Source organism: Dendrobates tinctorius, unplaced genomic scaffold (genome assembly GCF_039654945.1).
Source record: "Dendrobates tinctorius isolate UK_male_01 unplaced genomic scaffold, ASM3965494v1 ptg000022l, whole genome shotgun sequence".
NCBI classification, from domain to species: Eukaryota; Metazoa; Chordata; class Amphibia; order Anura; family Dendrobatidae; genus Dendrobates; species Dendrobates tinctorius.
In genome coordinates this window covers 29867075-30832500 of record NW_027361690.1, presented here as the reverse complement: position 1 = coordinate 30832500, position 965426 = coordinate 29867075, and the positions used below count along the sequence as shown (strand labels likewise).

Genomic DNA, 965426 nt, shown 5'->3' with positions numbered 1-965426 from the left:
ATACAGTTTTGTGACGCAACAGCAATCTCACCAGCGAGATCGCTGTGTGTGACACTTATCAGCGACCGGCCCCCCTGCCGGGTATTGCTGATCGTCCTCGAATGGCCAGGACATTTTTTTGATCGCTGGTCTCCCGCTGGCCAGCACGCATCGCTGCGGCGGGAGACCAGCCATCAGTGAACTGGAGCTGGTAACCAAGGTAAACTGTCGGATTTCTAAGCACCGCGTGGCACTTAGAAACCCGATGTGTACGTTAGATGCCAGCACGCTGATGCAGGGAGCTGGTAACCAAGGTACACATCGGGTTTCCAAGTGCCGCGCGGCGCTTAGAAACCCAATGTGTACCTTGGTTACCAGCTCCCTGCACCAGTGCGCTGGTATCTAACGTACACTGCGGGTAACTAAGCGACGTGCGTTGCTTGTTACCCATGTGTCGCTGTCCTGATCGCTGGTGAAGCTGCCTGTTTGACAGCTCACCAGCGATCATGTAGAGTCACGCCAGCGATCCTCACAAGTTCATATCATTGTCGGGATCGCTGTTGAGTCGCTATGTGTGACGGGGCCCTTACTGTTAAAACAAGTGTCTCTAAATACTTTTCAGGGTCGTATTACGCCTCCTCCTCAGCCTGTGTTGGTGGAAGGACAAGAACAGTTTGTTGTGGAGAAGATTCTGGACTCTAGGATCCACAGGAATTAGCTGCAGTACCTCATCAAGTGGCAGGGATATCTGTCTGAGGAGAACTCTTGGAAGCCAGTGAGCAATTTTTGTGCTCCTCAAAAGATTACACTATTCCAACAGAAATATCCTGAAAAGCCTGGCCCTGGATCATCCTGAGGCCGATTCTGAGGTGGGAGTAATGTAAGGATTCCGGACTTTCCTTTGTGCCTGATTTGCCCTGATCCAAGATGGAGTCTTGTATCTTGCCCTGTCATGGAACTTCCTGTCTGTCCTGATTATTTAAGTCCGGGTCGTGTGCTCCTCTTTGCCTGAGTATTTTGCTGCTGTTGGCTCCTTAGCTCCTGCCTGTCTGCTGGTGGACTCCCTGCTGCTGCTTTTTACTAGGTTCCCTAGGTTCCGTTCTGCTGCCTACAGTCCTCTGTGTGTCTACCTGATGATGTCTGTGGTTAACTACTGTCTGGACTACTAGTTGGAGCTATTCGCCCCTGGAACTACTGTGGCCAGTAAGGAATCCTGCCATCATCATCTCCTCTAGGTCTGTGTTTGAGCTGCTGTGCTGGACTTGTGCGGGACTTTCAGTCCAAAAGGTACACATAGTGACCTTCTCTGGTTAATGCCACTTCTATATAATGATGGACTTCTATGTTTAAGTGCCATGCGCATTTCCACCCTTATGATTGCTGGACTTCTACACTTTAGTGCTGTGTGTGTGCTCATTCTTAAATATTGCTGGACTGCCTCAATAAATGCGGTGTGCTTGCTCTCATACTTTCTGCTGGACTTCTACGTTTAGTGCCTTGTACACACCTGCATTTTATTACTGTTGGACTGGTTATATTAGCAGTCATGCCCCACTCTTCACTTACTCTGGACATTTCTACAAGTATATTGAGCTGTGCATCCATTACTATTGCAGGAAGTGCTCTGTTAGTTATACTTTACTTGCATCCTTCCATTTTGTGCTGTGTTTTCGTTACAATTGCAGGAAGTGCTCTGTTAATTTTCCTTTACTTGCATCATTCTATATTGTGCTGTGTTTTCGTTACTATGGCAGGAAGTGCTCTGTTAGTTTTGTTACACTTAATAAATATACTTATTTGCATCAACTCTGGTCTCAGTTTAATATTATCCCATGCAATCAGATTCTGTAGTACCGATAGAATTGTTACAGTGGGGTTGATTTGTATTGTCAGGCTTAGTAATGGAAAAACCTCTATAAGACACTCATCCATTTCTAATCCTATCACTCATCCATTTCTAATCCTATAGTTGTATGGTAAATAAAGACACAGCCAGAATAAAGTACTTTAATTGAAATAATCAAACAGACTCCTTTAATAGATCTTAATTAAACCATACTTACTGCATCGCCTATTCCACCTACAGCCTTGTTCATCTTTAAGAGAATTAAAATAAAAAAGCAACAATATGCTTACCTGTCCGCCGAGAATATATACATACTGTCCCACGATTAGTCCAGCTCTGCTACATCTGGATGCCTTTGGCTGAACGGTGGCATTGACATCCAAAACACAATGTAGCTTGAAGATGATGACCACTAATGACGGGAGATAACTAGGTCCCCAGCGGTCACGTGCACTGCAGTTCTCACGATCAGCTGATCATGAGAACTTGGCTAGTGACCGGAGATAACCCCGCCCCTCAGTGGTCATGTGCACGGCAGTTCTCGCGATCAGCTCAGCTCTTCGTGAGAAATGCAGTGTACACGAACTTCCAGCTGAAACAAGGTACATCCTTATTTAAAGCGAACCTGTCAGCAGTTTTGGCCGATATAAGATGCAGCCACCGCCTATCAGGGCTTATCGACAGCATTCTATAATACTGTAGAGAACCCCCTGATCCGACTTCAAAGACAAGAAAAATAAGTTTTATTATACTCACGCGGGGCCGTTTCATCCGATGATGGTCACAGGTCCGGGTCAGGCGCCACCCATCTTCTTATGATTGCCACCCTTCTGTTTGCTTCATGGCTCCCCGGCATCACGCTACTGCGTAGGCGTACTTATCTGCCCTATTGAGGGCAGAGCAAAGTACTGCAGTGTGCAGGTGCCGGGAAAGGTCAGAGAGGCCCAGCGCTCAACAGTGCAGATAAGTACACCTGCGCAGGAGCACAAATCCGGGGAGCCTGTGAAGCAAGCAGGAGGGCGGCATCGCAAGAAGATAGAAGGCGCCGGACGAGGACCCGCGCAGGGGTGGGATTCAGCCGGTTCTCCCCGGTTCGGTGGAACCACTTGTTAAAAAAGCAGCTGGTTCCCCGAACAGGGGAGATTCAGAGCCGCGGTCCGGTATTGTGTGCAGCCATGCCCTCTGTACTGTGACGCGGCCGGCGGCAGGCATAGCCGCCCGCGTCACAGTGTATCGGGCCGGGAGCTGTGCACGGCCATCACCTTGACAGCTGCGCAACTCCCTCTCTACTTCTGGGTCAGGTGTCAGGCCTGCGCGATGATGTCATCTCGCAGAGGCCGACATGTACCTGGACGCTGGATGCAGAGAGGCGCTGCTGGGGAGCGGCTGTGAGGTAAGTATGGGAAACTTTTTTTTTTTTAATGAATTCAGTGGGTGAAGGGGCAGCATATGATGGAGGGGGGTGAATGGGGCAGTTGTACATGATGGAGAGGGGTGCGGGGGCTGAGCCTGTACATGATGGAGGGGGGGTGAATGGGGCTGTACATGATGGAGGGGGGGTGAATGGGGCTGCATATAATGGAGGGGGGTTTATGGGGCTGTACATGATGGAGAGGTGTGTGGGGGATGAGCCTGTACATGATGGAGGGGGGTGAGTGGGCTGCATATGATGGAGGGGGGTGCGGGGGCTTCACATGATGAAGGGGGGTGAATGGGGCAGCTGTACATGATGGAGAGGGGTGCGGGGGCTGAGCCTGTACATGATGAAGGGGGGTGAATGAGGCTGCATATGATGGAGGGGGTGTGGGGGCTGTACATGATGGAGGGGGGTGATTGGGGCAGCTGTACATGATGGAGAGGGTTGAGGGGGCTGAGCCTGAACATGATGGAGGGGGGTGCGGGGGTTGAGCCTGTACATGATGGAGGTGGGTGAATGGGGCTGCATATGATGGAGGGGGGTGCGGGGGCTGTACATGGTGGAGGGGGGTGAATGGGGCAGCTGTACATGATGGAGGGGGGTGCGGGGGGTTGAGCCTGTACATGATGGAGGAGGGGTGAATGGGGCTGCATATGATGGAGGGGGGTGCGGGGGCTGTACATGATGGAGGGGGGTGAATGGGGCTGTACATGATGGAGGAGGGTGAATGGAGCTGCACATGATGGAGGGGGGTGAATGGAGCTGTACATGATGGAGGGGGTGAATGGAGCTATACATGATGGAGGGGAGTGAATGGAGCTGCACATGATGGAGGGGGGTGAATGGGGCTGTACATGATGGAGAGGGGTGCGGGGGCTGAGCCTGTACATGATGATGGGGGGTGCGAGGGCTGTACATGACGGAGGGGGGTGGGGGGCTGCACATGTTGGAGGGGGTGAGTGGGACTGCACATGATGGAGTGGGGCTGTACATGATGGCGTGGGGCTGTACATGATGGAGTGGGGGAGTCGGGCTGCACATGATTAAGGGGGAGTGGGGCTGTACATGATAGAGTGGGGAGAGTTAGGCTGTACATGATGAAGTGGGGGGAGTGGAGCTGCACTTGATGGAGTGGGTCTGTACATGATGGAATGGGGGAGTGGGGCTGTACATGATGGAGTGGGGTTAGTGGGGCTGTACATGGTGGAGTGGGGCTGTACATGATGGAGTGGGGGGAGTGGGGCAGTACCTGATGGAGTTGGGTTAGTGGGGCTGCACATGATGAAGGGGGAGTGGGGCTGTAAATGATAGAGTGGGGCTACACATGATGAAGTGGGGTGAGTGGGGCTGTACATGATGGAGTGCGGCTGCACTTGATGATGGGGGTAAGGTGGATTGCACATGTTGAAGGGGGACTGCACATGATGAAGTGGGGGGTAATGGGGACTGCACAGGATGAAGTGGGGGGTAAGAGGGACTGCACAGGATGAATTAGGTAAGGGGACCTCACATGAATTGGGGGGGTAAAGGGGACTACACATGATGGGGGGTAAGAGTGACTGCACATGATGATGGGGGAGTGGGGCTGCACATGATGAAGTGGTAGTAAGGGAGCCTGCATATAATGAAGTGCGGGGTAAGGGGGACTGCACATGATGACATGGAAGGGGGATAGGGGACTGCAAATGATAAAGGGGCACTGCAGATGAAGTGAGGGGTGATAGGGGACTGCAACGGATGAAGGGGACTTCAAATTAAAGTGGGGGGACTGCAAATGATGATGTGGGGGAAGAGGACAAGTGACTGCAAATGATGAATTCAGTGTGAGTGACGGGGTACAGCAATTTAAATGAAGGTGTAGGGTGAGGAGAGCAAATGATGAATTGAAGATGAGGGTTGAGGAGAGCAAATGATCTATCTGGAGAACAAATAAAGAATTTTGAGTGTGGGGGAGTAAGTGATGTATTAAATGTGGGGTAGAGTAGTTGATATTTAATAGAGGGTCGGAGAGTAAGACATGACAATGAATTGAGGTGGGAGGGGCATGTAAATATAATGAATCAGGGTTAGGGTTAGAGTGGGAGGTACATAGTGTGGGCGTTGAGGTTGAAGTGCCTGGAATGAATTGGGGGAAGAGTACAGGTGCTAATTAATTTATATATTAAATGGGGAAAGTGGCATTTATAGTTAGTGAGTGCACAGTGGTGGATTATAATTTGTATTTGGAATGGTGGGTTGCATAATAACCAATTATGTATTAATGGTGGGTGCACGTCTATATTCAGATGTGTAGTGAGGAAAGTGTTCTGGAAGCCGTGCTCTAGGTAACTGTGTTATTTCATGCAGAGATGAGTCCTGGCTGGAAGAAGTGATGGCGGTCTGTGCTGGATGAAAAATAAAAGCAAAGATGAAGGACTTCAGCTAGAGACATCACTGGTGAGTCAGAGTGTGACCTGTACACTAACAGTAAATACAGAGTTCCTGTATACAATTGCACTTAGTATTGTGTTTTTAATTAATGATCAGTATTGTAGTATTCTGTCACTATCTGGTGGTAATATGTGGTCTGGTCATGGTGTGGCACTATATGTTCCTTGTATGTGGTATTATTCAGTCACTAAGTGGTGGTTATATATGGTTTGGCCATGGTGTGGCAGGATTTGTTCCTTGTATGTGGTATTATTCAGTCACTATGTGGTGGCAATGTGCGGTCTGGCCATGGTGCGGTGTTATTTGTTCCTTGTATGTTGTATTATTCGGTGACTATGTGGTGGTAATATGCTGTCTGGTCATGGTGCGGCGTTATTTGTTCCTTGTATGTGGTATTATTCGGTGACAATGTGGTGGTAATATGTGGTCTGTTCATGGTGTGACGATATTTGTCCCTTGTATGTGGTATTAATGGTTGTTTAAAAAAAATGTAAATGTATGTGACTCATTCCCTTAAAGAAAAATACATAAATATATATTTATTTTAATAGTTCAGAGTAGAGTAGGGCATGGCCAAAAGAGTCTACTGTGTCATGGTGTCAGCTTAAAAATTATTTTGGCCAGAACAAAAGCTGCTGGTTATATGTGTGATCTGATGTTTGATGGGAACTGTTAATATCAGAATGTAGTGCACAGACTGGCCAGCCGGTCAGTCAAGTGAGACATCTGCATAGAAATATATGCAGCTGTCACACTTGGGTCAAGAGAGCCACTGGCCAGAATGTGCACTGTTCTGATCTTATTCCAATTCATTTTTTTTCAAATGTTTGACTGTGCCCCTACTTGTATATGTTTGAGGAAAAGGTGTGTGTAAATGGGTGTGGCTTAAAAAGGGTGTGGCTTAAAAGATAGGTGTGGTTTTCTCAAACATAAATAGAGAACCTGTTGTTAAAAATTTGAATCCCACCCCTGGACCCGCAACACCCATTAGACCGGACCGCATCGGACCGCTCTTCCGGGTGAGTGTAATAAAACTTATTTTTGTTATCTTTCAGGTCGGATCGGGGGCTTATCTACATCATTATAGAATGCTGTAGATAAGCCCTGAAAGATGGTGACCGTATCTTATATCGGCAAAAACTGCTGACAGGTTCGCTTTAAATTAGTACACATGCGTAGTAAGTTGCGTTCCCGCACTTAATATGCATGTGACTAGGAAGATAATGCGGTTTTACCACATCTAATGATAGTGAATGGGTAATCTACTGTATATGTTTGGCCCTTAGCTGAGGTTTTATTTTTGAGGAATACCATCTACTTATCTTGTTCCCCATCCTTTTGCACTGTTGCTCTTTTCTCACCCTCATTTGGTAATTTTTCGATTATTTTTCATTAAAAGTAAATTTTTATAAGGGTTTTCCCATGGTGAACTTTGCCATACCCTTGTCCTATCTATACTGTTAGCATATATTGGCTTTAACTTTTAGAATGGGGTCTCGTATACATTGTGTTCAAGTACCCTAAAATGACATTTGGAGTTATTCAGAGAGGACTGCTCTTAACAGCTCAGTGCAGATCACTGATAACACCATTGATGGATGAAGTTATTGCTTCCAGGAAATGGAGAAACCTTCATTCATAGAGTTCAATGAGCACTTAGGGCATCATACCTGAGAACAGAGAGCTAAAGCATCGGATTGTACACCCCATGACTCATACTATTTATATCCTGAATACTGGAAAATAGCTTTCTGCAGAGAAATTTGAAATAAATATTTTATTAAAATGTATCTAAAATGCATGTGTATAATTAGATAACACTAAGGACAGTAATGTTTGCAAAACTATTTTAAGGGGTCTGTTATTTATGCAATTTCTAAAAATCTTTTGCACTGATATAGAATTTTATCATTAACCATGTTGTGAAAAGTGCAGCATTTATAAATGTGATTGTCTTTCTAATGCTTGTTGTACGCAACGCGGTTACCAGCATTGTATTGAAAACAATGTACACTGGGTTACTAGATGGCACTATCCACAGTGCAGTCACCGACAGCCAGGAGGAACGAAGAATGGGTTTTACCCTCCCATCGGCAGCAGCACGCTTATTGACACTGGCTGTATGATCACAGCTGTGAAGGGACGTTCATGCTGATTCGTGGCTCTCCACACCACTTATGGAGGAACCCTCTCCTAATGTATCACACTGTATCATTTTCACATGTAAACAAAATGTAAAATTTTATAAGAGCACAAATCTTACATATGTACTGCAAAATGGCTGAAGTCTAAGTTCGTATGCAGAATTACAAATCCATTTAGTAATGAGACTTACTAGGGCTCTCCTAATGGCTCGCTCCTACTTGCGATGAAATAGACAAGTGCAATCCGAAAAAAATCGGATGGCATTCTGAACAATATTAAACTACTAGATGGAGGCCCGATGCTATCGCATCGGAAGGGTGGTAATGTCACGATGGGGGCAGGCTTTGCAGCGTTAAGAATCTCTCCCCCCATGTGCTCACCCACCTATCCACTCTCTCTTTCCCCATGTGCTCACTTATTCCATCTGTGCTCTCTTCTTTGACCTGTCTACCCCATGTGCTATCCCCCTTGTCTGCTGTCTCTCTCCTTCCTGTGCGGTGTTCTCCCCTCATGTGCTGTCCCGTTTGAGCTGTCTCCCCCTGTGCTCTGTCTCTCTCACTCCTGTGTCTGACTGTGTACAGAACATACCACAGCAAAAGACAATACTGACATTACAGCAGGAGATTGCAGAGGATACATTTTGTGAGGTAAAATATTGTGATAAAACAGTCAGTGAAATATTTTACCTCACAAAATGATCCTCTGTGATCTCCTGCTGTAATGTCAGTATCGTCTTTTGCTTCCTCCCCTGCCCAGGAGATGTGGTATGCTCTGTACACAGTCAGACACAGGCAATTTTTAAAATGAACTTTAGTTTGTGGGAAAACTCCTTTAATGTGACCTGCTTCCTCTGCCTGTAGACACGTCACATCTGCCGCTGGGATCAGCCGAATTATTCATTGCGCCTGTGCAGAATTCGCACAGGCACAGTGCGACGGTGTTCCGCTGGTGGTACCATGCAAGAGGCGGCATGAGTGTGTGAGTGTGAGAGTGTGAGAATGTGTATGGCATATAGAGTGTGTGTGTGGTGTGACAGTGTTCCGCTGGTGGTACCGTGCAATAAGTTGGAACCAGCAACAGTTTCCACATTGAGACACCCATCACTTGGGTGTCCCAATATGGCAGTCGGTGAACTTCCTCCGCTTGGAATTCTGGGATACTGTGATATCTGGACAGAACAGAAAATGAAAACATTACAAGGAAATTATATAAATAGACGGGGCAGCTCACATCTGTGATTTTTTTTCTCTTGCTGATTTTGGGTCCATGGATAGGATCGCACTCACCCATATAAGTCTATGGGTGTGTGTGAAACATTGCACTGTGCTCGGATATCACCCGAGTGCAGGGCGAATCCCGCAGACACCAGCAATGGAGGAGATGGAGAAATTAATTTCTCTGTCTCCTCAGCACCTGTGTTTCGCTTTTCTGATGGGAGAGGATCAGAGCACAGAACACTGACACTCGGATCATGCAGCAGAGCAGGAGCCGAGTGTCATTAGCGTATCATATCTGATGCCATACACTAGTGTGTCTCCCACCTAAAAGTGCAGAGCGCTCCTACTGTACCCCTTTACACCTCCAATTTCATACAGAGACATACAAAGGATTGCATGTTTGACTACGCATGAATTATAAAACCCAAGAAAAAAATCTAAATGAGCATATACACTGTAGTAAGTAAATAAGTATATAGTAATAGTGCATTGTATGGGACCATCCCAATTTGGTACACCTTGTCGTGGTAACATGGCTTTTATGATTTCTTTTAATCAAAATAATTACTAATAAGTTACTAACAATAAGTTAATATGTTATTTACATATATTATTACCATTTACTTATTTACTTATTACAGGGCATATGCTCATTTGTTTGTTTTTTTTCATGGGTTTTGTCTGTGAAATGGCCACAGTGTGAACGTGCTCCAACCCATTTCACGCATAGCAACTTATTTTCCGGCTCATTTCTTTGGTTTTGCTGTAGTTTCTTGTGCTTTGTACAAACAGCGACGTAGCCCCGCTTTTTGAGCTAGGAATTCATCTTCCTATGGGCAGGTGTCTGAGCAGTTAGGTCAGTATCCTGCTCTTACCTTATGTACATTGCTGTCGGCTGACATGAGTAAGGCGTAAGGCTAGAGATAGGTTAGGATGATCCGATTGGGTGCACCTTGTTGCGGTGGAATGGCTTTTATGGTTTTTTTTCCCATCAAAATAGTGTTATCTAAGTACTCTATGTTATTTACATGTTCTATTACTATTTACTTACTACATGGTATATGCTCATTTAGTTTTTTTTCTTGCTTTTTGTCTCTGAAATGGCCACAGTGTGAACATGCTCCTATTCATTGCACATATACTGTAGCAAGTTACACTCCAGCTCATTTCTTTGCTTTTTATGTATGAATTATAATCTGCTCACACAGGACCCGGAGTGCCTTTTGTACATGGCCTATACATGCCGTGCGCACATTGCCTACGACTGCACTACTCAGTCTGATGGAATTGTGCCCTGTTGATTTCTATCTGGTAGAGTGTTTTCATGGACCACCCACAGCGAAACTCATCTTGTTCTCTGCTCGTGCAGTGGTAAGTATGTATGCACATGAGAATGTTAGATCATGTCAGTGACTTGAATCCATGTAAGCGTCTATAACACCATTACACCTGACAAATATGAGATAAGGAAACATTATCTTCTCTAGAGGAGCGTCAGGCAAATGTAAGATATTAATCCATTAGCATCCCATGATAGATATATCCATTATGGAGCTGGCTGGGGTATATGGAGCGAATTCAGAAGCTGAGCTTGCACCACACAAGGCTAATAGCACCAGTCAGAGCTAACTCCAATGTTGCTGTAACCTTTTAAATGCTGCACTATCAGTCACTGAAGCAACATTTAAGCCATGTCATCCTGCCCGAGCGTTCGTTCCAGACACCCATTAGCCCCCCTATGATAGGATTGCATGCTTCCAATAGATTGGCATGGCCTATGTGAGTGTGTGCTGAGGGATGGGCTTCATAGGAGATTGTGATTAAGATTCTGCAATGCAGAAGTAATGCAATGTATAGTAAAAGTGATCAAATGTGGGACTTAAAATAGTAAAAAAAAAAAAATAAAGTAAAACATTTTTCAGAACATTAAAAAAGAAAACATAAAAATTCAAATCATTCCCCTTTTTAATAGTAAAAAGTCTGAGCTATCATAATGCACCTATTTATGTCTCTGTGACATCAAACTGCTTTGGAGGTAGAAGGGTGACCCCTACCTCTTGGGCTCCTATGTGGCTGGCTGCACAGGTTGCACTCATGGTATTGTAAGGAAGAAGATTGGGCTGCGGGTCCAGAACTGCTGGGGCCACGCCCATTGGTGCAGATTTGAAGGAAATTGAGGAAAGAGAACACCCATGACCTGCAGAGATGGGGCGTGGTAAGTGTAGCAGGGACCAAGGGTTTTGCACAGGAAGACAGACAGTGTTCCCGCCAGAAAGAAGAGAGAGCAGGGACCTGCTGCACGCCGTGTGTAGAGTTAGTCCGCATGCTAGCGAGAGGGGACGAGTGCAGGAAGGACCGAGCAAGAGAGTGTTGTGCGGAACTCCTGATTACAGAGCACACTGAGCGGGAGAGTGATGTGCAGAACTCCTGATTGCAGAGCACGCTGAGTGGGAGAGTGTTATGTGCAACTCACGATTGCAGAGCATGCCGAGCGGGAGATTGTGGTGGAAGACTCCCGGCTGCACAGCAATGTGATGGATTAGGGGCTTAATGGGTTAGACCGGTGACCGCCCGTTGCCGCCAGAAGAGTGCACACAGATCTGTTGGGCGGGGAAGTCTGAAGATCGCAACACCAGCATCAGCTGGCTTTCAACTTTCATCTTTGTAGAAGTGATCAGCATCGGACTCTCGACAAGTGAAGCAGTTAAATGCGTAGATTGTGGTCTTCAGTTATCCTGTTCTTTACGTTCTTTAGCTCAAATATGTTTAACCCCCTTTGCTCCCTGTGAGAAGAATCCTCTTTGTATTAATTAAACCAACTGTGATGTCACGGGTGACACCCGTGACCCTGGATACACCGCCTCCAGCAGGGCGAATTTAAAAAATGAAACGTGCAGCCGGATACACCGCCTCCAGCAGGCGAATTTCAATAGTTACACGTGTATCTGGATACACCGCCTCCAGCTGGGTGAATTTACAGAGATAAGGGAAACACCAGGGAAGCCGATACAATGGAGGGCCCTGCAATAGGGAACAGGGACGTGGAGACCTCCTGCACTCCCCTGAGTCAGTGTCTCTACAGTCCTGATGGTCCCTAGGCAGGTTCCGCATGTGGCGACGAGCAGCATACCTAAAAACCCTAGCTCGCCCTGCACGTATCCCTTTCTAATGAATTGGACGGTGCAGAAACTAATCCCACCACTGCACTAAAACACACATAAGGAAAGTTACAAACAGGGAAAAACCACTTAGCTTTGCTCTGTTGCTATTGCTCCCAGCAACAGAGTCCAGCACCTGAGTGCAGCTTTCCACCTGAATAGCTGCTATTTCACCAAAGCTTTGTCAGAGCTGCAAGGAATTTCTCACTGTTGCTCCTTTCACACCAGGACTCTGACTGAGCTGCAAGGAACTCTTCTCTAGCTCCTTCCTCCACCAAGGATGGCTGGAAATGACCAATATCACCAACGGTGAGTGAGACCACCTGACTCTCCTTTATGGGCAAGAGCCAGAGCAATCACACCTGCTAGTGATTCCCGTGTAATAATACTAGCCACCACCGGGGGCAAAACTAGAACTAAAGACACCACTGTGTAATGACCCTAATGGCCACCGGGGGCATAACTAACTTTAAGCAACCAGCTTAAAGGAAAAAAAAAGTTACATGTGCCTTTATCTGTCACAATCCAGCATGGATCGTGACAGTACCCTCCCTCAATGAGGGGCCTCTGGACCCTCAAGACCGCTCCTCATCAGGGAACCACCTACAGAGGGGACACCCAGATCCAGAGTTCACCCCAGCCACTACCTGAACTTCAGGTTCATGACAAACGAGCACCGCTGGTATTGGCAATGTATGTTCTGGAGGCACCAAACATCTCCAAAGCGCTGACATGGGGAACGGGTTGTGTATGTGCATGTTTGGGGGTAAATCGAGCTGGCAAGACTCCGCAACACACTTCCACTGGATGTTTTTTGGTGGCCACCTGAACATTTATTGCCACCCATTAGTTTGTCACAATACGGTGAACTCTTACTGGAGCTGACAACAGAGGCGTCCCCCTGTGTCACCACACTCACACCCCCGCAATTCACCAAGGGGCTCACCACCCTCCAACCCCTTCCACCACGAGGTCTGCGCCTCCCAGGGTTGGCTAATGGCGAGGGTTGAGACTTGCCCCTACTCTCCTGCAGCACATCTGCTGCTCCCATGGGAGAGGAAGGGACCAGTTGCAGAGAGACGGCAGAGACAGTAGCCCCTAGGCAGCAGCCCTCACATGACTGCCCCCAGCTGACTACTTCCCTAGCCCGCCAGTCTATTGCCGGGTTGTGTTTTTTTAGCCAAGGGAGGCCTAAAACGATAGGCACCGACATTCCCTCCAAGACGTAGCATGCCAAGGACTCCTCATGATGTCCTATCCGCAGATGGATATTTTCTACGACTTGAGTCAAGCTCCCCTGGCTCAGTGGAACAGAGTTAATGGCCTGGACGCTTATAGGTTGGGCTAGCGTCCTAAACCTCAGGCCATGAGTCTGGACAAAGTGAGCATCCACGAGACTGTCTGCTGCTCCGCTGTCCACAAGCACCAGTACCCCGCCAGCCAAAACCTCCGCTGACATAGTACCTTGGGAGGGTAAAATGGAGGAAATATACACTCCCTGGTCACCTCCCTCCAAGCGACCAGGGGAATGTGGCTTCTGAGATGTCATAGATAATTTGGCGCGCGTAGGGCAAGCCTTAAGGACATGACCAGCCTGCCCGCAGTAGAAACATGCCGACACCACTCCCTGAACTGTAGGCAGCCCTGTACACAAACTAGCTCCTCCTACTTGCTTGGGTTCATCTGGAGACTTGGCACGCACTGGGCAGGCTCCCATGAAATGGCCCGGCTTCCCACAGGAAAAGCATACCCCCCACCAAGGCGAGCCGCAGACAACCCCTTTTTTGTACCAGCAACACCGGGCTGCTTGGGTTCCTCCGTCCGCACTGGTGGGTCCTCCTCCCTAGCGAGGACAACAGGGGGCACATTTTGTATATGTCTCTCCCTAAGGCATCTATCCACCCGGATGGCAAGGGACATGGCGGCCTCCAGCGACCTGGAGGTGGTGTACTGCACCAGAGTATCCTGCAACTTTGGAGACAGACCCTGCACAAATTGACTCCTAAGTTCAGGGTCATTCCACTGGGTGTCAGTGGCCCACCTCCTAAACTCTGAGCAGTACTCCTCAGCAACCCGGGCTCCCTGTTTACACCTACGGAGTCGGGATTCCGCCAGGGAGACGCCATCAGGATCCCCATACACTAGTGCCAAAGCTGCAAAAAACTCGTCCATGGACTCTAATGACGGTGAATCGTCCAGTAGGGAGAAGGCCCAGGATTGGGGATCCCCCTTAAGAAGGGACATAATGATTCCCACCTGTTGCTCTTTACTCCCTGATGAACGAGGGCGCAGCCTGAAGTATAATTTACAGGCTTGCTGAAAAACCAAGAATTGATCTCTCCCTCCAGAAAACCTGTCAGGAAGGGATATCTTGGGTTCTGGATGAGCCTGCTCCTGAACCAAGCCCCCGAAGCCCACCAACAGCTGCAGTTGCTGCACCAACTCACCGCACAGCCCCCTAATCTCATCAGTAAATATCTGCAGCATTTGGGCAAAGGTCTGCATTGGGTCCATGGCTCAGCAGAAAAAAATGTAAGGTTGGTGATAATGTGATGTCACGGGTGACACCCGTGACCCTGGATACACCGCCTCCAGCAGGGCGAATTTCTATGACACCCGTGACCCTGGATACACCTCCTCCAGCAGGGCGAATTTAAACAATGAAACGTGCAGCCGAATACACCGCCTCCAGCAGGGCGACTTTACAGAGATAAGGGAAACCGATACAATGGAGGGCCCTGCAATGGGAACGGGGATGTGGAGACCTCCTGCAGTCCCCTGAGTCAGTGTCTCTACACTCCTGACGGTCCATATGCAGGTTCTGCACCTGGCGACGAGCAGGATACCTAAAAACCCTAGCTCGCCCTGCACCTATCCCTTTCTAATGAATTGGACGGTGCAGAAACTAATCCCACCACTGCACTAAAACACAGATTAGGAAAGTTACAAACAGGGAAAAACCACTTAGCTTTGCTCTGTTGCTATTACTCCCAGCAACAGAGTCCAGCACCTGAGTGCAGCTTTCCACATGAATAGCTGCTATTTCACCAAAGCTTTGTCAGAGCTGCAAGGAACTCCTCACTGTTGCTCCTTCCACACCAGGACTCTGACTGAGCTGCATGGAACTCTTCTCTAGCTCCTTCATCCACCAAGGATGGCTGGAAATGACCAATATCACCATCGGTGAGTGAGACCACCTGACTCTCCTTTATAGGCAAGAGCCAGAGCAATCACACCTGCTAGTGATTCCCGTGTAATAATACTAGCCACACTGTGTAATGACTCTAATGGCCACCGGGGGTAAAACTATCTTTAAGCAACCAGCTTAAAGGAAAAAAAGGTTACATGTGCTTTTATCTGTCACAATCCAGCATGGATCGTGACACCAACCCCCTGTTAGCCCTTGCTCTGTCCCTCGGTGTTGCTGCATCCAATTTACCTGCATTAAAGTATATCCATCACATTTATGTGATGTTATAATGCGACACACAGGGCCACCATCAGGGCATTACTGCCCTGACTTTCGTATGTAGTCCTGTGAGCAGAGGGGGCCCACAACAAGATACAGGTTCAGTTAAAATTTATTGCCGTGCAGGCCCACATGGCAATAGTTAATAGTTGCCAGCCAATCAGAGGCTGGCATCATGTCGCCGGCTTAAGACGTCATTGCCATTCGCCGGCGAGTACGCTCTTGACATGTATGGAGGGGACGTTGCTGCTGGATCACGGCTAGGTAAGGAGAAAGTGTTTTTTTTTAATTGAAAGTGGCAAGCTACAATATGTTTGCACTGCAGAATGGAGACACATGGATCATGTGTCTCCATCCTGCCCCATGTGACATGGTGCAGGATCATGGGGTAGCATGGAGACAGATGGGGCAGGATGGCGACACATGGTGCAGGATGGAGACAGATGGGGCAGGATGCAGACAGATGGGGCAGGAACATGGTGTAGGATGGAGACAGATGGGGCAGGATGGAGATACATGGTGCAGGATCATGGGGCACGATGGAGACAGATGGAGCATGGTGGAGACAGGTGGGGCAGGAACATGAGGCAGGATGGATACGATGGAGACACATGGGGCATGATCATGGGACAGATGGGGCAGGATCATGAGACAGATGGGGCAGGATCATGAGACAGATGGGGCAGGATCATGAGACAAATGGGGTAGGATCATGGGACAGATGGGGCAGGATCATGGGACAGATGGGGTAGGATCATGGTACAGATGGGGCACGATGGAGACAGATGGGGCAGGATGGGGAGATCACTGTATTACCTATACACTGACACTATATACAGAGCTCTTGTGCATAATGTCACTGGTAATCATTGTATTACCTGTACACTGACACTACATACAGAGCTCCTGTGTATAATGTCACCGGTGATCACTGACATGGAGCACACAAAAACCGTCTTCCATACCGTGTCGGCATTGGACATTACCTGCCTGAATCCTGCTCATACAGGTACTATATACACATGATCAGGTTTTTAAATACATCAGTTAGGGACTGCTCTGAGATGGGTATACCTTGACATTTGGTTGAGCGGCTTAGGCCGGTTTCACATTAGCGCTTTTTCAGCGCGCGCACAGCCGGGGGTAGCTCCGCCCCCGAGCCGGCTCTCTGCCCGGCGTGCCCGCCCCTTGCTTGTAGCGCCGCCTACTAGCGGACAGCGGCGCCTGCGATCGGCGCACCCTATCTTTAGCATAGGGTGCGCAGATCGTGCGCAGGCCGTGCGCTAGTTGCGCTTTGACCTGCGCTGCGCACTTTTGACGGTGCGCCGTGCGCGCCAAAATCCGAAAAGTTTGATTTTGGCGCGCACGGCGCACCGTCAAAAGTGCGCAGCACAGGTCAAAGCGCAACTAGCGCACGGCCTGCGCACGATCTGCGCACCCTATGCTAAAGATAGGGTGCGCCGATCGCAGGCGCCGCTGTCCGCTAGTAGGCGGCGCTACAAGCAAGGGGCGGGCACGCCGGGCAGAGAGCCGGCTCGGGGGCGGAGCTACCCCTGGCCGTGCGCGCGCTGAAAAAGCGCTAATGTGAAACCGGCCTAAGTATACATTTTTTGCAAAAATCGCATCAACCAAATACCCTGTTTTATTATCATCTTTTTACTAGCACTTGCTGTTTACTGTTACTTTTTTACAACAGAGTATTTTTATATGTTTGTTTTACTGTGTTTTTCTGTGTTTCAGTCTTTTGGTGGTGTGAACACTGTCTTACAGACTTGTTCACTGTGTGCATGGCCCGTGTGTTTGTGTATAAAACAACAGAGGTAGCAAGGCTTTAAAAAAATGGTGCTTTTTCATAGAAGGATCACGTTTTCAAATTCTACAATCCTACCTTAGAAGGACTAAGAATTACTATTGTAATTTATTATGAATTAAATGTAGTTGATGCACTGTAGTAAAGTGATATAATACCATAATGACATCATGCAATAGAGGAGAACAAGAGTCCATGCTACTAATAAAATGTCAAAGTTTATTATTTTACATTAAAAACATAAAAGAGAAACACATGTATCAGTAGTGACAAAAGCACATGGGCATGCTTGCTGTATCAGTGAAAAAAATCCCGGGAAAATAAGGCCACAGTTGCTGCCTGGGTGCAATAATAAATGCATACGTAACGAAAATGATGAAATCATTATTAGCTCAATACATTGAAATGGTGCAATGTCCTTCTATAAAGCAAAGACATTTTGTGTATAGCAGAAAGTAATGTATTGGAGAGTGTCTCTTCAGTGGGATCGACATGCAGCCTGGATGAAGCAATAGGTACTTACCTTTCTTAAAGGGCATCTGTCACCCCCTTGGATGTTCATAACCTATTAATAATGGCATACAGATGATGCAATGGTAAAAACAGTCCAACCTGTATGCCTCATATCTGCGGTCTTGTTATGGAAAAATCCTCTTTTATTCATTTATGGAAATTATTTCTTCCAGGTTCCGGGGCATGCGGTGTCTGGAAGGAAACTCTGTCTCCAGTCTTCATTATCATACCAGCTCCCTTTCATCAGCGTCACAGTGCCCTGTGACATGTAGTAGTGGCCCCAGAATCCCACGCCTGCGCCCTGTAATAGCGCGATTAGGCTGGTTTCACATTTGCGCTTTTGTGCGCAGCGCATCGTGCGCACCAGTGCGCATGCGCACTGCGCACCTATATTTAACATGATGTGCGCATGGTCTTGCGCATACTTGCGCTTTCGTGCGCATGCGTTTTTTTGTCTTTCGCGCCAGGCGCGTCAGACGCAACATGTTGCATTTTTGGTTCCGCCCTGTCTCGTTAAAACAACGCATGCGCACGGAATGCGCACGGAATGCGCAAAAACACCACATTGGAGCCTATGGGAGCGCAATACTTGCGCATGGTCTTGCGCACGCTTGCGTTTTTATGCGCATGCGTTTTTAAAATAAACATGACTGAAATGTGGTCTAGACAGTAAAAAAAAAAATTAAACCAAGGTGATAAAATGGTGTGGGCACTGGGATTCCACAATACTTTAAGGTCACGAGTGGACACACAGCACAAGCTGCACCAATGTAAGTATGAAAAACCTAATGTCTGGCTGAAATTTCAATACATTTCTATGTACTTATGTCTCTTTTTTTTTTTATTGCAGCATGTCTTCATCTGGTGAGGAATATGTCCCCGGGACAGGGCAAGAGGCAGAAGAAGTGAGTACTATGCTTCCGTATGGATTGGAAAAAATAAACACATGTGATTAATTTTTTTGGTTTAATTTTCAGACCTCATCCTCCATCACGCCACCACCACCGGAGGAACGGCAGGAGCAGCAAGGCCAAGTGCGGGCGGGAAGACGTGATGTAAGTACAGACGGACTGTTTTTTTTTTTTTTACTTATTTTCTAGTCTGGTTTATTTTTTTTATTTTTTTTTGGTATTTTTTAATTTTTTTTTTTTAAATTTTCATGGTTGTTTTTTTCGATGTTTGTTGCTTTTTTTGCATTTATTTTCATTTAAAACAAATAATTTTTTCATGGCTTGTTTATCAATATCTAAAGCTCAAAGTGTGTATGTGTGTGTGTGTGTGTGTATGTTTGTTTGTTTGGGTATATGGGCACGGGACTATGGGATGGCGGATATGTATGATGGTATATGGGCACGGGACTATGGGATGGAGGATATGTATGACGGGTATATGGGCACAGGACTATGGGATGGCGAATATGTATGATGGGTATATGGGCACAGGACTATGGGATGGCGAATATGTATGATGGGTATATGGGCACAGGCATATGGGATGGCGAATATGTATGATGGGTATATGGGCACAGGACTATGGGATGGAGGATATGTATGATGGAATATGGGCACGGGACTATGGGATGGAGGATAATTATAATTTTCTATAACTAACCACAGTTAGTTACTATGCCCGGGCAGCGCCGGGCTCTTCAGCTAGTTTTCGAGATTTTTTATTTTAAAATCTTTCAAAGATTAATGTTTGTCTTTCTTTTCTAGGCTCCACAGCGGGAGGAGGACCTCGCCCTGGACAACGACGAGCTCATCCGTCTAGTCCAGGAGCGAGTCCCGTTGTGGGACACCCGTCACCAACTGCACTCGGACAACGTGGTGATCCGGCGGCTCTGGAACGAGGTGGCCGCATCGCTGATGGATGGCTGGGACAACGCCTCTCCCCGGGTCCGCAAGGATTTTCGTAAGTATTTAAATGCAGTGTGATGCAGCAGTGATCTTGGCCGGGATCACCCAACTGTGTGTGATGCTATTAACTCCATGGAGTTTCTATCATCACACACAGTTGGATGATCACAGCCTCCAGTGCATAGTCTTACTTTTTTTCTTTTTTTTTTTTTCCACCACAGTGAACAAAGTCAGAACCCGTTGGCGCTCGATGAAGGACCGCTTCAACAGGGATATCCGTCAGGAGAATAAGGTTCGCAGTGGTGCTGCGGCAAGGACCGGCACGAAGTACAGATACCATCGTGCCTTGGCATTTTTAAGACCGGTCCTTGCCTTCCGAACGTAAGTATTTTCTAGTTGTATTGTGTTTTATTCTGTGCTTTTCTATTCCACAGGAGTTGGCGATTGTTAATTTATGGTAGTAATTTCTTTCTTTTCTTTTCACAGCACCTGGAGCAGCACCCTGCAACCTGGGCCCGAAGCGGTCCTTCATCAAGCTGCCCCGGACCCCTCCCAGCCATCCATCAGCGAGGAAGCACCTTGCAGGTCTGCACCACAGTCATCTGGAGACCAGGAAGCTGGTCGCTCAGGTGTTCCCCTGTCCCAGGTCTCTGCCACTGGTTTTGCGGGCACTTCCCGCCAGCAGCGGCAGAGGACCTTGGACAGGCCTCTCATGCCCGAGTTCGTTGAATTGAGCTCGGTCTTTCAGAGTAGCCTCAAGGCACTCTCCGATAGACTTGAGAGTGGTTTCCTCCTTTTGGACCAACGCTACAAGTCTATCGAGGGTCGCCTTGAGCGCCTGGAAGTCGACCTCGCCAGACCAGCGCATCATTTTTATACCCAAATAGCTCGGGACACGGCGGAACACCTTACCCCTGACCTCCAGTTGACTGTCATGCAGGCCTGCAACAATGCTTTTATGCAGGCTATGCAGCAGAGTAGGATTATGCAGCAGTCAGCGGTGGCATTTCCACCGGTGCCACCCCTGACTCGTTTTACAGCATTACCTACTTCTGCTGCATATCACTGCACAGCCACCATACTTCCAAGCCTCGCCGGACACCAATATACCGCCCCAAGTCCGAGTGCAGCTGGACACTTACCCGCCAACACCATGCCAAGCGCTGCTCCTGCCTGGCCCACCACTGCTGCCGCCACCACCACTGGATGGCCCGTCGTCACCACCCCTGCCTGTAGCGCCGCCACCACCACCACCAGCGGGAGGACCACCCCGGTATGGACCGCCACAGCCACCACGCCTGCATGGACCGCCACCACCACCAGCACCACCACCTCGGAGCAGCATCAGCTGGGGGACCCGCATTCAATATTTACGGCCCCTGCCAGGACATCCACCACCACCAGCATGCCACAGCAGGTACAAGATCCTGGCAGGCGGTCCACAAGCGCCAGGCGGTCCCCCAGCTCCAGCCAGTCCACAGCCTCCAGGCGTTCCAGAGGCTCAAGGCGGTCCAGAGGCTCAAGGCGGTCCAGAGGCTCAAGGCGGTCCCCGGGGTCCAGCCAGTCCTCAGGCTCAAGCGAGGACAGCAGCAAGACGACGGGCCACCGTCATAAAAAAACAAAGAGGAGGACTCTTACCCTCCCTCCTCCCTCACCTCCCACTTCACAACTTTCCTTGCCTCGGCTCCCTTCCCCCACTTCTTTGGTTCCTCCTTCCCCTAGAACCCCTTACTCCACCCAAAGCCGTTCCTCATCCCTCCACACCCCCCAGTTTCCAGCAACTAAAAAATAAGTAAAATAAATGTTATATTTTTTTTTCAAAATAATGTTTGGTTATTGTGTCTTTCGCCGCCTGCACACACTGCGCCCTACACTATGGTTTGTTTTTCTTTACTTTATACCGGATGGTCAGCCATCGAACTCTGAAAGGGATACTATATTTCATTTTTTTTTTTTATATATATATATATATAAATATATATATATATATATACACTCATTGGCCACTTTATTAGGTACACCTGTCCAACTGTGTGTTAAGACTTAATTTCTAATCAGCCAATCACATGGCGGCAACTCAGTGCATTTAGGCATGTAGACATGGTCAAGACAATCTCCTGCAGTTCAAACCGAGCATCAGTATGGGGAAGAAAGGTGATTTGAGTGCCTTTGAACGTGGCAAGATTGTTGGTGCCAGAAGGGCTGGTCTGAGTATTTCAGAAACTGCTGATCTACTGGGATTTTCACGCACAACCATCTCTAGGGTTTACAGAGAATGGTCCGAAAAAGAAAAAAAATCCAGTGAGCGGCAGTTCTGTGGCCGGAAATGCCTTGTTGATGCCAGAGGTCAGAGGAGAATGGGCATACTGGTTCGAGCTGATAGAAAGGCAACAGTGACTCAAATTGCCACCCGTTACAACCAAGGTAGGCAGAAGAGCATCTCTGAACGCACAGTGCGTCGAACTTTGAGGCAGATGGGCTACAGCAGCAGAAGACCACACTGGGTACCACTCCTCTCAGCTAAGAACAGGCATCTGATGGCTACTTTCAGCAGGATAATGCGCCATGTCATAAAGCTCGAATCATCTCAGATTGGTTTCTTGAACATGACAATGAGTTCACTGTACTCAAATGGCCTCCTCAGTCACCAGATCTCAATCCAATAGAGCATCTTTGGGATGTGGTGGAACGGGAGATTCGCATCAGGGATGTGCAGCCGACAAATCTGCGCCAACTGTGTGATGCCATCATGTCAATATGGTCCAAAACCTCTGAGGAATGCTTCCAGCACCTTGTTGAATCTCTGCCACGAAGAATTGAGGCAGTTCTGAAGGCAAAAGGGGGTCCAACCCGTTACTAGCATGGTGTACCTAATAAAGTGGCCAGTGAGTGTATATATATATATATATATAAATAAAAAAAAAATGAAATATAGTATCCCTTTCAGAGTTGGATGGCTGACCATCCGGTATAAAGTAAAGAAAGGGAAACCACCAAAAAAAATAAATAAATTATGTATATATATATATAAATATATATATATATATATAAATATATATATATAAAAAAAAAAATATATATATATATATATAAATATATATATATATATATATATATAAATATATATATATATATATATAAATATATATATATATATTTTTTTTTTATGGTGGTTTCCCTTTCTTCAATTTAACCTGGGCAGGTGAGTAGTGGAGTTTATTAAGACACAGTACACTGGGTACAGGTATAAAAAACCATGTATTTTATTTTTAACAAACAACAAAACTATTAAACCATTTGATCCTGCCATGCTACACGACCAACATCGGATAAAAAGTAGTCCGCAAATTGGTCCCTCATTTGGGCAACTTCGACTGAGGACCGAAGAGGGTGCTGAGTAAAATCTGGCAAAGGGTTGGCAGCAGGCTCATCCATGTCAAAGTTCGGCCGCTCCTTTGCCATAACAAAATTGTGCAGAACCACGCATGCCTTCACCACCTCATCCACTGTTTCCATTTTGAGATTGATGGCGGTGCTGAGAATTCGCCATCTGGACACTAGAATGCCAAAGGCGCACTCTACAGTCCTGCGAGCCCTCGTAAGCCTGTAGTTGAAAATTTTCTTGCGGTGGTCCAAGTCACGGCTGGAGTACGGCTTCAGCAGGTTTGGGCACATCTGAAATGCCTCATCCCCAACCACTACAAATGGCAGTGGTGGAGTTTGGGTTTGGGGAAGAGGCCGTGCCAGTGGAAAATTGAAATGGTTGCCGTACAACCTCCAGCCCATATCAGAGTTCTTAAAAGTCTGTGAATCGTTGCCCCGTCCGAATGCCCCTATGTCCACCGCCACAAACCGGCAGTCTGCATCCGCAATGGCCATTAGGACTGTGGAAAAGTACTTCTTGTAGTTGTAGTACTCGGAGCCACTTCTTGCGGGTTTTGTGATGCGGATGTGCTTCCCGTCCACCGCTCCTAGGCAGTTCGAGAAATTGCAGACTGCCCAGAATTTCTCCGATATTTGAAGCCACTTTTCGTCAGTGGGCAATGGCAGAAACTCCGGACACAGAACATCCCACAGAGCCCTGCAGGTGTCGGCAACAATCCCGGATAAAGTAGAGATTCCCAGCCGGTACTGGAAATGCAGGGATGAAAGACTCTCTCCAGTTGCCAGGAACCTGCCAAACATAAAAAGAAAAAATAATTATATTTCTGTCTTGGGTATTACTAAAAACACTGAAAATAAAAAAGTACATGGCCTAACTATTTTGCATGTTTTTTTAATACAACATAGCAAAAAAACATTTTATAAAGGCTTGGGATTAGTACATGCCAGAAGAAAAACCATTATGCAAAAAAGCAATTTCCCAAAAATAATGTTAAAATTCAATAGCCAAAAAAAAACCTAATTTTTTGGACCAAAAAAAAAAAAAATGGAAAAAGCCAAAAAAATTATGCAAACATAACAACATACATACCGTAAGGTGACAAGGAGCCTTTCTTCTGGAGGAATGGCACGCCGGAGCTGAGTGTCCCTTCTCCGGATGTTTCCTTCAACCATACCCAGCAAGTCAAGGAAGCTTTCCTGGGACATCCGTGTATAGTCAGCAAATTTCTCCGGGTTTTCCTGTAGCTCGCTGTACAGCGTGTGATATGCTCCACGGCTTGCCCGGAGTTCGATGATTGGATGCCTCCAAAACCGACGCCGCTGCCGTCTCTGCTGTCTCTCCCTCTCCCTTTCTTGCTGGCAACAAAAGACATACGCCTGAGACAGCGCAATGTCAAGATCCAGCTTGAAGCGGAAATTATCCAGACGCAGGTCCATCTTGACACCGGAAACAGCAGCAAAATCTGATGAATTCAGCAGTACAGGGTCTATAAAACATTCCAATGACACACGCCCACTGTTGACCCATTGGTGGTCAAGGATTTTTCTATTGTGAAATGTCACACCTAAAAACGCATGCGCATAAAAAACGCAACCGCATGCAAAAACGCATGTAAAACGCAAGTAACACTGCGTTATTTTGACGCATCAGCGTGCGCATGAAGAAAAAAAAACGCACATTTGTTTTGCGTTTTTCTTTGCGTTTTTTATGCGCACGATGCGCTGCGCAAAAAAACGCTAATGTGAAACTAGCCTTACACATCACTTTTCCACCATTTTATAGGCATTTGTTTCTTCTCCGCAGGCGTTGGCGAGTCACTGGGAGTGGGGAGTGCACCTTATGACTAAGCACACCGGCGGTCACGGAGTGGAAGTAGCAGTGACTCGTGTGCAGAAGAACAAAGAAGCCAATGCCCATAGAAGGACGAAACAGTGGTGTGTAACCGCGCTATTGCAGGGTGCAGACGTGGGATTTCAGGGCCACCACTACACATCACAGGGGGCTGGTATGATAAAAAAGTGTTTTCTTCCAGGCACCACATGCCCCAGAGGCTGGAAGAATTCATTGCCATAAACAAATAAAAGAGGATTTGTCCACAACAAGACCGCAGGGTTAGAATGATTCTGAGAAAGGTCAGGAATCATCAGCAAAGAAATATAATGGAGGACCTGATCAATGACCTGAAGAGAGATGGGACCACAGTCTCAAACTGTGAAGCATGCTGGAGGAGACATCATACTTTAGGGATGCTTTTCTGCAAAGGGGACCAGACAACTGCACCACATTGAAGGGAAGATGGATGGGGTAATGTATTACGAGATTTTGGTTAACAAACTCCTTCCCTCAGTAACAGCATTGAAGATGGGTTGTGGCTGGGTCTTCCAGCATGACAATGACCTGAAACACACAGCCAAGGCAACTAAGGAGTGGCTCAGTATGAAGCATTTCAAGGTCCTGGAGAGACCTAGCCAGTCTCCAGACCTCAACTCAATAGAAAATCTTTGGAAGGAGCTGAAACTTGTAAAGCGTCATGGAATAAATGGCGCTATAATAATAATAATAATAATAATAATAATAATGATGAACTAGATGTTGCCCAGCGACATCCCTGAAACCTGAAAGATCTGGAGAAGATCTATATGGAGGATTGGGTCAAAATCCCTGCTGCAGTGTGTGCAAACTTGGTCAAGAACTACAGTAAATGTCTGGCCTCTGTAATTGCAAACAAAGGTTTCTGTACCAACTATTAAGTTCATTCTTTCTATTATATTAAATAATCATTTCATGCAAATTATTAACATGCAAATTAATTATGTAAAAATCATACAATGTGAGTTTCTGGATTTTTTTAAGATTATGTCTCTCACAGTTGAAGGGTACCTTCAATAAAAATTCCATTCGTTGAAGGTGGGAAAAATTGCAAAATCACCAATGTATGAAATACTTGTTTTCTCCCTGAATATAGAGAGAAGAAGAGAAAGAGAGTGTTCCGGGGGGAAAGAGAGAGTTTAGAGTTCTGGGGGAGGAGAGAGGAGAGCAAGAGAGAGAGTTCTGGGGGAAGAGAGAGAAGAAGAGAGAGAGAGCAGAGAGGGAGAGCTCCGGGAGAAGAGAGAGAAAGTTTGGAGTTCTGGGGGAAGAGAGAAGAGTGAGAGATATTTTTCCAGCTCAAAAGTTCGGGTCCCCACTGTTTTCAATGAAGTTCAGGTTTTGGTTCAAGTTTGGGTACAGTTCTGGTATCAGAACCGAACTTTGGAATAAAGTTTGGGACATGGACCAGAACCCAAACACAATACTAAACTACGAACCAAATAATGGGTCGAATACCGAAGAGACCCATAATAAAAATTTGACTTTATTTTTAACTAGCTTAAGAGCCTGGGGTTGCCCGGGCATAGTAACTAACTGTGGTTAGTTATAACATATTATAATGATTATCCTCCATCCCATAGTCCCATGCCCATATACCCATCATACATATCCTCCTTCTCATAGTCCCGTGTCCATACACCCATCATGCATATCCTCCATCCCATAGTCCAGTGGCCATATACCCATCACACATCCTCCATACCATAGTCCAGTGCCCATATACCCATCACACATTCTCCATCCTATAGCCCTGTGCACATATACTCATCATACATATCCTCCATCCCATAGTTCCATGCCCATACACCCATCATACATATCCTCCATCCCATAGTCCAGTGCCTATATACCCATCACTCATCCTCCATCCCATAGTCCAGTGCCTATATACCAATCATACATATCCTCCATCCCATAGTCCCGTGGCCATATACCCATCATATATATTCTCCATCCCATAGACCTGTGCCCATACACCCATCACACATCCTTCATCCCATAGTTCAGTGCCCATATACCCATCACACATCCTTCATCCCATAGTCCCGTGCCCATATACCCATCATACACATCCTCCATCCCATAGTCCCGTGCCCATATACCCATCACACATATCCTCCATCCCATAGTACCGTGCCCATATACCCATCTTACATATCCTGCATCCCATAGTCCCATGCCCATATACCCATCATACATATCCTCCATCCCATAGTCCCATGCCCATATACCCATCATACATATCCTCCATCCCATAGTACTGTGCCCATATACCCATCACACATATCCTCCATCCCATAGTACCGTGCCCATATACCCATCTTACATATCCTCAATCCCATAGTCCAGTGCCCATATACCCATCACACATCCTCAATCCCATAGTTCTGTGCCCATATACCCATCACACATCCTCAATCCCATAGTCCTGTGCCCATATACCCATCATACATATCCTCCATCCCACAGACCCGTGCCCATATACCCATCATACATATCCTCACCCCATAGTCCCGTGCCCATATACCCATCATACATATCCTCCATCCCATAGTCCAGTGCCCATATACCCATCACACATCCTCAATCCCATAGTCCTGTGCCCGTATACCCATCATACATATCCTCCATCCCATAGACCCGTGCCCATATACCCATCACACATCCTTCATCCCATAGTCCCATGGCCTTATACCCATCACACATCCTCCATCCCATAGTCCTGAGTTGGGTGGCGCTAAGCAGGGAGTTCCTGGAGATGTGCTGTTATGTAATCAGGCAGTGTGGCTCTGTGTGCAGCTCTGTGTGCGGTAGCTGATGATGCGATTTTCCATGACAGTAACAATAGAGCCTGGCAGTAATAGAGGAGGGGGTGATTCATTTCTGTCATGTGAGCTTTGCTCCTTTCTGGGGGGCAGACAATGGCTGGGAGCGTATGTTCCTGGGGATGCTAGATTTCTCCACCCGGTCAGTGTCTGCCGAGGTGTTGTGGAGTGGGAAAACTGTTGCTCATAGCAACCAATCACAGTTCAGTTTTCGTCTTTTGAACAGTTCTGGTGAAATGAAAGATGCTTAGTGATTGGTTGCTATGGGCAACACAGGCAGTGTAACCTGTTTTGGTCAAGAAGATGTGCCTATGAAATATATGTATTTAAATATTTAAAACTGGTCTGAATCACTGACTGGTAACCAACTTACGATTTTCCTTAAAAAAAATGCTTTGTCCCAAATAATTTGCACAGCACTGTATATATATTTTATTAGAGTATATATATTATATATACATATATATTAGATTAGATATTTATTATACAGGGCTTTGCATGTGGAGTGTGGCTATGCTGAGTGGGTGAGGCTATGTGGAGTGGGAGTGGCTTGATAAAGCTGAGTGTACAGTATGTGTGCATATATAAAGCCACACCCACTCCACATAGCCCCACCCACTTTGCATAGCCACACTCCACACGCAAAGCCCCATCCACACAGTCCACGTTGTTAGTGCGGAGAGACATTTACCTCGAAAGCCACCTTGCAAAACTCACTGGCTGTGATGCCCCAGCCACTGTAAGCTACAATCAGGGCCGCCGCCTTCAGAGTATCAGTGTGCGGCAGGCACAGGCCACATCTAGCTCCATCGTGTCTAGAATGGAGTTGCTCCTGTGAGGTATGACATCAAGGGAAAGGGAGGAGGCTCATGGATTACACTGCTGTGCTCATAACAGGATGTTGATGCGCACGTGTGAGGTGAAAATGAGAGGAGTGAGGTGAAAACAGTGGAGTAAGGGCAAAATGAGAGGTGTGAGATGAAAATGAAGAGGTGTGAGAGGAAAATGAGAGGTGTGAGTGGAAAATGAGAGGAGTGAGGGGAAAATGAGAGATGTGAAGGGGAAAATGAAAATCTGAGGTGTTGAATATATGGTGTGAAAAGTTTTTATGTGCAATATAATCCTTATAATTTGTTATAACTAACCACAGTTAGTTACTATGCCCGGGCAGCACCGGGCTCCTCAGTTAGTATAATATATATACTTGTAGTTAAATTTGTGATGGCTTCAAAATGCCATCAGGAGCAATGGAAAAATGGAATGAATCAATTAATGTGCACTTACATACAGGGCTGCCACTAGGAATTTCAGGGCCCCATACTGGCAAAATTTTCGGGGCCCCCTTTAGACTCCGCCCAGGATCCACCCCAGCCCCACCTTCACCCCTCAAACTGTCCACAGTCCCACCGCTCTCTCTTGGAAAAACTCCACTTCTCACCAATCACACATTAACAGTTCCCATCACCAGATCACACATATAGCCGGCAGCTTTTGTTTTGTCCAAAAGATTTTTTTAAGCCTCCATCACAACACTGTAGACACTTTTGGCTGAGCTCTACTCTACGCTAACCTATTAAAAATTTGTTAAAATGTGCAATACAATTTAGGTATATATTTATTTTTCAATTTTTAAAATGACCAATAATATCACATACAAGGGACAAATACCACCGCACCATGTCCAGATCACATATTACCACCACATAGTGACCTATAATACCACATACAAGAAACAAATACCACCACACCATGACCAGACCACATATTACTACCACAGTGACCGAATAATATCACATACAAGGAACAAATACCACCGCACCATGACCAGACCACATATTACCACCACAAAGTGGCCAAATAATAGCACATACAAGGGACAAATACCACCGCACCATGTCCAGACCACATATTACCACCACATAGTGACTGAATACTATAATACTGATCAGTAATGAAAAAAATATTATCACCATGAGTGCCATTATACACAGGAGATCTGTACTTAGTATGCAGTGTCTGTGTACAGGTAATAAAGTGATCAATGACATTATACACAGAACCTCTGTATAGTATACAGTGTATAGTGTCAGTGTATAGGTAACACACTAACAGTGATGTCTCTAGGTGAAGTCCTTCATCCTTGCTTTTCATCTTTCATCCAGCACAGATCACCATCACTTCTTCCAGCGAGGGCTCGTCTCTGCAGGAAATAACACAGTTATCGAGAGCTCCACTTACAGAACACATTACTTATTCTTTTCCCAATTTCTACATTACATCATATGAAGAATAAAAGGCAACATAGTTTCACTCTACACAATAAGAGGACCTTCCCCCATTTAAAACAGTATACTCAAAAATAAAATGAATACATCACCGTAGTAATAATATCCCTTAATTAGCCCCTATGGTAATAATATTCACCATCCTGGCCCCCGTGTGTCTCATTCCTGGCTTCAGCCATATGTCCTCCCATCCCGCCCTCATGAGTATCCATTGTGCCCCATATGATCTCCCCATCTGTCTCCATCGTATCCATCCTGCCCCATGATCCTGCACCATGTGTCTCCCATCCTGCCCCCTTGTGTATCTCACATTCTGCCCCCTCCTGTGTCTCACTGTCACATTCTGCCCTGTGTCCATTCTGTCCCCTCCTGTGTCTTACTGTCTGGCCCCATATCTGCATTCTGCCCCATGACTCGCATTCTGCCCCCATGTCTCACAATCTGCCCCATCACGTCTCACATTCTGCCCCATCACGTCTCGCATTCTGCCCCCATCATGTCTCACATTCTGCCCCATCATGTCTTGCATTCTACCCCCATCATGTGTTGCATTCTGCCCCATGTCTGCATTCTGCCCCCATGTCTTGCAATCTGCCCCATGTCTGCATTCTGCCCCATGTCTGCAATCTGCCCCCATGTCTTGCAATCTGCCCCCATGTCTTGCAATCTGCCCCATCATGTCTTGCAATCTGCCCCCATGTCTGCATTCTGCCCCATGTCTGCATTCTGCCCCCATCATGTCTTGCAATCTGCCCCCATATCTGCATTCTGCCCCCATGTCCAGCAATCTGCCCCCATGTCCAGCAATCTGCCCCCATGTCTGCATTCTGCCCCCATGTCCAGCAATCTGCCCCCATGTCCAGCAATCTGCCCCCATGTCTGCATTCTGCCCACATGTCATGCATTCTGTCCCCATATCTGCATTCTGCCCCCATGGCAAAGTCTGCCTCCATATCCAGCATTCTGCCCCATCATGTCTGCGTTCTGCCCCGTGTCTGCATTCTGGCCCCATATCTGCATTCTGCCCCATGTCTTGCATTCTGCCCCCATGTCTTGCATTCTCCCCCCATTTCCAGCATTCTGCCCGCATGTCCAGCATTCTGCCCGCATGTCCAGCATTCTGCCCGCATGTCCAGCAATCTGCCCCCATGTCTGCATTCTGCCCCCATGTCTGCATTCTGCCCCATGTCAAAGTCTGCCTACATGTCCAGCATTCTGCCCCGTCATGTCTGCATTCTGCCCCATGTCCAGCAATCTGCCCCATGTCAAAGTCTGCCTCCTTATCCAGCATTCTGCCCCATCATGTCTGCATTCTGCCCATGTCTGCATTCTGCCCCATATCTGCATTCTGCCCCATGTCTTGCATTCTGCCCCATGTCTTGCATTCTGCCCCCATGTCCAGCATTCTGCCTGCATGTCCAGCATTCTGCCCCCATGTCCAGCAATCTGCCCCCATGTCTGCATTCTGCCCCCATGTCAAAGTCTGCCTCCATGTCCAGCATTCTGCCCCATCATGTCTGCATTCTGCCCCATGTCTGCATTCTGCCCCATGTCTTGCATTCTGCCCCCATGTCCAGCATTCTACCCGCATGTCCAGCATTCTGCCCCCATGTCCAGCAATCTGCCCCATGTCTGCATTCTGCCCCCATATCTGCATTCTGCCCCCGTGTCAAAGTTTGCCTCCATGTCCAAGTCTGCCTCCATGTCCAGTATTCTGCCCCATCATGTCTGCATTCTGCCCCCATATCTGCATTCTGCCCCCATGTCTTGCATTCTGCCCCCGTGTCACAGTCTGCCCCATGCCCCCTGGGTCGCCGCTTTCAATAAGAATTAAAAAAAAAAGTTCTTCTTACCAGGGCGAAGTTCCCTCCACGTAGCTGAAGCACGCACTCGCCGGCGACTGACAGTGACGTCAGACGCCGGCGAGTGCGTGCTGTGGCTGACATCAGCTGCCAGCGTCCGATTGGCTGGCGGCTGTTAACTATTGACGTGTGGGCCGGTGGGCCCGCATGTCAATAGCGGTCAACTGCCGCACCGCAGCACCGCTAAAGGCCCGGTTTGGCCCGGTGTGCAGATGAGACGGAACCTGATGCCGACCCCTCTCCCCACCGGGCCCCATACGCCAGTCAGGGCAGTAATGCCCGGATGGCGGCCCTGCTTACATATATTAATACACTGACTATGCAGACAATAAATCACTATTAAGGTGTTATTCTTTACTATAAGCAGTAATTTAGACCATAAAACTCACATCTGTACTAGTGCTATATTAAAGGTATGTGAACTCAGTGCTGCCCTCTCAAATCAATATTTGCAACAGTGTGGATGAATCAATGGAGGCTGCAGACCTTAACGCTATGGAAGTTACCAATGGTATCTAGGAGAGACGCAGTGGAATAAATATTAGTAAGGTGATTAGTGCTTTATTCCATTTACCTGGTGGAAGTCAGTCTGTGTAGGCTCCGCTATCTGAGGTCACCTAGGTGTCCACTCACCCCGATGCGTGTTTCACTGCCAGCTTCCCAAACACAATGGGTCTGCTCATCTCTACTCACAAGTAGGGATGAGTGAACTTGTGGAAGTTTGAGTTTTGGTACCCGACTGAACTTTAGTCCAAACTTTGGGTCGGGTGCCAGAACTGTATCATAACTTCAACCAGAACCTGAATCTCACTGAAAGTAATGGGAACCCGAACTTTGGATCTCTCTCTCTCCTTCCTCCTCGACTTTTCCCCGGATCTCCAAACATTGCAAAGGACTTCCGGGAGAAGTCCGTGCTGAACTTTTAAATTCGGGTTTGCTCATCTCTGCTCACATTCTGAAACTCCTCTCCCATAGAAGGAAGAAGGTCAGTTTGAGGTGAGTAGTGTCTGTTGTGCTGCAACTGCCCAGCTGGCACATGTACACATTTAAAGGTACAGTGCCAGCTGCAGCCTTTAAAGCAGCAGAGGCCTTGGCAGCCCTTATCCACTGCTTGGGGACTGGCAATGTGCCCCTCTGCCTCCCGGCCAAGTCCGCCCTTGCCTCACATAATGCATATATATTGGCAAAGATCCCATACACATATTATAAAAACAAAAAACAACACATACTCACCTAGCTCTCGTTCCCCTGGTGCTTTGCTCTGCTTCCCAAGGCTCCACTTCTACTCGTGGCCAGTGCCTTTATGCTCCAAAATCCATATAAAAAATGCTCCAAATACTATTTGTGAAAGCTTCCTTTCTATTTAATCCATCAAGTTTTCTTCTGATGATGTTTTGAAAGCCAGAAAACCAGAAGAAAAGTGACATATCATTCCTTTTATGTGGATTGGTCAGGGAATTTTCAACAAACTTGATACTATAGTCAGAGGCTTAAATGGAATTTGTCAGTAGGATTAGCCCTCCTAAGCCGTCTATATGGACATGTAGGTCTTGGGAAGCTGAATAAAATCATACCTTGATATCTGTGATCCAATGACTAATTCCAGAGAAATCCACGTTTTTCTTGTATGTAAATGATCTTATACGATCTATGAGCCGGACACTGATCTGCATGAGACCACACCAATCAGATCCGCTGTCATGTGCCTGAAAAGACGTGGGCTCAGCGCCAAAGCCTACATCAAAGAGAGGGAGGTGACCTATGACGTACCTATACGTCATAGGTCGTAAATGGGTTGAACAATAACATTTCTGGATTCATAGATGAAATAAAACAGTTAATACCAGGATATTTCATGTCCAAGATGGCAGAGGACTTTATGCCAGCTTCCCTGGTGGTCTAGAATAGTGGAGTGGTTATTTCACAGTGCCCAGTGGTTCTAGTAATGTCTCTACCGATTCTTCATACCCTCATCACATTCAGTTTTCTGCTCTTTGTTATATCCCAGGCCATGGTGTCTTATTTAAAGATATAAGACCAGCTTCATGTACTAGATTACTGCAGAGGGTTTATTGATTCTGGGATATATTCTGATTGCCATATTTCAAGTAAGTAAAGAAATTTCCACATAATATGAGGCAATTGTCATCTGCCTTGTTGGAATGCCTTTGTTAGCTTTATCATCTATTTTAACAATACATGGCCAAAATGGCAATAACTGCTTCTAGGCCCGGCCCACAGAGGAGGGGTTACAAAAGCTACCGAATGCAACTGCGCCACATTGTTTGCTCAACTACCATAGAAATGCATAGGAGTTATAGAAATAGTATAGTTTGTTTTCCTATGTTGTTTCCATAACTGATTAATTTCTATGGGACTTACACAAACAACATAAGGCAGCTGCACTGTTTTTTTAACCCCACCTCTGGGGATTGGGACTTAGAAGCAGTTATTCCCATCTAAGCCTTGAAAGACCAAGGTGTAAATAGCCCTTTAATAGTGGAAAAACATGAATTAGTACATGATTTGGTTTAAAAACCAGCACATCTAAAACTTGTATTAGTATCCTTATCCAGTGTATAATTGGGAAGTTGCAAATCATATAAAATATGATAGCAGCAAACAAAAAAAAAATCCCCATATAAATACAATTTAAACAACCCCTAAAGCCAAACTTGGTTGTCACTTAAGTTTTGCAAGTAGCAGCCTTCAATGGTGAAGGGTATAATTAATAATAAAAAAAAAGAAGTAAAATATCCTCAGCAACAGGCTTCATTCTGATGCAGGAAGTATATCCTGACCTTAGAGACAGTTTAAAAAATTGTTCTGAAATTGCTGGTAGCAGTAATTACTAGCTGTGATTCCGCTGTTGAATCACTACAGGAAAATATATTTTTCTTAGAGTGAAATTATAGCTGGCAAATTGTTAGTATGCACGGCATATATGTGTTTGGGCTGATGTGTTAAGCTGTGTGGCTCCTAAACTATAGAGCATATAAAGGGTTAATAGAGATTTTCCGGGGATAGATTTTTGTCAGTCCAAAATCCATACAGTCGAGTCAAGAGACACGAGGAAACCTAGGGCTCTGTTGGATTTGGGATAAAATATGTAATAGTTTTGGACAGTTGTACATTGTCCACAACTATAAATGCTCAGTCAGAGGTCCGTGTTTCATGTACGTGTTCTATCTGTGTTCCTCATAGATAGAGCATGGACCCACTATTGTCTATGTGACTGTTCACATTTATGGTATATGTTTTATTTGCAAAGTCATGTGTCCACAAATGAAAAAAATGGGACATGTCCAATTTTGATCCATGCCACAGTTCAAAATTACACATTAAATTCCATGGCTACATTCCTACGATGAGCTTTTGGTGAGTTCTTGATGTTGCACCTGTAAATTATGTTACTTGCATTTTTTTATTGCGTCTTTTTAGCGTGCATTTTTATTGCATTTTTGTTGCTGCATTTTTTGTTTCTTTTTGGTATGTTATGTTTTAAACAAAGCTGCTTTTGTTTTTAATACTTGCTGGTATTTGGCTATAACAAAACTTTATTGATACAGTTGTAAGGAGATGGACATATTGTCCACGTTCCCTCTTGAAAAATATGTGTAATGTTGTATTGTGTAATGTGAGCCGTGTCATGCGTTAATGGTGTTAATGTTGTACATTGCCTAACTGTAAGGAGATTTAGGGTTAACAGTTGGAATAGCTCAGAGAGGGAGGTGCTAAGCTGAAGGGACAGAAATAGATTTCGGTCAAGATGTGAGCTAGGGTCCAGTGTGTATAGAAAGCAGACCTAAGGTCTGGCCAGTGAGAAATCCCGCATGTCGTGGGTGTCCTTAATGTGAGATGAGACTGTGACAGAGGATAGTGAGATCCTAGGGGAAAGAAGAGACCAAAAGATAGAGTGATCAATCGGAGATGGGTCCCCGTAGAGAATGCCTAGCGGTATGGCACAGAATATATAATTCGGAGAGGTAACAGACCAAGACAGGGCAGAGTACCTAAGACGAAGAAAGTGCTCTGGGCAGGAGATCCAGGGCATCAGTAGCAGCGAAGTTAAGTATGGGCCATGCTGGCAACATAGTTCTCTAGAGGGGAAAGAAGACGTGGAACTGAAGGTTGAGAATAGGACTCTTGTTAGCTGGACTGTAGTACTGAGCTGGATTGTGGTGAAGTAGAGTGAAACAACGAAGATAGTGAAACAAGCAAGTAAAGAAGAAGGAAAATAAATTGTGTGAAAAATACTCTACATCATGAAGGAAACGTTCCCACAAAGTTATCATTCATTAAAGAGTTTATTTTGGACTGGTGGTCTCCCTCATTGAATTCGTCAATATCTGATCCTGGCCAACCAAAGTCATTGGTAACATGTGGCCTGCAAGGTCATAGCACCCCAAGTAGCAGCACAAGTCCACAGTCCCAGCCAGGACCTCCACTTTAAAGTAACGTGCCGTGACCTTAGAAATTAGTTCCTCACACACAGCTACCACCCTACGCCATGTTACACAGTCATGTGCTGATTACATGTGTTTTTAATGCATTATCGCCACAGAAAAACAATAAAAACTCATGTGCCTTTTTTTAGCTGCAGATTTTCCACATCCAGAGCAAGTCTATGGGAAAAATCTGCACATAAAACGCAACGTAGCCACAAGTGAACTTGACTTGTTGTGGATTTGAAATACACACTGCAGGTCAGTTTATGCTGAGTAAAAAAAAGCACAGTGAGCAGATTTCTGTAAATCCCATCCACTCTGCAGGAACTGTAAGATGCAACGTTTTCGAAGCAGAGAAAATTTGCAGTCAAAAACTCATTGTGTGCTCACAGCCTAAGGGTCCACAAAAACCTTGGAGCCAGAACTATCATCAATTCAGGTGAGGTAGTCGGTTGCAGCTAGAAGCCTTCCCAACAGCATTGTCTGCAGTGCTACAGTGGATGTCAGGTGACACAAGCCAAGCTTGGGAAAGCGGAAGGTGAGTAGATGACAACTTAGGGCGCCACTGGATGTGTGGTGCAGTTTTTAGTAGTTTTGTACTGCACTGCCAATGTATATTTATATAGAAGATGAGTAATGTAGACAAAGAGACAAATAACTGGTGCACATATGTGGCAAAATAGACATGTGGCCCTGCATTGACAACTGGAAATGGACGTATGTAAGAATGCTAGCAATTAGTGGGAGTGATTAAAGGGGTGATTGTCTGGCAAGTATCAGATGAACTTCAGGGATGATGGTAGGTATTTTCTGAATTCCTTGCCTGGTCCCACTAACTGTACCAATTCATTTTGAAGATACCATCAACTTACCTGATTGAAATATTCTGCCCCTTAAAGGATTTATCAGGACTATTTTTTTGTACAATGGGCCTAAGAATGAACAGTCAGGTAGTTGATAACTAACTACCTGTTGTGCCCGACACTGATCTCTGCCAGCACTTCGTGTCAGCATATTAGTGGTTTCTCTTCCGTTCGGCACTCTTGATGTGAAGTGACTGCTGTTGTCATGCTGATTGACAACCGGTTCCCTGCTGCTTAACTGTGGGGAGCCAGTTGTCAGTCAGCATGACGTCAGCAGACATGCTCCATAGACAGAGAAGCCCGGAATAAGATGAGCTGCTTTGTATACATGCAGCAGCTGAATCACCGGCTGGCACGGTAGGTGACTGCTCTGAGCTGGTGCAAGGTAGATCAGACTGGTGGTTGCCTCTGTTAGCAAATACCTTCCTGTTAGTTTTTACACCCTTAGTAAAAAAACAAAAATGAAATGGCCCTGGACAACTCCTTTAAGATCATATACATGTGTATACTATAAAGAATAGATTTTTATTTCCGTAAGCATAATTGCAAACACCGATTTTTGATTCTATGTATGAAACAGCATCTTCATGAATAGCGTAGGTGTTACCCACAAGACAAAGCCATTCAATCACTTCCTTCTTTTAACTATAAAAAAATAAAAAATAAAAATAAAAAAGTGTAATATAATTGGTTGCTACCGGCAACACCTCCCCATTCTATTCCATAGATAATGGTATTGTATACACTCCTGTGATTGACAGATGAGACAGGGTATATTAGGTGTATATTGTCTACAGTAAAATCATGTCTAAATATTTCATCAAAATCCCCCCGCTAGCAGATTTCACCACTTTTCCATAGCAGGAGGCTGAATTGTATGTGCCTCGGAATAAAATATGATCAGGAAGCAATCATTAAATCTAATTTGCTGAAGTGCATCACTCCCTCATGTGACTGTATGACAATTATTGCTGAATTAATACTAGTAAATAAGTGTATTGCTAATTATCTTTCTAAGAGTGAATAACATAGCTGACACTTTACACATAAATTCAAAGCTGCGGATTTGAAAAAGCAAATCCTAAAAACAGCAAAGAAATCATAACAATGCATTGAGCTAATTACCAAGTGTCAGCACTGAACATGTTAAGCAAACAATTATTTTTTTTTCTTCTCCTATTATTTAAACACTTCATTCAGTGGATTATGTTAAATTTTGCTGCCGCCCACACACTTGTCAGCATGTCCTTATGTTTTGATTTTTGCTATAAGCATTACCAGTGTGGCTTGCAAATCGGAATTTCAGATCTCTCCATGTTTTTCCAAAGAAGTAATATTCTTTTCATCTGCAGTTGCAAGTTTTAGATTATGAGCTGTTCTATTTTTAGGAATGTCACAAAACAGATAAAAGTGCATGGTATTCTGCTTTTTGCAGGCTAGCTGTTACTATGGCAGCTGCTCAGGGTCAGCATACAAAACTGGAGGTGTTTGGAGGAATGTCATGATTGATGCATGCATTGGGAAATGACAGGGTTATTTTCTGCCTTGTTATATGCTTTTTAATGGCTTAACTAAATATGCCCTAAAATATAACTTCCTACATTATTTTGATTCCATGGAGCAGTGCCCCAGGGTTCTCTTCTGCTTAAGACATTATACATCATGTATCTATTATCTTTCTTTTTCTCTAGCTGGGCAGAATCACTAAAAATTTCATTATCATTTTATACTTATATATAAATAAAATAAAATCTGAAAGCTAAATATTACAAAATCCACAATTCAAATTGTAAAGATTTTTCTTTGACAATAACAACTTTCCAGTTGCAAAAATCCAGCCACAGAGAACAAAAGGTGGCACTGGGTAATCCAAGAGAAAATTCTTCTTTATTATACAAAATTAGTACATGGATGCAGGGGATCGGATACAGAAATGAACGACGGCCATTTCGCATCGGTCAGACGCTTCAACGGGTCCAAGAATGGACCCGTTGAAGCAGTGGCGGATTAAGTGGACTATGGGCCCGGGGCTGTTCATAAAACCTGGGCCCCTGTACCCCCCTTCCCACCTGAGCGCTGCGGTCCCCGTGCAGGAATTGACAGCCGTACGGACCGCAGCACTTGGTTTGCTGCGGGTCCATACGGAAAACCTGCCACCATTCCACCACGTGTGGACATGGCCTAAAAAGACGTTGCACATAAGCTGTAGGCCTACGGCCAATACGCACAAAATCGCCCAACGTGATCCTGGCCATAGGGGATCCACTTTAATGTCCCCACTTTAATTTGAAGTCCCCTTACTTCATCCATTGCAGTCCCCTATCACCCACTCACTTCATCTGCAGTGCCGCTTCATCATTTGCAGCCCCTTATCCCCCCTTCCATTTCATCATGTGCAGTCCCCTTCCCCCCCAACTTCATGTGCAGCCCCACTCCCCCATCATCATGTGCAGTTAATTTTACCCCCACATCATGTGCAGTCCCCTTACCCCCACTTCATGTGCTGTGCCCCTTACCCCCAATTCATCATGTGCAGTCCCCCTTACCCCCAATTCATCATCTTCAGTCCCTCTTACCCCCAATTCATCATGTTTAGTCCCACTTACCCCTTAATTCATCATGTGCAGTTCCCCTTACCCACAATTCATCATGTGCAGTCCCACTTACCCCTTAATTCATCATGTGCAGTCCCACTTACCCCTTAATTCATCATGTGCAGTCCCACTTACCCCTTAATTCATCATGTGCAGTCCCACTTACCCCTTAATTCATCATGTGCAGTCCCCCTTATCCCCCACTTCATCATGTGCAGCCCCACTTATCCCCCACTTCATCATGTGCAGCCCCACTTATCCCCCACTTCATCATGTGCAGCCCCACTCACCCCCCACTTCATCATGTGCAGCCCCACTCACCCCCCCTTCATCATATGCAGCCCCACTCACCCCCCTTCATCACGTGAAGCCCCCACTCATCCCCCTTCATCCTGTGAAGCCCCCACTCACCCCCTTCATCCTGTACAACCCCAGTCACCCCCCTTCATCATATACAGCCCCCAGTCACCGACCGTCATCATATACAGCCCCCAGTCACCCCCCCATCATCATATACAGCCCCCAGTCACCCCCCATCATCATATACAGGCCCCAGTCACCCCCCGTCATCATATACAGCCCCCAGTCACCCCCCGTCATCATATACAGCCCCCAGTCACCCCCCCGTCATCATATACAGCCCCCAGTCACCCCCCCGTCATCATATACAGGCCCCAGTCACCCCCCTTCATCATATACAGCCCCCAGTCACCCCCCTTCATCATATACAGCCCCCAGTCACCCCCCCTTCATCATATACAGCCCCCAGTCACCCCCCCTTCATCATATACAGCCCCCACTCACCCCCTTCATCATATACAGCCCCCAGTCACCCCCCTTCATCATATACAGCCCCCAGTCACCCCCCTTCATCATATACAGCCCCCAGTCACCCCCCTTCATCATATACAGCCCCCAGTCACCCCCCTTCATCATATACAGCCCCCAGTCACCCCCCTTCATCATATACAGCCCCCAGTCACCCCCCCTTCATCATATACAGCCCCCACTCACCCCCCTTCATCATATACATCCCCCAGTCACCCCCCCGTCATCATATACAGGCCCCAGTCACCCCCCCTTCATTGTGTACAGTCCCCACTCACCCCCTCCCCCATTTAATTCATTTTATAAATAAAAAAAAATAAAAAAAGTTCCCCATACTTACCTCACAGCCGGCTCGCTCCCCAGCAGCGCCTCTCCTTTCAGCATCCTCCGGGACATGTCGGCGCGTGTACGATGACGTCATCGCGCACGCCCGACATCTGACCCGGAAGTACAGCCGGAGGGAGCCGGAGCTGAGCAGCCGTCAAGGTGACAGCCGTGCACAGCTCCCGGCCCCTCATAGAATGTGACGCGGGCGGCTGTCTGCTGCCGGTGGCGTCACAGCACAGGGCACGGCTGGCCCTGTACTGGTGCTGGGGGAGCGGTCCGGGTGGCAGAGAGCCCACCCCTGCCCCTGCCCCTGGGCCCCCAAAAAACCTTGGGCCCGGGGCGACCGCCCCATCCGCCCCTATTAAGATCCGCCATTGCGTTGAAGTATCTGACTGAAGCGAAACGGCCGTCGTCCACTTCTGTACCTGATCCCCTGCATCTATGTACTAATTTTGTATAATAAAGAAGAATTTTCTATTGAATCTCTATTGAATCTCTGAGTGCCACCTTTTCTTCTCTTTGGCTGGATTTCTACGCCGCTGTTCATTAATAGGTGTAGCACCTGTGATCATGAAGTCCATAATCTTCTGGTCTCCTGAAAAAGTTTTTCTATGTATGAAGCACACTGTTTGGTGCTGGTTCCTTCTCACATCAACAACTTTGCAGTTGCACCTCATGCTAAACTCAATGCAGCAAAGGAATCCCAAATATGATTGTTATTGTTTCCAACATAAGGAGAATACAGTTATGATACCATTCATGATGGTTCAATTTAGGTTTTTCTAAGTCTTATCAAAGCAACTTTTTATCCCTGTAAGTCTGGTTTCTAAAACAAAGTGAGCTGTGGAGTTTTGCTAAGATCTAAGATTTCTATGCATGCCCATATGATTCTACTAGAACATCCCTATGATTTAATTATTAATGGTTTTTAAGGAAATGGCAAAAAAGAAAGATTAGCCAATCAGATCACTGCCATACAAAATCCTATTCTGGAAATTTGCCCCCCCCCCAATTAGGTAGAGTAGTTGCATGGAGAGGTCCTAGATAGTATAGACTGTTTAAACACCAAATATTACCTTTTTAAAAATTAGATAAATCCCTGTTTTTATTTGCCAACCAATGATCTGCAAGGATCATGCATGTGAAAAGACCAAAATAATATACCGTAATGGATAGGAGTTTTGTCCTTGGAAAACACGGATAGACCACATAAGACACCAATGGATGTCTAAAGGATGCCAAGGTGTACCAAGTATACTACATTCATATAAATTCAACTCTGGCATTAGTTCAGTTTCAGTTCTAAAAAGACGGTGATGACTATAAAATAGGTGCCCACCTCTAAAAACTCCCTTGGTAACACAATAGTATGCTGTAGTTCCAGAAGCACAGGAACCCTGTAGGCATGGGGCTACCACCAGCATCAAAGTTTTCATATTTTTTCATTTTAGGCAATATCCTTTATTTTTTATATTGCTCCATCACCTCAAACCAATATGTCTATATGTGACCTTAAAGGAGGGATCAATATCTGATGGGAGGGGGTATAGCACCCCAGCTGATCAGCTGTTAATGGAGCCAGCCAGAAGTTCTCGGATGCTGTGGGAACACAGGCCATCAATAAAAAAGTAGTGGTCAACCTCTTTAAGGTCAGTAGTACAGGTGTTTGTAGGAATTCTCACTGCTATCAGTTGGCCCATCTAAACAGACCAGTAAACACATATCAAATGAGCAAAACGCTAGGTTGTTGGGCAAAATGCTTTTTAAACAGGCTTAAATCATTATCAGCAGGTCATCGTCCTGTATAAACAGGATATGTGTTGCCGATAGCAGTATATTCTGTGGGCACAGAACGATTATATCAATGATCATAGCGTGCACATAGTTTTGGTCAGCCTGTCTAAACAGGTCATCAAACGGCTGCCAATCGACTTACATGTACCTGATGGGCGATCGCTTAACGGCTGCAAATGTGTCATGTAAACCCAGCCTTAGTTATCTCTTGTACAACAGCAGATGATCAAATTCTAGAATTATATCTCCAGTGAAATGTTTTTATGTTGTTAAAAAAGCTGCATTTTATGCTATTTTGGTGCTCACTCAATTCATAGGAAGGTGGCTAGACAGACATGGCAGATCTGTGCTCATCACTGTGAAGAAATGATCACCAGCAGGAGATTCTACATCTATTCTGGGACACAAGGAATTGCTCCATTATTCTGCCACAGATTTCTTTTTCTAGCACTACAGAGGGTAATTTACTCAAAATGAAGCATGTAGTGCTGTCTAATCTTCACACGTCTTCATTGACATGAAATAGATTTTCTTTGCAGAAGTCCAGCACTAGTTCAGCACTTTTGCTCATTGATAGCCAAGCGTCCTTAAGGGCCTGTCACACTAAGAGATATCGCTAGCAATATTGCTATAACTGGTTTTTATGACGTTATAGCGATATTGCTAGCAATATCGCTGTGTCTGATACTTACCTCCGACTGCTCCCCTGCTGGTTATCGCTGATCGCGCGAGAACGTCCAGGACCGTTTCTCGTCGTCAGCTTCCTGCTGGGCTTCCTGCTGTGGAGACGAGCGACACGTGGACGCGGGCGGGAGGACGTCAGGATCGCCTCGTCTGACAGGTAAGTAACGACCCCCGACCCCTGCGATGTCGCTGGTGAGATCTGCCTGTGTGGCAGCTCACTAGCGACCACTTAGCGATGCACCAGCGATCCTGACCGCGTCATATCGCTGGTCGGGATCGCTGGTGCATCGCTAAGGCTGGTTTCACATTCGCGCTTTTTAAGCGCACGCACGGCCGGGGGTAGCTCCGCCCCCGAGCCGGCTCTCTGCCCGGCGTGCCCGCCCCTTCCTTGTAGCGCCGCCTCCTAGCGCACAGCGGCGCCTGCGATCGGCGCACCCTATCTTTAGCATAGGGTGCGCAGATCGTGCGCAGGCCGTGCGCTAGTTGCGCTTTGACCTGCGCTGCGCACTTTTGACGGTGCGCCGTGCGCGCCAAAATCAAACTTTTCGGATTTTGGCGCGCACGGCGCACCGTCAAAAGTGCGCAGCGCAGGTCAAAGCGCAACTAGCGCACGGCCTGCGCACGATCTGCGCACCCTATGCTAAAGATAGGGTGCGCCGATCGCAGGCGCCGCTGTGCGCTAGGAGGCGGCGCTACAAGGAAGGGGCGGGCACGCCAGGCAGAGAGCCGGCTCGGGGGCGGAGCTACCCCCGGCCGTGCGTGCGCTTAAAAAGCGCGAATGTGAAACCAGCCTAAGTGTGACAGTACCTTAAGACTAGGTTCAGCAGAAATGTCAGACACCAGGTAATTCACAGAGTCTTGGTTTTTAAATTAAGAATACATACATGTATGTTTTATAAGTATAGATGAGCGAGTCGATTTGATGCTTAATGAATTTAGGTCAAATTTTAGGAAATTTGCTAAATCCAGTGAATTTGAACAATTTGCTATTCGATTTGTGACTTGCCAAAAATGCTTGCTGCCACTTTGCCCAATGTGGAAGAGTGCATCAGCCACACATCTAGGGCATGACCAGGAGGAAATCCCAATAATTTCTTGTAGCTATCACATCACATGGTATTGCACATCACACAGTATAAAAGTCGAGGCAGGGAATGCAGCAATCATTTGGTGGGGAACCTATTTAGTGAGAGGATATCACAGCTTAGTAATAGAAATAGGGAGAAAAACAAACAAAAAACTTTAAATATGCTGTACAGATGCAAGTGACAAAACAGTATTGAAGAACGGCTACCATCCGTTTACCCATAGCCAGGGCTTTATTTACCACAGGGCACCGGAGGGCTGGTGCTTAGCATGGAAGGTTAAGGTAGGCAGAGCTGGCTTTAAAAATAAATAAAAAAACAAATGGCGCTTGAAAACCAATTGAACTACCACACGGTTAGATACTGCTGTGACGTGTGTGCCAACACCAGGGCAACACTAAGTAGGTGGTGTGTGATGTAAAAACAGTGTACTAATGTTATAGTGTAAAATACAAAAACAATATCAACAAAGCGATGATGTCACCTTGATCTAATGGGTGTTATAGGAACCTATAGTTGCTAGTTTTCACCAGTAGATAAACATATGAATGTTGTTGGTAAAAGTATACACCACACAGATGCCGCAAAAAACTCATAAAGGACATGATGTTTTAACAATAAATTTTTACCTTAGTTGTTGGTAATGAATCACTGACTGTTTAGAGAAGATGGGTAGCAGTTTCGGTTAGAGAAGTTGCGTGCATATGCCTGTTAGAAGAAGCCGTGCTCGATCTTTGTCAGGAAAGCTGAGTCCTGTGGATCCGCCATCGGGAAAGCTGGGTGTAGCTTGCTTTAAAACAAAGAAAATATTTGTTTTATTCAAGAGGGTAACAATTGCAATCACAGAGGGTGTAAGGAAGTGACATTCGGTATGATGTCTTTCTTCCTTCCCTTCCTCAGATTTGTCCCTCCTATGTTATTATATATATATTGCTGAGTTATAATGTTTATGATTAACATCTGCGGTACTGCTACATAGAAATATGTATTATCGCTCGTCTTTAATGGTATTGCCACATGTATGTGGAGCGCCCCCAGGGTCTCGCCAGGTTGGCGGGGTACGCGGAGCCGGGCCCGGTGGATTTCAATAGGAGTTGTCACGGTAGCTATGACCAGGTCCGTGGCCCTGGGTGTCCATTGTAAAAGGGGGGAAATGTTGAGTGTGCGAATGCTGATTAAAGTTTCTGAGTGAATGATTCATGACGCCACCTGTGGTGTTCAGCAATGAAGATGTTAAGCCGACGCTGCAGACAGATCCTCTGGGACAGATGGTGTGGTGCAGCAATGATGGTGTGGCCCTCCACAGGTAGGGCTGTAGTCCCAGGGCAGTGTAGGTGAAGAGATAGGGAGGAGACGTAGATGGTGCGGTGTCAGGCACGAAGATGTAGCAGTGCTGAGTGTGTTGGCGCAGGAATAAGCGGAGGACACCAGGGCATATAGTTCCAAAGCTTTACTCATAGTCTGTTGAGCATACAGGTGCCCGCATCCGTGCCATGTCCTCCGGGTCAGGGGCTCAGCCAACCTCCAGGGAAGATGAAGTACTCCGTTCCAACACTCCGCCAACATATGTGCCTTTTCTGAACGTCTCCCTCTTAGCGCCTTTAGTGAAGTACTCCCAGTACTGAGTTACACTGGAGTTCCTCCTGTCAGATGTTCCTATGAACTTTACTTGTACAGCAGACAGCTGTAGCCTGCTTCGGGGACTCCTTGTTACCAAGTCCCGGCTCACTATCGTTGCTGTTGTGCCCCCAAGTCTTGTGTGGGAATAAAGTCGTGACAACTTCTATTCCTCCGGTGTCTGCTGCAGGACCATTAGTATCCATACAACCTCAGGGACCGGACCCTGGCCATGCGCTGTGAACTTGGGAAGGGTTCTGCTCTAACCCTGATCCTTAGTCCTCCTCTCCTCACGTTCCGTACAAATCAATCTTTTCAGTTCTTGTCATGATCCAGTGCAGAGTATGCTTTCTGCTGTCTTCTCTTTGGACTGGTCATGTGGGGGTTAATCCCCTTTTCCTCGTTCTGGAGTTGGCTGGGCTATTTCAGTCCTCTGCAGCCTGCAGGCCAGCATCAGCTATACTGCAAGCTTCCAAGCTACTGCCTCTGACCTGTATTCCTTTAGTGTTCCTTCTGCCCCTGATTACCTGGACTTTTGTATGACTCGGCTTGATCTCTGGACTCTGCTTCTGGTTTTTTCATTTCTGATACCACGCTTTCCAACTGGCTTTTTGACCCTCTGGCTTGTACCCTGACAACGGCTTACGTCTTACATTTCTGATACCACGTTCCTGATAGGTCCTGACTTCTCACTCATCCCTGACTATGCACTTGCTGTCTTCCTTGGTACTTCTGCTCCTGACAGTTGCTGACTTCGGCTAGTCTGACCACTCTTTCATTACCTGTGACACCTGTGCTGTTGCTCTGTGTTACTATGCTGTGTGTGTGTGCGTGCAATCTCTCTTCCCTCACCACCACCCCCTGGTGGAGGTTGCGCTGTACTGCACTGCAGCAGCACGTTACATTTCTCTTGCTGCTGAACAGCCCATGCTCCTCATGCCCTCAGACCTCCATCTACTGTGCTGTATCCATCTAATCTCATAGGCTATGTGCACACGCTGCGGGTACTGCTGCGGATCCACTGTGAATTTGGCCTCTGCGGATCCGCAACAGTTCTGCAGACAGTGTACAGTACAATGTAAGTCTATGTGATTTACAATCCGCAGTGCACATGCTGTGGGTTTTCAACTGCGGAAAAGTTGCGGTTTTGAATCCGCAGAAAGAATTGACATGTCAATTCTTTCAGTGGATTCCGCTGAAACATAAAACAAGCTGCCCACTCTCCTTCTCCCATTTGCTCTCCCTTTCTCTGCTTCTCCTCACTGCTGGCGACATATCTCCCAATCCTGGACGCCCACAGCTCTCACCCCCCACTACTTCCCCTTCCTACCGCTCCCTTTTTTAATAAGAACTACCACAATCTTTCCAACTTAAAACCTGGGCCATTGACACCCAACCCCCTGCTCCCTCTCTCGGGTTCACTTTGGAATGCCCCCTCCATATGCAATAAGCTCCATTTGATTCATGACCTCTTTCTCTCTCACAATCTTGCCTTCCTCGGCCTCACAGAAACATGGCTGACACCCTCTGACACCGCCTCCCCTGCTGCGCTGTGTTACGGCGGCCTCCACTTTACCCACACTCCTCGCCCTGGCAACAGACACAGTGGAGGAGTGGGTCTTCTCCTTTCTTCCAACTGCACCTTCAACCCAATCCCACCTCTTCCCTCCCTAATCCTCCCCTCTTTTGAAGTCCACTCTGTCCGCATCTACTCTCCCTCCAACCTCCAAGTGGTCGTCATATACCGACCTCCAGGCCCGACCACTGCCTTCATTGACCAATTCTCTACCTGGCTTCTTCATTTTCTTTCAACTGACACCCCCACTATCATCATGGGTGACTTCAACATCCCCACTGATACCCTTCAGTCAGCAGCCTCCAAACTCCTGTCCCTTACTTCATCCTTTGGACTTACTCACTGGTCCTCCTCAGCCACCCACACAGATGGACACACATTAGACCTGGTCTTCACCCGTCTCTGCTCTCTTTCTAACTTCACCAACTCCCCTCTCCCTCTGTCTGACCATCAACTACTCACTTTCTCATCCCTGTCCTCCTCACCTGGCATCCATGTCCAGCAACATGCACACCCCCGCAGAAACCTTGCACACCTAGACACCCACGCGCTCTCTGACTCTATTCTACCACTGGCATCCATATCCTCACTCCATGACACAGACAGTGCCACTGCTTTCTACATTGCCACTCTCGCATCAGCTATTGACACGGTTGCCCCTCTCGTTCATGGCGGAATGCGACGTATCAACAGACAACTCTGGCACAATAACACCACTAAAAAGCTCCGGCAAGTGTCCAGGATTGCAGAGTGGCGCTGGAAGAAAACAAATTTGCAAGACGACTTCACCACATTCAAACAGGCAACACTCGATTTCAAATCTGTCCTCACCTCTGCTAAACAGGCCTACTTCACAACCCTCGTATCTTCCCTATCTTACAACCCAAAACAGTTATTCAAAACTTTTAACTCCCTCCTCCGCCCACCACTGCCTCCTCCAACCTCCCTCATCTCTGCCGAGGACTTTGCCACACACTTCAAAAACAAGATTGACCAAACAAGGCAAGTGTTCATCACTCAACCACCACAACCCCTTTGTATACCAGACCAATGCCCAAACCCCATCACCTCACTCTCCAACATCACTGAAGGGGAGCTTAATCTCCTCTTCTCCAAATCGCACTTCACAACCTGTGCACTTGACCCCATCCCATCCCACCTCCTCCCCAACCTCACCACCACACTTCTCCCATCCCTAACCCACCTCTTCAACCTATCACTAACGTCCGGTACTTTCCTTTCTGCTTTCAAGCATGCCACAATCACGCCTATCCTTAAAAAGCCAACCCTCGACCCAACCGCTATGTCTAGCTATCGCCCAATATCATTGCTTCCATTCGCTTCCAAACTCCTGGAACAGCATGTCCACGCTGAGCTTTCCTCCCACCTATCATCTAACTTGCTCTTTGACAATCTACAATCTGGTTTCCGCCCCCATCACTCCACTGAGACAGCCCTGACCAAAATTACTAACGACCTACTTACAGCCAAATCAAATGGACAATACTCTATACTCCTGCTTCTAGACCTGTCCTCTGCATTTGACACAGTTGACCACTGCCTCCTACTACAGATCCTCTCCTCCTTCGGCATCAAAGGCCTTGCCCTATCCTGGATCTCCTCATACCTTTCCAACCGCACATTCAGCGTCTCCCACTCCCACACCACCTCCTCATCCCACCCTCTCTCTGTTGGAGTCGCCCAAGGCTCTGTTTTAGGACCCCTACTCTTCTCAATCTATACACTTGGTCTGGGGCAACTCATAAAGTCCCACAGATTCCACTACCACCTTTATGCTGATGACACTCAGATCTACCTCTCTGGCCCAGATGTCACCTCTCTGCTGTCCAGAATCCCAGAGGGTCTATCAGCCATATCCTCCTTCTTCTCCTCTCGCTTCCTCAAACTCAATGTAGACAAATCTGAACTCATCATCTTTCCTCCATCTCACAGATCTTCTTTACCCAACCTAGCTATAACAATTAATGACATCACACTTTCTCCAGTACCAGAAGTCCGCTGCCTCAGAGTAACCTTTGACTCTGCCCTGTCCTTCAATCCGCACATCCAAGCTCTTTCTACCTCCTGTCGCCTCCAGCTCAAAAATATTTCCAGAATCCGTCCTTTCCTCAACCCTCAATCTACTAAAATGCTTGTGCATGCCCTCATCATCTCCCGCCTCGACTACTGCAACATCCTTTTCTGTGGTCTCCCTGCTAACACCCTCGCACCTCTCCAGTCCATCCTTAACTCTGCCGCCCGACTAATTCATCTCTCTCCTCGCTACTCCTCCGCTTCTCCCCTCTGCAAATCTCTTCACTGGCTCCCATTCCCTCAGCGTATCCAGTTCAAATTACTAATTCTGACCTACAAGGCCATCTATAACCTGTCTCCCCCATATGTCTCTGAACTAATCTCCCGATACCTTCCCTCACGTAATCTCCGGTCCGCCCAAGACCTCCTTCTCTCCTCCACACTTATTCGCTCCTCACCCAACCGCCTCCAAGACTTCTCCCGAATAGCCCCTATTCTCTGGAATTCTTTGCCCCAACAAGTCCGACTATCAACCACATTTGGAAACTTCTTACGGAACATGAAAACCCACCTCTTCAAGAAAGCCTACAGCCTGCAATGACCCCACTAAATCCTTCTCTCTCACCACTACCGGTGATATCACCTCAACCAACACCGGAACTGCTGCAACCCACCGACCTACTGTCTCCTTCCCCACCATCCTGTAGCATGTAAGCCCGAAAGGGCAGGGTCCTCTCTCCCCTCTGTATCAGTCTGTCATTGTTAGTTTGTTTACTGTAAGTGATATCTGTAATTTGTACGTAACCCCTTCTCATGTACAGCACCATGGAACCAATGGTGCTATATAAGTAAATAATAATAATAATATTCCATTGTCCAGGTGTCAAACCGCAGGGGAAAACTGCTGGCCAATCCACAGGTAAAACCCCAGGTCATTTTAGCTGCGGTTTTACCTGCGGATCTGCAGCGTGTGCACATAGCCTTACTCTCCCTCCACTAAACAGGAAGTGTTCCTTTTGGTAACTGGCCCTGCCCCTCCCACACTGGGGCTGTTCCTGAGCACTAACTGTTTCTATCCTAAACCTGTCTACTTACTGAACTTATTGTGCCCACCACTGCACTATATCCAATCCTATCTTTTAGCTAAATCTTAACCTATGTCTAGTGTTGAGCATTCCGATACCGCAAATATCGGGTATCGGCCGATATTCGCGGTATCGGTATTCCGATACTGAGTTCCGATACTTTTTGCATATCGAATACCGGAATCGGAAGTTCCCATAATGCTATGAGCCAGTTTGATTTGATTCAGCCAATGACAATCCTCAGAAGTGTGGGCACATTCTGTTAGGCATGTAGGCTTGTTAACTAATGGCATGGCTGTGATTGGCTGCTGAAATGATGTCATGATGCACTATAAAAGCCGCCGCCCATTTCGGGTTCACTCTGCTGTGAATTCAGTTAGGGACAGGCTGCTGTTCAAGACTCTGAGGGACAGTTAGAGATAGCAATTTTCTAAATAATATTGTGCTTTACCCAGGCTATATTATCAATCAGTGTAGCTTTCTTTTGCCTTGCAGCGCTGTTCACAGCTGTCTGCAAGATCTGTGTGAGTGCAGCTTACGCTGTGTAGTGTGTCCTGCAGCCACGTCTGGTTGTACGCCGCTCAGCGTGCGTCACTGCCTCATACATATTTTTCTTTAATTGCTGCAAATTTTTAATTAATTCTCCTATTAGTGTGCATCCATCCGTATCCATATACATTGGTTGCAAACACTATAGGAGTAGACAGCGGAGCTTTCTGCAGCCTTTCAGTGCTAGTGCCCACTTATCTGCACTGTTTACGGCTGTCCGAGAGGTCTCTGTGTGTGAGTGCAGCTCACGCTGTAGTGTGTCCTGCAGCCACGTCTGGTTCTAGGCCGCTCAGCGTGCGTCACTGCCTCACACATATTTTTCTTTTATTGCAGCTCATTTTTCATTAATTCTCCTATTAGTGTGCTTCCATCTGCATCCATATACATTGGTTGCAAACACTATAAGAGTAGACAGTGGAGCCTTTCTGCAGCCTTTCAGTGCTAGTGCCCACTTATCTGCACTGTTCACGGCTGTCTGAGAGGTCTCTGTGTGAGTGCAGCTCACGCTGTAGTGTGTCCTGCAGCCACATCTGGTTGTAGGCCGCTCAGCGTGCGTCACTGCCTCACACATATTTTTCTTTTATTGCAGCTCATTTTTCATTAATTCTCCTATTAGTGTGCATCCATCCGTATCCATATACATTGGTTGGTTGCAAACACTATATAGGATTAGATAGAGGAGCTTTTTTTCTGGCTTGTGCCCTGCAGCAGCAGCCAGATTAGTATTACCCTATTTTTTGGAGCCTCATCTATTGCATTGTAGGTTACCTTCCTGCATTGTAATAGCTCCAAAAAGTTTGTGATACTATCGCTGAACACTTACATCGCTGTTTCCATCTAAATCTCTAATTATATGATTCAGAAGAAACCCCTGAGGTATTCATTCATAATGAGGCAGCAGAGTTAATATGTACTCCATCTGACCTCTGTTTAGTGGGTGTCCTTCTTTTCAGAGGTGCACAAAACTGTGGCCAACTGCACTTGTATGCATGCTTACAAAAGATGGACACCACTGGATCATAGGCCATATGGCATCCAAAGTGTCTCCTACTGTCTCATTATGAGGAATCTTCCGTCGTGAGTTCCATATGAATCACATATTTCAGAGATTTAGATGGAAACGCTGCTGTAAGCAATCAGCGTAGAGCCCAGGATAAATTTGAGTTGAGTCTTACTGTGATTTGTAGGAGACAAAATTAACAAATCAATAGTAGGTGAAGAATTGGTTCTAATTATTTTTTACACTGCTCCTCATATAAATGATTAGATGACTTTATTCTTCTGGTCAGTGTGATTACAGTAGTAGCAGATTTATACTGTATAGTTTTTTTATGTTTGGGTGCTATCACACATTGAAAGAGAATTTTTTTTGCAAAAACTAGCTTTTGCATCACCATATTTGAGAGCTATAATTTTTCTATATCTGTGTCAACAGAGCCATGTGAGGGCTTGTTTTTTTGGGAAGAGTTGACATTATTATTGGCATTTTCAGGCACATGACATTTTTTGATCGCTTTCTATTCCAATTTTTGGGAGGCAGAAAGAACAAAAAACAGCAATTCAGGAGTTCTTTTGCTGCCATTCTCCATGTGGTAAAATTGATAAGACAGCTTTATTCTTCATGTCAGTACAATTACAGCGATACCATTTTTATGTAATTTTTTATGTTTTACCACTTTTACAGAATAAACACTACTTCATTGAAAAGAAAAATGTTTTTGCATCTCTATATTCTTAGAGCTAAAGCTTTTTTATTTTTCCACTGATAGAGCTGCATGATCGCTTGCTTTTTGTGGGACAAAATGGCATTTTCAGAGATACCATTTTTATTTATATTTGTCTTTTTTTATGGCATTTTATTCCATTTTTTGTTTGGCAGTATGATGAAAGAGCACTATTTTTTGCCTTGTTTTTTTTTTTACGGTGTTCACTGAAGGGGTTAACTAGTGTGATAGTTTTATAGATCAGGTTGTTCCAGACGTGGTGATACCAAATATACTGTATAATGTACTTTTTTGCTTATTCTTCTTATTACATAAAAATACGTAGTTATGGGTATAATTTTAAAAAAATGCATTATTTTGTTTAGCTCTTTTTAAAAAAAATATTTTTACCATTTTTTCATTACTTTTGCTTCACTTTTTTACCTAGTCCCTCTATGGGAGTTTAGCTTTTATCACTTTGGTCACTGCAATGCATTATACCTGTCAGTACTGCAATGACAGAAGCTTTGTAGGGTGAGTGCACACAGTGCGGATTCACCTGCGGGTTTTTCCGCGAGGATTTGTAGGTAAAACCGCAGGTAAAGTGACCTGTGGTTTTTCTGTGGATTTGCCAGTGGTTTTCCCCTGCGGTTTGACACCTGGAAATGGAACAGGTGGCAAACCGCTGCGGAATCCACAGAAAGAATTGACATGCGGCGGATTTTAAACTGCACCAATCCACGCAGAAAAATCCGCACTGTGGGCACTGCGGTTTTGAAATCCCATTGGCTAACATGGTACTGTACATTGCTTGTGGATCTGCAGGGCCAAATCCGCTGCGGATCCGCAGCAGAATCCGCAGCATGTGCACATACACTTAGACTGTGCTCTGAGTATAGTCTGTCTAAAAGGCGTTCCATAACTTGGTGACCTTGATGTTGTTATCACGACCTCACAATTACGTCGCGGGGCACAGATTGGAATGGAAGCCTCCTAAATGTTGCAATCAATATCAATCACTGCATTTAGGAAGTTAGACAGCCATTGGTGACACGGGCACTGCTCCTGTTTATGAGGGCTAGGTATTGACTGTCATGTAAGCCAGCACCCAAAGACAATCATGCGTGCACAGCTCCTGTGCTGCGCACGATCACCATGACGTACCTATACATCATCAGTCGTATAAGTACGTCAAATGTCATGAAGGGGTAAATATCAGTGGCCTACCTGCAGGAAATACAGATGTTGAAGTCATACACTGAAACGGTGTACGTAAGGGGGCACAAAGGCCTCTCTGCCCATAAGAGAACTGTTTTCTAAATTGTTCACATTTCCAATGGGGCCTATGAAATTCCATCTCTTCTTGATGGCGGATGGTACACAGGAGAAGATGGGATAACATTTAGATCTTTAGATATCCTCTTTCCCTTTCCAAAATATTTGAATGTACCGTATTTGGAAAAAGAGATGTAGCAAAAAGGTCATGATAAAAACATCACTGAGCTTTGGGTTTTGAGAAACGAAAAATATATTTATTTTATAAGTCATACAATTAGGGGTCATGATCTGAATACTAAGGGAGGAGGAATCAGGGGAAATAAAAAGAACTATTACATTGGAAACAAAGATATGAAAGAAATGTAGTAGTCCCAGGGTTTTAGAATTTAATATAGGCAATTTATCTGAATCCTAGAAGACATAAAGTTTCCATAGTTGTAAAAAGGTCAATATTTAAATGGCCTCTAGTGGGAGCAAAACAAGTTAAATGAATTTCTTTAATAAAAAGCAACAATGTAAGCAGAAAAGTTTTCATTCCTTAGGTGGTCGGAAGATAATCCTATTTTTAATTATTCATTATGTTCTTTATGGTCTTTCAAATTTGAAAGTGCCAAAAATATTTTAGGATTAAGCTAAGCAGACAGAGGGAAAAGAAGCCTCCTAGCAAGAACAGCAATCTATATATAGTGTATACCCACTACTATTACTACTACTACTACAACGTCTGCTAATCTATGTCATTTGTAATCATTTAGTTCTTAATCTCTATATATAAAAATGAATGTGTGTGTGTGTGTGTGTGTGTGTATAACCAATCAATCACGAAGCATTTTTCATTTCACCAGAGCTGTTTAAAGGGAATCTGTCACCCCTTTTTTGAGATATCATATAATGATATAATTCAATTGTGTGTCACATAAGGATTCTCTTAGTACTTTTGCTTCCCCCTGACCCCGCACCTTTCATGCATAAATACCTTTTTTATATCGGTTCAGATGTATGTAAACTGCCGCTGGGCGGGGCTTATTCAACTGTTCCCCCCTCCCTGTCTTGCTCTACGCATTTCATCTTGTGTAGAGCAAGACAGGGAGGGGGGAGCAGTTGAATACGCCCTGCGCAGCAGACCGGACAGCGGCAGTTTACATACATCTGAACCGATATAAAAAAGGTATTTATGCATGAAAGGTGCAGGGTCAGGGGGAAGCAAAAGTACTAAAAGAATCCTTATGTGACACACAATTGAATGATATCATTATATGATATCTCAAAAAAGGGTGACAGATTCCCTTTAAAAGAAGCTGAGCTGTGATTGGTTGCTATGAGCAAGTTTTCCCACTTGACAACACCTCAGCAGACACTGACATGGTGAGAGAAATCTAGCATCCCTGGGAACATAAGCTCCCAGCCATTGTTTGCCCCCCCAGAAAGTGTCATGATCCATGCGGGATCATGTCAGATAAGAGCACTGGTAACCTTTTTTTTCTCTCTAAGCTTTGTGCTTAGAGATAGTTTTGCCCCTGGTGGCCAGTATGGTCATTGCACTGGTGTTTTTAGAGATAGTTTTGCACCCGGTGGTGGTTAGTGTAATTGCATGGGAATCACTAACAGGTGTGTTAACTCAATAAAGGTGTGTCAGTTGTGCTCACTCACGCTGGTGATATTGTTGGTTTTTTCCAACCATCCAGGGTGAAGGAAGGAGCTGAGGAGAGTCCAGGGCAGCTCAGTCAGAGTCCTGGAGTGGCAGCTATGGCATCAGCGAGGAGTTTGTGTAAAGCATGGTGGAGTGGCAGCTATGGTGTCAGTGAAGAATTCTTGCAAAGCTTGGTGGAGTGGCAGCTATGGTGTAGAGCTGCACTCAGTTGCTGGACTCTGTTGCTGGAAGCTGCACTCAGGTGCTGGACTCCGTGGCTGGACAGTTGCACTCAGGTGCTGGACACTGTTGCTGGACAGCTGCACTCAGGTGCTAGACTCTGTTGCTCCAAGGCGGCACTCGGGTGCTGGACGCTGTTGCTGTAAAGCTGCACCCAGGGGTTGGACACGGTGGGAGGAAGATACCCTCAGGTGTTGGACTCTGTTGCCAGGAGCAAGTGCATCAGAGCAAAGCTAAGTGTTTCCCTGTTCGTCACTTTTCCTCACGTTGGTGTTAGTACAGCGGTGGGGCCAGTGCCTGCACCACTCAGCTCCCTAGTAAGGAATAGGTGTAGGGTGTGCTAGGGTGACAGGTTTCCTGATCGGCGACAAGTGAGGAGCCTGTATAGGGAACGTTAGGAGTGTTAGGGACTCTGACTCAGGGGAGTGCAGGAGGTCTCCACGATCCCCGTTCCCTATCGCAGGGCCCACCTTTGTAAATGTTTCCCTATCCCTTGTGTCTTGTTGTATTAGTTACCGGCCTGCGAGCCGCGTCACACTGGACAATTACACGTGCCATGTCCTGTTGTATTAGTTACCGGCCTGCTGGCCGTGTCACACAGGACGGGGCACGTGACAGAAAGGAGCAGAGAGCACGACAGAAATGAATCCCCCCTCCCATGCCCATATACATATCACACATCCTCCATCCAATAGGCACATCTTCCCTCTTAAAGGGATCATTGGTATGGAAGTCAGGGCAAATCCATCCAGCGCTTTGATTCTAACCCCAGTCCTCTCTTAAAGGCATCCCCGGTATGGAAGTTAGGGCAATTCCACTCAGTGTTCTGGTTATGAACCCAGGTTCTCTTAAAGGGATCCCCGGTATGGAAGTCAGTGCAATTGCCTTCAAATGCTCTGGTACTGACCCCAGGCTCTCTTGAAGGGATCTCCTGTATGGAAGTTAGGGCAAATCCCTCAGTGCTCTGAATCTGACCCCAGGCTCTCCTAAAGGGATCCCTGGTATGGAAGTGAGGGCAAATCCTCTCTGCTCTCTGATTCTGACCCCAGGCCCCTCTGAAAGGGATCCCCGGTACGGAAGAGAGGGCAAATCCTCTCTGTGATTTTGGTACAGACCCCAGACCTCTCTTAAAGGGATCTCCGGTATGGAAGTTAGGATAAAACCCTCAGCTCTCTGATTCTCACCCCACGCTTCTATTAAAGGGATCCCTGGTATGGAAGTTAGGGCCATTCCACTCAGCACTCTGGTTCTGACACCAAGCTGATGGGATGATGTGGGATATTAGGGGTAGTAGTCCGGCAGTTGTGATGGGATGAAGTTGGATATGAGGAGTAGTTGGCCGGTGGCTATGGCTGACGGGATGATGTGGGATATTAGGGGTCGTAGTCCCGTGGCTTTGACAGGATGATGTGGGATATTAGTAGTCCGGTGGCTCTGGCTGATGGGACGGTGTGGGATATTAGGGGTAGTAGTCTGGTGGCTCTGGCTGACGGGATGATGTGGGATATTAGGGGTAGTAGTCCAGCGGCTGTGACGGGATGATGTGGGATATTAGGGGTAGTAGTCCGGTGGCTATGGCTGACGGGATGATGTGGGATATTAGTAGTCCGGTGGCTCTGGCTGACGGGATGATATGGGATATTAGGGGTAGTAGTCTGGTAGCTCTGGATGAGGGGGATGATGTGGGATATTAGGCCGGGATCACACACAGCGAGATACGGCCGAGTCTTGCAGGTTAAAACCAAGCTCTGGCGCCGGCACTCTGGAGCGGAGCGTGCAGCCGCACAGCAATACATGGAGCTGCACGCTCCGCTCCGGAGTGCCAGTGCCTGAGCTTGGTTTTAACCTGCGAGACTCGGCCGTATCTCGCTGTAGTGTGACTCTGGCCTTATAGTGAATGTGGCTATGTGGCTCTTCAGCTAGTAAGTCTATAAAATGTAAACTACTGGTATCGTATCACTATTTCTACTGCTACAACTATATATCCATTATATAATATATATATTAGCAGGTGTAGTAGTAAATTAATAGTATACATAGATTTATTAAGGACTAAATGATTAATAATAATAATAATTACAGAGAGTAATTAAATAAAGATCTTATGTTGCAGTATTGCAGTATTAGGTTGCTAATGGCAGTGTATAAAGGAAATCAACATCAAGGGCACTGTGCTTTACCTAACACTACTACCCTCTTTTCTAAGGGTGTGTGCACATGGAGGTGGATAAAAATGATGAGTTTTCTAGTGGAAACCACTCAAGGAAACGTTCCTTATTTGGGGACGTTTTAGTGTCATGAAGCATTTTTTAAGTGTTTTGCAAGCTTTCTCATGGAGAATTTTTTGCAGCCTGCTGTGATTGGACATTGCTTGGTTTGGAAGGAATTCCATTAGGTCCTGTTTCATAAAAGTGACATATCCACTTTCTTTTCTCCAACCAGACATTTTTTCAAAACCTTAAGGGAAAAAAAATGCTGAAAACACTTAACATATCAACAGCAAAATGATTTTATAATACAAATGAATTGGAAAAATTTTTTATATATTGTATAAACAATTTTTCAGATGTGTTTTTCAGTGAACCTGCAAAGAAAAATCTTAAGGAATATGCATGCACACATTTTTAAAGGCTCAGTGGCAGTTGTAGAGGTAGGAGTTTCACCAATCTAACAATCTTGGTACAGTATTTTCCAATCAATGGCTCACATTTATCAATGTACTCAAACCAGTATTTGTAAAATGTTTCTTTTTAAAACTCATCACAATATTTGCAACTTTTCACTCTAAAAATCTGAAAAGAGTGTGGTTACCCAGGAGACATAATTTGTTAACTTGAGTAGAGAAAATTGTCAAAAATTTTGGGGGCAGTTCATCAAGGCCTACGATTCTCTCACTGTTTTTGATGATGGGGCATTTTGGAGTGATTGATCCTGCCTCATTAAAAAGTTCACGCCCCTTAATGAATCAGGTGAGGGGTGTAGTGACATGTGCTACTTTGTGCGCCTTGCCACAAATCTCACTTCAGACCCTGCTAGTGTAAGATCTGTGGTGCGCGCTTTATGAATTTGACGAGTGGGGATCGCTATGCTCCATCACAGACCTATCCTGCCCCAGCTTCACCCACTTTGTCAGAGCTGGAGCAAGAGTTGTGCATTGCGCAAACAAATGCAGCTTTTCACAGCTTTTTTTGCTCAATCTAATAAAAAAGCTTTCACAAATCGCCCCCCAAGTCTGATCACAGCAGGTACAGAATGAATTTATTTGTAAATATATTTATACAGGAAAGGCTGACAATCACTATTTAGGACCGCAGGACCAACCACTGTACTCCTAAACTCAGAATGACAAAAAAATTAAAATTAAAAAATGCCGTACATGTTATTACAAATCTTTCCAACAAAACTATATATCAATTTACTCGGCTTCTTCTGTTGTATAACCTGCGGTCCACATATCGGACTGCATGTTCAAAATGACAAGTTCCCTTTAATATGCATACCCACTGCACTTTAGCAAGACACAGGCAATTGTTAGTAAATGTTTGGTAATATATCGGGTCGGAATGTATTTAACCCTCAGGCCAGGGTCACACTAGCGAGGAATACGGCCGAGTTAGAGGCGCTAAAAGCACGCATTAGACACGGACCAATGATTCTCTATGGGGTCCCTCGCACCAGCCGTATATTTCTCATCCGTATTCTACGGTCCGTGCCAATCGCAGCATGCTGCGATTGTCAGCGTACTACGGCCGTAGTACGCCAATGCAAGTCTATGCGCAAAAAATACGGATTACACACGGACCACACATGTGACCTGCGAGAAATACGCACCCGAAGTCTTTTAGAAAAGCCGGCAATTCAGTGCGCGATACAGTAAACTCACACTGACAGGTTTAATAAAGAAAGACTAGATATATACACATAGAATACATATATATATATGCATTCTATGTGTCTATATCTATTCTTTCATTAGTGTTATAAACCCTGTCATAGGGCTCCATTATATGTCCATTTTGCAAGCCTGTGAGAAAATCTCGCCATACGGATTACATACGGATGCTTACATGCGCAAAATACGCGACCACACCTTGATTACGGATGACATACGGAGCACTGTTTAGGGGTCATTCATCCGTATTATGCATGTAAAATACTGACCGTATTTTGCGTCGGTTAGTGTGACCCCGGCCTCATTGAAATCATATGAATAAGAATAGCTTAAGGTCAAGTGCTGGGAATGGAGCCACCTGCTTCTTTTGAGGCCACATTCACACGTTCAGTATTTGGTCAGTATTTTAAATCAGTATTTGTAAGCCAAAATCAGGAGAGGGTGATAAATACAGAAGTGGTGACTTGTTTCTATTATACTTTTCCTCTGATTGTTCCTCTCCTGTTTTTGGCTTACAAATACTGATGGAAAGTACTGACCCAATACTGAACATATGAATGTGGCCTTAGAGTACCAGTGATGCATATCAATATAAACCACTAGAATTTCAATAGTCTAGCAGGAAGCAGATGTGTCACAAGCACCCTGAGGCATCTGCTCTGCTGCTGCTTGAATGTTCTCAGAAGGACACCTTCATGATCAAATACAAATTACAAGTAATTTTACCTGGTTACTTGCTACAAAAAACTCTGCTTTTGCAAAACAGTCTGAAACCCCCTAAAATTAGACTCAGATTTACAGGACATTGTCTGATGTTCAAGTACACCATCAGTAAGTGGCAAGAAACTGAGCTTGCCCCATTCCCAGCAGATCATGGACATAACATTCAGCCATCATCTGCTTCTAACAGCCATCAGTGGAGCTTACTCGTCCCTGTTAAATTCCGCTGTCATTCTCTAACAGTGGTATTCAAAGCATGCGTCCCGGGGGTGCACTATTCTCATGATGCAATCTGGATGCCGGTGGGTTGCCATGACTGTTGGAGGTCTACTGAAGATCCCTGTGACTGTCAGTGGCTGGCGTTCATAGGAGTCTGTGTTTTTTTCTATATACAGAAATACTGTGGTTCAGGACATGCAACTCTGATTGCAGATGTGCATCAAGTTGGTGCAGCAGCAGATAAAACATCTGGTCCATCATGTCATATATACAATAAGCTGTGCTGCCTTGGTTATTTGATGTAGGTGTAGTGCTGATACATGTGAGGGAGAAATAACTCAGCAAGGAGCACAGAGAGGTCTCCTGGTCACACAGTCAGTTGGAAGGCTTCCACTCTGCAAAAGCTTCACCGAGCAAGAAACACAGATTATCCTGAACTGCATTTTGGAAGCCGGAATAAATTCCTCCATTTTTCTTTTATAGCAAGGGTCTAAAAGCATGGCTAACTATTAATCCCTTTGCTTCATGGTCACTTTACAAGCATTCCAGCATACAGCTTGCCAAGCTTGCCAGCATGACCGAGGACTCACTTTCTGCACCCCGCTGCATGAATTGTTTGTCTTACACAGCATTGTTATTGTCGCTGTAATTTCCACTCTCTCAGGCTCATCCCTCGTCTCTGCAAACTCAATGTCCCCCTTCACGTCCACCCACTGCTACTCCTCTTCTTGCAATTACACAAGTTCGTCCACATCCTGCAGCATGTAACATTGACCTTGAGTATCTGGGCAGGGGAATAATCCTGCCCAGTGCTCTCCTGGGAAACTTTTTCCAAAAGAAAAAATGAGAATTTTGTTAAAGAAAATTGTATTAATGGAATACCAAGAATTTGTAAGATACAACAATAAATATGCCAATACTAAAGACTCTTAGTGATCTCACACTCTATTATACCCCTTTCATGTTCCCTATAGAGTATGATGCCTTCAAAAAATGCCCCCTACTGCATGATACCCCCACAGTTGATTCCTTCTGCAATTTCACCCCATAGTCCCCTCCATATGCACAGTATGATGACACCACAGTACCCCCAATAAATTATCATACACAGTAGCTCCAACACAATATAAGACCTGCCAGAGCATGATGACCCTATATTACTCCCCACAGAATATGATGGCTCCACAGCTTCCCTATACATAGCATGATGGCACCACATCTCTCATATATAAAGCAGGATGATGGCCCACAACTTTCTATATATAGCATGATGGTCCCACAGCTTTCCCATATATAGTATGCTGGCCCTATATTCAGTTTGATGGCTTCAAAGCTCCCCTATATGTAGCATGATGGCACCCACAGCCACCTATATGAAGCATGATGGCATCACAGCTCCCCAATATTATAACAACATGTTCCCACAGTCCCTCTATATGAAAGCCCCTATGATGGTCCCCACAGACCCCACTGGCTGGAAGAGAGCCCCCACAGCACTACACACAGTATGATGTCTCCACCATGCAGCATGGGGGCCCCCACAGCCACCCATACAGTATTAGTGACCTCAAACACAATAAGATTCCTCCATAGAACCAGCAGGCAGTATGAGGACCCCAGCACACAATATGATGGAACCCACCACCCTCCACACAGTAGGAAGGCTACCACAGCCCCCCACTCAGTATGCGGGTCCACAAAACCCCAACTTAGTATATGGGCCCCACACATAATATGAAGGCCCCTGCAGACCTTCACACAGTAGGAGCGACTCCACAGTCCCCACTCAGTATGATGGCAAAGTGGAGTGATTAATTGAAGCTTAACAAGTTTTTTAAACCAAGTTTTGCTCTTTGTCGCAAAATCTGCACAGGGTACAGTTCCTCCCTCTGAAGTGCACCCTAGAGACAAAAAAAATGTAATTTCACAAAAAATGCTAAAGAAATTGTGACATAGAGAAAATTTCATGCACAGAACGCGATGAATTTGGTTTTTGAAAAATGATTGTTACATTTTTCCCGCAGTGCTTGGGTTTCAGTCACGGGGGCGGTGCTGGTTCAGTCGCCCCTGTGAGGTTACAGAGTGGTGGCTGTAACCGTGCCCCCGGCACTATCTGACACTGACGCTTTATTGGGGCAGCTGTTAGTCAGGGCCAGGGATGCCATTACAGCCGCCACTCTGTATTCTCAGAGCAGTGACTGACCCAGCACCGGTGCCACCCTCGTGACTGAAACCAGAAACGCTGCGGGGTGAATAAAGTTAATTTTCTCCGCACAGCATTTGGCTATGTGCGGGTGCCAAGCATATTAGTAACGCTATTAACCTGCTGATTAACCATATATCTGCAAGTTAATAGAGTTTTTTCTTGTGACAGTTTCCCTTTAAGGTGGAAAATGTTCTGAAATGATTCTTCTTGGTCTGATTTTCTTTTAAAAATCTGGGTTACATGACAAAAACAGGGGTGTGTAGACTGTTTATGTCCACTGTAGATACACACACAGAAAGCTGTTACAACAGCCAAAAGTACTGTTTTTGTTGCATTTTTGCAGCATTTTTTTCTGCAAAGAATACTTATGCCAGAGGAAAGTCAATGAGAATCCTGAAGTGCTGTGCACATGATCAGTAATTTTACTTTCAGGATTTGTGATGCTTTTAAATCTGCAGCATGTCAATTCTTTGTGCATTTTTGCCTAATTTTTCACTCATTAACTTCAATTGAGTCAGTCAAATACGCTGCAAAAACGCAGGTGTAAAAATGTTTGCAGATTTGCTGAGCTTTTGCTTGTGCTTTTACAGACTTCTATCTCATTTTTCCCATGCTGTCATCTGTGGGACAGTGCGAGAAACACCGAAAGCTCTGATTGGCGGTAAGCTTTGTTACTTCTCCCATCAGTCTATGCCTGTAGGGAGCAGACGCCACTGATGGCTGTAGTTATCAGCTGGTACCTGTGCTTAAAGTAAAGAAAAAAAAATTAAAATAAAGAAATAAATATTGAAATAAAAAAAAGTGTTTCCTGTAAAAAAAAAAAACTAAAAAAACCATATACCGTATATACACTCACCTTAACGCCTAATCCCCGATGCCCCTGTTACTTTGACATGAAAAAAAAAAATAATAAACCACCATATCCCTTACCTATCCGCCGTAATCCATGCTGTCCCATGACGATTCAAATCACCTGTAGAGCAGTTGTAGGGTCCTAGCTGGTTCGCAGGATGCAGTGACGAGACACGAGACTGAGTGTGGTTTGTGGAATAAACTTTTATAAAACTGTAGCCGCAGGGCTATATTGAGCTAACAACAAATGTAAACAACAATCAGTCCACGCAGGGACTCAACAACCCTAACAACACTTTTCTTATGGTGCATGCGACTAACGCGGTTTGCCCGGTTGCTATAGGCCACGTATGACCAAACTGGGGGGTCCTTATCTCATATAGTACACTTATCTTTCCAGGGGTCTGTTCGGATCACAGGCGTGGCCGCGTAGAGATGGCTGATGCAGCTGCCTTGACGCCTTGATATTCCGGGGTGAAACTGGGCTCGACAGACCCTTGAAAAAGCGATGCCGGTGGGGCGCAACAGGCCCTGAAGAAACAATGACGGTGGGGCGCAACAGGCCCTGAAGAAAACGATGACGGTGGGGTGCAACAGGCCCTGAAGAAAACGATGACGGTGGAGCGCAACAGGCCCTGAAGAAACGATGACGGTGGGGCGCAACAGGCCCTGAAGAAACTGTGCCGATGGGCGCAACAGGCGTCCCCTTGCGACTCTCGTCTCACAGCAGAGTCATGACGCAGTCTCTAAGTATAACCGTTCACCAAACTCTGCTCAGGGTCCCTTAGCAAACCGGACAGGGGCCCCTACTGCCACCTGTAGTGAGGTGGCGCCCCTTGGGGCCGGTGATGACAGGGCCGCAGCTGTGGGAGAAAGCAGGGTGGCAGTGTCCTGACCGCTGTAAAGGAATGGTCTCTAGTCGCAGCGGTCAGTGGAGGTCGTGGACTTGTCACAGCAGGGAGGGAAACAGCGGGGGCGGCTGTATGCGTCCGTATGAGGGGAGCAGCTGCCGGTGCAAGGCTCTCACGTGTCACTAGTCGGTAAGTCCACAGCTTTCCTTTCACAGGGCCCTGTCGGTCTCTCCACAACACACCGTTCGCTCCCTCGGTCCTCTCTGTCTGACCCGACTTCTTTTCTGTTGTCTGGCTCTCTCTCAACTGCCACTTCAGCGCGCCCCCTGCTCCTGTTAAGCTTGCCCCGCCCCCTGTTTCCCTGACAACTTCAGTCAAGTCTTTTCTTTTACTGTCCTCCCAGCATCGTTCCTTCAGGAACCCTGATGGAGGTCCCCTGGGCACCTGCCCCTTCACTGTCTGGGAGTCCTCCTCCCCACACAGTCACATCAGCTGATGCGACTGCTGTAACCGGCAGTCGGCGGCACACTGACCTGAGCATGTAAATGCTCCTGCAGTGTGTAGCGCTGAGCTGTGGTGGAAAAGTTCAGCTGATGACTGAGCCCCGGTGATCTCACTTACGGTACCACTGCTGCGTGAGAAAGTTCTCATGCAACAGCGATGCCATCAGTGAGTTCATAGGGGTTCATCAGCTGATGAACTCTGGTGAACTTTGTCACCAGAGCTCAACACTACACACTGATGTAGGAGTGATTATCTCCTATGTCAGTGTGTGCCTGCTGTCCTTCAGAGCAGTCCTTGATAGCAGCAAAAATCCCATGCCCACTGTGCTTCTATTTTATGCTGCGTAAGCTCACCCACTGTGAGAGGTTTACGAGCCACCTCTGTTGTGGAGATGCTAGTTTCCGCAACAGAAATGTGAACAATAGACTGTATTGGATATGATAAATCCATGTGGTGCAAAGAAGACAAGTGGATATAACTACATGATTGAACACAGCATTTTGGATGCAGCAAAAATATACTGTGTCCAAAGAACTGCTATTTCCTGATCATAGGCATGTACCCTTGCTGTTTGATACAGCCTATGTAGTTTCATTCTGTGAACGTTCCCTACATAGGCTGGTGACAATGTGGGACATAGCTTTAACCCATGGATTACCATTGGACATGGGATGAGTATATTGAGTTAATATAAATGATTAACGAATTTATCTGTTTTATTTCAAATTAAGTGTTTTACTCTCGGTGTGTTTATTTAACTCTTTACTTACAGGTTTAGAAATGAGGCTTGGTGTCAAGGATAGCTACTGACACCAACCCTTAATCCCATTACCCTGATACGACTGTGCCAAGGCATTGGGAAGAGTCTGGGCTAAGTGCCAGAATTGGCGCTTCAAATATGAAGTTCCAGCTCAGGAGCAGCTGAGGCTTGGTATTTTTAGCCTGGGATGGGAAATTACAACACAAAACTTTTTTTTTCTTTTTTCAAATATCTCTATTTGGCTCCAAAAAGCATACATTGCTGTACAAAAATACATAAAAAACACATGCAAAAATTAACCAAAAACTTGTGAATTTTCTGTTGTGTTTTTGCTGCAACATATTCTTACAGATCCAGAAACGTTGCAGAAAGATTATATTAAAAATCTATGTATTTATTTTTTTGAGGGATTTTAAATTATTCCCCTCTTGACCAAGATGCACTAAAACCTGAAAATACTACATTGCTAAGTAGATACAAACAACATGCAGTGTTCTCATGGGGGGAACCATTGCTAAATTTGACTATTAAATCATGTATTCAATAATTAGATGTATCATTTTAAAGATGAAAAATAAACAGGAAAGCTGGACAGGTTTATGTCACAAAAGTCAGCAGCTATACCTGGCCACTGTATTCAAATGCCATGCACAGCTGTAATAATAGACAATTTCAACAAAAAGGTGAGCAAAAAATAGTTTTTCACAACATGCACACTTTGTGAGGTAAACAGTTGCATTTCAATTTGAGGAATGTGAGAGTGTCTTTTTTCTTTCAAAAATGTACAAAAAAAAAGTCAAAAGAAATTTAATAAAATATAACTCATGGCACGTCTGTTTCAGAAGCCAGAAAGCACATTTTCTCTGAAACACAAGCCTTGAATTCAAGATTTTTTTTCCTTTATTAACATAATTAGGATATAGGGATACTAAACTGCTATCCTTGTTTGCAATACATCAAGAATAACAAAAATTTGCTTGTTTATGCTGCTGTACTGCAGAATATCACAGATAAAATCACAATCACACAGACTCTGCAGGTCTAGCACCTCACCAATACTTGAGTCTTTGTATTATTCATAGACTGAGACTACCACTCTGATTTTTAATGTTCTTCAGTGGTGCAGTAGAACACTACACTCTGATTTAGGTCTTTATATCCCTATTAGTGTTGAGCGAGTATACTTGTTGCTTGGGTTTTCCTGAGCATACTCCGGTGATCTCCGAGTATTTTGGTGTGCTCTGAGATTTAGTTTTCGTCGTCTCAGCTGCATGATTTGTGACTTGTAGACAGGCTGAACACATGTGGGTATTCCCTAACAAACAGGTATTCCACACATGTATTCAGCCTGTCCAGCAGTCGCAAATCATGCAGCTGAGATGACGAAAAGTAAATCTCCGTGCTTGCCAAAATACTCGGAGGACACCCGAGCATGCTCGGGAAAACCCAAGCAACGAGTATACTCGCTCATCACTAATCCCTATTTGTAATCATGAACTGTATGCTCTTGCCTCCTATCTTTAGGCTAAAATATACTGAAATAGCTGTTGCTTTCCTTGCCCTCATTTTCTTTAGTCTCTGTGATAGTCCCACCTGATTGGCTGGGTTTAGACCACGTTATGTGATAGCTCCAAAGCTGCAAGGTTTAGGGATAAGCCCATGCAGCAGAGGTGGACCTCAAGTGCACCTGCTCTCATTTAAACAATGTGTGAAGTAGCGTTGGGCTTTTTTAATTTCACAATCTACGCAATTCTAAATTGTTTGGATTTGCCATGACCTACAAATTTCAGGAGATTACACTCAAAGTCAATTTCCAGAGGATTGATCCACTTATCTCAACACTGCATAAATAACACAGGACTCCATCATTCACAAAAGACGATGGACACAGCTCAACTTCTTTCCCACCCTGTTTATAGACCTCTGTACAGATCACAGAACATGCCTAGAAAACTCTGAGAAACATTAGTAAACATCTTCAGACTTTTGTCTCCTATATAACCTGTGACTGTGGTAAAGTATATCACTGAATTCTGTTAGCAGCTGTTCAGTCTGTCTTCATAATCATGTATAGGTATTAAAATAAAAAATCTACAATAAAAAAATAAAAGCTGTAGCATTATTCTGCCACAGAAGTCAAAGAGCAAATTTATATTTTTCTCAGTCGTGGCATCTGTGCAATTTTTCTTAAAAAAAGTAATTAATGTCAGAGTAGGGAAAAACAGATGCTGGAAATCTAACCTGAAACATAACCTAACATTCAAAAGTGAAATAAATAATAATGTCAGCGAGGTAGGAACATATGTTGGAATGCAGTTAATGCTTACCTCATTCTTTACAAATCAGTGGCACATCCATAAACAGCAATATTAGTTTTTTATTTTTACTTTCTTTCAAAACCAGAAGTACAAGAGACAAATACTTACACAATGTTACCACCTTACAACACAGAAGAACATTGTGCCAAGCACGTAGCATTGCTCGCAAAATGATATTAAGATCTGTAATTATATAACATAAGCTTGATTGTTATATTTGCATATGTGATAGCTACTATAAATAACGTCAAATATAGCGTAATTGAATCAACCAATAGGTAAAATACCCTAAAAGACTAGTGATTGGAAGCACAAAGTTTGCCAGATTCCACTTCCCCAATGTTTGCAATGTGTTACTTCTGGTGTGGTAATGTAAGATTTTCGTTAATACAAGTTATAGAAAAGTTTAGCTGTGGGATTTGAATTTTGATCTTTCAGCTTCATTGTATGAAAATAAAAGTTAATAATAAATATTGGTGATGCTATTCACTGCTCTTAGATAAGCCATGAGGCTATGTAGTCAAGAGGTAAGGGGTTAGATACCAAGAAGAAAAAGATACCAAGGCAAAGGCGTAGTCAGGGCACTGTCTGAGGTCAGAATTCCAGGAATGTAGCAGATCAAGACAAAACGGCAAGGCTAACTGATGGTCAAAGGCAAGACTCAGGGTCAGGCAACAAAGATTAAATTCAGGAACACAGAGTACAGCAAGTGCACACCAATCAAAGGCAGTGTTTTCCGCGCTGTCATGCAGATGACAGCGTGGCAAACGAAGGATGTTCGGACCCCCCATTAATCTGAATTGGGTCCGGGTTCAGGTTCGGGTACTGCTCTAGTACCCAAACCAAACATTTTAAAAATGTTTGTCAGGAAGCGAATATCCAGGCGTTCGCCAATCACTAATCCTAAGCTTATCTTGTACTATACTTTACTCACATTATGCATTAATACTTCACATGCTGGATATTACTATACATTACATAAGACACACATCACATTAACATATAAAATCGCATGACAGTATCCACATAATGCAATTGTTGTCTTCATGGACAGGAACAGGATAAGACAGTCCACATCCCTACATTCCTCCCCTCTTTAAGCATCGCCATTAGGGTTGATCAAATAGCTTCGGATAAGAGCTAGAGTTGAGCGACTTTTGGTTTTTTAGGGTCGCGTTTCGTTTCGTGAAACCCGACTTTTCCAAAAGTCGGGTCGAGCAAGATCGTCCGATTATAGGGAAAATTCGGGGTCGTCCCGAAACACGAAACCCAATGTAAGTCAATGGGGAATAAAAGTCGGCAGTGAGAGGAGGACAGGAAACACACCTACAGTGCCCATTTGAATGCCAAAAGCATCAATTCTTCTTACTTAAGCTTGTCAACCTTAATTAACTTCATAATACAAGTTACGCACTGAAAAATGGGGGTTATTTGGCTAAATTTGTGGGGGGGAGGGCTGGCTGCAGGTTTTCATGTGCCCTGGGCGAAAGAGCGCCCCTTTAACACATACCACAACTCATCATGCTCCGATACGGCAGAGAAATAGTGGTATAGTACAATGAAAAATACCTCACTTTTTACATCTCATGACGAGGCCCATCTATTTCTCCATACAAAATCATTGGTCCCATATAATGTTTGAAACAGTATATGATGAGCTCCACATAATGCTACAGTATATGTTGGTCCCCATGGATGAAGCTCCACTGTCTTATGGGCCCAAATAATGCTCCAAACATAATGGGCCCCATTTCTAATGCTCTAGTGTATAATGGGCCCTGTAAATGCTGCTCCAGTGTCTGATGTCCACCTTTGGAATGTTCCAGTGTATGGTGGGCCCCATCTATCATTCTCCAGAGTATAGTGCTCCCCAAAAATTGCTGTCCCAACATAGAAAACAATCAAATAAGTCTCCTCGCTAGGGAATCCCTGTACTTGTCTGGACAGGTGCTGTAGCTTGCTTAACAGCTCGCCAGCCGTTCTCACGCCCAGTATGGATTGCACGTGATTGCACAAAGGTTAGAAAGGGTACCGTATCCCTGGATAACATGTATGGATAGCGTACACATTCAAAATATATGTCTATACAGCATGAGGCAGGCTCAGACGGTGTTAGGCCCAGTATGGATTGCACGTCATTGCACAAAGGTTAGAAGGGGTACCGTATCCCCGGATAACATGTATGGATAGCGTACACATTCAAAATATATGTCTATACAGCATGAGGCAGGCTCAGACGGTGTTAGGCCCAGTATGGATTGCACGTCATTGCACAAAGGTTAGAAAGGGTACCGTATCCCTGGATAACATGTATGGATAGCGTACACATTCAAAATATATGTCTATACAGCATGAGGCAGGCTCAGACGGTGTTAGGCCCAGTATGGATTGCACGTCATTGCACAAAGGTTAGAAGGGGTACCGTATCCCCGGATAACATGTATGGATAGCGTACACATTCAAAATATATGTCTATACAGCATGAGGCAGGCTCAGACGGTGTTAGGCCCAGTATGGATTGCACGTCATTGCACAAAGGTTAGAAGGGGTACCGTATCCCCGGATAACATGTATGGATAGCGTACACATTCAAAATATATGTCTATACAGCATGAGGCAGGCTCAGACGGTGTTAGGCCCAGTATGGATTGCACGTCATTGCACAAAGGTTAGAAGGGGTACCGTATCCCCGGATAACATGTATGGATAGCGTACACATTCAAAATATATGTCTATACAGCATGAGGCAGGCTCAGACGGTGTTAGGCCCAGTATGGATTGCACGTCATTGCACAAAGGTTAGAAGGGGTACCGTATCCCCGGATAACATGTATGGATAGCGTACACATTCAAAATATATGTCTATACAGCATGAGGCAGGCTCAGACGGTGTTAGGCCCAGTATGGATTGCACGTCATTGCACAAAGGTTAGAAAGGGTACCGTATCCCTGGATAACATGTATGGATAGCGTACACATTCAAAATATATGTCTATACAGCATGAGGCAGGCTCAGACGGTGTTAGGCCCAGTATGGATTGCACGTCATTGCACAAAGGTTAGAAGGGGTACCGTATCCCCGGATAACATGTATGGATAGCGTACACATTCAAAATATATGTCTATACAGCATGAGGCAGGCTCAGACGGTGTTAGGCCCAGTATGGATTGCACGTCATTGCACAAAGGTTAGAAGGGGTACCGTATCCCCGGATAACATGTATGGATAGCGTACACATTCAAAATATATGTCTATACAGCATGAGGCAGGCTCAGACGGTGTTAGGCCCAGTATGGATTGCACGTCATTGCACAAAGGTTAGAAGGGGTACCGTATCCCCGGATAACATGTATGGATAGCGTACACATTCAAAATATATGTCTATACAGCATGAGGCAGGCTCAGACGGTGTTAGGCCCAGTATGGATTGCACGTCATTGCACAAAGGTTAGAAAGGGTACCGTATCCCCGGATAACATGTATGGATAGCGTACACATTCAAAATATATGTCTATACAGCATGAGGCAGGCTCAGACGGTGTTAGGCCCAGTATGGATTGCACGTCATTGCACAAAGGTTAGAAAGGGTACCATATCCCCGGATAACATGTATGGATACCGTACACATTCAAAATATATGTCTATACAGCATGAGGCAGGCTCAGATGGTGTTAGGCCCAGTATGGATTGCACGTCATTGCACAAAGGTTAGAAAGGGTACCGTATCCCTGGATAACATGTATGGATAGCGTACACATTCAAAATATATGTCTCAGGAGGCAGGCTCAGACGGTGTCAGGCACAGTATGGATTTGACGGCCCAGATTACACAGCGGAGGAGCAGGGAGAGGTAAAGATTGCAAATGCTGGGGCCCTGGCCAAGCAAGGGGGGCCCACTCGTGGGCGTCGGTACTGGCACTGGGCCCCTCATAGTACAGCGGTGTGTCTGACGGCGGGTGTGCACCACCACCGTCAGAGACACTTGATTGCACTATGAGGGACCCTGTGCCAGTGCCCGCGCCCAAGAGTCGGCCTACCCACCTGTCCAGGGCAACGGCACTCGCACGGTGTCGTGCGCTAGGTGGTGACCCCGGCCATGGGGGGGGAGGCAGCACAGTTAGGGAGTTTTAGAAAGTGGCATATGTTGATGTTGGACATTCAACTGATGCAAAAGGCGAAATAGGTGAAGTACCAGGAAGAGGTGGACCAAAGCAAGCCATTTTTCTGTCACCCTATGTGTCATCAGGGGAAGGTGGGACAAAATCCTTGGAAACCCATGCGTGGTTCATTTTAATGAAGGTTAGATCATCCACATTTTGGGTTGACAGACGGGTCCTTTTTTCTGTCAGGATTGATCCAGCTGCACTGAAAACTCTTTCCGATAGCACACTTGCAGCTGAGCAAGCGAGCTCCTGTAAGGCATATTGTGCCAATTCAGGCCAGGTGTCCAGTTTAGCGGCCCAATAGTCAAAGGGGAATGACCTGTGTGGGAGAACATCGATATGGGAGGAAAAGTAGTTTGTAACCATAGTTGACAACTGCTGTCTCCTGTCACTTTCCATCGATGCAGTATTACCAGTTGTGTGAGCGGTATTTAAAAAATCAGTCCACAACATTGTCATGAAACCCCTGTCTCCAACGCCACTTCTGCTGTGTGCACCACGAACACCTCTGCCATGCTGCCCCCGGCCCGTACGGCTCGTGTGAGAACCATCACCGCTGCTGTGTGCTGGGAATGCCTCAAGCAACCGATTTACCAGAGTTGCTTGTTTATTAGCCAATATTAGGTCAAGGTTCTCCTGTGGCATGATGTTTTGTAATTTGCCTTTATAGCGTGGATCCAGGATGCTGGCCAACCAGTAGTCGTCATCGTTCATCATTTTGGCAATGCGGGGGTCCCTTTTTAGGATCCGCAAGGCATAATCTGACATGTGGGCCAATGTTCCCAGTGTCAATGATGCACTGCGAGTGCTGGGTGGAGGAGCACTTTCTGGCAAATCCACATCCCTCCAGTCACGCACAAACCCTGTACCAGACCTTGCCACGCCAACATTTTCACTTGCCCCACGAGATGCATCCTCCTCCCCTAAGTAATCATCCCCATCATCCTCCTCCTCCTCCTCTTCTTCCTCCACCTCGTCCAGGAGAGGTCCCTGAGCAGACAATGGCTGAATGTCATCAAGGATTCCCTCCTCCTCTTCCTCCTCATCAACATTGGCTGCAGACGCCTGCTCCTTAAGGTGCGTCAAAGTTTGCATGAGCAGACGCATAAGTGGGATGCTCATGCTTAGGATGGTGTCGTCTGCGCTTACCAGCCGTGTGCATTCCTCAAAACACTGAAGGACTTTACAAAGGTCTTTCAGCTTCGACCACTGCACGCCTGTCAACTCCATGTCTGCTCTCAAAGTGCCTGGCCGTGTATCCTCCCACAAATGCATTATGGCCTGCCTCTGCTCGCACAGCCGCTCCACCATGTGCAGGGTGGAGTTCCACCTTGTTGCAATGTCGATAATGAGGCGGTGGTTGGGAAGGTGGAGCAATCGCTGCAGCTTCTGCATACGAACGGAGTGTACAGGCGACCGGCGGATGTGCGCGCACAGTCTTCGCACCTTCTGGAGCAGGGCTGTTAACTCCGGATAATTTTTGAGGAAGCACTGCACCACCAGGTTCAAGGTGTGAGCCAAGCAAGGTATGTGGCTGAGTTTTGAAAGGGCTATGGCTGCCACAAAATTACGGCCGTTATCACTAACTACCTTGCCTGCCTCAAGATGTACACTGCCCAGCCATGACTCAGTTTGTCGCTTCAAGTACTCGGCCAGCACCTCGGCGGTGTGTCTGTCGCCCAAACACATCATCTGCAACACAGCCTGCTGACGCTTTCCACTAGCTGCTCGATAGGGGGAAACATCGTGTGCAACAGTGGCAGCTGCAGATGGAGTGCTCGTACGACTGCGCTCTGTGGACTAGCTGTCGCTTCTGGAGGAGGAGGAGGAGGAGGAGGGTCGAAAGCCTACAGCCAACTGTTTCCTATACCGTGGGCTAGGCAGCACTGTCCCACCACCGCTGTCCCCTGTGGACCCTGCATCCACCACATTAACCCAGTGCGCAGTGATGGACACGTAACGGCCCTGGCCATGCCGACTGGACCATGCATCAGTTGTGAGGTGCACCTTTCCGCTCACTGACTGCTTGAGTGCATGGACAATGCGGTCTTTCACATGATGGTGGAGGGCTGGGATGGCTTTGCGAGAGAAGAAGTGGCGACTGGGTAGGTCATAGCGTGGTACTGCATAGGCCATGAGTTCGCGGAAAGCTGTGCTTTCCACCAACCGAAAGGGCATCATCTCAAACGAGATTAGTTTGGCAATGTGGGCGTTCAAACCCAGTGTACGCGGATGAGAGACTGAGTACTTTCTTGACCTACTCATAGTGTCTGGGAGGGTGAGCTGGACTTGAGAGCTGCATATGGTGGAAGTAGCGGTGGACAGGGCGGACTGAGAGAGGGTTGATGATGGTGATGGAGTTGTTGTTCTTTCTGATGGCCTAGAATCAGTCTTTCGTTGATATAACAGTGGGATTCCCTGACTGCTGTGGCCTTGCAACGACACCTCAACATTTGCTGCTGTGCTAACCGGTGGGCTTACAGTGGGGGAAACAATGTAGCGTTGCTGACTACCTTCGTTGTGATCAGTTGCACATGTGGCACTTGAGGTTTGGTGTTGTGTCCACGCTTGCAAGTGCATGCTGGTTAAATGTCTAAGCATGCAACTGGTATTCAAATTTTTCAGATTTTTCCCTCGGCTAAAGGTCTTTGCTCACTTCTTACAGATAACCTTGGCCTGATCATGAGGATTTTGTTCAAAAAACTGCCACACTGCACTCTTCCTACTTTGGCAGACATTTTGCGGCCTAGCACGCTGTGATCTTTTGACCCTCTGGACAAGCTGTCCAGCAACTCTTTTGATGTTTGGAACCTGTCTTTGGAGTGCTCCGGGCCTGCCAGATAACAGCTGTTGCGATGTCGATGTCTGCTGTGGATGCTCCTCATCTGAGCTATTGGAAGCAGCACCCTCTTCCCCCAATGGATGCCAATGTGGGTCAACAACTGGGTCATCCATCACCTCCTCTTCTATGTCATGTGCACCTTTCTCTGTGTCACCGTGTATGGTGGTATAGTGTGCGGGAAGGGGCACCTGAGTCTCATCAGGGTCAAAATCTGGCTCTGTACACTGCGAGGACAATGTAGTGCTCTGAGTGAATGTACCAGCAGAATCATCCATCAGCGGTTGTGCATCAGTGCACTCCATGTCAGATTCATCTTGGCCTGGGTAATTCACCATTTGACTTGATAATCCAGGCATGGTATGTGAAAACAGCTCCATGGAGTAATCAGTAGTATGGCCTGCGTCATCCTTCAATCTTGGTTGGGGTGAAGGACACAAGGAAAGGTGTGGTTCATGAACATGAGCCTCCAATGACGACTCAGTGCTTTTACTTTTTACAACTGAAGAAGAGGAGGCGATAGAGCTGGAGGCTGAGTCAGCAATGTAAGACAAAATTTTTTCCTGATGCTCTGCCTTTAAAAGCGGTTTGCCAACTCCTAGAAAACTAAGCGTTCGAGTCCTTATGTAGCCAGACGATGACGCAGGGTCAGCACCTCCTGCATTCGGTCCTATTTTGCTCTTGCCACTACCATCAGATCCACCACCAACACCATCATTACCAGCTGCCAACCCCCGCCCAATTCCACGGCCTCTTCCACCAGTCTTCCTCATTTTTGGTAGAAATGTAGACAAAATCCAACAAACTATATAGTAATGTAAAACAAGGTACAAGGTGTCTATAGGACAGGGGAGTTTTAGAATTTCTGCACACACTTGTGGACAGTGGACACTTGTGGATTGTGTGCGGCCCACTGATATCTGAGCGCTATGTGACACGCTCGATGGCACAGCTGCCTGTGACCAAAGTGACGAGAGGATAATGGAGATTTTGAATCTCTGCGTACACTTGTGGACAGTGGACACTTGTGGATTGTGTGCGGCCCACTGATATCTGAACGCTATGTGACACGCTCGATGGCACAGCTGCCTGTGACCAAAGTGACGAGAGGATAATGGAGATTTTGAATCTCTGCGTACACTTTTGGACACTGGACACTTGTGGATTGTGTGCGGCCCACTGATATCTGAGCGCTATGTGACACGCTCGATGGCACAGCTGCCTGTGACCAAAGTGACGAGAGGATAATGGAGATTTTGAATGTCTGCGTACACTTTTGGACACTGGACACTTGTGGATTGTGTGCGGCCCACTGATATCTGAGCGCTATGTGACACGCTCGATGGCACAGCTGCCTGTGACCAAAGTGACGAGAGGATAATGGAGATTTTGAATCTCTGCGTACACTTGTGGACAGTGGACACTTGTGGATTGTGTGCGGCCCACTGATATCTGAGCGCTATGTGACACGCTCGATGGCACAGCTGCCTGTGACCAAAGTGACGAGAGGATAATGGAGATTTTGAATCTCTGCGTACACTTTTGGACAGAGGACACTTGTGGATTGTGTGCGGCCCACTGATATCTGAGCGCTATGTGACACGCTCGATGGCACAGCTGCCTGTGACCAAAGTGACGAGAGGATAATGGAGATTTTGAATCTCTGCGTACACTTGTGGACAGTGGACACTTGTGGATTGTGTGCGGCCCACTGATATCTGAGCGCTATGTGACACGCTCGATGGCACAGCTGCCTGTGACCAAAGTGACGAGAGGATAATGGAGATTTTGAATCTCTGCGTACACTTGTGGACAGTGGACACTTGTGGATTGTGTGCGGCCCACTGATATCTGAGCGCTATGTGACACGCTCGATGGCACAGCTGCCTGTGACCAAAGTGACGAGAGGATAATGGAGATTTTGAATCTCTGCGTACACTTTTGGACACTGGACACTTGTGGATTGTGTGCGGCCCACTGATATCTGAGCGCTATGTGACACGCTCGATGGCACAGCTGCCTGTGACCAAAGTGACGAGAGGATAATGGAGCTTTTGAATCTCTGCGTACACTTGTGGACAGTGGACACTTGTGGATTGTGTGCGGCCCACTGATATCTGAGCGCTATGTGACACGCTCGATGGCACAGCTGCCTGTGACCAAAGTGACGAGAGGATAATGGAGATTTTAAATCTCTGCGTACACTTTTGGACACTGGACATTTGTGGATTGTGTGCGGCCCACTGATATCTGAGCGCTATGTGACACGCTCGATGGCACAGCTGCCTGTGACCAAAGTGACGAGAGGATAATGGAGATTTTGAATCTCTGCATACACTTGTGGACAGTGGATACTTGTGGATTGTGTGCGGCCCACTGATATCTGAGCGCTATGTGACACGCTCGATGGCACAGCTGCCTGTGACCAAAGTGACGAGAGGATAATGGAGATTTTGACTCTCTGCGTACACTTGTGGACAGTGGACACTTGTGGATTGTGTGCGGCCCACTGATATCTGAGTGCTATGTGACACGCTCGATGGCACAGCTGCCTGTGACCAAAGTGACGAGAGGATAATGGAGATTTTGAATCTCTGCGTACACTTTTGGACACTGGACACTTGTGGATTGTGTGCGGCCCACTGATATCTGAGCGCTATGTGACACGCTCGATGGCACAGCTGCCTGTGACCAAAGTGACGAGAGGATAATGGAGATTTTGAATCTCTGCGTACACTTGTGGACAGTGGACACTTGTGGATTGTGTGCGGCCCACTGATATCTGAGCGCTATGTGACACGCTCGATGGCACAGCTGCCTGTGACCAAAGTGACGAGAGGATAATGGAGATTTTGAATCTCTGCGTACACTTTTGGACAGTGGACACTTGTGGATTGTGTGCGGCCCACTGATATCTGAGCGCTATGTGACACGCTCAATGGCACAGCTGCCTGTGACCAAAGTGGCGAGAGGATAATGGAGATTTTGAATCTCGGCGTACACTTTTTGACACTGGACACTTGTGGATTGTGTGCGGCCCACTGATATCTGAGCGCTATGTGACACGCTCGATGGCACAGCTGCCTGTGACCAAAGTGACGAGAGGATAATGGAGATTTTGAATCTCTGCGTACACTTTTGGACACTGGACACTTGTGGATTGTGTGCGGCCCACTGATATCTGAGCGCTATGTTACACGCTCGATGGCACAGCTGCCTGTGACCAAAGTGACGAGAGGATAATGGAGATTTTGAATCTCTGCGTACACTTTTTGACACTGGACACTTGTGGATTGTGTGCGGCCCACTGATATCTGAGCGCTATGTGACACGCTCGATGGCACAGCTGCCTGTGACCAAAGTGACGAGAGGATAATGGAGATTTTGAATCTCTGCGTACACTTGTGGACAGTGGACACTTGTGGATTGTGTGCGGCCCACTGATATCCGAGCGCTATGTGACACGCTCGATGGCACAGCTGCCTGTGACCAAAGTGACGAGAGGATAATGGAGATTTTGAATCTCTGCGTACACTTTTGGACACTGGACACTTGTGGATTGTGTGCGGCCCACTGATATCTGAGCGCTATGTGACACGCTCGATGGCACAGCTGCCTGTGACCAAAGTGACAAGAGGATAATGGAGATTTTGAATCTCTGCGTACACTTTTTGACACTGGACACTTGTGGATTGTGTGCGGCCCACTGATATCTGAGCGCTATGTGACACGCTCGATGGCACAGCTGCCTGTGACCAAAGTGACGAGAGGATAATGGAGATTTTGAATCTCTGCGTACACTTGTGGACAGTGGACACTTGTGGATTGTGTGCGGCCCACTGATATCTGAGCGCTATGTGACACGCTCGATGGCACAGCTGCCTTTGACCAAAGTGACGAGAGGATAATGGAGATTTTGAATCTCTGCGTACACTTTTGGACACTGGACACTTGTGGATTGTGTGCGGCCCACTGATATCTGAGCGCTATGTGACACGCTCGATGGCACAGCTGCCTGTGACCAAAGTGACGAGAGGATAATGGAGATTTTGAATCTCTGCGTACACTTGTGGACAGTGGACACTTGTGGATTGTGTGCGGCCCACTGATATCTGAGCGCTATGTGACACGCTCGATGGCACAGCTGCCTGTGACCAAAGTGACGAGAGGATAATGGAGATTTTGAATCTCTGCGTACACTTGTGGACAGAGGACACTTGTGGATTGTGTGCGGCCCACTGATATCTGAGCGCTATGTGACACGCTCGATGGCACAGCTGCCTGTGACCAAAGTGACGAGAGGATAATGGAGATTTTGAATCTCTGCGTACACTTTTGGACACTGGACACTTGTGGATTGTGTGCGGCCCACTGATATCTGAGCGCTATGTGACACGCTCGATGGCACAGCTGCCTGTGACCAAAGTGACGAGAGGATAATGGAGATTTTGAATCTCTGCGTACACTTTTTGACACTGGACACTTGTGGATTGTGTGCGGCCCACTGATATCTGAGCGCTATGTGACACGCTCGATGGCACAGCTGCCTGTGACCAAAGTGACGAGAGGATAATGGAGATTTTGAATCTCTGCGTACACTTGTGGACAGTGGACACTTGTGGATTGTGTGCGGCCCACTGATATCTGAGCGCTATGTGACACGCTCGATGGCACAGCTGCCTGTGACCAAAGTGACGAGAGGATAATGGAGATTTTGAATCTCTGCGTACACTTGTGGACAGAGGACACTTGTGGATTGTGTGCGGCCCACTGATATCTGAGCGCTATGTGACACGCTCGATGGCACAGCTGCCTGTGACCAAAGTGACGAGAGGATAATGGAGATTTTGAATCTCTGCGCACACTTGTGGACAGTGGACACTTGTGGATTGTGTGCGGCCCACTGATATCTGAGCGCTATGTGACACACTCGATGGTACAGCTGCCTGTGACCAAAGTGACTCGAGGATAATGGAGATTTTGAATCTCTGCGTACACTTGTGGACAGTGGACACTTGTGGATTGTGTGCGGCCCACTGATATCTGAGCGCTATGTGACACGCTCGATGGCACAGCTGCCTGTGACCAAAGTGACGAGAGGATAATGGAGATTTTGAATCTCTGCGTACACTTGTGGACAGTGGACACTTGTGGATTGTGTGCGGCCCACTGATATCTGAGCGCTATGTGACACGCTCGATGGCACAGCTGCCTGTGACCAAAGTGACGAGAGGATAATGGAGATTTTGAATCTCTGCGTACACTTGTGGACAGTGGACACTTGTGGATTGTGTGCGGCCCACTGATATCTGAGCGCTATGTGACACGCTCGATGGCACAGCTGCCTGTGACCAAAGTGACGAGAGGATAATGGAGATTTTGAATCTCTGCGTACACTTTTTGACACTGGACACTTGTGGATTGTGTGCGGCCCACTGATATCTGAGCGCTATGTGACACGCTCGATGGCACAGCTGCCTGTGACCAAAGTGACGAGAGGATAATGGAGATTTTGAATGTCTGCGTACACTTTTGGACACTGGACACTTGTGGATTGTGTGCGGCCCACTGATATCTGAGCGCTATGTGACACGCTCGATGGCACAGCTGCCTGTGACCAAAGTGACGAGAGGATAATGGAGATTTTGAATCTCTGCGTACACTTTTGGACACTGGACACTTGTGGATTGTGTGCGGCCCACTGATATCTGAGCGCTATGTGACACGCTCGATGGCACAGCTGCCTGTGACCAAAGTGACCAAAGTGACGAGAGGATAAGGGAGATTGGATTGCTTTTAAAAAAGCAGTTTGCGGAGCAGTGGGTAAACAGCAATGCCAGCGTGTCAGGAAGCCTTAAAAGGCAGCCCAACAACCAACACCACTGATACACCACAATATAGCCTCCCCTTGCACTGCACACACAGTGACTTGTGTGTTGTGCAGGCCAAATCGCTAGCAGCAGAAGCAGTTTTTTTGTCTTCTTCCCTGCCTAACACTCTCCCTACAGAATCAGCAGCAACCTCTCCCTATACTAAGATCGGCAGAAGTAAGATGGCGGTCGGCGTGCACGCCCTTTTATACCCCCTGTGACGCCCACCAAAGCAAGCCAATCACTTGCATGCCCTTCTGAAAGATGGTGGTGACCCGTGCCTATGTCATCACGTTGCCCACAGTGTCCGTGGATCCTGATTGGCTGAAAAAGAGCGCAAAACAAACTTTTGAAACGCGACTTTGGCGCGTAAGTCGCCGACCTCGTGGCCGACCTCATCCTAGGGTCGGGTTTCGTTTCATGAAACCCGACTTTGCCAAAAGTCGGCGACTTTTGAATTTTTTCGACCCGTTTCGCTCAACTCTAATAAGAGCTTATCCGAATAGCTATAGGGCTTATCAAATAGCTGTTTCAGTAACCTGGATACCTGTAATGCTCCCGATAATCAGCTGTTCGGCACCACAGCTGAATGTGTCACGGCAGTGTGACAGTCACAACACATGCATGTGTTTATTGGGCTTTCCATGCATGTGTTGTGATTGTCACACAGCCGTGACACATGCAGCTGCGGCGCCAAAGAACTGATTATCGGGAGCGCTCCAGGTATCCAGGTTACCGAAGCTGCTTTTCAGTAAGCACTATAACTATTCGGATAAGCTGTTATACAAAGCTATTAGATCAATTCTAATCATCATCCTTGACCATTTTGGGACCAGGAAGACAACACGCAGAATATAACATTTACATAAAATATCTAAAACTGTTAATTTTCTCTCTCCAGGGTATAGAGTGTTGATTGCTTGTGAGTGCCCTGACACTGGGATAGTAGAGCTCAAGTTCTTGGGCCCATAGGCCAACATAGCATCCATATACCATGTCCTTTTCCTGCACAAAACTTTAAGTAGGTGGTCATCTCGGTCAGAACCGCAGACCAATGTCCATATGAGTCTATGTTTCAGAAAAATATTAGACCTTAGGCCAAACAAAAACAGTTCTCCAACACTGCAAAGGCATAGTCTAGTCCCTCAATCCAGCATGGGGGTACAAAACCGGGCGTAAAAACAACTGGGAGGGGAGAAAAGTAAACATAAACCTTCAGATGCCCTGGCCAACATCCGGTTCTTGGTTAATTCTCAAGCTGAATGTTCTGGTCGCTTTACTGGTGGACTTTGTTTAAATTGTGGTGGATGGGATCAGTATATCACACATTTTTCCACACTGAAGGGCAAATGGGGTACTTCAGACTCTAGACCAAGAGGGAGGAATAACCCTAGATTTAATGCCTCTCCTCCACTTAAGATAAATTACTTGTGCCTCTGTCTGTATACTACAATTCCTGTGTTCACTGGACAAGCACTTTTTAATTCCAGAGCAGCAGAAAATTTTATTAACGTCTCTCTGGAAAAAAGGCTGAAAATTCCTTTAGTTTCTTTGCAGACACTCCTAAAGCTAACCTCCATGAATATCTCAACAGTTGGTGTTGTATCCAATTCCGGACAGTAAAGGTAACTCTTCAGATTGGTGCACTACACATTGAGTATGTTTCTTTTTACGTTTTGTCACTTTCTGATGCATTTGTGCTTTTGGGACTAGATATGGCTACACTCTCCAGTCATTGACTGGTTGTCTGACCAAATCACCCAGTGAGGATCATCTTGTTTTCATAACTGCTTCAAAATTCCATGTCAACCACCTTCTCAGAAGCTCTTAAGTGAACCCGGTGCCTATAATATTCCTGACTCCTATCAGGACTCCGCAGATGTCTTCTCCATGCATGGGGCCATAAATAACCACAGGGAAGACATAACTTAGCCTGAATGTTCTTGCTTCTATCGCTTCGTTTTCTAACTCCATTTGCAGCTTATCCTCTGGCCATTAACAGGTTCTCTTCTACAGTCAAAACAGTTCCTGCTTCTAATCCAATCACAGAGTTTGAAATCAACCAAACTCTGGACTGTGAAATGATTCATGGTCCTCATGGTCCCACATACAGTATATGGGGAAATAAACATAAGCAATAATGGCACCTGAATCATTGGACTAAGAAGCACACAGGATGTGGGCACAGTATGAAAAGGATTCAAATGAATGATAGTAGGTCATATTCCCTATTCAGTCCTTTAGGGGTTAGGGTCCGTAGTTCATGCATGTGATGTATTTTTATTTGCAGTTGTCATATCACTAACTCTGTTGTTCTCTTTATAGAGTCGATTGCATTGAAATCTACATGCAAATTCTCGCCTCTTGGCTCCTCTCCTCGGACCCTCCCCCCTATCTGACTGCAATCCCTGGCTTCTACCTTCTTTTTTCTTTCTAGCTGTGATCTCACTATACATACCTGTTCTGCCCATTCATGTGCAGCAAGACATTTCTTTAGTGCTGTTCCAACTATGGCCATTAGATGTCATAGTTGTCCTCTTTTTCCTGTTCTTGGAGATAGGGGCTCCTTTTCCTTTAATTGTTGTTCTGTTTAGAACCGCCCCTTCATCTTCCTGGGCTGTAGCATGTAGACATTTTCCCTCGGAACCCTGAGCTACTCACACGTGTCCAGCTCCCTGCAGAATCATTGCTTCTACCAAGCGGATTCCGGTGAGGGTTTAATGCAGTTATGTCATGTGCTTGCATCTATGTTAGCTAGCCATGATGCAGCCTATGATATTGCAATGTATTTTCAGCTCCTTGTAATGCTTTTATACTGCATGGTAGACAGGTGCACCCCTGTTCAGTTAGTATAATGCTAGCAGCCTAAGTTGGTTTGGATCTCTTTTCACTGCATTGTGTGTTGTATTGCTCAGCCTCTGTGGTGATGCCTGCCGCTGATGTGGCAGCACTATGTAATAATGCCTGCTACTGTTGTACGAGCACCCTGTATCATTGCCTTTACCTATGTAATAACATCCTGTATTATTGCTGTGTTATCTGCCAGTACTGATGTATTGTACTGTCTGTTTCTTTACCGTTTTTACCCGATCTCATCCACAATTGTGTTCGCCAATCTCCTCCATTATACCGTCCGTTATCATCTACCATTGTTGTTCACATCATCCTAATAAATATAGACTTAAGCACCCATACAGTCTTTTTACTGGGAGTAGATGAAGGGTTTAGCCATATGCTGGAATCCACACAGCGTCATACATGGAAGAAGGCAGAACAATACAAATACCCTCCCCATAGCAGATCCCCTGTCATAATAGGCCGCTATTAGATCAAGCCGCAGTGGAACGCATACCCACACATCCCTGGAACGCACGCCATTTTGTGTCCAGGGCAACAAAACGCACATTGAAGGCACTTCCTGCAGGTGGAACATACAATATGTCATATCCGGACACATCACTTCCGCTACGCACTAGCCGGCAATACCTGCCCACTTACTATTTATACTTTCGCAAACACGCAAGCGTGCTTATCTGCAGCGGGCACTCCGGGATATTGAAGGACAAAATCACACTGACACCACTGGTAAGCAATATCATTATAAATAACTTCCCCCTTAAGGCCCCTTTACATTTAGCGATGAACCAGCGATCCCGACAACGATACGACCCGGTCAGGATCGCTGGTGCATCGCTAAATGGTCGCTAGTGAGCTGCCACACAGGCAGATCTCACAGCAATGTAGCGATGCAGCAGCGGTCATTACTTACCTTTCAGACGCGGCGATCCTGACGTCCTCCCGTCCGCGTCCACGCGCCGCTCGTCGGCGCCAGCAGGAAGCTCCCAACGAGAAATGGAGCTGCACGATCAGCAACAGACAGCGGGGGAGCCGGTCGGAGGTAAGTATCACACATAGCGATATCGCTAGCGATATCACTGCTGCGTCACAAAATCGGTGACGCTTTAGCGATATTGCTAGCGATATCGCTATGTGTAAAGGCCCCATTACTTTCTCTATTTTTACTTAGGACAATATTGTTTATTTAATAGATTTTCACAAAGATACCAAATGGATGACGGAATTACCTATAAACTTGTTGCAACAGCCCTAAGCAATAGGTGGGTTACCTGCTACTACTTATTACTATTAAGACCATCATAATACCACCTTTTTGCTCATTATAAACTAACCATGGGGTCCATTATAGGTCACAGGATCACAATTTCCAGATACATACATCTCTATCATTGTACTCAATTGAGGTGGGTATGGCTATTTACATAACCCTTTCATCACTGGTCACTTCACTTCTCACTTTACCACTCTTTTTAGGCTAATTATACCATTATACTCCAAAATAGGGCTATCACAAGCCTGTTCTTACAATATACATCAACACCACTCATCTGCTAGCAGTCGGGTAGGTTCCCATCTTCTATTCCTACATCTTATATTTCCTACTGAAGTCCCAAATGGGAATATCGACACAGCTATCGATTTGGTATAACATAACCTCCATGGCTGTATTGATTCGTATTGAGATTTTCTTTGTTTTATATTTTTACATAATGATACTGCTGTTTTTTTATTTGAATTTCTATTGATACAATGCCATTTAATTGTATATATGATTAGTACACTGAGGAAAGTTGCTGTATGACCGAAACGTTTAACAGATGTACTACTCCTGGATTACATTAAATCTTCTCATCTAAATACCAAAGCTGAGTACCAAGTTTACTTATATTATATTACGAGTTCATAGACACCACACATGTATAGGTTCTTTTTTATGTAAGGGGTGAAAAACATCCAAAGTTTGTTAAAAAAAAAAAAAATTGCGCCTTTTTCTCGAGACCCATGGCGTGTCCATTTTTTATGATCTTGGGTTGGGTGAGAGCTTATTTTTTACGTGCTGAGCTGACATTTTTAATGATACCATTTTGGTGCAGATATGATCTTTTGATCACCCGTTATTGCATTTTAATGCAATGTCATGGCGATGAAAAAAATGTAATTCTGAAGTTGACTTTTTTTCTCGCTACGCCGTTTAGGGTTCTGGTTAATCCTTTTTTTTTATTGACAGATCGGGCTATTCTGAATGCGGCGATACCAAATATGTGTATGCTTACCTTTTTTATTGTTTTATTTTGAATGGGGTGAAAAGTGGGTGATTTTTATTTTTTATTTATTTATTTTACTCAGTTATATACAGTAGCACCATTAATTCCATCGTGCTTTACAGACATTATTGGCACTGTCCACGATGGGGCTCACAATCTAAATTCCCTATCAGAATGTTTTTGGAATATGGGAGGAAACGCACGTAAACACGGGGAGAACAAACAAACTCCTTGCAGATGTTGTCCTTGGTGGGATTTGAATCCAGGACCCCAGCAATGCAAGCCACGTGATTTAAACTGTTATTTTTTTTTATTTTTTTTTTAATTTTTAAAAACATTTTTTTTTTACTTTTGGCATGCTTCAATAGTCTCCATGGGAGACTCGAAGCTGCCATAACCCAATCAGGTCTGCTACATACAGTCGATGATCACATCACCTTTTCGTAACAGAATTGCTGACTTATAGCAATCCGGCACTGACAACCATAGAGGTCTCCAGGAGACCTCTGGTTGTTATGCCAACCCACCAGTGTCCTGCTTTCTTGCGACAGAGGTCACCGGAGGGCAGGTTTCCATCCTGATGGCCGGAAGCGCGCGTTATCTGCCGCTGTCAGAGTTTGACAGTGGCATTTAACGGGTTAATAGCACGGGTGGATCGCGATTCCACCCACAGCTATTCTGGGCACAACGACTGTTCAAGACACCTGATATGTCCTGGGAAAGATGTGGGCTTACCGCTGGAGCCCACATCAAAGGAAGGGAAGCGACCTGCGCAGTACTAGTACAGCGGAGGTTGCAAAGAGGTTAAGGTCCTCCTGTTGACCACACAGCTGTGTCTTGGTATTGAGACTCTAGTTTTCCTTGTTTAGTATGTTTCATTATCTGTACTGCTGTGTTTCAACTTTCATCTCTGCTGGATTCCACTACATAGTAACATACAGTTGTGGCCAAAAGTATTGACACCCATGCAATTTTGGCAGATAATACTCAGTTTCTTCCTGAAAATGACTGCAAACACAAATTCTTCGGTATTATTATCGTCATTTAATTTGTCTTAAATGAAAAAACACAAAAAGAATTGTCCTAAAGCCAAATTGGATATAATTCCACACCAAACATAAAAAAGAGTGTGGACAAAAGTATTGGCACTGTTCGAAAAATCATGTGATGCTTCTCTAATTTGTGTAATTAACAGCACCTGTAACTTACCTGTGGCACCTAACAGGTGTTGGCAATAACTAAATCACACTTGCAGCCAGTTGACATGGATTAAAGTTGACTCAACCTCTGTCCTGTGTCCTTGTGTGTACCACATTGAGCATGGAGAAAAGAAAGAAGACCAAAGAACTGTCTGAGGACTTGAGAAACCAAATTGTGAGGAAGCATGAGCAATCTCAAGGCTACAAGTCCATCTCCAACGACCTAAATGTTCCTGTGTCTACCGTGCGCAGTGTCATCAAGAAGTTTAAAGCCCATGGCACTGTGGTTAACCTCCCTAGATGTGGACGGAAAAGAAAAATTGACAAGAGATTTCAACGCAAGATTGTGCGGATGTTGGATAAAGAACCCCGACTAACATCCAAACAAGTTCAAGCTGCCCTGCAGTCCGAGGGTACAACAGTGTCAACCCATACTATCCATCGGCGTCTGAATGAAAAGGGACTGTATGGTAGGAGACCCAGGAAAACCCCACTTCTTATCCCGAGACATAAAAAAGCCAGGCTGGAGTTTGCCAAAACTTACCTGAAAAAGCCTAAAACGTTTTGGAAGAATGTTCTCTGGTCAGATGAGACAAAAGTAGAGCTTTTTGGGCAAAGGCATCAACATAGAGTTTACAGGAGAAAAAAAGAGGCATTTAAAGAAAAGAACACGGTCCCTACAGTCAAACATGGCGGAGGTTCCCTGATGTTTTGGGGTTACTTTGCTGCCCCTGGCACTGGACTGCTTGACCGTGTGCATGGCATTATGAAGTCTGAAGACTACCAACAAATTTTGCAGCATAATGTAGGGCCCAGTGTGAGAAAGCTGGGTCTCCCTCAGAGGTCATGGGTCTTCCAGCAGGACCATGACCCAAAACACACTTCAAAAAGCACTAGAAAATGGTTTGAGAGAAAGCACTGGAGACTTCTAAGGTGACCAGCCATGAGTCCAGACCTGAATCTCATAGAACACCTGTGGAGAGATCTAAAAATGGCAGTTTGGAGAAGGCACCCTTCTAATATCAGGGACCTGGAGCAGTTTGCCAAAGAAGAATGGTCTAAAATTCCAGCAGAGCATTGTAAGAAACTCATTGATGGTTACCGGAAGCGGTTGGTCGCAGTTATTTTGGCTAAAGGTTGTGCAACCAAGTATTAGGCTGAGGGTGCCAATACTTTTGTTTGGCCCATTTTTGGAGTTTTGTGTGAAATGATCAATGTTTTGCTTTTTGCTTCAATCTATTTTGTGTTTTTTAATTTAAGACAAATTAAATGAAGATAATAATACCAAAGAATTTGTGTTTGCAATCATTTTCAGGAAGAAACTGAGTATTATCTGACAAAATTGCAGGGGTGTCAATACTTTTGGATACAACTGTAGTTATTGAGGTTGAAGGAAGACTTTAAGTCCATCTAGTTCAACCCATATCCTATCCTAACTTGCCCTAACATGTTGATCCAGAGGAAGGCAAAAAAAACCCATGTGGCAAACAGTAAGCTTCACATTGGGGGAAAAAAAATTCCTTCTCGACTCCACATACAGCAATCAGACAAGCTCCCAGGATCAACGCAATATTAAGGAAACTAGTGTATATAACCTGTAATATTATACTTTTCAAGAAAGGCATCCAGTCCCTTCTTAAATTTTAGTAGGGAGTCACTCATTACAACATCATATGGCAGAGAGTTCCACAGTCTCACTGCTCTTACAGTAAAAATTCCGCATCTGTGAGCATGCTTAAACCTTCTTTCCTCCAGACGTAGAGGATGCCCCCTTGTCCCCGTCACAGGTCTTAGTGTAGAAAGATCATTAGAAAGGTCTTTGTACTGTCCCCGCATATATTTATAAATTGTAATAAGATCACCCCTAAGCCTACGATTTTCCAAACGAAATAACCCCAAGTGTAATAACCTGTCTTGGTATTGCAGACCCCCTAGTTCCCTAATAACCTTGGTCGCTCTTCTCTGCACCCGCTCCAGTTCAGCTATGTCTTTCTTATACACCGGAGACCAGAACTGTACACAGTATTCTAAGTGTGGTCGCACTAAGGACATATATAGAGGTAAACTTATGTTCTCCTCATGAGCATCTATGCCTCTTTTAATGCATCCCATTATTTTATTTGCCTTTGCAGCAGCTGCCTGACACTGGCCACTAAATGCGAGTTTGTCGTCCACCCATACACCCAGGTCTTTTTCAGTGACAGCTTTGCCCAGTGTTTTACAATTAAGCACATAATTATACATCTTGTTCGTTCTACCCAAGTGCATGACCTTACATTTATCCCCATTAAAGCTCATTTGCCATTTATCAGCCCAAGCTTCTAGTTTACATAAATCCTCCTGTAATATAAAATTGTCCTCCTCTGTATTGATTGCCCTGCAGAGTTTAGTGTCATCTGCAAATATTGAAATTTTACGCTCTATGCCCCTACAAGGTCATTAATAAATATGTTAAAAAGAAACAGGCCCAATACTGACCCCTGTGGTACCCCACTGCTAGCCGTGACCCAGTCCGAGTGTGCTCCATTAATAACCACCCTTTGTTTCCTATCCCTGAGCTAGCTCTTAACCCACTTACACATATTTTCCCCTATCCCCATTATTCTCACTTTATATATCAACCTTTTGTGTGGCACCGTATCAAAAGCTTTTGAAAAGTCCATGTACACCACGTCCACTGCATTCCCTTGGTCCAGTCCGGAACTTATCTCTTCATAAAAGTTTATCAGATTAATCTGACAGGAACGGTCCCTTGTAAATCCACGTTGATATTGAGGTTATTCTTCTTCAGATACTCCAGTATAGTATCTCTTAGAAAACCCTCCAGGATTTTACCCACAGTTGAGGTTAAACTTACTGGCCTATAATTTCCAAGTTCAGTTTTTGTCCCCTTTTTAAATATTGGCACCACATTTGCCATACGCCAGTCCTGTGGTACAGACCCTGTTATTATAAAATCTTTAAAGATTAAAAATAATGGTTTATCTATGACTGTGCTTAATTCCTGAAGTACTCGGGGGTGTATCCCATCCGGGCCCGGGGATTTGTCAATTTTAGTGATTTTTAGACACTGCCGTACTTCCTGCTGGGTTAAGCAGGTGACATTTAATGGAGATTTTTTATCCCTGATCATGTTATCTGTCATGGGATTTTCTTGTGTAAATACTGTTGAAAAAAAGTCACTTACCATATTGGCTTTTTCCTCATCCACCATTTCACGCAGACTATTTTTAAGGGGGCCAACACTATCATTTTTTAGCTTCTTACTATTTATGTAGTTAAAAAATATTTGGGGATTATTTTTACTTTCTCTGGCAATGAGTCTCTCTGTCTCAATCTTTGCTATTTTGATTTGCTTTTTACAGAATTTATTTAATTTTCTGTATTTATTGAATGCCTCATCACTACCTACTTCCTTTAATTCTCGAAATGCTTTATTTTTATCTCTTATTGCGAACCTTACAGCTCTATTTAGCCATAGTTGTCTCCTCCTATTTCTAGCATGTTTATTCCCATACGGTATATATTGTGCACAGGTCCTATTCAGGATGCTAATAAACGTCTCCCATTTTCTTTGTGTACTTTTATATCTCAGGATATCGTCCCAGTTAATTGCACCAAGATCATCTCTCATCCGTTGGAAATTTGCCTTCCTGAAGTTTAGTGTCCTTGTAACCCCTCTACTACAAATCTTATTAAAGGACACCTGAAAACTTATTATCTTGTGACTATTACCCAAGTGACCCTCAACCCTTATATTTGATATGCGGTCTGGCCTGTTGGTTAATATTAGGTCTAGCAGTGCCCCCCTCTTGTTGGGTCCTGAACCAGTTGTGAAAGGTAAATGTCTCTCATAGTTGTCAAAAACCTATTACCTTTGCTAGAACTGGAGGTTTCAGTTCTCCAATGTATTTCAGGGTAGTTGAAGTCCCCCATAATAATGACTTCTCCTTGAGTTGCAGCTTCATCCATTTGCTTTATGAAGATATTCTCCGTTGCTTCCATTATTTTTGGAGACTTATAACAAACCTCTATCAGTAATTTATTATTTTTTCCCTCTCCCCTTATCTCCACCCACAAGGACTCCACATTTTCATTAGATTCATATATATTATCACACAGGATGGGGTTTAAGGATGATTTTACATATAAACACACGCCTCCCCCTCGCTTATTTGTTCGGTCATTTCTGAACAGACTATAGCCCTGTAAATTAACCGCCCAGTTATGGCTCTCGTCCAGCCATGTCTCAGATATCCCCACCATGTCACATTTGTCCGTCTGTTCCTGAGCCTCCAGGTAGACCTAGTTCCCACAATTCTACGTGTCCTCTGGAAGTTGCATCAATGCCTGGGCTCCATATGCCCCCCGGGACCAGAGGCGTAGTGGATTCACCTAACCCATTGAGCCCTTACACCATTATCCTCCAGTGCTGTTATTTTTCAGAACTGCAACATCCCTGGAGAGCCAGAAGTAGGTGTTCGGAGAAATGGCTAAGGTAAGGAAAGCTAAAGCCCTACCAACACTCAAGTAGATAAAATAATTTGAAACATCAAGACTGGGCCAAAAAATATCTTAAGACAGATTTTTAAAAGGTTTAATGGACTGACCCTACTGCCTGTTTTTAGAAGACAGTTTCTTCAAGCAGTACAAGAAAAAAATCTGCATTTTTCAAGAAAACCATGATTTTTATGCAAACAGTGCGCTTTTGCATGCATTAAATTATTCCACTGCTTGGCTAGCCAGTAAAGACCCTAAAGATTAAAGACTAATGACATAGCCCCGTTCCCAGGGTTGCCAACTTGAGTTTTATTTTTTCTTTTAGACAGTATATAAAAAAAATCACAGACAGGTAATTTTTTTGCAGACACATTGGAAAGCCATAATAAATCTTTATGAATATAAGTGATTAAGTATGTCTATAGACTACAATTCTGGTATGAACATATTAGCTGCATTCACTGTAAACTCTAAAACGATGATAATTACAGTAAAAGAATGTGCATAAGTTTCTTCAGCTTCAAAAAAATCATGGATGCCTTCACATTTTTTTTTATTGACAGGGCAAAAAAGTGCCTATTTTTACGGACTGTTCTGGAATCTCTGGACTGTTGGCAGCCCAAGTCCCTTCTTCACCTGTCCTAAACCCTATTGAGAACTTGTGAATCCTTCTTAAATGAGAGATTTACGGTGAAGGAAAATGGTAAGCCTCTGTGTCTGTGAAGCCGTGGTAGGTGCTGCCCACAAATTTGATCGTCAATAGATTAAAAACCTGACAAACTCCATAGTTGGGAGGCTTATGACTGTTATTAAAAAGAAGGGTGGTTATTTTGATCACTGACGGGAGGTATTTAAAATGTAAAAAAATGCATATTTATACATTTTTAGTTGTTTGGTGATTAGTCTCTCTTTAAAGATTAAAATAAACAATTGAGATGGGAAAATTTCCATTTTTCATTCTGTTGCATAATAATTCACATTTACAATCCCATAATATTATTTGTACACCTACCAGTACAACCCTGTGTACTTTCTAAGAATTATTTATTACGGTACATGACATGAAGTACTGCAAAAAGGAGCAGTCGTAACATACTAAACCATTCAACTATTGTTCCAAGGTGTACGATTGTATTTTTCCTTCACATATTTCAGAGCAGAATTCGTTCACACATTAATCCTTTGGTTTATATTCTGCAGTTCGCTTTTATTTTCTTTTATACTGTGTACTTTTCCATTCCTATATTCCTATTTACAGAAGTGTTTGTCCTTCATACAGTATTGATTATTGAGTTAGAATGACTGAGTCAGGCATTTGATTGCTCAATTGTAATTGATTTAGTACACATGAGGGAATACACCTATCTTTTACCGCAGGTTTTCCAGCTGCAGATTTTTCACCTATTTGCAAGTCAAGAATTGACAAATTCATTTTTACTGGTAGATAGTTATATATGAGTTAATGCACATAAATAATTCTAAAAAAAAACGAACCGTTTGTAGGTTAAAAAGGTTTCCTCAAAATATGTCCTTGACATAAGAAGAAGCCACTGTTTGTAATGATAGAAGGAGTCTTCCTTCTGGAGTAGGCTTTATTGAGTGCTAGCATTGCTATGCTCAATGTTGTTTGTCTGTACAGTACATGTCCTTGTATTGAATAAAGATTTGTACTTTGTCATGTATATAGGGTATACATCTACTTTTCACATAGTAAATTCTTTCTTTTGGTGTGCAAAGCACCCACTTTTAGATAGCTGTCAATCGAATGAGGGTTTTGGCCGATGGTTCACCGGTCATTTCTTGACCAACTCTCCCCTACACAGAAGCTCATGTTGTTCATTATTAGAGAGCCGCTGCTTGATATATCTGGTGGCGGCTTATCTCTTAGGGATCATAAGGATCAGCAGTCTGAATTTGGATATAATGGATCCTTATCTTTCCCAACAATAACAATCATCTGTCTGGGCCCCCCCATACACATTAGACAGTCAATTGAACACATTGGTTTTGTTGGGTTCAGTTGATGTTGGTGTAGTGTGTATGGGGGTCTTAAATGTGAAGGACAATTTGCCCAATTCTGAGGATTTTCCTTCCGTAACTTGCTTTCTGCTTCTCTACTGCTCTATATCTGGACACTTGGTTATCTACAAATAACAGAGAATGTAATATTGTTTGTGGAAACCTTTATCCCGCATAACCGCTTGTAGTGATGTCAGTGAAACCCTTTCCGACAGGTTTGTAAATGGCCTCTGATGTTTAACCACAATAATAACTGAAATTGATAGACAGTTTAGATTTGTTTTTTGGCAATGTCTCTTGCCAGCAGCTAATGATCTAATTCACTGGAGACAACTATGCTGTGACTGTCATAGTTTTCTGTGTCCTGAGAACAATCTGTCACAAGGTAGGCAGCATGACAAGGCGCATTGTGTTGACTATCGACCTTCCCTATAGTGTTTACTAAAATAACGTAATGAATAATCATCTAGAATGTCAAGGTAAGTCTCAATGGCCAAAGAACATACAAATAAGCATTGTGAGACAGTAAGGGGAGTCATATTCGAGGGTCATTATGTGTCCCTCAGGATGCGCATAGAAGCATATTAAACCAGCTGGAGTGCATTCACAGCCGTACATGTAGTTGCAATGCAAAATAAATGCATGCAACATGTTGGTTGACTTCCGGCTTCCTGCAGTTAGGATGCAAGAAGCCAGTTGTCAATAAGTGAGACATCAGCACTCACAGCTCAGCGTGGATGAGAAGTCAGAGAATCGCCAGAAGGAGCGGTCAGTGACTGCTCTGTGTTAGTAGAGATCTGCGGTGGGCAGAACATGCAGATATTTAGCAACTAACTGCTGATTAGTTCTTAGACCCTCAGAAAAAATGGATATAGTCTTGTATAACTCTTTTAAGAGACTTCAAATTTGGCATAGCCAAAGGATGAAACCTTTGTGACAAGTCGGTTGGTAATATTTCTAGTTGTGGTAGATCTGCCCAAGTCAATTTTAAGTTGAAACATCTTGGAGTAACACAAAGCGGTAGACCATGCAAACTTACAAAGTGCGTATTTCAAAATTGCCTTTTCCTGATGCATGACTCATTACATATTTCAACACTGTCTATTGAAATGAATTTGCCAGTCAAATTTTATTTAAAGGGTATTTATGGTGAAGCAGTTACTCTCCAAACTAAAACATTTTTGGGCAATGCTAAGAATTAGGAGGAGGTGTAAAGCAAATTTGGTCTCTGATGAAGCACATCCCACTATCAGGCAATATGATGCACAGATTTGGTTCTTGAATGTTCAGATGATGCTACCTGCAAGAATGCATAGTGCCTGTCATAATGGTATGAAGCTGTTTTGAAGAGTTTGGGTTAGTCCCTATATTGTTAATGCTACAACATACAAATATATGTTAGACAATTGTAAACTTCCGCCTGTGTTGTATTAGTTTGGGGAAGGCCATTTCTTTTCCCACCTGACTGCTCCCATGTGCAGAGCATAGGGTCCTTGAATTCATGATTTGACAACATTGGTATGAAGAAACTAAAGTGGTCTGCACAAAGCCATGGCCTCAACCTCATCTATATATATATATATATATATATATATATATATATATATATATATAAATGGGTGTATGTATGTGTGTGTATGTGTGTGTGTATCCGCCATGCCCACTCCACATAGCAACCAATCACTAAGAATCTTTAATTTCACGAAAGCTGTTTAAAAGAAGCTGAGCTGTGATTGGTTGCTATGAGCAACAGTTTTCCTTGTAGAAAGTTGTAGTAACTGAGGCCTATTATTCTTATCATTTCTATGGTGGTATCATCCTTCTGTAAAGCTGGAAATAACACAATTTATTACCATGCCGACACAGACCACCCTCTGACACAGACTGCAGGGGAAGCCCAGTATCACACAGGATAGAATTAGATACACGGCTCAACAGACTGTATCACACAGGACAGGATTACATACACAGCTCAGCAGATAGTATCACACAGGATAGGATTAGATAAACAGCTCAGCAGTCAGTAACACAGGTTAGAATTAGATTAGCAGCTCAGCGACAGTATCACTCAGGATAGGATTAGATACACGGCTCAGCAGACAGTATCACACAGGACAGGATTAGATACACAGCTCAGCAGACAGTATCACACATGAGAGAATTAGATACATAGCTCAGCAGACAGTATCACACAGGATACAATTAGCTATATGGCTCAGCAACAGGTTGTGCCAAAGGAGAGGACATTTTCATTCCAAGAATTCCTCTCATTCCATCTGATTTGCCTTTTGATTTTAAACGCCTCCAGTTTCCACTTCGACTGGCAATTGCAATGTCCATAAACAAGGCTCAGGGACAGTCCTTGAAATTAGTAGAGATCGATTTGCAATCTCCATGCTTTTCTCATGGTCAACTTTACTTGGCCTGTTCAAGAGTTGGAACTGCCAAAAATCTGTTCATCTTTAAACCGAAAGGAAAAACCAAAAATGTTGTTTATCAAAAGGTTCTTGAATGAGTTGAAAATAAAATACTATCAATACTTAGGTAATTGTTTAGTTAATTTGTGCTTCAAATCTGTAACTAACCACAGTTAGTTGCTATGTCTGGGCAACGCCGGGCTCTTCAGCTAGTTAAAAATATTTGTGATTATTTGAAGCATTAACTGAGAGTCCAACACTTGTGTATAATCTCACAATTCTCTTCTAAATGAATGGGAAAATTTCCCAATACACACCATCTACAGATTGGGCAGCATGTACAACTTGACAGGTTCAGATTAAGTTAGTTAAAATTATTCCTTGTCTTGTCATTCTCTAAAGTCCAATGAACAATCCCCGACTTACAACTTATCTATAGCCTGTGATGTGCCATGAATAGATATGTAAACGTATTAATAAATAATATATAATGTGTGTAGATTATTATTTATGTAGTTTAAATATTTTATTCAATTATATATTTAAAAAATATATTTGTTGCAAATGATTCTAAGAATTTCTGACTGTAACATCTTCATTTCTGAATACCAACAAGTTTTCTCCCCACAGGCATGGTAGTATGTAATTATTAAATACTCTTGTGTATTCCAAGAGTTCAGCTTATGCAGCTACTGATTGGCCCTTGACAATTATTGTAGATGTGTGTCGTTCAGTGGGGAATGAAGTCAGCAGCTAAAATTAACGTCTGTGCATTGTGTTTTTAAGACCCGATCAGTAACGCTCTCCCTGCCGAACTTTATCCAGAGGTTAAGTAAATGTGTTGTTCCTTGTTACGCTGGAAACGCATCAATGATGTAATTTTACAAGGTATTGATAACTTCCAGTGATTTCTACTTGGAGAAAGCAGCAGGGAATTAGCTGTTTCATTCCCTATCATTGATTGGCTGCCTGGAAGACTGCCAAACAAGATGCTCTCAACCCCCACACTTGCTGCTGATAATCTACCTAGTGAGGCCTTGGTATCTCTCTAAATAAACTAGTACTTGCATTCATTAGGCTGAATCTGTCCATCCATAAGTATGTAATAGCAAATCTTTAGAATTCACACTGATCCTCGTGTAATGAAGAGTAAGCTTAAGAGGCAGGGGCAGCTTAATATCAGAGCAGTAGAGTAATAAGATTAATTTATTGGCAATCTTAAGCATTTTTAGATCTAACCTACAGCCAACTATCTTATGGTAACAGGCTTATATATTGATAGTTGTACATCTTTTTGCAAAATAAGGCATTTATTGCAACTTGAATTTATTATTATATATGTTCAGAAAAATGTTCGCCAATCTCAAATTTGACACAAATATTGCAAATTCGGATTCGTGTTTGGATTCCCAAGCATTTTTTCTCAAAATCGGCCAAATTTGGCCAAAGCTTGGTAAATCATTGAGTTTCCACTAATGCTTTTGTTAGGAGTACTTTGGCTACCATAATGTTGCTGTATGATGAGCAGGGGGACATGTTTGATGAGGGGATGGAGTGGGGAGAGGTCAGAGTAAGAGGCAGGCTGTATTTTCTATTTATTTTTTTTATTATTAACTTAATGTGTGGACATTCCGGCAGCCAATCAGTGCACAGAAACCATCCACAATGTTCAGACACAAGTGCTTCTGTCATTGGCTGCCGAAGTCACATGTCTCTCTCCATATAAAAAGAGGACATGTTGTTTTTGCACCATTTTCTCAGTGTAACAGCGCAGAGAGGCTGCTCCTGTTGCTGGAAATAGTCAGATGGTTCAGATAGAGAGGAACCTGTGTGAAATTGGCCTTCCAGCATCTAAATAATTTGTGCTAAAAGTGTGAGCCAGACACTGGGCCACATTTCAGAACTGAAATCCTTTCTGCTAACAGTGTAGGCCATACACCAGGCCACATTTCAGAATCTAAATCGATTATGCTAATAGTGTGGGCCAGAAACCAGGCCACATTTCAGAATCTAAATCGATTATGCTAATAGTGTGGGCCAGAAACCAGGCCACATTTCAGAATTGAAATTGTTTGTGTTCATAGTGTGGTACAACCAGGGGTCCACATTTCAGAAACTAAATCCTTTCTGTTAATAATGTGGTAAAGACACCAGGCCACGTTTCGGAATCTAAATCCATTCTGCTAATAGTGTGGACCAGACACACTATCTCAGCAAATAAATACTGATTGTTAATTTAGTGACAGGTGACTGAAAGGTCTGGGCATACAGTTGTGAAAAAGCTGGTTAAAAAAGGGGAAGGGTACATTCAACATGAGCGGAAAAAGTGAGGTCACAGTGGAAGGGCAAATAGGCTTGGTGTTCAAGGTGTACATGGGTTAGGTGGTAATGTTAATGGAAGCTCTACTGAACAAACACCGTCTCGTCCTATCCAAAGACAACTGACAACATCTGTTACAGAACAGGCTACTGGACTCCCTTTCTTTGGCAGCAGCTCAGCAGCATGCCTTGTACATGAGGGCCAGAAAGAGCATGTGCTCCAGTGGATAGCAAGCATTGCATCAAATGGCCTCTCCTCTGGCCATTGCAGTCCCCCAGTACCAGTTGCCCAGTCACCATTACTTCTCTAAGAAAGCTGTGTGTGCGCTACACAGGCATTTCACAGACAACATCACCCGTTCCTTGAAAAAATCTATGTCTGCCAGGGTGCATTTCACCACTGACACCTGGATGAGCAAACATGGCCAGGGCATTATATCCCACTGAATGGGCACTAGGTGACTGGTAGTTGTGGGTAGCAGATGGGCATGGAGCTGCTACACAAGTCTTGGAATCTCCACAGCTTGCAGGACAAACCTCTATATCTAACACTTTCTTCACTGCTTCTGCCTCCTCCACCTCCTCTAGAACCTCCACCTGCTCCCTCAAACTCTCCTTTAATGAGAAATGCATTCCAATAGTGCAGAGAGAATCCCCACACCTTCGTACTGCAGAGCCAGAGCTCACTGCAATCAGGCAGTGTTAAAATTAATATGCCTTGGAGATCGCAGTCACACAGCTCAAGAGGTGTGGACCGCTATCTAGGCCAATTTAGAGCAATGGCAGTCTCCACTGAACCTGGAACCGGGGAAAGCTGTGTGCGATAGCGGTGTGAACCTGGTGGTAGTCATACTGCGGGGCAACCTTACACACGTGCATGGCATGGCTCACGTCCTCAATCTGGTGGTACAGCAATTTCCCTGCACTATCCTGGCATGGATGCGCTGCTGAAAAAAGCATGGTCTCTGTGTGCTCACTTCTGCCGATCATACCCTGCAGGTCACTTTCATCGCGATAGAGGTCTTTCGGCCTACCGGTTAACTGTTTTATATGCGATGTACCAACACAGTGGAATTCCACTGTGCACACTTTGCAGTGACTGTGACAGCATCGACGAGCTCTGGTGCGGTATGTCCTTTTGCACAGCCAGGGCCAAAGCAGTACAGATGTGGTCTAAATCACGCTTGCAGAGTGGGCACAGGTGAAAGACCTCTGCACAGTTTCGAAATATCTACTAAGATGGTTAGATTCTGGTCATCTACATGCTGTTGCACACTTTTATCAGTCTGCGAAGGATGCGGAAGGTATAACCATATCTCTAAGTTCCGGACTGTCTTCGCACAGGTGGGCGCCATGTGAGGGTGGATTACAGCGAACAAGGGGGGCTCATGGTACCAGAGAAACTGTTAATGAAGGTGCAGGAGCTGAGGTACAAATGTCGGAGGATGAGGAGGAAGAGTGGCTGGGTGCGCAACAGTCAGGAGATGAAGAAGATAATGATCCCCTCTCTGTTGTCCGTGGTTGGTGGGAGGCGACTGAGGAAGCAAGCTTGAGTGTTACCTCGCCACCAACACTATGGACTTGAACCTCATGAAAGTGCCAGACACATGAGAGCTTTCTTGCTGCACTATCTGCAACGTGATTACCAGTATTCTTAGGATTGGAAATAGTGCTGACCACTGGGAGGCCGCTCTGTTGATCCACGGTACAAGAGTAAATTTTGTCAGATGCTTCCACCCTAGAAAGGGACACGCTCATGCTGGAGTATGAAAACACGCTTGTAGACAATCTTAACAGTGGTTTTCCCCAAGACAGCAGTGAGGCACACAGTGTGCATCGCAGTTCTAAACTTCTAACCCCGGGAATGTCAAGTCATCAATGCAAAAACATTAGCAGCAACAGTGTAAATGGCAGAAGCAATATCTGTGAGTCATTTCACACACTTTTTAGACCAGCCCATGCACCAGCAGAACAGAATACAAGTGTGACACATTGTGAACGACTGGAGAGGATGGTGCAGGAGTATCTCAAGCTGTATATCAATGCCATCAATACCATCATGGAGGTTAGGACCATTTTGTATTTTAGTTTTAAAAAATGGAAGAGTGGCCTGAGCTTGCCTGTCACACCTCGGAGGTTTTGACATGCCCGGCAGCTAGCATTCTCAGAAAGTGTCCTCAGCACTGTTGATGGTGTCCTGACAGATAAGTGCATTCAGCTGACCCCTGAAAGTGTAGACCACCTAACTTTTATCAAAATGAACAAGTCATGGATCTCCACTGACTTTTGCACCCCAGTCACAGACAGGGCAGACTAGGCAATTTTGTAGTTTTTAGTGTGCTGCATTGAGTCTGTAGTCTGTGACACATTTGTCGTGGCTACTGTGCTTCTCTTGCTACTGCTGCTGATGTTACAAACAATTTTTGGAAATATGGAGACTCCAAGTTGGGCCTCCATCTGGTAGGTTGCCTGTAGTGGAAAGGGTGTTAGAGCCCCATTATAATATTTCTACTCTGGAAAAATTGGTGCCACCTTAGTGGTGTGTGGAAATAATTTTTTGAAATGTGGAGACTCCGTTGGGTTTCCATATGGCAATTTGCCTGTAGTGGAAGGGGTGTCAGGGCCCCATTATACTATTTCTACTCTGGGGAAATTGATGGCACTTTACTGGTATGTGCTACGTGGCAATAATTTTTGGAAATGTGGAGACTCCAAGTTGGGTCTCCATCTGGTGGGTTGCATGTAAATGAAGGGGTGTCAGAGCCGCATTATACTATTTCTACTCTGAAGAAATTTATGCCACTTTAGTGGTGCATGGCAATATTTTTTAAATATTTGGACTCCAAGTTGGGTCCCCTTCATGTGTGTTGCCTGTAGCAGTAGCAAAAATGCTGTTTGTGCTCTTGCATGAGGTATCAGGGCTCCCAGCACAGCAGGCTTACACCGGTCCCTTACCCACTTCGTCTTAATTTAAACTTAAATTCAAAGCTCTAAATGCTGGCCCAGACCATGATACCTCATGCATGGCCCATGTCTGACTGCTGCTGTGCCATTATCAAATTTGTACTCTGGGTCAATTGATCAGTCAACTACCTGTGTTACTCTCCTTAAATTTTTCTGCCAATAGTTGTCTACGAAACTGATGTTTGTGGCACCTAAGTGTGGCTGAGCAGAAAAGCAATTTGAGCTGTTGCATGAGGTATCAGGATTCCCAGCACAGCAGGTCTACACCAGTCCCTCAACCACCTCGTCTTAATTTAAACTTAAATTCAAAGCTGTAAATGACGGTCAAGACCCTGATACCACATGCATGGCCCATAGCTGACTGCTGCTGTGCCACTATCAAATTTCTACTGTGGGTCAATTGATGCCACTTTTTTGGTGTCTGCCCCTAATTTTTGTAAATGTTTGGACTCCGAGTTGGGTCTTCTTCGTATGTGTTGCCTGAATTTGGCAGAGCTCTCAGAGCACCAGACCTACACCTGTCACTCACTGACCTGTTACTGATAAATGTTTAAGCTAGAAATACTGGTCCAAGCCCTGCCCCAGGCCCTGTCCCATGCATCCATGCAGTGCAATTATGCTATTTGTACTCTGGGTCAATTGATGCCACTTTTCCTGGTGTCTGACCCTAATTTGAGCTGTTTTCGTAGCTTTTTGGCCCCCCTAAAGATGTCAATGCATTTAGTTAAATTCAATGGGGTCCAAATATGTTCGACAAACTGTTCAGCAAACATTGGGATGTTCATCAATCTGATCCGAAACTTGAAAAGTACGCTTATCTCTAGTCAGCACAAACTATTCATCAACATATGAATGAAATGAAGTGCTATGGCAAGAGTCCCAGGAGATCCCCACTGCTGACACAGAGACATGAAAAATCTAAACTGCATTTTACCAAAAGGTACTGTGTTCATTTCTTTGAAGGTCTTTTTCAATTTTGATAAACAGTAGAATGATGAATAGAAAGCTCTATCTTCATCTCATCTGCCCACAAGACACTTTTCCAGAAGGCTCTTGGCTTACTCACATACATTTTGACAATGGCGTCATACGCCGGCGACATGCATGTCGATGTCAGCTGCTGGGCCAACAGCTCTTTTAACAACTGCAGAGCAGGAAGGGCTTCTTATACTGTAATATGTCAACTGATGTACATTTCTTTTAAACTGGTGGGGCAGCCCCTGGAGCCAGATCTGGGAACTGCTTTCTAAAGGTTCAGGGAACCAGCTGCAATTTTAACAATCGGTTCCCCTGAACGGTTGGGAATCGGTTGAATTTCACCACTGTAAATACCTTTACTTGACCAGTATGTTCTATATTTACTGAGAAACCAGCATTTGAATGTATATGCAATTTGTTATTGTAATTTTGAAGTCTCTCTCACTCTAGCTTTATACTCCGCCTAGCTCCATCCCCTCCTACTTGACAGGCAGCCACTGAGCTGTGTGACTGGCAAAGGAGTCAAATCAGTCATTCGTCACACAATAGGATGCAACACTGAGCGGGGAATAGAGCTGGAGTGACAATGGCTTTAGATCAATAAACAGTTCTTCTCCATTTGAACTGACATGTAAATTAAACAAATTTCTTAGTAAAAGAGGAATGGACTGGCCATGTTAAGGTATTACTGGACTTGTCTTTGAAAGAGCAACATGCACATATAAATAATTTTGGGTGCAAAATCTGGCTGACAGATTTATTTTATGAGCTTTAAGAAGTCAAGGTGGAGTGTTTATTGCAGAAAGCTCAGGATACTTACCATTAGGGACTGTCTTCAGGCACTTGGCATCTTTGGAGCCAAAAAGTTGTCTAAATTGGTTTACTTCTCATTTTGGGGGACAAAAATGGGGACAGGTTCCCTGTAACTATTTTGTCTATGGATGGCTGTTGTTCGCATTGTTAACAATTATATTATAAATCTTTGGTGGTTTTTAATCCATTAGATCCCAAATAAATCAAAATAATTATAACTAAAAGTAAGCTCAATTCATCCCTCTATTATCATCTATTATTGGATGGATATTGTAATAGCTGACAGAAAATATACCATATGTAATACTAATCAGACAAAGGTCTTTGCACATAGCTTCCAGTCACTGACCTGTGGTCCTGGCAGAGACTGTGGTCAATTTCAGCATGTTGACCTTCCACTAGGAAGAAGGGTAAAGGTTAGAAATAGGCACTAGCAAGGCTGAGAATCAGTAGCTGATGAGAAAAAAATAGTCTGTAGGGGCCTGAGGCAAAATTGTACTGCCTGTAACTACAAAGATGATTTGTAGTTGAGTCCAGAAAAGTAATAGGATCAACATGACATGTCCTTACAAATTAGCACAGAAGCGAAATAAGAGAATAGGAAAGCAAAGACACTTCATAAAGCTTCCTGCCCCAAACCATATGAAAATTATTACTTGTTAGCACCCCGGGTGCTGCTGGCCTCCAGCAGTGCAGCAGCATTTGTAGATACACAGTAAAGCAGCCCCTTAAAAAAATCAATCAGGAGAATATCAGCCCCAAACAATTTGTCTTTCAAAGACAAGTCAAGCAATACCTTTACATGGCCAGTCCATTCCTCTGTTACTGAGAAATGTTTGAATTTATATGCAAATGAGGCTGAATAACTATGGTAAAACTAAAGCATCTGTCACTCCAGCTCTATTCTCCACCCATGGCCGCCTCTTTCCATTTATTTTTTGATCCATCATAATCCTTTAATTATTGAAGTTCGTGCAAATTTATCAAATTTTGGAGTAAAATTCTGCAAAGTCATCAAGTTCTAATTAATAATATGCATTGTCCATTGGTGCTACTAAACCTAAATCGCTATATAATCGTATCACCTGCAGCTGAATAGTATTCTCATTTCACCAGAGAACAGCATATAAAATGTATAGTAAAAAAGATTATACCCATTCTATTTGCAGACCATTATAGCGGCCTCTATTGTCAGTTGGCGCAAATAGCTTTTGCTATATAATAACATAAATAGTTTTAGGGGGTGAAACCCTACTGATAGATTCACTTTAAAGAATCATATTGGATACATTATACATCCATATACTTATGGTCACGTGTCACTTTTTTAGTGGAAACATTACCCAAAATACAAATCGGAAAAATAATCCGGAAGCTCAGAGACATTAACTGAGGACTGATCAACCGTCATGTTACCTGGGAGTTCTCCTTTCAGAATTAATGCGAACCTTAAACATAGGTGGTTAGTTTGATTAGCAGATGAATCAATCAAAAACACCTTCCTAAATTGGTGGCGCAGCCCATTAACCATTTATCTGCCAAACAGCAAGATGCCAACGGCTCTTCACAATTCATTATGTATGTAAAATTAGCCATATGGCTTTGTAATATTATTAATGTTTTTGTTCGGTATTATGAAAATTATTTCAGTTATTTCTGAAATAGCTCATCTTTAAGAGATGAATTTGTATGATTTAAGGATGTCACGTTTGCATATGAGTATCTAAACTTTAAAGCTCCCTCTTTGTTGTCTTTTGACCAAAAATAGAATTCACCTGTTGTCCATCAGATTTGCAAATAATATTGTAGTCTACAGTATATCCACTTATCATAAGATTATTACCATGAATAAATCAGTTACTGTCACTTTCTATGACTTGTCTAAGCTGCTTAGCAATTCTGGCGCCTCTTAATGAATTTCAGAATTTGATGCACTTTATTCCAGCTGGCTTCTTTATATATATCCAAAAAATGAAAATCAGTTTGTCCTAATGCTCTGGGTGCTCTGACTAAACACTGTACCATTTGATTGTAAACTGGACACAATGACATCCAATTACTTTTATGAAGAGGTAAGTTCCGGACTGGACCAAGGGAATGCAGTGGACGTGGTGTACATGGACTTTTCAAAAGCTTTTGATACGGTGCCACACAAAAGGTTGATACATAAAATGAGAACAATGGGGATAGGGGAAAATATGTGTAGGTGGGTTAAGAGCTGGCTCAGGGATAGGAAACAAAGGGTGGTTATTAATGGAGCACACTCGGACTGGGTCACGGTTAGCAGTGGGGTACCACAGGGGTCAGTTTTGGGCCCGCTTCTTTTTAACATATTTATTAATGACCTTGTAGGGGGCATAGAGAGTAGAATTTCAATATTTGCAGATGACACTAAACTCTGCAGGGTAATTAATACAGAGGAGGACAATTTTATATTACAGGAGGATTTATGTAAACTAGAAGCTTGGGCTGATAAATGGCAAATGAGCTTTAATGGGGATAAATGTAAGGTCATGCACTTGGGTAGAACGAACAAGTTGTATAATTATGTGCTTAATTGTAAAACACTGGGCAAAACAGTCACTGAAAAAGACCTGGGTGTATGGGTTTACGACAAACTCACATTTAGTGGCCAGAGTCAAGTAGCTGCTGCAAAGGCAAATAAAATAATGGGATGCATTAAAAGAGGCATAGATGCTCATGAGGAGAACATAATTTTACCTCTATATAAGTCACTAGTGCGACCACACTTAGAATACTGTGTACAGTTCTGGTCTCCGGTGTATAAGAAAGACATAGCTGAACTGGAGCGGGTGCAGAGAAGAGCAACCAAGGTTATTAGGGAACTAGGGGGTCTGCAATACCAAGACAGGTTATTACACTTGGGGTTATTTAGTTTGGAGAATCGAAGGCTTAGGGGTGATCTTATTACAATGTATAAATATATGCGGGGACAGTACAAAGACCTTTCTAATGATCTTTTTACTCTTAGACCTGTGACGGGGACAAGGGGGCATCCTCTACGTCTGGAGGAAAGAAGGTTTAAGCATACTCACAGACGCGGATTCTTTACTGTAAGAGCAGTGAGACTATGGAACTCTCTGCCATATGATGTTGTAATGAGTGATTCACTACAAAAATTTAAGAAGGGACTGGATGCCTTTCTTGAAAAGTATAATATTACAGGGTATATACACTAGTCTCCTTAATATTGCGTTGATCCAGGGAGCTAGTCTGATTGCCGTATGTGGAGTCGGGAAGGAATTTTTTTCCCCAATGTGAAGCTTACTGTTGCCACATGGGGTATTTTGCCTTCCTCTGGATCAACATGTTAGGGCAAGTTAGGATAAGATATGGGTTGAACTAGATGGACTCAAAGTCTCTCTTCAACCTTAATAACTATGTTACTATGTTACTATGTTACTTTGAATATTAGTGTCAACGATAACACTGGAGAGATCACGCAGATCCCACCGCTGTCAACAATTTGTCAGGTCACAGCCGGGGAGAGGGGGTCAAGCTGAACCAACCCTCTGTTACCTTTTTGTCATGAACAGCCCTCTGCTGCCCCCTATCATCAGGACAATTACACTACTAGGCCGGTTATTGGGGAATTCCCACTGAGCGCATTGTGTATATACAGTCATATGTAAAAGTTTGGGCACCCCTATTAATGTTAACCTTTTTTCTTTCTAACAATTTTGGTTTTTGCAACAGGTATTTCAGTTTCATATATCTAATAACTGATGGACTCAGTTATATTTCTGGATTCAAATGAGGTTTATTGTACTAACAGAAAATGTGCAATCTGCATTTAAACAAAATTTGACCGGTGCAAAAGTATGGGCACCCTTATCCTTTTCTTGATTTGAACACTCCTAACTACTTTTTACTGACTTCCTGAAGCACTAAATTGGTTTTGTAACCTCATTGAGCTTTGAACTTCATAGCCAGGTGTATCAAATCATGAGAAAAGGTATTTAAAGTGGCCACTTGCAAGTAGTTCTCCTATTTGATTCTCCTATGAAGAGTGGCATCATGGGCTCCTCAAAACAACTCTCAAATGATCTGAAAACAAAGATTATTCAACATAGCTTTTCAGGGGAAGGATACAAAAAGTTGTCTCAGAGATTTAACCAGTCAGTTTCCACTGTGAGGAACATAGTAAGGAAATGGAAGAACACAGGTACAGTTCTTGTTAAGCCCAGAAGTGGCAGGCCAAGAAAAATATCAGAAAGGCAGAGAAGAAGAATGGTGAGAACAGTCAAGGACAATCCACAGACCACCTCCAAAGACCTGCAGCATCATCTTGCTGCAGATGGTGTCACTGTGCATCGGTCAACAATACAGCGCATGCATAACGCCTTTTTGTATGACCAAACAACTCAATCTTTGTTTCATCAGTTCACAGGACCTTCTTCCAAAATGTAACTGGCTTGTCCAAATGTACTTTTGCATACCTCAGGCGACTCTGTGGCGTGCTTGCAGAAACGGCTTCTTTCGCATCACTCTCCCATACAGCTTCTCCTTGTGCAAAGTGCGCTGTATTGTTGACCGATGCACAGTGACACCATCTGCAGCAAGATGATGCTGCAGGTCTTTGGAGGTGGTCTGTGGATTGTCCTTGACGGTTCTCACCATTCTTCTTCTCTGTCTTTCTGATATTTTTCTTGGCCTGCCACTTCTGGGCTTAACAAGAACTGTACCTGTGTTCTTCCATTTCCTTACTATGTTCCTCACAGTGGAAACTGACTGGTTAAATCTCTGAGACAACTTTTTGTATCCTTCCCCTGAAAAGCTATGTTGAATAATCTTTGTTTTCAGATCATTTGAGAGTTGTTTTGAGGATCCCATGATGCCACTCTTCATAGGAGAATCAAATAGGAGAACTACTTGCAAGTGGCCACTTTAAATACCTTTTCTCATGATTTGATACACCTGGCTATGAAGTTCAAAGCTCAATGAGGTTACAAAACCAATTTAGTGCTTCAGGAAGTCAGTAAAAAGTAGTTAGGAGTGTTCAAATCAAGAAAATGATAAGGGTGCCCATACTTTTGCACCGGTCAAATTTTGTTTAAATGCAGATTGCACATTTTCTGTTAGTACAATAAACCTTATTTGAATCCAGAAATATAACTGAGTCCATCAGTTATTAGATATATGAAACTGAAATACCTGTTGCAAAAACCAAAATTGTTATAAAGAAAAAAGGTTAACATTAATAGGGGTGCCCAAACTTTTACATATGACTGTATACCACCGATTGTAATGCATGGAATATATATATATCTCGGAATGGTCACTGCCAACTCCACCATAACCCGAGAAAGATTATTAGCTGCCACCACCAATCGTTTATGGAGGCAGATTGTACACCGGTTTCAGGTAGCGTATGGCATCAGGGTGCGATTTACAGAACAAACGGAATAGAACTATTATATTTTATATTTATTTCAGAAATATAGGCAGTGTTTACAAAAAATAAACAAAAGATTTTACAAGAAGAACAAAACAATACAGCACATACAATTACACGAAATAAAAAGGATTAGCAAAAGAATCTTACTAAACCTGATGTCACTGCAATGGCTTCAGACTTATGGAAGGAGGTACTCCAGAAAGAATCAGACAGAACCACAGTTAGCTGCACCTTCAAGGTCCAAAATTTGGCATTTGCCTTTTATTAGCTTCTAAGTTACACTCACACACCTACATTCACAATATCTTCGCTCCCGAGGGTCGCAAGCGCTTGACATTGCCATCATATTTGTTAACATGATTTTACCATTGCATAGACCCCAAATATGACAGGTATAGCCTCGTCTATCAGTCCATTATTCAATTGGAGGTATTCTCACGATTGCCCAGCGACGTGAAACTATTCTTAAGGGGGCTTTACACATAGCGATATCGCTAGCAATATCGCTAAAGCATCACCGATTTTGTGACGCAGCAGCGATATTGCTAGCGATATCGCTATGTGTGATACTTACCTCCGACTGGCTCCCCCGCTGGCTATTGCTGATCACGCAGCTCCATTTCTCGTTGGGCGCTTCCTGCTGGGCTTCCTGCTGGCGCCGACGAGCAACGCGTGGACGCGGGCGGGAGGACGTCAGGATTGCCGCATCTGAAAGGTAAGTAACGACCGCTGCTGCGTCGCTGTTAGATCTGCTTGTGTGGCAGCTCACTAGCGACCATTTAGCGATGCACCAGTGATCCTGACCGGGTCGTATCGTGGTCGGGATCGCTGGTGCATCGCTAAATGTAAAGGGCCTTTAGGGTTAGACACTTCTTCATGTTTCCAAAAATATGACTTTCCTATCTATTAGATCAACGCAGTTTATACAAACCTCCCTTCTAAATTTTTAATCAGTAGACAAAGAGAAAAGATAGATCTTTACAATTCTCTTGAGTTCTTATCTTGATTGTAAATCTGCTTCTCCACATTCCTGGTGCAATTACGTCAGATCTGTTAGCCATTAAGAGTTTCCTTAATTACCTGATTCCAAAAGAGGGTCTGCTACATAGAGTGTCAAGTGGAGACAACTTGTAGAGTGCAAGCTCTTTCTCTCATCTCTGCAATTGTTTTAATTTCTCTATGACGAATAGTAATTCAATTAAAATCATTATTTCATTGGGGAGGTTGTCTTTTTTGTTTGTTTGTTTGTTTTAATCTACAGTTTTTCTCCTGTGTTACAATTAATCTACCTCTCTGTTTTGAGTTTCATATAAATTCAAACTGTTATAGCTGGTAAATAGAAAGATGGTTTCAAGTATATATTTGGAAAACAAATCTTTTTTTATGAATCTTATCCTACAGTGTCCAACTATTAAGTTTTAATATAAAGTGGGTATAAAAAGTCTACACATCCCTGTTAAAATGCCCTTTTGTCTACCTTTTGTCTGTACAAAATCGATGAGCAAAAAAATCATTTTGAGAGGGGAGACTAAAAACAGAAAAATTAAAATAGTGTGGTTGAATAAGTGTGAACACCCTCTAAAAATTGGAGATGTGGTTGTGTTCTGAATTAGCTAGTCACATTTAAACTCATGTTATATAGTAGTCAGTACACAGCTGCCATCACTTACAGTTATTCTGATAAACCCCATCCATGTAAAGTTTAGCTGTTCTAGCAGGACTTTACTGACATTTTCTTAATTGAATTGAACAACAATAGGCATGATCTGTAAGCAGCTTAAAACACAGAAAAGGATCTCATTGTTGAACATTATAAATGAGGAGGAAAAGGGTACAAAATTATTTCCGAGGCAATAGATACAACCTGGAACACTGTGCAGAAGGTCATTAAGAAATGGCTTAAATTTGGTACAACAGTGACATTAACTAGAACAGGATACTCCTCAAAAATTGATGGAAGGACAAGAAGAAAATTGGTCCAGAAGGCTGTCAAGATGCCTAAAGCAACATTAAAGGAGTTGCAAACATTTCTGGCAAGTAATGGTTGTGTACTGCACATGACAACAATCACCAATATTTTTCATATGTTTATTCTGTTGGGTAGGGTGGCTGAACGGAAGCATTTTCTTACAATGAAAAACCTCCATGCCCAGCTATGTTTTGACAAATCCTACACCATGTCTGCCAAAAGTTTGTGGTAGAAAAAGTTATGGCCTGATAAGAACAAGATTGAACTTCTTGGCCATAATTCCAAAACATATGTTTAGCGCGATACTGCTAATGCTGTGCATCACCATACCCACAGTGAAGCACGGTAGAGGCAAACATTATGCTTTGTGGCTGTTATTCGGCAGCTAGTACTGGAGCTTTAGTCAAGATGAAGGAAATTATGAATAGATTCAAATATCAGTCAATTTTGCAACAAAGCCTACATGCCTCAGGTAAAAAGCTAAAGAGGAAGATGAAAAAGTTTCATATTTCAAGATGACAACAACCTTAAGCGTATGTCCAAATCAACAAAAGAATAGTTTTGCCAGACCTGAATCCAACTGAAACTTTGTGGGTTGACCTGAAGAAGACTGTACACACGAGATGTCCTTACAATCTGACAGATATGGAAGGCTAATACAAGGAAAAGTGGGCAAAGAATCCCAATTCTAAATGTGTCATGCTGATAGACTCTTACCCAAGCAGACTGAATGTGGTTATAAATTCTATGCGTATTCCAACTCCAACAAAGTATTAGTTTGAGGGTGTACATATTTATGCAACCATATAGCTTTAGTTCTTTATTTCTATTTTTCCACCCAAAAGGATTTCAGTTTATTTTTCATTTCAAATGTACAGATTATGGGTGACAATAAAAGTGGAAAAAGTTCCAACAAGATTCTTCTTGGTATGATTTTTGTACATGGAAAAATTTGACATTTTAACAGGACTTTTTAATATACATTTTCGATTTTATCTAGTCTTGCACATGCAGGTACCATGGCATAAATGGAAAGCCTAGGCTATGTTCACAAGTACATTTATCTTTTCCGTTTGTCTCCTCCATTTCGAACAGTAAAGGAAGCATAGGGACTCCATTGATTTATATGTGGTCCGTCTCCCTTCTGTTTGTTGTTTATTTTTAGAACAGGTGAGGTGGGTTGAGGTGAGGGATGCAGGGGTAGTCCAGCATGTAGAACGTTTTTTCCATTCTAAAGATACACAACAAACAGAAAGCAAACCCTATACAAATCGAATGAGCCCCTTAGGTTTCCCTTTGACACATGAATGCACAGGATCCTATTTCTGATGTCAGTGCCATTTATCTCTTGTAGACGAAACAGGCAAATGGAAAAGATAAGCTGACTTGTAAGCATAGCAATCACACTGGATATTATATGGAGGATACTTCAAAGGATCGACAAAGTGATTACACATAATTTGACAGAACAGGAGAAGACACAGGCAAAAGAAGGCCCCAGTGCAAAACAATATACAGTATGGGCCCTTTGCAGTCCAATAGTTCCTAATAATGCACAACTACACCAGCTTTAGAGGTCAAGGTGAGCCCCCTTATTTCTTGTGCCCCTGAGCTTCACAGGTTGCACCAACGATATGCAAACCCATGTGACAGGAAACAGAGTTTATGTTAAAGAAGCACTCACACTAACATTTTTATTGTTTAAATGTGCAATGCCGTGTAAGTGTACTAATACACTCACCTACCGCCGCTCTCTCCGGTGTCCAGCACCGTCCTTCTGCTTTTCTCAGTGACGTCACCACAAAAGAGACCTGCTGGTTTATTCTACACTTTATGTATGACGTGGAAGTCGCTGCTACAATGCAAGCCTGTGGACCTCGTTCTGATGCGGAGCGTAGTGTGATGCGGGAGGAGTCTGCAGAGAGGTGACGTCATTCAGAACAGCAGAAGACCAGTGCTGCACACCGGAGAGAGCGACGGTAGGTGGGTATATTCATACGCTCACACTACATTACATGCACACCCATTTAAACAATAAAAATTTTAGTGGGAATGCTTCTTTATCGTGGCTATATATATATTATAATTATCAGATGATAACTTGGTTGCCTGACATCTACATCTTCCAATTCCCTCAAGCACGTGCATACTGTTACTTAGCTTGGCCGAGTTTGCAATTGTCTTGAATGGAAAGATGGGAGTAAGTTGCTACCAGACACCTCAGCAAGCAGCTTGTCTCCTATTAGGCACTGAAATTCAGCATGCCCATTCCTTATTTTTAGCCAAATCATTACTCTGGAAGAGTGAAGTCTGATGCTCAGCCAATAATATAAGTATCTTGCATTCCATGATCTATCTTATGCATGTGTAAGTGATGCTATTAAAGGGCATCTCTGTAGGATCAGTCCTCCTAAGCCATGTATGTGGGCATGTAGGCCATAGAAACTTGAATAAAATAATACCTCGATATCTGCGATCTGATGTCTTATGACAAAAAAATCCACATTTTTCTTAATATGAAATGAACTATTCTCCCTGAGAATCTGCCTCCAGAGTTTATTTTTAATGAAAGGAGGCATTACCAGTGTGAGACATGTTATGAATGACACAAACAGAAAAACTCACCAGCATATCCAAACTAGTGTGTACAGGTGCCAGCTAAGACACTAATTCTAAGAGAAAATATAGCTGCACACTGAAATGCTAAGAATAATTGGAAAATAGGAATTGTTATGACTGACAGTCTGCTCCCCTGATCTACATGTCTCACATTGATAACACGTCAGAAGAAGCGAGGGGAAACACACGTCTGGATGAGGGGACACCACGCCTGACATTTCTTTGTGCCTTGACGATCGTTGCAAAATTAGGTAACTTATCCTACTGCTTTACATGAGTCTGCATTTAGATACATACCATGGGCATAAAGGAGGCATAGCAGTTTAGAGCAGTAACAGGCCTTTTTAAAGGGGAACCAAAATGTTTTTTCTATAGACACTAGGTTTGTCATTATTCAATTAACTCCCTTGTTTTGATCTGACATTACTGAAATTTTAGGTTATTTGTGCTACTTCTTTGCATGAATTTGTATTGTGGTATATACTATGGGCACAATGGAGGAGTGATTTTTTGTGAGTAGCAACAGTCTTTTTAAAGGGGAACCACAGTGTGTTGTCAATAGACACCAATTCTGCTATAAGCCAAGTACCCCTACCTTTGGACTTAACTCCATCTTATGTACTGTATTTCATCTAATATTTCGTTGTCAGGTGTGTTTTGTGTCCCTTTTTAGAGGCATTACCTAATACATATCTTTTTAAATATTTTAACATTTTTTAATTAACTATTTTGTATTTTATTTATTATGGATCTCTTCTGTCTCTTGGGTAAGAAATATAACCCCGAAAATACCTTGTTATAATGTTATGACTGACAGTCCGCTCTCTTGATCTACATGTTCCACATGGCTAATGCACCTTTTCATCTAAAATAAGCTCTTGAGGCAGATTCTCATGGAGATCTACAGAATGTTCGGCCCAAGATCTTAACAGCTCATTTACAGTACATGTTAGGAAAAATGATTATTTTCTTTTAGTACACTTTCCCAGCAATCACTGGTCTCTCTACCACGGACTTCATAGAGCGCTTGCGCGGCTGCTATTCCCCAGATCTGCTTAATTCCTGGGCAGCTCTGTTGGTTCGTGTTTGCGTCTCCTAGGAAACAGATTCCGGGAGACGCCGCTTGCCTAAATAGCAGTCCTGCTATGCAGTGGATCCTCTTTAGGTGGGGCACCAGCTGCACCTCATAGATTTCACTTGGTTCCACAGTGATGCGGCGTTCCACAGGGCGGTGATGTACATGAGGATTTCCAGGGCTAACAACATAGCTGTTCCTGTCATCCAGTAATGGTAGGTGGGAGTTTCAAAGCTGTTAATTTGCATTGACTGGCAGACCATAGAACCCTTTCCCCTTCTCCTTCTATATAAAACCCTTTTTGTTGGAGGGGTAGGGTCGGAGCTCTCTCTGAGTTAACCACTGGAAGTTGTGGGGATATGCCGCCGGACTCCCAGCACATGTTACCCGACCTGCTCTTCCTTCAACCGCTGCAACTTACGTAAACCTCTTTCGTAAACCTTAACAGCAAATAAACCAAACACACTGCTTAAACACCAGAAGTAAAAAGAAAAGCAAAATTTAGGGGTGGGAGGGTGGGCAGCTCGCTGCTCTAGGTTCAAAGAGACAGAAAACGCCTCAGGCAATTCTTTATATACTCACCGGGGGGGAAACCCCGAACCAGGAAGTGACACTGCCTGCATCACTATCATACAGCAGGGGAAAATTACCATTAACCCCTTCCTCACGGCCCAGAGGAAAAGGGGGAAGAAAGGGGTGAGAAGCCCTGTCATAACCGGGCTGGCCAGTCAGGGGGCCCCCGGCAAATAAAGCCGGGCCCCCGCCGACTGCCCAGACCATAGAACCCTTTCCCCTTCTCCTTCTGATGCAAAATAAACACACCTCTCTTTTTAAAATAACATAAATTTATTGGAGAGTAACAAGGTAAAAACAACTCTCATCTTCTATATAAAACCCTTTTGTTGAAGGGGTAGGGTTGCAGCTCTCTCTCAGTTAACCACCGGAAGTTGTGGGGATATGCCGCCGGACTCCCGGCACATGTTGCCCGACCTGCTCTTCCGCCAAGGAGTAACTATGACTCCTCAGAGCTATGACCCCCCACCCAATGCAAATAATGCCTCCTCCATCCCATATTGCAATCCCGACAAAAATATGTCTAATCCAATGTCTGTCAAAAGTACCCCGTCCGGGCGCAACATCCTGGCGTTATTACCTTCCAACTGTTTATGTCTCACAATAATCCCACACTTAAAATGCACAAACCAAGAAATATGATGGTTGACCACTCTTTGCGCTCGCTCAATACCCACTCAATCAAGCGCACCACGCCACACCACCCTGGGGATAATCTCCAACCAAACAATGACGAGTTGTGAGAAAAAAAACGGGAACTTATCAAGATCTACCCGCATTAACATGAGGAGCTCAGTCAGCTGTATCAAACCCAAATCATTTCCCCCCGCATAAAGAACCAAGATAGCAGCCTGGGTCGCCATCCTTGATATTTGAACCACCTCAATCAACACCTGAGACCATGTCAACCCACGTATGCCTCCCCAATTTACATCCATGTTGCGGAAACCGAGTGATCTTCCGCCAAGACGCAATTCAGCTCTCTACTCAGCCCAAAACACACACGAGTGACCAAGGATCCAAACACTTGGCCTGGGACAACCTAAAATGAGAAAAACTAAAATATACATGCAGAGAGAAACATGTCAAATGCCACCTACCAAGCCTCATAATCTCATCATCCATAAAACCCGCTTGAGCAGCCTCGGTGGCTGCACCAATCCTGAAGGAATGAGTAAAAAACATTAAAATTCGCTGTAATAGAGCCAAAAACTGAAATCTGGTCAATGATGATCCATCCATGTGGGCAAAATAAGAGTGACTATGCAGCCAAATACTGTGAGACCAATTTAATGGGGCAAACAAGCAATGGAAAACAAAGGAAACCATAAGACATTATCCGAGGGGTCCGTTTTTGAACCCCGAATCCGAACACGGATCCAACCATTGCAAAATAAAACGTCATTATGTTGCAAGCCCCCAAGTATGGATGCCAAAGGAGCTACCAGCTCACTAACCAGCAACGCTCCGAAATAGGCAATTCCGAAAGCCAAAAAAAACAATATCGATTCAAAATGAGAGCTGCACACTGAATTTGTGCTAGCAATAATACGAGCCAAAGGAGAAAAATAAATCGGCTGTCTAACAAAGCTCTCATCTCGATCACTTTTCCAACCCTTTTGAGCATGGCGAAAAATGAAACTTTTCGTGACATACTCCCATCCTCTCAATTTAAAATGAAAAGACAACCCTGATAACCTATTCCTGACAACCGCTGCCGAGGAACCTGAGGCATGCAGGTGTTGCAAATAAACCTCCATCGCCTCCAACCTTGCCCCACTAGATGTACAGGAAGGTTAACCGCAAAAATCCACCAGTCCTGCCACGTCTTACCATAGGAATTCCAAGTTGACGGAGCCACTGGCGCCTGAACCAGCGGCATTAGAAGGTTTCCGGTACTTCCAATAGGTATCCAGGGCACGGAGTTCCCCATTGACAGGCAGCTGGAGCGAGAGCCCAGAATTTCTGAAAATCAAAAAGCGAAAGAGAGTCAGCCAACGCATTTTGAAAACCCGGTACATGACGAGAATGGAACCAAATATTCAAATGCAAGCATTTCAACACTAAGAACCGAATCATCTTAATGACTGGGATCGAAGATGAGGATAAATGATTTACCGCATGAACCACACTTTCATTGTCCAACCAAAAACAAATGCGTGAATTGCGGAACTGTTCACCCCAAATGACAACTGCCACTACTAAAGGGAATAACTCAAGTAGTGTAAGATTTTTCGTCCATCCATTTGTAACCCAATTTCTGGCCATCACTCAGCGCACCACTGGTCACGAAAAATGACACGAAAACCCTCTGACCCAGCCGCATCCGAAAAGAGGGAAATATCCTGACCCGACTTCTCCTCACTTTAAAAACAAGTGCAACCATTATAATTCAACAAGAAACTCCTCCACACCCGAAGGTCTTCAAGTAATGGAAGACCAAGCCTAATTCTATGGTGCCATCGCCAATCGGCGGGAAAAAAATCTGCCCATAGGCATTACATGACACAAAAAAGCCAATAAACCCAAGAGGGATTGCATCTGCACCAAGGTAACTTTTTTAATGGAAAGGAAACCATCGATCTTTTCCAAGAGCTTAGCAATCTTACGAAGACAAACGGAACAACATATTTACAGAATCGATCTCAATTCCGAGAAAAGGTAGACAGGTCAAGGGACCAACTGCCTTTCCTTCTGAAAGCAGGGCCCCAAAAACCCTCATCATCTCACGAAACCTAATCAGCACCTGTGCACAAAGGTCTGAGTCTGCCAGACCAACAAACAAAAAATCATCCAAATAGTGGGTCACCCAATTGGAGCCGTCTCAAATTTGACTACCCATTTAAGGAAACTACTAAATAATTCAAAATACTTACATGAAATGGAACAACCCATGGGCAAACAGGTGTCATAATAATAGTCACCATCCACAAAACATCCGAGAAGATGATGGCAATCTGGGTGAACTGGAAGAAGATGAAAAGCTGACTCAATATCGGATTTGGCCATCAGTGCCCCAGGTCCTGCCTGACGCAGCAGCATCAACGCATTATCAAAGGACGCAAAAGCAACCGAGGACTCTTCCGGACTAATTCCATTATTCACCGAAGAACCCTTAGAGTGCGATAGATGATGAATCAATCTGAACTCGCCCGGATCTTTTTTAGGAACCATACCTAATGGGGATACCCACAAATTGGAAAAGGGGGGTGAAGAAAAAAGTCCAATCATGCGATTGAGTGCCATTTCTTGCCTGCTGGCCAGGGGCCCCATAGTGAAAGGACTGCATGCTCCTCTGGGACATCATAAGATGTAACCAAGAGTCCATAGCCTTAACTCCCCAACCAAGATGCAAGTTGATGGCCAAATGCCACCTAAAAACCTCATCATACCTCCACCACGCAGAACCCCCATGCGTCTTATACGAATTATATATGATGTCCATATAAAGGAATAATAATAATATAATAATAATAAATTTTATTTCTATAGCGCCGACATATTCCGCAGCATTTTACATTTCAGAGAGGACTTGTACAGACAATAGACATTACAGCATAACAATAATCACATAGATCATAACAGATACCAAGAGGAATGAGGGCTCTGCTCGCAAGCTTACAATCTATGAGGAAAAAAGGTAGACACGAAAGGTGGGTGGTAACAATTGCCCTGATTGTATGGACCAGCCATAATGTTAAGTGTGTTACAGTACAGACACAGAGGGCTAATGGATGCATAAAGCATGTGGGAACATGATGCGGGGAACCTGGTTATGGTAAAACTTTTGGCTGTGCCACACAGGGATAGTTTAGGTTAATGTGTTGAGGCGATAGGCCACTCTGAATATATGCGTTTTCAGGGCACGCTTAAAATTGTGGGGATTGGGGACTAATCGTATTGACCTGGGAAGTGCATTCCAAAGAATTGGCGCAGCACGTGTATAGTCTTGGAGATGGGAGTGTGAGGTTCTGATTATTGAGGATGCTAGCCTCAGGTCATCAGCAGAACAGAGGGCGCGGGTAGTGTGGTATACTGAAACAAGGGAGGAGATGTAGGGTGGTGCTGAGCCATGGAGAGCTTTGTGGGTGAAGGAAATAAGTTTGTACTGGATTCTGGAGTGGATGGGTAGCCAGTGTAATGACTTGCACAAGGTAGAGGCGTCAGTGTAACGATTGGTGAGGAATATGATCCTTGCTGCAGCATGCAATACAGATTGCAGGGGGGAGAGTTTTTTAAGAGGGAGACCGATTAGAAGAGAGTTACAATAGTCCAGACGAGAATGAATAAGAGAAACAGTAAGAGTTTTTGCGGCGTCAAAAGTAAGAAAAGGTCGAATTCTAGAAATGTTTTTAAGGTGCAGATAACAAGAGCGAGCCAGTGATCGTATGTGGGGGGCAAAGGAAAGCTCGGAATCAAGTATGACCCCAAGACATCGGGCATGTTGCTGGGGAGTAATAGTGGAACCACACACGGAAATGGCAATGTCGGGTATAGGTACATTAGTAGCGGGAGGAAACACAAGGAGTTCAGTTTTTGACAGGTCCAGTTTCAGATATAGTGAGGACATGATGATAGACACAGCGTTTAGACAATCGCTGGTTTTCTAGAAAGGCAGGCGTGATGTCAGGAGAAGCATATAATTGGGTGTCATCAGCAAAGAGATGATACTGGAAACCAAATCTACTGATTGTACACTGCCCCTATTGGTCAAACAAAGAGAAGGGGAGGGGGACTAGGACTGATCCTTGAGGACCCCCAACAGTAAGAGGAAGAAGAGAGGAGGAGGAACCAGCAAAAGATACAGTAAATGAGCGGTCAGAGAGATAGGAGGAGAACTAGGAGAGAACGGTGTCCTTGAGGCCAATGGAACGGAGCATAGTGAGGAGGAGCTGATGATCCACAGTGTCGAATGCTGCAGAGAGATCCAAGAGAATTAGCATGGAGTAATGACCATTTGATTTAGCTGTTAGTAGATCATTAGAGACTTTAGTGAGGGCAGTTTCAGGAGAGTGCAAAGAACGGAAACCGGATTGGAGAGGGTCGAGAAGAGAGTTATCAAGGAGGTAGCGGAGAAGACGGAAGTGGACCAGGCGTTCCAGGAGTTTAGAGATGAAGGGAAGATTAGAGACAGGTCTATAGTTAGCGGCCCAGTTTTGGTCGAGGGATGGGTTTTTAAGTAGTGGATGTATGATGGCATGCTTAAATGAGGAGGGAAAGATACCAGAAGAGAGAGAGAGGTTAAATATTTTAGTTAGATGAGGGGTGACAGCAGCGGAAAGGGACTGGAGTAGATATGACGGAAATGGGTTACTGGTGCAAGTGCTTGGGCGAGAAGATGCAAGGAGCCTGCTTACTTCTTCTGTGACTGGTTCAAAATCAGAGAGAGAGCTAGATGGAGGGAGGGAGGGAGGACAGTGCAGGGTATGAGGTGATTGGGAGATAATTTCCTGTCGGATCTGGTCAATTTTTTCTTTGAAGTAATTCGCCAGATCGTCAGCTCGAAGCTCCGTGGTTGGGGCCTGTACTCTTGGGTTGAGTAGAGAATGAAAAGTGTCAAAGAGACGTTTAGGGTTATTGGACAGTGAGGTGATGAGGGTGTTGAAATAGGTTTGTTTTGAGAGGTGAAGGGCAGTGTTGTATGTTCTAAGCATAAGCTTATAATGGATGAAATCTTCGTGTAGATTGGATTTTCTCCACAGACATTCGTCGCACCTGGAGCACCGCTGCAGGAACAACTCTGAGCAACGCTCCAGGTGTTTCCTACCCATAACACTGCCTAACAAAAAAAGGGCCTGAAGCCAATTATTTATAGTTTTTGCCACTTTCAGACGACGCTCATACGGCCTGTCAGCCGTTCTCCGCTCACGATCTACTGAACTGTGTTCAGGAGACAGAAGTGATCAAACATCTATGTAATCACTAGACCAAATTTTTTCTAACGTCTCCTGATCTAAATGAGAGCCCAAAGGATCAACACCACAATAAAATACGTCCCTATGAATATCGGAACGTGAAGTTGATAGGGGAGGGGTAGCAATCTTGACCTGGGACAAGAATTTCGGGTTCAAAACCAATTTATTTCCACTAGACTTGAGCGAAACGGGTCGGTCAAATTCAAAAGTCGACGACTTTCGCTATAGTCGAGTTTCACCAATCAAAACCCGACCACAGCGTGATGTCGTCCATGAGGTCGCCGGCTCGAGCGCCAAAGATGCGTTTCCCATAATGCTTCCAGCGCCTTTTCTCAGCCAATGATCAGGGACGCACACTGTGGGCAACGTGATGACATGGGGAGCGGCCACCAACATCTTAGAGAAGGGCATTGCAGTGATTGGCTGGTTTTGTGTGGCATCACAGTGACTATAAAAGCCCTGAACGCCAACCGCCATCTTACTTCTGCCGATCTTAGCATAGGGAGAGGTTGCTGCTGCTCGTTCTCAATAGGAAGAGTGTTTAGGCAGGAAAAAAAAAACTGTACTTCTGCTGATAGCGATTTTCACTGTACAGCACAACAGTTAGTGTGCAGTGACAGGGGAGGATATTTTTGTGTGCAGCAGCTCTGGTGGTTATTAGGCTGCCTTATAAGGCTACCTGATAGCTGCATTGCTGTTTGCACACTGCTGTGCAGACTGCTTTTTTCAAAGCAAAAATAATTTTATTCCGTTTGTCTGCACAGTTACCGAACGTTCATTTTTTCACACTTTTGTGTGCAGCAGCGCTGGTGGTTATTAGGCTGCCTTATAAGGCTACCTGATAGCTGCATTGCTGTTTGCACACTGCTGTGCAGACTGCTTTTTTCAAAGCAAAAATACTTGTATTCCTTTTGTCTGCACAGTTAGTGAGCATTCATTTTTTCACACACCGTATAGTGGTGTACGCTCCTCACACACTGCCATGTACCGGCTGGTATCACGGACAAATACATGCTATCTGTGTGTGACTCCATAAAAAAATAGATGGAGATTTTCATTTTTCCATACATTCACCATATAGAGCTGTCCGCTTATCAAACAGTATTGAATATCTACTGTTTGTATCGCGGTCAAATCTATACAGAGACAGCGTGTGTGTGAGACTCCGAAAATACATATACGGAAATTTCAATTTTTGCATACACAGTATAGAGATGTCCGCTTGTCAAACAGTATACTATATCTGCTGTTTGATTACGGTCAAGTCTATACAGATACAGCGTGTGTGTGAATCCATAAAAAAATAGACAGATATTTAAAATTTTCCATACATACATTGTATAGAGCTGTATGCTCCTCACACACTACCGTGTACCGGCTGGTATCACGGACAAATACATGCTATCTGTGTGTGACTCCGTAAAAAGATAGACGGAGAATTTCATTTTCCCATACATACACCGTATAGAGCTGTCCGCTTGTCAAACAATATCGTATATCTGCTGTTTGATGACGGTCAAATCTATACAGAGACAGCATGTGTGTGTGATTCCGTTAAAAAATAGACAGAGAATTAAAATTTTCCATACATACACCGTATCGAGCTGTCCGCTTATCAAATGGTATCCTATGTCTGCTGTTTGATTACAGTCAAATCTATACAGAGACAGCATCTGTGTGTGACTACGGAAAAAAATAGACATAGATTTTCATTTTTCTATACCTACACCGCATAGAGCTGTACGCTCCTCACACACTACCGTGTACCGGCTGGTATCACGGACAAATACATGCTATCTGTGTTTGACTCAGTAAAAAAAAGACGGAGATTTAAAATTGTCCATACATACACCATATACAGCTGTCTGCTTCTCAAACAGTATTGTACATCTGCTGTTTGGATTATGGTCCAATCTATACAGAGACAGTGCGTGTGTGTGCGTGAGTCCGTAAATACGGACATTTGCATTTTTGCATACATCGTATAGAGCTGTTCGCTTCTCTAACAGTATCGTATATCTGCTGTTCGCTTTACGGTCACATCTATGCAGAGTCATCATGTGTGTGTGAGACTCCATAAATACATATACAGATATGTCCATTTCTCCATACACCGTATTGAGCTGTCCGCTTCTCAAACAGTATCGTATATCTGCTGTTCGCATTACGGTCACATCTTTACAGACACAGCGTTTTGTGTGAGACTTCAGAAATACTTATACGGACATTTCCATTTTTCAATACACCGTATAGAGCTGTCTGCTTCTCATACAGTACCATATATCTGCTGGTTGTATTACGGTCAAATACATACTGCCAGAGCGTCTGTGTATGACTCCTGAAACAAATATACGGAGATTGACAGTTTCACCAAAAACGTATACAGCTGTACACTTCTGATACAGTACTGTATATCTGCTGGTTGGATTACGGTCAAATACATACTGGGAGAGCATCTGTGAGTAATGAAATATATACGCAGATTTAAATTTTTCCATACAGCTTACACAGCTGTACGCTCCTCATACAGTACCATATCTCTGTTGCTATTTTTGGTACATTTTTGCAAACATGAGGAGGTATGGTGGAAGAGGCCGCTTATGTGGACATGGGGGTGCAGCTGGTACTGATGGTGGTGGTGGTGCATCTGCTGGTTATGGCAAAAGCACAATAGCAGCTAAGGCAGGAGGTGTTGAGCCTGCGCCATTGTCTGGCACAAGAAGGCCTTTAAGGTTCCCTTTTCTGGGAGTAGGTAAACCGCTTTTAAAGCCGGAGCATCAGGAACAGGTTTTGGCTTACATTGACGAAACAGCCTCTAGCTCTATTGCCTCCTCTTCGGATGTTACAAATACTGCAAGCACAGAGTCGTCAGTGCAGGCTTCTGGTCAAGAACAACACCTTTCCTTGTGTCCTTCACCCACACCAAAAGTGAAGTGTTATGAATGAGTCACCGGAGGAGGAAATAACAAAAATGCAAGCTAGGTCCAGAAAACCGGAGAGGTTGGTAGCTAGCGGATTGCAGACCCCTGATCCTATTCACAACAACTAACAGTAGCCGTAGAGCATTCCTACGGTGGTCCTAGACGCCTCTTCACAGACGGAGAACTAAATAAGCCTAAAGAAAGAAAGGGGAAATCTAAACTGCCCCAGAGCAGACTCCAAAGCAATAGACAGCCCCCAACATGTATTGTCAGTGAAAACAGATGAAAACACAAACACAGACAGAAAGACAGGCAGAGAAAATGATGGGGCCCAACTAACTATATAGGAAAGGACAGAAAAGATGCTGGCTGCAATCCGCAAAAACCCTACCAAAAATGTCCCAACACGTCTGATAGGAAAAACGGCCCTGAAGTCACTAGACTTCAAAATCCCTATATCAGCACTCTGATATATTCTGAAGACAGAGCAAAAGAGATTTAACCAATCAGGGACAAAAATGGAAATTCAGCAGAGCCCCAGCCGGGGCTGGCTGAACACAAAACTAAGCAAATCAGACAAAATCTCATGGAACAATAACAGAGTAAAACTTAGCTTTAGAAGACAGGAACTGAACTGGAGGCCAGAGCTCAGAGCAGAGAAATTACCAGCAACCCTACAGGGCGTCAGCTGCCTTATATCCACTCAGAGATTCCGGATGTCCAATCGCAATCCACCTGTTCAGGTGACAGGTCTCTCCCATCCAAATCAGTTTCACCACCTCCTTTCACCAGCAGAGGGAGTTCATCGGACATCAAAGGTGAACGAGAAAATGAGCTCACAACAGTACCTCCCCCTTGAGGAGGGGTCACCGAACCCTCATCCACGCCACCAGGCCAATCAGGATGGGCCCGATGAAAAGCACGAACCAATCTTTCGACATGAATATCAGATGCAGAGACCCAAGAATTATCCTCCTGGCCATAACCCTTCCACTTAACCAAATACTGGAGTCTCCGTCTAGCCAGACGAGAATCCAGTATCTTCTCAACCTCATATTCCACATTACCTTCAACCAATACAGGGTCAGGAAGTGGCACCACAGGAACTACTGGCTCAACAAACCTCTTCAACAGGGACTTATGAAATACGTCATGGATCTTAAATGTAACAGGAAGAGCCAATCGAAAAGAGACCGGATTAAGAATCTCCAAAATCTTGTAAGGTCCAATAAATCTAGGTTTAAACTTTGGAGAAGCCACCTTCATAGAGATATTCCTTGATGACAACCAAACCATACCACCCACCTTAAACCGGGGACCAATGGTCCTATGCCGGTTGGAAACCGCTGGGCCTTTTCCTGGGAGAGAGACAACTTATCCACCACTTGGTTCCAAATCTGGTGCATTCTCTCCACCACAGTGTCAACACCTGGGCAGGCAGAAGACTCCACCTGCCCTGAAGAGAATCGAGGATGCAACCCAAAGTTACAAAAAAAAGGTGACATCAAAGTGGCAGAACTAGCTCTATTATTTAAAGCAAATTCGGCCAAGGGCAAAAATGAGACCCAATCATCCTGATCAGCAGAGATAAAACATCTCAAATAAGACTCCAAAGTCTGGTTTGTTCTTTCCGTCTACCCATTGGTCTGAGGGTGAAACACAGAGGAGAAGGACAACTGAATTCCCAACTTGGAACAAAAAGTCCTCCAAAATCTAGAGACAAACTGAACTCCTCTGTCAGATACAATGTTCTCAGGAATCCCATGCAAGCGAACAACCTGTTGCAAAAACAAGGGCACCAACTCTGAGGAAGATGGCAACTTAGGGAGTGGTACAAGATGGACCATCTTAGAGAATCTGTTAGGAATCTGGGTTCTATAATGCCTATGCGGGAATCCAGATTCACACATTTATCTCCAGAGGCTAAGTCCTTTGTCCCAGCTTCTGAGAATGCTCACGGGACTAGCTCTCATTGGAGTTCAGGAGTCAGGTGCTCAGGTCCTGCTCCTGATTTGATTGGTTATGCTCAGAGCTCTGGAGATTTCCGGCAGGTCCCGTACGCTGTAAAAAGTGCGCATGGCCGCTATGCCATGCACTAGTATTTTTCATACTGTTGCTGTATGTATGGTGATGGATGCTTGGACTGGTGACTGACTTATTATGAAACCCCTTCCCTCTGATGTTACGATTGTGTGAGTGATTGGGCAGCCGCCAGTAGCAGCGCTAGCGTCAGCGTGCTCCAGCTATACTTTTCCAGCATCTAGCGTCCTGCATCGCGCCAGCGAGTTTGCGGTGTCTCCTCTGTGGCTCTGTGCACACCGCGCTGCGGTTGCAGTCTGTCGGACGTTCGCAGTTGCAACGTTCCGCATCTTTTGTTACGGTAGGTCTAGACGGAGTAGTCCTGCGGTTTAAGGCTACTCCTGTGACCTTAAATACCGTATCTGTGTTGCTGTCAGTCTGTGACATAGAACAGACTCAGCGTTATTGTATACTCTGTGCTTACAGCTCTGTGTGTGAACAGAGCTTGCCTCAGTGCATATTGGGTGCAGGTATACCCAGTGCACACTACCGCCGTAGTGCTCTGCCTCTGTTAGCAGCGGTCTTTCCATCTGCCGCATGGTGGACCCCGGGCGGCGAACACGCTTATTTATATTTTTTTAAGCGTGTTCCGCCGCCATAACAGAATCTATCACAAATCACCCAGATAACAGTCATTCTCTGAGAGACAGGCAGATCAGAAATAAAATCCATTGAAATATGGGTCCATGGCCTCCAGGGCATCGGCAAAGGCATCAACAACCCACTAGAGCGAGAACAAGGTTTAGACCGGGAGCAAGTCCCACAGGACTGCACAAAATTCCTGACATCACGAGATAAGGCGGGCCACCAAAAAGACCGACTCACCAAATCTCTAGTACCAAAAATTCCTGGATGACCAGCCAATGCGGAGCAATGAACTTCATACATTACTCTCTTCCTCCACTGGTCAGGAACGTACAATTTTCCAATGGAACAATGCTCAGGTTTGTTCTCCTGAAACTTTTCCAGAGCATGTCTCAAATTGGGCGAGATGGAAGAATGATCTACCCCCTCACCTAAGATGATAGCAGGCTTGGTCACAATAGGAGAATCAGTAAAGAAACTCCTAGAGAGGGCGTCTGCCTTGACATTCTTAGTGCCCGGAAGAAAAGAGACCACAAAATCAAAACGTGTGAAAAACAAGGCCCACCTAGCCTGTCTAGGATTCAAGCGTTTGGCCGACTCAAGGTAAATCAAATTCTTGTGGTCAGTGAGGACCACGACTTGATGTCTAGCTCCCTCCAACCATTGTCTCCACTCCTCAAATGCCCATTTCATGGCTAACAGTTCCCGATTCCCTACATCATAGTTGCGTTCAGATGGGGAGAACTTTCGGGAAAAGAAAGCACAGGGATTCATTTTAGATGTTACCCGATCTTTTTGGGACAAAACAGCTCCTGCACCAATCTCAGAAGCGTCCACCTCTACCTGAAACGGGAGTGAGACATCAGGTTGCCGCAAAACCGGAGCAGAAGTGAACCTCTGCTTCAGCTCCTGAAAGGAAGAAACAGCCTCTGGAGACCAATTCAGCACATCAACACCCTTCTTAGTCAAATCAGTCAATGGTTTAGCAATACCAGAAAAATTAGCTACAAATTTACAATAAAAATTAGCAAAACCCAAAAACTTCAGGAGGGCCTTCAAAGAAGTGGGCTGAACCCAATCATAAATGGCCTGTACCTTGGCCGGGTCCATTTCAATAGTTGACGGAGACAAAATAAATCCCAAAAATGAAATCCTCTGTACACCAAAAAGGCATTTCGATTCCCTTAACATACAGGGAATTCTCCCTCAAAATCCGGAACACAGTCCGAACATGTTCCACATGAGAGTCCCAATCCCTGGAAAAGATCAAAATATCATCCAGATAGATGATCAAAACTTATCCACAAAGTCCCGGAAAATATCATTCATGAAGCACTGGAAGACAGAAGGGGCATTAGTGAGCCCAAAAGGCATCACCAGGTACTCAAAATGTCCCTCTGGAGTATTAAACGCCGTTTTCCATTCATTCCCATGCTTAATGCGAATAAGATTATACGCCCCCCTGAGGTCAAGCTTGGTAAACCAGCAAGCACCTTTAACTCTGGAGAATAGATCAGAAATCAGAGGTAACGGATACTGATATTTAACAGTAATTTTGTTGAGGGAACGATAGTCAATACAAGGCCTTAATGAACCATCTTTCTTGGCCACGAAAAAAAAAACAGCACCCAAGGGTGAAGAGGATGGTCTAATATGACCCTTCTCCAACGACTCCTTAATATAAGATCGCATAGCCTCATGCTCGGGTACAGATAAATTGAAAAGTCGACCCTTGGGAAATTTACACCCAGGGCTCAGCTCAATTGCACAGTCATAACTCTTATGAGGAGGCAAAGACGCAGACTTATTCTCACTAAATACATCATAAAAATCAGCCAAATAGTCAGGAACATCATGCGACTGGGGAGAGGTGGAGAAAACAGGAGTGTCACTAAGAGCACACCGACAACCCCAACTCACCAGACAGAGATTTCCAATCCAAAACTGGATTATGGATTTGCAACCAGGGAGACCCCAGAACAATGGTATCATGCAAATTATGCAACACCAAAAATCTGCAATTTTCTTGATGGTCTGGGGCGACCCACATTACCACCTGGGTCCAAAACTGAGGTTTATTCTTCGCCAAAGGAGTAGCATCAATACCCCTCAAAGGGATAGGCATCCACAGAGGTGTCATAGTTTAGCAAAATCCAAGTCCATCAGGTTCAGAGCCGCTCCTGAATCCACAAAAGCCTTAGCTGAAAATGTGGACAGGGAGCAGATCAGAGTAATTGCCAGAAGAAACTTAGGTTGTACACCACCCACAGCAAATGCGTGTGCAAAACGTTTCTCTCGTTTAGGGCAGACAGAAATAATATGTGAGGCATCTCCACAGAAAAAGCACAGCTTATTACGCCTTCTGAACTCCTAACGTTGCGCCCTAGACAAAACTCTATCACATTGCATAGGTTCAGACATTTGTTCAACAGGTGGCAACATTTCTCGCGTAATTTTACGTTCACGTAAACGCAGATCAACCTGAATGGCTAATGACATAGAATCGTCAAGACCAGAGGGAACAGGAAATCCCACCATAGTATCTTTTACGGCTTCTGACAAACCCTTCCGAAAGAGAGCTGCCAAGGCACCATCATTCCAGGTAGTAAGGACTGGCCACTTTCGGAATTTTTGACAGTACAACTCTGCAGAATCCTGACCCTGGCTCAATGCCAACAGGGCTTTTTCAGCTTGATCAATACCATTAGGTTCATCATACAACAGCCCCAAGGCTTGAAAAAATGCGTCCACATTAGTTAGAATAGGATCATTGGGTGTCAAAAACGCCCAATCCTGGTGATCGCCACGCAGCAAAGAGATGACAATTTTAACCTGCTGCGCAGAGCTCCCCGATGAGCTAGGCTTCAAGGCAAGAAATAATTTACAATTATTCTTAAAATTCAAAAATTTAGACCGATCCCAAAAAACACATCAGGAGTAGGGATCTTTGGTTCAGCAGCATGTGAATGAGCAAGATAGGCGGAAATTCCCTGCACTTCAGCAGTGAGCTGTTCCACACGATCAGACAATTGCTTAATCTCCATTAAGAAAAAATTCCTCCTACGGCCCCAGAGAAAAAGAGGAAAAAATATACATTAAAAAAAAAAAATTCTGACACTTTTTTTTTTTTTTTTTACAATTCTTTCCTGCTATTGAGTACCCTAGAATCTGTGGTATGGCTGGTGATTCTGTTATGAATGAGTCACCGGAGGAGGAAATAACAAAAATGCAAGCTAAGTCCAGAAAACCGGAGAGGTTGGTAGCTAGCGGATTGCAGACCCCTGATCCTATTCACAACAACTAACAGTAGCCGTAGAGCATTCCTACGGTGGTCCTAGACGCCTCTTCACAGACGGAGAACTAAATAAGCCTTAAGAAAGAAAGGGGAAATCTAAACTGCCCCAGAGCAGACTCCAAAGCAATAGACAGCCCCCAACATGTATTGTCAGTGAAAACAGATGAAAACACAAACACAGACAGAAAGACAGGCAGAGCAAATGATGGGGCCCAACTAACTATATAGGAAAGGACAGAAAAGATGCTGGCTGCTATCCGCAAAAACCCTACCAAAAATGTCCCAACACGTCTGATAGGAAAAACAGCCCTGAAGTCACTAGACTTCAAAATCCCTATATCAGCACTCCGATATATTCTGAAGACAGAGCAAAAGAGATTTAACCGATCAGGGACAAAAATGGAAATTCAGCAGAGCCCCAGCCAGGGCTGGCTGAACACAAAACTAAGCAAATCAGACAAAATCTCATGGAACAATAACAGAGCAAAACTTAGCTTTAGAAGACAGTAACTGAACTGGAGGCCAGAGCTCAGAGCAGAGAAATCACCAGCAACCCTACAGGGCGTCGGCTGCCTTATATCCACTCAGAGATTCCGGATGTCCAATCGCAATCCACCTGTTCAGGTGACAGGTCTCTCCCCTCCAAATCAGTTTCACCACCTCCTTTCACCAGCAGAGGAAGTTCATCGGACATCAAAGGTGAACGAAAAAATGAGCTCACAACATGAAGGATGCCACAGCACACACTTCAGATTACTCCATGGAGCTCTTTTCACATACCATGCTTGGGTTACTAAGTCAAATCCTGAATTCCCCAGTCTAACATGAATCAGAGATGGAGTGCACTGATGCACTGCCACTGCTAGATGATTCTACTGGTACATTCACCCACTGCACTACATTCCACTCGCACTCTACAGAGCCAGAATCGGACTCTGATGAAACTCAGGTGCCCCTTCCCGCATACTATACCACCTTACACAGTGACACAGAGGAAGGTGCAGATGAAAGTGCTGGTTCGATGGCACTGGCACAGGGCCCTTCATAGTACGCAAAACTGTCTCTGCCGCTGGGAGGGCCCACTCGCTGTCAGACACACCGGTGTTATGAATGAGTCACCGAGGAGGAAAAAACAAAAAGCAAGCTAAGCCCAGAAAACCGGAGAGGTTGGTAACTAGCAGATTGCAGACCCCTGATCCTATCCACAACAACTAACAGTAGCCGTGGAGCGTGCCTACGGTGGTCCTAGACGCCTCGTCACGGCCGGAGAACTAAATAAGCCTAAAGAAAGAAAGGGAAAATCCAAACTGCCGCAGAGCAGACCCCAATGCAATAGACAGCCCCCAACATGTATTGTTGGTGAAACAAGATGAAAACACAGACACAGATAGAAAGATAGGCTGAGCAAACGATGGGGCCCTCGCTAACTAGAAATCACAGGAAAGAAAAGCTGCTGCCTGCAATCACGCAAAAAACCCTGCCAAAAAAAATGTCCAACACGTCTGATAGTAAAAGGCCCTGAAGTCGCTAGACTTCAAATCACTATATCAGCACTCAGGTATATTCTGAAGACAGAGCAAAAGAGATCAACTGATCAGAGACAAAATGTGGATTCAGCCCAGTCCCAGCCAGGGCTGGCTGAACACAAAAACTAAGTAAACCAGACAAAAACTCATATGAACAATAGCAGAGAAAACTTAGCTTTAGGAAGGCAGGAACCAAACTGGAAACCAGGAGCCACATACAGGAAAAATCACCAGCAAGAAACTAGGGAGTCGGCTGCCTTAAATCCAATCAGAAACTCCTGATGTCCAATCGCAGTCCTCTTCCTCAGGTGGCCAGTCTCTGTCATTTAGATCAGCTTCATTACCTCCCTTCACCAACAGAGGGAGTCCAGATAGAGAACTCACTACTTCTCTGTCAGCACAGCCAGCTCCATAACCCTCACCAGAAGCCAGAGGCAAACCCGAAAATGAGCTCACAACACACCGGCGTACTATGAGGGGCCCTGTGCCAGTGCCGTCGCCCAGGAGTGGCCCCCCCTGCTTGCTCATGGCCACAGCACTTGCATTACTTACCTCTCCCTGCTCCACGGCCGTGACGTCTTCTGCGTTTTCTGACAGTGACATTCAGGTCAGAGAGCGCGATGACATCACGCCTGTATGCCCTCTGCCTAAACAGTCCAAGTGCAGAGAGCTGGAAGATGTTGACGCTGAGGAGTCCAGAGTAGAGCAGTGCCCAGCAAGGAGAGGTATTTAACTTTTTTAAAGGTTGGGAGCAATTTTTGGGGAGCACTATACACTGGAGAATGAGATATGGGGCCCATCATACACTGGAGCATCATCCATTTGGCCCATCATATACTGGAGCATTCCAAATGGGGGACATCAGACACTGGAGCAGCATTTATGGGGCATATTTTACACTGGAGCATTAGAAATGGGGCCCATAATATATGGAGCATTATTTGGGCCCATAAGACACTGGAGCATCATCCATGGGGCCCATCATATACTGGAGCATTCTAAATGGGGCAGATTATATATGGAGCATTATTTGGGCCCATCATACCCTGGAGCTTCATCCATGAGGCCCATCATATAGTGGAGCATTCCAAATGGGGGACATCATACACTGGAGCAGCATTTACGGGGCACATTATACACTGGAGCATTAGAAATGGGGCCCATTATATATGGAACATTATTTGGGCCCATAAGACAGTGGAGCATCATCCATGGGGACCAACATATACTGTAGCATTATGTGGAGCTCGTCATATACTGTATGGAACTTTATATGGGACCAATTATTCTGTATGGAGAAATATATGGGGCTCACTATTCTGTATGGCGCACTATGTGGTGGCCATAATACTGAATGGAGTAATATACTGTACATTTTTTGAGCTATTGGAGAATTTAAAATAGATATCAGTCATGTCATGTAAGAAGTGAAGTATTTTACATTGCACTATACCAATATTTCTCTGCCGTATCGGAGCATCATGAATTGTGGTATATGTTAAAGGGGCCCACTGACACTCTTTGGCCCGGGCCACACGAAAACCTAGAGCCAGCCCTACCCCCCCACAACTTTAGCCAAATAACCCCCTGTTTTCAATGCGTAACTATTATTATAAAGTAAATTAAGGTTGACAAGCTTAAGTAATAAGAATTGATGTTGTTGGCATTGAAATGGACACTGTAGGTGTGTTTACTGTCCTCCACTCCCTGACGACTTTGCTTCCCCATTGACTTGCATTGGGTTTCGTGTTTCAGTCGGACCCCGACTTTTCCCTATAATCGGCCGATTTCGTTCGACTCGACCTTTGGGAAAGTCAGGTTTCATGAAACCCGACTCAACCCTAAAAAAGGCAAAGTCGTTCATCTCTAATCTCCACCCAAAATGCTCCAGATTATCCAAAGTTACCAATTTGTCACCCGAATCCCTCATGCTCCTGCATAACTGAACTCACCAGTCTGCGTCTCAGGGGCAGGAACTGCCTCAACATTGTGTCCTCTCTGTTCCTCATGAGATGTTCTAGGAGATTGCTGATTCCTTACTCGACTATGACCACAAGACCCCGCTGAAGATGAAGAATGATAACGCGAAGACCGTGAATGCCGACTGCATCTAGAAACTGATCTCTTCCTTCTTCGATGGGTGTGACGACTATGGCATCTAGAAGATCTTCTACCAGAATCAGAAGAGGAAGTGGACCTGTAACTTCTCCGTCTTCTGTCACTCCTCTGCCTTGGATGGTCATCTGGCCTTCCAGTAGGCGCTAATACTGAAAGGGCTGCCCCAGGTGATGAAGCTGCCACCACTCCTGTATGCTGCAAAATACCCAATGACCATGCATTACCAGCCAGACCCGAACTAGCCACCAGGTCCCCCCCTGGAGCCCCGGCTGCAAGTGTGTATCAGACACCAGTGGTAAAACACCAGCAACTTTAACAGAGGCACCCAAACCTGCTGACAAAGAAGGTGCAGTAATTGGCTGTATAGGTCTAGGCAGGTGGGACACCAAAGACATGGGGGGGTAACGTCTGCTGGCTGCTGTCAACCTGCTGTAAAGGAGCCGACTGTGAGGCAACCATGCCCAAATTATGAGGAAGGGGGGCTACATAACGGTTAACTGGTACTGGTTCACTCCCTCCAAGCGCTGAATCAACTATCAAGCGCTCACCAGTTGACTGAGGTAAAGAACATGACTGCTGACTAGACCCCCTCCCGTGCCCAGCCTCCTCCATAGAGGAAGAACTGGCACTGTGAGTACCCCCCATTGTAATATATTGATCGGTTACACCGTGGGCTAACAAGGCATTTGGTTCCACAGCGGCTCCTAGTACACAAGCAGCCGTTGCCTTGCACTGTGACACAGTCTGAGGGGAAAAGGACCCAGGACCTCGCTGACCGGGTCCACGGTGCCTCACTGTGTTCCCGCACCTCCTGCCTCTAACATGGCTGCTGGTCGGGGGAACAAAAGAAGCACCGGCGTCATCCGCAGGTGATAACGTCAGGCCAGGAGACCGCGTTCCCGCTATACCCAGGCAAGATGGCCGATGAGGAGATGGGCTCAGACACTCTGGGGGGGTGCGGCTTGCGCCGCTACCGTCGGCCGCCAAGCGCCATATGAGGAGCCGCGACTCCTGCACCCAGCTCTGGTAAGATGACTGTGAGCCAAGCAGCTCCCTCCCTCTGAACCCTCTCCCTAACCGCAGCCTCCAGCGAGGACGACATGCCTCACCAGGATGCGCTCACACCAGGTACCAGCTCAGCTCGCTGCTCCAGGTTCAAAGAGGCAGAAAACGCCTCAGGCAATTCTCTATTTACTCACGAGGGGGGGAAACCCCGAACCAGGAAGTGACACTGCCTGCATCACTCTATCATACAGCAGGGGAAAATTACCATTAACCCCTTCCTCACGTCCCGGAGGAAAAGGGGGAAGAAAGGGGTGAAAAGCCCTGTCATAACCGGGCTGGCCAGTCAGGGGGCCCCTGGCAAATAAAGCTGGGCTTCCGCATAATCTTACAGGCTGCGCACCCACAGACTTTTATCACAGAGAGAAAGATAGTATAAGGGATGAAGTCAAAAGAAAAGGGAACGCATTCACACTATATGCTTCTGGCATTCTCACATGTTAATTAGATGGATCCACATTATATACAGGTTGGGATTTGCTGGAGTTAAATGACATCATGACTAGGACTTCCAGGATTGGTTTATTTGGTATACATCTCCAAAATAGAAAGTCACTATTGGTTAATTAAAAAAAACATTTTGTTTTTTCTGTAATAAGACATTGGATCGTAGAGATCTAGGTATCATTTTATTCAACTTTCTATGACCTGATTAGCCCAGGCTTGAAAAACCCCTTTAATGGTATTGCATAATGACACAGTAGAGAGCTGTGCAGTGCTGTTCCATAAGTATTAACCTTTTCCATAGTCTGTTACAGCTGATTGGTATAAGTATAGGGTGCTAATCCTTAATTAGTCTGATTTCAATGATGTATCTGAGGGTTACATCATCAATGTAATTTGCCCAGAGAAGGCAATCAAACTTTTTATCTACAATGATGCGCCTTTCATGGCTCTCTTTGAGTACTGTGCCCCCAATAATGCCCCCCCACACAGTGTGATACCCAAACAGTGAATTCCCTCACACTCTGACACCAGAGTCACTACAACAAAGTTTGATGCCCCATTTACACAGTATGAAGTCCCCACAGGCCCTATTACACAGTATTATGTCTCCTACATCTCCCCTATTTGCAGTATGATATCCATGACAGTTCTCTGAATGCAGTATGATGGCCGTACAGCTCTCTATGTACAGTTTGGGGCCCCTACTACTTCCTGTACATAGTATTATGGCCTCCACAACTCCCCGATATATTGTATGATCTACATACATCAAGTACATCTCCCTATGTAAAATATTGGGCCTTTAAAGTTCATTGTGTATAATATGGGCCATCCACAGGTCCCCTACAAACAAAACACGCCCCCCACAGCTTCCCTTTATACAACATGGAGCCCCCCACAATTTTTACAATATAGGGGCCTCAAAACTCCCCTATATATATATATATATAATATAGGGCCATCATAGCTCCCTTTATACAGTATGGGGTCAACACAAGTAGTGACTGATAAATTAATTGAAAAAATTACTCATCCAGCCACACTTCACTGGAGTGCTGCTCCAGGCTCTGGCTGGCTACAATCTCACCTCCAACGTCTAGTCTCGATGGTCGCAAACTAGACGCAGTGCTCCCACTCTCTATAGTGTTACACATCATTGATTACCAGTAGACAGACAAAGCTTCCTCACCAAAAACTCCTTGTGCCCCCTCCCTTATAGACAGAACACATATCCAGGCGTTTCCTCGTTGCCCCATTCAGAACTTGAAGCACTCACACTGAATTATTTCATCCAGCTTTAACATCCCTATATCTAACTAGATTACGGCCCGATGCTATCGCATCGGGAGGATGCGATAGCATCACACCTCTTGCCATGTTAACCCTCAACACACACACTCCTCAACACACACTCCTCTCACCTTTCACCATCTCCACTCACTCTTTCACTCCACATACGACCCCTTCTCTCACTCCGTCTCTCATACTCACGCCGTCATCGCCGCTGCTCCACGATCCCCGACATCTTCTTCCGCCGGCGCCATCCTGGATCCAGACGTTGTCCACGCTGGCGACATGTTCTTGCGGCGACGCCATCTTGAGTATCGTGAAATCCCGCGATAGTCAAGATAGCGTCGCCGGAAGAACATGTCGCCGGCGTGGACGACGTCGGGATCCAAAATGGCGTCGGTGAAATCTCGCGAGTTTTCGCCGACGCCATTTTGGATCCCGAGTCGTCCTCGCCGGCGACATGTTCTTGCGGCGACGCCATCTTGACTATCGTGGGATTTCGCCGATCCAAAATGGCGTCGCGCAAGAACATGTCGCCGGCGTGGACGACATCGGGATCCAAAATGGCGTCGGCGTAATCTCGCGAGATTTCGCCGACGCCATCTTTTTGGATCCCGAGTCGTCCACGCCAGCGACATGTTCTTGCGGCGACGCCATCTTGAATCTCGTGGGATTTCACGAAATCCAAGATGGCGTCGCCGCAAGAACATGTCGGCGGCATGGAGAACGTCTGGATCCAGGATCGCGGCGGCGGAGGAAGATGTCGGGGCAGCGACGATGACGGTGTGAGTATGAGAAACGGAGTGAGAGAAAGGAACGTATGTGGAGTGAAAGAGTGAGTGGACGTGAGTGGAGGTGAAAGGTGAGAGGAGTGTGTGTTGAGGCGGTGTGGTGTGTTGAGGGTTAACATGTGCGTGTGTGTGGTGACGTCACCGGTTACAACTGGACGGAAGTTGTTACAACCGGAAGCTGCTTAGGGCATTTATTATTATAGATGATGAGGAAGAAGCCGTCTGTTGTTGGCGGTGATGGCGTGTAGAGGCTTCTTCAGCCAATGTAATAGATTTAGAGTTAGGGGATTCGTGTGTGAGACGACGGCGTTTATAAGCCTTAATCTTGTCAAGTCGATGCTGTTTTTCCTCAGGAGTCTCATTAGCACGGCGTTGTTTTTGTCGTAGTGCTAAAGCTGCTTTCCTTTCACTGGCATTGGCATACTGTGCATCGGTATTGAATGGTGGTATTGATAGGGCAGAAACAGATTGCTGATTAGTTATGTCAGTGAACGGCATATGGGATAATAATAATAATAATAAATTTTATTTTTATAGCGCCGACATATTCCGCAGCACTTTACATTTCAGAGGGGATTTGTACAGACAATAGACATTACAGCATAACAATAATCACATACAGTAGATTATAACAAATACCAAGAGGAGTGAGGGCCCTGCTCGCAAGCTTACAGTCTATGAGGAAAGAGGTAGACACGAAAGGTGGGTGGTAACAGTTGCCCTGATTGTATGGACCAGCCATAATGTTAAGTGTGTAACAGTACAGACACAGAGGGCTAATGGATGCATAAAGCATGTGGGAACATGATGCTGGGAACCTGGTTATGGTAAAATTTTTGGCTCTGCCACACAGGGATAGGTTAGGTTAATGTGTTGAGGCGATAGGCCAGTCTGAATAAATGCGTTTTCAGGACACGCTTAAAATTGTGGGGACTGGGGACTAATCGTATTGACCTGGGAAGTGCATTCCAAAGAATTGGCGCGGCACGTGTAAAGTCTTGGAGACGGGAGTGGGAGGTTCTGACTATTGAGGATACTAACCTCAGGTCATCAGCAGAACGGAGGGCGCGGGTAGGGTGGTATACTGAGACAAGGGAGGAGATGTAGGGTGGTGCTGAGCCATGGAGGGCTTTGTGGGTGAGGGTAATAAGTTTATACTGAATTCTGGAGTGGATGGGTAGCCAGTGTAATGACTGGCACAAGGTAGAGGCATCGGTGTAACGATTGGTGAGGAATATGATCCTGGCTGCAGCATTCAAGACAGATTGGAGAGGGGAGAGTTTTGTAAGAGGGAGACCGATTAGAAGAGAGTTACAATAGTCGAGACGAGAATGAATAAGAGAAACAGTAAGAGTTTTTGCAGAGTCAAAAGTAAGAAAAGGTCGAATTCTAGAAATGTTTTTGAGGTGCAGATGACAAGAGCGAGCCAGTGATCGAATGTGGGGGGCAAAGGAAAGCTCGGAATCAAGTATGACCCCAAGACAGCGGGCATGTTGCTGGGGAGTAATAGTGGAACCACAGACGGAAATGGCAATGTCGGGTGTAGGTACATTAGTAGCGGGAGGAAACACAAGGAGTTCAGTGTTTGATAGGTTCAGTTTCAGATATAGTGAGGACATGATATTAGACACAGCGTTTAGACAATCGCCAGTGTTTTCTAGAAAGGCTGGCGTGATGTCAGGAGAAGAAGCGTATAATTGGGTGTGATCAGCATAGAGATGGTACTGGAAACCAAATCTACTGATTGTTTGACCAATAGGGGCAGTGTACAAGGAGAAGAGGAGGGGGCCTAGAACCGATCCTTGAGGAACCCCAACAGTAAGAGGAAGGTGAGAGGAGGAGGAACCGGCAAAAGAAACAGTAAAGGAGCGGTCGGAGAGATAGGAGGAGAACCAGGAGAGAACGGTGTCCTTGAGGCCAATGGAACGGAGCATAGTGAGGAGGAGCTGATGATCCACAGTGTCGAATGCTGCAGAGAGATCCAAGAGAATTAGCATGGAGTAATGACCATTTGATTTAGCTGTTAGCAGATCATTAGAGACTTTAGTGAGGGCAGTTTCAGTGGAGTGTAAAGAGCGGAAACCGGATTGGAGAGGGTCGAGAAGAGAGTTTTCTGAGAGATAGCGGATAAGACGGGAGTGGACCAGGCGTTCCAGGAGTTTAGAGATGAAGGGAAGATTAGAGACAGGTCTATAGTTAGCGGCACAATTTTGGTCGAGGGATGGTTTTTTAAGTAGTGGATGTATGATGGCATGCTTAAATGAGGAGGGAAAAATACCAGAAGAGAGAGGTTAAATATTTTAGTTAGGTGAGGGGTGACAGCAGGGGAAAGGGACTGGAGGAGATGTGACGGAAATGGGTCACTGGTGCAAGTAGTTGGGCGAGAAGATGCAAGGAGCCTGCTTACTTCTTCTTCTGTGACTGGTTCAAAATCAGAGAGTGAGTTAGATGCAGTGGGGGAGGGAGGACAGTGCATGGTATGAGGGGATTTGGAGATAATTTCCTGTCGGATCTGGTCAATTTTTTCTTTGAAGTAATTGGCCAGATCGTCAGCTCGGAGCTCCGTGGTTGGGGCCTGTACTCTTGGATTGAGTAGAGAATGAAAAGTGTCAAAGAGACGTTTCGGGTTATTGGACAGTGAGATGATGAGGGTGTTGAAATAGGTTTGTTTGGAGAGGTGAAGGGCAGTGTTGTATGTTCTAAGCATAAACTTAAAATGGATGAAATCTTCGTGTAGATTGGATTTTCTCCACAGACGTTCGGCGCACCTGGAGCACCGCTGCAGGAAACGTGTTTGCACCGTGTGCCAGGGTTGTCGCCGTCTGCGTTGTGGTGTTCTATTTATAGGGGGTGCAAATTCATCCAGGGCAGTTTGAAGTGTTTCATTGTAATGCTTCAAAGCAGAATCAGGACATGAGAGGGAGGAGATAGGAGATGGGATGAAGTGTAGCAGTAAATTGTTCCACATGCTGATGTGGAAGCATCCTGTTGTGAGTCTAATAATAATGATGAGGAAGAGGCCGTCTGTTGTCGGCGGTGACGGCGTGCAGAGGCTTCTTCAGCCAGTCTTATGGATTTAGAGTTAGGGGATTCGTGTGTGAGGCGACGGCGTTTATAAGCCTTAATCTTGTCAAGTCGATGCTGTTTTTCCTCAGCAGTCTCATTAGCACGGCGTTGTTTTTGTCGTAGTGCTAAAGCTGCTTTCCTTTCACTGGCATTGGCATACTGTGCATCGGTATTGAATGGTGGTATTGATAGGGCAGAAACAGATTGCTGATTAGTTATGTCAGTGAACAGCATATGGGATGAAGTGTAGCAGTAAATTGTTCCACATGCTGATGTGGAAGCATCCTGTTGTGAGTCTAATAATAATGATGAGGAAGAGGCCGTCTGTTGTCGGCGGTGACGGCGTGCAGAGGCTTCTTCAGCCAATCTTATGGATTTAGAGTTAGGGGATTCGTGTGTGAGGCGACGGCGTTTATAAGCCTTAATCTTCTCAAGGCGATGGTGTTTTTCCTCAGGAGTCTCATTAGCACGGCGTTGTTTTTGTCATAGTGCTAAAGCTGCTTTCCTTTCACTGGCATTGGCATACAGTGCATCGGTATTGAATGGTGGTATTGATAGGGCAGAAACAGATTGCTGATTAGTTATGTCAGTGAACGGCATATGGGATGAAGTGTAGCAGTAAATTGTTCCACATGCTGATGTGGAAGCATCCTGTTGTGAGTCTAATAATAATGATGAGGAAGAGGCCGTCTGTTGTCGGCGGTGACGGCGTGCAGAGGCTTCTTCAGCCAATCTTATGGATTTAGAGTTAGGGGATTCGTGTGTGAGGCGACGGCGTTTATAAGCCTTAATCTTCTCAAGGCGATGGTGTTTTTCCTCAGGAGTCTCATTAGCACGGCGTTGTTTTTGTCATAGTGCTAAAGCTGCTTTCCTTTCACTGGCATTGGCATACTTTTTGTTATGACTCATGTTGGCACAGGTAAAGGAGTCTATTTGGCAGTTATCTGGCAGTGAAGAAGGCGTCCTGGAGTATTGTAGAGTAAACAGATACTAATTGACCCTGTAATTGCCCAGCAGTAGTTATGAAGTGGTAGTGGCAAATTGGCCCTGTAGTTAGACACCGGCAGAGGAGCAAGGCAGCAGTAGTTATGGCGGTAGAGGCAAATTGGCCCTGTAATTAGACACCGGCAGAGGAGCAAGGTAGCAGTAGTTATGGCGGTAGAGGCAAATTAGCCCTGTAATTAGACACCGGCAGAGGAGCAAGGCAGCAGTAGTTATGGCGGTAGAGGCAAATTGATCCTGTAATTAGACACCGGCAGAGGAGCAATGCAGCAGTAGTTATGGCGGTAGAGGCAAATTAGCCCTGTAATTAGACACCGGCAGAGGAGCAAGGCAGCAGTAGTTATGGCGGTATAGGCAAATTAGCCCTGTAATTAGACACCGGCAGAGGAGCAATGCAGCAGTAGTTATGGCGGTATAGGCAAATTGGCCCTGTAATTAGACACCGGCAGAGGAGCAAGGCAGCAGTAGTTATGGCGGTATAGGCAAATTAGCCCTGTAATTAGACACCGGCAGAGGAGCAAGGCAGCAGTAGTTATGGCGGTAGAGGCAAATTAGCCCTGTAATTAGACAACGGCAGAGGACCAAGGCAGCAGTAGTTATGGCGGTAGAGGCAAATTGGCCTTGTAATTAGACACCGGCAGTAAACAGGCAGATGACCAAAGCAGCAGTAGTTATGGCGATAGAGGCAAATTAGCCCTGTAATTAGACACCGGCAGAGTAGCAAGGTAGCAATAGTTATGGCAGTATAGGCAAATTGGCCCTGTAATTAGACACCGGCAGTAAACAGGCATAGGACCAAGGCAGCAGTAGTTATGGTGGTACAGGCAATGCCAAGCGTCCGCACAGCAAGTCGGCGTGAGGTAAATGACGCAATTTCACGAATGCAAGATGGCGTCGGCGAAATCTCGCGAGATTTCGCCGACGTCGTTAAGGCTGTGTGCACACGCTGCGGATTAGGTGCGGATTCATCCGCGCGGATTTTGTAAAATCCGCAGGTGAAACCGCAGGTCAAAAGACCTGCGGTTTTACCTGCGGATTGCTCTGCGGTTTTGCCCTGCGGTTTTTCATCTCCTCAATAGAGGAGATGGCAAACCGCAGGAGAATCCGCAGAAAGAATTGACATGTCAATTCTTTCTGCGGATTGAAAACCGCAGATAATCCGCGCGGAAAATTCCGCACCGTCTGCACTGCGGTTTTTGATTCCCATAGGGAATCATGGTACTGTACACCGCAGCAAAAACTGCTGCGGGTCCGCAGCGGCCAGAACCGCTGCGGAACCGCAGCAAAATCCGCAGCGTGTGCACACAGCCTCACACCTCTTGCCATGTTAACCCTCAACACACCACACCGCCTCAACACACACTCCTCTCACCTTTCACCTCCACTCATGTCCACTCACTCTTTCACTCCACATACGTTCCTTTCTCTCACTCCGTTTCTCATACTCACACCGTCATCGTCGCTGCCCCGACATCTTCCTCCGCCGCCGCGATCCAGACGTTCTCCAGGCTGCCGACATGTTCTTGCAGGACGCCATCTTGGATTTCGTGAAGTCCCGCGATATTCAAGATGGCGTCGACGCAACAACATGTCGCTGGCATGGGCGACATCGGGATCCAAAATGGCGTCGGCGTAATCTCGTGAGATTTCGCCGACGCCATCTTTTTGGATCCCTATGTCGTCCACGCCAGCGACATGTTGTTGCGGCGACGCCATCTTAAATATCGCGGGATTTCACGAAATCCAAGATGGCGTCCCGCAAGAACATGTCGGCGGCCTGGAGAACGTCTGGATCCTGGATCGCGGCGGCGGAGGAAGATGTCGGGGCAGCGACGATGACGGTGTGAGTATGAGAAACGGAGTGAGAGAAAGGAACGTATGTGGAGTGAAAGAGTGAGTGGACATGAGTGGAGGTGAAAGGTGAGAGGAGTGTGTGTTGAGGCGGTGTGGTGTGTTGAGGGTTAACGTGCGTGTGTGTGTGGTGACGTCACCGGTTACAACTGGACGGAAGTTGTTACAACCGGAAGCTGGTTAGGGCATTTATTATTATAGATAATATCATCCTATCTCCAGCTTACCATATTTATCCCGGCCAACTCTCAATCTGCCAGCACCAAGAAGTGCTCTTCTGTTCAAAGCTACTCAACAAAAGTCACCATCTGAAGAACTCATCATAGCGGTTTGCTAGATTTTGTACTAATGCACTAAGTTGGTAGAGATCCGCGAGCCACACATCATGGGCCTGCAAGCCCCCTGCCCTACAGACTAGGCTTGTACCACTTGAGCTATTTGTACCACAAATGAATTACCTAGAGCCTAAATCACTGGCATTGAATCTGTGACCACTTCTTGGCTTAATAAAATGATGACATCTAAGATACAAGTCTTGCTAACAGCAATAAACTTCACATACTGACACCATCAACAATCCTAGTCTTTTAAATACAAGTCACCTTGCATCAAATGTGAAAGTTCTCATGAATATTAAACAGTCATCGTTACTTTATAGATGGGCACCGCAGTTTGTGGTGACACGCTTGTCCCCGCTGGGTCTTGACAGCTCGGATAAACATTCACTGGAGATGTGTGCGGACTGTTCAGAAGGTTTTTATTTCTGGCATCAAACTATTGTCAAAATCCGATAATTCGTTGCCATACTTTTCCATTTTTAGAAGAAAACGATGATCATCAAGTTGCTGCTGATTGCATCCTAGCTAATTAGGGGAAAAGCTATCAATGTGAATTTCTGCTCTACCACATCGCAGCTCTAATCACACTATCATGGCTAAATGGAGTACGATTAATGTGCTGTGTTGAAAAGACAGATCTAATATATGCAGAACATTCTTTCAGGAGTGATACCAGGCAGGTAGAATTATTATTTCATTTATAGCCCAGAGACATTTCTCCTAAAAACGGTTTAATTGTAATGGAAATTTCAGTTGAAGTGGAATTTTATAACTTGAAAAAGAGAGGAAGAGAATAGCTTATTCCTTAGAATCTAAGGCAGTTGTCTTTCCAAAGGCAGATACTGTGTATTATTTTAGTCCAGACAGTATTTACAAAAGTATGATATGGAAGGTGTTCAAATGAAGGTTAAAGGGGTTTACTTGGCTTAAAGGGGTTGTCGAATGAAGCTAAGTATTACCTATCCCTACAGGGCTGCTGAGCAGTGCACCTGGCTTTTTCCAAAAGCCCATAAAGAATGAATGGAGCGGCAAATTCTGAACCTGGGAACGTAACCCTTAAAGATGCACCCAAGACCATACAGGAAAGCAGTGAAGATGAGAGAAGTTTTAGTTGTTTTCTTTCTTCTACATCTTATGTTTGTGATGTCCTGGGGTCCCTCCAGTACCCAGGACATAATAAGGGACACATTCAATTTGTGGAGAATAAATTTGTTTCACATCAAATTTACACGTAAATTCCGCGTGGTTTGACAAATTCAAATCTTCTCAGATCTTCTCGTCACTAGACTATGCCTTCAATTCAGTGAGACTTACATTGTAAGGAAAGGTTCTGCTGCAGTAAGATGCCTCCAAGCCAGAAACACAGCAAGCTAAGATCTCTCTTTATCTAAGGGAAATCTGGCAGCACTTTTTCACATTTGGAAGTCGTAATATGGCAGTGAGTGCACTTTTACCGTTTTAAAATTATAACTTTACTAGAGATCCAATGTGGCTATCATAAGAAATATAACGAAGAAGACATACGCAAATCAGGCATAAAATGTCTTGGGGTCATTGCAATATATGTAAGATTGCTTCTACTAAGTAGATTAACATGCAAGCAGTGCACTTTCAGCCTGATTCGCATATGTCTTCTACACTAGATTTTTCATGGCTGGCACAACCGATTTACACAAAAAAACGCTTTTATTGGCGTAAAAGTGCATTCACAGCCATACCATTAACTCCATATGTAAAAACGTGCTCACTTATTGCTTTAAATGTACAAACACTGATGGAGCGAAAGACAAAATAACTGTCTATATGAAGGATCTGGATCTGAATTATGATATTGCACAGAGAAGAATAAAGATGATTTTTTTTAAACAGATGGTAACCCCTGCATCCTGCCTTTATATGCGTCTACCAGCTGCCATGGAACATCTTTTTGAGTAAACATTGTCTTGTGAAGGCTACAAATTGACATGTCACAGGACATTGAAATTGCCGCAACACATTTCACCATTGGATGTAATGCTTTATTATGGTGTCACGTTGCGACCTGTGACATTCTGTGACCGCGACATAGACTCGCAAATGTTTCCAAATATATTGGATTTTCTGCCGCAGGTCTCAAGTGATGCACTTGCTCTAGACTTCATTGCAAGTCTTATGCGACTTGTGGCGACTTGGCTGTTTAATTTAAAGCTCTAAAATAGTCACACGACCAAGTGAGGGACATTATTAATATATTGGTGTCACAAAGGAGAGCATTATGAACATATGAGGAAAAGCAAAGAGAGGTATTATTCATATATGGGGGTCACAAAGGGGACAATAATAATATTTGGCGATCACAAAGGGGGATATTACTAAATGGAACCTGACAAGAGATTCATGCATCCCGAACTAGAGGTAGCATGAATCACAGAGGGGGTATTACTATTAAGGGCTCCTGGTAGAAATTGTGGCACTATGTAGCTTGTGTAGAAGTGTCTCTGTGGGGGTGAGGAGTGGGAGAAATGATAATGTCCTACAGTTATCAACCATAAATGTCTCTGCGTTTTGCAATCTGGCTGGAATACATCATAGAGGTTTGCGCCAGATGAGGAAGTAATGAGAAAATTAGTGTCATCTACAAATGAGTGAATTAATTCAATCTACTCAAATTTTATAAACATCCAGAGTCATCAAAATGCAGATTTTTTTGTAATTGAAATCACTAGACTCCATTTTTTCAATAATAAATAGCTATCAAAAGGTTACAAAAAAGTTGAAAATACTTATACTCACCTCACTATTCACCTCTCCATCCCCTCAAATTGTCATCATCATCTGTATGGTCCTTGTTGAATCATCTGATCCCTGCTGAGGATGAAGACCGGACGGATGATGAAGAGTTGAACTGTGAGGTGAATATAAGAATTTTTATTCCTATATATTAAGTTAACTATGCTCTGGGGTCTGTAAAAAGCCTGGGCATAATAAGGGACATTAAATTTCAATTTTGAGGGAAAATCCGCCCCCACAAGTAAATATGAATTTTGTCTGGTCCGCTCTTCTTTATTGCCCTAAATTAGAGACACCACTGGTAATTCTAGATTTACTAGTACGGTGCATACTTATGGTCTGTGTATAGGAGTAATATTAATCTTCATAAAATGTATTTTGTTAATGATCTGTATGGTGGCATATTTGGTCATCATGTGATAATATTACAGTGTAGTGATAATGTAAGGTGACACAAGGCTGTAGCCGTGGGTGAGATACTCTTTTCTTGCGCCCCAGCACGTTACATGAAAGTGGGGATCTTGGCTTGGTGTATGGACTTGTGCTTTGGGGGCGCTATACCCTTGCAGGCCGCATGTTACAGATGACTTTGGTTGGCAGGACCAGATGTTTGACAGTTCAATGAGGGAGACCACCAGTCAAAAATAAACTTTTTACTCAATGATAACTTGGAGGTCTTATATATAGTAGATAGCGAGCACAAAACTTAATGTACATTTCATTTACAATACGGATCACTTTTTACACAGTCTCAATTCTTTCCTCTTTACTCACTTTTCTTCTGTCTTCAACTTTCCTTTCTACTTCACCACAATCCAGATCAGTACTACAGACCATTTAGCAAAATTCCTACTCTCATTCCACAGTTCTGCATCTTCTTTCCGCTCTTGAGAACTATATAGCCAGGACTTATCTTCTCTGTCTCTGATACTCCAGAACTCCCTCCAGGGGCACTTTTTGGCTTAATTAATCTGTCCTGTCTAGGCCTGATGCCTCTATAAGTTATAAACTCTGGGTTGTACTGCTTGTCATCCTGTCCGAGAAAACATCTCCGAATGATCACTCTACTCCTTCAGTCACTTCTCTTCCATTTTCCGCTAGGATCTCGCTATCTCTTTCTCTTGGTCTCCTGTCACGTTAAGGACGCCTACGTCATGCGGCACTGCTCACATGAGACCTTAGTTCTATTTTTTACACACACACTGGGCCCATTCTGACGTTTTGACCAGAAATTATCTCACTCTCTTCAGTTAGACTCCTCCCATTCTTGGCTAATCCCAACCATTAACTCTCACTTTTCCCACTGTTGAACAACACACATCACTAACATCATTAATGCATAGCACAATTCACCTTACGATAACACGCTTGTTCTTCAAGGGGGAAGTGCTGGCAATATGTCCATCTCTTTACAATAATGCTTGTTATTTGGTAATTGTACGTCTGTATTATTAAGAAGTATTACTTAGAAGATGATCTTATTGCTTAGTTTTCTGTCTGTTTTATATAATATACTTGCTTTTTTTTACAGGGGCCAAACATTGATCTTTATAAACTACTAGATTATGGCCCGATGCTATCGCATCGGGAGGATGCGATAGCATCACACCTCTTGCCATGTTAACCCTCAACACACACACTCCTCAACACACACTCCTCTCACCTTTCACCATCTCCACTCACTCTTTCACTCCACATACGACCCCTTCTCTCACTCCGTCTCTCATACTCACGCCGTCATCGCCGCTGCTCCACGATCCCCGACATCTTCTTCCGCCGGCGCCATCCTGGATCCAGACGTTGTCCACGCCGGCGACATGTTCTTGCGGCGACGCCATCTTGAGTATCGTGAAATCCCGCGATAGTCAAGATAGCGTAGCCGGAAGAACATGTCGCCGGCGTGGACGACATCGGGATCCAAAATGGCGTCGGCGTAATCTCGCGAGATTTCGCCGACGCCATCTTTTTGGATCCCGAGTCGTCCACGCCAGCGACATGTTCTTGCGGCGACGCCATCTTGAATCTCGCGGGATTTCACGAAATCCAAGATGGCGTCGCAGCAAGAACATGTCGGCGGCATGGAGAACGTCTGGATCCAGGATCGCGGCGGCGGAGGAAGATGTCGGGGCAGCGACGATGACGGTGTGAGTATGAGAAACGGAGTGAGAGAAAGGAACGTATGTGGAGTGAAAGAGTGAGTGGACGTGAGTGGAGGTGAAAGGTGAGAGGAGTGTGTGTTGAGGCGGTGTGGTGTGTTGAGGGTTAACATGTGCGTGTGTGTGGTGACGTCACCGGTTACAACTGGACGGAAGTTGTTACAACCGGAAGCTGCTTAGGGCATTTATTATTATAGATGATGAGGAAGAAGCCGTCTGTTGTTGGCGGTGATGGCGTGTAGAGGCTTCTTCAGCCAATGTAATAGATTTAGAGTTAGGGGATTCGTGTGTGAGACGACGGCGTTTATAAGCCTTAATCTTGTCAAGTCGATGCTGTTTTTCCTCAGGAGTTTCATTAGCACGGCGTTGTTTTTGTCGTAGTGCTAAAGCTGCTTTCCTTTCACTGGCATTGGCATACTGTGCATCGGTATTGAATGGTGGTATTGATAGGGCAGAAACAGATTGCTGATTAGTTATGTCAGTGAACGGCATATGGGATGAAGTGTAGCAGTAAATTGTTCCACATGCTGATGTGGAAGCATCCTGTTGTGAGTCTAATAATAATGATGAGGAAGAGGCCGTCTGTTGTCGGTGGTGACGGCATGCAGAGGCTTCTTCAGCCAATCTTATGGATTTAGAGTTAGGGGATTCGTGTGTGAGGCGACGGCATTTTTAAGCCTTAATCTTGTCAAGTCGATGCTGTTTTTCCTCAGGAGTCTCATTAGCACGGCGTTGTTTTTGTCGTAGTGCTAAAGCTGCTTTCCTTTCACTGGCATTGGCATACTGTGCATCGGTATTGAATGGTGGTATTGATAGGGCAGAAACAGATTGCTGATTAGTTATGTCAGTGAACGGCATATGGGATGAAGTGTAGCAGTAAATTGTTCCACATGCTGATGTGGAAGCATCCTGTTGTGAGTCTAATAATAATGATGAGGAAGAGGCCGTCTGTTGTCGGTGGTGACGGCATGCAGAGGCTTCTTCAGCCAATCTTATGGATTTAGAGTTAGGGGATTCGTGTGTGAGGCGACGGCATTTTTAAGCCTTAATCTTGTCAAGTCGATGCTGTTTTTCCTCAGGAGTCTCATTAGCACGGCGTTGTTTTTGTCGTAGTGCTAAAGCTGCTTTCCTTTCACTGGCATTGGCATACTGTGCATCGGTATTGAATGGTGGTATTGATAGGGCAGAAACAGATTGCTGATTAGTTATGTCAGTGAACGGCATATGGGATGAAGTGTAGCAGTAAATTGTTCCACATGCTGATGTGGAAGCATCCTGTTGTGAGTCTAATAATAATGATGAGGAAGAGGCCGTCTGTTGTCGGCGGTGACGGCGTGCAGAGGCTTCTTCAGCCAATCTTATGGATTTAGAGTTAGGGCATTCGTGTGTGAGGCGACGGCGTTTATAAGCCTTAATCTTCTCAAGGCGATGGTGTTTTTCCTCAGGAGTCTCATTAGCACGGCGTTGTTTTTGTCGTAGTACTAAAGGTGCTTTCCTTTCACTGGCATTGGCATACTTTTTGTTATGACTCATGTTTGCACAGGTAAAGGAGTCTATTTGGCAGTTATCTGGCAGTGAAGAAGGCGTCCTGGAGTATTGTAGAGTAAACAGATACTAATTGACCCTGTAATTGCCCAGCAGTAGTTATGAAGTGGTAGTGGCAAATTGGCCCTGTAGTTAGACACCGGCAGAGGAGCAAGGCAGCAGTAGTTATGGCGGTAGAGGCAAATTGGCCCTGTAATTAGACACCGGCAGAGGAGCAAGGCAGCAGTAGTTATGGCGGTAGAGGCAAATTGGCCCTGTAATTAGACACCGGCAGAGGAGCAAGGCAGCAGTAGTTATGGCGGTAGAGGCAAATTGGCCCTGTAATTAGACAACAGGCAGTGAACAGTCAGAGGAGCAAGGCAGCAGTACTTATGGCGGTAGAGGCAAATTTGCCCTGTAATTAGACACCGGCAGAGGAGCAAGGCAGCAGTAGTTATGGCGGTATTGGCAAATTGGCCCTGTAATTAGACACCAGCAGAGGAGCAATGCAGCAGTAGTTATGGCGGTAGAGGCAAATTGATCCTGTAATTAGACCCCGGCAGAGGAGCAAGGCAGCAGTAGTTATGGCGGTAGAGGCAAATTAGCCCTGTAATTAGACACCGGCAGAGGAGCAAGGCAGCAGTAGTTATGGCGGTAGAGGCAAATTGATCCTGTAATTAGACACCGGCAGAGGAGCAATGCAGCAGTAGTTATGGCGGTAGAGGCAAATTAGCCCTGTAATTAGACACCGGCAGAGGAGCAAGGCAGCAGTAGTTATGGCGGTAGAGGCAAATTGATCCTGTAATTAGACACCGGCAGAGGAGCAATGCAGCAGTAGTTATGGTGGTAGAGGCAAATTAGCCCTGTAATTAGACACCGGCAGAGGAGCAAGGCAGCAGTAGTTATGGCAGTATAGGCAAATTAGCCCTGTAATTAGACACCGGCAGAGGAGCAATGCAGCAGTAGTTATGGCGGTATAGGCAAATTGGCCCTGTAATTAGACACCGGCAGAGGAGCAAGGCAGCAGTAGTTATGGCGGTATAGGCAAATTAGCCCTGTAATTAGACACCGGCAGAGGAGCAAGGCAGCAGTAGTTATGGCGGTAGAGGCAAATTAGCCCTGTAATTAGACAACGGCAGAGGAGCAAGGCAGCAGTAGTTATGGCGGTATAGGCAAATTGGCCTTGTAATTAGACACCGGCAGTAAACAGGCAGATGACCAAAGCAGCAGTAGTTATGGCGATAGAGGCAAATTAGCGCTGTAATTAGACACCGGCAGAGTAGCAAGGTAGCAATAGTTATGGCAGTATAGGCAAATTGGCCCTGTAATTAGACACCGGCAGTAAACAGGCATAGGACCAAGGCAGCAGTAGTTATGGTGGTACAGGCAATGCCAAGCGTCCGCACAGCAAGTCGGCGTGAGGTAAATGACGCAATTTCACGAATGCAAGATGGCGTCGGCGAAATCTCGCGAGATTTCGCCGACGTCGTTAAGGCTGTGTGCACACGCTGCGGATTAGGTGCGGATTCATCCGCGCGGATTTTGTAAAATCCGCAGGTGAAACCGCAGGTCAAAAGACCTGCGGTTTTACCTGCGGATTGCTCTGCGGTTTTGCCCTGCGGTTTTTCATCTCCTCAATAGAGGAGATGGCAAACTGCAGGAGAATCCGCAGAAAGAATTGACATGTCAATTCTTTCTGCGGATTGAAAACCGCAGATAATCCGCGCGGAAAATTCCGCACCGTCTGCACTGCGGTTTTTGATTCCCATAGGGAATCATGGTACTGTACACCGCAGCAAAAACTACTGCGGGTCCGCAGCGGCCAGAACCGCTGCGGAACCGCAGCAAAATCCGCAGCGTGTGCACACAGCCTCACACCTCTTGCCATGTTAACCCTCAACACACCACACCGCCTCAACACACACTCCTCTCACCTTTCACCTCCACTCATGTCCACTCACTCTTTCACTCCACATACGTTCCTTTCTCTCACTCCGTTTCTCATACTCACACCGTCATCGTCGCTGCCCCGACATCTTCCTCCGCCGCCGCGATGGCGTCGCAGCAAGAACATGTCGGCGGCATGGAGAACGTCTGGATCCAGGATCGCGGCGGGGGAGGAAGATGTCGGGGCAGCGACGATGACGGTGTGAGTATGAGAAACGGAGTGAGAGAAAGGAACGTATGTGGAGTGAAAGAGTGAGTGGACATGAGTGGAGGTGAAAGGTGAGAGGAGTGTGTGTTGAGGCGGTGTGGTGTGTTGAGGGTTAACGTGCGTGTGTGTGTGGTGACGTCACCGGTTACAACTGGACGGAAGTTGTTACAACCGGAAGCTGGTTAGGGCATTTATTATTATAGATAACAACACAACTAGGGCCCACGCATTTGAGTGACCCTAGTGGTAGCGGCCCATTTTGCCCTTAGGCCACAGCATTCTAGATATGCCACTGGATGATGCATACACCCAATGATAGCACTTCTACAGATTTCAGCCACATATTCATATAATTATTATGTTCTAGTTACATACACATGAATGGAACTTCTCAACTGACAAGTATTTTACATATATAAATATACATTGCATTTGTGTATGAATATACAGATATGCACACATCGGCTAGCATTGTCTTTCCGCCTGTCACTCAGATACTTAGAGTTAGTGTCTGAATGGACATATAAAGAATGAATCACTGACAGTATACTTGAAGACCATTTTTTATTTTGTTTCCCTGGCTACTGAAAAGACACTGCAGTTATTTCACGTGTTCTACAAATAACTTATTAGGATCCAAATAGCTTTCCCACAGAGAATAGAAAATGAGTAAAACATCAGGCTAATTTATCTTCTTTTCATTCCAAAATGGTAGATCAATTCATCATAAAGTGCTACATCCACCGTGCAGAAATGTGATTATTGTTCTCTAGTTAATGTTTACTAGTGTTGTTCATTCATTGCTGTGAATTTCCCGTTTTAAAGCTGCCTTCAGTTGCCAAGTTCCCCAATTTGTTTGGCCCAGATAATATACAGATGTAGCAGAGGAGACTTAGTGATTAGTATTGCTCATGTTAAGCCAATACATTATATTTACTGGTCGCACAATATTGCATTATGTGGCCAATTTAACCTCTTCCAAACATATAGCATAACTGTACACCATGATGGGGAAGAGGTTCCCCCAAAATTGATGTACAGTTTCGTCCCGGCGATCATGCGGGCTCATAAGCTGTGACCACATGATCGCTGCAGGGCTGATGCCCAAACCGTCCCTAGAAAGTTAGGAGATGGAATTGGCTCCTTCTCCCACCTGATCGGCACCCCAGCAATGTAAGCGCAGGCTACAAATGGTAGTCATAGCAATCAGAGGTCAGATAATGGCCTCCGGGTCTGCCAGCTACGATGGGCTGTTTAGACCATGACGGTAGCATGGTCTAAAAGGTGCTCTGACATTGTAACACTGAGAGGGCTAATGCATTGCATTACACTTGTAATGCTGTAGAACTGTGATCGTAGAAGTAAAAGTTGAAGTTTGATAAAGGGACTAAGTAAAAAAAAGTAAAAAATAGTTAATTTCTTTAATAAAATTAAAAAAAATTAACATCAACAAAAAAAGTGAAAAAATATTTACACCAATAAATGCGCATTTTTATGTAAAAGCAAAATTAAAACCATTACCCCCGAGGGTGGTTTGCACGTTTATGACCGGGCCAATTTTTACAATTCTGACCACTGTCCCTTTATCAGATAATAACTCTGGAACGCTTCAACGGATCTTGGCGATTCTGAGAATGTTTTTTCGTGACATATTGTACTTCATGTTAGTGGTAAAATTTCTTCAATATGACTTCGGTTTATTTATGAAAAAAAACAAAATATGGCGAAAATTTTGCAATTTTCAAAGTTTGAATTTTTATGCCCTTAAAACGGAGAAATATGTCACCCAAATTAGTTAATAAATAACATTTCCCACATGTCTACTTTACACCAGCACCATTTTGGAAACGATTTTTTTGTTAAGAAGTTATAAGGGTTAAAAAATTGACCAGAGATTTCTCATTTTTACAGCAAAATTTACAAAACCATTTTTTTAGGGATCACCTCTCATTTGAAGTCACTTTGAGGGGTCTATATGGCAGAGAATACCCAAAAGTGACACCATTCTAAAAACTGCAGCCCTCAAGCTGATCAAAACCACATTCAAGAAGTTTATTAACCCTTCAGGTGTTTCACAGGAGCAGAAGCATCGTGGAAGGAAAAATGAACATTTAACTTTTTAGTCATAAAAATGATCTTTTAGCAACATTTTTTTTATTGTCACGAGGGTAAAAGGAGAAAATGGACAGATAAAGTTGTTGTGCAATTTCTCTTGAGTATGCTGATACCCCATATGTGAGAGAAAACCATTGTTTAGGTGCACAGCATGGCCCGGAAGGGAAAGAGCGCTGTTTGACTTTTTCAAACCAAAATTGGCTGGAACTGAAATCGGACACCATGTTGCGTTTGGAGAGCCCCTGATGAGCCTAAACAGTGGAAACCCCCAACAAGTGACCCCATTTTGGAAACTAGACTCCCCAAGAAAACTTATTTAGATGTGTGGTGAGCATTTTGAACCCCAAGTGCTTGACATAAGTTTATAACGTAGAGCCGTGAAAATAAAAAAAATCATATTTGTTCCACAAACATGATTTTTAGTACCCAATTTTTTATTTTCCCAAGGGTAACAGGAGAAATTGGATTCCAAAACGTGTTGTCCAATTTGTCCTGAGTACACTGATACCCCAAATGTGGGGGGAACCACTGTTTGGGTGCACAGCAGAACTCGGAAAGTAAGGAGCGTCGTTTGACTTTTTCAAACCAAAATTGGCTGGAATTGAGATCGGACGCCATGTCGCGTTTGGAGAGCCCCTGATGTGCCTAAACAGTGGACCGAATATTGGAAACTAGACCCCTTAAGGAACTTACCTAGACGTGTGGTGAGCACTTTGACCGCCAAAGTGTTTCACTAAAGTTTATAATGCCCGGGCGTGAAAAAAAAACAACTTTTTTTTCCACAAAAATAATGATTTAGTCCCCAATTTTTAATTTTCCCAAGGGTAACAGGAGAAATTGGACCCTAAAAGATGATCAATTCGTCCTGAGTATGCTGATACCCCATATGTGGGAGAAAACTAATGTTTGGGCATACTTCGGGGCTTGGAAAGGAAGTAGTGACATTTTGGAATGCAGACTTTGATTGAATGGTCTGCGGGCGTCATTTTCCATTTGCAGAGCCCCTAATTTGCCTAAACAGTAGAAACCCCCCACAAGTGATCCTATTTTAGAAACTAGACCGCCTAAGGAACTTATCTAGATGTGTGGTGAGAACTTTGAACTCCCAAGTGTTTCACTAAAGTTTATAATGACCGGGCGTGAAAAAAAATCCTATTTTTTTCCCACAAAAATGATTTGTTAGTCCCCAATTTTTTAATTTTTCAAGGGTATCAGGAGAAATTGAACCCCAAAAGTTGTTGTCCAATTTGTTCTGACTATGCTGATACCACATATGTGGGAGAAAACTACTGTTTGGGCACAGGTCGAGGCTCGGAAAGAAAATAGTGACATTTTGGAATGCAGACTTTGATGAAATGGTCTGCGGGCGTCATGCTCTTTTTGCAGAGCCCCTGATGTTCCTAAATAGAGTTGAGCGACTTTTGCTTTTTTAGGGTCGCGTTTCGTTTCGTGAAACCCGACTTTTCCAAAAGTCGGGTCGAGCAAGATCGTCCGATTATAGGGAAAAGTCGGGGTCGTCTCGAAACACGAAACCCAATGTAAGTCAATGGGGAATAAAAGTCGGCAGTGAGAGGAGGACAGGAAACACACCTACAGTGCCCATTTGAATGCCAAAAGCATCAATTCTTCTTACTTAAGCTTGTCAACCTTAATTAACTTCATAATACAAGTTACGCACTGAAAAATGGGGGTTATTTGGCTAAAGTTGTGGGGGGGGAGGGCTGGCTGCAGGTTTTCATGTGCCCTGGGCGAAAGAGCGCCCCTTTAACACATACCACAACTCATGATGCTCCGATACGGCAGAGAAATAGCGGTATAGTACAATGAAAAATACCTCACTTTTTACATCTCATGACAAGGCCCATCTATTTCTCCATACAAAATCATTGGTCCCATATAATGTTTGAAACAGTATATGATGAGCTCCACATAATGCTACAGTATATGTTGGTCCCCATGGATGAAGCTCCACTGTCTTATGGGCCCAAATAATGCTCCAAACATAATGGGCCCCATTTCTACTGCTCTAGAGTATAATGGGCCCTGTAAATGCTGCTCCAGTGTCTGATGTCCACCTTTGGAATGTTCCAGTGTATGGTGGGCCCCATCTATCATTCTCCAGAGTATAGTGCTCCCCAAAAATTGCTGTCCCAACATAGAAAACAATCAAATAAGTCTCCTCGCTAGGGAATCCCTGTACTTGTCTGGACAGGTGCTGTAGCTTGCTTAACAGCTCGCCAGCCGTTCTCACGCCCAGTATGGATTGCACGTCATTGCACAAAGGTTAGAAAGGGTACCGTATCCCCGGATAACATGTATGGATAGCGTACACATTCAAAATATATGTCTATACAGCATGAGGCAGGCTCAGACGGTGTTAGGCCCAGTATGGATTGCACGTCATTGCACAAAGGTTAGAAGGGGTACCGTATCCCCGGATAACATGTATGGATAGCGTACACATTCAAAATATATGTCTATACAGCATGAGGCAGGCTCAGACGGTGTTAGGCCCAGTATGGATTGCACGTCATTGCACAAAGGTTAGAAGGGGTACCGTATCCCCGGATAACATGTATGGATAGCGTACACATTCAAAATATATGTCTATACAGCATGAGGCAGGCTCAGACGGTGTTAGGCCCAGTATGGATTGCACGTCATTGCACAAAGGTTAGAAGGGGTACCGTATCCCCGGATAACATGTATGGATAGCGTACACATTCAAAATATATGTCTATACAGCATGAGGCAGGCTCAGACGGTGTTAGGCCCAGTATGGATTGCACGTCATTGCACAAAGGTTAGAAGGGGTACCGTATCCCCGGATAACATGTATGGATAGCGTACACATTCAAAATATATGTCTATACAGCATGAGGCAGGCTAAGACAGTGTTAGGCCCAGTATGGATTGCACGTCATTGCACAAAGGTTAGAAGGGGTACCGTATCCCCGGATAACATGTATGGATAGCGTACACATTCAAAATATATGTCTATACAGCATGAGGCAGGCTCAGACGGTGTTAGGCCCAGTATGGATTGCACGTCATTGCACAAAGGTTAGAAGGGGTACCGTATCCCCGGATAACATGTATGGATAGCGACACATTCAAAATATATGTCTATACAGCATGAGGCAGGCTCAGATGGTGTTAGGCCCAGTATGGATTGCACGTCATTGCACAAAGGTTAGAAGGGGTACCGTATCCCCGGATAACATGTATGGATAGCGTACACATTCAAAATATATGTCTATACAGCATGAGGCAGGCTCAGACGGTGTTAGGCCCAGTATGGATTGCACGTCATTGCACAAAGGTTAGAAGGGGTACCATATCCCCGGATAACATGTATGGATAGCGTACACATTCAAAATATATGTCTATACAGCATGAGGCAGGCTCAGACGGTGTTAGGCCCAGTATGGATTGCACGTCATTGCACAAAGGTTAGAAGGGGTACCGTATCCCCGGATAACATGTATGGATAGCGTACACATTCAAAATATATGTCTATACAGCATGAGGCAGGCTCAGACGGTGTTAGGCCCAGTATGGATTGCACGTCATTGCACAAAGGTTAGAAGGGGTACCGTATCCCCAGATAACATGTATGGATAGCGTACACATTCAAAATATATGTCTCAGGAGGCAGGCTCAGACGGTGTCAGGCACAGTATGGATTTGACGGCCCAGATTACACAGCGGAGGAGCAGGGAGAGGTAAAGATTGCAAATGCTGGGGCCCTGCCCAAGCAAGGGGGGCCCACTCGTGGGCGTCGGTACTGGCACTGGGCCCCTCATAGTACAGCGGTGTGTCTGACGGCGGGTGTGCACCACCACCGTCAGAGACACTTGATTGCACTATGAGGGACCCTGTGCCAGTGCCCGCGCCCAAGAGTCGGCCTACCCACCTGTCCAGGGCAACGGCACTCGCACGGTGTCGTGCGCTAGGTGGTGACCCCGGCCATGGGGGGGGAGGCAGCACAGTAAGGGAGTTTTAGAAAGTGGCATATGTTGATGTTGGACATTCAACTGAGGCAAAAGGCGAAATAGGTGAAGTACCAGGAAGAGGTGGACCAAAGCAAGCCATTTTTCTGTCACCCTATGTGTCATCAGGGGAAGGTGGGACAAAATCCTTGGAAACCCATGCGTGGTTCATTTTAATGAAGGTTAGATCATCCACATTTTGGGTTGACAGACGGGTCCTTTTTTCTGTCAGGATTGATCCAGCTGCACTGAAGACTCTTTCCGATAGCACACTTGCAGCTGGGCAAGCGAGCTCCTGTAAGGCATATTGGGCCAATTCAGGCCAGGTGTCCAGTTTAGCGGCCCAATAGTCAAAGGGGAATGACCTGTGTGGGAGAACATCGATATGGGAGGAAAAGTAGTTTGTAACCATAGTTGACAACTGCTGTCTCCTGTCACTTTCCATCGATGCAGTATTACCAGTTGTGTGAGCGGTATTTGAAAAATCAGTCCACAACATTGTCATGAAACCCCTGTCTCCAACGCCACTTCTGCTGTGTGCACCACGAACACCTCTGCCAAGCTGCCCCCGGCCCGTACGGCTAGTGTGAGAACCATCACCGCTGCTGTGTGCTGGGAATGCCTCAAGCAACCGATTTACCAGAGTTGCTTGTTTATTAGCCAATATTAGGTCAAGGTTCTTCTGTGGCATGATGTTTTGTAATTTGCCTTTATAGCGTGGATCCAGGATGCTGGCCAACCAGTAGTCATCATCGTTCATCATTTTGGCAATGCGGGGGTCCCTTTTTAGGATCCGCAAGGCATAATCTGACATGTGGGCCAATGTTCCCGGTGTCAGTGATGCACTGCGAGTGCTGGGTGGAGGAGCACTTTCTGGCAAATCCACATCCCTCCAGTCACGCACAAACCCTGTACCAGACCTTGCCACGCCAACATTTTCACTTGCCCCACGAGATGCATCCTCCTCCCCTAAGTAATCATCCCCATCAACCTCCTCCTCCTCCTCCTCTTCTTCCTCCACCTCGTCCAGGAGAGGTCCCTGAGCAGACAATGGCTGAATGTCATCAAGGATTCCCTCCTCCTCTTCCTCCTCATCAACATTGGCTGCAGACGCCTGCTCCTTAAGGTGCGTCAAAGTTTGCATAAGCAGACGCATAAGTGGGATGCTCATGCTTAGGATGGCGTCGTCTGCGCTTACCAGCCGTGTGCATTCCTCAAAACACTGAAGGACTTTACAAAGGTCTTTCAGCTTCGACCACTGCACGCCTGTCAACTCCATGTCTGCTCTCAAAGTGCCTGGCCGTGTATCCTCCCACAAATGCATTATGGCCTGCCTCTGCTCGCACAGCCGCTCCACCATGTGCAGGGTGGAGTTCCACCTTGTTGCAATGTCGATAATGAAGCGGTGGTTGGGAAGGTGGAGCAATCGCTGCAGCTTCTGCATACGAACGGAGTGTACAGGCGACCGGCGGATGTGCGCGCACAGTCTTCGCACCTTCTGGAGCAGGGCTGTTAACTCCGGATAATTTTTGAGGAAGCACTGCACCACCAGGTTCAAGGTGTGAGCCAAGCAAGGTATGTGGCTGAGTTTTGAAAGGGCTATGGCTGCCACAAAATTACGGCCGTTATCACTAACTACCTTGCCTGCCTCAAGATGTACACTGCCCAGCCATGACTCAGTTTGTCGCTTCAAGTACTCGGCCAGCACCTCGGCGGTGTGTCTGTCGCCCAAACACATCATCTGCAACACAGCCTGCTGACGCTTTCCACTAGCTGCTCGATAGGGGGACACATCGTGTGCAACAGTGGCAGCTGCAGATGGAGTGCTCGTACGACTGCGCTCTGTGGACGAGCTTTCGCTTCTGGAGGAGGAGGAGGAGGAGGAGGGTCGAACGCCTACAGCCAACTGTTTCCTATACCGTGGGCTAGGCAGCAATGTCCCACCACCGCTGTCCCCTGTGGACCCTGCATCCACCACATTAACCCAGTGCGCAGTGATGGACACGTAACGGCCCTGGCCATGCCGACTGGACCATGCATCAGTTGTGAGGTGCACCTTTCCGCTCACTGACTGCTTGAGTGCATGGACAATGCGGTCTTTCACATGATGGTGGAGGGCTGGGATGGCTTTGCGAGAGAAGAAGTGGTGACTGGGTAGGTCATAGCGTGGTACTGCATAGGCCATGAGTTCGCGGAAAACTGTGCTTTCCACCAACCGAAAGGGCATCATCTCAAACGAGATTAGTTTGGCAATGTGGGCGTTCAAACCCAGTGTACGCGGATGAGAGACTGAGTACTTTCTTGACCTACTCATAGTGTCTGGGAGGGTGAGCTGGACTTGAGAGCTGCATATGGTGGAAGTAGCGGTGGACAGGGCGGACTGAGAGATGGTTGATGATGGTGATGGAGTTGGTGTTCTTTCTGATGGCCTAGAATCAGTCTTTCGTTGATATAACATTGGGATTCCCTGACTGCTGTGGCCTTGCAACGACACCTCAACATTTGCTGCTGTGCTAACTGGTGGGCTTACAGTGGGGGAAACAATGTAGCGTTGCTGACTACCTTCGTTGTGATCAGTTGCACATGTGGCACTTGAGGTTTGGTGTTGTGTCCACGCTTGCAAGTGCATGCTGGATAAATGTCTAAGCATGCAACTGGTATTCAAATTTTTCAGATTTTTCCCTCGGCTAAAGGTCTTTGCGCACTTCTTACAGATAACCGTGGCCTGATCATGAGGATTTTGTTCAAAAAAGTGCCACACTGCACTCTTCCTACTTTGGCAGACATTTTGCGGCCTAGCACGCTGTGATCTTTTGACCCTCTGGACAAGCTGTCCAGCAACTCTTTTGATGTTTGGAACCTGTCTTTGGAGTGCTCCGGGCCTGCCAGATAACAGCTGTTGCGATGTCGATGTCTGCTGTGGATGCTCCTCATCTGAGCTATTGGAAGCAGCACCCTCTTCCCCCAATGGATGCCAATCTGGGTCAACAACTGGGTCATCCATCACCTCCTCTTCTATGTCATGTGCACCTTTCTCTGTGTCACCGTGTATGGTGGCATAGTGTGCGGGAAGGGGCACCTGAGTCTCATCAGGGTCAAAATCTGGCTCTGTACACTGCGAGGACAATGTAGTGCTCTGAGTGAATGTACCAGCAGAATCATCCATCAGCGGCTGTGCATCAGTGCACTCCATGTCAGATTCATCTTGGCCTGGGTAATTCACCATTTGACTTGATAATCCAGGCATGGTATGTGAAAACAGCTCCATGGAGTAATCAGTAGTATGGCCTGCGTCATCCTTCAATCTTGGTTGGGGTGAAGGACACAAGGAAAGGTGTGGTTCATGAACATGAGCCTCCAATGACGACTCAGTGCTTTTACTTTTTACAACTGAAGAAGAGGAGGTGATAGAGCTGGAGGCTGAGTCAGCAATGTAAGACAAAACTTTTTCCTGATGCTCTGCCTTTAAAAGCGGTTTGCCAACTCCTAGAAAACTAAGCGTTCGAGTCCTTATGTAGCCAGACGATGACGCAGGGTCAGCACCTCCTGCATTCGGTCCTATTTTGCTCTTGCCACTACCATCAGATCCACCACCAACACCATCATTACCAGCTGCCAACCCCCGCCTAATTCCACGGCCTCTTCCACCAGCCTTCCTCATTTTTGGTAGAAATGTAGACAAAATCCAACAAACTATATAGTAATGTAAAACAAGGTACAAGGTTTCTATAGGACAGGGGAGTTTTAGAAATTCTGCACACACTTGTGGACAGTGGACACTTGTGGATTGTGTGCGGCCCACTGATATCTGAGCGCTATGTGACACACTCGATGGCACAGCTGCCTGTGACCAAAGTGACGAGAGGATAATGGAGATTTTGAATCTCTGCGTACACTTGTGGACAGTGGACACTTGTGGATTGTGTGCGGCCCATTGATATCTGAGCGCTATGTGACACGCTCGATGGCACAGCTGCCTGTGACCAAAGTGATGAGAGGATAATGGAGATTTTGAATCTCTGCGTACACTTCTGGACAGTGGACACTTGTGGATTGTGTGCGGCCCACTGATATCTGAGCGCTATGTGACACGCTCGATGGCACAGCTGCCTGTTACCAAAGTGACGAGAGGATAATGGAGATTTTGAATCTCTGCGTACACTTGTGGACAGTGGACACTTGTGGATTGTGTGCGGCCCACTGATATCTGAGCGCTATGTGACACGCTCGATGGCACAGCTGCCTGTGACCAAAGTGACGAGAGGATAATGGAGATTTTGAATCTCTGCGTACACTTTTGGACACTGGACACTTGTGGATTGTGTGCGGCCCACTGATATCTGAGCGTTATGTGACACGCTCGATGGCACAGCTGCCTGTGACCAAAGTGACGAGAGGATAATGGAGATTTTGAATCTCTGCGTACACTTGTGGACACTGGACACTTGTGGATTGTGTGCGGCCCACTGATATCTGAGCGCTATGTGACACGCTCGATGGCACAGCTGCCTGTGACCAAAGTGACGAGAGGATAATGGAGATTTTGAATCTCTGCGTACACTTGTGGACACTGGACACTTGTGGATTGTGTGCGGCCCACTGATATCTGAGCGCTATGTGACACGCTCGATGGCACAGCTGCCTGTGACCAAAGTGACGAGAGGATAATGGAGATTTTGAATCTCTGCGTACACTTGTGGACAGTGGACACTTGTGGATTGTGTGCGGCCCACTGATATCTGAGCGCTATGTGACACGCTCGATGGCACAGCTGCCTGTGACCAAAGTGACGAGAGGATAATGGAGATTTTGAATCTCTGCGTACACTTTTGGACACTGGACACTTGTGGATTGTGTGCGGCCCACTGATATCTGAGCGCTATGTGACACGCTCGATGGCACAGCTGCCTGTGACCAAAGTGACGAGAGGATAATGGAGATTTTGAATCTCTGCGTACACTTGTGGACAGTGGACACTTGTGGATTGTGTGCGGCCCACTGATATCTGAGCGCTATGTGACACGCTCGATGGCACAGCTGCCTGTGACCAAAGTGACGAGAGGATAATGGAGATTTTGAATCTCTGCGTACACTTGTGGACAGTGGACACTTGTGGATTGTGTGCGGCCCACTGATATCTGAGCGCTATGTGACACGCTCGATGGCACAGCTGCCTGTGACCAAAGTGACGAGAGGATAATGGAGATTTTGAATCTCTGCGTACACTTGTGGACAGTGGACACTTGTGGATTGTGTGCGGCCCACTGATATCTGAGCGCTATGTGACACGCTCGATGGCACAGCTGCCTGTGACCAAAGTGACGAGAGGATAATGGAGATTTTGAATCTCTGCGTACACTTGTGGACAGTGGACACTTGTGGATTGTGTGCGGCCCACTGATATCTGAGCGCTATGTGACACGCTCGATGGCACAGCTGCCTGTGACCAAAGTGACGAGAGGATAATGGAGATTTTGAATCTCTGCGTACACTTTTGGACACTGGACACTTGTGGATTGTGTGCGGCCCACTGATATCTGAGCGCTATGTGACACGCTCGATGGCACAGCTGCCTGTGACCAAAGTGACGAGAGGATAATGGAGATTTTGAATCTCTGCGTACACTTTTGGACACTGGACACTTGTGGATTGTGTGCGGCCCACTGATATCTGAACGCTATGTGACACGCTCGATGGCACAGCTTCCTGTGACCAAAGTGACGAGAGGATAATGGAGATTTTGAATCTCTGCGTACACTTGTGGACAGTGGACACTTGTGGATTGTGTGCGGCCCACTGATATCTGAGCGCTATGTGACACGCTCGATGGCACAGCTGCCTGTGACCAAAGTGACGAGAGGATAATGGAGATTTTGAATCTCTGCGTACACTTTTGGACACTGGACACTTGTGGATTGTGTGCGGCCCACTGATATCTGAGCGCTATGTGACACGCTCGATGGCACAGCTGCCTGTGACCAAAGTGACGAGAGGATAATGGAGATTTTGAATCTCTGCGTACACTTGTGGACACTGGACACTTGTGGATTGTGTGCGGCCCACTGATATCTGAGCGCTATGTGACACGCTCGATGGCACAGCTGCCTGTGACCAAAGTGACGAGAGGATAATGGAGATTTTGAATCTCTGCGTACACTTTTGGACACTGGACACTTGTGGATTGTGTGCGGCCCACTGATATCTGAGCGCTATGTGACACGCTCGATGGCACAGCTGCCTGTGACCAAAGTGACAAGAGGATAATGGAGATTTTGAATCTCTGCGTACACTTGTGGACACTGGACACTTGTGGATTGTGTGCGGCCCACTGATATCTGAGCGCTATGTGACACGCTCGATGGCACAGCTGCCTGTGACCAAAGTGACGAGAGGATAATGGAGATTTTGAATCTCTGCGTACACTTTTGGACACTGGACACTTGTGGATTGTGTGCGGCCCACTGATATCTGAGCGCTATGTGACACGCTCGATGGCACAGCTGCCTGTGACCAAAGTGACGAGAGGATAATGGAGATTTTGAATCTCTGCGTACACTTGTGGACAGTGGACACTTGTGGATTGTGTGCGGCCCACTGATATCTGAGCGCTATGTGACACGCTCGATGGCACAGCTGCCTGTGACCAAAGTGACGAGAGGATAATGGAGATTTTGAATCTCTGCGTACACTTTTGGACAGTGGACACTTGTGGATTGTGTGCGGCCCACTGATATCTGAGCGCTATGTGACACGCTCGATGGCACAGCTGCCTGTGACCAAAGTGACGAGAGGATAATGGAGATTTTGAATCTCTGCGTACACTTGTGGACAGTGGACACTTGTGGATTGTGTGCGGCCCACTGATATCTGAGCGCTATGTGACACGCTCGATGGCACAGCTGCCTGTGACCAAAGTGACGAGAGGATAATGGAGATTTTGAATCTCTGCGTACACTTTTGGACACTGGACACTTGTGGATTGTGTGCGGCCCACTGATATCTGAGCGCTATGTGACACGCTCGATGGCACAGCTGCCTGTGACCAAAGTGACGAGAGGATAATGGAGATTTTGAATCTCTGCGTACACTTGTGGACAGTGGACACTTGTGGATTGTGTGCGGCCCACTGATATCTGAGCGCTATGTGACACGCTCGATGGCACAGCTGCCTGTGACCAAAGTGACGAGAGGATAATGGAGATTTTGAATCTCTGCGTACACTTTTGGACACTGGACACTTGTGGATTGTGTGCGGCCCACTGATATCTGAGCGCTATGTGACACGCTCGATGGCACAGCTGCCTGTGACCAAAGTGACGAGAGGATAATGGAGATTTTGAATCTCTGCGTACACTTTTGGACACTGGACACTTGTGGATTGTGTGCGGCCCACTGATATCTGAACGCTATGTGACACGCTCGATGGCACAGCTTCCTGTGACCAAAGTAACGAGAGGATAATGGAGATTTTGAATCTCTGCGTACACTTGTGGACAGTGGACACTTGTGGATTGTGTGCGGCCCACTGATATCTGAGCGCTATGTGACACGCTCGATGGCACAGCTGCCTGTGACCAAAGTGACGAGAGGATAATGGAGATTTTGAATCTCTGCGTACACTTTTGGACACTGGACACTTGTGGATTGTGTGCGGCCCACTGATATCTGAGCGCTATGTGACACGCTCGATGGCACAGCTGCCTGTGACCAAAGTGACGAGAGGATAATGGAGATTTTGAATCTCTGCGTACACTTGTGGACACTGGACACTTGTGGATTGTGTGCGGCCCACTGATATCTGAGCGCTATGTGACACGCTCGATGGCACAGCTGCCTGTGACCAAAGTGACGAGAGGATAATGGAGATTTTGAATCTCTGCGTACACTTTTGGACACTGGACACTTGTGGATTGTGTGCGGCCCACTGATATCTGAGCGCTATGTGACACGCTCGATGGCACAGCTGCCTGTGACCAAAGTGACAAGAGGATAATGGAGATTTTGAATCTCTGCGTACACTTGTGGACACTGGACACTTGTGGATTGTGTGCGGCCCACTGATATCTGAGCGCTATGTGACACGCTCGATGGCACAGCTGCCTGTGACCAAAGTGACGAGAGGATAATGGAGATTTTGAATCTCTGCGTACACTTTTGGACACTGGACACTTGTGGATTGTGTGCGGCCCACTGATATCTGAGCGCTATGTGACACGCTCGATGGCACAGCTGCCTGTGACCAAAGTGACGAGAGGATAATGGAGATTTTGAATCTCTGCGTACACTTGTGGACAGTGGACACTTGTGGATTGTGTGCGGCCCACTGATATCTGAGCGCTATGTGACACGCTCGATGGCACAGCTGCCTGTGACCAAAGTGACGAGAGGATAATGGAGATTTTGAATCTCTGCGTACACTTCTGGACACTTGTGGATTGTGTGCGGCCCACTGATATCTGAGCGCTATGTGACACGCTCGATGGCACAGCTGCCTGTGACCAAAGTGACGAGAGGATAATGGAGATTTTGAATCTCTGAGTACACTTGTGGACACTGGACACTTGTGGATTGTGTGCGGCCCACTGATATCTGAGCGCTATGTGACACGCTCGATGGCACAGCTGCCTGTGACCAAAGTGACGAGAGGATAATGGAGATTTTGAATCTCTGCGTACACTTTTGGACACTGGACACATGTGGATTGTGTGCGGCCCACTGATATCTGAGCGCTATGTGACACGCTCGATGGCACAGCTGCCTGTGACCAAAGTGACGAGAGGATAATGGAGATTTTGAATCTCTGCGTACACTTGTGGACAGTGGACACTTGTGGATTGTGTGCGGCCCACTGATATCTGAGCGCTATGTGACACGCTCGATGGCACAGCTGCCTGTGACCAAAGTGACGAGAGGATAATGGAGATTTTGAATCTCTGCGTACACTTTTGGACACTGGACACTTGTGGATTGTGTGCGGCCCACTGATATCTGAGCGCTATGTGACACGCTCGATGGCACAGCTGCCTGTGACCAAAGTGACGAGAGGATAATGGAGATTTTGAATCTCTGCGTACACTTGTGGACACTGGACACTTGTGGATTGTGTGCGGCCCACTGATATCTGAGCGCTATGTGACACGCTCGATGGCACAGCTGCCTGTGACCAAAGTGACGAGAGGATAATGGAGATTTTGAATCTCTGCGTACACTTTTGGACACTGGACACTTGTGGATTGTGTGCGGCCCACTGATATCTGAGCGCTATGTGACACGCTCGATGGCACAGCTGCCTGTGACCAAAGTGACGAGAGGATAATGGAGATTTTGAATCTCTGCGTACACTTGTGGACAGTGGACACTTGTGGATTGTTTGCGGCCCACTGATATCTGAGCGCTATGTGACACGCTCGATGGCACAGCTGCCTGTGACCAAAGTGACGAGAGGATAAGGGAGATTGGATTGCTTTTAAAAAAGCAGCTTGCGGAGCAGTGGGTAAACAGCAATGCCAGCGTGTCAAGAAGCCTTAAAAGGCAGCCCAACAACCAACACCACTGATACACCACAATATAGCCTCCCCTTGCACTGCACACACAGTGACTTGTGTGTTGTGCAGGCCAAATCGCTAGCAGCAGAAGCAGTTTTTTTGTCTTCTTCCCTGCCTAACGCTCTCCCTACAGAATCAGCAGCAACCTCTCCCTATACTAAGATCGGCAGAAGTAAGATGGCGGTCGGCGTGCACGCCCTTTTATACCCCCTGTGACGCCCACCAAAGCAAGCCAATCACTTGCATGCCCTTCTGAAAGATGGTGGTGACCCGTGCCTATGTCATCACGTTGCCCACAGTGTCCGTGGATCCTGATTGGCTGAAAAAGAGCGCAAAACAAACTTTTGAAACGCGACTTTGGCGCGTAAGTCGCCGACCTCGTGGCCGACCTCATCCTAGGGTCGGGTTTCGTTTCATGAAACCCGACATTGCCAAAAGTCGGCGACTTTTGAATTTTTTCGACCCGTTTCGCTCAACTCTATTCCTAAACAGTAGGCACCCTCCACAAGTGACCCCACTTTGGAAACTAGACCCCCTAAGGAACTTATCTAGATGTGTGGTGAGAACCTTAAACCCCCAAGTGTTTCATGAAAAAAATAAATCCTATTTTTTCCCACAAAAATTATCTTTTAGTCCGCCAATTTTAATTTTTCCAAGGGTAAAAGGAGAAATTGCACCCCAAAAGTTGTTGTCCATTTTGTCCTGAGTTTGCTGATGCCCCATATTTGGGAGAAAACTACTTTTGGGCACACGTCGGGGCTCGGAAAAGAAGTAGTGATGTTTTGGAATGCAGACTTTGATGGAATGGTCTGCGGGCGTCATGTTACATTTGCAGAGCCCCTGATGTGCTAAACAGTAAAAAAAAACACAAGTGACATCATTTTGGAAATTGGACCCCCAAGGAACTTATCTAAATGTGCTTAAACAGTGGCAATGCCCAACAAGTGCCCCCTTTTTGGAAACTAGACCCCAATGAATTTATCTAGATGTGCCCCCTTTTTGGAACTAACCTACTGTTTCTTGTTATGTAAGTTTAAGTAAATTAGTAGTGCATGGAGGTGTGGTACAGTTTGAAGCAATTTTCATACACAGGCCAGATGTTGCATTGATAAATGGTGTCCTTACGTATTCCCCTTATGTAACACACTCAGCACATTTTTTGCAACTTACCTCTTTTTCCAGTTTGCAGAACCACCCCCGGGAAATGCTGACCTGGTACGATACGAGCACCTTCAGTTCCGGAAGTACTGGGGCCCGCTCCTTCCTGAGTGCCAGATAGCAGGGCTTTAAACACTACCTCCTGGAACTGAAGATACGACGTATCAGTGTGGCCTGCACATCGTGACAGCAGGAAAGCGTTGAGCATTGCCATTTGTACGATGTGCAAGGCCAGCTTTTTGTACCACACCTTGGCCTTTCTCAATGCACTGTACGGTTGGAGGAGTTGATCAGAGAGATCAACGCCCCCCATGTTTTTGTTGTGCCCTGTGTAGAGGTACCTCGTACAGTGCTGAGGGCGTTGCCATCACCATGTAAGGTGGTCAAGAGAAGGATATCCCTCTTGTCCTTGACCACCAGCAGGTGGTCGATACATTGGGCTCTGCTATCACCCCATCTGAGCATGTGCCCAAGTAGCGTTTTCGGGAGGCCTCTCTGATTTTTGGAGACAGTATCGCAGGCTGCGGTACCTCGCGAAGAGAGGGATTTGAAGTTATCAGTGTATACGTGATAATCTTTATCCAGCAGTGGGTGCAACAAATCCCACACAATTTTCCCACTCACTCCAAGTACAGGAGGACATTCAGGGGGTTTAATCCTGGTGTCCTTTCCTTCGTAAAATCTAAACCTGTGGGTGTAGCATGAAGTACTCTCACACAGTTTATAGAGTTTAATTCTGTACCTGGCCCTCTTGCTGAGCCTTCCCTTAAAATGAACTAAGGACTCATCCACGCTGATGTCCCTTTGGGGCACGTACACTTCAGCAAATTTTTTGTTGAAGTGTTCGATGACTGGCCAAACTTTGAACAGATGGTCAAGTTTGGGGTCATCTCGTGGGGGACATTGTGCATTATCGGTATAATGCAGAAATTTGTGGATGGCCTCAAAACGCGTCCGGACCATGACCATTCGGAACACTGGAGTGTTGTATAAAATATCAACACTCCAATATTGCGAATTTCTGGCTTCTTCAGGATCCCCATGTGAAGGACCAGGCCCCAAAACTGCATCATTTCAACTGCGTCTACAGAAGATCAGTTAGAAAATGATGAACTGGGGTTTTGTTCCAAAAATTGATGAGCATATAAATTAGTTTGGCCCACCATGAGGTAGACAAAATCCTCAGAGAAAAAGACTTTGAAAAAGTCTATTTCTGTGAGGCTGGTGGTCTCAAACTTGATTCCTGATTCTGCCACAAAATCAGGAATCAGTGGCTTGTAATTTTCGGGGGCGAGGTCCATACGGGGTCCGCAATGGGGTGCGCTGGTTTATCTTCATTTTCTGGAATGATGGGCGCTCCCTCATCTCCTGTCCTGGGATGTCTGCGTGGGGGTTCCGCAGGACCCGATGAGGAAGAGGATGGAGAATCCGAGAAAAAAAGAAATGTGGGATCCTCTCCCTCGCTATCAGCGTCAGAGGCAAGGAAAGCATATGCCTCCTCAACTGAATAGCGCTGTGGGGACGAACGTGACGGGCAGGACATTGTTTATGTAATATCGTGCTTGTGTCAAGTACTTTATTTTTAACTGTTTGTGTATGTGTGGGTGGCTACTGGATGTGCGCACGAAGGTGGCGCAAAGGGGGTGAGAAAGAAAAGCGAGCACGAGTGTTGATCCATGAACTGCTTCACAAATCAAAGCTCGGCGGCTGCTAAATGTGTGCATGGAGGCGGCGCAAAGGGGGGGTGGAAGGGGGGTAAAAAGAGTGGGAAGGGAAGGGGAAAAGGGGATAGGGGTGGATGAAGAGAGATCAGGCAGGGATCAGGGATCAGAACACTTACGGTTGTAGTCTCTCTTCTTTCATCTGTCTTCTTTCTTTTGTCTTCAGCAGGGATTGTGGTGTCACAGGCTTCTGTGGCACCACAAGTCCCATCACAGCAGGAGATCTAGCAGTGTGACTGCTCAACAGGAATCCACAGACAGGTCACAGAGCGATCATACCATTGTTGTGACCTGTCATTGTTGGGATCAATGATCACATCGATCCCACCAATTAGAGCTGGCCCTGGTGACGCCGGTGTTGCTAGGCACCGGCCTAGGATCGGAGCTATGAGCTCCGATCCTAGGCAGGTCACTGGCAGGTCACCAGCAGGGCACAGCGCGGTCACACGATTACATCAATCACGCCAATCAGCAGCTGCAGACCATGCTAGGCCTTTCCTAGGCACCGATCTCAGGCCAGTCCCAGCAGGGCGCAACGCGGTAACACCACGGCTGTGCCATGCGATTGGCGCGATCGGGATACCCCCCGGGATGCCGACACCATATTCCCTGAGGTAAGATGCCGCCGGAATTTTAATGCGATCACCGCGACTTCAGTCGCACTATTCAGCCCATGGTCAGACAGGCCCAGGTCACATAGAAGGAATAGTACGTCAGATGGCACAGAGGGATTAATGAAAAAAGTGCACCTATTTGGTCCTGTGGCATCCTGAACAAACTGATCTATAAAACTGTCACATTATTTAACCCCTACCGTGAACATTGTAAAAAAGTTGAAGAAAAAACAGCAAAAGCTATGTTTTTTCATCATACAGCCAAACAAATGTAGAATAATACACAAGCAAAAGGACATATGTAAATAGGAATAGCTCTCAGAATAAAGCTATACAAAAACATTTTTTTTTATAAAACATTGTTTTCATTGTGTAAAACCATCAAAACATCAAAAAATTATAAAAATGTGGTATCGCTGTTATTCCACTGACCCAAAGAACAGACCGCTTAATTTATAGGTACGTGGTTCCAGAAGCACAAGCTGGAAAAAATATAATGGGCACTGTAATGTATTGGGTACTACAATATATTGGGCACTACATTGGCATATTTGCATTTTCGCACTGCTATTTCCACTGCTTGTTTATTTCTGGAAAACACCAATAGAGTCAAAATCCGTCACTACAGCAGTAGATGAATTCCCAGAGTGGTATAAATTCCAATAAGGGGTCCCATGAGGGTGTTTCTGGTGTTTTGGCGATGAAGGGCTCTGAAAATAGAGCCTGCAAACTATAAAAAAATTAGAAAAATTTGCACCACAAAAGTAAAATACAGTAGATCTCCTTCCCTTCCAAGTCCTGCCTTGTGATCAAACAGTACTGTATAGCCACATAATGGAGTATTGCCAAATTCAAGAAAAATTGTGTAACAAATAATGAGGACTTTTTACCTGTGTTCCCTTGTGAAAATTAAAAATCTGGTGGTAAAACAGTATTTTAGTGATAAATCTGTAATTAGTATTTCTTCACCACCCAAAGGTCTAAAATTCTCTGACACACCTGTGGTGTCAATATGCTCACAGCATCACTAGATGTGTTCACTAAGGGATTCAGCTTGTAAAATGGGGTCACTTATGGGGGGTTCTGCTATTCTATCACCTCAGGGGCTCTACCAATGTGACATGACACCCACAAACCATTCCAGTAAAATCTGCATTTCAATATGACACTCCTCTTCTGGCTAAATAAAAGTTTCCAATAACATATGGGATATTGGGATACTCAGGTGAAATTGTGTAATAAATTATGTGGTCCATTTTGTCTTATTTTCCTACTGAAAATTAAAAACGTGACGTTAAAATGACATTTTAGTGGAAAAAATATTTATTTTTTTACTTCCACAGCCCAATGTTAAACGATTCTGTGAATCATCTGTGGGTTCAAAATGCTCACTACACCACTAGACTAATTTCACAAGAGGTGTAGTTTTCAAAATGAAGTAACATGTGGGGGGGGTTCTACTGTTTTTGCATTATAGCAGCTCTCAAATGTGTTATGGCACAGTCTATTCCTGCCAAACCTGCACTTGAAAAGTCAAATGGCCTTTCATTCCTTGCAAGGCCAGCCATGTGTGCAAATAGTTGTTTTCCCCCAAATATGGGGTATTAGCATACTCAGGTGAAATTGCACAACAAATTGGTGTGTCCATTTTCTCCTCTTACCCTAGATAGCATGAAAAATTTGGGTTTAAAATGTTCACCACAAGATAAAATTCTTGAGGGGTATAATTTCCAAAATGGTGTTACTTATGAGGGGTTTGACACCTGCTTTGCCACCTTGGGGGTTCTTCAAATGTGACATGGCATCAAATCAGGCCAAATCTGTGCTCGAAATATCAAATACCACTTTTTCCTTTCTGAGCCCTGCCATGTACCCAAACTGTAGACTCCAACCACAAATTGGGCATTGGCATGCTCAGGAGAAATTGAACAACAAATTATGTGATCTATTTATATTCCTGTTACCCTCATGAAAATGACAACTTTTTTACCTAAAACAACATTTTAGTGAAAAACACGTAATTTTTCAGTACTTTCTTCCATTTCAGAATTTATTATTCTGAACATGGTGGCGCTATATAAGCAAAACATAATAAAATAAATAAAAATGATTCATGGGAAGCACCTGAAGGGTTAACAACCTTCCTGAATGCAGTTTTTACAATGAGATGTAGTTTGGTGGTTTTCTGACATAAAGGTCATTTCAAAAGCGAAGTGGCCGCTAAAAAAATAGGATTTGTTATCTTCGCTGGAAAAATTATAAAGTATACTGCTAATTTTTTAACCCTTGTAACTTCCTAACCAAATTAGACATGTGGTAAATGTTATTTATTAATTATTTTGTGAAGTATTATTTGTTTTGTTTTGAGACCATAAAAATTCAAAGTCCACAAATTGCACATTTTTCCTATTTTTCCTAATATTTTTTATATTTTCATAAAGAAACGTAAATCGTATTGACCAAAATGTACTACTGTCATGAAGTACAATGTGCACGAAAAAACATTATCAGAATCACTGGGATATAGAAAGCATTCAAGAGGTATTACCTTATAAAGTGACACAGGTCAGAATTGAAAAAGTTGTCTGGGTCATTTAGGTTAAAACAGGCTTAGAGCAGGCTTGAACTGGTTCACAGGAGAAAAGGAGAATCCTCCAGTGCAACAGTGGCCTCCACCCTCTTTAATGAGCCGCACTTGCCACAATATACCTGAATCACTATGTACAGGCAAAGGAAGCATCTTATTCATTTAACAATCTGCCCAGTTCAATGTTATATAAATTTGTGATTGAGGATAATGTCATATTTGTATGTAGCTGAAAAGTGAGGCCCTGGAGTTCGTTACAGCTGAGCCTTTGCCAACCCAGTCAGACTCTGCTTAGGGGTGAAGGGGCTTGACATGCTAAAACTGGTGAAAGATCCTCTTTAAATAGAAAAACATATCACACAAATTATTTTGCTCTAGCAAAAATTAAGAGACCACCACATCAAAACCCTGTCATGGGCAGCCCATTCTCCAGACCTGAACCCCATTAAAAACCTCTGGAATGTAATCAAGAGGACAATGTCACAAGTCATCAAACAAAGAAGAACTGCTTTAATTTTTGCGACAGGAGCAGTGTAAAAAACTGGTGGAAAGCATGCCAAGACGCATGAAAGCTGTGATTAAAATCATGGTTATTCCACAAAATATTGATTTCTGAACTCTTCCTGAGTTAAAACATTAGTATTTTTGTTTCTAAATGATTATACACTTGTTTTCTTTGCATTATTTGAGGTCTGAAAGCACTGGCTCTTTTATTTAATTCTGACCATTTCTCAATTTTAGAAAAAAAATACAAAATTTATTGCTTGTAAATTCCGGTACATGTTGTCAGTAGTTTATAGAATAAAAGAACAATTTACATTTTACTCAAAAATATACCTGTAAAGAGAAAAATCAGACAAACTGAAAATTTTGCAGTGGTCTCTTAATTTTTGCCAGAGCTGTAGATATGAGTGAACTTTTCAAGGTTTGGATCGGTCAACGTCCCATCAAAAAAATTGACATGAGTTCCCCTGTATTTTTGAAAAATAGTCAGTCAAAACCGACAGCTGCGGGCTGCAACCCACAAGCTGTCAGCTTCAGCAAGGATGGTTATCAAGAATAGAGGGGTCCCCACGCCATATTTTGTGATGATTTAAATAAATAATAAAAAAAAGGGTGGGGTACCCCCCATTTTTGACAACCAGCCTTGCTAAAGCTGACAGCAGGGGGCTCATATTCTCAAGCTGGTAAGGGGCCATAGATATTGTAGATTGTAAGCTTGCGAGCAGGGACCTCACTCCTAATGTCATTGTTTGAATTGTCTTAACTTGTATTGAATTTATTGTCTGTACATGTCCCCGCTTAATTGTAAAGTGCTGCGGAATATGTTGGCGCTATATAAATAAAAATTATTATTATAATTATTATTATTGGCCCTGCAGCCTAAATATAACAGCCCGCAGCTGCCCCAGAAAAGGCACATCTATTAGATATCCCAATTCTGCTGCTTTTCCCAGCTCTTCCCACTTAGCTTGTGGCAGTGGCAAGTGGGGTACATATTTGTGGAATTGATATCACCTTTGTATTGTCCGGTGACATCAAGTTCATGGCTTAGTAATGGAGAGGTGTTTATAAGGTTTGCCAATTCGAACCGTACTGAATCTTGAAAGGTTCATTCATCTCTAGTCATACTGTATATGCTGTAATTTAAATTCTTCATCATTCCAAAATTTCTGCTAATGGCTTCCTGTCCAAAATTACACTGTGAGGAGCAGAGCTAAGACAAAAACTGCTGGTTTGTGAAGTAAAATATATAGAATAAGATAATTTGTGAACATGTAAGTTGAATTTGCTTTGATAAGCCCTGGTCTGTAGCAATTTTTCATTAACATTTTCATTTCAGCAATATTTGAAGACAGCTTTAATTCACTTTGCTTCCTAACAACTTTGAGCCCAAGGCTGTATGTTATGTCTGACCGGAAGGCTTCCACTGATAAATATTGTTAGTGAGGCCGAGCAACTAGCAATTATACAGGACGATGATTAAATGATGCATGCTGTATAAAAATTGGGAGGCAATTCATGTTTCATAGATAATGCGAGACAATTGCTCAAAGCAATCCAATTTCTAATATGTCAGACACTGCAGAACGCTGTAGGCAATGGTTTATTTTACTTGCTGTACATTCATATATAAAAAATATGTTCCTAATTTCCATTCAGCCTTTACCTGAATTAATTCATAATAAAGGTTTAGTAAAAAACAAATACTACAGTGCATGGAGTTATAGTTCTTTGCAAGTCTATGCAATAGCATGTCATCCATGGTTTTATGGCGCTGTTTTCTGCTACGTTTGATAGAACTATTTATTTCTGAATTTACTGGTTTTGACCCATATAACAAATTAAGGAGCTTCGCGTTACATCTCTGCCAATGATACAGCAGATTTCTCCCGCTATTGCTTTGACGGCAAATAATAGCAATCAAAAATAATCTATTTCCCTCAAATTAAGCATTACCACTTCCATCACACCAATAAAGTAATTTTGGAAGCCTGGATTTCCCATTGCAAACCTTGCAGAAGTCCTTGCAAACTAACAAATAGCTGTTAGCTTTAGGATGTGTTTTTTTTCAATTACTTAAAAGAGTGTTGCGAAATACAAATTATTTTTCATGCTAAAATCCTATCTATTTAATGCCATAATCTAACATATTGTACTTGCAAGAGAGAGATAGAAACGGGCATGCTCAGTTTGAAAAAACGGAATCCAGCAACAGATTCAGTCTTTTGATGGACAGTGACGGATCCTGCGCCCATAGGCTTCCATAAAAGCCAACAACGGATGGCGATGGATCAGTCACTGTCTGACTTTTCGATGTACACAAAAAACGTTATTTTGACCGTTGTCTCCGGCCGACGGGCAAAGAATTCATGACGGATCCGTCAAATGACGGATGAAACAGACGGCCATCTGTCACAATCCGTCGCTAATACAGGTCTATGAGAAAAAAACAGATCCAGCAGGCAAATTTGCTGGATCCGTTTTTTTCACAAAATGATGGATTGTGACTGAAACAAAAAGACTGAAGTGTGAAAGAGGCCTTAAATGCTCAGCTTCCTTCCCTCTCAGCTCTTGACCTGCTATCAGTCCTGCAAAATCATCACAAGCCGCAACCCCAGAACACCACCTTTCAGTTCTTCTAATAACTGCTCTCACATTCCTGAGCCATGTGCTAGTTCAAAGTCCCGTTATCTCTATATGCAAATATAGTTTTTTTTATTTTTATTTATTTATTTTACTCAGTTATATAGTGCAATTTATTCCACAGTGCTTTACAGACATTACTAAAGCATTTAGACAAGCATGATAGCAATATAACAATAGCAGTTTAGACTTTAAAGTAGCATAAGCTCTGCAGTAGGAAAAAGTTTCTGAACCAGAACTGTCAGGTGGAGTGTCTGTCCGCTCCTCCCAGAAACAGGAAAGTGAAAGGCCTGCTGCATTGTGCTGCTAAACACACAATTTGAAAATAACCCGTAAGGTTGAATAGAATAAATGCATTATACATGTCTGCTATGCACATGCACATTTCCTTTGTGTGTACTGGAACAACACAAAAAAACAGAGGGAAAAAAGGCAAATTGGACATAATGTCACACAAAACCCCAAAAATGGTCAAGACAAAATTGCTACATTTTAAAAATGTGGATGAACAACTTTTATTCAACCATGTGATGCTCGTTCAAACTCATCTGTGGCGAGTAAAAGGTGTGGGCAATATGAAAATCACACCTGAAACCAGATAAAAATGGGAGAAGTTGGCGCAATGTTTGCATTGGGTCTGTGTGTGCAACAATAATCATTCTGGGAAAGCGTCTTGTGGACAGATGACACCAAGATAGTCCTTTTTGATAAAGCACAACATTCTACTGTTTACTAAAAATGCAATACAGTACCTACAGTCAAATATGGAGGATTTCAATGATATTTTTTGGTTGTTTTGCTGCCTCTGGCACTCGGTTCCTTGACTCGTGCAAGACATCATGAAATCTGAAGATTACCAAAGGATATTGGGTCACAATGTAGTGCCCAGTGTCAGAAAGCTGGGTTTTCATCCTAGTTCATGGGTCTTCCAGCAGGACAATGACCCCAAACATACTTCAAGAAACACCAAGAAATAGATGGAAACAAGACGCTGGAGAGTTCTGAAGTGGCCAGCAATGAGTCCGGATCTAAATCCCATTGAACACTTGTGGAGAGCTCTTAAAATTGCTGTTGGGAGAAGGCATCCTTCAAACATGAGGGTCCTGGAGCATTTGAGAGATGTAAGAAGGTTGTTGATGGTTATACGAACAATTGATTGCAATTATTTATTCCAAAGGGTGTGAAACCAAATATTAAGTTAAGGGTGCCAACAATTGTGTCTGTCATATTTGGGGTTTGCGTGATATCATGTCCAGTCTACCTTTTTTCTCTGTTTCTTTGTGTTGTTTTAATACACACAAAGGAAATAAACATGAGTATAATAAAACGGGTAATTGCAATAATTTTCTGGTTGGAATAGTTCATATTCTGGAACAACTTCAAGGGTGATAACTTGTGATGAGCGGGTATACTCGCTGCTCGAGATTTCCCGAGCATGCTCGGGTGGTCTCCGAGTATTTGGGTGTGCTCGGAGATTTAGTTTCTGTCGCCGTAGCTGCATGATTTGAGGTAGCTAGACAGCCTGAATACATGTGGGGAGGCAACCCCCATATGTATTCAGGCTGTCTAGCAGCCGCAAATCATGCAGCTACGGCGACAGAAACTAAATCTCCGAGCACACCCAAAAACTCGGAGATCACCCGAGCATGCGCGGGAAATCGCGAGCAACGAGTATACTCGCTCATCACTAGTGACAACACTTTCGGCCATGACTGTATGTGTGTTATCACTGACTCAACTCACTATGTCTGAGGGTGGTGAGGATGTCGTTCGACTCATCTGATAGCTCCTGTTGCTTAAATGTATTTTAAATGAATTGTATTGAACTGAATTTTATAGTTATCCTTCTGTGGCTGCAGTTCCTGTTAGTAGGGAAGCCAAGGTTAACTGTAGGGCCTGCCTGTAGTGGGGAGGAGGATTGGGAATCTCTGAGTAGTTGCAGGAATAGGAAGTTAATTAAGTGTTAGCAAGAAGAGAAGCAAGGACATCCTCTAGTCAAGGTAATGTTCACATGGGTGTGTGTGTGTAAGAAGTCAGCAGAGGCAGCAGTGAAGGAAAGAATAGGGTACATCTAAGGGTATGTGCACACGTTGCGGATTAGCCTGCGGATTTTTCTGCAGAGAATCCACATCTCTTGGCAGAAACCGCAGGGTAAAATGCATGCTATTTTCCAGCGGATTCCTAGCATTTTTCCAGCGGATTTGATGCGGATTCTAGTGCGTTTTGGCTGTGCGGATTTATTCAAAACTTTGTCTCTTGTGTTTCTGGAGGAGAGAGAGAATTCCAGAATAGAAACCGCAGCTGCGGATCCACAAAAACAATTGACATGCTGCGAAAACTAAACCACAGCAAATCTGTGTGGAACTTTCCGCAGCATGTGCGGATGTGGTTTTCCATAGGCTTACATGGTACTGTAAACCTCATGGAAAACTTCTGCGGATCCGCAGGGCCAAATCCGCTGCATGCATACACCCTAAGAAGCACTACATCTGTGGCAGTGGAAGACTCAGCAGGAAAGTTGGGAAAGGGAACAAAAGATCAGTAACTTTGTTAAGGTACTGTCACACTTAGCGATGCACCAGCGATCCCGACCAGCGATATGACGCGGTCAGGATCGCTGGTACATCGCTAAGTGGTCGCTAGTGAGCTGCCAAACAGGCAGATCTCACCAGCGACATCGCAGGGGTTTGGGGTCACTACTTACCTGTCAGACGAGGTGATCCTCACATCCTCCAGCCCGCGTCCACGCATCGCTCGTCGGCGCCACAGGTAGCGCAGCAGTAAGCGGACGACGAGAAACGGTCCAGGACGTTCTCGCGTGATCAGCGATAACCAGCGGGGAGCCGGTCTGAGGTAAGTATCAGAAATAGCGATATCCCTAGCAATATCGCTATAACGTCACAAAACCAGTGACGTTACAGCGATATTGCTAGCGATATCGCTTAGTGTGACAGGCCCTTTAGAGTCCCTAAATGGGCTAAAAGATAATGATTACTGAAAAGCTCAGCTAAAATGTCATTATAGCTAGAAAAATTAGAAGTCCCTAAGGCTACTTTCACACTTGCGTTTTTTTGTGCTGCGCTGCGTGTGCAGTGCAAACGCGCAAAAAAACATATCATGCATTTTTTTATGCGTTTTCTTGCTTTTTGCACATGGTTTTTACAAAAAACGCGTGCATTTTTTTGCGCTGACGTGCGCATGACTATGCACACATCAGCACACCCATAGACTATAATGTGTTTTTGGATGAATTTCGTGCGCATTGCGTGCGCATGCGTTTTTTTGAGACAGGTCGGGCGCACAAAAAATGCAAGAGGATGCATTTTGCGCATCCGGGCGCACACTACAAAAAAACACATGCGCATACAAACGCGTACAAACGCATGACTATGCGCACCCATGTTAAGTATAGGGGGGGGGAAACGCGTGTGCATAAACGCAGGACAAAAAAACGCAAGTGTGAAACCAGCCTAAGTCTGTTCTGGAGACAGGTCACTGTTTTGTAGCTTAAAGAACGATGTCTAAATCTTCTGCTGTTTTTCGTGTGCATTTACAACTATTAGTAAAGATGAGTTTGCTTTTATGGACTGGTGTGGTTTCCCGTTCGTGGGATCGAGGAAAATCAGAGCCGCACAATGCGTGGCAGAGTAGGGGAGCTAGGAACTGTCCACCATTGTAACCGGTACACATACACACTTAAAATGGAACCCGGTTTTCGGCAGCAGGCCTAGGTACAGAAAACCAATCTCTCGCTCGTGGCACTGCCCCAAGCTCCGTTACATATGCATACAGTGTAGTAAAGTAGAACCAGAAGTCTTTGAAAACTGATGTTGCACCAGCAGATTGTATGATAATCATGTGAGAGTATGAGACATAGATAGTCAGATTGTCTTCTCACTCTCACTTTATGACCTTTCATCTTGTTTACTACCCCGGGCTGCACCGCAGGAGCAGAGCCTGTAGTCAGAGAATGACAAATCAGTCACCCAATGGCTCTGTTGTTTTTTGTGACTTGATTTGAGACGAGTGGGGCAGGCAGTTAGCACTGGCTGATCGGGGAATGGAAAGAAAATGGAGTTCCTCCTCCCCGCATCATCCTTCTCATTCTGGCAGCTCCAGCCCTGTTTATATTGTACTTGTCTGACTTTGGTGCATGTTAAGTAGAAACTTTAATAAAAAGAAAAAAAAAACTTGGATAGTTTTTGTGCCCGACTTTTGCAGGCTGCCCATCAGTTATGGACAGTTGGCAAAACAGTTACGTTGTTTCATAAATTGTGCTCCTCTACTTTCAACAGGATTCTGTAGTCTATATTTCATACTTGGATTTATAGTTCAGAAAAATATTACCAAATATTTCCCCTTCCTACTATAAAGTTGCTTATGTCAATCTAAAGTGCTTTTGCACATTCTATCAAATCCAGCTATTTTGTCCTTACATTGCACCAAGCTGCATGATGTTTTAACTCGTATGACATTTCGCTAAACATTGTGAAAGCAACCATGCTGAATATCTTTCCAAATTAGCCAGTTTTGACTTATACAGAAACTTGCACAGAAGAAAGGGATGTTTCATCTGTCCTTGCTGGTAGCAACAGGGTTAAGGACCAATTTTTATTTTGATCCAGAGTGAAGTTTTTAAATGTTCCTTTCCTTCAATTCTCTTTACTCTTCAGGGGTTTGGAGAAACCATTGAAGGCGACTGTGGCATTGAAAGATTCAGAAGAGATTAAGATAAGAGAAAATAATGGCTAATAATAGGGATTAAAGAATACAGAACATGTGCAGACTGGAATCCAACAAGTAATGGTCCTGCTCCATATCCAAAGCTAAGTCTAAAATGATACACATATTACACTGAGCACGACAAGAAATCATTAGTGTCAGACAGAAAAATTGAAGAAATAAGGATCCCAGGCTGAGGAATTGGAGTTTAAAATGTAAGTGGTTGTATTTAACCTCTTAAGTGCCATAAAGAAAAAGACTACAAGCAAAATACCTATATGGCTATATGATTCGGTCATTAACTTTTAGCCCTATATAAATTACAGTCATTGTGGATTTACCATGTAAGCTAGCTATAGCTGAGTATTGTAAAGCATTATTTAGTATTCTATGCAGCTTTTCTTCATAATGCATAAGGAAATTTCAAAATCAAATATAGCCCTAATGTTATAAATAGGTTATTTGGTACCTATGCAATTTAGTGCCTGCTGTTATGAATGGGTCACTGAGGAGGATAGCAGGCCCAGGCTAAGCCACAGAAAACCAGAGAGGTTGGTAACTAAGCAGATGCAGACCCCTGATCCTGTCCACACAACTAGCAGTAGACGTGGAGCGTACCTACGATGATCCTAGACGCCTCGGCACAGCCGGAGAGCTAACTAAGCCTAAAACAAGAAAGGGGAAATCTAAACTGCCCCGGAGCAGACCCCAAAGGAATAGATATCTCCCAAACATATATTGTCAGTGACACAAGATGAAAACACATACGCAGGCAGAAAAATAGACTGAGCAAACAATGGGACCCACACTGACTAGACAGGACAGGAAAGGAAAGACACTGTCTGCAATCACACATAAAACCCTGCAAAAGTCCAACACATCTGATGCAAAAAACACTGAAGTCACACGACTCCCCCCCTCAAGCAGAAACCCCAGATCTCCAATCGTCTTCCTCATTATCAGGTGGCAAGCCTCTGTCAATCAGATCAGCTCCACTACCTCCAGTAACCACCAGAGGGAGCCCAGAAAGAGAACTCTCAATTTGACCAGCTCCACTATCTTCAGTAATCACCAGAGGGAAGCCAGAGAGAGAATTCACAACAGCCTGCTGCCATTGTGCATTTAAATAGGGCATATCACCTCCTGGGAATCTTCATGATGAGATGAAAGGAAATCGAAATGTAACCCTTTTTCAAATAAATGTATCCCTTTTTCAAATATATATATAATTAGAAAAAGTTAATATTTTCTCTCTAATCCAGCAATAAATGTGCTGTAACTTTAAAAGTTTCAGACAGTAGTCAAGATAATGACGAATCTGACCTTAGTCAACCTCATCCTCTTTCTTTTAAAGAAAGAGGATGAGGTTGACTAAAGTCAGATTCGTCATTATCTTGACTACTGTCTGAAACTTCCTGATTGTGCACAGGGAGATAGCACAATATGGGGGGGGACTAGGAGTGGGCAGATTGTGTACATAGCGGAGATCTGTGCTGGTATGTTATTTCTTCCTGTATATAGTGATAAATGAAGTGATGTAAGGTAAATTCCTTTATAATATGTAACATCAAGAGAAGGAATAGGAGGATAGAAGAAACTGCTGCATAAGTAAACCCTTTCACAGCTTCTGTTCTGTCCTAAGCTTTGTGTGTATCTATTGAGACTCAGATAAACCCTTTAGAAGCAGCAATGTCCTTACATAGCAGTTATTTTCTCTTCCAGTAGATTAACCATATAGAAGCACCCATGCCCTTATCCCCTTATCTTGTAGATTAAGCTTTTAAAAGTAATTATATCTTTTGCCTCTATCTGGGTGGCTGAATACACAGAGATATTGTATAACATGTCTGATATTGATATATAGTAGTATTATGTATGAAGTGCAGTGCAAGCTTTTGGTAGGAGATGAGGAACATTTTCAGATTTTTTGCATTTCACTGGTTTGACACATATTTTGATTGATTGCTTAATATATTCACCTGATTTGTTCTTCACTTTTAGCAAATTTATGAGAGAAAAAGGTAAGTTGATGCTCCCATTGCCTTCTATAGAGCAGCTAGTTGACAACAGTAAAACAGGCAAAGTAATTTGTTCATCCTGAATTCTAACCAAATCTTAGCACAAATCTCAATTTGCCTTTTAGATTCCATATATTATTCCCCTACTTATAGCTTTGTGTTTTCCAGGGAAGAAAATCTCACCAGATTTTACCCTCACTATGAAAGAAAGTAAAACCTGTGTGCCTGTAAGGGAAATCATCTCATTTGCTAAAATGTATTTAAGAAAAATCTTATAACTTTATATTTTGTGTGTTTTTCTTAAAAGCTATAGCTTCTCTTTAAGGCTAATATCATTAAATATTTTAAAAAAAATTTAATGATTGTTTTTATTAATTTAAAAGGGTATTCACAGAAAAGAAAGATCCATTACATCCTAACCAACAGAATTACAATGAGTAACGGCACCTCTATGAACTAGAAGGATAGATGTAATCTTTAATTAAACAAATTAAACCATAATGTGCTAGTGCCTCCTGATTCTTTTAAAAGTCACTTTGCCCCACCTACCTTCTGTGTTTTTTTTCTTGGGACAACCCCTGCTTTGCAATCAGTGTCTCAGTGAAGCGATGGCCTGGGAAACCACCACCATGCAGGGAGACTATGGTACACAAGATGAAGTACAAACAACAAAGGGTCAATTTATTGAAAGGCAAGGAGTATAGTGATAGGAAGGAGTAAACAGGGGTATGCAATAACAAGACAATTTACAAGAGTGATATTCTTTAGCTGGTCCGTCAAATAGCACGCTGTTCCAACTATCACAGAGCAATATATTTTCCAACAGGCAAAACAACACAGTAAACGCAGTATGATGCTACTCTAACTATAGCCTACCTGGCCACTGCTATGTGGGCCATACGGCTGCCGTGCTCTGTCTATTGCAGCCTATCCTAGGCCCTAGCATGTGCACATAAGGGGTTAAACTCACAGTAATGTTGGAGACTCAGTTCAGTCCCGTGGGCCCCCTGCAGTCTTATATGATGGTCTGCACGTCTATCTGGAAGCTCTGTGAAACATGGTCTTCTCCTTGCTTGACAGTCCTGGAAATGCTCCTGGAAACTGTAGATTCCTTTCTTTTTTTTCTGCGTGGCTCCTCATGGTAACACAGGACAGCCACCTTTATTATTCCCAGAAGAGTCTACACAATCTCACAAGTTCAGTGAGCCTCAAGCTATGCGTCTTCTTCTCACAGCTGCAGAGAAAAGAAGACACAAAAGCGCAATAGGGTCTTACCCGTGCTACAGAGAGAGATTACACTAAGAAATTTGCTCACCTGATTAGGATGAGAGAAAGCATATAGTCTGGTGGCTGCTGCAGATCTACAGGTCCTCAATGACCAGAAGAAATCACGTATTCAGGGGAATTTGTAGTTACATTCCGCGCTGCCACATCATGTGGTATTTCCTGAAGAAGGGGGCATGAGACCACGTAGAATAAACCACTGTGAATCTTTGACATCTATCTCCTCGAATACTTTCTTGCGGCAGCGCGGAATATAACTACAAATTCCCCTGAATACGTGATCTCACAGCTGCAGGCATGCAGCCCCCTGCAGCATCTGCAGCTCAGAATCTCCACAAAGGAGCCAAGCCCCTCCCCTCTCCAGTCTTTGCAGAACAACACACACAGTCTTTTGCAGGGGAGACAGAACGTACCATTACACCAGCCAAGGGGGTGCTGTCTCTTAAAGTGGCAGCGTGTCTCTTACTGTCCATAGCAACACAAACCAATTACATGCCTCCCTACTTAAAGATGGTCATCCTCGTCCATCACAGTATCAAGATTGCAGTGTGATGAGCAAACTTGCAATGCGAAACAGCACCTATAGGGGAGGCAACACAAGCGGTAAAACAGACAGAGAACACTGTTCTACATATCAGACTGGTGGAACCCCTGCAGTAGACCTCTGGGATCTCTGGAGGTCTTGACTATCTTCCAGAGAAACACTTGCTGCATGAGTCGTAGTAGGCTCTTTTCGAGATTCGTCATGTCGGTAGTGGTACATCCAAAAGATTACCTTTTCTGTCCAGCTGGGGACCCCCCACGGTGTCTGGATTGGTCCACCATTCATCATTGATTTCACTAGCAGGCAAGACAGGTTCAGGAAGTGGAGCAGCGCCTTCAGGCGGCAATGGTACAGAACGGACCTCAGACCGGCATGGCTGCAGCATATTTCTTTGGAGTACCCTAGGGGGGGAACGCCCGACTCTCAACCTGCACCTTGTAGACCAGGCCATCAGCATACACTCGCTGGAGTACCTGTAAGGCTGTACTTCCCATCTCTTCCTTAGTTTACCCTTGGGGCATTTTTCTCTAATACTCGGTCCCCAGACTGGAGCGGTATCTCTTGAATCGGTTTATGGCCAGTATGTTCTTTTTCCTGCAGTTGCTGACCCACCAAGCACTGTATCATTTCCAATCGTTGCTGATGTTATTTCACCCATGAAGTGGCAGTTCACTCCATCAGCTCCTCTGGCTGTTCCAACTTCAACTCAATGATCTCTCGTCCAGCTCTTCCAAACAGCAGCAGATATGGGGTGTAACCCGTGGTGGAGTGGACCCGATTATTGTAGGTCCAAACTAACTCTGGCAAGAAGTCTGGCCAGCATGCCTTCTTATCCTCCTCCAATGTCCTCAGCATTTGAAGCAATGTTCGGTTGAAGCGTTCACATGCTCCATTGCCTTGAGGATGGTAATGGGTGGTCCAGGACCGCTCGATGCCATACAAATCATACAGTTCTTCCATCACTTTGCCTTGGAAACATGCACCTTGGTCAGAGTGGATGCACTTTGGGCACCCATACACTAAGATGAAGTCTTGACAGAAGGCCTGCGTCGCCGAATCGGCAGTCTGATCTCTAGTCTTGGTGACTACTGCGAACTTGGAGAAATGGTCGGTCATCACCAAACAGTACTGTAGCCCCCAGGCTGAGTGTCCCACGAGGAGATAGTCGATCATCAAGACTTCTAGCGGTTCCTTAGTATGTATGGTCTGGATGGGTGCCCTTTGTTCCGTACTCTTAATGAGGTTGCATACCCAACATTGCCGGCAAACCTCCTCCACCACAGACTCTAACTGGGGGCAGTACAAGTATCGCTGTAACCACTAGTAGGTCTTTGTGGACCCGAAGTGGGCTCCGAATTCGTGGGCTTCTTTAGCCACTTCTTGGGCCATTCCTCCTGGGATGACCACCTGCCACCTTACTGACATATATTTTGGCTGTTGGTTCTTACGATACAACACCAATTCTCGCACCTCCAGCCTATCCCACTGGTGTAAGACACTCTTCATCTTTGCGTCCAGACTATCTCTTTCTTGATTGAATGGCTTCCGCTTCTGCGTTACCCCACATTTCATCTGTCTCAACCCTTCGTCTTCATCCTGAATATATCCCCATTCCTCATTGGTTCTCCCCAGGGATCAGGGTAATCTGCAGGCCTCCCTACGCGACTGGACCGCAACCACTGGGAGCCTAAACTTACGGAAATCTGGAGTTTCTTCCTCTATGAGTTGTTCATCGAGGTCCCCCACTGGAGTTTCCACCGTCACTCGTGACAGCCCATCAGCATTTGCATTTTCAGTAGCAGATCGATAACAGATGGTAAAGTCAATCTTGGCTAGGCGAGCCACCCACCGTTGTTCCAAGGCCCCTAATTTAGCATTCTCAAGGTGGGCCAGGGGATTATTGTCTGTTGGAACTTGAATCTTGGTCCCTGTCTGGAAGCCCGCAAACTTCTCTGTCATGGCCCACACAAGGGCCAGGAGCTCTAACTGAAAAGAGCTGTAATTGTGGGGGGGGTTTCGCTGTATCGCAGGGACCTACTTGCATACCCGATGACTCTCTCGTCTCCATCCTGTATTTGAGAAAGTACTGCACCGAGTCCATGAAGGCTACCCTCCGTGTATAACAGGAATGGTTGATCGAAATCTGCGTAGGCCAAAATTGGGGCTGAAGTAAGAGCATTCTTTATAGCCTGGAAGGCCTCATCTTGTCTCTGGTCGCAAGGGATGCACTGGTTCTTTGGCACTCCAGCGGTCCCCCTCAGGAGCTCATTCAGAGGACTTGCCATCTTTGCGAAGTCTTTGACAAACCGTTTGTACTACCCGGCGAGCCCAAGGAAGGCCTGGAGTTCCCTCAATGTTCAAGGGACTGGCCAGTTCTTGATAGCAGCCACTTTGTCAGGTGAGGGTACAACTCTATCTTGTGACACTATGTGGCCCAGGTACTTGATCTCCCTCTTGAAGAGGTAGCACTTCTTTGGCTTCACTTTCAGGTTATGAGCTCACAGTCTTTCGAGCACCTGTCCAAGCCGGGCAAGGTGTTCTTTGAACGAGGCAGAAAACACAATGATGTCATCCAGATAGATCAGGATATCTTCAAAATTTAAGTCTCCCAAACACATTTCCATCAGCCGCTGAAACATGCCCGGAGCATTGGAGAGCCCGAAGGGCATCTGATTGCTCAAACAATCCCATAGGGAGGATGAAGGCGGTTTTTGCTTTGTCTTTCTCTGCCACGGCCACTTGCCAGTATCCGCTTGCTAGGTCCAAGGTGGAGAAATACTTGGCTTTCCCCAATGCTGTCAAGGATTCCTCGATGCGGGGTAATGGGTGTGAGTCTCGGACAGTACAGGCATTGAGTTTCCTGTAATCTACACAGAACCGGATGGTCCCATCGTTCTTCTTGACGAGCACCACCGAGGCAGCTCAAGGGTTCTGACTACTCTGCCTCTTGGTACATCTTGGGTGGGATTTGTTGGTATCATTCTCGAATTGGACAAGCGTCCCCAGTCAGTATCTCGTGCGTGATGGCTTCGGTACAGCAAAAATCTTCGGCGTGACGGGCGAATGCAGCCTGATTTTCCCACAGCATAGCTTCTATCGCCTGCACATACTCAGGGCCTAGAGCCTTTACATACACTTCCATTTTATCAAGGATGACCCGCCCATTCCACTCTGGGGATGGTGTCGCTTCGGGCCCTGCAGCGACTGCTAGGGTCCACCCACCTTCTATTGGCGATTAAGACATCTCCTTCTGACTCACCACTTCGCCCTTATGTAGGTACACCAGGGCCAGTTCTGTCCCTTGTGGCAATGTGACCTCCCCAGGGCCCACATTCAAAGCTCTTATGGGGACGTGTCCTCACTGGACCACAGCTATTGTACGAGTTATCAAGACTTCTTGGTCCACCCCTCCGCCTACCACAGGCTGAACAATCACTTCCAGCCCATCAAGGTTGCGATGAGTCCCCACTGAAAGGTGTAATATACTTTCTCGCTTGGGAGGCAGGATTACAGGCTCTTTCCCAGGAGCCCTGATGACCCCTACCGTCTGATAAGACGGCACACTCTTCTACGTTCCACAGACATGGATCAGTCGCTGAAGGGCTTCTTGAATAGGCTTGTGTGTAGCAGCCTCCTTCCAATAACTGGGTCCCCATTTGGTAAACATTACCTGATCAAGTTCTCGTAGGATAGTCATTCCCAGTACTACAGGCACATCTTCTTTGATGGGCTCAGGGACTAGCAGGATCCCTTTTTTCCCCACTTCTTGCCTACAGATTTGAATATTCATCCACACGACCTCTGTGAACGGGATCGGTTGTTGATTGGCAGCAAACAACCGGATCAATGTCTCCTTCTCTGGCTTGGCCAGGGCCTGAAAATGCTGCTTGAAATACATTTCTGGCATCGCTGTCACTTGTGACCAGGTATCTATCAAGCAGTCCACTGAGACACCCTCAAATTCAGCACGCAGGATGGGACTCCCAGCAATCAAGTGTTCATTATGATAAGGAGCGGCCTCTCTCCTCACCTCCCCCACAGAGTGCCGCATTACTGCGGGGGTCGGTAGTATAACGTTGGCTGTTGCTGGCTTTGGGCATAATTTTGACAGTCCTTGGCAAGGTGCCCCGTCCTCCTCATTCCCAGCATTGGATTCCTCCTCTTCGCCGGAGGGCGCCTCAAGCCTTTCCTCATGCCTCCGATGCCTGACGGGAGAGAGCTTGCACCCACTGATCCCTTATAGGTCGGGCCGAAGAATGGTTGCATGAGTACGATGGATTAGACTGTTCTCCCATTCTCTGCTCCATCTGGGTTAATTTGTCTTGCATATTAACAAGAGACCTGTCATGATACCAGTGCTGGGTGACCGGCACTTCTGGGGTTAATGTTTTGATCTCAGTGCAGACTCTTACCTGCACACCTGGGACCTATTATGGTGGCCTCTCATTGGTTCTGGGAAAGCTTCTTTTAGCCTCAGGAAGCTCCCATCCCCCATCAGTTATACTTTCGCCCTTGGCATAGTGTGGTGACCCCTGAGTGTGTTTGTGCTGTGTTCTGGTTGCTTGATTCTCTGTGTACGACTCGGTCTGTTCCTGGATATTGCTTTGGATTCTGCTTTGTACCTTCTATGACTGTTTGGTTTTGACTTCTGCTTGGCCCTGACTATCCGTTCTGTCTCATCCCTGGTACTTTACTGATATCTCTGTGTATGACCTCCGTTTTGCCTGACTCTGAGTATTTCTGTATAGTGTCCTGCCCAGAACCGTTCTGACAGTGCTCTCCTCAAGGATGTGCTGTGCAGTCCCAGAATGAATTGTTCCCAGAGTATCCAGTCTTTAGAGCCCATGCCACCAAGCCCATCGGACTCCTTTTTCTGCACTTCTGCCAACAATTTTTGCAGTGCAGTCGCATACTGAGAGGTTCCATCTTCTTCTTACCTCCAGGGGGCTTCTTTTGCCCCGGCCTATGCAAATCTATTCTTGGGGCTGTGGGAGAGGGACCTCTCCCTGTCAGATCAGTTGTCCATAGACCGCATCCCCCTTTGGATGCGGTCCATCAACGACATTTTCCTGATCTGGCAGGGATTGACTGAACAACTAAGTGAATTCATGAATGCTCTGAATATGAATGACAGGAATATTTTTGTCACTTATCAAGGTGATATGGATCAAATCAATTTCCTTGATGTGACTGTTCGAAGGGACAGTGATGGTGTACTCCAAACTACCATCTTTAGAAAGGAGACTTCAACAAATACACTCACTGGCCACTTTATTAGGTACACCTGTCCAACTGTGTGTTAAGACTTAATTTCTAATCAGCCAATCACATGGCGGCAACTCAGTGCATTTAGGCATGTAGACATGGTCAAGACAATCTCCTGCAGTTCAAACCGAGCATCAGTATGGGGAAGAAAGGTGATTTGAGTGCCTTTGAACGTGGCATGATTGTTGGTGCCAGAAGGGCTGGTCTGAGAATTTCAGAAACTGCTGATCTACTGGGATTTTCACGCACAACCATCTCTAGGGTTTACAGAGAATGGTCCGAAAAAGAAAAAAAATCCAGTGAGCGGCAGTTCTGTGGCCGGAAATGCCATGTTGATGCCAGAGGTCAGAGGAGAATGGGCAGACTGGTTCGAGCTGATAGAAAGGCAACAGTGACTCAAATTGCCACCCGTTACAACCAAGGTAGGCAGAAGAGCATCTCTGAACGCACAGTGCGTCGAACTTTGAGGCAGATGGGCTACAGCAGCAGAAGACCACACTGGGTACCACTCCTCTCAGCTAAGAACAGGAAACTGAGGCTACAATTTGCACAAGCTCATCGAAATTGGACAGTAGAAGATTGGAAAAACGTTGCCTGGTCTGATGAGTCTCGATTTCTGCTGCGACATTCGGATGGTAGGGTCAGAATTTGGCGTAAACAACATGAAAGCATGGATCCATCCTGCCTTGTATCAACGGTTCAGGCTGGTGGTGGTGGTGTCATGGTGTGGGGAATTTTTTCTGGGCACTCTTTGGGCCCCTTGGTACCAATTGAGCATCGTTGCAACGCCACAGCCTACCTGAGTATTGTTGCTGACCATGTCCATCCCTTTATGACCACAATGTACCCAACATCTGATGGCTACTTTCAGCAGGATAATGCGCCATGTCATAAAGCTCGAATCATCTCAGATTGGTTTCTTGAACATGACAATGAGTTTACTGTACTCAAATGGCCTCCTCAGTCACCAGATTTCAATCCAATAGAGCATCTTTGGGATGTGGTGGAACGGGAGATTCGCATCAGGGATGTGCAGCCGACAAATCTGCGCCAACTGTGTGATGCCATCATGTCAATATGGTCCAAAATCTCTGAGGAATGCTTCCAGCACCTTGTTGAATCTCTGCCACGAAGAATTGAGGCAGTTCTGAATGCAAAAGGGGGTCCAACCCCTTACTAGCATGGTGTACCTAATAAAGTGGCCAGTGAGTGTATGTTGCTGCACGCTTCCTCTGCCCACCCGAGGTATATGATTGACTCAATTCCCACTGGACAATTCCTCCGCTTGCGGTGGATTTGTTCCAGTGACCATGAGTTTGAAATGCAGGCACGTGATCTCTCTGTACCGTTCCGTGAAAGGGGTAATGGCAGACGCACAATTAAGCGTGCTTATCACAGAGCAAAACATTCCTCTCGCCATTCCCTTCTATATACCTATACCCATAGGGACCTTAAATCGACCAAATACGCTTTGTCACCAATTATCATGCACATTTCTCGAAAATGAAGGATTGTCTTAAGAGAGCCTGGCCCATACTTCAAGCTGATCCAGTTCTAAAACAGTTTCTCCCTAAGGCACCTAGTGTCGCTATTCGGTGTTCTAGGAATCTTAGGGATTGCCTTGTTCGAAGCCACTACCAGGGTGATTTTAGATCCGCATTTATCGATGGTGTTGGGCCTGAGCATGGATGTAGACCATGTGGTAGATGTGTTGCATGTTCAAATGTTGATCGGGTCAATACATTTTTTAATTCAGCAGGATCAAAGGACGTATGAGATCAGAAGACATATCACATGTACCTCTAAGAATATCATTTATTTTGCTGTCTGCCACTGTAATTTAATCTATATAGGACTAACGACTAGACAGTTCAAGGTACATGTCCGCGAACACATACTGGGAATTGAGGTGGCAGCACTCAAGATGACATATCCATGCTCAGGACCCTACCCTGCCATTTCAAACAACATCATAATTGTGATGGCTTCCTACTTAGATTTAGGGGAATTGATGCGGTTGACCCTGGTATTCGTGGCGGGAGGATCCCTTCCAGACTAGCCCAACGTGAGACTAGGTTGATTTGGGTTTTGGATACTGTGCAACCCAAAGGGCTTAATAAAAATATCAGCTATGTCCCATTGTTATGATCTTCCATAATTTAGAATGTACATGTGTTGTTTTTAATTTTATATTTTTTTATCCTTTTTACTCAGCCTCACCTACTGATGTCTAGCGGTTGATTTATTCCTGTATGGACCGCAATGTTGGCTTTATGCTATTTATATAATCTGGTCGTTTGGATCTGTGCCATATGCCACCAAGACATGAAGACATGCCACAATTCGAGCCTAAATCTAATTAAATGTGATATAGTTATATATGTGTGCTGTATTACTACTATATACTATTTTTTTTCGGTGATATATCACCTAGATTGTATGTTATATTATATACATTTGTTCCTCTTTATTATTTTTTGATTATGTATGGGCTGTAATTGTGGGTGTCTTTTTTATGCAGCCCCTTTTTGTAGCCGCTGTACGCTTGCGTGTCATGGTCCCGGCCTGTCCGTGGGCTCTCGGCGTCTCTTGTTGCTGCGGTGATGGTCACGACTGTGGCGTCACGGGCACATGACGCCGACGCCTCCTGTGTGTCTGGTTACCGTGGCAGCGCAAGCGTCACTGAGCGGCTGACGTACTGTGGTGATGGTCACGTGATATGATGTCACAGGCACGTGATGCCGATGTGGTCGGAAGTTGGGTTACTACTACAGTGCACGTGTCATCAAGCAGCGTCAGCGCTTTCTAATGTAGTCACAGGCGTGTGACGCCGATGTGGCTGTGTGTAGGGTTACTATGGCAGCGCACATGTCATCAAGCGGCGTTCGCGCTTATTATGTGGTCATCTTATGCTCACTTATGTTGCAGCCTTCACTACAATCTGTTGGGCACCTGTGTTTAATTAGCGACCGCTATGTTCATTGGTTGGTGGGGCTTTTTATACTCCCCTCTTCCCATCTTCCTGTACCCCTTGAGAAAGGCACAGTCAGCCGAAACGCGCGTTGGGGGTGGACGCTCCTAGATACATTCCTGCTCACTAATCCGGCAATGATATACTAGGGTGACTAATTACTATTTATGCGGGTTTTATATGTTCTCTTATTTTGTACCCTAGGCCATGTGGGATAGGTGCAATATATATCTTTTATTAGATGAGTACTGTTTGAGATGTATTGCCACGTGTGCCTTCTTGAGAAGGGACATATGTATGTATACATTAATATGATGATTATGATGATGTTCCTGTGAGCTTCCTTTCTTTCACATGTGCTATTTGGTGGACCCCTTCCCCTCCTGTTACCTTTGTATCTAATAAAATATTTTGCATAATTTATGTATTATTGGAATTTTTTATCGCAAATTTTTTCTCGTTTATGAAGTCTAGAGAAAAATTTGGCACAGAGGTGTCCCATGCTAGCACTCTCGCCATAGATCTCTTCCAAGAATTTCACTAACTCCTTCAGGGTACTACGGGTAAGTTCCGGCTGTAGACAGACATTTCTACGGGCCTCTTCATCTAGCGCAGTCAAAGCTAGGTCCACTTCAAGGCCTGTGCTGATGTTATAAATCTTCAGGGTGCTTTGCAGCCGGGACACTCAGTCAGACAGGAGCATATTATTGCTATCAAACTTTGGTAGCACACTAAATATGGTGCCCATAGGGAGTGTCCTTGCAGGGGTTCCACCAATGTCCACAGTATCCCCATTACCACTAGCATTCCTGCCATTGCTGTCTGCTGCCTCCATCTTGGTGACAGTCATCCTGCTCGCAGCGCCACTTGAAGCGATGGCCGGGGAAACCACCACCGTGCAGGGAGACTACGGTACACAAGATGAGGTACAAATAGCAAAGGGTAAATTTATCGAAAGGCAAGGAGTATAGTGATAGGAAGGAGTAAACAGGGGTATGCAATGACAAAAGATAATTTACAAGAGTGATATTCTTTAGCTGGGCCATCAAAAATAGCACGCTGCTCCAACTATCACAGAACAATATATTTTCTAACAGGCAAAAAAACACAGTAAACACAGTATGATGCTACTCTAACTACAGCCTACCTGGCCACTGCTATGTGGGCCACACGGCTGCCGTGCTCTGTCTATTGCAGCCTATCATAGGCCTTAGCATATGCACATAATCGGTTAAACTCACAGTAATGTTGGAGACTCAGTCCAATCCCGAGGGCCCCCTGCAGTCCTATGGTGCGCATGTCTATCTGGAAGCTCTGTGAAATGTGGTCTTCTCCTTGCTTGACAGTCCTAGAAATGCTCCTGGAAACTGTAGATTCCTTTCTTGTTTTTCTGCGTGGCTCCTCAAGGTAACACAGGACAGCCACCTTTATTATCCCCAGAAGAGTCTACAAAATCTCACAAGTTCAGTCAGCCTCAAGCTATGCGTCTTCTTCTCACAGCTGCAGGCACACAGCCCCTGCAGCGTCTTCAGCTCAGAATCTCCACACAGGAGCCAAACCCCTCCCCTCTCCAGTCTTTGCAGAACAACACACACAGTCTTTTGCAGGGGAGAAAGAAAGTACCATCACACCAGCCAAGGGGGGTGCTGTCTCTTAAAGTGGCAGCATGTCTCTTACTGTCCATAGCAACACCACCCCCTTACATCAGAGCACCCTGCCAGAATCTCAAGAGATTCAACCTAACATTCTGAAGGTTGGCCAGCCCCTATAATAATCTAGGGGGCTCTCAGAGAAGGTAAGGAAATCCTTCTCACAGTCCAGGTCTGAATACATCTAGCAGGCTTGCAGCAGGATTAAATGACTTATTCAAATGCCTATTAATGCAACAGTACTTATTGAGAACAGATTATGTGTCCCTGTTATGCTCGCAACATATACAGTGTGTACGGAAAGTATTCAGACCCTTTTAAATTTTTCACTCTTTGTTTCATTGCAGCCATGTGGTAAATTCAAAAAAGTTCATTTTTTTCTCATTAATGTACACTCTGCACTCTGCACCCCATCTTGACTGAAAAACTAGAAATGTAGAAATTTTGCAAATTTATTAAAAAAGAAAAACTGAAATATCACATGGTCATAAGTATTCAGACCCTTTTCTAAATATTGACTAGTAGCACCCTTTTGAGCTAGTACAGCCATGAGTCTTCTTGAGAATGATATAACAAGTTTTTCACACCTGGATTTGGGGATCCTCTGCCATTCTTCCTTGCAGATCCTCTCCAGTTCCGTCAGGTTAGATGGTGAACGTTGGTGGACAGCCATTTTCAGGTCTCTCCAGAGATGCTTAATTGGGTTTAGGTCAGGGCTGTGGCTGGGCCAGTCAAGAATGGTCACAGAGTTGTTCTGAAGCCATTCCTTTGTTATTTTAACTGTGTGCTTAGGGTCATTGTCTTGTTGGAAGGTGAACTTTCGGCCAAGTCTGAGGTCCAGAGCACCCTGGAAGAGGTTTTCATCCAGGATATCTCTGCACTTGGCCGCATTCATGTTTCCTTCAATTGCAACCAGTTGTCCTGTCCCTGCAGCTGAATAACACCCCCATAGCATGATGCTGCCACCACCATGTTTCACTGTTGGGATTGTAGTGGGCAGGTGAAGAGCAGTGCCAGGTTTTCTCCACACATACCGCTTAGAATTATCAACAAAAAGTTCTCTCTTCATCTCATCAGACCAGAGGATGTTATATCTCATAGTCTGGGAGTCCATCATGTGTTTTTTAGCTTTCAAATGTTTGACACTAAGGAGAGACTTCCGTCAGGCCACTCTGCCATGAATGCCCGACTGTTGGAGTGATGCAGTGATAGTTGACTTTGTGGAACTTTCTCCCATCTCCCTACTGCATCTGTGGAGCTCAGCCACAGTGATCTTGGGGTTCTTCTTTACCTCTCTCACCAAGGCTCTTCTCCCACGATTTCTCAGTTTAACTCGACGAACAGGTGTAGGAAGACTTCTGGTGGTCCCAAACTTCTTACATTTAAAAATTATGGAGACCACGGTGCTCTTAGGAACCTTGAGTACTGCAGAAATTCTTTTGTAACCTTGGTCAGATGTGTGCCTTGCCACAATTCTGTCTCTGAGCTCCTTGGCCAGTTCCTTTGACCTCATGATTCTCATTTGGTTTGACATGCACTGAGAGCTGTGAGGTCTTATATAGACAGGCGTATGCCTTTATTAATCAAGTCCTGTCAGTTTAATTAAACACAGCTGGACTCCAATGAAGGAGTAGAACCATCTCAAGAAGGATCACAAGGAAATGGACAGCATGTGTCTTAAATATGAGTGTCTGGGCAAAGGGCCTGAATACTTATTCCCATGTGATGTTTCAGCTTTTATTTTTTAATAAATTTGCAAAATCAGGAACACCGCAGCAACAACGTCCAGCTCAAGGCGCGCTTCGTCTGATGAAGGCAACGCCGAAATGCGCGTTGAGGAGGACGTGGCTGCTGTGGTGTCCCTGATTTACTTACCTGGGTAAGACTGAGTGACTATATTTAACTGTATTTTTTCTATGCCACTTCTGGTTAAAGTATTATACAGCAATGTATGGCATATTTCTTTATTACCCTGGTCAATTTAATACTGTCATCCTTCATGGACAAATGGTCTGATTATGCAATATTCTATGGCTATTTATAAGTATGATTCTTTTGATATGTTAAGACCTTCGGCATGCAATTGACGTCCTTTGGATGTTTTTTTGTAAGCACTAATGCACTTTTTGTTCTCCCCCATTTACTTGTGTGTTTTTATATGAAAATATAATAAAGTATTCTCAATTTTATATCATAATTGACCTAGTTTATCGTCTTTCCTTTCCCCTTTTATTGACAAAATTTAGAAATTTAAATCTCACCATGGGAATGACCCAAAGTGATCACCCCATTTATGTAGATTTTGAATAAGCCCCTTAATTTTTGTGGTCCCGCATGGCGACTGTTTGCAAGTATACACTGCGGGGATTCACCGGTTTAGGACCCGGGAACGGAGGGTTTGTATGAGTTAGACATACTCCCAGCCAGTGGGCACGGCCTTGCTACATAAAAGTGTATGGACTAGAGTTGAGCGAAACAGGTCGAAAAATTTCAAAAGTCGCCGACTTTTGGCAAAGTCGGGTTTCATGAAACGAAACCCGACCCTAGGATGAGGTCGGCCACGAGGTCGGCGACTTACACGCCAAAGTCGCGTTTCAAAAGTTTGTTTTGCGCTCTTTTTCAGCCAATCAGGATCCACGGACACTGTGGGCAACGTGATGACATAGGCAGGGGTCACCACCATCTTTCAGAAGGGCATGCAAGTGATTGGCTTGCTTTGGTGGGCGTCACAGGGGGTATAAAAGGGCGTGCACGCCGACCGCCATCTTACTTCTGCCGATCTCAGTATAGGGAGAGGTTGCTGCTGATTCTGTAGGGAGAGCGTTAGGCAGGGAAAAAGACAAAAAAACTGCTTCTGCTGCTAGCGATTTGGCCTGCACAACACACCAGTCACTGTGTGTGCAGTGCAAGGGGAGGCTATATAGTGGTGTATCAGTGGTGTTGGTTGTTGGGCTGCCTTCTAAGGCTTCCTGACATTCCTGTATTGCTGTTTACCCACTGCTCCGCAAACTGCTTTTTTAAAAGCAATCCCAATTATTTTTTTTTTGTCCTGCTGAGAAGAAAAAAAAACTGCTTCTGCTGCTAGCGATTTGGCCTGTACAACACACCAGTCACTGTGTGTGCAGTGCAAGGGGAGGATATATAGTGGTGTATCAGTGGTGTTGGTTGTTGGGCTGCCTTCTAAGGCTTCCTGACATTCCTGCATTGGTGTTTACCCACTGCTCCGCAAACTGCTTTTTTAAAAGCAATCCCAATTTTTTTTTTTTGTCCTGCTGAGAAGAAAAAAAAACTGCTTCTGCTACTAGAGATTTGGCCTGCACAACACACCAGTCACTGTGTGTGCAGTGCAAGGGGAGGCTATATTGTGGTGTATCAGTGGTGTTGGTTGTTGGGCTGCCTTTTAAGGCTTCCTGACAGGCTGGCATTGCTGTTTACCCACTGCTCTGCAAACTGCTTTTTTAAAAGCAATCCAATCTCCCTTATCCTCTAGTCACTTTTGTCACAGCTGTGCCATCGAGCCTGTGACATAGCGCTCAGATATCAGTGGGCCTCACACAATCCAAAAGTGTCCAGTGTCCACAAGTGTCTGCAGAAATTCAAAATCTCCCTTATCCTCTCGTCACTTTTGTCACAGCTGTGCCATCGAGCCTGTGACATAGCGCTCAGATATCAGTGGCCCTCACACAATCCAAAAGTGTCCAGTGTCCACAAGTGTCTGCAGAAATTCAAAATCTCCCTTATCCTCTCGTCACTTTGGTCACAGCTGTGCCATCGAGCCTGTCACATAGCGCTCAGATATTCATTGGGCCTCACACAATCCAAAAGTGTCCAGTGTCCACAAGTGTGTGCAGAAATTCAAAATCTCCCTTATCCTCTAGTCACTTTGGTCACAGCTGTGCCATCGAGCCTGTCACATAGCGCTCAGATATTCATTGGGCCTCACACAATCCAAAAGTGTCCAGTGTCCACAAGTGTGTGCAGAAATTCAAAATCTCCCTTATCCTCTAGTCACTTTGGTCACAGCTGTGCCATCGAGCCTGTCACATAGCGCTCAGATATTCATTGGGCCTCACACAATCCAAAAGTGTCCAGTGTCCACAAGTGTGTGCAGAAATTCAAAATCTCCCTTATCCTCTAGTCACTTTGGTCACAGCTGTGCCATCGAGCCTGTCACATAGCCCTCAGATATTCATTGGGCCTCACACAATCCAAAAGTGTCCAGTGTCCACAAGTGTGTGCAGAAATTCAAAATCTCCCTTATCCTCTAGTCACTTTGGTCACAGCTGTGCCATCGAGCCTGTCACATAGCGCTCAGATATTCATTGGGTCTCACACAATCCAAAAGTGTCCAGTGTCCACAAGTGTGTGCAGAAATTCAAAATCTCCCTTATCCTCTCGTCACTTTTGTCACAGCTGTGCCATCGAGCCTGTGACATAGCGCTCAGATATCAGTGGCCATCACACAATCCAAAAGTGTCCAGTATCCACAAGTGTCTGCAGAAATTCAAAATGTCCCTTATCCTCTCGTCACTTTTGTCACAGCTGTGCCATCGAGCCTGTGACATAGCGCTCAGATATCAGTGGGCCTCACACAATCCAAAAGTGTCCAGTGTCCACAAGTGTCTGCAGAAATTCAAAATCTCCCTTATCCTCTCGTCACTTTTGTCACAGCTGTGCCATCGAGCCTGTGACATAGCGCTCAGATATCAGTGGCCCTTACACAATCCAAAAGTGTCCAGTGTCCACAAGTGTCTGCAGAAATTCAAAATCTCCCTTATCCTCTCGTCACTTTTGTCACAGCTGTGCCATCGAGCCTGTGACATAGCGCTCAGATATCAGTGGGCCTCACACAATCCAAAAGTGTCCAGTGTCCACAAGTGTCTGCAGAAATTCAAAATCTCCCCTGTCCTATACACACCTTGTACCTTGTTTTACATTACTATATAGTTTGTTGGATTTTGTCTACATTTCTACCAAAAATGAGGAAGGCTGGTGGAAGAGGCCGTGGAATTGGGTGGGGGTTGGCAGCTGGTAATGATGGTGTTGGTGGTGGATCTGATGGTAGTGGCAAGAGCAAAATAGGACCGAATGCAGGAGGTGTTGAGCCTGCGTCATCGTCTGGCTACATAAGGCCTCAAACGCTTAGTTTTCTAGGAGTTGGCAAACCGCTTTTAAAGCCAGAGCATCAGGAAAAAGTTTTGTCTTACATTGCTGACTCAGCCTCCAGCTCTATCGCCTCCTGTTCTTCAGTTGTAAAAAGTAAAAGCACTGAGTCGTCATTGGAGGCTCATGTTCATGAACCACACCTTTCCTTGTGTCCTTCACCCCAACCAAGATTGAAGGATGACGCAGGCCATTCTACTGATTACTCCATGGAGCTGTTTTCACATACCATGCCTGGATTATCAAGTCAAATGGTGAATTACCCAGGCCAAGATGAATCTGACATGGAGTGCACTGATGCACAGCCGCTGATGGATGATTCTGCTGGTACATTCACTCAGAGCACTACATTGTCCTCGCAGTGTACAGAGCCAGATTCTGACCCTGATGAGACTCAGGTGCCCCTTCCCGCACACTATACCACCATACACGGTGACACAGAGGAAGGTGCACATGACATAGAAGAGGAGGTGATGGATGACCCAGTTGTTGACCCAGATTGGCATCCATTGGGGGAAGGGGGTGCTGCTTCCAATAGCTCAGATGAGGAGCATCCACAGCAGACATCGACATCGCAACAGCTGTTATCTGGCAGGCCCGGAGCACTCCAAAGACAGGTTCCAAACATCAAAAGAGTTGCTGGACAGCTTGTCCAGAGGGTCAAAAGATCACAGCGTGCTAGGCCGCAAAATGTCTGCCAAAGTAGGAAGAGTGCAGTGTGGCACTTTTTTGAACAAAATCCTCATGATCAGGCCAAGGTTATCTGTAAGAAGTGCGCAAAGACCTTTAGCCGAGGGAAAAATCTGAAAAATTTGAATACCAGTTGCATGCTTAGACATTTAACCAGCATGCACTTGCAAGCGTGGACACAACACCAAACCTCAAGTGCCACATGTGCAACTGATCACAACGAAGGTAGTCAGCAACGCTACATTGTTTCCCCCACTGTAAGCCCACCGGTTAGCACAGCAGCAAATGTTGAGGTGTGCTCCATCACCATCATCAACCCTCTCTCAGTCCGCCCTGTCCACCGCTACTTCCACCATATGCAGCTCTCAAGTCCAGCTCACCCTCCCAGACACTATGAGTAGGTCAAGAAAGTACTCAGTCTCTCATCCGCGTACACTGGGTTTGAACGCCCACATTGCCAAACTAATCTCGTTTGAGATGATGCCCTTTCGGTTGGTGGAAAGCACAGCTTTCCGCGAACTCATGGCCTATGCAGTACCACGCTATGACCTACCCAGTCGCCACTTCTTCTCTCGCAAAGCCATCCCAGCCCTCCACCATCATGTGAAAGACCGCATTGTCCATGCACTCAAGCAGTCAGAGAGCGGAAAGGTGCACCTCACAACTGATGCATGGTCCAGTCGGCATGGCCAGGGCCGTTACGTGTCCATCACTGCGCACTGGGTTAATGTGGTGGATGCAGGGTCCACAGGGGACAGCGGTGGTGGGACAGAGCTGCCTAGCCCACGGTATAGGAAACAGTTGGCTGTAGGCGTTCGACCCTCCTCCTCCTCCTCCTCCAGAAGCGAAAGCTCGTCCACAGAGCGCAGTCGTACGAGCACTCCATCTGCAGCTGCCACTGTTGCACACGATGTGTCCCCCTATCGAGCAGCTAGTGGAAAGCGTCAGCAGGCTGTGTTGCAGATGATGTGTTTGAGCAACAGACACACCGCCGAGGTGCTGGCCGAGTACTTGAAGCGACAAACTGAGTCATGGCTGGGCAGTGTACATCTTGAGGCAGGCAAGGTAGTTAGTGATAACGGCCGTAATTTTGTGGCAGCCATAGCCCTTTCAAAACTCAGCCATATACCTTGCTTGGCTCACACCTTGAACCTGGTGGTGCAGTGCTTCCTCAAAAATTATCCGGAGTTAACAGCCCTGCTCCAGAAGGTGCGAAGACTGTGCGCGCACATCCGCCGGTCGCCTGTACACTCCGTTCGTATGCAGAAGCTGCAGCGATTGCTCCACCTTCCCAACCATCGCCTCATTATCGACATTGCAACAAGGTGGAACTCCACCCTGCACATGGTGGAGCGGCTGTGCGAGCAGAGGCAGGCCATAATGCATTTGTGGGAGGATACACGGCCAGGCACTTTGAGAGCAGACATGGAGTTGACAGTGCAGTGGTCGAAGCTGAAAGACCTCTGTAAAGTCCTTCAGTGTTTTGAGGAATGCACACGGCTGGTAAGCGCAGACGACGCCATCCTAAGCATGAGCATCCCACTTATGCGTCTGCTCATGCAAACTTTGACGCACCTTAAGGAGCAGGCGTCTGCAGCCAATGTTGATGAGGAGGAAGAGGAGGAGGGAATCCTTGATGACATTCAGCCATTGTCTGCTCAGGGACCTCTCCTGGACGAGGTGGAGGAAGAAGAGGAGGAGGAGGAGGATGATGGGGATGATTACTTAGGGGAGGAGGATGCATCTCGTGGGGCAAGTGAAAATGTTGGCGTGGCAAGGTCTGGTACAGGGTTTGTGCGTGACTGGAGGGATGTGGATTTGCCAGAAAGTGCTCCTCCAACCAGCACTCGCAGTGCATCATTGACACCGGGAACATTGGCCCACATGTCAGATTATGCCTTGCAGATCCTAAAAAGGGACCCACGCATTGCCAAAATGATGAACGATGACGACTACTGGTTGGCCAGCATCCTGGATCCACGCTATAAAGGCAAATTACAAAACATCATGCCACAGGAGAACCTTGACCTAATATTGGCTAATAAACAAGCAACTCTGGTAAATCGGTTGCTTGAGGCATTCCCAGCACACAGCAGCGGTGATGGTTCTCACACGAGCCGTACGGGCCGGGGGCAGCTTGGCAGAGGTGTTCGTGGTGCACACAGCAGAAGTGGCGTTGGAGACAGGGGTTTCATGACAATGTTGTGGACTGATTTTTCAAGTACCGCTCACACAACTGGTAATACTGCATCGATGGAAAGTGACAGGAGACAGCAGTTGTCAACTATGGTTACAAACTACTTTTCCTCCCATATCGATGTTCTCCCACACAGGTCATTCCCCTTTGACTATTGGGCCGCTAAACTGGACACCTTGCCTGAATTGGCACAATATGCCTTACAGGAGCTCGCTTGCCCAGCTGCAAGTGTGCTATCGGAAAGAGTCTTCAGTGCAGCTGGATCAATCCTGAAAGAAAAAAGGACCCGTCTATCAACCCAAAATGTGGATGATCTAACCTTCATTAAAATGAACCACGCATGGGTTTCCAAGGATTTTGTCCCACCTTCCCCTGATGACACATAGGGTGACAGAAAAATGGCTTGCTTTGGTCCACCTCTTCCTGGGACTTGACCTATTTCACCTTTTGCATCAGCTGAATGTCCAACATCAACATATGCCACTTTCTAAAACTCCCTAACTGTGCTGCCTCCCCCCCCCATGGCCGGGGTCACCACCTAGCGCACGACACCGTGCGAGTGCCGTTGCCCTGGACAGGTGGGTAGGCCGACTCTTGGGCGCGGGCACTGGCACAGGGTCCTTCATAGTGCAATCAAGTGTCTCTGACGGTGGTGGTGCACACCTGCCGTCAGACACACCGCCGTACTATGAGGGGCCCAGTGCCAGTACCGACGCCCACGAGTGGGCCCCCCTTGCTTGGGCAGGGCCCCAGCATTTGCAATCTTTACCTCTCCCTGCTCCTCCGCTGTGTAGTCTGGGCCGTCAAATCCATACTGTGCCTGACACCGTCTGAGCCTGCCTCCTGATGTATAGACATATATTTTGAATGTGTACGCTATCCATACATGTTATCTGGGGATACGGTACCCTTTCTAACCTTTGTGCAATCAAGTGCAATCCATACTGGGCCTAACACCGTCTTCCTGCCTCCTGATGTATAGACATATATTTTGAATGTGTACGCTATCCATACATGTTATCTGGGGATACGGTACCCTTTCTAACCTTTGTGCAATCACGTGCAATCCATACTGGGCCTAACACCGTCTTCCTGCCTCCTGATGTATAGACATATATTTTGAATGTGTACGCTATCCATACATGTTATCTGGGGATACGGTACCCTTTCTAACCTTTGTGCAATCACGTGCAATCCATACTGGGCCTAACACCGTCTGAGCCTGCCTCCTGATGTATAGACATATATTTTGAATGTGTACGCTATCCATACATGTTATCTGGGGATACGGTACCCTTTCTCACCTTTGTGCAATCACGTGTAATCCATACTGGGCGTGAGAACGGCTGGCGAGCTGTTAAGCAAGCTACAGCACCTGTGGTTTCCACACGTAAGTTTTTCATTTTTTCAGGAATGACGGTTAGGCCTAATTCCGGAACTGCGGTTGACCTGCACTTACTGGGAAATCATTGTTCGCGGGTAATAATTGTAATCAGTGATCCCCATCACTAACGTTGTTCAGCGGGTTATCTGCACCTGTAAGCGACAAACGCTGGCCTTTTCAGTGTAGCGCACATGCAGCCACGGACATGTAAGGGCATGACACACCAGTTATTGGCCAATCTCATGTGCCAGAGCCTCACGTGTCCCTCTAGTAAGCCGGACTCGGACCACGGGGCATGACGGAGTCTCGTTCGTTAACGGAATTAAGCTTGCAATGTGTGCATCTGTTCTGTAGCTGGCATGGTTGAGGTTTCCCAGGTGGAGTCGAATTTAACCGTAGGCTCCACTCCTGGTGGTGCCCTTCTGGACATTCCTTTAAGGTTCAGCTTTGCAACCATACTGCCCACGTAAAACAAACACTTTGCCTTCATGAACGCTGTTTGGAGGGTCATGACTCGTGGGAATAACGCCGCCCAATCAGTTAACCTGCTAGAGAGATCGTTCGTTGCTCCCAAGCATGACATCACACTCCCTAGGAAGAAGGTAATGCCACTGTGGCGACCGTACTCCTGGGGGCGACACAAGTGCACTGATGCCCAGCCACTGCTCGATGAATCTGCTGGTACATTGACCCAGACCACTACATTCCCCTCGCACGCTACACGACCTGAATCTGACCCTGATGAAACTCAGATTACCCTTCCCATATACAGTTCCATCTTACACGGTGAAAAAGAGGAAGCTGCAGATGAAAGTGCAGGTTCGGCCCACCCGCCATCAGACACACCACCGTATTATCAGGGGCCCTGTGCCAGTGCCGTCGCCAACGAGTGGGCCCCCCCTGCTTGCTCAGGATCACAGCACTTGCAAAGTTGAAATACTGTGCATTGAGATGGAAGATGGGGACGACGAGGAGTCCAGACAAGTACAGGGATTCCCTAGCGAGGAGACTTATTTGATTGTTTTCAATGTTGGGACAGCAATTTTTGGGGAGCACTATACTCTGGAGAATGATAGATGGGGCCCACCATACACTGGAACATTCCAAAGGTGGACATCAGACACTGGAGCAGCATTTACAGGGCCCATTATACACTAGAGCATTAGAAATGGGGCCCATTATGTTTGGAGCATTATTTGGGCCCATAAGACAGTGGAGCTTCATCCATGGGGACCAACATATACTGTAGCATTATGTGGAGCTCATCATATACTGTTTCAAACATTATATGGGACCAATGATTTTGTATGGAGAAATAGATGGGCCTCGTCATGAGATGTAAAAAGTGAGGTATTTTTCATTGTACTATACCGCTATTTCTCTGCCATATCGGAGCATGATGAGTTGTGGTATGTGTTAAAGGGGCGCTCTTTCGCCCAGGGCACATGAAAACCTGCAGCCAGCCCTCCCCCCCCACAACTTTAGCCAAATAACCCCCATTTTTCAGTGCGTAACTTGTGTTATGAAGTTAATTAAGGTTGACAAGCTTAAGTAAGAAGAATTGATGCTTTCGGCATTCAAATGGGCACTGTAGGTGTGTTTCCTGTCCTCCTCTCACTGCCGACTTTTATTCCCCATTGACTTACATTGGGTTTCGTGTTTCGGGACGACCCCGACTTTTCCCTATAATCGGACGATCTTGCTCGACCCGACTTTTGGAAAAGTCGGGTTTCAAGAAACGAAACGCGACCCTAAAAAAACAAAAGTCGCTCAACTCTAGTATGGACACATCCACTGGCCAGCCATGTCACTGTTCGGGTTGTGGCCTTGGCTTAATACAAGTGTATAGAGTGAGGTCACACCCACTGGCCAGGGGTATGTATAATGCATACATACCCTCTGTTCCCGGATCTGAAACCGGCAAATCCACAAAGTGCACAGTGCGTGCGTTGGCGGGGATTCATAAATCTGCAGTCACACAGAGTGACTGCAGACTTATCGGTTTTGACCAGACAACTCCTTTAAGGTGATGGACTCTTGTTTGACCCAATGTACATGCTGCTAAAAGACCTCAGGATACTGTAAGACATTGTAATGAATTTTCAGTGCACTGTATTTATTGATAAATTGCTTCACTGTATCATTAAAATATTATAAAATGATCTGGATAAAATGACTGAATGAGCAAACACTTGGCAAATGAGGTTTAATGTAGATAATTGTACAGTAATGCACCTGGGACAGAGTAATCCTATTGCTCCATATACATTAAAAGGCAGTATACTTGGGACTACAGAACAAGGACTTGGATATTCTGGTGACAAGTAAGCTGAGCAGCAGTACTCAATGTCAAGTAGCAGCTGCAAAAGCCAATAAGATTTTAGGGTGTATAAAAAGAGAAATAAAATCCCACAATCCCAACTTATTGTTACCCCTTTAGAAATCACTTCTAAGGTCACATCTAGAATATGGGATCCAGTTTTGTAAAAAAGAATATTCAGAAGTTAGAATCATTTCAAAGACCGGCAACTACAATAGATTATTACAAGGGATGGAAGGCCTCTCATGTATTACACAGGATGGAGGCCTCTCATATATTACAAGGGATGGAAGGCTTATCATATGATGAAAGGTTGAAAAAGTTGAGTTTGTTAGCTTAGAAAAAAGATGTCTCAGAGGAGATCTCATTGATTTGTATGAATATATATGTGTGGTACTGGCACATGACTTATTATTTCAAAAGACCATGCTAAGGACAAGAAAAACAATTCCGGCAGTTAAATAGGAAAGACTGTGGAATGCCGACCACAAGAGGTAGTAATGGCAGACACTATAACATCTTTTAAAAAAGGGCTGGATGATTAAGTCAATACACATAACATTGCGGGTTATAGTTAAATTAGTAACAATATCTACAATTGGTGGAGAAAGGTTGATATTGATGGACCTAGGTCTTTTTTCAACCTATGTAACTATGTATGAACGTAACATGGTTATTGAACATTTGAAACCCCTTTTAAGAGGTAATGGTGTGTGCTGGCATCATGATACACTAATGACATGTATGTCTGTGTCACATAACCTGAGAATTCCAGTAAAGTAATCATTCTCCATGAAGCTGGTGTGATTAAATGACACTTGTGAGTGACATGCAGGAGTGCGAGCACTTCTGAGCCCACATGGGCCGCTCATTAATGCACAAGTGTTGGAATTTGATTTGCGGTGAATTACATAGTCAGAGGTCTGTTCACTTTGTGTTTTGACTTGTACAGCTGATCTTATGTTAGCAGTGGGTGAGAGGAGATCATCAGCATGTGGCTACCTAATCTCTCATAATCTGCTGTAATTTGCATATCAGCTCTTTTTACAAGGTAGTGTCATTATTTGCTGTAAATGTGCAAGTATAATGAATGTGCAGGAAAAACAAATCACCTGTAATCTGTTAAAGTCTTTGTGCAGATAGCTAGAGATAGGAATTTAATGACCCTACTATTATACTGTATAAGGTTCTGGTTTTATGTTTGTTGTGCCAAACAAAATTCAGAATAAACATAAAAAATGTTAATCTGTTATTTAGCTTTATTGTACATCCCTTGTGCCACTCAGAATGAGCCCATATAATTATACCAGTTTTAATCAAGGTTCTCTGAAAGAATAAATGGTTTGGTTTTATGACATCCATGATTGGATATAATGAGCCCAAAACTCATGAATACTTAGGTCTCCAGCATGTGCACATCATTAGGCGGACTCCTGAGCTTAACCCTTTCATTCCAAGCCTGTTTTCACCTTCCTATCCAGGCCAATTTTTTCAATTCTGACCACTGTCACTTTATGAGGTCATAACTGTGGAGCGCTTCAATATATTCCACTGATTCTGAGCCTGCTTTCTCGTTCGATATTGTACTTCACGATTGTGGTAAAATTTATTTGATATGACTTATGTTTATTTGTGATAAAATCAGAAATTTGGAGAAAATGTTTAAAATTGTGCAATTTTCAAGCTTTCAATTTTTATGCCTTTAAATCAGAGAGTCATAATACACACAAGTTAATAAATAACATTTCTTACACCAGCTTAGTTTTTTAAATATAATTTTTTTGTTAGGAAGTTGTAAGGGTTAAAAGTTGACCAGCAATTTCTCATTTATACAACAAAATTTACAAAACCATTTATTTTAGAGACCATATCCAATTTCAAGCGACTTTGAGAGGCCTATATGACAGAAAATACATAAAAGTGACACCATTCTAAAAACTGCACCCTTCAAGGTGCTCAAAACCACATTCAAGAAGTTTAGGTGTTTCACAGCAATTAATGGAATGTGGATAAACATTTAACTTTTTTTCCCAAGAATTTACTTTTGGACCCAATTTTTTTACAAGAGTAACAGGAGAAAATAGACCCCAACATTTGTTGTGTAATTTCTCCTGAGCATACCAATACCCCATATGTAGAGGAAAATCACTTTTTGTGCACACAGCAGAGCTTGGAAGGGAATCAGCGCCATTTGAATTTTTGAATGTAAAATTTGCTGGAATAATTAGCTGACACCATGTCGCATTTGGTGTGCCCTTGATGTGCCTAAACAGTGATACCATTTTGGAATCTAGACATGTCAGGGAACTTATCTAGATGTGTGGTGACCACCGTCAACCCCTAGGTGCTTGACAGAAGTTTATAACATTGAGCCGTGAAAAATTAAAAAAATCAAATTTTTCCCAAAAAAAAGTTTTTAGCCCCAAATTTCCCATTTTCATAAGGGTAACAGAAAAAATTCCACAATACAATTTGTTGTGAAATTTCTCTTGAATACGCTGACACCCAATATGTGGAGGAAAACAGCTCTTTGGGAGCATGGCAGGGCTCGGAAGGGAAGGAGCGCCATTTGACTTTATGAATGCAGAATTTGCTGGAATAATTAGTGGATGCCATGTTGTGTTTGAAGAACCCCTGATGTGCCTAAACAGTTGCAACCCCCCACAAGTGACATCATTTTGTAAACTTGACCCCTCTGGGAACTTATCTAGATGTGTAGTGAGCAACTTTGAACCCCCAGGTGCTTCATAGAAGTTTATAATATTGAGCCGTGAAAATAAACTTTGAACCCCCAGGTGCTTCATAGAAGTTTATAATATTGAGCCGTGAAAATAAAAAAAATCATATTTTTCCCACAAAAATGTTTTTTAGCCCCAAATTTTGCATTTTCACAAGGGTAACAGGAGAAAATGCACTCCAAAATTTGTTGTGCAATTTCTCCTGAGTATACCGATACCCCATATATGGTCGAAAACTACTTTTGAAGCACAGTGCAAAGCTCAGGAGGGAAGCAGTTCCATATTGAAGATTTAGCAGGACTGGTTTGAGGGTGTCATTTCACATCGGTAGAGTCCCTAAGGTGCCAGAAAAGCAGAACACCCCCCCAATGCATCTAGGGGTGTAGTGATCATATTGATTCCACAGGTGTGTCACAGAATTTTATAGCATTGGGCAGTGAAGGAAAAAAAGATTCAATTTTTACCAAGATTTTGTTTTAGCCAAAGATTTTACATTTTCATACTGGGAAATTGGTAAAAATGGCACCAAAATTGGTAAAAAAAAAAAATAGAAAAAAATGTGGCTGTACAGTGTTGTTGAGTGAAAATTGCAAACTGCCATTGTAGTGACCGTTACATTGTAGTGCCCAGTACGTTGTAGTGACCAGCTCATGATTATGAAGACACAGACCCGTAAATTAGGCAAGCTCTCATCGCTACAGAAGTGGTAAACATGTGGATGCTAAATGTGGTTTAGACACACTGGCGCTTAGAAAGGAGGGGGGCATTTGGATTTGGGGGGCGAGGAGCCATTTTGCTTTGCCAGAGCCATTGTACTACCAGTAATGTGGAATCCCTCTATATTTCTGTTAACAGATGATGCCCCGAATGGGGACTTTTTTGTGTGTGGATTGTGTTGAAGTTTTATTGGGAACATTTAGCATAACAATTAGGATCACATTTATCTGGCGCTCTTCACTGAGCACTTACTTTACTTACGTTTCTATCTAAATCTCCAAGTGACGTGATTCAGAAGAAACCCCCAATGGATCCATTTACTATAATGAGGCAGCAGTTTTACCCTGGAATCCATATGGCCTCTGTTCAGCGGTGTCCTTTTCAGAAGTGCACAAAACTGTGGTCAACCGCGCCTTTATGCATGCCTAAAAAGATGGACACCGCCAGATCACAGGTCCTACGGCATCCACAGTGCCTTCATCTTCCTCATTATAGGGGATCTTCCGCTGGGGTTCCATTTGAATCACATATTTCAGAGATTTACAGGGAAACCCCGGTCTAAACACTTAGTGCAGAGCACAGGATAAATGTGACCGAGCCTTACTGCGATCTTTGAGAGGCAGAATGAACAAATCAACAGAAGGTGAAGAATTGGTTTTATTTATTTTTTATGTTGCTCCTCATTCAGTATAAGTAATTAGATGACTTTATTCTTTGGGTCGATGTGATTACAGCGGTGTCAGAGTTATATTGGGTTTTTATGTTTGCTGCTGTGACACACTAAAAGACACATTTGATTACAAAAACTAGATTTTGCATACTCATATTTAAACTGGTATAATTTCTACATATTTCAGCCGACAGAATCATGTGACTTTTTGCGGGACGAGTTGACGTTTCTATTGGTACTTTTTTTGGGCAAATTACATTTTTTAATCGCTTTCTATTCCGATTTTTGGGAGGCAAAATGAGCAAAAAACAGCAATTCAGGAATTGTTTTTTGGAGGGTTTTTTTATGCCATTCCTCGTGTGGTAAAATTGATAAGGCAGCTTTATTATTCGGGTCAGCACGATTACAGCGATACTTCATTAATATTGTTTTCTCATGTTTTGCCGCTTTTACAAAATAAAAACTATTTTATACAAAGATAATTATTTTTGCATCGCTTTATTCTGAGAGCTGAATTTTCTTATTTTTCCACTGATGAAGCTGTATGGCGGCTTTTTTTTTGCGGGACAAGATTACATTTTCAGCTGTACTGTTTTAATTTACATTAGTTCTTTTGATCGCAGTATGATGGTAAAGCATAGTTTTTTGCCTCATAACAGTGGTGTGATAACATGGAAAGAGGGATGACTAGTCTGTGGAACTAACGCTCTCCATCGACTAGTGAAAACCCTCATTAGCATAACAGAAGATGAGGTTTTAAATGTTTTTTTAAAGCATTTATTTACCTGAATTATGTTATACAAGGATGGCGTTTAATCACACATTTATAAATTCTGCTGGATTGGAGAGCATGGGGGACCTGACAGGTTCCCTCTAAGTGTTAGAAATAATAAAGTGTAAATTTCTCGAAATCTACTCAGCAGGGGAATATTCTGAAATCAGTGAATGTCATTACTTCATCCAGCTAAAGAGAAGATGGCATAAAATAGTGACAGATTCCCTTTAAGTAATAAATACAGGAAAACTTATTAGGATATATTAGAAAGGTATTGGTGTAACGGTATGAACTGTATTATAGAAGCCTATGGGTGTGTGCACATGCTGCGGATTCTGCTGCGGATCCGCAGTGGATTTGGCTGCTCCGGATCCGCAGCAGTTTTTGCCACAGAGTACAGTACAATTATTCCCTATGGGAAATGGAAACCGCAGTGCAGACGCTGCGGAATTTTCCGGCCGGATTATCTGCGGTTTCTAAACCGCAGAAAGAATTGACATGTCGATTCTTTCTGCGGATTCCGCAGCGGTTTCCTATCTCCTCCATTGTGGAGATGGTGAAACCGCAGGGCCAAACCGCAGAATAATCCGCAGATTAACCGCAGGTCTTTTGACCTTCGGATTTATCTGCAGATTTTGCAAAATCCGCGCGGATGAATCTGCAGACCAATCCGCAGCGTGTGCACGTACCCTTAGACACACCTATCTCAGTTGCTGCTCTCTGCATAAGAAGCAACTGAGATTATATAATACTAGATGGTGGCCCGATTCTAACGCATCGGGTATTCTAGAATCTCTCTCTCCACGCCGCAGATCTCCCGATGGAGGTGTGCGTCGTTCAAATGCACTGACTGGTCGTGGCCGGCCGGGCGCGACCAATCAGCGCTGCGGAATTTCCGTTACAGACCGAATTAGACGATTATATAGTAGATGGACAACTAATGAATAAAGAAAGCTTGAATCATTTGTAATGGCTCAATACTATCTTTATTCATTCCTGAGCTGCTGTTATATTTTTACACTTTATCCTTAACTAGGGTTATGGCTAAGGATTAGTTTAGGATTAAGCTTAGTGTTTGGGATAGAGCTGCTAGGGTTACTGATAGGTGCAGCACAAACTAGTGTAATAAAATTATGTATTAAAAAAAGAAAAATATATAATGTATCAGGTAGGGAGAATGAGTCACAAGTTAAAGTCCAGGCGCTGGCACCCCCACTACACCACTGGTCCAGAGAAAATGTCATTTCTTGGAAACTATATACTAGCTTTCAAAAATTTAAAAAGAAATGTGCAATTTTTCATCCCAATCTGAATTCTGTTTATTTTTCACTGAAATAAAAATTACATCATGCTTCTATAGTAGTTGAAAAGTTTTGAGATAGTCTCCAGGGATAACAACAACAGATAGCAAACGCGATGTTTGGTATGTGCTAAGTGGCGGAAATGCAACATCAACAGCGATAAAATGAATAAAGCTAAAAAAACAGTACTCATTCACTGACATTTTCTGTAACAAAAAATTCATTATAAATGTATATTTACAGTATGAAGCAAGCATGACTGTTGGAGATTTCTCAAATATGTCACAGGGTGTATGCCCAAATAGTTCAAAAGTGTCATAGGACTTGACAATATTGATCAAAAATGTTCCCCATTTTTTTAATTCAATAGACATCAGGGGTGTACATAGAAAATCATGGTGCCTCATAACAAAAGTCCAAATTGCCCTGCCCCCACCTTCCCCCCCCAAAAAAAAAAATACGGCAGCATTAGATAGGGTGACAACACATAGGCACAGTCACATAAGACATGCCTTTTTAAAGACAGGGAAAAAGAAATGTATTATGACATGTATGGTTCTACCCATTATAATATCTCTTTTGTGGGCCCCCATATAGTACGATGCCCACCCATAGAGCATGATGCCCCCAGAGCACTTTATCCCACACACAGTATGGTGCCCCAACATTGATGCTCCCATAGGTCCCCCATACACAGCATGAGACAACAATGTCCCTAATATAGTATGATGCCCTAACAGTGAACCTTACACATTAGGATCCTCACACAGTTCCCCACACACATTCTGAGACCCCCATAGTGCCCATACACACAGTACAGAATGACAAAATAAAAAGTATATATCTTATTTTTCAAACTATAAGACACATTTTTTTAACAAGAAAAACTATTGTTAAAAACTGTGTGTCTTATAGTCTGGAGGCAGCATCCTGTGATGGAGAACACTGACAATGGGTCCACCCCGATCACAGAGAGAGCTGCTGTCTCTGCTCCTGCTGTACACTAATCTATATGATCGGTCCAGAGCAGGAGAGGAAGCCTTCCATTGGGCACAGAGGCTGCAGGAGCTGAGCAGCTGAAGGACCTTCTGCACCAATAATTTCAGGACCTTTCAGGTCATGTGACTGATCACATGACCTGAAGGTGCTTGAGTTAATCAAGTGGAAGGTCCTGAAACTGGTCTGCTGCAGCCTCTGTTCAGGTCGCAATCAGGAACTGCAGGATGTGGTAGTGTGTGTGCGTGTGTGTGTGTGTAAGTAAATGTGCCTGTAGCAGGACTGTGTGTGTGTCTATATGTGCATGTAGCAGAACTGTGTATGTCTGTGCATGTAGTAGTGTGCATGTAGCAGAACTGTATATGTCTATGTGCATGTAGCAGAGCTGTGTATGTCTACAGTTGTGGCCAAAAGTATTGACACCCCTGCAATTCTGTCAGAAAATACTCAGTTTCTTCCTGAAAATGATTGCAAACACATTTTTTGGTATTATTATCTTCATTTAATTTGTCTTAAATGAAAAAAACACAAAAAGAATTGTCCTAAAGCCAAATTGGATATAATTCCACACCAAACATAAAAAAGAGGGTGGACAAAAGTATTGGCACTGTTGGAAAAATCATGTGATGCTTCTCTAATTTGTGTAATTAACAGCACCTGTAACTTACCTGTGGCACCTAACAGGTGTTGGCAATAACTAAATCACACTTGCAGCCAGTTGACATGGATTAAAGTTGACTCAACCTCTGTCCTGTGTCCTTGTGTGTACCACATTGAGCATGGAGAAAAGAAAGAAGACCAAAGAACTGTCTGAGGACTTGAGAAACTAAATTGTGAGGAAGCATGAGCAATCTCAAGGCTACAAGTCCATCTCCAAAGACCTGAATGTTCCTGTGTCTACCGTGCGCAGTGTCATCAAGAAGTTTAAAGCCCATGGCACTGTGGCTAACCTCCCTAGATGTGGACAGAAAAGAAAAATTGACAAGAGATTTCAATGCAAGATTATGCGGATGTTGGATAAAGAACCTCGACTAACATCCAAACAAGTTCAAGCTGCCCTGCAGTCCGAGGGTACAACAGTGTCAACCCGTACTATCCGTCGGCGTCTGAATGAAATGGGACTGTATGGTAGGAGACCCAGGAAGAGCCCACTTCTTACCCCGAGACATAAAAAAGCCAGGTTGGAGTTTGTCAAAACTTACCTGAAAAAGCCTAAAACGTTTTGGAAGAATGTTCTCTGGTCAGATGAGACAAAAGTAGAGCTTTTTGGGCAAAGGCATCAACATAGAGTTTACAGTAGAAAAAAAGAGGCATTCAAAGAAAAGAACACGGTCCCTACAGTCAAACATGGCGGAGGTTCCCTGATGTTTTGGGGTTGTTTTGGGGTTGCTTTGCTGCCTCTGGCACTGAACTGCTTGACCGTGTGCATGGCACACATGCTACCAACAAATTTTGCAGCATAATGTAGGGCCCAGTGTGAGAAAGCTGGGTCTCCCTCAGAGGTCATGGGTCTTCCAGCAGGACAATGACCCAAAACACACTTCAAAAAGCACTAGAAAATGGTTTGAGAGAAAGCACTGGAGACTTCTAAGGTGGCCAGCAATGAGTCCAGACCTGAATCCCATAGAACACCTGTGGAAAGATCTAAAAATGGCAGTTTGGAGAAGGCACCCTTCAAATATCAGGGACCTGGAGCAGTTTGCCAAAGAAGAATGGTCTAAAATTCCAGCAGAGCATTGTAAGAAACTCATTGATGGTTACCGGAAGCGGTTGGTCGCAGTTATTTTGGTTAAAGGTTGTGCAACCAAGTATTAGGCTGAGGGTGCCAATTCTTTTGTCTGGCCCATTTTTGGAGTTTTGTGTGAAATGATCAATGTTTCGCTTTTTACTTCATTCTCTTTTGTGTTTTTTCATTTAAGACAAATTAAATGAAGATAATAATACCAAAGAATCTGTGTTTGCAATCATTTTCAGGAAGAAACTGAGTATTATCTGACAGAATTGCAGGGGTGTCAATACTTTTGGCCACGACTGTATGTGCATGTAGCAGAGCTCTGCATGTCTATGTCCATGTAGAAGATCTGTATGTCTATGTCCATGTAGTGTGCATGTAGCAGAGCTGCGTATGTCTATATGTATGTAGTGTGCATGTAGCAGAGCTGTGTATATCTTTGTGCATGCAGTGTGCATGTAACAGAGCTGTGTAGGTCTGTGTTCATGTAGTGTGCATGTAGCAGGGCTGTGTATGTCTATGTGCATGTAGTGTGCATGTAGCAGAGCTGTGTATGTCTATGTGCATGTAGTGTGCATGTTTCGCAGAGCTGTGTATGTCTATGTGCATGCAGTGTGCATGTAGCAGTGCTGTGTATGTCTTTGTGCATGTAGTGTGCATGCAGCAGAGCTCTGTGTGTATAATACACATTGTACAGAGACAATAACAATAGATTTATTACCTCCCTATTCTACCCTAGCACATTAACATTAGTGATAACGACCCCTCCACTTTACACTGCTAGGGAAATTTTAATTAATGTTTTTCCTATTTTCTGCTGTCTAAAGCTGGGGTGCGTCTTATGGTGCATCTTATAGTCTGAAAAATACAGTATCCACCTAGCCTTGTTCTCCGGATGAGCTGCTCTGGTCTATGCTGTCTGTGGCTCTGCACAGCAGGTGAGATCTGGAGATGTCATCATGTCGCCTGTGCTGAGACTCAGATGCAGAGGCTGAATGGTGGGGCAGAGAGCTGATGGCCCCTGGTCCACCATTATATTTAACTGTATGTGCAAGCTGAGAATTCAAATATTGCTGAAATCAAGACACCAAGCAAGGATGATAAGATACCACTTGTTCCCCCACCATCTCACAGGTCTTATAGTGACAGCAGGGTTTGCCATTATTGCAGTATGCCGCTGCTAGACACGTTAGACCTTGGGCTATACTCTATTTGAAACTATCAAGATAAGGAGAAATGGCTATGGTATGCAATGCACATCATATATCCCATTTTCCATGGTCAATACTCCCCTCTATTTTCATTCAGCAAATTATTTTGCTAATTACATTGCTTTTCACGTGATCTTTATTTTAGTTTTTAGATAAACACAGTTATGGATCCACACTCACCCAGCCAAGGGATTGCTCTGACAAAGCCTTTTAAGGTAGGAATATACTGTAGAATGCAGATTAGTGCCCCTCCAGGAGTAAAGGGCCTGTCACACTAAGCGATATCGCTAGCAATATCGCTATAACGTCACTGGTTTTGTGACGTTATAGCGATATTGCTAGCGATATCGCTATGTCTGATACTTACCTCCGACCGGCTCCCCCGCTGATTATCGCTGATCGCGCGAGAACGCCCTGGGCCGTTTCCTGCTGGGCTTCCTGTGGCGCCGATGAGCGACGCGTGGACGCGGGCGGGAGGACATCAGGATCGCCTCGTCTGACAGGTAAGTAGCGACCCCTGACCCCTGCTATGTCGCTGGTGAGATCTGCCTGTGTGGCAGCTCACTAGCGACCACTTAGCGATGCACCAGCGATCCTTGACCGCGTCATATCGCTGGTCGGGATCGCTGGCGCATCGCTAAGTGTGACAGTACCTTAAGAAAGCTATAGTGTCACCTACTGGAGATAACTACACAGGTTATACTGGCTGTCTAAGTTAGACGCCTTAACTTCTTGCTTAAACCACGAGATGGTGTAGGGACACCTGTTTGTACCTGGGGAAAAGACTATACAGCAGCATCATTCTCCTCAGTTAGGATTATACCATCACCCCCAAGGACAAAATCTGCAAGGAGTTTGTATGTTCTCCCTGTGTTTGTGTGAACTTCCTTCAGCTACATTGCTTTCCTCCCACACTCCAATGATATACTGATAGGCAATCTAGATTGTGAGCCCCAATGGGAACAGTGATGATAATGTCTGTAGATTGCTGCGGCATTAATGGCGCTATATAACATAGAAAAACAAATAAACAGTAATATAATAGACTGATACCATGTATTTGGCTCCCTGTAATGGTATGAAATATGCTAAGGCATTTACATCTCTATAAGGCTAGTTTCACAGTAGCGTATGGAGGAGCTGCGGAGGGATGCAGACTTCCTCAGTGAAGCTCTGTCCACTGCAGCGCCTCCTCCGTTCAGCTCCGCCTCTGTCGGCATACAGCCTGCGTACCCCCTATCTTTAGCATTGGGTACGCCGGCCATGCCGATGTATGCGGATGCCTCCGCATGCGTCTTTTTGATGGTACGGTGACCACAACAAAATGCACCACGAGCAATCGGCGCAGGTCGCCTCACCGTCAAAAAGACGCATGCGGAGGCATCCACATGGCCTGCATGCCCAATTTTAAAGATAGGGTACGCAGGCCGCATGCCGACGGAGGTGGAGCTGAACGGAGGAGGCACGGCAGTGGGTGGAGCTTCATGGAGGAAGTCCGCATCCCTCCGCAGCTCCTCCATACGCTAGTGTGAAACTAGCCTAAACAGCTTGTGTTGGATGATTTTGTGACACTAATAAGAGCATTTTGTGACCATCACTTAATATTTAAGTCATTAAAATATCTGGTAATTCAGTGTTACAGAAATGCAAATTTAAGGAAATCTACACCACTTGCTTCTTACAGCCCTGTATATTATTTTATAACTTTGCGTGTCCATTTTTGATGCCGCAAATTTTATCTTGGTAGTCTCTCCAGATTAATAAATGTTCTTGATGACCTCTTACCCCTTTCCTCAAGGCAATGTTGCCTTTGTCTTAGAGCGGGTGGCATGTGTTTCAAAAAGGTTTCATAGATCTTAAGCAATAACCCAAACAAAAGTTGAAAGGAAAGATGAAAATAACAAGTGTGTGGTCCATCTGCCAGGCATTTGTTAAAAACATTTGTTATTGTAATGATATTGTGTTTGCACAAGTCATATCTGATGTCTACCCTTACTTGTTTCTATATTAAGCACAGCAGTTCATGAATTTTTGTAATATTGTTAATTATTCATTGACCAAACGACAATTACTGATTAACCTTAATATTTTCTACCATGAAACTCTATGGTTTTACAAGACATTACTTCATATTGCAGTATGTGGACATTAAGTAACCATACTCACTCACTGATACATCCACCTAAACTTTCAAAAACCTGAAATAATTTTAGATCCTGTGGTACACAGCAATCCATGGACCATTATTGCCTTTATTCTCATTCCTACAAGCAAAAAAAAAAAGAACTGTCCATTCTAAGCATTTCTGTTAGCTTAAGCCCCCTTCACACATAGCGAGATCGCTAGCGATATCGCTAGCGCGTCACCGATTTTGTGACACAACAGCGATATCGGTAGCGATCTCGCTACATGTGAAACTTACCTCCAACCCGGCTCCCCGCTGGATATCGCTGATCGCGCGAGATCGGCCTGGTCCATTTCTCGTTGCCGGCTTCCTGCTGGCGCCGACGAGCGACTCCATGGACGCAGGAGGAAGACGTCACCCTCGCTGCGTGTGACAGGTAAGTATCGACCGCCGACCTCTGCTGCATCGCTGGTGAGATCTGCCTGTTTGGCAGCTCACTAGCGACCATTTAGCGATGCACCAGCGATCCTGACCGGGTCATATCGTGGTCGGGATCGCTGGTGCATCGCTAAATATAACAGGGCCTTTATTTTCTGTAAGGGAACATATAAAGATGCCTCTGAAGAAAGCCAAATTGTCATCAAAAAGTTACATCCGCCATAGAGGTATGGCATAATATTGAGACGCAATGCCTTAATCCTTCTTTGAAGGAAAAATCCAGTCAAAATATTATTCTTAAATTTAATAGACACATCAGAGAAGATTGCATTGGTGAAGTCTGGGATCTCAGACCTATGCTGATTTCGGGTATGTATTGGCCTATAGAGCATTTCAATGCTTTTTAGCACTCTAGTACTGAAAATCTGACACAACATTTTGGGCACACGGTCATGGATTTAAATTCTTCTTTGCTTTACTGTTCAACAATAGAAATCTCTGAGCAGAGCCCAAAGGATTTAGGTACTTAATAGATCTGTTCATCCAGGAAATCAGTTGAGGCCGGAGATTACAGGTTCTACAAACTAATAGAATTACTAGGAAACCAGAACGAAGGCGGACAGTTTATAAAAAAAAATGTAGAGAAGTATTTCTTTAATTATAATCGAGATAACTTTATACTTGCCCAGTGATCAGAATACGTGTAGAATTAATGATCAGTAATTGACAAAAACAAGAAGATCTTCTGATGTAAGGGTTCAAGCTAGTAAATAAAACTAAACTAGTAACAAGTAATAGAAACCATTGGTGCTTTATCCCTTGCTCATTCCACCCTGTAGGCCGATGATCTAATGTACACTCACTGGCCACTTTATTAGGTACACCATGCTAGTAACGGGTTGGACCCCCTTTTGCCTTCAGAACTGCCTCAATTCTTCGTGGCAGAGATTCAACAAGGTGCTGGAAGCATTCCTCAGAGATGTTGGACCATATTGACATGATGGCATCACACAGTTGGCGCAGATTTGTCGGCTGCACATCCCTGATGCGAATCTCCCGTTCCACCACATCCCAAAGATGCTCTATTGGATTGAGATCTGGTGACTGAGGAGGCCATTTGAGTACAGTGAACTCATTGTCATGTTCAAGAAACCAATCTGAGATGATTCGAGCTTTATGACATGGCGCATTATCCTGCTGAAAGTAGCCATCAGATGCCTGTTCTTAGCTGAGAGGAGTGGTACCCAGTGTGGTCTTCTGCTGCTGTAGCCCATCTGCCTCAAAGTTCAACGCACTGTGCGTTCAGAGATGCTCTTCTGCCTACCTTGGTTGTAACGGGTGGCAATTTGAGTCACTGTTGCCTTTCTATCAGCTCGAACCAGTATGCCCATTCTTCTCTGACCTCTGGCATCAACAAGGCATTTCCGGCCACAGAACTGCCGCTCACTGGATTTTTTTTCTTTTTCGGACCATTCTCTGTAAACCCTAGAGATGGTTGTGCGTGAAAATCCCAGTAGATCAGCAGTTTCTGAAATACTCAGACCAGCCCTTCTGGCACCAACAATCTTGCCACGTTCAAAGGCACTCAAATCACCTTTCTTCCCCATACTGATGCTCGGTTTGAACTGCAGAAGATTGTCTTGACCATGTCTACATGCCTAAATGCACTGAGTTGCCGCCATGTGATTGGCTGATTAGAAATTAAGTCTTAACACACAGTTGGACAGGTGTACCTAATAAAGTGGCCAGTGAGTGTATATGCCAGAAGTTTAGTGACAGAGCTCCTATGTTATCCTGAAGATAGTATGCTGCCATAGGTATTCACCCGTAGTTTGCTTCCCTCCCTTAATGGAAAATAAACACTTGCCATGTTGGTATCTGGTAGCCATGTGAGTTTTCATTGGCTAGCATTCAACGGATAGCGCTCGACCCAAGGATTTCAATGAGGCCATGCACATGTTCAATCTTTTCCTGTGACCAAGTGGTCCGAGGAAAGAAGTGGCAGTATGTCTGATTTGCCTCCGACAATCGTAACAAACTCTGCCATTAAAGTCTATGGGTCAGTGAAAAAAATTGGACCGTACTCGGATAACATTGGAATGCGGTCTCAAATTCACAGACATGTAGTAGTAGAGCACGGCACTCCTGACAGCAGGTGCACAAGTAGGAGCCCAAACCATAGAATAACATCTATGAAGAACTGGTCACTCAAATGATGTACAACAAAGAAGATTTGTTTGCAGTCCACAGTGAAAACAAAGACGATATGTTTGCAGTCCACAGTGAACATATAGGACGTTTCGGTCTCAGTTTAGAAAGTGCAAATAACACTAAAGGTATGGCACCATGCTGACTTCTATGGGTGCTATACCTTTAGTGGTATTCCCATTTTCCAGACGCCCTGATCAAACGCTGATCAGAGTGTGATCATTTAATCAGACCAATTTTTTCAGATGATGGAAAACCGGTTGTGTGACCCTAGTCTAACAGTGAAAATAGGGTAATCTAATACAATATATGAAAACAAACTTGCCATGTACATTTTTGTCTGTACCAGTATTTGCATACTTTTGGAATATTACTCACGTTGTTTGACAATGAACATAAAATTAAATATTTGTCAATCACAAAATTCCATCGTTCTTTCTTTTATTCTACACTGACAGTATGGAGTATCCTTAGCTGTCAAACCTGAATGCCCCAAGATTAATCTCTGTTCATGACAAGACTGAAGCATTTTAGTGCCTGATTTACAGATATAAGCTGTGTGCGCTGGTCCCTTGGTGTACCCATGACTCTTGACACTAATGTCTGTCTGTTTTACAATTAAGGCCGGTCAGAGGAAACTAATTAAAATTCTCAAGTCCCAAGAAACCTGTGTGAATTAAAATTATATAAAGTTAGCATATCATTGTTTACTGTGGTCCTACCAAATCTCCAGAGTCTTTTGTTACTGTGGTTACTTACTGCTCCAGGCTCGGAGGAGACATTTATTTGATCTCCCAAACACATTAGGGGCACAATCATGTACTTTTTTATTGACTCGATCTTTTCTCCACCTTTGTTTATCCTTGGATTATTGGCACACATAATTAAGTTACAGTTCAAGGGGGTTATCATGATGTAGCCAAGAAACGGTTGCTAGTCTTCAAAACAAGTGACACATTATTTAGAGTAAAGCCCTCGTTACACACTGCGATATCGCTAGCAATATCGCTGTAAAGTCACCGATTTTGTGACGTTGCAGCGATATTGCTAGCGATATCGCTGCATGTGATACTTACCTCCGACCGGCTCCCCCGCTGGTTATCGCTGATCGCGCAAGAAGCTCCTGGACCATTTCTCGTTTTCAGCTTCCTGCGGCGCTTCCTGTGGAGCCGGCGAGTGACGCGTGGAGCCGGGCGGGAGGACATCAGGATCGCCTTGTCTGACAGGTAAGTAGCGACCCCCGACCCCAGCGATGTCGCTGGTGAGATCTGCCTGTGTGGCAGCTCACTAGCGACCACCTAGCGATGCACCAGCGATCCTGAACGCGTCATATCGCTAGTCGGGATCGCTGGTGCATCGCTAGGTGTAACGGTACCCTAATCCGTCTAGTAGAGATCTGAATATAGAATCAAAATTTCAGGTACAGAAAGGTCATAATTAATGTCAGTGACGTTTTACAGGAATAGATGACCTGTGTAGGGCAATGAGTAACAAAAAATACATGTGGGAGAGCATGTAAGAAGCGGGCCATGAATTGTAGCCCCCGTGTCACATTTGTGGTTTGTGGTGGATAATGCTTATCGGGCCTCATTCATCAAAACTGTCTGAAGGTCCATTTACACTACAGGATTGTGGTGAATGAGAGTTCCTAGGAAGGTTTGTTCATGGTAATCGTGCAGTCTAAACAGGCGACAGAATGCTCCTTCATTGGTTGAAATGATCTTTTGTGCTGCATAATAGACCATCGTTCTTGGCTTCATCCTGTGTATATAAGACTCGGGTTAGTGACAACAATGGCCTCCAATGCACTTTGATGATCTCTGAAGCCGCCTCAGCCTGTAAGCGTAAATGATTCATTACTGCAAAACTGTCTTTGTTGCCCATAGCAACCGATTGAAGCTCAGCTGTCAGTGTAAAAAATGAATGAGACTTGTATCTTTGCCTGCCAACCATGTCATCTCTTTTTGGAGTGGAGTAGTGCTGTGTAAAAGTGTCCAATGTGCCATATTCAATACATCCAAAAATTGTGATAGTACATACAGATTCATTCACAGAAACATGGGACTGTTTTATGACTAAATGACTAAGTATGGAATGGACAAGGCAACTGTTAGGTGGATTCATAACTGGCTTAGTGATCGGACCCAAAGAGTGGTTGTAAATGGCTGCACATCCAGTTGGAAGAATGTCTCAAGTGGGGTACCACAGGGCTCTGTCCTGGGCCCTGTATTGTTCAACATCTTTATCAACGATTTAGATGAAGGAATTGAGGGTAAACTGATTAAATTTGCTGATGACACAAAGCTAGGAGGGATAGCTAATACTAGAGAAGAGAGAGAGAGGATTCAAAAAGATTTAAATAAACTGGAGAAGTGGGCAGCAACTAACAGAATGGTATTTAACAGGGAGAAATGCAAAGTACTTCATCTGGGCAATAAAGATGAAAAAAGCATATATAGAATGGGAGGAATAGGGCTAAGTGACAGCACATGTGAAAAAGACTTGGGTATACTAATAGATCACAGACTGAATATGAGTCAACAGTGTGATGCAGCAGCAAAAAAGGCAAATGCAATTCTAGGATGTATTAACAGAAGCATACAGTCTAGATCACGTGAAGTAATTATTTCCCTCTACTCCTCTTTGGTCAGACCTCATCTGGAATATTGTGTCCAATTTTGGGCACCACATTTTAAAAAAGACATCAACAAACTGGAGCAAGTTCAGAAAAGAGCGACCAGAATGGTGACCGGTCTGCAAATCCTGTCTTATGAGGAAAGGTTGCAGGATTTGGGAATGTTTAGTTTGCAAAAGAGAAGACTGAGAGGAGACTTAATAGCTGTCTACAAATATCTAAAGGGCTGTCACATTGTAGAAGGATCAACTTTATTCTCATTTGTACAAGGAAAGACTAGAAGCAATGGGATGAAGCTGAATGGGAGGAGACACAGATTAGATATTAGAAAAAACTTTTTGACAGTTAGAGTGATCAATGAGTGGAACAGGCTGCCACGAGAAGTGGTGAGTTCTCCTTCAATGGAAGTCTTCAAACAGAGGCTGGACAGACATCTAACTGGGATGATTTAGCGAATCCTGCTTTGAGCAGGGGGTTGGACCAGATGGCCCAGGAGGTCCCTTCCAACTCTACGATTCTATGATTCTATGATTAATCAATCTCAGGACTTTCTCATTCTTGTAAAAGTCAGTGCCCAAAATGTTAGGTACTTTAGGGGCTGAAGCTCATTTTCTTAGCAGAAAATGCAGACGATGATCATATTACTATATTCCACTATAAAGGAATCAAACAGAAACATCTCGTCTTGCCTTTATAACTGCACAATACTGTAGATACAACCATAATGATAGAATAGATGCAAACATACCACGTGACTATCCAAATTCTGTCAATACATGTCAAAAAAATCGAAATGTTACCCGTAATATATGGGTCAGAGGAATGGATCTGGGCACCGGGGCCATTTATGCCCTTGTGTCAGTAACCCTACTTTAGGAATTTATCGGATCTTAGAGACAATATTCACACTGTGGAGCATCCACATAATGCAGTGATGGCGGCAGATGCAAAAGGATTACAACTCACATTGGAAAGTAAGAAAGGTTCATGGGAGGGCAATACATTGTGCAGTGGCGTCTCAAAAGCACGGGACCATGACATTCTTTGTACATGAAGGGGTGGATGTCACAGAGGAAGTAGGATTGATATCACCGGAAGGGAAAAGTTCTCTATGTAAGAGGTTTATAAGCAGAAAAAATGATTATCTATGTATAAAGTGGTAGGAAGTTTCTGGTATATCTGATGATACTTCAGAAGGAGAGTCCTAATAGCAAACCACAGGGTTGGCTGAAAATAAAAGTTGACCCTCTCAGTATATTTTAACCTCCATACATCATAATACTGGTCCTAGAATCAGTATATAAAATAGTAGTCATATGCATACTAGACCATCACATTAAAATAATTCACAGCTTATCAGTCACATAATATAACATAAAAAAATAGGTAACCATTATTGGAATTAGCAGATTATAGTGTGTCTTGCTCCCTCTATAATGCAGGGGGATAGAGGGCCTGTGACAGCAGGCGCTGCAAGCAAGTTCCCAGTCTGATCGCCAGTTCAGCTGTCACACTACATACTGGGAGACAAGAAACCTCTGCTAACCGAACAGCTGTCTTCTTTAATGGATTGCCCAGTTCATTGCATCCAGACACCATTTTTTTTTCTTCAGAGCTGAAATCTGCTTTGCACACTCCAGTGTGAGTTCTAATTCATGCTCGCCTGGAGGGGGCGAAGATGGAGGTCACACTGAATACCTCATTCGGCATAAAATGGGCACAGAAATCACATTGTCTACTCTTCACCATGCTCTTTTTACACAATTGATCAATGCGGGGAGATCTTAACAACAGATTACAGTCCAGCCGCTAGATGTGACATGAGTCTTCAGAAGCCATGCATAATATCACTGGGCCGATCTGCAGTATCAGAACAAGACCGATATCTATATCTTTGTACTGTGTTAGCCAGTAGATAGAAACAGAACCATGATTCATCAAAACATGCCACGCAACAAGCATTAAAACGAGATGCGAGAAAACGGGCTATGGTTGAGAATCCAAAATGTGAATGTATGTAACTCATATGCATATGAGAGGGCTTCTTATCTCCGTAATCTCTCAGCAGTGATGGGAGCTGGGGGGCGCTCCGCCAAGGTTAGCATTCTGCGTTACAGAACAATAGCGGCATGTGGTGCCTTTCATGGGACTAATGCCAGTTTCTTGCTGCAGGTGCACTCGTAGTGTGACCACGGGAGAGAAGCAATAACCGACATCCTTTCCCATTCAATTCATAGTCAAAAGAGTGTTTCTAATTCACTAAATTCACTAGTTAGACTGCTAAGCCCGGCCCATATGGTAGCCACTTGGCACAGAAAATCATGCTGTACAGTAGGGAAGTCAGCATGCTCTCTGACTACTCATCAATGTAGTCTAAACTGATGTATATTCTCTGCCGTAATGTGCATTTTATGTTATCTGAACAGTATAGAATTGGACTCAGAGGACACTCATTTTGTCTAATTGCTATACAACACTTAAACAGTAATATTAATCTTCTGTTAAAATAAGTATGCCCCAAGCAGGAGGACATTTTATTGTATAACACAGATATTTTAGATTTGCTCTGAAATTTTATCCTTCATTCTATATATAAGTCTTACAATACGTCATATTAAAATAGCAAAAGAAAAAAAGAAAAATAAATTGCATTATTTTATTTATTATAAATTCATATAACGGATAACCAGTTTGGATTCTGTTTTATTTAAATTTTCGTAAAAGGAGCACTCCAGCAATCTTTTTGTGGACATATAAAGCTAATTTGCCAGCAGTAATCTAGCTGTGTAATTTGTGTCGTCCCATCTTATTTTCATTGATACATGCTCACACATTCATCATGGACAGCTGTGTCATGTGATTTCCAGTCTGACTAATACATGCTTTCATGTGTGGAGAGCATTTCAGTCTCTAATTTATTGTGAGCGATCAAATCCCTTCTGGTAGCTCCGTCCCCTCTCCATCAATCTTTACCCTCAATGTCCACCAAGCAGCTAAAGATATCAGTGGAGATTTATGAAACTGTCAAAGAGAAAAACTTGTTTTGTCATAGAAGCTAATCAAAAAGTAACTTTAATTTTGTATTCTGTTCTTGAAAAAGAATATAATAGCTGAAATGTACAATAAAGACATTTTTTTCATTTAGACAGTTTCATACAGTATATATGCCCTACATCTTGTGCAGTAGTTTTAGTAAAAGTGATATAACAGGGGAGCTGTAAAAAAATAAGGACTCTGACTTTGTGAGATGTAGCTTCACACAGCTAAGAGCTGACAGGGAGAAACTTATCACCAGCAGGAGGCACGGAATACAAATTGAAGCTCCATTACATAGAATAGCCTTATACCGAGACTATGAAAAATCCAGTGGAGACCACATGGTTTATTAATGGTTGCAAAGGGGGAAGTCAGAAGTGGACACAGACAGAAGAGGGCCCCTGTGAAATAGCAATAAAATTTGCAGTCCAATAGCTCATCATAATGTTCAATTCCACCCGCTTTGGAGGTGAAAGTGGACATTGGTTGCACCAATGGGATGACCATCTCTCAAGGAAATTGACAAATGCATGCAAAAATTTGAGACTGTTTGAAAAGAACCTAAATATCGTTTTATTGAGTATGACTTTATTTTATGACTTTGTGTGTTTTCTTTCTCTCATTTACAGAGTAATATCAAACACGTAGGTGGAACATACAAATTGGATAAAAAAATACAGGTTTCACGGAGGATTACAGGAAGTCTGGTATGTAGAGCATTAACCAATATACAATGTTTGTAGCTTTACCATTGCAAGGACCTCTTAAACATAAGACCCAATTTATTTGTACATTTCCTCAATTCATATTTACTTCACAAGTTTTCATGATCCCAGCTCATAAATGTCTCTGAACCACAGATAAAATTGCTTTAAACTCATTGCAATCTAGTAACAATAAGCTAACAAAGAGAATATCCTAAAACAAATGTATCTGCCTCACTGAATTGCAGCATCAGTGTGCTATTAGATACAAGTCTGTGCTAATGCATCCTTATAGAAAACGAAGAAAATTATTAACTTACATATTGATCCAGAGTCTATGTGCTTGCGGAAGACATTTCTTTGTGAAGAGCCTGTAAATCCATCTAGTCTATGGTTGCCAAACAGTATAATATTATAGAGAATACAGTGACAATGCACATGTAGCACTCAGCTACCAAGTACAGGAGGACAAAGAGGATATGAGTCACCTAGATGCAACACACAATAAGAGCATAGTCATGAGTAATCTAAAAGACACACTACATCTGCTTTCATAGAAAGACATACACTATGGCTAAAATGGACAGACTTGTTTAGGCATCAGTTTAGATATATTTATTTGTTTGCTAAATGTGGCACCATATGAAAAAGTAACACACACATTATAGGGAACCTGACAGTTGATACATATTGCATGTATCAGATACTGGTTATATGATCTTAGCCAAGTATATTTGATGCTGAAACACCAATTTTGGTGAGGGCAGCACGAGTGCCAGACTGATGAGGTTACCAGCGCTCACAACCACCGAGTTTCCCTTAAGGTCACTGGAGTTCCCAGCTGCTAGAACACCTGGAAACTGTGAACTCTGGTCTCCCTTAAAGGCTCCTTTAAGGTTTCTGAGCCTCACAGCTGCTGCAAGACCCAGTAGCTGTGCACTCAGGTAACCTTAAATAGGGATTGTTATGAACTGATGGCTGTGGCTGTGAACTCACCTAAAGATGTGAACTGAGGTGATGTCAGTAAGGTTACCTCAGTTCACATCAACCATTTCTCATGAGGGCAACGTGACTGCTGGACTGATGACGAGCGGTGACGTCACTTCTCATCAGTCCAGCACTTGCACTGCCCTAGTGAGAACCAGCCACTGTGAAGTGAGGTAACCTTACTGACTTCACCTCAGTTCACAGCGGCCAGGTTCGTGGAGTATAACATCAGACCTGGCAGTGGTTGCTGCACCTATCTATGGAGCTGTGTTCTTTGAACGGGCACCATGAACTGGATGAAGAAGATGGGAATAGTCATAGAACCTCCATTTGGATTGTGGTGGACACCTGTGTATTATTTTTTTGGTAACAAATGGTAAAAAGAGGGAACTTGTAGGGGATTGATTTTTTCCAAATACAGGACTTTTCTGCGTGTGCATATTTGTTTTGACTACATGGTTACTAATGAGTGTGTCTGACAGATGCCTCTCCATTACTAACCCCTGTGCTTGATGTCAGCAAAAAATACACAGCTGGCATCAACAACAAAACCATTATTATCCAGATTGCCACCTTATCAGGGCAATCAGGAAGACCCCATCTAATGAATGTGTCATTTTCTGGGGTAGCTGAGGGCTAGTCTAATTAGGCTGGGAAGGGGCTAACATTCATGACCCCAGCCTATTAATATCAGCCTTGTCTACTTTGCCTTAGCTGGTTATTAAAATAAGGGGACCCCGCATATTTTTTTTAAGGTTTCCCCATTTTCAATAACCAGCAAAGGCAAAGCAGACACCTATTAGATAATATTAATAAGCTGGGAAGGTCCATACATATAGGCCCCTTCCCAGCATAATTAGACTGTAATGTGCTGCTGCAGTGCAGTGTAGCACAACCTGCACCAGGGGGTGCTGATGAAGAAAGAGAGGTCGCACACACAGAGCAGTAACACAGAGCAGCAGCACAGATGTCACAGGTAACAAAAGAGTGGTCAGAAAAGCTAAAGTCTGAACCTACCGGGAACATAGTGTCAAAAACGTAAGACGTAATCGGAGTACAAGCCGGAGTCAAAACCAGTCAGAGAGAGTAGTATCAGAGACGGAAAACAAGAGACAGAGTCCAGAGATCAGGCCAAGTCATACACAAGTCGGGAAGTGAGAGGCAGAAGGATCACCAGTATAGGGTCAGAGGTTCTAGCCAGGAAGCATGAACTATAGCTGACACTGGCCCGCAGGCTGCATAGGACTGCAACAGCCCCACCAGCTCCAAAACGGGGCAGAGGAGATTAACCCACACATGACCAGTCCATAGAGAAGACAGCAGAAATCAAACTCAGGACTGGATCATGACAAAGACTAGCTCACAGCTGTCTGCGTTCCCTTGACTGCTTGTAAAAATAGGAAATCCCATCTAATTTTTTTAACTTTTTTATTAACAAGCACAATAAAATACACAAGCAAGGCACTGTTCTTTTCCTCCACTTGGACCTCCACCTCCTTGTTCAATATTGTTATTACTTTTTAATCTATGTTATTTTAAGTCATTTTCCTATCCACATTTGTTTGCAGGGTAACTGTTCTGTTCTTACCCCCATTTTCCTTCCTTTTGCAGCTCTCTAGCCCTTACTAGGACCATTTTACAACAAATATACAGCACCTAAGTTCGGGCCCCATTTATTTACAGTATATGAGGATGGGGTCCGGGGTTAAGTTCAGGCTAAACCCTTCACGGCCTTCGCCGTACTAGTACTGCTCTGCGAGAGGTGCGTTTGTGCCCAGAGCAGTACTAGAACGGCGCCGTGATCGCTCGGCCTCAAGCTGAGTGCCGCGGTGATTGCGTGCAGGTGTCAGCTGTATATGATGCTGACACCCCGCAGCAATGCCCATAATTGGTGCTAGCACCGATCGTGGGCATTTAACCCCTCTGATGCCACTGTCAATAAAGCCCCCTCCCTGTGCGCTTCCATCAACCCATCGCGTTCGCATCACGATGTTCTGATGGTCTCTATGGAGACCCCCGGCACCAAGATGGCCGCTGGGTCCTTCTGGGTCCTGCAGGTAAGGTGGCTGAGAGCAGGCGCCGGCATGCCTCCTTCCCTGCCTGTCAGATCCTGATCTGATATTCTGCAGTGCAGAGTATCTGATCAGCGATCTAACATTATATAGTGATGTCCCATAATGGGATAATGTAAAAAAAAGTTTAAAAAAATATTATAAAGTGTAAAAATATTTTTTAAAAATCCCTAAATAAAGAAAATATTTGTTTTTCCAATAAATATATTTATTTATATAAATAAAAAAAACAATAAGGTTAAGTGCCCACTAGAGTTGAGCGAAACGGGTCGAAAAAATTAAAAAGTCCCCGACTTTTGGCAAAGTCGGGTTTCATGAAACGAAACCCGACCCTAGGATGAGGTCGGCCACGAGGTTGGCGACTTACGCGCCAAAGTGGCGTTTCAAAAGTTTGTTTTGCGCTCTTTTTCAGCCAATCAGGATCCACGGACACTGTGGGCAACGTGATGACCTAGGCACGGGTCACCACCATCTTTCAGAAGGGCATGCAAGTGATTGGCTTGCTTTCGTGGGCGTCACAGGGGGTATAAAAGGGCGTGCACGCCGACCGCCATCTTACTTCTGCCGATCTTAGTATAGGGAGAGGTTACTGCTGATTCTGTAGGGAGAGCGTTAGGCAGGGAAGAAGACAAAAAAACTGCTTCTGCTGCTAGCGATTTGGCCTGCACAACACACCAGTCACTGTGTGTGCAGTGCAAGGGGAGGCTATATAGTGGTGTATCAGTGGTGTTGGTTGTTGGGCTGCCTTCTAAGGCTTCCTGACATTCCTGCATTGCTGTTTACCCACTGCTCCGCAAACTGCTTTTTTAAAAGCAATCCCAATTTTTTTTTTTGTCCTGCTGAGAAGAAAAAAAAACTGCTTCTGCTGCTAGCAATTTGGCCTGCACAACACACCAGTCACTGTGTGTGCAGTGCAAGGGAAGGCTATATAGTGGTGTATCAGTGGTGTTGGTTGTTGGGCTGCCTTCTAAGGCTTCCTGACATTCCTGCATTGCTGTTTACCCACTGCTCCGCAAACTGCTTTTTTAAAAGCAATACAATCTCCCTTATCCTCTAGTCACTTTTGTCACAGCTGTGCCATCGAGCCTGTCACATAGCGCTCAGATATTCATTGGGCCTCACACAATCCAAAAGTGTCCAGTGTCCAAAAGTGTGTGCAGAGATTCAAAATCTCCCTTATCCTCTAGTCACTTTGGTCACAGCTGTGCCATCGAGCCTGTCACATAGCGCTCAGATATCAGTGGGCCTCACACAATCCAAAAGTGTCCATCCAGTGTCCAAAAGTGTGTGCAGAGATTCAAAATCTCCCTTATCCTCTAGTCACTTTGGTCACAGCTGTGACATCGAGCCTGTCACATAGCGCTCAGATATCAGTGGGCCTCACACAATCCAAAAGTGTCCAGTGACCAAAATTGTGTGCAGAGATTCAAAATCTCCCTTATCCTCTAGTCACTTTGGTCACAGCTGTGCCATCGAGCCTGTCACATAGCGCTCAGATATCAGTGGGCCTCACACAATCCAAAAGTGTCCATCCAGTGTCCAAAAGTGTGTGCAGAGATTCGAAATCTCCCTTATCCTCTAGTCACTTTGGTCACAGCTGTGCCATCGAGCCTGTCACATAGCGCTCAGATATCAGTGGGCCTCACACAATCCAAAAGTGTCCATCCAGTGTCCAAAAGTGTGTGCAGAGATTCAAAATCTCCCTTATCCTCTAGTCACTTTGGTCACAGCTGTGCCATCGAGCCTGTCACATAGCGCTCAGATATCAGTGGGCCTCACACAATCCAAAAGTGTCCATCCAGTGTCCAAAAGTGTGTGCAGAGATTCAAAATCTCCCTTATCCTCTAGTCACTTTGGTCACAGCTGTGCCATCGAGCCTGTCACATAGCGCTCAGATATCAGTGGGCCTCACACAATCCAAAAGTGTCCAGTGTCCAAAAGTGTGCGCAGAGATTCAAAATCTCCCTTATCCTCTAGTCACTTTGGTCACAGCTGTGCCATCGAGCCTGTCACATAGCGCTCAGATATCAGTGGGCCTCACACAATCCAAAAGTGTCCATCCAGTGTCCAAAAGTGTGTGCAGAGATTCAAAATCTCCCTTATCCTCTAGTCACTTTGGTCACAGCTGTGCCATCGAGCCTGTCACATAGCGCTCAGATATCAGTGGGCCTCACACAATCCAAAAGTGTCCAGTGTCCAAAAGTGTGTGCAGAGATTCAAAATCTCCCTTATCCTCTAGTCACTTTGGTCACAGCTGTGCCATCGAGCCTGTCACATAGCGCTCAGATATCAGTGGGCCTCACACAATCCAAAAGTGTCCATCCAGTGTCCAAAAGTGTGTGCAGAGATTCAAAATCTCCCTTATCCTCTAGTCACTTTGGTCACAGCTGTGCCATCGAGCCTGTCACATAGCGCTCAGATATCAGTGGGCCTCACACAATCCAAAAGTGTCCAGTGTCCAAAAGTGTGTGCAGAGATTCAAAATCTCCCTTATCCTCTAGTCACTTTGGTCACAGCTGTGCCATCGAGCCTGTCACATAGCGCTCAGATATCAGTGGGCCTCACACAATCCAAAAGTGTCCAGTGTCCAAAAGTGTGTGCAGAGATTCAAAATCTCCCTTATCCTCTAGTCACTTTGGTCACAGCTGTGCCATCGAGCCTGTCACATAGCGCTCAGATATCAGTGGGCCTCACACAATCCAAAAGTGTCCAGTGTCCAAAAGTGTGTGCAGAGATTCAAAATCTCCCTTATCCTCTAGTCACTTTGGTCACAGCTGTGCCATCGAGCCTGTCACATAGCGCTCAGATATCAGTGGGCCTCACACAATCCAAAAGTGTCCAGTGTCCACAAGTGTCTGCAGAAATTCAAAATCTCCCCTGTCCTCTAGACACCTTGTACCTTGTTTTACATTACTATATAGTTTGTTGGATTTTGTCTACATTTCTACCAAAAATGAGGAAGGCTGGTGGAAGAGGCCGTGGAATTGGGCGGGGGTTGGGAGCTGGTAATGATGGTGTTGGTGGTGGATCTGATGGTAGTGGCAAGAGCAAAATAGGACCGAATGCAGGAGGTGCTGACCCTGCGTCATCGTCTGGCTACATAAGGCCTCGAACGCTTAGTTTTCTAGGAGTTGGCAAACCGCTTTTAAAGCCAGAGCATCAGGAAAAAGTTTTGTCTTACATTGCTGACTCAGCCTCCAGCTCTATCGCCTCCTCTTCTTCAGTTGTAAAAAGTAAAAGCACTGAGTCGTCATTGGAGGCTCATGTTCATGAACCACACCTTTCCTTGTGTCCTTCACCCCAACCAAGATTGAAGGATGACGCAGGTCATACTACTGATTACTCCATGGAGCTGTTTTCACATACCATGCCTGGATTATCAAGTGAAATGGTGAATTACCCAGGCCAAGATGAATCTGACATGGAGTGCACTGATGCACAGCCGCTGATGGATGATTCTGCTGGTACATTCACTCAGAGCACTACATTGTCCTCGCAGTGTACAGAGCCAGATTCTGACCCTGATGAGACTCAGGTGCCCCTTCCCGCACACTATACCACCATACACGGTGACACAGAGGAAGGTGCACATGACATAGAAGAGGAGGTGATGGATGACCCAGTTGTTGACCCAGATTGGCATCCATTGGGGGAAGAGGGTGCTGCTTCCAATAGCTCAGATGAGGAGCATCCACAGCAGACATCGACATCGCAACAGCTGTTATCTGGCAGGCCCGGAGCACTCCAAAGACAGGTTCCAAACATCAAAAGAGTTGCTGGACAGCTTGTCCAGAGGGTCAAAAGATCACAGCGTGCTAGGCCGCAAAATGTCTGCCAAAGTAGGAAGAGTGCAGTGTGGCACTTTTTTGAACAAAATCCTCATGATCAGGCCAAGGTTATCTGTAAGAAGTGCGCAAAGACCTTTAGCCGAGGGAAAAATCTGAAAAATTTGAATACCAGTTGCATGCTTAGACATTTAACCAGCATGCACTTGCAAGCGTGGACACAACACCAAACCTCAAGTGCCACATGTGCAACTGATCACAACGAAGGTAGTCAGCAACGCTACATTGTTTCCCCCACTGTAAGCCCACCGGTTAGCACAGCAGCAAATGTTGAGGTGTCGTTGCAAGACCACAGCAGTCAGGGAATCCCACTGTTATATCAACGAAAGACTGATTCTAGGCCATCAGAAAGAACACCAACTCCATCACCATCATCAACCCTCTCTCAGTCCGCCCTGTCCACCGCTACTTCCACCATATGCAGCTCTCAAGTCCAGCTCACCCTCCCAGACACTATGAGTAGGTCAAGAAAGTACTCAGTCTCTCATCCGCGTACACTGTGTTTGAACTCCCACATTGCCAAACTAATCTCGTTTGAGATGATGCCCTTTCGGTTGGTGGAAAGCACAGCTTTCCGCGAACTCATGGCCTATGCAGTACCACGCTATGACCTACCCAGTCGCCACTTCTTCTCTCGCAAAGCCATCCCAGCTCTCCACCATCATGTGAAAGACCGCATTGTCCATGCACTCAAGCAGTCAGTGAGCGGAAAGGTGCACCTCACAACTGATGCATGGTCCAGTCGGCATGGCCAGGGCCGTTACGTGTCCATCACTGCGCACTGGGTTAATGTGGTGGATGCAGGGTCCACAGGGGACAGCGGTGGTGGGACAGTGCTGCCTAGCCCACGGTATAGGAAACAGTTGGCTGTAGGCGTTCGACCCTCCTCCTCCTCCTCCTCCTCCAGAAGCGAAAGCTCGTCCACAGAGCGCAGTCGTACGAGCACTCCATCTGCAGCTGCCACTGTTGCACACGATGTGTCCCCCTATCGAGCAGCTAGTGGAAAGCGTCAGCAGGCTGTGTTGCAGATGATGTGTTTGGGCGACAGACACACCGCCGAGGTGCTGGCCGAGTACTTGAAGCGACAAACTGAGTCATGGCTGGGCAGTGTACATCTTGAGGCAGGCAAGGTAGTTAGTGATAACGGCCGTAATTTTGTGGCAGCCATAGCCCTTTCAAAACTCAGCCACATACCTTGCTTGGCTCACACCTTGAACCTGGTGGTGCAGTGCTTCCTCAAAAATTATCCGGAGTTAACAGCCCTGCTCCAGAAGGTGCGAAGACTGTGCGCGCACATCTGCCGGTCGCCTGTACACTCCGTTCGTATGCAGAAGCTGCAGCGATTGCTCCACCTTCCCAACCACCGCCTCATTATCGACATTGCAACAAGGTGGAACTCCACCCTGCACATGGTGGAGCGGCTGTGCGAGCAGAGGCAGGCCATAATGCATTTGTGGGAGGATACACGGCCAGGCACTTTGAGAGCAGACATGGAGTTGACAGGTGTGCAGTGGTCGAAGCTGAAAGACCTTTGTAAAGTCCTTCAGTGTTTTGAGGAATGCACACGGCTGGTAAGCGCAGACGACGCCATCCTAAGCATGAGCATCCCACTTATGCGTCTGCTCATGCAAACTTTGACGCACCTTAAGGAGCAGGCGTCTGCAGCCAATGTTGATGAGGAGGAAGAGGAGGAGGGAATCCTTGATGACATTCAGCCATTGTCTGCTCAGGGACCTCTCCTGGACGAGGTGGAGGAAGAAGAGGAGGAGGAGGATGATGATGGGGATGATTACTTAGGGGAGGAGGATGCATCTCGTGGGGCAAGTGAAAATGTTGGCGTGGCAAGGTCTGGTACAGGGTTTGTGCGTGACTGGAGGGATGTGGATTTGCCAGAAAGTGCTCCTCCACCCAGCACTCGCAGTGCATCATTGACACCGGGAACATTGGCCCACATGTCAGATTATGCCTTGCGGATCCTAAAAACGGACACCGCATTGCCAAAATGATGAACGATGACGACTACTGGTTGGCCAGCATCCTGGATCCACGCTATAAAGGCAAATTACAAAACATCATGCCACAGGAGAACCTTGACCTAATATTGTCTAATAAACAAGCAACTCTGGTAAATCGGTTGCTTGAGGCATTCCCAGCACACAGCAGCGGTGATGGTTCTCACACGAGCCGTACGGGCCGGGGGCAGCTTGGCAGAGGTGTTTGTGGTGCACACAGCAGAAGTGGCGTTGGAGACAGGGGTTTCATGACAATGTTGTGGACTGATTTTTCAAATACCGCTCACACAACTGGTAATACTGCATCGATGGAAAGTGACAGGAGACAGCAGTTGTCAACTATGGTTACAAACTACTTTTCCTCCCATATCGATGTTCTCCCACACAGGTCATTCCCCTTTGACTATTGGGCCGCTAAACTGGACACCTGGCCTGAATTGGCCCAATATGCCTTACAGGAGCTCGCTTGCCCAGCTGCAAGTGTGCTATCGGAAAGAGTCTTCAGTGCAGCTGGATCAATCCTGACAGAAAAAAGGACTCGTCTGTCAACCCAAAATGTGGATGATCTAACCTTCATTAAAATGAACCACGCATGGGTTTCCAAGGATTTTGTCCCACCTTCCCCTGATGACACATAGGGTGACAGAAAAATGGCTTGCTTTGGTCCACCTCTTCCTGGTACTTCACCTATTTCGCCTTTTGCATCAGCTGAATGTCCAACATCAACATATGCCACTTTCTAAAACTCCCTAACTGTGCTGCCTCCCCCCCCATGGCCGGGGTCACCACCTAGCGCACGACACCGTGCGAGTGCCGTTGCCCTGGACAGGTGGGTAGGCCGACTCTTGGGCGCGGGCACTGGCACAGGGTCCCTCATAGTGCAATCAAGTGTCTCTGACGGTGGTGGTGCACACCTGCCGTCAGACACACCGCTGTACTATGAGGGGCCCAGTGCCAGTACCGACGCCCACGAGTGGGCCCCCCTTGCTTGGGCAGGGCCCCAGCATTTGCAATCTTTACCTCTCCCTGCTCCTCCGCTGTGTAAGCTGGGCCGTCAAATCCATACTGTGCCTGACACCGTCTGAGCCTGCCTCCTGATGTATAGACATATATTTTGAATGTGTACGCTATCCATACATGTTATCCGGGGATACGGTACCCTTTCTAACCTTTGTGCAATCACGTGCAATCCATACTGGGCCTAACACCGTCTGAGCCTGCCTCCTGAGACATATATTTTGAATGTGTACGCTATCCATACATGTTATCCGGGGATACGGTACCCTTTCTAACCTTTGTGCAATCACGTGCAATCCATACTGGGCCTAACACCGTCTGAGCCTGCCTCCTGAGACATATATTTTGAATGTGTACGCTATCCATACATGTTATCTGGGGATACGGTACCCTTTCTAACCTTTGTGCAATCACGTGCAATCCATACTGGGCCTAACACCGTCTGAGCCTGCCTCCTGAGACATATATTTTGAATGTGTACGCTATCCATACATGTTATCTGGGGATACGGTACCCTTTCTAACCTTTGTGCAATCACGTGCAATCCATACTGGGCCTAACACCGTCTGAGCCTGCCTCCTGAGACATATATTTTGAATGTGTACGCTATCCATACATGTTATCTGGGGATACGGTACCCTTTCTAACCTTTGTGCAATCACGTGCAATCCATACTGGGCCTAACACCGTCTGAGCCTGCCTCCTGAGACATATATTTTGAATGTGTACGCTATCCATACATGTTATCCAGGATTACGGTACCCTTTCTAACCTTTGTGCAATCACGTGCAATCCATACTGGGCCTAACACCATCTGAGCCTGCCTCCTGAGACATATATTTTGAATGTGTACGCTATCCATACATGTTATCTGGGGATACGGTACCCTTTCTAACCTTTTTGCAATCACGTGCAATCCATACTGGGCCTAACACCGTCTGAGCCTGCCTCCTGAGACATATATTTTGAATGTGTACGCTATCCATACATGTTATCTGGGGATACGGTACCCTTTCTAACCTTTGTGCAATCACGTGCAATCCATACTGGGCCTAACACCGTCTGAGCCTGCCTCCTGAGACATATATTTTGAATGTGTACGCTATCCATACATGTTATCAGGGGATACGGTACCCTTTCTAACCTTTGTGCAATCACGTGCAATCCATACTGGGCCTAACACCGTCTGAGCCTGCCTCCTGAGACATATATTTTGAATGTGTACGCTATCCATACATGTTATCTGGGGATACGGTACCCTTTCTAACCTTTGTGCAATCACGTGCAATCCATACTGGGCCTAACACCGTCTGAGCCTGCCTCCTGAGACATATATTTTGAATGTGTACGCTATCCATACATGTTATCTGGGGATACGGTACCCTTTCTAACCTTTGTGCAATCACGTGCAATCCATACTGGGCCTAACACCGTCTGAGCCTGCCTCCTGAGACATATATTTTGAATGTGTACGCTATCCATACATGTTATCTGGGGATACGGTACCCTTTCTAACCTTTGTGCAATCACGTGCAATCCATACTGGGCCTAACACCGTCTGAGCCTGCCTCCTGAGACATATATTTTGAATGTGTACTCTATCCATACATGTTTTCTGGGGATACGGTACCCTTTCTAACCTTTGTGCAATCACGTGCAATCCATACTGGGCCTAACACCGTCTGAGCCTGCCTCCTGAGACATATATTTTGAATGTGTACGCTATCCATACATGTTATCAGGGAATACGGTACCCTTTCTAACCTTTGTGCAATCACGTGCAATCCATACTGGGCCTAACACCGTCTGAGCCTGCCTCCTGAGACATATATTTTGAATGTGTACGCTATCCATACATGTTATCTGGGGATACGGTACCCTTTCTAACCTTTGTGCAATCCATACTGGGCCTAACACCGTCTGAGCCTGCCTCCTGAGACATATATTTTGAATGTGTACGCTATCCATACATGTTATCTGGGGATACGGTACCCTTTCTAACCTTTGTGCAATCACGTGCAATCCATACTGGGCCTAACACCGTCTGAGCCTGCCTCCTGAGACATATATTTTGAATGTGTACGCTATCCATACATGTTATCCGGGGATACGGTACCCTTTCTAACCTTTGTGCAATCACGTGCAATCCATACTGGGCCTAACACCGTCTGAGCCTGCCTCCTGAGACATATATTTTGAATGTGTACGCTATCCATACATGTTTTCTGGGGATACGGTACCCTTTCTAACCTTTGTGCAATCACGTGCAATCCATACTGGGCCTAACACCGTCTGAGCCTGCCTCCTGAGACATATATATTGAATGTGTACGCTATCCATACATGTTATCTGGGGATACTGTACCCTTTCTAACCTTTGTGCAATCACGTGCAATCCATACTGGGCCTAACACCGTCTGAGCCTGCCTCCTGATGTATAGACATATATTTTGAATGTGTACACTATCCATACATGTTATCTGGGGATACGGTACCCTTTCTCACCTTTGTGCAATCACGTGCAATCCATACTGGGCCTAACACCGTCTGAGAATGATAGATGGGGCCCACCATACACTGGAACATTCCAAAGGTGGACATCAGACACTGGAGCAGCATTTACAGGGCCCATTATACACTAGAGCATTAGAAATGGGGCCCATTATGTTTGGAGCATTATTTGGGCCCATAAGACAGTAGAGCTTCATCCATGGGGACCAACATATACTGTAGCATTATGTGGAGCTCATCATATACTGTTTCAAACATTATATGGGACCAATGATTCTGTATGGATAAATAGATGGGCCTCGTCATGAGATGTAAAAAGTGAGGTATTTTTCATTGTACTATACTGCTATTTCTCTGCCGTTTCGGAGCATGATGAGTTGTGGTATGTGTTAAAGGGGCGCTCTTTCGCCCAGGGCACATGAAAACCTGCAGCCAGCCCCCCCCCCACAACTTTAGCCAAATAACCCCCATTTTTCAGTGCGTAACTTGTATTATGAAGTTAATTAAGGTTGACAAGCTTAAGTAAGAAGAATTGATGCTTTTGGCATTCAAATGGGCACTGTTGGTGTGTTTCCTGTCCTCCTCTCACTGCCGACTTTTGTTCCCCATTGACTTACATTGGGTTTCGTGTTTCGGGACGACCCCGACTTTTCCCTATAATCGGACGATCTTGCTCGACCCGACTTTTGGAAAAGTCGGGTTTCACGAAACGAAACGCGACCCTAAAAAACCAAAAGTCGCTCAACTCTAGTGCCCACGTTGCAGAAATGCTGCGGAAATGTCCGCAGCATTTACGCAACTCCCTGCCGTGGGTAAAACTCATGCGGAATTCGCATGCGTTTTCCTGCAAAACACAAGCGTTTTGCAAGCGTTTTTAGCTTGCAGAATGCTTGCGTTTTCCAAGCGATTTGTAGCATCGCTTGAAAAGGTGATTGACAGGTTGGTCACACTTGTCAAGCATAGTGTTTAACAAGTGTGACCAACTTTTTACTGTTGATGCTGCCTATGCAGCATCAAGAGTAAAAGATAGAATGTTAAAAATACTAAAAAAAATAAAAAATATGGCTATTCTCACCCTTCGATGGCCCCCGATCTCCTCAGCGGCACTCCCGGTACGTTCCATTCCCAGGGATGCTTTGCGCGAAGGACCTTTGTGGCATCACGGTCATGTGACCGCTACGTCATCTCGGGTGATTTTCGCAATGCATCCCTGGGACCGGAAGATGCTGGCAGCGTGGTTGAGAAGCGGGAGGATTCCGGGGGCCATCAGAAGGTGAGTGTATCACTATTTTTTACTTTAATTCTATTTTTTACAGGATTATGGACCCAGGGCATGGAGGAGAGTATCCTTTCCTCCAGACCCTGGGTGCCATCCGCACATAAAGCGCTCGCTTTACGCATGGTGGGCATAGCCACATGCATAAAGTGAGCATTTCAATGCAATCCTATGGCGGTAGAATCACAGCGATTCCGCAGAAATAATGAACATGCTGCGGATTTTACCGCTATGCGATTCCGCAACGGTAAAATCCGCAGCATGGGCACAGCAAGTGTGGAATCCCACAGGATTCCATGGGGGTGCGTTTTAATCGCATTTTTAAGCGTTTCCGCTGCGGCAAAAATGTGGCAAAAATGTGGCGGAAACGCATAAAAAACGCAACGTGGGCACACAGCCTAAAAGTGCACATATTTGGTATCGCCGCGTCCATAATGACCCACTATATAAAACTATCCCACTAGTTAACACCTTCAGTGAACACCATAAAATAATAAAAACTTAGGCAAAAAACAATGCTTTATCATCATACCGCCAAACAAAAAGTGCAATAAAACGCGATTAAAAAGATGGATATAAATAAAAATGGTAACGCGACATCATCTTGTCCCACAAATCACAAGCCATCAAACAGCTCCATCAGCGGAAACATTTTAAAAAGTTATAGTTTTCAGAATAAAGCGATTGCAAAAATAATTATTTTTTCTATAAAATAGTTTTTATTGTGTAAAAGCGCCAAAATATTAAAAAAAACATATAAATGAGGTATCACTGTAATCATACTGACCTAAAGAAGAAAGAGGAGAACAAAGGAGGATAATGGTGTAAAAATATTATATTTATTTCAATAACATCACAATAAAATATTGTACACACAAGTAGACACTTATTATATAAAATATGCAAAAAGATGGAAATGAGGAAGAAAGACACCCTTGTGATTTGCTGGCTCTGTCAGTGATATAAAGGCAGAAAGCTGCTCCACATGTTACCAGCGTATATGCATAAATAAGACCATATGACCAAATATAGTATAATCTGAGGAGAAGTGCTTACCGATATGTACAGCAGGCAAAAGACACAGGGTGAGGATCCAGGATACCCCCGCCGCGCGTTTTGCTTCTTTGGGGGTTAGCTTTCTCAAGGGGAGGCAATGTGCAGGAAGTCATAGTCAAGTATCATTTGAAGGTGGTCACGTGACCCAGTCACATGCTGCATATTAACCAATGGACCAGCTCATATGGCGCATGCGCGTGACAGCCACCAGGTCCTGAGTCAGAAGTCGGTGTCAAACCCCACTTGACATGTTTGAGGGGCGGAACCAAGTTCACTAGGAGGTGTTTGTTAGATGCCGCATCGGCTCAGGAACGAGGGGGATATATATATATACACCGCATGCGCACCACCGGGGTGATAGTGACAAATGTCACATATGATATAGTGAATTAATGACATACCAATGAGACAAAACCACAATACATCCAATTAACCTGATCCAAATTATGCCACAAGACTAATACATAGATACATATGAGTAAATATAAATAATACATATCTGATAAATAAAGAATCACATATTTATAATGGCATGACATCATAGATTTAGGTAAATATCCCAATACAATGAATTAATTAATTACAATTCCAGATGACGCTGGTCAAAGATCCAATTGTAGGGACTATGGTGTGGAAAAGGTCAATGCTGACTGGAAGATAACTAGAAAAATAACAAACATTAAAGAAACATTAAAATACATAAAACAATATATAGGATCTAAAAACCTGTCCACAATGAAGGGACAGGATGGATGGGTTAGATCATACCCAAGGGAGCATTATATATGTTTCCCAAGAGTACCTTAGAGAAACGAGGAAAAACTAAGAGATTCATTAAGGCCTCTAGGGTACATGGTATTGAGGCGCACAATGACCTAAAGAATAAAGCTGCCTTACCAATTTTACCACACATGGAACAGTATAAAAAAATATTTTAAAAAAAGCAATTCCTGAATTGCTGGTTTTTGTTCATTCTGTCTCCCAAAAAATCAGAATAGAAAGCGATCAAAAAATGCAATGTGCCCGAAAATAGTACCAATAGAAACGTCAGCTCGTCCCGCCTAAAACAAGCCCTCAGTGACTCTTTCAGCCAAAATATAAAAAAATTATAGCTCTCAAAATATGGTGACGCAAAAACTAGTTTTCGCAATAAAAAGCGTCTTTTAGTGTGTGACAACAGCCAAACATAAAAACCCTATATAAATCTGGTGACGCTTTAATCAAACCGACTTGAAGAATAAAGTAGCCTAATCACTTATACCGCACGAGGAATGGCATAAAAAATAAATTAAACCAATTCTTCACATGCTGTTGATTTTTTCATTCTGCCTCCCAAAGATCGCAGTAAGGCTTGACGCACATTTATCCTGCGCTCTGCTCTGAGTGCTTACACCGGGGTTTCCGTGTAAATCTCTGAAATATGTGATTCAGACAGAACCTCTGGCTGAACATTCCCTATAATTAGGCCAATGGAGCCACTGTGGACTGCATCTGACCTGTGATCAAGCGGTGTCTGTCTTTTTAGGATTGCATAAAAGTGCCGTCGGCCACAGTTTTGTGCACTTCTGAAAGAAAGGACACTGCTGAACAGAGGCCAGACGGAGTCCAGAGTAACTCTGCTGCCTCACTGTAGTGAAAGGATACATTGGTGGTGATTTAGATGGAAACCCCAAAGTAAGTGGTCAGTATAGAGCACCTGAAAACTGTGATACAAAACGTTATGTAAAATGTTCCCAATAAAAGCTTCCACTAAATCCACAAACAAAAGAAAGTCCCCTCTCAGATCTGTTATCTGTTAATGGAAATATATACACGTGGTCAAAATTGTTGGAACCCCTCGTTTAATGACAGAAAAACCCACAATGGTCACAGAAATAACTTGAAACTGAGAAATGTAATAATAAATAAAAAAAATCTATGAAAATAAACAAATGAAAGTCAGACATTGCTTTTCAATGATGCTTCCACAGAATTTAAAAAAAAACAAAACTCATGAAATAGGGTTGGACAGAAATGATGGTACCCTTAACTTAATATTTTGTTGGACAACCTTTTGAGGCAATCACTGCAATCAAATGCTTCCTGTGACTGTCAATGAAACTTGTGCACCTCTCCACAGGTATTTTGGCCCACTTCTCAAGAGCAAACTGCTCCAGTTGTCTCGTGCTTGAAGGTTGCCTTTTCCAGACGGCATGTTTCAGCTCTTTCCAAAGATGCTCAATAGGATTTAGGTCAGAGCTCACAGAAGGCGACTTCAGAATAGTCCAATGTTTTCCTCTTAGCCATTTTTGGGTGTTTTTAGCTGTGTGTTTTGGGTCATTATCCTGTTGCAAGACCCATGACCTGTGACTGAGACCAAGCTTTCTGACACTGGGCAGTACATTTCTCTCTAGAATCTCTTGATAGTCTTGAGATTTCATTGTACCCTACACATATTCTAAACACTCTGTGCCAGATGCAGCAAAGCAGCCCCAGAACATAACAGAGCCTCCTCCATGTTTCCCAGTTGGGACAGTGTTCTTTTCTTGATATGCTTCATTTTTCTGTCTGTGAACATAGAGCCGATGTGCCTTGCCAAAAAGTTCCATTTTTGTTTCATCTGTCCATAGGACATTCTCCCAGAAGCTTTGTGGCTTGTCAACAGGTACTTCACAGAAGTTTATAACGTAGAGCCGTGGAAATAACAAAATAACATTTTTCCCAAATAAATCTTTTAGCTCTATATTTGCATTTTCATAAGGGTAAAAGGAGAAATTGCACCATAACATTTGTTTTGCAATTTCTTCTGAGTACACCGATACCCAATATGTGATGGCAAACAACTGTATGGGCGCACGGCAGGGCTCAGAAGGGAAGGAGCGCCATTTGACTTTTTGAATGCAAAATTTGATGGAATAATTATCGGGCGCCATGTCGCCTTCGAAGAGCCCCTGATGTGCCTAAACAGTGGAAACCCCCCACGAGTGACACCATTTTGGGAACTAGACCCATTTGGGACCTTATCTAGATGTGAATTGAGCACCTTGAACCCCCAGGTGCTTCCCAAAAATTTATAATTTTAAGCAGTGAAAATAAAAAAAATTACATTTTTCCCACAAAAATCTTTTTTAGCTACAAATTTTCACAAGGGTAAAAAGAGAAAATGGACCCCAAAGTTTGTTGTTCAATTTCTCCTGAGTGTACCGATACCCCATAAGTGGTTGAAAATTACTTTTGAGGCACGGTATAAAGCTCAGAAGGGAAGTAGCGCCATATTACAGTGCAGATTTTGCTGCACTTGTCTGAGGGTGCCATGTTACAATGACAGAGCCCCTGAGGTGCCCGAACAGCAGAACCCCCATAAGTGACCCCATTTTACCAATTAAACCTCTCAATGAATTCATCTAGGGGTGCAGTGATTATATTGACACCACAGGTGTGTCACAAACTTTTATACCATTGGGCAGTGTAGAAAAATTAATTTAAATTTTTTACCACCAAAATTGTGTTAGCCCCAAGTTTTACATTTTCACACTGGGAAATGGGTAAAACTGACATCAGAATTTGTCCCACAATTTCTGCTGAATGTATAATACCCCATATGTGGCTGTACAGTACTACTTAGCCATTTGGAGTGACTCGGGAGTGACAGAACACTATGCCTCCTGAAGCGCAGATTTTCCTAGACTAGTTTGTGGATTCCATAGAAAGAGCCCGTAAGTGCTAGAAAAGCAGAATCTCCCCACAAGTGACCTCATGTTGGAAATTATACCCCTTTGGGAATTTATCTACAGATGTATTGACGATTTTGACTCCATGGGTGTTTTCCAGAAACAGGCAGCAGTGGATATTGCTGAGTGAAAATTGCAAACTGCCATTTTAGTGACCAGTACGCTGTAGGGACCAGTACGTTGCAGTCACCAGTACGTTATGCCCAGCTCATACTTCTGGAGACATGCACCTGTATATTAGGCGAGCTTTCATCACTACAGAAATGCCAAACGTGTGGGCGCTATAGTGGTTCACGCACACTGGGGCTCAGAAGGGAGGGGGATCATTTGGATTTGGGAGTGGAGAATTTGCTGAATTTCTTTTGGCAGGTGAGGAGCCATTTCACTTTTCCAGAGCCTTTGTGCTACCAGTAACATGGAAGCCCCCTACACATGTGGTCAAAATTGTTGGTAGCCCTCTTAATTACAGAAAAACCCACAATCAGAGGAAGCGAAGTTAGAGTTGTCTCAGGAGATTAGAAAGAAAATTATAGACAAACATGTTAAAGGTAAAAGTTATAACACCATCTCCAAGCAGCTTGATGTTCCTGTGACTACAGTTGCACATATTATTCAGAAATTTAAGCTCCATGGGACTATAACCGACCACCCTGGAAGTGGCCGCAGGAGGAAAATTGAAGACAAATCAAAGAGACGGATAATACGAATGGTAACAAAAGAGCCCAGAAAAACTTCTAAACAGATTAAAGGTAAACTTCAAGCTCAAGGAACATTCGTGTCAGATCGCACCATCAGTCGTTGTATGAGCCAAAGTGGACTTCATGGGAGACGACCAAGGAGGACACCATTGTTAAAAAAAAATCATTAAAAAGCCAGACTGGAATTTGCCAAACTATATATTGACAAGCCACAAAGCTTCTGGGAGAATGTCCTATGGACAGATGAGACAAAAATGGAACTTTTTGGCAAGACACATCAGCTTTATGTTCACAGACTGAAAAATGAAGCATATCAAGTAAAGAACACAGTCCCTACTGTAAAACATGGAGGAGGCTCTGTTATGTTATGGGGCTGCTTTGCTGCATCTGGCACAGGGTGTCTAGAATCTGTGCAGGGTACAATTAAATCTCAAGACTATCAAGGGACTCTAGAGAGAAATGTGCTGCCAAGTGTCAGAAAGCTTGGTCTCAGTCGCAGGTCACGGGTCTTTCAACAAGATAATGACCCAAAACACACAACTCACAAAACTCCCCAAGAATGGCTAAGAGGAAAACATTGGACTATTCTGAAGTGGCCTTCTATGAACCCTGACCAAATTCTATTGAGCATCTTTGGAAAGAGATGAAACATGCCGTCTAGAAAAGGCAACCTTCAAACACGAGACAACTGGAGCAATATGCTCTTGAGGAGTGGGCCAAAATACCTGTCGAGAGGTGCAGAAGTCTCATTGACAGTTACAGAAAACATACAAACTCCATGCAGATGTTGTCCTTGGTGGGATTTGAACCCAGGATGCCAGTGCTTCAAGGTTGCAGTGCTAACCACTGAGCCACCATGCTGCCCAGTACCCTGTATCAGTTGTTAGGTTCAATTTGATTCTTAATCTGTCATTCTACTACCTGATTCTCCTCATGACAAAGGATTTCACATTCTGCAATTTAAAAATAGCATTTTTAGCATGAAATCAAATAATACACATACATACAAGGTGAGGTGCACCATAGAAAGGGTTCTCATCACCTTCCTAATTCCAGGACAGGATAGCCAGGTGCTTGTCCTCTAATTGTCCATTGTTGTAAAGAAGAGCTGTATGATGCCTTCCTTATTTGTTTCCTTTCACACTTTTATTTTTACAGTTTCATCCAGGCTCGGATTGCCCCTTAGGTGAATCCCTGGGTGAGCGCCTATGGAAGACTGATGCTTCCATTCTCCTATATGGTCAGCAGTTGGCACAATGCATTTGGTTCACTTTGTGCAGACAAAGGCAGCATCTCATCATTTGTGCAACAAACTATCCAGTTTGTTATTATATAAAAGCATATGTAAATTAGTGAATGAGGGTAATGTAATCTTTGCATGCAGCTGTACAATGGGTTCCCAGAGACCATGTAATTGGTGTGCCCTTGGCACCCAGTTGGACACTGGTTCCATTAATCAGACAGAAGCATTGATAGTGCACTTTTGGCCTCTATCCAGTATAAGATATTATACCACAAATAATGTGATAGAGTCCAGTGAAATATGTGGTATTTTTAGAACATGATAGCATATTGCTGAATTATGCCTCTGAAAGGCATCATTCATAGGCATATATCAGATTTTCATCTCACGTGCTCTCCATCTTAGAGATATAAAGCTGCCCATACACACTAGCTAGCTGACTGATTGCTTTTTCTCCCAACTCCTCCATACACAACTTAGTTTTAGTTTTTTCAGAATAATACCATACATCAAAGGTGCTATATACTATGGCCTTATATATCCATCAAAACAGATGATATATCCTAGAGAACCAAGTTTATCATCTTCATAACATGTCAGAAGAACTTTACCTTCATGCTCATTGTTATCCATAAGTTGTAAGCATTGAAGTTGTCATGGGATATTCACCGATCCTTGCTCCTCAAATGCTCTGAGCACTGGAGTATACATTAGGAAATGTGACCTTTTGGGATGCAGCAGTCTTTTCTCTTTTCTGATTGATGACAAGATATGTAACAGAAGCAGTGTAATGATGTCAGGAGGGGAATTGAGGCAACACTTCAAAGACCAAGATTTGAATAGTAAAAGGAAAAAGGTCTCCAGATGCATTCAAGACAGACTTATTACGATGGCTTGTATGTTAAACTGAAGTCGGGAAAGGTTCATGTTATAAGCAGCCTTTAATAGAGTAACCCCCTGAAAACTATCAGAAACCAACTTGATGTCAAATTGTAAAGAGAACAATTGACGGAGAAAGTAACAGGATGAATGCAAAAAAATAAATAAAAACCCCATTTCCACAGGCCAATAATTGTCAAATGAACTTTTCCAAGCATATGTTGTCTATTCCCCAGGGGATAATCATAATCACCATCATAATGTACCAATACAGCTTTGTCCTCTTAAGTGTTGGTACCCCTCATTTAATGACAGAAAAACCCACAATGGTCACAGAAATAACTTGAATCTGACAAAAGTAATAATAATTCAAAAACCTATGAAAATGAACAAATGAAAGTCAGACATTGCTTTTCAACAATGCTTCCATAGAATTTAACAAAAACTAAACCTCATGAAATAGGCCTGGACCGAAATGATGGTACCTGTAACTCAATATTTTGTTACACAACATTTTGAGGCAATCACTGCAATCAAACGATTCCTGTAACTGTCAATGAGAATTCTGCACCTCTCAACAAGTATTTTGGCCCACTCCTCAAGAGCAAATGTGGCACCCCCAGGAGTATGGTTGCCACAGTGGCTTTGCCTTCCTCCAGGGGAGGGTAGTGCCAGGCTTGGAGGCAATGATGGGTCTCTCTCGCAGTCAATCCATACATGCAACACAGTTCCACACCAGGCCAGCAGGAGAAACTCTGAACCAGGATTAAGGGGAGGAGTGCTCTCTGAGGGCCAGGAGGAAGAGGAGGTAGTTAGTCTGCGGAGGGTGAAGTGTGCAGACGTGTAGAGAGCTGCTGGAGGTTGAACTAGGAAAGGAGAGCTCCCTCGCAGTGAGAGCGCAAGAACTGGAGCCTGGTCTCCACGGCTGTACGGATACTAAGGGTCCTACAGCAGATACGAGAGGAGTAGGAGGCTGTAAATGCCCTACTCCCATCTAAGACTTGAGGCATAACAGCAGCTTGGATAGAGAGCCAGGACTCAGAGAAGGGAGTCCCCGAGAGAGGCTACAGCTGTCTGCCGTGCAAGTAAGGTTCTTGGGAACATCTGACAGGAGGAACTTCAGAGTAACTTAGTACTGGAGTACTTCATTCAAACAAGCGTTAGGAAGGAGACTGCACAGCCCGTCTGCTGAGGGAGAATCCCTGAGTTGCTTCCAGGCTAGCCTGCTCCGTTACCATCTGTAATCAGGACTGTTGTGAGTTCATTTTCCCCTTCGTCACTGAGGTCTGGTGAACTCCCTATTCTGGTAAAGGAAGGTAATGAGCCTGATTATCAGGCACATGAGCCTAATGATGATGACTGGCTGAGTGGAGTCACGGATTGGATATAAGGCTGCCGACGCCCTTCTGCCCTGCGGGTGATTTCTCTGTGGACTTCTAGGAGACCAGTCTGTTTCCTGCTCCTCTAAAGCTAAGTTTTCTGCTTTGCCTGTTAGCATTTGTGTTTTGATTTTGTTTGCCTTGCTTTTCTGGATTCTGCCATTCCCTGCTGGGGTGAGCTGAATCTCCTTTTGCCGGTTGCTCTGTCTTCAGAATATTCCTGAGTACTGACATAGCCTTTTGAAGCCTAGCGTCTTCAGGGCCTTTTTCACTGTCAGTCTGTTGGCTCTTATTTTCATAGGGTTTTTCACGGATTGCAGACAGCAGCCTTCCTGTCCTTTCCTATCTAGTTAGCTTGGGCCCCGTCTTTGCTCAGTCTATCTTTCTGTCTATGTTAGTGTTCTTTCTTCTTGCTTCACCGTCATTATATGTGGGGGGCTGCCTTTTGCTTTGAGGTCTGCTCTGGGGCAGTTTAGATTTCCCTTTCTGTCTTTAGGCTATATAGTCCTCCAGCTGTGATCGAGGGGTCTAGGGCATCGTAGGAACCCCCCACGGCTACTGCTAGTTGTGTTGATAGGTTCAGGGGTCTGCAATCCGATAGCTGCCAACTTCTCTGGTTTTCTGGACTTAGCTAGCATTTCTGTTTTTGCCTCTTACGGTGACTCATTCATAACAGAATCACCCGCCATACCGCAGATCCTAGGGTACTCAATAGCAGGAAAGAATTGTGTTTAAAAAAAAAAAAAAAAAAGAGTGTGTATATTCTTTATATCCTCTATATCTCTGAGGCCGTAGGGGGAATTTTTTTTTTTTCTCTCAATGGAGATAAAGCAATTGTCTGATCATGTGGAGCAGCTCGCTGTGGAAGTGCGGGGAATTTCCGCCTACCTTGCTCGTTCGCATGCTGTTGAACCAAAGATCCCTACACCTGATGTATTTTTTGGGGATCGATCTAAATTTTTGAGTTTCAAAAATAATTGTAAATTATTTTTAGCCTTGAAGCCTAACTCGTCAGGGAGCTCCGCGCAGCAGGTTAAAATTGTCATCTCTTTGCTGCGTGGCGATCCCCAGGATTGGGCGTTTTCTTTGAAACCAGATGATCCTATTCTGACTAATGTGAACGCATTCTTTTAAGCCTTGGGGTTGTTGTATGACGAACCTAATGCTATTGATCAGGCTGAAAAGACCCTGTTGGCATTGAACCAGGGTCGAGATTCTGCAGAGTTGTACTGTCAAAAGTTCCGAAAGTGGGCAGTCCTTACTACCTGGAATGATAATGCCTTGGCTGCTCTCTATCGGAAGGGTTTGTCAGAAGCCGTAAAAGATACTATGGTGGGATTTCCTGTTCCCTCTGGTCTGGACGATTCTATATCATTAGCCATTCAGATTGATTGGCGTTTACGTGAACGCAGGATTGCACGAGAGGTGTTGCCACCGGTTGAACAGACGTCTGAACCTATGCAATGTGATAGAGTTTTGTCTAGGGCGCAACGTCAGGAGTTCAGAAGGCGTAATAAGCTGTGTTTTTTCTGTGGAGATGCCTCGCATATTATTTCTGTTTGTCCTAAACGAGAGAAACGCTTTGCACACACGTTTTCTGTTGGTGGTGTTCAACCTAAGATTCTTCTGGCAATTACTCTGATCTGCTCCCTGTCCACATTTTCCGCCAAGGCTTTTGTGGATTCAGGAGCTAAACGTTGTGGATTTCCGATGACACCTCTGCAGACGCCTATCCCTTTGAGGGGGATTGATGCTACTCCTTTGGTGAAAAATAAACCTCAGTTTTGGACCCAGGTGGTCATGCGGGTCGCCCCAGACCATCAAGAAAATTGCAGATTTTTGGTGTTGCATGGTCTGTATGATGCCGTTGTTCTGGGGTTTCCCTGGTTGTAAATTCATAATCCAGTTTTGGATTGGAAATCTGTGTCTGTGGTGAATTGGGGTTGTCGGTGTGCCTTTAGTGAGGCTCCGGTTTTTTCCACCTCTCCTCAGTGGCATGATGTTCCTGACTATTTGGCGGACTTTTATGATGTATTTAGTGAGAATGAGTCTGCATCTTTGCCTCCTCATAGGAGTTATGACTGTGCAATTGAACTGAGCCCGGGGTGTAAATTTCCCAAGGGTCGGCTCTTCAATTTATCTGTACCTGAGCACGAGGCTATGCGATCCTATATTAAGGAGGCGTTGGAGAAGGGTCATATTAGACCATCCTCTTCACCCTTAGGTGCCGGTTTTTTTTTGTGGCCAAAAAGGATGGTTCTTTAAGGCCTTGTGTTGATTATCGTGCCCTCAACAAAATTACTATTAAACATCAGTATCCATTACCCCTGATTTCGGATCTATTCTATAGCGTTAGAGGTGCTTGCTGGTTTACCAAGCTTGACCTCAGGGGGGCGTATAATCTTATCCGCATTAAGCAGGGGGATGAATGGAAGAACGGCGTTTAATACTCCGGAGGGACATTTTGAGTACCTGGTGATGCCTTTTGGGCTCACTAATGCCCTTTCTGTCTTCCAGTGCTTCATGAACGATATTTTCCAAGACTTTGTCGATAAATTTATGATTATCTATCTGGATGATATTTTGATCTTCTCCAAGGATTGGGATTCTCATGTGGAACATATTCGGACTGTGTTCCGGATCTTGAGGGAGAATTCCCTGTATGTCAAAGGATCGAAATGCCTTTTTGGAGTACAGAGGATTTCATTTTTGGGATTTATTTTGTCTCCGTCAACTATTGAAATGGACCCGGCCAAGGTACAGGCCATTTATGATTGGGTTCAGCCCACTTCTTTGAAGGCCCTCCAGAAGTTTTTGGGTTTTGCTAATTTTTATCGGAAATTTATAGCAAAATTTTCTAGTATTGCCAAGCCATTGACTGATCCGACTAAGAAGGGTGCTGATGTGTTGAATTGGTCTCCGGAGGCTGTTGCTTCCTTTCAGGAGCTGAAGCGAAGATTTACCTCCACCCCGGTTTTGCGGCAACCTGATGTCTTACTCCCGTTCCAGGTAGAGGTGGATGCTTCTGAGATTGGTGCAGGAGCTGTTTTGGCCCAAAAGGATCCTGTAACATCTAAAATGAATCCCTGTGCTTTCTTTTCCTGAAAGTTCTCTCCATCTGAACGTAACTATGATGTGGGGAATCGGGAACTGTTGGCCACGAAATGGGCATTTGAGGAGTGGAGACATTGGTTGGAGGGAGCTAAACATCAAGTTGTGGTCCTCACTGACCACAAGAATTTGATTTACCTAGAGTCGGCTAAACGCTTGAACCCTAGACAGGCTAGGTGGGCCTTGTATTTTACACGTTTTGATTTTGTGGTCTCTTTTCTTGCTGGAACTAAGAATGTCAAGGCAGACGCCCTCTCTAGGAGCTTCTTTGCTGATTCTCCTGTGGTGACCAAGCCTGCTACCATCTTAGGTGAAGGGGTAGTTCTTTCTGCCATCTCGCCCGATTTGAGACTTGCTCTGCAAGAGTTCCAGGAGGACAAACCTGAGCGTTGTCCCAGTGGAAAGTTGTATGTTCCTGACCAGTGGAAGAAGAGAGTGATGTCTGAAGTTCATTGCTCTGCATTGGCTGGTCATCCAGGTATTTTTGGTACTAGAGATCTGGTGAGTCGCTCTTTTTGGTGGCCCACCTTGTCTCATGATGTCAGGAATTTTGTGCAGTCCTGTGGGACTTGCTCCCAGTCTAAATCTTGTTCTCGCTCTAGTGGGTTGTTGATGCCTTTGCCGGTCCCCAGGAGGCCATGGACCCATATTTCAATGGATTTCATCTCTGATATGCCGGTCTCTCAAAGAATGACTGTTATTTGGGTGATTTGTGATAGGTTCTCTAAGATGGTTCATCTTGTACCACTCCCTAAGTTGCCGTCTTCCTCTGAGTTGGTGCCCCTGTTTTTGCAACAGGTGGTTCGCTTGCACGGGATTCCTGAGAACATTGTATCTGACAGAGGAGTTCAGTTTGTGTCTAGATTTTGGAGGACTTTCTGTTCCAAGCTGGGAATTCAGTTGTCCTTCTCCTCTGCTTTTCACCCTCAGACCAATGGGCAGACAGAGAGAACAAACCAGACCTTGGAGTCATATTTGAGATGTGTTATTTCCGCTGATCAGGATGATTGGGTTTCATTTTTGCCCTTGGCCGAATTTGCTTTAAATAATAGAGCTAGTTCTGCCACTTTGATGTCACCTTTTTTTTGTAACTTTGGGTTTCATCCTCGATTTTCTTCAGGGCAGGTGGAGCCTTCTGCCTGCCCAGGTGTTGACACTGTGGTGGAGAGAATGCACCAGATCTGGGACCAAGTGGTGATAAGTTATCTCTCTCCCAGGAAAAGGCCCAGCGGTTTTCCAATCGACATAGGACCATTGGTCCCCAGTTTAAGATTGGTGATATGGTGTGGTTATCATCAAAAAATATTGCTATGAAGGTGGCTTCGCCTAAGTTTATGCCTAGATTTATTGGACCTTACAAGATTTTGGAGATTATTAATCCGGTCTCTTTTCGTTTTGTTCTTCCTGTCACATTTAAAATCCATAATGTGTTCCATAAGTCCTTGTTGAAGAGTTTTGTTGAACCAGTTGTTCCTGGGGCGGCACCTCCGGACCCTGTATTGGTTGAAGGTAACATGGAATATGAGGTAGAGAAAATACTGGATTCCCGTCTGGCTAGACGGAGACTCCAGTATTTGGTTAAGTGGAAGGGTTATAGTCAGGAGGATAATTCCTGGGTCTCTGCCTCTGATATTCATGCCAAAAGATTGGTGCGTGCCTTTCATCGGGCTCACCCTGATCGCCCTGGTAGCGTGGTTGAGGGTTCGGTGACCCCTCCTCAAGGGGGAGGTACTGTTGTGAGTTCATTTTCCCCTTCGTCACTGAGGTCTGGTGAACTCCCTATTCTGGTAAAGGAAGGTAATGAGCCTGATTATCAGGCACCTGAGCCTAATGATGATGACTGGCTGAGTGGAGTCACGGACTGGATATAAGGCTGCCGACGCCCTTCTGCCCTGCGGGTGATTTCTCTGTGGACTTCTAGGAGACCAGTCTGTTTCCTGCTCCTCTAAAGCTAAGTTTTCTGCTTTGCCTGTTAGCATTTGTGTTTTGTTTTTGTTTGCCTTGCTTTTCTGGATTCTGCCATTCCCTGCTGGGGTGAGCTGAATTTCCTTTTGCCGGTTGCTCTGTCTTCAGAATATTCCTGAGTACTGACATAGCCTTTTGAAGCCTAGCATCTTCAGGGCCTTTTTCACTGTCAGTCTGTTGGCTCTTATTTTCATAGGGTTTTTCATGGATTGCAGACAGCAGCCTCAGTCTATCTTTCTGTCTGTGTTAGTGTTCTTTCTTCTTGCTTCACCGTCTTTATATGTTGGGGGCTGCCTTTTGCTTTGGGGTCTGCTCTGGGGCAGTTTAGATTTCCCTTTCTGTCTTTAGGCTATATAGTCCTCCAGCTGTGATCGAGGGGTCTAGGGCATCGTAGGAACCCCCCACGGCTACTGCTAGTTGTGTTGATAGGTTCAGGGGTCTGCAATCCGATAGCTGCCAACTTCTCTGGTTTTCTGGACTTAGCTAGCATTTCTGTTTTTGCCTCCTACGATGACTCATTCATAACACAGGACCCTGGACTGCAGTTATCAAGTAAAGGTACAGAAATTGCACCCCGCTGTGTCTTGTCTGCTTCCTACCTTTCCGGCACTGCTACATCCCCGTGCCGACCACATCTACACAGCCCTAGGACTATAGCTTCACTTGTGGGGAGCTTTTACACCCTTGCTGCACCATACCATTAGTCCCAGCGGATCTGTCTGCAGCGTCGGCTTAACACCTCCCTTGCCGAACACCACAGGTGGCGTCACAAACTATTCCATTTCATTAACTACATTTCCCCATTACTTGGGCGCCCAGGGCCACGGACGGGGTCACCGCTGCTGTGACACATCCCCCTGACACCGGCCCGGTTCCGAGTACCCCACAGCCCTGGGAGGGCAACCCAATTTGGCTTCACGAACAGGATTATGGAGCCCAGTACCCCCCGGGTCCTGTGTGCCATAGACTGTGTTTGTGCCAAAACACTGTGAGAATTTGGCGCCAATTGCCACCATTGCCGCACTGCTTGGCGTGCGCGGGAAGAAAGAGGCGGGCCTTCGTGGGCGGAGCCTGCCACAGAGCGCGAAGAAGCGAAGTGCCGCGCGGGAAGAGAGGACAGCGCGTGAGAAGAGGAGGAGCAGAGGCCTGCAGTCCGGAGCGTCGGGCCTGTGAATCGGCCGCCGGTGAGCTCCCAGAACCCCCGGCCCTGGCTAACGTTAACTGGGGGGAGAAGATGTCCGCGCCAAACGGCGATGCAGCGGCAGGCGCCATTATGCCGCTGTCCATGCCCTACATACCAGGAGCGGCCTGGCTACCCCAGTACTCGGGTGAGTCACACACCCTGAGTGAATTTAAAGAGAGACTGTGCAGTTTGTTCAAAGTCTACCCTCTGTCTGAAAGCCAGAAAGTGAATATCCTGATTGGACAGCTAACGGGTGCAGCGCTGAGAGAAGGGAAAGCCTGGCAGGACGCTGATAAAGAGACTGTTGCAAAGGTCCTGGCCAAGCTGAAGAGCACCTTTGACACCCGCACCACAGCTGAAATCAAGATGAGGTTCTTTGGCTGTAAACAGAAGGCACAGGACAGTATCAGGGACTATGCTCTCAACCTGCAGGAGGCACTGCGAGCAGTTAAGCAAGTTGATCCTGACAGCGTAAAGGAAGAAGATTAACTGTTGAAGGAGCAGTTCATTGAAGGACTCCTGTCCAGTACCCACAGAGGACAGTTGCGTATCATAACCTTGCAAAACCCTGATCTGGACTTTGCTGAATTTAAGGACAGGGCTATTCGGGTACTGCAGGAATCCACTGACAGCCGTCCAGCGCCCCCTAGGCACCTAGCGATCACCTACCCTCAGGAAGCCCCATCTTTTCCTTCCATCCCTGTGGAGGCTGATACACAGACTCTGGATAAAGATCCAACTGAGGAGCTGCGTCTACAAGTCCAGGAGTTGACCAAAGGAATGGCTGCACTCACTAAAATGGTGCAGTCCCTACAAGTGTCATCCAAAGAAAAGATCCAGCTTGCTTCCGGTCCAGAGGTTGTCCCATGGCTCCAGAAGAGGAGAACCCCGCCACTTCGAGGAAGGAACAATGATCACTATGACCAGGACGGACGTCCCATCTGTCGTCGCTGCTACAAGGCAGGTCATCTTGCCAGGTACTGTCCTTTAAACGAGCAACCCCTGGGGCAAAGGGCCAACCCCCAGGAGTAGGATCCCCATGCCCAAAGAACTGGAGAGCCAAGTATGTGGGAGGGAGACCAATCCTTCCTGTGGTGATTGACGGCATCCCCATGAACGCTTTGCTGGATACTGGCTCCCAGGTGACCACGATGACATACATTCTGTACAAGAGATATTGGGCTGATTCAGAGCTTACCCGTGGCCCAACTGATGAACTGACAGTAGTTGCTAGTAATGGTCAGTCTTTACCGCAGATAGGATGTAAAGAAATTACTGTCAAAGTGGGACGGGTACAGCTAGAGTCTCAAGGTTTAATAGTTGTTGATATTGACCGACGTGAATGTAATCCTATGATGACTCTTGGTACAAATGTAATTGAAAACTGTCTTTCCGAGGTTATTGTCTTGGTGCAACAGGTGTCTGAGACTGCTGGTTCCGGAGAACAACGAGTCCTGCAGAAGGAGATCCGAGCTCTGATGCAAAGTCAACAGGTAGAACTCTCTGGCAGAAAGATTGGCAGCGTCAGAGTGAGTGATGCTTTTCCCATTGCAACACCCCCCAGATGTGAAATGTTGGATTGGTGTCGGGCAGCTATACGTCTTAGAGGGAGAGATTACCAGGCGTTGGTGGAGCCAGTATACTCCGAGAGCAGGCCCACTGTCCTGACAGCCAGAGGGGTGGTTGACGTACGAAAGGGGAGCGTACCTGTACGCCTTTTGAACTGTGGGGAAGAGGAAGCCACAATACCTCGGTACGCCACAGTTGCTAAGCTGCTCACCGTTAATAACAACTCTTTGCAGGCAGCAGAACCCTTGGTCTCATCCGATCAGGTGGAGGACAATGGCTCTGTGAAGCAGCCAGATGAGTGGTGTCAGCAACTGCAGGTGGGAACTGACTCTACACCTTCATACCAGAAAAATGGGGTTTACAGAGTGACACAAGAGTATGAGCGGGTATTCAGCAAACACCCACTAGATTTTGGACAGGTAAAAGGGGTTCAACATCATATCCCCACTGGAGACCATCCACCCATAAAGGAGAGGTACAGGCCTATACCCTGAACACAATACCAGTGTGCTATGAGCATGTTGAGGGAGATGAAGGAGGCAGGGGTCATCAGAGACAGTTGTAGCCCCTAGGCAGCTCCAATAGTGTTTGTAAAGAAAAAGGATGGTATCATGAGAATGTGTGTTTATTACAGGAAAATTAACAGCATTACACATAAAGATGCCTACCCATTACCTAGAATTGAGGAATCATTGGCTGCACTTAAAACTGCTAATTACTTTTCCACCTTGGATCTCACTAGTGGGTATTGGCAGGTTCCCGTGGCAGAGGCAGACAAGGAGAAAACAGCGTTCACCACTCCAATGGGTCTCTGTGAGCTCAATTATATGCCATTTGGGCTCTGCACTGCTCCAGGAACATTTCTACGGCTGATGGAGTGCTGCCTGGGACACATGAACTTTGAGACGGTCCTGTTGTACCTGGATGATGTCATTGTTTTCTCCAAAACCTATGAAGATCATCTGGAGCACCTGGCTGAAGTGTTTGAAGCTTTGTCCAATTTTGGCCTGAAGGTGAAGCCCTCCAAGTGTCACCTCCTGAAGCCCAAGGTGCAGTACCTCGGTCATGTGGTCAGTGCAGAAGGTGTGGCACCAGATCCGGATAAGGTCACAGTCATCCGAGACTGGCCGAAGCCCAGCAACCTTCATGAAGTACGCCAATTCCTTGGACTGGTAGGCTACTACAGAAGATTCATCAAAGGCTTTACCGAAATAGCCACCCCTATGCAAAACCTACTGGTGGGGCAGTCCAAAAAAAACAAACAGAAAAATTCCACCTTTGAATGGACTGAAGAGCTGGAAAGATCCTTCACCAGATTGAAGATGGCTCTCACCGGTGATGAAGTTCTGGCATACCCTGATTATGACAAACCCTTTGTGCTGTACATGGATGCCAGCAACGTGGGACTAGGAGCAGTACTGTCGCAGGTACAGAATGGGAAAGAAAGAGTGATCTCCTACGCCAGCAGGAAGCTGTGCCCCACTGAAAGGAACCCTGATAACTACAGTTCTTTCAAGCTGGAGTTCCTTGCCATAGTCTGGGCTGTCATCGAAAGGTTCAAACATTACCTAGCCTCCGCCAAGTTCACTATCTTCACGGACAACAATCCGTTGACGCATTTGGACACTGCAAAACTAGGTGCACTGGAACAGCGATGGATGGCTCGGCTATCGAATTATGAGTTTACCATCAAGTAATGGGCAGGGCACAAGAATGTCAATGCTGATGTGCTGTCCAGAATGCCTAACCTACTAGATGCAGGAGAAGACCCTGAGGCTCTTGAAAAGATAGAGCTACCTCCCATCCACCGGCCACTTGCGGCCCAACATGCTCAAGGAGTGAGGAACCGACGGTCTGGCTTGAAGGAGGTCACCCTGAATCCTTTGCCCCATCATGACTGGGCAGAAACACAAGATAGTGACCCTGCAGTCCGCCTGGTGAAGGAGCTGCTGACACGAGCTGACTCACGTCCAGAATCGGATGCTCCTGAAGAAATTCAGCAGTTGTGGAAGGAGAGAGGTCGGTTGTTCATTTATGAAGGGAAGCTGTGTCGGAGGAGTATCAACGCCCGCACAGATGAGCTGGTTTGGCAGGTGATAGCCCCAAAGAGAAAGGCATCAATGGTCCTGGAAGCATACCACAATGGAGCTGGACACTTCGGATGGAAGAAGTTGGAAGTATTGCTCCGAGAGAGGTTCTACTGGGCTGGTATGAGGAAAGCCATTGAGAGGTGGTGCCGGGAGTGTGGACAATGCAACCTGCGCAGAAAGGATCGGGACATCCAGAGAGCTCCTCTACAGCCAATCATCACCAAACAGCCCCTTGAGTTGGTAGCCTTGGACCATGTGAAGCTGGTTCCAAGCCGGTCCGGATACATCTATGCACTTACCATTGTGGACCACTACTCAAGATTCCTGGTAGTTGTACCTGTCAAAGATCAAACTGCCAGGATAGCAGCCAGAGCATTCCAACAGCACTTCTGTAGACCACATGGGTATCCTTAAAGAGTGCTGACAGATCAAGGTCCAGCTTTCGAGGCAGAAGTGTTCCACGAATTCTGTAACCTATATGGTTGTAAGAAGATCCGGACAACAACGTACCACCCACAGACCAATGGCTTGTGCGAGAAGATGAACCAGGTGGTGATGGACCTCCTGAAGACTTTGCCCTTGGAGGAGAGGAATCTGTGGCCAGAGAAGTTGCCCGATCTGGTGGACCTCTACAACTACAATATCCCAGTGAACTCCACCAACTGTACCCCAGCCTATTTAATGAGAGCCAGACCTGGTAAGCTGCCTATTGACTTAGACATAGGAGTCCTGACACCTGAAGTGGCATCCCCAGATGCTGATTGGGACATGGAGAGGCAGCAGCAGTGCAGGAGAGTTCAAGAATGTGTGGAGAAGAGTCTGGCTCAGGCAAGGCAAAAGCTGGAGAAGCTTTACAATCAAAATGCACCTGCTGTTCCTTTGTTGCCGGGGGAGCAAGTCTTGAAAAGAAAGAGAAGATTGCACAAATTGGATGATCAATGGGAAGCTGAACCTTATACCATTCTGCCCTCGAACTTTGATAATTCTAAGATATGCCTTGTTAGTAAAGATGGAGGAGAGACCTCAGCAGCTGTATCGAGAGATCATTTGAAGTTGTGTCCTGACCAGTTAAAAGGAAGAAAAGAAGAACCAGATAACATCCAACCCATAGTGGAAGAGGAGAAGGTCAGCACAGTGCTGGGAGAATTCCCTGCGAACTGGACTAAAGCGAACAATGCTATAGTGGTGCCAGTGTTGCTGTTTCCCCAATTGGTAGCACAGGAAGATGTGACTCAAGGAAAACCTGAGGATCAGGAAAATCAGGCAGCAGAAGCCACACCAGCAGTGGAGCCAGAGAACCCTCGCCCTGCCAGTGGTGAACCTGTTGTGCCCCTGGTGAGTCTAAGAGTCCATAGGAGACCTACCTAGTTTGCCCACACTAGAGTTACGCAGGTCTACCCGCACCACACAAGGTATACCACCCCTTAGATATCACATATAAATAAGTTAAAGTAATGTTCACCTGTACCTGTAAATATGCAATTGTTCTCAAATTTTGTGCCTACAAGTAACCTGTAAGAGTTTCCTTTGGAATTTGTTTTATGGACACTGAACCACAGGACTTGTGTGTGGTCAAAAACTTTCTTGTATATATTCACCATTTGCCAGGAATGGACCATGGACATTGATGCTGGACTTATCATCATAGGACCATTTTTGAGCTCTTGGTTTTTGTACATTTTTTCCCTTTTTCAAATCTTGTACAAATTATTATTGTCCAATTGTTTAAATGTCTTTCATGTTTTTGTTCAGCCCGGGAGTGCTGACTTGCACTAGGGGGGAATGTGGCGCCCCCAGGAGTATGGTCGCCACAGTGGCTTTGCCTTCCTACAGGGGAGGGTTATGCCAGGCTTGGAGGCAATGATGGGTCTCTCTCACAGTCAATCCATACATGCAACACAGTTCCACTCCAGGCCAGCAGGGGGAACTCTGAACCAGGATTAAGGGGAGGAGTGCTCTCTGAGGGCCAGGAGGAAGAGGAGGTAGTTAGTCTACGGAGGGTGAAGTGTGCAGACGTGTAGAGAGCTGCTGGAGGTTGAGCTAAGAAAGGGATCTCCCTCGCAGTGAGAGCGCAAGAACTGGAGCCTGGTCTCCACGGCTGTACGGATACTAAGGGTCCTACAGCAGATACGAGAGGAGTAGGAGGCTGTAAATGCCCTACTCCCATCTAAGACTTGAGGCATAACAGCAGCTTGGATAGAGAGCCAGGACTCAGAGAAGGGAGTCCCCGAGAGAGGCTACAGCTGTCTGCCGTGCAAGTAAGGTTCTTGGGAACATCTGACAGGAGGAACTTCAGAGTAACTTAGTACTGGAGTACTTCATTCAAACAAGCGTTAGGAAGGAGACGGCACAGCCCGTCTGCTGAGGGAGAATTCCTGAGTTGCTTCCAGGCTAGCCTGCTCCGTTACCATCTGTAATCAGGACCCTGGACTGCAGTTATCAAGTAAAGGTACAGAAATTGCACCCCGCTGTGTCTTGTCTGCTTCCTACCTTTCCGGCACTGCTACATCCCCGTGCCGACCACATCTACACAGCCCTGGGACTATAGCTTCACTTATGGGGAGCTTTTACACCCTTGCTGCACCATACCATCAGTCCCAGTGGATCTGTCTGCAGCGTCGGCTTAACACCTCCCTTGCCGAACACCACAGGTGGCATCACAAACTATTCCATTTCATTAACTACATTTCCCCATTACTTGGGCGCCCAGGGCCACGGACCGGGTCACCGCTGCTGTGACACATCCCCCTGACACTGGCCCGGTACCGAGTACTCCACAGCCCTGGGAGGACGACCCACAAACTGCTCCAGTTGTCTCGTGTTTGAAGGTTGCCTTTTCCAGATGGCATGTTTCAGCTCTTTCCAAAGATGCTCAATAGGATTTATGTCAGAGTTCATAGAAGGCCACTACAGAATAGTCCAATGTTTTCCTCTTAGCCATTCTAGGGTATTTTTGCTGTGTGTTTTGTGTCATTATTCTGTTGCAAGACCCATGACCTGCGATTGAGACCAAGCTTTCCGACACTGGACAGCACATTTCTCTCTAGAATCCCTTGATAGTTGGGAGATTTCATTGTATTCAGACTGGCCTACCACCTCAGCACATTAACCTAATCTATCCCTGTGTGACACAGCCAAAAGTTTTACCATAACCAGGTTCCCCGCATCATGTTCCCACATGCTTTATGGATCTATCAGCCCTCTATGTCTGTACTGTTACACACTTAACATTATGGCTGGTCCATACAATCAGGGCAATTGTTACCACCCACCTTTCGTGTCTACCTTTTTTTCCTCATAAATTGTAAGCTTGCTAGCAGGGCCCTCATTCCTCTTGGTATCTGTTATGATCTATGTGATTATTGTTATGCTGTAATGTCTGTTGTCTGTACAAGTCCCCTCTGAAATGTAAAGTGCTGCGGAATATGTCGGCGCTATAGAAATAAAATTTATTATTATTATTATTGTACCCTGCACAGATTTTAGACTCCCTGTGCCAGATGCAGCAAAGCAGCCCCAGAACATAACAGAGCGTCCTCCATGTTTCACAGTAGGGACAGTGTTCTTTTCTTGGTATGCTTGATTTTTCTCTCTGTGAACATAGAGCTGATGTGCCTTGCCAAAAAATTCCATTTTTGTCTCATTTGTCCATAGGACATTCTCCCAGAAGCTTTGTGGCTTGTCAACATTTAGTTTGGAAAATTCCAGTCTGGCTTTTTTATGATTTTGTTCAACAATGGTGTCCTCCTTTGTCATCTCCCATGAAGTACACTTTGGCTCATACAAGAACGGATGATGCAATCTAACACTGATGTTCCTTGAGCTTGAAGTTCACCTTTCATCTGTTTAGAAGTTTTTCTGGGCTCTTTTGTTACCATTCGCATTGTCCGTCTTTTTGATTTGTCTTCAATTTTCCACCTGCGGCCACATCCAGGGAGGTTGGCTACAATCCCATGGAGCTTAAATTTCTGAATAATATGTGCAACTGTAGTCACAGGAACATCAAGCTGCTTGGAGATGGTCTTATAACTTTTACCTTTAACTTGTTTGTCTATAATTTTCTTTCTAATCTCCTGAGACAACTTTTTCCTTAGCTTCCTCTGGTCCATGTTGAGTGTGATACACACCATGTCACTAAACAGCACAGTGAGTATCTGTAGCCCTCTATACACTCTCTGACAGAAGTTATGTCGCTTATCCATGTTATGTAAATAAAAGCTTATAACCTGATGTTAAATTCATCCATTGGTTGTATAAATTATTCTTTTGAAAGCTGAAACCTTCCGAAATGTGGTTTAGGTTAAGAAAATAAATTGGCATCAATGCAGAAATATTGATCATTTAATGGACACAGAATGGTCAGATTTTGGCATGACAAAAGTTTTGTCGCCCACAGAAAGTAATGTGATATTCAAACAAATAATTAACTTAAAATACAAATATATGTTGAGAAGAGAAGAGTCCTAGAACAGAGCCTTGGGGAACTCCAACAGAGAGAGGGTGGGATGAGGAGGTAGTGTGGGAGTCGGAGATGCTGAATGTGCAGTTTGAAAGGTATGAGGAGATCCAGGGTAGGGCGAGGTCTTTGATGCCAAAGGAGGAGAGGATCTGTAGTAGGAGGTAGTGTTCAACTGTGTCGAATGCAGAGGACAGGTCTAGAAGGAAGAGTATAGAGTATTGTCCATTTGCTTTGGCTGTAAGTAGGTCGTTAGTAATTTTAGTCAGGGCTGTGATGGGGGCGGAAACCATATTGTAGATTGTCAAAGAGCAAGTTAGATGAGAGGTGGGAAGAAAGTTCAGCATGGACGTGCAGCTCCAGGAGTTTGGAAGCGAATGGGAGCAATGATATTGGGCGATAGCTGGACATAGCCATTGGGTCGAGGGTTGGCTTTTTAAGGATAGGCGTGATTGTGGCATGTTTAACCCCTTCACCCCCAAGGGTGGTTTGCACGTTCATGACCGGGCCAATTTTTACAATTCTGACCACTGTACCTTTATGAGGTCATAACTCTGGAACGCTTCCATGGATCCTGGTGATTCTGACATTGTTTTCTCGTGACATATTGTACTTCATGTTAGTGGTAAAATTTCTTTCAAATAACTTGCGTTTATTTGTGGGAAAAACGGAAATTTGGCGAAAATTTTGAAAATTTCACAATTTTCCAACTTTGAATTTTTATGCCCTTAAATCACAGAGATACAGCACACAAAAAACTTGATAACTAACATTTCTCACATGTTTACTTTACATCAGCACAATTTTGGAACCAACATTTTTTTTTGTTAGGAAGTTATAAGGGTTAAAAGTTGACCAGCGATTTCTCATTTTTACAACACCATTTTATTTTTAGGACCACATCACATTTGAGGTCACTTGAGGGGTCTATATGAGAGAAAATACCTAAAAGTGACACCATTCTAAAAACTGCACCCCTTAAGGTGCTCAAAACCACATTCAAGAAGTTTATTAACCCTTTAGGTGCATCACTGGAATTTTTTTGAATATTTAAAAAAAAATGAACATCTAACTTTTTTTCACAAAAAAAATACTTCAGGTTCAATTTTTTTTATTTTACCAAGGGTAACAGGAGAAATTGGACTGCAAAAGTTATTGTGCAATTTGTCCTGAGTACGCTGATACCTGATATGTGGGGGGGAACGACTGTTTCGGTGCATGGCAGAGCTCAGAATGGAAGGAGCACCGTTTGACTTTTTCAATGCAAAATTGGCTGGAATTCAGATCGCACGCCATGTCACGTTTGGAGAGTCCCTGATGTACCTAAACAGTGGAAACCCCCTACAAGTGACCCCATTTTGGAAACTAGACCCCCCAAGGAACTTATCTAGATATGTGGTGAGAACTTTGAACCCACAAGGGCTTTACAGAAGTTTATAACGTACAGCGGTACAATTAAAAAATCATATTTTTTCCACAAAAATGATCTTTTCACCCCAATTTTTATTTTCCCAAGGGTAACAGGACCCTAAAAGTTATTGTGCAATTTGTCCTGAGAACGCTGATACCCCACATGTGGGGGTAAACCACTATTTGGGCGCATGGCTGAGCTCGGAAGGGAAGCAGCGCCATTTGACATTTTTGGCTGGAATTGAGATCGGACACCATGTCGCGACTGGAAAACCCCTGATGTACCTAAACAGTGGAAACCCCCCACAAATGACACCATTTTGTAAACTAGACCCCCCAAGGAACTTATCTATATGTGTGGTGAGCACTTTTAACCCCCCAGTGCTTCACAGAAGTTTATAACGCCCGGGCATGAAAATAAAAAATTCGTATTTTTTCCACAAACATGATCTTTTAGTCACCATTTTTTTATTTTCCCAAGGGTACCAGGAGAAATTGGGCCCCAAAAGTTGTTGTCCAATTTGTCCTGAATATGCTGATACCCCATATGTGGGAGAAAACTACTGTATGGACACACGTCGGGGATCAGAAGGGAAGTAGTGACGTTTTGGAATGCAGACTTTGATGGAATGGTCTGCGGGTGTCATGTTGCCTTTGGAGAGCCCCTAATGTGCCTAAACAGTGGAAACCCCCCACAAATGACCCCATTTTGAAAACTAGACCCCCTAAGGAACTTATCTAGATGTGAGGTGAGCACTTTGAACCCCCAAAGGCTTCACAGAAGTTTATAATGCCCGGGCATGAAAATAAAAAAATCGTATTTTTTCCACAAACATGATCAATTAGTCCCCAATTTTTTTATTTTCCCAAGGGTAACAGGAGAAATTGAACCCCAAAAGTTGTTGTCCAATTTGTCCTGAGTACACTGACACCCCATATGTAGGAGAAAACTACTGTATGGACACACGTCAGGGCTCGGAAGGGAAGTAGTGACGTTTTGGAATGCAGACTTTGATGGAATGGTCTGCGGGTGTCATGTTGCCTTTGGAGAGCCCCTAATGTACCTAAACAGTGGAAACCCCCACAAATGACCCCATTTTGGAAAAGAGACCCCCTAAGGAACTTATCTAGATGAGTTGTGAGCACTTTGAACCCCCAAGGGCTTCACAGAAGTTTATAATGCCCGGGCATGAAAATAAAAAAAATCGTATTTTTTCCACAAACATGATCAATTAGTCCCCAATTTTTTTAATTTTCCCATTGGTAACAGGAGAAATTGGACCCCAAAAGTTGTTGTCCAATTTGTCATGAGTACGCTGACACCCCATATGTGGGAGAAAACTACTGTATGAACACACGTCAGGGCTCGGAAGGGAAGTAGTGACGTTTTGTAATGCAGACTTTGATGGAATGGTCTGCGGGTGTCATGTGCGTTTGGAGAGCCCCTGATGTACCTAAACTATTGAAACTCCCCACAAGTGACCCCATTTTGGACACTAGGCCCCCCACGGAACTTATCTAGATGTGTGTTGAGCACTTTGAACCCCCAAGTGCTTCACAGAAGTTTATAACGCTCGGACGTGAAAATAAAAAAATCATTTTTTTCCACAAAAATGATATTTTTGCCCCCAATTTTTTATTTTCCTAAGGGTAACAGGAGAAATTGGACCCCAAAAATTGTTTTGCAATTTGACCTGAGTAGGCTGATACCCTACATGTGGGGGTAAAACACTGTTTGGGCACATGGCAGAGCTTGGAAGGGAAGGAGCACCATTTGACTTTTTCAACTCAGAATTGGCTGGAATTGAGATCAGACGCCATGTTGCATTTGGAGAGCCCCTGATGTGCCCAAACAGTGGAAACCCCCAATTCTAACTCCAACCCGAACCCAAACACACCCCTAACCCTAATCTCAGCCCTAACCCTAACCCTAACCCTAGCCCTAACCCTAACCCTAACCCTAATGGAAAAATGGAAATAAATACATTTTTTTTATTTTATTATTTTTCCCTAACTAAGGGGGTGATAACGGGGGGTTTGATTTACTATTTATGGCGGTTTTTATGTTTGGCAGCTGTCACACGCTAAAAGACGCTTTTTATTGTATAAATAGTTTTTGCATCACCACATATTGAGAGCTCTAATTTTTCCGTATTTTGACCCACCGAGTCATGTGAGGTCTTATTTTTTGCGGGACGAGTTGACGTTTTTATTGGTACCATTTTCGGGCACATGACATTTTTTTATCACTTTTTATTCCGATTTTTGGGGAGCAGAATGAACAAAAACCAGCGTTTCATGAATTTCTTTTGGGGGGTGCGTTTACACCGTTCCGCGTGCGATAAAATTGATAAAGCGGTTTTATTCTTCGGGTCAGTACGCTTACAGAGATACCTTATTTAGGTCTTTTTTTATGTTTTGTCGGTTTTATGCAATGAAAACTATTTTATATAAAAAATAATTATTTTTGCATCGCTTTTAGAGTTGAGCGAAACGGGTCGAAAAATTTCAAAAGTCGCCGACTTTTGGCAAAGTCGGGTTTCATGAAACGAAACCCGACCCTAGGATGAGGTCGGCCACGAGGTCGGCGACTTACGCGCCAAAGTCGCGTTTCAAAAGTTTGTTTTGCGCTCTTTTTCAGCCAATCAGGATCCACGGACACTGAGGGCAACGTGATGACATAGGCACGGGTCACCACCATCTTTCAGAAGGGCATGCAAGTGATTGGCTTGCTTTGGGGGGCATCACAGGGGGTATAAAAGGGCGTGCACGCCGACCGCCATGTTACTCATGCTGATCTCAGAATAGGGAGAGCTGCTGCTGCTGATGATTTTGTAGGGAGATCGTTAGGCAGGGAAGAAGACACCAAAAACTGCTTCTGCTGCTAGCGATTTTGCCTGTACAACACACCAGTCACTGTGTGTGCAGTGCAAGGGGAGGCTATATAGTGGTGTATCAGTGGTGTTGGTTGTTGGGCTGCCTTCTAAGGCTTCCTGACATTCCTGCATTGCTGTTTACCCACTGCTCCGCAAACTGCTTTTTTAAAAGCAATCCCAATTTTTTTTTTTTGTCCTGCTGAGAAGAAAAAAAAACTGCTTCTGCTGCTAGCGATTTTGCCTGTACAACACACCAGTCACTGTGTGTGCAGTTCAAGGGGAGGCTATATAGTGGTGTATCAGTGGTGTTGGTTGTTGGGCTGCCTTCTAAGGCTTCCTGACATTCCTGCATTGCTGTTTACCCACTGCTCCGCAAACTGCTTTTTTAAAAGCAATCCCAATTTTTTTTTTTGTCCTGCTGAGAAGAAAAAAAAACTGCTTCTGCTGCTAGCGATTTTGCCTGTACAACACATCAGTCACTGTATGTGCAGTGCAAGGGGAGGCTATATAGTGGTGTATCAGTGGTGTTGGTTGTTGGGCTGCCTTCTAAGGCTTCCTGACATTCCTGCATTGCTGTTTACCCACTGCTCCACAAACTGCTTTTTTAAAAGCAATCCCAATTTTTTTTTTTGTCCTGCTGAGAAGAAAAAAAAACAGCTTCTGCTGTTAGCGATTTTGCCTGTACAACACATTAGTCACTGTGTGTGCAGTGCAAGGGGAGGCTATATAGTGGTGTATCAGTGGTGTTGGTTGTTGGGCTGCCTTCTAAGGCTTCCTGACATTCCTGCATTGCTGTTTACCCACTGCTCCGCAAACTGCTTTTTTAAAAGCAATCCCAATTTTTTTTTTGTCCTGCTGAGAAGAAAAAAAAACTGCTTCTGCTGCTAGCGATTTTGCCTGTACAACACATCAGTCACTGTGTGTGCAGTGCAAGGGGAGGCTATATAGTGGTGTATCAGTGGTGTTGGTTGTTGGGCTGCCTTCTAAGGCTTCCTGACATTCCTGCATTGCTGTTTACCCACTGCTCCACAAACTGCTTTTTTAAAAGCAATCCCAATTTTTTTTTTGTCCTGCTGAGAAGAAAAAAAAACAGATTCTGCTGTTAGCGATTTTGCCTGTACAACACATTAGTCACTGTGTGTGCAGTGCAAGGGGAGGCTATATAGTGGTGTATCAGTGGTGTTGGTTGTTGGGCTGCCTTCTAAGGCTTCCTGACATTCCTGCATTGCTGTTTACCCACTGCTCCGCAAACTGCTTTTTTAAAAGCAATCCCAATTTTTTTTTTTTGTCCTGCTGAGGTACTGAGCGTGCATTTTTTCACACCATACAGCGGTGTACGCTCCTCACACAGTACCGTGTAACGGCTGTATCACAGCCACAGTGAAGCTATCAGTGTGTCACTCTGTGAGAATAAAACGAGGACATGTTCCGTTCTTACAGTCCTGCACTCTAGGGAGATTCCTATTCTGCCCAATTCTACATACACCTTGTAGTTTGTGATACACTAGCCAATTTCTGCCTGTGACATAGCACTGTGATATTTATTGGGCCTCACACAATCCATAAGTGTCCAGTGTCCACAAGTGTGTGCAGAAATTCAAAATCTCCCTTATCCTCTAGTCACTTTGGTCACAGCTGTGCCATCGAGCCTGTCACATAGCGCTCAGATATCAGTGGGCCTCACACAATCCAAAAGTGTCCAGTGTCCACAAGTGTCTGCAGAAATTCAAAATCTCCCTTATCCTTTCGTCACTTTTGTCACAGCTGTGCCATCGAGCCTGTCATATAGCGCTCAGATATTCATTGGGCCTCACACAATCCAAAAGTGTCCAGTGTCCACAAGTGTCTGCTGAAATTCAAAATCTCACTTATCCTCTAGTCACTTTGGTGACAGGCACAGCTGTGCCATCGAGCCTGTCACATAGCGCTCAGATATCAGTGGGCCTCACACAATCCAAAAGTGTCCAGTGTCCACAAGTGTGTGCAGAAATTCAAAATCTCCCTTATCCTCTAGTCACTTTGGTCACAGCTGTGCCATCGAGCCTGTCACATAGCGCTCAGATATTCATTGGGCCTCACACAATCCAAAAGTGTCCAGTGTCCACAAGTGTGTGCAGAAATTCAAAATCTCCCTTATCCTCTAGTCACTTTGGTCACAGCTGTGCCATCGAGCCTGTCACATAGCGCTCAGATATTCATTGGGCCTCACACAATCCAAAAGTGTCCAGTGTCCACAAGTGTCTGCTGAAATTCAAAATATCACTTATCCTCTAGTCACTTTGGTCACAGCTGTGCCATCGAGCCTGTCACATAGCGCTCAGATATTCATTGGGCCTCACACAATCCAAAAGTGTCCAGTGTCCACAAGTGTGTGCAGAAATTCAAAATCTCCCTTATCCTCTAGTCACTTTGGTCACAGCTGTGCCATCGAGCCTGTCACATAGCGCTCAGATATTCATTGGGCCTCACACAATCCAAAAGTGTCCAGTGTCCACAAGTGTCTGCTGAAATTCAAAATCTCACTTATCCTCTAGTCACTTTGGTCACAGCTGTGCCATCGAGCCTGTCACATAGCGCTCAGATATTCATTGGGCCTCACACAATCCAAAAGTGTCCAGTGTCCACAAGTGTGTGCAGAAATTCAAAATCTCCCTTACCCTCTAGTCACTTTGGTCACAGCTGTGCCATCGAGCCTGTCACATAGCGCTCAGATATTCATTGGGCCTCACTCAATCCAAAAGTGTCCAGTGTCCACAAGTGTCTGCAGAAATTCAAAATCTCCCTTATCCTCTAGTCACTTTGGTCACAGCTGTGCCATCGAGCCTGTCACATAGCGCTCAGATATTCATTGGGCCTCACACAATCCAAAAGTGTCCAGTGTCCACAAGTGTCTGCTGAAATTCAAAATCTCACTTATCCTCTAGTCACTTTGGTCACAGGCACAGCTGTGCCATCGAGCCTGTCACATAGCGCTCAGATATCAGTGGGCCTCTCACAATCCAAAAGTGTCCAGTGTCCACAAGTGTGTGCAGAAATTCAAAATCTCCCTTATCCTCTAGTCACTTTGGTCACAGCTGTGCCATCGAGCCTGTCACATAGCGCTCAGATATTCATTGGGCCTCACACAATCCAAAAGTGTCCAGTGTCCACAAGTGTGTGCAGAAATTCAAAATCTCACTTATCCTCTAGTCACTTTGGTCACAGCTGTGCCATCGAGCCTGTCACATAGCGCTCAGATATTCATTGGGCCTCACACAATCCAAAAGTGTCCAGTGTCCACAAGTGTGTGCAGAAATTCAAAATCTCCCTTATCCTCTAGTCACTTTGGTCACAGCTGTGCCATCGAGCCTGTCACATAGCGCTCAGATATTCATTGGGCCTCACACAATCCAAAAGTGTCCAGTGTCCACAAGTGTGTGCAGAAATTCAAAATCTCCCTTATCCTCTAGTCACTTTGGTCACAGCTGTGCCATCGAGCCTGTCACATAGCGCTCAGATATTCATTGGGCCTCACACAATCCAAAAGTGTCCAGTGTCCACAAGTGTCTGCAGAAATTCAAAATCTCCCTTATCCTCTCGTCACTTTTGTCACAGCTGTGCCATCGAGCCTGTCACATAGCGCTCAGATATTCATTGGGCCTCACACAATCCAAAAGTGTCCAGTGTCCACAAGTGTCTGCAGAAATTCAAAATCTCCCTTATCCTCTCGTCACTTTTGTCACACCTGTGCCATCGAGCCTGTCACATAGCGCTCAGATATTCATTGGGCCTCACACAATCCAAAAGTGTCCAGTGTCCACAAGTGTCTGCAGAAATTCAAAATCTCCCCTGTCCTATAGACACCTTGTACCTTGTTTTACATTACTATATAGTTTGTTGGATTTTGTCTACATTTCTACCAAAAATGAGGAAGGCTGGTGGAAGAGGCCGTGGAATTGGGCGGGGGTTGGCAGCTGGTAATGATGGTGTTGGTGGTGGATCTGATGGTAGTGGCAAGAGCAAAATAGGACCGAATGCAGGAGGTGTTGAGCCTGCGTCATCGTCTGGCTACATAAGGCCTCGAACGCTTAGTTTTCTAGGAGTTGGCAAACCGCTTTTAAAGCCAGAGCATCAGGAAAAAGTTTTGTCTTACATTGCTGACTCAGCCTCCAGCTCTATCGCCTCCTCTTCTTCAGTTGTAAAAAGTAAAAGCACTGAGTCGTCATTGGAGGCTCATGTTCATGAACCACACCTTTCCTTGTGTCCTTCACCCCAACCAAGATTGAAGGATGACGCAGGCCATACTACTGATTACTCCATGGAGCTGTTTTCACATACCATGCCTGGATTATCAAGTCAAATGGTGAATTACCCAGGCCAAGATGAATCTGACATGGAGTGCACTGATGCACAGCCGCTGATGGATAATTCTGCTGGTACATTCACTCAGAGCACTACATTGTCCTCGCAGTGTACAGAGCCAGATTCTGACCCTGATGAGACTCAGGTGCCCCTTCCCGCACACTATACCACCATACACGGTGACACAGAGGAAGGTGCACATGACATAGAAGAGGAGGTGATGGATGACCCAGTTGTTGACCCAGATTGGCATTCATTGGGGGAAGAGGGTGCTGCTTCCAATAGCTCAGATGAGGAGCATCCACAGCAGACATCGACATCGCAACAGCTGTTATCTGGCAGGCCCGGAGCACTCCAAAGACAGGTTCCAAACATCAAAAGAGTTGCTGGACAGCTTGTCCAGAGGGTCAAAAGATCACAGCGTGCTAGGCCGCAAAATGTCTGCCAAAGTAGGAAGAGTGCAGTGTGGCACTTTTTTGAACAAAATCCTCATGATCAGGCCAAGGTTATCTGTAAGAAGTGCGCAAAGACCTTTAGCCGAGGGAAAAATCTGAAAAATTTGAATACCAGTTGCATGCTTAGACATTTAACCAGCATGCACTTACAAGCGTGGACACAACACCAAACCTCAAGTGCCACATGTGCAACTGATCACAACGAAGGTAGTCAGCAATGCTACATTGTTTCCCCCACTGTAAGCCCACCGGTTAGCACAGCAGCAAATGTTGAGGTGTAGTTGCAAGGCCACAGCAGTCAGGGAATCCCACTGTTATATCAACGAAAGACTGATTCTAGGCCATCAGAAAGAACACCAACTCCATCACCATCATCAACCCTCTCTCAGTCCGCCCTGTCCACCGCTACTTCCACCATATGCAGCTCTCAAGTCCAGCTCACCCTCCCAGACACTATGAGTAGGTCAAGAAAGTACTCAGTCTCTCATCCGCGTACACTGGGTTTGAACGCCCACATTGCCAAACTAATCTCGTTTGAGATGATGCCCTTTCGGTTGGTGGAAAGCGCAGCTTTCCGCAAACTCATGGCCTATGCAGTACCACGCTATGACCTACCCAGTCGCCACGTCTTCTCTCGCAAAGCCATCCCAGCCCTCCACCATCATGTGAAAGACCGCATTGTCCATGCACTCAAGCAGTCAGTGAGCGGAAAGGTGCACCTCACAACTGATGCATGGTCCAGTCGGCATGGCCAGGGCCGTTACGTGTCCATCACTGCACACTGGGTTAATGTGGTGGATGCAGGGTCCACAGGGGACAGCGGTGGTGGGACAGTGCTACCTAGCCCACGGTATAGGAAACAGTTGGCTGTAGGCGTTCGACCCTCCTCCTCCTCCTCCTCCTCCAGAAGCGAAAGCTCGTCCACAGAGCGCAGTCGTACGAGCACTCCATCTGCAGCTGCCACTGTTGCACACGAGGTGTCCCCCTATTGAGCAGCTAGTGGAAAGCGTCAGCAGGCAGTGTTGCAGATGATGTGTTTGGGCGACAGACACACCGCCGAGGTGCTGGCCGAGTACTTTCAGCGACAAACTGAGTCATGGCTGGGCAGTGTACATCTTGAGGCAGGCAAGGTAGTTAGTGATAACGGCCGTAATTTTGTGGCAGCCATAGCCCTTTCAAAACTCAGCCACATACCTTGCTTGGCTCACACCTTGAACCTGGTGGTGCAGTGCTTCCTCAAAAATTATCCGGAGTTAACAGCCCTGCTCCAGAAGGTGCGAAGACTGTGCGTGCACATCCGCCGGTCGCCTGTACACTCCGTTCGTATGCAGAAGCTGCAGCGATTGCTCCACCTTCCCAACCACCGCCTCATTATCGACATTGCAACAAGGTGGAATTCCACCCTGCACATGGTGGAGCGGCTGTGCGAGCAGAGGCAGGCCATAATGCATTTGTGGGAGGATACACGGCCAGGCACTTTGAGAGCAGACATGGAGTTGACCGGTGTGCAGTGGTCGAAGCTGAAAGACCTCTGTAAAGTCCTTCAGTGTTTTGAGGAATGCACACGGCTGGTAAGTGCAGACGACGCCATCCTAAGCATGAGCATCCCACTTATGCGTCTGCTCATGCAAACTTTGACGCACCTTAAGGAGCAGGCTTCTGCAGCCAATGTTGATGAGGAGGAAAAGGAGGAGGGAATCCTTGATGACATTCAGCCATTGTCTGCTCAGGGACCTCTCCTGGACGAGGTGGAGGAAGAAGAGGAGGAGGATGATGGGGATGATTACTTAGGGGAGGAGGATGCATCTCGTGGGGCAAGTGAAAATGTTGGCGTGGCAAGGTCTGGTACAGGGTTTGTGCGTGACTGGAGGGATGTGGATTTGCCAGAAAGTGCTCCTCCAACCAGCACTCGCAGTGCATCATTGACACCGGGAACATTGGCCCACATGTCAGATTATGCCTTGCAGATCCTAAAAAGGGACCCCCGCATTGCCAAAATGATGAACGATGACGACTACTGGTTGGCCAGCATCCTGGATCCACGCTATAAAGGCAAATTACAAAACATCATGCCACAGGAGAACCTTGACCTAATATTGTCTAATAAACAAGCAACTCTGGTAAATCGGTTGCTTGAGGCATTCCCAGCACACAGCAGCGGTGATGGTTCTCACACGAGCCGTACGGGCCGGGGGCAGCTTGGCAGAGGTGTTCGTGGTGCACACAGCAGAAGTGGCGTTGGAGACAGGGGTTTCATGACAATGTTGTGGACTGATTTTTCAAGTACCGCTCACACAACTGGTAATACTGCATCGATGGAAAGTGACAGGAGACAGCAGTTGTCAACTATGGTTACAAACTACTTTTCCTCCCATATCGATATTCTCCCACACAGGTCATTCCCCTTTGACTATTGGGCCTCTAAACTGGACACCTGGCCTGAATTGGCACAATATGCCTTACAGGAGCTCGCTTGCCCAGCTGCAAGTGTGCTATCGGAAAGAGTCTTCAGTGCAGCTGGATCAATCCTGACAGAAAAAAGGACCCGTCTGTCAACCCAAAATGTGGATGATCTAACCTTCATTAAAATGAACCACGCATGGGTTTCCAAGGATTTTGTCCCACCTTCCCCTGATGACACATAGGGTGACAGAAAAATGGCTTGCTTTGGTCCACCTCTTCCTGGGACTTGACCTATTTCACCTTTTGCATCAGCTGAATGTCCAACATCAACATATGCCACTTTCTAAAACTCCCTAACTGTGCTGCCTCCCCCCCATGGCCGGGGTCACCACCTAGCGCACGACACTGTGCAAGTGCCGTTGCCCTGGACAGGTGGGTAGGCCGACTCTTGGGCGCGGGCACTGGCACAGAGTCCTTCATAGTGCAATCAAGTGTCTCTGACGGTGGTGGTGCACACCCGCCGTCAGACACACCGCCGTACTATGAGGGGCCCAGTGCCAGTACCGACGCCCACGAGTGGGCCCCCCTTGCTTGGGCAGGGCCCCAGCATTTGCAATCTTTACCTCTCCCTGCTCCTCCGCTGTGTAGTCTGGGCCGTCAAATCCATACTGTGCCTGACACCGTCTGAGCCTGCCTCCTGATGTATAGACATATATTTTGAATGTGTACGCTATCCATACATGTTATCTGGGGATACGGTACCCTTTCTAACCTTTGTGCAATCACGTGCAATCCATACTGGGCCTAACACCGTTTGAGCCTGCCTCCTGATGTATAGACATATATTTTGAATGTGTACGCTATCCATACATGTTATCCGGGGAAACGGTACCCTTTCTAACCTTTGTGCAATCACGTGCAATCCATACTGGGCCTAACACCGTCTGAGCCTGTCTCCTGATGTATAGACATATATTTTGAATGTGTACGCTATCCATACATGTTATCCGGGGATACGGTACCCTTTCTAACCTTTGTGCAATCACGTGCAATCCATACTGGGCCTAACACCGTCTGAGCCTGCCTCCTGATGTATAGACATATATTTTGAATGTGTACGCTATCCATACATGTTATCTGGGGATACGGTACCCTTTCTAACCTTTGTGCAATCACGTGCAATCCATACTGGGCGTGAGAACGGCTGGCGAGCTGTTAAGCAAGCTACAGCACCTGTGGTTTGCACACGTAAGTTTTTCATTTTTTCAGGAATGACGGTTAGGCCTAATTCCGGAACTGCAGTTGACCTGCACTTACTGGGAAATCATTGTTCGCGGGTAATAATTGTAATCAGTGATCCCCATCACTAACGTTGTTCAGCGGGTTATCTGCACCTGTAAGCGACAAACGCTGGCCTTTTCAGTGTAGCGCACATGCAGCCACGGACATGTAAGGGCATGACACACCAGTTATTGGCCAATCTCATGTGCCAGAGCCTCACGTGTCCCTCTAGTAAGCCGGACTCGGACCGCGGGGCATGACGGAGTCTCGTTCGCTAACAGAATTAAGCTTGCAATGTGTGCATCTGTTCTGTAGCTGGCATGGTTGAGGTTTCCCAGGTGGAGTCGAATTTAACCGTAGGCTCCACTCCTGGTGGTGCCCTTCTGGACATTCCTTTAAGGTTCAGCTTTGCAACCATACTGCCCACGTAAAACAAACACTTTGCCTTCATGAACGCTGTTTGGAGGGTCATGACTCGTGGGAATAACGCCGCCCAATCAGTTAACCTGTTAGAGAGATCGTTCGTTGCTCCCAAGCATGACATCACACTCCCTAGGAAGAAGGTAATGCCACTGTGGCGACCGTACTCCTGGGGGCGACACAAGTGCACTGATGCCCAGCCACTGCTCAATGAATCTGCTGGTACATTGACCCAGACCACTACATTCCCCTCGCACGCTACACGACCTGAATCTGACCCTGATGAAACTCAGGTTACCCTTCCCATATACAGTTCCATCTTACACGGTGGCAAAGAGGAAGCTGCAGATGAAAGTGCAGGTTCGGCCCACCCGCCATCAGACACACCACCGTACTATCAGGGGCCCTGTGCCAGTGCCGTCGCCAACAAGTGGGCCCCCCCTGCTTGCTCAGGATCACAGCACTTGCAAAGTTGAAATACTGTGCAGTGAGATGGAAGATGGGGACGACGAGGAGTCCAGACAAGTACAGGGATTCCCTAGCGAGGAGACTTATTTGATTGTTTTCAATGTTGGGACAGCAATTTTTGGGGAGCACTATACTCTGGAGAATGATAGATGGGGCCCACCATACACTGGAACATTCCAAAGGTGGACATCAGACACTGGAGCAGCATTTACAGGGCCCATTATACACTAGAGCATTAGAAATGGGGCCCATTATGTTTGGAGCATTATTTGGGCCCATAAGACAGTGGAGCTTCATCCATGGGGACCAACATATACTGTAGCATTATGTGGAGCTCATCATATACTGTTTCAAACATTATATGGGACCAATGATTCTGTATGGAGAAATAGATGGGCCTCGTCATGAGATGTAAAAAGTGAGGTATTTTTCATTGTACTATACCGCTATTTCTCTGCCGTATCGGAGCATGATGAGTTGTGGTATGTGTTAAAGGGGCGCTCTTTCGCCCAGGGCACATGAAAACCTGCAGCCAGCCCTCCCCCCCCACAACTTTAGCCAAATAACCCCCATTTTTCAGTGCATAACTTGTATTATGAAGTTAATTAAGGTTGACAAGCTTAAGTAAGAATTGATGCTTTTGGCATTCAAATGGGCGCTGTAGGTGTGTTTCCTGTCCTCCTCTCACTGCCGACTTTTATTCCCCATTGACTTACATTGGGTTTCGTGTTTCGGGACGACCCCGACTTTTCCCTATAATCGGACGATCTTGCTCGACCCGACTTTCGGAAAAGTCGGGTTTCACGAAACTTAACTCGACCCTAAAAAACCAAAAGTCGCTCAACTCTAATCGCTTTATTCTGCGAGCTATAACTTTTTTATTTTTTGCTGATGATGCTGTGTGGCAGCTCGTTTTTTGCGGGACAAGATGACGTTTTCAGCGGTACCATGGATTTTTATATGCGTCTTTTTGATCGCGCGTTATTTCACTTTTTGTTTGGCGGTATGATAATAAATCATTATTTTTTGCTTCGCTTTTTATTTTTATTTTTAAAGGGGTTCGCTAAAGGGGTTAACTAATGGGACAGTTTTATAGGGCGGGTCGTAACAGATGCAGCGATACCTAATATGTGTACTTTTATTGTTTGTTTTTTTTTTATTTCTAAAAAATGGATTTATTTGGGGGAATATTTTTTTTTTTCTATTTTATTTGGCGATTTTTTTTTATTTATTTTAACACTTTTTTTATTTTTTTTTTTACTTTATTAAATAGACCCAGGTGGGACATCACTGTCCTGTGACAGATCGCTGATCTGTCACATCACAGATCACTGTGACAGATCAGCAATCTGTCACAGGCACTGCAGAAGGCTTCCTCATGCCTGCGCTTTGCAGGCACTGAGGAAGCCAACTTCCTGCAGGCCCCCGAAGGCCCGCGTTGCCATCTTGGATTCGGGGGCCTGCAGGAAAGGAGCCCCCCGCAGCAGCGCTGCACATTGCGCTGCCGTGGGGGCTCAGGGAAGCAAGGAGGGTGCCCCCTCCCTGCCGATGCTTCCCTTTAACCCCCGGTACACCGCGATCATGTTTGATCATGGTGTGCAAGGGGTTAACGTGTCGGGGGCGGTCCGTGACCGCCCCTGACACATTGTGCCGGGTGTCAGCTGTGATAATCAGCTGACACCTGGGCCGCGATCAGCGGCGCTCACCACGTGGGCGCCGCTGATGGCGGTAGACGTACTATCCCGTCCATGGGCATAGGGGCCCGGGTCCCATGGACGGGATAGTACGTCTCATGTCAGGAAGGGGTTAAAAGCAGAAGGGAAGGTACCGGACGTTAGCGATAGGTTGAAGAGGTGGGTTAGGGATGGGATAAGTGTGGTGGTGAGGTTGGGGAGGAGGTGGGATGGGGTCAAGTTCACAGGTTGTGAGGTGTGATTTGGAGAAGAGGCAATTAAACTCCTCTTCAGTGATGTTGGAGAGGGAGGTTATGGGGTTTGGGCATTGGTCTGGTATACAAAGGGGTTGTGGTGGTTGAACAACAAAGACTTGCCTTGTTTGGTTGATCTTATTTTTGAAGTGTGTGGCAAAGTCCTCAGCAGAGATGAGGGAAGTTGGAGGGGGCAGTGGTGGGCGGAGGAGGGAGTTGAAAGTTTTGAATAACTGTTTGGGATTGTAGGATAGGGAAGATATGAGGATTGTGAAGTAGGCCTGTTTAGCAGAGGTGAGGGCAGATTTGAAAGCGAGTGTTGCCTGTTTGAATGCAGTGAAGTCATCTTGCAAATTTGTTTTCTTCCAACGCCGCTCTGCAGCCCTGGACACTTGCCGGAGCTTTTTAGGGGTGTTATTGTGCCAGGGTTGTCTGTTGGTACGTCGTATTCTGCCATGAATGAGAGGGGCGACCGTGTCAATAGCTGATGCGAGAGTAGCATTGTAGAAAGCAGTGGCACTGTCTGTGTATATAGTTGCTCACTTATCAAAACTCATGTATGAGCAGAAATCAGTCTGTCTAAATGATCCGTTAGTCAATCTGTAATATCCGTGTTCATATTTATGAAAGTATATTAAGATTTACTTAGAATGTTTTGAGAGGGGATGAATAAAGAGCTCCTTCACTTATAGACCAATTGGACCAATGAGCCTAATCTATGTCTTGGTGTTCGGCGTTCATATCAAGTAACCAGTGTGAAAATTGCAGTATTTCATTTTTTTATTACTATTGATAGCCGTGTAAAAATAAAAAAAAACTACAAAAATGTAAAGCAAATGAAAGCTAATTTTTTAAAAAAAGGTTTTAATTATAAACAGTTCCTCAAGATAAATTTCCTTTTATGAAAAAATAACAGCATGGTGGTTGTTGACTGACATAAAAAACAATCAATCACGTTGCATCCTATCTACCCCACAGATCCGCTCCCTTAAAACCAAGCCTATATTGATCCTTCTTAAATGTATTCATGGGCACCATATAAGCTAACAATCTATGCTAAGAAAATAATGGAAATAAATAAAGTAGTAATAATAATCAATTTCTATATATCAAGTTCCTCTTGACAATTTAATTTTTCCATTCTTATTTTGATAATTGACACACAATCTCTTGACACAGATGAATTTTTCAGAAAACACTTTTCTCCACCATAGGAACACTAACATTGAGATTTCAGCTCCAGCATTAAATACAACTTGGTACATCAATCACCATGTTAAATAATGACAATGCCAGCACTGTATCAAGTTAGGCAGGCAGCCTATGAACTTGATATGCTAACCACAGGGTATTTCAGGTAATGGATGTATGAATTTCTTTCAGATATGACATCCCTGCCAAAGTTTCTTAAGCTTTATTGGAAGGGGAGAAATAACATGTTACCAGCCTCTGGCAGTCAAGTAACAAGCAATTCAGAAAGCAATCTAGGAAAAATAGGAGTTCAGCTTTAATACTAATAAAACAATATGAGTTTTCCTTTTCTTAAATCTGGATCAGTTCTTCTCTATCATTTATATAGAAAACGCTCTAATAATATTTTTGCTGTTTTTCTGGATTTTTTTCTACTAGCCAATTTGGCATGTGGTAGTGATGGCCCTTAGCACAGAGATAGCATGACTATGTCCCTTTGATTTATTGATCACTGCTGATTTATGCATCAGGGCTATACAGATGGGTTCTTCTCTACCATTTTTTTCTTAGCTCAACATATTCCACAAAATGAACAGGTTAGAAAAACAAAAAACATGATTTTGTGATACTCAGTCACAAGATGTCTATACTATATATGTCCATGTGTGGTCACCTCGCTTAGATGTGGTTTGAAACAAGTTTTTCTAACATATTGTGAAAATTGTATTGAATTTGTTTCATAAGAAATTCGAACCCTTTACCTAATTCCAGCAGAGGTGAGGGTCAACAAATCTGTGTATAAAGAACAGGGGGTCACGTGTCAAAAATAATTTAACCTACTTTCTAGTTTTTGTTCTTCACATTCCTCACCCTAGATCTTGAAGTGCTGACACTTGCCCTTGTCTCATCATTCCAAGAGGGACTAGTAGCAGGAACTTTTTATACAATGTCCCCTTCCTTGTTTGTATGAGGAGGAGAGAACATGCACATGCTGAAAGAAAGGTTGGTCACACGACGACGGGGCACTATTGCCTTGTATAAATCTAATCAGAATTCAATATGTGAATAGAGTGTTTGGGTGAGTTTCCCTTAGGTAGTCCTGTTTCTTCCCAACTCTAAGACATAATGATAGGTTGAATCCCCTTATTGGAACAGTCATAGAATCATAGAATTATAGAATATTAGAGTTGGAAGGGACCACCAAGGTCATCGTGTCCAACTCCCTGCTCAATGCAGGATTCACTAAACCATCTCAGAGAGATGTCTGTCCAGCCTCTGTTTGAAGAATTCCATTGAAGGAGAACACGCCACCTTAGGCTAGTTTCACATTTGCGTTTCAGGGCGCAGCGACGGCCTGCGCACAGCTGCCGCTAAGCCCCGCCCCCTGCCGCGCCCCCTCTGATAGCTCCGCCTCCGGGCGCATGACGCTGCATGCGTGCCCTATCTTTATCACTGAGGACGTAGGCCGTGCGCAGTATGCCTGCGTCCTTTTGACGGTGCGCCGACCAGCGCCAAACGCAACCTGTTGCAATTTGGTTGTGCTCGGCGCACCGTCAAAAGGACGCAGGCGCCGCCAAACGCATACTGCGCACAGCCTGCATGCTCAGTGATAAAGATAGGGGACGCATGACGCATGCAGCGTCATGCGCCCGGAGGCGGAGCTATCGGAGGGGGCGCGGCAGGGGCAGGGCTTAGCGGCGGCCGTGCGCAGGCCGTCGCTGCGCCCTGAAACGCAAATGTGAAACTAGCCTTAAAGTTTTATGGTCCTAAAGCAAACTAGTCACCTAAACCTACTTTTATATTTTGCTGTATACCATAATATTAGCCTTTATAGAATATATAAACAATATATAACTGCTGAGTAAAGTTGTGGATACTGTAGAAACCTTAGCTCTAAGAGGTTTTACTGAGCGCCATGAACAGTAAGCTTCCATATTTCTGTTACTTTAGTGCATGTGTTTTATATATTAATGGCAGACAAGACTATAGAATGGAGCTAGAATGATTAGCGTCTCTCTGCTATTAGACTTGTATGATATTTATTAAGTTTGTCTGTTTTAAATGATCAACTACAATCACGTTTATTTCCACAATCAATAAGGTAATCACAACTGTACTAAAGCAGACAGAAAAATAGCCAAAAAATTGTCAGACAGTCTGCGTGGGCCAAGCAGCTGACATCTGCAATCAAACTTCTTCCTTTCCTGATTTATACACATTAAACAAAACCAGGCTTGTGGTACATTATAATCGTACGTTATCAGCCTGCTCAAAATGCAGAAGAGGTTAATAGTTTTTAATTCACATACTATGAAAATGCAACATAATATTCAGGATGCAAAAAACACCAGTGAGTAACAAGGAAACTATTTGCTGTTCCAACCAAGAAATGGATTGTGGTCAGGGAAGTCAATTTTGAGCCTTTAAAAATCATTAATCCACAACGGCAACATTACATTTTACAGATGTCTATAGACGGATCACAGGGTGCTTACAGCTTGCAATGGAAAGGTAATTTAAGGCAATGTTGTCCATGGAAATTAAATCAGAATTTGGCAAGTCTGTAGCACAAAACACCATGAAGAGTTTGTAAACTGAGATACAAAAACTTCAAAATAAGAGAAAAGCTAAGTTCTATACCAGAGAAACAGAATCTTCATAATACATTAAAATATAATTTACATTTTAATGGGAAATGAATGTAAGTCTTTATTATCTGCCTGCTCTACTATGTATAAGTAAATGTATTAGACTGGTGCAAGACTGTTCTTTAGTGTCCTCTAAGAATACCTACTAGAGGTGATCAAAACTATTTTAACTTCACTGGTCTAGCATCCAGTCCAGTCGTCCGTGGTGGCCAGGCCAGTCCTCCATTGCAGTTTTACCTGGGGCAGTCTTTACTTCTGCATCTGGCATTCTCGGCCTAACTACTAGACCACATGCAATGTAATGGCAAGAGACGTGCTGAGATGTCATGGCAGAACCTGGTAAACACCAGAAGTACATAGCATACCAGATCAAAGATGCGAGCTTCAGAAATGAAAACTGTCCTGGTCAGGCTGTCATGGAGGACTGGATGGAATGCCAGACCAGGGCAGCAAAAATCGTTTTGCTCATCTTTGCACGGATGCTTTTTTATTTTTTTTTACATTAGAGAGGGCATTTCGTGCCATGCATATTGGTCACAGTTTGGCTTCTGAGATCCCCACCAATCACATAAAACATTTGTCACAAGTGCAATGTTCATGAAGAAGGAGATTCCTTGCTTTTTAAAAGGGCCCAACACATAGAAGGATGTAGGAAAGTCTCCCAAGCCTGTACATCACTCTGTGTGCATGCCCAGGATGCAGCAGAAAACCCATGCTTCCTGATCAATGCACATGTGACAAGTATTATAGGCAAACTGCATCGGTCTGCAGGATCAGTCTGCATACCTGGTCCTTTGGTTCTTGAGGAAGATAAGCCACCACTGCAGGAAGAGGCTTATATCACCCCTCCGCATTTAAAATACATTCATACTTGGTCGTCCGTGCATATCTATGATGAAGTCCAGATAGGTAGCTGCTAGCTGAATGAGTATATGGTCAGCAGTAGTGATGAGCAAATGTGGTTTAATATCATGTTATCCGAGCATGCTCGGGTGTTATTTGAGTATCGCGGGCGTGTTAGTGTAATATGTTCAAGTCTCCATGGCTGCATGATTCGTGGCTGTAAGATCGCCGAAACACATGCTTGGATTGCCTGCTTGTTAGCTAATCCCCCCATGTGTTGCAGCTGTCTAACAGTGGCAAATCATGCAGCCACGAGAACTCGAACATATTACTCGGGCATGCCTGAGCTACTTGGATAACACTCGAGCATGCTCGGATGAAGCTATGTGCACACGTAGCGGAACTCTCATGGAAGTTACTGCAAGAATTCCGGAATTCCATTCCACGGGAAAATCGCATTTTAAATTCCCGCGATTTTCCCATGGAAAAACAAGCGATTTGCAAGCGTAATTGGCTTGCAGAATGCTAGTGTTTTCCAAGCGATCTGTAGCATCACTTGGAAAACTGATTGACAAGTTGGTCACACTCGTCAAGCATAGTGTTTGATTAGTGTGACCAACTTTTTACTATTGAGGCTGCCTATGCGGCATCAATAGTAAAAGATAGAATGTTAAAAATAATAAAAAAAACAAAAAATGGTGTTATATTCACCTTCCGACATCCCGCGCAGCCTTCCCGGACCTCAGCGATGCTTCCATTCCCAGTAATGCCTTGCGAGACCTTTGATGACGCGAGCAATAAGAACCGCTACATTATCACGAGACCGCGACGTCATCAAAGGTCTCGCAAGGCATTACTGGGAACGGAAGCATCGCTGAAGCCCGGGAAGGTTGCGTGGGACGCTGGAAGGTGAATATAACACCATTTTTTATTTTTTATTCTATTTTTTTACAGGGATATGGTACCCACAGCCGGAGGACAGTCTCCTCTCCTCCAGACCGTGGGTACCATCCACAAATGTTCTGCTTACTTTTCGCATGGTGGGCACAGCCACATGCGGAAAGTAAGCAGAACAATGCAATCCTATGGGTGCGGGATCGCCGCGATTCTGCAAAATAATGAGCATGCTGCGTATTTTTCCGCGATGCGATTCCGCCGCGGGAAAATCTGCAGCATTAGCACAGCATTGCGGAATCCTATAGAATTGCATGGGATGCTGTGTTTTTGCGTTTTCGCTGCAAAATCGCGCATTAAAAAACGCCACGAAAATGCAAAAAAAAGCGACGTATGAACGCAGCGTAACACGATATACAAGCATGTTTGCTTATCATCACTAGTCACCTGGTATATATTGTGTATCACCAACCTTAGACTTCACTATCCCTTGTCTATGGTGCAATTGTCTTTGCATACTCCAGTAACAGAACATTTGATGTCCAAATGAACATAAGGGGTGATTTAATACTTCCAGTATATAGGGATCATAAAATCCTCACGGTGTTAAAAAGTTTGTATACTTACCATATTGATTCCTCTCTATTCATCCTCTTCTTGTTTCCGTTCATGTGTGCTCACTTATAGCATATAATGATGACCAGTGAAGATGATTATGACAGCCAGTAACTATGGATGACAAGTCACTACCAATGAGGGCCCCAGGGAATAATGAGAGAGGAATAGATAAAATATTAATAGGAAAATATAGATATTAAGCTAATTATTTCTAGATTTTGCTAAGGCTGCTTTAATGGATTGTTATTTAGCCAGAGGTAAGAATGTGGTATTAAGTAATTGTATATACTATTTACACATTCCTGTAAAGAAATGCATGCACCAATTAACAAATTAATTGTTGACTAATCAGTGCTGAGCAAGATGACCCCCTTTCATCAAAAGATCAATGGGCATCAACAAAAATGTGGCCATTATGGTTCTTTTGATGTTTCAGAAGAAAACTGTGAATTATTGTAAATCCAAATAAACACTGACTAATCCAGCAACTTGGTCAATAAGTGCTGTAATTGCTTTAAAGATCCATTGCATTCTTCTTATAAATGGATTAATGGAAATGTCAGATTCGATTACAACAGTTAAAGTATCAATGGGCACTGAGTTTATTCAGGTCATCAATTAAAGGTCAACAATTTTAGGAAAATTTTAATTAGAATTCTATGTCATCGTCATGAAAAAAGATGCACTTTTAAGTAGCCTGAAAATTTATAAATGGTCCGTAGAGCGGTTTGTAAAGCAGTACTGCTCATTTACTGGTACATTGAGTCATACTCCCAAAGCAATCCAAGAAAACATATTCTTAACTGGCTTTGAACTGCTGACCAAATATCCATTGTAATATCCTACACAATAACATGCTATATCATATCTCATCAGACGCTGATGCTATAGCGGCTATATAAGGGTCTATTCTTGCCTATATCAATGATCCATGCAAGCTCAGTAGCCGGCCCACAGAGTAAAGTCCAAAATTCAGATCATAATCTTTTGATTACACTTTGTTGTGTCTACCAATTTAAGATTTTAGCGAGTGTCTTGATTTCTTCGGGTCGATGCATCTGTTTGCTCCACTTAGCTACATTCTGATAGTTCCATTTTGTAGAGATTCATTCATTTAGAATTACACACAAGCCTCAGCTGCTCATAGGAGTCTCTCATGGTTCACCCCCACGCTTTGATGATTGAGCATGAACCCATAGCAGGTAAGATGATCTTTTTTTGTGCACATTGCCTCAGGGGACATTTTAAAAGTCAATCATTCAGTGCAGAAAATATTTTTCCCTTGGTTCTTATGTTTCAGCTGCACAAGAAAATTTCAGAGAACTAAAGAGCATTTTTTTTTATGGGAAAGTTGACTTTCTGTTCCATGGTATTTATTCTGCTACTGTTAAATGTGCTTTGTGTATACAGTGTAATTACAATAAAGGAACCAAATTACTAACGTTTAATTTAATGGACAAAGGTACAATTTTCATAAACATATATCATTGTCTCCCAAATTTTGTCTGTTTAGTCACGTAACTATGCAGCTCTAGTAGCTGCGTATGGACATATACACGTAAGTGGAGGGGAAACTTTGAAATGAAATTGTAATCTTAAAATGTCATACAATTTATAATCTTTTTTCTTGGCTTCAAAGGTCTTGGAGGTTTGAAATATTATTGAAAAACGTGTCCTCGGTAAGTAAGGATACAGTCATTTCTAATGTAACAGACATAATTGAGTCGTATCAAAGTTCAGCTAGGGACAAGCACACAACTCGGAATCTTGTAATTCTCACTTGTCTTGGATACTGATTTCATTCTCTCAATGGTCGGTTGATAATGTTGCTTTGTCCTGTAGATCACCCCAAATGTTATTATTTGTACAGAACAGATAGAACTGAGAATGTTCACTGAGCGTCCTTTCCAGAAACATTTTCAGTTTGTATCCAGTTTCCATTATACATTCAGTAATGTGCAAGGCAATCAGAGCTGACATTTGAAAGAACCAATTACAATGTGCATAGAAGAAACTTCTACAATGGAAACTACTTGCTCTATTTCTACATCAGATACCTGAATTCTACTGAGACACCTCAGACCCTATACACATCAGACAGCTGTCAGCCGAATGATCGTTCAGTCGACAATTATCTCTCCTGAGTTTCCATACCCTTGAACACTCGGCTTAACTAAGTGATCCTGTGTTCTATCTGAGATAGCCGCCACTAGACTCCACTACTTATTTTCCAGAAAACCAAATGATTGGCAGTTGTAAATGAAACATGCAGCATTCTGCACTTCGCCAACATCATCTGTCAGGGAAGAGTTTGGAGGTCCTCATACACATCGACCGATCCCACCAATATTGTTGGGTTTCACAAACTTTAGTCTGATATGTATGGGGGCCTTGAAGGGGTTCTTCGGAATCTAAGAGTTAAATATTAATGTGTCACATTTTAATTTTAAAAACTAACAACTTTTCTAATGTACTTCATTGAAAAATTCCTTACAGTTCCTTCTCTATTCTAATTTACTACCAGGGTGAGGGGGGTTTCATACAGAACATACAATTCAGTTTTGTTTGAGTCTCCCAGTATTCATTGGGAATTCTCAAATGGGATATCATGAGAGGGCGGCTTTGCGGTCACTACTGCAGCTGCTGTCACCACCCTGAAAAGTGATGTCATCGGGGATGTCCTTTTAAGGGGGCTGGGTTAGTTTTTAATATACTGTGCATGCGTCGGTTGATGTATGCCCAGTATGCGCTCCTTGCGCACCATTCCTCAATTCATATTGAAAGTAATTAATGAAGCGGTGAGTAGGGAGCTCAGATTGAGCATGCATGAGAATTCTCAACCAGCAGATGTTCAGTATAACAGAGATGCGCCCAACCCCTGAAAAAGACATCCTTAACAGTATCCTGATTCAGGGTGGTGACAGTAGTGGTAGTAGTGACCGCAGTATAGCCCCCTATTGATGTCCCATTTGAGAATCTCCAGTGCATGCTGGTATATTAAAATAAAATGTCATCAACTGTAAGAAAAATAAAGCAAGGAGAGTAAATTGGAGTGAAAAAGAAAAGGTAGAACATTTTTAATTGAAGTACATTAGAAAAGTTGTTAGTTTTTAAAATTAAATTGTTAGACATGAAAATTAAATTAATTGTTGGATTTCAGACAATCCCCTAGAGACATCTCCAGCATAATAAAGAACATTCAATTAATGAAGAATAACTTTACTGAAAATCAAATTAATGGCAGTAACACATCTCAAAAATTGTTGTGGATCAGGTCATATCTAGTCTACTACTGTGCTTGAGAGACTCTGCCTCTCTAACTGCTATTTTTATATGCAGTCATATAACTTATTTGAATATTAGCTTTTCATTAGTATTATTTACTTTTTCAGCCATTTGTTAAACCTGCCCTAATTTTTTTAAGATGTGTTGCTGTTATCAATTACTAAATGAGTTAAGTTTCTCAAATAAACTGGAAAACTGTCTAATGCTTAACTTTTGATCTGTGCAATACGTTCCTTTGTGAATAAGACATTTGCAAATCATTGTAATCCTGGTTTCATTACATTTTGCACAGTGTCCCAGCTTTTTGGGAATTGGTGCTGTATATATACACTCACTGGCCACTTTATTAGGTACACCATGCTAGTAACGGGTTGGACCCCCTTTTGCCTTCAGAACTGCCTCAATTCTTCGTGGCAGAGATTCAACAAGGTGCTGGAAGCATTCCTCAGAGATTTTGGACCATATTGACATGATGGCATCACACAGTTGGCGCAGACTTGTCAGCTGCACATCCCTGATGCGAATCTCCCGTTCCACCACATCCCAAAGATGCTCTATTGGATTGAGATCTGGTGACTGAGGAGGCCATTTGAGTACAGTGAACTCATTGTCATGTTCAAGAAACCAATCTGAGATGATTCGAGCTTTATGACATGGCGCATTATCCTGCTGAAAGTAGCCATCAGATGTTGGGTACATTGTGGTCATAAAGGGATGGACATGGTCAGCAACAATACTCAGGTAGGCTGTGGCGTTGCAACGATGCTCAATTGGTACCAAGGGGCCCAAAGAGTGCCAAGAAAAAATTCCCCACACCATGACACCACCACCACCAGCCTGAACCGTTGATACAAGGCAGGATGGATCCATGCTTTCATGTTGTTTACGCCAAATTCTGACCCTACCATCCGAATGTCGCAGCAGAAATCGAGACTCATCAGACCAGGCAACGTTTTTCCAATCTTCTACTGTCCAATTTCGATGAGCTTGTGCAAATTGTAGCCTCAGTTTCCTGTTCTTAGCTGAGAGGAGTGGTACCCGGTGTGGTCTTCTGCTGCTGTAGCCCATCTGCCTCAAAGTTCGATGCACTGTGCGTTCAGAGATGCTCTTCTGCCTACCTTGGTTGTAACGGGTGGCAATTTGAGTCACTGTTGCCTTTCTATCAGCTCGAACCAGTCTGCCCATTCTCCTCTGACCTCTGGCATCAACAAGGCATTTCCGGCCACAGAACTGCCGCTCACTGGATTTTTTTTCTTTTTCGGACCATTCTCTGTAAACCCTAGAGATGGTTGTGCGTGGAAAATCCCAGTAGATCAGCAGTTTCTGAAATACTCAGACCAGCCCTTCTGGCACCAACAATCATGCCACGTTCAAAGGCACTCAAATCACCTTTCTTCCCCATACTGATGCTCGGTTTGAACTGCAGGAGATTGTCTTGACCATGTCTACATGCCTAAATGCACTGAGTTGCCGCCATGTGATTGGCAGATTAGAAATTAAGTCTTAACACACAGTTGGACAGGTGTACCTAATAAAGTGGCCAGTGAGTGTATATATATATATATATATATATATATATATATATATATATAGTGGTGTAGTGACCACTGTGTCTGCTAGGGGGCACTGTGTGAGTGTCCCAGGACGGAAGGATAGCTATTTTCAGAGTGGTAACAGGAGCAGGGTCCTAAATGACCGTTTTGTATCCCAAGGTGGGTGGCCTTGGGATGAAGGCTTGATTATGTGCTGATGTTTCGTTCCAATGTGTTAGGGAGAAGCCTTCAGGTGATTGGTGAGACGGGTGGGATCAATCACCTACAAACCCACCTAGGGGTGTGTGTTTAGTAAAGTATATGTGTGTGAATGATTGAAGGAACTGTGATGAGGTCATAGCCATGTGACCCGGTGGGCCTGACTACGGACCATATAAGGTGGCCAGGGTAGGTCACATGAGGAAATGCTGGCACCCGGTTGGTCCATTGTGGAAGGTCCCACTGGAAGATGGGTCTGCCTTCCTGTACACGTGAGACGTGTGTGTGAGAGTTCCCTGGAGGGAATGAATGTCTGCACTGAGAAGCAGCCATGAGGTAAACCCTGACGGGGTGAGATATCTGTGAGGCTGAAGAGCCTGTGTACTGGACATTGCACAACCTGTGTGACCACAGGATAAGCATAGTGAAGCTCTGTCATGGACGCTATGCTGTTTATATGAACTTTCTGTTGCTGTTCCTGGTTTATGATGCCTAATAAACCGCATGGACTGTTGGAGTTATGTTAAGAAACCTGTGCCGGATGTGATTTATTGGCTGCCAAGCGAGTATCCCCTACCCAAATGACAGCGCTACCTTACAATTGGTGGAGAATGCTATGGGCAGTGTTGTAGCCTTGTTGCTAGAAGCAACGGAAGAGGACTGCAAAATTCGGTTGCTAAGGGCAACGGTTTCCAAAAGCACATGTTGCAGTGCTGGCAACGCTGAGCCAGGAGGGCTGACGGTCTTGAAAGCCATGTGATATACTGACCAGAGTCAGTGGACAAGACTTATAAGACACCTCTGCGGTAGAGGGGTCCAAGAACCTGCGCGGCCGGCAAGTGACGGTCGTGAAAGCCGTGTGGTATGCTGACCAGGGTCAGAGAAAGAGACTGTGGATTGCTATACGGTGCCTCTGTGGCTATGAGGTACCTGAGGACCTGTGCGGCCGACACAGGTAACAGACAGGTGTTCATGTTGTACTGACCTGGGTCAGTGAGAGAGACTGTGTACCTGGAGGGTTCAGTGAGCAAGGTCCTGGAGAGTCAGTGTTGGAAGGTTCTGGAAGAAGAATCGGATCCCTGGAGCACGTGGTATGACCTTGGACATGGTGAGGCGTAAGTGTTGGACAGTCTCAGAGGGAGACGGATGTCGTGAATAGCACCCGCTGAGCCTCTGGACCTGGTGAGGCCGGTGTGTTGGGAAACCCTGGGAGGAGGGTCGGCTCCCTGAATAGCACCCGGTGCGCCCTGTGTGTTGGACGGTATCAGGAGGAGACGGACGACCTGAATAGCACACAGACAGGACACGTGAGTTTGTGTTGCATGTGTGTTTTTTTCTTTTCCCTTTCAAGTCAGCCTGCGGTGGCTCACTGGGGGTCAAGAAGGTGACAATCGGCTTGCTGTAACTCGGTGGAGTTACAAAGGTGACAAGCTGCTTGCTGTAACTCGGCGGGGTTACGAAGGGGACAAGCGGCTTCCTGTAACTCGGTGGGATTACGAAGGTGACACCAGCAGCTGTGTTTGAGCGGCAGCCAGTGGTGTCGGAGATCGGTGACAGCAGGAGCTGTGGTGGTGCCAGCAAGGACTTGTGTGGTATCGTAAAAGACAAACTGTTTTGGTGTGAACTGTGGTCTAAGGAGACCTGTAGAAAGGACATGGGGAGATCCCAAAAGGGAGCGGAGACCCAAATCGGGGTGGTAGCCCAAAAGGGGGTGGAGTCCCAGAGGGAGGTGGTGGCCCAAATTGGGATGGTGGTCCAGAAAGGGGCCGGATTTTGCAAAAGGGGCAGCACTGGGTACCTCAGTGGACATGTATGGGGAACCCCAGTGTGTGTGTATGTCTTTTGAGGAGTGAGGCATGTATTTTCCAGATAACGATGGGCCACAGGTGTGTACCGTGATGCTGCACTGGGAAGGAGTCTCTGGTAGGCTGGACTCAAAGAGTCAGGTGACTCTGACAGAAACTCCTCTCGTTTTATCTCTGACCGAGAAAAATGTCAGGGATCGCTGCGAACATGGGGTCATTGTGAACTATACGGTGGACAGAGTCATGATTGAGATGACAAAGGGGGTTGAGTGCCAAGGTGGTAGTATGGCACCAAACTTACTGCATCCCTTTGAGAGGGGCCGGGACTTTGTCTTGTTTGATGATATATGGCCGGGGGATGGAGACGTTTCATGACTGATGTTGACTTGATTGATAAGACGGCTGAATTATTTGTGACGGACTCAGCTCCTGCTGAGCCCATTTTTTGAGTGGACCCTCTGGGTCGTGGCACCCACCCACCGAGGGCAAGCTAACCTTGTGAGAATCCACCCCCTATACAGGGAGTGTCAGGGGCAAGACCAAGGGGGTGAGCCACCACGACTGCTGGGACCAGACGGCCGGCTCAGGGGACACTAGACGAGTGTCTGACGACAAGGACGAGCAGGAAGCAAGACGAGACAAGACGTAGGTGCAAGGTAACTTCATTAGGATAACTCAGGATCACATACAGTGTAAACAAGCAAAACGTGCAAGGTGCGCGCGTGGGCACGCCAAGGTCCATAGCATGGTACGTGCCAGGTGGCACGCCTAGGTACAGGTAACGGCACGATGGCATCGGACTCCGGACTGCTGGCAACGATCGACATCATCAAGGTATCAGGCTGCGGACATCAGCTCCGGACGTCAGGCCACAGTCATCCAGCTCATGATCTCTGGCAGCGATCGGCAGGTTCCGGGCATCCGGCAGGCAAACCAGGTTCCAGGCAAGGAGGCACGACAGATATCCAGGCAAGGTGCGTGTGTAGGGGACACGCCAGGTTCAAAGCGAGGTGCGTGTGTAGGGGACACGCCAGGGTATGAGACAGAGTGCGAGTGTAGACACACGCCAAGGCACAAGGTAAGAGACAGAGTGCGTGTGTAGAGACACGCCAAGGCACGAGACAGAGTCCAGAGCGTGCAAAGGGCACGCCAGGGTCAGGCGAGGCAGAGTCCTGCGCGTGCAGAGAGGCACGCCAGGAACAGGGTTCAAGGACCAGGCAAGACAGGAATCAGAGCAGAGCAAAGTTAACAAAGAGTTGTGCAAGAGTAGCACGAAAAGGCACAGTGCGAGAACTAGCGTGAGTGCAAGGGAGCATGGAGACCACGGCTGGGAGCGCCAGCAGGTGGTACTGACGATGGCAGTTGCAGGCGGGCACGACTAGAGGCTGCACCGCTGCAGGGCCACGCAGCCAGACCACTATAGCACTGGACGAGGCACGGCTGAGGCACACAGGCGAGCACGGCTAGAGGCGGCACGGCTGAGGCACACCAGGCAGGCACAGACGACCAGGCACGTGCCCGGAGGCACGGAGCCACAAGGCAGGGCTAGGCAAAGACACAGGACAGAGACACGAACAGACAGTATGGCAAAGCCTAGTGCGAAAAGTGCAAGGGCGCACGAAACATCAGGGACAATACAAAGAACAAGGCAGAGACCTGCGCATGCAGAGAGCATGCCAGGGACAGGGACAGTCTAGCAGCGGAGCGTAGGCCAAAGCCCAGAGCCGGGCCAAGGCAGGGCCTTGGGACTAGACAAGGTACACAGGCGAGGCATAGTCCTGCGCATGCCGAGAGGCACGCCAGGGACAGGCGAGGCAGAGTCCTGCGCGTGCAGAGGGGCACGCCAGGGACAGGCGAGGCAGAGTCCTGCGCGTGCAGAGGGGCACACCAGGGACAGGCGAGGCAGAGTCCTGCGCGTGCAGAGAGGCACGCCAGGGACAGGCGAGGCAGAGTCCTGCGCGTGCAGAGAGGCACGCCAGGGACAGGCGAGGCAGAGTCCTGCGCGTGCAGAGAGGCACGCCAAGGACAGGCGAGGCAGAGTCCTGCGCGTGCAGAGAGGCACGCCAGGGACAGGCGAGGCAGAGTCCTGTGCGTGCAGAGAGGCACGCCAGGGACAGGCGAGGCAGAGTCCTGCGCGTGCAGAGAGGCACGCCAGAGACAGAGACACGGAACAGAAGCAGACAAGGACTACAAGGCAAAGCAGAGCAGAGCAGGGACAGAACATGGCACGAAGGACAACACAAGACATAACACAAGACATGGCACAAGACAAGAGACAGAATACGAGCACGGAGCGTGTGCAGAGATGCACGACAGAGCAGAGTGCAAGGGCACAGAATAGAGGGAGCGCCCCACAGACCAAGCAGCCATGCAGGGACACCACACAATACTCAGGCCCTGAGCATAGGAAGGGGCGGCCTGATATAGGGCATAGCACCTCCTCTTCCAGGTCAGGACCAGGGGACCACTTCCGGGTTCAGATCCACAGGATAACAGAGCACAGTCACATGATCAGAGTTCCAGACATGACGAGACGACTGCAGATCCAGTGCTGAAACCTAGACAGGTCACATGATCAGAGTTCTAGACATGACGAGATGATTGCTGAACCAGACAGTGCAGGATCCTAGGAAAGGTCACATGATCAGCATTTCAGACATGATGAGATGATTGCAGAACCAGACAGTGCAGGATCCAGGCAGGGACACATGATCAGGGACACTAGACAAGACGAGAAGATCACAGAAGGCAGAGCAGAAACGCAGGCATCCTGCAGCTCAGACATGAGGTGAGTGTGCACACTGCTCTAGCGAACATGCAGGACAGCAGACAAGATATGCACATCGCTCCAGGAGTTCTTGAGACAAAACAGACATGACAGACATGACAAACATGGCGGACATGACAGTATTCTCACGGTTAGTGGGTAACTGGAAGGATTACTTCGCTGATCGGGGTGACAGACTCTGGGGGTGACTGGGGCTCTGAGAGAGAGAGACAGACTAGAAGAGCTAGAGAAAGAAGTCTTCGAGCTCAAAAGTCACCTGGCATCGTGGCACGGTCTGAATAAGTCCCTCAGAGAAGAAGTAGGAGTGCTAACAGAAACTGTAAGAGGTCTTCTGCGGGAGAAGAAGTGGGACAAAGACTTATAGCGGCCAGGCCTGAGTGATGAACAGAGTGAAGACAAGAAGAAACCGGAGAGTATGGAAGCAGAGATGATCCATATGCAGAAGGAGCTTGCTGCTGCAGAGCGTGCTAAGAGGCAAGCACAGCAGGAAAGAGATGAACTGGCTGATGTAATTGCCAACAACAGTGGTAAAGATGCCCTGGCTTTGGAAGAAAAGAGGCATCTAGAGTCTCGCACTGCACAGCTTGAAAAATAATTGGAGGAAGAACAAGGCAACGTTGAATTAGCCAGTGACAGGCTGAGAAAGGCCACATTTCAGCCTGACCAAATGAATGCTGATCTGAATGCAGAACGTAGTAATGCTCAGAAGAACAAGAGTGCCCGTTAGCAATTAGATCGCCAGAATAAGGAGTTAAAAGCAAAGATTGCCCAACTGGAGGAAAAACTTGATGCTGAAACTAATAAGCGACAATCTGCAAGCAAACAAGTACGGCATACAGAGAAAAAACAGAAGGATGTACTAATGCGAATGGATGATGAAAGGCATAAATCTGAGCAGTACAAAGACCTGGTGGAAGGAAATAATGTGCGTCTGAAACAGCTGAAGCGCCAGGTGGAAGAAGCAGAGAAAGGCTCAACGTGCCGATACATTGCACTGTAGATTACAGCGTGAACTGGAGGTTGCTACAGAGACAGCAGATGCAATGAACCATCAGGTTAATGTACTGAAAAGCAAACTTAGACGTGGTGATGTGCCATTTGTTACAAGACGCATAGATAGAAAAGGAGTTGACCGAGCACACTGTAGGAGTGTGGTGACTAAACAGTGTATGATTACGCAGACAGACTGTGACTGGAGGGCCAAAGATCAAGGCCGATATTCTGACCGCTGGGGGCGGGGGAGGCCTAACGTGGAGATGAGGCCATATGACAGACGAAACATACAGAGACGGTTCTCTCGACCTGTTGGGCAAGGTGACATGGGCGCCCAGTCTCGAGATCCCGGGGTAATGTTGTGTGTTCAACCCCACAAGTTTGAACAGAGGGAGGAGGTATGTGGTGTAGTGACCACTGTGTCTGCTAGGGGGCGCTGTGTGGGTGTCCCAGGACAGGCATCTAAGCATTTCCAGTGTCCTGATAGGAGTAGGATGCTGAATGATCGTAATTGTGATGAAGGAGTTAACTGCTCCTACCCCCCAGGGCCTGTAAGCATATTGAACAAAGCAGGATTTAGGGCTCCAATGTTGATTAGCAAGGTCTTTTAGTATGTTAATGAGATAAGGCCCAAAACAGAACTTCAAAGCCAAGTAGGAGCCATGCCAGCATGGGGCAGGAAGGCGCCTGGGGGCTTCAATTAGAATATACCTGTCAGCTAGACACAGAAATACACATCCATTGTCTCTCCCAGCCGCTCCGACTCCATCCTAGGATCATGGATTATGAGCACATCTTTCGAGTTATGGACTTATGAAATATATCCGAGTGACCCTGAAGAAATCGCGCATCTGGCAGTGCGACTACTGAGGTGGTGAGGGTTCTGGGACCTGAGATACATAGATTGGCCCTCCACAACGACCCAATGGGGCCATGTTTGCTCTCCTCATGACAGGCAAAACAAACCGCATTCACTGGTACCTCTCATGTCCTGATCTGATCATGCTGTTGAAAGTTACCCCCTTTCTTAGATATTGGGAATAAGTTCTGCAGGGAGCTAAAGGGTGGAGATAATTAGCCCACCCTCTGACACAGGGGGAGGGACCTAGCGTGCTTAGGAACTAGCAGCCCATGGCAGAGAGGGTCTCTCTTTCTCAGAAGAACCAGACGATGATGATCTAAGAAGGAACTGGGGACAGATCTGCCAAGGGGAGCAGCGGCCGCACTTTGGGGTCTGTCTGGCAACTAAGATTCTTGTACCTGTGGACTGCAGAGCTCCCGACACCCACATGCAACCTACAATCTGGTAAATTGACCTCCAGCTTAATATCTCTAAGTCTTGTACCCTTATTGTTATATTTTACTCTGGCTGCAAATCCACTGTAATTCCATTGTATAGCTTACTGTATATTTCTGTAGTTATCTAGTGCGCCCTTAAGGCAATTAAACCATAAAATTAATCTTGGGCTGGTGCTTTTACTCTGATTACGAATCTTAGAATACCCAGCGGGTAACAGGACATCCTCCCCGGCCGCCATTTGCTCTAGGTGCAGTTCCCTTACTGACCAGAGAGACAAAGGGGGCGCCGGAGAGCTGTGCCTGTGTAGTTACGTCACATTGGTGACGTGGGAGGAACGGGTCCTGTTTCCTCCACAGTACTGTATCTCAAGGTGGGTGGCCTTGAGATGAAGGCTTGCTTATGTGCTGATCAGCAGAGCTGATCTTTCATTCCAATGTGTCAGGGAGAAGCCTTCAGATGATTGATGAGACGGGCGGGATCAATCATCTACAAATCCACCCAGGGGTGTGTGTTTAAAAATGCCCATAGTAAAGTATATGTGTGTGAATGATTGAAGGACCTGTGATGAGGTCATAGCCATGTGACCCGGTAGGCGTGGCTACGGACCATATAAGGTGGCCAGGGTAGGTCACATGAGGGAATGCTGGGACCCGGTTGGTCCATTGTGGAAGGTACCACTAGAAGATGGGTCTGCCTTCCTGTACACGTGAGACATGTGTGTGAGAGTTTCCTGGAGGGAATGAATGTCTGCACTGAGAAGCAGCCATGAGGTAAACCCTGACGGGGTGAGATATCTGTGAGGCTGAAGAGCCTGTGTACTGGACATTGCACAACCTGTGTGACCACAGGATAAGCAGAGTGAAGCTCTGTCATGGACGCTATGCTGTTTATATGAACTTTCTGTTGCTGTTCCTGGTTTATGATGCCTAATAAACTGCATGGACTGTTGGATTTATGCTAACAAACCTGTGCCGGATGTGATTTATTGGCTGCCAAGCGAGTATCCCCTACCAGAATGACAGCGCTACCTTACAATAGATATAATCATTACAATTTGTTATAACTAACCGTAGTTAGTTACTATGCTCAGGCAACTCCGGGCTCTTCAGCTAGTATATATATAGTGGGGAAAAAAAGTATTTACTCAGCCACCATTTGTGCAAATTCTCTAACTTAAAAAGATGAGAGAGGCCTGTAATTTAATTTGCAAAATAAATTTTTCCAAATCAGACAAGGTGATTTTCTGGATTTGTTTTCTCATTTTGACTCTCATAGTTGTGGTCTACTTATGATGTAAATTACAGGCGTCTCTCATCTTTTTAAGTGGGAGAACTTGCACAATTGCTGGCTGACTAAATACTTTTTTTCCCCACTGTATCATTGACAACACGTATTTATTACATATAGCTGAGGTCACCTCTAAACAGGGCCGGTTTTAGGCAAAATGAGGCCCTAGGCAAAAGTTTAAAATGGGCCCCAAATGCTAACATATTGCTCGTCACACAAAAGCATTTCTGTTGTTCAGGCCGCTAAAAGAGTGTGATCGACAATATTGAAGTCGTTCGATGCTTGTTTCCCGGCCTCTTTACACCAACTGCGAAAGAATGAAGGGAACAGAACAATCACTATTAGATCAATCTGTCCCCATACAGTATAATGCTATCAGCAGCATATCTGCAGTTTACACTGGCGATGTGAGAATAATTTCTGTTCCAGCATAAACAATCCAATCACTCGATGAATATGCAGCATTTTGCTGGTTTAGTATAATACACCCCATAGTTCTCCATATATTATAATGTGCACCACAGTCCTCCATATTGTAAAATGCACACCCCATAGTCATCCATACAATATAATGTGCCGCATAGTCCTCCATATAGCATGATACACTCCCTATAGTCCTCCATATAGTATAATATACTCCCTATATTCATCTATATATTAAAATACACTCTTCAGTCCTCCATATAGTACTATACACTTCCCATAGTCCTCCATATAGTATAATACACTCCTCATAGTCCTCCATAAATTAAAATACACTGCTCAGTCATCCATATAGTATAATACACTCGTCAGTCCTCCATATAGTATAATACACTCCTCATAGCCCTCCATATATTAAAATTCACTCATTCCTCCATATAGTATAATACACTGCTCAGTCCTCCATATAGTATAATACACTCCTCGTAGTGCTCCATTTAGTAAAATGCACCGCCATAGTCATCCATGTTGTACAATTCACTTCCTGTAGTATAATACACCCCATAGTTCTTCATATAGTATAATGTATTCCCCATAGTCCTCGATAGAGTATAATGCAGCCCATATATAGGATAATGCAGCCAACCCATAAAGAATGATGCAGCCACCCCACAGAGTATAATGCAGCCACCCCACAGAGTAAAATGCAGCCACCCCACAGAGTATAATGCAGCCACCCCACAGAATATAATGTAACCCCCTCATATAGTATAATGAAGCCCCCCACAGAATATAATGCAACCCCTCCATAGAATATAATGCATCCCCCTTGTATAGTATTATGCAGCCCTCCATAGACTACAATATAGCCCTCCTCATATAGTATAATGCAGGCCCCCATAGAATACAATGTAGCCCCCTTATATAGTATAAAGCAGCCCCCTCAGAGTATGATGCAATCACCCCTCATAGAATATAATAAATATAATACAGCCCCAATAGAATAAAATGTAGCCCCCTATAGAATATAATACAGCCCAACTCCCCATAGAATATAATGCAGCCCCCCATAGAATATAATACAGCAGCCTCCCCATAAAATATAATGTAGTCCACCATAGAATATAATACAGCCCAGCTCCCATAGAATATAATGTACTCCCAATGTCGCCCCCCCCCCCGAGAATGGCCCCACAGTCCAGTACTCACTGATATATTTTTAAAAAAATAATCCTCATCTCTCCTCATGCCCCACACTGCTCCAGGCTCTGCTCCGATCTCAACGGCGGCACACAGTGGGTGCGCAATGATGTGACATCATCGTGTACCCGCAGTGTCCGAGGCAGAGGAGAATGATGGGAGAGGGAGCGCTCCATCATTGCTTTGAATGCAGCGGTGGCAGGGGAGTCGGCGCTGGCGGCAGGCAGGTGCCCCTGACTCAGGGGCCCCATAGCGGCTGTGTGATGTGCCGCTGGCTGGGGGCCCCTGGGGAAGCGGGGGCCATAGGCAGCTACCTGGTCTGCCTACCGCTAACGCCGGCCCTGCCTCTAAAGTATCTTTTTCCTAAGCTAAACAAGTTCAACTTTTCCAACCTTTTATTTTAGTAAAAGTCTTCAGTCGCATGAAATAAATCTAGTTGCCCTCCTTTGAACTGACTCTAACTTCCCAATATCCTTTCTAAAATGTGGAGCCCAAAGCTGGATCGAATATACTGTGGTTTATAAAGGGTAATAAATAATTCATTTGGATCACTGGATTTTATCTCTTTTTTACATGCCCTAAAATCTTGTTGCCATTTGCAGCTGCTGCCTGACATTGAGTGCTGCTACTTAGCTTACTTGTTACCAAAATACTCAAGTCGTTCCCCTTTTCTGTAATCCCGAGTATATTTCCATTCAGTGTATATGCAGCAACACGAATACTCCAGCCTTGATTGATATGACGATTTTATATCTGAAAATATCTGAAATTTGATGAAAATTTCGTAATGTTCAAACTTTTAACTCTTATGCCCCCAGACTAGAGAATTATGTCACATAAAATAGTTAATAAATAACATTTACCACATGTCTACTTTGCATCTTCATCATTTTTAAACATTTTTTTTCTTAGTAAATTAGAAGGGTTAAAAGTTGATCAGCAAATTCTCATTTTTCCAAGAAAGTTTACAAAATCATTTTTTAGAGACCACATCATATTTGAAGTGACTTTGAGATGCTTGTTACTCGAACCAAGCATTTCCTAATGGTCGGATGCTGGTTTCGAGTAACGAGTATAATGGTATTCAATGGGAAATTTGCTAATTTTTCCGGCAGACCCTACAAGGAGGTCTGGGGGCAGTGAAAATGTTGAAATGGATGGAAAAAGTGCTGAATGGAAGGAGAATAGCATGAGGAAGAGCCCTGGAAGCATCTCCGACTCCCAGATCGCTGCTTAGAATAATGGTGTCACACTTTTACTCCACTTTCAGGACTGACAATAAAAAGGTCAATGAGAAATTGGAGTTTACAGGAAAAAAGTGTTAAGAAACTTTCTGTCCTGTATAAAAAATAAAACTTAAAAAGGATTTAAAAATAAAAAATAATTTTAAGTATACAAATATCGATTTTTTTTTTATATAAAAACATTGGAAATTTCAGAATAATTTTTGAAGGAAGCAAGAACTATCAAATATATGATGGAAGAAGGACTCAGATACATCCTGTAATAGAGATAAAGGCGAGCCTCATACATATTCTGTTCAAAATGTCATGTAGTGGTACTTCTAGACTCATAAAGGCTATGGAAAGCCTATCAAAAATTACCAACAGGGTCATCCATACACCCTTGAAGGCACCAGCTGTAGTACCTCAGTCAAATATTGTGAAAAAAATGTAGTTGTGGTACGTCTAAATTCATAAAAGCTCTGCACACAGTGCAAAGCTTGCCAAGAATTGCAAGCAGAGTCATTAATACACATTTGAAGGCACCAACTGGAGTGCCTCATAAAAAAATTAAGTGTAGTTGTGACTCTTCTACCCTCATAAACGCTCTGCAAACAGTGCAAAGCCATGAAAAAATGATATTTCAGTCATCGATAGACCCTTGAAGGCAACAACTTGCAGGCCGCATTAAAATATCTCGAAATTGTAGTCGATATACTCCTACACTCATAAAGGCTTTGCACAAAATGCAAAGCCTTTAAAAAAATGTATAACTAGGGTTATCCATTCATTCATAGACCCTGAAGGCAACAACTGGCGGGCCTCATTCAAATAGCAAAGATTAAAAACACTTTATTAGCTGCTGTCATCTGGTGGTGGTGTACAAAAGTTGGGGCTAATCCAAGCTCTCTTCATTTTTATCAGAGTGAGCCTGTCAGCATTTTCTGTTGACAGGCAAAAGCACCTGTCTGTTTTGACACCCCCTCCCCCGGCTGCACTAAAAATCCACTCATACATGACGCTAGTGGCAGGGCATCACAACGCCTACAAGGCATAGCTAAATAGCTGAAGGCTGCATAGGAGTTAGGGAGTACCCCTTATTTTGTCGGCCATGTATTGCTTGACCATCTATAAAAACTTTTCCCTCCTTGTCAAAAATACCTGATCATCAGGGCCTGGACATTGGGAGGGTGTAATGAAACTGGCCCAGGCCGTTGACAGTGTACCCCTGACTCTGCTGTAACTGGTCTGTGTCTCCCTTGAGTCTCCTCCTTGGTGACAAGGTAGCTTCCCCCTACCACTATAATTATGTGATGGGAAATTTTTCAACATATTTTCCACAATGGCCTTTTGCTATAACACCATTTTAGTAGACCTCTCCACTTCAGGAAGGAGAGATGCAAGGTTCTCATTGTAGCGTGGGTCTAGTAGGGTGAACAATCAGTACTCTTTTTAAGTCAAGATGAATGTAACGTGAGGGTCACAGTAAAGGCAGAGGTACATAAAGTCTGCCATATATACCAAGGTCCCTACACCCAAACTTCCCTGTCTCCACTATGATGACTACTCTCCATCTTCTCTTCCATCTTTTCCTCCTTATTACTCTCCGCAGCCCATCCAAACGGGATGGAGCTTCTGTGGGTACTAGCCTCTGTTGCGTACCTAGTATGCTAGCTGCTGATAATCCTCCTCAGCCTCCACCTCCTCATTGTGACTCAATCTGCGCTGAGCAGATGAGATAAGGCTGGGCTGGGTAATATCTCCCTGTCTCTTGTCTTCCTCCATCTCCACCTGGTCCACATGCAATGCTAAATGTTTAATTGTCAGTAGTGACTCTTTAAGTTGGCATAGAAGCGGGATCACTGCGCAGATTATAGCATCATCGCCACTCACCATCTAAGTAGAGTTCTCAAAGTTTTGGAGAACTGCACAAATGTCAGACATCCATGCCCACTTTTCAGTTGTTATGTGTGGAGACTGACCAGAATAACGATGGGCGTGTTGCAACTGGTATACCACAACTGGCCTCTTCTGCTCACAAAGCCTTGCCAGCATGTGCAGTGTGGAGTTCCAGTGCATGGTGACGTCGCACACCAGTCAGTAAGCTTGCTTTTCCATGTACTGCTGCATGTCATGATCCAGGACGGGATTTCGCTTTGACCCGTCCTGGTTAAACTATGGGTTAATTGTGCTGCCTCTCTCTGGCAGCAGGAGGCTATTTAGTGCTCACTGGACCTGGGTCCGGTGTCAGTTATACTCCTGCCCTCGGCTGAGTTAAGTGACCTCTTGTATTCGTGTGCCTTGTGCCTGATATCTTGCTTGCTTGTTCGGTTGTGATCTGGTTCTGTCCCTGTTAAGAGTTCTGCCTGACCCTCTTGTACTGCGCTACCTCTCGTGTATGACACTCTGCTTGTGACCCGACTTCTCTCTGCTTGTCCCCTTGGTACCACGTCGTCCTCTTGTGTATGACCTTTGGCTTTGTCTGACTACCCGTCTGTTTGTCCCTCCTGTACCTCGTTTGCCCGTACTGCTGTGACCTCTGTTTTGCCTGACTCTGAGTTGTTGTATGGTGTCCTGTCCTATCTGAATACAGGACGCTAAGCCCCGCCCCCTTGCAGTCACTTGACCATAGGTCCTGTGCAGACTATTCAGTTTCAGTGTCCGCAGGTCCTATGCCTCTTTACTTTCCAGCGCTGACTGGACCCTGACACTATTTGCCTGAAGCACGCATGGTCACCTCTGCTGCCCTGCTCCACAGGTATCTTTTAGCACTGCTTCTGTACTCAGGACACGCGCACTGGCTCTCTGAGCAAGTGCAGTGCGGTGTCTCTGACATTATAACTGACCCATACCATTTTTTTTTCTCTGCTCCCATTCACCTGTGTGTGTGATGGATCCTGTGCACACTCTTTCTGAGCAGGTTAAGCATCTGACGCAGATGTCTCAGAAACTCTTTGGAGAACAAAGAGTCCTGGCTCAGTCTCAGCAGCTGATCGCCGACACTGTGCAGGGAGTTCTTTCATGGGGGGCTCGGGATGTTACATTAATTTCCCCTGAGTCTCCAGTGAAGTTACCAGATACCTTTTCTGGAGATAAAAATGACTTCAGAGTTTTCAAGGAAGGCTGTAAGCTTTTTTTTTCCTTAAGACCACACTCTTCTGGGGATGAAAGTCAGAGAGTGGGGGTCATTATGTCTCTGTTAAGGGGAGCCCCCCAAGCTTGGGCTTTCTCCCTTCCTACCACGGCCCCTGAGCGTATGACTGTGGATGCATTTTTTGAGGCCCTGGGGCATATTTATGATGAGCCTGATCGGGTGCATATGGCTGAGGACAGGCTGATGAATGTTTGCCAGGGGAAACACTCAGCCGAGTGGTTTTGCTCAGAGTTCAGACGCTGGGCTGCTGAGGTCTGCTGGAACGACGCCGCTCTCCAGGGGTTGTTCCGTAGAGGCCTGTTTGAGCATCTGAAAGACGCCTTGGCTCTCCACCCCCCACCTGATGCCCTGGAGGAAGCTATGACACAGGCCGTCCGAATGGATCGCAGGTTACGGGCAAGGGGAGTGATACAAACCGAGACATCATTATTCTCCCAAGGAAGGGGAGCCAGTTCTTCATTGAATATCACGGAGATGGGAACCATCAACCTTAAGGAGGAAGAAAGGAGACAACGGCACGTGAGAAAATGCTGTGTTCACAGTGGCGAGTCTGGACATTGGAAAAAGGATTGCCCCTCCCGGCCACTAACCAACAAGCGACTGAGCCCAGGTGATTATCGTGGAGGTCACCCAGGCTCTCAGGCACCCTTTTCTGCATTTTCTAAAATGTCATTTCAAGTGGAACTTTGTTGTGGGGGTGTCTCCACATCCACTTCTGCCTTCGTGGATTGCTGTTCATCATTGAACTTTATTGACTCTGACTTGGTGGCCAGGTGTAAGTTAGGGACAGTTAGGTTGGAAACTCCGATTCACCTTGTTGCTATTGACAAAACACCACTGGTTAAGAATGACATTGTGTTTTGTACTGAAGAGTTTCTCCTTAAAGTGAGTTCCTTACACCAGGAACGTATTTCATGTTTTGTAATGAACAATCTGCCTGCGGGACTGGTGTTGGGGTTCCCCTGGTTACAGCTGCATAATCCTGTGATTAATTGGGAATCTCGGGATATTGTTAAATGGGGTCCCTATTGCTCTGAGAAATGTCTTGTTTCTGTGTCTGTGTCGTCCGTGGGTCTAGAAGGCATTCCGGAGTGCCTGATAGATTATACTGACGTTTTCTCCGAAAAAGAGGCTGAGGTTTTACCACCACACCGCCCATTTGATTGTGCCATTGACCTGGTTCCAGGTGCTAAATTGCCCAAAGCCCGCCTGTATAACCTCTCGGGTCCGGAATGGGCTGCGATGAAGGAATATATTTCCGAGAGCCTCCGTAAGGGACATATTCGTCCTTCTGTTTCTCCTGTGGCGGCAGGGTTCTTTTTTGTAAAAAAAAAAAAAAAAGACGGTGGTTTGCGCCCATGCCTCGATTTTCGTGAGTTATATAAAATAACTGTGAGGAATACTTATCCCCTTCCACTTATTCCTGATTTATACAATCAGTTGTAAGTGGTTTTCGAAATTAGATCTACGGGGAGCGTATATCCTTATCCGAGTCCGGACGGAGATGAATGGAAGACCGCTTTTCTCACTACTGAAGGGTTGTTTGAAAATTTGGTCATGCCCTTCGGCCTGACCAACGCTCCTCCAAAATTTCATACATCATGTGTTCTCCGATTTGATTGGACGTTTTATGGTGGTGTATTTGGATGACATTTTAATCTACTCGCCTGATAAACAGACTCACATTGGTCATGTTCGGGCAGTTCTCCAAAGGCTCAGGGAGAACTGTCTGTTTGCTAAACTTGAAAAATGTTTATTTTTTGTTCAGGAACTGTCCTTTCTGGGGTTCATCGTGTCTGCTGAAGGGTATCGCATGGATCCTAATAAGGTGCAGGCCATTCTCGAGTGGGTTCAACCATGTGATTTGAAGGGTCTGCAACGTTTCCTAGGGTTCGCTAATTATTATCGGAAATTTATAAGGGGGTTCTCACAGGTGGTTAAACCCCTCACAGACATGACTCAAAAGGGGGCCGATATCAAGAATTGGTCAACCGCAGCGGTAGCGGCATTTCAGTTTTTGAAAAAATGTTTCATGTCGGCCCCGGTTCTTATCCAACCGGACCCCTCTGAACCATTTATTGTTGAGGTAGACGCCTCAGAGGTGGGGGTGGGGGCGGTATTGTCCCAGGGACCCACCACTTTGACCAATTTAAGACCTTGCGCCTTTTTCTCAAAGAAGTTCTCCCCTGCGGAGAGAAACTATGATGTGGGGAATCGGGAACTTCTGGCCGTAAAATTGGCTTTTGCAGAATGGAGGCATTTTTTGGAGGGGGCTGTTCATCCTATAACGGTAATTACGGACCACAAAAACCTAGCTTACATTGAGTCAGCTAAAAGGTTGACTCCCAGACAGGTGTTATGATTGAGTCACCGTAGGAGGCAAAAATAGAAATGCTAGCTAAGTCCAGAAAACCAGAGAAGTTGGCAGCTATCGGATTGCAGACCCCTGAACCTATCAACACAACTAGCAGTAGCCGTGGGGGGCTCCTACGATGCCCTAGGCCCCTCGATCACAGCCGGAGGACTACATAGCCTAAAGACAGAAAGGGAAATCTATACTGCCCCAGAGCAGACCCCAAAGCAAAAGGCAGCCCCCCACATATAATGACGGTAAAGCAAGAAGAAAGAACAAAACACAGACAGAAAGATAGACTGAGCAAAGATGGGGCCCACGCTAGCTTAGATAGGAAAGGAGAGGAAGGCTGCTGTCTGCAATCCGTGAAAAACCCTATGAAAATAAGAGCCAACAAACTGACAGTAAAAAAAACCCTGAAGACGCTAGGCTTCAAAAAGCTATGTCAGTACTCAGGAATATTCTGAAGACAGAGCAACAGGCAAAAGGAGATTCAGCTCACCCCAGCAGGGAATGGCAGAATCCAGAAAAGCAAGGAAAACAAAACACTAATGCAAAAAGGCAAAGCAGAAATCTTAGCTTTAGATGAGCAGGAATCAGACTGGTTTCCTAGAAGTCCACAGAGAAATCACCCGCAGGCCAGAAGGGCGTCGGCAGCCTTATATCCAGTCATTAACTCCACTCAGCCAATCATCATCATCAGCAACAGGTGTTTGACAATCAGACTCACTACCTTTCTTCACCAGAAGAGGGAGTTCCTCGGGCCTCAGTAGTGAAGGGGAAAATGAACTCACAACAGTACCTCCCCCTTGAGGAGGGGTCACCGAACCCTCAACCACGCCACCAGGGCGATCAGGGTGAGCCCGATGAAAGGCACGCACCAATCTTTTGGCATGAATATCAGAGGCAGAGACCCAGGAATTATCCTCCTGACCATAACCCTTCCACTTAACCAAATACTGGAGTCTCCGTCTAGCCAGACGGGAATCCAGCACTTTCTCTACCTCATATTCCATGTTACCTTCAACCAATACAGGGTCTGGAGGTGCAACCCCCGGAACAACAGGTTCAACAAACCTCTTCAACAAAGATTTATGGAACACATTATGGATTTTAAATGTGACAGGAAGAGCCAAACGAAAAGAGACCGGATTAATAATCTCCAAAATCTTGTAAGGTCCAATAAATCTAGGCTTAAACTTAGGAGAAGCCACCTTCATAGCAATATTTTTTGATGATAACCACACCATATCACCAACCATAAATTGGGGACCAATGGTCCTATGTCGGTTGGAAAACCGCTGGGCCTTTTCCTGGGAGAGAGATAACTTATCCACCACTTGGTCCCAGATCTGGTGCATTCTCTCCACCACAGTGTCAACCCCTGGGCAGGCAGAGGGCTCCACCTGCCCTGAAGAAAATCGAGGATGAAACCCAAAGTTACAAAAAAAAGGAGACATCAAAGTGGCAGAACTAGCTCTATTATTTAAAGCAAATTCGGCCAAGGGCAAAAATGAAACCCAATCATCCTGATCAGCAGAAATAAAACATCTCAAATATGACTCCAAGGTCTGGTTTGTTCTCTCTGTCTGCCCATTGGTCTGAGGGTGAAAAGCAGAGGAGAAGGACAACTGAATTCCCAACTTGGAACAGAAAGTTCTCCAAAATCTAGACACAAACTGGACTCCTCTGTCAGATACAATGTTCTCAGGAATCCCGTGCAAGCGAACCACCTGTTGTAAAAACAGGGGCACCAATTCAGAGGAAGACGGCAACTTATGGAGTGGTACAAGATGAACCATCTTAGAGAACCTATCACAAATCACCCAAATAACAGTCATCCTTTGAGAGACAGGCATATCAGAGATGAAATCCATTGAAATATGGGTCCATGGCCTCTTGGGGACAGGCAAAGGCATCAACAACCCACTAGAGCGAGAACACGATTTAGACCGGGAGCACGTCCCACAGGACTGCACAAAATTCCTGACATCACGAGACAAGGAGGGCCACCAAAAAGACCGACTCACCAGATCTCTAGTACCAAAAATACCTGGATGACCAGCCAAAGCAGAGCAATGAACTTCAGACATCACTCTCTTCTTCCACTGGTCAGGAACATACAACTTTCCACTGGGACAACGCTCAGGTTTGTCCTCCTGGAACTCTTCCAGAGCACGTCTCAAATCGGGCGAGATGGCAGAAAGAACTACCCCTTCGCCTAAGATGGTAGCAGGCTTGGTCACCACAGGAGAATCAGCAAAGAAGCTCCTAGAGAGGGCGTCAGCCTTGACATTCTTAGTTCCAGGAAGAAAAGAAACCACAAAATCAAAACGTGTAAAAAACAAGGCCCACCTAGCCTGTCTAGGGTTCAAGCGCTTAGCCGACTCTAGGTAAATCAAATTCTTGTGGTCAGAGAGGACCACGACTTGATGCTTAGCTCCCTCCAACCAATGTCTCCACTCCTCAAATGCCCATTTCATGGCTAACAGTTCCCGATTCCCCACATCATAGTTACATTCAGATGGAGAGAACTTTCGGGAAAAGAAAGCACAGGGATTCATTTTAGATGTTACAGGATCCTTTTGGGACAAAACAGCTCCTGCACCAATCTCAGAAGCATCCACCTCTACCTGGAACGGAAGTGAGACATCAGGTTGCCGCAAAACCGGGGCGGAGGTGAATCTTCGCTTCAGCTCCTGAAAGGAAGAAACAGCCTCCGGAGACCAATTTAACACATCAGCACCCTTCTTAGTCAAATCAGTCAATGGCTTGGCAATACTAGAAAATTTTGCTATACATTTCCGATAAAAATTAGCAAAACCCAAAAACTTCTGGAGGGCCTTCAAAGAAGTGGGCTGAACCCAATCGTAAATGGCCTGTACCTTGGCCGGGTCCATTTCAATAGTTGACGGGGACAAAATAAATCCCAAAAACGAAATCCTCTGTACTCCAAAAAGGCATTTAGATCCTTTGACATACAGGGAATTCTCCCTTAAGATCCGGAACACAGTCCGAATATGTTCCACATGAGAATCCCAATCCTTGGAGAAGATCAAAATATCATCCAGATAGATAATCAAAAATTTATCGACAAAATCTCGGAAAATATCATTCATGAAGCACTGGAAGACAGAAGGGGCATTAGTGAGCCCAAAAGGCATCACCAGGTACTCAAAATGTCCCTCCGGAGTATTAAACGCCGTCTTCCATTCATCCCCATGCTTAATGCGAATAAGATTATACGCCCCCCTGAGGTCAAGCTTGGTAAACCAGCAAGCACCTTTAACTCTGGAGAATAGATCAGAAATCAGGGGTAACGGATACTGATATTTAACAGTAATTTTATTGAGAGCACGATAATCAATACAAGGTCTTAATGATCCATCCTTTTTGGCTACAAAAAAAAAACCGGCACCTAAGGGTGACGAGGATGGTCTAATATGACCCTTCTCCAACGCCTCCTTAATATAGGATCGCATAGCCTTGTGCTCGGGTACAGATAAATTGAAGAGCCGACCCTTGGGAAATTTACACCCCGGGCTCAGTTCAATAGCACAGTCATAACTCCTATGAGGAGGCAGAGACGCAGACTCATTCTCACTAAATACATACATAAAAGTCCGCCAAATAATCAGGAACATCGTGCGACTGAGGAGAGGTGGAAAACACCGGAGCCTCACTAAAGGCACACCGACAACCCCAACTCACCACAGATACAGATTTCCAATCCAAAACTGGATTATGAATTTGTAACCAGGGAAACCCCAGAACAATAGTATCATGCAGATTATGTAACACCAAAAACCTGCAATTTTCTTGATGGTCTGGGGCGACCCGCATTACCACCTGGGTCCAAAACTGAGGTTTATTTTTAGCCAAAGGAGTAGCATCAATCCCCCTCAAAAGGATAGGCGTCTGCAGAGGTGTCATCGGAAATCCACAACGTTTAGCAAAATCCTAGTCCATTAGGTTTAGAGCTGCTCCCGAATCCACAAAAGCCTTGGCGGAAAATGTGGACAGGGAGCAGATCAGAGTAATAGCCAGAAGAAACTTAGGTTGAACACCACCAACAGAAAACGTGTGTGCAAAGCGTTTCTCGCCTTTAGGACAGACAGAAATAATATGCGAGGCATCTCCACAGAAAAAACACAACTTATTACGCCTTCTGAACTCCTGACGCTGCTCTCTGGAAAAAACTCTATCACATTGCATAGGTTCATACATCTGTTCAACAGGTTGCAACACCTCTCGTGCAGCTCTGCGTTCGCGTAAACGCCGATCAACCTGAATGGCTAAAGACATAGAATCGTCAAGACCAGAGGGAACAGGAAATCCCACCATAGTATCTTTTACGGCTTCTGACAACCCCTTCCGAAAGAGAGCAGCCAAGGCATTATCATTCCAGGTAGTAAGTACTGCCCACTTTCGGAATTTTTGACAGTACAATTCTGCAGAATCACGACCCTGGTTCAATGCCAGCAGGGTCTTTTTAGCCTGATCAATGGCATTAGGTTCGTCATACAACAACCCCAAGGCCTGAAAAAATGCATTCACATTAGTCAGAATAGGATCATCTGGTTTCAAAGAAAACGCCCAATCCTGGGGATCGCCACGCAGCAAAGAGAAGACAATTTTAACCTGCTGCGCGGAGCTCCCTGACGAGTTAGGCTTCAAGGCAAAAAATAATTTACAATTATTTTTGAAATTCAAAAATTTAGACCGATCCCCAAAAAATACATCAGGTGTAGGAATCTTTGGTTCAGCAGCATGTGAATGAGCAAGGTAGGCGGAAATTCCCCGCACTTCCGCAGCGAGCTGCTCCACACGATCAGACATTTGCTTTATCTCCATTGAGAGAAAAAAAAAATCCCCCTACGGCCTCAGAGATATAGAGGAAAAAAATATACACTTTTTTTTTTTTTTTTTTTTTTACAATTCTTTCCTGCTATTGAGTACCCTAGAATCTGCGGTATGGCGGATGATTCTGTTATGATTGAGTCACCGTAGGAAACAAAAATAGAAATGCTAGCTAAGTCCAGAAAACCAGAGAAGTTGGCAGCTATCGGATTGCAGACCCCTGAACCTATCAACACAACTAGCAGTAGCCGTGGGGGGCTCCTACGATGCCCTAGGCCCCTCGATCACAGCCGGAGGACTACATAGCCTAAAGACAGAAAGGGAAATCTAAACTGCTCCAGAGCAGACCCCAAAGCAAAAGGCAGCCCCCCACATATAATGACGGTGAAGCAAGAAGAAAGAACAAAACACAGACAGAAAGATAGACTGAGCAAAGATGGGGCCCACGCTAGCTTAGATAGGAAAGGAGAGGAAGGCTGCTGTCTGCAATCCGTGAAAAACCCTATGAAAATAAGAGCCAACAAACTGACAGTAAAAAAAACCCTGAAGACGCTAGGCTTCAAAAAAGCTATGTCAGTACTCAGGAATATTCTGAAGACAGAGCAACAGGCAAAAGGAGATTCAGCTCACCCCAGCAGGGAATGGCAGAATCCAGAAAAGCAAGGAAAACAAAACACTAATGCAAAAAGGCAAAGCAGAAATCTTAGCTTTAGATGAGCAGGAATCAGACTGGTTTCCTAGAAGGCCACAGAGAAATCATCCGCAGACCAGAAGGGCGTCGGCAGCCTTATATCCAGTCATTAACTCCACTCAGCCAATCATCATCATCAGCCCCAGGTGTTTGACAATCAGGCTCACTACCTTTCTTCACCAGAAGAGGGAGTTCCTCGGGCCTCAGTAGTGAAAGGGAAAATGAACTCACAACAGACAGGCTAGATGGTCACTTTTTTTTCCCGATTCAACTTCTCGATCACTTTTCGACCAGGATCCAAGAATATCAGAGCGGATGCGTTGTCACGCAGTCTTGATCCGGTGTCCCCCCCGGAACCTCCATCCTCCATTCTTCAGCCTGGGGTGGTGGTGGCAGAGGTTTCTAATGTGTTGGAACGGGAGATTCGAGAAGCCCAGGCTCTTGCACCTCCAGCTAAGCCGTTGGATAAACTTTTTGTGCCAGCTCAGTTTCGTCTCAAGGTCCTCCAGGAGTTCCATGACTCAGTTCTGGGTGGACATCCAGGGATCTCAGCGACCCGGAAGGCCATTGCTAGAATATTCTGGTGGTCTTCTTTAGCCTCTGATGTTGGGGAGTATGTGTCTGCGTGTGAGGTTTGTGCCCGTGCGAAAACTCCCCATAACCGTCCGGCCGGGGAATTGGTACCACTGCCAATTCCTGAGAGACCATGGACTCATCTGTCCATGGATTTCATCACCAACCTTCCCCCTTCCAAGGGTAATACCGTGGTCTGGGTTGTAGTGGACAGGTTTAGTAAGCAGGCACACTTTGTACCTTTGGCAGCTCTACCTAATGCGGAAACATTGTCCAGATTGTTTGTGGAGCATGTGGTGCGGTTGCATGGGGTACCCCTGAATGTGGTGTCTGATAGGGGAGTGCAATTTGTGTCCAGATTTTGGAGAGCTTTTTGTAGGAGGTTGGGTATTGGTCTGTCCTTTTCATCCGCCTACCATCCAGAGACTAATGGGCAGACTGAGCGGACCAATCAGTCTCTGGAGCAAATTCTGCGTTGTTTGACTTCAGCCCGACAGGATGATTGGTGTTCTGTGTTACCATTGGCTGAGTTTGCATTTAACAACCGCACTAACCAGTCTACGGGTACATCTCCTTTTTTTGCAATTATGGGTTTCATCCTCATTTTGGAGAATTTTCCCGCTTGAATTCTGGGTGTCCTGGGGCGGACGAAACGATCCAGCGGTTGGGGGAGGTATGGCGGGAGGTCCAGAGTAACATTACGAAGGCCCAGGACAAATTTAAATTTTTTGCGGACAAAAAACGATCCGTGGGTCCAGTGTTTCAGGTCGGAGATAAGGTATGGTTATCCACCAAAAATATAAGGCTCAAGGTCCCCTCTGCGAAGCTTGGACCCAAGTTTATAGGTCCCTATGTAATTACCGAAGCAGTTAACCCGGTGGCTTTTCGGTTGAGTCTTCCGCCATCTCTAAGGATCCCTAATGTTTTCCATAAGGCCCTTTTGAAACCTGTGAGGTCCAGTGGGGAGGGATCATCATCTTCCCCGACACCGGTTCTGGTAGATGGGCAGGCTGAGTACGAGGTGGAACGAATTGTCGACTCCAGGTTGGTCCGTCGCGCCCTTCAGTATCTGATACATTGGAAGGGCTATGGTCCTGAGGAACGCTCGTGAGTTCCTGCTCGATCAGTTCATGCGGATCAGTTGATCCGAGCCTTTCACGCCAAGTACCCTGAGAGACCTGGGGGTCCGGTGGCCCCCCATTGAGAGGAGGGTACTGTCATGATCCAGGACGGGATTTCGCTTTGACCCGTCCTGGTTAGACTATGGGTTAATTGTGCTGCCTCTCTCTGGCAGCAGGAGGCTATTTAGTGCTCACTGGACCTGGGTCCGGTGTCAGTTATATTCCTGCCCTCGGCTGAGTTAAGTGACCTCTTGTATTCGTGTGCCTTGTGCCTGATATCTTGTTTGCTTGTTCGGTTGTGATCTGGTTCTGTCCCTGTTACGAGTTCTGCCTGACCCTCTTGTACTGCGCTACCTCTCGTGTATGACTCTCTGCTTGTGACCCGACTTCTCTCTGCTTGTCCCCTTGGTACCACGTCGTCCTCTTGTGTATGACCTTTGGCTTTGTCTGACTACCCGTCTGTTTGTCCCTCCTGTACCTCGTTTGCCCGTACTGCTGTGACCTCTGTTTTGCCTGACTCTGAGTTGTTGTATGGTGTCCTGTCCTATCTGAATACAGGACGCTAAACCCCGCCCCCTTGCAGTCACTTGACCATAGGTCCCGTGCAGACTATTCAGTTTCAGTGTCCGCAGGTCCTATGCCTCTTTACTTTCCAGCGCTGACTGGACCCTGACACTATTTGCCTGAAGCACGCATGGTTACCTCTGCTGCCCTGCTCCACAGGTATCTTTTAGCACTGCTTCTGTACTCAGGACACGCACACTGGCTCTCTGAGCAAGTGCAGTGCGGTGTCTCTGACACTGCAGCATTGCCAAAGCAGGGGCAATTGTGGCTGACTTGCGAAAATGGGCGCTGATGTGGCGTACCTTAACCAGAAGCTCTGAGTAGGTTTTTAAGAATCTCTGATCTACCAAGCTGACCATGTTGACAATCCCAATAACTGCGTTGGTAAAGGCATGCATGGGAGATGTTTCTGGACATATGTGGGGATGTCACAGAGAGTTAGTGGCGGCTGTGGGAAGAGTAGTGAGGGACCAAATTTGTACACCTGTAGCAGGCCAATTTTGGTTTTATTTCAAACCAGTGAAATTTCACATAAAGCAGGTTCTACATTATATATGACAATAGTCAATTTTTGAGCAGCCAAATTTGTACATCTACAGATGGCTGTAGTAGGCCGATTTTGGTTTTTATTTCAATCCAATTAAATTTCACACAAACCCAAGTTCTACAGTGTATATGACAATAGTGAATTTTTTAACAACCAAATTTGTACACCTGTAGCAGGCCAATTTTTTTTTTTTCAATGCAATGAAATTTCACAAAAAGCAGGTTATACAGTATGTATGAGAATAGTACATTTTTGTACAACCAAATTTGTACACCTGTAGTAGGCCAATTTTGTTTGTTATTTCAAACCAACGAAATTGCACACAAAGCAGGTTCTACAGATGTACTGTATATGGCAATTTTTTGAACAAATAAATTTTTTGAATTCTACCAGGCCAAGCAGTTGTTAAAAATTTTATCCCACCGTAATTTTACACAAAGAAGAAAATAGGGGGGGAAGCCAGCACTGCTTAAGGTTAGAACGCATAAATTGAAGTGCATATGCACATAATATCCAGCTGTATTCAAAAATGAGATATTTGGCAAAAAAATTGATCAATTCAATTGAGCCACCCCGCCGCGCCAAGGCAATCTCATGTGGGGGGTCCTACTCTACATTTATAATAAATACTGTGCCATTACGGCCTCCTAAGAGCATGACCACATCAAGTGCAATCTGTACCTGAACATTGCTGGATCGCTCCCATGAAGCCAGATGAAGCAAGTGCAGATGAAGGCCAACCAGGTCTGAACACAGACATATCAGGATTGACCTCCACACATTGCCCAACCAGGAAACATAGATGAAGGGCGATATTGGCCCGGACACAGGTGCACAATTAAATAAAGCTTGGGGCAGGGCGGGGCTGCCGTGTGTGTGCACAGCAGCCTAGATCCATCATAATGAACACAGAAAAATTTATAGCAGACATAGCCAAGCGTGCACGGCAGCAGTGGTGGTGAGCCACAAACCAACAACAAGAAAATAGGGGGGGAAGCCAGCACTGCTTAAGGTTAGAACGCATAAATTGAAGTGCATATGCACATAATATCCAGCTGTATTCAAAAATGAGATATTTGGCAATAAAATTGATCAATTCAAATCGCTCCCATGAAGCCAGATGAAGCAAGTGCAGATGAAGGCCAACCAGGTCTGAACACAGACATATCAGGATTGACCTCATCTGGCTTCATGGGAGCGATCCAGCAATGTTCAGGTACAGATTGCACTTGATGTGGTCATGCTCTTAGGAGGCCGTAATGGCACAGTATTTATTATAAATGTAGAGTAGGACCCCCCACATGAGATTGCCTTGGCGCGGCGGGGTGGCTCAATTGAATTGATCAATTTTTTTGCCAAATATCTCATTTTTGAATACAGCTGGATATTATGTGCATATGCACTTCAATTTATGCGTTCTAACCTTAAGCAGTGCTGGCTTCCCCCTCTAATTTTACACAAAATTATAAGGAAGGTCATCCAGTCATCCATAGACCTCTGAGAGGCAACTACTGGCGGGCCTCATTCAAATATATTTAAAGTGTAACTGCTGTACTAAACTCAAAGGAATTTGCATAAAGTGCAAAGCTAGGAAAAATATATAAGGAAGGTAATACAGTAATCCTCTTCAGGTGTCTGCCTCTTCTCCTTCCTCGGGAGGCTGGGGGGACTGCATCCACCTGCTACCTGTAGCCCGATTTCCAACTGCCTGGGCTGTAAGTAACCCAGCTTCAGGTTGTGCCGGAGCCCCCGAAATACAGAAATGTGCGACAGCCTCCTGTGTCACATCCACCATCACTTGCTCCCACATAGGAGGTGGGAAACCCCAAGGCCAGTCCGATTTCTCAAGGATGGTTGCTCTGACTCCAGCCACCTCGAGCAGCCTCTCACAGGCCTGTTCATTTTTCGAGAAGAGTTCATGCCGCTCCTTTTCCATTTTGAGGGACGTGACCCTGGTTCCAGCTGTCAGCTCTTGCAGCCTTCAAGGCAAGTTTTCGGCCTCTACTGCCTTCTATTTGAATGAGATGTGATGAAGGGTCCCACACTCTTCTATAGACCCCCATCTCCGCTGTGAGTCGAATGTAGAAACCTTCTCCTGTGATGCCAACTGTCGGTACCTTGCGGCTAGCGATCCTGCCAGCATTTCTCCAGCCCTGGTCCTGGCTCCCCACCTTGTCTCTTCTGACCAGCCTAGACCCCGCAATCCGCTTACCAGTTTCTGGATTCTGGCACTCCAGTCCACAGTCCACAAGAACCCCAATGGTGATGGCTGCGGCCTGGGTTCGGGCTTGGGTGTGGACCTTGGTGGTTCTGGGAAAGTGACCGGTTCCGTATCACAAGCTCCTGCCACCTGTTGTGCAAGCACTTTTTTTTTCAGTGTTATATAACACCGAAATGTACCACAAAACATGTTATACTCCATGGATGAGTAAATGAATACAGAAAATTTTTCCAACGCTTTTTGGGAGTGTTATATAACACCGAAATGTATCACGAAGCACGTTATACTCTATAGATGACAATATAGTCAATTATTTCACCCCAAAAAAATAATGTGGTCAACTGCCGCAGCTATATATTTTGCAACGGATTGCAGAGCCCTAAGCACTGCCTAGAGACTACTGTATTCAACCACTCTCCCTGCTCCTGCAACTGTCAGTCCCTAGGCTAAATGCAGAATTTATCTCATACAAACAGCAAAGCACAAGGACTATTAGTATGATGGTTTAGCATCAGCAACAGTTTCAACACTAGAAGACTCTGATTTATTAAACTCTGCACACACACAGGCCTGGACACTCTCTCCCACTAATAAGAACTGTCCCTGAGCTGTCTAATGGTGTCAGTGAGCCGAGCACGGTGGCACTGGCCCTTTTATAACCTCTAATGAGATAATGTGGCCAGTGAATCATAGTAATGCCACTACCAAGATGGCTACGTCATTACAGTAACTCACACGCAATCTCTGCATGTTTATTGGCTGTGTTACAGGCACCAAACATACAGGGCAGGGATTTGAGTTTAAAATTCCATCCGAGCACCCAAATACTTGAGTGATATCCGAGTATCACCAAGCATGTTCACTCAGCCCTATTAATTAGCTGTTAATGGTTGTAACCATGCATAACTAAGCTACTGCATTGCCCTGCACATGGGGTAAGTGACATAGGTTATCAGTAGAATTATACAACATTTCAAATTGGAGGTATTTGCTAATAGTATGATCATTACACCTACTACATATTGGGATAGGATCTGGGAGATGGGAATACCACTGTTACGGTTGTGCTAGGATGGGTAGAAAAAGCTAGAACAACCCGGAGTGGACCCTCTGGGTCACGGCTCAAGAGCCCCCGCGGGCGAGCTGATCAGGTGGAGCCACCCCTTATACAGGGAGTGTTAGGGGCAGGCCCACAAGGGATGAAACCGTGACAGCCGGAGCCAAAGGGGCGACTGTGTAAGCACCAGGGAGACACAGGTGGAGGATCCGAGCTGCAACTGAAGAGAGGAATACAGGGACCACGGAGCGAGAGGACCAGGAGCACCTGGGGATGGCGGAGGCTGGAGGCTGCAAGAGAGCGAGATAATAATATAACAGCAGACAAGAGGTCTCAGAGCGGACAGACAAGGGAACCCGCAGGCACGAGGTACACCAGACAGCCTGCCAGAGATGGCAGTACGGATGGAGACACAGGAGCAGGGACAGAGACAGGGACACGGAGCAAATCAGGAGGTGGAGAACACAGAAGCTACCAGTGGTAACGCAGGCAGAAAGCAAAGGTAGCAGTACAGGGCCTGGGAGATGGGTGAACGCTGGCCGGACGGACAGCGACACCGCAAAGCTACACAGGCGTCTTACCTGGAAAGACGCCAGGAAGAAATAGACGGTGGGCGCCGCCATGTTGGGGGCGGAGCCACCGTGTCACAGGTTCCAGTCAGAGCGCCAGGCGCAGGAGCGACGACGAGGAGGCCGGATGTCAGGAGCGGGGACGCATCATGGAGCGGGGGCGCCCCGGGAGGTGCGCAGGTAAGTCACGGCGCTGGTGGGGGACGTGACAACCACTTTATTGTTAATGCAGGAAACCTTCCAGAAACACTTAAGCCCCCATCTCACATAGCGAGATCACTAGCGAGATTGCTGAAACATCACCGATTTTGTGACGCAACAGCGATCTCCCAGCGATCTCACTACATGTGACACATAGCGGCGACCGCCCCCCCCGCTGGATATCGCTGATCGTGCTCGAATGTCCTGGGCCATTTTTTCATCGTCGGTGTCCCACTGGAGAGCGCATCGCTGTGTTTGACCTGGGAAGCGACCTTGTTGGCGACGCAGAACTCAGGGATGCAGGATGGAATCGTTCAGAAAAGCTGCTGTGTGACAAGGTACCAACGACCGCCGAGGATCGCTGGTTGGTTGCTGCGTCGCTGAAGAGATCTGCCTGTTTGGCAGCTTACTAGCAGCCATTTAGCAACGCCCCAGCGATCCTTACCAGGTCATATCATTGTAGGGAACACTGGTGCGTCGCTTAGTGAAACAGGACCCTCATTTAAGCTAGATGTCTGGGTGTATTTGCCAACTAATAAAAAAGACCAGGAGGTGTATTATTTCTTCAGGAGCCCCTCTGATGTTCCAGGAGAGCTGTCAAGTACATATTAAGCTAATCATTAGAGTTGAGCGACTTTTGGTTTTTTAGGGTCGCGTTTCGTTTCGTGAAACCCGACTTTTCCAAAAGTCGGGTCGAGCAAGATCGTCCGATTATAGGGAAAAGTCGGGGTCGTCCCCAAACACGAAACCCAATGTAAGTCAATGGGGAATAAAAGTCGGCAGTGAGAGGAGGACAGGAAACACACCTACAGTGCCCATTTGAATGCCAAAAGCATCAATTCTTCTTACTTAAGCTTGTCAACCTTAATTAACTTCATAATACAAGTTACGCACTGAAAAATGGGGGTTATTTGGCTAAAGTTGTGGGGGGGGAGGGCTGGCTGCAGGTTTTCATGTGCCCTGGGCGAAAGAGCGCCCCTTTAACACATACCACAACTCATCATGCTCCGATACGGCAGAGAAATAGCGGTATAGTACAATGAAAAATACCTCACTTTTTACATCTCATGACGAGGCCCATCTATTTCTCCATACAAAATCATTGGTCCCATATAATGTTTGAAACAGTATATGATGAGCTCCACATAATGCTACAGAATATGTTGGTCCCCATGGATGAAGCTCCACTGTCTTATGGGCCCAAATAATGCTCCAAACATAATGGGCCCCATTTCTAATGCTCTAGTGTATAATGGGCCCTGTAAATGCTGCTCCAGTGTCTGATGTCCACCTTTGGAATGTTCCAGTGTATGGTGGGCCCCATCTATCATTCTCCAGAGTATAGTGCTCCCCAAAAATTGCTGTCCCAACATTGAAAACAATCAAATAAGTCTCCTCGCTAGGGAATCCCTGTACTTGTCTGGACTCCTCGTCGTCCCCATCTTCCATCTCACTGCACAGTATTTCAACTTTGCAAGTGCTGTGATCCTGAGCAAGCAGGGGGGGCCCACTCATTGGCGACGGCTCTGGCACAGGGCCCCTGATAGTACGGTGGTGTGTCTGATGGCGGGTGGGCCGAACCTGCACTTTCATCTGCAGCTTCCTCTTTGTCACCGTGTAAGATGGAACTGTATATGGGAAGGGTAACCTGAGTTTCATCAGGGTCAGATTCAGGTCGTGTAGCGTGCGAGGGGAATGTAGTGGTCTGGGTCAATGTACCAGCAGATTCATCGAGCAGTGGCTGGGCATCAGTGCACTTGTGTCGCCCCCAGGAGTACGGTCGCCACAGTGGCATTACCTTCTTCCTAGGGAGTGTGATGTCATGCTTGGGAGCAACAAACGATCTCTCTAACAGGTTAACTGATTGGGCGGCGTTATTCCCACGAGTCATGACCCTCCAAACAGCGTTCATGAAGGCAAAGTGTTTGTTTTACGTGGGCAGTATGGTTGCAAAGCTGAACCTTAAAGGAATGTCCAGAAGGGCACCACCAGGAGTGGAGCCTATGGTTAAATTCGACTCCACCTGGGAAACCTCAACCATGCCAGCTACAGAACAGATGCACACATTGCAAGCTTAATTCCATTAACGAACGAGACTCCGTCATGCCCCGCGGTCCGAGTCCGGCTTACTAGAGGGACACGTGAGGCTCTGGCACAAGAGATTGGCCAATAACTGGTGTGTCATGCCCTTACATGTCCGTGGCTGCATGTGCGCTACACTGAAAAGGCCAGCGTTTGTCGCTTACAGGTGCAGATAACCCGCTGAACAACGTTAGTGATGGGGATCACTGATTACAATTAATACCCACGAACAATGATTTCCCAGTAAGTGCAGGTTAACCGCAGTTCCGGAATTAGGCCTAACCGTCATTCCTGAAAAAATGAAAAACTTACGTGTGCAAACCACAGGTGCTGTAGCTTGCTTAACAGCTCGCCAGCCGTTCTCACGCCCAGTATGGATTACACGTGATTGCACAAAGGTGAGAAAGGGTACCATATCCCCAGATAACATGTATGGATAGCGTACACATTCAAAATATAAGTCTATACATCGGGAGTTGGAAGTTTCGCCCCCAGCAGTTTGCCCCCAGCAGTTCGCCCCCAGGTACACTTTGCCCCCGAACATTTCGCCCCCAGCATTTCGCCCCCAGGTTGTTTCGCCCCCAGCATTTCGCCCCCAGGTTGTTTCGCCCCCGCACATTTCGCCCCCAGCAGTTCGCCCCCGCACATTTCGCCCCCGCACATTTCGCCCCCAGCAGTTCGCCCCCGGATGTTTCGCCCCCAGCAGTTCGCCCACGGATGTTTCGCCCCCAGCAGTTCGCCCCCGGATGTTTCGCCCCAGCAGTTCGCCCCCGGATGTTTCGCCCCCAGCAGTTCGCCCCCGGATGTTTCGCCCCCAGCAGTTCGCCCCCGGATGTTTCGCCCCCAGCAGTTCGCCCCCGGATGTTTCGCGCCCAGCAGTTCGCCCCCGGATGTTTCACCCCCAGCAGTTCACCCCGGGATGTTTCGCCCCCAGCAGTTCGCCCCCGGATGTTTTGCCCCCAGCAGTTCGCCCCCGGATGTTTCGCCCCCAGCAGTTCGCCCCCGGATGTTTCGCCCCCAGCAGTTCGCCCCCAGATGTTTCATCCCCAGCAGTTCGCCCCCAGCAGTTCTCCCCCGGATGTTTCGCCCCCAGCAGTTCGCCCCCAGCAGTTCGCCCCCGGATGTTTCACCCCCAGCAGTTCGCCCCCGGATGTTTCGCCCCCAGCAGTTCGCCCCCGGATGTTTCGCCCCCAGCAGTTCGCCCCCGGATGTTTCGCCCCCAGCAGTTCGCCCCCGGATGTTTCGCCCCCAGCAGTTCGCCCCGGGATGTTTCGCCCCCAGCAGTTCGCCCCCGGATGTTTCGCCCCCAGCAGTTCGCCCCCGGATGTTTCGCCCCCAGCAGTTCGCCCCCGGATGTTTCGCCCCCAGCAGTTCGCCCCCGGATGTTTCATCCCCAGCAGTTCGCCCCCAGCAGTTCGCCCCCGGATGTTTCGCCCCCAGCAGTTCGCCCCCGGATGTTTCGCCCCCAGCAGTTCGCCCCCGGATGTTTCGCCCCCAGCAGTTCACCCCCGGATGTTTCGCCCCCAGCAGTTCGCCCCTGGATGTTTCGCCCCAGGATGATTCACCCCCAGCATTTCGCCCCCGGATGTTTCGCCCCCAGCAGTTCGCCCCCGGATGTTTCGCCCCCAGCAGTTCGCCCCCGGATGCTTCATCCCCAGCAGTTCGCCCCCAGATGTTTTGCCCCCAGCAGTTCGCCCCCGGATGTTTTGTCCCCAGCAGTTCGCCCACAGCAGTGCTCCCCCGGATGTTTCGCCCCCTGCTTTTTGCCCCCAGATGTTTCGGCCCCAAATTAGGCAGGGAATTTTGGCCTTGTGTTTTAGCCCTAAGACCGCTTTCACAGTAGCCACTTTCCCAAGTGCTAAGCACTGGAAAATCGCTAAGAAGATTGCCAATTTTGAATATACTACATGGTGGCCCGATTCTAATGTATCGGGTATTCTAGAAGGCACAGCCACGTGGTATGTTGCACAGGTTATGTAGTATATTGGACAGTCCACGTAGTACATTGTACAGGCCACGTAGTATATAGGACAGCCGACGTAGTATTTTGGACAGCGCACGTAGTAAATTGCACAGTCCACATAGTAAATTGCACAGCGCACATAGTAAATTACACAGCGCACATAGTATATTGGCCAGCCAACGTAGTATATTGCACTGGTCACATAGTATATTGCACTGTCCACGTAGTCTAGGAATGTGGGCACTATATTCGTGTTTAAAAAAAATAATAAAGATATACTCAAGTCAGCCACGGGCCCTGAAGTCCTCGCGCCTCTCTGCAGTGCTGGCGGTGGCTTCCGGTCTGAGCGTAGGACCTGCGATGATGTCGCGGTCACATGACCGTGACATCATCGCAGGTCCTGGACGGTGTGCATTGGAGAGAGGCGCGGAGGACAGCGCGACATTGGAGGGGGTGAGAATAACTTTTTTTTTATCATCATTATTTTTAGCATTACATCTTTTCACTATTGATGCTGCATAGGCACCATCAATAGCGAAAAGTTGGTCACACAGGGTTAATAGCAGCGTTAACGGAGTGCGGTACACCGCGATCCGTTAACGCTGGCATTAACCCTGTGTGAGCGGTCAGCGGTGAGTGCAGGGCAGTGAAGCAGCGGCCATTTTTATGGCAGACTGTGACCGTCGCTGATTGGTCGTGGGCGTTTTGCCAAGACCAATCAGCGACTTGGATTTACATGACAGACAAACGCCGAGACCAATGAATATACGAATAAAACGTTACAGACAGAAAGACGAAAGTGACCCTTAGACAATTATATAGTAGATAAGTCAATGGCTAGAAAAGCGAGGTGTTGTTTCGGCCAGCTCTTTTTATTTTATTACAGGAGCTATTTTTGAGCACTTAGCGTTCATCAATAGCCTGTATCTTATGGGTCATTACCGAGAGCGCTCACAAAAGCGCTCTGAAAAATGCCAGTAAAGCACGTGCTTTGGAGTTCTAAAACAGTGGCAGCATAAGGGTGCTTTCACACTTCCGCTACATATGCACTACAGGCCGCCCGTTCGCTTCTGTAATGCCGCATTCCGCTAACCTGCAGCGGAACGAAAAGAAGAAAATGCTCTTCTTTTTGTTCTGACACTGATAGCGGAATGCGGCATTACGAAAGCGAACGGGCGGCTGCAGATCGCGGAACCCAGCCGTTCACTTCTATGGGCAATGCAAGCGGAATGCCAGCATTCAGCCAGCATTGCCCTGGGGTCAGCTGGATGTCAGATCCAGAGCGGATCGACCTCTGGTGGCCACAAACACAAGTGTGAAACCACTCTAAAATTACAGTGTGCAAGAGGCCTAAAATCTAAACAATTTTGAACTTTTACCTGACCCAGCACTGAACTGCTTTGTTGCAAGTTTTGTTGCAGATGTAACAAGTAGCATGGTCACATGTCCTGCAAGTTACATTAGACTAGCTTTTATTCCATCTGTACATCAGAATATAGCAGTGTCTGAAATCTCCACAAAGAGAGAAGTGTACTGCCACAAAAAATCAGTCAGCTTCCACAGCAATTCACTTTCTACAACTAGGAATTCAGTTCTGTCCAAACGTGGAAGGAGCAAGTTGGTCCATGAGAATCACATTTACTTATTTTCCAAACGAACCGCTGACGATGTTCATTCTATCTGGGTATGTGAAAAACGATCGACTTGCAAGGGACGTGTTTGGACCAATGAAGAATCTGGCGAAGTTGTGAAAGTAGTCAATCTTCACAATCTCGCAGCACAAGCTGCAAGACCTGAAGCAATCCGACTTGTTAATCAGGCTGTGACCAGGGCAAGGACAACACAGGAGACACCACAACAGATTCTCACAGACGTCGTTTCAGGAGCCCATTCTAATGTTGCAGCACTTCTCCCAAGGAAAGCATCACTGAAGAGGACAATACGATTAGCAAGGCAACTTGGCAATATCCCAAGGTTACCTCAAACCCTTGATCAACTTGTTATCCCCCTCGAGTTCCAGGAGATCAGTATTGATGGTGTCCAGCAGCAGTTCCTTCTGCATGACTCTGGTAAGCTACTTAACCATTTAACATTGTATTAAAACAATTCCATTATGCATAATTATTGCAAAGGTTATTTTGCACAAATGTGAAAAATGCTACACTATAAGGTGCTGATATAAAATACTATGTGATTTTTGCCTTCAAGGGAAACTTTGAGGGTAATATAATGTAGTGAGGCCTACTGATTCCAACTAGTGTTGGCCAATCACTGGAAAGATAGGATCAGATCGGGCTGATCATACCGAAAGATTGGAATTAATTCAGATCCAATCTCCAGAGCTAGATGTAGATATATATATATATATATATATACATATATATATATATATATGCACACTGTACGCCCGAACAGTGTGTGTGTGTATATATATGCATATATGTGGGTGGGTGATGGTGGTCTGGCACTTTTGGAACTTTGAAATGCAATAAAGGATTTGTATAGGACTTCAGGAGCGCGGAGGTCTTTCTTCATGGATGCATGTTAAGTACGGGCGGAAGCCAACCCCTGCTCTAGCAGCACACTGAGTCCTCAGCAACAATCTCAGTTGAGCCACTCTTCTTCCAGCTTTCTTGCATATATATATAATGGCCCCAAGCTGCGCTGTTAAAAAATAAACAAACCCAGTTATTCAACTCTCTCTCCGGTGTCCAGCGCTGTCTCCGGCGGTGCAGGGAATTCCGAAATCCCAATGCTATGCATTCTGGGTTGTGCATCACCACCCCTGCACATGTGCCGGGCTGTTCTGTGACGTGATGTGGTGCTTTCCCAGGACCGTCTAGTGAGCGGTCCTGGGATCACTCTCCACTGTAGTTATAGTACGGCAGGCACAGAGGCGGCGATGCGCCGCCTGGATTTCGGGATTCCCTGCACTGCTGGGCTAGGAGCCGGAGCCAGTACTGGACACTGGAGAAAGAGGTGAGTAACTGGGTTTGTTTATTTTTTAACAGCGCAGCCTGGAGCCATTTACTAAAGCTAAATATGCACACACGCTGTACACCTGTATAGTGTGTGTGTGTGTGTGTATATATATATATATATATATATATATATATGCGCACACTGTTCGGGAGTGTATGCCCGGACAGTGTTTTCAGATTACGGAGGATTCCGATTTCTAATTCAGATCATCATCATGATCTGGCTACAAATCGGATCGTAATTTAAAATAACGATCAGCCTGAAAATCGTAATAAATTACGATCTTCAGTGATCGGACCGGCCAACACTAATTCCAAATATGCAGCATTGTAATGGCCATACCTGTCCTGGATGCTGCCCCGGAGTTCAGCCTCGCCTGTCTGCGGCATGCACGGACTGAACTGCCATCGCCGGCTGATTCCTCGGCTCTCGTAGTTCAGTCCTGCAGATCCGTGGACAGGTCGGGCTGAACTCCGGAGCTCAGGTGAGATACGCCATGATTTGCAGATGCGTTTTGCCTGCTGCTTCCAAGCACTTTTTAAGCACTTTGCAAGCGCTTTGGCAAAACGCTTCTGCAAATAGGGGACGTGGCCAAGCTCTGCTATGGGCGTGGCCATGCCCTGCTATGGCCTAAACCGAGCGTATTTGGCGTGGTTTGCAGGCATTTTTCGGGAGGTTTCCCTCTTGCCCATTCCCATTCCTTCCGGGATCCGCCGGAAAATAGCTTTGAAGCTATTTTCCGGTGGGGCGTTTTCCGGCCCCGGCCGGAATCCGCCCGTAACCCGCACCATAGACATGAAAGGGCGGGTTTCAGGCAGGAAACACAGCACGGAATACGCCTGTAAATCCAGCTTGTCTGGATAAAGCCTGAGGCCTCGTGCCCACTGACGGAAGGGGATTGCGGAGCGGCATCTCCGCAGCGGCTGTAATTGCGGTTGCAATTGGAGATCCCACAGGAATCTATTTGTGCATGCAATTGTGGCCACTATTGTGGTACCCTAATTCTGTATCAAAATCTTCACTTAACTCTATGGATTTAGGTGCAGGTTTTAGTGCAGGATTTCAGCTCCTTGTCTGAATGGCTGGAATTTTGGTTGTATAATGGCAGCATACATTGACATGCTGCACTGCATGTTTTTTTTTGTAAACAAAATTTTTTCATCAGCATGTGGATGGGATTTACACATTAATGCTGCATATGACCCCAGCCTAATGGACCATTCAGTTATGCCTTAGGCCAAAAGCACACTGGTGATTTTACTGGCGTTTTTTGCGTCCTGCACAATCCTCTCAATGAGACAGCATAGGCAGCGCGGACGTCACGAACGTCCGCGCTACCCACCCGACGACTAGCGCGCCCATCCGCCTGAATGGAATGCCCCATTCAGGCGGGCGAACCGCCCAGTCGTTCTTTCAGACGTCCAGCTGCACGCCGCGTCTGGATGCGGCTGTCAACTAGACGGCCCGTTCAGCATAGTGGCGATCGGCCGTGCTGAACGGCCGTCTAGTTGAAGGGTCTAAAGGTACCCTAAAAATGTGACCTATTTCAAGTTTGGAAGTAATTTTAATTTTAAACAAAAATATATAATTTTCCACTGGGACAATATATGTTGTAAAAAACTATTGGTTGGCCCCTTCACACTAGATTTTGCTTCAGTTTTTTATTATGAAATCAGAAAATCTGGAGCAAAATGTGAGTATTTAATGTGAGATATGAACAGAGTCTTCTGATTAGGATATTTTTTTTGTGAATTTATCCCAAAACTCTGTCTGCTGCTTGTTACACTTTTTCTGTTATTTCCTCTACTAATACTTTCATTTTAAATTAGGAAATGGACAGAGCCGTATGTTGATATTTGGAACAAGAGACAATCTCCATCTACTGGCACAAAGTAAAGAGTGGTTTGCTGATGGCATGTTTTTCACTACACCAGCCTTGTTTAAGCAACTTTACACAATCCATGTAGTCCACAGCGGCCTTGTTGTTCCTGTAGTGTACACCTTGCTGACAGACAAGAGCCGTTCTACATACCAGAGGTTGCTGCAAGAGCTGAAGAACTTGCAGCCTGGACTGCAGCCAGACAACCTGATGTTGGATTTTGAACTAGCTGCAATACAGGCATTTGAAAGTGAATTCCCCAACCTTGTGAAGACTGGTTGCTTTTTCCACCTTTCACAGTCGGTTTGGCGTAAAGTTCAAAATGAAGGACTCAAGATGCAATACCAAGGTGACCATGAATTTGTCCGTTGGATACGCATGATACCTGCCCTGGCCTTTCTACCACCACAGAATGTTGTGCAATCATTTGAAGAATTGGTGGAAGATCCTGACTTTCCACAAGAAGCAATACCTATTGCCAACTATTTTGAAGACAGCTATATCGGTCGAATGAATCGCAGAGGACGTCAAGCACCTTTGTTTCCAGTTCAATTCTGGAATGTGTATGAACGAACATAGGCATTGCCTACAGCTTTGATTTTTAGTTCATGGTCACATATTGTATGTTTTGAGAGCAGTGTTTTTAGCTGTAAAATAATTGAAGCATTATAACCTGCAATTTGTATTTTCTCTTTTTCTCTAATCCTTCCCCTCTATACCTTTTTATGTTTCTTGTTAAAACAGTTTTGATATATACAGTTAAAGCATAACTCTGCAAAAAACATGTTATGTTATAGTACCTGTGCCCATGATATTCATTTCCAAAGGAGACCTTCCAGCAGCTTCACTTCTGTGTGAAAAGTCTCATCCAAGTTAAAGCTCCATGTGCTGCAGGATTTCAGTGGTTGCTAAGGAGGTTGTTTCTCCTTAGTAGCAGTACTTGTGGATGGATTCTAGAGGGCGTGGCTGCACAGGAGCATGCAGCTAACAATATATTCCCTATGATGTATAAAGGGCTGCTGGTTTACAGCCCTCTGCAAAGCCCCCCCTATGTGTTCCGTCCTGTAACGGCTTTACACAGGCAGGGGGGAGCCCTCCTCTTGTCCAGGACAGAGCACATGAGCGGAGCGTGAAGGGGAGCTTTGCAGAGGGCTGTGAACAAGCAGCCCTGAATGTATCATAGGGAGCCAGGAACCGTTCTGCTCCCAAGGGGGCACGACCTCCTTAGTAACCAATGAAATCCTACTATTTTCCTGTCTGTTTGTAAAATTACTCATCTAGAAAACAAAGTTTGAGAATAAAAAAAACTAATTTGATCAGAATTGTATATCTTAGACTCATATGGTGTATTATTAGTGATAAGCAAACCTGCCAATGTTCAGTTCAGGCAGGTTTTTCCCGGATGCGAAAGATCCAGGAGCAAATTGCTAGAGGCAAAACATCCAGGGATGAACTGCTGGGGGCGAACTGACAGGGGGCGAAACATCCGGGGGTGAAACATCCGGGGGCGAACTGCTGGGGGCGAAACATCCGGGGGCGAACTGCTGGGGGCGAAACATCCGGGTACGAACTGCTGGGGGCGAAACATCCAGGGGTGAACTGCTGGAGGCGAACTGCTGGGGGCGAAACATCCGGGGGCGAACTGCTGGGGGCGAAACATCCAGGGGCGAAACATCCGGGGGCGAACTGCTGGGGGCGAAATATCCGGGGGCGAACTGCTGGGGGCGAAACATCCAGGGGCGAAACATCCGGGGGCGAACTGCTGGGGGTGAAACATCCGGGGGCGAACTGCTGGGAACGAAACATCCAGGTACGAACTGCTGGGGGTGAACTGCTGGGGGCGAAACATCCGGGGGTGAACTGCTGGAGGCAAACTGCTGGGGGCGAAACATCTGGGGGCGAAACATCCGGGGGTGAACTGCTGGGGGCAAACTCTTGGGGGCGAAACATCTGGGGGCGAACTGCTGGGGGCGAAACATCCGGGGGCGAACTGCTGGGGGCGAAACATCCGGGGGCGAACTGCTGGGGGCGAAACATCCGGGGGCGAACTGCTGGGGGCGAAACATCCGGGGGTGAAACATCCGGGGGTGAAAAATCCGGGGGCGAAACATCCGGGGGCGAACTGCTGGGGCGAAACATCCGGGGGCGAACTGCTGGGGGCGAAACATCCGGGGGCGAACTGCTGGGGGCGAAACATCCGGGGGCGAACTGCTGGGGGTGAAACATCCGGGGGCGAAACATCCGGGGGCGAAACATCCGGGGTCGAAACATCCGGGGGCGAAACATCCGGGGGCGAAACTTCCGGGGGCGAAACATCCGGGGGCGAAACATCCGGGGGCGAACTGCTGGGGGCGAAACATCCGGGAGCGAACTGCTGGGGGCGAAACATCGGGGGCGAACTGCTGGGGGCGAAACATCGGGGGGCGAACTGCTGGGGGCAAAACATCCGGGGGCGAACTGCTGGGGGCGAAACATCGGGGGGCGAACTGCTGGGGGCGAAACATCCGGGGGCAAACTGCTGGGGGCGAAACATCCGGGGTCGAACTGCTGGGGGCGAAACAACCGGGGGCGAAACATCCGGGGGCGAAACATCCGGGGGCGAACTGCTGGGGGCGAAACATCCGGGGGTGAACTGCTGGGGGCGAAACATCCGGGAGCGAACTGCTGGGGGCGAAACATCGGGGGGCGAACTGCTGGGGGCGAAACATCCGGGGGCGAACCGCTGGGGGCGAAACATCGGGGGGCGAACTGCTGGGGGCGAAACATCCGGGGGCAAACTGCTGGGGGCGAAACATCTGGGGGCGAACTGCTGGGGGCGAAACAACCGGGGGCGAAACATCCGGGGGCGAAACATCCGAGGGCGAACTGCTGGGGGCGAAATGTGCGGGGGCGAAACAACCTGGGGGCGAAATGCTGGGGGCGAAATATTCGGGGGCGAAGTGTACCTGGGGGCGAACTGCTGGGGGCGAACTGCTGGGGGCGAAATGCCTGGGGCGAACTGCTGGGGGCGAAACTTCCTAAAACCCTATACATCAGGAGGCAGGCTCAGACGGTGTTAGGCCCAGTATGGATTGCACGTGATTGCACAAAGGTTAGAAAGGGTACCGTATCCCCGGATAACATGTATGGATAGCGTACACATTCAAAATATATGTCTATACATCAGGAGGCAGGCTCAGACGGTGTTAGGCCCAGTATGGCTTGCAAGTGATTGCACAAAGGTTAGAAAGGGTACCGTTTCCCCGGATAACATGTATGGATAGCGTACACATTCAAAATATATGTCTATACATCAGGAGGCAGGCTCAGACGGTGTTAGGCCCAGTATGGATTGCACGTGATTGCACAAAGGTTAGAAAGGGTACCGTATCCCCAGATAACATGTATGGATAGCGTACACATTCAAAATATATGTCTATACATCAGGAGGCAGGAAGACGGTGTTAGGCCCAGTATGGATTGCACGTGATTGCACAAAGGTTAGAAAGGGTACCGTATCCCCAGATAACATGTATGGATAGCGTACACATTCAAAATATATGTCTATACATCAGGAGGCAGGAAGACGGTGTTAGGCCCAGTATGGATTGCACTTGATTGCACAAAGGTTAGAAAGGGTACCGTATCCCCAGATAACATGTATGGATAGCGTACACATTCAAAATATATGTCTATACATCAGGAGGCAGGCTCAGACGGTGTCAGGCACAGTATGGATTTGACGGCCCAGACTACACAGCGGAGGAGCAGGGAGAGGTAAAGATTGCAAATGCTGGGGCCCTGCCCAAGCAAGGGGGGCCCACTCGTGGGCGTCGGTACTGGCACTGGGCCCCTCATAGTACGGCGGTGTGTCTGACGGCGGGTGTGCACCACCACCGTCAGAGACACTTGATTGCACTATGAAGGACCCTGTGCCAGTGCCCGCGCCCAAGAGTCGGCCTACCCACCTGTCCAGGGCAACGGCACTCGCACGATGTCGTGCGCTAGGTGGTGACCCCGGCCATTGGGGGGGAGGCAGCACAGTTAGGGAGTTTTAGAAAGTGGCATATGTTGATGTTGGACATTCAGCTGATGCAAAAGGTGAAATAGGTCAAGTCCCAGGAAGAGGTGGACCAAAGCAAGCCATTTTTCTGTCACCCTATGTGTCATCAGGGGAAGGTGGGACAAAATCCTTGGAAACCCATGCGTGGTTCATTTTAATGAAGGTTAGATCATCCACATTTTGGGTTGACAGACGGGTCCTTTTTTCTGTCAGGATTGATCCAGCTGCACTGAAGACTCTTTCCGATAGCACACTTGCAGCTGGGCAAGCGAGCTCCTGTAAGGCATATTGTGCCAATTCAGGCCAGGTGTCCAGTTTAGCGGCCCAATAGTCAACGGGGAATGACCTGTGTGGGAGAACATCGATATGGGAGGAAAAGTAGTTTGTAACCATAGTTGACAACTGCTGTCTCCTGTCACTTTCCATCGATGCAGTATTACCAGTTGTGTGAGTGGTACTTGAAAAATCAGTCCACAACATTGTCATGAAACCCCTGTCTCCAACGCCACTTCTGCTGTGTGCACCACGAACACCTCTGCCAAGCTGCCCCCGGCCCGTACGGCTCGTGTGAGAACCATCACCGCTGCTGTGTGCTGGGAATGCCTCAAGCAACCGATTTACCAGAGTTGCTTGTTTATTAGCCAATATTAGGTCAAGGTTCTCCTGTGGCATGATGTTTTGTAATTTGCCTTTATAGCGTGGATCCAGGATGCTGGCCAACCAGTAGTCGTCATCATTCATCATTTTGGCAATGCGTGGGTCCCTTTTTAGGATCTGCAAGGCATAATCTGACATGTGGGCCAATGTTCCCGGTGTCAATGATGCACTGCGAGTGTTGGGTGGAGGAGCACTTTCTGGCAAATCCACATCCCTCCAGTCACTCACAAACCCTGTACCAGACCTTGCCACGCCAACATTTTCACTTGCCCCACGAGATGCATCCTCCTCCCCTAAGTAATCATCCCCATCATCCTCCTCCTCCTCCTCTTCTTCCTCCACCTCGTCCAGGAGAGGTCCCTGAGCAGACAATGGCTGAATGTCATCAAGGATTCCCTCCTCCTCTTCCTCCTCATCAACATTGGCTGCAGACGCCTGCTCCTTAAGGTGCGTCAAAGTTTGCATGAGCAGACGCATAAGTGGGATGCTCATGCTTAGGATGGCGTCGTCTGCGCTTACCAGCCGTGTGCATTCCTCAAAACACTGAAGGACTTTACAGAGGTCTTTCAGCTTCGACCACTGCACACCTGTCAACTCCATGTCCGCTCTCAAAGTGCCTGGCCGTGTATCCTCCCACAAATGCATTATGGCCTGCCTCTGCTCGCACAGCCGCTCCACCATGTGCAGGGTGGAGTTCCACCTTGTTGCAATGTCGATAATGAGGCGGTGGTTGGGAAGGTGGAGCAATCGCTGCAGCTTCTGCATACGAATGGAGTGTACAGGCGACCGGCAGATATGCGCGCACAGTCTTCGCACCTTCTGGAGCAGGGCTGTTAACTCCGGATAATTTTTGAGGAAGCACTGCACCACCAGGTTCAAGGTGTGAGCCAAGCAAGGTATGTGGCTGAGTTTTGAAAGGGCTATGGCTGCACAAAATTACGGCCGTTATCACTAACTACCTTGCCTGCCTCAAGATGTACACTGCCCAGCCATGACTCAGTTTGTCGCTTCAAATACTCGGCCAGCACCTCGGCGGTGTGTCTGTCGCCCAAACACATCATCTGCAACACAGCCTGCTGACGCTTTCCACTAGCTGCTCGATAGGGGGACACATCGTGTGCAACAGTGGCAGCTGCAGATGGAGTGCTCGTACGACTGCGCTCTGTGGACGAGCTTTCGCTTCTGGAGGAGGAGGGTCGAACACCTACAGCCAACTGTTTCCTATACCGTGGGCTAGGCAGCACTGTCCCACCACCGCTGTCCCCTGTGGACCCTGCATCCACCACATTAACCCAGTGCGCAGTGATGGACACGTAACGGCCCTGGCCATGCCGACTGGACCATGCATCAGTTGTGAGGTGCACCTTTCCGCTCACTGACTGCTTGAGTGCATGGACAATGCGGTCTTTCACATGATGGTGGAGGGCTGGGATGGCTTTGCGAGAGAAGAAGTGGCAACTGGGTAGGTCATAGCGTGGTACTGCATAGGCCATGATTTCGCGGAAAGCTGCGCTTTCCACCAACCGAAAGGGCATCATCTCAAACGAGATTAGTTTGGCAATGTGGGCGTTCAAACCCAGTGTACGCGGATGAGAGACTGAGTACTTTCTTGACCTACTCATAGTGTCTGGGAGGGTGAGCTGGACTTGAGAGCTGCATATGGTGGAAGTAGCGGTGGACAGGGCGGACTGAGAGAGGGTTGATGATGGTGATGGAGTTGGTGTTCTTTCTGATGGCCTAGAATCAGTCTTTCGTTGATATAACAGTGGGATTCCCTGACTGCTGTGGCCTTGCAACGACACCTCAACATTTGCTGCTGTGCTAACCGGTGGGCTTACAGTGGGGGAAACAATGTAGCGTTGCTGACTACCTTCGTTGTGATCAGTTGCACATGTGGCACTTGAGGTTTGGTGTTGTGTCCACGCTTGCAAGTGCATGCTGGTTAAATGTCTAAGCATGCAACTGGTATTCAAAGTTTTCAGATTTTTCCCTCGGCTAAAGGTCTTTGCACACTTCTTACAGATAACCTTGGCCTGATCATGAGGATTTTGTTCAAAAAAGTGCCACACTGCACTCTTCCTACTTTGGCAGACATTTTGCGGCCTAGCACGCTGTGATCTTTTGACCCTCTGGACAATCTGTCCAGCAACTCTTTTGATGTTTGGAACCTGTCTTTGGAGTGCTACGGGCCTGCCAGATAACAGCTGTTGCGATGTCGATGTCTGCTGTGGATGCTCCTCATCTGAGCTATTGGAAGCAGCACCCTCTTCCCCCAATGGATGCCAATCTGGGTCAACAACTGGGTCATCCATCACCTCCTCTTCTATGTCATGTGCACCTTCCTCTGTGTCACCGTGTATGGTGGTATAGTGTGCGGGAAGGGGCACCTGAGTCTCATCAGGGTCAGAATCTGGCTCTGTACACTGCGAGGACAATGTAGTGCTCTGAGTGAATGTACCAGCAGAATCATCCATCAGCGGCTGTGCATCAGTGCACTCCATGTCAGATTCATCTTGGCCTGGGTAATTCACCATTTCACTTGATAATCCAGGCATGGTATGTGAAAACAGCTCCATGGAGTAATCAGTAGTATGGCCTGCGTCATCCTTCAATCTTGGTTGGGGTGAAGGACACAAGGAAAGGTGTGGTTCATGAACATGAGCCTCCAATGATGACTCAGTGCTTTTACTTTTTACAACTGAAGAAGAGGAGGCGATAGAGCTGGAGGCGGAGTCAGCAATGTAAGACAAAACTTTTTCCTGATGCTCTGGCTTTAAAAGCGGTTTGCCAACTCCTAGAAAACTAAGCGTTCGAGGCCTTATGTAGCCAGACGATAACGCAGGCTCAACACCTCCTGCATTCGGTCCTATTTTGCTCTTGCCACTACCATCAGGTCCACCACCAACACCATAATTACCAGCTGCCAACCCCCGCCCAATTCCACGGCCTCTTCCACCAGCCTTCTTCATTTTTGGTAGAAATGTAGACAAAATCCAACAAACTATATAGTAATGTAAAACAAGGTACAAGGTGTCTATAGGACAGGGGAGATTTTGAATTTCTGCAGACACTTGTGGACACTGGACACTTTTGGATTGTGTGAGGCCCACTGATATCTGAGCGCTATGTCACAGGCTCGATGGCACAGCTGTGACAAAAGTGACGAGAGGATAAGGGACATTTTGAATTTCTGCAGACACTTGTGGACACTGGACACTTTTGGATTGTGTGAGGGCCACTGATATCTGAGCGCTATGTCACAGGCTCGATGGCACAGCTGTGACAAAAGTGACGAGAGGATAAGGGAGATTTTGAATTTCTGCAGACACTTGTGGACACTGGACACTTTTGGATTGTGTGAGGCCCACTGATATCTGAGCGCTATGTCACAGGCTCGATGGCACAGCTGTGACAAAAGTGACGAGAGGATAAGGGAGATTTTGAATTTCTGCAGACACTTGTGGACACTGGACACTTTTGGATTGTGTGAGGGCCACTGATATCTGAGCGCTATGTCACAGGCTCGATGGCACAGCTGTGACAAAAGTGACGAGAGGATAAGGGAGATTTTGAATTTCTGCACACACTTGTGGACACTGGACACTTTTGGATTGTGTGAGGGCCACTGATATCTGAGCGCTATGTCACAGGCTCGATGGCACAGCTGTGACAAAAGTGACGAGAGGATAAGGGAGATTTTGAATTTCTGCACACACTTGTGGACACTGGACACTTTTGGATTGTGTGAGGGCCACTGATATCTGAGCGCTATGTCACAGGCTCGATGGCACAGCTGTGACAAAAGTGACGAGAGGATAAGGGAGATTTTGAATTTCTGCAGACACTTGTGGACACTGGACACTTTTGCATTGTGTGAGGCCCACTGATATCTGAGCGCTATGTCACAGGCTCGATGGCACAGCTGTGACAAAAGTGACGAGAGGATAAGGGAAATTTTGAATTTCTGCAGACACTTGTGGACACTGGACACTTTTGGATTGTGTGAGGGCCACTGATATCTGAGCGCTATGTCACAGGCTCGATGGCACAGCTGTGACAAAAGTGACGAGAGGATAAGGGAGATTTTGAATTTCTGCACACACTTGTGGACACTGGACACTTTTGGATTGTGTGAGACCCAATGAATATCTGAGCGCTATGTGACAGGCTCGATGGCACAGCTGTGACCAAAGTGACTAGAGGATAAGGGAGATTTTGAATTTCTGCACACACTTGTGGACACTGGACACTTTTGGATTGTGTGAGGCCCAATGAATATCTGAGCACTATGTGACAGGCTCGATGGCACAGCTGTGACCAAAGTGACTAGAGGATAAGGGAGATTTTGAATTTCTGCACACACATGTGGACACTGGACACTTTTGGATTGTGTGAGGCCCAATGAATATCTGAGCGCTATGTGACAGGCTCGATGGCACAGCTGTGACCAAAGTGACTAGAGGATAAGGGAGATTTTGAATTTCTGCAGACACTTGTGGACACTGGACACTTTTGGATTGTGTGAGGGCCACTGATATCTGAGCGCTATGTCACAGGCTCGATGGCACAGCTGTGACAAAAGTGACGAGAGGATAAGGGAGATTTTGAATTTCTGCAGACACTTGTGGACACTGGACACTTTTGGATTGTGTGAGGCCCACTGATATCTGAGCGCTATGTCACAGGCTCGATGGCACAGCTGTGACAAAAGTGACTAGAGGATAAGGGAGATTGGATTGCTTTTAAAAAAGCAGTTTGCAGAGCAGTGGGTAAACAGCAATGCCAGCCTGTCAGGAAGCCTTAAAAGGCAGCCCAACAACCAACACCACTGATACACCACAATATAGCCTCCCCTTGCACTGCACACACAGTGACTGGTGTGTTGTGCAGGCCAAATCACTAGCAGCAGAAGCAGTTTTTTTTTCTTCTCAGCAGGACAAAAAAAAAAATTGGGATTGCTTTTAAAAAAGCAGTTTGCGGAGCAGTGGGTAAACAGCAATGCAGGAATGTCAAGAAGCCTTAGAAGGCAGCCCAACAACCAACACCACTGATACACCACTATATAGCCTCCCCTTGCACTGCACACACAGTGACTGGTGTGTTGTACAGGCCAAATCGCTAGCAGCAGAAGCAGTTTTTTTTTCTTCTCAGCAGGACAAAAAAAAAAAATTGGGATTGCTTTTAAAAAAGCAGTTTGCGGAGCAGTGGGTAAACAGCAATGCAGGAATGTCAGGAAGCCTTAGAAGGCAGCCCAACAACCAACACCACTGATACACCACTATATAGCCTCCCCTTGCACTGCACACACAGTGACTGGTGTGTTGTGCAGGCCAAATCGCTAGCAGCAGAAGCAGTTTTTTTGTCTTCTTCCCTGCCTAACGCTCTCCCTACAGAATCAGCAGCAACCTCTCCCTATACTGAGATCGGCAGAAGTAAGATGGCGGTCGGCGTGCACGCCCTTTTATACCCCCTGTGACGCCCACCAAAGCAAGCCAATCACTTGCATGCCCTTCTGAAAGATGGTGGTGACCCCTGCCTATGTCATCACGTTGCCCACAGTGTCCGTGGATCCTGATTGGCTGAAAAAGAGCGCAAAACAAACTTTTGAAACGCGACTTTGGCGCGTGAGTCGCCGACCTCGTGGCCGACCTCATCCTAGGTTCGGGTTTCGTTTCATGAAACCCGACTTTGCCAAAAGTCGGCGACTTTTGAAATTTTTTGACCCGTTTCGCTCAACTCTACTAATCATCATTAATAAGCTTCTGGAATCCCCAGCTGTTATCTATGAAGGAACTAAAATGCAAGGGTTTATTATTCTTGCAATGCCACCACAGGAGAAATAGAAGAACACATACTTACCATTGAAAATAATTTGCTATCTATGTATGTGCAGGGTCTTCCAGAGTTAGAAATTCTCCACTTGTCTCTCTGTCTAAGAAAATGAGAGTTTTTAACAGAGTGGACCTAGTAGGATATTTGAAAATGGGATTCATAAAACAAGCCAAACAGAATGATAAACTATCTATGCTACAGATCTCTACAAATGAGGGCAGATTGTACCACAAATGGGTACATTTGGAAAAAAGTATAATTGGCACTAGAATTACTTTGACAAAACTAATGATGTTCTTGGAAATGCCTTATATTCTCAACAATAGCATATAAGTGTAGTAGACTGTAGTAAAGCTATACATGTAATAAAAAAAGAGTCTTTCAGGTGTAGCTCAATAAAGGTCTGCAATACAATCTAACTTTCATACAAATTTTTCAGCACATATGACGACTATTTGTGAACATTTCCTATACATATATCTGGTACCCTGCCCAGTATTCGCATCTGGTGGTGCAAAATAAATGAAATGTCACATTCTATAATGACATTTCCCCATCGATCAGAACCTTCCTACAATATTCACCAGCTCTGACCTTGTGTTAGATGTCTGACATGTTTTTGGAGCTGAAAATGTCACATGTGTGACATCACTGATAAAAATTATGTGATAAGAAAGAAGTGATAGCCAGCATAACAAAAGTAAGGTAATGTGGCAATGAATATAAAAACAAACGATTATCTTATATTTTAGTGGATCAATGAAAAAATTCACAATTTGAGAATGAAAAAAAATATTATAAAATAGCACATTTATTTGAGTGGAATTGTATTTTTATTGAATTGTAAAAAATATTGTATTTTCCAAATATGAATTGTTTTGTAATTTTTCCCCTGTAATAATAATAATAAATTTTATTTCTATAGCGCCGACATATTCCGCAGCACTTTACATTTCAGAGGGGACTTGTACAGACAATAGACATTACAGCATAACAATAATCACATAGATTATAACAAATACCAAGAGGAATGAGGGCCCTGCTCGCAAGCTTACAATCTACGAGGAAATAGGGGAGACACGAAAGGTGGGTGGTAACAGTTGCCCTGATTGTCTGGACCAGCCATAATGTTAAGTGTGTAACAGTACAGACACAGAGGGCTAATGGATGCATAAAGCATGTGGGAACATGATGCGGGGAACCTGGTTATGGTTCTGTAAATTCTGTAAATTCAGCAAAATATCTGCCAATTTACTGAACCATGCAAGGCCAGAACAATTTAAAAAAATGAATACTCCTCCACTCACCTGTCAGGTTGTGGCCCGCTGTCCAGTCCTCTATGCCTTTTCTTTTTGCCTTACCCCATCACAGATATCTTCCTCGGCCTGCTTCACTCCAAACCACAGCTTCTGACCAACTAGGCTTCTGACATATTGTTGCGGTGTATGTAGTGACATCACAGCAGTACGACATGTGATGTGACAGCACAGTGTACAGGGACATCAGAGACCTAGCTGGCTGAAAAGCTTGACCCCATGTAACGCAGGCTGAAGAAGATATGAGCGACGGAGGAGGAGAAAAAAAGAGCTGCAAGGGACCAGATGGTGGACTGTGAAGGCAGGATGGGTGACTGATGAGGTATTAATTTTTATTTTTCCTCATTCTATGTTTATTATGCACTTTGAATTTCCATAGCAGCACGATTTGCAGACATCGAATCTTGGCAGATCAATTAATCTCTAATTAATATTGTTCCAAACTAAAAGGGAGAATAGATTTAAAGGGAACCTGTCAGCTGTTTTGGCCACTATAAGATGTGGCCATCACCTTTTAGGGGTTATCTACAGCATTCTAGATAAGAAAAATACATTTTATTATACTCACCCGGGGCGACGGTCCCGTGCGTTCCAGTCCGATAGGTGTCGCAGGTCCTGGTCCGGCGCCTCCCATCTTCTTGCAATGCCACCCTCCTGCTTGCTTCATGGCTCCAGGGCATCAGGCTCCAGCGCAGGTGTACTTCTCTGCCCTGTTGATTACTGCAGTGCGCAGGCGGGAAAGGTCAGAGAGGCCCAGCGCCTGCACACTGCAGTACTTTACTCTGCCCTCAACAGGACAGATGAGTACACCTGCGCAGGAGCATGATGCCCGGGAGCCATGAAGCAGGCAGGAGGGCGGCATCGCAAGAACATGGGAGGTGCTGGACACAGACCGGCGACACCCATCTGGCCGGACCGACCCCCCAGGTGAGTATAATAAAATTTATTTTTCTTATCTTGCAGGTCGGACCGGGGGCTTATCTACAGCATTATAGAATGCTGTAGATAAGCCCTAAAAGGCAGTGGCTGCATCTTATAGCGGCCAAAACAGCTGACAGACTCCCTTTAAAATAAGGCCCTTGCTTTATGGTGAAAATCTTTCAAATAGTTTTGTTTGCTTTTCACCATCTTCTTGTGACTTATTGGTGCTTTCCAATTCAAAGGAGACGTCCACATAGAAGTGCAAAGTCCTCCCCATTAAACTGAATAGAGAATGACCAAATGGGGGTTCTGCACTTATTAATGTTATTACTATTGTGTATACATGAAATTATTCACACATTAATTGTTTTACCATATAAATGCCCACTCTCTTTAGAATACATCAATGACATTTTTTTTCCAAAAACACAAATTTCAACAAAAAGTTGATTTACTTTATATATACATTGCATTACTTACATTTCTTGTATTATAGTCCAGGGCTGCAATCACAATTCTGTATTCAGAGCTTAAACATTCACTCTTTGTTGTCTGAATGCGAGAACTTGTATTCCGGAAAGTGTAGGCTTTGTCCCGCACATAGTACGGTATTCTGATGGAAGGAAGAATGTCAACAGATATGAAAAGAACTTATTGAACCAATAATCTGGCCAAACATCTGACACAAAAAATGATTTCTTACAGATTCACCCTAATTTATTAAGCAGTTGACACAAGTTTTTAGTGTAAAAGTGCAAATAATGATTTGGGGCAATTTGAAAAGGCTGAGAATAGGCGTAGTTACCAAAGAGATGCAGTTCTAAGCCAAATCTATTAAGAAGAAAACAAGAAAATGATTCAAAGTTTGACACAAATCTGGTTTGATTTTCTCATAGTTAAACATTTTACACATGCACATTTTAATACATTAAGCAAAAATCATTCCAACTCTCTTCTTAAAGGGAAGTTATTATCAGACAATTGCCTATTGTTTAAATCAGGTTTTTGTGTTAAATGTAGTTTTGAGGTTTTTTTGGCAATTTTTTTTTCTGAATCACATTCTGTATTAAAAATATAAAATACAAATTTTGCAACTTACAAATTGGCAATCAGGGCTTTTGTAGACTAACTTCCTGTTGTTTTGGGAAATTCACACATATATTAGGCACAATGAGTAGACTTCAACCCGATTTTTTGAATTGAAGGATGTGATGAAGGTCATTGTGAAGGAAGGGGGAGCTGAGGAAGCAACGACATCGCCTATTGTAAATGGTGGCTCCTGGGTTCTCAGCTGTGTCTAGTGGGGTTACCGGTCATTGTTATCCTGCCTTTGCTGATATGGAACCTGCTGAAAACTCTTCCTGAAAGGACAGAAGGTATGAGTTTAAAGTTAACCCAGTTGCGAAAACCCAGTAGTGAAAATTGCAAGATTACTGATTTTTGCTTTTAAATAAAAAAATTGTGATATTTAAAAAAAAAATCTGCAAATATGACAAAAAAAAACCCTGATTTAAATGATAGACTACTTTCTCCTTACCTTATACTATATGCACAATTATTACAGGGGTTAGTCTACTAATTTGACAACCCCGTCTCAATTGCTACATTCCCCTTTATAAAATAACATCAGCCTATACTCAACTCCAGTGCCAATGCTGTTCCAGCGATAATAGTACTGACTCTCCCGAGGCTTGTTAGGTTACACAAGCCCTGTGGGCAATCAGTGGCCATTTCGCTCTCAGGTCATTTGGACAAAAATGACATCCGGAACAAGTGAGAGCAGCTGCTGTTCTATGACTTCCTCCACATGACAGTTACATCCAAAGGAAGTGAGAATGAAGCGGTGGGTGGTTGGCTGCAGGGCTCACATGATTTAACAAGCCTCGAGAGTCAGTGCCATTATCGCTGGAACAGCATTGGCATCAGAGATGAGACTGATGTTATTTTTTAAGCAGGAATATAGTAATTGAGAGTTATCCAAGTAGCGGACAACTCCTTCAGTAAATAGAGGCCTACTTCAGTAGGAAACCAGTCTTTAGCTTGACGCAACATGGTCCGTTAATCGCTTGAAACTGTAGAAAACAGGGAAATTGAAGAAATAGTTAAACATCTACGCCAAATTTGGCCATCTCACTGCATAATAGGTTCTAGTTTCAAAGAGTGTATCTGCAACAAATCTGTCAACTGTTTTCAAATGGAGCAGTCAGAATTGTATTTGCAGTTCTTTACAATTAAACATATCTGGTGGCCATGTATGTGGCCAAAAACATGAGCACATGAGAAAGCTAATGGCCAAACAATTTTGCAGGTAAAACTCAGACATTACCTTCAAAATCATGCCACCCCAGTAACGTGTGTCCACACCCTGATCGTGCTTCTATATTTTTAAAGTATTTTTGATGTGGATTTTACACATTTTTTTCCTTGCAGATAATATGTGATTCCATCCTTTAAGGTTCCTCATAAAAGTCTATTGGAAAAATACACAAAAAACACACAGTTCCGCAGTGTCTATAAACAGTGGGCACGAGTTTTTACAAAAGTTTATCCACTTTGCTTGAACTGTTAGATGCAGAGGGTTTTCATTTAAAAGAAATGCAGTAAAAAAATGTGTTTTCTCTATAATGGAAACATGGTCTTATTGGGACTTATGCTGTATATGAAATTTTACCATGTAAATGCTCACATTCTGTGTCATCCTACTAAACTGTATAGTATAATTTATAGTTTGTTAAAATATGCCAATGAAATAATTCCTGAAATAGGAGTTTGTTAAAGGCTGATTTTACTTTGTAAATGCCGTATTTCTTGGACTATAAGATACACTTTTTTCCTTCAAAAATGGGGAGGAAAATGGGGGAGTCTTATAGTTTAGATGTACCTGCTCTGTCTGTGGATGGTGAGGTGGGGGAGCGGCAGTGGCGGAGCAGCGGGTCACAAGAGGCAGGAGCCAGTGGCTGCGGCTAACTCCTGTGCACACTGCTAACTCCTGTACTCACTGCATTCCATGCCCATGGGAGTGGAGAGCAGTTAATATTCATTTTTCTTTAATAGCGGACACTCTGTAAGCCACAGCAGCCGGCTTCCTTCAGCTTCCGGGCATTCACCCGCTACTTAAGGCAATGAATATTCACTGCTATCCACTCCCATATACTGTACATGGAATGCAGTGAATATTTATTCCCTTTAGTAGCAGGCACACATGAATGCCCGGCACCTGAAAGGAAGCCAGCAGCTGCAGGTAAACACTATGCCTGCTATTAAAGAGCAGTGCATATTCACTGCTCCACATGCTCATAGTCTCGGTGTAGGAGACAGTGAGTATTCTGGCAACTGTCCCTGGCTTGTAAGCAGTGCATAACATTACTGCCATGCACTACTTACAAGCATAAATCAGCTGCTGGCATTGGAACAGGACGCTGCGAGGGAGCGTAAGAAGGTAAGTATAATGGTTTATGGGTTTTTTAATGTTTTTCTGATAGGGGCCATGCATTCCAAGATGGAGATGGGGCCAATCATACTAGGATAAGGACGGGGACATGCATAACAGGACAGTTATGGGGACCCTGCACACCAAGATAGGGAACAGGAGTGACCATGCCTATCAGGATAGGGAGGAGGGAATCATGCCTTCCAGGCTAGGGATAAGGGGGCATGCCTTCCAGGGGGATGAGGGTGCCATGCATACCAAGAAAGGGATGAGGAGGCCACGCATACCAAGATAGGGTTGGGGGCTATGCATACCAGAATAGGGATGAGGGGGCCATGAATACCAGGATAGGGATGGGGCCAGGCATACCAGGATAGGAATGGGAGCCATGCATACCAGGATAGGGATGAGGAGGCTATGCATACCAGGATAGGGATGAGGAGGCTATGCATACGAGGATAGGGATGAGGAAGCCGTGCATATCAGGATAGGGATGGGTGCCATGCAAACCAAGGTAGGGATGGGTGCCATGTATACCAGGATAGGGATGAGGAGGCTATGCATACGAGGATAGGGATGAGGAGGTCATGCATACCAAGATGAGTGGTCCATGCATACCAGGATAGTGCTGAGAGGGCCTTGCATACCAGGGTAGGGATGAGGGGGCCTTAATACATACCAGGGTAGGGATTAGGGAGCCATGTATACCATGGTAGGGATGAGGGGGCCATGCATACCAGGGTAGGGATTAGGGAGCCATGTATACCTTGGTAGGGATGAGGGGGCCATGCATACCAGGGTAGGGATTAGGGGGCTATGCATACCAGGAGTTTATTAGTAAATAATTGACCACATTTTTTCTCACTCTGTTTTCTAATTTCCTCCTCTAAAAAATATGGTACATCACATTACTTACATTGCTTAATACAGCCTAGAGTTGTATTCACAATTCTGCATTCAGAACTCAAATCTTCCAATAATTTTTGCTAGGTCAATGCACAAATCTGCATTGTAGAAAATGTAGGTCATACACTATGTGCAGAATTATTAGCAAGTGAATATTTTGACCATGTCACAATTTTTATCCATATTTCACAGCTGCAAGCTGTATAAACCTGAATGCTTATTGGATGAAGCAGACCACGTGATATCTATTTGTATAGTGAGGAGGGTGTGGCCTAAGGATATTGGCACCCTTTATCAAGGTGAACAGAATTATTAGGCACTTTGTTTTCCTCAGGTAAAATGGGCCAAAAAGAGATTTAAATGAAAAGTCAAAATTTGTTTAGCCTTACAGAGGGATCCAGCCATCTGGAAATTGGTAAAATATTGGGGAGTGATCACAGAACTAATAAAAGTTTTGTTGGAAATTGTCAACAATTGCCACTGGATGTCAACTGACTCTGACAGCTAACACTCAGCACAATGAAAGGAGGAGCGGTGCACTGTGCATAAAAGCGTAGTCCGCCACAGTTTTTTGCACTTCTGAAAAAAGGACAATGCTGAACAGAGGCCAGACGGAGTCCAGACTAACTCTTCTGCCTCATTATAGTGAGTGAATCCCTTGGAAGTTTCATCTGAATCATGTTACTCAGAGATTTAGATGGACACCCCAAAGTAAGTGCTCAGCGTAGAGTGCCAGATAAATGTGATCCCAAATGTAGTGTAAAATGTTCCCAACAAAAGCTACCGCTCAATACACAAAAAAAAAAAAAAAATTCTGTCTCTGGAAAAGCAACATGGCTCCTCACCCCCCAAAACAAGTTCAGCAAATTATGTGCTCCCAAATCCAAATGCTCCCCCTCCCTTTTGAGCCCCACAGTGTCATACATCAGGACTCAATCCAAAACTCGCGTCGGGACGCATTCCTGCACTCATTCTACGACCTATCAGGTAACCACCCCCATACAGTCAGCTACTATATGTGTCTGCTCATCCATTTGCCTATAACCTTGCCACTCCTACGGATATTCCATACTCTAGCCCAGTCCTTGCACAAGAGTTTTACTGGTCTTTCCTGTTATCTGTGGGCACCCCTACACAGCTATCTCCTGTACGTATTATATACCTCTATACTTACTCACTACTAACAGATAGCTGTATACCCCTTGGGCCCACACACATATATACTTCTTGCATTTGATATATCTCTGACAGTTGCACATATAGATTAACTTTTAAATATATATTATTTTTTTTAAAACATCTGCATAGCACTTTATGAATACTATTGGCTGGTTACCTTAACTATATATATACCTTCATATATATATTTTTTTATATTTTGTTAGTTTCCATCTGGTCGTTGCTAACCTTTGTATCTCATTATGCTATACATGAGTGCAGGCACTCTTTTGCTTTTAGCGCCACCTATAACCATTTTGTCTCAATAAAATTTGTGTTTTATTTCCAAACTTTTTTTACCTCAATTTGGTTATTTCCTCCCTATCCGCCTTTCAACAGAAAGTGTGGGACAAATTTTGGTGCCATTTTTACCCATTTTTCAGTGTGAAAAGTAAAATCTGTGCCTAAAACAAAATTTTTATGGTAAAAATGTAATTATATTTTTCTTCACAGTCCAATGGTATAAAATTGTTTGACACACCTGTGGTCTCAATATGATCACTACTCCCAGAGATGAATTCATTGAGAGGTGAAGTTTGCAAAATGGGGGGTTCTGCTTTTCTGGCATCTCAGGGGCTCTGTCAATGTGATATGACACCCTCAAACCATTCCAGCAAAATCTTAACTCCAATATAGTGCTTCTTCCTTTCTGAGCTTTGCATTGTGCCCCAAAAGTAGTTTTAAACCACATATAGGGTATTGGCGTACTCAGGGGAAATTGCACAACAAATTTTGGGTTCCATTTTCAATATAATAGGAAACATACAACTGTGACATTGAAAATATAGTGCCTGTGACAACTTGATTTCATGGTGGGGGGAGTGAGCGGTGGGCCATGTTTAGACTGTTGTATGTGCACGCACCATTTTGCGCACTCAACTGTGTCCGCTTCTACATTACATGAGTGCATTTCTTTATTTGAAAGAAAAAATTGTCACTATTTTCAGCATTTAGGTGGTTAAAACACTTGTGTAATTGTAAATTAGGAAGACTAATCCATGAGATTTATGTCTCCCAGACCTAAACTTTGCACACAAGGTGAATCCAAGGTGAGCTCACAGTCCATGCTATGACCTAAGGTCATGCTGTGTTTAGATCAGTTTGCAAAGCTCCGCAGGAAAAAAATAAGTAAAGGAAACCATACATGATGTGTAGCAACAAGCTGGGGCAGCTTTTATGTTGTGTTTTCCTCCAGCCACTCATAGATAGTATAAGGCATGATCTCATCCTATTGTCAGTGCAATGTCTTTAGGGAGTCTGACCTTGTTCAAAAAGATGACATCATCTACTGCCAGAGACTGTAAATTACATTGTTGACATCTTAAGTTTCTAGGGAAAACTGCATAAAAGAGATGAAATTAGCTGTATATCCTTTAAAAGCCTCCAGCAAAATGCCTTCTGTTAACCCCTTAATGTTAAGGCTGTATTTATGAAGTAACACGTAGTAATACTGAATTATTTATTTTTATGTAAGAAAGGCTTACATTGCACTGCCCCAATACCCCAAGGCTAAAATTTCAAGGAATATTATATATATATGAAGAAAAATGGAGAAATTGAAAGATACTGTTTATTGGCACCCAGGCGTAATGTATTGTTTGCTCATTTACTGTTTTGCCTAGTGAAAAAAAAAAATATAGTATAAATATATAGTCCTCAAGATGAAAGCAGCACACCAAAAGAAATCCAGCCAAAGTGCTATTTATTAGCCCATCTGGCTAGTTGCCCATACAGCGACGTTTCGGTCCTGGGAGTTGTGGACCTTTCTCAAGCAGTGTAACATTGCAAAGTGAGTGCTATTTAATGCTCACCAATCATACAGGCATTTACAAACAATTAGATAATGTACATTGTGCAATACATAGTGTTACAAAACATGAATAACAATCAAAAAGTGCATTCATAGTGCAATGTGCAAAAGTGCCTCAATTGGTGAAAAGATATTAATCTCTGCTTAAAAACCATTAATATCTAGTAATGTCCTATAATATCAAATCAGCAGCAGCTGTATTAACATATGAATGAGCATGACTCACCCCATAGTGACCATTGTAATCGCGCCATGCAGCGTCGGACTGGAACACCTTGGGCCCACCAGAGGAAATCATTCTTGGGGCCCACTATGTAGCTACACAGAGATAAATACAAGACAACCAATTGTGCGGTAAAACACGCTAATATCCGGGTATAATATAAGGTTGTACATGTCTTAATTATGTAGCAGGAGTTGGGGTAGCCCCCTCATAGAATATAAAGTATAATGCAGCCATCTCATAGAATATAATACTGCCCCCCTCATAGGGAATAATGCACCCCCTCATAGGGTATAATGCTCCCCCTCATAGGGTATAATACTGCCCCCCTCATAGGGTATAATACTGCCCCCCTCATAGGGTATAATGCTGCCCCCTCATAGGGAATAATGCACCCCCTCATAGGGAATAATGCACCCCCTCATAGGGTATAATACTGCCCCCCTCATAGGGTATAATACTGCCCCCCTCATAGGGTATAATACTGCCCCCCTCATAGGGAATAATGCACCCCCTCATAGGGAATAATGCACCCCCTCATAGGGTATAATGCTGCCCCCTCATAGGGTATAATACTGCCCCCCTCATAGGGTATAATACTGCCCCCCTCATAGGGAATAATGCACCCCCTCATAGGGTATAATGCACCCCCTCATAGGGTATAATACTGCCCCCCTCATAGGGAATAATGCACCCCCTCATAGGGAATAATGCACCCCCTCATAGGGTATAATGCTGCCCCCTCATAGGGTATAATACTGCCCCCCTCATAGGGTATAATACTGCCCCCCTCATAGGGTATAATACTGCCCCCCTCATAGGGAATAATGCACCCCCTCATAGGGAATAATGCACCCCCTCTTAGGGTATAATGCTGCCCCCTCATAGCGTATAATACTGCCCCCCTCATAGGGTATAATGCTGCCCCCCTCATAGGGAATAATGCTGCCCTCCTCATAGGGTATAATGCTGCCTCCTCATAGGGTATAATGCTGCCTCCTCATAGGGTATAATGCACCCCCTCATAGGGAATAATGCACCCCCTCATAGGGTATAATGCACCCCTCATAGGGTATAATGCACCCCCTCATAGGGAATAATGCACCCCCTCATAGGGTATAATGCTGCCCCCTCATAGGGTATAATGCACCCCTCATAGGGTATAATGCACCCCCTCATAGGGAATAATGCACCCCCTCATAGGGTATAATGCCGCCCCCTCATAGGGTATAATGCACCCCCTCATAGGGAATAATGCACCCCTCATAGGGTATAATGCTGCCCCCTTATAAGGTATAATGCTATATAGATATATAGATATAGAGTTAGATAGATATAGATAGAAAGATAGATGTAGAAATAGATAGATATAGAGATAGATAGTAGATAATGGATAGAAAGTAGATAATGGATAGATATAGATAGAAAGATTCATAGAGATAGATAGAGATAGATAGAGATAGATATAAAGATAGATATAGAAAGAAAGATAGATAGATAGATAGATCGATAGGTAGATAGATATAGAGATAGATAGAAAATAGATAATGGATAGATAGATAGCTATAGATAGAAAGATATATAGATAGATATATAGATAGAGATAGATAATAGATAGAGATATACAGATATAATAATAATAATATAGACATATATAGATAGATATAGAGATAAATATATATAGATAGATGGCTATAAATAAAAATAGATATAGAGATATATATAGAGATAGATAGATATAGAGATAATAGATATAGAGATAGATAGATATAGAAAGATAGATATAGAGATAGATATAGAGATAATAGGTAGATATAGAGATATGTATAGAGATAGATAGATATAGAGTTAGAAAGATAGATAGATATAGAGAGAGATATAGAGATAGATAGAGATAGCTACATAGATAGATGGATAGATAGATATAGATAATAGAGATAATAGATAGATATAATAGATAGATATAGAGATAGATATAGAGATAGATGGATAGATCAATAGATAGATAGATAGAGAGATAGAGATAGATAGATAATGAGATATAGAGTTAGATATAGAGATATAGTGTTAGATAGAAAGATAGATATAGAGATAGATAGATATAGAGATAGATATGGATATAGAGATAGATAGATATAGAGATAGATAGATATATAGATAGATAGATATAGAGATAATAGATAGATAGATAGATATAGAGATAATATATAGATAGCTATAGAGAGAGAGATATAGAGATACTGTAGATATAGAGAAAAACAGATATAGATATAGAGATAGATATAGAGATAGATATAGAGATAGGTAGATAGATATAGAGATAATAGATGGATATAGATATAAAGATAGATAGAGCTAGAGAGCGGTAGATAGAGAGAGATATAGATACAGAGATCGATAAATAGATAGATAGATATAGATATAGATAATAGAGATAGATAGATAATAAATATAGAAATAACAGATAGATATAGAGATAGAGTAAGATAGAAAGATATAGAGATAGGTAGATATAGATAATAGAGATAGCTAGATAGATAGACATAATAGATAGATATAGAGATAGATAGAAAGATAGATATAGAGATAGATGTAGAGATAGAAAGATAGATATAGAGATAGAGCGATAGATAGATAGAGATAGATATAGATAATAGATAGAGATAGATAGATATAGAGATAGAAAGATAGATAGATATACAGAGAGATAGATATAGAGATATATAGATAGATATAGAGAGAGATATATAGAGAAATAGATATAGATATAGAGATAATAGATATAGAGATAGATAGATATAGAGAGAGATAGATACAGAGAAAAGATATAGAGATAAATAGATAGAGAAAGATAGATATAGAGATAGAGCGATAGATAGATATACAGAGAGATAGATATAGAGATATATAGATAGATAGCTATAGAGAGAGATATAGAGATAGATATAGAGAGAAATAGATATAGATATAGAGATAGATATAGAGAAAGATAGAGATAGATATATAGATATAGATATAAAGATAGATATAGAGATATAGAGATAGAGATAGAGCGATAGATAGCGAGTGATATAGATATAGAGATAGATAATGGATAGATAAATAGATAGATAGGTATAGAGATAGATAGATATAGATATTAGATAGAGATATATATAGATAAAGATAGATAGATATAGATGGTAGCTAGATAGATAATAAATATAGAGATAATAGATATAGAGATAGATAGAGTAAGATAGATAGATATAATGAGATAGATAGATAGACATAATAGATAGATATAGAGATATATATAGAAAGATATAGAGATAGATAGATATAGAGATAGATAGATGTAGAGATAGAAAGATAGATATAAAGATAGAGCGATAGAGATAGATATAGAAATAGATAGATATAGATAATAGATAGAGATAGATATAGAGATAGATAGATATAGATAATAGATAGAGATAGAAAGATAGATAGAGATAGATATAGAAATAGATAGATATAGATAATAGATAGAGATAGAAAGATAGATAGATATAAGAGAGATAGAGATATAGAGATAGATAGATAGATAGATAGATAGATAGATAGAGACAGAGAGAGCGAGAGAGATATAAAAAAAAACCAAAACACAATACTCACCTCTCCTCCTCGCTCCCACGCTGATCCCGGCTCAGTGTCAGGAGCTGCCCCCTCTGCCAGACACACAGCGGGTGCGCGATGTAGTGACGTCATCGCGCACTGGCTGTGAGCCAGGAGCAGAGAGGACTGAGGGCGGCGCCGGCCCTGATGCAGAGCGGCTTACTGGGCTGGGGGCGGGGCCTCTGGGGGTGGAGACCTGAAATGATATTCACTGCTTCGCAGTGAATATTCATTTCTCTTTAGCAGCGGGGACAGGGGCTCCTGCCTCCTGACACCCGCTGCTGCTCCGCTGGCAGGGGCCCCCATAGCAGCTGCATGGTGTGCGACACACCACTGGCTGGGGGCCCCTGGAGCAGCGGGGGCCCTAGGCAACTGCTGGACCTGTATGCCTGCAGTTGCCAGGGCCCACCGGATGCCAGGGCCCACCGGAGAATCCTCCGGTTCTCCGGTGGGCCAGTCCGACGCTGGAGCCATGTATCAGCGCCTCACACTGCGCAATGCGCAGGACCGGAAATCGAACATGTAAACATCACATTAATCCCACTCATGCGCACTGGCACACTATCAGTGTCGGCGCCATCTTTAATGGAGGGAAAAAATACAGCACAAGTCTGTGTGTGTCTTTTGTGTGATAGAGAGTAACGTCATCTGACATAGTTCAGACATGTAGGCCAATAATAGATAGTGCAACAAATCAAAATGAATTCAATAAAGAAAATAATAAAAAAATAAATACAATGCCATTTTTGTAGCTTATAGCAAAACTCACGGTAAGTGGATTCATCCATATAGGTAACAGGGACACCTGGGATAGGTAACCTACACCTAAGTTGGGGAAGAGAAGTGGTGAACCTCCCTAAAGGCCCCACACTCCCAAAGAAATGGACATTTTGTTCCAAAAAAAGTTAGTTCAAATCCCAATATAGGCACATTCACCACAAAAGAAAAAATAAATAAAAAATACATAAATAATGCCATAGAAGCAACAAAAGAAAATTTTAAACCAGATTTTGTGCATATAACATGTTTTTATTGAGAAATACATGAATTTTGTTTTCATTCAATGGGGGAGTCATGCATTCCAATATCAGTCTGCTGCTGCTTGATCTAAAAAAAAACAAACAAAACTACAAATAAAATAAATACCTTAAAAATACAACCCAGAATCATAAAGAGAAACAGTAGCTCATAGAGGAATCTATTACAATTGGCTTATAGAGTAAACTGTAGCTTGTAATCGACATTTAAATCAAAAGGTTTTAACGTGTTTAGTTTTTTAATCCACTGTAGCTCCCTAATCTTCAATAATTTAGATCTATCTCCCCCTCTTCTCAAAGGAATATAGTCTATCACTCTAAACGTCTGATCCTTTTCCACATGTTTAAAATCTGAAAAATGTTTGGATACCGGTAGATCTTGTCTCTTTTTTCTAATGTTGTGTCTATGTTGATTTAATCTCACTTTCAGCTCACAAGTGGTTTCACCCACATAGTACAAATTACATGGACATTTTAAAAGATAAATGACAAATTCTGAAGAACACATCAAAAAATGATTTATTTTAATTTCCTCATTAATATGCGGATGTTGGAAGGAACTGCCTTTTTCCATATATGTGCAATTCACACAATTAAGACAAGGGAATGAACCAACCCTAGCTCTACCAGTCAATGTGGTCTGGGAATTTTTCTTTTTTGAACCAATATCTGAATGTGCTACTATATCCTTTATATTTCTGGCCCGTTTATAAGAAATTAGTGGTGGAGACCCAAACTCCCTAACTTCTGGATGACATTTACCCCACATAGACCAATGTTTCCTTATAATAGAGACAATACGGTCACTCTCTTCACAATACGTGTAACAAATGGAATCCTATATTTTACATCCCTAGTTCGCTTATTCTGAGACAAAAGATCACTGCGTGCTATCTCTTTAACGCTCATTTTACCATCATCCATTAATTCCACAGGATACTTTCTCTGTCTAAATTTAATGATCATATTGTCTAAAGACTAGTGTTGAGCATTCCGATACCGCAAGTATCGGGTATCGGCCGATACTTGCTGTATCAGAATTCCGATACCGACTTCCGATATTTTTTCAATATCGGAATTCGGCATCGGAATCGGAAGTTCAAAGTTGATTGACGGCCTGACGTCATCATGATGCGCGGTGTGTGCGCATCATGATGCGCCGTCATTTCGGGCCTTCCGGGGGTCTCTGCCGGCCTGCCGGGGGGCTGTGTGGACTGCCCGGGGTCGGTACCGGCCTGCCGGGGGGCTGTGCCGGCCTGCCGGTGGTCTGTGCACCCTGTGGGGGTCTGTACCGGCCTGCCGGGGGGCTGTGCCGGCCTGCCGGTGGTCTGTGCACCCTGTGGGGGTCTGTACCGGCCTGCCGGGGGGGGCTGTGCTGATGTCCGGGGGTCTGTGCAAGCATCGTCCGATGGGACTACAAGTCCCATCTGGCGATGCCTGCTACCATGACAGTGATTGACACATTAGCCAATGATGGGACAGTAGTAGTCCCATCATCCGGCTAATGTGTTAAATATTAAAAAAAAAAAAAAAAAAATACTACATACATACTACATACATACTACATGCTACATACATACTACATATATACTACATGCATGCTACATACATACTACATGCTACATACATACTACATATATACTACATGCATGCTACATACATACTACATGCTACATACATACTACATATATACTACATGCATGCTACATACATACTACATGCTACATACATACTACATATATACTACATGCATGCTACATACATACTACATGCTACATACATACTACATATATACTACATACATACTACATACATGCTACATACATGCTACATACATACTGCATGCTACATACATACTACATACATACTACATACATACTACATGCATGCTACATACATACTACATACATACATACTACATGCATGCTACATACATACTACATGCATGCTACATACATACTACATGCTACATACATACCACATACATACTACATACATACTACATGCATACTACATGCTACATACATACTACATATATACTACATGCATGCTACATACATACTACATGCATGCTACATGCATGCTACATACATACTACATGCTACATACATACCACATACATACTACATACATACTACATACATACTACATGCTACATACATACTACATATATACTACATGCATGCTACATACACACTACATGCTACATACATACTACATATATACTACATGCATGCTACATACATACTACATGCTACATACATACTACATACATGCTACATACTACATACATATTACATACATACTACATACATACTACATGCATGCTACATACATACTACATACATACTACATACATACTACATGCATGCTACATACATACTACATGCATGCTACATACATACTACATGCATGCTACATGCATGCTACATACATACTACATGCTACATACATACCACATACATACTACATACATACTACATACATGCTACATGCTACATACATACTACATATATACTACATGCATGCTACATACATACTACATATATACTACATGCATGCTACATACATACTACATATATACTACATGCATGCTACATACATACTACATGCTACATACATACCACATACATACTACATACATGCTACATGCTACATACATACTACATATATACTACATGCATGCTACATACATACTGCATGCTACATGCATGCTACATACATACTACATACCTACTACATGCTACATACATACCACATATATACTACATACATACAATACATTCATACAATACATACATAGACATACAGTACATATAACATAGAGTAACATACTTACCAATACTTGTCACATTGTTCCCCGAAGCCATTGTCTTTTCCGGAATAAATATTAACATAACAAACCACAAAAATACTCACCCACGATCCGAAGCAGTCCACGAGTGTGTCCCACGACGATCTTGGGTAGAGAACTGCAGCATCAGATGATGCTGCCGTTCTCTACGGGCTGCAGGAATCCAATGACGGAAGGTAGGTATCCTTCCGCACTGTATTCCTCCGCCACTTAAAAAAAAAAAAGTCCCTAGTCTCACTTTATGCCATTGCTGTGTGGGAATTTCCCACGCAGCAATGGCATAAAGTGAGACTAGGGACTCTGATGCTGCCGTTCTCTACCCAAGATCGTCGTGGGACACACTCGTGGACTGCTTCGGATCGTGGGTGAGTATTTTTGTGGTTTGTTATGTTAATATTTATTCCGGAAAAGACAATGGCTTCGGGGAACAATGTGACAAGTATTGGTAAGTATGTTACTCTATGTTATATGTACTGTATGTCGATGTATGTATTGTATGAATGTATTGTATGTATGTGGTATGTATGTAGCATGTAGTATGTATGTAGTATGTATGTAGCATGCATGTAGCATGCAGTATGTATGTAGCATGCATGTAGTATATATGTAGTATGTATGTAGCATGTAGCATGTATGTAGTATGTATGTGGTATGTATGTAGCATGTAGTATGTATGTAGCATGCATGTAGTATATATGTAGTATGTATGTAGCATGTAGTATGTATGTAGTATGTATGTGGTATGTATGTAGCATGTAGTATGTATGTAGCATGCATGTAGCATGCATGTAGTATGTATGTAGCATGCATGTAGTATGTATGTAGTATGTATGTAGTATGTATGTGGTATGTATGTAGCATGTAGTATGTATGTAGCATGCATGTAGCATGTATATAGCATGCATGTAGCATGCATGTAGTATGTATGTAGTATGTATGTAGTATGTATGTAGCATGCAGTATGTATGTAGCATGCATGTAGCATGCATGTAGTATGTATGTAGTATGTATGTAGTATGTATGTAGCATGCAGTATGTATGTAGTATGTATGTAGCATGCAGTATGTATGTAGCATGTATGTAGTATGTATGTAGTATATATGTAGTATGTATGTAGCATGTAGTATGTATGTAGCATGTAGTATGTATGTAGTATGTATGTAGCATGTAGTATGTATGTAGCATGTAGTATGTATGTAGCATGCATGTAGTATGTATGTAGTATTTTTTTTTTTTTTTTTTCTTTTACATTCAACACATTAGCCGGATGATGGGACTACTACTGTCCCATCATTGGCTAATGTGTCAATCACTGTCATGGTAGCAGGCATCGCCCGATGGGACTTGTAGTCCCATCGGACGATGCCTGCACAGACCACCGGCAGGCCGGCACAGCCCCCCGGCAGGCCGGCACAGCCCCCCGGAGCCTGCACAGACCACCGGCAGGCCGGCACAGCCCCCCGGCAGGCCGGCACAGCCCACCGGAGCCTGCACAGACCACCGGCAGGCCGGCACAGCCCCCCGGCAGGCCGGCACAGACCACCGGAGCCTGCACAGACCCCCTGGCAGGCCGGCACAGCCCCCCGAAAGGCCCGTACAGACCCCAGAGAGGCTGTACAAGGCAAAAACAGGGTTTTTCTTATTCCGATACCGGAAGTCCCATAGACTTGAATGGGACTTCCGGTATCAGAATCGGCGATACCGATACTTTTTTTAAAGATCGGCCGATCCATTCCGATCTGATACTTTGAAGTATCGGACGGTATCGCTCAACTCTACTAAAGACTGATCCATAACATTGGAGCGCCTACATATCTGAATTATGTCAGATTATGTTATTTTTTATCAAACAAATGATGCACACAGACTTGCGCTGTATTTCTTTCCCCCATTAAAGATGGCGCCGACAATGATAGTGTGCCAGTGCGCATGAGTGGGATTAATGTGATGTTTACATGTTGGAATTCCGTTCCTGCGCAATGCGCAGTGTGAGGCGCTGATACATGGTGCGATTACAATGGTTACTATGGGGTGAGTCATGCTCATTCATATGTTAAAATAAGGAAATGATTGCACTCAATTGCATTAAGGCATATCAAATATGAAATATATGAAATGTGAAAAGCATAATGGCTTTTGGAATTTAGAAAAAACATATGAGATACTTAACACAAAATTTGGCCAAAAGATATGAGCCCATTCACCAACGTCAAGGTGATCTCATTGAACGGTTCCCTATTCTAACTGCCTAATGTGAACTACTGGCTAATAACAAGATAAAGCCTATATTTATAGGAGGTGTGATTTTAATTACATCCAATCACTTTTTGGTTCCTATCTTCCTATAAATATAGGATGTGCCATCAGTTTTTTCTGTCATTCATATGTTAATACAGCTGCCGCTGATTTGAAATTATAGGACATTACTAGATATTAAGGCTGAGTTCACACATCGCGTTTTTTTCGCATTTTCGCAGCGGTTTTAAGCGCGCGATTTTGCCGCGAAAAATAAGCATCCCATGCAATCCTATGGGATTCCACAATGCTGTGCTAATGCTGCATATTTTTTCCGCGGCGGAATCGCTTTGCGGTAAAAAACGCAGCATGCTCATTAATTTAGCAGAATCGCGGCGATCCCGCACCCATAGGATTGCATTGTTCCGCTTACTTCCATATGTGGCTGTGCCCACCATGCAAAAAGTAAGCAGAACATTTGCGGATGGTACCCACGGTCTGGAGGAGAGGAGACTGTCCTCCGGGCTTTGGGTACCATATCCCTGTAAAAAATAGAATTAAAATAAAAAATATTGTTATTCTCACCTTCCGGTGTCCCCGCGCAGCCTTCCCGTCTCTCTCCACGCTCCCGGTCCCAGTAATCCTTTGCGAGAATGACCGCAATGACGTCGAGATCTTGCGGGAGCGCAACATCTCGCGGTCATTCGCGCAAAGGATTACTGGGACCTGGAGCGTGGAGAGAGGCGGGAAGGCTGCGCGGGATGCCGGAAAGTGAGAATAACAATATTTTTTATTTTTTTTACTATTTTTTACATTTTATCTTTTACTACTGATGCCGCATAGGCGGCCTCAATAGTAAAAAGTTGGTCACACTCATCATACACTATGTTTGACGAGTGTGACCAATCTGTCAATCAGTTCTCCAAGCGATGCTACAGATCGCTTGGAAACCGCTAGCATTTTGCAAGCTAATTACGCTTGCAAATAGCTAGTTTTTCTGCGGGAAAATCACAGGAATTTAAAATGCGATTTTTCCCGCGGAATGGAATTCCGGAATTCTAGCGGTAACTTCCGCAAGAGTTCCGCTACGTGTGCACATAGCCTTATGGTTTTTAAGCAGAGATTAATATTTTTTCATCAATTGAGGCACTTTTGCACATTGCACTATAAATGCACTTTTTGATTGTTATTCATGTTTTGTAAAACTATGTATTGCACAATGTACATTATCTAATTGTTTGTAAATACCTGTATGATTGGTGAGCTTTAAATAGCACTCACTTGGCATTGTTACACTGCTTGATAAAGGTCCACAACTCCCAGGACCGAAACGTCGCTGTATGGGCAACTAGCCAGATGGGCTAATAAATAGCACTTTGACTGGATTTCTTTTGGTGTGCTGCTTTCATCTTGAGGACTATTTTTGAGGTTTGGTATATGCCTGGAAGGCTTGCACCTGCATTGTCTGTTCATTTTTTTGTGCTGCTTTTTCCTTTTTTCACATAGTATAAACATATATAAATATGCATACACACAAACACAAGGCGGATGAAATAAGTATTGAACACATTACCAATTTTCTAAGTAAATATATTTCTAAAGGTACTATTGACATTCTCACCAGATGTCAGTAACAACCCCTCCAATCGATACAGGCAAAAAAATCAAACCATAGATGATTCTAAATTAAATTATTTGTAATAATGAGAAATGACACATGAACCGCCTTTTTAAGGTCATGCCACAGCATCTCAATGGATTAAGGTCAGCACTTTGACTAGGCCACTCCAAAGTCTTAGTTTTGTTTTTCTTATGCCATTCAGATATGGACTTGCTGGTGTCTTTTGAATCATTGTCCTGCGGCTTAACCCAAGGGTGCTTCATCTTGAGGTCACAAACAGATGGCCAGACATTCTCCTTCAGGATTTTTTAGTACATAGCAAAATTCATGGCTCCATTTACTGTATCAAGTCTTTCAGGTCCTGAAGCAGCAAAACAGCCACAGACCATCACACTACCGCCGCCATATTTTATTATTGGTATGATGTTCCTTTTCTGAAATGCTGTGTTACTTCTACACCAGAAGTAATGGGACATACATCTTCCCAGAGTATTCTCACAAAAGTCTTGGGGCTCATCAAGATGTTTTAGGTAAAACTAAGACAAGCCTTAATTTTTTTTGCTCAGCAATGGTTTTCTTCTTGGAACTCTGCCATGCAGAAACTTTTTTGCCTAGTCTCTTTCTTATGGTAGAGTCATGAACACTGACCTTAACTTAAGCAAATAAGGTCAGTTGTGCTTGTTGTGGGGTCTTTTGTGACCTCTTGGATAAGTCATCTCTGCAATCTTGGGGTAATTTTGGTCTGTTGGCCACTCTTGGGAAGGTTCATGTTTTCGCTGTTTGTGGATATTGTTTCTCACTATGGTTCGTTGGAGTACAAAAGCTTTAGAAATGGCGTTATATCCTTTTCCAGACTGATAGCTCTCAATTTCTTTGCTTTTCATTTGTTCCAGAATTTCTTTGAATCTCAGCATGATGTCTAGCTTTTGAAAAACTTTTGGTCTACTTCACTTTGTCAAGCAGGTGCTATTTAATTGATTTCTTAATTGAGAACAGGTGTGGCAATAATCAGGCCTGTGTGTTGCTAGGAAATTAGAACTCTGATTCACAAAGATGTGAGAAGTAACAGTTAGTTTATGTTTTAACGCGTGGCAATCAGTTTTTCAAACAGGACCCTGCAGGTTTGGATTTCTAGTTCCCTCAATAATAAAGACTTTCATTTATAAACTGCATTTTGTGTTTATTTGTGTTATCTTTGTTTAATAATTAAATTTGTTTGGCTGAAACATTTAAGTGTGACAAACATGCAAAAGAATAGGAAATCAGGAAGGGGCAAACACTCTTTCACACAAATATATATATATATATATATATATATCTATATACACACACATATATATACACACACACACATATATTGTGGTAGAGCAGATTACTCGGCTGGACACAGAGGTATAAAAGGAACACTGTCTCTTTAAGAAAATGCTTGGTTTATTAAAGTTTAATCACAAAAATGGCTCCAAATAACACAACCCATTACCAGTAAGGGTTAACGTACCACTAAATTGCTAGATATCACTGTTATGGTAATCAATATGAAAAGAATGGTCCCAAGAAATGGTACTTTATGAATAAAAAATATCTCTTTACTGTGAAGACAATTAAAAAACTTATGTATACAAGAAAGGTGCTAGACCAATTAAAGATGGACTACAAAGCCCACAGATATAATATTGCCCAAAACAATAGTATCCAATAACCTATGGTGCAAAATTTGTAATAAATCCATCAGCATTTAAAAAAAATTGCACTGTGAATAAAACTAATGAGATTGTAAAAGGGAGAGATCCGTTGGATGCAGTGAAGAGCCAGAGGCAGAGAAGGGGTTAACAGGGTTTACTGAACAGGTTATTATACAAGAAATACTCCACACAGGGAGACAAGATCAGTAACGGCAACAACGGGAATTGCACACAAAACACAGTGCTTGAGAAAAAGGTATACAAAAATAGGTAACATCAATTGCAGTTCTTGTAGGGGAAAGGCTGGATATCTCCCAACGGCGTCACAAATTGTGGACAATGTCTCTGGCTCTGTTACGGAGCAACAAAAAACACCGTCTCCCAATGGTGCCGATGTATCCAGTCTCGCTTGGCGTAGAAACAGTCCTTTGTGTGGATTCCTCTGGAATGGCACCAAACACAAACCGTGGGCATGCTCGCAGACAGTGGGGATGGAGTCAATCTTCTCTTTTTTCTCCTGTTGCGTTCCCGCCAAGTCTCTCCCATTCCCGCACTCAGTCCTTTTTATCTCCCCCGTGCCCCCTTCTGTCCAGCATAAAGGTCCTCCCCTCCCAGAAGAACCTTCCCCCGGCAACAGTGGTAACATTCACAATAGTTCCGGCCCCAAAGGTCACCGGAAACCGCTGACTCTGTCTCGGCTCATCTTCTTACACCCCCCTCTCTTTTCACTCGCAATTCCATGGGCGAGGCAACCTGAGAGTGATTAAAGTGCTGCTTGTCTGTCTTAGTAGTTTGCTGCTAAATAAACTGATCCTGGTTGTAAGAATTGGGGGGTTGTCCAGCCTTTGTGCGTTCGGAGCGACGTAGAATGGAAGGATAGTGGAGTCTTCTAGTGGAGGCAAAGTTGAATCTGTACTTGCCGTGACATTTTCCTCTGGGGTCTCAGGGTCCTGACCAACAGACGTATTTTCAGATGGCTGCTCGGGATTTTCTTCCTCTTCATCTTCCACGGCCACGGTCAACCTTCTCCTTGTTTTCCTGTCGCGTTCCCGCCAAGTCACTCCCATTCCCATGCTCAGTCCTTTTTATCTCCCCCTCGCCCCCTGCTGTCCAGCGTAAAGATTCTTCCCTCCCAGAAGAACCTTCTCCCGGCAACAGTGGTGACAGTCCCGATAGTTTCGGCCCCAAAGGGCACCGGAGCCCGCTGACTCTGTCTTGGCTCATCTTCTTACAATTGCAGCAATGTAACAGTTATTGGTGATCAAAGGACACATAGAACCTGCTTTGGTAAGGAAACTACCATGAAATGCATGTTATACAAAGAATGCAGGGGATGAAGCGTCCTAATGTCTAACTCAGCCAGAAAAAGCTGCTAAGAAGGGTGCACTGCACCTTAAAAATCCATGAAATAGTTGCCCCAGGACATTCGAGCACGATCAGCGTTATCCAGCGGGGGGGGCAGTCGCTGCTGTGTGTCACATGTAGCGAGATTGCTGGCGAGGTTGCTGTTGTGTCACAAAATCGGTGATGCTTCAGCCATCTCGCTAGCAATCTCGCTATGTGAGACGGGGGTTTTAATGTCCAAGTGATCTCAACCTTTCTGGCTAGAGAAGAACAGATAACTAACTGTCTTTTTAACAGTATACTGCCGTATCAAACCTTTTAGGCTACCTCTTTATTTTACTCACTCATATTGCGCCATTAATTCCACAGTGCCTTACTTAAGTTGTAAAAACAGTCCAAAAACTATCCCTTTTCCCTTCTGATGCTTATACACAAGCTGTAAAAATAGTAGAAGCTGTGGCATTTTCACATGGAATTGTGCAAAAAATATTCTTGTTTGGAGAGTTTCAATAGTTTTTTTTTTTCTTAAATTAAAAATTTAAAGATTTTTCATAAGGCATTTATTTAGGGAGCATACAACAGTTGTGCTGAACACTTTTGAAAGTAAAGAAATTATGCTTTCTCAACTAGTTGTCACTTTTGGGGGGATCTGCAACAGTTTTGCTATTCTCAAACTGAATAAACAGTTACAAAGGATTTTTATAAAGCTGTCCAAAAATTATCCTTTTTAAGGTTGCAGGAGCACGCTAGCTATTTTCGAAAAAAGAAGCAATTGCCTATTGTCAGTAAATTGTGTGTAAAATGTAGCCCTATTTTGTGAGCTGTTTTAAGTTTGTGTACGCTCAAGAGAATACATTTTGCATTGGTAGTACAGCCAATCACTATAAAACACAGTGTGCAACCAGGATATATGTGGTTGGCATGGATGTCTTTTGGCAGTGGCAGAAGCTGCATGGTAGAGAAATAGGACAGAACAGGCAAGCAGACATCTGTCAGTGTATATAAAATTGAAAAAAAAACCCTTTAAAAAAATTTTTATGAATGCAATGAGTCATCCATACACTGTAACATGGTTCTTGTTACATTATAGTGGTATATAAAACTGAAAAAAAGACTTCTAAAACTTTTTATGTATTAAATAATTCATCCATACACTAACGGGGTTCTTGTTACATTACAATGCAATTTAAAACTTGAAAAAACCCTTCCAAAACATTTTATGGATTCAATGATTCATCCATACACGGTAACATGGTTTTTATTTATTTATTTTACTTATTTATATAGCACCATTAATGCCACAGCGCTTTAAAGACATTATTGTTTTGTTATATAACTGAAAAAACCCTTCCCAAACTTTTTATGGATTCAACGATTCATCCATATACTGTAATGCAGTTCTAGTTACATTACGGTGCTATATAAAGCTTAAAAATACCCTTCCAAAATTTTTTATAGATTCAGTGATTCATCCAAACACTGTAACATGGCTTTTGCTACAGGACAGTGATATATATAACTGAAAAAAAAACCTTCCCAAACTTTTTAGGGATTCAAAGCTTCATCTATACGCTGTAACGTGGGTCCTGTTACATTATGGTGGTATATAAAGCTGAAAAAAGACTTCCAAAACTTTTTATGTATTCAGTGATTCATCCATACACTGTAACATGGTTCTTGTTACATTACGATGCAATATAAATCTTGAAAAAACCCTCCAAAATTTTTTATGGATTCAATGATTCATCCATACACTGTAACATGGTTTTTTATTTATTTACTTATTTTACTCATTTATATAGCGCCATTAATTCTTAATTCCACAGCACTTTACAGACATTATTGGTTTTTGTTATATAGCTGAAAAAACCCTTCCCAAACTTTTTACGGATTCAATGATTCATCCATACACTGTAAAGCAGCTCTAGTTACATTATGGTGCTATATACAGCTTGAAAAAACACTTCCACATTTTTTATGGATTCAGTGATTCATCCATACACTGTAACATGTTTTTTGCCACAGTACTGTGGTATCTATAACTGAAAAAACTTCCCAAACTTTTTACGGATTTAATGATTCATCCATACACTGTAACGTGGGTCCTGTTACATTACAGTGGTATATAAAGCTGAAAAAAGACTACCAAAACTTTTTATGTATTCAGTGATTCATCCATACACTGTAACACGGTTCTTGTTACATTACGATGCAATACAAAACTTGAAAAAACCTTTCCAAAATGTTTTATGAATTCAATGATTCATCCATACACTAACGCGGGTCCTGTCACATTACGGTGGTATAGAAAACAAAAAAAACATCCAAATCTTTTTACAGATTCAGTGATTCATCTATACCCTGTAACACAGTTCTTTTTACATTACAGTGCTATATAAAGCTTGAAAAAACCCTTTCAAAATTTTTTATGAATGCAATGATTCATCGATACACTGTAACACAGTTATTGTTACATTATAGTGCTATATAAAACTTGAAAAAAAACCTTGCAAAACTTTTCTGGATTCAATGATTCATCCATACACTGTAACGCTGTGTGCATATTTGGTCCCAAGCCACCATTACTTCTCCAGTTGTGGTATCCAGCAGGCAAGCAGACAACTGCCAGTCTAGGCCTACCAATGGCAGCCCCAGTTACAGTAGTACAGAATAGCATAATAAAACACAGCTGGCAGGCAAGAGGTGTGTGGCTATGCATTGGCAATTATGACAGAGGTTTCAAAATATAAAATTAGGATGAGTCAAGCAAGGAGATGTGTGTTAGTGTTGGTTCACCAAAATCAGAACTACAGTACAGATGACATGATGGACAGGAAGTAGATGCTTTTCTGAGCGTGGGCCATACAAGACATGCAATGGACAGTCAAGAAGGCAGATGGTATGGCCAATTTAATAATCATCCATAAGTGAATGACAGTTGGCACTGATCTATGCCTCATTCGCTTTGACAAATGTTTGGTTTTCCACACTTGTGGCCGGTAACTTTGGCACTTGGAAATGACAAAGCCACTCTGTTGAATCTTCTCTCTGACAGTGCACTGGAAGCTGGACAGGATGGGACCCCTCCTCACAAACTGTGTCAATTCTTTTCACTATTACAATCTTCTGACCCAGAAGTCCATGGGATCAGAGGTCAGACACAGTACAGGTATGACTGAACCTGATTGTTCAGGGGTGTCACTGCTTGCTGGCGTGCACTGGCAGAAAAAAACATCCATCTGGTCTATCTTGTCATATATAATGTAATTAACACTGCTATTGCCTTGATTAACAAAAAAACAAAAGGTAATATAAACATTTGTAAAAAATAAATTAGAAATCTTTATTAGAAGTTAATAAAAGTCAAGATGATGTTCTAAATATAAACAAGGTAACTCTATAGAGTTTATTACTCACTTGCTAAGATATGTTATTTTTTGTCCAATGAAGCTATACTTGATTATGTTTGCATTAACACTTAGTGATTCTTTTATCATTTTCCCTATCCAGTTTTCTCACATGTGGCACCTTTGCACAGTCTATGCCCCATGTGGCTTTTTCTCCAGGTTTAATGCTTTATTCATTATGCTTTAGCACTGTGGGTTTACTTTCCACTCTGCCCTCAGGTATTTTTCCATATATATATTTGTTCTTTTCATCTGTGGACATCATTGCGCTGGCACTTTTTGATTCATTGTCACTTTATAGGAGGTTTGGTGATATACTTATTTCCTATATAAAATTACATTTTTGGCAAGTGATTGAATAATGTATCCTTCATAGAGTTTCCTTGTCTACAATTTTAATGTCATCCTGACTTTTACAAAATGTTAATAGATTTCTAATTTGAGGGTTTTTTTGCACCTGTTTATTTTCTCTTGTTTTTTTGTTTAAATTTATATTTGAGAGCTATCCTGTACATTATTTTTTAGGATCAGTATTGAGTCTTTTCCTTATATTGGTTTGGATATTTGTTATAACTGTAGTGTTGGCACAACGCAGACGGCGACAACCCTGGCACATGGTGCAAACACGTTTCCTGCAGCGGTGATCCAGGTGCGCCGAACGTCTGTGGAGAAAATCCAATCTACACGAAGATTTCATCCATTTTAAGTTTATGCTTAGAACATACAACACTGCCCTTCACCTCTCCAAACAAACCTATTTCAACACCCTCATCACCTCACTGTCAAATAACCCGAAACGTCTCTTTGACACTTTTCATTCTCTACTCAATCCAAGAGTACAGGCCCCAACCACAGAGCTCAGAGCTGACAATCTGGCCAATTACTTCAAAGAAAAAATTGACCAGATTCGACAGGAAATTATCTCCCAATCACCTCATACCATGCACTGTCCTCCCTCCCCCACTGCATCTAGCTCACTCTCTGATTTTGAACCAGTCACAGAAGAAGAAGTAAGCAGGCTCCTTGCATCTTCTCGCCCAACTACTTGCACCAGTGACCCATTTCCATCACATCTCCTCCAGTCCCTTTCCCCTGCTGTCACCCCTCACCTAACTAAAATATTTAACCTCTCTCTCTCTTCTGGTATTTTTCCCTCCTCATTTAAGCATGCCATCATACATCCACTACTTAAAAAACCTTCCCTCGACCAAAACTGTGCCGCTAACTATAGACCTGTCTCTAATCTTCCCTTCATCTCTAAACTCCTGGAACGCCTGGTCCACTCCCGTCTTATCCGTTATCTCTCAGAAATCTCTGTTCTCGACCCTCTCCAATCCGGTTTCTGCTCTTTACACTCCACTGAAACTGCCCTCACTAAAGTCTCTAATGATCTACTAACAGCTAAATCAAATGGTCATTACTCCATGCTAATTCTCTTGGATCTCTCTGCAGCATTCGACACTGTGGATCATCAGCTCCTCCTCACTATGCTCCGTTCCATTGGCCTCAAGGACACCGTTCTCTCCTGGTTCTCCTCCTATCTCTCTGACCGTTCCTTTACTGTATCTTTTGCCGGTTCCTCCTCCTCTCACCTTCCCCTTACTGTTGGGGTCCCCCAAGGATCGGTTTTAGGCCCCCTCCTCTTCTCCTTGTACACTGCCCCTATTGGTCAAACAATCAGTAGATTTGGGTTCCAGTACCATCTCTATGCTGATGACACCCAATTATACGCTTCTTCTCCTGACATCACGCCAGCCTTTCTAGAAAACACCGGCGATTGTCTAAACGCTGTGTCTAATATCATGTCCTCACTATATCTGAAACTGAACCTGTCAAAAACTGAACTCCTGGTGTTTCCTCCCTCTACTAATGTACCTATACCCGACATTGCTATTTCTGTGGGTGGCTCCACTATTACTCCCCAGCAACAGGCCCGCTGTCTTGGGGTCATACTTGATTCCGAGCTTTCCTTTGCCCCCCACATTCGATCACTGGCTCGCTCTTGTCATCTGCACCTCAAAAACATTTCTAGAATTCGAACTTTTCTTACTTTTGACTCTGCAAAAACTCTTACTGTTTCTCTTATTCATTCTCGTCTCGACTATTGTAACTCTCTTCTAATCGGTCTCCCTCTTACCAAACTCTCCCCTCTCCAATCTGTCTTGAATGCTGCAGCCAGGATCATATTCCTCACCAATCGTTACACCGATGCCTCTACCTTGTGCCAGTCATTACACTGGCTACCCATCCACTCCAGAATTCAGTATAAACTTATTACCCTCACCCACAAAGCCCTCCATGGCTCAGCACCACCCTACATCTCCTCCTTTGTTTCAGTATACCACCCTACCCGCGCCCTCTGTTCTGCTGATGACCTGAGGTTAGTATCCTCAATAGTCAGAACCTCCCACTCCCGTCTCCAAGACTTTACACGTGCCGCGCCAATTCTTTGGAATGCACTTCCCAGGTCAATACGATTAGTCCCCAATCCCCACAATTTTAAGCGTGCCCTGAAAACACATTTATTCAGACTGGCCTATCACCTCAACACATTAACCTAATCTATCCCTGTGTGGCACAGCCAAAAGTTTTACCATAACCAGATTTCCCACATCATGTTCCCACATGCTTTATGCATCCATTAGCCCTCTGCATCTGTACTGTTACACACTTAACATTATGGCTGGTCCATACAATCAGGGCAACTGTTACCACCCACCTTTCGTGTCTACCTCTTTCCTCATAGACTGTAAGCTTGCGAGCAGGGCCCTCATTCCTCTTGGTATTTGTTATAATCTACTGTATGTGATTATTGTTATGCTGTAATGTCTATTGTCTGTACAAATCCCCTCTGAAATGTAAAGTGCTGCGGAATATGTCGGCGCTATAGAAATAAAATTTATTATTATTATATTATTATTATTATAAGCGGGAGGTGTCTGCATGTTAGATATCATCCTGGTAATAAGCCTATTCACTTTTAAAAAAAAAAATTTGAACACTTCTGGAAAAAATTGATAATGTTGCGAAACAAAATGTAACCCCTTAATGACCTCCAAAATACCTTTTAACAGCGGCAGTTAAGGGTACTTATTCCTCAGCGCCGCTTTTTAACGGCGATGATAAATAGGGGTAAGGCACCCCCCAGCGTCGGAAAATCTCCACGGTCTCGGCTACCGGGGGTAGCTGAGACACCGGAAAACATGATTCGGGTCGGTTTTTACCATCCTCAGTATTGCAATCGCCGTTATTCACCGAATAACGGCAACCGCAAAAAGAGTCAGATATCCCATATATTTGTCTCTCTGATATGATCTAGCACATCAGAGGAGAGAGAAATGGGGTTCCGCGACCCCCCGGTACCTCTGGCACCTCTTGCATCACTCGGTCCTGTCCCCCAGCGTCTTCTTCTGGGAAGAAAATGTCATGCACCCACCGAGGTCTACCAGTCGGCACCTGGCAACAATAGGAGATAGGAATATAGACCCTATCACAGTGATGAAAATAGAAAAAAATAGTAAATCAAGCCCCCCTTTATCACCTCCTGATTTAGGTAAAAATAATAAAATTTAAAAAATGTTTTTTTTCCATTTTTCCATTAGAGTTAGGGTTGTGGTTAGAGCTAGGGTTAGGGTTGGGTTAGGGTTAGCATTGGGTTAAGTTTAGGGTTGGGGTTAGAGCTAGGGTTAGGCTAGAGCTAGGGTTGGGTTGGGGCTAGGTTTAGGGTTGGGGTTATAGTTGGGGTTAGAGCTAGGGTTAGGGTTGGGGCTAGGATTGTGGTGTTAGGGTTAAAGTTGTGGTTAGGCTTATGGTTGGGATTAGAGTTAGGGATGTGTTGGGGTTTGGGCTGGGATTAGGGCTGTGTTAGGATTGGAGTTAGAATTGGGGGGGTTTCCACTGTTTAGGTACATCAGGGGGGTCTCTAAATGCGACATGGTGCCTGCCATTGATTCCAGCCAATTTTGCACTCAAAAAGTCAAATAGTGCTCCCTCCCTTCTGAGCCCTGCCCTGCACCCAAACAGTCGCTTTTCCCCACATATGGGTTATAGGCATACTCAGGAGAAATAGGACAACAATTCTGTGGTCTATTTTCTCCTGCTACCCTTGTGAAAATAAAAAAGATTGGTTCCATAAAATGTTCAATTTTTTCCTTTCATATTGCTTTAGTTCTGGTGACGCACCTAAAAGGTTAATAAACTTCTTGAATATGGTTTTGCACACCTTGCGCACCTTGTTTGCCAGGCAGCAGCTGCCAAGGCAAACCGGATCATTGGGTGCATTAAAAGAGGTCTCAATACACATGAAGAGAGCATTATACTGCCTCTGTACAAATCCCTAGTTAGACCGCACATGGAGTACTATGTACAGTTTTGGGCAACGGTGCTCAGGAAGGATATAATAGAACTAGAGTGAGTACAAAGGAGGGCAAAAAAATTAATAAAGGGGATGCGGGAACTACAATACCCAGAGAGATTAGCAAAATTAGGATTATTTAGTCTAGAATAATGACGACTGAGGGGTGATCTAATAAACATGTATAAGTATATAAGAGGACGATGCAATTATCTCTCCAAGGATCTGTTTATACCAAGGAATGTCACGGTCACAAGAGGGCATTGTCTGCGTCTGGAGGAGAGAAGGTTTTTCCACCAACATAGAAGAGGATTCTTTACTGTTAGGGCAGTGAGAATCTGGAATTCCTGGTCTGAGGAGGTGGTGATGGTGAACTCAGTCGAGGGGTTCAAGAGAAGCCTGGATGTCTTCCTGGAGCATAACAAGACATCTTACAGTTATTAGGTTCTTTAGAAGGACTTAGATCTGGGGATTTATTCTGACGGAATATAGGCTGAACTGGATGGACAAATGTCTTTTTTCAGCCGTGCTAAGTATGTTACTATGTTACCTTGTGGTGTGCAGTTTTTAGAATGGTGTCACTTTTGGGTATTTTCTGTTATATTGATCCCCCAAACTCACTTCAAATGTGTGGTGGTCTCTAAAAAAAATTGGTTTTGTAAATTTTGTTGGAAAAATGAGAAATCGCTGGTCAACTTTTAACCCTTATAACGTCCTAACAAAAAAAAATTATGTTTCCAAAATTGTGCTGATGTAGACATGTGGGAAATATTATTTATTAACTATTTTGTGCTATATATCGCTCTGATTTAAGGGCACAAAAATTAAAAGTTTGAAAATTGCAAAATTTTCAACATTTTTGCCAAACTTCCTTTTTTTCATAAAAAAACAAAAGTCATAACAGAGAAATTTTACCACTAACATGAATGAAGTACAATATGTCACGAAAAAAAAACAATCTCAGCATCAGTGGGATTCATGGAAGCGTTCCAGAGGTATATCCTCATAACCTGACAGTGTTCAGAATTGTAAAAATTGGCTTAGTCTTAAGTACGAAATTGGCTCTGCCACTAAGGGGTTACATTTTGGAATTCCAAGAATTTTAATTTAATAATTTAAAGCAATTTTGCTCTTTCTGCCCTACCCTGTACAGGGGTCCAATTCTGCACGGGGTGCTACTTGGGAAAGTTAACCCCAGAGACACAATAACATTTAATTTCACCAATAATTATATTATTTAGAAATATATATTGTTGTAGAAGTCACCTCCTCAGCACCCCCTGGTTTACAAGGTTTTGGTTTATAGATCTTGCCCACCACAGAATCATCATCAATGTAATACTGGGACCAGCAGACAGTTATATATGTGGGAAATGGCATGAGTTCCGTGCCCAAAAGCCCTCTTTGCCTGTTGCCCAATTCAAGAGTTGAATTGGCCCAGAGTGTAACTACCACTTAGTGCCTCTATCACCATGGCTTGCAGAGCCAGAAAAACAGTTTGGAATTAGCATTGAGTCAAGAAAAGAGACAGTTATAATTGACAGAATGAAAATTCCTTTGTGTAAGTGCTATGGCAGCAGAGCAGATGGACATCGCAGAACACTGACTCAAGCTGATGGTTTTCCTGCCAGAGGCTACATCATCCTGCTGTGAGTGAGAGGAGCGTGCAATCACACCCTCCGATCCCTCGCCATTGACATGCTTGCCCCAAGCAAAGTAGATCAATTGTGACCTGGGTTTTGTACTTACTACTACTGTCAGGATAGTTGTTGCCAGAAGTGTCGGTTGTGCCGACGGGTCCCACATTTTTCGACTTGGTATTAGTATTTTTTTATGCTACCACATTCAATGCCAGTGCCATATTTTGGTTTGGCATACATTTTGGGCACAAGAGTAACTTTTATCTCCTTTACCAAAATTTGCTACCAGCCACACTGATCAACCCTAGAAAACTGTGGAATCAACTATAAAGGCCATTGTACTTAATTGGCATGTATAGGTCTAATATTGGACTATTACACAAAAAAATATGCAAGAAGAATTACATTTTTTAGCAACGTACACTTTCTGAAGTAAGCAGTTGTTTTTAAATTTCTGGATTGTGGAGATTTGTGATTTACATTAACAAACATATCTGTATATGGCTTCCTTGCCTGTGATACCCAAGTCAAGGTTTCAGGAGTCTTGTTTACTATATACATTTTGGCAAACTGCAGTCTAGCTTTTTTAACTCTCTGTGTAATCAGTGGGGTCCTCCTGGGTTTCCTGCCATAGCGTTTTATTTAATTCAAATGTCGACGGATTGCTTGCGCTGACACATATGCACCATAAGCATGCTGGACAGCTTGAATTTCTTTGGAACTTGATTAGGGCTGCTTATCCACCATGTGGACTATCCTGTGTTGCAATCTTTCAGCAATTTTTCTCTGTCATCCACACTCAGAGAGATTAGCTGCAGTGCCATCTTGATTATGTTGCACACCATGGACAAAGGAACTCTAAGATCTCGGGAAGTGGACTTGTAACCTTGAGATTGCTGGTATTTTTCAACAATTTTGGTTCTCAAGTCCTCAGTTTTCTTCTCTTTCTGTTCTCCATGCTTAGTGTGGCACATACAGACACACAATGCAAAGATTGAGTCAACATCTCCCCTTTTTATCTCGTTTCAGGTGTAATTTTCATATTGTCCAAACCTGTCACTCGCCACAGGTGAGTTTGAACGAGTAGCACATGCTTGAAACAAAGTTGTTTACCCACAGTTGTGGAAAGTGGCAATAATTTTGTCATGCTCATTTTGGAGTTTTGCATGAAATGATGTTCAATTTGTCTTTTTTTTCTGTTTTTGTGTTGTTCCAATACACACAAAAGAAATAAACATGTGCATAACAAAACATGTGTAACTGCAATAATATTCTGGGAGAAATACTTCATGTTTTGGAACAATTTAAAGGGTGTCAACACTTTCGAGCCATGACTGTATATGTAGACATATACTGTATCTGATAATCTCTATTTAGATATAAACAGTATGTATCGAATTGATCTTCTTCAAATGGAATTTGAGTTGAATTTCCTGCAATTTGACTAAGGCTGTTTGCCCACGATGCGATTTTTAAGCGTTTTTGCAGCGATTTTCGGTGTGAAAACGCTGCGAAAACGTTTAAAAATCGTGTACAGAACGCACCCCATGCATTCCTATGGCATTCCGCACATGCTGTGCTAATGCTGCGCTTTTTTCTGCGGCGGAATCGCATCGCGGAAAAAATCGCAGCATGGTCATTCTTTTGTGCGGAATCGCAAAGAATTGCCGCTATTCCGCACCCATAGGAATGCATGAGAATCGCTTACTTCCCGCATGCGGCTATGCCCACCATGCAGGAAGTTAAGCATCTCATGTGCAGTTGGTACCCACGGTGTGGAGGAGAGGAGACTGTCCTCCAGGCCCTGGGTACCATACCCCTGTAAAAAAAGAATAACAAGTAAAAAATCGTGATATATTTACCTTCCGACGTTCGCTATAGTAACGCGAGACCAACGTCATCACAGGTCTCACAAGGCATCGCTGGGAACGCTGTGGCCCGGGAATGCAGCGCGGGACGTCGGAAGGTAAATATACCCCGATTTTTTATTTTTTTATCATTTTTAACATTTTATCTTTTACTATTGATGCCGCATAGGCGGCCTCAATAGTAAAAAGCTGCTCACACTTGTCAAACACTATGTTTGACGAGTGTGACCAAATCGCTTGGAAAGTGCTTGAGAAAATCGAGGCAAAATCGCGAACAGAATCGCGGTAAAATCGCAGTGAAATCGCGTGGAAAAAAATGCGCGATTTCTGGGAAGGAGTCCGGTTTTTAGTGTGTGTTTTAACACGCAACGTGGGCACATAGCCTTACACAGATCACAAAAAAATATGCCTTGCACCATGCAGTGAGCTTTGGGAAAATGGCTGCTGGAGGAAGGTTGAGGTCTCAGGAGAAGAGATCTCGGGAGAGCTACCATACAATCGGATTATAAGATGCACCACAATTTTATTTAAAAAAACAAAATCCTATTTTATTCCATCTTATAGTCCGCAAAATACAGTAGCTTTTTTTGGTCCCTTCCTTTTTGGTGAAAGCCAAAGGGGTGTTTTTTGTTTGCTTTTTTAATTCCTTAAATTCGTAATCCATACCTGTTTTAGTAATTTAGCAACCATACACACCACAACAATACTGCTGGCTTTTGCCATATCTTCCATTCACCCCTTGTGAAAAAGCTATAGCTTCTTCCATTTGCACCGCTTGTGTATAAACACCAACAGAGCAGACATCTGCCTCCAAAAAGGCATCATTTTTTGATCAGTTTTATCATTTAAGTAGCTTTGCATTGCTTTGTTAAATGATCTGTTGGTTAGCATCTTCTTTACCTAGCCAGATATAATGAGGCCTCTTGGACATTAATAAGTCTGTGGTTGCATTAAAAAGCTCCAAAGAGGTTCAGTCCAGTTCTCAGAGACCTCAGAGTGAATACATGTGTTTCCAGGGCATCTGGAATACCTGAAAATGTATTGGAAAAAATCAGCGAAGCTGGCAAATTTACATTTCAAAAATTTGAATCATCTGTAATATTTATATTTATCTTTTCCATTAATTTGTCTCTACACGTGTATTTGGCTTAAAAAAAAAGTGAAATAAAAACAATATATGTTGAAGTGCAATGTGCTCACACTATTGACACTAAATAATAATAATTATTACTATTATTTGTCACCACCTTTCCATCAGCGATAACCTGAATTCTGTATTTCCTATTATAAGGAGGATTCCATTACTTACACCAGGACTTTGTTGTTATGAAGTAGTGACAGACCTCTGCTAAGGATCACTTCACAGAACAGGTGTGTGCTCTAGAATGACTGATTTATCCTTTATCAGTAATCCTAACACAATCTTATGTTATCAGTGCCTCAGGTCAGGAGTAAAAAAAAAAAATTGTATACGTCTGTCTTCCAGCATTCTAAAGGGCCCGTCACACTAAGCGAGGTCGCTAGCGATATCGCTAAAGCGTCACCGATTTCGTGACGCAGCAGCGATATTTCTAGTGATATCGCTATATGTAAGGGTACTGTTACACTTAGCGATGCACCAGCGATCCCGACAACGATATGGATCGCTGGTGCATCGCTAAGTGGTCGCTAGTGAGCTGCCACACAGGCAGATCTCACCAGCGACACAGCGGGGGGTCGGGGGTCGCTACTTACCTGTCAGACGCGGTGATCCTGACGTCCTCCCGCCCGCCTCCACGCCTCGCTCGTCGGCACCACAGGAAGCGCAGCAGGAAGTGGCCGACGAGGAATGGTCCAGGACGTTCTCGTGTGACCAACGATGAGCAGCGGGGGAGCCGGTCGGAGGTAAGTATCAGACATAGCGATATCGCTAGCAATATCGCTGCAACGTAACAAAATCGGTGACTTTACAGCGATATTGCTAGTGATATCGCAGTGTGTAACGGGGGCTTAACACTTACCTCCGACCAGCTCCCCCACTGGTTATCGCTGATCATGCGAGAACGTCCTGGGCTGTTTCCCGTCGGCCGCTTCCTGCTGGCGCCGACGAGTAACACGTAGATGCGGGAGGACGTCAGGATCGCCTCGTCTGACAGGTAAGTAACAACCGCTGCTATGTCGCTGGTGAGATGTGCCTGTTTGGCAGCTCACTAGCGACCATTTAGCGATGCACCAGCGATCCTGACTGGGTCGTATTGTTGTCGGGATCGCTGGTGCATCGCTAAATGTGACGGTACCTTAAGATTATACAATATGTGGTATACAGAAAAGAAAAAAAGATTTGCAATGCATCTGGCACATGTTGAGCTCCACCAGCAGACTGGGTGAAGGCTGTGAAGGAGCTACCAATAGCTATGACAACATTTGACCAGATGGAGATTAAAATAAATTGCATTTTGAACTACAGTACATAAAAAACTGTGGAGAGCACTCGTAGCTACATGCCATGCGCTGGTCTTGGTGACACAGAGCACTCTTAGCAGCAATCTCCTAACATCAAAGCAATGTGCAAACGATTCCTGCATCGGTCTAAAGCTGGAGTCACACATAGCGACTTACCAGCGATCCCGACAACGATATCAACGTGTCAGGATCGCTGGTAAGTCACTATGTGATCGCTGATGAGCTGTCAAACAGACAGCTTCACCAGCAATTAGCACAGTGACGCCGAGTGCGCGGCATCGCTGTGTTCGTTAGCGCTGATGCCATATTCATGTCAAAAATAGAATTAAAATAAAAAATATTGTTATTCTCACCTTTCGACGTCCCGCGCAGCCTTCCCGCCTCTCTCCACGCTCCGGTCCCAGTAATCCTTTGCGAGAATTACCGCGATGACATCCGTTCTCGCGGGATAGCGAAGTCTCGCGGTCATTCTTGCAAAGGATTACTGGCACCGGGAGCGTGGAGAGAGGCGGGAAGACTGCGCGGGACGCCGGAAGGTGAGAATAACAATATTTTTTATTTTTTTATTATTTTACAGCTGATCGCTGGTCTCCCGCCTGTCACACGCATCGATGCGTGCTGGCCAGCGGGAGATCAGCGACGAAAAAAATGTCCAGAGGTTTCTTGCAGCGATCAGCGATACCGGCAGGGGGGGGCGGTCGCTGATCGCTGTCACACACAGCGATCTCGCTGGTGAGATCGCTGTTGTGTCACAAGAGTTGTGACTCAGCAGCGATCTTGCTAGCGAGATTGCTATGTGTGACGGGGCCCTAATGTAAGAAACTCCTAAATAATCCATAATCTCAACGAGCAGACATTTTGTCTAAGGGTACTTTCACGTTGAATTTAGGTTACACGATCAGTGGCCCCATTGGGGCACATGTCCAAACACCCCAAAAAATGACTCCACAGTCGAAACGCATCTGTCACTAGTCCTCAGGGATTTCCATGTGTGTCCACAGCATGTCTTTTTAAAGTATCTAGAATAAACATGAAGTTTTATTTCACCACGCTGGAGAACTTCTTCTGATATTTTCTGCATAGGCTATAATGGTGCTGCAGAGTGCACTCGTGTTCTGGTGCTTCATTTTCGGTAGTATACACCTACTGGAGGTGGACACTCAGACGCAGCCCACTAGGTGTAGACACTGAAAATGATGCACCATTATAGCCTATGACCCCTTCGGCGCATACATCAAAACCGGTTTTGCAGGGGCTCAGACAGTACGTATGCCCAATGGGAGCAGCGAATGTGTCCCTAAACGCAATGTGAAAGCACCCTTACTTGACATTTATAGATGGAGGTTTATTTTCTAGCAAAGAAAGTGAATGACTATATTCTGACTTGGATCACATATACAAGCAGAAATAGACCGGCACTGCTGCAATGTTCCTGGACTATCAATGCTCTACGGATCAGGACATACGGGTGCCTAGCCACAGAAATTGCCAAAGCGAATGTCCATATTGCTCACAAGAAAAAAAGTGGCAAATGGCACTCACCATTTTTAAATGTCTTTTATCGGATTTTACATGATGAGGGTGAACATAGAGTGGAAAAGTGCCGGATGACGGCTGTTTTGCGCACACAGTGCGCTTCACGGGTTCATTTATTACCTATCATTTCATGTAGCCAATTACAGGTCGACTTGTCCTTGTGTTTTGGAATGTTGTCATGTTGGAACATCCAAGTACATCCCATGAGCAGTTTCCGGGCTGATGATTGCAATTTTGCCTCCAGTATTTGCTAGTAACATGCTGCATTCATCTTTCCTTCAACTTTCAACAAGTTTCCTGTGCCTTTGTGGCTCACACATCCCAAAACATCAGCGATCCACCTCCGTGCTTTACAGTAGGAATGGTGTTCCTTTCATCATAGGCCTTGTTGACTTCTCTCCAAATGTAACGTTTATGGTTGTGGCCAAAAAGTTCAAGTCTCATAAGTCCAAATTACCTTGTTCCAGAAGTTTTGAGGTTTGTCTCTGGGCTGTTTTGCATATTGCAAGTGAAATACTTTGTGGCATTTGCGCAGTAATGGCTTTCTTCTGACGACTCGACCATTCAGCCCATTTTTCTTCAAGTGCCATCTTATTGTGCATCTTGAAACAGCCACACTACTAGTTTTCAGAGAATCCAGTATTTCAGCTGATGTTATTTGTGGGTTTTTCTTTGTATCCCGAACAATTTTCCTGGCAGTTGTGGACAAAATTTTTGTGGGTCTACCTGACTTTGATTTTGTTTTTAAAGAGCCCTTGATTTTCCATTTGTTAATCACAGTTTGAACACTGCTGACTGGCATCATCCATTCCTTGGATATCTTTTAGTACCCCTTTCCTGTTTTATACAGTTCAACTACCTTTTCCCGTAAATCCATTAACAATTCTTTGCTTTCCCCATGACTCACAATCCAGAAACATCAGTGGCTGGATGAACGATGCAAGAGTCTGTCTGGATACCAGAAACTCACTCAGCTTTTATGCACACACACTGATTACAAGCAAACAGGTCACAGGTGAGGATGTTATCTTTAGTAGCCATTCAAACTTATTTGTGTCAACTTCTGTGCATGTTATCAGGCCAAAATAACCAGGGTATGTGAACTTTTGATCAGGGTCATTTGGATGTATTGGGTTGTCGCTATGATTTAAAAAGAGAAAACACAGTAGTTTGACAATAAATGGCTTCACCCAACCACTAACCATGAGTGGAGAAAAAGTTTTGGTGTTATCATTCATATTCTCTGAAAAAAGGCCAAGAAAGCAAAAATTCTGCTGAGGTATGTAAACTTTTGAGCACAACTGTATATGTATTAGGTATTCGGTAGATAAATAAATATATTATATTGGAATTGATTCCATTGTGTATCTGCTCACACAGTTCTGCAAAAAATGTCAACCCATGTATTATTTAGTACTACTACCACACTCAAGAAACAAAATAAATCAGTGTATTCCTTAAAGGGCTTGTTCAAACTTTCTTCAGGAGCGCACCACTTCCCTACATTCCCAGATTCCTGTCTGCCGGGGGAGCAATTCCCTACTAAATATGGTGGTTGAGACAAGCAGCATAGTCACACCGCGACTCTGAAATGTCTGCTCACCCAAGATTTAAAGGGACTCTGGACTATAGGATGTTTGACGGGTATATGGGCACTGGACTATGGGATGGAGGATATGTATAATGGAAATATGGGCACGGAGCTATGGAATGGAGGATATGTATGATGGAAATATGGGCACGGCACTATGGGATGGTGGATATGTATGATGGGTATATGGGCACGGGACTAGGGGATGGAAGATATGTATGATGGGTAATTTGTTATAACTAACCACAGTTAGTTACTATGCTCGGGCAATGCCGGGCTCTTCAGCTAGTTAATAATACATTTTTGGCAAATTAAAAGTGAAGCTAAGCCATGTTCATTTTTTATCCAAAAGAATAAAATTGCTAAGTGTAGCGCACGCAGTGACAGTGTTAGGTACAAAGTGTAAATAAATCAATGTGCCAGAAACAGACTACGCCACCTTGGTAAATGTGTCTCACTGTATTAAAAGGGCTGTAAATGGACTTCAAAGCTCTTCCAAGTTACCATATACCTGTATCCAAAATGTTCTAAATAAAACATATTCTCTTTGTTTTCATTTTGACTTCAGGGGGAAGAATTTTCTCCTTTTCAGAAACGTGAAGTTTGCACAGGAAGTTGAAAGATTGATAAAACAAAAGGCAAAATACCAGCTTGTCATAGTAGCAGGATGGAATTAGAGCCTGAACTGGTGGTCTTTGAAGATGTGTCTGAGACACATGTTGTCTAGTTTAGAAATGTTTGCACATACACTTTTCTTTCTTTTCACAGGGTTACCTGACTTCCTGGATGTGGGAGAGTTAAATGAAGTGTTGGATACTACATCAAAACACAAGTTTACACCAAAATATGTTTCTCTTCCCCTGGATCCTTGAGCCAATGCACAGCTGCAGGAAAAGGAGCTTGAACCTTCCAAAAATATCGTCCAGATGAAAAGCTGTTTATACAGAACTTGGCTTATTAATAAAGTAATGAGCGAGGATAACCCATCGTCACGGTGTGGCATGTACCGAACAAAGAGAAAACTGCGCAACAAGTTATAGAAAAGGTCTCAACATCAAAGGGAAGAAATAATTATATTTTAATTACCTCGTAGTGGAAATATTTAACAACAAACTATCTACACACTCAGTATTACACACCTACATGTAACATGATGGCTCCGTACATACATGATCTGTGGATTCTGTGCCAATAATTGGACTGGATCCCATATTGTTAGTTCAGAAAAGACTTTCCCAATCTTGTCCTTTACATTGAAAATAAAGGTGCTGGAAAATTAAGAATACTTTTTTTTTTACAAAGCTATCACCAATTGTCCATAGGTTTCATGCGGTAAGGTGTTTTCCCATGAATCAGGTTTATCACCTATCTATAAGACAGGAAATGTTTAATCATTGAGGGCGAGACCCCCCAGTCCTCCTCTCAGTGGTTGGACCACTAAATGGAACCGCATAGTTGCACATCTGGGCTGCAGCCCCATTCATTGTCTATAAACCTGAGGGAGATAGCTGAGTGCTGTGTTTTCCCACCTCTGTCATTTCTATAGACAAACGCACATAGGGTGATACTGAAAGGTACTGATAAGAAGAGAGTTATGGTGCTCTCCTGAAAGGGTTGTGATCGTCACAACTCCAATAAGGGTCCATGGATATTACAGTTGCTGCAGTCACGCCGGGAATTTAAGTTAAATCCTCTTTTGCATACCGATTAATTGAAAAAGTTCATTTGACGTTTCAGAGTAGACCGCGCTGCTGTTTGAAGGACGCCGTTCCACAGTGGAATAGGAATTTCATAGTTTTTATTTTTATGCATTTTGCGCTCGCATCAAACTCTTTTTCATAAACAAACTGCATATCACAATCAGTATGACAGGTAAATGGGGGGTTAAATACTGAGGAAAACCCATCAACACTTAAAAAAGGGGAACAGTCCATTTGGGTGTGAACAAATAGTTAAGGCTAGCATCAGACTAGTATTTTTGCCAGCAGCGCACGGCGCCAATAAGCCCCGCCCCCTGCCGCACCCCCTCCGGTCAACTCTGCCTAGTATCGCACATCGCTGCATGCGATGTGCACACCCTATCTTTAACATAGGGTGCGCTGGCCGTGCGCTAGTAGAATTTTGCGTGCGCTGCGCCCTTTTGATGGTGCGCCGAGCGCACCAAAATGCAAGACGGTGCGTTTGGCGCACGTCAAGGCACCATCAAAAGGACGCAGCGCACACAATATCCTACTAGCGCAAGGCCAGCACACGGTCTGCGTACCCTATGCTAAAGATAGGGTGTGCAGATCGAATGCAGCGATGTGCGATACAAGGCGGAGATGACCGGAGGGGGCGGGCAGGGGGCAGGGCTTAGCGGCGCTGTGCGCTGCTGGCAAAAACGCTAGTCTGAAACTAGCCTAACATTGTAAAAATTGGTATAAAAATCAAAAGCTATAGTTATTAAGACATAAAACATTTCAGGAAGGAAAACAATCATGTTAAGGCTATATGCACACGTTGCGGATTCAGATGCAGTATGCGCAGTGTTTTTGGACCCACGGATTCGCATCAAATCCGCAGTGTAGTGCAGAGTCAATGCTAATCTATGGGAAACAGAGTTTTGTTGTGCACATGCTGCAGAAAAAAGGCGTGGATTTGCGTTTTATTTTCTGCAGCATGTCAATTCTTTTTGCGGATCTGCAGTGTTTCTGCACCCATTGACTTGCATTGAGTCAGGCACATTTGCAGCAAAACTGCAGGTGTAAAAAAGATATGCAGATTTGCTGTGGATGTGGGTACTAGAAACGCTGCAGATCAGGAGGAGGGAAGTGTGTGGGCGGAGCTATGTGCGTGTCTGTGTGCGGGGGTCTGCGTGTAGTGTGTGTGCCGGTGTCTGCGTGAATCGGTATGTGAAGGGGGGCTGCGGGGCTGTGTGTGTGTGTCAGTGTGTGCGCAGGCATCGTCCGATGGGACTACTAGTCCCATCCAGCTATGCCTGCCACAGTGAGACCATTAGCCAATGATGGGACAGTAGTAGTCCCATCAACTGGCTAATGTGTTGAATGTAAAAAAAAAAAAAAACACATACACACATATAGTCCATACTTACCAAATACTGCTAATCCCCGAAGCCCCCGCTCATCAGAAAAAAAATAAACAATATACTCCCTGTGTCCGACGTAATCCCCATTAATAACGATTGTACCCCGACGATCTCCCGTGGAGAGCTGTCACATCAGCAGATGCGACCGCTCCCCAAGGGCTCCGGTGATACAATGACGGAGATAATCCTCCGCATTGTATCACTCCGCCGCCGCCAGGTCACCGGAGTTCATCCTGTCACTTTGCGGCACTACAGCGAGAGAGTTTTCTCACGCTGTAGTGCCGTAAAGCGAGAAGCTTAACTCCGATGATACAGTGCAGGAAGGTTATCTCCGGTAAGTGTGTCATCGGAGGCATATAGAGCTGATGTGACAGCTCTAAAGGAGAGATCATCGTGGGACACTCGTTATTAAAAAGGGACTATGTTGGATCAGGGAATATACTGTTGGTTTGTTTAACTTTTTTGCAGGTGATCGATGGCATCGAATGGATTAGGCATGAAATAAAAATTATGAAAAACTGTGTCGTGTTTTATTTAATTAAAATACTTTATTCTTATGTGTGTTTTTTAACCCTTTGATACTATAAGATTAAAAATGGATAGGCGTCTTTTTGACGCCTCTCCATTATTAACCGGGCTTAATGTCACCTTACAATACAAAGGTGACATTAACCCCTTTATTATCCCATATGCCACGGCTACATAGCAGTGGGAAGAGAGAGGCTAAGTGCCGGAATTGGCGCATCTTAGAGATGCGCCATTTCTGGGGCAGCTGCGGGATGGTGTTTGTAGCCAGGGGGGCCAATATCCATGGCCCCTTCCTAGGCTATGAATATCAGCCTGCAGCTGTCTGCGTAGCCTTTCTGGCTATTACTTATATGGGGACCCCACGTCATTTTTTGGGAGGGCCCCCCTATTTTAATAGCCAGTAAAGGCTACACAGACGGCTGCAAGCTAATATTCATAGCCTGGGAAGATCCATGGGTATTACCTACTTCCCAGGCTATAAACATCGGCCCCCAGTTGCCGACTTTCCCACTCTGGACTTGAAAATTGCACAGGAACCCATTCAATTTTTTTCCACTTTTTAAAAAATTAATCATTGCTTTTAAGGCCGGGGTCACACTTGCGAGAAACTCACGCGAGTCTCGCACCTCAATACCTGGCACTGCCACCAGCACTCGGGACTGAAGTGTGCAGCTGCATGTATTTCTATGCAGCTGAATGATCCGGTCCGAGTGCCGGGTATTGAGGTGCGAGACTCGTGCGAGTTTCTCGTAAAGTGTGACCCCGGCCCAACACAGATTTTTTCTATCTATAGATAGATAGATCCATCTATAGATCTATCTCATTCCTTCTATCTATCTAATTCCTTCTATCTTTCTATCCCATATCTATCTATATATCTATCTATAGATAGATATGGGAAAGATAGATAGATAGATAGATAGATAGATAGATAGATAGATAGATGGAATGAGATAGACAGATAGATGGAATGAGATAGATGGAATGAGACAGATAGACAGATCTATAGATAGATATAGGATATACTGTATAGATCTATCTGTCTGTCTATCTATCTTTGTGTGTAATGGAGTTTGGGTTGGACAAATGTAAAAGAGGAGGTTGGACAAGAAATGACATCACAAATCTTTTTTTTTGTTAAATAACATATCTTCATTTAGCCTACAAAAATGCATACAATCCGCATAAAAAAACGCATGAAAAATGCAGGGATTTTTACCTGTGTTTTCTGCCAAGAGGTGCAGATTCTGTGCAGAAAATTCTGCAGGCAAAACTGCAACGATGAGCACATACCATAGAGTCAATATTTACAATAAATAATTTAAGAAATAGAGCAGATAATAACTATTTACTTCATCATTAAAAAACAATAGATATAAGCTGGTATCGTACTGGGACTACTGTATGTGGGTTACTACTAGTATCAACCAACCCTGGACTACACTAACCACATAGCTCTGGACTTTATTATTGCCCATTAGTTAGCTATTGTCACTATGAAATAGTAGGCTGTAATAGATTACAGTCATATGTTAAAGTTTGGGCACCCCTATTAATGTTAACCTTTTTTCTTTATAACAATTTTGGTTTTTGCAACAGCTATTTCCGTTTCATATATCTAATAACTGATGGACTCAGTTATATTTCTGGATTCAAATGAGGTTTATTGTACTAACAGAAAACGTGCAATCTGCATTTAAACAAAATTTGACCGCTGCAAAAGTATGGGCACCCTTATCATTTTCTTGATTTGAACACTCCTAACTACTTTTTACTGACTTCCTGAAGCACTAAATTGTTTTTGTAACCTCATTGAGCTTTGAACTTCATAGCCAGGTGTATCAAATCATGAGAAAAGGTATTTAAGGTGGCCACTTGCAAGTAGTTCTCCTTTTAGATTCTCCTATGACGAGTGGCATCATGGGCTCCTCAAAACAACTCTCAAATGATCTGAAAACAAATATTATTCAACATAGCTTTTCAGGGGAAGGATACAAAAAGTTATCTCAGAGATTTAACCTGTCAGTTTCCACTGTAGAGAACATAGTAAGGAAATGGAAGAACACAGGTACAGTTCTTGTTAAGCCCAGAAGTGGCAGGCCAAGAAAAATATCAGAAAGGCAGAGAAGAAGAATGGTGAGAACAGTCAAGGACAATCCACAGACCACCTCCAAAGACCTGCAGCATCATCTTGCTGCAGATGGTGTCACTGTGCATCGGTCAACAATACAGCGCACTTTGCACAAGGAGAAGCTGTATGGGAGAGTGATGCGAATGAAGCCGTTTCTGCAAGCACGCCACAAACAGAGTCGCCTGAGGTATGCAAAAGCACATTTGGACAAGCCAGTTACATTTTGGAAGAAGGTCCTGTGGACTGATGAAACAAAGATTGAGTTGTTTGGTCATACAAAAAGGCGTTATGCATGGAGGCTAAAAAACACAGCATTCCAAGAAAAACACTTGCTGCCCACAGTAAAATTTGGTGGAGGTTCCATCATGCTTTGGGGCTGTGTGGCCAATGCCGGCACCGGGAATCTTGTTAAAGTTGAGGGTCGCATGGATTAAACTCTGTATCAGCAGATTCTTGACAATAATGTGCAAGAATCAGTGACGAAGTTGAAGTTACGCAGGGGATGGATATTTCAGCAAGACAATGATCCAAAACACCGCTCCAAATCTACTCAGGCATTCATGCAGAGGAACAACTACAATGTTCTGGAATGGCCATCCCAGTCCCCAGACCTGAATATCATTGAACATCTGTGGGATGATTTGAAGCGGGCTGTCCATGCTCGGCGACCATCAAACTTAACTGAACTGGAATTGTTTTGTAAACAGGAATGGTCACAAACACCTTCATCCAGGATCCAGGAACTCATTAATAGCTACAGGAAGCGACTAGAGGCTGTTATTTTTGCAAAAGGAGGATCTTTGAAATATTAATGTCACTTTTATGTTGAGGTGCCCATACTTTTGCACTGGTCAAATTTTGTTTAAATGCAGATTGCACATTTTCTGTTAGTACAATAAACCTCATTTGAATCCAGAAATATAACTGAGTCCATCAGTTATTAGATATATGAAACTGAAATAGCTGTTGCAAAAACCAAAATTGTTACAAAGAAAAAAGGTTAACATTAATAGGGGTGCCCAAACTTTAACATATGACTGTATATGCAATGGATAATATGTGACAATAATATCATTAAAAACAGTACATTTCGTTTACAGACTCAAAATTAAAGCAAGAAAACAAAAAAGCACCAAAAAGTTTGGAATAACAAAACCACTAAGCCCGAATATACCGTAAGTTAAATATCACTATTTATTGGTAAATTATTAAAAATTCATCACTAATACAGAAGTATAAACAAGTCTAATAAGAAGGAAAAAAGGGAGACATCACAATCCAGAGCAGAGCATCTAATCAACCAGAATTAATAGTAGCATAATCCCCAATACTGAGCCCTAATGGCAGAACAAGACACAATGACGTCATGTAAATATAGAAAGTGAATAAGGTTAAAGTGTCCTGTGCAAATCATTAACAAATTGTATGCTTACCCATAAGTATTGAAGGATTGGACGAAACCATCACAGCTGCCCTACGCGCACTTCGCGAAATGCTTTCTCAAGGTAAGGTGTAGAATTGAGTTTAGTCCTGTGATATATACAGTATATATGCCCTTTCAACCAGGTAAGTGCTGTTGTCCACGCCATTAGAGATCGGTGCTTGCCCGCCGTCGTCATGGCAACGCGCTCATGTAGGGCAAATACCCACAGTGACGTCATATACCGAGTATGCGCGCACCAGACGGCCATCTTTATGTAGACAAGTACAACAAGTTGTTAAATATTTATTTAAAAAAAATAAAACAAATTTTAAGACAATTACATTAAATGAGTGAAATGGTATTTGATCACAGGAGTTGTTGGCACTTGATAAAAAGACATTGCATTAGCCCACCCAGCCAGCAGGATAATCAATTGGGTAGGCTACTGGATTGCAAATCCTTACTGTTGTTCTTGTGTCATCACTGCCTGCTAAGAACAAGGCGTTGGCAAAGCGTTTAAATAGGCAAACTGATAAATAGGCACAACAGATAAACCTGCATGTAGATCGGATCAGCCGTAAATTTCCCTGCCAGTGGGATTGCTGCCTGTTTTCTTGAATTAAAATATAGGAACATATAGCCTTAATTTTATTTGCAATAAATAGGGGGAATATTGCTTACATGAATATTACTACACTGTAATTGGCGATGTGTACATAGGAATTGATAATTTTACCCTGATCAAAAATTATCTAGATATATTAACAGTAACCATTAATAATATATATATATATATATATATATATATATATATACAATGAATAGGACGGCAATGGGAATGTGCCATCATGCTGACCTTTTCAATCTCAACCACAATGAGGAGACATTGATTGCGACCCGCACTGCCATGGTTGTATGGAGGTCCAGTTGGTCAGGGTCCCCAGTGATCAGTTGGAACATTGCAGTAAGACTTGATGATTACAGCTTGAATCTTCTTTGATTTTCGCTGACATGCTACTTCTCTTTTATTTTAGTGTTATACAACTAAATACTGTAGATATTTTATCAAATGAATTAATCATTATAGCTCAAACCACAATCAGCCAAGAATTTCCCACTTGTACATTGACTTTCTCCATTTTCAAAGTGACTTTCTGTGGCAAAAAACCAGAGCAACTTGTACATTTCCTTGGAATGACCTTGAAGGCCGAAAGAAGTAGCGTAGCGGTATAATTCTAGACAGGAAACATCAAGGCAGTAATGATGTGGTTGGGATAGTAGGCAACATGCCCTAGACAGTGGAAACGTTTGACTTCCAGGCACAATGTGTCATAATTCTTGACCTCAGGCTACTTAAACTGTTTTATTTCATATTGACATTGGATCTCTGCAGCCTTTCATCTTGATGTGGTCATAGGCCTCCTCAATACCTTCCAATATCCTTAGATTTACCAGCAGGGGGTATGTTATTCTACATCGACTCCCTGAGTCATAGCTTGTCTCACTGTCATGATCAGAGCGAGTGAGCAAAAGAAAGTGAACTCTCATTGTTTTAAATTTAAAAAAAAACGAATTTTAATAATTGGTATTTGCCACTTTTTTATAGGTTTTCTATAATTTACAACAACTCACTCCTTCTATTGTCCAGCCAGAGTGATTGATGGTTGTATGTAAAATAAATGGACAGAAACGGTGCATTTACAGAAATCCTAGGCTGGATTTAGACTAATAGGTCCGCATGGACATTCATCAGATAAATGCTGTGTTGCTGAAGTGGAAAATGAGTAGTCAATACTCATAGGGGGCAACACTTTAAACGGTGGTGTAAGTGGCATGTCTGCACTGGGGTATGGTGGAGCGCTTCCACAAATCAAAGTTCAAGAATTGCTCTTATTTATTTTTTATGCCTGTCACCATGCAGTATAACAATAAGTTGACTTTATTTTTCAGGGCAATGCAATTACAGCGATACCAGATTTAGATTGTTTTTTGGGGGGTTGCTACCATCACACACTAAAAAAGGCCATTTTGCAAAAAAGAAAAAAAATATATGTTTTTCAGCATAATATTTTGAGAGCTATAATTTTTCTAATTTTCGGCCAACAGGGTCATGTCGGGGCTTGGCTTGTTGCTTGTGGGATTAGTTGACATTTTTATTGATAGCATTTTGGATGTATAACATTTTTGATCCCTTTCTTTTCCAACTTCTGAGGCAAAATAATAAAAAACAGCAATTCAGGAATTTTTGTATGTGCTGTTTTACAGTGTGGTATAACTGATATGGCAGCTTTATTCTTCGTGTCAACACAGTTACAGTTTTCTTATGTTTTGCTGCTTGTATGCACTAAACAGTTTACAGAAAAAATAATTTGTTTTTACATCTCCATAGTTTGAGAGCTATAGCTTTTTTTTTTTTTTTTTTTTTTCCCACAGACGGAGCTGAGTGGAAGCTTTTTTTTGTGGGACAAGATGACTATGCCGGCTCATTATATCTAATTCCAGAGGCAGCAAAGTGGCATGGAGCTTTCCTAATAATCATGGAAGACTGGTTAAGCTGTTCAACCATCAAGCTCCATGCCTCTACAATTGGATACCATTATGCACATTGCCTCATGTATAACTGTGTTCTATAAAACTCATTGCCTCAAGTAAAACTGTATAAAGTTATTTAGCTGACAACTGTGTACACCTACACCTGCATCCTTCTGCCATTTTTAAGCATGGAACTTCTGCGCTTTATCATATTATATTTAAGGGGAAAAAATGAACTTTTTTGAATTTACCAAATGGCTGCAATGAAACAAAGATTGAAAAATGTAAAGTGGTCTGAATACTTTCTGTACCCACTGTAAAAACCATACACTATGTATTTATATAATGTATGTGAGAATCATGTGGGAATAATGGATGAGGGCAGGTATATCTCGCCCAGATACCTTTCCTATGTGGCCTAGTCTGGTCAGTATCGCACCTGGTTACTAATGAATAATGGGAGGCATATATAAAAGGATGCCAGGTGGTTGTGTGAGTGTCTCAGCCTGGGAACACAGAGAGCCTGTCTGTGTGAAAGACACACGTGAGTGAAAGCAGTGCCCACTGCAACTGTGGTTTGGCTGGATGAGAGAAGCCCGCCAGTTGGTAGTTAGGTTGTACTTTGTTTAGTTAGTGCCGGACAGGCAAGGATTTGTTTTATGTTTTATTTCCTTTATACATTGCTTTCACCGTTAATAAACCTGACCCAGTGTCAGTTATACCCGAATCCCGCCTCTGTGCCTGAGTTTCATGCTGAACGCACATGACCTTTGACCCCAGCAAAGGCGATCCCGGAGTGTTTTATCACATTGTGGTGGAGAACGTGGGCATCACGTTGGAAGCATGAGCATGGAGGACATGGTGAAAGCGCTGGTACAGTCCACCGCTGTCCAGCAAGAAGCTAATCGGGTGATGATGGCCCAGCTGAAGGAGTTGGTGGACATGACAGTTACTGATTGTTCGCTTCGCCAGCAGGTGGCGCAGCGCTTGGCAAGCTTACCTGAGGTTAACCTGGAAGCCAAGTCGAGAGTGATTCACGTGAGTCGATACTGGCAGAAGATGACAGCCGAAGATGACGTCGAGGCATACCTGACCACGTTTGAACGGACGGCGGTGCGATAAAAATGGCCGAAGGCACGATGGGCCGGCCTGATTGCCCCGTTTCTTTCCGGTGAGGCCCAAAAGGCTTATTATGACTTAGAGCCTGAAGCTGCGCAGGACTTTGACAAACTGAAAGCCGAGATCTTGGCCCGGCTGGGAGTGATGACCGCTGTCCGTGCACAGAGAGTGCTTCAATGGACTTCTCAGCCGGATAAACCACCGCGGTCACAGATGTTTGACCTGATCCATGTGACCAAGAAGTGGCTACAACCCGAGGTGTTGACAACGCCAGAGATAATCCAGAGAGTCATCATGGACAAGTACCTGAGAGCTCTACCGCCAGCCCTGAGGAAGTGGGTAAAGGCCCCGTCACACTAAGCGACTTACCAGCGATCCCGACACCGATATCAAGGTGTCAGGATCGCTGGTAAGTCGCTATGTGATCGCTGGTGAGCTGTCACACAGACAGCTTCACCAGCGATCAGCACAGCGATGCCGAGCGTGCGGCATCGCTGGCCATCGCTGTAAAAAATAATAAAAAAAATAAAAAATATAGTTATTCTCACCTTCCGACGTCCTGTTCAGTCATCTTGCCTCTCTCCACGCTCCGGTCCCAGTGATCCTTTGCATGAATGACCGCGAGACTTTGTTATCCCTCGAGACCGTGACATCTCGCGGTCATTCATGCAAAGGATCACTGGGGCCGGAGCGTGGAGAGAGGCGGGATGGCTGAATGGGACGTCGGAAGGTGAGAATAACTATATTTTTTATTTTTTTATTATTTTTTACAGCTGATCGCTGGTCTCCCGCCTGTCACACACAGCGATGCGTGCTGGCCAGCGGGAGACCAGCGACCAAAGAAATGTCCAGAGGTTTCTTCCAGCGATCAGCGATACCGGCAGGGGGGCCGCTCGCTGATCGCTGTCACACATAGCGATCTCGCTGGTGAGATCGCTGTTACGTCACAAAAGTTGTGACTCAGCAGCGATCTCGCTACCGAGATCGCTTAGTGAGACAGGGCCTTAAGCCATGGAAATCCTACGACGGCAGATCAACTGGTGGATCTGGTTGAACGTTAATCCGTGGCGGAAGGACTCCAAGACGACGCTACCCACCTCGTTCTTCATCGTCTCCACGTGGAACTGGTAAGACTGTTCCAGGGAGTAGGGAAAAAGGAAAAATCCCTAAGACAGTGGGGGAGGAAAACGGGACTGCCCGCACTGCGAGGCCGAGAGTAACAAACTATGGTCAAAGCAAGGGGCCCGTTAGGTGTTTCCTCTGCCAAGAGATGTGACACATTGCTGCGAACTGTCCTGTCACTACTGAACCCATGCAGTGCGACGTCACAGACTCTAAAAACCGCACGTCTATGGTTGCATGGGTAGTGAGAGTGAATGCCGGTCAAAAGGATGTGGAAAAACACTTGTGTGATTTAACTGTTGATGGCAAAAATGTGGTGTCATTGTTAGACTCGGGAAGTGTGGTGACTCTGGTGAAGGCCAGTCTGGTGTTAGCCCCGACTGGACCATCAGACAAATTTTCTGTAACGTGCATGCATGGAGACACCTGTTCGCACCTCACCACGGTCATATGCATTACTACTACCTTTGGGTCTGTGCAACATAAAGTGGGACTCGTCCCTGCGTTATTGCATGATGTTATTCTGGGCCGGGATTTTCCCCACTTCTGGCAATTGTGGGAGAATCAGTTGATACCCCAGGGTAATAGTGTACATGATTCTTCTCCCAGGGCGCGTGTGGGTCCCGAACCCCTGGAAGAGGTCTCCCCGGAAGACTCGGGGGAAGAGTCTGCTGGAAATGACCTGCAGTTCCCGTTTTCAGTCATGGCGGGTGATACGGAGGAGACCAGGGAAGAGGAGGAGGCTGACAGCCGTCCACCTCCCCGTTTGCCGGATTTGGAAGTTCAGAAAGATGACTTCCAAAGCGAGCAAATAAAGGATCCTACCCTTTCTCAGGCTAGAACAAATGTAAAAGTGATAAATGGGGTACCCGTAGAACCTGGCTCTAGGCTGGCATATCCTTACATGGTCCTGGAGAATGATTTACTATGTCAGATATAGAAAAAGGGGGAAGACATGGTACAACTATTAGTCGTGCCAAAACCCTACCGGCGGCAGGTGCTGGACCTGGCCCACGGACATGTGATGGGAGGTCACCTGGGTGTCCAGAAAACCACCGAAAGGATATTACACTGTTTTGTTTGGCCAGGCATGCATCACGATATTCGTGTATATTGTGAGTCTTGTCCTGACTGCCAAGCCTCTGCACCTAAGCCCCGGTTTGTAAGAAAAAGTTCTATTGAGAGCTGGAAGAGTCAGGAAGAAGTTCCACAGACAATCTCTTATCAAGCTGAGGTTGAAGGTTTATTCGGAGATACACGGCAAAACAGATACAGAATAACAGAGGAGTTGGAATATGCGGGCAAAAACAGGAATACAGACAGGCAGAGATTCGCTAGGAAGTCTGGCGATGATAAGGCTCTGTGCCCTGGCCATGGTGAGGCACAGAGGCATGATGGCGATGGAATGGCAACAAGCAACAGTAACAAGAGCTTCTTATACATTATCAGAACAAAGAAAGCTGCATTTTGCCGCAGAGGGCGTTAACATTATAATTCTAAGGAGTTTTCATGGTAATCTACAGAAACGTGGTTTAGAACAGAGAATATAATGACATAATACGAAGATATTAATTAACATTTCTTCAAGCAACACTAAAACCCATAAGTCATTGGTATCTATGGCTACTGTCCTAAAATCTTATCATTGTCTCCAGTCTAGGTCCCTAAATTCTTACATCCTGACATTTTAACTACTCTACACTTCGCTACCACACTATCACGTATAAGCATACTGGCCATATATTTGGTGACCTGTGACCCTATTGATCGATCCAATCTTCCTCTACGCACATCGGCTGAGGTTGCTAGGAGACATGATCTCATTTTGCCATCCTCCATCTATTAGTTCTTTTGTAGAAGTAGATTCCTTTACAACTTGTGTAATTCTGACAAAATGGCTGCCTCGCTCTATCATGGCTGTACAGTACATCATGGCTAACCATTCTCTTACAAGTCCCCCTCTTGTACTCTATTCAGAGTACAACATACAGGACTGTAATATTCATGGGTGAATTACTGAAAATAAGAATATTGAGGTAATTCAGCACTTTATGCACGTGTGTGTGTAAGGCAAAAGTCCCTAAAAATAGAACAAACACATAATAAAAAAATAATTAAAATAGTCCTGAAGAAAATAAGTTGCACAATAGTCAAGTCTTTTGGTCTTTTTCTTCTCATTCCTTGTCTTCTGGATTTTCCTGATATTCTCCCCCTCTCACACTATCAGAGTCCCACTGTATAGTGTGAAACATCTTCTCCTGATCATCCAATAGGTTCATGGTCCCAGGAGTCGAATATGAAAATCTTCAGCGGACCTGGAGAAAAATAGAAAAAAGAGTGCAGTATCAGTCCTTACCAGAAATCTCAGTAAAATAATTAAGAAGTCTACACTGATTGATATGAACCATTTTAATCACCTTTTTAGCTTGAAAATTTGAGCCAAGACTTAATCATTGTAGTCGGGATATAAGGCACAAGTCTATCATTAACCCGTTTGTAGTACAAGCACTCCCCCTCAATGGGCAGGGACTCGAGGGAATTGAACAGGGATGAGTCTCCATCCTTCTCCTGTGCCTTCATGAGATCTTGCAGAGGAGAAAAGACAAGGGGTGGCTCACGGGGTTGTTTTGTGACTGCAGCGATGATTTCTTGAGGATATTTGTCATCGCCTGTGAGTGCAGCCTCCTTGGCTGCGTGGTCTACATATGCATTGCCAAGGATGTGGGGATCAGGAATCAACCTCTGGTGTCCTTTGATTTTACAGAAGGACCATAATTTTGGGAATTCTTTACCCCGTTGCTCAATTTGTTTTAGAATGTCTGCATGCTGCAAGGGCTTGTTCTGAGAATCAACCATCCCCCTAAGGGCCTATACATTAAGATATAGAGTGAGTGACGACATGACATATGCGCTATACTGAAGATATTCATTGGCTCTGGACACACGAGAATGACCTGTAAAGCTGCTTCCAACTCAGCTCTTTGAGCGGAGAAATGACCTGGGAGTTTATATTGCAGCAGCAATGGCTTAGCTGGAAACCACACAGCGAAGCCTGTGACGTAATGCCCCTCATGCCAATAGCGAGCTCCATCAATATAGGCACAGGGAATTCCCTCTTGAAAGTCTGCTCGGAAGGGAGAGGGAGTAACATTAGCCTGTTCAATTTGACAATCGTGACTTTTTCCTGCATACTGCATCATCTGGGCTAAGTGATATTTCTCACCCACTTCGACTTGTAAGTCTCTAGTCTCAAAATCAATGATCCATTGGGCCATTCTCTGTGAATTAATACCTGAAGCTTTTCCCTTCAGCAAAGTTTTTAAGGTGACATGCGGGGTTTGTAGAATTAAAGGAGCGAATCCCACTCTATATGTCTCACTTGATTCATAGTCCAGTGCACGCCCAGTAGGTGCTTCATGCACTGAGTGAATCCTTTTTCCACGGGGGTCAGCAACCTGGAGTAATAACCTAAGGCATACAATTGACTAGACACTTCTGGGCTTTCTTTGGGCCATTTTTGTAGGAGCACAGAAGAAATAGAGATATCACCGGTGTGAGTCTGAATGTAGAAAGGCTGGGAAGGGTCAGGGTTAATCAATGCAGCAGCTGCCATAAAGGCGCTCTTCAATCCCTCAAAAGCCTGTAAGGCTGCTCCTTCTACAGTTACAGGGGTAAGGTCATCATCAGCATTTTTCAATAAATCATACAGTGGTTTAGCCAAATTGGCAAAATCTTCAATAAATTCTCTGGAAAAATTAATAAGACCCAAAAATTTTCTGAGTTCAGTAATGTTAGTTGGTATGGGGACAGCCTGAATAGCTTTAACCCTATCATGCATGGGCTTCTTTCCTTCTGCTGAGACAGACACACCCAGAAATTTAACCTCTGATTTCATCAATTGTACTTTATCTAGACTCATTTTGAGTCCTGCATTTTGTAAAGCCTGACAAACATTTCCAAGGGTTTCTCTGTGTTCACCTTCATTGACAGTTTGAATCAACAAATCATCCACATACTGTAAGACTTTGTCTCCATACCCGAGGGGTTCTAACATCTGAGCCAATGCCTGATGGAAATAAACAGGAGAACTGTGAAATCCCATGGGCAGCCGCGTGAACAAGTATTGCACATTTTCAAAAGTGAATGCGAAGCGGAGTGCAGATTCAGGTGTTAGGGGTACTGAGAAAAAGCCATTTGCAATATCCAAACAAGAAAATACTTTACAATCACTCCTCCGCTGTGACATAACTTCAGGGACAGATGCAACAAGGTGAGCAGCTGAGGGAGTGTACTTATTTACAAGTCTCAGGTCTACCACCATTCGAAAACTGCCATCTTCCTTTTTTACAGGTAGAATAGGACTGTTACATGGAGAATTACCTTTCACAACAACACCTTGCTTTTCTAATTCACTGACTGCAACCCTTATGTAAGGGATTGCGTCCTCAGGAATACGGTACTGACGCTGGAAAGGTGGCAGTTTTTCACCATCAATTTTAACCTGAGTTTGCATTAACCCACAATCAGTTTTCTTTGAGATCCACAATTCAGGGAACTTTTGCTTCAATTCATTCTTTAAAGCATCATTGTCAGCATTTTCAACATTTTCACCAGTACATGCTCCGAAACTAGCAATGGATAATTTATGACTCTTCTCCTCCTCCACAGGGACAATTACAGAACAGATAGTGGCTTCTTTGTTCCGCCACAAGACTTTTTACATAAATCAACAACAATTCCCATTGCTCCCAAAACATCAGTTCCCAAAATAGTGTACCGTAACTGTGGGTTTACCCAAAAAGCGTATCGAAGACCCCTTTGCTTCAATCCCCCTGTGTCCTGAAATCTCAGGTTTACTGGACGACTTTTTACTGCTTGAATACAGGAGTCCTCAAATTCTACAAAAGTGTAGTCTCAGGCAGTCCAGGGGGTGACTGCAATTTGTGTCATGTTATTGAAACTGAGGCTCCTGTATCGATGAGGATGTCTTCCCAAGGCAGCCCCTTTTTTCTCCCTCTGACATAAGGTCTACCGTCCCTGCCCAGGGAAAGGGGGGCAAGGAGGGTAAGGGGAACAGGGGGAGCACTCCATCAATCAGTGTTACCTGCGGTGGGAAGCCCGAAAAATCCATCATCCCCATCTGGGCACTGCTTCCGTCCAACAGCTGCCACCTCCGCCCCAAAGAGATCCTTAGTCAGGGTCCGGTCCTCATGTTCCTGCAGCTCCTTAATCAGCGGAGCATAGGGACGAGGAGGAGTGACCCCTCCCTGAATAGCATGGACCTCCGGGTGCGGATGAGTGAAAGCTATTGGGGAGGGAGCAGGAGCAAAAGGCTCCTGTGAGACTGGGTTAACCATTTGAAGACCGCTGTACTGCTGATACTGCCTAGGGTCATTCACTGCTGGATACGGAGGTCTAACGCCGAAAGGTGGTCTAGAAAACTCCCAGGGCCGTTGGGGGTTAAAGGGCTCCCGGGGTTCTCGGGATATAGGCCCTGGCACAAAGTTGGGACAAAAACGTCTAACATGTCCCAGATGTCCACAAAAATAACACAAGGGAGGACCTCTCATGGGATCCCGTGGGGGCTTTGCCGAACGGGACCTGCCCATTCTCGGCAGCTGTGCATACCCCCCCGGAACTCCTGGCCTCCCGGAATCAGCAGATACACCCCGAGGTGAATGGCATGCAAAAACATTAGACTCATCACCCCTCACCTCGGATTGCACCGTCCTAACAAAACACTCACTTACTTTCCTCCCAATTAGGCAACATTTTTTTTAATAAATTTAAGATGGACCAGGAACATTTGGCCTGGGATTTTTTCTCTCGGGGTAGAAGCAGCATCACACCTAACCTAGGGTCTGCATGTGCTGGAGCTGTCGGGACAATATATCTTTCCTCAACTGTGTCTGCATAAGCTGGAGCTGTTGGGACACTATATCTTGTTATGTACTACTTCACTCATTCTCCTAACTCTCTTCTCCAGTCTACAGCTGTATTTACATCAGCACTGTGTCTCGAAGCTGCAGTGTCCATCTGTGACATAACTTCTCTCAGCTGCTGCTGCTGCTCGCACCCCTCCTCTCTGTGCTTCCGTGCTAGCTCCAGCATCTCACTCAGCTTTTCTAATCTCTCCCTATTTGCTGCCCCTCCCCGGGTGATCATGTTAACATATTGTTGTGTAAGCTACCTATCAAGAGCCTGATCAAAAGTTATGACTGTCTTACACAAAGCCACTACTTGGCTATTAGCTTAACCTAGCGAATTTTTTCTATCTAGTTCCCTGTTCTCTGTGGTAAACCATCGCATACAATTTAACCACGTGGTTTCCACATTAACCCCCTCCAGCTGGGGTGTGACAGCATATTTCTCTGCCTGCTTCCGTAACCACTCCATATTTACAGTGGTCTACAAGGACGAGTTTTACTCTGTTCTAGTATCAACAAATGCAATTTAAGCAAAGTTAGATACTCACACCTCTCAGATGGAAGACCTCGCTGCAGCTGTTTGGGGTCGACCAGATATCAAAAGAGGTGCAGCCGTGATTCCAGCCTCACTCGTTACACTTGCCAAGCGTCTCCCCTTCGCCCTTTTAAAGCTTCTTGCTACCCGGCACAACAAATTCTCACGTCCTTGTAGATAGCTTCTTCTTAGTTACTCATCTTTTTATAGTCTTTTTCTTTGTCCGTGGTTTTATTATAAAAAAATCGGGCAGGCGGTTTCAGAGCGATCACGAGAGGTTCTCCTTCAGGCTGGCTTCCTTTGACCGGTTTAACGTATGGCCACACGCGTTTCTTTTATTTTTTTTCTTTCTCTTCCCACCTCCAAGCCCTCATCTGCGGCTTCTTCCGGTGGTTCTTCTGGAGGCAGCTCTCCGGAGACGCTCCTCCTGGCTGGCTCGCCACTTGTAAGAAAAAGTTCTATTGAGAGCTGGAAGAGTCGGGAAGAAGTTCCACAGACGATCTCTTATCAAGCTGAGGTTGAAGGTTTATTCGGAGATACACGGCAAAACAGATACAGAATAACAGAGGAGTTGGAATATGCGGGCAAAAACAGGAATACAGACAGGCAGAGATTCGCTAGGAAGTCTGGCGATGATAAGGCTCTGTGCCCTGGCCATGGTGAGGCACAGTGGCATGATGGCGATGGAATGGCAACAAGCAACAGTAACAAGAGCTTCTTATACATTATCAGAACAAAGAAAGCTGCATTTTGCCGCAGAGGGCGTTAACATTATAATTCTAAGGAGTTTTCATGGTAATCTACAGAAACGTGGTTTAGAACAGAGAATATAATGACATAATACGAAGATATTAATTAACATTTCTTCAAGCAACACTAAAACCCATAAGTCATTGGTATCTATGGCTACTGTCCTAAAATCTTATCATTGTCTCCAGTCTAGGTCCCTAAATTCTTACATCCTGACATTTTAACTACTCTACACTTCGCTACCACACTATCACGTATAAGCATACTGGCCATATATTTGGTGACCTATGACCCTATTGATCGATCCAATCTTCCTCTACGCACATCGGCTGAGGTTGCTAGGAGACATGATCTCATTTTGCCATCCTCCATCTATTAGTTCTTTTGTAGAAGTAGATTTCTTTACAACTTGTGTAATTCTGACAAAATGGCTGCCTCGCTCTATCATGGCTGTACAGTACATCATGGCTAACCATTCTCTTACACGGTTCTGTAGCCCTTTCGTTCCCCTACCTATTATTGAAGTCCCGTTTGAGAGGATTGGGATGGATTTAGTTGGGCCCCTTCCACGGTCTGCACGTGGACACCAACATATCCTTGTCATCTTGGATTATGAAACTTGTTACCCGGAGGCCATCCCTTTGCGTAACACGGCCACCAAGACGATTTCCAAGGAACTGGTGCATGTGTTTAGTTGGGTCGGTATACCAAAACAGATACTCACCGACCAGGGGACCCCCTTTATGTCCAGGGTAATGAAGGAGCTCTGCCGATTGTTACAAATCGAACCGTTACGCACATCCATGTATCACCCTCAAACAGACGGGTTGGTCGAATGGTTCAATAAAACTCTGAAGCAGATGCTGTGAAAGGTGATAGACAAGGATGGGAAGAACTGGTACTATTTACTTCCGTATTTGCTTTTTGCCATCAGGGAAGTACCCCAGTCTTCCACGGGAGTCTCGCCTTTCGAGTTATTGTACGCCCGACGTCCTCGCGGACTGTTAGACGTTGCAAAAGAAACCTGGGAGGGTCAGGTCACTCCGTTTAAAACGGTGATAGATCACGTCACACAGATGCAGGGCTGTATTGCGGCTGTTATGCCTATCGTCAAAGAACACATGATGCAGGCTCAAGGAGCCCAAAAAAGAATCTATGATAGGGGCGCCAAGATCCGTACGTTTGCACCCGGAGACAGGGTGTTGATCCTGGTCCCCACGGTGGACAGTAAGTTCCTGGCAAAGTGGCAGGGCCCCTTTGAGATTAAGGAAAGAGTTGGTGAAGTAAACTACAAAGTATACCAGGCAGGTAAACGGAAACCTGAACAGATTTATCATGTAAATCTGATAAAACCCTGGAAAGATTGGTCTGCCTTGTCAGCGGAGCTGGCCCGTCCCGTTTGTTCGCATACCGTACCGGAGGTACGGGTTGCAGAGACTCTCTCGGAGCGGCAAAAGACTGAGGTCAGGCAGTTTCTACTTCACAACCAAAAGTTTTTCTCAGAAAAACCCGGGCAGACTACGCTAATAAAACATGACATCGTAACGGAACCTGGTGTCACAGTTCACGTAAAACCCTACCGAATCCCGGAAGCGCGCCGTGAAGCCGTTTCCCGAGAAGTGAAGGTAATGTTAGAGTTAGGAGTCATTGAGGAATCGCACAGTGCTTTGTCCAGCCCAATTGTGCTAATTCCTAAACCGGACGGCACCATCCGGTTCTGCAATGACTTCAGGAAACTGAATGCAGTATCAAAATTTGATGCCTACCCTATGCCCCGGGTCGACGAGTTAATAGATCGGTTAGGAAAAGCCCGGTATATTACGACCCTAGACCTAACAAAGGGGTATTGGCAGATCCCTCTGGCGGAGGCTGCCAGAGAAAAGACGGCATTTGCTACGCCGGAAGGTTTATTTCAGTATGTGTATATGCAGTTTGGACTGCACGGGGCACCGGCGACCTTCCAGAGACTGATGGATCGAGTCCTGAGGCCACATAGGCAGTACGCTTCGGCCTATTTGGATTACATTGTCATTTACAGCTTGGACTGGGAGACTCATCTCCAGAAAGTACAAGCTGTGATTGACGACCTGTGGGAGGCAGGTCTAACCGCGAACCCCAAGAAATGTCACATCAGGCTAGAAGAAGCCCGGTATTTGGGGCATGTAATTGAGAGGGGTATTGTTAAACCCCAGCTCGATAAGATTCAGGCGGTTCAGGACTGGCCGCAACCTGTCAACAAGAAGCAGGTGCAAGCCTTTCTGGGGATCGCCGGCTATTATCGCCGGTTCATACCCAATTTTGCAGCCATCGCTACCCCCCTGACAGATCTTACAAAAGGGAAAGACTCCGTCATGATTAAATGGAGTTTAGCGGCTGAAGAAGCCTTCCATAGCCTAAAACGGGCACTTTGCTCTCAACCAGTACTGGTGACTCCGGACTTCTGCAGCGAGTTTGTGGTACAAACGGATGCCTCTGATACCGGTATCGGGGCCGTACTGTCACAAGTGAGGGACGGAGTGGAACACCCAGTCCTCTATCTCAGCAGGAAGCTGAACAAACATGAGCAAAAGTATGCAGTCATAGAAAAAGAGTGCCTAGCCATTAAGTGGGCTCTAGAGGCCCTCAAATATTACCTGGTGGGCCGAAAGTTCAGGCTGATCACTGACCATGCCCCTCTCAAGTGGATGCACTTGAACAAGGAACGGAATAGCCGGGTGACCCGGTGGTTCCTTGCCCTGCAGGCCTACACTTTTACTGTGGAGCACCGCCCAGGGGTACAGATGGGGAATGCAGATGCCCTGTCCCGAGTGCACTGTTTGGCGGGAGTCATTGCTCGACAGGAGTGGTCTGAGCAGAGGGGGGGATATGTGAGAATCATGTGGGAATAGTGGATGAGGGCAGGTATATCTCGCCCAGATACCTTTCCTATGTGGCCTAGTCTGGTCAGTATCGCACCTGGTTACTAATGAATAATGGGAGGTGTATATAAAAGGATGCCAGGTGGTTGTGTGAGTGTCTCAGCCTGGGAACACAGAGAGCCTGTCTGTGTGAGAGACACACGTGAGTGAAAGCAGTGCCCACTGCAACTGTGGTTTGGCTGGACGGGAGAAGCCCGCCAGTTGGTAGTTAGGTTGTACCTTGTTTAGTTAGTGCCGGACAGGCAAGGATTTGTTTTATGTTTTATTTCCTTTATGCATTGCTTTCACCGTTAATAAACCTGACCCAGTGTCAGTTATACCCGAATCCCAGCTCTGCTCTGAGTTTCATGCTGAACGCACGTGACCTTTGACCCCAGCAAAGGCGATCCCGGAGTGTTTTATCACATGTACAAAATTAAAAAAAGGGAATATTGAATATCCAATACCAAAAACTTTTCAGTAAATTGTCTTGGTACCATTTGACCCACAGACGATAAAACAACTCATCTATCTCTAGATGTAAATGTGGCCACACATATTAGATAAATGTTATCCAAATCCACCAAACAACTATTGTGACTTGGGGGGGTCTAAACTCTCGCCCCACTGGCTGTGTCAGGCTGACCAGGGACAGGCAATTGGATTTCAACACACTTGTTCTTCCTCCAGATAAACCATTGTCAAATGTATCCGGATAAGGCTAAAGGCCCCGTCACACACAGCAACCTCGCTAGCGAGATCGCTGATTTTGTGACTCCACAGCGATCTCGCCAGCGACATCGCTGTGTGTGACAGAGATCAGCGACCGGCCCCTCTGCCGGGTATCGCTGATCGTACTCGATCGTCCTGGGCCATTTTTTGATCGCTGGTCTCCCGCTAGCCAGCATGCATCGCTGCGTGTGGCAGCAAGAGACCAGCGATCAGCAACGCTGGACGCTGGTTTCTAATGTAAACATTGGGTATATAAGAGCCGCGTAGCTCTTAGATACCCGCTGTTTACCTTGGAAACTGGTGTACACGCTGGTTTCCAAGGTAAACAGAGGGTATCCAGGAGCCGCGCGGCTCTTCGATACCCGCTGTTTACCTTGGAAACCAGTGCGTACGCCGGTTTCCAAGGTAAACAGCGGGTATCCAAGAGCCGTGCGGCTCTTAGATACCCGATGTTTACATTGGAAACCAGCTTGCTCGTTGGTCCTGATCGCTGGAGGGGCTTTCTATGTGACAGCTCACCAGCGATCAGCCTAACGATGTCCCAGTGATCCCATCCATGTCGGATCGTTGGTGGGATCGCTGGGACATTGTTATGTGTAACGGGGCCTTTATTCCCCTCTCTCTATTTAGAACACTAGTTTGCTTGGACATGATGACCACGTATGCATATTAAGGGTTGGGAGAAATAGCTAGCCATCAAGATTTCAACCAACAGCTATATGAAGTATATTGCCTCCTCAGTGGCAGTTGTAGTGGAGGTTGTCCAATGTTGGAACTCATGTGCCGTTGTGATTAATCCACAATATATTGTAAAAAGGGCCAACAGGATCTTCAGATCATCATTAAATCAGTTGTATCTTGACCTGTAGCAGTCTTCGTACCTGAGGAGTTAAAGGTAAACCTTTAAAATCTTTATGTCAATACAGTTTGCATACCACAGATAAGTTCCCAGACATTGCTGAGTGAATGATAAAAGTGATAAGCCTCTGCTCCAAATGAAAACAGTGTGTTCTTGTACTTTGTAATGATTCACAGGTAGGAGGTCTTCAGGAGTGCACTAACTTTATTTCTCTATTTCACATAAGAAGACACTGAATCGTCTTTATTCATAATCTAACATTATAAACAAGTGAGGATAAAAGTTCTGTTACACATTTAGATACATTTGTACATTTAACACTGTATAACAATAAAGGTTTTTGCCATTTTGGTCACTTTTTAGATATTTGTCTTTCCTCTCCTACTACTAATGCTAGGAGATGCCCGTTTTCATATGGAAAGATAATACATACAAATGATCAGTTCTAAGATATCGGAAAATATTTTCTCAAGGACAAATGAGCAATTTCTCACTGATAGTGTTTATCCTGCAGAATGATTGAAAACATTTGATATAACAATTTTTTTTCTGTTACCATCTTTTCAGTTAGCCATTAAAAGAGGACTCTTAATTCTAAATATTCTTATAACAATTTTTAGTATCATTTAAAATGTAAGCAATTCTGAGATTTCACTGGAAAGACAAGAAAAAAAAGCAAAGAATATCATTCTGAAAAATTTGAGTTGCTAAGCAGGAGTGAAAGTCTTGTGGATCTCTACCATCCAGTCCCATCAATAAGTCAACTTCGTATAGGCAATTCATTAAGACTGGCCTAGTGCAGTACACACCTTTTCAGAGTAATTACAGACTTTGGAGTACTTGTGATTCAAGACGAATTCAGGACTGTATCCAACCCCTTTCAAACTTTTTAATGCAAAAACAGACTCAGTAATCTCAACGTGATCCTTAGGGTCTGTGCACACGTTGCTGATTCTGCTGCAGATCCACAGCGGATTTGGCCCTGCAGATCCGCAGCAGATTCTCCTGAGGTGTACAGTACCATTATATCCTATGTAAAACAAAAAAACACTGTGCATATGCTGCAGATTTATCCGCACGGATTTTCTGCGCTTTTGAATCCGCAGCATGTCAATTCTTTGTGCGGATCAGCAGCGTTTTGACGCCTGCTCCATTATAGGAATCCGCAGGTGTAAAAACGCAGGAGAAATCCGCACAAAATCTGCAGAAAATCCGCAGTAAATCTGCACTAAATCCGCACTAAATCCGCAGGTAAAACGCAGATTATTTTACCTGCGGATTTAGCAAAATCCCCGCGAAAAAATCCGCAGCAGAATCCGTAACGTGTGCACATACCCTAAAGGGAAACTATCATCAGAAACTAACCTATTGTTTAAATCCATTTTTTTGTGTTCCATGGATTTTTTTAATTTGCCAATGTTTTCAGGTTTTTTTCATAACATGATGTTTATTAAAAAAAATAAACTTCATAATCTTCCTTTTTTCACACTTGCCACTAGGACATATTCAGACTCTTACTTTTTGTCCTTTATGTTTTCTCCTCACTATGCTACACTCTATTGGCCTCTCCCTGGTTCTCCGCCTACCTCTCTGACAGCTCCTTCACTCTGTCTTTTGCTGGTTCTTCCCCTAAAGCCCCCATTACACAAAACGATGTCCCAGCGATCCCACCAACGATCCGACATGATGGGATCGCTGGGACATCGTTAGGCTGATCGCTGGTGAGCTGTCACAGACAGCCCCAGCGATCAGGATCAGAGACGCTGGACACTGGTTTCTAATGTAAACTTCGGGTATCCAGGAGCTGCGGCTCCTGGATACCCGATGTTTACCTTGGAAACCGGCGTACACGTTTCCAAGGTAAACATCGGGTATCTAAGAGCCACGCGACTCCTGGATACCCGCTGTTTACCTTGGAAACCAAGGCTCCTGGATACCTGATGTTCACATTAGAAACCAGCGTCGCTGATCGCTGGTCTCTCGCTGCCACACGCAGCGATGCGCGCTGGCCAGCGGGAGACCAGCGATCGAAAAATGGCCCAGGCCGATGCTGCATGATCAGCAATAACTGGCAGGGGGGGCGGTCGCTAATCCCCGTCAAACACAACGATCTCGTGTGTGACGGGGCCTTTAATGTCGAGGTTCCTCAAGGATCAGTTGTCACGCCCCCAACCGGTGCCTTTACTTACCTGCGCGATCCCGTGCGCACCTCGCGGCGCGCTCCCGCTCCACGGCGCATCCCCACTTCTGACATCCGGCGTCGGTCCTGCGCGCCTGCACCTGATGTTCCACTCGGCGCTCTGACTTCTGGGAGCAGTGACGCGGTGGCTCCACCCCCAACATGGTGGCGCCCATCGCCTATTTCTTCTCTGCGTCAACCCTTCCTTCAGGCCCTATACCGCTACCTTGTCTGTTCTGCCTGCGCTACCACTGATAGCTTCTGTGTTCTCCTCCTCCTGCTTCGCACCGTGTCCCTGTCTCTGTCCCTGCTCCTGTGTCTCCCTCCATACTACCATCTCTGGCAGGCTGTCTGTGTACCTCTTGCCTACGGGTGCCCTTGTCTGTCCACCCTGAGGTGCTTGTCCGCTGTATTACTATCTCTCTCTCTCTCTCTTGCAGCCTCCAGCCTCCGCCATCCCCAGGTGCTCCTGGTCCCTTCGCCTCTCTCGCTCGTGGTCTCAGTAACCCCCACTTCTGTTACAGCTCGGACTCTCCACCTCTGTTTCTCTGGTGCCTACCCCAGTCTCCCCTTTGGCTCCGGCTGTCACTGTTCCATCCCCTGTGGGCCTGCCCCTAACACTCCCTGTATAGGGGGTGGCTCCACCTGGTCAGCTCACCCGTGGGGGCTCTGGAGCCGTGACCCAGAGGGTCCACTTTCAGGTTGTTCTAGTGTTCTCTCCCCATCATAGCACAACCGTAACAGATAAACAGGCCATGGACCCCGCTGGAGTTGCGGCTACTCAGAAAGAGTTAGTTTTCTTATGGGAGAATCAAACACGCATAATGTCCTTTATGAAATCTATGGACGTGCACCTCTCCGCTCTCCAATCCTCTGAACCCCGCTGGAGTCGCGGCTACTCAGAACGAGTTAGTTTTCTTATGGGAGAATCAAACACACATAATGTCCTTTATGAAATCTATGGACGCGCACCTCTCCGCTCTCCAATCCTCTGACCCTGGTAACGCTGCTCAGCTGACTGGCTTACAACAGGAGCTGGCGCAGCAGCGTGACGCTCAGACTCATATCCTCAGCTACATGGCTTCGGTTGACGCTCGATTGCTCTCTCTACAGGCAGCTGCTTCTGCTCCTCCACCAGCCGCTGGTCCTCACCCTCTACCGTGGTTGGCCAAACCACCCCGGTATAACGGTGACGCAAAACTATGCCGGGGTTTCATGAAACAATGCCGTCTCCATTTTGAACTTTTGCCCCAGCAATACCCCACTGACCGGTCCAAGGTGGCCTTCATAATCTCCCATCTTGAAGGGGATGCTTTGGCATGGGTGAATCTTCTCTGGGAGCGTGACGATCCTGTGGTTACCCACCTGTCTGTCTTTTTGGATTCTTTTCGTTGGGTATTCGACGAGCCAGGCCGTCTAGCCTCTACTACTGAGTCCCTGTTCAGTCTGTGCCAGGGTTCTCAAACCGTGGGCCAATAAGCCATTCAGTATCAGACTCTGTCATCCGATTTGGGTTGTAACGACGAGGCGTTGGTGGGAGCCTTTCGGGTCGTATAAAGGACGAGCTTGCTGGTCGCGACACCCCCACTGCCCTTGAGGATCTAATTTCTCTGGCCACTTGGATCGATCTCCGGTTCCAGGAACGGGCTCGTGAGAGAAGACATGCGCGCCCAGTGCCATCTGCTCGCAGACCACCCAGTCCTTGACCCAGGGCTCTCACTTTTGCTTCCATGCCCGACCCGATGCAAGTGGATCGCCTGAAGCTCTCCGAACAGCATCGCAAGGAGAAAAGTTCCCAGGGCCTCTGTTTCTATTGCAGCAGTGGGTCTCATTTGCTCCGAACCAGCCCGGAGCATCCAGAAAATTTCTCCGCCTAGGTCAGGTAAGAGAGGCCTCCCTAGGTGTGCATGATACCTCTCAACCCCTTACTTTGTATGTCCTCTTGCATGTTGGTGATAAGCAAGTTTCCTTGGCGGCCTACGTGGACTCGGGTGCCGCCGGAAATGTTATTAGGCTCGATGTGGTCACTGTTGTGAACTCATTTTATGGTTTACCTCTGGCTTCTGGTGAGGGTGGTTGAGCTGGCTGTGTTGATAGAGGAGTCGTGAGTTCTCCATCCGGGCTCCCTCCAGTGGTGACAGTAGGTAATGAAGCTGATCTAAATGGCAGAGACCTGCCACCTGAGGAGGAGGACTGTTAGTGGACATCAGGAATCTCTGACTGGATTTAAGACAGCTGACTCCCTAATTTTGTGCTGGTGATTTTTTTCCTGCCCTGAGGTTCTGGTTTCCAGCTCTGTTCCTGCCTTCTCAAGCTAAGTGTGCTCTGATATTTTTTTCACGTGAGATTTGGTCTGGTTTACGCAGTTTTTGTGGTCAGCCAGCCCCTGCTGGGGCTGTGCTGAATTTCCATTCTTATGTCTCTGTTTATGCCAGTTTGCTTTTTGTCCCTGATCAGATTGGACACTTTTTGCTCTGTCTTCAGAATATACCAGAGTGCTGATATAGGGAATTGAAGTCTATCTGTGTTTGTGTTTTCATCTTGTCTCACCGACAATACATGTTTGGGGGCTGTCTATTGCTTTGGGGTCTGCTCTGGGGCAGTTTAGATTTCCCCTTTTCTTGCTTTAGGCTTATTTAGTTCTCTGGCTGTGACGAGGCGTCTAGGATCATCGTAGGTACGCTCCACGGCTACTGCTAGTTGTGTGGATAGGATCAGGGGTCTGCAATCCGCTTAGTTACCAACCTCTCTGGTTTTCTGTGGCTTAGCTTGTTTTTCCTCCTCGGTGACTCAATCATAACAGAATCACCAGCCCTACCACAGATTCTAGTGTACTCAAAAGCAGGAAAAAAAAAGTGTCAGAATTTTTTTTTTTTATATGTATTTTTTCCTCTTTTTCTCTGGGGCCGTAGGAGGATTTTTTCCTTAATGGAGATAAAGCAATTGTCTGATCGCGTGGAGCAGCTCACTGCTGAAGTGCGGGGAATTTCCACCTATCTCGCTCAATCACATGCTGTTGAACCAAAAATCCCTACTCCTGATGTGTTTTCTGGGGATCAGTCTAAATTTTTGAATTTTAAGAATAATTGTATATTATTTCTTGCCTTGAAGCCTAACTCATTGGGGAGCTTTGCGCAGCAGGTTAAAATTGTCATCGCCTTGCTGCGCGGCGATCCCCAGGATTGGGCGTTTTCTTTGACACCTGAAAATCCTATTCTGACTAATGTGGATACATTTTTTCAAGCCTTGGGGTTGTTGTATGATGAACCTAATGCTATTGATCAAGCTGAGAAAGCCCTATTGGCATTGAACCAGGGTCAGGATCCTGCAGAGTTATACTGTCAAAAATTCTGAAAGTGGGCGGTCCTTACTACATGGAATGATGGTGCCTTGGCAGCTCTCTTTCGCAAGGGTTTATCAGAAACCGTAAAAGATATTATGGTGGGATTTCCTGTTCCCTCTGGTCTTGACGATTCTATGTCATTAGCCATTCAAGTTGATCGGCGTTTACGTAAACGTAAAACTACACGAGAGGTGTTGCCACCTTTTCAATGTGTAAACCTATGCAATGTGTTTTTTCTGTGGAGATGCCTCTCATATTATTTCTGTCTGCCCTAAACGAGAGAAACGTTTTGCACACACATTTGCTGTGGGTGGCGTACAACCTAAGTTTCTTTTGGCAATTACTCTGATCTGCTCCTTATCCACATTTTCCGCCAAGGCTTTTGTGGATTCAGGAGCGGCTTTGAATCTGATGGATTTGGATTTTGCTAAACATTGTGGTTTTCCCATGATACCTCTGCGGACGCCTATTCCTTTGATGGGTATTGATGCTACTCCTTTGGCGGAGAATAAACCTCAGTTTTGGACCCAGGTGATAATGCGGGTCGCCCTGACCACCAAGAAAATTGTAGATTTTTGGTACTGCATAATTTGCATGATACTATTGTTCTGGGTTTTCCCTGGTTGCAAATCCATAATCCAGTTTTGGATTGGAAATCTGTGTCTGTGGTGAGTTGGGGCTGTCGGTGTGCTCTTGGTGACACTCCTATTTTCTCCACCTCTCCCCAGTCTCATGATGTTCCTGACTATTTGACTGATTTTTATGATGTATTTAGTGAAAGTAAGTCTGCGTCCCTGCCTCCTCATAGGAGTTATGACTGTGCAATTGAGTTGAGGCCTGGGTGTAAATTTCCCAAGGGTCGGCTTTTCAACTTATCTGTACCTGAACACGAGGCTATGCGATCTTATATTAAGGAGTCGTTGGAGAAGGGTCATATTAGACCATCCTCTTCACCCTTAGGTTCTGGGTTTTTTTTTCGTGGCTAAGAAAGATGGTTCATTAAGGCCTTGTATTGACTATCGTTCCCTTAACAAGATTACGGTTAAACATCAGTATCCGTTATCCCTGATTTCTGATTTATTCTCCAGAGTTAAAGGTACCTGCTGGTTTACTAAGCTTGACCTCAGGGGGCGTATAATCTTATTCGCATCAAGCATAGAGATGAATGGAAGATGGCGTTTAATACTCCGGAGGGAGATTTTGAGCACCTGGTGATGCCTTTTGGGCTCACTAATGCCCCTTCTGTCTTCCAATCCTTCATGAATTATATTTTCCGGGACTTTGTGGATAAGTTTTTGATCATCTATTTGGATGATATTCTGATCTTTTCCAGTGATTGGGATTCTCATGTGGCACATGTTCGGACTGTGTTCCAGATTTTGAGGGAGAATTTCCTGTATGTTAAGGGATCAAAATGCCTTTTTGGTGTACAGAGGATTTCATTTTTGGGATTTATTTTGTCTCCATCAACTATTGAAATGGACCCGGCCAAGGTACAGGCCATTTATGATTGGGTTCAGCCCACTTCTTTGAAGGCTCTCCAGAAGTTTTTGGGTTTTGCTAATTTTTATCGTAAATTTATAGCTAATTTTTCTGGTATTGCCAAACCACTGACTGACCTGACCAAGAAGGGCGCTGATGTGCTGAATTGGTCTCCAGAGGCAGCGGAGGTTCACTTCTGCTCCGGTTTTACGGCAACCTGATGTCTCACTTCCATTTCAGGTAGAGGTAGAGGCTTCGGAGATTGGTGCAGGAGCTGTTTTGTCCCAAAAAGATCCGGTGACTTCTAAAATGAATCCCTGTGCCTTCTTCTCCCAAAAGTTCTCCCCATCTGAACGCAACTATCAGGAATTGTTGGCCATGAAGTGGGCATTCGAGGAGTGGAGACATTGGTTGGAGGGAGCTAGACATCAAGTTGTGGTAATCACTGACCACAAGAATTTGATTTACCTGGAGTCGGACAAACGCTTGAATCCTAGACAGGCTAGGTGGGCCTTGTTTTTCACGCGTTTTGATTTTGTGGTCTCCTTTCTTCCAGGCACTAAGAATGTTAAGGCAGACACCCTTTCTAGTAGTTTCTTTGCTGATTCTCCTATTGTGACCAAACCTACTACCATCCTAGGTGAGGGGGTAGTTCTTTCTGCCATCTCGCCCGATTTGAGACGTGCCCTGGAAGAATTTCAGGAGGACAGACCTGAGCGTTGTCCTATGGGAAAATTGTATGTTCCTGACCAGTGGAGGAAGAGAGTGATGTCTGAAGTTCCTTGCTCCGCGTTGGCTGGTTATCCAGGTATTTTTGGTACCAGAGATTTGGCGAGTCGGTCTTTTTGGTGGCCCGCTTTATCTCGTGATCTTAGGAATTTTGTGCAGTCTTGTGGGACTTGTTCCCGGTCTAAACCCTGTTCTCGTTCTTGTGGGTTGATGATGCACTTGCCGGTGCCCAAGAGGCCATGGACCCATATCTCAATGGATTTTATTTCTGATCTTCCTGTCTCTCAGAGAATGACTGTGATCTGGGTGATTTGTGATAGATTTTCGAAGATGGTCCATCTTGTACCACTCCCAAAGCTGCCATCTTCCTCAGAGTTGGTGCCCTTGTTTTTACAACAGGTGGTTCGGTTGCATGGGATTCCTGAGAACATTGTGTCGGACAGAGGAGTCCAGTTTGTCTCCAGATTTTGGAGAGCTTTTTGTTCCAAGCTGGGAATTCAGTTATCCTTCTCCTCTGCGTTTCACCCACAGACCAATGGGCAGACTGAGAGAACAAACCAGACTTTGGAATCCTATTTGAGATGTTTTATATCTGCTGATCAGGACGATTGGGTCTCAATTTTGCTCTTGGCCGAATTCGCCCTAAATAATAGAGCTAGTTCTGCCACATTGATGTCGCCCTTTTTCTGTAACTTTGGGTTTCATCCTCGATTTTCTTCAGGGCAAGTGGAATCTTCAGCCTGCCCAGGTTTTGACACTGTGGTAGAGAGAATGCAGCAGATTTGGGACTAAGTGGTGGATAAGTTGTCCCTCTCTCAAGAAAAGGCCCAACGGTTTTCCAACCGGCATAGGACCATTGGTCCCCGGTTTAAAGTGGGTGATATGGTTTGGTTGTCATTAAAAAATATCTCTATGAAGGTTGCATCTCCAAAGTTCAAGCCAAGATTTATTGGACCTTATAGGATTTAGGAGATTCTTAACCCGGTTTCTTTTCGATTGGCTCTTCCAGTTACGTTTAAGATCCATAACGTGTTTCATAAGTCTCTGTTGAAGGGGTTTGTTGATGCCAGTGGTTCCTGTGGCGGCACCTCCTGACCCTGTGTTGAAGGTAATGTGGAATATGAGGTAGAGAAAATACTGGATTCTCGTCTGGCTAGACGGAGACTCCAGTATTTGGTCAAGTGGAAGGGTTATGGCCAGGAGGACAATTCTTGGGTCTCTGCCTCTGACATTCATGCCGATAGATTGGTTCATGCTTTTCACCGGGCCCATCCTGATCGGCCTGGTGGCGTGGATGAGGGTTCGGTGACCCCTCCTCAAGGGAGGGTACTGTTGTGAACTCATTTTATGGTTTACATCTGGCTTCTGGTGAGGGTGGTGGAGCTGGCTGTGTTGAGAGGAGTCGTGAATTCTCCATCCGGGCTCCCTCTAGTGGTGACAGTAGGTAATGAAGCTGATCTAAATGGCAGAGACCTGCCACCTGAGGAGGAGGACTGTGAGTGGACATCAAGAATCTCTGACTGGATTTAAGACAGCCGACTCCCTAATTTTGTGCTGGTGATTTTTTCCTGCCCTGAGGTTCTGGTTTCCAGATCTGCTCCTGCCTTCTCAAGCTAAGTGCGCTCTGCTATTTTTTCACATGAGATTTTTGCTGGTTTACTCAGTTTTTGTGGTCAGCCAGCCCCTGCTGGGGCTATGCTGAATTTCCATTCTTATGTCTCTGTTTATGCCAGTTTGCTTTTTGTCCCTGATCAGATTGGACACTTTTTGCTCTGTCTTCAGAATATACCAGAGTGCTGATATAGGGAATTGAAGTCTAGCGACTTCAGGGTTTTTTGTAATCAGAAAGTGTTGGACTTTTTTGGCAGGGTTTTGTGCGTGATTGCAGACAGCATCTTTCCTTTCCTGTCCTTTCTAGATAGTGTGGGCCCCATCGTTTGCTCAGCCTATTTTTCTATCTGTGTTTATGTTTTCATTTTGTCTCACTGACAATACATGTTTGGGGGCTGTCTATTGCTTTGGGGTCTGCTCTGGGGCAGTTTAGATTTCCCCTTTTCTTGCTTTAGGCTTATTTAGTTCTCTGGCTGTGACAAGGCATCTAGGATCATCGTAGGTACCCTCCACGGCTACTGCTAGTTGTGTGGATAGGATCAGGGGTCTGCAATCCGCTTAGTTACCAACCTCTCTGGTTTTCTGTGGCTTAGCTTGTTTTTGTTTTTCCTCCTCGGTGACTCAATCATAACAGGTCACCAAATTTTCTGTCCCCGTGAGGACCCTAGAGAATCCACAGGTCCTTGCATCTGTGGACGGCAACCCTTTGCAAGAGACCGTTACGTTAGTTACGCATGAGATTGAGCTGCAGATAGGGGCCCTGCACAAAGAGAGAATTACATTCTATGTTTTAGCTGGTATCTCTCACCCTGTCCTTCTCGGTCTTCCCTGGCTGCGGCTCCACGAGCCCACCTTGGATTGGCGTAACAGCAATGTTCTGTGCTGGGGGGAGTCCTGTCAGGCTCGGTGTCTGCTGCCGGTGCGTCCTGTAGGTGTTCCCCGTCCTATCCCTGTTCCCTCCAGATTGCTGCCTGCATATAGTGCCTTCTCGGATGTCTTCGACAAGAGAGAAGCTGAGGTCCTTCCTCCACACCGACCCTATGACTGCCCCATCAAGCTCATTCCTGGTACCACTCCTCCCCGCGGAAAGATTTACCCTCTCTTTCTAGCTGAGACGCAAGCCATGTCGGAGTACATTCAGGGCATCTTGGCCAGAGGTTTCATTCAGAAATCGTCCTCTCCTGCGGGAGTGGGCTTCTTTTTTGTGAAGAAGGATGGGTCCCTTTGTCTGTGCATTGATTACTGTGGTTTAAACCACATCACGGTGAAGAACAAATACCCGCTTCCGCTCATCTCTGAGCTCTTTGATCGCCTGAGGGGAGCACGAGTGTTCACCAAGCTTGATCTGCGAGGAGCCTACAACCTTGCTCACATACGGTCCGGGGATGAGTGGAAGACCGCGGTCAACACATGGGACAGCCATGACGAGTATTTAGTCATGCCATTTGGCCTCTGCAATGCTCCTGCAGTATTCCAGGAACTCGTCAATGACATCTTTCGAGATCTCCTCTATGTCTGTGTTGTGGTCTACTTAGATGACATCTTGATCTTCTCCCCTGACTTGTCTACCCACCGTCGAGACATCCGCCAAGTCATCCATCGCCTCAGGGAGAATCACCATTTTGCCAAATTGGAGAAATGCCTCTTTGAGCAAGCTTCGTTGCCGTTCCTTGGTTACATCGTTTCGAGTTCAGGCTTGGAAATGGACCCCGAAAAGGTCTCTGCCATCCTCAATTGGCCGCATCCTCTTGGAGTAAAGGCAATCCAGCATTTTTTGGACTTCGCCAATTATTACAGGCAGTTTATCCGCCATTTTTCCTCGCTGACCAAGCCTATTTCGGCTCTCGTCCGCAAAGGGGCCAACCCCAACTCTTGGCCCTCTGACGCTGAAGCCGCCTTCAAGGCTCTGAAACAAGAATTTGCTAAGTCTCCAGTGCTCCCCCGCCCAGATGCCAATATGCCATTCATCCTTGCGGTTGATGCATCTTCTGTGGGAGGAGGAGCAGTCATTCTGCAGAAATCCTCCTCTGGTCGCGTGGTCACTTGCAGATTCTTTTCTAAAGCTTTTTCCGCTCCTGAACGAAATTACTCCATCGGAGACAGAGAACTATTGGTCATAAAGCTAGCCCTCGAGGAGTGGCGCCATCTTCTCGAGGGAGCCGTCCAACTGATCATCATATTCACGGATCATAAGAATTTGGCCTAAGTTCAGTCCGCCCAAAGTCTTAACCCACGGCAAGCCAGATGGTCTTTGTTTTTCGGGCGCTTTGATTTTGAACTCCACTTTCGGCCCGGGAATAAGAACATCAAAGCTGACGCCCTGTCCCGCTCATTTTTGTCTGTGGACAATGAGGATGGACCTACGCATATCATCAATCCGGCCAAAATCCTTACCGTGGCCCCGCTAAGTGTGCTTTCTCCACCACCGGGTAAAACCTTTGTCCAAAGTGGAGACAGGCCGAAGGTCCTGCATTGGGGTCATTCGTCTAAATTTTCTGCACATGCAGGAGTCAAGAAAACTCTCTGTCTCGTCTCCTGCCACTATTGGTGGGCTTCGCTTCGACGTGTTGGATTTCATCGCTTCTTGTCCCTCGTGTGCCAGGAACAAAGTCCCTAGACATCTTCCTCCAGGGCTCTTACATCCGTTGCCCGTGCCTACGACCCCATGGACCCACATTGCTTTGGACTTCATCACCGATTTACCACCTTCCTCAAGATGTACTGTTTTCTTAGTGATCGTTGATCAGTTTTCCAAAATGGCCCACTTCGTTCCATTGCCTAATCTGCCTTCTGCTCCTGAGTTGGCGAAGATTTTCTTGCTCCACGTCTTCCGACTCCATGGCTTCCCTCAGCATATTGTCTCAGATCGAGGAGTCCAGTTTACCTCCCGATTTTGGCGAGCTCTCTGCGGATTGATGAAGATAACCCTGGATTTTTCTTCAGCTTATCATCCCTAGTCGAACGGTCAAGTTGAGTGGGTCAACCAGGTCCTAACTTCCTACCTCCGGCATTTTTCCAATGCTCACCAGGATGACTGGGTTTCTCTTCTTCCGTGGGCTGAATTCGCATACAATAATCATCCCAGTGAAGCTTCTTCCAAGTCTCCCTTTTTTGTGGTTTTTGGACAACATCCCGGCTTCCCCCCTCCTGTTTCCCCCACCTCGGGTGTACCGGCGGCGGACTCCTTGTCTGTGGACTTCTCGCAGATTTGGAGGGACACTAAAGAGGCTCTAGAGAGAGCCAGTCGCAGAATGAAGTGGTATGCAGACAAAAAACGTTTGGATGCTCCCCCGTATCTCCCCGGGGATAAAGTCTGGCTATCCTCACAGTATATCAGGCTAAAGATTCCCTCCTATAAGTTGGGCCCACATTACATTGGCCCCTTTGAAATCTTAAGGCATATCAATGACGTGGCCTACAAGTTGAAATTGCCCTCCTCGCTGAGAATCCCCAATGTCTTTTATGTATCTCTCCTCAAACCTGCGGTATTTAACCGCTTCCACTCGGCTTCTTCTCAAAATCCCCAACCTAGCAGTTCTGACAATATCTTTGAGGTTAAGGATATACTCGCCATGAAAACAGTTAGGGGAAGAACATTGTTTTTGGTCGGTTGGAAAGGTTTCGGGCCTGAGAGATCCTGGGAACCTTGAGAAAACATTGATGCTCCTCTTATCATGAAACGATTTCTCAACAGCATTAGGAAGGGGGGGAGTAGAGGGGGGGTACTGTCACGTCCCCCACTGGTGCCATTACTTACCTGCGCGATCCCGTGCACACCTCCCGGCGCGCTCCCGCTCCACGGCACGTCCCCGCTTCTGACATCCGGCGTCGGTCCTGCGCGCCTGCGCCCAACATTCCACTCGGCGCTCTGACTTCTGGGAGCAGTGACGAGGTGGCTCTGCCCCCAACATGGCGGCGCCCACCGCCTATTTCTTCTCGGCGTCAACCCAGGTAAGACGCCTGTTTATCCGATGCGGTGACGCTGTCTGCTCGGCCAGCGCTCGCCCTTCCTTCAGGCCCTATACTGCTACCTTGTCTGTTATGCCTGGCTACCACTGGTAGCTTATGTGTTCTCCTCCTCCTGCTTCGCTCCGTGTCCCTGTTTCTGTCCCTGCTCCTGTGTCTCCTTCCTTACTACCATCTCTGGCAGGCTGTCTGTGTACCTCTTGCCTACGGGTGCCCTTGTCTGTCCACCCTAAGGTCCTTGTCCGCTGTATTACTATATCTCTCTCTCTTGCAGCCTCCAGCCTCCGCCATCCCCAGATGATCCTGGTCCCTTCGCCTCTCTCGCTCCGTGGTCTCAGTAACCCCCACTTCTGTTACAGCTCGGACTCTCCACCTGTCTCCCTGGTGCCTACCCCAGTCGCCCCTTTGGCTCCAGTTGTCACTGTTCCATCCCCTGTGGGCCTGCCCCTAACATTCCCTGTATAGGGGGTGGCTCCACCTGGTCAGCTCGCCTGCGGGGGCTCTGGAGCCGTGACCCAGAGGGTCCACTTCCAGGTTGTTCTAGTGTTCTCTCCCCATCATAGCACAACCGTAACATCAGTCTTAGGCCCCCTTCTCTTCACCTTATATACCACTCCTATTGGACAATCAGTAGATTCTGTTTTCAGTGCAATCTCTATGCTGATGACACCTAATTATACATATCGTCTCCTGACACTACCCCTGCATTGCTACAATATACGTGATTGTCTTACCACTGTCTTTAACATCATTTCCTGCCTCTATCTGAAACTGAACATTTCAAAAACTGAACTCCTTGTGTTTCCTACCTCCACTAACCTACCTACACCCGACACTGCCATTTCCATGTGAGGTTCTATCATTACGCCCCAGAAACATGCCCACTGTCTTGGAGTGATACTCAATTCAGATTTCTCATTCACTCCCTACATCCGATCACTCGCTCGCTCGCTCATGTCATCTACACCTCAAAAACATTTCTAGGATTCGACCATTTCTTACTTTTGACTGCAAAAATGCTGACTGTTGCTCTTCTTCATTCTCGTCTGGGCTACTGCAACTCTCTACTAATCAGTCTCCTTCTTACTAAACTTCCCACTCCAATCTGAATGCAGCAGCCAGGATCATATTCCTCACCAACCGTTACACTGATGCCTCAATCCTGTGCCAGTCGTTGCACTGGTTACCCATCTGCTACAGAGTTCAATAGTACAGTATAGCTATAGAACACAATGAACAAGCGGGAGATGTGTGGCTGCACATTATTAAACATAAGGGTGGGAAAAGTATTCAGCTCCTTTCTCCCACCACCTGATTTCTCTAGACTCTAAACTTAAACTAAATGCCACTACCAACTCGGGTAACATTTCCAGTGTGTATACCACCATGGCTGACAGAGCCACCAAAACAGGAAGGTGTTTGAATCATGTTCTCCAATTCCTCCCCAGTCATCTCATCCAAATGCAAATATTGACTGCTCATCTCTAATATATCAACCAGAGCCCAGAAAGTGGAAGAAATCAGAATTTAAAGTCAGTGATGTAAAAGATTAACTGTAATGGTAGTGGAGGAGGAGGATCATGCAGAAGACTGACTCAAACTGATGGTGTTAGGGCCCCGTCACACATAGCAACTCACCAGCGATCCTGACAACGATATGAACTTGTCAGGATCGCTGGTGTGTCGCTACATGATCGCTGGTGAACTGCCAAACAGGCAGCTTCACCAGCGATCAGCACCAGTGATGATGAGCGGGCGTGTCGCTGTGTACCTAAGTGTGGAGGAACAGGACCCGTTCCTCCCACGTCACCAATGTGACATAACTACACAGGCACAGCTCTCCGGCGCCCCCTTTGTCTCTCAGGTCAGTAAGGGAACTGCACGTAGAGCAAATGGCCACCGGGAGAATGTCCAGTTACCCGCTGGGTATTCTAAGATTCGTAATCAGAGTAAAAGCATCAGCCCAAGATTAATTTTATGGTTTAATTGCCTTAAGGGCTCACTAGATAATTACAGAAATATACAGTAAGCTATACAATGGAATTACAGTGGATTTGCAGTCAGAGTAAAATATAACAATAAGGGTACAAGACTTTGAAATATCTAGCTGGAGGTCAATTTACCAGATTGTAGGTTGCATGTGGGTGCTGGGAGCTCTGCAGTCCACAGGTACAAGAATCTTAGTTGTCGGACAGACCCCAAAGCGCGGCCGCTGCTCCCCTTGGCAGATCTGTTCCCAGTTCCTTCTTAGATCATCATCGTCTGGTTCTTCTGAGAGTGAATGTCTCTGCCATGTGCTGCTGTTCTTCAGTATGCTGGGTCCCTCCCCCTGTGTCAGAGGGTGGGCTAATAATCTCCACCCTGTAGCTCCCTGCAGAACTTATTCCCAATATCTAAGAAAGGGGGTAACTTTCAACAGCATGATCGGATCAGGACATGAGAGGTACCAGTGGATGCGGTTTGTTTTGCCTGTCATGTGGAGAGCAAACATGGCCCCATTGGGTCGCTGTGGAGGGCCAATCTCTATATCTCAGGTCCCAGAGCCCTCACTGACTCAGGAGTCGCACTGCCAGATGTGCGATTTCCTCAGGGTCACTCGGATATTTTCCATGAGTCCATAACTCGAAAGATGTGCTCATAATCCATGATCCTAGGATGGAGTCGGGGCAGCTGGGAGAGACAATGGATGTGTATTTCTGTGTCTAGCTGACAGGTATATTCTAATTGAAGGCCCCTTCCTGTCCCATGCTGGCGTGGCTCCTACTAAAGCTTTGAAGTTCTGTTTTGGGCCTTATCTCATTATCATACTAAAAGGCCTTGCTATTCAACATTGGAGCACTAAATCCTGCTTGGCACCAGTTACGACGAGCGGGCGCATCGCTGTGTACCTAAGTTACCAGTGCGCTGATGCAGGGAGCTGGTAACCAAGGTAAACAGCGGGTTTCTATGTGCCGCGTGGCAATTAGAAACCCGATGTTTACCTTGGTTACCAGCTCCCTGCACCAGCGCGCTGGTAACTAAGGTACAGAGGGTTTCTAAGCGCCGCGCGGCACTTAGAAACCCGCTGTTTACCTTGGCTACCAGCTCCTGCTCGCTGCTCTCCCGCCTGCCACACGCAGCGATGCGTGCTGGCCAGCGGGAGTCCAACGACCCAAAAAAAGTCCAGAACTTTCGACCAGAAATACCACGCAGGGGGGCCGGTCGCTGATAGATGTCACACACAGCGATCTTGCTGGTGAGATCGCTGTTGCGTCACAAAACTTGTGACTCAGCAGCGATTTCACTAGTGAGATCGCTGTGTGTGACAGGGGCTTTACTGTCAGAGGTATTATCTTCCCGCTGTGGTTGAGATGTGTGATTTTCTATACATTTCAAAACAACCGCTGCTTCTTATTCATTAATACCCTTGCAGGAGGCCAATTGTGACCTACATTTGGTAATAATACTTGTCAGACAGCAGGTGCCAGGAGTAGTGCTGCTAGAAGCTCCTTCTTTCTTACTACCAGATGTAATTTTATGGATTTGTTTTACATTACCTCGTCCATTGCCCACACTTTAGTTCACTGTTGCCACAACCACAATTTAAGAAAAAAAATGAAGAAATGCAACGTAGTTGTCCAAAAAAGGTAATCATCCAAAAAACAAGTGTGTAAAAAAAAGTAGCTTGTGATTTGCATACTGTGTGAGGTAGACTGTTGAGGAAATAAAGTGTACTAAACGGTAAAATACTGGGTACAATAGTAACTGAAAAATTCTTTGATGTATGGTTGAACAGCAAACCAGCAAACAATTTTAGTGACCAGATATCATGTGAGCCTTCTTTGAGGGTACAATGGTGGTGGATATTTTAGGCATATGGGAATCCCCTTGGATTTGCCTGCGCTTGAGGTCATGTGAGCCATCTCCATCTTACGCAACATTCAACAAAGTGTAAAAGCATGGCAGCCATTTCAGACAAATTTGTCCAGTTTTATTGATTTCTCTTTATCATTATTGCTAAACTGTGAGTTGTGATATCCTCTCACTATCAAGAGTCCCAAAATGGCTGCTGCATTTCCTTCCTCTGTTTTTATAAAGACTATGATAGTCCCTCCTGATTGGTTGTGCTGCACCATGTGATGTAATAGCTGGAAGGCATTATGGGGCAACCGGCTCGGCCATGCCCAAGGTTTTGTGAGCCATCTCTGGCTGATACAATCTTTTGCAATGTGTAAAATGAATCTCTGTATTATCATAATTCTTCATAGACTACACTAATTTCCTTCACCAATGCTATAATACAACACACAATATGTGTAGAATTTGTTCATGTTATGGCTTTTAGTTGCCAAGCAAATAGCTAACTGAACTCACTGAGTGCAGTGTATTTTCTAAAAACTACACACAAATTTGATTAGCATAGAAACAATTTATATGTAATCAATATGTTTTAGGCACATAGGACAAACTAGAGTATCTAGAAAAAAAACTTGAACCAAGAAATGTTTTTTTTTCTGTTTCAAAGCTTAGTTTCTAGCAAATATTAGCTTTTACTTCATTATTGCAGGAGACTAGAAGCCTGTTTCAGGTTTTTTTTTTACATTTTGGCAGAATGTTGCTAAATACATATGCCATAATGACCATATTTAAACTTGAGAAAAAGTCCCATGCAAGAAGAAACATAAGCTGCGACCACCGCCATTAGGGGCTTATCTACAGCATTCTATAATGCTGTAGATAAGCCCCCGATGCAACCTGAAAGATAAGAAAAACAAGTTAGATTATATTCACCCAGGGGCGGTCCTGGTCCGATGGGTGTCCAGGTCCGATGCCTCCCATCTTCATGTGATGACAGCCTTTTCCTTGCTTCTGTAGTGGGTCCTGGGCAGGCGTACTGATCTGCCCAGTTGAGGGCAGAGCAAAGTACTGCAGTGCGCAGACGCCAGGAAAGGTCAGAGAGGCCCAGCGCCTGTGCACTGCAGTACTTTACTCTGCCCTCAACAGGGCAAATTAGTACACCTGAGAAGGAGCCGCTACAGAAGCAAGGAAGACGACGTCATCGCATGAAGATGGGAGGCTCCGGACATGGACCTATGATGCCCATCCGACCGGACCGCCCCCCAGGTGAATATAATCTAACTTGCTTTTCTTATCTTTCAGGTTACATTGGGGGCTTATCTACAGCATTTTAGAATGCTGTAGATAAGCCCCTAATGGCGGTGGCCGCAGCTTATATGCGAAAAATGATGTGACAGGTTCCCTTTAAATGATTTCCTTTTTCCATTTTTTTAATATATAAAGTCATTGATGGGTGGTATGTACACATTTGAAAAAACTTTAGTCTTCCAAAACATCAAGTCGCCTTGATTTTAACCCCTTAACCACCGGAGGTATTTTTGTTTTTGTGTTTTCATTTTTTCAATACCCTCCTTCCCAGAGCCATAACTTTTTAATTTTTCCGTCAGTATGGCCGTGTCAGGGCTTGTTTTTTGCGGGACGAGTTGTACTTTTGAACGACATCATTGGTTTTACCGTGTCGTGTACTAGGAGATGGGAAAAAAATTCCAAGTGCGGTGAAATTGCAAAAAAAAGTGCAATCCCACACTTGTTGTTAGTTGGGCTTTTTTCACTAGGTTCCGTAAATGCTAAAACTGACCTGCCATTATGATTCTCCAGGTCATTACGAGTTCATAGACACCAAACATGTCTAGGTTCTTTTTTATTAAAGTGGTAAAAAAAAATTCTAACTTTGTTAAAAAAAAGAAAAAAATTGTGTCATTTTCCGATACCTGTAGCGTCTCCATTTTTTGTGATTTCGGGTTGGGTGAGGGCTTATTTTTTGAGCGCTGAACTGAAGTTTTTATTGATAACATTTTGGTGCAGGTAAGATCTTTTGATCGCCCGTTATTGCATTTTAATGCAATGTCGCGGCGACGAAAAAAAGTTATTCTGGTGTTTTGACTTTTCTCGCTACGCCATTTAGCTATCAGGTTAATCTTTCTTTATTGATAGATCGGGCGATTCCGAATGTGGTGATATCAAATATGTGTATGTTTGATTTTTTTTTATTTTGAATGGGGCGAAAGGGGGGTGATCTGAAGTTTTATATATTTTTAAAAACTTTTTTTTTTTTTTTTTTTTAACTTTTACCATGCTTCAATAGCCTCCATGGGAGACTAGAAGCTGCCATAACTCAATCGGCTCTGTTACATAGAGGCGATGATCAGTTCGCCTCTATGTAGTAGAATTGCTCACTTGCTATGAGCGCTGACCACTGGGTGGTGCTCACAGCAAGCCGGCACTGACAACCATAGAGGTCTCTAGGAGATCTCCAGTTGTCATGCCAACACACCGGTGACCCACAATCAAGTGACGTGGGTCTCCGGTGGGCAGATTTCCGGCATGATTGCTGGAAGCGCTTGTTAAATGCCTCTGTTAATGTTTGACAGCGGCATTTAACGGGTTAACAGCCGCCGGTGGATCGTGATTCCACCCGTGGCTATTGCGGACAAATGTCAGCTGTTCAAAACAGCTGACATGTCCCGGGAAAGATGTGGGCTCACCGACGGAGCCCACATCAAGAGGAGGGAGTCCGACATCAGCGTAAATATACGCCCGATGTCGGAAAGGGGTTAAAGCTCAATTTTGTGTATACAGCCTCTATGTAGGTGTAATTGTCTCCAAAGTTTCAGACCTAAAAAGTGTGTAGTCACATTAGTCTTTTTTATCTGACTCTTCTGATATTAAGAAGGTGGGTAGTAAGTGAAATATAACTGCAGCATCAGACTACACACAAGACTTTGTCTATAACCATGGAAATAGAGAGTTAAATTAGTGTGCACTGTACTGAGAGGTGCTGATGTAACGGACTGCTGAAGTCCTTTTAACCAAGAATTCAATATTCACCGCACACTCTATTGCAGGGGTCTCAAACTCGGCAGAGTAAATGGGTCGCACATAAAAAAAAATGTAAGCTGGCGGGCCGCATTCCTTTCAAACTTAATATAGTCACAATTGATAGCGGTATCTAAGGGGCTAAACTGCCGCCATCGGTGCTAATACCGATCATGGCCGTTCGAATAGGTTGTCAGCTGTGATGTACAGCTAACCTCAGAGGATGATAGTGTTGGCTCTGCATGTGAGACGGTGCTATCATCTCGTTGTACATGCACAGCCAGAGTCACCTGCAAAATCCAGCAATGGTGGGAAAGTCACGCCTCTGCTCTCTGAGCCAGAGGGATGTCATCACGCAGGGCCACAGCCACTACGGAGCGGCGCACTCCTCCTGGTGTTTGAGACCTCTGCTCAATTGGATCAATTTACAAAAAAGTGTTCAGTTTATTAAAGAGACATAAGTGGAAGCAGAATTAAACAATGGCAAAAGCGACTGAAAAACATACGACGTTTACACCCCTCCCAGGTCTACTGAAAGACAAGAAAGACATGTCGTAAATCAATATAATAAATCTACTGTACACAAAATCAATAACATAGATTACGAAAAATAAACCATGTAACCATGGAAACACAGATCTGCATTTTTTTTTTTTTAAAGAAACTATTTTATAAATTGCAATTTTTGCAATTCAAAAAGTTATACACACCCTTATCTTGATTTAGGGAATCATTGTTAAATAATAAAAAGATAATATTGGTTTATCATTTCACATTGGTATTTTAGTTGTAAGATCTTCATATTGATAGGGGCCCATGAGACAAGAAGATAGGTTGTCTTCTATCTTGAGATTGTAATAACTCAGAACATTCAACTTAACTGGTTACGTTTGGTGTAAATGCTACATTCAAAAATTACATTATATGTGAACTCATATGTTAACATAAAGCATACTAGTCATCAGCACACAAACTAATGATACAAAGATTCATATCTGAACGTTTCATGTTTAGGGTATACACCTTTGAATAAAGTGTAGTTTCACAGCTAGGCAGTTTATTCTCCTTAGCTACAACAGTAAAGCTTATTGATTTTCAGTATCCTTTGCTTAAATAGGACTTGCCAAGTCTTAATACATGCAATTTTTCAAGCTTGTAAATTAGAGGAAGATTAGAGGCTAGCTTTTGTCAGAAATAAAAGCAGCAGATGAGACAGAAAGCAGTTGTAGGCAGAGTAAAAAAAATGCCTGAAAACATAAGTAGACAAATAACCCAGCATTTTTAGGGTGTTAATGTCTGTGGATACAAGACAATACAGATGTTTATGCCAAAGTCATAGAAAATCAGAAGTAAAAGATAATATATATATATATATATATATATATATATATATATATATATATATATATATAAAATTCTAATAAAGATCAAAAAATTACAAATTTTCAACAATGCATATACAGCTCTGGCAAAAATTAAGAGACCACTGCACAGTTTTATAAAAAATCAGCTTCTCTACATGTTTGACAGCCATTCCGTTCCAGTGTCAGTTGAATTCCAACCAGAGTACACCTCATTCTACTTAATGTGCTTCTGATTAAGTGATCACCTGAACCAAATCTTATTTAACGAAGGAAAGTATAAAAAACCCTGCTGTGGTGTTCACAATCCTCTTGCAATAGGACAAGCTGGATGGCAAAACAAGTGCTAGTAATATCCCAAAAGTAATAGGAATGAAAAAATAACTTTTAACCAAGTCAAAGGAGTTGAAAAGAAAAGTCTTGAGTGAGGAAAGAAGGGCTTAATTCTGGCTTTACTAGCAGAGGGATACAGTGAACGTCATGTTGCATCCATCCTTAAAATTTCTAAGACGGCAGTCCATTACAAGGTGAAGCAGCAGATGTTGGGGACAACAAAGCTGCAGACCGGCAGAGGGCGAAAACGACTTTCCACTGACCGGGATGATCGTCATCTTATTCGAATGTCACTCAGCAACTGCAGGATGACATCAAGTGACCTACAAAAGGAATGGCAAATGGCAGCTGGGGTGAAGCACAAGGCAAGAACAGTTTGTAATAGGCTCTTAGAGGCAGGGCTCAAGTCATGTAAAGCTAGAAAAAAGCCTTTCATCAATGAAAAGCAAAGGAGAGACAGGCTGAAGTTTGCCAAAGACCATAAGGATTGGACTATAGAGGACTGGAGTAAGGTAATCTTCTCTGATGAGTCTAATTTTCAGCTTTGCCCAACACCTGGTTGTCTAATGGTTATACAGAGACCTGAAGAGGCATACAAGCCACAGTGTCTTGCACACATTGTAAAATTTAGTGGAGGATCGGTGATGATCTGGGGATGCTTCAGCAAGGCTGGAATTGGGCAGGTTAATCTTTACGAAGGACGTATGAATCAAGAAGCATACAAGGTTATCTTGGAAAAACAGCTGATCCCTTCTGCTCAGGCAATGTTCCCCAACTCTGAGGACTGGTTTTTCCAGCAGGACAATGCACCATGTCACACAGCTAGGTCAATCAATGTGTGGATGAAGGACCACCATATCAAATCCCTGTCATGGGCAGCCCAATCTCCTGTCCTGAACTCCATTGAAAACCTCTGGAATGTAATCAAGAGGTAGATGGATAGTCACAAGAAATCAAACAAAGAAGAACTGCTTAAATTTTTGTACCAGGAGTGGCATAAGGTCACCCAAAAGCAGTGTGAAAGACTGGTGGAAAGCATGCCAAGACGCATAAAAGCTGTGAATAAAAATCATGGTTATTACACAAAATATTGATTTCTGAACTCTCCCTGAGTTAAAACATTAGTATTATTGTTTCTAAATGATTATGAACTTGTTTTCTTAGCATTATTTGAGGTCTGCAAACACTGCATTATTTTGTTATTTTGACCATTTCTCATTTTCTAAAAAAATAAATACAAAATTTGGTGCTTGGATATTCGAAGACATGTTGTCAGTAGTTTATAGAATAAAAGAGCAATTTACATTTTACTAAAAAATATACCTATAAAGAGAAAAATCAGACAAACTGAAAATTTTGCAGTGGTCTCTTAATTTTTGCCTCAGCTGTATATGATCCAAGTAGCTATATGAAAATCTAAGATTATAATACACAATGCCAAGTATCAAGGGTGTTGTATAGCGAGCCACCAGTGGATTTTGTAGTAAAAACGTCCACTGAAATCTTAAATCACCTTTCACTATTTAGCCGACTGACGGACAAATCAAGTTTGGTGAATACTTGGTAATTACAACCTACAAGAGCGCATAGAACCTATTGGAAAATTTGGTGAAGAGGAGATTATGGTATACGGCCGTTTTTCAGGACTTGGTCTAGGTTTCTTAAAGACCTTCTTGTACCAGCTGCATAATCAGCTTTATCCCATTGAGACGTGTACTCCACAAGATCTCTGAATGTGTCCTGAGATAACCTGGACCAAAAAAATAAGTGGCAGGTCTTTTAGCCCTGTAGGCTATGAGGCAGACTCTACAATAATGGGACTTGTTTTTTCAGCATATCCTACAGATAATTGATCAGATGGAGATCTTGGTGGCCAAGTAAAAGGAATTGTTCATTATTAAACAGTCCCACATAAGATAAAAAAAAAAGTATACTCTCTTCTTGGACCGGCGCTGAGACTCCAGGTGTTTATGTGACATTATTATGTCACCTCAGCACTATAGCTCATCAGTGGCCGCTGATTGTTATATCACGTAAGCGCTGCAGCAGATCAGTGACCGCTGATAGGCTGTAGCGCTCATATGACATAATTTGAAATGACTAGAAGGCGCCACTACACAGACATTGCTGGAACAGCCCAGTCCAGGATGTGACTATCACTTTTATATTTCATGAGGGGCACACTAGCCCTCAAGTATGAGCTGTATAATAAATAGTGGACAACCCTTTAAACACAATGAATTGTTCCTCAATCACACCATTCTTTACAGTACAGCAGAATGCAGAATCTGGCTGAAAGAGGCGACTGCCAATTAAAAGATTGAAAAATGTCACTTCGACTAATCATGGATGTCAGTAGTGGTACTAGCTATTTTTGATATAAAGAAAAAAAACCTGACAATGTAGGTTTCCTCTAAGGGTTAGTTTACACTATCGGAAGTATCTGATTGGCAGAAATATGTATAAAAAAAAAAAAAAAAAAAAAGATAAAAGTATTGTTTAGTATTGCAAAAAAACAGGGTGTACAGGAATAAAAATGATCATTCACTTACGCAGATTATGACCAATATATCATTGTTGTATAACTTATCTCTAGTGTACTACGACTAGAGCACATGGTGTAAGGTTTGCCACTTCATGGCAATCACATGAGCTCCCAAAAAATTATTTTGCTTAATTAGTTTATGGATAACATCATCATTAAAGGGGTTGTCCAGCTTAAGGGTACAAGTGTACCGTATGTGACTGGCAGACTTCTGAATACTCGCATCGCGCGTACTGTGCGGACTCTCTGATATCGTTGCCGGGCATGTGACCGAAAATATACATACATGTGGTCACATGGCCACTAGATATGCGCGGCCTCACTCAATTCAAGTGTACTGAACGGCCAGAACAGTCTAGCTGGGATGAGGTCAGCAAATCACATATCTGCAGTCATGTGACCGACCTCTCCTGGCGCTGGAGAATCTTCAGAGCAGAGTGCCTTGTAGCCTAAGGCCAGACAACCCCTTAAATGGATGGAGTTACTGCTAGCAATGCATTAGCGCTGTCGTGCAAATTATTCCTCTTAGTACATCCCTAGAAAATTTAATGTATATAGACACAGGTTTTATTTACTTACTTATATGGCATCATCATATTCCACAGCACCTAACATACATCACCACTGTCCCCATTGGGGCTCACAATCTATATTCCCTATCGGATTGTCTTTGGAGTTTGGGAATAAACCAAAGTACCCAAAGGAAACCTACGGAAAATGGGGCAATCGCTTGTCCTTCTTTCATCCTTAGAAATAATGGTCAACTGAGCAGAGAGTATTTGTGAAAGAGGGAGTCAGTGAATTGTTTGAAGTGCCGCTAATGCGCATGTATAGGCTCCTTTACACTTTATACTTCTTGCACTGACAAAGACATCAGTGAGATATAACAAATACATGTGTTCTCGTGTGTTAAAAAAAAAAAAAAGAAAAAAACCCCAAAACTTTAAAAGTTTTGGAAAAATGGCATTTTATTGAAATAAGAGTGCATCTGTCAATGGTATTCATTCATAAGGATTGGCACCCACCCTCTCCCCACTAATATAGGGTTATGGATGTAAAGCACAATTGTATGAAAAAGTGTTTGTCCCTTCCTGACTTCCTGTCTTTACATGTTTGTCACACTAAAATGCTTCAGATCGCCAACATATTAACATTTGAGAGTCCTCAGTGGTTGATACCTTTTAATGGCTAACTGAAAGGTGGCAACAAATTGCAAGCTTTTAATATTTTTCCAACTACTGGCTAACATGGTACAAAAACATGGATTTTTGTGATAACTCACCGTAAAATTCTTTTCTCCGAGACCCTCATTGGGGGACACAGATACTGTGGGTGTTTGTTTCTGCCACTAGGAGGCTGACACTAAGTGAAAAAAAGAAGTTAGCTCCTCCTCCGTCGTATACACCCTCGCCCCTATTGCGGGCGGAACTCAGTTTGGTGCCAAAGCAATAGGAGGACAAAAAAATCAGCCTTAATACAGGTACATGTCCAGAAAAGGACCACCCTTATATAACTAAACAGAAACAGAGCCAACTGGCTAATAGGGTGGGTGCTGTGGCCCCCAATGAGCGTCTTGGAGAAAAGGATTTTACGGTGAGTTATCACAAAAATCCATGTTTCTCCTTCGCTTCATTGGGGGACACAGATACTGTGGGACATCCTAAAGCAGTCCCTGGGTGGGAGATTGACTCACCGATCCAAGCTACATGCACCTCTTGTTTAAAAGGTAAGCCACCGCTGCTTGGAGAATCCTTCTACCCAGGCTTGCATCCGCCGAGGCCTGAGCATGGATATTATAATGTTTGGCAAATGTGTGCAGGCTGGACCAGGTTGCTGCCTTGCAAACCTGTTCCGTCGAAGCCTGGTGCCGAAGCGCCCAAAAGGCACCCACTGCCTGGGTAGAGTGCGCTCCGATCCCTGCTGGAATCGGCGTGCCTCTAATGCGGTAGGACTCCTGAATCGTCCAATGAATCCATCTGGCTATGGTCAATTTTGAGGCGAGTCCCTTCCTGCACCCTTCAGGGAGCACGAACAGCGTATCCGTCTGACGAAAGGGTGCCGTCAGCTACACGTACCTCCGGAGGGCTCTTACCAGGTCTAACGTGTGAAGAGCCTTTTCCACATGGCGCACCGGTGCTGGACAAAATGAAGGCAAAACAACATCTTCATTAATGTGAAAAGAGGACACGACTTTCGGCAGAAAAGGATGGGCTGGTCTGAGGACCACCTTATCCTTATGGAAAGTGAGGAGCGGAGCTCGGCAGGATAGGGCCGCCAGCTCTGAATCCCACCTGATGGAAGTGATGGCCACTAGGAACACCACTTTCCAGGAAAGGTACCTCAAAGAGAAATCCAGAAGCGGTTCAAATGGAGCTTCCTGCAGAACACTTAGGACCATGTTAAGGTCCCAGGCATCCATAGGTGCCTTATAGGGAGGTACCAAGTGGGAGAATCCCTGAATGAAAAGTCTTCACCTGCAAATTGGTAGCAATTCTGCGCTGGAACAGGACTGATAAGGCAGATATTTGTCTCCTGAGGGAACCTGGGGCAAAGCCTGAGTCTAATGCTCTACCGACTGAGCTATCCGGGCTCTCTAAGCCCGACTGGAGAAAAGCCAAGATGTTGGGGATCGAGTATCCCAGCGGAGAATCACCGCGTCGTCGACACCAAGCAAAGAACACCTTCCAGGTGTGGTGGTAAATTCATGCTGAAGCAGGCTTCTGGACGCTAATCATTGTAACGAACACCTCGCTCCCGAACCCTGCCTGGCTTAGAATCCAAGATTCAACGGTCATGCCGTCAAACACAGGGTCCCTGAGTTCGGGTGGCAAATCGGCCCTTGAGACAGTAGATCTGGGTGCTCTGGCAGGCGCCAAGGAACGTCGGCGAGCAGCTGCATTAGATTTGCGTCCCACGCTCGACGGGGCCAGCATGGGGCCAGCAGGATCGCCGGCACCCCTTCCGTCTTGATCTTTTTGATGACTCTCGGAAGTAGTGGCAGTGGGGGAAAATAGATATGGGAGGCGAAACTGGTTCCATGGCAGAACCCACGCGTCCACCGCGAATGCCTGCGGGTCCCTGGCCTGAGCGACATATGTGGGCACCTTGGCATTCACTCTGGAAGCCATCAGGTCGACATCCGGAGCTTCCCACAGTTGACAAATCTGCTGAAAAACTTCGGGACGTAGAGACCAATCTCCGGATGCAAGACCCTGCCGGCTGAGAAAGTCTGCCGCCTAATTTTCCACGCCCTGGAATGTGGACAGCCGAAATCACGGAGTGGTTTGCTTCGGCCCACTGAAGAACGAGCTACACCTTGTGCATGGTTTCTCTCCTGCGGGTCCCTCCTTGATGATTTATGTAAGCCACCGTCGTGGTGTTGTCCGATTGAATCCAGACATGGCGGCCTGCTAGAAAGTGCCGAAACTTCTGCAGAGCCAGCCGAATTGTTCGTATCTCCAATAAGTTGATCGGGAGGCGTGCCTCCTGTGGCGACCACCGTTCCTGGGCTGTGTGGTGGCGAAACACCGCTCACCCACCGAGGAGACTGGCGTTGGTTGTCATTATCAGCCAATGATCTGGGGGGAAAAGGTTTCCCCTGCGCCAGAGAGGAATTGGTTATCCACCATCCGAGCGACTGCCTGACATGAGAGGACAGTCGGCACCGCCGATCGAGAGTGAAAGGATTCTTGTCCCAGGCTGACAAGAGGGCGTGCTGCAGGGGGCGAAGGTGGAACTGGGCGACAGGTATCGCTTCCATTGCTGCCACCATTTTCTCTAGAATCCTCATCCCGGATCGGACAGTATGAGGGACTGGTTGGCGAAGTGTCCGGACTCCCTGCCGGAGAGCTAGCGCCTTTTCCTGAGGGAGAATTACCAACCCTCGGCAAGTGTCGAAGATCATTCCTAGGAAGGAGATCCTCTGAGCTGGCACAAAGGATGACTTCTTTGCATTGCCAACCACCCTAAGCGGGCAAGAGTATCTAGCGTGATGTTGACCTTTTCCTTGCATGCCGGTATTGACGGGCCCTTGACCAAGAGGTCGTCCAGATAAGGCAAGACGACTATGCCTCGAGAATGCAGTGTGGCCATGACAACTGCCATAACCTTTGTGAACACTCTGGGAGCCGTGGCTAGCCCGAAGGGTAGCGCTACGAACTGAAAATGTTGATCGCCGATGGTGAAGCGTAGAAACCTCTGATGAGTTGGAAAAAGGGGAATATGCAGATATGCGTCCTGGATGTCTATTGAGGCCAAGTATTCTCACTACTCCATGGCCGATATGACTGAATGGAGAGACTCCATCGGGAAATGTCTGATCCTGATGAATTTGTTCAGAAGCTTCAGGTCCAAAACAGGCCTGACAGACCCGTCCTTTTCGGGAACAGCAAAAAGGTTGGAATAGAACACCTGAGCTCTTTCGTGTTCCGGCACTGGAAAAATGACTCTGTTGTGCTTGAGCGATTTGATGGCTCCCAATACAGCCCTTGCCTGGGTAGCCACCCTGGGAAGCCGGGAAGAAAAAACCGTCTTGGAGGTTATCTGACAAATTCTATTCTGTAACCCGAGGCCACCAATTCCTTTCCCCATGTGTCGTGAGCAACATTGATCCAGACATAGTGAAACCAGAGTAGGCGGCTGCCCACCTTGCCGGTGTTGTCTGGTAAAGGCCTCGAGTCATTTGGCCGACGATCTTTGGGATCTGGATCCCCTCGATCTGGGCTGCTGAGTATGCATTCTCCCCAATGGGTTGGCTCTATATGAGACCTGCCGCTCCCTATCCTGGTTGGGGCAGCCTGAGGAGGCAGAATTGGCCGCTGTAGTCCTCTCGGGGTTGCGAAAGGCCCGAAAGCGTGCCTGAAAACGGGTGACGACAAAGCGTTTTGACCTTTTGTTGAGGGAGAAACCCGCTCTTTCCTCCTGTGGAGTCGGAGATAAGTTGATCCAACTTCTCCCCAAATAGGTGGCCACACTGATAAGGCAGGGAAGTCAAGGACTTCTTAGAAGTAGAATCGGCTCGCCATGTCCTTAACCATAGGGCTCTTCTGACAGAAATTGCATTAGCGGCAAGTGCCGAGCAATTGTCTGCATCTAAAAACGCATTGATTACATAGTCTCCGGCCATCGCCATCTGACCTGCGACCTCCGAAATCTCTGCAGGTAGATCCTGCTCCTGCGCAACCTTGTTTAATGTTTCTGACCATGATATCATAGCCTTGGCTACCCAAGTTGCTGCGAATGAGGGAGCGAGTGCTGACCCTGACGCCTCATACACTGAGCGAGCTAAGCTCTCTATAAGGCGATCCGTGGGATCCTTAATTGAGGAAACACTAGGGACGGATAGCAGGGTCTTAGTGGCTAGGCGCGAAACCGGAGGATCCCCAACGGGGATTCCATCCATTTTTTACAGAGGTCCGGAGCAAACGGATACCTTGTTTCGAGTGCCTTTTGACCCGAGAAACACCTGTCTGGACGTTCCCTGTGCCGCTGCACTATGTCCTCAAACTCCGGGTGAGAGGAAAAAATTCTGTGCGGGCGCTTCACTTGCTTAAATGCCATTTCATGCTCCGTAGCCGCTGTGTGATGCTGAAGTATCCAGGTCAAGGGGCTCGTCTGAGTCGCATTCTGAGGTCTGCTTGCTTTCAACCACTGGTGACGGGGAGCGAGAAGCAGAACTTACGGATGCCAAGGCACCGGATGCACTGGGCGACACCGTGTGGATTCGTTTCCCTCAGGTCTGCCTGGAGTGAGAGCGGCCCCTGCAGGCGAGGGGCTCTTGTGAGGTGGAGGTCCCCTCTAAGGCCGGCGAGCCACTGTCCCTGCCCCATCTGAGGCCTGAAGGGACTCAATTGCATGAACTGTGACAGTGATAGGACTCACTCTGGGGGGCTTGGCACACTGGTCGCGGTTGCAGGGGAGGACGGACACTGGGTTCTGTTAGGCGTCGGGTTGCGGGCGCTGTACAGCGGGAATCCCGAGCCTTGTCCTCTGTGGTCTGCCTACACCAGTAATGTGGGTTCGGTCACAGGGGAGGGCTCCTGGGCGCGTTTGAAGTCGCCGGCTTTGCATAATCGCTTGCTCTGCGCCCGCGGAACAGCCCGACAAGAGATGCATGCTGCTTCTTTGGACATGCTGTATCTGTCCGCTGCTGGGGATAGGGGGAAGGAGGTAGCACCTCATTTTCCTTGTGGTCTCCCAGGCAGCACTTACCCTAGTCCTGTGCCCCCCCCGTTCCTGGACGCCTCCGCACAAAAATCACGCGCCACCAGCCGTGGGGCGGACCGCCAGCATATAGACCGGTCCAGGGACGGTATTTCCGGGTCTGCGGCCTAGCCGCGGTCTGAAGCCAGTTACTAAATTTATCCCCCCGCTGCCCAGGCCTGGGGGGTCGGGCTGCCGGAAGTGACGCGCGGCACGGAGGCGGAACTTCCGGTCGCGGCATAGCTTCGGCTAAAGCCGCGGCCTAAATATATCCCCTGCCCGCGACGGGGTGGGGGGAAACGGGGGAGCGACTCCATGGCACGACAAAAAAATGGCGCTTACTGGCGCGGGCTTCTCCGCACCGCTCTGCAGCCACTGGCCCGTGGCATCTGACAGGAAAGGGCTCCAGCCCTGGATCTTCGCCGCAGGAGCCCTCCCAGGCCCTCTCCTCACTGACGATCCTCTTCAGCTTCCCAGCTCAGGTATGTGAGGGGGCTTTGACAAAATAGAACGGTGCAGGCACCCTAGCTCCATCTAACCCTTTCAGGGGGTGAGGAGAGGGACCGTCCGCCGCCTTGCAGCACCGCAGTCTAAGCATTGGTGGAGCAGTGGGGGCTGCACGGAGTAGTCTTGTGGCTCTGTACAGCCCATGGTTTCAATACCTAGGGGTGGTCAGGGCTAAGTCCGGCATTGTGTCCCACGTCGCGGGAGAGGATACGTGGAGGGACACTCGCACATGCTCGCCCGTTGATGGTTTGGGGAGATCGGACCCTTTCAAAAGGGTCCGTCGCCCGTCTCATCTTCATGGAGAAAAAAAAAAAAGAAAAAGTCTGGAGCAAAACCAGACGTGTGTGCCTCCATGGACACTAGGCAAAAAACTGAGTTCCGCCCGCAATAGGGGTGAGGGTGTCGACGGAGGAGGAGCTAACCTCTTTTTTTCACTTAGTGTCAGCCTCCTAGCGGCAGAAGCATACACCCACAGTATGTGTCCCCCAATGAGGCGAAGGAGAAATATATATTTTTTGGATATCAGAAACTCTTTCCCCCCCTTTCATATAGTCACCTTCTATGCTCCAGCGCACCTGCGACCTGGAGAGTTATTACAACAGTGGTGAGATCAAACCATTTTTTATGGAGCACTAGTAACTTTTTGAATTTGTACTGTACCTTATCACTCCGTGTTGTTTGTATGATTTATCCAGTTTTAGACAATACATTAAAAGTTATGTTTTAGTTCATATTATCTCTCCTTGCTAATTGGTCATAGACTTTTTTGAGAGTATTGATTAGTGGGTCATACAGATGGCACTATTGCTGATTTTGATATTCACCATCTATCTTCCCCTCGACTCGGACCATTTTCCCTGTCCATGCTTCCGAAAAACATCCCTAAAGCATGATGCTGCCAAGTTTCACGTGGTGTTCTTGGGGTCATGACCTGTGTTAGTTTGGAGCCAGACATATCATTTACCTTGGTGGCAAAAAAAGTTAAATTTTGGTCTCATCTGACCACATTTGGGGAGTCTCCCACATGTTCCTTGACAAACTCAAAACGAGCCTTACAATTTTAGAGTGTAAGTAAAGAATTTTTTCTTGCCACTCTTCTATGAAAGTCACCTCTTTGGAGTGTATTGCTTATTGTGGTCGTAAGGACAGCTACTTCTCCTTGGGAACCATGCAGCTCCTTCCGGGTTACCTTTGGTCTCTGTGATGCCTCTCTGATTAATGCCCTCCTTTCCCGAGCTGAGAATTTTGGTGGGCGACCCTCTCTTGACAGGTTTGTTGTGGTACCATCTTCTTTTCATTTGATGACAATTGATTTGATGGTGCTCCGGGGGATCATCAGAGATTGGGATTTTTTTAATGACCCAATACTGACTTCTTAACTTTGTCCCTGACTTGTTTGGAGATCTCCTTGGTCTTCATGGAGTTTGTTTAGTGATGCCTCTTGCTTAACAGTGTTGTAGTCTCTATGGCCTTTCAGAAATTGCTTGCACCATTTTTAGGGGCTTCATTGCAAAAGTGGTGAATACATATGACCATGCCAATTTTTAGTTATTTGATCTCATAAATTTAATTTATGCTTACATTTTTCTCACTTCACCAATTTATACTATTTAGAGCTTATATATTACACACAAATCGGATTACAAAAATAATTAAACACAGGTTTTAATCTAACAAAATAGGTAAAAAGCCAAGGGGGTGAACATTTTTACAAGCCTCTGTAGAAATTTATGTTGATATATAAAATCTATTATCTGTGGAAGCCACCTGAGGACACATACACCCATAACGGAGGCAAACAGATATATAATTTTTGTTATTTCCAATTCCGTGTTATTCTTTAGCCGACTGTGGTGCATTAATGTATTTCTTAATCTAGTGGAGTTCATAAATTATTAATCATTATTTTGAGTCTTACACTGAGCTGACAAAAATAAAATAAAGACCTAGAAGCTGTTGTCAGAGTTTTATAGAACAATTAATAGTATTGCGGCAAATTATATGGTGAATGTTTTATCTTTCATAGCAAAGTTGTAATCCTCGGTAAGAATTAATGACAACTTAAAGAACCTAATCTTTTATTCTCCCATTTGCTGTGACCATCTGGTGTGGTGTGTCGCCCCTACAGATCCTGTGGTAACAGTACCATGTCAGCTGAGAAATGTGCACAGGTACAATTTTTATATACTTCACATGTGAAGGATGATCAGATCGAATAGGAGAACTTGTGTAAGTACGATATACGGTGTATACAGCAATTTCTGCTGACGTCCCCATCAATACACAAGCTAGGTTTGACCAAGCATATTAAAGAAGCCCTCCCATCAAAGTTTTTATCTTCTTAACATATAGCAATCATCATATTACATAGCACTGTGTACTTACAATTGCTCAGTTTGCCCTTCTACCCAGTTAATTCTCTCTTCCATTAAGTCTATGCATGACATCACGTGATTAAAAACTGGCTAGCTGAATCCTTCTAAGCTCAATGTAGAAACAGGAGAGACTTCGTGTTTCTATATAGAGCATAGAAAAGAGAAGAATTAGCTGGGCAGAAAGGCAAAATGAGCAATTGTAAGTACTCAGTGCTATAGAATATTGTTACTGCAATATATTCTTTAATGCATGTCAATATTAATGCAATGGAATTAATCTGCTGCCAGACTTCTTATCTCTTAGGGGAACCATAGGGAATTGGGAGACTAGACTTCCATACAACTATTATACACTGCTCAAAAAAATAAAGGGAACACTTAAACAACAGAATATAACTCCAAGTAAATGAAACTTCTGTGAAATCAAACTGTCCACTTATGAAGCAACACTGATTGACAAACAATGTCACATGCTGTTGTGCAAATGGAATAGACAACAGATGGAAATTATTGGCAATTATCAAGACACACTAAAAAAAAGTGGTTCTGCAGGTGGGGACCACAGACCACATCTCAGTACCAATGCTTTCCGGCTCATGTTTTGGTCACTTTTGAATGTTGGTTGTGCTTTCACACTGGTGGTAGCATGAGACGGACTATACAACCCACACAAGTGGCTCAGGTAGTGCAGCTCATCCAAGATGGCACATCAATGCGAGCTATGGCAAGGTTTGCTGTGTCTGTCAGCGTAGTGTCCAGAGGCTGGAGGCGCTACCAGGAGACAGGACAGTACACCAGGAGACGTGGAGGGGTCCGTAGGAGGGCAACAACCCAGTAGCAGCACCGCTTCCTCAGCCTTTGTGCAAGGAGGAACAGGAGCAGCACTGCCAGAGCCCTGCAAAATGACCTCCAGCAGGCCACAAATGTGCATGTGTCTGCACAAACGGTTAGAAACCGACTCCATGAGGATGGTCTGAGGGCCCAACGTCCACAGATGGGGGTTGTGCTCACAGCCCAACACCGTGCAGGACGCTTGGCATTTGCCACAGAACACCAGGATTGGCAACTTTGCCACTGGCGCCCTGTGCTCTTCACAGATGAATGCAGGTTCACACTGAGCACATGTGACAGAGTCTGGAGACACTGTGGAGAGCCATCTGCTGTCTGCAACATCCTTCAGCATGACCGGTTTGGCAGTGGGTCAGTAATGGTGTGGGGTGGCATTTCTTTGGAGGGCCGCACGGTGTTCGCGATATAATCTTTAATACATTAATGAGGTGAAATGCAATGAAAATATCAATTACCGTAAGTTGATGGATGTCAGTGTAAAATAGTAATACTAATCTAATTTGCATGATGTGGCCTGCTCCCCCTCACTCCAACACGTTTCACTACATTGCTTTGTCAGGGAGTGATGTGCCAGGGAGGATGCAATCAGTGTACAGCATACTGGTAACAATCGAGTAATTGTAAGGTGTGTTATCTTACCAGGTGTCTGAGATCGTGTGTTCACGAAGTGCGGGAGATACTGCCCAAGTTAATGAAGTACGCCAACAAGAAGACGTTCATTACATTCTGCCACACATCACATCCAGGGGAAACAGAATGTGAATATTAAGGGTGTGTACACACGCTGCGGATTTTTTCTGCAGAAAAATTTGCATCGCTTTGCAGAAACCGCAGGGTAAAATGCATGCAGTTTTCCCTGCGGATTCGTATACTTTGTCCAGCGGAATGTATTCTGGGAGAGAGAGATATTTTTGTATGTTCGTTCTTCCCAGAACGAAAACTGAAGCTGCGGTTCCGCAAAAAAGAAGTCACATGCTGCGGAAAATAAACCGCAGCAAATCTGCGCGGAAATTTCCACAGCATGTGCACAGCGGATTTGGTTTTTCATAGGTTTACATGGTACTGTAAGCCACATGGAAAACTGCTGCGGATCCGCAGAACCAAAACCGCTGCGAATCCGCAGCAAAAATCGCAACGTGTGCACACAATGAAGAAAATAGAAAGAAATCCAGCTGGATTTCTTTCCATTTTCTTCATTGGATTGGCCACAGCAGGATGGCGTTCCGTGCTCCCTCTGGAAGTCGGTGAACTGGCTTTATGTCTTTATGTGAACGTGTGCACACATCCTAATGCATGGACAGCAGCAAAATAAAATGAGAAAATCTAAAGGTAAAGGGCCAACAATCGGTGAACACTGGGGTCACAATGTGAGAACAGAAAAAAGAAAAACTGAGATGCGATAATATAAAGTCAGCATATGGAAAAATCTAGAATTGATTATAAAAAATATTGCGATATGAGTAGTGAGTACTGTATGTGAAATATACCATGTATATTGAGATAGTAAAAAATATTTTTGGTAGTGAAATATGCAGCGTGTGATAAAAAGTGAGAATGAAAAAAATGAATAAATGCTGAGAAGAGAATATGGTGAATGTGATCTGTAAATAAAAGTATGATGTAAAAAAAAAGGGAGAGTGATATGTGGTGAATTCATACAATGGCTTAGGAAAGTATTCACACCCTTGGGCTTTTTGATTTTATTCAGCCAATGAGGATCCTAAGAAGTGTGGGCACATCCTGTTATGCATATTAGGCATGTAACTACTGGCATGGCTGTGATTGGCTGCTGAAATGATGTCATGATGCACTATAAAAACCGCCGCCGCCATTTTGGGTTCACTCTGCTGTGAATTCAGTTAGGGATAGGACGCTGCTGTTCTGAGGAACAGTGTGACCTAGCGATTTGCTATATTGTGCTTTACCCAGGCTACTTTATCATCCACTGTAGCTTTCTTTTGCCTTGCAGCGCTGTTCACGGCTGTCTGCGAGGTCTCTGTGTGTGAGTGCAGCTCACGCTGTAGTGTGTTCTGCAGCCAGCCACCTCCGGTTGTAGTTCGCTCAGCGTGCGTCACTGCCTCATACATTGTCCTTTTTTGCATTAGTGCTACTCATTTTTCCTGATTTCTCCTATTAGTGTGGTTCCATCCGTATCCAGCTAGACTGCTTGCAAACACTATATAGGAGTAGAGGAGTCTTTCTGCAGCCGTGCAGCGCTAGTGCACAGTTCTCTGCACTGTTGACAGCTGTCTGCGAGGTCTCTGTGTGTGAGTGAAGCTCACGCTGTAGTGTGTTCTGCAGCCAGCCACCTCCGGTTGTAGTCCACTCAGCGTGCGTCACTGCCTCATACATTGTCCTTTTTTGCATTAGTGCAGCTCATTTTTCCTGATTTCTCCTATTAGTGTGGTTCCAAACGTATCCAGCTAGATTGCTTGAAAACACTATATAGGAGTAGATAGAGGAGCTTTTCTGCAGCCTTGCATCGCTGTTCACGGCTGTCTGCGAGGTCTCTGTGTGTGAGTGCAGCTCACGCTGTAGTGTGTTCTGCAGCCACCTCCGGTTGTAGTCCGCTCAGCGTGCGTCACTGCCTCATACATTGTCCTTTTTTGCATTAGTGCTGCTCATTTTTCCAGATTTCTCCTATCAGTGTGGTTCCATCCGTATCCAGCTAGAATATTTGCAAACACTATATAGGAGTAGATAGAGGAGCCTTTCTGCTGGCTTGTGCCCTGCAGCCCAAGCCAGATTAGTATTAGCCTATTTTTTGGAGTCTCATCTATTGCATTGTAGGTTACCTTCCTGCATTGTAATAGCTACAAAAAGTTTGTGATACTATCGCTTTTACATCTTTGGGCACATCCAGTGTCTTTTTGTGAAAAAAAGTTAATAAAGTTCACCAAACACTCCACTTTACAGTTGTGTAGGCCACATTAGCTCATATTAAAGTCTAGTCCACACTTTATAAAATTAATGTTTCTTATACCTGTTAGCAGCCATTCAGGAATAAGCACACTTAGCCCTTAGTACTTTTCTGCCTATCTTTATCAGTCTACCAAGATGAAGACGGCAGGAAGTAAGGCACGTGGTCGTGGTTTCTGCAGGGAGAGGACGTGGGGATTCTGTGCCTGATGCGGGCACCAGTGACTCAGCATCCCCCAGTTTTCCCAGGGAACAGTCCTTTATGCGCAGCTTTGTAGGAGCTCGCCGTACCCCACTGCTGCGGGACGAACAAATTGATGCCGTTGTCGGATGGATGGCAGCTAACGCATCGACTTCAATTAGTTCCAGATCCTCTCAGGTCCAGAGCACTGAAGAGCACCCATTTGTCTCTTAACCACCTGCCAAATTGCTCAGGCAGTTAGAGAGCCCTGGACAGGAGCCATCTCTACTTCTGTTCTAAGAATCTGTTGGATTGGAAAGAGGGGGCCAGCCAAGCAGCATCCGAGAATTTGAAGAAGAGGTAGTATGCAGTGATGCGCAACAGGTTTGTCTCTCTGAATCTGAAGAGGCGGGTGGGCCAGTGCCTATGGTCAGCACACCTCAGTACGCATCTGATGATGAGACTCAGGTGCCACTTTCTGGTGCGCACTGTACTGTCGAGACTACCCAGGAGAAGCAGTCGTTTGAAGAGGGTAGCGTAGATGATGAGGTCCTTGACCCATCATGGCGTGAGGTACAGGAAGGTGGTGGGAGCAGCTCTGAGGAAGAGATTCCCCGAACAGCCAAAAAAGGAGGGAGAGGGAGGGGGCAGACTCGGTTGCCTGTAGCCTCCACTTCAGCACCCATTAGGAGCATGCCTCTTCCAAAACCCAAAACGGGCGCTCCCAAGACTTGCAGTGCCTGGTCCTTTTTTGACACAGTTGCAGATGACATTTGCTTTGTCAAATGCAAGCTGTGTAATCAGAAAGTGAAAAGAGGGAAAAGTGTCAGCAACCTCAATACCACAAATATGTGGAAACATGTGCGGACCAAGCACATGGTGGAGTTACAAAGACACACTGAAGACCTAGGGCAACCTACAGCCCCAACCTACCACCTCTTCAGCTCGTGTTGTAGCCTCTTCCTCCAGCTCACACACAGCTGGTTCGGATTCCTCACAGGATCGCCATGGAAGAACCTCTGGCACTGTTGTACAGAGACACAGTGTCATTCCACCCACAGCACCACGTTCCCTGTCATCCTCACACTCCCAGGCCAGTCTACAGCCATCGGTAGCACAGGCATGGGAGAAAAGGCGCCCATACTCTGCAAACCACCCCCGAGCACAGGCTCTGAATGCTCGCATTGCAAAACTACTGTCCCTTGAAATGCTCATTCAGGTTGGTGGAGACTGACACCTTCCGTAACTTCATGGCATTGGCAGTCCCACAATACAACATGCCCAGCCACTTTTATTTCAGCAGGCAAGCCGTCCCTGCCCTGCAAAAGCATGTGGAGGGAAAAATTAAACATGCGCTACTAAACACCGTCAGTAGCAAGGTCCACCTGACCAACGATGCGTGGACCAGTAACCATGGACAGGGACGATATCTTTCATTCACTGGCCATTGGGCAAATGTTGTGGAGCCGGGTACAGATCTTGAGAGTGGCGTTGTACGTGTTCTGCCAACTCCAAAGATTGCAGGAATCCAGTCTGTACATATTGACTCCTCCTCATACTCCAGTTCCTCTGAATCGGCGCTGCAGGAGCCGTCACAGTCTACCTCCAAATGGACCCGTGAACGCTTACCTGTTACGACCGATATGAGCACAGCCGTGGCCAAATGTCAGCAGGTTATATTGAAATGAATTTCTTTGGGGAATTGAAGCCACACAGCGCAGGAGCTCTGGAATGCCATCAAGCAGGAGAGCGACGTGTGGTTTGTGCCAGCGAATCTCCAGCCAGGAATGGTAGTGTGTGACAATGGCCGAAATCTGGTGGCAGCTCTGGGCCTAGGCAACCTCACTCACATCCCATGTCTGGCACATGTGCTCAACTTGGTCGTGCAGAGTTTTTTGAGGGACTATCTGGATCTTGATGCACTGCTGCACAAGGTTCGCAGAGTGTGCTCACTTGCGGTGTTCCAGCATGGCAAGATCGCGCATTGCAGCTCTGCAGTGCCGATTCCGCCTTCCGAAACATCGCATCATATGTGACCTACCCACCAGGTGGAATTCAACGTTACATATGTTGGAGAGGTTGTGTGACCAGCAGGCAGCAGTAATGGAGTCCCAGCTGCATCAGGCGCAAACAAGTCGCACTGTGCGCCGTTCACACTTCACCACCACTGAGTGGGCCTCTATGAAGGACATCTGCCACGTTTTGCGTGCCTTCGATGATTCCACGCGGATGGCGAGTGCCGATGATGCACTAGTCACCATGATTATCTCCCATATCTGCCTGCTTGAAAAAACACTGCAAGCACTAAAGGCCCTTTTACATTTAGCGATGCACCAGCGATCCGACCAGTGATCCGACCCAGTCAGGATCGCTGGTGCATCGCTAAATGATCGCTAGTGAGCTTTCACACAGAAAGATCTTACAGCGATGCAGCTGCGACGCAGCGCACGATACTTACCTTTCACACACAGCGATCCTGACGTCCTCCCACCCGCGTCCAGCGTCGCTCGTCTCACACAGCAGGAAGCAGACGAGAAATGGAGCCGCCCGATCTCGCGCGATCAGCGATGGACAACGGGGCAGCCGGTCGGAGGTAAGTATCACACATAGCGATATCGCTAGCAATATCGCTTTAAAGTCACAAAACCAGTGACGGTTTAGCGATATTGCTAGCGATATCGCTATGTGTAAAACCCCCTTAAGGGAGGAGGTTGTGGAAGAGGTGGAGGATGAGAAGTCACAAATGCCATCTGCTTCTGGACAGTCTGCATAACGTAGTTCCTCACAAAGGCCTAGGCAGGGGACACTTTGTGAGGAGGATGAGGAGGAGTTAAAGGAGGAGGAAGACATCTGTACAGAGGAGGGAGGTACACAATGCTCTAGTAGTCAGTATGTAGAGCGAGGGTGGGGTGATGCAGAGCAGGCATAGATGACGCCTCAAGCAGGGGACAGCATTTCTTGGTCAGTTGGCAGTCTGCAGCACATGGTTTTCATGCTGCAGTGCCTGAGAAACGACCGCCGCATCGCCCACATTCTCAACACGGCTGATTATTGGGTGTACACCCTCCTAGATCCTCGCTACCGGGACAACTTACAAAGCCTCATAACACCGTTGAACCGGGAGCGTAAAATGCGGGAGTACCAAGACACACTGGTGCATTCCATCATGTTCTCCATTCCACCCAAGAGCAGTGCTGCTAGTGCTTTACAAAGCAGCTCAGTGCGTCGAGGCAGTGGAGGAAGCTCTGCACAAAGTGGGAGCAGAAGCAGTGCCTCAGCACAAGGCAAGACCAGTATGGCCCAAATGTGGCAAAGTTTTGTGTCCCCGCCACAAATGTCTACACCATCACAGATGGCTCCAGTCAGCAGGAGGCAACGTTTCCGTCAGATGGTGACAGACTACATGTCTTGCTCTCTCAGTGTTCTCCCACACGGCTCTTCCTCCTTCAAGTTTTGGGTCTCTAAGCTGGATACATGGCCAGAGCTTAGCCAGTATGCATTGGAGGTGCTGGCTTGCCCTGCTGCTAGTGTATTATCGGAACGCATCTTTAGTACCGCAGGTGGTGTACTAACAGATCGTCACATGCGACTATCCTCCGATAACGTTGACCGGCTTACTTTTCTGAAAATGAACAAGGCCTGGATCTCGCAGGAATTTGCCAGTCCTCTTCCAGATGAAATAATTGGTTGGCAACAGTATCCAGTTCTCCTGTTGTGTTCATGTTTCTACCACCCGAACTATAATCCCTGGGCTCCAACACCACCAGTTGCTGCTTAGAAGTGCCGTGTGCACAGTCAACACATGCTCCTGTGTTATTGGGGTTCAGTAACGTCAGCTGATCCCCTGCTGTGTGTCCGGCAATTTCTCCTGCTCCGACCACACTCACACTACTACAGATATTAAACTTGCTCCAATTACGCCTCTGCCTCCACTCTGTTTCTAGTATTTACCCTGGGCTCCAACACCACCAGTTGCTGCTCAGAAGTGCCGTCTGCACAGTCAACACTTGCTCCTGTGTTATTGGGGTTCAGTAACATCAGCTGATCCCCTGCTGTGTGTCCGGCAATTTCTCCTGCTCTGTCCACATTCACACTACTATAGATATTAAACTTGCTCCAATTAGCCCTCTGGCTGCACTCTGTTTCTCCTGTAATCCCTGGGCTCCAACACCGCCAGTTGCTGTTCAGAAGTGCCATCTGCAGTCAACACATGCTCCAGTGTTATTGGGGTTCAGTAACGTCAGCTGATCCCCTGCTGTGTGTCCGGCAATTTCTCCTGCTCTGTCCACATTCACACTACTATAGATATTAAACTTGCTCCAATTAGCCCTCTGGCTGCACTCTGTTTCTCCTGTAATCCCTGGGCTCCAACACCGCCAGTTGCTGTTCAGAAGTGCCATCTGCAGTCAACACATGCTCCAGTGTTATTGGGGTTCAGTAACGTCAGCTGATCCCCTGCTGTGTGTCCGGCAATTTCTCCTGCTCTGTCCACATTCACACTACTATAGATATTAAACTTGCTCCAATTAGCCCTCTGGCTGCACTCTGTTTCTCCTGTAATCCCTGGGCTCCAACACCGCCAGTTGCTGTTCAGAAGTGCCATCTGCAGTCAACACATGCTCCAGTGTTATTGGGGTTCAGTAACGTCAGCTGATCCCCTGCTGTGTGTCCGGCAATTTCTCCTGCTCTGTCCACATTCACACTACTACAGATATTAAACTTGCTCCAATTAGCCCTCTGGCTGCACTCTGTTTCTACTGTAATCCCTGGGCTCCAACACCGCCAGTTGCTGCTCAGAAGTGTCTTTGGCATGGGTACTCCCTCCTGCCCAGCCTGATTCCAGCACGCCAGCTGTTTCCGGGTAGTGTCAACGTCACTTTGCCTCCAATACGTTGTACTGTCGTGTTGCGGTCGAGTTAGCAGACTCTATGGTGCCTGCAGTTTAGGTGCTTCCTATGTGGGCTGCGGGATCTCGCAATGAAAGCTGGTTCCGTAGTGCCAATAGGACAAGCTCCCCCTGTAGGACTGTGGGTTTCGGTAACTCCGGCTGGCTCGCGGCCTTGCAACTTTTTTTTTCGTGTACCTTCTGCTGCCTATCTGAGTTCCAGTACCATTAGCTGGTTCTTTGGAAGTCAATCTTGAATATGTCCCCCTGGGTTACAGTAACATCAGCTGGTTCCAGGCAGAGCCTTTGGCTTAGGTGCCTCTTATCGGCATCTGAGTTCCACCAACGTCTGCTGGTCCTTGGTAGTGCTTTCTGGCACTGGTACCTCCTGCTTAGTAAACGGGTTCAAGTACCATCAGCTGGTCCTCGGTAGTTCCATTGGCTCTTGTACCTTCGGCTACCCATCCAAGTTCCAGTACCGTCAGCTGGTTCTCAGCAGTTCCTCAGCCTTCTTGTACCTTCTGCTACATTTCCAAGTTCAAGCTTTTTGAAATGGTTTTTGGTAATCACTCTGGATCTCCCTGACGACGACCCTAAAGATGACGACCCTGAAGACCACCCCGAAGACGACCCCGAAAACGACGACCCTGGAGACGACGACCCTGAAGAAGACGACGACCCCGAAAACGACGACCCTGAAGACCACCCCGAAGAAGACCAAGAAGATAACGATGAAGGAGAAAGTGTGGGAGAAGTAAAAAAGAAGGTGAAGAGCATGGAAGTAGTGAAACATAAATATCTGACAAAATATAAAAAAGCTTAACATAGTCAATATCTTTGTAACTCCGAACGTCTTAAAAAAAAAATGAATTCCTGCTATTCCATTTGATTGGGCTAAACCTCTATGCCTTTAATGTCTCCTCCACCTCCCGCAATACATTCTACATTATTCTTAGTTGTTTTCCTTTATGTAGAATTAACCTACAAGGAAAGTAAGGGTTTATTTTCATTCCGATATTTGCGTCCCATTGACTTGCATTGGTTTCCGGTATCGGAATCGGCGATATCCGATATTTTTGGGGTATCGGTTCGATCCATTCCGATCCGATATTTCCCGATATCGGAAGGTATCGCTCAACACTAATTACAACCAGTGTTTAAATATGTTTGTAACCCGATTTGTGCGCGATGCATCAGCAGTAAATAGTCTAAGTTGGTGAAGTGAAGTGAGAAAACTATAGGCATAAATTGCATTTCTGGGATCAAATAATTAAAAATTGGCATATGCATTCACACCTTTTGCAATGAAGCCACTAAAAATTTCTGATGCAAGAAATTACCTTCATAAGTCACATGCTTAGTGACAGAAGGGCACCTGTGTGCAATCTAAGTGTCACATGGTCCGTCGGTATATATACTTTTCTGAAAGGCCACAGAGGCTGCAACACCTTAACCATAGGCACCACTAACCAAACACCACCATGAAGACCAAGGACATCTCCAAGCAAGTCAGGGGAAAAGTTGTTGAGAACTACAAGTCAGGGTTGGGTGGGTTATAGAATAAATATCCCAATCTCTGATGATCCCCCGAAGCACCATCAAATTCATTATCAATTGGAAATAACATGGCCCCACAACAAACCTGCCAAGAGAGGGCTTCCCACCAAAGCCCGGGCAAGGAAGGCATTAATTAGAGAGGAAGAACAGAGACCAAAAATAACCCTGAAGGAGCTGCAGAATTCCCAAGCAGAGACTGGGATATCTGTCCATATGACCACAATAAGCTGTACACTATGTCTGACACCAAACCAACCCAGCTCATCACCCCAAGAACACAATCATCCACTGTGAAACATGGTGGTGGCAGCAGCATGATGGGAAGATGGAAGGCTTGAAATACATACAGGAATATCCTTAAGCAAAACCTGTTTCAGTCTGTCAGTGATCTGAGACTGGGATGGAGGTTCACCTTCCAACAATACAATGACCCAAAGCATACTGCTATAGCAACTCTCGAGTGGTTTAAGGGAAAACATGTATCATATTTTTCGGATTATAAGACGCACCCCAAATCTTGAGGTGCAAAATAGGAAAACATTTTTTTTTTAAATAAAATGGTGGTGCTTCTTATAATCCATGCGTCTTATTGCTTACCGGGGGTGATGGCTGCAGTGAAGCGGGGTCCCAGGGTCCCTGCTGGAGGAGGCAGTAGTGGGTTGATGCGGCAGGCCGCAGGCTGGGATGAGGGAGTGTTCCAATGTGCGGCATGCCACTGAGGGTGTCCGGCGCTGCTGCGGGTTTTTCCAGTGCTGCAGGGGCTCTGCCGACATTTTGTGAAAGGCCAGTGTTACCACAGTTCCATGGTTTCCTATGCGGTGAACTCCGGGAAAATGGGAGTGGGGGCCGACGCATGATCAGATGGAGATTTCGGCAACAAGATCTCGGGAGATGAGATCTCAGTGTTGAAATCTCATCTCCCGAGATCTTGGTGCAGAGATCTCCATCTACGCATGTGCCGCCCCCCCGACGGCCATTGCATAGGAAACCATGGAACTGCGGGAGCTCTGGCCTTTCACAAAATGTCGGCAGAGCCCTCCCGGCAGCACTGAAGACACCCGCAGCAGCACCGGAGACACCCGCAGCAGCTTTGGACACCCCCCGCAGCACCGCCAGACACCCCCTCATCCCAGCCTGCGGCCTGCAGCAACGGTACCGGTAAGGTATATCCGCATTATAAGATGCACCCCCATTTTCCCCCCAAAGTTGGTAGAAAAAAAGTGAGTCTTATAAACCGAAAAAAACGGTAAATGTTTTGGAGTAGATCTTAATCCAATTGAGAATCTGTGGTCAGACTTGAAGATTTCTGTTCACCAGAGGAAAGCATCTAACCTGAAGGAGCAGTTTTGCCTTAAAGGGAATCTGTCACCCTTTTCTTCTTTTTTTGGCCTTTCACCTGCCGGTATAGACATTGGGGGCTTATCTACAGCATTCTTTAATGCTATAGATTAGCCTCCGATGTAACCTGAAAGAGAAGAAAAACACGTTATATTATACTCATGGAGGTGGGCGGTCCGGTCCGATGGGTGTCGCCGTCCCGTCCGGCGCCTCCCTTCTTCATGCGATGACATCCTCTTCTCCCGTCCTGTAATGGCTCCGGCGCAGGCACACTGCTCTGCCCTGTTGAGGGCAGAGCAGAGTTCTGCAGTGCGCAGGCGTCGGGAGAGGTCTGGCGCCTGCGCATTGCAGAATTCTGCTCAGCCCTCAACAGGGCAGAGCAATGCACCTGCGCCATTTCAGGACGGGAGAAGAGGACGTCATCGCATGAAGAAGGGAGGTGCCGGACCGGACCGCAACACCCATTGGACCGGACTGCCAACCTCCGTGAGTATAATATAACGTGTTTTTCTTCTCTTTCAGGTTATATCGGAGGCTTATCTACAGCATTACAAAATGCTGTAGATAAGCCCCCGATGTCTATGCTGGCAGCTAATAGGGGAAAAAAGGGTGACAGATTCCCTTTAAGGAATAGGCAAATATCCCAGTGACAAGATGTGGAAAGCTCATAGAGACTTATCCAAAACAGCTTGCAGCTGTAGTTGCCAGAAAAGGAGTCTCTACAACGTACTGACTTTAAAGGGTGAATAGTTATGCACACTGAAATTTTAGTTTGCTTTAAGTTGTCCACAGTTGTAGGCATGTTCGTTACATGAACTGATGCAAGCCCTTAAAAAAAAAAAAGGAGTGACATTCCAGGTAGCAAAACACAATAAATGTCAAGGGGGGGGGGGAGTTAATACTTTCACAAGTCACTGTATATAATAATATATGCAAACACAAAATGAAGTCACCCTAAGAATATCTATGAAGACTTACTATGATTGTAAGCAACCACAAGGAAAGTTACCGTATATCCTTCTGTGGCACGTCACTTCCTGATGAAGCAATGTAGCCAAAGGTGCATGCATTTGGCTTAGTATTATTCTTCTACCATGACACCCATCACCTTCATTGATGTTTGCATAATATTTTGCCTCACTTAGGCATTACTCACTCTGGTGATCACTTTTTATCATATCATTTACTATGGGTGTTTTATTCATTTATATTGATTTCTTTTTTACCACATTTAATTATTGACCAAGTACTAATCAATTTATTAATCATTTATTCCTTCGTGCTGCTTTCACAGTCATTGATATTTAATTGGCCCGTTTACCTCTAATTGTTTTTATTTTTTTATTGTATAGCTATATTGTATATAGTACTTTTTTTAGATTCTATTAGGTATTGATTATTGTTTGTCTACACTCTACAAATATTTTTTGATTATGTAGGTATACCCCCCTAATTTGGGTCTTTGCTGTACGTAATGTGAGACACACCCTAATGTAAAGGCCATAAAAAATAACAATAAAATAAAAAGATCCATCTCTTTGGAAGTATGTGTCGGATTTTTAGAAAAACTGAATACTCAGGGGAGCAGCGGGAATAATATAAGAACAAAAACTGCAGCAGAGAGAGCGAGAACACTCCAAGAATGATCTTCAGGACCTTTCAATCGAAGCCAAGTGTAACAATTATAGTTAACATGCGCAAAAAACAGTTGGATAGTTAAAGGAAAATTAATGCGCAGCTGAACAAAAGAAATCTAGTTGCCTTCACAATTTGCTAGTCTGCAGCATTTTCTACAAGATACTGACACAGTCAGTCTGGTAGATCTTCTGCAGAGAGCAAAGGGGTTAAAGGGAAAATAACATGTGGTTTATATCAGGATTTGGTGTTAAAATGTTTAAAGTAGTTTTTTTTTTTTACCTGGCTCCATTTTGAGAAATATTTTTTTTTTCAGTATTAATGTACAGTATATGACTAAATGAAACAATTTAGTGCACGTTATATATGTGATAACAACCACAAGACGGATTTCATCAACCAAGGTATCATTGTAATCAGTATCATGGCGCCGACCTGACACTGTAGGTTACTGAGCACAATCCTGCTGACAGGTTCCCTTTAAAGCCACACAAAAGACAGTGGGGAGAAGGAAAGCACGGCTGAGCTCCAGAGCCACAGAAAACATATGAGTTTTAATTTTAACATGAGACAAAGTAGATTTTCAGATGATAATGATATTGATCTAACTTGACAGAACAGCGAGTTCTACTTCAGTTCTCAAAATGCAGCAACTAATGGTGGGTATAATAATGATCATATTACGGTACGTGACTCAAGTACGTGAGTAGACGCGATTGTATGTATTCATATATACAAGGTATGTTCTTTTCTATTTATTAATGGTGTCGGCAGGCCAGCTTAAGGAATGCCTTTGTATCTCTGAAGAGCGTTTAGCTTCTGGCTCTGCAGACTGATACTAGTACAAGCCTACACACTAGGCGCTATTAACAGACAGAAAACACTAGCAGAGTCAATCGTCTCATCAGTTACATTTATTAAAATCTGCTCCACAGTCTGTGACAAACTTTACAAGAAGAACAAAGGAAGAAGCTGAGAATAATTATTTGTTCTTGCTCAGAGTCCTCTGCTTCTCCGCGTGTTCCACGATCTTCTCCTCCACATAAAGTCCTTTACGTTTCCTCACAGAGTTCATGTATTTCCTTGCTTGATTTTCAGAGTCCGCTTTCTCTCCGAAGTGTAAGTATTCCTCCTCCGTAGTTGGGACCCAGAATGGATCGCTGGCAATGACCTGAATTTAAATGGTAGACAACAAAAGAAAGAGGTCAACTTCCTAACAGACATGGGCACAAAACTTCAAAATGAGGAATGGATGTATCAAGAGGTTCTCTGGACTTAGAGGGAATCCATCACTAGTAGTGATGAGAGAGTATACTCGTTACTCGAGAATTCCCGAGACTGCTCAGGTGGTCTCCAAGTATTTTGATGTGCTCGGAGAATTCGTTTTTGTCGACGCAGCTGAATGATTTCCGGCTGCTAGACAGACTGAATACATGTAGGGATTAACTAACAAGCAGGCATTCCTCACATGTATTCAGGCAGTCTAGCAGCCGCAAATCATTCAGCTGCATCGACAAAAACTAAATCTCCGAGCACATCCAAATACTCTGAGGACACCAGAGCAAAAAGTATAATCACTGGGTTCATTTTTCCATAACAGAAAGTAGCGTAAAATAGGGAGAGCGACACTTATACTAGTAATGTATCACTTTAGGCATATTTAGATGGGCCAATAATTGGTAACAAACTTCTTTGCCATTATCGTAAACCAGCCGGCAATCACCAGATGAACGAGCAAAACACTTGTTCCTGTGTAAGTTGGCTTAAATCATAGTTATCGACAGCACATCATCCTGTGTATCCAAGATTTGCTGTTGATTACAAGATGTCCCACGCAACAAAACTATTGTATTAATGATTATTCTGTTTGCATAGAACATTTGTCGCCCTGTGAAACTGGATGTGTAAATGGGCTTCTTCTAGTCTGTTTGATAAAATGTAGGTTTTATCTGCTGTAACTGCTAGTCCTCTCGAGGCTGAGCTCTGTATAACTCTGCCCACAACATTGATTGACAGCTTTGTGCTTACTGTGCATAGGCAGAAAGCTGTCAATTATTCCTAAAGAGCTGGATTAGTCAGAGCTCATGAATATCAAGGACTACATAACAGGAGATTGTTTATCAGACTAATAGAGCTGCATCAGGTAAAAGAGACTTTCTATATCAAACTACATCGAAGAATCGATTACGTGATCCAATATTAGATTCAGGGTCTCTGCCCCTTTATGCTGCTTTCAAATGGAGTGGCAAAAACCGGATGACAGATTCACTTTTAAACAATACTGTTAAGTCTTAACTCGGTTGCATTTACTGCATAGACAGTTTATTTTGGCTGTCTAGATTCAACTTCATTTTTGAAGAACCACTATTTCAGCATATCTGACTCATTTACACCGGACAAGTATATGAACAATAAAACTCATTTATACAAATAGCACCTGTATAAATCTAGCCCAGATCAGGGCCTGATGAAGGTGTATGGCAGAGATTTCTATTTCATTCATCACCTCCTCAGGACTTGCAGGAGATCTATCATCAGTCTGGAGAGTCCCCTGCCCAAGTGGAAGATGACAATTCGCGGACACCCCGCTGCCAGACTTCTTATCTCTTAGGGGAACCATAGAGAATTGGGAGACTAGACTTCCATACAACTAATATACACTGCTCAAAAAAATAAAGGGAACACTTAAACAACAGAATATAACTCCAAGTAAATGAAACTTCTGTGAAATCAAACTGTCCACTTAGGAAGCAACACTGATTGACAAACAATTTCACATGCTGTTGTACAAATGGAATAGACAACAGATTGAAATTATTGGCAATTATCAAGACACACTAAAAAAAGTGGTTCTGCAGGTGGGGACCACAGACCACATATCAGTACCAATGCTTTCCGGCTCATGTTTTGGTCACTTTTGAATGCTGGTTGTGCTTTCACACTCGTGGTTGCATGAGATGGACTCACAAGTGGTTCATGTAGTGCAGCTCATCCAGGATGGTACATCAGTGGAAGCTGTGGCAAGAAGGTTTGCTGTGTCTGTCAGCGTAGTGTCCAGAAGCTGGAGGCACTACCAGGAGACAGGCCAGTACACGAGGAGACGTGGAGGGGGCCGTAGGAGGGCAACAACCTAGCAGCAGGACCGCTACCTCTGCCTTTGTGCAAGGAGGAACAGGAGCAGCACTGCCAGAGCCCTGCAAAATGACTTCCAGCAGGCCACAAATGTGCATGTGTCTGCACAAACGGTTAGAAACCGACTCCATGAGGATGGTCTGAGTGCCCGACGTCTACAGATAGGGGTTGTGCTCACAGCCCAACACCATGCAGGACGCTTGGCATTTGCCACAGAACACCAGGATTGGCAAATTCGCCACTGGCGCCCTGTGCTCTTCACAGGTGAAAGGAGGTTCACACTGAGCACATGTGACAGACGTGACAGTCTGAAGACGCCGTGGAGAACGATCTGCTGCCTGCAACATCCTCCAGCATGACAGGTTTGGCAGTGGGTCAGTAATGGTGTGGGGTGGCATTTCTTTGGAGGGAAGCACAGCCCTCCATGTGCTCGCCAGAGGTAGCCTGACTGCCATTAGGTACCAAGATGAGATCCTCAGACCCCTTGTGAGACCATATGCTGGTGCGGTTGGCCCTGGGTTCCTCCTAATGCAGGACAATGCCAGACCTCATGTGGCTGGAGTGTGTCAGCAGTTCCTGCAAGATGAAGGCATTGAAGCTATGGACTGGCCTGCCCGTTCCCCAGATCTGAATCTGAATGAGCACATCTGGGACATCATGTCTCACTCCATTCACCAACGTAACATTGTACCACACACTGTCCAGTAGTTAGCGGATGCTTTAGTCCAGGTGTGGGAGGGGATCCCTCAGGAGACCATCCGCCGCCTCATCAGGAGCATGGCCAGGCGTTGTACAGTAGGGAGGTCATACAGGCACATGGAGGCCACACACAATACTGAGCCTCATTTTGACTTGTTTTAAGGGCATTACATTCCACTTTAATTTTGTGTGTGACTCCAAATCCAGGCCTCCATTGGTTAATAAATTTGATTTCCATTGATGATTTGTGTGTGATTTTGTTGTCAGCACATTCAACTTTGTACAGAAAAAAGTATTCAATGAGAATATTTCATTCATTCAGATCTAGGAAGTGTTATTTGAGTGTTCCCTTTATTTTTTTTTATTTTTTTTTTTTTTAGAATCGTAGAGTTGGAAGGGACCTCCTGGGCCATCTGGTCCAACCCCCTGCTCAAAGCAGGATTCGCTAAATCATCCCAGTCAGATGTCTGTCCAGCCTCTGTTTGAAGACTTCCATTGAAGGAGAACTCACCACTTCTCATGGCAGCCTGTTCCACTCATTGATCACTCTAACTGTCAAAAAGTTTTTTCTAATATCTAATCTGTGTCTCCTCCCATTCAGTTTCATCCCATTGCTTCTAGTCTTTCCTTGTGCAAATGAGAATAAAGTTGATCCTTCTACAATGTGACAGCCCTTGAGATATTTGTAGACAGCAATTAAGTCTCCTCTCAGTCTTCTCTTTTGCAAACTAAACATTCCCAAATCCTGCAACCTTTCCTCATAAGACAGGGTTTGCAGACCGGTCACCATTCTGGTCGCTCTTTTCTGAACTTGCTCCAGTTTGTTGATGTCTTTTTTAAAATGTGGTGCCCAAAACTGGACACAATATTCCAGATGAGGTCTGACCAAAGAGGAGTAGAGGGAAATAATGACTTCACGTGATCTAGACTGTATGCTTCTGTTAATACATCCTAGAACTGCATTTGCCTTTTTTGCTGCTGCATCACACTGTTGACTCATATTCAGTCTGTGATCTATTAGTATACCCAAGTCTTTTTCACATGTGCTGTCACTTAGCCCTATTCCTCCCATTCTATATATGCTTTTTTCATTTTTATTGCCCAGATGTAGTACTTTGCATTTCTCCCTGTTAAAAACCATTCTGTTAGTTACTGCCCACTTCTCCAGTTTATTTAAATCTTTTTGAATCCTCTCTCTCTCTTCTCTAGTATTAGCTATCCCTCCTAGCTTTGTGTCATCAGCAAATTTAATCAGTTTACCCTCAATTCCTTCATCTAAATCGTTGATAAAGATGTTGAACAATACAGGGCCCAGGACAGAGCCCTGTGGTACCCCACTTGAGACATTCTTCCAACTGGATGTGCAGCCATTTACGACCACTCTTTGGGTCCGATCACTAAGCCAGCTATGAATCCACCTAACAGTTGCCTTGTCCATTCCATACTTAGTCATTTTTTCAATAAGGATTGTATGAGAGACTTTGTCAAATGCTTTGCTGAAGTCAAGATATACTATATCTACAGCATTTCCTTGATCCACCCAATCAGTGATACCGTCATAGAAGGAAATTAAGTTAGTCTGACATGACTTATTAGTTACAAACCCATGCTGACTCTGTTTGATCACTTCATTCTTATCCAGGTATTGACTTACATGTTGTTTAATAATTTGTTCAAAGATCTTTCCTGGTATAGAAGTCAGACTCACCGGCCTATAGTTGCCTGGGTCCACCTTCTTCCCCTTTTTGAAGATAGGAACAACATTTGCTCTTCTCCAGTCTTCTGGCACTTCTCCTGTTCTCCAAGAATTTTCAAAGATTATGGAGAGTGGTTCAGAAATTTCTTCTGCTATCTCCTTCAGTACTCTGGGGTGTAATTCATCTGGACCTGGAGACTTGAATTCATTTAGGTTAGCTAAGTGTTTCCTCACTATCTTTCTGTTTATAGATATCCTGGATTCTTCTATTCCCTTAATAGGACAGTGAATAACAGTTGGTGTTACATTTCCTTTCTGAGAGAAAACAGATGCAAAATAGGAATTTAAAAGTTCAGCCTTCTCAACATCCTGTCTTACCATTTCATCATTTTCATCCTGTAAAAATCCTATAGCATCTTTGACTTTTCTTTTACTTTTGACATATCCCCAAAATCCTTTATTATTGCTTTTGACATCTCTTGCAAGCCTCAATTCATTTTCAGCTTTAGATAATCTGATTTGTGCCCTGCAGATTCTGCAGACAGCATTATATTCTTCTTTAGATATGCCTCCCTCTTTCCATTTTATAAACATTTTTTTCTTCCTTTTTACCATGTTCTTAAGTTCTGTGTTCACCCATCCTGGTTTCCTTAAATGCTTCCTATTCTTCCCTCTTTTCGGAATTGTTAACAACTGTGCTTTGAGAATTTCATTTTTCAAGATTTCCCATCCTTCCTGGACATTTTTGTCTTTAAGGATATCCAGCCATTGGATCCCTCCAATTATCTTTCTGAATCCCTTAAAATCTGCCTTTCTGAAATCTAACCTTGACGTCTGAGTCTTCACAGGTCTTCCGCCTCTAGTTATCCAAAATTCTAAAATAGCATGGTCGCTACCTCCTAGGGTTCCAGCCACTTTTACCTCCTCAACCATTTCCTCCCTGTTTATAAGGATTAGATCCAAGGTAGCAGTTCCCCTTGTTTTCTCCCCTACCTTTTGGAAGATAAAGTTGTCAGCAAGAGAGGATAAGAATTTCCTTGACCTGTTAGTTTTGCCTGAGAGAGATTCCCAACAAATGTCTGGATAGTTGAAATCTCCTATGACAACTATGTCATATTTTTTGGAGAACCTGGCCATTTGATGCATAAAGAGTTCATCCATATCTTCAGCTTGCACAGGCGGCCTGTAGTAAATGCCTACAATGGTGTCCTTTCCATTGTTCTGTCCTTGTATTCTTACCCAAAGTTTCCACAGAACTCCCAGTCTCTGAAGCTTCAATCTCTGTGCAGATATATGCGTTTCTAACATACAATGCAACACCCCCTCCTCGTTTATCAAGTCTGTTTCTTGCAAATAAGTTGTATCCTTCTAGTCTTGTATTCCAATCATGTGTATCGTCCCACCAAGTTTCAGTGATTCCAATGACATCATATTTCTTTTCCTGTGTTAGTAGTTCCAATTCTCCTTGTTTGTTGCCCATGCTTTGTGCATTAGTATAGAAACATTTTAGTTTGTGATTGGTTTATCTTTCTCCAATATTTTTATTAATTAGATTCTTTTGTCTTTGTTCTTCCTTTCCACTTCTATTAGCAGAGTTCTCAATAGCATTTGTCAGGTGTATGGCTTTTTCTGGTCTTTTGCTTCCCTTCCCAGGTTGTTCTAGTTTAAAGCTCTCCTTACAAGTGTAGCAAGGCGACTTCCAAATACATGCTTTCCAGTATTTTTTGAGCAGTGTATATATTTCACACTAATGCTAGCACCAGTCTTATTTATAGGAGACCAATTAAACTTGCTGGTGTTCTCCTTTAAAATGACATTCACAATGCAAAGGAAGTGAAACTAGCTGAGCAGAGCAACCAATCAGATCCAAATCTTGCTGCTAGCGGCAACGGCTCCATTCTACACACTTTTAATAAATCATTATTTTCAGATTTCCCTTGAATAGTTAGAGAATAAGACAGTAAACCCAGATTTTAATTTACTGCATTGGGTGTGAATCTCCTTGTAATCACATTGCATGGTTACAGATAAAGCCAATTAAAATCTGTGAAGATTAAGTCTGTTATAACCATGACAGCATGATTAACAATGTTACAAATCTTTCCTCTCATTAACTCTATTGTACATAAGAAGTGTTGGAAAGAAAATTGCTGTTATTATTCCAAATTGAAAATCAAGTATGGGGCAGTAATGCAAACCATGGAAGACCGCAAAGCTCTTAGACTGTCCTTACCACTGCCAGGATAGAAGGCGGCACAGAACTGAGAAAAATCAGGCCATATATCAACTTATAGGACCACTATGGTGATAGAGATCATGTGTGTATGCATAATGATAGCAATAATATACTCCCCATGTGCCACCTTCTGCCGTTTTCAGCAACACTCTAGTCCGCTGTCATGTCACTGCATTTGTGGCCATGCCAAATCACACAGCATTCTTGTGTGGAGAGGACACTTTTTCAATGTAAGTCTAGGAGACTCCGATTCAAGTATACAAAGCCTAGTACTGAGTCTTGAAGACTTACATAGAGAAAATTAAAAAAAAGTGACCTCCGCTCCAAACAGGAGACACTGTGTAATTCGGTAACAAATGCAGTCATGTGGTGCTGAAGTGGAATAAATCTACACTGAACCATGTTACTGTACTCATTACACATACACAATTGCTAGTAAAGGGAGAAGAAAAAAGCTTTGTAATAAATGTACTCTGCACTCCACAACTGTGCTACAAAATTGTCGTCAACAATAACAATACCTGTCAATTTTACAATTGTAGTCAGTGGCTCACTAGCTGACTGCAAGCGGCATAAACTGCTGCAAGTTTCATTTCTTAAAGGACATAAGTATTATATATACAGTATATATACACACATACTGTACACACATTTATACCGTACACACACACATACTGTAAACACACACACATACATACTGTATATACAGTTCACACACATATATACAGTACACACATACTGTACACACATACCATATACTGTACACACATACATACTGTACACACATATATACAGTACACATACTGTACACACAACGTATACTGTACACACACATATATACCACCTTAGTGACGAAGCCAAATTTTTGAAATGCGACCAGTGTCAATTTATCTGGTAATAACTCTGGAACGCTTCAACAAATCTCAGTGATTTTGAGATTGTTTTTTCGTGATACATTACACTCTATGATAATGGTAAATTTAGGTTTATATGTTTTGTTTTTATTTATAAAAAATATCAGAAATTTGAGAAAAATGTTAAAAAATTAACAATTTTCAATCTTTGAATGATTATCCCTTTAATCCAGATAGTCAATAGTCATACCACAGAAAACATTAATAAATAACATTTCCCACATGTCTGCTTTACATCAGCACCATTTCTAAAATGTTATTTTATTTTATTAGCCTTTTAGGAGGTTTAAAAATGTAGCAGTCATTTTTCATTTTTTCAAGGAAATTTACAAAATTTATTTTTTCAAGGGACCTATCCAAGTTTGAAGTGACTTTAGGGGTCCTATATATTGAAAACCCCCAAAAGTGTTACCATTTTAAAAACAGCACCCACTGACATATTGAAAACTGCAGTCAGGTATATATTAACTCTTCTGGTGATTTTTAGGAATTAATGCAAAGTGGCATGTCAGGAATGAAAATGTGTATTTTTTCCACCGAAATGGCGCTAACTTCTGAACAGGCTACAACAGTCATCAGACTCTAAGGTCGCTATTTGGTCGTGAATTGCCATGGCAAACATCAGGACCACACAATCATGATCTCAAGGTGCCGATGGAGATAAAGAGGGAGAAGCCACACTCTATTAACTATTTACATGATGTAGTCCCTATTGACAGCAGCATCTAAGGGGTTAAACAGATTAAGGGGATTCTGTACACACACATACCGTACACTGTAAACACATACTGTACACACATACAGTATATACAGTACACACATACTGTACACACATATAGATACAGTACAAACACATACCGTATACTGTACACACATACTATAAACACATATACTGTACACACTGTACAGTACACACATACACACATATATACAGTACACACATAACGTATACTGTACATACTATAAACACATACTGTACACATACTGTACATACATATACAGTACACACACTGTACAAACATGTACTGTACACACAAATATACAGTACAGTACACACACATGCAGTACACACATACTGTACACACACACACGAACAGGTGATAATCATTATTTTCATATGACTGTTGAAACAAACAGTTGTGTAGTAGATTTAAAACTGGGTGAGAGACTGTCAGACTCTGCTACAAAGGTGAGGTTGTTGAAGACATTTTCATGTTACACGTTGAACACCATGGCTGGTGAAAATGATGATATCACCTGTTTGGTATAATTGGTTCTCATACACCTGACTAAAATCCCACAAAATGTCTGACTTTCTGCAAGTGTACCTAGAAGAACTGATGCTCTTTTGAAGGCAAAAGATGGTTACACCAAATATTGATTTGATTTAGATTTCTGTTTTGATCCCTTTACATTTTTTTAATTTAGAAAAATAAATTCTTAACACTTTCATTCTTGAAAGCATTCTAACGTTGCAGCATTTTTGCGCACCTGTCTAAAACGTTTACACAGTGCAGTATGACTGTCATTTATTGTTAATGGGCAGGAGGAGCGAGACTCTCAGAATTTAAACACACACACATTTATATGTAGTCATGGCCGACAGTATTAGCACCCTTGAAATTTTTCCAGAAAATGAAGCGTTTCTTGCAGAAAATTATTGCAATTACACATGTTTTGTTATACATGTGTTTATTTCTTTTTTGTATAGTGGAGCAACACAAAGAAAACAAAGAAAAAAAAGGCAAATTGGACATAATTTCACACAAATCCCCATAAATGGGACGGATAAATTTTTTGACACCTTCAACTTAATATTTGGCTGTGCACCCTTTGGAATAAATAATGGCAATCAATGGCTTTCTATAACCATCAACAAGCTTCTTGCACCTCTCAACTGGAGTTTTGGACCACTCTTCTTTTGCAAACTTCTCCATATCTCTCATATTTGCAGGGTGCCATCTTTTAACAGCAATTTTACAATCTCTCTACAGGTGTTCAATGGGATTTAGGTCCGGACTCATTGCTGGCCACTTCAGAACTCTCCAGTGCTTTGTTTCCATCCATTTCCGGTGCTTCTTGAAGTATGTTTGGGGTCATTGTCATGCTGGAATAATGAAAATAACTTGGCACTCAACTTATAGCATTCATGAAAATAGAAAAGAATTTGATTTGTGCAGTCTGCATAACGTTTTGGCCTACATGGCCTTCATCAGTCCGACTGCTTAAAAATAATTTGGTAAAGAGATAATGAGGTAAGTAATGTGCCAACTCCTGTTGTAAGGACTGTAATGGTGGGCTATCCAGCTCACTGTCCAGGCAAAATTCTGTACAATAACCAATGTATGGTAAGCTATCCAGCTCCCTGTCCAGGCAAAATTCTTTTGTTTTTGATCAGGGTGCCTGTATATTTGGCCCTTGTGAGGCTCTTGCGTGAAATGATAAGGATTGTAGTCCGGCTTGCTGCTATGTCAGAGTTCTCTCTGCTCGCTTGTTTTACATGAGTGTGTCAGTACAGCAGGTCCTAATGAGGCACTGGTGGTTAGTAGAAGTGGGCATGGGTCTGGACGCAGTTTCCATTGCTTGTCACATCACACATTGTCCTGCTGGAAGACCCATGACCTAGGACGAAAACACAGCTTTCTGAAACTGGGCACTACATTGCAACCCAAAATTCTTTGGTAATCTTCAGATTTCATGATGCCTTGCACACAGACAAGGCACCCAGTCACAGAGGCAACAAAACACCCCCAAAATATCTTTTAACCTCCACGATATTTTACTGTAGGTACGATGTTCTTTTCTTTTTAATCCTCATTCCGTTTTCGGTAAACAGCAAAATGATATGCTTTACCAAAAAGCTCCATCTTGATCTCATCTGTCTTCAAGATGTGTTCCCAGAAGGAGTCTGGCTTACATAGTAACATAGTAATTAAGGTTGAATGAAGACTTTAAGTCCATCTAGATCAACCCATATCATATCCTAACCTGCCCTAACATGTTGATCCAGAGGAAGGCAAAAAAAAACCCATGTGGCAATAAGTAAGCTTCACATTGGGGAAAAAAATTCCTTCCCGTCTCTACATACGGCAACCAGACTAGCTCCCTGGATCAACACAACCTGTAATATTATACTTTTCAAGAAAGGCATCCAGTCCCTTCTTAAATTTTAGTAGGGAAACACTCATTACACCATCATACGGCAGAGTCTCACTGCTCTTACAGTAAAGAATCCGCGTCTGTGAGTATGCTTAAACCTTTCCTCCAGACGTAGAGGATGCCACCTTGTCCCCGTCACAAGTCTAAGAGTAAAAAGATCATTAGAAAGGTCTTTGTACTGTCCCCACATATATTTATACATTGTAATAAGATCACCTCTAAGCCTTCGATTTTCCAAACTAAATAACCCCAAGTGTAATAACCTGTCTTGGTATTGCAGACCCCCCCCAGTTCCCTAATAATTTTGGTCGCTCTTCTCTGCACCCACTCCAGTTCAGCTATGTCTTTCTTATACACCGGAGACCAGAACTGTACACAATATTCTAAGTGTGGTCGCACTAGTGACTTGTATAGAGGTAAAATTATGTTCTGCTCATCAGAATCTATGCCTCTTTTAATGCATCCCATTATTTTATTTGCCTGACACTGGCCACTAAATGTGGTTTGTAGTTCACCCATACACCCAGGTCCTTTTCAGTAACAGTTTTGCCCAGTGTCTTACAATTAAGCACATAATTATACATCTTATTTCTTCTCCCCAAGTGCATGACCTTACATTTTATCCCCATTAAAGCTCATTTGCCATTTATCAGCCCAAGCTTCTAGTTTACATAAATCCTCCTGGCTTACTCATGTACATTTTGGCAAACTGCACATTTTGGAAATTCTAGCTTTTTTATGTCTCCATGTCAGCAGTGGGGTTCTTCTGTGTCTCCTGCCACAGCATTTAATTTCATTCACATGTCGACAGATAGTTCGTGCTGACAATGATGCACCCTGAACCTACAGGTCAACTTGAATTTCTTTGAAACTTGATTGGTGCTGCTTATCCACTATGCAGACTATCCTGCTTTGCAATCGTTCATCAATTTTACTCTGCAATTCATATCCAGGGAGATTAGCTACAGTGCCAAGGGTTGTAAACATCATTTTGTTTGAGATTGTTCATCAATTTTGGTTCCCAAGTCCTAAGACAGTTCTTCTCTTCTCCTCTCTCTGTTCTCCATGCTTAGTGTGAAACACACAAAAACAAAATGCAAAAATTGAGTCAACTTTTCTCCCCTTCTTATCTGGTTTTAGGTGTGGTTTTCATATTGCCTACACCTGTTACTTGCTACAGCCGAGTTTGAACGAGCATCACATGCGTGAAACAAAGTTGCTTACCCACAATTTTGGAACGGTGCCAACAATTTTTGTCCAGCCAATTTTGGGGTTTTGTGCAAAATTTTGTCCAAATTGCCTTTTTTGAGCAGTTTTTTTTTTATTGATCCAATACACAAAGGAAATAAACATGTCTATAACAAACAAAACATGCGTAATTGCAATAATTTTTTTGGGGAAATACTTAATTTTCTAGAACAATTTTAAGGGTGCCATCGCTTTCGGCCATGACTGTACGTGTGGTATACATATATATATCACACACAACACACGTGTGCGCGAATAAATGTTATGAGAAACCCTGTGAGTCCCGCTCCTCCTTCCCATACACAATGATTGATAGTCTCTATAGAAAAAATGAATACAAGAAAAGCTGTCAACCACTCTTTGTGGGGTTGGGGGAAGCAGGTACTTAAGGTCTTTACAAATGAATACTTTCTATTTTCAGAGGTTTCAACATGTAAATACTGAATCAGATCATACAAAATTATATATCCTCAGAATCAGCATCTCTCCTCTGCACCATGCTGCATAGACAACTAGACAGATATACTTTATAAAATTGGACAAATAGCAGCTATATGTACACGTTACAATCGGGATGGTTTGGATAATAATTAATGATGAATTACACCTGTATTAAAAGATCACCCACTGCTGTATAGTATTACTGCATTAAATAACGTCATTTATACAGGCCCTCATCTAATACGGTAAGTTCACTTAAGGTAATGTCTACACATGTAATCAGCAGATAGGTCTAAATAATCTGTCCAAAATGTATCATAAAGTGGACTCTCAGGTAAAGGATGTCATCAATGATAAATAACGTCTGACATAAAGATACTGAACATGTGGATGTCTAATGAGATGCAAAAATAGTAAATGATCTCTGGTAGTTTGTGTGTGAAGGCTCACAAGCCTCATTTACTAAATCCTCCTGGAAAATAGTCTGTAAAAGGTCAGTATGTGTCTAAGATGTGCCGTACTCTTACTGCATGAACAAGCAAAATGTCTCATTCTCACTGCTAAAAAGTTATTTCAGAATAGGGTGATTATAATTTACAAGAAAAAAACCCATGTGAGGCCTAACTCTCATCCACTATACTATTACATTTTTCCAATGCGCTTTATGTACAGCATCTAAAATAAAAATATTAAAAAAAAACATTACATGCGAGTAAAAATTACTTAAAAATCCAAGTCCCATTGCTGGTCTTTTAGGACTACTGTTTGTCCTCGTTGACTGCAACGTGGAAGAAACTCAAGACATTTCTCATAAGTGTGTATTGCCACAGTTTTTAATCAAACATTGTAGTGCAGTTCTGAGTCACAACACACTACAAGGTGTAAACAGGTGCCTAAGGTACTGACTCTAAAAGTAATTTGCCAAACTGCTTTACTATCTGATGAGCAACACAAACATATACAGCTCTGGAAAAAATTAAGAGATCACCACATCAAAACCCTGTCATGGGCAGCCTATTCTCCAGACCTGAACCCTATTGAAAACCTCTGGAATGTAATCAAGAGGATGATGAATAGTCACAAGCCATCAAGCAGAAAAGAACTGCTTACATTTTTTGAGCCAGAAGCAGTGTGAAAGACTGGTGGAAAGCATGCCAAGACGCATGAAAGCTGTGATTAAAAATCATGGTTATTCCACAAAATATTGATTTCTGAACTCTTCCTGAGTTAAAACATTAGTACTGTTGTTTCCAGATGATTATGAATTTGTTTTCTTTGCATTATTTGAGGTCTGAAAGCAGGTTTTTTTTTCATTTTGACCATTTTTCTTTGTCAGAAAAAAATTACAAAATTTATTGCTTGGAAATTCTGAGACATGTCAGAAGTTTATAGACTAAAAGAACAATTTACATTTTGCTCAAAAATATACCTATAAAGAGAAAAATCAGACAAACTGAACATTTGAAAGTCGTCTATTAATTTTTGCCAGAGCTGTACAGTGCTTTAATAATGATGATGTTTCCAAACATTTGTTCAGTCAACTGGTATTCCACACAACCACAAGTACACATGCATGCTCAGACAAGCACAGTGTGCATGTGTTCTCACGATTGAAAGGGAGTAAACAGCTACCAGACGTCTTTGGAAGGGGCATTTCCCTAGAGAACAAAATGATCAGGCAATAAAATGCAACATCCTCATTTCCTCAGACATCACTTGTCAGGGCAGTGTAGGGAGGATCCCAAGCAAATTAGCTGCTGGTCATCCAGTCTCACTTAAAACAGGTTTGACCAATTTTCCTCTAATGTGAATTGGAACCTTACTGGCAGGTTTTCAGCCCCAAAACTTTTTTTATGCGCATTTAGCTCTTTTACACATAAGTCCAGCAGTGCCTTTACATGGTCAGCCCCATCTGTTACTGAGAAATCAATGTTTGAATTTGAATTAATATGCAAATGAGGCTGTAGATCTAAAGCCTCAGTCACTCTAGCTCTATTTCTCACCCAGCGCCACCTGATGGATTCACTGACTGGGTGGATCAGGGAAATGTGGCAGATATAGTATATCTCGGGATTGACAAGGCTATGGTTAGGTGGATTCATAACTGGCTCAGTGATTGTAGTCAGAGTGATAAATGGCTGCACATCTGATTGGAGAAGTGTTTCAAGTGGGGTACCACAAGGCTCTACCCTGGCCCCAGTGTTTTCAACATTTTTATAAATGATCTAGATAAGGGAACTGGAGTTAAACTGATCAAATTTGCAGACAATGTAAAGGTAGGAGGGATAGCTAACACTAGAGAAGATAGAGAAAGGATTCAGAAGGCTTGAAACAAGCTTGAACAATGACCAGCGACTAACAGAATGGTATTTAACCCCTTCATGACCCAGCCTATTTTGACCTTAATGACTTGGCCATTTTTTGCAATTCTGACCAGTGTCCCTTTATGAGGTAATAACTCTGGAACGCTTCAACGGATCCTAGTGATTCTGAGATTGTTTTTTCGCGACATGTTGGGCTTCATGTTAGTGGTAAATTTAGGTCGATAATTTTTGCGTTTATTTGAGAAAAAATTCGGAAATTTGGTGAAAATTTAGAAAATTTTGCAATTTTCAAATTTTGAATTTTTATTCTGTTAAACCAGAGAGTTATGTGACACAAAATAGTTACTAAATAACATTTCCCACATGTCTACTTTACATCAGCACAATTTTGGAAACAAAATTTTTTTTTGTTAGGACGTTATAAGGGTTAAAGTTTGACCAGCGATTTCTCATTTTTATAACAAAATTTACAAAACCATTTTTTAGAGACCACCTCACATTTGAAGTCACTTTGAGGGGTCTATATGGCAGAAAATACCCAAAAGTGACACGATTCTAAAAACTGCACCCCTCAAGCTACTCAAAACTATTGTACATTCAAGAAGATTATTAACCCTTCAGGTGCTTCACAGGAACTAAAGCAACGTGGAAAGAAAAAATGGACATTTTAATTTTTCCAACAAAAATTTTCCTTTAGCATCAATTTTTTCATTTTCACATGGGTAACAGGATAAAATGGATCCTAAGATTTGTTGGGCAATTTCTCCTGAGTACACCGATACCTCATATGTGGTCATAAACCACTGCTTGGGCGCACGACAGGGTTCAGAAGGGAAGGAGCGCCATTTGAATTTTTGAATGGAAAATATGCTAGAATATTTAGCGGTTGCCATGTCGCATTTGGAGAGTCCCTGTGTGCCTAAACATTGGAGCTCCCCCACAAGTGACCCCATATTGGAAACTAGACCCTCCATGGAACTTATCTGTATGCATAATGAGCAATTTGAACCCCCAGGTGCTTCACAAATTGATCCGTAAAAAAAAAAGTACTTTTTTTTCACAAAAATTTTCTTTTAGCCTCAGTTTTTTCATTTTCACATGGGCAACAGGATAAAATGGATAATAAAATTTCTCCTGAGTGCACCGATACCTCATATGTGGTCAGAAACCACTGTTTGGGCGCACGGCCGGGCCCGGAAGGGAAGGAGCGCCATTTGACTTTTTGAATGGAAAATTAGCTCCAATCGTTAGCGGACACCATGTCGTGTTTGGAGAGCCCCTGTGTGCCTAAACTTTGGAGCTCCCCACAAATGACCCCATTTTGGAAACTAGTCCCCCCCAAGGAACTTATTTAGATGTGTCGTGAGCACTCTGAACCCCCCAAGTGCTTCACAGAAGTTTATAACGCAGAACCGTGAAAATAAAAAAAAAAAATTTTTCCTCATAAAATGATTTTTAGCCCACTATTTTTTATTTTCACAAGGGTAACAGGATAAATTGGACCCCAAAAGTTGTTATCCAGTTTGTCCTGAGTACGCTGGTACCCCATATGTGGGGGAGGACCACTGTTTGGGCACACGTTGGGGCTCAGAAGGGAAGTAGTGACGTTTTGAAATATCGACTTGATGGAATGGTCTGCGGGCATCGTGTTATGTTTGCAGAGCCCCTGATGTACCTAAACAGTGGAAACCCCCCACAAGTGACCCCATTTTGGAAACTAGACCACCCAAGGAACTAATCTAGATGTGTGGTGAGCACATTGAACCCCAAAGTGCTTCATAGAAGTTTATAACGCAGAACCGTGAAAATAAGAATATTTTTTTTCCCCTCAAAAAATGATTTTTAGCCCACTATTTTTGATTTTCACAAGGGTAGCAGGATAAATTGGACCCTAAAAATTGTTGTCCAGTTTGTCCTGAGTACGCTGGTACCCCATATGTGGGGAGACCACTGTTTGGGCACACGTTGGGGCTCGGAAGGGAACTAGTGACGTTTTGAAATGTCGACTTGATGGAATGGTCAGCAGGCGTCATGTTACGTTTGCAGAGCCCCTGATGTACCTAAACAGTGGAAACCCCCACAAGTGACCCCATTTTGGAAACTAGACCACCCAAGGAACTAATCTAGTGGTGAGCACGTTGAACCCCCAAGTGCTTCACAGAAGTTTGTAACGCAGAGCCGTGAAAATAAAAAATATTTTTTTTCCCCAAAAAATAATTTTTTTAGCCCCCAGTTTTTAATTTTTCCAAGGGTAACAGGAGAAACTAGACCCCCAAAGTTGTTGTGCAATTTTTCCTGAGTACGCTGATACCCCATATGTGGGGGTAAACCACTGTTTGGGCACACATCGGGGCTCGGAATGGAGGGAGCACTGTTCCACTTTTTGAACGCAAAATTGGCTGGAATAAATGGTGGCGCCATATCGTGTTTGGAGACCCCGTGATGTGCCTAAACAGTGGAAACCCCTCAATTCTATCTCCAACCCTAACCCCAACACACCCCTAACCCTACCCTAATCATAACCCTAACCACAACCCTAACCCACCCCTAACCCTAACCACAAGCCTTACCCTAATCCCAACCCCAACCCTAGCCATAATCCTAACCTTAGCCATAACCCTAACCCTATACTTTTTTTTTTATTTTGATCACTGTGAGTTTATCACAGTGATCAAAATAAAAAAAAATGAATCTGCAGCCGGGAAATGCCGGTGGGCGCACTGCGCATGCGCCCGCCATTTTCCAAGATGGTGCTGCCCATGAACCGGGACGGCGGGACACCAGGACGGCCAGGGGGCTTTGTAAGTATCGTGGGGGGTGAGGGGGGAATCGGAAGATGGGGGGAGTGGAGGGAAGGGGGGCAGACCATGACAGTGGCGGCCGATCGCCGCCGTTCAGAACCGTCAGTCGTGGGGGGGTTAAATTAGTGTCTCCAGCCATGGCCGATGCTATTTCAGCATCGGCCATGGCTGGATTGTAATATTTCATCAATTTTCATTGATGAAATATTACTATCGCTCTGATTGGCTGTTTCACTTTCAACAGCCAATCAGAGCGATCGTAGGCACGGAGGGGCTAAGCCACCCCCCTGGGGTGAAGCACAAAGCCTCCTGTCACTGCGGGTCGGGTGATCTTTCAGTGACCCCGGTCACCCGACCTGCAGGGGGGCTTTGAAGTCATGACACAGCATATGTGTCATGGGTCAGATTGGCACCGACTTTCATGACGCATACGCTGTGTCACAGGTCGGGAAGGGGGTTAACGGAGAAATGCAAGATTCTAAATCTGGGCAAGAAAAACAAAAATTACCTCTACAGAATGGGAGGAATAGAACTAAGAAACCTCACGTGTGAAAGAGACTTGGGTATACTAATAGATCACAGACTGCAAACGAGTCAACAATGTGATGCAGCAGCAAAAAAAAAGCAAACAGTTCTAGGATGTATTAAGAGGAGCATAGTCTAGATCACGTGAAGTAATTTTCCGTCTAGTGACAGGGTCACTGGCACTGTATAAGAGGATGTGTGTCACAAAGATTGCTTTCTTTCGTGATCTAGAAACCCATAAGTTTCTCTCCAGCATGCTATGTGCTGAATGAGTTATTGAGCCATGAAATGGGATGGGTTTTCTAGGTGAGAAGGTCAGAGATGGATGGGACACCTACTCTCCATATTTCCACCTCAAGGCAGTGACTGGGGAGTTAAATGTTGAGCCACTCTTTTTTTTTTTTGGAGAGGAAAGTCTCCAGACGTGGCTCCAAGAGTTGCTGAGGACTTTGGGTGTTACCTGCCGTTGTATCCTGCAGGAAAAGAGGACTCTAATGAACTTTAACTTTGTTTTGCCATTAAGCCAGAAAGACTAGGTTTATTTCGTTCAACCCTGCTATGGTTTATGCTATGCTTTAATAAACCAGCAGGTGATTTTTACCATAAGAGGCATTCCTGTGTTTACCTCTGCAAGCAGCTGAGTGAGTCAACCCTTCACACCCTCTACTCCTCCTTGGTCAGGTCTCATTTGGAATACTGTGTCCAGTTCTGGGTACCACATTTTAAAAAAAGACATTGAAAAACTGGAGAAAGTTCAGAGAAGAGCTACCAGGATGGTAATCGGACTGCAAAGTATGTCCTACAAGGAACGATTAAAGGATCTGAGAAAGTTTAGCTTTCAAAAAAGAAGTCGGAGAGGAGACTTAATAGCAGTCTACAAATATCTGAAAGACTGTCACAGTGTAGAGACATCATCCTTATTCTCATTTGCACATGGAAACACGAGAAGCAATGGACTGAAACTGGAAGAGAGAAGATACAGATTAGATATTAGAAAAATATAAAATACTTTTTGACAGTGAGAGTGATAAATGAGTGGAACAGGCTGCCTCGAGAGGTGTCGAGTTCTCCTTTAATGGAAGTCTTCAAACAGAAGCTGCACAGACATCTCTCTGAGATGGCTTAGTGAATCCTGCATTGAGCAGGGGGTTGGACACGATGACCCTGGAGGTCCCTTCCAGCTCTAACATTCTATGATTACTCCTGCTTGGCTGATGACTCCTTGGCCTGAAGTCACACAGCAAAGAGGCTGTCAGTTAAGAAGAAGGAGGTGACATTACGTGGGGAATAGAGCTGGAGCGAGAGGCTTCAGATCTACAAATAGCTCTTCAGCCTAATATACATATCAATTCAAACACTAATTTCTCAGTAATGGAGGAACAGACTTAGGATACCGTCACACTTGGCGACGCACCAGTGATCCCGACAACGATATGACCTAGTAGGGATCGCTGGTGAGATGTCAGTCAGATCTCAACAGCGTCGCAGCAACGATGCAGAACGATACAATGGTCATTGGGACCCTGTCTCTCAGACCTGTAGTATTGAGGTCGTTCGTCGTTGTCCCTGTCAAACACAGCGATGCATGCTGGCCAGCGGGACACCAGCGATAAAAAAAATGGCCCAGGACATTTGAGCACGATCAGGGACATCGCAGCAGGGGCCCAATCGCTGCTATGTGTTACACATAGCGAGATCGCTGTTGTGTCACAAATTGGTGACGCAACAGCGATCTCGCTATGTGAGACGGGGGCTTAACTGTGTAAAGGTATTGCTAGACCTGTGAAAATAAATAGTAAGGGAGCACTAATCATGTTGACAGATTCCCGTTAATTGGGGAACAAACTGGATTAGGAGATCAATTTTTTATTTTAATAAGCTGGCGGCTCTACAAGCATTCTGGTGTAGGTCCATTCAATCTTTAGACTTGGTGAGTGTAGAGCCCTTATCTTTGTGACCCTGTGTTTGAGGACCCAAGAGTCTTGGAATGGAGTTTCAGGGCTACAGGACAAGTTGTATCAACAAGTTACTCATGATGGAATATTTCCACTGTGCAATATCCAGTATGTGCACTAATGATATTACTGCACTTAAGTGAATCAACCTATTTGAAATGATTTGGTTATGAATATAGCTTATAAATGGCATAAGAGTGAATCATAGATGATCAGAACCTTCTTCCAACAGGCTGTAAATGTTAGAATCTGCTCAGTTTTTGACTATTCCCCATTTTCTTGTAGTGTTCTGGCTGCTGGTCTTTTTCCCCTAGTGCTGGGTTTCCCTTTGGTCAGGTGATTGAATCACCTTTTATTAGGTGATAAGGTGGCTATGCCGTCTGCTCCTCCAATTAATGAGGGACTGCGAGTTTGAGATTTCATTCTTGATTCCAGGTGGCACAGAGAAGGCTTACAGTATCTTGTGTCCTGGAAGGGTTTCGGTCCCGAGGATAATTCCTGGGTGAAAGCTGTGGACATCTCAGCCTCAAGATTAATTAAGGCTTTTCACAGGAGATTTCCGAATAAGGCTCGGCCTAGAGGATCCGGGGGATCCTCGTTAAAGGGGAGGTACTGTTAGAATCTGCTCAGTTTGTGACTATCCGCCATTTTCTTGTAGTGTTCTGGCTGCTAGTCTCTTTCCCCTGGTGCTGGGTATGCCTTTGGTCAGGTGATGGAATCACCCTTTATTAGCCTGCACTGGTCTCCCATTCCTTGCTGGACAACAGTGTTAATCAAGTCGGGCTTGGAGATTTGTATTGCCTTCTGTGTGTTTAATTAGTGCAGTTCTGGGACCTCCGGTTCTGCTACACTTAGTTTCTGTTTTCAGTTTGTTTCTGCAGCCTTCTTTGGGACTTCTGTTAGGAGGTGACCTGTTTTTGTACCCAGTCCTTATATCTTTCAGGGACCCCCCTTCCCCCTATCTATAGGTCTTTGCTTGAGATTAGCCTAGGATCATCGGTGGGTCTATTCACAAGGAATGAGTCGCCCACTCCATTGTAGGGCATCAGCCTAGTCAAAGTGCAGGGTCAGTTTTCCCCCTCCTACCCTAGTCCTGTGCTGCAGAACCGTAACAGTAAACACACACTGGAGAATGTCCATTATTGAATGGTTTGTTTTATATTTGCATTGATTGTTGATTAAACTCAGGCTTGTACTGGCCCACAGGAGAACAGGAGAATCCTCCGGTGGTCCCCTGTGCAAGAGTGGCCACAACCCTCTTATATGAGCAGTACCTTCCACTATATACTTGAATCACTAAGTATAGGCAAAGGCAGCATCTTATTCATTTAACAAACTACCAAGTTCATAGTTACATAAATTTGTGATTGAGGATAATGCCACATTTGCAAGTAGCTGAAAAATAGGGACCTTGAGTTGGTTACTGGTGGTCTCTTGGAACACCACTCCGACACTGATTAAACTGAATTAATGTCCAAAACTTATACTAACGGAAGCTTAAAGGCCTCACTGATAATTATGGGCTCTGTCTGGATTCAGTCAGGCTCAGGTTGAGCTTTTAAGAATGGAAGATAAAGTTCTAAGCTTCTGCATGCTGTGCTTTTATTTCTGTTCTAAATCATGTATGCAACAGATCCATTTTGGACATTAATTTCATTTCTCAAAATCGTCCAGTCAAACAGACTGTCCGAACAGAAGTGTGAATGTAGCCTACATTTATGAACAAAAATATGTAGAGAGACATTCCCTCTATATGGGAAAGGAGGAAGCACAGAATTAAAATGTTTCTAAAACAATAGACATAATAGACATTTTAGACAACCAATAGCATCTCCTATTTATAACTACCATTTGGTATATTTGGGGGCCTTGAATAGCAATCTGCACCTAGCAGGACCTGAGCCTGTAGGATAGATGACTTTCTATTAGTCAATTGTTCCCTGCTCCAGCCACGCTGCTCGGGTAGAATACATGTATAATGGACAGCAGACTTCCACATCATTACTCTTACTCCTGCCTTCCAGGAAAACAAAGTTCTTTTTATCACGTTGTAAGGAAATTCATACTGATGTAATGCGGCCAGATTAAAATGTTCTTCAATTCCACAGTATGAGCTCTGCGGTTGCACTATGCACACATTGAACATACGTTATGTAATTATGCAGCAAGCCTCCTTGGCTATAGAAAATAACACGGAATAAGCTCCCGCCCTAGTGTGATCCTTTGTCTGCTGCATGCTGACGCGTCCTACCGAAATAACCGAACAGGTTAATTTTGCATACAGTGTGCACCTCCCATGAGAATTGGCACAAATGGAAAATTACCAATAAAAATAAGCTAAATGAGCAATCAATGCCGCTCCCGTCTTTAAGTGGGATTGATTGATGAGAAAAGCTTCCCACTCTTATCTGTATGATACACAGCAAAAAAAAAATGACAAATTACTCAGCGTTAAATTAGGAACTTGGCAAGGAGCCCCCAAGTCTCTGGTGGACAGACAGGTACCATTAAGGGTGGGACAGATGGAGGGAATCTTAGCATTAAGTAGACATCTATCCAAATCTTTTTTTTCCTGCTGAGTGAAAACACCAGGCTCCTCCAAAGGGAAATCTGTCACAATGCATCTGCTGCGGACACATGATACAGCACAAGCATAGGTAATGCACCAGCCTATGTCTGCCATGCAAACATTCCCCAGACACCAGCACGTTCCTTAACCATTTAGAACCAGAGGGCCTGTGTGATCCCTGACTGCGCACATGCCGGGGGCACAGCCACAATAAACCTTTGTCTTCTCCTGGCACACAGAGGAGGGAAAAATGGTTAGCATTACCCAAGATATACTGGGTGGTCTTTCTAATAAGCAGACTCATGGCGGCATTAACTGGTTACCGGCAACAAGAACACTGCTCGCTTATTTGGTGAACATAATAAAATGAAACATTCAATATAAAACACATAATAAACAGCTAAAAAAACAAACAAGAAATGTAAGAAGACAACAATGTGCTTAGTTATACGCTAGCACACAACGACTGCACTGCGATGTTCCGGAATACAGATAATTAGATATGAAATATCGATAGGCATGAGATACATCCAGAAAAAGATCAGCAATAGAAATGCGATAAATCGAGACGAGATTCGATACATAAATATGCTGTACACTAATAGAGCTGGAATAGAGGAATAAGGAGATATGACGTGCGATACAGACAGCTAGATACCTAGATGGAAAACTATACTGTACAGACATCTGTAACGCAGAAATAGGTAAATATGAAAATACTTAAGAGCGGGAGAGAAACAATATATGATACATAGACAAGTAGGTAAAATGGGAAGATGATAGATGTGATTGGATCAATTCACCAATGTATAGAATACAACTATCAATATTACTCTCATAAAAATGTCAAAAGACAGTCACAAACAATAGAAATCTAGAGAATGTAAAAGATAAAGGTAAAGATTTATGGAAAACTCTAATAGAAGGATGACACAGACAATATATGTATGTGGACAATGATGGATTGATAGAAAGGTGAGATCTATAGGTAAACTGATGTTACAGATAGATACATAGCCTGACAGACTAGATAGAATGACACACAGAGACAGACAGATTAACAAAAGTGTGGTAGCACTATCCCAAGTGCAGGGTGTAAACCCCATACATCCACTTAAATATATATATATTTTTTTATTTTTTAAAAAGACAAGTGGCACTCCAGGGCATGAGAAGCAGAAATCAGGCTGTTTATCTGCCCACGGGTAACGATGCTTCAGCTCACAAAAATAAACTGGAGAGAAAGGCTCAGTTTGTTTATGTAAGCCGAAACGTCGTAACGCACATGGGCAAATAAACAGACTGTTTTCTGCTTCACAAGTCCCGGAGTGCCTCCTTCCCTTTCTCTGAGCTGTAGACAGTTTCTGTATTTGGATAATAGACAGACATTCACACACATAGAAAGATAGATGGATAGTTACTGTATCTGGATGACAGATATATGGATGATTTTCATTCCCTCTATGTTTTCCGGACTAAAATAATTGAAATTTTGGTGCACATCATAATTGCGAAATGACATTTTACCTTCTTCCTTCACTCGCGGCCGGAAGGGGTATGACTATCAACAGCGACAGAAATTAGCACAAAATATAGAACAATACTACTGGATTTCCTGGTGCACGGAGTGACAGCAATGAACCCTATATATTTGGAGGCCCACCTTATTCCAGCTGGCGGTTTCTGAAGACCCATGTGTAAATTCCCCCTATAATATTTGTTCACCAGACAAGCCCATCAATCACACTCCTCTGCCTATGAATCCTGTAGCCACAGAAATGTTACTTCTTATGCCGGGAGTCTCCTTTGTGGTCTGATAAAAGTACCTTTCATTGTATAATTGGAGAATTTCTTGGGCTGTTTTTTTTACTTTTCCCCAAGTGTTATTTTTGGAGCAATTAAAGGTTTCTATACAAAGGCCTTCTGCAGTTGCAGATATTAAGAGGAGGACATGAAAATAGCTGTGTGATGCTGCGTCTCCTTTAGGGGTTTTCAGCTGTGTACCTTTGGAGACACACGTTGGGAATTAATACATTTCAATGCTTGTCTTTTATCAGCTGCCGCACAAAGAACTAGGCAGCTCTTTTGGAAATAATTATTTGAGAAATGCATGTCTTTTTGGTAACGCTAAGCTCCTTTTAAGTTGCCTATGGATTTTCTTTGTTTTTATATCTGAATTTGCTTTAATCCAGATTTTTCCATCCATCTGGTTTTGAAATATAAAAAGAATGTATTGCATTTTGGGATCGTCCTTGTGTGTTGGATACAGGGGGGTTAAGCACACCATGTGGCAAGGTATCTGGGCATACGGTTGTAGTCTGAGAAGCAAGAAAATACAAAATTCCACGGTACATTCTCTGACCTGAACATTTGCATAGATGGATGACAAAATAGTACTCTCCTGCTGATTCATTCAATGGAGTATGACAGCCCACCAAGGGGGTGACTGTTGGACATATTTACTTATGTACAAAGTACATTTCGAGAAATTCAGATCTATAGTCACAGTGCCTTGGAAAATTATCTTCTACATCACTTGTGTAAGAGCAGAAGTGGTGGAGTCATTATCCCTGGATGCCAATGGAGGTGTCATTTTGCCTTGCTCAAGATATTGATATACAGGGCCATGGCAGTAGACTGAATGCTTGCCTCACGTGAATGAAAGCCTACCTATGTACAAAAAAGTGTCAATTCAACTCACCACTCCTGTGTTAGAGAAAAGTATCCCAGGAGACATCCAGGGTAGACAGTCTGTGGTCTGGGTGTGACGCACGGAATATGCACTGGTCTGGCTTCCAGGTAAAATAGCTCTCAATTGTCTAAAAGGGAGATCTCTTGCTAAGATTAAGGGTTTTTCTATCTGAAATGCGTAAGATTAGAGTTGAGCAAATATGTTCGGAATCGGTCACCAAATCTGAATTTGCCGCCAAATCTGAATTTTCCATATTTGTGCCATATTGGTATGCTACTCGTGTCGAATTTATGTTTGATGATCGATTCTGAACATATTTGTTCATTTTTACTTCCGTTGACTCCAATGATGTTCGGCTGTGTTCGATTCCGATTATGATCGGAGGCAAATATTGTTTTTGCAATATTCGCCACCAATCATAAATCGGGCCCGAATCTTGAAAAATTTGCTCAACTCTAGTAAGGATATGTTTTTTTTAATATATACATATTCTGCCATTTTTTATCTTGTATGAATAAAGTTTTAACGTCTTTCCTTTGTTGCTGGAGAACATGCCCTTTTTGACCCTGGTATGACTCTGGACTGAAGTGATACCATAAAAAGAAAAGGCACACCACCCAAAGCATGAAGGGGTGAGGGCTCTTGAAGCAAAGGAGAACACAGTTTCCTGGCCTCAACTTGGACATGGCACATATTTCACAACCATTATAATACAGAGTAACTGCAGATATTAGGTTACACCACCTATGGCAACAGGGTTCGCCTTCACTCATCCTTGAATTGCTCACCGAATCCAGTGAGTAGGCCAAAAATGATACCTGTCAAAGTTTATCTGAACTTTATAAATACTGAACTCTCATAAAGTCACCAAAAATTATGCTGATCTGTAAAATTGGGAGTTGTTTTTGGCTCAATGTAAGATGGCCAAACTAAATCCTGTTCTGGAAGAGTCTATTGATTGTGTTTGGGAGCGCATTGTAGTGAAAAGAAATCCGACTGTGTCCTGATCAAGCCCAGGTCCATATGTTTCCCTGCACATGCATAACATCAGAAAGCATACTTAGGCATGGAGTATGCTGCTTCCCTTTAAAAGGGCTCGGGGTTTCAGTAATAGCAGCGAGCAGCAGTGCCAATGAGGTCTTCACACATCCATATACTTAATCATTTCCACATGGTCTTTGCAATTGAAATGCAAACTTCTGAAATGCATACGCCTAGTTATCTTCTGAGAACACAAGCCCTTTTCTTACTACTCCCTGAACTTTTCCAAGCCTTCAGGTTAGGTAACCAAGGATTGGTGGGGTGTGAGGTGAAGCCTGCTGTCACACCAAGCTCTAAGCACTCTTTGTGTAATAGAACAGGCTTGCAGCAGGCTAGGGACCGCAGCCAGGACAAACTCATTATGTGGCTGTCTGCACAGCCTGTGCATCAACTGAAAAAGACAATTACTAGGCAGATCCATCTAACTGGGAATGTCGTTTACAGCGTGCAGTAACTGAATACACAAAACTCAATTAGTATCAAAATGCATTTGCAGAATTTCTAGTCTTTATATTCCTACATTAGCAGGCCAAACCCACCGAATTTGACCGGACTGACCCATGATCTAATGTGTATGGGGATCTCCCAACCCTGCACCGACAGCAGATGTCAGGGAGGAGAATGATCAGGTAGTTGGATTTCAACAATCTCAATCCTACTATTCTCCCTGGAGATATACTACTGCCAGAAGTGTCTGTCATCGGCTTATGCCCCTCTCCCCATACTCAACAAATGCATGCCTGACCAAGCGAAGCCAGCTTGCATGAGGAGGGGGGTTGGGAGAAATAGCTGTTCAGACATCAGGTATATAATGTGTTCATGCCTAAGTGTGTTCTGAAGGCCACTTAAAGTTATGAAACATGCCTTGGCCACCACTGTTTCAGTAAGGCTAGCACAGCACACATACATTATACAATGCAGAAAGATATAATAATGATCAGGAATTATAAAAAAAAAAAAAAAATAGCACTAAATAAAACCACCTCGGGTTAATAACAAAGGAAAAGTGAAGAAACAAAAAGGAAGTTAATCCATGATCTGTATTGAGTTCTAGTGTACATAAGATTGTACTGACATAATGTGTTACAGGACAGCACTATTGCTTAAAAACGATATCAGTGACTATATATAAATAACTTCCTTCTCACCCCCACTGGGGGTGGCCTTTGTTGTCATTCCTCATTCTCGGGTCCTCTACTAGAGGCCTGGGAGTTTGAGGGTTCTAAGCAAAATCTTAATGCCCCGTCACACACAGCGATCTCGCTAGCGAGATCGCTGATTTTGTGACACGCCAGCGAGATCGCTGTGTGTGACGGGGATCAGTGTCCGGCCCCCCTGCCGGTTATCGCTGATCGTGCAGTATCGGCCACGGCCGTTTTTCATTTGCTGGTCTCCCACTGGCCAGCGTGCATCGCTGCGTGTGGCAGCGAGAGACCAGCGATCAGCGACGCTGGTTTCTAATGTAAACATCGGGTATTCAGGAGCCGCGGCTCCTGGATACCAGCTTTTTACCTTGGAAACCGGCATACACGCTGGTTTCTAAGGTAAACAGCGGGTATCCAGGAGTCGCACGGCTCTTAGATACCCGATGTTTACCTTGGAAACCAGCGTGTACGCCGGTTTCCAAAGTAAACAGCGGGTATCCAGGAGCCGCGGCTCCTGGATACCCGACATTTACATTAGAAACCAGCGTCCAGCGTCGCTGGTCCTGATCGCTGGGGCTGTCTATGTGACAGCTCACGAGCGATCAGCCTAACGATGTCCCAGCGATCCCATCATGTCGGATCATTGGTGGGATCGCTGGGACATCGTTATGTGTAACGGGGGCTTTACTTGTTCCCAGCAATGCACTTTTCTTGACAGAGAGTTCAGATGTTGCTCCTGGGATCTGTTGAAGCCATTTTTACAACTTAGGGGTCACTACTCCAAGTGCTCTTATCACCACCGGAATCACTGCTGCCTTCACCTTCCATATATTCTCCATTTCTCCTTTGAGGCCCTGGTATTTCTCCAGCTTCTCATATTCCTTCTTTCTGATGTTGCTGTCACTTGGCACTGCCACATCTATTATCTTTGCTGTCTTCTGATCCTTGTCTACTATGACAATGTCTGGTTGGTTAGCCAACACCTGCTTATCCGTCTGGATTTTGAAGTCCCACAGGATTTTAGCCTTTTCATTCTCCACCACTTTTTCTGGGGTCTCTCACCTGGACTTAGGGGGACGTAGCCCATATGCTGCGCAGATCTTCCTATATACAATTCCCGCTACTTTGTTGTGGCGCTCGGTATACGCTATACCTGCTTGCATTTTGCCACTATGTGTTGGACTGTTTCTGAGGTTTGCATTGTCTGCACCTTGGGTTTTGTCTTGTGTGGTAGATTCCTGCTGCTATGGATCTGGTTCTTAGTGCTTGCTCTTGTGCTGCTATGATTAGTGCTTTTGTGCTGTCACAGAGTCCAGCTTTCTCCAGCCATTGGTAGGATTTCTCCATGTCAGCCACCTCCATTATCTGTCGATGGTACATCCCATGCAGCGACTTGTCTTGCCATGGCACTTCATGTTCCTGTTCTTCCTTCCAGATCTGTTGTTGTAGGTTTTCTCTCAGCATCTCATCTTTTGATGCCATTTTTCTGATGTATTCCTGCATACTCCTTGTCTCATCCATGATGGTGGCTTGGATGCTCATCAAGCCTCGACAACCCTCCTTTCTGCTGATATACAATCTTTGGGTGCTAGACTTAGGGAGGAGACCTCCATGCATTGTTAGGAGCTTTCATGTCTTCACATCTGCAGCTTCCATCTCTTCTTTTGGCCTGCACACTATGTCAGCAGGGTAGGTGATAACTGGCAGGGCATATGTATTGATGGCACACATTTTATTCTTCCCATTCAGATAGCTCTTCAGGACCTGTCTTACCCTTTGATGGTACTTGGATGTTGCTGCTTTCCTTGCCTCCTCATCATGGTTTCCATATCCCTGTGGGATTCCGAGGTACTTGTAGCATGTCTGTACATCTATGTGCCCTGTTGGTAATTCCACTCCATCAGTCTTGACGACCTTGCCTCTCTTTATTACCAACCGGTCACACTTCTCCAGTCCAAAGGACATCCCAATGTCTTCGCTGAATATCCTTGTAAGGTGGATCAGTGAATTGATGTCTTGATCATTTTTCGCATACAGCTTGATGTCATCCATGTAGAGGAGGTGGCTGATGGTGCTTCCTCTGTTGAACTTGTATCCATAGCCAGACTTTGTATTTATCTGACTGAGGGGGTTCAAACCTATGCAGAACAGCAATGGGGACAATGCATCACCTTGGTATATGCCGCATTTGATGGTCACTTGTGGTAGTTGTCTTGAGTTGACTTCCAATATTGTTCTCCCTAGCCCTATTGAGTTTCTGAGGAAGGTTCTTAATATCCTGTTGACATTGTAGAGAGCCAAATATTCACAGATCCATGTGTATGGCATTGAGTCATAGGTTTTCCTGTAGTCAATCCAGGCTGTGTTGACATTGGTCTGTCTGGATCTTGAGTCTTGAGTGACAGCTCTATCTACTAGGAGCTAGTGCTGGTCGCAATGCATTTCTGAGCTGGATTCATGTACTGGTTCGTATGGTTATGTAGCTTGGTGGCTATGATGCCTGACAGGAGTTTCCATGTTGTTGTTAGGCAGGTTATTGGGTGGTAGTTGGATGTAACTGTTCCTTTGTGAGGATCCTTCATGATCATCACTGTTCTACCTCGTGTTAGCCAAGCTGGGTAGTGGCCTGCTTCTAGCAGTTGGTTCATCTGCTTTGCCATGCGCTCATGTACCGCTGCACCTAGCCAGTAGGTGTGGATCATATCTGGGCCAGGTGCTGTCAAGCTCTTCATGTTCTTGACCCACTGTTGGATGTCTGCTTCTGTAAGGGTGACTGATTCTTGCTCTAGGTGGTTGCCGTGTTTCATTCTCAGATCTTGCAGTCACATTTCACTGGTGTGGTGCGTTCTTTGGAGAACAGGGCATTTATCTTCTTGGCCTCAGCTTTGGTGGTGTTTCTTTGCTGAGTTGATCTCTGTTATTGATGGTATTTAAGATCTAAGATCTTCTGTTTCAGTCAGATCAGCTGCTCTCTAGTTGCTGGATTGGATCAGGAATTTCAGGGGGTTGCACATGTTGTTCTTCCAGTTATTCATGTGGGGTATGTAGATCTGCAGTGAAGCTGATCCATCTCAAGTTGTGATAATAGCTTGCTTTTTATAATATTGGTGACTAGCTGTTTCTCAGTTAGTGGATATGCAGGTCTTGTATACATCCAGAGTTTCCTCATACGCTTCATATATCCTCTCTCATTTGGTCTGCTGTTTCAGTAGCATTTCAGTAGATCCAGGTTCTCTTGCCCTGTCCATGTATGGTTTGTTCCAGCAGCCCATTTATCATCAGATTGTCCTGCCTCCTCAACATCTGACGCAGACCTTGTTAATCCGGAAGACATCCAAGCCAGCATGACTCTCTTTGTTTGTGACTCACATGTTTATTGAGGTAGGCACTATATTGTTAGTAGTCTTGCCCAAGGAATATTACCGGTATATTATTTTCAACAGGGATTTGAACCCCAGTCTCCCATGCTGGTGGTTGTGCACATTAACCACTATGCTATAACAGCCACCTAAGGAAGGTACAGTCATATGTTAACATTTGGGCACCCCTATTAATGTTAACCTTTTATCTTTATAACAATTTTGGTTTTTGCAACAACTATTTCAGTTTCATATATCTAATAACTGATGGACTCAGTTATATTTCTGGATTCAAATGAGGTTTATTGTACTAACAGAAAATGTGCAATCTGCATTTAAACAAAATTTGACCGGTGCAAAAGTATAGGCACCCTTATCATTTTCTTGATTTGAACACTCCTAACTACTTTTTACTGACTTCCAGAAGCACTAAATTGGTTTTGTAACCTCATTGAGCTTTGAACTTCATAGCCAGGTGTATTAAATCATGAGAAAAGGTATTTTCCCTACTAAAATTTAAGAAGGGACTGGATGCCTTTCTTGAAAAGTATAATATTACAGGGTATATACACTAGTTTCCTTAATATTGCGTTGATCCAGGGAGCTAGTCTGATTGCCGTATGTGGAGTCGGGAAGGAATTTTTTTGCCCAATGTGAAGCTTACTGTTTGCCACATGGGTTTTTTTTGCCTTCCTCTGGATCAACATGTTAGGGCAAGTTAGGATAGGATATGGGTTGAACTAGATGGACTTAAAGTCTCCCTTCAACCTTATTAACTATGTTACTATTTAAGGTGGCCACTTGCAAGTAGTTCTCCTATTTGATTCTCCTATGAAGAGTGGCATCATGGGCTCCTCAAAACAACTCTCAAATGATCTGAAAACAAAGATTATTCAACATAGCTTTTCAGGGGAAGGATACAAAAAGTTGTCTCAGAGATTTAACCTGTCAGTTTCCACTGTGAGGAACATAGTAAGGAAATGGAAGAACACAGGTACAGTTCTTTTTAAGCCCAGAAGTGGCAGGCCAAGAAAAATATCAGAAAGGCAGAGAAGAAGAATGGTGAGAACAGTCAAGGACAATCCACAGACCACCTCCAAAGACCTGCAGCAGCATCATCTTGCTGCAGATGGTGTCACTGTGCATCGGTCAACAATACAGCGCACTTTGCACAAGGAGAAGCTGTATGGGAGAGTGATGCGAAAGAGGCCATTTCTGCAAGCACGCCACAAACAGAGTCGCCTGAGGTATGCAAAAGCACATTTGGACAAGCCAGTTACATTTTAGAAGGAGGTCCTGTGGACTGATGAAACAAAGATTGAGTTGTTTGGTCATACAAAAAGGCGTTATGCATGGAGGCTAAAAAACACAGCATTCCAAGAAAAACACTTGCTATCCACAGTAAAATTTGGTGGAGGTTCCATCATGCTTTGGGGCTGTCTGGCCAATGCCGGCACCGGGAATCTTGTTAAAGTTGAGGGTCGCATGGATTCAACTCAGTATCAGCAGATTCTTGACAATAATGTGCAAGAATCAGTGACGAAGTTGAAGTTACGCAGGGGATGGATATTTCAGCAAGACGATGATCCAAAACACCGCTCCAAATCTACTCAGGCATTCATGCAGAGGAACAATTACAATGTTCTGGAATGGCCATCCCAGTCCCCAGACCTGAATATCATTGAACATCTGTGGGATGATTTGAAGCGGGCTGTCCATGCTCGGCGACCATCAAACTTAACCGAACTGGAATTGTTTTGCAAACAGGAATGGTCACAAATACCTTCATCCAGGATCCAGGAACTCATTAATAGCTACAGGAAGCGACTAGAGGCTGTTATTTTTGCAAAAGGAGGATCTACGAAATATTAATGTCACTTTTATGTTGAGGTGCCCATACTTTTGCACCGGTCAAATTTTGTTTAAATGCAGATTGCACATTTTCTGTTAGTACAATAAACCTCATTTGAATCCAGAAATATAACTGAGTCCATCAGTTATTAGATATATGAAACTGAAATAGCTGTTGCAAAAACCAAAATTGTTATAAAGAAAAAAGGTTAACATTAACAGGGGTGCCCAAACTTTAACATATGACTGTATAATAGTGTTAGAAGCCTTGGTATATAATTTATTTTAATTTATTTTCCACAGGGCATATACGAGCCAGGGCATATATACACACAGGTACTTCTCACCAAAATAGAATATCATGAAAAAGTTAATTTATTTCAGTTCTTCAACACAAAAAGTGAATCTCATACATTATATACAGTCATTATAAACAGAGTGATCTATTTCAAGTGTTTATTTCTATTAATGTTGATGATTATGGCTTGACAGCCGACTCCTGGCTGCCTAACTGCGAAGAGCGGGTTGTCAATCAACGCAACGTCGGCAGTCACACCCTCTTGACAGAGCAGCCCATAAGAGGGAGAGCTGCTCTATTGATGTGGAACAGCTGAATTGGGGGCAGGAGCGGTCAATGACTGCTCTGTGCTGGGTAGAACAGGTAGGTAGTTAGCAACTCCTGGCCAGTGAGATTTTAGGCATAAAGTAAATAAAATAGTCCTGGATAAACCTTTTGTGTGTTAATTTACTATATTCAGTTCTTGTGTTAGGTTTTTCATTAATATTCATTGTCATTTTACCAACACGTTTTATGGATGTGCCCACGCACTTTGCTTAAAAATACATTAAACATGGCATTAAACAAATGGTTTCCAGGATATCTATGTAAATACACAAGCGTAGCTTCTGGAGTGGAGCTGTACTGTAGCTCGAGAATACTTTCCTGATTGTCCATCTGACATTTCTGACTGCTGCCCTCCATCTCCGCAGAATTTACCATATTACTGTGATCACTACTGTGAAGTCCACTGGCCAGCGACTCGCTGCCATGAACCCAGCCTTGGAGAGAAAAGTCATAGAAGTGGAACAAATTGGGAGATTTGAATTGCTGAAGTACAGAAGTGGGCGACTTCTCAGGGATCGATTTCCAAATCAAAGTGCATTCAGTTAATTAGAGAAATGTCATAATATCTACACCAGGCAAAAGTGAAGCTCCAAAGAAAAGGTAGTCTGACATCAGGCATACACAGTGCAATCCTCATCCCTGATTACCATACACCGGCATGTGTCAACGCCTTTAATTCATGAGCTTCCAATTTCGGCTTTTCAGGGAAAATAGTGGAGGACTTTCAATTGTAACGGAGCTAATAAATGAAATAAATTTCAGCCGTTCTGCATTTGTCAACACCATTACACAGTCAAGAGTTTCTTAGTACACGACCGCTCGGGGACCAGGTCTAAATAAAACCCCTTAGCAATCCCGCTGTAGTTTGTATTTTACTTATTCTTCCTAAGTGAGACTGATAAAATGCCGGCAATACAATTTCCAAAGCTATGTACCAGTCTCCTCTGCCACAAAGAAAGCTTTTCTTTCTTTCGCAGGCACAGAGAGGATAATACGATACTACACCAAGAAGACAAATGCATTCTCGGATCCAGACTGGCAAACACAATCTAAAGCATTTTATTAAGGAAATACATTAGTCTCTGAAATGTCAGGTGTCACAGAGGACAAGTTTAATCACTTGCCTGAAATGACAGATGAGATCCATTTTAATATATATAAGAGAAATATATAAGAAAACAAATACCGCGCATAGTGGTAACCTCTAGGGCTATAAATATTTCTGACTTCTAAGACGGACTGATTATTACAGTATGATGTAGATTTATTACAAATATGTGCTGCATAATATACAATCTGGTAGCAAGAAAAATAAAGTACACTGCCCAGATATACATTATAAGGCTATACAATCACCCAGCTGTACACTATAAGACCATACACCTCTCAGCTGTACACTATAAGACCATACACCTCTCAGCTGTACACTATAAGACCATACACTTCTCAGCTGTACATCATAAGACCATACACTATTTTTTATTCATGTTCATTGTTAAATAGTCACTTTACTTTTAGACAACTGTAACAAATCAATTTATTTAAACATGGCGTTTTATCCCTGAAAGAGCGGCCATTAGATATGCCCATTCTGTCTAACATACCTTCCACTGACTGATCGGTCTGGAGCAGCAGAGTTGCCAAAATGGATTATGGGAAGCGGAGATGGGTCTTTGGGTCCCATCACACACATTTTGTGACACGCCAGCGAGATCGCTGTGTGTGACGGGGATCAGCGACTGGCCCCCCTGCCGGTTATCGTTGATCGTGCTCGAGCGGCCTTGGCTGTTTTTCCATCGCTGGTCTCCCGCTGCTCAGCACGCATCGCTGCGTGTCGCAGCGAGAGACCAGCGATCAGCAACGCTGGTTTCCAAGGTAAACAGCGGGTATCCAGGACTCGCGCGGCTCCTAGATACCCGATGTTTACCTTGGAAACCAGTGTGTACGTCGGTTTCCAAGGTAAACAGCGGGTTTCCAGGTGCCGTGGCTCCTGGATACCCGACGTTTACATTAAAAACCAGCGTCGCTGGTCCTGATCGCTGGAGCTGTCTATGTGACAGCTCACCAGCGATCAGCCTAACGATGTCCCAGCGATCCCATCCATGTCGGATCGTTGGTGGGATCGCTGGGACATCGCAATGTGTGACGGGGGCTTTTGTCTCGTCTGTCTGTCAGATTGCATAAAGGCATAACAGAGGTGGGCTTTCACTTCTAGCAGGCAAGCCATTGGACAATGCAAAGGTAGAACTTGACGGAAAGGAAGTTTCTTCACCTATAGTGCTGGCAGAATACTGATGAAAAGGAAAAGCCACTCAAAGAGAGCAGATAGTAAGTTACAGTGCATTGAGAATCGAGACAGTTCCTGACATTTTAAACTATATCAAAGACCATGCTTTTCTAAATGCTTTGAGTGACAGGTATGTATAGGTGTGATATTATCATAATTTTTAATTGGACACCAGTTGGGAAACCCATTTTTTGACTACTGCTTGCAAAATTTTATCTCAGGAGTACTTGGCTCTGATTCTGACTCTGATTTAGCGAATCCTGCTTTGAGCAGGGGGTTGGACCAGATGGCCCAGGAGGTCCCTTCCAACTCTACGATTCTATGATTCTATACAGAGGCTGGACAGACATCTGACTGGGATGATTTAGCGAATCCTGCTTTGAGCAGGGGGTTGGACCAGATGGCCCAGGAGGTCCCTTCCAACTCTACGATTCTATGATTCTATGATTCACATTTTAGGATATGGTCCTACTGCTGGCACATAAAACATCCACAGTGAAAGCATTGTGTGTGATCACTGGAAATACTATTTTTATCTTCAACCCTGAAGATCAACAAAAGGCAGAGGAATCATTTTTAAAAGGAAATTATTATTGAGAGGAGTTTACGTAATTGCACTCTGTATTTCATATGGGTTCTTTGTTTTCTCCTCTTTTCTTCTCTTTCCCAGTCCTTCATATTTCCCACTGGGCAGTAATGTGTCTTAAAATTTCAATGTTTCCTCACTCCTGAAATCCGACTTGGCTCCAGACAGGCACCCAACATCTGGCTTGGGCGCGGGGTGTGCCTGCGAGGCACGATCAGCTGTTACCGTAATGAGAAGAACACTGAACCGGGCACATTTCTGCAGCAGTACTTCAGTAACGTGGACTCATTGGTGGGACAAATTGAAAATATGTAAGACTGTACCCCACTCCATTATTGCTACAAATAAGGTGCATGCCAATTACTTGCTCAGAGACAAAACAGTGATTAAAAATATGCCTGGCAGTGGGAATCTTTTTTTTATTGCATTAGTAAATAATTACTGTATATAATCCAAAAGCTCTCTTAGTTTACAAAGCACAATGATCTCTGGCACGTCTAGTTCTTTGAATATCTGGGTTGGTGCAAAAGAAAAGAAAAATCTGCAGCAAATCTGCATCAAAATGCAAATGTTTAAAGGGGTTGGGCGGCTTTAAAGCTCCACTCCAGCACTAATTATTTAATTTCAGTGCTGGAGTGGTGCCACCAATGTAGGTTCCCTGATCTTATACTTATCCACCACGGTCTGCAGCTCTTCCCGGCGCCACTCCGGTTCTGGGCCATCATCTTACCAGAAGTAAGAAACGCTCAGTGGAAGTCTATGTGAGCCTCGTTCTAGGCTTCTTAAGGCTCATAGGGTTACATTTAGATGGGACTTCCAGATCGCCCAGCAAACACTCGAGCAATCTGGCAGGTCACAAACTGCCGAAGATCAACTAGAACGGAGCTGATAACAGATGAAGACGGCAGCAGGTAATTATGAGACTAGCTGCAGAAAAATTAAATTAGCGACACCACTCCTGCGTTTAAATAAAAAAAACTGGAGTGGTGCTTTAAAACAAACAAGAAAAAAAAATGTACAGAAGAAGAGGTAGTTAAAAAAAAAAACACCCCACCCTCAGTTACATGTTCTATACACATGTAGCAAGCATTGACTTGATATTTATGACATCACTTGCAATTGAAAATATCAAGCTTGCTGCATTATTGGAGGTAACGAGGTAACAGTCAAGTTGCTCCATCTGTATATAAGCAATATAGTTAGTTCTACCAAACAGCCTGTAAATATATGTGATCCTTTATGGACAGGCAAGTGTTTACCATCTGGTCACTATTAATTGCATAACAGTGAAATTCTAACACAATAGCGCCCTCTCATCTGATGTATGTGACAATTAAACTGATGCAGAAACAATATTTGCATTATTTCCTAAGTCTATGGGCGGAAAAATCACATGAAATATTAACGTGAATGAATTACAGAGGGGGCACCCATCTGCCACATTTTCTCCGATGGTCTCATTTGATGGGACGACTATTCAGAAGGAATAATGTGTTTACCTCCCAGTGACTGAACACCAGCTGGGGGCTGGCCAGGCCACTTGTCCTCTTTCTGATTTCATCAGCAAAGCCAAAGCTTTCGGCCACGGGTAACACTGCCTTAATAATGAACATGTCTGTTCCCTCTTTCATCTCCTCCAACAAGACGCGACCTTCTCTCTTAGACAGGACACCATACACACGACCTGCAAAGACGTTCAAAAGACAGACAAATGTGAGCCAAGAACGTTGCCCAAAAACACCACCATAATGATTGCCATGAGGAATGAAGAAATAATCTACCCAGCAAGCCAAGCTCCGCAATTATTTTTTAAAGCAATTAATACAAATTTTGCGATTACAAACAATTCTGCAAAACTGACTTGCATCCTTTTTTATTTATGCTCCAATTGGAAATTAATAATGTGACTTATTGGGGGTGATTAATCTCTGTTACAATGAATACACATAAAAACAGTGCCGTAATCTACACGAGAACACCACACAATTTACTATGTCTGCCAATAACATTAGTAACGGTTCAATCATCAGTCACTAAGTTATTAAAGGGGATGTGCCATTGAACAAATTGTACACATTATTAAATAGACTGATGTACTTACCTTGAAAATGCATGTCAGAATAATCCTTTATGAAAGCTTATTTCATTCTCTGTCCAAACTGATTAACAATAAATCAGTGTTCCTCCTCCCTGCTGAGATCTCACACTGCTCTGTACAAGCTGCAGCTATCAGTTAGGATTGAAGGAGGGTGTGCATGAAGACTGAATACACTAGGACGAGGAGCTCTCTCACCCCACAGCTCAAAAATTGAAATGTTAATTTTAATATCAGGATTATGCAATCTTTTTCACATGGATTTTCAAGGTAAATGCACCAGTCACAGAGAGCTATTCAATGCAAACAGTAATGTATGCAGCACATCTAGTAAATGCCAAAAATGATAACGGATTGCTGGTGATGTCACTAGGAATATAATGCCACACTTTACATTTATTCTACCGGCAAAAAGGACGGCATCTCCCCTGCAGTCAGTTTTGGGATTTAGAGATGGTGTATAAGTAAGCCGCACATTGCATTGCTCTCTCGGCCAGGGGTAATGAGACCCCATTTCCTGACCCCTGATGAACCCTCATAGGACCAAGAGGGGGAAACGCGTCGGGCTTTCATCTGCATTAATTGGCTGATAAGTACACATTTTCTTTTTGCACATGATATCTTGGCAGATTCTTCTTGTAGTGGGGAGATTAACCCTATTTGAGCTATTATACTTGGTTGGTCTACACTTTGGATGCATTACTATTGGAATGGAAATTACAATTGAGGTGAATTTGTTAGCCTCATTTTTTCATCTATGACCTGGATAAGACAGCACAATTATTATGCAATCTTTTTGATGTGCAGATAGTTTATCGGAGGTGGATTGTATCTCCTAGTGATATAGGGTGATGAAATACCCCTACTTCTAAAATAATGGTCGCTGCATGTGCAACACAAGATTCATTTTTCTGCCTTTAATGTGCATTTTTTTGACTGTCAATTGTGCTATTTATTGAATTTCCTTGTAGTCGTTTTTTTTTTTTATTGACTTTATTATCTGATATTTGGGTCTGTTTTTTGCAGCTTATTAGTATTCTTGTAACTACGAGATAAGCTTTACCTAAAGCTGCATTTTTTTGACACTCCCTATTTTTTCCATCTTTCTTTTTATTACGAGATAAGTTTACATTGTGGGGTATCTATACGATCAGAATTACTACGAGATACGTTCACAGCACATTAGTATTATCTATGAGACTATTTTTTTCGGTATTATATGTGTGTGTGTGTTTAATTTTTTGTGTCCTTTTTTGTATACTTAGGGAGGTTTAGGGATTATTAGGGATACCGACGTTGAGCGGGGGCGCCATATCGTCAACAACTAGGGTGCCAACCTCCGCGGTTAGGAAAGGCTGAAATAGGGTGGACTAGGGCGATTTAGCCTGTGGCCCTTTATTTAGTATAACTGATTAGAAACAAAATAGCATTTCAGCTATCCATTATAACTATTTGTCCCCTATCCCTCCCCTCCTTTTTTAGTCATTTCTACTAATGTTTTTAGTGATTGAATTAAAAGCTATATTTTAGGGAATTGTTTTTGTTTCTGGTTTTTCACATGGTGTATAACATGTAAGGAGAACTTTAGAAAATGTTAGTAAAAGCAGGCTGTCTACATACTTCACAAGGCTTTTGATCTACAGAAACAATCCTTTGTGGGTGAGATAACATATTGTAAATGAATATATCAGAAATATATACGATTATTTACAGACTTTTATAGCAAGCACAAAAATTCCATTCAACTTTAAAGAGCGCCCATTGCTTGGACAGGGTGAAATCAAACGATTTATGTGAAACTTATGATGTGTCGATATGGAATAATGTATTATCTACTGTACATTAAAGGAATTTTGTCACTGAGGGGCTCCTCAACCATACAGAACACCAGGGCCACAGGCTGCCAGCATTTATAAAAGTCAAATAACCCGATGTGACGCCTAATTAGGTGAAAAACGAAACCAGGATGCCAGGCAGAGAGGTGATAGCTGTCCTGTTCTGGCTGCCACGAAGGAAAGAACTGGACGGTGGACCAGGGTAGTTTGAATTTTTTTTGCTCATCTCCATCATTTATAGTATGTGAGAACATTACTTCTCATCATTCAAGTCTCTTTTTAAAGAACACAGATTCCTGAACACTGTTAACCTCTAAGTGACAGCGCCAAATTCGACCTTCCAGACCAGGCAAAAATTTTTAAAGCTTACCAGTGTCATTATATGTGGTAATAGCTCTGGAAATTTTCAATGTATCCCAGTGATTCTGAGATTGTGCTATTCGTGAAACATTGTACTTTATGTTAGTGGTAAGTTTAGGTCAATATGGTTTACGGTTTTTGTGAAAATATCGGAATTTTGGAGAAAATGTTTCAAAATTCGCAATTTTCAAAGTTTCAATTTTTATATACTTAAACCAGTTAGTCATGCTATACAAAATAATTAATAAAGAACATTTCCCATATGTCTACTTTACATCTGCATTATTTTATATTGTTGGAATGTTTGAAGAGTTAAAAGTTTAGCAGTAATTTCGCAAAAATACTTAAAAACTTGTTAGAAAGTGTTTTAACCCTTCAAGTGCTACACAGGAATCAATGCAAAGTGGAATGAAAAATTTTTTTTTAATTTTTCCTATAAAATGTTGCTTTAGTCCCATTGTTTTTACTTTTACCACGGATAACATGAGAAAATGGACCAAACAATTTGTTACTGTAAAGGGAAGTGTCCTATAAGATATACACTGCTAAAAAAAAATACTAAAATACATATCCTAGATATCCATGAATAAAATATCACAGTTGCAAATCTTTATTTATTACATAATTAAATGCATTGAAAAAAGACAGACAGACACAGCTACCCTTCTTGTCACAGCTCACATTGATGTGCCATCCTGGATGAGCTGCCCTACCTGAGCAACTTCTGTTGGTTGTGGACAATACCTCATGCTCCACTGGATTTGAATATCCAACGGCGGCAGCGCTTGGTCTCTTTTCTGCGCTCTACCCCCTGCCTTCATGAAACTCCACTGTGTCCCTTTCCAATCCCACGTGTCTGCAGCCTTTCGTTTCTTTCCTGATTCCGTCCCTCAGCCCCACCATCGAAAGCCCTGTGTCCCCTTCCTCTTCAGCCCCACAGCAGCCCTCAGCCCTGTCCTCTCCAGCAGCCACAATCTCCAGCCCCTTTCCTCAGCAGGCCACTGCAGCTCTGTCTCCCAGGCCCATGTGGCCTCAGCCTTGAGTGTCTCTGTCACAGGCCCCCACATCTCTCCTTTGTCCCTTTTCACCTCTTAACCTGATTTTGTAACACTCCTCTGCCTCTTCACTTCTCCCCACAGGACCCCAGAGTCCCCTCTGGCTGCAGGACCCCCTCTACAACGAACTACCCAAGAACCTCTCCCCACCATCAAACAGACGTGATCACCATCACACCAGAATCCAGCAAACTCCTAGTCATACTTGGCTAAGTATCACTGCTATTAACCCCTTAATCTCTGTAAGGATAGTGTAGTGATAGGCGGGTGTGCTATAATGATCGTGTGTGTGGTTTTTAGCTAATGTGGGTTGGAAGAATAATATGCCTATTGTGGGGTTAATTGTATATTAGTATTGTGTGCTATTGCTATTATTGTATACAGTGGTAGTGTGGTAATTTAATAGTATTAACACTGTAGACTTGTGTGTAATAAATATCCTTTATTGATATACACTTTTGTCTCAGTCGCTGTTCGTATATTATATATATAGCAAAGGAGTCAGAGTACAAAACAGGTGAGGTACTAGCTGGATATTGGTTATTGATAGTCATGCCTGACATTAATCATTAATATACAGAATACCGCCCTGTAACAGTTACCCACTTTCTCTGAGTGCGCTGACACTACACGTGGTCAGAAACATCTGTACAAATGGCAGGTCTTGGGAGGGAAGGAGCGCCATTTGAATTATGGAACACAAATTTGGCTGAAAAAGATTGCGGGCACTCTGTCACATTTGCAGGGCAAATGAGGTACCAAAACAGCAGAAACCCCCAGAAGTTATCAAATTTTGAAAACTAGACCCATCAAGGAATCCTTCTAGGGATGTATAGAGCATTTTAAACTCATATGTGCTTCAAAAAACTTTTAAAAATGTGGCTGTGAATATAAAAATAAGTTTTTTTTCAGTTGAATTGTTGTTTTAGTCCCAAATGTTTTAATTTTCACAATGGATAATAGAAGAAAACGGATCTCAAAATTTGCTAAAAAATATCTCCTGAACATAATACTTCCCCTTATGTGGTCAAAAACTGCTGTTTGGGCACACGGCAGGGCTCGGAATGGAATGAGCAATATTTATCTGGAACAGATTGTGAATGCTGTGTCTCGTTTGCAAAGTCCCTGAAATGTCAAAAAGGCAGAAACCTCCCACAAGTGGCCCAATTTTGGAAACAAGACCCATAAAAGGTATTTAACTAGGGGTAATAATGAGCATTTCTAGTCTACAAGTGAGTCACAAACTTAATAACATTAAGATGTGAAAAAAAAATATTTTTTCACACTAAAATACTGCTTTAGCACAAAATTTATATTTTCCACAAGCAGTAATAGAAGAAAATGGACCCCGCTTGTTATGCAATTTTTACTGAAAGTGGCCATACCCCATATGTGGTTGAACATTACAGTTTGAGCACAAGGCAGGAATGGGAAGGAGCGCTACTTGGCTTTTAGAAAGCAGATTCTGTTTGACTAGATTGTGGTCTCTATTAGCCGAGCAAGCAGAAACACCCTCAGGTGACCACATATTGGAAACTTCCCTGCCTAAGGAATTCATCTCGGGGTGTGATGAACATTTTCAACCCACAGGTGCCTCAATAAATTTTATTGGGATGTGGAAATATTACATTTTATTTGGATTTTTTTTTATTAGTTACAAATTTGTCACTTACACAAGCGTTAATGGATGAAACTAGACATTGCAATTTATTGCGCAATTTCTCCCGAACACGGTGCTGCCCCATATGTAGTCAGAAACTACTGTTTGGCCACATGTTACCGTGGGTACGGACCCCTTTAAGTTTTTCACTCTTTGTTTCATTGCAGCTATTTGGTAAATTTAAAGTTCATTTTTTTCTCATTAATGTACACTTTCCACCCCATCTTGACTGATTTTTTTTGCAAATTTATGAAAAAAGGAAAACTGAAATATCACATGGTCATAAGTGCTCAGTATTGAGAAGAAGCACCCTTTTGAGCTAGTGCAGCCATGAGTTTTCATGGGAATGATGCAACAAGTTTTTTCACACCTGGATTTGGGGATCCTCTGTCGTTTTTCCTTGCAGATCCTCTCGTTCTGTCAGGTTGGATGGTGAATGTTGGTGGACAGCCATTTTCAGGTCTCTCCAGAAATGCCCAATTGGATTTAGATTAGGGCTCTGGCTGGGCCAGTCAAAAATGGTCACAGAGTTGTTCTGAGCCACTCCTTTGTTATTTTAGCTGTGTGCTTAGAGTCATTGTCTTGCTGGAAGGTGAACCCTCAGCCTAGCCTGAGGTCCAGAGCACTATGGGAGAAGGTTTCATCCAGGATATCTCTGTACTTGGCCGCATTCATGTTTCCTTCAGTTGCAACCAGTTGTCTTGTCCCTGCAGCTGAAAAACACCCCCATAGCATGATGCTGCCACGGCCATGTTTCACTGTTGGAATTGTATTGGGCAGGTGATGAGCAGTGCCTGACTTTTTCCACACTTACCGCTTAGAATTATGACCAAAAATTTCTGTCTTCGTCTCATCAGACCAGAGAATCTAATTTCTCATAATATGGAAGTCATTCATGTGTTTTTAGCAAACTCTATGCGGACTTTCATATATCTTGCACTGAGGAGAGTGTCATGAACTCATTTTCTGCTCCACCAGTTGAGAGTTCCCCTTCCGTTCTCCCTCTGGTGGTGACAGGAGGTAGTGCTGTTGGTTTAAGTGGTAGTGATCTGCCACCTGATGAGGAAGATAACGATTGGATCTCTGGAGTATCAGACTGGATATAAGACAGCCGACGCCCTATCCGGGTGCTGGTGATTCAGTCTGCTTCTCAGGTCCTGGACTTCAGCTCTCTTCCAGTCTTCTCAAATTAAGTTTGTTTTTTGCTAATGTTCACACTTGCACTTGTTGGTCAATTCAGTTTTTTGTGTAATCAGCTTGCCCCTGCTGGGGCTATGCTGAATTTCCACTCCTATTAATCAGTATTTGCCAATCTGCTTTTTGTTCCTTATTAGATTGGCCTCTTTTTTGCTCTGTCTCAGAATATTTCAGAGTGCTAATATAGGTTTAAAAGTCTAGTGACTTCAGGGTTAATTTTGCTATCAGAAGTGTTGGACAATATTAGTTTTTTTTTGGCAGATTGCAGACAGTGTCTTTCCTTTCCTGTCCTTTTTAGTTAGCTGGGCCCCATCGTTTGCTCAGCCTATTTTCCTGCCTTTGTTTGTAATTTCATCTTGTTTCACAGTCAATACATGTGGGGGGCTGTCTTTCCTTTGGGGGTCTGCTCTGGGGCAGTTAGTTTTCCTCTTTTCCTGCTTTAGGCTTAAGTAGCTCTCCGGTTGTGACGAGGCGTCTAGGACCATCGTAGGAATGCTCCACGACTGCTGCTAGTTGTGCGGTTAATTTCAGGGATCTGCAATCTGCATAGTTACCAACTTCCCTGGTTTTCTGAGACTTAGCTTGTTGTTTATTTTTTCCTCCTCGGTGACCCATTCATAACAGAATCACCAGCCATCCTGCAGATTCTAGGGTACTCAAAAGCAGGAAAGAGTTGTTAGAGAAAGAAAGAAAAAAAAAAAAAAAAGTGTCAGAATTTTTTTTTTTATTATGTATTTTTTCCTCTTTTTCTCTGGGGCTGTAGGATTTGTTTCCTAATGGAGATTAAGCAACTGTCTGATCGTGTGGAGCAGCTTGCTGCTGAAGTACAGGGAATTTCCACCTACCTTATTCAGTCACATGCTGCTGAACCCAAGATTCCTACTCCTGATGTGTTTTCTGGGGATCGGTCTAAATTTCTGAATTTTAAGAATAATTGTAAATTATTTCTTGCTTTGAAGCCTAACTCATCGGGGAGCTCTGTGCAGCAGGTTAAAATTGTCATCTCCTTGCTGCGCAGCGATCCCCAAGATAGCGCTTTTTCTCTGACACCTGAAAATCCTATTCTGACTAATGTGGATGCATTTTTTCAGGCCTTGGGGTTGTTGTATGATGAATCTAATGCCGTTGATCAAGCTGAGAGAACCCTGTTGGCATTAAACCAGGGTCAGGATCCTGCAGAGTTGTACTGTCAAAAATTCCGAAGGTGGGCGGTCCTTACTACATGGAATGATAGTGCATTGGCAGCTCTCTTTCGGAAAGGTTTGTCAGAGACCGTAAAAGATGTTATGGTGGGATTTCCTGTTCCCTCTGGTCTGGATGGCTCTATGTCATTAGCCATTAAAGTTGATCAGCGTTTACGTGAACGTAAAACTACACGGGAGGCACTGCCACCTTTTGAACAAATGTCTGAACCTATGCAATGTGATGGGTTTTGTCTAGGGCGCAACGTCGGGAGTTTAGAAAGCGTAATAAGCTGTGTTTTTTCTGTGGAGACGCCTCTCATACTATTTCTGTCTGCCCTAAACGAGAGAAACGTTTTGCACACACATTTGCTGTGGGCAGTATACAACCTAAGTTCCTTTTGGCAAGTACTCTGATCTGCTCCTTGTCTACATTTTCCACTAAGGCTTTTGTGGATTCAGGAGCAGCTATAAATCTGATGGATTTGGACTTTGCTAAACGTTGTGGTCTGTCCATGACGCCTCTGCAGACGCCTATTCCTTTGAGGGGTATTGATGCCACTCATTTGGCGGAGAATAAACCTCAGTTTTGGACCCAGGTGATAATGCGAGTTGCCCCAGACCACCAAGAAAAGTGTAAATTTTTGGTGCTGCATAATTTGCATGATACTATTGTTCTGGGGTTCCCCTGGTTGCAAACTCACAACCCAGTTTTGGATTGGAAATCTGTGTCTGTGGTGAGTTGGGGTTGTCAGTGTGTTCTTAGGGACGCTCCTGTTTTCTCAAACTCTCCTCAGTCTCATGATATTCCTGATTATCTGGCTGATTTCTCTGATGTTTTTAGTGAGAGTAAGTCTGCATCTTTGCCTCCTCATAGGAGTTATGACTGTGCAATTGAGTTGATGCCTGGGTGTAAATTTCTCAAGGGTTGGCTTTTCAATTTATCGGTACCCGAACATGATGCTATGCGATCCTATATTAAGGAGTCGTTGGAGAAGGGTCATATTAGACCATCCTCGTCACGTTTAGGCGCTGTTTTTTTTGTGGCCAAGAAAGATGGTTCATTAAGACCGTGTATTGATTATCGTTCCCTTAACAAGATGACGGTTAAATATCAGTACCCGTTACCTCTGATGTCTGATTTATTCTCTAGAGTTAAGAGTGCCTGCTGGTTTACTAAGCTTGACCTCAGGGGGGCGTATAATCTTATTCGCATCAAGCACGGGGATGAATGGAAGATGGCGTTCAATACTCCGGAGGGACATTTTGAGTACCTGGTGATGCCTTTTGGGCTCTCTAATGCCCCTTCTGTCTTCCAGTCCTTTATGAATGATATTTTCCGAGACTTTGTGGATAAGTTTTTGATCATCTATCTGGATGATATTTTGGTCTTTTCGAGTGATTGGGATTCCCATGTGGAACATGTCCGGACTGTGTTCCGGATTTTGAGGGAGAATTCCCTGTTTGTTAAGGGATCGAAGTGCCTCTTTGGTGTACAGAGGTTTTCTTTTTTGGGATTTATCTTGTCTCCACCGACTATTGAAATGGACCCGGCAAAGGTACAGGCCATTTATGATTGGGTTCAGCCTACTTCTTTGAAGACTCTCCAGAATTTGTTTTTTTCTAATTTCTATCGTAAATTTATAGGTAATTTTTCTAGTATTGTCAAACCACTGACTGATATGACCAAGAAGGGAGCTGATGTGCTGAATTGGTCTCCTGAGGTCTCAGCATTTCAGGAGCTTAAGCGGAGATTTACTTCAGCTCCAGTTTTACGGCAACTGGATGTCTCACTTCCATTTTAAGTTGGGGTGGACGCTTCTGAGATTGGTGCAGGAGCTGTGTTGTCCCAAAAAGACCCTGTGACTTCTAAGATGAATCCCTGTGCCGCCTTTTCTCGAAAGGTTTCTCCATCTGAACGCAACTATGACGTGGGGAATCGGGAATTGTTGGCCATGAAATGGGCATTGGAGGAGTGGAGACATTGGCTGGAGGGAGCTAGACATCAATTTGTGGTCCTCACCGATCACAAGAATCTGATTTATCTGGAGTCGGCCAAACGCTTGAATCCTAGACAGGCTAGATGGGCCTTGTTTTTCACGCGTTTTAATTTTGTGGTCTCTTTTCTTCCGGGCACTAAGAATGTTAAGGCAGATGCCCTTTCTAGGAGTTTCCTTGCTGATTCTCTTAATGTGACCGAGCCTACTACTATCCTAGGTGAGGGGGTAGATCTTTCTGCCATTTTGCCCGATTTGAGACGCGCCCTGGAGGAATTTCAGGAGGATAAACCTGAGCGTTGCCCTATGGGAAGATTGTATGTTCCTGACCAGTGGAGAAAGAGAGTGATGTCTGAAGTCCATTGCTCCGCTTTGGCTGGTCATCCGGGTATTTTTGGTACCAGAGATTTGGTGAGTCAGTCATTTTGGTGGCCTGCCTTATCTCGTGATGTCAGGAATTTTGTACAGTCCTGTGGGACTTGTTCTCGGTCTAAACCGTGTTCTCGTTCTAGTGGGTTGCTGATGCCCCTGCCGGTGCCCAAGAGGCCATGGACCCATATCTCAATGGATTTTATTTCTGATCTTCCTGTCTCTCAGAGAATGACTTATTTGGGTGATTTGTGATAGATTTTCAAAGATGGTCCATCTTGTACCACTCCCAAAGTTGCCATCTTCCGCTGAATTGGTACACTTGTTTTTACAACAGGTGGTTCGGTTACACGGGATTCCTGAGAACATTGTGTCCGATAGAGGGGTCCTGTTTGTTTCCAGATTCTGGAAAGCCTTTTGTTCCAATCTGGGAATTCAGTTATCCTTCTCCTCCGCGTTTCATCCCTAGACCAATGGGAAAACTGAGAGAACAAACCAGACCCTGGAGTCTTATTTAAGATGTTTTATATCTGCTGATCAAGATGATTGGGTCTCATTTTTGCCCTTGGCCGAATTTGCGCTGAACAATAGAGCTAGTTCTGCCACTCTGATGTCACCCTTTTTCTGTAATTTTGGGATTCATCCTCGATTCTCTTCACGGCAAGTCGAATCTTCATCCTGCCCAGGTGTGGACACTGTGGTTGTGAGAATGCAGCAGATATGGGACCAAGTGGTGGATAAGTTGTCACTCTCTCAGGAAAATGCCCAGAGCTTTTCCAACCGGCGTAGGACCATTGTTCCCCGGTTTAAAGTGGGTGATATGGTTTGGTTGTCATCTAAGAATATTCCTATGAAGGTTGCATCTCCAAAATTTAAGCCAAGATTTATTGGACCTTATAAGATTTTGGAGATTCTTAATCCTGTTTCTTTTCGATTGGCTCTTCCAGTTATGTTCAAAATCCATAACGTATTTCACAAGTCACTGTTGAAGAGGTTTGTTGAGCCAGTAGTTCCTGTGGCGGCACCTCCTGATCCTGTATTGGTTAAAGGCAATGTGGAATATGAGGTAGAGAAAATATTGGATTCTCGTTTGGTTAGATGGAGACTCCAGTATTTGGTCAAATGGAAGGGTTATGGCCAGGAGGATAATTCTTGGGTCTCTGCCTCTGATACTCATGCCAATAAATTGGTTCGTGCTTTTCACCGGGCCCATCCTGATCGGCCTGGTGGCATAGATGAGGGTTCGGTGACCCCTCCTCAAGGGGGGGTACTGTCATGAACTCATTTTCTGCTCCACCAGTTGAGAGTTCCCTTTCCGTTCTCCCTCTGGTGGTGACAGGAGGTAGTGCTGTTGGTTTAAGTGGTAGTGATATGCCACCTGATGAGGAAGATAACGATTGGATCTCTGGAGTATCAGACTGGATATAAGACAGCCGACGCCCTATCCGGGTGCTGGTGATTCAGTCTGCTTCTCAGGTCCTGGACTTCAGCTCTCTTCCAGTCTTCTCAAGTTAAGTTTGCTTTTTGCTAATGTTCACACTTGCGCTTGTTGGTCAATTCAGTTTTTTGTGTAATCAGCTTGCCCCTGCTGAATTTCCACTCCTATTAATCAGTATTTGCCAATCTGCTTTTTGTTCCTTATTAGATTGGCCTCTTTTTTGCTCTGTCTCAGAATATTTCAGAGTGCTGATATAGGTTTAGAAGTCTAGTGACTTCAGGGTTAATTTTGCTATCAGAAGTGGTGGACAATATTTTTGTAGGTTCTTTTTGGCAGATTGCAGACAGTGTCTTTCATTTCCTGTCCTTTTTAGTTAGCCGGGTCCCATCGTTTGCTCAGCCTATTTTCCTGCCTTTGTTTGTAATTTCATCTTGTTTCACCGTCAATACATGTGGGGGGCTGTCTTTCCTTTGGGGTCTGCTCTGTGGCAGTTAGTTTTCCTCTGTTCCTGCTTTAGGCTTATGTAGCTCTCCGGTTGTGACGAGGCGTCTAGGACCATAGTAGGAACGCTCCACGACTGCTGCTAGTTGTGCGGTTAAGTTCAGGGATCTGCAATCTGCATAGTTACCAACTTCTCTAGTTTTCTGAGACTTAGCTTGTTATTTTTTCCTCCTCGGTGACCCATTCATAACAGGAGAGGCTTCCATCGGGCCACTCTGCCATAAAGGCCCAACTGGTGGAGGGCTGCAGTGATAGTTGACTTTGTGGAACTTTCTCACATCTCCGTATTGCATCTGTGGAGCTCAGTCACAGTGATCTTGGGGTTATTCTTTACCTCTCTTACCAAGGCTCTTCTCCCACGATTGTTCACTTTGGCTGGACGGCCAGGTCTAGGAAGACTTCTGGTGGTCCCAAACTTCTTCCATTTAAGGATTATGGAGGTCACTATGATCTTTGGAACCTTGAGTACTGCAAAAATTCTTTTGTATCCTTGGCCAGATGTGTGCCTTGCCACAATTGTATCTCTGAGCTCCTTGGCCAGTTCCTTTGACCTTATGATTCTCATTTGGTCTGATATGAACTGTGAGGTCTTATATAGATGGGTGTGTGCCTTTGAAAATCAAGTCCGATCAGTTTAATTAAACACAACTGGACTCCAATGAAGGATTAGAACCCTCAAAGAAGATCACAAGGAAATGCACAGCATGTGACTTAAATATGAGTGTCTGAGCAAAGGGTCTGAATACTTATGACCATGTGATACTTCAGTTTTTCTTTAATAAATTTGCAAAAATTTCTACATTTCTGTTTCAGTCAAGATGGGGTGCAGAGTGTACATTAATCAGGAAAAAAAATGAACTTTTTTGAATTTACCAAATGGCTGCAATGAAACAAAGAGTGAAAAATTTAAAGGGGTCTGAATACTTTCTGTACCCACTGTACATGTGAATTTCCTAAAGCAACAGGAAGTCACAGTTTAAAAAAAGCCCCAGTGGCCAGTGTGAAACTTGAAAAATTTTTTTACTCTTAACAAAAGTTGTCATTTGGAAAAAAAAATAATAAAAAATAATATGTTTAACAGAAAAAAATGATTTAAACAATAGGTCATTTTCTGATCATACATTTCTTTTTAAAGTCAAGGTTCTCTGGGAAAAATATATGTTTGAAGAAAGACGTGTCTACTATGGTCATTTCAAAGCTCAGTAATAGGCTGGACAATGACTCACAGATAAGCTACCTATAGGTGGGGCTAGTGAGGCAATTTTCTTCCTTCTGAACTGTGTGCTTGAGATCTCCCCAGAGTGGCTCAATAATTTCGGGTCAAGAGACTGAGATGACACCTTATTGTGGATGTTTTTCCTTTTTTTGTTCCTTTATTTATGCTGATGATATATGCATGAGACTCAATTCATTATTGTATTTATCAGGACTAACAGGCGGATTGTATTCCCTTTTTGTTTTTACATGTTTTTAAATTTATACTGTTGTCAATAAAGCTTTTTTTGTTATTATTATATATATCTGTGGTGTGCATTTTTATGTGGTCTTTCTTTCCTTTCTTGTTGCACTAACTCTTCATGTGACCATTTGCACCCCCGACATTAATTATTTCATTGAGTATTTGCAGTGCGCCCTTACATTCTTTTCCAAGAGACTGAGATGACCACTCCAGAACCTTCACTTTGTTCTGCTGTAGCCAATGACAGGTCGACTTGGACTTATGTTTTGGATCGTTGTCATGTTGGAACGTCCAAGTACGTCCCAAGCACAGCGTACGGGCTGATGATTGTAAATTTGCCTCCAGTATTTGCTGACAACATGCTGCATTCATTTTTACTTCAACTTTGACCATGTTTCCTTTGTCTTTGTAGCTCACACATCCCTAAAACATCAGCGATCCACCGCCGTGCTTTACAGTAGGAATGGTGATATTTTACTCATAAGCTTGTTGACCTCTTCCCAAATGTAACATTTATGGTTGTGGCCAAAATATATACACACATCTTACATAAATCATTATAGACTAATGAAGAGAATTACAAAGACTTTTATAAGACAAGAGCTTGAGATCAGCATTATTGTGCAAGGCACAATGGTAAAAGCCTTAAGCCAGTACATATGGAGTTGATTTGAAACTGCAGAGTCACATAAGAATTCCAGACATCAATAGGTCAGAGAATTTTTCTCTTGGTTCAGAAATGATTTATCAGATCATATGTTTACCAGCGAGCCGCTTTATGTGCTGTGCTGTATATATGACACTTGACATTCATGGTCAGGGATCATTATGCTGTGCTACAATCTGCAATATATGTTCAGAAGGTAATAAATATCACTGGAGCTCGTAATTTAATTAATCGTGCATTTTACTACTTTAAGGACCAGCTACGAGACAAGAAATAATAGGTCCCAAACACAACCATGTTTCAAATATTAAGTCGTAAGTCAAGACGGTAGCATTATAAATCCCTTGGAAACTATTACAAAAGCATCTGTTCACCTTGAAGACACGGCAGCGAATCTTCTCCTAATATTAGGATTTTTCTGTAGTAATTATCGGCTGGTCTGCACATCAAACCAAATAAAAGGCTGGGGATCTACTTAATTTACGCAACTTTAAAAAAAAGTTGCAAAGACCCCAGCGACCTTGGCATTTTTGTGAGATTATTTGAAACTTTCTCCTCTGTAGGAAATAAATGGTAGTTGCAATAATAGCAGGATTAGGAGAGTCCGTGTCTCTGTGGTTTGCATAGGGCATCATCTTTGCGGTTTTAACGAGGAAAACCACAGAAGCCAGTTGTTTGTTTGGCTGGGTTTCCACCCAATAAAAATATACCCTGGAATCTGCAGTTCACCATCAGATCAGTTCAGATATTTTTCTGCATTTTATGCCTCATTCAGGTGTATTTTTTTTTCTTGCTTGTGTAAAACATGAACCGTTTTTCATCAGTGTACTGGATGTAATTTGCATTGATTTTGGACCCATGTCGCCATTGTTATACTCAGTGTTGTATAAGATTCCAATCTTCTCTTTCCCATTACACAGCAAAAAAAGAAAAAAAAGACAGCACTAAGATAAACGGATGGCATCCAACTTTTGCCAATTTTTTTCCTCCTCGCAGATTTATTGATTGGAATGAGCGAAGATGATCCAGTGACTCTAAAAAAGGGACATGTGAAAAGGTCCATATACAATAACTAGAGATGGGCACATTGATTGGCAGGATTCTGGTCCATTGGCCAGGTCAGTAGTCTCTGACCGCTTAACTGGTGTCCTGCGAGTCTCCTATCTGCTGACATGCTTGGAGCGGTTTTTGACAAACCATAGCTGTCATCTGCTCGTCATGCCGTAATAATAATGCACCAGTCCGACTAATCAAAGGCCGTGCGAAGGATCCTAGAAGGTAAGAGATTTGCACAGCTTTTATCCAGTGGTCAGATACTACTGACCAGACTGATGGGCCCAAAGTCCCGCAAATTGATCCACTCAACTCTAATGTGTACATGTTCTACCCATAAAAGTCACTGATAAAATACACGTATTGTATAAAAAAAAGTCTGAATAAGGTCTTCTACACAATAGGTTCCTTACTTCAGTACCATCTAGTATTCATGTGCTTATGATCAAATACAGCCCTTAGCAGTGGTGGTCACCACTAATATGAAAACATCTCTACTGTAGACCATCATGTATAGCATTGCCAGCTACTGCTGAGAAGAATATTCAAAATTGAGAGTCCTCAGTGATTGATACCTTTTAACGGCTAACTGAAAAGATGGTAACACATTGCAAGCTTTCGAGACTACTCAGGTCTCTTCATCAGGCGTTGACTAATACAAAATCTGAAGAATCACATATTTATGCACAACACAGCACATCAGCTACTGCTGTTAACTTTGCCAGCTACAACAATAAGCATCAAGAAGACGTCATCAAATGCTTTCTGACATACGGCTCTGTCCATAACGGCATCATTAAAAATCCAGTGGGGTCCACTGGAAGGCGATAGTCTCAGTCCTGTATCGGATCTGGAAGAACATTGTGGCTTCTGATGGAAACTGAAGCCACAATGCAGACGTGAAGCAAGCCTTAAGGTACTGTCACACTTAGCGATGTACCAGCGATCCCGACCAGCGATATGACACGGTCAGGATCGCTGGTACATCACTTAGTGGTCGCTAGTGAGCTGCCACACAGGCAGATCTCATCAGCGACATCGCTGGGGACGGGGGTCGCTACTTGCCTGTCACAGTAGGCGATCCTGCGTCCTCCCGCCTGGCTCCACGCTCGTCTCTCCACAGGAAGCGCCGCAGGAAGCTGACGACGAGAAGAGGTCCAGGACGTTCTCACGCGATCAGCAATAACCAGCGGGGGAGCGGGTCGTAGGTAAGTATCAGACACAGCGATATCGCTAGCAATATCGCTATAACGTCACAAGTTATAGCGATATTGCTAGCGATATCGCTTAGTGTGACAGTACCTTTACACGAGTCCCTGTGATGCTGACATTTTATCATGCAATGTGTTTGCTTTTCATGTATAGCCAAATTACGCTTGAAAAACAAATACAAACATTGATGCATAAATATCAATCCTGTGATTACTTGGCTGTGCAAACTAAGACAAGCCGGTCTTAATACTTACCAGAAGATTACGCGGTTTGACACATCTTGAGCCTCTTTAGACCTGTCTAAGTTTACATCAACTATTATTTGACGCTTAGTTTGTGCCAGAAATCTGTGCCAAAATTTTGGCATACAGTGTTGCATGTTATACCACGCTCCTTTTATGATAAACCGTTTCTCTTATCGGATAAGGAGCAGAACGTGTCTAGTGATTTTGATGGGAAGTGATAGAGTTTTGTCGCCTTTTAATGCCAGGTGGGCTCACCCAAATCAGCTCATTTCACTATGTACCTGAATTTTGTATAGTATAGTCTCTATTTTGATTTTTTTTGCAGTGCATATAATAAATGTGATTGAAGTCACGAACGTCGGTTTACCACAAATTATACAAAAATTCTGGTACATTTAGATTAATAACTATGCCATATATTCTATCATTTAAAAACTTTAGAATTCTTTTCATTCTCCTGGACTGCAGTCAGAATCCCCATTTCTGTGTGTCCTGTTCCCTCGGTCTCCTCGTTGAAAAAGGGATTTCATGGCTGATATTTACTTTTAAAAGGCTGTGAGAATAAATACTGGTAAGTACTGATCCTCTGTCGCTCCCAATACAACGCCCTTCAGGTCTCCTGCTAGTATCAACGTAGTGGCTACACAGGGGGATATGCTAGGAAAAGATCAGTCAGCCGACCACTAGTGGCAGCGCTGATGGAGCAACATTCCCTGTGTGATGAGATCGTTCAGGAAGCGTAGTCCAGCGGTGAGTCTGGGGAGCAGCAGATGGGTACTCCATTTTTTCCTTAAACTCCACTAAAATCTTTTATTCCCACAATCCATAAATTATCATACTGTCATTGTTTGATGCAATTCACCGCTGTAGTAAGTTCTACAAGGACAAGGGATCCAATGAGCAGCCTCATACAAGATTTTTTTTCAAGAGATTAAATAGTAACTGTCATTTTCATTTCTTAAATCAGCAGAACACATGAAAATAAGAAACTATGTAATATATCTTATCAGAGAATCTGCTCCTTTCTCCTCCTGGATTGATCATCCATTCTCAATTCTTGGGTAAAATCTGTATTCAATTAGAATAGACTTTCCCACTACTAAGACAAAAGGTGATAGTTTGTGCCTATAAAATTCTATGGAGAGGAGTGAATGAGGAGGAAAGAGCTAGAGGCAAACACAGGCAGACAATCTGCTGCAAGTTCTCCTAAACCGACAAGTATGGTTTGCTGTACAGCTTCACGAGCCTCTCCTATCTCAGGGTTTGGGAAAATCTATAATCAGTGAAGACAGATTTTGTCTCTAAATTGAGAACTTTGAGAAAGAATAGTCAGTCCAGGAGGAGAAAAAAAGTCAGATTTCTCTGATAAGATATACAGTTGCTTCTCACACAATTAGAATATCATCAAAAAGTTAATTTATTTCAGTTCTTCAATACAAAAAGTGAAACTCATTATATAGAGTCATTACAGAGTGATCTATTTCAAGTGTTTATTTCTGTTAAAGCTGATGATTATGGCTTACAATCAATGAAAACCCAAAAGACATCTCAGTAAATTAGAATACTTTATAACATCAGCTTGAAAAATGATTTTAAAATCTGAAATGTTGGCCGACTGAAATGTACCATAAGTGCAGTAAATGCACTCAATACTTGGTCGGGGCTCCTTTGGCATCAATTATTGCATCAATGCGGAGTGGCATGGAGGCATTCAACCTGTGGCAGTGCTGAGGTTTTATGGAAGCCCAGGTTGCTTTAATAGCAGCCTTCAGCTCGTCTGAATTGTTGGGTCTAGTGTCTCTTATCTTCCTCTTGACAATACCCCATAGCTTCTCTATAGGGTTAAGTTCAGGAGAGTTTGCTGGCCAATCAAGCACAGTGATACTGTTGTTTTTAAACCAGGTACTAGTACTTTTGGCAGTGTGGACAGGTGCCAAGTCCTGCTGGAGAATGACATTTTCACCTCTAAAAAGCTTGTCGGCAGAGAGAGGCATGAAGTGCTCCAAAATTTTCTGGTAGACGGCTGTGCTGACTTAGGACTTGATAAAACACAGTGGACTTGCACCAGCAGATGACATGGCTGCCCAAAGCATCACTGATAGTGGAAACTTCACACTAGACCTCAAGCAGTTTGGATTGTGGCCTCTCCACACTTCCTCCAGACTCTGGGACCTTGATTTCCAAAAGAAATGCAAAATTTACTTTCATTTGAAAACACCACCTTGGACCACTGAGCAACAGTCCAGTTCTTTTTCTCATTGTCCTTTTCTTAACAATCTTTTCAAGGCTGTGGATATCCCGGTTGCTTCTGCACCTTTTTATACCACACTTTTTCCTTCCACTCAACGTTCCATTAATATGCTTGGATACAGCACTCTGAACAGCCAGCTTCTTTAGCAATGACCTTTTGTGGCTTACCCTCCTTGTGGAGTGTGTCACGGACTGCCTTCTGGAGATCTGTCAAGTCAAAAGTCTTCCCCATGATTGTGGTAACTACTGAAACAGACTAAGGAACCTTTTTAAACACTCAGGAAGCCTTTACAGGTGTTTTTTTATTCTAATTTACTGAGATAATGACTTTTTGGTTTCCATTGGCTGTAAGCCATAATTACCAACATTATTTCAACACTTGTAATAGATCACTCTGTTTGTGATGACTATGTAATATATGAGTTTCACTTTTTTGTATTGAAGAACTGAAATAAATTAACTTTTTGATTTTCTCTCTCTCTCTCTCTCTCTCTATATATATATATATATATATATATATATACACATACATACACACACACACACACACACACACACACACACAGATACATATAACTCTGGCAAAAATTAAGAGACCACTGCACAGTTTTATAAAAATCAGCTTCTCTACATGTCTGACAGCCATTCCATTCCAGTGTCAGTTGAATTCCAACAAGAGTAAACCTCATTCTACTTAATGTGCTCTGATTAAGTGATCACCTGAACCAAATCTTATTTAACGAAGGAAAGTATAAAAAACCCTGCTGTGGTGTTCACAATCCCCTTGCAATAGGACAAGCTGGATGGCAAAACAAGTGCTAGTAATATCGCAAAAATAATAGGAATGAAAAAAATAACTTTTAACCATGCCCAAAGAAGTTGAAAAGAAAAGTCTTGAGTGAGGAAAAGAACTGTTCAATTCTGGCTTTGCTAGCAGAGGAATACAATGAGCGTCATGTTGCCTCTACCCTTAAAATTTCTAAGATGGCAATCCATTACAACAAGGTCAAGCAGCAGACATTGGGGACAACAAAGCTACAGACCGGCAGAGGGTGAAAACAACTTTCCATCGACCGGGATGACCGTCATCTCATTCGAATGTCACTCTGCAACCGCAGTATGACATCAAGAGGTCCTACAATAGGAATGGCAAATGGCAGCTGGGATGAAGTGCACGGCAAGGACAGTTCGTAACAGGCTCCTAGAGGCAGGTCTACAGTCATGTAAAGGTAGAAAAAAGCCTTTCATCAATGAGAAGCAAAGGAGAGCCAGGCTGAAGTTTGCCAAAGATCATAAGGATTGGCCCATAGAGGACTGGAGTAAGGTAATCTTCTCTGATGAGTCTAATTTTCAGCTTTGCCCAACATCTGGTAGTCTAATGGTTAGACGGAGACCTGGAGAGGCATACAAACCTTGCACACACTGTAAAATTTGGTGGAGGATCGGTGATGATCTGGGGATACTTCAGCAAGGCTGGAATTGGGCAGGTTAATCTTTGCGAAGGACGTATGAATCAAGCTACATACAAGGTTATCCTGGTAAAACCATTGATTCCTTCTGCTCAGGCAATGTTCCCCAACTCTGAAGACTGTTTTTTCCTGCAAGACAATGCGCCATGCCACACAGCTAGGTCAATCAATGTGTGGATGAAGGACCACCACATCAAATCCCTGTCATGGACAGCCCAATCTCCAGACCTGAACCCCACTGAAAACCTCTGGAATGTAATCAAGAGAAAGATGGATAGTCACAAGCCATCAAACAAAGAAGAACTGCTTAAATTTTTGTACCAGGAGTGGCATAAGGTCACCCAAAAGCAGTGTGAAAGACTGGTGGAAATTATGCCAAGACGCATGAAAGCTGTGATTAAAAATCATGGTTACTTCACAAAATATTGATTTCTGAACTCTTCCTGAGTTAAAACATTAGTATTGTTGTTTCTAAATGATTATGAACTTGTTTTCTTAGCATTATTTGAGGTCTGCAAGCACTGCATTTATTTGTTATTTTGACCATTTCTCATTTTCTGAAAATACTAAATTTAGTGCTTGGAAATTCGAAGACATGTTGTCAGTAGTTTATAGAATAAAAGAGAAATTTACATTTTACTCAAAAATATACCTAGAAATAGAAAAATCAGACAAACTGAAATTTTTGCAGTGGTCTATTAATTTTTGCCAAAGCTGTATATACTGTATATATTATATATACAGTACATACATACACAAAAAAAAGAAGGTTACTGTAACTTTTTCTGGATTACCCATAGACTGTGGAGGTTTCTTTGCACAGCCTGCTTTGCCCCGATATCGTCAAAAAAAAAAAAAAAAGCATATAAAACGGACAGAGAAATTAATGGCAAAAATTATTTCTAAGGCCGGTTTCACATTCGCGCTTTTGAGCGCAGCGACGGCATGCGCACGGCCGTCGCTAAGCGCCGCCCCCTGCCCCGCCTCCACCGGTATCTCTGCCTCCGGGCGCATGACGTTGCATGCGTCCCCTATCTTCATCACAGAGGGCGCAGGCCGTGCGCAGTCTGCGCACAGTCTGCGTTTGGCGGCGCATGCGTCCTTTTGACGGTGCGCCGAGCAGCGCCAAACGCAACCTGTTGCATTTTGGTTGTGCTCGGCGCACCGTCAAAAGGACGCATGCGCCGCCAAACGCAGACTGTGCGCAGACTGCGCACGGCCTGCGCCCTCTGTGATGAAGATAGGGGACGCACGACGCATGCAACGTCATGCGCCCGGAGGCGGAGATACCGGTGGAGGCGGGGCAGGGGACGGGGCTTAGCGGCGGCCGTGCGCAGGCCGTCGCTGCGCTCAAAAGCGCGAATGTGAAACCGGCCTAAATCCGAATGAGAAGTTGTTTTTTTTTTTACTTTCAGACCATTAAAAGCGCTTGGACGATAAAAGTAAAAAATGTGAATAGTCATGAACTGGTTAATTTTTGCTTATGCTTTGGAGTACGACTTTAATGATGGGATATTCACATAAAAGGATCTTATGACGCACTAATGTTTGGGGTCTGGCACAACCTAGCCGGTAAATAGGACCGTAAATAGGACCCTCAGTACATTCCAGTTTGGGTATGATGAGAGCCCGGGCTCTAGGATACATACAGATCAGAAGATGTTATTGTGGGAATTCACCTTAATAAAAAAAAATCAAAAATAGTTTTTTTTCATTCTGTCCACTAATAAATCACTGTGAAAGTTTCAAAGGTATCATGTGAATCTTAACATTGTGATATGATTCATCACATTAAAAACCCTGCACACATCGGTCAATCACTCCTGTGTGTACTAAAGAGTATCCTGTTAGTTTTGTTATTGGAAAGTATTCTCTTGCTCCACATCTCCCTGGAAAGAAGCCTTTCTTACAAGTTATTGATGGCACTTTGAAAACTTCTAAAGATTTCAGAAAAGAAAAATCTTTTGAGCCTATTCTTTAACAAGTTGCTTTTGGCCATGGTATTTTATTGTGTTTAGTGAAAGCAAAGCCACTGTTGTATGATGTGCAAATATAACTAAGTAAGCGTGATGTACACCGTAATCGATCCACACAGCCTTTTAGATCTAAGGCTGCACGGCAAGTCCTGGTCACTGACAAAATAGATCACCGAAAATCAATAGAAACATTTTTTCTAAGATCAATAGCTTATTTTTTTTTCTTTTTAGGTCAAATTAGCCAGTGGCTGACTCTACTTTTTTTTTTTACTAAAACATATAAAAATGTAATGTACTCTATGTATTAATATTTTATATATCACAATCATGTAATATCATGACAAAAACTGTCTGATGGGCACAATTCCACCCAAAACTGTCCTGTGATTAATACCAGGATGTACTCGCTTTCCTATGTGAAGTTTGGAGACCATTAAAATTAGTCATTAGAAACGTCTTAGATTGATGGGGTCTCTGCTCATTCAATTCAATTCATTAAAACCAAAGTCCCTCATAACGTCAGTGCTAAAACGGTTGTCCTGTTTGGGAAATACAAGGTTGTATTCCTCTACAAACAGTGTCACTCTTGTCCATGGATCGTGTCTGGTATTGCAGCTCTGCTCCATTGAAGCGAATTGGGCTGAACCATCACATAACCTGGCTCCATTTATTGAAGAAAGAAGTCATGTTTTTCTAATCCTAGGCAATCCTTTTAAACTTTGCTTGTTAAGAAACCAGTATAAGGGCTTGTACACACGCTGCAGATTTGGTGCATTTTTGCCATGCAGATTTTTTAGAAAACCATGAAACAATCCTGATGCCAGCAAAATGAATGATGTATTATAGCGCCATTTATTCCATGGAACTTTACATGTGAAGAGACATACATAATAAAAAGCAAATACAGTAATCTTTAATACAAGTCGCAACTGGTACAGGATGAGAGAGGACACTGCCCAGGAGGGCTCACAATCTACAAGAGATGGGTGAGGATAGAATAGGCAAGGGCAGAGCTGGTTGTGCCGTGGTTTAGTGGATCGGTGGTTACTGCAGGTTGTAGGCTTGTCAGAAGAGGTAGGTCTTCAGGTTCCTTTTGAAGGTTTCCATGGTAGGCGAGCGTCTGATATGTTGGGGTAGAGAGTTCCAGAGTAAGGGGGATGCGCAGGATCATGTATGCAATTATGGGAAGAGGGGATAAGAGGGGAGTAGAGAAGGAGATCTTGTGAGGATCGGAGGTTGCGTGCAGATAAGTACCGGGAGACGAGGTCACAGATGTATTTAGGACACAGGTTGTGGATGGCTTTGTATGTCATGGTTAGGGTTTTGAACTGGAGTCTCTGGGCAATGGGGAGCTAGTGAAGGGATTGACAGAGAGGAGAGGTTGGACAATAGCGGGGGAAATAGGTGGATTAGTCGGGCAGCAGAGTTTAGGATAGATTGGAGGGGTGCGAGAGTGTTAGAGGTTGGAGACCACAAAGTAGAAGTTGCAGTAGTCAAGGAGGGAGATGATGAGGGCATGCTTTAGAGTTTTTATAGATTCTAGGTTGAGGAATGACAAACCTTAAGTGTCATGGACACTGTCAGGATCCTGCATGCAGCCTCCGCTGAGCAGGGACTCACCAGTGCTGTAGGGGTCCCGGGGACAGTAACAGCTGGAAAGTACAGACGCACAGGACCTGCACGCTGAAGTATTAGCAAGCAGGCACGGGACCTACGGTCATGTGACCACAAGGGTGTGGGGCTTAGCGTCCTGCTTGCTAAGATGTAAGAACACTCAGAGTTGGGCAAACCAGAGATCATACACAATACGGGCGAACGAGGTACAGGAGGGACAAGCAGATGGGAGGTCAGATGAAGCCAAAGGTCATACACAAGAGGGCGGTGCGGTACCAAAGGGACGAGCAGAGAGCAGTCGAGTCACAAGCAGAGGGTCATACACGAGAGGTAACGCAGTACAAGAGGGTCAGGCAGAACTCGTAACAGGGACAGAATCTGATCACAACCAAACAAGCAAGCAAGTTATCAGGCACAAGGCACAGGTATACAGGAGGTCACTTAACTCAGCCGAGGGCAGGAGTATAACTGACACCGGACCCAGGTCCAGTGAGCATTAAATAGCCGTCCTCTGCCAGAGAGAGGCAGAAACAATTAACCCCCTGTCTGACCAGGAAGGGCCAAAGCAAAACCCCGTCCTGGATCATGAAAGACACATTACTTATTTTTGACTTGCAAATTTGGTGCAGAAAATAATCTGCAGCATGTCAATTCACAGTCAGTCAAAAACACGGGACAAAAACGCATCGCGCCCTGTGTTTTTGACTGATTTAAGTGAAGTCAATGGTGAAAAACGCACAATTGACATGCTGCAGAATATTTTTTGAACCAAAAATTCAAGTCACAAATACTCAAATGACATGACACTTCAGGATTCTCATTGACTTTGCTGGCATCAGGATTGCTTCAGGTTATTCTAGAAAATCTGCATGGCAAAAACGCACCAAATCTGCAACGTGTGCTTAAGCCCTAACAGATTTTCTCAACTTTATTGATTATCATCCCAACATGGAACAATGCATGCAACTAGCAGAAGGGAGTCCTATCGTTACCAGGTACCATGAGCTACTCCCAAAATTATAATAGCAACCATGCCCACTTACCTGACAGGCACGTAATTTGCTGCTAAATTAAAAGGTTAGCCTCAACATCACTGATGGGTAAAATTGCAAATGTTTGGTCATGTAGGCAACTACATGACACTTCAAAATCTTATCCATTCTCAAGAACAGAGGGTTTTTTTTAAGTTATTGTTTACTATGCATTGTCTGTTACCTGCCACCTCTGCAGTCCAGCAGCATAGCTAAAAGTTTCAAACACAAACAGAGAGCACAGAATGACAATTGTGCAGAAATAGCCTGCAGTAAAACATATACCAGTAGTCAGCAAGTGCTGATAAAAAGATAACAAATACAGGGTATTTAGTCGATACGTTTTTTTGCAAAAAATGTATACCAAGCTGCTCCACCGCGTCAAGGTAACCCCTATTGAAGCAGTCCCTATCTAATGTATTTAAAACCTGAACATGTGAACAGTGTCTAAATGAACAGGATGAAGACAGGCGCTTCCTGGTATGGGCACGTGGTGTAAGCCAGCTCTTTATGTGCATGTCACACAAGAGACATCTTTTTATCAGCACTTGCTGACTACTGGTATATGTTTTACTGCAGGATATTTCTGCACAATTGTCATTCTGTGCTCTCTGTTTGTGTTTGAGTCAGTGGGTGGTATGAACAGTGTCCTACCGACTTGTTCATATGTGTGCATAGCTAAACGTTTGTAGCACTTAGGCCATGTTCACTTGTTCAGTATTTGGTGAGTTTTTGACAGCAGTATCTTTAAGCCAAAACCAGGAGTGGGTGATAAATCTAGAAGTGGTGACATGTTTCTATTATACTTTCCCTCTGACTGTTCCACTCCTGGTTTTGGCTTACAAATATTGACCAAATACCACATGTGTGACCATGGCCTTACAAGCCCTTTAATAGATCTGGAAGGCTCTTGCAGGACTGCTGGAGAGCACAATCTGGCCAGCCTTAGTTTCCCTGTAATTCCCCAATGTTGAAGCAACATCGTAGACTGTGCAGTTCGGGCCAACAGCACAAAGGTGTAAATCTTCAAGAGAGCAGTGCCTGTGGTCACACGGTGAGGCAGGGCATTGGTGTGATCCAGAAGAGGAAACAGTAGAACAACCCTTTAATGCAATGTCTTTATGATACAGAAGATATTCAATCTTTAAATCCCCAAATTCATGTTTTCACTCTGTCATGTAAAAATAAACCCAGCCAGTCACATGTGATAGCCTTACTGCACTGAATTATAAAAAGAAAAATTAAATGTGGGTGTTTTTGAACTTAAGACTTCTATTTTTGTCAATGACATGTGCCTTTGAGGTCTGCAATACAACAAATGAACTCTTAAAACATAGCCCAGAGTCTGCCGGATAGTGTTCCTTCAGAAGTGAAGATTTAAAAGGAAGTTTGATGATGAACATTTGTAAAATCTGCCTTGGGACTTGAAGTTTTTAGTGTTAAAGCAAAAATATCTTTGGAGGCTGAACAATTCCTTAAATTATCTTTTCTTTTTTACTTTCACGAAACATCAAAAACATCCTCTTACTCAATTACGATTAGAGGAAGAAACATATTTTCTTCTCACATTAATATCACATAACTCAATATGGTCTGACTATCCAATTCACTACAAAGAACCAAAAATTTAGGTTATGGTATTGATAGCAAAAAGCTTTTTTTTTTTCCTTTCAATCCGTGGGTACAAAAAAATAAAATGTGACAGTAAAATAAAAGTATTTTGACCACAGTCAGAGATATGGAATAATCACGTTATTTCTCTACTGGAACAAATGTTCTATAGATCAATGAACACATACAGGCATTTGGTAATGTTAGCATCCATACAACATAGCATTTTTATGGGAAATGATCAGTTATCTTTTCCAGGATCTCAATATAGCAAAAACTTACCTAAAGAGATAACATTTTTGATATATCAACTTACTATTACAAATGATCTTCTGCTATGCTTTGTGTACTACAATACATTCAATGTGTGATGAGAGAGCACAAATGCTTGGGTGCTCGTTACTTGAACTGGGCAAGTGGAATCAATATGTCAATATGGAATATGAGCATTTTTCTGTCAGACCCTACAAAGAGGTCTAGGGGACAGTGAAAATGTTCAAATGGATGGGAAAACTGATGAATGGAAGGAAAACTACGTGGGGAAGACACATGGAAACATCTCTGACTCCCAGATCGCTGCTGAGAACATTGGTGTCATACTTTTAGTCCACTTTAAGGACTGACAATAAGACATTCAAAATCAACGAACAATTGACGTTTCCAGGAAACAAAAATGTAAAGAAACGAAAATGTACCACAAAGCACGTAATACTCTATGGACAAGTAATCGAATACAGAAACAAATGTCAACACTTTTTTGGAGTGTTGTATACCACCAAAAAGTAACAGAAAGCACATAATACTCCATGGATGACTAATTGAATTAAGGGAAAAAAAATTCAACTCTTAACTGGAGGGTTATATACCACCAAATATACTCCAGAACACGTAATATTCTATGGATGAGCAATGTAATACCAAAAACGTTTTGAAAAACTATTTTTATGGTTATATACCAACGAAATGTACCCCAGAACATGTGATACTCTGTGGATGAGCAATATAACATCTAAAAAAAAAATTAAACTTTTTTTTGAGGGTTATATATCACCGAAATGTACCCCAGAGGGCGTAATACTCTATGGATGAGTAATTGAATCCAGAAATATTTTTCAACTTTTTTTTTTTTAGTTTTACATATCACTTTAATGTAACAATAACTGCTTTCAGCTGTATGGATGACTAATTAAATCCAGAAAAATATATTTAATGTAAATATCTTGAAAGTGTAGTTTATGTACTTCTACACTCAAAGGCTTTGCAGAAATTGCAAAGCTAGGAAAAAACTATAAGGAACTGGCGGGCCTCAAATAAATATTTTTAACGTGTAGTGCTGTACTCCTACACTCATAAAAGGCTTTGCACAGAGAGCAAAGCTAGGAAAAAATCTTAATGACGGTCATCTATAGATCCCTGAAAGGCAACATTATTAAACTGTAGTTGCTGTACTTTTACACTCAGAGGCTTTGCACAAAATACAAAGACAGAACAAAATTATAACAAGAGTAAGAGTAATACAGTAATCATCTTCAGGTTTCTGCTTCTTCTCCATCCTCAGGAGGCTGGGGGGACTGCATTCACCTGCTTCCTAGAGCCCAATAACCAGGTTCCTCCGGTGTCACGGGCACCGTCGTGTGCATACGAGGTGGGGATCCCCAAGGACGATACAATCTCTGGGGGTGGTAGTAGCCCCACCTCAAGCCGCATTGAGAAGTCTCTCCCTGGCTCTTTCATTTCTCAAGGAGTGTTCATCCTGCTCCTTTCCTTCTGGAATCAGACCCACTGCATACCAGCAATATAGGCTCTCTATTTTGAGGAACATGACCCTTGTTCCAGCCGTCAACTCTTGCAGCCTTCGAGGCAAGTGCTCCATCTCTGTTGCTTGATGGTTGAAACAAATTGCCAGTCGTACGTAACGTCCACCTCCCCGTGATGCCAACTGTCAGTACCATGTGGCTAGTGGGCCCAATAGCATTTTTTGATTTACTTTGTTATATTCTGTTGTTTAAGTGTTCCCTTTATTTTTTTGAGCAGTGTATTTAGCAATGGACTGTAAAACCCTAATCCCTGCCTACAGACTGTATTCTGACACTCTCCCTGCCTAGGCTAAATGCAGAATGTATCTAATGCAAATAGCAGAGCAAATGATTAGCCCTTAGAAGGGCTGTTAGTATGATGGCTCAGCTTCAGCACAAATATCAATAGAGGACTCTGATTAGTTGTACTGTGCACACAGAAGCCAGGACAAGCACTCTCTCTCGCCAACAACAAATGTAAAAGAGCTGTACAATGGCGTCAGTTTGCCGAGCCAGGCGGTGCCTGTTCTTTTATAATCACTGATGATATCACACAGCCAGTCAATTACAGTAATGCCACTACCAAGATGGCTACAGCCTTATAGTGTCGCACAGGCAATCCCCACATGTTAACTGGATATGTAAAAGGCCTCAAAGATGTGGTTCGAGAATTCGAGCATTACATCGAAGCGCCACATAATACTTGTCGAGTGACGAGCACATCCGAGAAACCAGATAGTCAGACTAGCATAATGTATGGACAGAGACCACGATTCCAGCGCTAAATCACGTACTAAGCTGCTTGCTGTAGTTTTGATAAAAATCAGTTTTATCTGCTGCAGATCTCTCAGGTCTCTGAATGCTGAGCTCTGTATGACTTCGACCACACCACTAATTGGTAGTTTTCTGTGGACACTGTGCATAGGCAGAAATCTGCTAACCAGTGGTGAGGGCAGTGTTATACAGATCTCATGATTATGGAGGTTTACATTACAGCAGGTTTACTAGTCCTCTAGTGATAATCTCCTGCTGATAAAAAGTAATTTTATCAAAACCAAACTAAATAGCTCAATAAGTGACACATCACTGGAATTAGAGTCTCTGTTTATATATTATAATGCTCTCAGATTAGGCTACAAAAACCTGAGGAAAGATTCCCTTTAATGTTTGCAACGGGACCCTTTACCAGATGGATGCGACAAGTGTGTCAAAAATAAATATATAAAATCAGTACGTAGCATATGTTTATTATTTGCTTACATGTTGTAAAATACCATGACATCCATCAAAATTGTGGCCATTGATGGACGTATACCTCATGAACACATGTACCCGACAGTGGCCACAAATGCAATGTGTACTTTGCCCAACCACACATATGTAAATATTATTTATTACATGCTATTTACATATGGGAAACATATACTACAGTGGTGTACAAAGAATGTTATCACACTCGTCATTCCTAGTTCCCGTGGGTTCCAAAATCTAATTTTCATACTAGGGTCAATGACATAATTACCGTAGTGAACTAACCTAACATTATCATTGAGAGTAGGACTATTTACCATATTAGATCAATTTGGGTTATGATTTAACACTTAGTTATCACCTGCTAAAAATTTCAGGACTGGAAGTCATAGTGAACATTATACAGTTTTAACAACTTCCTCAGTGGAAGACTGTCCTTAGTGTAAAGCCCCCGTTACACACTGCGATATCGCTAGCAATATCGCTGTAAAGTCACCGATTTTGTGACATTATAGCGATATTGCTAGCGATATCGCTACATGTGATACTTGCCTCCGACCGGCTCCCCCGCTGGTTAACGCTGATCGCGCGAGAAGCTGCTGGACCATTCCTCGTCGTCAGCTTCCTGTGGTGCTTCCTGCTGTGACAACGAGCAACGCGTGGAGCCGGGCGGGAGGACGCAGGATCGCCCCGTCTGACAGGTAAGTAGCGATCCCCGTCCCCAGCGATATCGCTGGTGAGATCTGCCTGTGTGGCAGCTCACTAGCGGCCACCTAGCGATGCACCAGCGATCCTGACCACGTCATATCGCTGGTCGGGATCGCTGGTGCATCGCTAGGTGTAACGGTACCCTAAGACAGACTTTTATTTCACTACATTTCATAGTGAAAACAAGATATCACAAAATTTTCCCCATATTGACAAGAGATCAATTTTTTTACAATGAAAACACTCTTTCAAAGGGAGTATGTCAATAAGATCGACCTCCAGTCCCTTCTCCAAACCACATAACTGGGCATGCAGATCTTTGGAATGTAAGTCCATTGACACCTTTACTTCATCTATTTGTTGTTGTATTACTGAGAAATTAGTGTTTTCCTTCATATGCAAATGATGTGTTAAGTGCTTTTTCATCCCCATAGCACTTACTGAACCACTACCTCCCCAGGTTGTTTCCTTGTCAGCACCAAAATTACCCATAAAATATAGCATCTATCGTTAATGATTAAAAACCCTCTCCATGAGAATTAAACATATACTAACATCACGTGTATAAAACTTATGAATATCCACTACAACAGAAATGGATTTACAGTCCACCAAAGTTGAATAAAAAATACGACTGTTAGTACCTATAGATCCCTGTGTAAATTCCTGTCTTGCCGCGAAGGGCTAAGATGTACACAATTGGCGCCCTGGCTTACCAAGGACTATCCCTTTATGTTCCTAAATGACCCTCACATAGATCAATGTTATTTAGGCATGAGGAATCATATATCAGATATATACCTTGTAATGTCTTCACATCCTGTTCCGTCCAGATGTGTCCGGATCCCAGAATTCTAAGAGGCGGAAGTTCACCAACTGACATATTGGGACACCCAAGTGATGGGTGTCTCAATATGGAAACTGCTGGTGGCACCAACCTATTGCGCGGTACCACCAGCGGAACACCGTCGCACCACACACACTCTGTATACGCCAGATCAAAGAAGAGATGACATGAGAGGAGAAGACAGCAGATAGGGGAGAGAGAAAGCGCACAGGGGTGAGACAGCTCAAACGGGACAGCACATGAGGGGAGAACACAGCACAGGAAGGAGAGAGACAGCAGACAAGGGGGATAGCACATGGGGTAGACAGGTCAAAGAAGAGAGCACAGACGGGAGAACTCAGCACATGGGGAAAGAGAGAGTGGATAGGTGGGTGAGCACATGGGGGGGGGAGATTCTCAACGCTGCAAAGCCTGCCCCCATAGTGACATTGCCGCCCTCCCGAAGCGATAGCATCGGGCCTCCATCTAGTATCAGATAAGTGGATACACAGGTATCTTCTACAAAAATACAATTAAGCATGTGACATCAGTGCAAAGATATACTCAACTGAACTGCATGTAGTGCCTCTACACGTTTCCCCTCCGTTATTTGCTTCATCAGAGGCTCTTAGACTGGTTAGCATCAATTCATGAAGTCCTCTGTAAAGAAGGCTGGGTCTCTGTAGTTATACTAAAGTATTTGCCCTCTAAATCCCACTCAATGTTTCACTGTGTTTTTAATCATTAATAATAAGAGGGTAATTTTGTTAGATGACTTGTACCACCAATTATTGAAATCAAATACTGTGAGCCTGTCAGCATCAGCCTCTTTAGCTTGATTGATAGCTCACGGTCTGTGTGATGTCAGGGACCAGACAAGGGAAATGGTGAGATATCAATCCAGCTAAAGAGGCTGCGCTGCTGAGTGGGTTCCAATGCTTCCTTAGGCCTGTTTCACACTTCAGTTTTTTTTCCATCAGTCACGATCCGCCGTTTTCCTAAAAAAACGGATCCGCCATTTTGTTTGGCGGATCCGTTTTTTTCCCATTGACTTGCATTACTGGCGGATGGCTATCCGTCGGAACAGTTTTTTTGCGGATGCGCCAATTCTTTTGCGTCCGCCGACATGCCCGGACGGAGCTTGTAACGTTTTTTTGGCTGAAGAATCCGCATTATTGTACTGCGCATGCCCGGAGGAATGATCTCAGCTGGAAATTTAATCTCAATCTCTCTCTCTCTTTCCCGGGCAGCGGTTCCTTTAAAATTCTTCATTCAATGGATACGGTGGCATACGTTCACATCAGTTAGGTACGGATCCGCTTTTCCGCCTTTTTGGCAGATTTTAACTGACACAGAAAACTGAAGTGTGAAACAGGCCTTAGGTGCTCTGCCACGCCCATAATACTTAATATTATGTCATTATTAGCATATGAATAAAATATTAATCACTTGGTAATTCAGAAACAGATAAACTAAGCAATGGTGTCGATTTACTGTACATTTCACAGGCCTGCAAGTTTATATATGACAAAAAAAATAAGATATGTAGAGCAAAGTTTGCCTGACTTCAAAGGCAAAATAGTTTGCGCTAAAGGGGTATTCCCATTGCACTGCAGTAGCTAAGGTATCCATGGTTACGACCACTAACAGCTAACTAACTGTCACTATGTGAGTGGTCGTAACTATGGATACCTAAAGTCTATGATGCATTTCTTCATCTGACTAGGACAACTAAAATAACATCTGAGTATAAGGCTAAGTGCACACGTAACGGAACTCTCGCGGAAATTACCGCGAGAATTCCGGAATTCCAGTCCGCAGGAAAATCGCATTTTAAATTCCCGCGATTTTCCCGCGGAAAAACTAGCATTTTGCAAGCGTAATTAGATTGCAGAATGCTAGCGTTTTCCAAGCGATCTGTAGCATCGCTTGGAGAACTGATTGACAGGTTGGTCACACTCGTCAAACATAGTGTTTGACAAGTGTGACCAACTTTTTACTACTGAGGCTGCCTATGCGGCATCAGTAGTAAAAGATAGGATGTAAAAAAAAATAAAAAATGGTGTTATTCTCACCCTCCGACGTCCCGCGCATCCGTTCCCAGTAATCCTTTGCGAAAATGCCCGCTATGACGTCAGTTCTCGCGGGATCGCGACGTCTCGCGGTAATTCGCGATGACGTCGCGCGAATGACCGCGAGACTTCGCGATCCCGCGAGAACGGACGTCATCGCGAGCATTTTCGCAAAGGACTACTGGGAACGAGAGCATGAAGAGAAGCGGGAAGGCTGCGCGGGACGCCGGAGGGTGAGAATAACAATATTTTTTATTTTTAAATTCTTTTTTTTACAGGGATATGGTACCCAAAGCCCGGAGGACAGTCTCCTCTCCTCCGGACCGTGGGTACCATCCGCAAATGTTCTGCTTACTTTCCGCATGGTGTGCACAGCCACATGCGGGAAATAAGCGGAACAATGCATTCCTATGGGTGCGGGATCGCCGCGATTCCGCAAATTAATGAGCATGCTGCGGTTTTTACCACGAAGCGATTCCGCCGCGGTAAAAACCGCAGCATTAGCACAGCATTGCGGAATCCCATAGGAATGCATGGGATGCTTATTTTTCGCGTTTTCGCGGCAAAATCGCGCGGTTAAAACCGCCGCGGAAACGCGAAAAAAAACGCTACGTGTGAACTCAGCCTAAAGGCTGAAATTGGAACTAAACAACAGGTTTAAGGAGGTTTTCCAGAATTTTAATTTCGAAAGGTTGTCAAAGAGTAGGAAAGGTTTTAAAATAAAGAAACAACTATTACTTACCCATTAAATCCCTTGCTGCTCCTTGGTCCTACCACAAAGTTATGTTCCGTCCATAAGTCATTTGAAAGTTGCAGTCAATTACTTGCGTCTGTGGTCGCCAGTCACATAATCAAACATCACCATATATTTATTTTACAACATACTACTCCCTACACTTGGGCACCTTTTCTAAAATCCTGACAAGCCTCTTTAAAAAAACTAAAAAAAAAACAAAACAGTTTTTGTGCTTTTCAGCCAAAATTAGGAGTGGCTCCTAAATGGACAGGTATAAAGAAAAGAAACTTGGGCAACTGCTATATGGTAGATTTCTCTGATGGAGCCACTAAAAAGAAATACAGATGTGGCACATTTGCACAAGCAGATAATCAGGAGTAACATAACAAAGCTGAGAGAAAATAACATAGAGAAAGCGAGAGAGGGAGAAAGAGAGCGAGGGAGAAAGAGAGCGAGGGAGAAAGAGAGCGAGGGAGAAAGAGAGCGAGGGAGAAAGAGAGCGAGGGAGAAAGAGAGCGAGGGAGAAAGAGAGCGAGGGAGAAAGAGAGCGAGGGAGAAAGAGAGCGAGGGAGAAAGAGAGCGAGGGAGAAAGAGAGCGAGGGAGAAAGAGAGCGAGGGAGAAAGAGAGCGAGGGAGAAAGAGCAGGGGAGAAAGAGAGCGATGGACAAAGAGAGCAATGGACAAAGAGCGAGGGAAAAGGAGAGAGGGAGAAAAAGAGCAAGGGAGAGAGAGCGAGGGAGAAAGAGAGCGAGGGAGAAAGCGAGCGAGATTGAAATAGAGAAAATGAGAACAGAGGGAGAGCACCATAACAAACTTGAGAGATAATAAGGTAGAGAAAGCGAGAGAGGGAGAAGGAGAGCGAGGGGGAGAAGGAGATCCAGGGGGAGAACGAGAGCGAGGGGGAGAACGAGAGCGAGGGGGAGAACGAGAGCGAGGGGGAGAACGAGAGCGAGGGGGAGAACGAGAGCGAGGGGGAGAACGAGAGCGAGGGGGAGAACGAGAGCGAGGGGGAGAACGAGAGCGAGGGGGAGAACGAGAGCGAGGGGGAGAGCGAAAGCGAGGGGGAGAGAGAAAGCGAGGGTGAGAGAAAACAAAGGGGAGAGAGAAAGCGAGGGGGAGGGAAAGTGAGGGAGGGAGAGAGAGAGTGAGGGGGGGAGAGAGAGTGGGGGGAGAGAGTGGGGGGGAGAGTGTGTGAGGAGGGAGAGAGTGTGAGGAGGGAGAGAGAGAGAGTAAGGGGGAGAGAGAGCCTGAGGGAGAGTGAGGGAGAGTTGGGAGGAGAGTAAGGGTATGTGCACACGTAAGCATTTTTTTGCGTTTTTACCAAATAAAATGCTTAAAAAACGCTTAAAAGAAGCATCCCATTCAATTTAATGAATTCCGCACTTTTTGTGAATATTGATGAGTTATTTTTCCTGCGAAAAAACGCATCGCGGTAAAAAAAACGCAGCATGCCCATTAAATTTGCGGAAAATTCCACAATTCTAGCTATTTTCTATGAGACTGGGGGGAAAAAATGCATAAAAACGCGCATTTTTTGAGCAGAAAACGCGTGGGAAAAAAACACGCATTTTCTGAAAAGGAGTCCAGTTTTCAGTCAGGAATTTTCTGCATACGTGTGCACACAGCAGAAGGGAGAGAGGGTTGGGAGGAGAGTAAGGGAACGTGAGTGAGGGAGAGTGAGGGCACATTTTCATAGGCAGATAATCAGGACGTAACAAAGTTAAGAGAGAGAGCGAGTGAGGTAGAGAAGTGAGAGAGAGAGAAAGTGAGAGGGAGAGAGAAAGTGAGGGGGGAGAAAGAAAGTGAGGGGGGGAGACAAAGTGAGGGGGAGAGACAAAGTGAGGGGGAGAGACAAAGTGAGGGGGAGAGACAAAGTGAGGGGGAGAGACAAAGTGAGGGGGAGAGAAAAAGTGAGGGGGAGAGACAAAGTGAGGGGGAGAGACAAAGTGAGGGGGGGAGACAAAGCGAGAGGAAGAGAGAAAGCAAGAGGGAGAGAGAAAGCAAGGAGGAGAGAGAAAGCGAGAGAGTGTGAGAGGGAGAGTGTGAGAGGGAGAGTGAGGATGAGAGAGAGAGTGAGGGTGAGAGAGAGAGAGTGAAGGTGAGAGAGAGACTGAGGGGGAGAGAGAGATTGAGGGGGAGAGAGTGGGTGGAGAGTGAGGGGGAGAGAGCGTGAGGGAGAGAGAGCGTGAGGGAGAGAGTGAGGGGGAGAGAGCGTGAGGGAGAGAATGTAAAAGTGAGAGATAGTTTGGACGAAAGTGAGTGAAAGAGGAAGTGAGGGAAAGAGTATTGAGGCAAAGTGAGAACGTGAGAGGAGTGACCGTGTGAAAGAGGGAGAGAGAGAATTAGAGAGTGAGGTAGAGATAATTTAAGAGAGTGAAACAGAGAGAATGAAAGAGAAACAGTGAAGGAGAGTGAGAATGAGTGAAAGAATGAGAGAGAATGAGACAGAGGGAGAAAGAAAAGGGAGACAGTGAAAATTAGAGAGACAGAGGGAAAGAAAGTGACAGACATGTATTTGTGTATTGTTAAAATAAAGAAAAAGAAACATTTACTCACCCAACACGTCTGCTGTAGCCATGATCTCACACGTATACATTGCAGCCATAAGTCTCTGGGGCTTTACTTGGAAAGCATAACGACAAGCTTCCTTCATTGTGGCAATTAACTGTCCGGAAAATGGTCCGTAACAGTCTGTAAATAGGAAATCCCCTTTGCGCTTGCTGGATTTCTCCTGAGCCTTTGTGCTACTCTGGCTGTGTTGTACAATGTCCTTAGCTTCAGCAGCTTCCCTCGCAGACTTCTCAATGGATTCAGCAGCTGTATGTAGATGTTCATCACTGTTTACAGCTTGTTCTTCTGAATCTTGTCTTTCCAATACAGCAGATTTATTTACATCAAGTCTTTCCACAATGAAACAGACCCCCATAAGAGGTTCTTCACACATGGGTCCAGCCAGAGTCACAAGCTGAAAACCACTGACAATACTGTTGTCAAAGCTATGAAATTTCCCCTCTTTGGCGATTTTATCAAGGCACTGCCATACAGATGGCCTTTCATAGCTTTCAATGTGATTCACCAAGATATTAGGCCCATATCGTCTAGGACCAAAAGACCAGATATGGTCTACTACATTTCTCCACCTCCTGCCTTGCAAGTGCTGTTCAAGATTACCTTTGAATTCATTAATTTGGCTAATTGCTGTCTCAATGACCTGAACGGCATTGCCACCTTCACTGAAAGCCAAGTTGATCTGCTCCATAGTTCTGATTAAGTCACTGTTCTTCTCTAGTAGTGGAATTATTTCTTCTGGAAGAGGCACGGCTCTGACACTGAGCGTGGCCATTTTATTTGACGTGGTTACCGTCACTAGACCATCTGGGTCAATGTGGACTCCTTCTGGGGACTTACTTTGATCCTCTTTAACCTGGTGTATAACGGCCACCTTTTGCTGTTTTCCAATATCTTCATTTACCATGTCAACTTTTGGAGGTCTTATTATGGTTTCTCGAAATGGGATTATTGGTGCAGAAGCACTCACCTCAATCTTTGCAAACCTGTGTATGTGAATACAATATAATCAGTAAATCGTGATTTGTAACAGAGTTTTCAGTTGAATTAACATCTTTTTTAAATTGGCACAAACTGGTATAAAAATCTAGAAGAAAAGATAAATCACCTTGACAAGCCCCTGCAGGTCCTGTACTGATGCTTTCCTGGCCCTCGCTGGTCTCTACTTCTTAGGCTAGTTTCACATTAGCGTTTACGGCCGCAGCGTCGGGCTGCGCACGGCAGCCGCTAAGCCCCGCCCCCTGCTGCGCCTCCGTCGGTAGCTCCGCCTACGGACGCATGACGCTGCATGCGTCCTGCGTCCCCTATCTTTTGCACTGGGGACGCAGGCCGTGCGTCTGTCTCAACCAATGGTAGGAGATGACTTGTCGCCCAATCACTGGCTGTAGACTTGCTTAGCCAGTGATTGGTTGAGGGGGTGACTTCTGCCACTTCCTATGTGCTGAGATGGGACTGGGAAATTGAAACCAAGGGGGATTGGGTGACTGTCAAAATAAGTGAAGTGTGTAGTGGATCTGTAAGGTTTAGCACTGCTTTAAAACCCCTTCGTGACTGGGACAATTTTTTAAATTCTCACCAATGTCACTTTATGTGGTAATAACTCTGGAACGCTTCAACAAATCCCAGTGATTTTGAGACTGTTTTTTCGTGGCACATTATAATTTATGATAATAGTAAATTTAGATTTATATGTTTTCTGTTCAATTATAAAAAATATCAGAAACTTGACAAAAATGTAAAAAAAAATTGCAATTTTCAAACTTTGAATTAATATCCCTTTAATCCAGATAGTCATACCACAGAAAAACATTAATAAATAACATTTCCCACATGTCTGCCTTACATCAGCACCATTTTTAAAACGCTAACTTATTTTGTTAGCCTTTTAGAAAGTTTAAAAATGTAGCAGTAATTTTTCATTTTTTCAAGGAAATTTACAAAATGTATTTTTTGGAGGGACCTATCCAACTTTGAAGTGACTTTGGGGGTCCTATATATTGGAAAACCCCAAACGTGGTACCATTTTAAAAACAACACCCCCTCACATATTGAAAACTGCTGTCAGGTAGTTTATTAACCCTTCAGGTGATTTTCAGGAATACATGCAAGTGGTATAGCCGGAATGAAAAAGTGTTTGTTTACCACCTAAATGTCACTAACTTCTGAACTGGCCGCTGTAGCCGGCAGACTCTAAAGCCCCCGTTACACATAGCGATATCGCTAGCAATATCACTGTAACGTCACCGATTTTGTGACATAGCAGCGGTATTGCTAGCGATATCGCTATGTCTGATACTTACCTCCGACTGGCTCCCCCGCTGGTTATCGCTGATCGCGCGAGAAGGTCCTGGGCCATTTCTCGTCGGGCGCTTCCTGTGGCGCCGACGAGCGACGCGTGGACGCGGGTGGAGGACGTCAGGATCGCCGCGTCTGACAGGTAAGTAGCGACCCCTGCGATGTCGTTGGTGAGATCTGCCTGTGTGGCAGCTCACTAGCGACCACTTAGCGATGCACCAGCGATCCATATCGTTGTCGGGATCGCTGGTGCATCGCTAAGTGTAACGGTACCCTAAGGTCGCTATTTGGCCATAAACTGCTATGGCAAACATCAGGACCACACAATCATGATCTCGGTGTGTCAATTAGATTAAAGTGCAAGCCCCCACAATCTATTAACCATTTATTTGATGTAGTCACTTTTGACAGCAGCAACTAAGGGGTTAAACAGATAATGGACGGTGCCAACACCGATCATTTGTGATACAGCAAGTTGTCAGATATAGTGTACAGCCGACAGCTACTGGATTGTCACCTGTATGGGGATGATATTCTCTTATATCTCAGGTCAGTAAAAATACGTATTGGCGGTCATTAAGGGGTTTAAAAAGGAATGCATCAGCCTGATCCATCCCTCAAACTGTTTATATGGCCATTTTGCTCTCTGAAAGATAATGTAACCTATATCTTTACTTATGCCATGTGTTATTCCAGGATGGAAAAAAAGGCTGTTTTAATTCATACTACAATGAGGTTTAACCTCTTCACAACCTTGGGAATTTCGGTTTATGCATTTTCGTTTTTGATTCCCTTCTTCCCAGAGCCAGAACTTTTTATTTCTCAGTCAATAAGACCACGTGAGGGCTTGTTTTTTGCGGGACGAGTTGTACCTTTGAATGACACCATTGATTTTACCATATTGTGTACTGGAAAAATGGGAAAAAAAAGTGATGTGAAATTGCAAAAAAAAAGTGCAATTCCACATTTTTTTTTTTTTTAACCATGTTCACTAAATGCTAAAACTGATCTGCCATTATGATTCGCCATGATATTACAAGTTCACAAATAACAAACATGTATAGGTACTTTCTTATTTAAATGGTGAAAATAACAAACTTTGAAAAAAATAAATAAATGCTGCCATTTTCCAAGACCAGTAAGTGTTTCTATTTTTCGGGATCTGGGGTTGGGTAATGGCTTATTTTTTGTGCGCCAAGCTGATATTTTTATTAACACCATTTTGGGGTAGATACAATGTTTTGATGCAATGTTATTGTATATTATTGCAATGTTGTGGCACCATAAAATTGTCATTCTGGCGGTTTGTTTGTTTTTTCTTGTTGCGCTGCTTTTCTGATTTGATAAATTCTTTTTATATTTTGATAGATCCGGCGATTCTGAACGCAGCGATACGAAACATGTGCATTTTTTTTTAATTCTTTTATTTTGAAGGGGGCACAAGGTGGGTGCTTTGAACTTTCACAGCTTAGTGGCTTCAATACACAACCAGTGATCGGTCAGGTCAGTAAAGCAGGGGAGGTGAGGATGAGTGGAAAATAGAGCCAGGGAACAGGAAGATTAATAAGGGCTTTGACACACCTGGAGCACTTAAGCATCATTTGAATATGAATTAAAACAATGATTTTCAGGCTGGAAGAAATAGATTGCATAAATAGAGCTATAGATGGCATAATCTTTCAGCTAGAAATATGACCATATAAACAGCCTGGACCATTTTGCTTTCTTGACAAACACATACTACAGCAAAAGATTATTTAACTCCTTAGTGACAGAGGCAATTTGGTACTTAATGACCAGGCCAATTTTTACAATTCTGACCAGTCACTTTATGACGTTATTACTCTGGAACGCTTCAACGGATCCCGCTGATTCTGAGACTGTTTTTTCGTTACATATTGTTCTTAATGTTAGTGGCGAAAATTTCTCCAATATGACTTGTGTTTATTTATGAAAAACGGAAATTTGGCACAAGTTTTTAAAATTTAGAAATTTTCAAACTTTGTGTTACACAAAAAAGGGTTAAAAGTTCACCAGCGATTTCTCATTTTTCCAACAAAATTTACAAAACCATTTTTTTATGGACCACCTCACAGTTGAAGTGAGTTTGGGGGGGTCAATATAACAGAATCCCCAAAAGTGACACCATTCTAAAAACTGCACCCCTCAAGGTATTCACAACCACATTCAAGAAGTTTATCCACCCTTCAGGTGCTTCATGAGAACTAAAGCAATGTGGAAGGAAAAAATGAACATTTTACTTTTTTCACAAAAAGTTTACTTTGGAACCAATTTTTTTATTTTCACAAGAGTATTAGGAAAAAATGGACCACAAAATTTGTTGTACAGTTTCAACTGAGTATGCCAATACCCCATATGTAGGGGAAAGCCACTGTTTGGGCGCATAGCAGGGCTCAGAAGGGTGGGAGCACTGATTGACTTTTTGAACGTAAAATTGGCTGGAATCAATGGTGGGGCCATATCACGTTTGGAGACCCCCTGATGTACCTAAACAGTGGAAACCCCTCAATTCTAACTCCAACCCTAACCCCAACATACCCCTAACCCTAATCCCAACCCTAACCGTAATCCCAACAATAACCACAACCCTAACCCTAGCCCAAGCCAACCCTAACCCTAACTTTAGCCCAACCCTAACGGAAAAATGGAAATACATTTATTTTATTATTTTTACCTAACTAAGGGGGTGATAAAGGGGGGGGTTGATTTACTTTTTTTTTTACTTTGATCACTGTGATAGGGTCTATCACTGTGATCAAAATGAACCAATAGGAAAAATTGCCTATTGTTGCCGGCGGATCTCAGCGGGCACACTGCATATGAGCCCATTTTCTTCCCGGAAGAAGATGTTGGCAGCCAGGGGACAGGACCAGGGGATGCAGGAGGGTCCAGGCAAACCAGAGGTACCTGGGAGAATAGGGGGACCCCATTTCTCTCTCCTCGGTCATGATCATGTGACAGAGGCGCCAATGGGTGGTGTTTGTGACACGTTTCTAGAGCGTGCATGTTAAATGCCCCGGTCAGAGATTGACACAACCCTCCTAAGCCTTCTATATGGGCATGTAGGTCATAGAAAGTTTAATTGAATTACACCTTGATATCTATGATCTGATGTTTTATTCTAGAGAAATCCATATTTTTCTTATATGTGAATGAGCTGTTTAGATCTATGGGCCGAACACGGATCCGCATGATAATCTGCCTCCAGGGATTATTTTAAATTAACGGGGATGATACCAGTGTGAGACACGTAATGGCTGAAAGGCTGTTCTCCTGACCCACATGTATCACACTGATAACACCCACTTTCATTTAAAATTGGCTCTGGAGGCAGATTCTCAGGGAGATCAATGTCCGGTCCACAGATCTTAACAGTTCATTTACATATACGAGAAACGTGTATTTCTCTATAATAAAATATCAGGTAGCAGATATCAAGGTATAATTTTACTCAACTTTCTATGACCTACATGCCTATAAATATATATTGTCCACTCTCCAATAAAACAACAGTATGGTCCACCTTTGGTATGTCCACAGTGTCATCTTTGTAATTTATAATAGGCTTTCTTCCATGTCACTTTCATCTACCACAGTTTCGGCATCTATTATCATATGACCTATAGTGGGTAAAATAAATACTGAACACGTCACCAGGATGATGAAGACGCAATGAGTGTGGACATTTCAGCAAGACAATGATCCCAAACACACAGCCAAAGAAACTTTCAGTTCATTTCAGATAAAACCAACGCTACTAGAATGGCCCATCCAATCACCGGACCTGAACGCAATAGAAAATGTATGGAAGGAATGAAATCTCAGAGTTTATAGAAGAAGCCCACAGAACCTTCAAGATGTAAAGAGAGCGTGTGTAAGCATGGGCCAAAATCACACATGAGCAATGCATGCGATTGGTTTCTCCATACAGGAAGCATCTTGAAGCTGTTCTCATCAACAAAGGATTTAGTACAAAGTATTACATTTCAGTAAGAGTGTGCAATACTTTTTCCCTGTGTCATTTCTCATTGTTACACATAATTTATGGACATCTGGTGAGAATTTCACATCAATAACACCTTTAGAAATAAATTTACATAGAAAATTGGTGACATGTTCAATACTTACGTCACCCGCTCTATAGGTTTGCTCTGGTCATTTGTGTTTCTGCTCTCAATTACACTTAATTATGAATGTAGTACGGTAAGTAACAATAAAGCAAAGTATGCTAAAACCCAAGTCGGTCATATACCCCATCAACTTCTCCCGAACAATATTCTATTGTGCTACTAAAATAAATCTGTATAATACTTTTCTATTAGTCACATTTTATTTTATCAAGACTAAGTATCATATTTAGATTTTAAAATTCTACCTAAAATGCCCTCACTGCTGCATTGATACAATATCAAATCATAATTTTGTATGGGTACCTTCACATTCTATGGATATTTTACATAATTGTACCCTATAAAATCTGCACGTAAAGTCACATGCAATAACATGGCAATTTCAGATTGAAACGACCCCTGCGTGATTTAAATACACTTTCATTGCAGCGTGAAAGGTTTTTCAATAATGCAGTGTAACAGTCAGGTGAAAATGTGGCTAAGTATTCATCCTTCACCAAAAGTCACCAACTTGAAACAATAAAAAGCAGCCACTGGTACAAAGTACTTTAACCGATTGAACGGAAATATTCAATAGGGAGACTGAGTACAGAGAGTTCACATCTTTTTGGGATAAATGTATACTGTGGTAAGTGAATAGAGGCTGAGCGTTCACATAAAAGACAGCTAATGAAACGCCTGCGATGGGACGCACAATGCAGCTGTTACTTAACAGGTGAACAGTTAGTCTGATTTCTATGGGGAAAGAAGAAAACATTAAAAGGATGCAAAATGATGTCTAAGAATAGAAGCCAGGCTGCAGAAGAGAATGGACACCTGTGGGGAAGGTGGTAAGGAACAAGTGTTCCTCATGGTAGTGCAGCCAAATGTCTCCAGTAGACGTGAGAGCGTTATTATTCCTAAGATGTCACTGCCAAGGAAGACTTAGGAAGCCATTACATCACCAATGCATGGGCATACACACTAGTCTTCTCTTCCTGAAGAGTGAAGCTATCTGGAAGCCAGGGCAAACATGCAGGCCCACATTTACATCTGTTCAAGAAAATACTTATGGAAAGATCTGTCTCATTTTCCCAGGTTCGAAAACATTCATTTCCATCACACAATGGATATCTATAAGCAGTGCATTCTTAGGAGACGTTTCGTGAAAGTACATATATTGCAGGAGAGAAGAATTCATTGGCTTCTACGACATAAATTGGTGGCACATTACCAGGATATACGGCCATTGAAAAAAAAAAGTATGAACAAACCCTGTGCAATTGGAATATAATCTAAAGCTTTCAGAAGAGATGCAGAAACTACACCAAGACTGTAAAAGTGTGAACATTGCCTTAGCTTTTCCAATGATGATGAAGGCACGACATAGTCTTAAGTGGGAACGTCTAATAGAAAGAAAAATGATAAAAAAAAAAAAAGTACCCCTCTTGTCCGCAAGTTGTGTTTGGTGTCACAGGTCAGCTCCACCGAAATGTATGGGGTTAAGCTACACCAAAAACAGCCTATGGACAGGATATACGAGTATATAATCTATTTCACATTAGTATCACAACAAAACGTAAAAATAAAAGTCCATATCAATAATGAAAACTGCAATGTATAGTCTTCAATTCTGAATAATCCAATACTGGACAATAAAGGCCAAACTGGAAAAAAAAATCAAAAGTCAGGGAAGCCTCCAGTACATTCTTCAACCAAGAATCTGCAAACATCCTAGTCCATGCATTCATCATCTCCCGCCTTGACTACTGCAACCTCCTTCTCTGTGGCCTCCCCTCTAGCACTCTTTTAACCCCTCCAATCTATTCTAAACTCTGCTGCCCAACTAATCCACCTGTCCCCCCGCTATTCCCTGACCTCTCCCCTCTGTCAATCCCTGCACTGCCTCCCCATTACCCAGAGACTCCTGTTCAAAACCCTAACCATGGCATACAAATCCATCCACAAGCTGTGTCCTCCATACATCTGTGACTTAGTCTCCCAGTACTCACCTGCACGCAACCTCCAATCCTCACAAGATCTCCTTCTCTACTCCCCTCTTATCTCCTCTCCCCACAATGGCATACAAGATTTCTCCTGTGCTTCCCCTTAGACCGGGGTCACACTTGCATCTGCAATGCGAGAAACTCACGTGAGTCTCTCACATCAATACCCGGCACTTCCGCCGGCACTCGGGAACGGAGCTTTCAGCTGCACAGAAATACATGCAGCCGCACACTCTGGTCCCGACTGCCGGCGCCAGTGCCGGGTATTGATGATCGCATTGCAATTGCAAGTGTGACCCCAGCCTTACTCTGGAACTCTGTACCACAACATATCAGACTGTCGCCTACTGTGGAAACTTTCAAAAGGAACCTGAAGACCAACCTCTTCCGTCAAGCCTACAGCCTGCAGTGAGCCTCGTTCCACCACACAGGTGCACGACCAGCTCTACCCTCACCTACTGTATCCTCACCCATCCCTTGTAGATTGTGAGCCCTTGGGGGCAGGCTCCTCGCTCCTCCTGTACCAGCCGTGACTTGTATTGTTTAAAATTATTGTACCTGTTTATTGTTATGTATACCCCTCCTCACATGTAAAGCGCCATGGAATAAATGTCGGTGTAATAATCTAATATATAAAGCTCAATGTGGGTGTGTATGTATGTATGTCCGGGATTGGCATCCGCACCGACGCAGCTACAGTCACAAAATTTGGCACAGTCACACGTCTGGACCCCGAGAGCGTCATAGGCTATGTTGTGAGGCAAAATTGTAACCCCGCGCATTCCAATTCATCAAACAATTTTACCCCTATCTACATAATGGGGAAAAAGTGTATGTATGTGTTGGCATCTGCACCGTCGTAGCTACAACCACAAAATTTGGCACAGTCACACGTCTGGACCCCGAGAGCATCATAGGCTATGTTGTGAAGCGAAATTTTAACCCAGCGCGTTCCAATTAACCAAACAATTTTGCCCCTATCTACATAATGGAGCAAAAGTGTATGTATGTAATGGCATCTGCACCGTCGTAGCTACAGCCATAAAATTTTGCACAGTCACACGTCTGGACCCCGAGAGCATCATAGGCTATGTTGTGAGGCCAAATTTTAACCCCGCGCGTTCCAATTCACCAAACAATTTTGCCCCTATCTACATAATGGGGAAAAAGTGAAAGGAAAAGTGTTGGAGGCAAATTGACAGCTGCCAGATGTGAACAAGGGGGACTTAAAGAATGAGAGCGATGGCGCTAAACAGTATATACCATACAGTTGCTAAGGTGGGGCCCTGACATGGGATACTCACCACACACAAGATGCGCCACACGCTACCACGTGCTTCAACACATATACCACCCTCAGCACACATTTCACCACATATACACCAACCTCGCCACATAAAAGTCAAAACACAAAAGTCGCCACTCAAAACTTGCCACGCTGTCCCTGAGCTGTTTAAAAGATGAAAAATGAGCTGTGATTGGTTGCTATCAGCAACAGTTTTCTTTGTAGACAGTTGTGGTATCTGAGGCCTATTATTCTTATCATTTCTATGGTGTTATCGTCCTTCTGTAAAGCTGGAAATAACACAATTTATTACTATGCCAACACAGACCACCCTCTGACACAGACTGCAGGGGGAGCCCAGTATCACACAGGATAGGATTAGATACACGGCTCAGCAGTCAGTATCACACAGGAGAGGATTAGACACACGACTCAGCAGGTAGTATCACACAGGATAGGATTAGATACACAGCTCAGCAGTCAGTATCACACAGGATAGGATTAGATACACAGCTCAGCAGTCAGTATCACAGAGGATAGGAATAGATACAGGGCTCAGAAGACAGTATCACACAGGATAGGATTAGATACGCAGCTCTGCACACAGTATCACACAGAATAGTATTAGATACATGGCTCAGCAGACAGTATCACACAGAATAGGATTAGATACACGGCTCAGCAGTCAGTATCACACAGAATAGGATTAGATGCACGTTTTTTTATGTGCAATATAATAATTATAATTTGTCATAACTAACCACAGTTGGTTACTATGCCCAGGCAATGCCGGGCTCTTCAGCTAGTAAATAATAAAAATAATAATAATTAATGCCTCAATAAAATCTCCAGATTACACAGATGAGCAAGGTTTTGTGCAGCCATCACGTCTTATTCCAAGTGAAAGGAAGACATATGGTGATCTGGTACTTGGATAAGGGAATTGAATGCCGGCTGTCCTGCCACAAGGGACTCAGTCTCATAATAGGTTTCCTACATGTGATCCAGTCACAATACACTAAGATATCTCTGCTCTGCTTTGGCAAGTTAGTATTGCTCTGCAATTTTATTGTGTTAATATCTATATCAATTCTACAGACAAATGTCAGAATCATGGCGCATCGATGAAATTTATGACTTTTCAGAGGTTGTATTTTACCGTTAGGAGTTGCAGGGACTAGAACAAAATTTTCAAGTATGCCAAAGTCACTCGGTTAGCACTTGAGCATGCTCAGATAACGCCTTATTCAAGCACGCTTGCTCATCACTAATTACTATAGAATATAAGTTATTGTGGTTCCACGGCAGATTGCACCAGATCTCCACGTTTTTAATGAACTTCAAACCCTTTAAATTCTATTTCTGCAGCACTTTATATCATCCTGGAAATACGTAAACATTTTTTTTTTTAAAAAGTGACATTATCCCACGCTTGCCCTTGTCTGCTTTCATTTGACAGATTAAAGGAATTGCCATCTGCAAGCCCATTTAGCCCATTAGCTATGCATATCAATAAGTGTACACTTTCATTACAGGTACATTGCTTTTTAATTGGAAAAGCCATTGCACACCGAACACATAGCCATAAATGAAGCGAACGCGTTCAGTGACAAGTAATGAGAGGTAGTCTGCCAAAAAGTGCTCAGGATGGATGCAAGGCCAGAGAGGTGGCAAGCCCTCGCCAGCAGCAGACCATCTTATTGCCATCAATAAATGTACTTGGGGTCCAGAGGAGGGCCACAGATTACTGGATGAGAACTGTCTAGCAAAGTCAAAATGCATAAATCAGTGTCTACGGCAAGGCCGCCTACTATGTGAGCACGGGGAAATATAGATTGTTTTCTCAACCTTTCTCTCAAGTCATCCAAGCAGCGCTGCAAGTGAACTTCTCCTGCTGTAATAAGGACGTGTTCTCCCGTCTCCTGAATCAACACTTCAACGCAGGGATCCGCCTGATTTAAGAGCTTCATTCCTTTCACCAGTTGTGGCATTTCACCTGCAAATAGAATTATATGTGCATGAAACTTGGGAGTCAAAAATGCAGCAGAAAAGCTGGAACGTTTTCAGGGCAGTTCCACCTCCGATAATATTGCCCCCGCCTTAATATACATAGAAAGGGAAGTCATTTTACAGATATTTCTCTTTACCCTTTTGGGATCAGTTTTGTATTTTATATTATTTTCTTCATTCATATATACAGCTACCACCTACATCCTGGCGACTGGTACCGCAACCATGTTTCCAGGCTAGAGATGAGCGAACGTGCTGGGATAAGGCGTTATCTGAGCATGCTCGAACGCTAACCAAGTGTCTTTGGCATGCTCGAATAATATCGAATCCCCGCGACTGCATGTCTCGCAGCTCTTCGACAGCCACAACACACGCAGTGACTGACTAACAAGCAGGGAATCCCTACATGTGTTATGGCTGTCTAACAGCTGCAAAGACCCTAACATATTTTTCAAGCACGCCAAAGACACTCGGAGAGCAAAAGAGCATGCTCAGATAACACATTATCCAAGGACGCTCGCTCATGTCTAGTCCAGACTTATGACCTCAGGTTGGTATCATGTGATGGTTTATGCTTTGTTGCAGGAGACACATAAGCTTCTAGCTCATACTTAAAATGTATCCATGGCCTCCCCGACCTGACGACAGTGTCCCTCAGGCTTCTGTGGTGCAGATACTCTATGTCAGATATCTTGGTTCTGCTGGATGGAAAAATGGGAGTAAAAAAGCAACATCCAGATAAAAAATGTATATTGCATGGCATATTTTTTGGGGGGTGAATATCTGGGTGACCGATGGCAGTGTATGCCTTACATTGGAGGTACACATTGGGTAAGCCTCGAGATATCTATTTTAAACAGACATTGAAAAAGCACGAAAGCGTCCTACCAGCTAAGGCTAGGATCACATTTTCATTAGCACTTTCCGTTTTTTTCTGCTCCATTTAGAGGCGTTTTATGAAAACTAGCTGAAAACAAAATACAACCAATCAAAAAGAAAGAAAAAAGTAACACCATGGCTGGTTGATATTGGCATGGGCTCCATCTTGCTCAAGTAATTAAAAGGCATGTACATTAGAAGGTGGATATGGCAGAGAGGGAAGAAGGGATCAGAAGGATGGGGCTAGGGGTGGATATGGAAGAACCTTACGGCGAAATGGCAGAAGGAAGATAAACACTAGCCATACTTGAAAATGTGGCCAATCAATCAGATGTCACATCCTTCATAAGACCAGACTAGTCTAAAACACTAAACTAGCAGATCAGAGACATATTTTAATAAAAAGTGTAAAATAACAGAGTAAGGCCATGTTCACACGTTCGGTATTTGGTCAGTATTTTACCTCAGTAAACCCATTCCATTCATGGCCAGAAATAGCAGGCAGCAGAGCTGCCCAGATCCCGACTGTTTTGGTCTGGTTTATAGCTGCTGATATTCAGTTCTGAAGCACAGATACTTCCGTTTTTAATTTACTCTAATGTGTGTACATAATGTCTCGCATAAAAACCGTTATAAATAAAGAGCACAGAGAAAGCCAACAAGCAATTGAAAGTGGATCAAGCTGGCGCGGACGTGACTGCGGTGAATAGTACTTAGCAGGTATTAAGTAGCCCCGGTTTATATATTCACCACAGAAGCCAACGGCTTTGTTTTGTGAAGGGGAACTGAAGTCAGAGTGGATTAAAAGAGCCACTTAAGGAAACTGCAGACCTTATGATAGAAACAACACAGCACAACACAGAGGAGAACGCACCGCTGGAGCCAGAAGGATGGTCAGCATTAAACCCACGTACAAAACGGAGGACTGCACGTGTGCTGCAAGCGCAGGGTTTAGAATGGCAGACAGACTGATTTTTGACCTGATGTGATCTGCTGTAAGCAACAGTCAAGAACGGATACTATTAAAGCAGAAATTTTATTTGCCTGTGCTTTCAATACAGTTGTACGCAAAAGTTTACATACCCTGGCAGAATTTTTGCTTTCTTGGCCTTTTTTCAGAGAATATGAATGATAGCACCAAAACTTTTTCTCTACTCATGGTCAGTGGTTGGGTGAAGCCATTTATTGTCAAACTACTGTATTTTCTCATTTTAAATCATAATGACAACCAAAAACATCCAAATGACCCTGATCAAAAGTGGTGATTTAGGCATGATAACATGCACAGAAATTGACACAAATGGGTTTGACTGGCTACTACTGTAAAGGTAACATCCTCACCTGTGATATGTGGCAAATGCCAAGAAAATTGTTCGTTATGCAAAGAAAAACCCACAAACGACATCAGCTGAAATACCGGACTCTCTGAAAACTAGCGGTGTTGCTGTTTCAAGATGCATAATAAGGAGGCACTTGAAGGAAAATGGGCTGCATGGTCGAGTCGCCAGAAGAAAGCAATTACTGCGCAAATGCCACAAAGTATCTCGCCTACCATATGCAAAATAGCACAGAAACAAGCATCAAAACCTTTGGAACATGGTAATTTGGAATGATGAGGCCAAAACTGAACTTTTCGGCCACAATCATAAATGTTGCATTTGGAGAGAGGCCAACAAGGTCTATGATGAAAGGAACACCACTCCTACTGTAAAGCACGGAGGTGGATCGCTGATGTTTTGGGGATGTGTGAGATACAAAGGCACAGGAAACTTGGTCAAAGTTGAAGGAAAGATGAATGCAGCACGTTATCAGCAAATACTGCAGGCAAATTTGCAATCATCAGCCAGGAAGGTGAACATTGGACGTACTTGGATGTTCCAACATGACCATGATCCAAAACACAAGGCCAAGTCGACCTGTCATTGGCTACAGCAGAACAAAGTGAAGGTTCTGGAGTGGCCATCTCAGTCTCCTGACCTCAATATCATTGAGCCACTCTGGGGAGATCTCAAGAGCACAGTTCATGGTAGACAGCCCAGGAATTTACAGGAACTGGAGGCTTTTTTCCAAGAAGAGTGGGCAGCTTTACCATCTGAGAAAATAAAGAACCTCATTGACAACTACAACAAGACTACAAGCTGTCATTGATGCTAGAGAGGTCAATGCTATGAATGGGTCACCGAGGATAGCAGGCCCAGGCTAAGCCACAGAAAACCAGAGAGGTTCGTAACTAAGCGGATGCAGACCCCTGATCCTGTCCACACAACTAGCAGTAGCCGTGGAGCTTACCTACGATGATCCTAGACGCCTCGGCACAGCCGGAGAGCTAACTAAGCCTAAAGCAAGAAAGGGGAAATCTAAACTGCCCCGCAGCAGACCCCAAAGGAATCGATAGCCCCCAAACATATTGTCGGTGAGACAAGATGAAAACACAAACGCAGGCAGAAAAATAGACTGAGCAAATGATGGGGCCCACACTGACTAGACAGGACAGGAAAGATACTGTCTGCAATCAAGCAAAAAACCCTGCAAAAGGTCCAACACGTCTGATGCACAAAAACACTGAAGTCGCACGACTTCGCCCCCCACTATATCAGCACTCTGGTATATTCTGAAAGCAAAGCAAAAAGAGACCAATATAAAAGGGGACAAAACAAACTGGCACATGCAGTAACATATGGGCGGTGATTCAGCACAGCCCCAGCCCCAGCCGGAGCTAGCTGACCCGCACAAAGCAGAGATAAACAAAACCAGATCAAATGCAAACAGAATAGCAAATGAACCACTTAGCTGAACATGCAGGGAAAGAGCAGGAGACATCAGACCTCAGGAGGCATTGGAAGAAAATCACCAGCAGGGATAGAGGGAGTCAGCTGTCTTAAATCCCAGTCAGAAAACCCAGATCTCCAATCGTCTTCCTCATCATCAGGTAGCAAGCCTCTGTCAATCAGATCAGCTCCACTTCCTCCAGTAACCACCAGAGGGAGCCCAGAAAGAGAACTCTCAATCTGACCAGCTCCACTATCTTCAGTAATCACCAGAGGGAAGTCAGAGAGAGAATTCACAACAGGCCAATACACGGTATTAAGAAATGGGATATGTGAACTTTTGATCAGGGTCATTTGGCGTTCTTCTGGTGACTTGACCATGCAGCCCATTTTTCTTCAAGTGCCTCCTTATTGTGCATCTTGAAACAGCCACACTGCTAATTTTCAGAGAGTCCAGTATTTCAGCTGATGTTATTTGTCATTTTTTCTTTGCATCCTGAACAATTTTCCTGGCATTTGTCACAGGTGAGGATGTTACCTTTAGTAGCCATTCAAACCCATTTGTGTCAACTTCTATGCATTTTATCAGGCCACAATCACCAGGGTATGTGAACTTTTGATCAGGGTCATTTTGATGTTTTGGGTTGTCATTATGATTTAAAAAGAGAAAACACAGTAGTTTGACAATAAATGGCTTCACCCAACCACTAACCATGAATGGAGAAAACATTTTGGTGTTATCATTCATATTCTCTGAAAAAAGGCAAAGAAAGCAAACATTCTGCTGGGGTATGTAAACTTTTGAGCACAACTGTCCCTCGAATATGCCCACTCCACTTTTGATGTAAAGACTATCTCAAGCAGTAAATAATTAATTTTAAAGACCATGGACACCTCTAACAAGGAAAATGACTTTCATATATTAGTGGTTGTCTTGAATTAAATAAAAGAAAACGTAACTATATTTTTCAGGCTGCTATCTTCATTTTTTTTTACACATTTTCACATCACCTGATATGCAGTTTTTCAACGTGCTCCTAGTTACAGACAATTCTTATGTTCCGTCCAGTAATACATGCTGGACGTGAGGTCTGTGTGTCATTAGCTCTAATGTATCAGCACAGCTTCATTCCTGCATGGATTTCCCCTTTCACCGAAAAAAATCTAACCCCTGGCTAATCTCCACACTGGCTCTCTGGTTCTCCGCACTGTGATACATTCTGCTCTGCTGTGTATAAACTCCTCACCTTCCTATAGGCATCTCCCACTTAATTTACACTGTGCTCATTCTGAGAGGAGAGAGAGTTAGAGAAAACAGGCCATTCAGGTAGATACCTCTGGGCCAAGGAGAATAGCAACCGTGACTATACCATAAGATTGACTAAAGCCAGCTGTGTAAAGGACTTAGGTTTGTTTCACATTAGCGGTTTTGTGCGCAGCGTTTTGGGGCGCATACGTCATGCGCCCCTATCTTTAACATGTGGGGTACATGGTCTTGCGTTTGCATGCTTTCGTATGCGTTTTCGAGCGCATGCGTCGTCTGGGCGAGTGCGTCGTGTGGCGCCAAACGCTACATGTTGCATTTTTCTGGTGCCGATTTTCAGACAAAAAACACAGGCGCACTCTTGCGCACGGAATGCGCCAAAAAAACGCATCAAAGTCTATGGGAGCGCTTCTGTGCGCAGTGACATGCGCACGACTGTGTTAGCATGCATTGTCTGAGTAAACAAGTGCAAGGACTGTCTAGACAAATTCCTGACCACCCCCCAAAACAAGATAAATAAATATAGGGGGTGGGCATAGTTTTACTTCACAATTCTATAGACTCTGGAGAGGACAGCACAGCTTTGGGACATGTAAGTATACCAGTCTAAAGATGTCTTTTTTTTTTTTTTTCTTGTTTTTAGCCCTGCAGTGTGTAATTTTTTTTTTGTTGTATTTCTTCTTGCAGAATTCATTATCAGGAGGATCATGCCAACAAGCAGTGAGAATTCCCACAGTGGACAACCCAGTGAAGTGGGTACATTATCAACTGTTCTTAAGTATTCACTGTCACTTCTACACATGTGTAAAATTTTTACTTTTTTTCTTCACAGAGCTCTTCAAGTGGTGATGAACCACAGGAGCAGCCAACTCGGGGCCGAGCAGCGGTGGCAACATGGCCTGTAAGGTTTTTTTTTGTATTTTTAAACTGTTTTATCTTTCAAACATTAATGTCTTTGTTTCAATTCTAGGTGCCACAGCGGGACGAGGAGGAGGAGGTCAATAATGACCTCCTCATCACATCTGTCCAGGAGCGCGTTCCGTTGTGGGACACCCGTGATCCCCAGCATTCCGACGCAGTGGTGATCCGGCGGCTGTGGAACGAGGTGGCCAAATCGCTGTGGGATAGATGGGACAATGCCTCAGCTAGGGGTCAAAAGGACTTTCGTAAATATTGCAACAACGCGGCAATAAAGCAGTTGCCCGTGATCACACAACCGTGTGTGATGTGATAAACTCCTGCGAGTTTATTGCATCACATACGGTTGTTTTTTTTTTAAGTAAAAACTAGATGGCGTTCCATGAAGGACCGCTTCAACAGGGACCTGAGGCACGAAGGCCAGGTTCGAAGCGGTGCTGCTACTGCAAGGACCAAGTACAAGTATTATCGTCTGCTCAGCTTCCTGAGACCGTTCCTTTCACGCCGAGCGTAAGTATGTTGTTGTTGTATTCCATTGTGTTGTGTTTACCTTATCTGAAATTTTATATTCCACAGGAGTTTGCGAATGTAAAATTTAAATTTTTGTATACTAATGTTTTCCTTTTCTTTTCACAGAACCCATAGCAGCACCGTAGAACCTGGACCGGCATCAGGAGCGGTCCTTCATGCAACGCCGTCGGACCCATCCCAGCCATCCCACAGTGGTAAGTAGGCCTGCAGCACAGTCTGGAGAACCGGCAGCAGGTCCACCGGTCTTCCCCTGTCCGAGTCATCTGCCCCTCCATTTTTTGGCTCTTCCCACCAGTGGCAGCGGGGCTCGGACAGGCCACTCATGCCCGCGTTTTTGCATTTGGGCATGGTCTTCCAGAATTGCTTCAAGTCGCTGGGTGACAGAGTGGAAACTGGTTTATCCAATGTCACCCGACGCTTTGACCAACTGGAAGTCGAGCTCCAGAGACCGGCAAGACATTTCTTTAGTGCCATAGAGAATGGCATGTCGGAAAACCTAACCCCAGAACTCCAGCTTGCTGTGATGCAGGCCTGCAATGCTCCATATGTCAATGCTATGCAGCTGACTCGGTTCATGCAGCCACCACCAGCGGCTGCCTTTCCACCAGTACCACAGCTGACAAGTCTAACCATACCGAGTTCTTCTGCATATTATTGTGCGGCCACCACCATGACCACAGCTGCCCAACACCACTACACCATGCCGGGTGCTGAGGACCGCCACTACACTGCTCCGCCGAGTCATGCTCATGCAAGGACGTCCACCACCACCAGGTCATCCCACCACACAGAGCAGATGCCAGGTCCCGCTCATGCAAGGGACGTCCACCACCACCAGGCCAGCCCACCACACAGAGCAGATGCCGGGTCCTTCTCATGCAAGGTCAACCACCACCAGGCCAGGTCACCACACAGAGCATACGCCGGGTCCTGCTCATGCAAGGACGTCCACCACCACCAGGCCAGCCCACCACACAGAGCAGACGCCGGGTCCATTGACCACACCCACCACCAGGCCGTGTACAAGCACCCAAAGACAACGGTCAAAAAAAAGAAAAAGGAGAACTGTCCATGTGTCTCCACCATCACCTCCTCCAGCATCACCTACCACTTTGTCTTTATCTTCCCATTTTTCACCTGCCAATGTGTCAACCTCCAGTATCCCTGATCTTTTCCATCAAGCTTACTTGGCACCTCCCCTTCGCCCAACCCAAACGAATCTCCAACGTACCAATCCCCCTTTGCCCATAATTATTCACCTTTTTATCAGCCACCTACTTCATTTTTGAAAATAACTGTTGTTTTTTTTTCCCCCCAACCAATGACTGGTCTTTGACTCTTCCGTCGCCGGCAACACACCGTGCGCCGTATACACAAAAGATTTTTGACACCTCATATCTCCAATGTCAGTTCCAATGTACAATGTACTCCTACTTTAGCTTTGGGTGCCTTTCATTGAGCTATGAGGTGTCCAAAACACCATAAAGAAGAGACAAATTCCTCTTTTAAACAAAGGTCAGGGGGGTCAGGTCACCTTGCCAGTTGTCAGCACTATTGGCCTCAGGATAGTTTACAGCATTTGTGAACTGATGATCACCTTTTATTTATTTTTTTTTAAATAGGTGATCGACATTTCACATGTGGAGGTCACTTTCACCAGGTGTAATGAAACATAAAATGGACATTTTGTAAAAAAAAAAAAAAAAAAGGTGTATTTATTGGTTGCAACATTAAAAAAATAAAGGTACTAGGTGTTTTATTAACAGCACATCACAGGAAAGTAACAAATAAGCACACAAACACAACCATTTGATCTTGCCATGAAAAACGGCCAACATCGGAAACAAAATAGGCTGCAAATCTATTCCTCATTTGTCCTATTTCCACTGTTGTCCTCAGATGGTGTTGCTGGTAATCTGGCAATGGGTTAGAAATAGGTTCATCAAGTTGAACATTGGATCGCTCTTTAGCCATTATGTAGTTGTGGAGAACCACACACGCCTTGACCACCTCATCCACTGTTAATTTTAAGATGAATTGCTGTTTGCAAAATGCGCCATTTTGAGACCAGGATACCAAAGGCGCACTCCACAGTTCTTCGTGCCCTGGTCAGTCTGCAGTTAAAAATCCTTTTAGTATGGTCCAAGTCCCGGTTTAAGGAGGACGGCACACATCTGAAAGGCCTCACCCCCAACCACAACAAATGGCATTGCAGGTCCTTCAGTGTTGGGAAGAGGCTGTGGCTGTGGGAAATTGAAATTATTCAGATATAATCGTTGGCCCATGTCCGAGTCTTTAAATGTTCTCGAATCATTAGCACGTCCAAATGATCCGATGTCCACGGCCACAAAGCTGCAGTCTACACCGGCAATGGCCATGAGCACTGTTGAAAAATATTTTTTAGAATTGAAGTACTCAGATCCAGTTCTTGCCGGTTTGGTAATCCGGATATGTTTGCCTTCAAGTGCTCCAATACAGTTAGGAAAATCACAAACTTCCTGGAATTTTCCAGCTTTGTCCTTCCATATTTCCGTGGTGGGTATTCCCCACGAAGAACGTCCCAGAAAGCCCAGCAAGTGTCTGCAACAATCCCAGAAAGTGTTGAAATGCCAATCCGGTACTGAAAATGGAGCGATGTTAAGGTCTCTCCAGTAGCCAGGAATCTAATAAATAAAGAAATAAAAATAAAGAATAAAAAAAAAAAAAAAAAAAAAATTAGTACATTGAGAGGCATGAGAGGCATTTAGTTTGAAATATTATGTACTGTAGTGTCACCAACAGACGTTCCTCAGCAGGAATCGCTCTCCGGAGCTGGGTATCCTGCCTGGTGACGGCTCCTTCAATGCGTTGAAGCAAATAAAGGAAACTGTCTTGACACATCCTCGTATAGTAGTAATATTTTTCCAGATTGTTATTTAGCTCAGTGAATAAAGAGTGGTAAGCTCCAAAGCTCTCCCGGACTTCCAAAATAGGGTGTCACCAAAATCGCTGACTTCTCCGTCTTTCTCTCTTCCGTTCTTCGTCACAAGCTACAACAAAAGCAAAAAACAAGCCGAGATCCAAATCCAGATTGCGGTACAAACTGTCCATTTGAAGATCCATCTTGAAGCAGGATACAGGAGCAAAATGGGAGGATTTCATCTCTGCAAGGGTATATATACATACAGAAATCCCATGAGACACGCCCACTTGTGTCCCATTGGTGGTGTTTATCATTGAATTTCATCTGTCCTTTTTTTTTTTCTTCAATCGCATGCGCATAAAAACGCAAACACATGCAAAAAATGCATACGAACGCATGTAAGCGCAGCGCTTTTAACGCATGTGTCGGAAAAAGGGTGCGTTGTCATGCGTTTTTAGGTGCGCATGAAACGCTGCGCACAAAACCGCTAATGTGAAACCAGCCTTACACAGACTCTTCAGCAACCATTTTTATTGGAGACCATTTAAAAATCAGATTTTAGCATTTAAAAATCAAAAAGGAAAAATTAATCAGACTAAGGTATCCATTAAAAGAAAATGTCTTATGAGAAATATTTAAATCAGGTTTTTGTGTTAAATGTATTTTGTAATTATTTTTGGCAATCTTTTTTTCACATCATAAGCTTTATTAAAAATAGAAATATTGCAATTTTCACACTGGTCAGAGGGACTTTTTAGACTAATTTTGTTGTTTCAAGAAATTCAGATACAGATTAGCAACAATAAACTACCTGACAGTATCTTTTGTATTGGAGTATCTAATGAGCGTGTAAGGACATTGTGAAGGGAGTGTGATCAGGGTCACCAGTGACATCACCTACTGTGATTGGTGGATCCTGTGCTATCAGCTATAGATAGAGGTGTCATCAGTGATTGTATCTCTGCCCCTGATGATATGGAAACTGCTGAAAACTCTTCCCAAATGGATAGGAAGTAGGAGTTTAAAATAGCCTAGTGGCCAGTGTAAAAAATGCAAGATTATTCTTTTTGCTTTTTAAATAAAGATCATGAGAACAAAAACCCATTAACAACATCTTAAAAAAATACACATAGAACATTTTCTGAAGACACACTACCTTTAATGAGATCATAAGGAAAACTTTAATATAATCACCAAAATATTCCAACATAGTCTTTTTACAGTATTACAGGTTTTTCTACTACCTCTCAAGGACATGCAAACAAAATCCCCAGATGCATTCTAGATGTCAGGGCGGTTTACACGAGGTGTACAACTCATCCCACTGGAACAAAACCATCTGCAATAGAACATGTAAATACAAGAGAATGAAGAGTGATCAGGTTGAAAAAGTATAAAATCTTTTTATTTAAGTATCAATATAAAGCTGTTACGAAGTAAAGTGACAATAGATGCATACAGACAAATATACAGGGTCAAACAGTCACTATATAAACCCAACAAGGGTAATTAGTAATACATAATGAGAACTTAACATATACCCCGGGAATAAGAAAGTCGCTGCGTAAACCATAGATTGTAATAGTGATAAATCAGACAAAGTGGTAACACATAGAAAGCACATGAAGATACAGGGGCAAAGCTTACCGAGGGACAGACAATAGATGACTCTGAGCCGGATGGCGAGACCCCAACGCGCGTTTGACACACCGCTTTCTCAAGGGTATGATGGGTTTATATATTGACTTTGTTTGACCCTGTATATTTGTCTGTATGCATCTTTTGTCACTATACTTTGTAAGTTTTATATTAATACCTAAATAAAAAAGATATTATACTTTTTCAACCTGATTATTCCTCATTCTCCTGTATTTACACTCTCAAGGATATGCAGTTAAAGAGACTGGGTCAGCTGATTCATGATGCACAATCCATAAGCAAAATGAATCAAATCCTGACTGCAAAATTGCAGACAGGTACAATTTTCTCTAAAATGCAGCGGCGTATCAGATAAAATATAGTTAGAAGATCTGACCTAGGACCAAAGATAATACGGGCGACGTCCCTGGCCGCCTTCTTCCAGCATGGATGCAGGTGATTGACAGGTTTCTCTCAGGGACGGTGCTGCAACAGTCTCATCTCTCTCGGAAATTCAAACTATATATGCCGAAGCATTTCAGAGAGAAATCATACTGCAAGGCTGATTCATGTTGTCCATGGTGGGACAGCATAATTCAGAAGACAGGTTCCTTGCAGAAGTACAGAATACAATATTACTAGAGAGGAACGTCTGTTTACTATCTAGCATGGGGCCACTATACTCTTTCACAGGCTTGTATTAAGATACCCCACCCCCCTAAAATAAGAGGAAAATAGAGAAAAAAAATGCTTCAAAGTAACAGGAGGAGGACTGAAAAGTAGCAGTAAAGCCCACAGATTATATGTGTTAACTGCATCCCAACAGAAAAAAATGGCTTAGCGTGTGATCTCATAATATCTGAAGTTCAGTGGCTATTGGGTTTGTAATTATGAAGGAGATGATAATTGGTTCCCACATTAACTCTGAGATTAGGATAAAGTAATAAACAATTTTATAACTTCGGTTATCAATTTGGCAACGGACTTCAGGCCACATCCAGCATCATAAACTATACAGCAATCACGGAAGATGATCCGTTCTTATCTAGATGGCTTCCAACACCACTTTGCCGTGGTTCCTTTGATCATATCTTCCCTGGCATTCCTGCGCTCAGGGTTAAAACAGTTCTGCATCTGGAGCTTTTCGGATAACTCGGTGCCTGTGATCCCAATCACCAGTTTATAACTTCCGTGCTCTGCCTTTAAAGGCCAAAATGAGTTTTCTGCCAGTTCATATAGCTGCTTAATAAAAGCATCCAAACACTTACCAACATTTTCATCCCTCTGAAGAAATCAGAGCTCATCACATATCACACTGCCTGCAGGTACAGAAAGTCCAGATGTCTGCACTATCGGCTGTATTTACGGTATATCATTTAACCCTCAGAACCAGACACAAAAGACAGAATGTGCAGTAACAGGCCCCAAAAAAATTATGGAAATCGCCTCAAATGTGAAAACCTGCACAATCAGAAGTTATTTGGATTTATGACGGGAAACTGGAAAATATAATGCTATTTTGTAATCAGGTACCATATAAAGGGAATCTGTCAGCAAGCAGGTTTTTGCTATGTAATCTGAAAACAGAAGAAGATAGAGGCTGGGGCACAGAATTAAGGGATGTGTCACCTGTGAAAAAGCTGCTGTTATGTACTAACTGTGAAGGATTTATCACTAAGCGATTACCCTTGCTGGATTACATTAGTCTGGTAATGCCCTCTCCTGTGATAAGCACCTCATTGTTTATAGACTTTGTACATGGAGAGCCTGGTGTGGGAGGGGTTAGATTCCTCAGCTCTGCTGCATTCTAAATTTAACCCCTTTCTGCTATATGACGTACTATCCCGTCCATGTGCCCTGGGACTTAATTCCCAGGGACAGGATAGTACGTCATATCGATCAGCGGCGCCCACGTGGTCAGCGCCGCTGATCGGGCCGGGTGTCAGCTGATTATCACAGCTGACACCTGGCACTATGTGTCAGGGGCGGTCAAGGACCGCCTCCGACACGTTAACCCCTGGCACACTGCGATCAAACACGATCGCAGTGTACCGGGGGTTTAGGGAAGCCTTCTGCACTGCCTGTGACAGATCGCTGATCTGTCACAGCGATCTGTGATGTGACAGATCAGCGATCTGTCACATGACAGTTATGTCCCCCCTGGGACATTGTAATAAAGAAAAAAAAAAAGTGCAAAAATAATTTATAAAAAAATCGCTAAATAAATAATAAAAAAAAAATTCCCTAATAAGTTCATTTTTTGGAAAAAAAAAAACTCTAAAACAATAAAAGTACACATATTTGGTATCGCCGCGTCCGTAACGACCCGCCCTATAACAATGTCCCACTAGTTAACCCCTTTATTGAACCCCTTAAAAAATAAAAAAACGAAGCAAAAAATAAAGCTTTATCATCATACCGCCGAACAAAAAGTGCAATAAAGCGTGATCAAAAAGACGGAAATAAATAACCATGGTACCGCTGAAAACGTCATCTTGTCCCGCAAAAAACGAGCCGCCATACAGCGTCATCAGCGAAAAAATAAAGTTATAGCTCGCAGAATAAAGCAATGCAAAAATAATTATTTTTTATATAAAATTGTTTTCATTGCATAAAAGCGCCAAAACATAAAAAAACTACATAAATGAGGTATCGCTGTAACCGTACTGACCCGAAGAATAAAACCGCCTTATCAATTTTACCACACGCGGAACGGTGTAAACGCACCCCCCAAAAGAAATTCTTGAAATGCTGATTTTTGTTCATTCTGCGTCCAAAAAATCTGAATAAAAAGCGATCAAAAAATGTCACGTGCCAGAAAATGGTACCAATAAAAACGTCAACTCGTCCCGCAAAAAATAAGACCTCACATGACAGGGTGGGTCAAAATATGGAAAAATTATAGCTCTCAAAATGTGGTGATGCAAAAACTATTTTTACAATAAAAAGCGTCTTTTAGCGTGTGACAGCTGCCAAACATAAAAACCCACCATAAATAGTAAATCAAACCCCCGTTATCACCCCCTTAGTTAGGGAAAAATAATAAAATTAAAAAAATGTATTTATTTCCATTTTCCCATTAGGGTTAGGGCTGAGATTAGGGTTAGGGGTGTGTTGGGGTTAGGGTTGGAGTTAGAATTGGGGGGTTTCCACTGTTTGGGCACATCAGGTGCTCTCCAAACGCAACATGGCGTCTGATCTCAATTAGAGGCCAATTCTGCGTTGAAAAAGTCAAATGGTGCTCCTTTCCTTCCAAGCTCTGCCATGTGCCCAAACAGTGTTTTACCCCCACATATGGGGTATCGGCCTACTCAGGACAAATTGCAAAACAACTTTTGGGGTCCAATATCTCCTGTTACGATTAGGAAAATAAAAAATTGGGGGCAAAAATATCATTTTTGTGGAAAAAAATATGATTTTTTTATTTTCATGCTTGGGCGTTATAAACTTCTGTGAATCACTGGGGTGTTCAAAGTGCTCACCACACATCTAGATAAGTTCCTTAGGGGGTCTAGTTTCCAAAATGGGGTCACTTGTGGGGGGTTTCCACAGTTTAGGTACATCAGGGCCTCTCCAAAGGCAACATGACACCCGCAGACCATTCCATCAAAGTCTGCATTCAAAAACATCACTCCTTCCCTTCCGAGCCCTGACGTGTGCCCACACAGTAGTTTTCTCCCACATATGGGGCATCAGCGTACTCAGGACAAATTGGACAACAACTTTTGGGTTCAAATTTCTCCTGTTACCATTGCGAAAATAAAAAATTAGGGACTAAAAGATCATGTTTGTGGAAAAAATATGACTTTTTTATTTTCACACCCGGGCATTATAAACTTCTGTGAAGCCCTTGTGGGTTCCAAGTTCTCACCACATATCTAGATAAGTTCCTTGGGGGGTCTAGTTTCCAAAATTGGGTCCCTTGTGGGGGGTTTCCACTGTTTAGGTACATCAGGGGCTCCCCAAACATAACATGGCGTCCGATCTGAATTCCAGCCAATTTTGCATTGAAAAAGTCAAACGGCGCTCCTTCCCTTCTGAGCTCTGCCATGCGCCGAAACAGTGGTTCCCCCCACATATCAGGTATCAGCGTACTCATGAGAAATTGCACAATAACTTTTGCAGACCAATTTCTCCTGTTACCCTTGGTAAAATAAAAAAAAATTGGACCTGAATTAATTTTTTTGTGAAAAAAAGTTAAATGTTCATTTTTTTAAACATTCAAAAAATTCCTGTGAAGCACCTGAAGGGTTAATAAACTTCCTGAATATGGTTTTGAGCACCGTGAGGGGTGCAGTTTTTAGAATGGTGTCACTTTTGGGTATTTTCTATCATATAGACCCCTCAAAGTGACTTCAAATGTGATGTGGTCCGTAAAAATAAAATGGTGTTGCAAAAATGAGAAATCGCTGGTCAACTTGTAACCCTTATAACTTCCTAACAAAAAAAAATTTTGGTTCCAAAATTGTGCTGATGTAAAGTAAACATATGTGAAATGTTATTTATTAAGTTTTTTGTGTGCCGTATCACTGTGACTTAAGGGCATAAAAATTCAAAGTGGGAAAATTGCAAAATTTCCATTTTTTTCAGAAATAAACGCAAGTTATTTGAATGAAATTTTACCACTAACATGAAGTACAATATGTCACGAGAAAACAATGTCAGAATCACCGGGATCCATGGAAGCGTTTCAGAATTATTACCTCATAAAGTGACAGTGGTCAGAATTGTAAAAACTGGCCCGATCATGAACGTGCAAACCACCCTAGGGGGTTAAGGAGTTAAAAGCTCTCATTATGTCAGATTGGATTCAGCTTCTCATTGCCTACATCAGGCTGCTCTCAAATGAGGTAGCAAAAATATGCTGACAGATTCCCTTCAAATGAGCAAGTTCCTATACATGCCCTAGCCACATGTAGTGTTCCACCAAGGTTGTATGAACAAGTATAACACATAGATGTAAAATCTGCTTCTAGTAAGGGTCACACCTCAACCTCATGTTAAGATACATATGCTATAGTACATTCAAAATAGCTTTTATTTAAATATACATAAAATGCCATAAAAAAGCAAGGAAGATGCATACATAGCAGTATAAGTGACTGAAAATACATAGAAACTGGGTGTGCTCATCAGGATATACCATATTTTTCGGACCATAAGACGCACTTTTTCCCCAAAAAATTTTTGGGGAAAGTGGGGGGTGCGTCTTATGGTTGCAATATACTAGTCTCCAATCATGGCTGGAGGCTGGTGCCGCGGGGCTCTGTAGTGCGGTGGTGGCAGCGGGCTGTGCTCCGATGCAGGGGTAGCGGTTCCGCCGGCATTTCCTCCAAGCCCGGAGGCACCCGCACATCCCTTGCTGGCCGCCGCCATGTTGCGGTGGCCTCCGGGAACATGGACGCCGGGAAGATGGCCGCCGGTCCGGGGATGGCGCATGCGCAGATCTCGTCCCGAGATCTCGGGGGACGAGATTCAAATCTCGGCAACGAGATCTGAACCTGCGCATGAGCCGTCCCTGGACCGGCGGCCATCTTCCCGGCGTCCATGTTACCGGAGGCCACCGCAACATGGCGGCGGCCAGCAAGGGATGTGCGGGGGCCTCCGGGCTTGGAGGAAATGCCGGCGGAGCCGCCGCCCCTGCACCGGAGCACAGAGAGCCGCCACCCTCACCCCACAAAGCCCACCTGCCCCAGCCCAAGCACAGCTGCCCCAGCCCAGCTGCCCCAGCACAGCCCAGCTGCCCCAGCACAACCAACCTGCCCCAGCAGGGAGCCGCCACCGCACGAGCCTGGACCACTGAATGACGCCTGTGACCACTCCTCCACCTGTGCGAGATCCCTTCCCAGGTAAGCTGAATTCGGACGGTAAGACGGGCCCCCATTTGACACATTATTATTTTTTTCCCTATTTTCCTTCTGAAAATTGGGGTGCGTCTTATGGTCCGATGCATCTTATAGTCCGAAAAATACAGAAGTGCAAGTGCAGATGTACACATTGCTAAGTGCTATACAGTGGGTACAGAAAGTATTCAGACCCCTTTAAATTTTTCACTCTGTTTCATTGCAGCCATTTGGTAAATTCAAAAAAGTTCATTTTTTTTCTCTTTAATGTACACTTTGCACCCCATCTTGACTGAAAAAAAATCAGAAATGTAGAAATTTGTGCAAAATTATTATAAAAGAAAAACAAATATCACATGGTCATAAGTATTCAGACCCTTTTCTCAGTATTGAATAGAAGCAGCCTTTGGAGCTAGTACAGCCTGAGTTTTCTTGGGAGTGATGCAACAAGTTTTTCACACCTGGATTTGGGTATCCTCTGCCATTCTTCTTCGCAGATCCTCTCCAGTTTCGTCAGGTTGGATGGTGAACGTTGGTGGACAGCCATTTTGAGATCTCTCCAGAGATGCTCAATTGGATTTAGGTCAGGGCTCTGGCTGGGCCAGTCAATAATTATCACAGAGTTGTTCTGAAGCCACTCCTTTGTTATTTTAGCTGTGTGCTTAGGGTAATTGTCTTGTTGGAAGGTGAACCTTCAGCCAAGTCTGAGGTCCAGAGCTCTATGGAAAAGGTTTTCATCCAGGATATCTCTGTACTTGGCCGCATTCATGTTTCCTTCAATTGCAACTAGTCATCCTGTCCCTGCAGCTGAAAAACAATTCCATAGCATGATGCTGCCACCACGTTTCACTGTTGGGATTGTATTGGGCAGGTGATGAGCAGTGCCTGGTTTTCTCTACACATACCACCTAGAATTATCACCAAAAAGTTCTATCTTCGTCTCATCAGACCAGAGATTCTCATTTCGCATAGTCTGGGAGTCCTTCATATGTTTTTGAGCAAACTCCTTTGTGGAACTTTCTCCCATCTCCCTACTGCATCTGTGGAGCAAATCCACAATGATCTTGGGGTTCTTCTTCACCTCTCTCACTAAGGCTTCTCCCACGATTGCTCAGTTTGGTTGGATGGCCAGGTCTAAACTGTGTTCCAAATTATTATGCAAAAAGAGTTTAGGAGTGATAAGGTTACAATTTTTTTGTTTGTCATTTAAACTCATTGATGGTGATGTGTGTCAGGGCTCTTTATATCACTGAAAGCAATTGCAGATACCTGTGCAAATTAGTTTGGCAGGTGTGTCCAAATAAAGGCAAGACTACTTAAGAAGGCTGTTCCACATTATTAAGCAGCCTACATTTTTTGCCAAAATGGGAAAGAAAAAGGATGTGTCGGCTGCTGAGAAGCAACAAATTGTGGAGTATTTAGGTCAAGGCATGACTACAATCAACATTGCCAAGACACTTCATCGTGACCATCGCACAATCAAGAGGTATGTAGCGGATTCCCAGCACACACGTGTGCGTGCTGATAAGGAAAAATTGAGGACTCTTTCCAACAGGCAATTGCGTCAGGTTAAAAGAGCAGCTGCAAAAATGCCTTGTCATAGCAGCAGACAAGTTTTTGAAGCTGCTGATGCCTCCAACGTCCCCCGAACAACAAGATGCAGGGTCCTTCAGAGGTTTGCAGCTGTGCGTAAGCCATCCTGTCGACCACCTCTATCCATTGCACACAAGCAGAAACGGCTCCAGTGGGCCAAATGATACATGAAGACTGACTTCCAAACTGTTTTGTTCACCGATGAGTGCCGTGCAATGCTCGATGGTCCAGATGGATGGAGTGGAGGATGGCTGGTTGATGGACACCCCATGAAAACATGGCTAAGGCGCCAACAAGGAGGAGGTGGGGTAATGTTTTGGGCTGGAATCATGGGAAGAGAGATTGTCGGCCCCTTTAGGACCCCTGAAGGGGTAAATCTATGTGGAGTTTCTAAAACAGCACTTCCTGCCATGGTTCAAGAGGAAGAACCGTGCTTTCCGCAGCAAGATCATTTTCATGCATGATAATGCACCGTCTCATGCTGCAAATAACACATCTGCATCTCTGGCTGCTATGGGCATAAAAGAGGACACACTTATGGTGTGGCCACCATCTTCCCCTAACCTCAATCCCATTGAGAACCTCTGGAGCATCATCAAAAGGAGTGTCTATGATGGCGGGAGGCAGTTCACATCTAAGCAACAGCTCTGGGAGGGTATTCTGTCCACATACAAAACAATTGAAGCACAAACCATCCAAAAACTGACAAATTCAATGGACGAGAGAGATCAGAAGCTTCTTTCGAACAAGGGGTCCTATGTGCAAATGTAACATCATCTAGAATAAAGTTTTGACTTGAAAACTGTTTGATTTCATTTTATAATAAGCTCATAATGCTAATAATTTCACAATTAACCATTTTTTTGTTCAAAATAAAAATATTAAAAGGTTGAAAACTCTGCTGTGCATAATAATTTGGAACAAGCATTTTGAGTGTTTCTTACTTTTAAAAATATACTGTTTTCATAGGCAGTTTGTGCAAAAACATTGCAATTATACTAGAATATTAGATGACTGGAAAATAACAATGACTGCAATTCATATAGTTAATTTAGAGAAAATATGAGGAAATATTTTTTGCATAATAATTTGGAACACATTGTAGGAAGACTTTTGGTGGTCCCAAACTTCTTCCATTTAAGGATTATGGAGGTCACTGTGCTCTGGGTACTGGGTACTACAGAAATTCTTTTGTAACCTTGGCCAGATGTGTGCCTTGCCACAATTCCGTCTCTAAGCTCCTTGGAAAGTTCCTTTGACCTCACGATTCTCATTTTGTATGACATGCACAGTGAGCTGTGAGGTCTTATATAGACAGGTGTGTGCCTTTACAAATCAAATCCTATCAGTTTAGGCTACTTTCACATTTCCAGCTGTTTGAATCTGGCACCCTGTGGCGAAAATTTGCAAAACCGGATCCGGCGATATGTGGTGCCGGATCCTGGTTTTTCCCCATTGACATACATTAGTGCCGCATGGATACGCGGCGTGTCCGGGTTTTGCCGGATACAGCAAAAAGTGACGGTGTGGCGTCATGAAAAAACGTTCCATGCAATGTTTTTTTTTTCCTTTGCCGAACCGTTTTTTTCCACTGCGCATGCCCAGCAATTTTCCTCTGGCATGATTCTTAACCCTGGAAGCGGCGGAAAAAATCTCTCTCTCTCATCTACGAGATCTCTGGATCACTGTTCCTTTAAATTTCTAGTGCGCCGTATCCGTCCAAAAAACGGATCTGGTTACATCAGGTTGTTGCAAGAATGAAACGGATCCGTTTTTTCACACTCTGCCGGTTTGCAACTGATGGCACAAACCTGAAGTGTGAAAGTAGCCTAAGTTAAACACAGCTGGACTCCAATGAAGGAGTAGAACCATCTCAAGGAGGATCACAAGGAAATAGACAGCATGTGACTTAAATATGAGTGTCTGAGCAAAGGGTCTGAATACTTATGACCATGTGATATTTCAGTTTTTCTTTTTTAATACATTTGCAAAAATCTCTACATTTCTATTTTTTGCAGGCAAGATGAGGTGTGGAGTGTACATTAATGAGAAAAAAAATGAACGTTTTTGAATTTACCAAATGGCTGCAATGAAACAAAGAGTGAAAAATGTAAAGGGGTCTGAATACTTTATGCACTCACTGTATGTAATCCTCAAAAGAAACACCATATTTACTTACAATCATTCATTCATTAAGCTCGAGTCCACATATGGGGTGCAGCTACACAACACAGGAGGACTTGAGCTTACTGAATAAATGATTGTAAATAAATATGGCATTTGTTTAAACGCTTTCATAAAAGTATATATTTAACCCCTTAATGACAGCCAATAGTTCTTTTAACTGACTTGAGATATGAGAATATCATCCCCATACAGGTGACAATCCAGCAGCTGTCAACTGTATACTATAGCTGACAACTTGCTGTATCATAAACGATCAGTGTTGTCACCATCCATATCTGTTTAACCCCTTAGTTGCTGCTGTCAAAAGTGACTACATCAAATAAATGGTTAATAGATTGTGGGGGCTTCCGCTTTAATCTAATTGACACGCAGAGATCATGATTGTGTGGTCCTGATGTTTGCCAAAGCAGTTCATGGCCAAATAGTGGCCTTAGGGTACTGTCACACTTAGCGATGTACCAGCGATCCCGACCAGCGATATGACGCGGTCAGGATCGCTGGTACATCGCTAAGTGGTCGCTAGTGAGCTGCCACACAGGCAGATCTCACTAGCAACATCGCTGGGGACGGGGGTTGCTACTTACCTGTCACACCAGGCGATCCTGCGTCCTCCCGCCCGGCTCCACGCGTCGCTCGTCGTCACAGCAGGAAGCGCCGCAGGAAGCTGACGACGAGAAACAGTCCAGCCTGTTCTCGCGCGATCAGCGATAACCAGTGGGGGAGCCGGTTGTAGGTAAGTATCAGTACTTCTGCTCTGTCTTCCTAAATATTTATGAACAAGTGACGAAACCATTCAATAACATCTAACGCAGCCCAATCCATGTTCATACTGTCAGCATACTGTAGCAATATAGCAACAAACCCTATTAACAAGGAGAATGGTAACATTTACCAATTTAGTCACACACTCTGGAGAAATGGCAAAACGTGAAATTTTAACCACTTAGTAACAGAGCCAATTTGCTACTTAATGACCAGGTCAATTTTTCAAATCTGAGCGATGTCACTTTATGGGGTTACAGCTCTGGAACGCTTCAACGTATCCCACTGATTCTGAGAATGTTTTTTCATGACATATTGTACTTCATGTTAGTGGTAAAATGTCTTCGATATGACTTGTGTTTATTTAGGAAGAAAATGGAAATTTAGCAAAAATTTTGGAAAATTTAGCAATTATCAAACTTTTAATTTTTGTGCCCTTAAATCAGAGAGTGATATCACACAAAATAGTTAATAAATAACATTTCCCACATGTCTACTTTATATCAGCACAATTTTGGAAACACATTTTTTTTGTTAGGACATTATAAGGGTTCAAATTTGACCAGTGATTTCTTATTTTTCCAACAAAATAAAAAAAAACATTTTTTTCAGGGACCACCTCACATTTGAAGTGAGTTTAGCGGGTCAATATAATAGAAAATACCCAAAAGTGACACCATTCTAAAAAACTGCACCCCTCAAGGTGCCCAAAACCACATTCAAGAAGTTTCTTTACCCTTCAGATGCTTCACGAGATCTAAAGCAATGTGGAAGGAAAAAAATGCACATTTTACTTTTTTCACAAAAAATTTACTTTGGAACCAAACTTTTTTATTTTCACAAGGGTATCAGGAGAAAATGGACCACACAATTTGTTGTGCAATTTCTCCTGAGTACTCTGATACCCCCATATGTGGGGAAAAGCCACAGTTTGTGTGCATGGCAGGGCTCAGAAGGGAGGGAGCACCATTTGACAAAATTGGCTGGAATCAATGGTGGCGCCATGTCACATTTGGAGACCCCCTGATGTACCAAAACAATGGAAACCACCCCAGTTCTAACTCCAACCCTAACCCCAACACACCCCTAACCCTAATCCCAACCATAACCCTAATTTTTTTTTATTTTGATCACTGTGATAGGGTCTATCACAGTATGTGGAAGATTAAAGAAATAGGGAGCACTACTTAAGGGTATATATAAAATAGAATCTAATACGTATAGGGGTGCAGCACAATGCACAGAGAGTAGCATGCAATGAAGAAGAGAAAAAGATTCATGCATATAAAGCTACTTTCACACTAGCGTCGTGTGACGTACGTCGCAATGCGCCGTTTTGGAGAAAAATGCATCCTGCAAAGTTGCCCGCAGGATGCGTTTTTTCTCCATAGACTTGCATTAGCGTCACATTGCGACGTATGGCCACAAGTCGCATCCATCGTGCGACAGATGCGTCGTGTTTTGGCGGCCGCGACGCACAAAAAAAGTTACATGTAACTTTTTTGTGCGTCGCGTCTGCCATTTTCGACCGCACATGCGCGGCCGAAACTCCGCCCCCTCCTCCCTGGACATTACAATGGGGCAGCGGATGCGTTGAAAAACTGCATCTGCTGCCCCCGTTGTGCAAATCTTTCACAACGTGCGTCGGTATGTCGGCCCGACTCCTTGCGACGGGCCGGTACCGACGCTAGTGTGAAAGTAGCCTAAAGGCACACACCCAAAAATAGACATATATACAGTACATACAAATATGTGTATAGATATATTGAAATTTTATTGGCAGACAAAAAGACCACGATAAAATCATTTAAAAAAGGACAAAACACATCACTATAAGTCCCATGGAACAACAATATGTCAAAATACAATACCACATAGAAAAGGCATATACATGTGGGAAAACAGTCCCTAGAAAATAGCAGTGTATATAAACAGTCTCCTAATGCATGAGTATAATGTCGACCTGGGCGTCCCCAGGGGGCTGTGAGGAGAAGAACCCTGTATAAAGCATCAGAAAGCCCATAGAGTGCTATGGGAAAGAAAATGTATGTTTGGAAAGATGTCCCTAAAGCAAAGGGAGGTCTCCCTAACGTGCAGAGACAAAAGTAAACTGCAATAGAGATAACGCCAATAGATAAATGATGGCTCAAATAGCCAGCAAGTCACCAAACAGAGCAATTCATGTCAGAGCATCAGGGACGTCAGGACAAAAGGAGCAATGGTCCCAGGACAAAAGTGATGTGGGGAGCCCTACGCGTATCGCTGCTAGCCGCAGCTTCACCTGACGAAAGCTGCCGGGTGCTGACCGGCAGATTTCGGCGGGCACAGTGAACACGTGCAAACCAATTTCTCCCAGAAGACGACGCCGGCGGCCCGGGGGACTTCATGGGGGGTTGCAGGGACAATGGAGGTACCGGGGGGGACCCTATTTCTCTCTCCTCTGATGTGCAATCACATCAGAGGAGAGTGAAATTAAATGGAAAAATCAAAATCCGACTTTCTTTTTGCAGTCGGTAAAAACGGACCCAGATCATATTGTCTGGGGTCTCGGCTACCCCCGGTAGTCGAGACCCCAGAGAAATTCCGACTCTGGGGGGCGCTAGACCCTTATTCCGACTCTGGGTGGGATAAATAGTGTACTCATTTTACAATTTGGGTTTTTATGGACACAGTTACACCAAATATCTATATAGTTTATTAATACTTTAGTACTTTCTCATAATAAAATCTAAAAAAAAAACTGCATCGCCATATTCTAAAAGCCATACTTTAAAGAAAACCTGTCATCAGGATTTTGCTAAGTAAACTAGAGACAGTGTCAGGTTGGCGCTGTTGCACTGATTAAAATGATACTTTGGTTGATGAAATCCGTCTTGTGGTTGTTGCGTAATCTTTATTTGCAGCTTTCAGCTAATGAAATTCTCATGCCCCTGGGCGGCCTGTGGGCGGGGCAGTGGGAGGAGATGTGGGTGGGTGTTTTTTTGGTGCTCTGTTCTCATATTCATCTCTATTGGCTTAAATGACAGGTAACTGATTCTTCAGTGACCTGTCAACTTTTTTAAATAATGCACTTGTGTAATTCATATTGTGGTCTATAACCCCTTTCCGAAGTTGGACGCTGTGTGACAAGCTACGCCCACGTCGGTATCCCCCCCTTTGATGTGGGCTCCGGCGCTGAGCCCACATCTTTCCCGACACGTCAGCTGTTTTCAACAGCTGACATGTGCCTCTAACAGCTGCGGGTGGAATCGTGATCCACCCGCGGCTGCTAACTAGTTAAATGCCGCTGTCAATCTTTGACTGAGGCATTTAACTTGCGCTTTCTGAAAACTCCACCCATTGGTGACCCCGTCACGTGATCGCGCGTCACCGATGGGTTGGCATGACACCCAGAGGTCTCCAGCAGACCTCTGGTTGTCATAGCTGGATTGCAATAAGCGCCGCCCGGTGGTCGGGGCTCATAACAAGTGAGCATTTCCGCTACACACACAGGCGATCTGACAACTTCAGAGGAGATCGGACAACTGCAGCTTTTGAAGCAGGCAAAAAGCAAAAAAAAACCAAATGTTTTAAAAATATTTTAAAAATGTTGAAAATATAAAAGTTCAGATCACCCCCTTTCGCCCATTCAAAATAAAAAAATAATAAAAAACACAAATATTTGGTATTGCCGTGTTCAGAATTGCCCGATCTATAAATATAAAAAAGGAATTAACCTGATCGCTAAATGGCATAACAATAAAGAAATTCAAAACATTAGAAATACATTTTTTCGGTCGCTGCTACATTGCAATAAAATGCAATAATGGGCAATCAAAACATCGCATCTACAACAAAATGTTATCAATGAAAACGTCAGCCCTCACCCCAGCCCCAAATCACAAAAAATGAAGACGCTACAGGTCTCAGAAAATGGTGCTTTTTTTCACCACTTAAAATAAAAAAAGAACCTAGACATGTTTGGTGTCCATGAACGCAAAAAAAAAAACAAAAAAAAACAACTATGGAATACACGATATATTAAAACTAATGGTGTCATTCAAAAGTACAACTTGTCCAGCAAAAAACAAGAACTCACATGGCCATTTTGACAGAAAAATAAAAAGTTATGGCTCTGGGAAGAAGGGAAACAAAAAACGAAAACGCAAAAACGAAGATACCTCTGGTCATGAAGGGGTTAACCCCCCACAACTATAGAAAAATGGCGGCGCATGCACAGTAGTATCTATCACTTGCCGATAGATGCTACTGCGCATGCGCCACCATTTTGTTGGAAGGAAAAAAATTGTCTGCAACAAAATGGCGGCAGCGCTTGAGCAGTAGCATCTAACGTCGCTAGATGCTAGTGCGCAAGCGCCTCCGTCATTTTAATCAGTGAAATAACGCCAAACTGACAATGCCTCTAGTTTACTTAGTGAAATCCTGATGACAGGTTCACTTTAAATACTATTTTTTTCTCAGCAACGAATGGAATTGTGTTCTGTGGGATGGACTGTAATATTAGTTGGTAGAATTTTTCAAGACGCCGTGATCATAAAATATCAAATCTCGCTTTTTTAAGGCGTTCTTTATTAGAGTTGTGTGACAAGCGAGTTTTATAGTTTTTTTAATTTTATTTTTCTAGTTTGCAGGTGATAGACATAAAAGCAAGTGTTACACAGGGAAAGGAGATTGCACATCATCTCTCTGGTGTCCGTGCAGCCTATCGCCTCCCCCACTGCCGCCTTCACACTGGATGATGTCGGGAGGGTGTCTCTTTAATAGGCTGTATGCAAGTATGGATTGTAGCTTATAGGAGCGATTCAGGGCTTAGTTTAAAGCTGAGAACCTACTGTACCTTTGGAGCCCTCAATCAATCCTGTAGCTGTCCTTATGTATATTGGCTACACAACATATTTGTGCAACAGTACAGTAATTTAATACTAAAGGAGTGCCAGCTGTTTTTTGCTGTATACTTTGGGGCCCCCTCCAGGCTCTGCACCCTTACCCACTCATCTTTCCCAGCAAGGTTTTAGCTACGAGCTACACCTAATTTCCTTTTACTTCCCAACTTCAGATGAGGCCTGGTGTGGAGCAAAGTGAGGCGAGACACGTGATGAGGACCATCCATATGACATGGTTGGGTGATTTTGTACTTTTTGATGAAAAAATGTTAACTAATAGTAGACTTCATGTAGTCATTAATCACAGTGTGCTGACGCATCGTGTATGTATGTCTTTGTATTTGGCCACATAGCGTATGTCACCTGTATTTAATAAGAAAGGTGTGCGGACACCATTCTAATTTTTTTTTATTCTGTAGCCGTCTTATCTGAGATATGGCCATTAGTAGCCAGGAACAATTTCATACGTCCTTGGCTATTAAGATGTCACCCTGCAAGGATATATAAGATAACCTCTTTCCTGCCAAGGATGTAAGTTTAGATAACTTAAAATATCCTTAAATTCCTTTGTAAGAACACAACTTACACAAAGAATGAACTTTATAGCTGGCAAAAGAAAGGCATGCATGAAATCAACATATTCATCTAAGTTTCCTTAAAAAAAACAAAAAAACATTTATGAAGTTAAATGTCCCAGAATCTGGTGCTATTGTTGTCAATACACTGTCTTTCATGACTTGAACCAGATTTATTTTGTATTAGAAATATTCTGCATATTATTTGTAAAGGGGTCATGGCTTATTGGAAAAGTTGTGGCTTAACTTTCAACAGGTATGTAAAAAATGTACCAAATGTTTCTTGCAAATTTCTGGCACAAAGTAAGCCAGCTCATTAGTAGGTGGTGTAAATTTATAGCGAACCTGTCAGCAGGATTTTGCCAAGTAAACTACAGACATTGTCATGTTGCTGCTGTCAAACTGATTAAAATGATACCTGGGGTGAAGAAATCCATCTTGTGTTCTTCGTGTAATCAGTGTTAGAAGTTTTCAGTTAATCATATGCCTGTGACCTGGGGTGGGACTGTAGGCAGAGTCTTATCTTCCTGCTCCAAAACCAGAGAAACCAAGGAAAGACCTGCCCACGGGCCACCCCGAAGCACAAACAGTCTGTCTTTATGATGATGAACAAGTTTGTGCTTTTGGGCGGCCTGTGAGCAGGTCTCTCCTTAGTCTCTCCTTGGTTTCTCTGGCTTAGAGCAGGAAGATAAGACACGGATTACACAAGAACTACAGGACGAATTTCTTCACTTCAGGTATCATTTAATCAGTTTAACATTGCCAACCTGACAGTGTCTTTAGGTTACTTAGCAAAATCCTGCTGACAGGTTCGCTTTAAGGTGCACTTACACTGCACGATTTCAGGAATAAGCATTCTTAGGAGCACCTGTTCCCAATAATCAAGAAATGAAAATAGGCAACCAATCACCTGACGAACGAGCAAAATAATCGATAATTATGTGAAATGGTCTCTGGATTGGACAAAAGATCATCGTTCTTGGATGGACACTGTCCTGTGTAAACAGGACCTGTGCTGCCAACAACAATGGCAGCCTAAGCACACTGAACAATCTTTTACTAGTTGTTCAGGTCGCATCTGAAGCACAGTCTACGTGTTTAAACGGACTATAAAACGAATGCCAAACTGCAAACATGTTGGTTGGCTATTGTAAACCAAGCTTAGACTAGACAATCTAAAGATGTACCATATTTATCAAACGGCATGAACAACATTGAGAAATCTGGGGCCTTTAAAGACTGTCTAGTCAAAGCTTGCATGGTCTACTAATTACACAGCAGAGCTGGCGAATCCATTCTCTGGACTCCAGTCCATTGGTCAGACCACTAATCTGTGAGCATCGGGTGCGAGGCTTGCAACTCTCCTTATCTTCTGCCATTCCCAGTTCTTCACACCACAATGATGACTTTGAGCTGGGAGTGCTGGGAGCTAAGGAGATTTTCAGGGCTCCTGTCCGGCAGTCATTTGTTACTGACCTGGACGATTGACTGGAGTACTGCAAATTGATTCATCCATCTCTATTTGACAGAATTGCTAAATGTGCCCCAATGTGTCCTCTTCTATTGGGTGCTATACTAATACTCACTTGGATGCATTGGTTCAACAGCTACTCGCACAATTGGGTTTGCTTCAAAGTTCAATGGGATAAATGGTGGACATGCTGGTGTTGTGGATAGTGTAGCAGACTTCAATACGAAGTCTTCCAAGCCGCTTATACCTAAGTAGAAGAAAACACCAGTGCATAAGCACATAAAACAGAAGTAAATAAATAACTGTATAGAATGAACAATCACATTTAAAACTAAAAACATACAGATGTAACAAGCATTAAAGGGGCATTTTCAAATTATTAAATTGCTCCAGTTAGACAGCATGAAAATAAGCATGTTTGCAGTTGACTTGCTATTTTTATATGCAGGCCTTCTCATGCAATTAAAGCTTTTATCTCTCATAGTGTACAGCTAGCTTCCACGGAACTGAGCCACTAGTGCCTACCCAAACACTGGCTGAGAGTGTGCAGTAGTTACAGTCTAAGAGAGGAGTTAACTACTAAAATACCAGTCAACTTTCCAAAGCCCATTGATATTTAAACAGCAGTTATGTCATCTTCCGCCCACTGACTCAACTCCTGACAAGCTGCTGTTATAAGTCTTGCAAAATCACCAGTTTGCAGCATCTGCTTCTCCCAGAGCAGATCTCCTAATAACAGCTCTCACTGTCGTAAGCCATGTGCTTGTTCAAATCCCATTATTAGTATGTGTAAATAGAATTAAAACAGTGTAGACGCAGAACAAACCACTAATAGCTGAATGTATTACAGCAAAACTTGTGCTGAGCTTTAGGGTGCTTACACACAGTGCTTTTTCCCACGTTTATTGGTTCCCATCAGGGCTTATGTCCAGACCCTTCTGCAGAACGAGATTCGGGTGTATGTGCCGATTAATCCATAGACTATAATGGTGCTGACAGAGTGAACCTGTGCTCTGACGTGCCTCAGTTCCGGGCGTATACGCCTACTTGAGATGGACACCCAGAAGCTGTCTATCAATGAGATGGTCCATCAACAAGCTCAATAACAGTTTCCAATAATAACCAGCAAAATGTTAAACACCTCTCTGGCCAAAACATACACAGAAGCATTACAAGGTAAACAATTTAAAACATATCCTCAATCTTTAATGTATATTATTTTTGCAAAATTGGGATGAAAGGTAAACATTTGCTTTAAAGCACACGTCTCCATATTTTGCAGCACACAGTACAAACATAGTTCAATAGATCTCTCTTTGACACGATGAGTCTTTTTGATAAAAGACTTTTGACAAAATTCTCACTTTAATTTCAAGCAAATATACACCCAGTCTGATATACACTGGGTGCAGAATTATTAGGCAAATGAGTATTTTGATCACATCATCCTTTTTATACATGTTGTCTTACTCCAAGCTGTATAGGCTTGAAAGCCAACTACCAATTATGTAAATCAGGTGATTTGCATCTCTGTAATGAGGAGGGGTGTGGTCTAATGACATCAACACCCTATATAAGGTGTGCTTAATTATTAGGCAACTTCCTTTCCTTTGGCAAAATGGGTCTGAAGAAAGATTTGACGGACTCTGAAAAGTCAAAAATTGTGAGATGTCTTGCAGAGGGATGCAGCAGTCTTGAAATTGCCAAACTTTTGAAGCGTGATCACAGAACAATCAAGCGTTTCATGGCAAATAGCCAACAGGGTTGCAAGAAGCGTGTTGATAAAAAAAGCGCAAAATAACTGCCCATGAATTGAGGAAAATCAAGCGTGAAGCTGCCAAAATGCCATTTGCCACCAGTTTTGCCATATTTCAGAGCTGCAACGTTACTGGAGTATCAAAAAGCTCAAGGTGTGCCATACTCAGGGACATGGCTAAGCTAAGGAAGGCTGAAAAACGACCACCTTTCAACAAGAAACATAAGATAAAACGTCAAGACTGGGCCAAGAAATATCTTAAGACTGATTTTTCTAAGGTTTTATGGACTGATGAAATGAGAGCAACTCTTGATTGGCCAGATGGATGGGCCCAAGGCTGGATCAGTAAAGGCCAGAGAGGACTCCGACTCAGATGCCAGCAAGGTGGAGGTGGGGTACTGGTATGGGCTGGTATCATCAAAGATGAACTTGTGGGACGTTTTCGGGTTGAGGATGGAATGAAGCCCAACTCCCAGACCTACTGGCAGTTTCTGGAAGACACCTTCTTCAAGCAGTGGTACAGGAAGAAGTCGGTATCGTTCAAGAAAAACATGATTTTCATGCAGGACAATGCTCCATCACATGCATCCAAATACTCCACAGCGTGGCTGCCCAGTAAAGGTCTAAAAGAAGAAAAAATAATGACATGGCCCCCTTGTTCACCTGATCTGAACCCCATAGAGAACCTGTGGTCCCTCATAAAATGTGAGATCTACAGGGAGTGAAAACATTACACCTCTCCGAACAGTCTCTGGGAAGCTGTGGTGGCTGCGGCACTCAATGTTGATCGTAAACAGATCAAGCAACTGACAGAATCTATGGATGGAAGGCTTTTGAGTGTCATCGTAAAGAAAGGTGGCTATATTGGTCACTGATTTTTTTTGTTTTGTTTTTGAATGTCAGAAATGTTTATTTCTAAATTTTGTGTTGCTCTATTGGTTTACCTGGTAAAAATAAACAAGTGAGATGAGTATATATTTGTTTTTTATTAAGTTGCCTAATAATTCTGCACAGTAATAGTTACCTGCACAAACAGATATCCTCCTAAAATAGCCAAATCTAAAAAAAAACCCACTCCAACTTCCAAAAATATTAAGCTTTGATATCTATGAGTCTTTTAGGTTGATTGAGAACATAGTTGTTATTCAATAATAAAAAGAATCCTCTCAAATACAACTTGCCTAATAATTCTGCACACGGTGTAGATTCTCAAAGTAAGTACACCAGCCTGATCAGGTCAGAAAGATCAATATCATAATATATGAATATAATTTCATAAGGATCAATGTCATAATATAGAATATATACAGTTTGTATGTGAAAGCTGATGCCAAATCCAATTTAATGTCTCATTTCTGGGAAAAACATTTTGACGGGTATTTATTATATATGCAAGATGAGAGAAGCTTATTAAAAACCTAGCAGCTGGTTAATTTGCTGTGCTTTGCAGACATTCATTTTGTTGGAGTGCGACTATTGAAGAGAATGTTAAGGTAAATTCCAGCTCTGTAATATAGGAGAAAGTCTCTAAGCTGTGACTAACACAATGACAAATAAGTTGTTTATTTACGTTCCCCGGCAGACGCTCCCTCAGGAGCCATAGATTACATTGCTCCAGAGTCCAATGAGTCACAGTTCTCAGATGATTACAGTGTCAGTGACTGGAAAGGATGCACATTCTTGAAAGCACTGGACACTGCTGGGTAATACTAATAGCACAAGCAGTTTATGGACTCTCATCCTAACACGCAGGATATTCGTAAACCCCATTTTTATAGCATCACATTAATGATATTAGCATGCATGATGTCGGTCAAGGTTTCTCTAGGTCCTTTTGCTATTTTGATGGATAAAAATTATAATATCAAAACCAGAAATAAGCAATTTGATTCGTAGGATCCCGGTCCAGTGGTCGCGTCAGTAATTGGTCGCCTGCGGACAGCCTTCTACCAGACAGAATCTCGGGCACTTATTCAAATTTTAGGCCCTGTGCGACATCATTGTCGCAGTAAGATGCGAGCATGACATTGCATTGGGCCTACTAATCAGAAAAGGCGTCGGGGATGCCGACAGGTAAGACGAGGTTTGGAGGGCTCATACCTGGTGGTCATGGACTACTAGAACTACTTACATGGCCACTGCCACTAGACCAAGGTACTGTGAATCAATATGGTCATGTCCTTCCAAACCCAGCCTGTAGAAATGCATGGTCTTGCTGCCATCAACAGTCCCCCCCTTACCTCTCCTAACAAGTTAAAACAGCTTGCTGCACATCTAATCTGTATAGGAAATTTTCCAGTTCTCACACCCTCTAACTTGCCATCCTCACTTTTTGAATGGCCAAATTTTCACCATCAGCATTCTTCCAGCTCTATAGATGCTGGAACTTTCTTTCCCAACTTCCGGTAATGCCATCGTCTAATGCTTTGACTGCCCTTAACCAAAACTCTGCAGTCCTGTTATGCCTGTGTGCAGTTTGACAGACAGGAGAGCAGGAGCAAAGAGAAAAAGACCCTCCTCCACTTTCTGCAACCTGCCTGGTTGGTGAATCTGCTGTTAGAAACTGATTACCACTGACATCAAGCAGTGGATAGCAAGATGGACAGTTGGGAGGAACTTACAGGATGACTTTTCAGGAGTAAGAAAAAAAACAAAAAACATTTTTAACAAAAATGATGTGCAGATTGTCGATTGATCACGTTATCCATAAAACAACATCAAGCAGTCTGACATAACAGTGGCATGTAAACCTGATAACAACCCATTATTTATAATACTCCCATTCATAATTAGATATTGCCACTATAAAGGAGTTATTTGATCTGCGCTGCCTTGGTACGGTGTCCAGTCCGGCACATCATGACAGCGGGTCATCTCTCCACGGGCCAGGGTCCTCTGCCACTTAGTAGGCCCCACTTTGCCAGGAGTGGCAACAAGATCATGGTGCATAGTAAGCAACTGGGGCACCCAGGATGCTGGGAAGAAGACCGACCGCCATGGAGTACTCGATTGGACCGTGGTACCACAAACTGAATTGTGCATTTCTAATAACTACAAATTAAAACATCAGAGCTAAATTGATAATTATGTACTGAAAACACAATTTCAAAACAAAAAAAAGTGACTGCGATGCCAGCAAACACAATTTTCTTCAAATACTTTCCCTTGCGGATAACAACAGTCAGTATTTTCTCCCACAATATACCAATAACTAGATAGATATAGTTAGGGGGGGGCATAGATTTATAACAAGGGTCATTTTGCTTGTAGAAATCTTGCCATTTTCTGTTTCTTTTATTGGTAGACATTTCTGAAAATCTGACTACCTGAAGTATAGCCAAATTGGTTTTCGCTATTGAAAAGGCAACTCTTATTTTGTCATTGTGTCAAATACAAAACAAATGGACAATTTACTGAGAAGTTATCGCAAACGTGAGTACAATCCAAGAGCTCTTCCTGTGGAAGGTTTGCATAAATGAGCATCAAACGTTGACAGTACCTGCTGATACACTATGACAAAGTTTTGAAGTAACTTTTTAGAATAAGGTTTCTTGTGCGAGTACATGAGGAATAACACTACATCTGGCCAAAATGTGACTTATTTCCTGCATTCTCACCCGTTGTCCTGAGCTGGGGAAGGAGGTGAGCTGCAGTGATTTCTTCCATAGACAGCACAGAGAGGGGAATGCCTGCTCTGTTCACTTTTAGCTCACAGAGACAATCTGCTGCAATATGGAGGACACTATACAGCAGAGCTGAGCTGTGTTGATCTAAATCAGCCTCTGATGTAAGTTAAAACACTTATTATAGAGCTCCGCATGATGTCTGTCTGCCTCTGCCTGTACCCTTCACTGGTGCTCACTCTTCCTCCTCTCCTGTCCATAGAGCAGGGGTGGGGAATCTTTGTTCTGCCACAGGTCATTTGAATATTTATACCATCCTTCGGGGGATGGACAAACCGTGCTCTAACTCCGCCTACAAAAAACGTTCTGACACCGGTATTGGTGTCAGGGTGCAATGTTTCATTGCACACGTCTCAGCATTCAGTAGTGAACACTGAGGGCGTGTGCTCACACTGCAAGAAGAAATTAAAGGGCTGACGGCAGTCAAACTACAGCTGCCGGCTCAAGCGCTGCAGTCCCCGAGAACCTGTGCAGGGGTCAGATAAAAGGTCATCAAGTGCGATAAACGGCCTAGGGCCTGAGGTTCTCCTCATCTCCATTGATCAAGACTTGAGCTGCTTTTTCTCAGTGGATGGAAAGTTCATGAAGCCAAGGGGTAGGGTAAGAAGTGTCTGGTAAGTGGGGAACGAAGCTGATGTCTCTGATAAGGTGCATTATAAAGTCTCAATAATTGCCTTTCCTATTGATTTGTTATTGAAAGTGCAGTTAAGTCATAGGGATTAACAGGAATAAAGAGCGACCTCTTCTGATGTTTCTAAAACATTTTATAACTATATTTCAGGCTATGGCTCTGCAAGCCATTTATTACAAGCAGACGTAGGTGACAGGAAACACAAATGTAGTGAGACTAAGTATGAGCAGAAAAGATCTACACTAACATGTGCTTCATATTATGGACTAACAGCATTCACATATATAATACACACATGGGCACATACAAAGTAAGAGATGCCCCTCCGCACGTAGGAGAACACATGCTCAGAATTCATTCATCAAAAACCTTTCTTGCAAAGCTGCTGAAATGTTTAAAGACAAAACAGAACCACATCTGTAAAAGTTTCCCGATGTAAAAAAAAATATAAAGATATTTTAAAAAATGTTTTCACAACATTGTATTCTGTTCAGTAAGGACATGACCTTGAAATTGCAAAAACATGAGTCAACATTCAGAAAGAAGTGGATCATCGTCAGGTTAGGTGGGCCGAGCTGCTGCTGATTTGTGAGAAATTCGCCAGGCGTCATATTGATATATCAGATCTGAAGCACAGCCGGATAACACCCAACCCCTCCTATACCCAAAAGAGCAGATCCAGTCATAACTCATCCAATTACCAACGGACTAGTAAAAATTCCACAGCTGAACTGTAAGGAAATTAACATAAAAAAAGGGTTTTACTAGATTATGTCTTGTAGGGTGAACTCGTATCAGGATACAGGAGGAAGCCGATTGCAGTGTCGCCAGTCCTCCCTGACGGGCTCAGTGCTGCCATCCGCTGGACACTGGCAAGCAGAGGAAGAGAACGCATCCTCAATGAATTATTGATCTAGTAGATTAAATCAGAAATACTACCCTGAATATAATTATTACCTGTTATAGCACAGTCCACAATAAATAATAAGAATATTAATTATATTATTACTAAGGATCTGAATGTCTAAAGCCACTTTACAATCTTGCTTTGCCAAAGAGGAGATACATACGGTAAATGCCTCATAAATGACTGTCGTAGTTTCTTTTCACATGGCTAATATTTTCATGTAAGAATACCCTCCCCCAAATCAGCATTTTTCACCAGTAATTATGTGAATACACCAAAAACCATGTGTTGCAAAAGTCTGTGTAGTAGAAGCTTGGTAAAGCATTGCTGACTTGGATTCATTGACCCTTCCTACTAATATCCCTATAAATTTATATACAGGATTGTGCACATGTTTTACGCAGGTGTGGAGAAAAGCTGAAAAGTGGGAATGCTTTAAAAAACAGAAATTTTTTGAGAAATTGAGTAGAGAGGTTACTGAGGTGCAGAAAAATGGCAGCAAGTTCTCTGGACTGATGAGACAAAATGTAAAATATTTGGCTGTAACAGAAGGCAGTTTGTTCAAAGGCCTGGAGAGCAGTACAGTAATGAGCGTTTGTAGGCTAACAGTGAAGCATGGTGGAGGTTCCTTGCAAGTTTGTCATCATGCAATAATAATTTTTATTTCTATAGCGCCAATATATTCCGCAGCACTTTACAATTTTAGAGGGCACTTGTACAGATAATAAAGACATTACTCCGATACTAAAAGGAGTGAGGACCTTGCTTGCAAGCTTACAATCTATGAGGAAAGAGGAGAGGCAGGAAATGTAAGCGATAAAATGTGCTTATATTGCATGGTCCAGCCATAATATAAATAGGGTATTCACATAACGCTGCAGACAGTATGTGTATGGACAAAGATGGCTATAAGTGCATGGAGGGTGTGAACAGATGCAACGAGGGACCAGGATTGGAAGAAAATGTAGTATGGGCAAATGGGGATAGTTAGATATGTGAGGTGGGGTGAAAGGCCAGTCTAAAGAAATGCGTTTCTAGGCCACCCTTAAAACTGTGGGTTGTTATGATTGAGTCACCGTAGGAGGCAAAAACAGAAATACTAGCTAAGTCCAGAAAACCAGAGAGGTTGGCAGCTATCGGATTGCAGACCCCTGATCCTATCACAACAACTAACAGTAGCCGTGGGGGGTTCCTACGATGCCCTAGACCCCTCGATCACAGCCGGTGAATTAAATAGGCCTAAAGAAAGAAAGGGGAAATCTAAACTGCCCCAGAGCAGACCCCAAAGCAATAGGCAGCCCCCAACATATAATGACGGTGAAGCAAGATGAAAACACTAACACAGACAGAAAGATAGACTGAGCAAAAACGGGGCCCAAACTACCTAGATAGGAAAGGACAGGAAAGCTGCTGTCTGCAATCCGTGAAAAACCCTATGAAAATAAGATCCAATAGACTGACAGTGAAAAAGGCCCTGAAGACGCTAGGCTTCAAAAAGCTATGTCAGTACTCAGGAATATTCTGAAGACAAAGCAACCGGCAAAAGGAGATTCAGCTCATCCCAGCAGGGAATGGCAGAATCCAAAAAAGCAAGGAAAACAAAAACAAAACAAAAATGCAAACAGGCAAAGCAGAAAACTTAGCTTTAGGGAAGCAGGAATCAGACTGGTGTCCTAAAAGTCCACAGAGAAATCACCGGCAGGGCAGAAGGGCGTCGGCAGCCTTATATCCAGTCAGTGACTCCACTCAGCCAGTCATCCTCTAAGTTCAGGTGCCTGATAATCAGGCTCATTACCTTCCTTTACCAGAATAGGGAGTTCACCAGACCTCAGTGACGAAGGGGAAAATGAACTCACAACAGTACCTCCCCCTTGAGGAGGGGTCACCGAACCCTCAACCACGCCACCAGGGTGATCAGGGTGAGCCCGATGAAAGGCACGCACCAATCTTTTGGCATGAATATCAGAGGCAGAGACCCAGGAATTATCCTCCTGACCATATCCCTTCCACTTAACCAAATACTGGAGTCTCCGTCTAGCCAGACGGGAATCCAGTATTTTCTCTACCTCATATTCCATGTTACCTTCAACCAATACAGGGTCTGGAGGTGCCACCCCAGGAACCACTGGTTCAACAAACCTCTTCAACAAGGACTTAAGGAACACATTATGGATTTTAAATGTGACAGGAAGAGCTAAACGAAAAGAGACCGGATTAATAATCTCCAAAATCTTGTAAGGTCCAATAAATCTAGGCTTAAACTTAGGAGAAGCCACCTTCATAGCAATATTTTTTGATGATAACCACACCATATCACCAATCTTAAACTGGGGACCAATGGTCCTATGTCGATTGGAAAACCGCTGGGCCTTTTCCTGGGAGAGAGATAACTTATCCACCACTTGGTCCCAGATCTGGTGCATTCTCTCCACCACAGTGTCAACACCTGGGCAGGCAGAAGGCTCCACCTGCCCTGAAAAAAAATCGAGGATGAAACCGAAAGTTACAAAAAAAAAGTGACATCAAAGTGGCAGAACTAGCTCTATTATTTAAAGCAAATTCGGCCAAGGGCAAAAATGAAACCCAATCATCCTGATCAGCGGAAATAAAACATCTCAAATACGACTCCAAGGTCTGGTTTGTTCTCTCTGTCTGCCCATTGGTCTGAGGGTGAAAAGCAGAGGAGAAGGACAACTGAATTCCCAGCTTGGAACAGAAAGTCCTCCAAAATCTAGACACAAACTGAACTCCTCTGTCAGATACAATGTTCTCAGGAATTCCGTGCAAGCGAACCACCTGTTGCAAAAACAGGGGCACCAACTCAGAGGAAGATGGCAACTTAGGGAGTGGTATAAGATGAACCATCTTAGAGAACCTATCACAAATCACCCAAATAACAGTCATTCTTTGAGAGACCGGCATATCAGAGATGAAATCCATTGAAATATGGGTCCATGGCCTCCTGGGGACCGGCAAAGGCATCAACAACCCACTAGAGCGAGAACAAGATTTAGACCGGGAACAAGTCACACAGGACTGGACCACAACTTGATGTTTAGCTCCCTCCAACCAATGTCTCCACTCCTCAAATGCCCATTTCATGGCCAACAGTTCCCGATTCCCCACATCATAGTTACGTTCAGATGGAGAGAACTTTCGGGAAAAGAAAGCACAGGGATTCATTTTAGATGTTACAGGATCCTTTTGGGACAAAACAGCTCCTGCACCAATCTCAGAAGCATCCACCTCTACCTGGAACGGGAGTGAGACATCAGGTTGCCGCAAAACCGGGGCAGAGGTAAATCTTCGCTTCAGCTCCTGAAAGGAAGCAACAGCCTCCGGAGACCAATTCAACACATCAGCACCCTTCTTAGTCAGATCAGTCAATGGCTTGGCAATACTAGAAAATTTTGCTATAAATTTCTGATAAAAATTAGCAAAACCCAAAAACTTCTGGAGGGCCTTCAAAGAAGTGGGCTGAACCCAATCATAAATGGCCTGTACCTTGGCCGGGTCCATTTCAATAGTTGACGGAGACAAAATAAATCTCAAAAATGAAATCCTCTGTACCCCAAAAAGGCATTTCGATCCTTTGACATGCAGGGAATTCTACCTCAAGATCCGGAACACAGTCCGAATATGTTCCACATGAGAATCCCAATCCTTGGAGAAGATCAAAATATCATCCAGATAGATAATCAAAAATTTATCGACAAAGTCTCGGAAAATATCGTTCATGAAGCACTGGAAGACAGAAGGGGCATTAGTGAGCCCAAAAGGCATCACCAGGTACTCAAAATGTCCCTCCGGAGTATTAAACGCCGTCTTCCATTCATCCCCCTGCTTAATGCGGATAAGATTATACGTCAACCTGAGGTCAAGCTTGGTAAACCAGCAAGCACCTCTAACTCTAGAGAATAGATCCGAAATCAGGGGTAACGGATAATGATATTTAATAGTAATTTTATTGAGGGCACGATAATCAATACAAGGCCTTAAAGAACCATCCTTTTTGGCCACAAAAAAAAACCCGGCACCTAAGGGTGAAGAGGATGGTCTAATATGACCCTACTCCAACGCCTCCTTAATATAGGACCGCATAGCCTCGTGCTCGGGTACAGATAAATTGAAGAGCTGACCCTTGGGAAATTTACACCCCGGGCTCAGTTCAATTGCACAGTCATAACTCCTATGAGGAGGCAAGGACGCAGACTCATTCTCACTAAATACATCATAAAAATCCGCCAAATAGTCAGGAACATCATGCGACTGAGGAGAGGTGGAAAAAAACGGAGCCTCACTAAAGGCACACCGACAACCCCAACTCACCACAGACACAGACTTCCAATCCAAAACTGGATTATGAATTTGCAACCAGGGAAACCCCAGAACAACGGCATCATGCAGACCATGCAACACCAAAAATCTGCAATTTTCTTGATTTTCTGGGGTGACCCGCATGACCACCTGGGTCCAAAACTGAGGTTTATTTTTAGCCAAAGGAGTAGCATCAATCCCCCTCAAAGGGATAGGCGTCTGCAGAGGTGTCATCGGAAATCCACAACGTTTAGCAAAATCCAAGTCCATTAGGTTTAGCGCTGCTCCCGAATCCACAAAAGCCTTGGCGGAAAATGTGGACAGTGAGCAGATCAGAGTAACTGCCAGAAGAAACTTAGGTTGAACACCACCAACAGAAAACGTGTGTGCAAAGCGTTTCTCTCGTTTAGGACAAACAGAAATAATATGCGAGGCATCTCCACAGAAAAAACACAGCTTATTACGCCTTCTGAACTCCTGACGTTGCGCCTTAGACAAAACTCTATCACATTGCATAGGTTCAGATGTCTGTTCAACCGGTGGCAACACCTCTCGTGCAATCCTGCGTTCACGTAAACGCCGATCAACCTGAATGGCTAATGACATAAAATCGTCCAGACCAGAGGAAACAGGAAATCCCACCATAGTATCTTTTACGGCTTCTGACAAACCCTTCCGAAAGAGAGCAGCCAAGGCATTATCATTCCAGGTAGTAAGGACCGCCCACTTTCGGAACTTTTGACAGTACAACTCTGCAGAATCTCGACCCTGGTTTAATGCCAACAGGGTCTTTTCAGCCTGATCAATAGCATTAGGTTCGTCATACAACAACCCCAAAGCTTGAAAGATTGCGTTCACATTAGTCAGAATAGGATCATCTGGTTTCAAAGAAAACACCCAATCCTGGGGATCGCCACGCAGCAAAGAGATGACAATTTTAACCTGCTGCGCGGAGCTCCCTGACGAGTTAGGCTTCAAGGCAAAAAATAATTTACAATTATTTTTGAAACTCAAAAATTTAGATCGATCCCCAAAAAATACATCAAATGTAGGGATCTTTGGTTCAACAGCATGCGAACGAGCAAAGTAGGCGGAAATTCCCAGCACTTCCGCAGCGAGCTGCTCCACACGATCAGACAATTGCTTTATCTCCATTGAGAGAAAAAAAAAATTCCCCCTACGGCCTCAGAGATATAGATGAAAGAATATACACACACCTTTTTTTTTTTAAACACAATTCTTTCCTGCTATTGAGTACCCTAGGATCTGTGGTATGGCCGGTGATTCTGTTATGATTGAGTCACCGTAGGAGGCAAAAACAGAAATGCTAGCTAAGTCAAGAAAACCAGAGAGGTTGGCAGCTATCGGATTGCAGACCCCTGATCCTATCACAACAACTAACAGTAGCCGTGGGGGGTTCCTACGATGCCCTAGACCCCTCGATCACAGCCGGAGAATTAAATAGGCCTAAAGAAAGAAAGGGGAAATCTAAACTGCCCCAGAGCAGACCCCAAAGCAATAGGCAGCCCCCAACATATAATGACAGTGAAGCAAGATGAAAACACTAACACAGACAGAAAGATAGACTGAGCAAAAACGGGGCCCAAACTACCTAAATAGGAAAGGACAGGAAAGCTGCTGTCTACAATCCGTGAAAAACCCTATGAAAATAAGAGCCAACAGACTGACAGTGAAAAAGGCCCTGAAGACGCTAGGCTTCAAAAAGCTATGTCAGTACTCAGGAATATTCTGAAGACAGAGCAACCAGCAAAAGGAGATTCAGCTCATCCCAGCAGGGAATGGCAGAATCCAAAAAAGCAAGGAAAACAAAAACAAAACAAAAATGGACGTTCTGTTCAGAATATCTAGAAAACCGTGCAAACTAGTGACAGAAAGTAAATTACTTATTGTCAGAATTCTGCAACCCAGATATGTACTGAAATTATGTGAAAAGCCCGGACAACCCCTTTAACTACATCGCTGGCTCTGCCAGCTGACGTGGTGGGGCAGTAGTAATGACTGCCTGAGCAAAGGAAAATCTTGAGGTGGGTGATGGCAAAGAGCTCAGGACTTACTCCACACAGATGCAGCAGAGAAAGGGATGCAGAGGAACCAGATAGTGGTGCTGAAGAGGTGATGTTAAAGGATTGTTATTCTCAGTGATACACAGAGATGACATGTGGCTAAAAGATCCTGTGGGGTTAACCTAAGCTCATGAACAGGACAACATTGACCGGTATTCTTGACTGACATGAGCTCCAAAGTATAAAACACAACAAACTTCTGGAGCAGCAACTATGGGCAGAAACATACAAGAGTCTCAAAGTCAACAGGGTGAATGTGTCCTTGTGGTAGCAATGCACCAACAAAACCAGGATGGGTAATGTACTATTTATGACTATGAGCTATGCCTGTTTCCAGCTCCAGAAAGCGGTTATTTGTCTCCACATACACCTTCCATGCATCCTACTGAACAGACATGATACCATCCCCAGCAGCAACAGTGCACAGCGCTGATTCTACACACCGCCCTATGTCTTTTAGTTCATGCAGGGATTTACAGCTTGAAGTCATGAGGGACAAAAGCCATACAACGGTGAATTGCTACTGTGCATCAAGCAGCAAATATCACTCTCGATGACTGCTCAACTCTAGCTGGGAATTGCAGGGAGCAACAATGTCTAGAATATTCTATCTGCCTTATGTTTGGGCAAAGTTAAGCACACTCCCGGCATGGTCCACATCCTGAATTTAATTTTGCAGTCGTCTTATTTGCAATATCTCAACCCACTGGAATTCAATGCTACATGTCTGAGAACAGCCAAATTAATGAGTAGCCAAACTGGGAGTACAAATTGGCATATCACTAGGATAAAATGCTCCCTGCATGGCTAAGCTTTTGCAGAGTGTACACCTGTTAACCACATGGCGGCTGACCATAGACCTCTCTCGGCTCCACTGCCTGTGCCAGAGTTAAGGCTACCAAAATACCAAATCCAGCAGCAGTGACGACTAACTTTGACCAGATGGACCAGATGTCTTTTCAGTCATTGCGCTGCTGCACCTCAGCAAATAGATGCACTGGCTGAACAGGCAGATTCAGTTGTATCTAAACTGTGACAGATTGAATGCACCAATTCCATGGACTTCTGGTTCAGATTGGACCTGCGGCAATAAGGGCGGCACGTTGGCTCAGTGGTTACCAATGCAGCCTTGCAGCGCTGGGTCCTGTGTTCAAATCCCATCAAGGAAACCATTTGCAAGGAGTTTGTATGTTCTCCCCGTGTTTGCGTGGGTTTCCTCCGAGTTCTCCGGTTTCCTCCCACATTCCAAAGACATACTAATAGGGAATTTAGATTGTGAGCCTCATCAGGGACAGTGCTGATAATGTCTGTAAAGCGCTGTGGAATTAATGGCGCTGTATAAATGAGTAAAATAAATAAAATAAATAAACTGACCCAGTTTGCTTTTGGCATACTGTCATGTCCAGTCTCCAGAGTTGTGTCGTAGAAGGTATGCAACAAGGCTGGTGGCTTTGTCAAAACCTAGTGGGCCAGCAAGCATGAAAAACGTTATATTTATTAAAATAATTCAGGCATGGATCAGTGCTGCCTTTCGATCACCTATGGCTCATGTCAATTATTAGATTGTCTTATACACTGTTCTGCTTCCACTAGTGCAGATGGTCCATTTCCAGCTGGTCATCTACTCCCCCGTCCATCAAATTATCTATCATGTACAGCTGCTGCCGTGGCTGCAGTTCCTGGCCCTAGATTCAGATATCTCCTTGCCTGCCTTATCATATTCCTATTTTGTGCAATATCTGCCACGTCATGGACACATCTCCTGCCTACCCACTGTGCTTTATAGGGCCATACTGTACTGTTGCTGCCATACACCTCCATGCCCGCTCTGTCATTTTTACACCGTGTAGCTTCTGTCCAGTGCATAGCCACACAAAACACACATCTCCTGGCTGCCAGCTGTGTTATAGCGTACTGCTGCTGAAGATGCCAATGCTGACCTTACACTACCAGACATCTCCTTGCCAGCCAAACTACCAGTTCTTTTATAATATAGCTGTGGGGCGAATTATTAATTTTGGATGGTATTCCCTAAAAGGTGTAAAAATGTACGTATTGTATGCAGCAATATTCCTGGTGCAGAAAAGAATGGTACAAAAACACCAATTTTGAACAAACCCTTAGGGCTTTTTAACACGCTGTGCCTTACCCGCATTTTTTTCTAGGGGAAAAACACAGAAGCTTACAGTTAGGTTCATATATATTTGGACAGAGACAACATTTTTCTAATTTTGGTTCTAGACATTACCATAATGAATTTTAAACAAAAAATTCAGATGCAGTTGAAGTTCAGACTTTCAGCTTTCATTTGACGGTATCCACATTAAAATTGGATGAAGGGTTTAGGAGTTTCAGCTCCTTAACATGTGCCACCCTGTTTTTAAAGGGACCAAAAGTAATTGGACAGATTAAATAATTGTAAATAAAATGTTAATTTCTAGTACTTGGTTGAAAACCCTTTGCTGGCAATGACTGCCTAAAGTCTTGAACTCATGCACATCACCAGACGCTGTGCTTCCTCCTTTTTGATGCTCTGCCAGGCCTTCACTGCAGTGGTTTTCAGTTGCTGTTTGTTTGTGGGCCTTTCTGTCTGAAGTTTAGTCTTTAACAAGTGAAATGCATGCTGCCACGAGAAGTGGTGAGTTCTCCTTCAATGGAAGTCTTCAAACAGAGGCTGGACAGACATCTGACTGGGATGATTTAGCGAATCCTGCTTTGAGCAGGGGGTTGGACCAGATGGCCCAGGAGGTCCCTTCCAACTCTACGATTCTATGATTCTATGATTCAATTGGGTTGAGATCAGGTGACTGACTTGGCCATTCAAGAATATTCCACTTATTTGCTTTAATAAACTCCTGGGTTGCTTTGGCTTTATGTTTAGGGTCATTGTCCATCTGTAGTATGAAACGACGACCAATCAGTTTGGATGCATTTGGCTGGATCTGAGCACACAGTATGGCTCTGAATACCTCAGAATTCATTCGGCTGCTTCTGTCCTGTGTCACATCATCAATAAACACTAGTGACCCAGTGCCACTGGCAGCCATGCATGCCCAAGCCATCACACTGCCTCCGCCGTGTTTCACAGATGATGTGGCATGCTTTGGATCATGAGCTGTACCACGCCTTCGCCATACTTTTCTCTTTCCATCATTCTGGTAGAGGTTGATCTTGGTTTCATCTGTCCAAAGAATGTTCTTCCAGAACTATGCTGGCTTTTTAGATGTTTTTTTAGCAAAGTCCAGTCTAGCCTTTTGATTCTTGATGCTTATGAGTGGCTTGCACCGTGCAGTGAACCCTCTGTATTTACGTTCATGCAGTCTTGTCTTTATGGTAGATTTGGATATTGATACGCCTACCTCCTGGAGAGTGTTGTTCACTTGGTTGGCTGTTGTGAAGGTGTTTCTCTTCACCATGGAGATTATTCTGCGATCATCCACCACTGTTGTCTTCCGTGGGCGCCCAGGTCTTTTTGCATTGATGAGTTCACCAGTGCTTTCTTGATGGGGCCACTCACTGTCATCATTATCTGGGGCCACACACTGTGCAGCATTATCTGGGGCCACACACTGTGCAGCATTATCTGGGGCCACACACTGTGCAGCATTATCTGGGGCCACACACTGCGCAGCATTATCTGGGGTCACTCACTGTGCAGCATTATCTGGGGTCACTCACTGTGCAGCATTATCTTGAGCCACACTCTGTGCAGCATAATCTGGGGCCACTCATTATGCAGCATTATCTGGGGTCACTCACTGTGCAGCACTATCTGGCGCCACTCACTGTGCAGAATTATCTGGGGCCACTCACTGTGCAGAATTATCTGGGGCCACTCACTGTGCAGCATTATCATTATTCGGTCATATATCTAACTTTGAAATCAATATCACGAAATTAGAAGCACGAAATTATCTGCCAAATTCACAATTACCACTCGTGTATAAGCCGACCCGTGTATAAGCTGACACCCCTAAATTTGCCACAAAAACTAGGAAAACTTACTGACTAGCGTATAAGCCTAGGATGGAAAATGCAGCAGCTACTGGTAAATTTTAAAAATAAAAATAGATACCAATAAAAGTAAAATTAATTGAGACATCAGTAGATTAAATGTTTTTGAATATCCATACTGAATCAGTAGCCCCATATAATACTCCATACAGTTCATGATGGCCCCATATGATGCTCCACACAAAATAAACCCCATATAATGCTGCACAAAGGTTAATAATGCCCCCATAAGATGCTCTATAGAATAATATGCCCCATATGTTTTCCCATAAAGGTTATGGCCCCATAAGATATTCCAAAGATTATGCCCAATAAGCTACTCCATAAAATGCTCCATAGATTATACCCCCATAAGATGCTCCATAGATTATTCCCCATATGCTGCTTCATAGATTATGCCCCCATATGCTGCTCCATAATTATGCCCCATAAGATGCTCCATAGGTTATGCCCCCATAAAATGCTCCCATATGCTGCTCCATAATTATGCCCCATAAGATGCTCTATAGATTATGCCCCCATATGCTGCTCCATAGATTATGCCCCCATATGCAGCTCCATAATTATGCCCCCATATGCTGCTCCATAATTATGTCCCCATATGCTGCTCCATAATTATGCCCCCATATGCTGCAAATAAAACAAAATGATATACTCACCTCTCGTCGCTGGGGGGCCAGGTGCCGGTGTCCTGAGCAAGCGGGGACAGGTGCCGGTGTCACATCTGGCTCAGGACCACGGCACTGGCGATATTTACCAATCCCCGCTCCATGGCTGCGCGTCGCTCTCTTTGCCGGGTCCCTCTGTTAGTGACGTTCAGGCAGAGGGCGTGGCGTGCACTAACTACGTCACCGCACCTTCTGACCTGAACATTAGAGAACACGGAGGAGAGGACAGAGCAGGGCGCAGCGATGGAGCGGGGACAGGTGAATACAGCATATACTCACCCCCTCGTGGCACGGTCTCTGCAGCCCCCTGCTTCTCCCGGTCTCCCTTCCTTCGGCGGTCACGAGGTAACGCTCATTAAAGTCATAAATATGCGCATATTCATGACTTAAACCAAGTGACCGCTGAAGGAAGGAGCCTGAGACCGGGAGAAGCAGGGGGGCTGCAGAGACCACGCCGGGGGGGGTAAGTTTGACCTGACACCCCCGTCGACCCCCTGTTATATGACTCGTATATAAGCTGAAAGGGGGACTTTCAGCCCAAAAAAATGGGCTGAAAATCTTGGCTTATACGTGAGTATATACGGTAATTACTGTTTGCAAGCTAGCTCCCTTTATATGGTCCACGAAAGCCTTAAAATATTTGGGGGTATACATCACCAAAAATTCCGTAGATTTATTCCAAACTAATTATTCTCCGCTTTTGAAGAAAGTAGAAACATTAATGAAATCTTATGACCTACATACACTTTCTTGGATGGGACGTGTCAATATATTCAAAGCATATATTATGCTGATAATTTTATATACTGTACTATGAATATGATTCCCATAAATATACCCCAAACTTTTTTCAAAACTTTAAAACTTCTAATGTCTAGATTCCTGTGGAAGCGGAAAAAAACGAGATTGCCTTTCAAATTCCTTTCATACCCGATTGCCTCAGGAGGTTTGGGAGTCCCTGATCCTTATATTTATTATAAAGCTATACATTTGGGTAGATGGCTAAGAATAGTTCCAAATTACCAAAGAGGAGATCGGGAGGATATGGATTTGATTTTATTCGGGGGCAAAAGGGAAACCATATCTATGGTCTCAAGCGAATCCCCCTGACACTTTTAGGTTAGATGGAATCCTCTCTGCTAATCTTCGGATTAAACGATTAGTGAGCTTCCGGCTGCCTCTTTCCCATGTACATTGACACCTATTGGCTCTATACCATATCTAATAGATCTTGATTTTAACGATCCATATAACCTCTGGTCTGCATTACCTAGAGAAATATTGACCAGTTTCTATGACATTAAGATTTTGGGGAATAATGAGTGGCCTGTTGATGCCTTGCCTCATCCAAAAATTTTTCTTCAACTGCAACATGTTAGGCGGAACCTATGCCAATTTAGACAACAATATCCTTCTAAGTCTAATTGGTCCTGGCTAGATATCATGACTAAATTACCATCTCCAAGATTAAAACTTATCTCCCGTCTATGCTCGCCTTAGTGTTCCTCCCCTTAAGTTAAACCTTCTTTCATATATTCCTGGGAATCAGAACTTAATGTTAGTTTCTCAGAAGAACAAATTACCAAAATCTTACTCAATGTCCACGGTTTTTCTAGATGTATTCTACTCCAGGAAAACTCCTATAAGATTTTAACTAGATTGCATATGACTCTGGTCAAACTTCATCACATGGGTTGATCTGGCACTAACGCGTGTTGGAAATGTCACAGACTGGTCACCATACTCATATTTTTTGGGATTACTCAATACTCAGGGAATTTTGGTCCGGCATCAATCTTAATCTCAAAACACTAAAACTTATTGATTCCGATCTACAAGCTACTGAAGCTCTGCTATCTTGCCCATCCAAAAGTTTTAAACCATTGAAACATAGGCTCCTCCCATTACTGGTTAATGCGGCGAAACATCTAATAACTATACATTGGAGAGATGAGTCTCCTCCCACTCTACGAGAATGGACCGCTAAGGTAAATCAAATTTCCCGACTGGAGGAACTTTCCAGTTGGGAAACACATTCCCATGAAATCTGTAACAAAATATGGTCTAAATGGAAAAAGCTTCAAGAGGCAACTCCAAAGTAGGATCTTACTCTCATGGTTGGGTTTGGTACATTAGTAATCTCCTTAGCTTGGGTATGGCCCTCACTCAGCGTGATTCCATAGGTGTCTTTGGCTCCCTCATATTGCCTTCTGATGAATTGTAGACGTGGTTCTTAGCTCTGCTATGTGTACCTAGACCTGTTTTCTGATTTACCCGCTTGATAACCTTTCCTACCCTCCTCTCTCACTCACCTTACCTTTCCTCCCTACCCTTCCCCGGCTCCACCTTCTTCCCTATACTATATCCTACATGTCGGATTATCATAAGATGTTAGGTACTTTGATTGTTCCCTAGACATGATTGTATCTCTTCTATGATATAACTAAATTAAAGAATGAAAAAAAAAAATACACACGTAAAAACGCAATGAAAAAAACGCAAGTAGCCTGTCACGACTCAGCTGTTGGGTAACCTGAGACAGGGGCTTCTTCCCTGTCATTAACACTAGGGGGAGTCCTAGCTTGCCCTATTCCTCGAGATACTTCTGACAGTGAAGATGTCAAGGCCGCCATCTTTGCCTTATGTCCTGAATCAGCCCTCTGTTTCCTTCCCCCACCCAGGGAACAGGGGAGCTGTCGTGCACCGCAGTACACTAACCCGTTGATCAAGGCAACACTAACAAGGGGTATCTGAAAATACCAGGCATTCAAATATTAACTCCCATATAAGAGAGGAATGCACCGGGGAGTGGAGGACAGAGAAAAACTAAAGTAAGAGGAGGGAAGGGAATTATCACACTTACAAACCCAAGCAACAGTCACAGATAACTCCTCTAAGCTCCTCATAATAAGCACCAAAACACCTCTCATCCAAACCTGCTCTGACAATGTGTTTGAATCGTCACCCAGATTATATAGGGGATAGGAGTGGCTAACTGAGCTCAGCCGAGAGCCCAGACTCCCAGAGCTCACAACATGGCCGAATAACCCCTATTCTGCCAAAAGAAATAAACATCGTTTAAAAAAAAGGTGAAGTGCTTCTTTTCAGCGCAGGAGTAGGAGCAATCAGACGCTGTGGTCTTCAGGCTCCTCTCTGTTGAGGTCACCCTATGACATAACCTATTTTAAATAATAAGTGCAGAGATTCTGCTGCGTCACAGACTTACCAAAAGCTCATAGTGAGAACACAGCCTTAAAGCGTTTTAACAAATCTGAATCATGTCATCTCTTTCGGCGTTTTTTACCCAGTCCAATAAATAGGAAAAAATGTAAGTAAAAGCACACAAAAAATGCATTTTAAAAAACCTATTTTACGTCCAGTGAAAGTGTGAGTGGAGAAGCCCATCAGTTTTCGCTGATTGTTATGCACATGGGTGCTTCAGCCAGTCTCATCACCTGTATAACACTGGTGTGGGAGGTATGAACGTTTTTTTATTTAAGTTACATGGGGGACTAAGCTTTTATAAAGAGTTTATCCAAGTAATGGACAACCACTTTAATTAAACTACGATGGGGGGGGGGGGGGGGGGGGGGAGTCCAATAGCTTGATTAAATCTGCCTAGATTTGATTTGCAAGTGGCATAAAACAAAAAGATAAGGTACTTGAATGCCCTGTTCTGGCCAAAGACCGGGAATGAAGAGGTGGCCTAATAGTTACTGGCCGCTATCTGACGGGATAGACTTTTGTTAGAGTGTGTCAGCACAAAGTGACTGTTGAGACCTTTCAGTGCACCCTTAAGGCCCCGTCTCACATAATGAGATTGTTAGCGAGATCGCTGAAACGTCACAGGTTTTGTGATGCAACCGCGACCTCGCCAGCGATCTCGCTATGTGTGACACATAGCGGCGACCGCCCCCCCCCCCCCCCCGCTGGATATTGCTGATCGTGCTCGAATGTCCTAGGCCATTTTTTGATCGTTGGCGTCCCGCTGGCCAGAATGCATCGCTGTGTTTGACGCCGAGTGACCTCGTTGGCGATGCAGAAATCAGGGATGCAGGCGTGAGTCATCAGAATAGCTGCTGTGTGACAAGGTCCCAAAGACCGCAGAGGTCGTCATACGGATCGCCGTATCGTTGCTGCATCGTTGAATAGATCTGCTTGTTTGACAGCTTACTAGCGATGCACCAGCGATCCTTACCAGGTCGTATCGTTGTCGGGATCGATGGATCGTCGCTATGTGAAACAGAACCCTAAATGTGGCTCAATGCAACCCTCTTGTTTTATATCCAATCCTTTCCTTTTCAATTGAATTATTCAGTCATGTCAAACGTGCATTGAGCACCTGTGCTTGGTTTGAACAGTCATTTTGTGCTGACAGACTCCTTTCACATTTGATCACCTAAATACCACCAAGCTTTCTCTTCCCAATCATAACCAAAGGGGTTAAGAGCAAATTTCCCTTTCATTCTTCCATGTTTTAGACAATATTGTCGGCGGTAGGAGAGATACAATTCCATTTAGCAGTGATTATTAGAGCACAAGGGTGAAAGGAGGTCATTATAAGAGCCATGATGTATCCCGCTGAGAGGTCACAGACATCCATAGCATATATGGCACACAGAGCAAGGAAAAGAAGTATCATATTTCAGACATATTTTTTTTTCCAATTTGCGGATACCGGTTTCAGTGAGTCCCAAAGTGCATAATGCCGCTTTTCACAGTCTCTAATTGCATTCTAAACACAGAAAGTAAGAGGAACGCTGACGGTGGAATACAGGACCACATGGTAAAATCCTTAATGACTTATGCTTCACAGGTGCAGGCAGGGATCCGCACTGTGTATGTTTACAGCAATGACCGCAACATTGTAAAAAGCCGGGCGCTCGCCTCTTTGGTCCTAGACATATAATCCGCACAGGTTGCATCACTTACAGATGGAAGCATTGTTCATGGAGAAATGTCTGCACAGCAGAAAGCGGCGCGCGCTCCCCAGCGTGGTGCGACGCTGCCCCGAGAACACACTTGTTGGCTGCTGTACAGGCTGTGAGCAGACAGATTCTCCTGGACGGACACATAGTAGGAATGTAACTGCAGAACAACGTGCCTGCTTTCCAGCTGGAGAGTTCTGCTCCAATCAATGTAAATGATGACACTGGGTACAGGAGCGTGTTACAGTCACCAGGCTGTGCCGATATCTGTCTCCGACCAGCTGCAGACAGACCGCAGCTACCAACACGCACTCAACCTGATGGACTGCGGAGAACAGGCACAAATCAGCCTTTCAAATAAAGTCTTCTAGAATACCCAGAAATGGAATTTTCACGTTCACGTACATATAAATAAGGCTTTTTTTTCTCGTAAAGCAATAGACTGATTTTCATCAGCATTTTGATCAGCTTTCCATCTGTCTTTGGTCGTATCTTTTTTTTACCCTCAGTGTTTCATCCGACATCTAGACGGATTCTGAGTGCTGTTCTTTTTAATAATCCCTTTAATTTGAATGGACGATTTTAATGCACAATTTGTATTAAAAAGAGACATTTTTCTTATTCTTTTTACATTGCGGTATCCGTTCACAGTTACTGCACAAAATTCTTTCAAATCGTGCACACGGTTCATGAATTTTGCGCAAAATCAAAGACGCTCTTTATTTTTGGTTTTAAGATTTATTTTGAGCAACCGCTAAGTGCAATGTCATGTGACGCAAAACTTGCACACAAAATTTCCAGCGCACATAAAAGTAAATTATGTGGTGACTGAAGTACATTTGTGCCAAAATTTTGCAACTTTTAAAAAAGTGTCAATTGATAAATTAGCCAAAAACATTTGGAAATAAAATAAAAAAAAATAGAGAACACAAGTTAAACAGACTTTAAGAAAGACAGAATTCAAATTCGAACAAGGCACAAATGAAGATAATTCTGAGCAGTTGAGAGGAAAGACTGGCACCGCTATAGCACCAGTAGCCAACGTGCAACTGAAAGCAGTTAACACCTTGCGCCTGGAATCTCGGGTGCTCACCATGAGAAAAAACAATTCATATAGTTTATTCTGCCGCCTCACCACCACCCGATCTGCTGCCTCATCACCACCAGAGCTGCTGCACCCTGACCTTGTCTCTTCCCCATTAACCCCATAGAATGTAAGTCCGCAAGGACAGGGTCCTCTCCCTCTGTATCAGTCTGTCATTGTATATTTGTTTACTGTTAATGACATCTATAACTTTTTATGTAACCCCCTTCTCATGTATAGCACCATGAAATTAATAGTGCTATATAAATAAACTAGCTGTTTCCAGCCAGCTAACGCTCGGCACGCTCATTGCTATCTAATTAATGCTGCTGGTGATTAAACTAAAGTAAATAATGACAACATTCAATAGCGCTTACGCAGGTGGTAAATTAAATTAAAATGAAGTTAATAACAATAATAATTATTAAAATCGGAATAATAATGATACATTTTATTCACAGTGTAAAATCAAAAACAAACTGGATTCAGTAAGATGTGCGTTTTTTATTCATTCCAGCATCTAAACAAATTTCATAACGAAGCATAAATTAAGTTAAAATTTCTCTGTAAACACAATTAAATGTATAGTCATTGTCAAAGATCTTTCCTTGACTTCTACAGGTACAATTTGAACTGAAAGACCTTTATAACTTGTTACTCTAGAGAATGCAGTGTATAATTGACCATGTGTGAATACAGGATCAGGTAGGAGAACGCCAATCTTATCGAATGTTTGTCCTTGTGATTTTGTAATTGTCATGTAATGAGCCAGACGAAGTGGGAATTGTTTTCTTGTTAACTTAAACGGGATATCGCAATTTTCGCTAGTGTCCAATGTTATTCTTGGAATGAGAACCTTTTGACCACGACGCTCCCCAGAAAAAATACTGCAGCCGATGAGACTTGCGCCAAGAGTTTCTACAATTAATCGAGTACCATTGCACAGTCCTTTCTTTGGATTTAGATTGCGGAGTAGCATGACACAGCAGTTCTTCTTAAGGTTCAGCATATGAAGAGGGAGGCCCATAGGAGTTAGGGAATGTACAAATTCGATGGGGTACTGAGCTCTTTCTTCTTCTGTCTCACAGGATGAAATATCGTCAACACTGAAGTATGATTTCTGACCTCTAAGCACGTTGAACACTTGTTCACTGACTGTCAGCGTGTCACAGTTTTTAGGGCATAGTACTGCTCTGGAAGCAAGATCAGCAGGAGTGAGAGTTTTCAGGTCATTCCCAAATATGCTCGTCACGACGTCATGAATCAGAATGACTTTGCTCAGCTTCATAAAATCCACCAGATTCCCATCTTCAACTCCTGATCCAACAGTTAGCAGCCACTCACAAAATTCAACCTCATCAGGATTGACTCGCATGTTCCTGATTAATTTCAGTTCCTTGAAGGATATCCAGACTGGACTGCTCTTGACACACGCCTCTAAAATACTAATGCGATTTCCATGAAGTACAACTGGAGCTTGCTGACAAAAATCTCCTCCAACAACAATCGGGATCCCACTAAAAGGTTCTTCATTGTGAAGGAGAATACGTAAGCTTCTATCAATGACATTGAAAAGATGAACGTGAGACATTGAAATTTCATCCCATATAATAAGTTTAGTATCCCGAAGCTATCGGCAGACTGAGGTTCCTTCTTTAATACTTGATACAGTTCTCTCATTCAAATGAATTGAAATTCCAAATCCGGAATGGACTGTTTTACCACCTGTGTAAAACTAAAAAAAAAATATTCAATACAGACATCTTAAATTTACGTTTTTCAGTATTCTGTAATCGTAATTAAAATTACCTTTTAGTAATGTAGCTGCCAAACCGGTAGGAGCAACTGTTTTTACAATGCCACCATTCCCAAATATAGTAGATGTCAAAGCCTTGTACACGGAAGTCTTTCCACAACCTCCTGCACCAGATAAAAAAAAGCATTTTTGTGATGTGGTTGGATTATTAACTGCATTCATGATGGTTTCGAAGGCGCCTCGTTGTTCTAGGTTCATCAGAAACTGCAGTCGTTCAGATTCTTGTTTTTCCCTTTCCACATCAACAATGTCACACATTTTATACGCATCTGATGGGGAAGGTAGTCCACAACTTTTGCAATCTTTAGCAAACTGTCGTAAGTGGTCTTGGATATCGTCAAGTGTTTGCTGCTCGGCCATGTATTCGTTATGAGTCAGGAGGAAGTCTTCCATCATGTTATTTTTATATTTGTTGTATAAATCAAGTCCACTTGTGATGTTGGCATGGTTCAGGATTGCAGCAAATAGCTGTCGAAGCTCACCGGGCATTCTAAATAAAGATGCTTCTTCCATTGTTTTGTCCCACTCTGAATCGTCATGCAATAATCCCATGGCCTTTGCTGCCAGAATATAAGTTTCATATGTGTGTCCTTCCACTGTTCTCAGATCTTCGAATGATGTAGCACCTGTAAACAACATAAAGAAAATAACTAAAAATTATAAAAAAGTCAGGATGATCTAATAACGTACAATTAGATGAATATGACTTACCCTTGATATGCATCAGGAGTAGGCGCAGGGAAAATCTTTCCATATCTTGTGGAGAGACAGAGTACATTCTTGGAAGGATCTTGTCAGCACCTCTTTTTCTTGTCTACCAAAACTTATTTGTCCAGACATAATGGTAGGGTATTTCACATTATAAATACTGATGTGCTGATGGATCAGTTTGGTTTAGAACGAACCATTTCGTAAGTTTTGTGCCATCACGCTGAGCTTTTTCCACAGAAAGCTGCTCCGTTCCATCCTCAAAGTAAACTGATTGTTGGAAAGGTAGGTGTACCGGAAGTCTTTCTACAGCATGGGAACGTGCAGACATCTCAAATTTTCACAGCCGCCACATTGCTTCAGGCGATGCCAAATATCGTGTGTCGATGTAAGTCTTAATCTCGTTCCAGTGGTAGGTGCCAGTGTTGCTGACTTCGTTCACTTGAACAATGGCTGCATCATGTCCTTTGTACACGTACTTGAAAATATATTTGACGGTCTGGATGGAAGAGCAGATTTCCACATTTATGTGTGCGCTGTATTTCTGAGAGGGGTAGGGGTTGTATGGTACAACCAGGGGTGGGATTCAGCGGGTTCTCCCCGGTTCGGTGGAACCGGTTGTTAAAAAAGCAGCCGGTTCCCCGAACCGGGGAGATCCATAGCCGCGATCCGGTCATCTGATGTTGCTGGCGGCGCTGCCTGCAGGCAAGGAGCAGAGGAGGACTCTTGCGCTGCTTCCTGTCGGATACCGCGCTCGCATTGATACTTGACGTGCTGCTCTCTGTCTGCTGACTACTGGACAGAGCAGCACAGCACACCCCGGCGGCCCACGCTGCCCATGCACTGATTCCTGCGGCGCAGTGCGGTTATAATTGGCAGGTAACTAGACTGGAGCTCGCTGGACTGGACTCAGGAGTTACCCGCCGCTGCGGCTGCCCAGTGAGCTGAGCGCCTGAGCCTGGACAGGAGGACACTAGTCTGTGTGTGGTGACCGTGGCCCGCCGCCCGCCTGCCTCACCGCGGGATTATTTACTTCAATCTTCAGTTCAACTTCAGCCTGTGGTACACACAGGCCAACACCAGGTCAGTTGTATATGTGCAGTGCTGCTGCTTATTGGGGACCTGTGCTGTGCAGTGCTGCCTATTAGGGACCTGTGTGCCTGCCTATTGGGGGCCTGTGCTGCCTACTAGGGACCTGTGCCTGCCTAATGGGGACCTGTACTGCCCTATTGGGGACCTGTGCAGCACTGTGCTCCCTATTGGGGACCTGTGCCTGCCTTTTGGGGACCGGTGCTGCCTATTGGGGACCTGTGCTGCCTATTAGGGAACAATGCTGCCTATTGGGGACCTGTGCCTGCCTATTGGGGATTTGGCACTTTGTAGTTCTGATGTGATTTTATAAGTACTATACATGAATAAATTATTATTACTCTGTCGATTATACTTGTGGTTGTGATATTTTCATGAACCATTCTTTTTGTGGTGTTCTAGTTGTGGAAATATGCCAATTTAACCCTGCAATTAAAATCATCATTGTTTGACATAGATGAGACTTGAGTAACACCAGTTTACAGGAAGGGTATGGTGATTTTCACTTTTAATTTCCATTAGGACGCAGACATGTAGTGCACAGCCTGGCCAGCCGGACAGTCAAGTGAGACAGCTGCATAGAAATATATGCAGCTGTCATACTTCGGGTCAGGAGAGCCACTGGCCAGAATGTGCACTGTTCTGATCTCATTCCAATTCATTTTTTTTTCATCTGTTTGACTGTGCCCCTACTTGTATATGTTTGAGGAAAAGGAGTGTGTAAATGGGTGTGGCTTAATAATGGGTGTGTCTTAAATGGGTGTGGCTTAAAATGGGGGTGGTTTTCCTACACACAAACACAGAACCTGTTGTTAAAAATTTGAATCCCACCACTGGGTACAACCCAGCGGCTGTCAACTTCCACATCCCTAATCTTGAGCTTAATGCCATCTTTTCGTCTGCGGTATACTGGATAACCATCCATATTAATATTTGTTTCTTCGCTGAAGTCTTTGGGAAACTTTTTGGAGCATGTCCGGATTCCTTTTACATCTTCCATACACGGTGAATTTCTATTGTGTTCTCCACAGGGCCCATGAATCATGCAGCTGGTGACAACATCATAAAGCTCCTTGTTAATATCAGGGTCAGGAATTTTTGCACAAACAGCATTGTCACAATCGATAGCTTCTCGAAACTTGTCTTCGTCGTCCAGAATTAAGAGCATATGGCAATGAGGAAGACCTGAAATAATAAAAGGATGCATTAAATGTGCATTATTAATCATTCCATTCTTAACATTACTGTTACGAACATTCAGATGAATGTACGCAATACCTCTTTTTTGAAATTCAATGACGTAGGTGTATGCCTTTACTTGTCCCATCACTCCACCTTTTTTTGCAGTCAAGTCGTTTAGTAACTCTTGTAGCTTTAAGTGGAATATGGTAGATACCAAATCTGGGCGGTCTATAGCTGTTTCATGTTGTAAAAGGCCGGACTGAATTTCTTCCCACTTTGGGTTGCAAGTGAACGTAATAAATAAATCCGGCTTTCTAAATTTTGCTACCAAAGTCATCGCATCTTGGTAATTCTGTGTCATGGCACGTTTTCCACCGGTAAAAGAATAAAAATTAGAGGGAAGTATGACGATGCGAACCGGTCTCAGACCTTGTTGTTCAGCCCCACTGTTGATATAATCCATAAGCCCGACATATAACTCTACTGAGTTTCTTTTGGTTTTGTCTGTTCCAGTCCAGTCGCTGTGCTTCAACCTTTAGGTAGGCATCAATTATGTATTGTTGTGCCAGCTTGCCAGAATGTAACAGCGGGTTGAAGGATTGTCGATCCTGAAGGCGGTACGCATAGAATTCCCTCTTCGACACATTTGTTTTTTTTTTTTTTTCCTTGTTCCCCTGCATCGTGACTGATATCTTTCTGTTCTTCATCGTCACCTTCCTCCATTTCATGACTTTTCCTTTTTGCACGTCTCCCTTGCTTCCGTATTCCAGGTTGCCATCTGTGTTCACCATACGGAAAGAGGAGTGGATACACCACTGGATCACAGTTTGGGCTATGGTACACAATATTCTGTAGTCCTCGCTGCCCAATGGGATGAACGGCAATGTCTCTTTTGATCGGGGCTCTCCATCATCGGAGACAAACACAGCTGCAACTTCATTGGCTGTCGGCAAGTTGTATCGGCGAGGGTCGTGTTGTCTATCCTTGGTTATCCACATTTCGATTTTATGCTGGTCGTAGCTACGCTGATCAATCAAATCCTTCATCATCTTGAAAGTCTGAGCAAATGGGTTGATATTTCTGAGTAAACAGTCAATAGTATTCATTATGTCCCTCTTGCATCCTTCATTTTGCTTGTTATTTAATCGTTGAATGTTTGCATACTCAGGATCCAATATGTAGAGTTGTGAATATGAAGGAGTATCAGATCTAAAGAAAGCACAAATATATTTTTAATTATTAAAAAAAGAGCAGGAATAAATTAAAAACATACATTTAATTGTATTCAGGTCTTTTACCTTAGAGAAGTTGATGTACAGTGGTACACTTGTCCATGAATGACTAAAACGGGTGGGCCACCGGAAAATTTCATTCACTGAAATCCAAAGGATGCAAAGGCAAAAGCACTGTTGCACTTTCTGATGTTCTTTCTAAAACTTTTTGCCTTGTTCGTATCTTCAGTTAACCATGCTTGAAACTGCTGAGGATATTCATTTACTTCACGTAAGTGTATAGTTCTACATCCGCAGCATGATGCAAACTTTGCACTGTGTAATTTTTCTTTCCAAAAGTGAGATGCACCGTAATCACTACACGTAACGTCTCGCTTTCCCACGTGGTGTTCACTGGGTATATTCTCTGGATTTCTTGCTGCATACCTCGAAGGTGGTAGCAGTTTACGTCGATCGGCATTGTTGTTTTCAACTTCCGCAGGTGTCAAATTCCTTCTTCGTCGACGCTGGTTATATATATCAGCTTCCTTTCTTTCTGTCACTCGGTTGATATAAACCTTGTGATATCTCTCTCTGTCCTTATCAATCTGCTGAGGTGTTCATTGTTGATAACCAATCCTACGATTTTGTCGATATTGTTGTTGTCGAGCAGCTGCTGCATCGTTGTCCGGATTTTCCTGCGGCCTGTGAGATGGACCTGGCGACTCTTCTTGGCTCATTTTGTTTGGGAGAATGCGGATGCAATTAAATGTCCGTTTACCTTGGCTGAAGTGGCTGAATTACATAGAAAGGAAGTGCTGCGTGTGGTAATGTGGGGGGGGGACGGAGCCTCGTGTGGTAATGTGGGGGGACGGAGCCTCGTTTGGTAATGTGTGAGGACGAAGCCTCGTGTGGTAATGTGTGGGGACGGAGCCTCGTGTGGTAATGTGTGGGAACGGAGCCTCGTGTGGTAATGTGTGGGGACGGAGCCTCGTGTGGTAATGTGTGGGGACGGAGCCTCGTGTGGTAATGTGTGGGAACGGAGCCTCGTGTGGTAATGTGTGGGGACGGAGCCTCGTGTGGTAATGTGTGGGGACGGAGCCTCGTGTGGTAATGTGTGGGGACGGAGCCTCGTGTGGCAATGTGTGGGGACGGAGCCTCGTGTGGCAATGTGTGGGGACGGAGCCTCGTGTGGCAATGTGTGGGGACCGAGCCTCGTGTGGTAATGTGTGGGGACCGAGCCTCGTGTGGTAATGTGGGGGGACGGAGCCTCGTGTGGTAATGTGTGGGGACCGAGCCTCGTGTGGTAATGTGCGGGAACGAAGCCTCGTGTGGTAATGTGCGGGGACGGAGCCTCGTGTGGTAATGTGCGGGGACGGAGCCTCGTGTTTTAATGTGCGGGGACGGAGCCTCGTGTGGTAGTGTGTGGGGACGGAGCCTCGTTTGGTAGTGTGTGGGAACGGAGCCTCGTGTGGTAATGTGTGGGGACGGAGCCTCGTGTGGTAATGTGGGGGGACGGAGCCTCGTGTGGTAATGTGGGGGGACGGAGCCTCGTGTGGTAATGTGGGGGGACGGAGCCTCGTGTGGTAATGTGGGGGGACGGAGCCTCGTGTGGTAATGTGGGGGGACGGAGCCTCGTGTGGTAATGTGGGGGGACGGAGCCTCGTGTGGTAATGTGGGGGGGACGGAGCCTCGTGCGGTAATGTGGGGGAACGGAGCCTCGTGCGGTAGTGTGTGGGAACGGAGCCTCGTGTGGTAATGTGTGGGGACGGAGCCTCGTGTGGTAATGTGGGGGGACGGAGCCTCGTGTGGTAATGTGGGGGGATGGAGCCTCGTGTGGTAATGTGGGGGGACGGAGCCTCGTGTGGTAATGTGGGGGGACGGAGCCTCGTGTGGTAATGTGGGGGGACGGAGCCTCGTGTGGTAATGTGGGGGGGACGGAGCCTCGTGCGGTAATGTGGGGGAACGGAGCCTCGTGCGGTAATGTGTGGGGACGGAGCCTCGTGCGTTAATGTGTGGGGACGGCGCCTCGTGCGGTAATGTGTGGGGATGGCACCTCGTGCGGTAATGTGTGGGGACGGCGCCTCGTGCGGTAATGTGTGTGGACGTTGCCTCGTGCGGTAATGTGTGGGGACGGAGCCTCGTGCGGGAATGTGTGGTGGCGGAGCCTCGTGCGGTACTGTGTGGTGACGGAGCCTCGTGCGGTAATGTGTGGGGACGGAGCCTCGTGCGGTAATGTGTGGGGACGGAGCCTCGTGTGGTAATGTGTGGGGACGGAGCCTCGTGTGGTAATGTGTGGGGACGGAGCCTCGAGTGGTAATGTGGGGGGAGGGATTATGTGTGGTAATGTGGGGGGGAGGGATTATGTGTGGTAATGTGGGGGGGCGGGATTATGTGTGGTAATGTGGGGGGGCGGGATTATGTGTGGCAATGTGGTGGGGGGCGGGATTATGTGTGGTAATGTGGTGGGGGGCGGGATTATGTGCGGTGATGTGGTGGGGGGGCGGGATTATGTGCGGTAATGTGGTGGGGGGGATTATGTGTAGTAATGTGGTGGGGGCGGGATTACGTACGGTAATGTGGTGGGGGACGGGATTATGTGCGGTGATGTGGTGGGGGGCGGGATTATGTGCGGTGATGTGGTGGGGGGCGGGATTATGTGCGGTGAGGTGGTGGGGGGCGGGATTATGTGCGGTGATGTGGTGGGGGCGGGATTATGTGCGGTGATGTGGTGGGGGGTGGTATTGTGTGGTGATGTGGTGGGGGGTGGGATTATGTGTGGTGATGTGGTGGGGGGGCGGGACTGTGTGTGGTAATGTGGTGGGATTGTGTGTGGTAATGGGGTGGGGGTGAGATTGTGTGTGGTAATGGGGTGGGGGGCGGGATTATGTGTGGTGATTTGGTGGGGGCGGAGCTACTGTGCAGGGGGCGGGATTAGCGAGTAATCACGATGCCTCATATATATATAGATAATAATAATAGTATTCATGAACAAGAAAAAAAAAAGGTGGCACTCACCGTTCCATTAACCCCTTAACCCCCAAGGGTGGTTTGCACGTTCATGACCGGGCCAATTTTTACAATTCTGACCACTGTACCTTTATGAGGTCATAATTCTGGAACGCTTCCATGGATCCTGGTGATTCTGACATTGTTTTCTCGTGACATATTGTACTTCATGTTAGTGGTAAAATTTCATTCATATAACTTGCGTTTATTTGTGAAAGAAACGGAAATTTGGCGAAAATTTCGCAATTTTCCAACTTTTTATGCCCTTAAATCACAGAGATACAGCACACAAAAAACTTAATAAGTAACATTTCCCACATGTTTACTTTACATCAGCACAATTTTGGAACCCAAATTTTTTTTTCTTAGGAAGATATAAGGGTTAAAAGTTGACAAGCGATTTCTCATTTTTGCAACACCATTTTATTTTTACGGGCCACATCACATTTGAAGCCACTTTGAGGGGTCTATATGATAGAAAATACCCAAAAGTGACACCATTCTAAAAACTGCACCCCTTAAGGTGCTCAAAACCACATTCAAGAAGTTTATTAACCCTTCAGGTGCTTCACAGGAATTTTTTCAATATTTAAAAAAAAAAAAAATGAACATTTAACTTTTTTTCACAAAAAAAATACTTCAGGTTCAATTTTTTCATTTTACCAAGGGTAACAGGAGAAGTTGGACTGCAAAACTTATTGTGCAGTTTGTCCTGAGTACGCTGATCCCTGACAATAGAGCTGGTGGAGGCGTTGGTCTGCTCCTATCACCAAAATGTACCTTTCAGGTTATCCCTCAAGTACCCTCACTTGTCTTCCCTTCTTTTGAGGTCCATGCCGTCAGACTCTACACCCCCTTCTCCATGCGAGTGGCGGTGGTGTATCGTCCTCCCGGCCCCTCCCATCAGTTCCTGGATCATTTTGCCACTTGGCTTCCACATTTTCTCTCCTGTGACATCCCTACCCTCATCATGGGAGATTTCACCATCCCCATTGCTCTTCCCCTCTCCCCATCTGCTACTCACCTTTTATCTCTAACCTCCTCATTTGGCCTTTCGCAGCTTACTAATTCTCCAACGCATGAAGACGGAAACTCCCTCGACTTGGTCTTCTCTCAGCTTTGTGCAGTGGATGATTTTGCAAACTCCCCTCTCCCGCTCTCTGACCACAATCTTCTTTCATTCTCTATAAAGAACTGCCAGGCTGCTCAGGTCACCCCCACTGTCCAGACTTATAGAAACATACAGGCCATTAACACCCAGAAACTTCTGAAGAACTTGCAGTCTTCATTGGCCCCTATCTCCTCCCTCTCATGTCCTGATTCTGCATTGAAGCATTACAATGAAACACTTCAAACTGCCCTGGATGAATTTGCACACCCTATAAATAGAACACCACAACGCAGACGGCGACAACCCTGGCACACGGTGCAAACACGTTTCCTGCAGCGGTGCTCCAGGTGCGCCGAACGTCTGTGGAGAAAATCCAATCTACACGAAGATTTCATCCATTTTAAGTTTATGCTTAGAACATACAACACTGCCCTTCACCTCTCCAAACAAACCTATTTCAACACCCTCATCATCTCACTGTCCAATAACCCGAAACGTCTCTTTGACACTTTTCATTCTCTACTCAATCCAAGAGTACAGGCCCCAACCACGGAGCTCCGAGCTGACGATCTGGCCAATTACTTCAAAGAAAAAATTGACCAGATCCGACAGGAAATTATCTCCAAATCCCCTCATACCATGCACTGTCCTCCCTCCCCCACTGCATCTAACTCACTCTCTGATTTTGAACCAGTCACAGAAGAAGAAGTAAGCAGGCTCCTTGCATCTTCTCGCCCAACTACTTGCACCAGTGACCCATTTCCGTCACATCTCCTCCAGTCCCTTTCCCCTGCTGTCACCCCTCACCTAACTAAAATATTTAACCTCTCTCTCTCTTCTGGTATTTTTCCCTCCTCATTTAAGCATGCCATCATACATCCACTACTTAAAAAACCATCCCTCGACCAAAACTGTGCCGCTAACTATAGACCTGTCTCTAATCTTCCCTTCATCTCTAAACTCCTGGAACGCCTGGTCCACTCCCGTCTTATCCGCTATCTCTCAGAAAACTCTGTTCTCGACCCTCTCCAATCCGGTTTCCGCTCTTTACACTCCACTGAAACTGCCCTCACTAAAGTCTCTAATGATCTGCTAACAGCTAAATCAAATGGTCATTACTCCATGCTAATTCTCTTGGATCTCTCTGCAGCATTCGACACTGTGGATCATCAGCTCCTCCTCACTATGCTCCATTCCATTGGCCTCAAGGACACCGTTCTCTCCTGGTTCTCCTCCTATCTCTCCGACCGCTCCTTTACTGTTTCTTTTGCCGGTTCCTCCTCCTCTCACCTTCCCCTTACTGTTGGGGTTCCTCAAGGATCGGTTCTAGGCCCCCTCCTCTTCTCCTTGTACACTGCCCCTATTGGTCAAACAATCAGTAGATTTGGTTTCCACTACCATCTCTATGCTGATGACACCCAATTATACGCTTCTTCTCCTGACATCACGCCAGCCTTTCTAGAAAACACTGGCGATTGTCTAAACGCTGTGTCTAATATCATGTCCTCACTATATCTGAAACTGAACCTGTCAAAGACTGAACTCCTTGTGTTTCCTCCCGCTACTAATGTACCTACACCCGACATTGCCATTTCCGTCTGTGGTTCCACTATTACTCCCCAGCAACATGCCCGCTGTCTTGGGGTCATACTTGATTCCGAGCTTTCCTTTGCCCCCCACATTCGATCACTGGCTCGCTCTTGTCATCTGCACCTCAAAAACATTTCTAGAATTCGACCTTTTCTTACTTTTGACGCTGCAAAAACTCTTACTGTTTCTCTTATTCATTCTCGTCTCGACTATTGTAACTCTCTTCTAATCGGTCTCCCTCTTACAAAACTCTCCCCTCTCCAATCTGTCTTGAATGCTGCAGCCAGGATCATATTCCTCACCAATCGTTACACCGATGCCTCTACCTTGTGCAAGTCATTACACTGGCTACCCATCCACTCCAGAATTCAGTATAAACTTATTACCCTCACCCACAAAGCCCTCCATGGCTCAGCACCACCCTACATCTCCTCCCTTGTTTCAGTATACCACCCTACCCGCGCCCTCCGTTCTGCTGATGACCTGAGGTTAGTATCCTCAATAGTCAGAACCTCCCACTCCCGTCTCCAAGACTTTACACGTGCCGCGCCAATTCTTTGGAATGCACTTCCCAGGTCAATACGATTAGTCCCCAATCCCCACAATTTTAAGCGTGTCCTGAAAACGCATTTATTCAGACTGGCCTATCGCCTCAACACATTAACCTAACCTATCCCTGTGTGGCAGAGCCAAAAGTTTTACCATAACCAGGTTCCCAGCATCATGTTCCCACATGCTTTATGCATCCATTAGCCCTCTGTGTCTGTACTGTTACACACTTAACATTATGGCTGGTCCATACAATCAGGGCAACTGTTACCACCCACCTTTCGTGTCTACCTCTTTCCTCATAGACTGTAAGCTTGCGAGCAGGGCCCTCACTCCTCTTGGTATTTGTTATAATCTACTGTATGTGATTATTGTTATGCTGTAATGTCTATTGTCTGTACAAATCCCCTCTGAAATGTAAAGTGCTGCGGAATATGTCGGCGCTATAAAAATAAAATTTATTATTATTATTATAAGTGGGGGGGAAACCACTGTTTCGGCGCATGGCAGAGCTCAGAAGGAAAGGAGCGCCGTTTGACTTTTTCAATGTAAAATTGGCTAGAATTCAGATCGGACGCCATGTCATGTTTGGAGAGCCCCTGATGTACCTAAACAGTGGAAACCCCCCACAAGTGACCCCACTTTGGAAGCTAGACCCCCTAAGGAACTTATCCAGATATGTGGTGAGAACTTTGAACCAACAAGGGCTACACAGAAGTTTAAAACGTACAGCGGTACAATTAAAAAATCATATTTTTTCCACAAAAATGATCTTTTCACCCCCAATTTTTATTTTCCCAAGGGTAACAGGACCCTAAAAGTTATTGTGCAATTTTTCCTGAGTACGCTGATACCCCACATGTGGGGGTAAACCACTATTTGGGCGCATGGCAGAGCTCGGAAGGGAACCAGCGCCATTTGACTTTTTGGCTGGAATTGAGATCGGACACCATGTCGCGTTTGGAAAGCCCCTGATGTACCAAAACAGTGAAAACCCCCGACAAATTACACCATTTTGGAAACTAGACCCCCCAAGGAACTTATCTAGATGTGTGGTGAGCACTTTGAACCCCCCAGTGCTTCACAGAAGTTTATAACGCCCGGGCGTGAAAATAAAAAAATTGCATTTTTTCCACAAACATGATCTTTTAGTCACCAATTTTTTTATTTTCCCAAGGGTACCAGGAGAAAATGGACCCCAAAAGTTGTTGTCCAATTTGTCCTGAGTACGCTGATACCCCATATGTGGGAGAAAACTACTGTATGGGCACACATCGGGGCTCGGAAGGGAAGTAGTGACGTTTTGGAATGCAGACTTTGATGGAATGGTCTGCGGGTGTCATGTTGCTTTTGGAGAGCCCCTGATGTACCTAAACAGTGGAAACCCCCACAAGTGGCCCCATTTTGGAAACTAGACCCCCTAAGGAACTTATCTAGATGTGTGGTGAGCACTTTGAACCCCCCCAGTGCTTTACAGAAGTTTATAACGACCGGGCGTGAAAGTAAAAAAATCCTATTTTTTCAACAAACATGATCTTTTAGTCCCCATTTTTTTATTTTCCCAAGGGTACCAGGAGAAATTGGACCCCAAAAGTTGTTGTCCAATTTGTCCTGAGTATGCTGATACCCCAAATGTGGGAGAAAACTACTGTATGGGCACACGTCGGTGCTCGGAAGGGAAGTAGTGACGTTTTGGAATGCAGACTTTAATGGAATGCTCTGCGGGTGTCATGTTGCCTTTGGAGAGCCCCGAATGTACCTAAACAGTGGAAACCCCCCATAAGTGACACGATTTTGGAAACTAGACACCCTAAGGAACTTATCTAGATATCTAGATGTGTGGTGAGCACTTTGACCCCCCAAGGGCTTCACAGAAGTTTATAATGCCCGGGCATGAAAATAAAAAAAATTGTATTTTTTCCACAAACATGATCATTTAGTCCCCAATTTTTTTATTTTCCCAAGGGTACCAAGAGAAATTGTACCCCAAAAGTTGTTGTCCAATTTGTCCTGAGTACGCGGACGCCCCATATGTGGGAGAAAACTACTGTATGGACACACGTCGGGGCTCGGAAGGGAAGTAGTCACGGTTTGGAATGCAGACTTTGAGGGAATGTTCTGCGAGTGTCATGTTGCCTTTGGAGAGCCCCTGATGTACCTAAGCTATTGAAACTCCTCACAAGTGACCCCATTTTGGAAACTAGAGCCCCCAATGAACTTATCTAGATGTGTGGTGAGCACTTTGAACCCCCAAGTGCTTCACAGAAGTTTATAATGCCCGGGTGTGAAAATAAAAAAAGAACATTTTTTCCCACAAAAATGATATTTTTGCCCCCAATTTTTTATTTTCCTAAGGGTATTTTTTTTCCCCTAACTAAGGTGTGATAACGGGGGGTTTGATTTACTATTTATGGCGGTTTTTATATTTGGCAGCTGTCACACGCTAAAAGACGCTTTTTATTGTAAAAATAGTTTTTGCATCACCACATATTGAGTGCTATAATTTTTCCATATTTTGACCCACTGAGTCATGTGAGGTCTTATTTTTTGCGGGACGAGTTGATGCTTTTATTGGTACCATGTTCGGGCACGTGACATCTTTTGATCGCTTTTTATTCCGATTTTTGGGACGCAGAATGAACAAAAACCAGCGTTTCATTAATTTCTTTTGTGGTGTGAGTTTACACCGTTCCGCGTGGTAAAATTGATAAAGCAGTTTTATTCTTCGGGTCAGTACGGTTACAGCGATACCTCATTTATGTCTTTTTTTATGTTTTGGTGCTTTTATGCAATGAAAATAATTTTATATAAAAAATAATTATTTTTGCATCGCTTTATTCTGCGAGCTATAACTTTTTTATTTTTTCACTGATGACGCTGTATGGCGGCTCATTTTTTGCGGGACAAGATGACATTTTCAGCGGTACCATGAATATTTATATGTGTCTTTTTGATCGCGCGTTATTGCACTTTTTGTTTGGCGGTATGATAAATCATTTTTTGCTTCGTTTTTTATTTTTTAAGGGGTTCGCTAAAGGGGTTAACTAATGGGACAGTTTTATAGGGCGGGTCGTTACGGATGCGGCGATACCAAAAATGTGTACTTTTATTTATTTATTTTTTATTTCCAAAAAATGAATTAGGGAATTTTTTTCTTTAAAATTTATTTAGCGATTTTTAAAAAAATTATTTTTACACTTTTTTTTTTTTTTTCTAACTTTATTACATTGTCCCAGGTGGGACATCGCTGTCCTGTGACAGATCGCTGATCTGTCACATCACAGATCACTGTGACAGATCAGCAATCTGTCACAGGCACTGCACACGGCTTCCTCCTTGCCTGCGCTTTGCTGGCATGAGGAAGCCAGCTCCCTGCAGGCCCCCGAAGGCCCCCGTCGCCATCTTGGATTCGGGGACCTGCAGGGATGGAGCCCCCTGCAGCAGCGCTGCACATTGCGCTGGTGTGGGGGGCTCAGGGAAGCACAGAGGGAGCCCCCTCCCTGCCGATGCTTACCTTTAACCCCTGGTACACTGCGATCGTGTTTGATCATGGTGTGCAAGGGGTTAACGTGTCGGGGCGGTCCGTGACCGCCCCTGACACATTGTGCCGGGTGTCAGACACCCGGCCGCGATCAGCGGCGCTCACCACGTGGGCGCCGCTTATCGCTGTGACGTACTATCCCGTCCCTGGAAATTAAGTCCCAGGGCACATGGACGGGATAGTACGTCACATGACAGAAAGGGGTTAAAAGGTTGGTTTATTGGTTCAAAGGTTCACCCAAAACATACCAGCAGAAAGGTATTCGTGTGGTACACACTGGATGACAGTGGGAGGAGAGAAACACTCACCTTCCTGCTGGTATGTTTTGGGTTGAACCAATAAAAGGAACCTTATAATTGAAAGGTGAGTGGAACCTTTTTTTTTTTTTTGTTCATGGACACAGATGAAGAAAAGCAAAAGCTAGACAAAAAAAAAAAAAGGGAACAAAATGCAATACTGAATGAAAACCATGTTCCTGAAACAACAAGGACATTTGATAGAGATGAGCGAATTTGTTCAGATTTTGACATATTCATGTCATATTCAAACAATATTCGTGCTGAATGTATGTTTTATGATCGGTTCCGAACAGATTCGGTAATTTCTACTCCCATTGACTCTAATGACGTTCGGCTGTGTTTGATGAATATTGCAAAAACAATATTCGAGTCCGATCGTATTCGGAACTGAATCCGAACAAATTCGCTCAACTCTACATGTGAACAGCCCATTCCTTTCTCTGAAAAACATGGATAGAACATGTAGGTAAAAAATGGCGTTCTAAATTATCAGCACAATTCGTCATTAAAAGGAATCAACTAGATAGACACGCCAGTGCCTCCGGCATGCCAGCCCATAAATTGTACAGACTGTATTATTCTACTGGCACTAATAACACATATACATTCACAAATACACATTTATATGGATGCCCAGGGTTTACAACGGTTTCCTTGTAGTACTTGGTCCACAGGGTCATAAGACTAGGGATTTGTCTGCATGTTCTCTCTATCAATATCGTAATTAGGCTAATTGGCAGTGAAGTGTGTGCTAATACTGGATATGGATAAATTAGGCAGCGAGCCCCACTGCACTGTACAATTAGCCTGATCTATCACCTCCGCACAGCCCACTGACACTGCTGCAGTCTGGGGCACGGCGCAGGGATCTAGGTGCAGGTTACAATATCTGTATCTCCTGCTTCTTCTAAGCTGCCTCATTTATCACTGGTGACGTAGCCATTCAAATTAATGAGGAGCATCGTTGCTCCAAAACATAAATTTGGCTGTGCTCACACGTCTTCTTGTTTGATAGCTGTGGCTGTACTTTCTGCCAAAGTCAGTTCTGCTACTGACCTCGCCTTGCTGGAGAGCTGGATCCAAGAAGCTGAAAAGTTATAGTAGGCATTTCTAGAAGATCAAATGCATCAGAGAAATGCACTGCCTCCACTTTTATTTTCCTTCTCTTATCTTTTGGCTCCACAAGGCTTTAAAATAAATTCATTGCAGTGCTTGATCGATAGTAGAAGAGGGAATGCTGATATGTAGTGCGTTAATACATTATCTTCATGGACCTGTCCACACTAGATCATCTGAGTAGGGCGTAGATGCTGAAATACAGAACTTTTCCAACAGTTGACCAAGAAAAGCAACACATTTCCCAGCCCTACTGCTGGGACCTCCATGATCACTACAATGAGGGTCAGTGGTTAGAGCACTGACGGTCGAGCATGGGCCCTTCTGCTACAATGTCTACACAGTGTTGACGAAAACAGCAGCCGATAATTGAGAAATGCGGGGCAGAAACCCGAGGTGGACTCCCGGATTCCTGCTGTGGATGTGACACAGGATCCACATGTAGATTGTGTCTTTTCAATGAAAATGAGACTGATCTACAAGTAAAATCCATGTGCTGCAGATTCCAATATCTGTGTTGCTGTTATTACGCCATGCAGATTATCCCTACAGTATCCAAGACCCCATTCACCTGCACTGGATGTGGAATGTCCGCAGATGTTAGAGGGATTTAGCTGCCGGTGTAAATTATACTAAATGTCTGCTCAATAATCTGTTGACCATTATGACCATTACATCAGAGACTACAGCTGCAATGTGCTGGAGACCTGGACACCGCCACAGCGTGAACAGATATCCTGATCGAATCACCGATGACAAGACTGTACAAGATTGATAGTCTAAGGAAATATTTGCTCGGTTGACAACAAGTAAACATATTTACACCACAACCATAAAACACTTGGAAGTAATTTATGTGCAAGTCATCATGAGATACTTCAGCCCCTGGCATAGTCAAAATTATACGGCATGGAAATAAGCGGAGGCTTAAGAGAGAATTATAGCCATAGCCACGTCTGTGTCAAACAGCACTTGGTAATACTCAGGGACATGAATAAGTAGCCATAAAACGCTTGCATCTGAAAAGGACTGGAAGGGATTTTCCATCACATCTCGTAGACAGACACTGCCGAACTAGCACGAGGCCACCGGAATACAATCTACACTATCTGCTTTTGCTATTCGGGACCTCTTTCAGGACATTGGCCTATGGATTCTGGAAAGTCCATACTTCTGAATGACTAATTATTTAGCCTCTTCCCCATAGTTCAGTGAAATGCCAAAAGTGAAAATAAACTAGCTAGCCACATACGTCATCTGTGCCCACTGTTAGATGTAAGTATATAAGAGGTATGCACCCAACAGTGGCCAAAGTCAACCCAGGAATTCATCCACCATAGGAACCCATTGTATACCTTAGGTTTTGTCTGGTAAATGGCCAGTGTGAACATGTTCCAATATTCTGCAGTCATACCAACTTATACTCCACCTCATTTCTTTGGATTTGCTTTAGTCGCTTCTACTCAGTACAAACAAGGGTGTGGCTCCACTTTTTCGGGGACGGGCATTTCATTTATATAGTTTGCCATAACTGAGTGTCCATACAGTCGGGCCCTGGTCCTGCTCTTCCCCCCATCTACATTGAGGTCAGCTGACACTAGATGAGGTTGTAATATTAGAAAATAAGACCGGACGGGTACACCTTATCGTGGCGGGATGACTTTTAACACCTTAGTGACAGAGTCAATTTGGTACTTAATGACCAAGCCAAAGTCTGACCACTGTCACTTTATGAGGTTAAAGCTCTGGAATGCGTCAACATAACCTACTGATTCTGACAGTGTTATTTTGTGACATATTGTACTTCAAGTTAGTGGTAAAATTTCTTTGATATAACTTGTGTTTATGAAAAAAATGGAAATTTGGCAAAAATTTTGAAAATTTTGCAATTTTCAAACTTTTAATTTTTGTGCTCTTAAATCAGAGTCATATCGCACACAATAGTTAATAACATTTCACACATGTCTACTTTACATTAGTACAATTTTGGAAACATAATTTTTTTGGTTAGGACGTTATAAGGGTTAAAAGTTTACCAGCAATTTTTTCCAACAAAATTTACAAAACCATTTTTTTAGGGACCACCTCACATTTGAAGTGAGTTTGGAGGGTCAATATAACAGAAAATACCCAAAAGTGGAACAATTCTAAAAACTGCACCCCTCAATGTGTGCAAAACCACATTGAAGAAGTCTATTAACCCTTCATGTGCTTCACAAGAACTAAAGCAATGTGGAAGAAAAAATGAACATTTTACTTTTTTCACAAAAAATTTACTTTGGAACCAAACTTTTTCATTTTCACAAGGGTATCAGTAGAAAATGGACCACAAAATTTGTTGTGCAATTTCTCCTGTGGGAACATGTGGAGGAAAGTCACTGTTTGGGGACATGGCAGGGCTCAGAAGGGAGGGAGCACCGTTTGATTTTTTTAAACGCAAACTTGGCTGGAATCAATGGTTGGCGCCATGTTGCGTTTGGAAACCCCTAATGTACCTAAACAGTGGAAACCCCCAATTCTAACTTCAACCCTAACACAGCCCTAACACCAACACACCCCTAACCCTAATTCCAACCCCAACACCAGAACTCTAACCCCAACCCTAGCCTTAACCCTAGCCGAAGCTATAACCCCAACCATAACGCTAGCCCTAACCCTAACGGAAAAATGGAAAAAAAAATTATTTTATTATTTTTACCTAAGAGGGTGATAAAGGGGGGTTTGATTGACCATTTTTTTTTATCACTGTGATAGTGTCTATGACAGTGATTAAAATGAACCAATAGGAGAAATTTATTTATTATCTCTCCTCTGATGTTCTAGATCATATCAGAGGGGAGAGAGAAATAAATAAGAAATCAGGTGTTTTTTTATTTTTTGCGGTCGCCGTTATTCTGTGAATAATAGCGATCGCAACACGGGGGTCAGTAAAAACCGACCCAAATCTTTTTCTCTGGGGTCTCCGCTATCCCCGGTAGTCAAGACCCCAGAGATTTTCCGATGCTAAAATAATTACCCTTATCTGCCGCCGTTGAAAGGCGTATCAACGATCATTAAGGGGTTAAAAAAAATTTAAATCAAAAACAGCATTAACTAAGTACTCTGTTATTTATATGCACTATTGTTTTTTTAAGGTATATGCTCATTCTGTTTCTATCTTAGATTTTTCGGGAGGGAAGTGTGTGTGTACGTGTGTGTGAGTACGTGTGTGTGTGTATGTGTGGGTGTGTATGTATATACGTGTATGTGAGTGTGTGTATATGAATATGTGTGTATGTGAATACGTGTGTGTGTGTGAATACGTGTGTGTGTGTGTGAATACGTGTGTGTGTATGTGAGTACGTGTGTATGTGAGTACGTGTGTATGTGAGTACGTGTGCGTATGTGAGTATGTGTGTATATGTGAGTACGTGTGTGCATGTGAATACGTGTGTGTATGTGAATACGTTTGTGTATGTGAGTACGTGTGTGTGTATGTGAGTACATGTATGTGTGTATGAGTACGCGTGTGTGTGTGTGTGTATGTGAGTATGTGTGTGTATGTGAGTGTGTGTATGTGTGTGTATGTGAGTGCGTGTATGCGAGTACGTGTATGTGAATACGTGTGTGTGTATGTGAGTACGTGTGTGTGTGAGTAGGTGTGTATGTGAGTACGTGTGTGTGTATGTGAGTACGTGTGTGTGTATGTGAGTACGTGTGTGTGTATGTGAGTATGTGTGTGCGTATGTGAATACGTGTGTGTGTGTGTGTGTGTGTGTGTGTGTGTGAATACGTGTGTGTGTATGTATGTGAGTACAGGCAGGGGGGGGTTCCAGCGGCAGGTCCAGTGGTTGGGGGGGGCCTGGCAGTGGCCAGCCGGCAGGAAAGACCGTGGATGACAGACAATTTAAGGCAATTATATATATATATAGATATATATAGACAGATAGATATAGATAAAATGTATCCCGCATGATGTATGTTTTTCTACAGTGACCCCTCTACAGGAAAGAGGAATGTCTCATTTCTATACACTAAAACAATATTCACACCGGCCAGACGGAGGCCAAAAGATCTCACTATGGGCCTCCATCTGTAAAATTGGGGCCTGTGGGAACATTACAGTATACGTCAGGAAAAGCTCCTGATGTATACTGAACACTAAGTGCACAGAAACAGCGTGCATTTAGCCTAAGGCCTAGTATTCCTAAAAGACATACTATCCTCGAATTTGACACATTTGATACAGAATCTTCCGGTCCGGCATACACATACATTTCAATCCCCGTAAGGCACGCAGGATGCACATATTTCACCCTGCATTGTTTCTTTGATTTACTGATGCAAAGCTGCAGCATATGTTGTGTTTGGTGCTAAGCAAATAAATATTTCTAACGTTCTCCAATGGACCCCAAACTACCGTCCCATATCTAATTAAAGAATCCAGAATAAACAAAATAGATCATACAAGAATAAAGTGAAGGAATTACCGTATGTGCAATCTGCTGAGAAGGTTTAACTCCACAAGTCAAGGTAAAGAACAGGCTTTATAATTGTCTCGTTTTCATATTATCACTAGCTGAAGAGCCCGGCGCTGCACGGGCATAGTAACTAACTACGGTTAGTTATATCAAATTATAATGACTAATATATATATATATATATATATATATATATAGTGGTGTAATGACCACTGTGTCCACGAGGGGGCGCTGTGTGGATGTCCCAAGAGTGTGAGTGGTTGAAGAGCCATTATGTATCTCAAGGTGGGTGACCTTGAGATAGAGACATATGTATGTTTATGAATGCTATTGTAAAGTATATATGTCTGTGTGAAGGACCTGTGGTGAGGTCATAGTCATGTGACCCGGTGGGCGTGGCTATGGACCATATAATGTGGCCAGGTTAGGTCACATGGAGTGAATGCTGGGACCTGATTGGTCCAGTTTGGAAGGTCCCGTGAGGAGAAGGCTCTCCTCACTAACAGCAGCCTGTGGAGCGGCTGTGTGTGTAATGGCGGCCAGTATCTGAGAGTCCCTGAGGAGTGAGTGGACTTCTGCGGCCTGGAGAAACAGCCATAGGGGAACCCTGACGTGGGTGAGATAACCCTGGGGCTAAATAGCCTGTATAATGGACGCTCTCCTGTAATGCTGTGTATATTGCTGCTGGAGGTTTATGAAGGATGAATAAACCTCATAGACTATGATTTGTTGGAAAATCCTGTGCCGGATGTGTTTTTCGATCGCTGCAAGCGAGAACCCCTTACTTACATGACAGCGCTACCTCACAATATATATATATATATATATATATATATACACTCACTGGCCACTTTATTAGGTACACCTGTCCAACTGTGTGTTAAGACTTAATTTCTAATCAGCCAATCACATGGCGGCAACTCAGTGCATTTAGGCATGTAGACATGGTCAAGACAATCTCCTGCAGTTCAAACCGAGCATCAGTATGGGGAAGAAAGGTGATTTGAGTGCCTTTGAACGTGGCATGATTGTTGGTGCCAGAAGGGCTGGTCTGAGTATTTCAGAAACTGCTGATCTACTGGGATTTTCACGCACAACCATCTCTAGGGTTTACAGAGAATGGTCCGAAAAAGAAAAAAAATCCAGTGAGCGGCAGTTCTGTGGCCGGAAATGCCTTGTTGATGCCAGAGGTCAGAGGAGAATGGGCAGACTGGTTCGAGCTGATAGAAAGGCAACAGTGACTCAAATTGCCACCCGTTACAACCAAGGTAGGCAGAAGAGCATCTCTGAACGCACAGTGCGTCGAACTTTGAGGCAGATGGGCTACAGCAGCAGAAGACCACACTGGGTACCACTCCTCTCAGCTAAGAACAGGAAACTGAGGCTACAATTTGCACAAGCTCATCGAAATTGGACAGTAGAAGATTGGAAAAACGTTGCCTGGTCTGATGAGTCTCGATTTCTGCTGCGACATTCGGATGGTAGGGTCAGAATTTGGCGTAAACAACATGAAAGCATGGATCCATCCTGCCTTGTATCAACGGTTCAGGCTGGTGGTGGTGGTGTCATGGTGTGGGGAATTTTTTCTTGGCACTCTTTGGGCCCCTTGGTACCAATTGAGCATCGTTGCAACGCCACAGCCTACCTGAGTATTGTTGCTGACCATGTCCATCCCTTTATGACCACAATGTACCCAACATCTGATGGCTACTTTCAGCAGGATAATGCGCCATGTCATAAAGCTCGAATCATCTCAGATTGGTTTCTTGAACATGACAATGAGTTCACTGTACTCAAATGGCCTCCTCAGTCACCAGATCTCAATCCAATAGAGCATCTTTGGGATGTGGTGGAACGGGAGATTCGCATCAGGGATGTGCAGCCGACAAATCTGCGCCAACTGTGTGATGCCATCATGTCAATATGGTCCAAAATCTCTGAGGAATGCTTCCAGCACCTTGTTGAATCTCTGCCACGAAGAATTGAGGCAGTTCTGAAGGCAAAAGGGGGTCCAACCCCTTACTAGCATGGTGTACCTAATAAAGTGGCCAGTGAGTGTATATATATATATAAAGCTGAGTGTAGAGCCCCGCCCACGCCGCATAGCCACATTCACTATAATATCCTACATCATCCCGTCAGCAAGAGCTACCGGACTACTACCCCTAATATCCCACATCATCCCGTCAAAGCTGCCGGACTACTACCCCTAATATCCCACATCATCCCGTCAGCCAGAGCCACCGGACTACTAATATCCCACATCATCCCGTCAGCCATAGCCACCGGACTACTACCCCTAATATCCCACATCATCCCGTCACAGCCGCTGGACTACTACCCCTAATATCCCACATCATCCCGTCAAAGCTGCCGGACTACTACCCCTAATATCCCACATCATCCCATCAGCCTGGGGTCGGAACCAGAGCGCTGAGTGGAATGGCCCTAACTTCCATACCAGGGATCCCTTTAATAGAAGCCTGGGGTGAGAATCAGAGCGCTGAGGGATTTACCCTAACTTTCATACCAGAGATCCCTTTAAGAGAGGCCTGGGGTCTGTACCAAAGCGCAGACTGGATTTGCCCTCACTTCCATACCGGGGATCCCTTAAAGAGAGCCTGGGATCAGAACCAGAGCGCTGAGTGGATTTACCCTGACTTCCATACCAATGATCCTTTTAATTGAATCCTGGGGTCAGATTCCAAGAGCTGAGGGATTTGCCCTAACTTCCATACAGGAGATCCCTTTAAGAGAGCCTGGGGTCAGTACCAGAGCATTTGAAGGCAATTGCCCTGACTTCCACACCGGGGATCCCTTTAAAAGAGCCTGGTGTCAGAATCAGTACGCTGAGTGGAATTGCCCTAACTTCTGTGCCGGAGATCCCTTTAAGAGAGGCCTGGGATTGGAACCAAAGCGCTGGATGGATTTGCCCTGACTTCCGTACCAAAGATCCCTTTAAGAAGGGAGATGTGCCTATGGATGGAGGATGTGTGATGTGTATATGGAAACGGGAGGGGGGGGATTCATTTCTGTCGTGCTCTGTGCTCCTTTCTGGGGGCAGACAATGGCTGGGAGCTTATGTTCCCAGGGATGCTAGATTTCTCTCACCATGTCAGTGTCTGCTGAGGTGTTTTCTGGAGTGGAAAAACTGTTGCTCATAGCAACCAATCACAGCTCAGCTTCTTTTAAACAGCTCTGGTGAAATGAAAGATGCTTCATGATTGGTTGGTAACACACACACACACACATGCATTTTTATATATAGAGATGTAAGATGCATTTTTGTAAAAAATAACAATATAGAAAACTGGGAAACTACTGTATATGAATTAAGGACTGCAAAAAAAATTTAGCTCGCCCTTCATAGAAACTTATATAAGTTTCTAGTGTAAAGAAACCCACAATCTCGTCTCTGCCAAACGCGGATATACTTGGGAGGAAAGTAAATTCAGCTTCTAGCTATATAATTTAAATCCTTTATTTTGTGATTAAAAATTAACATGGCAACACTAAAATATTTCCTGCAGGGCTACACTTCAATCGTCAAAATTAAGTTATACTATTAACCACTTATTTGTCCTATGTATGTGTTATGTGTATATATACAGCTCTGGCAAAAATTAAGAGACCACTTTCAAATGTTCAGTTTGTCTGATTTTTCTCTTTATAGGTAAATTTTTGAGTAAAATGTAAATTGTTCTTTTAGTCTACAAACTTCTGACAACATGTCTCCGAATTTCCAATTACTAAATTTTGGGTTTTTTTCTGAAAAGGAGAAATGGTCAAAAATAAAAAAAAACAGTGCTTTCAGACCTCAAATAACGCAAGGAAACCAAGTTATAATCATTAAGAAACAACAATACTAATGTTTTAACTCAGGAAGAGTTCAGAAATCAATATTTTGTGGAGTAACCATGATTTTTAATCACAGCTTTCATGTGTCTTGGCATGCTTTCCACCAGTCTTTCACACTGCTTCTGGCGCAAACATTTAAGCAGTTCTTCATTGTTTGATGGCTTGTGACTATCCATCATCCTCTTGATTACATTCCAAAGGTTTTCAATGGGGTTCAGGTCTGGAGAATGGGCTGCCCATGACGGGGTTTTCATGTGGTGGTCTCTTAATTTTTGCCAGAGCTGTAAAAGTATATATATATATAAGTGGTTTGCTTTTTAATCTCTTTTTTTGCCAGTAGAAAAAACAGTGGGTAAAAAAAAAAAAAAAAATTGCTGGGCTTCAAGATGACAAATGCTAACAAGGCCAGTTTCAAGTAAGCATTTTAGATTAAATTTAGTAATGAGCGAACATGCTGGGATGAAATGTTATTCGAGCATGCTCGTGTGCTAACAGAGTGACTTTGGCGTGCTTGAAAAATATGGCTCACAGCTATTCGATAGGTGTAACACATGCAGGGATTACCGGATTCTTAGACAATCCCTGAATGTGTTGTGGCTGTCTAAGAGCCACGAGACATGCAGCTGCGGGGATTCAAACATTTTTCGAGCACTCCGAAGACACTAGGTTAGCACCCGAGCATGCTCAGATAACACCTTATCAGAGCACGTTCACTCATCACTATCATTGTCCAAATCACACAGCGACTTTAAAGCTTCATTTCTCTGACTCTCACTCCATCAGATCCAGTCTAAGAATGCAGCAGTCATTTGAAAAGTGTCCGGTTTTACCTTCTTGTTACCCTTATCCCCCAATCATGTCTATGCCTAGGCATATTTTAATATTGCCATGTTCATTATTAATCATGAAATAATCCATTGACAATTAAATGGATTGAAGCTGGAATCACTTTTCTTACAAAAATAGTTGAATACTATTTGTCACAATAGAAGATCAATAAGAATCAAACATTTCTTTATTGGAACTAATAAAAAAAGTCACATAAATCTAGAGTGTAATAAAATTGTAATGCCAAAACACATTAAAAAGACAATTGTACAAGTGTATACACAACATGCAACATCCAATAACCCATTAAATTATGAGGCTTTGGCACTTAAAATAGAAAAAATTATTAACATATTCTAGATTATGAGACTATCCAATCAAAAAAGCCTGAGCAAAGACAAATGATTATTAACAGACTGAAAAACGTTGAACGTTCTCCACCCTTACAAATGAAATAATGTTTTAGCCATGCAATGCATAGGGAATTTCCAAAGTGATGTAATCCCACAAATGTACAACTGCTGTGTAGTGGGGATGCTAATAGGATGTGATCGCAGGCAAAGCTCTAATTGCAGAAAGTACAATAAATGCCACTTTTGGGTTCTATTAGGTTTTTGATCGAGACATTTTAAGGCCCCCATGTTAACCTAAAGACCCCTGACAGTGCAATGTTAACAAGGAACTCCAACTTTCATCAACAAATCACATTGAGGGAGATAAGTTTTCGGGTGCTGAATTTTAACAGCTGATCCATTTGTTCAGGGTGCAGGTAAGCCGATGTCAGAGGAGTCTGGTGGAGTCCAGAGTGCTCAGCTAATTTGAAAGTTCAGGTGTAGTTGTGAGACCAATGTCAGTCAAACAACTGTTCACTAGTTGACAATTTAAAGAAGCACTCCTTCCATCAAATTATTTATCCTTTTAGTATATTGCAGTCATCATATTATATAGCAATGTACTTACTATTGCTCATTTTTCCTTTCTACAGAATTGATTTTCCTTTCTCTGCTCTAAATATAAACATGAAGTAATGCTCCTTTTCAACTCCTGACCCAGCTGCTCATTCCTCCTACTGCTAGAGACTTTTGCAGTGACTCATGAAGTGAAAATTGACCTCCTGTTTCTGCATAGAGCTTAGAAGGATTCAACTAGTCAGTTTGTAAACACTTGCTGTTATAGACCTAATGGAAAACAGTAGAATTATTGGGGTAGAAAGGCAAAATGAGCAATTGTAAATAATAATAAATTAAGACGATACAAATTTTCTTGGGACTGCTTCTTTAAGGTATGTGGGGGACTTAATGGCCATAACCACTCAATCAAGGATAATATTGTGTGAGTAGACAAGGAAGAACTTTTCAAGACCGGAGTTTCATGTGTCAGCATGGAAACAGAAGCCCTTAGCCCAAAAGTACACCAAATTAATAAAGACGTGCACACTTCTTAACCCATTAACGACCGCCGACGCCTTTTACGGCAGCAAAGGATATTTATTCCTCAGTGACGCTTTTCAACAGCACTGAAAAATAAAGATATAACACCCCCCTCAACGTTGCAAAAATCTCCGGGGTCTTGGCTACTAGGGGTAGCTGAGATCCCTGAGAACATGATTCGGGTTGGTTTTTACCAACCCGAGTGTTGCAATCACTGTTATTCATGGAATAATGGTGACCACAAAAAAAAAGTCTGATTTACTATTTATTTCTCTCACCTCTGATATGATCTAGCACATCAGAGAGTGAACTGGGGTCCCCCGAGCCACTCTGGCTGTGTCCCCGGCGTCGTATTCTGCTAAAAAAAATGGTGGGCACATACGCAATGCGCCCGCCGAGATCTGCCGGCTGGCATCCGGCCACAATAGGAGATTTCTCCTATTGGTGCATTTTCATACTGTGATAGGGTGTATCACAGTCGTCAAAATAAAAAAAAATGGTAAATCAAACCCCCTTTATCACTCCTTTAGTTAAAAAAAAAAAATATATATATATATTTTATTATTTTTACCTATCTTTTTCAGTTTTTCCGTTAGGGTTATGTTTAGGCTTGAGTTATGGTTGGGGCAATAGTTGGGGTTATATCTAGGGTTTGGGATGGCACTAGGGTTAGTGTTATGGTTGGGGTTATAGCTAAGGTTAGGGTTAGGCTTGAGTTATGGTTGGGGCAATAGTTGTAGTTATACCTAGTGTTTGGGATGGGGCTAGGGTTATGGTTCGGGTTATAGCTAGGGTTAGGGTTGGGCTTGAGTTATGGTTAGGGCAATAGTTGGGGTTATAGGTAGGTTTAGGGTTGTGGTTTGGGTTAGGGTTGTGGTTTGGGTTAGGATTAGGGGTGTGTTGTGGTTAGGGCTGTATTAGGGTTGGAGTTAGAATTGGGGTGTTTCCACTGTTTAGGTACATCAGGGGGTCTCCAAATGCGACATGGTGCCCACCATTGATTCCAGCCAATTTTGCATTCAAAAAGTCAAACGGTGCTCCCTCCATTCTGAGCCCTGCCGAACAGTGGCTTTCCCCCACATACGAGGTATCAGCGTGCTCAGGAGAAATTGCACAACAAATTTTGTGGTCCATTTTCTCCTGATACCCTTGTGAAAATAAAAAAGTTTGGTTCCAAAGTAATTTTTTTGTGAAACAAAGTAAAATGTTCATTTTTTTCTTCCACATTGCTTTAGTTCTCGTGAAGCACCTGAAGGGTAACCTTCTTAAATGTGGTTTTGGGCACCTTGAGAGGTGCAGTTTTTAGAATGGTGTCATTTTTGGGTACTTTCTGTTATATTAACTTACTTCAAATGTGAGGTGGTCTCTAAAAAAATGGTTTTGTAAATTTTGCTGCAAAAATGAGAAATCGCTGGTCAACTTTTAACGCTAACAAAACACTAACAAAAAAAAAATTGTTTCAAAAACATTGCTGACATAAAGTAGACATGTGGAAAAGGTTATTTATTAACTATTTTGTGCGATATGACTCTGATTTAAGGGCACAAAAATAAAAAGTTTGAAAATTGCAACATTTTTGCCAAATTTGCATTTTTTTTCATAAATAAGCGCAAGTCATATCGAAGAAATTTTACCACTAACATGAAGTATAATATGTCGCAAAAAACAATCTCAGAATCAGTGGGATCCATTGAAGCGTTAAAGAGCAATAACCTCATAAAGTGACAGTGTTCAGAATTGTAAAAATTGGCCTGGTCATTAAGTACCAAATTGGCTCTGTCACTAAGGCCTCTTTCACACTTCAGATTTTGCCATCAGTCACAATCCGTCTTTTTTAAAAAAAAAAACGGATCCAGTGAATGATGCCACTGGATCCTGTTTTTCTCATAGACTTGTATTGGTGACGGGTTGTGACGGATGGCCGTCCGTTTCATCAGTCATTTGATGGATCCGTCATAAATTCTTTGTCCGGAGACAACGGATAAAGTAACGCTTTTTGTGTAAGTCGAAAAGTCGGAACTGCGACGGATTCAGCGCCGTCTGTCATTGGCTATAATGGAAGCCTATGGGCGCAGGATCTGTTGCTGTCCGTCAAAAGACGGATCCGTCGCTGAATTCAGATTTTCAAATTGAGCATGCCCGGAACAATCTTCCTTTAATTTAACCCCACAGCCACTCACTCTCTCTACAACTGTTGCTTCAATGGATCCATCAAAAAAACGGATCCGGTGCATCAGTTTTTTACAATTTGCACAGGATCTGTTTTTTCAACACTTTGACGGATTGTGACTGATTCTAAAAAACTGAAGTGTGAAAGATGTTATGATAAAGGGGTTAAAGGGGTTATGATGTCTGGTACATTTTGATGTTTGTCGGAGCAGCAGAAAGAGTTTTCTAGCATGCATTACAGTATAGTAAATTTACCATGCTATTTTTTTAAAAATGTTTCCTTTCTTATATTTTCTTTTATAGTGTGTGCAGAAGGCGCTGTCTGACTAGTTGATTTTGACAGTTAAAGAAGCTGTCTTCTACTGGACAACCCAAGCTTAAAGTGAGTAGCCACTATATCTTTATTTGTATCAGGATCCTGAATTGATTAAGCTGGAGTTGAAAAGTGGTGGCCATCCCCTTTATCCAAACCCCCTTCTAGGTCATGGCCGATGCATTAAAAGATAAAAGGAATTGGGATTTTTTTTTTTTTTTAAAGACTGATTAAAAAAAAAAGTCATTGCAATAGGTATTTGGCAGACGCTTTTTACTCTGTCCTCCTACAAAACACATACATGTTTAGCTTACGGGGTTTTGCAGAAAACAGTTATCACCTGAATGAGTTCTTCATATACCACAGATTTTCTGCTCAAATGATTGATTGCAGAAATTTCTGATACTATCCAATAAAGGAATAAGGCTTATAGAGATCAATGCAAATGCCACAGGAAAAAAAAAAATTACTCATGTTTGTATCTGGTTTATAGATGGAGAAATTGATGCATCAAATCGGTAGCGTGTAAACTTTCCCCAAGGCGATGCTTACACAGATTGGTAAAAAAATGAACAATATAAATATAAACTATTAGCCTAAGGGTGTGTGCACATGTTGCAAATTCTGCTGCGGATCCACAGCGGATTTGGCCCTGCGGATCCGCAGCGGTTTCTGCTGCATTGTACAGTACCTTTATATTAAAAGGCAAATGAAAAACGCAGTGCACATGGTGCGGATTTTTCCGCGCGGATTTGCTGCGGTTTTAAATCCGCAGAATGTCACTTCTTTGTGCGGAATCTGCAGCGGTTTCACACCTGCTCCATTACCAGGTGTCAAAACGCAGGGGAAAACCGCAGGCAAATCCGCTGATAAAATGCAGGTCATTTGACCTGCGGATTTAGCCAAATCTGTGCAGAAAAATCCGCAGCAGAATCCGCATCGTGTGCACACACCCTCACACTCGTTCGGCCCTGTATGGATTGCATATTCACAATGACGGCCACATACAAACAGAAGGAAATGAGTGTGGATGAGCTTGGTATATTATAGTCCAACACTCGTGACCAGAAAATCTCTCTCCAACCCAAAAGAAAGCTTTGGGGGAATTACTGGTTTTATTTTTTTGACTGCCTCACAGTTCCAAAAGGTTCAAATAAATTATTATTAAAAATCTGGTTATTACTAAGTACCAAACAGGTCTATTTTATGTAAGCCAGGGCAAAGGAAGAAGTAATTTTCACTAAGAAAAGACTGCTTAGGCCTGTTTCACACTTCAGTTTTTGTCGATCAGTCAAGATCCGCCATTTTGCAAAAAGAACGGATCCGCCATTTTTTTTGGGTGGATCCGTTTTTTCCCCCATTGAGTTGCATTACCGGCGGATCTTGACGGATGGCCATCTGTTGGATCCGTTTTTTTGCGGATCCGCCAAAATTTTGCTGTCCACCGACATGCCCGAACGGAGCATGTAACGTTTTTTCGGCCGGCAGGATCCGCACTTCACACTGCGCATGCCTGAAAGACTTCACTCAGCCGGAAATTTAACCCTAAAGTCTGTTGTGGCGGCTGGAAAAAAAGTCTCTCTCTCTCCTCCCCGGGCTGCGGTTCCTTTAAAATTCTTCATTCATCGGATACGTCAAAAAAACGGTCCGGTGGCATCCGTTCACATCAGTTAGCAATGGATCCGCTTTCTGCCATTTTGGCGGATTTTAACTGACACAAAAAAACTGAAGTGTGAAACAGGCCTTAGCTGGGAACGTTTTCAGGAACTACAGTGGCAATTATATATTGCATATATTAAGAACATAAGCTGAAAACTTATTTGGATACTTTATACCTGGTTGACAAAATTCCCAATAAACCAAAAATATGCAGAGAAATACTAAAAGGCTATTATAAGCCCAAAAATAAATAGATAAAAAGTATATGGCAGGATTGTAGCACATCTCTCTGCTCCCCGACCTCCAGACTGGGCTCACATTTCTCCAGACATAGCAGGCACAAAGAGGCTTTAAGAATAATTTAGCTCTGTAGTAAAAATAGAAGCAAACAAAATTAGGACTGTTTAGATTTCAACTGCTCCCACATTGTAAAGGAAGCGGAGCACATCTGTCCCCAGAATCGTTATCTCGCTAAACCGATGACATCAACACTTAAATATTCTAGGGAATAAGGAGCTGTCATCCCTCTCCTTAATTCTTGAAGTTTACCGGCTGAAACCAGGAGTTAATGAAATAAGCTGCCAAACAAAGCTGTCTGCTCTCGGATTTATCACCACTTATCAGGGTTGTTTGCTTAGAAAGAATCAGGCTCTCAGGTCTGAAAAAAAAGAGCAAAGTTGAAGTGCCGCAGACTCCACTGTTCAGTAAGTAAGAAATCAGCAAGAGCGCTAAATCTAATGCTCCACATAAACGCGCTGAGACGATTCCTCACTTTGTGTCCCCCTCCAGAGAGGACTACAAAAGCGTGCAAGACGACCACACATACAGCGCTCCATAAACCAGAATTCACAACTCTTCCAATATATCAAATACCTACATACATTGGCTGAAACAAACTTTCCCAAGGGAAACTTGAAAATATCAGGTATCTGCCAGACGTCAGCTGTCTTTCTCCAGCCCCTTTCCTCCTTGACTTGATACAGGTGTATGAAGCGGGGCACCTGGCACCACCGGTTGCGGCTTATTTCCTCTTAGAATAAAAGGAGTAGGCGTTATAAGTCAACATATTTCCAATCTTTTGCTCCCTGATCTAATTTGTTGCTTTTTTTTTTTTTTTTTTTTTTTTTTGGGGGGGGGGGGGCAGATGCCATCAAAATCAGAAGGTTTGAATGACATTAATGTCATTAAAGGGTCAGCCCCATCTTAGAACAAGGGTATTATTGGGAAGTGCTTCTAAAAATATGCAACTTTAAAATTTACTTCTTAATAAAATTCCACATCGTTCACCTGATAGTAAAATGTTTATTATTTATTGCCTAGGACACCGCCACTACTGTTGTCTGCCATCGGTGGCCAAACATGTGCAGCGCTTGCAAGCTCTTTTTTAATGCTCTTTGGAACCTGCAGAGGCAAGGTCGCCAGAAAACTGGGGAGCGGTCTGTTCCTAAACAAAAAAAGGGCAAGACAAATCCTCTTAAGGGAATGTATCAACAAGAAATGGCCTATTGTTTACATCAAGGTTTTGCATGCTTATCAAATATTTGCAATTTTTTTTATATATATCACAATCTAATCTGTGTTATTAGAAAAAAGGAAATAAATTTAGCAATTTTCACACTGGCCACTTTAGCAATTTTAAAGGCAAACTCTCTGTTCTTTACAATTAGTCTCATTATCAATACAAGTATTCCAACACCAGATACATAGGTAATAAAGGCTTGACCATTCCCGATGGGCGACATCACACTTCCCCCTTCATTTCCAATGACTTTTGTACACTCTCATTAAATGCTCAGTACAAAAGCTAGCAGCAATAGACTGGCTCAGATTCTAATGCAGGTGTTGATTTCCTGATGGAATAGGAAGAATGTGGTCAGTGGGGGGGGGGGGGGGGGATTTCAATTTTTTTTTTTTAAATTACAGATTAAATAAAAATGCACTCCAAAAAGTTTTGAAAAACACTATAAACTTTACCCCAGTGGTCACTACAGGGAAAAGTCATTAATGTGGCAATGCATATGCAAGCCTATCTCCATTGCAGTATCACATTCCCCCATAAACTACAATAGAAAAGGCCTAATTCATGCACAACCATCCATTACTCTCCAAAGTACTAAACAAAGAGGTGTCTAAAATATGAGGTACAACAGATAGGCCATAGGCCAGACTGGAAGGTGTCCTGGCCCAAAGATGATGCAGCCCCGCCATACATGCATGTAGCTCTCTCACTGTGGTTTATGTGAGTTGCTGATGACTGACGGTTTCACTAAGGGCTCGCTCACACGAGTGATGATCATCTCTTCCGAGAGAATCAAATCGATTATGGTATTGACTTTCGGGTCAAACTGTGATCAGAGTGTCACTTTACTGGGAGCCGATTCTCTCGAATGTGACATTAATCTCTCCATCTTTATTGTTTTAGCCTATAGATGTCACAAAGCACTCAGAAGTCATCCAAGTGTAGTCCGATGTTTTGGGTAAGCGTGATAATAATAATAATCTTTATTTTTATAAATATAGCGCTAACATATTCCGCAGTGCTTTACAGTTTGCACACATTATCATCGCTGTCCCCGATGGGGCTCACAATCTAAATTCCCTATCAGTATGTCTTTGGAATGTGGGAGGAAACCGGAGTATCCGGAGGAAACCCACGCAAACACTGGGAGAACATACAAACTCCTTGCAGATGTTGTCCTTGGGGGGATTCGAACCCAGGACCACTGAGCCACTGTGCTGCCCCTATTTTTGTAGCCAATGGCAGCATGCTGTGATTTTTTCCATAGACTGATTCAGTCTGCATAAAAAAAACCAGAACTGCCCCATAGTATAACATTGGTCGGACAGCTGTTGAGGAGATCCACAAGATCAAATACTTAATTAACCTCAAGACATAAGAGATTGAGAGAAATGAACCATAAAGTGTATTATTTCACCTTACATAAGCTTCCTCAGAACAAACCATGCCACCAAAAATGGCTGTAATTTCCTATTTCACCATACACCATGCTCTGGTATCCAAGATGACCTCAAGGATCCGCCCACGATGACACCCACCTGATGACCTCATGGACCAACCCACCCTGATGACCTCATGGATCCTCCCACAATGATGCCCACCCTGATGACCTCATGGACCAACCCAGCCTGATGACTTCATGGATCCGCCCATGGACTAGCTCATTTGCCCAACTCACTAACCAATGGAATACATCCAATCACTCTCATTTTAGAGATAACCGAGCCCCCTTACAGGGGTTATATAAATCTATGTTTGGATTAAATAAAGCCTCTTGGAGCTGAGCCATACATTGATCAAGGAGAGATTACATCCTACTGTGTGCGTCTGGTGTTATTTCTCTAGTGCATGTACTTGATTAATATCCATTAGGCCAGGAGCAGGCAACTAGTGAACATTTCTTATTGTTCAACCTAACACAGCTATCGATAAAACATCGCACAGCACTCGTACGTGTGTTAGTGAACCGCTTTGCTATAAAACTTCCATGGAGATAGCCAAATAGATGCATGGCTACCTGCACCTCATGTCCTCCTTACTCTAGTGACATACAGGTGTCAGTAGATTCCCAATTTGCCGATATATGGGGATCACAGAAATATCCATACACTGCACCATTAGTACCAGTAGTGAAAAGTCACAAGATATCCGGATGTTGGCCACACAGAGTAGCATCATGGGCCAAATATGGGCCCCGTGCTGTAGCTTTAGAGCTGCTGAGTGATATATTTAACCAGTTGAAAGTTAAATGTGGGCACTGCTAACAGGACCTACATAGGAAAATATGGTTGCCTGGTGCTAAAATGACACCTTCTGTTTTATGCCCCTAAAGCCTCAGTGAACAAAAAAAAAACAAAAAAAAATAATTCTCTCTCTGAAGTCAATTTTTGGAAACATGTTTTGGTGTTTGGCATGACTTAAAAAATTAGATTTTGCTTTCTTGAAAAAAATGTGATTAAAATCCCATACATAGCTTACATTGAAGAAATAACCATTAATGCTGATCACATATATAAGGCAACACTGGGCATTTAGCCTTGTATTAGAGTGTGAAATAGCAATAGATAACGTGAGCATGCACAAGAAATAAAATAGTGGCAAGATAGTATTCAACAACAACCAAGAAATACGACAGAAAAGAAGCTGTCATCACCCAAGGAAAAACACAAACAAAGAATGAAAAAGGTTGTTCAGCTAATGGTGTTAAATGTACCGTTAATTGCCCAGAGGAGAATTAAGGCAGGTAGGCAGAGATGTTGAAGTGGTTGTATTCCTCCATTACATATGAACTCAGTACCCATCATCGCTCTAAGGAAGGGTGATGGATCACATATACTCCATTAACGCTGATGCACTGTAGGCCAAAATAATAATCTGGGATATGTTTAGTCCCACCTGTCTGATACTTAAGGGCCTGTCACACTAAGCGATATCGCTAGCAATATCGCTATAACGTCACTGGTTTATGTGACGTTATACCGATATCGCTATGTCTGATACTTACCTCCGACCGATCCCCCGCTGGTTATCGCTGATCGCGCGAGAACGTCCTGGACCGTTTCTCGTCGTCAGTTTCCTGCTGGGCTTCCTATGGCGCCACGAGCTGCTCATGGTAGTACAAGAAACATGCTGTCGTGTTGAAAAATGACTCCTGATACACTATCAAAAAATGGCCGTACCACTGCTTCCACAGCCAAATCAATGTAACGCTGAGCTGAGAGTATATCTGGAATAAAGACTAGAGGGGTCCATCTACCATACATTATGTCACCCCACACCATATTTCTGAGAGTAGGACCAGTGTAATGTTTCCTCATGAAGGTCTCTTAATGGTGTTGCTCATGTGGTCTTGTCAGGTTTGAAGAAAGGAGCATAGTGATTCATTATGTACTGCAAGCAAACTTAAAGGCCTGTCACACTAAGCGATATCGCTAGCAATATCGCTATAACGTCACTGGTTTTGTGACGTTATAGTGATATTGCTAGCGATATCGCTATGTCTGATACTTACCTCCGACTGGCTCCACCGCTGGCTATCACTGATCGTGCGAGAACAGCCTGGGCCGTTTCTCGTCGTCAGCTTCCTGCTGGGCTTCCTGTGGCACCGGCAGCGACGCGTGGACGTGGGCGGGAGGACGTCAGGATCGCCGCGCCTGACAGGTAAGTAGCGACCCACGACCGCTGCTATGTCGCTGCTGAGATCTGCCTGTGTGGCAGCTCACTAGCGACCACATAGCGATGCACCAGCGATCCTGACCGCGTCATATCGCTGGTCGGGATCGCTGGTGCATCGCTAAGTGTGACAGTACCTTTACCTTTAGGCACTGGTTGTGTAAACTTCTTTGACATGTAACATCAAAACATAACATCTCCATTTATTTTATTTAAAGAGAATCTGCATAAAAATGTGTTTGCAAGAAGATAAAGTTAATTCCTCCAGTTCTGTGTTAGTTACTTGTCTCACACTGGTAACTCCCCTTCAAGTAAAATAAGCTCTGGAGGCAGAGTTATCTCCTGGGCAGTGTCCTCCCCAGAGCCTAGAAGTGGTCAGTTATATAAAGAGATACAAGATGATTTATCAACAACAAGGCATCTGATATGAGGCATACAGGGATTAATCTCCTCAGAAGTATGTAACTTATGCCCATAATAACAATTTAGGTAGGTCAAATGTGGTGACAGATTCCCTTTAATTGTCATTCTAGAGTGTGATTATATAATGCAAATACTCTAAAACCCTATACTTAACATTCATTTGCTATTTTTGCTTATGGTCAGATTTTACTTTTCATCATTATCTCCTTACTGTTTTTCCATCATTTAACCATCATGTATCTACATATATCTTATTTAAGGCTGATTTCACATTAGTGTTTTTTTGCGCAGCACTTCATGCGCACCTATGTTTAACATGGCATGCGCATGGTCTAGCGTTTGTACGCGTTCATATGCGTTTTCGTGCACATGCGCTTTTTTAAGGTGTGCGCCTAGGCGCGCCAGACGCAACCTGTTGCATTTTTGGGTCCGTCCAACGGCGTAAAAAAAACCTGCATGCGCACACTTGCACATGCAATGCGAGAAAACGCATTACAGTCTATGCATTACAAAACGCATGCGTTTTAGGAGTTAACATGGCTGGAAGCTGGTTAAACAACATGCGCCTAAACGTAAACGCATGATGCGTTTTTTGCATGCGTTTCTATTGCGCACGAAGCGCTGCGCTAAAAAACGCTAATGTGAAAGTAGCCTAAGACCATGTTAAGACTTTGAAAGTTTATCACTAACCTCAAATACTATAAGTAATTGAATGTGGACTAAAGTTGCATTTGTGTGTCCGTTTATGGGGTGGTTTTTTTTTCCTGGACAACATAGGAACCTATAGAATCTAATTGATCCATCCATTCATCAGTTTTAAAAACAGGTCTGGGTCTCCAGCCCACTAGACTCGGAGCATGACTTTTTGGGCAGTAAGGTAACTCAGTGGTAAGAACTGTAGCCTTCCAACAGTGGGGTCCTGGGTTCAAATTCCATCATGTACAAAAACTGCAAGGGTTTTTTATGTTCTTTACATGTTTGTGTGGGTTTCCTCTGGGCACTCCGGTTTCCTCCCACACTCCAAAGACAGTGATGATAATGTCTGTAAAACGCTGCAGAATATGAGGGGCGCTATATAAGCAAGGCATAATAAATGAATAATCCTAGGCTATTTTGTGGATCAGACTCTGCCACTAAAGTCTATGGGGAGTTGTGTAAAACGGTTTAATCCTTTGTTACAAGTTAATGGATAAATAAAAGTTCAGAAAGTTTACCTGCTTCTTATAAAAAAAAGGAGACTAAGAAAGTAATGCAATGAGGATCAAGTCTGAGAAAAAAAATGGTCCTTTTCTTTGAAATGGGAACACACACAGATGTGTGAACGTAGCGTAAGGCCAGGTTTGCATGGACGTACTTAATGATCAGTATACGGACCACAATGCATGAACTCACTGCTGGGTTGTACTTATAGCTTCATAGACATTTATGAGACTGTATGTTTCAGGTCAGGAGTAGAGATTGTAGAACCCGAGCAGTAAAAGTTCCATGTCCGTACCGAACACCTACTGTTCAGGCACGGATATCGAAGACGGACTTCACCAGGAAGTCCGTGTTACTATTCGGGTTCGCCCCACTCGAACACCCTCAGCTGTCAGCGTTATAAAGGCTGGTTATCAAAAATAGAGAGGTTCACACACTGTTTTTTAAAATTATTTACATCATTTTGACAACCAGCCTTGGTAAAGCAGCCAGCTGGGGGGCAGGTATTCTCAGGCTAGTAAGGGGCTATTGATACTGCCATGCCTCAGGCTAAAAACAGCAGCAACATCTATTAGATAAGCCAATTCTGGCACTTTGTCCAGCTCTTCACACTTGCCCTGTAGTGGTGGCAAGAGGGGTTCATATTTGTGGGGTTGATATCACCTTTGTATTTTCCATTGACATCAAGCCCACGGATTAGTAATAGAGAGAGATCAATAAGACACCTATCCATTACTAATCGCATAGTTCTATTGCAAATAAACACACAGCAAGAATAAAGTCCTGTAATTCAAAGAATGACAGACTCCTTTAATGACTCTAAATTAAACCATACTCAACGTCATTGTCCATTCCACTGAAGCCATTGTCTCCTTTATTAAACAAAAATAAAAAACAACCATATCCCTCACCTGTCCGTTGTTCTGTCCCACGCCGTAATCCTTGTCTGGGAGTTAAACAGTTTTCAACCTGGACGGTGCCAAGATGCGACGGTGAAATACAATCCCCCTGATGAAGCGTCTTGATACGGCGACACGCGTTGGGTTTCCTCCCTTCTGCCGTCCTGTCTGTACTGTGGCCTTGGTATGGACCTTTCATGCATTTCATTATACCTGTTTCACATGTGAGCTGTTGCTTCTAACCGTGAGAGGGCTGCCATTCACTGGGCATACTTGGCTGTTTTTCAACAGCATTTTTTTGCCTGATTATCTTATTGCCACTTATTTATGTGGCGTCTTTCATGCAGATCCACATTAGTGTGGTTTTTACTTGGTATTATCATGGCTTCTTGAATAATATCTGCCTGTTTGATACTTTATTACCACTCATTTAAGTGGTTTTGTGTGTGCAGCTCAGCATCCAGTGCGGTTATTTATTTATTCATCTTTATGGGATTGAACCATTTTGTGCACATGTTGTGCGCTGGTCTACATATATTTTTTCTGGACCTTCATCTCAAGTATTGTGGATGTTATATTTTCTATTAGACTATGTGGCACTTCAGCTGTGATTGACATGAGATCCATGGTATTTTTCCACGTGAAGGCTATTTTATTGTGAGAGTCTCCAGTATTAGGGCGATTTGATCAGGATTGTGCGCCATTAGGTGCTCTTTGCTGTAATTATATATTTACATCTATCATATGGATACACCTTATTGTGGATGTTTTTCCTTTTTTTGTTCCTTTATTTATGCTGATGATATATGCATGAGACTCAATTCATTATTGTATTGATCAGGACTAACAGGGGGATTGTATTCCCTTTTTGTTTTTACATGTTTTAAATTTATATTGCTGTCAGTAAAGCTTTTCCTGTTATTATATATATCGGTGGTGTGCATTTTTATGTGGTCTTCTTTCCTTTTTTTGTTGGGTGAAATACAAAAAGACGCTGACATTGGCCACACACTGATGGACTATCGAAGCAGCAGGATCTCTGTAGGACAGTGATGATATTAATGGATACTATTTATATGTAGTCCTCATTCTGGATCCTGTATCCTTACAATGGATTTTTAATTAAATGAAGGCAATTGAAATGGGATCAATAGTGTTGATATTCCTATGGTAAAGCCCCCGTTACACACTGCGATATCGCTAGCAATATCGCTGTAAAGTCACCAATTTTGTGACGTTACAGCGATATTACTAGCTATATCGCTGCATGTGATACTTACCTCCGACCGGCTCCCCCGCTGGTTATCGCTGATCGCGCGAGAACAGGCTGGACCATTCCTCGTCGTCCACTTCCTGCGGCGCTTCCTGCTGTGACGATGAGCGACGCGTGGAGCCGGGCGGGAGGACGCAGGATCGCCGCGTCTGACAGGTAAGTAGCGATCCCCGTCCCCTGCGATGTCGCTGGTGAGATCTGCCTGAGTGGCAGCTCACTAGCGACCACCCAGCGATTCACCAGCGATCCTGACCGTGTCATATCGCTGGTCGGGATCGCTGGTGAGTCGCTAGGTGTAACGGTACCCTTAGTGGCACTACAGGTCCCCTTGTGTTTCTGTGTAGTGGTTATGACAATACCAACATTGTCCCCCGATGGGTCTAGCGTATATATTATACATGAATATACACACTAAACACACATATTTATATATATTTATATATATATTTATATACATATATATATATATATATATATATATACACATACACACTTAGGCTGAGTTCACACGTGGCGTTTTTTTCGCGTTTCCGCGGCGGTTTTAACCGCGCGATTTTGCCGCAAAAACACGAAAAATAGGCATCCCATGCATTCCTATGGGATTCCGCAATGCTGTGCTAATGCTGTGGTTTTTACCGCGGCGGAATCGCTTCGCGGTAAAAAACACAGCATGCTCATTAATTTGCGGAATCGCGGCGATCCCGCACCCATAGGAATGCATTGTTCCGCTTACTTTCCACATGTGGCTGTGCACACCACGTGGAAAGTAAGCAGAACAATTGCGGATGGTACCCACGGTCCGGAGGAGAGGAGACTGTCCTCCGGGCTTTGGGTACCATATCCCTGTAAAAAATAGAATTTAAAATAAAAAATATTGTTATTCTTACCTTCCGGCGTCCCGCGCAGCATTCCCACCTCTCTCCACGCTCCCGTTCACAGTAAGCCTTTGCGAAAATGCCCGCGATGGCGTCCGTTCTCGCGGTATCGTGAAGTCTCGCGGTCATTCGCGCGACAACATCGCGATCCCGCGAGAACGGACGTCATCGCGGGCATTTTCGCAAAGGATTACTGGGAACGGATGCGCGGGACGTCGGAAGGTAAGAATAACACCATTTTTTATTTTTTTTTACATTCTATCTTTTACTACTGATGCTGCATAGGCGGCCTCAGTAGTAAAAAGTTGGTCACACTCGTGAAACACTATGTTTGACGAGTGTGACCAACCTGTCAATCAGTTCTCCAAGCGATGCTACTGATCGCTTGGAAAACGCTAGCATTTTGCAAGCTAAATACGCTTGCAAAATGCTAGTTTTTCCGCGGGAAAATCGCGGGAATTTAAAATGCGATTTTCCCGCGGAATGGAATTCTGGAATTCTCGCGGTAATTTCCGCGAGAGTTCCGGTACGTGTGCACTTAGCCTTAATGTCACATTTCTTCTATTCTTTTGAAGCACATGATTATCATCAGACAGGAAATTTCCTTTTCTTTTTATTTAAAACCTAAGTATTCTCCTTTCATCCTCTATATACTTATAGATCTTCACTTTCCAGCCTTTTATTCATTAATCTATAGTACTAAAGCATAATTTGTGGAAATTAAGAAAAGATAGAGTAGACATCATTTAATACTGTTAAATTGCGATTTTGTGACTCACCTCCATTAGGCTGTTGTGTAATGATTTTGATTAAACACAGTTAATGGTTTTAAATGATATTTTAAATCAGGTATAAAAAGGTAACTATAAGGATGACAGAAATGAAATCTACTTTACAACCTACTTCAACAGCACTCGTCCAGAGATAAGATTTGTGGATGGAAGTGCAACTAATAATATACATTAATTTGGAAATTAATGTGTAAGAGTGTAAGATAAAAATAAAGCAGAAACCAAAACTGAAAAGAGAAGTGCGCCCGGGATGGAATATTTTTTACTAATTATTTTTATTTTGCCAACCGCCATGGCAAACTATTTATTGTCACTGGCCTGGCTCCTGAGACAACAGCACACAATTGGTTTTGCAAGGAAAATTAAGTATTACATGAGGTTGCGCCAAAGAATTACCAATCATCTAATACATGGACTGACTGTCCACAAGCTCTGAAATTTCAACACCAAGAAGGGAAAGTTATGGATTGACAGACTCGGTAATGATTCACAAGTGACGAAAAATGGAAACACAATTTTCAAAATATCTCTATTCATTCAGACTTGAGTATGAGCGTGACATGCAGATATAACCATACTTACATACTACCGTATGTTATCAAGGAGATTAATGGTTGTCTAAGGAATGTTCTTGCTAAATACACTCGGGTAAATCATCAAGATCTGCTGCTGGCAGCTCCCTGCCGATCAGGACCTGATGTCCCAGATGTGCTCAATGGGAGACAAGTTTGGAGGTGCTGGGCTTCCTGTGGCACCGGCGGACGTCAGGATCGCCGTGTCTGACAGGTAAGTAGCAACCCCCGACCGCTGCTATGCCGCTGGTGAGATCTGCCTGTTTGGCAGCTCATTAGCGACCACTTAGTGATGCACCAGCGATCCATATCGTTGTCGGGATTGCTGGTGCATCTCTAAGTGTGACAGTACCCTTAGATGTTACATACAATACCTAAGGTGTCAAACAATGTCTACACAAATTAGAAACCCCCCCCCCCCGCCATTGCTCTCAAAGGCTATCATGGTACAGAGCAAGATGGTAATGGAGGCTAGAAAGGAGATCTATCCTCTTCAGCTTCGATTTTGGATGTACTGATGTCTTCATGAAGGAACGTGAAAGTGTCCCAGGAGTTGTTTTTAACACAATGTCAAGCCACACGTTGCGGGTGGTACTGTGAGCAGCCTGTTTGGCCTAAACATGCTATCATAGCCTGCAACGTCTCCAGACTTGTCTCCCATTGAGCACATCTAGGACATAGTTGCTTGGCAATTGCAAAGTGGATCTTCATGATTTGTGTGCCCAAGTGAATTCAGAGTGGCAGAACATTCCTCTGACAATCATTCATCACCTCATTTATAGCATGGCAAGGCGTGTATTTCTGCATATGGTACTCAACCTCAATAATGAATAATTCACAATATTATCGCCAGTTATTGCAAACACTTCATTGCAGTTGTTGCTGCTAAGGGTGGCCCAACCAGCTATTAGGTTTAGGGGGCAATCACTTTTTCACACCTGGGCCCTGTAGGTTTGGACTTATTTTTCCCTTAATAATAAAGACCTTCATTTAAAATCTTCATTTTCTGTTTACTTGAGTTATCATTGTCTAATATTTAAAATAGTTTGGTGATCTGTAACATTTAAGTGTGACAAACATGCAAAAGAATAAGAAATCAGGAAGGGGGCACACACTTATTCACACAACTGTGTGTGTGTGTGTGTGTGTGTGTGTGTGTGTGTGTGTATATATATATCCCAAGAGAAACTGCACTAATTGCAATAAAAAAAAATAGAATACTGACCAAATACTGAGGTAAAATACTGAGGTAAAATACTAACCAAACACTGAGGTAAAATACCGACCAAATACTGAGGTAAAATAAAGACCAAATACTGAGGTAAAATAAAGACCAAATACTGAGGTGAAATACTGAGGTAAAATACTGACCAAATACTGAGATAAAAAACTGACCAAACACTGAGATAAAATGCTAAAGGACTGAGGTAAAATAATGATTAAATACTGAGGTAAAATACCGACCAAACACTGAGGTAAAATACTGACCAAATACTGAGGCAAACCAATGACTAAATATTGAGGTAAATCCAAAGTGGAAAAAAGAGCCGGGCTGAATAAACCGCGCTGACCAGAAAAAAGCGCACCTTTGGCAGTCCATATAATAAAAAACTTCTTTAATAAGCCTACGCGTTTCGTGGCAAAACCAGCCCCCCCCCTCCAGGCATTGTCCTCCCCTCAATCAAAGTCATCTGATGCTTGATTGCAGATCACGGGCTGCAGGGATCCATCCACACACAGCATCAATCCCAGAAAGGCTGCAAGGAGCATTCTGCGCTAACAACGTGGGCCGTGTGGACGGGGCTTTGTGTGTGGAGTGGGGCTATAAGGAGTAGGTGGGGCTATGTGGAGTGGGCGTGGCTCGATTCATACATATACATACACACACAGATACACTCAGCTTTATAGATATATACAGCTCTGGCAAAAAAAATAACCCCTTCATGGCCAAGCCTAATTTTGACCTTAATGACCAGGCCATTTTTTGCAATTCTGACCAGTGTCCCTTTATGAGGTAATAACTCAGGAACGCTTCAACGGATCCAGCGATAGATTGTTTTTTCGTGACATATCGGGCTTCACGTTAGTGGTAAATTTAGGTCAACAATTTTTGTGTATAGTTGTGAAAAAAATCGGAAATTTGGCGAAAAGTTTGCAATTTTGAAATTTTTATTGTTAAACCAGAGAGTTATGTGACACAAAATAGTTAATAAATAAGATTTCCCACATGTATACTTTACATCAGCACAATTTTGGAAACAAATTTTTTTTTTAGGAAGTTATAAGGGTTAAAAGTTGACCAACGATTTCTCATTTTTACAACAAATTTACAAAACCATTTTTTTAGGAACCACCTCACATTTGAAGTCACTTTGAGGGGTCTATATGGCAGAAAATACCCAAAAGTGACACCATTCTAAAAACTGCACCCCTCAAGCTACTCAAAACTACATTCAAGAAGATTATTAACCCTTCAGGTGCATCACAGGAACTAAAGCAACGTGGAAGGAAAAAATGGACATTTTAATTTTTCCCCCAAAAAATTTATTTTAGCATCAATTTTTTCATTTTCCCATGGGCAACAGGATAAAATGGATCCTAAAATGTATTGGGAAATTTCTCCTGAGTACACCAATACCTCATACTGTATGTGGTCATAAACCACTGTTTGGGCGCACGGCAGGGCTCAGAAGGGAAGGAGCGCCATTTGACTTCTTGAATGGAAAATATGCTGGAATATTTAGCGGTTGCCATGTCGCGTTTGGAGAGCCACTGTGCGCCTAAACATTGGAGCTCCCCCACAAGTGACCTCATTTTGGAAACTAGACCCTCCAAGGAACTTATCTAGATGCATAGTGAGCACTTTGAACCCCCAGGTGCTTCACAAATTGATCAGTAAAAAAAAAAAGTACTTTTTTTTTCACAAAAATTTTCTTTTAGCCTCAGTTTTTTCATTTTCACATGGGCAACAGGATAAAATGGATCCTAAATTTGTTTGGCAATTTTACCTGAGTATGCCGATACCTCATATGTGGTCATAAACCACTGGGCGCACGGCAGGGCCCGGAAGGGAAGGAGCGCAATTTCACTTTTTGAATGGAAAATTAGCTCCAATCGTTAGCGGACACCATGTCACATTTGTAGAGCCCCTGTGTGCCTAAACAGTGAAAAAACCCCACAAGTCACACTATTTTGGAAACTAGATCCCTTAAGGAACTTATCTAGATGTGTAGTGAGCTCTTTGAACCCCCAGGTGCTTCACAGAAGTTTATAACGCAGAGTAGTGAAAATAAAATATCATATATTTCCTCAAAAAATTGATTTTTAGCCCACATTTTTTTATTTTCACAAGGGTAACAGGAGAAATTGGACCCCAAAGGTTGTTGTACAGTTTGTCCTGAGTACGCTGGTACCCCATATGTGGGGGGGAACCACTGTTCGGGCACACGTAGGGGCTCAGAAGTGTAGTAGTGATGTTATGAAATGCCGACTTTGATGGAATGGTCTGCACGCGTCATGTTACATTTGCAGAGCCCCTGATGTGCCTAAACTGTGGAAACCCCCCACAAGTGACCCCATTTTGGAAACTAGACCCCTAATTCCAACCCTAACCCTAAGGCTAACCCTAATTCTAACCCTAATTCTAACCCTAACCCTAATTCCAACCCTAACTCTGGCCCTAATTCCACCCTAACCCCACCTTAACGCTAATTCTAACCCTAATCCTAATGGAAAATAAAAATAAAAATATTTTCTTTATTTTGTTATTTGTGCCTACCTATGGGGGTGATAAGGGGGAGGGTGATTTACTATTTTTTTTATTTTGATCACTGCCATAGGATCTATCACAGTCATCAAAATAAATGAATGGAATCTGCCGTTTGGCAGATTCGATGGGCGCACTGCGCATGCGCCCGCCATTTTGGAAGATGGCGGTACCCTTGCAGCAGGGAGGAGGGACACCGGGAGTGACACGTTGATTCAGGAGGTAACGGGGACGGGGAGCAGATGGTGACTGCGGAGGCAGTTCGCCGATGTCGGTCGATGGCAGGGGCAGATCACCCCCATTAGCCGGTGGGGGGTCGGATCGGTGTCTCCAGCCATGTCCGATGCTACTGCAGTATCGGCCATGGCTGGATTGTAATATTTTATCAAATTTCATTGATGAAATATTACTATCGCTCTGATTGGCTGTTAAAAGTGAAACAGCCAATCAGAGAGATCAAAGCCACCCACCCTGGGACGAAGTACAAAGCCCCTTGTACCTGCAGGTCGGATGAACTTTCATTGACCCCTGTCACCCGACCCGCAGGGGGGCTTTCAAGCTATGACACAGCATATGCGTCATTGGTCGGATTGGCACAGACTTTCATGACGCATACGCTGTGTCACTGGTCGGGAAGGGGTTACGAGACCACTGCACAGTTTTATAAAAATCAGCTTCTCTACATGTCTGACAGCCATTCCATTCCAGTGGCAGCACGGTGGCTCAGTGGTTAGCGCTGCAGCCTTGCAGTGCTGGGGTCCTGGGTTCGAATCCCACCAAGGACAACATCTGCAAGGAGTTTGTATGTTCTCCCCGTGTTTGCGTGGGTTTCCTCCGGGTACTCCGGTTTCCTCCCACACTCCAAAGACATACTGATAGGGAATTTAGATTGTGAGCCCCCATCGGGGACAGTGATGAAAATGTGTGCAAAACTGTAAAGCGCTGTGGAATATGTTAGCGCTATATAAAAAAAAAAAAAAAAAAAAATAAAGAAAGTGTCAGTTGAATTCTAACCAGAGTACACCTCATTCTACTTAATGTGCTTCTGATTAGGTTATCACCTGAACCAATTTAACGAAGGAAAGTATAAAAAACCTTGCTGTGGTGTTCACAATCCTCTTGCAATAGGACAAGCTGGATGGCAAAACAAGTGCTAGTAATATCCCAAAAGTAATAGGAATGAAAAAATAACTTTTAACCATGCAAAAGGAGTTGAAAAGAAAAGTCTTGGGTGAGGAAAAGAAGGGCTCAATTCTGGCTTTACTAGCAGAGGGATACAGTGAGCGTCATGTTGCCTCCACCCTTAAAATCTCTAAGACGGCAGTCCATTACAACAAGGTCAAACAGCACACATTGGGGACAACAAAGCTACAGACCAGAAAACCAGAGAGGGTGAAAACTACTCTCCACTGACCAGGATGACAGTCATCTCATTCGAATGTCACTCAGCAACCGCAGGATGACATCAAGTGACCTACAAAAGGAATGGCAAATGGCAGCTGGGGTGAAGTGCACGGCAAGAACAGTTTGTAACATGCTCCTAGCGGCAAGACTCAAGTCATATAAAACTAGAAAAAAAGCCTTTTACCAATGAGAAGCAAAGGAAAGCCAGGCTGAAGTTTGCCAAAGACCATAAGATTTGGACCATAGAGGACTGGAGTAAGGTGATCTTCTCTGATGAGTCTAATTTTCAGCTTTGCCCAACAACTGGTCATCTAATGGTTAGATGGAGACCTGGAGAGGCGTACAAGCCACAGTGTCTTACACCCTGTTAGGCGTCGGGTTCCTGTCGCTGCACAGCAGGAATCCCGAGCTTTGCCGTCGGCAATCTCCCATTCTACTCCAGCCGCAGAGGAGGCTGCTAAGCAGACTCGTTGATCCCGGCGCTCTGTTCAGACTAGCACTGAGGGTTTGGTTGCTGCTGCCACCTTTGGTCCAGCTATAGCATTGCATGCTGGTCAGCAGCGAGGTACTCCAGGGACTAAGTCCTCCTTTTGGGAGCATGCCCATGGGACGATCTCTCATTGAAGATCGGAGGTCACATGCTCAGGTCCTTCTCCAGCTCGCATTGCACCATCAAGAAGGTCCTGGAAGGATGCCGCTACAAAAGGTTCGCATGGCCACTTGGCCTTGCGCTAGTATAGACTCATTATGTTATTGGTATGTGTGATGATGGATGCATGAATCTGCTTAACGACTCATTATATTACCGCCCTCCTTTGATACACATGTGTTAGGGTATCTGAGTCAGCGCCAATGGGTGGCTATCTTTCCGCCACTATGCTCATAGCATTGTCACACACTAGCGTCCGGTGGTGTCATCCTGTACACGGCACTGCCGTATCGCCCCAAGTCAGCACCCGCCAGTGCAGCGCCATGCGCAAGTTGTGCGCTGTTTAGTCCAGCCTTGGGCGATTAGTGGCACATGCCAGTGAGGTGCCGAGCACACTTGCGCATTTCGCTCTCACCGCAATTGCAGCACTGAGCGCTGCTTGTCTAGAGGGACCCTTTCTCTTGTCTCTGAGGTAGGGTCTCCCCCAGTCGAGTCCTGTGAGGTTAACAGGCTCTGGCTTTACTTACAGCGGCTCTGTGAAGTAACAGAGTTCGCTCCTATACGCACCGGGTCAGTGGTTACCCACCGGTGTACAGATAAAACTCCGCCATTACCTAGCAGCAGTATACCATCTCTGCACGATGGACCCCATGCTGCAAACGCACCTCATTATCATTTTATTATTTGGTGCGTTCCGCCAGCCTAACACACCCACTCTGAAATTTGGTGGCGAATCGGTGATGATCTGGGGATGCTTCAGCAAGGCTGGGCAGGCTAATCTTTGCGAAGGATGCATGAATCAAGCCGAATACAAGGTTATCCTGGAAAAACAGTTGATTCCTTCTGCTCAGGCAATGTTCCCCAACTCTGAGGACTGGTTTTTCCAGCAGGATAATGCGCAATGTCGCACAGCTAGTTCAATCAATGTGTGGATGAAGGACCACCACATCAAATCCCTGTCATGGCCAGCCCAATCTACAGACATGAACTATATTGAATAGCTCTGGAATGTAATCAAGAGGAAGATGTATAGTCACAAGCCATCAAACAAAGAAGAACTGCTTACATTTTTGTACCAGGAGTGGCATAAGGTCACCCAAAAGCAGTGTGAAAGACTGGTGGAAAGTATGCCAAGACGCATGAAAGCGGTGATCAAAAATCATGGTTATTCCACAAAATATTGATTTCTGAACTCTTCCTGAGTTAAAACATTAGTATTGTTGTTTCTAAATGATTATGAACTTGTTTTCTTAGCATTATGTGAGGTCTGCAAGCACTGCATTTTTTTTGTTATTTTGACCACTTCTCATTTTCAGAAAATAAATACAAAATTTAGTGCTTGGAAATTCGAAGACATGTTGTCAGAAGTTTATAGAATAAAAGAGCAATTTACATTTTAATCAAAAATATACCTATAAAGAGAAAAATCAGACAAACTGAAAATTTTGCAGTGTTTTCTTAATTTTTGCCAGAGCTGTATACACACAAGCAGAGCTGTGTAGAAAAATTTATATATACCGGTAACTATCCATTGCTATAATATATTAAATGTTATATTAAACTAGTAAATAGGTTGATTTTTAAGAAATAAGTAGACATATTTCAGGCTCTTCTGTCTGTCCGCTTCACCATAAAATGCTCCTTTGTATAGCTTCTGAGACTCCGCAGGCAGCATAAGCCGATGATTCCCTCTTCCTGCGTTCCCCTTTGACCTTGCACAAGTTGCCTGACCTGTCTGTGCTCCAGTGCGCCCATCTGTTGATAATTTGTAAACATTGGATCCATTGAAAAACAGATGTTGCTTCTAAAATGACACAGCTATAATCATGTGACAATCAGAGCCTAGAAAAACAAGCTGTCAACCCATTCAGGGGAGGAATGGAAAGGAAATGATCAAGACTTGGTACAGAGCACAGGCAAACAAATACTACTACTACTCACTTGTCTTCCGGGCTTAGGAACACATTGCCCAGACTGTGTGCATGTGACCTCACCAATTAAACATTTAACCACAGCCTTGTTCAGGTAATATCTGGTCACTGGAAACACTGGGCCCTTTCAAACCCTACAGATGACCACTGACTAACCATTTTCTTTGATCACAAGCTTTGTACTTTAGGTTTTGTGGCTCTTCTGAATCTTCCAATGTGCTTTGGAAACAAGCAAAATCTATTTAATTAAAATACATAATCATGTATGCAAATAGCCTCTTCACAGAGGAAGAGATTGGGATCTCTAGTGCCACCTACTGGAAGTGGCAATCATACAAGTATCAACCCTTCAAAACAGCCTTGCAACAAGATATAGGAGAGAAAGCCAAACCCAAACCTACATTTGCATACAGATGTTTGAGGTTCTTTCCCTTATTGGTGTCCAGTAAGAGAATGGTTGATTAGGTGAGGGATATTCAATGTGAGCTTTAAGGGTTAAAATTTCTCCTTGAGGAGACCCACCTGGCTAAGCCATACAATGCTACTTACAAAATAGCATTTACAAATAGACTCTTTACAGTGGACGATATCGGGGGTCTGTAGTGTAATCCATTGGTAATAGCAATCCTATAAGTTAATGTTCAGCATTTTAAAAAGTGTTATTTGGTAGACATGCTTAATTTGAAGAAAACAAAGCCTCAGACAGATAAAATCCCAACCTGTCCATTCCCCGTTGCCTTAGTGTGAAACATCCAAAGACAGTTGGACATTATCTTGCTGGTGGACTCCACTCTAATCACATCGATTTGCCAACAAACATGGCTTCACAACACATACTTGCAGGTGGTGGGTTAAGTCTCTCGATAACTGTTTCACTTTCAGACCTGTCAACCTTTGCTCAAAGAAAGGAAGCATATGTCAAACTTGACATGTCATAAAACTGCAGTTTGGTCTCTTCCCCAGACTACAAATCCGATCTACTTGATTACATCAACATGTTCTCCAGGCTTTCCTCCATTGTGTCTTATTAGTGTATAAGAAAAACGGTCTGATTTTCATCCCCAAAAAATGTAGAATTTTTCCACTGTATTGTCATTTGCATGCCATCCATGTGGCATCTGTTTTTATACATAAGCAGTTGTTAACATTTACAAGACCAAACAGTTTCCTATGTTGATAACGACAACGAGTCCATATAAATTGGACGCTATATGTTTGATCTTATCTGAAATGCAGGAGAAACTAATTCATGCAGTGTTTGATGATGGTGGGTATGGATCCAATGCACCACAGGCCGGGTTTACTCTGGAGGTGTGTAACTAAGTGACTACCTGGTCTTTACTAGAGCCTCTGATGGTGAGGATAGGTTTGGACTGTTTGGGTAGACACCAGGTACCACTCCAGGGTTGTTTCTGGACCTGCAGCAGCTTAACCAAGGGTCACGGTGGAAGTACGTTGTCCGGGGGGCGAAGACAGACATGTGGCCAGACACTCCGAGATCAGGCGGGCAGCACAGGTTCAAAATAAGAAGCCAGGGTCAGGACCAAAAAGATCAGACAAAACGAGAAAACAAGCCAGGTCGGTAACAGGAGAGACAAAACCGTAATGCATCTTAACAGGAAATTAGAAACACATTGCAACTGGTACCTACTAGTACCTACACTCAGGCAAAGTGTGGAGGGAGGAGATGCCTAGTATATCCAATGCTGGCAGGGTTTAGGAAAAGGAAGCAAAACTCAGAGGTTTTAAATTTCTGCAGAGTCTGGCCGAAGCTCCCTATCGCTGGGTGGAGACTCCAACAACAGGAGAATATAGCACTGCTGGAAGTGCTGCACAAGGCAGCTCAGAGAGATGGTCTTACACTGGGAGGAGAAGAGTGGAGCACGCAATGTGTAGGATGGCGTTTACAATCAATGTGAGTCACCGGCATGACACTGTAGATTTGTGTTACACACAGATTTGAGCTGTGTGAAAAACCGGTATTTGAACAACCCAATTAAATAATATTGGTCCTAGTGCTGTCCGTGTGACTTCAATTTCTTCCACAGCAAGCAGACTGAAAAAACTTAGCTGTAAATGTAGCCTTAATGTGTGAGCCATCCCTCCTGTTGTAAAATAACCTGCAACCTCAAACGATCAAAAGTGGAAGTCTACGCAACAGAAATTTTCTGCTCCCCATTTCAAACATTTTTGCTCACTGTCCAGAACTCTAGAACATTTGGTAATTCAGTTTCTATTAGTTCCCACAAAGCTGAAACCGTTTAATGTAGCTAATGAGAGCAACAAAATTATATGTAGGCCAGTACTATATAGGATAGTTCTAGCTAGTACTATACTACACTTAATGATGTAGCTCAGCAGTACAACATTCATTGGCACACACCACACAGAATGGAGGAAACAGAGTAAAGACACTTATGTTTGCAACAGCGAAACCTATTTAAAAAACTAAATTAAAAATGTATTCATAAATTACACATCACTTAACAAGCTCATAAAATACACACATAAACAAACAGAACGAGGGCAAATCGGCCCACAAATATGTATGTTTTAGATTCTTCGCTTGTGAAAACTTAGATATTTCCTGAAAAACACACTTGATCTGCACGCGAGGCTTAAAAACACATTTCTTCCACTGTTCAAGGTTTTTGCAGCTGTGGGTCATTTGCTCAGAAGGTAATGTTTCGTCAGTGCCTTGATGAAAACTATAAAAGTGCACATGGCACATATTTACTACACCAGACGCCATGTGAATGAAAATAACTTAATGTGGACATTACTCTCTCTACATTAAAGGCGATGTAAGAATGTAAGGCCTCATCTAGCCGTCCGTGTTCTACCTGTTTTTTTCACAGATACAATGCATTCTAATCTATGCTGCTACGCACATGTCCGTGTTTTTCTGGCAGCACGGATGACAATGGCCAATACAAATCTATGGGTCCGTGAGAATCATATACAGAACACCGATGGCATCCGTATACAGTCCATGTGCCGTCTGCTGATGACACAGAGATCCAAAACACTGATGACGCACTGATCCAAAATACAGATGACGTTCTGATCCAAAACACTGATGACGCACGGATCCAAAACACTGATGATGCACTGATCCAAAACAATGACACATGGATCCAAAACACTGATGACATACGGATCCAAAACACTGGTGACACACTGATCCAAAACACTGGTGACACACTGATCCAAAACACTGGTGACACACTGATCCAAAACACTTGTGACACACTGATCCAAAACACTGGTGACGCACTGATCCAAAACACTGATGACGCACTGATCCAAAACACTGATGGCGCACTGATCGAAAACACTGATGGCACACTGATCCAAAACACTGATGACATACGGATCCAAAACACTGATGACACACTGATCCAAAACACTGATGACACACTGATCCAAAACACTGATGACGCACTGATCCAAAACACTGATGATGCACTGATGCAAAACAATGACACATGGATCCAAAACACTGATGACACACGGATCCAAAACAATGAAGACACACTGATCCAAAACACTGGTGACACACTGATCCAAAACACTGGTCACACACTGATCCAAAACACTGGTCACACACTGATCCAAAACACTGCTGACACACTGATCCAAAACACTGGTGACACACTGATCCAAAACACTGATGACGCACTGATCCAAAACACTGATGACGCACTGATCCAAAACACTGATGGCGCACTGATCGAAAACACTGATGGCGCACTGATCCAAAACACTGATGACATACGGATCCAAAACACTGATGACACACTGATCCAAAACACTGATGACACACTGATCCAAAAGATTGATGACACACTGATCCAAAACACTGATCCAAAACACTGATGACACACTGATACAAAACACTGGTGACACACTGATCCAAAACACTGGTGACACACTGATCCAAAACACTGGTGGACACACTGATCCAAAACAATGGTGACACACTGATCCAAAACACTGATGACACACTGATCCAAAAGATTGATGACACACTGATCCAAAACACTGATCCAAAACACTGATGATGCAGATCCAAAACACTGATGGACACACTGATCCAAAACAATGGTGACACACTGATCCAAAACACTGATGATGCACTGATCCAAAACACTGATGGCACACTGATCCAAAACACTGATCCAAAAACACTGATGATGCAGATCCAAAACACTGATGGCACACAGTTCCAAAACACTGGTCCATAAACACTGATGATGCACCGATTCAAAACCCTGATGGCACACAGATCCAAAACATTGATGACGCACTGATCCAAAACACTGGTGACGCACTGATCAAAAACACTGATGATGCACTGATCCAAAAACGCTGATGATGCACTGATCCAAAACACTGATGATGCACTGATCCAAAACACTGATGATGCACTGATTCAAAACACTGATGACACACTGATCCAAAAACACTGATGACGTTCTGATCCAAAACACTGATGATGCACTGATCCAAAACACTGATCTAAAACACTGACGGCACTTGGATCCAAGACACTGATCCAAAACATTGATGATGCATGGGAAAACTAGTGTTTTTTTTTTAACTTTGTGAAAGTCATATAAATGATCATCATCATTTTACAGTTCACGATAAATGCTGCTAATATAATTCTTATCAGTGTGAGCGCGCTGGACACATCACGCACAATTTTTAATCAATTATTACGGCTTGCCATTGGTGTGTTATCCATGGTAACCTTTTCATGATCGGGCCATGACTTTATATTTTTCCGTCGACATTGCAGTATAAGAACTTGTTTTTTAGGGGATGAGTTGTTTTTTGTGACAATTCATTGTAAAATATAAATGTTCTGAGAAACAGGAAAATAGTGAAAACAAAACGAAAACGTAATTCCACCATTGATTTTGGTGTTTTGCTTGTATGGTGTTCATTTTGTGATAAAAATAACCTGGAAAGATGAATCTTCATGTTGGTAAAACTACAGTAATAGCAAACAATAAAAAAAATTAGCTTTGTCTCGCCATTTTCTGATATCCATAGCTTTCTTGTTTTTCTATTTATGGAGCTAGGTGAGGTTTTTTTTTTTTCTTTTACAGTAGATATATGCTAAGCTGATGCTTTTATTGAAACCATCTTTGGGTAGATACAATGCTTTCGTCACAGTTTATCACACATTTAGGAGAGGTGCGACAGCTGAAAAACAAGAATTCTGACTTTTCACAACTTTTCTTTTAGAACTTTAATGTATGGTTTCAATAATGTCAAATTTTGAAAGATTGGACTTTTATTGACATAACAGTACCAATATATATTTTTTTATTTCTTTCAGATTGACACTGGAAAAAGTATTAAAATAAAAAAGTTAAAAAAACATTTTTGTACTTTATTTTTTAGTCCCCTTGAAATAGCGATCATTTTCTCTTATACTATAGACTTCAATACCGCAGAACTGCAGGATACAGATAAATTGAGGTTCTCCTATGAAGCCCCTCCACAGGCTAAGCTTTGGATAACGATCAACCAGACAGCCATGGGGGTCTTCAGCACGTCTCCAGCTGTGATTGTACCCAATTGGCATACGAGGGGTGGGTGATGCGAGCTGGAGCTAGTTCCCAAGTGATTGACAGTGGCATGTAAATGGTTAATAGCAGTGACAGGTGCTTGCTTGCGGTTACTGGCAGACGAACGGGGGGGGGGGGGGGGGTGACACAACCATCATCTGTGTCATATTATATACATTCTAATATATACTTACCTTGTGATGTCTTCACATCCGGTCCAGATACCAGAATTCCAAGCGGAGGAAGTTCACCGACCGGCATGTTGGGACACGCAAGTGAAAGGTGTCTCAATATGGAAACTGCTGGTGGTACCAGCCTCTAGCTGCGGTATCACCAGCGGAACACCGTTGCACCACACACACATTGTGTATGCCGTACGCACCACACACATTGTATGAGCTGTATGCAGCCTCTTGCGCAGTACCACCAGGAGCAGTGAATCATATGGCTGATCCCGGTGGCAGATGCGCGAAGGTGTCTACAGGCAGAGGATGCCGTTCACATTAAAGGGGTTTTCCCACGAGCGAAAGATCATTTTAAAAATTGTCTGAGTCTGACCGCGTACGAAGCATACCACATCTCCTGGGCAGGGGAGGAAGCAAAAGACAATACTGACATTACAGTAGGGGATCACAGAGGATTCATTTTGTGAGGTAAAATATTTCACTGATTGTTTTTAAACAATATTTTACCTCACAAAATGAATCCTCTTTGATCTCCTGCTGTAATGTCAGTATTGTCTTTTGCTTCCTCCCCTGGGGAGAATTCAGCACATGGGGAAAGAGAGAGTGGATAGGTGAGTGAGCACATGGGGGGGAGAGATTCTCAACACTACAAAGCCTGCCCCCATCGAGACACTACCGCCCTCACGATGCGATTGCATCGGGCCTCCATCTAGTTACATAATATGGTTCTTGAGAAAATGAAAAAAAAATTAAGTCGCAACCCCAAATTCCTCTTAAACAAATTTTCTTATAAATAATATTTGCACAAAATCCTGCGCCATTGTTGGTTTAGGAAGGCAAGTAACATGATTTTTTTTTAAGCATCGGCGGTACTATAAGTGCTAGTCTTCTTTTTAGCACTATGGCCAAAACCATCAAAAGTTGCTATTGGAATGATTGAGTTCCATAGGTTTCTCCGGTTGTCTCTTTTTCACTGCTGTATCTACAGTGTAACAGATCACAGTAGTAGTGTTAATTGTGGACGGGATGGGGGGGTTATTAGATAGGAGAGTCATTCATTACAGTCAAAATCAATCAGTACTGGTAGGTGATAAAGGGGACAGTGAGGTGGTGCTGCGCTGGTAGTACAAGATGCAAGCCATCAGCATTTCCACTTGAAATCAATGCGCTACAGGGTCGCACAACCCCTTTGTCAGGATTCCACACAGACAGACCTCATGAATTATATTCTACAGTATAATAAGACCTCACCATTAACGATTGAAGGGTGACTCAGATGGAAGCAGTAAACCTTTCCGGTCCGTTTGTCAAATTTATGTCATAATAAAAACAATTATAGAAAATTAATGATTTGCTGAGTTCTTAAAAAATGCCAAAAAAAGTTACAGAGCTGTAAGATCACAAGGAAATATAAAACTACAAGCAGACACTGTGTGACAGTGACTCACAAACTGTCAAACATTTTTCATATTCACTGCTAATGTACGAGGTCATAAAACAAGACACAGGCCAAGAATAAGGAGATCGATGTCCGATACTGTTCAGAAAACCCAGCATGTAAAGTATTGCCGCTGATGGCGGACAGGGTTGCGGGATAGACTCCGCCAACACTACTCATGTGAGGAGTTACACAGATGACGCGACCACTGAATACATCAGTCATATATATATAAAATTGAGTGTATGTGTGTCACCAACCAATCACGAAGCATCTTTCATTTCACCAGAGCTGTTTAAAAGAAGCTGAGCTGTGATTGGTTGCTGTGAGCAACAGTTTTCCCACTCCAAAACACCTCAGCAGACACTGACCGGGTGGGAGAAATCTAGCATCCCCGGGAACATAAGCTCTCAGCCATTGTCTGCCCCCAAGAAAGGAGCAAAGCGCACATGACAGAAATGAATCACCCCCTCCCTGCCCATATCCCCATCCCACATCCTCCATCCCACAGGCACATCTCTCTTAAGGGTGTGTGCAGACGCTGCGGAATCCGCTGCGGATTAATCCGCACGGATTTTGCAAAAACCGCAGATAAAACCGCAGGTCAAAAGACCTGCGGATTATCTGCGGTTTAGCCTGCGGTTTGGTCCTGCGGTTTCACCATCTCCACAATGGTGGAGATAGGAAACCGCTGCGGATTCCGCAGAAAGAATTGACATGTCAATTCTTTCTGCGGTTTCAAAACCGCAGGAAATCCGCGCGGATTTATCCGCACCGTCTACACAGCGGTTTTTGTATAGCATTCATTTGAATGGTACTGTACACCGCAGCTAAAACTGCTGCGGGTCCGCAGCGGCCAAAACCGCAGCGGAATCCGCAGCGTGTGCACATACCCTAAAGGGTTCTCCGGGATGGAAGTTAGGGCAAATCCCTCAGCACTCTGATTGAGACCCCAGGCTTCTATTAAAGGGACCATTGGTATGGAAGTCAGGGAAAATCCATCCAGCGCTTTGGTTTTGACGCCAGACCTCTCTTTAAGGGATCCCCGGTATCTCAGCGCTGTGGTTCTGACCCAAGGGTCTCTTAAAGGGATCATTGGTATGGAAGTTAGGGCAATTCCACTCAGCATTCTGGTTTTGACCCTAGGCTCTCTTAAAGGGATCCCTGGTATGGAAGTTAAGACCGTTCCACTCAGTGCTCTGATTCTGACCCCAGGCTGACAGGATGATGTGGGATCTTAGGGGTAGTAGTCCGGTGGCTCTGGCTGATGGGATGAGGTGGGATATTAGGGGCAGTAGTCCGGTGGCTCTGGCTGATGGGATGAGGTGGGATATTAGGGGCAGTAGTCCGGTGGCTTTGACGGGATGATGTGGGATATTAGGGGTAGTAGTCCGGTGGCTCTGGCTGACGGGATGATGTGGGATATTAGGGGTAGTAGTCCGGTGGCTCTGGCTGACGTGGGATATTAGGGGTAGTAGTCCGGTGGCTCTGGCTGATGGGATGATGTGGGTTATTAGGGGTAGTAGTCCGGTGTCTCTGGCTGACGGGATGATGTGGGATATTAGTGATAGTAGTCCGGTGGCTCTGGCTGATGGGATGATGTGGGATATAAGGGGTAGTAGTCCGGTGGCTCTGGCTGATGGGATGATGTGGGTTATTAGGGGTAGTAGTCCGGTGGCTCTGGCTGACGGGATGATGTGGGATATTAGTGGTAGTAGTTCGGTGGCTCTGGCTGAAGGGACGATGTGGGATATTAGGGGTAGTAGTCCGGTAGCTCTGGCTGACGGGCTGATGTGGGATATTATAGTGAATGTGGCTATACGGAGTGGGCGGGGCTGTACTATCAGCTTTAGATATGTATATAGATATAATCATTAAAATTTGTTATTACTAACCGTAGTATCTTCAGCTAGTAATATATATATAAAGCCAACAACTGATCGCTTAGAAGTCATCAGAGAGAACAATCAAGGATTTAACGCAAATTTACAGCACAAAACGTGAACACCTTGAAAATTACATTTTTTCTATAGAATGAAAAAATGAGAACTTTGCAAATACACATTATTACAAGTTTGGCAATTTGGGGAAAGATTTGTCGAAGCACTGACGGAGTAGCGGGGACGTGGTGCTACAGCTCGTCTAATTCATAACGACCTGTGCCGTTCTGAATGCCAGAAAATCTCAGTACAGTACCTGAATGGAGTGAGACTTTTTGCAGAGTGCAATGAGGCTAATAAGGCTCGTCAGAATTAGGAGACTCCAGAAATCCCCCTCATCAAGACTAGCATGAACAACACTAGTCTTGGTGAATCGCCCTTTGTGTCTACATGCGAACCCTATGCAGGCTCTTTGCTTCCCTGCACATTCTACTTTAATGTGTTCTGTGCTCATGAATCAGCTGAGAGGAGCTCAAAAAAGACATAAAAAAAAAGTATTACAAATTCCTGTGCAAAACATCCTAGTAAGCTCACTGACATATTCTCGGTAAACTCATTCTGTAGCCATCAATAGAGAAAGAAACACGGAGGCTATAGAAAGCCGAAGAAACTCAAACACATTATTCGAGCACACCGAAGTCACTCGGTTAGCACATGAGCATGCTGATATAACACCTTACACAAACATATTCGCTCATCAATACTCACCTGCTTACTTCGACTCATAAATTCACGGTATTGGGCAACTTCCTATTATAACCATGTCCGTTCTGTGACAGAGATCCTTTTAGCTCAAGTCGCAGGAATAAAGTAAAGATAAAAAGCACAAAACATTGAGCCCTTATAGGCTGTAATATAAGGGGAAATTCTTAAAGGTAATAAAGGTAATTTCTTATTAAGATTTAAAGAAAAACTTTTAAGGCAGCATATAGTTGAGTAAACGACCTCTACAGCAGATAGTTCTAGGGTTTATCACTGTGACCAGAAACATGGCATGAACCGCTTTCAGTGCTTTCTCTACATACATAGACTCCCTATGCGAGCGGCTGCGCTACCTCGGAGTCCACTTCTTGGCTGAATGGCTTCATCCAGTCGAGATCAGGCACCAGCAGAAGAAAATGTGGACTCATTCGGCTGCTTTACAAAAGGGCTACAGCCTCTTATGTAGATGCCATTCACCAAATAAGGCGGATTAAATACAGCAGGGAGTTCTTAAGCAAGGAAAAGGAGTCTTCTATATTATTATGGTATATAATATACATTACTTGCATACAGCACTAATAGCTATAGACAGAAACTGGTAATTCAGGGTCCATAAGCTGCAAGCAAAGGAAAAAATATCAACATGAATAGTCAAATCACGTGAACTCCTAGAGAAAAGAACCTTTGGGCAATTCTAAGCTGTAAAAAAAGGTTCAAAACTTTTTACTGACATTTTTTGTTCAAATCCACTGATACAACATAGGGATGTATCTATGGAGCAGGCTGGTGGGGAATGTGAGGAAAGCGACGCCCTAGGTAGCGAGAAGAAGGGTCACACAATTCATTTACAGAGGACTTCTCAAGAATAATAGTTGCCCCTTGTCTACGGGACGTGCGAATACTTTCCAATCGCTGGGGGGGCCGACCACAATGACCCCATTAACTATGGGGGTCAATATGGCCATGTAAGGGTTTGTTTTTTGCGGGACGAGTTGTACGTTTGAACAACACCATTGGTTTTACCAAATCGTGTACTCGAAATCTAGGTTGTTTTTTATTTAAAAGGTGAAAAAAAAATCCCAAAGTTCGTAAAAAAAAACAAAAAAAAAAAACGCCATTTTCCGATACCTGTAGTGTCGATCGCATGTGTGTAGCAGAAACTTGCTGTGAGCGCCGACCGCTGGGCGGTGCTCACAGCGATCCGGTAATGACAACCACAGGGGTCTCCTGCAGACCACGGGTTGTCATGCCAATCAATCAGCAACCCGTGGCCATGTGACACCGGCGCGGATGGGCGGGATTAGTAACGTGCTTCCGGTGTGATCATATTAAATGCCGCTGTCCGAGATTGACAGCGGCATTTATCTGAGTTAACAGCCACGGGTGGATCGCGATTCCACTCGCGGCTGTTAGGGCCACAGGTCAGCTGTTCAAAACAGCTGACATATGCCGGGAAAGAAGTGTGCTCACTGCCGGAGCCCACATCAAACGGAGGGACACGACACGCTTCGTACATGTACTGTATGGTGCATGTCGGGAAGGGGTTAACATATACTTCACTCTCTGATGGGCCTTTTCCAGCATCCCTTACTGTTCTTATCTTACTCTACCAGGTCGATGATTTGCACCTTTTCCTCTTTATAACTGGATATATATTCCCCCTCTCTTTCCTGTCTTTCATTTTGGCAATGGTTACTTGTCACAGGCAGCAACTTGGAGACAGTGGTTGGAATGGATGACAGATTGGGGGGGAGGTGATGTACAAAAGCTGCAGACACTATTCCAAGAGAGAGACCAATCATGGCCAAGAGAGTCACTGGGCAGGCTTTACTGAGAAGTGCTGAAGCACCAACCTGAAAGTCTTGCAAGCTCATTTTCAAAAAGTAATCAAAGGTCCTTTTCTCTTCAAAGCGAAGCTAATTGCAGTCACAAAAGTATGTTTGCATATATGTAAAATCCCCTTCTTGGGACTAGTATTGGTATAGGAGCCATAAAGGGGTGGTGCTGATGATATAATTTATTCACTATTGATAGGGTAAAAGTATTGATCATTAAGGATCTAAACATTGGACCCCAACTGACCAATAAATTATGCCCTATCCTTTTAATGAGAGATTCTTTTTTTACTTGGTAAAACCTTTTTAATGGACAAGTCCAGTGTCATTACTTTAGGAAAAGCAACGTAAATTTCAAAAATCCAAAATGGCTTCCAATAGGACTGGAATGTACCGTATTTGGGAGGAAAACGGGGGGGGGGGAGGCGTCTTATAGTCCGAAACGTTGCGGTAGTGGTGTAGCAGTGGAACCGGTGGCGGCAGAGATGTGACGATGCCGAGGCTCGGTGTCAGCAGTGGGCAGTGCGGAGTGCACCTGAGCAGAGTCCCTTCCTCAGGATCGGGAGGCAGAAATGTGGTGACGCTGTGACCCGGTGTCCATGGCGAGCAGAGACGAGCGAATCACCGGTTTCCCTGCAGCCATCTTCCTGAAGCTGAGGCGGCAAGTGCGCAGATTGAGATCTCTGTGACCCTCTGCTTCAGGAAAATGGCCGCCGGAGGCCACGTGTGTGCAGATTGAGATTTAGGCGGCCATTTTCCAGACGTCAAGGGCCGCAGAGATCTCAATCTGCGCATGCGTGGCCTCAGGAAGATGGCCGCCGAAAAACAGATGACGCACTTGGTTCTGCTCGCCATGGACACCGGGCCACGGTGTCAACATATTTCTGCCGCTGGTATCCTGAGGAAGGGACCCTGCTCCATGCTCTGCCTCACCGTCAACACCAGACCGGCGGCATCACACCCCGGGACTGCTTTTTTGGTAGACAGTAGAATTCATGTTCAATTTACCACAGAAAGTCTTCCAGGTCTTGAAGCAGCAAAACAGCCCCAGACCATCACACTATCACCATCATATTTTACTGTTAGTATGCTGTTTCTCTGAAATGCTGTGTTACTTCTACGCCAGATGTAATTGGACATACACCTTCCATAAAGTTCATCTTTTGTCTTTTCAGTCCCCAGAGTATTCTCCCAAAGGTCTTGGAAATCATCAAGATGTTTTCTTGCAAAACTGAGAGGAGCCTTTATGTTCTTATTGCTTAGAAGGTGTTTTCTTCTTGGAACTCTGCCATGCAGACCATTTTTGCCCAGTCTCCTACTTATGTTGGAGTCATGAACACTGACCTTAACTGGAGGCAAGTGAGGTCTACAGTTCATTAGATGCTGTTGTGGGGTCTTTTGTGACCTCTTGGATGAGGCGTCAATGTGCTTTTGGGGTAATTTTGGTTGGCCTGCCACTCCTGGGAAGGTTTACCACTGCTCCATGTTTTTGCCATTATGGATAATGGCTCTCACTGTGGTTTGCTGTAGTCCCAAAGCTTTATTAATGGCTTTATAAACTTCTCCAGACTGATAAATCTCAATTACTTTGTTTCTCATTTGTTCCAGAATTTCTTTGGATCGCGGCATGATGTCTAGCTTTTGAGGGTCTTTTGGTCTTCACTTTGTCAGTCAGGTCCTACTTAAGCGATTTCTTGAATGAGAACAGGTGCGGCAGTAACCAGGCCTGCGTGTGGCTAGGGAATTTGAACTCTGTGTAAGGTTCTCAGTCTTTTTTGACATGTTTTTGAAATTCAGTTTTTTCCGTCGGCCATTTTGCTTTCTGTCCTGCTGCAGCTATCTTGCCCTCAGTTAATATGGAGTTTCCAGCTTTCATGTTCCTGCCCTGATTCTCTCCCTCTTGCCTCTTAAGCAGCCTCAGCTGAGCAATCAGTGCTTCAGAATCAAGTCTGCAGTTAGCCTGAGACCTGCTCCTGGAAGTCTTGGACTTGGTACTCCAGCCATCTCCTGCTGAGGAACTTTTGAACACTTGTGGACACTGGAAACCTGCTGCCTGCTAAATCCACAGTTGCAAGGGAAGTAACAGAGAGAGACCATGAACCTGTTGTGGAAGTTCTGCTGCGCTTGTTTACTCTGGCCTGCTGTGTCTCATTTACTCTGGCCTGCTGTGTCTCATGCCTTGTATCTGCTAAAGGTACTGTCACACTAAGCGATATCGCTAGCAATAATCGCTATAACTTGTGACGTTATAGCGATATTGCTAGCGATATCGCTGTGTCTGATACTTACCTAGGACCCGCTCCCCCGCTGGTTATCGCTGATCGCGCGAGAACGTCCTGGACCTCTTTTCGTCGTCAGCTTCCTGTGGAGAGACGAGCGGGAGGACGCAGGATCGCCTAGTGTGACAGGTAAGTAGCGACCCCCGACCGCTGCTATGTCGCTGGTGAGATCTGCCTGTGTGGCAGCTCACTAGCGACCACTTAGCGATGTACCAGCGATCCTGACCGCTGCATATCGCTGGTCGGGATCGCTGGTACATCGCCAAGTGTGACAGTACCTTAACTGTGTGAAACCTTTTGGCTTACTTGTATGAAGTAACACAAGTCCTTTCTAATCACACCTGCGTCTTCTGTGTTTTTCCTTGCACCCAAGCACAAGACGCCATATGAATTGTACACAGTACATCACACTCTGCTTCCCAAAGATGTGATAGACCACAGTTAATTTTTGCTTTAAGGGAGTGGAGGGGGGCAATTACTTTTTCACAGAGCGCATTGTAAGTTTTGATTTCTTTTTTGCTTAATAATAGACCCTTCATTTATAAACTGCATAAGTTTGATCGGTCATTTTTGCAGATAGACTACATTTAAAATAGATAATAAGAGGTTTAATAAATGTTTATTTGGACATCAAAAAGGGAACAATTATAAAAATACCACTACATACATATTTATATCATTTCCACAGACATTAACGTGCAACTAAAGACATCTAAACAGTTAATCCAGATGTTCCTGCTGTATTATCAAAACCACAAATTAAAAGAACGTTTGAAAACAAAACAAAAAAAAAAAAAAACACTCCCTCTCCGGAGAACTTGTGGATTTACTGACATCACTTTACATGCCATTAGGGTAGCGTCAAGACAGGAGATGAAAAACAAGAAACTGCAGAAATAAGTAGCTTCTTTCCATTCCTTCTCCATAGCCTAATGCCCCAACATAAGCTGCATACGTGGATACCACTTTCCTAATTTGTCGTCTAAGGTAAAAAGTTTGCATCTGTTCCATGCCAGCTGTCGATTAGAAGTGGTGTTAAAATTAATGAAGTCTTTAGGCATCAGGTTTACATGGTTTACTCCCCAGTATTGGAAAACGTCTTGCCTGGTTTATTTATACAGGGATCAAAGACGTATATTACCAAATAAACTGACCTTAGAAATACAGAACAGCTCTCTGGCATCGATGAAGCCAGAATACTTATTTTTAGAACTGGATATTTGAGCAGAAAATGTGTGGATCAGCATCTTTTCTGGTTCTGCAGAAATCAATCCTATTGACCTCACCTTGGGCGTCAGATCTCTTGGATACTCTCCTTTAGAAAGACGGTCATTAATCCCATCAGAAAGCAAGGAGTGTAATTAGAGCTACAATATATTTTTACCCTTGTCTTCACTATGCAAAGACCTTAATTTAGCAGTAATGATTTGCATTACTTGCAGCGCATAGTCTCAAAAAGCAAGGGTACAAAAACCTAAATGTAGCCTGGTGTAGTCTGTGAGAGGCACCAGCCTCCTAGGATGAAAAGGGAATTAAGGTATAAAAAAGCAGTCACTGAAATTCCTTTGATAGTCAACCAGATGCTGTTGGTGCAGCAGATAATCAGCCATGACATAACTGCGTAAAAACATTAAGGCTGTGTTCATGTGCAACCCCCAAAAAAGGGGCCCAAAAGATACGGAGATCTACTAACTCGTTCTTTACATGATCAGGTAAATTTGCAATTTTTTGATTGCAGCCATTTTCAAGTACCAATGCACATCTAGGTAGACCATTTCTTAACAACCTTACAGAAGAGGACAGTCAAAAAACTATAACTTAACTTTCCAGGGTAAGGTCACTTGCAGCTACATTTTCTGCTTTGATTTTGAGCAGATAATCTACATACACTACACTGTCTCACACATACACACAAATCTTATCTACATGAGGTAACTGTCCTGGCAGAAACTGACCTGCGATGTAGACTTTTTAATCAGTTCTTACTGATTTGTTATAGATTTCCCCAAGGTGAATTCAATAGGGAAATCAAGATTCATAAGAAAACCAGATTGCAGATTTTCTTGTATATTATCTGTGGATCGGGAGTAAAATCCACAGACGTTTACAACTTCTAGACCGGTTTCCCACACCCAAGAAATACAGACTATGCTCGCATTAACCACCCGGCCCTACCGATGGGTTTCCTCACCTGAGCCAACTGCCTCATAGGTATATAGGAGGCATTTCATTCAAGTCAGAAGACCAAGCGATCTGTCCAGGTCTTGTGATGGTCAGTGTTTCACGGATGTGTGAAGCCAGCTTGAGGGGATATGCAGCTACGTCTTTTTCAGGCAGTTCCACTCAAAAACCCTCCTGGAAAAGTGCCTAATAAATATTAAGAAAAATGAAACTATGCCCTAAAATGTCAAATCAACTAACTGTTTTTGATTATCTTTTAAACACTTGACCTTTCTAAAGACGTGAAGCAGATAAAAGAAGTGACCGGACCATTCTTCAGGCGGCTTCCACTTGGAAGCCACTCACTATCAGATACAAGTCACAAAGAAAAGGCTGGTGCGAAAAGCTAAAAATTACCAAAGAGATGTTAGGCCTCTTTCACACATCCGGTTTTCAGCATCAGGCGCGATGCGGCGAAAAGTGTAAAAACCGGATCCGGCGCCGGTTGCCACCGGATCCGGTTTTTCCCCCATTCAGTTTCATTATTGCCGCATCGCGCCGGATACCTATGCGGCGTATCCGGTTTTTGCCTGATCCGGCAAAAACAGCCTGTCCGGCGTCTGGAAAAAACGTTCCATGTAACGTTTTTTGGCAGCGCCGGACCGGGTTTTTCCACAGCGCATGCCCGGACTCTGTGAATGTTAACCCCACAAGTGCCTGGCGAGAGAGAGAGAGATCTCTCTCTGTCACCCGGACACTTGTGAGAGATCTCTCTCGCCGGGCACTTGTGGGGTTAACACTCACAGTGTCTGGGTGAGAGAGAGAGATCTCTCTGTGGGGTTAACCCCACAAGTGCCCAGCAAGAGAGAGAGATTCTCTTGCCTGGACACTAATGTTAACCCCCCATGTCTCTCTCTCTCCACCCCCCTCCCCTCTCCTCCCCTCCCCTCTCCTATCCTCTCCTCCCCTCACCTCCCTTTCAGCAGCTGTCTCATTGGCTGCCTCTGTCCTGCGGCTCCTTTAATAATGTCCGAGCCGTATCATCTCGCCGCACACACATCCGGTGTCACGGCTGCAGGCCGGATCCGGCGGCCCGGCTTTTCGCCGCACGCCGCCGGACCCCACACACCGGATGTGTGAAAGTAGCCTAAGAAGATCCTTCAGTAAAAATACCGCCGGCATTTCCTGAAGCACCTTGGAATGTTCATCGGCATAATCCACTACAGAAAATTTACAGCGTATCCGCCACGAGAAAACAAAACAGTATCTACAAATGTTCCTAGCCCGCAAGTCCCTGAATTATCAATGCCCTGCTGTACAGGCAACTGCAGCATGGTCAGGCGAGCACTATTATTATTATTATTTATTATTATAGCTCCATTTATTCCATGGCGCTTTACACTATTGTAAAAGTGCTGGGAGAGGTTGAACTATGTATGGTATTTCAATTATGTTTTTATTTTTGGCAAATCCATGAGAAAATCACCAAAATTAGAGGAGGCTATATTGCTGTGGATTGCTACTTTGGCTTCTCAATTTCTTGTTTCATGGTCTGTACTCTGACCACGAATCTCCTGACCCGAACCCGGCAGCCATCTATGAACCATGGATGTGTGACATCGGTGTTACACTGGAAATGTTGCAGACCTTGTGTCCAGCAATTCCAGGTGTGTACCCTTAGAGAAACTCTTCACTCTCAGGAAATACCCTGTCTACGACATGGCTACATGCAATAACACATTCTACAGAATGAAAAAGAAGATCCGTTTATCTTCTATGCCTGCCAGGCACTAAGAATTTAGATTTTTCTTTCACAAAGTACATTGGTCTGGCAGATATTTTTGCTGACTTAAATTGTCTGACAAGTGAGAGATCATGTATCACCCACAACGAAAGCAACAACTGCGCTGCCCCTTCTTCAAGACAGACGAAAAACACGCAGACAAAAGAAATGAGGAATGTCAGCTGCTTTAGAAACCTGACCGCTGTTTGCTACTTACAGAAACAAGCTTAAAATATTAGCATAAATGCGCAGCCTGAACGCCTACACACCAATGCAAGAAGAAAAAATGACTCATTCTATATTGGGTTACATTAATGTCTTTATCAGTTGTGCCGTACAGCAGGGCATATAATGTAATGGGTCACGCTCTTCTGATGAAAGGTCATCAAGTCACCTAAGCAATATAGGAGAAGTAGAAAACTCCCAGGAGTTTATTACTGAGCTTGTGTGCAGCAGGTTTATTCACTCCTATGGAGCCGTGGTGAAGACATGCACAGCTCAGGCCCCAATACAGAGGAGACTAATGTCAGCTGAACCCGCTGATATCAACAGGTTGAGTCAACCGTTTAATGCCCACGGGGGCACCGGATGACTGGTGGTAGAAATGACGATAGTGCATGTCCGATTTCGGACTGCCAGAGATAAGCCACGGTGTCCATCATTGGCTTTCTCATAGAGTACAAAGGAACACTCGGATTAACGAGAGCTTTTGTGAGCATGGCTTAAGATGGCTTCCGGCCAAATGATCGTCCGACAGCCATCTAATATGTATTGGCCAGATTTAGGATATATAATTTATGCAGAAGCAGTGGAAAGATAAAAGAGGAAGAGTAATGGTGTTTGGTGTAATGTAGTCTTAGGAGAATAATAAAAAAAAATACCCAAACATACACCTTCATTATTTCTGACAGAGGCTTAAAGGGAACCTGTCATTAGTTTTGACCGATATAAGTTACGGCCATCACTTTTAAGGGCTGAGATACAGCATTCTATAATGCAGTATATCGGCCCCCAACCTGACCTGTAAGTAGAAAAATAGCTTATTATACTCACCTGCGGGACGGTCCGGTCCGAGGATTGTCACTGGTCCAGGTCTGGCGCCGCACATCTACATATGATCACCGTCCTCCTGCTTCCTTCGTGTCGCACTCCTGTGGGGTGTACTTCTCTGCCCTTTCCCAACACCTGCGGGTTGGGGGCCAATATACAGCATTATAAAATGCTGTATGTCAGCTCTTATAGGTGATGACCGTAACTTATATCGGCCAAAACTGATGACAGGTTCCCTTTAAAGAAGAACTCGTCCAATCGAAATTTGTATCCCCTTAATATATTGCGATCATCATACTAATAAAGCACGGTGTGCTTACAATTGCTCATTTTGTTCTTCTACCCCATTTAATCCTTCTCTTTTCCATTAGGTCTATGACATCATGTGATTACAAAATCCTTCTTAGCTCTGTGTAAAAACAGGAGGACAATTTTCTCTGTATGACTGAAAAGTCACAGCAAAAGTCACTGTCAGGGGGGAGCAGCTGGGTCAGAAGTTGAAGAGGGGAAAGATTTCTGCAGGGAAAAGAGACTTTTACATAGAGTAGAAAAAAGAGAAGAATTCGCTGGGAGGAAAGGCAAAATGAGAAATTGTAAGCGCACGGTGCTATATCATATGATGACTGCGATATATTAAGCAGACATATATTTTGATGGGAGGAGTGCGTCTTTCATTAAATAAACCAATAATTCCTAATAATGAAGACACATACTCTACGGGCAATACTCATCAGATCTCTCTCCAGCCCAAGATTAGTGTAAGCTACTACCAGACACATCTATTAGCGGTTTGTATTCAGGGAGAAGAAAATGATTGGGTGCTTAGACTCAAAATGCCAGGTCCCCATTAGATGATGTTGGGGAGAATCAGAAGGTCTGTTGGGTATGTATGGGGCTTTTACAGTTTGCGATATCCCTTCAGGCTGGTGATGGTTGTGGTGGGGGAGGTCTTTAGGATTTAAAATCTTGTAATTGATGGCGTATACTTAGAATATGTACATACACTTTGCTTTTGATCATAGCTCGTGTTTAGGAGAAAAAACACCGTTGCTGTCCAGCTTGTAAGAACAGCGCTGAAGCTGGCCATTTTTCCAGACACTGCAGCTTGTTGGTACTTGTGGCTGCGTCTAGTACTGCAGCTCAGCAGGCCTTCGATGTCAAGGTCCCAGAAAACCAGTTTACCTATTGATGGGAGAGGCTTCATCAGTGGTTCATGCTCTCATTGCTACTTTAGATCTGCTAATATCTCAGTGTGACAGTGACTTTCCACATCTTCGTCAGAGGAAGCACAACCAAATAAAACGTCATCTCTAAAAATGAACAAACGTTAATTTAAAAAAAAAACAAAAAAACTAGACTTATTAGACTAGTGCTGCCATAACTTTTCCTGATAATGGTTCGGAAATGCGAAGAAAGAATATAAAGTTAAATAAAGAAATAGTTCTGAAACATCTTTATCCTTATAAAAGTCACCACACTTACAAATACATATAGGTTACGCTGGTCAAGTGCAGTGTAGAGAGACAGCACTGGATGAGCACACGCCTGACTGTGCTATAACACGCTGACCAGAATATTAAGAGGATTCTTCTAATGCAAGCGCTCCAGGAAAAAATGTTGGCAGCGTGTGATAACCACGGACAAAGCCTGTCAATCAATCATCAGATTGCATTATGAGGACAAGCAACGTGTGCGTGCAGACCTCATATGACTCAGAGGATGAAATATTCACTCTACTATCATTTTACAGGAAAACTATTGAAAATCAGCAGGCACTTCTCCATTCGACAGCACTAACAAACAGGCAGAGGAGAAGCTTCACTCTAACACTTAAGTACTAATTCCTAGCAGCCAGAAAAATAACATTAAGGTTAAACAACCCATATCCATGGGCAATCGGCATCTTGTGACATCATATCTGCAGAATTTCTTACCCCAAGAAGCCAATAATGGTGGCATCTACAGTGCAGATATGTTCTTTAGTAGCTAATGGGCGTGGCCGTTATTCAGCGCCGCTCCGATCCCATGGCTCCATCTTGGTTCTGACTAGCTGGAAGTCAGACGTTACGTCACAAACTTTCAATGCAAGTCTATGAGAGCCAGAAAGAGATTCTTATAGAGCTGCATTGAAAGCAACCTCCTGCTCGAGCGCTCCATGAAACATTGGAGCAGCTGGCAAGTCACAACCTGCAGGAGACAAACCAGAAAGGCAGTGAAAACAGGTGAAAACACCGCAAGGTGAGTATCAGACAGAGGACATGGATTTTAAGCGCCACTCTAGTGGTGAAATAAAAAATAAAACACTGGAGTGGTGCTTTAATAGATTCATGAAACTCCATGGTTGCAGACTACTAGTAACTCGCGCATATACTGCACATTCACGATCTGGATTGTCTGTTGTAGAAGAAGGGGCAGTAAAAGTGTATTCACCTTTCTAGTTATTTAATGTAACTAATATTTCAGTAAAAATTTAATAATTGAGACATTATATTGATAGAAGACTGAGCTTTTTAGGCAAGGTCCATTTAGATTTATCCTTGGTACCATGACATCTACACATAGAGCCTGTTGGCTAAAGGAAATAAACCAACGCCACAACCTGAATGTATAGATTTGATAGCTTGAATCAATGTGGAGCCATTGGAATAATTGTGTCATTGGCTGGCTTCGAGACAGAAAAATGTCAGAATTTTAACATTCTGAGAGGGTGGCACTGCCAGAGGAAATCACAACCACCAAGAATATAAAATTTAGATTAAAAGAATGACTAATTGGAAAATCTATCTGATTAAAGGCGAGACTTGTAATACAGTAACTAATTATGTTTTCTTTCCATCAAATCTAAGCTATTCTGTGAATTTACATTCCTCTGTAGAGAGAAACATCTGCTTGCCACTTTGTAAGTCATTAGCAGGTCTTCAGTCTACAGATCCATCCACTGGCTGTATATTACCAGGAATGAGTGCATACCATAGCGAGGAAGTCATAATGCACATCGGCAGCTCTATAAGCATAGTAACTTATGCCCTATTAACCATACAAGTGTGTACAAAATTGAAGGTGATGTGGAAACCTGGAACTCTACTATATAGCTAAAAACAGAAGCGCCACTAATGTACAGTAACAGAAAGCCAACACTAAAGTGGATGTTAGGTCGGTCACGTGCTGACGTCATTATAGTTGGCATACCAGCTAAATACTTCTCTAGCATGAGTGATCATTAAAATAAAAATAAAGTTTATAAAGGTCTTCACATGGAGTAATAAACTATTGATAGGTTAGTACAGCTTCAAAAGTATCAATACAGATTAAGAATACGTGGAGTGCCCACAAGAGGTTCAAGAATCTGTAAGTACACTTATTTTCTACGTGCCTACTAGAGTTGAGCCACTTTGGTTGGAACGGGTTTCGTGAAACCCGAATGCAACAAAATTTGAAGCCTATTAAGGCTGGTTTCACATTAGCACTTTTTAAGCGCACGCACTGCGGGGGTAGCTCCGCCCCCGAGCCGGCTCTCTGCCCGGCGTGCCCGCCCCTTGCTTGTAGCGCCGCCTCCTAGCGCACAGCGGCGCCTGCGATCGGCGCACCCTATCTTTAGCATAGGGTGCGCAGATCGTGCGCAGGCTGTGCGCTAGTTGCGCTTTGACCTGCGCTGCGCACTTTTGACGGTGCGCCGTGCGCGCCAAAATCAAACTTTTCGGATTTTGGCGCGCACGGCGCACCGTCAAAAGTGCGCAGCGCAGGTCAAAGCGCAACTAGCGCACGGCCTGCGCACGATCTGCGCACCCTATGCTAAAGATAGGGTGCGCCGATCGCAGGCGCCGCTGTGCGCTAGGAGGCGGCGCTACAAGCAAGGGGCGGGCACGCCGGGCAGAGAGCCGGCTCGGGGGCGGAGCTACCCCCGGCCGTGCGTGCGCTTAAAAAGCGCTAATGTGAAACCAGCCTAAGAGAGCACGGCACTCAGGAATAGTTTGGTTGTTGGTGCTCAAGTCGGGTATCCAACCCATCAATCAAAAATGACAAAAATCTTGGCACTCAATATGTGAACTATTCAGACACTTTTATTTTGTGCATCCAGACAGAAAGGTTTAAACGTTTTCGGTCCAGCATAGGACCTTCATCAGAAAAATCTCGTTTACTGAAATAAATCCTTGCAATGGTAGCCAAAAGAAGGACAAAGTAGAGAGTCTGGATGGCCAGTGGAAATGTTAAATGGCTGGCGTCTGGAAAGCGTATGTGGACTGAGCCATCCAAAATTAGAACAGGCAGCTGTACAGAGTAGGGCTTCAGAAAAGGGACCTCCAGGGTCACTAAAATAAGGAGTGAAGACAGCGCTGATAGCAGTCTTCCACACAGGGCAGCCAGACCACAGACCAGGGTTTCACGGCGCAATTCAATTCTAGAGGTTGTATACCCACTGCTATCAGCGTTTAAACCTTTCTGTCTGGATGCACAAAATAAAAGTGTCTGAATATTTCACATATTGAGTGCCAAGATTTTTGTCATTTTTGCAACAAAATTTGAGTCGGATGAAACTGGTCCGACTAGGGAAAAAATAGTCGGAGTTTCGTCCGAAACCCGACCCCAATGCAAGTCAATGGGGAATAAAAGTCGGCATTGAGTGGATGAATGTCATCCGCTCAATGCCGACTTTTATTCCCCCATTGATTTGCATTGGGGTCGGGTTTTGGACGAAACGCCGACTTTTTTTGCCCTAGTCGGACCAGCTTCATCCGACTCAAATTTTGTTTCATTCGGGTTTCACGAAACCCGATCCGACCAAAGTCGCTCCTCTAGTGCCTACGTAATTAACTACATTCTGCATAACATGTATTGAAGGAGTTGTTCATAAATAGGACAATCCCTTCTTGATCTAAAGGTTTGGCCCCGATAAAATAAAAAATCAAAAACTCATTTCCTGTGCTGGCTCAATTCCCGCGGTGTCAACAACCACGGTCCCGAGGCTCTTGTGCGGTTGTATGACACATGATGTCAGCAATGTTCCCAACTTCTGTCGAACTGAACATGAAGAGGAAGTCAGAGTTTAGCTGCAGCCCGGACTTCCTCTTCCACGTTCAATTCGTATGAAGGCGGGGAGAGCGAAGTCAGACCTGACTGGGCTCTGGACACCACATGTCATACAACTGCACAAGAGCATTGGAACCAACAGCGCTGGAGCGGCGCCGGCATCGAAGGCGAGTATAAAATTTCTTTTTTTATCAGGGCCAAACATTTAGGTCAAATAGGGATTGTCCTAATAGTGGACAACCCCTTTCAGGCTATGCTTTTATAAAACATTTTTAAACAAGACATTATATTAACACACATTTTCCTAAACAAAACAGACTAGGGCCAATGATATCCATAAATACTGAAAAGTAACCCACCCTCAACCCACCATGAAGTTTCAGAAATGGCCTAACTAAGGTGACCACCCACACATTCCAAAATGTATATATTGACCTGACCAAAAGATAGCGCAGCTGCCGATATCAATTCTGGCACGATGACCAATAGCACGAGAGAAATGGATCTGCGACCCCAAAGAAAAGGCCATGCATCTATTGCGAGCAGCTAAAATTACTTGTGCCAATTATGGACTTGCATCCATAAGTACCAGCGTTTGCACTGTTTTCCTGTTGTGATTCAATCTGTAGCTATTTAAAGTATTAAAACCCCTGCTTGACACTTGCAGATCCGTTTCCAACACACAAGAGCGGGACAATGCCGCGCAGGCGGGGATTTTTGCAGGATTCAGTTGAGAAGAATGCAGCAGCGGATCCACTAGCTGTAGCCAAAGTGATCGGAAGCCATTGCACACATCACCCTGTAGCTGCACCAAGCCAAAGACTAGGCAGAGGAAGAAGGACCCTCTCCTCCTTTAGCCCAAGGCGCCACGGCCAAAGAGGTGCAAGTGCCCATCTATTTCACAGAGTGGTTGATGATGTGGAGGTGGGTTTTTGTCATAGTCTGGCCAAATACTTGAGGGAAATTGTGCATCCTCAGAGGTTGTGGATAAGGGCTGCCCTCCAAATCATATTGGATGCTGCCACTGGTCCCAACAACTTGCAGGTGGAATTTGATTTTCTGTTACGGTGGCAAGCATCTCCAGAAAATCATGACTGCCGGCAGCAGCCAGGGAGCCCACAGCCACTAGCAGCAAGTGAGGAAGCTCAGCCTCTGCCTGCACCAACTACCCAAGTAGCTGGACAACAGCACCTACACACCCAAGACAGTCTGGCCATGTCCCCAGGTACATGGCCAGCCATTCAGCATAGGACACAAGCCGAACTCTGGGGGCCTGCAGGCTGACAATTTTGGACATGGAGGGTCATTCCAATAGCCAACACAGTCCCACCATATGTATTCTTACTTTTTCCAAAATCCCTACTCTTTATCCTTTGTTACTCCAGGTCAGCCCTCAGCTCACCCTTATTCTTTCCCAAATCTTTTGTACGTTATAAAATATGTTTGCTTTCAGTTTACAAGCCTGTTTACAGGAATGCGGCCAAGATTGGCCTTTCTTGTTAATTTATATGGATCACCATATAGTAAAGATATGGTGAGAGGCGCCTTGCTTGTTTTATGTTTAGACAAAAAGCCGACTCAAAGCGTCTAGTGCCAACATGTGGATCAGGGCTGGGAATGGGGCCGTGGCCAACAACATCAACCACATCCTCCGATCAGCGATCGATACAGGTGTAGTTGTGGAAGCTAACACACAGGGCTGTGAAGTCAGTAAACCAAACCTTCAGCTCCTCAATTTCCCTGATTCCGACTACTGACTCCTCAACACTGGTCACTACTGAACATGTACATAAAGTGCAGCACAGATTCATCTCAGCTAAAAGCCCAGATCAGGAACAGACATTTATAGGACATTTCATAACTTCCCTAAATTCTTATGAAAAACATTTACAGCACATCCTGCACTATACTACTGTACCCAATTTCTTATATGTTTTAGAAGTCTGTCCATTTTATACGGACTCCACCAAAATGGACACCGACTGACTCCACAGCCCTGCTAATACATGCCTTAATGAGCCATTTCCCATTTTGCTTGCTTTATTATAAGCCAGACATGAGGTGCCTCTAATTGGTCCACAAAATGTCAAACATTCATTACACCAATCACAATGGACGTATGAGCTGATAGTTGAAAATGTGGTGACAGTGGTCAAGCCCTCAGTGTGTTCTGGGCCTCATAACATGTCTTGCCTGTTGGAAGGCCTCAACCCCTAACTCAACATATGGAGCTGCTTCAGCACTGGAGCCAGGGAGGAGCCGTAAGTGTGGGACACTCTAATCATTTTTCCAAAGCCACAGGAATATTACCGTATGTAAAAATTGATGATTTGAGAATCTCCAGTTGCTCCATAAGCCACAATATGCACCAGTAGAAACATATAAACCCTGGCAACCAAGGCCAACAGCAGTCAGGTAAAGTATTGTGCAAAATTCAAGTTTTGGGATGCTGAGATCAGCGTATTATTTACATGGATGTGTTTGCCATCCAGGGCCCCAATAAATTTAGGGAATTGCCTTCTTTTGAAAATTCCCCCAGCAATTTGTTACCAGTCTTGTGGCCTTGAAAAAGGTCTGTAGGTGCATGAGCCAGTGATCAAAACATTTATCAGGATGCCTTTGTAGATCTCCATAAAGCTGAAGGTAGTGGTGTTTTATGGCCCATTGGCAAAGGAGAGAATGGACCTATAGTCTGTGCCACATCCTCCTCAATGACTGCGTACCTTACTCCTCCAATAGCTGGGTACCTTACTCCTCCTCAATGACTGAGTACCTTACAACAAATTCTCTGGATAGCACCCAGTCAAAAAGAACACATTCAGAGTGATAGAATGACAAATTATAGGGCATATTACGAGAGAGTTTAATGTCAATGAGCAGCAGGGATACTATTACATGGGGATATGCCAAAAATATGTTTGTGCTCACATAATATGACCTTCGGAAGCATGCTTTTATAGGGTTAGCAATCAAACAGGCATGTTAAGATACATAGAATGTTATGGAACAATGTAAAAGTTAGCGGAAAAAACACATTGCATACGGATTACATATGAGAAAATAATCGCTCACTCGGCATGCACTCGCATTACATACGGAAGGTTATATGGATAACACTCATCCCACTCTCCTGTATGAGAATTGGACCGATTTTTTATATGCCAGTGTGAGCGAACCCTTAAACTCACCATCCGCCATCTTCATCTGTTATCGGGGGTGCTCCGGTCGTTCACCAGTAGTCTGTGAGCTGCCGGATCGCTTCAGTGTTTGCTGGGTGACCCAGAAGTCACATCTCTATGTAATTCTATGAGAGACAGAACAAGGCCTTCATAGACTTACAAGGGGAGCTTATGATTGTTACCTGTGATTTCTGGTCAGTCAGGAGCTGCAGATACAAGATGGTGGTGCCGGATCCGAGTGACATTGGGAATAGTTGAAGACCATGGCTGGTAGGTATAATACCAGCTAGGGTCAAGGAACTTAAATTAGTGCCAGCACTCCAGCTCTAAAATAAAAAAACATGATGCTAGAGTGCTGCTTTAATGGGTCCAGCATATGAAGTTTTTAAATTATTTTACAGTCCTTGGGAAGTGGTAGTAAAGGATGCAATCTTATTATAAGGCTTATATTGTGTTGGAGTGATCTGTATTCCTGCCCAAGACCAGTCATCTCATTCTGAAGACATTACTATTAATGCGCAAGGTCTCATTCACTGTTTTTTATAGACAGAACATGTACTTATTACAGTCTATGGGGATGTGCACACATTTGTGTTACGTTTGCAGACAATGGCAGCGAAAAAAAAAAAATCTACTGCGGCTCTAAATAGCACATTCACGTCTATGAAAACGGGATAAGGTAGGACTGCACATGGCATCTGGTTATTGTGCATTTTATAATGTCTAATAGGTAAGTAAAGCTTGAAAAATCGATTTAATTTTGTGACATATGAGAAAAATAAATGTGATGCTGATTATAAAAAAGGGAGACACCAAAAACAGGCTGAAAGTCAGATAAACAATGATCAATTTTTATTAAGTGCAATTAAAAAATGGAGCTCTGAACGAGGCCTAAGGCTGTGTGCACACGATGCAGATTTGCAGCGGATCCGCAGCGGATTTTACCGCGCAGAAACGTTGCATATCCGCATTGTGATGTACAGTAGCCTTAAAATCAATGAAAAAAAAAGACGCTGCGGATTTTTCCGCGCGGTTTTCCTGCGGTACAAAATCTGCAGCATGTTACTTCTTTTGTGCGGTTTTCCACCTCCCCTGTGTCCAAATCCGCAGGGGGAAAACCGCAGTGGAAAACTGCACAAAAACCGCAAGAAAACCGCAGGAAAAATGGAAGAAATCCGCAGGAAAAATGCAGGTAATTTGACCTGCGGATTTCTTCCATTCTGCGCGGAAAAATCCGCAGGGCCAAAAAGTCCGTCTGCACTCAGCCTAAAACTACACTGAGTACGGACTGCCAAGTGCAGCCACTCTTAGGATTCATTCAGACATGAGGGTAAAAAAAAATAGATTTTATTCAGTATCTTGGATCAGATTTTCATTGGTATTTGGGTAGTGCCAGTTTTTACCATCTTTATTTAATCAGTCATTTTCTTACACACACATACATACATATATATATATATATATATATATATATATATATATATATATATATATATTACACTGCGTTCCAAATTATTATGCAAATTGGATTTAAGTGTCATAAAGATGTAATTTTTTGTTTTTCAAATAAACTCACAGATGCTATTGTGTATCAGGGCTCTTTGGATCACTGAAATCAATCTCAAATTCCTGTGATAATTAGTTTACCAGGTGAGCCCAATTAAAGGAAAACTACTTAAGAATGATGTTCCACATTATTAAGCAGGGCACAGGTTTCAAGGAATTTAGGGAAAAAAAAGGACCTCTCTGCTGCTGAAAAGCATCAAATAGTGCAATGCCTTGGTCAAGAGATGAAAACATTAGATATTTCCCAAAAATTTAAACGTGACCATCGTACTGTTAAGAGATTTGTGGTTGATTCTGAGCACAGACATGTTTGTGCTGATAAAGGCAGAATGAGGAAGGTTTCTGCCAGGCAAGTTCATCGGATTAAGAGAGCAGCTGCTAAAAAGCCATTACAAACCAGCAAACAGATATTTAAAGCTGCTGGTGCCTCTGGAGTCCCTTGAACCTCATGGTGTAGGATCCTTCAAAGGCTTGCTGTGGTGCATAAACCTACTATTCGGCCACCCCTAAAATGTGTTCACAAGCAGAAATTGTAGCAGCGGGTCCAGACATACATGAAGGCTATTTTTCATACAGTCTTGTTTACTGATGAGTGTCGAGCAACCCTGGATGGTCCAGATGGATGGTTGGTGGATGGCCACTATGTCCCAACAAGGCTGCGACTTCAGCAAGGAGGTGGAGGAGTCATGTTTTGGGCCGGAATCATGGGGAAACAGCTGGTAGGGCTCTTTAAGGTTCCTGAAGGTGTGAAAATGACCTCTGCAAAGTATATAGAGTTTCTGACACCTGTCTTCCATGGTATAAAAAGCAGAAACGTGCCTTCAGGAGCAAAATCCTCTTCATGCATGACAATGCACCATCTCATGCTGCAAAGAATACCTCTGAGTCATTGACTGCTATAGGCATAAAAGGAGATAAACTCATGGTGTGGCCACCATCTTCCCCTGACCTCAACCCTGTAGAGAACCTTTGGAGTATCATCAAGCAAAAGATCTATGAGGGAGGCAGTTCACATCAAAACAGCAACTCTGGGAGGCTATTCCGACTTCATGCAAAGAAATACAAGCAGAAACTCTCCAAAAACTCCCAAGTTCAATGGATGCAAGAATTGTGAAGGTGATATCAAAGAGGGGTTCCTATGATAGCATGTAACTTGGCCTGTTAGGATGTTTTGGAGTTAAATAGCTTTTTTGTTCAGTGAATGTGACCTCCTAATGCTGCAAATTCCACATATGAGCATTTTCAGTTCTTTAAAACAGATCAAATGTTTAGAAATTCTACTGTGCCTAATAATTTGGAACAGTGCAATATGAGTTTTTTTGCATTTTGGAGATTATACTGTTATCATTGGGAGGTTTCTTCAATAAAATTTGATGTATACTCTAACGGGAGATGACTTTTATTAGACTGACTGTCATTTGTACTGACTGTTTAGGAAAATCATAGAAAAATATCATTTGCATAATAATTTGGAACACAGTGTGTGTGTATATATATATATATATATATATATATATATACACACACACACAGTAAATGTGTCAAGGCATCTCCTACCGAATGCTAAAACTGAAAGCACATGAATTGCACACAGAAGGACCTATGGCGTTGTATGGGCCACTTTGATATGCACCTCGGACCAAAAACTGATAAGTATTTGTGATTTCTTTTTCCCCACAAAAAAAAACCCAACATGGGGGTGATGCGTTGGAGGCCCCATTTTAGACAAGCTGACCAAAGCCATTAAACACTAGTTCATAGTCACCGTGGATTGGTGGCCCGGTTAGGCAGGCCGACCGGACTTCCATGCACATGAAACAAATGTTAATACGATCATTCTGTGCACACGGCGCGTTACTGGCAGCGTATATTCTGTGCTGCCGAGAACAATGAGTTTTATCTCTTGCTTAGACACTAAGTCCCAACTTAGTCATCATGGAGTAATAGTAGTAGAAATAGTGTAATGTATTAATAGTCTCTCCTTACTACGATAAGATGAAGAGTTAACACTACTTGTTAATGAATTGGCACCGCATACATCACTTATGCTTACCGCTGTTAAATGAGCCGGAAAAAATAAAACAATACAACAAAAAAGGAAGAAAACTGCAACCCAGCAAACATGTGTTAAATTATCCCTCCTCACACCCCGCCAGGTCCAAGCACTCATCAGGAGGCCGCTAACACAAAGGATGCTGGGTACACACATGTAAATGAGACATCTGTGTCTGGGGCACGTGGTACATGCAGAACGCAGAGCACAGTCTGCTAGATCCCCAGAGGGAAGACAGTCACCGAGACGGGTACTGTTACCGCGCTGATTTCCCTTCAGTGTCAAAATCACTGTTTTATTATAATTTGTGCAAATCTTACAATTATAACACTTATCGTCATTATAGGTGTTTATTTATGCACCAACTCTAAAGCAACCGCATGAAGAGTTACCCAGCAGATTCATTCTCTACTGAGGCTGGTGGCAATATTAAATTACGCTCATCCCTGACACATACAAATCACAGTTATGGGAAAAAGAAAACAACAAAAAATGTAGCTGTCGCTTTAAGTGACGGACAGGACAGCAGAAATCCTTGAAGAGGCCGGTGTGTCATTATTATGTAACACATTCAGATGGTCTATGACTAAAACCTGTTATCTTATCGGCATGGACTGACCCCTGCTCGGTAATTTCCAAGAGCACATCGCCTACTTCCCAGGACAATAATGTACAAGTCCTATAAGACCGGGTTCACACAAACATGCAAAACTGTCGCTTATTTTGTCCAAAAAAATGCTGCTTTTTCCATCCGTATATAATCTGTATGCCATCAGTGTGTCTGATTACATCCGTATATATTCTGTATGCCATCAGTGTGTCTGATTACATCCGTATGTAATCTGTATGCCATCAGTGTGTCTGTTTACATCCATATATAATCTGTATGCCATCAGTGTGTCTGATTACATCCGTATGTAATCTGTATGCCATCAGTGTGTCTGATTACATCCGTATGTAATCTGTATGCCATCAGTGTGTCTGATTACATCCGTATGTAATCTGTATGCCATCAGTGTGTCTGTTTACATCCATATATAATCTGTATGCCATCAGTGAGTCTGTTTACATCCGTATATAATCTGTATGCCATCAGTGTGTCTGATCACATCCGTATATAATCTGTATGCCATCAGTGTGTCTGTTTACATCCGTATGTAATCTGTATGCCATCAGTGTGTCTGATTACATCCATATATAATCTGTATGCCATCAGTGAGTCTGTTTACATCCGTATATAATCTGTATGCCATCAGTGTGTCTGATTACATCCATATATAATCTGTATGCCATCAGTGTGTCTGATTACATCCGTATGTAATCTGTATGCCATCAGTGTGTCTGATCACATCCGTATATAATCTGTATGCCATCAGTGTGTCTGTTTACATCCGTATGTAATCTGTATGCCATCAGTGTGTCTGATTACATCCGTATGTAATCTGTATGCCATCAGTGTGTCAGTTGTTTACATCCGTATATAATCTGTATGCCATCAGTGTGTCTGATTACATCCGTATATAATCTGTATGCCATCAGTGTGTCTGCTGTTTACATCCGTATATAATCTGTATGCCATCAGTGTGTCTGATTACATCCGTATGTAATCTGTATGCCATCAGTGTGTCTGCTGTTTACATCCGTATATAATCTGTATGCCATCAGTGTGTCTGATTACATCCGTATATAATCTGTATGCCATCAGTGTGTCTGCTGTTTACATCCGTATATAATCTGTATGCCATCAGTGTGTCTGATTACATCCGTATGTAATCTGTATGCCATCAGTGTGTCTGATTACATCCGTATGTAATCTGTATGCCATCAGTGTGTCAGTTGTTTACATCCGTATATAATCTGTATGCCATCAGTGTGTCTGATTACATCCGTATATAATCTGTATGCCATCAGTGTGTCTGCTGTTTACATCAGTATATAATCTGTATGCCATCAGTGTGTCTGATTACATCCGTATGTAATCTGTATGCCATCAGTGTGTCTGATTACATCCGTATGTAATCTGTATGCCATCAGTGTGTCTGATTACATCCGTATGTAATCTGTATGCCATCAGTGTGTCTGTTTACATCCATATATAATCTGTATGCCATCAGTGAGTCTGTTTACATCCGTATATAATCTGTATGCCATCAGTGTGTCTGATTACATCCGTATGTAATCTGTATGCCATCAGTGTGTCTGATCACATCCGTATATAATCTGTATGCCATCAGTGTGTCTGTTTACATCCGTATGTAATCTGTATGCCATCAGTGTGTCTGTTTACATCCGTATGTAATCTGTATGCCATCAGTGTGTCTGTTTACATCCGTATGTAATCTGTATGCCATCAGTGTGTCTGATTATATCCGTACATAATCTGTATGCCATCAGTCTGTCTGATCACATCCGTATATAATCTGTATGCCATCAGTGTGTCTGTTTACATCCGTATGTAATCTGTATGCCATCAGTGTGTCTGATCACATCCGTATGTAATCTGTATGCCATCAGTGTGTCTGCTGTTTACATCCGTATATAATCTGTATGCCATCAGTGTGTCTGCTGTTTACATCCGTATATAATCTGTATGCCATCAGTGTGTCTGATTACATCCGTATGTAATCTGTATGCCATCAGTGTGTCTGTTTACATCCATGTGTAATCTGTATGCCATCAGTGTGTCTGATTACATCCGTATATAATCTGTATGCCATCAGTGTGTCTGTTTACATCCGTATATAATCTGTATGCCATCAGTGTGTCTGATTACATCCGTATGTAATCTGTATGCCATCAGTGTGTCTGATTACATCCGTATATAATCTGTATGCCATCAGTGTGTCTGATTACATCCGTATATAATCTGTATGCCATCAGTGTGTCTGCTGTTTACATCCGTATATAATCTGTATGCCATCAGTGTGTCTGCTGTTTACATCCGTATATAATCTGTATGCCATCAGTGTGTCTGCTGTTTACATCCGTATATAATCTGTATGCCATCAGTGTGTCTGCTGTTTACATCCGTATATAATCTGTATGCCATCAGTGTGTCTGATTACATCCGTATGTAATCTGTATGCCATCAGTGTGTCTGATTACATCCGTATGTAATCTGTATGCCATCAGTGTGTCTGATTACATCCGTATATAATCTGTATGCCATCAGTGTGTCTGCTGTTTACATCCGTATATAATCTGTATGCCATCAGTGTGTCTGCTGTTTACATCCGTATATAATCTGTATGCCATCAGTGTGTCTGCTGTTTACATCCGTATATAATCTGTATGCCATCAGTGTGTCTGATTACATCCGTATGTAATCTGTATGCCATCAGTGTGTCTGTTTACATCCGTATGTAATCTGTATGCCATCAGTGTGTCTGATTACATCCGTATGTAATCTGTATGCCATCAGTGTGTCAGTTGTTTACATCTGTATATAATCTGTATGCCATCAGTGTGTCTGCTGTTTACATCCGTATATAATCTGTATGCCATCAGTGTGTCTGATTACATCCGTATATAATATGTATGCCATCAGTGTGTCTGATTACATCCGTATATAATCTGTATACCATCAGTGTGTCTGCTGTTTACATCCGTATATAATCTGTATGCCATCAGTGTGTCCGCTGTTTACATCCGTATGTAATCTGTATGCCATCAGTGTGTCCGCTGTTTACATCCGTATATAATCTGTATGCCATCAGTGTGTCTGCTGTTTACATCCGTATATAATCTGTATGCCATCAGTGTGTCCGCTGTTTACATCCGTATATAATCTGTATGCCATCAGTGTGTCTGTTTACATCCGTATGTAATCTGTATGCCATCAGTGTGTCTGATTACATCCGTATGTAATCTGTATGCCATCAGTGTGTCTGATTACATCCGTATGTAATCTGTATGCCATCAGTGTGTCTGTTTACATCCGTATGTAATCTGTATGCCATCAGTGTGTCTGCTGTTTACATCCGTATATAATCTGTATGCCATCATTGTGTCTGTTTACATCCGTATGTAATCTGTATGCCATCAGTGTGTCTGATTACATCCGTATGTAATCTGTATGCCATCAGTGTGTCTGATTACATCCGTATGTAATCTGTATGCCATCAGTGTGTCTGATTACATCCGTATGTAATCTGTATGCCATCAGTGTGTCTGATTACATCCGTATATAATCTGTATGCCATCAGTGTGTCTGCTGTTTACATCCGTATATAATCTGTATGCCATCAGTGTGTCTGTTTACATCCGTATGTAATCTGTATGCCATCAGTGTGTCTGTTTACATCCATGTGTAATCTGTATGCCATCAGTGTGTCTGATTACATCCGTATATAATCTGTATGCCATCAGTGTGTCTGTTTACATCCGTATATAATCTGTATGCCATCAGTGTGTCTGATTACATCCGTATGTAATCTGTATGCCATCAGTGTGTCTGATTACATCCGTATATAATCTGTATGCCATCAGTGTGTCTGATTACATCCGTATATAATCTGTATGCCATCAGTGTGTCTGCTGTTTACATCCGTATATAATCTGTATGCCATCAGTGTGTCTGCTGTTTACATCCGTATATAATCTGTATGCCATCAGTGTGTCTGCTGTTTACATCCGTATATAATCTGTATGCCATCAGTGTGTCTGTTGTTTACATCCGTATATAATCTGTATGCCATCAGTGTGTCTGATTACATCCGTATGTAATCTGTATGCCATCAGTGTGTCTGATTACATCCGTATGTAATCTGTATGCCATCAGTGTGTCTGATTACATCCGTATATAATCTGTATGCCATCAGTGTGTCTGCTGTTTACATCCGTATATAATCTGTATGCCATCAGTGTGTCTGCTGTTTACATCCGTATATAATCTGTATGCCATCAGTGTGTCTGCTGTTTACATCCGTATATAATCTGTATGCCATCAGTGTGTCTGATTACATCCGTATGTAATCTGTATGCCATCAGTGTGTCTGTTTACATCCGTATGTAATCTGTATGCCATCAGTGTGTCTGATTACATCCGTATGTAATCTGTATGCCATCAGTGTGTCTGATTACATCCGTATGTAATCTGTATGCCATCAGTGCGTCAGTTGTTTACATCCGTATATAATCTGTATGCCATCAGTGTGTCTGCTGTTTACATCCGTATATAATCTGTATGCCATCAGTGTGTCTGATTACATCCGTATATAATATGTATGCCATCAGTGTGTCTGATTACATCCGTATATAATCTGTATGCCATCAGTGTGTCTGCTGTTTACATCCGTATATAATCTGTATGCCATCAGTGTGTCCGCTGTTTACATCCGTATGTAATCTGTATGCCATCAGTGTGTCCGCTGTTTACATCCGTATATAATCTGTATGCCATCAGTGTGTCTGCTGTTTACATCCGTATATAATCTGTATGCCATCAGTGTGTCCGCTGTTTACATCCGTATATAATCTGTATGCCATCAGTGTGTTTATTTACATCCGTATGTAATCTGTATGCCATCAGTGTGTCTGATTACATCCGTATGTAATCTGTATGCCATCAGTGTGTCTGATTACATCCGTATATAATCTGTATGCCATCAGTGTGTCTGCTGTTTACATCCGTATATAATCTGTATGCCATCAGTGTGTCTGATTACATCCGTATATAATATGTATGCCATCAGTGTGTCTGATTACATCCGTATATAATCTGTATGCCATCAGTGTGTCTGCTGTTTACATCCGTATATAATCTGTATGCCATCAGTGTGTCTGTTTACATCCGTATGTAATCTGTATGCCATCAGTGTGTCTGTTTACATCCATATGTAATCTGTATGCCATCAGTGTGTCTGATTACATCCGTATATAATCTGTATGCCATCAGTGTGTCTGTTTACATCCGTATATAATCTGTATGCCATCAGTGTGTCTGATTACATCCGTATGTAATCTGTATGCCATCAGTGTGTCTGATTACATCCGTATATAATCTGTATGCCATCAGTGTGTCTGATTACATCCGTATATAATCTGTATGCCATCAGTGTGTCTGCTGTTTACATCCGTATATAATCTGTATGCCATCAGTGTGTCTGCTGTTTACATCCGTATATAATCTGTATGCCATCAGTGTGTCTGATTACATCCGTATGTAATCTGTATGCCATCAGTGTGTCTGATTACATCCGTATATAATCTGTATGCCATCAGTGTGTCTGCTGTTTACATCCGTATATAATCTGTATGCCATCAGTGTGTCTGCTGTTTACATCCGTATATAATCTGTATGCCATCAGTGTGTCTGCTGTTTACATCCGTATATAATCTGTATGCCATCAGTGTGTCTGATTACATCCGTATGTAATCTGTATGCCATCAGTGTGTCTGTTTACATCCGTATGTAATCTGTATGCCATCAGTGTGTCTGATTACATCCGTATGTAATCTGTATGCCATCAGTGTGTCTGATTACATCCGTATGTAATCTGTATGCCATCAGTGTGTCAGTTGTTTACATCCGTATATAATCTGTATGCCATCAGTGTGTCTGATTACATCCGTATATAATCTGTATGCCATCAGTGTGTCTGCTGTTTACATCCGTATATAATCTGTATGCCATCAGTGTGTCTGATTACATCCGTATGTAATCTGTATGCCATCAGTGTGTCTGATTACATCCGTATGTAATCTGTATGCCATCAGTGTGTCTGATTACATCCGTATATAATCTGTATGCCATCAGTGTGTCTGCTGTTTACATCCGTATATAATCTGTATGCCATCAGTGTGTCTGCTGTTTACATCCGTATATAATCTGTATGCCATCAGTGTGTCTGATTACATCCGTATGTAATCTGTATGCCATCAGTGTGTCTGTTTACATCCGTATGTAATCTGTATGCCATCAGTGTGTCTGATTACATCCGTATGTAATCTGTATGCCATCAGTGTGTCTGATTACATCCGTATGTAATCTGTATGCCATCAGTGTGTCAGTTGTTTACATCCGTATATAATCTGTATGCCATCAGTGTGTCTGATTACATCCGTATATAATCTGTATGCCATCAGTGTGTCTGCTGTTTACATCCGTATATAATCTGTATGCCATCAGTGTGTCTGTTTACATCCGTATGTAATCTGTATGCCATCAGTGTGTCTGTTTATATCCATATGTAATCTGTATGCCATCAGTGTGTCTGATTACATCCGTATATAATCTGTATGCCATCAGTGTGTCTGCTTACATCCGTATATAATCTGTATGCCATCAGTGTGTCTGATTACATCCGTATGTAATCTGTATGCCATCAGTGTGTCTGATTACATCCGTATATAATCTGTATGCCATCAGTGTGTCTGATTACATCCGTATATAATCTGTATGCCATCAGTGTGTCTGCTGTTTACATCCGTATATAATCTGTATGCCATCAGTGTGTCTGCTGTTTACATCCGTATATAATCTGTATGCCATCAGTGTGTCTGCTGTTTACATCCGTATATAATCTGTATGCCATCAGTGTGTCTGCTGTTTACATCCGTATATAATCTGTATGCCATCAGTGTGTCTGATTACATCCGTATGTAATCTGTATGCCATCAGTGTGTCTGATTACATCCGTATGTAATCTGTATGCCATCAGTGTGTCTGATTACATCCGTATATAATCTGTATGCCATCAGTGTGTCTGCTGTTTACATCCGTATATAATCTGTATGCCATCAGTGTGTCTGCTGTTTACATCCGTATATAATCTGTATGCCATCAGTGTGTCTGATTACATCCGTATGTAATCTGTATGCCATCAGTGTGTCTGTTTACATCCGTATGTAATCTGTATGCCATCAGTGTGTCTGATTACATCCGTATGTAATCTGTATGCCATCAGTGTGTCTGATTACATCCGTATGTAATCTGTATGCCATCAGTGTGTCAGTTGTTTACATCCGTATATAATCTGTATGCCATCAGTGTGTCTGCTGTTTACATCCGTATATAATCTGTATGCCATCAGTGTGTCTGATTACATCCGTATATAATATGTATGCCATCAGTGTGTCTGATTACATCCGTATATAATCTGTATGCCATCAGTGTGTCTGTTTACATCCGTATGTAATCTGTATGCCATCAGTGTATCTGTTTACATCCATATGTAATCTGTATGCCATCAGTGTGTCTGATTACATCCGTATATAATCTGTATGGCATCAGTGTGTCTGTTTACATCCGTATATAATCTGTATGCCATCAGTGTGTCTGATTACATCCGTATGTAATCTGTATGCCATCAGTGTGTCTGATTACATCCGTATATAATCTGTATGCCATCAGTGTGTCTGATTACATCCGTATGTAATCTGTATGCCATCAGTGTGCCTGCTGTTTACATCCGTATATAATCTGTATGCCATCAGTGTGTCTGCTGTTTACATCCGTATATAATCTGTATGCCATCAGTGTGTCTGATTACATCCGTATATAATATGTATGCCATCAGTGTCTGATTACATCCGTATATAATCTGTATGCCATCAGTGTGTCTGTTTACATCCGTATGTAATCTGTATGCCATCAGTGTGTCTGTTTACATCCATATGTAATCTGTATGCCATCAGTGTGTCTGATTACATCCGTATATAATCTGTATGCCATCAGTGTGTCTGTTTACATACTTATATAATCTGTATGCCATCAGTGTGTCTGTTTACATCCATATGTAATCTGTATGCCATCAGTGTGTCTGATTACATCCGTATATAATCTGTATGCCATCAGTGTGTCTGATTACATCCGTATGTAATCTGTATGCCATCAGTGTGCCTGCTGTTTACATCCGTATATAATCTGTATGCCATCAGTGTGTCTGCTGTTTACATCCGTATATAATCTGTATGCCATCAGTGTATCTGATTACATCCGTATATAATCTGTATGCCATCAGTGTGTCTGTTTACATCCGAATGTAATCTGTATGCCATCAGTGTGTCTGTTTACATCCATATGTAATCTGTATGCCATCAGTGTGTCTGATTACATCCGTATATAATCTGTATGCCATTAGTGTGTCTGTTTACATCCGTATATAATCTGTATGCCATCAGTGTGTCTGTTTACATCCATATGTAATCTGTATGCCATCAGTGTGTCTGATTACATCCGTATATAATCTGTATGCCATCAGTGTGTCTGATTACATCCATATGTAATCTGTATGCTATCAGTGTGTCTGATTACATCCGTATGTAATCTGTATGCCATCAGTGTGTCTGATTACATCCGTATGTAATCTGTATGCCATCAGTGTGCCTGCTGTTTACATCCGTATATAATCTGTATGCCATCAGTGTGTCTGATTACATCCGTATATAATCTGTATGCCATCAGTGTGTCTGTTTACATCCGTATGTAATCTGTATGCCATCAGTGTGTCTGTTTACATCCATATGTAATCTGTATGCCATCAGTGTGTCTGATTACATCCGTATATAATCTGTATGCCATCAGTGTGTCTGTTTACATCCGTATATAATCTGTATGCCATCAGTGTGTCTGATTACATCCGTATGTAATCTGTATGCCATCAGTGTGTCTGTTTACATCCATATGTAATCTGTATGCCATCAGTGTGTCTGATTACATCCGTATATAATCTGTATGTCATCAGTGTGTCTGTTTACATCCGTATATAATCTGTATGCCATCAGTGTGTCTGATTACATCCGTATATAATCTGTATGCCATCAGTGTGTCTGCTGTTTACTTCCGTATGTAATCTGTATGCCACCAGTGTGTCCGCTGTTTACCTCCGTATGTAATCTGTATGCCATCAGTGTGTCTGATTACATCCGTATATAATCTGTATGCCATCAGTGTGTCTGATTACATCCGTATATAATCTGTATGCCATCAGTGTGTCTGATTACATCCGTATATAATCTGTATGCCATCAGTGTGTCTGCTGTTTACCTCCGTATGTAATCTGTATGCCATCAGTGTGTCTGATTACATCCGTATATAATCTGTATGCCATCAGTGTGTCTGATTACATCCGTATATAATCTGTATGCCATCAGTGTGTCTGATTACATCCGTATATAATCTGTATGCCACCAGTGTGTCCGCTGTTTACCTCCGTATGTAATCTGTATGCCATCAGTGTGTCTGATTACATCCGTATATAATCTGTATGCCATCAGTGTGTCTGTTTACATCCGTATGTAATCTGTATGCCATCAGTGTGTCCGCTGTTTACATCCGTATATAATCTGTATGCCATCAGTGTGTCCGCTGTTTACATCCGTATATAATCTGTATGCCATCAGTGTGTCCGCTGTTTACATCCGTATATAATCTGTATGCCATCAGTGTGTGCGCTGTTTACATCCGTATGTAATCTGTATGCCATCAGTGTGTCCGCTGTTTACATCCGTATGTAATCTGTATGCCATCAGTGTGTCCGCTGTTTAGATCCGTATATAATCTGTATGCCATCAGTGTGTCTGATCACATCCGTATATATTCTGTATGCCATCAGTGTGTCAGTTGTTTACATCCGTATATAATCTGTATGCCATTAGTGTGTCCGCTGTTTACATCCGTATGTAATCTGTATGCCATCAGTGTGTCTGATCACATCCGTATATAATCTGTATGCCATCAGTGTGTCCGCTGTTTACATCCGTATATAATCTGTATGCCATCAGTGTGTCCGCTGTTTACATCGGTATATAATCTGTATGCCATCAGTGTGTCAGTTGTTTACATCCGTATATAATCTGTATGCCATCAGTGTGTCTGCTGTTTACATCCGTATATAATCTGTATGCCATAAGTGTGTCTGATCACATCCGTATGTAATCTGTATGCCATCAGTGTGTCCGCTGTTTACATCCGTATATAATCTGTATGCCATCAGTGTGTCTGATCACATCCGTATATAATCTGTATGCCATCAGTGTGTCCGCTGTTTACATCCGTATATAATCTGTATGCCATCAGTGTGTCCGCTGTTTACATCAGTATATAATCTGTATGCCATCAGTGTGTCCGCTGTTTACATCCATATATAATCTGTATGCCATCAGTGTGTCTGCTGTTTACATCTGTATATAATCTGTATGCCATCAGTGTGTCAGTTGTTTACATCCGTATATAATCTGTATGCCATCAGTGTGTCCGCTGTTTACATCCGTATATAATCTGTATGCCATCAGTGTGTCCGCTGTTTACATCTGTATATAATCTGTATGCCATCAGTGTGTCTGATCACATCCGTATATAATCTGTATGCCATCAGTGTGTCCGCTGTTTACATCCGTATATAATCTGTATGCCATCAGTGTGTCCGTTGTTTACATCCGTATGTAATCTGTATGCCATCAGTGTGTCTGATCACATCCGTATGTAATCTGTATGCCATCAGTGTGTCCGCTGTTTACATCCGTATGTAATCTGTATGCCATCAGTGTGTCCGCTGTTTACATCTGTATGTAATCTGTATGCCATCAGTGTGTCCGTTGTTTACATCAGTATATAATCTGTATGCCATCAGTGTGTCTGCTGTTTACATCCGTATGTAATCTGTATGCCAACAGTGTGTCCGTTGTTTACATCCGTATATAATCTGTATGCCATCAGTGTGTCAGTTGTTTACATCAGTATATAATCTGTATGCCATCAGTGTGTCCGCTGTTTACATCCGTATGTAATCTGTATGCTATCAGTGTGTCTGCTGTTTACATCGGTATGTAATCTGTATGCCATCAGTGTGTCCGCTGTTTACATCCGTATATAATCTGTATGCCATCAGTGTGTCTGCTGTTTACATCCGTATGTAATCTGTATGCCATCAGTGTGTCTGATCACATCCGTATGTAATCTGTATGCCATCAGTGTGTCCGCTGTTTACATCCGTATGTAATCTGTATGCCATCAGTGTGTCCGCTGTTTACATCTGTATGTAATCTGTATGCCAACAGTGTGTCCGTTGTTTACATCCGTATATAATCTGTATGCCATCAGTGTGTCAGTTGTTTACATCAGTAAATAATCTGTATGCCATCAGTGTGTCCGCTGTTTACATCCGTATGTAATCTGTATGCCATCAGTGTGTCCGCTGTTTACATCCGTATATAATTTGTATGCCATCAGTGTGTCCGCTGTTTACATCCGTATGTAATCTGTATGCCATCAGTGTGTCCGCTGTTTACATCCGTATGTAATCTGTATGCCATCAGTGTGTTTGCTGTTTACATCCGTATGTAATCTGTATGCCAACAGTGTGTTTGCTGTTTACATCCGTATGTAATCTGTATGCCATCAGTGTGTTTGTTGTTTACATCCGTATATAATCTGTATGCCATCAGTGTGTCCGCTGTTTACATCCGTATATAATCTGTATGCCATCAGTGTGTCTGCTGTTTACATCCATATATAATCTGTATGCCATCAGTGTGTCCGCTGTTTACATTCGTATATAATCTGTATGCCATCAGTGTGTCTGATCACATCCGTATATAATCTGTATGCCATCAGTGTGTCTGTTGTTTACATCCGTATGTAATCTGTATGCCATCAGTGTGTCCGCTGTTTACATTCGTATGTAATCTGTATGCCATCAGTGTGTCCGCTGTTTACATCCGTATGTAATCTGTATGCCATCAGTGTGTTTGCTGTTTACATCCGTATATAATCTGTATGCCATCAGTGTGTCTGATCACATCCGTATATAATCTGTTTGCCATCAGTGTGTCCGCTGTTTACATCCGTATGTAATCTGTATGCCATCAGTGTGTCCGCTGTTTACATCCGTATGTAATCTGTATGCCATCAGTGTGTTTGCTGTTTACATCCGTATGTAATCTGTATGCCAACAGTGTGTTTGCTGTTTACATCCGTATGTAATCTGTATGCCATCAGTGTGTTTGTTGTTTACATCCGTATATAATCTGTATGCCATCAGTGTGTCCGCTGTTTACATCCGTATATAATCTGTATGCCATCAGTGTGTCTGCTGTTTACATCCATATATAATCTGTATGCCATCAGTGTGTCCGCTGTTTACATTCGTATATAATCTGTATGCCATCAGTGTGTCTGATCACATCCGTATATAATCTGTATGCCATCAGTGTGTCTGTTGTTTACATCCGTATGTAATCTGTATGCCATCAGTGTGTCCGCTGTTTACATTCGTATGTAATCTGTATGCCATCAGTGTGTCCGCTGTTTACATCCGTATGTAATCTGTATGCCATCAGTGTGTTTGCTGTTTACATCCGTATATAATCTGTATGCCATCAGTGTGTCCGCTGTTTACATCGGTATGTAATCTGTATGCCATCAGTGTGTCTGCTGTTTACATCCGTATATAATCTGTATGCCATCAGTGTGTCCGCGGTTTACATTCGTATATAATCTGTATGCCATCTGTGTCTCCGTTGTTTACATCTCTATGTAATCTGTATGCCATCAGTGTGTCTGCTGTTTACATCCGTATATAATCTGTATGCCATCAGTGTGTCTGTTGTTTACATCCGTATGTAATCTGTATGCCATCAGTGTGTCCGCTGTTTACATCCGTATATAATCTGTATGCCATCAGTGTGTTTGCTGTTTACATCCGTATATAATCTGTATGCCATCAGTGTGTCCGCTGTTTACATCGGTATGTAATCTGTATGCCATCAGTGTGTCTGCTGTTTACATCCGTATATAATCTGTATGCCATCAGTGTGTCCGCGGTTTACTTTCGTATATAATCTGTATGCCATCTGTGTCTCCGTTGTTTACATCTCTATGTAATCTGTATGCCATCAGTTGGATTCGGTGCAGGTCGCCGCACCCTCAAAACGACGCATGCGGTGGCATCCGCATACATCGGCACGACCTGCGTACCTAATGCTAAAGATAGGGTATGCAGGCCGCATTCCGACGGAGGCAGAGCTGACCTGAGGAAGAGCGGCCGTGGGCAGAGCTTCACAGAGGAAGTCCGCAGCTCCATCATACGCAAATGTGAAACCGGCCTAACAACCAGAAGACATGGAGCTGCGGGGAACAAATTATTCAAGCACATCGAAGACACCATAAGCACATGAGCACGCTCAGATAATAGAGAATACCAAAGGATTGGCGCAACTTGGGAGAAGTCTTGAACCCAGGAGCGAGAGGTACGGATTAGTACCAATGTCAGTCGAAAGTCGCTTGCGGAGAGTAGACAACGGGTAGGCTGATAAACAGAAATGACGGAGGAGATGTAGGGTGGAGAGCTTTGTGGGAGAGAACAAGCAATTTAAATTGGATCCTATAATGTATGGGCAGTCAGAGTAATAACTGCCATAGGGCTGAGGCGTCTGAGTAACGATTAGCCAGTTGGATAATTTTATTTCTATAGCGCCAACATATTCCACAGAACTTTACATTTTAGGGGGGACTTGTACAGACAAGTAACATTAAGAATAAAAATATCACATAAATTAACAGATACCAAGAGGAATGAGGTCCCTGCTCGCAAGCTTACAATCTATGAGGAGAAACGGGAGACACGAAAGGTGGGTGGTAACAATTGCTTTCATTGTACGGTCCAGCCATCAATATAATAAGCAGGGAGTTCATGTAAAGCTGCATGAACCTGTATGTGTAAAAGTACAGACACAGAGGGCTATTAAATGCCTAAAACGTGTGAGAAGATGATACAAGGGTCCTAGTTTTGAAGAAAATTTTGAATAGGCAACATCGGGATGGTTAGATAAATATGTTGAGGTGGTAGGCTAGTCTGAAAAAATGTGTTTTTAGGGCACACTTAAAATTGTGGCTATTGGGGATTAATCAAATTGTCCTGGGTAGTGCATTCCAAAGAATTGCTGCAGCACGCAAGAAGTCTTGGAGATGGGAGTGGGAGATTCGGATTATTGAGAAGTTTAATCTTAGGTCATTAGCAGAATGGAGGGGTACAGGAAGGGTGGTAGACAGACAAAGGAGGAGATGTAGGGTGGTGCTGAACCGTGGAGCTCTTTGTAGGTGAGAGTGATATTGAACTCTCAAGTGGATGGGTAAGCAGTGCAATAACTGGCACAGGGCAGAGGCATCGGTGTAACGGTTGGTGATGCTGGCTGCAGCATCGAGGACAGATTGGAGAGGGGAGAGTTTAGTAAGAGAGAGACTGATTGTAGAGAGTTACAATCATCCAGACGAGAATGAATAAGAGCTACAGTAAGAGTTTGTTCAGAGTCGAAAGTAAGAAAAGGTTGAATTCTAGAAATGTTTTTGAGGTAGAGATGACAAGAGCGAGACAGTGATCGGATGTGGGGTGGTGAATGAAAGATCTGAATCAAGTATGACCCCAAGACAGCGGGCATGTTGCTGGGGAGTAATGGTAGAACCACACATGGAAATGGTAATGTCGGGCATGGGTAGGTTAGGGTCCCGTTTCACTTAGCGGCGCACCAGCGATACAACCTGGTAGGGATCGCTGATGCGTCGCTAAATGATCGCTAGTAAGCTGCCAAACAGGCAGATCTCTTCAGCAACGCAGCAAAGATCCAGCGATCAAACACAGTGATGCATGCTGGCCAGCGGGACGCCGACGACGAAAAAATGGCCCAGGACATTCCTGCACGATCAGCGATATCCAGCAGTGGGGCCGGTCGCTGCTGCGTCACATGTAGCGAGATCGCTGTTGAGTCACAAAATCGGTGACGCATTAGCCATCTCGCTATGTGAGACGGGGCCTTTAGTGGAGGGATATAACACCAAGAGTTTGGATTTAAAGATGGATGACACTGGCAGCTGCATTAAGGATGGACTGGAGAGGAGAAAGTCAAGTGAGGGGGGAGGCCAGGAAGCTGCCAGTCAGGGGTGTGGGCAGGGTTATACACAGCTCAGACGTCTTAGCTCAGCTACATCAGACAAAAAAGGGATTCTATGAAAACTATACGAAGCAACACAGAAATGAGATATCCCTGGAACCAGGCTTTTCTACCCTATGTTATGCTGCTCTCAGATTATACAGCAAAAGTCTGCTGACAGATTCCCTTTAACCATGATCAATCAGGTTTTATATGGGATTAGAAAAACATGGTTATCATATTCTGGAAGTCGGAAAAACATCTACTAATGAAATAGGTCTGGAATGGAAGCTCAGGAGCTTTGTGCTGAATGAGACTGAGCTATGTTACCACGTACAAACTCGGGCCATGTTTTTCTAAAGCTGGGCAACCTCGTGACTATCTGGATCCATGGACATGCATGATGCAAAGCAAACTAGATTTCCATTGGAAGTAACATCCAACACAAACTTTGCACCAAAAAGACGATTGTGGGTTAAACATGTACTTTTTTAAGATAATGAGCCTCAACCAACTGTATCTCAGGAAGAAGTCACAAGTCATCCATTATGCATGACTATCCTCAGTGGCCTGGCAGTGATTGCGGGTAGCTGGCAATCAGAAAAAAATTTTATAACACAGGTCAGCATTAGGGTCTAAAGCAGTTCAGAAATTATACAACTTCATGTTTATAACCATATACAGTCATGGCCAAAAGTTTTGAGAATGACACAAATATTAATTGTTAAAGTCTACTGCTTCATTTTTTCTAATGGCAATTTGCATATACTCCAGAATGTTATAAAGAGTGATCAGCTTAACAGCAATTACTTGCAAAGTCAATATTTGCCTAGAAAATGAACTTTATCCCCCAAAACACATTTCAACATCATTGCAGCCCTGCCTTAAAAGGACCACCTAACATCGTTTCAGTGATTGCTCCATTAACACAGGTGTGGGTGTTGATGAGGACAGGGCTGGAGATCAATCTGTCATGATTAAGTAAGAATGACACCACTGGACACTTTAAAAGGAGGCTGGTGCTTGGCATCATTGTTTCTCTTCTGTTAACCATGGTTATCTCTAAAGAAACACGTGCAGTCATCATTGCACTGCACAAAAATGGCCTAACAGGGAAGAGTATCGCAGCTAGAAAGATTGCACCTCAGACAACAATCTATCTCATCATCAAGAACTTCAAGGAGAGAGGTTACCTTGTTGCCAAAAAGGCTCCAGGGCGCCCAAGAAAGACCAGCAAGCGCCAGGACCGTCTCTTAAAAGTGTTTCAGCTGCGGGATCGGGCTACCAGCAGTGCCGAGCTTGCTCAGGAATGGCAGCAGGCAGGTGTGAGTGCATCTGCACGCACTGTGAGGCGGAGACTCTTGGAGCAAGGCCTGGTCTCAAGGAGGGCAGCAAAGAAGCCACTTCTCTCCAGAAAAAACATCATGGACAGACTGATATTCTGCAAGAGGTACAGGGAGTGGACTGCTGAGGACTGGGGTAAAGTCATTTTCTCTGATGAATCCCCTTTTCGATTGTTTGGGACATCTGGAAAACGGCTTATTCGGAGAAGACCAGGTGAGCGCTACCACCAGTCTTGTCTCATGCCAACTGTCAAGCATCCTGAAACCATTCATGTGTGGGGTTGCTTCTCAGCCAAGGGAATGGGCTCTCTCTCAGTCTTGCCTAAAAACACAGCCATGAATAAAGAATGGTACCAGAATGTCCTCCAAGAGCAACTTCTCCCAACCGTCCAAGAGCAGTTTGGAGATCAAAAATGCCTTTTTCAACATGATGGAGCACCTTGCCATAAAGCAAAGGTGATAACTAAATGGCTCAGGGAACAAAACAGAGATTTTTGGGACCATGGCCTGGAAACTCCCCAGATCTTAATCCCATTGAGAACTTGTGGTCAATCATCAAGAGACGGGTGGACAAACAAAAACCTTCAAATTCAGACAAAATAAAAGCATTGATTTTGCAAGAATGGACTGCTATCAGTGAGGATTTGATCCAGAAGTTGATTGAGAGCATGCCAGGGAGAATTGCTGAGGTCCTGAAGAAGGGTCAACACTGCAAATATTGACTTGCTGCAATAACTCATTCTAACTGTCAATATAACCTTTTGCTACTCATAATATGATTGCAATTATATTTCTGTATGTGATAAAAAACATCTGACAAACACACATAAAAACCAGAGGCCAGCAGATCATGTGAAAATATAATATTTGTGTCATTCTCAAAACTTTTGGCCATGACTGTACTGCTGGGGCAATGCAGATACGCTTACAATCACAGCAGTATTAAAGGGACTTTTGTAAATCCTATCCATAAAAATACCAGATTCTGATATACAATTGTTTTTTTTCCCTCTCCAGTAACAGTTGAAACAGTTTCTGCTTTTAACAACCACCTTTACAGCAAAAACACTATTTGCATTGCAGATGCAGACCGCTAAAATTACACGTTTAGGCAATTAGAATTTTACAGGCAGTCTACACGCATATGAAATGACATGCAATTCAAACACATCGCCAAAATAATATAAAAAAAACAAAAAGTAAGAGCACAACCCTGTCCCTTACTTTGTTCACTTTTATGCTCTGCTCTCTTTGTTCCGCAAAATTCATGAGTAACACTGCCCCCAAGTGTTAACACGGGGACGGCGCACTCAGATGAGTAGGCTACTACTTTTATAATCATGCCAGTGATTCACAGAGCAAAATGAGCCCACCAAATGTCTGCAGAAAATAAAAGGCTGGTACATCAGCAGGGCACGCTGCGAGGCTTCTGCAGAAGGTGATCAGGCTTTCTATCTGGCATTAATCCTAGTCAGGCATTCTGGTCTTCCAAAATGGCATCATTGCCTACAGCTGCTCTGTCCCCAGGCAAAAAACAGTCTATTAGGAGCAGAAGAGCGATCCAAAGCTCGTTAGGAACCAGCTATGATGGCAAAGCCGCTATAGGAGCTTGTGTTGTGGCATTATTGGGGACCTGAAAGACGTTGCTCCTGTGATTTATCATTCTAGCTTAGTGGACAAGCCAGCTCCACTGATGACGTAATGAGGACCTCTCACTTGCCATTATTAGATTTTTTCCTGGTGTAAATATTGTTGTTCTCCTGAATCTGGCCTTTATTTTTGTGTCCCTATGCCTCTCCATCCCTGCGATATGGCCCTCTTTTCTCTGTATGCAAAGGCATAGTCAGACAGCCATATAAACTGGAGCGAGACCACAGCACGGTGCCCAGACTGGCCAGCGGCTCTCCTGACCCAAGCCTGACAGCTTCAGTATTTCTATGCAGCTGTCACACTCGGGCCGGGTGAGCCACTGACCAGTCCGTGCACTACATTGTGATATTGGCCTTTCGCTCCAAATTATAGGACGGTCTGTCTGTGCCCTACATCTGGTCTACTTAGTTAGGCGGCGTGGTCCTCCAGACTCCCATGCAGAAGAGCTGATGACTACTCCCACTTGGCTAACAAAGACTAGATTTAGAGTCCCGTCTCACTTAGCGACGCACCAGCGATCCCGACAACGATACGACCTGGTCAGGATCGCTGGTGCATCGCTACCTGGTTGCTAGTAAGCTGCCAAACAGGCAGAGTCACCAGCGACCAGGTCCAGCGAGCACGCTGGTATCCAGGGTAAACAGCGGGTAACTAAGCACGCGCTGCATTAGTTACCCGCTGTTTACCCTGGATACCAGCTCCCAGCGTCTGCTTACAGCGCTGGGAGCTCACTGATCGTTGGTCTCTTGCTGTCACACGCAGTGATGCATGCTGGCCAGCGGGAGACCAACTATCAAAAAATGGCCCAGGACATTCCTGCACGATCAGCGATATCCGGAGAGGGGGGGGGGGGGGTGGTCGCTGATGCGTACCACACACTGCGAGATCGCTGGCAAGATCGCTGTTGCGTCACAAAATCGGTGACGCTTCAGCGATCTCGCTATGTGAGAAGGGGGCTTTACACACAGGGAAAGAGGAGGTCATAGCTCAGGATCAGAGAGGCACGGGAACAAAAGAAAAACATAGAAGAGTGGCATTTACACCAGGTAAAAAAAACAAACATTTCTGGCACGTGACCAGTCCTCTTTATGCTATTTTCACACCACGTTGGCCATGTACCTTTGCGGTATGAATCAGTAGAGCGCCTCGATCATATGTTAACCATGTATGGACCCTTATTGAGAAGATGAGGCCAAAGAGTGTCCTATTAGCCCTTATCTAGCTGGCACAGGTCAGGTTTCTGTTACTTTGGTTGTATAGAGCAGTGAGTCCGCCTGCCATTTCATATACAGGTATGCAAAAAAGTATATTGTGATTTAGTATACATGGAATCCTTTAGATGATAAATGCTGTTGTATGGCATCCATTTAACAAATACATCTTGAGTTTTTTCATGACTTATCCACTAAACAGATACTATGGGGGACGTACAAGTCCGAAGTTTCTGTCAGGAAAATAGCGGAATTATGTGAGAAGGGGGCTTTAGTGTAAAAGAAAAGGGCAGATCAACTTTCTGACGCAACAGGATCTACAGCCTGGGCATTCTCCAAGCCCACCCGTCACACGTCTCAGTCCCAAGAGTACGAAGTCATAGCCTAGCAAGAATATGAGATATATACAGTATGTATAGAATATGAGCAAACAGTAGACGCACCCTTTGCAGCCCAATAGCTCATCACAATGCGTCTCTGTGTGTCTGTGACAGATGCTACTTGCGGCAATGACAGGTCTGTACAACACATCATTGTGTTATATTGTAAAGACGCAGCTCTACAGGCATGGACTTCAAAGTGAAAAAAAAAAAATCTTTCAGGGTACATTATACTGAGTATGGAAGAAACTATTCAGCGTTCCCCAAAAGAAATAAGTTATATAAACTAAACCTGGGTATACACCTGGGCAACATTTCCTTCTATGACGGTATCACTGATTGGGTGGATCAAGGAAATGCTGTAGATATAGTATATCTTGACTTCAGCAAAGCATTTGACAAAGTCTCTCATACAATCCTTATTGAAAAAATGACTAAGTATGGAATGGACAAGGCAACTGTTAGGTGGACTCATAACTGGCTTAGTGATCGGACCCAAAGAGTGGTCGTAAATGGCTGCACATCCAGTTGGAAGAATGTCTCAAGTGGGGTACCACAGGGCTCTGTCCTGGGCCCTGTATTGTTCAACATCTTTATCAACGATTTAGATGAAGGAATTGAGGGTAAACTGATTAAATTTCCTGATGACACAAAGCTAGGAGGGATAGCTAATACTAGAGAAGAGAGAGAGAGGATTCAAAAAGATTTAAATAAACTGGAGAAGTGGGCAGCAACTAACAGAATGGTTTTTAACAGGGAGAAATGCAAAGTACTACATCTGGGCAATAAAAATGAAAAAAGCATATATAGAATGGGAGGAATAGGGCTAAGTGACAGCACATGTGAAAAAGACTTGGGTATACTAATAGATCACAGACTGAATATGAGTCAACAGTGTGATGCAGCAGCAAAAAAGGCAAATGCAATTCTAGGATGTATTAACAGAAGCATACAGTCTAGATCACGTGAAGTCATTATTTCCCTCTACTCCTCTTTGGTCAGACCTCATCTGGAATATTGTGTCCAGTTTTGGGCACCACATTTTAAAAAAGACATCAACAAACTGGAGCAAGTTCAGAAAAGAGCAACCAGAATGGTGACCGGTCTGCAAACCCTGTCTTATGAGGAAAGGTTGCAGGATTTGGGAATGTTTAGTTTGCAAAAGAGAAGACTGAGAGGAGACTTAATAGCTGTCTACAAATATCTAAAGGGCTGTCACATTGTAGAAGGATCAACTTTATTCTCATTTGCACAAGGAAAGACTAGAAGCAATGGGATGAAACTGAATGGGAGGAGACACAGATTAGATATTAGAAAAAACTTTTTGACAGTTAGAGTGATCAATGAGTGGAACAGGCTGCCATGAGAAGTGGTGAGTTCTCCTTCAATGGAAGTCTTCAAACAGAGGCTGGACAGACATCTGACTGGGATGATTTAGCGAATCCTGCTTTGAGCAGGGGGTTGGACCAGATGGCCCAGGAGGTCCCTTCCAACTCTACGATTCTATGATTCTATGAATATCCTATGAATAAAGTAAGCAATGAAGATTTATCACTGACCATGTCTATCCGTGCTCCAGGTCAGGGGTTAAATGTCCCCCAGGTGAAGACATGGCCCTCGGGAGAACTGGCATGGCAGTGCTGAAACCCCGATTTCCCCTGTGTAAATTCTCATCTAAATAAACCCCAGGGCTAGAAATAATATGGTTGAGCTTTGATCGAGGCCCCAGTACAGTGGAAGGAACATTGCTGTCTGGGACTGCAGTGCCATGAAACGATGATGAGCTGGCGGGTGTCAGGTAATGGCATTATATGGGCATATATCAGGAGCGGGTCACAATTGCTGTACATACAGTATATTCTGAATATTATAGTGTCAGCAACGTGACATAGAGGATAATCATCCATATAAAACCGTCCTCCCGGCCAATTTATCTGGACGTGTTGATTTTAAATGTACAGTATGCTACTGTATATCTAATTTGTATAACGTCTCTAGCAATATTAAGCAATCACTTCAAATCTACCTAAATTTGCAGGGATTTGCAGCATTAGCCCCCTAATCACATATTATTGGTTACATCTCAGCACTGATATTTGCCTTTAACCCATAAACCACTTTGGACCTATAGGGATTAGGGATCTCACTAGTAATACTAATCTCCGGTAGAAATCAGTGATATAGTACGTGTAGAAAGCTGGTGAGCATATTTAGAGGCAGAAGGAGAATCTTGGGGTTTGTACCGTGGGACATCAAATTGGAAGGCACCACCTTAAAAAAATTCTGCAATTGTCATTGCCAGCAACAATAAGGGTAAGTTCACACTAGGTGTTTTTTCAGCGGTTTTCATTCTGCAGCAAAACCTGATCTCTTGGCAGGAAAGAAGCAGGTTTTCCTTTGCTTTTCTTGCGTTTTTTGCTGCGGTTTTGGCCTGCTAGATTCATCTCTTGTGCATGCTGATAAAGTTCAGTGTTGGCAAAAAAATTCCTAATCCGTAGAATCAGGTTATAGCACAAAAAAACACAGGAAAACCTGATACCTACATTTTTTATGTGTTTTTTCACCACCCATTCATTTCAATGGGTGAAAAACGCTGAAAAAACATTAAAAGAAGTGACATTAATATTATTTAGTTATATAGCGCCATTGCATGGTGCTGTACATGAGAAGGGGGTTACATACAAAGTTATAGATATCGTTAACAGTAAGGCCTGTTTCACACTTCAGTTTTTTGTGTCAGTTAAAATCCGCCAAAAAGGCGGAAAACAGATCCGTTCCTAACTGATGTGAACGGATGCCACCGGATCCGCCGAATGAAGAAATTTAAAGGAACCGCTGCCCGGGAAGGAGAGAGAGAGAGAGAGAGAGAGAGAGAGAGGGAGAGAGAGAGAGGGAGAGAGAGAGAGGGAGAGAGAAAGAGAATTTTTTCTGTCCGCCAGAAATGATTTCAGGGTTAAATTTCCTCCTGACATCATTCCTCTGGACATGCGCACTATAAAAATGCGGATCCTTCAGCACAAAAAATGTTACATGGTCCGTCCAGGCATCTCGGCGGACGCAAAATAATTGACGGATCCGCAAAAAAACGGATCCAACGGATGGCCATCCGTCAAGATCTGCCGGTAATGCAAATCAATGAGGAAAAAAACGGATCCAACAAAAATAATGGCGGATCCTTTTTTTGCAAAAACGGCGGATTTTGACTGATGGTCAAAAACGGAAGTGTGAAACAGGCCTAAACAAATTTACAATGACGGACTGGTACAGAGGAGAGAGAACCCTGTCCTTGTCCACTTACATTCTACGGGATAGTGGGGAAGAGACAGAAGGTCGGGGGTGCAGCAACTCTGGTGGTGATGAGGCGGCAGCTCTGGCGGTGGTGAGGCGGCAGAATGGTCATTGCAGGCTGTAAGCTTTCCTGAAAAGATGGGTTTTCAGGTTCCATTTGAAGGATCCGAGGATGGTGGATAATCGGACTTGTTGAGGCATGGAATTCCAGAGGATAGGGGATATTCGGGAGAAATCTTGGAGGCAGTTGTGTGAGCAACGAATAAGTGTGGAGGAGAGTAGGAGGTCTTGGGAGGATCGAAGATTACGTGAGGGAAGATATTGGGAGATCAGTTCAGAGATATAGGGAGGGGAAAGGTTGTGGATGGCTTTCTAGGTCAGTTTTAGTAGTTTGAATTGGATTCGTTGGGGAATTGGGAGCCAATCGAGGGATTTGCAGAGGGGAGAGACGGGAGTAGCGAGGAGAGAGGTGGATTAGTCGAGCAGCAGAATTGAGGACTGGAGTGGTGCAAGGGAGTTAGCAGGGAGGCCACAGAGGAGAGTGTTCCAGTAGTCTAGGAGGGAGATGATGAGGGCATGTACAAGAGTTTTAGTAGATTGAGGACTGAGGAAGGGACGGATTCTGGAAATATTTTTGAGTTGGAGGCGACAGGAGGTGGCAAGAGTTAGGATGTGTGGTTTGAAGGACAGGGCAGAGTCGAGAGTTACTCCGAGGCAGCGAATTTCTGGTGCAGGAGAGAGCGTGATGCCGTTTACCAGAATAGATAGATCGGGTAGGGAAGATACGCGAGATGGAGGAAAGATAATGAGTTCAGTTTTGTCTACGTTGAGTTTTAGGAAGCGAGAGGTGAAAAAGGATGATATGGCTGATAGACACGCCGGAATTCTGAACAGCAGAGAGGTGACATCTGGGCCAGAGAGGTAGATCTGAGTGTCAGCTGCATAAAGGTGGTACTGGAAGCCATGGGACTTTATGAGTTGCCCTAGGCCAAGAGTATAGATGGAAAAAAGTAGGGGCCCCAAGACAGAGCCTTGGGGGACTCCAACAGAGAGGGGGCGGGATGAGAAGGTAGTGTGGAAGTGGGAAACGCTGAATGTGCGGTCAGAAAGGTATGAGGAAATCCAAGACAGGGCAAGGTCTTTTATGCCAAGGGAAGAAAGAATCTGTAGCAGTAGGCAGTGGTCAACTGTGTCAAAGGCAGAGGACAGGTCAAGAAGGAGGAGGATGCAGAACTGTCTGTTGGCTTGAGCTGTGAGTCATTAGTAATTTTGGTCAGGGCAGTTTCAGTGGAGTGGTGGGGGTGGAAGCCAGATAGCTGGGCATAGCAGTTGGGTCAAGGTTTGATTTTTTGAGGATGGGTGTTATGGTGGCATGTTTGAAGGCAGAGGGGAAGGTACCATAAGTTAGGGATAGGTTGAAGAGATGGGTTAGGGCTGGAATGATCATGTTAGTGAGGTTGGGGAGCAGGTGGGAAGGGATGGGGTCAAGTGCACAGGTGGTGAGGCGTGATTTGGAAAGGAGATGAGTAAGCTCTCCTTCAGTGATGTTCGAGAGGGAGGTTATTAGGGAAGGGCAGAGGTCTGGTATGTGGAGCGGTTGGGGTGGTGGAACTGTAAAGGTTTGCCTTGTTTGTTCGATCTTGTTTTTGAAGTAGGTGGCAAAGTCCTCAGCAGAGATGAGGGGAGTTGGAGGTGGCAGTGGTCGGCGGAGGAGAGAGTTAAATGTGCTGAACAGTTGTTTAGGGTTGTGGGATAATGAAGATACAAGGTTTGCGAAATAGGTCTGTTTAGCAGAGGTGAGGGCTGATTTAAAGGCAAGTGTAGCTTGTTTGAAAGCAGTGAAGTCGTCTGGCAGGTGAGTTTTCTTCCAACGCTGCTCCGCGTCCCTGGATGCTTGTCGAAGTTTTTTGGTGAGGTTGTTGTGCCAGGGTTGCCTATTGGTTTGTCGCACTTTGCCATGCATGAGAGGAGCGACTGAGTCTATGGCTGATGTGAGGGTGGCGTTGTAGAAAGAGGTGGCACTGTACGTGTTGTGGAGTGAAGATATGGAGGACAGAGGTAGAAGAGAGTCTGAGAGTATGTGGATGTCTAGCTGTGCGAGGTTTCTGCGAGGATGTGCTAGTGGCTGGACATGGGGGGCAGGTGAGAAGGACAAGGATGAGAAGGTGAGTAGATGGAGGTCGGATAGCGGGAAGGGAGAGGTTGTGAGATTAGATAGGGAACAGAGGCGGGTGAAGATGAGGTCTAATGTATGTCCATCTGTGTGGGTGGCTGTGGAGGACCACTGAGTAAGTCCAAAGGATGAGGTAAGTGACAGGAGTTTGGAGGCTGCTGGCTGGGGGGGTGTCAATGGGAATGCTGAAGTCCCCCATGATGATGGTGGGGATGTCAGAAGAGAGAAAGTAGAGGAGCCAGGTGGAGAATTGGTCAATGAAGGCAGTGGCTGAGCCCGGTGGTCGGTATATAACAGCCATTTGGAGATTAGAGGGAGAATAAATGCAGACAGAGTGAACCTCGAAAGAGGGGAGGATATGGGAGGGTGGGGGGTTGGATAGGGTTGAAGGAGCAGTGTTTAGAAAGGAGGAAACCCACTCCTCCACCTTGTCTGTTGCCAGGGCGAGGAGTGTGGGTAAAGTGGAGGCTGCCATAATTCAATGCGGCCGGGGAGGCCGTGTCAGGGGGTGTCAGTCAGGTCTCAGTGAGGGCCAGGAAGGAAAGTTTGCGGGAGGTAAAGAGGTCGTGGATCACGTGGAGCTTGTTGCAGATGGAGCGAGCATTCCAAAGTGCTCCAAAAAGAGGGTGCGGGAGGGAGGGGGTCAGTGGCACAGGTTTTAAGTTTGAGGGATTGCAGTAGTTTCTCTTGGTGTGAGAAAGATAGGGGTGGGGATTAGTGGGATGTATGAGGCAGGGGGGGGGCAGGATTGGTGACATGCGCCATTGTGCAAAAAGCCATGCAAAGCACAAAATACTCATGACAAAAAAACAACCCGTGTGCATGAACTCTCCTGGACTTTGCCGGTACTGTAAATGCAGCTCAAAAAAATTGCACAAAAAATGATGTAAAAATGCCAAGTAGGAACTTGGCCTTAGGGGTTGTTTGGGACTAAAGCCCCCTTCTCACATAGTGAGATCGCTGAAGCGTCACCGATTTTGTGATGCAACAGCGATCTCGCTACATGTGACACGCAGCGGCGACCGGCCCCCCCGCTGGATATCGCTGATCGTGCTTGAATGTCCTGGGCCATTTTTTAGTCGTCGGCGTCCTGCTGGCCAGCGCGCATCGCCTCGTTGGCGAAGCAGAACACAGGGACGCAGGCGGGAATCGTCTGAAAAGCTGCTGTGTGACAAGGTACCAACGACAGGAGAGGTCGTTACACAGATCGCTGCTGAGTCGCTGAACAGATCTGCCTGTTTGGCAGCTTACTAGCGACCATTCAGCGACGCACCAGCGATCCTTACCAGGTCGTAACGTTGTCGGGATCGCTGGTGCGTCGCTAAGTGAAACGGGACCCTTACATATTAACCTACATCGTAGCCTCAATATGAGGTCGGTGGGGGTCTGGCATGAGCAGCAGGACGTCAACAATGTATAAAGTGTAACATCGCAACTCCATTTATTTTTCAGCTGCTGCAGTCGAGTACAGCTCAATATCTCCTATGCAGTACTTAGCACAAACAAAAAATGGACTACCAAGGCACGAGAAATTTCTAATTCTTCTTGTACTGCATCATCACTAAAAGGTTACAAAACAAGGTAGGATGACGTTTCGGCGAGAGTTGATATCAGCTGATTGTGGGAGTACAGGTTGTCTGATCCCTACCGATCTGATATGGAAGACATATCCAATGGAAAGGTCATCAATAAGTAAGTCCCGGACAACCCCTTTAACATCTGAAGATTAGGCCTTCATTTATATTAGGGGACTGCCGATGCCAAGCACACAGAACACCAGCCTGGAAAATAGGGGAGAGGAAGTGCAGGAAAGCCAATCTCCTAAGGCTGCTCCTCCTGGCACTGTCAGCAGAACGAGAGGAGGCTGCGGTGGTGTACTGACAGACATGACTATGAATCTATGAATGTGCCAGGGAGGGAGTAGACAAAGAATTTCGTTTCCCATTTCATATTTCGACTTGTAAAGGAAAAGCAGAGGACAATATAAGGGAAAAAAAAGATATAAATGTTGAATAATTGAAGCCTCACCACAGATGGAGCACCAGTGCTGCTAACAACACGTCCGCTCCAAGTGCTCTGGGGAATGTATGTGGCACTGAAAGTGTTAATGACAGTATCGGCTCTGGGGTGACACTAGAGGAAAAGAAAGTGTGTGGTTATGGAGATTTTCCTTGATTTACCAACATCTGTTCCTCGAGGGGCATAAATAGTGAGCCGCCTATGCAAATCAGTTCATTTACATGTAATATTAGTAGTTAAGAGAATCAGGCGCTGTTAAACACATGATTAACAAAAACACTGCTGTGCAGTGGCGTTAACCCTTTATTCACCTCGTAGATGTGACAGGCATTTCTAGGGGATAGCAACATGGAGGACATCAGTCTACAACCCATCATGAAGTCCACACACAGAGAAGAGTAAATTAAGGACATCATGGCCGAATCTCTACAACCCTCTGATGGCACTGGGCAACCTCTGATGGCACTATGTACCGTCTGAACATCCCGAACCATCTTCCCGAACAATATGGGTGTACATTGAAGGTATATACTGGCAGGATCACATATGCCATCCATATTTGATGGCAGAGTTTTGCAGGAAGCATCTATAAAGGATGGCATATCAGACTTTATTACTTCATAGGGTAAAAGCGCAGATAACCTGGCACATATCACTACGATTGTAGATAAAATAGTTTTTTATCTTCTATTGAATAAATATTGTCTTATGGGTACATCTGACGCATACATCGGGATCTTCGAGTTTCCAGTGTGCATTCAACCTTATAAAGATGGCCACCTGCCAAACAAATTCTCCATACAAAGCAGAGAAAATTTTGTTTGTGGCGTATTGTATGATGGCATGGTGTGGACACCCTACTGAAGCACGCTGAGCAAATGGCGCTGATTTCGGCTGAAGGGACGTCATGTGTATGATCTTTCCATCCTCATTAACCCTTCATGGAAGGCAAAACATAAAAGTCTGATCACTAGAAATCATTAAACCTTAATTGTTACAGTGGATAAGATGTGGCTCTCGAGACACTGTACAATAGTTACTGCCAGAGAGGCCATTTGTCAGGAAGAAGACAACCCTGAGAATCTCCAGACGTGGAAGAATGTAATATCTAATGGCTACCAATGTGTGGGGTGCACACATATTCGTACACTGTTGGCCTCTATTACCTCTCGCAGGCCTGAACCATACACAAACACCTTGATGGTGACACACTATTATGCCAAGACTCAAAATGGGGTGAGATTTGAGCCATAATAAATATGGGTCACGTGTAACCCTTTCCCATTTAATAAAGTACGGGTCCCTTGTTGTGCAGTACTATGTTCTCACGGTGGTGCTGAACCTACTGCCGACATCCCGCTATATAGATCGGGATGGAATATACCTCTCCAATGCCAGGAAGTTTAAATGAATCAATGGTAAAAGCAAATGTAAGAAACTTTGTGATTTATATTATCAGAAAATTCTGCTTCTTTCTCCACTGATGAGAGAATTCTTTGCTCCCCTGCCTTCTGAACTGATAATCCATCCCGAAAAAGAGCTCAAATCCATCTTTGTGAAAGCAAGATGAACTACATGGACTAGGACAAATGAGCTGTCAGGTTAGAGATCCTACTATACTGTAAGGAATGGGGAAGGTGATAGGAGTGAGGAGCAGAGCAAGAAAACAAACAGAGGTGGACAAGAGGATGACGTTAGTGAGCGATTTTGCTTTTACCAGAGCTAGATTCACAGTAACACAGCTCAGTACTGCTGTACAATATCCCCCATGTTGATGCAATTTCTCAAAATGTCCTAAACAAAAGAGGAAACAAATCCCTGTGTGTAAGGTATAGGAGACGTCATTGCCACTATTCAGATCAGAGAGAACTGAGAATCAGAGATAGAGCCTGCAGAGGAGTGAAACATGCAGACTACAAGTCATATAATGGCCTGAAAAAGTGTTATTCCTCATGAACAAACACAGGTCAGCTTATTCTAAAAAAGTTACCTGAAATGACAAACATGATGTAAGGAGATATTTTTCTCCTTGAAGCAAATGTTGCTTATAGGGAAGAATATCAACCCAATATATGAAGGCGCATAAAGAGCCATGGGTTCTAAAGAACATAGCTACACAGACTACATGTGCCTCCATTGATGACTTAACAATGATAAATAATTTAAGAAAAAAATATTACTCCGTAAGAAGCATTTCAAAGTCTGAAGTGGCCTCGCCAGTCTCCAGAACTGAACCCAAAAGAAAGTCTTGGGAGGAGCTGACACTCAATGTTGCCCAGAGACAGCCCAGAAACCTGAAAGATCTGAAGATGATCTATATGGCGGAGTGGGCTAAAATCCCCGCTGCAGTGTGTGCAAACTTGATTGAGAAATCTAATCTCTGGATTGCAAACAAAGGTTTCTGTAACAAATATTAATTTTTGTTTTTCCGATTGTATCAAAAACTTTATTTAATGCAATAACATGCAAATTATTCATGGAAAAATCTTACAATGTGATTTTCTGGATTTTTTTTAAGATTCTGTCTGCCACAGTTGCAGTGTACCTACGATAAAAATTACAGACCTCTCCATTCTTTGTAGGTGGAAAAACTTGCAAAATAAGCGGTGTATTAAATACGTATTTTTCCCCACTGTACAAGGCTGTGATAGTTTAGGCAGCATGCATCAGCTGACCGGGTTTTTCTGCTCTACTTTACATTGAAAACCCATGCTTATAAAATTTTAAAACAAGCTATACCCTACAACTGGAAACCATCCACAATTCCAGGAATGCTGCTTAAAGCGAACCTGTCATCAGGATTTTGCTAAGTAAACTACAAGCATTGTCGGGTTGGCGCCGTTACACTGATTAAAATGTTACCAGAGTCGAAAAAAATCCATTTTGTGGTTCTTGTTTAATCGGTGTTTGCAGTTTTGAGTTAATGAGATAGATGCTTGTGCTCCAGGGAAGGCCAGTGGACAGGTCTTTTTTGGTGCTCTGGTCATTCTGGGCTTCAATTGAACCTTTAGCATCCTGCCTCCTATTTTAAATACTGTGTCTGTGCATTTAATATTGTGGTCTTCAAACAAAAGTTTTTAGCTTCAATAAAATGGTTGACATCAGCAGCAGCATATAACGGCAAGCGATTCTCTCAATCTGCGCATGGACCAGTGCGGAAGAAAAGGTTATTTCCTCTTTCCATAATAAGAAGAAAATGTTGCTGCTGAAGATAGCAACGCTCCTGCACTGCTCCCTGGAACACAATGGGCGGCGCATGCGCAGATTCAGAGCATCGCTTGCTGATAGATGTAACTGTGCATGCGCCAAGGCAATTTTGATGAAGCACAATTTTGTTTTTATTTTTTACCACAATATTAATGGTTCAGGTGCAGTATTTAAAATAGGAGGCAGATCACTAAAAGTACAGTGACCTATGATTTAAGCCCAAAATGATGATGATGAGGCCAAAGCACCAAAAACAGACATACCCACAGGCCGCCCTAGAGCACAACATCTGATTAATCTGTGTTTGGAGTTGTGAATAAACAACAAGACAGATTTTTTTTCAAACCAGGTATCATTTTGATCAGTATAACAGCACCAACCTGACAATGCCTGTAGTTTACTTAGTAAAATTCTGATGACAGGTTTGCTTTAAACTGTCTCCTCCAAATCAGAAGAGATGACATCCAGACTTCAAAATCACCTGATCCTGCAACCAGTCAGTGGTCATCTTATTGATGGTTGTAACACCGTCTGTTCTAGGCCAGTGAAGACTGTCAGAGCAGGAGCACTGGAGCAGCGGTAGCATTCTGTATGCATGAATGGTATGGCATTTCATTTCCTTCTATCAGCATGGCTTCACACTGTGAAGTTTTAAAGACGAGCGGGAAAACTCCTTAAATGCGTTGTGAAAACCCCTTTAACGTTTTAAGACCAGTCTTGCAGGATCAAATCTGCCGATAGGTTCCGTTTAAAAGGCATTTGTGCTTCAACAATCATTTTTTTTTATTGTTCAAATGCATCCAGAATGCATTTTTACTGTATATGTAGAGAATAATGAAAGGAACAGAAACTGAATTACAATAATAAACCTCATTACTGTTGTTTAGTGGTAATGCACAACGTTGGAGGAGTGAGTGAAACAATAGTCCGTAATTACATACCACCGATTCCTCGGCTTTATTGTTTAGCAGAGCTACAAGCTAAATTAAACTACTGCCTGAATAGATGCCGGATGGAGCTTTCCTTGAAAGAAAAAATAAAACTCTTCTATATATGTCCTCTCAAAGAAGAAAGTAAAGAAGCCCACAATTATGGCTAACACTGTTACACCAGTGATTAGGACTGTGCTGCTTTGTTTGCAGTGGTATCTCTGGCACTGAAGACACTGGATCTTTGACAAAACCAATACAGGTCAAAGGCACTCTTCTTATCAGACATTGCAGTCATTATAAATATTCTGTTGCTCATATAGGTCCAACACAGAAATCGTCATCACTTACATAAGGCCTATAATTCCCAGCAGGGACCAAAATTAGAGGAAACTAACATTGGAAGAACACACAAACTTCAAGCAGATCTTGGAAATGTGAACGGCATACCTCCCAACTGTTTAAGAACAGAAAGAGGGACAAATTATGCGGCGCAGCAAATTTTGGCCACACCCCTGGTCACACGCAAATCCAAGCCGATTTACCATTTCTTTCTTCCCTGGCAGGAGGAGATGTCAGCGAGCGGTGACAGTGAGGGACATTCAGCAGATGTCCGAGACTGCAGGGTGTAGATTCAAATCTGGGACTGTCCACTGTATCTGGGACAGTTGGGACTAGACACAAGCAAATCGATTCACTGGATTCCGGTCCAGGTCAGTGCTACCTAGCGGCTGGATAGGAGACCACAAATCTTTTATTATATGGCTTCCCCAGTTCAGATTTTAATTAGCAAGGGCAGCGAAACGTCAATCTGTGCGTCCTGCGAATTTATTTTTTCGGTCATTCATTCACACTCAGAACCGCCAGAACATTCTCATCTTTATGTAGCTTCACTAAACGACATCTGGCTTTTTGTGTCTGTAAGGCTGTGTTCACAAGTAGCAGACATCCTGTGTATGTTTTCTGTAGGTGACCGCACCAAACTACACAATAGCCATCTTCTCTGAATATTACTGCGTTTTTATGCCTTTTCCAACTTATATGGTGCAGATGTGAAGCTGTGTTTTTAATGTGTTTTTTTATAATACGGAAAAGCTTTGATTCTGCTCTTAAAGTCAACTGCAGTTTTTTACATGTGTTTTTTTAGGCTCCATATAGAAGACAAGAGAAAAAAAAGCACCAAAACTGCACAGTTCACCGGTACCTTTGCACCACAAGAGGAGCAGTTTTATAAAATCGAATCCACTTTGCTTGGACAGTTCAACACAGCAGAATTTCTGTGCAAAAAAAAGGAGTAGAAAAAACGCAGCATTTATGTTACATGTGAACAATTTAGAAGCAAATTGGATGTGATTCCATGAAATCTCTTCCCTCGGTGCGTCTAAAGAAGGCACTTTACTCTGAGGTTTTGGTGGATTTCTTGTCTATTGGCTTCTTCTGACAAAAACGCATGAAAAAAAACCACTGTTGAATTTTTAAGTACAGAATCAAAGCTTTTCTGTATTAAAGTGTTAAAAATTCTGCTTCATGCCTGCACAAAAAGTAACGCTGCAAACACGCAATAGTCAGAGAAGATTATTATGTAGTGTTAATATGGCCTCAGCGTTATTTCTCTCTCTACTAAACCCATATACACTGTGTTCCAAATTATTATGCAAATGATATTTTTCTCTGATTTTCCTAAATAGTCGGTACAAATGACAGTCAGTCTAATAAAAGTTATCACCCGTTAGAGTATGGATTGAATTTTATTGAAGAAACCTCCCAATGATAACAGTATAATCTCCAAAATGAATAAAAACTCAAATTGCACTGTTCCAAATTATTATGCACAGTAGAATTTCTAAACATTTGATATGTTTTAAAGAACTGAAAATGCTCATTTGTGGAATTTGCAGCATTAGGAGGTCACATTCACCAAACAAAAAAGCTATTTAACTCCAAACCATCCTAACAGGCCAAGTTACATGTTAACATAGGAACCCTTCTTTGATATCACCTTCACAATTCTTGCATCCATTGAACTTGTGAATTTTTTGGAGAGTTTCTGCTTGTATTTCTTTGCATGAAGTCGGAATAGCCTCCCAGAGCTGCTGTTTTGATGTGAACTGCCTTCCACCATCATAGATCTTTCGCTTGATGATACTCCAAAGGTTCACTATAGGGTTGAGGTCAGGGAAAGATGGTGGCCACACCATGAGTTTATCTCCTTTTATGCCCATAGCAGTCAATGACTCAGAGGTATTCTTTGCAGCATCACATGGTGCAGTGTCATGCATGAAGAGGATTTTGCTCCTGAAGGTACATTTCTGCTTTTTATACCATGGAAGACAGCTGTCAGTCAGAAACTCTATATACTTTGCAGAGGTCATTTTCACAACTTCAGGAACCTTAAAGAGCCCTACCAGCTGCTTCCCCATGATTCCGGCCCAAAACATGACTCCTCCACCTCCTTGCTGACGTCGCAGCCTTGTTGGGACATAGTGGCCATCCACCCACCAACCATCCACTACTCCATCCATCTGGACCATCCAGGGTTGCTCGACACTCATCAGTAAACAAGACTGTTTGAAAATTAGTCTTCATGTATGTCTGGGCCCACTGCAACCATTTCTGCTTGTGAACTCTGTTTAGGAGTGGCCGAATAGTAGGTTTATGCACCATAGCATGCCTTTGAAGGATCCTACACCTTGAGTTTCAAGGGACTCCAGAGGCACAGGCAGCTTTAAATATCTGTTTGCTGGTTTGTAATGGCTTTATAGCAGCTGCTCTCTTAATCCGATGAACTTGCCTGGCAGAAACCTTCCTCATTCTGCCTTTATCAGCACAAACATATCTGTGCTCAGAATCAACCACAAATCTCTTAACAGTACGATGATCACGTTTAAGTTTTTGGGAAATATCTAATGTTTTCATCTCATGACCAAGGCATTGCACTATTTGATGCTTTTCAGCAGCAGAGAGATCCGTTTTCTTTCCTTAATTCCTTGAAACCTGTGCCCTGCTTAATATTGTGGAACATCATTCTTAAGTAGTTTTCCTTTAATTGGGCTCACCTGGTAAACTAATTATCACAGGCGTTTGAGATTGATTTCAGTGATCCAAAGAGCCCTAATACACAATAGCATCTATGAGTTTATTTGAAAAACAAAAAATTACATCTTTATGACACTTAAATCCAATTTGCATAATAATTTGGAACACAGTGTAAAATGTATCAATCACACCATTTTTTTACGCCATTTACCGATCCCTATAAATCTGATCGCAGTGTTGTGCGGGTCATTACGATTACAAGGACTTCAAAGATGTCCATGTTATGTGCTGAGTTGTGATGTTGATTATTAAAAAAAAAAAAAATTTTAACAAGTGTTTTTCATTACTTTCACCATTTTATATCATGAAAAAATTGCTTTTATTCTCCTTCTTTAATACAAGTACATAGAAATACTCTAAGGCTGTGTGCCCACGTTGCGTTTTTTTATGCGTTTCCGCCGCAGCGTAAACGCTTAAAAAACGAATTCCCATGCAATCCTATGGGATTCTGCACTTGCTGTGCACACGCTGCAGAATCGCATAGCGGTAAAATCCGCAGCATGTCCATTATTGCTGAGGAATCGCGGCAATTCCGCCGCCATAGGATTGCATTGAAACACTCACTTTACGCATGTGGCTATGCCCACCTTGCATAAAGTGAGCGCTTCATGTGCGGCTGGTAGCCAGACTCTGGAGGAGAGGAGACTTTCATTTTTGCCCTGGGTACCATATTCCTGTAAAAAATAGAATTAAAATAAAATAGGGATATACTTACCCTATGTCGGCCCCCAGAGTCCTCCCGGCCCTCACTGACGCTGGCAGAAACTTCCGTTCCCAGGGATGCATTGCGTAAGTGACCTCTGATAATGTAGAGAACTCCGGGGGCCGACAGACGGTAAGTATATCCCTATTTTTATTTTTTTTACAGTCTATCTTTTACTATTGATGCCGCATAGGCAGCATCAATAGTAAAAAGGTGGTCACACTTGTCAAGCGCTATGCTTGACAAGTGTGACCAATCTGTCAATCAATTTTCCAAGCTACAGATCGCTTGGAAAAGCCCAAGCATTCTGCAATCTAAAAACGCTTGCAAAACACTTGTGTTTTGCGGGAAAACGCATGCGAATTCCGCATGCGTTTTACCCACGGCGTGGAGTTGCAGAAATGCTGCGGACAATTCTGCAGCATTTCTGCAACGTGGGCACAAAGCCTTATGTGTACAATTAATCAGTACAGGCTGACTGTTGAGTCAGCACCTGCAATACAAATCAAGCTCATGCCTGTAATGTTGAAGGTTGTTGTGGGTTCAAATACTGGGGACACTCACAAAAAATAAAACATTACTTTTTTGAAATTACTTTTTATTTTTACTAATTTTATAGGAATAAAAAAATGACTTCACCTCAGTATACAAGAACCATAGAAATATATTGTTTTATACAATGTATCTCTATGTCTAATAGTATATTCTGCTTCTTGGTTCACAACCTACAACACATTACCAAATTCTCCATTCTATATCATTGTGGTCTATGGCTCATAGGTAGAGCTGCAGCCTACCAACATGGAGATGAGAACATGAAGAGTCCCAAGACGGCCCAAACACGGGAGAGAGATACTATAATTTAATTTATGCATTGAGCAGAGAGATGCGGAACTGCCCACAAGGAGGAGCGATGAAGATGTCGGAGAGAAGAGAGGCGAGTACCGGAAGCTGGTACAAAAGCTCTGAAATGGCATCATTGAGCCCTCAAATCGAGACAGTCCTGCTGAATCCGGGATGGTTGGGAGCCACGCTTAAAGGTCTTCCCCGGAAACAGAAAAAAAAAGAACGAAAAAAAAAAAGGCTTTATGAATCAAATTATTTTGTCTAGAGAAGTAATTATTATAGTCTTTTGTTGCACTGACAGAAACCACTCCTACAATGCAGGACATGTGCCTGAGCATGTTGACTAGGAACCTCCATTCTTGAGACATAGCGAGTAAAGAAGAGTACACCTTGTATTGTCAAGCTTTTTCCAGGTCACAACAGCTGCTCAGCATTCAAAAAGATGGTGGATAATAGCTTAGTTACTCACCGATAACGGTGTTTCTCAGAACCCATGACAGCACCACGGAGAGAGGGGGTCCGCCCATCAAGGACAGGAACCTACAGATAAAAAGGCGGCACCTCTCCTCCGCCCCCTGTTGGTTACAGAGCATCAGAGGGTCTTCCGGTTAGTTAACAACAAAAGTATATACATAACATTATAATATTGCATATTATGGAGAAGCACCGTGTCTAAACGAAAACACTCTACACACATTAAACCGTGCTCACTGCACACGTGAAGGGGGGGGAATAAGTGGGTGCTGTCATGGGTTCCGAGAAACACCGTTATCGGTGAGTAACTAAGCTATTCTCTCTCACCCATGACAGCACCACGGAGAGAATTTCAGAGATTGGTAGCTTAGGGAGGGACCACCGCCTGAAGGACCCTTCTCCCGAAGGTCAGGTCAGACGTAGAGGCTAGATCTAAACGATAGTGTCTGAAAAAGTCTGAAAAAGGTGGAAGGTGTTGACCAGGTGGCCGCCTTACAGATCTGTTCTATCGATACCTCTGATCTTTCTGCCCATGAGGTCGCCAATGCCCTTGTAGAGTGAGCTTTTAAACCCTCCGGGATGGTATTCCCGCTGGATGAATACGCCAGGGCAATTGCATCCCTTATCCACCTTGCAAGGGTACTCTTGGATGCCTTGAGTCCCTTCCGAGGTCCCTGGAAACACACAAAGAGAGACCCTTCCTTCCTACATCCCTTGGTGGCCTCTAAATACTGAACCTCTTCACATCTAGGGTGTGAAATCTCTCCTCTTCCCTGTTCCTAGGATTTGGGCAGAAGGAAGGACTACTTCTTGGGACCAATGAAAGTGTGTCGCTACCTTAGGTAGATATGCCGGGTCAGGTTTCAATATGACTCTATCGTCTAGGATTTTAGTGAACGGTGGTATCGCTGACAGAGCTTGAATATCGCTCACTCTGCAAGCGGATGTTAGGGCCACTAGAAGTACAGTCTTTAATGACAGGGGTTTTAAAGGTGCTGACAGGATGGGCTCGAATGGGGGCCCTGTTAGTGCAGACAATACTAGGTTTAGATCCCATGATGGTAATTTCTGGGTAATTATTGGTCTAGACCTGGCTGCGGCCCTAATAAACCGTGCTACCCAGGGGTTGCCTGCCACGTCCTGGTTATGCAGGGCACCTAGGGCCGCTATCTGTACCTTCAATGTGTTAGTCGCCAGCCCCTGTTCTAAACCCTTTTGCAGAAATTCGAGAATTTTGTCAATCTGGACTCCATCCTGAACCCTTGCCCCGGAGCTGGACAGACATTTCCTCCAAGTTCTCCCCATAGGCTCTGGTTGTGATCGGTTTCCTACTTTTTTGTAGCGTAGCAACCCCCTCCTCCCCCTCAGCAGTGCCCTTTCAAATTCCATGCTGTTAAACGGAGGTTCCCTGCCTGAGGGTGTAACACGGGTCCTTGGGACAGTAGGTCCGGGAGATCTGGTAGGACCCAAGGGTCGGTTATTGACAGTATTCTCAGCCAGGATAACCAGGTTCTTTTTGGCCAAAAGGGGGCTATTAGTATCATTCTTGCTTTGTCTTCTCTGACTTTCCTTATGACTGCCGGGATGAGAATGGACGGCGGAAAGGCATACATTAGGCCCTGTGTCCACGGAAGCATAAACGCATCCAGGGTCCGGGGATTTCCCCTGGGGTCTAGGGAACAGAATTGCTTCTACTTTCCCCACATTTTTACAAACTGCCGAAAAATGGACTGTTTTAGAACCCATTCTCCCTGGCGTAACTGGGTGCGACTTAAAGTCTGCTCTCTGATTTTCTGTTCCACGTATATGTAGTGCAGAGAGGGATAGTAGGTTTGTCTCGGCTAGGGTGAAGATTTCGGAGGATGTGTTCATTAGTGTTCAGGACCTGGTTCCCCCCTGATGATTTATGTAGGCCACCGTCACCCGATTGTCCGAAAATATGCGGACGTGATGACCCCGTATTACAGGTAGGAAGTGTGTTAGGGCATAACCGACTGCCAATAGTTCCTTTTGGTTCGAGGAGGCTTCTAGTTCCTGACCTCCCCATTCCCCCTGAGTCACCCTGTTGCTCATATGTGCCCCCCATCCCTTGGGACAGGCATCCGTGGTAATTATGTGTGATTTTTATAACCCAGGGAATCCCTTTGGATTGGTTGTCTCTGTTTCTCCTCCAAGCTAGGGAATGAATAGTTTTGGAGTCTAGTGTAACGTGACCTTCCAAGTGACCTCCTAATGCTAACTTGTTGGCTAATAAATCCCATTGGAGATCTCTCGTATGTAGCTGCGCCCACTGGACCGCTGGCAGGCAGGCGGAGAGGGACCCTAGTAGTGACATCGCTTTTCTTAGCATCATGGAAGGGTTCTGAATCGCTCTTGCTACCATCTGAGCAATCCTCTTTTTTGCGGTCTGGAAGGTAACAATCTTGGGTGTTTGAGTTCAGTGTTAGTCCTAGGAACTCCTGAACTTTGTGGGGCTCCAACCTCGATTTTTTTAGGTTTAGAAGCCAGCCAAGGTTCTGTAGGGTGTCCATCACTCTGTCCCTCTGTTCCTTGCATCTTTGGGCCGAGTTGCTTGCTATTAAAAAGCCGTCCAAGTATGGGATTATTAAAATATCTTGTTCTCTTAGGTGAGCCATCATTTCTGCTACTAGTTTCGTGAAAACTCGCGGGGCTACAGAAATTCCAAATGGCAGGGCCCTGTAATGAAACTGCCTTATTTCGCCTCCTATGGAGACCGTCAGTCTGAGGTATTTCCGGGAGTCTTTGTGGATGGGGACATGATAGTACGCATCGCTGAGATCTAATACTGTCATGAAGCAATGTGGGAAGAGAATTTTGGTGGTTGACTTGATTGACTCCATTTTGAATTTTTGGTTTTTGACGTAATCGTTTAACCTCTTTAGATTTATAATTGTCCGGAAGGTACCGTCCGGTTTGGTCACTAGAAAAAGAGGGGAGTAGAACCCTCTGCCTCTCTCCTGCGGGGGAACCTCCTGGAAGACTCTTTCGCTCAACAAGCTTAGGACCTCTTTTTCGAGAGCTTTTTGTTCTCTTATTGAAGATCTTAGTATGGTCACCACATATTTTTGAGGTGGGAGAGAGAGAAAGTCTATCCTTAGGCCTGATCTTATCAGATTTAATAACCAAGGGTTGTTCGATATTTTCCTCCAGGCTGGGAGAAAAAAAGCTTAGCCTCCCTCCCACCCTGGGCAAACAGTCTCTTGGAGGGTTTTTTGTCTCGGGACGAGTTACCGAAGAAGAACCCCCTGTCCCTCCTTCTGTCGTCCCATTTCTGTTCGCTCGGGGATCTCCTCTGAAAAAACTTTTTGTTTCGAAAGGATCTTTTAAAACCTGTAGGACCCAGGTTTGGGAATCCCTTCTTTTTACCCCCTGCCTTTTGGAGGATGTCATCCAGCGTCTCTCCGAATAGGAATTTCCCTTCACAGGGGATGGAGCATAGCTTCATCTTAGTCTGTAAGGCCCCTGGCCAACATCCTTACTATCATGTCTACCCCATCTAGGGGAAAACAGTGACGGCCCCCCCCAGTTTCTTCCTCTGAGGATGACAAGTCGGTGTCCGAAGTCTGTGAGGTAACTTCCCCAGACGTCGAGACTTCTGACTGGGAGCCTACTACTACATCCCTTTTTTTGTTTTCGCTTTGTGTTTTAGGGATGAAAGGGCACTCAAACTCCGATCGGATTACCGCTCTTAGATCTGAGGCGTAATCCGGGGTTTCATCACAAAGAACTTCCTGTGTGCAGGATTCGCAGAGCTTTTTATCCCAAGAAGCTGGTAGTGGTCTGCTACAGGTGGGGCAATTCCCTGTTCTTTGCTTTCTCTTTCTTCTTTCCCTAATAAGGGAAAGAAGTCTATTACAATGGGGAACATTAACGTAGATCACTTACCCCAGTATGCGCAGATGCAGGTACCGGTTCGGGAGGTGGATTCAGATCCCTCACGGGTTGATCCAAGGAAGGTGACTTGCTCCTCGCAGTCGACTTGCTGTGCTGCGTGGAGTGGCTACTGGACCGGCCCTCGCGCCTGTCCTTATCTTTTTGCCGGTGATGGTGGTGTTGCCTGTACTGCTGCTGCTGCTTAGGCTGCTGCTCCTCGTATTGGTCGCTGTCTTCCATACTTACAGGACGCTTCCAGCAAGGAGTAATTGCAGCGTTCTCTTTTTAAATTTCTCGACCGTGACGTCAATTCCTCTCCCAGCCTGCACCGCTCTGTGCCCCGGGGAGCGCAGTGCGCATGCGCGGACCCGGAAGTAGTCTCCTCCATTTCCTGGGCAGCGCCATATTGGTACACCTCTGTACCGTGGCACTGCCGCGCACGTGTGCCGGCCTCCCTCAGCCCCAGCCTCCTTTCCGGAGCGGCGGCTCAGTCCTCTCCCCCCCACTCACCCTGTGAAGCCCGTCGGCTACAGCGGTGGCGGCGTCAGGAACCGACCCCGCCGCGACAGGGGCCTCCCCGCTGCCAGCATTACGGATGGGACGGCCCTGGACTCCTCTTCAAGGTAAGCTGCTGCCACTGCTGCTGGTTCAACGGGTCACCCGTCAAGGACAGGAACCCAACTGGGGGCCGGAGGAGAGGTGCCGCATTTTATCTGTAGGATCCTGTCCCTGATGGGCGGACCCCCTCTCTCCGTGGTGCTGTCATGTGTGAGAGAGAAACAGTGTGTAGAGTCTTGATATGTCTGCACCTCTAGTAGCTCCAGGATAAGATCAGACAGATAGGGTAGACAACAGGGTGAGCAGCCTCCTCTTATCTCATTACCCCTGTTGTCTCCAGTATTACATCAGAAAGACATGGTGAACAGCAAAGTGAATAGCCTCTTCCCACCTCAGCACCTCTGGTGCCTTCAGTAAAAGATCAGATAGACAGGGTAGGTAACAGGGTGAGAGGACTATTCTAAACTCAATGCCCTTACAATCTCCTCCATTAGATTAAAAAAACAGTGAAGACAACAGTGTGAGCTGTCTCCTACTACCTCAGCATTGCTAGTCTTTACTGTATTAGATCAGAAAGACATGGTGGACAGCAGTATGAACAGCCTCTTCTCACCTCAGCACCCATGGTATCTCCAATATAAGATCATATAGGCAGGGTGGACAACAATGTGAGAGGCCTCATATTACCTCAGCACCCCTAGTATTAGTTAAGAAATATAGAGTGGACAGCAGTATAACAAATGTCTTCTTATCTCAGCAGCCCTGGTATCTCCAATATTAGATCAGATACACAGGGTGAACACCAGTGTGAGCGGCCTCTTGTTAATGCAGCACCCATTGTATCTCCAGTATTACATAAGACAGACATGGTGAACATCAGTGTGAGCAGCCTCCTATTGCCTCAGTACCCCTTTTAATTACTGTATTAGCACACAAAGGCAGGGTGGACAGGAGTGTGACCAGACTCTTCTTATCTAAGTACCACTTGTATTTACAGCATTTGATCAGGTGTACAGTATTGTGAGCAGACTCTTCTCACCTCAGAATCCCTGATATCTCCAGTATTAGATCAGAAAGACATAGTGGACAGCAGTGTGAGCAGCCTCTTCTTAAGAATAATAATAATACATTTTATTTCTATAGCGACGACATATTCCGCAGCACTTTACATTTCAGAGGGGACTTGTACAGACAATAGACATTACAGCATAACAATAATCACATAGATCATAACAGATACCAAGAGGAATGAGGGCCCTGCTCGCAAGCTTACAATCTATCTCCAGTATTAGATCAGAAAGACATAGTGGACAGAAGTGAGCAGCCTCTTCTTACCTCAGCATCCCTGATATCTCCAGTATTAGATCAGAAAGACATCGTGGACAGCAGTGTGAGCAACCTCTTCTTACCTCTGCATCCCTGATATCGCCAGCATTAGATCAGAAAGACATAGTGGACAGTAGTGTGAGCAGACTCTGCTTCGTCACTTTATAATAAAAAAAAAAAAAAAAAGGGGGGGCTTCTATAGCCCTTAAATGCAGTTCCGTGCCTAAGAATACATAAAGTCCATATGACCTAATTGAGTACGTGGACATAAATGGGCACAATTTTAATAACTGAAGACATGGCACTAGTGTAGACAGAACCTTTCATAAGCATCTTTATGTTTTTGCTTATTATTTAATATTCATACAGCACATCATAGGAAATATTCATTTGCATGAATCCTTGTCCAGAAGAACTTACAATCTAATGTTCAGGGTATCTTTTGCACAAATGCACTAGAACCAGACACATTATACGGTTTTCCTTTGCAGAATTCGATGACTAATACAAAAGACAAATAATAAGTGGAATGGAGAAAAGAAATGTATGAGGGCCTAAATTACGAGGTTCAGCAGCAAGAGTCAGATACTTAACACAAAGATTGCTGTGCCATATTCTGGAAAATACATGTGCAGAGAATGATTATTCCACCATTATCAATCAGCAGACATCTCTATAAATAGAAGCCACGTTTCCTCATCACCACAATTCCTGGTAACGTGGGCATTAAATACCATGTTCTCTGTACGTCATATACACAGCATGTAAGGTAGCAAAATACATGATGAAGAAAGAAAAAAAAAAAGTCTTGAAGGAATACCCATTAGAAATACAGCCAGTAATTACTCCTCCAACAAATAATTGCAACTCACAATCTAGAGATGTCTAAGGAACTGCAGGGCTGCGGAGTCGGTCAGCCAAACCACCCACTTCCTCAATTTCCCTGACTTCTAACTCCGACTCCACAGCATTGGTCACTACCGAGCATGTACATAAAAGCCCAGTTTTCTGGTTTTTTTCTTCAGTATTTTTGTATTCAGTACAAATAGGGTGCGGCCCCCTTTTTACTGAGCTGGGCAGTTCATATATAGTCCTTACACAGCTAGGTGTCCTGTTGGGACCTGGTGACTCTCTGCCACTGTTCACACTAGGTAGAGTCTAACATTAGAGAGTGTAGTTACTGTCCCAATTGGGTATACCTTGTCACGGTGGGTCAACGTTATGCTTTTCTTTTTTTGATCAAAAAACAGTGTTTACTAAATACCCTATGTTAATTATTTAAGGCACTTGCTTTTTTACTTATGGTATTTATTTTGATTAGGGTATATGCACACATTGTCTTTTCTTTGGATTTGCTTGTTTCTATGGCCAGTGTGAACATGCCTTTACATCATGCATGTTTTCAAGTTAGGCCGGAGTCACACTACAGCGAGATACGGCCGAGTCTCGCAGGTTAAAACCAAGCTCTGGCATCGGCACACCAGAGCACAGCGTGCAGCTCCATGCATTGCTGTGCGGCTGCACGCTCCGTTCCAGAGTGCCGGCTCCAGAGCTTGGTTTTAACCTGCGAGACTCGGCCGTATTACGCTGTGTGTGATCCCGGCCTTATACTCCGGCTCAGTTTTCTGTTGTTTTTTTTAGTCACTGCACTTGTAGATAATTTGCAAAAGTGGTCACTTTTTGGGTATCTCTAGTGCTCTCGCACATTAGGAGCTCTGCATTTGGCGCTATAAAGTACTTCAGGAAAATCTGAGCTTAAAAAGCAAAATGATGCTCCTTCTCTTCTGAGCCATGCCATGTCCAAACAGCAGAGTAAGGCCATACATAGAATATTCCTGCACTCACGATAAAATTGCATCATTTTTGGGGTGCTGTTTTCCTTATTAGCCATGGTAAAAATAAAAATATAACAATCTACTTATTATTGTACCAAATATAATTTTTCATTTTCACACAGCCCAAAAGGTGATAGAAATCGGTGAGACACTTGTTTGGTAAAAATGCTCATTACATGCCTAGACTGAATTCTTTGATGGGTGTAGTTTCCAAAATGACGTCACTTTCTGCTGTTCAGGCACCTGTAAACTTTCCCTTTTGAGTCCAGTCTTGTGCTTTGGGTATTGCTGCTTTTGTCGGAAATTACTTTACAAATTGTATGTTCCATTTTCTTTCATTATTCCTTGTGATAATGAAAAATTTGGGGCTAAAACAAGATTTTTGTGAAAAAAAAATGTAATTTTTCTTTTTCAAACACTAATGCTACACAATTCTGTAAAGCAACTGTTGGTTCAAAATGCTCACCACACCCCTTGATGAATTCCTTGAGGAGTGTCATTTCAAAAAAGTGATCACTTTTGGTGTAGATTTTGCTGTTCAGGCACCTTAGGGTCTGCAATTGTGACGCGCTGTCCTTAATCTATTTCAGCGAAATTTGTGCTCCAGAAGTGAATGACGCCCTTTCCCGTCCAAGCTCTGCACCGTGCTTAAACAGTTATTTCTGAATACATATGAGATTAATTGTAGTGTTCTTATACTGCTCTTACCCCTTGTGAAACTAATAACAGTGACAGCAGGAGTAGCTGATGGGAGAATTCATCAGCCGCTCCTAAGCTGTAAATAAATAATTTAAAAAAAAAAAACGACGTGGGTTTCCTGTATTTTTTATAACCAGCCAGGCAAAACTCACAGCTGGGTGCTCCAACCCTCAGCTGGAAGCTTCAACAAGGCTGGTTATCAAGAATAAAGTGGTCCCCATGCTGTATTTTTTAATTATTTAAATAATGTTTAATAAAAAACATGATGAGGTCCTCCCCCCCATTTTTTACAACCAGCCTTGCTAAAGCAGACAGCTGGGGACTGGTAATCTCAGGCTGGCAAGCGCCATTTATTCAATGTTGAAAAAAGAAACAGCACTCAGCATTGCTTCTTAAAAAAGTTAAAGTCCTTTATTCCATGTGGGGGGACAATCCTTTAAAATGCAGGGGGAGCGGGGATGTGAAGCAGGACAACAGCTGTTTTGCGCCTATCCCAGGGCTTCTGCGGGTCCAAAAAAGGGCCATGGATATTGACCCCCCAACCTAAAAATAGCAGCCACCTAGAAAAGGCGCATCTATTAGATGTGCCAATTCTGGCACTTTGCCCAGCTCTTCCCACTTGCCCTGTAGCAGTGGCAAGTGGGGTTGATATTTGTGGTGTTGATGTTACACCACGGTGTGAAATTCTCACGGTGATCTGCTGTGAAGTCACTGAGCTTGAACTGCGGTGACCTCTTCACTGTTTTTTTTCCATGGTGCTGAGGTCACGGCAGGTCAGCCCGGCTGGGAACGCAGCCTCACTGACCGGCAGTAATCTCTTATGACGTCACCGCTAGTCACTGAGGCTGCGCCCGCAGCAGCTTATTCACCAGTGGTTCTCAGCCTGGACAGTCGCATCTTGGCACCATCCAGGTTGAAAACTATTCATCCCCTAGATATGGATTACGGCGTGGGACAGAACGACGGATAGGTGAGGGAAATGGTTGCTTTTTATTTTAGTTTTATTACAGAAGATGAGGGATTTAGTGGAATTAAGCGTTAGGTGAGTATAACTGTGTTTGATATTTTTAAATAAAAATGAAAAACTGTGTTTTGTTTAATATCTAATAAAAGAGTTTAATCTGGCTGTGTATTTACCATATAACTATAGGATTAGTAATGGATAGGTGTCTTATGGATGTCTCTCCATTACTAATCAGTGGGTTTGATGTCACCTGACAATACAAAGGAGACATCAACCCCCCCCCCCCCCCCACAGCTATCACCCCACTTGCCATCGCTACAGGGCAAGTGGGAAGAGCAAGGCCAAGTGCCGAAATTGGCAAATTTTATAGTTGCGCCGTTTCTGGGGCGGCTGAGAGCTGATGTTTTTAGCCTGGGGGGGCAGTATCCATGGCCCCTTCCTAAGCCATTAATATCAGCCCGCAGCTGTCTGCGCAGCCTTTGCTGGTTATTAATTATAGAGGGGGGACCTTACGACATTTTTTTTAGGATCTCCCATTTTAATAGCCAGTAAAGGCTAAGTATACAGCCATGACCTGGATAGTAATAGCCTGGGAAGCTCTATGGGTATTACCCCATCCCCAGCTATCAGGTTTCCCTCTGCGGTTTAAAAAAATTATGCGGAGCCAACGCCCTTTTTATTTTCTTCAGAAAAATATTTTAATAAATACATCTACAGTAAGCTGCATACATTGTATATATCACTGCCAGCTAGATATCTATTTCACGTGTATTTACTGTATTTAATCCAACTATTCAATCCTGTGGGCTACTGCTGTGATTTTACACTACACGGCTGCTGAATTGCTGGCTCTTCTTCAAACTATGTAATACATGTGTATATATATATATATATATATATATATATACACACATACAGTACACACACAGTATATATATATATATATATATATATATATATATACACATACAGTACACACACAGTATATATATATATATATACATATATATATACATATATATATATATATATACATATATATACATATATATACATATATATACACACCCCCACACCGTATATACTCGTGTATAAGCCGACCCCCCTAATTTTGCCACAAAAAACTGGGAAAACTTATTGACTTGTGTATAAGCCGAGGGTGGAATCTATAGACTATGCCCTCATATGTTGCCCCATAGACTATGCCCCCATATGCTGCTCCATAGATTATGCCCCCATATGCTTCTCCATAGTTTATGTCCCCCATATGCTGCTCCATAGAATATGCCCCCATATGCTGCAAAAAAAAAAAAAAAATAGCCATACTCACCTCTCCTGGGTCCATCGCCGCTGTTTGCCGCTTCTTGTGTCAGTGACTGTTCGTTCAGCCAGCAGAGGTGCGGCGCGCACTAACCAAGTAACCGTGCCCCCTGCTGCCTAAATGTCACTGACACAGGATGCAGCAGAGACAGCGGTGAGCAGCGATGGACCGGGGGATAGGTGAATATCGCTATACTCACCCATCCTGCCGCGGTCTCTGCAGCCTCGCTTCTCCACTGTCTCCCTTCCTGTCTTCAGCGGTCACGTGGTACGGCTCATTACACTCATGAATATGCGCAGTAGTATGAATATGTAGTAGGTGTAATCTATAATAATAAATGCCCTAAGCAACTTCCGGTTGTAACAACTTCCGTCCAGTTGTAACCGACGTCACCGCAGACCTCTTTCCATGTTAACCCTCAACACACACACTCCACTCACCTTTCACCATCTCCACTCACGTCCACTCACTCTTTCACTCCACATACGACCCTTTCTCTCACTCCGTCTCTCATACTCACGCCGTCATCGCCGCTGATCCACGATCCCCGACATCTTCTTCCGCCGGCGCCATCCTGGATCCAGACGTCCTCCACGCCGGCGACATGTTCTTGCGGCGACGCCATTTTGGATCGGCGAAATCCCGCGATAGTCAAGATGGCGTCGCCGCAAGAACATGTCGCCGGCGAGGACGACGTCGGGATCCAAAATGGCGTCGGCGAAAACTCGACTATCGCGGGATTTCACGATACTCAAGATGGCGTCGCCGCAAGAGCATGTAGCCGGCGTGGACAACGTCTGGATCCAGGATGGCGCCGGCGGAAGAAGATGTCGGGGATCGTGGAGCAGCGGCGATGACGGCGTGAGTAAGAGAGACGGAGTGAGAGAAGGGGTCGTATGTGGAGTGAAAGAGTGAGTGGAGATGGTGAAAGGTGAGAGGAGTGTGTGTTGAGGAGTGTGTGTGTTGAGGGTTAACATGGCAAGAGGTGTGATGCTATCGCATCCTCCCGATGCGATAGCATCGGGCCATAATCTAGTAATAATATAAGCAAATACCTCCAGTTAGAAATGTAGTATAGTTCTTCTGACTCGCTATGTCGCTTACCTCATGTGCAGGGCATTGCATGACCTTAAGCATCCATGGTTATGGCTACGGATATAGTGACAGTTAGTTGCTAGTAGTTGTGACCATGGATACCTAAGGTCCTGCAATGCCCTGCACGTGGGGTAAGCAACATCGAACATCAAAAGAACTATAATACATTTCTAATTATAAAATAAGTTTTATTACACTCACCTGGGGGGCGTTCCGGTCCGATGGGTGTCATGGGTCTGGCGCCTCCCATCTTCTCGCGATGCTGCCCTCCTGCTTGCTTAATTGCTCCCTGGCATCGCGCTCCTCCGCAGGCATACTTCTCTGCGCTGTTGATGGCAGAGCAAAGTACCGCAGTGCGCAGGCGCCGAGAAAGGTCAGAGAGGCCCAGCACCTGCGCACTGCAGGAATTTGCTCTGCCCTCAACAGGACAGACAAGTACACCTGCGCAGGAGCGCGATGCCAGGGAGCAATTTAGCAAGCAGGAGGGCGGCGCCGGACCCAGACCTGCGACACCCATTGGATCGGACCGGACCGCACTGGACCACCCCCCCTTATTTTCACTTATTTTTCAGGTCAGACCGGGGGCTTACCAACAGCATTAGAATGCTGTAGATAAGACCTGAAAGGCAGCGGGCGCATCTTATAGCGGCCAAAGCAGCTGACAGGTTCCCTTTAAATATGACCAGGACAAGTAACTCGTGGTGATCTAAGTTTTGTAAAGCAAACACAATGTAAAGACAAAGACCTGTGGCCACAATAAAGCCATTAAAAGGGGTTGTTTGAGGAGAGAAAAAGTTATTTCATTGTTATAAAAATGTAAGAAAACTTACTAAATGCCCCACTGACTTACTTTCAGACCCCCCCCGTCTTGGTGTCCTGATAACTCTATTTCTGCACGTGAGGATGATGGCTGGTGGTCTTTGATGGAACATCCCAGCTAATGCAGACAGTGAAGGGGCAATTCTAATAAACTTTGCCCGATGGGTAGCCATTCATCAACACAAAGGGTTCACTTCCTGTCCAGCAACAAAACCAAAAGGCATCTGCTAGGAATGGGAATAAGAGAATGGGTCTGATATTGGGCCAAATGGTCAATATTCAAAACTACTTTGAGGTTATTTTTTTTTTTATCTAAACACAGTAATGGGCACACAAGAAAGGAGAAGGCTCAGAAAATTGCATAAAAAAAAACCAAAAAAACATGCGAGTTCAATTACAGCAATCTGAAATTAGCATAACATTGTGTGAAAGGACATACGGTAAATCTACTACAGTCACCTACCAAAAAAAAAAAGACATGGCTATTTCTAGAAAAAGAGTTCACCAGAAAACCTGTCTAAGTGTGAACGGGTCCAATTATAATAATTGTAACATAATAACAGTGTTCGCAAAACATTAAAAAAAAATAGTCAAAAAGGTCAAAAGCATTCAAATATACTTTTAAAACTGAATTGACAAAGCAGATCGAACCTCTCGAGTCTAATTGAAGACGTATTCAATGCGCTAAACTACAAAAAAAAAAGTCTCTTTCAGAATCACAGCGGGGAGAGTGACACGATGTCAGATATAGCTGAAGCAGGTAATTTTGTACTTTCTGCACAACGCTGGGAACAATTAGGATGTGATGAGGCTACACACAAAAAGGAGGAAAGATGAAAATGATTTAGCTCTGCGAGCAGATGAGAGAAACTAATTCAGAACAAATGTCTTCTCCAGATCACATGAATCAGCAGTAACCTTTCTTCAAATAAATTGGCAGGGTTACTGTTGTTTAAAACCGCTATATATACTTTTTACACATGGTTTCAATATTAAATAGTTTACTTTCGGCCATCTAAAACAATGGGTCTATTGGGATCGAAAACTGCACAATGCAAAACTCAGAGACAATGAAATACAGATGAAAACCTGCGTCCAGGATGGGACTGGGAAACATTGGGTTCACCAAGGAAATTATTCAGGTCTACTTTGGAGGGTTTTCCGGTCTTTTGTCATTACATACAGGTCATATGTTTGAAAAGAGATTGCACCCCCCAAAATCTGTGGGCTCTCATCTGCTAAACCTTCTTCAGTTCAGTACCATATAAGAACCTCTGAAGAATTTCCTGGTCCATCTATTAAATTAAAGTGTCCTACTTCAGAGGGGTTTAATTTATTAGTGCTCCAAAAGCTGGTCACTTTCCGTTTCAAACTTAGAGGTTTTCATCACTGGAGAAAATTAGTGAACTAGTTAAAAAGGTTTCATGATTTCAAAACAGCTCTGTTCTTAGACGTACTTTGTTTTAAAGCAGTGTTTCCCAAACTCCAGTCCTCAGGGTCCCCCACAGGTTCTCTCCCCTGTGCAATATTAAAGAAATCATAAAAACATGATGCATTGGGGTCCACGAGGATGAAAATTGGGAGACATGGTTATAGAAAACAAAACAAAAAAAAATGCTTTAACCCCGCCCCCTCCCTGGGTCCAGCACTGAATTTGTGCCGTTTGTAGCGCTGGGTTAAAGTCGACAGTACTGCAGCGACTCAGTGGCTATACTCAAGTAGGAGTCCATTACCTTAGCAGCTCTTCGTTTGCAATAGATTGCCCGCAGTGCTGTCAATGTGACTCCAGGAGCAGTGGCTCAGACTTACCACTGGACCCTAGGAGGGTGAGTAAAAGGCAGTTCTCTTTTCTGCCCATGCACTTTATACATTCAGGCAGTCCTTGTTCTTTTCAGTGGGGACATTCTAAGTGTCACTGCACTGTAAAGCAGCTACGTCATTGTGCAGTTGAGGGGAAAGGGAGTCAGCCGTTAGGCACAATTAGTGGCACTTAAGTGGCTCCTTCTCTGGATTCAGAGATCACCTTGATCTCTGGATGTAGGGAGAAAACAGGAGCTGGTGGTTGGAAGGAAACAGAGACAGCTTTACTGTGCAGAGAACAAAGTTTTCTCCTGTAACTGGGGCTAATATGTGAGCCCCATTTACAGGGGAAATCAATTAACAAATATATGAAAGTGTTCAAATGGAGCCCAAGAACAAATAATAATACATGATACAAAAAAACAACAACATGCAGAATCAGATATGATGTAGATCTGAAATCTGCTCTGAATTCTTTGGTAACATGTGAAGGCCGTTTGTGGCAAATTTCTAATTTTCACCCCAAATCCGCCATATCTGTGCTTTCAATTTTTCTATCAAGTTAGTGGACATTGTATTAATAAATACTAAGATATTCATGGCCCGCTAGGGGCTTGTATTGTCATACTCTGTGAGCCTACAATTTCATACACAAATGCAATGGGATTTTTCTTAAAATTCAGTAAGAACGTCTTTGTGTAATGTGATCCCTCAGTGATAGACTCTCAAGCTATAGTGTTGGGTTTTTTTTAGATAATGGTTTCTGCACAGTTAGGGTAGGTGATACGTCCCTTTTCTCCACATTCGAGAAAATTGGTTGACTTTGACCAGACTTTTTGACCAGAGAGGCATCAGTTTTTCTCGGATGTGGAGAGAAAATAATAAAAAAGTTTCTCCACCTTCTCCATTCAGTCTGTCTGTGAAAATCAGACTGCACTCAGGTACCATGGTATCTGAGTGTGCTCCAATATTATTCACGGACCCATAGACTTGTATTGCCCATTTTGAACAGACACTCGGTTGAAAATCAGAAAGGTCTCTGAATTTTTCTGTGGACCATGTAGTACAAGAAAAATAACCTGACTTTCATGGATAGCACTCGGATAAGAATATCAGTCGTGCGTACGAGTGTTAGGCCGGGATCACACTACCGTGTGTGATGCGAGAAACTCACACGAGTCTCTTGCATCAACACCCGGCGCTGCCACCGGCACTCAGGACCGGAGCTGCGGCTGCATAGAAATACACAGACAGTGTAGGAGGAAGGCATCTGACTGGTAGAGAAAGAGGATTTTTCTTCAAGAAAATACCGTACATTATAAAGCTTTTATTTACATAAATGTAATATTCCTAATATAGTAACAAAGACAAACCTTATTTTTAATTTAGAAATACTGCATAACATTAACTATGAGGATAAACAGCTAAGCTGACAGTATACTCTTCCCAAACCTGACTTATAAAATAGAATGAAGTGAATGGCCCACATAATGTTTCTATTGTAAAGGTTTCCCAAAATCTACTACTTCTTTTACTAAGAAATGTTTGTGTCTAGCGAAACACACACAAAAAATTGTGTATCGAAACTTGACCCATTTCTTTTCTTTATTCGGTCGTCCATGACAGCACCACCTGAGAGAGGGGATCCACCCCTTAGGAACAGGAAACCTACAGATACAAAAGGGTGGCACCTCTCCCACGCATCAGTTGGTTTCCTGTTCCTAGAGGACAGGACTCTCTACAGATCGTCCGTCATGGAGTCGTTGTTGAGTACCCAGGCCGGCTGACCGACCCAGGTAGTGAGGGGGTCTCCTACCTCGGTCAATGCGGGGTCCCTGGAAGCGCCACGGTGGGGCCGGGTAGGTCACCACGGCAGTGGACGGAGCAGGTGGAGCAGGGGTCCGGTGGATGCCGTCTCCAAAAAACGCCAGCACCTGGTACGTATACCCCGGCTGCGCTTCCCCAGGCCCGGTCCTCCCGGTCAGTGCTGGCCCCTGGCGGGCTCATGGCGGCATGCGCAGTGGGGCATTCCGGCCAGGAGGCGCTGCGCGGCTCCTTCGTGCGCGCTCCCGCAGGGCTCTGATGAGCGGCGGAAGTGACGCGGCGGAAGGGGCGGAGCGATAGCGCCGATACCGGAAGTCGGGTGCCGGCCTCCGGCGCGCGCCGCGGGTGCATGCCCGTCCGGGGGTCGCGCGGCGACCCGGGTAAGGCGAGGGGGCCGGAGCATGGGGGAGGGAGTGCGGAAAGCCGGGTGGGTGGTGCTATGGCAGGATACCTGCTGACCCGGACACCAGGAGGCCATATAAGGCAGATGGGGATGCCGCTGGGGTGCTTCTGAAGGCCCCAGCAATGGATTCAACGGAAGCCCCCTTGGACCGGCAGGACGAGGCGCAGGAGCGCCCGCAAAAACAGGCCACGACAAAACCGCTTGCGAGTGGCCAGCAGAAAAAACAGAGACGAACTAGCGACCAGAGCCGCGAAAGTTCCTCCAGAAAGGACCCCCCTGCCTCCCTCCGTGATCCGGTACCTGCTTCATCTGCATGGGTAAGAGATCTACGTGAATGTACCCTGATGCAGTGTTCCCTTATGTTTTTTTTTCAGGGGAAGAAGGCTACGGGAAAACAGAAGCACAGGGAATGTGCCCTCTGTAGTTCCCCCCTACCAGATGGCCACCCTAAAAAATTATGCCAACCATGCATTCGGCAAACGGTAGGGGTTATTAAAGACAGGGAGTCCAGGGGTAGATTGTCAGGCCCTTATACTCTCCCCCGTTTATGCAGGTAGCGGAAGAGACACCTGACTTCACTTCGAACCTGAGAGAGATGATCAGGGCAGAAATGAAAGTCTTACCTCAAAGAGAACCTTCTAGGAGAAGAGAGGCTAGTGGTTCAGGCTCGGAGACCTCAGTCGCCCCTAGGAAAGGTGACAATTCCTCGGACTCCTCGTCGTCTTCCTCGGATGAAGACTCTAGCCGGTTCTGCTTCCCCTTAGACCAGATGGACAGATTAGTGAAAGCAATACGGTCCACCATGGGGGTAGCGGACAAAAAACGGGAACTCTCAGCACAGGACATAATGTCCGGGGGTCTAGACCCCAAAAAACGCAGAGCCTTTCCATTAAACGATAAGGTTCAAAACCTAATTGACAGAGAATGGAAGAGACCGGAAAAAAGGGGCTCCATGCCACCAGCCTTTAAGCGGAGATACCCCTTTGATAACCCGGTAGTAAACAGATGGGATAAAGCCCCGAAACTAGACACAGCAGTAGCCAAAGCATCTAAAAAATCTGCCATACCATTTGACGATATGGCCTCCTTGAAAGATCCGCTAGATAAAAAAGCGGATTCTTTTCTTAAAGGGACATGGGAGATGTCAGCAGGCGCGTTAAGACCAGCGGTAGCTGCCACCTGTACAGCCAGATCGATGATGGTCTGGCTAGATCAGCTGGATTCCCAGCTAAAAGACGGAGCCTCAAGATCATCTATTCGGAAAAGTTTGCCGATCATTCAGAATGCCGCGGCATTTTTAGCCGATGCGTCTGCAGACTCTGCAAGAATGGCGGCTAAAGCCGCGGGTCTATCTAATGCAGCGCGAAGAGCGCTCTGGTTAAAATGTTGGCCAGGAGATATTCAAGCCCGGTCCCGTCTCTGTTCCATTCCCTGCGAGGGGGAGTACCTATTCGGCCCTGTCTTGGACGAATTGTTGGAGAAAGCTGGAGATGACAAAAAGAAATTTCCCAGTCTCCCGAACCCCTCGTACAGACGTCCTTTTACCAGAAAAGGTTTTTTCCGGAGAAGGCCGTCCAGAGATCAGGGCAGATGGGAGGAGAAAAAAAGGAAAGGTACAGGATTCATGTTTGGAGGGGGGCGCCAGGAAGGTCCAGCTCGAGATACGAAAAAGCCGCCCCAATGACTAGTTACCCCGGTGGGAGGGAGACTAGCTGCCTTCTACCCATCCTGGTCTCTGATCTCTAATAGCAGCTGGATATTGGGGATAATAGCCGTGGGACTACGACTAGAGTTTTCTAGGGTTCCCCTTGATCAATTTAAAATCACCCCACTCAGGTCGTCTGCTTCAGAGCAAGCTGCCCTGGAGGCCGAGGTTCATGACCTGTGCGCCAAAAAAGTCCTGATAGAGGTTCCAGAGACAGAATGGGGGAAGGGATTCTACTCCCCTCTGTTCCTGGTCCGCAAACCAGACAGCTCCTTTAGGACAATAATAAACCTTAAGGCCCTCAACAAGTTTTTGGTCATACGTCCTTTTAAAATGGATACAATTAAATGCTGTTCCAAAACTGCTTTATGGTGGTGTTAGATCTGAAAGACGCATACTACCATATACCCATCCATGCAGGCCATCAGCGGTTTCTCAGAGTGGCGGTTCAGTTGGATGGGTCAATTCGACATTTCCAATATGCGGCCCTCCCTTTTGGAGTGGCTGTCGCTCCCCGAGTATTTACTAAAGTAATAGCGGAGGTCATGGCCCATCTACGTGAATCGAACATTCTGGTGATCCCCTACCTGGACGATTTTCTTATTGTAGGTAAAACGGCGAATCATTGTTCACAACAGCTACAAAAGGCAATGTCCGCCCTAGAACGGTTAGGATGGTTGCTGAACGTCAAAAAGTCTCGGTTGCAACCAATGAAAGTCCAACAATTCTTGGGCCTAACCCTGGATTCTGAAAAACAGGAATGCCGTCTGCCCCCGGAGAAGCTTGTTCGCCTCCGTTATCAGATCCTGAACGCCTCCAATAACCCCACCATGTCCCTCAGGAAAGCCATGTCCCTTCTAGGCTCTCTTTCGGCCTGCATCCCGGCAGTCCAGTGGGCCCAGTTTCATGCAAGGAAACTACAGAGCGAGGTCTTATTACATCAAAAGGTCCTTGGGGGTTACTTGGAGGGTCAGCTAACCTTGTCCCATAACACAAGGGAGTCCCTAGAGTGGTGGTTAGACAAGGATAACTTGTCTAAAGGGGTGCCCTGGGAGTATAACGTAACCCGCATAGTCACCACGGATGCTAGTCCTTACGGTTGGGGAGCTCATATGGGTGAAATATTAGTCCAGGACCAATGGCAACATGATCAGTTAGGAATGTCATCTAACCTAAAAGAATTGACAGCAGTAGAACAGGCGGCTAAAAAGCTCCTTGTGTATCTACAGGGCCATCACGTGCGAGTGTTCTCCGACAATCAGGTCACCGTGGCATATATCAATCACCAAGGCGGGACCCGTTCCAGACCCCTGATGATTGTAGCAGAGCGGTTGTTCCATCTAGCAGAACAATACTTTCTATCTTTAACAGCGTTGCATATAAAAGGAAGAGATAACATCACGGCAGACTTTTTAAGCCGCAATCAGCTAAAGCAGGGGGAATGGTCCCTAAACTCCTCCATATTCAATCTGATTATTCAAAAGTGGGGATATCCAGAGGTAGACCTCTTCGCCACCAGAGACAACAGACAAAACAATTCTGCTCCCTAAATCCCAGAGAGAATCCTCTGGCGGTAGATGCCTTCCTGATAAAGTGGGACTTCAAACTAGCCTACGCCTTCCCTCCCCTATCTCTTCTACCCCTGGTGATGAGGAAAATCAGGAAAGACAGAGCAAGGGTTATAGTCATCGCTCCATTTTGGCCCAGGAGAGCATGGTTCTCATGCCTCAGGACCATGTCGGTATCCGATCCTTGGGTTCTGCCGGACATCCCGGATCTCCTGTCCCAGGGCCCAGTCTTCCATCCTCAGGTAGCTGGCCTTCATCTGACGGCGTGGAGTTTGAACGGTCATTATTAGAAGAGAAGGGCTTCTCCGCAGACCTAGTTAACACCCTACTTAAGAGTAGGAAAATCATTACCACAAAAATTTATGTCAGAATTTGGAAGAAATTCCTTCAAAACTCAGGAGTAGTCGCTGGGGATTCAGCGCCTATAATGCAGATATTAGAGTTCCTACAAAAAGGTCTGGACATGGGGCTCTCTACCAGTACCCTTAAAGTACAAGTGTCAGCCTTGGGGGCTCTGTTTAGCTGTAACATCGCTGGTAATTATTGGATAAGCAGGTTCATTAAGGCGGCAGGTAGATCCAGGCCAATAATGAAGGATAGGTTCATGCCGTGGGACTTAAACCTAGTCCTCACTGCTATGACAGAGACCCCATTCGAACCTATCTCGTCGGCTTCCCTAAAAAACCTGTCCCTCAAGGTAGCCTTCCTGGTAGCTCTAACATCAGCCCGCAGAATAAGCGATATCCAGGCTTTATCTAGGTGTCCTCCTTATTTACAGTTCAAAGAGGATAGGGTAATACTTAGACCTGACCCAGCGTACTTGCCGAAGGTAGTGTCTAGTTTCCATAGGACACAGGAAATAGTTCTTCCATCCTTCCTCCCTAATCCAACTAACGAGAAGGAAAAGAAACTACACACCCTGGATGTCAGGAGAGGCCTCATAGAATATCTGACAGTCACCGATCCCTGGAAGAAAGATAATGCCCTATTTATCTCTCATCAAGGCCCCAGGAAAGGTTGTAGAGCATCAAAAAATACTCTAGCCAGATGGATTAGAGAGGCGATTTCAATAGCATACACCTCAAAGGGCAGGTCGCCACCCGGGAAGCTGAGGGCGCATTCCACCAGAGCCATGGCAACCTCATGGGCCGAAAGATCAGAAGTCTCCATTGACCAGATTTGTAAGGCGGCTACTTGGTCCTCTCCAAGCACCTTTTATAGTCATTATAGGCTAGACCTGGGTGCTTCCACAGACCTCTCTTTTGGTATAAGGGTGCTGCAGGCTGTAGTCCCTCCCTAAAGCTGATATTACTCTCTGTAAATCTCTCAGGTGGTGCTGTCATGGACGACCGAATAAAGTCTTAGTTACTCACCGGTTAACGGTATTTTTCGGAGTCCATGACAGCACCCGTATATTCCCTCCCTTATAGTTGATTGGGGTGTGCACGTCTATTTCTTGTATATGCTCACTGGTGGTAAAAATTTATAATTGTAAAGAATACTGTACATAAATCATGCATTAACCTTGGAAGTCCTCTTGGGCTCTGTAATCCAACTGATGCGTGGGAGAGGTGCCACCCTTTTGTATCTGTAGGTTTCCTGTTCCTAAGGGGTGGATCCCCTCTCTCAGGTGGTGCTGTCATGGACTCCGAAAAATACCGTTAACCGGTGAGTAACTAAGACTTTCCCCATTCTAATGGTTCATTAATGACCTCACCGTCTGCACCAAGCTGAATCCCTTTCCTGGAAAAGATCAATGTTGTATGTTCCAGAACTTAAATGAGAGTGCAGGATATTCGGTGGATTTCTGCTCCCACAATGACCACATGCTATAGTTCTTGTCCTCGTTTTACCAGCTTTTATATCAAAACTGCTCTTTGATCATTACAAGCTGCTAAAGACCAAAAATATCGTGGAGGCTTATTAGGTGGCAGCACATTCTGTCTTGTTAGAGGCTATCTACGGAAAAGTCAAATTAGAGGAGAGGAAAAAAAATTGTGATGGATTTTCATTAAATCTATTCCAAACATTAGGACAAGCTTCACATGTCAAAACTTTCATCTGAAGGTCTTCCAGCATCTCGAAAGTTAAATCTTGCAAAAAATAATCATTCAAGATTAAACGTTAATCATTCAAGCATTTAATAGCACAGGGCAATACTACTAATCTACAGCGCAGATCCCCCAATTTGCTGCATAATCTACAAGAAGTCTGAGGAGACACACTTACGCTGCTGGCTTTAAAGGTCTACTACAAATTACCTTCAAACAGAAATCCGCGCTAACCCCCCATGACATATGCCTCACAATCACGGCGGCAGTGTTTGCCTCCTTTGTTTGTGCCGCTATGTTCCCGGTGGAGAGTGCTCGCTATTAACTGAATGAGAGGGCAGTGGTTGCTTAGACATGGTCCTCAGAGATGGAGTATTGACTGAACATGTCACAGTCACTGTCTCCTCTAAGTGCTGGCTTGTGAGGTCAGAGGTGATATACTGATTGCACAGAATAGTTCAAAATTAATTTGTCTGTTTACATGGAAACCACGAATCTGAGGTTTTCCAAACAGCTTCAGTATGGGAATAATTAAAAAGAAAGTTTACACAAACTATTCTTAGGTTTAAAGGGACAAATCTTGTATGGCACAGCCGAGAGGACTGTAGAATTGAATGTCCAAGATTTGTCAATGATTTAATCTTATCAAAGTGAGAGTCCAGCAATAACTAGAAGAAGAGTGGTGCACAGGTCCTGGTGGTCGTGCGCTCTACTACCGCTATAATCATTACTCAGACATACGGAAAACGGTTTCATTTCCACTGGCCATACTCATTACAAGTATTACATTTATCTGTGTACATAACAAAATCATAAGAAATGGACTGGAGTATAAGTTGGTATACATGCAACGTGTAGGAGCATGTTCACACTGGCCATTAAACAGACAATACCTATAAAAGAAACATAATGGACATATACCCTGCTGTGAGTAAAAAACAATACTGAATATAAATAACATTAATTACTTACTAAACGCCGTTTCTAATTTTAAAAAAGTGTGATTACTTCTGTCTGGTTGTTGCTTTGTCATTATTCCAGTGATTTTAGTAAACCGGAAGCAAATAGTTGTCAGCTATAAGGATGAAGACCGTGTTTGACATTGTTTTATCCCTGTATGTGTTAGTTGTCAACATTTGCTGGGCCAAATGTTTTGCATATTTTGTCTTTTTTTCTCTTTGTCTGTGTGTTTTGAGGTTAAAACATGGCAAAGACAAAGCTAAATTTATTACCAGATGTCAGTAAGCTTATTATTCTGAGAGTAAAGTCAGGCAAAAGCCAAAAAGAGGTAGCTATGGAATTCAACTGCTCTCAGAGTCAAGTGTCACATATAATAAAGAAAGAAAAAGAAGGTTGTGGAACAGCTGACAAACCTAGAAGTGGACGCCACAGAAACCTTCCTCCAAAGTAGATCACATTAAGTCAGTATCTGATGTCCATAAAAGTGCTATATAGATTTTGCATGAATTGAATTAAGAATATGGAGTCAAAGTGAGGCACCAAATTGTGGTGCCACGGCTAAGAGAAGTAGGATTGAATGCACGAGTTCGAGCCACAAAGCCAGAACACAGCCAATAGAAAAAGTCAGATTGGTTTAAGGTGTTGTGGTCGGATTAATCTAATTTCAAACTGTTTGGTAATGAGGTCAAGCACTATATATACTGCTCAATTGGAAAATGTAATGATGTAAGGTACCAAACACCTACAGTGAAACATGGTGGTGGCAATGTCTTGGTTTGGGGCTGCTTTTTGCATCTGCCATTTGACCTCTACATAGAATTGATGGAAATATGAAGGCTACCATGTACAAGGATATACTGGAGAATGTAATGCTGCCACTTGGCAAAAGCAAAGTAGGCAGGGGTTGGAAACTCCAGCAAGACAATGATGCCACATCCAATTTAGTCAAGCATTGGTTAGCAAATAAAAATATTCGACTGTTGCAATGGCCAAGGCAATCACCAGATTTAAACCCTATAGAGCACCTTTGGGATGAGATAGAGTGACGGGTTGAGGCCTGTATCCATAACAATAAAGATGAATTATTTGCAGATTTGCAAATAGAATGGAGCGAGATCCCTCAGGATGTATTGAATACCCTAGTGGCTTCAATGCCTCGTCAGTGTGGTGCAGTAATTAAAGCAAGGTATGGCATTGTAAACAATGAATTACCGTATTTTTCGGATTATAAGACGCACTTTTTTCCCCAAAATTTTTGGGGAAAATGGGGGTGCGGCTTACAATGAGGATATACCTTACCAGCCGCGGGGGAGCAGGGTCCCAGGGTCACTGCTGGAGCAGAAAAGAGTGAAGCATTGCTGCAGACTGGGATGAGGAGGAGTTCCGAAGTGCTGTGCGCCGCTGCGGGTGTCCAGCGCTGAGATCTCATTTCCCGAGATCTCCATCTGCGCATGCGCCGCCCACGGCAGCCATTTTCGCCGGAGTCCATCGCATAGGAAAACATGGAACTGCGGGGGCTCTGGCCTTCCAAAAAATGTCAGCAGAGCCCTCGCAGTCCCGGACACCCGCAGTGGCGCGGCGCACATCCGAGCACCTCCTCATCCCAGCCTGCAGTAACGCTCCACTCTTCCTCTTCCAGCAGTGACCCTGGGACCCCACTTCAGCGTAGCCACTACATCCAGTAAGCAATAAGACGCATGGATTATAAGAAGCACCATAATTTAATTAAAAAAAAAAAAAGTTTTGTCCTATTTTGGGGTGCGTCTTATAATCTGGAGCGTCCTATAATCCGCAAAATACGGTATCTTTCTATGTTGTAATCAGTAAATATTAATAAATAGTATATGCAAAATAGTATATCCTTTTGGACGTCAGTTTTCTTAAATTAAATGACCATACCTGTATTCTGAAGCATTTTGGTTAAAATTAAGGTCATGCATGATGACGACTTCATGCACTTTCAATTCATCACCAGGAAAGTGACATCACAACAACCAGACAGAAGTAATCACAATATGTATGTATGTATGTATGTGTGTATGTATTGTGGTGTGCTGTGTCCGCTAGGGGGCGCTGTGTGGGTGTCCTAGGACAAGAGTATAAGCATTTCCAGTGTCCTGATAGGTGTAGGATGCTGAATGATTGTAATGTATCTCAAGGTGGGTGGTCTTGAGATGAAGACTTATGTATGTGTGGATCAGCGGTGATACTGCTGAGGTTTCGTGCCAGTGGATTAGGGAGAGTTACCTACAAAGCCACCAAGGAGTGTCTAGAACGTCATACTAAAGAATGTATGAAGGCTTGTAGGACCTGTGATGAGGTCATAGCCATGTGACCCGGTGGGCGTGGCTATGGACCATATAAGGTGGCCAGGGTAGGTCACATGGGTGAATGCAGGGACCAGGTTGGTCCGTTGTGGTAGGTCCCGCTGGGAGATTTCCTTTCCTGACAGCACGTGAATGCTGGATGTAATAGCTGCCAGTATCTGAGAGTTCCCAGGGGAGGGAATGAACATCTGGAGTATGAAGCAGTCGTGAGGTAAACCCTGACGGGGTGAAATAACTTGGTGACTAGAAGCCTGCGCATTGAACACTGCATAACCTGTATGACGACAGGATAAACAGAGTGAAGCTCTGTCATGGACGCTATGCTGTGTATATTAACTTTATGTTGCTTGCCTTGGTTTATGCTGCATAATAAACCGCATGGAGTTATGATTTTGTGTAAAACCTGTGCCGGACGTGATAATTTGGCTGCCAAGCGAGTGATCCCCTATGTGAATGACAGCGCCACCTTACAGTATGTATATATATATATATTTATATATTATATACACACACACACAGTTGTGTGAAAGTGTTTGCCCCCTTCCTAATTTCCTATTCTTTTGCATGATTGTCACGCTTAAATATTTCAGATCACAAGACTAATTTAAATATTAGGTAAAGATAACACAAGTAAGCAGAAAATACAGTTTTTAAATGGAGGCCTTTTTTATTAAGAGAAAAAGAAAAACAAATCTACAGGGCCCTGTGTGAAAAAGAGATTGCCCCCTAAACCTAATAACTGGTTGGTCCACCCTTAGCAGCAACAACTGCAATCAAGTGTTTGTAATAACTGGCAATGAGTCTGTTACAACACTCTCGAGGAAATTTGGCCCACTCATCTTTGCAGAATTGTTGTAATTCAGCCACATTGGAGGGTATCTGAGCATGGACCGCCTTTTTAAGGTCATGCCACAGCATCTCAATAGGGTTCAAATCAGGACTTTGACTAGACCACTCCAGTCTTAATTTTGCTTTTCTTAAGCCATTCAGAGGTGGACTTGCTAGTGTGTTTTGGATCACTGTCCTTTTGCATAAACCAAGTGCGTTTTAGCTTGAGGTCACGAATAGATTCTCCTTCAGGAATTTTTGGTAGACGATAGAATTCATGGTTCCATTTACCACAGCAAGCACTCCAGGTCCTAAAGCAGCACAACAGCCCCAGACCCTGCTACCACCATCATATATTACTGTTGGTTTGATGCTCCTTTTTTGAAATGTTGTGTTGCTTCTACACCAGCTGTAATGAGACATAGCACTTCCAAAAAGTTCAACTTTTGTCTCGTCAGTCCACAGAGTTTTCTCCAAAAGTCATGGAGATCATCAAGATGTTTTCTGGCAAAACTGAGAGGAGCCTTTATGTTCTTATTGCTCAACAGTGGTTTTCGTCTTGGAACTCTGCCATGCAGACCTCTTTTCCCCAATCTCTTTCTTATGAAAGAGAACTGAACCTTAACACCATGAACACGGACCTTAACTGAGGCAAGTGAGGCCTGCAGTTCTTTGAATGCTGTTGTGAGGTCTTTTTTGACCTCTTGGATTAGTCGTCGCTGTCCTCTTGGGGGTAATTTTGGTCGGCCGGCCACTCCTGGGCAGGTTTACCACTGTCCCAGGTTTTCGCCATTTGTGAATAATAGCTCTCACTGTGGCTCGCTGAAGTCCCAAATCTTTACAAATAGCTTTATAACCTTTTCCTAGACTGATAAAACTCAATTACTTAGTTTTTATTTTTTTCCAGAATTTCTTTGGATCGCGGCATGATGTCTAGCTTTTGAGGATCTTTTGGTCTACTTCCCTTTATCAGGCATGTCCTATTTAAGTAATTTCTTAATTGAGAACAGATGTAGCAGTAATCAGGCGTGGATGTCGCTAAGGAATTTGAACTCAAATCCCCAAAGATGTGATAAACCAGTTAATTAATGTTTTAAAGAAGGGGGGGGAATCACTTTTTCACACAGGGCCCTGTAGGTTTGGATTTCTTTTTCCCTTAATAATAAAGACCTTCATTTAAAAATTGCATTTTGTGTTTACTTGTGTTATTTTTGACTAATATTTAAGTTTGTTTGGTGATCTGAAACATTTAAGTGTGAGAAACATGCAAAAGAATAGGAAATCAGGAAGAGGGCAAACACTTTCACAAAACTGACTATATATAAATTCATATACATTTGCACACACACAGTGGGGAAAATAAGTATATGATACACTGCCGATTTTGGAAGTTTTCCCATTTTCCCTCCTACAAACAGTGGAGAGGTCTGTAATTTTTAAATTACGTACACTTCACCTGTGAGAGACAGAATAAAAAAAAAAAACACAAAATCACATCGTATGATTTTTACATGGTTGATTTGCATTTTATTGCATTAAATAAGTATTTGATCACCTACCAACCAGTAAGAATTCTTGCTCTCACAAAACTGTTGGTATTTCTTAAAGAAGCCCTCCTACTTTGTACATACTACCTGTATTAATTGCACCTATTTGAACTCATTACACGTATAAAGGACACCTATCCACATACTTACACTCCAACCTCTCCAATATGGCCAAGAACAAAGAGTTGTCTAAGGACACCAGGGACAAAATTACAGACCTGTACAAGGCTGGTATGGGCTACAGGACAATAGACAAGCAGCTTGATGAGAAGGAAACAACTGTTGGCACAATTATTAGAAAATGGAAGAAATACAAGATGACTGTCAATCTTCCTCGGTCTGGGGCTCCCTGCAAGACCATGCCTCGTAGGATAAGGATGATTCTGAGAAAGGTCAAGAATTAGCCCATGACTACACAAGAGGACCTGAACAATGATCTGAAGAGAGCTGGGACCCCAGTCTCAAACATTACTTTTAGTAACACAACACGCAGTCATGGATTAAAATCTTGCAGGACATGCAAGAACCCTGCTCACACAGTACTGTACATGTAAAGGCCCATTTGAAGTTCACTAATGACCATATGGAAGATCCAGAGGAGGCATGGGAGAAGGTCATGTGGACAGATGAGACAAAAATAGAACTTTTTGGTATCAACTCCACTTGCCATGTTTGTAGCAAGAAGAAGAAGACGACGACGACGACCGATGAGTACAATCCCAAGAAGACTGTCCCAACAGTGAAGAATGGTGGGGGAAACATCATACTTTGGGGGTGCTTTTCTGCAAAGGGGACAGGACGACTGAACTGAATTGAAGGGAGGAAGGATGGGGTCAAGTGTCGCGAGATTGTGGGCAACAAACTCCTTCTGTTAGTAAGAGCATTGAAGATGGGTCGTGGCTGGGTCTACCAACATGCCAATGGCCCACAACACATAGCCAGGGAAATTAAGGAGTTGCTCTGTAAGAAGCAGTTCAATATCCTTGAGTGGCCTAACCAGTCTCCAGACCTGAACCCAAAAGAAAATCTTTGGCGGATGCTGAAACTCAATGTTGCCCAGCAACAGCCCTGAAACCTGAAAGGATCTGGAGAAGATCTGTATGGAGGAGTGGGCAAAAATCCTTGCTGTAGTGTGTGCAAATCTGGTCAAGAACTAAAGGAAATGGCTGATCTCTGTATTTGCAAACAAAGGTTTCTGTATCAAATATTAATTTCTGTTTTTCTATTGTATCAAATACTTGGATTTTTTTAAGATTGTCTCTCACAGTTGAGGCGTACCTATGCTAAAAATTACAGACCTCTCCATTCCTTGTAGGTGGCAAAACTTGCAAAATTGGAAGTATCAGGCTGGTTTCACATTTGCGTTTTTTTTCGCGGTAATTTAGCGCTAAATAGCGCATGCGTTTTTTTTCCTATACTTTGCATGGGATGCGCTTATGTGCGCATACACATGCGTTTGTACGCGTTTTACCGCGCATGCGTTTTTTTGCGGTATGCGCTCAGGCGCACAAAATGCAACTTGTTGCATTTTTTGTGCGTCCGATTTGCCTCAAAAAAACGCATGCGCACGCAATGCGTTTTTTTACAGCAAGACACCCATTATAAGTCTATGGTGAGCATATGTGCGCATTGGCATGCTTATGTATGCGTTTTTTTGCACATGCGTTTTTTTTTTTACCATTAGTTTAGACAATGGAATTTAGGGGTTTGGGTAAAGTTAGGGTTAGTTAAGGGGGTTTAGGGTTAGGGTTAGGGTCAGGGTTAGGGTTAAGTATGGTTTGGTTAAGGGTTAGGGTCAGGGTTAGGGTTAAGGTTAAGTATGGTTTGGTTAAGGGTTAGGGTTAGGGTTAGGGTTAGGGTTAAGTATGGTTTGGTTAAGGGTTAGGGTCAGGGTTAAGGTTAAGTATGGTTTGGTTAAGGGTCAGGGTTAGGGTTAGGGTCAGGGTTAGGGTTAAGGTTAGTTAGGGTTTGGGTTAGGGTTAAGTATGGTTTGGTTAAGGGTTAGGGTCAGGGTTAGGGTTAAGTATGGTTTGGTTAAGGGTTAGGGTTAGGGTCAGGGTTAGGGTTAGTAAAGTCATGGTTTGGGTTAGTGTGAGGGGCCACCTAATGTTGGAAAAAAACGCAAACGCGGTAAAAACGCATACAAACGCATAAAAACGCTGCGTTTTTTTCATGCATGCTCATAAAAATGCTTGAAAAAAACGCAGCAGTTGTATGCTTTTGTATGCGTTTTTCAATGCGTTTTTTTGCGGGAAAAACGCGCTGCAAAAAAAAGCAAGTGTGAAACAGGCCTCAAATACTTATTTTCCCCACTGTACGTAGAGGTGATAACCTTGATCCAGCAGTGGGTGCACCAAATCCCACACAATTTTCCCACTCGCTGCCAGGACAGGGGGTAATTCAGGGGGTTCAATCCAGGTGTCCTTGCTTTCATAAACTGTAAACCTGTGAGTGTCTCCTGAGGTACTCTCACACAGCTTGTAGAGTTTAATTTCGTACCTGGCCCTCTTACTGGGATGGTACTGTCGGAATTTGAGCCTCCCCTTGAAATTTATTAGGAACTCATCCACGCAGATGTCCCTTTGGGGAACATACACTTCAGGAAACTTGTTGCTGAAGTGATCAATGACCGACGGAACTTTGAAAAGTCGGTCAAAGCTGGGGTCATTTCTGGAAGGACATTGTGCATTATCGTTGTAATGCAAACATTTTTGAATTGCCTCAAACCGTTTTCGAGTCAAAGCTATGCAGAACACTGGAGTATTGTATAAAACATCAACACAAGTTCTGGCATCTTGAATTGCCCCATGTGAAGGACTAGGTCCCAAAACGTTATTTCTACTGCGCCTACAGGGGTCCAGCGAAGAAAATGATGAGGGTGGTTTTGTGCTAAATAAATTGCTGGGCATACAAATTTGTTTTGGTCACCATGAGGTTTACAAAATTCTCAGAGAAAAAGACTTTTAAAGTCTATTTCTGCGAGACTGGTGGTGTCAAATTGGATTCCTGATTGCGCCACAAAATCAGAAATCTGTGGCTCAGTAATGGCGGGCGTTGGTTCATTTTCGGTCCAGGGGAGTCTGCATGGCTGTTCAGTATCACTTGAGGAGGAAGAAGAAAAATAAAGGAAGGTGGGATCCTTTCTCACTATCAGTGTCGGAGGCAAGGAAGGCCTATGCCTCCTCCATAAAATACAGTGATTGGGACAAGTGGGACATTTTTTTACGTATGCGGTGTTTGTGTACGAAATTTTATTCAGGTGCGTGTGTGTGAGTGTTCAGTGTAAATGTTTCATTTTGAAGAGGAAAAAAGAAAAGAATCTAGAAAGAAACAGATAAAAATTGTAAAATAAAAAACAAACTTACTCAACGGACATCAGTAAAAAAAAAAAAATTACTGAGGACTCGCAACTGACACTAACCCTGACTAACCCTGATATTCAGTAAAAAAAAATACTGTAGTAGACCCTGATTACTACAGTACATTTTTATTGTCCCTAACTTAGTCCTATCAAGTAACGTAATTAATTTTTTTTTTTTTTTTTTTTTCACACCAAAAAAAAAAAATAATAAAAAAAAACAACTACTGAGGCCGATCATTGCTGGGTGTCCGTGATCAGCGCTCGATGGCTGTACGATGCACACATGTATGTGACATTTTTTTTTTTCTGCATTAACACTAACCCTAACTAAATTCAGTAAAAAAATACTGTAGCAATAATAATAATAAACTTTATTTTTATATAGCGTTAACATATTCCACAGCGCTTTACAGTTTACACACATCATCACTGTCCCCGATGGGGCTCACAATCTAAATTCCCTATGTGGAATGTGGGAGGAAACCGGAGTACCCGGAGGAAACCCACGCAAACATGGGGAGAACATACAAACTCCTTATAGATGTTGTCCTTAGTGGGATTTGAACCTAGGACTCCAGCGCTGCAAGGTTACAGTGCTATCCATTGAGCCACATTGTCGTCCCTGATTACTACAGTATATTTTTACTGTCCCTAACTTAGGGCCCCGTCACACACAGCGACGCACTAGCGATTCCGACAACGATATGACCTTGTCAGGATCGCTAGTGTGTCGCCACATGATCGCTGGTGAGCTGCCAAACAGACAGATCTCAGCAGCGATCAGGACAGCGACAACGCAGGTAACAGCGTGCACGTCGCTTAGTTACCCGGTGTATCTTAGATACCAGTGCGCTGGTGCAGGGAGCTGGTAACCAAGGTAAACAGCGGGTTTCTAAGCGCCGCGCACCAGCGTGCTGGTATCTAAGGTATACAGCGGGTAACTAAGTGACGTGCGCCCTTAGTTACCCACGGTTTACATTGGAAACCAGCGTCCAGCTCGCTGATCTCCCGCCTGCCACACACAGCGATGCGTGCTGGCCAGCGGGAGACCAACGATCAGAAAAAGGTCCAGGGCATTCAAGCACGATCATCGGATAACCGGCGGGGGGTGCCGGTCGCTGATCCCCGTTACACACAGCGATAGCACTGGTGAGATCGCTGTTGCATCACAAAACTTGTGACTCAGCAGCGATCTCGCTGTGTGTGATGAGGAAGTCCTATCAAGTAATACATTTTTTTTATTCTTATTCACACACAAAAAAGGAACAATCGGAGGCCTCTCACTAATGTGACTCAGCAATCAGCGCACAACGGTTATAGGACACGCGCTGATATGACTTTTTTTTTTTTTTACTCTTTGCTATCTGACACTAACCCTAACTAAATTCAGTATAAAATATTGTAGTAGAACAAAAAGAAAAAGCAGTGATCAGCACTCGATGGCTGTAGGACGCATGCGCAGACGTGGTGCATAAAAGGGATAAAAAAAATAAGAAAAAAGTTCAAAAGAGAGCACGGATGCTAATTAGTGATATGCTAATAGACAGGGACAAAAAAGTACTAGAGAACAGGGAGCACAAGTGCGGATCTATGATCTGTATCACTGATAAGCACTCGGCGGCTGCAGGGCGCGCAAAAAAGAAATCAACTGCCCAAAAGTGAACGATCAAGTACAAATCAGTGCTCAGGAGCAGAAAGGGGGGTAGGGAGGGGTAGAAAGGGGATTGTGGTGGAATAGGAAATATCAGTGAACAGGATCGGATCAAAGATGGATCATGAATGTTTTCTTTCTATAACAGCAGCACTAGCAGAAGTGATGGCAGAGGCTTGAAAAAGTCTGTGGCACCACAAGGCCCAGCACATCACGACAGAACGACACAGTGACCACCCAGCACATATCTGAAAGTAGAATGAATCAACGTCATCGTCCGATCGCACCAATCAGAGCTGGCCCTCGATATGCCGTCGTTGCTAGGCTCCAGCCTGTGATCGGTGCTCTTACAGCACCAGTCATACGTAGGATATCAGTGTTTCAGACAATTTCATGGTCTGAAATACTGAAAATGCTGTGATTGACTGCTTTGAATTGAACAGTCAATCACAGCTATCTTAGTGATGGCGACTCCCGAAGTCCTGGTGTACGTTCCAGAAGGCACCATAATGCGATTACCACGACTGCATTCGCAGTGCCACATTAGGATAGGACGTAAAGGGATTTTCCAGAATTTTACTGTTACGAACCTGTTTAAGCTTTCCTTTCCCCTATGGCCTCTGCCCTTACCGCTATTCCATAATAGGTTTTACAAGTTGCCCAATGTGACATCATTAAGACTTTTGTCATTCTGCATCTAGCACCTACGGCTCCACAAGTTCACCTAGTTAACCCACTGTTTGCAGTAAGCAATATAAATTGACATATAGAGACTAAGGCCTCTTTCACACTTCAGTTATAATCCGCCAAAAAGGCGGACAAGCGGATCCGTTGTCAACTGATGTGAACGGATGGCATAGGATCCGTTTTCAGACGGATCCTGAAAATGAAGACATTTAAAGGAATTGCTGGCCGGGAAGGGGAGAGAGAGAGTCGCTGGCCGGGAAGGAGAGAGAGAGAGAGAGAGAGAGAGAGAGAGAGAGAGAGAGAGAGAGAGAGAAAAGAAATTCGGGTTAAATCAGTGTTTGCAGGATCCGCCACAGGAAAAAACGTTACAAGCTCCGTTTTGAAATTTTTGAGGATGGTGACGGACAGCAACTTTTGGCGGATCCTCACAAAAAACGGATGCAACGGACAACAATCCATCACAATCCGCCATTAATGCAAGTCAATGGGAAAAAAACGGATCCTCAAAAAAAATTTGAGGATCCGTTTTTTTTTCAAAACCTGGCGGATTGTGACTGATTGTAAAAAACGGAAGTGTGAAAGAGGCCTAATCTCTAAGCTACAATTATCTTTGCAAACTCCTGTCATCTCTACAAACCCTCAGGCCTGCTGGTTAATCCTTGGTTGGCTCTCTGTAGGTTAACCAATCATTTGCTGTGAACATCACAAATTGCTATTAAAGCTTAACTACATTAAGGCATTCTGACACCTACATCTGTGTGCTGCTTCAGACCTGTAATCAGCCTTTTCATCTGCACTTCTGATTTAGTGGCTCCCAGTGTGTCCTATCTCACCTGTTTGTCTTCTGCCCAAAATAAGCAGATGTCAGGGTCCTACTGTTCTAAGTGACTTCCAGCCCACTGTGCCAACTCGCTGGGTCTGTGTGTCCATCCTGACCCGCAGGTTTGTGAATCCATTATATGACATGGAGTCTAATATTTATAAAATTGCCCGAAAGGTAGGGAATGTTAAAATAAAAATAAAAATAAAAACCAATATATAACTATTATTTACCCTTTGCTGCCCCAAATCGAACTGTTCAGATCTCATTTTATCACCTGACCGCTGCAGCTAATCATTGGCTTAAGCAATAATGTTTGCATCTACAGCATATGAATGCTGAGACCAGTGATTGACTGCAGTGGTGAGAGGACTGTTGGACGAGACGTCATCATTTCTGACATTGGTGAAGACTATTGGGAAAGCTGTGCTAGAGCAATCACTCCCAATTTTAAAGCCGATTTTGAATTATCCTCTTTAAGAATCATCAATTTCTGAAACTTGGTGCAAAAGTGCATTTATACTACAAGATTATTGTGAAAGAGAGTTCCTAGAAAAGCTCATTGATAATCTTGCAGTCTAAACAGACTGCAGTCATTTAATCCTGCCAAATCAGGTAATGTAAACCCATATTACCAGATTTGGATTTTAATATTACGGTTCCCACGAGTCACCCAGATTTCAACAGCCCATAGATGGTAAATCTGTCTAGTTGGGCCATGATGTATCCAACACTCATAATTAATGAGTAGGCAAATAACTCACTCGGTAACCTAGGAAAAGCTTTAATGTACAAGACAGCCTACTGTACAGTCATGTTATAAAGCAATTACGTACACCGATCAGTCGTAACTAGTGTTGAGCGATGCCATCCGATATCCAGAAATATCGGATCGGATTGGATAGGCCCGATACACAAAAAGTATCGGGTATCGCCGATTCCGATACCGGAAGACCCATTCAAGTCAATGGGACAGAAATATCGGATTTAAAAAAAACCCTTTCTTTCCTTGTACATCCAGTTCAGGAGGGGGGAAGAGTGTGGGCGGTGCATGGGCGGACACTGTGCGTGTCTGTATGTGCGGTCGGGCTCTGTGCGGGCCTAACGGGGGTCTGTGCTGGCTGCTGGCGGTCTGTTCGGGCCTGCCGGGGGTCTGTGCCGGCTGCCAGGGGGTCTGTGACGGCTGCCGGCGGTCTGTACGGGCTTGCCGGGGGTCTGTGCCGGCTGCCGGTGGTCTGTACGGGCCTGCCGGGGGTCTGTGTTTGTGTGCAGGCATCGTCCGATGGGACTACAAGTCCCATCGGGCGATGCCTGCTACAATGACAGTGATTTACACATTAGCCAATGATGGGACAGTAGTAGTCCCATCATCCGGCTAATGTGTTGAATGTTAAAAAAAAAAAAAAACATACCTACTACATACATACATACAACATTCATACTACATACATACTACATTCATATAACATACATACTACATACATACTACATATATACAACATTCATACAACATACATACTAGATACATACTACATTCATACAGCATACATACATACTACATATATACAACATACATACAACATACATACAACATGCTACAGATATACTACATACATACTACATACATTCATATAGACATACAGTACATATAACATAGAGTACATACTCACCATTACTTGTCACGTTGTTCCCCGAAGCCATTGTCATCTGTGAAAAAAAATATGAAAAAAACAAACCACCAAATACTCCCTGTTCCGCAGAAATCCACGAGTGTCCCACGACGATCACCCGTGGAGAACAGCAGCATCAGCTGCTACGACCGTTCTCTATGGGCTCCAGGAATCCAATGATGGGAGGTAGGTATCCTTCCGCACTGTATTCCTCCACCACTGTAAAAAAAATAGTCCCTAGTCTCACTTTTGGCATTGCTGTGTGAGAAAGTTCCCACGCAGCTTTTGCCATAAAGTGAGACTACGGACTATTTTTTTACAGTGGCGGAGGAATACAGTGCAGAAGGATACCTACCTCCCATCATTGGATTCCTGGAGCCCCTAGAGAACGGTTGCATCAGCTGATGCTGTTCTCCACGGGTGATCGTCGTGGGACACTCGTAGATTTCTGCGGAACAGGGAGTTTTTGGTGGTTTGTTTTTTCATATTTTTTTCACAGATGACACTGGCTTCGGGGAACAATGTGACAAGTAATGGTGAATATGTACTCTATATTATATGTACTGTATGTCTATATGTATGTATTGTATGAATGTATTGTATGTAGTATGTATGTAGTATATCTGTAGCATGTTTTATGTATGTATGTAGTATGTATGTATGTTGTATGAATGTAGTATATATGTAGTATGTATGTATGTTGTATGAATGTTGTATGTATGTAGTATGTATGTATGCTGTATGAATGTAGTATATATGTAGTATGTATGTATGCTGTATAAATGTAGTATATATGTAGTATGTATGTTGTATGAATGTTGCATATATGTAGTATGTATGTATGCTGTATGAATGTAGTATGTATGTAGTATGTATGTTATATGAATGTTGTATATATGTAGTATGTATGTAGTATGTATGTATGTATGCTGTATGAATGTAGTATATATGTAGTATGTATGTATGTTATATGAATGTAGTATATATGTAGTATGTATGTAGTATGTATGTTTGTTTTTTTTTACATTCAACACATTAGCCGGATGATGGGACTACTACTGTCCCATCATTGGCTAAGGTGTCAATCACTGTCATTGTAGCAGGCATCGCCCGATGGGACTTGTAGTCCCACCGCCGTCAGCCGGCACAGACCCCCGGCAGGCCCGTACAGAGCCACCGGCAGGCGGCACAGAGCCACCGGCAGGCCCGTACAGTCCGCCGGCAGCTGGGACAGACCCCCCGGCAGCCGGCACAGACCCCTGGCAGACCCGTACATACCGCCGGCAGCCGGCACAGACCCCTCGGCAGCCGGCACAGACCCCTCGGCAGCCAGCACAGACACCCGGCAGGCCCGTACAGACCCCCGGCAGCCGGCACAGACCCCCGGCAGGCCCGCACTGACCGCACATCATGATGCGCACAGACCGCGCATCATGATGATATCATTTCAGGAACCAATCACAGCCACAACAGTGGCTCACTGCATTATGGGAACTTCCGATTCCGGTATTCGATATTGAAAAAATATCGGTACTCGGTATCGGAATTCCGATACAGCGAATATCGGCCGATACCAGATATTTGCAGTATCGGAATGCTCAACACTAGTCGCAACATTACATTGAAACAGATCTGACTGACAGGACTTGGGCCTCTTAGGGTGTCTAACATCAACATTTTCAGCCTTCATCAAGTATGCTTGGGTTCCCCTGATTCTGTTTCTGTTTCATCACCTTTATCTTCTTGGTTCATTTTTGTTAGGTACTAAGTAGTGATGAGCAAGTATGCTCGCTCATCACTAGTACTAACCACTTGACCTGGGAACATCCCACTAGTCCTAACACAGGCATTTTGATAATTTGGCCTTTTCAAAGTCACTCACATCCATACGTTCTGCATCCAACAAATCAACTTTCAACTTAAAGGGTTATTGTCATGTTGTCTTTTGAGCAACATGGAGCTTTCCAGTCTCTTTCTCTTCCTGGTTTCTGGTGTGGGGCTCTCCTCCTTAAATGACAGTTCTCAAATAGCTGAGCGATAGCATTATTAGAGCTATCACAAGTTATGCTGTAACCAATTCAGCTGTCAGTGGTTTGTTTTGAAGGGTGCAATACTATCACCCAATGTATACATAGAGGTAGCATGGTACTAGAACAAGCAGAAGGCTCAAGGAGAGCTGTGATGAGGAGACCTGCTCAGAAAGTATGGCAGCTGATGGGGGAACAGGTGATTCTACAAGATTTATAACAGCAGCTTGTCAGGAGCCGAGAGGGAGTTGAGCAGACAGCTGCTGTATGGAAATCAATGGGTTGGAGAGAGCTGACAGGAGATAACTCCACTCTTGAAATGTTCCTACTACTCAGCCAACATCTGGGCAGGCACTAGTGGCCAAGGTCCGTGGAAAACAGCTGTACACTGTGAAAGAAAAAAGCTCCCACAGCAAGAATTTGACAGCAGATAAGAAAAGCATGTCAATTGCAAACATGCTTATATTCATGTCAAGTAAAATAAATTTAATAACTTGAGAATACCCCTTTAAAGAACTAACTGTTCACTTCCTACCTAATATATCTCACCCCTTATGAGGGATAATCAATGTTATCCACTTGATATATCAGTGGTTTTAATGTTTTATAGTCAAAAAGGGTTATTTTTCTAATTCTAAAGGACAAATTAATAAAGCGTGATATGTCTTAATTGCCATTCTATAAACAATACAGTATATTGTGTAGTTTGTACAATAGTTTTTCCTACTGTAAGCTAAATACAGGAAACAATAGCCCCATAGTAAACAGTCAATTTATGTAAAATACTGTACTTTCAGTAATGATCCTTGCTCATTGCTTGTACAATTGATGAAAGCAGCCATTATCTGGGGTCACTAGTGCAAGCAATCATTCACTGGCTAAACAGATCAGTCCATGACGGCAAGATCAGACCATAGATCAGAGATACATACAATGCTGATAGTAGAGAAACAACTAGTTTATTAAATGGGATCAAAGGTCCCTCTTATAACGAGAGGTTAGAAAAGTTGGGCTTATTTAGTTTGGAAGAACATATGCCTTAAAGGGAATCTGGCACCCTTTTTTTGGCTTTGCAGCTGCTGGCATAGACATCGGGGGCTTATCTACAGCATTCTGTAATGCTGTAGATAAGCCTCCGATGTAACCTGAAAGAGAAGAAAAACACGTTATATTATACTCACCGAGGTGGGCGGTCCGGTCCGATGGGTGTCGCCGTCCCATCCGGCGCCTCTCTTCTTCATGCGATGACGTCCTCTTCTCCCATCCTGTAATAGCTCCGGCGCAGGCGCACTGCTCTGCCCTGTTGAGGGCAGAGCAGAGTCCTGCAGTGCGCAGGCGTCGGGAGAGGTCTGGCGCCTGCGCACTGCAGAATTCTGCTCTGCCCTCAACAGGGCAGAGCAATGTGTCTGCGCCGGAGCCATTTCAGGACGGGAGAAGAGGACGTCATCACATGAAGAAGGGAGGCGCCGGACCGAACCACAACACCCATCGGACCGGACCGCCCACCTCGGTGAGTATAATATAACGTGTTTTTCTTCTCTTTCAGGTTACATCGGGGGATTATCTACAGCATTACAGAATGCTGTAGATAAGCCCCCGATGTCTATGCCGGCAGCTAATAGGGGATAAAAAGGGTGACAGATCCCCTTTAAGGCTCTTTTACATTTAGCGATGCACCAGCGATCCCGACCACGATACGACCCGGTCAGTATCGCTGGTGCATCGCTAAATGATCGCTAGTGAGCTGCCACACAGGCAGATCTCACAGCGATGCAGCAGCGATACAGCGGACGATACTTACCTTTCAGACGCGGTGATCTTTACGTCCTCCCGCCCCCCTTCAAACGTCGCCCGTCAGCGCCAGCAGGAAGCGCCCGACGAGAAATGGAGCCGGCCGATCTAGCGCGATCAGCGACAGACAGTGGGGGGAGCCGGTCGGAGGTAAGTATCACACATAGCGATATCGCTGCTGCGTCACAAAATCGGTGACGTTATAGCAATATTGCTAGCGATATCGCTATGTGTAAAACCCCCTTTAGTTATGCTTTCAAAAGACCTGACAAGTGACCAGGAGGCATTCATTACATGTGGAGGAAAGGAAATCCTGGCATCTATATCAGAAAGGGTTCTTTCCCTCTTCCTGAGGGCACAAATGCCACGTGAAAATTTCAACACTGTATAGATCAGAATTGAAGGTAGGAACCTGCTACAAATGTCCACCATATCAAGCAGGTTCTAAAATCCACACTTTTTTATAACTCTGTAAACCTCCTTTCATAACATTGAACTGCATTTAGTGAAATAAATCTGCCATATCGCGTCATAGCTTGGCCTTACTCTTGGTTTGGCTGCTCCCCAAGCATAATAGGACAGAGCACTGGCACTTTATATGGTGGATGCAAAAGACAGCAGCCACAAGGAGATGAATTTCCTTACATTTATGCTCTCCATCGCTGCACTTCTGCGCTGTACATGGGCATAAAACAAGGAAAATTCTATGGATGTTGTCAGCACAGTACAGTGATGATGAGCGTCACTAGCTTGCTAGAATTGCTTGCTCTCGTAAAAGGGAAAGTTTGAGTAAAGGCTGACGTGTGGTTCCATAATGTGTAAACAATGGTTCACCAAGGGTAAACCTGATTAACGTATAGGCATTAAATAATGAGATTCCCTTCAGCTGTAATAACTACCCATGTTTAGTTCTTTACTGATTGAAAAATATCAAGTTACCACATGGAGGTTTCCTCACGTTCTGGAAACAGGCATGTAGTTAAGAGAGGGGAAAAATAAGCAGAATCCGCACATCTGGAAGAAATTCTAACTTTCCATGACACAGTTTTGGAAAACTTCATTTCCACTATATTTCACATGACCAGATGGCAGCGAACACATCCTATATTTAGCCCATTTTATCACTGATTGAATGTTTACAAAAATGCCAGAACATATAAGAATCCAATTCTGGCATATACTATGAAAGACGGTTGTGTGTGAGTCACTGAGGACACCAACCACAAGAGCAGTGTATATGGAAGGCGTCCTAGTACTGAAATGTGCCCGGATCTCAAAAAGTAAAAAAAAATCATCCATTATACTGATCAATCAGAGATAACACATAGCCAACATCAATAAGGGTCATCCATTGCTTCCACAAGTGATTACCCCAGTCTGGTCAGTAGAAAACATGCAATAGATTCTGGAGGACCGCTCCATGATAGGAAGAATAGTCACAGTAAACCAATATTTAAATGGAACCTGTCACAGGAGATAAGCAAATTTTATTCGGATTTTGTCCCCAAATCTGATTTTGACATATTTGTGCCATATTCGAACACTATTCGGGCCGAATGTATGTTTGATGATCGGTTCCGAACATATTCGGTAATTTCTACTCCCACTGACTCTAATGATGCAAAAACAATATTCGAGTGCGATCGTATTCGGAACCGAATCCAAACAAATTCGCTCAACTCTACCTGTCACACCAAGAAATGCTACTTACCTACAGATATAGGGGTAATCTGCATAAATAGTATTATAAAGCCTATGTAGCCAGCTTACTGGATCAGCGGCTACAGGGAGAAAATGATATATTATTCTCCCAGCAGCCCCTTGTTTCCAGTCACAGGCGCTACAGGGAGGTATTACAGTCAGTTTTCACTACACAATGAGTGCTGTAGCTGTAATCACTCCCACGATTTTTTGTTGGACAGCAGGCTCTGCAGACACTCTCACACATTCTCTGTAGAGTCAGCTGTCAATCAAAGTGTCAGAGGTGACTAAAGCTCTCTGTGTAACGAAAAGAAACAGTAACTGCTGCCTAAACCGCCTCGATGACTAAAACGTCATTTTCCCCTCATAGCTCCTGCTCTTGGAAGTCGGTTAAACAGGATTTAAATGCTATTAAATGATAAATCGCATTTCTGGACGAGACAGGTCCCCTTTAATATGAGATTTGACTGTACTGTGAATTTTTGTTAGGGAGAAATTATTTTCCGAACTAAATTATAGCATTGTTACAGTTGTGGCCAAAAGTATTGACACCCCTGCAATTTTGTCAGATAATACTCAGTTTCTTCCTGAAAATGATTGCAAACACAAATTCTTTGGTATTATCTTCATTTAATTTGTCTTAAATGAAAAAACACAAAAGAGAATGAAGCAAAAAGCAAAACATTGATCATTTCACACAAAACTCCAAAAATGGGCCAGACAAAAGTATTGGCACCCTCAGCCTAATACTTGGTTGCACAACCTTTAGCCAAAATAACTGCGACCAACCGCTTCCGGTAACCATCAATGAGTTTCTTACAATGCTCTGCTGGAATTTTAGACCATTCTTCTTTGGCAAAGTGCTCCAGGTCCCTGATATTTGAAGGGTGCCTTCTCCAAACTGCCCTTTTTAGATCTCTCCACAGGTGTTCTATGGGATTCAGGTCTGGACTCATTGCTGGCCACCTTAGAAGTCTCCAGTGCTTTCTCTCAAACCATTTTCTAGTGCTTTTTGAAGTGTGTTTTGGGTCATTGTCCTGCTGGAAGACCCATGACCTCTGAGGGAGACCCAGCTTTCTCACACTGGACCCTACATTATGCTGCAAATTTTGTTGGTAGTCTTGTGACTTCATAACGCCATGCACACGGTCAAGCAGTCCAGTGCCAGAGGCAGCAAAGCAACCCCAAAACATCAGGGAACCTCCGCCATGTTTGACTGTAGGGACCGTGTTTTTTTTCTTTGAATGCCTCTTTTTTTCTCCTGTAAACTCTATGTTGATGCCTTTGCCCAAAAAGCTCTACTTTTGTCTCATCTGACCAGAGAACATTCTTCCAAAACGTTTTAGGCCTTTTCAGGTAAGTTTTGGCAAACTCCAGCCTGGCTTTTTTATGTCTCGGTTTAAGAAGTGGGGTCTTCCTGGGTCTCCTACCATACAGTCCCTTTTCATTCAGACATCGACGGATAGTACGGGTTGACAATGTTGTACCCACGGACTGCAGGGCAGCTTGAACTTGTTTGGATGTTAGTCGAGGTTCTTTATTCCAACATCCGCACAATCTTGCGTTGAAATCTCTTGTCAATTTTTCTTTTCCGTCCAAATCTAGGGAGGTTAGCCACAGTGCCATGGGCTTTAAACTTCTTGATGACACTGCGCACGGTAGACACAGGAACATTCAGGTCTTTGGAGATGGACTTGAAGCCTTGAGATTGCTCATGCTTCCTCACAATTTGGTTTCTCAAGTCCTCAAACAGTTCTTTGGTCTTCTTTCTTTTCTCCATGCTCAATGTGGTAGACACAAGGACACAGGACAGACGTTGAGTCAACTTTAATCCATGTCAACTGGCTACAAGTGTGATTTAGTTATTGCCAACACCTGTTAGGTGCCACAGGTAAGTTACAGGTGCTGTTAATTACACAAATTAGAGAAGCATCATATGATGTTTCGAACAGTGCCAATACTTTTGTCCACCCTCTTTTTTATGTTTGGTGTGGAATTATATCCAATTTGGCTTTAGGACAATTCTTTTTGTGTTTTTTCATTTAAGACAAATTAAATGAAGATAATAATAACAAAGAATTTGTGTTTGCAATAATTTTCAGGAAGAAACTGAGTATTATCTGACAAAATTGCAGGGGTGTCAATACTTTTGGCCACAACTGTATATATTCTTTAATTAAAACACACACACCAAAAAAAATAATTATTAAGACATACCCAAGACGTTGCCTGCAGGCACCTCCTCCAAATCTTCTAGTTCACGACCCATCAGGAGATAAAGGTTATCCAGGGTGCAGCAAGCCATGTGCGGAATGGCAGAGATGTCAGCATTGATGGGGCAATCAGATGGCAACTGAAATGAGAACAATGCTTATTGAGGGTAAAAAGTAAACTTCAAGGGGTTTTTCACTTAACAAGATCTTTAGATATTAACTATAGAAAAAGGATTTTCCTTAGTCAGCTCATCACTATGGAGATCCGGCTTGCGGTGCAGCAAGTAGTTATAGTGAAAAGACAAATTTCCTGTATCTGGGTCTTACATAAAAAGCCAAAGATTTATTAGTTAAAGAAAAAAAAAGGATTTCCAAAAACTTGCAACTCCATCACCACACCAATATAAAATTAGTGCAAACAAGTCACTGCAATGACACATGCGTCTGAAATGAATTGTCTTACACCAGGACCCTTTTCAGAGTGCTCATGCCCCCTTGTTGAATAAGTCATAAAAAGTGTCTGAGGCTATGTGCCCACGTAGCGTTTTAATCCAGACACTGAAAACCGGACTCCTTCCCAGAAATCGCGTTTTTTGCCGGGCGATTTCATCGCGATTATGTTCCCAGTAATGCCTTGCGAGACCTGTGATGACGTTGGTCTCGCGTTGCTAAAGCGATCTCACGAGACCGCTAGAGTCACGCGAGACTACGTCATTACAGGACCTTGCCGCAAGGCATTATTGGGAACGCTGAGGCCCGGGATGGCAGCACGGGACGTCGGAAGGTAAATATACCCCGATTTTTTATTTTTTATTTTTTTTTTTACAGGGGTATGGCACCCAGGGCCTGGAGGACAGTCTCCTCTCCTCCACACCGTGGGTACCAACCGCTCGAGACGCTTAACTTCGCGCATGGTCGGCATAGCCACATGCGGGAAGTAAGCGATTCTCATGCATTCCTATGGGTGCGGAATCGCGGCAATTCTTTGCGATTCCGCACAAAAGAATGAGCATGGTGCGATTTTTTTCCGCGATGCGATTCCGCCGCGGAAAAAAGCGCAGCATTAGCACAGCATGTGCGGAATGCCATAGGAATGCATGGGGGGCGTTCTGTACACGATTTTTAAACGTTTTCGCGGCAAAAACGCTTAAAAATCGCATCGTGGGCACACAGCCTAAAAGTCAGGATCCTGATGGAAATGATGGCAGAAGTCTGGTGCATTTAGCTTGATAAATCAACCATACTGTTCTTAGTCTGTTAAATGCAATATTGTCAGCACGATTTCAACCCTCAGACTAATTATACATGCATGCAGCGCTTACAGACAAAGCCCAGCAATAGCTTTACATGGCCAGGTCATATCTCCTTTACTGAGAAATCAATGTTTGAACTGATATGCAAATGAGGCTCAAGAACTATTTGTAGATCTGAAGCCTCTGTCACTCCAGCTCTAGTCACCACTGCACAGTGCCGCTTGCACCTGCTTGACTGAGGACTCCTTTGCCTAAAGTCACATATCATAGAGGCTGTCAATCAAGCAGTGGGGGGCGGCTCTGGGCAGGCAGAGTAGAGCTGGAGTGACAGAGACTTCAGATCTACAAATATTTCTTTAGCCTTATTTAAATATCAATTCAAACATTGATTTCTCAGCAATGGGGAGCGGACTGGCTATGTAAAGCTATTGCTGGACTTTTCCTTGAAATAGTTACAAGCACATATAAATAATTTGGGGAAGGGGGTGAAGACAGATTTCCTTTAAGAACAATACAAGACACTTATACCATTAGTAAGGTATACAAAAACACAAATCATCATCACATCAAGGAACTATTAGCAGAAGCGATCTAAGACAGATTGTTTGTGCATGGAGATGTGCAGCATCTGCCATCAGAACAAATACTGTTACAATGATTATTTATGTTTCGGGATGAGATCTCGTTGCCGAGATGTCAATCTGAGCATGCGCCGCCCCCGGTGGCCATTTTCCCGGAGGCCACCGCATCGCAGCAATGGAGGTACAGGGCCTCCAGACGTTCACAAAATGCTGGCACAGCCCCAGCACTACTGAACCTGCGGCACCAGCCTGGGATGGGATTTCCCAGGGGCCACCGCATCGTAGCAATGGATGTGCGGGGCCTCCGGGCTTTCAGAAATGGCAGCGGAGCTCATGCACCTTTAGCACCTCCGAACCTGCCGCACCAGTCTGGAAAGGGTGTCATATTGCCTGGCCACCCAACACCCCCCGGTGACCACGGTCCACCAGCGCTGTCGAGCCTCCCTGGTAAGCAGACTTTGGACTGTAAGACAGACCCCCATTTGACACATTAATTTTTTCCCTGTTTTTCTTCTGAAAATTTGCTGTGCATCTTATGGTCCGGCGCGCCTTATAGTCCACAAAATACAGTGCATGTCATTGACATTCCATGGTCATACATAAACAAAGGGCTGCGTGCAGGGTGCTTTCTCAACTATTCCAGGACTGCCCCTTAGAAAGGAAGAAGATATTGATTGAAATATCAGATCAGAGTTTAATCCCTTGATAAAATTGAAAGAAATACTGACTTTCCTGGCCTTATTCTCCATTCCAGTATGTAAAAAGTGGTTGCAAGTCAATTATACATTCAATCAGTCTCACGCTGACTTCCACTAATAGATACAATTACTATAACAGAATCTTTAGGCCGGTCTCATTGCTAACCCTCCGAACTTATCTACTGCGCACAGAGCAGTCAGCAGACCTGGTAATGTGAAAATCCTGCCACTGCTGAAATCATAGTAGGTAATGGATTTAGTCAACTCTAGCGTATAACCTTCTGTTAAAACATGCACAGCAATCTCAAAACAGATGGTGTCCATTACACACTGGATCAAATTATTTATCCTCCTTCTCAAAGAATGCCAAGCAGAAATGAATAATGCCGAGCCATATTTAGATGTATACTCACCAGCCAACAAAGTGCATGGGCGCCATAAATACGCATTTGCCAATATGATTTAAAAATTGATCAGAAAGAGACATCATTGGTTAAATATATAATAAAATATTAACTACTGTATTTAAAGGGGTTATCTAGTAAGTGACATCTTCTGTAATATGCTCAGATTGGTTGAAAAAAAATAAAACCAGCAATGTTCTTACCACTGATCCTCCGCAGCTCTTGGTCCGATGCTGTCGGGTCTCCTACCAGTCTCCATATTCTGTTGCAGAGATGATATCCCGCTTTAAAGGGACATGTGATTATTGCAGCCAATCAGTAGCTGTAGAAGATCACTGCTGGGACCAGTGATTGGCAGAAGAAGTCACATGTTCCTCTGCGGGAATGTTACTCCTGAAGCAGGAAGTAAAGACCAGAGAGGGATCAAGGTGGAATTCCAAAAAGACTGCGTGAAGGAAGTGTGTCTTTTTCCCTTTAATTAATGTGAGCATTTTGCAGAAAACTTTCAACTCTCCAGCCAACCCCTTTCGGTACATAAAGTATTGGTATACAACTCTTAATCATTCAAATAAAATTCATCTTTAAAGTCCCATTGCCACACAGTCTACCTTATACAAACACTAGTGAAAAAATGGGTTGTTTAAACTCCTTAAAACAGAGATATTTTTCATTCTGGTGTTTTCACGGTTTTCTCCCCTTCTGCCAACAGCAGTAACTTATTTTATTTTTCCATAGACATGACAAAATTAGAGATTGAATGCCACCATTTATTTGACTATATAATGTACTAAATAAACGAGGGGGGGGGGATGCAAGTGCAGTGAAACATTAAAAACACAATTTTGCCTTTTTTTTCTTTTGCTTGTTTTTTTTACAGCTTTGACCATTCAGTACGATTACAGGAATTCCAAACTAGAAGGATTTTCTGCTTTAATATTATAGTTGCTAAAAAAACACTTGTCAGAACTTTGTAATATACTGTTTAAAAAAAAAATGAAGTGAACACTAAAATACCACATCCTAGATATCACTGTATCACTGAATGAAATATTACAGTTGAAAATCTTACACAGTGGAATGCGTAGAAAACAAAACTTAAAAATGATCAATGTAAATCATAATTAATATAACATGGAGGTCTGGATTTGGAATGATACTCAAAATCAAAGTGGCAAATCAAATTATAGGCTGATGCAACTTCTGTAGTGTGTGTGGCCTCCATGTGCCTGTATGACCTCCCTACAATGCCTGGGCATGCTCCTGATGAGGTGGCAGATATACTCCTGAGGGATCTCCTACAAGACCTGGATTAAAGCATCAATCAACTCCTGGACAGTCTGTGGTGCAACATGGTGGTTGGTGTATGGAACGACACATGATATCCCAGTTGTGCTCAATTGGATTCAGGTCTGGGGAACGGGCAGGCCAGTCCATAGAATTAATGCCTTAATCATGTAGTAACTGCTGACACACTTCAGCCACATGAGGCCTAGCATTGTCATGCATCAGAAGGAACCCAGCGTCCAGTTCCCCTGCATATGATATCACAATGGGTCTGAGGATCTCATCCCGGTACCTAATAGGAGTCAGGGTACCTCTGGCTAGCATTTAGAGGGCTGTGTGGCCCTCCAAAGAAATGCCTATACACACCATTACTGACCCACTGTCAAACCAGTCATGCTGGGGGATGTTGCAGGCAGGAGAATGTTCTCCACGGTTTCTCCAGACTGTCACGTCTGTCACATGTGCTCAGTGTGAACTTGCTCTCATCCATGAAGAGCACAGGAAGCCAGTGTTGAATCTGCCAATCTTGGTGTTCTCTGGCAAATGCCAATCGACCTGCACGGTGTTGAGCTGTAAGCTCAACACCCACTTCTTGATGTCAGGCCCTTAACCTCATTCCACACTCATGGAGTCTGTTTCTAAGGCTGTGTGCACACGATGCAGATTTGCAGCGGTTCCGCAGCGGATTTTACAGTGCAGAAACGTTGCATTTCTGCATTGTGATGTACAGTAGTCTTAAAATCAATGTAAAAAAAAAAACCGCTGTGCAGACGCTGCGGATTTTTCCGCGGTACAAAATCCGCAGCATGTTACTTCTTTTGTGCGGTTTTCCATCTCCCCTGTCACCAAATCCGCAGGGGGAAAACCGCAATGGAAAACCGCACAAAAACCGCATGAAAAATGGAAGAAATCCGCAGGAAAAATGCAGGTCATTTGACCTGCGGATTTCTTTTTCTGCGCGGAAAAATCCGCAGGGCCAAAAAGTACGTCTGCACTCAGCCTAACAGTTTGAGCAGGCACATGAATTTTTTTGGCCTGCTGGAGGTCATCTTGCAACACTTTGGCACTGCTCCTCCTTGCATAAAGGAGATTTTTGTGCTGCTATGGCCCCCTCCATGTCTCCTGGTGTACAGGCCTGTCTCCTGTATTCTGCTCCATGTTCTGGTCACTGTGCTGACAGACACAGCTCCCTTCCTGCCACAGCTCGCATTGATGTGCCATTCTGGATGAGCTGCACTACCTGAGCAAGTGTTGTGGGTTGTACAGTAGACAGTGCCTCATGCTACTGTATCTCTAGGGCTGAGAGCAATGACAAAATGCAAAAGAGACTAAAACAGCTGCCAAAAAGGATGAGAACAGAGAACTGGTCTGTGGTCACCCCCTGCATAACCACTCCTTTATAGGAGTTGTCTTGCTAATTGCCTATCATTTCTACCTGATGTCTGTTCCATTTGCATAACAGCAGGAGAAATTGATTCACAATCAGTGTTGCTCTATACCTGGACAGGTTGATTTCACACAAGTGTGATTGACTTGAAGTTACATTGTGTGTGGTTTGAGCGTTCCCTTTATTTTTTTTGAGCAGTGCGTGAAAGTTTCAGTACCATAAAGAGAAAGCTATTATCACAACTCGAGATGGATCAACTGCACTGCACCTGGAAGAACAATATGTGCAAGCAAGCAACCCCTTGAAGATCCTGATCCAATCTTGCAACTAGACAGCAATACAGCTGATCTGAAACAGAAGATTTTAGATAAACTAACTACTATCAATACCAGAGATCAACTGCCAAGGCTCAGTAAAGAAACACCACCAGACAGTATGCTAGAAGATGATAAACTGATCTATGCTACTGCCTCAGCAATCATGGAAATGCTTGAGTATACAACCAGCAAGTATGTGCCCCGAAAAGAAGACTGGAGACAAAGATCAAGGTGACATGAAGGGAAGTCAGCCAACTAACAAAAGTACAGAAGGGTGTAAAGATCAAGAATAAGACCAAGCTGAACAAGGCCTGACCCCAACTGAAGGCCTGACCCCAACTGAAGCCCTAGAGACTGCTAAACAAAGGCTCACAGCATGAGCTGCAAGACTAGGAAGATACACTAGAGAAGCAGAGGCCAAGAAGATAAATGCACTGTTCTCCAAAGAATCATCCAAAGTGTACCCCCAACTACACAGCAACAGAACAAAGGCAGCAACTGCACTGCAGAAACAAACTACATGAAGACCTGGAAGAACAACATGTGCAACCCCCTGAAAATCCTGATCCAATCCTGCAACTAGAGAGCACCATAGCTGATCTGAAACAGAAGATCTTCGATAAACGAAATGCATCAATGCCAGAGATCGACTGCCAAGACTCAAAAAGAAACACCACCAGACAGTACGCTAGAAGATGCCAATAGAGCACTTGCATCAATACCTACCACCACCATAACTCATACTAATAAACTCAATGGGGCAATGGAGAACATCATTGGAAGTCAACTCAAGACAACTAGGCACAAATGACCATTAAATGTGGCATATACCAAGGTGATGCACTGTCCCCATTGCTGTTCTGCATAGGCTTAAACCCCCTCAGTCAGATAATTACAGAGTCTGGCTATACAAGTTCAAGAGTGGAAGCTCCATCAGCCACCTCCTCTACATGGATGACATTAAGCTGCATGCAAAAAATGAACGAGACATCAATTCACTGATCCACCTGACAAGGATCTACAGCGAAGACATCGGGATGTCCTTCGGACTGGAGAAGTGCGGCCGGTTGGTAATAAAGAGAGGCAAAGTAGTCAAGACTGATGGAGTGGAATTACCAACAGGGCACATAGCAGATGTATAGACATGCTACAAGTACCTCGACATCCCACAGGGATATGGTAACCATGATGAGGAGGCAAGGAAAGCAGCAGCATCCAAGTACCATCAAAGGGTAAGACAGGTCCTGAAGAGCCAGCTCAATGGGATGAATAAAATCCATGCCATCAATACATATGCCCTGCCAGTTATCAGATACCCTGCTACCATAGTGTGCTGGCCAAAAGAAGAGATGGAAGCTGCAGATGTGAAGACATGAAAGCTCCTCACAATGCATGGAGGTCTCCAACCTAAGTCTAGCACCCAAAGATTGTATACCAACAGAAAGGAGGGTGGTCGAGGCTTGATAAGCATTCAAGCCATCATAACGGATGAAACAAAGAGTATCCAGGAATACATCAGAAGAATGGCGGCAAAAGATGAGATGCTGAGAGAAAGCGTAAGGCAGCAACAACAACAGATCTGGAAGGAAGAACAGGAACATGAAGCACCATGGCAAGACAAGTCGCTGCATGGGATAAATCATCGACAGAAAATGGAGGTGGCTAACATGGAGAAATCCTACCAAAAGCTGGAGAAAGCTGGTCTCCGAGACAGCACAGAGGCACTAATCATAGTGGCACAGGAGCAAGCACTAAGTACCAGATCCATAGAAGCAGGAATCTACCCAGGGCCGGACTGGGACTAAAATTCAGCCCTGGCATTTGAAGTTACACAGGCCCACTAGTCACATGGTGACTATATAATATCTTTGTACACTTGTAGGTTACAAGAAGTGAGAGGAGATTAACACGACTATATAACATGTAGTCAGAGCTGTGCCCAGTATTTCAGCTCAGTCCTATTTATTGCTTTTAGGTACAGTACTCCTCCCAAAGCTCTGTCCACTTTTGTACGCACGGTGACAGAATTCCTGTCAGAAGTGCTATCCATTGGGCAACCAGACCCCCTGGTCATAGCCGCCCCTATCATACCTCCCAAGTTTTGAAGAAGGGAAAGAGGGACAAAGACTGCGGCGCAACTAGTCACACCCAACCGCACCCATTTAGCACTGATCACACTGACTGGTACTGAGGGCACAGTGGCTGGCATTATGGGCACACTGACTGGCACAAAGAAAGAGAGAAAAGAGAGAGAGACAGAAAAATGAAAACAGAGAGAGAGAGAAAAAGAACAGGGAGCGAAAGAAGAACAGAGAGAGAAAGAAAGAGGGGAAAGAAAGAAAGAACAGAGAGAGACAGAGAAAGAACAAAGAGAGAGAAAGAGAAGTAAAGAAAAGAAAAAGAACAGAGAGAAAGAGGAAAGAAAAAAAAAAGAGAGGGGAAAGAAAGAACAGAGAGAAAGAAAAAAGAAAGATTAGAGAGAGAAAGAAAGAACAGAGAGAGAGAAAGAAAATGAGGGAAAGACAAAACAGAGAATGAGAAAGAAAGAAAAAGAGAGAAAAGAAATAAAGAAAGATTCTATAAAGATACTATAGCAGCCTGGCTCCCATTGTAGCGCCCACCTGAGTCTCCTGGTGCAGGACATATCATGATCCGCTCACATGGCTGGCATCCCCGATTCCAAGGCGATCCTGCTGTCTGCGCTATCAGAGGAGGACATGGTGTGGATCTGAAGCATTCCCAGTTCCGTCACAATCTCCTCATGAAATTATCTAATTTCCGGTCAGCTTCCAGCACATCACTTCCGGTGGAACGTCATGTGTGAGTTTTAAAATGCTCCTCGGGGCTCCGCTATGTACTCCTGTGTCCGTGGGAAAAGCCCACTTTGTATGCTTCGTACACACTTGGCATGCTTCGTACACACTTGGCTCCGCTCTGTACATCCCGTACACATATGGCTCCGCTCCGTACATTCCGCACACACGGTTTCACTCCGTACACACGACTCCGCTCCGTATACCCCATACACACACGGCTCCGCACACACGTGGCTCTGCTCCGTACACATCGTACACACGTGGCTCTGCTCCGTACACATCGTACACATGCGGCTCCGCTCCGTACACACGTGGCTCTGCTCCGTACACCTCGTACACAGAGCTCCGCTCCGTACACCTCGTACACACGGCTCCGCTCCGTACACCTCGTACACTCACGGCTACTCTCCGTACACCTCGGACACACACGGCTCCGCTCCGTACACCTCGGACACACACGGCTCCGCTCCATACACCTCGTACACACACGGCTCCGCTCCGTACACCTCGTACACACACGGCTCCGCTCCGTACACCTCGTACACACGGCTCCGCTCCGTACACCTCGTACACACGGCTCCGCTCCGTACACCTCGTACACACACGGCTCCGCTCCGTACACCTCGTACACACACGGCTCCGCTCCGTACACCTCGTACACACACGGCTCCGCTCCGTACACCTCGTACACACACGGCTCCGCTCCGTACACCTCGTACACACACGGCTACGCTCCGTACACCTCGTACACATCCAGCTCTGCTCTGTACACCTCGTACACACACGGCTCTGCTCTGTACACCTTGTACACATCCAGCTCTGCTCCGCTCTGTACACCTCGTACACATCCAGCTCTGCTCCGTACACCTCGTACACATACGGCTCGGCTCCATACACCTCGTACACACACAGCTCTGCTACATCTACCCTGTAAACTCCTCCTGACCCCACACATACTTCCCTCATCCAGCACCATGACAACCAGCACAGCAGAGTCCTGCAGACATCAAGAGGCAGGGCTGTGGGCACAGGACCTGTGAAGAGGTCACAGGAGGGGCGGAGTCAGGGGTCACATGATCAGGGGTCTGGTCAAAGGCTCCTGATCATGTGACCCCCTGACTCCTCCCCTCCTGTGACCTCATCACAGGTCCTGTGTACAGAGAAGAGAGCAGCCAAGCGACGCTGTGAGTGGCTGGGGGGGGGAGGTCTCATGCTAGAGCGAGGATGGGGTGCGTGGGGGCTTATCTCCCTGCTGTGCGGGACAGAAAAATCCCGGGAGGGTTGGAAACTATAACCGCCGTGCACGCAGAGGGCCGGCGGCAGGAACAACAGCCAGGCCAGTGGCCGCATCGGCTGGCAAGCGGCCAGATGAGCGGGCGCTGCCGCCCGTGGCCCACATGACAGCGACCCAGCGGGAAAATGCCTGGTTGGGCATATTACCAATCCGGGCCTGAAGCTACAAGACAAGACCCAAAGTGCAGACTATGAAAAGAAGCCTCAGAAACAGTCCAAGACATAGTGGCAGGATGCAAAATGCAAGCAGGAACAGCATATACCGAACGCCACAGCCAAGAAGCGGGAATTGTATACAGGAACATCTGCACAGCATATGGCCTAAGTCCCCCCAAGTCCAGGTGAGAGACCCCAGAAAAAAGTGGTGGAGAATAAAAGGGCTAAAATCCTGTGGGACTTCAAGATCCAGATGGATAAGCAGGTGTTGGCTAACCAACCAGACATTGTCATAGTAGACAAGGATCAAAAGACAGCAATGATAATAGATGTGGCAGTGCCAAGTGACAGCAACATCAGAAAGAAGGAATATGAGAAGCTGGAGAAATATCAGGGCCTCAAAGGATAACTGGAGAAGATGTGGAAGGTGAAGGCAACAAAGATTCCAGTGGTGATAGAAGCACTTGGAGCAGTGACCCCTAAGTTAGAAAAATGGCTACAACAGATCCCAGGAGCAACATCTGAACTCTGTCCAGAAAAGCGCAATGCTGGGAACTACTAAGAACGTGCGCAGAACCCTCAAGCTCCCAGGTCTCCAGTAGAGGACCCGAGAATGAGAAAGGACAACAAAGACAACCCCCAGTGGGGGTGAGAAGGAAGGTTTTTTTGTATGTATATAAATCTGGAACTTTTCTATTTTCCCATTGATGGACTTGTGTGGTTTTTTACCCCATGCAAACTTTAATACTTTTGTTTTTATATATCTTTAAAAAAATATGTATGTTCTTTCATCCTTTTTTTTTTAAGTACCTTCAGGGGACTTAATCTGCAATCAGCCTAATTGCCTCCACAACACATGCAATACTAACATATTTCAGTATATTGTAAAATTAATGGTCTCTTACAAAGTCCAACGACAGGCTGAGCTTTTTAGGAATGATATCATGGAAGACAAGGAGTCCTCCAGAAGGTAATAAGGCTTACCATGGCATTTTAGAGGTTATACTGACACAATCGGAGTCAGCTGTAGGGTACATGCACCCCTGCTGTATGGAGCAGGCTCAGCTCGAGCCTGCATCATATGGAGATAACGCACAACAGCCGTCACTAAGGGATTATAGAGCTAGGATGCCATTGAAAAAAAAATCAGTATGGGAATTTTCTTCTCTGCTAAATGTTGCCCTAACTGTGAGTGGTATTACTGAAGAGAATTTAAAACCGCAGCAACTCTGCCACAAAACCCCCATACGGCGGTGTAACTGGTGTGGTTTCGGCACGGTTTCGTGTGGAGAGCTGGAGCATGTGTCAGCTAACTCCATTAGTTTGTTTTTTCTCTGAAGGAAATCAATCTCCAGTCACACAGACTTTTTTAAACATGCTGTAAGGTCTGTATTTTTCTTTCTTTTCCTTCGATTACCGTATATTTTTGGGTCCTGTACAGGATATTGCGCGAATTAGATGGCGTTTCCTATTTTGTTTCTTTACGGATCATTACTAAGCAGAGGTAGTGCTAAAGAGCTAAACTTTGCACTGAGCGGTGCCTGAAGCTGTATCGTCCCACCTCTATGCCTATGACTGAAAGTCCGAGTCTGTCGGCAGGAATAACGTTCATTTCCCCCCATCTGCGGGGCTCTTGGTTTGGCAGTGGGGCAGCTTCAGAACCCTACTAACCTGTAGAATAACCCCTTAGCTGCAGGTTAATAGCATTTTTTTATATAAGAGATTTCCTTTAAGTGCAGTCAATTGGATCTGAGTTGGCAGATCTGTTAATTTTTTTTTCCACCCATATGATGGAACAGAACAGCAGAATTAGAAAACATAGGTGTGAACAGAGCCTAAGCAGCCAGTACACGGTCATTAATATACGTTAGACCAAATCCTTGGAGAATCAGGAGTGGTAGATTACTGTGTCTCTCTTCACCTCTATTATACAAAATCAACACTACCAATTGTATAGAGCTGCTTGGAAAAAAAAAATACAGCAAGCGTTCAATCTTCTCCTTCTGTTAACCATATGGCAAGTCAGCAGCTACAAGTCGGCATTAATTATACAACAAAATGAAGGCCTCCCGTTCCAGCGAGCTGTCCTGCGGCCCTCTCATCATATGTGGGGGCCTGAGAAACGTCTGCCCTGTGGTCACCATCACTCTGCAGGACGGCTTTATCCAGAAGATGGAGTCTGCCCAGTCATACATTCATGGGAAACAAACAGATCAGCTCCTTGTGTTATCATCAGAACATATGCTTGTTTGGAGAGCTCGTGGACTGGCATCGCCCCCTCTTATAGACAGCACAGATGACAATAAGAACAAACAATATTTTAAATGAAGCATTCCAGCTAGAAGCAAATGTCTGTCTTGCTACTCCTTTCAATAATCTACCATGGAGACATTATTTAGAGAAAAATATCCTGGTTTTTAATAAATATGGCCAAAGTTTAAGGCAAAGTATGGGATGCATAAACTAGTTCTACAACTTTCGAAATGATTGCAGATATATATACACTTGTACAACACATGAGCAAAAGTAAGCACGCACCGGAAAGTTTTATTCCCAATATGTAAAAGCATCATTTATCCAGAGGAAAGGTGATAACCTCAGGGTGGTAGGGTTCCGACTGCTGGGATCCTCCTCAATCCCAAGTATGGGGCTCTGAAATGCCTTGTTCGGATCAATAGATGGCTGCATATGCACGCTACTTCTGTATTAATCATCTATGGGACTGCCAGAGGTAATGGTGTATTCCGATATCGCTGGCAGTGGCACAATGAATGGACCATTGGTGCACATACATAGCCACAGTTCTGTCCCAACTGGGCATCTCAGAGGCTCATTCTCAAGCTAGGAGCAGACCCTCAGCTCTTTAGATATGGCATAAATACATGAGAGGAGAATAGTAAGTGTTTGCAGCTTGCTACTGCCAAGATCAGGGAACATTTTTCTCCCTCTTCCATGCATTTCACTGAAACCTTACTTGATTAAAGGCGTTCACACAGGCTCCATATAAAGGCAGTTTCAGAAAAACCCTGTACCCCCAGCTCAAGTTTATTGAAAATAAAAAAAATTTAAAAAAAGTCCTGTGCTTTATTCACTCTCCCCGGGCCCGGTGCAGAGTCTCTGCTGCTCCTGTTGTCTGTTATTTTCTTCAGCAGTATCGTCACGTTGACAGAGCTGCAGCCAATCACTCAACTCAATGGCTCTGACTGAGCTCACTGCACAAGTCGCTCAGAGCCGCTGAGCTCAGTGACTGGCCGCAGTGCTGTCAACGTGACGTCAGCGCTGCAGACAATACCAAACAAGAGGATCACTCACAACTTAGGCCCTATTCCCCAGGAGGCTATCTTGGTCACATTTGATGTTAAAGATTTATACACATCTATTCCTCATATTGAGGGTATCCAGTCGGTGCGGAGGCTACTGGAAATGTTTAAATTTCATCCACAACAAACCGACCTCTGTTGCGAACTTCTATCCATTGTATTGACAAAGAATTTTTTTCTTTTTGAGGACACATATTACCTACAGACTAAGGGGACCGCTATGGGTTCGAATACTGCACCCCCTTATGCAAATTGCTATGTAGCCCAATTTGAGGATTCTGTCATATATCGAAATGATCTCTTCCGCACCTATTCAATAGTGTGGAAGAGATTCATCGACGATATTTTTTGTATCTAGGGTGGACCACCTGATACGTTAGATTCTTTCTTTTCAATGTTACAAACATCTTGGCCAGGCCTTAGTTTTACAATGACACATCATTCTAACCAGATCAATTTTCTCGACACGCTAGTCATTAAAGACAGCTTGGGCAACCTCTCCACTGATCTCTATAGAAAACCAACGGACCGCAATAGTTTGCTCCATTACGAGAGCTTCCACCCGACAAAAATGAAAAATGCTATTCCCAAATCCCAATTGAAAAGAGTTCAGAGGATAGTTTCTGATACAGAGGTACAAAAAATACGCATGCATGAAATGCGCACCAAATTTTTGGAGAGGGGTTATCCACCAAATACATTGAACAATTTTGATCCATTCTCCCCTCCCAAACCCAAGATAACCAACCGGATTACATTTATACATGACTACCATCCCCTAGCCTATCGGATACATTCTAACATCAGACGCCACTGGCACCTTCTCACAACAGCCTATCCCAATATAGAGGCCTTCAAAGAACCTTTCCTCCCTTGTTTTAGGAGACCCCGCAACATTCGTGACATTTTAATCAAAGCAGATATAGGCTCTCCTCGTCCCTCTAGACAACAACGCTTTCTCAAAAATCCCAAATCTGGTAACTTCCCTTGCCTTCAGTGCACGCAGTGCAATAATATTCAGAAAGGAAATACCTTCCATCACCCTCACACAGGCAGAAAATACGACATCAGAGAATATTTCACCTGTGATAGTTCTTTTGTGATATACATCATCAAATGCCCTTGTGGCTTATTATATGTGGGGGAAACCACCCAACACATAAGGGATCGGATATCTAAACATAAATCGACCATCAGGTGCAAAAACATGCTCCTTCCGGTTCCCTATCACTTTATCACTGCTGGCCACACTATTGCACAACTTAAGTTCCAAGTTATAGAACAAATTAATCCGTCACGCAGGGGCGGCAACCGGATCAACATATTAAAAAGAAGAGAGGCTTACTGGATCCATAAGCTTAATACCCTGGCGCCGAAGGGGTTGAACAAGGACTGTGATATACAATCTTTCCTTCCATCATAGTTATGATACCAATATTGTGTTATGAAATAATATGATTTCACATGTTCACCTTGTTTAAAGATATAATGTATTTTATATTTTAATTTGCATACCGCATACTAATCTGCTCCTATCTCTATTTCAGAACCAACAATTATGAATGTATTTGAAATCACCGTCACCCAAGCACTGAACCTTTTCTACCCTATTCCTTGGCACTTCCTATATCTACGTTGCAGCGGTCACCATGGTAACCTAGTCACTACTCTGCACCTTCTCTCAATCCATCCCATTCATCAGCATTTCAACACATAGACAGGCGTTTCTCTTCCACGCCCCCTCCCTGTCATATTCTAGTGCCTGGAGCGCACGATGATGTGAGTGAAGCGCACGCCGGCTCACTTCCGGTTGTGCACTTCCGGTTGGCGCACTTCTCATTCAGCCTCATTATTTTCAGGGATATAAACCCTGACGACTCTCAATTATGTAGCGCTATTGATTAGCGGCGGATACCGCGTCCACTTGCTATATTCACATAACGGTAAGCCACTTTGCACATCTTTTCGTTTTTACTTACATCAATTTTTTGATATGTAACTCTTATTCAGTGGCTCACCATATTCTCTCCTGCAGAGACGGCCCTCTGTGCCTCCTCATATATCGGTATGTAATCTAGGTTCTATACACTTTTTCCACACAGTGCACTTTGAGTCCTACAACAATACCTTTTCTCTATAGGATTTCTAGTTCTATGCCCAGCTTAATTTGAGCTCACAGTACAACCTTACGGTATGTGTCACTCTTTTTACTCAGCAGATCTTGGTTTTCATCATTATTCCCTGTGACTGTACACATATGTGCATTAATGTTTTTGATGTCTCTGCATATGACCATGTTTGACTTTGATTCAGTTACCCAGTTTCTTTGTATATACTTTATTTGTATTCATGTTTACTTTATTTTTGTATTTATTTTACGTTTCCTGCCCACAGTACACTGATGAAGGTCATAGACCGAAACGTCTGTATGTATGTACTGTATTTTATTAAACAAATCACGTTTCTGCATTAGAATTCACAAGTGTGTGCCAAGTTTTTGTATACAACAGAAATGGACCTAGGCAGTGTGTGAATTAGCCCAGTTTGTTTTTTATTAACATACGGAAACCTCAAAACTCCTTTAACTAAGATTGAGAAAAAGATTAAAAATTACAGTATATACTCATGTATAATTCGTGTATAAGCCGAGTTTTGTCCCCCCTCGGCTTATACAGGATTCATTCTCCCAGAAGCCAGCGGGTAAGGGGGGGACGGCGGGTCCCAGGAGGCAGGAGCCGGTGGCTGCCATTGTAACTGTGCCTGCCGCTAAAGAGAAATGAATATTCACTGCACTGGTAATGAATATTCATTTCTCTTATAACGCACGCGTAGTTACAGCCGCCGACTTCCAGCAGCTGTAAAAAAAAAAAAAAAAAAAACCCTCCTACTTACCTTCCCTGCGTGCCCTCGCAGCATCTTGTTTTGGTGCCAGCAGCTCCTGCGGCTGGGCGATCACGTGTCCTGGCTGAGTGGGGGGAGGTGAATATTTGTTACCTTAATGAGTGGGGACATGTGATCACTCGGCAGCTGGAGCTGCTGGAAGCCGGAACAACACAAGATGCTGTGAGGGCGCGCACGGAAAGTAAGTAGGGTTTTTTTCTTTTTGTTTTTTAATGCAGACAAGGACGGAGATAATGAGTCATGCATAAAAGGATGGGGATAAGGAGCCATGCAAACCAAGACAGGGTTGAGGAGCCATGAATACAAGGACAGGGATGAGGACCCATGCATACGAGAATAGGGATTAGTGGACAATGCATACCAGGCTTATACTCTAGTCAATACTTTTTCCCAGTTTTTCGTGGCAAAATTAGGTATCTTGACTTATACTCGGGTAGGTTTATACTCGAGTATATACGGTATTGAAAAAAAAAGGTTGAATTTCTCTAAGTCGCTCTTCATATATTACTATTACTACACCTGTATGAGCCATGAAATGAAGATCTAGTGGAAGGGATTCAGTGACCCGAGTTCTCCTTCACCCCTGCTATTCTGTGAATGTTACGCATTTACCTCTCTACTCAGTCACTGCTTTATTATCCTATAGCTAGACCTTTATAGCCTAGCCTTTATTGACTAAGGAAGGGGAACCATTACTAATAGCAACAGTTCAGAGCAGACCAGGCTTGTCTTATCAGAAAATCATGAGACACAGACATTTAGTAAAATATACTGTAGATGGCCATATCTATAGCAATAAAACAAACACTGGAAGACCATGTGTCTGAGATCATGCCGGACAGTGGTGCTCCAGGGAGACTTGGTGGCTGGAATAAGTCACCTCACCAATAAAGCTTCCTTTACTGCTACTGGCGTTCCGGTGGTTAGAAACATAAGAAGAAAGAACATAAAGGCGAAGAACGCGCTTTACTTAAGAAGAAAGGTTCCCATTTAATGAAGACACAATTGTAAAATGTTGGAGATCAAAAGAAAATGTTACCTTAGGCAGCGCTTCTACAGGATCATATTTCGGTCCCAAAACAAATATCCTTTGCCCTCTACGCACCACTCCACTAAAGACTCGAGCAAATGCAATAAAATAACTTTTGTTCTCGCCTTCTTGTTTGTCTGACTTTTGCACCATGTTCTCCCTTTCGCTGGACATAGATAGTGTATCACCTGTAATATTAAAGAAAAGCAGAAAACGATTCCGTTACAATAAAATTCAGGAAATAGTGGATCTCTCTGAAAATCATGTTGGCTGAGACTTCATTATGCACCTACCATACAATGGGCACAATATAATTAAGGGTACATTCACACCCATCTTCTGTGTAAATTTGGTGCATTTTGCCATAAAAACTCCCAATAAATGCAAAAAATGTATACGAGGGTCGCCATTCACCCAACAGTGGTGATGATCATTTTTGGTATACCTGATGTTTTCTGTACTAAACTGTTGACTGCATTGTTTTACACAAAGGCATAAAGAACGCATGACAATTATTTTTTTTATTGTTAATATATGAGCCAATGGGCAATGTGAGCCTCTGGCATTCATTGGTGAATCCTCAGGGCTGTGGTGCAGTGACCGCTGTGACAGCTAGGGGGTGCTGTATGAGTCATGCACTACATTATTGTAATGGAGAAAGGATGGTAAATGATCGTTATGTATCACAAGGTGGATGGCCTTGTGATGGAAGCTGGAACCGCTATTAATCAGCAGATATTCTGCTGAGTGTTTGTTACTCTGCATTAGGGAGAGCTTCCAGGTGGCTGGTGAGATGGGTGGGACCAGTCACATACAAACCCACCCAGGGGAGTGAGTCTGAAGTAAAGCCTATGTGTGTGGTTGTGAAAGACCTGCAATGATGCTGTGGGCGTGGCTACGGATCATATAAGGTGACCAGGGTAGGTCACATGAGTGAATGCCTGGATCTGATTGGTCTGTGTGGAAGGTCCCGGAAGGCTGACGTGCTAGGTGGTGTGCTACCTTCCTGAAGCGCACATGTGGACTCCGCTTACCGTGTGTGGCCTGTGTGTAATAGCCTGTGAGTACTGGACAGTCCCCAGGAGGGAAAGGACGTCAGGACTGAGAAGCAGCTAAGAGGTAACCCGGACAAGGGGAATTAACTAAAACTGTAAAGCCTGGTTGCTGGAAAAAGCGCAGCTTGTGTGACCACAGGGCTAAGAGAGCAGAGCTCTACATTGAATCTTCATTTGGTCTTATGTAAGACTGTTGCTGCTATATGGTATATGCTGCACAATAAACCAGATGGACTGATTTATGTGAACAACCCGTGCCGGACGTGATTAATCCGCTGCCGAGTGAGTGTCTCCCAACATTAACAATAGGCGCTACCTTACAATTGGTGGAGAATGCTAAGGGCACTGTTGTAGCCTTGCTGCTAGGGGCAACAGACGAGGACTACAAAATTGGTTGCTAGGGGCAACGGTTTCAAGAAGCACATGTTGCAGTGCTGGCAACACTGAGCCAGGGGAGCAAACGGTCGTGAAAACCATGAGTTATGCTGACCGAGGTCAGAGAAAGAGACTGTGGATAATTTGTCGGATACCTCTGAGGAGAAGAGGCGTCCGGGAACCTGTGTGGCCGACACCAGCAGGTAACGGACAGGTGTCCATGTTGTACTGACCGGGGTCAGTGAGAAAGACTGTGGAACTGGTGAGGCCGGTGTGTTGGGAAACCCTGGGAGGAGGGTCGGATCCCTGAATAGCACCTGGTGAGGCCTGTGTGTTGGACGGTCTCAGGAGGAGACGGACATCCTAAATAGCACACAGACAGGCCACGTGTGTTTTTTGTTGTTTTTTTTTCTCCCTCTCAAGTCAGCTTGCGGTGGCTCAGTGGGGTCATAAAGGTGACAAGCGGCTTGCTGTAACTCGGCGGGGTTACGAAGGTGACAAGCGGCTGGCTGTAACTCAGCGGGGCTATGAAGGTTGCTGTGGATCGGCGGGTCCACGAATACAGCGCAGCAGGAGCTGCAGTGATGCCAGCAGCTGTTTGTGAGCAGCAGCCGGAGGTGCCAGTGGTTTGCGGCTACAGCAGGAGCTGTGGCAGTGCCAGCAGGAGCTGGTGTGGTATCGTAAGAGGACATCAGAGTATTCGTCTTCTTAAAGGGCCAGTACAAGCCCAAAAGACAAACGGTACCGTGTGAACTCTGGTCTAAGAAGGCCTGTAGAGGGGACATGGGGAAATCTCGAAAGAGGGCGGTGGCCCAAATCGGGGTGGTGACCTAAAAAGGGGTGGAGTCCCAGAGGGAGGCGGTGACCCAAAATCAGGGTGGTAAGCCAAAAAGGGGTGGAGTCCCAGGGGGAGGCAAAGTCCAATAAGAGGATAGTGGTCCAAAAAGGGGCGGAGTTTTCAAAAGGGGAAGCACTGGTTACCTCAGTGGACATGTCTGGGGAACAGCAGTGTTTGTGTATGACTATTTCTGAGTGCGGCACATTCTTTCCAGATGACGACGGGCCACAGGTGTGTATCGTGATGCTACACCGTGAAATGGTCTCTAGACGGCTGGACTCAAAGAGTCAGGTGTCTCCGACAGAAACTCCTCTCGTTTTCTGTCTGACCGAGAAAAAGGTCAAGGTTCGCTGCCACCATGGGGTCACTGTGGAATATACTGTGGACAAAGTAATGATTGAGGGGTCCAAAAGGGTTGCATGCCAAGGTGGCAGTATACCTCCAATCTTAGTGTATCCCTTTGAGAGGGGCCGGGACTTTGTCTTGCTTGAGGATGCAGGGGAAGTTGATGAAGTATGGGGTGGCTCAAAGGAGGAGGTAGCATCACCTAAGGTCGATAGTCCAGAGCTCCGGGTGACCGAGAGAAAGTGTGGGTCTGACCAACTCGGGGATTTGGCTGGGGTGACCAAACATGTGACCATGGAAAACGGGTCCGACACCTGTGTGAATGGGGGCTTGCTGTTCTTGGATGACAGGGTGAGTGGTGACTCCGATTTGACCGCTATCACCCGACCGTTAGAAGGTCAAGTTAACAACTTGACCCAGGTAAAAGCGCACCTACGAGACTTGGAGTAAGGGCGCAAAGACATGTGTCAACAGCTGGCGAAGGAATGTCTAAAGGTGGCGAGTATGGAAGTTGCCAACTCCGAGCAGATGGAGCGGCTGCGCCACCTAGAGTCCGAGCTCTCGGCAGTCAAGGCCCTGACACAAACGGCCGAGCACAGAATGGAGGAGCTCGCGAAAGAAGTCTTGGAGCTCAGAGGTCACCTGTCAACGTGGCAAAGCGTGAACAACAGCCTAAGGAAAGATGTGGAAGTGCTCAAAGAAACTGTAAGAGGTCTTCTGCGGGAGAAGTTGGACGCAGACTTACAGCGGCCGGGCCCGAGTGATGACAAGAAGGAACTGCCAGTACCCATCTTGGCAAGGGGTCTCAAAGAGGTAAAATCTCCTGAAGACTTGGAGCGGAAAGCTGAACAAGATATTCCCCGGTCGGGACAACGGTATTGAGGGAAGTGTCCGTGGTAAACCCAGAGCCTTCTGTCCAGGAAGAGAGCAAGTCCACGACCTTCAAGTGCGTGATTGACGTACCCGAAGACGTGCAAGAAGCCCGATGAAGGTGTGCATGAGGCTTTTTAAAAGGCAGTCAAAGCGTGTAAGGTGCACTGGGCACCTGAGACTCGGCAGTTGGTGGAACTATCAGCCAGAGAAGACACAGCAAAGCGGGAAGCTGTCCTGACAGATATGCATCTGCAATGTCTCCACGCTAAACAGGTGTTCAGGCGGAGTAATGAGAAAGCTGCTCATCGTCTAGAGCTTGCGAGGGAAGCTAAGAATCGGCTGGGCTTAGGGGAAGACGTAATTCCGGTACCCAAATATCTGGTGGGGAGAGTCGTTGGAAAGCTCGCGAAGGTAATGCAAAACCTTGTGGATATCTCTGGTGTGGCGAGGGTGAGGATCCCTCCTGATGGTGAAGTCCAGGTATCTGGTGAAGAGGGCATGATCCCCATCATTGTGGTTGGCTCCATGGAAAACCTGAGGAACTTCCGGATGCTCTTGGAATACCGAGTAATGTACCTGCAGGAGATAGAGCAGTTGAGACTGGACCGACTGCAGATTAATAAAGAGGTGCGGAACATCAGGTGGCGGCCGCGTACAACCCAAGGTATAAGGACCGGAAGGTACCCTCCAATTAATGAGATGGCAGGTCGCCAAAGACCTTCAGCAAAACGTGAATGTCGCAAATCTACAAGTGGTAGTTCCTCTCACAGTATGAAATTGAGAGCCCTTATCTCCAGTGAGACACTAAATGGGTCAGACTCAGGCCAGACAGTTGACGCGACTGTAAGTAGGACTTCTGACTGTACCCACCGGGAGAGCCGGCCAGTGAGAGAAAAGTCGGGTGATGGAGCGCACTGTAGAAAGATGGAGACTAAAGGGTGTCTGGTCACGCAGACGGACTTTGACTGGAAGGCCAAAGCCCAAGGCCGATATATTGACCGCTGGGGCGGGGAAGGCCTAAAGTAAATATGATGCCGTATGATGCCCAAAACAGACAGACGGTCCTCATGACTTGTAGGGCAACGTGACATGGGATCCCAGTCTCGAGACCCCTGGGTGATCTCAAGTGTTCAACCCCACAAGTTTGAACAGAGGGGAGAGGTATGTGGTGCAGTGGCCGCTGTGACAGCTAGGGGGCGCTGTATGGGTCATGCACTCAGGCATATCCATTATTGTAATGGAGAAAGGATGGTAAATGACCGATATGTATAACAAGGTGGGTGGCCTTGTTTATGGAAGCTGGAACAGCTATTAATCAGAAGATATTCTGCTGAGGGTTTGTTACTCTGTATTAGGGAGAGCTTCCAGGTGACTGGTGAGATGGGTGGCACCAGTCGCCTACAAACCCACCCAGGGGCGTGTGTCTGAAGTAAAGCCTATGTGTGTGGTTGTAGGACCTGCAATGAGGTCATAGCCATATGATGCTATGGGCGTGGCTACGGACCATATAAGGTGACCAGGGTAGGTCATGAGTGAATGCCTGGATCTGATTGGTCCGTGTGGAAGGTCCCGGAAGGCCGACGTGCTAGAAGGTGTGCTACCTTTCTGAAGCGCACATGTGGACGCCGCTGACCGTGTGTGGCCTGTGTGTAATAGCCTGTGAGTACTGGACAGTCCCCAGGAGGGAAGGGACGTCAGGATTGAGAAGCAGCTAAGAGGTAACCCGGACAGGGGGAATTAACTAAAACTGTAAATACTGGTTGCTGGACAAAGCGCAGCTTGTGTGATCACAGGGCTAAGAGAGCGGAGCTCTACATTGAATCTTCATTTGGTCTGTTGTAAGACTGTTGCTGCTATATGGTTTATACTGCACAATAGACCAGATGGACTGATTTATGTGAACAACCCGTGCTTGACGTGATTAATCCGCTGCCGAGTGTCTCCCAAAATGAACAATAGGCGCTACCTTACAGGGCGTATACTGAGATGGCAGTGTGGATACAAAATAATATCAGCCAAATCAACCAATGCCCCGATAAGTAGGGCGGTAGCCCAACTGTCAATGTCTGCTGTAGGGGAGCACGCAGATTGAGATGGACATATTTTTCACTGGCTCTAATTTGTGTTAAGTATTGTGATCACTTGTATACCCCACAAAAAAACCTGCTCTGTTTGTCTGTCATTTAGTTGTCTACGGGAGTGCCCAATTTTTACATTTGCTGGGTTATGCACCCTAAATTCATCTTGACTGAGCATGCTCAAACACTGACATTTTTTTCACACCATAGAAATTTCTACTGAGTGTGCTCAAACTCAGATGTTTCGCTCTTTGACAGGATTATGCGGCAACCATTAATGCACATGTCGCGTTTTTGCTAAATTTTTAATGCAAATTAAAAGCTGCTTTTTACAGTAAAAGCAAAAGCTATCAGATTTCAGAAATCTTCTGCACATGCCTTGACTGAATAGGAAAACTACTACTTTTTTTTTTAAATCTGCAGCATGTCATTTCTTTCAGTGTTTTTTCAACCATAGAAATCAATTGTTATGTGCAATAAAGCAGCAAATACACTATCAATTTTTGCAGCATTTTTTGGTGAAAAAAAAACAAAGGCACGGCAAGATGTGATATCTTTATGATTTTTCCAAGCTTAAGCCAGGTCTTGATATCCTAATATGAGCCTGGCAGCTAGGATTAGGTTAGTCCTGTTTAACCAAATTAGTGATATGGGTTAAAGTAAATAATGCCAGACCAATTCAATGCCCTACCAATGTGGAAAAGTGAACAATGTCAGACCAATTCAATGCCCTACACCCTGGGAAAGTAAACAATGCCAGACCAATTCAATGCCCTACCAATGTGGGTAAGTAAACAATGTCAGACCAATTCAATGCCCTACACCTTGGGAAAGTAAACAATGCCAGACCAATTCAATGCCCTACAACTTGGGAAAGTAAACAAAGCCAGACCAATTCAATGCCCTACCAATGTGGGAAAGTAAACAATGTCAGACCAATTCAATGCCCTACAACTTGGGAAAGTAAACAAAGCCAGACCAATTCAATGCCCTACCAATGTGGGAAAGTAAACAATGTCAGACCAATTCAATGCCCTACAACTTGGGAAAGTTAACAATGCCAGACCAATTCAATGCCCTACAACTTGGGAAAGTAAACAAAGCCAGACCAATTCAATGCCCTACAACTTGGGAAAGTAAACAATGCCCCAATATGTGAAAATAAACAATGTAATGACTACTAATTGCAGGGTAAGGCAATAGAAGGACAAAACATCCCAACAGAGATGATGACGTCTCGTCTACCATTGTTATAATTTAAAATGGCCACAAAATTTACAGTTGTAGGCAAAATGCTCTACAGCTCAAATTCTCACCAGATCAGTTCCTGTGAACCTCCACCTATGGGTGTTCTGATTCTACAGCTCTCACCATGCCTTGAATAAGGCTGTCATTCTCTCCATGTTCCGTAAGAATGGAGTACAAGAATACTTTGAAGCTGTCACCTCCAGCATAAGGGTAACCAAATGCATTTACTGCTCACCATTTAAAACTAATTAACCTATGTGATAACCTTAGAGGGAATCTGCCACTCCCAAAATTTCAATTGAATTATCTATACATTCCTATAGGGGACTTAACCACTATAAAAACCATATTTATACTGTAAATGTTACTACTGTTATATTATATAAAAACAGTTTTATAACATAAATAAAGGAGGGTTCTTTGGTGCATTATTGGTGTGGCCAAGGGCTCAGTGCTCTGATTTTCCCATTTATATACCATTGTCAACACCTCACCTTATGATGATTGACAATGCTCGCTTTGGAATGTTACCTGATCTAAATCCGCAGAGCACACGCAGTGTCAGTTTGTGCAGGTGCGGTCTCATCCTTCTCCTGAATGTAGCAGCAGCTCGCTGCACAAATGATCACTAAACAGTGGCCAGTGAATGCTAACAGGAGGAGATGAGAATGCGCACAGTGTCTGTGTGTGAATGTTCTCATCTCCCTCTCCCCCTGTGAGTATTGGCTGCCTGCTGCTGTGTGATCCTGTGTGCAGCAAGCGGCCGCTGCACACAGGAGCGGGATGAGAACACATCTGCACACACGGGCAGCACTGTGGCCGCTTTCGGCTCCCGCAGTATCAGTGCATGCAGAGCTGGGCATTTAGATCAGCACTCCAAAGGGGCACAGCCAATCATCATAAGGGAAGAAGCAAAGGATATTAACTAGAGGGAGTAACAAGTAAGATATTTATAGGGGCCAAGTCTTCTACGTGAATGTCTAAAGTTTTAGTACCATATGAATTTTATGGGCGACAGTCTCTTTAACTTACCACTAATTCTGAAAAACATGGAAACGCATTTAATATCACATGTAGCTTTTCCTAAGAATCATTTAACATGACTACATTATTTGAAGCAATGCCCCTCTTCAGTAAATGAATATAACCTAAAAGCCGTGTGCAGCTCATTTCCTCCTGAAGGTGACTGACGTGACAATTGAACGGTATATGCAATGAGTAGGATCCAATGAACGAACAATTTTGCATGAAAAATGAGAAAAACATCAAACGCATAAATGGGGCATCTATATAACTAATCCGGTCTACATCGGTGGCTGCACAGGAAATGGAATAAAATCGTCACGCCATCAGTAACTTTTTTACTGAGCTGTTGTGTTTAGGACTCCGCGGTCCTTCGATCAGTAAAGCAGCTAAGATTGACAGGCGGATGTAAAGAAGTTGGTAGGAGCGGGCCATAAATAAGCTGATCGCTAACCACGTCCACCTCGCACCACCTAAATGGCTAATTTGTTGGTAATTATGTTGTCTGCAGACTGGTGTCAATGACTGTTAGCAACTTGTGTGGCTTGTAATGATGTGTAATTGCTGCCTGTATGGTAGGAACATTCAGGGATCAGAAAATTACACTGAAATCACTTAAGACTCTAGCAGAGAAAAGTGACTAAAGTGGGAAGGACAGACACTTGCCTCTGGTGCTCTCACTGTTTACAGGCACTTGGCATTCGCTGCTGGAGGGAGCCGGCTCTGCGCACTGATTGATTGCCATCTTTTCAGCGTGCTTCTGCCTTGCGAGTTCCCGTCTCCGTGCAATTTCATCCTGAGTTAATGGCCTGCAAGGAGGGAAGGGATTTGCATGAGAGATATACTGTAGGTAACCACAACGGAGAAGCACAGGAGCTTTATATCTGAGCTGACAGAAGCATTAGGAAAACCTAACATGACGAATGCTTCACGGAATACGTGTAAAGGGCAGAGCAGCGCCCGTATACAGTACTACATCATCATGAAATCCTACCTCTAGGATGCCTCCTGAACAGAGTCTATATTTTTAATAAATTTAAAGGGAAACTGTCACTAACTGATTGCCATTTAATCTGAGAGCAACTTAATGTAGAAACAGAGACCAGCATTCCAGTGATGTGTCACTTACTGGGCTGCTTGATGTAGATTTCATAAAATCACTTTTAATCGGCAGTAGATCATCATTAGAGGACTAGTAAATCTGCTGTCATGAAGTCCTCCAGATTCATGAGCTCTGTATAACCATGCCCCCTCCAATGATTGGCAGCTTTGTGCCTATGCACAGTGCACACAGAAAGCAGCCAATTAGTGATGAGCGAACATGCTCGGATAAGGTGTTATCCGAGCGAGCTCGTATGATAACCAAGTGTCTTCGGTGTGCTCTGACAATATGTTCAAGCCCCTGCATGGCTTGCGTTTGTTCGACAGCCACAACACATGCAGGGGATGCCTGTTTATTAGCCAATCCCTGCATGTGTTGCAGCTGTCGAAAAAACACGAGTCACGCAACTGCAGGGACTGAAAGATATTTTTCAAGACACTCGGTTATCATCCGAGCATGCACACTCATCACTAATCAGTGGTGGGGTTATACAGAAATCAACATTCAGAGAAATGTTTGGCAAATCTGCAGCAGGCAAAGCGAATTTCTCAAAACTAATAGAAGCAACCGAGTAAGTGATACATTACTGGAATCAGGGTCTCAGATGGAGTAGCAAGAAGTTGATGACAGATTCCCCTTAGAATACTGCAGTCTATCAAAACAATGTAAACATTGGTTTTCATGGTCACCAAGAGCTGTGCTTCCATTTAATATGGAATTTAATATGGAATATAAATCTGCCCTGATCCTGTGATGGACACTTATGTGAACAGGGAAGCCCGGTTGTCAGAGCTCAGCTTAGACGTTAAATATATCGGGAAATGCTTCAATGGAAGGCAGGCAGTATGTAAGTTTACATTACACCTTGGCAGGAAATAGCCAACTTGTCATGCAATACCATTGAAAAGCTCTACCAGTGTATACCTGCCCAACAGAGGCCAAACGGTCACCTCCATCAAGCACATGGAGCCCAACAAATACACTTGGAATATTCAGCAAGGCTGGTTGAACCATTAGCATTATAAGGGTAGGTGCACACGTTGCGGATTACCCTGAGGATTTTTCCGCGTGGATTTCACTAAATCCGCAGGTAAAATGACCTGCGCTTTACCTGCGGATTTCCCCCGCATTTTGACACCTGCGGATTCCTATAATGGAGAAGGTGTCAAAACGCTGTGGATCCGCACAAAAGAATTGACATGCTGCGGATTTAAATCCGCAGAAAATCCACGAGGAAAAATCTGCAGTATGTGCACAGCGTTTTTCATTTCTGATAAACTTTAACCCCTTAACCCCCAAGGGTGGTTTGCACGTTCATGACCGGGTCAATTTTTACAATCTGACCACTGTCCCTTTATGAGGTAATAACTCTGAAACGCTTGATTCTGACATTGTTTTCTTGTGACATATTGTACTTCTTGTTCGTGGTAAAATTTCATTCATATAACTTGCGTTTATTAGTGGGAAAAAAACGGAAATTTGGCGAAAATTTCACAATTTTCCAACTTTGAATTTTTATGCCCTTAAATCACAGAGATATGGCAAACAAAAAACTTGATAACTAACATTTCCCACATGTTTACTTTACATCAGCACAATTTTGGAACCCAAATTTTTTTTTTGTTCGGAAGTTATAAGGGTTAAAAGTTGACCAGCGATTTCTCATTTTTGCAACACCATTTTATTTTTAGGGACCACATCACATTTGAAGTCACTTTGAGGGGTCTATATGATAGAAAATACCCAAAAGTGAAACCATTCTAAAAACTGCACCCCTCAAGGTGCTCAAAACCATATTCAAGAAGTTTATTAACCCTTCAGGTGCTTCACAGGAATTTTTTGAATGTTTAAAAAAAAAATGAACATTTAACTTTTTTTCCACAAAAAAATTACTTCAGGTCCAATTTTTTTTTATTTTTACCAAGGGTAACAAGAGAAATTGGACTGCAAAAGTTATTGTGCAATTTGTCCTGAGTACGCTGATACCTGATATGTGGTGGGGAACCACTGTTTCGGCACATGGCAGAGCTCAGAATGGAAGGAGCGCCGTTTGACTTTTTCAATGCAAAATTGGTTGGAATACAGATCGGATGCCATGTCACGTTTGGAGAGCCCCTGATATACCTAAACAGTGGAAACCCCCAACAAGTGACCCCATTTTGGAAACTAGACCCCCCAAGGAACTTATCTAGATATGTGGTGAGAACTTTGAACCCGCAAGGGCTTCACAGAAGTTTATAACGTACAGCCATATAATTAAAAAATCATATTTCTTCCACAAAAATTATCTTTTCACCCCCAATTTTTATTTTCCCAAGGGTAACAGGACCCTAAAAGTTATTGTGCAATTTGTCCCGAGTACGCTGATACCCCATATGTGGGTGTAAACGACTATTTGGGCGCATGGCAGAGCTCGGAAGGGGAGCAGCGCCATTTGACTTTTTTGGCTGGAATGGAGATCGGACACCATGTCGCGTTTGGAAAGCACCTGATGTGCCAAAACAGTGGAAACCCCCCACAAATGACACCATTTTGGAAACTAGACCCCCCAAGGAACTCATCTAGATGTGTAGTGAGCACTTTCAACCCCCAAGGGCTTCACAGAATTTTTTAAGCCCGGGTGTGAAAATAAAAACTTATTTTTTTCCACAAACATGATCTTTTAGTCCCCAATTTTTTTATTTTCCCAAGGGTAACAGGAGAAAATGGACGCCAAAAGTTGTTGTCCAATTTGTCCTGAGTACGCTGATACCACATATGTGGGAGAAAACTACTGTATGGGCACACGTCGGGGCTCGGAAGGGAAGTAGTGACGTTTTGGAATGCAGACTTTGATGGAATGGTCTGCGGGTGTCATGCTGCCTTTGGAGAGCCCCTGATGTACCTAAACAGTGGAAACCCCCCACAAGTGACCCCATTTTGAAAACTATACCCCCCAAGGAACTCATCTAGATATGTGATGAGCACTTTGAACCCCCCAGTGCTTCACAGAAGTTTATAACACCCGGGCGTGAAAATAAAAAAAATCATTTTTTTTCCACAAAAATGATATTTTTGCCCCCAATTTTTTATTTTCCTAAGGGTAACAGGAGAAATTGGACCCCAAAAGTTGTTTTGCAATTTGTCCTGAGTAGACTGATACCCCATATGTGGGGGTAAAACACTGTTTGGGCGCATGGCAGAGCTTGGAAGGGAAGGAGCACCATTTGACTTTTTCAACGCAGAATTGGCTGGAATTGAGATCAGACGCCATGTTGCGTTTGGAGAGCACCTGATGTGCCCAAACAGTGGAAACCCCCCAATTCTAACTCCAACCCTAACAACAACACACCCCTAACCCTAATGGGAAAATGGAAATAAATACATTTTTTTTATTTTATTATTTTTCCCTAACTAAGGGGGTGATAAAGGGGGGTTTGATTTGCTATTTATGGTGGGTTTTTATGTTTGGCAGCTGTCATACGCTAAAAGACGCTTTTTATTGTAAAAATAGTTTATGCATCACCACATTTTGAGAGCTATAATTTTTCCATATTTTGACCCACCGAGTCATGTGAGGTCTTATTTTTTGCGGGACGAGTTGATGGTTTTATTGGTACTATTTTCGGGCACGTGACTTTTTTTGATCGCTTTTTATTCCGCAGAGTGAACAAAAATCGTAGTTACTTACCGATAACGGTATTTCTCTGATCCCATGACGGGACCACGGAGAGAGAGGAATCCGCCCACAGGGACAGGAAACCTACAGATGAAAAAGGCGATATCTCTCTCCCACATCAGTTGGTTTACAGAGAATTACACAGAACTTTCAGCTGCAGCTCTAATGGTTATAAAAATCCAAAATTAATCAAATTAAGCTTAATAGAGGCATCGTGTGGCTAAGTACTAAAAGCTAACTAACTCACTCTAATGTGCACCCCTGTGTGTGTGAAAGGGAGGGGATGTACGGGTGCCGTCATGTGATCAGAGAAATACAGTTATCGGTAAGTAACTACGATTTTCTCTTTCCCCTATGACGGCACCACAGAGAGAATTACAAAGATTGTACATTTAGGGAGGGACCACCGCCTCCAGAACCCTTTTCCCAAAGGTGAGAGCTGAAGAGGAGGTTAAGTCTAGACGGTAATGTTTTTAAAATGTAGAGGGGGAAGACCAAGTGGCCGCTCTACATATCTGGTCTATTGAAGCGCCGGCTTTCTCCGCCCAGGATGATGCCACTGCCCTGGTTGAGTGGGCCCTTACATCCTCTGGGATGGCCGCCCCGCAAGAGGAGTAGGATAGGGTGATGGCCTCTCTTATCCACCTCGTCAGTGTGGCCTTCGATGCTTTTTGACCCTTCCGAGGACCCTGAAAACAGAGCCCTATCCTTCCTAAACTTTCTCGTGGTTGTCAAATATTGGACCAGGCATCTTTTTACATCTAAAGTGTGTAATACCTCTTCTGTTTTGTTTTTGGGACTGGGACAGAAGGAGGGTAGGGAGATTTCCTTGGTCCTATGAAAATGTGAAGACACCTTGGGGAGATATGCTGGGTCGGCTCTAAGAATTACCCTATCATCCAAAACTTGCGTGAAGGGTAAGTGGGCAGACAAAGCTTGTATATCATTAATGCGGCGGGCAGAAGTTAAGGCTACGAGGAGGGAGGTCTTAAGGGAAAATATTTTTAAGGGAGCCTCCGCTAGGGGTTCGAAGGGAGATTTGGTTAGTGCGTTTAGCACTAGGTTTAGATCCCGGGGGGGGGGGGTGCGTAGTGGGATCGGCCTGGATCTACTTGAGGCTCTAATGAATCTTATAACCCATCTATTTTTGGCTAGGTCATGGGTATATAAAGCTCCCAAGGCCGCCACCTGTACTTTTAAGGTGCTGGTAGCTAACCCCTTTTCCAACCCCCTCTGTAGGAATTCCAGAATCTTGTCTATAGGGATTTTGCCCGTTGGGTCGGAGTCTGACACTGACATGAATTTTTTCCACACTTTGCCATATGCTTTAGTGGTTACTGGCTTTCTGCTTTGTAGTAGCGTGGTTACCAAGTTTGACGAGAAGCCCTTGTTACTTAGGAGCTCCCTCTCAAAAGCCAAGCTGTCATGTGTAAGTTTTTTATGTGGGGGTGATACACTGGTCCCTGGGATAGCAGGTCTGGAGTTTCTGGTAGAATCCAGGGATCCGCTACGGACATTCTTCTCAGCCAGGAGAACCATATTCTCCGTGGCCAGAAGGGCGCTATTACCACTACCGTCGCCTTGTCACCCCGTATTTTCCTCAGTACTAAGGGGATGAAAGATACTGGGGGGAAAGCGTAGGCCAGATGATAATCCCAGGGTATCGTGAAAGCGTCTAGAGCTACTGGGCCCCCCCGGGGATCGATTGAGCAGAAGGTTTCCAACTTCCGGTTCTGACTGTTCGCAAGTAAGTCTATTTCTGGCCGGCCCCAGAGTTTCACGATCTGGTTGAAGACTAACTGGCTTAGTTCCCACTCCCCCTGTTTTAGACAAGTCCTGCTTAAAAAGTCAGCCGTTCAATTTTCTGAACCTTTTATGTGAAGTGCTGTCAGGGATTCTAGATTGTGCTCTGCCAGGTGCAAGATGGACTTTGTTACCTCCATCAGTGGTCGAGATCTGGTGCCCCCCTGGTGGTTTAGATATGCTACCACTACCTGGTTGTCTGAGAAGACCCTTGTGTGATGGGAACGAACTGAATTTAGAAAATGAATGAGAGCTAGTTTTACTGCCAGTAGCTCCATCATATTTGAGGAAGCGGACTCTCTTCCCTGGGTCCTTGTGCCACCTGGTTGCCTAGATGTGCACCCCACCCCCAGGGGCTTGCGTCCATAGTTAGGATCTTTGTCGCAGGCAATGCCCAAGGAACCCCCTTGGCTAGGTTGGCCGGAACTGTCCACCACGTTAAGGAACGCATTGTCTCTGGTGAGTTGTTTAACTGCATGTCTACATTCCCGTGTAGGGAAACGTCTGCGTCTAATATTTCCCACTGTAAGTCTCGAGTATGGCTCTGTGCCCACTGAACTGCTGGCATGCAGGCTGTCATTGACCCCAATAGTGACACTGCTTTTCTCAGGGTAGTGTTTGGGGAAGCTATCATTTGTGACGCCATTTGTGTCATTTTTTGAACCTTCGCCTGCGGAAGATAACATTTCTGTTCGATTGAGTCCAGTGTTATCCCCAAGTACTCCTGCACCTGACTTGGTACAAGTCTGGACTTGGGCAAGTTCAGCATCCACCCTAGACTCAGTAGAGACCTCATGACCATGTCCAATTGTTGTTTGCAGTGGTGAAAGGTGACCCCTATTATTAAGAGATCGTCCAGGCATGGGACTATCAGAATGCTTTGCTCTTATGTGGGCCATTACCTCTGACATTAACTTTGTAAATACCCTTGGAGCAATGGCTAGCCCGAAGGGGAGGGCTCTGAACTGATAATGTTTTATCTCCCCCTGGATTGTCACCGCCACCCTGAGGTATTTCCTGTGGTCTCTGTGAATTGGCACATGGTAATATGCGTCTCTTTAGTCTAATACGGCCATGAAGCAAGATGGGGGAAGCATTTTTATACAAGATTTTATTGTCTCCATTTTGAAGTGCTGAATTTCTAGGAATTTGTTCAGCCTTTTTAGATTTATGATCGCCCTGTACGATCCGCCTGGCTTCTTGCGAAGGAAGAGAGGGGAGTAGAAGCCCTTGCCCCTGTCTTGGTAGGGGACTTCTTGTAACACGTTTTTCGTGATGTCCTTTGGGGCGTTATCACAAAAGAATCGTTTGGGAGGGTAATGAATGTTAGCCTCAGACCTTCCTTTATTATGTTTAATATCCATGAACTCGCGGATATTTTTTCCCAGGCCTGGAGAAAGTAGAATAATCTTCCCCCAACCCGGGGAGTACCTTCATTGGCTTCTTGTTGTCGGGGGGGTTTGTTAAACATAAAGCCTTTATTCTTGTTCCTTCTATCCTCCCATCCTTCTTTGTTCCCTTTTGGGGGGCTTCCACAGCATAAACCTTCTGTTCCGAAAAGGCCGTTTGTATGACTGGCTGGGGAACCCGGGAAAGGATTTCTTCTTGTCCCCTGCTTTGTCTAAGATGTCGTCCAGCGTTGGGCCAAATAAGAATTCCCCCTTGCACGGGATTGCTCACAATTTGGCTTTGTCTGCAAATCTCCTGGCCAGCATTTCAGCCATAATGCGCATCTCGCGGCATTTGAGAAGGCCGCTGTCCTAGCTGCCAGCCTGGTTGAGTCTACCGACGCATCTGCCAGAAAAGCTGCTGCTCCCTTCATTACCGAAACTGATCTCTGTATTGTTTCTCTTGGGACTTTCCCCTTTATCTGACAATCTAAATGGTCCAGCCAGACCATCAGGGCACGTGCCGTACACGTGGCTGCTATGGCTGGCTTTAGCCCCCTCCTGCTGCTTCCCAAGCGGTTTTTAAAAAAGTTTCAGCTTTTTGATCCATTGGGTCCTTCAGGGTACCCATGTATTAGAAGGGCAGGGCAAATTTTTTAGAAGCTTTTGCGACCGCTACATCTAATTTAGGTGCTTTGCTCCATAAGGAGCAGGCCGGGTCGTCAAAGGGGTATTTTCTCTTTGGTGTTAGGAGGACTTTTTTGTCTGGCTTTTTCCACTCTCGCTTGATGAGGGAGTGGATTTTCTCATTAACCGGGAAAGCCCTCCGTTTTTTTTGCTCTAGCCCTCCGAACATTATATCTTGGGCCATTTTCTTAGGGCGTTCGTCTACCAGACCCATAATTGTCCTCACAACTTTTACCAGGGCGCCCGTCTCCTCAATGGGAAAGCAGCTGCGTCTCCCTTCTGAGGATGAAGAAGAAGACTGGGAGGATGATGAATAACTTGAGTCGGATAGTTCACTTCCCGACTCACTGACGCTCGACTCTGGGGATCTATGCCTGGACCGGTGTTTCTTTGAGGTTCTGGCGCCCTTAAGGGCGTCTTCGACCTGGGCTTTTATTAATGTTTTGAGGTCTAAAGCAAACCTCGGGGACTCCTCCTGTATTGTCTGCTCTATGCAAGCCGCACAGAGCTTTCTTTCCCACGTAGGGGGTAGCTCCTCCGTGCATATAGCACATACCATATGTTTAGATTTGGTAGTGCATTTACGCCCCTGAAAAAATTAATAATCGCAAATTAGCGAGCGGGCATTCACGGAGATCACTCACCCTCCTGTGGAACTAACGATACCGTCTCGGGCGTAGGGATTATCTCCACTGCTGAATCCACTTCTGGCTGTGCCGCGATCCCGTATGACCGCTGCTGCTGCGCTGCTTGGGAAGAGTCGCGTTGGCGCTGTAGGTGCTGGTGCGATTCCTGCGTTTGCTGTGGTCCCTGCTTCGGGGACCGCAGCCGTGTCTCCTTCTCCCTCTGCGGTTTCCCACTCATGGTGACCGCTTCCTTCTCCTTCAGTGTGGCTTTTTTTTTTTTCTTTAAATTTGACGCCGCCGCCCCCTTCCCAGGTATCCCTGTGCCCATCCTACCGGCATCCTGCGCGTTCAGCACCGGTCTCCTGCGCCCTCCCGGCGTGCCTGTCTCGCGGCTCCGGTGGCTGCCGCCGCCCGTGCTCTGCACTCCAGAGGCCTGCCCACCTCGTGGCTCTCGGTGACCGCCGCCACCTGCACAGGCTGCCTTGCCTTGTCCGACTCGGCAGGGCTCTCCTGTAGTGATCGCCGTCACTATACATCAGGAGGTAGCCCTTTTTTTTCTCCTTTTTTGGGATCAGCAGACTTCTTCTGGCTTCTTCACTGCCTCTCCCCACTCGCACTCAAGGCCCGCCGACCCCGGTGGTGGTGCTTCGGGGGGGAAGACTGTTCAAGGCCTCAACCCAGCCAAGGCAGGGAGCCACGCTGCCTATCACCGGACTGGATCGGTCCCCGGAATCCTGTGACAACTTGTCAGGTACGTGCTGTAGGTGCCCCATCAGGGACAGGAAACCAACTGATGTGGGAGAGAGGTACCGCCTTTTACATCTGTAGGTTTCCTGTCCCTGAGGGCGGATCCCCATCTCTCTGTGGTGCCGTCATGGGGGAAAGAGAAAACCAGCATTTCATGAATTTCTTTTGGGGGGTGCGTTTACACCGTTCTGCGTGTGGTAAAATTGATAAGGCGGTTTTATTCTTCGGGTCAGTACGATTACAGCGATACCTCATTTATGTTGTTTTTTTATGTTTTGGCACTTTTATGCAATGAAAACAATTTTATATAAAAAATAATTGTTTTTGCATCGCTTTATTCTGCGAGCGATAACTTTTTATTTTTTCGCTGATGACGCAGTATGGCGGCTCGTTTTTTTGCGGGACAAGATGAGGTTTTCAGCGGTACCATGGTTATTTATATCCGTCTTTTTGATTGCGCGTTATTGCACTTTTTGTTCGGCGGTATGATAATAAAGCATTATTTTTTGCTTTGTTTTTTATTTTTATTTTTTAAGGAGTTCACTAAAGGGGTTAACTAATGGGACAGTTTTATAGGGCGGGTCGTTACGGATGCGGCAATACTAAATATGTGTACTTTTATTGTTTTTTTTTTATTTCCAAAAATTAAATTAGGGAATATTTTTTTTTTATTTATTTAGCGATTTTTTACAAAAATTTTTTACACTTTTTTTTTTTTTTACTTTATTATACAGTCCCAGGGGGGACATCACTGTCATGTGACAGAGCGCTGATCTGTCACATCACAGGTCGCTGTGAAAGATCGGCGATCTGACACAGGCAGTGCTGGAGGCTTCCTTATGCCGATGCATTGCAGGCATGAGGAAGCCAACTCCCTGCAGGCACCCAAGGGTCCCCGCGGCCATATTGGATCCGGTGACCTGCAGGGAAGGAGACCCCCGGAGCAGCAGGTCAGCTGACACCCGGCCGCGATCAGCGGTGCTCACGGTGTACCATTAACCCCTTTCTGCCATTTGACGTACTATACCGTCCTTGGGGATTAAGTCCCAGGGCACATGGACGGGATAGTATGTCATATGGCAGAAAGGGGTTAATGGTATTGTTCAACACAGCAGAATCTGCTGCAGATCCGCAGGGCCAAATCCGCCGTTTCGTCTTGTAAAAGCCCCATAACGGGAGCTAAAAATATTATTTTTTTTTTTTTTAACAGGAGTTTAAAAGTATGTAAAAAAAAATAAAAACAACAACTGATTTTCGAGTCCCCGCGGCTGCATGATTTGGTCACGTTCGACAGCCGCAAGACATGTCAGGATTGCGTACCAAACAGTGTCACGGCTATCTACCATGTTATCCGAGCACGCTCGCTCATCACTAGTGTGAACAGACCATAAAGATCTTTTTCAGGAAAACACCTAACCTTAATGGGATCCGTTTCCAGTAGGATAATATTGAAAAAAAGATTGGAAACCTATTAGATGAGTGACTGGTGTGACCAGTAGACCAGATAATATAGGCTGCTCCAAAAATAAGAATCCATAGGAAACTAATTGTCCTATAAGGGCAGTACACAAGCCGAATAACTGAAAAAATACATGTACAACCGGTGTTTGATTTCAAGGAGATTTTTAATTAAAATGCGTACGTTTATGTTAAGATCCCAATGCAAAAGCTATTTACATTTACACAGTCAAAAAGCCAGACAAAAATAAGAAATTACTTGTTTATCACAGAGAGCGTCCCACAATGTACCCGAACCACACTTGTCAAATCAACATTGCAAGATTTCAAAAATAAAAAAAATCCTCTGAACAAAGCAAGCGAAAAAGCCAGATCCTAACAATGACCTATTCATGGTACCGGAAAGATGACGGTAAATAGCGTATACAAGGTAAAATAAGAGTAAAAAAGGGCTTTTATTTCTGCATAATAAAAAAGGCTGGAGCATGCGAGGAACCCTGCATGTCAGAACACTCGAGAAAAGGTAAAACACGCCGAAGCTCGGTCATTTTTATAGAATCTGAATGGCCCCAATCCAGTTAAAATGTTACATGCTAGCAGATTAAATAGGGGGCTGTGTAGGGAAAGCATAAAAAAAAGGAAAATAAATGGCGACATAAAAGCTGAGGCCGAGGCAGAAATAAAGAGGCAGTGTGCATTACTGTCAGGGCACGGAAGAGAATTGCAAACACCTAGTAAAACAGATGAAGTAAAAACACATGTATATTAAACATCTATTTTTATAGCCATTAAATATACCCTATAAGGCGTTCTGCACGATATACACAACATGATCATTTTTCCAGGGTGCCATAAACTAAAAAAACAAACAAAAAAAAAAAAAAACACATTAACAGAAATAGAATGAAAGAAAGGACGGAGGGAGAAGAAGTTTTAATAAAGAGAGCAGAGTGTTCGGGCCAAAGTGACGCGCTCTCCTCCTGAACTTATTAAGCTAAACATAAATTACGGGCGCAAGTTAACTGGCAGCGTGGACCAAAGGTATAGGCCGCGCTAATGGAGCGCGCACAGCAAAGGGGGAGGGGTGGCTCAATACTTCTTTAAAAAATACACTTCTACCAGAAGGCCAGAATTTATCGGTAACAATTGGAAAGAGAAATTACAAACGTGAGCAAACAACGACCATTATGCTAATATCTTTGAGATTCAGGAGGACTACAAGCCTTCCTTCAAAGGAGCATAAGTCAGACGGCCGTAGTACTAGTGCGAAGACCTCATTCTCAATCCTCGGACCGGCCATCGGCTCTCCTGACCTGAGCGTGACTGCTGCATAGAAATACATGCGGTCACGCTCCAGTCAGAAGAGCAGATGGCCAGTCCGAGCATTGTGATGCCATCTTCACGCAAGTAAGACGGCAGTCTCCATTTATCGAGGAGATTATCATCTACAGCTTTTAATCACTCTCTAATACTGAAGCCACGGCAAATCAATGGCCCCGGGCAGCAATGAAGAGGGAATCCAGATGACTAGGGTTTCACTGAGGGATAATACGGAGATGTTCACGGTGCTCAGAAACGTACTATTATCTCTGCTCAGCAGCAAAAAAGAAGAAAGGGTTAATGGCAAAATACTGTATGTATGAAGAATTGGAGACTAACACCGGGTTTTAGGACAGGCGGGCAGCTCATGGCTTGAAGTATTTGGGGACAGTCACACAGCTCAGTACTGCTGTATAATGTCCCCTCATGTCTGTGTGCACGGTGTATGAAAAATATTAGCGATGGTCTCCACCCCATAGCTCTGAAATAACTGAAAATTAGAGGGAAAAATTGGTGAAAATGCAGGATATAAATCACATAACAGCCACATACAGTGTTATTCCTCAGGTATACACACAACTGCTTAGACTATAAAGCAAAGTTCACACTGGGCATTTTTGCTGCTTTTATTATACTAATTTTCAGCTGCTCTTTACAGTACCAGCAAAGCCTAAGAGATTACAGAAATCTCATGCACACACTTTTTTTCTCATCAGCATTTTGTGCTTTGCATGTTTTTTTTTTTTTTTTAACATAGATCAAGTCACTTTTTTCAGTGTTTTTTTTTCACAGTTTTTCAACCATTGAAAGCAAAGGGTAGTGAAAAAATGAAGTACAACAGTATATGAAACCCATTTATTTTTGCTATTTTTCCAGGTTACCATCTTGTCTTGATCACCTGAAATGGAAGTATGGATTAATTTAATACAATTTAATTAAATTAGTGATGCATACAACATAATCATTGGCCAACCAGGATGTGAGATTGAACAATGCCTGTGGCTGACCAAGGTGTGAGATTGCACAAATCAAGATAAATCAATGGCTGACCAAAGTGTGAGAGTTAAACAGTGTCCTACAAACTCAACGCACTGCCAGTGTCTTAGGTAAATTATTCCAGACCAATTCACCTCCCTCAGCTCAGCTTTCTGTGGTGGAAGGAAAGCTGAACTTTAGGACCGTGAAAAACTAACTAAAAACCAAACCAAAACATGCGTTTTTGACGATGCTTCTTTTCTGCCGACAGTGCAGGTTTTGCTGCAAAAAAAAAAAGCAGCAAAAACTCCTAGTGTGAACTTAGCCTAGAGATAGCGCAAACGACAGGTACACTTTTACATGCTCTATTTTTTGGTAAGGGGAGACCTCAGAGGCCCAATATACATATGTTGGGTGAGAACACAAAAACAGATGGGGGTAATGCCCAACATTGCTCTGATGCATCTGGGAACTTTTACTTTCAAGTTTACTTTTCAAAATCTGTAATACAATCTGTCATGACACTACAAAAGAAAATCTGGGCAAATAAATGTTATTTAACCTCTCAAGATAATTAGAATTGTTTTATAATGAAACAGGGGTGGTCAATAAGGAGAAGCCGCAAACATTCGAGCACAGATATTCTATAGCACAACCGTCTTTACTGTACAGAGAAGCCCTACTCTGGGACAAGGATGATAGAAGATCTAATGAGCCGCGTATAGAAAGTGTTTTTATAAGTAATATATAGACCTTTCACAAGAAATGACTCCGTGTTTACCAGATAATGACAGGCAGCAGCTGACAGACCGCACAAAATAATGGGACATTTCTCCATTGCTTTTATCATTTCTTTTCTTAACTATCAGAAAAGAAATTAAAAGTCCGGGGAAAAAAGCAGAAAAAACATTTCAAGACGCTTCGTAGTTAGGCGCTAGAAGTAAAAATGATTGATCGGTCATAGAAACATTAAAAATAACATCACCGGCCTAAATGTTCAATGGGTATTCACGGTGGTAACATGCCATAACAAAGCAAGAATGTGGCTGTCACTGTAGACTTCTCATTATCACATCAAGTATGATGAATGTAAAGGTTCCCACCGAGCCAAACGCAGATTTGCATGCGGAAATCCTCATTCACCCACTTGTAGATAAAAACAGCAGCACAAATTCACCGCTGTGGATTTGGAGATCTTCAGCCTGTCCATATATTTAGCAGATATAGCCGCAGGTTTCAGACCTGACAGCGCTTATTTATGGGCGATATTGCAGCATGCTGACATTCCGTAGAGAATAAGCCTCATAGGAGCCTACAATTAAACTCATTCCCAATATTACGTACTAGAATTCTGGATTTTGTCAAGGATCAGAAACCCCAATCCGCCTGCCTCTAGGTGTTTGGTACTGCCGCCGAATGTCACTTCAATGAACAAAGCAGCTATGCCAGATGCAACCCATGGACAGGTGTGGCGCGGTTTCTGAAAGAAAAAGGCCACATTTTCCATGCTTAGACAACCTTTTTAACATTAATACAACCCAACCTCCTTTAGCATCTGAAAATTCAGCTCCTTCACAGTCTTTCTAAAGCACCTCTATAATCACCTAAAGTATAAAAAGTAACTGTATAAACCTATGATAAATGGGTAGAGTGGTGGCTCAGCGGTTAGCACTACAGATTTTCAGGGCTGGGGTGCACAGTGGCTCAGTGATTAGCACTGCAGATTTGCAGCGCAGGGGTGCATGGTGGCTCAGTGGCTAACAATGCAGATTTGCAGCACTGGGGTGCACTGTGGTTCAGTGGTTAGCATTGCAGATTTACAGCTCTGGGCTGCATGGTGGCTCAGTGGTTAGCACTGCAGATTTGCAGCGCGGGGGTCCTGGGTCCAAATCCCACCAAGGACAACACCAGCAAGGAGTTTGTATGTTCTCCCTGTGTTTGTGTGGGGTTCCTCCAGGTTCTCTGGTTTCTTCTCACATTCCAAAGACAAACTGATAGGGAATTTAGATCATAATGTGTGTAAAGCGCTGTGGAATTAATGGCGCTATTAAAGTGAGTAAAATAAATTGTTTGTAAGCCTACAGATATCATGAAAATAATAACCGATATAAAAAAGTGTGGAAAGCATAAAGAAAAGAGGATTGTGTGCATTGGGACTGGCTGTGTCAATGGCTTAGTAAAATATCATATAGTGGAATGAGGGCGGCGTGTGAACAAGAAATTTAATAGCTCAATAAGTCACTTTGCCGTGCTACAATTTAGTCCTTTGGTAGGCTAAAGATAAGCAAAGGCTATCCACAAGAAAGGTGATCGTTTATAGATCCGCAGGGGTCTGGACATTAGGACCCACAGCAATCAGCAGAACGGGTGCTCTCATTCTTGCTAAAACGGTGTAGTAGTGCGCATGCTGGGCCGATGTTACAACATCTCTGTGAATACACGGAATGGCAGTCATACATGCACACTCCTGTTCCATTCTAGCAAAGATAAAAACACCCTGGCTCTGCTGGTCGGTGGGGGTATTAAATGTTTAACCACCACTGATATACAGTGGGTATGGAAAGTATTCAGACCCTTTTACATTTTTCACTCTTTGTTTCATTGCAGCCATTTGGTAAATTCAAAAAAGTTCATTTTTTTCTCATTAATGTACACTCTGCACCCCATTCTTGACTGAAAAAAAAAATCAGAAATGTAGAAATTTGTGCAAATTTATAAAAAAATAAAAAGTGTAATATCACATGGTCATAAGTATTCAGACCCTATGCTCAGTATTGAGTGGAAGCACACTTTTGAGCTAGTACAGCCATGAGTCTTCATGGGAATGATGCAACAAGTTTTTCACACCTGGATTTGGGGATCCTCTGCCATTCTTCCTTGCAGATCCTCTCCAGTTCCATCAGGTTGATGGTGAACATTGGTGGCCAGCCATTTTCAGGTCTCTCCAGAGATGCTCAATTGGGTTTAGGTCACAGCTCTGGCTGGGCCAGTCAAGAATGGTCACAGAGTTGTTCTGAAGCCATTCCTTTGTTATTTTAGCTGTGTGCTTAGGGTCATTGTCTTGTTGGAAGGTGAACCTTCGACTAAAGGCCCCTTTACATTTAGCGATGCACCAGCGATCCTGACCAGCAATAAGACCAGGTCAGGATCGCTGGTGCATCGCTAAATGATCGCTAGTGAGCTTCCACACAGGAAGATCTCACAGCGATGCAGCAGCGATACAGCGGATGATACTTACCTTTCAGACGCGGCGATCCTGACGTCCTCCGTCCGCTTCCACGCGTCGCTCGTCGGCGCCAGCAGGAAGCGGCCGACGAGAAATGGAGCTGCGCGATCCCACGCGATCAGCGATGGACAACGGGGGAGCCGGTCGGAGGTAAGTATCACACATAGCGATATCACTAGCGATATCGCTGCTGCGTCACCAAATCAATGATGCTTTAGCGATATTGTTAGCGATATCGCTATGTGTAAAACCCCCTTAAGTATGAGGTCTAGAGCACTCTGGAAGAGGTTTTCATCCAGGATAGCTCTGTATTTGGCCACATTCATGTTTCCTTCAATTGCAACCAGTCGTCCGGTCCCTGGAGCTGAAAAACATCCCCATAACATGATGCTACCACCACCATGTTTCACTGTTGGGACTGTATTGGGCAGGTAATGAGCAGTGCCTGGTTTTCTCCACACATACCGCTTAGAATTATCACCAAAAAGTTCTATCTTTGTCTCATCTGACCAGAGAATCTTATTTCTCATAGTCTGGGAGTCCTTCATGTGTTTTTTAGCAAACTCTTTGCGTGCTTTCATCTATCTGGCACTGAGGAGAGGCTTCTGTCAGGCCACTCTGCCATAGAGGCCCAACTGGTAGGGGGCTGCAGTGATAGTTGATTTTGTGGAACTTTCTCCCATCTCCCTACTGCATCTGTGGAGCTCAGCCACAGTGATCGTGGGGTTCTTCTTTACCTCTCGCACCAATACTCTTCTCCCACGATAGTTCAGTTTGGCTTGACAGCCAGGTCTAGGAAGACTTCTGGTGGTCCCAAACTTCTTCCATTTAAAAATTATGGAGAGAGGCCACTGTGCTCTTAGGAACCTTGAGTACTGCAGAAATTCTTTTGTAACCTTGGCCAGATCTGTGCCTTGCCACAATTCTGTCTCTGAGCTTCTTGGCCAGTTCCTTTGACCTCATGATTCTCATTTGGTCTGACATGCACTCTGAGCTGTGAGGTCTTAAGGGCCTGTCACACTAAGCGATATCGCTAGCAATATCGCTATAACGTCACTGGTTTTTGTGACATTATAGCGATATCGCTAGCGATATCGGTATGTCTGATACTTACCTCCGACTGCTCCCCCGCTGGTTATCGCTTATCGCACGAGAACGTCCTGGACTATTTCTCGTCGTCAGCTTCCTGCTGTAACGACGAGTGACGTGTGGACGCGGGCGGGAGGACGTCAGGATCTCCTCGTCTGACAGGTAAGTAGCGACCCCCGACCCCTGCGATGTCGCTGGTGAGATCTGCCTGTGTGGCAGCTCACTAGCGACCAGTTAGCGATGTACCAGCGATCCTGACCGCTTCATATCGCTGGTCGGGATCGCTGGTACATCGCTAAGTGTGACAGTACCTTTATATAGACAGGTGTGGTGTCAAGTCCTATCAGTTTAAATAAACACAGCTGGACTACAATAAAGGAGTAGAACCATCTCAAGGAGGAAGGAAATGGACAGCATGTGACTTAAATATGAGTGTCTGAGCAAAGGGTCTGAAATGAATACTTATGACCATGTGATATTTCAGTTTTTCTTTTTTAATTTGCTAAAATTTCTACATTTCTGTTTTTTTTCAGTCAAGATGGGGTGGAAACTGTACATTAATGAGAAAAACAAATTAAGTTTTTTGAATTTACCAAATGGCTCCAATGAAACAAAGAGTGAAAAATTTAAAGGGGTTTGAATACTTTCCATACCCACTGTATAAGCAATCACTTATCCCACTGATAGGTGTTAACTAGAGATGGGCGAACCTGAATAGTAAAGTTCGGCGTCCGTACAGAACACTTACTGTTAGGGCACGGACACCGAACATGGACTTCACCAGGAAGTCCGTGTTACTATTCGGGTTCAGCTGCCCGAACATCCAGTGATTGCTGCGCTGTCAGGTGCATGACAGAGCGGCAAACACGGCTTCTGATCAGCGGTGAAATCATTCCCGCTGGTCAGAGAGCCGTGGTTCCCACACTTTAGCACTCAGCTGTGTTCGGCGGTATAAAGTTTACCTCCGGTCACTGGTGTCAGCGGATGGGACTACAGCTCCCATCATCCGACGCCTGCTGCCCCTAATAAGAGTGAGAGCAGGAGCGGCTGATGGGTTAATGCATTAGCTGCTCCTGCGATGTAAATAAATAACAAAAAAAACCTGCTTGGGTTTACCTGTATTTTTGATAACCACCCAGTCAAAACTCATAGCTGTGGGCTCAAACCCTCAGCTGTCAGCTTAAGCAAAATTGTTTATAAAGCATAGAGGGGTCCCCACGCCATATTTTTTAATTATGTAAATAAATAATCATTTTAAAAAACGACGTGGGTTCCCCCTATTTTTGACAACCAGCCTTGCTAAAGCAGACAGCTGGGGGCTGGTATTCTCAGGCTGGTAAGGGGCCATGGATATTGGCCCCCTCAGCTTAAAAAAGCAGCCCACAGCCACCTAGAAAAGACATCTATTAGATGCGCCAATTCAGGTTCTCAGCTGGGCTGAACTGCGGCATCCTCGGTGAGATCCCTGCTAGCACTGTGAGAGTTTCTCTCCACCAGGGGTCTGCTCATCTCTAGTGATAACTTATTTTCATGGGAGAATCCCATTAAAAAAAAGACTAATAGAAGGGAATATGAATAGCTAATCTTTCATTACTTCCCTTCAGCACTGCCATGCCGCACATCCGCACAACCGATGACTTGCCGCAGTACTGTCATGCCATAGGTAAGCCATAGGTAAGCCATAGGTAAGCCATAGGTAAGCCATAGGTCATGCCATAGGCAAGCATCAAGCTGGTAGATTTTTTTTCATTCATTGATAACATATTGTTCAAGATTACAGTGGATAAAAGTGCTTCACAGGACTCTAATGCCGCAGAAAAGTCATAAGTCTGCGGATGTCGGATCAGAGCCATGCTAACCTTGTCCTACCGGCCACCATCCTCAGAGACTCCTCTGACTAGTAACCCTGCAGGGACGTCATGCATGCGTCATGCCAAAAAGACGTTGTTGTGCAGGACCTACTAAATCAGAAGAGAATCTGCAGGTAGGAGGAGGCTCACATGGCTCTGGTCCGGTGGCCACAAACTACCAACGTGGCAGAGGGCCTATTTCTGTCATGCATATTGTTAATGAGTACTATGAATATAGTGGGGGAAAAAAGTATTTAGTCTGCCACCAATTGTACAAGGTTTCCCACTTAAAAAGATGAGAGAGGCCTGTAATTGACATCATAAGTAGACCATAACTATGAGAGTCAAAATGAGAAAACAAATCCATAAAATCACCTTGTCTGATTCGGCAAGATTTATTTTGCAAATTATGGTGGAAAATAAGTATTTGGTCACCTAATAACATGCAAGCTTTCTGATTCTCACAGACCTGTGGGAGCAATAATAAGAAAATGGAAGACATAGAAGACCACTGATAATCTCTGGGGCTCCATGCAAGATCTCACCCCGTGGGCTCAAAATGATCACAAGAACGGTGAGCAAAAATCCCAGAACCACACGGGGGACCTAGTGAATGACCTGCATAGAGCTGGGACCACCGTAACAAAGGCTACCATCAGTAACACACTACACCGCCAGTTACTCAGCTCCTGCAGTGCCAGACGTGTCCCCCTGCTTAAGCCAGTACATGTCCGGGCCTGTCTGGTTTGCTAGTGAGCATTTGGATTATCCAGTAGAGTATTGGGAGAATGTCTGATGAAATGATCTGATGAAACCAAAGTAGAACTGTTTGGTAGAAACAAAACTCGTCGTGTTTGGAGGAGACAGAAGGCCAAGTTGCATCCAAAGAACACCATACCTACTGTGAAGCAGGGGGGTGGCAACATCATGCTTTGGGGCTGTTTCTCTGCAAAGGGACCAGGACGACTGATCTGTGTACATGAAAGAATGAATGGGGCCATGTATCATGAGATTTTGAGTGCAAACCTCATTTCATCTGCAAGGACATTGAAGATGAAACGTGGATGGGTCTTTCAGCATGATAATGATTCCAAGCACACCGCCAGAGCAACGAAGGAGTGGGTTTGTAAGAAGCATATGAAGGTTCTGGAGTGGCCTAGCCAGTCTCCAGATCTCAACCCCATAGAAAACCTTTGGAGGGATTTGAAAGTCCATGTTGCCCAGCAACAGGCCCAAAACATCACTGCTCTAGAGGAGATCTGCATGGAGGAATGGGCCAACATACCACCAACAGTGTGTGCCAACTTTGTGAAGACTTACACAAAACGTTTGACTTCTGTCATTGCCAACAAAGGATATATAACAAAATATTGAGATTAACTTTTGTTAATGACCAAATACTTATTTTCAACCAAAATCTCCAAAATAAATCTTGCCAAATCAGACAAGGTGATTTTCTGGATTTGTTTTCTCATTTTGACTCTCATAGTTGTGGTTTACTTATGAAGTCAATTACATGCATCTCTCATCTTTTTAAGTGGGAGAACTTGTACAATTGGTGGCTGACAATACTTTTTTTCCCCACTGTATGCCATTCCTTTATGATCTATGCGGGACTAAATTCTGGGACCCTCACAGATGGAGGAAAGTTCAATTTGTCTCCATTCTGGATTTGGCATTATAAATGTTCTTCCTATCATTGCAGAAAAATCTCATCCTAATAACATACAATCCACGATCAGCTGAAAAAAATCATTTAAACCAATTTCTAGACGTACAGAAAAAAAAATCTTGTTTAACTGTAAAACTTCAAAGCCAATTACAAATATTAAAAGCATTTTAACCTCGGTCTCCAGTTTAAGAAAACTGCTAAATGGATGATAAATACCAGTCAGTGGCTTTGGTTTCTGTATTTTTATGTGAGCCTCAGTGAGTTTTAGCACATAACGGAAAATACTAGGAAGACCCATAAAGAAAAACACGATTAGAAAAACAATGTACTTCAACAGCCTAAAGGCAGCAAATCCTCCACATCTGTGTCCCTATGACAACAATGACCCTGTAAGTAAGCATTGTCACAATCAATATCAATGGCATGAGTAGAACTGAATACAGTTCAAGGCTATCCAATCAGTAAGAAATAGCCATGACCACAACTAATTTTCTTCTTAAATGCATGCTTCGGGGTTCTTATGTATACTTTATATACAGACAAGTATAATCCTATGTTATAAAGTATTGTGGTTCTCTAAGCAGTGTTTGTATTTTACCAGGACATAAGTGTAGGCCAGGGGCAGGAAATCTTTTTTTCTGCCAAGGACCATTAATCATACCATCATTCGGGGACCGGACAAAATGATCAGCTTGAAAGTTATCCAGACATATTTGATCAAACAATTAAATAACCCATCCCTAATGTGAAGGCTGGAGCTGTTTTTCTTTGGTGCAGCTGTGACGTTGAGTGGTATGGATAATGTTGCTACACGCAACTGCTTTTAGAGGTTTGCGTCAGTTTGGAGTGCAGGCGACTCTTTGTGATGTGATGTAAAGAACTTATCACAGCAGTAAGTCGTAACGAAAGCAGATGCATATTTGAATGGAGGTCTCTTCATGGTGGAAAATTCATCACTGCTCACATAACATTTACAGAACTCAAGAAGTGGGAGGTTTGCTGCATACATCACAAAGGAGACACTGAAATAGATATAAACATTACATAGGAGACACCAAGACGGCTGCATATATCAGCTAGGAGACACCAAGATGGCTGTATACATAACACCGGAGACACAGACTGCCATTTACATCACACAGGAGACACCAAGACTGCTGTGTATACATCACACAGGAGACACCGAGACTGTTGTACATACGTCACATAGGAGACACCAAAACTGCTGTATACATTACATAGGAGATACATGGGCTGGAGCATTTACATCACACAGGAGACACTGGGGGTGGAGAATTAAGGGGCTATTGGAGGGCAAAACTGGGCTGCTGGTGCGAGCACTATGTACCCCGGGAACCTGCTCAGGTGCCGGAGAAGGGAAAATTGGCCTTTGGACCAGAGGTTTCCCACCCCTGTTGTAGGTAATTGGAAAGAGACAACAACAATTCACTTCAGTTGATTGGTCACTGCTAGTGTTGAGCGATACCACCCGATACTGAAAAATATCGTATCGGAATGGATCAGCCGATCAAAAAAAAGTGTCGGGTATCGCCGATTCCGATCCCGGAAGTCCCATTCAAGTCAATGGAACAGAAATATCGGAATTAAAAAAAAACCTTTCTTTCCTTGTTGGTTAATTCTACATGGAGAAAAACAACTAATAATAATGTAGAATGTATTGTGGGAGGTGTAGGAGACATTAAAGCCATAGAGCTTTAGCCCAATCAAATGGAATCGCAGTATTTTTTTTTTTTTTAAAGACGTTCGTAGTTACAAAGATATTGCCTATGTTAAAGTCTTTAATTTTTTGTCAGATATGTATGTTTCACTACTTCCATGCTCTTCACCTTTTTTTACTTCTCCCACACTTTCTCCATCATCTTCAGCAGCAGCAGTATCTTCTTCTTCTTCTTTTATTCTTCTTCTTTTATTCTTCTTCATATTCTACTTCTTCATCTTCTTCCTATTCTTCTTCATCATATTCTTATTTGTGTCAGGCATTCCTGTAGTTGTTATCTATAAAAGTTTAAAGATTACACCTTCTGTTCAGCCTGTCACAAAAGATTTACAACAGGATTTGTCCGCGTTCAGTTAGGCCTGCAGTAGCAGGCCTTTTCCAGTGGCACCACGAGGAGGAACGGACTCACCCCCATACACTGCTTAGTCTTCTTCTGCTTATAAATTAGATAATATCATTTGCTCTGATTGTTAGTCTTATGCTTCATGTTCTTCTGCTTTTGGTTTTTATGCTTCTTGGTCTTCTGTCTCTTGTTGCTCTGCATCTTGGTGGTTGTCTTCCTGTTCTTTGTCCTCATGGTCATCTTCTTCAGGGTCATCATTTAGGTATTCTTCTGTGTGGTCTTCAGGGTCGTCGCCTTCAGGTTCATTGTCAGGGAGATCCAGAGTGAGAATCAAAAACCATTTCCACAAGCTTGAACTTGGAAAAGTAGCAGAAGGCTGAGGAACTGCCGAGAAACAGCTGACGGTGCTGGAACCCGGAGGGGCAGCAGAAGGAACAACAGCCAATGGCACAACCGTGGACCAGCTGACGGTGCTGGAACACGGTTACTAAGCAGGAGGTACCTGTGCTCCAAAGCACTAACAAGGACCAGCAGACGTTGCTGGAACTCGGATACCGAGAAGGAGGCACCTAGGCCAAAGGCTCTGCTGAGAGCCAGCTGACGGTGCTGGAACCCGGATGGGTAGCAGAAGCTGCAAGAGCAAATGACACTAGCGAGGACCAGCTGACGGTGCTGGAACCCGGAGGGGCAGCAGAAGGAACAAGAGCCAATGGGACAACCGTGGACCAGCTGACGGTGCTAGAACACGGTTTCTAAGCAGGAGGTACCTGTGCTAAAAAGCACTACCAAGGACCAGCAGACGTTGCTGGAACTCGGATACCATGAAGGAGGCACCTAGGCCAAAGGCTCTGCTGAGAAACAGCTGACGTTGCTGGAACCCGGCTGGGCAGGAGGGAGTACCCGTACCAAAGACACTGCCGAGAACCAGCTGACGGTGCTGGAACCCGGAGAGGCAGCAAAAGGAACAAGAGCCAATGGCACAACCATGGACCAGCTGACGTTGCTGGAACACGGTTACTAAGCAGGAGGTACCTGTGCTACAAAGCACTACCAAGGACCAGCAGACGTTGCTGGAACTCGGATACCAAGAAGGAGGCACCTAGGCCAAAGACACTGCCGAGAACCAGCTGACGGTGCTGGAACCCGGATGGGTAGCAGAAGGTACCCAAGAAAAACAAAGTTGCAAGGCCGCGAGCCGGCCGCAGTTACCGAAACCCACAGTCCTACAGGGAGTGCTTGTCCTATTGGAACTATGGAACCAGCCTTTGTTACCAGAACCCGCAGCCCACATAGGAAGCACTGAAACTGCAGGCACCATAGACTCGGCTAACCCGACCGCAACACGACAGGACAACGTATCAGTGGCAAAGTGACGTCGACACTACCCGGAAACAGCAGGCGTGCTTGTAACCAGGCTGGGCAGGAGGGAGTACCCGTGCCAAAGACACTGCCGAGAACCAGCTGACGGTGCTGGAACCCGGAGGGGCAGCAAAAGGAACAAGAGCCAATGGCACAACCGTGGACCAGCTGATGTTGCTGGAACACGGTTACTAAGCAGGAGGTACCTGTGCTAAAAAGCACTACCAAGGACCAGCAGAAGTTGCTGGAACTCGGATAACATGAAGGAGGCACCTAGGCCAAAGGCTCTGCCGAGAAACAGCTGACATTGCTGGAACCCGGCTGGGCAGGAGGGAGTACCCGTGGCAAACACACTTCTGAGCAGCAACATGCAATGTTGAAGCCCAGGGGTCAATCAGGCAGCAGGCTGAGGCCAACTTGGAGCGAGTTTTATATTGGTTGTACACAATTACTGATTGTAACCGTGATCCACTTTGGCCTCTGGCTCTACTGTCTCTAGTATTTCCCCTGGCCTCCAACCACGGCAGTTGCTGCTCTGCAGAGTTGTCTGCACAATCCACACTAGTTCCTGAGTTACTGGGGCTCAGTCACGTCAGTTGATCCCCTGATGTGTGTCCGGCAAGGTGTCCTGCTCTGTCCACATTCCCACAACTATTAATGGGAATGGGGACAGAGCAGGAGACATTGCCGGACACACCACAGGGGATCAACTGACGTGACTGAGCCCCAGTAACACAGGAACAAGTGTGGATTGTGCAGACGGCACATCAGAGCAGCGACTGGCGGGGCTGGAGGCCAGGGAAATACTAGAGACAGTACAGCCAGAGGCCTAAGTGGACCACGGTTAAAAGTCAGTAGTAGTGTGATGTTGGAGGCAGCAGGAGACTTTGCCATCCGCACAGCAGGGGAACAGCTGGCATTACTGAACCCCACTAACACAGGAGCTAGTGTGTGTTTCTCTGTTAAGACGGAACTTCTGAACACCAACTGGCATTGTTGGAGCCCAGGATGAGGCATGGAGCTGGCTGAGGCCAACTTGCAGCACGTTTTATATAGGTAGTAGACTACAACTGATTGTAACCGTGCTCCACTATGGCCTCCGGCTCCAATGTCTCTAGTATTTCCCCTGGATTCCAACCCCGCCAGTGACAGCTCTGAAGTGGCGTCAGCACAATCCACACTTGTTCCTGTGTTACTTGGGCTCAGTCCCGTCAGTTGATCCCCTGATGTGTGTCCGGCAAGGTCTCCTGCTCTGTCCACATTCACGCTACTAGTAATGGGAATATGGACAGAGCAGGAGACCTTGCCGGACACACATCAGGGGATCAACTGACGTGACTGAGGCCAAGTAACACTGGAACAAGTGTGGATTATACAGACGCCACTTAAGAGCTGTCACTGGCAGGGTTGGAGGCCAGGGGAAATACTAGAGACAGTGGAGCCAGAGGCCTAAGTGGAGCAGGGTTAAAAATCAGTAGTAGTTTGAATGTGGATGGAGCAGGAGACTTTGCCGTCCACACAGCAGGGGAGCAGCTGGCATTACTGAACCCCACTAACACAGGAGCTAGTGTTTTTCTCTGTGCAGACGACACATCTGAGCAACAACTGGCTGTGTTGAAGCCCAGGGATTATAGTTCAGGTGGTAGAAACATGAACACAACAGGAGACCCGGATACAGTTGCCAACCAATTATTTAGTCGGGAAGAGGACTGGCAAATTCTGGGGAGATCCAGGCCTTGCTCATTTTCAGAAAAGTAAGCCGGTCGATGTTATCGGAAGAAAGTCGCGTGCAACGGTCTGTTAGTACACCACCTGCAGCACTAAAGACGCGTTCCGATAATACACTGGCAGCAGGGCAAGCCAGCACCTCCAATGCATACTGGCTAAGCTCTGGCCATGTATCCAGCTTAGAGACCCAAAACTTGAAGGGGGAAGAGCCATCTGGGAGTACACTCACAGGGCAAGACATGTAGTCTGTCACCATCTGACGGAAATGTTGCCTCCTGCTGACTGGAGCCGTCAGTGATGGTGTAGACAATTGTGGCGGACACACAAAACTTTGCCACATTTGGGCCATAGTGGTCTTGCCTTGTGCTGAGGCGCTGCCTCTGCTCCCTCTTTGTGCCGAGTTTCCTCCACTGGGTCGACGCACAGAGGTGCTTTGTAAAGCACTAGCACCACTGCTGTCGGGTGGAATGGAAAACATGATGGCCTGCACCAGTGTGTCTTGGTATTCCCGCAGTTTACGCTCCCGGTTCAACGTTGGTATGAGGGTTTGCAAGTTGTCCCGGTAGCGAGGATCTAGGAGGGTGTACACCCAATAATCAGCCGTGTAGAGAATGTGGGCGATGCGGCGGTCGTTTCTCAGGCACTGCAGCATGAAGTCAACCATATGCTGCAGACTCCCAACTGCCAAAGAACCGCTGTCCCATGCTTGAGGCGTGATCTCTGCCTGCTCTGCATCACCCCACCCTCGCTGTACATACTGACTAGAACTTTGTGTACCTCCCTCCTGTGGAGAGATGTCTTCCTCCTCCATCGACTCCTCCTCATCCTCCTCACAAAGTGTCTCCTGCCTAGGCCTTTGTGAGGAAGCACGTAGCGCAGACTGTCCAGAAGCAGATGGCATTTGGGACTCCTCATCCTCCACCTCTTCCAAAACCTCATCCCTTAGTGCTTGCAGTGTTTTTTGAAGCATGCAGATAAGGGGGACAGTCATGCTGACTAGTGCATCATCTGCACTCGCCATCCGCGTGGAATCATCGAAGGCACGCAAAACGAAGCAGATGTCCTTCATAGAGGCCCACTCAGTGGTGCTGAAGTGTGACTGGCGCACATTGCGACTTGTTTGCGCCTGATGCAGCTGGTACTCCATGACTGCTGCCTGCTGCTCACACAACCGCTACAACATATGTAACGTTGAATTCCACCTGGTGGGTAGGTCACATATGATGCGATGTTCCGGAAGGCGTAATCGGCGCTGCAGAGCAGCAAGGCGCGATCTTGCCGTGCTGGAACGCCGCAAGTGAGCGCACTCTATGCAGACCTTGTGCAGCAGTGCATCAAGATCTGGATAGTCCCTCAGAAAGCTCTGCACGACCAAGTTGAGCACATGTGCCAGACATGGGATGTGAGTGAGGTTGCCAAGGCCAAGAGCTGCCACCAGATTTCGGCCATTGTCACACACTACCAAGCCCGGCTGGAGATTCGCTGGCAGAAACCACACGTTGCTCTCCTGCTTGATGGCATTCCACAGCTCCTGCGCTGTGTGGCTTCGATTCCCCAATGAAATTAATTTCAGTACGGCCTGTTGACGTTTGGCCACGGCTGTGCTCATATCGGTCGTAACAGGCTCCTGCTGCGCTGTTTCAGAGGAACTGGAGTAGGAGGAGGAGTCAATGTGTACAGACTGGATTCCTGCAATCCGTGGAGTTGGCAGAACACGTAGAGCGCCACTCTCCAGATCTGTACCCGGCTCCACAACATTGACCCAATGGGCAGTGAGGGAAAGGTATCGTCCCTGTCCATGGTTACTGGTCCACGCATCGGTGGTCAGGTGGACCTTGCTACTGACGGCGTTTAGTAGCGCATGTTTTATGATTGCCTCCACATGTTTCTGCAGGGCAGGGACGGCTCGCCTGCTGAAATAAAAGCGGCTGGGCACAGTGTATTGTGGGACTGCCAATGCCATGAAGTCCAGGAAGGTGTCAGTCTCCACCAGCCTGAATGACAGCATTTCAAGGGCCAGTAGTTTGGCAATGCCAGCATTCAGAGCCTGTGCTCGGGGATGGTTTGCCGAGTACGGCTGCCTTTTCTCCCATGCCTGTGCTACCGATGGCTGCCGAGTGGCCTGGGAGTGTGAGGATGACTTGGAACGTGGTGCTGTGGGTGGAATGTCACAGGGTCTCCGGACTACAGTGCCAGAGGTTCTTCCCTGGCGATCCTGTGAGGAAGCCGAACCAGCTGTGTGTGAGCTGGAGGAAGAGGCCCCAACACGAGCTGAAGAGGTGGTACGTGGTGCTGTACGTTGGCCTACGTCTTCAGTGTGTCTGTGTAACTCGAGCTCGTGCTTGGTCCGCACATGTTTACACATATTAGTAGTATTGAGGTTGCTGACATTTTTCCCTCTTTTGACTCTCTGATGACACAGCTTGCATTTGACAAAGTAAATGTCATCTGCAACTGTGTCAAAAAAGGACCACACACTGCAAGTCGTGGGAGCGCCCTTTTTGCCTTTTGAAAGTGGAATGCTCCTAATGGGTGCCGAAGTGGATGCTACAGGCAACCAAGTCTGCCCCCTCCCTCTCCCTCCGGTTTTGGCCGTTCGGGGAATCTCTTCCTCAGAGCTGCTCCCACCACCTTCCTGTTCCTCACGCCATGATGGGTCAAGGACCTCATCATCTACACTCCCCTCTTCAAACACCTGCTTCTCCTGGGTTGTCTCTCCAGCACCGTACGCACCAGAAAGTGGTAACTGAGTCTCGTCATCATCTGATGCGTACTGAGGTGTGCTGACCATAGGCACTGGCCCACCCGCCTCTTCAGATTCAGAGGGACAAAGAAGTTGCACATCACTGCATACTCCCTCTTCTTCACATTCTGGAATGCTGCTTGGCTGGCCCCCTCTTTCCAAACCAACAGATTACGAGAACAGAAGTAGAGACTGTGATGGCTCCTGTCCAGGGGTCTCTGACTGCCTGGGCACTTTGGCAGGTGGTGAAGAGACAGATGGTTGCTCTTCGGTGCACTGGCCCTGAGAGGATGTGGAAGTAATTGAAGTCGATGCGTTAGCTGCCATCCATCCGACAACGGCTTCAATTTGTTCCTCCCGCAGCAGTGGGGTACGGTGAGGTCCTACAAAGCTACGCATAGAGGACTGTTGCCTGCTAAAACTGGGGGATGCTGACTCACTGGTGCCAACAGCAGGCACAGAATCCCCACGTCCTCTCCCTGCAGAATCCCCAAGCCCTCTCCCTGCTGAAACTCCACGCCCTCTCCCTGCTGAAACTCCACGCCCACGGCCACGTGCCTTACTCCCTGCCTTCTTCATCTTGCTAGACTGAGAAAGATAGGCAGAAAAGTACAAAGGAGGGCCTTAGTGTGCTAATTCCTGAACAGCTGGTTACAGGTATAAGAAACACTAATTTTATGAAGTGTGTGTGTCGACTACACTTTAATAGGAGATAATGTGGCCTACACAACTTTCAAATGTAGTGTTTGGTGAACTTTTTTTTTTTTTTGGGGGTGAAAAAATCTAAAAGGATGTGACCAAAGATTTGAAAGTCAGAGTATCACCAACTTTCTGGAGCTATTACAATGCAGGCAGGTAACCTACAATGCAAAAGATGAGGCTCCAAAAAATTGGGTAATGCTAATCTGGCTGCAGCTGAAGGGCACAAGCCAGAAAAAAGGCTCCTCTAGCTACTCCTATGTAGTGTTTGCAACCAACCAATGTATATGGATATGGATGGATGCACACTAATAGGAGAAGAAAAAATGAGCTGCAATTAAAGAAATATATGTGTGAGGCAGTGACGCACGCTGAGCAGCCTACAACCAGACGTAGCTGCAGGACACACTACTCAGCGTGAGCTGCAATCACACACAGTCAGAGACCTCTCAGACAGCCGTGAACAGTGCAGCTAAGTGGGCACTAGCACTGACAGGCTGCAGAAAGGCTCCGCTGTGTACTCCTAGAGTGTTTGCAACCACCGTATATGGATACGGATGGATGCACACTAATAGGAGAAAAAATGAGCTGCAATAAAAGAAAAATGTGTGAGGCAGTGACACGCTGAGCGGCCTACAATCAGACGTAGTTGCAGGACACACTACGCAGCGTGAGCTGCACTCACACACAGTCAGAGACCTCTCAGACAGCCGTGAACAGTGCAGCTAAGTGGGCACTAGCACTGAAAGGCTGCAGAAAGGCTCCGCTGTCTACTACTAGTGTTTGCAACCAACGTATATGGATACGAATGGAAGCACACTAGATAGAATTTTTTTATAACAAGCAGCTCAAAAAGAAAAATATGTATGAGGCAGCAGTGAGGCACGCTGGGCGGCCTACAACCAGACGTGGCTGCAGGACCCACTCCACAGCGTGAGCTGCACTCACACAGCCCTTGCAGACAGCTGTGAACACTGCTGCTAGGGAAAAGTGGTGGTTTATGTAGCCTGGGTAAAGCACAATATTGTTTTGAGAATCGCTATTTCTAACTGTCCCTCACAGTCTTCAACAGCAGCCTGTCCCTAACTGAATTCACAGCAGAGTGACCAGAAATGGCGGCGGCAGAGGCTTTTATAGTGCATCATGACATCATTTCAGCAGCCAATCACAGCCATGCCAATAGTTAACATGCCTACATGCCTAACAGGATGTGCTCACACTTCTGAGGAATCTCACTGGCTGAATTAAAGCGAGCGGGCTGATAGCATTATGGGAACTTCCGATTCCAGCATCCGATATTAAAAAAGTATCGGAAGTCAGTATCGGAATTCTGATACAGCTAATATCGGCCGATACCCGATACTTGCGGTATCGGAAAGCTCAACACTAGTCACTGCGCGTTAGTCCCAATTTCATCCAAAAGTCACAGGACAATTTTCATCCATATTGTCATCAGTGTGCCCACTTTTTTTCATCCATTTTACACCTGCTTTTATAAAGCAATGGTTTAAAATGTACATCATAAAATACAATTTCATATGTTAAGAATGGAAAAGTATCCATAAAAATCAGATGCAAATTGATTTTCCATAGGGGATCCACTTTTCATACACTTGAATAAGTTATGCAAGTGTGAATATGAACATAACCTTATACATCTATTTGTTTAAAGCTGTAGATGCTGGTAAAAATAAAATCCATTCGGTTATGATCAATTTCTTACTATCCTTCAAGGGTCAGGGCAGAGGCAGACACAGATATAAGAGGGCCCCAGTGCAAGAACAATATATGAGCCCTTTGCAGCAGGGCTGTGGAGTCGGAGCCCATTTTGGTGGAGTCGGAGTCATGGAAATTGAAGATTTGGAGACGGAGGTATAGCTTACCGACTCCACAGCCCTGGTATGAGGGAGTCAGTGTCATGGAAATTGAAGAGTCGGAGGTTTGGCTTACCAACCTCACAACCCTGCTTTGCATTCTAGAAGCTCACCATACAGCACAATCCCACCTTCTTTGGAGAAGGTAGGAGGCCCCCATCCTCTTTGGCCACAATGTGGCTGCACAGGTTGCACCAATGGTATGTCCACCAGTGTAGGGTACGGGAAAGGTAGTCTTAAACGGTATAGAGAAAAAAAAAACACATAATGTGATTCTCTTCATACTAATAAAGGTCATTTTCTGGAAAGGTTAAGGTTCAACTATTCAAATAAAATCACATGGTGTTTTAAGCGCACAGTGAAAAATTTTGCTGGTTGACGCCACTCGTTAACCAGTCAATGGCAGCTACAGATGGTTTTGATCGATTTCAGGGACAAGACGGAGTTCACTCCTTAATAACAGTACTCGGCTTAATGATCATAATTAGGAGACATTATTATTAGTGGATTTGGAAGGGTTTCGCTTACAAGTTGTGGAACTGGTCACCCCCTTAGGGCTTCTTTGACCGTGGGAGAGAATAATCTCAGACACATTCTCCACTATGACAAAGGCCCGTGCAGCCCTAAAGGAAAAGTTTAAGACAATCAGCAAAGACTTCTCCCTAAGCAATAAGAGTCCAGACAAAGAGGCATGAGAAAAAGAAATCATAGTGAAATCTGCATCATCCCTAAAAATGACACAATCGATTGAGCAAATGCCAATGTCCTACTGTAAAGCCCAGTAACAGATGTGTCCTTAAATGTAGATATATTACTTGTGTCTGCAGAAGAAGCAGAACTCACACCAATCAGCTTTCCTTTATGACTTGCTACTTCCACCCTGTCCAGACAAGCGACCGTATTAAAAGCAATTTTATAGTTTCCCTTGTAAAGACCAAGAAAGAGGTTCATTATCAAGGTCCATCAAGCCAGCGCTAACGGACGGCCGTCAGCACAAGAGGCCGCTACCAGAGCTGTAAAGGGCTATCCGCACACACAGCGCTGCCGACATCCCTCACAGACATCATATGCTGAGCAACACTGCAAGTGGCTTTTACAAGGGAGATTAGTTCAACGTACAGAAATAATCTGTGCTTTTACTACTTGTTAAGCACATCCCGGATGCTTTCTAGCTCGGTAATTTCCAATAATATTGCTACATTGTTATCTTCTGCACAATTGAATTCTACAATAAAAAAAAATTAAATAAAAGCAAAATAATAGAACAAAATATAGACAGGAAAAGAAAAACACAGTATGATTATGACCAGACGATGTCACAGATTATACAAATAGACCGTGACATTGGCATTTCACAACACATCAGTTTATGAAATGATAATGCATCCATTTTCTCCTGGCATTCATACAGCCCATTCTGTAAATGAAGGGCGACACAGTGTCATCTCCTGCTTCACTACATGATTTTAACCAGCTCATGGCTTTAGAAGGAATCTCAGGTTTTCGCTATGTAATCCGAGAGCAGCTTAATGTAGAGATAGACCCTGATTCCAGCAATGCGTCATTTTCAGGGCTGCTTGCTGTAGCTTTGATTAAAAAAAAAAAAATCACATTAATCAGCAGGGAGTTATCACTAGAGAACTAGTAAACCTGCTGCCATGTAGTCCTCCATATTCAATAGTACAACTAATCCTACAAAAATGAATGTAGGAAGAAGGGGTCCCGAGTAATAAAACAGCAATTTTATTTATATCATATAAAAATACATAAAAAAGCAAAAATGCCGTGGGGGACACCACGACATAACCAAATACATACAAAGGAGAAATATCTCCATAAATATATCCACTAAAAGGACAAAGGTTTATGAGAAAAAATGTACAATAATATCCATGTAATAATATTATATTATATCTAACATCCATAGATTAACTCCCATAGGAATAAATGATGTAAACATACATATCAATGTAAACCTAAACACACCTCCAACAATAAGAGATCCCTTTCATATGGCAAAATAATCCATAAATAGTGTCATCCCAAATCACAATATGGCTCATACATGCCTCTGGAATAATTAGTAACCAACGAGAGCACTGGGTACCAACTGATAATCCTCTCCTAGGTGAGAGACAGCATACAATAAGGAGCACTAACTGAAAAATATATCAAGGTCAATGACCAAAATAACTACCATGAGAAGGAGGGATATATTTACCTAAACGGCGGTGGTGGTAAGCGTGGTTTCCCCTCACCCCGACGCGCATTTCGCTCCTGCTTCACCACGTTTACCACCACCGCCATTTAGGTAAATATATCCCTCCTTCTCATGGTAGTTATTTTGGTCATTGACCTTGATATATTTTTCAATTAGTGCTCCTTATGTACTATTTGCCGTCTCTTACCTAGGAGAAGCTTATCAGTTGGTACCCAGTGCTCTCGTTGGTTACTAATTATTCCAGAGGCATGTGTGGGCCATATTGTGATTTGGGATGACCCTATTTATGGATTATTTTGCCATATGAAGGGGATCTCTTATTGTTGGAGGTGTGTTTAGGTTTACATTAATATGTATGTTTACATCATTTATTCCTATGGGAGATAATATATGGATGTTAGATATAATATAATATATATTATTACATGGATATTATTATACATTTTTTCTAGTAAACCTTTGTCCTTTTAGTGGATATATTTATGGAGATATTTCTCCTTTGTATGTATTTGGTTATGTTGTGGTGTCTCCCACGGCATTTTTGATGTTTTATGTATTTTTATATGATATAAATAAAATTGGTTTTCTTACTCAGGACCTCTTCTTCTTCCTACATTCATTTTTGTAGGATTAGTTGTACTATTGATGTGAAGTGCCCTTGCATTGAAGACATTGGTTGATTTGCTCCATATTCAATAGTTTTGTATAATCCCGCCCCAACCACTGATTGGCAGCTTTCTGCCTACGCACAGTGTACACAGAAAGCAGCCAATCAGTGGTGTGGGTCATGACGTCACTACATCAGACATTAAATAGAGACCTTGAAGCATTGGTAAAGAAGCGCTGGATTTGGGCAGTGTAAGTAACATCTGATTTTAATATTTTAACCCAGCGCAGGCCATTAGCAGCCAGAAAACGAGCACTAGAAAACATCTATGAAGCAGTTTGAGGGCATTTTAAAGGGGCTGTCCACAACTACATTTTTTCTGCCCAATTGATTGTACTGTAAGAAAATAAAATAAAGAAACCTTCCCATTAAGATTTTTATTCATTAAGTGTGCATGCATAGTGCCGGACAGTCACAATAGCGGTGATGTCACTGAGAAGAGCAGAAGACCAGCGCTGCACACCGGAGAGAGCAGCGGTAGGTGAGTACAGTAATACACATGCACACATTTAAAGGAATTGTCCACTACAAAGACAACCCCTTTCTCATACCCCACGCTTGGTCCCGATAAAATTAAAAAAAAAAAAAAAAAAAAGTTTCTCCCCTCCCATGCAGACGCCATTCCGGGGTGTCGTCACTCGCTCTCCTCGGCCAGGGCTCTCGTGCAGTGTTGTGACACGTGACCCCGGCGCACAAACAGCAGTGGCGGATTGAACATGAAGGAAGCCCAGGCTGCAGCTGACTTTCCAGGGGTCTTTTTATTGTGTTGGAAACAAACACACCTCTTCATTGATAAAAAAATGGATGCCACACGGAAGCAACTAGGCTGACACCTGAGAAATGAACGGTTCCTCAGAGATGGTAAAATTCTAACGGACATGTGAAAATAACCTTAGGCCGCATTCATACAATCTGTGTGTTTTCGTGCCGCAGTCATGGCAAAAACTGCAGTTTTGATGCAATTTAAAAAAAAAATATTGAAGCAAAATGCTGCAGTGTAATTGAGATCGAGAACAGGTTTGACATTTTTCCCGATCAAGTTGCTCGTCAAGGGGTCGGACACAGACTTATAGGATAGCTACGTAGGTGGTTACTTGCAGGAAAGTTCCTTTTCAAGACAGCCAATATGTATATTTTTCCCTCTTGGAGCACTGCTTGTAAGACTCCATACTTAGTTGGTGTCTTTCATGATCAGAAGTACTTCCCTTACATTGTCCCTGTAGGGCGACACCACTGTTACGTCTGGTTTGGGACATCGCTGTGCGAATTCTTACTGCAGTGACACGCAAACATTGAACACCGCACTATGTGGTGTATACCTGGCTATTTACACTGTATTCATTACCCTTGTTCTACGCCATTATGGTAAGAATTCTCCAGGTGCGGTGGATTTCAGGTGGGCTAGAATTTAGGCTGGAGAGGCTCGTGCCTATGCTACACATAAGAGGATCCCAGTGCCTCTGACAAATATTTTACCTCCGGGTTTCATGAGTGTTATTAGCATGAGAACTGTTGTCTTACAGACCCTCCACCATTCAGGACTGCGGGGCTGCTGCTAGCCTCGGTCACACATAATGATCACCCACCATACTGAAGGGCTGCAGGTCTCAGTCACAATCCCAGGAAGCTATCCGCTGCCTCAAAACTCTGGGAAAATTGCTGCATTTACTTAAATGCCCCTATTTCTCTAACTAGCACTAAGATAGAGGCTCTGATGTCATTTTAAAGCCAAAATTATTCTTTTCTTTCCCAAGGTAATGGCTTATAAATGAGTTGTGCATTTTTTCCTCTTCTCCCTCCCTCTCCTAAACCAGACCAGATGATAAATGTTATCGGTGTAAACACTTCGTTTTCTACACATTAAGCTATACGAAGGCTCGTCTTCAAATTCAAGTGATTTAAGAGTAAGATAATGGAATATAAATGAGAACAATTTGGTTTCAGAGATGAAATGACTAAACGTACAAGGTATTGTCATTGCGCTCACAGGAAAATAATAGAAGAAAGGAAATGTTATCTAGGGATTTCAAAGAGAGAAATCCATAAGAGAAGATTTCCTGGATAGGAGGCTTTGCTGTACCCATCGGTTATGACAAGCTGGCGTCACCTTGTGATGCCCTCTGAACGGCGCTGACATTTATGGGCGCCAAGAATTTGGCTGTACCTGCTGTCATTTACTCTGGGCAAAATAAACGGACAGCAGCCCATTAGAAACCGGGAAATCCCAATAAACTTGTGACATGTGCCCCAATGATTGTTTAATCGCCGGCTGCAAGCATAGCAGAACGCTGAAGTGATTAACCCTAGAGTCCGGGCTGATTAAGCAGTCAGACCTTCTACATGAGGCATCATTCAGCAATAATTAGGAGCTGCTCTCATTAATATCATCTTTCAGACAGATGGCGAGAGCTATGACAAGAATCGAGAGACCAAAGACACACAAATTACATAGTATAGCCAATAGAAAAAAAATAACTTCTGCTCAGAGTCTGACCGTAAAATAGGTCCATGCTAAACACTTACTGCTGGTCATCTGGAAATTCTGCCGACCATCTAATCTATTAAGACACATGAAGTATTATTATGCTCTACCGCAAATAACAGGGCGCAGGATCATTCTAACAACTAGAAGTCCTGTGACTAATCGCTAGTGTAGATGGGGCAATCTCAGCACATTATCGAGCGCCAATTGACTATATCCACATCAATTGGTGCTCACTAGTGACCCATTTATATGAGCTGGTGAAAACAGATCTGAAGGAAACGCGCCCGACGGCTCGGATAACGTGTTCTACGGATCATAAGTGAACAGGTTATCACGATTGTTCTATCTCTACACCATCACATTTCCCATTTATCGTGGATGATCTGCTGTTGATAACAATGATTTTTAAGCCATAACAAATGATCTGATCACTTGATAAACAAGCTGTGACGAGTCAGCTTCAGCTGAGTAGACTTTCTTTAGAGTGGACCCTCTGGGTCGTGGCACCCACCCACCGAGGGCGACCTGACCTTGTGAGGAACCACCCCCTATACAAGGAGTGTCAGGGGCAAGACCAAGGGGGTGAGCCACCACGACTGCTGGGACCAGACGGCCGGCTCAAGGAAGACACAATGTGAGTGTCTGATGACAAGGGACGTGCGGGAAACAAGACAAGACAAGATGTGACTTCAAGGTATCTTCATTAAGGAAAACTTCAGGGTAACATCAGGTGCAAGACGTGATAACACAGGGAAAACACAGCAAGGCCAAGGTCCATGGCATGGTACGTGCTAGATGGCATGCCTGGGTACAGGCAAAGGCACGATGACGTCAGACTCCGGACAGCAGGCAACGATCAACAGGGTCATCAGGCTCTGGAGCTCTGATGGCGATCGGCAGGATCCGGGCATCCAGCAAGCAAACCAGGGTTCAGGCAAGGAGGCACGACAGTGTTAAAGACATGGTGCGAGTTAGGGGACGCGCCAGGGTACGAGGCAAAGTTCAAGGCAGGGTGCGTGCTAGGGACGCGCCAGGGTCCAAGGCAAGGTGCAAGGCAGGGTTCAACATACTAGGCATGGTGCGTGTATAGGGGAAAAGCCAGGGTTCAACATCCAAGGTCCAGGGAGCGCTAAGGAAGACACCAGGATTCAAGATTCAAGGTCCTGCGCGTGCTAGGAGCACGCCAGCGGCGCGGTACAAAGAATGGTCCTGGCCGTGCTAGGGGGCACGCCAGGGTTCAAGGTTAGCGGCAGGTCCCACACGTGCTAGAGAACACGTTGGGCTTTGAAGTTCAGGCTGAGGCACAACAGGTGGGCACGGGGCGACCGGGCACGGGGCGACCGGGCGCGTGCAAGAGGGCACGCAGCCACAAGGCAGGGCTAGGCAAAGGTACAGGACAGAGACCCGTGCGAGACAGCACAGCAAAGCCAGGTACGAGAGGTGCAGGAGCGCACAAAAAACGGAGACTAGACACAGAGTTCAAGACAAGGTCCTGCGCATGCAGAGGGCATGCCAGGGGCAGAGTTCAGGACAGAGAGCGGAACGTAGGCAGTAGCACAGAACCGGGTACAAGAGAAGAAAAGCGGAGCATATGCTAGAGCCCAGAGCCGGGTACAGAGACATAGAACTAGCAGCGGAGCGTAGGCCGAAGCCCAGAGCCGGATCAAGGCAGAGCCTTGAGACTAGTCAGGGAGTGTGCTAGAGAGCACCATAGGACAGAGTCTAGCAACGGAGCGTAGGCCGAAGCCCAGAGCCGGGTCAAGGCGGAGCCTTGAGACTAGACACGGAACATAGGATGAACAAGGCAAGGAAGAGCTGAGGCAAGACATAGCGAAACAGGCTAAGGCAGAGAACAGAGGAATTACTACATGGCAAAGTATAGCAAGGACAAACATGGCACGAAAGACAACACAAGACATGGCACGAGACAAGAGACAGAGTACAAGCACAGAGCGTGTGCAGAGACGCATGACAGGGCAGAGTGCAGGGGCACAGAATACAGGGAGCGACCGAGCAGACCAAGCAGGGAAGCAACACGATACTCAGGCCCCGACCATAGGAAGGGGCGGTCTGATATAGGGCATTAGCACCTGCACTTCCGGGTCAGGACAAGGAAAGGACCGGTGTAGTCCTCCAGGATCATAGAGAGCATTGCTAGATCAGACTGTGCCGGAACATAGGAAAGGTCACATGATCAGGGGCTCCAGGAATACAGAGAGGACTGCTGCATCAGTCTGAGCTGGAACATAGGAAAGGTCACATTATCAGGGGCTCCAGGAACATAGAGAGGATAGCTGGATCAGACGGTGACGGCGTGTAGCCAAAGGTAAAACACACATGCGCACGGACAATGGCAGGCAGCCATGAGATGAGGCATGCATGCACACTGCTCCAGGCATCTTGCAGCATAACAGTCATGAGGTGCGTGTGCACACTGCTCCAGGGATCTTGCGGCATAACAGTCATGAGGTGCGCCTGTACACACAAGCGAGACCCACGGAGCGCCCGCAGGGATCCGTAACTGGAGACAATGAAGCATGACAATGGGGATCATGCAGCGCAAGCAGCATGACGGGCATGACACAAGCATTTTGCTTATTCACTGGGTGACTTCTAGCAAGTTTACACATGCTGAAAATTGGGAAAGATTGTTCTTATTTACAATTGTTACGGCTGTTCCAAATCTGCCATTAAAGAGGTTGTTTACTTCCGAGGAAATTTATTTCTTTTATAGTTAAGTTCATGCATTTGGGATTAAAAATTATTTTTGCACTGGAATTGCATTAAAAATGTGGCACTATATACCTTTTTGCAGCCTCTGTGCAGCATCGTCTATTGTTGGGCAGAGAAGGAATGAACTGAGAGTCAGTGGGTGCATTCAGATTGAATGATAGCGTTTGTACGGGTGCATTCACACTGCGTTTTTCCACCATGTAAAGTCTATTTCGTCTAGGTGTCCACCTCCTGTAAGCGTATACACCCAAAAATGATGCAAAAGAGCACATGGTAACTCCGGTTGCACCATTACAGTCAACGACCTCGTCGGCGTATACACCCGAATCCCAGTTTGCAGGGGGTTCGGAAGTAAGCCTTGACGGGTCCACGGAATGTGTTGAAGAAAGCAGTGTGAAAGCACCCAAACGCTTATCCGCCTTTTTCCGAGCACCTGTTTCTACACAGAGCAGAGAAAAGATAAGAATTTGCTGGGTAAAAAGGTAAAATGAGCAATTTTAAGTGCACAGTGGTGTATCATATGATGACTGCAATATATTAAAGGAGAATAAAAACTTGGATGGGAAGAGGAGTGCTGCTTTTACGCCAATTAACATATGGATATAAGAATCACATCAACAAATGTTTAAATTGGTGTCATTCTCAATCATTTCCCAGTGTAAATGAGTGCAGTGATCAGCTGATAAAGGAGCGTTCTGTTTGAATCTCCTCTCACAGGTCATGTAACCAAGACATGTGCTGTCCACAAAGTGAGGGGATCAAACAATAGTTTTTATGAATCCTTTCATGATTGTTATTACATTGCAGAAAGTGTGCCAGCGTAAGAGAACCTACTGATAATCGGATATAATGACTGACTATAACAATCTAAGAATATTTGTAATTGAGAGTCCTCAGTGGTTGATACCTTTTAATGGCTAACTGAAAAGATGGTAATACATTGCAAGCTTTCCAGACTACTCAGGTCTTTTCATCAGGCTAGACTAATACAAAATCTGAAGAATCACATATTTATACACAAGACAGCACAGAAATAATGCAATAGCTAAGACAATTGATGTAAAGTGGAATAGTCATTATAATGGTAGCCTTTCCCATTTATTTTGGTTTTGTTCACGTCTTCGGCATTTTTGGGACGACATCTCCTCTCTTATTTCTCATATTTTAAGTCAATCAGATTTTTCACTGACTCCTCACTTCGCCCTGCTCTCGTTGGATGCAAGTCGTTTGAATCCTTCTGTTAGGAAATTGATTATTCATTTACTTTTGGCTTATAAAAATGAAATTGCGTTTTATTGGAAATCCATTTGAGTGCCCTCTTCACTCGATATTATTGCACAGCTGACTTTACACAAGTCATATGAACAAAAATTGGCGTTGCTGAATGGCTGTCTTCCTTCCTTTATAAAGAAATGGTCTCGCTGGCTGGAAATGTTTCCATGAGTTCTTATTATTATTATTTATAGTCTGGTTGCTTTTTCTTTTTTCTTTCATGTGTCATGAATGCCTTATGATATTGCATTTATGTATGCTCTGTTATAAAATGTTAATAAAATTGTTTGGAAAAGGACTAGTCATTATGGGAGAGGGATAAGCATAAATATTGGAACAGTTCATAGATAAGCAGTGTGAAGGTTTTATTGCCCACTGATTGCAGTCTGGCTCTGTGTTGTGATGACCCCAGATGGTCTGAAGAGCAAATTCCTTAATTGATGTGCGACCTAAATCCAGGTACCCAGGACAGAACTTCCTTTCCCTCCGGCAGTCACTCACTTGGATGCTTTTGACCCACCTTCCCTCCCTTACATACTTCAATGGGGGTAAATTGCCATACTAACTGCTACGGAGATATGTATACATGTGTACTATGTTTTATTTTAAGTTGAAAAAAAATTATGTATATATAACTAATCTTTGTTAACAATATTAAATCACAGCGGAAGAAGTAGAGGAGGGCAAAGGTTCGTGACCGTTCGTTGGCCAAAAAATCTAATGTCGATCGCGGACAGGATCTCAGTATCAACCATTGAGGACTCTTAATTCCAAATATTCTTCTATCTACTGGCTAACACAGTACCAAGATATACATCTTTCCTGAATAACAATTTAACACATTTCTCCTACCCATTGACGTCTGATCACTGTTACTTTGTGGAAGATTCTTCATTTCAGCTCGAGTTGTCAAATTTCTGTATTTTTACGCTGCATCTGCATATTTGAAATCTATACCATTTTTACAACCCAATTTCTATTGTTGTTGTCTGTATTAGGCTAGTTTCACACTAGCGTTTATTCCACGCAGCGCACGGCGCCGCTAAGCCCCGCCCCCTGCCGGCTACCTGCCCGCCCAATCCGGTCATCGCCGCCTACTATCGCACATGGACGCATGCGATCTGCGCACCCTATCTGTAGCATAGGGTGCGCAGATCATGCGCTAGTAGGATTTTAGTGTGCGCTGCGCACTTTTAAAGGTGCGCCGAACGCAGCATGTTGCATTTTGGCACGCTCGGCGCACCTTCAAAAGAGGACTAAGAGCACTACACGTGTTCGAAACGCGTCCAGTTATCTAGGACATTACTTCCTCCAGTATACACTGGTAATCAAGCAGCTTATTACCTTTTAATTTGTTTCAATAAAGATTTTGGATTTTATCTCCGGAGCTGGATACCTTCTTTTTTCATAAGGGCTATTTGACCAAGGAGAGTGATGGGGTGCTACGCCAGATGACCTGGCCTCCACAGTCACCAGACCTGAACCCAATCGAGATGGTTTGGGGTGAGCTGGACCGCAGAGTGAAGGCAAAAGGGCCAACAAGTGCTAAGCATCTCTGGGAACTCCATCAAGACTGTTGGAAGACCATTTCAGGTGACTACCTCTTGAAGCTCATCAAGAGAAAGCCAAGAGTGTGCAAAGCAGTAATTAAAGCAAAAGGTGGCTACTTTGAAGAACCTAGAATATAAGACATATTTTCAGTTGTTTCACACTTTTTTGCTTATTATATAAGTCCACGTGTTAATTCATAGTTTTGATGCCTTCAGAGTGAATCTACAATTTTCATAGTCATGAAAATAAAGAAAACTCTTTGAATGAGGTGTGTCCAAACTTTTGGTCTGTACTGTACATGGTCCTGTGTGAAAAAGAGATAGCCTCCTAAACTCAATAACTGGTTGAGCAAGCCTTAGCAGCAACAACTGCAATCAAGCATTTGTGATAACTGGCGATAAGTCTTTTACAATGCTCTAGAGGAATTTTTGCCCTTTCATCTTTGCAGAATTCTTGTAAATGGAGCGTTTCTGAGCATGAGCTCTTTTTCAAGGTCGTGCTACAGCATCTCAATCGCATTAAGGTCAGGACTTTGACAAAGGCCTCTCCAACATCTTAATTTTGTTTTTCTTAAACCATTCAGAGGTGGATTTGCTGGTTTGTTTTGGATCATTGTTCTGCTGCATAACCCAAATGCGCTTCAGCTTGAAGTCATGGACAAATGGCTAACATTCTCCTTCAGGACTTTTTTTGGTAGAAAGCAGAATTCATGGTTCCATTTACCACAGCAAGTCTTCCAGGTCCTGAAGCAGTTGAGTTGTCGCTGCGCTTTTGGGGTAATTTTGGTCGGCTTGCCAATTGATGGAAGGTTCACCACTGTTCCATGTTATTGCCATTTGTGGGCAATGCTCTCACTTGTAGTCCCAAAGCTTTAGAAATGGCTTAATAAACTTTTCCAGACTGATAGATCTCAATTAATTTCTCATTTGTGCCAGAATGTCTTTGGATCGAGGCATGATGTCTAGCTTTTGAGACACTTTTGATCTACTTCACTTTGTCAGGCAGGTCCCATTTAAGTGATTTCTTGATTGAGAACAGGTGCGGCAGTAATCAGGCCTGCGTGTGGCTTGGGAATTTGAACTCCACTTCCCAAACATATGATAAACCACAGTTAATTTATGTTTTATGGGTGGAGGAGGGGGAATCACTTTTTCACACTGGGTCCTGTAGGTTTGGATTTCTTTTTCTCTTAATAATAAAGACCTTCATTTATAAACTGCATTTTGTGATTACTTGTGTTATCTTTGTCTAATATTTAAATTTGTTTGGCGATCTGAAACATGCAAGTGTGACAAACATGCAAAAGAATAGGAAATTTGGAAGGGGGCAAACACTTTCACACAACTCTATTTTCTAGGAACGCAAAATAGCTAGAAATGCAGACAAATCGCTCTAACATATCCATATTTAGCTCAGTATTATTCCCTCTGTAATTGAGGACTGATTTAATTTAAGGAGTTTTATACAAAACACTAGGCAAGGGGTCTTCACATCATATTAACTCCCTATCTACATTTTCTACATTCCCGAATATAAAAAGACCTGACCAAGAAAACAAATTACAAGGCCACCGAGGTTAATGGTAAGGCAGCGTCTGCTTAGAAATTGGTCACTAAACACATTATTCTCTAAACTTATTCTCAGCCAAAATAAACCTTTCCCATATGGTTTATAAGGCTTTCAAAGAAAAATAACTGCTAATATAAATAGGGTATTTTTCTCTTTAATTGTTTTGAGGACATGGTACCCATTAGGAGCTAAAGGGTTATGGAAAAACAGCCCGGGTGGAAGTCAATACATTTCTAAGTTACAGGCTGTCAGGAAAGCAACATTCTGGCAGTCTACACAAACCAGCGCTCAGCAGAAGATAATTACCCTACTGCTAATCCATGAGGTCATGCTGCTCGCTGGAGTCTGGCTTTTAGAGAAAAAAGTGCATTATAAGCACCGAAAAGGGAGAAGCATAGAGCCACCTAGTGGGCACAAGTCGGCATTTACTATCGTAAGTAAGGATTCAGAGTCCAACATAGTATTTTTTTTTTTTTTTTGCATTCTGCAGCAGATAAAAGTTTAACACTAGTGGTGTCGTATCTTGAGAAATAAGCTTTACAATAAATGAATAAAGAGATTCACCGCGCTATACTGAGATGTAAAAAAGAAGAATCCGTTTACCGGTTGAGGTTATGAGAAGAATCACACTGTCAGGGAGTTGATACAGTATCCGGGGTATTTTGCGTTGATAATGGTGTAAATAAATCCGCTTAAATGCCTTAAAGCTGCTGGATAAATGATATAGGGTTAAATCAAAGAATAGCCTGTTAGTAGCATTGTAGCCCGAGTGAGTACTCACTTAGATATACTAAACCGATTAGGGATCCTGCTGCAAATATAACTGATGGTGGAATAGCGAAATTGAGATGCTTGCCAGTAGAGGTTCTGATTGAAGAAGGGGTATAACAATAAAATAAAAATTAAATAATAATAGAGAATGCAGCAAAAAGCGCAGAGATTAGTTTGACCACTTGATTGGCGGGTGAGAGCTGCACTTACTATGAGGTATTGTAGATTGCACATGCAAAGTTGCTACTGGCAGTTCCACATTGAAGGCGGCTTTGGACCAAATACTGTGTAATAAAGAAGTGTGAGTGATAACGCCTGCCTGCTGATAAACGTGGTGCTGGACCAGGTGCACTTACTTGCAATCGCTAGTGCTCAGTGAGGCAGGCTGGGTGCTGGTGTGCAGCGGAGGAGCCGCTGCTGCCCAATCAACACGTGAAGACCGCCGGTATCCCGCGCGCTCCGGCCGGAAGCGACGCTAGGGGAGGCTTCCGCCTTCAATGTGGAACAGCCAGTAGCAGCTTTGCATGTGCAATATACTTCATAGTAAGTGCAGCTCTCACCCACCAATCAAGCAGTCAAACTAATCTCTGCCTTTTTTGCTGCATTCTCTATTATTTAATTTTTATTTTATTTTTATACCCCTTCTTCAATCAGAACCTCTACTGGCAAGCATCTCAATTTCGCTATTCCACCATCAGTTATATTTGCAGCAGGATCCCTAATCGGTTTAGTATATCTAAGTGAGTACTCACTCAGGCTACAATGCTACTAACAGGCTATTCTTTGATTTAACCCTATATACGGTAATTTATCCAGCAGCTTTAAAGCATTTAAGCAGATTTATTTACACCTTTATCAGTGCAAAATACCCCAGATACCGTTTCAACTCCCTGACAGTGTGATTCTTCTCATAACCGGATTCTTCTTTTTTACATCTCAGTATAGCGCGGTGAATCTCTTTATTCATTTACTAGTATTTTTTCTAACAGGCATTGGCACAGAGGCTGTTCTTCACCTGCTGCATCTGGGATTACTTGACCTCTCTTGGTTCTCAAGTGGACTTGTGCCAGTGTGTCAAATACTTACTAAGCTTTACAAGAAAGAATAGCAGTGAGAAACAATGTTCTAAAAATGTATAAGCAAAAAAAAACCAAAGTGCATATATTAATGTCAGATATTCTTTCTCCAGCAGGAGACAAATCACAAATAATAATAATACCTAATAATAATAACAAAAAGTTATTTTCTACATACAGTAGTATGATAAATTTTGGCAACAAGATTTTCTGGAACACATTTACAAGAAATAAAAACAGGTGTCATTCTCAATGGGTTGTATCAGCCATGTAAATAAAGTGCTCATGTGCGGAGCATGATCTGCACTACTTCCACCTTAAGAATTGGGCCAAGAACAAAACAAAATGAGCATATACGCTGTAGTAAGCAAATGAGTAACCTGTAATCGTGCATGTAAATAACATAAGGTTCTTATTTAATACTGTTTAGAACAAAAAGAATAAAAACCATCCTACCGCGACAAGGTGACCCAATCGGGACGTCCTATGTGACACAAGGTTAGGTTTAATACGAGATAGGACTGTCCTGATTAGGTCACCTTGTCGCTGTGAGATGGCTGTTACGCTTTTTTTTTGCTTAAAAAAGTGTTAACTAAGTACGCCATATGATTTACATGTACTATTACTATTAACTCGTTTACTTACTTGAAGGTATATGCTCAATTTGTTTTTTTCTTTTCATCTGTGAAATCGGCACATTGCATGCACAGAAATTTCTGCTCCGGCTCATTCTTTGGTTTTACTCCAAGACCTGTGTACAGACCCTCTCTATTTCCTACTGGGTCTTCCTTATGTCCATGTGATGCGCTCATTACATAAAGTACAATATATAATGTGCAGTACTATATAGGTGCAGTGAAATATTTCCACTTATATATATGAATAATGCATACACGCTTCACATCTGTTTTAATAAACTCTGGAAATTCAGGAAGAAATGAATAAAGCGGGTGGTACTGTTCCTTCTTGTCAAAAGGTTGTGCTGTCAATGTGGACTGGGGAATGTACAAGGGATACATCCCAAATTAGTGACACCCATTTGTCAATTTCTTTAGAAATTTATAGGAGGAATTAACAGAGGAACAGCACAAGGTCGCATTGTAAGAAAAGATGCTCCAAAATGGTCATTTCATGTGAAATATAGTATTTACTGACAAAGGCGTGCAAGAAGAGCTGTCAGGTCCTTCCAAAGCAGGTATCAAAATTCCTTAGTTTTTAGGGCCAATGTCCTGGCTAAATATACTGTAATTATATCCCTACTGGCAATTTCAAAATAAAGTGGCCAAAGGCACTCACCGTCCCAAAAATTGTCCTTTATTCGGATATCACATTAAATAACAGCAGGATGACAAACAGTGGAAATCGCACTAGACAAGACCATTTCGCACAATCAACTGCGCTTCTACGGGTCTGTAGAAGCGCAGTTGATTGTGCGAAATGGCTGTCGTCTTTTGCGATTTCCACTGTTTGTCATCCTGCTGTTATTTAATGTGATATCCGAATAAAGGACAATTTTTGGGACGGTGAGTGCCTTTGGCCACTTTATATTGCAATTGGAAATTTGCGCTCACGCTTTATATGGAGTGGCACCCAATGTTCCGGAGCCGATAACGTCTGTTGATCCTGAAGTAGTGCAGCTGTGCCGTCTGTTCTGCTTGCTGTGTGAGATTCATATCCCTACTGGCAGTTTCTTCTCTAGTAACGTATAGTAACTTCTTATTTACATATAAATCACCCTAATATTTTATACTATTACATACTCTAACTAAACAAACAGAGCTGCAGTGTAAGGGCCTAGTCACACATAGCGATCTCGCTAGCGAGATCGCTGCTGAGTCACAAGTTTTGTGACACAACAGCGATCTCACCAGTGAGACCGCTGTGTGTGACACTGACCAGCGACCGGCCCCCCTGCCGGTATCGCTGATCGCTCTTGGAAAGCCCTGGACATTTCTTTGATTGCTGGTCTCCCGCTGGCCAGCACGCATCGCTGCGTGTGACAGGAGGGAGAACAGCGATCAGCTGGTAACTAAGGTAAATGCAGGGTTTCTAAGCACGGCGCTTAGAAACCCTGTGTACCTTAGTTACCAGCACGCTGATGCAGGGAGCTGGTAACTAAGTTACACATCGGGTTTCTAAGTGACGCACATCCCTTAGATACCCGATGTGTACCTTAGTTACCAGCTCCCTGCATCAGCGCGCTGGTAGCTAAGTACACAGCGACGCAGCGCTCTCGGCGTCGCTGGTGCTGATCGCTGGCGAAGCTGTCTGTTTGACTCACCAGCGATCCTGACACGTTGATATCGTTGTCGGGATCGCTGGTGAGTCGCTATGTGTGACGGGGCCTTAAAGCACAGTGCAGGCAAAGGACAACAGCTATAGCCAGCAATAAGTAGAACTTAACCTTTGATATGTCGTTTCACATTTCATTGCCCTAATAATTACCAATACACTGGTGAAGGTCCAGGTCCTGAGAGCCCACATATTGCTCAAACATTCCACGCATCCGCAAGGTGCGTGGCCCAGGAGATGAAAGGGCGTGCAGCCAGGAGATGGAAGAGCGCGGCTCAGGATATGGAGGCGCACAGCTCACGAGATGGAGGCGCACAGCTCAGGAGATGTAGGTGCACAGCTCACGAGATGGAGGCGCGCAGCTCACGAGATGTAGGGGCACAGCTCAGGAGATGGAGGCACACAGCTCAGGAGATGTAGGGGCACAGCTCACGAGATGGAGGCGCGCAGCTCACGAGATGTAGGGGCACAGCTCAGGAGATGGAGGCACACAGCTCCTTTCCGAGTGTGCCACAGTCTGTATTACTTCTCCAACAGAAATCCTAGCCTATGAACCTATGCTATGAAGCCTAGGCTTTCTATTGAATCCGTATGAACCTATACTGCTCTGTGTGCTGTCAGGAAAAAGCTGTGGAAAACCCATCACCAGAGCTGTGCACCTCTCGGGGGCTTGGATGAGGGAGAGTTTGAGAGATCGGTGGGTTAATCCAGACCATAGACCTCCACCGATCTGCTTGTAATTTTCAGAGCAATAAAATATGGGAAAAAAAGAAAGGTTTAGTTACTTTTTTGCTAAAGCAGAGAACATAGAAGTGTCATGAGACCATATCTAGTAAGTTAGGTAGAAGAGAGGTATGACTATACATACGATGACTATTTCCAGAGCACAGAAGAATCCGTGGGCTGAACAGACGTTTGGCCATTTTAGATTTGGGTAATAAGAATGCTGTCACTGGCAGATCCAGCTATAAATAAATGTGACACATGGCAGCCATTTGTCACTGCGATGCACAAAGCCAACACGACAGTATAATCCAAGCCACATAGCAGATTGTGTGTAACATCACCCATTATTACACGCATTGGTGTTCATGACTGGCCGGCAGCACTTGTCTATCATACAGTTTGATAATATAGTAATGAATTACCTTGCAGTCCTATGTAAAACTACAGGAAAGTATCCAGTCTGCAAAGAATTTATCGGCTACATGCGGAAGGCATTTTTCCAACTTCATTTGCACTGATTGCAATGTAATCTGCTACGAATCGCTGTGAAAGTCAGCAACTGGCTTTATTATCTGAGCAGTCATCCTCACATGACTAATAGTGAATGACAGAAAACTTCACAAGTTAAAAGGAACTATCCAGGTCTTCTATTATTTTTGCATAAGGAGCTAAGAACTAACAGGGAGGTGGCTGCTAACTACGTGCCTGTTGTGCCCGGACCTGATCTCTGCTGACTCAGAGCAGTCGCGGACCGCTCCTGACAACGATTCTGTGGCTTCCTGCCAATCTTATGTTGACAGAGCAGTGTCTTCTCTTCCACTTTGCTCTATTGACTGGGCTTCTATGACGATGTCATGCTGATTGACTGTCGGCTCCGTGCTGCCTAACTGTGAGGAGCAGGATGTATCAGCATATAGTCTGTAGTGACGCTCAGTCAACACAGCAGACCAGAAGAGAGAGAGCTGCTCTGTTGATAAGTGAAATAAAGCAGGTGAATCTTTGACTGAGAGGGCAGAAATTGTCCCCATGCAAAATAGGCAGTTAGCAACTACCTGCCCCGCAAGTTCTTAGACCCATGCATAAAATAAAAATTCTGCATAACCCCTTTAAGCTAGCCCACTTTTTTTTTCTTACAGATTATACATTGGAGAGGGTACTGCTTAGAAAGTGAAATTAGCAATGATCTGGACTTTCGCACTGTTCCAATCATGTAAAACACAGCAAACGCTGACCTGCATCAAGCTCAGGATGGAAAACGCAGTGGAAGAACTAATGATAGAGAGGTAGCACAGGAGTAAGCACCTGGACTAATAGCACAAGATTAGCAACTTTATTTAAAGATCATTTAATACAGTTTTGTATTTTTGGAAACCCCCTCCGGCCTTCTACTTATCAAGTTATTGGACATCACCGGACAGTTTCTTACCTCTGCTTGTTCTGGGGTAGCGCATTTGCATCCACAGCAAACATTTTGGAGACAAGCACAATGACCGGTGCGTTCTCCTCACTGCAACACTGCAAAAAAGCTGAGAAAAGACAAAAAAAAAAATAACAAAAAACAAGATGTATCAAAAAAAAATCAGGTCTAGTTTGAGTAGTGATCGATCGCGCCTGTCTGCACTTCCTGTACTTGCACAGCATATTAGTTCTGTGGCGCCTTGGGACTGTGCTAGCGGTATTTATTTTCTGAAAGATTTAATATAAAGCTGCAATCATTCAGAAAAACGGACTCGCCTTCCAGAAATTTCTGCAATTTACTCTTTTTTATAGTAGATTTATTTACCGCCGGCTCAATACTATTATAAGAAATATTCCGCTATTTACTGGGAGCAATGACCTGAGCCTAAGTGCTAACCTCCGATTGTCTGCGTTCTCCATACGAAGCTTATCAGCATCATTTCGGCCCGGCAGGAGTCTGAACAATGCAGGCAGAAGGAATCAGTTGGGAAATTGTATTTCGGGATATTTTCTTTTTTTTAATTACCCCAATGTAATATGTATTGAATTGTAAAGCGCTGCAAAATATGTTGGCGCTATATAAAGATTCTTATAAATGTATTATGTATTTTTACACTACTCACAATGTCAATGTAGCATCTTTTCTTTAGAAAACAATAGATGACGTTCACAGGTCTCGGGCGGACAAATCTGCATTCGCTCCATGCGCATTTGTTCTGGATTTTGATACAAATTTGCTGCAAATTTCACCCCATGTATTACAAAGGGTGAAATCCGCAGCACAATCTGACATGTGGTAAATGTAAAATCCACACGACAAGACAACTTCCACAGCAGATTTTTTTCTGCTTTGTGTGGATGAGATTTAGTACCATCTCACCCACTTTGCTGGAATCACAATATTCTGCAGATTTTCAATACCTGTCTGGGAAGACACTCTGCATTGTATCTGCCACACAAGTGAACATAGCAAATTGGGGTTGTGTGTTAAATGTCCTCCTGTCACCCATGTCCAGCAACATGCACACCCCGGCAGAAACCTTGCACACCTAGACACCCACGCGCTCTCTGACTCTATTCTACCACTGGCATCCATATCCTCACCCAGCGACAGATTTCTACAATGCCACTCTCGCATCAGCTATTGACACGGTCGCCCCTCTCGTTCATGGCAGAATGCGACGTATCAACAGACAACCCTGGCACAATAACACCACTAAAAAGCTCCGGCAAGTGTCCAGGGCTTCAGAGCGGCGTTGGAAGAAAACAAATTCGCAAAACGACTCCACTGCATTCAAACAGGCAACACTCACTTTCAAATCTGCCCTCACTTCTGCTAAACAGGCCTACTTCACAACCCTCGTATCTTCCCTATCCTACAAACCCAAACAGTTATTCAAAACTTTCAACTCCCTCCTCCGCCCACCACCGCCCCCTCCAACCTCCCTCATCTCTGCTGAGGACTTTGACACACACCTCAAAAATAAGATCGACCAAACAAGGCAAGTCTTCATTGTGCAACCACCACAACCCCTTTGTATACCAGACCAATGCCCAAACCCCATAACCTCCCTCTCCAACATCACTGAAGGGGAGCTTAATCGCCTCTTCTCCAAATCGCACCTCACAACCTGTGCACTTGACCCCATCCCACCTCCTCCTCAACCTCACTTACCCCATCCCTAACCCACCTCTTTAACCTATCACTAACGTCCGGTACCTTCCCTTCTGCTTTTAAACATGCCACAATCACGCCTATCCTTAAAAAGCCAACCCTTTACCCAACCGCTATGTCCAGCTATCGCCCAATATCACTGCTCCCATTCGCTTCCAAACTCCTGGAGCTGCACGTCCACACTGAACTTTCCTCCCACCTCTCATCTAACTTGCTCTTTGACAATCTACAATCTGGTTTTCGCCCCCATCACTCCACTGAGACAGCTCTGACCAAAATTACTAACGACCTACTTACAGCCAAAGCAAACGGACAATACTCTATACTCCTGCTTCTAGACCTGTCCTCTGCATTCAACACAGTTTACCACTGTCTCCTACTACAGATCCTCTCTTCCTTTGGCATCAAAGACCTTGCCTTATCCTGGATCTCCTCACACCTCTCAAACCGCACATTCAGCATCTCCCACTCCCAGACTACCTCCTCATCCCACCCTCTCTCTGTTGGAGTCCCCCAAGGCTCTGTTCTAGGACCCCTACTCTTCTCATTTTATACCCTTGGCCTGGGTCAACTCAAAGTCCAATGGATTCCAGTACCACCTTTATGCTGAAGACACTCAGATCTACCTCTCTGGCCCAGATATCACCTCTCTGCTGTCCAGGAGTGTCTATCAGCCATATCCTCCTTCTCCTCTCGCTTCCTCAAGCTCAATGTGGACAAATCCGAACTCATCATCTTTCCTCCATCTCACAGATCTTCCTTACCTGACCCATCTATCACAATTAATTACATCACTCTTTCCCCAGTACCGGAAGTCCGCTGCCTCGGAGTAACCCTTGACTCTGCCCTGTCCTTCAAACCACACATCCAAGCTCTACCTCCTGTTGCCTCCAGCTCAAAAATATTTCCAGAATCCATCCTTTCCTCAACCCTCAATCTACTAAAATGCTTGTGCACACCCTCATCATCTCCCGCCTCGACTACTGCAACATCCTTTTCTATGGTCTCCCTGCTAACACCCTCGCACCTCTCCAGTCCATCCTTAACTCTGCTGCCCGACTAATCCATCTCTCTCCTCGCTACTCCTCCCCTCTGCAAATCTCTTCACTGGCTTCCATTCCCTCAATGTATCCAGTTCAAATTACTAATACTGACCTACAGGGCCATCTATAACCTGTCTCCCCATATGTCTCTGAACTAATCTTCCGATACCTTCCCTCGCGTAATCTCCGATCCTCCCAAGACCTCCTTCTCTCCTCCACACTTATTCGCTCCTCACCCAAACACCTCCAAGACTTCTCCCGAATAGCCCCCATCCTCTGGAATTCTTTGCCCCAACATGTCCGGCTATCAACCACATTCGGATCCTTCAGACGGAACCTGAAAACCCACCTCTTCAAGAAAGCCTACAGCCTGCAATGCCCCCACTACCTCCTCACCACTACTGGAGATATCACCTCAACCAACACCGGGACTGCTGCAACCCCCGAACATACTGTCTCCTTCCCCACCATCCTGTAGCATGTAAGCCCGAAAGGGCAGGGTCCTCTCCCCTCTGTACCAGTCTGTCATTGTAAGTTTGTTTACTGTAAGTGATATCTGTAATTTGTATGTAACCCCTTCTTATGTACAGCACCATGGAATCAATGGTGCTATATGTATAAATAAATAATAAAATGTTTTTTGTTTTTTTTTTTAAATTGCTTTTTTCCCCCGATACCACAATGTTTATTAAAACTAAAAAAAAAAAAAAAAAAATAGAAATCTTGCAATTTTTACTCTCAGTACTGGGACTTTTTAAAACTAACTTCCTGTTTTAAGAAAGTCACATGCACATTAGCAGCAATGAACAGACTCGGTCCCTACGTTTTGTGCTGCAGATAATGGGCATGTGAAAAGGTCACTGCGATGTGAGGGGGATCGGAGGTCAGCTGTGACATCCCCTATTGTGATTGGTGGATACTGTATTAGCAGCTGTATGTAGATATGCCTGTCATTGTAACCCTACCTCTGATGATAAACTGCTGTAAACTCCTTCTGTAAGGACCTGTCCTAAATCGCCACTTACCTTTCCGACTGCACATTTAGCGCTTCTCACTCCCACACTACCTCCTCATCCTGCCCTCTTTCTGTTGGAGTCCCCCAAGCCTCTGTCTTGGGGCCCTTACTTTTTCCATCTATACCCTTGGCCAAGGACAACTCATAAAGTCCCATGGCTTCCAGTACCACCTGTATGCGGACGACACTCAGATCTAGCTCTCTGGCCCAGATGTCACCTCTCTTCTGTCCAGAATCCTGGAGAGTCCATCAGCCATATCCTCCTCCTTCACCTCTCGCTTCCTAAAACTCAATGTAGACAAAACCAAACTTATCTTTCTGCCATCTCACTTATCTTCCATACCCGATCTATCCATTATGATAAACGGCATCATGCCATCTCCCGCACCTGAAATCAGCTGCCTCGGAGTAACTCTCAACTCTACCCTGTCCTTTAAACCGCACGTCCAAACTCTTGCCACTCCTGTCGCCTCCAACTCAAAGCTATTTACAGAATCTGTCCCTTCCTCAGCCCTCAATCTACTAAAACTCTTGTGCATGTCCTCATCATCTCCCGCCTTGATTACTGCAACACCCTCCTCTGTGGCCTCTCTGCTAACTCTCTTGCACCACTCCAGTCTGTCCTCAACTCTGCCGCCCAACTAATCCACCTCTCTCCACGCTACTCCTCTGCTTCTCACCTCTGCAAATCCCTCCACTGGCTCCCGATTCCTCAACGAATCCAGTTCAAACTACTAATACTGACCTACAAAGCCATCCACAACCTGTCCCCTCCATATACCTCTGAACTAATCTCCCAATATCTTCCTACACGTAACCATCGATCCTCCCAAGACCTCCTACTCTCCTCCACACTTATTCGTTCCTTACACAACCGCCTCCAAGATTTCTCCCGAATATCCCCCATCCTCTGGAATTCCATGCCTCAACACGTCCGATTATCCACCACCCTCGGATCCTTCAGACACAACTTGAAAATCCATCTCTTCAGGAAAGCTTACAGCCTGCAATAACCATTCTGCCGCCTCACCACCACCCGAGCTGCCGCCACATCACCACCAGAACTGCTGCACCCCCAACCTTCTGTCTTTTCCCCATTATCCCGTACAATGTAAGTCCGCAAGGACAGGGTTCTCTCCCCTCTGTACCAGTCTGTCATTGTAAACTTGTTTACTGTAAACGATGTCTATAACTTTGTATGTAACCCCCTTCTCATGTACAGCACCATGGAATTAATGGCGCTATATAAATAATAATAATAATAATAATGACAGGAATGGAGTATAAAACAGGCCTAATTGCCAGTGTGAAAATTGCCAATTTTGCTTTTTAATAAAGTCCGTGATATGAAAAGAACACATTGACAAAAATGTTAAAAAAAATACATGTAAGGCTACTTTCACACTTAAGTTTTTTTTGCGCTGTGCTGCGTGCGCAGTGCAAACACGCATAAAAAACGCATCATGCGTTTTTATGCGCATGGTTTTTGCAAAAAAAGCATGCTTTTTTTGCGTTGATGTGCGCATGACCATGACAAAAAAACGCATGCGCATACAAATGCGTACAAACGCTTGCCAATGCGTACCCATGTTAAGTATAGGGAAAAAAAATGCATGCGCAAAAACGCAGCGCAAAAAAACGCAAGTGTGAAACCAGCCTAACACAAAAATTTGATTTAAACAAGAAGTATATTTTTAGATGACATTTAACCTTTACATAATAAGGTAAGAAAAAAAACAAACATTTTTCTGGTTAATATCTTGCATTACACTAGACCCGTAGGTTCACAGAGAAGTAGCATCCATGGCAATGTCATAGAGCCGTGTAGCCCAACCGTAGAAGGTGAAGTGTGTTATGGAACATCAGTGAATACACGGGCTCGGACATCACGGCAATATAAAGCTTAGAGCTAGTGCAGCACCTGCTGTCGTAATAGATCACAATACTCTTAAGCACAAAGCGTTTGCTACTGAACAGTACTTTAATTCAATGTTCCCAAGATTTGCAAAATGGTAAGGTTGCATATACAAATATGGCATTTCTGCAGCCATCAAAAAAAAAAAAATAAATATACTTTACTCTGAGACAATGAGCAGAATAAAAAATCTCAGCAAATACTGAAAATATATATATTTGTAACATATCTGTTGTGTACAGACTTCAGATTGTGTGTTATACTATGCCTGATGAAGAGACCTTCATTGCTAGAAAAACGTTAATATTTTTCTAGCAGATACTGACATTTTAACCACTGGTGGATTATCATAGTTGCTTGCAGTTATTCTGTCCTACTGTGATTGAAATCCACTCTCCGCACAGATTTTTATGGACTAAGCTCTTACAAAGCGGCCAATCTGAACATGCACAGCTGCAGTGTAAAGAATGGGGGAAGCAGTAGCTCGAGGCTCGGATGATGCAGGAAATGCAATCCAAACTACCTCAACATCCCACTAGGCAATGTGGCCAGGACAGAATCAATGCTCACTGGTCCTCAATCGCACTAGGGCACTAAGAGCTTGTGATTTTCACACTAATTGTGAGGTTATTTTAAATGTTCTGAAGATAATGAAAAAAAAAATGGCAGGTAAGTGGTTCCATACACTTGAGCCGCCTGTTCACCTGCTGCTGTATTCCTAGAGAGGTTATCCAAGGACAATTACCAGAAGCATTGATATCATCCTTGTAACCTAGAAAATGCAATGAAGCAGTGAAGCGTCCTCAGAAGAGCGGGTGAAGACATTGACGTTGCAGATGTACGCGCATTTACGGATCAATAACGCTGCTTGTCCGGGGTATTAGTGTAATCAGTTCAATAAGTCCTAAGAAAAGAAAATAACACATTAGCTAAAAAGGTCAATGTCTTAGGGTACCGTTACACGTAGCGACGCACCAACGATTCCGACAACGATCTGGCTAAGATCGTTTGTGCATCGCTAGTAAGCAGTCATACAGGCCGATCTTCATAACGACGCATCAGCGATCAGCGATGTCACTAACGACCATGGCGATCGTTGGTACCGTGTCACACACTGTCTATAATAGCGATTCAGACTTTGAATAGGCGTCCTTCAGCGCTATCTATATGAGTTCGGAGTCGCCAACGAGGTCGCTCGTCGTTGATAAGGGGCGTCAAACACAGCGATGCATGCTGGTCAGCGTGACGCCAGCGATCAAAAAATGATCCTGAACGTTCGCGCACGATCAGCGACATCGCAGCAGGGAGCCGGTCGTTTCCGCGTGTCACACTTAGCGAGATCGCTAGCGATGTCGCTGTTGCGTCACAAAATCGTTGCCGCTTCAGCGATATCGCCGTGTGTAACGGGGGCTTTACACAGTGTCCAACGCTCCGAACCGGGCAAAATCCTATTACAGTAATAATATTAACAGGATTGTCCAGGTGTGGATAAGCCATCGATATCTGATCGGTGGTCTCCAAGCCTTGGCATGAACGCTGACCAGCTCTTCCATTCATGCCATCAATATTCTGGGTGCTGGGGTACTGTTCCATTCACCCTAAGAAATGGAGGATTTTGTCAAGGAATACATTTTCTGGTCCGCTACTTCGTCTGCCACGGGTTTTGTAGGGTAAATGTAGCCTTGCATGGCAGATACATGGGCGACTTGATTCCACCAAAGCAAAAGCTGCAATAAGAGATCAGTTGTATGTTGCTTCCTCCCCTACCCAGGAGCTGTGGTATAATCAGACCATGTTCCTGTACGGTCAGACACGGCCATTACACAGTACACAACAGGGGCACATTTATAAGATTATCTCAGCACAGGAACATTTTATTTTAACACATCCAAATTTGGAACTTATTATTCCAAGATCTAGTGATTAAAATTAACTTTTGTTTGTGGGAAAACCCCTTTAAATAAAATTAACTTTTTAACTCATAAGTTCTGTGTGCACATCTTTCTATATGTCTCCAGCGTCTGCTGGTTGTAAAGCAGGGCTTCTCATGTCTTTGCTATCAGAGTCTCATTATACAGGTCATGAAAATGCCTGACCCTTAGCAGGCAGACTAATGCCAGGTTTCGGTCTTACCATCTGCAGTGGAACGTCATACTAAAATTTAAAATCTTTCTTAATTTTCTTTTTTTTTCCCCCGTGATCCCAATATAATGTTACAATAAGTATAAAATCAGTTAATCGTGTTTCACAGCTTCGCAATTATCCTGTGGGAAACGTGTGGAATTTTCAATTTATAAGCGTAAAAGTTAATGTATTGCTTTAATCACAGCGATGCCAAATTCATATTGCAAACCTCAGGTGACTCCGTATCGTCACCGAAGCTTTAGCCTATTTAAAGGGGTCCTTGCAGGCCATCCTGCCTCACTCCACAAACGAAAATACTTGGCTGATAACTGTGTGTCGGAGGTAATGCTGCACAATGCCAAGAACTCAGAAAAGTAGCCGTGCCCTACGTACAGACCATAATTTGACATGCACCTAAGAGGAGTGCTTCACAAAAAGCCGGACAACTCATATGACCACTCCAAGAACAAGTGTGACTAATGTCCCTAAGGACAGGGAACATTATCATATGCCCGGCCCTCGTGGACATCAGCAAGGCATACAGTGAGTGCAGGAAGAAGCCAAGAAGGCTTGACCTGACTTTTCATAGCATCACAAAAAAAACATCAGAATGTATCGGGCACAAAAAAACTGATAAATATGACCTGACTTTGCAGTGTTCTCCACCTCCTCGACAAGATAGACCTTATTAGCAAATAATGTGAGTGACCACTGAACATCGTTTTAGATCAGTAAAACATGACTTGGGGCGACAGACACCATCTTTGGGAAATTGCTGAGAACAAACTATTGGGTAGTGGTGAAGCTTTGGGGAGCAAAAACATACTCACAGGTTCCCTTTAACAAGCTGTGAAATAGAAAAAGACCAAAGTGTAAGAACCACGGACTTCCCAGATCAATGCAAGATAAAACCAAGCAAAAAGGTTTAAGAGTTCAATAACTGTCCAGCTGAGACTTAACGGGAAGCTTTCCACAGAAAACAACAAATCAATCCCCCTAATGTTCTCCATTTGTAATATAAGCCGGCGTGTTTACAAGAAGTGAGTGTAAACCAACGTCTTATCGCTTGTCCCAAGGAATTCAATGCTGAAAGAAATGCGCGTCTAGAGGTTTGCCCTCAGCGGGGTGAAATGTCCATCCTGGTGGCTTGTAAGTACTTAGGTAATCCTCACGGAGGGTCCCGGATTCACTTGACATATTTCCCAAAACACTGCGCACAGGTACATTAACACATTCAGAGAGCACAGAATAAGCCCTTTTGTGCTCAGGATCATGAACACAAACCAAACCCAATGATTCCTTCTACAAGGAACAGGAACAGACGCATCAAAGAATCGGACAGTCTGCTTCTGTGATATACACGGGTAACAAAGTACAAGGTATTTCCAAAGACAATTAACCATATCACACCAGTCATGCTTTGGCCTTCATGCCCAGAGAAAAATTTTAAAAAGTTACAGTCTGAATTATAAAAAATATTTTTTCTTTTTAGTTGAGGAGCATTTCAATAGTTTTGGACAACGTTACTCAATAAATACCGCATTTTTCGGACTATTAGGCTATGTGCACACAATGCGTTTTTGCGTTTTCTCCACGAGGAAATGGGCCAAAACCGCTATGGAATACTTGTGGCAGCTAATTCAATGACAATCCTGAAGTGTTGTGCACATAATCAGTAATTTTCCTTGAGCATTTGCAGTGCATTTTTCTGCAGCATGTCAATTGCTTGTGCGTTTCTGCAGCGTTTTTCACTCATTGACGTAAACTGAGTCAAATCCGCAGTAAAAACGCAAGTGGTATAAAAATGTTTGCAGATTTGCTGAGTTTCTGTTTGCATTTTTATGGACTTCCTAGGGTGTTTCCCATGCTGTCATCCGTGTGACAGCATGAGAAACACCGGAGCGGTGGCCCTTATCGGCGGTAACGCTACCACCGGTAAAACCGTCGGTCAGAGAGCCGCAGAGTCATGCTATCAGATGACAGCATGACCCCGCAGGTGTGACTTGCAGTAAAACGCTTACTGCAGGTCAGCAGATGTGGGCTGATGAGACTACTCCTCCCATCAGGCTACAGGGGGTACGGAAAGCATTCAGACCCCTTTAAGTTTTTTACGATTTGTTTCACTGCAGCCATTTGGTAAATTCAAAAAATTTCATTTTTTTCTCACTAATGTAAACTCTGCACCCCATCTTGACTGAAAAAAAAAACAAATGTAGAAATTTTTGCAAATTTATTAAAAAAGAAAACTGAAATACAGTATATGGTCATAAGTATTCAGACCCTTTGCTCAGACACTCATATTTAAGTCACATGCTGTCTATTTCCTTGTGATCCTCCTTGAGATGGTTCTACTCCTTCATTGGAGTCCAGCTGTGTTTAATTAAACTGATAGGACTTGATTTGTAAAGGCACACACCTGTCTATATAAGACCTCACAGCTCACAGTACATGTCAGACAAAATGAGAATCATGAGGTCAAAGGAACTGGCCAAGGAGCTCAGAGACAGAATTGTGGAAAGGCGCACATCTGGCCAAGGTTACAAAAGAATTTCTGCAGTGCTCAAGGTTCCTAAGAGCACAGTGGCCTCCATAATCCTAAAATGGAAGACGTCTGGGACCACTAGAAGTCTTTCAAGGCCTGGCCGTCCAGCCAAACTGAGCAATCGTGGGAAAAGGGCCTTGGTGAGAGAGGTAAAGAAGAACCCCAAGATTACTGTGGCTGAGCTCCACAGATGCAACAGGGAGATGGGAGAAAGTTCCACAAACTCAGCTATCACTGCAGCCCTCCACCAGTCAGGACTTTATGGCAGCGTGGCCCGACGGAAGCTTCTCCTCAGTGACAGACATATGAAAACCAGCATAGAGTTTGATAATAAAAACACATGAAGGACTCCCAGACTATGAGAAATAAGATTCTCTGGTCTGATGAGATGAAGATAGAACTTTTTGGTGATAATTCAAAGCTGTATGTGTGGAGAAAACTAGGCACTGCTCATCATCTGCCCAATACAATCCCAACAGTGAAACATGATGGTGGCAGCATTATGTTATGGGGTGTTTTTTAGCTGCAGTGACAGGACAACTGGTTGCAATTGAGAAAACATGAATGCGGCCAAGTACAGAGATATCCTAGATGAAAACCTCTTCCAGAGTGCTCTGAACCTCATACTTGGCCGAAGGTTCACGCTCCAACAAGACAATGACCCTAAGCACACAACTAAAATAACAAAGGAGTGGCTTCAGAACAACTCTGTGACCATTCTTGACTGGCCCAGCCAGAGCCTTGACCTAAACCCAATTGAACATTTCTGGAGAGACCTGAAAATAGCTATCCACCAACGTTCACCATCCAACCTGACGGAACTAGAGTGGATCTGCAGGAAAGAATAGAAGAGGATCCCAAAATCCAGGTGTGAAAAACTTGTTGCATCATTCTCAAGAAGACTAATGGCTGTACTAGCTCAAAAGGGAGCTTCTACTCAATACTGAGCAGAGAGTCTGAAAACTTATGACCATGTGACATTTCAGTTTTTCCTTTTTAATAAATTTGCAAAAGTTCTACATTTGTTTTTTTCAGTCAACATGGGGTGCAGAGTGTACATTAATGGGGAAAAAACATGGATTTTTGTGATAACTCACCGTAAAATCCTTTTCTCAGAGACGCTCATTGGGGGACACAGATACTGTGGGTGTATGCTTCTGCCGCTTGGAGGCTGACACTAAGTGAAAAAAAGAGGTTAGCTCCTCCTCCGTCGTATACACCCTCGCCCCTATTGCGGGCGGAACTCAGTTTGGTGCCAAAGCAGTAGGAGGACAACAAAATCAGCCCTAATACAGGTACAACATGTCTAGAAAAGGACCACCCTTATATCACATAAATAAATGCGCATTAACTAAACAGAAACAGAGCCAACTGGCTAATAGGGTGGGTGCTGTGTCCCCCAATGAGCATCTCGGAGAAAAGGATTTTACGGTGAGTTATCACAAAAATCCATGTTTCTCCTTCGCCTCATTGGGGGACACAGATACTGTGGGACGTCCTAAAGCAGTCCCTGGGTGGGAGATTGACTCACCGATCCAAGCTACATGCACCTCTTGTTTAAAAGGTACGCCACCGCTGCTTGGAGAATCCTTCTACCCAGGCACGCATCCGCCGAGGTCTGAGCATGGATATTATAATGTTTGGCAAATGTGTGCAGGCTGGACCAGGTTGCTGCCTTACAAACCTGTTCCGTCGAAGCCTGGTGCCGAAGTGCCCAAAAGGCGCCCACTGCCCGGATAGAGTGCGCTCCGATCCCTGCTGGAATCGGCGTGTCTCTAATGCGGTAGGACTCCTGAATCGTCCAACGAATCCATCTGGCTATGGTCGATTTTGAGGCGAGTCCCTTCCTGCGCCCTTCGGGGAGCACGAACAGCGTGTACGTCTGACAAAAGGGTGCCGTCCGCAACACGTACCTCCGGAGGGCTTTTACCAGGTCTAATGTGTGAAGAGCCTTTTCCACATGGCGCACCGGTGCTGGACAAAATGAAGGCAAAACAACATCTTCATTAATGTGAAAAGAGGACACGACTTTCGGCACAAAAGGAGGGGCTGGTCTGAGGACCATCTTATGCCGATGGAAAGTGAGGAACGGAGCTCGGCAGGATAGGGCCGCCAGCTCTGAAACCCGCCTGATGGAAGTGATGCCACAAGGAACACCACTTCCCAGGTAAGGTACCTCAAAGAGATATTTTGAAGCGGTTCAAATGGAGCTTCCTGCAGAACACTTAGGACCATGTTAAGGTCCCAGGCGTCCATAGGCGCCTTCTAGGGAGGTACCAAGTGGGAGACTCCCTGAATGAAAAGTCTTCACCTGCAAATTAATAGCAATTCTGCGCTGGAACAGGACGGATAAGGCCGATATTTGTCTCCTGAGGGAACCTGGGGCAAGGCCCGAGTCTAATGCTCTACCGACTGAGCTATCCTGGCTCTCTAAGCCTGAGTGGAGAAAAGCAAAGATGTTGGGGATCGAGAATCCCAGCGGGGAAACACTGCGGTGTCAACACCAAGCAAAGAACATCTTCCAGGTGTGGTGGTAAATTCGTGCTGAAGCAGGCTTCTGGGCGCCAATCATTGTAGCGACCACCTCGCTCCCGAACCCTGCCTGGGTTAGAATCCAAGATTCAACGGCCATGCCGTCAAACACAGGGTCCCTGAGTTCGGGTGGCAAATTGGTCCTTGAGATAGTAAATCTGGGCGCTCTGGCAGGCGCCAAGGAACATCAGCGAGCAGCTGTATTAGATCTGCGTCCCACACTTGACGGGGCCAGCAGGATCGCCGGCACCCCTTCAGTCTTGATCTTTTTGATGACTCTCGGAAGTAGTGGCAGTGGGGGAAATAGATATGAGAGGCGAAACTGGTTCCACGGCAGAACCCACACGTCCACCGCAAATGCCTGCGGGTCCCTGGCCTGAGCGACATATGTGGGCACCTTGGCATTCACTCTGGAAGCCATCAGGTCCACATCCGGAGCTTCCCACAGTTGACAAATCTGCTGAAAAACTTCGAGATGTAGAGACCACTCTCGAGATGCAAGACCTTGCTGGCTGAGAAAGTCTGCCACCCAATTTTCCACGCCCCGGGATGTGGGCAGCCGAAATCACCGAGTGGTTTGCTTCGGCCCACTGAAGAACGAGCTCCCCCTCTGGTTGCTCTGCTGCGGGTGCCCCCTTGATGATTTATGTAAGCCACCGCCGTGGCGTTGTCCGATTGAATCCAGACAGGGCGGCCTGCTAGAAAATGAAAAAACATCTGCAGAGCCAGCCGAATTGCTCGTATCTCCAATAAGTTGATCGGGAGGTGTGCCTCCTGTGGAGACCACCGTCCCTGGGCTGTGTGGTGGCGAAACACCCCTCCCCCGCCAAGGAGACTGGCGTCGGTTGTCACTACCAGCCAATGATCTGGGGGGAAAGGTTTCCCCTGGGCCAGAGAGGAACTGGTTATCCACCATCCGAGCGACTGCCTTGAGAGGACAGTCGGCACCGTCGATCAAGCGTGAAAGGATTCTTGTCCCAGGCTGACAAGAGGGAGTGCTGCAGGGGCGAAGGTGGAACTGGGCGACAGGTATCGCTTCCATTGCTGCCACCATTTTCCCTAGAATCCTCATCCCGGATCGGATGGTATGAGGGACTGGTTGGCGAAGTGTCCGGACTCCCTGCCGGAGAGCTAGCGCCTTTTCCTGAGGGAGAATTACCAACCCTCGGCAAGTGTCGAAGATCATTCCTAGGAAGGAGATCCTCTGAGCTGGCACAAGGGATGACTTCTTTGCATTGCCAACTATCCTAAGCGGGCAAGAGTATCTAGCGTGATGTTGACCTTTTCCTCGCATGCCGGTATTGACGGGCCCTTGACCAAGAGGTCGTCCAGATAAGGCAAGACGACTATGCCTCGAGAATGCAGTGTGGCCATGACAACTGCCATAACCTTTGTGAGCGCTCTGGGAGCCGTGGCTAGCCCGAAGGGTAGCGCTACGAACTGAAAATGTTGCTCGCCGATGGTGAAGCGTAGAAACCTCTGATGAGGAGGAAAAATGGGAATATGCAGATATGCGTCCTGGATGTCTATTGAGGCCAAGTATCCTCACTGCTCCATGGCCTATATGACTGAACAGAGAGACTCCATCCAGAAATGTCTGATCCTGATGAATTTGTTCAGAAGCTTCAGGTCCAAAACAGGCCTGACAGACCTGTCCTTTTCAGGAATCGCAAAAAGGTTGGAATAGAACCCCTGAGCTTTTTCGTGTTCCGGCACTGGAACAATGACTCCGTTGTGCTGGAGCGATCTGATGGCTCCCAATAGAGCCCTTGCCTGGGTATCCACCCTGGGAAGCCGAGAAGAAAAAACCGTCTTGGAGGATATCTGACAAATTCTATTCTGTAACCCGAGGCCACCGATTCCTTACCCCATGCGTCGTGAGCGACATTGACCCAGACGTAGTGAAACCAGAGTAGGCGGCCGCCCACCTTGCCGGTGTCGTCTGGTAAAGGCCTCGAGTCATTCGGCCGACGATCTTTGGGATCTGGATCCCCTCGATCTGGGCTACCGAGTATGCATTCTCCCGAATGGGTTGGCTCTATATGAGACCTGCCGCTCCCTGTCCTGGTTGGGGCGGCCTGAGGCGGCGGAATTGGCCGCTGTAGTCCACCCGGGGTTGTGAAAGGCCCGAAAACGTGCCTGAAAACGGGTGAAGAAAAAGTGTTTTGCCCTTTTGTTGAGGGAGAAACCCGTTCTTTCCTCCTGTGGAGTCGGAGATAAGTTGATCCAACTTCTCCCCAAATAGGTGACTGCACTGATAAGGCAGTGAAGTAAAGGACTTCTTAGAAGTAGGATCGGCTTGCCATGTCCTTAACCATAGGGCTCTTCTGACAGAAATTGCATTAGCGGCAGCAAGTGCCGAGCAATTGTCCGTATCCCAAAACGCATTGATTACATAGTCTCCGGTCATCGCCATCTGACCTGCGACCTCCGAAATCTCTGCAGGTAGATCCTGCTCCTGCGCGACCTTGTTTAAAGTTTGTGTAAAAAAGAAGAAAAAAGAGGTACATCCAACAAGGGAACTCCAGTACAGAAATGTCAAAGTGAAAAAATGTATAAATTTTATTGAGAGCATGTACACAACACAGCAAGATAAAAACACTTAAAAACACACAAAAAAAGCATGTCACAATCATATGATGCTGAAAAAGTGACTTTCCCACAGAAGATACCCCTATTGAACAACAATTTGATTTAGGTATAAATGCAGCAGACAACTGGCCAAAAAACAAATATAGAATATCTATGACGCTCAACATATGAGCATAGATCATATATTGTGAAAAAGCCCCAAAAAGGGCAACACATTAAACACAGCACCATGCAGCAAAGGAACCCAGTAGTTCAGAACAGCCAAGAGATTATATTAAGGCTGTTCAAGGATTGATAACCTTTAAGTTAGAGAAAGGGAAAATGGGAAACCCTTACATATCCAGAGGTGAAGTGTTGACAATGGACGGTCAAAAGGGATAATAGCCCAATGACAAATAAAGCCAGTAGCCTGCGGGGTAAATCAAAGAGGGAACCGCACCCCACGCGTATCGCCACGTAACGTGTGGCTTTCTCAAGGGAGGATGAAGCGCTAGTGGTGTGCATGCATTATCGTTATTATATACACAGAAACATGACTAATTAATAAGCAATCAGAGTACCAACCTATGAGGCAAGGGAGCACGGCGTGGCAGCGGCCATCTTGTCAGCGTTCTTAGTATGGAAATAAAGTTGCTGACACCTAATGAAAGCGCAGTTGAACACTACTGCGCAGGCGCGATGTAACGGCGGCCATCTTGTCTATCCCATGTTTTAATAAAGTTGATGACGTGTAGTGTGGGCACAATAGGAAACTGATGCGCAGGCGCAATATGGCCTCAGGAAGAGGGGACGTCGACATCAGGTCTGGTCACCGACATACAAGAGGCAGCTGAGGCAGCCCAAGCAGAAATAGGAACATTTACAGATGTGGCAAGTATGGATCTTTTGTGTCATAAGGTGGGTACTGCGAATACGACTACTACAGATGGCAACTTACAAATAATCAACTTATCTAGTTATGTTTTGTCGGACATAGAGATATCTGTCTTATCAAAAGGTCTTTCCTTTGCCCCATGGGAGCTTTGGATAAGTTTATTCTAACCAAGGACTTGTATCTTTTTTGCAGACAGCTTTCATTTAAAATGCTGTATCATCAACCGTCCATACTTGATGCCTTGCCGCAGGACGAGAGACAAGCCTTCAATGACCTTTTAGATTTGTTACAAGAAAATGAGAATCCAAAAAAAGTGTCTGATAAACTGTGGCATCTACCTTCACAAGCTACGCCGTCTTTTGCCTTGTTTCCCACCATTCAAATTTTCTACAATCTTGTTAGTAAGGATATTGCTAAATTGAACACTACTAGCTCACAAGGTGAGAATTTGGGAAAAAAGGAAAGATTAGCGGTTAATAAGCTTAAAGACAATCCCTCCTTTATAATCAAGGAAGCGGATAAAGGTGGGAACATAGTGTTATGGCCTATGGATATGTATTTGAAGGAGGCTAAACGCCAGCTTAATAACATCTCTTGTTACCAGGTCCTACCCTCTGACCCTACGAGTGTCTTTAAGAAAAAACTTGACCGGTTTCTTCTGTCCGCCAGACATAATGATATTTTGAGTAAAAAGGAACATACTTTTTTAACCACGCATCATCCTGTTGTTCCTAAGCTATACTTTCTCCCCAAGGTGCACAAATCCACCTTGGAGCCACCAGGTAGGCCCATTGTGGCTGGCATTGGCAGCCTGTTTGAACGTCCTTGCATTTACTTAGATCACTTTTTGCAACCATTTGTATTTTCTTTAGGTTCCTTTGTGCAGGATTCCTCTCATTTAATTCGACAACTTCAGGATTTATCAGTGCCACAGAACACCATTCTTGTGACAATGGATGTGGAATCCCTTTATACCTGCATTGGGCATACCTTGGGGATTGAAGCAGTTGCATATTTCTTCAATCAGCAATTTACAGGTGATCGTCGCCATCATTCCTTTTTATTGGACTTATTGCACTTTGTGCTTTCTAATAACTATTTCATCTTTGATCGTGTTTTTTATAAACAAATTTCTGGTACTGCCATGGGGGCACGCTGTGCACCCTCGTACGCCAACCTCTTTCTGGGGTGGTGGGAGGAGACACAGGTGCGCCCCATGGCGGTTTTCCAAAATCATGTTTTTCATTGGTTCAGATATATCGATGATATTCTGATCCTTTGGACTGGCTCAAGGGCTGAGTGCCTATCCTTTGTGGATTCTCTTAACATTAACTCTCTCAACATATCTTTAACAGCTTTCATGTCAGAGGTATCAGTCAATTTTCTGGATTTGGAAATTATGAAAGTCGGTACTGAAATAAGGACCAAGCTTTTTCGTAAATAAACACGGCGAATAGTCTCCTTCATTTTTCAAGTTTCCATCCCTGGCACTTAAGGAAGAATATACCAAAGGGACAATTCTTACGGGTAAGGCGCAACTGTAGTAGCGACCAAGATTTTCGCAATGAGTCTAGGGAATTGTCTCGTCGCTTTAAGGATAGGGGGTACCCACGTAGGGTTATTTCCAAAGCCTTTCAGGATTCACTTGGGGGTGATAGGCTTTCTCTCTTACAACCCAAATCTCGGGGCACGGATAGGACCATCAATTTGATTACGCCGTATAATAATCAATGGCGTGAGATCTACAATGTGTTAGCTAAACATTGGGGGATTTTACTCAATGAACCCAAATTAAAACCATTCTTGTCTGACAAACCGAAAATGGTGGCTAAGAGAGCAAAAAATCTCAAGGATTTTCTTACTACTAGCCATTTTAAGAGACCTACTACCAGAATTGGCATAGGCCACCGATTAAGTGGCTCTTACCCTTGTGGGAATTGTACTATCTGTCCATTTATGATTGCCTCAGATTCGGTGACTCTTTCTGTTTTTCCAGGAGAAATTAAGTTGAAACATTATTCCAACTGTAAATCTAAGAATGTGATCTATGCTCTTATTTGTCCTTGTCCGAAGATCTATGTGGGTCAGACGGGCCAGGAATTGAGACGCAGAGTACAGCAGCATGTGTCTAACATCAATAAAGCCAAGACAGATCGTGAAAAGGGTAAGCCAATTTCCTCGGTGGCAAACCATTTCCTTGACTGTCATGCCAGCAGATGTTCCAACCTGCAAGTTTTAGTGGTGGATCAGGTTTTGGGTAATATACGTGGTGGTAATCTCACCAAAGAATTACTCCGAAGAGAGGCACGATGGATCTATAATTTGAGGAGTTCAGCTCCAGAAGGTCTCAATGAGGAACTTCTGTTTACTGGGTTTTATGGTTAATCCATGTTGTTTCCCCTTTTTTTAGGGTTATTTCGATCGTCGATCCTTCTGTTGCCATCCTGGGATTTTGGTTCTGCGCTGTGATGATTTTTCCAGTCAAGGACTTCTCCTTTGGGATACTGAATCTGGATACATCCTTTTGGCCATCTGTTAGCCTCTTACCTATGAATTTGGCAGATTCCATCGTTGGCTATCAATCAATCAATCAATCAAATTTATTATCGCCAAGTACATATTACATATATACAAGGAATTCTTTGTGGCAAAGAGGCAACATAATATATAACAACAGATACAACAAGTAACATCTAACAAGACAGATACAGTATATAGTCTACACATAACGATTTAATTGTTGAACAGAGAGTGGATAGAAGCTGTTCATATGGCGGTTTGTACTGCATTTGGGGACTCTGAAGCGACGTCCTGAAGGGAGTAGTTGGAATGAGGAGTGTCCCGGGTGAGAGGGATCGGATGAAATTTTCAATGCGTGGGATCGAATACTCTTATCATAAAGATCCTGGATTTTAGGCAGGGGGGAGCCTATAATTCTCTCTGCTGTTCTGAAAGTCCTTTGTAAGCGGAGTTTGTCATGCGCAGTGGCTCCCCCATACCAGACTATCAGAGAGGAACAAATCACAGATCTGATGACAGCATTAAAGAATAAGATCAGCAGATTCTTAGACAAACCATATCTTTTCAGCTGACGCAGGAAGAACATCCTCTGTTGTGCTTTTCTTATAACAGCATCCACGTTTTTCCCCCATTTAAGATCATGAGAGATGATAACACCAAGGAATTTGGTCTCTGTGACCCTAAGAACCACTTCGTCATGGATGTAGATTGGAAGTATCTCATGTTGATCTTTCCTAAAATCCACAACCATCTCAGCAGTTTTTTTAGTGTTGAGTACAAGATTATTGGCTTTACACCAGTCACATATTCTTTCCACCTCACTACGATACAAGTCTTCAGCATTTCCCCTGATGAGACCAATCAGTGTCATATCATCGGCAAATTTCAAGATTTTTACTGAGTCTGCTGAAGAGATGCAATCATTCGTATAGAGAGAAAACAGTAACGGGGACAAAACACACCCCTGAGGTGCCCCGATGTTTGTGACCAAGGTGTCCGAAGTGAATGGTCCAACTTTTACACTCTGTATCCTGGCTGTCAGGAAGTTATAAATCCACAAGCATAAGTTGAGAGGGACTCCAAGAGCTACCATTTTCTTATGAAGTAAATTCGGATCAATGGTATTGAACGCTGAGCTAAAGTCCATGAAAAGAATCCGGACATATGAGTGACGTTCATCTGTATGATCCAAAATGTACTTCAGTGCCAGATTGACAGTGTCGTTTGCCGAACGATTCTCCTTATAGGCAAACTGAAGCGGGTCCCATAGCTTCTGCGTGAATTTTATCAGGTGGGACATCATAATTCTTTCGAAGACTTTCATAGCTACAGATGTGAGTGCTACTGGTCTATAGTCGTTCAACTCAGAGGATCCCACTTTCTTGGGGACAGGGATAATTGTGGAATTTTTCCAACACTGAGGTACAACGCACTCTTTCAGTGACACATTGTATATATTTGTCAGTATAGGGGCAAGCTGGGTAGCACATACTTTCAGACACATTGGAGATACACCATCAGGGCCAGGTGCCTTTTTGACCTTAAGTCCCTTCAGGATGCGTATCACCTCTGCCTCGGAGATCACTACTTGGGTGTTACACAATGAATGATCTGTATATGAACAGACTGAGGAGCTTAGAGATGAATAGCCACTGTGTGTAGAGCTTGCCTCAAATCTGCAGTAGAATTCATTTAACTCTGCTGCCAGACTTCTGCTGGGGTTCACTATAGTGGGGTGGCTTTTATAATTGGTGACCTCTCTTAATCCTCTCCATGCAGATCTAGTATCTTTTGATGAGAACCTTTCCTCCAGAATCTTTGCATACTCGTGTTTGGCTAACTTGATCTCTTTAGATAGCGAGTTCCTAAGTTTCTTGAATTCAGTAATATCGCCTGCTTTATAAGCCTCCTCTTTTCTCTTACGGATCAACCTGACTTTATTTGTAAACCACGGCTTGTTGTTTCCCCGAAAGTGGACAGATTTGGATGGAATAAACGTGTCTTCACAAAAACGGATATATGAGGACACTGCATCAACCCATTCATCCAGACCCGAGCATGTTTCCTGGAATACCTCCCAGTCCGTGCATTCAAAGCATGCTTGCAGTTGCAATTTTGCCTCCTCAGACCATGTCTTCTTTGTATAAACTGTAGGTTTGGATGTTTTCAACCTTTGCCTGTAGGCTGGAATTAAATGAATTAGACAATGATCTGAAAAGCCCACTGCTGCTCTCCTCACTGCCCTGTAGGCCCCTTTTAAGACAGTATAGCAGTGATCAAGCGTATTGTTCTCTCTCGTGAAGCAGTTTATATGTTGAGTAAATTTGGGGAGATCCAGGTTGAGTTTTCCTTTGTTAAAGTCCCCCATTACGATCACAAATGCTTCAGGAGATCCTTTCTCCCATTCTGATATTTTGCAAGCTAATTCACCAATAGCAGCTTTAACAGATGCTTGAGGGGGAATATATACTGCAACCAGAACCATAGATGAAAACTCTCTTGGAGCGTAAAATGGTCTACAATTGAGTGCAAGGTACTCTAGATCTGGAGAGCAACCTTTTCCCAGTATGTTAACATCACAGCACCAGCTAGTGTTGATGTAGAGACATACCCCACCCCCCCTTTGTTTACCTGAAGCTACACAATCACGGTCAGCTCTGTAGATAACAAAACCAGGTAGATCCAGACTACAATCAGGGATGGTGTCATTCAACCAGGTCTCAGTAAAACAAAGAGCAGCTGAATTGGCCATATCAGATCTCATGTTACAAAGTAAGTTCAGTTCCTCCATTTTGTTAGATAAGGAACGGACATTAGCCAAGTGGAGTGAAGGAAGAGCTGTTCTGAACCCTCTCCTCCGAAGGCGTGCCAGGACTCCTCCTCTCCTACCTCTCTTGCAGTAGGCTAGCCACAACTGTGGGCTTGCTTGTTCCTGCTAAATCTATGTTGGACACCGACTAGCTCTTCTGCATCTGTGGGGCTTCTGTGGACTTTACTTTGAGTTTGATCCAATTTCGAATCAAGATATGACCTTTTTCATCCTGAGTTGTTTCTTCTTGTCGAGGATTTTAGGACATTCATTTCTCATGTTTTATTAGGCTTTGACTTCCGTGCCTTCATTTGGCACGGTACTGTTGATCTCAATATTTTGAGAGTGTTATCTTTTATATACATATATTCTTTGAGATTGGTATATTTATGGTCATTTTTGGTATTCTATTACTCGCAGCACCATGCCCTTTTAGAAAGGAACGTTAATGCTGGATCTGTATTTGCCATCTGCTTGTCCTTATTTGTGCACTTGGTGTACAATTAACGGTAGTGTCTATCTTTGTATGTGTTCAGGTGGGTGATTGACATTTTGTGCTTTCACAAATGTTCCACAATCCACGTTTCTCAGCCTCTATATGGGTTAGTTGTGGTACCACCATGTTTGGGCAGTAACAATTTTTGTTGCCCACTTGGGTACATATAGGATGGCTGATTGGCACATGATGCATGCGCATAAATGCTTTGAATATCGTTCACAATGTGCATGCTGGCTCTGATGGGGGACATGTAGTGGAAACTACAAAGGTCATATGGCACGCGGGTATCTGTCTGTATCCTTAAAATAATTTATCCTTCCCCAGTCCTTTTTGGTCTGGTGATTAATGAGCTAATGTTGAACTGCGCATGCGCTTTAAGTTGCGGTGCTTTCATCATTGTCTGGGGGGGGCCCTTTGAATTACTTTGAATTTCTTCTTTGTGCATAAGATTATTTGTTTATTTAAAATAGCGAATATAACGGATGGTTGCCGCCGTACTGTGCCTGCGCATCTGTTTTTTGTTTTTTTATTTTATGCTCATACTATACATTATTAATCTTATCTAAATAAGGAACAGACAGGATGGCGGCCGCCATATTGCGCCTGCGCATCAGTTTCCTATTGTGCCCACACTACACGTCATCAACTTTATTAAAACATGGGATAGACAAGATGGCCGCCGTTACATCGCGCCTGCGCAGTAGTGTTCAACTGCGCTTTCATTAGGTGTCAGCAACTTTATTTCCATACTAAGAACGCTGACAAGATGGCCGCTGCCACGCCGTGCTCCCTTGCCTCATAGGTTGGTACTCTGATTGCTTATTAATTAGTCATGTTTCTGTGTATATAATAACGATAATGCATGCACACCACTAGCGCTTCATCCTCCCTTGAGAAAGCCACACGTTACGTGGCGATACGCGTGGGGTGCGGTTCCCTCTTTGATTTACCCCGCAGGCTACTGGCTTTATTTGTCATTGGGCTATTATCCCTTTTGACCGTCCATTGTCAACACTTCACCTCTGGATATGTAAGGGTTTCCCATTTTCCCTTTCTCTAACTTAAAGGTTATCAATCCTTGAACAGCCTTAATATAATCTCTTGGCTGTTCTGAACTACTGGGTTCCTTTGCTGCATGGTGCTGTGTTTAATGTGTTGCCCTTTTTGGGGCTTTTTCACAATATATGATCTATGCTCATATGTTGAGCGTCATAGATATTCTATATTTGTTTTTTGGCCAGTTGTCTGCTGCATTTATACCTAAATCAAATTGTTGTTCAATAGGGGTATCTTCTGTGGGAAAGTCACTTTTTCAGCATCATATGATTGTGACATGCTTTTTTTTGTGTGTTTTTAAGTGTTTTTATCTTGCTGTGTTGTGTACATGCTCTCAATAAAATTTATACATTTTTTCACTTTGACATTTCTGTACTGGAGTTCCCTTGTTGGATGTACCTCTTTTTTCTTCTTTTTTACACAATGTTTCCTTGTACATCCGTGGTGAACCCGCGTTACTGTTAGCTGTGCCCTCCATACTTCATGTTTTTCTAGTCTTGTTTAAAGTTTCTAACCATGATATCATAGCCTTGGCTACCCAAGTTGCTGCGAATGAGGGAGCGCTGACCCTGACGCCTCATATACTGAGTGAGCTAAGCTCTCTATAAGGCGATCCGTGGGATCCTTAATTGAGGAAACCCTAGGGATTGATAGCAGGGTCTTAGTGGCTAGGCGCGAAACCGGAGGATCCTCAATGGGGATTCCATCCATTTTTTAGGTCCGGAGCAAACGGATACCTTGTTTCAAGTGCCTTTTGACCTGAGAAACGCCTGTCTGGATGTTTTCTGTGCCGCTGCACTATGTTCTCAAACTCGGGGTGAGAGGAAAAAATTCTGTGCGAGCGCTTCACTCGCTTAAATGCCACTTTATGCCCCGTAGCTGCTGCGGGATCATCCTCAATCCCCAGGGTCTGCTTCTATGGGGTTGTCCACTGTTTCACGTGACCCTGGAGTGTCCAGGTCAAGCGGCTCGTCTGAGTCGCAATTTGAGGTCTGCTCGCTATCAACCACTGGTGACGGGGAGCGAGAAGCCGAGCTTACGGATGCCAAGGCACCGGATGGACTGGGCGACACAGTGTGAATTTGTTTCCTCCGGGTCTGCCTGGAGTGAGAGCGGCCCCTGCAAGCCGGAGGCTTTTATGAGGAGGAGGTTCCCTCTAAGGCCGGCGAGCTATTGTCCCTGCCCCTATCTGGGGCAAGAAGGAACTCTATTGCTCTCGTACGCGACACCATGGACTGTGACAGAGATAAGGCCCCCGGGGAAAACTTGGCTACAGTCGCAGGGGAGGGCTCCTGGGTGCGTTCGGAGTCATAGGCTTCTGGCTCTGTGCTCGTGGATACCTAACCCCACAAGAAATGCATGCGGCATAAAGGAATGTGTGCGATTTACCCTTTTCGGTCATATTGCTGCCAGGCCTAATTTATATGAGGGTTGAGGGGAAGGGAGGAGGAGGAAAAAAAACACCTTTAATCGTCCGTAGCGCGCCCCTAGGGTCGGGGGTCACACTTACCCCGTCCTGTGTCCCCACGTGTTCCTGCCGCTGCCTCTGCGCTCCGCTGCCCAGCGTTCCTTTCCTCTGGGTAGGCCGGGACGTTCCTCTCCCAGTCGCGGCCAACCCTGAGATGAAGCCGGGGGCTCAATTTGTTCGGCGTCTGCCCTAGCCCGGGGGGGCGGCGCCGGAAATGACGTCACGCCGGGGGCGGGACTTCCGCCCACGGCCGAAGCTGTGGGCTAAATTTAGCTTGCACGCCGCGGGGGGGGGGTGCGCTGGCGGCCTCTGCCTTTTCCCCCTGTGATCCCTGCCGCCGGAACCCGGCGTCCATGCCTGGCGGAAGGAGGCAGAAGGAAGGAGAGGGAAGGAGGATTGCCTTACACTCCATAAGATGCCTGGAGCTTCACCGGAATGCTGCCGCAGGGCCCTCCCCAGCCCTCCATACCTGACTCCGGATCTAGCTCACCAGGTAGAGGGGATGGGGTTAAATTCTGGACGGTGCAGGCACCCTAGCTCAGTCTAACCCCTTCAGGGGGTGAGGAGAGGGACCGTCCGCCGCCTTGCAGCACCGCCGTCTAGCCTTGGTGGAGCAGTGGGGGCCGCACAGACTAGTCTTGTGCCTCTGTGCAAGCCCATGGTTTCTATACCTAGGGGTGGACAGGGCTAAGTCCGGCATCATGTCCCACGTCGCGGGAGAGGATACGTGGAGGGACACTCGCACGTGCTCGCCCGTTATTGGTTTGGGGAAATCGGACCCTTTCAATTGGATCCGTTGCCCCTGTCTTATCTTCATAAAATAACAAACAAAAATAGAAGTCTGGGGAAAAAGGCCCAGATATGTCCCTCGGTGCAGGAAAGGATACGTGGAGACGATACTCAACACGTGCTCGCCCGTTCATGGTTTGGGGAGATCGGACCCTTTCAATAGGATCCGTCGCCCCCGTCTTATTTTCATGGAAAAAAGAAGTCTGGAGAAACCCAGACACGTGTGCCTCCAAAGACACTAAGCAAAAAACTGAGTTCCGCCCGCAATAGGGGCGAGGGTGTATACGACGGAGGAGGAGCTAACCTCTTTTTTTCACTTAGTGTCAGTATCCAAGCGGCAGAAGCATACACCCACAGTATCTGTGTCCCCCAATGAGGCGAAGGAGAAAATGAACTTTATTTAATTTATCAAATGGCTGTAATGAAACAAAGAGAAAAATTTAAAGGGGCCTGAATACTTTCCATACCAACTGTATGTCTGCTGTCACTGATAAAAGTGATAGCAGGAGCCGCTGATGGGAGAGGTAGTCTCTCATCAGCCGGCACCTGTGCTCACACTTTGAAAAAAAAAAAAAAACACAACATCATATAAAGTAATTAAATACATATTCAAATAAAAATAAAAAATATACTCACCTAAACACCAAATCCCCGACACCTTTGTCTCCTATAAAAAATGTAAAATGAAAAAACCACACTCACCTTAGCACACAATCCCCGATGCCCATATCTCCTAGAAAAAAATCAAAAATAAGAAACCACCGTATACTCGCCTGTCCACTGTAGTCCAGAGTGTTCCACTGCGATCTCACGTGTGGAAGGATAACATCGGGAGATGTGACCGCTCTACCCAGCCACCGGCGATACACTGACAGGAGGTAATCGCTCCGTCAGTGTATTACTGAGCTGCCGTGAGAGAGGTCACCGGAGTTCATCTGCTGATCAGCTCCAGTGCTATTATTTACGGCACCTACGCTCTGTGAGAATTTTCTTACGCAACAGTGGTGCAGTAAGGGAGATCACCGGAGCTGATCAGCTGATGAACTCCAGTGACCTCTCTCACGGCAGCTCAGCGATACACAGCTGGAGCGATGGCGCTCCTATCAGTGTATCGCCAACTGTCTTTGAGAGCAGTCACATCACATTACGGTAACGCATTTAGATATGGATGGCAGCACATTTCAAAAAAGCTTTTTCAAGGTCATGTGTGCTGGATGGCCCCGCTCCTAGAGTTTGCAGGACACGACAGCAATGCTTTCCGTTGAGAATTATACATTGATTCCTCTGACCACAGAAATTTTCCATTTTACCTCAGTGCATTATAAACAACCTTTAGCCCAGAGAAGATGGCAGCATTTCTGGATGATGTTGATTTATGGCTACTTCTATGCAAGATTCATCTTTACCTTGCATTTTTGGTTTGCCCAGTGAACTGTGAACACATACAATGATTTCTGGAAGTATTCCTGAGCCCATGCAATGATTTGCATAACCAAATCATGTCAACTTTTAATGCAGTACCACATGAAGGCTTGAAGATCATGAGCATCCAATATTGACCATTGACCTTGCCCCTTGTGGACATGAATTTCTCTAGAATCTCTGAATCTTTTGATGATATTGTATACTGTAGCTGGTGGGACATTCAAAGTCTTTACAATATTACACAGGGGAACATTGTTCCACAGTCTTTATACACAGTTCACAGATTGTTGAATATCTGACCATCTTTGCTTCTGAGAGACTCTGCTTCTCTACCTGCTCATTTTATACAGTCATGTGAGTAAGCTGAATAATGACCCTCCAGCTGTAGTTGAATATTGACCCTCCAGCTGTAGTTGAACATTGACCCTCTAGCTGTAGTTGAATATTGACACTCCAGCTGTTCATTATTTTTTATCAATTTCAAAATGAGTTAGTTTTTTCAACTGAAAAGGAAAAATGTTTAACTTTCACCTACTGACAGGTGTATTGTGTTCTATTGTGAATAAAATATGACTGTAAGAGATTTCCAAATCATTGTATTCTTGTTTTGTTCACATTTTTCAAAGTGACCCAACAAAGGGGCAAATTAGCGTTGTAATGCATCTCGCTCAGCTGTAGGATGCAATACTTAAAGCGAACCTGTCAGCAGCCCATATAAGATACATTCTATAATGCTGTAGATAAGCCCCCAATCCGACATGAAAGATAAAAAAATAAGTTTTATTATACTCACTTGGGGAGGGGGGCGGTCCGGTCCAATGGGTGTCGCAGGTCTGGGTTTGGCGCCTCCCATCTTCTTGCGATGCCGCCTTCCTGCTTGGTTCACAGCTCCCCGGCATCGCTTTTCTGCACATCCGTACTTCTCTGCCCTATTGAGGGCAGAGCAAAGTACTGCAGTGCGCAGGTGCCGGGAAAGGTCAGGGAGGCCCAGCGCCTGCACACTGCAGTACTTTGTACTCCCTTCAACAAGGCAGATAAGTTCGCCTGCGCAGGAGCGCAATGCCGGGGAGCCATGACGCAAGCAGGAAGGAAGCATCGCAAGAAGATGGGCGGCGCGAGGCCCACGACAACCATCGGACCGGACCGTTCCCCCCCCCCCAGTTCATAGATAAGGAGTGTGAAAGTTTTATTGTCCCCTAATTGAGGTGTGGTCCAGGGTCTTCATGCCCCCAAATGGTCTGAGGAGCAGATTTCCTAATTAATGGAGATTTTTTCCCCAAATTTTGGGGGAGGGGGTTAGCGGTGCATCTTATAATCCTAATGTAGCTTACCGGCTGCAGTGGAGCGGGATTCTAGGGTCGCTGCTGCAGGAAGCCGGCAGCGGCAGGACTGGGGCGATTCTGCGGATCCCAAGCTGGTGGGAGTTCGGCGGTGCAGGGGGTCCACTGACATTTTGTGTAAGCCCGGAGCCCCTCGCACTTCTATGGTTTTCAATGCGGTGGACTTGGGGAAAATGGCCATTGGAGGTGACGCATGCGCAAATTGAGATCTTGGGAGAAGAGATCTCAATCGGCGCATGCGCTGCATCCGGCGGCTCCCTTCCCCCTCCCCTCCAAGCGCATGGCATTGAAAACTATGGAAAGTGCAGGCTCTCAGGGCTTTTACAAAATGTCATCAAATCTCCCACACAGCCACACACCCTCTCCTACCAGACTGGGACCAGCAGGATCGCACCTCCGAATACTCCAACCTTTCAGCTTGGGGCCCGCAGCATCGCCCTACTCCTGCCTCTGCTAGCAACCCTGCTTCCTGGGACCCCGGTCTACGACAGCCACCACCCCTGGCAAGCTGCTCTAAAAATCTGAATATAAGACGTATCACCATTTTATTAAAAAATGTTTTTCCTATTTTCCTCCCCAAAATTTGGGGTGCATCTTATAATCCGCAAAATACAATAAATCCATGTGTCACATTCATTCCTCCTCTGAATGTGTCAAAGGTCAGCATAAGTTTGTACTCCCAGACTATTCTGTCTCTCTGGGGTGTGACGTTACCTTTCAATAGCAGCAATTTATTGTCGGCTTATACACGGGTCGGTTTACACAAGAGTATATACGGTAGATTACCTTCAACATCACTGAAGGGTTTTGTGGGTTGGCTGCATAAATCGGATAAGTTGGTACAGTGGTGATTATGAGCAAATTTAAAGGAGTTGTCCACTACTTGGATAACCCCTTCTCATACCCCACGCTTGGCCCTGATAAAATAAAAAAGCTTATACTCCTCTCACGTGATGGCTCTGTTCCAGCGGTGTCGGCACTCACGGTCCCAGGGATCTCGTGTTTGACACGTGGTGCTAGGTGGCCAATTATCGCTCTTGTCACTGTCCCCGCCTTGGGACAAATTGAACATGAAGAGGAAGTCAGGGCTCAGCTGCAGCCCGGACTTCCACTTCCTGTTCAATTTGTCTGAAGGCGGAGACAGTGATGAGAGCGCTGATTGGGTGCAGGGATCACGTGTCACAACAAACTGCGCCGACGCACTGGGGAAAGAGAGTGCTGACACCGTGGAAACGGTGCCAGCACGGGAGGTGAGTACAAGCTTTTTTATTTTATCGGGGCCAGGCGTGGGATATGAGAAGGGGGTTGTCCAAGTAGTGGATAACTTCTTTAACTACCCAGATATTGACTGGGGTCATGGTTCTGCTTCAACTGCAAAGGGGAGAAAATTCTTCAACTTGTTGCAGGATAATTTTAAATGCAGTTTATGGAAGACCAGAACAACAGTTAATGCTCTATTCAATCTGGTCATTTCTAACAATGGAGAGTTTGTTGTAGATGTTACTGCTTGTGAAAACCTTGGTACCAGTGACAACAATATAATTTCGCTGTGCATATATTGTAAAAAAAAAATTGGCGGAAGGAGCAAAAATGCTTAATTTTATAAAGGCCAGTTTTCCCAGGCTGAAGGCTGCAGTTCAAGACATTGTCTGAGAGCAACTGCTGTCAGATCGTGATACTAATGATAATTGGGAGCACTCTAAAGGGAACATGTCATTTGATAAAAAAAAATGTTCAATATATAGTATAGTATATAGTATAGATATGTCAAAGGTAGTGTACCTGCCTTTAATGCACTCTCCAATGCTGAGCTCGCATCTTTGCTCGCACAATGATCTGATCAGCTGTCATGTGCCTCTAACAGCCGGGGGTGGTGTGAGATGAATGCTGTTAACCAGATAAATGACGCTGTCAATCAGTGACAGCAGCATTTAACACGCGCTGGGCAGAAACGTGTCACAAGTCCCACCCATAGGTTTTTGTCTGGCATTCATAGGAGATTTTTTTTCTCTATACCTAGCAGGACTGAAGCACTCCTACGTACAAGCACAGGCAATCGGATGATCGCAGCATTTAAGTCTAAGGGGACTATTGAAACCAGTAAAAACTTTAAGAAAAAAATCTAAATACAAAGTAAATTAATAAAATCGGTAAAAGGAGTACTGAGAAAAAAAAATCAAAAAGCCAGAATTAAGTTATTTTGGCAGTCGCAATAACGGACGATCAAAACATTGTATCAACACCAAAATGGTATCAATAAAAACGTCAGCTCGGGGCACAAAAAATAAGTCCTCACCGAACCCCAGATCCAGGAAAGTGGAGACGCCACTAGTCTCAGAAAATGGCAGCATTTTTTTTCTTACAAATTCCGGAATTAATTCACTGCTTAAATAAAAAATAAAGTGCACGTTTGGTATCTGCGTACGTGTACTGACCTGGGCGATCACATTGCCCGATTAAAGGATTTAGTGAATATGGTAAATTAAAAAAAATAACAACAACTATTGTGGAACTGCATCACACTTGGAATTGCTTTTCAGTACACTATATGCTAAAATCAATGGTGTCATTCAAAAGTACAACTCGTCCAGCAAAAAAGAAGCCTTCATACGCCATATTGACTGAAAAATAAAGTTATGAAAGTGGGAAGAAGGGGGGCAGAAAAAACGAAAGAGCAAAAAAAGGGAAATCGAAAGGTCATGAAGGGGTTAAGTCTATATTGGTCAAACCACACAATATATTCCTATAGTGTAGATGGCAAAAAATTAAACCCCAAATGTAGTGCATGTTTGCACAAAGTAATTATAGCCAGTAAACTAACATGTATTGTGGGAAAAAATGTTCAAGGCGACTTGTAAGGAATTAAATACAGGAATATGTGATAAAAAATAAGTGGTAGCAGTTTAACCAAGGGCAGAAGTTGTCAATCTAACCTGATTAGCTTGTATGAAGAGATTGGGTGAAGCCTACAATGAATAGTGTTTCTGGACAGTGCATTTGTCCCTGTCCCACACAGAAGATTGGGAAAGTAAGGTCTACACGCTTAGAACAAAGTTTGCAAATGGATCAGAAATTGTCTCAAACATCGCACCCAGAGAGGAGAGTTGTGGTGAATGACTGCTACTCTGAATGGTCCCCAGTTATAAGTGGTGGACCCCAAGGTTCAGCACGGGGCCCGCTTATACAACTGATTTATTGAGGATGGAGAAGGTGGGATTCATAGGAGTATGTCACGTTCCATTCAATAAGGAGAAATATAAAGCTATGTAATAACCAGCAAGCATCATATGTTCTAGGGGGGAGTAAAGCTTATGAAGCGTCTGTGTGTACATATACTATCACAGACTATATAAAAAGAATTGCAGCATTCAAGTCACAATGAACGGAAATAATTCAATTGCTCATTGACGCACACATATTCAGAAGTTCCCTACACCTCAGTAACTACACTAGCAGCGATTATATTGTTTTCTATACTTCCTGTGTGGTGACGCTTCATTTGAGAGTCCCAATGCATGCTGGGATAAACAAAGTGTCATTAGAGCAGGGGGCAGAGGCTGTGGTCACAGCGTGTGCCCCCTCCCTGAAATGAAGAGTCATCAGTGACACTTGTTTCAGGGGCGCTGCTGCCCCTGCTGGCTCCTCTGTGCGCCGTCTCCTCTGTGTGCTGCGCTTTCTTTTCTGCTTAGCGAATAGTAATAAGCCGGGAACAGAGCGGCGTTACTACACACGGTGTGCAGAAGACGAGCAGCGACCCTACAAATGACGTCACTGGTCTATGCCGGGAATAATGACACCGCTCTGTTCCTGGCTTATTACTATTCATGTAAGCTGACGACAGAGCACACACAGGGTAGACAGTGCGCTGCGCACATCGCACAGTGAAGACGGCGCACATGGGACTGAGCAGGGTACAGCACCACCCCTGAAACAGATGACACTTCGTTTCAGAGAGGAACCGGAGCTATGACAGTGACGTCAGCCTCTGCCCCCTACTCTTCTAGTGTCACTGTGTTTCAGGGAGGGGACAGGAGCTATGACAGTGACGGCAGCCTCTGCCCCCCTACTCTAGTGACACTGTGTTTCAGGGAGGGACAGGAGCTATGACAGTGATGTCAGCCTCTGCCCCCTAATCTAGTGGTGACACTGTGCTTCAGGAAGGGATAGGAGCTATGACAGTGACGTCTAGTGACACTGTGTTTCAGGGACGGACAGGAGCTATGACAGTGACGTCAGCCTCTGACCCCTACTCTGGTGACACTGTGTTTCAGAGAGGGACAGGAGCTATGACAGTGATGTCAGCCTCTGCCCCCTAATCTAGTGACAGTGTGCTTCAGGGAGGGACAGAAGCTATGACAGTGACGTCAGCCTCCACCCCCTGCTCCGGTGACACTGTTTCAGGGAGGGACAGGAGCTATGACAGGGACGTCAGCCTCTGCCCCCTACTCTAGTGACACTGTGCTTCAGGGAGGGACAGGAGCTATGACAGTGACGTCAGCCTCCACCCCCTGCTCCGGTGACACTGTTTCAGGAAGGGACAGGAGCTATGACAGTGTTGTCAGCCTCTGCCCCCTACTCTAGTGACACTGTGTTTCAGGGAGGGACAGGAGCTATGACAGGGACGTCAGCCTCTGACCCCTACTCTGGTGACACTGTGCTTCAGGGAGCGACAGGAGCTATGACAGTGATGTCAGCCTCTGCTCCCTACTCTAGTGACACTGTTTCAGGAAGGGACAGGAACTATGACAGTGACGTCAGCCTCTGCCCCCTACTCTAGTGACACTGTGTTTCAGGGAGGGACAGGAGCTATGACAGTGATGTCGGCCTCTGCCCCCTAATCAAGTGACACTGTGCTTAAGGGAGGGACAGGAGCTATGACAGTGACGTCAGCCTCTGCCCCCTACTCTAGTGACACTGTTTCAGGAAGGGACAGGAACTATGACAGTGACGTCAGCCTCTGCCCCCTACTCTAGTGACACTGTGTTTCAGGGAGGGACAGGAGCTATGACAGTGACGTCAGCCTCTGACCCCTACTCTGGTGACACTGTGTTTCAGAGAGGGACAGGAGCTATGACAGTGATGTCAGCCTCTGCCCACTAATCTAGTGACACTGTGTTTCAGGGAGGGACAGGAGCTATGACAGTGATGTCAGCCTCTGCCCCCTAATCTAGTGACACTGTGTTTCAGGGAGGGACAGGAGCTATGACAGTGATGTCAGCCTCTGCCCCCTAATCTAGTGACACTGTGTTTCAGAGAGGGACAGGAGCTATGACAGGGACGTCAGCCTCTGCCCCCTACTCTAGTGACACTGTGCTTCAGGGAGGGACAAGAGCTATGACAGTGATGTCAGCCTCTGCCCCCTAATCTAGTGACACTGTGTTTCAGAGAGGGACAGGAGCTATGACAGGGACATCAGCCTCTGCCCCCTACTCTAGTGACACTGTGCTTCAGGGAGGGACAGGAGCTATGACAGTGACGTCAGCCTCTGCCCCCTACTCTAGTGACACTGTTTCAGGAAGGGACAGGAACTATGACAGTGACGTCAGCCTCTTCCCCCTACTCTAGTGACACTGTGTTTCAGGGAGGGACAGGAGCTATGACAGTGACGTCAGCCTCTGCCCCCTACTCTAGTGACACTGTGCTTCAGGGAGGGACAGGACCTATGACAGTGACGTCAGCCTCTGCCCCCTACTCTAGTGACACTGTGCTTCAGGGAGGGACAGGAGCTATGAAAGTGACGTCAGCCTCTGCCCCCTGCTCTGGTGACACTGTGTTTCAGGAAGGGACAGGAGCTATGACAGTGATGTCAGCCTCTGCCCCCTACTTTAGTGACACTGTGCTTCAGGGAGGGACAGGAGCTATGACAGAGACGTCAGCCTCCACCCCCTGCTCCGGTGACACTGTTTCAGGGAGGGACAGGAGCTATGACAGTGACGTCAGCCTCCACCCCCTGCTCCGGTGACTCTGTGTTTCAGGGAGGGACAGGAGCTATGACAGGGACGTCAGCCTCTGCCCCCTACTCTAGTGACACTGTTTCAGGGAGGGACAGGAGCTATGACAGTGACGTCAGCCTCCACCCCCTGCTCCGGTGACACTGTGTTTCAGGGAGGGACAGGAGCTATGACAGTGACGTCAGCCTCTGCCCCCTACTCTAGTGACACTGTGCTTCAGGGAGGGACAGGAGCTATGACAGTGACGTCAGCCTCTGACCCCTACTCTAGTGACACTGTGCTTCAGGGAGGGACAGGAGCTATGACAGTGATGTCAGCCTCTGCCCCCTACTCTAGTGACACTGTGCTTCAGGGAGGGACAGGAGCTATGACAGTGATGTCAGCCTCTGCCCCCTACTCTAGTGACACTGTGTTTCAGGGAGGGACAGGAGCTATGACAGTGACGTCAGCCTCTGACCCCTACTCTGGTGACACTGTGTTTCAGAGAGGGACAGGAGCTATGACAGTGATGTCAGCCTCTGCCCCCTAATCTAGTGACAGTGTGCTTCAGGGAGGGACAGGAGCTATGACAGTGATGTCAGCCTCTGCCCCCTAATCTAGTGACACTGTGTTTCAGGGAGGGACAGGAGCTATGACAGGGACGTCAGCCTCTGCCCCCTACTCTAGTGACACTGTGCTTCAGGGAGGGACAGGAGCTATGACAGTGACGTCAGCCTCTGCCCCCTACTCTAGTGATACTGTTTCAGGAAGGGACAGGAGCTATGACAGTGACGTCAGCCTCTGCCTCCTACTCTAGTGACACTGTGCTTCAGGGAGGGACAGGAGCTATGACAGTGACGTTAGCCTCTGCCCCCTACTCTAGTGACACTGTGCTTCAGGGAGGGACAGGAGCTATGAAAGTGACGTCAGCCTCTGCCCCCTGCTCTGGTGACACTGTGTTTCAGGAAGGGACAGGAGCTATGACAGTGATGTCAGCCTCCGCCCCCTACTCTAGTGACACCGTGCTTCAGGGAGGGACAGGAGCTATGACAGTGACGTCAGCCTCCACCCCCTGCTCCGGTGACACTGTTTCAGGGAGGGACAGGAGCTATGACAGTGACGTCAGCCTCCACCCCCTGCTCCGGTGACACTGTGTTTCAGGGAGGGACAGGAGCTATGACAGGGACGTCAGCCTCTGCCCCCTACTCTAGTGACACTGTGTTTCAGGGAGGGACAGGAGCTATGACAGTGACGTCAGCCTCTGACCCCTACTCTGGTGACACTGTGCTTCAGGAAGGGACAGGAGCTATGACAGTGATGTCAGCCTCTTCCCCCTACTCTAGTGACACTGTGCTTCAGGGAGGGACAGGAGATATGACAGTGACGTCAGCCTCTGCCCCCTACTCTAGTGACACTGTTTCAGGAAGGGACAGGAACTATGACAGTGACGTCAGCCTCTGCCCCCTACTCTAGTGACACTGTTTCAGGAAGGGACAGGAACTATGACAGTGACGTCAGCCTCTGCCCCCTACTCTAGTGACACTGTTTCAGGGAGGGACAGGAGCTATGACAGTGACGTCAGCCTCTGCCCCCTACTCTAGTGACACTGTTTCAGGAAGTGACAGGAACTATGACAGTGACGTCAGACTCTGCCCCCTACTCTAGTGACACTGTGCTTCAGGGAGGGACAGGAGCTATGACAGTGACGTCAGCCTCTGCACCCTACTCTAGTGACACTGTTTCAGGAAGGGACAGGAACTATGACAGTGACGTCAGCCTCTGCCCCCTACTCTAGTGACACTGTTTCAGGGAGGGACAGGAGCTATGACAGTGACATCAGCCTCTGCCCCCTACTCTAGTGACACTGTGCTTCAGGGAGGGACAGGAGCTATGACAGTGACGTCAGCCTCTGCCCCCTACTCTAGTGACACTGTGCTTCAGGGAGGGACAGGAGCTATGACAGTGATGTCAGCCTCTGCCCCCTACTCTAGTGACACTGTGCTTCAGGGAGGGACAGGAGCTATGACAGTGATGTCAGCCTCTGCCCCCTACTCTAGTGACACTGTGTTTCAGGGAGGGACAGGAGCTATGACAGTGACGTCAGCCTCTGACCCCTACTCTGGTGACACTGTGTTTCAGAGAGGGACAGGAGCTATGACAGTGATGTCAGCCTCTGCCCCCTAATCTAGTGACAGTGTGGTTCAGGGAGGGACAGGAGCTATGACAGTGATGTCAGCCTCTGCCCCCTAATCTAGTGACACTGTTTCAGGGAGGGACAGGAGAGCTATGACAGTGACGTCAGCCTCTGACCCCTACTCTGGTGACACTGTTTCAGAGAGGGACAGGAGCTATGACAGGGACGTCAGCCTCTGCCCCCTACTCTAGTGACACTGTGCTTCAGGGAGGGACAGGAGCTATGACAGTGACGTCAGCCTCTGCCCCCTACTCTAGTGACACTGTTTCAGGAAGGGACAGGAACTATGACAGTGACGTCAGCCTCTGCCCCCTACTCTAGTGACACTGTGTTTCAGGGAGGGACAGGAGCTATGACAGTGACGTCAGTCTCTGCCCCTACTCTAGTGACACTGTTTCAGGGAGGGACAGGAGCTATGACAGTGACGTCAGCCTCCACCCCCTGCTCTGGTGACACTGTTTCAGGGAGGGACAGGAGCTATGACAGGGACGTCAGCCTCTGCCCCCTACTCTAGTGACACTGTGCTTCAGGGAGGGACAGGAGCTATGACAGGGACGTCAGCCTCTGCCCCCTACTCTAGTGACACTGTGCTTCAGGGAGGGATAGGAGCTATGACAGTGACGTCAGCCTCCACCCCTGCTCCGGTGACACTGTTTCAGGGAGGGACAGGAGCTATGACAGTGACGTCAGCCTCCACCCCCTGCTCCGGTGACACTGTTTCAGGGAGGGGCAGGAGCCATGACAGTGACGTCAGCCTCTGCCCCCTACTCTAGTGACACTGTTTCAGGAAGGGACAGGAGCTATGACAGTGACGTCAGCCTCTGCCCCCTACTCTAGTGACACTGTTACAGGAAGGGACAGGAACTATGACAGTGACGTCAGCCTCTGCCCCCTACTCTAGTGACACTGTGTTTCAGGGAGGGACAGGAGCTATGACAGTGACGTCAGCCTCTGCCCCCTACTCTAGTGACACTGTGCTTCAGGGAGGGACAGGAGATATGACAGTGACGTCAGCCTCTGCCCCCTACTCTAGTGACACTATTTCAGGAAGTGACAGGAACTATGACAGTGACGTCAGCCTCTGCCCCCTACTCTAGTGACACTGTTTCAGGAAGTGACAGGAACTATGACAGTGACGTCAGCCTCTGCCCCCTACTCTAGTGACACTGTTTCAGGAAGGGACAGGAACTATGACAGTGACGTCAGCCTCTGCCCCCTACTCTAGTGACACTGTGCTTCAGGGAGGGACAGGAGATATGACAGTGACGTCAGCCTCTGCCCCTACTCTAGTGACACTGTTTCAGGAAGGGACAGGAACTATGACAGTGACGTCAGCCTCTGCCCCCTACTCTAGTGACACTGTTTCAGGGAGGGACAAGAGCTATGACAGTGACGTCAGCCTCTGCCCCCTACTCTAGTGACACTGTTTCAGGGAGGGACAGGAGCTATGACAGGGACGTCAGCCTCTGCCCCCTACTCTAGTGACACTGTGCTTCAGGGAGGGACAGGAGCTATGACAGTGACATCAGCCTCCACCCCCTGCTCCGGTGACACTGTTTCAGGAAGGGACAGGAGCTATGACAGTGATGTCAGCCTCTGCCCCGTACTCTAGTGACACTGTGCTTCAGGGAGGGATAGGAGCTATGACAGTGATGTCAGCCTCTGCCCCCTATTCTAGTGACACTGTTTCAGGGAGGGACAGGAGCTATGACAGTGATGTCAGCCTCTGCCCCCTACTCTAGTGACACTGTGTTTCAGGGAGGGACAGGAGCTATGACAGTGACGTCAGCCTCTGCCCTCTACTCTAGTGACACTGTTTCAGGGAGGGAAAGGAGCTATGACAGTGACGTCAGCCTCCACCCCCTGCTCCGGTGACACTGTGTTTCAGGGAGGGACAGGAGCTATGACAGTGATGTCAGCCTCTGCCCCCTACTCTAGTGACACTGTTTCAGGAAGGGACAGGAACTATGACAGTGACGTCAGCCTCTGCCCCCTACTCTAGTGACACTGTGCTTCAGGGAGGGACAGGAACTATGACAGTGACGTCAGCCTCTGCCCCCTACTCTAGTGACACTGTTTCAGGGAGGGAAAGGAGCTATGACAGTGACGTCAGCCTCTGCCCCCTACTCTAGTGACACTGTGCTTCAGGGAGGGACAGGAGCTATGACAGTGACGTCAGCCTCTGCCCCCTACTCTAGTGACACTGAGTTTCAGGGAGGGACAGGAGCTATGACAGTGACGTCAGTCTCTGCCCCCTACTCTAGTGACACTGTGCTTCAGGGAGGTACAGGAGCTATGACAGTGACGTCAGCCTCTGCCCCCTACTCTAGTGACACTGTGCTTCAGGGAGGGACAGGAGCTATGAAAGTGACGTCAGCCTCTGCCCCCTGCTCTGGTGACACTGTGTTTCAGGAAGGGACAGGAGCTATGACAGTGATGTCAGCCTCTGCCCCCTACTCTAGTGACACTGTGCTTCAGGGAGGGACAGGAGCTATGACAGTGACGTCAGCCTCCACCCCCTGCTCCGGAGACACTGTTTCAGGGAGGGACAGGAGCTATGACAGTGACGTCAGCCTCCACCCCCTGCTCTGGTGACACTGTTTCAGGGAGGGACAGGAGATATGACAGTGACGTCAGCCTCTGCCCCCTACTCTAGTGACACTGTTTCAGGAAGTGACAGGAACTATGACAGTGACGTCAGCCTCTGCCCCCTACTCTAGTGACACTGTGCTTCAGGGAGGGACAGGAGCTATGACAGTGACGTCAGCCTCTGCCCCTACTCTAGTGACACTGTTTCAGGAAGGGACAGGAACTATGACAGTGACGTCAGCCTCTTCCCCCTACTCTAGTGACACTGTTTCAGGGAGGGACAGGAGCTATGACAGTGACGTCAGCCTCTGCCCCCTACTCTAGTGACACTGTGCTTCAGGGAGGGACAGGAGCTATGACAGTGACGTCAGCCTCCACCCCCTGCTCCGGTGACACTGTGTTTCAGGGAGGGACAGGAGCTATGACAGTGACGTCAGCCTCTGCCCCCTACTCTGGTGACACTGTGCTTCAGGGAGGGACAGGAGCTATGACAGTGATGTCAGCCTCCACCCCCTGCTCCGGTGACACTGTTTCAGGAAGGGACAGGAGCTATGACAGTGTTGTCAGCCTCTGCCCCCTACTCTAGTGACACTGTGTTTCAGGGAGGGACAGGAGCTATGACAGTGACGTCAGCCTCTGACCCCTACTCTGTTGACACTGTGCTTCAGGGAGGGACAGGAGCTATGACAGTGATGTCAGCCTCTGCCCCCTACTTTAGTGACACTGTGCTTCAGGGAGGGACAGGAGCTATGACAGTGATGTCAGGCTCTGCCCCCTAATCTAGTGACACTGTGCTTCAGGGAGGGACAGGAGCTATGACAGTGACGTCAGCCTCTGCCCCGTACTCTAGTGAAACTGTTTCAGGAAGGGACAGGAACTATGACAGTGACGTCAGCCTCTGCCCCCTACTCTAGTGACACTGTGCTTCAGGGAGGGACAGGAGCTATGACAGTGACGTCAGCCTCTGCCCCCTACTCTAGTGAAACTGTTTCAGGGAGGGACAGGAGATATGACAGTGACGTCAGCCTCTGCCCCCTACTCTAGTGACACTGTTTCAGGAAGTGACAGGAACTATGACAGTGACGTCAGCCTCTGCCCCCTACTCTAGTAACACTGTGCTTCAGGGAGGGACAGGAGCTATGACAGTGACGTCAGCCTCTGCCCCTACTCTAGTGACACTGTTTCAGGAAGGGACAGGAACTATGACAGTGACGTCAGCCTCTTCCCCCTACTCTAGTGACACTGTTTCAGGGAGGGACAGGAGCTATGACAGTGACGTCAGCCTCTGCCCCCTACTCTAGTGACACTGTGCTTCAGGGAGGGACAGGAGCTATGACAGTGACGTCAGCCTCCACCCCCTGCTCCGGTGACACTGTGTTTCAGGGAGGGACAGGAGCTATGACAGGGACGTCAGCCTCTGCCCCCTACTCTAGTGACACTGTGCTTCAGGGAGGGACAGGAGCTATGACAGTGACATTAGCCTCCACCCCCTGCTCTAGTGACACTGTTTCAGGAAGGGACAGGAGCTATGACAGTGATGTCAGCCTCTGCCCCCTACTCTAGTGACACTGTGCTTCAGGGAGGGATAGGAGCTATGACAGTGATGTCAGCCTCTGCCCCCTACTCTAGTGACACTGTTTCAGGGAGGGACAGGAGCTATGACAGTGATGTCAGCCTCTGCCCCCTACTCTAGTGACACTGTGTTTCAGGGAGGGACAGGAGCTATGACAGTGACGTCAGCCTCTGCCCCCTACTCTAGTGACACTGTGCTTCAGGGAGGGACAGGAGCTATGACAGTGATGTCAGCCTCTGCCCCCTACTCTAGTGACACTGTTTCAGGAAGGGACAGGAACTATGACAGTGACGTCAGCCTCTGCCCCCTACTCTAGTGACACTGTGCTTCAGGGAGGGACAGGAGCTATGACAGTGACGTCAGCCTCTGCCCCCTACTCTAGTGACACTGTTTCAGGGAGGGAAAGGAGCTATGACAGTGACGTCAGCCTCCACCCCCTGCTCCGGTGACACTGTGTTTCAGGGAGGGACAGGAGCTATGACAGTGATGTCAGCCTCTGCCCCCTACTCTAGTGACACTGTTTCAGGAAGGGACAGGAACTATGACAGTGACGTCAGCCTCTGCCCCCTACTCTAGTGACACTGTGCTTCAGGGAGGGACAGGAGCTATGACAGTGACGTCAGCCTCTGCCCCCTACTCTAGTGACACTGTGTTTCAGGGAGGGACAGGAGCTATGACAGTGACGTCAGCCTCTGCCCCCTACTCTAGTGACACTGTTTCAGGGAGGGAAAGGAGCTATGACAGTGACGTCAGCCTCCACCCCCTGCTCCGGTGACACTGTGTTTCAGGGAGGAACAGGAGCTATGACAGTGACGTCAGCCTCTGCCCCCTACTCTAGTGACACTGTCCTTCAGGGAGGGACAGGAAATATGACAGTGACACAGTGACGTCAGCCTCTGCCCCCTACTCTAGTGACACTGTTTCAGGGAGGGAAAGGAGCTATGACAGTGACGTCAGCCTCCACCCCCTGCTCCGGTGACACTGTGTTTCAGGGAGGGACAGGAGCTATGACAGTGATGTCAGCCTCTGCCCCCTACTCTAGTGACACTGTTTCAGGAAGGGACAGGAACTATGACGTGACGTCAGCCTCTGCCCCCTACTCTAGTGACACTGTGTTTCAGGGAGGGACAGGAGCTATGACAGTGACGTCAGCCTCTGCCCCCTACTCTAGTGACACTGTGCTTCAGGGAGGGACAGGAGCTATGACAGTGACGTCAGCCTCTGCCCCCTACTCTAGTGACACTGTGCTTCAGGGAGGGACAGGAGCTATGAAAGTGACGTCAGCCTCTGCCCCCTGCTCTGGTGACACTGTGTTTCAGGAAGGGACAGGAGCTATGACAGTGATGTCAGCCTCTGCCCCCTACTCTAGTGACACTGTGCTTCAGGGAGGGACAGGAGCTATGACAGAGACGTCAGCCTCCACCCCCTGCTCCGGTGACACTGTTTCAGGGAGGGACAGGAGCTATGACAGTGACGTCAGCCTCCACCCCCTGCTCCGGTGACACTGTGTTTCAGGGAGGGACAGGAGCTATGACAGGGACGTCAGCCTCTGCCCCCTACTCTAGTGACACTGTGCTTCAGGGAGGGACAGGAGCTATGACAGTGACGTCAGCCTCCACCCCCTGCTCCGGTGACACTGTTTCAGGGAGGGACAGGAGCTATGACAGTGACGTCAGCCTCCACCCCCTGCTCCGGTGACACTGTGTTTCAGGGAGGGACAGGAGCTATGACAGTGACGTCAGCCTCTGCCCCCTACTCTAGTGACACTGTGCTTCAGGGAGGGACAGGAGCTATGACAGTGATGTCAGCCTCTGCCCCCTACTCTAGTGACACTGTGCTTCAGGGAGGGACAGGAGCTATGACAGTGATGTCAGCCTCTGCCCCCTACTCTAGTGACACTGTGTTTCAGGGAGGGACAGGAGCTATGACAGTGATGTCAGCCTCTGACCCCTACTCTGGTGACACTGTGTTTCAGGGAGGGACAGGAGCTATGACAGTGATGTCAGCCTCTGCCCCCTAATCTAGTGACACTTTTTCAGGGAGGGACAGGAGCTATGACAGTGACGTCAGCCTCTGACCCCTACTCTGGTGACACTGTTTCAGAGAGGGACAGGAGCTATGACAGGGACGTCAGCCTCTGCCCCCTACTCTAGTGACACTGTGCTTCAGGGAGGGACAGGAGCTATGACAGTGACGTCAGCCTCTGCCCCCTACTCTAGTGACACTGTTTCAGGAAGGGACAGGAACTATGACAGTGACGTCAGCCTCTGCCCCCTACTCTAGTGACACTGTGTTTCAGGGAGGGACAGGAGCTATGACAGTGACGTCAGTCTCTGCCCCCTACTCTAGTGACACTGTGCTTCAGGGAGGGACAGGAGCTATGACAGTGACGTCAGCCTCTGCCCCCTACTCTAGTGACACTGTGCTTCAGGGAGGGACAGAAGCTATGACAGTGACGTCAGCCTCTGCCCATTACTCTAGTGACACTGTGCTTCAGGGAGGGACAGGAGCTATGAAAGTGACGTCAGCCTCTGCCCCCTGCTCTGGTGACACTGTGTTTCAGGAAGGGACAGGAGCTATGACAGTGATGTCAGCCTCTGCCCCCTACTCTAGTGACACTGTGCTTCAGGGAGGGACAGGAGCTATGACATTGACGTCAGCCTCCACCCCCTGCTCCGGTGACACTGTTTCAGGGAGGGACAGGAGCTATGACAGTGACGTCAGCCTCCACCCCCTGCTCTGGTGACACTGTTTCAGGGAGGGACAGGAGCTATGACAGGGACGTCAGCCTCTGCCCCCTACTCTAGTGACACTGTGCTTCAGGGAGGGACAGGAGCTATGACAGGGACGTCAGCCTCTGCCCCCTACTCTAGTGACACTGTGCTTCAGGGAGGGACAGGAGCTATGACAGTGACGTCAGCCTCCACCCCCCCCGCCGGTGACACTGTTTCAGGGAGGGACAGGAGCTATGACAGTGACGTCAGCCTCCACCCCCTGCTCCGGTGACACTGTTTCAGGGAGGGGCAGGAGCTATGACAGTGACGTCAGCCTCTGCCCCCTACTCTGGTGACACTGTGCTTCAGGGAGGGACAGGAGTATGACAGTGACGTCAACCTCCACCCCCTGCTCCGGTGACACTGCTTCAGGAAGGGACAGGAGCTATGACAGTGTTGTCAGCCTCTGCCCCCTACTCTAGTGACACTGTGTTTCAGGGAGGGACAGGAGCTATGACAGTGACGTCAGCCTCTGACCCCTACTCTGGTGACACTGTGCTTCAGGGAGGGACAGGAGCTATGACAGTGATGTCAGCCTCTGCCCCCTACTCTAGTGACACTGTGCTTCAGGGAGGGACAGGAGCTATGACAGTGATGTCAGCCTCTGCCCCCTAATCTAGTGACACTGTGCTTCAGGGAGGGACAGGAGCTATGACAGTGACGTCAGCCTCTGCCCCCTACTCTAGTGACACTGTTTCAGGAAGGGACAGGAACTATGACAGTGACGTCAGCCTCTGCCCCCTACTCTAGTGACACTGTGCTTCAGGGAGGGACAGGAGATATGACAGTGACGTCAGCCTCTGCCCCCTACTCTAGTGACACTGTTTCAGGAAGTGACAGGAACTATGACAGTGACGTCAGCCTCTGCCCCCTACTCTAGTGACACTGTTTCAGGAAGTGACAGGAACTATGACAGTGACGTCAGCCTCTGCCCCCTACTCTGGTGACACTGTTTCAGGAAGGGACAGGAACTATGACAGTGACGTCAGCCTCTGCCCCCTACTCTAGTGACACTGTGCTTCAGGGAGGGACAGGAGATATGACAGTGACGTCAGCCTCTGCCCCTACTCTAGTGACACTGTTTCAGGAAGGGACCGGAACTATGACAGTGACGTCAGCCTCTGCCCCCTACTCTAGTGACACTGTTTCAGGGAGGGACAGGAGCTATGACAGTGACGTCAGCCTCTGCCCCCTACTCTAGTGACACTGTTTCAGGGAGGGACAGGAGCTATGACAGGGACGTCAGCCTCTGCCCCCTACTCTAGTGACACTGTGCTTCAGGGAGGGACAGGAGCTATGACAGTGACATCAGCCTCCACCCCCTGCTCCGGTGACACTGTTTCAGGAAGGGACAGGAGCTATGACAGTGATGTCAGCCTCTGCCCCCTACTCTAGTGACACTGTGTTTCAGGGAGGGACAGGAGCTATGACAGTGACGTCAGCCTCTGCCCCCTACTCTAGTGACACTGTGCTTCAGGGAGGGACAGGAACTATGACAGTGACGTCAGCCTCTGCCCCCTACTCTAGTGACACTGTTTCAGGGAGGGAAAGGAGCTATGACAGTGATGTCAGCCTCTGCCCCCTACTCTAGTGACACTGTGTTTCAGGGAGGGACAGGAGCTATGACAATGACGTCAGACTCTGCCCCCTACTCTAGTGACACTGTGCTTCAGGGAGGGACAGGAGCTATGACAGTGACGTCAGCCTCTGCCCCCTACTCTAGTGACACTGTGCTTCAGGGAGGTACAGGAGCTATGACAGTGACGTCAGCCTCTGCCCCCTACTCTAGTGACACTGTGCTTCAGGGAGGGACAGGAGCTATGAAAGTGACGTCAGCCTCTGCCCCCTGCTCTGGTGACACTGTGTTTCAGGAAGGGACAGGAGCTATGACAGTGATGTCAGCCTCTGCCCCCTACTCTAGTGACACTGTGCTTCAGGGAGGGACAGGAGCTATGACAGTGACGTCAGCCTCCACCCCCTGCTCCGGAGACACTGTTTCAGGGAGGGACAGGAGCTATGACAGTAACGTCAGCCTCCACCCCCTGCTCTGGTGACACTGTTTCAGGGAGGGACAGGAGCTATGACAGGGACGTCAGCGTCTGCCCCCTACTCTAGTGACACTGTGCTTCAGGGAGGCACAGGAGCTATGACAGGGACGTCAGCCTCTGCCCCCTACTCTAGTGACACTGTGCTTCAGGGAGGGACAGGAGCTATGACAGTGACGTCAGCCTCCACCCCCTGCTCCGGTGACACTGTTTCAGGGAGGGACAGGAGCTATGACAGTGACGTCAGCCTCCACCCCCTGCTCCGGTGACACTGTTTCAGGGAGGGACAGGAGCTATGACAGTGACGTCAGCCTCTGCCCCCTACTCCGGTGACACTGTGCTTCAGGGAGGGACAGGAGCTATGACAGTGACGTCAGCCTCCACCCCCTGCTCCGGTGACACTGTTTCAGGAAGGGACAGGAGCTATGACAGTGTTGTCAGCCTCTGCCCCCTACTCTAGTGACACTGTGTTTCAGGGAGGGACAGGAGCTATGACAGTGACGTCAGCCTCTGACCCCTACTCTGTTGACACTGTGCTTCAGGGAGGGACAGGAGCTATGACAGTTATGTCAGCCTCTGCCCCCTACTCTAGTGACACTGTGCTTCAGGGAGGGACAGGAGCTATGACAGTGATGTCAGCCTCTGCCCCCTAATCTAGTGACACTGTGCTTCAGGGAGGGACAGGAGCTATGACAGTGACGTCAGCCTCTGCCCCCTACTCTAGTGACACTGTTTCAGGAAGGGACAGGAACTATGACAGTGACGTCAGCCTCTGCCCCCTACTCTAGTGACACTGTGCTTCAGGGAGGGACAGGAGATATGACAGTGACGTCAGCCTCTGCCCCCTACTCTAGTGACACTGTTTCAGGAAGGGACAGGAACTATGACAGTGACGTCAGCCTCTGCCCCCTACTCTAGTGACACTGTGCTTCAGGGAGGGACAGGAGATATGACAGTGACGTCAGCCTCTGCCCCTACTCTAGTGACACTGTTTCAGGAAGGGACAGGAACTATGACAGTGACGTCAGCCTCTGCCCCCTACTCTAGTGACACGGTTTCAGGGAGGGACAGGAGCTATGACAGTGACGTCAGCCTCTGCCCCCTACTCTAGTGACACTGTGCTTCAGGGAGGGACAGGAGCTATGACAGTGACGTCAGCCTCCACCCCCTGCTCCGGTGACACTGTGTTTCAGGGAGGGACAGGAGCTATGACAGGGACGTCAGCCTCTGCCCCCTACTCTAGTGACACTGTGCTTCAGGGAGGGACAGGAGCTATGACAGTGACATTAGCCTCCACCCCCTGCTCTAGTGACACTGTTTCAGGAAGGGACAGGAGCTATGACAGTGATGTCAGCCTCTGCCCCCTACTCTAGTGACACTGTGCTTCAGGGAGGGATAGGAGCTATGACAGTGATGTCAGCCTCTGCCCCCTACTCTAGTGACACTGTTTCAGGGAGGGACATGAGCTATGATAGTGATGTCAGCCTCTGCCCCCTACTCTATTGACACTGTGTTTCAGGGAGGGACAGGAGCTATGACAGTGACGTCAGCCTCTGCCCCCTACTCTAGTGACACTGTGCTTCAGGGAGGGACAGGAGCTATGACAGTGATGTCATCCTCTGCCCCCTACTCTAGTGACACTGTTTCAGGAAGGGACAGGAACTATGACAGTGACGTCAGCCTCTGCCCCCTACTCTAGTGACACTGTGCTTCAGGGAGGGACAGGAAATATGACAGTGACGTCAGCCTCTGCCCCCTACTCTAGTGACACTGTTTCAGGGAGGAAAAGGAGCTATGACAGTGACGTCAGCCTCCACCCCCTGCTCCGGAGACACTGTGTTTTAGGGAGGGACAGGAGCTATGACAGTGATGTCAGCCTCTGCCCCCTACTCTAGTGACACTGTTTCAGGAAGGGACAGGAACTATGACAGTGATGTCAGCCTCTGCCCCCTACTCTAGTGACACTGTGCTTCAGGGAGGGACAGGAGCTATGACAGTGACGTCAGCCTCTGCCCCCTACTCTAGTGACACTGTGTTTCAGGGAGGGACAGGAGCTATGACAGTGACGTCAGCCTCTGCCCCCTACTCTAGTGACACTGTTTCAGGGAGGGAAAGGAGCTATGACAGTGACGTCAGCCTCCACCCCCTGCTCCGGTGACACTGTGTTTCAGGGAGGAACAGGAGCTATGACAGTGACGTCAGCCTCTGCCCCCTACTCTAGTGACACTGTGCTTCAGGGAGGGACAGGAAATATGACAGTGACGTCAGCCTCTGCCCCCTACTCTAGTGACACTGTTTCAGGGAGGGAAAGGAGCTATGACAGTGACGTCAGCCTCCACCCCCTGCTCCGGTGACACTGTGTTTCAGGGGACAGGAGCTATGACAGTGATGTCAGCCTCTGCCCCCTACTCTAGTGACACTGTTTCAGGAAGGGACAGGAACTATGTCAGTGACGTCAGCCTCTGCCCCCTACTCTAGTGACACTGTGTTTCAGGGAGGGACAGGAGCTATGACAGTGACGTCAGCCTCTGCCCCCTACTCTAGTGACACTGTTTCAGGGAGGGAAAGGAGCTATGACAGTGACGTCAGCCTCCACCCCCTGCTCCGGTGACACTGTGTTTCAGGGAGGGACAGGAGCTATGACAGTGACGTCAGCCTCCACCCCCTGCTCCGGTGACACTGTGTTTCAGGGAGGGACAGGAGCTATGACAGTGACGGCAGCCTCAGCCCACTGCTCTGGTGACACTGCGTTTGACTATCCCAGCATGCACTGGATACATAAAAGAAGCGACATCACACAGAAAGTAGAGAAAAATATACAATGGCTGTTAGACAGTGTAGTTACGGAATGGTAGGGAGTTTTCAAAGCCAAGTATATTAGAAAATATCAAATAGATAGGGAGTTAGGAGCAAAATGGCTTCATACAAAACAATAAAACAAAATCCTGAATGCCACTGAACTGCCATTTTCCACCCCCCAATAAAATAAACAATAAATCCCAGATATAACTCACCTGCTTTGAGTTGCTGAGTTTCGCAGGGCAGAGAATCAAACAGCCGCGAGCTCCCACAGAGAAGCTTCTCCACTCTCTCCACCGAGATGTCTAGGGGACTGGGAAGCTTCTTGCATACCATGTCTTACAGATATGATTAAGGAAAGCAACAAAAAAGACATGCCTACCTCTGCATCATAAACAGACCAAAGACAGACTTCAGTGGCGTATCCATTTCAGCAAATAGAATATAGCAACTTGAAAACTTAAAGGGGTTTTCCTGTCTATAACGACAAGTCTGTAGTTCCTCTATGTGGCTGCAGACATGTGAATCCTCACATAGTGTGCTCTGTGAGGATTCTCCGACATCAGCGCCAGGAATGGTGGCCATGCATGGCGGTATACATACTCTCGGCCACAATCCTAGATGGGCGAGCTTTGCTCAATATAAGTGTACCATGCTAGGCCACTAACAGTCTAGTCTGGGGATGTCAACCTCAAATATACAGGGGGTTAGAATTAAAAGCTTGGACAAAGTCACGGGCCAACCTAGATAAAAAAAAAAAAAAAAAAAAGTCTACAATGGAGGCAGTTTTTCCTCCAACAAATTTAACGATAAACTTTTTCATATGGAAACAAACTTAAAGGGGTCGTCCCAAGAACAAACATTAATAAATATAAAATATTGGAATAATATCAAATGTTATGTAAGAGCAGTAAAAAGCATAAGGTCCAATTTAAATATGTAATAACAAAAGGATAAAAAACCTTGAATAAAGATAAACTATGATGCAAACAAAAGTACCCTCAAACACTGCATGATACCTCCACAGTGAATTCCTCCACAGTACCCTCCAGCACACATGTATAACGCTACTGTAACCCCCCTCCCCAAACATGGCCAAACAGCTAGTGCGGAGCACTATGTGGGGCCATTATACTATATGGAGCATTAGGTGAGTCTATTATGTAGGGCATTTCTTTATTTTGTTTCTGTCTTGAGTTTTGTCTGTTTGATGGCTAGTGTGAGCATGCTTCTATTTTGAATGCATAACAACTTCTAATAATGGCCCCACATTAAAAAAAAAATACTCATCTCTGCCCCTTCCCCCACTGCTCCGGTCTCTTCATTGCGTCTTCAGATGTTCTGCACATCTCAGTACAGCAGGCACATTGTAATAACTTCATCGCGCCCGCTGCAGTGAGCTGTCAGACACAAAGGGGGAATGATGGGTGAGGGAGCATCAACAGACGATCCCACCTCCATCATTGCTTTCAACTGTATCGGCATCTAGTACGCCAATATAGCTGAAAAACTAGATGCCAAACTCAATGGTATTCACCATAGCTAATTGGTACCTACCCAATTAAAACCCGACTTTAGCTTGTTCCGCTATTCTGTCGCTCCTGTCAGATTTTGGGGAGGGGACTCTGATTGCAGGCGGTGACTTCAATTTTACCCTTGATCCGGAGGTGGATACTTCATCTAAGCGCCATTTCCTTCCCCGTAGACGTATCAATGCTCTTAAACGTAACATTCATAATCTACGCCTGGTAGACGCCTGGAGAGTCCTGCATCCTACGGATAGGGACTATACGTATTACTCCCCGATGCACTCTTCATACAGCCGTATAGATATGCTGTTAATCAGCCAGCACGCCCTGACCTGGCAGGCCCAGGCTTCTATTGGTCACATTGCCTGGTCGGACCATGCTCCGGTGTTTCTCCATCTTACCCCACCAAATGGCCTTCACCAACCATGGACATGGCGACTCAACGATAACTTACTTAAAGACCCTCTATGCACTATGGAGACTAATCAGTCAATCTCTGAATTTCTAGAAATCCAAGAACGTGACCAGACGTCCCTTCCTACCCAGTGGGAAACACTTGTGTGTTATAAAGGGTCTTTTGATAAAGCATGCCTCTAGATTGAAAAAAGAGAGGGTTTCACTAATTTCCAGTCTGCTCCAGCGGATTAATACATTGGAGTTCTCACATAAACAATCTCTACCCCCTTCTGTGTATGCAGACCTGTTAAAAGCAAGGGAGGAGCTCAGGGTCCTACTGGATCAAAAATACTCCCATCAAAAAATTAGATTCTGTAGATTTTTTGTATGAACAAGCGGATAAATGTGGCAGGGCATTGACTAGGGTGCTACATCCCAGAAAGGACACTAGTTATAGACAGGTTGGCGTTATGTGATATGGGGCATTTAATGCATCCTTGTCTATATCTACAGTACGAGATAAGAAGTGATGCACTTCACAGTGCGCCATTTCTCGAAACCACAGATTACCACCGTTCTAGAGTGCTGTCGGTGCATCTCTGACTGGCTACCATCTGCAAACCTCGCGTCCTCAGGGGGTATACTCAGTGGCGTATCCAGGGGGGGGCAGCCGGGGCAGTTGCCCCGGGCGCAGGCAGCAGGGGGGCGCAGTCCGGGCCGCCTTGCAGCGGTCGGCAGTGTCTCTCCCCCGGCGGCTGCGTTCTGCCGCCCCCCGTCCTGTGTGTCGGCGGTTCTCTGTGTCAGCTGTCAAGCTGACAGCCGACGCAGAGAAGGAGGCCGCGCCGACTCCCAGGCAGCAATTGTACTGGCGTCTATACAGACGCCAGTACAATTGAAGCTCTGACCGCCGGGCCAGAGCGGCGTCAGCAGCGTGATCAGGTCATGTGATCACGCTGCTGACGTCACTCCCCGGCGCCCAGAGCAAACGCTGGTGGTAAGTGTGCTCCACTGTGGAGCTGAAGAACCACCGAAGATGGGAGATGGGGGTTAATGAGTGGGGGGTTAATGGGTGGAGATGGGGGTGTTCATGAGTGGAGATGGGGGTTAATGAGTGGATATGGGGCTTAATGTGGGGATGGGGGTTAATGAGTGGAGATGGGGGTTCATGTGGGGAAGGGGGTTAATGTGGGGATGGGGTTAATGAGTGGAGATGGGGGTGTTCATGAGTGGAGATGGGGGTTAATGAGTGGATATGGGGCTTAATGTGGGGATGGGGGTTAATGGGTGGAGATGGGGGTGTTCATGAGTGGAGATGGGGGTTAATGAGTGGAGATGGGGCTTAATATGGGGATGGGGGTTAATGAGTGGAGATGGGGGTTAATGTGGGGAAGGGGGTTAATGTGGGGATGGGGGTTAATGAGTGGAGATGGGGTTAATGAGTGGGGGGTTAATGGCTGGAGATGGGGGTTAATGTGGGGATGGGGGTTAATGAGTGGGGGGATAATAAGTGGAGATGGGGGTTAATGTGTGGGGGTTAATGAGTGGAGATGGGGGTTAATGAGTGGAGATGGGATTAATGTGGGGATGGGGGTTAATGTGTGGAGATGGGATTAATGTGGGGATGGGGGTTAATGTGTGGGGATGGGGGTTAATGAGTGGGGGGATAATGAGTGGAGATGGGGGTTAATGTGTGGGGGTTAATGAGTGGAGATGGGGGTTAATGAGTGGAGATGGGATTAATGTGGTGATGGGGGTTAATGTGGGGGGTTAATGAGTGGAGATGGGGGTTAATGTGGGGATGGGGGTTAATGATTGGGGGGTTAATGAGTGGAGATGGGGTTAATGATTGTGGGGGTTAATGAGTGGAGATGGGGGTTAATGAGTGGGGGGATTAATGAGTGGGGATGAGGGTTAATGTGTGGGGGGATTTGGAGTGGGGGTACATAATGTGTGGGGAGATTTGGAGTGGGGGTACATAATGTGTGGGGGGATTTGGGAGTAGGGATGAGGGGTTATTTAATGTGTGTGGGGGATTAGTGATGGGGGATTTGGAGTGGGGATGGTATTTAATGTGTGTGGGGAGATTTGAGGACAGAAAATGAAGAGTATGAGGAAACAGTATGGGGGTTGGGTGCAGACAGTAAGGGGTGCGAACGGGTGAATGTATGTGGACACAGTATGGGGAGTCGGGGATATGTGTGAGCAGACAGTATAGAGAGTGAGGGGGTAAATATATGAGGAGACAGTATATTGCAGATATTTGTATTCAGGAGCATTATAATGACACTTCTATCTTTAAGGGGATCGTGTGGAGATTTGCTGCAGAAGACCGGAGAAGATGGAAGTCTACAGAGACGGCTGTGGATGAGAAAACTCATCATGGGGTCTGGACAAGATGAAGAAAAGGAGAACGACTGCAGAGACGACGTCATCTATAAGGTACCTGGATGTAAATGTTATTTGTGACACTGACTAAGTCTCATGTTTTTATTTGTTAGGAGCATTACAGGGGTTCTCCAGGTTTGCGCTGAGTCTGCAGACATTCTATGTGACTGCAGACTTCTGAATTCTCACAGTGCTCACTGAACGCTGTCAGGATTCTCTTGTGCCGGTAATTTACATACATGCGGTCACATGCTGACTAGACGTGTGTGGCCTCACTCAATGAAAATGAATGGAGCGAGTCCGGGCACGTCTAGTCGGAATGTGGCCAGAAGTATATAAATCACATACTTGTGCTGACATGACTGTACATCGGCAAGGGAGAATCCTAAAAGTGTGCAGTGCATTCGTTGTGAGAATTCAGAAGCTGCAATGTCAGGATTCAGCTCTGCAGGTTCCAGTAGTCATCACACGGACACTTCACTCATATACGATTTTCATAGTTATGGTCCTGTGACAACGAGCTTCTCTTCCTGCTTTCAGTTTTTTACTGAACATTGAGAGCATTAGGGAGAGCAGCTCGTGGGTACATGGCTAAGTGTGCAAGTAGCATATGTACTTGGGGGGGGGGGCGCCGAAACAAATTCTTGCCCCGGGTGCCAGAAAGCCTAGATACGCCTCTGGGTATACTTACATATCCCTAATTACTCTGCCATATGGGTAACCGCCAACCAAAAACATGGATTTTTGTGAGTACTCACCGTAAAATCCTTTTCTCCGAGACGCTCATTGGGGGACACAGAGACTGTGGGTGTGTGCTTCTGCCGTCTGGAGGCTGACACTAAGTATACAAAAAAAGAGTTAGCTCCTCCTCCGCCGCATACACCCTCGCCCCCAGACCGGGCGTAACTCAGTTTAGTGCATAAGCAGTAGGAGAACGCGCCTTAAACTCAGGCAAGAAATTATACGTCTGAAAAAGGGACCACCCTGATCCTTACATAAGGATTTGTATAATTCAAAATAAACAGATGCCAACTGGCTAATAGGGTGGGTGCTGTGTCCCCCAATGAGCGTCTCGGAGAAAAGGATTTTACGGTGAGTACTCACAAAAATCCATGTTTCTCCTTCGTCTCATTGGGGGACACAGAGACTGTGGGACGTTCTAAAGCAGTCCCTGGGCGGGATCTTAGCTCACCCAATCCATGCTATTTTGCGCCCCTGATTAGAGGTGCGCAACTGCTGCCTGGAGAATCTTTCTTCCCAGGCTTGCATCCGAGGATGCCTGGGTATGTACGTTATAATGTTTGACAAACGTATGCAAACTGGACCAGGTAGCTGCTTTGCACACCTGTTCCGCTGAAGCCTGGTGTCGCAGTGCCCATGAGGCACCCACTGCTCGAGCCGAGTGTGCCCTGATCCCTGCCGGAACCGGCGTGCCACTGATTTGATATGATTCTTGGACTGTCAGACGAACCCATCTGGCCAAAGTCGCTCTGGATGCAGCGAGTCCCTTCCGCCGCCCTTCTGGAATCACGAATAGAGAGTCTGTCTGGCGGAATGGCGCTGTCCTTGTCACATATCTCCTAAGGGCTCTTACCAGATCCAGGGTGTGCAATGCCTTTTCTACCCTATGCACCGGTGCCGGGCAAAACGAGGGTAAGACAATGTCTTCGTTGATATGGAATGCAGAGACAACCTTCGGCAAGAAGGGGGGAGCTGGCCTTAAAACTACTTTATCCTTATAAAAAGTCAGGAACGGCGGTTTACAAGATAAAGCCGCCAGTTCCGAAACCCGCCTAATAGATGTTATTGCTACCAGAAAAACGACCTTCCTGGACAGGTAAGGTAAGGAGACTTCTTGTAACGGTTCGAAGGGAGGTTCCTGAAGGGCCCTGAGCACTAAGTTCAGGTCCCATGATTCCATCGGTGCCTTATAGGGGGGTACTAAATGTGCGACCCCTTGCATAAACGTCCTAACCTGCCAGACCGAAGTGACCTTTCGTTGGAAAAGCACCGACAGGGCCGAGACTTGCGTTCTGAGCGAACTCGGAGCCAATCCCGCGTCCAGCCCTGCCTGCAGAAAAGCCAGTACGTTGGGGATCGAAAAAACCAGAGGAGCCACTCCGCGATCCCTACACCAACGGAAAAACACTTCCCAAGTCCGATGATATACCTTCGCCGAGGAAGGCTTTCGGGCACTCACCATCGTGGCCACCACATCGCGCCTGAATCCTGCCTGTGTTAACAGCCAAGATTCAATGGCCACGCCGTCAAACACAGGGCCCCTAAGTTCGGATGGCAGATCGGCCCCTGGGACAGTAAGTCCGGCCGATCTGGGAGACGCCAGGGTACGTCCACCACTAGTTGAACCAGATCTGCATACCAGGCCCGCCGAGGCCAGTCTGGGGCCAGCAGAATTGCTGGAACCCTCTCTCTCCTTATCTTTCTGATGACTCTTGGAAGCAGAGGTAGCGGGGGGAACAAGTACGGGAGCCGAAACTGGCTCCACGGAAGCACCAGAGCGTCTGCTGCGATTGCCTGCGGGTCGAGGGATCGAGCGACGAACCTTTGAATCTTGGCGTTCTCTCTGGATGCCATAAGGTCCACGTCTGGTGTCCCCCACCGTTGGCAGATCTGTTGAAAAACCTCGGGGTGCAGGGACCACTCCCCTGCCGCGACCCCCTGTCGGCTGAGAAAATCCGCCGCCCAGTTTTCGATTCCCGGAATGTGCACCGCTGAAATTACCACGTGGTTTTTCTCGGCCCAACGCAGTACCAGCCCGACCTCGCGCATGGCTGCCTGGCTGCGCGTGCCCCCCTGATGGTTCACATACGCTACCGCTGTAGCATTGTCCGACTGAACGCGCACCGGCCGGTTTGTCAGCCAACGCTGAAAATGTTGCAGGGCCAATCGTATTGCCCGTATCTCCAGAATGTTGATCGGGAGAATTACCTCCCGAAAGGACCACCGCCCCTGGGCTGTGTGACTCTGGAAAACTGCTCCCCAACCCTGCAGGCTTGCATCGGTCGTCACCACCAACCACTGTTCCGGGGGAAAGGGTTTCCCCTGAACCAGAGACGAGTCGCGAGTCCACCACTGGAGTGACCGTCGGACCGGTGGAGACAAACTGCACCGATGATTGAGGGAAAGCAGCCTTCGGTCCCATGCTGACAAGAGCGCATGTTGAAGCGGACGGAGATGGAACTGGGCAAACGGGATTGCCTCCATCGCCGCCACCATTCTGCCCAACACACTCATGCCGTACCGGATGGATCTGGAGCCCGGCTGAAGAAGGTTCCGTACCCCCTGTTTGATCCTTTGCGCCTTGTCCTGAGGGAGGATCACCAGCCCCTGGGAGGTGTCGAAAACCATGCCTAGAAATACGATTCTCTGAGCCGGAACCAAGGACGACTTGTTCCGATTGATCAGCCAACCTAGGCGGGCCAGGGTATCCAGAGTGATACCGACATTCTCCTGGCACGCCTGAAACGACGGCCCCTTTACCAAAAGGTCGTCCAGGTAGGGTAGTACCGTTATGCCCCGAGCATGCAGGATGGCCATAACCACCGCCATTATCATTGTAAAGACTCTGGGGGCAGTGGCCAGACCGAAGGGCAGAGCAACAAATTGGAAATGTCGCCCTCCGATCGCAAAACGCAGGAACCTCTGGTGTGGAGGAAAAATCGGGATGTGTAGATATGCATCCTGCACATCGATCGAGGCCAGGAATTCCCCTGGATCCATGGCTGAAATGACCGAACGGAGGGATTCCATCCGGAATCGCCTGACCCTGATAAACTTGTTCAGGATCTTTAAATCCAGTACTGGCCTTACTGTCCCGTCCTTTTTGGGGACTGAAAACAGGTTGGAGTAAAAACCTTGCGTCTCTTCGCTTTTCGGCACTGGGACAATGACCCCGTTGCGCTGTAGCGTCATTATAGCCTGCAACAGACCTTCCGCCTGCGATTCTGTTCCGGAGAGCCGGGAACGGAAGAAACGCCGTGGCGGGAGTCCGACAAACTCTATCTTGTACCCGGACGATATCAGTTCTGTCACCCAAGCGTCGCGTGCCACTGCGACCCAAACGTGGCTGAACCTTAGTAGGCGTCCGCCCACTCTGTCGTCCAGTAGGTACGAAGTGCCTCGAGTCATTTTGCTGGAGGCTTTTGTGATCTGGCCCCCCTCGCTCTGGGCAAACGGCCCCGGCCTCTACCCAGCGGATTGGCCCTGTAAGAAACTTGCCTTTCTCTAATCTGACCATCATTTGCGGAGGTGGATGCCCTGGCCGAAGTCCACCTCCAGGAGCTACGAAAGGGCCGAAAACGCCTCTGCGTCTGCCTGAATGCCGGCCAACTCTTCTGCTGCGGTAGAAAACTACTCTTCCCCCCTGTGGCTTCTGAGATAAGTTTATCAAGCTTTTCACCGAACAATCGATTGCCTTGAAAAGGCAATGAGGTCAAGGATTTTTTAGAGATAGAATCCGCTTTCCATAATCTCAGCCATAATGCTCGCATTACGGCGATCGCATTTGCTGCTGCCACAGCAGAACACTCGGCCGCATCCAGAGCGGCGCCGACGAGATAATCACTCGCTCCTGATATCTGATTTGTCACCTCCAAGATTTCCGCGGGCAGATCCCTGTCTTGGAGGGCCCTATGCAGAGTGTCTGCCCATGAAACCATTTCCTTAGCCACCCAGGTAGCCGCAAAGGAGGGGGCCAGAGCCGACCCTGCTGCCTCATACACTGAGCGGGCAAGCCCCTCTATGAGGCGATCAGTTGGGTCCTTAATAGAAGAACCGCTGGGTATCGACAATAGCGATCTTGATGCTAAACGTGACACCGGTGGGTCCACTACTGGCGACTCCACCCACCCTTTATGGAGTTCAGGAGGGAACGGATACTTTGCTTGCAGCGCCTTTTGCATTGCAAAGCGCTTATCCGGGTGTTCCCTATGTTTCTGGACTAGCTCCTCGAACTCCGGATGTGTGGCAAACCTTCTATGCGGACGCCTGGTTTTCTTGAAGGAGACCTTGTGACCTGAGGCCGTGGACACATCATCCTCGATCTCTAAAGTCTGGTTGACCGCCTCAATGAGGCTGTCCACCGAGTCCTGGTATCCCAGGCTTTCTGGATTCCAGGCTTCCTCTTCCTCCTCCTTGCCCTCGTCCTGATCGCTTCCTGAGCTTGGCGACAGGGAACGAGATGCCCTAAAAATCGCCGCCGACTCCCCAGAGGGCCCGGCCGATGGAGAACGAGCTCTCTTACCATGAGCTTGTCTGGTGCTGGAGCGGCCCCTAACGGACGAAGGGTCCTGAGACGTGGACGAGCTGTCTTCCGCTGGCAGACCACCATCCTTGACCCTGCCCGGGCCCCGAAGGGACTCAATTGCCTTCGTAAGGGACATCATAGAATGCGATAAAGACACTGCCCATTCTGGGGGGTCCTGACCCCTGGGCTCTGCAACAATGGGGGGCTCCTGGGCTCGCTCCGACTCACAGGCTTCGCAAAATTTACCCGGCTGCGCCTTAGGCAGCCTGACCCCACAGGAAACGCAAACAGCGTATAGGAAAGAGTGAGCTTTCCCTTTGCCAGACATATTGCAGGGTAGGGTAGGAGGAGGAGGGTAACCCCTTCCTTGACAACCAGTGCGGCACTCGAAACGGGGTTGCACTCACCACCGGTAACGTCCCTCCTCTTCCACGGGGTGCTCTGGACGCAGCGAAAACCCTGAGACGTGGACGAGCTGCTTCACGTGCCGTTACTCGCCGGGGGCACTGCGGTGCACCTTGGAGAGAGGCGGCGGGGCTTCCGACCGCACTCCGGCGAGGAAATGCGAGGAGGGGGAGGGGGGGCGGGAGCCTCTGGTCACTGTGCGCGCCCGCCGCGCTCCCCGTGCCGCCGGAAGTCAGTGGGCGGGGCTTCCGGCCCCCACCGGAAGCGGCGGGCGGGCCTCGCGCGGAACTCGCGGCCCTCCCCATACAGCGGGGACCGCGGCCGCCGGCGGAGCCTCAGCCGTACTCCGGCGGGGACCTGCGAGGAGGGGGAGGAGGGCGCGCGCTCCCCGGACACTGCGCGCCCGCCGCGCCCCCCGGGCTGCCGGAAGTCAGTGGGCGGGGCTTCCGGCTACCACCGGAAGGGGCGGGCAGGCCTCGCGCGGCCTTGCGGATCTCCCCATACCGCGGGGACCGCGGCCGCCGGCGGGACTTCTGGCCGCAGAGCGTCTGCTGCCGCATGTGGCACTACTCGCACCGGGTTCCACCGGGGAGAGAGTCGGGCCCTGTGAGAAGAAGTAACCCCGTCGGGCGGGGGAACAGACAGCCCCGCGGCGCCTTCTGGAGGGTCCCGTTCCGGGGGGTGACCCTACAAACAAAGGTGAGCCTGCCGCTGGGGGGGGCTCTCTTGGGGTGCTCTCAACCCCATCCCTGGGCGGGGAGGGGGAGGCTACTGGGGGTGGATGCTTCGATCCCCTGGCTCACCTGCTCCTCCAACTGCACCCCTGGTGTCACTACCTAGGGGTGGAAGGGGCCAACCTGAAATCCCGCGTTGCAGGAGAGGAACAAAACGTGGAGTCCGTTGGGGATCGCCCATCGCTCACACGTGCTCGCCCGTTGTAGCTCATGGGGAAATCGAATCCTCTCATCAGGATGCGTTGCCCCTCTTTACAAAATAAAAAAGAAAAATGGTTGTCTGGGGAAAAGTCCCAGATGTGTCCCTCGGTGCGGGAGAGAAAACACGTGGAGGACTACTCACACGTGGTCGCCCGTTGGTGATTTGGGGAGATCGGACCCTCTCTATAGGATCCGTCGCCCCTGTCTTATCTTCAAAGAAAGGGAAAAAGAGAAAAAAACAAACAAAAAAAAAAAAAACCTAGTCTGGAGCTCCAGACTGCGTGTGCCTCCATCAGACACTAAGCAAAAACTGAGTTACGCCCGGTCTGGGGGCGAGGGTGTATGCGGCGGAGGAGGAGCTAACTCTTTTTTTGTATACTTAGTGTCAGCCTCCAGACGGCAGAAGCACACACCCACAGTCTCTGTGTCCCCCAATGAGACGAAGGAGAAAGATCTTTAGGCCACGTTCACACATTCAGTATATGATCAGTATTTTACATCAGTATCTGTAGCCAAAACCAGGAGTGGGTGATAAATACAGAAGTGGTGACGTGTTTCTATTATACTTTTCCTCTGATTGCTCCACTCCTGGTTTTGGCTTACACATACTGAGGCAAAATACTGAACGTGTGCACGTGGCCTTATACTAACAATGGCAACAAGAGATACAAATTGTTAACAAAGAGAATAAACTAAAGAAAGTAACAGATTAATGACGGCACAGTCTGGCAGTAGCTTCAGTTACATGCAGACGGTGGATTGGCATGGCGCGAAGATTTAGTGGCAGCAAATTTATAATTTAATAACACCAGCTGTTAACACAGACTTCTATCATTCATTTTCTAGATAAGTGCGGAAAATCCACTCTGCCAAATATAGAGAGAAAATGTGTCTAACCTTTGTTAGCCAGTGCCACAGCCAAGTTATTTCAGTTGAATTGATGCACTCACTTGTAGTTGGCACAGACGGCGGCACCATAGAGGTTATATATGCATACATAAACCACGACTAAAGCACAGGGCAAACCTGTTTAATGTGCTCTGGGCTAGAAAAACACTGCCGCTATTAAGTTCAATACTACTGAGGATCTGCAATAAATTACAGCTACAGGGAGCATTCACAAGGCACTGACGTTCACATTAGTTCATATTATTTAAAGCATATGTTCCCCATTTTACCATTTATATAGAGAACTAGCTGAAGAGCCCAGCGCTGCCCGGGCATAGTAACTAACTGTGGTTAGTTATAACAAATTATAATTATCCTCCATCCCATAGGCCCGTGCCCATATACCCATCATACATATCCTCCATTCCATAGTCGAGTGCCCATATACCCATCACACATCCTCCATCCCATAGTCCCATGCCCATATACCCATCATACATATTCGTCATCCCATAGTCCCATGCCCATATACCCATCATACATATTTTCCATCCCATAGTACTGTGCCCATATACCCATCATACATATCCTCCATTCCATAGTCGAGTGCCCATATACCCATCACATATCCTCCATCCCATAGTCCCGTGCCCATATACCCATCATACATATTCGTCATCCCATAGTTCCGTGCACATATACTCATCATACATATCCGCCATCTCATAGTCCCGTGCCCATATACCTGTCATACATATCCTCCATCCCATAGTCCCGTGCCCATATACCCGTCATACATATCCTCCATCCCATAGTCCAGTGCCCATATACCCATCACACATCCTCCATCCCATAGTCAACCATTATGACATCATGGTGAGCAGCGGGGCTTGCAACCTATGATGACATCAGCGTCGCCATGGCAACCATTATGACATCATAATGAGGGGCAGGGCTTGATACACACACACTTTTTCCCCATTATGTAGATAGGGGAAAAATTGTTTGGTGAATTGGAATGCGCGGGGTTAAAATTTCGCCTCACAACATAGCCTAGGACACTCTTAGGGTCCAGACGTGTGACTGTGCCAAATTTTGTGGCTGTAGCTGCGACGGTGCGGATGCCAATCCCGGACATACACACACTTGAGCTTTATATATTAGATTAGAAGAGGCTGGCCGGGTTAATAAAATTTAGCTGCAATAAAAGGTCATAGAAACTGAAGACATTTAAGCTTGGGGTTTACAGTAACTTTTGCTTATGCGGTGATCACAATGAAATCATGTCACACAACCTCAGTGTTTCCTTAAAGAGAACCTGTCATCAGGATTTTGCTAACTACTGGCATTTTCATATTGGCGCTGTTACACTGAGTAAAACGATACCTGGGGTGAAAAAATCCGTCTTGTGGTTCTTGTTTAATCAGTGTTAGAAGTTTTCAGTTAATGATATGTCCGTGCTCCGGGGCGAGACTGTAGGCAGAGTCTTATCTTCCTGCTCTAAGCCAGAGAAACTATGGAAAGACCGGCCCACGGGCCACCCTGAAGCACCAAGTCTGTCTCTCTATGTCTCTAGGATGAGGAACAGGTTTGTGTTTCGGGGCGGCCTGTGGGCAGGTCTTTCCTTGGTTTTTCTGGCCTAGAGCAGAAAGATAAGATTCTGCCTACAGTCCTGTCCCAGAGCACAGGCATATCATTAACTCAAAACTTCTAACACTGATTACACAAGAACCACAAGATGGATTTCTTCACCCCAGGAATCATTTTACTCAGTTTAACAGCAGCAGCACGACTTAGCAAAATTCTGCTGACAGGTTCATTTTAAGCGTCTGTACCCAGGTTCTCCCATCTCTCCCCAGAGGGATGAAGTCGGAGAAGATAATTTCAATGCCTGATCCTTTTGCCGCTGACAGAGATATCTGACAGTGGTTTTCCCTGCTCTGCCCATTGAAAGCACAAAAGCACGGAGACATAAATTTTGTGTTTTCGTGCGGTCGGCGCAAAACGTCAAATCGCCACATGCGGACGCATCTGCATCTACATCGCAAGTCCCTATGTACCCAATGTTAAAGATGGGTAAGCAGGGAAATGCAGGATGCATACAGAAGTAGGCGGAGCTTCAGAGAGGAAGAAAGAAGGAAGTAGGCAGCCATCTGCAGCCCTCCTGAGCGCAAATGTGAACCTAGCCTAACCATGCCCCATCACTGCAAGCTGCCAAAGGACACAGGAAGCTGCCAATCAGGAATGTGGGCGGGGTTACACAGATTCAGACTATCTGCAGCACATGAAACAGGGATCCTATCAAAACTGCACCAAGCAGCCCAACATCATGCTGCTCTTGGATTGCATAGCAAAACCTGCTGACAGAATCTCCTTAAAAATAATGCAGTTCTCAAATTCAGAAAGGAAAATGAAAATCCGGTGTATGCATGAGATTTCTGAAATGTCCTAACTATTGATGGTATTGTAAAATGCAGCTTTTTTCTGCAGAAAAAATTGAAGATGAAAAACAGTCCTAAAACACTTTGTGTGAACAAAGCCGAAGAGTGGTGGTAAAAAGATTAAAAGAGCTCCATCGATTGCCAGAATAGGAGGCCCCAGTCACTTGGTTGTACCATCAATTCTTTATGGGAATAGGAAGATCTGGATAATGGGGATCTCTCTATAAGGACAGTTTGGAAAAGTTGAAAACCATCATGATGATGTATTGGAGAGAAGGATGGCTAAATAGTATCTCAGTACAGTCACGTCCCTTCCGTCTGATCAGCTGCACCGGAATGTAACATAGACTCAAGTATTGCTACGAGGGCCCCTCTACATGGACGTAGATAACGTCTGGCATCAACAGACTGAGTAAGATGATTTCTGAGCCACACCATCTATCATGGAAAATTATGCTAAAATTTTTCTCGTCTTCTAAACCTAGTATAATACTAAAATAAATATGAAATGAATACAGTGCCTTGCGAAAGTATTCGGTCCCCTGGAACTATTCAACCTTTTCCCACATATCATGCTTCAAACAGAAAGATACCAAATGTAAATTTTTGGTGAAGAATCAACAAGTGGAAAACAATTTGGAAGCTGAACAAAATTTATTGGTTATTTTACATTTTTGTGTAAATTCAAAAACTGAAAAGTGGGGCATGCAATATTATTCGGCCCCTTTACTTTCAGTGCAGCAAACTCACTCCAGAAGTCCATTGTGGATCTCTGAATGATCCAATGTTGTCCTAAATAACTAATGATGATAAATATAATCCACCTGTGTGTAATCAAGTCTCCATATAAATGCACCTGCTCTGTGATAGTCTCAGGGTTCTGTTTGATGCACAGAGATGAAGACCAAGGAACACAGCAGGCAGGTCCGTGATACTGTTGTGGAGAAGTTTACAGTTTAAGCACGATATGTGGAAAAAGGTTGAAAAGTTCCAGGGGGCCGAATACTTTCGCAAGGCACTGTATATTCTGTTGATGACCTAGAAAAAGCTCTGGGTACAGAAAGACGAGTGCAGATCATTATGGCCTGTGCAGGTCCCCCCCAATAAGTAAGGGGCGCTGGTGACACACTGGTATAGCCCATAATGGTGGCATTGCACTGGCCTGATCACATACTGTAGGATGTATGAAGGATACTGAGCACAGCCTGTGATATAGGAAGCCACTGATTGCAAATTGCGTTCACGTGAACCTTGGGGTCTGAGTGCCGGGATTCTCGAGTGCTGATTTTCAATCCCAAGGAAGAAACTATTTTGTCAATTTTCTCTTTCTCCCTAGGAAACAAAACAAAACACAATCCATACTATTGGTGTAAAAACACCGAGACTCACGTATACGCAGACTTATAGCTTGGGGCCTCGCTGACCTTTTCATAACAGCATCGTAAAGGCTCCACATGTTGTCCAAGATGAGTTGCACAAATAAAGGTTTCTTTCCCTTGCTCTGTAAAATAAAGAGAAAAACTCCGTTAAATAAGCCATTGCTGAATGCACCCAGGGGACTGACAAATAAGAAGCCGCAGTAAAAGCATACTACATATTATATCAGAAGGAACCCATACTGGCAAAGGAGAAGAGCGGCAAACGTTACACTGATGTAGTGGCAGCGCAGGATAAAACAGGGCAAGGAAGCACAACAGCACGTCATCTATGAGGAGGACAGGCATAATTGTTTCAGCTAACAAAAGTAACACCATTGCTTAAAAAGAAAGAAAAAAAATTATATATACAGTTGAGTGAAAAAGTGTTTGCCCCTTCCTGATTTCCTATTCTTTTGCATGTTTGTCACACTTAAACGTTTCCGATCACCAAACAAATTTAAATATTAGACAAAGACAACATAACTAATCACAAAATGCACTTTATAAATGAAGGTCTTTATTATTAACCCCTTTACTCCCGGAGATTTTTTCGATTTTTAGTTTTTGGTTTTTCGCTCCCCTTCTTCCCAGAGCCATAGCTTTTTTATTTTTCCGTCTATATGGCCATGTGAGGGCTTACTTTTTGCGGGACGAGATGTACTTTTAAACAACATCATTGGTTTTAGCATGTCTTGTACTCGCAAACGGGAAAAAATTCCAAGTGCGGTGAAATTGCAAAAAAAGTGCAATCCCACACTTGTTTTTTGCTTGGCTTTTTTGCTAGGTTCACTAGATCCTAAATCTGACCTGCCATTATGATTCTCAAGGTCATTACAAGTTCATAGACACCAAACATGTCGAGGTTCTCTTTTATCTAACTGGTGAAAAAAAATTCCAAAGTTTGCTAAAAAAAAAAAAAAAATTGCGCAATTTTCTGAGACCCATAGCGTTTCCATTTTTCGCGATCTGGGGTCGGGTGAGGGCTTATTTTTTGTGTGCCGGGCTGATGTTTTTAATGATACCACTTTTGTGCAAATACATTGTTTTGATCGCCCGTTATTACAATTTAATGCAATGTCGTGGCGACCAATAAAACGTAATTCTGGCATTTTTAATTTTTTTCTCGCTACGCCGTTTAGCGATCGGGTTAATCCTATTTTTATTGATACATCGGGCGATTCTGAACGCGGCGATACCTAATATGTGCATGTGGGATTTTTTTTTGTTTTATTTTGATTGGGGCGAAAGGGGGGTGATTTGAACGTTTAGGTTTTTTTTATTTTTAAACATTTTTTTTCTTAACTTTAGGCATGCTTCAATAGCCTCCATAGGAGGCTAGAAGCATGCACAACTCGATCAGCTTTGCTACATATGAGCGATGAGCCGATTGCCCATATTTAGCAGATTTACTGCTGTGCTTTGAGCGCCGGCCACCGGCTATTTAAATACCCGCTGTCAGCTTTGCGAGCATGATTTAACTAGTTAATAGGCGCGGGCGGTTTGTGATTCCACTCGCGCCTATTGCAAGCACATGTCAGCTGTTCATAACAGATGACATGTCGCGGCTTTGAGGTGGGCTCACCGCCGGAGCCCACCTCAAAGCAGGGGATCCTTACCGATGACGTACTATTCAGTCATCGGTAAGGAATAGGTTAATGGAAAAAGAAATCCAAACCTACAGGGCCCTGTGTGAAAAAGTGATTGCCCCCTAAACCTAATAACTGGTTGGGTCATCATTAGCAGCAACAAATGCAATCAAGCGTTTGCGATAACTGGCAATGAGTCTTTTACAACACTCTGGAGGAATTTTTCCACTCATCCTTGCAGAATTGTAATTCAGCCACATTGGAGGGTTTTATGAGAATGAACCACCTTTTTAAGGTCGTGCCACAGCATCTCTATCGGATTAAGGGCAGGACTTTAAACTAGGCCACTCCAGAGAGTTATTTTTGTTTTTCTTAAGCCATTCAGAGGTGGACTTGCTGGTGTGTTGTGTATCATTGTCCTGCTGCATATCCCAAGTGCGCTTCAGATTGAGGTCACGAACAGGTGGCCGGACAGGATTTTTTTTGTAGACAGCAGAATTCATGATTCCATTAAACACAGCAAGTCTTCCAGATCCTGAAGCAGCAAAACGGCTCCACACCATCACACTACCACCACCATATTTTACTTTCGGTATGATCTTCCTTTTCTGAAATGCTGAACTACTTTTATGCCAGATGTAATGGCACATAAACCTTCCAAAAAGTACAACTTTTGTCTTGTCATTCCATAGATTATTCTCCCTAAAGTCTTGGGGACCATCAAGATGGGCCTTTATGTTATTATTACTCAGGAGTGGTTTTCATCTTGGAACACTGCCATGCAGGCCATTTTTGCAACCCAATCTCTTTCTAATGATGGAGTCATGAACACTGATCTTAAGTGAGGCCTGCAGTTCTTTGGATGTTGTTTTGTGGTCTTTTGTGACCTCTTGGATGAGTCATTGCAGCGCTCTTGGGATAATTTTGGTGTGCCACTCCTGGGAAGATTAACCATTGTTCCATGCTTTCGCCTTTTGTGGATGATGGCTCTCACTGTGGTTCACTGGAGTCCCAAAGCTTGGGAAAAGTGATTGTTACCCCCTTAACCCCTTAGCGACAGAGCCAGTTTTTAGCTTAATGACCAGGCCAATTTTTACAATTCTGACTACTGTCCCTTTATGAGGTTATAACTCTGAAACGCTTTAATGGATCCCGCTGATTCTGAGATTGTTTTTTCGTGACATATTGTACTTCATGTTAGTGGTAAAATTTCTTTGATAAGTCTTGTATTTATGAAAAAAACGGAAATATGGCGAAAATTTTGAAAATTTTGCAATTTTAAAACTTTAAATTTTTATGCCCTTAAATCAGAGAAATTTATTTCTTAATAAATAACATTTCCCACATGTTCACTTTACATCACCACAATTTTGGAAGCAAAATTTTTTTTTGTTAGGAACTTATAAGGGTTAAAATTTGACCAGCGATTTCTCATTTTTACAACAAAATTTACAAAACCATTTTTTCGAGGGACCACATCATATTTAAAGTCAATTTGAGGGGTGTACATGACAGAAAATACCCAAAAGTGGCACCATTCTAAAAACGAGACCCCTCAAGGTGCTCAAAATCACATTCAAGAAGTTTATTAACCCTTTAAGTGCTTCACAGGAAGTAAAGCAATGTGGAAGGAAAAAATTAACATTTAACTTTTTTTTGCAAAAAATTTACTTCAGAACCAATTTTTTTTATTTTCACAAGTTTAGCAAAAGTGGAAACTGAGAGACTTATTGCTAAAGAAAGTAAAACAAACCCCAAACTATTCTTTAATTATATAAACAGTAAAAAGATTAAAATTGATGGTGTCGGCCCTTTAAAGAACAATGAGGGTGAAATCATAGAGAGCAATGTGGGAAAAGCAAATGTTTTAAATACTTTTTTCTCAACCGTGTTCACACAGGAAAAGGATTTGCCAGGGGAAATGCAGAGTGATAATGTAAACTCCCCATTAAGTATTACCTGCCTAACCCAGGAAGAAGTGCAGAACCGCCTTAGTAAGATTAAAATTGACAAATCACCAGGCCCTGATGGCATTCACCCTCGGGTATTAAGGGAGTTAAGTAATGTGATAGACAGGCCTCTATTCCTTATATTTAAAGACTATAGAAACAGGGTCTGTTCCTTTTGATTGACGGCAAGCAAATGTGGTACCAATATTCAAAAAGGGGTGTAAAAGGGAACCTGGAAACTATAGGCCGGTAAGCTTAACATCTGTTGTGAGTAAAATTTTTGAAGGGTTTCTAATGGATACCATTATGGAATATTTCAATGTTAATAAATGTTTAACTCCATATCAACATGGATTTATGAAGGATCGCTCCTGTCAAACTAACCTGATCAGCTTCTATGAGGATGTAAGCTCTCAAATGGACCAAGGAGAATCATTGGATATCATTTATCTCGACTTCTCTAAAGCATTTGACACTCTCCCACATAAAAGATTGGTAAGTAAGATGAGAAAGCTTGGGCTAGGGGAAAATGTGTGTAGATGGGTAGGTAGCTGGCTTATTGATAGAAAACAAAGAGTGGTTATTAATGGGGCATACTCAGATTGGGCCAGGGTTACTAGTGGGGTACCACAGGGTTCTGTATTGGGCCCCCTGCTATTTAATATATTTATTAATGATCTAGTGGATGGCTTACACAGTAAAATATCAGTATTTGCAGATGATACAAAACTATGTAAGGTAGTTAACACAAAGGAGGACAGTTTGCAACTACAGACAGATTTGAGTAAATTGGAGAATTGGGCTGAAAAATGGCAAATGAGGTTTAACAGATAAGTGTAAGGTTATGCACATGGGAAGGAGGAACAGATGCTCTAATTACTTACTAAATGGGAAACTGCTGGGGAAATCAGACATGGGAAAAGACTTAGGCATCTTAGTCAATAAAAAGCTAAATTGGAGTGCCCAGTATCAGGCAGCTGCCACCAAAGCAAATAGGGTCATGGGATGCATTAGAAGAGGTCTGGGGACACGAGATGAAAACATAATTCTCCCTCTGTACAAATCACTCGTCAGACTACACTTGGGAGTATTGTGTGCAATTTTGGACGCCGATGCTCAAGAAAGACATTACTGAACTTAAGAGGGTTCAAAGGCGGGCTACTAAAATGATAAATGGAGTTGGTTCACTACAATACCCAGAAAGGTTATCAAAATTAGGTCTATTTACTCTAGAAAAGAGAAGACTTAGGGGAGACTTAATATATATGTACAAGTATATCAGAGGGCAATACAGAGATCTCTCCAATGAACTGTTGTACCAAGGACTGTGACAAGAACAAGGGGGCATTCTCTTCGTTTGGAGGAAAGACAATTTCTGCACCAGCATAGAAGAGGGTTCTTCACGGTAAGAGCAGTGAGGCTCTGGAATTCTCTTCCTGAGGAAGTGGTGATGGCCAACTCACTGAATGAATTTAAGAAAGGAATGGATGCTTTTCTTGTGAGTAACAGTATAGAAGGTTACGGATAACAGAATATTATAGGCAGATGGTTGACCCAGCTTAGGGGAAGGAATTTTTTTCCCTATGGAGAAAAATGGCTTCTACTCTGTGGGTTTTTTGCCTTCCCCAGGATCAACAATGCAGAACAGCTGCACTAAAAATAGGCTGAACTAGATGGACATAAGGTCTTCCTTCAGCCTTCAAAACTATGTAATTATGTAAGTGTTAAAAGAGAAAATCAACCACAAAATTTGTTGTACAATTTCTCCTGAAGACGCCGATACCCCATATGTGGGGGGTAAACCACTTTTTTAGCACACGGCAGAGCTCGCAAGGGATGGAGCGCCGTTTGACTTTTTCAACGCAGAATTGGCTGGAATTGAGATCGGATGCCATGTTGCGTTCGGAGAGCCCTTAATGTGCCTAAACAGTGGAAACCTCCAATAAGTGACCCCATTTTGGAAACTAGACCCATTAAGGAACTTATCTAGATGTGTGGTGAGCACTTTGAACCTTCAAGTGCTTCACAGAAGTTTACAACGTAGAGCCGTGAAAATAAGAAATCCATTTTTTTTCCACAAAAATGATCTTTTTGCCCCCAAATTTTTATTTTTACAAGGGTAACAGGAGAAATCATACCCCCACAGTTATTGTGCTATTTGTCCTGAGTACGCCGATACCCCATACGTGGGGGGGAACCACTGTTTGGGCGCATGGGAGAGCTCGGAAGGGAAGGAGTGCCATTTTGGAATACAGACTTTGATGGAATGGTCTGCGGGCATCATGTTGCATTTGCAAAGCCCCTGATGGGCCTAAACAGTGGAAACCTCCAACAAGTGACCCCATTTTGGAAACTAGACCCATTAATGAACTTATCTAGATGTGTGGTGAGCACTTTGAACCCCCCCAAGCGCTTCACAGAAGTTCATAAATGCAGAGCAGTGAAAATAAAAAGTCTTTTTTATTAACACAAAAGTGATTTTTTAGACCCAATTTTTAGACCCCCAAAGTTGGTAAATAGTGGGAACCCCTCAATTCTTGCTCCAACCCTAACCCCAACACACCCCTAACCCTAATCCCAACCCTAACCCTAATCCCTAATCCTAGTTCGCCCCAACCCTAATTCTAACCCGAGCCCTAACCCTAGCCCTAGCCCAACCCTAACCCTAACCATAGCCCTAACCATAGCCCTAGCCCTAGCCCTAACCCTACTGGAAAACTGAAAAAAAAATATTTTCTTTATTTCGTTATGTTGGCCTAACTAAGGGGGTGATAAATGGGGGGATTATGTACTATTTTGTTTATTTTGATCACGATGATCAAAATGAATGAATGGAATCTGCCAGCCGGAGCCTGCAGATTCCCGACGGGCGCACTGCACATACGCCCGCCATTTTCTTCGAATCCAAGATGGCGGCGCCCACCGGAGGACGCCGGCAGGACGCGGGACCACCAGGAGGGGACCCTGGACCACGGAGAGGTACCGGGGGGGGGGGAATCGGGGACCCTAGTTCTCTCTCCTCTGATGTGCGATCACATCAGAGGAAAGAGAAATTTAATGCACAATCGCGGCTTCTTTTTTTTTTTGCGGTCGACGTTATAGGGTTAATAACGGCGATCGCAAAAGCGGGGTCGGTAAAAACCGATCGATTCATGTTCTCTGGGGTCTCGGCTACCCCCGGCAGCCGAGACCCCGGAGAAAATCCGACACTGGGGGGCGCTATTCACTTTCTCCACAGCGCCATGAATTAGCGGCGCTGTGGTTTTAGTACAGTTAAATACCGCCGTTAAAAGGCGTATCGGCGGTCGCTAAGGGGTTAAAACATAAATGACGTGTGATTTATCACAACTTTGGGAAGCTGAGTTCAAATTCACTAGCCACACGCAGGCCTGATTACTGCCACACCTGTTCTCAATCAAGAAATCACTTAAAGAGGACTTGCCTAACAAAGTGAAGTAGACCAAAAGTTCCTCAGCTAAACATCATGCCGCGATCCAAAAGAAATTCTGGGTCATATGAGAAACAAATTTCCATATCTATCAGTCTGGAAAAGGTTATAAAAGCCATTTTTCACACAGGGCCCTGTAGGTTTAAATTTCTTTTTCCCTTAATAAATACCTTCATTGAAAAACTGCATTTTGTGATTACTTGTGTCATCTTGGTCTAATATTTGTATTTGTTTGGTGATCTGAAACATTAAGGGTGTGTGCACACGCTGCGGATTTTGCTGCGGTTCCGCAGCGGTTTTGGCCGCTGCGGACCCGCAGCAGTTTCTGCTGCGGTGTACAGTACAATGATTCCCTATGGGAATCAAAAACCGCAGTGCAGACGGTGCGGAATTTTCCGCGCGGATTATCTGCGGTTTTCAATCCGCAGAAAGAATTGACATGTCAATTCTTTCTGCGGATTCTCCTGCGGTTTGCCATCTCCTCCATTGAGGAGATGAAAAACCGCAGGGCAAAACCGCAGAGCAATCCGCAGGTAAAACCGCAGGTCTTTTGACCTGCGGTTTCACCTGCGGATTGTACAAAATCCGCGCGGATGAATCCGCACCTTTTCCGCAGCGTGTGCACACAGCCTTAAGTGTGATAAACATGCAAAAGAATAGTTAATCAGGAAGGGGGCAAACGGTTCCATGACAATTGTGTACAAGATAATTGTGTACGGACAATTGTGTACAGAAAATTGTGTACAGGCCAATTGTGTCCAAGGACAATTGTGTACACGGACAATTGTGTACAGGGCAATCGCCTTGTACACAATTGCCTTGTACACAATTGTCCTGTCACCGGGGCAAACACATATTCACACAACTATATATATGTACACGTGTGTGTATGTGTGCACGTGTGTGTGTGTGTGTGTGTGTGTGTGTATGTTAACACACACATATATATGGGTGTTGTGAATTTGCTTTCTGGCCACCCTCTTGTTATTACTGAAGGTAGTGGAGCTGGTCAAATTGACAGAGGGGGTGCGAATTCTCTTTCTGGGCTCCCTCTGGTGGTTACTGGAGGTAATGGAGCTGATCTGATTAACAGTGGCTTTCTACCTGATAATGAGGACGACGATTGGAGATCTGGGGTTTCAGATTGGGATTTAAGACAGCCGACTCCCTCTATCCCTGCTGGTGATTTTCTTCCTGCCTCCTGAGGTCTTTGTTTCCAGCTCAGTCCGTGCATGTTCAGCTAAGTGTTCATTTGCTATCCTGTTTACTTTTGATCTGGTTTTGTCTATCTCAGTTTTGTGTGGGTCAGCCAGCTCCGGCTGGGGCTGTGCTGAATCACAGTCCATATGTTACTGCTTTGTTTTTATCCCTTATTAGATTGGTCTCTTTTTGCTCTGCTTTCAGAATATACCAGAGTGCTGATATAGTGGGCAAAGTCGTGCGACTTCAGTATTTTTTGCATCAGACGTGTTGGACTTTTTTGCAGGGTTTTTTGCGTGACTGCAGACAGTGTCTTTCCTGTCCTGTCTAGTCAGTGTGGGCCCCATCATTTGCTCAGTCTATTTTCCTGCCTGCGTTTGTGCTTTCAACATGTCTCTCCGACAATATATGTTTGGGGGCTATCTATTCCTTTGGGGTCTGCTCTGGGGCAGTTTCGATTTCCCCTTTCTTGCTTTAGGCTTAGTTAGCTCTCCGGCTGTGCGGAGGCGTCTAGGATCATCATAGGCACGCTCCACAGCTAATGCTAGTTGTGTGGATAGGATCAGGGGTCTGCAATCCGCTTAGTTACCAACCTCTCTGGTTTTCTGTGGCTTAGCCTGGCCTGCTATCCTCCTCGGTGACCCAATCATAACATATGGGTTATTCTTTTGGGCCCTATTATCTCACCCTCTACTTGTCTGATCTGCTGAAGTGTTTAAATCATATCTACAGGGCACTTTAATGCTGTAGTCAATTACTGAGATCATTGACACTACCGATGCAGACAACAAGGCATTGATTTGAGAAACTGGCTGCAGTTAGTGAAGTGCGATGTAGACGTGGCTTCAAAATTAGAAAATTACGACATTTTCAAACTTTTTGCCAAATTTCCTGTTTTCACAAAAACGCAAGCCTCATCGAACAAACTTTACCACTAGCATGAAGTACAATATGTCACGAGAAAATCTCAGAATCAGTGGGATCCATTGAAGCGTTCCAGAGTTACTACATCAAAGTGATACTAGTCAGATTTCGAAAATTGTCATCAAGGTTAAATTATTTTAGCGTCCGTCTGGACTCTAAAACAGACAAATAAGAGATCCCAGACATCATACAGACCCCATAATAAAGGGGGCCCCTCTGCTTATATTTGTTTAACTGATGCAGCAGATCGCTTTTACACATGAATTCAGTCTGTCTGTTCCTACAATGGAAGATCTCTGAAAAGTCCGAACAGAAATGTGAACTTAGCGTTACTCTTCTCATTACATTAAAACATAATAATAAAAAATAAAATTCACAGGAGGGAAAAAAGAAAGATTATCGTATCTGAGCCTCCAGTTCTAATAGTCCATCATTTGTCAGCAGGTACCTCGGTATTAAATTATTATTTCACAACAACCTATTACCTTTTCTGAAGCATGGGTAATCTGACTGGCCGTCCGGTAGCTAATTCCCCAATATTACAGTCATTAGCACTAATGCAGCTGTCATGTTGCTACACTGAGAAGTACTGAAGGCTAATAAACCAAGCGGAAAATCCAGGAACGACCACGGAGAGGAAAGAAATGATAAACTAATGAGACGCGATCAGTCACCAGTAACGTGATCACACCTCGTACTGCACAGCTTTCAAGTGCACAACTTCTCTATAAGGGGGGCAAAAGTTTATCTTGGTAAATATCACCCTCATTTGGGTGTGAGGGCCCATGTAAACAGGCCACTAGATGCGATGAAATGACCGCCGTCGAGCGACGCGGAAGAGAATCGGCAAACAGCTCAGCTACTTGCCCAGGAGACCGGCCACCATTGGAAGACTGCGGTCCTGGCCAATAACATCTGCAAAGAGAAGTGCACAATAACGCTAAAAATCTTGGTTTCTAAGATCAGAAAGAATTTTTAATGATTAGTAGAAAGGGCAATCTGATCAAATTATTTAGTGGAAAAAGATTTTTGTGTCTGGAAAATAAAAGAGACTATTCTGAACAAAAAAAGTTCACATGAGTTAATGACAGAATTACAAATGTTATAACAGAAGAGGGAGGTGTCGGGAATAGTTTACCTAAGACACTGGCAGAGCATTGAATTTGTAGGACATTGTTTACTGTCACACCTTGTTCAGCCAATGTTTACTTTTCACATGTCACTAATTTAATTAAATGGTGCTAACCCTAACTACCATTCTTAAGTGAGGAGATCAAGACATTATGGTTTCAACTTGGGAAAAATCACAAAAATAAATGGGTTTCACATCCTTGCATACCTGCTTTTTTCACTGAAAACGCAACAAAACCTGAGACCTGTGCTTTTTTGCACTTACTCATTGCTTTCTGTGGGTGATAAAACACTGCAAAAATGCTGAAAGAAGTGACATGCTGCAGTTTTCAAAAATGCAGCAGTGTTTCTATTCAGTCAAGAACAAAAACAATGTGTGTGCATGAGATAACCGAAATCTCTTAGCTTTTGCTGGTACTGTAAAACACGGCTTAAAACTTGATTTAAAAAACCACAGCAAAAACAATGCGTAAACATAGCCTAAAGCTTCATTTTCTCCCTGCAGCCGCTTGTTCCAGAGTAAATTGGCTTAACAGGATTTAAACAATAGTTATCTGCAGATTACCCCTATATCTGAGGGTAAATAGTGTTTTGGACGTGACAGAATACACATATATACGAGCTAGAAGGAGCGGACAGTACAAGGAAATCTGAGCGGAGTAGAGGCGCCATGACATAAGAGTCCTAATCAGGGTGGATGTCACCTAGACACCATTAGACAATAAGGACAAGACTCTGCCCCAGAAATCCAGAGTATCCGTGTGCGGCGTGTGTTCACTATGGCCTCCTCTGCAGATCTACAAACAGGCTGCAGGCCACATAGGTGAAGAATCTCCTTGGAAAATATCAGCTTTGCTATTTATACCAGTGCAGTGATAGAGGCCATCTACAGGAGTCATCAATCACCACATTAAGCTTGCAGGTTTTATTAGCTAGGGCTGGCACGCTAAGAAACCATTAGCTAGGACAGAGGAAAGAAGAGTAATACGGAAGCACATTCACCCACATGCATCAATGAGAAATTCATTACAACACAAGCGTCATATGATATAATGAGAAATACAAACTCCTACAAGGGAAAGAGTGTGAGATTAGAGCGCAAGATCACAAGCCCAAAGGAAAGAAGAAAATTATTATTCCACTGCCAAGAGTCAGAAAATAGAATTTTTTACATTACATAAAAGTAGACACATGGCACAGTATATAAATTCCACCCGCAATCTGCTTTCATGCAATTCATGTATAATTATATAAAAGAAAGAAAAAAAATCACGTTTGAGGGCGAAAGCCGGACCCCAGTGAATCCCGAGACTCACAGCATCTCCAAAATAACGGCGCATAACGTGCAGAGCCCATACATGTCACTTACACATCTACATACACTTATCATCAAAACTTAGAGGGGTAGTCCGGTGACAGGATAGGTGCTAACTTATTGATGAGTGGGGGCTCGCCCCCGGACTCTCCAGCAGAAGAGGGAACTTTCATCCTCAACAGGGCGATTTTTATTCCCATTTACAAAATGGAGTGGCAGGTTGGATAGCTGACTGACGCTCCATTCATTTTCTATGGCACTGCAGGAAAAGCGGAGCGCAGCACTCAGCAACCCCATAGGGAATGAATGGAGCAGCGGTCGAGCATGCGCACTGTCAGTCCATTCTGACGGAGCAAGCGCACTGTCAGTCCATTCTGACGGAGCACGCGCACTGCCAGTCCATTCTGACGGAGCACGCGCACTGCCAGCCCATTCTGACAAAGCACGCGAACTGCCAGTCCATTCTGACGGAGCACGCAAACTGCCAGTCCATTCTGACGGAGCACGCGCACGGCCAGTCCATTCTGACAAAGCACGCAAACTGCCAGTCCATTCTGACGGAGCACGCGCACTGCCAGCCCATTCTGACAAAGCACGCGAACTGCCAGTCCATTCTGACGGAGCACGCAAACTGCCAGTCCATTCTGACAGAGCACGCGCACTGCCAGTCCATTCTGACGGAGCACGCGCACTGCCAGTCCATTCTGACGGAGCACGCGCACGGCCAGTCCATTCTGACAAAGCACGCAAACTGCCAGTCCATTCTGACGGAGCACGCGCACTGCCAGTCCATTCTGACAAAGCACGCAAACTGCCAGTCCATTCTGACAGAGCACGCGCACTGCCAGTCCATTGTGACGGAGCACGCGCACTGCCAGTCCATTCTGACGGAGCACGCGCACTGCCAGTCCATTCTGACGGAGCACGCGCACTGCCAGTCCATTCTGACGGAGCACGCGCACTGCCAGTCCATTCTGACGGAGCACGCGCACTGCCAGTCCATTCTGAAAGAGCACGCGCACTGCCAGTCCATTCTGACAGAGCATGCGCACTGCCAGTCCATTCTAACTAAGTATGCGCACTGCCAGTCCATTCTGGCAGAGCATGCGCACTGCCAGACCATTCTAACGGCGCACACGCACTGCCAGTCCATTCTGACAGAGCATGCGCACTGCCAGTCCTTTCTGACAGAGCATGCGCACTGCCAGGCCATTCTAGCGGAGCATGCGCACTGCCAGCCTATTCTGACAGAGCATGCGCACTGCCAGACCATTCTAACAGGGAAAAAAGTGCCCCATGCTGCCTATGGGCAGGAGCGCCAGCGTCGGACCTCCACTGATTAATACGTTACCACTTATCCTGTGAATAGGTGAGAAAGGGATTGTCGGAGGAAAATCAGTTAAGATACCAAAAATTGCTTAGTGCCATTAAAGAGCTTATTCCCTTTTAATAAACATTATTATCTGGCTGCAGACTATGCTATAAAACAAACCGTGCTGTACTCGCCTTCAGAGGGTCCACTATCAAGTCTCACCGCTGCGTCCTATCTCTGGAAGCAGCAATGATATCACGACTGCAGCCAATCATTACATTGAGCCCCTGATTGGCTTTGGATCCGGTGTTGACAATGTCAGCCACACACTGGGAACAGTGATGAGGCTCGTCAGTGGATCCAAGGAAGGTCTACAGTCAAGGATTATATTTTAATGAAAGGGACGAGCTCAATCCTAATTGGACCTGGCCTCACCATCCTCGCACGCTTCCCAGGAAGCAAAATATCTTATCAAGCCCAGCCTGGGACAAGGCTTCAGAGGAACACTAAAGAAAATGGCGACGAGGGCCTACAGAAAAGCCCTGGCTTCCATGGCAACCCTTCGGCACCATGAGATCTCACTGCGGATGGAGATCAACGGTGAGCACCTGTTATAGCCATAGAAATGTCACAGTCAGAAATTGACAGCAGCATCTAAACAGTTAAAAGAGCAGCAACCAGAGCTAGTCGCTATACCTGTAAAGAATACGTGCAGTAAATATACGTCGTGGTGCCGTGCAATGGTTAATAAGTGCGGTTATGGAGAGGAGCGACCATGTAAGTACCCATGTGTCATAAATACATTTCCTAAGTATTGCATTCCCATGATTACAGCCATATGATGGTGTGCGGAGTATTACCTGAGCCCCCTTCATGATCTTCTTGGCCTTAGAATTGAGATAGTAATCTCCCCAGAGGGTCTTCAGCAGCACAGTAGGCTTAACGCCAAGTTTCTGACTATACAGCTGGGCAAAGTGATCGATTCTATACATAGGGACAAAAAAAAAAAAAAAAAAAGTTTTTAAAGAATGTGTTAGTAGCTTTCATACCTTTTCTAAGGCGAAGTTCCCACGATAAGCAATTGCTGAGCTTTGGATGCTGCAGATTTTCTATTGGTAATGTTTTTTTTTTGCGTTTTTACATGCATAGTCAGGTTTTAAATAAAGCTACTTAGTTCTGGATCCTTCCTGTCACTTATCTGGGATGAATCAGTATTGATAAAGTCACGTGCGGATTGTGTGCATATTAAGTGTACGTTTACCTGTGGATTTTCCTAATTCCATTCAAGTCTATGGAAAAAATAACCACAAAAAAAAAAACACATATTTAACGCAAGACAAATTGTCACGTTTCAGATATGAAAAAAGCACCCAGGTCAGTTTCTGCATCGCAAATAAAAAAAACAAAAAAAAAAAAAAACAAACAGTGGGAATAACTTCTATAAATCCCATCCACTTGGCTGGAAAGATAGGATGCTGTGGTTTTTCGCACATAAAAAAAAAATGCAGCCTTAAAACCTCCCCAAATACTCATTGTGGGACTGTAACCATAGAGGTACAATAACTGGATCACAGGGTGAGCTGCTGCGTGGACGTGACACAGGAGCCCATCAATAAATGTTCGGCGCCCCTGTAACACCACCACAGGAAAAACAAGCATCAAAACGTTGTCAGTGAAATCTATGGGCAGTTTATTAAGTGCCGGGTCTCCAAAATCAGAGGAAATCTTTGCAGATGCTCTCTGCGATGGATGCAGAATAGGAGACCCCCTCTATCACCTTAGTGTCCACTAATACGGAATCTGAAATCTGTATTTACCAGTAATTGCTGTAACACCATTATCTTCCATAATTATAATAGCTGCACTGTCATCAGACAGTCACCTCTTCCCACTAGGAGAGTAGTAGTCTGTAATCTGAGGCTCGGGTCACATTACAGAAATCTGACAACAAAGAGTAACTATACCTATACATTTTTTACCTCTTACATGAAATGGTCCGCAGGTTGGTGGAGGTCTGGGTAATGAGTATCCTACCGATCACTCCATACTCTGGTTACGTGTTCTGACCCAGGGGAAGCACCGCCGCCCTGCCCCAGGGGAAAAACACTGCCTCCCTACCCCGGGGGGAAAAAACACTGCCGCCCTGCCCCGGGGGGAAAAACACTGCCTCCCTACCCCGGGGGGAAAAAACACTGCCGCCCTGCCCCGGGGGGAAAAAACACCGCCGCCCTACCCCGGGGGGAAAAACACCGCCGCCCTGCCCCGGGGGGAAAAACACCGCCGCCCTGCCCCGGGGGGAAAAACACCGCCGCCCTGCCCCGGGGGGAAAAACACCGCCGCCCTGCCCCGGGGGGAAAAACACCGCCGCCCTGCCCCGGGGGGAAAAACACCGCCGCCCTGCCCCGGGGGGAAAAACACCGCCGCCCTGCTTCATCTTAAAAGGAATCTGTCACCCTTTTTTTGGCAGGCGTCGGGAGAGGTCTGGTGCCTGCGCACTGCAGTATTCTGCTCTGCCCTCAACAGGGCAAAGCAGTGCACCTGCGCCAGAGCTACTACAGGAAGGGAAGAAGAGGACGGCATTGTATGAAGATGGGAGGCGCCGGACCGGACTGCGACACTCATCGGACCGGACCGCCCCTCCGGTGAGTATAATCTAACGTGTTTTTCTTATCTTTCAGGTTACATCAGGGACTTATCTACAGCATTACAGAATGCTGTAGATAAGCCCCTGATGTCAATGCCGGCAGCTGATAGGGCAAAAAAAGGGTGCAGAGTCCAAGACTTATCCTGTTACTTTCCATCAGCCTTTACATCCCTTTATGCACGCTCATGCAAGATCAGTGCTCCTGAGCAGAACACATGTGCGCAGTGTTATAAGGCATTGTTGGGGGTGTCAGAACACAGACCCCCTCAGATATGCAGGGTATTTCATGCCCTGTCACATTAAAAATAAAAGAAAACTGCAGGTACCCCTTAAAAGTCAATGGCTCTGGACATGGGTCATAACAAATGTGCTATGGATTCTGTAGAACTGAAGCAGTATTAATATCTCTTCTACTTTCTGCCCACATACCCAGAATATATGGAAACCACAATTAGAAGTGAAAGACCCTCATTCTTCATAATGAAAGTCCATATTAATTTGCTATGTGCCTATACAAATAATTAACCCTTTCCCCAACTGACCAGCAGTAGGTAAAAGTTGCCTACTCGGTACCTGATCAGCTTCAATGAAGCGATCTCTGTTCTGTACTATGCACTGTAATATTTCGTATGATTTAATAGTGCAGAAAAGCACTCACAGTTAGGAATAAATAGTGCAGTAGACTCTTCCATTAACTAGAATACCACTGCTTTCATCATAAACAGAAAAACGATGTGATAGCAGAAACACACCTGCTTTATATAGGAATGTACACATCATTTATAAATCTGGAGACTTATAAAGGCCGGAACGGTGAACTGGAAAATCACCTAAACTGAACCCACAGGGGCCGCTGCTGCAGATCCACAGCACCATCTAGTGTCCAATAATGAGTACTGCCAAAGAATCTAACCAATGCAGACAATGTGACAAGCTGCGAACGACTGGGTGCACTACTGATTCCAGAGCAGGGCCCATCGCAAACGTTACCGAGCATTTCTATTAACAGAAAATAACACTATTTTTTTACTCTACATTAATTTTTTTTCTAAACCAGGAGTGGTCCAGATACAAATGAGACTTTTATGATTACCAGATCTATCTGATGTCACAAAAACAACCCTAATAAAATAAAACACAAAACAAAGCCTAAGAAACTAAGGTATCCATAAGAACTCACTGTGACCATCCCTCATCTCTTCAGCGTGTATTCATGTTTTAAAAGGGCCATCTGGGACATTTATGACAGGTAGAGATTTGTCACAATTGTCCAATAGACGCGAGCACCACAGATAGGAGCAGCAGCTATAGGCTCCCGTACATATTAGAATAATGGCAGCTGAACCCACTGCCATCCACTGGTTTGGAAGACAGTAATGTGCCCGGCAGCTTTCCGAATCTTCCCCCCATAGAGGATGTCAGGGGAGAGTAGGATTCGGCACGTCAGATTTTGGACTGCTGATCCTTTCAGTCTCTAAGAGACAAGCCACCACCAGAGAGCAGCTCTCTCATAGAGAACACAGGAGCGCTCCTGTGTAAGCGAGAGTCAGGTGACGCATCTATCAAACGTGTATGAGGGGCTTAACTGGGGAAGGGGGGCACCTTGAGCAGCATCAGGAATTCCTGCGATATTACAGGGCTAATATGGAAATGAATAATGAGAGCTGCGTAGGCACAGCCACCTCCCCATTCCTGGCCAAGCTTAACAGGCCCCCATTCTCAAGATAAATGTGGATTCTAGCGGTAGTACCCCACATCTAACGGACATTTAGTGCACACCCTTTCAAAAAGTCTGTGTGCCGGTTAGGTTTCCCATCCAGCAGAAATAAGAATGTGACATCACTTTCACACCACAGGAGATGTAGTAGTATTTGCTGGAAAACCTATTTGACAAAACATGTCACGTTCGGACTACCGTCTTGCCGTCGGAGCTGTACTGGGACCTTGAGCAATTAACTACATATACTCGGTGTGTTCTCAATTAACCTGGGACCTCTTTGCAAGGGTGGGGTGAAGGACAAAGCAAGCAGAAAAAAGGGCTCTCAGTTGCAGACATCTCCTTTAAATAAAACCTTTTGAAAACACTAAAATAAAGATTTTTTTTTTTAAAAGATGCTTACGTAAAGCCCCAGCCATCTATGGCACTAGCGAACACCACATTGCCCTGATCTGGAGAGAAATACAGATGTGAATCATCCGTCTCATCCAAGCCTGCACTCCAGTCATACAGCTGCTCTCCATCCAGCGTCTCAGTCCTGGTGTCTTTTTCAGCCCTTTCTTCCAGGACCTTGGAGGTAAAGAGACTCCCGGTCACAGCGTTCACCTAGAAGATGGCAGTAGACAATAAGAATCCGGCTAACCAATCCCAACCTGATATTTCACAGTAATGTCAGGCAGTTACCTGCTCCAGGATTTTCTGCAGATGTGCATATGCTTCTTGGGAGGAAAGCTTCAGCTCCACTATTAATCTATCAATCTTATTGATCACCAGAACCGGTCGTATGTTCTCCAGCCAGGCCTGTCGTAGCACGGCTTGTGTCTGCAGAAGGAGGCACAAGAGGTCAAGCAATGAAAGACGCAGACGACGTGTCCTGTGAGGACAATCATGGCCGTGCCAACAGATCTGTATATACAATAAGCTCATCCGTAGACGTCCAATGTACCAATATAGAAGGCGCTAATAACCAAACGCAAGCACAGATGCAAAGTGATCTCCACACATGATCTCCATGTCACCGGTCAGATGCCCCAGTGATCCAGAAATGGGGGATGAACATTTCTCCATTCTATTAGCTTCTATTTAGTATTAACGACCTGAGATCATTCCACGGATATTACGGTACATTTCACTGTAGGTTCTGTTTATTGGGGTTGACACGGATTTAGGGGCTTAGCCCACTTCTGATATATAAAAAAAAAAAAACACAATCTGCATCCCTTCCAAGTAAATGATGTTTATTATGCAACCATGTTCACATGCAAGAAATAAATTCAGAACAGATACTCGGGGTTACAAAAAAAAGCATTGCGAAAATAAATAGCATGCAATACGTCATCGTTAAAAGCGGAAAATTAGCCTTAATGAATCAATGTGGGGTAAATCACTGCATCTACAAACCCCTTTGTGCAAAGAAAAAATACTAACATATGCCTTGTTTCATTAAGACACTGAACATATCAGACTGCACAGACAGGACAGATGGACGATCCTTTGCTACATATTGCCACAGCCGATAGTAGACAGATCTATTAGGCAGGACGTCGTCATCTGACATTTTGATCCCTTGGCCCACTGTATAGGAAAGTGTTAACTACTGCACTTCACCATCCAAAAGGGGTTAAGTCTCCATACATTGTACACAGTTAGGCCAAAAGGACACTTTACTGACATCGGTCTGGAGAATGGAGGCCTATCCTCTGATTGGGGTACACGCGGGCAGCTTTTGTAACATATGCACCAAAGAGGGAAACACAATTCACGGGGTTCTTTATCATCATACGTGTTACTACTATATACTCATTTTATGCATTTTCAGTGATCCAAGTTTACATTACGTACCGTATATACTCGTGTATAAGCCGATATTTTCAGCCCATTTTTTTGGGCTGAAAGTCCCCCCCCTCTCGGCTTATACGCGAGTCATATACCAGGGGATCGGCGGGGGGAGGGGGAGCGGGGGTATCAGATCATACTTACCCCCTCCTGGTGCGGTCTCTACAGCCCCCCTGCTTCTCCCGATCTCAGGCTCCTTCCTTCAGCGGTCACATGGTACCGCTCATTAAAGTCATGAATATGCGCAAATTTATGACTGTAATGAGCGGTACCACGTGACCGCTGAAGGAAGGAGCCTGAGACCGGGAAAAGCAGGGGGGCTGCAGAGAAAGCGCCAGGAGGGGGTAAGTATATGCTATATTCACCTGTCCCGGGTCCATCGCTGCGCGCTGCTGTCCTCTCCTCTGCGTCCTCTGTCTCTGATATTCAGGTCAGAGAGCAAGGTGCCTGAACGTCACTGACAGGACGCGGAGGAGAGGACAGAGCAGCACGCAGCCATGGAGCGGGGTTCGGTAAATATTGCCAGTGTCGGGGTCCTGAGCCAGCGGTGACATCAGAACCTGTCACAGCCTGCTCAGGACACCAGCACCGTGCCCCCAGTGACGAGAGGCGAGTATGTATTTTTTTTACTTGCAGCGGCAGCAATATATGGTGGCATAATTATGGAGAAGCATATGGGGGCATAATTATGGAGCAGCATTTGGGGGCATAAACTATGGAGCTGCATATGGGGGCATAAACTATGGAGCAGCATATGGTGGCATAAACTATGGAGCAGCATATGGTGGCATAAACTATGGAGCAGCATATGGTGGCATAAACTATGGAGCAGCATATGGTGGCATAAACTATGGAGCAGTATATGGGGGCATAAACTATCGAGCAGCATATGGGGGCATAAACTATGGAGCATTTTATGGGAGCATAATCTATGGAATATCATATGGGGCCATAACCTTTATGGGGCAGCATATGGGGTATTATTAACCTTTGTGCAGCATTATATGGGGGGTATTTTGTATGGAGCATCTTGGACTGTATGGAGGATTATATGGAGCTCCTGATTCAATATGGATATTCAAAAACATTTAACCTACTGATGTCTCAATTAATTTTACTTTTATTGGTATCTAATTTTATTTTTTAAATTTACCAGTAGCTGCTGCATTTCCCACCCTAGGCTTATACGCGAGTCAATAAGTTTTCCCAGTTTTTTGTGTCAAATTTAGGGGGTTCGGCTTATACACGAGTCAGCTTATACATGAGTATATACGGTAAGTATTTACCTGTGGACAAACACCTTCTACAGCATCGACCACAACAATGGCTCCATCACAGAGACGGACCGCTGTCGAGACCTCAGAGGAGAAATCAACGTGTCCTGGAGAATCTATGAGGTTGACTAGATACTCTTCATCCCCTGAAAATAAAAGATCATATGTAGTTTGTAATTCCATCCAGATGAGGTAAAAGCCAATTTTCTGGCAATCAGAAGAAATCCCTGAATCAAAAACGCATCACCAGTAATCTAGAACGCCCAATTCTAGTAAGATTCTAGGCGCCTCTTGATTCACTATTATACAGCTAGTCTATAGTCTCAATGCTCTTACAGTAAAGAATCACCTTCTAGCTTGGGATAAACCCTTTTCCTCGAGACGTACAGGATGCCCCTGTGTTAGAACTATAGTCGTGGTTATAAACAGATTATGGGACAGATCTCCGCACTGATTTTTGCTATAGTTATATTCCATAAGGTCACCGCACAGCCATCTTTATTTGAAACTAAACAATGCTCATTCTGAGTATTTTTGGGTACTGTGGTCTATCCATCTAATGTGTATTCCTATAGCCCCTTGACTCTGAACCCACCCAAGTTGTCTTTCTAGGACCCTGGTGCCCAAACTATACACAGTGGTGCTCAGTAGAGTCTAATGCAAAAAAAATCTAAAGGTGGCCGCTGATCTGTGACAAGACAGGTCGACCAGCCAATGTGAATTTACCCTTACGTCAAATGTTGGAGGAAAGAAGGGATGTCATGGGAGAGGTGTCTGGCAGCGACATACTCCCCTGTCCCCATTCATGCTTGGTCAAGCAGAGCATGAGGGGGGAGGGTGAGAGGAACTGTTGTGCGCTGGACGAGTACGGGACCCTTAATTATGGCCTTCACCATGCCATCATTTAGAATATAAATGTCAATAGTCAGTACATGGAGAGAAATGTACAGAATATACAGGACAGAAAACACTACCGTTTTTGTGCTCCAGGGATATGGCGCTGGATTTCATGGTGATTCCTCGTATCTGCTCATCTTCTCGACTGTCCATATAACGTAACTGCAATGATAGTCACAAGTCACAATGTGCCGCCGAAATAAAGATTTTCTCTTAAATGCAAAAAAAGAAAAAAAAATCTTATACCTTTCCTGCTAATCTGTTGGAGATTATCCCGTTGCTGGATATCAGACAGTCCGCTAAAGTGGTTTTCCCTAAAGAAAACAAAAATATATAAAGAAAAAAATCCTACTTAAAAAAATATATAAAATTATTACAGTTGATTAAATAATGTAACCAAAGTTAACGCAGAGATTTTTCAACAACAGTGGTGTAAGATAAATGCTTCGTAAGCGATATCCACACCAGCAATAAAGAGGCTGCAGACAATACCGTCACCTGCTTCTCTCTTTGACTTCATGTTCCCTAACTGGGCAAGAGAGCAGAGACTGTTTAATGCATATCTTTTCGGCCATATGTAACACACCACACTGGAAGTTTACTGTGAAACAATCAGTGAGTCAGTCTTTCATGAACAGTACTCGGACCAAACATACTGTTGTGTGAACGAGCCCTTAGAGGGAGTGTCTGGGACTGAACTACTGATATCCGCTAAATAGGTCATCAATACACCCGACGATCAGCTGATATCCGCTACATCAGTGGCCAATAGAAAGTGATGTATGAGGCTGAGCACAGCAGCCCATTTTGCTTTATCTCCCATCATCTTCACCAGCAGTCATAAAGCAACGTAAGGGTCTGCTGTGATCCATCACATATATTGCTGAAGCAGATTTTCAGCTGGTCCAATCCCGGCACCCCCAACAGTCCCACAGATAGGTCATCAATAGTTGAGCCCCAGACAACCCCTTTAAAGAATGTCCATAACAGAATTGTCTGGTGCACAATTTCCGCAAAAGATGTTTAGCAAAAAATCTGCCAGGGTAAATTCTGCACTAAATTATGTGGATTTTGCTTTAATTTGCATTTAGAAATGCTGCACTTTTCGTATTATACAGAGTGAAATCTGTAATTAAAGTCTGCAGCGTAAATTAGCATTCTGCAACTATGAAAGTCACATGCATAAGGAAACAAAGTACATGTCAAATATGGATAGACTGACAAAAAGGATGTCAGACAAAGCAGACGGGGACTCCATCTGGATCATTACAGCCAATGGCCCATCAGCACATACACTCTAATTCAGTTTTCCAGGGCTACAAATGTACGACCCTGACCGTAGGCTAAAACATCATGCAAATATTGTCTAATACACATCAAGGTATACACGCAGCAGTGCAGTGGTTTTGGTGGTGCAGTGTTAGATAGGCATGGACCACAGGAAAGTTCACAGCAAACGTGTTTAATGTCCAAACAACTCATACAATGAGCAGTACACGGTATGCTTCAGATCGCAGCCAGGGCATCACAACAGTCCGTATACGAGACCATTTGCTAAGGGCAACTGCACCACTATATCACACTGTGGGGTGTCAGACGTTAGCTGCTCTTGGTTCTGTGTTACTTCACACAGGCTTGACGCTGCAGAGCCACCTGCTCTGCCACTTGCAAACAAACACTGACACACCCAAACCCTTTACTGCAGTTTTAACCTGGAATCTGTGGCCATGTGCCACTGGTGGTATTTCCTGAAGAAGAGGTTGCAAAAAACCTTGAAACGCATAGAATAAACCACTGTCAAACTTTATCAACCTTCTGGAATTTCATCATTTGGGCAGCGCGGACGAAATCCACATATTCCTTTGCAGAGTTCTGTTTCAGCTAGTCGGTCACCGACTTGTGGATCTGCAGCAGCCCTTATCTATACATGATTTGAATACCTACTACCAGGTGAGCAGTTTTTTGTCAACCCGCTTACCTTATTTGTGGGATAAGACCCTATATTGCGCTTGTGTCTCCCTCTTTCCTCACAATGCCATGTGCCACTTGTAAGACCCAGCTTTGAGGGAGTGGACTGCTCCACTACCATTCTGTAGTTCACTAAAAATAAAAGCCCTTAACAAGTTTTCCTGAACAATGCCTTGGCCAAATAGCTTGACCAGATCCACACTTAATTTTAGTTTGCCTTATGACTCACAGGCGTCCTGCTGTGTACTCAAGGCACTCCAGTGGGTCTAATAGGACTCCATTCGCATCCTGGGGTATACATATCGACCCTTACATATGATCCCCCTCACTACCTCAAATATCTTCCCCCTCTGTTCAAACTTGTGGAGTTGAACACTTGTCACCATACAGAGGGCTCGTGACACGGCATCTGCTTTTTCCTGCAACTTCCCTGCGATATTCTATGGAGAAATTGAAATTTTACAAGGACGGGAACCATCTGGTGACCCGCGCATTCCTTACCTTGGCGTTTCTCATCCAGACCACGGGTGAATGATCTGTCACCAAGCGAAACAGTCAACCAAGCAAATAATGTAGGGACTGCAAGGCCCACTTAATGGCCAGGCACTCCTTCTCCACTATGCTATAATTTTTCTCGGCCGTGGTGAGTTTTCTACTTAGGTAGGTGACCGGACGTTCTCCGTTCACCTCCTCCGACAGTACCGCTCCTACACCAACGTTAGATGCATCCGTCTGCACGATGAAGCCTCTTAAGTTGGGGATGATGAGGACGGGCTACCCGCATAGTGCCACCTTCATAGACTGGTAGGCTTCAACTGAACCATGACCGACTTTTTCCCCTTGACAAGATTGCTTAGGGGTGTTGTTCTCCCCGAAAAAAATAGGTATAAACATCCGGTAATATCCGATGATTCTGAGAACTGTTTGGTGGTAGCAGGTCGAGGCCAGTTCTGAATGGTCTCAATTTTATTAATTTGGGGTTTGATAACCCCACAGCCGATAACGTATCCCAAGTACCGGGTTTCCTCGAGCCCTATTGCACATTTCTTGGGATTTGCCGTCAAGCCCGCGGCTCTGAGCAAATCAACTACCGCTTGCACCCAGGACAAGTGGGACAACCAGTCAGTACTAAAGATGATGATGTCATCCAAGTACGCTGACGCATACGTCTGATGGGGTTGAAGCACTATGTCCATCAGCCTCTGGAACATGGCTAGTGCCCCATGCAGTCAAAAGGGCAAGATGACATAGTGATAAATACAATACGGTGTTATGAATGCAGTCTTTTCGTTTGCCGACTCCGAAAGAGGCACTTGCCAATAACCCTTAGTTAGATCAAGCATGGTAAAGTACTGGGCCTGACCCAGTCGCTTGATCAGCTCGTCCACCTGGGGCATTGCATAAAGATCGAATTTCAACACCTTGTTCAACTTACGGAAATCATTACAGAACCGTGGGATGTGACCTGCTGAGTTGAGTGGTTCCTCTCGGCCCAACGGAGAATGTGCTTCATCTCGCACCATTGCTGCCTTGTTGCGGGTGCCGCCTGATGGTTGATGTATGTCACACCTGTGGCGTTGTCTAGTTGTATTCGGATGGGGCAACCCGCTAGATGATGGAACTGTCGCAGGGTCAATCGAATCGCACATATTTCCAGAATGTTGATGGGGAGAAGCGTTCCTGGGCAGTGTGATGCCGAAAGACAGCCCCCCAGCCCAGAAGACTGGCGTCGGAGGTGACCACCAGCCATTGAACCGGAAGGAAAGATCCCACTGAGTGAGGGACGATCGCAACATCTACCACCTGAGCGCCTGCTTGACCCGCGAAGCCAAGCAGAACAGCCGGTCAAGAGAGAATGGGTTCCTGTCCCAGGCTGCTAGAAGCACATGCTGTAGAGGCCGAAGGTGAAACTGGGCGAAAGGAACCGCTTCCATTGCCGCTACCATCTTGCTCAGGATCCCCTTGCCGAACCGGATGGAGTGAGGACGTGAGCGACAAAGTGCCCGGGCTCCCTGTTGAAGACTAGGACTTTGTCTTGAGGGAGAATCACCAACCGTAGGGAGGTGTCCAGGGTAATTCCTAAGAAGAAAACTTTCTGAGATGGGACAGGGGAAGATTTGTCTAAAGGGCCTGTCACACTAAGGGATATCGCTAGCAATATCACTATAACGTCACTGTTTTTTGCGACGTAGCAGCGATATTGCTAGCGATATCGCTATGTCTGATACTTACCTCCTACCGGCTCCCCCGCTGATTATCGCTGATCGCGCGAGAACGTCCTGGACAGTTTCTCGTCGTCAGCTTCCTGCTGGGCTTCCTGTGGCGCCGACGAGCGACGCGTGGACGCGGGCGGGAGGACGTCTTCATCGCCTCGTCTGACAGGTAAGTAACGACCCCCGACTGCTGCTATGTCGCTGGTGAGCTCTGCCTGTGTGGCAGCTCACTAGCGACCACTTAGCGATGCACCAGCGATCCTGACCGCGTCATATCGCTGGTCGGGATCGCTAGTGCATCGCTAAGTGTGACAGTACCTTATGTTTATCAGCCAGCTCAGGCGAGAAAGTGTGTTCATGGTAACTCAATTAAGGAATTTGCTCTTTAGACCTTCTGGGGTCATCACAACACAGAACCAGACAGAGGGCAATAAAACCTTCACACTGCTTATCTATGAACTGTTCCAATATTTATGCTTATCACTCCCCCATAATTACTATTCCACTTCACATGACTTGTCTTAGCTTTTGGGTTATTTCTGTGCTGTCTTTTGTATAAATATGTTATCCTTCAGATTTTGTATTAGTCTAGCCTGATGAAGAGACCTGCGTCGTCTGGAAAGCTTGCAACTTGTTATCATCTTTTCAGTTAGCCATTAAAAGGTATCAACCATTGAGGACTCTCAATTCTAAATATTCTTCTATCTGCTGGTTAACACGGTACAAAGATATATATCTTTCCTGTATCATGGTAATACGGACGCACTTCCACGCATGCTTGGATGACGGGCCCTTGACGAGGAAGTCTTCTAGGTATAGCAAAACGACCTCACCCCGAGAGTGCAGAATGGACATGACGGCCGCCATGACCTTCGTGAACACTCTTGGAGGCCGAAGGGCAAAGCTGCAAATTTGAAATGTTCCTCACAAACGGCAAAGCATAGGAACCTTTAATGAGGGGGAAAAAAAAAAAAAAATCGGAATATGCTGGATGTCGATGGATGCTAGGAATTCCCCCTTTTTTATTGAAGAGATGACTGAACAGCGGGACTCCATCCTGAAGTGCCGGATGTTGACAAGCCTGTTTAGGAGCTTCCGGTCCAGAATGGGTCGCACTGTCCCATCCTTCTTCGGAACAACGAATAGGTTGAGTAGAACCCCTCGCTTATTGGGACCAGAATAATGACCCTGTTTTGGCATAGCGAATCAGTGGCTCGGTAGAAGGACCGAACTTGTGCCTCTGTTTCGGGGGGACGAGAGGGGAAAAACCATGCTGGAGGGTGGGAAGAAAATTCTATTTTGTAACCGGAAGACACCAGGTCCCTGACCCATTGGTCGTGAACGAGCCACGTGTGGCAAACTAGGAGCAGATGGCCGCCTACTCTGCTGGTGCCGATCGAGTAATACCGCAAGTCATTGAGCCGAGAACCTATGGGACCTGGCTCCCTTAGATCTGGAGTGTTTGGGGCAGGTTTTCCACCACTGGTTGTGTCGGACCGGGGTGCCAAGGGCCCACCAGTAACCAACTCCAGGGCCTCACTTTCCAGCTTCATGAAAATGTGACATTATCGTCAATCACAGATTTATATAACAATAATCTGGGTAGACTGTTAAATGATTAAGATGCTGCCTTTGTTTGCACATAGTGATTCAAGTACATAGTGCCAAGTACTGCTCATACAAGAGTGTGGTGGTCTACTCTTGCACAGGAGCCCACCGGAGGATTCTCCTATTCTCTTGTGGGCCAGTCCAAGCCTGCTTATAGGAAAACTAGGGGCTCCTGACTCCGCAGGAAGAGCGTCCCGAGCCAGAAGAGGAAGCTGTATTGGATCAAACGGGATTGCTGCAAAGGATCGGAAACGAGTCTGCTGTTGTCGACTAAATGGTCGTTTAGTCCTCTGCTTGAGGAAGAATTTACTTTTTCCCCCTGTGGCGTCTGAGAAAAGCTGATCTAGCTTCTCTCCAAATAAATGACCGCTCTGGTCAGGCAGAGTTGTTAGGGATTTTTTAGAGGCAGAGTCTGCTTGCCACCCCCTGAGCCACAATGCTCATCTAATGGAGATGGCATTTGCGGCAGCAAGAGCGGAACAGTTAGCTGAGTCCGGGGAAGCATGCACCAAATAGTCCCCGGCTAAGGAGATCTGATTTGCCAGATCCGCTGCCTCCGAGGGCAGGTCACTATCCTGGATGGTTCTGGTCAGGGTATCTGCCTAAGAGACCATCGCTTTAGCTACCCACGTTGCACCAAACGAGGTAGAGAATGCCGAGCCCGATGCTTCAAAAACTGAACGGGCAAGATTCTCTCATGGTCTGTTTGTTCTTTAACCCCTTATCAACATCGGACATATGTTTACGCTGATTTCGGTATCCCTCCCTATGATGTGGGCTCCGGCGGTGAGCCCACATCTTTCCCGGGACATGTCAGCTGTTTTGAACAGTTGACATGTGCCCGCGGCTATTAACTAGATAAAATGCCACTGTTAAACACTGACAGCGGCATTTAAATGGCTCTTCCGGCCATGGGGCAGGAAAAATGCACTCCGGTGACCGGTGTCACGTGATCGTGGGTCACAGATGTGTTGGCATGACAACCAGAGGTCTCCTGGAGACCAATAAGGTTGTCAGTGCCAGATTGCTACGAGCGCCACCCAGTTGTCAGCGCTCATTGCCTCTATATAGCGGAGCCGATCGTGTTGTGCCAGCTTCTATTGCTATTGAAGCATGGCAAAAGTAAAAAAAATAAATAGAAATTATACAAAACAGACACATTTCACAACTGGGAGGACATCATCACTTGGTGATGTAAGGACAGAGGCACCAAGAGCAGTCGCTTCCCTGCCGGGGTCACTGACACCGTTCTGAGGGTGCTCCAAGAAGTCACTTACCATGATCCACATGAGCCAGTATACAGATATTGCGGATGTTAGCAGCCTTCTTTTGTAGTGCAATTATCTTCTCCAAACTTACCAGCCCCATGGTGCCTCACCTGAAGACAGTAATAAAAGAACAGAAAAGTAATAACCGTGGTTTAAAGAGTAAAACAATGTGAAGCGTCGGCCTAACCTCAAGCTGTCAGTTATGACTTCACCTGCAATATTAAAGGGATATTCCAATCTCCAAGAACCTATCCCAATATGTAGTAGGTGTAATAATAATACCGTAATATTAGCAAATACCTCCAATTAGAAATGTAGCATAATTCTTCTGATTTGCTATGTCGTTTACCCCTTGTGTAGGCATTGCAGTCACTTAGGATCTATGGTTACAACCACTAACAACTAGCTGTTACTATGAGAGGTTGGAACCATGGATACCTAAGCTATAGCAATGCTCTGCACATGGGGAAAGCGACATAGTGAATCAGAAGAACTATACTACATTTCTAATTGGAGGTATTTGATAATATTATTATTACACCTGCTACATATTGGAATAGGATCTGGAGATGGGAATATCCCTTTAACGAGGTTTTCCAGGACTATAATATTGTTGGATAGGTCTCCAATATCAGCTTGGCAATGCCTGACACAGCAACGATCTGCGGAGTGGGAAGCAAATTTCACTGTGTAGCAGCCACTCCTGGGTACTTAAGTTCAGTGATCACCTATCCTGGGAATAGGTAATCTATACGATAGGCCAGGAAAACCCCATCAATACAGACATTTATCTCTGCATATTACAAGGCAGTTTCTCTGAACAAAATGTTAAATAAAGGGATAAACACAAAGGACTTACAGACAGGTAGTTGCTAACTACCTGCCTGTTCTGACCGACGCCGATATGTGCCGGCTCAAAAGTGGTCACGGACGGCTCCTCGGCTTCTGCTGACGTCACACTGACACAGTAGCAGCTCCTCTTCCGCTCTGTTGACGGAGTGTGACTGCTGAGGTCATGCTGACTGACAGGTGGCTCCCCGCTGCCTCACTGCAGGGAGCAGTCTGTCAATCAGCATGATATTGGCAGTCACGCCCCATCGACAAAGCAGCCTGGGAGAGCAACTCTGTGTCCGTGAGGTCAAATGAAGCTGCAGAAACACAGGCATGTGCCGTCTATGACCACTCTGGGCTGGGACGGGGCAGAACAGGCAGAAAGCTACCAACTACCTGCTCATCAGTGCTTAGCCCCATGGGGAAAAAAAAGTCCAGCATAAACACTTTATCAATAATTTGGGACGTTACGTATAAACACATTGGCCGGCAGAAATTGGTGACATTGGGGCCCCAATATAGTGTGTACACAGGCCTAGCAGTAATGGCAGCAGAGCAGAATTTACAGAGCTGCTGATGGAATATTTCTTCATTGTACTATTTCATACAGCCTAACCCTATCATGCTGGAATCAAGCAGGAGGGAGGGGTATGTAAGTGTCCGGCCCCGCCATGATGCCCTATGCGCCTGTACATGGACGGTCATTCCGTGCTGACAGTCCCTTTAATACATGCCTGAAAAAGTATACACAATATTTTACATAAAATTTGTAAAAAAAATGCAAATAACTTGAAATTGAGAACGTTTTTACAGGCCATAAAAACAGCCGGCAGCCACTCTGTACTGAGCGATGACTGTAGCTGGCCCAAATGACTAAAATCCGGTGGCTCATAGGAGGAAAAAAGGTCATTTTCTCCAGAGAGCTGCACTTTCAGTAGTGGTGGGCACCTCGATAACACTATTTACCTGCAGATGAACCCTATAATAGCCCCAATAGTGATACCCGACATGACAGGTTCCTTTTAAAGGGAATCTGTCATAATGCTTATGCTTCCATGTCTGCTTGTGCTCCCAATACTGATCTCTATATAACCTCACCCACAGTATTGATTGACAGCTTTATGTCTACACTGTGCATAGGCAGAAAGCTGCCAACCAAAGGTAAGGGGAAAGGATTGCCAGAGATCAGGAATATTGAGTAGAAATGAACAAAAATTTTTGTACTCATGTCAAGTCTTTTTTCACATGGCTAATATTGAGGACTACAAAGCAGGAGTTTATCAATGCGAGAACCAGGAGAGCAGCAGATAAAACACTGTTTTGTTAAAATAATAGCAAGAAGCCCAGCGATAAAATCAGGTATCTGCCTATATATCATGCTGCCCTCAGATTGGGTAGAAAAAATATTAAGATGGGGGGATTCTGTGGAGCCCTCTCTTCAATGGAGTAGAGGGGTGCAAGCACCATGGAGCAGAGGGGTGCAAGCACCACCTCTGCCCCATTCATTGTCTAGGATGCCTGGTATAGCTGAATTTATCACTTATCTATATCTGGCAGTCCCATAGGCCATTGTTTCTTAGCTCAAGTCCCCCAAAAGGTCATGTCTTCAGAACATAGCATTGCATATGATGTAATTATTGCAAAGACCTCAGAAATTGTCACAGCTATTCTCTATGGACAAGGCAACTGTTAGGTGGATTCATAGCTGGCTTAGTGATCGGACCCAAAGAGTGGTCGTAAATGGCTGCACATCCAGTTGGAAGGATGTCTCAAGTGGGGTACCACAGGGCTCTGTATTGTTCAACATCTTTATCAACAATTTAGATGAAGGAATTGAGTGTAAACTGATTAAATTTGCTGATGACACAAAGCTAGGAGGGATAGCTAATACTAGAGAAGAGAGAGAGAGAGGATTCAAAAAGATATAAATAAACTGGAGAAGTGGGCAGCAACTAACAGAATGGTTTTTAACATGGAAAAATGCAAAGTACTACATCTGGGCAATAAAAATGAAAAAGCATATACAGAATGGGAGGAATAGGGCTAAGCAACAGCACATGTGAAAAAGACTTGGGTATACTAATAGATCACAGACTGAATATGAGTCAACAGTGTGATGCAGCAGCAAAAAAGGCAAATGCAATTCTAGGATGTATTAACAGAAGCATACAGTCTAGATCACGTGAAGTCATTATTTCCCTCTACTCCTCTTTGGTCAGACCTCATCTGGAATATTGTGTCCAGTTTTGGGCGCCACATTTTAAAAAAGACATCAACATACTGGAGCAAGTTCAGAAAAGAGCGACCAGAATGGTGACCGGTCTGCAAACCCTGTCTTATGAGGAAAGGTTGCAGGATTTGGGAATGTTTAGCTTGCAGAAGACAAGACTGAGAGGAGACTTAAGGCTGAGTGCAGACGTACTTTTTGGCCCTGCGGATTTTTCCGCGCAGAATGGAAGAAATCCATAGGTCAAATGACCTGCATTTTTCCTGCGGTTTTCATGCGGTTTTTCCCCTGCGGATTTGGTGACAGGGGAGATGGAAAACCGCACAAAAGAAGTAACATGCTGCGGATTTTGTACCGCGGAAAAATGCGCAGCGTCTGCACAGCGGTTTTTTTTTCCATTGATTTTAAGGCTACTGTACATCACAATGCAGAAATGCAACGTTTCTGAGCGTTAAAATCCGCTGCGGAACCGCTGCAAATCTGCATCGTGTGCACACAGCCTAATAGCTGTCTACAAATATCTAAAGGGCTGTCACATTGTAGAAGGATCATCTTTATTCTCATTTGCACAAGGAAAGACTAGAAGCAATGGGATGAAACTGAATGGGAGGAGACACAGATTAGATATTAGAAAAAACTTTTTGACAGTTAGGCTATGTGCACACGATGCAGATTTGCTGCAGATCCGCACGTGATTTACAGTACAATGTAAATCAATGGAAAGAAAAAAAAGCTGTGCAGATAGTGCAGAAAAATCAGTGCGGAATTGCTGCGGATTTAGGCTGAGTTCACACATGGCGTTTTTTTCGCGTTTCCGCGGCGGTTTTAACCCGCGCGATTTTGCCGCGAAAAATAAGCATCCCATGCGTTCTTATGGGATTCCACAATGCTGTGCTAATGCTGCGGTTTTTACCGCGGCGGAATCACTTCGCGGTAAAAAACACAGCATGCTCATTAGTTTGCGGAATCGCGGCGATCCCGCACCCATAGGAATGCATTGTTCCGCTTCCTTCCCGCATGTGGCTGTGCACACCATGCGGAAAGTAAGCAAAACAATTGCGGATGGTACCCACGGTCCAGAGGAGAGGAGACTGTCCTCCGGGTATTGGGTACCATATCCCTGTAAAAAATAGAATTTAAAATAAAAAATATTGTTATTCTCACCCTCCGACGTCCCGCGCAGCCTTCCCGCTTCTCTTCACGCTCTCGTTCCCAGTAGTCCTTTGCGAAAATGCTCGCGATGACGTCCCTTCTCGCGGGATCGCGAAGTCTCGCGGTCATCGCGAATTACCACGAGACGTCGCGATCCCGCGAGAACTGACGTCATCGCGGGCATTTTCGCAAAGGATTACTGGGAACGGATGCGCGGGACGTCATGCTGCATAGGCAGCCTCAGTAGTAAAACGTTGGTCACACTTGTCAAACACTATGTTTGACAAGTGTGACCAACCTGTCAATCAGTTTTCCAAGCGATGCTACAGATCGCTTGGAGAACGCTAGCATTTTGCAAGCTAATTACGCTTGCAAAATGCTAGTTTTTCCGCGGGAAAATCGCGGGAATTTAAAATGCGATTTTCCCGCGGACTGGAATTCCGGAATTCTCGCGGTAATTTTCGCGAGAGTTCCGGTACGTGTGCACTTAGCCTTAAAAGAAGTGCATGTTACTTCTTTTGTGCGGATCTGCAGCGTTTCTGGACCCCTCCATGATAGAAATCAGCAGTGGCAAAAACTGCAGAAAATCCGCACAAAATCCGCATAAAAACAGCAGCAAATCCACGGCTGCAGATTCTGCCAGGAGATGCGGATTTTGTGCAGAAAATTCTGCACCACTTTTCCTACGTGTGCACATAGCCTTAGAGTGATCAATGAGTGGAACAGGCTGCCATGAGAAGTGGTGAGTTCTCCTTCAATAGAAGTCTTCAAACAGAGGCTGGACAGACATCCGTCTGGGATGATTTAGCGAATCCTGCTTTGAGCAGGGGGTTGGACCAGATGGCCCAGGAGGTCCCTTCCAACTCTACCATTCTGTTCAACAGGATAAAGCTGCAGTGTTTGTAAAAACAAGTAACTTTCCTCATAATTAAGAGTAGACGGATTTTCATTCTGTAATGTACAGCTCATAGTCAGGGTCTCCTAGCATGGAGCACATAGCTGTTTGCTAGAAAGCTTTTCTTTCGCTGGCTCAGGCCGGCCTCATTGCCCCGATGCTGCGGTGCAGGCTGTTACAGGGATAATTGGGGCCTCCTGCACGGCCATGATCCAAAAATGTCAGCCATCGAGGAGCTCACCGCCCCCAGCAAGCAGGTAACAACCCCTTTAATATCAGAATATGGCCTCATGCAGACGTCCGTGTAATCTGGCCCTAACGTGGAGGGTAATGCAGGGATGGCGGCGGGTCTCCCTACAGGAGGCGGTCGTGCTCGGGCCACAAGAGCCGCCATCAATCTGTGCACTGGAAGGATTTGCACAAACATCTGAATGAGCCATTAAACATTCTAACATGGATTTTCAAAGTGAGCACAGCAGCCTCATCAGGTCTATGAGATCTATTTAATAACGTATGACACTTATTATGTGCCATCAAGTGTTGCATTATTTGGCAGATCAGGGCCAATAATCGGCCCATTCACCGGACATGTGTGCCCCCGGTAGACACCGTGCGGTTGGTGCTGGATGCACCGTCACATAAGTTCTTGGCTCTGACATAAGAAGGAGCTGAGCCTCACTGCCCCCTATGGACGGCTCCATCTCCTGACACCAGTCTGGCATGGCATGCTGTGACTTGTAGTTGGCAACCACTGCAGAAGACATTATAAGGCTATGTGCACATGCTGCGGATTGGTCTGCGGATTTGGGAAAATCCGCAGGTAAATTTTCAGGTCAAAAGTTCTGCGGTTTCACACCTCTACAATGAAACCGCAGCGGATTCCGCACAAAGAATTGACATGCTGTGGATTGTAACCCGCAGCAAATTACTATTGAAAGCAATGGTACTGTACAACGCAGCTAATCTGCTGCTGACCCGCAGAGCCTGAAACACTGCGGAGCTGCAGCAGAATTCGCACCGTGTGCACACAGCCTCCACCTTAGAGCATGTCCGTGCAGTGTGCGACCTGCTGCTGGCTCATAGTCACCATGCCGGGTACCGAGGCTGTGTGCACACGGTGCGGATTCTGCTGCGGATCCGCAGTGTTTCAGGCTCTGCGGGTCAGCAGCAGATTAGCTGCGTTGTACAGTACCATTGCTTTCAATAGTAATCTGAAAAACGCTGTGCACACGGTGCGGATTTGCTGCTGGTTCAAATCCGCAGCATGTCAATTCTTTGTGCGGAATCCGCTGCGGTTTCACACCTGCTCCATTGTAGAGGTGTGAAACCGCAGGCTAATCCGCAGGTAAACCGCAGGACTTTTGACCTGAAAACTTACCTGCGGATTTTCCCAAATCCGCAGGACAAAAGCCTACGTGTGCACATAGACTTACAGGGTGGCGCCCACTCATGGCCAAAGTGAGATGGAGCAGAGAGGCCGCACAGGTAGCAGTCGCCACTCACCTCTCTGATAGCAGCGCCCATGTGCAGCTGAACCCGGAAGTCACTCAGCACGGCACGTCCTCCGGCCTGTCCGTGCGTGTGACGTCATCGCGTAGTTGCTGCGCTGTTGATAAGACGCTCGGCTGTTACTAGGCGACCTCCTGCTTGCCTGGTTACCGAGCTCTAGTAGTGCAGCTTCGGCCAGTGACCGCACAGCAGACCCGGCGACATGAAGCGCAAGTGTATCTGCGAGATCTGTACCTGCGGGTAGGAACGGGGGCGACAGTGGGGGAGGGGGAGCAGAGGGGGCAAATGCCACAGCCCACCGACATGTCTCCGCCATCTATCTCTAGATCTATTATCTATATATCCCATATCTATCTGTCTGTCTATCTATATCTATCTATCATCTATCCCATATCTATCTGTCTGTCTGTCTATATCTATCATCTATGGCCTCTTTCACACATCAGGTTTTCGCCGTCAGGCGCGATCCGGCGCTTTTGACAGAAACCGGATCCGGCGAAATGCAATGCCGGATCCGTTTTCCCCCCCATTGACTTGCATTTGCGCCGGATCGCGCCGGATGGCCATGCGTTTCATCCGGTTTTCGCCGGATCCGGCAATGTGTCGCGATCCGGCGTCTGGAAAAAACGGTGACTGTAACGTTTTTTGTCTCCGTCGAAAAAGCCGGACACGCCGGATCCGGCGCGTCCGGCTTTTTCACACAATGAAAGCCTATGAGCGCCGCAATGCGCCGGATCCGGCAAAAGCCGGATCCGTCGGCCGGATCCGGTTTTTTGGTCTGAGCATGCTCAGTAGCTCTGCCCACAGGAGATATATAAAAGCAAGACAGTGGGACCCACAGCCACACCCAACATGCCACCCAAGACAGCAACCAGGCGCAGGAGAAGGCAGGAGACCACTGCAGCACCATCCGCACCACCACCACCCCAAATGGAGCAGCAAATAGAACATGCTGAGGAGGGGAGGCCAGCAGCAGATGAGAGACGGTAATTATCAAATAACCCATTCCTCCAAACTAGGGCTATTGAATATCAAGATATTCATTGGCCCTTTGTTTCTCTTTATTCAACAGCCGCCCAATAGATGCAGCAGCAGCAGCAATGGCAGCAGCTGGAACACCACCCACAGGCATGGAGTGTGGCCACCACAGCACATCATCTTCTGGGAGCCCTCCCTCGCATCGTCAGCGTTTGACGGTAAGTTTTTATTTCCAAAATCCATCTTCTCTGTAATATATGTCTATTCATTGCCTTTTATTTCAAAACAGGAATCACAAGATGAAGAGGAGCTCCCAGAAGAAGAAGGAAGGGGTGGACAGACACTTGGAGTGGGCTCACAATTCGTAAGTTTTTTGCATCAAACGCAGAAACACAACATCACACTACACACAACACATAGAAAACAATGTTCTGCAGACCACACACAGCAAACAAATGCCTACATCCAAAGACATAACATTTTTTGTTTTCTTCTCTAGTCTTCCCAATCTGGTGCTCGGCCAAGAGGTCCTCGCAGTGCCTCCCAGGGTCGTCGGCGACAGCAACGCGGCGGTCACCAGCGTGTAAGTATAAATATTTTTGCTTTGTTTTTTTGCACTTTTTATTTCATTTCTTTTGTGGAGGCTAATTATGTTATTTTTGTCTTTTTCTTTAACAGCCTTCACAGCGTGCTCCCGACTCTGACGGTGAGGATGGAGGGATTGATGTGGACCGCCTCATCGATCTCGTCAGAGAAAGGGAGCCGCTCTGGAATGGCTGACCGCCGCCACGCTGACCTGATCGTTACCCGACGACTCTGGGAGGAAATCTGTTCGCTCCTTGTTGGCCGCTGGGAGGACCTCGAAGCTCGGGCCCAGATTAAAGAGCGTAAGTATATACAGTACCGGTTGCTTGATGTAAACCAGTGTTTCCCGAACTCCAGTCCTCGTGGTCCCCACGGATCATGTGTTCAGGATTTCTATTTACTATGGAAATCATGAAAACATGACCCCTGGGGACCATGAGGACTGGAGTTTAGGAAACACTGATGTTGTATACTAACCACTCCTTTCTCGTTTCAGGGAACAGAATTGTGAATCGGTGGCGGTCTGTGAGAGATCGTTTCAAGAAGGAGTTCAATAAAGAGATGTGGGCCCCGAGTGGATCTGGAGGACGCAGGAGCAAGTACAAGTACGCAGAAGCCCTGTCGTTCCTCCGGGAAACAATGGTCACCAGAAGGTAAATATTACACACCACATGTGAAAAAAAATGTTATATGTAAAAAATTTTTTCAGCCAGGGCCATACCATGTCAGTATTTTAATTGTTTTTTTTTCTCTTTATTCCACAGCACGGTGAGCAGCACTCGGGAGCCGGCACGATTGGACCCTTCTGAGGCGATCCCTGAGGAGACCGGCACCGAGGGACACTTCGACCGCCCCGGTACATCTGCACCTTCCCAGCCTTCCCACACATTCGACCCATCTGTCCCATCCACCAGCACAGGAGCATCGTGGCCGCCTACATTACATGAAGCTGCTGGTGAGGAGATCGCTTTCCCTTTACCCCACCCTTCTGCCCCTGCCACCTCTAGTACACCTGCGGGTACTGGGCGGCAGCGGCAGAGGGGTCAGGAAAAGACTTATGCGCCAGAGTTCTTGCATCTGAATGCATCTTTCCAGAACTGTCTAAAAGTCTTGTCAGAGCAAATATCCGCAGGCTATCAGCAGATCAACTCCAGCATTCTGGAGGTGAAGACACTTCTGCAAACCATGCATTCAGAAGCAAGATCTTCGCCAAACCACACCTTTTTCAGGTCTGTTGTGGAGCGCATGGAAACGCTCTCTCCTGCCCAGCAGATGCATGTAATGCATTCATGCCACGCTGCTCTCCAGCAAGTTACCTCCCAACCTCCTCCTCCTCCCACCACAGTAGTTCCTCCACCTGCACCCCCTCCAGCCACTTTCCATCCTCCCCCTCCTATTACATCTACACCCCCTCCAGCCACTTTCCATCCTCCCCCTCCTATTACATCTACACCCCCTCCAGCCACTTTCCATCCTCCCCCTCCTATTACATACCATCCACCTCCAGCCACTTTCCATCCTCCCCCTCCTATTACATACCATCCACCTCCCCAGCACCAGCAACCTCCCCAGCACCAGCAACCTCCCCAGCACCAGCAACCTCCCCAGCACCAGCAACCTCCCCAGCACCAGCAACCTCCCCAGCACCAGCAACCTCACCAGCACCAGCAACCTCACCAGTACCAGCAACCTCCACAGTACCTGCAAACTCCCCAGTACCAGCAACCTCCCCAGTACCAGACATCTCCCCACTTCCAGCAACCTGCCCCGTACCAGACATCTCCCCACTTCCAGCAACCTGCCCCGTACCAAACTCCTTCCCCCTTCCAGCAACCTGCCCCGTACCAGACATCTCCCCACTTCCAGCAACCTGCCCCGTACCAAACTCCTTCCCCATACAACTTGCCATCAACATCATCTGCTCCTACAGTCCCTGCCCAACCCTCCACCACCCACCACCTCTTCTGCTTCCCACATGTCCACCCATTCTGTAGTTTTTTCCACACCTTCACCTCTAACTGTTCCTTCCCCACCACGATCCCAGTCCTCTCTCCACACTCCCAGTGTCGAAGTGTCCCGCAGCCCCTACAGCAGTATTTCCACCACACACTACACAGAATTATAATGTGTGTATTTAAATAAAAATGACCAGTTTTATGGTTTCAGTTTTATAGTTTCAAAGTTTTATTAAACAAGTTTATTAAAATTTTAAAAAAGTTTACTAAAAAAAACATTTTTCAATAAAAGTTAAATTATTTTACACTGGTTGTCTGTCATTTCTTTCTGCGACGAAAAAGGTTAAATACAGGGTATTTAAAAGGTGAAATGGTATTCAAAACTAGGTATATAACTGTGGGTAAATTTTAGCTTTTTTCCACAGTTGTGTTCCTGGTTGTGTTTGAAGCATAGTATTTCACCTAAAAAGTTGTGTTTATTGTTGGTGATTTCCTAACAATGTACACAACTTTTGTTAAAAGGTGAAATACTTTGCATAAAACACAACCAGGTACACACCTGTGGCCTAAAGCTAAAAATAGAGACCATGACAAGATAGCCAACTTTGGTTGGCAAAGGTATATACTGTTGGTACAGAAGGTACACAAGTTTGGGGCACAAATCTTTCACACTCTGTCATCCTGCCAGTGTACTCTGCCTTGAGGTGACATAAAGTATAGTGCAAAATTGTCCCTCATTACTGAAACCGTCACAGAACTTCTAGTGGTAATGTCATGGTAATCTTGCAAGGTGGTTTCTTCAGAGGTGTCCTCAATGGAAATGGGTTCCTTGCAGATAACAAAATTGTGGAGTACCACGCACGCTTTGATCACCTCGTCCACAGTTTCTGTCTTGAGGTTGATCGCAGTCAATAGGACCCGCCATTTGGCTGTCAGAATACCAAAGGTACATTCAACCATTCTTCTTGCTCTTGTGAGGCGGTAATTAAAAATGCGTTTTGGTCTTGTCAATCCTCTGCTAGAGTACGGTTTCAAAAGGTGTTCTGACAGCTGGAAGGCTTCATCCCCTACACAGACAAATGGCATAGGTGGACCAGATGTTTGCGGCAGCGGTCTAGGTGGTGGGAACTGGAAGGTGTTTCCATACAGTTTACGCCCCATGGCAGACAGTTTGAAAACTTGAGAGTCATTGGAGCGGCCATAGGCCCCAATATCAACCGCAATAAATTTGTATTCCGCGTCAGCGATGGCCATGAGGACAATTGAAAAATATTTCTTGTAATTGAAATATTCCGATCCCGATCCAGCTGGCTTTACAATGCGGATATGTTTCCCGTCCACAGCGCCCAAGCAGTTTGGAAACTGACATATCTGTTGAAACTTGTCAGCAATTTCAATCCACCTCTCTGTTGTGGGCTCTGGTAAAAACTCTTCAGCTAAGGAGTCCCACAGTGCACGGCATGTGTACTTCACAATTCCAGATATGGTGGAAATCCCGAGTCTGTACTGGAAATGCAGTGACGAAAGGGATTCTCCAGTTGCAAGAAATCTGTGGGGAATTAAAAAACAATCAATTAGTTTAAAATCACAGCATTACATACCAAAACTGACCTATAACACTTGGAGATACAAATTACCACCAACAAGATTGCAGTGAAAGTGTGCTCTGATGCGATCATATCCAATAAATGTGGCTTACCTTAAAGTCACCATCAGACGCTCTGCGGGTGAAACAGAGAAGCGGCAATAGGTGTCCGCTTTTCTTATGAGGTGTGCAATGCGCTCCACCAAGTAATCAAAATTCTCCATTTTCATCCTAACATATCCAAAAAATTTATCCGGGTTTCGTCGAAGGTCCATGCATAGTGTAGAATAGACCCCACGCGTCATTCTCTTGGCTGTGATGGGGTGGATCCACAAACGTCGTCTACGATGCCTGATGCGCTGCTGTCTCGCTCTCTCCTTCTCCAGAACAATCACCCTCAAACGATTTGCCTCCGCTGTAAAATCCGCCAAATTCTTCAAAATATTTCCAATGACAACATCCATCTTCGCCAGTAACTTGCTCTTCTCTCCAACCTGCACTTTCTCCTCTACAACCTGTCAAAGAAGGGCTGTAGGAACACGCTATATATAGTTTTCCAGTAGCCAATCCCGTTCGGAAGGCCACAAGGGTCAATTTTAAAAACCGGATCCGGCGTAATCCGTCGAAAAAACGGATAGAAAAACGGATGAACCGGATGAGACGGATCCGGTTTTGTCTGTCCAGAAAAAGACGGATCCGGCAGAAAACCGGATCCGTCACATCCGGTTTTAAGAAACATTTGCCGGATTCCGGCGTTCCGGCACGACGCCGGATCGCGCCTGACGCCGAAAACCTGATGTGTGAAAGTAGCCTATCCCATATCTCTCTCTCTCCCGGTTCTCCCTGTCTCATCTCCCCTATAAGGAGCAGTGATCCCCCCCGTCTGGTAGATTCCGCCTCCTCCTGCGGTTGATCTGGTTCTGCCATTACTCTGCTGGCCGCCGTTCTGCCTGTAGTGACTGTAGCAGCGCCACATGATGCTGATCAAGCCCTGTCCCGTTCTGGAGTCATTGGGGCAGTACACAGAAAGGACCAGGACCGTCCGCTCACCCGTGTCCTCCACAATCCTTAGCGGATCCCATTCCCGGATGGCGCAGTATTAGACAAATTAGAACAAATTCCAGCGCCTGAATTTTTCAATTTTACATTAGACTGCTGGGTTTGCAGTGACTAACGTCTTTGTTCTGAAACGCATTTGCCATTATTACTAATCTTTGCGCGGTGTTAGTAGGATGTAAACACATTTATGGGGAAACCGTCATCTGATTCATGCTGCCCAAACCGCGGGCCGCAGACCTGTGACCCTGTTCTGAAACTCTCCGGCATTTCAGAGAATGAATACTTTATAGATCTGTCCAGGAACTACGGCTGGAGCTGAGCCAAGTGCGCTGCCGCCCCTGACTGGCTCCTACCCGCGCTACAGTAAGTGACTGACAGGCCATTCCCATAGCAAGAGACCTGTCAGTCACCTAGATCAGCATCGTGAAAATCAGCCAGGCCCGCACTATACCGGAGACCAGGCCGGCCCACCGCCGCCCCCCACTGAAAGCTTAAGGGTGAGTGCACACGCTGCGGATTCACCTGCTGCAGATTTTTCCATGCGGATTTGCAGGTAAAACCGCAGGTAAAGTGACCTGCGGTTTTCCCTTGTGGATTGACACCTGGACAATGGAACAGGTGTCAAACCGCTGCAGAATCCGCAGAAAGAATTGACATGCTGCAGATTTAAAACCACGGAAAAATCCGCACCATGTACGCTGCGGATTTGAAATCCCATTGGCTAGCATAGTACTGTACACTGTCTGCGGAACTGCTGCGTGTGCACATACCCTAAAGCAGATTGTCTCTGAAATGCTGAAGCAATCACAAGAGCAATCCACCTGTCCCCAATTATACAGTCGAGTACTGATTAACCCCTTACCTACAATTGACGTAATATTCCGTCCATGTGTCCATGGACCTAATTACCATGGACGGAATATTACGTCATCGCGATCAGCGGCGCCCACGTGGTGAGCGCCGCTGATCGCGGCCGAGTGTCAGCTAATTATCATAGCTGACACCCGGCACAATGTGTCAGCGGCGGTCACGGACCGCCCCCGACACGTTAACCCCTTGCACACCGCGATCAAACGCGATCGCGGTGTACCGGGGGTTAAAGGGAAGCATCGGCAGGGAGGGGGCTCCCTCCGTGCTTCCCTGAGCCCCCCACGGCAGCGCAATGTGCAGCGCTGCTGCGGGGGGCTCTTTCCCTACAGGCCCCCGGATCCAAGATGGCGACGGGGGCCTGCAGGGAGCTGACTTCCTCACTGCCTGCAAAGCGCAGGCATGAGGAAGTCTGCAGCAGTGCCTGTGACAGATCGCTGATCTGTCACAGTGATCTGTGATGTGACAGATCAGCGATCTGTCACAGGACAGTGATGTCCCACCTGGGACAAGGTAATAAAGTAAAAAAAAAAAAAAAGGTGTTAAAAATAATTAAAAAAAAAATCGCTAAATAAATCAGTAAAAAAAAAAAAAATATTCCCCAATAAATCCATTTTTTCAAAATAAAAAAACAAAAACAATAAAAGTACACATATTTGGTATCGCCGCGTCCGTAATGACCTGCCCTATAAAACTGTCCCATTAGTTAACCCCTTTAGCGAACCCCTTAAAAAATAAAAATAAAAAACGAAGCAAAAAATAATGATTTATTATCATACCACCGAACAAAAAGTGCAATAACGCGCGATCAAAAAGACGCATATAAATATGCATGGTACCGCTGAAAACGTCATCTTGTCCCGCAAAAAACGATCCACCATACAGCATCATCCGCAAAAAAATAAAAAAGTTATAGCTCGCAGAATAAAGCGATACAAAAATAATTATTTTTTATATAAAATAGTTTTCATTGCAAAAAACCGACAAAACATAAAAAAACGACCTAAATGAGGTATCGCTGTAACCGTACTGACCCGAAGAATAAAACCGCTTTATCAATTTTACCGCACGCGGAACGGTGTAAACGCACCCCCCCAAAAGAAATTCATGAAACGCTGGTTTTTGTTCATTCTGCGTCCCAAAAATCGGAATAAAAAGCGATCAAAAAATGTCACGTGCCCGAAAATGGTACCAATAAAAACGTCAACTCGTCCCGCAAAAAATAAGACCTCACATGACTCGGTGGGTCAAAATACGGAAAAATTATAGCTCACAATATGTGGTGATGCAAAAACTATTTTTACAATAAAAAGCGTCTTTTAGCGTGCGACAGCCGCCAAACATAAAAACCGCCATAAACAGTAAATCAAACCCCCCATTATCACCCCCTTAGTTAGGGAAAAATAATAAAACTAAAAGAAAATGTATTTATTTCCATTTTCCCGGTAGGGTTAGGGCTAGGGTTAGGGTTAGGGCTAGGGTTAGGGCTAGGGCTAGGGTTAGGGCTAGGGCTCAGATTAGGGTTAGGGGTGTGTTGAGGTTCGGGTTGGAGTTATAATTGGGGGTTTCCACTGTTTGGGCACATCAGGTGCTCTCCAAAGGCAACATGGCGTCTGATCTCAATTCCAGCCAATTCTGCGTTGAAAAAGTCAAATGGTTCTCCTTCCCTTCCAAGCTCTGCCATGTGCCCAAACAGTGTTTTACCCCCACATGTAGGGTATCAGCCTACTCAGGACAAATTACAAAACAACTTTTGGGGTCCAATTTCTCCTGTTACCCTTAGGAAAATAAAAAATTGGGGGCAAAAATATAATTTTGCGGAAAAAAATGTTTTTTTTATTTTCACGCCCAGGCGTTATAAACTTCTGTGAAGCACTTGGGGGTTCAAAGTGCTCTCCACACATCTAGATAAGCTCGGTGGGGGGTCTAGTTTCCAAAATGGGGTCACTTGTGGGGAGTTTCAATAGTTTAGGTACATTAGGGGCTCTCCAAACGCATATGACACCCGCATACCAATCCATCAAAGTCTGCATTCCAAAACGTCACTACTTCCCTTCCGAGCCCCGACGTGTGCCCATACAGTAGTTTTCTCCCACATATGAGGTATCAGCGTACTCAGGACAAATTGGACAACAACTTTTGGGGTCCAATTTCTCCTGTTACCCTTGGGAAAATAAAAAAAATGGGGACTAAAAGATGATGTTTGTTGAAAAAATACGATATTTTTATTTTCACGCCCGGTCGTTATAAACTTCTGTGAAGCACTGGGGGGTTCAAAGTGCTCACCACACATCTAGATAAGTTCATTAGGGGGTCTAGTTTCCAAAATGGGGTCACTTGTGGGGGGTTTCCACTGTTTAGGTACATCAGGGGCTCTCCAAACGCAACATGACACCCGCAGACCATTCCATCAAAGTCTGCATTCCAAAACGTCACTACTTCCCTTCCGAGCCCCGACGTGTGCCCATACAGTAGTTTTCTCCCACATATGAGGTATCAGCGTACTCAGGACAAATTGGACAACAACTTTTGGGGTCCAATTTCTCCTGTTACCCTTGGGAAAATAAAAAATGGGGACTAAAAGATGATGTTTGTTGAAAAAATACGATATTTTTATTTTCACGCCCGGTCGTTATAAACTTCTGTGAAGCACTGGGGGGTTCAAAGTGCTCACCACACATCTAGATAAGTTCATTAGGGGGTCTAGTTTCCAAAATGGGGTCACTTGTGGGGGGTTTCCACTATTTAGGTACATCAGGGGCTCTCAAAACGCAACATGACACCCGCAGACCATTCCATCAAAGTCTGCATTCCAAAACGTCACCACTTCCCTTCCGAGCCCCGACGTGTGCCCATACAGTAGTTTTCTCCCACATATGAGGTATCAGCGTACTCAGGACAAATTGGACAACAACTTTTGGGGTCCAATTTCTCCTGTTACCCTTGGGAAAATAAAAAAATGGGGACTAAAAGATCATGTTTGTGGAAAAAATACGATTTTTTTATTTTCACGCCCGGACGTTATAAACTTCAGTGAAGCACTGGGGGGTTCAAAGTGCTCACCACACATCTAGATAAGTTCCTTGGGGGGTCTAGTTTCCAAAATGGTGTCATTTGTGGGGGGTTTCTACTGTTTTGGTACATCAGGGGCTTTCCTAACGCGACATGGTGTCCGATCTCAATTCCAGCCAAAAACGTCAAATGGCGCTGCTTCCCTTCCGAGCTCTGTCATACGCCCAAATAGTGGTTTACCCCCACATGTGGGGTATCAGTGTACTCAGGATAAATTGCACAATATCTTTTAGGGTCCTGTTACTTTTGGAAAAATAAGAATTGAGGGTGAAAAGATCATTTTTGTGGAAAAAATATGATTTTTTAATTGTACTGCTGTACGTTATAAACTTCTGTGAAGCCCTTGGGGGTTCAAAGTTCTCACCACACATCTAGATAAGTTCCTTGGGGGGTCTAGATTCCAAAATGGTGTCATTTGTGGGGGTTTCCACTGTTTTGGTACATCAGGGGTTTTCCAATCGCGACATGGTGTCCGATCTCAATTCTAGCCAAAAACGTCAAATGGCGCTGCTTCCCTTCCGAGCTCTGCTATGCGCCCAAATAGTCATTTACACCCACATGTGGGGTATCAGCGTACTCAGGATAAATTGCACAATATCTTTTAGGGTCCTGTTACTTTTGGAAAAATAAAAATTGGGGGTGAAAAGATCATTTTTGTGGAAAAAATATGATTTTTTAATTGTACCGCTGTACGTTATAAACTTCTGTGAAGCCCTTGTGGGTTCAAAGTTCTCACCACATATCTAGATAAGTTCCTTGGGGGGTCTAGTTTCCAAAATGGGGTCACTTGGGGGGGTTTCCACTGTTTAGGTACATCAGGGGCTCGCCAAACGTGACATGGCGTCCGATCTGAATTCCAGCCAATTTTGCATTGAAAAAGTCAAACGGCGCTCCTTCCATTCTGAGCTCTGCCATGCGCCGAAACAGTGGTTCCCCCCACATATCAGGTATCAGCATACTCAGGACAAATTGCACAATAAGTCTTGCAGTCCAATTTCTCCTGTTACCCTTGGTAAAATAAAGAAAATTGAACCTGAAGTATTTTTTTTGTGAAAAAAAGTTAAATGTTCATTTTTTTTTTTAATATTCAAAAAATTCCTGTGACGCACCTAAAGGGTTAATAAACTTCTTGAATGTGGTTTTAAGCACCTTAAGGGGTGCAGTTTTTAGAATGGTGTCACTTTTGGGTATTTTCTATCATATAGACCCCTCAAAGTGGCTTCAAATGTGAAGTGGTCCCTAAAAATAAAATGGTGTTGCAAAAATGAGAAATCGCTGGTCAATTTTTAACCCTTATAACTTCCTAACAAAAAAAAATTTTGGTTCCAAAACTGTGCTGATGTAAAGTAAACATGTGGGAAATGTTATGTATTAAGTTTTTTGTGTGCCGTATCGCTGTGATTTAAGGGCATAAAAATTCAAAGTTGGAAAATTGCGAAATTTTCAAAATTTTCGCCAAATTTCCGTTTTTTTCACAAATAAACGCAAGTTATTTGAATGCAATTTTACCACTAACATGAAGTACAATATGTCACGAGAAAACAATGTCAGAATCACCGGGATCCATAGAAGCGTTCCAGAGTTATGACCTCATAAAGGTACAGTGGTCAGAATTGTAAAAATTGGCCCGGTAGTTAACGTGCAAACCACCCTTGGTAGTGAAGGGGTTAATGCGGCCCATGGTTTGGAGCATGAATCAGATGACAAGTTCTGGTTAGAAAAGCAACAATCCTGATGCTGGAATCAGTTGTTCTCATAGGGATAGTGGTATAGTTTGTGTGTGGGGTATGGAGGGGACAAGGGCCGTTGCCCAGGGCCTCAGATTCTATGGAGCATTACCACCCCCACCCCTACTGCAGCTTCTGAGAGCAGCACAGAGGCAAGTGATTGCCTGCAGGCATATAACAGGTTAAATAAGTAAAACCGTCAGGAGCTGCTTTAGCATCTCAGTTAGTGCCACTATGGATCTGGCTCCTCTGTAGAGTGTAGCAGCATCATTTATGTGCTCTGCATAGGCAGCAACCAAGATGGCAAAGCTCTCAGTATACAGCAAGCTTTGTCATTTTTGTTGCTGCCTATGCAGAGTGCAGCAGCCAATGGCAAACTTATCTTGACTGCAGTACTCTGCATATCCGGTTGTGGAGATGAGTATGGCTCTCACGCAGCTCCCCACCGCTTCTTTCAATTGTAATTTTGTGAGAGGAGCGAAAGGGATCTGCTGGGAAAGCTGTGACAAATATTAATATGTGTCCCCTATAAGAAAACCTCGCGTTTTAGATGGACTGGCTTGGGTTAAGGGATAGTGCTAGTAATTACCGAGCTAATTAACCAGCTCTCTGCCTTTGATTGCTGCCAATTGTTTCTTTGCTCATGAACTATTGTTCTGGTGTTCTGATCTTTGCTGCTGGACCTAAGATTTGTCTTGAGCATCCGTTTGCCTAGCCCTTTTTGTCATGAATCATTATCTTCTTGGAATTCTGACCTCGCACTGTCTCACCCCTTTGTCTATGATATACCCTCTTGACTTTGGACCTCAGACCCCTTGACTGCCCAGCCTCACAGCTTATCTGTGAGTAGTGACTAGCGTCACAGTAGGGGAGCCATCTGCAGCCGTATTTCCTATCGTATTGATAAGGTCACATCCATAGCACTTAATGCATCATATGAATAAAAAACCCTAAATGCTCAGGAATGCATAAAAAATCCCAGATATAAAGATGTCAAGGGATTTACATTTCCTAGACATCCATATATGAGGTTTGGAAGGTGGGGGGTCTTACTGACAGATTCCCTTTAAATTATCAACTAAGAATTCAGGTTTGGTCAGGCGCTAGAACCCGTCCTGGAGTCTATGAGGATCTCTGTTATCCCAGATTTATTTCTATAGGGTAATCCCAGCTTTTATGAGCAATTTTAAAAATATTTCCAAGTGAGGTTCTGAGTATTCTGTGGAGGAAAAATCCCAGAATATAGATGACTCAAATTTTTAAGATATTTTGAAGCTACTTAAAGGGGTTGTCCCAACTTGACAAGTTATGGCCTATCCACAGGATGACTCATGACTTGCTGTGCGCTGGTGGTTTGACCACTGGGACCGCCAGTTATTCTAAGAAATCTCCTTTAGAATTGCTGCTGCTCCATTCACCCATCCATTGTCTTTGGGACTGACGAAGATAGCAGAGGACTGCGCTGTATCTCTGGCACTCCCTTAAACACTGTCCTAAAGTGACATTAGGATAAAGGTACGAAGCACCTGCACTTTGGATAAAGGTACCAAGCACCTGCACTTTGATTGCACAGTTTTTCTGTTCCTTACAGGGGATCTGTTATCGGATTTATGGTAACAGAAGGAATTATGGCAGCAGATAGCGTAGTAAACACAAGGTGAAATGCTCCTTTCCACACTTTTAATTGCACACAAATATCTCAGCCATGCGCCATGAGTCCCCTGGCCAAGCGCATGCGCAGGACAACAGTGCTGTGTTTGCCCATAGAGGGAAGAGTACTGTGCACGTACCTGGGAGAGGACACACTGTGCATAAGGTTCCTGCTAAACATGGTGGAAAGGGTCATTGTACCAATCACAGGTCTAAAGGGGTGATGCTTTGGATAAGCCAGGTCAGTTGGAAAGTTAATACTACCCTCCCCACACTTTTCGCCTCATTGGTATATGTGTCAGAATGGCGTGTTTTACTTCCTTACTGGCACTGTAAATGCTGGGTGGGGTAGTGGCTATAAGGCCAGGGTCACACTTGGGAGAAACTTGCACGAGTCTCACGTCTCAACACCCGACACTCGGGACCGGAGTGTGCGGCTGCATGTATTTCTATCCAGCTGAAGGCGCCGGTCCAAGTGCCGGCGGCAGTGCCGGGTATTGTGATGCGAGACTCGTGAGAGTTTCTCGCAAGTGTGACGCGGCCTAAAACTGATAATCTCTCAATAAAATAGCATGTGATGAGTAGCTGTTTAAAGAAGCACTGCTCCCATCACAGTTTTTATCCTCTTAATATATTGAGATCATCATATTATATAGCACTGTGTACTTACAATTGCTCATTTTGCCCTTCTACCCAGCTAATTCTTCGCTTTCCCATTAGGTCCATGACATCACATGATTGATAACTGACTAGCTGAATCCTTCTTGTTAGGGACGGCAGAACGCACTAAATATAAAATAACTTAAAGTGCGTTCGCCGTCCGGGGTCCACCGTGCAGAAGGTGTTAACACTGCTGATAGTGGACATACAAGATGGCGGTATAACGCACGCGGGTTGAACGTCACCCAGGTGCACGGAGCGATCTCTGTTTTACTCAGAGATGCCTTAAGTGCAAAACACAAAAGGGCTGAGCCTGTTAGCATCACACGTCTCAGAGGAGTGCACACACGGTATATGGTCACAGGAGCTGGGCCCTAGGCAAAAGGTCAGCGTCCGTCTAGACCTACCGTGAGTGCGGCGTCGCAACTGTGGACGCCAAAAGGAGCTGCAGACTGCAGCGCAGCAACAGACACTGCCACTAGTCGACAATGCCCAAGAGGGGGCGCACTGTCGGACGCTAGTACTGTGTAGATGCTTATTGTGGCTATAGCTTGCCACTGGCTGGCGCTGACTCTAAAGCTAAGTCCCTATACACACTCGTAATATCAGAGGGAGGGGATCTTAATGAGTCATTCGCAGGTTCATACATCCATTATCATTCACACAGTAGCAACTAGAGACTATACTAGCGCATGGCCGAGCGGCCATGCGAACCTTTTATAGCCGGGACCTTCCGGAAGCTTCCAGATCCCTGAGATGGACCAATCAGATCACGAGAAGGACCTGGACATGTGGCTCCCGACCTCCAATGGAAGATCGTCTCGTGAGCATGCTCAGTAGAGCTACGGCGGGCATTGCCTCTGGAGTGCTTTGCTGCTGAGCAGCCTGCATTGCCATTGCTGAGCCAAAGGTGGCAGCAATAGCCAACCCTACAGAGCAGGTCTGGGCAGAGCGTCTGGGAAGCCAGGATTGCTGAGCAATGTCCTCTGCGGTCGAAAGATAATGCGAGACCCCAGAATGTGAGGCTCTGGATTCCTGTTGGACCGCTGCAGGAACCCGACGCCCAACACCCTCTAAGCTCTATGTAGAAACAGGAGGTTAATTTTCCCTGTATGAGTCATCAGTTACTGCAAAAGTCCCTGGCAGGGGGGACTAGGCAGCAGCTGGGTCAGGAGTTGAAGAGGGGAATGACTTCTACTGGGACAAGAAACTTCCTGTTTCTTTATTGAAAAGAGAATAATTAGCTGGGTAGAAAGGCAAAATGAGCAATTGTAAGTACACAGTGCTATATAATATGATGATTGCAATATATTAAGGGGATCAAAGCTTTGATGGGAGGAGTGCTTCTGTAAAGAGATTGCCATCTTTCAGAATACTCTTCTCCGAGTCCAGATGTGTCTCTGCTGCTTCTCCTGTCTTTGTTGTTTGTCTACAGAGGTGACCTTACCTCAATTTAGCTGCAATCAATCACTGATTCCAGTGGCTCTGGCAATGTTGGCTCGCGGAGTTGAAATATTGGCTGCAGCGATGTCAATGGCGGAGACAAAGCTCTTCACCCGAGGAGGGTAAATGAAGCTCGGTGTTTGAAAAGTTTCCTTAAAGGTTTATGATTAAGTCAGGATTTCCAATAGCTTTACCCGTTATGGGCCCTTGTTCATGACATAGGCCCCTTGACAAACAATCGGACACCATCTCGGGTGACTATGGTCTTATGGCGGTGGGACAGTGCCGTCAGCATTATACTATAAGGAGGCATAATACCGCTCATTCTCGCCGATAAATATAATGCATTTAATAAAAAGTTACATGTACATGTCTCATTAACACCGACACTTCTCCCAGCGTTGCTCTGGACCCCCAGAGGACTAGAAATCCTCTGATTCTTAGGTTCCGAGATGATAAACTGTTTCCTGCTGGATTTGTCACTTTTTTGGGTCATTTGCAGAAACTGTGTATGCAATGGCAGCAGCAGAGGCACAATGTACTGAACTGTAGACTGTAAGGAGGTACGGTGCATTAATAATGGAGAGCAGTAGGTGTCATGACCACACAGGATTAGTATCCAAGCACCTGATTTGGCTAGTGCTGGAATGGTCCATTTATGTTAGGTGGTTGCTAGGAGTGTTACCTGGGTGCGTCTGATGTGCTGTACACAGTCATTAAGGAAACATATCTACGGGATGGACACCGGTTGTCATCACATCCTTCTGAGTATCGTTAGCAATATTTGCTAGCACCGCCCTTACTGGAAGACACTGCAGCTTATTGTCCAAGTAAAACATCTCTTGTGGCTTCAAGTATATTGAGATGTACTTAGTTTACACGCTTGTAATCTGAAGACAGAAGGAAATAGAGGCTAAAACACAGATTCCAAGGATGTGTCACTTTTTTGGCTGTGTGCTGTTGTTTGCTTGAACTGAAGGTTTTTTCACCAAGGGATTATCACTGCCAAACTGGGGAGTTGTTCAACTCCATCCCCTCCTCTGATAAGCAGCTCACTGTCAAAAGACAAGGACCACAGAGAGCTGTGGTGTGGGCTGGGTTAGCTGAGATGTGAGTGGTGTTAGATGTGGTGTGGGTGGGGTTAGATGTGTTGTGGGCGGGGTTAGCTGTTGTGTGGGCAGGGTTAGCTGTTGTGTGGGCAGGGTTAGCTGTGGTATGGGCAAGGTTAGGTGTGGGTGGGGTTAGCTGTGGCATGGGTGTGGTTAGATGTGGTGTGGGTGTGGTTAGATATGATGTGGGTGGGGTTAGCTGTGGTGTGGGTGGGGTTAGATGTGATCTGAGTGGGGTTAGCTATGATGTGGGTGGGGTTAGCTGAGGTGTGGGTGGGATTAGATGTGGTGTGGGTGGGGTTAGATGTGGTGTGGGCAAGTTTAGCTTTCTGAACTCTACTACATGCTGCATCTAGATCTGGAAAATTTGTGGATACCTCCCATGCTGCCGATTATTGAAGATATAAATTCACAGAAAAATATTAACTAATAATTTTCTGTGAATTGACGTCAGTTTAATAATTTTCTGTGACTTGGTGTCTTCAATAATCGGCAACGAGTGAGGTAGCCACAAATTTACCAGCTCCTGATACTCATTGGTTTTGACAGCCCTTGGATCCGCAGAGGTGCAGTGATCATATTGACACCATGGGTGTGTCACAGAGTTTTATCCCTTTGGGCTGTGAAGAAAAAAATGACTGCATTTTACCACTAAAATGTTGTTTTTAGCCCCAGCTTTTACATTTTCACACAAGAAGAGGGTAAAAATGGCAACAAAATTTGTCCCACAATTTCCACTGAACGTGGCAATACCTCTTATATTGTTCTGGTAAAATTGATAAGATATCTTTATTCTTCGGGTCAGTGCGATATCAGATATACCCCAGTTATATGTTTTAAGTTTTGATGCTTTTACACAATAAAAACTATATATATTTATACACTAAATATGTGTACTTTTGTTTATATTTTTTCATACAAATATATTTTTATGGGTAACAATACATTTTGATTTTTTTAAATTTTTTTTTTTACAACATTTTTAAAATTTGTAATAACTATTTTTTAAATTTTTTACTTTGTCCCACTATGGGACTATCATTTTTTGCAGGCTGATCGCTTGTATAGTATGGGGATGCAGCAACATCCTTGTGTTATGCAAGCTGTCAGCTCTTCACTCACAGAAAGTTGTTTCATTATGATCTGAGCGTGATCAAGCAATTTTCCTACCTCTGGAGACCCGGATGTCGTCATGACAACATTGGATCACCATGGCAATGATCGGGACCTGTGTGACGTCTCAGGGTCTCCAATCCAAGGGCAGGGGGGCTGGCATCCCTCTGCCAGCTCTTGAAATGCTGTGGTGACATTTGATTGCAGCATTTAGGGAGTTAAAGTGCCGGGAGCGGTGCGGGACAGTTGCTGGCACTTAGTGCCGGGTGTCAGCTGTAAGAATCAGCCTGTGTGCACGCAAAATCGCTGAGACGTATCTATATGTCCCAGGTGGGAAAGGGGTTAATCAGTATAACAGTGCCAACCTGACAGTGTCTGTAGTTTACTGAGCACCATCCTGCTGACAGGTTCCCTTTAAGTAACCCCTATTTAAATCCATCATGTGTGTAGTTTCAACTTTGAACATAATCATCACACCTCAAGAAATTGTAAACCCAGTGGTGAAACACTTTGTAGAAAGTGGACACGGTATTAGTCAGTTGTGCTTCTGTAAGGGAGGGACAGGACTGTAGTCGTGACCTGAACAACCGCAAAATTTATGTCCAGTCCTTCCCCTAAAGAAAACTGTACTCTTCTCTCTGGCATACCTGCATCTCCAGATTCGGCTTCTTCTGGGCACTTCCCAGGCAGCGACGGTCCCTCTTTCAGGCGACCCCCAGCAATAGAGACAAGGTCCAAGTTAACTTTAACATTTTCTTTACTGAATACTTCACATGTTACATCCACAGTTGGTACATCGTGACAATTACTGGTTTCCTCATCTTTCTCTTTCTGGCTGTCGCATCTGTGCAGTACACGCCCGGACCAGACCGTCCTAGACTGCTCCCCAGTTCCTTCCTGGCTATGATGACAATTCCTTCTGCCTGTTTCGCCCCAGACGTGAAATCATCAGTCACCAGGTTTGGTTGCTTGTGGTAAAGCATCCGGCCCGACTGTACCGATCTCGTCGAAGTTCCAACTTCCTTCATCTCCTCAGTCCAACTGACTCCTGCCCTAAAAGCATCTGCCCAGGTGATAAGTCGCCACATCTTTCCTTTCCTGTTCTGGCCCTCTGCTATGACACACAGTGGCCGTAGGTAACTTGGGCTGCAGCGCTTTAACGTTACGTGGCTGCCAAGCTGTCCAGGCCTATAGCCCATGCGGACACTAGGGCACCCTGGCCCCGTCTGACCTAACTTCCTACAAGCTTCCCTCTTACTACCCGGCAGCCCCTCCAACTCTTGACCCTCTATAAACATCCTATCAGCTATTCCTATAAGGCCCACTAGTATGCCCCCATCTAGTGGCCCACAACAGAACTACACTTACCCTATGTATAAGAACTCTCTACTAATGTGCCCTTCTCTAATGTCCTCAAATGGGTGCACTTACTAACCCTAAACTGTACATAAACATCAATATACATCACTTTATATTATATACAGTGTGGCTCTAAGGAACGCGTATCTACAGCATGGTAACACATAGATATATGTGGCAGTACCAGTAAAGTGAGCGGTAATACATTTTATATGTAGCAGTACCGCAAGCATTAAACATATACATTATCAATATTAGCAGTATGTACATATTAACAAATCAATGGCAATTAGAGGAAGGGAAGCAAAAGGACGTTATATCTCCCCCCTTAGGGTATGTGCACACGTTCAGGATTGCCGGCGCTTTGGATGCTGCGGAAACCCCGCTCCACCCAAAGCTCCGCCCCCTTTCTATGCGCGGTGATAACGCATGTGCTCATTGAACCATGTGGAATCACTGCATCGTATCCATAGACAGAGCGTCTCCGCAAGATAAATAGACATGCTGCGGTCTGGAAAGGCACGCCGCACGTCCAGTTACGCAGGGAAGCTGGATGTGACCATGCATGTATAGTACGCAGCGTGCAATCCGCAGCAAATCCTGATGTAATCCTGGCCGTGTGCACATGCCCTTACACTTCACTGCGGTTCTCTCGAGGTCATCACTGTATGGCTGCATGTACATCTTGTGGGGAGGATATATAAAGCACTGTATTCTCCGTGAGTGGCCTGGAGGAAGGCCCAGTCTATCTATCTGGAGGCCCGAAATGTCACTTGTCCTTTATGTTGTTTCGCATGAATAAACAAGGAACATTATTGCAATAGAGGCGGTGTCTCCAAATGTAAGTTTTGGTTTGCTACCCACGCTATCCGTCCTTGGTATGTGTCCATGTATACTCACTGTCATTAAAGGGCTATTCTAGCTGTCCTTTTCCAGGAGTGCTCCTGATTGGTTGACAGTCCGGATCAGTGGCAAGGTTGAGCCGCCGAGCTGAACTGTGCAAGCAGAGGCAGCTTTACCAACAGAAAGGGCAATGAAGCTGCTGAGATCCAGTGATCCAGGCAGCGGCAGAGCAGTGCTTACAAGCTCTACTGAAAAGAGGTGTAAGTGCTTCAATCCGGGAGATTGGCCGCTGCTGATAGACTGTAGAAGTGGAGGTAAATTAACTAGATGAATACAATAGAATAAAAAATACCTCCACTATGAGAACTAAAGCAAGAAATTTGCCAACTACCTTAGTAGGAAGGCATGGCGGACATATGTAAAAATGTACCACCATATTAATAAGGGATGGAATCTCCAGCGCTGGACTTCAGTTAAAAATACATCATTTATTGTAAATTCTTAAAATCGAACAGAAAAAGTGTGGATAAGATTTCTAGTGATCCCACGTCTAAATTTCAGTGTGATTTGTCAAAATTATTAAACGATGGTTTAGTCACAGGGGCCATAACACAGAAAATTTATGATTATGTTAATATCAAGAACCCTGTGATTCCCATTTATCATGCGTTTCCTAAAATCCACAAGGATTTGTTCCCCCCCCCCTTTAGAACTATAATTTCGGGGATAGGGTCTTTTTCAGAGAAATTGGCAGAGTGGGTTGATCATTACCTACAACCTTTGGTCATTGATCTTCCAGGATATATCAGAGACACCAAAATGTTAATCTCTGCCTTGGATGATTATCATTGGTCACCAGAATATTCATGGATTACCTGTGATGTGGTGGGTTTATACCCGTCCATACCACATAATGTGATTATCTCTAGTCTCACATTCTTTTTGGACAAATATAGCACATATGTGATAGAAATTCAATCCTTCATTGTGGATGCAGTTTCCTTTCTTCTCTCACATAATTATTTTTCATTTGATGGAATTTTTTTCTTACAAAAACAAGGAGTAAGTATGGGGGGTAAATGTTCCCCAGCTTTAGCTAATATTACAGTAGCTGTTTGGGAAGAGAAATATATCTTATGTAACAATAATCCCTTTTCACAAAATATACAACTATATGGCCGCTTTATAGATGACCTGATTTTGATTTGGAAGGGAGACATCTCAGGGATTAGTGATTTCATTAGCTATATTAATATGAATGATTTTAATCTTTCATTTACATTTACAGTGTCGGATTTTTCTATCAGTTATCTGGATGTGACTTTGTCTGTGAATTCTGACAGCCAAAAGGTCTGCGTTTTTCCTTTCAGAAAACCCACAGATACAAATTCAATTTTACAAGCTTATTCTTGTCACCCCAAGCACGTGGTTAAAAACATTCCAGTGGGAGAATTAATTAGGTTAAAAAGAAATTGTAGTTCACCTATAATATTTGCTAAAGAATCAAACAAAACCCTTTCTAGACTTAAGGACAGAGGATATGCTAATTGGATGCTAAGGAAAGCTGATAATATTGTCAGCAGGATCGATAGACACACCCTGCTGAATGAATCTCCTTTGAGCCTTGTACACACTGGAGTTACTGCTAGCAAGAAAAAGAATCGCACACGGGCCCCCTGTAATAATTATGACCGTCCTATAGTTAGTTTTTCTACCATGTACAGTCCACAATTCAATAAGATAACGGACATTGTCAAAAAATATTTACCTATTTTACACAATGATAATAAACTTGGTCAAATTCTGGACAATACCCAGATACGATACATAGCCAGGAAAGCTCCTGCTTTGAGCGATATCTTATCCCCCAGTCTTTTTATCAGTAATAGGAGAACTAAAAATAATACTTGGTTGTCATATAAAGGCTTTTCCAAATGTGGACATCATCCCTGTAAAGTCTGCAACTATGTGGTTAAAACCAGCAGATTCACTTCTAGTGTTACTGGCATATCATACCCTATTCAGTCTCACATCAATTGTAATTCAGAAGGAGTAATATATGTTATTGAATGCGTTTTTTGTAACCTACAATATGTAGGCTGCACAATAGGACCTCTTAAAAAGAGAATTAGGAAACACTTGTCAGAAGCTACTAGTAGCAATTATAATATTTCAGCAGTTTCTTATCATTGTAAAACTGTTCATGGAGGTAAAACTGATAGCCTCAAAATTATAGCAATAGAGAAAGTCTATAGATCTACTAGGGGAGGTGATTTCAGGAGAAAATTATTAAATCGTGAATCCTTTTGGATTTTTAAATTAAATACAAGAGTACCATTAGGTCTGAACAAACGACTTGATTTAATATTGCAATTAGATTGATATTTTCTTCTGTATATTTACATTCTACTTAGTCCTATTCAATTCTGGTTATTCTGATAATTTTTGTGATTGTTATTATATTCTTATGATATCTTTTTATTAGGTTTTTTTTTTTTTTTTTTTTTTTCTCCTTTTTTTTTTTTTTTTCTCCTGTTTTTCCGACTAGTTTTTGTTTCAGCTCCACATTAGGCTGAGTGTTTGCAAGAGTTAACTGGTAGGGATACTCCCTATTTTCATTAATTCTTTTGTCCAACACCTGTGATTTACTAGTTTTTGTACTATTTGTAGTCGTCAGTATTGGTCTAGTGTGAACCATGAGTAAGACCCTCTAGGTCGAAACGCGTTGGTTGGAGACCACCAGAGACCCCATCTGCCTGTATGTCCTTATCCACACTTTTTCTGTTCGATTTTAAGAATTTACAATAAATGATGTATTTTTAACTGAAGTCCAGCGCTGGAGATTCCATCCTTTATTTTGCTTCAGTCAACACCCCTGATCAAGGTGACTCCGTGCGCAGGAGGATTATGGATCGCAACCGAGACTGGTGAGCTGACCTCCCTTCATTTTCCCTATCCTTCTATAGCCATATTAATAAGCATTCCACTCCTTAAACATTGTATAAAATAGGAGAACAAAAGGAGTACTGGATTAAAAGATTAATCATCATTGTTTTACAAGCACCTTGCAATTTTAACCATTTATGCTGTTGACAATAACCCTCTTTAATGTTCTGTTACTTGAAGGCCGTGAACATCTAGTGCTCTCCAGAGCATTAGCTAATAATTGACTGGATTGACATGTGTACTAAGGTTTATTGTGTGCAGTCCTGGTCGTAATGAAGGGAAAGAAGTTAAATTACAGTATAGTATACTGTATTTTCCTGTGCAGTGGTAAGATCTGTCATACTCATATTGTCCAGCAGAGGTCGCCACAAGCTCTGTCTTCTGTAACCAGCCTGTAAGCGCAAGCAGTGATCATTTTCATGCTGCAGTACATGTAGAGCATTGGTCGTGCGCTACTGTATATTGTCTTAAAGGGGTGGTCCCATCTTGTACAATTCTAGTATATTTATGGGATGTGCCATCGATTTACAGGCGATGATGGTCACATTGATGAGACACACAGCTACCTAACAGTTATAGCATGACCTGTGAATATGCCATAAATGTATGAGATGGGAATACCCCTTTAAGCATTAATGCCTAATGTTCCAAAATTAATACTAACTTAATATCGCTAACTTGTTATTAGTCAGTGGCGTAATGTACTTAAAGGGGCTGTCCACTATTCTGAAGTCCGCTCTGACAAAATATCAAAGGCTTCATCTGATCAGAGGCCGCTGACCAACAGCAGTGGTCAAGTGACACAGCAATATCACGTTACCGCCGGGGACACCGTGCTGCAGTCGGGAGGTCCCGGAGGTGATGACGCAGTTTTTTTAAAATTTTACAATGGGCAGTGGAGCTGTCACGGAGGGGTGGTCCTATAGTGTCCAGGAGTGGACAACCCCTTTAAACTCAAATCTGTAAAACAAAATAGGAGATTCTGTGAAACATAACAACATTAACAACAGAAGAGAGAGGCTGGGGTTGAGTCGGCAGGGTGCCGAGCTCTTGGGATTGAGCCTGAACAGAATTGAGCGATTTCCACCAAAATGGTAAAAACACTTATTAAAACCAGTTTTGCTAATTTTTTATAGCACATAATACACACTGTGCAGTAACAGGACGCAGCTTTTCTAACCTCGTCAGGACAGTAGAATGAAGCGCTCACACCCCAGGCTCCCAGGTCCGACATTCAGCGCAGCTTACGGTTAGTTCTAGCGGTATTATGTTTATTCTATAAATTGTACCATATTGGAGACCATAGAGTGGGATTTATACATGTAAGGGTTAATCTAATTATGCAAATTGTCTCTTTAGCGAGGAAGAGGAATAGAATGCTAGTGCCACCTATTGGAAGAAGGGTTAATCTAGTAGTAGGCAGACATTACATGTACTGTATGGGTTCTTCCACCAGGACAGTCCCGATCTGTATGGACACATAGACGAAAAGCCCTGTCTGAAACTTCATTTATCCGGAGTAAGTACATACATGACAAGCCATTGATACTTATGGTTGTGCCTTTTCTTCACAGGCGCCATCGTTGTCCGCACATGCCAACGAAAATTTTTGATAAATCTGGGCAGCCCTGCGTTTTGACCGAATATGTGGAAAAATACCCTCAGTATGACAACATTCAGCCACCAAACAGCATGAAACCAAAGCAGGAATACCTGGGAAACCACGGGAAGATGGAAGGAATAACAACCTTTAAGTAAACGTGTTCAATTACATTCCATTGCTTCTATCGGCAGCAGCGTGGTGTTGCTCGTACAGTGGTATTAGGGTTGTCATTTTGTCTTAGAAAGGGAAAAGCATGCATCAGATTCAGGTTTGGCGAATCTTATCTTGCACCTTCCAAGAAATGTTACTCCATTCAGAGACCGGAGTAACATCTCTGGAGAAATTTACGCTGCCACTATATGATGGACGGTTGTAGCAACACCCTTGTCCCACCCTGGCTCGCTCCTACCATTTTTGCAGAGCTGCCAAAAAGCTGGTGGGAAAACACCAAAAGTTCCAACGTATTTGTGTGTAAATATTGTCACTTTTCGCAGCGTTTTACACCAGTTCCACCAGTCTGGCATAAACGCTTTGATGATTCAGGCCCATAGTTTCCATCATGAAGTTGTAGATTTATGTGAAATGTGACAGCTTTCTAGATTCGGTTGGCCAACTCTGTGGGTGACCTAGATTTACTCATCTATATTATTACGTTCATTTGTGATACAAATATTCCCGCACCGCTACACTAACAGGTGAGAATCATCAGGACTGGAAACCACGCTAAAGCCATCTGCAAGCGCTGTTTCCTATATGCCCATGTGTCCTATAGGCATGGTTGGGGTTCTCCTTCCTTTCAAAGTGATGGCATACAATTTTCTTAATATGGGAAAACCATTCATTCTGTCACTTCGTTGGCTCCCTGCAACATAGGGAGCCAATGGTTTCTATGGCAACAGAAGGCCTAACAATGGAGGCACGATCTAATAGGCTGCCTATTAATATAACACTGATAAGCTGTATAGTACACCACACCGCCCATGTAGTGCAGTGTATTATCTATGTGATCAATGGGTTGCACATTTGAATCCTTTTGTAGGACTAATAAATATTGCAAAATAAATACTGCCAAAAATAAAAATGTTTTTAAGTGTTTAAAAAATGTAAAAAAAATTAAAACATCCTGTTTTCCTTTATTTTTTCAAATGAAAAGTTATTTCATCGATTAAAAAGCCAAAGCCCAAAAAGGACCTATTTGATATAAACGTAACCATAACTGTGAGGTCAATAAAACTATAGCTCTTGTGAAACAGTGGCCCCTGTTACAGCTAGGGGGCGCTGTATGTTCTCATCTGGATACGCACAGAGGTGTATTGAGGCCATGGGAGTGCATGGCAATCGCAGGAGTAACTGTGATGGTGAGACAGTGACTGGCGTTATTGTGAATGGTCAATATGTGTCGCAGAGACGGAGGATGTCCTCTGCGCTGTACAAAATGTTGTTTGGGACCTGTAGTCCCACAAGTGTTTTGGTTAGTTTTAAGGGGGGCTTACAGGGTTAGTCGGTGAGCTGGGTAGGACTGGCTAACCATACACACCTTCCATCTATGGAGGTGGTTTCAGCTACATTATGTGACCATGGTTTGGGTCACATGTTTGGTGTGTAAGGTTCTGGATGGCCTGTGTGTTGGAAGGTCCTGGGGGTAGGACTGGATTCCTGAAGAGCACATGGAGAGGCCATGGACCTGAAGGCCTATGTGTTGGGCGGTCCTATGAGTGGATGGATGTCCTGAATAGCACACAAAGAGACTGTGTACCTGCATGGTCGCTGTCTTGGAAGGTCCCGCGTGGGGACTGGATTCCTGAAGGGCACAGGGTGAGACCATGTGTGTGCAGAGTCTGTGACGGCACTGCGTTGGGGAAGCTACTGACCTTCTGAGGGTCTAGAACTGTCGGGAGTGTCCTGGTCGCAAGGACGGTGATCCCAGTAAGGCAGTTTCCCTGGGAGAGAGGACTGATGAGGAGTCAACAAGTGGAGCAGAAGCTCCTGTAAGGTAACTCCAGACAAGGGGGTTATGGGCAGACAAGTGTATGCCATTGGAACAGACTGTTAGTGCCTATGATGTTCCATGGATGTTAATGAACTATGCGGTTACCCATGGTAACTGGACGAAGTTAGGTCCAGCATGTTTAGAGACTGCAACTTAATGTTGTATGTTGGTGCCTGTTGTGTTCCATGGACATTAATGAACTGTTTAGCGTGCGGTCGTCCACATTAACTGGACAAAAATGCCCGGCGTGTTTAGGGACTGCAAGTTAAAGCTGTATATTATGAAGTACTATGGACTGTGTGAGGTTTGTGATGTGTTACATGGCCTACAGTGGTTTATGAGGCCTGAATAAACCTAAATAGACTGTTTTGTGAGAAAAACATGCCTGTGTGCCTTCATCCAGTTGCCAAGCCAGTGTCCCCCAACACATGCAGTAAGCGCTATCTTGCACTCTATCCCACCAGGTAAAAAAAATACACTATAATTGCCAAGAAGTCCTATGTATCCACAAATAGTACTAATAAAAACAGCAGCTTGTTATGAAACAGAAAAGCACAATGGTGAACATAAAAATTTTTTTTTAAAAATCCAAAATTACTTTTTTTATCTCTAATACAAAATATGTAATATAAAGTCACCAAAAAGTTGTATATACCTAAAAATGGTACCAGCGAAGACTGCAGCTTGTACTCCTAGCATAAACAGACTGTGCAAGAACAATATATGGGCACTTTGCTATCACACCTACTTTGGAGGTAGAAGCGGCCCCCTTACTTCTTGGGCCCCTGTGTGCCTGTCCCTAGCATCTATCGCAAAGTTTTCACACTGAAAATAAAAGAAAAATCTAAAAACTGATGATAGAATGTGACCTGAGAGGAAGGGGAAAAGCAGGAGCACTAAGGCCGGTTTCACACGTCAGTGGCTCCGGTACGTGTAGTGACAGTTTCCTCACGTACCGGAGACACTGACACACGTAGACAGATTAAAATGAATGTGTCTCTGCACGTCAGCGTGTTTTCATGGACAAACGGTCCGTGTGAAAAACACGGAGACATGTCAGTGTTCGTGGGAGCGCCTGGTCCGCAAAAGTGCTGAACACGTGCAAACGGAGAACAGTTCACACTGTCCTCCGTGCTCACAGATGGCCGCCGGGAAGAAGCGCTACTGTAAGCGCTGTTCCCCTGCAGCTGGTGTTGAACGCGGCTGTCATTCTTCTCTCCTGCTGTGTCGGCAACAGCGAGCAGGAGAGAAGAATGAATGAAAACCCGATGTGGGGTCCCCCTCTGTTTGTGAACCAACCAGGCGAAACAGCTGGGGCCTGCAGCCCTCTGCTGTCAGCTTCAGTAAGGTTGCTTCTCAAGAATAGAGGAGTCCCCATGCTGTTTTTTAATTATTTACTTATTTTAATTATTTACTTAATTGAAAAACAGCGTGGGGACCCTTCTATTCTTGAGAACCAACCTTGCTGAAGCTGACAGCTGAGGGCTGCAGCCCCCAGCTGTAAATTTCGTCTGGTTGGTTCACAAACAGAGGGGGACCCCACGTCGGGTTTTCATTCATTCTTTCTCTCCTGCTCGCTGTTGCCGACACAGCAGGAGAGAGGAAGGACAGCCACGTTCAGCAACAGCCGCAGGGGAACAGCGTTTACTGTAGCGCTTCTTCCCGGCGGCCGTCCGCGTGGTCCTGATGCGGCACATGGTTGCCACATGTGTGCCACACGGTGGTACCACGTATCCACACGGACAGCTCCGGTACCGTTTTTTCCGGTACCGGAATTATCTGGACGTGTGAGACCGGCTTAAGCGAAGTATTAAATGACAAATACATGTGGTGAAACAGATTACGCCCACCTTGCAGAGTTGCGCATGCAGGCACAACTCTAGAAGAAGCGAATCGCTAGTATGGTTCCTCAATGGTGGCTTACTGCTGGTGTAGTTACCGTGGACAATCCCGTGGACGGTTCCAATGTGCAGAGAGTAGAACAGAGGAGAAGGTGAACCAAGACAAAGGCTTCCACTTGATGAAGACGAGGAGTCAAAAGTATAAAACTAATCATTTTATTGTAAAGACTCTGTCATAGAGTATGTCACATTTGACATAAAAAACATGGAATATTGCATACCACCAAAGAAACCTTTAACCCAATACAATAAATAACATCAACTCCAGTGTAACAGAAATGAGTGCATCTTCCCATGTAGTTGGACAATAAATTTTTGCTTTTGGTCTGATCTATATCATATCTTTCATTTTTTTTATTCATTTATTTTCTATTTTTTATTTTTTTTTATTATTTTCTATTTTTAGTACATTTCATTTTTTTTCTATTCTCCATTTTTGTCTTTTGACTCTTAAGTGTAATAATGAAAGCTGGAGGGATACAAATCCCTTTGTCAGTAAAAAGACATGTTCAAATCAACAAATAGCAAAAATATACAACCATTGTAATCCTTGTAAGATTATTTTTATTTTTTATATATAGTATTTCGGTTTATATTTCAATTATTTATATTTAGCATACAGGCTTATATTCTAATCTATTTTTGTTCTCATTAATAAAAACATGCAAGTATATGTTTTTTTTTAATGTTTCTGAAGACGAACCCAGCTAGTTTCACTTAGCTACTTTTCTAAGAGTATTTCCCGTATATTACGTGTGACCTTCAGTACATACCAAAGATCTCTCCAGAGCTTTATAAATTGACCCCCTGAGGATCGAACCAAGTAGATGCTGTTAAATGCTCCCTCATTAACTGGTTAGGAATCCTCCTGAGGTATTAGTTACTGGGGTCAAATGAAGGAGCAACCTGGATATTTGTGGAATCCAGATCCAGGCTACTCGAAGGAGGATTCCTCAGATGAGGTAAGGCAAGGAGCTACTGGACTGTGATGGTAAAGATCGATGTGGATGACTGATCGGCAGACACTGCGGTCAGATCACTACGAATAGAATCAAGAACGAAGAGGGCCCAAATGACAACACAGTCCCAACCCAAACACAAACTCTATACCTTGAGTGTCCCAATGGCGCAATGGTGGGCACCGCAACACAGCCCAAGTCAAAACCTGGTAAAAAGAGGGAGTATAATGTACACAAAATAATTAGTTTTATGCTTTTGGATCCTTGTCTTCATCAAGTGCAAGCTCCCTTGGCTTGGTTCATCTTCTATGTTCTAAATCTAAAAGCTCTGATTGTGTCAGAACAGCTGCACCCAGTGACACATCTAAGTGACACATCGTTGGATTCAGCTTCTCTTTGCCTACAGTATGCTGCTCCCAGATGACATAACAAAAAACTGCTAACAGATTCCCTTAAAGGCCAAATTAGATCTGGTTTTTAAGGGGTTAAGGTTCATTTACAATGGGGTTGACAGGTATAGCCTCCACTAGAAGTAGAAAACTGATGGCCAGATAGCAGGCAGTATAGTTTCTGAGGCAATTACACAACATCATATAGGTCCATCACACAATCTTCATGTATACAATGCACATATATGTGTAAATTTGGAATACTTGGTTTTGCCAGTAATTAGTGTCATGGTCCAGTCTGGAGTTTACCTTCTGCTGTCTTCACTTCGGACTGGTCATGCGGGGGTTAATCTCCTCATCCTCGTTCTGGAGCTAGCTGGGCTATTTCAGTCTCTCACAGCCTGCTGACCAGTGTTAGTGATAGCTCAAGCTTCCAGTTTAGAGCCTCTGACCCTTGTACCTTGGTGATCCTCCTGCCTTTGACTGATATTCACGTGTATGACCCGGACTGATTTCTGACCCCGTCTCTTGGTATTCGTCTCTGCTGTTACGTTCCCTCTCTGGCATCTGACCCCCCGGCTTGTACCCCGACCACGTATTTCGTCTCACGTTTTGGACCCCGTGCTCATGTTCTGGCTTTTTGACTCTCGGCTTGGTATTTTGACTACGTGTATTGCTGCTCCTTCTGGTACGTCTGCTCCTGCTAGTTTCTGACTCGGTTCGTCTGACTAGTCTCTCTCATTACCTGTGGCACCAGACGTACCAGAAGGGAAGCAATACACGTAGTCAAAATACCAAGCCGAGAGTCAGAAAGCCAGAACATGAGCACGGGGTCCAATACGTGAGACGAAATACGTGGTCGGGGTACAAGCCGGGGGGTCAGATGCCAGAGAGGGAAGGTAACAGCAGAGATGAATACCAAGAGACGGGGTCAGAGATCAGTCCGGGTCATACATTTGAATATCAGTCAAAGGCAGGAGGATCACCAAGGTACAAGGGTCAGAGGCTCTAAACTGGAAGCTTGAGCTATCACTAACACTGGTCAGCAGGCTATGAGAGACTGAATTAGCCCAGCTAGCTCCAGAACGAGGCTGAGGAGATTAACCCCTGCATGACCAGTCCGGAGTGAAGACAGCAGAAGATAAACTCCGGACTGGACCATGACAATTAGGCTGCATTTTCCTCTGAATGCTGTCACACAGTTTTGTTTATTATGTTTAGGTCTGATTATATTCCATATGAGGTAACCCACCGTCCAGTGCGTCCTCACCATGAGTATCAACCAAAGCCTGGCCAGATTGACCTCGGAACAACCTATAAACAAGACTTTAACCCTTACAAGGTAGAGCCAATGATTCCCGCACGACCAGTGGAAAAAAGGCAAGCGAACTTGGGAACCTTTAACGCAAATCCGACATATAAAGGTAAATCTATAATTCAGGAGATGCAGATAAACCTTTAAATCACTTCAGATGATATGTTTTAGCCTTTGTAGTGATCCCCTTTCTATGAGTAATTCCTTTTACATTCATCTGCACCATCAGATTATGCTCTATAAAGCTACCCTAACAGTAGCATATCCTTATAATTGACTTGTTTCCTCTGTGTGGCACCCAGTGGGGTTGTTCTTTTCTACACATCGGAGTGAGCCGGGTCAAACGTCCAAACAGGCTGTGAGCCATTTGTATTGTGGCGACTTTGTTGAATTGTCTCTCGCGGTCTTGTACTTTACCTAATCTGCAGCTCATTTGACACAACTGTTTTTGCAAAATTGACTTCAGCTGATTAAGTTGCGATTTCTAAAAGCAAAAGCTATATTCATTTAAGCGTGTGTGAAATCATCAATTGAGATGGAGCTGATCAAACCGTGGAAGATCAACTTCAAATCACATTTCCTGAAATCCGCAGGTTCCCACAGATTCGAACACTGTATGATTTTATGTGCAAGGATTGCAAAAAAAAAATGCCTGGCTCCAAATCACATGTGATAATGACATATTGCACTACCTACCTATTATTGCATGCAGCTATGGCATCACATGGTTGTAGCACAGCTAATCAGGGGGACTATCACACCCAGTATAAAACATGGCAGCCTGCCAAGGAGCACCATTGTATGCGTGTACAGTTTAAGGATAGAAGAGAGCGCACAGCTCATTCCACATAGGGATAGAAAAAGGCCTAGTCTGATTGTGGTGTACTACTGCAGTGCTAAAACACATTGAAAATGGGAGTGGTATTCTGAGTGTCTTCTCTTCTCCTCTGACATCTTGTCTTCTCTATCTTCTCTTCTCCCCTCTTGTCTCGTCTCCTCTTTCCTTTCTCTTTTCCTGTGTCTCTCTTCAGGCAATTTGTGGTGTTTCACTATTGCAATTTGCGGCGACCGATTCAAATTTTTGTGGAAAATTTGGAGAATTTGGCATATTTGAATATCAAAAGATCTGCTCATCTTTAATCACCACCCTTGACATCCCCGTAGTACCCAGATTTTGTTGTAAGCCTGGGAGATTTGTCTAATTTAATTTGAGAATTACCAATCTAATCTATAGGCTATAGAAAAACAATTTGGGGCCAATTCATCAAGAGTTTTGCAGCACACTCTCACACTATGCCAGTCTTGCCGGAACATTTGATGTCTCACCCTGGTTCTTCCCCAGTTTCACCCAGGTGGCAGAGCTGTTTCAAACTGGTGTGAAAATTCCAAGAGTTGCAAAATATCTTCACAACTTAACATTTTGTGACTTTTCATAGCTTTTATGACACCTTTCTAGAGTAAAAGCTTTCATTTTATCCTATGTCATAAAATTATTTTAGAGGTCTGTATTCCCCATGTAAATCATAAATTTACCATATTATTTTAGATCCCTATATTCCATGTGAGAAGATAAACAGTTGGGGTATAGGAAAGATTTTCACTTTGTTTTTTTCTTAAAGATGATTATAGACCATGGGACATCCAAAAAAGAGAACTCGCTAAGCCAGAACATTCCTACCAACACCCAAATGTGAAGTTTGGAAATGCAACCACTTTCCAGGATGACTATTTCCCTAAGGAAATAATGCCAAGAGAAAGTTTCAAGCCACCAGGTATAGCAAAACACAGTGATGTGCCTTTCGATGGTACTACAAGTCATCGCACTTCATATGTTCCTTATGACATAGAACCAAGGGCTGCAAGACAAAAGCAGGAGTATAAGCCCAGCAGTCAACCATTTGAAGATCTCACCACCCATCGCATCAATTTCAAAGGTGCCCTTGGTGAAATAACAAAAAGCTGTAAGCCCGAGCATAATAAAGTTGGTAGCAATGCTCGATTTGATGGCAGCACTGAATTCCGTGATAGCTATCAGCCATGGCAAGTTCCTTCACACCATGTCCAAAAATCTCTGGACTATAATCCACCTACTACTCATATGGAGCTAGACACCACAACTCATCTAGATTATGTGCCACACCAGCTAAATTATGTTGCCCCAATTCGACCCGTATCTCATGGAAGAAGAACCAATGTTCCTTTCCAAGGAAATTCTACAATGAAGGAAGATTTTAGGGCCTGGCAAGCTAGACGTCAAGAAATAATCAAGAAGGACCATCAAATTCCAAAGCCTTCTGGAAAATTTGATGGGTTAACAACCTTCAAGTCTCACTATCTTCCCCATGAAATCCATCCAACTGAAAGCTGTAAGCCTTCCAATGCAGCAGTTCAAAATTCAGTCCCATTTGAAAGTGGAACCTTATATCGTTCTGATTATACACCCAAGAAGAATGAAATTTGCCCTGCAAATTACCCATTACCACCAGGTTATGTCTTCGAGAGCGTCGATAGCCGAGGACACAAAATGTTTAGGAAGATCCTTACTCCGGAAAAAAATTCTTTTTCCAGTACAAATGAGAAATTCCTTGCAAAGGCAATAGCTGTCATATGATAATTCTGGTGTGCCATAAAATCTTTAAGAAAATCTTCTTACTTTGTAATGTGCTATTTTTATAGTCTTGAATAATAAATTGTTATAAAATCACATCTGCTAAAAATATATAAAATGATAACATGTATGTCACAATGACAATGGATATTGACTACTAATATATTTTAGGGATATACTTTTAGAAAGCTTGCTATGAATTTGTGCTTTTGGATTTTTAATGTAAAGGGTTATTCCAAACATTGCATGGTATTACTTATCATTGATCCAAAATGCTCCATTCTTTGTTTGTGGAATTGCTAGAGATTAGGTGTCGTCCCATAGATAATGAATGGAGCTGTGATCTGCATTCATGGCAATTTCTTCATTTCTAGAGGGCATTTTGGAGCCCCATACTCAAGATTGGAGGGGATCCTAGCTGTCAGACCCCCAATGAGAAGTAAGTTATCTCTTTGACTTTTGGATAGGTGATAACTGATAACTTGTGGTGTTTGGAACAGCACTTTATTATTTTAGTTTTTGCTGTTACATGTTAAAGACCTATAATTCTATATCATTGTCTAGATTAATTCTGAGTACAGAGGAAATTACTTTGACATTTTTGCAGACAAAATTAATGCAAAATGAAATTGTCTATCCTTTTCTGGAATTATACTTTAATTTGTTTATGAAATTCGGGGGAACATTTTTGGGGATTCATGTGATGAATCATAACATGAATATTTGATTAAAGCAAAGCATTATGTATCTCAGTTGTGTATCCTGACAGAGTGTAGAACAAATAAATCACTTTATCCAAGAGTTGCAATTCAAGATGATTGTTTTGCATATACATGAATAAATTTTACCTTCTGCTCTTCTTTTTTTTCCACTTTAAAAATTCTTTTCACTGGCAGTTTCCGTTCGGAAGAAGCTAAATTAGGATTAAGTGTGGCTGAACAGAGAAGGAGATCCAGACACTGACATACTTTTATTAGATTTGGTATGTGAATGTGAGCTGTTAGTCTGTGTCAGAGTCATGTACTAGGAAATGAAGGATATGGAACCAAAGACAACGGACCCAATGTAAAACTTCTAATCTCAGCCAAACATAACACAACTCTCATTGCCTTCTGTGTAACAGTGGCCAGAGAGAAAAAAATATAAATGTGACCTCCACATAATAAGAGAACGTAACACAAAGCTATATTTTCTTAAGAGTGTGAAGCAGAAGGAAAATAAATTAATTTATAGCAATAGTCGCCCTTCTTAAAGATGTTCTCCAGGAAAGTAATAAAATGGCCCCTGTCACGTAATTCAAACTGCAGCTGGTACTTGTCACATTTCAGGACAGACTGCAGACTGAAGGAACACTGCTCCTGAAACCTGCGTATTCACTGACAGAGGAGCTGTATCCTAAATACACATACCATTGAATTGCTGGAGATGGGCTGTGACAGAAGAAGAAATAAATCTCTTCATATGACTGAACATAGAGGATCTTTTTCTCTAGCATCAGTCTACTTTACACAGTTAGCCTAGGAGAAGATTATTTTCTTCTCCTGTCACAACCTTTCTCTGGAAGCTCCATTATGTGTGCTTACAATACTGCTCTTCTGGCAGTTGAGACAAAGATCTTGGGAGCTGTATTTCTTCAACCTGTCTTATGTGACTAGAATTTGCCCCCATTTGAATTATGTTATGGGGCCATTTCATTACAATCTTAGAGAAACCCTTTAAATTAATCATCTTCATTCAATTACAGCTGGTCACAATAACACGAGAGTAATACATGGAAACAATTTGTTTAAAGAAACTATCTCATAAAAGACCATCTGGGAGTCCACCTATCTCTACAACAGGGATTCCCACATTAATTGTTTCATTGGCTTCCCACCACCTATAAGTGGAAAGGTGGCGACACATGTGCTGACTCTTTACATTCATTGTTGTAGAAGTTCCAATTACACCTGAGCAAATAATGTAGGACCACACCTATCAGACTAATGTCTCTTATGAGACAATCCCTTTAAATAACGCTCTATGTTTTATTTAGAGCTTGATAGGAAACAGTGCTTGGCGTCATGAGTCTCTTGATCATGGACCCTTAAACGTTCCTCTTTTGTTATGGCCCCCATAAAGATAGAAAATCAGCAAATGAGTAACATAAAGTGAAACTTATTTCTACAAATGAAAAAAAAGCCCTACAACAAAGAAAAAAACAAAAACACAATGTGAACCCTAGTTGCAAGCACACAGGGCTCCCACTAGGAATTTTGAGGCACCATACTGGCAACATTTTTCGGCCCCCTTGAGACTGCGCCCAAACCCCACCCCAGCTCCGCCTA

General features: G+C 44.5%; 2 protein-coding genes and 1 long non-coding RNA gene across 10 annotated transcripts; 1 reads left to right on the top strand and 2 right to left on the bottom strand.

The window, feature by feature from the left end:
- Positions 1 to 44383: 44383 nt before the first annotated feature.
- On the bottom strand, positions 44384 to 229306 carry LOC141083951 (uncharacterized). The gene is made up of 3 exons (XR_012230864.1): positions 229166 to 229306; positions 117417 to 117548; positions 44384 to 45479 (listed from the first exon to the last, which is right to left on the bottom strand). It is a non-coding gene; the product is annotated as an uncharacterized lncRNA (long non-coding RNA).
- Positions 229307 to 453560: 224254 nt separating this feature from the next.
- EFL1 (elongation factor like GTPase 1) lies at positions 453561 to 929493 on the bottom strand. Of its 3 annotated transcripts, XM_073568560.1 has the most exons (20): positions 929378 to 929493; positions 922779 to 922879; positions 915959 to 916026; positions 915790 to 915874; positions 914828 to 914961; positions 912390 to 912527; positions 912109 to 912311; positions 908205 to 908328; positions 894486 to 894562; positions 894257 to 894393; positions 879032 to 879154; positions 830663 to 830762; positions 780455 to 780597; positions 771963 to 772141; positions 754518 to 754653; positions 568234 to 568365; positions 539743 to 539890; positions 528167 to 529164; positions 491446 to 491630; positions 453561 to 453832 (listed from the first exon to the last, which is right to left on the bottom strand). In XM_073568560.1, the coding sequence occupies exons 2-20, from the start codon at positions 922867 to 922869 to the stop codon at positions 453644 to 453646; spliced, it is 3390 nt and encodes a 1129-aa protein (XP_073424661.1). In that variant the 5' UTR covers positions 922870 to 922879; positions 929378 to 929493; the 3' UTR covers positions 453561 to 453643. The 3 variants fall into 3 exon arrangements, with proteins under 3 accessions (XP_073424661.1, XP_073424663.1, XP_073424662.1); XM_073568562.1 differs by lacking the exon at positions 491446 to 491630; XM_073568561.1 differs by lacking the exon at positions 568234 to 568365.
- SAXO2 (stabilizer of axonemal microtubules 2) lies at positions 927969 to 963959 on the top strand. 6 transcript variants are annotated; one of them, XM_073568569.1, is made up of 5 exons: positions 927969 to 928131; positions 953909 to 954088; positions 960398 to 960600; positions 962111 to 962263; positions 962339 to 963959. In XM_073568569.1, exons 1-5 carry the CDS (start codon positions 928082 to 928084, stop codon positions 963100 to 963102), a joined length of 1350 nt encoding a protein of 449 aa, XP_073424670.1. In that variant the 5' UTR covers positions 927969 to 928081; the 3' UTR covers positions 963103 to 963959. The 6 variants fall into 6 exon arrangements, with proteins under 6 accessions (XP_073424670.1, XP_073424664.1, XP_073424666.1 ...); XM_073568568.1 differs by lacking the exon at positions 927969 to 928131 and adding exons at positions 952062 to 952315; positions 953471 to 953583 and having other exon boundaries at positions 962111 to 963959; XM_073568567.1 differs by lacking the exon at positions 927969 to 928131 and adding exons at positions 952088 to 952146; positions 952218 to 952315 and having other exon boundaries at positions 962111 to 963959.
- Positions 963960 to 965426: the final 1467 nt, after the last annotated feature.

Bases quoted from the DNA above. Each gene is read 5' to 3' on its own strand.
- EFL1 (XM_073568560.1), bottom strand. From the start codon at position 922,869: ATGGGGCTGGTAAGTTTGGAGAAGATAATTGCACTACAAAAGAAGGCT. The intron at 539,891-568,233 runs GTGAGTATTAGT...TTCTATTTGCAG, and splicing joins TGTTGAACCAATGCATCCAA to GTGAAATGCCACAACTGGTG. The intron at 491,631-528,166 runs GTGAGTAAATGT...ACGTCTTTGCAG, and splicing joins GGCTACAGCAGACGTGTTGG to GTCGTGTGTATGGTGTCCTG.
- SAXO2 (XM_073568563.1), top strand. From the start codon at position 928,082: ATGATCCAAAAATGTCAGCCATCGAGGAGCTCACCGCCCCCAGCAAGC. The intron at 928,132-953,908 runs GTAACAACCCCT...TTTTCTTCACAG, and splicing joins TCACCGCCCCCAGCAAGCAG to GCGCCATCGTTGTCCGCACA. The intron at 954,089-960,397 runs GTAAACGTGTTC...TATTATGTTTAG, and splicing joins GAAGGAATAACAACCTTTAA to GTCTGATTATATTCCATATG.